The following is a 1,123,310-nucleotide window of genomic DNA, read 5'->3' on the forward strand; positions in this document are numbered from 1 at the left end:
CACATTGAATCAGAAATGAAATTTATCTTACTAATGCTATCTATGATCTCTCCTCCCCCACAAGCAGTTGCCCAGAAGGTTAGAACTAGAGCAGACATAATAATTTGGTGAAAGAAGACAGCAGAATGCCTAGTGTTACAGCACAATGTCAACGCTAGTCACTCCGTTCTCAAGTCCTTCAATTGCCCAGCTCAGATGTGCCTTCTGCCTGTCATTCTCCAAGTAATACCCAAGTTCATGGCTTCTTTCTCTCTCTTCTGTGGCTCTTTTTGTCTCTCTCATTTACTCCCTCTCTCAAAGTATAAAAAAACAAAACCCCCCAAACCCAAATCATTCTGTTACAAAACTGTTTGGCCATTTCTTATGTTGCCTTGACTGCCGATAATACCTATTCCCTGGAGGTCTGACCTTTTACCAGAGCTGTTTAAGGCATTCGCCTCTATAAAGAGTGTTACTGCCCTCAAAAGAACACTTAGGAGCACTGGGTGTTATATGTAAGTGATGAATCACTAAATTCTATTCCTGAAACCAATATTACATTATATGTTAACTAACTGGAATTTAAATAAAAATTTGAAACATGAGAAAAAAGAGAATACTTATGCTAAATACTAAGGTTGTAAAAAGTTTTACCAGCAAATGCTCCTTTCCCTACTCCATCTTATATAGATTGTGTCTGGATAGCATTCGAGTTTTCCAAATTAGGATGGTTAGTGTAGAATTTTCTCCTATCTTTTAGTTTGTAAGTAGATGGACTGTTAAAAAGAGCCAGTTCCAACTATTACCTCGAGAGGTATGACTATTCTTTTCATTTGAATTTAACAATATGTAGGGAATGGTAATTATGTATGAAGAATTTGTCAGAAAGTAAAATACCTCACGACACATCGCTCACAAACAGTCTGAACACAGAATTTATTCTTTGCTCAGTGTCGATGGCCAATGTTTAGAAGCCTGTTTTCAGTTATGACTACCTCATGCACAGAAACAATTCCCTAGACTCACATTATTTCCCCCTGGTCCACGATTATTTAAGTGGGACTGGATGGAACTGCTGCATCACAGTTTGAAAGAGCATGCACACAGGCAAACCTACAGGACATATCTTATCCAGGGACACAGGAAATGGCATTTTAATGCAGCTGTTCTATCATCATCCACGAGCACTCAAGGAGTCCCTGCTCGTATTTTCCTGTTCAGGTACAGCAGAGAAACTCTGCTGATGGCTGGAGAGCTAGCACAGAGAAACCAAAGAGGATGAGAGCCAAAGATTATAAAGGGTCCAGGCTACTGAGAGGAACAAGGAAAAGAGGGTGTGGCTCTGAAAGATGAGACACAACGGAACTGACTAAAAATACAGGCACAATTAAAAGAGTGTATAAAGTTAAGAATGTAGAAACATGCCAATGGTTGCTGGGTGAATAGTGTTTAGAAGCACAATTTGGGGGTGCCTGGGTGGCTCAGCTCAGGTCATGATCTCAGGTTGGAGAGATAGAGCCCCTCATTGGGCTCTATGCTCAGTGGGGAGTTTGCTTGGGATTCTTTCCCTCTGCCCCTCCCCCAACTAGTGCATGCGCCTGAGCTCTCTCTCTCTCTCAAATAAATAAATAAATCTTTAAAAACAAATAAAGAAAGGCACAGTCTGGGGGAAGGTAGCTTAGGTTTGCCTTCTGGCCCCAACAATTATAAGCAGGGTGATTGGGAGCCCCTTAGCCTTACCTTTCAGTGGCTCAGTTTCCTTCTATAAAATAGAGACAATAATAAGGCCTCCCTTAGAGATGAAATAAATAATGCAAATCATGTTAAGCAAGAATTTGGGACAAAGAAGAGCTCAAAAATACTATTATTATTCTGGTACCCCAGTAATAAAAATGTAGCTAAATTATATAACGATGCGAGGTATAAAGTATAGTTTTATTTTGTTCCATTTTTTTCAAGAAGAATGCAATTAGCCATACCGGTAACCAGTGGTGTCACAGAGCTGTCTCAAAAACTATAAAATAGGCGCTATTATTGTTCAAATGAAGAAACTCTTTTTTTTTTAGATTTTTCTCAAGATTTCTTTCTCTCTTTTTTTTTGTTATGTTAATCCCCATACATTACATCATTAGTTTTTCATGTAGCGTTCCATGATTCATTGTTTGCATATAACATCCAGTGCCCCATGCAGAACGTGCCCTCTTTAATACCCATCACCAGGCTAACCCATCCTCCCACCCCCCTCCCCTCTAGAACCTTCAGTTTGTTTCTCAGAGTCCATAGTCTCTCATGGTTCGTCTCCTCCTCCGATTTTCCCCCCTTCATTCTTCCCCTCCTGCTATCTTCTTCTTTTTTTTTTTTTAACATATAATGTATTATTTGCGTCAGAGGTACAGATCTGTGATTCAACAGCCTTGCACCATTCACAGCGCTCACCATAGCACATACCCTCCCCAGTGTCTATCACCCAGCCACCCCAGCCCTCCCACCCCCCACCACTCTAGCAACCCTCAGTTTGTTTCCTGACATTAAGAATTCCTCATATCAGTGAGGTTATATGATACATGTCTTTCTCTGATTGACTTATTCGCTCAGCATAATACCCTCCAGTTCCATCCACATTGTTGCAAATGGCAAGATTTCATTCTTTTTGATGGCTGCATAATATTCCATTGTATATATATACACCACATTTTCTTTATCCATTCATCTGTCGATGGACATTTTGGCTCTTTCCACAGTGTAGCTATCATGGACATTACTGCTATAAACATCGGGGTGCACGTACCCCTCAACTGAAGAAACTCTTAATGGGATTTTTTTTCTAAAGTCAGAAAAACACCATACTCCACAGAACATTATACCAGAATAGAACTTGTAGATAATCATAGCAGAGACATTAATTGCCCAGCCATATTTAAAGTCCCTTATGGGTTAATTTGCTTTATTTACATCCTAGAAGAGAATCTCTCTCCGAAAATCTGCCTTCTGGCTCCTGCCAACATGTGAAGGTGAGGCTTGTGGGTCTGTTAGGGTATGAGCTCTTTACTCCTTTTGCAGACCCCCCACTTCCCAGTAAGGTCATGTGGATCCTTAACCCTGGTTTTCTCTCTGGTGGCCATGAGGAAAAGTAAGGGTAGCTCCAGAGTAGGGCAACCACTGGCTGTCTTGTGAGATGTTTCATTTGAGATTTCTGCATAGATTTTCAATCAGGAGAGTCAAAGTCCTCAAGAACATTGTCATAAGTCTCAGATCCCACTTCTTCCCCATCAGGGCAGGACTTTGGCTTGGAAGAAATGTCTAGGTTCAAAATTAAGTTTTCTTTGAAAAATCTGTCATTCTTCCAATTAGATCAAGTGTCTGGTCTCAGCTCTGTTGGTCTCCTGTCTGCAGGACATAACTGTTTCTGTCGATGCAGCTAAGGAGGCTCCCAACACACATACTTTGTTTTAAATTGTGGGTCGGTATACTTAAGCCTGCCCTCTTCAGTGCATCAGTGGCACTTATCAAAGCATTCAATTCTGTAGTCTTGGGTACTATTCCCTTGAAATTCTCAAATGCTTCTTTTGACTTTTTGCCAGCTAGTGCACCTCCTCTCATCTATTTCCTGCCAAAGTTCACCACAGGTGAAAGTATTAGCAATCCCTCTGCTGTAGCATGCCAGCACTATCAAAAGCCTGCTTTCCACCAGGGATGGTGCCCTGATTGCCATCTGGTCAGTGATTGGTCCACTTCTAGAATTCCATTCTTAGAGTCTGCTTCTCAGGTCCACTTCTGATACTGTCTTAGATAGAATTTCCTCAGATCAAATCCTGAGAGAAGGATTCTTGCAAGAGTGATGTGTTGAGGAGTGCTCTAGAAGAGGGGGAGTAAGGGAAGCAAAATAGTAAGAAAGCAAGCAAGGAGGTCATCTTGACTGGAAATGGACCTCAAGCTGTCTGTTCCCATGAGGGGCTCTAAATCAGGAATGATACCCCAGGGTTGGTTCCTTCTTAACACAAAGAGTTGGCCTTTTGTCTTCTTGGATCAGTCAGTCATTAACCTCTGGCTGTTCTCTGAGAGTATGGAGTAATGACCTGGTAGAAGAGGCAGCACCCATTCAGCAATGGAGAGACAGGTAATTGGACTGAAGGTGAAGGTGATCTGGGTCGGCCCCAACAACCTCACATCAAACAGATTCCATGAGGCCAACTCCACACTACTCCATTCTTTATTGATGTCCCCCAACTCATAACTCCACTACCATTAGAGTTCATTTCTCACAGGGAGTTTAAATTTGTGCATTTTGTTATGTACATCAATAATTTTATATATGATAAGTTGTCTCTCCAACTCTCTTTCTTGGCATTTGAAGGATAAGATTTGGGTAACAGGTTGGACTTTTCTCACAGCTTAAGTCACAGTTCTGAATTCTTGGTTGAAACATAATAAACACTTGGTGATTAGTGGAGTTGGCAAATAATCTATGGTATATAATTAACTATTAATGCTATATTTCTTCTAAGCTTATATAAATACTGACTAGAGTCTAACTAGATGAAATAGAAAGAAATTGTAGCAAGCTGTCTATTTCTCATCAATACCCCAGCAGACCTCCTTTGGCTTCTTAGGACAACACATAGAAAAGAGCAAGTTTCATATTTGTTCAACTAACTACAAAGAATAAACTTTAAAATAAAACTTACGTTTTAATTTAAAAATTATACATTTTTAAAGTATATCCCCATCAAAAATAAAACAAAACAAAAAAAGAAAGAAATTGAAAATCAAAAATCAATGGGAAATCAATAGGAAAATGTGAATGAATAATGGACACTCTATATTGGTAAAGATCAATATTCCATGCAGAAGTTAAAACATTTGAATAAGTGACACAAGAAACAATCTAATATGCTTCATTAGGCAAACTGTGAGAGATAAAGAATAAGAGATATTACACTTTTAAAAATCTAAAAACATTCTGTGTTTTATAATTGCTTCTATTTGATTAATACAACAGCCATAGAATATTTTTTTCTTGTGGTGAACAAAAGATAAGTAATTGGAAGTAGTAACCATATTTTTAAACAAAGCAAATAGAAATGGATGATGATCCAGAATACATGAGGCAATTTAGATAAAGAATAATAATGTTCCAGAAGTCTCAGAAATTGGCACACTTATAAACCAGAAAGAATGGACATTATTCAATATCATAAAAGGGAAAAATTCCAAATATAATCATCTAATTCATAAGTGTTTCCCACCTGACCTTTTAAACAGTTAAATATTTTAGACATTGAGGCAAACCTTCAATGAGACTCAAATGCATTATTCAGTTGAGCAGATGTCTATTTCGCAGAGTTGTTTCAAAACCTCTCAGTGTAGAATGAAAGGAAACATGTTTAGCTCACAAAGAACAGGTTTAATCACTCTACCATGGTGTAATGACACAAAGTTTTGTTTAATTACTATCTTTCCAAGGCCCAGCTCCCATGGACTTCTGTCTCAGTTATCTGGACAAGAAATTGAAATGAAAATAGGAAGCACTAGTCAATTTAAGTACCTGTAAGACCGCGAAGAGGCAGCACAATGCAGACCCACATAGCAGAACAGCACAATCAGTGGAGAGCTTGGTGCCATGTTGGCAAAGACCAGAGAGTAGCTTCAGTATGGGAAGGTCCCAGGAGGTCAGAACCAGCTTTGACACACGAAGAGTGTAGTTGAGCAGCAGAGGTGAGCTCCAGTGGGCAGGGACACTTCAGGGGGTGCCCAGAGGCATGATTATAAACTCGAGAGGACTGAATAGTGAGCACATATGAGATATTTTTCAGGGTTTCCACGAAAATGTTAGTGGCAAGACCCTACACATAATCCTGGGATACAAAGATTTCACAAATAGAGATTCTATCAATGAGGGGTTTCTGTTTGGGAACTTTAGAAAGGAACTCAGGTGATCTCACAGTAAAGAAATTCATTAGATCGATGGCAATGGGGAGTAGGGTACAGGGTGTGGGAAGGGGAGTGGGGTTCCTCACAGATTCAAAGGGAAGGCAGGAGAATCGGACAGGAACCAATGCAGCTATGGGCACCTACAGACAGTCTTGCCTGCATGAATTTCAGCTCTACCTTTTTCCTTTTCATGCTGTTAGTGACATAAATTCCAGGGAGAACAACTGATTAGCCTAGTTCAGTCATACACTCACTCTTTGGCTAGGAGAGCACCAAGTACCTTGTTTGGCAGACTGTATTTAATAAGACATTAAACAAATTATTCAGTGGGGCAAAAATAATTCTCCCGAAAGGAAAGTGGGGTGTTGTTCTAGTATTAGACATTTCAGGGTGGGGGAAAGTTGGAGAACCACTGAAGTTTAGTTAATTGTTAGTACACTTAAATTGGCATGAGACACTAAAGTTACAAAGATTAGACCCAAAAGTGACCAAAGTGTGGGCAATGAAGTCAATGTGGGGGAAAGATAGAGAAGGCAGGGCAAATAAGGTTGTAACTGCAAAAAAACAGAAACCAGTTTTGTTCAAGCTTGTAAATAAATACAAATGTGATATCTTTGAGGGCAGGGACCATGTTTTATTCATATTTATTTTCACAGTTTACCCTCTCCCAATTATATAATAGATAGATATTCTACAAATGTGTGCTGAATTAATAGTGAATAAATGAGTAAGAGAATAAATATATGATGAAATGGATGGATGGATGAATAAGTTGAAAATAGATGGATAAATAATGCTAATTTGGTGAAATCCAACAATCTGCCAATAGAAATACATGGACATTTACCTAGTTTGCCCCTGTTACAGAAGAGATCCAATAATTAAGATGGGGCCATTAGATTAGCTACAAAGCATCTCATGACCTATACCTAAATTCTTAAGATGTCTTCTAAAAACTAAAGTGTTCCATTTTCTTTGATTTTGTGTATTCAGAGAGCATAGTTGGTCAGCCTCAAACAACTTGTGTTACTGAGGGATCATGACTGCAATGACATGGCTTAGAAAAATGACCCGAAACATGCCCGAATTCTTTCATCTTCTAAAATCATCTCAATAGGTGTCTACCCATTCTGTTTGCTATACCCCTCCAAGAAGTTTTTCTAAAATGATAGCTAGAATAATGTCATAAAAACATTCAAAGTACACCTGATCTCTGACAGGGAAGAGCAAACAGTAAATTGATCCAACTCATTCATAGAAATCTTGGTGAAATGGCCACAACTCAGCAAAGATCATTCTTATGTTTTAAAAGTTCTATTTCTTAGAAGATTTTCTATTTCAGGAAAAGAAAAGAGAAAGACTGCAATTATGTGATCCTCCTATGTAATCAAAATCTTTGTGGTGAGATTATATGATTTTGAGTCTTTTAGCAAAGTTTTGCTTGTTACAACTTTCTAAAAACATGTGGGCATTTCCACCTTCACCTTAGCTTGTGGTTTTTAATGTGATATTTTCAGACAGACCAACTAGAAGTTTGATATGTTTTTCAGTATAACATACATAATAGTTTGTAGTATCCAGTTATAAGTACATCTTTCACTGTTCTTCAGGACATTGTCACATCTGACCACCTATAAGGCTAATGAGAATACCGTGAGCATTAATGAAGAACACAGTAATAATAATAATGATTTTTTAAAAATTACAATAGGATTTTTTAAAAACCCTGATATTACTGCACACTCATTATATGCCAGGAGCTGTGCCCTGAGACTCAGCCAAACTCCTTGCCTTTCCATGAGAACCCTATGTGTTCCATCTGCCATCTAGAAAAGGTGACATTAAATAATTCTTTGAAATATTTTTACTTCTTTCAACTACTGCATGCTTTGTTTCAGCACACGCTATAGGTCACATGTATACATTTATAAGAACTTCACGGTACTTTTGACAAATATAACTTGAAACTACCTTCATCACATATAATAACTGGTTAGGCTTAACATTTTAGTGAGTACCCAAAGTCTGAGTCCTAGGTTTTTCAGAAAGCCCAAGATTATGTAGATGCAACAGGACTGAGGAGGTGCCTCAGAGCCAAAGTAGAATGTGGGGAATTCAGGAGAATATCTCATTGCTGCTCTTACTCACAAGTGCACACCTCTGTGTGTTAGCATAACTCTGCAGTGTATGTGATAATAGTTCAACCATTTCATACTGACATTACTCTCTATCTGGCTATGGGTTGGGTGAGAGAGACCAAGAGCCAAAACATCAGTGAGTTATCTTGGAGAGATGGTGTAAGAGAGCAAAGTGAGTCAAATCATCTCCTGCTACTAGAGAGTCCGAGAAGTTGGTTCTAGGCAAGGACACTCCAAACTGTGTCAGTGGATGGGAGATAAAGCCATAGGTTTACATGAGACAGCCTTCCCTGGCTCACACTCTAACTGCATACCGGCCTCTCTTTAAACATCTCAGATCCCTAGTGAATTGAGTGACAACCCTTAACAGGCTCACAGGCCTCTGGCTCATCTCCTGCTGTGATGCCTCGGCCAATGTCTGCTGTAGCCACCCTGGCCTCTTTCATTTTCCTCTGTTGTCCAGCCCTTCTCCACCCACGCTCTCAGAGCCTTTCCACTAGCTGTCAACTCACCCTATAAATTTCCCTCCCTTCCTCAGTTCCTACTTGTCCATCCAATCTCTGCTCAAATGTTGCTTCCTGAAGGAATTCTCCCCTGCCACTCAAACTATGTCAGGTTACCCTGTTACAAACTCATAGACCATGATAGATCTTTATTGATGAAATTTGCCTTATTTGTAATTTATATTTACATAGGTGACTATTTATCTTCTATCTGTTTTCTCATTGCACCACAAACCCGTATTCCCGATTCTATTCCCAGGGCCCAATGCTTGGAACAGGGTTGGTATTGGAGGTAAATTTGTTGGGTACATGAATAATTCATTGTATGTCTGTCAGAGATGTGAAGAGAAATGAAGATATATGCGGGCTTCATATAAACTCTGATGACTGATTAACCAAGACAGCCTTAATGAACCCTCACCCCAATAAAATTTTAGATTTCTTCCCAAATATATGCTCCTGAATTCCTTTTTTAAAGAGTTCTTACTTCAGAAAATTTGTAATTGCATTGTTTCTCTGCCCCTTTTGAAATGTACACTCATCTTTTCCCAGCCTCCTGCCAGATTTACAACCCAGGAATGTCTTTAACAAGAATCTGGGAGCCATCCCCTTGAAATGTAATCATGGAAGGAGATAGTGCCTCTGTCTCCAAGTGTCGTGGGAAAGTAGGAGCCTAACTTTGATGAGTATCAATTAGCAAACATAGATGGCCTACTCTCATTGATCAATCTCTTTCCTAATGTCCTGCAGTCTTTCTCCACTAGCTCATCTCAGCCCTTAAAAACCTTCCTGCCTTTTGCTTCAGCAGAGTTGAGTTCAGTCTCTCTCCCCTATGGCAATAGTGTTGACTAAAGTCTCCCTTGCCTGTTTAACTCGGCCTGGTGCAATTTTTCTTTGACATGATTCAGTTGAGCATTGGCTTGACAGTATATGGCCAGAGGAGAGTCTTCTGCTTTGCAGATCAAAAGAATGTTTGCGCCCTAACCGCTATAGACTTCCACGACCAGAGCTGAGAAGTTGGCCAGATTACCTTCCACTCTTGAACAAGAAAGGTCTTCAACTGCTGGGATTGTGTAAGGGGATAGCTCTACATGTAGAAAGAGAAGACTTATCCATTAAATTTATATCTGACAATATGATTTTCTGATGTTTTTTCATGTTTCCTTCCCTGAAATTTTCTTAGGTTTAGTTGCATCACACTATCTGTGGCATTCCCTTGTTGTCCAATAGCTTTATATTGTTTTGGAGTTTCAAAACCTATAACTAATTCCACCGAAAGCTTTCATTAAACTAGTTGATCATTTAGTCCATGCCACTTAATTAAATGTTAAATTGCTGGTCAGAAGTCTTCACAGGAACATAATTTCAAAATGGCTTGGTAAGCAGGGCAGATCTGAGGTTTGACTCATCCTTAGGAGGTATCTGGGTGCTAAAAAATACCTTTTAAAAATAGGAAGCCAGGTCACCAAGGGAAGGACAAGTGCAAGTGCATGGTCCGCATACAGACATTTGCTAACATTTGTGTTTCTCTCCTCTCTTTCTTTCTCTTCCTTTCTTCCGTCTTTTCTTTCATAAATATTTACTGAATAAATATCTGCCTGACACTTTTCTAGGGCTTGAAGATACACGAGTGAACTAAAACAAACCGAAAAAAAAAAAATCCTGTTATCATAGACCTTACATTCTAATATAACATTCCTTCTTTCTTTCCTTACTTCTTTTCTAAAATCAGATTGCAGAGATACAATCAGTTTTTGGTGGAGCTAACAATTCAAAATCTTAGTTCCAGAGCAATTAAAAAACAAATGGCTTGTGTATGTCAGCTCAGTGCTGGGTCTAAAGAGCCCCACTAAATTTCCGCAGAGATTATCGACATGTTCACCATCACTCATAAAGACATGTGTCTCTGCCTCCCGGAGATGAATTCAGAGACCATATTAAAGAACAGGAGAATAGTCAAGATCATGAGATTTTAAATAAAATTCAAAATGAGCTCTACTCCACCCTGCTGGGTGACCCAGGGGAGACAACAAACAGGATGCCCCTAGTGGGTTGGCTCTAGGCAGCCTGTAGGTTCTGGGAGCTAGAGCTGGGGCTGAAAAACAGAGTGAGGTGGGTGACCTAAACACACATTGCTTCAGAATTTAATTTGTGGTCTCAGCTCAGCTTATGCTGTTCACTGAAAAGAAGTGAGCTATCTCAAGAGCATTCTATTGTCTTATCTTCTTAGGCTCTAAATGATATCTTAGTTGCACATGAATTACATTAAGCCTTCCTCCATGCAAGTCAACTAAAATCACCTACACTCCTGGCACTGGATTGTCACACTGGCACCATTATAATTGTTCACTAGCATAGAGGGTGCATTAGAAATTCTAGTAAGTTCATTGCTAGTCATGAATATGATTAACCAATTCCATGAGCATTGGAGTATAATTAGCCATGATCTGCAATATTTATGTTCCCTTTAGGCATCATTATGTTTTCCTATGTGAGTAATTTTATAACCCATGCATCTATAAAGAACCAAGGATATTCAAATATGTTTATACTTATTTTCATTCAAAATATTCAAATATGTTTATACTTATTTTCATTCAAAACATTTATCTTCGTTCTCAAATTTATGAAGATCCAAATGAGGATTATATGAAACTAGTCACAGAACAAAAGAATACTAAGTATAATTCTTTAAAAATGATGTTAGCTTCAAACGTTACATGATAATTTTATAAGCATACACTATAAAAATATACACCTCCACTTATATAAAATATGAAACATTAACTTTATATCTAATTGTTATTGCTATTAATCCACTAATTTGCTATTTATTATTCTAAACAATGTATTGATTTAGCTACTAAGCATTGTGCATTCACAAAAGAAAAATCTGTGTCCCACAAACAAGGAAAGGCTAACATAACCGGAAGAGTAGATTAAACTATACAAGGATCCTAAGCAAGTAAGCTAAACAGTATCTGCATTTTATGCTTATCTTTCCAATGTGGGGATATTACAAACAGTGCTGCCAAGAACGTTCTTGTATAGTGGACATGTGCAGTTTATTTTTTGTTCTTTCTCTGACTGGGGCCTATAGTACAAATTTGAATAGAAACAATGACTTTGAGCATCTCAGACATGTTCTTAATTTTAAAGGGGATGCTTCTAATGTTTTCCCACTGGGAATCATGTAGTGTAGGTTTGGGGTATATAACTTTTACTAAATTATATATTTTTATTTTGTTATTATTTTTTTTTTTTTACCCTAAATGGGTATAGAAATCTATCAGGTCTATTTTCATACAGTTTTAGGTGCTTTCATCTTTTTATGTGGTGAATACTTTAAAATTATTTTTAAAGTTTTTTTTTTAAAGATTTTACCAATTACTTGAGAGAGAGAGCATGAGCAGGGGGAGGGGAGAAGGAGAGGGAGAAACAGACTCCCCGCTGAGCAGGGAGCCTAACACGGGACTGGATCCCATAACCCTGGGATCATGACCTGAGCCAAAGGCAGATGCTTAACCCATTGAGCCCCACACGCACCTCATATTTTTAAAGTATTTTTAAAAATAATTCTCAAATTAGTGGAAAGACTTTTTTGTTAATATTAAATTGCGTTCTTAGGATAAATCTGACTTAATCTATTTGTTTTATCTTCTTAAACACAGATGAATTTGTTATAGAAGTAGTTAGTTAGGTCCTAACAGGAGGCCTGGAGGCCAGCAAAGAGGACATCATGGCCAGCTTTGAGGAAGTAAGAGGCGGGTGCTGACAGAACTTACAAACAAAGCCACAAAAAATCAGATCAAACCAGACAGGCCCAAAATGGCAGGTGCCATGACAAGAAACCCCTGACCAAATAAGGAAAAAAAAGTGTGGAACCCTGCTTTCAAGAAATCCGTGCCCCAAGTAATAAATATTCTACCCCTTAGTTAACAACTCTCAATAAAAGATAAAAACCCAAACAGGGAATCAGCTCTCTCTCTCTCTCTCTCTAATGCTTGCCTGCTCTCACATCTCAAGAGTATAGTTTTGATGAAAGATAGTGGGCAGAAAGGCAGGCGGGGACAAGGGGTTCCCCACCCTACAAGGAAACCACGCTTAAAAGGATTTTACACCACCCTGGAAGAAGCCCTCCACCCTTTCCCATGTGATAGGTAGATGACAAAAACCTGATTGGGTGACAAGTGCATGAAGGGTTAATCAGATTAAAACAGCCCGCCAAAAAGCCTATAAGATTTAGAAACTCAGGTGGCAACCCTCTCAGGTCCCCTCCCTCTTCGGGAGATTTGTACTATCATTCAAAAAAACTTTACTATCGCTCAGTAAACTTTGCTTTGCTGCGCACCACTCTTTGTCTGATCTACCTCTTCATTCTTCGAAGTTGCATGACCAAGAACTGCGTGCACTAAAGGAGAAGGAATCCTGTAACACTTTTGCTTTAATAAATTTTCCTGCTTGTGTCCTTCATCCACTGTGTTGTGTCTGTCGTTGAATTCTTTCTCATGATGAGACCAAGAGTCTTCAGCAGTATCTTTGGGACAGGCTAAGTCAAAGCCTCAGGTCCCAGGGTCTTCCCAATTCAGCTGGCAACAAATTTGGTTTGCTAACACTTTGTTTGGGATTTTTTTTTTTTTAAGATTTATTTATTTTAGAGAGAGAGAGTGCGCATGAACAGGGGGAGGGACAGAGGGAGAGAGAGAATCTCCTGCCGACTCCCCACTGGGCAGAGTCTGACTCAGGGCTTAATCTCACCACCCTGAGATCATGACCTGAGTCAAAATCAAGACTCGGATGCTTAACCGACTGAGTCACCCAGGCGCCCCTTTGTTTGGGATTTTGCATCTATGTTCATGAGTGACATTAGCCTATACTGTTCTTTTTTCCATGTGCTTTTTATCTAGTTTTGTTCTCAAAAGTTGTGACTTTATAGAATGAGTTGAATCGTGAATCTGCTTTCAGTTGTCTGGAAATGGATTTAAGATCGACTGATCTGTCCTTTGAATGTTTGATAGAATGCAAATATGCAAGACACTGAACCTGGAGTTTCCTTTGTGAAATTATTTTTGTCTTAGTCATCTGGGGCTGCCATAACATATACCACAGAGTAGGTAGCTTAAATAAGAAATTTATCTTTTTATAGTTCTGGAGGCTAGAAGGCCAAGATCAAGGTGCCAGCATGGTCAGTTTCTGGTGAGTGTACTTTACTTGGCTTATAGACAATCTTCTTGCTGTCCTCAATTGACAGAGAAAAAAAAAAAGAAAGAAAGAAAATAAAAGAGCAATTTCTTTGGTACCTATTCTCATCAGGGCACTAATCCCATCATCAGGGTCCCACCCCCGATGACCTCATGTAACCTTAATTACCTCCCAAAGGCTCCATCTCCAAATATTATCACATTGGGGATTAGGGCTTCAACATATGAAGGGGAGGGGCGGGGCAAGAACATTCAGTCCACCACGATGTTAAAAATGATTTTGATTTCCTTAATAGATATAAAGTTATTTATTCTTCTATTCCTACTTGAATGTCTTTTGATCAGTTATATTTTCCAGGAATTTTCAAATTTATTGTCATAAAAGATGTTCTTCTTATTGTATTTCCAACCACTTTTCTGTGTGCAATTAATTTCCCATCTCCCGGTCAGCCGGTTAGGCAGCCCTGTCCTCGCTGTGCTGCTTACCTCCTCGCTGTGCTCCTTACCACCTCGCTGTGCTGCTTACCTCCTCGCTGTGCTCCTTACCTCCTCGCTGTGCTGCTTACCTCCTCGCTGTGCTCCTTACCTCCTCGCTGTGCTGCTTACCTCCTCGCTGTGCTGCTTACCTCCTCGCTGTGCTCCTTACCTCCTCGCTGTGCTGCTTACCTCCTCGCTGTGCTGCTTACCTCCTCGCTGTGCTCCTTACCACCCGGGCTGACTCTGTGCTGATGCTGAGGGGCAGGGGAGGAAAATGGCACCGGCCACCTCCTTTGTTCCCAGAGAGCAGGCTCCGAGCCCGCTGCCTCTCAGCACAGCCCTCTGAGAACAAACCGTCTCCCCCGGGTGTGTCCCAGGCCTTTTCCAGATCGCTGTTTCCAGGCCATCTGCCCCCCACTTGTTGGCCTGCCTCCTCACCAGCCCTGCGGGTTCTCTCCCAGCCAAGCCCGCTGACTTTGCAACTCCAGGCTTTAGGGTCGTGCTGTGGGCAGGGGCCTGCACTGGCCTTCTGGGGGAGGGTCTCCCTGCGCTGGAACTGAGGCAAGCTTGACCTCGAAAGACAGTCTCACCAGAGTGCCGGGAGGTAGGGTTTGGTGGAACCAAGGGAAGCAGCCTGTGCTGGCCGAGTGCTGCCTCCTGCTGGTGGATCTGTTTCTGCTGAGGGGAGGGGAGAGAAATGGCGCCAGTGGGTTCCTGTGTGCCCAGTGAGGCCTGTCCAGGAGTACTTCCTCCAGGAAGGGCAAATCCTCTCCCGCCATGTGCTACAGGCACTCTGCCCTCTGTCCGGGAGCGGGACCGCGCCCTCGGTGCTCTATCCCAGCCAAGCTCACCTACCGCTCAAACTCCAGGCTCGAAGCCCCGCTGGTGGCAAGAACTCACAAAAATCAGCCCCTCTCTTTTTCCCAGCAAATGGATTTGGTGAAATGTTCTCCTTGTGGGTTCCCCTGTGTGCTCCTCTGTCTGTCTGTCTGTCTGTCTCTCTCACTTCCGCGACCGGGGGTCCCTGTGTTGCACAGCAGTCTGAATCCCTTTCTCTCCCAAGCCCTATCTCTGCCCTTCCTACCCTCTTCTATGAAGCTCTTCTTCTCTCCCTTTAGTTATGGAGTTCGTTCTGTCAGCCTTTAGACTGATTTCTGGGGTATTTAGGATGAGTTGATTGCTATCTCGTCGTGTTCCATGGACAAGACCAGCCTAGGGTCCTCCTACTCGGCCACCATCTCAGCACCTATCTATATAAGTTCTTGATTAACGTGGTTTCTTCCATGTCGTCTCTTTTTCTATATTGAAGTGTTTATTTAGATCCAATTTTCACTTGGAAAAAGAAATTCCTTGAGCGGTTTTCTTAATGACCCCAAATATGTATTTGTTCACATTCATAGGTGAATACTTAGTTGGCTGAATGTGTAATTCTATTCTAACTTTCTTTTTCACTCCTAATTCTCTAGGTGTTGTTTCACATGAATTCTTACAGAAGAAGTCCAAGGCCAGTCTGAGTTTCACCGTTTGAAGGTAACCTGTCAGGAAGCTTATAAAATTTCCGTTTCTTTGAATAGCTAAATTGATTAACATTTTTTTCTGTGCCTTCTTAGTATGTAGAGAGCTTTTGTTAGCTATGGAATCAAGTCTTTCTTGAAAGTCTTTCTCTTAGTATCTCTGGTTTTCCTTTCCCTGTGATTACTCTTTCTTTCCTTGTCTCTTTTTCAGATATTAGCTCTTCTGGATCTAGCCTTCAAGTCTCTTGTTTTTAACAGTTTTTTCCTCTCATAATTTTCATTTCTCTGCATTCTGAGTTAATTCGGTTTCTTGGGTTATTACTTTCCAACAGCGTTCATTTTATTTACTATTCATTTGTATCTATTGATACTTTCTAACTTCCAAGACTTGGGTGTTGGACTCATACTATGGCCTTTCCATTGGGATCTGGCTTATGTTTTATTAAGATAAAATCTTATATTATGTATTTATATATTTATATACCTGTTAGAGATCCCCCATCATGGTCTCTCCTGTTTCTTTCATTAACTCTGATTTTTCAACTAGATCTCCCTCCTTTAAGTTCCCTTCTTCAATTTTAATTATACCTTAACAGTATAAGAATAATTTGTTACGTGCTGATTCTTCAAATGTCAGTATAAAATTCAGGAATTATAAACTAACCCTATGGTCTAAATTTGATCCAAATACTTGGTGTGCTTGGCCAATATACATGCTTTCTAAAAATTATATAAATTCTTTTATACAGCATATTCCCTCTCCAGTAGATCAAAGTTCCACCAATCTCTATGATATAATAGTAAGTGAATTCTCATATATTTAACTACCTGACTCTTGAAGTCACTTGAAAACCCTAATGTTTTAGGTTTGAATTTTCTCAACACTACGTAGATCTGGCTGATGATTTCCTTCAGGCAGAGGTAGGTTAGTAAGGTATGAACTAGAAAGAATGATTCTGTTTCTGCAAAGGCTGATGTTAGAAGGGCCTTCAAGATATCCTCTTAATATGAGAGGGGTCAGGGTGGAGTCCAAAAGTTCATAAGCTTCCCTTAGAGCAGGAGAATTTGAGAGAACTAGTCAATCCTCTTCTATGTGAGAAGGTAGCCATTCCATTCAAACTGCTGAGATCTCTCAGAAGGCAGTAGGACTGACTTGAGAGACTTAAGAGAGTACAGTGAGAAACTAGGCAAGCAGTGATCCTCATAACTTTCCCATTGCCACAAACCCTCACCCTCAAACTGAGCCCTGCCTCAGTCTCACCTTTACTTGGCTATGGAGACCCAGCAATTCAGATGTAGCTTGTAGACTATGGCCCGTCTAGTTCAACAGATAATGGGAAATATTCATGTAATTCTATATTCTTGAGTAGCCTCAGAGAGTAGGGACAGGGAAGAAGACTGTGTAGTAGCTGTGAAAATCCAGTCATTGCCACAATTTTCCCAAATGCTTTTAATTTTTTAATGTCTACTCTTACTGGACCACAAGTTTTGTGTGTTTGCTCTATTTTGTTTCTGAAGACTATTATTAAATGTCTGAGAAGATTGACAGAGAAAGAAATTTTTATAATAGCAAAGTCTACGAAAGTGCAGTTCTAAACTTACAGGATAACAAAGTTAACTAATTCCTACTTTATTTGAATAGGGAATTTGGAATTTGGTAGGGCTTTTGTGCACTCTGCTACTGGTGAGAACACTGGGTTTTGACCACAGTAAAACATATGCAGTACTTTTATTGTCCTATTTACTACATATTCCCATAAAATTTCTTTAACTTTGGCCATCATAATAATTTATGAATTAAAATGAGCTCTTTATAGTGAGGTAGAGCAGGATTAACTCATGTTGAATAATCCAAAATTCCAAACAATTTTCTGTGTTCTGAATCATGGTTAGAATTTAAGATTAGATTCCTTCTGATTTGAACCGAATTATATATTTTTATGACAATTATAATAATATGAATTATTATTACATTTTATACATGAACTACTTTCACTGATAATTTCCTTTCCCCCAAATCCTATTCTGTGATTTCTTTGTCAGCATTTCTGGCATAATAAGTGAAAAGAGCTAAAGAAATGAAGGAAACTAAGCATGGGTTAGAGATCCATTTGTGTGAATCATTGTAGCCATGTTTCAGGAAAAAATAAAGGCCGAGAGTCAATATTCTTTGTGTTTTAGTTAAACAGGAGCGGGGAAGAGCTATTTCTGTCTCTAAGTTGATCTGCGGGTTGGAACAGTAAGCAACTGATCTTTGCAGTGTGGCGCTGAGCAGGAATGAATTGTTGACCAAGTTTGAGGCAGGCTCTGGAGGCCATTCAGCCCCCTTCAGAGCAGAGGTGCTGGCCCTGTGCTAGCGAATGGACCAGAGAAAGGTCACTGTGCCTATAGAGACCAAATACAATCTGTGACTCAGGCAGCTCCTGAGCTGCTCAATAGCCCTAGGGAAGGAGCCCTGGTGCAAACAGGCTCCCGCTTTAATACTCTTAGTGTTTGATTCCTGGAAAAGCGAATCTTGCTTCGTGGCCTGCCTGCAGCTGGAGATGTACAGTGCAGTTCCTACACATGAATTTTAATGTCCTAAAGCTAAAGTTATTGTGAATTCTAGGTAGTGAGACTGATGTCCTCACAACTCCTTAATTCAGTGGGGAAAGCTTGCCTCCGTTTTTTTTCTTGCAGGAATTCAAAACCTTAAGGAAACAAACGTAAAGTGGGCACTAAAATTGCTTCAGCCATGGCTCCTGGGCTCAAATTAGGAGCAAGCACTTAGGCTGCTCTTGTGTGAAGTTCATTGTGGTTCTGTAATGGGCTCTGGCTTCCAGGTCTATTCTGATACTTGATTTTCATAGTGATAGACTCATATTTCATTGTCAAACCCAAGAACGAGTTCCTGGGTATATAGAGACATCAGAAGTTATAGAAAAGAGAAGTTCCTGGAGCATCCATCTTTACACTCCAAAGCCATTTAATTTCATGGGCTAGCACTTTTCCAGCACTTGGAAAGCCATAGAATGCTTGGATGTGTTATTCGCTAGTCACCAGTCTCTTTATAAAGAGTCATGTTTTCCTTTTCACAATATGTCTTGCGAGGAAGAGTCAGCAGTTAGCAGTTTTGGTTATCCCAAACATACAGTGACGAATGGTACTGATTTTCTCGTTTATTCAAGCTAATGTGTAGAAGGCATTGGTCACCTGGATATTACCCAGTAAAAAACAGTCTTTTCTGTTTAGCCCCGGCTGTTTGTACCTCACTGAGAGCCATCACACACAGAACAAATATGCTATTTCTGCCTTCTTGTTTCTTCCAATACATCTCTTATCATAGATACTTATGCATTACTTCCTCAAGAAAGTGTGAACCTTGGAAAAAACTCAAATTCACCTTTTCACCTCTAATTCTCTGAATTGAAATGATCCATATACTATTATTTCAATAAAAATTAGTCATTGTTATTTAGTTTCCTAGTTATAAACAACTTGGCAGTTATGTCCCACAATTTAGTAAATGACATTCAATTTGGAAAATAAAATACTCACATATTTCATTTTTGAAATCATTATACAGCTTCATCATAACATTTTAAAACAACATTACTGGGGTGCCTGGGTGGTCAGTTGTTAAGCGTCTGCCTTCAGCTCAGGTCATGATCCCAGGGTCCTGGAGGATCGAGCCCCGCATTGGGCTCCCTGCTCCACGGGAAGCCTGCTTCTCCCTCTCCCACTCCCCCTGCTTGTGTTCCCTCTCTCGCTGTGTCTCTCTGTCAAATAAATAAATAAAATCTTTAAGAAAAAAAATAAAATAAAACAACATTACTACACTAGCCTCTACATTGAACTCAACGTTGGCTATCTGTTTTTGAAACATGTCTGCTACGCCAAACCTCTATGTCACTAATCTCTACTCAAGTCTACGAGAATATGGCTAAAGTTGCTTCACCTGTGTAAGCAACAAGGTAAGGGGAAAACATCTCTGGAGTAAACGTTAAGAATAATGGTATAAAAATGAAGACCTTACAAAAAATATGCTCATCTTATTCATATTCTTTTACATATATATCCATAATATATTCTATACATTTTTGTATGTATGATACATTTTATAGTAAAAGGGAATTCAGTGGGGAAAAAAAGAGAATAATGACAAAATCATTATGCCCTAGTAGTAAAATTTAACCTTACAAACAATGGCAACTTTCAGGTCAGAGATCCTGTTTTCTAACCAAAAAGATAAATAAAATGTAAATTACAAAATATATCATTAAAAGTGTCACCTGTGTGCCTAAGGCCTAATGAAAAGAAAATCTAAGAGACAAAGAGAAATCTTGGGAGATCTGTGTGAATTTTGGGACACATGAGGTTAACATGGGGAAGGCAAGGAGCTGAGCAAGAAGCCCAAGTGAATGAACCTACAACTCTATAGAGAACAGAAGAGCAAAAGAGAAAGAAGCAAAATTATGAAACCAGGGCGAGTTTCCAAGGAAGAGAAAAAGGAAGAGCAAAATTGTGAGGGGGAAAAAAATGAGAAAAGTTAAAGTATGAAAGGAGACGCATCTTGCAAGAAACTTGCAATTACATATGGCAAAAGAGAAGGACCAAGGAAATGTTTTCCCTCTGACAAGGTCAGAGAGAGAAAGCTGTAAAACAGACCTTGTAAAAAAGGAGATGCTTTTAATGTGTCTTTCCCTGTCTCTTTTTCAAAGAAGTGTAATTGCTATCAGTTAACCAGAGAGGGTACTATTTGAGTTTGGAATACCAAATAAGAGGCAAATAAATAGAGTATGTTTTTCTCAAATCTGGATCGACTAAAATTTGCACCTCCAAGGATTCTCAAGAATTCATGGATATTATTATAGAATTCTTAGTCTCTATCTTTGAGATATCCTATAGAATAGTTTCTGTTTCTAAAACCCAGAAACAGCGTGTGTGTGGTAGTATTACTATTAATATAGTTATATTAATATAACTATGTATTAATTACATATTATATTAATTATATATTAATTATATATAATATAATATATATTATATAATAATACTATATATTAAAAGTAATATATAAGGTTTTTTACATTAAAACTAACAAAAGAAAAGATGTAACTTTGCTTGCTAGACTGGATAGATTCACTTTAATTTTTGTAGAGTTGTTAGAAAACAAAACATTTGGGATTTATCCCCCTGCCCCCCACCCTACCTGAAATTATAAACCTGCTTAAAATGTCTAGAAACATTGTTAAGAGTTCATTATATTCGTTACTCACTATCAGGGAAAATTTGATACCCTCACCAAAGCATGTAGTCCTAAATTGACAAATTCAACAAACTAGACATTCTGGGATAGTTTCCATGGTACCCAATACGCATTCTCTGATGAATCGATGAGGTTCATGGTCAGATCCAACTTGAAGTAGAATGTAGGGAAGGTAAAAAAGACTTTTCTGATATTTCTTTGAATATTTTCTCCCATCCCTTTTCTCCATTTTCTTTTCCTGAGACTTTTACTTATCAGATGCAAGACAATGTATTATCTATGACTCATTTTTTTATTTATAAATTTTATTTATAAATTTATAATATATTTTAGGCAATTTTCTTGATTTTGACATATCACTCTTCTTTTAAATTTTATTTGCATTTGGGCAGTTTTAAAGTCCAAGAAATTTTTCTTCTCTCTATTCCTACATCAGGTTCTTGTTTTACATATGCAATTTTTTTCTTAATTATGTCTTAGATTTGATTTTATCTTTTCTTCTCTGACATGTTTTTTTCCTCTGTATTCTCTCTCTCTCTCTTTTTGAACTTTGGTCTTTCCTTATTCAAGTTTTTCTCAGATGTCTGGAGATCTTTGGTTTTTCACTCATATTCAGAATTTATAATATCACCTACTACCATTAACTTAAGTTCTGTTTAAATATATTATTAAAGGAAGAAAGGGAGGAAAAACAAAAGAAGCTAGAAAGTCTGATGGGGCTCACTGTATGTGGACGAAGTTAATTGAAGGCAGGCTTCTTTCCATGCTGAGCAGGGAGAGAGCTGGATGTAACCCAGATGAGCCCAAATGAAAGAAAGCTTAATTCTGGGGCATCAACTCTCACACTAGCCATGCTAGTTCTCCTCAGAAGTTTTTTTTTTATTTCTTTAACAAGTAACTCTAATTTTTATCCCTTGGGGCTCAGGGATTTCAGCATTCTCTAGCAAGCATGGGAAAGCAACAATCCTTTATATAAACTTATTTATATCCCTATATTCGGCTCTTCCAGAATCTTGCCCTCAGTTGTAGTGTTGTCAAATTCCTGACAAATATTAATGTTGGGTATTCAGGAAAGATTAATCAGCATTGGCAGAAATTTTCAGGAATTTCCAAAATTATAAGTTGTTTTATATTTTTCATTATAATTATTTACATATTTCTAAAATGAAAATCATAATAAAGGTGATGATTTTTCTGTGATAAGATCATACTAAAAGTTTCAGAGATTTTCTATAACAAAAATAACATAATAATAAATGTGCCATTTGTTATTATACTGATACATTATGACAAAATTATATATTTCAGAACATGTAAAACACTTTTACTCCTAATATAAACATTTGGTAACAAGACACATTATAAGAAGTGAACTCCATGTGTCAGCATTTCTTGTTCTTGCTTTTGACTTGACTTCAGTGGTATCACAGGCTGAATTAAGTCCTCCTAAATTTCATATGTTGAAGTCCTAACTCCCTGATACCATAGAATGTGACCGCATTTGGAAAGAGGGTCTTTAAAGAGGTAAATAAGTTAAAAATCAGATCTTTAGGGAGGGTCCTAATCCCGTACATCCTAATCCCATATGTGTCCTTGTAAGAAGAGGAAATTTGGCCACAGACATGTATAGACACAAAGGGAAGACCATGTGAAGACATGGAGAAAATGGCCATCTACAAGTCAAGGAAAGAATCCTCAAAAGGAACCACCCTGCTAATACCTTGATCTTAGACTTCTAGCCTTCAGAACAGTCAGTCATTACATTTGTGTTGCTTAAACCACTCAGTCTATGGTACTTTGTTACGACAGCCCTAGCTAACTAATACAAGTGAATTCCTTCAAACAAGGAACATTTCTATGTAGATTGTTAAACTTTAATTCTTGCATTCCCAATTTCTCAACTGACTTTTTTTTTTTTTTTTTTTGGATTCAACATTTGTTGAAGTATGCAAGTTTTCCAATAAATGCCAGGGAGGAATTTCAACATGAAAACAATAGTCATTGTACTTGTGAAAATGCAAGTATATCTGAGCCTGTCTGTAGGATAAATCATCAGCTGCAGACTGTCCACATGAGTTTAACGTTGAGGCTTCCATTGTTGTTCCATGGATCCTTTCTTAAATACACTGCCCATCTTCCCCCCAAAATATATTGCAATCCCTTGACCACTCATGGTTCCCTTTTAATTATCTTTGTTATATGAAATAATATTTCTTTACTCTTCGCATTAGGTGAATGGTATTTGGGAAATAAGGAGAGACACTTTCTCAGGCTCAGTCTACCATTTTGTATCTGAAAAACCCTTAAAATATGTCATTTTTTGGGTAGATTTTGTGTGTATCAAATGAAGGCAAAGGAAGAAATAAATATCCTTTTCAAGTTGATATCAAGAACGATTTCTAATATAATTTTAGAGGACATTAATCTTAGTCAAATTTTGAACTCAGGTATATAAGAATATGACTTGATTTTTTATACCTGAAATTAATTTGTATCTCAAGCATTCATTATGTTTATTATTTTTTTAAAATCTCAATTTATTATCATCTCAGTCCAATTCAGGTTTACCTCAGCAAATTCAGGTTTTGACACCTGCTTTTTCCCCTGGGGTTATACTATAAAATCCAAAGAAAATTTTAATTTCAGTGATTATATCAACCTACCCCGAAAGCAGTGGATGCCAGACTCAAGTTCTATTGTAATCAGAGGACAATTGTATTGGTAACCTATTGCTGCTGTAGCAAGTTACCACACACCTCCTGGCTTAAAACAACACAGATTTATTATTTCATAGTTGTGGAGATCAAAAATCCAAAAATTTGTCTTATGAGGGAGGCTAATATTAAGATATTGGCAGGGCTGTATTCCTTCTGAAACTCTAAGGAGAGAATTTTTCCTTGTCCTTTCCAGCTTCCAGAAACCTGCATTCTCTGATTCCTGATCTACTTCAAGCCTTGGCATCTCTCCAATCTCTGCTTGATTGTCACATCTTCTCTGACTCTACTGACTTCTATTTCACTCTTCTAAAGACCCTTGTGTTTACACTGGGATACTTGAATAATCCAGGATAATCTTCCTATTTTAAGATCTTTAAATTAACCATATCTGCAGTCTCCTTTGCCATGTAAGGCAACATATTCATAAGTTTCAGAGATGAAGGGATGGATGTCTTTGAAGGCCATTTTTGTACCTACCCTGATGAGGTGACAGACTTAATCTATGGTATATAAAATACTAACACAGTAGTTAATATTTCAAATATTTATTCTACGACAGAGTAAACCAAAAATAAGTTTTTTGTTTTTTGGTTTTTTTTAAAGAGAGAGAGAGCAAGCGAGCAGAAGCAGGGGCAGGGGGAGCAGCAGATTCTCTGCTGAGCAAGGAGCCGAAGGCAGACGCTTAACCGACTGAGCCACCCAGGCGTCCCCAAAACTAAGTTTTTTGCTAATTAACTCTTATATTACAGGCACCTTAAAATGTAATTCAAATTGCAAAGAGATAACATATTGCTAATTGTGCACTACATATTAACTTATAAATGTAAGCCGGGATAAAAATGAAAGTCCCTCTTTTTCCAAGTCAGGCACAAAGCCACAGAAAGGACCTCACTCAGTGACCGAGGCACTGAGATGAATGTTGTATAATACACTAAAACAAGTCCTTTTAAATTCAAGTCATATGTAAATCAAGAGGCAACTTCTTTAGAGATTATCATTTTAGAGAGTGTCCCTAAAAAAGCTATTCGTATTGTTTCGGGAACAATAGGCTGATAGGTTAAATGGTAGGCATTTTCTATTATTTGAAATATATCAAACCCTAAACCCCTTAGAGATCTCTTTTCTAGTAACTCACAGGAGAGCACTAGTCTGCAATGACAAAGAACATGCAGCTGGCAAAGAGACAGCAAGCTGGAGGGAGGGAACAAATTTGAAGTGAGAATATCACAGGTAGGAAATAGTACAGACTGCTCAGAATGGGACCTGCACTCACAAATAAAATCTTTGTGACCCTTTGCAACTTTTGCCCAATGGCAGATAGAGATGGAGTTCCATAGAGAAAGCTGTGATGTGGGAGGGAAAAGAGGGGCAAGAAGCCATGTTCACAGATAAGACCCATCTGAGGCACTACCAAGTCATCCTTGTGTTCCACACAAGGTAGGGAAAACCACAGGGGAGCTCTGGGAAGGGTTTGGCAAAGAGCAGTGCACGAGCTAGCTGAGGCTGGATTTCTGGGCAGGGCTTCTGAAATCTAAGAGATAAGGAAAGTTGAGGACAAAGGAGACTTAGCAGAATGGAACACACAGGCTGACATTGCTCTACCCCCATGGAGGGAGTGAGATGGGAAAGGCTGCCATCCAGTATCACGGCTAAAACATAGGGTGGGGTCGGGTCCTTAAGGCTCTCTGGTGTGAGAACAGAAGCAGAGCACTGTGTTTGGAAAAGCCTGACTGCTGAGGTGAGTACTCTGGCTTCTTAACAGGCTGACCTCTGGGATACCAGGAGGGCAGGGCAGGCTCTGCAGAGATGGGACGGAGACTGGGGTAGTCTTCAAAAGAATCTCTGTCGAATGCATTGAATTTTGACAGTTTCAGTACTGGGCATGAAAGAAAGTGAGGGGAAGAAATCTCCTGAGCCCCATTCCCTGCTCTGCCACTAAATATGTTACCTGGGGAGAGTCACTTAATCTTTCTGGGGTCTTAAGTAAGACTCACTAGGGGACTGCATGGAACTTTTCTATGTGAGTTTCCAGGGTCGTGGTTTTTGTGATCTACTTTGTACTTCTGCTTCCTCATCTGGCTGGAAGAATAAATAGTACATATCTCATATATTTGATATGATGTAACAGCATAAAGACCCTAGGGAACTGCCTTCTATATAATAAGTATGAGCTCTTACTATCACTCCTTTCCTTTCTCATGACCACTAGTATAGTCCAAACGCATTGTCTCACCTTTGGATGACTTTAACAGTCTACATACCATTTTCCCTATTTGCAGGGTCTCCTTCACATAATTCCAACCAGAATGACTACCAGCCTAGTGATTCTTAAAGACCAATCAATGAAGCCCTTAAAATTCCAAGCACAAGCAAGATTCAGGGACTGTTCCAAAAGCACAAAAATTAATATGTGCATATTTCTGGGAAAAGCTGCTTAACTTTCATTAAACTTTCAAAATAATAAAAAAAATAATCTCAGACTACTTAAATTGATCCATGTCTAAATCACCTCATTCATCACTGGATTGTTCAGATCAGAAAAGAATTTTTCCTAGCTCATTTACTTGCCCACTCATCTACTAAACTATTTCATTCTCTTTTAACTATTCTCACATCTCCACCAACTCCTTACCTATCTCTAAGCTATTTCCTGGAGAAAACAGATGTCATCAAGATGCTTTTTATGAGTTTCCACTGTAACAGAACCCCAATCGGGTCTTAAGGGTTCACTTGATTCAAGCTTATGCACTCCCTGCTTGCTAACCTAAATCCCTTGTCCATAGCAGAACTAACCTTGTTTCCTTGAGACTTGTAGACCACTGGCCTTAGGGAGGGAAGGATCAAACTTTCCCAGAAGATAAGACCCAACCACATTTGAGAATAGCTGCCAATGATGCCAACAAATCTGTTCAGGGTCATGTCGACATATGAGTAACCACCTGAGCACCAGCTTCTCCTGCACGGAGCTCCTCTCCCTTTTCCTGTGTCTCCCCCTTTAAAACCTTTCAGCCTCACCTGGATGGGGAAGATGGTCTTTGGGACATTAGACTGCCATCTTCCCAGGTTGTCAGTTCTTGAATAAAGCAAACATTCCTTCCCTACCCTCACTTGTCTCTCAAGTATTGATCTTCAAGTGACGAGCAGCTGAACCTGACTTTGGAACCCATAACACTACCACATCATCCCCCAGTTCTTCCACCTTTGGCCCAAACACTCTGCCTATTGAAAAGTACTGTGCCACACAAATGTCAAGTCCGCCCCTGGTGTGTCATTCATTTGCTCTTCATCTTAAGGGTATCACTCAAGCAAAATCTCCCTTTACCTACAGCATCACCAGATTTCCTGTTCCTGGATCTTTCCCTTCAGCATGCAAACATGCTTTTGATATTTCTCCCACATTAAAACAAATTACTTGATCTCTCTTTTCTCACCAGATCCCTCCCCTCTTCTTTGCTGTCCTATGCAGGAAGACACCTCAAAGAGTCATCAGTATTCATAGTTTAGACATCCCCTTCCCCATTCTCTCGAACCCATTCCAACCCAGCTTTTATCCACATTTTTCCACCAATACTATTATTTTGAAGGCTACTGATGACAACCAATTCTGTTAATAGTTTCCCATCTGATTCAAAATAAAATCAGAGTTTTGCTATGACTTGGGATGTCCTAGGTGGCTTGGTTCCTCATACCTTCTCTCTTATATTATATCTTAGTCATTTTCACCATTTAAAGCCAAATTGGCCTTCCCTCTGCCTAAAATATTAGGTAAGTCCCCACCCAAGGGCTTTTGCATTTGGAATTCCCTTTGTCTAGAATGTTCTTCTCATAGAGACTCTCAGCTAATTTCGTCATTTCTTTCAGGGCTCTTCTCAAATTCACCTTCTCTTTAGGCCTCCTATAGAAACTTTATCTAAAATTTCAACCCTATTTTTCAACACTTCATATCCTCTTTCCCTGCATTATTGTTTTTCCCTCAGCACTTATCACTTTCTATCATATGTATTTTACTTAACTATGTTGTTTATCATCTGTTTCCCTCAATAGAATGTAAACTCTATGTGGGCAAGAATATGTGTCTGTTTTGTTCACTATTATATCGTCAGAACCTAGAACAGTGTGGGACACATAAACACTTGTTTAAGAAATTGACAAATGGATCTTATTTTACATAGTGACACATATATAAATCTGCCAATGATGCCTTCTTCCTTTGAAAGACTTTCTTTTTGTTTTCCAGAACTACATACTTTTCCAATTTTTCTCCTATTTTCCTAGCTTCTCCTTTCAGTTCTTTTTACCCCATTTGTTCCTTAACATCCCAATCCAAAAATGTTGGAGTGTTTCAGGGTTATAGTTGAATTGTATGCCCCCAGCCCCACAAATTCATATGTTGAAGTCTTAACCCCCAGTACTTCAGAATGTAACCTTATTCAGAGATAAGGTTTTTACAGAGGTAACCAGGTTAAAATGAGGTAATTAGCATGGGCCCTAATCCAATATGATCCATGTCCTTATAAAAAGGGGAAATTTGGGGGCGCCTGGGTGGCTCAGTTGGTTAAGCGACTGCCTTCGGCTCAGGTCATGATCCTGGAGTCCCAGGATCGAGTCCCACATCGGGCTCCCTGCTCGGCGGGGAGTCTGCTTCTCCCTCTGACCCTCCTTCCTCTCATGCTCTCTGTCTCTCATTCTCTCTCTCGCAAATAAATAAAATCTTAAAAAAAAAAAAAAAAGGGAAATTTGGAGATGCACACATAGGGATGACACCATGTGAAGATCAAGACAGAGATCTAGGTGATGCTTCTATAAACCAAAGACTGCCAACAAACCACCAGAAGCCAAGGAGAGGCATGGATCAGATTCTCCCTCTCAGTGTTCAGGAAGAACCAACCTCGCTGACACCTTGCACAGAATTTTGTCTCCAGAACTGTGAGAAAATAAATTTCTCTTGCTTATTTCCCAGTCTGTGGCACCTTGTTATGGAAGCCCAAGTTAATTAATATACCCAGGGGTTATGTGTTGAGATTCTTTTTTAGCTACATTTAGTCCCTTGTGATCTCACAATTTGTGTCTTTAAATCTTATTGCTATACGGAAGTCTTTCAACCTTCGGCCTGCAACCCCGCATGTCCTCAGAACCCCTCAGGAACATAACATGTCCAAGGCTAAACCCATCCTCCCTTGAAACTGCCTCCCCCATCCCCCCTGGTCTTTTTCATCCTAGTTCATAGCCCTTATTCTTCGTTGCGCAAGCAATTTACCTTGGAATGATTCTGGACTTTTCTCTTCCATATCTTCAAACTATCAGCAAAAAATCTGACCCTACTTTTGAGGCATATGCAGACTCCACTTCTCACCATCTGCACTGTGTGGACCCCGGTCATGACTGCCATCATTTGCCTGATTTCTAGCAATAACCTCCTCATTCCTCCTCCTACTTCCACCCTCAGCACCCCTTCACCATATTCCCAACACAGCAGCCAGAATGATCCTGTTAAAATGCAGTTCAGATACTATCACACCATTGTGTGAAATGCTGCCACATCTCCTCATCTCACCGCTAAGTCCTTATGGTGGCCTGGGAGGCCCCACAAGGTCCTGGGAAAACTTCCTGATCTCATGTCCTACTCTGCCCAGTCCAGCTCACTGGACTTCCTTACTGTCCAAATATGCCAGGATTTTCCCCTCACTTGCGCCTGCTGTTCTCTCTGTCCAGAACACTCATCTCTCAGATATCTAAATTGCACATCAGATTCATTTGATCAATATTTCTTGAAGGAATAGTGACTAAATTGAAAAGACTTACTTTAATAAGATATAATTAAAACTCTTTAGATACACAGTTGAATTGCATTACAATTATATCCCCATTTGATCTTTACAAGCTCCTTATGTGCAAATACCATCTAGAAGTTTTCGGTTTTCACTGTAGTGCTTTGTGTAGAAAGTTCACTTAGCAAATATTTAATGATTCGTGGAATCAGAAATGAGCAAAAGATATAGTTAGTCCAACTCACTTCAACTTCTGTCAACTGCTTTGCATTTACTGGTAGTTCTAGACTAGTCTTTCCTTATATAGCCATTTGTTCTAATTGTAACAAATGAATCTTAGCAAAATTTTGTCTTATGATGATAATGATTCCTCATTAATGGTTAGGGTCTATTGACTCACTTTCTTCATCATTTCTTTAAGGCTTTTTGTAAGAATTTAAGATCCATAGCCCAAGATTTAAAAAAAAAAAAAAACAAATTCCCACAGAAGTCTATTCTTTCCTTATTTAGATTACTAGAACCCCAGTTTTTAGTAGGGCACATGACTATCCAGAAAAAAAATTTTTTTTTCTACCCTGTTTTCCAAATGACTCTGATCATAAAACTATGTTCTAGTCAAAGAGATCCTTAGCATAAAATACCAGTTAAAGAAAACCTGCATGCACTCTTTGCCCCCCTTTTTTTCTATGCTCTTTCTTCCATCTTACTGCCTAGAATGCAGAGATGATGGCTGGAACTCCAACTGCAATTTTGGATCATGAGGAGAGGTTTAGTTTCCTGAGGGCTTCATGGAGCAATACCTTCAAACTAACCCGTGATACTTTCCTTCTGGCCTTATGTGAGAAAGAAATTTCTCTCATATTTAAGTCACTGTGATTTTAGAACTCACACAGAATCAAACATAGTCCTACCTCAAACATCACAAAAACTATCTAATGCCTGGAACTTGAGAGCTAAAAACGAGTTACTGCTGCATCATTTAACAGAATCAAAACAATAGAAAGTGTCTGCAATGATAAAGTTCTTTATTTTCTCTAATTTCCTGCAATCCCTTTGGAAAAATAGTTGTGTTTCCAAATGTACTTTCATTGAAGGAAGCTGATGACCAAAGCATTATTTGAGTAATTATGGAAAAAAAATTTATTACTGAAAAACAAATGTTCCATTCAGTTTACATTTTACACATACTTCACACAAGAAGAAAGGAAAGGTCGAATGTCAGGAACAGAGGCCATTTTCTTTCACTGAAACACCGCGACAGAAAAGAGCTTTCGGCAATTACAGATCCGAATTAGAGAGACTTTACATCTTACTCAAAATAAATGATGCCTAAAAATGTGAAAACGTATACCACTTTCTGAAAATCTGTTTCAAAGAATGTCTTTTTATCTTTGTTCTTGGTTTTCCCTTAGACATTTTGCAGTTTATTTAACACAGCATTCTAGCTGCTTAACATTCAAATTTAGACACGCTGATTATGTGCTCCACACTTCTGAATAGTTAAGTATGCTCTATAAATAAACACATCATTTGTGTTCTATTACTACTCTCCCCAAAAGCTTCACATAATTGGAATTAACCTAGTATTTACTTATCACTAAATATATTTTTGTTAGAAAGGATACACAGCATATGAAATTACAGGATCTTTATGAATTAAAGACAGATTTCAGAACTCTCAAATAATATTTACAATGTAAACATCACAGTTATTACATTAGGATAAAGTAAATCACAACATTCACAACACTATATATTTTATTTGGTTTTGATATTGAAGTTGTTTTCTTGAATTATATATTAGAACTCAAAATATAATTACTTCGCCTATCATTTTCCTCCACGAATTCTGAAAAAGAAAGAATTGGTGTTTTAAGCATAAAAATATTTTTATTTACAGCATCTTAGTTTCATTCACTCATCCACTCACTTGATCACATCTATTTCCCTTTGTCCTTTGTGAACAGCCTGTCATGACAGGAAATCATGTTCTGGGATATCAGAAAGCTATCTTCCAAAGGACTGATTGTCAGAAAGAAACTGAAATGTGAAGAGGCGTTTTAATTAGTCATTACAATTACCCATTTGTAATTTTCACACATGGTTGACACACAGAATTTCCCATTAAAAGAATTTGTCCAAAGTTACCCATTCAGAAAAGAAAAGAAGGGAGGATGGAATCTCATAAATGATCTTACAGTTTACAAAAGACAGAGCGATTAATCCTCCTTTATATTTTAGTGCCTCTTGTATTTCTTAATTAAATGAAATAGCCTGCTTCTTATAAATGTTTTCGAGAAGCTGTATGTGATTTTTCTTCTTTGAGCAAAGGGACTTGTTTCTCTGAAATGTCTATACATAGTAAGGAGCAGGCAAGTGCAGGACCCTGAGCATCTGTCTCTCAGCGGACAAAAGCAACCAATCAGGCAGGTGTCTTCTCAGACACTCTGCCCACACTTGATGACTCTCTTAGCTCTCTGCTCCAGGAACTTCAGTAAGACCATGGATTGCCTTCAGTCTGAGTGTGGGTCTAGTTTAGTCTCCTTGACTTAGTCAGAGGTTGTAGTCCAGCCTACCTTGAGGTTTTACAATTAAAATAGTATTGTAACAGCAGCTCCCATTCATCTTACATATTATCTGTGGCTGCTTTCATGCTACAAGAGCAGAGTTTGAGTAGTTGTAACAGAAACCATATAACTCACAAAGCCAAAAATATTTACTCAGTAGCCCTTTACAGAAAAAATTTACCAACCTCTGATACAATGATGACATAAAATTCCTTTAGGCACTGGCCAAATATTATAAATTTATTTTTATGAGCTAATGTAAACATTAATGTAACTCAGGAAAGAATTATATCTTGTATCCATATGTACAAAAAAGCAACTGGGTAGACAAGCTTATCACTTAAAGAAAAAAGCCTACTTGTGTTTTCTCTATTCAAAAAATATTTGAATATAAATACCATTGGATCATAGCACCTACACTCACTTTATAGGTAAAAGAAGCACATTTAACTTTGCTGCATAAAGCTTGCTATGATTCAAGGAATACAATTAGACCCAGAGTGCCTTGGTATTTTCATAATAATGAACCATGCTGCAGTTTGGTGGTATTTCCCTGTACTTAAATTAAATGAGGTGCTAATAGTCATTCGTGGGGCTAAACCTTAAATTAATAAAAGTAGCATGGCTCAAGTCTCAAGAAAAAGCCAGTTTTTCCCATTAGTGTGAGTCAGATTCCTCTGTTTTATATCTCAACAGAAGGTTAGAAATAAGTCTGAGTAAACTAGGAGTACCATTCAGGTAGCAAACTGTTGGCCCTTTGTGAGCTTTCTCTTTTTTGCTATCAGAGCACTGCATGAATCATTTTCAGCTGTTTATTGGGTTGGGGTCTGCTTCAGATAGAAGTGGCCTTTTCCATGAGGCCTCATTGTGAGAACCCTAAGCTGTTTTTTGCCAAGTGATTCTTACCTATTGAAATAATTAGATGTTTGCTCTAAGAATAAAATAAGAATAAGAATGCATAGATATACGCACCACTGGGAAGTTGTCAGCAGCTTTGCTTCAAAGAGCTTTTCCATTATTTTTCTAGCTCTTCAGGAAAGTCAGGCGATTCTCCCTCACTGCTGCAGAACAGAAAATGAAAAGTGTGCATGTGAAGGCTCTTTGATGAGAAAGCTTCCACAGAACTGATGATGTGTGACTTTTGCTGTTCTCTGTGCTCTGTAAAGTGCACTGAGGACAAACAATTATCTTTGAGCTTAATTATTACCTAAGATTGCCCTTAATCTTAAAATGTCTAAAATTATTTTTACAGAATTATAATCTGGTGGACAAAGGCATTCATCTTGTCTGATCTTGCCCAAGCAAGATTGTTCTTAATACTCACCATCTAAACAAAAATAATTGGAATAAAAAGAGAGAGCATCCCACTTCCTACTTATTACAATCCAATACTTAGACACCATAGAGAAACACAGGTCTTATAGAATCTTAGACTACAAAAGAACTCATGGCTTAATTTGGTAAAAAAAAAGGTATTGAGTATGCATATGAAGGGAGTTCCATGTGGTATCAAATTGCTAATTGACTGCACTTTACATATTTAAAAAACTAGTACTTCTGGGGTTGCCTGGATGGCTCAGTCGGTTTCTGCTCAAGTCATGATCTCAGAATTGTGAGACTGAGCCCCACAGGAGGCTCTGGGCTCAGTATGGAGTCTGCCTGAGATTCTTTCCCTCTCCCTCTGCCCCTCCCTCTACTCACACACACACACACACACACATCTCTCTCTCTCTCTCTCTCTCTCTAAAATAAATAAAATCTAAAAGAAACAGACACACAATAAAAACCCCCAAAAAACTAGCACTTCTGATAAAACCTGTCCCCAGATTCAGAGTAGATGTCTCTACAGTCTCATTTTCCACCCTGGATGCACAGCAGAATCTAGTGGGGGAGCACCTAAAAAAAATACCAATCCATAAGTCCTAATTTTCTGGCAGTTGGTTTTGGGTAAGGCACATCAGGATTTTAAAAATTCTGCAGGGTAGTCTAATGTCAGCCAAGTCTGAGCATTACTACTTCACAGAGTATAGATAGTGAGATAGAGAGATAGATAAATAAGTCTTCATATGGAGCTTCTATTTCGGAACTTGTTTATAATTTCTCATTTTAGCAAGTTCTCTGTTTCTTTACCTCCTCTTCCCATTCAGAATTGAGTTCAAGTATTTCTTTACAGCCATTTGCTTTCGGAGGCGGGTATAGTTGTCAGTGAACACGGCATCCGAGTGGCGTTTGATTGGTCCCTGGTCTTCTGAGATGCTATTGCTAAGGAATGCAAGGGAAAGGAAATCAAAGGGTTTTAACAGGAAATGATATATGTGCCACAGTTCCAAATTTCTTGGAGTCAGATAAAAAAGAATTCCAATGCCTGATGTCTTTTCTATTACAAAAAGAATAAAAGGAAAATATATCTAAGCCTAAGTATAGGGGAGCAAGGAATAATCCAACATATTTTGGCACTTACTGGGAGCCTTAATACACCATTCTGTACTAATTGAGCAAATAATTTATCAAAAAAAAGGAGGAATACTTGAAGTTGTGTTCTGCCCCATTGGGAGGAAATTTTTTTAAAAAATAAATTCTTTACAAGCTTTGCCACCCTGAATAGTACCATCTAAATATTCAGCAATTGGCCATTTAAAGAAAAAACTTCCAATGCTTGGTTTGATCAGGAACTAAAAAACAAATACTGTGCCAAATATTAAAATTTGCTTTAGTTTATACTATGCTTTATTTTCTGCTGCATCTAGTTCAACTTGATTGCAGATTTATAAATGATTGCCACTTAAGAAAAATGAATATGCCAGTGAGTCGTAGGATATCACTAAAAAGTTTATGTCCCTAATCCATGGGTCTGGTATATTTGGTTTAAGAATATAAATTATTTTTCCACTAATTGCACTATCAAGTTTGAGCCAAGTAAGTAAATTGTTAATAGTGAAAAAAATAACTTGCAGATTAAATAATTATAATGTGTTTGATAAAATAATAAATTCTCTTTACCCAACTCGTTTTCCAATAAGGGACTCAAGGTATTTTTTGGCAGAAAGTTGACCCAAGAGTCTACTAAAGTCACTGGTAAAAACTCCATCAGCATGTCTGGCATTCCTAAAAGAAAGAAGAAGGATAGCCATTATCTTGTAAATGGTTTCCTAAAATATTACTTTGCCTCATTAAACAAGAAAGAAATTTATCAGCTGTTTAAAAGCTTCTTGTGCAAACTTAAGTCCAAAAGAAGGTTTCTTGACAACCTAATAAAAGATATTTTCTAGCCACTTACATTGAGATACATTATATATTTCTAGCACAAAACTTTGAAAAATTAAAGAATTCAAATTTTTAGAAGTATATCTCTATATAAAGTAATGCCTTCTGGTAGAGTCTATAAAACTAATTCTCCAATAAATATTGATGGGAAAAATAATATATTAAAATTAGTTTCTCTTTATTTATTTATGGTGCTTTATTTCTTCTACTCCAAATAAAGATACATACAAGGAGAAACTATCCTGGTTTTTAGCAAAAACCTTATTATACTTTTTGCTATTTCTTCCTGCCAAAATATTTGGAAACAAAATCTCTTAAGATAGAGAGGCCCTTAGTGACTATCAGCCAACTTTCCCATTCAAATCAGGAATTTTTATACTTTGTCTTTCTTCAGTATAGAGCTACTCTGTCTATACTTGAATGCTGCTCTAGACAAATGGTTCTGTGTAAGTGAAGGATTTATTGATCTTGGTTTGTTACACTTTCTTTACATGAAAATCATGTACAGCTGCTAGAGTTCCAATAAATCAGGCTGAATGAAGCAATGGCACATGGAAACCTGTGGTATAGTACTGTAGGAATAGCTTCACGGTGACGCAAATTGTAAAACATTTATATTTCAAAAATATGTTTTCTAAAATAAAACTCCATAAAAAACAAACTCACCTGGACACATCATAATAGGGTGTATCATTCTCAGCTAATGCATTTTGCAAGATGTCGGGGTCTACTTTTAATGAAACTTGATCAGGTTCATTTGCTTCTTCAAGTGGTATTCTGTCATCCAACCTATTAGGAAAACATATAGTAGAGGTATAATGTATTTCTTTCTCAGAAGATAGTGTTTATGGTTTTACAATCACTGGAAATAAGATAATATTCTTGAAAAGTATTACCCATTCACAATATATGGATAGCATAGTTAGATTTACTAGCTTCTATGGTTTGGAGTATAAATAGTGAAATTTTTTATTACCCCATAAGATAGATGCCATGCAACTTTTACAAGCTGTATGTAACAAACATAAAGGTTATTTAGTTCAATCCTATCAGTGCAGTAAGCAAAGTACACTTTGTTGGCAATGTCTTCACTTTGTAAAGTTATTCACAGGTAGAAAAATTCTGTACAAAATAGAAATTTCAAAAAATTTTCAATATTCAATATGAAAACTGGGAACAATTCATATATTTGTTGGTGTTTAGTATCATTTGTCAAACATTTCTTAAAAGGTGGATATTAACTGTTTTCTTTCTCTAGGTCTGTAAGCTTTAATCCAAAGATTCACTTTAGTGTGATATATTTCTCTGTATTAATAAAGTACAAAGAATCTCTCCATCTCTGAGTAGTTACTCAAATTCAATAAATTTTGTAGGGTCTTCTTATTTCTAATCTTATGTATTAATACAATTTTAGTGAAGTATGTGTAATGTTTTACTAAGTGACTAAGAATATCATGCTTATACATGGAATATGACTATTTTTGAGTGCATGCACATTTTGAATACCAGCACACTATTAAAATTATGAGTGTGTCTATTTTCACTATTAGAGTAAACCTCCAAGGAGTGCATCAGCTCCTGGGTACTTGTGCATCTTTTGATGATGTAGTAGTTGGTGGAGGTAACAAGGAGTCCTCTTTGTATGAAGCCTAGCAATCAATGCAAACTTCAGCATTCTTGTGATTGTTTGTTGAGATATGTGATATAACCATTCAGATAGAATCATTCTGTTTAGTTATAAAGCAACATAAGATCTGGCTTTAAACAGATTTCACAAATGCTAATAGCTAAGAGATTATTCAGTCTATTGAGTATAAGTCTACCCTGAAAAAAGAATCAGAAATGGGAATTTGAGCAAAGAGATGACAATTTTGTCCTTAGATATAGTGGTGCCTATAAACTGGAAAGACAAAATGAAACTAATGTAATTTTCATTTACTGTTTACTTCTTTGAGATAAATTTTAAATAAGAGTTGTGTTATAATTTCTGAATTTGAGATATGAAATACAACATAGAGAACAGTGAAACTAAGGATTTAGGGTTGAAACCAAGTGCATTAAAATTCACTCACTAGGGAAGGGTATCTCAGTAGATCAGTTATTCCACAATTTACAATATTGGCAAATTGATTCTGGCTAGATAGGTAGATCTGTCCAGCATGATTGTATATATGTTTCACTAATCAACTACTAACCTTAAGATTATTTACTGAGTGATCTTGAAAATGAACTATAGAATGAGGCAGGCAACTAAACATCTATTTTTTTCCATCAGAAACTGAACTGAACTGAGATGACAATGGATAAAAGCTTATTACTTATCTAAAACTGGTTTTGAATGAAATGAGAATCAAATCCTTCTTTCTCTCTGTTTGGAAAAGTGATCCACCCTATCCTTAAAACTAGTCATTGACACTGTCTCTCATGCCCTGAGAGTGGATTCCAGGATATAGAATAGTCATGTTGATTTGATGTTCAAAAAACTTGCTTAACACGTCAGCCAAAATATTTAAATAAATAATACGTAACTTAAAAAATTGAGTTGTCCAAAATAACATATAGGAAATCCCCATATACATAAAGAAGGAATGTTCAACTGTCTGAATTGCAAGAATACTTACCTCAGAGCAGAGGGTGCTCCAAAAGGAGGCCATGCCAACGTGTGAGAGAAGAGCATGCTGACAAGTGTTAGCAGCACAAGTAGCTGGGACTTACTTCTGGTTTCCATCTTTGTACTTTGAAAGAGAGAGAATCACATCAGCTTTCCAACCAAAGATATCACCCCAACAAAGTAATTCCGAGTGTCTAGTAGTAATTTCTGAAGGCTCTTGCAGAGTTGGGAAAAAGTAATTTTCATCTTATAGAAAGAGTTAAACTGCAATATAATTAATTTTTAAATCAAGAAGATTTTTTTGTTGTTGTTGACAAATGCTTGAATAAAAATTAGGGTCCTTTTCAACTGCTGCCTATCTCTCACTAGGCACATAGTTGGACCAAGTATATGTGGAATGCCATACTTTCATAGGGCTGGAAGTATCCATGGAAACAATCTTCTTGTAACAGAGTTGTAGCACCCACATTTGGTATCTTTTCTAACTAAAGAAACAGTTTAAGTTTCTAGAGTCTAATTAATAGAACACTGGAGTATTATCTATTTAATAATGTGTGTCTATATATGTATGTATATATATGTACATATACATATCAGTATAAAAACTGTACATACATTTCTTTTTCCTCTTTTAATTGCACAGATTATTAGGGAATTATTTGCTTATGCCTGGGTTTGAACAAGCTTAACTTAATAATGAAAATTAATACCAAAAATTATTAAACTGCATATTACCATTGAAATAATTTTTGCTACAAAAGGAAAAATATATTAAAAATAATATTTGTGCTTTTTTACATCTAATCCACTTACAGATTTCATTTCTAAATAGTTCGTAGATAGAAACTTAGAATTTGAGCTTTGTTTTTCTTGCTGTCTATAAAAATCACAGCATTTAGACTTAAAGAGGAAAATGAATGCTTCCTTGGTTCACATAACTAACATATAAAATAGAAAGAACAACACTAAAAAAAAAAAAGTTGAAACTTGTAAAACAAATGTACCCACTGAACCCTTCAGTTAAAAATGTATATAACAGGCAAAAAAACCCCACATCCTACTTTAATACAGTTTTAAAAAGACAGTATTGAGTAAAAGTATTGAGCAAGCAGAGCAAAGCATCTTCCAACCAAAAGAATTCAGAAAATCCACAAATATATAAGAAGTTAAAGCTTTTCTACACTTACCAGGTGACTTGAGAAACTTGTTTTTTGTTGTTGTAAAGGAGAAACACTGTAAAATTCTTTTCAAGAGAGAGAAATATTCAATATACCCTGAGAAAAGTTTCAAAGCAGGAAGAGGGACAAAAAGAAGAAAGGTAGAGTTTTTACTCACCTTGCCAAGTAGTGTTCCTCCGGAGCTTTCTGTATGAAAGGAGAATATTGGAGCTGTCTTAGGTGCTGAAGTCCTATGAGGCCAAGAACGGCTCCACTACTTCTCTGCCCTCAGAGCTGAACCAGAACTTGGTACTGGCTACGGGTTGGCTATTACTGCTGGCAACTGCTTTTCACTCTACCCTGACCAGCATTTCAAAGCCCATCATTTTATAGGGCTTACACTTAGGGCTGAGCAATCACAAAGCTCTCTGAAAGACGTCACAGTAGTACTCCCACAGGATGAATAAGGCTTGAGTTCTTATTAAATTATCATTATGTCTGATTTATATAAATTTATAGTGAGTAACTTCAAGATGTAAGATATAAAGAGGAAATTTACTTTTCTTTAAATGAACAACAACAACAGAAAGGTACCAAGCTTAATATGAAATGTTTTAATCTTTAATTAGTAGGAATGAAATTAGAGAATAATTAGTGTTATAGCCAGGACCACTGGGGTTCCTTCAGAAAATAAGAGTTTTATGTGCAGAAACAGATGCAGAAAAAAAACAAACACTTATGTTCATTATGCCTACAAATGTATAATTCTCCTTTATTATAAAGTATCAATTCTAAAACCTTTTAAAATGTTTTCTACTATTCATGTAAATCCCAATTTAGTCTTTCTTGAGATCTATTCTAATTTTAAAAGCATCTAGAAATAATTTCCCATTTCTCTATTATTACATTTCCTTTGTGTTGAAACTATTCCCAAGATAAAAGTTTCAGAAAGGTGCTAAGATATTATAACATACACACTGTTATATAAAGTCATAGTGGTACTGCTATTTCACATTTGTACAAACTATCATAAGTCCCAATACACTTTCACATATATAACCTCAAATGATCCAAAAAATAAACTATCAGACTGTGTATCTCAAAGGATTCAATTTTCCTTCCTTTGTAAAGGAAGACATTTTCATCATTTGCATAGGACCTTGCACTATACAGAATTATTCTGTTTCTCCCCTCCATCCCTGAATACACACCTACACCCACACCAGCTTTTTGAACATTTCCAGCTTAGTCAGTTGACAGGTTTCAAAGAACTAGTTGGAAAGCATCTGCGGAGTACTTTGATAAATACTTAATTTCTGTTTGTGGGGGTTTTAATTCAAATTAGACTAGCATATATTCATTCAGAGTTTCAGGTAAAAATACAGCCACATGAACAACTTTGTGGACAACAAAGTAAAATGCCATCTTCCCTATAATTTTTAAAAATTTCCAGTGTGTGTATCCTTTTACAGAAGTTTTTTGTTGTTGTTGTTGTTCAGAAGTTCCTCAAGGGAGAAAGACTCTAAAGCCCCCTTTCTTTCTTCTACTTTAAAATTTTAGTATCTATTGGCTTCATTCAAAGCCAGGCTGATCCAGTAAAAGAATATCCTGCTATGCTTAATCATGTTTTCTAATCCAGTTACAAGAAAAATTAAATGAATTAAATTTCAAAATGTCTGGAAATTTGTTTCCCAGTTGACAGCTCTGACTTTAGCCAGAGTTCCTGTGGCTTAATTCCAGGAAATCTTTTTTTTACTTGATTATTACAAACTAGAGGTTGAAATGGTTCTCATGTGGAATTTTTTATCCTTAGCTCTTCATCACTCAATTCTCAGTGAAACAATTTTATTTAAGAAGAGAAACAGCAAAGTAAGTTGATTGAAAGTCACAGAAAAACCAATGCTGAAGGATAAGCAGAAAAATCTAAATGAAAAAAGACATAAAAATTGATTATTACTTGGTCTCAGCATTCACAAAAAGTAACTACATTAGATTTTTCCAGTGATAAAGACAGTTTCTTCCATTATAATAATAAAACACAAAAGTAAAGAGAAATAATTCAATTTTATTATATCTAGATAAACTAAATCAAAGAACTGCATTTTTTTCCCTATGAATTTAAACTAGAAAGCAAAACTGAATTTCATAATAGGATCATAGCACCATCTGCAGGTTCAAAGTCTTAATTCACAAGTTTTTTGATTTTTTTTTTTTTTTATATGTTTCTTGTCTTTTCTTTCAAGGAAATGGATGTAAACCAGAGATCCTTTAACCAGTTAAATTATGGATGCTTCCAGAAAAATAAACATAAAAACAATACTGTAGCTGAATTTATTCTGAACATTTTACTATAAAACTCAGTAAATACAAAAATACAAATGTGAATTTAGCCTTTTAATCTGCTTTTTTGCTACTTTAACATATCTTTCTATAACTTTCTAACATCTTTAGCAAAACCTATTTCCTACCATAAGGCTTCTCAGTGAAGGGATGTTTATAAGAAGAACTGTCATTCATTCGTACACTTAGAACAAATCTCCAAGGTCCTTCTTTTACAAATAGGTAAACTGACATCCAGAGTTTAAGCAACTTTTGCAAGGTCACTCAGGTGGCTAATAACAAATAAGGTATTGAAAGGTAGCTCTTTTGATCTTGATAATAGCTTTTTTTCTGTTAATAACTGTTGATTTTCTGTAACTGTTGTTACTACCGTTATCGATGCTAACACATCAGAGAAGGAAAATAAAAGCATATAAAAATATTGGCATCTCTCCTCTCCCTTTTTCACTAACAGGACCAAGAGCAGAGAAAGAAAACTGGCATTCTAAATTAAAATACACTAAATGTAGGGAAGTCAGATGGAAGGAATTTTCAAACTCAGGAGTTGGCAGAAATCCAGATTCACTCTTTTTTTCTTAGTGCAAATTGCTAATAGAGAGTCCTTACTGCTGTTATGGATGATATGCCCAATGTGTCCTCTCTGGCCTCTTGGTGTGACAGCTTTCCTTGCCTAACTCACCCCAATTCACATGCCGCCCTGAGACCTGGTCACCCTGCCAGGGTAATCCTCAGGGGTTAGGTCAAGATGAAGTCTGCAAACCCCTGGCTGTGAGCCACATAGGGCTTATCCTTCCAGTTTTTGTATCTCTTAAACTAAGAATGATGTTTACATTTTTAAAAGGCTGGAAAAAATTAAAAAATATTTTGTGATACATGGAAAGAATATGAAACTTAAATTTCAGTGTCCATAAATAAAGTTTTATTGGAACATGGAAATGTTCATCACATATGCACTCTCTATAGCTGCTTCTGTGCTGAAATGGCCAAGTTGAATGGTTGTGACAAAGACTATATTTTATAGAAAATCATTCCTACATTTCAGAATTTTCTTGTTTTAACCAAAACACATGCAGAAAGAATAATGTATTAAATGCAATGAGCCATTTATCCCTTACTTTAGGGTTGTGTTTATGAGATAATTTTATGAAAGTAGATTTTGGAGGAATGCTGTGGAGAAAATCACAAAAGCACACAATTCCAAGATAAGAAAGTTTAAAAACAAAGTATTAAAGATTTAAGACCAAATTTTATCTGCTTCACAATATCATCTGTCCTCTACGTGTACTCCCCCTTAGACACATTCCATGTAACAAACTCACTGACCCCCTCACCTTGGGGATCAGAATATCTGAGATCCACAAAGAAAGGGAGACGTTCACAGTGAAGGAAGTGAAAGACAAGTGTCCCGTTCCTGGCTCTTAAATAACACTGAAGTCTAGATATTAGAATGAAAGATTTGGCGAAGATATTTATTGAGTGAGTTCTCATGTCCCCTGCATCACTATATCCATCCTCCCCAGACAGGGAAGAACCTCTGAGATGGGGAGAAGAGATTATTCAAGATGAGGAGGCAAACTTCTGCCCCTAGGTGGGAGTTTATGGTAGAGTTGAAGGAATGGGTGACAGAACCTCATCCTATTACACTTAGGGACTAAACAGTAGAGGCTAATTTGGCTTCTTTTTTTCTCTGGTTGCTACAGCAAACATGGAGAAGCACTTTTAGCAATGGTACAGGAGGAGGTAGATAAAGCTGTAAGATAGCGCCCCCTGCCATGCCCTGTTTGGTAAGACCCTAAATACTGTCAGGAGTAAAGAGTGGAAAGGGCCCACCAGTCTACCAAAGGCCAGACTGTATCCAGGGACCAGCACACATCTCAGCAGGTAACAGCAAGGCACAGAGTATCTCCTGAGGACCCAAAAGCAGCCTCCCAGATTTCATGTTATTATATACAGTCTCAGAAACTTAGATGTTACTCTGAGAAAAAAGAAAGGGAGAGCAAATCCTGAATTGACAGAATTTTAAATCTTAGTAATTTCTGGGTAAACATGGTAATTGTACACTGTACATTTTCTGTGGAATGGGGATTAAAATAGAGGTTGAGTTAGAGGAAAGCTTATAAAGCTAATTTTTTTATATGTCCTACAATGTGACTTGTGAAAATTTGTTCTTACTATCACTTTACAAATGAACTTGAGTTTTGTATGATCGTGCTTTGCATAGGAGGAACCTGTCCAGACCCTGTATCCTACTTACTATCAAAATCACTTTATAAGAGACTGTGAGACAGAAGCCATTGACCTATCCTAGAATAACAAGGCCGGCCTGCCCTTGCGTCTTCCCCCAACCCCTTTGTCCCTCAGTCCTTCTAGTTGATCTCCAGCTTCAGTTCTATTCCCTTCTTAGGCTTCCCCATCCTATTCCCTGGCTTTCAGTCTCTCAGCCTGTTTCTTTCATTTTGCCTCAGTCCTTCTATGACCTTCTAGTACACCTAAGTTTTTACTTGTTCTTAGGACAGATCTGATCCCACAGGCTGCAAAAGCAGATGCTCCTCTCTGCTGGATGTTCTCCAATTGCCCCTATGAACCTACTTTTCTCCACACTGCTTTTTATTCCCTAGAGGCTGACCTACAGATCTAGCCATGCCCTGAGGTCCTCTGGCTTCTGTTGGACTAAGCCAAGGAGAGGCAGTGGTAGGAAATGAAAAGGACAGAAGATTAAAGGAAAGAGAGCTCTGAGTATTTACTTGACATAGACCATGGTTGGATAGCAGCTACATTCCTCCACCAAGACCAAGACCCTGTAGGTGGCCCTTCAACTTCAGCCTGAGAGGTGCCAACAGCTTCCTGCTGAGGCTAGCCCATGGGTCCTTTGCCACTACATTGGTCCTTGACATCTTTACTAAACTCACGTCCATTCACTTTTGGAGAGAGTCATTTGTGTCCTGTCCAGTCCCTACCTGTGCACTCCCATTCCTGCACCAGACCTCACACTTCTAAGAATATCTGGAGACGTTTAATTTTGGGATTCAGTAGCTTTAGAAAGCCTGCTCATTTTTTAAATTTTGATATTTTTATTTCAAGTTGGGAAACTCCTTAGAATAATCAATGTGGAAGCTTGGAAGAAGGTCACTGTTGCCCTGAGCAGGACTGTCAGATTGGTGAGCAATTGGTTTTTGAAGATTGTGGCTGAAACACAAGTAAACTAGAGGCCCATTCAGATCCTTGGTGCCACTCAAGCCCCTCCAGAAAAAGAGGTTGGATCCATTGCTAATCCATGTGTTGAGGAAAGGTCCGTGTGCTGCCAGAAGCCAAACACCAAGCCGATAGGGATATTTTCCAGGAATAAAGTAGCAGAACAGCTGTGGGGAAGGAGATCTGAGCAAACATGGCCTGCACCTCTCCAGGGCTCCTGGTGGCTCATCCTCAGGAAAGAAAACCTCACTGTCTAGGAAGCAGGACCTCTGGCTATTTGATAAACTTTTTTTTTTTTTTTAATCATCATTCTAATATCCTGTATCTGTAGTCATTTCACTAGACTTTCCAGCCTGGGAAACTGATGTTCTATCTGACTCATAAAACCATGATTTTTTAGCTGGAAAGAATTTAAGATAATTTAGTTCTGCTACTTCGTTTTGGGAAAAACAAATTTTTAAAGATTTTATTTATTTATTTGCCAGAGAGAGAGAGAGCACACAAGCAGGGAGAGGAAGAATCAGGCTCCCCACTAAGCAAGGAACCCGATGTGGTACTCATCCCAGTACCCTGGGATCATAACCTGAGCCGAAGGCAGACGCTTAACTGACTGAGCCCCCCAAGCATCCCTCATTTTGGGAAATTATAGCAATTCCACATCCCAAAGAGGCAAGTGACTTCAAATGAGTAGCAAAGCTGGAATTCAGACCCTTCTTTTCTCTCTCCAAATTCACTGGCTTTTCGCTGGACTGTGAATCCAGGAGATTAGCAACCCACAGAATAGAGAATGCGTTGTATAAACCAAAGTGACAGGGAAGAGAAGGGGAGAGGGCATGACCACTTTTGCTGCTGTGATAATGTGGGTTTATTACAGACATTTGACGGTACAGATGATATTCACTGATAGTTACGTCCAGTGATGTACATTTGTTTGGAAAGAGTTCTTACCCAAAATAATAACCAAATGAAACTGTGTTGAGTGGCATCACAACAGGGAATGGCTTCCTGGGTCCACACTAGCCTCTTTATGGCTCCAGGGTCTTTAGATTACTTTTTCTGTCATAACAGTTTTGAGATTAAATATTAGATAGAGAAAGCATACAGTGTTTCTTTCTCTTCTTCATAATAAGAAGAGTTGTTCTGGGCATTTGTCTTGTCAAAGGGAATAAGAATTAGACACTTTCAAAGTTATCTGTGTTTCTAGGTGCAGATATCAATGACCTGACAACTGTACTTGTATGTACATATGTGGGAGTTCTTACCATTTGAGGAAGGGGGAAAAAAAAATCAAATGTGAGACTCCAGGATCTCTGCAAACAAAGCTGAAGACTCACCGAAGAAGGCCACATGGCCATTCTCTCTCCTCTACCACTGCCTTAGTTTCTAGCACTGCATTCAGGCTTTCTTCCAATCCCTTCTTCACAAGGCTGCCAAAGTGATCTTCATAAAACATATCTCTGATCATATCTCTCCCCTGTTTAAGCCTTTCTATGAGTTCCCCATTGCTCTCAAAGTACTGACCCAGTAACAGGCACGTAAGCCTGGTACATGCTGCTTTCAATGGCTTCTTGCTGACCTCACCCCATCTGGCCATAATTTATTCTCAAGCCATGCTGAACAACCTCCAGTTCCTCAGAAGTGCCATGTTCTCTGTTGCTTCTGATTTTCACACAATACCGTTTCCTCCCTCAGGAAAACCCAATCCAATTTCTGTTCCTTCAGGTCTCAGCTGACAGGACACTTTTCCAGAAAGATCTCAAACCACTCTTCCATTCATTCTGGGCCAGGTGCCCTGCTTTGGGGCTCCCATCAACTCTGTGTTTCCCCTAGTATAATGCTGAGCATCCTGTATTATTGTAAGAGTACTACATTTCACATACCCTCAGATAATTTAACATGCGCGGGCTCAGTGCCAGACACATAAGTGCTCGGTCATTATTTTAGATAAATGAATGAATTTGAAGTTGTACTCATTTCAACTTTTTTCGGTTTGACCTCAAATCTTTTTATTTTTATTATTTTTTTGTTCTCTTGGCCCAATGTCCAATACTTCTTTCCCATCCTCAAATTCAACTTAGTCTTAGTACAGGATGCTTTTTTCCCAAAATCTTACCAATTTTATCTTTTGAAAGTATTCTCAGCCATGTCTATTATTTCTCTAGGGCTGTGCCACTAAATAATAAATAGGCTGCTTTTTAATCTTGAAAAGAAATACTAGGTTTTAGCAGTCCTCTGATTAATGCTTGATTAGTGTATTGGTGGGTATTTTAACGTGGATAAACATTGGCCCAAGCCAGTAGAATTCTTATAAAAATAATAAATTTTCACAAAAGAAAAGGGAATGTTTTCTAAAAAGTGAATGATTCATCAATCCTTTAGAATGTCTTCTCTCACCCTGCTAGACTTGCTCACCCTGCTATCTGTTTTTTTCTTTCATAGTAATTTTCACACTGCATTCAAATGACAATTAATTTAACTATGTCCCTTACTTAAACTGAGTCTTATGCACCATTATATCCCCAACACTTGGTACATTATAAGTTCCTCCAAAATGCTTACTGATTAGAAGGAACTTAATAATTTAAATGGGAAAAATGGAAAGATTTTTTTTATAAAAAATTAATTTCATCTGGTATTATTTAATCTTAATGTTGGATCTCTTCTTCTAAGGTTGAAACAAAAAGAAAAAAAATCTAGAAATTCTTTTCTATAAAAGAGATCCAATTATTGGTTTTAATTTATATAACCTTTAGAGTTGTATTCATAGAATTTGTAGAACAAGTTGTTTGCAGACTTGTGTCCCAAAGAACTATCTCTTCAATTATGTGGTTATACTTTAACTCTGCTGCAAGAGTTGGCAAACTATCACCCATGAACAAATCCAGCCTGCCACCTGTTTGTATGTCCTACAAGATAAGAATGGTCTAAACACTCTGAGTGGTTGAAAAATTCAAAAGAAGGATAATATTTTATGGCACATGACAATTACATTAAATTCAAATTTTAGTGTCTATAAATAAAGTTTTATTGAAACACAGCCATGCCCATTTGTTTAAATATTGTCTACGGCTGCTTTTGTGTTGCAATGGCAGAGTGGAGTCATTATGACAGAAACTGTGAGGACCACAAAGCTACAAATATTTACTATCAGGCTCTTTACAGAAAATGCTTGTCAACCTTGGCTCTATATCAACTAAAAGGTTTTTTTAACATCCATTAATTTTTTTTTCTTTTTAGTGGAAATCTTGAAATTAGTCACTCATGTACTACATTTATAGAAATCGTCTCATGGACAACAATTGTGATATAGTTCTCCTTCCTGGTTTTACTAAGTTTTTCATGAACTCCATATTTGAGGTGTTCAAAGAAAATCCAAATGGAATGTTTAATGCCATTTAACTTTGTTTCCTTAATGCTCTACATTTCACAGTATCTCTTTCTAAAAGGTAAATGAATAAATAAAATGAAAAGCATACTTATTTGCTAGACCGCTTTAATATAGTAGTACAACCTGTTGCTTCTAACTGTGAAGGAAAAGTAATTCTTTCATTTTCTATTTTATTTAGGAACATAGAGTTGAAAAGCCAAACACTGTCCAGCTTGCAAGAAAAAAAAAAGGAAAATACAGACAATGAGTAAGTAATCATGAGGTGGATTGACCTAAGAAGTACTGTGTATTATGAGAACTAGAGCAAGTATTTCTGAGGAAGTTATATCGAGGTGAGATTTATTGAGTGACTGAAGCATCTTAACAAATAAAAAAAAGGGGGGAAATAAGGAAGAATATTCCAGGTTTAACAAAGAATATTTGAGAAGATCTGGAGGTATGGCATAAGTAGGAAATTGATATGGGACCTTATCCTAAGGGAAAGGAAAGCCAGTAAGTAGAGATATGATAAGAGCAGATATTTGTTGTTAAAGATACGTATGTATGTATGTATGTATGTATGTATGTATTTGTGAAAGAGAGAGAGGGTTGTGGAAGAGCAGAGGGAGAGGGACAAGTGGATTCTGCACTGAGTGTGGAGCCCAACATGGGGCTCAATCCCATGAACCTGAGATTAGGACCTGAGCTGAAACCAAGAATCAGATACTTAACCAACTGAGCCACTCAGGCGCCCGAAGCTGATACTTGTTTTTAAGAGATCAGACTGGCTGCTACATGGAGTACCAGTTAAATACTGACTGGAGAAAGATCAACATATCAGTCTGAGAATGACTGGAGTTCAAGTTTCAAAGGGCACTAAAGCAGATTTCTTTCTCAGAATGAGCAGATATTTTATAGATACTTCAATTCACAGAATATGAGAAAAATAAGAGCAAACTTAATGCTGCCTCACAGTACATAGCAGGAATAAAAGTGGAGACGTTTTGATCACAAAGAGAATTAAGTTCCAGGCTGTTTAGTTTTGGTGGTAAGGGGATAGTAATTTTGCAGTGTTGATGGGTGGGCATGCTCTTAGTACCCACTGTCCCTCAGAAAACTGGGTCTTTAGTCTGGTAAACAGAACATTTTTTAGGATGTACAACAGAATCTGCATAGGCCTAGTGTACGTGCTGGAGAGCTGGCCATCCTTCGCTCCTTTTTAAAGACGAGCTGGGCAGCATCCTTACTCTTTTCTCAGGTAGAAGGATGTGCAGAAGCTGGGGAGTTAATTGATTTGAAGATGATTGGATGTTAAATGTTTAGACTGGGCAGGTATTCCATGTGTGGAGTCCAAGAAAAATTCACCAGTCCTTGGAAGGCACATGTCTAGTATGTCAATACATGCTTATATTTCATAGCCATGGCATTGGTGTCTAAATTTGAATGGCTGTACTTCTGTCAACCTGCTATAGCAACTTTTATAGCTAATGGCTATAAGATTTGAGTATTTAATAATCATCTAAAACAATGAAGGAATATTTCAAAACAACAGTTTTGGGTGGTAGTGAGTAGATGTGGATGAAAGTTGCTTAAAAGGGTATCATGGGCCCCTAGCTGGGTTTTTCCCAGCAATTTTTATTAAAGTAACTAGTTAAGAGGTGGTACAAGTGAAAATATAATAGTGGTTTGTCCTAAACTGGTAGCAGTGGATGGGTTACTTAGGGACTCTTTGGAAATGGGAGATGGGAAAGAGAAGATTGAGAGGTTTCTTAGATTTCTAGCTTGAACTGGGTAGGTGTTGATATCTTCCACTAGAATAGGATATAGGGGAGAAGAAACAGACTAATTATTGGTACAGTTAGGTGAGGAGAATGAAGATTATAGATTAAGTCCTTGATGTTCAGTTTAAGGAGCTATAAATCCCTAATGCAAATGGAGAGGTGATGGAGACACATTTGACTTGGGAGTTCAAGAGAAATCTAAGAGTAAGAAATATATCACATTTGGGCACCTGGGTGTCTCAGTTGGGCATCTGAGTTCTGGGTTCTTGGTTTTGGCTCAGGTCGTGATCTTGAGATCGAGCTCCGCATTCGCTCCATGCCCTCACCACAGAGTATGCCTAAGATTCTCTCTCCCTCTCCCTCTGCCCCTGCCCCAGCTCATGCATGCCTGTGCTCTATAAATAAATAAATAAATAAATAAATAAATAAATAAATAAATAAATAAATCTTTAAAAATAAGAAAAAGAAATATATTAGATTCATCAACTTGACTAAGGTAAAGGAAACCACAGGGCTAGGCTGGATTGCCTAAGGACAAAGTATAGAGAGAGACAAGAAAGATCAGAACAAAACCCTACAGTATTCCATGATTTACCACTAGGTTCAGAAGGACAAGTGAAAAGAAGACTGGGTAGTACAGGATAAATCCAAAGAATAGGGGTTTTAAAAGTAAATAGAAACTCCTTTTTTAAGGTGATCAGTAGTAGTGAATCTTTCTGAGGGTTTAAGTAAGATGCTAATTTAAACTTTACATAAAATTGTTTGGCATGGGGTTCTCAGCAAAAACAATATTGGTGGAATGGGGAGAGAGAAATTCCGATTCAAATGTCAGAAGAAAGTAAAAGAAGCCAGAAACTCTATTAAAAATTTTGGCTTGAAAAGCGAGGAGGAAGAGCATAGTAATTGAAAAGGGGAGAATTTTCATGGTGAAGGGGCTTACATATGTTTTAGTGATGATGGAAAGAAGCCAATGGAAAGCAAAATGTTGAAGACTCAGGACAGGAGAGTAGGCTAAACAATAGCACCGGGTTTCTGAGAAGTCATTAAAGCCTATTCCACGGCACCCGAAGAGAAGGAGAAAAGGTTTGATGTAGATGTGAGAATGTATTGGTAGGAAGTTGAGCAAATTACATTTTATGGCTTCTACGGAAAATAGAAGGTGAGATCTTAATTTAAGGGCAGGCAGAAGTATAATATTTTTATGATGAAAGACAGTTTTGTGAGAGAGAAGGGTTGAAAATATCATTTAAAAAATTAAAGTAACTAGAAATACACAGGAATATATAGGAAATGTTGGGAACATATAGGAAATGTTGAGAACCTCAATGAATTAGGATTTTAATCATTTGTCATTTGGTGGAAAATGAGAAATCCAGGAAGGCGAACAGATTTTAAAGAGATGACGTTTTGGAGAGGTTGAATTTGAGGCATGTATGAGCCATCCCACTGCAGATATTTAAAAGGCAGTAGCTATGAGGGCCTAAAGTCCAGGATAATAATCTCAGCTGGAGATACTGATTTGAGAATCATCAGCATCGATATCATAGTTGAAGTCAGATGAGTAGCAGAGCCTGCTCAGGAAGAGAGTGTAGAGTTAGAAGAGCATAGAACATACTTTGTAGGGGAATAGCGATGTTTAAGGCATGGACAGAAGAAAAATACTTAAATAGGACTGAGAAAGAACAGCACAGAAGTAGGAGAACTGCAGAATGGTTCTGAGGAAGCAGAGGGGAGAAATTAAGGGTGGGAAGAATAGCCAGTCAGATCTCTGGGGCATGAGAAAGGTCATCACTGAAGAGTATCCCTGGATTTGATGAACATGAAGTATCTTTGGCAAGACTCATTTTGGTGGCGCTGTAGGGGCTGAAGTCAAACCACAGTAGCTTCTGGGAGGTGAGAAAGTGGAGAAATTGAAAAGAAAGCTTTCAAGGGAGTTTGATTTTGTCATGAAGGAGAGACATGACAATAGTTCAAGAGAAATGTGAATATAGAGGAATGGTTTTTTTTGTTTTTTAAATAGGAGAAAACCAAAAAACCTGAGCATTTTTTAGTAGCTATTTTATACCTTCCCCAGATTAAGGAAGTCCTCTGCTATAATTTGCTCTAATATACCCTCTGACCCTCCCATCTTCTTCTGGGATCCCAATTATTCTAATGTTATTTTGCTTTATGGTTTTCATCTCTCTCTAATTCTCCCCTCGTGATCCAGTAGTTGTTTATCTCTCTTTTTCTCAGCTTCTTTATTCTCCATCATTTTGTTTTCTATATCACTAATTCTCTATTCTGCCTCATTTTTCCTTGCAGTTAGAGCCACCATTTTTTATTGCATCTCATTAATAGCTGTTTTGATTTTGACTTGATTAGATTTTAGTTCTTTTTATTTCTCCAGAAAGGGATTTTCTAGTGTCTTCTGTGCTTTTTTCAAGCCCAGCTTGTATCTTTATAATTGTTCTTCTGAACTCTAGTTCCAATATCTTACTTACATCCATACTGATTAGGTCCCTGGCAGCCAGTAATGACTCTTTTTTGAGGTGAGTTTTTCCATCTTGTCATTCTGTCCAAAGAAGAATAGATGAACAAGAGAACAAAATATTGAAATGGCAACAATGAGCCCAGAGAAATATACACTAAACGAATCAGAAGAGACACAAAAATGAAAAATATCATATAAAAATTAAAAAGAGAGAAAGAGAATATAATCAGACAGGTGAACAGAACAGAACAATACACTGGATCCTGTGTGTATTTTGATCTGTTTCTTAGAAAACTAGATCCCAAAATTGTAAGGAAAAAAAACTTATATATGTACAAAAATAAAATGAAATACAATGAAAGGATAGAATGTAACTGTAAAAATGAAAATTAAAAAACAAAACAAAAAAGAGGAAACTAAAAAGAAGGAATATAAACAGACAGGTGAATAGGACAGAGCCACAGACTATATCCTGAGTGTATTTTGGTCAGTTTGTTAAAAGAAACTACATCCCAAAATTGTAAAGAAAGAAAAACATATATATACAAAAGTAAAATTAAATACAATGAAAGGATAAAATGTAACTGTAAAGATGAAAATTAAGAAAAGCTTTAACAAAAAAAGAAAGAAGAAGAAAAAAAGGGAGAGAATATGATCAGAAGGGTGAAGAGAACAGAGCCATACACTAGATTCTGGGTGTATTTTGGTCTGTTTGTTAGAAGAAACTGCATCCCAAAATTGTAAAGAAAGAAAAACTTATATTTATACTAAAATAAAATTAAATACAATGAAAGGATAGAATGTAACTGTAAAAATAAAAATTAAAAATGATCGTAAAAAGAGTTGATAAAATAAGAAATCGGCTGAAAAAGGAAAGAGAAAAAAAATTAAAGTTGAAAGACTAAAGAATTGTGGGAAAAGAACCATGAATTCTATATACTACTTTCCCCTGGCGCTGGAGTTCTGCAGTTCTTATTGATTGGTAAACTTGGTCTTGGCGGGATGTTCTTGCTGATCTTCTGGGGGAGGGGCCTGTTGCAGTGATTCTCAGGTGTCTTCGCCCCAAGTGGAATTGCACCACCCTTGTCAGGGGCCAGCCTAAGTAAGCTGCTTGGGTTTGCTCTCTGTAGCTCTCATTCCCTGAAGGCTTTCTGCACAGCTTTAGAGGATGAGAATGAAAATGGCGGCCTCCCAATCTCTGGTCCCGGAGCCTAAACCTTGGGGCTCCTCTCCTCAGTGCACCCTCAGGGAAAAGCAGTCAATCGCTCCTGTCTCCCTGGTCTCCGTCCCCATTCCGGGCTCACCCAGCCTGTGACCAAGGGTTTCTATCTCAGGTACGTGACCCTGTTTCAAGTCTGTAAACCCTACAGACCCCTGCAGTGCTCACCCACACTGTTCCTCCCAGTGGAGGAAGGGGTGGGGGGGTGTCTCAAGGCAGATCAGCCACTTGGTGGGCCCGTGCTCAGAAAGCAGTCACCCAACTGTGCCATGGTTCACAGCTTATGGAAATCGAGAGCTGAGAGCCCACTCCTGGGCTCGCTGATTGCAGCTGGTTTCCCTGCTCCGATGCCTGGGAACTCTGCCACACTCAGGCATCCCCGGTCTTCCTGTTACCCTGGGAATCCTGAGACCACACTGTCCTAGCTAGGATTCCACCCAGCTTTGCAACCTGAGAGCCTTTCAGGCAGGGACATCCCTCACCTGAACAGACTTCCAGAAGTTCCGATTTTGCCTTCCACTGCTTTATCACTTTCCAGTAGCCGGCTTATGGAGGCTCCCTCCCCTTGTGGTTTATCTTCCAATATATTGCCTCGGATTCACTTCTCTGCACCTCCTACCTTGCAGAAAGTGGTCACTTTTCTATTTGTAGAGTTGCAGTTATTGTTTTCTTAGATCTCCAGCTGAGTTCACAGGTGTTCAGGATGATTTAACAGCTATCTAGCTGAATTCCTGGGACCAGACGAAACTGAGGTCTCCTACTCCTCTGCCATCTAGGACTATCTCTTGGAGAGAGAGAATCTTAAGTAGATGCCCCACTGAGCTCAGAGCCCAACAGATCAAGAGTCTGACACTCAACCAACTGAGCAATCCAGGTACTCTTGTTTTGTTTGTTTTTTTAAAGGGTTTTTGTTTTTGTTTTTTTTGACAGAGAGTGAGCATAAATAGGCAGAGTGGCAGGCAGAGGGACAGGCAGAAGGAGAGGGAGAAGCAGGCGCCCCACTGAGCAGGGAACCGGATCCCAGGACCCCAGGATCATGACCTGAGCCAAAGGCAGACACCTAACTGAGCCACCCAGGTGCCTCAGTAACTAGTGAAACTTCAAAGACGTCTAATGAAAACCCAGAAACCTGTCAAGGAACTTTCAAATGTTAATCAAAAAGGAAAAAAAAAATCACAATATTAAGGAAAGAATAATAAAATGTGTATAATTCCATTACACTGTGATTCCATTTTTCACATTTCCTTTTACCAGTTTGTATTTTTTATTGTTAAAATGATAGTAGATGTTAAATGTGTATTTGTAAATTAGTATTTGCTATCTTTTCTCAATACTTAGACATTTTCCATGATTTTATAAATTTTTTATAATTACTTATAATATTTTTAATAATATTCCATTGTATTGATATAGCTGCCTTTATCCCCCTTAATATGAGACTTCTGGGGTCCTCCCTCCCCCTGATGTTTTCTTATATTTGATTATAAATAAAGATAGACTGGATGTCTCCATAAGTATAGCTTTTTGCTTTCCCTAAATCATTTTATGGGGATAAATTCCTCGTAGTATTATTGTTGTGTGAACTTGTGTAAACAGTCATGAAACTGGCTTGAGAAATTCGAGAGTAAGTAGAATAAACCATTTAAGTGGACTCTCTTAATTATGTACAAATGAAGCAACACTTCCTATGCTTAGACGGTAGCTGACTGAAAGAAGACATCCAGCTATTACGTTAGCTGTTCTAGACTTCTCTCAATTGCAAAACCTTAAACAAAATGTCCACTATACAAATGGTCTTGACAGAGCAGTTAATTATCTCCAGGAGAAAATAATAGCAATTTTTTTATGTTTACTTCCTCTTTAATGACTGAGTAGTATTTTGAGTGAAATAAATGCATTGTTCCTTGATTAAATCTCTTTACAGACAGTGAAAAGGCAACATTGTTTTATCAGCAAGTAATATGAATTGTATTATTCAGCCAGAGGGAGCCTCGCTCAGTGGCTAAGGCGTACATGCTGGAGTCACACTGCCTTGGTTTGAATGCAAGCTCCACCATTTACATACATGTGTAAATTTACATGCATACATATATACACTTAATATATTGTTCTTAATCTATAATATATAGATATAAAATCTTAATTCATATGTAAATACACACACACACAGAGGTATAATAAGTTTGTATGCTTATGATCTACCTAAGACCTTAAGAAACTTTTGGCCTGACTCCTTGTTGCCAGAAGGAAAACTTTTAACTCATTTATAGCTAATAACCATATTCAGCAAGGTATCTTATTCAGTTACAGAGGAGTACATTTGGCAAGCAAGTTATATTAGCATATTGTTCCAGGAAATTGCTTTGCTTAAAGCTAGACAGCCTTTGGGTGATTTATTCGGCTTCTCTTTTGTAAAGTTCAAGATGAGCTTTTGGCTACACCTGCTTCTAAAATGCTCATGTTAGACTTTTTAACATACTATACGAAGTTATTTTTTAAATTTTATTTGAAACACACCCCAAATTATTTTCTGTAAAAATCTTTATCTTACCTAGAGAATATATCCTGGGCTCATCTCTAAGCCTATATGAAGTAGGTTTTTCTACCAATTAGTCCTAAATCAGTACCCTAACTTTCATGAGAGGAGGTCAAGCCTCCTCTGGTAAGCTGACCCAGAGCATACATTTTCTTTCTTTAGTGGACATACAGATTTTTTTCATTCTGAGAAGTGGGTAGAGAGCATAACCCCGAAACTCATTATCATATATATTTTCAGAAAGCTCATTAAGAAAAAGATATTCATAACAGATGAGCAGTCTCTTCATTTCTATGAATCAGTGGTTCTCAATTTTTTCTGAAGCAAATATCCTTCTGATAAAAGATACAAACCCTGTCCTCAGAAAAATACATCCATGTTCATAAATACCTGCTAATGTATACAATTTATAGGATTCCTAGAACTCTTTCTTCAAAGTTCATCTGTCAACTCCCTTTGGGTTCTTGAAACTGGTTGACAAGGTCTATTCAAGATACTTCAAAAATCTCCTCCCAAGCCCACGGAAGTGTGGTTTACCTTGAAGATACTGTGCCGTTTGCCCTAATAGGTTTATTTTCATTAATTTCCTTTTGTCATCATGACAACTGCCTGAATTAAGACACATCCCCATAAAACTCCTTGCTTTAGCTATCCTAAGGCAGTTATTTCGGGTTTTGTTCATTACATCATACAGGATCCTCTTTAGGATAAACTTCAAATGAATGATTATTAGAACTTAAAATCAGAAATTGCTTTGCTTCGCCTGGATGAATGATGTGTCTTTATCTTAGGAGCACTCTGAATAATACATCCTTTTTAAAAATTTATGGCTAGAAAGCTAAAAGTCAAATCTGTGACCCTTGGCTCATCTGTGTTTGGACTGTGAGACTGTGTTTTTGAGCACTAACGTAATTCTGGCTCCACTTTATTTCTTCCTAGCTTTATCATCTATTTCTTATTTACATTTTCTTGTTTAGAAGTCCTTTAATAATGTTATATAACAATGCAAAGAGGCAGGACATAAAAGGTAGGAAAAAGAAGGAGAAAAGGGTTTTTTAACTGTTATGTTTCCTTATATTCAAGGTCTTTCAAAGCAAGGAATTAGTTAACTCTGATTTATAGTTTAAAGTTTATAAGACTTTAGAAAATTTAGAAGACAGAAACAAGTAATAATACTTTTGCTAATCCATGTGTCCCATTGGTGGTTGCTAAAACTCAGTGGCCAAAACTTCATTTTATTTTTTTAGCTCCAAAACATTTTAAACATCTTTATTATTAAAACTTCCAAACAGGGGCACCTGGATGGCTCAGTTGGTTAAACATCTGACAGTTTCGGCTCAGGTCATGATCTCTTGGTTGTGGGATCGAGGCCGGCATCAGGCTCTGCGCTGATCAGTCTACCTCAGATTCTCCTTCCCTCTTCCTTCTGCTCACTCTGTCTCTCAAATAAATAAATAAATAAAATCTTAAAAAAAAAAAAAAGCAAAAACAAAAAACAAAACAAAACTTCTAAACATACAGAGGTTGAGAAAATGGCATCATGAACATTCATATGCCTATTATCTAGACTTTAAAGTTGTTAATATTGCGCTGTATTTGCTTCTTTAACTTTTTTTCTGCTAAAGTACTTTAGAGTAAATAACAATTAACAATATCTCACCCCTATAGATTTTAGTATGTGTCTCTGAAAATAAGGACCTGTTTCTACATAATCACATAGCATTTTTCACAAAGTCATTATAATCTCCCAATATCACCTAAAACCTAGTCTAGATTCAAATCCCCCACTTATCCTCTTCCCAAAAATACCTTTTATAACTGCCAAAACTTCTTAACTTCAGAAGGTGTGATGGAAACATACTCAAAGCTCCTCTTCGTGTGTGTTTAGCCATTTCCTTTACCTCTAAACACCAATATGCATGGGTTCAGCTAAATGGCAAATAAAAATGAAGTGATGGGATTGATGCTGCTGGGATTCCATTCAGCATCAAGGGTTAACTCTATTCTATTTAGGTCATTAATAAAAATTATTCTCTAGGAAAATTTCAACTTTTGATATTACTATAAAATAAGGTACCATTTAATATAAAATATTCAAAGGTTCTATTAATTAAAACCAGTAGACATTGATTTTTAATATAGGCTCACTCTATCACAAAGCTTATTTATTTACAATATTTATAACTTTGAAATAAAAAAGCTTTTCTTCCAGTTCTTTCAGCAATGCTAAACATTGTCACTCTTTTATCATTTAATTATGCTCTTAGTCTCCCTTAAAAAAAACCCAACTGGATTCTATCCTAATAATTTACACCATTCCTTGCATATTCCACTATTGAAGGTAGTGTAGTTCTTTTATGTGCTTTAGAAATAATTGATATAAATTTCTTTTTAAAAATTTTCTTTTGGGAGAATTACCTCATCATAAACATTGCCTAATTTTATAAAGCATCTGTAGATCAGGGATCTGGCATATATTGTTTTATTTTTAAAAACAAATTTCCAGTAAATGTAGTTTTCAGTTTACACTTATGAAGTCAAAATGTCAAGATGACTCAAAAACAATACATTAAATTACAAGTGAACTTTACAGATTTGATTTGGTAAAGATAGCACAAGATTCAATGAGACCGTGTGTCTCTGATACGCCTGAGTGAGCAATCAGAGATCATTCAGGAAGATAACGTCAAAGGCCAGACCCACACCACTTATGCAAATACCTTAGGGTGGAATTAATCTAATAAAATGAAACATTTTCCTCAAAAAAAAAAAATGTCAAAGCATGTGGGAAATGTTACTGAAGTGTCTCCTCTAATGAAAATTTTAGTGAGGAACAAACTGAAAATGCATGCACTTAGGGGTAAGGCAGAGACAAATCCGTCACTACACACAGGTCCCATTGTTTATTTCTACCCAGGGAAAATACCACTTCTGACTGGTTTCTTTTTGGTCAGGTGAATGGAAATGTCTAAACACAAAGATTGAAATTACCTCAAGCAATATATTTGATTTTAATGTTTATCACACATGAGCATCTCCTCATTCCAAGACCTTTCCGGAAGGGATTGGATCAATAAATTCTACAATGTCCAGAAGGCATCAATTTAATAAAGTTGGAGATTTATTCCAGAGAATTGGAGGACGGAAAGCCTTGGAATGTGTGGTGCAGATTTTGAAACTGAGATATGATGTGGCAGTCTTTTGCCCATCAGTAGGCATCCCACATTTTGTTCCCATTTACAAGAGATTCATGGTTGAGGGAAAGTATGCCATTAAAATCTATCAACTCCTTACAAAGGATGGTCTTCATTCCCACCTCCTATTTCATTTCATAAGAAGAGCAGATCCTGGAGAAACCACTGTAGTACTCTGGTGAAGGACCGGTGGGATCTATTTCCCATTTTTTAGAACCTATGAGCTTTATGCCAGTAGACTTTTATAGCGAGATGGTCTAAATACCAAGATGTGGATAAGCAGAAGCACTTCTGGAGTGCTAACGACCTCTGAAAATTTCCTCCTTCATAAAAACAGTGAGAACGCAGGCAAAAATATAAATACGTAAAACTTTTTCAGTCCTCTGGAAATTAACCAAAGACTTGTGACAACCCAAGGAGCACTTATTCAGGATAAACTGAATCTCGGTAAGAACAGTGGGCTGTGTGGCAGTTTAACTTGCTTCTTCCCAGCTTGTTCTTTCCAGTTCCATGGCAGTCTTGAGAATCAGCAGCCTTCAACCACAGTACCTGTGAAAACTAACAGCCTAACTGTCACTGGAGAAGTCAAAACAGGTTTTGTCAAATAAAAAAAATAGAGCTGGCCAGCAGAATGGTAAATCCACATATTGGGCAACAGGCAGCCCATGAGTTTGATTCCTGAAAGAAGAAAAACAAATGAAGTTAGTTCTACAATCAAATTTTGAGGGAGGACACATTCCAGAGCAGAAGGAGAGATTCCCAAACAGAGCGTACTCGTGGTAGTGAGTTGAAGAGAGTTCAGAGTTCGGGGGGCTGACGTAGCTACCGGTTCCTATAGTTATAACACAGCAGGAACCAACCATTTTCAAACTTTTCTGACTTTGGGGTGGATTAAAATCAGAAAACATTATATGTTGATAAAATTGATTTCATAAAAATTAAGAACTTGTGTTCTTCAAAATACACATTAAGAAATGAAAAGGCAAGCCAAAGTTGGGAGAAAACATTTTCCAATACATACATCTGATAAATGACTTTTGTCTAGATTACATGAAGAACTCTTAAAGATCTAAAATAGGAAGACAACCCAGCTTTTTTTAAAGTGGTAAAATATTTGAGAAGATATGCCACACAAAAAAAATAAGTGGCTAATAAGCACGAAATTTGCTCAGTTTTTAGCCTCAGAAAAATGTAAATTAAAACTATAATGAGATGCACTGTACATCTACTAGAATCAATAAAATGTTAAAAAACACAGAAAATAACAAATATTGATGAGGATATAGAATAAGGGAAATTCTCATACATTGCTAATGGAAATTTGAAATGCAGCCACTTTGGAAAAGAATTTTACAGTTTCTTGTGGAGTTAAACATAGATTTACTATACAATCCAGCAATACTGTTCCCAGTTCTATTGTTCCCTATTTAGTTGCCAAATCTTTTTGGCAAGTTATTGTAATCTAAGCCAAATTGTTTTATATAAAAATGGAAATTTTCTAGCAAGCTTTTGTGGTATCTGATGAAGTTCTACAAAGATTTCATTACTCATGCCATAGGAAGGAGAAGAATATACACAACCAGGCTTCAGGAGCTACCAGAACTAAGAATCTCAAAGCCATTGGCACTTTTATTTTATTCTGCTTTTCTCTGTGAATCAATTGAATGTCTTCCTTACCATATGACAGAAAGGAGCTTTTAAATTTTACTTCTTCCAGTTTTAGCCATCTGAGAGATATTGACCTATCTCTCTCAAGATCCCTCCCACAAAATCCTTTGGAAAGGGCCACTGGATTTGCTTGATCGGGTATGTTCTTAGAGACCAATCAGTGAGGTGACATTTAATGCAGTGATTGTTCCTGCCATAATCATGTGGGTAGGTAGTCAGGGGAGAGAATGTGATTTTCAGAACAGCAGGGGTTTTGGCAGACAAAATAGTGTGTCCTATACATTCATACTATGAAAGGTAATGAAGCTATCCATCTTTTGCTCCCATCCTCCAGTAGCTAATTAACTTTGGAAATTTCTGGCTTTACTTTTTCCCCTAGTGTGTGATTGACATTTTTTTTTACATTATAAAAAGAAAAAGAGATGCATAACATGTAGGAAAAAGCAAACATAAGAGAGAGAGGGAAAGAGACTTGGCATTGGAATCCATTATTGCAGTTCATTTTATTTGCTTCTAAAGCCTGGCTTCTTCCTGTTGGAGTTTCCTTGAGACAGTCCTATAATCAACTCCTGCAATCATATTGGAAAGCTGGCTCAAATGAATTACTGTTGAGAACTAATATAGGGAACGCTCTCTCCGAATCTGCTCTGTGCCCACTTATCGTGTGGTGGAATCTCATGTGTCCCTTACTTCTCTACTTGGGGCCCTTTGACCTTTTGCTGAGCACCTGAGACAGAGAACAGAATAGGTTGGTTTGAATATTCAGTATGCCAAGTGGATAGAACAGTGAGAGTCTGCCATCTTGAGTTTTGACTCCTCAGTTTCTCCCTTAATTTGTGGAATTTCCATCAACTGTGGCCACTTCTATCATGTTGGAAGAGTCTCCTGCATTCTGAGGTAGACATACCTTGAATTTCAATTTAGTTCACTGCCTAATGTTTAGCTAGATACTTTGGTGGCAAGATATTCATATTAGAGGAAGTTCCCTTAATTTCTGAAGCTTTTCATGTGTACGTGTGTGTGTGTGTGTGTGTTTGTTTTTGTTGTAAGACTATATACACATTCCCAAAAAAGCCCGGGTTCTACAAAATCAAGCACTACAGATAATACTGCTTATAAATAAGATAAGATTGGGGAAAAAATCACTCAAAAGCCCAAAAGACCTGTGGAACTTTGTAACTAGAGCACTAGCAAAAGCAATAACAATCCTTATAGTATTATTATGGCAGATAAATCTCTAAACAGTATTTGTACCTAGGATCAAAGTAAATCCACTATAGCCTTAAGCCTAAAGCTTATGCTTCCTCATTCAAGATATAGTCTTGGAGGACATTTAATTCTCTATTAAGAGACTATTTTCATATAAATTTAAAGTCTGATCCAGGCGATAGCTGTCTTCCTTAACCATTGTTTTAGTATGGAGAAGTATTTTTGCAGCTTCTCCATCTATAATCACAGCCTTGCCAGGTAGCTTAACACATGGAGAACCCAGTGCTTTGTGATGCCAGTTAATCAGCTACCACCTGCACTAATTTTAGTGCACTTGTGTAGACTTTCAGCATTTTTCTTGTGGTTTTCAGATGTTGCTAGAGCCCTTTTCCTTAATTTGAGAGTTTATGCTTATTACTTCAAAACATGAATGTGTTGGGAAAAATCCCAGATGATATTGTAGGACTTTCTGCCAATATCATTCCACCTACCCATCATGTATGAGGTAATTACATCAAAGTAGTAGAACCAACTTTAGTTGTATATATTTCTCTGAGGTTACAAAGAGTTTGTCTTTAGACTTCAATAGTCCCTGGTGGAAAGCCTGCTTAGAGAAAAACCAAAACAGAAACAAATACCCTCCTGAGCAGAGTAATTATCTTGAACTCCGGCCAATCGCTTGATTGGTAGCTGTTTGAAGCAAGGTGTGGTTAATCTTTCCAACCCCACATTCACATCTCTAGGCATTGTCTCTCCAGAGTCGGTATTCACATTTCCTGCTAGAATTTCCTCCATTTAGCTGATTCTCTATAATATCACATTGTGTCCCCAAGCTGGAAACTGCTTGTTGTTCTTGGTATCCTTTGTCAATCTCAACCGAAGTTTATTGTGTCTTGTTGCTATTCTTTGCGGATTCTTAACAGGAGTTTTTAGTTTCCCTTACTAGGGGTGGAGTTTTATTTTGTTTTGTTTTTAAGATTTTATTTATTTATTTTGTCAGAGGGAGAGAGAGAGAGAACAAGAGGGGGAGCTGCAGGCAGAGGGCAGAGGGAGGATCAGGCTCCCCACTGAGCAGGGAGCCCAATGCAGGACTCTATCCCAGGAGCCCAGGATCATGACCTGAGCCGAGGGCAGACACTTAACCGACTGAGCCACCCAGGAGTCCCTGGAGTTTTGTTTTCTATTCACAACTTTTTATTTTCATTTTCACCAGTGAATTTTCTAATTTTTCTCTTGTAAAGATTTTTCCCATTGATCATATGAGTGCTTTATGTAAAGATCATTAACTCATTGTCGTGTATTTTGTCAATATTATCTCTCAATTTGCTCTTTATTTTTGAACAAACATGTACCCTGAACACCTTTACTCTGGGATTTCCATGACCATTTGACCGTTTGGCTTCTGTTACTTACTAGCTGCCAGCCCTAGTTCCTCCTATCCTAATTGTAACCAATAACACAGTTTAAGTTTTACCCTTCTTGCTGCCTGCCTTTAGCTAAGCCAGGGCATACCTATAAGCCTGACTTTTTATCAGTAAAGATCCTCTTTAATCATAGAGTCTCTGGCATTCTGGAAATCCCACAATTTGTAAACATATCTGTTTCCGCAGCTAGTTTTCAGTAGTCTCAAACCGAAGGCTACAAGCAGCAGGGACTTCTGGCTGCAGTGATGCAGACAAGCCCTGGAGTTCTATCTCCTCCTGCTCAATTACTTTGGAGCTAGGATCTATTTTTTCTACAACATACCTTCCAAGGGCCACCATGTATGCTAGTGTACTTAAATGGCTGGTTTCTATTTTACCTAGACCATAAGAGAGATCAGAGATCTGTTTTTCCTGCATGGCTTCACCCCTTGGAATCACTCTAAAGTTACAAGACTCCAAGCTCTTTATTAACTATAATGTCTGAACCACAAGAATCGGAAGTGGTAACAATTTATCACCTGAAAGCTTGGACTGTTTACTTTCCAAATCAGATTAGGCAAATGTCTTATGTCTCCCTACATTCTCTCAGGGGCACACCTAGGGTATATGAGGCTCTGGTTAATATTTTTTGTGGGACCCTATCCTATTTAAAAAAAATTGATTTAAAATGTTGGCAGGAGCTCCCCTCTACTTGCTAGATGGAATGCTGCCCCATTCATGAATCACTTAATAAATCCAATTAGAAAAATATAAAAAATGAAATGTTTTACAAAATTCATGGGCACATGTGAGGTATGGTGATCTTCCCATAAATATTTTAAATGTGTTGAGAAATAACGCTTAAATAGTTGTTTATTATCCAGTCAAATGCACATAAAAATTCTTCATTCTGAGTGAGTTACCCCAAGTTAGCATGTTAGTACCATTCAGGTTATCCAATTTGTGATTCTACAAAAGCAACATGCCCCATTCAGCAGAAGTGATCTGGTTGCCAGGCTGCCACCTGGAACTGGGACCCAACCATAAGGACCCAGGAAGCCCCATAAATAAAAGCTGGGGAGCATGCGGCATGTTTCGTGTGTGTGTGTGTGTGTGTGTGTATGTGTGTGTGTGGAGAGAGAGAGAGAGAGAGAGAGCTGGGGAGCTCCTGGGACGTCTTGTCAACCCCACAATAGGACAGAGGATCAAAGAACACTCCTAAAAAGAAGAAACAGGGACCAAGATCCACATGGGTTCTGATCTAGGCTCAGGGCATCTTATCCAGAATAACATTGCCAGTAGTGGCCAGTCCTACACACTGATTTGTGACTTAGAAAATTTCAAGAAAAGTAATCCAAAGTGTGGAGTCTTATGAGACATATGGCCCAGAGCAGTAATCTACCTGTCTGGGCCAGGGCAGAATTATCCCAGTAAAGACATGCTAAGGATCTATTTCTCCTTGAACTGGTTTAGGGGTTAATGTCTTTCAAGTTTTGGAATCATATAAATATATAAGTAACCTTAGGTAACAGGAGTTTATTAAAGGATGCTGCTGTGTTTTTGCCCCAGGTTTTTGCTATTCTAGTGTCTCCTTCCCTTTTGAGGTGTTGACGCTAGCAATTCTCCCACGCTCTCACTTTATCCCAACCTTCTCAGCCCAAAGCAGGAAAGATCTAATTTGTTCAGTTACTCACCATCTACCAATAGATGTTCTGGTTCAGTCACACATGTCCAGTATAACAAGACTGGTTTCCCTACAAGCCCACTGCCATCTTTCTCAAAGGAAACTGTGTACCTAGCAGACACTATGAGACTTCATGATCTGTCCAGTGCAAGGCTTTAGATACATTTTACCTGACTGTCTTTTAAAAGGGTATTCCCAATCTACCTTGCCACCAGAAATGTGTGAGACTGCTTCTCTCTTAGAATATTTGTCAATAGTGAGGAGATCCATCCTTTTATAAATGATCAGCTAAGATGGTAGACAAAAAGGCTAGAATATTGTTTAAATATACAAATGCAATTTCTTAGTAGTAAAATTGACTATTTCACCATATACTTGTTAATCAACTAAATTTTCTTGATGCATAATCTCTTTTGGTCCTTTACTCCTTTACTGATTTAGAACTGAATGCTTTCCACATCCATTTGTATGAGCTAATCATAATTTAAAGATATTGGCCATTTTTTTGCTATATTTATGGTAAGTTTATCCTCCTCCTCCTCTTCTTCTCCTTCTTCTTCTCCCTTCTTCTTCCTCCTCCTCCTCCTTCTTCTTCTTGCTTTCAAACTTTGGATAAGTTTATCTTTTAATGGATATAATTTCAGAATTTTTCAGATAATCAAAGCTATTAATATTTTTCTTTGTAATTCATTTCATCCCTTTGGCTCTTAAAAACCGTTCCTTTTCTGTTTCATAGATTTGTTAAACATTTTAAATTCCTCTTGTTTTAATATTGTCTGTATTTAAAATGTTTATTTAAACTCATGGATACAAAGAGCACATTGGTGGTTGCCAGAGGTGGGGGTAGGGTGAAATGGGTGGTCGTCAAAAGGTACAAACTTCCAGTTATAAAATAAATAAGTTCTGGGATGTAGTGTACAGCATGGTGACTATAGTTGATAATACTGAATTGTATATTTGAAAATATATAATCTAAATTAATATTTTGAACAAAAAAGTATTCATTTCCTATCTGCATTAATAATTGAAACATCTTGTTCCATTTATTTATGGTGTTACTTATTTTTAGTTACATATTTTTATATAAAATAAAGTTTGTGTCTCAAGAGTAGGTAAAGAATGGTCTAGATTGGGCTAAAATACCAAAGTAAATATGAGATATTCATAGGTCACTCAATAAATAAACTGTGAATCAAAATTGACATCAGCTTAATTTTATTTCATAATCAACTAAACATTTCAAATTAAACAGAACTTTAAAAGTTCCTAGTTTTTATCTTAATTTCACATTTTATACGTTGCACAATATATATAAGATATTCAGTTTGATTGTTTCATAACTTGGGGAGAGGGGTGGCAACAATTCTGCCAGATCGTTAAATTCACCAGAAGATTTTTGCTCCCTTTTTCCTAATTTGAGAGATATAAAGCAATTTTTATTCCCAATATAAATTCTAGATAAAAACCATACACTTTGCTTACTTATCATGTTAAATATTAAGGATGACATACAAGCAAAAAGATAGCCTTGTTACTAAGTTAATGTCCTCCTGAAATCTTATGTGGCTATATAACAATTGCTAAATTTGTTAAAAACCAACTTACAACAAATTGGTTATCTTGTGACCTTTTTTTTTCTTTCTCTCTTTCTTCCTCCTCTTTTCCCTTCTTCCTCCCTTCCTTCCTCTTCTTCTTTTTTTTTTTTTCTGGTATATTACATTAGAGAGCATCAATCTGTAGACATCATTAAGAAAAATTGTCCTGGAGGAACAATGGAAAATATATGCTAAATAAAAATATTAAAGAAAATGCTATACACAATCTCTTACTATGTAGAAATTATTACATTCTTGAACCATATTCAGACGCTATTACCTGTGAGCACCGCATTGCAGAAACTAAAATGAGAGTACATTTTTCTTCACTAGAAATCTCAATGTTCAGAGAAACAAACGAACAGCAACATAAGCTAAATAGTCACTATATCAGATATGAACCACAGGCCTTTTGAATAATACTCCAGTGAATGCGTGTACTTAAATGAAAAGGGGCAGTCACAGGCATTTGGCCACTGAAGCCCTCTGGTACCCATATTTGGGAATGTACCTTTCTTTATGAGGGTGGCCCTCTGTGGAAGCGGACTCCTTAAGTAACTGTCTGCACCAAGGACCATATGGCATGGTTTAATCATTGTATAAAGACTCTTCACAGAATCTGAGGTTGAAATTCGTAAGAAAGCACACAAGGGATGATGCCTGATGAGTCGATCGAGGAAGGAGAATTCTTCATGGTTATAACATGTATTTCATGACAGTACTGACCCTTATTTGTTTGTCTGGAAGTTCCAGCAGAAAGTCTCTAGATAAAGTGCTTTCCCAATTGCTAGATTTAGATCTAAGAAATACAATTTATCCCTTAGGAAAAATGTAAGCTCAGTGTTAAAGTTTGTTTTTAGGTCAATGAATTGGATTTGCTGTTGTTGTTTTTCTAACAACATAACTGCAACAGTGAAGAAAAGTTAAATCATCTCAGTAAACCCATGGATTTTGCCTCAGTAATGTAGATAACTATTCTTGGGAAAGGCACAAAAATAAGTGTCAAAATTGAAGTGTTCTATAATACCCACAGAGATTCCCTTTCTTTGCTTGGTTCCCACATCTCTCATAAATGAGTGCCATCAAGGAACTTTAAAATCTCTGTTCTGTCATTTTTGTGCTCATATAATCCATTAAAAATCCAGGTTTGTAAGTTGATTCATGTCATTCTGAAGAAAGTAAAATTAAAATTCCTTAGGACAGGTTTATTTTTAAAAAGCGACATAGTGATTTTTTTCCCCTTTATAGTCACATCGGACAGTGAATGAGGATTGTAAACCACGAGTATCTAAAGTTTTAATTTTAGTCTAAAATATATGTATGTGCTGTATCACAGCTGAGTCTTAGATAAGAATCACCGTCTTTAACAGCCTTCACGTTGAGTACAAAATACATAAATAGATAACTATTTGGGAAATATTACTATTTTGTGAGTCACAAGGAAGGAAAGCACGTATTCAAAGAAAATATGTTTTACATTGTAATGCCCAACTGACTGAGCATAACTCAGCTTGGAAACTCATTAGCTGCTTGGCCCATGACCTCAAAATTCTGTGTAGCCTATTTGTAATTTTGTGTCAGTAAAAGACAAGTAAAGGAAGAAACAAACTAAAAACCAAAGCGCCCTCCTCAGGAATCTGGGAATGCCTTTATAATGGACTCATAGGCAGGCGGAGGCGGTGTGGAAAAGCCCACTCGAAGGCTGTGACCGGACCAGTGGAAATCAGGACGGCCCAGGCTGTGCGAAGCGCTGATGGCGGGAACCGTGCTGGGAGTGGGCAGAGTCACCAGCTGACTGTCAGTTTCCACGGGAAGTGGGGGGCTTTGCAGGAAGGGATGGAAAGTGGAAGCTCTGAAGCTTGATTTCCTTGGAAAGGAATTTGCTTGTTCCAGGGAAGCTTGTCGCTGGAAGGTGAGACTGGCCAGGCCGAGGTTGCTCCGCCGTTCACAGCCACTGTGCCGGTAAAATCCAGTTCTGTTGAGGCCATGGTTGTAAGAAGCCCTTGATCGCCGGTTCGGACTCCATTGTGAGATGGGGGCGCTGGCTCTTCTTCGAGACAAACAAACAAACAGAGCCCAAATAAATCCTGCAATTATGAGCACAATTGCAATGGACACTGTGAAGGATGTTATGACATCCTCTGAAACAAACAAACAAACAAAAATCAAATAGGTAATTTAATCTGTAAATAGGTGTTCAATGAAAAACACAGGGCAGAATACAAATAGTAACTATGGAATATGTGATCAATTGAAACAGATTTTGAATTAGGGAAATAAAAGACAGTGCTAGATGCATATGAATATCAGCTGATATGCTTCCATTTATTAAAGCAAAAGGATATAAAATAGCATGTTTAGCTATAGCATTCCCGTTGCTTATGCTATTTTCTCACCTTAAAGAAATAAATGATAAAAATAGTCTTCTTTTCTTTAAAGGCCATTCTTTGGCTCATAAATTTTTATAAGGTTGCAAATATAGTCCAAAGATTATTTCCTTTTGAGTTATAGCGGTAATAATGTGCCAGAAATTGATAAAGGATTTTGTAGTCAAATTGACTTTGCTTTTTCCTCTGTCTGCTTTCATTGACCCCAGTGATGTCTCCCACCTGCTGGCTTCATGATGTCTCACTTCCTGTGCTCCTTCTGAGACAAGAAGTGCTGAGCTAGAACCGGCTGGTGGGCTGACTGATTTATGTTCTATTTCCTGAGCTCCTGTACTGTAACCTGTATTTCTGACTCATTGATGACATGACCTATGAAGACTACTGTGCTCTTTCTCAGACCACCAGTTCCAGTTCATGCTGCTATCATGCCTTCACTGTGCTAATGAAATTTTTATCCCCTGAATCCATAGAATCTCTGCTATACATCAGTATCCTGCAATTCACAGAACTTGTATTTGTTCAGGATTTCCTGTTCCAGGAGCAGGGGAGTTGTTTTCCCAAAATGGAAATTCTACGTTATTGCTACTTGTGAACTGAAAACATATTTTTGAGTAAAGCTGATTAGCAGAGCCCCTGCTCTGAATGTAAAGACACTCTGGATATTAGAAGACCCCTCCATCTTCATCACCCACCACATTTCTCCACCTTCCACTCCATGATCTAACCCACGAGTCATGTTGATCTTCTCACTATCCCAAATCCTGCCTTTTTCTCCAAAGTTCTGTGCTTTTCCACTTCTTTTTCTTTCTATCTACACAAGTTTTAAATTTCTGTCTGAAAAACCTATTCTTAAAGATTCATTTCAAGTACCGCTTTTTGGATAAAGACTCTTAAGTTTCATAAACAAAAATTAGTTACTGTTAAGTAAAGAGGTAAGCTGTCTTATCAAATTGCTTGTCTAGGGATTCTGTACTGAGAGGGCCACGGATTGGAAATTAGCTAAGTGGGGTTGTGAGAGTGTGAAAACAAGAGAAGGGCTACAAGTACTTTGAAGTTCCTCCCTTCGAGAGGTAGAGTCTCTTTCCCACCCCTCAGAAGCTGCGCTGGCTTCACACCTTGCTTTGACCAAGAGGATGGGATGGAAATGAGGCTGTGCAAAATGAAGCCTAAGCTTCAAGAGGTTTCTCAGCTTCTACCCCTGCTGCTCTTGGAAGCCCTGTAACTGCCAGCATCTACAAGCCCAGCCTACTGGTGATGAGAGACACATTGGACCAGTTACCCCTATTGCCCAGGCCAAGAGCCTGCTATCTCCAGACCCATGAATGGGGTCATCCTAGATAATTCAGATGTTAGTTAAACTAACAACTGACTGTGACCCATGAGGGAAGACCAGCAGAAAATCTATTAAGCTGATCCCAGCCCAAACTCCTGACCCTCAGAATTGTGAGCTAAATAAATGATATTTTTAAGCTACTATGTTTTGGGGTAGATTGTTAAACAGAAAAAGCTAACCGATTCTGCATTCTCAACTCAGCTTTATCCCTAACATATTGTGTGATTTTTAAGAAATTTGTTCGGACTCATTAGTTTTTAAATGAAAAAGTTAGGTTTTATGAGTACCAAGGTTCTTTTTCAGTTTGTTTTTGTAATCTAGGATAATATATAGAAAATCTATAATACAGAAATAGCAAAACCAACCAATGCTAATAAATACATAAGAATAATCATTGCTCCTTAATTTTAGGATATATTTAGTGTTCTTCCACCTTATATTGTCACATTTATCTCCTATGTCAAGACCATGTATGTTTAGCTCTACTTTCACAATTACCTTCACAAATGCTTATATCAAAATCCTCTAAAACAGTTGATTATATCAAATCTAAACAATAAATTCCTTACAACAGGAAGATGACTTCTAAATTACAAGATGATTTAGAACAGCTCTGCTAGACCAAGTATTATTTTTCTAAAATGTGTCTCATAAAAATAATATGGACTTAGCCTTAAAATGCAACCTCTTGAGACAGATTTGAGAGTTAGTCTTTATCTGAAGAAAGCAAATAAACAGTCAGAAACTAAAATCACACTTATTTGTTACATAGTAACATTCAAAATTAACTTGTAACTATCAGTGCTCCAAATATTTGGAACCTACATAGGAAGTTGTTGGAATTTTGGGGTGCCAAGGCAATGGCAGCCATGCAAATCAGCATTTCCCAACATTTCTTCTGAAAACAAGATGCACAAATAAAACTATACAAAACCTGCCTTCAGCATAATTAGAAGACAAAGAATATCCAAATTTCAAGTTACCTAAAAAGTAAACTGATAAAACAGATACCAGTACATTCTCCCCCTTGCTTCTACCTCAAGTCTTTACTGAGAGGAAAGACAATTCCAGAAAAAGTGTGAAAATACTGAAAAGGTTCTCTGTTCCCTGAGGGCAATGACTATGGTAAAGGGACTTACACATACAGGCAAGAATGTGAAGAGGCAGGCTTGGAAAGTAATCCTTCCCTGAGGAAGAAGAGGATAAAGTATGCAGTCAGAAGATCACATCTTGTAGGATTCCATTTACAGGAAATGTCCAGAACAGGGAAATCTACGGCAATAGTAAGCAGATTAGTGATTGATTGGTGCTGGGGGTGGGGTGGGAGGGAATGGGAGGGGTTGCTAGTGTCCACGGGTTTCTTTTTGAAGGACAGAGTGTTCTCAAATTAGATGGTGTGATGGTCACATAACTCTGTGACTATAACAAAACCATTTAATCGTACCCTTTAAGTGGGTGAATTATATGAGATGTGAATTATATCTCAATAAAGCTGTTAAAAAGAGAAAAGAAAGAAAAGGAGAGGTGCTCTTTGGAAACCACACAATGAAGAAGAGAAGAGGGAAGAGTGAAGGGATCCTTCAAGACAAAAAAAAATTTAAAAACAAAGGACACATAATTCCTCCCTACCTTCATCCTCTAAAAATAAAAGTCCACCAATGAAAACATCATACCTTGCTACACTGAGGAAATGAGGAATCTAGAATGACTCCTGGGATTCTGGCCTGTGCAGGCAAGGGTGGATATTAGTATCATTCATCCAAACCAGGAAGAAACGTAAGATTATGGAACAAGGGGAAGTTGGTATTAGGAAGATGCTGAACTTGAGTGCCCCTGAGATACTCATTTGGAATTGGGGTTACATAAATACAGAGCTTAAAGAGAAGCAGAATTGGGACTCTCCGTGCTACAAGAAACTTGCAGCCATCCATGGAAAACACTTTGACTAAAAAGTAAGAGTGCATTTATAGAAGTGAGTTGAGAATAGACTTCCAGGAAAATCACAGTTTAACAGGTGGCAGAAGTAAAAAAGAAAACAAAGAAGGACTAATTTGGGAGTTTTGAGGAGACAAAAAATTACGCAACACTGAATCAAAGAAGAGAATTTTAGGTCCAAGTGACTACTGGCTACATGCCCCAGAGACATTTACCTATCCATTTGTTTAACATATAAAGCATCCACTAAATACCAAGTAATGCTAAGTTTATAGGCAAGTCTTAGCTCTGGTGGAGTTTACATTCTACATTCTATAAGACTTCTCTATAGTCTTATATAGACTTATCTATAAGATAAGAAAAAATGTCCTTTAAATGTCCTTTAAGCTGGACTGTTGTTCACTATGCCCAGAGCAGATTGAGGTCAGATGATGGAAACTCATGAGTGCCTCTCCAGAGAGTTCAGTCTTTCAACCGTGGGCAAGACGAGCAAGAAAGAGGCTTGAACAAAGTGACCTAATAGGAAGGACAGACTATAGGGCTAGTAGCAATAAATGGGACAGACCCAGGCCCAGAGCAGGTTGGATAGTGAAACAAGTCTGGACATGCCTGCCATGACTCAGATACGCAGCAGTAGTAAATGGCTTAGTCTGGGAAGTGATGGTAAGAATAGGAAGGAAAAAACTTGGTCATGAGATACCCAAAGTCAAAAGAATCTAAAAATTATTCTAAAGTATTATACCTTCTAATACACTAGAAATTAGACATGGGGTGGGGGGAAGTGGGGTTGTAAACTGAGGTTTAGAGGCTTTTGCTCCTAAGATCTCAATTATAATGTTATACTCTAGCAGTAATTTGATGATCAGATTAAATCATAATGTTTTAGGAGAGGTTAAGTATCTGCTCACTTCATGATATTTGCATGCCTTTACTATTTTATGTAAGTTTATGAGAGAATAGATTTGCTCAAATTTTTATTTGTATCATAATCATTAACACTAAATTTCCTTTAAGTTTTGGTCACTTCTAATGGCTACATAAATTCTGTACTTCACTGAAAAATGTTTTAATTGGTTTAGAAAATAAATAAAAATCATGAACTACTCAAATACTTCATAGAACTGAGTCCTTTGTCTTCTTTTCAAATGAGTCCAGGCAGTTTACTAAATTTGGTACTTTGGTTTAAAAAAAAAAAACTAATTTTGGGGCACTTGGGTAGCTCAGTCGGTTAAGCGTCTGCCTTCAGCTCAGGTCATGATCTCAGGGTCCTGGGATCGAGCCCCGCATCGGGCTCCCTGCTCAGCGGGCTCCCTGCTTGGAGGGGTGCCTGCTTCTCCCTTTCCCGCTTCCCCTGCTTGTGCTCTTTCTCTCTCTCTCTCTCTCTCTGTGTCAAATAAATAAATAAAATCTTTAAAAAAAGAACTACTTTTACCTTATTTCAGTGAGTTTTGGCAGTCTTTGTTTTTGTAAGATGTATTGCATGTAATTTGAATAATTCATTATTATATGTTATTAAGTGACCAGTCATTCCTGGAAAAGTTTATTTATAGTTTTATACCCCAGAGAAACCATTAGTTAATTATGATGAGAAACACTTTAATCAAAGAATCTGAACAAAATCACTCAGAAATGCTGTCTTCCTATTTAGAATAATGAATGAAAGATATACTCTTGTTCATCTAGATGTTGTACTTTTGAATAGGAAAATAATGCATTAGGTAGAGACCTAGTAGGTAAACTATAAGCTCCTTCTAAATTTGAAGTTCTATTATTCCACCCCAGAAAGTTTTCATTAAAGCTTTTGAAAAATTTTGATATTTGGAGGAATATAATTTATTAAAAAAAACGCAACCCTATTTTTATTTCATTATTTTGTAAAACACTATAGTATGTTTCTAATTTAATTAATTTAATTTATAGGTCACAGGCACTATTTTTCATGTATTATATCACTTAATTCCCAAGCAACTCCATAAGGGAAATACTTTATTTCTTAAGTTTGTTGTCAGAAAATTTAATCTAAAATGAAAGTAAAGAATTTAAAATGCATAAAAATTGTATCAATTTATACCAGATTTTTTAAAAAAGATTTTATTTACTTATTTGTGTGAGAAAGAGAGAACATGAGCAAGGGGGAGGGACAGAGGGACAAGCAGACTCCCTGCTGAGTGGAGACCCAACACAGGGTTCAATCCCAGGATCCAGAGATCATGACCTGAGCCAGAAGTCAGACGTTTAACTGGCTGAGCCACCCAGGCGCCCCAACTCCATACCAGACTTGGTAGCATGTGAAGAACAGAAATACTTGGGGAAATTGTGCTAAAGCAGTATTATGCATTCTATACATATATTCTCCTGGACCAACAGCCTCTACCAGAGAATTTTAAATATTAACAACTTCAGATACAGAATTACAGATGAAAAGTTTCAGCAAAAACTAACTCTTAAAAATGCCTTGGCTCAGAATCCTCATTTTATTGATCCTGGAACTGTCTAAGGTTTATGTGGTCGAACTAACACTTGGTTTATCTTAATAATTGAATACTGACAACTAGCACTGGCCAGGGGGCTATTGCTTTTACTCATGTATGACATAAAATGAGAAGACAAATACTCATTTGCAAAGTATATGCCCCTACTTTTATGTATAAAGCGATGTGAACACTATAGTCTGATTGAGGCTTCTAAATATCTCAGGATATAAGCAGATATAACATGATCTTAAAGAGATATATTCACTTCATTTCAACAAAATGGAGATAAAACTAGAATCTTAAAAGAGAAAATAGATTCAGTTATCCAATAAAAAAGCATTTAAGGGTTACAGGGGTTCCTATGCATGGTCTCAGTGTTTGCCCCCTTTGAGCCTCTCTATCGCTGTCTCTCCTGACAAATAAAATGTTCCCAATGGTTTATCTTTATTGAAAAATAGCATAAGGTTCAGTTTCAAGAAAAAAAATTAGAAAATTTTAAAACAGAATCAAGGGAAAAAATGTCGTCTATTAAATTGAGAAAATTAGCAAAACCAACCAAAATACATGGGGTAAGAAATAGATTTATGTGCCAGATGTCTGTTTGATTTCCAAAATACATTATTCGGACATAAGAAAACAAGGGTAGCATCTAAACTCCAGTAGACCAGTGGTTAAAGAATATGTTCAACCATCAAAATCTTCTTACATGAAAAATTTTAGTTTTGTGGGTAAAAAGATTATTTTGGTGACACTAGAACTAGAACAATATTTCTAGGAGAGCAATTTGACAATAAATCTATTTTAAATTATTACTCTTTATGGCTTCATAATATTTCTATATTGTATTATAATATTTATGATATAATATTAAATATAATATTTAACATGGTAGTTATATTATCTATAATATTTATGATATTATAATACTAAATATAATATTTAACATGGTAGAGCAATCTAAATTTGGGGAAATGGTAGGCAGAATAGGTAATAATGACTCAAAATACCGTATTACTATTATAATTAGACTATATAGGGTTATAGAGATATCTGAAAAAGATTAAATAATAAATTTTAAATATACATGACAATCATGAGAATAATATATATACATTAATAATAAACAAGTTACATTTTGAATGAATGTAGAGTAAGATAAGATGAAGCTTACAGAAGTTATAAAAATGACATTAAAAAACCCATACTGCTTTTGATATGGATTTGCTTAATTTTCATTGTTCAGTTGAGTGCATGTACCATGAAAATGACTTCCTAAGCCATGAAGTCAGTCAAATATCTGTTTAGAAATTATCATACTAATTCTTATGCCATTGCTCTATGTGCAGAATTTTTTAATAGTTACAAATGATAATAATGACATGAGTCTCTAAGACTTGCTGAACTATTGGTAAAAAGCTTATCTTGTTATGCTCTCTTAAATCAAAACTGCAAAAACAAGTGTAGAAATGCAGAAAAACAATTAGAAAGAAATGCTAAGTCATGTTTTTTTAAAATTTTTTATTCAAGTTTAATTAACATATAATGTTATATTAGTTTCAGGTGTACAATATAATGATTGGACAATTCTATACATTTCTCAGTTTTCATCAAGGTAAGTGTCTTCTTAATACCTTTATCTATTCGAGCCATAATTTTAGTATAACCTGTTTCAGAATGGTCTTCCATAAGGTTTTTTTTTTTTTTATTTAACCGTAGTTAATGATTTTTCTGAATCAAACTAGAATCCAGAAAATATATAATGAAAACAGAATCTATTGGTCATACAGCTTTAAATTTTCATATTTATAATTCCATTCTGGCAAATTTTTGATAATAAATTTTGGAAGACTTTTTTTTCAATGTACTATAAAAAAAAAATGTACCCGAAAAATACAAGGGCACAGAAATTTCTTTTTAAAGCACAGTTTGCCTTCTTATTTATCAACAATCTTAGGGGAGGAAAAGTGAGCGATAATTTTACTTCATATAATTACAATATAAAGCAACTTATGAGACAAAACAATTATGTTTAAAAATGCAGATCTCCCTTTGAAAGCAAAAGGAAGAAATTCTAACATCAATAAGGTAAGGCATGTAAATTGGGTATCCTTATCTTGATTTGTAACATATGTCTACAAAAATAACAAGGGGCTGGTACATAAATCCTCAATGAATAATAACTCTTTCTACTAATAGTTGTATAACTTACTCAAGTCATTTGACCCTTCCTGACCTAATAATAACGGCCACTATAGTGTCTTTCAATTCCAAGATTCTAATATTGAATCTGGCTTTCAGAACATCTAATCAATGCTTCAAATTCTGTTCATAGTATTAAAATTTAGTAGAGGTCACCATCTAGTGGCCTTTTGCTGAACTGTTCCAAATCTGAAAAGTGGTTTTATCAGTGTCAATAGAATGGAACACTGATAATTCATAAAACCCTTTGAGATTATAAGAATCAGAAGCTCTTCTAATACCAAAGCAAGCTATCCTGTTCTTGGTACCCTAGAGTACATAGGAGGATGGTTCATGCAATAAGAAGAATTTGGCAAAAATATTTTTAAAAAGAATAGCAATTTGACAATAATATTTTAAAGAGAATAATATAACAGAAAACTCGATTAATTATAATAAAGTAAACAAAGAGTAAGAATTTTCTATGTGGAGCTTATCTGCCAGTAAATCCCATTTGGTTTTTTCCTACAATATTCGCGGAATTCAACTCCTCTTATCTACTCTGTTATCTCCCTAGTTCAAGTGACCACCACCTCTGAGCTGAAATATTCAGGCCTTCTATCTGGTCTCCCTGCTTTTATCATTGCCCCAAGCCCCCAACAACACTCTATTGTCAATGCAGTAGCCAGACTGAACCTTTGAAAATGTAAGTCAAATCACATCACTCTTCTGTTCTAAACCCTCTATTTCTCCCAGAGCAAAAGCAAACTCCTAAAAATGTTATTAAAGTTCCATTTTGACCTGTTCCCAATTATTTGTGCTCATTTTCACTCTTCCTCTGTCTTAGCTCCATCCACACCGTTCCTTAAACACCTTGGATATGCTCCTGACCTAAGTCTTTGCAGTGGTTGTAATCTATTCCTGAAATTCCCCAGCTATCTCCATGGCTAACTTCAAGTATTCACTCACATGTCACTTTCTTATTTAGGCCTACCCTGGTCACCCTATTTAAAATTTCATCTTGTCCCGCCTCTGAAGCCTAACTGGCACTCTTGATTTTCCTTTTCCTTCAAGATTAATAGAAACTAGACTCATTAATTTATACTCTTATAAATTTATAAATAAGATGCATAAGTGTCATGGGCTATAAAAGTGTCACTAAAAATGAAAGATAACATAATTTGCCTCTAGAATGGTTAGAAAAACTTGATGAAAGAAATGAGATTTGAGTTGTCTTTTATGCATGGCTGTGAGTCAAGTAAACAAAAGCCTGGAATATTTACAAGTAGTTTTGACTAAGGGCATAGAGCATAAGCCATATTTTGAATATAATTAGTCAACACTATTACTAGAATACAAAGTAAGTCCAAAAGGAAGAAGGTAGCATAGATTTTTTTTGTATATGATGAATTAGCCTATAGGAAAACACTGAGAATAATTAAAAGATAAATATTAAAAATATTTTTTAAAAATCTGTCTGAAGCCATCAAAGACCTGCCAAAACTGCTAACTCAAAAGAAAAAATTCCAGAAAAAAATCTCATGTGACAATAATCTGTAAAGAGAGGCAAAAAAGAAAAGAAAAGAGAAAGGAAAAGAAGAGGAAAGAAAAGAAAACCTACAGTATTTCCAGTCTGAAGAAACAGAGGACAGATTGTGGCAACCAGAACTACTTAAATATGAGAAAGAAATCTTAGAAAAGAGAATGCCAAGAGGAGGATCTCAAAATTTTATTGATAAGCATTTCCTATATCTACAACTGACTCCAGAATACACTGCATGTTTCAAATAGCACAGGTAGAGAAAATATATAAATTAATGAACTAAACTGAGACCTGAATTGCCCTTAAGAGACAGGCTTTATAGTTTTTTTGTGGTTTGCGTTCTCAACAAAGTTATTTGCCTGTGAGTACAAACTGGAAAAAAAAAAGTTACCTTTTACAAGGTAATATAGCAGAATCGAAAGGCCCATTCAAAATGTCCATGATACAATATAAAAGTACTTAACATATGCGGAAATAAGAAAATGTGACCCATTCTCAGGAGAGAAGGTAGTGAACAAAGAAATAGCCTAAGATGACCAGATGTTGGAGTTAGCAGACAAAAATTTTAAACTTGTATATTTATGATCAATGATGTGAAGGAAAGTGTTCATAATAAAGGAAAAGTAGGAAATATCAGCAGAAAATACAAACTCTAAGAAAGAACCAAATGGGGGGTGCCTGGGTGGCTCAGTAGGTTAGGTGTCTGTCTTTGGCTCGGGTCATGATCCCAGGGTCCTGGGATAGAGCCCCACATCAGGTTCCCTGCTCGGCGGGAAGCCTATTTCTCCCCCTCCCTCTGCCTGCCACTCCCCCTGCTTGTGTGCTCTCTCTCTCTCAAAATAAATAAATAAAACCTTAAAAAAAAAAAAGATGACAGTGAAATGAGTCAGTAAACTTAAAGATAAATTAATAGAAATTATCTAATTTGAAAAATAGAGAAAAAATAATTGGTGGGGGAACAGAGCCTCTGGGAATTATGGGACAATATAAAAATATTTAATATATGTGTGATTATAGTACCAGGAGCAGAGAATGGAGCTAAAAACTATTTGAAGAAATAAGACTGAAATTTTTCAAAATTAGTGAAAGAAATTAATTTCTAGATTCAAGAGTCTCAGAAATACCAAACAGGAAATATATAAAGAACCATGCATAGGCACATCATAATCAAACAGCTGAAGATCAAAGATAAACTGAAAGCAGCCAAATTAAAAATAACAATGTAATAATGACATACTACATTCAGAAAAAGTAATTATTTGAATAACTACTAATCTCCAGTAAGATACAATCATATTTCAAAATAATTAAAAACTAATCGACCCAGAATTGTATATCCTGAAAATTACCATTTAAGAATAATGGTGAAATAAAGAATCTTTCAGGTGTAGGAGAAAAATTCATCCCCAGCAGCTCTACATTAAAAGTTTTATTAAAGGAAATCTTTAGTTTGAAGGGAAATAATATCAAAGACTTAGATCTTTAGGAAGAAATGAAGAACATCAGAAATAGTATCAATGTAAATATAAAAAGCTATTTTCTTTTATTTTTTTAAAAATAAATACATGCACACAGTAGATAGTGATATCTAGGTATATAGATTAGACTTGAAAATTTTTTAGATCTGCTCAGCAAAAGACATGTAAGAAAATAAATAAGCAAGCCACAGACAGGTAGAAAACATTTACAAATATATATATATCTGACAACTGACTCATAACCAGAATATGTAAAGGATTTTCATAGTCAGTAATAAAAAGACCAAAAAAAAAAAAAAGAAAAGAAAGAAAGAAAGAAAAGAAAAAAGATAAAATAAAATGGGCCAAAGAAATGAACAGACACTTCTTCAGGACAGATATTCACAGGCCAGTAAGCGCAAGAGAAGATGTTCAATGTCAAGAATCAACAATTTTTTTTTTCCTGTAAAGACCCAGGTAGCAAATATTTTAGGCTTTTCAGGTCATACATTATTGAAACTACTCAGCTCTACTATTGTAGCACAAAACAGCATAAACACATAAACAGATGCCCCAATAAAACTTTATTTATAAAATCAGGCCTTACATCATATTTAGCCTGTAAATCATACCTTGCCAACCTCTGCTCATCATCATTAGCCATCAGGGAAATACAAACTGAAACCACAATAAGATAAACCTAAATACTGACCAGAAAGACTAAAACGCAAAGGGTTGAGAATAAAGAAGAGCTATTGGAAAAGATATGAAACAACTGGAAAAACTAAATTGTTGGAAAAGTACATTGTTGGAAAAAGTAAATTGCATAACCACTTTAGGAAAAGGCTTGACAATTTCTTATAAAATCAAACATACATCAATGCTATGACCAGCATTTCTACTTCTAGGAAGTTACCAAGAATAATGAAAACACATATCAACAAGAGACTCTTACAAGAATATCTGTTACAGCTTCATTCTTAATAGCCAAATGAGTAAATACTGTATAATTTCATTTATATGAAGTTCTAGAACAGGCAAAGCTAATCTGTTCTAGAAAAAAATCAAAATAATGGTTTCCTCTGGGGATAGTGTAGACAGGAATTGACTGGGATGTGAAATTAGGGAACTTTTGGGGTTGGTGATAATATTTACTATCTGTGATTGGGACTTGAGTTATTCACGTGTGTACATGTTTGTCCAAATTCAGCAAATATTCACTTATGATCTGTGCACTTCATTATTATTTATTTTACACATTTCATTGAAAGTAATTTGACCTTAAAAAGAAAAAAAACATAAAAATATTGAATTCTGATTAATGATATACATACTGAAGTAATTAAGAGGAAGTATACTGATATCTTCAATCTGCTTTCAAATGTAAGCTAATAGATTGGGGGAATAAAATAAGCATTGTAGAAATGTCAATGATAGAATCTAAGTGGTAGGTATATGGGTATTCACTGTAAAAATCCTTTACATGTTTCTGTATATTTGAACATTTTCATAATGAAATATTGGAAAAACATATAAGAGAATATCCTGAACAACTTTAAGACAATGTATTTGGAAATTTAAGTGGGAAAACTTTTAGAAAACACAAATTTCCGTAACTAATAGAAGAATCAATAGAAAATTTGAGTAGTCCACTATTGTTAAAGACAGTGATTCTGTCATTTAAAACTTTCCTATTAAAAATGCTATAGATAATTACAATGGTGACTTTTCTAAAGCATTTAAAGAAAAAACAATGCAAATCTTGCACAATTTTTTCCAGATAATAGAAAAATAGGAAACACTTCCTAACTTGTTTTATGAGACCTGCATAACATTGATACCAAAATGTGACAAGGCTAATCACAAGGAAAGACTATTATAGGCAAATTTCTCTCAGGAATATAGATGCAGGAGTTCTAAGGTCAGGCTTCTAGGCTCATACTTACTGAATCATTGTCTCTGAGCATGGAGCCCAGTGAGAGATGCATTTCCAGATTTTTCTACATAATTCAGATGCAGCAGTTTTATAGACAAGCACTTATAAACACTTGTTTTTCAAGCTTTCTAGGTAACTGAGTTAAGGGAAATAATTGGTAGGCTGTTAATATGCAATGATGCATACATGTCCAAGAGTTTTAAAAATACAAATTAAAGGCATACAGTTGAAATATAATAGTATTTGTTTGCTATTTAGGAGGAGGGAATATAGAGGACATCATTTGGGTGTGTATGTCCAGTCCGTAAGCTCACTCCATCCCCAGTTTCTCTGGAAACATCCTCCTCCCATCTGCAGGGAGTAGACTCCTAAGAGCCAATATTTTTACAGGCCGAAGAATAGAATTTTCAGCTACTAACTAAGGTTTTTCTCCCCCTTGACATTTGACTACCCAATAAATCAATTCACAACCCTTCATTTCTTTGATTACCTTGGAGAGGATTAGTACTGTTAGCAAGCATACATAGAAAAAGAAAAAACTGATGCTTAGAATTTCTAACTGGATTATTAAATAAATAGAATAGAGGAAAACAAATAGATAAAAACCTTGAAAACCAGCTGTTTTACTGTAATTCACTAGATATTTTGAGAGAGATGAGAGTGTTTTGTTTGTTGGACTTTCAAAATGTTAAGAGTATAAAGGACTCAAAAATATATCTTTTTACCATAAAGAACAGTATTGGGAAAAAGGAACCATAGTCTATGGGTCATGTCCTTGTCAACGTGGGCTGCATTACAAAATACCATAGCTTGCATATCTTAAACAACAGACACTTGTTTCTCATAGTCCTGGGGGCTAGGAAGTCCAAGATCAAGGTGCCAGCATGATCCGGGGCTGGTGAGAGCTTCCTAGCTTGCTTCCTTCCTTGCTTCTTCTTGCTGTGTCCTCACTTGACTTTTCCTCAGTACACACTCGCAGAGATTGGGAGAGAGAGCAATCTCTCTTCCTTTTTTTCTCAGGCCACTAAACGTATCATGTAGCCCCCACACTCATGACCTAATCTAAACCTAATTACCTCCCAAAGGCCCCATCTCCAAATACCATCCGTTGCACTAAGGGTCAGAGCTTCAACTTACGAATTTGAAGGGGATGAGGGGAATGACACAAACATTCGGTACATAACAAGTCAATTATCAGAAGCAATGCAAAAAGAACTTTTGGACAGACAAGGAGACAATCTATAAAGTACGTGACTAGTAAGGGTTTTGGAGAAGTGATCATCACTCTGTCTCCGCCTGTGATGAGTTATAGATTGATTTAGGGAATCCCAGAGAAGCTGGTATCTATTCTTAGCTTTCTGGGATCCAAATGGGGAAGATGACAGGGCCCTCTGAGAAACCCTGGGTGTCTGATGGGCAGAGTAGAAGTGGGGAGGGTAGACATGGGTACATCTGGGTCTAGGGCACCTGATAAACAGCTGAGGCTTTTACAACTCGAGGATTGTGGGAGAGCATTCAGTATTGTTCTGGACCACTGAAACAGATGGAAAAGTACCTGAATGAAAGGCAGTAGACCAGAGCGGACATAAAGAAAGGAAAAACCATTCCATTAACAAATGTTGCATAGACCACATGAGCCAGATTTTATGGTAAAAGCCACCAGCAGTGGAGACAAGGAGGGAAAGGGCAATGTCCTAAAAACAGATGAGAAATATGCATCAGCAGGTGTCAGCAAAGACCAGAACTTGATCAAGAATCAGAGGTCCTCTTCTTCCAAAACCCTCCAGAGTATATACCCCCACCACCACACTATGCCCTTTCCAACCTTAGAGAAAAGTCCTAAGGAAGAGGAAAACAGGGAGATTTGAAGTCACAAAATTGCAAATTATTTTGTTAAATCAAGTCAAACTTTTATACTGACATTCAAAACTTTACACAAATCTGCCTCGTCATTCACCTCCACAAACGTGGCTTGTGTGTTTTTGCTTCTGTATATTGGCCGATAACATTTCTTCTGAACTCCCTGAAATTGTCCAACTATGCCTTACTTGTATCACTAACACCTTAACCCATCGACTAATACATAGTGGGTGGTCAGTCAGTGCTTCTGTGTAAACTAATAAACTGGATCTGTAGATGAATGGGTTAGTAAGTTAATGTAGGGAAAATGAATGACTAAAATGTCCTCCCAAGGATTATATCTCTCTTTGAACCTTATCTGACTTATAGGAACAGGTAAAGCCTCATTTTTTCTTCTAAGAAAGATTTTGGGACCATTTCGGCTATTTTTTAAAAAACTCATAACAATCGTTGCCATTTTCCCATATATTGTCTTATGTTAACTCCATAACAATATAGGCATATATTTGCATATGTATGGAGATACAATCTCTTCTAAGAGTGTGATCTTCTTAAAGACAGACATAGTTTTGGTAAAGATTAAATGAGGTAAATAAATAAATGCAAGACCCCGAACCAATAACTCTTAATTTTTCAGTGCTGGCCAAGAGAAAAAAATGCATGGTGAGGCAGGAAATTCAACCAAAACTATGTCTTCTTTAGGACTCTTAAGTACCGAAAAGATAACCAAGTTTAAAGATACGTGTCCACTGTTTCATGAAGGCAGGATGCAGCAAACTTACAGGTTCTGGTTCCTGCTGCTTCGGTGGGGAATTTTCATAGAGAAGGGAAATGCATTACAGAAAGTAAAAGTGGGAAACACACGGTGGTCTTCAGCTGTGTCGTCAGTCTTAAACCAATTTTTTTGTTCCTTCTTGCACTGATTACTATAATGCTTGCAGACCATTAAGTAAGTTTTAGTGGGTGATTACCATGAAAACACGAGCTATTATTATTGGTAATAACCTGGTATCGTTATCTTATTTTTCAGCTTCAATAAAGTAAACCAAAAATATCATATCCGGAAAACAACTTTTTATACATCTTAAGCGTGTTAAGTTTGAGAAATGCATATGGTTCAACGCACAAGTTTTGCTTTTCTCATCTATTCTATCTTTATTCTCTAAATTTGAAATGTCAAGCAGATAATTGAGTTTGGGTGCAATAGACAACACATTGCACTGTACTTTATAAGATTTTCAAAATAATATATTTGTGGAGTCCGAGATCACAATAGATATTGATTTAGATACAAAAAAGAAATAAAAATTTAAAAGGTCAACATTTGTAGCTTAGGAAATTTTTACATTTAGTATATTTACATTTAGATTTTTACATTTTACACTTAACATTTTTTGCCCCAGAAGAAATAATGTAATCTTTCATATTTTTTCCCCAAATCATCCCCAATATATCTGTTCAATATATTTGTATTGGTTTTGTTAATGCTTATCAATGTAACACTCCCCTTCCTGGTTTTCACTATTTCCATCTATTTTCCATTGTATTCACATACTAAGACAAAGAAACACTAGCAACTATCTTCGGAACAATAAGTTTGAATTCCTTCTCCAGCACAAATTTCTATATTTAAAAAAAAATCAATGTTTTTAGGATTGGTAAATAGACTTCAATTAAGCATTCTCTTATCAATTCAGATTTATTTTAAGATTATTACCCATGTTTTAGTCAGTGGCTAATAATTTCTTTTACTTAAGTAAACCTGAAATTTAACTTCTAATGGTCTTTAAAAAAGAGATCTGGCTTTTACAGATTAATTTTTACAGTAAGAACTACTTACTTCTGAATAATTTGTACAGTAATTTTTGTAATGATGAATTTAGTGTAAACACACTCTAGCTATGTTCAGTGTGTATCTGGTATATTCACTTTCAGTATAAATGAGGACAGCAAGCAGTATGGTAACAAATATATATAATGAAGACTTCCATAATTCTAAGGTTTATTGTGTGTTGGTTGTCTACTTGGAATTACTTATCACCAAAGCCGTTCTTTACAATATGCAAACATAATTTACTTTCTTCTTATTTTTTTTAATAATTAGATTAGGATGTTCACTAATATCCCTCCTTTCCAGGCCTGAAGCAAACACAAAGGGTTGATGGTAAAAACAAGAATGCATTAATTCCCTTCATGCACATTTGTATGATGGCAGACAGCTAGGTGAGGATGTTAGGGACGGTCAACACTGCTGCTCACTTTCACTGATAGTTTCCAAAGTATCCCCACAAATCACAAAAGAAAGTATGAAATAGTTCTCTGAGAGAACTAAACACTTGTTTTGGACTGATAAATAGGACTATTGATCTTTTCATAAACTCCATTGTCTCCTTTAAAAAAATTTTTTTTCTGAATTTAACTGAAATTGCTCACTTTATTTTTAAAATTTCTCTGAATCCAAAAATAGTTGCCAGTTTTACATCTTAGCCCTTCTTTCCTTGCCCTTCCCTTCTTTAGCCTTGAAGAACTGGCTATTTCAACCTCAGCTCTACCCTGCTATTGACCCTAACTACCTAGTAGCTGTGTCTGAACTCAGCCAAAAAGTGCTTTTATGTTGCTTCTTTTTTTCCCTGTGATAAGTTTCCTTTTAATGTTATATGTGATGTTATTTCCAGCAAACCTTTTCTACTATAGTTTTTGTCTTCCTCTAATTTCATAAGATTCCTTATTTTATCTGTGTCATCACACTCCTGAAGTATAGATTTTGTTATTTTGATTCACTTTGAAAAGTAAAGCGTATAACATCGACAATGTAAGCTAAAATAACCTCTATACCAATTCTTGATTTAATTAAATAAGATATATAATTTACAACCTTAAGACAAATAAAACTTAATTTTCCAACAAAATCCACATTATCATAGTCTAAATAACAATTACTTCCATCTTGAATTTTTCTCATTTTTATTCTCATTATTTTCTAATTATATTTTGTAACACCAGCCAAAATCTATACTTGTTGCCCAGATTCTTCTTGAGTGTCTTCATAACCCACTTTAAAGACACTATACATGAATGTACTTATTATAAAAAACTTATGAAAACTTAAATAATCAGTTTATGGTAAACAAAATGTCTCAGAGATTTTCAATGTTTTAATAAATTATGCAGTATATTTTCTGCATCCTAATTTTAAATTAAAAACAGTTAAAGAAAATATCTTACCCCAAAAGTTTTCTGGCCATGGACTCCCTAAACTTGTTGTGTTATTAGCCATAATATCCACAAGAAATAGAAGAAACAGAAGAAAAAAAGAAAGAAAGAAAAGCCAGTATGTCCAAAAGAAGCACTTTGATTCTATGCCTTTGTGGTTCAGCAAGAGAAAAATAATTTTCACACAACCCCTCATATATTGTGTTTGCATAAAAGGAAACAAGTGTATCATGTTTCCTGCTTTTATACTCAAATTAGCAACTGTTTTTCTTATCTTGGAATTCCACATGGTTCCTGAGACACAAAACAATTTCCTTCTCGTCATTTCCTCAGCTAAATTACTAAGTTTCTTCCTCTGGGCCACCTCCAAACTGCTTTTGGGGTAAGAGGCTCCTTTTCTTGTTCCTTCTCCAACTCCTACTGACATACATAGGAAGATTCCAAAATCTCAGCTACAGCACTCTGGGCTAAATTTATATAGAAAAGAGAAAGAGACCACTTCCAACATTTGACAATTAGATTTATACAGTAAGATGAGAAGGGTGGGGTGGGGAATTCTGGAAATCCATAATCTAGTCAAGTACAATTAATTAATTTTACCTAATACCCATTTTTATAAATCTCAGTTATTTATTAAAATTCTTAACATGTCTCTTTTCCATTTGGCATATTAATTTTGAAAAGTTATTCACGTCGTTTCATAAATATTTATCTAAAATGCAATTTATATTTAATTTTTATTACTCTTCCATTGGTATTTAAGTGTGAAAAGGATGATTTCCACACAGAAAGAGCCTGTTTAAAATCAAGCAAGGGAAACATAAATACTAACATTCAACTGTAATAGAATGTTCAGTGCTATAGCGAGAAGTACAATGATCACAGTAATGTTTTTCACGGAGGTGTCTGAGAAAAGTGATGACTTTTGTCCTCCATGGGAAAGTATGAGAATAATTTTACCAAGGGGAGAGAGTAAGAAGGTAGGACGGTCAATATGAACAGAGGAGAATAATCATTGCAATTCACACAGGGATATTGTGGGTGTGATTATAGGAAAGAATTACATAAGACTTTTCAGGAGATGTAGATAAGTTAAAATTTCAAGAGTCTTTCTTAGTTTTAGCTTTATTAGTTTAGACCAGATCCTCGGAGCCCAGGCAATGCCAGACTGCGCTTAACTGCACTAACTTACATTCAGACCTGATTTACTTTTCAACATTTGTTGAAAAAAATGATAAAAATAGAAAATTAAAAGACCATCTTATATTGGAAAAACATAATCTGGATGAAAGTGTATTGAAATACTTCTAAATTCTTACAAAAACAGAGTGGGATTCTTCAATTATTAGCTCTATTTTCAAGTACACATTTTATGTTAATATAGGCTGTTGGACTCGATACATACTAATTTTAAAAATGCGTGCATTTTTATAAAGTGTTATATAGAACACATTTGCCCTAAAACAACAAACCCTGTGAGTGGAACAGATGAGTCTGGGTTTGTCAAAACTGCCTCATGTGCAAGAAGGAGAACTAGCTCCATTTTGCGCACGGCCGGGAGACAGGCTGAGACTTCCTTTCATTGTTTCATGCTTAATCACCTAGATGTTCTCCTCAGAAGTTTTCACTTTTGTAAATGGTCAGAAGCCGGTCAAAACTCTGAAGAAAATTTGATCTCTAGCAATTTATGACCTAGGCATATTTTTCTTCTCTCTTAACAGCTTGTTGGAGGCATGAGTTCTTATCTGTGCGTGTAATGTGCTTGGTAAGGATTTGTACTTTTCCTTGGCAGAGATCCATATAAATGAGTGTTTATGTCTACGGGATCTTTGAGTCCCATGACTTGTAATGCCAAAACAGGAAGTTGATTTTTATCTTTACAAAAATGTTAGGTCTGCTTTTCTGTTCATTATTTCACAAGTTGGGTCTTTAGATCTGGATTCTCCAGTAGTCAGAAAATACATTGGAGGTTTGCTCTTTGGTAAGATCATCACAGGACTTCCGTCCCCCATTCAGGTGTCTGCTCAGATCACCTCCTTACAGGGATTCATTAGCCATCTTGCTTCAAACGTCCCCACTCCAACCACTGTCCCCTGAGCCTGCATTATCATTTCCTTCAGAGCACTTATCACTTCCTGATATTATACTATATTTTCTTTTGCTTTGCTTTTCTTTTTGTCTCTTCCACCAGAAGTTGAGTCCCATGGGATATTGATCTTGCTCCTATCTGTTTCTCCTGTGGCTAATAGAGTGTTCTTAATAACAGTTATTAATGTTATTAATAAATAACACTACAGGCTCTTAATAATAGGCTCTTAACAAATATTTATCCAGTAAAGCAAAGAAAGAATTCCAAGGGATCTGAAGATGAAAGTATTCTAGACATTCCAAGTCTGGTTAATAAAAAATTTCGCCTACACTTAAAAGCAAAAGTTTAAAAACCCCTATTAATAGGCATGTCAGTATTTTAAAAACTTGACAAATAACTTGTTACAGACTCAAATGACACAAAGAACACTGTCACACTTAAGGGAAGATACATATTTGACTTTAAACCTTCTTTTTTTAGCTTTCTCTTTTAAAATTATCTTGGGCTTTGTCTTCCCCATATTAAATTAATCCAAACAATGTAGTTAAACTGAGAGGATTCTCAGAACACATAAGAACTACCCACAAAAAACCCAAAAATTTAAATCTTTTTGAAAAAAAAAATCAAGTTTTTAAAAAGTCACTTGGAAGATAAATTAAAATTTAAACATATTATTTTAACATACTTGTGACCCTTTTTTTCTTCTTGTTTACATGGCATGAAAGTTGGTCTTCTTTTTCCTTTCTCCTTAAACTCATTCCCTTTGGGAGGGGGATGACAAAACAGAGAGAAACAAAAGTAGAGGTCAGGTTATGTGTCTGAAAATCTCACTGCTGGGGGTTAGGGTTTTACAAATCACAGTGTAAATAAATAATAATTTCCTGGGACTGGGGTAAGTGAGTATTTTTTCCTATGTAAATATGTCTTCCTGAATGTCTGAGTGAAGCTACAGTAAGTGATGATCCGAGAGAGGGAGGAGCTGACCCAGATGAACAGTGAGAAGCCGAGCTAGAGCTGCAGGGTGGGAGCCTGGAGTTGATGTCCAGCCTGAGGATGTTGTCAGCCCCTGATGGTCAATGCAGTGCAAATCAGAGAAGAAAAAGGAATTGTCCTGTAAAAGATTTGCTTGCCTTGCCTTGACTCAGGGAAAGGGGAGGAGAAAATAAGGCTCCTCTGAGAATTCCTAATGAAAATCCTGTACTTATATGTGTTAGGGCCTGAATTCATGGTACCAGAAAACATCACATTGGAAATTTAAATTATTTAGCTGTATTAGCAGTAACCTACATGCTTAGAGAAGCACATTTTCTAAAGGAACACACTTTAAACCAAGGTCTCAAAGAATGCCCATAGATGAAGTTGTAAGAAACAAGGGCTTATAATTTAAATATATATATATATATCTCAATAAACCCATCTGGAAGGCAGAACCCCCTCTCCCCCAAGATATCCATACCCTAATCCCTGATATGAGTGTCACATCACATGGCAAAAGGACTTTGCCAATGTAAGTAAGGCAGATTATCTTGGATTAATTTAGTGGGCCCAGTGTAATCACGTAAGATCTTAAAAACAGAAATTTCTCTGCTTGGAGTCAGAGAGATGTGGTACAAGAGACAAATGAGGGACACAGCCATGAAGAAGTCAGAGACCCCAGCTGAAGCAGGATTAACATGCCTTTGCTGGTTCTGAGATGTGGGGTCCCTGTCCAAGGACCAGTGGGAGGTTTCTAGGATCCAAGGGCAGAACTTGGCTAGCTAACAGCCAGCAAGGAAATGGGGAGTTCCGTCCTACAACTGCCAAGAACTGAATTCAGCCAACAACCTGGGCAAGCTTGGAGCAGATTCCCCCCTAGAGCCTCAAGCATTAAGGGATGCAGGTCTGCTAATGTCTTGATTTCAGTTTTAGGAGACCTGGAACAGAGAAATCAGCTAAACCACACTGTGGCCAGACTTCTGGCCAACAGAAATAGATTATTTCCAAAGGAACTGAACTCCTCTAAAAGATGACCTGTAATGGTAACAATGGGAACCAGGAGAAAATGGAATAATATCTTCAAAGTACTGAGAAAAAAAATATCACCTAGGTAACTGAGTATTCAGTGAATCTACTTTTTAAAGATAAAAGTGAAATACACTTTTAGGAAAACAAAAATTGAGTGATTTTGTTATCCTAAGTTAATTACTGAAGAATTTGGTTCAGAAAGAAGGAAAATTATTCTAGAGAGAAAATGCGATGTAAAAAACCCCCAGAGGGGGTGCCTGGGTGGCTCAGTTGGTTAAGCGTCTGTCTGCCTTGGCTCAGGTCATGATCCCTAGGTTCTTAGATCGAGCCGCACATCGCATCATGGGCTCCTTGCTCAGCAGGGAGTCTGCTTCTCCCTCTGCCTGCCGCTCTGCCTACTTGCATTCTCTCTCTGACAAATAAATGAAATCTTAAAAAAAAGAAAAAACAACAAAACCAATATGCAAATAAATATGCAAATAAATCCAAACATTTATATTATGAAAATGATAACAACAAATTCTAAATTGTTGGAATAAAAAAAAATCAAAACACAACTAAAAGCCTATAGGAGAATACATATCATAAGTAAAAGGTACAAAAGAGCTAAGGCATTCAGGTGCCTTCATTCTTCAGTGAGACAATAAAGATAATGATGATTAATTATAGTCTGAAGAAAATAATGGAACTTGCTTAACCTGAAATACAGTGTACATTAAAAACAACAAATATCATAATCACCAAAGAAATATTAAAATATTCCCTTTGAAATTCTTTTCAAATATTTCCTTTAGAAACAAGACAAATTTGACCACTATCACTATTTCTACTCAACATCAGCCTGAAAAATCTTGCCAGTACAATAGGAAAAATAAATAAATATACAATATAAAAGGATAGGAAAGATAGAAATAAAATGATAATTTGTTGCGATTATATAATTATCTACATTACCACAAAACAAAAGGTATAAAAGAAGTCATTAATAACAACAAAATAAACACACAAGAAAAATACACAAATATGTGTAAGATTTATATGGATAATGATTACGTTTTATTGAAGAACATGAAAGAAAACTTTTAAAATGTAATGGTATAATATATTCATGGATGGGAACACTTGGTACAGAAAAGATATCAATGCTCCTCAACATACAAATTTCTTTTAATTCCTAAAAAAAAAATCCTACCAGCTTTCTTCAAAAAATTTGGCAAGCTGATTCTAAAATATATACAGAGAATCAAAGGGTCAAAAATAGCCAAGACACTTAAGAGAGAAAACTAAGTTAGGGGACTTATAGATATTGTGACTTATTATACTGCTATAGCATTCAGTGCAGTGTAGTTTTGATTCAGGGGTAGAAAAGCAGATCAGTGATGCAGAACAGAGAACCCAGAAATGGATCCAGAATAAATGGAACCTTGATATATGACAGAACAACAAGTACCAATCTATGTAGAAAGATGATCTGTTCAGAAAACCACGCTGTTGTACAACTGAGCATCCAAGTGGAACAAAAATGGGTCCCTAATTTGTACCATACAAAAATCAGAGTTCCAGATAGATACTTTTAGAAAGCAAAGTAGGGAAGGACCTGATAAACAAAACACACCAAAAACACAGACCTAAAAGAAAAGATTGATTAACCTGAATATATTAGAATAAAGAACTTACATCCCTCAAGAAACTTCAGAAAGAAAGTTAAAATACAAGCCACAAACTGGTATAGAAATTTAATTGACTTTGTATATTGATTTTACCTCCAGCAAACTTTTGTAAGGCTCTTCTTATCTCTAATAATTAGTCAATAGATTCTTTAGAATTTTGCATAGGGACAATTACTCCATCTGCAAATAACTATAGTTTATTTTTATATTTCCAAAGACATTGTAGTATATAATGAAATGTCATATATCAGGTGCAAGATGCAATAACTCTTCCTTTACCTTGGAAGTCATAGGTCACTATGTGGGAGAATTAATGAAATTCCTACTCTATACGCCTGCTATGGAATTACAGGTTGCAATCCTCAAGGGGACCTGGACTCTGCTTTATTTGATATACTCTGGGGTCTAAGACTAGGTCAAGTCTGGAAACCAGAGGAGGGATCATGATTTTTCAGTGGCAGATATCAACCAAGAGGTTTTAATGTTAAACTGTGAGAAGCAAGAAGAGTGTTTGGTAATTTTACTGAATTAAACACCAAAATACTAAAAATCAGCAGTTTTCTTATATGTCATAAAAAACCAATAGAAAACATAATAGAATGTAGTCATCTTAATGAAAAAAAAGCTATAAAAAGATACACTAGGATATACTAATAAGAACTATACAACATCTATCTTAAGGAAATTATAAAATTGAAATTGTTGATTAAATAAAGAACAAATATTGGAAAGAAACATCACACTCCTGGAATAGGAAGACCATACAATATTAAAGATATCAGTTTCTCCTAATATATTCTATGCAATACCAATGATTAATGTATAATATCTATTTTAAAAGATCTTATTAACAAGATTTATTTTGTTGGATTTGATCAGCTGGCTCTAAAATTTTCATGGAAAAACAAATGTGCAAAAATGTACAAATGAGTGTATGTTTAAACACATAAGCTTCTCCCTAAGGATTCATTTCACAGAAATATATCCATAGTTCATGGCAGCATAGGCCATGATCACAAAATCAATATTTTTGTGGAAAAATTGTTTGAATTAGCAAAAAAGTTGGGAACAGCCTAAATTTCCTTAATAAGATCAATTAAAAATTTTCATACCATGGAATACTATGCATTTACTTATTACATTTAGATAAATGTATGTGAAATGAAACAAAACAATCTCTAAGAGATGTAGTTAGATGAAAAAAAACAAGCTGCAAAACAAAGGTAGTAATATTTCAATTTGGTTAACAAAAGAGGGCTAACTATAAATATGTGTAATATATATTTAATTTACCTGAAAATGCACAGGAGAAAGAATCAAATGTTGGCAATGATTAAGTTTGTGGAGGGAAAGGGATATAGAATAGAATGTTCAAGGACTTTTACTTTGCTCTATATTTAAGATTTTTATAAAGAGATTTTAATGAGTGGCTTGTATAATTATGTTCAAAGGGAAAATGTGATGCACTAGTTAATAAGGTTGAATTGCTTGCTGTCTCTCCAGTAAATATTCTTTTTCCTCAGGAAAAGAATTTTTAATTCTCACACAATGAACCAGCTAAATCCTAAAGGCCCCAGTATCCTACTAACCAGGTATGTGCAGGCAATCAAGTGCTGACCAATTAGATGTGAACAGAAGTGAAAGGGCCACTTCCTGACCCTGCCTTAGAGTTAGGTGTAAGCGTCCTCTGTCCCCATTTCCCGTCTTCTTGATGGAAAGCAGATGATGTGGAAGTTGCTGGAGCAACCACCTAGGATCAGGAGATAAAAGCTACAGTCAAGAGTGGTAGAACCTAAAAAGAGTGAAATCTCGCCATTTGCAACATGGATGCAGCTTGAGGGCATTATGCTAAGTGAATAAGTCAGACAGAGGAAGAAAAATACTGCATGATCTCACTTACAGGTGGAAATAAAACAAAATGAAACCAAGATTATAGGTACAAAGGACAGATTGGTCATTGAATGGGGACTAGGTGAAATGAGTGGAGGTTAAAAGGTATAAACTTCCAGTTATAAAATAAGTCATGGGGATGTAATGGGTGAGTATAGTTAGTAATACTGTATTGCTTATTTGAAAGTTGCTAAGAGAGAAAATTTTAAAAGTTCTCATCACACACAAAATTTTGTAACTATATATGGTGATGGATGTTAGCTAGACTTATTGTGATGATCATTTTGAAATAGTACAAATATTGAATCATTATGTTGTACACTTGACACCCATTTGAAGTTATGTGCCAATTATACCTCAATTTAAAAGAAAAGGAAGAATGGTAGGACCCCAAAAAAGGACTTGAGTCCCTGATGATTGTAGCTACCATAAAGCTTGGATTGCCTACCAGCATTTTCACATAAGCAACAAATTCAATTCTATTTATGCCTTCACATTCAGAACCAACCCAAAGGGGCCTGAATGATTCAGTACTCCTGAGAAGTCGGTGATGTTCGCTGATTTTACGTCACCCATGAGAGTAATTCACTTAGTTTGATACAACTTTAGTTTATAGTAAGGGTCTTAAGGCCTGAACATTTTAATAAGAAAATTAATTTAGCATGGCATGACTTGCTATTATTGTCATAATCCAGGATCCTAACATGATCACTGTTCATTCTTGAGTACCTATCCCCCAGCCCCCAACCCCCACACACCAAGTCATTCATTCAAAAATTCATTCTAAAATCTATTAGGTTTTTTTGGCAAATATTTATTTATTTATTTATTATTTATTTATTTATTTTAAAGATTTTATTTATTTATTTGACAGAGAGGGACACAGTGAGAGAGGGAACACAAACGGGGGGTGGGGGGTGGTGGGAGAGGGAGAAGCAGGCCTCCTGCGGAGCAGGGAGCACAATGCGGGGCTCGATCCCAGGACCCTGGGATCATGACCTGAACCGAAGGCAGAGGCTTAATGACTAGGCCGCGCAGGCACCCCTTTTGGCAAATATTTATAATAAATTTTAGGAACCAATTTTGTTTCTTTTAAAGAAAACCATTCCTATTCTCTATGATTCTCTAAACTTACATTTGATGAATTGATATTCAAACTCCCATTACACTAGAATCCAAATTGCCCAGACCAGGAGATTTTACTCATTTAGAAGTACATATTAATATACAATCTCTTTCGTGACTCATGCCTTCAGCTCTTTCTTTTCCATGTTTGGTTCCTCCTTTCAGTCTAAAGATCTTTATCCCTAACTAGAAAGAAAGAAGTGAAAGAAGAGTCGAGAGTTCTATAACTGGCCATTGTTTCATTTTGATCTTCTGGCTCTAATCATAATTTTAAAAGCCCTTTATGTTGTTGATGGTAATAAATTTGCAAATCTCATTTTGTGTTTTTTACATTCCTACACATGTATGTTATATTCCCATATATTCTTTTTGTTTTGCACATTTCTTTTTTTAAATTTTATTTTATTATGTTATGTTAATCACCATACATTACATTAGTTTTTTTTTTATTTTTTTTTTTATTTTTAAAGATTTTATTTATTTATTTGACAGAGAGAGACATAGTGAGAGCAGGAACACAAGCAGGCGGAGTAGGAGAGGGAGAAGCAGGCTTCCCGCGTAGCAGGGAGCCCGATATGGGACTCGATCCCAGGACCCTGGGATCATGACCTGAGCCGAAGGCAGACGCTTAACGACTGAGCCACCCAGGCGCCCTACAACATTAGTTTTTGATGTAGTGTTCCATGATTCATTGTTTGCGTATAACACCCAGTGCTCCATTCAGTATGTGCCCTCTTTAATACATTTCTCTGAAAATATATATTTCGGATCCACCTAAAATGCAAATGATTTTTCCTACCACTTTTCCACACATAGCTCCATGGAACCATTTCTCATCTATTTCTGAGTTCCACTGCAATTTTTGTCAAGTGTAAAATTCTGTAATTGTTTGTTCTCTAAATGCCTCCTGATATGGAGTTTTTTTTCCAATCACGATGCATGGTGTTTACCTCCTTCATATTTTTAAAATCTTATGCTATCTCTTTGGGCATAACATAGTTACTTAATAACTATTATATTTACCTAGAGTATTCAATGATCGATATGATGTATGACTTATTATTTTAATATTAGATATTAGTTAACCTAATAAAATCAAGTTTCTATTTTAAAATAACACTAGTAATTTTGCTATTATGCATTATCATAAACATAACAAAATATTTCATGCATATTTAATAATGCATGATAAATGTTGATGATTCTTAAGTGTATTGACTATATCCTTATTGATCATTTGAAGGCTTTTGAGTGATATATTAGGGAAAACTTTGAAAATGTCTTGAACTTATAAACAAAAAGTTCATTTTTTTTTCTTTTTTCAGAGATTTTATTTATTTGACAGAGAGAGAGAAAGAGAGCACAAGCAGGGGGGCAGCAGGCAAAGAGAGAGGGAGAAGTAGACTTTCTGCTGAGTAGGGAGCCTGACATGGGGCTCCATCCCAGGGTCCTGGGATCATGACCTGAGCCAAAGGCAGTCGCTTAACCAACTGAGCGACCCAGGCGCCCCACAAAAAAGTCATTTAAAAATCATTTTATTTCATAATTTACTATATATACCCCATACCCATAAATGCAATCCATCAGCTAAGAATTGTTTCTCTAGGTAATTGCACACCTGTCACAGAGTGAGAACCAATAAAATAGTGGGTTAGCCTGATCATTCTAGGGATGCTCTTGTATTTTATGCTTGGTGGGGAGGGTGGGGCTTAGGGGCAGAGGACTGTGCTGGCCATAGTCATCTCATCCATTCATGATCCTCCTTCCTCATTGGTCTATGCTTCCTAGCTTCCTGTTGTGTTACCCAGCCATCATGTATTTGGATGGATCATGGTAAAACATATAGTATTTAAATATACACATTTTTAGTAAGAAGCATTGTGGTCTAGACCTCATTCTGTTTCTTATCTTTTCATATATAACACTTTTTTTTAAGTCCTATCCATTTTGCTGTGTGAACATCTGGTCTGTTGTAAGTAGCCTATGCATTACCATGCTCTGTGGGGAGCACCCCTTTTTACTTACTCATAAGAAACACATTTTAAAAGTCTCATTCATTAGGTCATGTTTACAGTCATTTGTTCTTTAATTACTTAGTATTTTGAATTGAATTTTATTAAGTCCAAGTTCTTACAATCCAAATGTGTTTTTTGTTCTTGTCTTAAGTGCGTAGCACTCATAGTTGTTTGTTTGCTAATGAATTTGTTAAATTTTTTTATTCTGACTTTAAATTTGGCAGATAATCCATGGGAATCTTGAGAGGTGAGATTAAGCCTGCTTTCTTCTAGAGTATATTTGGGATTTTTGTTTTTTGGGTGTTTTGTTTGTTTGTTTGTTTGTTGCTGGTCAGTGGAGACACTTGCAACCTGGGACCACGTAAATTATCATAGTGTGGGTTTCCCTTCAGGTACTGTAAATTTCAAACCCATACATACATAAGGGTAGTCAATGATTACAAATGCTCAGAAGAAACAATTATCTCTCTTGAAATGTGGGAGCTTTGGCAAGGCAGACATTTTTTCTTCTTTTTTTTTTTTTTTTTTTTTAAAGATTTTATTTATTTGACAGAGAGACACAGCGAGAGAGGGAACACAAGCAGGGGGAGTGGGAGAGGGAGAAGCAGGCTTCCCGCTGAGCAGGGAGCCCGATGTGGGGCTCGATCCCAGGACCCCGGGACCATGACCCGAGCCGAAGGCAGACGCTTAACGACTGAGCCACCCAGGTGCCCCGACATTTTTTCTTCTTAATTCTCTTTGCCCATAGGCAGATTTCTTTTTTAACTAATGCTTTCGTTAAAACGCAATCCTTTTTTAGAGTGACAGCTTTATGCAAGGGTTTCAGGCTTATCTCCTCCTGTTAAATGGGCCCTAGGCCTAGTTTCTTTTCTCTCCTTAGATCCCAAACCCCAAATTGGGAATTCCTGGTTCCAGCATCTGTTCCCAGGACAACCCAAACTTTACAGAGTTTTACCTCCTTCTCCAGTCACAATTTCATGGTGTTTATTATGTTTGTGATTACTACCTGTTTTTGTTTTTGCCTCTAGACATGTCTCTTACTTTCCAGAGAGCTCAGAAATTCATTTAAAAGCATTGATTTTATTTTTATCCTAAGAGAAATGTCTATTGATTTGGAAAAGTAAGGGAGTGAAAACAGTGTGTATGAGGAGAGAGGAAGTAATTTCAGAAGAAAGAAAACCAGAAGGGTATACTGTTATAAAAGCTAAGGAGAAAGTGTGTTTTCAAAAGAAAGGGAAACTCAACATAGTAAGAATGTCATTTCTCTCTAAATTGAGCTGTAAGTTTCATAAAATTCTTATCAAAATCCCACAAGGTTTTTGATAAACATAGACAAGCTTATTCTACAAATTTAGAAAGTCAGACTATAGAAGAGCTCAAACAATCTTGAAAAAGAATAGAGTGAGAGGAATGACTACGCAGTACTAAGGTTTACTGTAGAGCTGCAGTAATCAAGCTAATGTATTGGTGAGGGATAGACACACAGATCAACAGAACAGAAGAGAAAGCTCAGAAGCACACAAAAATTTCCAACTAATTTTTCACAAAGGTGCAAAAGCAATTCAGTAGGGGAAATATAGCTTTTTGAACAAAAGATGCTGGAGCAATTCAACACTATAAACAAAACAAAACAAAACAAAAAAAGAAAGGACCTCAAATGAAATCTCACACTTTATATAAAAAGAAACTGAAACTTAATTACAGACTTTAATGTAAAGCTATAAAAATGTAAAACTGATTACCATAAAATATAAAAATTAAAAAAAAATAGGAATAAACCTTGGGAATCTAAGTGAGATGAAGAATTCTTAGATTAGACAACAAAAGCACAATCCATAAAAGGAAAAGTTTAGGGGCGCCTGGGTGGCTCAGTCAGTTAAGTGTCTGCCTTCGGCTCAGGTCATGATCTCAGGGTCCTGGAATCAAGTCCCTCATCGGGCTCTCCCTGCTTCTTCCTCTGCCACTGCCCCTGCTTTTACTCTCTCACACACACTCTCTCTCCCTCAAATAAATAAATAAATTCTTTAAAAAAGAAAAAGAAAAAGAAAAATAGTGACAGCACCAAGTGAATGTGAAAAAACTGGATTACTGATATATGGCTAGAGAAGATGTTTAATAGTACATCCTCTCTGGAACACAATTTGGCAATTTCTTATAGACTAAACATCCACTACTATATAACCCCACTCTTGTGTCTTTATCCCAGAGTAATAAAAACGTATGTTCCCACAAAAAATCTATATTAGAGTGTTTATAGCAGCTTTATTTATAATAGCCCCAAACTGGAAATAACTCAAATGTTCTTCAACAGATAAATGATCAACCTGTGGTATCTCTATACTGTGGAATAGTATCCCCGAAAAAAAAACAACAACAAATTATTGCTACACACCACAACTTAGATGAATCTCAAGGGAATGATAGTGAGTGAAAAGGCCAATCCTAAAAGGTTGCATACTGTATGATTCCATTTATAAAATCATTTTAAGATGACAAAATTATAAATAGAACAGATTAGTGGTTGCCATGGGGCTAGGGGTGGGGTTGAGAGTGGGATGGAAGTAGATGTGCCTCTGTAAGTAGAACAGGAGGCATTTTTGTGGTGATAGAATTGTTCAGTTTCTTGACTTGTGTTAGACGAATGAATCTACGTTTGTGATAAAATTACAAAGAAATAAGCACACACACACACACACACACACAAATGCATTAAAAGTGGAGAAATTGAAATAAAATCAATGGGTGTACCAATGTCAGTATCCTGGGGGTGATGTTGTACTATATTTTTGCAAGATGTTATAATGGGAGATACCAGATAAAGCACACAAGGGATTCCTCTAAGGGAATGAATAGGAAAAAAAGACACAGGAGAGGGTCTCTAGGAATTGAGTCTCTCTACCTTGACAAACTTCAGAGAATGTTGGAACATGAAAATGTCTAGTTTGAGTAAAAGTATAAGAGATGTGGGAATGAAAATAAGGAGATTAATGCTAAGTACATTGGGCTGTTCACTGCCCATTTCCCCCCACAAGTCTCCAACCTAAGAATACCTGACAGCTAGGTAACCAGGCATTCCCCACACCACCTCCCACTCCCCATCCTCCCTCACCACTCCTCACTCCTCCCTTCTGCAAATGGTGGTTCCTTTCTGCTGAGGTGCTATGAACTTTCTGGGGTCCATGTTCCAGAACAAAGCTCATGGACTCCTGCCTTTACAGGATTTCACAGAGCAACATCCATCACCTCATCTACTTCTGGTCAAGCAAAAGCCTTATCTGAAAACTGGGGACTCTAATATCTGGCACGTAGGGTTGTAAACATAACTTTACAATATGTGATAGGCTGTGCAATGTTTGGTTAATAAAAATCCAACAATAATAATAGTGAGAAATCTGTTAAATTAATTAAACAAAGAGGCCTTTGGACTGCAGTGTCTTTAACACCATAGTAACCCAAGCAATCAAACAAAACCTAAGCTCAAAATTCGGAAGGTTAAGAAATCAAAACCCAAGGACAACCGATTACAAAAAGTTATCAAGCTTTTTCCAAATAAGGCAAATGCTTAGGTATAGTCAATCAAATAATTTCCTTGCTTTGCTTCCACCCTTCTCCACAGAAAAAAGTCTTTCCCCTACAGCTCCTATAGGTGGGGCAGAGCACTATAACCATTTCTGATTTGGTGCTGCCCGATTGGAATTGGAACTGGTTTTTCTCAAACAGACTCTTACAGTTTTTAATACGAATCAGAGTGTGTGTGGGTGTGTGGGTGTGCACGCATTTTTGGGGTTTTTGTTTTGTTTTAGCACATCTAAGGAGGAACGGACAAATGGAGAGTAGGGCTAAAGATCATCGGTGGGCATAGCGGTGTCTGGCTCAGTGATAAAGGCACTGCATACGGAGGCTTCTCTTCTCAACAACGCACCCTGTGCTCTGTCTGCCCCTGTGCCCTGGCGCAAGCTTTCACTTGGCCACAGAGCACACCATAGTCTCCCTTTCCACTGGGACTCACAGTCAGAACATCACTTGCTCAAGTTCTTTCTGTTCTCTGCCATGACAGCAAGTCAATTGTTAAAATTAGAACCAGGAAGCTCCTTCCTGCTCTCAAATAAGAGTCAGGAGGAAAGAGTTCTCTTTGCTTTTCCCCTTCCAAAATCACCTCTCAGGCTCCAGGTCCAGAGCTAGACTTTCTGGCCAACATTCAGGCACTAAAAATGTCACTTTGTGACCTTGGCCAACTCATCTAGCCACAATGATCTTTTTTCCTAACCTGTATAATGAAGTTCAACAACTTAACCTAAAGCCAAGTATACCTAAACTCTGTCTGCCTTCGAAGTTGATTTTACATGATGATCAAGTGACCAATGACGAAAAGGTTTTACAATATAACACTCCTATGGGAAACACAAGAGCTTCATTTTTATCTTTCAAATCATTTCTAATTTGATAGATTAGAAATTGTATTTCCTCTTAAATATAACAATTCGGTTATAGTTATAGTTTGCATTCTTTCTTTAACATGTTTTCCAATAACCTGTAACTTTTTATTAATTTCCTGTTTGCATTCGTATCCCACTCACTGAGTGAGGTCCTTCCTGTTTTAGCACCTGGCATGTGCCTTGCTCATGTGTTGCAGGCATGTACCTCGTTGTCTGTTTGCCAATTGATTTCCTTCTTTCATTCCTTCCACTCCTTCCTGTCTTTCCCTCTCTGAACTTAAATTTCTTCATGTGCTGGGGTGATGATAATACTTACCCCACATAGCTGTGAAGTGATTTAATGAAAGGACTCTTGTAAAACATTTAGATCCTGAGGTCAATATATGGTAACTATAATTACTCCCCACCTCTGGGAAGCCCTGTTATCAATGTCTTATGAAATGAGTTGGATTAGGAAATCTCTAAGAGCTGTTCTAGCTATTATTTTAATCTAATTTTATGGTGATTATTTCCTAATTATAATGAGTTCTTAATTATAATGGGTTCTCATTTTTTTAATGTCAGGCTATTAATCTGAGAAGATAATGAAATAAAGTTAAAATGAAAGAGTGGTAGTGGGCTTCAACAAGGATGCAACTGGTTTTATTAAGGACCCAAATACAAATTTTAGTAGAAATATTTATATAAAACTTCAAAATCAAATGACTAATAGAAACAGAAAAGAGAAACAGCAAAACAAAGGTAGAAAATTTTTTCAGTGAATATTAAATCTTGAACATAATGTTATTTCTTACATTGTGACAGTGGCATGCTTTTATAATTTTGAATAACTTAAAATAAATTTTACCTTGAAGAAATAAACTTAGGGCGCCTGGGTGGCTCAGTTGGTTAAGCGACTGCCTTCGGCTCAGGTCATGATCCTGGAGTCCTGGGATTGAGTCCCGCATCGGGCTCCCTGCTCAGCAGGGAGTCTGCTTCTCCCTCTGACCCTTCCCCCTCTCATGCTCTCTCTCTCTCATTCTCTCTCTCAAATAAATAAATAAAATATTTTTTAAAAAAAGAAATAAACAATAAAAGGAGAAAGATAGCTTGTATTTTCCTATAGGTGGGAAAAAAAAGAAATCTCTATCACATGTATCTGTCTCGAGGCCATTCGTGACCCATGGAAGCTTATGACTAAGCAGTTCAAACAAATTGTCCAGATAGAAAATATTCTCAGTTCCCTAGCAAATGTACTTATTGGTTATAAATAAAATGCTGTCTAAGATTTAGAAGGGTGTTATTACACTAAGAGAAATATAATACTCTTAAGAAACTAATTTTTTTCCTCCAACTTTTTCTTCCATTAGCCTCTTACCCTGTCTCTTAAAGGTCATTAGAATTTTGAAAACAAAAAACAAGCTAGCACTGGAGTGGTTGTTTTTAAGTTTTATTAAAGACTCATTTCCTCTCCTTGGTTCACACCCTAAGAGAAGAATTCCATGGGAGGAGACAGTAGAGCAATGTCCTTGAAAATCTACGTATAATCAGTAGAATTGTACTCCCCTGGGAGTGATTATTTTTATTAATTTTTTTTTATCATCACAGTTTACTTCAGTGGATAACAAATGTCCACACAGCCAAAACCCAATGTCCAAATGCTCCATCTTGTAACTGAGATTGTGTTATAAACTCTAAAGTACAAACTTTTGCTTGAAACAACTGTTTTGTTATTATTGTAACCTGAATTTGTCCTTATCAAAATAATTTTGTATTTATCATCTATAGGCAATGGATGTACTTCCCAAAAGATAACTATAATATCTTTTTAATAAAACATGTGAGTTCATTATTTAAAGGAACCTCTAGAGTATTATTTTTGGTAAAGTAGTGATTCATTTTATACTATAAAAAAATCAAATAATAAGTCATATTTTAAAAACAAGGTAGATATATATTATGTGGGTTCATACTGTATCTTTACAAAATTTTAAGTTTTTATTTATTCTAAACAGATTTTATTGTATGTTTTAGCTTGTTAAATATATTATGAAGAACATCTTTTTATTATTTTTTAAGTTTATTTTGTTTTATTTTTAAATTTTTTTTAAATTTATTTTTATTTTTATTTTATTTTTTTACCAAATTCCAGTATAGCTAACATACAGTGGTATATTAGTTGCAGGGATACAATATAGTGATTCAACACTTCCATACATCACCTTGTGCTCATCACAACAAGTGCTGTCCCTAATCCCCAACACCTATTTCACCCATCCCCCACCCCCTTCCCTTCTGGTAACTACCAGTTTGTTTTCTATAGTTAGAGTCTGTTTTTTGGTTAGTCTTTCTGTCTCTTTTTTTTCCCTTTGCTTGTTTGTTGTTTCTTAAATTCCACATATGAGTGAAATCATATGGTATTTGTCTTTCTCTGACTGACATTTTGCTTAGCATAATACTCTCTAGCTCCATCCACAATATTGCAAATGGCAAGATTTCATTCTTTTTTATGGCTGAGTAATATTCCATTGTATATATATTCCACTGCTTCTTTCTTTTTTTATTTTTTCTCTAAGTTTTTATTTAAATTTAAGTTAGTTAACATATAGTGTAGAATTGGTTTCAGGAGTAGAATTTAATGACTCCTCACTTATATATAACGCCCAGTGCTCATCACAACAAGTGTCCTCCTTAATGCCCATCACCCATTTAGCCCATCCCCCCACCAACCTCTCCTCCAGCAACTCAGTTTGTTCTTTATAGTTAAGAGTCTCTTATGGTTTGCCTCTCTCTCTCTCTCTCTGTTTTTATCTTATTTTATTTTTCCTTCCCTTATACTATGTTCATCTGTCTTGTTTCTTAAATTCCACATTATGAATGAGATCATATGGTATTTGTCTTTCTCTGGCTGACTTATTTCACTTATCATAATACACTCTAATTCCATCCACATTATTGCAAATGAGAAGATTTCATTCTTTTTGATGAACGAATAATATCCCCATATATATATACCACACCTTTTTATCCATTCATCAGTCTATGGAAACTTGGGCTCCTTCCATAGTTTGGCTATTGTTGATAATGCTGCTATAAACATTGGGATGCATGTACCCCTTCCAATCTATATTTTTGTATCCTTTGGGTAAATACCTAGTAGTACAATTGCTGGGTCATAGGCTGGTTGTATTTTTAACTTTTTGAGGAACCTCCATACTCTTTTCCAGAGTGGCTGCACCAGTTTGCATTCCCACCAATAGTGCATCATGGTTCCCTTTTCTCTATCCTTACCAACATCTGTTGTTTCCTGTGTTGTTAATTTTAGCCATTCTGACTGGTGTGAGGTGGTATCTCACTGTGGTTTGGATTTGTATTTCCCTGATGATAAGTGATGTTGAGCATCTTTGCATGTGTCTGTTAGCCATCTGGATGTCTTCTTTGGAAAAATGTCTATTCATGTCTTCTGCCCATTTCTTAACTGGATTATTTGTTTTGGGGGCATTGAGTTTGATAAGTTCTTTATAGATTTTGGATACTAACCCTTTATCAGACACGTCATTTGCAAATATCTTCTCCCATTCTGTAGGCGGCCCTTCAGTTTTGTTGATTGTTTCCTTCGCTGTGCAGAAGCTTTTTATCTTGATGAAGTCCCAATAGTTCATTTTTGTTTTTGTTTCTCTTGCCTCTGATGACATGTCTAATAAGAAGTTGCTATAGCCAAGGTCATAGAGGTTACTGCCTGTGTTCTCTTCTAGGATTTTGATTGTTTCCTGTCTCACATTTAAGTGTTTCATCTATTTTGAATTTATTTTTGTGTATGGTGTAAGAAAGTGGGCCAGTTTCATTCCTTCGCATGTCATGCTCCAGTTCTCCCAATACCATTTGTTGAGGAGACTATTTTTTTTTCCATTGGATGTTCTTTCCTGCTTTGTCAAAGATTAGTTGACCATATAGTTGTGGGTCCACTTCTGGGTTCTCTTGAAAAACATCTCTTTAAAAAATGTATATGCATAACAGCTTATCCTGAATTCATTTTGAAGGTCTTTTTTCAATGTTTTGGTACGTAAGTTAGATATGATATAGAGATGATACCCCATAGTGTAGAAGATATAACCTCAGCCTTTTTGCATCATAAACACTAAATGCATGAGTACAGAGTATGAGAACAGAATGCAAGAAATAAAACCATGCAGCACAAAAAAGAAGCTGTGAATTAGTGGTGTTAAGGGAAAACCTTTACATTACACATTAAAGATAATTAAATCCCAATTAAGGACAAAACTGTTAAGTTTTTAACATTCGTTGAAAAGATGCTAAGCAAGAGCAAAGATATAATGTGATGCCATAATAATTTTCTTAGAAATTAACATTTAAGAGTAATTTTCACTAACACCCATTACCAAAATTATATTATTATATATTATAGTCAAGGACTCAAATTACTTCTTTTGCCCTTCTCACAGTGATTTCCAAGTGGCCAAATAGAACAGAGGATCTAAAAGTGGGGAAGGGATGCTGTCATGTTGGTACAATAGTAAACAATTGCAAGAAAGCTTGTATATTCTATAGCCACTCTATCCAATATGGCAGCCAGTTTAGGCTACTTAAAATTAAATTTAAATTAATTAAGATTAAATTAAATTAGAAGTTCGTTTATCAGTCACACCAGACACATTTCATGTGCTCAATAGCTACATGTGACTAGTGGCTGCCATATTGGGGCCACAGGTATAATTTCCATCACCATAGAGAGCTTTATTGGACAGTACTGCCCTAAAATTGTCAGATTTGGAAAAGGCATCCAAGAAAATATGGATTATTTTCAAATGTCTTTGGAATTGCTCAAATTTTATAAAGTAGTGATGAGATAGTAGAAATATGCTTCTATAGTATTAAGAGGTTATAGAGTCGGGGCGCCTGGGTGGCTCAGTCGGTTAAGCGTCTGCCTTTGGCTCAGGTCATGATCCCAGGGTCCTGGGATCGGGCCCCGCATCGGGCTCCCTGCTCAGCAGGAAGCCTGCTTCTCCCTCTCCCACTCCCCCTGCTTATGTTCCCTCTCTCGCTGTGTCTCTCTCTGTCAAATAAATAAATAAAAAATCTTTAAAAAAAAAAAAAAGAGGTTATAGAGTCTTATGAGAAGAACACAACATTTGGCCTCAGGTGATTCTGGATTCCAATCTTACTTCTGTTAAGTGACCTTAGACCTATTACTTTCAGTTCCTGAGTCATTGTCCTTTTATTTGGAAAATACGGTAACATGATGTTTGCCTCATAAGAAGTTTACAAGTATTAGAAATTATGTGTGGAAAGTGCTTCTTATAGTGGATGACACATAGTAGGTATTCAGCTATGGTAATTATTGTTTTTATTAACAAATGGAAAACGAGCAATGCTGTTGATCATATACAAAAATTATACTTTAGAACAAAGTGTGAGACTATTTGCTAGGAAAAGTATCTTATAAGGCCTCAGTTCCTTCTAGAAGCTTTACACCAAAAATGTTTGTGATCGTGGAAATCACAGGACAGGGAGGAAATGGCCAAGCCAGGACAGGAAAATATACAACCTCAAAGAAACCAGTGAATCTGGAAGAGGATAATGAGAGAATAAACTAGTATGAAAAGGAGAAGTGAGAGATGATTAAAAAAAAAAAAAAGGTACATATATCCAAGGGTAGAAAGGGGAAAAGCTAATATCAGATGAAGTTTCTCCTAGAAACACACTGGAAACAAGTATGAAGCATAATCATATAATCAAAGAGGGAAGGAAAAATCATTTCTCACTACAAGACTGTGAGGAACCAGTTTTCTATAAAACTAGTTTTCTATAAAACTATTTTTCTGTGCTAGAGAGGCAAATATGTCTAAAAGATCCAAAGGAAAAAAGATGTCAAAATGGCTAAAAACATCTACTCCTGGTGTGTGTTATAACCTTAAAGTCACTCTAAATTAATGCACCACTGTTCGTGAAACACAAAATGCATAGGTTGAACCAGATGATGTTAAATCCCTCCAGATTCTGTAAGTCAAATTTGCAATAAGTTATTTGTATCTAAAACTAAAATTTGCATTCTCTGAGATCATTCATCAGAAAGAGGCATGCCAGAAAGGGCATATGGCCCAGTTTCTGGGGGAAACGTATGTAAAGGATAACACAAGTCACATGTCATTATGGCCAAATCTTCCATAATAGAGAATAAAGGAGTCAAAGAGGTAAAATTTCAGAGCTAGGGAGGAATCTCAGGTATTGTCTGTAAATTCCATGGAGAAAGCATCAGGTGCCTGAAATTAACCTGGACACTGGAAAAGACAAGATATTTGGAAGAGGAAGAAACACCCCTTTAGCAGAAAGCTGGGGCTTTTTAACACCCAAAACTAGCAGGAATATGTTGGATGAAACAAGAAACAAGGTGAAGAACTTAGAAAACTGCTGAGAGAGCCCAGAGGCCTCAGACTCAGGAATCAATTTCCATTTAATTCTGAAAAATAAAGTCATGACTATATAGACAGTAACAAAATCTATTATTATGCAACATCTATATACTGAATACCCACATGTGCCGTAAGTAGTGGCAGGTACTAGGGATGTAGTGATGAATGAAACAATCACAATCCCAGCCATTTGAAACTTAAAAACCATCTATGTCTAAAATTAGGTCACAATTTATATTGTTAGTTTAATAAACACATATATTTGTACTGATAAAAGCATTAGTTTGGAAAAGTCAGCCATGTTAAGGGTCTATTATTAAACCTCATCCTCCCCCCCCCCATGAAGCCCTGAGGGGCATTGATGAAACTGACCAGAAGATGGCAATACATAACTCCTCTCTCCCTGCTGCCCAAATTGCTGCAGCCAAAAAATGACACTGTATCTAGCCAGCAATACCTCTATTACAAGTGCAAATCATACTTTTCATTTTAGTCCTTTGCAATAGGCATGCTGAGTATATTTTGATCACCAGGCAGTATAGGCATTGCCAGATTTATAGGTTTTATTGATGATCAGGTAGTTTAAAAGTGCAATGTTATAAAAATCTCAGATCTCAAGGCCCATAAGAAGACATCCTTGGCATCTACTCAATCTCTTCATCCTTTTCCTATTTTCAACAATGTGCACAGCAAAATTTATGAACATGAAGTAGAATTCTCCTGAATTAGTTGCTTTTTTTTGAATTAGAATCTTTAGCTTTAAAATATATGTTTATTTATTGTATTATAAAAATTCTCAATTATAGTTTATTTTTCCTGGAAAAAATTCAGGTTTTAACCATCATTAGTTATGCAAAATACTTCTCGAGTTGAAATTCAAGATAAGAATATTTCAAAATTGCTTGCTCTACTTTTTTTTAATAGAAACAGCTAAACATTCAACTGCTCACTTTCAAATCAATTGGGTTTACTTGACATAGATGTAACACCAGTAATTTAAAATTATGACTTGGTCAGTCACATTCATAAAAATGTAGGAGAAACTTGCTATCTATTTAAGCAGAGTAAGTACTACTTACTACTCGAGAAATCTAAAAGCACTTGAGAAATAAAGATTTATGGTTTTTTTTTAATTTTTTAAAAGATTTTATTTATTATTTGAGAGAGAGAGAGAGCATGAGCAGGGGAGAGAGCCAGAGGGAGCCCGATGCGGGACTCAATCCCAGGACCCTGGGATCATGACCTGAAGGCTGAAGGCAGATGATTAACCAACTGAACCACCCAGGCACCCCATGATTTATGCTGTGGTTGCTTAGAGTTAAACCTCTGATAAAAAGAAAGACATAATAAAACCCGTGGATGTTTGCTCTTTGTAGAAGTGAAAAATACATTATAGCTCCCAGCAGTAATACGTCAAACAGGGTGTTTGTCAAAGATCAATGGGTTAATAATGTTCAAGTTTAGGAACTGAGAAGGGACCAAATAGTCAAGCAGAACCTGTCGTATTCTTTCTAAACTCATCACTAAAATATATAAAAAGACTAAAAAAGATAAAATTGTAGGACTGAAATTTAAGCAACTTCCAAAATCTAGGAGGAATTTCACTAACTATAAAAGTGATGGAACTGGATAAGAGAAATGGAATCAGTGATAAGCCTTGTTCGGCCACGCTAAGTAAGAATAAAAAGAAAACTTGTTCTCCCTTCTCTGCTAGTTGTCTCTCCCTTTGTGGAGAATCCAGAAACCCAGACATGCATTGATAATGAGAGTAATAATAATAATGGGAAGAAAATTTTACAGGTTTGAAAAAAACTAGGTAGATCAAAAGTGTATATTTTTACGATTATAGTCCAGATATCCTGATTTTTAATAATGTATATATCCTTGGCTCCTTAAGACTAGGATTCCATATCTTGAAGGTCTGCCAACACCACCTCTAATCAGCAAAAATCCCTAACTCTTTCTTTTTCTTTTTTTTTAAAGATTTTATATGTTTATTTGAGGGGGGCAGGGGCAAAGGGAGAGAAGAAACAGACTCCCCACTGAGCAGGGCACCAGTGGCAGGGCTCAATCTCAGGACCCTAAGATCATGACCCGAGCCATCTTGAGATCATGTTCTGAGTGATCTTGAGATCATGTTCTGAGCCATCTTGAGATCATGACCTGAGCCAAAGGCACATGCTTAACCAGCTGAGCCACCCAGGTGCCCCTCCATGACCCTTTCATGGTTTTCCCCACCACAAATATTTCTAGGAATCCTTTAAAACATTTTCAGTTATAATCTGAATTCATAAATCTTGGTGACTTGGATGAGCAGTCTCTATCAGCCTTTAAATAAGAGCCAATAATTCAAGTAATATAAGTTTACTAAATAATAAGCATAAACACTAAGAAAAGTAATATAGTTAAATAATATTGATTTTCATAGGAAAAGTAGGGGAAGGAAGAAAGAGGAAGTACAGTATATATTCATTGCTCATATTTAATTGTCAATAAATACTGTCTAAATATATAGAAGATGTGGAGACAGTGAATTGAATTAGAAATATGTACTGGTATAAAGGCAACCACTAAAATAAAAATAAAAAGCTGCCAAATTAGCAATTAATCACACATACATAAAAAATAAAAGAAAACCAAGCTGTCTAATGAAATATATTAAAACACACACACACACACACACACACAGAAAAGAAGGAGGATAACAAATTACGTTGACGGAATTAACACTAAACATATCTATCATCTTGAGACCCACCAATGGGCTAAACTCACCCAAAAAAAGACTTTCTGATTGTAACTCAAAGCAAACTGAACTCTCTACTATGTACAAGAATTATATCTACAATACCAATGGCTCTGAAAGTTTGAAATATTTTAAAATAAGATCTAAAAATACCAAGCAAATAGCAACAAGCACAAAAATAATAGGTCACACTCTCAATATCAGATGGAGTATGTTAAAAGCAAAAAAAAGAAAAAGAGAGAGAGAAAATATTTTAAAAGGCATTAAACTATTTAAAATTATAGAGAATAAAATGCACAATGACACTCTAATAACTGTTGATATTTATCAACTCTCATAGCATAAAAATTCATTTAGCAAAATGTAAACTCCAGGGCATCCACCCCAAAATTTGCTTCAAATGTCAAGGCTGATGATAACCCCCCATATACCAAGAAGGTATGAAAGTTTTATTACTCAAATAATGAATTTTTCTAGGTAGAACAAAGATTCCAGGCATGTCTGAAAAAGGCTGGAGAGAACAGACAGGAGACAGGCTTGGGGGCTTCATTGTGGCTAGAGGATGGAGTGGAACCAAGGTGTGGGTTCCCGGTAGGTGGGGGCTTGTGTGGTTTAAACTTCCCACCAGACCCGAAGGAGGGAGCCCTGGGCTTTCTTATCAGCTTGTCCCAATTCAAGCAGAAGGAGAAATGATATCCATTAAAATGTATGGAGTCAAGCTCTTTATTGTACTATTAAAGAACTGAACAGCCAAACAGAACATCAGGGAATTATAAAAACGGTGACTTCAGGAAGCAGCTACCACTTCTACAGGATGGAAAGGAGGAGGTTGTAGTTATTAAACTTAGATTCTTCCAAGAAGAGCTCCATGGAGCTGAAACTCAAACTCTGAGTAGGGGCCTCGGCTTGACTGGTACTGGTATTTCTCAGCTTGGAGATGCACCATGGGGATAGGACCAAGATCTCTAAAAAAGTAAATTGGAATTGTTAGGTTTCAGTGCCCTTGAATTTCTCTACTCTGATGGCACAATCCAAAGGGGTACAGGGCTCACTATTGAGACAGCAAGAGGAAATTGCCGTGGTTTCCACTTGAGTCCTTCTTCCATGTATCATCGGACCATGAGCCTCACTCTGAAAGGTGGAACAAAATAGCATTTTGAATTCTTAGATATTAACATCAATTTAGAGCTAGTGTCTGATAATCCTTGAAAGGCCAGAGTATTTCCTTCTTCCCCAATACGCAGTCACTCTGGCAAACAACTTGGGGGAGAATCTACAATATAATCTTGTGTCAGTTGTGCAGAATCCTTCCTTAGAAAAGTCTGATCTCCCCTTCTCAAAAGACTCTGAGTATGATAATTGGCTTCTAAGAGCCCAGACTTGAAAATATTTTTCTGTTACTTGGATCCAAAACATTTAAGTAGGCTGTCAATCTACTTCAATCCCAAGGACACTGTGACCAATAGCCTCCACCGAAGATCCCTTCAGGACAAAATATGCTGGAACTTTGAACCTGTTATCTGTTAAGGTAAATGTGTCCATCTTATCTTTGGTGAGAAGGACCTGCCACAGCCTCTGCTACTCCATTGCCCCTGGTGAAATGGATGAGCCAGCCTCTCGCCATCATAGTCAGGTGACAGAGAATAGAGATTTTCAAGGCTACTCCTGCTCTCCTCACCAATGTACCTGTCAATGCCTTAGTGAAGGTCCTCTTACATTACATCAGGGGTGTTCAGGCAGCTCAACCTCACTAATGTAAGCCACCACTGAACCTAAATTTTGGCCAACCAACTAAATCATTAGAGAAAAGTGGGTTACAGAGTTCATATATAAATACTTCAAGTAATGTTTAAGAAATTTCAAATGCCTCCTTTAAAACATCGCTAGGAGGTCAACTAGATCACTACCCGCCGCAAAATATTTTGAAGATCTTATTTTTCCCCTTGTTCTCGTAATATGTTGAAATCAAAGTGTAAATACTACACTTTGCTTATGCGTGAGTACCTTCTTATCAATAAGCAGCAACAACAAAATGTAGGCACTCTCTGGGAAACAATGTTCCTATGTCGCCTAAGAGGTCCTAGATCAAAACTCTGAGAAGTTTCAGTGCATCTGAAACTTAAATGGCTAATAACTGGCAAGCCTATCTTAGTCCATGATAGATTAAGTGGAAAAAAAATAGTAAGGTATATTAGTTTCTTAGGGCTACTGTAACAAACTTCCACTAACTGAGTGGCTTAAAACAGGAAGAATTACTTCATTTTCTCAAAGTTCTGGGGTCCAGAAGTCCAAAAGCAAGCTATCAGCAGTGTTAGTATCTTTCTTTCTTTTTTTTATTTAAATTCAATTAGCCAACATATAGTACATCATTAGTTTTTGATGTAATGTTCAATAATTCATTAGTTGCGTAAAACAACCAGTTCTCATCAGATCACATGCCCTCTTTAATGCCCATCACGCAGTTACCCCATCTTCCCACCCCCTTCCCTTCCGCAACCCTCAGTTTCCTGGAGTCGAGAGTCTCTCACGGTTTGTCTCCCTCTCTGATTTCTTCCCAGTTTTCCCTCTCTTCTCCTATGGTCCTCTGCACTATTCCTTATATTCCATATATGAGTGAAACCATATGACAATTGTCTTTCTCTGATTGACTTATTTCACTTAGCATAATCCCCTCCAGTTCCATCCATGTTGATGCAAATGGTAGGTATTCATCCTTTCTGATGGCTGAGTAATATTCCATTGTATATATGAACAACATCTTCTTTATCCATTCACCTGTTGAAGGACATCTCAGCTCCTTCCACAGTTTGGCTATTGTGGACGTTGCTGCTATGAGCATTGGGGTGCGTGTGCCCCTTCTTTTCACTACATCTGTATCTTTGGGGTAAATACCCAGTAGTGCAATTTCTGGGTCATAGGGTAGCTCTATTTTTAACTTCTTGAGGAACCTCTGTACTGTTTTCCAGAGTGGCTGTACCAACTTGCATTCCCACCAACAGTGTAAGAGGGTTTCCCTTTCTCCACAACCTCTCCAACATTTGTTGTTTCTTGCCTTGTTAATTTTAGCCATTCTAAGCAGTGTTAGTCTCTTCTGAGATCTCTGAGGAAGAATCCATTTCATGCTTTTCTCTCAGTTTCTTGTAGCTGTTGGCAATCTGGCATTTTTGGCTTGTAGACACATTCCTCCAATCTCTGCCTCCATTTTCAATTACCTTCTTCTCAGTATCTCTGTATCTTTTCCCCTCCTTTTTTTTTAAAGATTTTATTTATTTATTTGAGAGAGAGAGAGACAGACAGAGATAGTAACAAAGATAATGAGAGAGAACATGAGCAGGGAGGAGAGGGAGAAGCAGGCTTCCCACTGAGCAGGGAGCCACACACAGAGCTCGATCCCAGGACCCTGGGATCATGACCTGAGCCAAAGACAGACACTTAACTGACTGAGCCACCCAGGCACCCTTCTTATAAGGACCCTTGTCATTGGATTTAGGGCCCACATGGATAATCCAGGATGATCTCATCTCCAGATCCTAAACTCTTATATCTGCAAAAATCCTTTTTTTTTCCAAATAAGGTCACATTCATAAATAGAAGTAACATATTTTGGAGGGGGTTGAGGATCACCATTCAACCATTACATAAGGAAAGTAGAGTTCTATATTAGGTCAGGTAAGTAACTCAGTAAGTTAAAATAAGTAGAACTAGCAAAAGCCTCTTTCTAAATGTAATCATGCTAGTGCCACTTCTGTTATGGGGATATAGACTCACTTTAGCCCATCCCTTCTGCTAATTACAACTAAAACTTCAGGTAAAATGCCTGCCCCCTCCCCTGACCCCATCCCGCCGCCAGCCAAAGCAACCACCTAAGGACTGTGAAAAATATTGAACAGAGAAATAAGAAACAGAGAAGAACAAATAGAAAATAACAAAATGGCAGACTTAAATCTACCTATATAATTACATTAAATGTTAAACAAACAATGCCAATAAAAATACACTGCAAGTAGGGGCACCTGGGTGGCTCAGTTGTTAAGCGCCTGCCTTGGGCTCAGGTCATGATCCTGGGGTCCTGGGATGGAGCCCCACATCGGGCTCCCTGCTCCGCAGGAAGCCTGCTTCTCCCTCTCCCACTCCCCCGCTTGTGTTCCCTCTCTCGCTATCCCTCTCTCTCTCTGTCAAAAAATAAATAAAAACTTTAAAAAAAAAACAAAACACTGCAAGCCACCTTTGTCATTTAGAATTTTCTAGCAGACACATAGAAACCTTTATAACCAAATTCTTATTGTTTCAACATGCAATCTATATAAAAATTATAAATGAAATATATCACATTCTGTCTTTGGACTGTCTTTGAAATCCAGTATATATTTTACACTTAAAGCACATATCAGTTCAGACAAGGCTCAATAGCTCAATAGCTACATGTAGCTAGCAGCTACTCTATTGGATAGCAAAGCTCCAAACATACCAGTTAAAACTGAGATCTACAAAGTAGATTAAAAAAAAAAGACCTCATTGGTCTTTAAAAAGTTAAAAATATACCTATAATACGACAAAATATTCCACTCTTAGGTCTTTATCCAAGAGAAAAGGAAACATAAATCTACCCAGACTTACACAAGAATAATCATAGCAGCTTTATTTGTAATTGCTCAAACTGGAAGCAACCCAAATGTCTATCAACTGGCAAATGGATAAACAAGTTGTGATGTATTCATATAATAGCATGCTGCTCAGCAATAAAAATGAACAAACTATTGGTATAAACAACAACGGGAATGAATCTCAAAATCTCTATGCTGTGTAAAAGAAGCCAGGCAATAAAGGATATGTATCATATGATTAAATTTCTATCAAATTCTAGAAAATGTAAACTAATTCCTAATGACTAAAAGTAGAGAAGTGATTGCTTAGGGAGGGAAGAATGGATTACAAAGGGGTACTCAAAGAATCTTTTGGAAGTAATGGAACTATTTGTTTATTTTGATTGTTGTGAAGGTTTTACATATGCATAAGGCAAAAATGATCAAAGAGAACACTATAAATACGTGAAATTTATCACATTTCAATTATACCCCAATGAAGGTTATAAAAAAATTAATAAATAGGAAATAAAACTAGAAACAAACAACACACCAGATATCAAAATACCTTACCACCTCACAATTTTAATACACTTTTAAACAGTGATTGTGGGGTGTCTGGGTGGCTCAGTCGCTTAAGCATCTGTCTTCAGCTCAGGTCATGATCTCAGGGTCCTGGGATGGAGCCTCCTGTTGCTTCCTGCTCAGTGGGGAGTCTGCTTCTCCTCCCTCTATTCCTCCCCCCGCTCATGTTTTCTCTCTCTCTCTCTCTCTCTCAAATAAATAAATAAATAAATCTTTAAAAACAAAAACAAGGCACCTGGGTGGCTCAGTTGGTTAAGCGACTGCCTTCGGCTCAGGTCATGATCCTGGAGTCCCTGGATCGAGTCCCGCATCCGGCTCCCTGCTCAGCAGGGAGTCTGCTTCTCCCTCTGACCCTCCCCCCTCTCATGTGCTCGCTCTCTCTCATTCTCTCTCTCTCAAATAAATAAATAAAGTCTTTAAAAAAATAAATAAATAAATAAAAAATAAAACAAAAACAAAAAAACAATGATTGTGTCAGAGAAAAAAATCAACATTGCAATTGAAGAAATCGAAAGAACAATAATTGTTACAGAAACAATGACTACCACTGGGCACCACTTACTCTAAACATTGGAAACTAAGAGGTAAGAAAAGTATGTATTCTGTTTTTCCTAAACAAACTATCCCTGGGTAAGCCTAGCTGAGGAAGTAAAGGTTTTTTACAGAATATTCCCAACTACTAAATGTAGAAGAAATGATAAAGTTTTTTTTTTTAAAGATTTTATTTATTTGACAGAGAAAGACACAGGGAAAGAGGGAACACAAGCAGAGGGACTGGGAGAGGGAGAAACAGGCTTCCCACTGAGCAGGGAGCCCAATGCGGGGCTTGATCCCAGGACCCTAGGATCATGACCTGAGCCGAAGGCAGACGCCCAACGACAGAGCCACCCAGGCACTCCAATAAAGTTATTTTTAAAAATCACCATTTCACAATACCCAATGAAATAATAATTAAGCAAAGGTCATCACTGAGTAGAACCATCCAAACACAGGTTAAAGGGGAACATTATAATAAAGGTATCGAGCTATTATCACCTGAACCCACCAAGCAATTTTAGCACCACAGAAAGAACAACCAAACACGTGCCTCCTAATATGTGGTAATGTCGAACTCCCTACAGCACTAAGAATTCTTAACAAGAAAGTATGCCTGAATTTATTCAAAACTTTAGAATGAACTCCCATTATACGAAGTATGACACTGTGAAAAAGCAGAGAGATAAATCAGGTGTCTGTAAGATAATTGGCTCCATTTCAGTAAGAAATCAACGGCAGGAGAAATAAGGGGGGGGTGGGGGAGGGCAGCTGCTGTAGATATAAATATACTTAAGAGATTTAACAATGAAATGCCAGTGTGGACCATGTTTGAATGCTGAGTTCAAGAAAGAGAGGGAGAGAGGGAGGGAGGACGGAAGGAAGGAAGGCAGTGATAGAGAAAAAGAGAGAGAAAGAAAAGAAAAATATTGGGCGCCTGGGTGGCTCAGTCAGTTAAGTACCTGCCTTCGGCTCAGGTCATGATCCCAGGGTCCTGGGATAAATTCCCGCATCAGGTTCCCTGCTCAGTGGGGAGTCTGCTTCTCCCTCTGCCCCTCCCCCTGCTCATGCTTGCTCTCTTTCTCTCTCACACACAAAAATAAATTTTAAAAAAGTCTTTAAAAAATACTGTAAGGAATCATTTTGAGGACAATTGTGAACATATAAGTACAGATTGAATATTAGATGCGTCAAGGAAATATTATTGGTTTTGTCACTGATAATGGTACTGCAGTTATGTAAGAAAATGTCATTTTAAAAAATAATATCTACTGAAGTTTGTAAGAATGAAATAACTTGACATCTAAGATTTGCCATACAATACTTTATCAGAAGAAAAAAATGTTTAAAATACTGGATAAAGCAAATATAGCAAAGTCTTAAAAATGGATAAGATTAAGTGATGCATATAAAATTAGGTGATGCCTTTTGTCTTCTGTATTTGTTTAAAGTTTTTTCCATATAGAAATGTAGAAAGTCACAAATAATATCTTGATAATATAACAGAAATTTTCTAGTTCAAGGCAGCAAACAGTGCACTCATTTGTCTCCTATCCATGCCGACCCAGAATGAAATAAAAGAATAAAAAGAATAAAATAAGCACAAAAGAAAGAATACAAAATGAGACAGATAATAGGAGGCAGTATCTTTAGTATGGGAGAGACTCCAACAGATTTCTGGAAGACTGAAGGATGTGTATTGATGGATGAAACCAGCAAGGAAAACCACACCAAGAATACCCTATGTTGTTTCTGTAGGAGCAAACCAGGGAGGTACTCCATGGGGATTCCTGCCTCCAAGTCAGAAAGGTAAGCAGAGTAGGGAAGACGGGTAGTGCTAAAAAGAGGAGGATAATTAAAGATCTATATGTAAAACAAAGACATTATGTGGCACTCCTTTGCCTCTTTCCCACCCTACTGAGCTCACATAGGTAGACTAACAAGAGTGACTATCTGTCTCAGTTTGCCTAGGACTGAAGGCGGGTGGGGGGAGGAGAAACAAATTTTACGACTCTTCCTAATGAATTTTAATGAAACTTCCAGAGGAAGCTATGGTTTCTAGTGTCAATGTTAGTGCCCAAGAGCAAAGTTCTCCTCGACTGGTGATTGAGGAACCTGCCACTGGACAGTCACTCAAAGTAATGCCTAATTCCTCACACAGAGCTCTCGGTAAAAATTACTATTCAGGAAAAAGAGTAGCAAGGATAAAGGACATTTATGTTCAACAGAGAGAAAACCACACCAGCTCTCCAGTCCTTTTTCTTCAATGTATAGAGATACCCAAGAATTTCCAGCTATGAGAATTGGCAGCATAAAGTAGAAAACCAACATAAGGACATAAACAAGCAAAAACTGTGCTCAGAGGTAACCGAGATAATTCAGAAGGCCAGGTTAATATTCTGAGAGGGATTTAAGAAGTTACTAGAATATTACAAAAAGCATAGTATAAGAAAGAAAGCTTAAAAGTTAAAATTATGATTGCTGAAATGAAAATTGAAGACCAAAAATAGTGTCAGGTAATCTTGCAGAATGTCCATTAAAGAGATTTCAAAAAAAGAGAGAGAGAGAAAGATAGAGAGAGGTAAGAGACACAAAGAGTCAAGCCGAAGGTCCAACATTCAATAAATATTCTCCCAGAAAAGGAACAGAGATAAGGTAGATGTGAAAATTTTAAGTAAAATGTAGATAAGGATGTCTCAGTAATAAGAAAGACACAGTTAATTAAAAAAAAAAAAAAAACTAGCCATAACTAGGTATGTCATCCTATTGAAATTTCAAAAAGTTGAAGAAAAAGAAAAGATTTTAAATGTTATTTGAAAGAGGAAAAAACTCCCACAAAGAAAAAAGACTCAAACTAAGACTGGAGCTTTATCAGATTTTTCTTTTATGACACCAAAATTTTTAAGACAAGTGATTTCAAATTTTCATGGAAAAATTACATATGGAAGGAAAATTTTAGGTGTATTTGGCAGAAGCATACTGCAGTTGCCAAAGTGGGGATTCATAGCCTTTTGATTAATTCTCAAGTCTAAACCACTTTGCTAACTCCAAGTCTTTAGACTGAGAGAAAAAGTGGGTTTCTTTGAAGAAGGGCATTATAGGTGAAAACTATGAATCTGAGGCTATTTACCCAGATTACTGGAGAAAGGGGAATAGCCAGAAAGTCCATTCTGGAAGCAAAGGCAGACTGGAAACCCCTGGAACTGAACTGGTCCCTCTACCCTCTTACCCTCCTTCAAGATAGTGAACAATTATGTGATGCCACATACCTGGAAAATTATCGAGATTAGTGCCACCATCAAAGACTTAAGGGGTGCAAGGCTAGTGATTCCTACCATTTCCTCATCTAATAAATCTGATTTAGCTGAGCAAAAGCAAGATGGGTTACACAGAGTATCAGTAGGTTATGGCTACTTTAATCAAGTAGCAAAACCAATCACTGCTACATTTCCAGATGTGGTATCTGCTAGAGCAAATAAAAGCAACCCTTGGTATGAAGCTATGGGCTTGGCAGTTTCTCGTTCTCATCAGTAAGGAAAATTAGAAGCAATTTGCATTTATACTGCAAAGGTCAAAGTATACTTTTAATGGATTTTATCCATTCTTCTGCTATCATAATAAATAGCTCAGGGGAAATTGATCATTTAGATATACAGAATACCGCACTGATCCGTTACATTGATGATGTTATTCTAATTGGACCTGGTGAACAGGAAGTAGCAAGCACCTTAAATTCCTTAGTAATACCTATTTATTACCCTGAGATAGGAGATGAATGTTACTATGAGGTCCAGAGCCTGTCTTACTGGTTAAGATTCTGCGGGTCCAGTGATATGAGACATATCAGATTCTCTCTTCAGGGGTGAGAAGAGCCATACCTTGCTGAGAAGGCTATGTTGCACAGCCCACCATGGAGCAAGGAGTGTAATATGAGTTGAGCCTTAGATTTTAGAGGTAATACATATCACATTGGTCAAGCCACTCCAGCCTATTTACTGTAGCCCATTTACAAAGTTGCTTGTTTGAGTAGGACTCAGAGGAAAAGAGGGTCCGCAGCAAGTCCAGGCCATGACAGATGCCCTGACCTGTGGGCTTCATGATGCAATAGTTAATAGAATTATCAGCATTGACGGAGATGCTGTATGGAGCCTCTGAAAAGCCCCAATAAGAGAATGACAGTGCAGACCCTTAGGGTTTGGGAGTAAGGTCATGCCTTCTTCTACCAACCACCATTCTTGATAGGAAAAGAGTTTTCTTGGCTCTGATAGAAACTGAACATTGCTCCACGGGACCAGATATGTACAGGGTTGAATAGTGTCCCCAAAATCCGTGTCCATCCTGAAACCTCAGTATACGACTTCATTTGGAAGTAGAGTCATTGCAGATATAATTAGTTAAGATGAGGTTATACTGGAGCATGCTGGACCCTTAACCCAATATGACTAGTGTCCTAGTAAGAGGAGAAGAGACACAAAGACAGGCACACAGGGAGAATGTGACAACAGAAGTAGAAATTAGATCATGTGTTTACAAGCCAAGGAAAGCCAAGGATCGTCAGCAACACCAGAAGCTAAGAAAAAGGCATAGAATACATCCTTCCTTGGAGCTTTCAGAGAGAGCGTGGCCCTACCAACACCTCGCTTTGGAACTTCTAGCTTCTAGCTTGCATGAGACAATAAATTTCTGTTGTAACTAGGCCACCTAGTTTGTGGGTATTTTGTTACCACAGCTCTAAGAAACCAATACTAGAGGCAACCACACAATCTGTTACGCACCTTGAACTGGGTATTACATGATCACCAAACCGTAAACTTGAGTGTGAACAGCAACACGTCATTGTAAAATGGAAGTGTTATCTGTGAGACACATCTGGGCTCCAACAGGCTTGGCGGGCACAGTAAAATGCACGGGTCTCAGACGCTCATTCCACCTGCTCTTTGCTGTCTTTTCCTCATCCCACACCTATGACTTCATGGGGAATGTTCTGACTCATTAAAAGAAAAACTTGGGCCTGGTTCAAAGATTAATTCTTGCTGCGCCAGCACCGTTGAAAGGAACAAACACTGTACTAAAGCCCGCTCAGTAGTGAAGGAAAAGCTTCCCAGTCTGCAGACTTTGGAGTGGAATATATGATTGTTTGTTTTGTGTCAAAGGAGAGATGGCCTGGGCTGTTGATCTATAGTGGTTTATGGACAGAAGGATAGGCTGGTCAGCTGGAGCAGGACTTGCAAAGAACAAAATTAGAAAAGTGATTACAAGAAAATCTGGAGGAGGGCTACATAGGTGGATTCTTTGGAAAAGCAAGAGTGTGAATGTATTTGTTTTCCACCAAATGCCTACCAGAGGGCATAGCTGGTAGAGAAGGTTCTCAGTAGTCGAGTAGACAAGACTAGTTTTCCTGTGGAGGTAATGGGCCTCTTTCCCGTGCCTTGTGCTTGCTTAATGAACTATCTATGTACAAAGTGATCAGGTGGCAGGAAGAGAGGCTATTCCCGAATGTAACAGCATGGGCTTCCCCCACTAAGGCTGGCCTTGTTGGCTATAACTGCTGGGTGCCCATTCTGCAAACAATAGCAGCCAGCTCTGAGATCTCTCATAGCTCTGACATAGTGTCTTTGATCAGGGGACCCAATTTATAGCAAAGGAACTTGATAATCACTTCATACCCATGAAATCCCTTAGTCTTCAATGTACTTCATCACCCACATGTAGCTGTCCTGATCAAACAGTGAGATGTAATGCTAAAGTCCCAGTACCACATGAGCTGGGAGACAACATCCTGAGACTAAAGTATATTGTATTACAGAATGCAGTCCAGGCCTTAAGCCAGAGACCAACAGATGCTACTCTCTCCCCCAAGCACAGCCATGATTCCCAAGTCTGGAAATCAGGGCTCATGATAGCAGCAGTTCTCCTTACTATCACATCTAATTGCCACTGAATGGATTTCTGCTTAAAGTCCTTACAAACTTAGACACTGTGGGTTTGAAGGTCCTATGGCCTAGAAGAGGAATGTGTCTACCAGGTTGTGATACAATGAACTGGAAACTGATACTGGCCATTGTGGGCTCTTCATCCTTCTGTAAAAAACAGGGGCAAAGAAGACAAACCGAATGTTGTGATTGTCCCAATTCCAGAGGGCATTTTGATTGCTATTATTCAATGGCATGTGAGGAGTTATAATTGGCACCTAGAAGGGGATTTACTGGAATTCTTTAATATGTCCTCATCCAGTAGTCCTAAATTGAATACTACAGCAGGACAAGACAAGACCAACAAGTCCTCAGACTCTTTAGGAATGACAGTTTGGGTCACGTACCCGGGAAAAATCCTAGCAGAGGGAAAGAACTTAGGGCTCATGGCTACAGCAGCTGTGTTTCCCAAGATTTCTTCCCCCACTTGTGTCCCCCAGGTACTTTTTATGAAGAACACAAGTCTAACTAACATTTTAGGTTTCAGAAGAGTCTGAATTGACATCACCCCACACGCTTATAGTAGCTTGTGGGGTACCTGATTCATTTGTCCATATTGAGAGGAGATTTAGACTATTGGGCAGGGAAATCTGGATGTTGAGGCTGTGAAATTCTCATAAAAAACAAGCTAACATAATAACAAGGACACTGTTAGTTCCTGAGAAACCAAGGAATTGTATGGGGAATGATGAACAGTCACAGCGTGATCTATGTATTTTCCATTCACCTGGTCATAATAATGTAAATACTGGGTATTTACACAACTAGAATTAGGATTATGCTCCATTAGGAACATGGAAGACAGGAAGTGTATGTGAGTATAAGAGAAGTAGAGAGGAGAACTAGAATAGAGTTCAATGCTCATCGCCCATGGCGCCAAGTCTGTAGACAATGCCTATGACACCGAAATCAGGAAGCATGTTACTTAAACATATGAAGGTAAATACAAATTAAACATAGCTTTAAGTATTCCAGTTCGATGCCATTGGGGAGGGAGAATAACAGGAAGTAATAATACTTCCAAGGATTTGAGTTTTCTTTTCATTTTGTTTTAAAGAATGAAGGACATCAAGCCGAAATAAAGGTATCTTCAGATTGCCAGGTGATTTGGGTGGTTACCTGCATGTTCAATGGAATTGAACATCCTGAATAAATCACATGCGGTTGGAATAACAGAATGTGTTTCATAGTAATCATTTGGCTTACTCTTTCCCAATGTTTGACGCTTGCAAATTTTCAAGTTAGCCTAACAGTATTCATTTCCAAAATTTCATTTTTAATTTGCTAAGTGTTAATAGGTTGGCATATATTTTGGTATAATAATAAAAGAGAAGTTAAAATTAATTGTAAGATTTATTATCAGTATTAATTTCGAACTGTAAATCCCTATCAAATAAAGATACAAGTGGTTAGATTGTCTTAGATGTGAAGTTAGGACTTACTAATTTTTATCTTTAGTTCCTGAAAAGGTAAACAAATAAGTATTTTTGTATGTCTGCTGTGATCAGGATTTTCAGAATATAATGAGTATTTTTACTGATGTCCAATAGTTTTAAATTTTTTGTTGTTTTATTTGTTTGGGGGTCTAGATCTCATCTTTATTAGCATGACTTTTTTTCCTGAAATTACCTATAGATTGTCACATTTCATCAACTTCAAGTAGCAAAGTCAACAGAATGTGTCATCTGCCCTTTTTTTAAAAAAAAGATTTTATTTATTTATTTGACAGAGAGAGAGAGAGCACGCCTATGAGCTGGGGGAAGGGAAGAGGAAGAAGGAGAGAGAGAATCTCAAGCAGACTCTGCGCTGAGCATGGAGCCAAATGTGGGGCTCGATCCCATGACCCTGAGATCCTGACCTGAGCTGAAATTAAGGCAGACACTTAACTGACTGAGCCATCCAGGTGCCCCATCTGCCCTTCTTTGTTTAAAAGAAATGACAATAGTTTCAAAACTTGTCAGATCAAAGTCTGCATTGCCAGCATTCCTCTCTTACGTGGGCCACAGAAAGTATAGTCGTGGTCTTTGAAACTACTTTCAAACCTGGCCAGGTGTCCTGATTACCCAAGCTTATTTAAGATTTCCATGCCTTATCTAAGACCTGGAGAATCAGAATATAGGAGGTTGGGGCCCAAGAAAATATATTTTTAGCAAGCTCCCCAGATCACTCAGATATGTATTTAAAATCGTGGCTATTACATAAATCACAAAATTTAGAAAAATACCCTCGAATAATACAATTTCTATTTTTTAATTTATTTTCTAACAACCATCCACAAATTTATCTAAGTCTTCCTTTTTATAATACCTTATGTGGGTCCTCTTGTTCTTGAGTTTATATTAATCTATTTATATTTTATTTTATTATTTTTAAAGATTTTATTTATTTATTTGACAGAGAGAGAGAGAGCACAGCAAGGGGAGTGGCAGGCAGAGGAAGAGGGAGAAGCAAGTTCCCCATGGAGCAGGGAGCCCGATGCAGGGCTGGATCCCAAGACCCTGGAATCATGACCTGAGCTGAAGGCAGACATTTAACCAACTGAGCCACCCAGATGCCCCAATTTATTTATATTTTAGCATTACTTTGAGGAACAAAGTTCCAAAATCTTCACAGTTTGTAAAGTAGAACTTTTTATTTCTATTATGTTTTCCTCCTTCAAAATAAATCGTCTTTAAAATGATCTCTTTGCATGCAAATTATTATCAGGTAAAAACTCGGACATAATGATTCTCAAGGGCAATAATTAAGACCCCATGAGAAAGGACACCAGAAATGAGAGTGGAGCAAGTTAACCAAGAAGAACAGACAAACAAGCAAACAGATAAAAGCAATCAAAGCAAACCATCGCAATGCCTGAAAATGTAGGAAGAGGGACAGAAAAGGGCACAGTGGAAGTGACATGAAAGATTTGCTTTCTGGAATTGTCTTACAGAAGATTAACTTAGTGGAGAATGTCAGACTTTCTGCTGCAGTGGCAAATTGAGGAGATAGGAAGCAGAGAAAGAAATAGGAGTGGAGCCGGCATCTGGACAAAATGAATGAAGGACAAAGTGAAAGAAACAAGTACACATAGAAAAAGGCCCTATTTTTGTTTAAGGACAATATTATTCTCCTTGTCACTCAGGCTCAATACTTGTGATTTATTGATTCCTCTCTCTCAGCCTCTGCATTCAATCAATTGCTTAGTCATTGTGGCTTTTACCATGAAATGTCTTTCTTATCCATCTTCTTTTCCTCGCCCCTAGGATCATCTTAGTGCAGATCTCAATTTCCTCCCACCTAGACACTTACAACGATATTCTTGCCTTTGATTTCATACCCCTCTGCTATGGACCGACTCGTGTCTCCTCAAAACTCCTATGGTGAAGCCCTAACTCATGTGACCATATTTTGGAAATAAGACACTTGAAGAGCAAATTAAGGTCAAATGAGATCATAAGGGGGTGGGTCCCTAATCCAATATGATTGCTGTCCTTATGAGAAGAGGAGGAGGGGCACCTGGGTGGACCTGGGTGGCTCAGTTGGTTAAAGGTCTGCCTTTGGCTCAGGTCATGATCTCAGGGTCCTGGGATGGAGCCCTGTGTGCGGGGCTCCTCACTAAGTGGGGAGTCTGCTTCTCCCTCTCCCTTCGCCTCTCCTCCCCCACTCATGTTATCTCTCTCTCTCAAATAATAAATAAACTGCTCTACTCCTCACTTGGGTTTCACCCAGCCTCCATCTCTGAGATCAGCTGTGGCTTAAGAGAGGTTATTCTGTCTCTCCAACTTCAGTCTGGAGATCTTAGTGATGTGTTAGTGCTGTTGATTCTCTGTAACTAGATCCCTCTCTGAACCAATAAGTTGCTGCCTTCTTCCACAATAACCAAATTACTGCCCCACACCAAGCCCCACCAGACTCAATATTATCATGAAACATGCTCCTAGGTACCCTGATGCCATTCTGCCTAGATTTGTGCTGATCATCTGTTATAGATCCGCCTGTCATTTTTTTCTCAGGCATCTTGCATCATCTTGATTCACTCCGGATCTTATCCTGAATTTAGAAATGTTGTTATTCTATCCATCCTGATTGGTCCGGAATTTCATTTGTTACTTGCCCCATGAGAATGACCCAGTTCCACTTTTAGACCTTTTAGAACTCAAATGTTTTCCTGGAATCCTTGGGAAACACTCAGCCAGTCTTCACGCCCTAATGATTTTTCTCTCTCTCATGTGTCATATCCAGTCTGTCAATAAATCTTATAATCTCTCACTTCCAAATATATTCAGAATCTAATTACTTCTCAGCACCTGCGCCATCACCACCATAGTCCAATCCACTCACATCATTTCCCACCAGTGTTACTGCAATGGCCTCCTCATTAGTTTTCCTGCTTCTGCCCTTGATAATTGAGGCTGCTATTAACATATTAGCTAGAATTTTCTTAAAATTCAAGTTATGTCATACCATTCTTGTGCTCAGGACTCTCCAGTGGATTCCCATATCACCCAGATTAAGAGCAAAGTCCCTGCAATGACCTACCAAGACCAAAGGATCTGTCTTCCACTACTAACTGCTATTTTTCTGACCTCATTTCTTATGGCTATCCCCATCACTCACTGAGCTCTTGACACTCCAGCTTCCAGCTTCTCTCCTATTTCTCAAATAGAACAGGAAGTTTTCAACCTCAGGGCCTTTGCATTTGCTCTTTGCTCTCCCCACAATACTTTCTCTAGATATCCCTGTTGCTTCCTCATTTACTTCCTTCAGTATTTTTCTCAAAAGTTACAGTCTTAGTGCTGTCTTCTCTGGCCACAAGATCTAATATTTCAGCCATTTACTGGACATATCTTTTGTTTTTTCTCTGCTTTATTTTTTTCTCCTTACCAGCTATCACTATCCAATGTAGTATATACTTGTGTGTGTATTATTTGTTGTCTGCTTTCCCTTCTAGAAGATAAACTTCATGAATGCAAGAATGTTTTTGTTTTATTCACTGCTCTAATCAACACAAAGAATATTGTGTGGCATGTACATAGCGGGGACCCAGTGAACACTGAATGAATGAATAAATGAATGAATGTCTGCCTGGATTTTGAGTTCTGCCTTTTCTGATCCAGCGTATAATTCCATGCTTGTGTCCCTGTCATGACGAATGAAGGCTGGAGAGGACTCTGAGGCCCTGGATGTGCAGTACAATGCCTCAGTGGTCTGAATCACTCTAAGCTAGCTCTAGATGAAGATGGAAACATAATTCATAGGCTCTACAACCACGACTGGTAGTCATCCTAGGACACATTGCAGCTCTGTGGCTGAAGAGGCAAAATTCATTTTTTTGTATCCACTTAAGGATCTGTTGGTTCCCATATTTATCTTAGAACATAGAGGAATCCCAAAACTGTGCTCAAAAATATTCAGCAGGGGAAAATACTTTGGAGTTTAGCATATCCTAGTATCAAGAAATTCTTCTAGGGGATGCCTGGGTGGCTCAATCAGTTAAGCGTCTGCCTTCGGCTCAGGTCGTGATCCCAGGGGCCTGGGATCAAGTCCCACATCAGGCTCCTTGCTCAGCGGAGAGTCTGCTTCTCCCTCTCCTCCCTGCTGGTGCTCTTTCTCACTATCTCTCTCTCAAATAAATAAATAAATAAATAAAATCTTAAAAAAAAAAATTCTAGTTCATCTAAGTATCTTGTGCTAATAGTAAATTTATTTTCTCTTATTTTATGCTCAAGAAAATAGGGAATAGGAGGTCTCCATCATCCACATGGTAATCTTTTATGTGAAAAATATTTTTGTCTAGGAAGCATTCCTAGAAGTCAAGCAATTTGTCCCATCAATTAGCTAATATCCTGTCTGTAGCTGTTAATACAGGTGATGACAATAAATCTGGTTAATTAAGATAAATAGTTGGTTCTTGCTTCTAGTATTGGGGTAAGAAAATACTCAGATACATATAATGTGATAATGTAAGTATTTTTAAGAAGTTTTGTCTGCTTTTTGGAATACAAGGGGCTGCCCTAAGTATCTTAAGAATCCTTAGTAAGATTCGTGAGTGAAATACTTCTGGTCTGTAGGAAACATTGACTGACTGTCTTCTCAGGATTTAGTACCCCTCCCCCCACCTTCCTCACAGCACCCAAATTTTGGTTCAGATACTGTGCGGAATACATGCATTTGTCTTCACAGCTCTCTTCTTTGCCCTCTGCCTTGGAATGCCAACCAGTACGGACCATATCAACAGGGCTCTGGCATCTTCAGGTTTCTGGTTTGGTTTGAACAATGAGGAGCGTCAATTAAACAGGAGAAAACAAGAATATAAGATTGTTGCTTCCACTAATTCCCTCCCAACCTCCTCTGAAATTACCTGTGTTCCTAATGGGTCACTGCTCCTAACATGCTATCCTCAGGGCTCCTCTTCTGGGTTCTAGTAGTCTCTTCCTCCCCTTTTCCCTTTGGGCCTGGGATTGGAAATGGCTCTGCTGTTTCTTTCTCCAAGTTCCTGTGCTTATAATTCTACTATACCCCATTCACAACTTTGCAATTTGGCCCTTTGAATAAAACCAGAACTAAAACAAATACATCTCACCTCAAAATATCCTAATTTAGTCTGTATGATTTCTGATTCCTTTGAGATTCTGACGAACACAGACATTGGTAACTTGTTCATGTAGACTTACTTGTTTTGGGAAAATATTGTGTCAAGTGTAATGCCAAGGATGGGTCTTGATTAGCTAAAGCAAATGAGGACATTTTATTCCTCTTGGCTTGGTTGGAAGAAGAGTATTAGGCACATAACCTAAGCTGATTCAATTGGAATAAATATTATAAACTTTTCCTGGAACTTTTAGACAAAAGTACTTTCTTTCCCAATGGGTAAACCAAGAAGTATGTGGCCTATTATTTGTTAGCTATCCTACAACCATAGGGCAATCAGCCTTAGAATGAAACCAACATGTGGGCAGAATAACAGTGAGTAGAATATTGGAACTAAATCCTTGACTGGAACTTTCGATGAATCCTGAAATCTGTCCTTTCACACTTTCATGAGCTAATAAATCTTCTGTATTGTTTTTGCCAATTTCAGCTGACTTTTCTGCAGCTTGCATCATAATGAGTCTGAACAAACACATGTTCACACAGAAACTTGATTCTGATGATTTACCACAAATTTTCCAGCTGGAAATAGGTATGGATAGTGAAAATAAACCAGGAAGAAGAAATACACAAGTAAGGACCTCTTTTCCTTTCTCAGGGGCTCCTTGAAGTATTTCCAAGTGGCCAATAAAACTGTGTGTACCAGTGAGCTCATTTAGCTACTCTGGAACAGTCTTTGTAGGAATCCAATTAAGAAGTTCTTCAATCCACATGATCTTTTCCTATTGCAAACTCATCTACAACTTGATGTCATTACTGGCTCAGTTATTCTGTAAACAAAAGCTCAGTTCAAAACAGTATTTAGCAAAATCGTTATACACAAGTGAGGCAGAATGGTGGTGGCCAATGAAATTAATTTTTAAAGTATCCAGAAAATGTTAAGGTCCTTTGAAAAAGAGAGAAATAAGGACAGAGAAAGGGTAGATGATATTAATATATGATGAAGAACAGAGAAAAGACTCCAATATGCCTAGACTGTGACACAAACTCAAGGGAACTATGAAAAGAACACAACATCTCAGAAGTGAATTTATTAGGAGATTTCAGAGATCAGAAGTCATTTTAGGCAAAAAAAAAAAAAAAGATATATCTAAACAGCAGAAGTACAGTGGCAGAAGTGCTTTAAAGTAGTTATAAAATTGTGAACCAAAGAAAGGGTAGAATTAAGAGCTGAAAAGAAAAAAAAAAAGATTGTTTTCTACCACTTTACATCATGAAGTGTGGGATAATCCTGTGCTGGTGACTCACTGAGGGTCCTGGAGACTTGGGCAACCAATTTCTACTGGCTTTGATTATAACATAACAGGTATAATTGATGGTATGTAAAAATCCATAAGGTATAGTGAGATTGGTACATTAGTCACTCACCTATTCAACAAATATTTATTTAGTACCTTTTATGTGTCTGTTTTATTTATTTTTAGAAGATTTTTTAAATTTATTTGTTATTTTAGAGGGAGAGTTAGAGAGAGCCGGGGGAAGGGCAGAGGAAGAGGGAGAATCTCCAGAAGACTCGCCACTGAGAGGGGAGCCTGACACAGGACTTGATGTCAGGACCCTGAGATCAAGACCCTGAGATCATGACCCTGAGATTGTGACCTGAGCCAAAGACAAGAGTTGCACACTTAACTGACTAAGCCATCCAGGCGCCCCTATGTGTCTGTTTTATTTTATTTTTTTTAAAAAGACTTTATTTATTTATTTGAGAGAGAGAGAGCAGAGTGAGAAAGAGAGGATGAGCAAGAGGAGGGGCAGAGGGAGAGGGAGAAGCAGACTCCCCACTGAGCAGGGAGCCCGATGGGGGGCTCAATCCCAGGACCCTGAGATCATGACCTGAGCCGAAGGCAGACGCTTAACAGACTGAGCCACCCAGTCGCCCCTCTGTGTCTGTTTTAAATGTTGAGAATGTAAGAGTTAAGAAACACAAAACTCTCTGCCCTCATGGAGCTTACAGTCTAAGGGTAGACAGAAAATAAACTAGACAAGTAAGGAAAATATATACAATGTTGGTGCCAAGTGCTGGAGAAAAAAAAATGGAGAAGGATAGAAAGTTCAAGGTAGAGTGGAGGTTATTTTAAAATTGTATATAGGGCATCCAAGAAAGACTTCGAAGAAGGTGACATTTAATAAGAGACCTGAAAGGGGTTAGGGAATAAGCCCTCTGAATAATTTTCAGAGTTGTATTTCTTGGCAGAAGGGATATTATATGGAGAGGCCCTGGGGCAGGTGCTTGCCTGGTAACCAAGGAATGAATGTGGCCTGCAGTACAGTGAACTGAGGGAAGACTTGGAGTTGAGACTATGTAACCAATGGGGAGGTAGGGGCAAATCAAGTAGGCCCTTGCAGATCATAAAAGGACTTGAGTCTTCACTCTAAGTAAGATGGAATATTATTGAAGGGTTTTGAGCAAAGGGTGACAGCACCTAATTTATGCTGTCATAAGATTTATCTGGTCATTATATTAAGAACAGCCTGAAGTCAAGAAATGATGATCCATGGTGACAGCAGTAGAGCTAATGAGTAATGGATTTTAGTATGTTTTTGGTAACCAAGGGAACAGTTTTGAGAATATTACATAGAACTCCCATATACCTTTCAACTAGATACCTCGATTGTTTACATTTTACCCCATTTACTTCCTTTAAATCTCTTTTTCATCATACTTTTTTTCTGAGTCACTTGAGAATACGTTGGGTATTCCATGTCCTACTACTAGTAAATACTTCAGAGTTTGTTTCCTAAGAACAAGTATGTTCTATAGATATATTTTTAAAGATAAAATCAACATAATTTGCTGTTTGACCAAAGGTGAGAAATGAAAAAAAGAAATGTCAAAGGTGACACCAAAGCTTTAGCTTGAGCGACTAAGAAGGATGGAGTTATCAGTGACAATGTGAGGAAGGAAGAAACAGGAGCATGTCTGGAAGAGATTACAAATTTAGTTTTGGACATATTTCACTTGGGATACCTTTTAAACTTCCCAGTGGAAATCCCAAGTAGATGATTGGATAATCAAGTCTGGAGTTTGGGACTGAGGTCTGGCTTAGAGATTTAAATTTAGGAATTCATAGCATATGCATGATATTTAAAAATGAAATATGAATTTCTTATAAAATTGTGTAAGATCCCTTAGGAATTAGTGTAGCTGGAAGACAGAAAAGATCCAAAGATGGAGCTCTTGGTCCTTCAGACTCTAGACATGGGGGAGATGAGAAGGAAGTAGCAAAGGAGACCAAGAAGTAGTAGCCATAAGAAGCAATAAAATAAGGACAAAGCAAGTGAGGAAGGCAAGTGAGGAAAAACATTTTAAGGAGGAGAGAGGAAATAAGTCAAATGGTTCTCATAGGTCAAGATAGGGACAGAGATGAGACCTTTAATTTAGCAAAGAAGGAGTCAGTGGGAACTAGATAAGTGGGTGCTGTGAGTTCAAGAGCAAGGGGGATGAGAGAAATGCCAACAGTGAGTATAGACAACTCTGTCAGAGTTGGCTTGAAAAATAAGGGGTGGTATTTGGAGTTCAGGTCATGATCATGGTTTGTTTTTTTGTTTGTTTTTTAATTTTTTTAAAATTTTTAAAGGATTTTTATTTATTTGACAGAGAGAGAGAAAGAAAGAGAGAGAGCACAAGCAGGGTGAGCAGGAGAGGGAGAAGCAGGCTTCCTGCTGAGCAGAGAGCCCGATGTGGGGCTCGATCCCAGGACCCCGGGATCATGACCTGAGCTGAAGGCAGACGTTTAACCAACTGAGCCACCCAGGCGTCCCTGTTTTTTTGTTTTTTTAATATGAGAGAAATAACAGCGTGTTTACATGTTTATGGGAATGAACTAATAAGAGAAAAGAAATTAATGGTTCTGAGAAGAGAGAAAAGATCGTTGGTAGGAAGGACGGATTGAATACATAAGTGGAGGAGTTAGCCTTAGCTAGGAGTTTGAGGAGTTCATTAGTGGCAATAAAAGACAAGTGTGCATATTATATATAGCACTGATGCAGAGTGCAGATGGTGGTGGGAGCGTCTCAACATTCTCTTTTGATTACTCAAAATGTTCAAGGAAAATAGGAAGAAAAGTTAGCAATTGAAAATTTAGATGTAGGGAAAGATGTTGGAAGTTTGAAGAAATAGGAAAAAGTATGAAATTTGCATCAGGAAGTGGAAGGCTGTATTGATTAGAGAAACAAAGTATTCCAGGGCATTTGATTGAGTGATTGTGAATGCAAAGTCCAGTTAGGGTGATGGGGTTTCTCTCCAGCCAAGTTCAGCATTGTGAACACAGGTACAAAGTAGGCAGTGTTGAATTTAACAAGGTATGTGGTTTAGCCAAGTGAGTAGGGGACAAAGTGAGAGGAGAAGTAGTTGAGGATAAGTGCAAGGAAGTGAATATAATGATTAAACATGGAATGTAAACTGGTTTAAGAGGAATAAACATAAAAGGGACGATGGGAATGAAAAACAATGGTAGGATCAATAGTCCCCGAGCTGTCATATATGGTTAATGTACGTTACACGCTATACACACCCGAGGTACCCCTTTTAAGTGGGCTCCATTCATATCTGAAATTTCTGATTTGTATATTGATTATAATAATTTTCTGGAAGATGGCACTCAAATGTCTTGTTTTATCAAAACATGGTCTATTATAGCAGTTTCCAAAAGATTGAAGTGAAGCGTCTTGAAGACTAATTCTAAGGCATCATAGAGGCTAGCGGTGGCCCTAACAATGGATATGAGGTCCTGCTCAGGTGAGGGATTATTGGAATTGGAACACTGGAGGGTGTGGGCTGGAACCAAAAAAGGAGGTGGTCAGAGAGTGGGGTATTAACAACAGAGATTATCGTTATGGAATAACTGTCATTATTGCTAATGAAGGAACCATGGGGAGAAAGTGACAAAAATCACACCAGAGAATTAATGACTTATCTTAAAATGTATCAGTAAGCTAAATGTTTTGTTTAAAAAAAAAAAAAAAAGTCTTAAAATCCTAACTTTTAGAATTCAAAAACAATATTAAATATGAGTTGAAATAGATTTTAAAATTCGATGTCTTAAACTGCAATTTCTGTGAGTTTTGATCTAAATAAATATTTGCATGATCCTGTTTACCCTAATTCTGTGCTTGTATTAAATACTGTTTTGTTGGCAAATAACCTTCATTCAAAATCCGTTCTGTGTTCAAGGGCTGGAAGTTTGGGAATTACATTTCTCAGGCTCCCTTTCCTCCGGGTTTTGGATGAAATTTGCATTGGGCCAATATTCTCACAAGAGATCTGAAAGCAAAGGGGACACAGAACAATTTCCCCTCCGACCTCAATGGCATTAGTTCTACAGTGACTGATGGAATGCCAAGCTCTACCACCAGGGGGAGCCTCAGAACAGGGGCATTGTGGTACTGCGGGCCATTTGCTTCAGTATCTTGACCTCTAGGTGGCAGCAGCTAGTTGCTGAGTTCTGGAATTGTACCTCCAGTGGTGTTACTGAAAGTTAAAGGCAGCCACCATAATGGTCACTTCTCTAGTTTTAGCAACAACTTTTGAGCCCCTAAAATCTTCACATTGCTTTGATTTTTCATTAATGAATCACATTGCTTTGATTTTTCATCAATGAATCCTGATCGGCACAATATCTCATGCCAAGACTGTTCCAGACCTACAAAGATGGGAATCTCGTGTTGGTTGGTTGATCTGGTTGGGTTTGCATCCAGTGATGATCTCATTCCAATGTAAAATAGAATTCTAAGGGGACAGGGCATGCAGTGGCTAGCAGTTACTTAAAGTTACACCTATGGATGCCTAAAATTAAGGGCCTATTGAAGTCAAGAACCCACATTGGCTATTGCTGTGGAATAGAAAAGAGAACTAGGGAACTACGGGGTATATACGGGGCTGACTATAATAGAGACCATAAGAAAGAACATGACAAGCCCAAGAACTTTACAATCTTGGGTCAGGTCATGGCCAAAGACCCAGAAAGCTTCTAAGACCCTTATGCTTGCAGCCATATTGTTGATATAACTAAAAATCAGGACTAAGATCTGTCGCTCTGGAACTTTATAATGCAAGATGAATTCAAAACCTTGCTAGGTTTCTTATGTGAAAGTGAAGGCTTTTACCATAAAGAGTGGGCCCTGTGAATTGGGAAAGAGGCCTTTTGGAGGATTTGGGTGAGCTTCGTACCTGGAACCCCAAATCTTTCTGAGGCTTCGTTGCCAGCCGAAGTGAGCCCTTCCTCCCTGGTCTGTCCTTCATCCTTTGTTAGCAGACTCCACCAGCAGAGATTACCTAGTAAGGGGCTGCCAATCTCTTAAAATCCAGCCAGACCAGGACTGACTATATCAAGGCCTTGATTGTTACAAGTCTCTTGACCTTTAAAAAATAAGAGAGCTATTTTGTTTAGAGTTTCCCTGCTCTGTGCATAGAAGTGTGTTTTGAAGAGACTTAAGACTAAGGGAGGGAGGTGAAAGAGAAAATCCAGTTTTGAGTTGCATGTGTTCTTGTGCCATGAAGATACACCTCTTGTAAGACCCTGAAGCTGATCCTTTTGATAAATAACATAATTATGGCAAGTTTTTGCCTTAGTATTCATATAATTACATAAAAGAGAAATGATAAAAATAAAAACTACTATTTGCTGATTTTGTACGGGCACTAGAACTCTTCTAAATTTACAAATACTTAGAGCACAATGATGCAGGCATTGGGGTAAAGCTGAACTGAAACCAGTCTGTGAGTTTTTGTTGTTCTTTAGCACCTCTTATTAATGGAAAGAGGGGAGATTGGGGGTCCAGCTACCATGCTGGATGAGAATGGGTCTCTATGTAAACTGAGAGAGTACAAAGAGAAGACAGATGAGAAGCACTGACCTTGGGCTTGGTGGAGGAGGAAAGTGGGAATCGCTACCCTGGCAGCGGTCTCTCGGCCTGTGATGGTCCCATGATTATATTTTGCTGCTCTTAGGAACTGGTATCCTAAGCCAATCAGCCTGTTGCAAAGTGAAGGAGAGACTGTTTTCCCTTTATTTGCCAACTTCAGTATAGTTACTATAACTATAATAGTGATGCATTATAATTATATTGCATTTCCTGGCTGCATGCCAGGCACTGAAGTATGAAGTGCTTTCCAGGTATCAGCTCATTTAGTCCCCACAATAGCCCTGTGAATGAGCTATATGGTTATAATCCTAATTATAGGTTTGTAAAATCTGAACTTGTGAAAGGTTAAATTTCTGGCTAAAAATCACATGGGTAGCTAATGATGGAGCTAGGATCCAAACCTAGGGCTTTCTTGCACCCAAATGCAAGACTCTGACCATTATATTATTCTGACTTCCTTTGGCCACACATGGCCTTATGTCCCATAGATGTTTTCCATTAAATTCCCCTCAAATCCATCCACTCTTTCCACCACCATCTCTCTAATTATAAACACTAGGATCTTCCTAAAGGATTACTTGTAGCAGCTTTCTAAATGATTCACCTGTACCCATTTTGGCCCCACACCTTATCTGTCTTCATAGTACAGCCAAAGGGAACATTTCAAAACATGAAACTGATCACATTGCACCACCTACTGAAAACACTTTCCTGGCTTCATGTAAAGACTCATCAATTTGGGCTGCTCTTTCAGGCCTGCCCAGTCTGTCCTTCATTCCTCTTGAGCCTCATGGGGCCCATCGTTCCCGAAGCTCCCTCCCTTCCCTTGCTGTCTCTTCTGCAGCAACTATGGACCTCCTCACTTCCTCCAATGCACCATGCATTTTTCTTACGTAGAGCTTTGCCCATGCTCTTCCCTCTGTCTGGAGCGCTCTTCCACATTGCACCCTACCCCTCTTGCACCTAGGTCATGCCACTCCTCCTGCAGATCACTTCCTAGCAGTCTTTCTGATCATTGAACTAAATTAATTTCATTAACTAATTCACCAAAGGCTCTCATAACATGTGCCTTTTCTTGGAGGTCGGGGTTTTAGAATTATTTGTGTGGTTCTGATGAATGACTATATTCCCAATCATAAGGTAAGCTCTGTGAAAGCGGGAACTGGGGCAGGTTTTGCCTACCCCCTGTAGCCACAGTCCATTTGGCATAGGGTGGGCGTTCAAGCAACAGTTGTTGAATAATCAGGGCTACCACAAACCTCCCCCAGGATGGGGGGTATGAGAAAGACAAGCCTTTTCCCAAAGTCTGTAATGTGCTTAGCCTTTGTGCGGAGGAGGGAGATCACTGAGAGTGGAAGGTCAGCTCATCAGACAACGCGCCAGCCAGACAGCCCCAGGCTCCCACTGCCTGAGCCTAGGAGGACTGTGGTGAAGTCTCAGAAGGGAGTTTCACTTGGTGGGAACAATGTTTCAGTCTCAGAATTTACAAGTAAGGCAACTAAGGAAGCAACTGCCTAACACACAGAGCATTGAGTTTGTAAAATACCTTCTTATCCCATCTTCCAAAGCCTTCAGGGTGAATTGGCTCTACAAAGATGGAGACAGAGGGAGAACGGAGTCTGATTCTTTCCTCCTGAGTGGCAGGCCTGGAAGTTTGGAACCCCGTCTCATGACCAAACAGGAAGAGGGTGCTATCTGGAATGATTGGGCTCTTGTGGGTTATCTCCACAAGGAGCTCTGGGTATCCTTAAGTGTCACCCTGAGGCGGAGGCAGGGTATACATTGAGAGTGATTCCCCCCCAAACTGTGCCCTCTTCAGGCCCAACTTCCTGGTGTAACAAATTCTGCCATTAGAGATTTATTCTTTGGTCTCTAAAAAATGTAAACACAAGGAATAAGAGCACATCAGATTGGTTTACCAGATTCCTTTCAGATATTGTTTTGATGAGATCTGGAAGAAAAAGAATTTGAAGAAAATGCACAGCTACATCACAGAGTGTTGGCGGCAAGTGAGGGGAAGGCATGAAGCAAAGATGGCCCCTCCATTTAGCAAATTTAGAGAATAGATTAAAAATTCAAGAGGTAATTACTATTTTTAAGATTCTTGCAGCATAGCTTTCATTATTTCCGTTGCCATAATCCTGTTGGACTTGGGCTTCATTGTTGGTGAAGGGAGACTGTGTTTGACTTTGCTTGGAGACCATAAAACCACAACAAAATAGATTCTCCTGAATGCAACTAGGCAACACCAGGATCTCCTCTACACCATGAGAAGGACTTGTGATAAAAGACAAACGGCTCTGCAATGTGCAGCATACACACAGGGGGTCTGAAGAAACTGAAGGAGGTTCTTCAGCATCATCTTAATGAATAACCAAGAATAAATAGAACTAAGATGGCAAGTGCCTTCTCAGGAAATCTAAGCTTTATAAACAACAACAAAAGCCTGTAGTCTGACCAGTGTCCCTAAAAATTGTTTGCTACTGATCTGACAGTCAAAAGGTCAGCTGTTACGCTCTTTTTGAAAGTTGATTTGAAAGGAGTGTGCTAAATGTCCTCACTGAACTGCATCACTTCCTTCCTGGGACCATCGGGGAGCCTCCCCAGCCTTTCAAGATAGGTTCTGCTTAGAAAGGTCACCCGGGCGGTGGGAACTCCAGGCAAAAGTTAGCGGCTAGTGCAGCGCATCTCTTCCCCGGCGCTCTCGGCCATTCCTTCTCCTCCTCTCCCCCCGTAGAAAGGTTAGCCGAGAGGGTGGGTCACGGCTCGGGTTTGCAGCTGTGGAGAAACGCCGGAGGCCGTGCATCTCCAGGAGGTAGGGGAAGCCTGCGAGAGCGCCTCCAGGCCCCGGTCCCCGCTCTTCCAGGGACCCGCTCATCCTGGAGCCGGGCGCGGGGCGCGGGGCACCGGGCCGGGGAGGGGTGTGGCGGCGCAGGGGTAGTACCCGCACCCCGCCGGGGGGCTGAACCGCCTGGCCGACCTCCGAAAGGAGCTTTAGTGCAGGGGGCGGGGGAGGGAGGGGGAGGGAGGCCTAAAACCCCAGGGTGCATTCGAGGGGAGGACCCGATTGCAGAGGGAGGGCAGAGTCGCCGAGCAGCTGGGCGCAGGAGTGAGCGAGTGTGCGAGCCGCCCAGGGGAGCGCGGCTGCTGATCTGCCGCGGGCAGGGAGACGGCCGGCGTGTTGTACTCCGTAACCAGGGCGGCCCGGCTCCCCGCAGCCCTGCAACCGCTAGCGAGCTCCCGGAGCCCGCGGCCGGCCGTGCGCTCGCTTTGCTGCCGGGAACCTGGACGAGCCTGGGAGAGTGAAGGTAAAAGGAAAGGAGGAAGAGCGAGAGAGACATGGAAGGAAGGAAAGAGAGAGAGAGAGAGAGAGAGAGAATATGAATGTGGGTGCAAGCCGAACAATTTGCAGACAAATTGTAAGCAAGTTTGTACTTGCATGCTGGGGTTGTGCGTGCTTAATGGGAGGGAGAGGGCGGTGATGGTGGTGGTGGTGGTGTGTGTACGTGTATGATACTCAGGGATGAGGAGATAAGGAGGTGGGGAGCGTCCTCCCTGCATCTCGTACGTAGATATCCCTATTAATATCCCCCTCTCGGATTGTCATTTCCGCTTGTGGCACTTCTCTTGGGCTCCAGTGATGCAGAAGCGAAAGGCAGCCAGCCTCTTGTGATGGTCGGTACTGTTGCTACTATCAGATGGGAGATGCAGGGCGTTGGACAAATTCTAGGAGCCTCCCTTCCTCCACTCTCGACTGTTTTAGGAAGGGCTGGGGGAGGGGAAATGGGTAGCACGGCCCAGGGCTTGAAGACCGTGCGGAGGCCGGGGCTTCAGACTGCTGGGGGTTTCACCGTGCAATTGCTTCCAGGCGGAGCCTTCGCTAGAGGGCAAGATAACTTTCATCTCCTCTCCGGAAAGACTGGTTTCAGACGCAGGTTTTGCATTGCTGCGGGAGGAGTTCTGTGCAATGGTGGTTCACAGGGCGGCAGGTGCATGGCAAAGGGCAGGAAAATATTGCGAAATAAAGCAGCTCTCGGCCGCTAAGCAAAGAAAGCCCGTCGGGAAACCGGGTTGGGTGTGCTGCCCCGGGGTGACAGAGCTTGGAGGTTCCAAGTTCAGGCCCAGCCTAGGGAGAAACATCAGCTGTGAACCCAGTGTTAACATCCTGGAATGTTCATTTCTGAGCTTTTCAGTTTGGGGTGGAAAACCTGTATGTATCTGACGTTCTTCTGTGAACGTTAAGAAAGTTCTAAGCGAATTATTTTTCTCTTCTTGAGTGTCTGTATTTTTGTCTTCATCTTTACTAAAGGAAGCATTTGTATACAAAAGCGAGACTTGCGCAAGAGACAATGTAGTAATTTTCAGTTAAACAACAGTTATTAATATGACCCACATCTGTATAAAATGCTGATCTAATCCTTAGTCATGAAGATTCTTCTTTCAGAGGCTTGCTGTTCCCCATGATGAAAAAGATAAATAGTATGGATAAAAAGTTCCTGATATTGCCAGAACAGTGTAATAAACACACATAGCTATTTTTTTTTTCTTGTGTTTTTGAGCCTGTTTCTCACTTTGTGGCAAATTTAGAACAAAATGTACCAGATCGATGCTAACTTAATATGTTTCATGCTGAAGATAAAAGGCACGTCTTCAGACTGACTCAAATACTAATATTGCTAGCTTTTGATAATATTTGCTCCGCTATTACATTATAGACTCATTTTTATCTCTCTTAACTAATGATTTTTCACAAACTGGCTTGTTTCTGTTCTCATTGTCCCCATATAAAAATTCTTGTCACTTGATTCCTTCCTCTTGCCGGGGAGCAAGGGTTGGGAAAAGGTAGTTTACCGTTCAGAATCTTTCAAGAATTGCTTGTGTTGAATGTGCAGGACCGGCTCTCTAAGTCTGCAGCACACATAGCTTCTTGGAAATGAAAGGAGGTGTAACTGAACAGGATGTAGGAAGCCCACAGATGGGCAAGTTTGGTAGCGTTTTCTTAGCTCTAGATACTGCAGCCACACCCCGTGGCCTGACCTTGACAGGCACGTGGGGCCCAAGGCTCCCCTGTGAGGGAATCTGCATTTCTCTTCCTCTTAGATGTGTTGTAGGTGCCCTTCCTTGTGATCTAGTCCAACCAGAGCTAGTGTTTGGCAAGGGGTGTGATATATATACTCTAGCAGAGTAGGGGAGGAAGGTAGCAGATATCTTGGGGCCTGATTTATACTCCAAGCTTACCAAAAAAAAGTTGAATCATGACGCTTCATATCTGTCATGCTGATCAGCTCTGTACTTCATCTTTTGCTTACTTGTTTACATTTTTGTTCTTCCATAAAAAGGGCTGATTCTTATTACCCTGTACAGTTCATAATAATGAATAATTCACAGTACTATTCACTGATAACCTGTACACATACATTAGTAGTGTATTTATATTAACGCCAGATGTCCTTCTCCTTCCCTACTGCTTAGCCATCTTGGTGTTTATTAATTGGTACCATTGCTAAAGGATGAATACAGAAAAACAATAATTAAATTTAAAATTAGACACTTAATGTGACTCACTCCAGCAAAGGACTTAGATGTAAGGGGGTGGAGGTATATTTACTGGCTTTTTTATTTTTGTTTAATAGTGAATTTTAATAGGGGTCCTATCCTTATACATATTTAGGCGTCTATTTTAGTAACATTTATGCTTCATGCTGCTCTGAATCTGTTTGTGTTTTATGGTCTCAGTCCATCGTTTTCAGGTAGAAATGAACCACATCATCTCTGGTGGTCTCAGGGTTTGCAATTTTCTGCTCTAGTTTCCCGATACCTAAAATTGTAGTTGCATTGCTTTACGATGTGCTCTTGGAGCCTAGCAGTGTTCTTCCTAGTGTTTTCCTCACGCATTTCTTTTTAGGAGCACAAACAAGAAACTGTTTTGGCAGCTGGTTGTCCATTCTGCTTAGAGACTGGAGATACCGAGTTTTGATGATTCACTCCTGTGCTTTTCACAGGTGCCGCTAGAAGAGTATGTGGTTCAGATAGGAGAATCCCCCATAGCAGACAGTATTCCCCCTGCTTTCTGCACAGCCAATACAGCAGATGGTTATTAATCGGGCATTCAGTTTGCTCGCACAGTTCCGTGGACAGATCTCACCCTACTTTGTTGTAGTATTATTGATAACCTCTCCCCCTCTGATACGTAAGCTCTAAGAAGGGCTTATCTGTCATGTTCATTGCTATTTCCTCAGTACCATTGTCCTTTATGAATAGTTTCTCAATACGTTTTTAATGCTTGAAATAAGCATTGGGCTCTTAATTCTCTGCTAGGTGTGGTGGATGTACGTAGCTGCAGTGGGATCTTAGTTCCTTCTCCTGGAAGGATTTGGAGATCGTGCTGGGACTGTTAATTGGTACACAATCCATCAATGTCTACCTGATTCTCCCTTTCTATCCCAGTACTGGACCCCTCCCCACCACCCCGCTGCCCACAATCTCCTGCACCTATGAAAAACTTTTTAAATTTCCCTGGGAATAGTGAGCTTGTTGACGGCGCCGGGCCTTCCTCTGATGTTCTGGCTCTGTAGGTCATGCCCACAACCAGAACACTGCTAGGGAATCGGTCAGTTCCACGAGTGAATTTCAAGCTCTCGTGACTTTGTACCAGTCATTATTTCAGCTGACACTTGTGCTGCCATTGGCTTTGCAACTGACAAGCCCACTGGAGAGCGCCTCTCCGTTTTGGGCCCACTTCTCATATAGCGTATTGGAGAAACTGAGGCCAGGAGAAGGAAAATGGAAGCCAGTTATTTTCTGGAACTCTGTTACATGCAAACGATCTCCGAAGAATATTACATATTGATCTTTTAAAATTTAACTTATGCAGGGCGCCTGGGTGGCTCGGTTGGTTAAGCGTCTGCCTTCGGCTCAGGTCATGATCCCAGCATCTTGGGATCGAGCCCTGTATCATCGGGCTCCCAGCTTAGCGGGGAGTCTGCTGCTCCCTCTGCCCCCCCACCCCCCCACCCCGCACGTGCTCGCGCATGCTCTCTCTCTCTCTCAAAAATAAATAAATAAAATCTTAAAAAAATAAAAAAATAAATATAACTTACGCAGGATAAAATTAATTTAGCATAAAAGAGCTTCACTTTACAGATTAAGAAACAAGTGTTCAGAAAAGTTATCTTTTCTTAAGGTCACATGGACAAAATTAAGACTCTGCTCCAGATCTTTCTTAGTCCATAGTGTGCGTATGTCCTGGTACCACACTCCTTGTGATAGGCCATTGTTGAGGACCTCCATACACAGAACCAGCTCAAACTCACCCAGCCAGTTGGAACAAAGCTAAGCCTAGAACTCATATCTTCTAATCTCTAGTCTCCTTTTATATTTGTTTTATTACTTTGAAATTTCTTATCATATCATATGTCCCTTTAAGTGACAGTATCGGTAAAAAGCAAGAATATCGTAATTTCACAAAGGAGGAAATGTGTGTATACATGAATGATGAAAGCAAAATATTTTATCTTATATCTGAAAAAGGAAGGATATTGCATTAACTTCTTTTGCAGTGAGGAGGAAGGAGTTTTCTGGGGGTTCTCTCATCGAGGGAAAGTATTATGAAGTTGACTCTAAAACGAAAATATAGATCGAGGGCTTAGCATGTTCTCAGGGAAGGGCGGGATGTCAAAACAAAACGAGTTACAGACTCTGCCTGCAGAATGTTCACTGTCTACTCAGAGTGTGAGGCTAACAATGCTGATGAATATAAGACAAATCATATTTATAATAACATGGATTGTTAGTGCTGAGTCTGTACTGGGGTGTTGAGGGATGGCTTCAAGAGAGTGTGGGTCCTGGGCCAGGTATTAGGGATCCTTTGGACCTGCTCAGCTGACAGTGCCCCACACAGGGGAAAGTTGTTCAGCAAGGATAGGAGTATATGAGGTGAAGAGTGTTGGAAGTAAAACCTGCATAGCTCTTCTGGCTGCTGAGCTCAGTTGATGGCACCAAGGCCCACAAATTCTCAAGTCAGAATCCTGAGGGTCATCCAAGACGCTCCGACAACCCCACCAACCGCTTCCTATCTTCCCTCCCTGACCTATCACCAAGTCCTGCACATTTTGCCTCCTAAAGATTTTTTAGATTTTATCCTCTACTCACTCACTGTCCTATTTCAGTCTGCCATCATGTCCTATCTCGACTCCTACATTCCTCACTGATCTTTCTCGATCTTTCAGTCTTGTCTCCTACAGATACACCCTGAAAAATTGTATCTAGAATAATCTAAATCATACTTGGGCATTTCCAGTTTTAAAATCCCTCAGTGGTTCGCTGTTGCTTCCCAGAAAATCAGGACCAAGCTTGTGAGCATAGCACACAGGGCCCTCAACCATCTGGTGTTACCTCCTTCTCCAGCCTCAGCTCCAGAATGTCACCTGGTAGAGTCCTTCATGATCTAACTCTTGGTACTCCCACATAGAATCTTGTGTCCACGACTTGGCTTGAGCTATTTACACTGCCTGGACTGTGTCTTTCATATTTTTCTCCTGACTAGCTCTAACTCATTTACCAAGACTCAGTTCAGGGGTGAGCTCCCTCCCAGAATACTCTTCCAGAAACTTCTTATTGGTTGAGCGCCCATCCTTTGCATTTTCCAACTTGACCAAAACAGAGAATTCAGGAAAGGGTTAGAAGGGATATGGCCTCTCTGCCCTGGCCACCCCTACCCTAGCCTTCCAACCTACTTTAGAGTCTTCTGTAGGGGAAGGAAAGAAGCTAAATCAAATCCATTTTGACTTCTAAAACCAGAATATTTGAAACTGATGCTTTTAGAATGAAATATTTTTACATTTTTACTGTTTTAATTCATCAAATTGTTATTAGAAGTTAAGATTTTTTAAAGTTATTTTTATTTTTTTTTAATTTTAATTCCAGGGTAGTTAACATACAGTGTTACATTGGTTTTAGGGTATACAATATAGTGATTCAGCAATTCTATGCATTACTCAGTGCTCATCTAGAAGCTAAGATTTAATCTCATTCTTGGAAAGTATACAAATGAAACAGCAAAATATATGTACAAAGTAGGCTGAAAGAGCATAGATGAGAGAACTTGGGAATATTGAGAAATAGGACTCAATGTTTTGACTTCATAGTACATTCACTTTCATAGATCAATGGAGAAAGATTATAGTTTAAAAAGAACACTACATCAAAAACTAATGATGTAATGTATGGTGATTAACATAACATAATAAAATTAAATTAAAAAAAAAAAGAAAAGAAAACATGGAAGGGGCACCTGGGTGGCTGAGTTGGTTAAACATCTGCCTTTGGCTCAGGTCATGGTCTCAGAGTCCTGGGATCCAGCCCCGGGTCAGGCTCCCTGCTCAGCAGGGGAGTCTGCTTCTCCCTCTCCCTCTACCCCTCCCCCCTGCTCCTGTGCTCTCTCTCAAATACATACATACATACATACATACATACATACAATCTTTAAAAAAAAAGAAAACATGGAATAAGCAAACATTTCTTTTTCAGCAACCAACTTCATTATATATATCTCATGTATGCATTTATTTTGTCAGATCTAAAGATTCCTAGCATTTGCCTAGTACTTTATACATGTTTCACTTGGTAATGAATCTTCTATTCAAACTGAATAGAAATAGTTTTCTTTTTAGCATTAGGGGAGCCTATGTAGATTTTTTTTTTTAATATTGTACTTTTTCTATTTGTTCTTCAGGTTCCTGAGTTCATTTAAGAGAACAGTCTTAAAAGAAGGAAAAGGAAAAGGGGTTCAGTCTTTGGAAGTGCTCCCCCCTCGCTCGCTGCTGCAAGGGCCTGGGATTCGTGTGTGACCCGATAGAGTGATCCGACAGATCTCGGGAAGCTGCGCTATGTTTTCCTGAGTGGCGTGCTGCTCCTCCACCCTGGGAGAAGTCTCTGGTGTGGGTTTCATGCTTCAGGAGGCACCATGGCGGCCTCCAGGATGGCCTCACGGTCTCCTCGGGACATTGCCAACGTGATGCAAAGACTGCAAGGTAAGGGGCAGAGATGTCACGGCTGGTTTAGTATTTTTAAGTACACTTTAAAGTTCAACTACCAGCTTCACTCAGGGTCTCTTCAATTCGCTTGCAGTTTCTTTCCGTTTTAGGAGACGACAGCAAGGAATCACAAGGTGATGTCTCTTTTCCTAGCATTTTCAGACTAGTCCCTGCTCTTTGAAGGTGCTGTCTTTTTCATGTAGCAAAAGGACAAAGACCAAGCTCTCTGTTGGCTGGGTGTTTGCATTAGTGTGGCCTTGATGGTTACTCAGCAGCCAGTTGGGAATTAAGTTATCGTCAAACTGCCCTTCAATCACCAAGGACAATACCGCACGGTGACAGTGCACGAGGTTATCGTGACGATGGCGACAAAAACCGTACACTCTGGTCAAATAAGTCAACCAGTAGTTTACTTATCCCAACTGGGAAAGCCCTCAGAGATCTAGAAAGTCTTTAAGCAAAATGAGGTGATGAGGCCCAGAGGGTTTATGACGTGACAAGATTAATGGTGAGGGACAGCGTGTGGACTGGAGCCGAGTTCCCCACCACTGTTCTTTCTCTAACAGCAAACTGAGTTTTAGAAGAGAATTAGCAGTGAAATGTTATGGCAGCTTATAGATTAATTCTATAATGAATAAATTATGCAATTAACAAAGTCATTGTGAATTAAACATGCATTTAAACATGTATATTCCTTAAACCGTGGAAATAATCGTCTGTAAGAATATAAAACTATTGCTTCCTTGTCACAATCCTAATCCTTCCTCCCCCAGCTTCAAATGTATATTTTTAGATATAAAAATGTCCAAATTTAACTCTCTGTCAAGAGAGCTTAAAAGTAATGTTACACTTGGCTTTTTGTTTTTCTAGTCTTTCCAACAAGTGATCATTGTGGTTCGGCACCACAGACATCATACTGATCTCTCACGGTCCCACTTTCCTTGCTTTACAGTGTATTCGATGTGCATAGCGGCCATTTCCAGTGAAGCACTCTTGACTTTCAAATATAGAAGAGAATCTGGGTATTCACAGCCCAGAGCATGCTCTCAGCTATAGAAAGGCAGGGAGTTTCTCCGTGTCTGACCAGGGACCACTAATTTCACTGAAGCTCCTGTAATCACAAGGCTCCCACTCATGTTGATTGTCCTGGGCTGATTTTTGGAAGTTCAATGCGAGTGGTGCTTGTTTCCCATTTATTGTTGGAAGATCTCATTGTCATGCCAGAAAGAGCCTGGTTGGATAAAAGATCAGATCCTTGCTGAATATGTGGGCATAGACCTCCTCCGTAGGCCAGAAAAACCTCTGATTTGGTCTACACAATGCCAAGGGTCTCCAACTGAAGTTGTACGTCTTTATTTGGGGAGATGGGATACTGAACTTGGAGTTCCATTTTTCTGTCTGTGTCTGTCTTTGCTGTTTCCTGGGCACAAATTCCTGAGCCATTTTGTGCCTCAGTGACGTCATTTATGAAATGATGGAAAGGAAACTAGCAAGTCCCTTCCAAAAGTGTGGGGGAGATAATTAGGTAATAAAGCACATTTTCCTTTGAGTCTATTAAATGTGAAAATTCTCTGGATGACATACACACACACACAATAAAACAAAATTGTACAGATTAAGTTTGAAAAAAGTAATTTGGAATCAGATTATGATTCTACAGTTTACTCTTTATTCTTATTTTGGTTTGAATGAGTTTTTTTTTTAAACTAAGGTAGTGGCTGGGGTAAGAAGAGAGGGAAGAGGACTGATGCCTCAGTGTTTTATTATTTTCTGTAGTGTACAGATAAGTGGTATTTCTTGAGAGGTGTGTGGAGTGGAGTCCCCACTCCCATGCCTGGCCTGTGATGGCCAGGATGTCCTATGTAACATCTGTGCATTTTGGGACCCCGCTTGTAAAATGCGGACTGTTCTCACTCTGGATTGTTTCAAGCTCAGTGAGATGATGACAAAAGGTGCTTTAAAAATTATAAATACTGCCATCTGTGAGCTGTTCAAATAGTCATGGCAGAAAAGTGGACGAAGAGGCTTGATAATTTGTTGCAAATTTTTCTAGTCATGCAGATTTGAGGATGAATGTTAATGGTTTTATATATTCCATGCTATCTAAAACTAGTAACTTTATTATATAATAAAGTGACTATACTCACTGTATTAATTACTTTCCCCTTATTGGTAAAAGAAAGAATTATAACATGTCATAAGGCTCTCTGACAAATTTAGAACAATAAACCTTTTGATAGGAGACAAAATTTCTGAGCACTAGATATTTATCATTAATTTTTAGCATCAATTATTTTATACATATATATGTTATTCGTGGCAACAAAATGTAAGGTCTGTATTGCCACAAAATGCAATGGATCTAGCCTACAGCAGTGGAAACAATGTAAGGGCTAGAAGTGAATGTGATCTGGTGGCTGTTCACATATTGATCTACTGGGTTACTTGTGCTGATTCATCTGGCTAGGTCTGTGTCTCCCCTGCATCTCACTTTTCATTGTGCATCCTGCTGATGCTTGGAGCCCAAACAAGAGTCACCTCCCTGGACAGAGGAGACCTGTTTTCTGTCAAGGGTATTTAGTGATTCTTCTTGCCTGCTGGAACCTCCAAACCAGTGACCATGGTGCTAATAAATGGAGGGCTGGTGTTATTGCCCAGATAAATGTGACAAATGAGGGGATGTGTTTGAGGAAAAATAAATCTGTTACCTTAAATAGAACCAGAGCTGCTATTTGCAAAGTTCAAATCCATAAGAACATTCTTCTAGAATCCCCTTTTCTTTGCTCAGATAGATAATCCAAGCAACTAATTTTTTTTTCCCCCCTCTTGGGTTTTATTGTCATATCAGATCTGCGTATAACTAATAAAAATCATGTAGCTTTGAATAGCGGCAACTTGGCTTTGCTCTCTTGCTTATTTAGTTTACAACCATAATTGTTGACTGTTTGTCTGCTTTTAATTTTTATTTCTAGTGCTAGGAAATTGAAGCACACACAGATGGCTTCGTGAGTTAGTTGCTACTGTAGCAGTTCAATATTTCACCTTTGCCAATATTTGTGCTTGTTTGAGCGTAATGTTTTCGGCTGGGATCCTGAATTATGGATGAGCAGGCTGACTGCAGTGCAGAGTTCCATTTGCTCTTAAGAATAATGAATGTTTCTGTAACTTTCATCAATTTAAATATAACCTTAAAAACAAATACAAGGCAATAGGATAATACAGGAGTATTAAAATTTTAAATGCACATAATTAGTATATACATTTTCTGCTCTTTAAAGGCTAACTAAGGGGACCCATTTCATGGTGGCTTATGGAGTGACTTTAGTTTTTAGTCACATCTAAAAAAAAGTAGATGTCTGAACTCTTAAGATTATTAATTTCTTTAAGTTACTGACAGTATCTTTGTAGATTTCATCATGCTGCTGCATAATGTCTGCTTTAAAAAGATTTGTTGAATGGCTTTTATCAAATACCCTTTTTTTCATTTTTTTATTTGAAGATAATCTATCAAAGTTTGAGGATTTTTAAATTAACATATTTAAATGTTTGTTATCGTAAGACAGGGCAGCATCCATGCAATCTTACAGAGTGAGTGGTAAATGCCAGAGAAGATTCAAAATGGGCATACTACGGTGTCTATATAGAGATTACTTTGATAAAAAAGGAGGATTATTGACTGCAAGGTCGAGTTTTTATTTTTAAACCTGTGAATAAATTCAAAGAAAAAGAAATGAGAACAGTGATTAATATGTATTCCTGGAGATATCTCTAAGTTTGCTAACTGTTCAGTAAAAGATAATCATGGCCTCCCTCTAAAATTGCTTTTATGACTAACTTTAAACTCTTTTTGGTTAAATATAATATTTCCTCTGAATCCATTATACTGTAAAAGAAAACTTCAAACTAGCAAATGAGTTAACTGAAAAGTAGAATCAACAATAATAAATAAATAATGAAGTAATTTTTGGTATTTAATTTTTTTAATTTAAATTCAAGTTAGTTAACATATAGTGTAGTATTGGTTTCAGGAATAGAATTTAATGACTCCTCACTTATATACAGCACCCAGTACTCATCCCAACAAGGGCCCTCCTTAAAGCCCATCACCCACTTAGTGCATTCCCCTACCTCCCTCCCCTCCAGCAACCCTCAGTTTGTTCTCTATAATTAGAATCTCTTATGGTTTGCCTCCCTCTCTGTTTTTATCTTATTTTATTTTTCCTTCCCTTCTACTATGTTCATCTGTTTTGTTTCTTAAATTCCACATACGAGTGAAATCATATGTTATTTGTCTTTCTCTGGCTGACTTATTTCACTTAGCATAATACACTCTAGGTCCATCCAAATTGTTGCAAATGGCAAGATTTCATTCTTTTCTGTTGGCTGAGTAATATTCCACCTTACATATGCACCACATCTTCTTTATCCATTCATCAGTCAATGGGCATTTGACCTCTTTCCAAATTTTGCTATGGCTGATAGTGCTGCTATAGATATTGGGATGCATGTGTCCCTTTGAATCAGCATGTTTGTATCCTTTGGATAAATACCTAGTAATGCAATTGCTGAGCCATAGGGTAGTTCTATTTTTAACTCTTTGAAGAAATTCTATATTGTTTTCCAGAGTGGTTGCACCAGTTTGCATTCCCACCAACAGGGCATGATGGTTCCCCTTTCCCCTTATCCTTGCCAACATATGTTTTTTCCTGAGTTGTTCATTTTTGCCATTTTGACAGGTGTGAGGTGGTATCTTATTGTAGTTTTGATTTGTATTTCCCTAACGCTGAGTGATGCTGAGCATATTTTCATGTGTCTGTTGGCCATTTGGATGTCTTCTTTGTGGAGAAATATCTGTTCATGTCTTCTGCCCATTTCTTAACTGGATTATTTATTTTTCGGTTGTTGATTTTGATGAGTTCCTTATAGATTCTGGATACTAGCCCTTATCCAATATGTCATTTGCAAATATCTTCTTCCATTCCGTAGGTTGCCTTTTAGTTTTATTGATTGTTGTGCAGACAACAATCGCTGACCTTCGCTGTGCAGAAGCTTTTTATTTTGATGGGGTCCCAATAGTTCATTTCTGCTTTTGTTTCCCTTGCCTCTAGAGACGTGTTTAGTAATAAGTCCTTGTGGCCAAGGTCAAAGAGGTTGCTGCTTGTGTTCTGCTCTAGAATTTTAATGGTTTCCTGTCTTACATTTAGGTCTTTCATCCATTTTGAATTTATTTTTGTGTATGATGTAAGACAGTGAGCCAGTTTCATTCTTCTGCATGTCGCTGTCCAGTTTTTCCAACACCATTTGTTGAAGAGACTGTCTTTTTTCCATTGGATATTCTTTCCTACTTTGTTGAAGATTAGTTGGCCACAGAGTTGAGGGTCCATTTCTGGGTTCTCTATTCTGTTCCATTGATCTATGTGTCTGTTTTTGTGCCAGTACCATACTATCTTGATGATTACAGCTTTGTAATAGAGCTTCAAGTATGGGATTGTGATGCCTCTCACTTTGATTTTCTTTTTCAACATTACTTTGGCTATTCAGGTCTTTTCTGGTTCCATACAAATGTTAGGAATTCTGTGAAAAATGCTGGTGTTATTTTGATCGAGATTGCATTGAATGTGCAGGTTGCATTGGGGCAGTATAGACATTTTAACAATATTTGTTCTTCAAATCCATGAGCATGGACTATTTTTCCATTTCTTTGTGTCTTCTTCTATTTCTTTCATAAGTGTTCTATTGTTTTCAGCATATAGATCTTTTACTTCTTTGGTTAGGTTGATTCCTAGGTATCTTATGGGTTTTGGTGCAATTGTAAATGGGTTTTTGGTGCAATTGTAAAAAGATTCCTTGATATCTCTTTCTGCTGCTTCATTATTAGTGTATAGAAATGCAACAGATTTCTGTACATTGGCTTTTATATCTTGCAACTTTGTTGAATTCATGTATGAGTTCTAGCAATTTTTTGGCTGAGTATTTTGGGTTTTCTACATAGAGTATCATGCAATCTCCATATAGTGAAAGTTTGACTTCTTCCTTGCTGATTTGGCTGCCTTTTATTTCTTTTTGTTGTCTGATTGCCGAGGCTAGGACTTCTAGTACTATGTTGAACAACTGTGGTGAGAGTGGACATCTCTGCTGTGTTCCTGACCTTAGGAGAAAAGCTCTCAGTTTTTCCCCATTGAGAATGATATTTGCTGTGGGCTTTTCATATATGACTTCTATGATATTGAGGTATGTTCCCTCCATCCCTAATTTCTTGAGGGATCTACCAAGAGAGGATGCTGTATTTTGTCAAATGCTTTTTCTGCATCTATTGAGAGGATCATAGGGATCTTATCCTTTATTTTATTAATGTGTTGTATCACGTTGATTGATTTTCGGATATTGAAACACCCCTGCAGCCGAGGAATAAATCCCACTTGATAGTGGTGAATAATCCTTTTAATGCACTGTTGGATTCGATTAGCTAGTTAGTATCTTGTTGAGAATTTTTGCATCCATGTTCATCAGGGATATTAGCCTGTAATTCTCCTTTTTAGTGGGGTCTTTGTCTGGTTTTGGAATCAAGGTAATGATGGTCTCATAGAATAAGTTTGGAAGTTCTCCTTCCACTTCTATTTTTTGGAAGAGCGTCAGCAAGAATAGGTATTCATTCTTCTTTAATTGTTTGGTAGAATTCCCCAGGGAAGCTGTTCGGCCCTGGACTCTTGTTTGTTGGGAGATTTTTGATTACTGATTCAGTTTCTTTGCTGGTTATGGGTCTACTCAAATTTTCTGTTTCTTCCTGTTTCAGTTTTGGTAGTTTATGTTTCTAGGAATTTACGCATTTCTTCCAGATTGCCCAATTTGTTGGCAAATAATTGCTCATAATATTCTAATTGTTTGTGTTTCTGCAGTGTTGATTGTGAGCTCTCCTCTTTCATTTGTGATTTTATCTATTTGGGTCCTTTCTTTTTCTTTTTTATAAGTCTGGCTAGGTGTTTATCAATTTTGTTAATTCTTTCAAAGAACCAGTTTCTAGTTTTGTTGATCTGTCCTACTTTTTAAAAATTTCTATCACTTATTTCTGCTCTAATCTTAATTATTTCTCTTCTTCTGATGGCTTTAGGCTTTATTTGCTATTCTTTTTCCAGCTCCTTTAGGTGTAAAGTTAGATTGTGTATTTGAGACTTCTCTTCTTCTTGAGAAAGGCCTTTATTGCTCTATACTTCCCTTAGGACTACCTTTGCTGTGTCCCAAAGGTTTTGGGCTGTGGTGTTTTCATTTTCATTTGCTCCCATGTATTTTTTTTTATTTTATCCTTAATTTTCTGGTTAACCCATTCAGTTTTTTAGTAGAATGTTCCTCTTTTTAAAAGATTTTATTTATTTATTTGAAAGAGAGAAAGAGTGAGAGAGCACAAGCAGGGGGAGCAGCAGAGGAAGAGGGAGAAGCAGGCTCTCCACTGAGCAGGGAGCCCAACATGGGGCTCCATCCCAGGACCCTGGGATCATGACCTGTGCCAAAGGCAAACTCATAACTGACTGAGGCACCCAGGTAGCTAGTAGGATGTTCTTTAACCTCCATGTATTTGTGGTCTTTCCAAATTTTTTCTTGTGATTGACTTCTAGTTTCATAACACTGTGGTCTGAAAATATGCATGGTATGGTCTCAATCTTTTTGTATTGGTTGAGTCCTGATTAGTGACCCAGTATGTGGTGTATTCTGGACAAAGTTCCATGTGCACTTAAAAAGAATGTGTATTCTGCTGCTATAGGATGTCCATCTGGTCCAGTATGTCATTCAAAGCTACTGTTTCCTTGTCGATCTTCTGCTTAGATGATCTGTCCATTGCTGCGAGTGGGGCTATTAAAGTCCCCTCCTATTATTGTATTATTATCAATGAGTTTCCATAAGTTTGTTTTAATTGATTTATATATTTGGCTGCTCCCAAATTGGGGGCATAAAAATTTACAATTGTTAGATCTTCTGTTGGATAGACCCCTTTATTATGATATAGTGCCCATCTTCATCTCTTATCACAGTCTTTGGTTTAAAATCTAGTTTGTCTGATATAAGTATGGCTACTCCAGCTGTCTTTTGATGTCCATTAGCATGATAGATAGTTCTCCACCCCCTCCCTCTGAATCTGGAGGTGTCTTTGGGTCTAAAATTAGTTTCTTGTAAGCAATATATTCCTGGGTCTTGTTTTGTTTTGTTTTGTTTGGTTTTTTATCCATTCTGATAACCCTATGCCTTTTGATTGGAGTATTTAGTCCATTTACATTCAGAGTAATTGTTGATAGATATGAATTTAGTGCTATTGTATTACCTGTAAAGTTGTTGTTCTTGTAGATTGTCTCTGTTCTTTCTAATCTTTGTTGCTTTTGGTCTTTCTTTCCCGCTCAGAGGGTACCCTTTAATATATCTTGCAGAACTGGTTTAGTGTTCACAAACTCCTTTAGTTTTTGCTTGCCTTGGAAACTCTTTATCTCTCCTTCTATTCTGAATGACAGCCTTCCTGAATATAGTATTCTTGGCTGCATATTTTTCTAATTCATCACATTTAATATATCATTCCACTCTCTTCTGGCCTGCCAAGTTTCTGTGGACAGGTCTGCTGCCAGCCTTATGTGTCTAGCCTTTAGGTTAAGGGTCTTGTGTCCCTAGCTGCTTTCAGAATTCTCTCTTTATCTTTGTATTTTGCAAATTTCACTATATGTCTTGTTGATTTTGATGTTGTTTTTGTTGACTTTGAGGGGAGTTCTCTTGTCTCTTGGACTTGAATGCCTGTTTCTTTTCCCAGATTAGGGAAGTTTTGAGCTATAATTTGTTCAAATAAACTTTCTGCCACTTTTTCCCGCTCTTCTTCTTCTGGGACTCCTATGATACAGATATTACTGCGCTTTGTGGAATCACTGAGTTCCCTAAGTCTATATTTGTGATGTGATAGTTTTCTTTCCCTCTTCTTTTCAGCTTCATTATTTTCCATAATTTTATCTTCTACATCACCTATTCATTCCTCTGCTTCTTCCATCCTTGTTGTGATTACATCCAGTCAGTTTTGCATCTCAGTTATAGCATTTTTTATTTTGGCCTGACTAGTTTTTAGGTCTTTTATCTCTGTAACCAGGGTTTCTCTGGTGCTTTCTATTCTTCTTTCAAGCCCAGTTAGTATTCTTATGATTGTTGTTCTAAATTCTTGTTCAGATATATTGCTTATATCTGTTTTGAGCAAATCCCTGGCTGCGATTTCTTCCCGATTTTTCTTTTGGGGAGAATTCCTCTGTCTTGTCATTATGTCTAGGTTTCTGTCTTTTGTGTGTTATGAAAGCATGTTATGTTTCCTGTTCCTGAGAGTAATACTATATTAAGAAGGAGTCATACACTGTCTAGGGCCTGGTGCTTCAGGAAGTGTTTCTGATGTATGCTCTGTGCACACTGTTACTGGGTTTTGGCTGCTCTTTCCCAGAGGTCAGTCCTTTGCAGAGTTCCTCCTTATTTACAATGGGGAGTGTTTGGACCTTTAACTAGGTGTGCTTTGATTTGTTTGTTAAGGTAAGCCTGGGGGGAAAGAAAAGGAGATCCAAGAAAAAAAAAAGGAAAAGGAACAAAAAAACAAACAAACAGACAAATAAAAAACTGTAAGCCTGATTCCAAAGAAGAAAGAAATAAAATTAAATTTAAAAAATAATTACAAAAAAAAACAAAAAATAAAGCCTGGTCCTATTTCCACCAGAACTGAAGCTGATGGTTTGGAACACTCTATGATCAGTAGACTTGGTGCATGTGGTGGGGCCTGTGTTGGTCCCCTGAGGGAGAGGCCCAATGCGCTGGCTCATGGTCAGATCTGCCCTAGCAAAGATGCCCCTGCAGTGTGCAGGGGGTGGGGTTTGGTGTAAGGGACTCCAGCCTCTACTGGAGGCACTGTGTTTCTCTCTGAAGTCTGACTGTGCTGGTGGGCTGGGCAGGGGGAGGGGTGGAGGATGGTGTCACTCTGCCTTCTTGTCCCAGGGGAGGGGAACTCATGGCCCCCGTTGTTCAGGAGGCCCTCACAGAAAAGTGAATAATCTCCCCTCCTGTTTCTCAGTATTTCATCAGATCCCTGCCCTCAACCTGTCTGTGCCCAGGCCATCTGGGGCCCAACTGGGGTCTGGTGCCACAGTTCTCCTGTGTTTTATCTCTGTCCAGTGGCTGGATTCAAAATTCCAAATCTTAAATAACCCAGCAAGGCATGGATCCTCTACCCTACCCCAGAGGAAAGCCTCGCAGCACTGTGTCTGGTACCATTCTGTCTCAGAAAAACAGTTGCATGGCTGGGCAGGTGCCTGGAGTCTATGGTGAAACAAAGGAAAAAGTTGTGACCAAGCTATCTGCCTTCTGAATGCACCTCTGTCCCTTTCTGTTGAATGATTACTCAATGGCACCCAGTGGGCCTCTTGTCCTTAGAGAGGCAGTATACCCTCTTCCAAATGTACTCCAGGACAGGGCGCATTCTCTCCCAGTACAACCCAGGGTATCCCCACACTATGGCATCTTGCTTGAACCCTACATGCTGCACTCTCTCCTGCTCCCTTTCTCTCTCCCTGACTTCTCTCCACGAAAAGGGCTCCCTCTCCTCTCTGGCACCTTGGGTTTCTCTCGCCCAATTCACATTTCTGAACCTCACATCTGTCATGTTCTCTTCCTCCGATTGTGCAGATTGCTTTCTTAATCTTCAGATCAATTTCCTCATTGTTCAAAATGATTTGTTGTTGATCTAGCTGTGTTCGAGGGACGAGGCAAATTCAGGGTCCCCCTGCTACTCTGTCATCTTAACTCCTCCCTTTTAGTTTAACATTTAGCTTCAGGGAAGGAAAGGCTTGCCTTTTATGATGATTCTGGGGGTTTTTTTTAGAGTGCCCTGAGAGATTAAGTTCTAAATTTTATTACTCTGACTTAATGACTCTTCTTATTAAATCTCAAAATATTGTCAAAAATCCATTTACTGTATTTAGGCTGAAATTCTCCTTTGCTTTAATCTTTCTTCCTGTAATGAATGTTGTGTGCTAGTCCCTCAGATTTAAATACTAAGCAAAACTCAGCACAAAACAATGATCATTTGTTTATATTTTGGAACATCATGGTTAAATAAATATTTAATGAATAAATGGATAAAAAACAATCCCTAAATTAATTAGTTGAAAATGAAATTAGTCAAGACACATGTAAAAGCAAAGGGAAAAAAAAAACAATAAATTGAGTCCTACTTTATTTGCCATCTTTAAAAGAAATTTTATATATGAGTTTTATTTTTAATTAAACTTGATTTTGACCATAAAGTCATTGTAAGGATACATATCTAACCTGAACAAGTTCCCATGTTGACTTCTCAGATATGTGCATTGGGTTTTTTTGTTTTTTGCTTTTTTGTCATTTAATTTTATTAACATTTATAAAGCATTTTTACCTTGGGGCGCCTGGGTGGCTCAGTCAGTTAAGTGTCTGACTCTTGATTTCCACTCAGGTCATGATCTCAGGGTCATGAGATCAAGCCCTGTGTGGAGCTCCCTGCTCAGTGGGGAGTCTGCTTCAGATTCTCTATTTCCCTCTACTTCTGCCCCTCCCCATGCTCACACACACTTTCTCTCTCTCTCAAAATAAATAAAATAAGTCTTAAAAAAATACCAAAAAGCATTTTTACCTTCCTTCTTCCAATTTTCGCTTATGTCAGTTCTAGGTTCTCATACCCTCTACTCATTTATCTATTGTATTCCCTTTCCTCCCCAAGTTTTTGTTTAAATTCTAGTTAGTTAACATATATGGTAAAATTGGTTTCAGATGTAGAATTTAGTGATTCATCACTTACATATAACAACCAGTGCTTATGGGGTGCCTGGGTGGCTCGGTCGGTTAAGTGTCTGACACTTGATTTTGGCTCAGGTCATGATCTCAGGGTTCTGGGATCGAGCTCTACCTGGGGCTCCATGCCAACTGGGGAGTCTCCCTCTGCCCCTCCCCCTGCTCACATGTTCTCTCTCTCTCTCAAATAAATTAATTAATTAGAAACAAAACAACCAGAGTTTATTGTGTTTTGCTTTTTAATTTGAATGCTTTAAAAATATTTTTCCTTCCTAATGGTATACGTTCATATTACTTTTAAATGCATTAATGTGTTTACATTTGAATAATGCCCTGTCCTCCAAGTCTTTCTATTTGCAGAGCCATTTTATCTATCACACATCATGGAGAAAGTGCCAGAGGCCTTCGGGATTTTCAAAGGCCTGCAAAAATATTAGCTCTCAGATAGAAAAAGAAAACTGCTAAATCAAAATTAACAGAGATTTACAAATGCTAAAATTATGTCAACTAGTCAAATGTAAGTCAAGTTAATTCAAAAATTATATATATTATATGTGTAAATATATTTAAATATGCAGTGTGGGTATACTTTGTTGATCTTGATATAGTGTGTGGCAGGCCCCTAAATATAAGAACATCTGACGCCTACAAATAGAACATAAAGCATTCCTACACATTGCTTACAAATTAATTCCTCTTAATATACCACTTAATTTTGTTACTTCCATGGTGAAAATCTTCCTTCACTTCTTGACCTATTAATGTCCCATCTTCTTGACTTGGCTTCCTTATTCAAACTTCATTTTAACTGTCCAACATTTGTCTCCTCTAGCTCCCCTACCTATCCCTGAATATCTGCCAAATGCCATTACTTGCAATGCTCTCAAGATGCCCTGACTCCTCTGTGTCCTTCTGGGGCAGTTTTAGAAATGAGCTGTTGATTGTTTCTAAAACTCGACTTATCTTCAAGGTTAAACTTAAATTCAGCCTCCTCCAGGAAGGCTCTATTGCTGATGTAATCAGAAGTTCTATCTAAATCCCTTTAGCACTTTATAACACTATTACTGAAATTATCTAGTATTGCTTTGCATTATGTTACATGTATGTGGCTAATCCACCCACTCAGAATATAAACACCTTAAAGGCAAAAATTGGGTCAAATTCATATCAGTGCCCTACACATTGACTAGGCAGTGCATTTCATAATGTGGACTTCATAAGTATTTGCTGAGTGAATACAGTATAAATATGTAATATTATATTGATTTTCAGTGGTGGAAGCAGGGTGACCAGGAGGGGGATAATTTGGATAAGTCACAAGAGAGATTAAAGTGGCTTGGACTAGATATTAAACAGTGGATAGAGAGAGAACTGGTAAAAATCTGGATATATTTTGAAAGTAAAGCTGAAATAATGTGCTCATGGATTGAATGTGGTGTATGAGAGGGAGGAAAAAAGCTGGCTCCCTCATTTTTCATTTTGAATGAGGTAAGACAAGAGACTGTGGGAATAGAGTTGAGGAAAACCAAAAGCTTTTTTTGGATGTGTTACATTTTAGAAGGCTGGTGGATAACCCAGAAAGTAGCTGGGTATATATGACTGTAGAGATCAAGGGAGAGGACACAGCTGGAGAAAACATTTGGAGATCCTAAGCATACAGATAGAATTTAAAGCTGTGGGGTTGGTTGACACCACCCAGAGAACAAGGACATAGAAAAAAAAAAGGTTTGGAACATAGAGCATCAACCATTGGTGGTGAGGGAATAAGAGTCCCACATATGAAACTGAGAAGCTGCAGCCTAGGTGGTAAGAAAAAGAGGAGAGAAGGAAGATCTGGAAGCCAAGAGAAGAGTTCAAAGAGGGAGTGATCAAGTGTGTTAATGCTGTTAACATTCTTTATATGTTCACGCTTCCAAATGTTTATGGTGTATAAAAAGATTATGTGTTTATATATATAAATATCAGGGCTGAGTGAGCCAAGTACATGTGCATATAGTTTCAAATTCATTTCTGGAAGAATAAAAGAATAGTCCTGTGCATTCCCCAGGAAGAGTTGCAAAATTCTTGGAAGTTAATTGGATAAAGCAACTCCTTAAGAATTTATTAAATATAAATCTGTATTTCATGTAGAGTCCAATCAAAAATGCATCCTAGAATAAAATGTCTCTCACTCTGGCCCTAATAAGTCCTCTATTCTTATGGAGCGGGGTCCCTGCTGTGGACTGACAGATGGTCCTCATGAGAACAGTGCTCCCACTGATGCCATTTTGTGTGTGACTGTTGCATCTCAATGCCTTCCTTCCTTGTGCACCTCCTCCCCTCATAAATCTCCACTTGCACCCCTTGACATATTTTTCTAGGTTCTTTCCACATAATAAGATTAATAGCATTCCTCTTGTGTTTTGGAGAAAATCTCATGGAGTCAGTGTCATGTATTTTCATTGTTTGGGTCATTGTTTAATTAGTTTCTCCAGGGCATAGTTCCTTGAAAAGAAATGAGAAAGCATGACATTATAAGTGTTTGGATTATCTGAAACATAGTGAGGACTCTGAGATTTTCTCTCCATCAAGACTGGGATGCTACCCTTCCCAAAATTACTGTACCTGAATTTGGGAAAACTACATTTGCCCTGAGGAAAACTCACAGTACTGGTAGCTCTTTAACCCTACTTTTGTTGGATCAGACTGGGGCCTTGGGGTAACCTCTGACAGGGATGAAGACCACACTGGTGCTCATGAACTTTAGTTTCATTAATGTATATTTAGGGTAATAGATACCTATAAAGGGAGAAAAATACTGGACTCTAAATTTCACGATAGGGGCACCTGGGTGGCTCAGTCGGTTAAGCAGCTGCCTTCGGCTCAGGTCATGATCTCAGGGTCCTGGGATTGAGCCCCACGTTGGGGGTCCCTGCTCAGCAGGGAGTCTGCTTCTCCCTCTCCCTCTGCCCCTCCCCTGCTCACTCTCTCCGTCTCAAATAAATAAATAAAATCTTTAAAAAAATTTTCATGCAATAAATCCCTCCTATATCTTAAGAGCCTTACAAAAACAGTTCATATTCTGAGTAATTATTTTTCTCTTTTATTTTCTTTCTAATTGGGGCTGATGGGACTATTGATGCATTCTTTACATGGTATTCACCCTACATACAGAGTTCCTGTTTGTTGTAGGACATTCTATCATTTAATTAAGCAATTATTACTCATTAGGTATTCAGGTAATCATGCACTCACTTGAACAAGTAAGAAGTTATCGTATAAGAATATATGCAACTTTGCCGTAATGCTGAGAATAGGCAAATCATAACTTTTTGTTTGTTTCTATTCAAATAAATGAATGGAAATATCTGGGAGAAGGAAAAATTGGTGACTGCCTCAAATAGGGTCTGGGCCAAATGATTTATGTAAGATTTTGAATTCCTTAGATATAGTGAAGTTTGCTTCAGTATTTTTAAAAATGGTTTCTATGGTAACTTATGTTCTTTTTTTTTTTTCATTGTTCACAGTGACCTCTTGCATCAAAAACAAACAATTCCTTCCTTTACTGATACTAATCTTTCATGTTTAGTAAACACTGGTCTCCACCCATGTTTAAAAAAATTATTTACCTTGAATTACACAATTGTTCTCCATTCTTCTGCCTGCTTTCTCCTCACGTGTCACCAACACTATTCACATGGCACTTTGAATCACTTTTATCTGTTTATTCTTTATTATACTACTGACTTGTTTACAAATTCGGGAAGAAGCTTCAGATTTCCAGGACTGATCTTGTGTTTTTGTTGTTGTTACTGTCCTTATTATTTTATGAGCCACAGTGTTCATTTTGCCAAGAGTTACACTAGTTACATACTCACGGCCCATGTTTTCAGCTCCTTCGCTTTTCTGAGAGTTCTCATAGGTTATCTCATTTTATCCAACCGTGGTTGATAGGAGCATTCATTGCCTCAATAGTAAGACTTCTTAACCCAGAAACTGGGCATTAAACTAGACTATACCCTTGGTATTGTAACAAGGGAGATCTTTCAAAATGTAACTCCGATTGTGTCCTTTTCCCTGTTTCAAAGCCTACAATGAGTCATCATAACCTTCAAGATAAAAGTCATCACTCAAAAAGGATCTCCATCATCTGGCTCCTTTTAATCTTCCTGTCTTTGGGATCATCCTCCACAGAGTAAATCATGGTGTCTCAATCACTCTGAACCACTTCTAGTTCTGCTCAAGCTAACTCTGATTTTACTTCCATATCTTTTCATGTCCTCCACTACAGCGCCTCCTTTCCTTCTTACTTACCTGGGCTTCTACTCAGGCTGTAAGACTCAGCTCAAACATTGCCTCCTCTGTGAAGCCTGCCCCAGCACCACCGGTCAAAATGAACGGATTCCTTCTTTGTACTCTGAACATGCTTTTATTAAAGTATTGATTACATCAGCCTATGATGGTTTCTTTCTTTCTGTGTCCCGTTTGAATATGAGAACCTTGAGGATAGAGGCTCTTGTCTTACTCAGTTTTGGATACCCAGTACTGAGCACAAAAACTTAACATTTGGTCGGTATTCTGTTCATTCAAGTGTATGTTCCTGCATTTAACAAATGTGTTTGGGGCATCTACTGTGCCCAAGTCCTCTGCCTACAGATGTGAACATGGACAGAGTTCCTATCCTCATGGGGCTGTAGTCTACTGGACTGATGTAATAATTAACGAAAAATTTATAAACAGGGTGATAGATATAATGATAGTAAGTACATGTTTGATGAACAAATTAAAATTCCACAGAAACAATGGAGTTGGAATTAAGTAAATTGAGCAGGGTAGCAGACCGTTGAATGGTCCAAATTATTCTCATGTAATCTTTTAACTCTGCCTGCGTTGAAAACACTTAGTTTTTTTTAATAGGGTAGTGTGGTTGTTTAGATTGGAAAGGGACTTACAGTGCATAATTTGATGTTCTTTATTTTGCAGATGAAGTAAGAGAGTTCTAGAGCAGTGAAGTGACAAGCAAAGGTCATAAGTAGGCTTTTGAGGAACTCCAATCTCTGACAGAATTGAGGGATTCATACATTCATACAATAGTGCATATTCCTTCAAGGTTATTCTTTTGCACAGTTGCTAATGATCACTGGATCATTGTGGACAGGAGGCAAAACTGGCTACATGGTTTTTTTACTTTGGCCCAGCATAAAATAAAACTGTGTGGCCCCTTGTTCAACAGTTGTTAAGAATAATATGCAGCAGGGCATTAAGCCATGTGTGGCCCATCTTAGTGCAGAGCCCTGTTCAATAGTCAAGTCACACACTCATAAGGCTGGCATGAATAGATGTGACTTTGGAAAACTTGAGGCCCTGAGGATTTTAGGGCCATCATGCAAGAGAAATTAAGAGGTGGAAAAGGATAAAGAGAGGAAGCAAAACATCAGAAAGCCCTTAGCTATTCAAAATTGTATCTGGGATCAATTGTATATAAAAGGCAGGAGGGCGGAGGAAGACTCTCATCCTCAGCTCAACACAAAGCTAGTCTTCAAGCACTACTAGTACTGTTAGTCAACTGCTCTCTGGGTTAACATACGGGGGGCTGGGAGCCTTCCTATCACTTACAACCTTATCTTTCTGGGTTCAAAATAGCTTCTCACAAAAACAAACCCATGGCCTCTTTGAATTGAATTGGCCCACACATTTCATCAAAGGAAAGACCAGTTTGAATATTAATTATTTTAATAGCCAGTTTTCTACTGAAAACACTTAGGTCACACTAAATAATCATGATGAGACACTAGCAGTTATTTTTCTTATTTCTGGATATACTCAGGCTAATTATATCCCTTTAATTTCTCTATCCTTATAATTAGTAACACTGTAGTCAAATTTGTAAGAAATGTGATATATGGCATACAAAAAGATTTGCTGGAAATTTTTTGTCTTGACTTCATATTATTCAGTGAAGTTGTGGAAAATCCTTAGAGAGTGCATTGCTCTTGTGTTTATGAGTCAAAAGGTGTGAAAACACTTGGTGTGAAGGCGTTGCCAAGTTCATGGGTCTCTTACAGTAAGAGTCAGATATTTTGAGATCATTTCGCATTCTAGTGTTATGATACTTCTTTATGTAATTTTGGTAGATATATGTATGCATAATTAATGACTTTAATAAATTAATACAAAGCACCTTTAAATCTGACTAGAAACATGTGTATACAGCTAGCACCTTTTAACACTTTCTGTTTGGTTTTATAATACTTATTTTCTGTGAAATACATGTGTCTCGCCTTTGAGATAAAATGGCTCCTTTTTAAAATAGTAACTCTCACAAGCACAACAATAATCAGATAAGCAAAGAAGGAAAGCTATTTCTGATGTATTTTAAAGCTTTACATATTCTCTTCTTTTGATACTTTGTACTTTTAAAAAGAATAGTTTTATAACAATATTGAGTCTTAAAGATACTTGTATGGGGGCGCCTGGGTGGCTCAGTCAGTTAAGCGTCTGCCTTAGGCTCAGGTCATGATCCCAAGGTCCAGGGATCAAGCCCTGTGTCGGCTCCCTGCTCAGCGGGGAGTCTGCTTCTCCCTCTCCTCCCTGCTCGTGCTCTGTCTCCCTATCTCTGTCACTCTCTGTGTCTTTCGCTCTCAAATAAATAAATAAAATCTTAAAAAAAGATACTTGTATGAGTTCAATATAATGATAACAATGGTTGCATAAAACTTCATTAAATACCTATAAATATTTGGAAGATGGCTAGTTATAGTAAAAATCCAACTTTAGCTATTTAATTATTGCCCATAAAAAGATCTGTGTTTTTTTAGATTTCCTAAGTGATACTTAATGGTTGAAATCTAAGTGTTCTGGAAGACTTATAAAATCTCATAATTTTTGAGGGAAAGATCTCAAATGATCAACTTGTTTAATTCTGATTTTAAAGATAAGTAATTGAGATTCCTAAAGATTAAATGACATAAAAGTTGTGCATTTAGTTGAGGCAAAATAGGACTAGAACCTAGATTATCTAACTCTCTCCAGAATTATGAAATTTTATGGAATTTTCCCCTCATGATTAAATTATATGGCTTATTACTAAGTATTGTCTTTTTGGCTCTGTTTTGAGTTGAAAAGCAAGATTGGTATTTAGTGTGTGCTTAGTTTATATAAAGTTATGTACTTTGCATTTACCTCTAATTAGAGCACTTATTACAAATAGTTGGAGCTGTTGAGGACATAGCCAATATCTTTTTAACTTTGCAGAATATGGTAAATGTTCACCAAGTATTTGTTGAATGGATGTTAGGTTAGTAAATTCAGACAGAAAGAGATTTGTGGGGAGGAAAGAGGGAGATCTTTAGCTCATCACTTCATTTGTCGACTGTGCTTCAGTGAGCTGTGGCAAAGATTTCTCTGTAGGTACAACTTACTTGCTGTGGTCACTTGAACTGATAAATATCAACTATTAGACTATAGATTAAAATATAATGCTGTTCTCAAGGATACTTTTTCTTCTAAAAATGTTGCCATGTGATTGATTAGTTTATTTGCATTTATATGATCTTTTGTTGTGAAATGCATTAATGGGTGACAATTCGGCAGATATTCCATTCCTACAGCAAATATAAATCGAACACCTCCTCGGTTCCAGATACTGTGCTAACATAACTCTGAAACTGACAGTGGTGTCCTGGCCCTTTGGGAACTTCAAAGCTAGTGACTAGGTTGTAGCCATGATTGAATTTTGCACTGAGTCGCTCTGGACAGCGGGACAGAGGACCCTTTGAGGTTGGTTGGGATGCCTCCTGGGCTAGTTCCAGGCAGTCCCAGGAGCCTCCCTGGCTATGGCTCTGCTTGGGCTCCAGCCTGAGCACTGGCCCTTCCTCCTGTTAATTCTCATGCCAGGTTTTTAGAACTAGGCCACATTCTGACAGAACTGCCAATGAGCTCCCCTTCTTGTCACACTCCAGATGGGCCATTGGGTCTTAGACAACAAACTGTGGCTCCTTCTCTCTAAGCACTGCCAAGCCACAGACCGTGAAGATGGAAGGTTGAAGGATACTCACTTCCTTCCCCACAGTGCATCCATAATGTTAACCTATTCTTCATTATACTAAGGAAAGTGGGCTTTTGCTCCATGTCCAAGACATTTAGAAATAGTAATTGTTAATTATTACTTTCCTGAACTTCATGTTTTAACTTTGGTTTGGGGAAGGTATGGACTAGTTGAATAGCACACGCTGCCCATTTTTATTTAAAACCGAACACTACTCTAATGACACATAGCTCCAACAATAATTTAAAAAAAAACTTTTTGAATTAGTAAAAGCCCCAAGCCTTAATCGCAAGTATAAAAATACCTTCCAACATCTGCTTTTAGAAAAGTAAAATTGTTCCTATGTTCAGACTATAAAGAGGACCTTTCTTCCCAGAAAGCTCTGTGCAGTTTCAACCTAGAACTGGTTTTAATTGGCTCAGTTACTGATGCCTCAAAAAGTGGGGTTTTAAAAGAAAAATGTTGAATCAGACTTAAGTGCAGGCCACTGGACCGAAGTGCTGTAACGCATTTGTTTGGCGAACTTGCTTCATAACCAGCTACACATTAATGTGAGCTTTTATATGTTTGATAAAGAAAACTATTTCCTGTTGTCCAAAATAGCTTCTAATGTGGGTCAGATTATTGATGCAGAACATTAGACACTCCCTTTACATTTCAAGGACAATTGGTGCTTTGAAGTACCAAGTGGCCTTTGTTTCTGGTTTAAGGAAGGAAACATGAGACCAATTCTTCATTGCTAGTTAGCTATTTAATAATTTAACATAGAAAATGGGATGCCTAGAAAATAGATTTTATCATTACTTTTTCAGTGAGGCTAAAAGAAATGAATCCAAATGGAAAACTGGTAAGATTTCTGTATTTAAGCAAAAATATTCTTCATGAAATATAGTGATTGTTTTTAAGCATTCTGTCAGTGACATTAACCAAAGAATATATTAGATAGGTTTCCAAAGTTTAAATAGCTTGATTGTCCCAAATTATACAAATACATGTTTATTAAAATTCAGCCAACATAGAAAAGTATAAAGAATAAAGTGATAGTCTTTCCAATACCACTACATAGATGGGAGAGAGAGAGAAGAGATAATAGATAAATAGATGATAGATAGATAGATAAATAGATAGATAGATAAATAGGTGATAGATAGATAGGGGAAAGAAAGAAAGAGAGAAAGAGAAGAAAGAGAAGAAAGAGAAGAAAGAGAAGAAAGAAAGAAAGAAAGAAAGAAAGATAGATATTTTGGTGGACATCCCCCCAGGTGTTTTTCAATGTACACACACAAATGAAAGAAAGGATTTTCACTATGAATGCTGTTCTAGTCTCTCTCTCTTTTTTTTTAAGGAGCAATATATTGTGCACATCTTTACACATCAATAAATACAAATTTACATTGACATTGAATGGTTAAGTACCATTCTATTTTAGACAAGTCCTGCTGTTGGTTTAACTAATCTACTGTATCTAGCTTTTCACTATTTTAGATAAGATTGATAATCCCTTAAAACAGGATGCTTTTCTTTCTGCATTGAATTTTGCATTAAGAAACATTGACTGAATATGAGATAGTTTATGACTTTTAAGAATCAGGTTTATAATAATTTTAATGAACACATTTCCCCAAAAAACGAGATTGTGAAAGTCTAATAATCATTATCAGTGACTTAAAAGTTTGAATATAAGTTAGAATAAATTTCCCATTACTTATGGAGTATTTTTCCAATGAAGTCCCCAAACCTTTTCTTCAGATACAGTCAAACTACCTAACCTGGAAAGAGTAGTGTTGGCATCTGCATCCACTTGAACGAGAACATTTCTGTCAGGAGCTGATGCTTCCTTTCCTTTTATCGGACTGCTTCCCATGTAGCTAAGGGCATGTCATTTAAAAGGACACAAACACTTTTGCAAAATAACACCACCTGCATTGTAATAGAGCTGAAGTGAGTCCTTAAATGCAGAATGTCACATTGAAATCAAGAATGCTGGCCAAAAAAATGTCTCCAACTCCAATGTAATCCATAGGCCATTGAGGTATTGGAGTTTTATTTTCCGTTTCCTTGAATCACCCAGACAACTGTCTGAGCTCTCAGTTTTATGCTGTCAGTGGGAGTGAGAAGTTGTGAGAAGTCATGAAAATAATAGGCGCCAAGATGCTAATGTCTTGCCTCATATTCCTGGCAATGATTACTTCACCTGCAGAGCAGTTGCTTTAGTCTGAAATCCACGAATCATCTTCCCTGCTGGCCCTGCTGCAGCCGCCACTGCATTCAGACCTGTGTCATATTTACTCGGATTTTGTTCCTCGGCTGATGGTTAATGGCCACAAAGGAGCGCCTCTCTCTCCAACTTAGTTCCTACAGTAGGATTCAGTCCTCCCTCCCTCCCTCCCCTCCAAATAGTACCTACTTCAAACTTGACAGGTATTCACAAAAAACAAAAACAAAACAAAACAAAAAAACAGCTCTAGGTCTGGTTTCAGATCATGAGGAATCTTGATTTATATCCTACTTGTTCCAGAAAGGATGGAAAATAACAAACATGCATACGACCAGATGCAGTTTGTTTTTAAATGAGGAAGTGAGCAACTTGGACCCATGGAAAGTACTAATTAACAGCGCCTTCATTCTTGGCTTAGTGCAGACGTGTCCAAATTTTTCTCAAGCTGAGGGTTGAGGGAGTTGGGGTGGTGGAGGAATGGAAAGTGGAGGCGATCCACCGAGTGTCTTATTTCCAAGCTGCTAACTGCCGACTTTGGCATTGACCAAAATGAGTAGGAATCAAGGGGTAAGACAATCCAGGAGAAACTGAAAGTGGCCAGTGAACACTGGAGATGAATTTCCAAGGCATGAGTAGCTGGTTGCACACAGCCCGTGACTGATTATAAAGGGGACAGTATGGAATCAGTAAGGAACAGATACCCCACCACACATGCACGCTCCTTTTTGAGATGTTCTCACATTGCCTACTGCTTAGATCTCATTATATAGAACCATTTCTCTCAACGCTGTTTAAATTCCATTCCTATTGGAACTATTGCTAAGTTTAGTGACTCTCAAATCACTTCAGGTCATGATTTGTAGTCATTTCTATGGGTGTCCAAGGTGCCCCTCTGCTCATGGCTTGCACTTCATCTTTGCTCCGGAGCTATTCAGCAGGACTATATCTCTGGGTTCTTTGTGCTTTGGCAAAGGAAAGCATTTGCATCCTTATGCTGCTGCGGTTTTCTTACCTAGCTTAGGCTGCTGTCTTTTATTTCCTTTGGTTGCCCCTCCCAGAGATCTCAATGGCACTGGTTATCGAAATTCCATCTCAACCTATCGTTCCCTTTTCTTTGGCTTGTCTAAGATGTATTGATTCACTCATGGTTAAGGATGAATACCCAGTTAGGTGAACCTCTGTTTCTTCAATTAAGTTAACCCTGTGCCTAGCTAGGTCTGCTGTTGTTCATGGTCTCAACAACGGGCACCATTATCCATGAATCTTATCTCTCCATAACCAGCAAATGCTTGTCTTCTTTCTATTTTTAGGCATTTAACTCTCTGTTGAACTTCTACCAATGTTCCTGGTTTGGGTATAAGTGAGAGCCCCCTAGCTTGGTATAAATCATTAGAATATACTCTGTATATTAAATGAACAGTCGAGGGAACAAGGCTTCCTCACCTTGGACAGTCTCAGACCAACAGTGTCATTCTAATTCACAAGTTCTCTTTGGTGTTTTAGATTTGGTAGGTGATCTTACCTTCCCAAATTATTTGGTTTTAGGCTTGCAACTGTAAGACAAATAAATGCATGGGAAGATTCGTAGTAAGGTTTCTATTAAGAAAAGAGGGAAGCTGTTCATACCCTCCCTGGGCATTGCATTCCTTACTTGAATTACCGTTTTTACTTTGCCATGGCTATATTTAAGTAAGAGCTCTTAGTTTCATGAATTTCTGAGAACTCTACAGATTAAAATTTTTTTTCTTCATGAAATAAAGAGCCATCTAGAGGAAAACTTTCCTCCAGTGATTCCAACTCCCTCCCCTCTCAATTTCTCAAAAGATCAAGGAAAATTTAGACTGCCAGAGGGCAAAACCAAGAAGAAAGAGGAAACTAATTATAAGGAATGGAACTAAAAGATTGTCATTAGTTAAAGAAAAATACAGAGGCAAGCTTTCAGCAGATTCATTTGCTTCCTTTTTTTGAATTATTTGCCAGCAAACAAGCACTTGTCCCACAAGGGAGAAAAGTTACTGTAGTGTCTACCTGGTCACATCTGATCCTAAAATTCTGCATCCAATTCTCCATGTAAGATAAAGGAGACACTAAAAAGAGATTTTTATTTCTTTGTTTTTATTAGGAAACTTTTTCTTTTTTTACACAATTATCCCCATTTACTAGCCATGGAAATAAAAGTTACTGCTTAGATGGTACATTTTGTACTTTTGTGTCTAAAAGAAAGCTCTGCAAAGGTGAGATTTGTTTGGACTATCAGTTCCTTCTCACATAGGTGGTAACAGCTGTTCCTTGTCGCCTCTCGCCATCTGTTGTCTTGTTTTGTCACCTCTTCTAAGGTTTTTGCCACAACACATCTCTCCTCTTACTATATGTGACATTTCGGGGCTTGTCAACTGCTACTACATTTACTATATTGGTCAATGCTGACTAATACTACTGGGCTTTGTTGGCTCTTGTGGCTACTCAAGGAGAGACATTTCAAAATCAATTACTGCATCTTCTCAAGCCCACATTATTTTGGGATTCAACCCAGCTAATACTTTCCATTAACCTATTGGTTCTTATGTCTGTACTTACTTTGTCTTCTGCTTTTTACCTACCGGTTATTATTCCATGTATTTAATACTCATCTGTTGACCTGTAATACCTTATCAGAGTGCCAAATACACACTTGAATGCTTGCCATTGCTGTCTTGGGGTAAGCAGAAAATAGAAGGCAGGGTGGTGTGAGTAAATAATAACCCTAAATACACTTGCCTCAAATGAGCCTGACCAATGGATTTTAATTCTTATCAGGCAGTAGCAATTTAGTTATATGAATTATCAGTATTATGATCAATAATTTGGAGATTTTCACCAAAGCAATTGACCAACTCTCATGTAACATTTTGCAGTTTATTCATCCTATCTGCAATTTAAGAGAAAAACGCTGATATATCTGGTTGTGGTAGATAATGTCCAGAGCACTAATTCCAAGATGCATGTCTATCTGATATTTAAAAATAAATGTACCTCCATATGCTTAAAGGGAAAACATCATGTTGTTTCAAAACACAAATGTCTGTTGGTTTTACTAAAATATCTAGAATCTCCCAGCACAGTGCATTTAAGTGAAATCCACCATTTCACATTCAGTTTAATAAAAAATCCTCCACGTCTTATTCCTTTAGGAACCAAAGGTATTTTTAGTTCTTTGATCTGAAAGTGTCACCTGTGTAGAACTGCTCTAGAGAGGGAAGTGAAAAGAGTTCTGGAAAGCCTGTGGGTGTGTGATAACCTAATACCATCAGATAAGTAGATCCAAATAGGATTGCGGAAACAAAACAAAACAAAACAAAAACCACCACTACCACCAATCCCCTCCTCTCCCCCCCACCCCGCCAAACCCATTCTTCTTCTGTATTCCAAGCACTTATTAGAGCAAACCACAGTGATATTCTCCTTGGCAGGCTTACAGATCATGTATTAGCCCATGGGTTCTCCAGTCTAAAATTTATGACAATTTGAGAGACTCACAAGGGTGTGGACTTAGTGCTTTAAACATATTCAGAGGGATAATTTTTGTCTCCTCTGAATTTTTGTTATTGAAATTATTAAACAAACCGTAAGCTTTCCTAGACTGCTTTACTTATTTATCTTATATGAAGCTTGCAAATCAAATCCCATGTTTGCTCTCTTTTTATTTTTTGAATATTGTGGAGGACTCAGAAGAGGCCTCTGATCTCTTGCAAAAGAGTATGACATCACTTGAAATTACTAATTATTGTGCTTCTCTCTGTGACACAGATGAAACAGCAACAAAACATCTGGGTTAATAGAGAACAGCTACGTGAACAAAACCACTATTAGTTATGTTGTAAAAGCTCTTGTTGGTCAGTGTATTATTTGTCAGATATAACTCAATTATTAGATGTATATATATATATATTACTGATGTTTGGTCTACCTGATTCTCTTTATGCATAAAAAGAGCAGATTTATCCAGACTCTTAAAAGCTGTTATTAGCTATCAACAGTGATAGTAATTACCACTTTGTCCCTTCCTCTTGTGCTCTACAAAGGGTAAGCTTTCTTTTAACCTTACAAATTAAGAGTATATCATGTCCACATGATGCTATTTTGAAAACCTTGAACCTGAAACCATGTTTATTTTGGGAGATATTGCTAAGACACCACTGAGTTTGTGAAAAATTGATCAAAGTGATTAAATTATTTAAAGAAGAATAATCTTAATATTTTGATGGGTACCTTCAGTTCCTGAATCTGAGCTCCAAACCTGAGCTTCCTCTCAGCCCCAGGAAATATCTTCTCTCTCTTACTCTGCTATATATATTGTATTATAAATGGACAGTACATTTGTTACCACTTCATCAACTCAGTGATTCTACTGAGTTAGAGGGAGCTCACAGATCATGTCTTAGTCTCAGAAAAAAAAAGAAGAAAAAATATGCATATAAGAGAATCATCTCCATATAAAGAGTAAATGATACTCAATATTATAGTTGCCATAGGAACTATGAATGAAAGGGAGTTTTTCTAAAGGAGAAAACCTTTCCATTTAACTATAAAGTATATTACATATTCAAGCATGTATTTTACTTTTTTCACCTTGAATATATTCATAATAATTACAAAAAAAAGAAAGAATTCTTCACATGTGGCTACTTTCTCATTAGACATGTACTGTACAATTGGATTATAGTGGATGTGGTCCCTGGAGCTTATGTGCATTCATTCTGAGCACAACAACTATCTGAGCTACTGAGTTTAATCCAACTCAATGGGTATTTATTTTGCACTTATTAAACCATATAAATTTCATAAGGTAGAGAATTTGAGGCAAGGAGGAAGATACTTTAGTGAGTTTTAGTTACTGTAAGATGCATGTCTGTTTGATGTTTAAAGATAAAGTTGCCTACATATGCTTGATGGGAAAACATCATGTTGCTCAAAACTCAAATGTCTGTTGCTTTATTAAAATATCTGGAGCTCTCCAGAGCAGTGCATGAAAATGAAATCCACCATTTCACATTCAATTTAAGAAAAAAAATCATCCATGTTGCTAAGATTTAAAGAAGATGGTAAGAGTGGTTTTATTGAACTTTATCTACCAATATGATATCTACACTTTCCCTAGACATATGGAAGCACTCATGTTCCTGGCACAGAGTCAGGCCGTTTTGTCTGCACTTCCATAGAGAACTGGCTCTTTGTGCAATAAATCAGTGCTCCAGTGAGTCAGAAAGCATAAAATGCCAAATTTACTTAAGGCTGTCAAAATCAACAGGAAGGGAAAATAATAAGAAGGAAGATCTCTTTTCAGTTAATTTTTAAAAGCTTTGCCTTATGAGTTCCATAGTTAAGAGGATATAAGTGAAACAGTCCTATAAAAATCATGCTTCTGTACCCTTTCCTTTCCCTCTTCTTATGTATAACACTTACCTTAAGCATAACCTAACTGTTAGCAATTCCAGGCACCTTATGTAGTGGAAGGCTTAAATAAATAAGAATAATAAGGGAGAATCAAGTTAAAACTATAAACTATAACATTTTTTAAATAATGGAAAAATATTTCTGCACAAGGTTGTCCTTTAGGTATATATCAACAATTCTCTGTTTTTATTTTTTATTGAGATATAATTGACATACATTATATCAGTTTCAGGCATACAACATAATGGGATTTGATATTTTTATATATTGTGAAATGATCACCACAATAAGCTTAGTATCTGTCCCCATACAGAATTACAGAATTTTTTTCTTGTGATGAGAAATTTTAAGATCTACTGTTTTAGCAACTTTCAAATATGCAATACATTGTTATTAACTGTAGTCACCATGCTGTCCATCATATTCCCTGGACTTATTTATTTTATAACTGACAGGGTACCTTTTGATTCCCTTACCTATTTTGCTCACCTCCCAAACCCTGCCTCTGGCAACAATCAGTCTGTTCTCTGTATCTACAAGTGTGGTTTTTTTTGGGGGGGGGGGATTTTTTAGATTTCACATGTAAGTGAAATCTTATGGTGTTTGTCTTTCTTTGTCTGACTTATTTCACTTAGCAAAATACCCTCAAGTTCCATCTATGCTGTTGCAAATGGCAATTTCGTTCTTTTTTATGGCTGAATAATATTCCATAATATATATATACCACATTTTCATTATCCATTTATCTGTTGATGGATACTTAAGTTATTCTTACCTTATCGTGGCTATTGTAAATAATCAACAATTAATTCTTCTCTATGGAAGATCCAGCCAAGGAACACAGATCAGAGGGGACTTTTTTTTTTTTTTTTTTTTTTAAGATCTCCTTTTGCTCCAGGTGTACTTGGAAGAGAAGCACGATACTGGAGAAGCCTGTTGGATCAGCCTCAGCTCTTTACTTCTGTTGGCCATTGATTAGACCAGCCAGCTCAGCCTCTCATCTCATTCCAGTGTATATATGTAAGGCCAAGTCCCCAGTTAATTACTTGGGATATAAAATATTTGAAGCGTAAAAGCATAGAATTTCAGAACTAGATAGGACTGTAGAGATCATCGACCCGACAGCAGCATCTTATAGGTGAGGCAATGAGGCAATTATAACCTTGAAGTTTCATGCTTTGTCAAACCCTGAACTTTGGGTTAGCGGCTGCTATCACATCCCCTTTATAAAATTTCCAGAGTTCCCACTCTGCAGATGCAGAGCCAAGTACATTTTTCTATAACAGCTCTGTTAACAGATTTCTGTTCTAGTGATTCCAAAGTCAGGAAAGAATATATAGTTTCTGGCAAGGCAGTTTGAAATAGCTTGTAGCAGCATTTTTAAGTATTATGATAAAAAGAGATCCATGATTGCTCATTTATTCATTCACTAACCATTTAATAAACTTCTACAGTACTACTTGAGATACGGTTATCAGCAAAGGCTTGTGTAAGAGTTAACATTTGTTCAGAGACCTGAACAAGAAGGATGGGTCCTTGAAATGGGGTAGGACATTCCAGGCTATGTAAACAACAAATATAAAGCTTTGTGGAACAAATTTTGCCAATATATCTGGAGGATGAGGCATGGAATTAACTGTTGTACTTTAGAAATGCTCATGTTGAAATGTTATAAGATATCCAGTGGCGATGTTGAGAAAGCTGTTTCATCAAACAGGCTGGAGTTCAGGGGAGAATTCAAGACTGGGGATAGATGTTTGTGATTCAGGGGCATAAAGATGACATTTATCTGGGTGAGATCTCCTGAAGGAAAACTGTCAGCAGGGAAAGAAGTGATCATTGCTTACTTGGTCCTCACCAGTATTTGTAGTTCAACAAAAGGAGAGGAGACAACAATGGAAACTAGGAAGGAGGATAAGGAAAACAAAACAAAACAGGAGGAGAGATGGCTTGGAATCGATGTCAATAGTTTCAAGAATGAGGACATAACTAGCAACATTAGTGTGCTGAGAGGTCATGTAATATGATACCTGTGAATTAAGCTTAGGATTTGGTAAGATATAGGTGTGGCACTGACAAGAATGTTTCATGTAGATACTAGTGGGGATGAAAGTCTGACTGTAGTAGGGTTTAAGAGAGACTGGGAAGTAAGGAAATGTGAGTTGGTGTATTAGAAATTCCTTGGGATGTTTTTCATTAAAGAGAGTAGGGAAATTGATGGTAGCTGGAAGGAGACATGACATCATGTTGTGGGAGGTATTTACTTAATGGGCTAATTTTAGTTATTTTTAGAATAAATTTAATGCACAATTCAATAATTTAAAATAATGACTCAGTTTGCTATAACTTGAATCCCAAACACACACAAAAAAGCTTCTTGAAGATTTCATAGATTTATTGGATATCAAGTTCAGAATAAATCCTAAAGACAGGATAGTCTGACCTCTTCTTAGGCCAACACCTCTGTCAGTGAGGCAATGCATTCCATCTTAGGAGAGACTAAACAGTCAAAACCAACTTCTTCATGTCTACCCAACAGAAACGTCTTCTTGTAACTGCATCTGGGTGTCCTCGTTTTATCCCATGAGGCCACACAAACCTTGTCTGGCTCCTACTGCACATGAGGTGACCCTGGTCTCCTTGGTATTTCTTTTTTCCAGGCCAATGCTTCCATCCCCCCATCCACTCCTTGTATGATATGGTTTCACATCCCTTCACCAATCTGACAGCAATTCCTTTCTAGTGGCCCATGTCCCACATAAAACAGTATTGCAGGCAGATTTCTTTTGTGACTTCAGCTCCTAAAAATGACTCCCTTATTCAGCCGCTTATGCCTCTCCAGAATTCAAGCGAATAGGAACTGAGCAAAATGGGAAAAGAATGAGTAGTTTCCTGATCTAAAATATTGGTAAAAAGAAGTTAATGAGAAGGTGGGTGGGTGCTTGTCAGTGATGAGTTTGGTATGAAAGAACAGTCATTATTGCCTTCTCCTGACCTGACTGATTAAAGGATATCTCTGTGGAGTCCCATCTAGATGCTCTGCTTAGTGATCTTATACAATTTTCACAACACTTTAAGCAGATGGGTCTATCCCTGTTTAGTAAATGAGAAAATACAGGTCCCACAATTCTAAATAAATTGTCCAAAGTCACATTGCTTGCAAGTGGCCCCTTTGACATTAAAACCAAAATCTGTCTGACCCCAGAGGTTTCTTTTAGGCATGACGTGGGTACTTGTCAACATACTCAAATCACAGGCTGGGAGCACCTTGGATGTTATCCTCGCTCTGTAGTTCTTTAAGATGTATCATTTCTTAACACATTTCATTATATTATACTTTTCATTATGGTATGATTTTCATTGTACTATACTCTTCAGATGTTTTATTTTGTAAAATACTTAGTTATATTCTTCTATTGAGTATCTTCTCTTGTCTGGTACTATTTGAGGCTGTTTAGGAGATGCTAAAATGGGGAAAACTCAATCCCTGCCCCTATCAAGAAGTTGATAGTTCTGTAGAAAAGATAATATAAATACACAAATAATTACCTAAAGTGAAATTTGATGGGTGATCTTGCAGAGAGGCACTAATAAATTCTCTGGTCTCTAGATCTATGTATGGCGATTAGGAGGACATGATCAAGTGGACGATCTTGACATTCTCCATGAAAAAGTTAAATGTCAGATGAATTTTAAAGGATAAGTGAGGGGCGCCTGGGTGGCTCAGTTGGTTAAGCGATTGCCTTCGGCTCAGGTCATGATCCTGGAGTCCCAGGATGGAGTCCCGCATCGGGCTCCCTGCTCAGCAGGGAGTCTGCTTCTCCCTCTGACCCTCCCCCCTCTCATGTGCTCTCTCTCTCTCTCTCATTCTCTCTCTCAAATAAATAAATAAAATCTTTAAAAAAAATAAATAAAGGATAAGTGAGTAAGATTGGCCACAGGCGAGTGTATTATACATCTAGTGAACAGCATAAACAATGGGGTGGAGGTAGGAAACCCTAAGATAAGTCAGAGGACAGCTTGTGATTTAGTTTAACTGGAGGAAAGGATGCATATGGGAGAGATCAATGGGAGACAAGTGAGGAAAGCCAGGAGCATATTGACAGAAGTATGACTATTATTTTGTACCTGGCAACAGGGAGCCATTCAGGACTTATTTTTTAAGAAAAGTAATAATTTTGCTACACATAGGAGGCTTATTTTAGGGGGAGGTTTGGTTTGGTTTTGGTAGTTAAAAGAAATTACATTTGTAATGATTTTTCTTAAAGATCTATTTATTTGAGAAAAAGTACGAGCACAAGGATGGGGAGGAGAGGCAGAGGGAGAAGGAGAGAGAATCCCAAGCAAACTCCATGCAGAGCGTGGAGCCCCACTCAGGGCTTGATCTCACGACCCTGAGATCACGACTGGAGCAGAAACCAAGAGTCGGTCACTTAACCAACTGCACCACCCAGGCACCCCTTGTAATTATTTTAAGAATAATTAATTGTTTTTGCATTTTTGACACAGTGCAAAAACCGTTTAACATATAAGAATAGGTAATATGCTGCAACTTACTCGGAATATGACCTATTTGGAATTGATGGATTTGCTCCATCAATTACTTAACTTAAAAGCTTTTTTGAAGGTTGAGATATTGTTATATCTTCAGATGATTATTTCATAAGATGGACACAATTTACAAAGTTATTGGTAATAAGATATAAGTGAAATTTTAGAGGAAATTAGTTCTAATTCTCCTGTTGAGTGAAGTATGCTTTTATATATTGAGACTATAGTTTGAAACCAACAAATAAAAAAACTGGTGAAATATGAAAGACTGCGTATAAGAAAAAATAATTGATTCAGCTAAGATTTGCTAAATACTTTATTTCATTTTGAGTTAATATTCCATGTTTAGTTAAAAAAGCTCACACTTGGTTGTCATACTGGTCCTTTGCTGTCCCCCGGATGTCCCTCATGATTCTTGTTTGACTCAAAGCTGCCAGACATTAATAGTGATATAAATTGATGGATAAAATGCTGACTATAGACTTAGATGAAAAGCCCCCATTTGGTTCTATTTTTGTACCTTTTAGATTGTAATTTATGCCATGCACCTCTATCTGTTTAGATCCATTTATTACCCAAACTCATTTTTGTGATTGATTTTCTGGTAAGAGGATGAAATTTTTTCACATTAATGGGTTTTTATTTAAAGCCCATAAAAAATAAAAAATTAAACTAGATTTATGTTAAATTTCCTAATAAGAAATGGTTTTCTGAGATTACTAGTAGCTTTTCCTAGATAACCAAAACTATTAATAGAATATCTCTTTATTACATATTTCTTCAATAATCCCATGCTAGCAAATGCCTAACAAATACTTATGATTTCTTTTAAAAGGAAGAATTGAAATACAAGCATTTAAATCTCTGGGCTTTTTGGGCAACTGGGTGACTTGGTTAAGTCACTGACTCTTGGTTTAGGCTCAGGTCATGATTTTAGGGTCTTGGGACTGAGCCCCGCCTGGAGCCCTGTGCTGGGCTCTGCGCTTAGGTTGGAATCTGTTCCTACCTTTCCCTGTGCTCCTCCCTGCTCTCTCTCTCTCACAGATAATAAATAAAATCTTAAAAAAAAAAAAAATGAAACTCTGGGCTTTTCCCAGTTTTGCCTTTGCAATCTACTAGCCAAGCAACTCTCCTCCTATGTAGCTGTAGAAGGGTAAGGGGCTGTCTCAGAAAGTACTGTTAGCTCTGGGTGCCCTCCCAAGGACCAAGCTGGGTGAGTCTTTCCAGGACAGTCATTCCCCCAGGCCTATGTGGATGCAGAATAAGGAGGGGGAAAAAGTCACCTAGGAAGCTTCTATAAAATGTGTGTGCATGTCTCCTCTTGTCCCTCCTTGAGCTGCAAGGGGAAAAAGCCTAGGCATGTGTGTTTCAAAAGAGCTCCTTTGATAAGTCTGGTATAACCAATTCCCCTCCTCCCCAATCACTAGTATCCATAATGTAGGGGCAGGTTGGCCCTCTGGGAGGATTCTTTTTCCTTCTCCCAGTTTAACCTTGACCTTGCTTGTCTTAGAACCAAGTCAAACCCTAGTCAGAGCTCTCATTGGCTGTCCAATTTGATCTATTCAGGGAATGAAGCCATAAAACAAGCCCAACAAAAGAACGTGTAGAATAGTTCTTGCCTTTCTATGTGGTACTATATCACTGATCATTTCAATCTTAGAATATTTTATACACTGTGAATTGTCAACTGTATGTAAATGACCTATTTAATATAGGACAGTGTAAGACTCTCCTAGGCATAGATTATATAATAAACTTCTTTGTCCTTACTGCCTAGCACAAAGCCTCAATTACATTTTTTAAAAAGTTTCTGTGGTTCTTGTTGACATTGATCTTATTTTATTTTATTTTATTTTATTTTTTAAAGATTTTATTTATTTATTTGACAGAGAGAGACACAGCGAGAGAGGGAACACAAGCAGGGGAAGTGGGAGAGGGAGAAGCAGGCTTCCTGCTAGCAGGGAGCCCCACGCAGGGCTCGATCCCAGGACCCTGAGATCGCGACCTGAGCCGAAGGCAGACGCTTAACAACTGAGCCACCCAGGCGCCCCAACATTGATCTTATTTTAGTCCGTACTGTCTGCCTTAGCGCTCAGTCTAATTTGAGGAATCTGCATCTGACGAAGTAGATGGGTGGTCTGTATTGAAAAGTCTTGAGAGCCAGCTGCACTGTTTAAGTCTATAGGTTCTTCAAATAAAGGATAAAAATGAAACATTTTAAAAATATTGTTACATCTCTGTCTAAGACAGGTGGCCAATAAAATTTTGGTGTTATTATTCCTAAACAAAACAGCATATACAAGCCCAAGGTAGGAGTTTGCCTCTTTTATTCAGAGTGCCTATCCACCTGACTTTATGTTGATGTACTATCTTCATAATCATAATTTATGCTAGTTGAATTCCATGTCATAAAAGGAATTTCCTCCAGACAATAAGTCTGACCTAAAACACATTACTAATGACAACCCTAGTATCTTAGCATCTTACACATTGAGTGACAGAGGTGTTCTAACCTCCCACAACAGTATTGCCACAAGAGATTCTGTCTGAGAGAGGATGTGGGAAAGAAAAAGAGAAGAAGACATTAAATAAGAGGAACTTGCTAAAGAGATTAAGTTCCCTTTATACTCCTTTCTGCCTGAGCAACTCACCCCATAAAAGTAGCACACCTTTTTCATTATTCTACAGGCATCCTCTACTTTTCTGCTACTCATTATTTTGTGTGATTGAATTGGATTTTCTCCAATCCTGGTCTTTTTAAAACTTTCTTCTTTTCGGGGCGCCTGGGTGGCTCAGCCGTTAAGCGTCTGCCTTCGGCTCAGGTCATGATCCCAGGGTCCTGGGATCGAGCCCCGCATCGGGCTCCCTGCTCCACGGGAAGCCTGCTTCTGCCTCTCCCTCCGCCTGCTTGTGTTCCCTCTCTCGCTGTGTCTCTCTCTGTCAAATAAATAAATAAAATCTTTAAAAAAACAAAAAAACTTTCTTCTTTTCAGTGATATTTATCACAGTGAAAATTTGGAGCAACCTAAATATCTACAAGTAGGAGACTTGTTGGACAATTAACTATACTCATTCAGTGGAACAATGGACAGCCATCAGAGTAATGGTGTAGGAGTTATGGTAAAAGATTGGGAGAAAGGATATTTTTATTTTATATGTCTCCCTGAGATTTATCTTTTTTTTTAATTAAGATTATTTATTTATTTATTTATTTGACAGAGAGAGAGATAGGAAGAGCAGGAACACAAGCAAGGGGAGTGGGAGAGGGAGAAGCAGGCTTCCTGCTGAGCAGAGAGCCCCATGTGGGACTCGATCCCAGGACGCTGGGATCATGACCTTAGCCGAAGGCAGATGCTTAACCGACTGAACCACCCAGGCGCCTTCCCTGAGATTTATCAAAACTAGTAAAAAAGAATGGAAAAATGGTGAGAAAAAAATCAACTCTAGTAAACGTGAAAACAGTCATAATCTAACCTCCCCCAAAATATCTGACAAATAATAGTGACACTGGGATCAGCTCAAGTGAAGGACACTGAGAACGGGTGCACACTTCTCCACGCTCAGGCAGAGGTGGGGCCCCTCGGGTTTCACTTCTCTGGGGAGCAGCCGGGGCGGGGGCGGGGTCCGCGGCGTGCGCAGGTGCAGGCATCCTGCGAGCTTCCCACGGCCGCCACAGGCTCGCGGTGTCACAGGCGCCTCCGTGGCCTCGCTGGCTTGTCAAAGTCTTACACAGGCTCTGGTGTTGCCTGGGAGCTCATGTTTCCCGTAAAAACATGCGAGGGAACCAAAGCACATGAGTTTGTGAAAAGCGGCCCCCCTCGGAGATGGCCAGGCTCCCTACGGCTGGCTGGGTGGCCCCCATGCTCACACGCCTGCGTGCAAGCCGCCACACTGACACCCCGTCCCCCGATGTTGCCCATGAGGCGCCCGCCCTGAAAGAGGAAGGGCTGTGCCTCCCTTATCGACTGCCCCCCCACTGCGCCACTGCCGGGAGCGGTGGCCCGAGGGGTCGCTGGGAAGTGGAAAGAATGCCACTGCTCGGCCTCAGGCACCTGAGGGACAACTTGGAGGCTCCGGAGGCACCACGGATGGCAGCTGCAAAGTGCTGGCGCCAAAGCAGAGAGCCGCACAGCAGGATGGTCCTCCCCGCCGTTGGGAGGACCGCCCCTGGACACAGCCGACAGGCCAGTGGGAGCTGCCTCAGAGAACCCCCACTGGCCCACCCAGGAGGCCGTGGCCCTTGGGGCGAGGTAGGGCCAGTCTGCAGCCGTGTCCTCCGCACACCCCCAACCGGCGTGGAGGAGAGGCAGGGGCGCTAGCACAGGCCGGGAAGAGCAGCCCCCTGGGCGTGAATGTCCATCCCTGGTCTGTTGTGGCTTAGGTCCCCCTGGAGAGCCTGAGGTCACCACATCAAGGGCACAGGCCTCTCTCAAAGTAAGCATCACCGCCCTGAAACGACCCTTTACAAAGATTCCGTGACCGAGGCCATAACAAGCCAAGGTAGATAGGTTTATACACACCTGTTTCTTCACTGAAGCCCATCAGAGAATCGGGGCTGAAGAAAGAAACAGAGGTATGTTTATTCTCTTTGATCTTGAATGAATAAAATGTAGCAGTTTATTAAAATAATAATATACCACCAAATGGGGTTTCTTTTATAAATGTTTATGAATGTTCTCAATATAATAACTCAAAGGAGAAAAACCATATAGTCATCCAAATGCAAAGTAAGTTATAGGAACTTTACACTTAATTCTCTGTTAAAATATCTTCTTAGTGTGCATTTAGCCAACATCAGGCTTAATAAGTTTTAGAAACGTTTCCACTGAAGCTAATAGTCACACACCAGCCAATGTAATCAGATAAGAATAAAAAATATAAAGACTTGAAGTGGTATGACAAACATTATTAGTTACATTAATATGAATGCATGACCGGAAAACACAAAAGAATCATTTGAAAAATTGTTAAAAACAGAAGTAGCAGATATCAAATGTGGAAGAATTATATAAAGAAAAATTTGAACACCCTTTTGAGGAATATACAAAAGAGGATTTCATTAAATTGGAAGCCATATGCTTTCTTAGAAAAACTCACTGTAAAGATGTCATATCTCCTTAAATTAAACTAATATTGCACTCCCAAGCAAGATATTAGCAAGATTTTTTAAAATTTGGATTAACCAAAATGATTATGTTCATTTAGAAAAATATGCATCATGTAATACACAGGAAAAGAAATCTGCAGAAGAGTTATGAGAGAACATTGATTCTATAAAACATTAGAACATATTTAACAACCACAGTAATTTAGACAGATCCATCCTTAGAGCAGAAAATGCAGTCCAAAATAGTCCCATAGATGTGGGAGATGGATATTCATTAAATCACTTGGAGACAATTGGATGACCATGGGAACCAGGAGGGAACCCGCTGACTTATTACTGCATGTCTTCACATCTCACACATGCATGATTACACATTCTCTCTCTCTCTCCCTCTTCTTCCCCTCTCTTCCTCTCCCTCCCTCTCTCCTTCACTCTGTCCCTCTCACAAATACACACACATACACAACACACACATTCACTTTCAACTGGACCAAAAAATATGTTTGTTTGAAGTTGACTTTTTGTAGGCTAACACCACTTGATTATTAGTGATTTTACATGGTTTAATGCAAATTTTAAAACACGAAACCACAGAATTAAAAGAAATTATAGAGGTTATTTTTTCTCTTTTATAATCTGGTAGTGGGAAATCCTTTCTTAGCTTGTCAAAAACCCAGAATCAAAAAGGAATTGATTTGTACATTTGAGTATGTAAAAATATCTGTACAACAAAATGTATAACTAAACAAAAAGCAAACGAAAAATTAGAGAAAAATATCTGTCACACATATTGCACAGCTATATAATTTTGTAATAGACAAAGATCTTTATAAATCAGTAAGAAAAAGAAAAGCAAACAGTAGAAAATGGGCAAAGGACATAAGAAAACATCTGCATTTAGGCAACATTCCTCCAAGTAAAGATGCATATAAATGTCCAGTCAACTGTTTTGTTTGTAGGATTTTATCCCATGGATCTACTGATTGCAGCATTTTGGTAAATACATATATATATATATTTAAACCTAGAAACATCATAAGTTTCACAAATAGTAAAATGCATCCATATAGTGAAATATTATGCATCTATTTAAAAAAGTGAAGAAGATTTATATACAGTATAATGTGAAGGTGTGGAAGGATATATATACTTCATCCTAGAAGCAGTCTGCATATGTAAGAGTGTGTGAGCATATGTAATATTAACTCATTATATTAAGCCTTATAGTAAAAATGTAAGGATAACCAAGAAGCTATGACATCAAGATAAATTAAGTAGAAAAAGTTAGATATAATATGATCCTATCTGTGGTCTCATTTTTCTTCTTTCTCTCTCTCCTTGCTTGCTATATTTATTAAACCTGTGTCAGGCACTATTGAAGTGCTTTACATGGATCATCTTATTTAAACCTCACAACAACCTTAAAGCTTTTATTATTATGTCCCCAGTTTAGCCAATGAGTATATTGATGCGTAGAGTTTAGTACTTTGCCAAAGATCACAGAGCTAGTGAATGCCAGAGCCTGGATTCAAAGCCAGGCAGTCTGGCTTCAGAGCTTATGTTCACAACCTTTAGGCAGTGATGCTTTCCTGTACATAAATGCATAGAAATCCATCACACAGATCAGATTCACATAGAGAAAGTGTCTGGAAGATATAGCTTTATAGCCTCTGGGTAGATAGTATAAGTAATTGCTTTTCCTTGTAATTTTTCTCTATATATTGTTCTACAACACATGTGCATTTTTTACATGACATTTTTAATAGGGTGTTTTTATTTAAATCCTACTTCTGTATGTAAATTATACATTCTGTGGCCATTATACAATTTTACTGTGCTACTACTGTTTTGTTTTGTAAATCAGACCGAATACTCTAATATGTGCTGTAAAAACTCTAATGAGCCCTGGTCTGCCTTGTCCTCTAGTGGTGAAATCTAGCATGTTACCTAACAGCTAGTTGTGGTATTTTAGATTTATACTTTCCACTAAGAAAGTAATCAGATCAGCGCTTTCTTATGTTGGCATTCCCACGTACCTTTTATCCGTCTCTGTTTTCTTGGAGAAAAGCTGCACAAAAGGCAACTATCTCTCTATTGAGTGTCTGGGAATGTTTTTGTTGTTTGTTTCAGGCTGATTTTTATCCTTACCGAGTAAGTTTAAACAATCTATGCCAAGTGCAGTTTTCTTAATTTAGGTTTCTGCTTATAATTCATTTTTTCTCATTGTTCACTATTCCTGATTTTTCTAAAAATGTGATTTTAATTTTGAGACTCACTGGAATAGTAGCATCTTGTCTTTGTTTCATGTTCATACTCCTTTTCAAGGCTTGACGACTGACCTATCTTGGTTCACCATTGTCAAAAACACGTTTATTGGCAGATATTTATCTGTGTTGTGATTTTCTGTAATGATGTGTAGAATGTTATCTGAGATAGCTATATTTCATCATTTTGAAGCTACATTTCCAAGGTTCCTGGACTGTTTTACAGATGAACCCCTGACTGTTTCCTGGGTACTGCTTACAGCCAAGCTGCTCCTGGGTTTTGCTCATACAGCTCCTATATAGAGGTCTTTCAAAATTTCTAAGCTTACAGGAAGTATTGTAGGAATTCTTTAGCACATGAATTTCTTTTTTATTCCAATGGGACTATTATGTAGTTATTTTTAGATGAATTTTTGACCTTTAATTTGGTACAAAGATAGATGCTGAGTTTTTACTTGTCATGGAATAAGTAAAGCTACTTTTTATCCACTTCAGGTAACTTTCTATTTCAAAATCTTATGCTTATGCCGTAGCAGTTACTTAAAGGTGTGATTGCATGGTTACAGTCTGAAAGTCTTATCCTTGGCTACACATCATTGATAATACTGACTCAGTGTTTGAGATGAAATCATTTTGCATCATAGGGCTAAAACAAAGTGTTTGTTTTGTTTATTTGGTTGGTTGGCTGGTTGTGGGAATGGTCTAGCTAGCCAGAGCCATACATCTATACTAACATAATGTGTTTATTTTTTGAAAGCTTTCATGAATTCTTACATAGTTATATTACATTTTTGTTTATACCCCAGGAGGAACCAGAGGGAATCATAAATAATATCCCACTGGTTGACAAAAATACACAAATACAGTAGTCTCCCCTTATCCACAGCTTTGCTTTCAACAGTTACCCGTAATCAGCCACAGTCCAGAGCAGATGATCTACCTCCTGATAAAGTGTCAGAGGCTCAATAATAGCCTAAAGCTTTATCACAGTGCGTCTGACATTCACTTCACTTCATCTATCATGAAGGCCATTTTGTCATCTCACATTGTCAGAAGACTGAATATAGTACAATAAGATATTTTCAGTGAGACAGAGGGACCACACTCATGTAACTTTCATTATAATAGATTGTTAACTTTTATTATAATATTATATACTTCTATTTTGTTATTAATTATTAATCTCTTAATGAGCCTAATTTATAAATTAAACTTTATTGTAGGTATGTATGCATAGGAAAAAAATATAAGGTTTGGATATATATATATATATATCCAGTCATCCACTGGGGATCTTGGAACATATCTCCCTTGGATAAGGGGCAGGGGGACTACTGTAGGTATTCTATTACAGTCCCAAGGAAAGGTTTTAACTAAATACAAAGTAACTAAATAGAGGAAAATAGGAAGCATACTTAGATGGACACTTTATATCAATCTTTGAAGATTAGTTTTTAGTGAGTGAGAGAAGCTTAATAGGAAAATAAAATAAGTAACATGGATCTAATATACCAATATATCATTATTGTTTTGTTTCGGAAGTTCTGTATTTCCTCAGAATTTGCAAGCCATGCTTCCATACCTTTCCTCCTGCCTTCCCTGTCTCCCCAGTATTATGGGGGTGGGGCAGGGTCATGGTTAAGAATACAGGCTCTGTGGCCATCCTGCTGGAGTATGACTGTCTCCTCTGCTACTTAGTTGCACAACTTTGGAGGAGTTGCTTAACCTCTTTGCACCTTTGTTTGGCCACATATAACATTGGGTGTTATGAAAAAGATAGATTTCTTGATTTGTTGTGAGGATTAAATGTTTATCCATGTCAAGTGCCCAGAACTCATAAGCAGTGTGTTCAATAAGTGTTGCCGATTGCATTACGTGGACATAAGTAAATTCAGCTATATCCATTGAACAGGCAGTGGTTGGAAAAAAGAGAAAAGACATTTATCCAGATGGTACAGTGTTCTGCATCTTCCTCTGGCCCTGGAGCAAATTTGAGAAGAATTGAGGTGGGAGTCCAAAGCCTGCTCTTCCCTCAGTTGGTCTTAACACTCACCTATCTCTCAGTGCACGCACCTCACCTCCCTAAGTTGATTCTAGGCTGAAAGGTAAGATTTTCATATGAGGTGGCTAACACAAGCTAAGTATGTCAGTCTATGAAATTGCCTTCATGTGATTGCTTTTGACCTACAAAATTCATGTGGTTCAATCTATTAAGTTATCTAGTGCTGGGCTGGAAAATTCTTGGGTTTTGTTTGCCTTGCTTTAGAATTTAATTATTGAAAAAGATAAGATACTATGTATATTTTTTCCTCACTGCTTCCCCGCCCCGCCCCCCCGCGGGGGGAAGGTATGTTTTCTGTTTTTCTCCTTCATTGTGTGGAATGTCTATTTTTGAGGCAATTTTGAGTAGTGGAAATGTGTTTTTGACAACTCCCTACCTCCGATCCATACCTGTTTCTTTCTGCTCTGCCTCAGGGCTCATGCATTGTCTAATCCACCCACATCTGCTCTCTCAGGAAAACACTTAATAAATTCAATCATGCAGAGGAACAAATGGCCAATAAAGCCAAGTGTTCTCCTCCAAGAGGCGTGCAGATTTCTGTAACCATCATCCTCTTTAAGGAGGGCATAAATCACAAATTATGGACCGAAAGGCTCTACTTGGAAATTTTCATGGGGTTGGAGGCAGGCAGCAGGGATTTGAGGTAAGAGAGTTCCTGAAACCTGTAAAAACACATACAGCCCATTTCCCAGCTTCTGGAGGTAGGAAGTTCCCTGTTTCTCCATTTTTTTTTTTTTTTTTGATAAAGACTTTAACACATGTTGGGATTGTTGTAATAAAATAGATAACATTTATAGATTTCTTATTATCTCCTAAAATCCTCACAATATCCTTAGGTAGCTGGTAGACACTATTATGATCCCCATTTTAGAAATGAGGACATGGAGACTTATAGCAGTGAGGTAACCTACTCAAGGCCACTAAACTAGTAATGGAGATGTCACGCAAAGTGTACAACTATGGGTTGGAGGTGTGAGAAAGAGAATGTTGATTGTGATAGGCGCTGTAGGTCCTTCCCTCTGAGATTCTTTGATTTTAGGATGTGAGCTTTGAGGCCAGTGTGTTCCAGAAGTCCTGGCTTGCAGCAGTCTTTAATGGGGGTCATTATTTAGAATCTGAGTCAAGGTAATTAATAACATATTTTCACATATTCCCTTTTAATGAAAAATAAGTTTTAGTTTGGTAAGTATATTACTAGAGAGCAGCTTATTTATTTTTCTTTATCAATAAAATAATTACAAAATGTATGATAAGATTTGTAACACTTCAAAAGCTCTCTAATAAAAGCATTTATTTAGTTATAATAGCACTCTATGATTTTATCCATATTTATAAACAAACAAATGCTGCATATAATTTGATTAAAACACAATTTAAAATATTGACTGAATGCAAGAAATGATGTAACACAATTGTGCTAAAAGGAAAGTACAGATTTTGTATTTGAGGCTGTTAATAAATAAATAATGAGTCATTTATTTTGCGAAAAATAGAAGTATATTTTCTAGAAATTAGTAAATAAAAGCCAGTTTCCTATTAGAGTGATTGCAACCCTAAATTATATTTTGTGCTATATCATTTGTGAATTAAGATAGCCATTTACATTTCAAAAGCCCTTTGAAACTAGACACTAGTAGAATCAATTATCACCAGGTGATATAACATGATTTGTTTCTGAATTTCCTGCTGAGATTACTTTATATTTGCAGCTGTCCAGGACTGCCACCATAAATTATACATTTGCTCTTTCTTTTTCTTTTTCTTTTTTTTAAAGATTTTTATTTATTTATTTGAGAGAGAGAGAGAATGATAGAGAGCAAGAGAGGGGGGAGGGTCAGAGGGAAAAGCAGACTTCCTGCTGAGCAGGGAGCCAGATGGGGGACTTGATCCTGGGATTCCAGGATCATGACCTGAGCCGAAGGCAGTTGCTTGACCAAGTGAGCCACCCAGGCGCCCCTTGCTCTTTCTTTTTAAAGTTAACTCCATGTGTATGTGTCACACACACACTCACACACACACATCCTTAAACACTTTCAGGGCGTGAAAGGGGAAGAAAATTGACATTATTACTACAAGGAAAGACGTACTACTTAGTACTACTCTATATAGTAGGAGAACTACTTTGGAAGTGTTTAAGACAAGGTGCTACTAATTTTGAGAGGAGGGAAGGAGAACTTCCAGGTATGATGATATCTTGGGAGAGCTTGCTTTTGAACTAGGTGCTAAGGAGGAGGAGAATTTTTACCAGAAGCAGTAGGAGAGCTGAAGGTATCCAAGGTGGCAAGGCCAACCTGATAAAGATGGGGCAGAGGCAGCTGGAGAGAGGAGCCCAGGCTGAGTTTATGAATTGTGCAGAGGGTACAGTTTGGTAGAAGTAAGCTGCAGTGCAGTACAACTCGCTATGTGGGTTATTGGTGACATGACTAGAAAGTAGGTTGAGGCCAGACTGGAAAAAGTTTTGAGTCCTGGGACCCGGAATAAGAGCCCTGCTAGGCGGTGGTAACCCATTTTAAGGCGGCAAGGGAATGATGTTATCCGAGTTACGCTCTGCAAAATTAATCTAGTGTTAGTGAGTAGTATGAATCAAGTGGCAGAGAGACTGGAGTCAGGGGAGGCCAGACGGATGCAGAAGAATCAGCCGGGAGTATTTACAAAAATACCAAGCCCGGGGCCTACCAGTAGTGATTCTGATTCAGGGAGTCTGGAGCGGCCCACAGGTCTGCAATATCACCAAGGGCCCACGTGATTCTTAGACTGGTGGAGTGCTATGTACCCTTTAAGAACCATCAAGGAAGAGTTAAGAGGTGTTTAACTTAAAAACTGGACTGGGACAGGCGTGGGGGTGGAAGGCATGGTAACAGTCAGCAGTGACTTCAAGTTGAGAATTGGTGCAGGAGAGAGGCCCACCTCTGCTGAAGGGAGCTGTACTTACATGGTCGTTTCCCTACCCGGAGTCCCTGCTGAACACTCTTAGGACACAGTGGGCACTTAGTGAATATCTGTGGAACGACACCATACTTTGCAGGCCCCGAAGCACCTGTATAGATCTGGCCTCTTTCTTAGAAAACAGGTAAGTCATACAGTTTCCGGTTCTAGTTGCCTTTGCGGCTGACAGAGCAGTCTTGAGCTCTTCCCTGTCCTTGCCCTGCAGGCATCAGCTCACATCTATGCACGGAAAATGTTAGCCCACCGGGGCCATACATGGTCGAGCATACTCCGGGTGGCCAGGAATTCAACTAGTTGCTAGTACCGTGTGGAGAGCAATTCTTTGCACACATCAGTTCACCCATCAGTGGTTCCTGAGGCCTCCTAGGAAAACTTTTTAAAAACTTTCATTGACTAGCTCTGCAAAGGTAGATTTTACTAGAGTTTACCAAGTGGAGAAAAAACGGTCAATGGAGAAAGTAAGAAATTGTTTAAAAAGCCAAGAGAAAAGCAATGGTACAAGATGTTGGTGGATGCTCCACTTTAAGTGTCAAATAGACCTTGCGTGCATGCTCAAGTCTAAGTGCACATGTGTTCTGGTTAGCCACGTCTCTGTAACTGCTTATCTCTGCTCCATCGTGTCTGGGTCCTCAGCTCAAAGACTGGCCTGCTGGGGGCTGGAATCATCCCAAAACTCTCTTACCACATGTGGCAGCTGATGCAGGCTCTTGGCTGAGGCTTTTAGCTGGAGCACCTGCATGTGGCTTCTCTGTGTGGCCTGGTTGTCCTCTAAACATAGTGGCTGGGTTCCCAGGGCGAGTGACCCGAGAGAGAGCAAGGCAGAAGCATTTTTGCCTGTAAGACCCAGCCTCAGAAGTCACCCAGCATCACTCTGACACATCTTACTGATCACCGTAGTGCCCAAAGCCCACCCAGTTTCAAGAGAACAGAAAACAGTCTCTATCCCCTCATGGAACAGGTAGCAAGGTTCTGAAAGAGCATGTAGGACCAGAAATGGTATTATTGTCTTTTTCAGAAAATGCAATCCTCCACAATATGATTTAAAAAAGTAAACCTCCCGATGTTACAAAATTTAAATCAATGGAGTCTATTTAGTGAAAAGCAGCTGGTAAAGTATTATTATAACTGTAGATTTACATTGCTTGGTTATAGGCATATGAAGTCAAATCTCTTCTGAAACAAATTAGAGTATTAAATTAATATGTGTTACCAAAGAATTAATAGATTTTTAGGTTGATAAACTGGAAATAAAATGTGGCTCTTACTGCTAACAAATGTTAATGAAATAAACAGAGAAGTGACAGTGATGTAAAATTTTAGATGAATTCATGGGAGAGATATATGCATAGTACTTAGAGGTCAAAATTCTTAATTATTAAAATTAGCAGGAAAGCAAGGCTATCACTGTCACAGGGTTAACTAGTCTGCAAGCCTCCAAAGTTGGGAACCTTGGAATCAAAATCAGAATATTAGAATTAAAGAATATGAAATTTTACATCTCATGAGTTTAACACAAGAAAATTAGTTTGCTATTGTTTTGGGGCTGATGATAGGAAAAAACTGTTTCTGCTATCTAGATTTGTATATTTAATAGAAAGAATGACACTTTACAAATACACAGACATACACAGACACACTCCTATACACCCACACCCACACAAACACTGTGTCACTTTATAGTGTATACAGGGCAGGGAAATTCAGGAAGTAAAGATATGGGGCTTGTTGCAGGAACTGTTTGTTTCTGGTGTTTACTTTCTGAGTGAGGTCTATTAGATGCAGTAAATCTTCTCATAAGTAGGTAAGGTACAATGTAATAAATAAGTAAATTATTTTATTGCCATATTGCTTGCAAAGCTAAAAAAAAAAACGCTACTCCAGTCTGTAATAATGGGGAGATGTGAAACCAGTAACTATAGCTCTTTACTCCAAATCTGGTATGAAAAATTATCATAATGATTAGAAACATTTCAGTGTTAGAAAATGTTTTTTATTTAAAATACCACAACTATGTCAGTTTTAGATTCAGTTTTTTTGAAGGCTCTTAGTGAATTTTTTTTACCAGCAGCAGGATACACAGCCTCTTGCAAAGTATACATCAGTGTGTCCATATTTCTGCCTGCAAGCATGGGCTCTAGCTTAGCTGGGTAACTTGGCTAAGACCCTACATTAATTGTAGCTCCTAATAAAATTCTTTCTATTACTGAACCATTTACAACAGGTTTTATTTTTGTTGTGAGTAGCTTGATTTAATTTAAAGAAAAGACAAGAATATCCCTTTTTAATGTATGAACAATTATTATTGTCTGACATTGGAAAGCTGGCGTTTTATGTATTCCTCCATTTCTTTTTTAAAAACCCTTCTTGCATAAAATGATCAGTGTATTAAAACATTTTTGCTTTGGCTCGCAATCTGTTTTCCATAGGTCTTTTGTTAATGTTCAGTCATTAAGTTAAATTGTATCTCCATTTCCTCTGCTTGCTTTGAGGGTTATTTACTCTTCTTTAATCTAATAGGACTAAACGAGATTAGATTTGGGAAGCACAGAGAAAAAGCTGGATTTTTCCACTGATTTTTGACAGCCAGATTTGGAAGAATGTAAAACAATTTCTGTACTTCCTCTAGCGAATTTTAATAGGAAGGTCAAGAATCTGGCTATTTATTCTTACACCTGCTGTGACCCAAAGTCTCTTGCCAAGGTTTTGAAAGCCTTTTGGTCTATGTGTCATTGTCTCACTTGGAAATACCTGTGTCTTTTGGGGTGAGTCACCATTTCATAGTAATGCTTCTTTAGTTACCTCTGACAAATTTAAAATAATACTTAATATCTAGTAATGTGTACTTCAGAAGTTATTTTGATGGAAAAAGGACTACGTTTAGAGAAATGAACACACCAAATTGCAAATGATTAGTCATCAAGAACCTAGAGTATAATGTACTCTCAGACACTGACTTATTGAAACAGAAAAATAACACTGTATATGAGAGTGTTGCAGAGTTGGCGTAGCAGGACTCAAAAATCAAGACTAAATATGTGCTAGTATTTCTGCCATATATGCCTCCTAATCAGTTATCCCCAACCTGTACTTGTGAGCTGTAACACGGTAATATTTTGCTTGCTCTGGACCACTTGAGAATCTGCTTATGCATAACAGTGTTTATTTTGGATATATCCTATAGCTATAGAACGTGAATACACACCAGTAACCGCCTGAGGCAAACAGCTAATGCGGATTAGATTTAACATTAGTAAGCAAAGATGGCTTGGTACCTGTGAAAAAGAAAAGAAGAGAAACCTCAGCAGGAGCAATTTAATAGCTGACTGAATGGCTACCAGAAAGACATGCACAGGCATGTTTGCTGATTAGTCAAGGTCCACTTTGTCTTATTGGGCAGATTATGCAATAGTTGTTTCCCGGAACATTGCTGATAATGCTTAAGAATTACAAGAGAAACTTTGTTTATACTGAACATTTTTAAAGAGATTATATGCACATCAAGTTGCTAAAATGGAAGATAATAATAATAACAATAATAATAATAAAATTTACCATAGATTAAGTGCCTGTTATGTCCCGTGCACTGTGCTCTGTTTTGTACATACGTTGCCCATTTAACTTCTCAGCAGCCCTGTGACATAGTTGTCAGTTTCTCCATTTTAGACTAGAGGAAACGGATGCTCAGATAAGTTAAAACACTTGTTCAGTTTGGGAACTAGCTAGTAAGTGGTGGCAAGCTTAGGTAATTCTGACTCCAAAAATCATGTTTATTCTCAGGATACCACACTCTGAAAACAAAAAGACGTCTTAGATGATTACTGAGCTATATTGAAGTGCAGTGTCACTGCCGTCGTGAATGTTATCGGTAGTTAACATAATTACATTATTATACAGATATTTTAAGGATCTGGAGCACTGGTTTTTATGAGGAGTGTGTCCAAAGAAGACCTCTAAAGCCTTGTCTGAGATCCTCATTCAGAAGATCTGATGCAGAACCCAGGAATCTATACCTCTAACAAGCACCATATTCTGACGCCATTGTCCATGAATAGCATTTGACAATAAAAATCTAAAGAGATGTAATTCAGACCAAAGCATCAAGAAAAGCTTCTTTTAAAGTTGTTCTGCTCAAAATAGTATTTCATGAGGAAAAACTTTATCAAGTGGGTCTTCTTGAAATAGTGCTTCAGGACATTTATTACATTCCCAAATTGAAGACTACAATCTTGTACCATGGGGCCAGAAATAACCTCGTCAACTGGATACACTACCAGGTGTTTTTCAAGGATATAATTTATGCCTCAGGTGTTGGAACTCTTACATTTAAGGTTTTGATACGTTCACTTATATTTATTTTTCTTAGAAGAGCATGATTCCAAGGGTTATTCTCTCGAAGTACTTACATAGTGGCTTAAAAGAACCTAAAGCCATAGGGAAACAAAACAAAACAAAACAAAACAACAGAACAAACAAAAACCAGCCCAAAGTGAACTGAAGTTCAAAGCCCTCTCCTCTAAGGACTTGACCAAGTGGATCCCAGAGTAATGCACTGAATGGTGTCCACTCGAGGAAACTGAAAGCATTTGTGTTCCTGATAAAACCGGAAGTTGGCTTATGCATTGGTACAAGTCACTTTGATTACCTCAAATACCTTAAATAATTGTTTGTGGACATAGTTAAAGAACATACCTTCAGGTGATGTCCAGCGTATGCCACCCAAGAAACAACTTTGTGGCTCTGAAACTACAGTGTCTACTCTTCACCTGTCAGATTCTTCCCCTTCTCTGCCCTCAAAGCTTCATTTAGTTCAATTAATGAGAGGAGATTTGGACCAATGATCAGGCTGTTCAAGCTAAATCAACTAACCAAGACCAGAAGAGGGTCCTGACAGCAGTGAGAGTGAGGGAAGATGAAGGGCATCCAACTCTTTTTTGTCCAGTTCAAGCAATTAGCAGTCAGAAAAGGAAGGACAGTTATAAAAACAAAGAGAGACCCAGGCAGAATTGAGCGTGCGGGGTGCCTTTGCTATACAAAGGTGTAGGCACATTTCTTAGACAGCTCTCCAAGAGTCGTCTGCAGATATGCATGTGTACCTATCTCCACATCGTAGGTTTGGTCTCTCTTCTTCATTCTTACCCCTGTTCTGAGGTTCAAGTTGTAATTACAAAATGTTATCAGTGTCCATTTTCACAGGTTGGAATTACGAGATTCTTGCATGCCTGGGTCTTGTCATTTGTTTTTGAGAAGCTGTAACTGGTAAAGAGATGACTCAGAGCTTGGATGAATGTCGCTAATTTTTTCTTTTCTTTTCAAAATATATTCTGTGGTTCCAAAAGGTGAAACAGAGCTTCAGTGATAGTGTGCTGTATTTGAAAATGAACCCATTCTGTTCCTTTGTCATAGAAGTTTGCCTTCTGAGATAAATGTTATTCTGGGATACGTTCATGCTATTAGCACAATTAGTTTGATAATCAGTTTTTTAAAAAGTGATTGAGCTGATTTTCAAACATATATATGAAGAGTGCCCAGGTAGTGGACTTTTATATGGGAAATCTTGAGCAAATTCATAGAGAAGTTATAACTTGTGAGTGTCCCAAGGTTATATGCTTAGCATTTCCTGAGGATGAGTTTTCTAAGTTTCTTGAACATTTGTTCCCATATTCAAAATTGGGGAATGACCATTTGGGGCCATCCAAGCGAAGGAGAGTTGTGAGCAATGGAATTCAATCTACTTTTTCAACCTTTTTCTCCAGCTTTTTTCTATTGGGACCTCTACCACCTCTAAGTGCCTCACCCTTAGAAAAGTATTCCTTTCTCTTTCTTCACGTCTTAATTTTCATTGCCTGAGGCTATTCAGCAAGATGTCCTCTATTTAGAGCAGCTGACAGTGAGGTGTGAATGACAAAAAGACCTACCCTTCCCAGTAGGTGTTTACATTCCTGAAATGTTCGTCAGACCAAAAGCAACTCCCTGCTTCAGAATTCATTCGTGGCTGAGATATTTTTTATTCTGGGGTGCTTTCCCTGCCTACCCTAGTAAGCCAAATGACCAGGGAAACACAGCAACACACATGAAAACACCAATGAACAAAATTCATGGGATCCATTTTATTTTATAGTTTTTTGGCATTACATGACTTAATTTTCTTTACTTCTGTTCCTTCCCCTTCTAAGTGGCTCCTCATCCCCAGCAGCAAGTGAGTCACCCTTAGGGAAAGACTTTTTCTGTAGCTAATCTTTAGAATTACAGAAAAAAGAGCTTTTGGGTATCTGACAGCAATAAGCATTATTTCTGACTTTCTGTGGCTAACTGGTTTTATGACACTGGGCAGGTCACAGATCGAAACTACAGGTTTTCTATCCTGTACAAAGTGCTCTAATTCTAGAATTCTGCTATCCTATGAATTCCCTTATTCTGTTTATTTGTTTTGAAGCCCTTCCAGTCTGAATAATTTCTCCATAAGGCATATGAAATGAGGAGTTTTACAAAAGCAAGACATCTACAGCTCAAGTGAATTGTTCTAAAAGCTAACTAGATTGTTGTGCATTTTGAATGTGTAAAATTAATGGACCCCACTTTTAACGGGGGTGAGAAGAATTGAATATTAATTGACAGAATTGGCAAAATATGAAAATACTTAGTTTGTAGAAACTTCAGTTTATGCAGATTGTAGTAAAAATTACCTTGGTTGTCATAGCCATGACTGTAAAATGCTAAGTATTATGTAATGACAAGAGAAATATCACCCAGACATTAAAGAATGTCATTAAAGATGTAGACATTTTATTTTTAAAAATATCGATTTCTGCTCACTTTCTAAAATGCTTAAGGCAAAAGGCCAGTCCAAGATTGTGGCTTTGAAGCTGCCCTCCCCATCCCTGCCTTATTCAGAAAGTGACAGGAAAGAATTTTGTCAGTGCACCTACAAACATGATAATCTCTTCTCAAGGGCATCGTGAAAATTTGTGATGATGCACAAACTAGCATGACATTTTTAAAAAACCCATTAAAGGGACGCCTGGGTGGCTCAGTCGTTAAGCATCTGCCTTCGGCTCTGGTCATGATCCCAGGGTCCTGGGATCGAGTCCCGCATTGGGCTCCTTGCTCAGTGAGGAGCCTGCTTCTCCCTCTCCCTCTGCTGCTCCCCCTGCTTGTGCTCTCTCTCTCTGACAAATAAATAAATAAAAATCTTTAAAAAAAAAAAAACCATTAAAAATAACAACTTAGTTGCACATAGCAAGTGAGCAGGAAGCAATTTAAAAGTTGAGCCACATGTTACCCTAAATTATTTGAGAAAATAAAATGCTGATATTCTTTCTACCAAAGAAAATGCCCCTTCTGTCATAGTAATTGGTCCAATACAAATATAGCTATAATTAGACAGTTTTGTTTCCACGACCAGTTTCCCTTCTTCCCTCCTTCTGGGCACTTTACAGTCACAGATTTGCAAACAAGTTAAATTGCACTGTTTTTCATAAAAAGTTAACATGTATGCTCCTCTCCCCCCCCCCTTTTTTTTTGGTTAGGGTAAAAAAGTATATATATATTGTTTATATGTATGTTAAATATGTACTCTCCCCTTCATCCTGCACCTGTTATGAAATGCCTCCAAAGGACTGTACTTACGCAGTTCTAACCTGAGTGTGTACACACACGTGCTCCATTTTTTAAGGAATCTCTTGGATCTTTTTTGTTTCTAAACATTGTTGTTCTTTCTTCTCTTGATTTCTTTTTCTGAATACTCAGATTCAACAGAAGTGCCAGTTCTCACTTAGAACTCATTGACAAGGCTGTTGTTTAAAAGAGCAAGTCGAGTCATGGATACTTTGTTGCCTGTGCTTAAGCATCCTCAAGACAAAAACAAAAACAAAACAAAACCTCAAACAGCATTGCCATTACATTGTGTTAAGAGGAATCTCAGAAGTGAACACATTATAAAGTAAAGTTTACTGGTTAAATTTATTGAAACTAAGTCACTGAGATAAATTGTTGATTGAAAAAGATCTCTGTATTCTTACCTGGGTCAAAAAGACCAGATTAAGAATCGGATTAAAGAGACAGTCTGATTTCTGACTCCAGTCCCTTACCTTCTAGTTTTTCAACCAAAGGGATGAATCACCCCATGTCTATCCCTTCTTGAGACTGGGCAGAGGGGCGTCATTCAAATCCCTCCAGATTGGGGCCAGGTGAGGGGACAGTGTCTTGGGCAGATGCTCACCTATTAACAATCTCCGTCCTGCTGTGGGTAGGAGTTTGGTTTTTCCCTCGTCAGGGATGTAGGCAACAAAGAAAACTTTCTTGCCGTCTTCCTAGGGTCTGAACCTTCCTAATAGCACTTTGTGAATTTGTAGGGGGAAACGAATCCCATCATGTCAATTGCCTCAGATTGTGGGAACAGTTACTAGACAGTGAGTCTGACTTCATGGTGGGAACAGATCCATCCTGTATTTGTTAAGGGTAAAGGATAGGAGAAACCCAGCACTGTTCCTTGTACTGTGAAGAGAGACTAAAGATTCAGGATGGCCTCAGTGAGTCATGTCCCTAATGATGACAAGGCTGGGCCTCACCAGAAGGTTTAAGTTGACCTCTTTTTTCTTCAACAACCTCTGTTTTTTGTGGGCCTCAGTGAATTCCCCATCTACCTAATCCCAAAGGCACAGGGAACTCCCTCATTATTCTGTTCACATGAAAGAAGCTGAAAATTATACAAAGATGGAAGAGCACATATTTGGAATGTGATAGAGCAAACATTTTATAGGCAGATATTCAAAAGATTTTAGAAAATATAACAAAAGATATTATAATGTTTTGGACAATCAAATATCTACATGATATAGGGTAAGTGTTAATACTTTTTAAGTTTTGTATTATCTTACTTAGTCTTGAGCAAGAATGTTTAAAAATAGAAAATATAAGATTGTGTTTTTCATTTATTTTGCTGTGACTTCATGATAATTTAGTTATTATTAACAACTAAATAATTGAAGAATTCAGTGGAGTTGTCAGACAGGGTCTAGACAACACTGAAATAATTACTAGACTTGCACTTTTTGTTTTTAAATTATGTCAGTATTAAACTGTAAATCAGAAAAGTAACTATTTTTTTTAAAAGATTTTATTTATTTATTTGACAGAGAGAGTTAGCGAGAGCAGGAACACAAGCGGGGGAGTGGGAGAGGGAGAAGCAGGCTTCCCGCCGAGCAGGGAGCCCACTGCGGGGCTCGATCCCAGGACCCTGAGATCATGACCTGAGCCAAAGGCAGACGCTTAACGACTGAGCCACCTAGGCGCCCCAGAAAAGTAACTATTAATAGACCAAAACCACTGAGATCACATCTTCATGATAGGCTAAGATCATATTTGGATCACTTGTAAATTAATAAAGGGTTATTTATTATATCAAAGTATGGCCTCAAGCCGTGTTTCTATAGCCACTTTATTAGCATAGAAGATCAAACACATCTTTACCAACAAAGAGAGAAGTTTTAAATTCCCAAATTGTTTTAGACAGCATAAGAATTCACACTTTCAAGGTTATCTCCACAAAGATCCCTGAATTACTTGTATGTGTCTCTCAATTGCCAGGGTACTTGAAATTATTTTGGATGCAGCCAAAGTGTATATTCTTTTTTCTTTCTTTTTTTCTTTCTCTCTCCGATTCATCTCATCACCACAAAGCTGCCTACTTACCTAGTTTCCCATTACAGATATGCAAATTGACTTGTCATTTTTAATAGTATAATTATTGATTATTTAAAAACAACTTTTAAATAGAAAATTATTTGCTTTTTTTATTTCTATTTAACAACAGGACTAAACTATATACTACACACTATTTTGTGTGCTTTCCGGATATTAACTCAAGTTGTCTTCCTAACAACCTTGTGTGGTGTATGTCATTATTACCTCTATTTTACAGATGAGGCAACTGAAAGACAGAGTCTCTGAGTAATTTGCCCAAGAGGTGGAGCTGGAACTTAAACCAGGCATTTTGGATGCAGGCTGTTTACCAGTATGCTACAGCATTTTATACAGTTTAGGATCCACACAGTGATCCCACACTTGATTGTGCCTGAGAATCACCTGTCTTGTTAGAACAGATTACTGATCTGATTCTGTGGGTCTGGGTTGGGCGTGGGGAATTTACGTTTCTAATAAGTTCCCTGGTGATGCTGATCCGGACACTTTGAGAACCATTGATCTACCATAATATTGAGGTTATGGGAAATAAATAGCTAATCTACCCATGTTGTTTAATCTTCATTATAATAATTAAAAATAAGAGCTTTATGTGGCTCAGGATATCTCTCTCTCTCTCTCTTTTTTTTAAATTACCCCTGGATTAGGACACCTGGGTGGCTCAGTCAGTTAAGCATCCAACTCAGGTCATGATCTCAGGGTCCTGGGATTGAGTCCCGTGTCAGGTTCTGTGCTGGGCATGGGGCCTGCTTAAGATTCTCTCTCTCCGGGGCGCCTGGGTGGCTCAGATGGTTAAACGTCTGCCTTCGGCTCAGGTCATGATCCCAGGGTCCTGGGATCAAGTCCCGCATCGGGCTCCCTGCTAGGCGGGGAGCCTGCTTCTCCCTCTGCCTCTGCCTCTCTCTCTCTCTCTCTCTGACTCTCATGAATAAATAAATAAAAAACATTAAAAAAAAAAGATTCTCTCTCTCCCTCTCTGCCCTTTTCCACTCTCTCTCTTTCAAAAGAAAAAAAAATACCCCTGGGTTTTATGATTATCTAATTTTAATATCCATTTTTGATTGAAATAATTTCAAAACTTATTTCACATATTTTAAAAGCCCATTTTGTGAGTTGCTTGTCATACATTTGTTTAACAATGTAATATATCTTAAGGTTTTCCTCATTGATTTTATTTAAAATTTTAACTATTATATTTTTGGCAAATATTTTATCTGTATACTCTTTGTCTTTAATTATGTTTAAAATTTGCTGGGTGTGTACTTTTTATTTTTATGCAATGAAATCTATTCCTCTTCTGTTATTTTTAGGCCTTGATTGTCCTTCTTCATTCAGTAAACATAGATATTTACCTTATTTTCAAGTACTTGTTATAGTTACTTTAATTCCTTAAACCATTTGGAATTTATTTTGGTGTGAAGTGAGGCTTTAAATTGATTTTTCTATCTTAATTTACCTTCTAGTTTTGCCTAAGCCATTCACCAGATAATCTTTCTCATTTTTTTTTTTTTAAGATTTTATTTATTTATTTGACAGAGAGAGATAGCAAGAGCAGGAACACAAGCAGGGGGAGTGGGAGAGGGAGAAGCAGGCTTCCCGCTGAGCAGGGAGCCCGATGCGGGGCCCGATCCCAGGACCCTGGGATCATGACCTGAGCCAAAGGCAGACGCTTAATGACTGAGCCACCTAGGCGCCCTAATCTTTCTCATTTTTTTAAAAAATATTTATTTATTTATTTGAGAGAGAGAGAGCGTGCAAGTGAGCACAAGCAGGGGGAGGGGCAGTGGGAGAGGGAGAGAGGGGCAGAGAAGCAGACTCCCTGCTGAACATGGAGCCCCACACGGGCCTTTTTTTTTTTTAAGATTTTATTTATTTATTTGACAGAGAGAGACACAGTGAGAGAGGAAACACAAGCAGGGGAGTGGGAGAGGGAGAAGCAGGCTTCCCGCTGAGCAGGGAGCCGGATGCAGGGCTCGATCCCAGGACCCTGGAACCATGACCTGGGCGGAAGGCAGATGCTTAACGACTGAGCCACCCAGGCGCCCCATCTCACACAGGTCTTAATCCCAGGACCCTGAGATCATGACCTGAGCCCAAACCAAGAGTCAGAGGTTTAACCTACTGAGCTACCCATGTGCCCTTCTTTCTCATTTTTGTTTGCATAGACTGGGGTCTCTTTCTGAACTATGTTTTCCATTCCATTCTTGGTTTGTTCCTTATCTGTTATCACACTGCTTCAACTCACTTAGCCTTTTGTTGCATTTGAATATTTGGTAGGGTAGGGTACAAATATTCATTGTATTTGAATATTTTGTTGTATTTGAATATCTGCTCCCCTCATTGTTGTATTTCTTTTATATAACTAAGATTATCTTCATAAAGGAGTCAGACCTCTCTCATTTTTTTTTTTTTTTTAAGAAAGCATGTAAGAAACTGTTTTGGGCAACTTAATAAAGATCACTATTTTCTTGGATTTTTCAGAAAAATCTACAAATTCAAAGTTACTCTTACAATAATTCTTTGTCATTGGGACAGCTGGGGAGTTTCAGACTAAAGGTATTGTGACAGAAGAAAAAATAGTATTTTATTCTTCTCTGTTGCCCTTGTTTCAGAGAATGGTATAAGGAGTCAATGTCTCTAAAAAATGGAGACAAATAATTTAATAGAAGCATCAGAATAATAATTTTATATATATACAAATATTTATATATATGTATATATACACACACTTCACTATAGGCTTGCAGAACAATCCACTGATAAAGACGTTTTTAAAGAAAATTTAAAGAAATTAAAAATTAAAGAAAAATATGAGTTAAGGAGGTTAGGAAAACAAAAGAATATACAATTTTATATTATTGTGAGAAAGGAAAATGTTTTATCGTTGAGTGTTAGCATGATTTGGTTAATGTTTAAAATAATATGTAGGAAACCAAAGGCTATTTTACAGGCCACCAGAAATCTGAGTTTGTGGATTGTTTTTCTACCCCTGAAATCATATCCTTAAATGGTGAGAGTCACTCTTATAACTGCAGTTGTTTGTGAAATTAATATTTGAGTTAGGCCAAGCTCTACGTGGAGTAATCCTGTAAAGACACCTTGCTGAAAGTGAACCTGTGGTTTCTCTTCCTGCCTGATGTCCATTTGGCAGCCACACTCTTGGTAATTCCACTAAGCCTTATCCTAGAGTACCATGAATTTGAGATTTATTGACAAAAGTACTACTTTAACCATGCTTTTAGTATAATTTGAAAGGTGGTGGATTGGACTAAAATTGCCTCTAAATAGACATTTTACTGCTCTTGCATCTTCCTGTGCTCCCCTTTCACCTCCTTCCTATCACACTTCTTTGTTGTTGCATTTTTTAAGCCAGATTTTTTCCTTTATGTTGGTATTATTGTCTCTTCCTGAAAAGAAACAATATTGCCATTGACAAAACTGAAAATAAAAGGGAAGGTCATGCTGTTCCCATGCTCTGGCTTGAGAAGAGAGAACATGTTATTGGCAAACTAGCCAACATCTTCTTGCCCAAGTCCTTCCTTGTTGGCCTTTCTCTCTTATCTCAACAAGATGAGACGCTTCACTCTGGGTTCCCACATGCACCATAGGCTCAAATTTTGGGAGCAATAAAATCAAACTGAGGCTATTATATTTGCTTCTTCCCCTGACACACACATAGTGCTGTACTGTTGCAAGGAAAAAAAATACTCTTCAGGGACGTGAAGGGACTAAGTTTACAAAGAAGCTAGGTTTAGGATCTGCATCTTCTTTTTTACCCCTTGCCCACTTTTACTGCACCCCCGAAATCATCAGTATACCCAATCTGTACCTTGCACATAATTTGTGTGCAGTAAATCTTTCTTAAAGCCAGTTAAGAAATTTGGTTCTCCTGGAGGACTACAAACCCTCTTTAACTTGTCATCCCCACATTTACTTGCCTTTAGCGATTAATAGCTACTTAGCAAATAGAAATAAGGCTGAAATGAGAAATTTGAAAAAATAAGACATCCTATTTGTAACTCCATTGTAAATTATTTCTGTCTTATTTTCTTCCCTGTTTCTTAGAAATAATGCCCTTTTTTAGAGGTGGCTTTTAAAATTTCTTTCTTTCAGCAAGGGAATTATCTGAATAAGTGGAAAATTTAAAGTGATAACTTTAGTAACCTTTGACTCTTTTGGTCTTGAATGAATGCAAGTGAGAATTTCAAGAATAATAAGGGTGAAAATTCAGTGTTGAATATATTGGGATTGGGAGGGAAGGGAAATCCTCCCCACCCAGTAAATGATTTAAATAACAACAACAACAAACAGTGCCAATAAACACAAAGTATACTGTTAAGTCCACACCTTCCACTGACTTTTCATTGCAACATTTGCCATCCTGCAGGACAAACCCTTACAGGAGGAGTGGTAAACCCTAATCTCAAGGCTGTAGGATTACTTTATTCCTAGTAGTTAAATAACTTAGTCACTAGCCCCAAAGATAAATTAAACCTAATGGCTCAGATTTGTTCAGTAAACCTATGCTGGAATGTCTTAATACCTCACATGAAGCTCTGACTATTAGTATTTGGAAGCAGGTGAAGATAAAACATGTAAATAAATACCAAGTTTCTCCTGGCTTATAGAAATTTCTTAATTTTCCTGTCTTTGTTAAATGCATATTCTAATAATAAAATCAAAGAAAGCAACGGTCAGTTCTTTTTGCTTTACACAAATTGTTACCATATTTAAATTAATGAGCAAAAACAAATATAACAGAAACCAACATTTATTGATGAATAAATACTATGTGGTAAGCTTTGGACAAAACATTTATGTAAGATACCTAATTTAACCTTTACAGTGATTTTGTGGGGATTGTGTTATTTGCATCTCCCTTTTACAAATCAGTCAACTGAACCATAAAATGGCTGAGTCACCTTTTTAAGGTCTCATAGTAAATGCTAATGCTGGGGATCCCAAGTTAGGTCTGTTGCATTCCCAGAGCCAAACATTTACTTTTGAGGAAATTAATCATTCCATTTCTGCCTCTCCTAAACAATAGTTTTGTTGTTGTTGTTTTCTGTAAATCATGGTAATAGCTAACATTCTTTAGAAACACACTTTATAATCAAATTTGGTATCACAATAAACATCCCTTACTCTACATGGAACAGAGAAATAAAAACAATTCCATTACTAATTTTGTTATGGTGTCATTTTAACAAGCAGGAATATGGCTACAACTGATGTCTATTTTACCCTGAAATCCCAGGTCAAAAAAATATTGTATTCTAGGCTGGAGAGACCCACAAATCTGTAAGCATTTTTCACTTGGGCATCTAGTCTTAAGTTGTTTTAGGAAGCATAACATGGAACTTTAAAAATACTCTTTGTGGATACAAATGTAGGGATCCGAAGGGGTACATGCACCCCAATGTTTATAGCAGCAATGTCCACAATAGCCAAACTGTGGAAAGAGCCAAGATGTCCATCAACAGATGAATGGATAAAGAAGATGTGGTATATATATACAATGGAATATTATACAGCCATCAAAAGGAATGAGATCTTGCCATTTGCAATGATGTGGATGGAACTGGAGGGTGTTATGCTGAGTGAAATAAGTCAATCAGAGAAAGACATGTATCATATGACCTCACTGATATGAGGAATTCTTAATCTCAGGAAACAAACTGAGGGTTGCTGGAGTGGGGGTGGGGTGGGAGGGATGGGGTGGCTGGGTGATAGACATTGGGGAGGGTATGTGCTATGGTGAGCACTATGAATTGTGCAAGACTGTTGAATCACAGATCTGTACCTCTGAAACAAATAATGCAATATATGTTAAGAAAAAAAAAAAGAAGATAGGAGGGGAAGAATGAAGAGGGGGAACTGGAGGGGGAGATGAACCATGAAAGACGATGGACTCTGAAAAAGAAACTGAGGGTTCTAGAGGGGAGGGCGGTGGGGGGATGGGTTAGCCTGGTGATGGGTATTAAAGAGGGCACATTCTGCATGGAGCACTGGGTGTTATGCACAAACAATGAATAATGGAACACTACATCAAAAACTAATGATGTAATGTATGGTGATTAACATAACAATAAAAAAATTTAAAGGGAAAAAAATACTCTTTGTGGATTCTTGTACCTATATTTGTTTTTCTTTTGTATGACTTTTTCTTTAACTGATATCTTATGTATTTAAAAATGTAAAAACTCTAATATTGTTTATACAGACACACACACACACGTATATATATGATTCTCTTGGTAACTTGCTATAATTAAAATGTATATCTCTAATGTGGTAATTACAGTTTTTAACTTGATGTGTCACAATATTAGATATTTGGATAAAATTCCAGCAAGTTCAAAAAATAAACTAGAAATAAGAGAAAATTAAGAAAGTAAGTAAGAAAATAAGAAAATTAAGAAATAAGATTATCTCTTGTATAAAAATAAATATGGGAAATTAAATGTCATTGTAATATTTGTTTACAAAGATTCATTTAATTTCTTTCTCCCAAATTCTAAAAACTTTATGTATATATCTAAGGTTATAATTTGGGACTTTTAATAATTTGAGTGATTTCTTTTCAACCAAAAAAAAAAAAAAAAAAAAAAACCCTTATAAGTTTTTAAGACTTTAACATAGTAAAAATGCCTGAATTCCTAAGTATAGACAGAAGAAGGTGTTATTTTTTCTCCTGAAAATGCATTTGAAGCACTTTTTATAAATCGATAGAAAAACTGTCTTTGTAGAAATGCTGGCATTGGAGAGTGGTGCATTTGGTCAGTAAGCAGGGGGTAAGGCTAAAGAATGAGAGAATAATACGCTTTTATAGAGGTGTTGCTATAGGGATACTTTAGGGAAAATGCTGCTAGCCGAGTTGGAAGTTCCCTTGGTGAAACCTGTGTTTGATTTGGATACTGATTGAATTAGGACAAATTCCAAAAGTAACTATAATAGGTGGGATATGAAAAAAACAAACTTCAAGACTCCTGGTGCGATAAAAGGTACTTTTGTTGTTATTGTCTGTGTGTGTATCTGTGTGTGTGTGTGTGCACAATGAGGGTGTGTACTTTTTCTTTTAAAATAATTCCAGTCTGAATCCCTGGTACAAAAACATTGAGATTGTACAAAACAGATTTTAAAACAGCTCTAAGTTGAAATTTATTTCTTCCTATTTTATCTGAATTGAACACTAATGGAAGTGAAATGAATAGTTCTGGTCTGTGTTCGTGATTCTGGAAAACATAAAACCAGTATTTACAGTGTAAGCTTGAAGAGTTAAAGTTTACTAGGAATGCTAAGATAAGATAGAAGCCAAATTTTAGTGTAGGAATTTAGATGATTGACATTTATATGTTCTAAAGAAGAAGTTTCTGAAACTTAAGACATCAATGCATCAGTGTCTGCCATTTATGACAGAATTGAGTATCTCCTCAAACTAATGAACAAAAATACTCTTGTAACCTGAATCTCTGGTCAAAAATTTGTCACAGTCTGTTAATGACTTAATTTTCTTTTCACTTCCAGTATTATTATTTTTAAATTCTAATTTTTAAAGTACATATACTTATTTCATATCTTCATCTGAATATAATGAAATTATTTCATCTTATCTTGTTTTCAGACCTTTATAAAATGTGAGGATGACTCAGAATTTCACCACCTTACCACAATGTTTAGATAGAAGATGGTACCCAGATTCATTCTAGTTTGCCTCTGGGGTCACGACAACTTTTTTTTCAGTGATGAGACCTCCAAACATAATTAGGTAGCTGAGACATTTTTCTTACTAAGAAACAAATGTAGATACAATAGCAAGTCTTAAGCTAATGTTTGGCTACATGGAATATCCTGATAGCAACAAGTTTGTTCTTGACCTAGACTCTGGTGATTTCCAAAGTTTTATATAAAAGGTACCATGCATTCTTATAGCTGATTGATATTTAGAATCTGGTGTTTGGTTATATATGAAAACACTAATTTTATGTTTATATACATTTATCAAACTGTATGTGTTTCCTTGATTTAAATCTTTACATAATTACAAGTAATGTTTAACTAGTCCTGATTGTTCTGAGTTTCCATGAAATAATTTAGTTGAAATAATGTACTTACTTACATTTATACTAATTTAAAATACTGGGAGGTGGGGTGGAGAAAGTGAACAGAAAACCTCTTCTACTTTTCTCAAGGATATAATTTAAAAAGCCATATAACAACCATATAATATAATATTTTATAATTAATATAATATATATTAATATATTACATATTATATTATACATTATTATATATGATATAATCTGTATAGTTTATATATTATGTATTCTTTCTCTAAGGATATAATTAAAATAGTTATATTAATACTTATAATAGCTTCTTTTTAAATTGGGAGAGTCTTTATTCTATTTGTTACCTCTTCCTAAGATTTCTCATCATATTGCCCCCTTACCTCACTTCTGACCTGTGCATATATGGAAGGCAAGTCTTCCTTTTTTCTAGATGTCTTAAACTCAGTTACCTTCAGGCAATCCGAGAAGCAACTAGTCTAAGAAAATTGAGTAAAACTGGGAAATGTTAAGTCTCACCCCAAAACATGCAAGTTAAAACATTTTCTTAGAACATTGGTGAAAGATAACACACTTTGGCCCCAGGTTCTGCCTACAGGCCAGAGTTGGACACTGATTTGTATAGGCTCCTGGCTGCTGATGTTTAGGAACTGGAAGAGCAGCATCACCTACAGGGGAAAGAATCTGACAGGATGGATGGTAATATGGAAGCCAGACAGAGGGGAGGACTAGCCAGTGGTTGCTGGAGTTATCTGGTTGGAGAAGTAGAAAGGTACCTCAGGTAGGAAGGCCCAGAGGACAAAAAGGCAGAACAAGGCTTGGTTGGTTGGATTGAGAAAGTATATGTCGTAGTGAGAAAGCATTCAAACTGGTAGGACTAAATCATCTGGATGATTTGGAGAACCTGTGTAATTGACTATCTCATCAGAGTTGTGACCCTGCCCCTTTCTTTGCACTATCCTCTTTGTGGAGGATGTAGCTCAATCTGTGGGGTACAGCACAAGTCCTGTCCTTCAGTCCTGGGGCTCTCATTCCCCCAGCCACCCAGAGTGTTGCCTGCCAGAGGCTCACAGCTGAGCCCCTCCCCAGGATATGTCCTCAGCCCAAGGGATCTGCTTCATCCTAGTTATACCCCTCCCCAGGGCAGCCTATATCCAGTGAGTGGTCAGTGCCTGGCTACAAAGTCCTGGCCCCTTGCCTCAATTTAGGACCTCTCTTGAAGAGATCCCAGCTTCAGAGACATAACTGCATCTCAGTTCAATGTCTTTCTCTGCCCAATGCTGCTTCCCTCACACCCTTAAAAATACTGTTTCTGAGAGCACATGCCCGAAGAACCTCCTGCTGACAAAATTTCTTCTAGAGTTGGTTTCCCTGTTGTCCTGACCTGTGACACATGATAATACTAAGGTAGATACAAATAGGGAGGTGGAGAATAAAGAGATGGGAAAGTTGGAGAACTGAAGACAGCAGGTCAAGGTATCACTGGGGAGAAGAAGCTCTTACAGCTTGTAGCTCAAGAAGATGGTGGAACAAACACGACCTAGCTTGGAGGTGCTCTATCTATTGGCTAAATTCTAGCAAATTAGTTGCTGATACGCTGCAGGGTGACAAGGAGTCAGACTTACTAGTTTGGCTTTGACACTCATTTGCTGAGACTATTTATGTGATTTGGTTGTTTCATCTGTGAGTTGGACATAGTATCACTGTTGACCATCTCTAGGGTTTTGTAACAATCCGATGATATAAATAAAAGTATTCTGGAAACCCTAATGGGCAATTTGTTCATGCAAGTAGAGTGAAGTGATTGAAGCCACAGACTTTGGAGAGACACAGAACCATGCTGTGCCACTGAGTGTCTGTGTCACCTGAAGCAAGTCAATGAACCTCGATAGCCCTCTTTTACAGGTAAAATCCAGGTGGGGCTAAATATCCTCTCAGGGTTGTTGCCAAGTTTAAATTAGATAATAATGAATGTACATAGCATTATGCCTGCCACATGATACTTTCTAAATAGATGATAGCTGTTATTATTATTTTAAAAACTTAAAATAATATATTACTCTACAAATAAGCTTGACCGTGTGTGGAAGTTCCTTTGTGACATTCACCAGCTGTTGTCTCATGTGGAGCCTCTGCCTCTGGAACAGTGGTCACAGGTTCTGTGATCCAGCGGATTTTCTTTGACAACAAAAGTCACTGCTGTCACTCCAGTCCTGAAGCAACCAAAAACTACATACCCCATCTGGTGCTCTGTTTGTGATTGCACACTGAATGCAGGTTTTCCAAGTGGCTAACTGAACATTATGATCCAGGGTTGACTATGTTTGAGATTGGAATTTCTGGCATCTCCTCCTCAAACTTTGTGATTTGATCTTATTTTTCACTTTTACTGCTTTCAACTTTTATTATTTTGCCTCCATTTCAAATTCAGGAATTTCACTCTTAGAACTGTAGCTCTCTTTACTTCTGAAGAGGACATGGAGTATAAAATAGAAGTAAAATTGTGTCAAATTATTGTATTTTGTGTTCAGATATTGATAAAAATAATGGAGAAAAAGAAAATTTAGATCACAGGTTGAGAAGAAGAAATAATATTAGCAGTAACTTAAAATACAATATCCCCAAATGTGGGATTGTAATCCTAAACCTGCATAAGACAAAGGGTAGTAATTTAGTGAGAAAAAAACAAAACAACTGAACTCTGAAGGTCCTAGCTAAGAAAAAGTCATATTTATTTGAAAGAACTATATGTTTATTTTGTTTTTGTTTTTATTTATTTGTCAGAGAGAGAGAGCACAAGCAGGGGGAGCGGCATGCAGAGGGAGAAGCAGGCTCCCTGCTGAGCAAGGAGCCCGATGCGGGACTATGATCCCAGACCGGGACTTGATCCCAGGACCCTGGGATCATGACCTGAGCCAAAGACAGACGCTTAGCCAAAGACAGACACTTAGCAACCCAGGCATCCCTAAAAGAACTATTTTTTTTAAAGCCTAGTCTAAATATCAAATATAAAATATGTGAACACTGTGATCAACTACTCTCCGCTCTCTCTCCCTACCCAAAATAAAACACTGTATTTTGACTGATTGAAATACTGGTGTTGAAGTACAATTTAGTGTTAAAATGGTTGTATGAAGATGGTATTTTACGACATTTTCCAATACCTACTTTTCTTCTGCTGCACTCGTATTGCTAAGCACTCACAACAGGAAAAGATTTCAAAGTTATGGTAGTTTTCTTGCAAAATCAGGAGATGTGCCACTTTTTACAATTAGGGAGCTACACGTGGCAAGTTCATCCAGCACCAGCTTGAAACTTTATTCTAAAGGTTTCTGTGCTAATTAATTGGAAGTAATCCTTCAAGGAGATCAGCTGTTCTCACTTTTTATTTATCATGTGACTTTATTAAAAAAAAATTAGATGTAGAAGCAGCATTTTTCACATAGCTCCTATGCAAGCAAATGGTAGGGGTTGGCTTTCACTTTTTCTACTGTTCAAATTGCGTTTAATTTCATAACTGCGGTCTTTTTTTTTTTTTTTTAAATCCACTCACATATTCCATGTCATTGTTCTTTGTGCTGCAAGCACAGAAGCTGGGCTGTGGCATTTCTTTATGATTCCTGTTCTCCCTACTGGAGTGTAAGGAGCCACACCATCCTCTCAGATCATGTCCACAGCGGGTCAGAGTAGGGTGTCAGCTCATAGGAGAGGTGCAATGGTATTCATTAAATAAATGACTCAAATAATCAGCAAGTGAATTTGGTTACAAAAGTAACTTTAATGAAACAAGGCTTTTTAAATCTGGTCATTGGTTTCACATAAAAAAAATGCAGTTCCAGTTCCAAAAATCTTAAGAGCAATATATCTTTACTGACATTTGCTTAAAAAAAAAAAAAATTGAAGCAATGATCAGAGCACTCAACAGAGGCAAAACTCCCTAAAAATTCTCTTTACTCGTCTTTTTCCTCAAGCCCACTCCTCGGATAGCTATTGATCTTCTCCTCTCCTCTTTTCCTCTGTCCTCCTCAGTTAATCTACACTTAAATGTATGGAGAATAACTTTGGGTGTCCTTGTTCCTTGCCACTCTTTTCTCCTTTACTCATCTGATCAGAACATCAAAGGCCAGGAAGTAGATCCAACCAAGCAAACTGAGAAACCTATTGTAGATGACAGAGTGATGGGGGAGGAACATACAAGAGAGACATACATGTGTGTCTAACATACAAGTAAATGCCTTTGTTTTAGTTAGCTATCACTTTAACAAACCACTTCAAACTTAATCGTAATTCATCATTTTTCATGATCTGTGGGTTAGTTCACTAATCCACAGCTAAATATGGATGGTTTCCTAAGGACATATGTGTAAGACAGCGTGCCAGGTAGTGATTTGGTCTCTAGGGATATAATGATGGGGAAGTGCTTTCTTGCCATGAGGAATTTGTGATCATGTATGTATAGGGGTGTGAGAGAGAAGAGGAAGAGATGCATCAATCTTGAATCCTTAGGCCTCGATTTTCTGGCTTCATCTGGGATGAGTTTATCTGCAGGGTTGGCTGAACTAGGTCCAAAATGACCTCACCCATGTGTCTGGCAGTTGGCTCTGGCTATATGATAGGGCATCTCAGCTCTTCTCCACATGGACTCTTGTCCTCCCATATAGACTGCTTTCCTTATATGGTGGTTTTAAGACAGAAATCCGAGATAGCCAATACAGAAAGTACAGGACTTCTTAAGGCCTAGAATCAGATGGCATAAAGTCATTTCTGCTGTGTTATTGATCAAAGCAAGGATAATACAAGATCAGATTCAAGGAGAGGGGAAATCAATTCTATCCTTTGATGAGAGAAAGAATAAAGTCACATTGCAAAAGAGGATGCATATTGGGACCAGAGAATTTTGTGGCCATAATTTAAAATCTGTCCTCTGGTCGCTATTATTTATATTCTTTCTACTTCAAAATATATTCACCTCCTCTCAAGACACTGAAAATCTCATCCAATGATGTCGACAAGCTCCAAATCCAGTGTCATGTGATCTGCATTTGGTCCATATACAAATGAGGCTCCTCGGGTATAATTCTTCTCAACCCTCAGGCCTATAAACTAAAAAGAGAAGTGACTACACCCTATTCATCCAATATGCAATGATGAGACAGGGGCCAGGGCCATTGAACTAGATGCCTCTGTTCAAAGGATGGAAAAGAGGTAACAGTCATGGTCTGAAATAGTTCTGAAATCCAGCTGGCACGTGTGGCTAGTCCCTTTAATCTGGGGGCCAGTGATATTCCTTGTCTTTTTGATAAGAAGTGTCTCGTGTTATGGCTGATAGTCTTCTCAGCCTTCTTACTAGTCATATAAAGTTGTGATTCCCAAGTCTTGTCTTCATTTTCAACTGTCCTGTCCCTTTAGTGCAAGGTAATGGTGTTTTTGCTTAATAGATTTGTTGACTTGGGGCGCCTAGGTCGCTCAGTTGGTTGAGCATCCGACTCTTGATTTCAGCTCAGATCATGATCTCAGGGTTGTGAGATGGAGCCCCAAATTCCATCCTGTGCTTAGCATGGAGCCTGCTTGTCCCTCTCCCTCCCTCCTCTTGCACTCTTTTTCTCTCTCTCTCTCTGTCTCAAATAAATAAAGTCTAACAGATTTGTTGACTTCGTAAAAATCTGCTTGGAGTTCATTCTGTGCCACTCAAATCCAAAATTCATTTTTTTAAAAGATTTGTTTATGTATTTATTTGAGAGAGAGTGTGTGTGCACGAGCAGGGGAAGGGGCAGAAAGAGAGGGAGAGAATCTCCAGCAGACTCCCCACTGAATGCAGAGCCCAATGCTTGGGCTCAATCTCATGGCCCTGAGATCATGACCTGAGCCAAAATCAAGAGTCCAACGCTTAACTGACTGAGCCACCCAAGAGCTCCTCACATCCAAAATATTAAAAAATTTTTGGACCACAGGTAAGGCTGCTGTGGGCAGTGCCCTTAAGATTCTTAGAAGCTGGTTTGTCTAGTTGAGAAGGTCAAGTAGGCACTACCTTTAATCTTTCTGAGTTCTTAAAAAAGGGTCTTATAGTCACACTCTTGATTTATTGTTACGCTGAAGCTACTTTTTTACTTTGCAAATATTTTTCCAGGAAAGACTGGGAATAACAATTTTCTAATCCAACACAGATGAAAAAGTGCCTTCCTTGGTTCATTTCTTCTCTTCCAATACCTCATAAGAAGGCAGTTGATGCTTTCGGCTTTCTGCAGGGAAACCTCTCTAGCCAAATGTACAAGTTCAAGTTACTGCGGATGACAGAATATATAATACCTAAAATATATGTGGCTCTCCTGATCTCCGAGAGCAGTGCGCCGCTGTCCTTTCAGTCTCTACCAACAGTCTCTTTGTGTCCTTCCAGCCTCCTTCCCACTTGGTCCCAAGGCCAGCACCACATGTTTTAGATTTTTGCTAAAGCAGCACTATATTCCCAGTAGCAGTTTCTCTTTCACTTAGTCTTTGCTAAACCACCACCAAAACTTAGTGGCTTAAAGCAGTAACACATTATGGGCTGTGGGTGGGTTGGGTGTTTCCTCTGCTGGCTGCGCCTGAGCTCATTTACATGGATGCATTCAGCTGGAGGATCAGCAGGACGAGTAGGTCCACTGACTTGGATGTCTGGTAATTGGTGCTGGCTGTCACCTGCCTCAGTTCTCTTCAACGTGACTTTTTCCCTCTAGGATGCTAGATGAGCTTCCTTGTGTGTGGTCTCAGGGTAAAGTTCTAAGAGCCAAAATGGAGCCTCAAGGCTTTTCAAGGCCCAGCCTCAGAAGTCATATAAATTCATGTCAGCCACATTATTGGTCAAAGCAAGTCTCAAGACCAATCTAGATTCAAGGGGTGGGGAAATCCACTCTAGGTGTTGATAGCGGGCGCAGCAAAATCAGATTGCAAAGGGCATCACGATCAGGATAAGAGGAATTTGTGTACATATTTTGTAATCAGCCACAGCTTGGTTTTGTAAATTTTTTTTTCATTTATATGTTTAACTTACAAATCTAAACATTGGGTAATTATAAACTCTATTTCACATGTTGACATAGTCAACATATCGTAATCCCTATCCATGTATGACAAAGTTAGTGTAGATGTACAATTGAGACCATGTAATTCTGATCCCAAAACCAATAATTTGATTGAGGCCATCTCACTGTGGCTCTTATTTAGTTAATAATGATTACATTGTCATCCTATGTTTTTGTTGTCTTTTCCTTTGTAGCCATGGCATTTGGTTGTGTCAAAAAGTTCAATCTACTTTCTACTTTAAAATTTCTTTCTAACTTTTTACTGAGGTGAATTCATCTGCATCAGAAATAATAAAAAACTTTATTAAATATAGCTAGGAAATTATGATTTAAAATTTTTGTTTTAAATTGGCATCTATATTTCAGGTAACTAAAATCTGTAAGACTTTTATTTAAGCCATCATTGTCATTAAAGTACCTAAAGAATAAAATGATAATCTGCAGAAAACAAAAAAGTTAACCATAACCTATTGTAAGCCTCCAATGTATTAATATATGATACAGTAACATTTTTGTAAAAGATAGCAATTTCAGACTTAACAATTGTATATACTTATTTAAACAGTCTTTATTGTTGGTATTTTTATAATAACATGATATCGATTAAGGATGGATACATCCAGGAATTCAGTACTTTGTTCTTTATGATTGTTCATGACTCTGATAAAAATATACATCTTTATGTGCATACCCATTTATGAAATGCTTTATCTCAGAAATAAGTTCTTATAGAAGATTTGTTAAAGATATTGAAATAGTCTAACTTCAATTATTGTTAGTATTTTTAAAAACACCATCTGTTAGGCGGCACCTGGGTGGCTCAGTTGGTTACGTGTCTGCCTTTGGCTCAGGTCGTGATCCTGGGGTCCTGGGATTGAGCCCTGAAGATCAAGCCCTGAGTAAGGCTCCCTGCTCAGTGGGGAGTTGGCTTGTCCCTCTCCCTCTGCACCTCCCACCCCCGCTTGTGCTCGCACTCTCTCTCAAATAAATAAATAAAATCTTTAAAACAAACAAAAAATTCACCATCTGTTAGAAGGACATTGCATATATTTTAATTTATTTTAATTTAAATTACTATTTAAAAGCTAAAGACCATAGGACTCTCTTTCACAGTTTTACATATTATATATGGTAAAATGAAAATGTAATTAACATGTTTGTAGGCAGCAAAATTTTCATGATTGATTGCAAAGGCTGCAAATAACCCAGGCCACTTTTTACTGTGGCCTCTTTGCTTATGTGTAAGTCACTTGGGATAAACAACAGTTGTGCAAAATCAGCAAGTCACTGTTACTATGACTCATTAGGAGGAAAACTGTTGATTATAGTCAGGTGTGACTGTTTGTTAATGGTCAAATTTAATCACTGTTGCTAAATTGGACTTCATTTCTGCATGTGTCATGATCTTATCCTGAAATGGCAAAATACCTTAAAAATATATAACAGGACAAAGAAATAAAGAAATTGAATGTCAGAGCCAGCTCCCTTCATCTTTCACTCATTTCTAGAGAGGGATAGTGCCTTGGAATTTTGGGATTATTTCTTATAACAACATTACCCGGGACCATGCTTGTACAATAGCCTTCCTGTATAGACCCTTTTTTAAAAATTAATTTTTTTTTATTATTATGTCAAACCATACATTACATCATTAGTTTTTGATGTAGTGTTCCATGATTCATTGTTTGCATATAACACCTTTCTTAAGGCCTAACGGCTTCCAACTCTTGGGTCTGTTGGACCAACTTTGCCTTTGAAACAGAACCAGTGATGGGGACCTCAAGGGTGAAGAACTTGATTTCCATAACTAGTTTTCTTTTTTTTCCCCTCATACAGTCTGGCCTTTAGAAAGAAATCAAGATTCAAGTTTAGAGAAGAGGAGAGTTTGAGCTGCCTTTGCCCAGTAATACCTGGATCAAAACCTGGCCTTAAATTGCAGCCTATTACAGGTTCTGATCTGTGGAGCACCCACCTCCCAGTCTAGCTTCTGCTTTCTCTTTGTGCTGATGCTGCCATCCTACCCAGACGTTTCATGATACATTTGCAATGCATCTGGAGCCTGCTGCTTCTCTTTCCTTCCTTGGTTAGTGACATCATTATGCAGTTACCTATGATAAAAATCTAGAAAACACCCCTAACTCCTGTCGGTCTACTTCTGATAGTTACCGTGCAGCCGTCTCATGCACCTCATGCACCTCATGCATCTCATGCACTGTGCAGCCATCTCATGTCCCTCTTAGCACATCCTGAGAACAGAATTCATCCCTACCTTTAACATGTGTTCTGCTAGTATATTCCCAAATATCCTCCCTGCTCCCAGCCTCTTCTCCCTTCAATTAAGCCTCTACACCACCATTGGAATATATATTTCTGTGTCTCAGGTCTCATATGATCATGTCTTTGTCCTGTCCAAAATTGTTGGTGGCTCCCTATTGTCCATAGATAGAGACCAAACTCCATGGCATGCTATTCAAAGACTTTAATAACCTGATTGTTACCTGTTTTCTAGGCTTACTTCCTTGTTAAGCCTTCTTAAACCCTCTCTACTTTATAATTCAGCCGAAACAGATTTTTACTGTCACTTTAATATATCATGCCATGCTTTTAAAAGACTGCCTCTTTCTCCTAAAAATTTGTCTACCTGAGAATTTCTACTTATTTGCTGATGTTTGATGTAATGGCACCTCCTTTTTTAGCTTCTCTGAATCTTCCAGCCTGTTCCATTTCCCTATAAGAGAATTACTTGCTCCTGTATTTATATTCCCTCAACGTTTTACATGTTCCTCCATTACAGTAGCTGACACAATGCTTTGAGCTATTATTTACATACTTGTCTCTTCCATTTATTATCAGTTCCTTAGAGCAGGGCCTGTTTTTTAGTCTCTAGCACTTCCTTAGCAAATGCATCCATTCATTTCCTTATTAAGCATCTACTAAGCAATAATGAATAAGACAGTGATGGTAAGTCAGATGTGGTCCACGCCATCTCATCTAAAACTTAGATCCTAGTGGTGGAAATGAACAGGCATCCAAAGATGATGGTGTCTTCACTAGATTGATCTTGATTGAGATGAGATATTTGGGAAATAAAACCAACAACAATTCCTTATGAATTTGTTGTGGGGGAGGAGGATAAGTAAAGACCCAAGGATGACCTCCAACTGACTGGCTTAAGAACTAGGTGGATTTTAGTTTGCATTAATAGAAATTAGGGATTAAGATTTATAAACAGGATTAACTTCTTATTCTCTGTGAGTCCTAGAACTGGAGATCTAAGTTTACATGTATGACATAGACAAACTTCTCTGTGTTTACAACTAACATATATGTTCAGCTAAATGTCTTAATGAATTACTCTTTTTACGATTTTAGTGGAAATATTTAGCATGCATACATGTGGACACTTGGTAAGACCATATCATGTTGTTGTTCTGAAAAGTGTAAGATAGAAAAATCACTATAAGATTAACAGTTAAATATACTTAAATAATGCTTTCTCAAATATAACTACATATTCACAAGAACTATAAACCTATATCATGTAGATTAGGTCAGCTCTTCATCAACAGCTTTATAAAGCAGTGCTGTTGTTCATAATGTTGTTTTAATGCAATGTGGTAGACATTCATCACATGTTTTATATTACTTCCATGACTGAAACATTTTATGCTATTGGTATCAGATTTAATTACCAAATCCTGGGCTAAATTATTTAGATTTTTGTATCAAAAAAATGAATATTTGCTGATATGTTTTAGGAATTTTTCTTTATTTGGGGAATATAGTAAGTAAAATCAGAAAATATTTACTTAGAATTCAGTTGGCTGTGTCTGATGATATAAAAAGTAGACTCCTAGGACCCAATAAACTCTGCTTTTGCAGCCATAATATAAAAGGAAACATGTAGAGAATTTGAAACTTAGATACATATATAATGAATGCTACAAAAAAAACGCATAATTTGAACTTTTAAAAAAAGGCCCTTTAGCCAAAGTCTAAATATAAACTCAGAGATTTATCATCAGAGGAAACTATTATAATAGCAGTATTGTTTCATTAAAGGTGGGAGTAGTAAAAATATAACAACTTAAAATCAGGAAGTAATATCAATAGATTATTACCTACATTTATGACAATACTATGCTAATTTAAGATTTTAAAACATTTATATCTTGCAACATTAATAAAATTGTGCATAATCTCAAATTCAGTTTAAGATTTTATATATACTCTAGCTGTACCTATAGTCTATTTTATTTTATTTTATTTTTTTCTTAAAGATTTTATTTATTTATTTGACAGAGAGAGAGATAGCAAGAGCAGGAACACAAGCAGGGGGAGTGGGAGAGGGAGAAGCAGGCTTCCTGCCAAGCAGGGAGCCCAATGCGGGGCTTGATCCCAGGACCCTGGGACCATGACCTGAGCCGAAGGCAGATGCTTAATGACTGAGCCACCCAGGAGCCCCCCCTATAGTCTATTTTAAAATTAGAATTGGATTTTATATATTATAGAAGTTCTGAATTTCATCAAATCTAGCTTGATTAGTTAAGATTATTCTGCTGCTACATGACTTTATTTATAGAACCTAAAGATTTTGAGGTCAAATTCAGGGTGATTTAACTATGAATTTATCATTTTAATATGATTAATATTTGATATGACTAATATAATGATTTCTGAGCTCTCCTTGGGCAGTAGTAAAATGGTGTAAGAACCTGACTTGTAGAGGTGAACACTTGGGTCTACCACTGGGTGGCTTTGGAAAAAATGCTTAACTTCCACGTACCTTGGTTTTCTTATTTGTGAAATGGCATTATAATATTTCTTGCTTGAAGATTTGCTACAAGAATTAAATGAGTTAATAAGTATATATTACATATGATGATATATAATAATTCGTTTAATTAAAATATAATAGGATCTATATAGAGACATAGAGATAGAAATATCCGTGCCTGGGTATCCGTGAAACTAATATAACACTGTATGTTAATTACACTAGAATTAAAAAAAAAATGGTTCAGAAGAATAAATGGTACCCTGGGTGCCTGGGTGGCTCAGTCAGTTAAGCATCTGCCTTAGGCTCAGGTCATGATCTTAGGGTCCTGGGATCAAGCCCTGTATCAGGCTCCCTGCTCAGCAGGGAGTCTGCTTCTCCCTATCCCTTTGCCCCTCCCTCTGCTCCTGATCTCTCTTGCACTCTCTCTCTTTCAAATAAATAAATAAAATCTTAAAAAAAAGAATAAACAGTACTCTGACTTTGCCAGGAATATTTCTGTAGGGAAAGAAGACATTAATAATTTTGATGAAGGGATTATTACGTACATGTAGATTCATCCAGAGTATTTGCTTGCTGAGTCATTTCAAACCGAACAATCAATAATTACTTTGATTTGCTGGGGAAATAACACTACTAGAAATAATTAAAAGCATTTGGAACCAGAAGGTAAATTTGCATTATCACTTCCCATACTGCAAACATGAAGACTTTAAAACATTATGAGTCATATTATGTTAGAGCACAGAATTTATATATTATAGGTGACAATAAGCTGCTTTTGGGCTAATTGTTTCACTTAGCATTTATTTGCCAAAATGATCACATTTTTGATACAATAAATTATTCTTCATTTTTTCCTTTATATCTTTCCTTGGTCAAAAAACATACAAAATGGAGTAATATTTTTAAAATTTGTGACCAAAGCATGTCATTTTAGCATTTTAAAACTTACTTTCTATAATTTCCAATAAATTATGTTTTTTTTCCTCTACATTTAGTTGTCATCTAATCCTCAATATAACAGGCCATTCATATCATGAAAGGTCTAAAAATAGCCTGCTTCTCCCTCTTCCTCTGCTGCTCCCCCTGCTTGTGCTCTCTCTCTGTCAAATAAATAAATAAATAAATAAAATATTTTAAAAAAAAAAGAGGTGGTGGGATCTTTGGAGGTCATCCAATCTGGGTGAAGTCCCTGTAATGCCTCACATACGCAGCTCTGTCTTATTACATTACCGTATAATTCTCTACTATGCATATGCCCTTGCTTGTCTGTCTCTCCTTCTAGATTTTCCATGGCGGAGACATTGCCCTGTTGTTTTCTGTCTATCTCTGCACCTAACATAAAACTTGGCACTTAGTTGGTCTCAGTGAACTTTTTCCAAACAGCTTTACTGAGGTATAATTGTATAGTGAGCTTTCAATAAGTGAATGAAGGTAAACATAGGGCTAACATATTGAAAATTTTGAAGCATTTGCTGATAACGTTTAAAGGAGTAGTCAAACTGGAGTTGTACTGACACTTCCTTCAAGACAACAATTGGCTAAGTGGGTTAGAAGATAAAATAATATTATGATTACTTCTAGACTTTGTAACCCAATGTCTTTTGGGATACAACTTCATGTTATACTGTGTTATCTAACTAGATTCATTCATTTTTTTTCTTCTAGATGAGCAAGAGATAGTACAAAAACGTACTTTCACAAAATGGATCAACTCTCATCTGGCCAAGGTAAAGCAAACTACCTAGAGTTCTATGTTTACTTATTTGGAGCCAATAAATCATTAAATGCCAAGTGTAATAAAGGAACACTGCTGGCACTCTTGTCACTAATACTAATCAATGATATTGGCAGTTCTATCAGTTTAAGTGTTGCTTATCTGTGACATTTGCTACCATTGTCTCTGAGAAGAAATGAATGGATAGCTAGAATCAAGAGCAGTTACTTCATGTCAATTCTGTGAATTCTGATCGAAATAGTTTGTTCAATTATTTCTAATGTACTAAGGTGTATGTCATATGGAAAGGAGACTTTGTGCTTAATTTTTTTTTTTTTTATGCATTTGTTACTATTTGGAACAGAAAGAAGCAAGGAGTGGTCTGACTTGAGCAAAGAATTTAGTCTGAGTAGATCATGACAGTGTCTGGACCCCCCTCTTAGGTGCTTCGATAGCAAAGTAACCATGGTGGCAGGACACTAAAAAGACTAATCATTCTGAGATTATCCACACCGACATTAGGTTGTTATCGGGTAACTGTGTATTTGTACATTGTAATGATTTTGAACATAAATGCTACTAGAAAACAAATCCCAGTATGGCAATATTACAATAAAATTAGTCTCATAAATGCAGATGAAAAAATATGTGAACTAAAAAACATTACATTTGTAAAAATAAATATAGACGATAGGACATAACCAGACATAACCCTATGAGCAGTTTTTGATCAGGGACTTCCCCAAAGCCTCTTTTATAGTGCAGGAGCAAACAAAGCATGGCGATTTAGTACAGTCCCATTGTACAAATTAACTGCTTACTGCGTGTCTAAGCTAGGTTTTGGAGACACAAAAATGTTGGTAAGACACTTTCCCAGGCCTTGAGAAGCTCACAGTCCAGTAAAGACAGAAGACTAAACGATGCATCTAGACACAGGATAAACTGGGATTATCTCTCCTATAATCTCTTTCTAAAAGCCCCTTGATGAAAAGGGAATTCTGTCACATGGTGGTTGCCCCCAGTATCTGCCCTGTGAAAAGGCAGTAAATGCCCCTGGTGGGGGCTCATTTTCTCTTGTCTTGGCTGGTGCCAGCTGGCCATTACTTTGCTACAGAATTGTCATTAGTTGGGGAAGATTATTTTTTTTCCAAAATGAAAATAGAGTTACTGTTTTTTCATATTGTTAAAAAGATTACATGCTAATTGTAAGTAATATTAATGATAAACCTCTTATACAGTGTAAAGAAAGTAGAAATCACCGTAAATCTCACGATACTGATATAACCATCACTAACATGCTGATCACCATTTTTCTACACACAGACACACACAATTTCACAAAAATGGTTGTGTATGCCTCTGTTTCACTCAGTATATATTTCCATGTTAATAGATACAGAGGTACATAATAATTTTAATGGCTGAATAGTATTTTATTATAAATATAATTACTTATATATTATGAATCATAAATTAGCCAGTAGCCTATTGATGGTCATTTAAGTGGTTTCCAGTTGTTTAATATTATATAAAATACTACATTGAAAGTCCTTGGGCATATTTCTACTTAGAATAAATTTCTAGAAGTAGGTTGATAGTCAACAGATATGCATGTTTATAATTTTAATATATACCAAGAGTTTGTGTGAATGCCCATTTCCTTACACTATTAACACTCTGAGTTTAACCGTGTTTTCTAATCTGATTGGAAAAAATAACTTATAATTAATTTTTTCAGATTTTTAAAAATAGGAGTCAATATCTTTGTGAAAGTTTTTAAACTAGAGTTATTGGGATACACACATCTATGTGCTGAATACTTAAAAAGAAGGGAAAATCTGAATGTAAGCCATGGCATACAGTATATGAAAGACTTTTGATTTTCAAAAATTTTTTTTTTTTTTTTTAAAGATTTTATTTATTTGAGAGAGAGAGAGCACATGAGAGGGGGGAGGGTCAGAGGGAGAAGCAGGCTCCCTGCCGAGCAGGGAGCCCGATGCGGGACTCGATCCCGGGACTCCAGGATCATGACCTGGGCCGAAGGCAGTCACTTAACCAACTGAGCCACCCAGGCGCCCTCAAAAATGTTTTTATCTTTGTTTTATCATTGCTCCAAGATACTTTACATACTTATGTAATAACTGATTACTGGAATAGGCTCTACCAATGTGCATCCTTTCCTGTTCTCTTTTCTAGTCCTGCTTTATAAACTCACCCCTGTAATTTCCCATCTAAATATCTAAGTCCTACCTTTAATGTGTAGTGCTAGCCCCTCACTCACGAAGTCATTTCTGACCACATGGGAAACAGTGAGCCTGCCCCCCAGCAGATGCTCTAAGCATGGTTGCGGTTGCCCCTATACCCCTCTTCCAGTGCCATCCCCCTGTCTGCTCTGGTTTTCCTGGTCTAGTAAAGTAGAATCCAAAATCTTAGCACTTCTCCAGAACCTGTAGCGTAGGTGGAGAAGTTTACCATGGCTGAAATTGTTTTGTACTGTGTATCTCAGCTTCCCAACAACCATGTAAAGTCTTTAAGGCCTATGCTGATTCTTGTAATTTTTTATAAATCTTAATAGCTCTAAGCACAGTGCTGAGTACTACACAGAGGTGCATTTTAATACAACAAGGGCAGCAAAGAGTCTTTATCTTTTCTTATTTTGTTAGAATAGTAAGGATATCACATGGGGAAAAATGATTAATTTCTGGTACTGTGCCAAGTGTTTTACACAGGTTATTTTGTAGCACACATCTTCATAGGTCTGGTAAGGGGTGCTGCTGAAATTTTAATCCAGAAATGAATCTAAAGTCCATATGTTTTCCCTACTTCACCCATTTTTGCATTAAGGGTATCATTTTGAAAATACCCAGAAACTTATTACCTCCACAACTGCTCCATTATAACCTTAATTTGATAGAGATTTTTGTTTGTTTGTTTTCTCCTCTGTATTTTGATTTCTTTTTCTTGGGTCATCTTGAAAACCAAAAACTGAAGCAGAACAATGATACCTATACTTGCTCTCCTGAACTTATTTATACTGACATTGTAGTATCTTGCCAAACATAGCTAAAACCCTCAAATTCGTTTGAGAATATTTTTCCTTTTCTGACTCACTTATATTTGGAAGACATTTTAAAAATCAAATCTGAGCCGTGGCCCTACCATGGCAGAGTTTTAGGATAGCTGTACAGTCAATGTTTGTCTGCATTTGTCTCAGCAGCTAATCACATGATCCCCTACTCATTCCTCTCTCTCTTCTCATCCTTTGCCCACCTTCATCCCTATTTGAGTTTTCATTTCTAGCCCTATCTTTCTCATGCTTCCTCCTACCTCTTTCCTATTCCTGTACTATCTCTGTTTCTCCCATCCCACCTCCTACTCCGTTATACCTCCACCCAACCCCCTTTCTGTCTCTATCTTAATTTCCCCATTCCATCTTTGTCCTTCTCTTTCTGTCTGTATCCTACCCCTACAAAATCACATGCAACCTGCACATGCAGGGCTTCACAGTCCCACTGAGGTCACCTTTACAGGCACACCCAAACTGAAATGGCAACACACACTTCCCACACCATTGCAATGTGCTCACTTACTTCTGAGGTGAGAATGATAATATTTTACTTGCAACAGAAAAAAAGGTCAACCTCATATCTTTGATCTGGCCTCTGGATCAGGACATTGTGTCACTTTTCCAACTGCCTCCATTGGAAGGCCTGTTTCCAAAGCCATTCTGTGATGCTTGAGTGTGCTTGGTCCCATCAGTCTAGCACCTTATGGACATGGACAACAGGCATGCATGTGTACACACATGCACGCAGGTGAGCGTGTACACCCATAGTCAGCTAAGCTTCACAGAGATGTATGTTAGGCCCAAGGTTTTACTAAGTCTTTTATGAAAGCAGCTTCATGAATTTTTGGTCCTTGGCTCCCAATCACTTATCAGCAACAGCCAGGCTTTCAGTCACAGGGAAATCCTAAGTACTCAGGATAAAAACATTTCTCACTAGAAGAAATAACCCACAAATAAGCAATTTGACCTGTCTCAACATGTTTTTTTTTTAATCCCCCAGAACTTTTTGAAACCAACTTTCCCTCTTTCTTCTTGCTTATTAAATAACCAAGGCAGTGGTTTATCCTATAACTAAGAGCTAGTCTACCCCCAAGATGGAGACATAATTGCTGTCAGCTTTGAAAGGATTGGGTACCCTATAATTTCTTGGATCAGACTGAGTCTGGTTTGATGTGTTGTTTGTATGTTTTCTTGTTTATTTTGTCCAACAAATACTCAACAAATTTAGACCCTGTGTTAGTCAGCTTAGGCTGTTATAACAAAATACTGTAGACCAGGGACTTAGAGAACATTTACTCCTCATAGTTCTGAAAGCCTGAGAAGTCCCAAGATCAAGGTGATCAAGGTGCTGACAGATTCGATTCCTGGCAAGAGTCCTCTTCCTGGCTGGGTCCTCACATGGCAGAGAGAGAGAGAGAACTCTGTCTCTCTTCCTCTTCTCGTAAGGACACTAGACCCATCATGGGGGCATCACCTCATGACCTCATATACATCTAATTACTTCCCAAAGGCCCCACTTACAAATACTATCACACTGGAGGGTTAAGACTACAATATGGATTTGGGGGACACATAAACATTCAGTCCATAACTGGCCCAAAGTTCATTCTGAGGTCTGGCTTAAAGTACATGAGAATTTCTTCCAAACTTATAATATAATGATGAAAACTCAGTCCTGGCATGGGGATTTCGTTTCATTGTCTGGTAATCCTTGTAGTACATTGCTCTGTGCTTTGGAATCGTTTAGATAATCTCAGAACCAAACCACTTAAAATAGTTAAAATGCATTTTATTCCTTGGTTGTCTTCTTTTTCCCATATAATTTTCTGTTGACATCTACCAATAATGGTAAGAAAATGACCCATGTCGAAAATATTTTTTATGCTAGTAACCAAGATATTAATCTTAATTCACTTATTTCTTATGCTACATAATGTGCCAAGTTATTTTATCTCTAAGAACAAGAAAGGAGGAAAGTGCTAAGTTGGCAGGAAAAAAAATAAGAGTTTCAACTTTTCTAGAATGTAAGTTGTAAATATTTGGCAGGATCTCAGTTGTCTGAGAGCTTTTGCAGAGTAGTCATGGGAATGTTTGTGGATTTAAACTGGAATGGTAAACCATTTCATCCTAAATTCCGTGATAATATCTTACTACTACAGTGCCTTCTTTAAAATTTTTAAGAAAATTAAAAGAATAAAACTTTTATTTTAAAGGACAATTTAAAAGACTCATTATTTAGAAGAAAATTTGTATCTATTTTCTCAAAATTTTCTTTGGAAATTGAGTATATCTAGAAATCGCTTTAATGCTAGGTTCTGCAAGGTTTGAAGGGCTGGAATGTTGAATTGAGAAGTAGAAAAATAGATTGTTCTCTCCTAAGATCATTCAATCTTGGGTGCGTTAGGAGATGTTTAAATGATTTTTCATGGAGATGAATTTGGGGAGGGTTTTTAATGGGAAAATTTTAATTTTGTTCTTGGCTGTTTTGCTCAGTTGCAAATTAACAAACTATTTACTTCTAATTAAGGAAAATAATAAGCTCTTTTATTGATGGCATTCCATTCTATTATAACAATTCTTTATAAATATTATGACAGCTGTGGGAAGAGATAGGGTGCAAATAAGAAAGCAATCTGTTTTAAAAAACAAAAACAAACAAACAAAAAAAACCTTTTCTTAAAACAAAAATGCTACTGAAGCAAGGAAAAAACCCAAGAATCTTCTGTGTATATGTGTTTTATGCCACTTTTAGTACACAGATGTAGATTTTCTAAACTTGTGGATATAATTAGCAGTTCTTTTTTTTTTTTTGATGTCTTCTTTGTTTTCAAATTGAAACCTTTATGCTTCTGTAATTATTTAAAACATTACAAATCACAAATTGTCAATATAATGTAATGTAACTTTAACAAAAATTAGTGGGTTACATTTATTTTATATACCTGATAATTCCTTTCAGGAATGGGGTTTCATCAGACATGGACTCTATCATTTTCTTTTCAAGAAGATACCTGAATCTTTCTTTTCTGTTTGCCCTATTAATGAAAGAAGGTATTTGTTTTTTAATTAGCCCCATATTGATTTCAAGTAATGTTTTTTCAAAGTTAGGTCCTGATTCAGTTCTAGCATCTCATCACTCATTGCTAAAAATATTTTTAAATTGCATTTATTGAACTTTTACCATGTGCCAATTACTCTGCCTCAGCAACTTTGTCTTTTATTTTATCTTCACTACAAGAATCAAATATAAGTATTATTTTCACCATTTTACAGATTATGATCCCAAAGCTTAGAGTTAATAAATTCAAGGTCACATAACAAGTAGATGAAAAACCAGATTTCAACCCCAGGCTTCTTAAGTTTGGGCATTAACCACTGTGTTATATACTCTCATGCTCCATTTGTTTCTTTGGATATTTATGCAGCAAATACTTTTTAAGGACCTATTAGGTGCTAGGGGTTGTGGACACAGTAGTGAATAGACCCATTGTCCATGCCATCCTGGAACTGATAGTCTCACAGAAGAAACAATTACAGCAGGGTGTTGTGGTAGATGCCGTGAGAGGGGAAGTACAGGGTGTCAGGGAGCACATGACAAGCACAACCAACCACAGGGGAAATCTGAAGGAAGGCATCAGAATAGGCTTTCAGAGAAAGAAACATTTAAGTTAGGGCCTAAGCAATGCCTGTGGGATTTGGTACATGAAGGAACCAATGTTTTTAAAAGTTGAGAGATGAGAAAAAAACATGGTACATTAAAGGAAATGGAAGTTCAGAATACCTGAAAATATGGTTCCAGGAGTGGGTTGGTAACATTGGTCAAAGGCCAGTCATTAAGAGGACTCGTACTGTGGTATGGGCAGTAGGAGACATTAAAGAATCTTCGGCAAGGAATTAAATGATCACCCTGGCCCTAAAAATCTCTGTCTCTCTCTGTATCTCTCTCTGTCATAAATTAGAACAGGAACAAGTAACATTAGAGGTGGAGTAGGAGAAAAGTAGACACATTGGAAGATACGTAGGAATAGACTCAGTAATTAATCAGAATCTTGGAGAAAAAGGAGTCAAGAATGACATCTAGGTTTCTGACATGAGCAAATGATTGCGATCATTCACAAAGGTAGAGAATACAACAGGCTTGGGGGAAAGCTAGTAGTCTAGTTTTGGACTGAGAAATTACTCAGAGATAAACCCATTTGATTTGGCAGTTAGGAAATCATTGACCACCATAGGGAGTAGCCACGTTATAACAGAAATCAGACTCTAGCAAACTGGTGAGTAAATGAGAGGTAAGGATGTTAGGACACTGAATGTACTTACATGTTCATGAGATAGAGTATTAGCTAAAACAGAACATAGGATCTGGTGGGAGCTGTTTTAATAAAGGGTAGTTTTAAGTGTGTGTCTATTGAAAGGAATGATCAAGAACTAAGTAGAGGGGAAGAGACTGCAAAAGAAGGGAAAGAAAGTTGTTTCAAAGACACAGGCTCTCAAGGAGGCAAGGTGGGAGAGAAAATCAAGAGCACAGGTGGAACATGTAGATTTGTACCAAAGGAGAGACACCTCTCCTTCTCTGAGACCAGAGGAAATAGGAAGGGTGAGTTTGGATGTGCCTAAATTTGGGATGGAGTGAAAGAGGAAGGCAGAGATGAGGTGGACTTGAATTTGAGGGAATTCCTACCTAATTGCTGTTATTTTTTAGATCTGACAGAATAGTCTTCATTTTTGAGTAAAGAATTTATGTTGGGATAAATATTTTAAAAGTTGACAGTTATAAAGATGTTAGTTCTTTCACATTTTAAAATTTATTTATCTTAGCAAATTCCTGAACTTCATGCAAGATATATAGGCTATGATAATTGTATAGTGCCACCATGGCCCCCAAAGAGAACAACTTAAAGATGTGTTTTTCAAAAAAATTTTCACAAGGGGCGCCTGGGTGGCTCAGTCGTTAAGTGTCTGCTTTCGGCTCAGGTCATGATCCCAGCATCCTGGGATCGAGCCCCACATCGGGCTCCCTGCACGGCGGGAAGCCTGCTTCTCCCTCTCCCACTCCCCCTGCTTGTGTTCCCTTTCTCACTGTGTCTCTCTCTGTCAAATAAATTAATAAAATCTTTTAAAAAAAATTTTCACAAGAACTTAGATTTTTTTAAAGATTTTATTTATTTATTAGAGAGACCACACATGCACATGAGCACAAGTGGGGGACGGGCAGAGGGAGAGGGAAAGGCAGACTCCGCATGGAGCAGGGAGCCTGATGTGGGGCTCAATCCCAGGACCCTGGGATCATGACCTGAGCTGAAGGCAGCTGCTTAACCGACTGAGCCATCCATGCGCTCCAGAAGTTAGATTTTTAATTAGAAAAAGATAGTGTAAGTAATCTTGACATTATCATTGGTTTCAAAATTTTGTAATTTTACATTTTCTCTCATTTCATCAAATGGAATACAGTGTTATATTTGTATTTAAATTCCCTTGATTCAATCTTTATGGTATTTGCTGTGAAATAAATATATGGTTTAACACTAAGTCCTTAGGGAAAAACAAATAGTCTCAAACAGTCATCGTTTAGTGTTCCTATAAATGGAGCTGCTCTTTCAATATGCAAAAAACATCTGCCAGACTTAGATCTTTGGGGCTATTAAGGATAGGCACTAAACATTTTAAATATTGTCTTTTGGATGACCTCAGGCATGCTATGAGCATCTTCTCACTTTTTAGAAGAATTTTTGAAAGGTATTATAAAACATTATTTAGATTCTGTATTCATTTGCCAAAACTGCCATAACAAAGTACCACATACTGGGCAGCTTAAGATGGGAAATTTATTATATCAAGGTTCTCATGGCTAGACAGCCATGCTCCCTCTGACACCCTGGGTAGAATCCATCCTTGCCTCTTCCTAGCTTCTTGTGGTGGCCTGAAGTACCTGGCAGTCCTTGGCTTGCAGCTGTATTAGTGCAGATCCTGCCTCTGTTCTGTCTGTGTCTATGTCCAAATTTCCCCTTTATATAAGGATACTAGTCATATTGGATAAAGACCCACCCTGATGACTTTATTTTAACTTGATTACCTCTCCAAAGATCCTGTTTCCAAATAAGATTACATTTGAAGTACAGGGGTTTAAAATTTCCACATCTTGAGGGAGAAGGGGAGAAGAACCCATAATACATTCCATTAAACATTTTGTTTTAATACCACGTTAGATTCATACACTCTTTGACAGGGACACTTTTGATTTTCCATGCTTTCTTTTAATAATCTATGCTAATGATTACTCTGACATCTTCAGAGTCATAAAGTATCTCTTTTGTGGCTACGCCCTTCTTCAGTTGTCTTCCCCATCAACAGTGCTAAAAGATAATATAGAAGCTCTTTCATGAATGCATTTTACTCCCATCCGTTTCCTTGTACACACTTTAGTGGGACCATTAATGAACTAAGATGAGGACAAAAAAAGCAAAGAGGAAAAGGAAAATGTAATAATTCACCCCCAAATCATTCTTCTGTTATTTTCTAAAACCACTTCAGTTTGGTAATCCTAAGCATATTGATAAACTCATTATTTCCAAATATGTAACTAAAAGATTACAAAGGAAAATCATCATTTCACAAAGAATAACCTTTATTAATTTATTAATAGAATTATTAATTCATTGATAACATAGATATAGATCTAGCAAAGTTTATGCAGGTTAATAAACATTTTGATAATATTTGTCAACGTTCCTTTTAGAAATATGCTTTATTTATTCATACATATACTCATTAAATATTTTTCTCACTTAGATTTTTATTCATTTATTTATTTACTTTTAATTTATTTTTAAAGATTTTTTTTTTATTTACTTGAGAGAGAGCAAGAGTGAGAGCACAGAAGGAGAGGGAGAAACAGACTTCACACTGAGCAGGGAGCCCAATGGTGGGCTCAATCCCAAGACCCTGAGATCATGACCTGAGCTGAAGGTAGATGCTTAAACCAAGCTGAGCCACCCAGACACCCCAATATTTATTGATTTTAGAGAGAGTAAGAGTGGGTATGTGTGCAGGGGGAGGAGCAGAAGGAAAGGGACTTTCACATTGAGCTCAGAGCCTGATGCAGGGCTATATCTCAGGACCCTGAGATATAACCTGAGCTGAAACCAGGAGCTGGACAAATGCTCAACCTACTGAGCCACCCGGGAGCCCCTCATTAAATATTTTAACATGCTGTTTATCTACTTGGCAATGTTCTAGGTACTGAGAATGTGGCAGTGAACAAAACAGAAGAAATAATCCCTGCATTAGGGTGCTTATATCCTAATGGGGGAAATGGACAGGAAAGAGAGCAAATAAGCTGTTTTGTTGAGTAGAGACTGAAGAGGGGTTAGGCCACAAGGAGGGATTTAAGTTAGGAGGCTGTTGAAGTCATCCAGGCAAGAGACTGGTGGCTTATACCAAGGCAGTAAGCAGCAGAGGTGGTGAAAAGTGGTTGGATTCTGGATGAGTTTTAAAGATAAAGCCACCAAAATTTGTTGGTGGAGCAGATATGGTTTATGAACAAAGGTTAAGAGTAACGGATAGCCCCAACTTTGTACTGAATAAAACAAATAACTTGGGGAGAGTGATTCTTTTATGCTATGTACTGAAAATAATTTTATTCCACATGAAAATTGTTAAGAGCAGAGTTTTCCAAGCAGATTTAAAGTTGGACTGAAACAGTAGTCATTGCCTTTGGGATATGTATTTGGAATTAAACTAAGTAATTAAGGAAGTGGAAATGACTATGCTGTCATAGGAAATAAAAAAGAATGGGAACTGTCTTCTCACCTTTGACAAGTAGAGGTGGAAAATAATCACAATAGTGTTTTTATGAAGGCAATGGAAGAGAAACAGATTACACATAAAATTGTAATTACTTCACCTTGTTTCTGGAGATATTGGGAACATCTAATTAGATTTTCTGAATAAAATGGCAAAACTTTTAGATATTGCATCAGTTTTATGTGGTTCCCACCAGTACTGATAATCATGATTTTGCTGCTCTGGTCCAGGGGTACTTTGGCATTTTTAGATATTTTAGTGTGGTGGGCTCTTAGCCAATCTTCAGGGAGGTAACTCACTCCACCTTTGCTGGTCAACTCCTCTTCCCTTCCCACTCTCCTCTCTGTTCCTGTTGTTTAGCTTGCTGTTTCCACCCATAAGATAACCATCAAAGAATGTGAACACTATAGACTGGTCCTGAGATGGGATTTTTCCCCTTCAGCCTGTGAAATTGTTCCTACCTGAAACATGGAAACCAGAGGTAGTGGTTTATCTGGCTCTAGAAGTGATGGGTCATTCTGTATACAGAGGTTTCAGGGGTGCACAGGATACACCTTGAGAACCTGCCTTTGCCTTGGGATCCCTCCACAGCCTGTGCAGAAGGCCATTTTGAGAATATTTTATGCCATGATTATGTGTAATTTTCAGCAAGCCTGGCGGTGCTCAACGGTGTGCGTGTGTCTCAATTGGAGTAAAGAGTAATCTGTACCATGTGCTTTTATTTTAGGCCTTTTCTACTTCCGTTTTATTGGTATCAGTGGGTATCCAGCAATCACAAATTTTAAACCATAGGATATGTAGTTAGTATTTTAAAGTAAAATGTTATAGCTTTTTTGTGTGTCATAAAATGTTTTGAGAGCTCTTTCCCCAAGGCGAAAAGTGTTCAGTAAAACACTATCCAACTGTTCTGAGATTAAAAGTCATGATAATAAATGAAGACCTGGGTTGGTCCTGGCATGAAATGGGAGATTTTGCCTTTTTATTTGCTCAAGACTAAAACCTTCATGCTGTAAATCTCCTTGATAGCTGTGTGATACTTGAGGCTAAGGGACCCTAAGATTCTAGCAGATGTGTAGGTATATCTGTTGATGAAGTAATGATATGCTAGTAATGTTTCAAGGTAGATTTGTGCTCTTCTACATTTCTGACTGCAATATAATACTCAATGCTTCTTTCACCTCAACTGATGTGCATAGGATTGTCCTCTTAATGCAAAGTTAAAAATGGTAAAAATATTTTTAGTCTATCTCCATTTTTGTTATTTTTGGATATAGGCATACAGTGGTCCAGGTGAAATGGCTCTATTCATTTATGCATGTATGAATGTATGTTTGTTTATCAACAATATTCAGCTGTGTCTACCTTCATCATTTACTGATATCAATTGGTCAAAAGTCTATAAAACATCTTTTCACATCAAATACAATTAGGTCTCCCTGAAAATGCACACTCTCATCAGTAAAGCATAAATTTATTTTTGGTCACTTATGTGGATCTTATCATGGAGTAGGAGTGGAAGGGCACTGAACTGTAAATTGTTACATTCAGATAGTGTTTACAAAGTAATAACAAAATAGACCCACATGTCTGTTGTGCTTTATTTTGTTACAAGTAAATGAAATGATCTTAAATTATTTAACTAAGAAGTGAAATCTATTGAGAAGATACATTCTGACTGGGCAGGAAAAGATTAGCTCAGCAGGCTTGGGTTGCTCAAACTCCATACATTGCAAATAAAGACCTATCTTTAGGAATGGTCCTTAACCGGCTCCTGGGAGATAACCTCTGAGCACTTGGAATATTCTGCCTGATAAGAGAGTTTTATATGCCTAGACCTTGGGCCATGCTGTACTACTACTTTGATGAGATTAATTTAACAATGTGTTTCATGGTGAACACCCATCTGTTTTTTCTGGGGAGCTGGGACAGGGGAAGGGCTGGAGTCCGAGTAGCTGAGGTCAGTTATGTAAGCACCGCATGCCTAAGTTACAGAGTCCAAATAAAAACTCTGTGGAGCAAAACTCATGGAGCATGCTTTTCTGGTTGCTGACACTTCACACATATCATCACACATCATTCTGGGAAAAATTAGGCATGTCTTTATGTACTCCTACTGGAAGATCATTCATCCCTGGAAACTCATACATGGTTTCTCCTGGACCCTGCTTTTTGAGCTTTGTCCCTTTGCTGATATTAATGTGTCCGTTCACTGTAATAAATTGTAATCATGAGTAAAATAGCACTTCTGAGTCCTGTGGGTTCTTCTAGTGCATCATAAAGCTGAGGATGGTCTTGAGGAGCCTGGACATTCTGACAGACCCAATCTTGAGAAAGACTGAGGCAAGTAGTTCTTGGGACCTCAACAGCAGGACCCGGTGACAATTGTATTTAGGTCATTGCCATGTGACAACTTGACTCCAGCTAACTTTTGGATCCAAGCAGAGAATGTGATGGGTGCAGCTCAGGTCACTCATGTAACAAAAGATAGGGCTGTCACACAAACATGACCACTAGGGGACATGGTGTGAATCAGGCCAACTGTTGTCTATGCCAGTATGTATTTATATACATAATATTTCTATTATTACTATTTAGTCTTTCTTTTATATCCATTCATATATAGAAGTGGCTTTTTGTTAATAAATTTTTTGTTTCTAGTAGAATGGCAGGCACTTCAGCTGATTAGTTAATACTTTTCATGTTGATATTAAACAAAAATCACATATATAGGTTTATGTATTATTCAGGAAATATTTATGTTAATACCTGTATTTTTTGTACTAAACTTCCTATCTAACAGGTGGCTCAAAGTATAATAAACCTGGGCTCAAATCTAATCACTTACAAGGGTTGTGATCTAGGCCAATGGTTGAACCTCTCTGAGATTCAGATTTCTTGCTTTGAAATAGGAAGTGATACTCCCATAGGTAGTGGTTATGAATATTACATGAGATAATATGTATACAAGCCCTCAGCATAGTGCTTGACACATTGAGATGTTCAACAATACATTATTGATTCTTTCCTACCTTCTTCTTTTTTCCTCATTTCATTCCTATTAAAACACCTACTGAATTAGAAGGTGTAAATATCTAAGCCATGGAATCATCTAGTAAATATTGGAATTCATATATGTAGTCTATAATGTGACTATTTTGTCATATTTACTTTATGCATCAACATTTTTCATTTCATATGTAATTTTTAAATGTGAGAATTACTTAAATTTTTATTTCATGCCAAATAGTTATATCTGATATCTGTTTTCATCAAAATTATTCTCTTATTCCTTTTCCTCTAAGCAGCATAATTGTTTCTAGGGGCATAAAATCAACATGTCGCAGAGCAAACATGGCCATCCTTTCATGGATAAAAATATGAAAATAGATGGTAGATAAGGCTTAAATATGTGCTGATGCTTATAGATTAGTCAAGTGACACAAGATATTCACACACACACAATGTTAGAAAAGAGGTTGTTTTCCCCAAATAGAGGAAATGGTCAGGAAAAATTATGTCAAAGATACCTGTACGTCTACATTCCGTAAAGATCAAGGATGGACTTTGAATCTCATTATGTGTCATTAAAGGAGCTGAATAGCAAAAATAAAGGAGGAGGAGAAGAAAGAGTGAAAAAAGCTCCGTAAAGTCTGTTTCAGTCATGAGTTAACTCCCAAGGGTATAACCAGGCACAGAGGCGTGTGCAACTTCCCTGTTTCCAGGGACTTTTAGACCCAGGCAGTCCTCTTAGAGCTAGAATTTTAGGTTTAAACCTCGTTTGAGGAGAGCTGAGAGAAAGGAGTAGCCACAGAAGTGAAGTACTACTTCCTCTGTTCTCTCTCCCATCTTTATCTCCCTCTCCCACTGACCCAATTGGGAAGTTCTGTTCTTCGAACAACCTCAGATTCAGCATGAATATATTTTGGTTCCACTACAGAAATCTAAATGTGACTGTCAAGTCTAAGGAGAATACAATTTTAAAAAATACTGCACCAAAAAAAGAGCTTATCACAATTTTACCTTAATAATAGTAAAAAATGATAATTGTGGTTTTGAAAAGTGCCTGATAGAGTCCTGCCTAATGCTTAAAACTGAAAATTGGTAGGGAATAGGAACAAAACCACATTATCTTTGTTTTTCCATTAAGTCAGGCTCCAATTAGTTACTTTCTTTCCTAACTCTTTCTTTTGGCGGCCAGTACCATGACCTGAATCCAGCCAGAGTAATCAGATTGGTGCTGTAAGTATTTATATATGTGACAGGAAAGACATTTTATCTGAAAGGTTTTTTATTAAAACATTGTTCCAAAAAATAAATGATATAGTCACAATAGTAAAGGTCTCCTCTAGTTGATCATTTGCTATATGTAAACAATTCTTTATGCAAAATGGAAGAGCAAAACTTATCCAATAATGACTACAATGTTTTTATTCTGATGTAATTTTTGATGTGTTTTGTTAATTTTGAACAATGTTTACATTATATCTAATTGGATAGAGTTTATAGAAATATGAAGATCATTCTCTAGTATTCATTTTTGCCAGCTCTTTACAGTAAGGCTGGCCAGAAGTTTATTATTCCACCTCTTTTACTAGTTAAGTAAAGAATTGATTACATAGTGCTTGGTCCTATAATTCAGTGTGTTGAAAATATGGTACTTGTGCATTACAAATTAAATTGATAAAAACATTTTTTAAACATTTTTATTTTAAGGAGAAATATTTTCTCCCAATTTCTATTTAGACTGGTAATAACCATCAGTCTACATCTCTTTACTTTGTGCAGGAAGACACTGGTGGAAAAATTTCCAGAAGCAACTAGTATTTCCTATAAAAAGAGAAATTCTGCATCATGATCTTATTTGTGTGTATCTCTAAGATTCCCAAAGATATTTGCAAATAAGCATCACATATCTCTGTTGAGTGTGATTCACTCACCATTTACATGATTACTGCCAACTAGTATTAAGCACTGTGCTTTGTATTAGGTATATAATGATATATCCAACTTCCTTACCTTCAGGAAGCTGCCCCATGATCTGAATTCCTGGGGACACAGATTTGTAAATAACTAACTGTAATGCAACATGATCATTCTGATCTGAACAACATATTTAGGGCAAAAGAAGTGACTTAATTCTAGTTGGAAAACTGAAAAAGATTAAGTATGAGCTGAGTCATGAAAATTGAGCGGGAATTTACCAAGCAGAGAGAGGAAAGTGAGGGTAGTCTAGGTATCTGTTCTTGTAATAAAAACCATCTACCCTTCTTTATCATGCAGACTGGAAACTTCAGTCATTTCTTCAACAAATACTTAATGGGTTCTTACTGTGAATAAGACATTCAGAAACAAGATATTCTGTGTTGTGTTGCAGTCTGATAGCCTGGAAACTGGAGAACATTTTTCTTTACCCATTATATATGTACCATATTTTAAGAGCCATTAATATGGGCATAAGGGCTACAAAAATCATTTATTTATTTATTTATTTATTTATTTATTTATTTATTTATTTTAAAGATTTTATTTATTTATTTGACAGCAAGAGAGGGAACACAAGCTGGGGGAGTGAAAGAGGGAGAAGCAGGCTTCCCGCTGAGCAGGGAGCCCCACGCGGGGCTCGATCCCAAGACCCTGGGATCATAACCTGAGCCGAAGGCAGATGCTTAATGACTTAGCAACCCAGGCACCCCAAAAATCATTTTTTTTAGAAAATTACATTTATTCATTTATTCAGTCAGTCATTCAGCTAAAAATATATATTGAGTGCCTGTCATTTACCTGGACAGAAGGATTCAGGAGTCAGTCTATCCAAACAAAATTTTGTGAAGAACAGAGGAGTCAGGATTGATCTTGGTGATGACCACTGTCAGAAAGAAAGGAGAGAGAGAAAGAAAAGAGGTTTGTGAACCAGGCAGGCTGATTAAAGAGGTTTGGGGAAGAACAGATCAAGGAGAGGTTGGTACCAGCAGTCAACACAGAGAGGCTGATGAGCTGAGTTGCTCAGGGGTCACTGCTGACCTGATGGCTGTGTCCACAAGCATGTGCAGAAGCAGCTGGAGGGGAAGGAAGACTGTGGGGCACCAGTAGATTCGATAGGAGAAACATCAGAGGCAGAAGTGGGGTCACAAGAAAATGGTCTTCAAAGTGGCAGAGATGAATTTGTGTTTAAAGGCAGATTGGGGGGGCGGTGCTTGGGTGGCTCAGTTGGTTGAGCATCCAACTCTTGGTTTTGGCTCAGGTCATGATCTCAGGGTTGTGAGATGGAGACCCAGGCTCAATGTGGAGTCAGCTTGAGACTCTCTCCCTCCCCCTCTCCCTCTGCCCCTACTCCTACTCCCTACTCTCTCTCTCTGTCTTGCATGCACAATCTCTCTCAAATAAATAAATAAATAAATATTTAAAAAAAAAAAACAAAGGCTGAATGGATGAATGGATGTGACTTGTTTTTTTGTGTCAAATTTCTTGGAATTTTTATCATTTCAAGAAAATTCCCTGCTTAGTTTCATTTTCTTTATATATTTTCAGGTTAACACAGTATAAGAAAAAATTCATTTGCGTTTGTTCACTGAATATATCACATATTTATTAACTTTTTCCTCATTGTTATACTGCATTTATATTCTTAGGATACAAATGGATATTTTGCATGATAAACAGGCCATATTTTTAATGATTACATATAACTAATACAATAATTTTGATTCTTATCACACTGAATAGTTTTCATTGTAGCTCACTAATAATTTTATTTATATCCGTAGAATATAAAGTCATTATTACATTTTTTGCTATATTAATTATAAGCAGTGTGAATAGTGGAATATAAAAGAGAATACCTGAAAATGAAAACTTATTTTTGAACATGTATTTCACAGTATGAGAACAAAATGTATTCAGCTGTTCATTTTATAAAGAGAGAAAATGCATTTAAAAATAGAATTGTGCCATTCAGAGACTGTAATTCATGCAGTCATAAGAGAAATATAAATGCTCCCTATCAGTGAGTAGAGAAAAACGTCTCATTTCAATAAAACATTTGGTGATTAAATATCTCTACATAGAACTTTTCCTTTCTTTTTTCTTTTTTAGAAAGAAAGACAATTGGATATAGTCAGAAATATAACTTAGGCTTTTAACATGATTCAGTGAGAACCAGGAAACTATAGCGCTTGAACCTAGGTAATAAATGGAAAAGTTCTTTCTGTGAGAAATCTGAGGATACCAATCCTCCACTGACCATGAACATTAGCATCATCACCTGTTTCCTTTCTTCTGAGCCAAGATAGACCTGAATTCAAGGTTTGACAAAGCCCAATATATTAGGTATTTTAGTGATTTTTATAAAAAAATAAAAGACCCTCCATGAATTGAAAATGGGCTTTGACTTATTTTTCCAGTAGTGGTGATGGATTTGCACTGATCAGTCTGTAATCTTGCACTTACGATCCTCTGAGTTCAGCGCCACATTCTGAGAGAAGCTGAGCTAGATTTGTCAGGCGAGAAACAGGACCTGGCCAGCTAACTCACAAGAGAGTCAGTCTGCAACCTTAGTTGTGCTCCCGCAGCTGGCCCCTGAGCTAAGGAGATTACTGCGGCCAGAATGGGCTTAGGTAAGCCGTGGTAACGTGCTCGCCCACAGTGAAGTTGGGAGGTTGGTACAGTTTATCTGGGGCACCTCCTCTTCCTCGTTTAGGCCCTGCGTCAATGTCTCATCTTTTATGTTGATAGTGACCTCTTTTCCTTCTCTTACCCCATACCATCTCTTTGACTCTTGACAAAAATTCCTTTCTAGAAAGAAACTGATATGTATATGAAAGCCCAAGCATTAAGTCTCCTGAGGTTTTTGAGTAAGTTTCTCTCCAAAGGGTTGTTTTTCTCCAATAATTGGTAATTGCCAATCATATCCAAAATAAAGAATTTAGGTATTTAGAAATTATTTGTACAGATTTCACCACAGTGAGTAGCAAAGGTATGGCAGAGAGAGAGAGAGAAGCATTTTTTTGCACTTAACTAATTTTTTATCTTCTAGCGGAAACCCCCACTGGTGATAGATGATCTTTTTGAAGACATGAAAGATGGTGTTAAGCTGCTTGCTCTTCTGGAGGTCCTGTCTGGGCAGAAACTGGTAAGGACTTTTTCTGTGACCAGACTTGTCAAATTGTTCCCCTTTGGAATTTGGGGGTTGTGGAGTTGGGAGTGTAAAAGGTGCTGTCCCTATAAGACAAAGTTCTCTTTTTGTAGTTGGTAATACACTGGAAACACTGGCCTATCAGTCACTTCTGGGAGCAGAGAATACATTCCCTTTCTCTTTCCTCACACCTTTAGTGGATCTGAAACATTATAGTAGTAGCTACCTTGGAAGGCAGAGTGAAAAACTTCATCAGTAATCTGTCATGTTTAACTACTGCCTCTGTGTGGTGTCCAGGAAGATGACTTGCAGATTAACACACCTCAGTTTATAGTGTTTGCTTTCCATTTGGAAAGGATGGTTGGTCCGTAACTGTGCATTACTTATGTAGCTGTCTGTTGAAAATTAAGTTGGAAATCAGCGTGACATTCTTCATGCACTTGTGGACGTCCTCCATGCACTGTGGACATCCTCCATCGCCAGTCATTTGTCACAGGGACAGCTTGTTTTTAGGTGCAGTGCAACCAGCAGAGTGAAAAAAAAACACATTGACAGTGAACTACAGAATATATTTTTCTACATTACTCAATAATAAAGTATAGACAGTCCCCAACTTACAGTGGTTCGACTTCATGACTTTTTGACTTCATGATGATGTGAAAGCAATATACATTTAGTAAAAACCATACTTGAAATTTTGAATTTGAATCTTTTCCTGGGCTAACGACACACAGGATGGTCCTCTCTCGTGAGGCTGGGCAGTGATAGAGAGCCACAGCTCCTAATGAGCCACGTGATCACGAGGGTAAAGAACCGATACACTTACAACCATTCTGTACCCACACAGACATTCCGTTTTTCACTTTAAGTACAGTATTGAATAAATTACATGAAATATTAAGCACTCCATTATAAGATAGGCTTTGTATGAGATGAGTTTGCCCAACTGTAGGCTAATGTAAGTGGTCTGAGCACATTTAAGGTGAGCTAGGTGAAGCTGTGATGTTTGGTAGGTTGGGTGTATTAAATGCATTTTTGATTTGCAGTATTTCCAACTTAAAATGAGTTTATCAGGATATAACCCCAATGTAAGTTGAGGAAGATCTACATTTTGTTTTTCTGGGTTATGTTTTGTTATTTCAGAGGAGTAGAGAAGTAAGTAGTTTGCGAGGATAAACTCCTTATAAATGCTGTTTGCCATAATTACAAAAAGGTACTCAGCAAATAATCTTCAAAATGTGTAACATGTTAGACACAGAGTCCAAAATTGGGATACTCATTTTTTCTTTATTTACTGCTTCTTGACAAAAGCTACACAATCATTATTGCTTGGGTAATTGAGTTTTTTAAGTGTTTTTGCCTAAACATAAATTTCCAGTAATTTTGTGCAGAGTCCTCAAAATGGCTTTTGTAAAAGAGTTTGCTTGTTGGAAAATTACAAACTGATAATAATTTTGTGTAAATCATTTATCTTAATAGGATTCATATTGTAGTGGATGCTCTCAGCACCCCTGTGCCATCTCCGCTCGCCTCCCTCTCCAGCGAGTGAGAGTTCAGAGAGTGTGGGCCATTGCCCATAGACTGCAGCAGCATCTAGCTTCAGATCCTATTAACATGTCTCCAGGATTCCATCCTCACGGCTTTTATCAAAGCACAAGTTGCTCAAGGCAGCCCTGAAGTGCGGAAGGGTTAGTGGTCCCTAAGGACCCTCAACCAATGGAGATGGGAGTCCATGAATAAATGCTCCAGTCTGCCATTTGTAGGAGGGACAATTCTGTGACATAATTTACACATATCTTATAGAGTGTGTGGGTCCCCAGCAGGAGTGAGGCCTAGTTGCTCACAGCAGAAACCCTCAGTAACGCTTTTCCTTCTTCCCTGTCTCATTCTCCATGCATCTCCTCGCTCTTACTACCTGGAGTCACCTCCCCAATAAACTACATGCACCCAAGACCTTGTCTCGGGTTCTGCTTTGGGGGAAATCAAACAAAACACGCATGAAAAGCTAATTTGGAATATACAGGTGTATGCACGAGCTAAATAAACTGGATTAGCATTCAGATGTGGGAGTCATTGACTTGAGATATATACAGCCTTGGTTTCCAGATGTAATTGGCCATCTTTATATATCCTCCTGAATTAAGCTATTTAATAGAAGCTTAAAGGAACCTTTGTTATCATCCAGTTGGGTATTAAAGACGTATATCATCCTGTATCAGTATAATTTTACCAGTGCACTTGACTAACAGAGTACAGAAATCTTGATAGGCATTTAATTGCCAAGCTAGATGATTCTAGAAAAAGTAAATATTTTGACATAAGAGTCCTACTTCTGTTTAAGTGCCCACTCATTCAGCCATAGAATTATAAGACCTTGAAGCTAGAAGAAATTTCAAAATGAATCTCAGCATTCTTACTTAGTGGATAAGAAAACTGAGACCTACAAGGACAATTTCCAATTTAACCTTTCTTATTTATTTATATTGAGCCCTTTGAGATTCTGAATTACATAAAATGAAATTACTCTGAAATTATAAATAAACCTTGGAAATGGTTGTTTAAATTTTGTGCATGTCATTATGGTCCAGGACCACATTAACATGAAAAGCATCATTTGAAGGAATGAGTATCCTAGGCATTGTTCTTGAATATTCTTCAAGTATATTTTTAATCCATTTAAATTCATTTTATAATTATCTTTTTAATGTGTGCATTTTTGTTTATTCCTATTCCTTCCTGTTTATAGCCATGTGAACAAGGACGCCGTATGAAGCGAATCCATGCTGTAGCTAATATTGGCACAGCACTCAAGTTCCTTGAAGGAAGGAAGGTGAGAGAGACAAAACAAAACATCTTTTTTTTTTTACATTTTTTTTATTATGTTATAATAACAAAACACCTTTTTAAACAAGAAGGTGTGAGCATACTGATGTTTTTCAAGTTGACTGTGCAGTAAAAACACTGCATGTAAATTATACAGTGAGAGAGTCAATATTATTGTAAAATAATTCTAGATTTACAGGAAAGTGGCAAAAAAATGGCAGAGAGATTTCCTGTCTATACTTAGGGCAGCTTCCTCTAACGTGAAGAACTTACATACATAGTACATGTATATATGTATACATATATATATATATGGCACAATTACTAAAGAAGGACTTTTAAATTGGTGTGATACAATGCATTAAAGCATAGACATTTGTCTAATTTCATCCATTTTTCCACTAATGTCTTACTTCTCCCCAGGATCCAATCCAGTAACACACCTTGCATTTAATTGTGGCTCCTTGGTCTCTTCCACTCTATGACCTTGTCTTCCTTGTCCTTCGTGACCTTGATAATAGCTGCTGGTCAGTTATTTTGCAGAATGTCTCTCAATTTGGGTTTGTTTGATGTTTCCTCAAGATTAGATTGAGGTTATACATTTGTGGCAAGAATTCCAAGGAAGTGATGTTGCATTCTTCTCAGGGCACCTGAGAAGATATAGGATTGATGAGTCTTATTGCTGGTGATGTTAACCTCAATCACTTGGCAAAGCTTTCTGCTGTTTTTTGTTTTGTTTTTTTTTTATGATAAAGTTACTATTTTTTCCTTTATAACTGAGAAATAACTTAGGGGAGATAACTGAGATTATGCTAATACTCTACTTCTTGCAAATTTTGCTTACTGATTTTAGCATTGATTGCCTTCTTCAGTAATTATTTCTGTGATGTCTGCCTAATGGTAATTTTGTGTTTCCCTCAGTCCTTTCACATGTATTAATTGAAAGTGTTCTGTAAGTAAAGGTTGTCCTTTCTCCCTCCCACCATTTATTTATTTATTCAATTATTTATTTTGGCATGAACTTATTTTATTCTATAATTATAATCCAATAATAATAATAATAATACTCAAATTGTTCCAGCTTTGGCCATTGAGAGTTCCTTTAGGCTGGCTCCTGTACTCTTTTAATATGGCCCCATCCTTTTTCAGGCCTTTCCTCATTTTCCAGAACTACATATTTTCCCTGCCCCAGTTCTGGAATCAACCACTTCCCTAAGCAGGCTTTGGTCCTTTTATTAGTGAGCGATGTTTGGGTGCTGGGTGTGCTCATTGCTACTGAAGTTTCATTGCCCCTAGGCCCTCTTAACAGATGTAGAAAATATGAATGTTTACTGACCCAGGTATATGCATATGTGTTGTCTCTCTCTCCCCCTGCCTCCTTTCTCTCTCTCTGTGTGTGTGTGTGTGTGTGTGTGTGTGTGTGTGTGTAAACCATTAGTTTAAACTGATACTTCTGATTCCAGTCCAATACCACGAGGTTTGTTAATAGCCTCCCATGCTTGTTTCTATTTTCTCTGACAGTGAGAAACCTGGCTTTCATCTACAATGTATTCACCTATTTTTTTAATCTTAGTATAGACGTAAAATTGTTTAAGAATTGCTCACCAGACCCCTGTGAGAAACAGATTTACTCACTGGAGAACAGTGTGTATGTATAAGTCTTTTGGTCTTTAGTATTACAGCATTCAGTTAAAAGACTATTTTCCAAATTTACTTAGGTTACTTTTATTCTTTTTCTCTCTCTTCAGTTTTATGATAGTCTTTTGTAATAGAGTTTGGTAATCAAGGTATATTCAGTTTTGAGTAATACCCCCTCACACACACATACATCCTAGTTGACTATGATTATTATTCTTATTCTTATTATTTTTATTTTGGGGAATGAGACATTATTATGATTCCAAGAGTAAAAGTTATGCTTAGAGAAGGCACCCCCTCATTATCCTTACTATTCCATTCTCATCTTTCTTCCTTCCATTCCCTATCTCATCTTAGGGAACCAGCTTCTAATTTATTCTTACAACATTTCTTTTGCATAAATGAGCAGATGTATTTTCATACACCTTCTTTTTTTTATATGAAGGGTAACATCCTATAATACATTTCTGCACTTTGCTTTTCTCATTTAACAGTATATCATGGAAATCTTTCATATCGGTTCATGGAGATCTTCCTCATTCATTTTTACAGCTGCATTCATTATGTGATGTGCCAGAGTTTATTCAATCACTTATGAATGAGGCATTTAGGTTGTTTCTAGTATTTATCAAACACAATGATGCAATTAATGGCTGTCCACTATACTTTCACACTATTAGAAGGGTATTTTTTGGGTAAATTCCTGAAAGTGTGATTATCTAAAAAGTAAGTGTATATGTGGTTTTGTTAGTTATTGCCATGTTTCCTTCCAAACCAGTTGCACCAACTGGTTTAGGTTTAGCCTTTTCCCAACTTGTGGGAATTTAGGTGTCTGTGTTTGGCAGTACCAAAACCAGCTCTATAAATGGATCTCTAGATACTACTTGAAAATAGAATGATTCAACTATTTCCTTCAAAATCTATATCACTAAATTCATTTATTTACTACCCAAATGCATATTTGAATACTTTCCATATGACAGGAACTCTAGAAAATACAAAAATACTTGATTCTGTTCACTGAATAATTTATATTTTGATCAGTTGGTAGTACGATGAAACAATATAAAGTCCAGTCATTTGTGCAGACTCTGTGCCAAAGAGAGATTCTGGACATTAAGATGGTGTAGAAAAACAATATTAGCTTCTTACAGAATATTGGACATTGTTTCCAGATGACTAATATCGTTATTAATGGAGTGTTTCTCTTCTTCCAGCTTCCTCCGTGAGTTTTTCATAGAAAGCTAAAAAAGCCATGTTGAACAAGATATTTATATCTTTCCAAGTCATTGAGTCTCCCATTTTACCTATATAATTATAGTGTCCTACTTTGTTCTGAGCTATCCTTCATTGGCTAGAATATAAAAACAAAATTCCTCTTGTTAACGTCTTGGGAAAAATTTAAGGACTTAACCTATAAAGGCATTGTTTGCAAAGAGGACCAAAGAGTTTTCTTTCCACAGAAGACTTGTTTTACACAAGATCATTTTCACAGAACAAACCTAAGTAATAAAATTTGACTGTGGGGAGGAATGAGTTTGTTTTAAGGCTCTTCAGTGCCCACCTTACTATTTATTTTATTTTATTTTTATAATTTAAGAACTTATATCTCAAACATATTTTCAGGAATTTGTTTTTGACCTTTGGACCTAATTTGCCCTCCATTTAGATTTTTTCTTTAGATAATAGAAAATCAGTTTAGTCCTTGGATTCTAGCTTGATTTAAGGAATAATAAGGGCACTCCTCAAATTTTACTGGAGAAAACCCTACCATTGTGTTTGTTTTCCACTTGTTTACAGGGAAACTGATAAAAGCATACATTAGTATTCTGATAGGAACCATGTAAATGTGATTCTGATGAGTAGATCCGGTACCATTTCCACCAGTTTCTTTCTCCAGTGAGGTATCAGGTAGGTCATTCTAAACAGTAATGCAAGGAGCCAACCACTGACCACCTTTCCTAAAACTTCCCTTAGTGTAGACAAGCGACATAAATTTAGGTTCCTATAAAGTCAGATAGGTGATCTTAAAGATGAAGTGAGTTAGAGGCTAATTATGGAAACAGGAGAATTGAGCAAGTTTTGTGCCCTGTCTGGAAGATGGAAACGAACATTCAGTTCCAGTTATAGTTGTCTCAGTGAAATGCAAGCACAGGGATCCCAGATTTTCCAATTAAACAAGAGAAGTCAGCAATCTGGATTTTTATTAAAATCTAATCATTTATTTATTTATTAAATAATGCAGGTAGTTGGCTACCTTTATCACTGGTTAGAATGACTCACTTGACACCTCATTGTAGAAAGCAACTAGCATAAAGTGGCAATGCATCCATTCGTTAGGTTTTCAATTTATCAAGAAAAGCTAGGAATCTGGAGTTTTAATTGAATTTTTTTCAAAATTTATTCCCAAATAATTGGAATATTTTTTGGAAATCCCTGTGGGCCTTGTATTAGTTTGCTGTGGTCCCTATAGCCCTACCACAGACTGGATGGCTTAAATAACAGAAATTTCTTTTTTCACAGTTGTGGAGGCTGGAGGTTTAAGATCAAGGTACCAGCAGAGTTGGTTTCTTTGTCTCTTCCTGCTTGCAGGCAGACACTTACTCACTGTGTCCTCAGGTGGCCTTTCCTCTGTGTGGGTGTGGAGAGAGAGAAAGAGCTCTGGTGTCTCCTTCTCTTCTCATAAGGACCTCAGTCCTATTGGATTAGGACCCACTCTTATTACCTCATTTAACTTTAATGACCTGCTTAAAAGCCCTGTCTCTAAATACGGTCACACTGGGGGTTAGGGCCTCAACATGTGAATTTGGAGGAAACACAGATCAGTCCATATGGGCTTCTGGCTTGCAAAATCAAACTTCCCCAGATTACCTGGGCCACATACAATTGTCTGGTACAGGATTCTCAAACATTGGCATGCATCAGAATCAACAAAACCTAGAGATTTTGTTAAGGCAGATTCTTGAGCTGCACCCCCAAGGTCAGCAGGTCAAAGGCGAGGTCAATCAATGTGATCCCATTCTCCTTCTGGTTTCTGGGAATTCTTCATTCTCTTTGAATGTCTCTATTGTCCATCTCACACTCCTAGGCTATTAAGAATTTAATAGGATAAGTTCATAAGCCCAACAAGAGTAGGCTCCATAAGCCCATTATGGAACACACAGTTTTTAAGAGAAAAAATAATTATGAAAAGCATTTTTTCTTCAGAAGTTGAGCAAAATATCTTCAGGTTCTATCATAAATTCAGTATGTTAACTTCATAGTGCATTTGGAGCTGGATTGAGGTAGAAAATTCAACTTATAATTTTTAAAAAGAATGATATATAAGGAAAGATAAATAATCTGCCCTTCATGGAATGCATTAATCTTCTGGTTATTAGCATGTATTATATATCTGTGCCCTGTGGATACTAAAATGGATGTGGAAAAAATTCTGGAGAAGCTGTAAACCAAAGTAATCAAAATGATTATGGACATTGCAGTAGGTTCTGTCATAAAAGGTTAAAAAATGTGATCTTTATTTTCCACAAACATGTATTATTTGTCTCATGCTGTGCTAGGTTTAAAAAAAGAAATAGAAGCTTGTAATCTATGGAAGTTGTCAATATTTTTTTTCCTGTCTCTAAACCTGATGAATGAATTTCACCAGTGAGACAAAATCCCATAGGTATATCTCAAATTATTTACAGTGATTTTTGTGCTAACTTTTACTCTACTAGTAAATTTAAACTAATTACTCCAGAGTAAAGTATTTGTGGGATGATTTTACATCTGATAATTTTTTAAAAGTAAACCATTTACAAACTTCTGAACTTTATTATTAATAACACATCTTATTAAATCTTGTCTGAGAATTATTGAGCTATAAATCTAAGGAGTACTTTATTTTTTTTTCTAATTTGTTTAGGGGTTATTGAAAAGATGGTGAGCAGTTGTTAATTGTTCTGAGAATGGCTGAGATAGACTTACCATACATCCGTTTTGCTGGGACTTAGGAAATAACATTTTTAATAGTTGGGAAGGCATTAAAATAAATAATTAGAGACAACTACAGACAAGTTAACATCTATCCTGAATGCTTAAAAGTCAGGAACTAAACCCTAATGGTCTCTTCTACTTTATTATCTCTTGGCTTTCCTTTGTCTTTACAATGTATTCCCCAAATCTTGCTCTAAATTTACTACCTACATTTTTATTCTCTTTGAACAAATAACTCTGATTTTTAAAAATTATTTATGTATGTATATCATCTTCTCCCTTTGTTTTTCATGTCAGTCCACGTACAGAGGATCACCGGTTAGTACAAATTTTAGAATTTTTAACTCCTGACTTTTATAGGTAAAAGAGAACATAAGTTTCATGCTATTTGGTAACAAACTTCAGAGTGAGTGCATTTTCTTAAACTACTCATCACAGTTTCTTTTAAGCTCCAGTCAACTTCTGAATGTAAAAAAAATAACCTTTTTTTTTTTTTACTGTGTGGTGTTTTGTTGGTAATTCCTTGCATGATGTCATATTTTTTCAACTTTAAACAATTTTTTGAAATTCATTCTATAGTTGTTTTTATTGTGTGCCCCTAATGAATGCTCCTGAAATTTCCACTGAAACCATGTGCTTGTTTGTTTTGATGGCTCACCCTACTTACTCTTGTGTATCACTACATAGGCATGACCAAATTGTCCAACTGATGTCTAATAAAGTGCTAATTATTGCATAATTGGGTGGTCTATAATCTTCTAGTACATTACTAGTACAGTTTTTCTTTTTAAACAGATTAAATTAGTCAACATTAACTCCACTGATATAGCTGATGGCCGACCTTCAATAGTTCTTGGATTGGTGTGGACCATTATTCTATATTTCCAGGTATTGTACTATAGCTCCCTTTTCAGTTGATATAATGTCATGAATGGAGGTAGTGGTAGAAATTTTAATAGTACTCTCATTTGCCCTACCTTTGGGGTTGATTCTCAAGTGAGCAGAAATTTGATTTTCCCATGTGTATTGTTTTTTGTTAGCAGAAAAATTTCCTCTTCTTCCCTGCAAAGATGTTATATATGGTACTCCTCCAAAAAACTGTGACATAGGTGCTCCATCTGAAAAGTGAGCAGGGCACATCGGAGATGAGATATTGGTGTAGAAAGAGTTCAGGAAATTTTTTTTGTTCTCTGGAAGGGACCAGTTTTATGTTCCCATTAGACATTAAGGGGAGAAATGAACTTGCCATTCCATCTAGAATAATTGTTCTAGCCATTAGGTTGTGTTTTTTTTATTTTTTGAAGATTTTATTTATTTATTTGAGAGAGAGAGGACAAGCAGGGATGCGGGGCAGAGGGAGAGGGAGAAGCAGACTCCCCACTGAGCGGGGAGCCAAACATGGGGCTTGATCCCAGGAACCCGAGATCATGACCTGAGCCCAAGGCAGACACTTAGGTTTTTATTTAAGTCTTTATTTTTTAGAGCAGTTTTAAGTTCACAGCCAAACTGAACAAAAAGTACAGAGATTTCCCACATACCCTGTACCCACACTATGTGTAGCTTCTCCCATAACCTACATCCTCCACTGAAGTGATACACTTCATGAACCTATATTGACCCATCATTATTAAAGTCTGTAGTTTACATTAGGGTTCCCTTTTGGTGTTGTACGCTCTATGAGCTTGGATAACCATTAGGTTTTATTTTATTCATTCATTCATGTGTTTAACAAGTGTTTATTACTGTGTACGAGGTAGTTTTAGATGCAGTGGGAAGTCGGAAGAAGAGTACAATGTCAATCATGCCTTAAGAACTTACCTTGTCAATGGTGTTAAGGGTGTGAATTTAAATCACTTTTAGTTGGGAAAGTAAAACATCCAAGGAAAGAAGAACAAGATAATTCTTATGTTTTTGCCATGTTAACTCACGAACAGATTGAGGAGTTGACCAGCAACCTGCCACAGCTGCAGTCTTTGTCGGGCAGCACATCCTCTGTGGACAGCATGGTTAGCGCTGAGACCGCCAGCCCCCCAAGTAAACGGAAAGTGGCCACCAAGCTCCAAGGAAATGCTAAGAAGGCTTTATTAAAGTGGGTTCAGTACACAGTAGCCAAGTAAGTACCAAGAATTTGTTTAAATTTGAAGCCCTTGAATAATTTGAGTTACCAATTTATTACTGAGTGCACCTGCCAATATTGCGAAATTTGAAGAGACATTTGAATGAAGGGCTTTGCTTCAGGCTGTTCCATTCTTTCCTTGAATTAAATACAAAAAGAAATCATCACTAATACTCTAGGAAAATGCTGCAATCAACCTAATTCCTTCATTAATCATGTGATTGGGCCCAATTAATTTATTTTTAACACACTCTTTGATTGGTAATCTGAGGAGTAATTCTGTTTAGGTCATTGTTTGGACTTCCTGCTTTTATTAAATAATCTTTACACAAATAAATTAGAGGTTTAAATGTGATTATCTCTTTATAAGACTGTTGAGTTCTGTTTAATAATAATGTGAGCTAAGGTCCACATCTGAAATAATTATATTTGTTTTTGTTTCCCAAAACTTTCTAACAATTTTATTTTAAAATTCTTTTTCCTTGGGTCTCCTCTTTTATCTGGAATGTAGATTCCTTTGTCAACTTCAGTTTTATAGATTGTGGATTTGCTTCTGGGCATAATAAATTTACATGTGTGTACATTCATGTGATAATGCTAGATATAAAATTACTACTCTCAATGAGTATCTTTTCATAGCAATTTCAATAGCATTTTCAGCAATTTCAAAAAATTGAGCATACCAGTGTTTTGTGGTCAGATGTGGTCAGTGGTAAGATCTCTTCATGAAGAAGTTGTGCTTTTGTATGATTTCCTAAATGACATGTCAAATTAACTCACTTTCTGTTTTGTTTTTGCATGCCTAAATCTAATCTGAATCTTATTCCCTACTTCTGGAAAATAGTTTTAAACAAGTACTTATCATTATAAAATATTGAGGCACTAAACGTAAGGAGTTCTATTTTTTTTAGCTCTATTTTTAAAGTGTTTGAAGAGCAAAAATAAAGACAGAAAAATTAAACATAGAGAAGATGTAATTAGTGTTATTATTTTACATCATTTTGTTTAACTTTTAAAGTGTGTTGGTGGTTTTCTAATTTGGGGTATATTTTTATGATTCAACTTGTAGTCAAAAATATTTCTGAAAGCAAAGCTTTGTGGCTTTTTAGAATCTGTAGTAGAAATAAAATGGTAAAAGCCTGACCACATTGCTGGTATACTGTTTGCATTCCATCGATAGTGGCAATTACTAATCTCTTTTGCAGCTTAATTGGGCAGGGAGAAGAAATGTGCTAGGTAGGAAGAGACAGGTGACCACATGCTAGGACATTTGTCATGATACTATTTAATAAAACTTCATGATAATATCAATGTGATACTCTCCCATTGCTCTACAAACCATTAAATTAACCAAAAATAAATTGGTTTCCACTTAATATTACAGTAGCTTAAAGTAAACTCAAATTTAATGCTATTAGAGTTTTTCTGCATTGGTTTTGTTTTATATATGGTGTGTTAGCTTTCAAAGATGCGCAAGGGTCTAATGATAACTAAAAGTCATTCCTGCAACTTATATATGTGTAACATCAGTGGAAGTTGTATTTTCCTTATCTGTATAAATGTCCGGATTTATGGATCCAAGGCTTTTCCACCCATCAACATATCAGTGAGATCCATTTACTTTATAGCTGCATCAAGTATAGAGATTTGGGGAGATGACTGTTCTCTAACATAAAAATTCTGTGATGAACACATGATTCCATTATACCTACCAAATTGTTGATAATTTTTCTAAAACCTGCTTTTTAAAAAATACTATCCCACTATGTATTTTTCAAGAAACTTTTTACTTCCCACCCCCCACCACTCCAGCAACCCTCAGTTTGTTTCCTGAGATTAAGAATTCTTCATATCAGTGAGATCATATGACACATGTCTTTCTCTGATTGACTTATTTCGCTCAGCATAATACCCTCCAGTTCCATCCACGTCATTGCAAATGTGGGAGGGATGGGGTGGCTGGGTGATAGACATTGGGGAGGGTATGTGCTATGGTGAGCGCTATGAATTGTGCAAGACTGTGGAATCACAGATCTGTACCTCTGAAACAAATAATGCAATATATGTTAAGAAAAAAAAAAGAAGATAGGAGGGGAAGAATGAAGAGGGGGAGCTAGAGGGGGAGATGAACCATGAGAGACGATGGACTCTGAAAAAGAAACTGAGGGTTCTAGAGGGGAGGGGGGTGGGGGATGGGTTAGCCTGGTGATGGGTATTAAAGAGGGCACATTCTGCATGGAGCACTGGGTGTTATGCACAAACAATGAATAATGGAACACTACATCAAAAACTAATGATGTAATATACGGTGATTAACATCACATAATTAAAAAAAGAAACTTTTTACTTGTTATTGATAAAAGACTTTAGAATCTGTACCCATTTCAGTATATGACATGTTTTTAAAATAATAATCTGTGAGACTCTGTGGTCTGAATGTTTATCAGTCTCACAAGATTGACCATGACAAGAAAGGACAAAACATCCAGTAAACACCAGACATATTATCAGAATATATTCACTGTTTTCACATAAAATTTCAAAATATGTGAGAAGTAAATAAAAACTCAGTAATGCAACATAATTAAGCCTTCTCTATTTTTTTTTTTACCAACTTTATCTCCTATCACTATATACTCTCAGACATGAAAGAATTAAATTGTAGCATATCTGATATTTGCATACTTCATTTTGAGATGTCTAGGAAGAACAATTGCACTTTAAGACAAAAATTAATAAGATAACAAAACAAATGAAAATTTGTATATCCAGGTCCATTCAAAATGACTTGAAGTAAATATGTATTAGAGGTCAGAAATGCCTATAAACTGGATATACTTCATCACTTCTTTAAGTGATGTGTCCAAGTTTCTTTAAGTTTGTATCACTTCTTTAAGTGACATATCTAAGTTTCCTATATTTTGTATCCGAGATTCTTAAATGAGAGGTTTGGACTAAAACTAAAACTTTTTAGGAATATCACCTACTGCTTTGATGTAATATGAAACATTATAGGTGTGCATGTGTGTGTTCAACAAATATAGAAAAAGAAAATGTACTAAAACTTGAAAAATTATTCCAACGTAGTAATATTTAGGGAAATATTTTCTATATTTTTGAAAATATCTGAAACAATAAACAAGTTGAGGAAAATCAGAAAATATCTAATACACGATGAATATTTGCTAGCTAATTGTTTATTTGCACCCACCTTACTGTGTTAAAAAATAATTTGAGGTGTCTGTGAATACAAAAACATTTTCAAATGAGGAAATGTGAGCAAAAGGAAAATGTAGGTGGAAAAGTAAGATGAAGCCGGGGTAAATGTGCGAATTGAGGAGTTAACAAGAGCACACTGCACTGTTCCACCTGTGTGGGTATTTGCCCGTGTGTCAGACATTGGCTGAAAATATTACATGCATACTACCAGAAACAGAAACTCTGAAAGAACTAAGAGGAGATACAGGATTACTTTATAATTACTAGCATCTTACAAAATTGTTTTGAAAATATGTATTTATGAAGCCAGTGATGAGATCCAATGATGCTATTTTCAGCACTAGGCAATTTATGCAAGCTGAATGTACATTGGTAGAAAAGGATTTAAAGTGACTCTTAAGTTTGCAGAGATAAAATTTAAGGGCACTTACCAACTTTGTATATTAATCAATGTATCAATCAAATATACCTTATGGCTCATGGAAATCTTGAGAATATAATAAAAAAGAGAATTGAGTGATATTACCTCTGCTTCATTTAGAAAGAACTATAATGAGACTAATTTCTTTAAAAGGAGACTACCAAGATATTCATCCATTGAATGTCACCTAATTGATCACCTTCAAAGGCTCTATACTTAACCAAGGGATGTTGTTCAAAGACATCGTTGCAACTTCCTTTTGGAGCTGCCATTATATATAGTTGATAAGTTACATGTAAAAAAAAAAATTCATTGTGAGCTTGTATCACTTTTATTTTCAACAACAAACTATTACTGCCAACTTGAATGAATTCTTAATTATCATAACTGGCTTTGAATTAATTCTATCCGCCACAAAAGAACAAAGATTTGTGACCAAGGGCATTGCTCTCAAGGCAATTCCCAAAACAAGAGTTTAAAAAACAATTTGATCAAACAGTTTGATCAGTGGGGTAAATGGAAACTTGTCTGAACTTATGTGGTTATAGGCTCCTGTGTGACTGATTTAGAGATATGATCACATCCATTTGCATTTGTTCATTCTAAAGTATTTGATATAATTCAGCCATATTATCTTAGTATGTTAATACCTGTGCACGTACAACACACTGTTGTTTATCATTGTCATTGGAAATGTGCTAGATACTTCTTCAAAAATATACACTGATGAATTACTATCAATTTTGGTGTTTTTATAATTTTCTCTTTTTATTTTGCCAGATATGTTTTCTCTATATTAGTTTCCTTTAAAAATGTGCTTTACATTGAATATCTCAATTACTGAAAAGTCTAATATAGAAGATTCTTAAGTATGGAACCAAAACTTCTCCCGCTTATCTTGTTACCCTCTAAAAATTTTATTTTGCCTAATTTTTTTCAAGCAGCTAACTGCTATAACTGCACATGAGTCATTGCTGAGGACTGGATTTTGCATTAGTCCTTGAGGACAGTGCATGTTATCTATTCAGAATGTGACATTATTTTATTTTATTTTTTTATCACATTAAGGCAGACGGGAATAGAAGTAAAAGACTTTGGGCGGAGCTGGAGAAGTGGAGTTGCCTTCCATTCCATCATTCATGCCATTCGACCAGAACTAGTGGACTTGGAGAGAGTGAAAGGGAGACCTAACCGGGAAAACCTGGAGGAGGCTTTCACTATTGCTGAAACAGAACTAGGAATCCCAAGACTACTGGATCCTGAAGGTAAATGGAGTAATTGTTGGTTCTTGCACACATACTTCAAATCAGTAAGTTTCTATGTCTTAAAGGCAGAAATTACAGATGATCTCCGAAACATTATCAGAGGCCAGAAAACTTTAGAAAAGCAGGAAGAAATAGTACCTTCCTGCACTGATTTTCTTTTGGAAAAATATCCACTAGATATGGGAGCAAAATATAGTTCTGTTGCTCCAAACAGCACTTTGACGTGGGTGGTGTCAGCCAAGAGAAGAGTAGTAACTCCATATAGTAAGGGTGGAATGAAAGCTTTAGAAGTGTGCATATTAAGGGGAGGAGGAATGTCCGAGATGAAAGAATTACTCTGTTTATATAACAAAGAAACGGAAGAAGTAAGAGATCATTAATAATCGGAGATCATATCTTTAAAATGTCAGTCACTAGAAACTTAGAAATGTTGATAACCATCCAGTGTTCCAGTGTCAGTTGGGAAAACCACACAAATGGTCGACTACTGTTTTTCATTAGAATTGTCTGGCACCTTTTTGGTAAGGCTGTGAATTTTAAGACATTATAGAAGTGGATTAAGCTCTTTCAAGCCTGCAAAAGAAAATTCTGATGCCTTTAATAAACTTTAGTAAACTGAATAAATTGTTTGTTATATTGACATAAAAGGATTAAAAGTGAATTTTCCAGGGGCGTCTGGGTAGCTCAATTGGTTAAGCATCTGACACTTGATTTTGGCTCAGGTCTTGATCTCAGGATCCTGGGATTGAGCCCTGCTTCCAGCTTTGCACTCAGCGGGGAGTCTGCTTCTTTTCCTCTCCCTCTTCCTCTGCCCCTCCGCCTTCTCTCTCTCTCTCAACTAAATAAATAAATCTTTTTTAAAAAGTGAATTTTCCAAATGTCACAAGCAGTTTCTTATTTGGGTTAGCAGTTATGGATATGTCTATTAATGAATGCAAAAGAGTAAATAGAGGGGTGCCTGGGTGACTCAGTTGGTTAAGCGTCCAATTCTTGATTTCAGCTCAGGTCATGATCCCAGGGTCATGAGATCAAGCTCCACATCAGGCTCCATGCTATGTGTGGAACCTGGTTAAGATTCTCTCTCTCGGGGCGCCTGAGTGGCTCAGTCGTTAAGCGTCTGCCTTCGGCTCAGGTCATGATCCCAGGGTCCTGGGATCGAGCCCCGCATCGGGCTCCCTGCTCGGTGGAAAGCCTGCTTCTCCGTCTCCCACTCCCCCTGCTTGTGTTCCTGCTCTCGCTGTGTCTCTCTCTGTCAAATAAATAAATAAAATCTTTAAAAAAAAAAAAAAAGATTCTCTCCCTTTCCCTCTGCCCCTCCCCCTGCAATAAAAAAAAAAAGCAAAGTAAATACAGTGAAAGCAAGTTCTTTTTAAAGATGAAATTTCAGAATGAGCATGTCTAACTCTAAAACAGTGTTTAAATGGAGATGCTTGTGCCTCCAGGAGTAAGTTACAGATACCTACAAGTCCCTGGTTGGCTTTCCTGAGATGAGAGCAGAATGGAGATCTCTTGCCACTTTAGGATCCTGCTGGGGGTCCCCACAGATTCACCAGGATAGCCAAGGGCTTTCCACCTTATTTCTGTGTACACACACACACACACAAGTCAATAATGTTCAGCTCAAGGAGAAAGCCACACACACATCCCAGCCCTCAATTTTTTTTAGAGTAGGACAGCAAGAGAGTATAAATGATTCTTTCATATCCACTAGACTAGAGAAGCTTAGTGTTCCCTTTGATGATAGAACTGAGGTTGCCCAGATGCAAGGCTAGCCCAGATATAAGGTGATCTTTTGTTTTCCTAATATGAACTCCCCCCTCAAAAGTTATTGATCTTAAACTTTTTTAATTAAAAAAATTAAAAATATAAAAATAAATAAATTTTAAAAAAGAAATTTTAAAAAAGTTATTTAGCAAACCAGAATGTATAAACTTTTAGGAATACAGATTAAATAGATCAATATGTATTACAACAATTAGTTTATGATTTAGTTACACATATATTTAAATGCTGTATTACTATATTAAATTGTGTTAAATGTTTTTTTTCCACTTTCACATCTCATGAAAGTTTTACTTGTTCTTCACGTGCATCTTCCACATCAGTGATCTTGTCATTTCTACAATCACCTTTGAGTCATCCAGTGCATTCCAGAATACATGATCACTGTTTCCTTTGAAGTCTTTTGAGCTGTAGCACTTTTTCAATCCTGCATTGATAGTCTGTAGAAATTATATCTCAAATCACAAGGCACATTACAAAATATTAGGGCAGTTTATATTTTGGTTTCCATGGCTTTTGTTTGTTTTGTTAGATATTTGTAAACTCCAAATGTAATCACCTTTTCATTGCCTTTAAAAGGGATAGTTAAAAGGTGATTTAAAACATTCAACTCTTTGTATGTTGCAGTCTTACCCCTTATATTTCTATAATGATTAAATTTGTATAAACATCTTTGCTTGATTTTTATTGGTTTTATTAGTAAACATCTATACACTTAAAAATATCTTTTCAGGCTCTGTGTTTCCCTCAGAGTACTTGACCATTCAAAGTGTAGTAATTTAGAGAGAATCATGCACAAGGGAGAGGCTATCCAAGGAATTGAACATAAGGCATCTCCCTCTTTTCTAAAATAAAACTTGTGGGGGCAAGAGGGAACTTATCTGTATTTGTGCAGATACAATATACAAGCTCTATGGGCACGTCATTCTGTGCCACACCTGTAAGCATTTTTTACTACCCGCTCACCCCAGTTCTGAAATTTACATAGCATTTATGTTTTATTAACAACACAGAATGTCTGAATAACCATAAAGTGTCTCAGATTTCTGGTGAATTATTGTTGATATTATTTAAATGAAACATGTATTACTTTCCTAAAGGTTCGTAGTTAAAATGTGTCGTCTTTCTGCGTCGTAACATTCCCATCATGTATCATCCAAACTAAATTGGTTTGCCCTCCCTCACCATCTTGAAATATTAATTCTATTCTTCTTTTGCATTGAGGACAGTGTCTTTTGGTATATTAGCTAGATTTCAAAGTTTGTGTTATTAAAATATAAAGAAGGCTAATTAAACCATTCATATTTGGTTTTGGTTGTTCCAGATGTTGATGTGGATAAACCAGATGAGAAGTCTGTTATGACCTATGTAGCCCAGTTTCTGAACCATTACCCTGACATCCACAATACAGGCACTGATGGGCAAGAGAATGACGTAAGTATTTTTTTCTTCAAGCACTGATAGCACACTTAGTGGTAGTGACTTAGATGTTTAAGCATGGTGCTTTCTAAAAATTAAATTTGAATGCTTTATTTTATTTTATTTTATTTTAATTTTGGAATGCATTTCAAAAAGGGAGCAACTGAGTAAAGAATAGGTATCACCAACTGGGGAGGAGATTACAGGGAAAGATTTTTCTGATGTGCATGTTGGATATGTGAGAGAAAGCATTATTAATGATAAATGCTGGACATATAACACTGATGAATTAAAACTGAGGAAAGATAGACATGTTGGGAGATTCATTTAGTAATTTGAGGATTGAAGTAATTTCATATTCATCATGTCATTTGTGCCTTTAGAGCTTGAGTCCCCATATTCTGTTCAATCTGAGAAAATCTATTTTTGACTTTCAGATTTATTATATAAGGCACTACTCAGAACAAACATATGGAAGTAAGGCAAACTTGTAAAAGCCCTGATATTCACTGTGATTAGATTTTTTTCAGCCTCTCAATAGTTTAAATAACATTTATATTTTTCATACTGCTCCACTGACATATGTTCATTGTCATAAAAGAGAAAAAGTGAAAAAAAGGAAAAAGAAAATGATCTGTACTTGATCTTTTAGAGAGACCCTATCCTAGAAAAAAATTAATATGTTGGTGTATGTTTCCAACATTTGTCTATATGTATGTAGACACATATAATATTTTAACAAAAACAGAATTATAGTACACATACAACTTCATCTTTTTTTTTCTGTTAACATAAAAACATTCCTATACCATTCTTTCCAGGACATCATATAGATATACAATAATTTATCCAGTCTTAATTGTTGAAAATTTCTGAATTTTTGCCATTATAAAAAGTGCTTCTATGAACAATTCTGTAATAAAACATCATTTTATGATTCTTTCTTCAAAGTGGAATTTCTAGGCTAAAGTGCATATAGATTTTTAATGCTTTTTGAAATTTTTTTTTTAATTTTCCTGTAGAAAGTTTGTCCCATTTTACACTCCAGCCAGCACACCAGAATGCCTATTTTCCCAGACTTTAATTTTTTTTTTAAGATTTTATTTATTTATTTATTTATTTATTTATTTATTTGACATAGAGAGACATGGCGAGAGAGGGAACACAAGCAGGGGTAGTGGGAGAGGGAGAAGCAGGCTTCCTGCAGAACAGAGAGCCCAATGTGGGGCTCGATCCCAGGACCCTGAGATCATGACCTGACAGACACTTAAGACTGAGCCACCCAGGCGCCCCTATTTTCTCAGACTTTAACAATGGATATTACCATTCTTCTAATTTTTTTAAGTATTATTATTATTTTTTAATTATAAAGTGGATTTACTACTGAATTTAAAATTAATTATAAGGCAAAATGAGAGAGAGAGAGAGAGAGAAATAAATGGAATTTTCAAGATGGGTTAAAAAACCGTCTGACTTCATTGCTCAGGTCTCAACTACAGTTTTCAAAGCAGTTTGAGAGTATAATGAAGAGAAACAAGAAAAACAACAAAAAACTTGGTATGGTTTCCAAACAGATTTAGAAACAGGTCTAAAAAAGGAAAAGGCCACGGGCTCATAACCCCAGATTTTCAAATAGGTGAAGGTATTGCACTAATAGAAATCTGTGACTTCATAAAAAAGTAAGCAAAACAATGGTAACTGGTGTTTCCTAGGTTGCTTGGATGAAGTTAATTTGGCATTTGATAGAACTATGTTCGTTTTTTTTAAAACTATCATTTCAGGAAACCTGTTTTGTTCCTTGACAGGATTCAGGCGCAAATGTTGACCACCAGAGTAACTTACCCATAGTCAGCAAAGTAAATGTTTCTAAGAAGCACTGCAGGAGGCAAAACCAGACTTTCTGTACAAATCCTAGCATAGACAGATGCATGTGCTTCAGTGTCATTTGGGGTTTTCTGGGTTTTGAGAATATAATTGGATGTAGATGTTGCTGTGTGAATAAGAAACTCTATTAGAAAGCATATTAGACTTACCCCATACAGCTTAGAGAAAGTCAGCTTTCATCTGATTTTCATATCAAAAGTCCTTCTGTTACCCAATTGGATTTATTTCTGATCAAGTTTCTGAGTTTGTACTGTTTTAATTTCTCTGACATTAATCATCTCCCCAGATGAGTAAACTCTGTGACTGGCAATGTCTGAGAAACAAAAGAAGGTGCTTTTGTTCATACTCATGAGCAAGAATCGAATGCCAAAACTCCTCGAGGTTTGAAAGACACACATTCCTGACATAAGCTTGTTAATAGGCTTTACTAAAGAGGCTTTATTATTAAGAGATTAATTTCATTATCTAGAAAATAAATTCTGATTTTTTTAAAAAGTTCCCTCTATCCCTTCCTGAAAAGAGAGTACATATGATTTCTTCAGGGTTATTTCAAAAATTAATTTTGAGGAAAATATATTATAAGCTTTGCCCCTTTTTAGTGTGGCATTTGTAATGGAGGGCATATGCATCTAAAAATGAATATTTTCAATAAGAAAAAGGAATTTTATGTATTTTATATATTTTTCATTTGCTTAATGCAGCTAAATGGCCACCTAATTTTATCTGGTGAAACTTTAAGATTTTATAGATTATACACATTAGGGCTATTGATGCCATCACCTCAAAATACTTAGCATTCGTCTAATCAAGTCTTAGGAAATAGTTCTTTTAATTCGCTTTTAAAAAGCTTGGCATCACCGTGTCTCCCAGGCTTCCCTTTTTTGGTGAATTTGAATGCTGTATCCTCTTTATGAGTTTATTTAAATTAGATACTTTATAGATAGGATTTTTAAATCTGATTTTCTCATTGGAAATAGACATTGCTATGCTTTCTTACTCCAACCAATAAAACTGATCAAGTTTTTCCCTAAAGGTGTTCTTGAATAATTAGCACTCAATCATAAATAAATAAAATACGCCTATTAGTTCATCTCTGTGAGCTATTAAACTTTCAGTTGTTTGTTCACTCATTCCTTCTCCCACTGCAACAACTACTACCGACTGCTTTGAGAAGCACAGCGCCATCTTAACTGGTATAGGGGTACAGAGATGCATCTTATGAGTGTATTTAAGAGAAAAGAAATGAATTAATATACCTCTTCTCTACATAGTTCACCATTTAAAATGGTTAATATTTCAAGCTATAAATATTTGTAAAATGTAAATATTGCCAAAAATTAAAACAAAACATCAAATGCTAGAATACTACATTGCCTTATTGGATTTGAACATTTTGATGCTTTCAAAAGTTATGAAAATCTCTTAAAGTAACTATGCCCATAAAATTATCATCTATTTATTTATGGACAGATGCCTCTCCATTGTTTTTTTTCTTGTTTCCTGTATAATTTTTGTCCCTGATTTATATTATTTTTCTATATATTATCTTTTCATATTGTTAGGAAATACTTCCAGGTTTTCCATCTTTTGCAAATTCTATCCAAAATTTTAAGGTAAGATTTAAATAATCTTGAATCAGTGACCTCTTTCAAACATCCTACGTTCCATAGCTTATTAGCCATTCCTTTGCATGTATATGTCTTTATATACACATTTCTTTTAATGCATTAATTCTGTTATTTCCTTTTCCTTTCTAATAGAATAAATAACATGTAAGTGTTATTGAATATTAGTTATAGTCTAAGCCACTTGCATGGACTAATCTTTAATTATAAGATAGCATCAATTAATTTCTTTTTAATAACACTTAATAGCACTAATAAAAGGAAAAAAATATAATAACTATGGTTTCTTTGTATGTGACATGAGAAATAAACAAAGCTAAAGATTTATTTTTATATGTTAACATATTAAGCGGGAAATTATTATTTGAAAAAAGCTAAGTATTCATTTAGCTTGTCTCCTGAGTTTTATTACATCTCTTCTGCTCAGTATTTGGTCATATAGTTTATTTAGTAAAGTTCATGACATGTGGTAAGTGCTCAGATATACTTGTGGAATTAATGATTATGAGTTCTTTCCCAATTTCAAGTTGTCCCATACTTTTTCCATCTTTCTTTATGTTCCATCTAGGCTTGAGGTTAAGGATCTATCAACAAAGTAGACTTCATGCCAACACTGTAATAACAATTAGAAGTAACTAATTTTATATCAAATATTAAATTAATTTTTATTTCATGCTCCATGAATCATGAGTTGATGTACACATAAACCTACTACAGAACATATAAAGATGCCTGTGTGTATGTTTGAATGAAATAGAGAGAAAGAGAAAAAGTCATGAGAATACTGGCCATTTAACTGCCTGGAATTTAGGTGGTCTTTTATAGGCAAATAAACCCCCAGGTCTTTGAATGCATATAAAAGTTAACAGTTGAAGAAAAGCCACTAGACTAAATGGGCTCCGGGAATCTAAATACTGTTTGGACAATATCTCCTCTTAAAAGGAGAATGTTGAGTGTGTAAATAGCTACATGCTTCTTACCTTATTGCAATTTGCCTGACACTGCCCCACCAGTAGAAAAGTCATTTACTAGATGAACTCTAATGAGGTTATTTTAAGAACATAATTCTTTCTCTCAGATGACTTTGTGAAATAATTTCAACTGGTGAGAAGCAGGTCCTTGGAGGCTCATAGTGAGGTCCTATGCTCACTTCGATGATCTTCCCCCCACTTAGTAGTCACATTGGCTTCTGATACCTTGGAGGTAAACCAAGAGCATTTAGTTCTTCTGAGCTCGTAAGAATGTGCCATTGGTGCTTTTATGGGCATGATGGTCAACCAATAAACCATGTGCCTTGGTCACGTTTATCTGTTCATTCAGAGGAGCCATCTTAGGAAAGGCTAAAGCTTTGGAGTTTTGGACTCCTGTTCCATTTCTTTCTCTACTTACCTATATTACTAATCATTTATTCTACCATTATATATTGAGTGAGACTGGGTGCCAGACACTGTGTTAGGCTAGAGAAAAATAAGAGACATAAGGTGCTTGTACTATGGGTGGAAGGGAAGAGACAATTAAGTGGACAATACAAAATAGTGCTTTTTCAGCGAATATTTGAGCTCAGGTTGTTACAGGATCAGAGAAGTGTTCTCAAAATGTGGTCCCTAGACCAGCAACGTTAGATTCACCTGGAAGCTTCTTTAGAAATACAAATTCTCGTCCTCTACCCTAGACATCCTGAGCCAAGGAAGACTGAATGTGGTGCCCAGCAATTTGTTTTCACAAGCCCTCCAGGTGATTCTAGTGCACACTACTGTGTGAGAACCACTGGCACAGAAGAGGGACCCCCAACCAGACTTCTGGGTCAGAAAAAGCTTTCTAGAGAGGTTGTGTCTGAGCTGATCTCTGAAGAAGGTGTTATCCAGGGGAAGATGTTTTCAGGCAGGGTAGGATTGCTTTTGCAAGAGTGGAAAGAAAGAGAAGCATGGATCGTGACAGCACTGTGGCCAGCCTCTGGGCTAGGTGTGCTGCACAGGTTATCCTGAATTCTCCCCCAAACCGGGGAAGCGGTGTGTGAGGTCGACTCAGATGAAGGTACAGCAGTAGAGAGGAGGGGAAAAAAAAAATGTGTCCAAAGTCACAGAGCTGATACTTGTCAGAACCAGAATTTGGAACCAGTTTTGCCCACCTGCATGGCCAGCACTCTGTCTCCTCTGCCACTTAACTTGTCATCAGTCACTTCATCTGTGTCACAGGGCTGTGGTCAAGTGAGATGCTGTAGTTGGAAGCTATTTGTAAGTGCCAAGAACCATGTTAAATGTGTTTTTGGTTACTTTGACATTCTTAACAGATAAGAAATCTTGTGAAAAATTAGGATTTTTTCACTAAATCAATGCTAGAATGGCTTGTTATTATTTGTGGAAACAATGATCTAAATCTCTTTTTTTTTCATGTTTGATAATGTGAGTGGTAGCCTGGATGCATTCATTCAGGAAATATTTTGGTAAATATTTATAGGTGCTGTGTTACCAGGGTCTAGTAATACCATATTGAACAAAATAAATATTTTCTGTCATCGTGGAGCTTATGTTATAATACTGAATAGCATTTTAAAATAATACTAGCCCACAGTGTTACTGTGATTGTAACTCCTTGGATTCAGTCAAAATTTTTCTCATCCAGAATGGTCCTCTGGGGTACAAATGACCTTGGGTTAAGAAGCACCCCCCGGCCTATGTTTTCAGTCCTATCCCAGCCATTGTTCTTTCTTAGTATTTTTGTATTTAGGATATTTCCTCTTGAGCACATTTTCTTAATTAAATTACTGTTTCTTGAGAAAAAAAATGGAGGTAGGTCATTTCAGTATTTAGCAAGATAATTAAGCTATTTTTCTAGAATTAACTTTTCTCTTACTCTCCAAAAGAGGTGAGGGAGAGGAGAGAGAGAAGTTTTTCAGAGACAATTGGAACTTATTAAATATTCAGTGCATTCTAGAATCAACCAGTTATTAATCAGCAATTAAGTCAATGCATAGTTACTAATAAAATTGTAATATCTTCTGGTTTCTAGAGAGAAGACAGGCTAATTTTGAAGGAAACAAAAGTTTGGATAGAACAATTTGAAAGAGATTTGACAAGGGCACAGATGACAGAATCAAATTTGCAAGATAAATATCAGGTAATGTATGAAAAAATATTTCAGTTTCTTAAAATCCTTTTTATGAGTAATATTAATATATGTCATTTAATCTATGTTTATCTTTCAAATGATATTAATGAGAAAAATCTTTAAAGAAATAATTATGTGTTATCTTAAGTTTGCATGTAATTTAATAATTGTATTTCTGTGTAAATAGGTAGTTTTAAAAAATTTAAGACATTTATATATTGTAATATGATTGCCATTATAGAGATAATTAGCACCTCTATCACATTGCATAAGTATTTCTTTTTTGTGGTTGGGATAATTAAATTCTAGTCTTTTAGCAAGTTTGATGAATATAATACAATATTATTATCTATATTCACTCTAGGACTCATTTACTTCTCGTTGCAAGTTTGAACACTTAAATAACGTCTTTCATATCTCCCCGCCCTCACCTCCCATCCCTTGGTAACCACCATTTTCTTTGTTTTTATGAGTTTGGCTTTTTTCACATAAAAGTGATGTCATATAGTATTTGTCTTTTTCTGTCTGCCTTATCTCACTTAGCATAATGTCCTCAAGGTCCATCTGTGCTGTCACAAATAGCAGGATGTCCTTCTTTATCACTATATTTATAGATCTCTCTATCTATCACATCTCCTTTATCATTCATCCATTAATGGGCACTTAGGTTGTTTCCGTATCTTGGCTATTGTGAATAATGCTGCAGTCAACAAGGGAGTGCAGATATCTCTTCAGTATCTTGTTTATTTCCTTTGGGTATATATACGGAGAGGTGGAATTAGTAGTTTTCAATTGTGTGTGTCCATCCTGTATGTTGAGCTCCGAAGCTTCATGACTTATCTGGAACTCAGAGTCTTATAGATGACCCCAAGGACAAACATCTAGTCATTGTTTTTCTATAGCTCATGATCTTATAGTTGTCACATAACAAAAAATTCCACCAAAAAATGACTTCAGTGCCAAATAGAAAACTACTATAGAATAAGCCGCATCTAACAAAGGCTTGCAACACGACTATTTGGAGTGGGCTCATTAATGGGATCAGTTTCTATTGCGACCTGTCCGGTTCGACAGTGTTGCTCTCAAATTGAGGCCGCCAAGGTTGTTTCTGCTAGTTCCCCCAGTTTCCTTATCCTGCTGTTACTTGGATTTTGGCTTTCAATTTTCACTTCTCAGACATAAAATTTTATAACAGGTGTTCCCATTAAATTGTGATTTATTGTATGCAGCATTGACATTTTCCTCCTATTTAAAATAGCATTGCATTTTAGTGGCCAAACTATAATATGTCCTGGTCTACATTATAATTTAATTGGTTTTGCTACATAAAAGGGGGCAATGATAGGACACTCAACATGGCAGATGATAAAGGATTTAGCTGTTGGCGTTAGTGTGTGGATTTTATGTAACAATATCTATAAAGTGTGCCTGAATTTAGATGAATGGTGCCATCAATATTATATTTGTTGAACATGTTATATGTTATTTGCTTTGAAACTCAATGTAATATTTTTTTTCTCAAAAATATAATTTTCTGGGTGAGCTTCATTAAAAAAAATGATTAAGCCAGTAAATTGAGAATAGAAATACAAGAACAGAGTGAATATACTTATTAGACCATTGGTGAGTTTTAGTTTGGGCATAAATTATAAAAAATCAAGTACAAATTATGAAGTTACCTGTTGTACAAATGTTATTGTATAAAGGGAAGACAAAGGATTAGAAAAGTATGAAACAGAAACACTCCTTTCAGGCTAAAGATGATCAGCTGTCTCTTAAAAAAAATTTAGGGACCATCTGAAATCTGAACATAGGAAACATTTTCCTCATCTGTGTGTTTCTTACATAATCAGCATTTTCTGTTTCTACTTATCAGTCAATAGTTCATTTTTCTGTTTTTTTCATGCATAGAATTCTGTGGAACAAAATTGAAGGTCAAATTTATGTTTTGGTGTTTTTAAATTACGTTAAGTTAGAGGCAATGGAAGATAAAAGTTGTGGTAAAATATTTACTCACCATCTCCCCCCAGTGTTCTTCATGTGAACTTACATGTTTGTTTGACAAATTCTTTCAGATGTGTTTGTAGGGACATTCTCGTGTTCTTTAACATAATTGCACATTTTAGTGGTATTTTCAATTCAATTTGGACTTGGAGTCTTATTTTAGGATGTGTTAATTTAATATAAAATGTAGAACTTTAATTAAAATCACTAATTCTTAAAGTTAGTATTAGACTTAGGGTTAAGTCTACATATTACAAATTTATGTTAAAACATACGATGATAAAAGAAATGATACAATAATTAATATTTTAATGCCATAAAGTTAAAGCAAAATATTATATAATTGAGGTCCCTTAAGTAAACCTCTTTACCCGACTTACTTAAACACAAATTTAGATATCTTTAAATCAGTATCATTTAGATATATATAATTTCTAACCTAAATTATCTAGTATTTTGTTTTTTGTTTTTTGTTTTTTTTAATTTTTTTTTTAAGATTTTATTTATTTATTTGACAGAGAGAGACACAGCAAGAGAGGGAACACAAGCAGGGGGAGCGGGAGAGGGAGAAGCAGGCTTCCCGCGGAGTGGGGAGCCCGATGCGGGGCTCGATCCCAGGGTCCTGGGATCATGACCTGAGCCGAAGGCAGACGCTTAATGACTGAGCCACCCAGGCGCCCCTAGTATTTTGAAGTAAAGCAACTATTTTGATGATTAGCATAGGTTTGTATTAGTATTGACTATATATTTCTTGAGAGCATGGACTGGGACATAGATTATTTAACTAGAAATGAGAAATCTTAGGTTTTAGTCCTGCCTCTACTACTTGTTCTTGCCAAGTTACCTCTGGGCTTCCTATTGTAATAAAAATAGGTCACATCGATGTTGTAGGGTTATGGAGAAAGCCAGAGGAATGAAGTGTAGAGAGCAGTTAGCATGGGACCAAGCTCATCATCAGGGCTTGAAGAACGGTAGCTGCTATCAGTATCACGGGACTGTCATCATTATTACCAACAACATATATCGAGCATTATCCCAATATAAAGGATTGTTACTTAGGAAATGTGGTTTCCTTTGCATTTGCTGTTTTTGACTCATTTCCATGTTGTTGCTCTTTTTCCTCTTTTAGTCATTCAAGCACCTCAGAGTTCAATATGAAATAAAAAGGAAACAGATTGAACATTTAACACAACCAGTACATAGAAACGGTAAACTGTCACTTGACCAAGCGTTGGTAAAACAATCCTGGGACAGAGTGTCCTCCAGGGTAAGTTCTCCCATGATTAATTTCATTAACGTTGACATCATTTAGTCAAGAACATTTTCCATCATGTTTTTCTACACAGTGAGTTTTCATCTGGTCCTACAGCCTCTTTTCTGGAGGAAGGAAAGGCTTACCTGTGGGAGTTTTCCTTTAAGTTAGTGGAAGTACTTGGCTTAACAACTCTTCGGCTTTTGCCTGCCCTATACGTAGTTTCCCTGTTGAGTAGATGATGGATTGAAATCCTGAAAGGCTCAATTCTGGATCATTTAGAAGAGATGACTCATCCAAGAATGGAGCCTCAGCAATTTCTCTAAAGTTTATAACCAGGTTTCATCAACAGTTGGTCATCCTCCTATATTCACATTCGTTTTTAACAGTCTTTAATTTCAGCAAATCTTATCCGGTCCTTCGTGAACCTGAAAGAAAACTGCTCAGTAACTTTCACATTAATATTCAGCAAACTTAAAGGCCAAGATTTCAAAACCTCTGAAACTTCTGTCACTAATGGGAATATTTGCCTTGAACTTACCGTATTTTCTTCATTTTTATAATCTAATCTTTTCCCCACAAACTCTACCAGAGAATAGGTTAGTTCCAAGCACCTCAACCTATCCCACCTGATGTTCCAATAAGTCAGAAAACACTGCTTAAGAATTGGATAAAGTGGTAGAAATGAAGAAATAGTTAGAAATTGTACTATCACGGAAAGAATCCTGAATATTGTACTTCCTCTGGAGATGACTGGATGACCCTGATTTTTCTGGACCTGTTCTCATGTGGGAGGTTTTAAAGGATACACATCAGCTATTGTATAACATCTGGATCCTTGAGCATCTCAGCAAACCCAGTCCCTTCCCTTTCAGCAAAAGCCCCGAAATTGAAAATCAGAGGGGGCTTTACGCTCTTCCTATAAGAAGAAAATTGTTTAAGCTCTCAATAATGTCCTTCCATGTCTAAGGTGTGTTTTAAGTCTCCTCAAAATTTGCTTGTAACTATAATTTCCTCCTCATTCTCAAAGTATCAAATTCAGAACACAGATATTTTCTTCCTTGATATTTATTACGTTAACCTGAAATTATTAACTTAAACCCTTAGGTAGGCTTTTAGAAATCATTTGGGGGAGTTTTAGGAATTGTCTTCGGTATTAAAGATAATTATGTTTTTCTACTTTTGTATTCCAGCTCTTTGATTGGCATATACAGCTTGATAAATCTCTCCCGGCCCCTCTGGGTACCATAGGCTCCTGGTTATACAGAGCAGAGATGGCCCTGAGAGAGGAAATCACCATTCAGCAGGTCCATGAGGAAACGGCCAACACAATACAGCGGAAACGCGAGCAACACAAGGTACAAATCCTGGTGGGGAAATCTTCTGGCGTGACAGTCCTAGTGTGGTCTGGGGATGTGGCTGTTTAGACCTTCCACGGACATGGGTCCCTCAGGCATCACTCATACCGTTTCAGAGATGCCACACGACACTCACCCATGCTTGTGACTGATGGTTCCAGTAGATTTATTTTCTGAGGTATTTTCCAATAGCTCCGTAGTATTTTTTCATCTGTGGTTATCTTTGTTATTGCTATTGCTATATGTTATTTCTCAAAAGGTAAGCCCACAGACCATACACATTTATATAATAATGTGATTGGCCATTGACTTCAGACCTCAGTCCCGTCTCCATTCTCAAAGGAAGGCAAGCCAAGTTGCCAAGTTCTTATGTCCTGTGCCGTGACGGGGCAGGGGATGAGGGAGAGTGGCGATTTTAGGAAGGGGTGGGATTAGACCTCGATGACTTTTCAGTTATTTATTAATTTTTCAGCTTACTGCAACGTCAGTTGTGCTTAGTATAAATTCTAACATCCTTCCTCTTTGTGTTTTGTGATAGTACAGACCTAACTAAAAATGCTATTTTTCATCAACATCACATTAAACTCAATCCTGCATTTTGTGCAATTGAATTTGTGTACCGCATTTACTGTGTCATGGTGGGGATTACTATATATGTGGAAAACAGACAAGCAGAGATGACCACGTATGGGCAATTTATAGCTCATATATATTTTCTGTCAAAATATTAACATTTTTAACACTGCTTCAAGGAAATAGACTGTTATATATTCTAGACCAGATTATAAAGCAAATTCATGACAGATTTTGTCTCATGCCCCTCTGGGACCTTATTTTTAGAACTGGAAATGTAGAGGTACAAAGCAGTTTCAGCTCCTGGCCCTCTCAACTCAACTCACTCAACCCAGACTCAACCGCCAAACAAGAGGGACACAAGAAGATTTCGTGTGCCTACACAATTAGTCAGGGCCCTTCCTGTGTTTATGCTTGGCCCTTCTTCAGTTATAATCAGTACCTCCAGACACTTGAAGTTTTGCTGATTATCTCTTAGCCTCTCCCTTTCCCACCACCACCAACATGCACAAAACACACAGAAAACTCCTTAGAATCTGCTTCTCAGGCAAGAACACCATCTGGGATCTGTTCCATGGGTGGAGATACACACACATAAAATCCAGGCCTGCTGGTCTGTACTGTCTGTGAAGATGGAAGATGAGAGATCAAATCGCAAGGGTTCTTCTGGAACTGAACAGGGTAAAGGCTTCTTAGCATCAGAAAAGCCTAGGCTATGTCCATGTTGAGATTCCCAGGATATTAAAAATAGGGGGAAATGCTGAAACAGTGTTACACAAATGATACCACTTTAAATATTAGCAATTCATCATAAATACGATGTAATACATCGTGTAACAACTGAAATGATGTTTAACTGACATGAATATTTCATACAAAAGAAGTCACCTTAGGCTTTAAAATCAAATGTAGAGTGTGTATCGATTGTGGGTTAAATGTGTTAATTCAGCAAATATACCCTGAGGACCTACTGTATGCCAGCTTTATGCACCAGGGAAACTGGTGAAGGGGCTTCCAATCTATAAGTTTGAGACACAACATGTGTTTGTTGTTTGAATAACATACTTAAGTCTGAGTTGAATGCTCCACCTTCGAGAAAATGCCCTACAATACTAGCTGTGCTGTTTACTAGGTGATGAGATTTAGCAGAAATGTTAATTCGCTGCACACTCTAGGCTGCAGCAACCCCTGCTAAGGAATGAGTTTTAAGTTGGATGCGCACATGCTGTCAGTGTATCGCTCAGTGATTATATGACTCCAGGCTCCTCATGACCCTGCTGGCTCCCTTGAGAGAGAAACCCTGTGCCAACCACCAAGTGTGCAGCAAGAACCATCCCTTTGCCAAAATGCAGTAAACAACCATAAAAACCAGAAATGAAATGGAGTAGAGAAAAGGGGAGTGGGAAGAGTTGGAGGAGATGCTTATCTGAGACTAAAAATCAGAAAGGACTAAAGAGCAAGCTGGGGAATGTAGTGAAGAGACAACAGCAAGTAAGCAGAGGCAGGTAAGGGCAAAGCCTAGGTTCAACAGATCTCCAGAATGATCTTTTTACTGAGGGAGGAACTTGTACTAGGTCTGGTCACAGGCACTTAAAGTAGTAGAGTCATATAACAATGTCATTGTCAGTTATAAAATCAATTCTCACTCATTTAAAATGTATTTGTTAGGTGCCTATAAAAAGATCAGCTTTGATGATGTGAGAAATTTGAATCATTGTTGAGATAAGTAAAAGTCTAGACCCCTTCAATAGCAGAAAAATCAGCCCATCACTTTGGTATCACTACTTTGTGCTGGTATATTGGGCTCACTTGGAAATGCAATATATACATTGAAAAGAGCACGATATAGGACTCATCAACACCTAAGCAAGAATATTTTAGAATATTATCTTCCTATCCCAGTCTATAAGTAACGATGGCTTTTGCCATGAAAACTTAGATATGCTCTCAAGATCTAGAATTTTTGGCTTTATGCATTACTCACACCTTTTTCTTTTTTTTAATATACCATAGGACAATTCTTCATTACTTAATACATAATCAGTGTTTGAAAACTCAATTCAGATAATTTTTAAAATATTTTTTTTTGCAAAGAGGTTATTTTATAAATGGTTCTACCAAAGTTATTTTTTTAATTGCATGTATGTAGGGTCATATTATTCTGAAAAGCAAGATACACCTTTACTACCTTTTCTATTTTCCAGATACTCTTATGCTTAGTTATCTAGGAAGGTAACAAATATAGTCATAGCTAACTATAATTGAGTATTTAACCATATTTCTGTCTTAAGTACTTAGTTTTGCTAAGCACTTGACATGTAGGATGTGAAAACAGGTATTATTATCTTTATTTTGCAAATGAATAAACTTTAGGCAGAGAGAGGTTGAGTGCCTTGCCCAAGGTCACATAGCTGATAATCCAGATTGTTTTATTTATTTATATTTTTAAAAGATTTTATTTATTTATTTGTCAGAGAGCGAGAGAGCACAAGCAGGGGGAGCGGCAGGCAGAGGGAGAAGCAGGCTTCCCGCTGAGCAGGGAGCCCCATGCAGGACTGGATCCCAGGACCTTGGGATCATGACCTGAGCCGAAGGCAGATGCTTAACTGACTGAGCCACCCAGGCATCCCTAACCCAGATTGTTTTAAACACTAAACTTAAACCATGCCCACAAAGCTATTGCATGTAACACATGTAGAGTAATTAAACTTACTAATTTTTATTAGTAGTATTGCTTTAGCCAAGTAAGGCTTTCAGTCTTAAGGAATCATGAAAATAGCCATCAAACTGTACCACCTACTCCCCATCCTTATTGTAGTTATCAACCCTACCTAGATCACTTCCTCTCCTGTTTTGAAGATTTTATTTCCTGCATGACAATGCATGCCATAATTCTTAATAACTTCAGTAACCCATAGATAATCCTGCCAATAACCTGGCCTATTAGTTTCTTGATCTCCTGTCTTCCAGGGATTCCATCCTACACCCTATTCTAGCCTTTCAAGGCATAGGCATAGTCTAGAACTTGTCATCACCCTCCACAATCTCTTTTTCAAGCACCTATCTCACTGTCCAACCAATTCTGCCCTAACTCCAAATTGCATGAACTCTGTGCCCTATAATCCATGATTTTACTGCCTCTCACCCTCTTCATGTCATCCTTTCCGTTGGTCTTCTACTTAAATTCAATGCTGAATCAGTAAAGGTCACCACTTGTACACACATTAATTGTCTTGACCCAGTTTCCTTTGCCCTGTGGGCCTGGTTAAAACACAGCTCTGGTTAGAGTCCACTTTCTGCCTGGTCCCTGCCCACGCATATGCAGCTGAGTGTGGTTGCAGAGAAATACACCCCCAGGCACGATGACTAACCCAGCTGGGTCCCCAGTGCTGCCTGGCACTCCAAAGGCGTTTCCTTTCGCCTCGTCTCCATCGCCTCTTTATTTTGGGGACAACTATTCCATACCTTGTCTCTTCAAATCCTCCACACCTCCTCCCATATCCTTACTCTCAGCTGATGACACTGCTTCCTATTTCTCTGAGAAAATAGAAGCAATCAAAAAAGAATTTCCGCAAGCTCCCACGACCACATCAACCCACCTACATGCATCTGTGCCCGAATACTCAGTCTTCACTTCTGTTACTAGGGATGAACCATCTGTGCTCCAAGCTGGGACCAGCTCCTCCACATGTGTATGAGATCTCATCCTCCCTGCTCTTCTCCGGGAAACAGTTCCTGTAGTTCTTGCCTTTTTTTTCCCCCTCTCTGCTGGATTTTTGCCCACCCACATAAAGTATATGCTGTTAATCATCTCCTCTTAAAGACTCCTTTAAAAAGAATAAATAAAATTTTAAAAATAAAACCTGTCTTTCTTAACCCTCCCCTCCCCTCTAGCTACTGTCCATTTTCCCTCCTTCCTTTTTCAATGAAGCTCCTTGAAAGTTATCTGTGCTCATTTTGGTTTCAGAATTCTCTTCTCCAATTCTTTTGAGAACCCATTCCAGTCGAGCTTCTCTTGCCATGCTGTTCATGTCAGGTTCATAAGAGTCCTCCTTCTTCCTCACTCGGTGGTCAGTTCTCAGTCTACATCCTACCTTGCCTATCAAAAGCATTTCACATAGTTATTTCCTCATCCTTGAACTACTTTCTTCATTTGGTTTCCTCATTTTCTTTCTACTCCTCTGGCTATGCTTTCTAATCTTTCCTGGTCTTTCCACAAATATTCACTGCGTACTCTCTATGTGCAAAGTGATGTTCTAGGCATTTGTGATGCACTCATAAGAAAAACAGACACTCAGTGTAGGAAAAAATTCCTACAGCATGTAATTTGTCTTCTAATGGGAGGAGGTGGATAAGAAATAATAAATGTAATTAGGTAATAAATAAAATAAATTATATATTAGGTTAGAAAGTCAAAGGCCGGAGAGTATTAGGGGTGGTGCAATTTTAACTAGGGTTGTCAGTGAAACCTCACTGAAAAGATGATATCAAACAGGCAAGCACATTCCCATGTCAACCCCTTTGCCCTTGCCATTGTTCTGGAATGTTCTCTGTCCTTGGCCTGAAACATTCTCCCATTGATTAGTCTCAGTACGTTCTTCCTCACTTCCTTTGGGCCTTTACTGAAAAGCCACCTCTTAGTCAATACTTTCTTGGCCACCCCTTTGAAATTACAACTCCCTTTCCCTCTTTCCTGTTTGATTTTTTTCTTTGGCATTTATCTGCATCTCAACTGCTATTTTAATTATATATCTCATTTACTGCTTGATTTCCTGTATGGTAGTATCAACTCCATAAGGAAAAGAATTATTGTCTGTTTTCTTTGTGTTGTATTCCCAGCCCCTAAAAATGATTAGAAATATTCAGGCTTTCAGGATTTTAATTGGGTCAGTAGGCAGATTCATACTTCCTGGGAAATTGTCCATTTGACTAAGTTTTCAAAATTATTGTTCAAATATTTAAATTGTTCAAAATATATATATTTTTATTTTTTTTTAATTTTTTTATTGTTATGTTAATCCCCATACATTACATCTTAGTTTTAGATATAGTGTTCCATGATTCATTGTTTGTGCATTAAATTGTTCAAAATATTTAAAAATATTCTTTGGTAATCTTTTCCATGCCTGTAGTTAAGCCCCTATTTTTCCCCAGTATTGTTTCTTTGCGCCTCCTTACTTTCTTTAATTGTGCTTTTGGCACTGTTGATTTTCACTGTCATATTATAACTGTCTTTTCCCACCTACTTTTTTACCAGAGGAATGATGGTATCACTCTGTCCGTTATGTGAGAATAGAGACTGGGTTAGTAATAGAGGGTAGAAGCCAGGGAACCAGTCTCAATAATCCACATAGGGTGGCTTGACCAGGATGGTAATTGTAGAGATGGTGAGAAATAGTCAGATTCTGAATATTTTCAAGGCAGAGCAATTTTTGGCATTAGATATTGATTGTGAAAGAAAAGGAGAGTCATACATGACACTGTGTTTTTTCAACTAAGCAGTTGGAAGAATGGGGTTTCCATCAGTTGAGATGGAGAGACAGTGAAGCAGGTTTGGGGAAAGATCAGGAATTCAGTTTGGGGCATGATAAGTATGAGACTTTTTCACATCGAAGCGGACATGTGGCATAGGCAGTAAGAGATAAGAGACAGGAGCTCAGGACACAGGTATAGGCTGGAGATAAATATTCAAAATCATTGGTATATAGAAGGATGTTGGAAGCTCTGAGACTAAAGAAATTAAGGAAGTATAGACAGAGAAAAAAACCTGTTAAGAACTGAGCCCTAAGGGAATCTAATACCAAGAAATCAAAGAGTAGAAGATGAACCAGCAGAAGAGTGTGAGAAAGAGCAATCAGTGAGGTGGGAGGGAATCCAGCTCCTGTGTTGTTTTAGAAGCTAAGGGAAGCAGTGCATCGAGGATAGGGCATTTTCAGTAACGTGGCCACAGCAGTGCTTGTAAAATGCAAGTCAGTTCATTTCAGCCCTCTCAAAACTTCCCAGTGGCTCCCACCTATTCAAAATAAGTAATCCCAAATTCTTATAGAGGTCCACAGATCTGCAGCCCTTTCCCCTTGCTTCTCCTCCTCCCTCTACCACCTGCTAGCCCAGTTTCTCCTTTGCTCCATCTCAGTCACTGAGGGGCATTGATAGCTCCCACAGCCATGTGGTTTTGTCAGTTTCTCCCTAGAGTTCTATTAGTTTTTACTCTATGTAAAAACTTTACTAGATATGTAAAGTTTACTCTATGTAAGAGGCTTTACTAGATATGTTCAAGTTCAGAATTAAGATAGCTACTAGCAAATTGAAAGTTTCATCCTTAAGCAATTAATTACATGTAATGACTTTTATTCTCAAATCTATTTTGTCCAATATTGTTACATTCCTACCAGTTAACTTTTGTTAGTACTTAGGGTTCTGGCTCATTAGGATTCTGAATTTCACTGTTCCCACCTTCTCCAAGTTCCAAGACTTAAACTCCTACAACAATGGTATAGATATTTGCCTCAATCAGCTTTATCCATTTGTTTTTGCTCACAGGTCTATGATCCAGTTTTGGGGTCATATTTTAACCAGAGTTGGAGACCTAAAAGATTTCCCTCACTTCCTGTGAGCCCACCAGTGAATTAAAGTCACATGCTGTGCTCAGCATCTAGCTGGTTTTTAGTACGATGGCTTTTCACAGATCCCGGTGACATCACACCACATCGCACCAGCTGTAGTTCCTTTATCATATTTTTGAAAATGTTTTTGTTTTGATATCTTCTCAAGGTTCTTTCAGTTAACTAGATACTGACTATAATAAGGAAAACTTTTTAGAAAACGACGGGACATATGAGTGTAGTCACAGACCCCTACTCATATATTAACTTATAGTCATATATAATAAATCGGAGCTGGGTGTGATGATGGCTCTAAATTTGCCCTGCGCTCACTTGGGGGGGAGTCTCAGATAAGATCATAAGCCACAGAAATGTGTCTAGATGTTATAAAGGAGGCAAGGGGTGACTAAAATACTCATAGTCATTAGCTACTTTAGGTTGGTCTTCTGTCCCCTGTGATCAGCTCCTGTACATAGTGGCCTCCCTCTGGGCATGAGTGACCTGTGAAATCTGTGCAGTTACCTGTGCAGATCAATAGGTGATAATAGCAAAATATACAAGGATAGAAGTAGTTTGGCCCTAGATTTTTCTACAGTGTAAAAATTAATGTCCCTCAAGTTAAAAGGCACAAACACATATGTCTTTATGTGAGCAAGCACATATGACCTTAGTATGACCTTAATATTTTAATTTATATATGAGAGCCTTCATTTTTTTCCCCCTTCCATCAAGTGTTTCTCTTATGGTTTTAAGAGAAAACCATATGCGACTTGGTGCCTCTCACAGGTGTTTTTTGCTTCTATTTTCTCCAATTAATCCACTAAATCAGGGCGCCTGGGTGGCTCAGTCGTTAAGCGTCTGCCTTTGGCTCAGGTCATGATCCCAGGGTCCTGGGATCAAGCCCCGCATCGGGCTCCCTGCTCCGCGGGAAGCCTGCTTCTCCCTCTCCCACTCCCCCTGCTTGTGTTCCCTCTCTCGCTGTGTATCTCTCTGTCAAATAAATAAATCTTTAAAAAAAACCCCACTAAATCTCAGTCTGAGCTAACAGTGTTAATCTTAATGTATCATTCTGGTGGGCTAATGGGTCTTACTTTTCAGTGAGTGACAAACTTTGGGTATTTATTCTGCTATTGGGAAACAAATTAAACTCTAGAGAATATGGCATGTACCACGTTTCATTTTTCTTCGCTTCTGTGTGAGAAATTGGCTAGGAATTGTGACATACCTGTAAGTCTTTATACAAGTAAGTCTACTGACAGTGAAAAATTCAGAAAACAAATCTAGATAAGTTATTAAAATTTGTGTAGTTCTATACAGCCTACAAAGAATATTCATAAACATCACATTTGATCTTTCCACTCTGATACCTATGGGACATTCCCTGTGCTTGTTTGAAATCTTCTAACCATAAGAGTATTTTCATAATATTGTAATAAAACTGGCTTAAATGGTGAGCAAGTATCACTTTGTAGTAGTCTAGGTGTATTCAAAGTAAAATAACAAGAGTGTAAAATATACGTGTGTGTGTGTGTATTACCATTAAAGGGTTAAACCAGCTGTGCTTAGTTTACAGCTTCTAAACACCAATATATTCAAAATCAAGGAAGGAGAAGAATCCTAACAAATCATTGTTTATAGCAGTAACTATATTTTCCTTTGGACCATGTGCCTTTAAAATGTCTGAATGCATTGCCGTGCAAGTGTCATGTGTGTTTAAAAGATGCCATAATTATTAGATACAGCTCTAGCACAGGCCTTATAGACAAGCACCAGGGCTCCTGTACAAGGTAAAAGCCTGTGAGAGGCACCAAGTCGCATATGGATGTAGCAGCATGATCAAATTGTTGAGTACATTGACTCATCGGTACAGGCTGAAAATTATGCTTCTTAGCCTCCTGTGAACATGTTTTCCCATTTTTTATTTTTTTAAAATTGTATCTTAGGATCTGCTTCAAAACACAGATGCCCACAAAAGAGCATTCCATGAAATCTACCGGACCAGGTCTGTTAACGGGATTCCAGTGCCACCTGATCAATTAGAGGACATGGCCGAGAGGTAAGAGAATGGCTGATTATAAACGAAGTGTCTTTTTTTAAATGCCTGGTGGGTGTTTTTTCCATTTCTTTTCTTTTCAATGAAATGATTTTTTTTTTTTTTTTGCAGAGATGCTTTCATTTGGTACATAAAAATTGAGCTCCCATAACATATGCTAAGAATGCCAACATTCTAATGTATTATTGTTTGAAAAGAGTAAACCTGAATATACCCACAGCCTGGAAATCACAGAAATGGTTTCTTCAGAGACTGTATTTTTATTCAGTACTGTGAGGAACATTATGTAATATTGCAAAAACAGCTTATAAAAGAAACAGATGAGAGTTGTCTTGGCAGGGGAAAGAACTAAATTAAATACTTCAATCAATCATGATTTGCCTTTAAATCCAGAGCTAGAGAAGGAATCAGATCTCCTGATAGTGATTGATCAGCCAGAGTTTAGAAGACCTTGTGCCTGCTATTATATTTAGCACTGACGTGTAACAGGTTAAGTAAGCACTGTTCTGTTACTATTAGTTACATTCTGTAAATTCTCGGTGTTTTATTTCTAGGTTTCATTTTGTTTCCTCCACATCAGAGCTACACTTAATGAAAATGGAATTTCTAGAATTAAAGTACCGTCTGCTCTCACTGCTGGTTCTTGCAGAGTCAAAGCTGAAATCTTGGATCATCAAGTATGGGAGGAGAGAGTCAGTGGAGCTGCTTCTGCAAAACTACATTGTAAGTCTCCCCGGTGCTTTGAGAAAGAAATCAGAGGACACATGGGTTTAGCACTTAGTACCTACCAGTTTATTTGACGCTATTATTTTTATCTTGAATTTAAGCATGAAGATACCAGTGTGTTAAGTGGGTTTGATATAAGTTAACTCTTTGCAATAATCTGAAATATTCATCTATATTCTTCGGTAAAATGAAAGATTTTGCTCCATTAATCATACTGAATCATTGACTGGCTTTATTGCTTAAAAAAAAGTTTTTGCATTGCATACCCATGATTTTGATTGTGAGCTCACCATTGAAACTGAGTTAACATACTTAAAGATTATGCTCATGTCTCTAAAAATCAATCATTTTCAGTTATTCATATGGGGACTATAGGTCCAGCATGTCTCTGAGTTTCATTGCTTCTCGTGTGCATCCAGGAAAAGTAAAATTTTTGTCTATGAATCTCTGTAACAATTTAATTTTTATAGATTATCTTATATTTTGGGCTATCAGTATAAATAATTCTATAGCTACATAGAGTAGTAGCCCTGCATTAATGAAGAAATTAGGTTGTTCTGTAACTAGCATTTTCTATTTACATGTAATTAGAGAATTATTTCTTAAAGGTAGTTTATTTCTGTTAGTTAAACAAATCCCCCCACAAATTTATTAGCAATACAAATTTGCTCTCAAAGTTTATGTCCATAAGGCATCTCAGCCCTGTACCACTCCATTTGTGTTTAATCACAAATTCTAAATAAGAAATTAGTAATTTTAAAATCCAAGCCCATTTCTAACCTGACTACTCAGAGTAGCTTTGTAACTGGTATGACTGAATGTTTATTGAAACCATATCTTTACTGAAGCATTCTAGAACCAGAATGTATTTTGCTATATTTTAATTACATTTTTAAAGTTTTACATTTTAAAGTGATGAATAAACAGGATCATTTGGGGAAAAAATACATTTACAGTAAAATCTTTCTTTAGGGTTACTACAATTGTCTTGGAAATATGTGTCAAAAAATATGAAATCTGTTATGATGTGTTCCCTTATTCATTTTGAATTATTTTGGAAAGTAATGAAAAATCTTATTTTTTAAGTTCAAGCAATTACTTTAGTCTTTTAAGTATTAAATACAGATATGCATTTGTATTTTTGGGTTTAGTCATGTCAAATGATACACAATGAACTCAGCAGGTAATTATGCAGGATCTGTCTTTGTTCTCGCTATTTAAGGACAGCCAATCAGATTGAAATGCCTAATGGGAGTGTTCCACCAGGTTAATGTTCTAATACAAGGATGTTAGTAATTCTCTTTGAACTTCTCAAATAAAGAATATGTAAAGAGTTGTTTATTAATCTTAAAAAATTAATGTTAATAAAAAAAACAGTACTTCTGCTTTCTCCGTAAAGTAGAGAGAAGTTCACTGCTTCATAACTTAAAATTATTGGTAAACTTGCTAATTTCACTACAAATGTAGCACATTAAAATGAACATTTCTTAATATTTTTATTCCATGGTAAAAAACACCTATTTATTGCTAATGCTTCTTTTCTGTAAAGGGTTTTACAATATTTTTTGTTTAATAGTTTTAATAACTGTGGGATATTGAGTGTTCCCCATGAGCCCAGTGTTTTACGTGTGTCATCTTGCATCCCAATGACAACCCTATTGGCTGGGCATTTTCACATGGTTTCACTGAGGAAACAGAGCCTTTCAGCGCTTAGCCCTCATGTTCTGGGTGGCACAGTTGGTAAGAAGTAGAGTCAGGATTTGAAGTCACATCATTCTGAACCAAAAGCTTAGGTACTGAACTTGTCTATCTAACAAAATTGGCTGTGAAAGTTTTTTCTTTTTTAATTTAAAAGACCAAATAATTAAAATGATCTCCTGTAGCTTAGTGAACTAAGGAATGTAGCACACATAAATATTAGTTCCATTTGATGTTAGTTCATATTTGACAATATTTTACACTTAAATACTGATAGTGACAGTGACAGAAATAATTTCTGTTTTAGGTATTGTGGCAGAGCGGGGCAAAGTAGGGGAGATTATTACAGTCTGGCCACCAGTCACATGGAAATATGTTGAATTATGGTTCAGCTACTTACAGCCCATGTGACTTCATAAATAACTTAATTTCTAGGAGACTTAGTCTTTCCCAGATTTTTAGTGATGATGATGATGATGATGATGATGATACAATTATAGGGACTTATGTAAGGAAGAAAGAAGGACACATATTGCTTACCTTTTATCTCATGCCCCCTATAGCTTCTCTCATCCCTTTGGAATTAGTGAGAAAATAATTTTCTTTAGAACAGACTGTTTCAAAGAGTGAAGACTTCCAAATAAAGTAATACAATCAGGTTCTTAAATCCAATCCTTTCCTTGGTTTCTAAAAAAATTTATTGTAATGAGCCATATGCTGCTCCACATCATCTAATAACCAAAGTAATATGCAGGATGTAAAAGTTCCATAATTATCTTTTCCTTAGTTTGAATTCTCAATTCAATCTTATTCATATGCAAAAAATCCCACCATTTTTTAAAGGGTTAGAGAATCAGAAAATGTGCTTCCTACTTACCTCTTGTACTGGGTGCTCAGGTCTGCCGCTGCTACGTGCTTAAGAAATTCTTGGAAAATACTTCACAAATGCTTGTTAATTAAACCTAGGCCACATGCTATTCATAAGAGATTACATACTGTAGTATAAATCAGGAGATAATTGGTTTGGTTTTTGCTGTCAGCATTGTTCTTGACATGACCATGTTTTGTTAACACATGCTTCAGTTTTACTATGGAAGAAATAGGATAATTCATTCTTTTCCATAGAAGAAGAGCTCTTGGAATTGTGGCCTATGTGAATGCAGCATAAGTAATGTGAACATTTACTTTATTATTTGTAATTATTTTATTAATATAGACAATTCTGATAAAAACCTCTTCTCAAAGATGATTTTTTAAATCTTAAATTACCTGGCTGAGCACGATTCAAGTGAAATCGATGAATGAAATTTATTTATCTCTATATTTATCTTGTGAGAGAAGTTTAGTATCTTCCACTAATACTTTGGATTTAGTGGGATAAAGAGATATCTTATTTTTCTTGAAGTGCCATTAACTATAACATGGCTGACTTGTTGAACTTGATATCCAAATTTAAGCCTTATTTTTATTTTTTTTATAATTATGTAGTTCTTTATTTTAAAGATTTTATTTATTTGAGAGAGAGACAGAGATAGCTGGAGCAGAGGGGAGGGGCAATGGGAGAGGGAGAAGCAGACTCCCTGCTGAGCAGGGAGCCCGAAGGGGAGCTCCATCCCAGGACTCTGGGATCATGACCTGAGCTGAAGGCAGAGGCTTAACTGAGCCACCCAGGTGCCCTGTAAGTCTTATTTTTAAAGAAATAGATTAATCCTATCATTATTTTAAATATTCATTTGCATTTTCTTTTGCACCCTTCTGAGAGACTAGTTAGCTCATGGTAAAAAGGAGATTTAGCACTCTTCCTAGTAAAGTGATATTAATAGATAAAATAATTCATGCTATGAAATGGATTTACTCTGTATTCAGAAAGAAAAAAGTGTCAAAATAAATGAAACAGTTAAAAGGTAAAATAACAAATAAGGTATCTTCCTTCAAAAATTAATTGCCTAGTCTTCCTAATAGGAAGGCTCAAAAATACTTTAATGAATCCCTACAACATTTATAATATTCTTAAAGTATCCTGTTTTCCCCCTTGGAAATGAAACTGGAAATAAACTTTCCTCTCTTGTTCATTTGTAATTAATTTGTTAACAATTCTAGCAAAAGCATATTAAATGAAGTCTTTCTGTCCAATACAGCCACTATTTCCCTTTCCTCTCACACTTAGAACAATTGTTTTCCCCATTAGCTTCTTGAAATTTGTTCCAAAAATAAATGGAGACTATTTTTTAAACATTGCCAAATATATTTATCTCTTCAGTTGTCTACAGTGTCTTGCACATTAGGTGTAACTTTCCTTTTTTGATCAAATTATGATATGCTCATTTGGTTAAATTATTCCAAATTTAAATTACAGTAAATTACTCTTTCCCTAGTTGGGGAACAGGGAAGTTAAGGGAGTAGAACATAAGGCTAAATAATTATTTAACCAATTAATTATTTTACTTACCAAAATAATACAGCCTATTAAATTATTGAAATAAGTGTTCCTCATGGAACCCTTCATTCCAGGTAACTGCAGCTTTCCCTAGTCACTATATTCCTGAAGAATAATTTACATATAGGTAAAATGCTTTATAAACATAAAATGCTATGAAATGTATTATACATGGAATGTTTTTAAGTGTTATCTTGAAATATAATAAAAATTTATCAGTAAAATTGAGGGATGTCTATGAAATTACGGAGTTTTATATCTGCACTCCAACATTTTGCATCTCCATATTAAGTATTCATCAACATATCACACTGGACTTCAGCTGGTTTCTTTTTTTTTTTTTTTTTTTTTTAGATTTTATTTATTTATTTGACAGAGAGAGACACAGCGAGAGAGGGAACACAAGCAGGGGGAGTGGGAGAGAGAGAAGCAGGCTTCCCGCAGAGCAGGGAGCCCGATGTGGGGCTCGATCCCAGGACCCTGGGATCATGACCTGAGCCGAAGGCAGACGTTCAGCTGGTTTCTAAAGGCTAATTTTGCATTTTATAATAGAGACACTTATCAAGTATTTTATCAGGTTATGATAGGAACTAATTGTACTATTAAAAGAAACTAAAGAGCCTTTGGTGATACGTTGGTAACTATGATTGCATTTTTCTTTTTTCTTTTTCCCTTTACCATAGCAGGACTAATCTTTGAAACAGGAGTTATTTCATATTTCCTGGAGTTAACAATAAAATTTACCTAAGGATTTCTTGTGTGTTCTAAATTTTATAGTGCCCATTTGCTGATGGTGGCTCTGTTCTGTATGTAAATTACATACAGCTATAGACATGTCTTATCTGTAATTTTTACACTTGTGGGTGGGATATGTGATTATTTAAAATTTTTCTACTTTTAAACATTTTTTGTACTTTTTATTTTAAGGAAAGTGCACTGTGCCATTTATTTATAATCCAAGTTCCTCAGAGCCATCATTCACCAGAATTAATGTTCAAAGAACAGCAAAATCCCACAGCTCAAACACAGTTGGACATGAAAATGTTCTTCCAAATATAGTGCTTTCTAAATGTTAGCCCCAGGTTGTCTGGAGAGACTTCAGTCTCTTCTAAAAACAAACCCTTGCGTGGAGAAGAAATAGAATACTTTCTCAATAGTGCTGAGTTAGAATTAAAAGTGAGTGTGGAATCAATTTATATTCTCGGGATAGCCAGGTTATTTTATAACAGTTGAATTAATTTGCTATATTTTATAAGAGTGAGGTTGGTAAATTTGGGCAAAATACCAGTATATCTCCCTTGAAGAAATGGACTTTGGTATTTCTACCTCTGCCTAGTGTTTGCTGTCTTCTAACCACTCCCCCTTTATAGTCTTTTATAGAAAATACCAAGTTCTTTGAACAGTATGAAGTGACATACCAAATCTTGAAACGGACAGCAGAGATGTACATCCAAGCTGACGGTTCAGGTAAAACACACGATAGAATTGGCTAAACTGTTGAATGCAGTATGGTTTAGAACCTACAGATTTCTGTGATCAGCTCATTTTTTTTTCTTGCAGAATCTTTCTGTGACCCTGCCATGGGCCTGGAACGCACATATTGGCTTCAGTCCCCTTGACTTTGTGCAATGCCTGTCTGACCTATATAATCATACCGTGTGTGTGTGCATGTCTATGTGTGTGATCTTCTGAGAAGGGGCAAAAAAAAAAGCATTCCTTCTCTAAATTGCAATTTTCTAACCTATTTTCAATTCTGAGGATTAAATGAAAAAAAGTAACTTGAATATTACTATCAAGTAAATGAAAACTTAGTGTGAAGACACAAGTTGTAAAATATGTTTGCTTCATTTTGTAAATATGTCTGTCATATTTGCTGAAAATGAACTGTAGCATTTGTGATTGATACTATATATGTGGCCATCTATTTGAGTGTATATAAAATGCAAAAAAATACATATGTCATTTATTGCATCTCGTTTATCAAACAATTTAAAAATATTATCTTTAATCTTTATAAATACCTGTGAATATGGTACAACATACCCAGCATTAGCTGAATGAAATTCTAACACTTCATCTTTTAACTTTATAATCTAAAGAAGAATTATAGGGGCGCCTGAGTGGCTCAGTCAGTTAAGCGGCTGCCTTCGGCTCAGGTCATGATCGAGCCCCACATCGGGCTCCCTGCTCAACGAGGAGCCTGCTTCTCCCTCTCCCACTCCCTCTGCTTATGTCCCTCTCTCGCTGTGTCTCTCTCTGTCAAATAAATAAATAAAATCTTAAAAAAATCTTTAAAGAAGAATTATAATTACACACCAGTGTATAGACCATAGAGAAAAGGCTTGGTGGATTTAAAATATAAAGTAAGAATTATAATTTGTTGTATCTGTTTTAGTGGAAGAAGCCGAGAATGTGATGAAATTCATGAACGAAACCACTGCCCAGTGGAGGAACCTCTCAGTAGAAGTTAGGAGCGTGCGGAGCATGCTGGAAGAAGTAATCGCTAACTGGGATCGATATGGCAATACTGTGGCCAGTCTTCAGGCCTGGTTAGAGGATGCAGAGAAAATGCTAAATCAGTCAGAGCATGCCAAAAAGGTAAGATTGCTCTTACCAAAGGAAAGGAGTACACACGAACTTAGCAATGAGACACAGCATAGTTCTCTAGGGAATGTTATATATTTGCAAATGTGACTCAAGATTCTTGACTTTGCCTGAAGAGTTGTGCTCTTGGGTTAGTAAATTATTTTAGGCCAAGAAATACACTGCTTTATAGAAGTTATGTTAAAACAATTCCCTCTCTGATCAGCATTCAGAAGAGCAGGAACCTATGGAAGGACAGCCAAACCCAGGGGGCCACAGAGGTCCCTATACTCACCATTAGGTCTGTACATGAAGGGCCCTGACCTCTGTGGATTTCCTCATTTCAGAGAGGATAACTTAATATTGATTCTGCATAATGACACACACCAGTTGGACATCTGGGTCACCACATTTTTGTCTCTTTGAGTATTCCTTTTTGGATTTTGTCAGCCCTCAGTCAAGGGTTGAGAATGGCAAAAGTGGGCAAGAGTGATATTTTTCCTCCAATTACAGGCGTGTATGTGTGGTTTTAAGAGGTACTGTTTTACTTTAATGTCACTTACATTAAAATATCACATAAAATGGATTGATTTCTGTATATGTACTTCTTAATGGGAATCTGATATTTTCCCATGAAAAATCAATTTATATATAAAAGATATTAAAATGCCAGGCTCCCATTAAAAAGTATAGTAAATACATTAGAATTAAGTGCTTGCTATCCAAGATTGGCTCTTCTATTATTGTGTTATGCAGGTAGATGCATAATTTTTAAATGTTTACCACTCTATATTTCACATAGATTAATTATTCTTGTGTAGCTGAGGATGACAAGAACTGTGTACCCCTACAGATTTTGGCTTTTCTGATTAGACTGGCAGTGCCCTAGTAGATGTCATATGTGTTAATTTCATCCAAGGGACTATAACCACCAGAAACAGAAGTGTTCTCATCTATTTATGTGAGAAGTCCTCCCACACATGGCTTATAAAATAGATTTTGAATTATCTTTGGTATCCTTGGTTTTTACCGTGGTGTGTGCGTATATGTATGTACACATATATTAACTTGAAATCAGCAGAAAACTGCTTCGTTGACAAGTGAGTAACCTTAAACAAATAAGAAATGATGTTATTATATTAAGTCTTCTTGGCCCAGATATATAATTTTTAAAAATTTTCCTTCAACGATTTGTATCCATGATGGTTAATTATCTTCATGTACTATATTCAGATTTTAAAATAAAAAATGATAGGTCAAAAGTTTGTTTATAATTTTTAAACAAAACTATACATTACTCTAAAATGCCACACTTTTGATATGACTCTGGCACTGGTATTTACTATGTACAAGTCCCTTACACTTACAGAAATTCAGTTTTTAATTTGTAAAATAGGAATAACAGAAAATGGCCATTATGTTTTGTTTTGTCTTCAGCAAAATATATGGTAAAAGATATAAGCTGTTCTTATAAAAAGACACTCAGCATTTCTAGTGCCTATTTTTGAACCTCTTTACTGAAAATTGCATCTGGAAGGAGAGCGAATATTTACCTTAAAATTTGTACAAATTTAGAACAAAGATACTTCTCAGAGTTTGGTTACTTCCATATCATTTATTAATTTTTGGTCTGTGGTTTACAGTCGTGTGCATTGTTTATTTTTTAGGATTTTTTCCGAAATTTGCCTCACTGGATACAGCAGCACACTGCCATGAATGATGCGGGCAATTTTCTAATTGAAACATGTGATGAGATGGTTTCCCGAGATCTTAAACAGCAATTACTATTGCTCAATGGGCGATGGAGGGAGTTGTTCATGGAAGTCAAGCAAGTATGTCTTTCAATCTCTATATGCTTAGAACATGCATGTGTTGTAAACAGTCTGTTTAGAGACTGTTTATTGTTGTAGCATGGGCTTATTTAGGCAGAGTATAGATGTGTTTAGAACTGTTATGTTTATTTTTGGTCCTTTATTCTTTCCCATTTATAATAGAGGAACATTATGGAAATGTATAGTTTGATTAAGGATTATATTGACATATGGAGCCTACAAATATGGGACGACTCATGTTTGAAATCATAATTCTTTGCTTCTATGCTAGTTCCTTTTTTCCTTTCACAGTAATTGGACTTACTTCAAGTGTATCTAAAATAAGAGTCAGAAATTAGCATCTTTCTTACCATATAACAATTCTAGAGAGTATGTCAATGTCAAAGTTACAGGCTCCCAGAGGTTTGACTTAATGATTTTCCATGTTGTGCTCCTCCCTTTTCTTAACAGTATGCTCGGGCTGATGAAATGGACAGAATGAAGAAGGAGTACACAGACTGTGTTACTGTCCTGTCTGATTTTGCAAATGAAGCCCATAAGAAACTTTCTGAACCCTTAGAAGTCTCTTTTCTTAATGTCAAGTTATTAATTCAAGACTTGGAGGTGAGGGGGTAGTTTCTGGACAAGAAAGTGAAAACCTATTCTGTTGTGAAAAGGAAGATCACTGAAGTTAACCCAGATCATTGCAAAGTTTTCCTATGTCTCTTGGCACCATTTTGACATGTGTGCATATCCTGATTAGCACTTCAAAATTGAAAAAAAAATGCATTTAAATAAAAAATCTATTTGGATTTTTTAAGGATATGTTTTGATCATATAGTAACTTCAAAATAGTTTTTTAATTTAGAGATTTTTTTCTACAACCAAATTACAAAGGACTAGGAGAAAACAGTAAACATCTACAGATAATGCCTCTACATAAATGCCTCCTATAAAGTATTGACTAAATGAATTGTGCTCTTCACATATTTTGAATACCTTGCAGCTCTCAAAAATGAAGTAGTAAAAGAATATTTAATGACATGGAAATCTTTTCTAATATACTATTAAGTGAGAAAAGCAAAAAATAGTATCCTCTTTTTGTAAATATAAAAAATGGGTGTAAGCATGCACAGAGGAAAACATTAATGATGTAGTGATGAGATGTTGGCCCAGGTTATCACTGTGTGAGAAGACTGTAAGTAATTTAATTTTTTTTTCTTATTATCTCTGATTTATAAATTTTCTACTATGACAGTGTGTTACTTTTCTTAAGAAAAAGTAAGTTGTATCATTGTTAAGTTCAGAGGAATTGCCCCAAATTAACATGCATTTACTTGATATAATGATTGCATACTACATTAACACATATATTTTGAAAGTGTACAGATTACTTCAGCTTGTCTGTATGTTAATTTAAGGATTTATGGTTACTTCTAAAGGAAAGCTTTTATCTATTCATGTGATATTACCAATATATAATATATTAGCAATAAAGGAAAGCAATAACTGGAATCTCCAAAAATTTATTAGAAGTATAGGATTTTATACAGTACATACTGATTTTTGTCCAACCTTCTGTGGAATCCTGAAATTGAAAGGAAATGTACCATGTGTTAATTTAGCTGTTTCAATGATACATGCAGGACATTGAGCAGAGGGTACCTGTAATGGATGCTCAATACAAGATGATTACAAAGACTGCACACCTCATTACCAAAGAGAGCTCCCAAGAAGAAGCTAATGAAATGTTTGCAACCATGTCTAGGCTCAAAGAACAGCTGACCAAGGTGGGAAAATACTTTAATGCATGACAACTGTGCGTGACCAACACTGACTTCAACATGCTTTACGCCTCCTCAGTCACACCCATGAGCAAACTCTTCACTTGTTAAGAGATGCTTTTGCTTTTTCCTGGGATTCTTGATTTAGTAACTCTGTCATTTAATAACTTTGTCATGAGTTTTAAAACTGAAACTATGGATCTGATGTCAAGTATTACCTCTGTTAATTTAGAAATACTAGGAGCTTTATTAGAAAGATAGGTTTCTTCTGGAGGAATAAGGGGTCAGTTAAATGTGATAAAACAAAGGTGGGGGGAGAAAAGGAAGGGGAAGGAGGAGGAAGAGATCAGATATTTAAATGAGAAAGAATTCCCAAATGCCCTTTTATTGAGTTTTATTTGACATCCCTCTGCTCTAAGATTATTTATGCTATCTTCTGCTTACATAGCCATGCAGCAGCGGAGAATTCTGCCCTCTTCAGCTTGTGGAGCTCACCTTAGACTTAAGATCTATACATTTCTACCCTTGTGTACAGGGAACTCCGTGGACATCAAGCACTAGCCATAAGAGTTTTCTATTCTGTTGAGGGACTTCCTTAAGAACTTTGGAAGTTCCATTGGAATTTTTTATCTATCTGAAGTTGAATTTTATGAAGACGGTATTGTTTGTGATTGGGTAATTAATTTCTGATACAGGAAAGGAGTGACTATATAAATGAAGAGGAAGATTTTGTAATGAAGACTTGAGAAACAGAGGAAAAGAAAGCAGAGAAACCTGTTATTTAGGAGGGAAAAAGCAGAAAGAGAATAACCTACATGAAATCAGTAGTGGAAAAGTAATGAAAAGAGGAATAAATGAGATAGGTGAAAATAGGAAGAATCATGGTCTTGAAAAAAAAAAGAAAACTTCATTGCCAAACTGGTATAAATTAGAATGTTAATTTCTAATTATTTTTATTTTAATATTCAAGTTAAGATTATTTATAGAGATTGGGCACAATTCGAGGTCAATGTTGTTGAATTGATAACCAAGCTTTTAGAGCCGTATCTTGGGCTTGCATATCTTAGCTTAGGCCAAGTTTAATGATTTGGGGCAACCTCTGAGAAAGCAAATTCCACCCGTAAACACATCTAAGTTGTTCAGCTTTTTAAAACTACTACTTTAGTTGTAGCATCTCTGTTAAGTTTTCAACTGTATCCAGGAAAGATTTCTAAAGCATACTTGATTTTTATACATATTAGCAGATTCTCTTCATTTTGTTCAGAGTCATTTTAGCAGAGCCTTCTTGCAGTAGATCAGTAGCTTTCTTTTGGGGAGTTCATCCTTCAGGCAGGGTATCTGACAGCATGAGAATATTTATAATTTAAGAAAAAAGAGAATGGTCAACTAACAAGGACTCAATTTCCTTTCCTTGGTTCCCAGAAGTACAAATAATATTTGGGGAGCAATTCTAAGTAAAATGAATGGGGACAGGAAGTTCTTAGAGAATGACCTGGTCCTGGATTCTAACATAAAGGTGATAAGGCAGAAACTTTATGGATCTCTTGATCCCCAGGAGTGTATGGCCTCAGCATTAAGATAAAGAATACAAGTGTATAAAGTAACAGCATTTTTTTTAAAGACAAGTGACAAATGAGGGCTGGGTCAATTCAGGCTGGGGAGATATCCCCTGGCGTGGGGACTTTTGTAAATAAATTGGTACCTGACTTGTGCACTTGGGATGAGTAAGATGATGGGCAGAGAGTAGTGAAGCATAGAGCTGGGGGAGATGGGGAAGAATAAGGCCTGTCTGGGAAGAATGAGTCAGCAAAGTTACAGGTTTGTCTAGAGTTAAGGGTCCAAGTAGTAGAGACCTTGAAAATAAAGTTGGAAGGTTAGTCTGGATAATGTAATTCACAACTATCTCAGGTCAGATTTTGAGGCCAAAGTGAAGATGAGCTGCATAGTTTCTGAGGTGGAATTTGATGCCATCTGGCTCACCAGCAACATTGTTTAGATGGGAAAGTGCTATCCAGATGGACAGTTTAGATGAATCTTCATGGGAAAACTCTGTTGCATTTATTTGTCTCAGTAGTATTGTTTTTTATATCAAAATTTAACAATACATAGGAAATACCATTAAATAAAGGTCATTGAAGATCTGCAAGCACCAGATGACAATATCACTGAAGAAAATGCTCCCAAGAACTGTGAACAGTGCCCTGAGTTTGTGGTAATTATTGGCCTTTAATAGAATTTTTGTCTTTGTATTTTTAAAGGTCAAAGAATGTCACTCACCACTCCTTTATGAGTCTCGACAGCTGTTGATACCATTGGAAGAATTAGAAAAGCAGATGACACTCTTTTATGACTCACTTGGGAAAATCAATGAAATTTTAACAGTTCTTGAGCATGAGGCACAATCTAGTGCTGTTTTTAAACAGAAACAACAGGTAAGGAGAAGTCCTTTTGAGGAGACATAGTTATTTTAAAACATGTGTAGTAAGACTGAGGTGGTGCTTATAGTGGTAGAAATTCAGTTAGGACAGGAAACATTTTTCTAGAATAGCGTTGGCATCCAGGGGCGCCTGGGTGGCTCAGTCGTTAAGTGTCTGCCTTTGGCTCAGGTCATGATCCCAATGTCCTGTCACTGAACCCAGCATCATTAGGCTCCCTGTGCAGCAGGGAGTCTGCTTCTTGCTCTCCCACTCTCTCTCAAATAAATAAATAAATAAAATCTTAAAAAAAAAAAGAATAGCACTGGCATCTCAAAACAAAAATATACATCTGTCCAAAGACGAAACCCCTGTCCACTAACGATAAAATGAAAATTTTATCTATCTGTCTAAATTTATATAGAGATAACATTTTTATAAATAAATTTCGAATTTTAGATATTTAGATATATAAAAGCAAATAGTTGCATTCTGTTTCTATCCAGTGTCTGTAAACTGTCTTATGAGATCTTTTCTTTGCCTCTAAGATTAAGTCTGATTATACAATCATAAAATTCTGGAAATGTGTTTGGAGTGATAATCATTTTTTTGGTCTCAGTTTTTATAAGCAGATCTCTATGCAGACCAGCTTCCCACTCTTGCAGCTAATTGACTTATTTAGGTGGTTTATTATAAATGACCCTATCCATCAGAGGAGTGTGAAACTTAATGGGCAAATGGTTTACCACTGCATTCCTTGAAACAGATTCCTGGAAGGAAGGTAGCATCACTTAGCAGAAAGAACAGAGAGTATCTGAAGTGAGTCAGACAGGTATTCAGATCTTAGATTTGATATAACAAATTACAAAGATTTGATTAGCTTTTATTTCCTCACCTTAAAATGCAGATAATGATAATACATAAATTGAGAGCTTATTGTGGAGATTACATTATATATTCCATAATGTAACTAGCACATAGTGGCACGTAGTATGTACTCTATAACTGGTAGCAATTATTATTATTTTTTTTACTATTACTGATAGTAAAACCACAATGCTTATACCACCAAACCCTATTCTAGTGGGTTTTCATCATATTGGATAAAGATTGTCTTTCACTTTGAGTTATAGTGCCATTTCTCGTATTCTCAAATTGCTATAAATTGCCATCAAAGAATCCTTCCACAATTAAAATAACATTTTGTATCTTAGTAATAATAATATTAATAATATTTAATAATATCTTTCTAACATATATTACTTTTTATGTCCTAAATCTTCAAAAGGAAAAATATGTCCTTACTTCGTTTTTTCAAAACAAACAAACAAAACCTTGGTCTTAATATTTGCCTCTAGATTACCAAAACTGGTATCCAAATGAGCAGTTTGAAATACTTTTCCAAGCTGTTGAGGGTGTTGAAATGCAAATAGTGCAGCTTCAGGTCAAAAAATGACTGTTGGCCTGGGCTGGGCTGGATAATTCTGCTGTCAGTTGCAGAAATCACTATGATGCTAGGTTACTAAGCAGAGGTGGAAGGGCCTGGGTCACCATGGTTTCTCATCCTGCAAATGTGTGACAACTGCAAGTCCTCCCACACCAACCGGTCTGCTGCCTTTTGTGGTTAGTATCTGAGGTCCACCATTTTGTTAATGAGGTTGACAGCTTATGAACCTTAGGAATTCAAATATTGTACATTTTGGCATACACAAATAATATATAATTTGCTGCAGCTCTTTCAGTAAAGTATGTGCATTAGTATTTATTTAGTCAGATTAAAACCTAATATGTTGATTGATTTTGGGATTGTTCTCTCAATAAATCATAGGCCTGTGAGTTGGACACATTGCAGGCAAATAACAATTTTGATGGCCTTTCATTTTCTTAATGTTAATAACACAGGCATGAAATTTTTAAAAATCTCAAAAAACTCAATGTGACATTTAAATGCCTTATATAAAAAAACACTGACCAGTGATTGCTTAAAATTGAGCTCTTCTCAATGAAAAGAAACACTTCTCTGTACTTCTGATTTTACTTACAGCTGACTAAAAGCCTAAAAGCCATATAATGTTGTTCTTATTGTTTTGTAATGGTTATTCTCTTTCCTTCTCTTTCTCACGCTTTTAAATACTATTGTTGTGGGCTTCCTTTCCCTGTAGGAACTGTCAGCTTGTCAAGAAAGCTGTAAGAAAACCATGACACAAATTGAGAAAGGCAGTCAAAATGTTCAAAAGTTCGTGACCTTGAGCAGTTTGTTAAAGCATTTTGATCAGACAAAGCTGCACAGACAGATTGCAGATGTCCATGGTGCTTTCCAGGTAAGCTTTCTCCCTGCTATAGAAGCATAAGCCAAGGAAAATACAAAGAATGAGGACATGTAATTCTCATGGCTAAATGAGGCTAAATGCCTTGCCTACTGAGGTTTGGAACCAATCATTTTACTTCTTTTTCTAATACTCATTAATGTCAAAAGAAGTTGATTACTCTCATCATAATGAAACGTATTCCTTCTGAGTGTTTTTTTTTTAAAGAAACAATACTCTTTAACAAAATGATGCTTTCAATAATGAGAGAGCAGCATCACATTGGCATTATTTTTTAAATCAAGAATATGGTGAAGAAAATTGGAGACTGGAAGAAACATGTGGAAACCAATAGTCGCTTGATGAAAAAATTTGAGGAGTCTCGAGCAGAGTTAGAGAAGGTGCTGCGGATTGCTCAGGAGGGCCTGGAGGAAAAGGGAAACCCAGAAGACCTCCTGAAGAGACATACCGTAAGTTCGTCCCTCATGGGGCACTTGACCTGAGGACACAGACAAGTGGTCTTGAGTGAAAAATAAAAAGAACCTTCTGTCCTAATACTAAGTTTTTGAGGCGGGGGGAAGAAGAGGTGAGTTAGGAAGGCAGAAACATTTTAGGTTATTAGACCCAAAAAATGGCAGCAGCAAAAAACTTCAGGAGCAATTGATGAGCTGCAGTATAATTGGCCATTCTTAAGCCCCTGAAGTGGTAGAGTTATTGGATATATAATGAGGCTCTCCTGAATTATTTAGCTGAGAAATTCTTACATAACCAACATATTCTTTTTAAGAGATAATTTTAGGTGGATGGCTAAGTCTTTGTGCTCATTTCGTGAATCCGCCATATCGGAGTGTGAATACCGTGTCACTTGAAGTTTGGTAGCTGATCCACAACTTGTCCTATTGCGAAGTCATCTTCCTGTTAATCATACTCTTTTAAATCATATAGGTATTGAAAATGTTAATAATCTCTTAAATGCTGTACAGAGATGATGGGGCCTCTGAGATCATGTATTTTGAGTTATGTTTCCTGAAATTTCAGTGGACATTGATATAAACCACACTATCAGATGATGACTGCAATATATTTGTGATGTAGCTGACTGAACTTAGGGTTGATGTCTGTGACACTCAACATCCCCTTCAGCTGATACTTCTGCTGCAGTGTGGCCCTTTCTGTTTTGAACCACTGTTGTTTTAAAGTATCTCTGCATATATCCTCCTGAGTCTGTGTGAGACTTGGTCATGTATATAGGTGCACATGTGCTGTTTGGGTCTGTTTGGACGGCCATAAAAATATACACAGGTTGGGTGGCTTCAGCAACAGGCATTTATTTCCTCACAGTTCTGGAGACTATAGGTCTGAGATCAGAGTACTAGCATGGTTGGGTTTGGTGAGGACTCTCTTCCTGGCTTGTGGATGGTCACCTTGTCACTGTGTTCTCATAAGGCAGAGATACATAGGGAGCAAGATCTTTGATGTCTCCTGTTATAAGGGCACTAATTCCATCATGAGGGACCCACCCTCGTGACCTCATTTAACCTAATTACCCCAATGGCTTCAGCTCCAAATATCATCACATTGGGGGTTAGGGATTCAACATATAAATTTGGGCAGGTAGTGGGGAGCACAGTTCTGTCCATAGCTTGTGGGGCCATGTGCATACTTGTCTGAATGTAGAAATGGCTCATAATGAATCCGCAGGGCCTGAAACCCATTACATTAGGGTATGAGGAATTGTGAGACTAAACGCTAGCTTCTGTTCTGCTCTTCTGACTTCACCGAAGAGGAGTGAAAACTCTATTACTATGGAATCAAGTTTTTAGGCCCCTTGGCCTTCTGGAATAGTCTACCAAATTTGAAAGCTGAAAAGATTTTTTTTTTCCTAAAAAATGAAAAGCACTAGTTGAATTTCAGATGTGGTGGCTTCTGACTCATAACTGTAGATAATTATAGTTCGTTCCTGAAAAAAAAAAAAAGAGTAGTTGCCAGGAAGGTTTGAAGAGGGCAGCAGCTGGCTGAGGGACTCGTGTAGAGGCGTGACTGCTTAACTGTAGAGTGTCTGATGCTGCCTTTTATTCTTCCCGACACTCTTAACCACTTCCCCCTCTCCGTGCCAGGAGTTTTTCAGTCAGCTGGATCAGAGAGTGCTCAACGCTTTCCTGAAAGCTTGCGACGAGCTCACCGACATTCTCCCTGAGCAGGAACAGCAGGGCCTGCAGGAAGCCGTTAGAAAGCTCCATAAACAGTGGAAGGTGAGTCAGGACATAATGGGAACACACACATAAGTAGGTGCCACGAATGACGGGAGAGAGCATGAGGGTGTTAAGGTTCGATTGTAAGAGAAATTCATGGAAAATCACCACAGGTACTTCTCCCATTTAAAAAAACCAAACGAATAAAACAATGACAAAATAAGATACGATTTTGTTTTTCTTATTTTTTAGTAGCATTGATTTTATCATATTACTTAAGAGTGCTCTTTTTCTTTTCCTGAGTATTTTTGGGAGTAGGAATGACAAGGGCATTTAATTCGGTAACATTTAGTAAGCTCTTCTCATCTAAGTAAATTACATTAGGCATACTAACATTTTGCTGTTTTCAAGGATTTTACCATCTGGTTTAGATTGTTATGGTCTAAAAAACATAAATACAAACACTTATTGGTTAAGGACGCAGGGATGAACAAAGCACAGTCCATTTCTCCAAAGACTTTAGAGCCCTGTAGGGGAGATAATTAGTTGCAGATAATGAAAGTATAATATGTAATAAGTCCCCAAAAGTATAGTTAATGCTTATGAAAGCTTTGGAAGAGAGAAGTGGGCCCACTTGGAGAGTGGAAAGGAGTGAATCAAGTAACTAGTTTTTGTCTTAGGATTTTAAAGAAGAAGCAGAGATCTGGGAGTGGGTGGGAGGGGGAAATACCAGCACCTGGAAGAGAGACAGCAGGACAGCCCTCGAATGGGGGATGTAGGGATTCATTTGGCTGGTCTAACTTGAGTGCCCCACACTGGGCATGTCACAAGGAAGCCGACTCTAGAATCCGCATGCCAGGGGGGCAGCTGCAGTACAATGAAGACCTGCCCAGGGCTGTCTTGCTCAAGCCAGGCTGGAGGAAGCCTGCACCAGCAGCAGGTTAACGAGTGCTATCACAAGGTAATAGCGAGTGGCGATCTTCATGTGTATTACGTGAAGAAGTCACGGGATCTGGAAGGTAGGCAGCTAAAATACTCTCCATCAGCTTTTGTTATTCTCTCGATTTTTTTTTTTTCATCTCAGTAACATAGGCTAAAAAAATCATCCCCAAGCATAGGAAAAACACAGTTAAGGACATATTTTATTTGCTAAATATAAAAACTAGAAAAAGATTCTTAAAGAAACCCAAGCTTTTGAAGTTGTCCTTAAAGCTTAACATATCATAAATGTATTATGGAATAGAGATTCTAATGGAAAACTGTATTTATTTTATATATACACACAAACTCTCATTAAGCTCTCTAGGATATAATCTAGGATATAATCTGTTCTAGTCTTTCCATAGCCCCAAATCATTTTCTCATCTGTTATCTTAGTATTTTATTTTAAAAGTAACCTTCTAAATGCCATAGGACACAAGCTGGCTAAAATTAATAAATTATAGGACTGCAGGTAATGATGTAGCTTATGATTATATATCAATAAAGAACATAAAACATCTCATGTTTGCACGCTGCTGGCTTGTTTTCTCAAGGAATGCGCTAAGGAAAAAGGACAAGGCGGGTGGTCAAAGGCATGGGCCATTTGATCTGGCCTCTTTACTAATAAAGTTTTCTCTTTGCCCTTTGTGTAGTGAGTATAAATATGTTCTTCCTACCTCCCAGGGTCGTTGACAAAATTAAATGGGACATATGCCGGGGAGAGGGTATGTGGAATCAGTGCATCATTTAAGTTTAGATTCAAATCTAGCTTTTCTACTTACCCTGAGCCTCAGTGGTCTAATTTGTGAAATAGGAATATTAATACTGTGTGGAGCTATAGTAAAAATTAAATAGAATAATTACTGTGAAAAATCTGACCCTGCAGGCTGAAAGAATTCATTGTGGCCCCACTACTTGGAAAAGTACAAAGAACAGCATCCAGGTGTAGACAATAGTGATTAAATCACATTGGCCCCAAAGAGAATATTTTATGGTTTTTGCCACTCCAATTAAAAATGTATATAATCTGGAACGGTATCATATTTTTTTGAATCTTCCTATGGAATGTAGGATCTTCAAGGAGAAGCCCCATATCATTTGCTTCATCTGAAGATTGATGTGGAGAAGAATAGATTCTTAGCTTCTGTAGAAGAATGCAGAACTGAGCTGGATCGAGAGACCAAGCTGGTGCCCCAGGAAGGCAGTGAAAAGATCATTAAAGAGCACAGGGTACGTCTCACACACCCCAGGCATGCAAAGTCACATTTTTACCTAAAAGATACATACCTGATACTTTGGTTTGGGTCCAAAAACCCTAAATAGCTTAATTACTATATAGTAGTAGACTAAATGGGAAACTTCTATGAAAATATGGAAGTATTGTATGGATTTTCACAAGGATTATATCAATGTTTATTGTTCATTAGATTTTCTTCAGTGACAAGGGTCCTCATCATCTTTGTGAGAAAAGGTTACAGCTTATTGAAGAACTGTGTCTGAAACTCCCAGTCCGGGACCCAGTAAGGAACACACCTGAAACCTGTCACGCGACTCTCAAAGAGCTCAGAGCTACCATTGATACCACCTACATGAAGCTTGTGGAAGACCCAGACAAGTGGAAGGACTACACTAGCAGGTAGTTGTGGAACTGCTTCCAGAGATGGACACTGTCTGTCCTAATACTGTTAATTCAGAGATCATTGCACGACAAGAAGTGACATGTGTTTCCTCTGAAGCAATAAAGAAAATCAGATTGTATGATCTTACCCATGCTCTTAATATAAAAATGCTTCATTTAATAAAAAGAATGGGTTTCAGTCAGAAACAAGGTGAAGCACTTAATTTCCAAGAGACCCAGATGTTACCTTTTTGAAGCACATTTGGCAGTTCCTTTCTCCCTGATTTCCTCATATCCCCAGGGGGAGACTTCTGCCTCTGGGTTTCTGTCTCAGTCTGGTGGAGATAGATGAGGCCAGACCTCAGGTGGTGCCTTCCATATTTCCAGGTGCTCAGGCCCTGGGAACACACCTTTTTCCTTAGCTGAGCTCCATCTGCTCTGCTTTCTCTTTCCTCCAAGTGACAGCTCAGAGGCAGCCACCCCTGTCCTGAGCTTCATGTTAAAGGAACAGTTTCCAGAAAATTTGTTAATTGACTTGCTAATCAGTTGATTGCTAGATTTCCATGAATAAATTCAAAATAGAAAATGTATTTTAACCACTGGGATATTTTCTCCCCTTAATAAGAAAATACTTGTGTTATTTCAGAATTTCTGAGTTCTCATCTTGGATATCTGCAAAGGAGACACAGTTGAAAGGGTTTAAGAGTGAACCCTTCGATACTGCCAACCATGGAGAGATTAAATGTGCTGTAGAGGTTAGTTCTGGTCCATATTTTTCATTAATAAAAAAATTAATGGTAGACAGACTAACTGATGTATTCTTTTCTTTCTGTAAAAAAATTAAATTACTGAAAAACTGTCTTAAGAATAAGTCTCCTCATGTTACTGTGAAGAAGAATAGGGTATGATTTTCCCTATTGAATCATTGTTAGCTTTGAGATTTAGTCATGCTTAGTGGTACCTCTCATAGATCTTTAGCTAATGGAAAATCCTGAGAGGAAAATTGCATGCATGGGCCTACAACACAGCAGAGATTTAAGAATTGTCATGGAAAACAAGAACACTGTAGGTTTTTATACATTTTCAGCCATTCAAAAGCCAGATCACAGAACTGGGAAAGGTCTTTAAGTCTCATTTATATGTCACATTCAATCTGGATTGATTAGCTCTGGGAGCATGGGCACAGCTCTGGGAGCATGGGCACACCTAGCCAGGTGACTAGGCTGAACCTCAAGCCCTAACCCAGTTCACATTCTGTGAATGACACACAGCAACCCTCTCCTTCTTAGTGTGGCTCTGCTCTGTTTTGTAGACACACGCCATTGCGAAACTCCTTATCTTTGAGCATTTTGAGCTCTTGCAAGTCACGTAGTTCCTGTTAATGAGAATATATTTCCTTTCTATTCCTATCCTCTGAGTTTTATGTTTTTCTCTTAAATTTATAATCCCATTAAATACTAGAGATGCTCAATAATATCATGCTATACCTATAGAAGGATATTTATATTTGCTCTTTGTTGCTGTTACATTACAAAAATAAAATGCATATCTTAAAATGAAGAGATCACTTGGTTCTGGAACCGGTGGGTGTGAATTTACCCTATAAGATCCTCTGTGGCAGCTGCATGGTTTCCTTGTGCTTCCCAGAGCTGTGTAGGAGGAAGAGGTTGCCCCAGTCAGCATTCCCACAGTTCCCAGACCTTGCAAGGGCTGAGGCCCCAGAATCTTTCTGGCATTGTCCGGGTCAGTATACCCTCCCTTCCTGGCTTAGAGTTGTGCTCCTGTTTGCACATCTTACTATGTGGGTTATTGACTTCCAAAAGCTAACAAAAATGAGACATAAAATATAAGTTAATAAAGTTAAGATCAATTTTTAGGGCATCCATAATAATATTCAACAACTAAACTCCTCAAAAAAAAGAAATCCGCTCACTAAAAAAAGGACTCTTTCAACCTGTTTTTCTAAAAATACCATGTTCCTTCCAGCTAACAGAAAATAAAATGTGGGGCGCCTGGGTGGCTCAGTCGTTAAGTGTCTGCCTTTGGCTCAGGTCATGATCCCAGGGTCCTGGGATCGAGGCCCACAAGGGGCTCCCTGCTCAGCAGGAAGCCCACTTCTCCCTCTCCCACTCCCCCTGCTTGTGTTCCTGCTCTGGCTATCTCTCTGTCAAATAAATAAATAAAATCTTTAAAAAAAAAAAAAAAAAGAAAATGTGTTATAGTTCCCAATTTTGGTATCCCATTTTCTTCTACTGGACTTTTAGAGGCACCTTTATTTGTGATTAAGGGACTATCTGTAAATATCTAACCATCTAATTATGAACTAACCATCTAGTTAGCTTTTTGATATAGAGAGTATTGATTTTACATATCAGGTATTGGCATTGGGGAAATATTTTTTTCTAGCACCTGTGGACTTTTGTTAAAGATGTGAACAAAAAGTAAAATAAGCAGGCACTCTAACCGGTGAATGAATGACTCTCCTACCTCCACCGTATGAACTTTCTTAGTCTGAGTCTGTTCTTGATTCACAATGTATTCTCTTCATTCCAGGAGATCAGAAATGGTGTTACCACAAAAGGCGAGACTCTCAACTGGCTGAAATCCAGGCTTAAAATTTTAATTGAAGTTTCTTCTGAGAATGAAGCCCAAAAGCAAGGAGATGAGCTGGCAAAATTATCTAGTTCTTTCAAGGCTCTTGTAGCTTTGTTATCAGAGGTATACCATTTACTCACACTCTAAATAGATAGTTTTGGGTGAGGAATCTGGAGGGTTCTTTTTCTTTTGGTTGTGATTTAAGAAGTAATTATATAAAGAAAGTATAGTTCAAACACAATAGTGAAGATACTTATTCATATGAAGATTGGTGGGGAAGATGTTTGAGTTATGGTCTGTGCCATTCTTGGATATGTTAGTTCAGAATAACAACCTATATTTAAAGTACAAAGCTTACCAGATCCACACTTTTTACTCTTACTAAAAGCATTGTTTCATGGTCAGTTGAAGGTATATTATGGAGGTTAAGAACATAGGCTTGGGAGTCAAATGAACCCAGAGTTACAGTTTAACTCTGATAGCCCACTTCCTATATAATCTTGAGCTTGTCACTTAACATCTCTGGGTTTTGATTTTCTTACTTACAAAACAGAGCTAGAAAAACTTACCCCCAAAATGCAATAATATATGTAAAGCGCTTAGTATAGTGCCTGAGAGTGAATGCTCAATAACCAATAGTTGGTAATAATAAAATATTCAACGTTAGCAGACAGTAAAATCTATTTTATGAAAGACTTACTCATTTTAAACTTCTCGATATATATTTCAGTGTTTATATTCCTCTATGGATTAAAATACACAAACCTATTTACTTCATTTCTAGTAAGCCCCTTCTACCCTTGGTGACACATTTACTGACCAGGTTGCATGTCAAAGAGTCTGTGCATGGGAAGATAACATAAGAATGGAAAGTTGAATAGATAGCTACCATTATTTCTTAAAATCATTTATGAACTTGCATGGAAAAATGATCATCTAGATTATTTAAAGTTCCCTGATTCTGAAGATTTGGAATTCTCTGGAGATGTCCCTAAACTAACAGTTTGGTCAATTAACCTTTTATATTTTGAATGCATGTAGATCCACTTAAGACTCTAGCTGTGAATTTACATATGCCAAAAATACTCTAAACTGCATGTGATTTTAGTTTTATGTATGAATTTTGATATTATGTATCATTTTTCTTAACAATTTTGACAAAATGAAAATAGTGATAGGATTAATCAAACTTTGGAACATGAGTTATTTCAACCCTTTGATATCCATCTTTCACAGCAATAGTCCAGGTAGCGTAGCCACTACCATAAAATTCTGACGTCATTCTTCTCTACTCTTTTTTTGATCAAGAAGGTAAGGAGAAAAGTAAGGATTACAGTTTTAAAAAGTAAATGTACATGCAGGTGATCTTTGATCCAAGACTTAACAAATAGTTTTAGTCACATGGATAGATGAGTTTATATTTTGTTCCACACACACACATACACACGCACACGCACACACAAACACACACACACTTAAAACACTTTGTCAGCCTTTAAAATTAGAAATTATTAGTCTCCCTAACACTTTCCCAAGGCCATTTATCTACTTTATCTTCCAAGTACTCTCACACCACTGCGCATGGGACTTGTAGCAAAAATCTACCCCTAACAAATACAGACATTAATTCTTTGCACACCTATCTACCTTATTTTTTTAGTTTTATAGTTTTTTAAGTTTTTATTTGAATTTGAGTTAGTTAACATACAGTGTAATATTAGTTTCAGGAGTACAATATAGTGACTCAATAACATTGCAGGATACAAAATCAAGGTAGAGAAATCTATTACATTTATATACACCAATAAGGAAGCGGCAGAAAGAGAAATCAAGGAATCTATCCATTTACAATTGCACCAATAACATAAGATACCTAGGAATATTATTTTTATATGTCTCTTTATAAGGAACATAAGATTTTTGTTTTCAATAAATCCTCACTCTATTTTTTTTTTTTTTTTTTTTAGAGAGAGAGCACAACCGGGGGAGGGGCAAGGGGAGAGAGAGGATCTCAAGCAGACTTTCCGCTGAGCTCAGAGCTTGACTCAAGACTGATCTCACCACCGTGAGCTCAGGACCTGAGCCCTATCTACTTAAACTTCGTAGTTTGTATTCATACCCCTGTATGCTACTCAATCATTAGTAAAACCAAAGAAAGAGGAAGGGAAAACATTCATTTTGTTCATGTAAGGATTTATATTAAAAGATGGATTTGACACATTCAGTCCATCCTTTGATTATAATCCATTTAATATTTAAATTAATGTTGAACACAAAGTGTTTGCAATTGTCCACTATAAGAAAAAGAGGCTGTGGATAGACTGGCAGTATGTAATGATGAGTCACTTCTTTCAACAAAAGCTGTGATTTACTGAGATCTGGAGTTTGTGGTTTTCATAGGGTCTTCTTGCTGTTTGGAGAATAGCACACTCACGTCACCTGGGACAAACTCAGAGAAGAGGGTCAAAGAAAAAGATGGGGTAAGAATAGGAGAAACTGAAAGGCTTCCATGGAACACAAATGACGTGCAGTGTGAAAATGATGATCTTAGTGAAGATGGAGAGCAATAGACTTTGAAAACAAAAGATGCTGGTGACCCTGGACTAGAGGAAGCAGAAATGAGATAGAAAATGCAGGGAAAAGAATTCACTAAAGAACCACAATATAATTGCTAACCAAAAATTAGCAATTATATTGTGTTTTATGTAAAAATATTGGAAGTGCATTTTTAACAAATACTCTTTATTCTTTTCATTTTTTCCCCTCCACAATTTTTTTCCTTACTTACTTTGAACAGGGTGGACTCAGCTTTATTACACTGCATTTTTATAATTTATGATTAAATTTTAGTCATGGGATTGTCATTAAAGGGATCCAGGAAATAAAATATACAGTATACCCACTTTCATTATCTTGCTTTGACTGCCAGGTTGAGTGGGCACAGAGCATGAGGCTTGCGATTCCCATAAATGGCTATGCAGTTTAATAATAACTAAATAAACCTCAAAAATATGAGAAAAAATAAAAGAGATCTGTGTATATATTTCAAGTTACTGAGATGGACTTTACACATATTCTTAGAATATTTAAGATTACCTGAGCATCATATGAGTTATAATTTTTTCACAAAAATCTAGGTTGAAAAGATGTTAAGCAACTTCGGGGACTGTGTCCAGTACAAAGAAATAGTGAAAAGTTCCCTTGAAGAGTTAATTTCTGGCTCTAAAGAAGTCCAGGAGCAGGCTGAGAAGATCCTGGACACTGAAAATTTGTTTGAAGCACAGCAGTTACTTCTTCATCACCAGGTAGGATGCCCTTTCCCCAGGGTACTTATGCAAAGTTCGTTAGTCACTGGCAGAGCCAGAGAAGTAAAGAGAACTGTATGTCCAAGAGTAAGGACAAAGGGAGGGAGGGATGCAGGGAGGAGTCCAGGTGACCTCTGTTCTCTGTTAAATATTAGCTATTTCAGAAGAGCCTGTAAGATAAATTCTCAGCCTGAGTAATTTGATGCTATCAAAAAGTTCAAGGAATATTATGGAGAAAAAGTTGATTTAGCTATGAAAACCTTCATAAAACTAGCTTATTTGTCCTTTTCGTCACAGAGGAAGAAAGCGTAGAGATAAAATGCTCCATATTTGAGATCACTGTTCTTTGTCATTATGTTAAAATCCTGCTCTTCAGTTTACAACTTCAAATACATCTCAGTTTGGAAAATTATAACTTACATGAAGTACCAGACTTTTCAGGATAGTATGCTCTTATGAAGGATTAGAACTAGAAATAAAGAAATTTTGGTACAGGTATTGATAATAAACAATTTTAACCAACTTACTTATTTGCCAAACTCAATATAAGTAGAAGTATGATTTCAAATCAAATATTTTAACGACAGAATTCTAGCTAACATAATGTATAACAAAATGCTAGCTAATTTTATATATAATAATATATAAACATGGAAGTGGCATTAAAAGTGTATGTAAAAGAGCAGCCTCTAGGCTTTATAGATTTATTTAATAATTATAAAAAGACTATGGGTCCAAAAAATTAATGCTTGGTATTACATTGTTCTCAATCATTGTAAAAGTTGTGTTTGGGTTTATTTAAGTCAGAGAAATATGTAATTACAGATATTTACATTAATATTTTAAAACTCTTCACAGTTCTTGGACCAGGTACTTGGTTATATGTCTGTGTTTACTTTGTGAAAATTAATATGGTATACACCTGAGATTTGTCTACCATTGTTTATACATTATACTTCAAGATAAAAAGTTTATTTTAAAACATAACTTTCCCCATATATCTCAGCAGGTTTATCAGTCTGAATATACCCAGGAATTAAATCTCTTAGTATCAGCATTCTTACAGCATAAATGATAAAAAAATTTAGAGTTAGGGCTTCGTGTTTTTATGCAGAAATAAGTCTTGAAGGAGAATCATGTCAAATAAATATTTTTGTCAAATTCCTTCTGGAGTATTACACAAAATGCTAAATGTCTAAATTTGCATGCAGTTAAAACACCAATATCAAATTAATTATGTTGTTTACCATTAAAAACATAAAATATTTATAAATAATGCCCATTTTGACCAACATAGAGTCCCCATTGCCATTTTAACTGTTAACACATTAACTTTTTTTTAAAGATTTTATTTATTTATTTATTTGAGAGAGAGAGAGCACGAGCAGGGGTGGGGAAAAGGGGAGAGAGAGAGGGACAAGCAGACTCCCCACTGCCCACTGAGCAAGAAGCCCAACGGGGGACTCGACCCCAGGACCCTGAGATCATGACCTGAGCCGAACGCAGATGCTTAACCGACTGAGCCACCCAGGCGCCCCCGTTCACGTTAACTGTTAAAAGACAGTTTGGGCCCACGCTGCAGTGAGGTTGTACCTTTCTGTCCCTCTTTTAGACTGCAGGTGTTTCTGTCCTGCTTAGCTGCTCAGAGAGTAACATTTACACCCATCTGTTGTCCAGCAAAAGACAAAGAGGATTTCGGCAAAGAAGAGAGATGTGCAGCAGAACATAGCACAGGCTCAGCAGGGCGAAGGTGGGCTGCCCGGCCAAGTCCGGGAGGAGCTGCGGAAGCTGGAGAGCACCCTGGACAACATGGAGCACAGCAGGGAGAAGCAGGAACGCCGCATCCAGGTGGGAGACTAGAAGTCTAGGGCCCCGTTAACCTCCAGGTCACAGCTTACATCTCCCAATGGGAGCAAACGTTGGTTCCCACCTCTAACACTCCATCATTGTGTTAAGTATTGACATGAGTTATCTCTTTTAATCATCACATTAACCTTAGGAGATAGATACTATAATTAGGCACATTTTGCCAGTGTGGAAGCTTCACAAGAAATAGCTGGAGGACTTCACCCAGAGTCACAGAGCAGTGATCAGTGATAAAGCCAGAATTTTAATCCACACTTGTTTGAATCCAGGAATTAACACTGGCTCATTTCACTTTTCTGGGAAGTCCAGCAGCCACACGTTTATGCTTTATTGTGATCTTGACACTTTTAAAAAGTTTTTGAATTCTTGCCACCTGCTCACTACCCACTCCCCTTCTTTCTCTTTCTCCCTTTTATTTTTTCTTTTTTTGAAAGAGACTGGGAGGCTCTTTTTTCCTTTATCCCTTATCCACATTTTAAGTAATATCTTTACATTAATAGGACTTTACAGCTGATAGAACACCCAGAGTGCTAGTCTACACATCCTCTTTTTTGTAGATGAATTGAAACACGGAGTGAAATTCTAACAGGAGACATTAGGATCATCTTTGTTCAGCATAACTATGTGAAATTTGAACAGAGTTAACTGGAGGTTGACAGCCTAACAAATGAATGGAAATGTGAACAATATTTTTGACACATGTTGATAATTCATGACGTTTATTTTTTTTCAAATTTAGGTCACATTAAGAAAGTGGGAGCGATTTGAAACAAACAAAGAGACAGTGGTCAGATACCTTTTTCAAACAGGTTCCAGTCATGAGCGCTTCTTGAGTTTTAGCAGTTTGGAAAGTTTGTCTTCAGAATTGGAACAGACAAAGGTATATCAGTATGACCATACACTCCCTTGGTACTCATTATTCAGAAGCAAAACTGTGTTTCCATCCCTTATTACCATTAATTATTATAATTATACATTTAATCAATACTTTTTATTTATTGAGCACCCACTCTTCAACACACTGGTCAAGTTGCTCGGGGGAATGAAATAAATAAGATTTAAACATCAAGAACTAAGAGAAATTTTTTATTAAAGTGGGAAGTGGTTAGTTCCCTCATAGATGAATACATTAAAAAAAATCTTTCTGAAGGCAGTAATATTTTTAACTGAATCTTGAAGGGCAGGTAAGACATAGAAAAGCAGAGTGTGGGACAAAACATGAGCATTCCTATAATGGGAAATGGCATGAAATATGAGAGTGTATGGAGATTCTGTTTTAACGCAGAAAAATGGAAGTACAGTTGTAAAGGAAAGTTGGGCCATATTACAAAGACACTGGAAGGTCTAGGCAACATGGAACCCTTAAAGGTTTTTAAGAAAAAGAATCACATGATCAGAGCTGTACTTTAGGGAGATGCATTTTTTTTTTTAAAGATTTATTTATTTATATATTTGAGGGAGAGAGAGAGAGTGCATGTGCAAGCAGGGGGAAGGGCAGAGGGACAGGGAGAGAGAGAGAGAATCCTCTAGCAGACTCCCCGCTGAGCATGGAGCCCGACTCGGGGCTCCATCCCAGGACCCTAACTAAGATCATGACCTGAGCCAAAATCAAGAGTTGCCGTTTAACCAACTGAACCACCCAGGTGCCCCTAGAGAGATACATTTTTAAGCAGTGTAGAAAATTGAAAGGGTGAAAGACCAGTGTCATGGGATCCAATTAGAAAGTTACTGCATGTGTGTATTAATATGGACATGAATTAGGGCAATGGGGATGGCAGTGGGAACAGATACAAGAGATAGAGAGTAAAGGAAAGGAAGATATCCAAGGTTCTGAGCCTGACAGATGCAATGGGAGTGAGACAGGAACTTGAAGGAGTGCCTGTCAGTTGAGGAAGAAGACAGACTCAGTTTGGAACAAATTGAGGTTGAGGTTCCAGTGGGACATCTAACAGATAATATTTAGTAGGTGTGCTTCATTAGCCCAAGCCTATAAGCCCAAACACCTTAGGCAGTTAGAGCAGACCAAAACATTGAAGCATTTAGAGAGTTGTACAAGTTCTTTTGGTTCCTTTTGCACATGTTTTGGGTTTATAGAAATGACTGAGTTAATATAGAAATATGTTGGCCAATGAATAAGAAAGACTCATATATGTTGGCCAATGAATAAGAAAGACTCATATCCATCGGTTAGTAACCTTCAGCAAGTAAACCTCTGTGCTGCTTTTTTCTTACCAGTAACAGGCTTCTCTGTCTCTCATACTGCCAATTTTGTATTATCTCTCCTAGTATTAACTCACTGAAGAATTTGAAGTCTTATAAAGTCACAGAATTTTTCAATTCTGTATGATTTTCATCAGCCATTTAAATAGAACATTGTTTTTAATTTTAATTTTAATTATTTTATATATTAAAAATATATCAGGTGTCTTTTATAAATACAAACAGATTTATGGGGTTAATTATCATCTGGGTGTTCCACCCAGGTTCCATCCAGTGTTTCTGATACCTTGTGGTTCTGATCCCTTTGAATTTGTTTATCAGCGGTAGATGAAGCAAATGTAACCTTTTTAGTCTATTAAAATTTTCCTTAGCTAATAATCTTGCACACTTTGGGATCGGTTTAATAATGTGAGCTAACATATATACTGCTCTAACCACTTGATGTTTATCATCTTCTTTAATCTCCAAAACAATCCTAAGAAATAGGTGTCATTATGAATCCTATTATATAAAGGAGGAAATATAAGGTACAAAGTTTTTTTTTAATGATTTTATCCAATATCTCAGGATTACTAGCTGGTGAGGTTGGGATTCAAACCTAAGAGGTCTGAGCCCAGAGCACACACCTTTAGGCACTAGATTTTTCATTGAAAAACTGAGTTACTTTACTGTTTCTGTATGTTGTTGCACAAGCACATGTAATCTAGAATAATTGTTCTCTACTTCTTTGCTGGACTTAGAGATAAAGCCTTATAACAGTCTTCTTTTTTTTTTTTAAAGACATTATTCATTTATTTGACACAGAGAGAGAGATGGTGAGAGAGAGCACAAGCAGGGAGAGCAGCAGGCAGAGGGAGAAGGAGAAGCAGGCTCCCTGCTGAGCAAGGAGTCAGACGCAGGGCTTGACCTGAGCCGAGCCGCCCAACTGACTGAGCCACCCTGGCGCCCCTTATAACATTATTCTATTTTGCTTCAATTTGGTTTTTATCAGCATCATTCTGTCCTTTGAATTCCTCTGCATTGTACTTTCCCCATACCTAGATCTTACGGAAGGCTCTTAGAGTGAACATATATAAGCATTTTCAGACATAACTCCACTTTCTCCATGATTTTTCTGAGCTCTGGGAAACACTAGGGGGAAAAATACTATTTTACACTTCTGATTCTGTTCATGGGGTTCTGAGAGATTATGCTGTGATTCAGTCTTCACAAATGAATCCACCATGACTATAAGTTCATCCCAGCAACAGTGGATGCTTATAACCACAGAATTTAATGTGACATTGGCAAATACCGATTTTTAGGATATTATAAATCTATCATGAAAAGGAAGCTGTACTTACCCGTTTTTATTCTATCAAATTACTGGGTACTTCTCTGAAGTAATGTTGATATTTCTATGAGGACTTTAAGTCTTTCAAACATGAAGATACAATAGTATTATGTGGTAACTATCTTACATGGCATAATGTAATAATTCTGGGAGATACTCTGTGGGAAGAGGTGGCTGTTAGAAGTCTTACCTTTGAAAATATTTACTTCGGATTTCTTCATTACCTATTTTGGAGAGTGGAGTTCTGATCAAAATTTAAACCTCCCATGAGTGTCTCTTACATGAGAAAAAATGAGACACTAAGCTATTTTTTTTAACACAAGATTATCTCTGGAGTTAGCTTTTTAAATTCAGTTTTCAATACATTTACCTGACAAAATTCAGGTAACAGCTAAAATTTACCAGTGCATCACCCATATTAAATTCATTTTTGAGTTGAAGTAGTTCACTATTAATGAAAATCAGTGTGTGAATTTTATGAACCGTTTTGTCCTCAATTTTATGTGAGGGACATAAAAAAAGCAATAATAGGTACCTGCTAGAGTGCCAGGCACTTAAAAATGAAATTGCTAATGAGATGCTAACTGCAACCTTACAAGAAAAGCATTACCATCTGCATTTTATATGAAAGTCAGAAAAATAAGTCACCAAAGTCACACAACTAGTAATTAGCAAATCTAGAGTTCTAGTCCAGGTTTGACTGGTTAAAAACTTATCTTCTTTTCATGTAGTATAGGTATATAGTGAATAAGATTTAACAGCATTAAGATCAGATTATCTCTCTTTTCAGGGAACTAGTTAACAATATGTTTCTTTATAGGTAAATAACAGTGATACACTGTATTGACTAAAATATTCTTCAATTAAATAAAAATATTTATATTAATTGGCCTAGAAATCTCTTAATATCTATGTTTGAAAAAAAAAATCAGTCACTATTAATCACTGCCCGAATGGGGCCTAACATATTTGTGGATAAGTTAAATTATTATAATGCAGCTCAGAATTCTAAGCAATAAACCCAAACCGGGAAACAAAGGAAAAAGATTTTTGTGAGAATTGCTGGGTAACTATGAAGGTAGATATCTGACTGTGTATATAAAACGAAAATGATCTAGTGAGGTATTTATTCTGGTCATGATGAAAATAAGTCTGTCTTATTACCAAGACTATTATATACTAAAATTCATGCATGTATGAATCTATCTAGCCATCCATCTATTCTAGTAGAGACTCTGCAAGTAAGTATATGCAGTTTATTTGAGGGCAGAATTTAATAAAAGATGCCTTCCTAACAATTATAATCTCTTTTTCTAGGAGTTTTCTAAACGAACAGAAGGTATGGCAGTCCAGGCTGAAAATCTTGTGAAGGAAGCCTCCGAGATACCACTTGGTCCCAAGAACAAGCAGCTGCTTCAGCAGCAGGCCAAGTCAATCAAAGAGCAAGTCAAAAAATTAGAAGACACACTTGAAGAAGAGTATGTGCTTGACAAGTCCTAAACTTTCTTCTCTGAGATAAAGTTTCATACAGTTTTTCCTGTATATTGTATTCAAAACATTCCTTTAAAATCTCAAAGTGTCTGTGTATTTCAGCATGTTTTGAGGAAGCAACTCACAGTTCAGAAGAAAGTATCACCAAGACAGAAACCATCGTCTATATAACAGAGCAGAAAAATATAAGGGATGTGGTTTTTGCATTGTAAACTGACTATGTTCATGAGAAAGCCATATCTATTAAATTCTGTGGCCTTCATACAATCTCAAAAAAGAACCAATATTTAAAATAATTTTTTCACTGTATTGTTCTGGGTCACCAGTTAGAGGGAAGAAGAGATATTTTGGTTGTGTAGATGCTGGGCCTAAATATGTGTGACATAGACCAAGTGTCTCCATCTCCAAGAAGCTCTCAGAGCTTGTTTATTATAGTGCCTCAATATTCAAGTTGTCACTGATTGATATACTGTTTCCAAAAATTAACTTCAAAAATTTATTTTACTTTTCAACATTTAATATTTGTTTATCTAAAAAGAAAGAAAAAATAGTTTGGCCTATGGTATGCTATTATGTGCAAAACAAACACAAAAAGAAATTTGGAGAGGATAGATATATGAAGATAGGGCCAATGTTCCTCAACATAATATGGCTTCACATTTTTATTAAAGATTCTTTCCTGGCAAATCACCAACACATATTATTCTTAAGCTATAGGACATAATTTCTAACGTGGATTTTAAAATGTAAAATTTGTTTTTAATGTTAGTAACGCCTTGAAATTAACATTGTACATTTGCCTAAACTTTAAAATTTGTTAAATAATTTAAAAGAAATTATGACTTAAAACTTTGAGAACTTTATATTACATATTATCCATCAAGTTATGGAAATAATGAAACTTAGAGTTTATTAGAAAAGAAGCTACTTTTATTAGAAATATCCATTTGAATCTATTTCATTTGAAAACTTGCAATATAACTTAGTTTGCATTACCTGTACCAATGAGAGCATTAGGCACATCCAGGGTATACCTTTGAGACTGCAATATTAATCTAACATTCAATGATGCCATTGCTTTCTTCTTGATGTCTTCAAGTGCCTTTTGGTAAACAGGGAAATTCTTTCATTTTTTTTTTTTTTAACCCAAGGACGTATCAGTTCAATGATATACTGTTAGTTTCTTAGTCTTTTTCTAAATGAAAGCCATAATCACATGGTTATATACACATACAAATTGGACATCTATAGTTGAAATTTTGTTTACTAGATTTATAACAAATAAAGCCCAATTTTCTAAAAGCAGTTAGGGTGCTCATGTACAAGATGTGTAAGAGTCTTTTGGAATCAAGACTGGACCAACATTGAAGAATAGCTGAAATCGTTATAGATTATAAATCGCAGGATTAGCTCTAATGATAGAAACAGTTCCTGTAAGGCAGCATGCGATTCAGATTACAAGCTCTCTCTTGACTCATAAAGGTGCATTTTATAAAGATCTTTGAGTATAGAGCATCCCTGCAGTATCTCTGCTCTGAGAGCAAAAGGACCTTGTCCACAAAAGCAAGACTGCTGAAAGACTCTGTGTACTGGAATCTATGTGGGCAGCTTATTAAAAGTCCTGGCAACTACTGGTCACATGCAGAGTTTACCTAGATTATACCTGGATTCAAACCCCTTTGGACGCAGCTATATTTTGTTCGAAGCACAGTTCCATTCATAACATAGTGTAGACACTACCTCGTTAAATGCTCATTCTCAGAGGAGATAGATAGGAAGACTCGAGGACTAACTACTCAGATCAAATGTGCATTTTTTCCTGTTCCAATAGTTTCAATTTTGACATGGTCACAAATGCCTTTGCTATCTTTTCATCTGGTGATTTAAAGGAAAATGTATTGTTGTTTTCTATTAAAATACTGCATTTTATTTACTTAATTTGGTTAATTTTAGTATTAAAACCATGGAAATGGTGAAAAACAAGTGGGATCATTTTGGCAATAATTTTGAGACCCTGTCCGTCTGGATAACTGAGAAAGAAAAAGAACTCAATGCCTTGGAAACTTCGTCATCTGCCATGGACATGCAAATCCACCAGATTAAGGTGACCTGCTCACACGTTACATTTATAATCCATGTCTAGCTTTTAAGAACTCCTTTCTTACATTTCATCAAATGCTAGTTGGCCCCACGATAAATCTTTCATTGCTATGTGATTCTATTAAAATTCAATTCACACAAAATGCAGAGCTGAGAGGTCTTGATTGATATCGGGCAATACTTTATAGTTGGAATTATGTATTAATATTTTCTGACTTATGCATTCAAAGTCAGTATTGTGTGCAATATCATTAAAATGTTTTTATGGTTACATTATTCTTTTCCTTGATTTTGAATTAACCCCATTGGAGTGTTCTGTTGATTCATCTATACAACACGAAATGTATTCATCACCTACAATTGTACTTTATAAGTGTTACTCAAATGTCTGGCTCAAATATTAGTGGCATTTACCCTCACAAACCACAGGGAGGAGCAATTAATTTCTTTAGGTGAAGACATCAGACTGCTGCTTAAATGCTTTCATTTAGGATGACCTTTGGGCACAGACTGAGATGCTCTGATACTTTAGCTCTCCCAACTCTAAAATGACTACGTGCATAGACTGTCATTGTTCACTTCATTCAAATAGTTTAAGAAAAAATGGACTGAAAGAAATGAATTCTCTTTCATTTATAGTTTTTACACAACACACTTTCAAAATGCAGGCACTTTTTCTATCTAATCTCATTTTTTTTTTTGAATGGAAAAACCCTGTGAAATTAATTTAATTTCATTCAATTAAAAATAGTAAAATAAATACCAAGGTATTTCACATTATTGCTCAGAACAAGTCATTACCATGTGCACAGTGGAAGGGTGCTTTGTCTCTTAGCTATGATTACATTGCTGTGCAGATTATCTTGGTTTATCCTACATCTTTTGCAATCAAGGATACATGGAATCTGGTATATGGAGTCTGCTTATGTCTTGTGTGGTATACTAGGGAAAATAGATGTCAACCCACTAAGGAATATTCATGAAATATGTTTAATCTCAAACTGTTTTTAAAAGTTGTCATTTGATCATTTCACTACATCCTAAGTAAACAAAGAATAGCACATTTAAATAGCTTTATCAAAAATTTTCTTTCAAAAAATTTTGGCACACACTTTTTAATGTGTTTATTCTTGCTATAATTCATTTTTATTATTATTTAAACCTTAATTCAATTCCAGGACTTCTGAAATATATCAGTGATCAACTGTCATCGCCTCTTTACTCTTTGGGAAACAAAATGATTACACAATTAATTTTTAAATATATAAACATTCAATTGTAGATTTCCATGCCATTAGACTAGAAATACATTTTAATATTCCAATGTAGTATTTTGAAACATCTAAAATGTATTAAATGAATATGAATAGTAGGAAAAAAGTTTTTGCTAGAAATAAGCAGAGATGGTGCGGAATACACTAGTACTGTGAAATTTAGGCTAATAGGTTCATGTTCTGTTTCCACACAGAAGACCACATTATAGGAAATATTAGAAATAAGGTACCACTTGTCATAGAGTTTCACTTTAAAACAACCTTAGGATTAAAATTAATGAAGTATTTGCCTTGTCGTGAAGACATTTATCTATAAGCCCACTTCTATTCTTCATTACATACTACTCCAAATTGACTGATTTTCTTATTCTTAATTGATAATTTACAAATGATAAGAACATACACTGGGTTCATCTTCCATCTTCCCTTTTTGGATTAGAATCCAACAATATGATTACATAGTTTGCATTTATGAATTTGTTGGTAACATGTATTAATTACTCTAAAAACTAAGAAATTTTGTCTTATTTAAGATTGCTTCACTGAGGTTTTGCAAGCACCTAGAACAATTTTGGCACATGGCAGACACCAAGTATATATTTGTTGAATTTATGAGTAATTTTTCTAAAAAAATATCATCTTGAAAAACAAAAAAGAAAGGTTGTATTCATGTTCAAATAACAAATATCTATTAGATATACCACTCTAGTCATGCATATGAAAAGTAAAAATAAATAAGTGATGAACACCTAGCACTAACCTAAGTTATTTCTGATGGTCTCATCTAGACAGAAGTTATTTCTGACTAGGTAGTCTCGTGTAGACATAAGTCACATTTTTTTTTTTTCCTACAGTAATAGTATTCTCCATTTAAATTATTCAAAACTGAGACTTGTCTGAATTTTTGGCTTTATTTGATTAGAAGATTTGGCTCTTTTTCTCAGAGAGATCATTTTCATTCTCTTATGCATAAATAAGCCTCTGTGTTTATGACAGACATGCCTCCTTCCCCCCACACACATTCTTAGTGTCTTTCAGTACTTTTCATGTGTTGACTAATATATAAAGTGTCATCCTGCTCCAAAAGGAAATGATAGTTTGTAGGTTTTTCACTGTAAGCCCCCAGCTAATGAGTAAAGCAATGGTTCAAAGCAGCAGCAGCTGGACCAACATCACCTGGGTATTTGTTAGAAATGCAAAGTCTTGGCCTCACCTTAGACCTGCTGAGCCTGAGTCCCTGAGGATGGGGACCAGGTGATCTTAACGTATTCCAAATTTGGAAACCACTGGCATAAAGACAATAAATTTGAAAAGACTGGTTTTAGGTAAGAATGGAATCCGAAAAGCTTTTAGTTTGGTAAATATGAAATGCTCAGCTACATTTGAGAAAAATTAAGTGAATGTCAACATTAGCATTTCTATGAGTTACTGGGGCACACTGCTTCCCAGATCAGCTGGTAAAAGGTGTGACTCATAGCAGGGAATTCTCTTTACCTTTAGAGATACTTCTTGTTTGGTAAAACATGAAATACAAAAATGAAAAATATGAAATACAGGGACATCTCCCTGCTTGCTTCTCTGCAACAGGACTAGCTCTTTCTCTTTATTTTCTATACTCCGAGCACGACCACCATCATTTCGTATTTTCCATTGTCTGCATATCTCTCCTCCCCAAATAAGGTCAGGAAACATATGGTGTTTGTTCATAGCTGCTCTCTAATGGTCCAAGTATGTTGAAATTTCAGCTAAGAAGACCCCCTCCTGATTTTCTCTCTGTGCAGATAATCTATTATTTCAGGAAGACAAGCTTGCTCAGCCTACGTTGTCATTTTTCTTATTTTAAATATTAGGTCGCAATTCAGGAAATAGAAAGCAAGATCAGCAGCATTACAGAATTAGAAGAAGAAGCTCAGTCTTTCGCTCAGTTTGTCACCACTGGAGAATCTGCTCGAATCAAAGCCAAGCTGACACAAATAAGAAGGTACTGGGAAGAACTCAGAGAGCATGCACAGTGTTTGGAAGGAAAAATCCTGGGACATTTATCTCAGCAGCAAAAGTTTGAAGAGACTCTTAGAAAGGTAAGGATGGGTCCATGCATGTGAAAGTTATTATTTCCTATTGCATTTATAATGAAATGCAATAAGGAGTCCAGAAATAGTGGACTAAGGGAAGACACAATTTGCTAATCATTTACCAAGTTGTCAGTGATAGTCAAGTTCTTAATTATTCATGATACCTTTTTTGAGGGAATATAAAAATGTCATTATACATCGTGCTCAGATAGGCATTAAGGCTTATCTATTCCTTTCAAATAATAGGACACATTGATTTTAGATTTTTTAAAATATGTATGTTTTAATCATTTTATTGAAAGTTACCCAAAAAGATAAGCATGCTGCTTCCTCGGTAACTTTTTCTGCCTTGATGTACATTTTTCCCACCATTATCTTTATATTTCACTAATGTTTTAGATCCAGAAGTCTGTGTCTGAGTTTGAAGATAAACTTGCTGATCCAATTAAAATATGTCCTTCAGCCACAGAAACATACAAAGTTCTCCAAGAACATATGGTAAGAGGAATTTGATAATTCCTGCTAGAAAACATAGTAAATATTTTTATGACGGTTAAAATTAAAAGGATTTTTATGTTACTTGAGGAATGACATAGATCAAACATGTTCACATAACACAAGAAATACAAGTGTGCAAATAAGTTTTTATTAAAAATGCCTATTAAAGGAGTATTCATTTACAGTATTTCTTTCTCATACTTAGGATGTGTGACGTTTTCTGATTTTAGCTTTAGTAAATTCTGTTACTTCTTGTGAGCATTATAAAAAATTAAGTGTGCATAAAAACATACATGTGCATGGCAGATTTTAGATTTTTTTTAACCCACAACAGTCAGATGTACAAAGAATATGTCCTCACTAACCTTTTACCAATGACTAGCTTTTTTGGTCTGCTGCCTGAACTGGTGACTCCTGTGGGATGTTCGCAGAGCAGTGGATGCCTTTGATGTGATTTAGGGAAAGGAGCAAAGAGGGAGAATCAGGCACAGAGAAAAACTAAAAAGAAATGTGTTAATAAAAAAATATCTGTTACCCCTATATATATGTGCATGTGTGCCGAGGGAGGGGGCTGCCGTGATAGAAAGCAAAGACTTGACAAAGGCACATCTGGAAAGGGGAGTGGAATTTATATCATTTGAATACTTACAACAAGAATGTGGGCGCCTGGGTGGCTCCTTCGGTTAAGCGTCTGCCTTCGTCTCAGGTCACGATCTCAGGGTCCTGGGATCGAGCCCTGTGTTAGGCTCCCTGCTCAGTGGGCCGTGGGGAGTCTGCTTCTCCCTCTCCCTTTCCCTCTGCCCCTCCCCCCTGCTTGTGCTCTTTCTCTCCGTCTCAAATAAATAAATAAAATCTTTTAAAAAATGCATTTTTGTGCTACCTAGGTTATGTTTTAAATACCCAAAACTTGAGGAAAAGTAGGAAAACTGAATTTCATGGAATTATTTTAATAGTTTACTAAGTTAATAATTGAGTACTATTTTATCTAGTATTTAGGTTTCGTAAAGCAAATTATTTTTCTCTGTCTTGATTGTGTGATCTCTAAAATGAGGATAATGAAAGAACATAACTCTTAAGATTCTTATGAAGATTAAATGAGTTACTATATGTAATGCACATAACATAGTACCTGCCACATTCTGAGGCACTATTATTATTATTATTATTATTATTATCATTATCACTGATTCCTGATAGCAGCTATGCCAGCCATAACACTCCCCATATTTTTTTTATAGAGATTACAGCATGTTACATATAGGTCTTGTAAATCAAGTGGAGTTTTTTTTTTAAATACATATTTGGTATTAAAGGAATAATAATTTTCACAAACTATCTGAATCATGAAGGGAGAGTTGAAATTATTCAGATATGCGGCAATAAATTCTTATTTGGGGAAGAGCCTTTCCATTTTCATTTTTGATTTCTGCATTCATGAAGGAACTGTCCTCACTTCGACTATGTCTCGCTGAAGATCATGGACTGAGGGAAAATTTTTAGTGATAATGGGTCTCAAAGAAAACTGTCGGCCTCATTTCTTGATGCTGTGCTTTCTTTGCGCACCTTTTGCCTCCGGTTAGGATCTCTGCCAGGCCCTGGAGGTGCTGAGCAGTGCGGTGGCCACCACCTCAGCCAGTGCCCAGAAGGTCGCGAACAGAGGCTCCTCCATTCAGGAGGCAGCGGCCCTGCAGGTGAGGTACGAGGAGACGCGGACTCGGGCCAAGGAGAGGCAGACCGTGCTGGAGAAACTGCTGGCCCACTGGCAGAGGTGAGGTGCCTTCCTTCCCGAGTTGGCAGCATGGATTTCAACTGCCACTCTTAAGTAGGACATTCTGGACCAGCTGTTGGGAAATAATCATCCCAGATGTAAAACGCATCAACTCATGTGTCTAGTATGGGAAGATCTTGTTGGTCTTTGTCAGAAGATGAAGGTCTCTAAAGTGGAGAGGATGTATATGTATCTGTCATATGACATAGATATAAACACAGGTACAAATACAGGTATGAACGTGAAAGGAATGTTCTTTTTACCTTCACATCTAGGAATAAGATAACCAACATTGTATTATTCATAACGGTTAGTGTTGGACCTCCAACTTTGGAAGCATTTCATTTTCTGGCATGATAATTTTGATAAATTTTTCTCTCATCTCTACTTTCTTTAGGCTAGAGAAAGAATTATCAACCTTTTTAACCTGGTTAGAGCGGTGTGAAGCAGTAGTCAGTTCCCCAGAAATGGGCATTTCTGCAGACAGAGTCAAAGTGGAGAGTGAACTTCAATCCATACAGGCAAGTTCAAGTTCAAACTTCCTCCTTCTTTGACTTTGGGGGTTTCCCACACTCTTGGTTCTCAACAACTTTCTAGTTTATTACACACTGACATTCTACATTAATCTCCCAAAAAGTTGCTCCTCAGAAACTCCTCAGAAACAGTGACTGTTTCCTGCCCTGAGGATAAAGAGCCATCCTCAGTCCACACTGAGGAAAAAAGTTCTTATCTTTTTATAAATATGCTGTGAAGTGTTCTAAGAGGGGAAGTCACAGCTCCTTTTCTGAAAAGCGACACAAAGATATCTGGCCATATAAAAGTATTCCTACACATCCCTACACAGAGAGTAAGTGTTGTACAGGTTAGGGGACCAGGAGGAGGCTGAAGCCTCTGCGACATCCACATCCGGGCACAGTGTCTGCCAAGCTGCCTCCCACTGGGTTCTGAACATTCCTTGTCCGTCCCCATATTCCAGCTTTGTGTGTTTTGTCCTGCTTGGCTTAAGTCCCTGTTCTGCCTTGTGGCCCTTCCTGCCATCCGTTGGCTGTGTGACCCTTCCTTGGAAACCTTCAGCAGCTTTGCTTGTATCACACATGTGGCCTCATTAAGGAGGGGGAGAAAGCATCCTGACAAGCATCTACTATGTGCCATGCTACACTATCATCCCATTTAATACCATGTTATGTTGTTAGCTGTCTATATGTATTTACCTCTTATCTCTTATTAGATAGGAACCACAACTTTTATGCATCACTCACAGCACCTTACAGTTCATTGCCTGATTAAAAATAAGTCATTCTGTTGCATGAAAACAAAATGAAGAACTCTTAAGTTCCCAAGTTTGGCCTAATATAGTCTCTAAATGAAGAAGGAGACCACATTTCTGGTACCCAGAATTGCATCTCTATTATTGTTAGATATGCATTGTTTCTCTTTAACAATAGCTTTTCTTTGATTCTCTTTACCTACACAGTTTGTTCATCTTGAAAGGAATTCTACAGCTTTTAAAGTTGCCTAACTTAATAGAACTCAGATTCTGGAAAACTAATTCAGGTTTCAGTAGTATTTTAAACGTTTCATTAAAGGTTAAGCAGATCCATTCTAAATCAATAATAAAATCTGTAATAAAAGCTCTCTTTAAGCCTGGTCCCAATGAAATCTGTGTTGCAAGAATGCAAAGCCTTTGGACAGCAACCACCTGTGTCACATGGTCCTTCCTAGTCAATCATGCTGAGATAAGATCTAGAATGTATTCTGTTTTTCTTAGGCACTGCAAAATGAAGTTGTATCCCAGGCCTCAATCTATAGCAACCTTTTGCAATTGAAGGAATCACTATTCTCAGTGGCCTCCAAAGATGATGTGAAAATGATGAAAGTACATTTGGAGCAGTTGGATGAGAGATGGAGAGATTTGCCACAGATAATTAGCAAAAGGTTGGTTTCTAAAAAAATTTTTTATATCATTCATTTTTTAAATATTGAGCATATAAATTAAGAAAGCAGAGTTTTATTTGCTTTTACTTAATTGAGCTATTCAGATAAGTATAGAAGGGAAAGAAATTACTTTGTCATTTAAAAAATAAAAGTGCTCCAGCAAAGGAAACAATCAACAAAACTGAAAGACAACCCACTGAATGGGAGAAGATATTTGCAAATGGCATACCAAATAAAGGGTTAGTATTCAATAAAAAAGGAGGTTAGTATTCAAAATACATAAAGAACTTATACACCCCATCACCCAAAAAACAAATAATCCAATTTAAAAATGGGCAGACATTTCTCCAAAGAACACATATGGATGGCCAGCAGACACATGAAAAGATGCTCAACATCACTCATCATCAGGGAAACGTAAACCAAAACCACAATGCAATGAGATGTCATCTCACACCTGTCAGAATGGCTAAAATCAACAACACAGGAAACAACAGGTGTTGGCCAGGATGTGGAGAAAGGAGAACCCTCTTACACTATTAGTGGGAATGCAAATTGGTGCAGCCAATGTGGATAACAATATGCAGGTTCCTCAAAAAATTAAAAATAGAATTATTATATGATCTAGTAACTCCACTACTGGGTATTTACCCAAAGAATGTGAAAACACTAATTTGAAAAGATATATGCACCCCTATGTTTATTGCAGCATTATTTGCAATAGCCAAATTATGGGAGCAGCCCAGATGTCCATCAATAGATGAACAGATAAAGAAGAAGTGGTATATATATATATATATATATATATATATATATATATATATATATTTTCCACTGTGTGTGTGTCACACATACACACACACACAGTGGAATATTACTCAGCCATAAAAAAGAATGAAATCTTGCCATTTGCAACAATATAAATGAATCTAGAGAGTATAATGCTAAGCAAAATAAGTCAGAGAAAAATACCATGATTTCACTCATATGTGGAATTTAAGAAACGAAACAAACGAGCAAAGAAAAAAAGAGACAAACAAACCAAAAAATAGACTCTTAACTATAGAGAACAAACAGATGGTTACCAGAGAGGAGGTGGGTGGGGGGAGGGGTGAAACAGAGGAAAAGGATTAAGAGTACACTTATTGTGTTGAGCACTGGATAATGGACAGAGTTGTTGAACTGCTATATCATACACCTGAAACTAACATAACACTGTATGTTAACTATACTGGAATTAAAATTAAAATTTTAAAATTTAAAATTAAAAAAAACCTCAAGTGCTCAAAAATCAGCATTTCTGATGAACCTCAGTCCAAAATTTTTGTCTCATAGTTAGGGAAAATGATCAAACTAATTGAAAAATATTGAAGAGGGTAGGGTTGCTTATGTTTGTATTATTTTTGCCCAAGCTATTTGTGTACAGGACAAAAATGGTAATTAAAATTTTGCCTCCCATGGTATTTCTCAACTGAGGCAGTGGCGTGTGGAACAGAGAAGTTGATTATGTGGGGTCCCTCATCAGCCACAGTAAGGATTTTTGGAGTTTGCCTTCCTATGTGCAAAAGGAAATTGCCTCTGTGTTAAGCCTGGCAGACACTGTTCTGATTACATTAAAATCATTCCTGGCTGTTACCTAGAGAGTGAACTGTAGAGACACAGTGGTCTCTCTGTTACCTAAAGAGTAAACTGTGGAGAGAGAGTGGCAGGAAGGAGGCCATTGAGGAGGCCAGACAAGAGATGAAGCAATTTAGACCCAGGTAGGCTTGTGGAAATGGAGAGGAGAGCACGGAATATACTGTGTGCATGTGTGTGCGTGTGTGTGTGTGGGGGGGTGGGTATGTACAGATTAGATGTGGTGGTAAAGAACCGAGGGCATGAAGAATGGCTCGTAGGACCACCTCGGGGACAGTGGTGAACGTTAACTGAGATGTGGAAAACTGTGAATAAAGGGTTTGAGAAGTAGAAAACATCAAAAATTTTGGTGTGTCCATGTATGACAACATCACTTTTGCCCTCAGTTAAACTTATTGCAACAATGTATCATTAACTTTTCCTGTTCATTTGTGGGACACTTTAACGTTAACACCTTTCTCTACATAGGATTACTTTTCTTCAGTCTGTGGTCGCTGAACACCAGCAATTTGATGAACTGCTGCTTTCCTTTTCTGTCTGGATTAAGCTGTTTCTCAGTGAATTACAAACTACTTCTGAAATAAGCATAACGGACCATCAAGCAGCATTTACTCGGCACAAGGTAAAGTGCATACTTTTAAGATCAAAGAAGAATTTATTCATAAAAGAGAGCTCTTGAATTATAAAGAAAAGCATTTTTTAACCCAACCATTCCACACCAGTTTAAACTTGCATTCATATGCAAATGTTTTAATAATTGAGTATATGGGTCCTAGCAATGTGTTATACAGATAAATTAAGCAGATAAAACCACTTCAGATAAACTAGACAACTCTGTTAAGACACTATTTCTTTAAAATGGAGTAAATGATTTCTAGGGTAAAGTGATGAGAATGTTCATTTTTAAGCTTCCTGGTTTGTTTTGTTCCAATGCTGAAAACTAATACCAAATTCCAATGCCTTAATGATACACTTTTACTAAATTACTGTTTAGCTCGAAAGTTATTTAAAATTCATGATTTATTTTCCTTATTTATAAATTATGCATAATATCTAACCTAGCATAAAAAAAAACACTTAAATCAAGTATTGGAGTAGTTGGAGATAAGCTATGTAATAAACTTATGACAATATTTAATGATAAAACATTTAGTATTTATGGAGTGCTCACTCTGTACCAGGTTTGCTAATTGTTTTTACGGAAAGGAATAGTACTTTCTCATATCTTTATGACTTCAAGTAGTTTTACAACTTGGAACAGGATGCCCGCTGAAGTTAGGCTCCTCCCCTCGAAAGAGACAGGGAGATGGTGGTGCTATCTTCTTCATGATTATATTTCAAAAGTGTTACCAAACTGAAAAGAGTTCGCTTGCCCTCGTGCAACAGAAAACCAAATAACGTTAACACTGGTCTTTTGCAGAGGGGTAAGCTTTATTGCCAAGCAAAGACATAAGAGGCTGATTCAAATCTGTCTCCCAAAAGGGTTGGGGTTGGGTGCATTTAAGGATAAGGAGTTAGGATGTCATGGGTACGTAGGTTGAATGGAATATGCTGATTGGACATAGGGGAAAAAGGAAATGTCCTCCTTTCTGAGCATTTGCATTCAGGAATTGTGTCTTGTCATGGGACACATGTTCATTAAATGGCAGTGTAAGCATGATGAGCTGGGGGAGATCACGGGGTGTATCGTAACAGTTACTCTTTTTCACTTTTGGTCCCTTGTGCACAACTGCAAGGATTCTTCCCAGCTTTCTCTAGTCTTAGCTTATTGGTGCTCACTCAACCTCTACATAACAAGCTCATAAATCAGTCAGATCAACCAGAGTGTTTTTAGGGTAAAACAGTCAAGCATTTGTTAACTCAGTGTGTTGGTTTCAAAAGGATGACCCCCTGTCCTTGAGAAACATTCTTGGGTTGTAACCGCACACAGGCTTTTAAAAAAGATTTGTATCTCAAAAGAGCAGAGAATGAATTTGTAAATTTTCTAAAGTAAATGCTCAAAGCTTCTTTCTGAAGTTTAATAGTCAAGCTGAGGGGAATATTAAGGCCATTGTGGTCAAGATTAAGATAGGTGATAATTTCTCTTTAATGGGAACCATGCTGAGATTGTTAGCAATGCTCTAAGAGATTTCAAACATGATTTATTGTGAGCAAGTCAGATTTCCTATACAACAATCTCAATGAGTTCATCTTTGTTTCTTTAAAGGAGGCAGCTAAAACCTGTGTTTTCATCGGCCTCACCTACTGCCTCTGAAGACAGGTTAATGCCCATCTATTCCTACGCTCCCTCCCTATAAGTGCTGTTAGAATTAACTTCATTGCATATATATTTAAAATCTTTCAAACCTCAATATCTTTTATATATATAGTAATATATAATAGATATAGTATTGTTATTATATATGTATATATACAGTATGGTTAAAAACAAAAATTTAACTGAGTAAATTTGAAGATCTAATTGGCTTTTTGAAGCCATTTGTGAATCAGGCAGTGTCTCATCTAGCAAATAGAAAGGAGCTCAGAGGGGTTGTACATAATAGAAGGTTTTCATAGGAAGGAGAGTGGGGCAATTAAGTTATTAGCAAAAGAAAGGATCATTTTAGGCAAGGCCACTTTCCCTTAGGGGTAAGAACAGGGGGTCTGGTCTTATCTTCTAGATTACCTCATCTTCCTTGGGTTGGGGAGGGCGGGGAGGAGAGGGCCCATGTGACAGATTGCCTTATCGGTACTGACCAGAAAATTCCTGACTGACAAGTTAACACTGTATTTCTGGAGGAGTCTGAAACTGCAATTAGTCTAGGTATGAGACGCCAGTTTGGTGACATGACCTACCATAATTCAGGCCTGTGATTTGCTTTTTGTTGATATATATATATCAACTAGATATATACTAGATATATATTTATATTAGAACTATAAATTTTAACTATGTCTACATATGTATTTTAAATCTTCTGAATTATACATGTATGTATTTATATAAAATTTCCTTTTACGATTTCTATTCATGAAGACATTCTTTTCCATGCAATGAATTCATTCCAAATCAGAGTTGTTTTATGTGAAACATATAGATGAGAAACGAAATTTTAAGAACGTTTCTTAAAGATTCACCATAGATGACCTTTAAGTCCTACAGCATCCATTGCATTGAAAATGGATCTTGACGTCATGGGTTGTGACTGTCTGTGTCATTAGCCACAGCGTACCCGAGAACTCAGTAACTCGCTCTTCCCTTCCAGGACCACGCAGCAGAAGTAGAGAGCAAAAAGGGAGAACTACAGAGTCTGCAGGATCACCTAGTGAAGCTGGGGGCTCTGGGTCAAGCTGAGAGCCTCCACCTCCTCCAGGGCAAGGCAGAGGACTGTTTCCAGCTGTTGGAGGAGGCCAGCCAGGTCGTGGAAAGGCGGCAGCTTGCCCTGTCCCAGTTGGCTGAATTCCTACAGAGTCACGCCTCGCTATCAGGGGTTCTCAACCGGCTGAGGCACACGGTGGAAGCAACTGACAGTATGAATAGGAAACAGACTGATTTATTAGAAAAGGACCTAAATCATGCAATTCAAGACGCTAAAACATTGGAATCTGCGGCCATCAGTCTTGACAGCCTTCTCGCCAAAGCTCAATACCATCTTAAAAGTGGAAGTTCTGAGCAAAGGACTTCCTGCAGAACGACAGCTGATCACCTCTGTTCTGAATTAGAGAGAATCCAGAACCTTCTGGGTACAAAGCAGAGTGAGGCAGATGCCCTGGCAGTATTGAAGAAAGCATTCCAAGACCAGAAAGAGGAGTTGCTGAAAAGCATTGAGGACATCGAAGAAAGGACAGACAAAGAGAGACTGAAGGAGCTGACCCGCCAAGCTCTTCAGCAGAGGTATAAAGAAATGGCTGGAGCCAGTTGTTGAGTTTATTTTTTATTTGTTCTAGAATTAACTGCAATGCTTTAACGGTGTCATATTTAGCAACTCCTTTTAATATTTTGAGGATAAAATTAATGACTAATTTGACATTTAAGAAGTACTAAAATTTCTTTGGTTTCCTTAAGGATTTTCCCAAGGGCTCTGGCTATATAAGCCACGCTAAGATCTTAATTATAACAGACAATATAGATCATATTATCTTTTTTTTTTTTTAAGCTATGTTTAGCTGTTAGGAGAAGGGTCTCATCTTCTCTAGTGAGAATGAAAGTGGAGGCGAGAGGGAGTGATCCAAGTAGCTTTGTAGTCCCAGTGGGGAAAATATGAAGGAATTCCTGCCCGGTGGCTGCCAGCCCCTCAGAAAGACTGGAACAAGCTCATCAGATAAGAGTGAGTGACAGGATATTGGCAGAGAGAAAATGGCATAAAATGGTTCTATTGTAGAGAGGAAGTGGAAATGGTTATCTCTGGAGCTTGATAAGGTGATAAAGCTGCCATTTGAGATTCGTATTCCTTCACCTAAAGTGAAACCAATCAGCTTGCCAGAGTAGTTTTCAACAACCACCTTTAACTGTTGGCTTAGAGGTGTGGAAAAGGCAGACAAGCGGGGTTAAGCAAAGTTGCGGTTTTTGTCAGCTGAGTTTAATAGAGAACCTAAGGGGTCAGGGGTATTTTCCTGCAGTACATCTGGAAGCAATTTTTTCCTCTAACAGTATAACCTTCTCAATCTTGTTTTTCCTCCTTAATAGAACTTTCTCCCCACTTACGTTCTCAGGGATGTTTGTCTTCCATTTTTTCAGGGGACAAAGAAGCAGCTGAAATGTGCTCATACCAAAGTGTCCATAATTGATAAGAATTGTGTTGACCATGCCAAGATCATTGTGATTTGCTTCCTTTTAATTGGAATCAAGCATTTAGCAAAGGCTTACAGTTAGATAATAATGGCTGTTGAGGTTACATACATGACTTGTGAGCCCTAGGCCGACGAATTTAACAGTAAACTAACAAAAAGGAGTAAGATTTGAGGAGGAAAAATAGCCTCCAGAGTAAAGACAAAAAGAGGAAGCAAACATGGCAAAGGAGCAAACAGCTTTGCTGGCCTGAGTAAGCCAAGCAGGCAGGAGATCCTAAAATTGCTGGGGAAGGCGGCCCAGGTTGGGCTCAAGAGCCACATCAATACCCCTAACACCGAACTCACTAAAGCCTCAGAGAGGTTATGGAAAATGTTGCTTTGAATTGATGGATTTATTGAAGTCCCCCCCATACTTATGCTTCACTGTGCGACTTTGGGCAAATCACCTGTCTTCTTGTAAGGTGCAGATGAAATGATAATGTGTGCTCCTAACCACTTTGTTTTGGAATTAAATGGAATCATGCATGGACATTCACTTTATAAACTCTACAGCACTATATACCAAAACGCAAGAATGCATGAGTCCTTGGCTGCCTCTATATGACCACTTTTTACAAGTACTCAAATATTAGTATATTAGGGACAAAAAATAAAGTTATTTTTATTTTAAATGAAACAACTGTACCCTTAAATATTATTATTTTACATGAACTGGACCTCAGGGCACAGAAGGACTTTTTACTAAAGACCTTTTAGTACGTACTCACCTGCTTTGCGTACAAGCTCAGCCCTAGTCTTAAAAATCTTACATCACGAAAGGAAAATAGAAAAAGAATACAAACTTAATGGAAAGTTGAAGATGAATGGCGAAAATGATTTTAAATGTTTCCCAAGTTACAGTCTGTAGTTCTGCAAAGTTAATTTTTAAAGTGTCTTTCACAGTTGATATACATTAATTCAATTGCTGTATTAAGTTTTTCTAGATATCTATAGGTGTGCTTTATGGAAAAGAAATATTAGTCCTTACCTTTGGTAAATTAATAATAAAATAACATTTTAATTTACAGATTGAGAGTCTTTAATCAGTTGGAAGACGAATTGAATTCTCATGAGCACGAACTATGTTGGTTGAAAGACAAAGCTAAACAAATTGCTCAGAAAGATGTAGCCTTTGCCTCTGAAGTCGATAGGGAGGTAAACCGCTTAGAGGTTACCTGGGATGATACCAAAAGACTAATTCATGAAAAGTAAGTAAAAAAACCTCTTGATTTTTTTTTCAACTTTCTATTTTGTAGCGTTGGGCTGTTGTCTGTTGATTTGCATCGGTGTGATCAAGATTTGAATACCTTTTGCCACTTTATGTATTCTGTGTCTCTTTAGTACCATTAGAAATTTAGTCGTACAGAATTTTATTAAGGAAGTTGTTGAGATGGCAATGACAGGTGAAATTCAGTGCTTGAAAGCAGGAGCTGTGGCAGTTATAAAGTGCTACCATGAGAGTCTTAACCTCTGATATTTTGTTTCGTTGTACTTATTTGTAATTAAGGTATGATTTACATAATAAAATTCATCCTGTTTAGTGTATGCTCTTAAAGTGTGTGAGTTTAACACACATACAGTTTATGAGTACACACACCTGTATGAGTAACTCTTAAACTATCAAATCTCACATAATTATTCCACCACAAGAAAAAATTCCCCCAATGTCTCACTGTAGTCAGCCCCTCCCCTACCCCCAGTCCCTGGCAACCTTCGATCGGTTTTCTGTCTCTGTAGTATTGTCTTTTCAGAATCACATACAAATGGATTCTTTTCAGTTTGGACAATTATAAATAAAGCATCTATAAACATTCATGTTCAGTTTTTTGTGTGTACATAAGTTTTTACTGCACTTGGGTAAATAACTTCTTATACTCAGCACAATGGACATTGTTCTGTGTATTGATAAAGTCCATTCTTTTTTATAGTCAAATAATATTCCATTTGATAGGCATACCACAGTTTATTCATTCACCAGTTGATGGATATTTGAGTTCTTTCCAGTTCAGATGACAATTAAAAAAAAGCATCTATAAACATTCACATTCAATTTTTTTGTGTGTACATAGGTTTTTATTGCACATTGTAGATTATTAATGTAAGCTTTTAAAAATTTAACCATGTTGTAAAATTTTACCCCATGTTATTGAACATTCTCCTAAATTGTGATTTGTTAGAGATTGTACAGTATTCAATCATAAGAAGGTATCAGAGTTTATTCAATTATTAGCCTATTTTTAACATTTGGGTTATTTCTATTTTTTTCTCCTATTATAAACATTGGTGTAAAGAATATAATTTTACCTAAATCTTAGTGCACATCTTTTTCTTTGGAAAAATTCCTACATGTAGAATTGCTTGCTCAGAAGCATTTTACGCTTATAAACCGAAACCATCTTCTTATTTTGACAGTTTTCAGGGGATTCATATGCAATGAAAATTTGTGTCATTGAAATGGGAAAAAACATCCTCATATGTATTTTACTTACTGAGCAGTGTTTTTTTGTTTGTTTCGTTTGGTTTGTTTGTTTTGCTTCCCCTTAATACACATCATTATGATGTAATTAAATAATGAAAAAATTGAAAAGCAAAAATTTGTTGGCATCTACATAAGTTTTAGTTGTCAAGAACATATATTTTTTCTTGTCATTGAGGTCACAGATTTTGTTTTAATGGCTGTGTGCATTCTTTACTCATGAAGAACAATTTGAACATTAGAGTTAAGTTGGTTTGACCAGCGCTCTTGACCTCAATAGGTAGAAATATGGCTTCCTCTTGAATCTAGCATCCATCTATGAATACATTTATGTGGTTACATATCAAGACTGATCATAGGGAACCCTTTCCTTTCATACATGATAATAAATAATACCTTTTCTTTAACTACTATAGCCAGGGTCAATGCTGTGGACTTATTGACTTAATGAGGGAATATCAGAACTTCAAGTTGGCTGTATCTAAAGTCCTAGAAAATGCCAGCAATGTGATTGCAACAAGAACTACTATAAAAGATCAGGAGGATCTTAAATGGGCTTTATCCAAGGTAATAATTCGAAATGTATTTATTTTAGTAGACTACTCAGTAGATCTGATTTTCATATATAATGAATTCTCTGTACAATTCTTGTCAGTACATATAGATGTAGAAAATTCATGCCAACAAACTCAGTCTTTTTTTAAGGAATACTAATATCCTAGGATTCTAGCAATACAAAAAATGTATAGTTCATTAATATCACTGGTTTCTGCATAAGGTCAACCATGAATTAAATTTCTTAGAGGCAAATGGTTTTGAATGCCTGACTTATCACTGATTATTTTATTAATTAAGGAAACATTTATGTCCACAGCATGAAACTGCCAAGAATGAAATGTGTAATAAACAGAAAGAATTGGATAACTTTACCAGTAAAGGAAAACAATTGTTATCTGAGCTGAAAAAAATTCACAGTAGTGATTTCATCTTGGTGAAAACAGACATGGAGAGCACTGTGGACAGATGGCTGGATGTAAGATAATCACCTGGATTGTATGAACAGTTTAAATATTCATATTTGTCAATCATTATTTTTTGGCAAAGGATTATTCAGGGATGTGAATTCCATTTTTAACTTTTATTTTTTAAAAAGATGTTATTTATTTGAGAGAGAGAAGAGCGCGAGCATGAGTGGGGGGTGCAGAGGGAGAGGGAGAAGCAGGTTCCCCATTGAGCAGGGAGCCTGATGCAGGGCTCGATCTCAGGACCCTGAGATCATGAACTGAGCCAAAGGCAGATGCTTAACTGACTGAGCCAACCAGGCACCCCTCATTTTTAACTTTTAATGCTAACATGCAAAATGATATTTTGAAAAAAAAAACAGTATTCACATAAAGTTTAGAATTAGTTAAAAAAAGTTATTTGCTTTATGTTGTTAAAATTTAGTGGCAGATTTTTTGGGGCGCCTGGGTGGCTGAGTCAGTTAAGCATCGGACTCTTGATTTCCGCTCAGGTCATGATCTCAGGTTGTGTGATCAAGCCGAGGGTTGGACTCTGTGCTGGGCTTGGTGGAGCCTGCTTAAAATTCTCCTTCCTCTCCCTCTGTTCCTCCCCCCTCCTCTTAAAACAACTCAAAACAAAACGAAACTTAGTGACAGATTTTCTAGAATTTCATTTGGTAGTTTCAATTACAACAAATTTATAACTCTAAATGTTTTTTTTCCCCAAAACTCTGGGATTATGGATAAAAATTGAAGAATAATTTATAAATATTTTATAGAATATTAAACTATAATGTATAATAATTTAGAGTTATAAGACTATAATTTTGCATTGAAAAACATCAGACTTGTAGTTTACATCCTTGGGTTTTAGTTCTTGCTCTGTCATTTAATAGCTATGAGACAGAAGAACAAGTCACTTGATCTCTCTGGAACTCTATATCTCAACCCATACATATTTATATAGTTTCTAGCTCAAAAATCCAGTGATTCTGTTGCCCTTCTATTAACCTACAGTGCATTAATGTAGATTAAATTACATAAGCTGAATTACTAAAGTTAGACATTGATAATTGTGTACTGTAATCACATAATTTGGGGACTGCAGAAAACCTTCCCTGCCTCCACTTTTAAAAGAACATTCTTATTACAGGAAGACTATTAAACAATAATGCTTTCCTTTAAACCTACAAAGTTGGCTGATGTCCTATGTATTTATTTATCCTATAAATATGCTCAAGTCTAATTAATGTCCATTTTTATGTTTCAGCATTACAAATCAAAGTGCTTATTGTGTTACTTTCAAAAATAAACACAATACTGCCCTTGATGGACCACTATCCTGTAGAACTCAGCCCAAGAGTATGTTATAGTTGACTCCAATAGACCTGTTCTTAGTTTCCCAATTTACAAATGAAAATTGAATGTCTCAGAAATTCAGTCAACTCTCCCAATGACAGAAACAATTTATGTAATGGTTAGCATTTGTTTGAGTCAAGTGCACTAATTCCCTTATAATAACTTTTGTAAAACTTTGTTTTTCTGTGAGAATATAATTTTTTGATTAAGGCAGCATCAACATTATTAGTACTTTGGTGGGGCAAGGAACATCTTAAAGCCTCAGACTAATAATGATATGGCTTCTGTTTTCCATTCCAGATATCAGAGAAAATTGAGGAAAACATGGATAGGCTGAGGATAAGCCTGACCATTTGGGCTGATGTACTTTCAAGTAAAGACGAGATCGATGGATGGTCCAATAGTTCTGTTCCACAGTTGACCGAAAGCATCAGCAACCTGAATAACAGCCTCAGAGCAGAAGAATTCCTTAAAGAGTTTGAGGTAAATCGACTACATCTACCTTTGTGATCTTGTGAGCTCATTGACCAGAATATGAGAAAGTTGTGTCCTTTTTTTAAAGGCCTATCTTTCAGAGACACATATGAATGTTACAAAAGTCTTAACTATCTTTTGCTATTTACCTGAGAGTTGAATAGGAAGTGGATAAGACTCCCCCCCATTTTTATCACTTCTTAGTTGGGGCTCCATACTTAAAATATTAGTAGAAAAGTAAAAGCCCATAAAATCTATTTTTCCCCATTTTTCCATTCATCTGAGACTATCACACCTTCCTACTGGAAAACCAAATTGAAGGTGTTTGTAATTTAGTAATATTTAGAGGAATTTTTGTTTCATTCAAACAAGATGTTTACTAAGTACTTACCATGTGCTGAACACTTACCCTAAGTGCTAGGTTCTTCCACTTCCTCTTCAGAAATGGGAGACAACGGGAGACTGGAGTATGACAGGCTTCCCTAGAAAGTGGCCTTTTAAAGTTCTAGTCACCAGTTTATTTTAAACTTTTTATTTCCATTTCTTGCATTCATTTATTTATTCACTCATGAAATTCTTTTTTTTTTTAAGGATTTTTTTAAAATTTATTTGACAGAGAGAGACACAGCGAGAGAGGGAACACAAGCAGGGGGAGTGGGAGAGAGAGAAGCAGGCTTCCCGCCGAGCAGGGAGCCCGACGCGGGGCTCGATCCCAGGACCCTGGGATCATGACCTGAGCCGAAGGCAGACGTTTAATGACTGAGCCACCCAGGCGCCCCCACTCATGAAATTCTTAATAAGCACCTAAAATATGTCAGGCACTGTTTTAGACACTGAGAACAAACAGTAAAACAGACATAGTCCCTACCCTTGTGGCATTTACTTTATTTATATTACAGTATGTATGTAAAATGTGCAGTCGTACTTAGGCTAGGATGAAAAATGAAGCATGGTAAGAGGAAGGAGTGACAAGAGATAACTTATTTCGTAAAGCATATAATCACTACTCTCCACAAGGGCAGAGATTAGTTGCCATTGCATGCCTGGGTGCTTAGTACTGTGCCCAGCACACAAATGGAACACGACGGATTGATGATGAATGACTGCAGTGTGAAAAAATGTAGGTGAATCAACTGTATACCTAAGTTATCTAGCTTTCAACCCAAAGAACTTTCTAGAGATTTTTAAATCAAACGCCTATTGCTAAGGGCAAACAGAAGTAGAGGAAATTAGCCAGACTGAAAATGCAATCAGGAGAGGGATACTGCAGACTCTTAATTTCTCTTTGATGTTAAATTAACATTACAGCTCAAAACAGTGGTGCCCACCGGAATAGGGCTCGTACCAGCTCTCAAAAGTCAATTACTAAATTTTAAAGAAGTTTGCAAGCCAGTGTTAAACACAGCCATTATTGAAAATTAAATTGTAAATAAATTTACAATTAAATTATATTAAAAATTAAGCTAATAAATACTTAAAACTTACCACTTTTAATTTCTACTCTACATATAACTATTATCTAGGCTCTTGAGTTGTTGGTATCTATTCGATCTGCGTGGTGGAAACATAGAACGCTGTGTTGTAGTGCAGTGCTTCCCACCTCGTGTGCAGTGACATCATGGTGTAGCTCAAAATAGTGGTAAATACTACAAGTCAGGGTCTTTTTTTTTTTTTTTTTGGAGAGCCGATTGTTTAATCGGCACACACTGTCCTCCAACTATTGACCTTTGGGATCCAGGAAGCCAGTGGGCATCAGTCATGTCCAGGTTCAGTCACTCACAGAGGTGGGTTTCTTTATGTTACCGACTGTGTGGTGCTGCAACCAATAAAATTAGCAGACCGGATTCGGCCCAGAGCCTAATTGTGCATTGCTGTTGCAATTCAAAAATAAAGTGTGTAAGTGTGTAGGTGTGATTCTTTAGTTGTTCAGCCTGCTCCTGGAGAAAGCCAGGGGGCCTAACAGTTAGTTCATCATGTCTCACTGGGTAAGTAAATTACCTTCTGGAATGAAGGCATCAGGAGGTTTGTTAGTGTCCACAAAGCACCAAAATGCTGTATTTAAGTTGAGAGGGATACTTTATCAAATGGTCCTTTGTGGCCCCAAATAAATAATGACGTTTACAAGCATCTAATTTGTTCAGTAATGATTCTTTGCCTATTTTTCTTTGTTTTGTGTTAGTGTTGGTGAAATAAATAAATAAACTAATAAATAAATGGCAAAAAATAAAAAAGGTATTTGTTTAAAATAAAAATATTTTAAATTTTTATTTGAAACATTTCTGATGTATTACATATAGTCTATAGTAACTAGGCATTCCTAATGTGTATTTGCTTTGAAATGCTTCCTCAAAAGTTTAATGCTGCCATGGTAGCCAGTGATATTAATGCTAATGAATAAATGACGGTTACTGAAAATCCCCACTGACTCAAGACTTTTCTAGTTAGTGTTTAATTTTTTCCAGGAGCTTTTTTTTTTTCCCAATAAAGGAGGGTGGGAAGAAAGTTCTGCATATTCCCTTACATTCGATGTGAAAGTTAATGATGACATTTTTCCACATGCATAAATAATGAGTCCTCAGAAAATCAGAGATTTTTTTTTTTTAAACCCTAGCTTGAAGTTGGGTTAACTCTTGGAATTATTAAGTGCCAAATGTAATATGTCAGTGTTTGCACAAGTTATGCTTTTTCTCTTTGTCTTTTATTTTGGCAGTCTGAAGTTAAAAACAAAGCCTTGAGATTGGAAGAACTTCATTGCAAAGTTAATGATCTTAAAGAATTAACTAAAAATCCAGAAACACCACCAGACCTTCAGGTAAGTACTCAATCAGGTTTGTAATAACTACTATATACTAGACTCTATCTCTAATATAATTGATATATAATAACAATAAATAAATTTTATATATTATAAATAATACATATATATGTTCTCATTGTTATCATCATCATAATTTCAAGCAAACATGTGGATCTTACCATATATGGGGGTTAAAACATTAACATCTTTAGAATTCCTTGTGTTAGTATTAATAGCATATTTCTAATACAAGTATTATAATAAGATTAGTTCCCCTTTTCCTTACTAAATTTTGGAAGTAGTATCATCCAGCTTGCCTCATGGACCATTTTGTGTTTGGACCAGAACAGAAACCACACTTAGGAATATTGATATTTTTCTAATTCATTTACTCAGTGATTGGGTTTGTGAGATCGCCATTGCAAACCTCCTTTCGGGACTTGTGGATGGCACAGACCCACAGGGGGCCGGCAGGCTAGACTGGATCCGACCGGCAAGCCTGGACAACATCAGCGAGGGAGCTCTGGGAGCAACCAATGGGGGGGGCGGGGCTCTTTTGGCAGCCAGCAGGCTCCAGGCTACATGTTCTGCTGCCTTGCTTTAACCTGTGCATTTGTTGCTGCCCTCATGGATTTTCTCTACGTTTTCCTTCTTCCTGTTGTGTCTTTGTCCTTTACTTATTGTTTCTTGCTAACCCATCTATCTTGCTTGATTATATGTTTGCTCTGACCTGAGACTGTGTATCTGTCACTTAGTATCCTCAGTGGATGATATACATATACCAGAATGTTGGAATTTCACCCGAAGCAGGAAGAGGCAAAGGGTGCTAATCATATAGAAAACTAAAAAGGAGTGCTTATGCATGTCGCCCGTGTCAAGGATATAAATGGGCAACAGGTGGACTTTGCAGAGTTAAGATGGAGGCAGGGTTGGGACAGAGCTACTGCTGTACTCCGCTTTCTCCCCTCCCCTCCCCCGCACACACTTATTCAACGAAGAGGTGTCGGGACACCTGTTCCTTACCTCAAAGTAAGGAGAAGAGTTTCAGTGGTACCATCTGGAGAGAATGACATGTGCCCCTGCAGTTGGTGGACCCTGGAGTCTCCTTTCTAACTCCCCTGAGAGACTTCATGAGTGAAAGTTGGGCGGGCTAGCTATTGATGTATTTGCCAAAGGAGAAGTGATTGTTTTGAGTGGCATGCGTCTGAGAATTACCTGTTGTGAATACCAGAGTGTGACCCCTGGCCCAGAAGTGAATCATCAGAGGAAAGGCAAGGAGAAAGCATCAGTGTGTGGACATCTCAGGTTATCTAGGAAGGCTTTCCGGGGAGGAACGGGCCTCAGCAGCAAGAAACAGAGCTGCCCACAGGCTGTTGAAGGAGAAACAGGAGAGCATAACTCGTATGCAGACAATGTCGATGGGAGGTCCCAGCAGTGAGGGGAATCTCAGAAAACCCCCACAGACTAAGGCCTGTGACAGGAGAGAATGCAAAACGTCACCCTGCCTAGGAGCACAGATGCCACTACACAGTAGGCATCAAAAATTTCGGAGCCCCTCGGGGCGCCTGGGTGGCTCAGTCGTTAAGCGTCTGCCTTCGGCTCAGGTCATGATCCCATGGTCCTGGGATCGAGCCCCGCATCGGGCTCCCTGCTCTGCAGGAAGCCTGCTTCTCCCTCTCCCACTCCCCCTGCTTGTGTTCCTTCTTTCGCTGTGTCTCTCTCTGTCAAATAAATAAATAAAATCTTTAAAAAAAAAAAAAAAAAAAAAAATTTCGGAGCCCCTCACCCACCTCCTACTTGTCCAAGCCTATAGGGGTCAGAAGCTGTAGAATGTGGGGGAATAGAAATAAAGTGAAGAAAGACAAAGAGGCACCTGGCCCTTTCCTTCAGATGGGCTTCCTGTTTGTAGCAGGTCTGAGCTGGGGATAAGAAAAAGCCTTTAAGTTCAAAGCTTTGATTATTAAATAGGCCTGGATGTTTTAATTGTGGAGTTGAAACCATTTTGTAATTTATCGTGATTTTATAAGTCCTTTTATTATCTCTAGGCCCAGAGAAGTCAGGAGCCCTCCCAAAACAAATCATTTGGGAGGAGAGAAGAAGTAGCCTCACTGAATACTTTAAAGTGGGAGACAAAAATAAAATTGCTTTATGATAAAATCCATCAGTGCTGTTTGTTCAAAGTAGTGGTTACATCAGGGCATAAAATGTGTGAGTGTTTCCCAGGAAGAAGTAAGAGCAGGGTTTTGGTCACCAACTTAGTAACTCTGTGTAGGTTGAGCTCTGCTTCTGAAATGTGAACTTACGTATTCCTTGGACCCTCAGTCAGAACTGCCACTCTAACATCCAATGTCAACTGTAATCCTTACTGTTTCCACTTTCCCATCACTTACAATATTTGACCACTTGTACCCACTGATTTCCCTTCTTAGAAAAGTTGAATTAGCATCCCTGGTTAGGCTTATGTGTTTTTTACAATGAAGCTGCACATGAACAGAATTCCTACAGAATGAGTGTTCCGGTCTTCATAGATTTTAATGAAATCTTACATTATGTTTAGTTTATAGAAGCAGACCTAAGGCAGAAACTGGAGCATGCCAAAGAAATTACCGAAGAAGCAAAAGGAACCTTGAAAGATTTCACTGCTCAGAGTACACAGGTGGAGAAATTTATTAGTGACATAACGAGCTGGCTGACAAAAGTAGAAGAATCATTGAAGAATTGTGCCCAGACTGAGACATGGGAAGGGCTGAAAAAAGTAAAGGTAGGTAATCACCTATCATTAAGCTTATATACTTCCAATGGTAATATTGGTTTCCTGTTTTGTGGTGGCTGGAATAAAAATATAACTTTTACTCTCAATTACCTATATTAACACCAGGCCAACTAATTGATGATATTGGACATAGCAAAGTAAGTTGTAGTTGGAGGAATGAATTCAGGTGGTAGGAAATTGAAGACAAATAATCTAAAAATGGAAAGCTTGCATTACTGTAGGACCTGCTCATAAGCTATGCTTGTTAATATATTTTTTAGTAAATGGGTAGAGCCTATAGAAGACCTGTTTGAATTTCCATGAATTTTCAAATTTGGATGCCAAATAGTTTTTCATTTCTTAATTATTTTTATTGGTTGGTATAACTGCTTTTATCTAGGGAAGAATATATTTAAAAAAATAGTTGAGAGACAACATTCTACTTCCGTGTCATCTATCCATAGAGATAATGTTCCTGATCAACTGTCTGTAAAGCTTGTGAGTTGACTGTTCAACATATGTATCTGTTCTCTTTAGCATATTTTCTTACTATACTTAAGACGAAGGACATATATTTTAAAAATAACTACTGGTGCTTTTGGTGTGGCCTGTGACCCTGAAACAAAGCCCTATGAGCCCATCAAAGAATGTGAACTTAGGTGGTGACTCCATTAATAGTTTCTAGTCAACCGACTAAACCCAAGATCATGGGCTGGAATCCCTGAGAAACCTACTCAATTTGCTTGGGATCCTAGACTGTAACCCAAATCCTAGTACCTTTCAACAGCTATTTGCAGTTGGTCCCAAGGAGAACTGGGCAAAATTCTGCAAGAGTCAGAAGATCTATTACAAACACTAAAAAAAAAAAAAAAAAATCCCACATCAGTGCATACATTACCAAGTGGATTTCAACAGCATCAGTTTCTAAAAAGTGCCATAGTGGAGAATGGTATTTCCCTTTAATGTGATGACTATCCTTCATGGCATTCTTTCGTTCTGTAGGAAATGCAAAAGGAACTTCAAAGTCAGCAAAGCAACATCAGCTCCACCCAAGAAAATCTCAACAGTCTGTGCCGCAAGTACCATTCTGTTGAGTTGGAGGGCCTGGGCAGTGCTCTGACGGGGCTCATAAAGAACCACGAAGCTGTGACCCAGCTGTGCTCCAAAACACAGGCCAGCCTTCAGGATTCTCTGGAGAAGCACTTCAATGGTGAGCTCTGGCAGGGCTTAGCATGAATCATTTGTTTACCAGAAAGAATCCAAACCAAAGGCTGCCTAGAAACTGACAGCAATAGTTGGAGAAAACCTTCCAGAAGAAGATCATTTTAAATCCATTTGTGTGTCGAGATTTGAGCAGTGGAAGTGCTGTGCTTGGGCTCTCACCATAAGCTGAGTTCTTCCTCTTTCTGCCCAAGAAAGTAGGAATCCACCATTTTGAGGATTCCAAATTTCATCTGGATTTTCTACATGTAGCTCATTTGTGTGGAAAATGACTTCCATGGCTATGATGAAGTAACACAGTAAACTTGGAAATTAGGAGAGGCCATGAAACAGTAGCAGCCATATAGTTCAGGAAATCGCCAGTCACATGTCCCCGACTCAGCTTCCCACACAGGTGTGCCTCTGCGCTGATGACGATGCGGAATGACTCGCTAAGTCAGCTTGGCGGAAAGAGGAGATGGCTCCTTCCTTTGCCATAAAAATGGCTAGAGCCTTTCTCCCTTCGCTGTCTTCCATATTCAGACAATTATCTTTCTTTACCAAGAGAAAGAAAGACGGTGGGAAATCAGATATTTCAGGAATACAAATTTCTTTTCAGTCTTTTCCCTGCGATAATTTCTCAGTCCTGCCATGAACAGTTATGCTGTAGTATGTTCTATATTATTTTATTTCTGAAATATTTTATAAGGCAAGATGCAGTGAGCTGAAGGCCAGAATGAATTCATTGTGGTAATCCTAGAGGCTCATTCAGTGTTTTGGATGTATTTCTCATTTTTATTACTTTCAAAAGAGTCTATGCAGGAATTCCAAGAGTGGTTTTCTGGGATAAAGGCGGCAGCAAAAGAATCATCTGATCGAACTGGCAACAGCAAAGTTCTAGAGGCAAAGCTCCATGATCTTCAGGTATGAAAGCTGACAGTGCTGCTTCTTCTCCTACCAGCTGCCCTCCCATGCCTTGAGGTCAGACCTAAATCATCTCTCTCCTTAGATCTTCTTATTTTATTCAAACTTTTCTTCTTCTCTAACAGAATTAGATTTCTTGAGTCATAAGGAGATAGGCAATATGGAAAAGTAAGCTGAGAAAATAAATCAGAGCTACAGAATTTCTAGATTCCGTTCTTCTCTCTTTTAGCCTATTGACCATTCTTTGGAATTCATTCAAAACTAAACCTAGTTTTAATTTTTCTAACAGTAAAAACATAATTCCTTCTATTTCATATCACTATTGTGGAGGAGGTTTTTTTATTTTGTTTTGCTTTTAAGATTTTTTTTTATTTATTTGAGAGAGTGAGAAAGAGAGCATGAGCAGGGGAGGAGCAGAGGGGGATGGAGAAGCAGACTCCCTCCTGAGCAGAGAGTTGGACGCAGGGCTCGATCCCAGGACCCCGGGATCATGACCTGAGCCAAAGTCAGACACTCAACCGACTCAGCTACCCTGGTGCCTCATATCGTGGAAGAGTTTTAAAAAGAAGACATGATTTGTGTTTTTTAATAACCTGCAGTCCAAATTTGGAGCTAGGGCATACGGAAAGCAGTAGATAATACAGGTTTTACAGGTTTTACGGACTATGAAAAATATATGAATTCAGGAATGAAAAAGCCATTGTGAAGTAGAGTTCAAAGTGATTGACAAGATTTTCAAGTAGCTCATCTGAACAAAGCACTGAGTTGAGTATTATTTAAAAACTTTTTTAGGGACACCTGGGTAGCTCAGTTGGTTAAGCAACTGCCTTTGCACAGGGTCATGATCCTGGGGTCCTGGGATTGAGTCCCACATCAGGCTCCTTGCTCAGCGGGGAGCCTGCTTCTCCCTCTGCCTGACAAATAAATAAATAAAATCTTAAAAAATAAAATAAGATAAAATAAAATAAGTAAAAATATTTTTTTAAATGAATGTGGAACATGAGGATTTTTGTAGCCTAATCAGTGAGGACAGTTATGTAGATAACTCATGAAAAGTCAGAGTAGGAAGATCATCATGATAAAGGAAGTTGGTTTTCCAGGAGGCCTGGTGAATTTAAATGTGGAATTGTCCCCTTTAATCTTGAGATGCAGTGGAACTAACTCCACAAAGAAAAGTCTGAGTGACCATCGCAGACGCCACCCTGGAGCTCAGAGGAGAAGCAGGTCTAGCTCAGCAGTTCTGCGGTTCTTTTTCTCTGCTGAAACCACTCATGATTGTGATCTTTCAAGGAAGAGGTGCACACCTAGAAAAGAAGAGACCTGAAGGGAGGACTTTGTGTGCAGGGTGGATCAGAGGAGGGGGAGGGGTGCAGGCGGCTAAACAGTTAGAGGGCATCACAGGAACGTGTGAAGAAGTAGAGCCTGGCTGGGCTGGGACAGTGAGAATGGGGAGAGAACACCCTCTTTACAGGCTGGCCTTTTTCACAGTTTAGTCCTCAGTGGTTCCAGTGACTGGCTGGCACCATTCTCGATTATAAGCCTTGAGTCTGTCTAGTTGTACATTCTCATTCTGGCCTTATTAAAGACTTTCTGCCTTTGGGCTCTGGGTTCTGTTTTTCTTCTTTTGCTCTACTATCTCAACTTAGAATTACAATCAGTGCTCCCATGCTCCAGGGCCCCTGAATAATAGCAAATATTTTATATTACCTTTATTTCTTGAAACAGAACATTCTGGACTCCATCAGTGATGGGCAGAGCAAGCTTGATGCTGTGACTCAAGAAGGACAAACTTTATATGCACATGTGTCTAAACAAATTGTCAGCAGCATTCAGGAACAAATTACAAAGGCTAATGAAGAATTTCAAGCATTTCTGAAACAATGCCTTAAAGATAAGCAGGCTCTTCAAGACTGTGCTTTAGAACTTGGAAGGTAGGTTGTTTTGATAAGTGTGGACTTCATCACACAGTCTCAAAGACTTTGAGAAAAGAGCCACTGCGAATAAACAAATAATATTTGAAAGTACAGGTTCGTACTAGGACAAGAATTAATTGCTTGGACTCTGATGGGACTGTTTGGTTTTATTTTCTGTATAGAAAAAGTAAGGAATTATATTCAGTAGTTATTATAAATGGCATACATGCATGTATTTTTGTCTATTTGATTAACTAAAATCTGAGAGCTTTGACACCCAGGTTTTAGATTATCCATGTCTTTTCTTTGCTTCCACTTCTGTTGCGTTGGAGTGATGGCAAAGAACACTTGCCAAATTTCTATGAATGAAGATTCCAATCAGGAAGCTATGTCAACGGGGGTGAATATAAAATTAGAAGGAAAAAAAGTAGGGGGAAAAATGTCATATAATCAAAATGCCTTTCTGGTCACAGAGTAATTTACTTTACTCTTGTACAGGTTTCTTAGAGAACTTAATGTTGTTTTCAAAACTTAGAGTCCTTGTGCTCTTGTGCCATATTCAAATCTCTGTAAGATATAAAGACTCAGAGATGACTTTCCCTTCCTTTCCCGGGCTTCCACTACCCTACTTAATCCATCGGCTCCAATTCAGAGTCCCTGCAGTAAGACACAAAGTTAAGTGTACATTGACGTGGGAATGTAATCTTGCTGATAATTACCAGCTGATTATCAGGAAATCATTGCAGCAAGATAGGATCTCAAGAGAAATTTCCATGATTTTTCATTTTGTTACTGAAATAAGTGATAATTTGGATGGACTTATTTTTGGGTTTTCTTCCATACTTGGAAATTCATGAGATTTTAATTGCCATAGACACTGTGACCTCAGATATTATAATTTATTTATTGTAATGAGTGCAGAAGAATTTCTACAAAGTATTTTCTTTTCTGTAGCTTTGAGGATCAGCATAGAAAACTGAACTTATGGATCCATGAAATGGATGAAAGGTTAAGTACAGAAAACTTAGGAGAGAGTAAGCAGCACGTTCCCGAGAAGAAGAATGAAGTCCATAAAGTTGAAATGTTTCTAGGAGAACTATTGGCTGCAAGGTATGGTGCTAAAATGGAATAGGTCCTTTCCCGGCTAACAGCGTTGTTTGTCTGGTTGGTTGGTTATTTGGTTTGGTTGTTAATTGGTTGGTTGGTTAGTTGGTTGGTTGGTTGGTTAATTAGTGGTGGTTGTATATGTTTCTGTCCCTAAATGTCTAGAATACAGATGACTGTGCAGTGCTCTCTATGGCAGAGTGGTGTTCTAGGGAGAACCTAGGGATGGACATGAGGAGCTATCTGACCCACCTCCCTTTGCTCAGCAAATTGGACAGGCCACTCAGTTCCTATATTTCTTGATATTAGCCTGTAAGCATTATGCTGCTAAATAATACCATACTTTCTTCTCAGAGATTATTAGAAGGATAGAAGGTCCTTATAAAGGTACTCTTCACTTACAGAAATAATGCTATAGAACCCATTTCCATATATTCTTCACACACTTCAGCATCTAGTTCCATTTCCAATCCACCCCCATCCTCACAATATTCTTAGTAAAGCAAAAGGTATGGTCATTAAGTCTGACTTCCTGGAGGTTCCTCTTCTCCACTACAGTATTTGTCTCTTCGTTGTTTTCCAACGGAGCAAACATTTCTGGCTCCTGGCCCAGGCAAAGTTCTCTGGACTGTGCTTTTAACTCCACCAGCTTCAGGGCTTTGCTCCCTAAATTCATAATCCAACTGGCATTATCAATCGCTTTGTTGATACTTAGAGTACAGCTTGACCCAAACTTCTGATCTATCCTCTTGAAGAGCAGATACCCCGTCTGTGAAGCAGCAGAGGCCAGCACCTAGCCTGCTTGATCAGACAAATCAGCAACACTGATCAATTCAAGTCTAATTCTGATCATATTCATTCCTTGTTTCTGCTGAGTCTTCTTTTGGGTCAAATATGCCTAGTATTCCTTGCCTTAAAAAACAAACATGTAAACAAATACATAAACATGACCCATATGACAGTTCTTATTGGTGTGCAAGTTTGATGACTGTTATTCCCTGGAATGCTTCAGTCCCGTCTCTGTGAGCTCTTCCCATGGGGTAAACTCTGGTTGACTCTGTACATGCCAACCCTGGACAGGGAGTTTCTCAAGGCCAGGGATCTTTAGGTCTTTATCATTGTTATAGTCACAATGTCTGATATAGTGCCAGAAAAAGAAAATATTTGCTGAATTAATGGGATAACAGTATCATTTTAACTTTTTGAAAATTACACTGCATTTTATTTGCTTTTTAAATCAGGTCTAGATACAATGTAACATGGTCAGACCTGTTTCTCTCTTTATTCCAAACTTCTAAAATGACTTCATATATTCTTCTTGAGCTGTAACTCTCTGATATTCCAGGATCAGATGCTAAGAGTCCTTAAGTATGCTTGCTGCTAGGCTCTGTGTAATTGGTTACTTCCCCAGACAATCTTAATGTACTCTGCTGCTCACCCAGCTTCTCCAGCTGAGTCACCTGACTTGTCACTTGCTGGCCACTTGATCCTCCTAGCACTCTGGACTTTCATCATAATATTTCAAGTACTCAAAATCTTGGGGGGATGCCCTTTTTTAAAGTACCCCAGATTTGAGAATTATTGAACTTTTATCACCCATTAAGCAATTCTTTTTGTAGTAACAAGTGATATACATTGTCCTGAATTTAACTCACATAGTTGCTTAAGCCAACTTCTTGTCTTACCAGATTATAAGAAATGTAATTTAGAGTGGATGCAATATCATATAAATAATACATCTCCTAGAGGGCCACAGGATGCTATGTCCTTGGTAGCTGATCCAAAAAACATCACAGACCTTGTAGGAGATAAAGTTTGTATTCTTTTTCTAGTACTCACAAGAGCTCCTGTTCACACATCTGCACTCTCCCTTCTGGTATCTTGGGGGAGTTCCTGAGAGACAAGCTGATCAGAGTTCAGAACTCTGTAAAACAAGATGAAGCCAACCCAACCACATATGACTACACTTGTCCTGCACCTAATTAACATAACTCCAACTGAGATGAGCCAAGTACCCAAGATACAAAGAAACCCATCAGCACTCACATAATGGCCTTTTGATAGAAACTGTTTTTGTTTTGTTTTGTTTTGTTTTGCAGTTTATCTTTTGTATTGGGTCCTGGGATATGAGATGAATTCTAGAAGACCCTGACTTCTAGAAGGTGAAAGCCTATGGATTGAGACAGACAGGGTCTTTGAGGTGATAGAGGAAAACAGGGGCAGAGGGCACACAGGGGAGGAGCCCTGTACTCTCCTCCCTCTCGGGGACAGTGCCATGCTGCCTAGGGAGGTCATGCCTGCACTGGGCTTTGAAGGGCCAACTAGAAGAAAGCAGAGGGGAGTCGACGGGTTTTCACAAAGGAGGAATCCCCATGTATACACCAAAAAGCAGAAGGTTTGGGGACATTTCAGGATTAGAGCATTTAGTTGGAACAGAGATGTTAGAGATGAGGCTGGAGAAGCAGTCCTGGGCCATTTTCTGAAGTGAATTCCTCATAATACAGGGGCCAGGATCTAGGCACAGCACAGACGGAGTAAAATTCCCTGATGTATATGGACTGCATCCAGAGAAGTCGTAGAGAATGCAGAGCCAGCCCTGTGAAAGTCCCCGGCATCTTCATTTCAAAGGCACGCAGCTATGAGCTCTTGTCTGGCGACTTCTCCAGGATCAACTATCACCCGTCACTCTGCTGCGCTCCAGAAAGTCAGAATTCAATTTTTTTTCTCTGTTTTCTTTAGAGAATCTCTGGATAAGCTTTCCCAGAGAGGGCAGCTTCTCAGTGAAGAAGGCCACGGTGCTGGGAAAGAAGGACGCCTGTGCTCCCAGCTCCTCACGAACTACCAGAACTTACTCAGAATGACCAAAGAGAGACTGCGGAGCTGCCAGGTGGCCCTGCAGGAGCACGAGGCCTTGGAGGAAGCCCTGCAGAGCATGTGGTCCTGGGTGAAAGGCATTCAAGACAGACTGACCGCTGCAGAGAGCACCGTTGGAAGCAAAGACACCTTGGAAAAGCGGCTGTTACAAATACAGGTAGGCAAAGCACCAGCCAGACACTTGACAACTTGTGAAGATCAATTTGCTTAGATTCACAGATGTTTGAGTTGGGTCCCAATTGTTCTGTGAGCGTCTAAATGAAGATTTGAGGGCCCAATGGAGAAAAGATGATGTTGGCAAAAGAGATATGGAGGATAAGGGATTGGAGGAAAAGATGATGTTGGCAAAAAGGGATATGTTTCTCCTTTGTAAAGAAACATTTTTGTTTCAATAGCTTTAAAATAATTTTTAATGCCACTTAGTAAGTATTCAGCAAAAGTTGTGGAATATTTACTCTACTCCAAGCACTTGTTAGGAAAACAGAGATGAAAATTAGTGCTGGCTTCCTAGGTGTTTACAGTCCAGTGGGAGAGACTAACCTGTAAATTGTAACTTGCAGTACCCCATGTAGTCAGGGGTCATGATTGAAGCAAACAAGGGTGTCCTGCAAACACAGGGAGGCCACCAGCCCAGACTGCAGTCAGTGAAGGGGACCTGGGAAGATAGAAATTAGCCATGCGGTGATGGTAGGGGACTGGTAGGTTTTTGACAAGTGTGCCTTCATTTTCAAAATAATTTATTTTTACTTTGAAACCAACATTCAATAAATGTACAGTTTCTAGGTTAGTGGCCCCAAGTTTTCCAAGAATTTAAATTGGAGTTAATAAAGTATCATATTGCAATAGGGTGCAACAGGTTTGTTGTTGTGTTTTCATTTTATTGTTGTTGTTGTTGTGTTTTCATTTTAAAGTGAGTAAGGTAGGAGTGCCTGGGTGGCTCAATTGGTTAAAGCGTCTGCCTTCGGCTCAGGTCATGATCTCAGGGTCCTGGGAGCAGAGTCCTGGGATCAAGCCCCGCGTCGGACTCCCTGCTTAGCAGGGAGTCTGCTTCTCTCTCTCTCCCTCTGCCCCTCCCCCTCCACTCATGCTTGCTCGCTTGCTCTCTCTCTCAAATAAATAAATAAAATCTTTAAAAAAATAAATAAAAATAAAGTAAGTAAGGTATTCCCTACCTTGATTCTCATGGGAAACATAACAGTTCCTGAAAATATGAGAAGGTTCTAATATTCCTACTGACCTGTATTCACTGTTCCTTCATAGGATATTCTCCTGATGAAAGGTGAAGGAGAAGTTAAGTTGAATATGGCCATTGGCAAAGGGGAACAGGCCTTGAGAAGTAGCAACAAACAAGGTCAGAAGGTGATTCAGACTCAGCTACAGACCCTTAAAGACGTGTGGGCTGACATCATGAGCTCCTCTGTCCGTGCTCAGAGGTACGGAGCCTATTTTCAGTGTTTATTTGCCTAAGTAAAACCCAGTGGCTTAGTAAAATGATGAAATAGTGCTGAAAGTATCCTGCAGTAAAGTTACCAAGCATATTATTTTAGCTAGTTGTATGCTTGCTTGTCTTTGCCTAGATTGTATTTTCTGTAATGGCAAAGATAGTTTTGTTTGTTTGCTTGTTTTGTGTACGTGTGTGTGTGGGTGTGTAATATTTTCATCTCCCATAATATTTCTCATGGCATCTTGTACACAGCATGGGCGCAGTAAGATACCTCCTTTCAATTCATCAAAGCAAGTCTTTAATAACTTTTCCCTTTTTAGAGGAACATACAGGAAATTAATTTATTAGCAACTATTGAGCTTAAGTATGAATCTTTTTCTCAACCAGAAGTCATGTCACCCACAATGGGGCTATGGAAATGTGTGTAGGGTTTTTGATTGTCATAGTGATGGGTGCATGCCTGGCATTTAGTGACATGGCCAGGAGAGCTTACATCCTGCAGTGCATGGAGACATTCTCACACAGCAACAGTCAGCCTGCCCAGGATTTCCTAGTGCCCCTGTTGAGAAGCCCTGTACCAGCCACTGAGGAGTAATTAGAGAAGATACTGAGTGTTACACCAGGTGGTGTTGTTGCTGTTACATTTATGAGTGGGAGATTTCCACCTTCCTCTCTTTTCCAAGTATCCACAAATAATCTGGCCAGCTGGTTGGACAAATGACCTGCAGTCAGAATTATACTAAATTACCTTCCAGAAGCCATATTCTGAAAGCAATATAGAGTGTTAGGTCACTGAAGAAGTGTGTGCTTAATAATAAATGAATGAATAGCATAATAAATAGATAAAGAAAAGATTAAAGTTCATCACAAAACTAAACAAAGCAACACTGCAATTACCCACTCCAATGTAAACAGTGAAGCATGGTTATGACTAAAATTTTGGAAGCTTTGTTTTGTTTTGTTTCTTTGAATATGGAACGTAAGTGGTGACTCCCAAAGTCAGCAGGACTTTAAATCTCAGTAATAACTCATAATGGCCAGAAAAGAAAAAAAAAATCAGATCCCATGGTTCTGATAGAGTGAACTGCTGGAGCATGAACTAACCCTCCCCATGCTTGGCAACGGGCCAGCTCCAGAAAAGTGAATAACAATGTGGGTGAATAGTTTTCGGATGTTGGAATAAAACGTTAAATACAAGAAGCAGATTCAAATCCTTGATTCTTCCTTTTCAGCAAGAAATTAAATTTGACAACCACATGCTGAGCAGTAGCAGTGCTCCAATTATTGAGCTAAAATAACGAATCAAAACAGTTTTTCCTCTCTAAGTCTCAGAGGCTAGGGTAGTGTGCATTCTAAAACACTGACTCAGATTGTGTTACTAAGATACTGTGGGACTGTAGGAGGATGCAGGGCCTGGAGTTGCTTCTGGAGAGGCAAGATTGATTTGTACTTTCTGTAAAATTCTTTGACGAAAGAATGGCACTTCAAAGCACTTATGTTGAGGTTTCTATGGATGCAAAAGGAACAATTTGAGGAGATGCTGTAAGTACATTTACCACAGATTTAACTCCAGGATCATAGGATTATATGCATGGGATGCTCGGAATGGTCACTGAGGATGAGTTTAGAATAGTTTTTAAAGATGCTGGTCTGGAGAGCCTTTTACTTGACAATCTAGAGAGCTGTTTACTTGACTATTACTTATATGACTTAATGTGACTATGTTTCTTATATTATAAATACATTAAGCCTTTGTTCCTTCACACGTTCAACTCAGAAGCACTAAACACTGTGCATATATATCCTTAAAGTGAAAATCAATCTAATGATATTATTTACTTTGAAAGAATACCTTAAATTTTGAATGCTAGTTAATAAATAGTTATCAGCTAATTTGAATAAGGTAAACTGTGTCCAAGAAAAATAAGAATGATATATATTAAATAAAATTTAATTAGTGCCCCAGTGGGCTGATGTTTTAACAACAAAACTCATAACTTTGTCTGTTTATTTAGGTCAATTGGCATTTGGAAGACAAACCTCTAGATGCCTCTATGACTATAACATCTTACTTCAAATTCAACATAGATTTATTTTCATTTGAAGAAACCGTTGTGGGTCAGAGAGGTAGTGTTTCTCCCTGCACTTAAAAGCCATGTTTTCATCACAGGATAGCATTCAATCAAACAGCTTACATGGATGCAGTGCCCTCATACTTGGTTTCAGCCGAGATGTCAAGATAACTTATTTTTGTAATATGTCACATTAATTCTAGCACTTTGGAGTCTGTGATTAGCAAATGGAATGACTATCTAGAGTGGAAAAACCAGTTGGAGCAGTGGATGGAATCAGCGGATCAAAAAGTAGAGCATCCCTTGCAACTGCAGCCGGGTCTGAAGGAGAAGTTTTCCCTTCTGGACCACTTCCAGTCCATCTTATCTGAGGCAGAAGATCATGCCAGAGCCCTGCAGAGTCTCACCTCAAAATCCAGGGAGCTCTACCAGAAGACAGAGGATGAATCTTTCAAGGAAACAGCTCAAGAGGAACTGAAAACACAGTTTAATGATATAATCACCGTTTCCAAGGTTAGTGTTTTATATTGAAGAAAAAACTTCAAGGTTCAGGTAAAGAATATACTAGAGGCTCAGAGTGCCTGGGTGTCTCAGTCGGTTAAGCATCTGACTCCTGGTTTTTGGCTCAGGTCATGATCTCAGGGTTGTGAGATGGAGCCCCACGTTGGGCTCCGCACTGGGTATGGAGCCTACTTAAGATTTTCTCTCTCCCTCTCTGTCTACCACTCCCTCTCTCTGGCTCTCTAATAAATAAAAAAAATATATACTGTGGGTTAAATTATAGGGGACCCGGCTGCCCTTAAAGTATTTGTACGTTTAGTGAACAGTTATTACAAGAAGACCATACTCACCTATGGATGCCCATGAATCCTTCTCTTTCTGCAGTCTTGGAATTATTTTTTATTCTTTGTTTTTTATCTTTCTCCATCTAGGATGTTGGTCAGTCCACTTCTTTTCTTTGTAAGATTGAGCCTCAAATGTCAGTATTTGTACTTCTTTTTCTTTTGTTGCTGTTTGTATTTGTTGTATTAAATACAAGTCTATTTACTTCCAGATTTCAATCATGTACAATGTATTTCATGCATTTCTCACCGCAGTATAAACTGCCTTTTCCTATTCTTATTCTCCAGATATAGGCTCCTTTATATAATATCAAAATTGTTTTTATTTCCCTCTCTGAATCTTTACTTTCCCCCATGATTTTTCTTTTGTGTATTTGTGACAATGTCTTTTTCTTGGTTTTCCTTTTAGGAACTCTCTTTGTGTTATTAATACCATAATTTTAAACTTATGTATTAGTTTATCTTAATTTGTATTTTGATAATTGTTAAGCTCTATGACTCTAGAGTCAAAAAGACCTAAACTTGAATTCTGGCTTTGTCCCTCTTTTGTATGTCTGGCTTTGGGCATGTTACTTAACCTCTGTAACTTCTGTAAATGCCCTTTCCTACAATATAGTGATAATAATAGTATCTACATCACAGGGATGTTGTGAGGAGTAAATGAGAAAATGCACTTAAAGTGCTGTGCAGAATACTGTACATAGTAATTACACTGTAATAATACAGTAATAACACACTGTATTGTTGCCTGAATAATAAGAATAGTTATTATAGTAATTATTATTAAGTGGATTATTAGTGAGGGATGTTAGTAAACATTCATTCAGCATAGATTTTTGTTCTAACCTACACTAAAGTAAATTTAAAGGAAAATCATTGCTTCCTTATGTGCAGTCTAATTAAGATTCGATGTTTTCATGTTAAGATTTAAACAGAAAGTTCAATAATAGGAATGAAATCTTCTGAAATCATTAAGAAACCTGCTGTTTTATCTGATTTCATATTCTTAGTAATGCCTGTTAAAGTAACCTTTTCTTTGTCTACCAGGAAAAGATGAGGAAAGTGGAAGAGATTGTGAAAGATCACCTCATGTATTTAGATGCAGTCCAGGAATTCACGGATTGGCTCCATTCAGCAAAGGAAGAACTCCACCGGTGGTCGGATATGTCTGGAGACTCATCAGCCACCCAGAAGAAATTGTCTAAAATCAAGGTCAGAAAGTACACAGATATTATAACTTCATTGTTTCATTGGTTCTTGAGTATGACATACCTGTGATGAAGATTCCGTGGATAAGGTTGTTACTTAAAATGTTCCCTATCTTCTATTTGTTGATGTTTATTACCTTGCACCTCACAAATTATAAACATAAGCAAGGGAAAAAAAGGAATTCAAACACTTGACATTTGTGAGCAAAATGGAACATCGTCTGTGTATACTTCCACATGCAAATGTGCTTATGGCCATAGTCGGGGAGACTACGAAATATATGCTAGCTTGATGGGCTGATGGAACCAGACACTATTTTCCAGCGCAGTGATAGGAAATTTATAACATAACTTAGTTAAATGTATTTGAGCAATAACTTGGAAATGTCATGGTAGATGTTTTATTCTGCTTTAATAGCCAACAGTACAAGAACGTAATGGAAAGCAGTGCTTTAAAAGACATTAAAATTATCACCTAGTTTACTCCTCACAAGGGCAACTTAAAAAATAGAAATTCACATATCTGAGAGAGCTAGAACAAGTATATTTCTAGTTATTTGAATATTACATTACAATAATTTCCCCCCATGAAAATAAAGGATTTTAATCTAAAAATTAAGCAATAATGAAATCCTAAGTGATTTAGTAGTAGATGAGGAAATGTTGGGAATAAATAGCATAACTGTGGTCAGGACTTTAAGATTCAAACCGTGTTCTGATCCCTGGACATTAGAATATAAAAGTCCTAAAAATAGTAGTTGATGATAAGAGTAATAACTACATTTATTTTTACATGCTTAGAAAGTATTATTTAAATCTTACAGTGACCATGTAGGTTTTAAAAGAGATAAAGCACCTTTTGAAGTTCTTATTATCTGTGTGATTCTTTAAAATACTTCTTTGATACATTTCTCACTAATATTTTATTCATCTATCCATTTATCCATTTATTCAGCCAGGGTTGTGCATTCCTTCAAGGAACTTGCAGTAAAGTTGGGAACAATGATGCACAAACTGATGTTTATAAAATAATACATTAAATGTAATGACAGCTCACAATACTTTTAGAGCTTAGGCTCTAGAATCAGACCCTGATGCTGTATTGTCCCTCTACTGCTTTTCTAGCTGTGTTGGGCAAGTCACTTGATGTCCTCAAGCTTCAACCTCTTAATTGGTAAATTAATAACAATAGTACCTGCTTCACCAAGTGGTTTTGAGGACTAAATTAGGCCATGAACATAAAACATTTAGCATTATGCTTGACACATGGAGTCCACTCAATAAGAAAATTCAATAGATTTGGAAAATGAGTGATTTAATTGGCTGTGGAATGACAGTGTGGGAAAAGTCAAGAGTGATGGTCTAGACTTTATGCTCTTTTTTTAAAAACACTTTATAAAATACTTCCAAAAATATGGGAAATGTAGGAGAAGGAGGTTGCAGGAAGAAATTGGAATTTGGGAAGGAGAAAGTGAAGTCCATGTCAGGCTTTACTGGAGGCTGGTACGTGGGTGAGGAGGAATCTTGGAGGAAGTAAGTAAGTACCTCCTCTGTCTTTCAGTTCATCCCTCACCACTCCCAAGAGTAACCACCAAGAATAGGCAACTTCGAAGCCAAATATGTGTGTGTATAAGGGTGTGTGTGCATATGATATTTTTAAATAGTTAAATCCAAAACAAGGAAATACGTATTCAAGTCATTTCAAAAAAACTTTAAAATGATGACATTCTTGGGGTGCCTTGGTGACTCAGTCGGTTAAGCATCCGACTCTTGGTTTTGGCTCAGGTCATGATCTCATTGGTCCTGGGATTGAGCCTCACATCGGGCTCTGTGCTCAGTGTGGGCTCTGCTGGAGATTCTCTCTCCTTCTCCCTCTGCCCCTCCAGTCCTCACCCCGTGTGCGCATACACACTCTTTCTCTCTCTCTCTCTCTCTCAAATAAAATCTTTTTTAAAAATGATGACATTCTTATTCAAAATCTGGATGAGTGGAATTAGTGGTTGCAAATATTGAAATGTCCCATTTTCATGCCAAAGAAAACTGAGATAATGTGTTAGAGAGTATTTTGGGAAACTGTGTTTTGACTATTGATACCCTCTTAACTCCAAATTTGAAATTAGTCATAAAGGCAAATTATAAGTATTTAAATCCAATAATTAGACATAACTCTTTTTAAAAAGCTATATATATATTTTTTCACCAAATAACTACTTACTATATACACTGATAAACAAGGCAGGTTTTTAGAATCCTGCTGCTGAGGAAAGGATGTGTGTGTATATTAAATGCTAACTGTGTGTAAGATTCATGTGATTGCCCCTTGGACTACAATATAACTAAATATTTTTAAATGATCTATACTAAAATGTGGCTCTTATATATAATTATGAGAAGCTATATTTATTTCAAGCGAATCTAGTGAAATATGAACTATATTTGTAGGTTAGTTAAGACAGATTATGTTTAACACAGTATGCTTCATACTTAACATTCCTATTTTTTGTAACTCGTTAATCTGTAACTGATTTTCATCTTGAAATTTTTTCCCTAATAATCATCTTTTCTTCTATTTAATCCAGGACAGAAGTCATAATTTTTATTAATACTAACAAAATCCTAACTTGAGCAATAGATATGTAAATATATAAACACCAGATGATGAATTCAGTGAGAGAAATTTCAGTAGAAGAATCTGTTCTCAGAAAGAAATGCCACTATTTTACCTAATTTGTAATGCATATTTGAATTTTATCTTATCCTTTAGGGTATTTGTGTGCTTTGAGCCCAAAAGTTATACCTAAATTATTAAATTTCTGGTGAGTTTCTTAAAAGTAAAAATAATAGCAATAAATAAACCCAGTCTAAAAGTTACTTTGAACTTTTGACTAAGTAGGTCTGTGGTTTATTTGTTTTAATTACTATAAAAATGTTTATTTAAGGTACTGAAGTGTTTGAAATTGAGTAGGGCTCATTCCTTGGTTGTGATGGCTCGGCCTGATTCCTCATAGCCTGAAACCGACTTAAGCCACCATCTTCTGGAAGAAAATGAAACGGAGCACAGACGCTGAGCAGAGCACAGTTCTGCCGCAGTCCTTGGTCATTCGTCTATCAACTTAGGGAGAAACATAGATTTGCATAATTATAGGAGAAACACACTACGGGCGAATGTTTATATCACTATCAAAACAATTTCACATATTCAAACAATGCCTGATTTCAGGATCCCCGTCTAGTCTGTTCCAGGAGGTTGCGGGATTCCGCAGCTCATTTTGCCACAAACCTCAGTGCTCACGATGATAACCCTCTGCTCTTCCAACTCAGGGGTGGGTGGATGAGTTGATTCCGGTCCTTGTGGCACACTTGCCAAAACTTCCTCGCAGGACAGGGTCCCCCTCTGCACACATTTGTAAACTTGCAGCCCAAGTGACTCACAGCCTCCTTGGTTGCCATGACGATATTCCATTACAGGAGCTGATGGATTCCAGAGAGATTGGGGCAAGCCGCCGAGGCAGAGTGGAGTCGCTGGCTCCAGCAGTGAAACAGAACACAAGTGCCAGTGGGTGTGAGCTCGTGGACACGGAGATGCAGGCCCTGCGAGCTGACTGGAAGCAGTGGGAAGACAGTGTACTCCAAACGCAGACCAGCTTGGAGAACCTGGTTAGCCAAATGGCCCTTTCGGAGCAGGAGTTCTCGGGCCAGGTGGCTCATCTGGAGCAGGCGCTGGATCAGTTCAGTGCCCTTCTGACAACTTGGGCCCAGCAGTTAGCCCTCCTGGAAGGCAAGAACACCGATAAGGAGATAGTGGAATGCTGGCAGAAAGGACAAGTAAGTTGGCTCCCTGTTTTCTGTTGGTGGTTATGCTAACAATTTTGTTTGGTTCTCACTGTTGCTAAAAAAAAAAAAAAAAAAATCCTTGCTAACTAAAAACATGCACCATTCAGACTTAAAAAGAAATAAGTATCTACCTAACTAAATTTTCAAATTTGATTTGTTTCCTTTTCTCCTAAGTCAAACTACTATAAAACTAAAGATGTGGGGAGGAGGAGTTATGATTTACTGTAGGAAACATGGATTGTTCGTGCAGACATTTTACTTTCATTCTTATGGCGTAAGAGTCTGTAATATTCTATTCAGCCATTCAGCCTGAAAACTAGCCTGTGGGTAGAGGCATAAATAGACGGAGAGTCATAGCTGATTTTCTGCCAGTGAATTATTTCCAACAATTAAATGATTGAAGTTATATCTTAAAAGAAGCATTTGGTAATCTCCTAAAGCACAACTATTAGTTTTCACCCTGATTAGCTCTCCTAGGGGTGGTTTTAACAGCTGTGCTTGAATTAACCCGTCAACATAACTCCTGTGTCATGCTCACGGGTTGTCTTCCGACCTCTTTTTTTTTTTTTTTTTAACTAATGGCATCTCTCTCAGAACATGAATGTAACAAAGCGTAGAAAGGATCGTGAAGAAAGAACAGAAGCTTGAAATCCTTCCTTTTACTGTTAAATGGTATCTTCAAAACACTGTTGTTATTTGCAGTTTTATAACACTCGGAACCATGGATGTCCTTAAAAGGAAGTTTCAGTGAAGTAAACTTCTCTGTTTCTATTTATGTTATAATCATTTCAAAATAGCTTCAGCCAGTAAGAAAGTCATGTAGTATTCCCAGCATTGTCTTGTTTTAAATCAAGTATTTCAAACAAATATAGCACACCATGAAATAAAACTTTATTATTATCTCTTTAGGCTATTTTATTTATAATGTTTCTAGCTCATTATTTTTTTTCCTGATGCCTGTCTCATCTTTTAGATTTAAGCACCAGAATAAAGTGTAGAAAGCAATTCTGTAAAAGGGAGACAAGGAAGTTGGTAATTGTTGCATGTGGTCAGAATTAGTCACTCTGATAGAAAAAAAATCAGTTATAATTTTTAAATATCTATTTTGTTTCTCTTCCTTTCCCTACCATTAATATGAGTGACAGTTTTAAAAAGAAAGATTTGGTGGTATTTAAATTATATTACTATTCTGATCTATCATTATTCTTTGCATAGATACTATTAGTCAAAATTGTACATGAGACCTATAAAACATTCATGTGATAATGAAAAAGTAAATATTGGTTTTCAGTTTTACTGACAATTCAAAGATGACAGTCCTCTGCTTAGATCTACTTCCAGGTTTGGCTCATGCTTTTGATGACAATAGTACATTACCTCTCAATGCTCAGCTTTTCTCTTATTTTTATTATTGGTATAAGAAAGAAATGGTAATTATGGATGGGATAGAGGTGTTAACTAATGCTGGGGGGGAGGTAATCATCTTGCAATATATAAATGTATCAAATTAGCACACCTTAGTATACTTAAAACTTGTTACAATGTCATATGTCAATTATATCTCAATCAAAGTTGGTAAAAAAATTTTAAAAATGTTTAAGTGGAGATAATACTTCCATTACAATGAATACATAAGAAAAGTTTTACAAAATAATGAATTTGTTAGGATTCTTACAGCATTGTTTTGCTGTTGGGGAGGGCTTCTCATTGTTGACAATCATAATAGTCACAAACCTTCACAAGTGTTTACTTCCTCTTTTGCAATTAAGTGATGATAACCAAGAAATATTTCAAAATGTAAAAATGGATCATCATCTATATATAAAGTCATGTTACAAAAAATTGTGTTTGCTGTGTTTACAAAATTCATCTCTTAATATCTATTGGGTTATTAGTGTTTGAAATTTAGCCAATTTCTTAACCTTTATAATCTCTAAGGGAAAAAATACATTCTAGTACTTAACTGAAACAGAAATATTTAACCTGATGTTTATATAATGAAAGACTCTACTAAAATGCTTTAATTTGTGATGAAGTTATGGAAATTTGTTTAGTGTAAAATTTTGGTCCGAAGCTTTTTTCTTTTGATATCATCTATTTTATAAGTGACTACTTTGAATCTCAGGTGTTCTGTTTTGTTTTGTTTTGTGTTTTGTTTGTTTGTTTGCTTTTATACTTTTGGTATATGGTTAAGTTTCTACAGTTCTAAATTCTTGCTTAAATAAAAGATACAATGTAGTATAAAATAGTAGCTACTAGTTTAGCGTTTGGAGTTTCAGAGAGAAACTTTCTAGTTATTATGAATTTTATAAATAAAAATATCTTAGACTCCTCTAGCCCAGACACTAGGATAAATAAATAATTTTAAAACCAAGAGAACACCACACCTCTCTCAGAATCCCAGTCTAGGTGGAAAGGCCAGTGAGTTCAAAGCCAATAGGGATGATTGATTGTGATGAACTGATGAGGTGCTGTGTCCTCAAGTGAGAAGCCCCCATCAAGAGGTGCAAAGGAAGGCAGAGTCCTTAGAGGAGTTGTTATTTGAGCTGAGTCTGGAAGTCTGTTACAAACTGACCAGATAGGTGAGGTGGAGGAACAGTCCCAGGATCCAAAATTAGCGAGGAACAAGAAAACATAGGAGAGAAACTGGAGAACAGGTTTCAAATTGAGAGGACATTGTGCCATTCCAGAAAGAAATGACAGATGTGCAAAAGGAGACTGAGTCGGTGCAGAGGGAAAGTCACTGGAACAGACTGCACCTCGTTGTCTCTTGTCTCTTGGCAAGGCCAAGATGTGGCTTAGTTTTCTGATTTAGATCAGTGGGAGGACGGTGGAGCCATTTACTAGGATGAGGAATGCAACACAGACCTGGTTTGTTGAGAGGTGTGGTTTTCCTACAAATCTAGGCCATGTCTAGATAAAAATCTGAGAACAAGAATAGTAACACCAACAGCTATCTGAGTCGTCACTCATCTTCTTGGCTCTCCTCAATTAATTTTTTTTCCTATGGAGATATCATTATTTATACAGTCCTGCTTAAATATTTGGGCATTGTTTACCTGCTGTTTTTACTAGTTCGGCATTTATCAGTGTGCCAGGTATTGTGCAAAACACTTGACATTTGTGATCTCATTTGCTCCTTGTGACAATCCCGCAAGAGCACCGTGTGTAACTCAGGGGATCATGGCCTTGATTTTAGAGATGTACTTGTCAAGTCTCAAGACCTTATGTTGGGTTAGGTATTCACAGTATTGTGATTATTCATGTGTCTCTCTCATCTGTTAAATTGTGTGCTTTTCAAGTACAGGATTCATATCTTCAGTCATTGTGGGGAGTCCTAGAGTTCAGAAAAATGCTTGGCGCATAGCAGACATTTAGCAAATATTGGATGACTGTGTGAATAAAACTATGAAATGAACGGATTACTAGTTAAATCAGACTTGTGGGCTATAAGCCATTTTTAGTGTGAAAGTTAACTATATATACTACATAAAATCAAGTGCTCTCTCTCTCTCTCTCTCTCTATATATATATATATATATATTAATCCAAAATAAGTATTTCTTTGCTTGGAAATGATTTCTCTTTACCTTTGAACAATATAGCTATCTTCCAATGGCCTAGTCAAACTGTTATTAAGCAATTTAGGTTATTTTCTCTTTCCTTTTTCTTGTCCTACTTTGACTTATTTGACCGCATGATCATTTGATTACTTGGTGACATTTGTTGCCAGAGTGCCTATCCATCCTAGAAAAAGATGCAAGTAAGCCAAGTGCTATTATTTGCCATGAAGACTCCTGAAAACAGGATGCATTTATTTACTGAATCTATTACGTTGGTTCTTCCCTCACTAGTAATTTATAATATGATTTATGCATGTATAGTGTGAGGCTGTGGAAACTACCCAATTTAAGTGCTTGCTCCTCTGTCTTGTTATTTCCTAATAGGAGATACTGGATGCCCTACAAAAAGCAGAGCCTAAAATAGAGGATCTTAAGTCTCAGCTGAATGAACTTTGTCGATTTTCCAGAGACCTCAGTACATACAGTGGAAAAGTTTCTGGCTTGATTAAAGAATATAATTGGTGAGCATGAACCTTTATTGGTATGCAAAAGATTTTTATACAAATAAGCAGCCAGAAGTGTGTTTATTAAGGCATGATAAATTAATCATTAACTGCCTTGCTAAATGTGACTGCATACTTTAAGAACTGTTGATTCTATCAAACTTTATTTTAATCTATCTTATCATTTTTTTCCTTCCCTTAAACATTTCAAATCCTGGTGTTAGTCTTTGTTTGCAAGCATCCAAGGGCTGTCAGAATAGAGAACAGATTTTACAGCAACGATTTCGAAGAGCCTTCAAGGATTTCCAGCAGTGGTTGGTTAATGCAAAAATCACTACTGCCAAATGTTTTGATATACCTCAAAATATTAGTGAAGTTTCAACAAGTCTTCAGAAAATACAGGTAAGAGTGCCAACAATTAATGCTAATAACAACGCTTAAGTGGATTAAAAAGATGCCTCTAAATCTTTTTATAAGCATATTAAATTCATGCTTAAGAAACTCAGATTTCAAATAAATCCCTGCTTGAAACAACAATTAATTGTGTATATGAAGAGAAACTAGTCCATTTGCCCCAAAGCATGCTATTTTTATATATTAATAGGGATGTAGGAACTAATAAAAGTCCTTATATATGACAAGCGTTGTTCCTGAGCACCCTAAGCAGATTTTCTCATTTAATTTTCACAATAACCATATCAGGTACATAAGATTATTATTCCCAATGTCTAGAGGGGTAAAAGAGTCTTAGTCATTTAATATATGCGATAAAAATGGTTTCTTTCTTCTCTTTGATTGTGTCAAGAAATAAGTAAATAATCAATGTATTTTAAAGCATAGAGCACTTTATTATACCTAATCTTAGCCTTTTTCTTTGTAGGAATTTTTGTCAGAAAGTGAAAATGGACAGCACAAGCTAAACATGATGCTGTCTAAAGGAGAACTTTTGAGTACTCTGTTGACCAAAGAGAAAGCTGATGGCATCCAGGCCAAAGTTGCAACTGCAAAAGAAGATTGGAAAAATTTTCATTCAAATCTCCACCAGAAGGAATCTGCCCTAGAGGTATAATATAGCCAGGCAGATGGACACATTCTCTGTAGTTTGTTGTTGTAGTCATTGTTGTCAGTTAAAACTACACTTTCAATATATCCAAATATGGTTGCCAGTGATTTTGGTCATTCCTCTCTGGATATTAATGGATAACTGGACAACTCTAAGAAACAGCTTGATTTTTGAAGTAGGAACCTCACTGAGGAATTCGAGAGCTTCTTGCCTGGTAGGGGCTGTCATCACAGGCTTGCACTGTCCCACCAGAAATAATTGGTTTTTACTTTTAAAAGTATCACTCAATCATTCATTTGAAATTCCTCAAGTTTGGAAGTCGTTCTAGGAGAATGAACAGAAATACCCATGTAAGACTTCAAAATGCTATGGATGATAAGGTATATTATAACTAATGCAGATATCATGCAGTAGGTTTTTAGGAGTTAAGTATGCAAAGAGCCAATGATTATGCAAATTTCTTTTATCTAGAGACAACATAAGTTGAATTTATTATAATCATAATTACTGCCATGATGCAACTATTTTGTTTTGTTTTTTTCTTGTGAGATCACCTGTTTTGTGTATCAAGTCCTCTCTTAGAGGAAAATTTAGTGGCATGGAGAGTAATTATTTCCCTTTCAACCAACACTTCCTGGCAGAACAGATCATTTATTTGATTATGATCATAATTAATGCAAGATGGAAAAGAATAATAATAGAGAATTAATATCTGGAAAGAGAAAATGTGTGTTTCCTCAATTCTTCCCTAGACCAAGACTATGGTAATTCTTCTCTGTAATGGTAGCTATTCTTTCAAGGCAGGCATCTTCCATTTAATAGAGAGTGATAACCATTGTGCAGTGCCTAGAAATTTACTCAAAACCTTACAGAAATCATTAGTATAATGTTGCCTGAGCTCTGAAGCATTTATTGTTGAAGGTAGTATATCTAGCATTGATTGCATGATTACCTAGTCCAAGAGATGTCCAGGAGTAAATGGGTAGGTGAGGAATGATTTGCTTTCTGCCTTCCTTATCTTCCTTCCCTTTTTTCTCCCTCCCTCCCTCCCTTCCTACCTTCCCTCTTTCCTTCATTTCTATTAGAAATAAAATAGAAAACAATATGGGCTAGCCACTATGTTAGGAATACAAAAGGTTTAGTCTCTTCCCTTTCCTCAGGGAGTTTACTTTCTAGAGAGGGAAATAAGTATATAAAGAAACGATTGCAATATAATATAGATACATTCAGGTTATGGTAGTCACTCAAAGAACAATGCAAGTAACTCCATTTGGAGAAATCAAGGAAAATTACCAGAAAGGTGACATTTTAACTGAAATTTGAAGGCTAAATATTGTTTGAATTTGCCAAGGCTGACCTGCATTTCAAGCAGAAGGAACTGGGTGTACAGGGCCAGAGTGTTGTGAGTGTCAACAATGGGGCACTTTGAGAAGTTTGACATCCACGTGGGGTTTTGTGGGAGGAACAACAAAGATAAGATTGGAAATGAAGATTAGGGCAAGATAGGAAATGTCTTGCATACTAAGCAATTTGATCTTGACTCTTATCAAGGTTTTTTTTTAATCTGAACCCCTGAACACTATTTATGTTCTCAATTTTCCCAAGGATGTAGCATAACCCATACCATTTTAGATGCATAGGAGAGAGGTTAATTCATTACATAGAATGGATGCTTTAGGACACTAGGGCTTAATTCTCTTTCAAAATCCTAGTTGTAAAAGACTGAGTGAGGAACCTACTGGTCTTCAAGCTGGAGATAAACTTACTGGAGTGTCAACTCTGACCACAGTGTAGACAAGAATGGGGAAGCTGCAAGACTAGAGAAAGCTTCTCATAATGGTCCAGATGAGAGAGATGAAGGCCTGGATTAAGGAAATGATAATGGATAGAGAATTTATCCCTAAGGTGAAACACAACACGATTTGGTAGCTAATTCAATGAGGGGCACGGGGAAGAAGGAGAAGCTAAGTTTGTGAAGCGCTTTAGTTTTCCAAAGCACTTCTACAGCTACCTGTGTCCCTAAGAGGTGACCATGGCAGGTGTGACTCTCCCACATTGTAGACGGTCCAGATCAGATACCGATGGAAGCCTGAGCCGCTTCCACAGGCTCCTGCAGCCCTTGCCACTTAGATTTTTCGGCTAACCCTTATGGATTATCTCTTGGACAATACTACCTAAAGCTCTGATTTAAATTTAAGTTTGAATTTAAGTTTAAAAGCCTTTAGTATGTTCACAGGGTAACATAAATTTCAAATTCACTTCAGTCTAGCATTTTTGTAAGTAAGAGTGGATATAGACACCTTTGCTAAAGTTAAATGGCACCATATAAAACTTTATCAAATACATTTTACAGCTATTAATACCTACAAAGTATCTATGAAAGTAGTCACAGCTTCTTATGTAATAAACACAGAACACTATTAGGTATTTTTTTTTTTTGGTATCTTTATAAATTAGAGTAAACAAATTGCTTATTAAATACATAATAAGCATATAAACCATATTGCTATTTCTTATCCCATCATCAATCAAAATTGACAAAATGTTTGTTAATATTTATTTATATTTCTACAAGGTACCAATGGTATATGCCAGGCCCTCCCCTCACGGAGCTTGTAAGCTAGTTGTGGAGACCAGGCATGCCCTCATGAGATAAAAACTCACAATCCAACCCAGTCTGTGATAAAGTGCATAGTGACTTGTATAAACAACAAATGTGACAAAAGTTGAGAAGTGGGTGTGAACTCTGGTGTGGGCTGGATAACGAGGCAAAAACTCCTTTTTGAAAAACTTGAGCCTAAAAAGCTCTGAAAGGATGTTCAAAAATTATACCAGGGCTAGGGTGAAATATAGAATGTTCTATACACTAGGAACAAGGAAAGAGGGGAGAAGAGCAAGGGGGCCAGACTGTGGTGGGCTTTCAATGCCAAATGATGGACTTTGGACTTGCTATTACAATTTTTTTTATCCTAACACGATCTAAAACCTCATAGAATCTAAAGATCCAAATGAAGGACTTTGAAGTAAGTGCTGAGCCTGTCCAGGACTGGCTGAGTAAAACTGAGAAGTTGGTGCAGGAAAGCAGCAATCGCCTATATGATCTTCCTGCAAAGAGGAGGGAACAACAAAAGCTCCAGGTAATGAGACCCTCTGCCCTTCCAGCCACGTCTTTACCCCTATCCTCTGCACCACCTTGCATTCAGGCAGACCCTGGAGCTATGTTACGGTGTCTGGAGATGGAGCGTACCCCTTCCCAATTTCTGACAGATTTTATGTTTTCTGGCTTTCCTTTGAGGTGTGATCTGTTTCCGTCCTGTAGTCTAAACCGTGTGTAGCCTGGAAATAACAAAGCCTTCAGGGCACACCCACTGCTCGCCATGTTTATTTCCGCGTTCTTTGGGCCAAAGCTTCGTCTGCGATGTGCTTATCCCCAGCCTCTTAATAGTAACTTGCTTGTGCTTTTCAGTCTGTCCTTGAGGAAATAAACTGCTACGAGCCTCAGCTCAACAGGCTAAGAGAGAAAGCTCAGCAGCTGTGGGAAGGACAGGCTGCCAGCAAGAGCTTTATGCACAGAGTATCGCAGCTGTCTTCTCAGTGTCTAGCTCTAAGCAATTTAACGAAGGTAACGCCCGCCATGTGCTCTGTGTGTGTGGGTGGGTACTGAGGCCACAGATCTGGAGTCTCAGTAGGGTTGTGCGAGGGTGTGTGCGGGGTCAGAAATAAGGTGTGTAAGTGTCCTTCCCGGCCGTGCAGTCTGAGTCATGCATGTGCGCTGTGTCACCTTAGCATGGTTGTCTGAAAAGAAACTCAGGGAGGTTTCAAAGACTGAAGAGACTTCCCATCTCTATTATTGCACAAAATAGTCTCTTCAATACTGAAATGGTATGTTCCCCAGTGCTTTTATCTTGAAGACTCAAAGTGTAAACATAAGGCCAAATTCAGAGTTTGGGGTCTAAACAATCTCAGATAAGTGATTTTAGAAAAACGTGAATTCAAAGCAGTTTAAATTTTAGTGGATTGCATATAATGAGTTTGGGATAATTTTTTAAATCATAGTTGTCAAGGATGTGTTGATTGAGAGTTTCATTTTGGATTCTAGAGTAAAGCTCAAAATCAGCAATGATTCATATAACTGATTAGATATCTTTTCCAACAGCTTAGAAAAAAGTAAATGGTATATTCCTATGACCTAATTCAGCACATTCAGCAGGTATAATGCGGGCTCATCTTGAACTTCGTGGGGCAGGTCTACCTTGAGCTTTATGTGGCTTGAACATTTGTTCCCTGTATTTCTCTTCGGCATTTCAGATCTTAGAATACAGGGAACCTGCTGTAATATGCGTCACCTATTTTAGTGTGGACTTACTTCGGTCTGCTAATTTGGGTCCTCAATAAAGCATCATTGAGACAGTTATACTAGTATAGGTCTTGCAGTAAATAGTCTATTTTTATACCCATTTTTTTCTATAAATAAGTTACTTCTTTATTGTCTTTAGAAAATCTGGCATATATCTGAAATTAGAGAGAATTAAGGACATCTTCCTATTCCTTTGTATTTATTTAGAAGTCAAAAATCAGTAGAATTTTGAATGCTTTAAGAGCTGTAAACATAGTCATAAAATCTTCAGTGTGGCGGATATAACCTTTAATTAATAAATAAGTCATATCTATGGTCCCAATTTTTGAAATTTAGGGTGATTACAAAACCTCAGATAGTTGTCTTTTAGAACTGGCTACAAAGGTAGGTCATATGGTCATGGTATCAGTTGAGCCAAATGTGGTATGGGAAAGGTAGAAACTACTCTGATTCATCTCCCGCATAAGGCATTAGGAAGAAGTTTTGCTGATTCCAAAAGAATATCACAGTTTTCATAAAAAGGGTAGTGGCTGAAGTGGGGAGCAGTAAATTATCGTTGTGATTGTTCTGCTTTTGACCCAGTTATTCCAAAGATACTTCCCACATCTCTGATCAATACAGACTTGCATCGTATTTGTGCAGCGCAGGAACCCTATGCCTGATTGCTGTTATTTGAAACCAATGGTTAGCTTTACAGTTTGAGCATCTGTAGGCTGTAGAGTGGCATGGACAGCTGGAAAACTATTTCTGTCATTTCCAGGAGAAAGTGTCAAGATTGGATAGAATTGTTGCAGAACACAATCAGTTCTCCCTCGGGATTAAAGAGCTCCAAGACTGGCTGACCGATGCGGTTCACATGCTGGACTCCTACTGCCACCCAACATCCGACAAAAGTGTGCTGGACAGCAGGATGCTTAAGCTTGAGGTGTGCATTTTATAGAGAAATGTCTCTAATTTACAGAATTTGTTTTTCTCAAAATTCTCAAGTCTCTGTCTGGTGTGATTATGTCACACTCCTTCCACAACAACTCGGAGACCACTCTGTGGGTGTGACCCTGTTTGCAGAGCATCCCTGAATCGTTCGACTCCAGACATGTCCACTCATAAATAATTTACAAAAATTAAGCTAAAATTGCAACCAAATATGGTTACTTGTTTGATATAGTTAAGAGGCGAGTTTCAAATTACATCATAGACACATTTATTCTTAGAAAATATGTCGATGAAACTTTTTTAGAGCAAGACATTTCCCATCTTGGTCAAACTCACTTGTCTGCCTGTATTCTTCAGTCAGTTCTCCCATCCCAGCACATTAGTTCTATTTCACATTTGTGATAAAACAACTATTCTGCAGTCATTCTCCTGACAGTCATATGCTGGGTGTCTTACAGCAGATTGGTCCTCTGTCTTGATTTCAAGGATTCAAAAATGAATAAAATGTGGTTGTTGTCCTCCAGGATTTCATTGTCTGAGGTCGGAGGCTGACACGGAAAGACAGTGAAAGCAGAGGGGGTGTGCTTCTAGTGCTGCAGATACACGGAAGGGAGCGTGGGACGTGCGGGAGGGACTTGGTCAGGATTCGGAAGAGCTTTCTCAGAAAGCTTCATACCCAAACTGAGATTTGAGAATGGTACCAGTGGAAGCAAAAGCCAAAGAAAACAAAAAAGCACGGTGTGGGAGAAATTGCTAGCAGTTCCTTCTTGCCGCAGCACAATGTGATGGCAATGCGAGAGTGGCACTGGATCTGTAGGGGTTGGCAGCGTCCGGATTAGGGAGGACGATGAAATTTTGCCTTTTAAGTGGTAACGCCAGTTTTATAACTTTGAATTCAAACTTCCTTCTTATATAGAAAAAGAAGAGTTGCCTGTGAAGACCTTGAAATGTATAGATTAATACATATCAGTTGATCTATTTCTTTAGGCTTGTTGTGCTGGAGCCCTTAACATTATAAAGCTCTTCATCCAGTGACCTTTGAAAATGCATGAATTCTATTGTACTCGATTTTTCTCTTATCGAAAGCCAGTTGCTGTGTTGAGCACTGGGTGTTGTATTGAACTGATGAATCACTAAATTCTACCCCTGAAACTAATAAAAAAAAAAATTGATGAGCAGACAAAAAAACAAAACAAAGCAAAAAGAAAACCAGTAAAATAAAATTTCAGTGGAAAGAAGGGATTATTCAGAGAAGAATTAAGACATAAGAAGCCGAGGCCACTTGGGAGACCAGCAGGTCACTGGGGATTGGTTACCTGCCATGAAGTCAGCCTGAGAGATTCATGGCTCAGTGCAGTCATCTATCATCCTACCATCTTCAGGAGCTCTGAAACATTTAAAGACAGAAATGCTAAACATGCAAATGACAAAGGACTTCTGTATTTGCTCTTATAGGCTCTATTATCAGTGAAACAGGAAAAAGAGATCCAGATGAAAATGATAGTGACCAGAGGGGAGTCTGTTCTGCAGAATACCTCTCCGGAAGGCATTCCTGCTATCCAGCAGCAGCTGCAGAGTGTGAAGGATATGTGGGCTTCCCTTTTGTCTGCAGCAATTCGCTGTAAAAGGTTAGTGAAACTAAAGCCAACTCCTGCCAAGCCATTACCAAAAGATCTTTATAACAGCATGGTAACAGACTGTTCCTGGATTTTTCTTCCCTTCTTTCCTTTCCTTTCCTTTCCTCTCCTCTCCTCTCCTCCCCTCCTCTCCTCTGCTCCTCTCCTTCCTTTCTTCCTTCCTTCCTTCCTTCCTCCCTTCCTCTTCTTTTTTTAAATTAGAACAAAATAAACTTACAGGTACAATCTTGCATTTAGGTTGGCCTGCCATACCATGCCTTTGTTTTAATATAATTCCGTGTTTCTTTTTGTTAGTGTTCATTGCTTAAAAACTCAAAAGATAAATAAAGGTTTTATCACATAAAGATATATTATTTAAACCAAGTAGTTTACTTGGGAGGTAACCCCAGGAAAACACCAGTAGGGGCTGGGGGAGAGAGATGAGGAAGGAAGGGCAGCTGATCAAGGGAATGTTCTCAAGTAGGTTACCACAGCAGACAGCTGGAACTTAATCTGGCCGGGCAGGGCTGGGAGCCAGCAAAGAACACGTGTCTCAGAGTTACCCACCGAGGACTGGAGAACTAGAATGTTTGTAAACAAACTCCCATGAGTCAGGAGGGCAGTGGAGGACTGCTCCCAGGGAGGGCAGCAATCCCTGGCACTTCTCGCCTACGTTGCGCTCAAGCTGAGCGGGCACCAGGGACCAGAGAATGCCCTCAGGCCAGGAGGCATGGGGCTGGCAGTTGGCAGGGTGCTGTAGTGGAATGGTTGGAGGGTGAATAAGGGTGGAGCACAGAGTGTCTGCTGCAAAACAGCCCAAAGTATGATAGTGAAATTAGGCACACATGATTAATGGAGTCAAAAACATAACATTCATATTGAGAGAAGGAATGCTTAATTTATCTGGAAGAGAAGTAGAGGGTTAGACCAGTTCAGAAAACATTACCCTATTTTTCCATTGTGATTTTCTGATTTTTAAATCTCCTGCAAGTTAGTTACTGTGCTTGTTCTTGCTTGGTTCTTCCTTCCTTCTTTTATTAATTCCTTTTTGCTCTCCTCCGGATGTCCTGCTCAACTTGGTGGAGTTAAGTATTGATTCTCTTCCTCCAGAGGGTCTTGGCTTAAAAAGCCTCACACAGTGGATCTCTCCCAGTTTTGCCCTCAAGCCTCCCCCAGGGTTTCAGTTGACCTGCTTATTGATTCTAAGTTTTATGTCCAGTCCCACTATTCCACCTGTCAGCCTGGACTTCACCATCCCTTGCTCCCTGGGGTTATGCTTGCCAGGGACCCAGACTCAGATTTGATGAGCCCTGGCCGTCCCGGCCCACCCCCCACCTGGCCCCTGTCCGATCTGTGGGCTCCCTGCTGGTGGAGTGGACAGAGCAGATCCATAAGAGAGATTGGACAGATTGGACTTATATGGCTTCTCAATGATGTAGATTATTGCCCTTTCTCATACCTTTCAGTCAACTCGAAGGAGCTCTTTCTAAGTGGACAAGTTATCAGGATGATGTTCGACAGTTTTCCAGTTGGATGGACAGTGTGGAAGCCAGCCTAAATGAATCTGAAAGGCAGTACGCGGAACTGCGGGAGAAAACAACAGCCCTGGGAAAAGCCAAGGTGGGAGCTGGATTTCAGATTCCGTTTGTCCTCTGGCAGGCTTCTTCAGAATGCCTAAGTTAGTGAAAATATGACTACCTGTGTGCTAGGGCCATACGCATAGATAAACTGTATTTTGGGCTTTTACTATAATTTCTAGTGGCTCCTTAAACCAGACTTTTGTTTGTGACGATTTTATTAGTGAGTGAAAATCTCCTTTTCCAGGAAAACTTCATAGATGTTCTATGATACATGTTCTATGATACATATAAAATTTGGCAACTTGAAATATCTTTTATTATCTTTAGCCTACTCATCATTAGGAAGTAAAAATGCTTTCTTTTTATCACATCTTTTGTACTTTACTTTTGTACATTTTCATGCTTATATTAGTATAGTGCTACATATATGTTTTTAAATAAGTTGATAGATAGATAGATAGATAGATAGATAGATAGATAGATAGATATTGAGGATATGTTCTTGAATCCTTTTGTTCATAGTAGTAATCAAACATAAAATTTTGGAGACCTTTGATTTATATCCTTACTCCTGGGGGCATATTTACTGGATGACCTGTTCTACCTCAACCTTATCACATCCTAAGCAGTACTTATTACTTCTACCCCCCAATTCCTTCAAATTCTGATAATCTCAATCTCAGTTCATTTGTGTCACCCCATGCTGAATATCCTAAATTAGAAACTTCATTATCCCCAGCTCCTTCCTTCTCATCCCCACTTCGAATTAGGCATTAGGTCCAGCTGATTTTATTTCAGAAATGTCTCCTGACTATAATCCATCCTTCTTTTCCTAATTTTCAACAGACTCCTACCTGCTCATTTTGTCTCTTGTCTCCATCTACTGTTCTCTTCATATAAAGGTGAATGTCTCACTTTCCTGCTTCAGGGCCCCATTGTCCCATTGTCTATGGTATCCAACCAGTCTTCCTCATCTAGTTTGTAAGAATTTTAACAATTTCCTTTGTCACCCTCATTTCCTTCACTCTCCCACCCTCCTTCCACCCATGCTTCAGCCTTACTGTATTTCTCACTACTTCCTGAAAATGCCACTTTAGATGGAACAAAGATTCTATGCCTCTACAGTAATGATCTAACTCTGCCTCTGCAACCAGCAACCTTCCACTCACCTTTCTGAATTGACAGAAGTCTTTTTGCTACAATACCACCACTACCCTAAGCTTACTTAGTTCTTCTGTTCTCTGTTGTTCATATCTCTTTATTGATTATATACAGTATATGCTCACATCTCTCTCTCCCTTAGTAGATAAAGGTGCTTAATTTTTTTTTTTTTTTTAATATCCCACCATTTGGCTCTCTGTCTGACACAGAGCATATGCTGAATAAGAGTTATTTGAATGACTAAATTGCCTTATGGGACCTATGCCAAATTACTTAACATTTTAGGGTCTCATTTATGCATCTGAAAATTAATATAATCATAATTATCTATCTTATAATATTTGATAATGATTTATTGCCTAATTAATTAAATTATTCATCTATTCAATAAATATTGATTAAGATCTTGCTACGTGCAGGTTTGTGCTCAATTCTAAGTAAATAAAACAGAGAAGAGCTGTATTCTGGTGGAGACACAAATACTCTTCTGAGTGCATGAATAAATAAATAATTATAACTGGGGATAAGTGCAATGAAGAAAGAAAGCTGTGAAAGAGTAATGTGCACAGAGCTATTGCAGATTGCTTGGGGTTGAGGGAGGGACAGAAAAGTCCTCTCTGAAATAGCAGACTTGTAGACCATGCCAAAAGGAATGTCATGCAGAGAAATTAATCTGGGGAGGAGGTGAGAAAAGAGCAGTCCAGATGGAACAATGAGCCCTGAGGAGGGAGAGAGTCTGGCCCAAGAAGGGAACTAAGAGAAAGGCCACTTGTTGCTGGAATAGAGAATAAACAGGTGAGCTGGCAGAGGAGCAGGACCCTGGCCACGCATCGCCATGTGGCCCAGCCTGAGGATTTCCCCTCGATCCTGACAGCCTGGGGAAGACAGCCGATGCTTTGAGCCGGGGAGTGACAGGATTCCATTTACAGTTTTAAAATCTTTTTTCAGTCAGGCTGCTGTGTGGAGTGGGGAAAAGGAAAACAGCAAGAATTGGTGGCAGGGAATCTACCTGGCAGGATATTGCAGAAGTCCAATAAGAGAGAGTAGCAGCATGGGCTAGGGAGTTTGCAGGACACACGAGGACAAGTGTCAGGACACAGGATTTCATTGTGGCTGGAATGACAGAGAGCAGGGAGAAAGGGTGACTTCCAGTGTTCTAAGATGGCCATCTGGGTGGCATGTGGTGGCATTTACTGCTTGAAAAAAGACTGAAGGAGAAGGGGATTTGGGGTTTGGTGGGGGCTGGGGAGGAATGGGAGTGGAGTAAAGATCGGGAGCCCATTTTTGGACAAATTAAGTTTGAGATATCAAAGTTATTTGGAATCAGTATCTCAGACAAAGTTCTGAGCCAGATATCGAATACACACACACACTTTATAGAAAGATGATAGATGATAGATAGATAGATAGATAGATAGATAGATAGATATAGATGGGTCTCTTGATCAACTTATCTATAGATAGATAATCTAAGATCACTTGTCAACTACACAGTTAAAATATCTTAATTTTAGCAGTATTAGTGATAGAATGGTATACGTGGTAACTCCTTTATTTTCTTTTAAATGTTCTCTAGTTACTAAGTGAAGAAGTGCTGAGTTACAGCAGTTTGCTGGAGACCATAGAACTCAAAGGGGCTGGCATGACAGAACACTATGCCACCCAATTAGAATTCCAGGATCTTCAGGAACGATACAGAGCAATCAAAGAGAGGGCCAAGGTATGGCTAACCATGTTCCCTGAAGACTCCCTGAAATAGGAGGGGTTAAACCCATGCTTATTTAGACTCATTTATTTGCAGGAATGATGATTTGTGAAAGCACAGAAGAACAAATGAATTTTAATACTTTAAACAGTGGCAAACCCAAACAAAAACCTTCAAATACTGTTAGTACATGGAAGTTACTGAAGGAAAATAATTCTGAATAAAAATTCCCAGAAATTAACCAACTTAAGAAAAAAAATTGGACAGCTTCATAATGAAAGTTCATAAATGTTTTAATATGTCTGGTGATGAGAGTTTTCTAAAGCAGTAAATAATCACAAATAATATTTATCATTCTTCATTTAGGCCTCACAAAGAAACTAAAAATAACTTCCAAGCATATCCTACTTTATTAGACAAAGTACATGGAAAATTAAATCCACAGTGAGTCCCAGTCCTCACTTACAGCACAATATAAGAATTTCAGTTTTCTTCATTAGTAAAAGTGTGTTCTTATGACAAGTAAAGTTAATTCATATTTTGGCATATCCATGTTACATTTCATAAGGAATTCAGAGATCAGGTAGTTAATTCAACAAAATAATCTTCAAGGCCTCTTTTCATCCTGATATTATGTTTTTATATTTTTTACCTAAATCCTAAAGCTTTATTCTTCTAGGAAATCATACTCCAGTGATTTAATAATCATGTTTTCCTGAAATTCCAAAAGTAAGTTCTTATATACATCAACACTGTGTGTAATAATGTTTTCCTATCTTAATCATCTTAAATGCTGATAATAGGAAGCAGTAACCAAGTCTGAAAAACTAGTTCGCCTGCACCAGGAGTATCAGAGAGACCTAAAGGCATTTGAAGTTTGGCTGGGGCAAGAACAAGAAAAGCTTGACCAACATTCAGTTCTTGAAGGTGATGCTCACACTCATGAGACAACATTGCGGGATCTTCAGGTAAAGTCTACTTCATCTTAAAGGAATTTTCATTCTGAACATGCAATTATTATTTTAAGCAATGGGAAGTTAATATGATCTTGAATCATATGAAGAGCTTATAGTTATTAAGGGAGATCCTGATTCACAACTTTCTGGGATCTCGGTAGTACATGCTAGTTGAGATCTTTGCTGGGCAATTTAGATAGAGCAGGACTGGGACTTGAGGAGTTTGTTCAGCTACTAAGGTGGCCACTGACAGCAATGGCTAATGGTCTAAATTATGGTTTTGACTGGCCCACCTGCCTGTTTTTCCCTAAAGAATAAATTGGAAGTGGAACTTAGCAGTGGGAATCAATAGAACATGACATTCCTCAAAGTCAAACTGATGACACCATCTAGTTTCAACCAAAAGCTCCCACACTGCTGGGGAAGGAATTAGAGGGGCTAAAAAAAGTGCCAGCATGCGGGGCAAGATGACAGACCTAGTGGGTAGTGGTCTTAACCCATTCACTCATTTACTCATTCAGCATTTATTGAAGACCTAATGTTGTGCAGACACTTGTCTAGCTACTGCACATAAATATGATTAAAATATTATTCTTGCCTTCAAGGAACTTGCCATTTAGTAAGAAATGCAGATCTCTAGGCAGATCATTTTGAATAATGTGATAAGGAATACACTAGTTGAACAGATCTTATGGGAACATCAAAGAGAGCCCCTCAATCTTACCTAGAGAGATAGGGAGGGGTTAGGAGGTACCCTTAGAAGAGACCACCAGGCACACACACAAGAGAATGGAGAAAGGCCAATGAGACAACTCCATGTCACCAGCTGTGCATTGGAAGCTACTGACAGAGTATCAGCCCTGATTAGGATTGGTTTGAGATTGGGCAGGATGTGCCTAGAGCTTGCACAAAGCAGAAAAAAACAAGGACTGGAATGGTTATAACCAGCATATAAAATTTCTGGCTATTTCAGAAATGTGGGTATTGGGGAATGTATAATGGCAGGAGCACAAGTTTGGGATGAGGAAGTTTGGACTCTAATGCTTGGTGGGACCTGACACTGGATGACTTTGGGCAAGAGAGAACCTCTGTCATTCAGTTTCCTACACAGAGTTGTCATGAGGAAGGACTAAATGAGATGGGAGAAAAATCTAATTTAAATTATGCTCCATTCATGAAATATATATGAAGTAGAAATTAAAAGGGTCCTAATTTCATTAGCTTATGTAAGGATCTAATCCATTCTGTTTCAAAATAATAGGTATTCCAGTCTGCCACGTGTAGCTGTTGTAATTTATTTTACTAGAGTTGGCTTTGTTTTTGCTAAATAACCCCTCTCAGCACTTCACTTCAAACTCTTGGCAAGCAGATACCAGCTCTCTTGCCTTCTGTGTGGGAGCCGGGCCAAAAAGTTACTCGTCGCCAGCAGATGTTTCTCTTGTTCTGGTCAGAAGAAAATGTTTCCCTTCAGTCAGTAGCAGTGTGGCCCAAACTGATACCCACCTCTCATTTCGCCATGCCTTAGTTCTTACATTGTCTTATTTTGAGTCACCACAAATCTTAAAAAGGAGGGAAGATGCTAGTGGTGGAAAAGGTGGTAGGGAATTGTGATATTGCAACCGCCCAGCAGAGCTTCTTTGGCCTCCTAAGGTCCTACAGTACGCATAGTGGTATGGGGATCGGCCAGCTATGTGGAGCATGTTCACAAATTATTTTGTGTAAGCTGAAGGCCTAATCTGGGTCATAGAACATATAGATTTTAAAAATATTGAGCCATATTTTTCCTTCAGAATAAATAGTTGAGCCATGTGATATATAAGAATTTACCTAATACAGTGATGACTCATATAAGAGAGAAAACTGTTATAAAATATGGAAAGAGTGATATATTGGGAAGATTAGTAAATTAGAGCGAGGACCAGTAAGCTACAGCCTATGGCCACAATGCTTACATTTTCAATAAAGTTTCATTGAATCACAGCCATACCCATTCACTTATGTATCATCTCTGGGTACTTCTGTGCTGCAATGACAGAGTCAAATAGTTGCAGCAGAGATTGTATGGCCCTCAAAGCCTAAAATGTTTACTAATGTGTTTTTTATAAAAAAAGTTTGCCAACTCTGAATTAAGAGAAAATATTGTATTAATATTGTACTTAACTTTAAAAAAAACTAAGAATTTTGGAATAAAATTTCTGTTTGTAGACATTTTGATTCATATTTTACCATATATCTTGTTCTTTCCCATTTACAAAACATTCACATTACAGCATTCTTTGAGTGACATCATAGCTGAGGAAAAACGTATCCATTAGTTTGAACCATAAGAGATCGCTATTTTTGTAGATTAAAGAAATTGTCAGATATCAGCAATTTCAAATGGCTTGAACTGATATTGAAGATTTTTTTAAAAATGATACCATATTTTAGCTAAATATGTTGGTATTTTTAACATTCTTGGTGAGACTTGACTTGGTTCCTTTCAACTTTAGGTGATCAGATCAAGTAACACTATGGATTCTTTAAACATTGGAAAAACAAGTATATAACATTGTTTTGCCAACATCCTTAAGGATGTAACAGTTTTCCTTTCTATAAAAATAGTTTATGTTCTTCAAGACTTGATTCATACCACATTCACAGGGTAAATCTTTGGGGCTTATGCTTTGGTAGAAGAAAAGGTATTTGCACCTGGGAGCCCCTAGTGGGCAGGTGTGATGATCAGCCTCCCAGATTTGTATGCCCTGTACTCTCCAGGGCCAACTTTTCTTGACCATCACATCCCCTAGAACAGCTTTGGCCAAGGATCCCTCTTGGCAAAAACAAGGGTCCATGGTTCCTTTCTGAGCCTCAGGTATAACACTGATCCCATTCAATGTCAAAACAAGAAGCCTGAGACTGAGTAGTTTGAGTCATGACAAGCCTAGGTTATTCTTTTAAGCAAAACCCCTTTAATCACAAGTGTTTTTGCCTGTAAGCTGAAAAGTCAAATTTCAAGAACTGTTTCTAAGATGGGGTATGTGTGTGTGTATATTTGTGTTAGGTGTGCATTATGATTATTTTACTGGAAGTATTTCTGAGTCTTTCCCCTGACTCGGGAAACAATGTTCGGTGTTAGATACCTGTTTTTTGTGTAAGACAAAATAAAATAATTGTTTTCTAATGTGAAGTTCAAGCTGGCACAGTTGACTTGGGTGAGCTATGATAACTTGCGCAGGTGTAAAATATGAGTGAGGTGTGACAGCCATACCTGTCCCCTCTCCCCTGCAGGAACTACAGGTGCACTGTGCAGAGGGGCAGGCCCTGTTGAATTCAGTGCTACACACCAGAGAAGAAGTGATACCATCGGGCATCCCCCAGACCGAGGACCGGGCTTTAGAGTCCCTCCGGCAGGACTGGCAGGCTTACCAGCAGAGACTGTCTGAGACCCGGACTCAGTTCAATAATGTAGTCAACAAACTGAGGCTCATGGAACAAAAGTACCAGCAAGTAGATGAGTGGCTCAAAACACTGGAGAACAAAGTGAGTGTCAGGACAGGACGTCAGTCTAGCCGGGCAGCCAAGGAGATACAATTACATCAGATGAAGGTACAACTCCTGTAAATTCTTCATCTTTGTCAAAGCAGCAGTGACCTCGCATAGTTTGTTTCATTAAAATATTTAGTAACTTTTCGTCCAAGATTTAAATTTTGCAAAATCTCTTTCTGCTTGCAACAAAGAATTACTATATAGAATATTCTTTGACAGCAATTATTGAATAGAATCTTAAATTAGTCTTTAATAAGATATAATTTAATGAAATATTGTGTATTTTCTTCCCATACCCTATTACCTTGTTTTGTAAAGATACATGAATGATAGTATTGAAATCATTTAAGTTTATGGTTCTGATATGAAATTGCTCTAATGTAGTGCATTGAAATAATACTTGATAATTAGTTTTATCTAACTTTTATGCAAATTTAGTAGTCATGATCAAAATAATGCTTTTCCTTTGGAATTTCTTTTTTTTTAAGATTTTATTTATTTATTTGAGAGAGAAAGAGAGAGAAAGCAGTGTAATATATACAGTAGTGTAATATATACAGAAAAGTGCCCAAATAAGAAGTGCCCAGTTTTTAGCATGTTGTTGTAATACAATTTTTCATGAAGGTTATATATGGTATATTTTCAAAATTATATCTCTGAATAAATATATTCTGAACATACACTAAAATCATTTCCTATTAAGAAGATATTATATATTTGTCCAATGCAATAATGCCTAAGATTGATCCTGTTCCTGCCACGTTTATGTCATTTCAGAAGTGGCACGAAGAGGTCACCGCATACAAAGATGAAGTTGAGGAAGTGGGCGCCAGAGTGCAGCAGATGCTGGATGAGAACCATGTGAGCAGCCGAATGGGCTGCCAGGCCACCCAGCTGACTTCCAGATACCAGGCCCTTCTTCTCCAAGTGCTGGTGAGTGGGCGACCAGCTGCTCGCTTCAGGCCAGCAAATTTCACAAGCAAAAATGTTCTCCCTTGCATTAACTTCTGGTGAAGACACACATTTATCAAGAAAGGCATTGCTATAGGTCTGTAATTTACTGTCCAATTCTGTTTTTCCTTTTAAAGGAACAAATAAAATTCCTGGAGGAAGAGATCCAGAGTTTGGAGGAATCAGAATTATCCCTAAGTTCCTATTCTGATTGGTACAGCTCTACTCATAAAAACTTCAAGAATGTGGCCACCAAAATTGACCGGGTAGATAAAGCGATGATGGGGAAAAAAATGAAGATGTTGGAGGTAGGTGTGCAAACATTGGACTTGTCTCCCAGCCTTTGTCATTCCACACTTCTGCTCCATTCCCTCATGCAGGCATTGGGAGCAAGAGTGTTCATCCCTGCCCCGGGATGAGTGATGGTCCGTGGCTCACGCTTCACTCCAAATATTGAGTTATAATCTCTGTAAGGCTAAAAGCTGGCTTTCAGTTATTTGTGATGTCATGTCATCTGAATGACTTAGACTTGGTTGCTTATGTCTGAATTCCAGTTTGACACTTAAATATTAAGAGAAAAAAATTATCTCTAATTCACGGGACCACGTATTAACAAAAGAGTTTTTACTCAGATCTTTAGGAGTCCTACTAAGGATGAGAAGAACATCACGTTCTTTTTTAAGTCTCTGCTTTGGAAATGATATAGTGATCAAGACTTGTTAAAACCTATATTAAGTAAAAAAAAAGAAGATTCTGATTCCTGGCAGATCACCTCTTCATAAAACTTCAAAAACATATCTTAAGGGGAAACTCGAGAATGGCTACTTGAAAGCCTTTTCTTTAAAAGGAGAGAAATACTAACTCTATATTTGCTTCCTGCTCACTCTCTTCCTCAGAGTTTGCTAAAAGACATGGACAAAGGCCATAGTTTGCTGAAATCAGCCCGAGAGAAAGGAGAGAGGGCTCTCAAATACTTGGAGGACAGCGAGGCAGAGACATTAAGGAAAGAGATCCAGGAGCACGTGGAGCAGTTGAAGGAACTGACCAGTATTGTCCGGAAAGAGCACATGACTCTGGAGAAAGGCCTTCTTTTAGCAAAGGAGTTCTCAGATAAATACAAAGCACTAACTCAGTGGATATCAGAATATCAAGAAATCCTACACACTCCTGAAGAACCCAAAATGGAATTATATGAGAAAAAAGCTCAATTATCTAAATATAAGGTAGTGTGTTGTTACTCACTGACAAATGCTTGGGAAGGTCCTGCACACAGGAACCAAATGGGAGGAATGTGATTTCTGGTGTGTGTCACCCTTAATGGGTGCTAGAAAATATCCTTAACATGTCCATTCCACTGTGAGTGATGTAGATTTATCTAGGTATGCTACATCAGACTTATTTTTCCATTCAGGAATCATATTTGCCTGATATTCAAAGATTGTATCAATAAATGGACATCTATTCTGACAGTCTGATTCAGGTACAGGGCTACTCCAGATAGGTCTTCCTGGCATCAGGATCTCACACCTATACATTTTATCTCTTTCATACAGTCTTTCTTTCATTTTTTTGTACCCAATGACTATAAGCTGATCTATGGTGAATTGAAAATGAGATAGCATATTTGTAAGAAAATAAATTCTAATTAACCAACTGTGGCTAAACATCTTAGAAATTAATTTTTGAAAGAATAAATGGTGATATGGATATGGCTATATAGGATATATAGAGAGAGATATTTCACCTGCTCAAATATATGAAAGAATTTTTTGAGGCTTATATATGGAATAATTTGTGTTCTAAATTTGACCCAAGTTAGCAATATTTTTTTAAGAATTACAGTGTGATGGCTTACCTTGGAGCTTTTCCTGTTGGAAGCTTTTTCCTCTTCTAGCCAATAGTCTATTCCTATCCTTGTTTTTGTTTGTTTGTTTGTTTGCCAAGGGTAACAGTATGTCTTTGAAGGTGCCACGTAAGACCACAACTGCTTTTCCCTTTTTTCTCTCCCCACTGCGTTATTAATATATTTAAATAGCACTTTTGGCCTATCACAGCAATGTTGCAGCTGGAATCTGTCTCTCTAACTTCACATCCAGTTCAAGCTGCAATTAACTTCATGAACTCAAAATCAAATGATAACACCTCACTCCCTTTTGTGTTGAGTTTTCTGTTACCCTCCAGTGGAAGAAATGAGGTGCAAGCCAGAAATATGAACTAGGTTAAATTTAGCCAAAGGTAATTCTTTTCCATACATCCTTCTCCACATGTGAGGGGCTATTTGATGTGTTACTCTTACTCTGTATTTTAAAACTTTATTAGCCATAAAAATTATTCTTTAATGTTTTACATTTATCAATTTATAAAATATGCATCAGAGCTTTATCTGAGGTAGATCGTCTCACACGTGGCACAGACATCCGTATATATTCACCTTGATCGTGTAGGTGAACTGGCTCTTTTTTTTTTTTCCTCTTTGTACTTCAAGTCACTTCAACAAATGGTGCTGTCCCATGAGCCCTCGGTAAGATCAGTGAGAGAGAAAGGTGAGGCTCTCCTGGAGCTCGTGCAGGACGTCACCTTAAAGGATGAAGTAGATAAACTTCAAAGTGATTACAAGGACCTCTGCGGTGCAGGAAAGGTAAGGAGAGAGCAGAAATTCAATAAAAATGTGCTTATTTGCCAGAAAGGGGTCTTGCCTTTTTTTTTATCTGCCAGGGCTGGTATGAATCAGTCTTTTTCCTTTTATTTAGATGGTCATTTTAAACGGTATGATGATTCTTTATGTTTTTTCTGTTCCTAGTAATTTTTTGAAATAGGTAGCTGCACCTACCCTATGAGTTGCATGGGGTTTTTAAAAATATAAAGCAGTTCTGAGTGTATTTGTGGCTTGAAATTCATCTCTAATGGGCACTTGGCTTCACAGGAACACGTCTGCAGCCTCGAGGCAAAAGTCAAAGATCACGAAGATTATAACAGTGACCTCCAAGAAGTAGAAAAGTGGCTGCTGCAGATGTCAGGCAGGTTGGTGGTGCCCGACCTCATGGAGACAAGCAGTCTCGAGACAATTACTCAGCAACTGGCCCACCACAAGGTACGCCTCATCGCTGAAGAGCTGAAGAACGCAGGGTGGCTTTAGCAGCTATGCTCTGTGTGTGTGTGTGTGTGTGTGTGTGTGTGAGAGAGAGAGAGAGAGAGAGAGAGGGAGAGGGAGCCCATCTCTGGATCATAACGACCGTACTTAAGGAATCAGGTTTGAGTCTCAAGAACATCTGATAACTGAGAACAGTTGAATGTCCCTATTTCTGTGAAGCAACAACAGTTAAATCTTGGCTTTCAACTTCTGAACACATTGTGGCATTTTTCCCAGCTAATAGCTTTTTTTTTTTCCCCACAGAATTTAATATTTATAAAGTAATTTATCAGAGGAAGAGATACTCTTTATTTTAGAAGAGTGTAGCCAAAGATAGGATACAGGAATAGTAATCAGAAAGGCTGGATTCTAGCCAGACTCTGTTGTTCCCAGCTCAGGGAACTTAACCTCTCTGAGTCTCCTCCTTTTGCTGTTCTGCAGGAATGATACCACCGCATACAGCTATTGTGGTCATCACAAGTGATGATGTACATGAAAGCATTTTGTAAGCCACGAAGTATGATACTGATACACAGTGTTCTTATCTTTATTAATATATATTTGTAGTAATTATATGTGCCAGATGACAGATGTCATATGGTCACAATTTTATGGAGCAATTTTGGTGACCTTAACGGGAAACTACATTGTAGTCATGATGTGGTAACTATCTAGTATGTCTTAGGAAAGCCAGTTAACCTCTCTAGGCTTTAGGATTCCTTATAATGTAGGAGGAAATTTTATTTAGCAAATACGAATAAAAATAGAAACATAATATATTCTGTTAGGCACTGAGGAAATACCCTCAGTCACCTCATGATGTAGTGGTTCTAGAACAGCTCAAAGACAAATGGTTCTTTTCAATATGGTGGATATATGATAACAATTAACCCAGCACCACCACAAAAAAAGTGGTGGACTCTGGGCTGCTGAGGGACCACTAGAGTTTCTCTTAAATGTATTGATGTATCCACCCAGGAAACCTTGTGTTGGAATGTACCACTTGTCAATAGTATTGTATAGCATTAAGGAAATTAAAGCCTGATTTGAAAAAGTTGATTCCCTGCTCTAAGTGGTCTATGAAGAGTGCTCACTAGAGAACACATGTGGGCATAGTGGTGTGACAAGCTGGAGTCAGACAGCCCCAGGTCCAGAGCCTGGGGCTCTGCCATTTACCAGCTGTATGACCTTGAGCACATTATATAACCTCTCTGTCCTTCAGTCTCCTTATCTGTAAAATGAAGATAATAATATACATTTATCAGGATGTATAAAGTTCCTGGACTATACCAGGTGCTTAATAAATGGTGCATGGTAAATATTATTTTTATTAGTATAAATACTATTCAACATAAGTTAGATATGATATAAACAAATTACTAATTAGATATTAAATTATTATATCAACCAGATATTGTATTATTAGATAGATATTATTAAATTAGATTAAATAGTAATTAGATTATTTTAGGTATAAATTATATCAGAATTATAATTTATAGAGCTCAAAAATGTATGAACATCCTTTTTGCTGATAATAATGCCATGGAATATATATCTCTGTAACTATAACTGAGATCAGCCATGAATTCACTCTAGTCTTAGTGGTTACTGCATCATCCTATATATCTTATTCCATTAAACTCATTAACCCTTCCCATTAGAGTATCCCTGAAAACATACATTTTTTTGTTTGTTTGTTAATATGGTAACTAAGACAAATTGCAAAACTCATTCAAAAACATCATTAAATAGTGAAATTATTGATTTTAAACTTTGATAAATTGGTCATTTAAAAACTGAAAATGGAATTATGAGAACTCTGTATTTCTTTCATTTTTGCAGGCAATGATGGAAGAAATTGCTGGTTTTGAAGACCGCTTGAACAACCTTAAAATTAAAGGCGACAATTTGATCAGCCAGTGTGCAGACCACCTTCAAGCAAAACTAAAACAAAATGTGCACGCTCATCTGCAGGGCACAAAAGATAGTTACTCGGCTATCTGCAGTACAGCTCAGAGGGTGAGTACGCCTGGAACATTCTAGAATGATGATGAATTAAGGAGAAAGTCTGTACAATCTAGAGGTTTTTAAAAATAGCTTTGATCTTCAGTTTCTAGGTTAGTTTTGTTGCATGTCCAGACAGGAAATAAGAGGATAAGTTTCATAGTCTCTGTGTGGACACAGAACTATCATACATTTGATTGATATGATGAAGTGGTGAGTTTCAGATACTCAGTTTTACCCAATCCCTTTATTTCATAGATTGATTATGAAAATTTTTAAAAATTTTGTTTTGCTTTTATTTGCACACTATCAGTACTTCTAATTTGCCGTTTATTCTTCCAACACCAAAGTAAGCTTATTCTGTAATTTTCACAATAATTATTTTCTGTCTAACTCTATGCTGCCTAGGTTCTACCCCAATTCAGTATTTTTATGAGTTCATATAGAAATTGGATGGAGTTAGTACCAAATTTTAGTTATAATTTAATGGGTGTACTTCCATTAAAATGGAATTCTTAATGTTACAGAAATAAGTCTAAGATGAATAAGAATCACTCTTCTAACAAAAATTAGGTAAAATAAGTGAATTGTTTTTTTATTATTTTAGAATTCTTAAGTGGCTTTGCAAAAAGTCCATGTATTTTTGTCTGGGCTAGCCAGTAAGAACTGGAGATATACATGTGACGTAGGAAGAATGCTCTGTCTTCATCATGATTGGAAAAAAAAAATGCTGGGTGACATTAGTTGACTTCCCAGACTTGAAAAATTCACATTCAAAAAGTTAAGAAAAAAGAACAGGGGAGGGGGTGTGGGGGATGGGGTAACTGGGTGATGGGCATTAAGGAGGGCACATGTAATGAGCACTGGGTGTTGCATAAGACTGATGAATCACTGACGTCTACCTCTGAAACCAATAATATACTGTATGTTAATTAATTGAATTTACATTTTGAAAAAAAGGAAAAAAGTTAAGAAGAAAGAGGGACAAAGTAAATCTAACAGATAATTGCAGATGAGGACATGGATGGGAAAAGGGAGTGAAGCGAAATAAAACAGCATGGAGATTTCTGGTGAGCGGCTTTGTGCCCTTCTCCAGCAGAGATTATTCTGAACACTGACTATAGCAAGTACACATTAAGGATTTCACAAATTGAAAAAAAAAAATTGGTAAATATTCAAAAGACAAACACATAGCTTAAAAATAAAATTTTAAAAAGCAAATGAAACTCTAAGAACATAATCAGAACCTCATAATAGGAGTGTGTAAAAATAATAAAGAGAACAAAACACCTTTTTTCTTTTTAGTTCTGCTACAATAAGAATAAATAAGAGACAGTGCCATATCAGATGAAGATGATGAGTTTAATAGATGAGAGAGAAAAGCAGAATTCAATTATTGTTTCACTTGTCTTAATAAAAAGCCAGGCTAACTTAAGTTCCTTCTTTTTTCTTTCTTCTTTTTTTAAATAGAATAGTTTGCTCAGAAAAACATTATAGATATATTTCACCTTGATTTCAAGGAGACACATATAGTTTCTCAATATGTCTATGGATAAAATGGAAATTGGTTGGCTGGTTGAGGATTAATTAATTGAATAGACATACTAGAAAATGTTTGGATTATTCTAGATCATTGTTGTCCTGGAACACAGCTTCTAAAATGAAATGAGGGCATCCAACTATCCCTTTCCTTATGTGGTAGTTTAGTTCCAATTTGACCATATTCTTAAAGCAGAAGCATTTCAGTTAGAGAAATATCAGTTACCTTTTCATGATACGGTATTTTATCTTTATGTTTAGTTTCTAGCTTCAACAAAAAGTGCAGTTATTATACCATGGGGGAGGGTGGGGACTGCAAAACCTCTGATTTATGTTTGACAATTTACTTCAAAGATGTCTTGTATTCTAACACATTTCTACGGTTACATTAACCCCGCCTACATTCTCTTCCCCCAGTCAGGGTATTATATTACAACGTGTAGGTTGAGAAATTATAAATTGAAGATGGCCACTGAGCTTTGCAACATTTTGGAACTTATGCAAACTCCTTGGATATGTATATGGTACTGGGGAGTCCTGCCGGGAACATTCATGGACTTGTCCGTGTGTTTCATTGGCATCCAGTGATCTTTAGGAGATCGGCAGAGATTTTTTGAACATTCTCATAACCACAGCATGATTGTTTTATCTCAGGTGTACCAGAGTTTGGAACATGAACTTCAGAAGCACGTTAGCCGACAGGACACTCTGCAGCAGTGCCAGGCCTGGCTCTCTGCAGTCCAGCCGGATCTAAAGCCAAGCCAGCATCCACCTCTTAGCAGGGCAGAAGCCATGAAGCAGGTAGTAGACTCCCGAAAGTTTATGTTATATTGTGATTCATTCATTCAGTGCAATTATATTAAGTACTTATGTGCCAAATTGTGTGCTGGCTCCTGAGTGCATAAAAGTATACATAAGGTTGGAGCTTGACTCTAGTCAAGTTCATGTTCTAGCTAGGAAGATGAACCTGATACTGATGGTCAGCCTGGTAGAATAGAAAGAGCATGGGCGCTGTGACCAAGACATCAACTCTAGTAACTACTCAGCAGGGTGACCATGGGTATGTCACTTAATTTCTCTGAGTCTCGGTGGTTCCATATGTAAAGTGATGATTCTAAGTATACTTACTTCTGAAAGCTATGAAGAAATTCAAATGTTATACCACAATGTACATGATTTGTAAACAGAAAAGAGGGGTAGTTTGTGTTCCCCATGGGACATTTGGCAATGTCTGAAGACAGTTTTGTTTGTCACCCCTGGGAGTGGTGGGGATGCTGTTGGTATCAGCCAGGGAAACTGCTAAGCACCCAGCAATGATCAAGACAGCCCCTCCAGCAAAGATTTACTTGGCTTCAAATGTCAATAGTTCTAAGGTTAAAAAGGCATAGAGGCATAAACCCAACAAATTTGGATGTATGGTCAACTACCCTATAAGGTCTTCCATGGTTTGCCCCCCCCACCTCTTTGATCTTTGTTCCTACTGGGTCACTCTGCTCCAGCCTCAGGGCTTTGCACCTGCTGTCCCCTTCATCACCCCATGGCATGATTTGCTCCTTCCCTGAATTCAATTCTGTTCCTCAGAGAGGTCTTGGAGGTACATTCTTCCCAAAGTAACAGTGCCTTTCATCATACTCACTTTCCTTTATTCTGCTACGTGGTGTTTATCACTACCAAACATTGCATTGCATGTTTGTTTATTTGTTTATATATTATCTGTCTCTCTCATAAGAATGCAAGCTCCATGGAAACAAGGGTTTTGTTTGGGGTACTTCTTTCTACCCAGTATCTAACATAGAGCTTGCATACACTCTGAGTATCTTCATAGAAACACACCTCTCTGTGTTTCTGTGTATGTAGATCCACCTGTATCAGCCTTTCTTGGGGTTATGAAAAGGGAAGAGCACTATATGAACTTTCTGCAGAGAAAAAAAACCCAGCCATCTGTATTTTTACCAAACTCTATTGAAGTCTACAAATGCACAACGACCTTTTCCTTTCTGTCTCCAGAATATGCAAAAACATGTGAAGAAGCAGGCCAGGGTAGGCTACTGATCCTTTCTCTGAAATGGAAAACAAGCTAGAATGAGAGCAGAGAATCTGGAAAGATTGTAGAAGTTTCTTGGGTGTTCCCCTTCCTAGACCATACAGACTAATTACATTGAGAAGCAGCTGCTGGACAAATGGATCCCTGCCAGGAATGCCTTCCTGCAAGTCACCACTATGTGTCATTTGTAACAAGGGTGAAAATATTGAGCATAGCAAGGTTATTTTTGAAATGTCAACAAAATACTACAAATGGTACAAATATTTGCTGTCTAAATATAGCATGTTTCTCTTTCACTCTGACAAGTTTGGTTTTTTTTTTCAGTTCAAACACTTCAGAGCTTTGCAGGAACAGGCAAGGACTTACTTAGATCTCCTCTGCTCCATGTGTGACTTGTCAAACTCTTCAGTGAAAACCACAGCAAAAGACATTCAACAAACAGAGCAAATGGTAAAAAGTTAAAAAATCACATTGGATTTGTCTGTTTATCCTCTTGCCTGATGTTAGATGCGAAAGAAAATATCTCCTTGGATTATTCTTTCCGTGATGCTCCTACAGCTATTATAATAAATAGATATTTGAGTTTCAACTAAGTCACGGAAAGTAAGCACACTGGTACTAATGCCACAGAACTGGAACATTTCATTCCATGGGACTGCCAATCATTAGTGTCTCTTTCCTCTCCTCTTTCCTCCTTAATTACCATTCTCTCCCCCTCTTTTCTGATTTTTCCACTCACATTTTTGTTCTTTTTTTTTCCAACTTTTTCTTTAGGTAATACTTAATATAAAAATGGTTCCTGATTCTTCCTTTATATTAGGGATGGCAGAAAGCATGCCATCCGTCAAGACCCTCCTAATCCATGGGCAGTGACTGAGTGTGGTGTTGAGAAGGATTCTGAAGCTGTGTCTGGGCTCCATGGGAAAATGTTGTGAGGAGTTCGCATTACTCACCCACAGCCGATGGCAACAGAGAAGCCAAGTGTTCTCCAGCGCTGCCTTAAATTTTGTCAAGGCAATACGTTTAGGTTTAAAAAAAAAAAAAAAAGAAGACTTGGTTTTGATATTTAATTGATTGAACATTTACAGAATAGTAAAAGGGTATAAAGGAAAAAAGTATTGAAGAAGTTAAATAGTTAAATAATAATGTAGACATTAAAATAATGTAGTTTTTTTCTTACTTTTATATTATCAAAGCAAATCTCTCTTTAAATCCCTGTGAAAGATGATGTAATTCATATGTATTTTTAAAGAAGTTATTTATTGAAATAAATTACCTGATTTTGAAAACCGGTGAAGCTGATCTAAAAATATATCCAAAGCATTCATTACTTGGTGTTTTGTAATTACCAACAAATGCACAATAGTGAACAATATAAGTCTTTTCTAGTTAACCCCAAGACCAAATTCATGAGACAGTCAAGCAGATGTGTCTCCTAAAATGCCCGATATAAAAAACCACTAAGGCAGCTCTGGCCTAAAAAAATTATTAAAACTTCTAGAGCTTCACAACTAATTGAAATCACATGGCATAAGTCTTAGACACTTAAAGTCTTTAGAAAATATAAATATAAAAAGAAAAAGAAAATCTGCTCTTCTTCAAGCAAACAAAGAATTCATTTTGGCTTTATTACAGAGTGTGTGTGTGTGTGTGTGTGTGTGTGTGATGTTTGCATATACATGCACACCTATACATGTATGTTGGCCTGTGTACATGGACAGCCTAAAGGATTACATGTCTGATTCACTAAACCTCAATGTTTCTGTCTATTGCTGCTAAGTTTTGCCTCTGTGTTCTCTTAAGATTGAACAAAGGCTTGCCCAGGCACAGAACTTAACTCAGGGCTGGGGAGAGATCAAGCACATGAAGGCTGAGCTTTGGATTTACCTCCAGGATGCTGATCAGCAACTACAGAATATGAAGAGAAGACACTCAGAACTGGAGCTCAACATTGCACAGAACATGGTTTCCCAAGTGAAGGTAGGAATTAATGGGTCTCCAGGGGAGATAAAGGAGACTCCGACCGGTATGTGGCAGCCAATCCTTCAACATTAGTATAGCTACTTAAGGAATGAGATAGACTCAGAACAACCTTCATTTGGTGCCAGGAAAGGACAGATGAGAAAGTAAACATTCTGATATTTTCTTGGAGCTCTAATTAGCTATTTGGATCGAAGGACATTCCCTCTGTAGCTTGTTTCTGAACAAAGCAGTTGTGGTTTAGTCAATAGAGCCAGAAGACGCTGCCACTAAACAAACATGAAGCCTTATTATTTACTAGCTTTTCATCACAATATTGCTAAAGCTGTAGGACTGTAAATGTATCGGTTAATTAAATCTATCTAACCTATAAAGTATGTATTAATATATAATTAATTTTATGGGGCGCCTGGGTGGCTCAGTCATTGGGCGTCTGCCTTCGGCTCAGGTCATGATCCTGGAGTCCTGGGATCGAGCCCCACATCGGGCTCCCTGCTCAGCGGGGAGCCTGCTTCTCCCTCTCCCACTCCCCCTGCTTGTGTTCCTGCTCTTGCTGTCTCTCTCTCTGTGTCAAGTAAATAAATAAAATCTTTAAAAAATAATATATATATATATAATTAATTTTAAATGTAATAAAAATAGAATTTATATTATATATTTATATACAGCTTAAATGTAATAGAAAATTACTTAAAGTATATTAACTTGATTGGAAGTTGTACCAGATTTTTAACAAAATTTAAGATTTATTTTTGTCATGATTGTGAGCATTTATATTTTCTACTGGAATATTGTTTGCATACACAGAAAGAAGAATAGAGCTAAATTAGATTTTTTTTGTCAAAAGCAATGAACTTTAAAAATTTTTAGAAAACCAGGACTGCACTTTAAGATAAAAATATTACCTTTTTTTCTTAATGACTATAGTATTGTTTCACATTTATCAGTTTTCTTTATACTTTTCAAAGTAACATAGTAAAGGAAAATACCAGTTATCCTTTGATTCTTATATACTTGAAAATTTGTATTCATAAATAGGTATGATTTTTAGACTTTCTCTTTGTCCCTCATGACCCACTCATTATACATTCTTCAGATACAGTATTATATCTATGTCTCCCTCTGTATTTATTGGATGGGGTGGTTATTACACATCATTCATTTTGTTGTTGTTGTTGTTGTCCTTCAGGATTTTGTTAAGAAGCTACAGTGCAAACAGGCATCAGTGGCTGCTATTACAGAAAGAGTGAATAAGTTAACCAAGAAGCAGGAGTCTCCTGAACACAAGGAAATAAGTCACTTAAATGACCAGTGGTTAGATCTGTGTCTTCAGTCTAACAATTTGTGCTTGCAAAGGGAAGAAGATCTTCAGAGAACAAGAGATTACCATGACTGTATGAATGTTGTTGAAGTGTTCTTAGAAAAATTTACTACAGAATGGGATAACTTAGCCAGGTAACAGCAATTCTCCAGTGGCTCACCAAAATGCTGAGCCAGAAATTTCCTAACTTTTAGAAAAATCAAAAATGTCTTAGATTTTAAATATCTATTATCTATCATTATAAATACTGATAAAATATTATTAAGAATCTAATGTTGTCATATGGCTACAGAGTCATGATTTTTCTTGCTCAGTATTAATTTAACCAGTGAGTAGAAGGAAAATGTTTGAAAACATTTTCCCCTATGACCTTAAGGGATATTCCAAAGACTGTTACACTGTAACTTCAAAGAATATCCCAAGAGAATTTCTAGTTTTGTTTAATTATCAGTTATGGGACTATCATCTATCAATTCATGAAATGAATCCTTCTTGAATCTATGTATTCTGTAGGTTTCTTGGCAATTCTGTAAAGTAGTACATTCTGTATAATTCAGTCAAATTGTCTTATACTTGTGGAATTCTAGAAATTAGTGAACAATCTGAATTCAATTAATGTGTGTCGTTTGTGATTTTGTAGCAATTGAAGCCCTCTTAGCTTGTTGTTTGACAAGGATTTCCTTTTCTGCCACATATACCAGGTCATCATATGGAAATCTTTTTCTATACTTCTGATCACTATAATTGTTAAAATCTATACTTCTTCTGCCTAGATTTATTAATTTGTAAAAATTAAAACTGAAAACATTATTCTAGATGTAGTTAAATTATAGTGGTGTTTTTGAAAGGAGATGCACTATTTTCTGATTTGTTTACTTTTCTTTGATGCTCAACAATCTACTAGTCTTTGGGATGAATCCAGTAAATATCAGCAAAAACCCGTATTTTGAGTTTATAATAGGCATCTCCATCTGGTTGACCCACAGACACCTTAGACCTAATAAGGCTTAAACAGATCTCATCATACTGCCTCCCAACCCTATTCCTCCTACTTCAGAACTGATCATTTTATAATTGAAAGAGACTTACAAGATTCCTTTTTCTCATGTGTGTTTTATCGTCAAAGGGTTGAGAATTCTTTGCATTTCACACTTATTTTTAAAGATTTCTATTGATAAGCAAAAAATATCTCAGTACACAGATGAGTGGCTGTTAAAGTCATTGGTTGTATCTTACAGATTAAACTAGTGCTATATTGTTTATTGGAACTTCTCGTAGGAGAGCACATAGCTTGTGAATGATTTTTGAATTTCTTTAAGAATGCAGTAGATCAGTGCTTGTCAATATTTAGTGTTTACACAAATCATCCAAGAATGTTGTTAATATGCAGATCCTGCTCAATTGATAAGAGCCAGAGGAGGAAGCTAAAAGTTCATGTCAGATGTGATGGGAGGGCAGCATTAGCCAGAAGAAGAAGCACAGAGAAGTATCAAGGCAACTTGTTTTGGTTCAACTTCTGATACAGAAATATATGGGTCCATAATAATCACAGAACCTCTTTAGTAAACCATGAATTGAGCTACCTTAAGCTAAGACCATCCACTTTAAAAAAATGTTGAAGTGTAATTTAACATGGTATGAACATACATAGATATTAATCAAAGCTAATTTATTTGTATATCTTTCGATATATTTACAGATCTGATGCAGAGAGCACAGCCGTCCATCTAGAAGCTTTGAAAAAGTTAGCCCTAGCTCTGCAGGAGAGAAAGCAGGCTATTGAGGATCTGAAAGATCAAAAGCAAAAAATGATAGAACATCTGAATTTAGATGACAAAGAATTAGTCAAAGAACAGACAAGTCACCTTGAGCAACGTTGGTTTCAGCTCGAGGACCTTGTTAAAAGGAAAATCCAAGTGTCAGTCACCAACCTGGAGGAGTTAAATGTGGTGCGGTCCAGGTTTCAGGAGCTGATGGAGTGGGCAGAAGAACAACAGCCCAACATTGCTGAGGCCCTGAAGCAGAGCCCCCCACCAGATATGGCTCAGAACCTCCTTATGGATCACCTTGCCATTTGCAGTGAACTGGAGGCCAAACAGATGCTCCTGAAATCACTCATAAAGGATGCTGACAGGGTGATGGCCGATCTTGGCCTAAATGAGCGGCAGATAATCCAGAAGGCACTCTCTGATGCACAGACACATGTGAATTGTCTCAGCGACTTAGTGGGCCAGAGACGAAAGTACTTAAACAAGGCCTTGTCCGAGAAAGCCCAGTTCCTCATGGCAGTATTCCAGGCAACCAGCCAAATTCAGCAACATGAGCGAAAGATAATGTTCCGTGAGCACATTTGCCTGTTACCCGATGATGTGAGCAAACAAGTTAAGACATGTAAGAGTGCGCAAGCCAGCCTCAAGACTTACCAGAATGAAGTCACTGGACTTTGGGCTCAGGGTCGTGAATTAATGAAAGGAGCTACAGAGCAGGAAAAGAGTGAAGTACTAGGTAAGCTTCAGGAATTGCAGAGCATCTATGACACCGTTTTACAAAAGTGTAGCCATCGGCTACAAGAACTAGAGAAAAATTTGGTTTCTAGGAAACATTTTAAGGAAGATTTTGATAAGGCTTGTCATTGGCTAAAACAAGCAGATATTATTACGTTTCCTGAAATCAACCTAATGAATGAGAGTCCTGAGCTTCATACACAACTGGCCAAATACCAACACATTCTTGAACAATCTCCAGAATATGAGAATCTCCTGCTTACACTACAGAGAACTGGGCAGGCCATATTGCCATCGCTGAATGAAGTCGATCATTCCTACCTCAATGAGAAGCTAAATGCTCTGCCCCTGCAATTTAATGTAATTGTTGCGTTGGCTAAAGACAAGTTCTATAAAGTCCAAGAAGCAATTCTTACTCGGAAAGAGTATGCTTCCTTGATCGAATTGACCGTCCAGTCTCTGAGTGAACTTGAAGACCAGTTCTTAAAGATGAGCAAAGTTCCCGCTGACCTGAGAGTTGAAGAGGCTCTATCTCTTCAGGAAGGTTACAGAGCCCTTTTGGGAGAGGTGGCAGGCCTCGGGGAAGCAGTGGATGAACTGAACCAGAAGAAAGAAAGTTTTAGAAGCACAGGTCAGCCTTGGCAGCCAGACAAGATGCTGCAACTTGTCACCTTGTACCACAGGCTGAAGCGACAAACAGAACAAAGGGTTAGCTTACTAGAAGATACCACCAGTGCTTATCAAGAGCATGAAAAGATGTGCCACCAGCTAGAAAAACAACTAGAGGCTGTGAAAACAGAGCAGTCCAAAGTGAATGAGGAGACCCTTCCTGCAGAGGAGAAGCTCAAAATGTATCACTCCCTGGCAGGAAGTCTTCAGGATTCAGGAATTGTACTAAAACAAGTGACAGTGCATCTTGAAGATCTGGTTCCACACCTTGATCCCTTGGCTTATGAGAAAGCCAAGCAACAGATCCAGTCCTGGCAAGAGGAGTTAAAACTGTTGACTTCTGCCATTGGCACGACAGTGACAGAGTGTGAGAGCCGCATGGTGCAGAGTATAGACTTCCAGACAGAGCTGAGCCGCTCCCTGGACTGGCTGAGGAGTGTGAAGGCGGAGCTAAGTGGGCTGGTGTGCCTGGACCTGAGCCTACAGGACATCCAGGAGGAGATCAGAAAGATCCAAATTCATCAGGAAGAGGTACAGTCCAGCCTGAGAATAATGAATGCCCTGAGTAACAAGGAGAAGGAGAAATTCACGAAAGCCAAAGAGCTGATTTCTGCCGATTTACAGCACAGTCTTGCTGAGCTCTCAGAGCTGGATGGAGATGTTCAGGAAGCTTTACGCACCAGACAGGTTGGTATGCTAGGGCTTCTCTTTTCTTTTTTCCGCTCTGCTTATTTGTAAAACAGTTGTGAGAAATTCCTTAGTTTTTGTTTTTGGTTAGAATTGCTTCATTCAATATTTCTTTTCTTTTCTTTTCTTTTCTTTTCTTTTCTTTTCTTTTTGTTTGAAAGAGAGAGAGACAGGAGGAAGGGCGGGGGGGGAGGGAGGGAGAGAATCTCAAAAAGATTCCATGCCCAGCGCAGAGCCTGACTTGGGGCTCAACCTCATGACCCTGAGATCATGACCTGAGTGGAAATCAAGAGTCAAACGCTTAACTGACTGAGCCACCCAGGCACCCCTATATTTCTTTTTTGATACTACATAGAATCATCTTTAGTATCTTTATTGCTTACATGCATGGTATTAATCTCATGTATTCCACGTTTCGACTTGTCCTTAGTTATAACACCGTGATACCTCAGTTCTCTCTCACCTTTAGGAGAAATAATACATGATAGCACTAATATAATCAATACCACACATGAGTACATTAATGCTAAAATAAATTAACTAGCAGAGAATAATCAGTGATGCCTTTTTTAAACAATCTGAAGCCTGGCGTTTCTTAGATTAGCGCTAGATGAAGAGCCTCCAAAGGAGGCATTGTGGACAAGATGCAGTCCTGACCTGATGCTGAGCCACACTTCCTGTGGGACCTCTCATCAGTTGCCCCTTCTCTTCATCCTTTCCTCATCTTCTCTTGCTCCCCCACAGCACAGCAGAAGCAAGACTAAAAGATTCGTTCACGACTTGACTTGGGGATAACAAAGAAATGAGAGTGTGCACAGAACTTCCCAGTTTGACAACCTAACTGCAGCTTGTTCTGAGGCTTGCAAGTTCTGTGTGTTCAAAAATAAGAGATATAATAGCGCCCAGAAGTTTACTTACTTATCCTTTGGCTCTTTTTTTCCACATCTGTCCTCAGTCCCCAGTTCTATCCTGGTTGAACCAGCCATTTAAGTAAAAGAGAGTTTTCCTTAGGATAACATGGCAGCTAAAGCTTTGGAGTAAGGCACACCTGGGTTTTAATCTTAGTTATTTGATATTGGGAAAATGATTCACATCCCTTAAATCTCAGCCTCTGCTCTGTGGAGGAAGGATACTAATATTTCCTTCTTAGATTTATATTCTCAGTATAGGGCCTGATGGAGACAGAAGTAGCCCCCAATGAGTCTTAGCTATCACTTAACTTTTTTTTTTCCACATAGAATAAGGTTAACACTAAATAATAAATCTTTTTTAAATCTTAATATTTGGGTTTTTTTCAACCCCACAGGCTCCCAGGGGGTTCCCACCTGCCCCCTCCCTCACACCAATAATGTTAATATTTGGGAAAAATCTTGAGAAACTTCATCAGCTAAAGTTCTGACTTCTTAAACTATAGTCTAGTTAGTATACTTCAACCTTTTCAGGTTGATTCAAGGTCACTGTTAAATTTTTTTTTTTTTAATTTCCCTGTAGCCATAAAGTATTTAACCTAGAATGAAGAATCAGGACAGAAGTTACCTGGAATTTTCATTCCTGAGAAACATCTGTCCTGTTAGCTTGCTTCTGCTGATTTTTTTATTTTTGAACAAAAATCTTGAATCTGTTAAGTTGTCCCTACTTCTTCCATCTTGTGATTGATTGTCTTATTGATTGTCTTGGTCCCAGTAACTGAAGGTTGTGGTTCCAGGGGCATTACTCTCTCTACCACTGATTCTTTGCTTGGCCATCCACATTCTTTCCTTATTAAGTGCCATTCTTGCACATACTTTTCTGCGTCTGATTGCACAATAATGGCTTGTCTTGTCCAGTCACTGCTGGCCAGTTACAATCTTTCCTTTCCTTCTGGATTTGGATGGATTTCACTTTATGGGGTCAGCTTTCCATTCTTAAACTTTTCTGTTTTAGTCTCTATTCAAGACTTATGGACTACTAGTTCACTTCCACAAATTGCTGTTTAGTCTGGTGAATGCCAGTTTGGAAGTTTGGTGTTGTTATACTTCCTTCCTCCCACACCCATCTTTATTGAGGGTTAACTGACAGATAAAATTCTAAGATATTTAAAGCATACAATGTAATGGTTTGATATATGTAAACACTGTGAAAAGATTTCCCCCATTGAGTGAATTAATACATCCATCACCTCACATTTTTTGTTTAGGTGAGAACCTAAAATTTAATTTCTAATGTCTTCGCAAATTTCAATTATACAATACAGTGTTATCAATTATAGTCACCATGTTACACATTAGATCCTCAGACTTTATTCAACTTAAAACTAAAAAATTGTACCATTTTACCAATCTCCCCCTAGCCCCCCTACAAACCACTAGTCTGTTTAATTTCTATGATTTCAACTTTTTTTTTCTTTAGATTCCATATATAAGTGAGACCTTGTGGTATTTGTCTCTCTGTGTCTGGCTTATTTTGCTTAGCATCATATCCTCCAGGTTCAACCATGTTTTCTCAAATGACAGGACTTCCTTCTTTTTTAAGGCTGAATAATATTCATATATACCATAGTTTCTTTTCTTTTTTTTTCTAATTGAAGTATGGTTGATACACATTACATTAGTTTCAGGTATGTGACATAATGATTTGACGAGTCATATGTCATGCTGCGCTCACCGTAAGTGTAGCTACCATATGTCAACATACAACACTATTACAATACCACTGACTATAGTCCCTAAGCTGTACCTTTCATCCCTGTGACTTATTCCTTCCATAACTCGAAGTTTGTGCCTCCCACTTCCCTTCACTCATTTGCCCATCCCCCTCACCCACCTCTCCTCTGGCCACCATCAGTTTGTTCTCTGTATTTATGGGTCTATTTCTGCTTTTTATTTTCTTGTTTTGTTTTTATATTCTACATATAAGTGAAATCATATGGTTTGTCTTTGTCTGACTTCTGTCACCTAGCATAATACCCTCTAGCTCCATCCATGTTGTCACAAATGGCAAGATCGCCTTTGTTCTTATGGCTGGGTAGTATTCCATTGTGTATATATACCACAGCTTCCTTATCCATTCATCTTTCGATGGACACTTGGGTTGCTTCCATATCTTGGCTATTGGAAATAATGCTTCTATAAACATAGGGGTGCATATATCCTTTGAATATATGTTTTCATTTTCTCTGGGTAATTAGCCAGTAATGGAATTACTGGATCATATGGTATTTCTATTATTTAACTTGTTGAGGAGCCTCCATACTGTTTTCCACAGTGGCTGCACCAGTTTACATTCCCACCAACAGGGCATGAAGGTTCCTTTTTCTCTGCATCCTCGCCAACACTTGTTATTTCTTGCATTTTGATGCTCTTCATTCTGACAGGTGTAAGATGATATCTCATTGTGGTTTTGATTTCTATTGCCCTGATGAAGAGTGATGTTGAGCATCTTTTCATGTGTGTATTTGCCATCTGTAGGTGTTCTTTGGAAAAATGTCTATTCAGATCCTCTGCCCATTTTAATTGGATTATTTGTGGGGGTTTTGGTATTGAGTTATATAAGTTCTTTTTATATATTTCAGATATTAACCCCCAATTGGATATATCATTTGTGAATATCTTCCATTCAGTAGGTTACCTTTTTGTTTCATTGATGGTTTCCTTTGTTCTGCAAAAGATTTTCATTTTGGTGCAGTTCCAGTAGTTCATTTTTGTTTTTGTTTCCTTTGCCTGAGGAGACATCTAGAAAAATGTAGCTAAGGCCAATGTCAAAGAAATTACTGTCTATCTTTTTTTCTAGGACTTTAATGTTTTAGGTATCACATTTAATCCATTTTGAGTTTATTTTTGTATACTACATTTTCTTTAACCATTCATCTGTGGATGAACACTTAGGTTGTTTCCATACCTTGGCTTAGTGAAAAATGCTGCTATAACATAGGAGTACAGATATCTTTTCAAGATGATTTCATTTATCTTTTGGGTAAATACCCAGAAGTAGGATTGCTAGATTCTGTGCTGGTTCTATTTTTAATTTTAAAGTGGGATTGCTAGATTCTATGGTGGTTCCATTTTTAATTTCTTTAAGAACTTCCATACTCCTTTCCATAGTGGCTTTCCCAGTTTGCCTTCCCACTGGCATTATACTTCCAACCAACTGAGACATTATTTCACTTTGGTAAATATTCAGCCTCTCATATATTGCAAAGCATTATATATTTATTTTTAAAAGGGAGAGAACAAATCTTCAGAAGTAGTCAAGATACCACCAAAAAATTTCTATTCTACTTGTGTCCATGTTTATTTATTTTAACTGCCATAATAAAATCATAACACGAATAGGAGAAGGAAAAAAGTAATGGTGAATTGTGCCTAAAAAAATTCCACCGACTTATCAATTCACTTATATGCATATACCCACATGACTGAGGACTGGAAAAGAAGTGGAAAAAAAATTAAACTATTTCCAGTAAATACATTGCAATTGAGAGTTGATTGTGTTTGCCATTACTGTTTTTCAGGCTGCCTTAACTCAAATATATAGTCAATGTCAAAGGTACTATCAAGTATCTCAAGCAGCTAACGACTGGCTTGAGGATGCTCATGAAATGTTACAACTGGCAGGCAATGGCCTAGACGTGGAGAATGCAGAGGAAAATCTCAAAAGCCACATGGAATTTTTTAGTACAGAAGATCAGTTCCACAGCAATCTGGAAGAGCTCCAAGGCCTGGTAGCCAGCTTGGACCCACTCCTCAAGCCAACTGGAAAAGAGGACCTAGCACAGAAAATGGCTTCCCTGGAAGAGAAGAGCCAGAGGATAATACAGGACTCCCATGCCCAGTTAGATCTCTTGCAGAGGTATTAGAGTTGTTTTAGTCTTTATATTCCAGTGAAATGAATTTTCACATGGAAAAGAGGAATATGCCAATGATGTACATTAGCATGTAAATTCATTCTTCTCTCTTAAGTATCATTAGACATACTCCACCAGAGCTCTGCATAGAAATGTGTGATTTTATGTTGCTTATTGTCTTTTGTCTGACTTTTTCAAGATGTGCTGCTCAATGGCAGGATTATCAAAAAGCAAGGGAAGAGGTTATCGCACTGATGAATGATGCAGAAAAGAAATTGTCTGAGTTTTCTTTATCGAAAACTTCTTCCAGTCATGAAGCAGAAGAAAGACTGTCAGAACACAAGGTTAGTTTTGGTTGTTGTTTTAAATATCCTTTCATTGTAGTTGTAATGGGTCTTTGTCATCTGAGAGTTCCAGAAACAGGTCAATAAATCTTCATTTACACCTGGTTGCATTTAAATATGAAAAGGATATTAAATGTGAAAAGGATACATTTAGTCACATTTCATAGCAGTGTGAACTTAATTAAATGCTATCACCTTTTTAGGATTCCTGTTGAAATGTGCAGCTAGTTTCACAAAAAGACCAGAGAAATTTGCTTCTGATAAGATATGACAATAAATTAAAGAGGGCACGTGCTGAATGGAGCACTGGGTGTTACATGCAAACAATGAATCATGGAACACTACATCAAAAACTAATTGATGTAATGTATGGTGATTAACATAATAAAAAAGATATGACAATAAATTTCAGTAAATACTTCCTGATAATAACTTCAATAAATTCAAATAATATTCAGATATTCATAACTGAGTCTCACTCATATAACACAGGAATATAAGGTGGAATGTAACATACTTAAATATCAAATTCAGTGCCTTATATTTTTGCTGCCTTTTGAAATTGGGAGAATGTTATCTCAAGTCGCAAATAAACTTTTCTTCTTAATAAAATATTTTAATAAATAAATTTTCAATAAAGACATAAATTTACCTTACCTCTTTAAAACATTCAAGCCTAAGTCAATTAAAAGTTAAGTGTAAAAGTAAGAGTTACCAGAGGAAAATAAAAATATGTAGGAACATTTCCTTTTGCAGGTCATTTTGAGCTTTACTAAAATCCATAGAACTTCTGAAAAATCAGTCTCTCCTCATAACCTCTTTTATCTTCTCCCTATCTCAGTCTTTAGTGTCAGTAGTTAATTCTTTCCATGAGAAAGTTGTGGCCCTTGAGGATAAAACTTCACAACTGGAAAAAACTGGAAATGACGCAAGCAAAGCAGCCCTAAGCAGGTCGATGACTACTGTCTGGCAGCGCTGGACACGTCTCGGTGCTGTGGCTCAGGACCAGAAGAAGATACTGGAAGATGCAGTAGATGAGTGGAAAAGCCTTAACACTAAGGTAATTTCCACAACTGATGGGGCTCAAAGAACTGTTTACTTGCTGATGACAATGTATTTTGAAAAACACTATTTTGTTTCCTTTTTGAAATTGGCTTTCTGAAAAGCAATAAACCTTTCTTTTTTAAGTCTCTGTTTCAGTGACATGAAAGCCAAATTATAAAATGCAATGTGCAATTTAATCCTAAATCAAGGTCTGATTATTTTTTTTTTAAGATTTATTTATTTACTTTTAGAGAAAGAGAGAGCAAGCAAGAACAGGGGGAGGGATAGAGGGAGAGGGAGAGAAAGAATCCCAAGCAGACTCCCCACTGAGCATAGAGCCTGACTCAGGGCTCAATCCCACAACCCTGAGATCATGACCTGAGCCAAAATCAGGAAGCTCCCCAGGGTCTGATTATTTTAATGAGAAAACTAAGCAATTAAATTTTGAAAGGAATACAAGCCCACTTTGCCCCATTTGCTAGGCTCTTAATAAAATTTTCTTACCCCTCTCTCTCTCTCTGTCTCTCTCTAAAATAAATAAGTAAATCTTAAAAAAAAATGGGGCACCTGGGTGGCTCAGTAATTTAAGCACCTGACTCTTGGTTTCAGCTGAGGTCATGATCTCATGGGTCCTGAGACTGAGCCCCAAGTGTGGAGTGAAGGGGGGGGTCCCTGCTCAATGGGGAGTCTGCTTGAGATTCTCTTCTTCTGCTCCTCCCCCCACTCATGCACACACACACTTTCTCTGTCTCTCCAATAAACAAATAAATCTTTAAAAAAAAATTTCTTACCTGGCCCTGAAAAAGTATAAAATAGTTTTTTTGCCATGAAAATGAGTGGGAATTTCCAAAATCCTATGTTTAATTCCTTTTATCTTTTAAGTAGGCTTCAGTATTTTAAACCATATCTTCCTTAATGACTCAAAGGCATACATTCATGTTAACATAAATATTGGAAAGAGTTTTTCTTTTATCTGTTTATTTAAAAAAAAACCAACCTTTTCTATGTTATGCAGTCTCTGATGGCCCTATTATTTTGAGATTAAATCTTAAAACCCAGAAATCTTCCCTTTCATGTTAAGGAGATTGTTCATGTCTAGTCCCTGAAATTTAGTTTATGCCGTCATCTTTAACGTGCCTCAGTGCCTTTGGGTCAAATGTGGCATTTATTGGAATTGCTCTGTCTTTTCAGTTTATTTTTGATCTTCACAGTATATACATTTGTCCTCAGGTTACAAAAGCCAGGGAAATGATTGATCAGCTGCAAGATAAATTACCGGACAGTTCTGCAGAGAAAGCCTCAAAAGCAGAACTCTTCACTCTTCTCGACCATCATGACACACTCGTTCTGGAGCTGGACCAGCAGCAGCTGGCCTTAGGTCTGCTGCAGCAACAAGCACTGAGCATGCTCCAGGATGGAGCCACGCCGTCCCCTGGAGAAGAGCCATCTATTGTCCAGGAAATCACGGCAATGCAAGATAGGTGCCTGAAGTAAGCATACAGTTGCTTTCATTCTCTGTTACTAAACTTGGCCATGACCCAGAGGGATAAGCGTAGTATTAGAGTCTGGGGATGCTCCCATCATGCCGCCTTAAAAACATGGGGAACTGTTCGCTTCATCCCTGCTTTTCATTTTTCTTAACTCTTCAAGTATTTATCTGAAAAATACATCCTAGTAGTATTTAGAAATACAGTGATGAGCCATACAGAATTCAGTCTCTACCTTCATGAGGTTTACATGTTCCGACAACTACGGAAGCATTTCAGCAGAGCATGGAAAGAGTGGTAAGGGCATATGAAGCACCTCTAGGAGAGGAATCAAGGAAGGCTTCCCTTCAGGAGGGGTGCTTATGCTGAAGTCTGGGCAGGCTTGAGCTAGGCAGTGAAGTGGGAGGAGAGGTTAGCCAACAGGGGAATACAATGTAAGAAAGCTTGGATGTGAGCATGTCACTTTCAAGGAGCGGTTGGGCGACAGGGCAATTCCTGAGAAATGAAGCTTGAAAGGTGAACAGGGGAGAGCTATTGAAAACTTCATTTTGATAAAGCTTGATAATTCATTGGCTAAATTGGAGGACAGGGAGATCAGAACAAGGGTAATATCAAAGTCCAGATAAATGATAGCTATTTACTGATAGTGAACTTAGTGGAAAGAGAAAGTTAATCTTGATGTGTAACCAGCCCGAATCACTTATTGAGCCAGAGGAAAAAATGTCAATAGATGATTTTATCCTGTATTAACTAATATTACTCATCCATAGCCTATATTCCCCTCTTCTGCTTATAGATGAATTCAGGATAATCTGACTTCACTTATTTAAACTTTTTTACCAAACTTTTGTCAATTCAAATAAAAACTTATACTTTGGATGTTGAACATTATTAACTGCCAAATTTCCAAAGCTTGATACTTTGTTTAGAGACTGGCTTCTAATAGCCACAAACATTCCAATTACACATTACTTTTAAGTGCTGATGATTCTGCACCATTTGAGTAGATTTCCAAAGAGGAAATAAATAAACAATCTCCAATTGTTTAAGATAGGAAAATTCATTGCAATTTAGTGGCTTGGGAGTGTGTCAACTCTCAGTTTTCCAGGGATAAATCATTGACTTCATATGACATATATTCTTCTGTTGTACTTGGCTTAAGTGTTACTGAACATTATCTCAGAATTTGGGGAAGTGTCTTTATTTGCAAAAAAGGATATGAGGCTTTAGTTTTTTTTAATGTCTGTTTTTGATAACATTATGTCATTGATTAGGGACTTCCTTTCATTTCAAATCCTCTTCTGGTTTCTCCCTTTAATGTTTCCGAAGCATGCAGGACAAAGTGAAGAGTAACGGAAAGGTGGTAAAGCAAGAGCTAAAGGAGCGAGAAGTTGTGGAGACTCAAATCAATTCGGTGAAATCTTGGGTTCAGGAAACAAAGGAATATTTGGGGAATCCAACAATAGAAATAGATGCTCAACTTGAAGAACTTCAGGTACCAAACTCTTCTTATTCCCTATACCCATCATTTTAAAATGTTGTCTTGATTTTAATGAGCTATGTTTGTTTATATTTAGTGAGTATTGAATTAAAATTTTTCAGAAATGTAACATATAAAAGGCTTTGAGTATTATTTCAAGGGACTTCCTTTTGTTCTGTATAAAGGGGACACACTTCTCCCCAGAGACTAAGGAAAGGCTTGAGTTTTTTTTTTTTTAAGATGTTTCTCTAAGTCCACACTTCATATATTGATAAACAATACATAGTCTTGTCTCTGTACCCATAAAAATGAATTTCCTTATCAGGCTCCCAGAAGCTTCTAATTTTGATCATTTTTTTTAGATTCTCCTAACAGAAGTCACAAATCACCGACAGAACATTGAGAAAATGACTGAAGAGCAGAAGAATAAGTACCTGGGTCTTTACTCCATCTTACCTTCTGAACTGTCCCTTCAGTTAGCTGAGGTGGCACTGGACCTGGGAACTATCCATGATCAGGTAAACCTAGAGGCACAAAGTATGCCTTTCCATTCTTTCAGAGGCTCAGTACTCTTGTTTGACAGTTCTTGATTTTCACAATCCTGTCTTCATGGAAACAGTTAAAAACTTATCAGTATAAAACAACAATACTAAATTAGAGGTCTTATTTGTAGGCAAGAAACATATCAGATGATCACAGATATGAACAATAATGTTATGCAATTAAAAATAACTTACCTACTTCACCTTTTTCTAAAATAGATGACTTAAAATTTTTTAAAAGCTATATTTCATGTATTCAACAAAAATTTTTTGAGTACTCAGGACCTGCCAGGTACTCTTCTAGCTGTTATTTCAGTTCAGCAAAATATAAGTTCAGTAGGTGAAGATATTTGAAAAAAGGGAAAATCAAAGTAAAAAAATAAGGTAAAGCCAGGGAGGAAGTTATTACCCAAAATGCACGTTGGTGGGTCCTATAATGTTGCTAGAGGAAAGCCCTTCAAATGAACTCTAGCTTTCAAATGACCAAAGAAAGATGTGACATAATCCAATCCATGTCTATAAATTTTAAAACAAATCTTTTTTTTTTTTTTAAACAAAGAGATACATAATCATTCATAGTACTGAGATCAGAGGGAGATTTCTATCTTAAGTCCCAAAAAGAGGACACGGTTTCATATAGTGTAAATAGCTTTTGTAGCATCTGTATGGAAACATAATAGTGTTTTAAGACCTCCTTGCTGACATAATGCTAAAGCACAGTTAAGTTGAAAGCAGTCTATGGGGGACAAAGAGAAGATATACCACTAATTCTAAAGTGCTACGTGAAATGGAAAGTAGTGTCACATTGTAGCAATTATAAAATTCATACAAGTACACTGCATTTTTGAACCCTCCAATGAATAATACGAAGTGTTTTAAAAATTTCAACAAAATCCAATGCTACTACATCATGATATTGACCTAAACTAAAATGTTATTTTCTATTTTAAGTATTTAATTGGCCTATTTGGTTTTTCTTCTTAGACATTGGAAGGTCTACTGGGAAAAGTTCAGATCTTAAAAAAAAGTTCAGATCTTAAAAAAAAGTTCAAATTTAATTTTTCTTTTTCTCTGGATAAATTTCTCTATATTAGAGTTATTCTCATGCATCTCATTTACGTTGGCACTCAACTCAAAATAATGAAGGCCAAAGAAGTACTTTTTTTTTTTAAGATTTATTTATTTATGTGAGAGAGAGAGTGAGCAAGTGTGAGCGGTGGGGAGGAACACAGGGAGAGAGAGAGAATCTCAAACAGACTCTCCGCTGAGCGAGGAGTCCACACAGGGCTCCATCTCACAACTCTGAGATCATGACCTGAGCTGAAACGAAGAGTTGGACGCTCAACCAACTGAGCCACCCAGGCGCCCCAAAAAAGTGTTCTTTTAATGGCATGTTTCCTCTAAAGTGCTTTTCACTTATATAAAGAAAATATTTCTTTATCGTTTTCTCTTAAGCATTTTATTATAAGCAATAATATCACTGTTTTCAAATCAAACCAAAGCCGTTTGAAACTTATAAACATTAACTGTATTTTTTTTTTTACCTTTCTTTTTATTGGCTGTGCTTAACACTTTTTTGATATATTATAGGGATGTACTTGGGAAGTTGGAAGAGGAGTTAACAGATCACCAACAGCTAACTTATAAAAAGGTGCTTGGAAACAAATCCAGATGCTTCCAATGATCTGGAAGTGTTTTCCATTTTATGGAGAAAAAGGCTTAAAGGAATTTGTGTTCTGAATTTGGTAAATGGAGAACCTAGGATTCAAACTCAGCTCTATACATACTATTATTTGTAATGAGTATTCTATAAACATTTGATGCGTAGATCATTGTACATGCATTGCTTGTTTCTTTGCTGAAACAGCAGCAGAAAGGGACAGTGGAGGTATGAAGGTGGTGGGAAGCAAAGCTGCCTGGAAAGCCGTGAGAGCTAGTAACGGCACGCGGCTGGCCTGACAAAGTCCATCAACGCCAGAGTGGTGTTAACCACCTCAAGTGTCTCTTGTCAACATCTTAAGATTGAGGTTTTCATTAGCACTTACGCGGTTTTAATCATGGTTGGTTTTGCTGTTCTCATTGATTATTTAGATCCAGGACAAAGTAAGAGAAGTTGAACAGAGCAAGACCATGAGCCAGGAATTCAGCCGGCAAATTCAGAAGATAGCCAAAGATCTCACAACTATTCTGAGTAAGCTGAGAACAAAGACAGATAATTTAGCTCAAGCTAAAAATGACCAAAAGGTAAGGAAGGAGAATTGGAAACATAAGAGGTGCTACTGAATGAATTAACTATTTTTTGGAGTTATTTTGGGGATATAGAGGGGGAAAAAAAAGCTTTCTTGATTAGCAAAGGCAGGCAGTAAGACATTTTATAAACATAACAGCATAGATCACTCACTTCATCATTACAATGGAAGCGTATTAATAAATGTACCTACATATGTGTGTAAGAGGGAAGAGTGTCAAAGGACCAAATAATGATTTGGGAATATAAGTATAAAAATTCCAAAATGAAGGATGGTCTTGGTGGTTAAATCTGTGTTCTCGCTCTGCTGATGAGTTAAGTGATGAATCCTTTTTGGGTGGGGCAGAAGGAAAACATTAACCTTCTCACTCAGCCTCACAGGAAATGAACACCAGGGTTACAAAACATCCTGCCTGCTCTGCCTTTCTAACCAAAGAAACAGAAATGACCTGATCAGAGTAGAATTATTCTTTATAATAGTTGGCATTTACAAAAGTCATTTAAAATATCACCCTAGATCTTGGAAAATCTGGAGGAATTTACTTTCTATAGTCTCATGCTCTTTTATTTTGGCTTCCATTTAGGTGCTAGGAGAGGAATTAGATGGCTGTCATTTAAAATTAATAGAACTAGATGCAGCAGTACAGAAATTCGCAGAACAGAATGGCCAACTGGGTAAACCACTGGCCAAGAAGATAGGAAAACTGACTGAACTTCACCAGCAGACCATTAGGCAGGCTGAAAATCGGCTCTCCAAGCTCGGTCAGGTATGTCTTCCAGGCCAGGCATCAAAATCTTCTAAGGCAGAAATTCAGTGTTTGTTTTTCTTTTGGAAATAAATCAAAAGATAATATTGACAATGATGAGGGTAGTTTAAGGGTAGCTTATTTCATACCACACCTGTGTTCCTAAAATTTACATCTAAACTTGCCTTTATTTTATATCAAACCATATTATAAGTTCATTGACAAACATGGTCATATAAATGGACTTTTGGAATGAATATTTTGTCAACTGGAGAAGTATTTTGTGAAATGAATACTCATCCAGTAACATGTTTTACAAAATCAGTATGGAGTGAATTCAAATATCTTAAAGTAATATATATATATAAAGTAAAATATATATATATTTAAAGATGTAAGACATAAAATATATTTGTATATATATACATATATACATGCTTGCATTTACCCTTCACTTAATAGGTTCAGGTCACACATCCATCATAATTGTTGACTGTAGATTCACCTCTATAAATTGATGATGTGTTTTTTGTGTAATCAGGGACAAACTAAATCATGATTTGGCAACTAATGAATTATAGTACCAAAACCTCCTTATTCAGTGAGGGTGGAGTATGGGAGGAGGGGTAGAGAGGTACTAGACAGATGACTAAGAAATGAGAATAGAGAATATTTTTAAAAGACAGTTATTCAAGCATATTAAGGACTTGGACTTTATCCTAAAGTCACTGGGACGTCCTTGACAGGTTTTCAACAAGGAAATGATTGTTTATGATACCTTTAGATATCACAGATCCCCTAGGATTATTGTATCTGAAGAGAAATAGAAGACTGATTTCTAGCTCGTGAAGCAGAGTTTACAATTGCGATCTGAATGGTAATGATTTTTCAGGCAGCATCACATTTAGAAGAATACAATGAAATGCTTGAATTCATTTTGAAGTGGATTGAGAAAGCTAAAGTGTTGGTACATGGAAAGATTACATGGAATTCGGCACACCAACTTCGAGAACAATACATTTTACATCAGGTAACTTTGGGAAAAAACGTTTTCAAAGAGTAACTTAGAGAGCAATTTGATTTAACTGGCTAGACTGACAGAAAATTTAAAGGACCATGATGTAGAATTATTGTAGGTGCCAGATAAAAAGAAAGCTAAGGTAGCCCTAATGACTTGTCCAAAGGTTTGTAAGAAAGTGGCTACCCATAAGATTTCATTAGACTGTATAAATAAATAAATATCCTCTATCTCCCCTAGACTTTTCTTTCTCCAAGACCCCAAATAATCAGCCAGATACAGGTCTCTCTTTTTTTGTGGCTTCTTTGAAACAATCACATGCGGGGATATGGTGGGAAATTCTTCCCCAGGAAGATATGTGACATGTGGAAGGATTATAGGCTCCAGACTCAGACTGATGGGAAAACCAAGCTCTGTTATTTAGGGCTGTGTGATTTGGAGCAAACTATTTTGCCTCTCTGAATTCCGTTTTCTCATCAATAAGATGGAGATGTAAATGATATTTATATTGCAGAATTATTAGGAGGATCAAATGGTTTAACATATGTGCAAATATCAAGCACACCACGTGCCACGTGGGTGCCTCCTGAGCATTCAGCCTAGTCTTGGTTGTCTGGCTTTCCAGAGGAAGTAGGGGTCAGCTGGAAAGGAGCAAAGAGTCCATATCACATGGTGGCTGCATTACTTCATTTCCGGAAGTTTTCTTCTGGTTATATCATCCAGGAAATTATTTCATCCTTTTATTATCTTTAGCTTGAATTAGTACAAATATCTAGTAGCCCAGTTAGCTTACAATACAATACAGAATGATTTTTACTTAGTTACATGGATATCCTGAAGTATTTTAGATTCTCTCTCTTTTATTCTGATTTATGTATACTCATATCTTTTAAATCATTTGCTTTTCCATTCCTATGGACAGGGTTCTAGGTCAAAGCCACATTTTCTCCTTCTTGGAATGCTTTAACAAATGCTAATTAATTTCCCTATGTACATAATCGTTCTTTTCTAATCAATCTTGCATACCCTTCTGGAATCATTCTTATACCACTCAAGACAAGACTTAAGTTACAATTGGTTATAAACAATGAAAAAAATATTCAACCTCATTAGAAATCTAGAAACGAAAATTTAAAGAGAGAGAACACTCTATCAAATTAACACCATTTAGAAGTTATTTGGTGGGGCGCCTGGGTGGCTCAGTTGTTAAGCACCTGCCTTTGGCTCAGGTCATGATCCCAGGGTCCTGGGATTGAGCCCCGCATGGGGCTCCCTACTCCGTGGGAAGCCTGCTTCTCCCTTTCCCACTCCCCCTGCTTGTGTTCCCTCTCTCGCTGTGTCTTTCTCTGTCAAATAAAATCTTTAAAAAAAAAAGTTATTTGAGGTTCATATTTAAAGAAGTGAGAACTCTCAACTCTGAAGGTTACTTGTTAAAAACTTTTTGAAAAACAATTGGCAAAATGTATCATGATCATCAAAATGTTACTACTCCATAATCCAAAATGTAGAAAATATGTGGTATTAATAACTATACTGGAATTTTGTTTTTTAAAGATTTTATTTATTTATTTGAGAGAGAGAAAGAGAGTGTGAGCCAGGGTGGGGGACTTGGGGGGGTGAGTAGAGGGGGAGGGAGAAAGGGGGAAAGTATCTCAAGGGGACTCCATGCTGAGCATGGAGCCTGACACAGGGCTTGATCTCATGACCCTGAGATTATGAATTGAGCTGAAACCCAGGGTCGGATGCTTAACCGACTGAGCCACCCAGGTGCCCCACTATAGTGGAATTTTTTTTTAAGATTTTATTCATTTATTTGAGAGAGAGAGTGAGCAGGAGCAGAGGGGAGGGGCAGAGGGAGAGGGAGAAGCAGTCTCCCCGCTGAGCAGGGAGTCCAACATGGGGCTCGTTCGTAGGACCCTGAGATCATGACCTAAGCCAAAGGCAGAGGTGACTAAAGACCTAGGACCCTGAGATCATGACTGAGGCACCTAGATACCCCTATAGTGGAATTTTAAAGAAAATGTCAAGTCACTTTTCTGAATGACATTTTGGATATAATAGAGTATAAATGTAGTCTTTAAAATGACCATCAAGGCTTTTTTTTTTTTTTTTTAAGTAGGTCCTGCACTCATTTATTTATTCAACAAACATTTATAGAATGCTTTCTTTCCAAAGCTAGCAATTTAAAATACAAAGAATATTCCCTGTTCTTGCCCCAGGGAGTTGATAAAAGAGGCACAAGACAGATCTAGACAATTACAAACAGTGTGATAAGTGCTGGAAATGAGGGATCAAAGTGCTGAGGGACCCCATAGGAGCATGCTCCACCCACATTGCCTGGGGTCTAGGGGAAGTTAAAAGAGGCCTTCTTAGGAAAAAGTAAGTCCCGCCTGAGTCCTGAATGACAGGCTGCCTACTTGTGTGAAATGCATTTTAGACAAAAATGCATGTCGAAATCCCAGTAGTAAGAGTGAGGGGTGCTCTGGTGCGTTGGAGGGGGCACTATGGGGAGGAGGTGTGGAGGAGAGCTGGAAAGAAGCTTAAGAGGTAAGAATAGAGAGAGAAGAGAAAAGATCAAAAGCCCTGTTAAGAACTTGGGCTTTACCCTACAGTCCCTCCGAAGCCTTTGACAGATATTCTTCAGGCAAGCGACAAATTCAGGCTTGTATTTTAAGAAAGACGATTTAGCAGCCTGTGGAAAATAGACTGATGAAGGTAAGACAGCATGGAAGTTGGCTTCAGTGTTATGACAGAGAGTGACAGGGTCCCTCTTTGGAGGTTGAGAGAAGACAGAATCAAGGGCTATCACTGAGCTAGAATTCTGGACTCTGGAGACTCTTAGATATGGGTGAAAGAGAGGGAGGAGTCATGGACAACTCCCAGGTGTTTTGACTTGGGCAGGTGGGTGAGTTGAGTGCCTCACAGACACGAGATACCGCCTGTCTGTGGGTCTCTCGGAAGCTCAGGAGAGGACTCAGCCTGTAGACACTCTTTTGAGGAGTTCTTCCTTACCTGCCTTAGTTCAGGCTGCCCATGTTTAGCCAAAAACAGTACACAGAGAGAATGCATGTGTTCTAAAGTTAGGTGGAAAAGAAAGATGGAATATTGTACATATATTATGATCTCAATTACCTTAAAATATACCCAAATGTAACAGTAGTTATCTCCTATTTAAAGTTATCTCTGACGTATTGTGGAGTATTTTATTTTCTTCTTTATATTTTCAATATTTTCTAAGCTTTAATATATATATGTATATACATATATATATATATAGCATTCCTCATGAGGAAAAAAAAACTGTACTTTATTTTAAAAAAAATAAAGATCTATTGCCTAAGAATAATGTCCCAGCTCCCATTTCTCCTCTTTGTACATCACATATCCCAGTAACTGCACATTTTGTGCTCACTCACCTCTCTTCCTTTACTTATGCTCTTCCTTCTCCCAATCTTCCTGCAAGTAGGAGCACATCTCATTTCTGTCATCTTTAACCTTTCTACTCTTTAACTCTACTCATATAATGTGTATTATGTGGTTAGCAATCCATTTGTATTATTAGTCCCACTAGATGATACTATCCTGAATGACGAGGGCTGTGTTTTATTCTTCTTGGTATCTCAAGTTGCTTCTACCCCCTTTGTCTCACTAAAACCAAGTGTTCAAAGGTTTTTGTTTGTAATGCTCTTGTTATTTTCATTTCTTAGATCAATAAGCATCTCAGATCTTAGAAAATTAGAGCTGAAAGGCATCTCTTGCATTTAAATATGAGAAAAAAGTAGGCTCAGCAACCTGACAAAGATGCCCAACTTGTCAGAGCATCGACGCTCCTGGGATACTCACGTCCTGACCCTCACCAGGGAGCAGTTTGGGGCAGTAGATAGAGCATGAGCCTTAAGATCCAACACTTAATAGCATGTGGGCTCAGCAAACTGTTGACAGTTCCTAAACTTTGATTTCTTTTTCTGTGAAATGGGGATAAGAGTGGGTGGGGAGTAGGCACAGGGGTGTGAAGGTTAAACACAATAAGACACACAGAACCTCCACAGTGCGCATGAGAACTGTGGATAACATCTCACTCTCTTCTAGTCTGATGGTCTTATATCACAGCAGATTGAGTACCTATACGTCTATCTCTGCCTACCTGTCAGTGTCATGAATATTGATAATTCTCTCTAGACCATGCTAGAAGAATCTGAAGAAATTCACAGCAATCTGGAAGCAATGATTGAGAAATTACAGTACCTCGCTAGCGTGTACTCCACAGAAAAAATGTCTCAGCAAGTGGCAGAACTGGGACGGGAGTCTGAGGAGCTGCGACAGATGATCAAAATTCGTTTGCAGAATCTCCAAGATGCTGCCAAGGTAAAATATAACAATAATAATAATAATAATAATAATAATAGTAATTCAAATTGGAAAGTCTATCATTTTAAAAAAATGGTGGTTTTATAGTGGAGATGCAGTACTCACCTCTGATAATGCCTTCTTGACTGCGATGTTACTCTTCTATGACTTTGAACTTCAAGTGCTTATATACTGACATTCATATTGCTTTTACTCTGTAGGATATGAAAAAATTTGAAACTGAGCTAAAAAACTTACAAGTTGCTTTGGAGCAAGCCCAGACAACCTTGACTTCTCCAGAAGTCGGACGTCTTAGTCTCAAGGAGCAACTTTCTCATCGACTGGTAAGCAAAAATAATTCAGAGGAAATGAGTTAGGGAGCTATATTTAAAAAAAAAAAAAAAAAAAGGAAGATAGTGAGGAAAAATGATTTTTAAACTCAGTTATAGTCTTAGTACTCTATACATTAAAGAAAAATTCCTTGGAAAATGTTTATGACACATGACGGAGCTGTAATTTAGTAAACGTCTCTGGCTTATGAAATAAGCTATTAAAATACACGATTTTCCCGTGCTTTACAAAATGTAAAATGTGAACTTGCACTTTCAGCACTTGTTGTCCGAGATGGAGTCACTCAAGCCAAAGGTCCACGCTGTGCAGATCTGCCAGAGCGCACTCCGGATCCCCGAGGAGGTGGTCACCAGCTTGCCCCTCTGCCACGCCGCTCTGCGCCTGCAGCAGGAGGCGAGCCGATTGCAGCACACGGCCATCCAGCAGTGCAACCTCATGCAGGCATGTGCTCCTACACCTGCCGCCGGAGCCCGCCGGCCCCGCGCCGGCAGAGCAACGGCTAATGCGTCATGGGCTTCTTTTCTTAGCCTTGTGTGGGCTCAGCCATCAAAACACATCCAGAGTGTTAAATTTGACAGATTGTTGTGCTTATTTAAAATAAGGAGATGAAATGCTATCATTTGGATCACCCACAAAAGCCTGGGGAAAGCTCTATAAAAAATATCCTTTGGTGAACACTATCTTTGAGCAATATATTTTAGTAAAGAACAACTTATAAAGGTTAATTTTGTCTTCAGTCATGTATTTTTATCTCTTTTTATCCATCTGAGAATCCTCTAAAGCCTTGTAAAATGCCTTTACTGCTACTATATGTTACAGAATTTTTTTTTCATATTTCAGCTTATTGATGCACCAAATGCATTTCCTTGCCTGAAAAGTACACCCACATGTAACTCTTAATCTCTTTAGCTAATAAGAGAAAAATCATTTACTAGGAAGGAATGACACTCTCCACCTCATATCTCCTTTCCACTAATACTTTACCTGCTTTATCCAAAAATTTCATACATATCTGCTCATTAAATAGCTAATGGTCAACTTGGTCAACTATTTTTGCTCCTTGAATTATCTTGTAATTTGTTACATAGTAAATTCCTGAGGATAGAAGTCATGCTTACTTCATTTTTTTTGTCTTCCACCCCAGCATTTAGACAAGTGCCTTACATATATATATTTAGTATTTCTTAGATGGAAAAATGAAGCAATCATGTTTTTCGTACTGCTTCCCACCACAACGTTGTTCTGGCCATAACATTGCCATTTTCAGGACAACATGAATAGGGAGAAGAGAGAGGATCTAGCCACTTAGCTATTTTGAGTCAGTTGATAATCTTAGCAAACTATTTTAGAGAGAAGTCTTTGAAATATCTGCATAAACTTGAGGACTTGAATCATCCAGGGATTTTGCCCATCATTTCTTTATTCCCTAGACACACAGGTGAATACCAGTTAATGCTATAGACAGCAGCACAGAATGATTCCCATAGTTATTGATATAGAAAGATAATTGTGTGTTGTTTTTTTTTTTTCCTTTCAAAGGAGGCTGTGGTGCAGTATGAACAGTATGAGCAAGAAATGCAACACCTCCAGGAGCTGATAGAAGGAGCTCACAGAGAAATTGAGGACAAACCTGTGGCCACCAGTAACATCCAGGAGCTGCAGGCCCAGATTTCTCGGCATGAGGTGAGACAGGAACGCAGGCACTTGCTGAGAACATGTAATTGGTTTCTAGTGAATCACAGAGAAAAGTTTTCCCTGTCCCGTACACAGTGTGCTCAGTTCTTGGGGAGCCTCTCTGACTGTCTTTGCATTTTGAGCACTGTATTTGCTGACCCTTTCCAAGACCCAGGAGCCTGAGTCTTCCCCTTGAGGCCAAAACCTCTTTACATGTTGCTGATGACATATCTCACCTGGGATCCACCAATTGTCTCCTGCACCCAAAATTTTCACAGTTAATTACACCAAAACATAGTCCACTGGGTATTCAAAGCCTGCTAGAAACAGCAATGCTCAAAGCCTTGCTGCTTTGATCACTCTCTTCAAAAAGAAGAAACATTTCATATTAAAAACAAAATCATTTGCTCTTTCAAATATAGGTTATTTCAGTTGCTTCCACCAAAATCAGAGTATGGTCCATGTTGTTTTGCTGATTTCCAGATTGTGTCTGTTAGCATCTTCCCCATTTTCAAATATGCCTTCTTTCTTGAATTTATAACTTCATTATAAACTTAGGACTTGAACACTCCTTGTGCAGACTTGGTCTCAGAGATCATAGACCTTAAGTGTCTTGGCCCATTGATACCTACCAGTGAATTTCTTCTGACCTGTCATTTCCTATATGGCTCACATTTATTCTTTCCCTTGGGGACTGGCTCAAAGCATCATGAATTGGGGTAAGCAACAGGGCAGGGAAGGGTGTCTTATTTCTCTGTGCCAAGGGTGGATATTTAGTTTATTCTTCATCTGCTCTGTTTTAACTTTGTTGTCATAAGAGCAACAAACCATTTTTCCAAGCCAAGTATCATAGTGAGTTTCTCAGAAGATTCAATTGTTGCCTTTGAAGGAAACATCTCACTACCTACTCTCCAAATGCAATTCTTTAATTTCTTGGCATGTCCAGTGCATCAGTACTTACATTTATATACGATTTACAAAATGATGTAAACAAACATCCCACCTACATTTACTTCTACACTGTACATATCATCTATGTTGCTCTTATGACAACTTTGTTGTCATAAGAGCAACAAACCATTTTTCCAAGCCAAGTATCATAGTGAGTTTCTCAGAAGATTCAATTGTTGCCTTTGAAGGAAATACCTCACTACCTACTCTCCAAATGCAATTCTTTAATTTCTTGGCATGTCCAGTGCATCAGTACTTACATTTATATACGATTTACAAAATGATGTAAACAAACATCCCACCTACATTTACTTCTACACTGTACATATCATCTATGTTAACTATTGATTTTCTTATGCCATTGGTTAAGTGAAAATATGTTATGCAAATATTTGAAACCACTGTTTATACAATTCATACATTAGGCTATATATTACAAATTAATTTTGAAACTATTTTTAATGTCATTTTATAAGATCCAGAATTTTGTTGTAACAACTTTTCTCTCATAGTATACAGAAAGTGTATATTTTTAAAATCTTGTCTAAAATAACAATAATTATAATTACTACAGTTTTTTTAGTTTTTTTAACAGTTTACAAAGTTCTTATCTTTTATAACACCACTGTGAGGTAAGGATTTTTTTTTTAATCATCTCCATTATACTGATAAGAAAACAGAAACTGATTTTTGTGACTTCCCAAGCTCCCAAATCTAGTAACTGATAGAAACCAGATTCTAAGCCAGTATCTGTGGCCTCAAATTCCATGATTTTTTCCCCTGCAGCAGAAACTCTTTGGGCTACCTTATTGCACAGAAGAGAAGAATGATGGTCCAGGAAAATAAATGACTTGCCCAGGGTCCCAGAGTTGGCTCTGAGCACAGTCGTCTGTAGACTGTCCTCCAGGCTCCTGTTCAGTGATGCATTCATTTTGTCACATTTTCTCTTTCCAGTTCTAAACATGAGTGTAGACATTTGTAAGTTTTGCCATGTGATTTAGAATACATGTTCATAATAACAATGGCATAGTCCTGTGTGAGACTCATTGTGCATATAAAACAAACACAGGAAGGGAAGTGCTCAGTGGAGAAAGCCTGATTTACCATAAGAATGTGGAAGGCTGCTTTTTCCTGTATTTTCAGCCGGCTTTTAATGGAATTTCAATTTTGAGGTGAATCTAGTATCTAGAAGGATAACTTTAACTCATAAAAATAATTGATAATTTATCCATTTCTAAGGAATTCACATTTTTTTTTCTGTAATTTTTTAAATGCTGCATTTAAGTTGAAAAAATTATCCTGCCACTTTTAAATCATAGGAGAGAATACTCAGGCTCTTTGCTTTTTACCTTACATACAAGGCCTTCTCCAGAGTGCGGGAGACTGCCCACAGAGGGGTAGCCACTGTACTTAGAACAGCCACTGTATCTGAAATTCCCACCTCTTTATGCTCATCCTGTGTAATCATTTTCAGAAATATCCAGTAAAAGTTAAAAATACATATGCTTCCTGAGAATAGGGAAAACATTAAGCCAGTGGGGCTCCATTTTAATTTAGCAGATTTTATCACCAACCCAAAAAGTTATTATGATATAGACAGGTTTTAGTCTTACAGAAGAAAGTTCTAAAGAGCTATTTCTCCAAGGGAGTCATTTGGGATAAGTATAAAATGCCTAGTAAATCAAAATCCTTTGTGGAGACCAGAATTTCGTTGTTAATAAACAACCCAAATGAGTTTTATACACAATAAAGTTGAGAACTCCAGTTTAGGAGATGGGTGGTGTCTGCTGTCAGCACGGGCACACACCTTTGCAGGGTGTAGCAGGAGGGGACACAGCCATCCATGTAGGCAGGAAAGGGGAGGGACTAAAACTAATGCTATTTCACAAAGATTCTTCAAATCTACCCCAATGGGGCAAGCCATTGTAAGAAAGCGTAGCGATTTGTCCTATGAAAACATAGAATTCAAGAAGTCCACCAAGTTGGTAGATGTCTTCTATATGTGCATGCTAATTAAAATAGAGTAACCATGTATTGGGCACTAGGTCAGATGTAGTAAGTAGCTGTTTAATCACTATTTAAAAAAAACAAACAAACCCTATTAGGTTTAATTAAGTACCTGCAGCTCTAAAAGTTAAAGAAGTGATGATTTCTACTTTTTAAATTCTTGCTTTGAAAATTATTGTGCTATAGAAGAAGTCAAGAAGACAGGCTACCGGCTGAGTTTTGATGGGTTGTTTTTCCTTTCATTTAGTCAGTTTTGGCTGGGAGGGGAGAAACAAAATGATATATACGTGTGTCTGTGTGTATATATCTACACATACACATATATACATACACACACATTATATATATATATACCAGTTTGTTGATCCACTTTGTTTCTGAAGTTCCAAGTTCAAAGCTCTAGTTTGAATGTCACTGTGTTTAAAATGATAGTATGTGTATACATATATACAGACAGGCGTAAAATGTATATATGCCTGTGTGTATATAGGTATATACATAACATTGTTTTAAACACGTTGACATTTAATGTTTTTGTCACAAAATATGTTACATGCGAACGCTAAATGACAGCTTTTCAGGCAACAGAGCCAAATAAAAGGAACAAAAAAGTAATGGTTTGGTACTTTTAGGATTCATGTTTTGGAATAGACATCTTCATTTTTGTTAAACATGTATACATCTTTTAAGTAAGAAAATATAAATTCAATATTTTAGAATTACCACTTTAGATTATTTTTATTTAATATTTTAGATTTTTGAGAGCTACGTGCTGTCCAGAGTATATTTTCAGTAAGCTCTTGGTAAAAGCTGTAACACCTCTAGCTCTTAAAACATTTTTTCAACAACAAATGAATTTAAAAGCCATTAGATTTGAACTGGACTGCAAAGCTCTAGTTTGGAAACATCAGAAACATGTGAGGCATGATGGAGTCCATGAGGGAGAATTTGATGAATGTACAAAACTTTATTGTGGGAATAAGATGCATAAAAAATTAGGGTTTCATATGTAATATTTAGCTTATCTACAAAAAACAACTCCGTGGGTCCCAGGAATTGACATGCAGGTTACTTTTGCGACGCGGTCGGTAACAGAGGACTGCTCTATTTGATACATTCCGTGTGGTAAGAGCTGAGCATTGCATGTTTTTGTAGTTTTAGTCATCACATGACCTAATTTCCATGGCATGAACCATCTGGCAGTTTCAGATTCTTTAGGCATTTTAAGGAAAGTTGCCAGTGCTTCACGTTCCCTAAGTGCCTGATTGCACACGGAGCCTCCCCCGGGATCAGAATCCCCCGGGCGCAGGGCACCGGGTCTCCGGGCCGCGCCGCGCAGCCGCCCTTCCAGCCCCGCCGCGCGGTGGTCGGGCTGTGGGTGCGCGGCCGGGAGGCTGGCTCCTGCGCTCGCACGTCCACATCCTGCCTCTCGGCCGCGGCCGCTGCTGCCGCCTGGCGCAGCTCTGCGATTTCATTGGCCAGCGCTGGAGGAAGATGAACGCTACTAGTTGTGTTTCCTTTTGATGCTGCTCTGACACACGGTTGGGGGGAAAAATGTTTCCCCAGGAGCTGGCTCAGAAAATCAAGGGCTACCAGGAGCAGATCGCCTCTTTGAACTCCAAGTGCAAGATGCTGACGATGAAAGCCAAGCACGCCACCATGCTGCTGACGGTGACCGAGGTGGAGGGGCTAGCGGAGGGGACGGAGGACCTGGACAGGGAGCTCCTCCCCGCGACCTCGGCCCACCCCTCTGTGGTCATGGTAAGTAAGGGCGAAGGCCGGGTTTGCTGGGAGCCAGCGCGCTCCCTTCTGTCCGTGCCCTGGCTAGTGGCTCCAGGTTCCCTCTTCGTGACTCGAACTGAGGAGCAGTCTCCTTAACTCTCGGACTACATTGGGCCAAGGCCAGTTTTTTGTACTGTAAACAGTGACAGTTAAAATGAAGCTATTTGCTTGAGGTGGCTGAATTATTTAATATGTCGAAGGTTGGCCCTGCATTTGTTTATAACTTAGCAATAATACTGAGAGGCTCTGACCTTCAAAAAAAAAAAATTTTTCCTTTGCACAGTTTTCTAGTTTTCTGAGGGTTAGGAGAATCAGGCTACACATATCTTTTGTGTATGTTTTCCAAGCTAAAACACTGGGTGACTAGATATGTTTGTGTACTCTGTTATACAGATGTTTAATAAAATATAGAAGAAAAGGTCCTATTAGGAAAATAAGAAAACAGAAAAATCCAAAGTTTAGCTTTGGATTAAAATAAATAAGTTCCGTTAATTTCTGTTCTGCCACATCACTTACCTATCACTTTGTATCTAGAATGCATTACTTATTTTGGTAACTGTAAAGTGCTGTGTATTTTCCACCCATAGGAGCTGTGCCTCAGGTGGTGTGTAACCATAGCTGGACTCTTTTGGCAAAATATCACTTTGGGTGCATTTATCTCCCTAGAATATTTGGAATTTGAGATGTCCACGGAAGACCCGTTTTCTTTTGTAGACCCTTCCCTCCCTTGTATGATTCATGATTTTTCTACTTGTCTATAAAGACACAAACAGACATCAAGGAAAGGAAAATAAAATAATCAACAACAAAAGTCTTGATCGTGATATGCACCCCCTTTCCCTGTTTGTTTTACAAATGGTCCCTAGAGTCATACTCACTTGAGGACAAAACTTTTAAATACTAACACAGAATTTGTATGTAGGTTTGGGTCTCTGTATCTCTCACCTTTGCTATATTATTACTTGTGTTCTGACCTGTGCCAGACCAGGTCTTTTGTTAACAGAGCTAACTGATGTTCATGTCCTTTGGGCTACATTTTATGTGATAGATGACTGCAGGTCGCTGTCACACTTTGCTGTCACCTGTCACTGAGGAGTCTGGGGAGGAGGGAACCAGCAGTGAAATTTCCTCTCCACCTGCGTGTCGTTCCCCTTCACCTGTGGCTAATACAGATGCTTCAGTTAACCAGGTACCAGCCATTTGGAATTCCTCTAGCTATGATCTCTGGATGGTTGCAGGACTCCATTCTCTGTTCTTAATAGACTGTGGGTGTGAACCTTGGACTTTGAGGGACACACCATTAGGTGTGAAGTTGCACAAACCGTGATTGTCACATGACGCCACTCTCGGCTCAGCACATCCGCTCTTCTTCTGGGCTGCTAGCAGTGAGATGGGCAAAAACCAGGTCACAGAAATTATAGATGGAGAAAGCCCTGTTTTAAGGCATTTAGCCTCTAACAGCTATCTGTAATGGAGTACTGCATCCTAACAGAAAATGAAATGTTTGTGTCACCATTGTAAAATAATATGATCTCTTTGTATTTTAACGTTCATTAAACATGGTTTTGCCACTTACCAGCTCAGATTTTGAAGATGAAAAGCTTCTGCTCACCATATTATACTTTTTCTTTATTTACTGTCAACCAACTTAAGGGTTGTCTGCCAGTGTATATATTGGAATGCCTAAGTAGACTTGTGTTTTTTGCTTATCTTAATAATCTTAATAATCAATAATCTTAAATTTTATTTCCTATAAAGTGGAGGTAATACCTTGTTGTTATGTGGTACTGTCTAGCGTGTATTATGCTAAATTTAGATTGTACTGAATTAAATATGTCAGAGTTTTCATGAAAAATATTGGATGGAAATAAAAAATATGCTTTTACAATAGACAAAACTTTTTAATGTACGTTAAGTAATACCTTTTTTTTCCTTTAGCCAAAGTAGCTTTTAAAAAGTTTAATTACATGACTGAAATTATGTAAGCGTTCAAAGGAGTTGGGATTTATTATTAAGAAAAAAGCATTAAACGGAACAAATGTTCTATAAGCTATATTGCAAATCAATTACAATTATTTCTATTTTAAAGCAGAAGCATTTGAAATAGTATTTCTGTGATTAAAAAAAAAAACCCTCCTCCCCCAAAGGAGGAAAATAAAATTGTTGAAAATTTTAGATAAAACAATTCTCTTGGTAAAAATGTTTATAGCTCTAGGAAGCTATCAATTTATGCATTCATCAGACACATTCTGAGCACCTGCATGGCATGAAATCTTGTGCTGCGTCCCAGGTAGGTAATAAAGGAGAAGACAACACTGCCCCTGCCCTCAAAGACCTTATAATCTAGAAAGAAGGATGGATGTGGACTGAATAATAACAAAAGTGTTGAGAGGAAATGAAAAACAAAAAAAGGAGAAGTTCAGGGCACTCTGGGGGAAACTGTTCTTCAAATTCTGATTTTAAAATACATATTACTCATTCTTTGATGTTGTGTTCTTCCCTGTAGTCACAGATGTTATTAGAATCAGAGAAATATGGCTATAGTCAGCTGTTTATTGTATAGGAAAAAATTACCCTATATAATATGTTTAATGTTCTTAAATTTTTCAAATTGAACAGTAAACACTGGCCTTGAGATGAACACTGTGGGAAGAATAGCCCTTTTCTAAGATTATCAGTCTCAGTGATACTTCTTGTAAAGTGTCTTTCAGTGTACATGTGAAAAAGCCTGATGAATGATAAAATATGCAGATGTTTTTATTATGGTTACTTTAGCTGTCAAACTCAATCAAATCCTAAAATTATGAGTGAGATTTTTGTTTTACATCGATTTTGGCACCCCCCATCAAAGGAAAGCATCAATTAAATCATACTGTTAGTATACTTTTATATGATTACCACAGGTGAGCAAAAACTGTCTTTATGTCACACGGCTTTACTCAGAGGAGGCTGCTAAAAAGCCAATGTGTTCTGCTTGGTGTTGTCGAAACAGATCCGCCCTGTCGTTACGGCCACATGGTATTCTTCTCATACAGTGATATAAGTCAGAGGAAAATGAACAAATACTCCAACCTGGCCAACAAGCTACCTCTGGAAGCTGAGGAGGACATTTAGAATCCCCCTAAGTTCCACTTTTCAGACTCAAAATACTGTACAGAATGTGCACAATGGTTTCAGGGGGCGGCCAAATATAACTGCTTTATAAAATTGCAGCTGTTAAAAAAAGGTTTTGGGCTTGCTGCTTCTGTAAGTAGATCTTCATTATATAACTGATTCCCCCCACCCCACCCCACAGTCAGTGTGTTCTGCCTCTGACAGTAGCTCTTAGCTGAGGTGTGGAACGGTGTAGCTTACCGGAGAGCGGAAAGCACCAGGCAGCCCCCAGATTTGCCGCAGAAGCAAAGCAAGAGTTGGGCTCCTCGGTAGAGTCAACAGAAGGCAAAGTTTGAAAAGCGCAGTCCTGTACCAGGTAGAGTGCCAGGCCCCGGGTTAAAGGCTCAGGACGGGTGCCAGCCTTTCTGCGGTAAGCTGAAAGAGCCTGCAAAGTCCCTTAGCAGCCTCAGCTGTAATGAGAAGCAGCGCTCCTCGGTTCACAAGATTTTGAAAATTCAATGTGATGTGAAGCCTGAAAGTACTCTTTAACCTGGACAGTGTCAATGAAATAGTAGCGATAGTTTTCCAAATGTATTCCCTCAGGAATCTACTGGATAATAACTCTCATAACTTAGGCACAAAGCAACAAGAGACCCGTGTCTAAGGATGATCCCTCATGCCAGTTATTGCCTCTGCTTAGTAGTTATGGAACTGATGGTTCTATTTTATTGAATCTATGTAGTCCTCAAATAGATACAAATTATTCATCTACAAAAGGTGCCATATTTTCAAATGCTTTTAAGAAACCAGGAATTGTCAGTTCTGTTTAATCGCCCTGAGCAAAACACATACACACCCACAGTCTCTCTCCCTCTCTCTCTCTCTCTCTCACACACACACACACACACACAACAAAGAACCAGAAAAAAAGAATTTTTTTTTAAAATAACACAGTTGTTTTTTTCTGACTCTTGAGGGGCTTCTTTATTTATAATAGAGTATTTAATTTAGAATTTTTACATTTAAAGCAACTTTTTGCTTTTCTTTGTGGACAGTAATAGTATTACCTTCCGTGTATATAAAATGATAAAGTTTATAAAAGTTGTTTTACATGTACGATTCACTAGGGACACATATATATGCCTGCCTGTTATTTGCCAGACACCCTAGGACATGCTCAGAGTCAAAGACAAAAGACTCAGGCTCAGAGTCAAAGACAATAAGCTCACTCCGGTCTTAAGAGAGCTCACAGTCTGTATGAGGGCAGGCAAGTAATCACAATAGAAGGGGACAGGTGCATGACAGTGGGAAAACTGCATGGTGAGGGTGGTCTGGAACAAGCACCTGACCCAGGAGTTCAGGGGGGTCAAAGATGGCAGCCAGAGCTTTAGGAAAGGAGAACAAGTTAGGCAGCTGGTATGCACTAGAGTGACGTGAAGTTTTTCAGACAACGGGAAGGACATATAGAAGGTGTGCTGGCTGGAAGGAGGATGACCCATCGGACAACTGCAAATAATATCAGTATAATTAAAGAACCAGATTTGGAGGAGGAGGGAGAGGGGGAGAAAAGAAACTGAGAGGGGTGAAGGAAACATCATGAAGGACAGGACCTTGAATGCCACACACAAAAAACCTGAATTTCATCCAGATGCTAATAGTTAACCACAGAGAGGATTTAACTAGAAGCTATGTATAGAAGTAGGTTTTAGAACAACTCATCCTGGATCAGTGTGGACAATAGAATAGAGATGGACAGATTCAGAACCAGAGAAGCTAGTGAGGGACAGAAGTTGCACACTCTGATGCCTGGGCCAGGACTGGTGATGTTCATGAGAGAAACAGGCTCGGGGGTGAAGAGGACCTGAGCAGCACCTCTGTTCATACACCAGTCAGTTTCTCCTCTGTTAGAATTACTGGAGCCATGTGGACACAGAGTCCAGGCTTATGTACCTTCTGGTTTGCAAAAGGAGCTGTGAATCTGGATTCTTATAAAGGCTCCCTACTTCGATGAAATTTTAAACAATTTCATACACTGCATAAGCCAGGCGAAATGTATGCAAACCAAAGGTAGCCTGCAGGCTGCCAGTTTGCAGCCTGGGAACTAGGAAGCTGTTGCTCTAACTAGAACTTGAACCAGTGCTGCGGCAAGGATATGTGTCGATAGAACTCATCCTAAATAAGCAGTGGATGGGAAGGGAGAGAAGAAATAGAGGATAAATCCCAAGCTCAGAGCTTCGGTGAGTTGAAGTTCCATTTATTGAAAGGTGGATAGAATGTTATTTTTTTTCCTAAATTCAGTTCTCATCTGGATTTATTTTATTTTATTTTTTTGGGAAATGTTGGTTTGAAGAGCATGAGGGATATAAATGTACAAATGAGTGTGGAGCTTATAAATAACCAAAATTTAAGAGTGAGGGGAAGAAACAAACTACACAAAAAGCTTGAATGACTAGAGCTAGAAGGAAAACAGATTCAAGGGAAAGTGTTTCCAGAAGGGGACGGGCAGAAGTGTTGAATGCTTCTAAAAGGTCAGGCAGAAGAAGGGCTGAAAACAATCATTTTGTTTCATAGTAAAAGAGTCATTAGGGTCGAAGCTCAGCTGGGTATTTAGAAGTGGATTGAGGATGAGAAAGTGAACATTATCAAATGTAAACTACTATTCGCAGAAGCTGGATTATCAAGTGAAAGGGAGAAAAGGAAGAAAGGGTGATCGCAACTGTGTGTTCATGTGTGATGACCCATCATGTTATGATTTGTGGACTTTTCTATTATGTGATACCCTATAAGAAAAATACCAAAAAAAGATGTTTTTAGACTGAAAAGATTTGACTCTATTTATATGCTGGGGAAAGAGTCAACAAGGAGAAGAGGAGGGTATTAATGGACCAAGGTCCTTGAAAAAGTGAAGGTGGATGGGGTTCTGGGAGTAGGTGGGAGGGTTATCCTTAAGCAAGGAGACTGGCAAGTGTAAGATAAAGGTGAGTCTGAGAATAGACAGATTTTTAGAAATCTGAGAAGTTTCAGGAGTATCTCCTCAGTGGTTTCAGCTGTTTGTGCGTGTGTGTGGAGTGTGTGTGTGTGTGTGTGTGTGTGTGTGTACACATGCACTCTGGAAAGTAAAATTGGATCGAGTCCTACTTGGGATTTTCCAGGTGTTGGTAAAGCAGAGTTTAAGGGGAGAAGGAAGCAAAGGTGTTGGCAAGAGAAGGGTTTAAGTAACTTTAGACATAGCCCCGAGGGCACATGGGGTGAACCAAGTCAATGATGACAGGCTGTCATGTTCAAGGGTGTGGAGGACTGAAGTGGGGTGAAAGTAGGGGAGCATGAATGGGAATGAGCCAAGCAAAGACTTGAGAATTGCAAGGTAATCTACTCAGGATGGTGACAGGATGACAAATGAAGAGGAACCAGTCTCCACATTCCTTCAGTTAAGGTTGGGGACTTATCTGGAAGTCTCAACAAAAACAAAATAGGTAGAAGGCCTCATGGCCACTCAAACATATGACTTCGTTTAATCCTCAGAACTCCCCAGTGCTGTACAGATTAGGGAACCAATGCATGAGATGTGAGTGACTTTCTCCAATTATAGAGCTACTTACGAGGAGAATTTCCACTGGAATCTCAGTTGTCCTGACTCCTCAGGTGTCAGACTCCTGTCTGAACTCCTCCTACTACACAATCCTGCCAAACGCCAGGCCCCTTCCTGCTATTACTTTGGTTTCCCCAGTGGCTGGGACCTTCTTCAAGACATTATTATCCATAAAGCTCAGGTATTTTAAATTCATATACATAATTATCTTCAATAGTATAATTGTAAAAGTAGTGAACTTTATAATAGAAATTCCCAGAATATAAACATTACTCCCCAATTCAATTTCTATTAATATGCATAAATAAGCATAGAAACAATTGAAAACACATGAATTACATGTCTTGATAGAATAGATTCCATTATGAATACTATAAAATATGTAATGTTACTTATATCCCAAGAAACTAATAAAATATTCAAAAGTTTTATTTTTCATCGGTCACTTTACTGGAAGTACTGTACTTCCAGGAATTGATTAGAAGGAATCCCTTTTATTATTTGTTACTTAGAGTAGTTTTAACTTCTAAGTTATTACATTTTCCTTTATTTAATATTAAAATATTTTAATTAATTTCTGTGAATAATGAACTCACAAATACTGAAGATCTGGCTATATCTTAAAAACGACTTATAAATTTAATTTTATTTAAATCAAGTACTTTTTAAATTCAATTAACATATAATGTATTATTGGTTTCAGAGGTAGAGATCAGTGATTCATCAGTCTTATATATTGAACTTAAATAAAAATAAATAAATTTTAAAAAATAAATAAATAAAGTCCTTTTTAAAATTATGTAGAACTTTAATCAATGCATTAAACAACATGTTAGGAAATAGATAATTCAGATTCTCTTTTTTTGCCCTACTAGTTAATCAAGCTTTTAACATGTGTACTATTCAAATCCTTTGTATTTCCGTTTTACTGAATATAAACTAAGAATGAGTTTTGGCAACTTGAAATATTGGTAAATTCATTTGTTTTTTAATAGAAGCCAAAATTCAAAAGCAACTGTAATGTGCTTTGATATGATCTTTAAATTCTTCTTGTCACAAGAATTATACTAACTTCTATAATTTATAGCCCCCTGGGACATAGGTGAGTCCTGAACCTTTCCTCCACATGACAGACAGTACCCAGAGCATGTTAACTCTGTCTTCCTCTTGAATCCAACACTGGGCTTTGTACCCACAGGACATTGCTTATTACCAAGCGCTATCTCCCGAGAGGTTGCAGACCGATGCCTCGAGAATCCACCCCAGCACATTGCCATCTCAGGAGTTCTATGAACCAGGGCTGGAGCCATCTGCTACTGCTAAACTGGATGATCTGCAGCGTTCTTGGGAAACTTTAAAGAATGTGGTAAGTCTCTGAAACGTGGAATTGTTTAAGTTGACCAGACACGGATTACCTTAGCGATTGTCTTATGCAACACATGCAGAGAGTTTACACACTTGGTACACTGTTGAATACCCCCTGTTGGGCCACAGAGGTAAGAGTGTCATATGAGGAAAGAAATGTTGTAATCTAAAAGATAAGGGGCTAGGAAACATTTGGTAATATCCTGTTCTTCTGCAGATCAGTGAAAAGCAGCGAACTCTCTATGAGGCTTTGGAACGCCAGCAGAAGTACCAGGACTCCCTCCAGTCCATCTCCACAAAGATGGAGGCCATTGAGATGAAACTCAGTGAGAGTCTGGAGCACGGCAGGAGTCCAGAAAGCCAGATGGCTGAACATCAGGTAAAAATAGCAATGACTTCAGTTTCCTGCATGATTAAGTAGGTGCACTCTTGTGACTGACTGATCAGCCAGCCAAGCGGCCAAGCATGTGTTTGGGAGAGCAGACTGACTTTCTTTTTTTTTTTTTAATATCAGTTCTTACAGAGTAAACAAGATTCCAAATGGTGGTTGTTTCCACCACTGCTTCAGAGAGGGATCTAAGAGGGGAAGATAGAAATTCAGACCTTAAACTTAAGGAAAGCTGCATACATTGGTATTGCTTTTTTACTTTTATCACACAGAGTGCATTTCCTACTAGTTGCCACATTATTTTATTGTTGTTGTGAACTGTTGTTGTAGGAATAAAATGTACACCGCATCCCCCTTCTCTGGTTATTGTTGTTTTGAAGAAATTTAGCCAGTGTGTGCCTAGCAGCTTCCCATTATCACTAGAGAATAATTCTCAGGCTTCGTGGACAAAGAAGCAGTTGAAGAATAGGGGTTCAAAGTTATACTCTTAGAGTTGTCCCTGACTTGAATCAATTTTTAAAAAGTTATATAAACTAGGCAAAACTTTAGCTTTACATGAGAAACAGAGATGATTACATTAACCTAACTCAGAAAAGTGTTAAAAATGCATCAATTTAAAATGCATGCTAAGAAAGTGCATATATTAAAATCTAGTTAATGCTTCAGCAGTATGATCAAGTGTGCTATTAATGCACAATCAGGTATAACTGGGAGCCAAGGGTACTGAGGTGTTCACCTAAATATGCAGTCACACTGATGGGGGAAATATTACCTGACCCCAAGCAGAAAAAAGGAGCATGTAATGACCCTATAAAAGGCAGAGGAAAAGAAAGGTATTTTAGGTGCAAATTAAGTGCTATAAAAGCATGATATGATATGTGTATCTGTCAAGTACTGGGACATTTATCAGCTTTAAGAGTGAAACTCTGTACTTTGTTTTTGGAACCCAGGATAACCTTGGAATACACTGGTTGTTCATATGTATAGCCTAAGATAAAATTTCATTCTTTTACAGTATAGGACCTTACAGTGTAACACAAAAATGAGAACATTCCATCTAGAGACAACATATTGAGAAACAGTGGTTTCAGGTTTTTGACACTCTTGTGACTTCTTAAGATAGAGACCAAAGTGTAGCACCCATTTTTAGGCCCTATTTTGGTAAAACTGCCTTCTATGGGGCTTTCTGCTGTCCCAAAGTCATCCATAGTCAGTCTGGTTTGGGCAGGGTGCTATAAAAATAGAAGATTAAAGTCAGTATTTGTTTACCTGGACCAAACCAAACATGAGGACAATCAGGGACTTGGGTGACGATTTACAATGCAATTTTCTTCCAAGTGCCACCGTCCTCTTAAACTGAGACTCCAGTTTTCACGTTGTCAGCTGCCACCCCCTCACTGTCATCTGAGGTGTTGTCTGTGTCACACCAGTGTGCTCCCTGGGGTTCTCTCTGCTCCTCTGCCCCCCCAGCCCCATGTGGCACTCTGCCTGGAGGGGGAGGACCATTCACCTCCATTTGATTACAGTTTCCTCTAAACATTCAAAAGGAATTTGGCATACATTATCCAAAGGCTGCATTAGAGTGAATTCGAGTGTCACAGGCTCAGATGATCAGAAGCAGGGGTTCCTGGGAGAGTTTACATAGTTCTACTCTCTCTACTCTCAGGGTCATCTCTGCCTTTGTTCAAGGCCCATCATTCTAGTGTCCCAGGTGACTGACCACATCTCACCAAGATCCTTCACTGGGTCCCCCCAGGATCTAGGAACTGCATGAGAACAGGATCCTGGTAGTCTGCCCTGACATTCCAGAGATCTTAACTGAAAATGCAGGTTAGCTCCCAGTCACCATTACCTGACATGCGTGAACAATGTAGAGCAGAATTATTATTTTCTTCAAGGGACTTAATGGAGAAAACTCAAAATTGCACGTTAATGCGAAGTATTAAATATTAGAAATGAATCTGTGACTTTTCTTGTAATTAAGCCAACTACTTGACTTTCTGTATCTTTCTAAATTGGGAGTGGTAATGTGAACAATTTTAGCAGTGAGGAGATACAGCTAATGCCATGATGATTATCCATCATTTGAACTTAACAATTACATTAATGCTCTAATGAGAGGCAAAGAAAATATAATGTAATATTTTTCATATGATCACAAATCTAAAATTTTCCATCTGACCTACTTTTGCTGTCTGTACCTATGTTCTACAAACTGGGACAGAGCTGCCCACGTGAAAAGCTAATGGTATCACAAAGTCTAAATTGGTTCTTAGCTTCTGGAATGGCATTTTAAAAATTCCAAGAACTGTTGTAGAATTACTATTTCTAAGTTCCAGCTGAATGTGGGTAAGGAAGTCCAGTATGCTTTTTATATTTTCCAAAAATTAATAGAAACACTTAAATTGTTATTTCTTTCCCAACACTTTCTCGGAAGTATTAATGTTTCTTTAAAGAGCTATCCTGATTCCTACATTTTCCTCTAAACATTTGTCTAAATCTACTGAATTTGGGTGGAGTGCTGTGCCTTTCCTGTTATCTTCTCTAAATTGTATGGTAGATCTAATCCTAAGGCATTAATGCAGTTCATAAACTGACTTGTGGCTGTTCTAAGTGATAAGCCTTCTTTGATAGGGACCTTCATGGTCATGGGCAGTTCATGCTTTGTGGGTATGTGCTGTCTTTGCCACATTAAGCTCTGTGACGGGTAGTAAGCAGGGCTCTGAGGTAATTTTGTTTTTGTTTTTGCTTTTTCAATATACATGACAACTCCAAGTTTGAAACAAGCTGTGCTAATGTTGATAGTTCTGAAAGTCACAGTAAAGTTCATGTTTACCGTTGGTGTTAAACCAAACATGAACTTCATGTTCTCCCCAGAGGTAAGTCATTTTAGAGAAGCCCAAGGTACTTCTCTAAACCACAGAAGCGTCATGCACATATCCTCCTTGTAAAAACAAGTCAGAAACCCAAGGATGTGCGTTTCTTCTCCTTCTCTTAGTCTTAAGTCGGATGTTGTAAGGGAAGAGCTGGTCACCAGGGGAGACAGAGTTACGGGGTGAAGACATATTTGACTGCTGGATCTTTTTGTTTAAATACTCAAATCACATAAAATTAACCACTTTAAAGTGTGCAGTCAGTGGCATTTAATACTTTCACAGTGTCATTCAACCACCGCAGTCAGTGGCATTTAATACTTTCACAGTGTCATTCAACCACCGCCCCTATCTGATTTCAAACCATTTTACCTCAGGAGAAAACCCCATCTCCGGTAAGTTTGGCTGCTTGATCCCAAAGTTTAAAACTATAGCTACCTTCCAAAAACATCCACTGTCCCTTGAGAGTAAACTGAAGCATGAATAGGGAGGCTTGACCCTGAAAACCAACAGTTCCAGGATTCCTGAATCCCTTACTCCTTACTCCAGAACCTTCAGAGAGCTGTTTTAGAACATCGTGAGCCTGAAACAGAAGCTGGTGTCCTCACTGCACACTGGCTTGGTCAACTCCACTGAGATTCAAGGAGGTGGCTTTTTCTTTTCCTGATTCAGATACCTCTTTTATCTATCATGAGTTAGAATTAAGTCAGCTAGATGCGTTGAGCACCTACTATGTGCACAGCTGAAAAAAACACACTTTCTCATTAATATATGATTTAAAAATGTGCTTTTTGGGTGAATTACCAACACATTGTACAAAAAAAGCAATGGGACTGTGGGTTACAGTGATGGGAAGTAGATAAAAGGAAATTCTATCAGGTCTTTTGGGAAGCACAGATCTTAAAAATTTGTAGTGGCAACAGGAGTGGGTAGGAGGCAGTATAAATATAAACACATGTGAAGAAAGGCACAGAGTAGAAAATGGGAGAGAACATGGTATAAGATAGTGAGGGGCTCTCCTTGCTCGTACAGAGGATCGGTGCAAAAAAAAAAAAAGACATAATGGGGTCAGTCTAGTTATGGAGAAGCCTTTAAAAGAGACCAAATAATATGAATTTTATGTATTTGACAATAGAAAAAATGGTTATGAATTAGTGGAAAATAATTTATTGGAGAAAAAGCATTTTGAATGTATAACAAACAAGATCAGTCTTTAAATTCATTACAGTCTCATTAAAGCATTCCAGCAAGTTCTTTGGTGGAGATTGACAAGCTAATTCTAAAATATTTTGCAAGGGGCACCTGGGTGGCTCAGTTGGTTAAGTGCCTGCCTTTGGCTCAAGTCATGATCCCAGGGTTCTGGGATCAGCCTCGTATTGGGCTCCCTGATGAGCAGGCAGTCTGCTTCTCCCTCTGGCGCTCCTGCTCACTCTCGCTTGCTCTCTCTCTCTCAAATAAATAAATAAAATCTTTTAAAAAATTAAAATATTTTGCAAATGTATAAAAATATATATTGAAAATGAAAAGGGTCAAAAATAGCCAAGACAACTGCAAAGAAAATGAATAAGGCTGAAGGATGTATCCTACCAGAGAGCGACTTACAAAGCAATAGTAATGATGATAGTGTGGTATTGGCACAGACAGCCCAACTGGGTCAATGGAACAGAATTAGAAGCCATAAGGACACAGACATCTACAAAGACACTTGGTTTATGTCAAATATTATACTGCAAAACAATGGATGAAAAATAGTATTTTCAATAAGTCATGCAGGGTCAATTGGATATCCATATTTAAAAAAAAATTGACCCCTGCCTACCCGGGACACAAAAATTAAGTTTGGGTGTATTGTAGATCTAAATGTGAAGGTTAAAAAAAAAAAAAAGTTTTGAAATAGAACTTCTCAAACTATCTGTAGTACTTAATTTTTGAAATTTCTGACCCATCAGACCAGTATTTTAGCAAAATAAAATAAGATACTGCTTGGACATATCAGTGTCACGTTGCTTTAAAAGTTTCTTGACATCTACAGTATCTCAGTCTTGTCGTGAATTGGTAACAAGCATTTTGCAGACTGATACTATTTCGTGGGCCATACTTTATTTAAAGTATCTTCTTCTATAAGATGACATGGGGAAATACATTCATGAGCTTGGGTAGGCAAAGATCTCTTAAATAAGACACCAAACCTAACCCTAACTTTCCCAGTGAAGGAAAATGCTGATATATTAGACTATGATAAAATTAAGAACTTCATTTTATCAAAGGCAGCAGGAGGGAAGTCATTCCTATTAAGGGACAACCATGCCACAAAGTGGGAGCAGATATTTGCAATACACAGAACCAAAAGGAACACAGACACTCCTATCCAAAATATAGAAACAACTTTACACATCAATAAGAAAAGGAAAGACTCCAGGGGACAAAAGATTTTTAGCAGGCAGTCCCAAAAGAGGATATCCAGATGGCCAAGAAGCATAGGAAAAAGTGCTCAATCTCATTAGTCATCAGGGAAATGCAAATCAAAACTACAGTGAGATAGTACGATGAACCCACTAGAAAGACTTAATTGGAAAAGATCCACAAACCAGGTGACAGTGGAGTACCATACAGCAATGAAAATAACCATCTCTTTCTACATGCAACATGAGCAACTTTCATCATCATGACAGGGAAGGAAAGAAGCTGGACACAGAGCTGTACCTCAGGCATGATTCCATTTTTATGAAGCTCAAAATAGGCAAAAGTAATCTGTGATGTTTACAGGTAACACTGTGGTGATCTTTGGGAAGGAGGGAGGTGGCAACAGGAAGGAAGTCAAAAGGGCTTGTGGAGTCCTTGTTCTGTTTCTTGATCTGAGTGGCAGGACATGGGTATATGCAGTTTGTGAAAATTTATGGGCCTATACACTTAAGAGTCGTGCACTTCTCTAGATGTATAGAATAACTTCAATATAAATATTTTAAAATCAATTGAGTATGATGACACTTGATATTAGGAGAAGAGAAGGTGTTTTTGTTGTTTTGTTTTCTAGTATTTGTTGAGAGCCCACTCCGAGGAGGCCCTGGGCTTACACTGAAGCCCACAGTCCTATGGCAGAGCTGTGAACTATGCAAGTCTGGGTACATGAGAAACTATGAAATATTAGTAAAGATGAAGCCTGGCGGCCCCTCATATAGTAGCACCTGTTTTTTCTACACTTGGTCTTAGCCAAAAGGCCTGTTTTTTCTAACACACCATTCAAATCCTAAATAAGAATTTCTCCTGTCAAGATTCCAGTCAAAGAGCAAGTCATAACATACCAAAACCTGAGAAATAAAAACCATGTATATAGTTGTGATGGATGTGAATAAAGAAATCAGCGTGCTATTTGCCTGAAAGAGCTGAAGGTCCTAGAGTGAGTGCAGAAGGCGGGAATGTCGCGAGCAGGAAGTATGGATGGTAGCAGGGTGGGAAGTGGTGAGACATACAAGTAGGGCAAGGAGTCTGGCTCTTATTTTACAGGCAATAAGCCACTAAGTATTTTAAAGCAGGGGAATGAGAGGATCTGATTACCTTTTTAAAAGTTCACTCGGATTGCTTTGTGCAGATTGGACTGGAGAGGCCAGGTAAGCCCGTAAGCAGGAGAGCTGACCAGTAGACCGTTAGAGCAATTCAGTAAGAGAGCTGGCTGTGACTTGGGGGGGGGGGGGCAGAGGAGACCTACAGGATACGTCGTGGAGGAATTGGTGTTGACTGGATGTGGCGAGTGGAGAGGAGGTGTGAAGAGTGACTCCTAGGTCCTGAGCTTGAACAATGAGAGAGTGTTACCTTTCACTGAGATGAAGACAGAGGAGGAAGCAGGCTTTGTATGTATCGCACTGGAAATACCCAGGAAATGTGTACGTTGAATATAAAGCCTAAAATTTAGGAGAGATGTCTGGGTAAGGGATACACCCCTGTGAGTGTTCGGCGTTAGAAAGCATTTGAAGCCTCAGCAATGGACAGGAGACAGAGAGGAGAGGGTGACAACATAGAAACAGGTGACGGATCTCCCTGGTCTTGTGTCATGTAAGCTTTGGGGTAAAGTGTAGTGTTGTGTCAGACTCGGGGAAATTTGGAGTGGGAAAAATCATGTTGAGGAAGAAAGTAGTGAATTCTGTTTTCAACATAGAATCGTAGACTCAGACTGAGCATGCCCCCTCTTCTTGGACTGCAGATGAGCCTAATTGAAAGTCAGAAGGATTAATTAACTTGTCCAAATTCGTTTACATTAGGGACACAAATGGTTTTGAAGTCGGAAATGTCCTGGCATTCATTCTGGTACTTTCATTTCAGAACTTAGGTTAGTGGGACCCCTGTTTGCTGGTTAAATGACTTGCCCGTGAAGAATCTTCACTAATCTCAATGTGAGACTCAGCTAGGGATGTGATTCCTCAGGCCAAAAAAATACATACAGGAGTGTGATTCCACAGTCTTCTCCACAGGCATTGATGGATGAGATTCTCATGCTTCAAGATGAGATCAGTGAGCTCCAGTCATCTCTTGCGGAGGAGCTGGTGTCCGAGTCTCCCGAGTCCGACCCCGCCGAACAGCTGGCCTTGCAGTCCACGCTCACCGTCTTAGCCGAGCGAATGTCCACCATCAAGATGAAGGCCTCAGGGAAGCGGCAGCTTTTAGAGGTAACAAGTAACTCTGAAGGTGCCCTTCACATCCACCTTCACTCTCCAACTTGTGTTGACAAGCATGCGGGTTATTTACGTGATCTACATTTTTATAGTTTCCCACTCAGAAGAAGCTGGTATTGTGTGTGTCTCAAGGAGGGTCTCGTGAATAGAGCACTGAGTCAGTGTGTAGCCATGAATGCGTCTTTTCACCACTTCCTGACTCATTTCAGCATGAAAAATTGAGAATGTGGAAAGCAAAACTTGGTAGACGTGAGCCTTGTGAAGAATAATTGTGAAAGGTTTGCATAATGGTTTGCTCTGTTTAAATAAGAACATTTTATGACCAGTATTACTAATACTCTGAAGAATAAATCCTTAGTCACCCTTAGCCAGTTTGAGCACATTAGTTCATGAAAATAGTTTTGTAATTCTGGTTCTCATGTTCCTTAACTTTAACATTATTTAATAGATAAATTTTAGTGATGATAACATGGGTTACAAAATGAGTTATTTTGCTTTTTCTTTGTTCTGTTATAATTCCTGGCCCTAAACATATGTAATGTTCATATGTTGCTCCTATAAATTTGATTAGACTGGAAACCTCTTAAGGACCTTTAGAGTATCTCTCTCCTGGTATCTCCAGGGTCAAGCAGCTTCTCTGATCAGTTCTCAACACATTTCTTATTATATGAATTTAAGATTATTTATGTAGCTGCTGGTTATGCTATAATTCAGTTGAACACGGACCTGTTATTGTGTGTAGGCTCTTTCCAGCTTTACCTATTATAAGATTAGTCAAATCATATTTTCATTTATTTGTTGTTTAGGAGACACTTAAAATCAATGTGTCAGCTTTATTTAATCTCTATTTTCAACAAGCTTCTCTGGTGATTCTAATGTGAGCCCAGAAATTTAAAAATAACAATAATAAGTTATTAATGAAATAATTTTTAAAATAAGGTATTTACAGTACTTGTCTGAAGAATTAATTTTTTAATTCATTAATACCGTCCCTAATCATGCTATGAAATCCTTGAGGAGTTTTAAAATGACACTTCATTGGCTTGGATTTTTTTTTTTTGAATTATTTACCATCATTGAGAAAACTGAGAGAGGTAACCAAAAAATTTGAATTTCTGCCTTCACCCAAGAAACTCGTACCACTGAACCCCCCCTTCCTGTAGGGAATCACTTGCCTGAAACTGCATGGTGGTACTCTGTCCCCACCACTGCTTACACCTTCCCAGACATTGAGATAAAGTATCTATTGCCATTTACCGTCTTCCACCATTGTTTTGTTCTAATCCTTGGTCAGTTTCCATTATTTACATTATCTGCCTAGCGCCATAGGCATATTATGCAAGAAGCTTAAACTCTGGGTTCAGGGGCACCTGGGTGGCTCAGATGGTTAAGCGTCTGCTTTCAGCTCAGGTCATGATCCCAGGGTCCTGGGATCGAGCCCCACATTGGGCTCCTGGCTCAGCGGGGAGCCTGCTTCTCCCTCTCCCTCTGCCTCTCCCCCTGCTCATACTCTCTCTCTCTCTCTCTCTCTGTATCTTTGTATCTCAAATGAATAAATAAATCTTAAAAAAAATAAAATTAAATTAAAAAAATAATAAAAATAAAAAATAAATAAATAAATAAACTCTGGGTTCACATTAGAATCATTAGAGAAGCATTTAACAAATACCAATCTTGAGACTCACTTCCAGAAACTCATTTATCGCTCCAGGTTGTGGCCTAAGCATAGGTATTTTTTTTAATTTTTTTTTTTTTTTTTTAAAGATTTTATTTATTTATTTGACAGAGAGAGACACAGTGAGAGCAGGATCACAAGCAGGGGGAGAGGGAGAGGGAGAAACAGGCTTCCCGTGGAGCAGGGAGCCCGATGCGGGGCTCGATCCCAGGATCCTGGGATCATGACCTGAGCCGAAGGCAGACGCTTAATGACTGAGCCACCCAGGCGCCCCTAATTTTTAATTTTTAATTTTTTTTAAGTTTCACAGGTGATTCTGATGCACAACCAGGACTAAGAACCTGGTTCTGTTGAGCTGAATCCTGATGACTTGACCTCATGGTGATCTGTGTTACATTCTATTTAATTCATTAGGAGAAGTTAAATGACCAGCTGGAGGAGCAGAGGCAGGAACAGGCTCTGCACAGGTATCGCTGTGAGGCTGACGAGCTGGACCACTGGCTCCTGAGCACTAAGGCTACTCTGGACACCGCACTGGGCACAGCCAAAGAGCCTATGGACATGGAGGCCCAGCTGGTGGACTGCCAGGTACAAAAATGGTCTTGAAGGAATATGGGAGTATGTCAACATCATGAAGTACATTGTTTAACTACAGAAAACGTAATAGTAAAAAGACTTGGTACGGATATATGACTTTTCACCATCTGTATATTTTATATGGTTAGAGAGTAGAAAAACAATACCTTATAAAAGATTAAATGATATCCGAAATTGGACTTAGTCTTTTGAAAAAATTTACCAGTAGTATCTACTCTTTAGAAAATCTTCAGCTTCCTAAAGGACATTTTTTAAAGACCCTAAATACCAAAAACACTTATGGTATCTCTATTTAGTGGCTAGTAAGAACTACAAACCCAATGAAAAGAATTAGTATCAGTGAATCAGACTGTGGATAAACTGTGTGGATAAACACAACAGGAGGTGTCTCTAGGTACTCTGTTGCAATTTTGGTTCTAATTCTGATATATTGTTTGGACAACTTGGAAAAACTGTCAGTTATAGGCAGACAGACTGAACATAGAAGGTTGTCTTTTGGAGCAGAAAAATACTTCCTCTGATGTGAGGTCTCTTGGAATTAATGTAAGGACTAATGATATTAAGGTTTTTATTGTAATATTTTTTATATCTTCATTATGGAAAATTGCAAACACATGTATAAGTATAGAGACTAGATAATGTCCCATGTACCAGTCACTGAATTTCAATGATTATCAACATAATAGACTTCACATGTGGGTGAAGTATATCTAGAAGCTCTTTCATTTAACAAACTAGCAAGTATCTAGAAAGACTTACTAATCTGCAGGGTTAAGTATCAGTATGTGTAACTTTATATGTCTCCTATTTGGAATCAGGAAATATGCAAAAACCATTAATGAATGAACACTATCTTTTTTCTTAATATATAGTATGCTATTTTGATCGTTCCTTTTATGATTTGAGGCTTATTGTAATATCGATCACTATAACTTGGATTTTTAAATTCTCTAGGCAGCTTATCTATGTGTATTCAAAGCACTGTTGTTCTCTGCCTGGATGGGAGAGAATAGAGAACCACGTGTGAATGTTTTCTGTTTTTTATAGCATCTTTTCTAAAGTTTCCTTGCTGGAAAGATATGTCTATTTTTTACGTTCCCTGCTAGTGCTTAAAATTAGCACATGTACTAACTAGCATTCCAAAATTATGTTTTACCATTACTCCCACCTATCCCTTTTGGATGTCTCTATTTTTGTAGCTATGCATAAATTCCACAATTCAGATAATATATTTCAGGGTTTTTATGAAGTATTGAAATGGTATTTTGACAACATTTTTAGAAACTAGAAGCATATGGAATCACACAAGTATATAGCAGTTCCTCAGTCAATTCAAATGTAGTATTTAAGCCAGTCGTGTAATTAGGAGTGTGGCTATTACTAGGGTCTCATTATGAATTTTGGGGCCCTGGGCACTTTGCTTCTATGGGCTTCTTCCTCTATAAAAATACTAAAAATTATATTTTTATTTTATAACTGCTTTGGTACAAAGACTAATATGATCCAGGGTAGATTTATTAATACATACTCATTATTATATTTCATTTTTTTCCTTCTGATTTTAGAAGAATAAAAATTAAGTTTTTTATTGGGCCTCTAAAAGTATTATGAGCTCTCAGCACTGTGTCAGCTGTGCCTAATGGAGGAGTCTGTCCGGCACATAATTATATTAGTTTCTCAAAAAATAATCTTCAGGAAATCATCTGTTAAGCTCCATTTCATTAAACATTTCATGCTTCCATTTAGTTCTAATTTTTTGGTTCCAACATATATTCTTACTAGTTGATGGCAGTTTTTCTGATTTAAAATATCTTTTCTCATTAGTAAAATACTTGATTACTTGATTAAATATAAATTAGATAGTACATTTTAAAAAGTTCAGAGTTAAGGAATATAAGAACAGAATGATTTCTGCAAAAAATAAAATGATTGTTACTTGTTTAGCTTTGATGTTTTTATTTTGTTCTTTTTTAGTTTTTGTTTTAAATCTTACCTTGAAGAAGGGAGGCTAGTTTGCTCCTTCTCTAAACTTAGCCTCTATTTGAGCTCTAGAGAGTTGTCATAGAAAGTGAAAGTAAAATTCTTATGAAAACTTTTAGAAATGTAAGGTTAAAAGTGCATTATATAAAAAACAAAAAAAATTAAAATCAAGAAATAAGAGCAGCAATCAAAAAAAAAGCAATGTCTTGAAAGAGAAAATCATCTTTAAATTGACAAGAAAGGGTTGATCATATGACATCTTTACTATTATTAGTCATAAGCATCACAATCTAACACTAAAATGATAAAACAGTCGCAATAATGGGATAATACAAAGGCATGGTCTTTTCTCCTTATCCGTTGGCTATATGAAATACGCTTTCCGTGTGCTTTTCCAACATGTTTTCCATTATATAATATCTAATCTTAAAGAAGAGAAAAACTAGGAAGCTCAAGGAATTTTTAAAAATCTATAACTACTCTTCAGGTCTGTCAGAAAAGTAGGAAAAAACCCAAAGGCATATTCTTTTGGTGAAAGACTAAGGAAGTGTTGTATTTCGACGTGAGAAAGGATCTTTGCCGAGGCCAGCAAGATGTGTGAATTTTCATCCTCATTTCTGTTGCTCCAGAACATGCTGGTGGAAATAGAGCAGAAGGTGGTGGCCTTATCAGAACTCTCAGTCCACAACGAAAACCTGCTGCTGGAGGGCAAGGCTCACACCAAGGAGGAGGCTGAGCTGCTGGCCGTAAAGCTGCGAACCCTCAAGGGGAGCCTCCTGGAGCTGCAGAGAGCACTGCATGACAAACAGCTCAACATCCAGGTGAGGGCTCCAGCCACGCGCAGCAAGCCAGTGCTACAGCACTGCTCAATCCTCCTGCGTTGTTCTGGGCCTTTTCTGTGCCTTGGATCCCTAAAGGAATAGTTGGGGAATGATACATACTTAACGCCCGGATCTGCTTTACACACACTTCGGCATTGATTTCCAAATAAGTTTTGTAAGGACTGTTTGAATCCGTAGACCTGAAGTCTGAGGTGTAGGAAAAGAAAAGAAAATGAAAACAAATACCTACATTTAGCAAATAGAATATTTTTAAAAGTATTTAAACATAGATTAAGATATTTTATAACATTTTAATATTTTTCTTTTATTCTCCTACATTCTATTTTTCAGATATACTCAGACTTTTTAATTTAGGGTTCATACCTTATATTGTCATATATTCTAGGTGAATGGAGCCTTTTTACTCTCACGTGGTGATCTTAATGTTCCCAAATAATGATTTCTGTTTTATGTCACTGGAGTTTTGGGGGGCTGATATTTGCCTGGTGTATCCTTTAACTTTCCTTTGATTTCACCCTTTCTGTGTCCTTTTGTTTTAGATTTGCTTCTTTAAAAAAACATTTGGCTGTACTTTGTTTTAAACAGTTATCTAATCAGAAAATCTCTGACTTTGAAAGGACAGGGTTAGTCCATTTAAATTTACTGGGATTACTGATCGGTGTAGACTTCTGTTATCTTACTTTTTGTTTTTTATTTTTGTTCTCCTCTTTCTATTCTTTTTTTCTCCTTTTTAACCTTTATTTTTAAGTGGTTGAATGCTTTTTCTCCCCAATATCTACTCTTTAGCACTCATACCTAATAAATTCTAAGTTTATTTCTTAATCTTCTTCGAGGTCCATGTAAGAATCTTAGAACACTTTCACCCAGACTTCTTCTCATGCATCTTTCATTCTGATACTGTCTAGTATTTTAATTTTGCTCTTTTTAATCTGTAAAAATTAGAAATTACTATTATTATCCTATACAACAATTAAGTGAACATTTATTGAGAAGCAACTATGAGTCAGCTGCTATTTTATATAACTGAGCGAAGGAGCGTAGAAAATAACTATATTTATATCTATATGCCTGTGTTTATACATTCCTGACTTCAAAGGATTATGGTTGGGGGAAACAGACAATAAATAAAATTAAAACACATTATTATATATTAAGTTAGGAGATGATAAGAGGCACAGGTGAGATACCATAAGGTGGGTAGATGGGGAAAGGCAATCTGGGTGGATTTGCAGTCCTAAACCGGGTGACCAATGAAGCATCCCTAAGGTTACATTTGAAGGAGTGAACCATGCAGATATGAAGGAGAGAGTTCTACACAAAGGGGAAAGCAAGTGCAAAGGCTCCCAGGTGGGATCATCCCACCTGGTCTGTTCAAGAAGGCCACTGTGGCTAGAGTGGAGTGAGCAAGGAGAGAGTGGTGTCAGATGAAGCCAGGTACAGGTAACATGGGACATGGTACAATGGATCTTATAGGCATCGTACCCACTTTGGTTTTTACCCTGAGAGAAATAAGAAGACCCCGGAGTATTGGGAATAGAGGAGTGACAAGATCAGCCTTTATCCACTATAGGGGACCAGGGTGGAAGCTCAGGCACCGGTTAGAAGACATAATATGGAGGTTGAGGTGACAAGAACTTCCTAGATTCTGGATAATTGTGAAGGTGAAAACTATCTGAGGAACAGATGTGGGGGGAGAAAGAGTAGTTAGGTCAACAGTTTAATTTCGGACAGGTGAAGTTTGAAATGCCTATTCAGTGTCCTGTAGTGGCTGGAATTCAGGAGAGAGACCTAGACTGGAGTCATCAGCCTCTAGATGGTCCTTAAGGCATGAGGCTTGAGAAGATTCCAAAGGATTGAGGAGAGATGAAGACCAAGGTTGTGGAATCAAGTGCTGGACCACTCCAGTGCTCTGGGTTTGGAAGATGTGGAGGAGGAGCCCACAAAAGAGAGTAAAAGGGAGAAACCAGGGAGGTGAGAGGAAGATAGAGAGTTTGGTTCCTGGAAGCTACTTGCAGGTAAGTGGGGCAAGATGAGGACTGGGAGCTGACCACTGAATTGCATGACGTGTGGGTCTTTGGTGACCTCAACAGCAGCCATTCCAGTTGAGTAGAGAAAGCCAAGACAACTCTGAAATGAAAGTGAGGACGAGTGGACAGGTTGGAGAGGAGAGCACAAGTGACCGAGGATATCCCTATGAAGAGGGGCAGAGAAATGATAAGCTTTAAGAAACATTTTAAGATTAGAAGAGTAATGGCGTGCCTACATGTAGATGGAAATAACTCAGTAGAAGAAAGAATGATGAAAAAGAACCTGACGAAAAATGTGTAGGAGGGAGAAGATAGGGCCAAAAGGGTGGGGTGTGGTCTGAGAACTCCAGTACCAGGGAAACCTCTTGTCTGAGTCAGATGCTGGCAGGGGACAGGATACCAATACTGTGGTGGAAACTTGATGAACATACACTCTGATTGCTTCTGTTTACTCAGTGTAATGACAATTCTTTTCAGACTAAACTATATATTTTCAGTTCTTTTTGCTAATTGTGTAATTATGTGGCCTGGAACATCAAACCTGATCAACAGAAAACTATTAGAAGCAATAGAAGAATTTAGTAAGATGACTGGCTTATTAAAAAAAAAAATAAAGTGGAGAATCCAGGGGCACCTGGGTGGCTCAGTTGGTTAAGCATCCGACTCTTGATTTCAGCTCAGGTCATGATCTCAGGGTCCTGGGATCGAGCTCCATGTTGGGCTCCACGCTCAGCAAGGAGTCCATTTGAGGATTCTTTCTCTCCCCCTTCCCTCTGCTGGCTCTCTCTCTCCCAAATAAATGAATCTTAAAAAAAAAAATAGAGAATCCATAACTTTGCCGTGTACAAAGAGAAAACAACTTAGAGAAATAATAATAATTTTCCACCTGTAATATCAACAAGATATGAAATATTTGGAATCTCAACAAATAACATTTTAAAACCTGAGTAGAAAAAAATGTGAAAAAATGGGCAGATAAACTTTATTCTTAGATAGGAATACAGCATTTTAAAGATGACATTTTTGTCTTTACTAACATGTAAGTTTGTTATTTGGAATGTAACACAGTGATATAAAATGTGACAAAATGATTCCAGGTTTACCTGGAATAAAATAAATGTGAAATTAACCATAATCTTCTGAAAGTGAAGAGTTATGAGGGGCTAATTTAATCTTACCATATATTAAAATACAGTATTACAATAATTAGAATAGTTTGGCATTGGCATAATAAATGGATGAACAAAAAAATTTACAGAATAAATATTCCAGAAAGATACCCCAGTATTTAAGGGAAATTGATTAATGGTTAAGGGAGCATTTCAAATCAGTGGATAAAATAATAATAAAGTAATAGGCGAACCACTTGAAATACGATAAACTAGATTTCCTATCCCATTCTTTACAGAAAAAAAAAAAGCATCACAGATGGACCAAATATTTAAATATAAAAATTTAAACCTAAAAATTTCTGGATATATGGATATTTAAAAAAAATCTTAGGATGGGAAGGATCTTTGCCGGTATGCCCCCACACAGAATTTTAGTTTCCTTAAAACTACTACACAACAATGAAATAGTTCTATATGACCAAAAATATAGTAACCAAATGAAAAGACGGACAAATAGGAAAGAAACTATATAATTCACATGACAAAGAATTAATTCCCTTAATTTCCACAAATCTTTTGTAAATCAATATGAAAAGATCACCTAAATAGAAATATGGACAAAAGATGAAGAGAGAATTCAAATGAAGAGACATACAAATGGCCAGTGAACATGTGAAAAGGTATTTTAATTCACTATTGGTTAAATAAATGCAAATAAAGACAAAATATTGCTTTTTACTTTAAATTTACATATTTTAAAATGTACATGCAATCTGACTTTATGAATTAAAGCAAAAAAAAGAGTGTTAAAAATATTAAAATTAGGGAGTAGGGAATATAAACTTCTAAAATTTTAGTTAAAAAAATAAAAATATTAAAATTTAACAAAATGAGGATTTTCTAACTATAAAAGTTCACAGTAATTTACTTGGTTTTATTAAAAAAAAGTATTATCAACCTAATATATCGTGCTTTTTTTTTTTTTTTCCTAATGGTGATATGTGAATGAACCTTGTCTCTAAAGAAACCAAATCAAAGGGAGAGACTTTAAGGTTTCACATCTGGAATAGTTATTTAGAAAGCTGCAATTGTTGAACACTACATCAAAAACTAATGATGTACTTGTATGTTGGCTAATTGAACATAATAATAATTTAAAAAAATGAAAGCTGTACTTGCCCTACCCCTTAGGGCAGGTGGGAAGGGAGGGGGCAACCTGATATGCAGGTGGCACATGTCAGCATTAAAAGGAGGTTTGAGGGGTGGGGGTGAAGGGATGAAGGCACAAATTCCAAGGCCTCAGGGCCTGGTACGGGCATATAAATGAGTGAAGCAGGCCCAGTCAGGACCTTGGCAAGCTGGTCTTATGTCAAGCAGCTGTTCCTCAGCTCCAACTATTGTCATACAAGAATTTACAGGCAGTATTGCTAGATCTTCCAGAGAAGAGACATTTGGATTTATGTCTAATAATCTCCCAATTTTAAAACACTGCCATTTGATTCTAAAACCTTAAAATAATTTGTGTGCCAAACAGAGGTCAGACTAGGTTCTTGGACCTTCACTTTCCAACTGCTATCCTAAAGCCTCCCCATCCTGGTGTACCACAAGTCATTAACTAGGTGACCTGGGGCAAGCTCCTGGAACTTGAGGTCAAATAATCAGTTTTCTCATCTGTAAAATAGGGATATTAATAGTATTCAACTTTTAAAAATCCTGAGGATCTTAATGCAAGTAATGCTCACAGGAAGTGCTCAAATAGCAGTGACTATAATAACAACAACAACCAGCTGTTTGCAAACCACATGCTTTGGGGGGAAAGGAACTCCTGACATGCTGGAAGGTTAGGTTTGAGACTGGGTCAGAGATGGCTGGGCTGAGCTCTTCAATAGCTTGTAGGGCTCACACCCAGCAGATCCTGTCCATGGCCACAGGGATTCTTCAAATTGAGTAAAATCCTGACCCTGCCCACAAGTAGAAGGATTTCCTGAGGATACTGTTGTAAAAATTGTAAAGACTGGAAAACGTGGTAGCGTTTCACTGAATTTTAATTGATCCTTGTTTATTTTTAAAATATCTATAAATTCCCTCATCTTTCGTCTAACGAGTTTCCAGCATATAAACTATTGCTTTTCTTTTTTTATAATTAGAGCTATTTGAAGAGATTATTTTTCCAACTGTATGAATAAAAGGAGCCCTGTTTACATTATTATTACCATAAAAAGGGTCATTTGCCTTCATGTAAAAAAATTCAGAGTTGATATGAAATCAACTAACATTGGGGAAAAAAATCTTCCATTGAATGTAGATGTCAGTGAGGTTGTATCCTTCGCTTGGGGTTTGCATGATTCTGGAGAGCTGGAGCCCCTTCCTAAGTCTTGTATGGCCATAAGCACACCATTTCTCAGTGCTGCTTGCCTACAAAATGGTCATTATCTATCACGGCCATCTTTTTTAACCAACTGGACTTCTGTATGTATCAAAGAATAACCAATCCCTTTAATCTCCCCCCGCCAACCCCAAGAGATTCCTTGTCTTTGTGAAGGGACACAGACATATGGGCACGTAATACTATCTCTTGAATTACATGGTATCTTTCCTCATAAAAGGTTTAGGTCATTTTCACACATTATCATCCTTTGAAGGAGCAGAGTTTGCCCTATATAAATAATGAAATGCTTTATAAAGAAATGTTTTATTTAATATTTAGCATTTCCAATCCTCACTAATCTTCCAAAGAATGTTCCTGGCAAAAGTGGTTACTATTCTAGTATTTCCAAAATAAACAGCTTATGTAGCCCCACCCTTGGGGAACTCTGGGGACCAAAGCTGCCATACTTTGTTTCCTAGGTTGGAGAGAAAACAATTATCAGATCTACTAGAATGTAATTACCATCATTCTATTCCTTCAATCAGTACCTTCTCATCCCCAGGGGAAAGGGAATGAAACTTGAACTGGAGTCTTAATCATTTTTTGTTTCCTGTGGTCCAAGTCTTATGTTTCGAAATGACTAAATCAGTCAAAGAAAAATTTACTAGCTGAAAAATGGAACCTAACCACATAGAAAATACATACTAAACATCTGCTTTTGATGCTACTTAATTTTTGTTTCTCTAAAGCTGTGGATTCAATTAGTGAAATATGACTCCCTTTAGATTTTAAGTCTTAGATTCTGAATATGTGTCTGTGTGTGTAAAAGTTAAGCTGTTCTTAAGATCTAACATTTCCATTGTTATTTTTCCAAGCACAAATTTGGTGTGAGGAATTTGGGGGGGAAAAAAAAAAAAGCTCTCAATCGAACAATAGTAACCTGCATAGAAGGGTGAGGTAGTGCCGCTGAGAAGTCACCACGTGAGTCTCTAGGCTGGGCTCTGAAAACAAACCTTTACTGAAGAGCAAAGCAGAGGGGAAGTGACCAGATCCCGTAAGAAGCAGCAGGTCATGGCCATGGCCACCGTTTTGTCAGCTGGTGCAGCTCTCACTGGGGACAACTTTCAACCTTGTACACTGACTTCCTTAGCGTCATTCTCTGCAGGTCCCTTTTGACCTGCTGTCTCATCCTTACCAGAAGAGCCACGATATTTCAGAGTTTATGTTGGGTAGATGGTGCATTCTCAGATGGAGAGAATCTGGTTCACGCAGAAATGTATGGGCTTCAGTGCTGAAGAGTGCCCACTCACCCCTTACCTCTCACCCTCAGGAAAATCACTGCTTATCTGTAAGCGGCATTCCTGGAGGAGTGGGGAATATACTGAACTGGGTATCACTAGTCACCCATTGGGAAGGTCCTGTGAAATGCAAATGGCATACTTTAGACCAGTGGAGTCCTCATTGTTCTATATAAGCCTTATTCTCTTACCTGTGAGCTAAGGTGGCTCCAAATCTGGGAAAGGATTATGTATAATATTACCTCTAGGTTTCACGGTTTCTTTCAGTTCACTGTACTTCAAGTACTGCTACCAACGTGGCAAAGTTCATGATCTCCACGTTATCTCAGACATTTTGCAATTTAATCGTGAGACTCTAATGAGTAAGACAGACGGGTAAATAGACCCCATTTATTTCCCTGAATAGTTAATGTAAAAATCTGAAAATAAGAGGAAGAGAAGGGTCTTTGTGGGCAATCAGGCTGGATGACCTGGAGCGGCTGGATCCCATTCCATGGTCAGATTTGGCAATGAAGAACCAAAGGACTGGGGAGTAGCAGCCGTGGCGGGTAGGGAGCAAGACCCCCTCCTCTGTGGAAGCTCCCTGTAAACTGTCCCTCTTCTCTGCCCCCATGGCTTCGCTGCTGCGTCCTCTGAGAAGCCCAAGTTCTCTCCCCTCACGGTCTTTGCTCCAGCTGTTGCCTCTGCCAGGAGTGCCTTCCACCTACGTCTGTGCCAGGCCGGTGGTTTCTCATCATTCAGTGCTCAGTGCAGTTTTCTCAAGAGGCTTTCCCTGACCAACCTAGGAAACCTTCCCCTTCACTTTCTATCCCATTATCTAGTTTTACGTTCTTTATAGCTCTTATCTCAGCTTATCTTGTTTGTTCATTGTCTGTCTCCCCAGCAGGGCCCCTGTCTGGCTTCTTGGAAGAATATGCCTAGAACAGTGGCTGACACACAGTGCGTGCTTATTTAATAACTATTTAGTGAATGAGTTATCTTAAGATTGTATTTTTTACCTTTTTGACATATATATACATATGAGTAGAAGGGCTCTCATTCTGGACTAATTCTGTTCTGATATGCAATATCAGAGGGCCTTTCAAATTCCATCAGAATAATCAAGCAGGATGGATAAACCCCTGCCTAGGTAAGGAGTAATTTCTTTTGTCTTTCTCCTTTAGCCAAACATTATCCACACCAGCAGTGGCAACAGATGACAGTGGGGTCTGGTCTGGATGGTGATAGTAGGGGAAGTGAGATCTAGAGTTATATTCTCATGGAAAAAGTTCTGGAATATCTGGTGACCACATCAGTCAGCTAAAAAAGCCTAGCCTCTAAGTAGACAGTTTCCCCCTCAAATATTTGAGTATAATCATCTGTTTACTGTTCTCCTTTCTGCAAATACCATAAATTCGATGGGTTTTGTGTTACCCTTTTTTTTTTTTTTTCAGTCTGGTTTCATGTCCAAATGGATCTACTTTGGTATCATTATACTGACCACACCAAAGTTGCCTTCACTCCATTTGGTTAAGGATTTTCTGTGGATAGTATGACTCTTGATTTCTGCCTCCTTAAAAGCAGGGCACCGCGCAAGAGAAGGAGGAGAGCCATGCCGACCTAACTTCCAGCCAGAGCCCCGGGGTCCAGGACTGGCTGGCCCAAGCGCGGACCATGTGGACCCACCAGCGACAGAGCAGCCTCCAACAACAAAAAGTAAAGCATTTCTGACCTCTCCATAGCCTGCAGACCTGCCACGCAAACACCTTGAGAGACATGTTTTAGGTGGACAAGTGACTTCTGTACTAAATACAGAGTGCCCCTTTATCTTCTTTTTGGACAGAAATAAGACCTGGCTAACTGCTTCAGTGTACTTTCTTATGACCCCTGGAATGATTGGTCATTTTAAAGTCCGTTCTTTAAGAAAAGCTGGTGTTCAGGTTTACAAATAGCATGACTCAATTATAATCTGCCTTATGAAGGTTACCTACTCTATTTCCAGATTTGCCCCAATTCGAGCCTATTTTAGAGAATAAATAACCTCAGAAAGGCCTTTGAGAATTGGTAAAAAGCCTGAGTTACATGTTTTTAAAAAAACTTTTTAAAAATGCAATTTATTTTTCACTTTTAAGTCGATACCATCACAAGATAGGATTAAAAATTATCGCCTAGTGAAACAAATGAGCTTTGATGAATGATTTCTCATTGATACCTTAGCTTTAGGAATGGGGCATATTAAAATATTTCACTTTCTCAAACAGAAAATACATTTTTCACAAATAGTGAAAAAGTAAAACCAAATCTGTTGATTGTCCAATTTATGAAACAAGTGGGGAATTCAAGAGAGCTTATCTCAGCTGGAACAGGCAGTATTTTGAAAAGTGAAAGTGCACTGTGTACCACTTGAGGGCACCATTTCCCAGCAGAATTTTTTTTCCATTAATTTTTTTCCCGAGATTTTTCAGAGATATCTTTTATAAAAGCCAAAGAAAGGTATAGAGTACTGTGGAGACATGATTGTGCATTTACCTAAACCACACCTTTTATGCAACATCCGAACTTAGAAACTTACTACAGGAGTTCTCTGAGAATTTTCTAAACATAAAACCATGATTGTACGCAATAATCACAAAGTAACACATGTTTTCATTTCTGCTTTTCCGTGAGCAGGAGTTGGAACAGGAATTAGCTGAGCAGAAGAGCCTCCTGCGGTCAGTAGCCAGTCGTGGAGAGGAAATTCTCACCCAGCACTCAGCTGCAGAGACCTCTGGTGGTGCTGGGTACGTTTCAAAACACTTTCTCCCAACTTGCCCAGATTTGAAGAAATATAAACATCTCACTCAAAATTTTATTTTAAACATCTGCAAGAACTTAATCATTTTGTTTTCACTTTATGATATTAAATTTGCTTGCATTTTGAACATTTGTTGTGCAGCACAAATATAGCTAGTAATTATGATGGCTGATGGCTGACTTGTTTGCCCTTTTTCCAGTATGCTGAGCATATCTGTCCAAAGAAATGCTTGTTAGTTAATTTTTTAGAATCAAATAAGAAATGCATTCTAAACACATTCCTCTGTGTTTCTGAGTGATTATATCTAACTGCAAAGCATTTTCCCTGCAAAATGAGCTCATCTACCCCTAACATCACTTGGAAAAATAAATGCATATGCCCACTAAATGTCTTAATTTTTCTTGATGATGTCTGTCTATAATTTCTACATGTAAAGTCATTGAGTTTCAAGAACTGGTTTGGAATGGAGACTGAAAGCCTTGTACACAGCAGAGTAAAGTGTTAAAATAAAAATGAAAGAAGTTAGAGAATTTTCAAGTTGGAGATTCTGACTTAAAAGGCAAGACAGAAAAGGAAACACATCAGGGTTGAAGTATCCCTGTATTTTGAGTCAGGTCTGGGTTTTACTCCATTCCTACACCAGTCACCGTGGAAAAGGAACTCAGCCCTGAGCCTCAGTTTGCTCATCTCTAGGATTACAGCGATAATCGACCACCTCCATCTCAGAACGATTATGAAAGCAGTGGATGCAACCGAGAGGATATGTAGGAAAACTTTAAAATCCAAAACATTAAAAAAAAAAAGAGTTTCAGTGAAACCTATGTGCTCATGCATTGTAAAGATTTGATTTAGTAGTATCCTTCGGCAACCATGATATGGCAAATAGCTTCAACTCCACTGAGCGTTGTCAATTCTGAACATTTATTGGAGGAAATAACCAAAGGAGGAAATACATGCTATGGAGATGACTTTTGAAATATTATTTATAATACCAAATAATAGAAAAGGTGTAAATGCCTGCTAGTATAAAAAATGCAACATGAGAAACGCTGTTCCTTCCACACCGACTCTGAGTCAAGACCTGCCTTCGCTTTTCATTTTCTGCCTCCAGTTCTTCTAAAACATTTATTCATCCTTCACAATTTTCTGAATATTTTTGCCAAACTCTATTTTTACAAAGAACCCATTCACACATTGCCTCCACAACATATGAGTAGTCACAAAAAGCGGCAGTAGGAATCTTCTGCAACTTTCTTGCCATGATATTTTTCTTTCCTTGGCCTTTAGCTATGGAAAGGACCCAGATCAAAGACAAACCCATTTGCTGTTTCAAATACAAAAAATATTTTATTTATTTTATTTTTAATTTTTTTTTTTAATATTTATTTATTTGACACAGAGAGAGCACAAGCAGGGGGAGCGGCAGGCAGAGGGAGAAGCAGGCTCCCCGCTGAGCAGGGAGCCTGATGCGGGACTCCATCCCAGGACGCTGGGATCATGACCTGAGCCGAAGACAGACGCTTAACCGACTGAGCCACCCAGGCGCCCAAATACAAAAAATATTTTAAAGAGAAATTCTCAGTGCAATACTGCCTTTCTACACACGAGTCACTTTAAAGAATGCTTTACATTTCACAAATTTTTAAATTTTTATACAAAATCTTTAGAAAAGTCACCTGTAAGTCTGTTTGATTATAGTTCAGCCATGCCTTTCAAGCATCTGCATAAATAAGCCAAACAAAGAGCATAAAATAAGCAATATCTAGAAGCCAAAAGAATATATATATTTTTTTAAAAGAACAGAATAACGTTGTTAGGGGAAAAAAACCTCGTATTCAGATTTTAACTTGTTAGCTGATTTCTAGGACTATCAAATATGAAGTAGTTTGTGTAAGAAAACCCCCGCGGGAGGGGCCTGATTTGCTTCAAGGGTACAAATTTAATATATAAAGAATAAGTACCATGTGATGTATAGAAGGGTTGAAGAATAGATAAAGAAACTCAGTTGGACATTAACTGGTATAAGCATTAAAGGGAAAGAATATTTTTCATGGGAAACAAAAGGTTTTGTTCTCATTTAAGACTAATTTGCTGCTGATGTTTCATATGTGTCAGTGATTAAGTTTATCACCTAGTTTTATACTAAATTGTTATGCAAACATAAATGAATTAAAAATGATGTACTACAGTCCACCATTACAAAGGACATCACAATAAAGAAATTTAATTTCATAAGAACTTTAAAACTTTTTTTATTTAAAAAGATTTTTTTAAAAACACACAGAGAACTCCAGAGACATGACAAACAAAATTAGAGATCCCAACATGATTTTAGCACTTTTTCACTCAATATTACTTTTTAAAACCAATCCATGTTGATACATATAGATCTAGTTCTTTCATTTTAACTGCTTAATTGTATTTTATCTTGTGACAGTAACTTGTTCACCCATTTTTTTATTGATGGGCATTTACCTTGCTCCCACTTCTTTTTTTTGCTATTACTAGCGTTGTTGACATTAACTTTCTTATGTGTCTCTAAGTGTGCAGGTTGGGGAGATTCTCTAAGTTGTATCCTAGAAGTAGAATATCCTGCATTATAGCCTTATAGATAATTTTTAACAGCTTACTTTAACAGACTTACCTAAAGAAACTATTGTATTCAATACTTCTTCTGAGAAGAATAGACTTCAGGGTAGTGTATAGTATTATCCTGCCAATGAACTTGTTATTTTTTTTTTCACTTAAGCAAAAGTTCTGTTGAAATATTGATTACAATATAGTATGTCTTTCAGATGACATAGTTCTAGTTAGGTATTTTTTTTTTTTTAAGATTTTATTTATTTGAGAAAGAGAGCACAAACAGGGCAGTGGCAGGGAGGGAGTAGCAGAGGGAGAGGGAGAGGCAGACTCCCCACTGAATAGGGAGCCCTATGCGCCAGGGCTCCACCCCAGGACCCATGAGATCATGACCTGAGCTGAAGGCAGACTCTTAACCGACTGAACCACTCAGGTGCCCCTCTAGTTAGGTCTTTAAAACTCTGACAAACTAGGATCTATTGGAACTTGGGTCCCCCAGACTCTTATCGTTAGGCCCCATTTATCAAGTGGCTATTATGTTCCTGGTAGGGTTCTAGGCATTGTGGCTATCTTCTCTAAATTCTTACACTTCTGCAAGATAGATACTACCTTCATCGTGAAGATGAGATAATTGAGGATCAGAGAATTGAAGCAAAGTACTCCAAGTCACAAATCTAATATGCTGGAGAAGAGATTCCAACCCAGATCTGTCTCACCTGTGAAGCCATAGTCTTTGATGCCACCCTGCTGCATTAACAAGGATGACACTCAGTGCCTTCCACCCTCTGTACTTCTGTTCCAAGTCCTGAAACCTTGTCTGTAGCGTTTTCTTTGGACTCAGGATAAAAGCTCTCAATAGGGGCGCCTGGGTGGCTCAGTCGGTTAAGCGACTGCCTTCGGCTCAGGTCATGATCCCAGGGTCCTGGGATCGAGCCCCACATCAGGCTCCCTGCTCAGTGGGAAGCCTGCTTCTCCCTCTCCCACTCCCCCTGCTTGTGTTCCCTCTCTCGCTGTCTCTCTCTCTCTCTGTGTCAATTAAATAAATAAATAAAATCTTAAAAAAAAAAAAAAAGCTCTCAATAGACTAAGTGGCATTTTTAGGGTTTTTTAATTATTCTGTGGGCTGTTTGTCTAAGGACACTAGTCTAATTGTACACTTTCCGATTCTAAATGTAACAATTATTTTGTATCTTTAATACTGAGATATCTTCTATGAACTGTTAAATTATTATTGTGCTCATAGTTCAGTTATAGAATAAGTTAAGAATATATTTCTTTATGGTTAGTCTCAAATTTTCTATTTCAATTGATAGTTCTAAAGTGTAAGCTAATGACTAAAATAATCCAGTTCCAATTTTAGAGGCCAGATCTAGTACATACAATAAGTTACCTAGAACTTAACGCCTTTTTGCACACATTGTAAACTTAGATTATTTATTCTTCTAATAGCGAAAAACCTGATGTGTTATCCCAGGAGTTGGGGATGGAAGGGGAGAAATCAGCTGCTGAAGACCAGATGAGAATGAAATGGGAAAGCCTACATCAAGAATTTAGTACCAAGCAGAAGCTACTACAGAATGTTCTGGAACAGGAACAAGAGCAAGTGGTATCCAAACATTTTGATTTTATATATTAACTAATATAAAAGATGTGTAATTTATGCTAATGGAATATAACTGTGCAGTAATCTATAATTTCATTATCAATTCTAAAATAAGACATAAAAGAAGTTATTCATCTTATATGTTTCTTAACAGGCACATTTCATGTTTCCCTTAATATTTATATATTTATATGTGCAAATTTATTTGATTTCTAGATACTCTTTTCCTCAGAGATGATTAATAACTGATGACTCATTAGCATAAACCATTAAATTAGCGGCCCCCTTTCTTTTCACGACCTCGAAAATTAAGGTTACAAGTAAAGAATATACACATCTAGGACAAGAGAAACGCAGATTTGGTTACTTTCTGGAAGTAAATTGTCAAGTTATCTTATTTTCCATTGCTATGTCCAGTATTTAATAGTTTCAGAAGATCTTAATGAGAAACATGTTGGGACCTCAGTGGATCTAAAAGGAAGGGGAAGCCAGTGGTCAGCTAGAATGGTTACTGGCCCATCTATAGGCTTGTTCCCTAGATGGGCAAGTACTGTGTGAGAATGGACCTGTTTCCACAAAGCAAGCCAAATCCAGTGGAATTGAATATAGCAACAGAAGGTTCCAGGTAGATAATAACTATTAGTTCAGTGTAAGCAGAAGCCAGAGAACATTTGCGAGTCAGAGGAATCGACCCCGTAGAGTGCTAGTGCATGAGGTGGGAGCCCAAGCAGGCCTGCGATGTTTACCACACCTGTGGCCCAGCTGGATTTTGAAGATAGAAGCCTAGTCCTGGGACCTGGGCCCACAGTGCTCATCTGAGCCATTCTGTGACAGTCATATTATCAGATTAAAGTCTAGGTCCTTTACTGTGGATCTGAGGAAGCTGCTGTTCTCACTGATCTGACTAGGACTAGTTTCAGGGCTGGGAGAGGCTGACCCCAGAAGTGAAAGACTATCAGTAACTGGAGTGCATATGAGGAGGGAAAGGTAGGAACTGACAAAGCAGGCACTATAAGCAGACACAGCTTGCCAGGACTACCTGAAAGGGAGACAGTCTGAAGGTCACAATGTGTCCCCTTATCTGTGGGGGAACCATGCATCAGTGCTCCGGAGTCATGCCTGTCTGTCTCTTTTTACAGACTCTTCTGTCACGCCGCCCTATCTCACTCCTCTCCTGCTCTGACCAGAGCCTTCTTTGTCACTGTCCACGTGAATAGTCACCAGCAGTGGCCCTGGGCAGCATAGAGCACTCCACTCTTGGAGGTCATTATCCCAGAATCCTCTTCCACCCTGGCAAGTGGTGCCTTAAAGCTTTCTCATGGACCTTCTGTCTGTTTGAATTAATCCTTCTTCACATCCCTGATCAAACATTTCTCAGACTCCTAGCCTGAATTCTTGATTTCTGATGCAGATCTCCTGGACTTGACCACTAGCTTACCTTCATGTTCTAGTATTCCCCATTCCTTTGACTATAAGGGATATTTACAGTCCTAAAAAAGGGACTGCAGTCTTCTCTGACTATCCTAAGTCAGATAATCCAAAGCATTTCTAGTAATATTCATGTTTACTTACTATTCTTTATTTGTTAAATGCCCATCCCTGGATTCTACCTGTTGTCCATCCAGCCTAAAGCATCTGCATGGTTCATCCAGCATTGAGACTTCCTGGGTGTCTCATCCATGACCCACTCTTGTCTCAGAGAGCTATGTTTTCTGTCAGCTCTGTGCTATCATCCTGACATCCTCTATGTGAGCCTACCACAAGAGCCCTGCCTGCTGCCACTGACGTTCCCCCATGACCCCTGGACTGTTGTTAAAGTTTAGGTTCAGGTCCATATCTCATTGCCCTTTGGAACTGGAAATGGAAAGCATTGAATGTTCTTTATTTCATGGCCTTTTTTTGCATTTGAGTGCTTTCTTTCCATAATCACTGGTCATCTGTACAAAGTGCCTCCGAGGTGGTTTTCTTCTCTTTGGTGTGACGAGGTGGGAGAAAAGGTGAGGAAGAAGCAATTTGGCCATGAGAGTTTCCAAGAAGAAAGGGGATGATCATTTAGTGAACATATTTTGTGTTCTAGGTGTTATTTCTAACAACACTGTGGTGAGAGTGACATTTCTCTACTTTGTAGATCTATAAACTAAGGCTTGGAGAAATTAGATGATTTCTCAGGGTCTTGTGACTAAGAAGAGACAGAGCTGGGATTTGGACGCAGGTCTGTCCAACTCCAGAGTCCCTCCTTTTTCATACTACCTTACTGACAGTTTTATATACTGGATCAATTAACTATCTCAAGTATAAAAATGGGCACTTTTTTTTGGCCTAAAGTTCACTAGGTCACCTAGCCTGAGGTTGAGGAGCCATATGAATGGCTCCTACTCCTAGGAACCTGTAACCCAACCAAGGAAATATTTTATACATTACTAAGAAATTAGGCAACCATGGTTGGCTCTATAAGCAGGAATTTAAAAAGCAGCAGAAATAAAAAAAAGTAGAAAGCCATTGTAGTAGGTGTGGAATTTAAGGAAGTGGATTTTAAAGAGGTGCTGTGTGGTGGGTGTTCTAGCTATGGTGGGAAATGAGTCGGGCATGTTTAGAGGATAATAAATAATCAGCCTGAAAGGCAAGGTGAGAATGAGACATTCTATAAATTATAGGAACTGAGTTTGATTGGAAACATCATTCACAAGTTTAAGGGCTAAGCAATATCATGGGCCTTATCAGGCACTGTATGTCTACAAGAGTGTAGGGGAGGTTGAGTAAATGAAGAAAGCATAGGGATCAGTCTAGATCCGGTATCTAAGATGGATGATTTCATCATGGGTAGCCTAAAACCAAGAAGACAAGTTGAGAGGAAGGCTGTGATAGATTTCAGGCATTTTTCCTACCATTTTTTTTTTTTAAGTCCATCAGTGAAAACATTACCATTGCTGAATTTGGTCATCATGTTTAGCAGATATGGTTTGTCAAAGAGGTCATATTTCTCCAAAAGAGGTTTTTATAAGGATAGTTTTTCCAGCATCTGCTTCAGTGTGCAATTCTAAATGATGAAACCTGAACATAGTACATATGCTCTTAAATAAGTGCCCCTGTTTGCCTACAGCTCTACAGCAGGCCGAATCGTCTCCTGTCTGGTGTACCACTATACAAAGGGGATGGGCAGACCCAAGACAAATCTGCAGTGACATCTTTGCTAGACGGATTGAACCAGGCCTTTGAGGAGGTTTCATCCCAGGTAGGGCTGCACTTTTGGCTTGCTCATGGATCTTGGTCTCCATGCAGTTGTTCCACCTCTGGGCATGAAGGGTCGAGACCCAACACTAGTGATTAGTCCTGAAAGGCAGAGCCACCGGACCCTGACATCTCATCCTGGTATTTTTCTTTGATTCCTCAAAGTGCTATAATTAATTCTATGTCCCCCCCTTTTTTCTTAGGGTGGGGGTACAAAGAGGCAGAACATTCACTTGGAACAGAAGTTATATGATGGGGTCTCAGCTACCTCTACGTGGTTGGATGATGTTGAAGAACGTTTATTTGTTGCCACAGCACTTTTACCAGAAGAAACAGAAGCTTGCCTCTTCAACCAGGAGGTAAGTTTGGCAGCTGGTGGCTGTGAGTATGTGATATTACAAAGCACTTGAAATTTTGGTGTTGGATAATTAATATATAAGGAAGGTCAAATATAAAACAGTTCTAATAAAGAACAAATTAGGTATATTTCTAAGCTGCATAATACAAAAGAGAGCTGTCTAAAATAAAAAGCTCCCAGAGATACTCATGCTTTGCATTTTTATTCTCTATCTTGTGTATGTAGGAGGAAGAAAAAAATGGAGGAATCTTTGTAGAAGCTTGTGTGTTGCAAATTTTCTACCTATGAAACACAGGCTAAAAATTAGTGTATGAGTTTCTAGATAGCCCTTTACAAATCTTACCTTTCACCAAATACATATTATAATTAGCTAATGATGTAAAATTTCTGAGAAAAATCTCTCCAGCAGCAACTTGCCTAATATTTTAGAAGTGGAAGTGGGTCAACTTGCCTTAGATATAGTTAACACTGAATAGGAAGAGAGATATGGTGGACTTTCTCTGAGGAAATGACTTGATGTGTATATAGATTCATAGATCTAAGCATTGAAATGTGCTTTCCCTTTTATCAACCCTAGACTCTTGCCAAAGATATTAAGGAAATGTCTGAAGAAATGGATAAGAACAGGAACTTATTTTCCCAAGCATTTCCAGAGAATGGTGATAACCGAGATGTCATTGAAGACACTTTGGGTTGTCTTTTGGGCAGGTTGTCCTTGCTAGACTCAGTAGTAAATCAACGCTGTCATCAGATGAAGGAAAGACTTCAGCAAATACTAAATTTCCAGGTAAGACATCATCAAGAGATGGTTGACCATTCTCTAGCTATATTCAGTAATAAGCAGGATGTCTTATTGAGGTATGACATAGACCTATTTTTTTTTTCAAATGTACAATGAAGAGCAAGAACATTACAGAAAAAGAAGGGAATAGAACCCTAGGATGAGGAAACTAAGAGGTTTATGGTCTAGAAATGGAGGGTTGAGAAAACCAACCAAGCAAACAAAGGGCTGAATAGAACTTTAAATTCAACCAATAAATCATATGACTATAATTACAATTTTCAATTGACAATTGGAATTTAAAACATATGACCAAAGAAATACGCAGCAAGTGCCACGGTACAGAACCCTAGACTCCAATGCCCAGGGGCCACGGAAAGTAACTATGGCCTACTTTTGCCTGCATTAAAAATGTACATGATTGGGGCGCCTGGGTGGCTCAATTGGTTAAGCGTCTGGCTCTTGATGTCGGCTCAGGTCATGATCTCAGGGTCATGAGATCGAGCCCCACTTCAGGCTCCATGCTCAGCACAGAGTCTACTTGGGATTCTCTCTCTCCCCCTGCCCCCCCCATTCACTCTCTCTATAAATAAATAAATAAATAAATAAATAAAATAAATAAAATCTTTTAAAAAAATTTACGGCATTACTTCCCAATCTTAACTCCTCGGATTTATTGCCTTTAAGCCTTAGACTAGAGTTCTGTTGCCAGCTGAATAATTGTCTGCTTATGAAACTTTTCCTTTGACTATAAACTTCATCAAATGCAAAAGCCACTGATAAACTTTGAGTTGATTTCCATTCCTAATAAAAAGCATCTTTTGAAGGAATACTTAAGTTTTAATTGAGATTTATTTATTATTTATTTATTTATTTGATTTAGAGAGAGGAGAGAGAGAGAGATGGGGGAGGGGCAGAGGGAGAGGGAGAGAGAATTTTTTTTTTTTTTTTACTTTATACAATCTTGAGTTTATTTTATTGAAATGTTTTTTGAGTATAGTTGACACAATGTTACGTTGGTTTCAGGTGTATGGCACAGTGATTCAACAACTTTATACATTATGTTATGCTCACGTCACATGTAGCTACCACCTATCACCATACAATGCTGTTACAGTACCATTGACTATATTCCCTATGCTGTGCCTTTTATCCCCACGAGTTACTCATTCCACAACTAGAAGCCTGTATCTTCCACTCCCCCTCTCCCATTTTGCTCATCTGCCGATCCCTTCCCTCTGGCAACTATCAGTTCTCTGTATTTACGGGTCTAATTCTGGTTTTGTTTATTCATTTGTTTTATTTTTTAGAGTTCCCATGTAAGTGAAATCATATGGTATTTATCTTTCTCAACCTGACTTATTTCGCTTAACAGAATACCCTCTAGGTCCGTTCATGTCACAAATGGCAAGATCTCATCTTTTTTATGGCTGTATAATATTCCATTCTATGTATATACCATCATTTCTTTTTTTTTTATTTTTTTTTATTGTTATGTTAATCCCCACACATTACATCATTAGTTTTAGATATAGTGTTCCATGATTCATTGTTTGTGCATAACACCCAGTGCTCCATGCAGAACGTGCCCTCCTCAATACCCATCACCAGGCTAACCCATCCTCCCACCCCCCTCCCCTCTAGAACCCTCAGTTTGTTTTTCAGAGTCCATCGTCTCTCATGGTTCTTCTCCCCCTCCGATTTCCCCCCCTTCGTTCTTCCCCTCCTGCTACATTCTTCTTCTTTTTTTCTTTCTTAACATATATTGCATTATTTGTTTCAGAGGTACAGATCTGAGATTCAACAGTCTTGCACAATTCACAGCGCTTACCAGAGCACATACCCTCCCCAGTGTCCATCACCCAGTCACCCCATCCCCCCCACCCCCCACTCCAACAACCCTCAGTTTGTTTCCTGAGATTAAGAATTCCTCATATCAGTGAGGTCATATGATACATGTCTTTCTCTGTTTGACTTATTTCGCTCAGCATAATACCCTCCAGTTCCATCCACGTCGTTGCAAATGGCAAGAGGGAGAGAGAGAATCTTAAGCAGGCTCCATGCCCAGCACAGAGCCTGATGGGGGTCTCAATCTCACGACCTGAGATCATGACCTGAGCTGAAATCAAGAGTCAGACGCTTAACCAACTGAGCCATCCAGGAACTCCTAATTGCGTTTTATTTTTAACAAGCGTATAAGATTTATAAAATAGATACATGTAATTAGGGCCAAGAGTTTGATATAAAATTTTGATTTGTAAAAAATACTGTTAAAATGTCAAATGTAGCATCAGCCAAGAAACATGGAATTTTCTAGGTATTCATCTAGAGGGACAAATCATCATTGCCTTTCAGTAATTTGTACTCTTAAAACTACAAAGTAAAATTCTGAGAACAATTTGTGTATCATTTTTTTATTCACAAAGGATTTTCACCTATATTATTGTCTTTAATCTTCACGACATACCTCTGATACTCATTTTGCAAAGTCGGAAGAGCAAAAATTAAGAGCAGTCTCTAAAACCAACCCTCCTGGGTTCAAATTCTGGCTTTGTCCCCTACTGCTATACACTCTTAGCTGCTTCTCTAAGGCTTAGTGTCCTCGACTATTAAGTAACACCCATCCTATGGTCTCCTGGGGTTTTGTGAGGATAAAATTAGTTAAAATGTGTAAAATAGTTTGAACAGTGTCTGAAACATAGTAAGTACTCAGTAAGTTTTGTTATTGTTGTTACTATTAATAGCAGTATTCATTATAACACATATAGAATCTGAAACCAATATAAAGGTTAAATTACTCCTCTAAGATTATTCAACCATCAAGAACTAGAGCCAGGATTTGACTCAAAGAATATTTTTATATTTTATACCATTAGGGTGCTAACAGGGGAGATGGAGAATAGTAGACCTCTTCAAGATGTATTTTGAAAGCAGAATCAACAGGAGCACATTTGGGTGTGGTTTAGATATGGGGAATGAGAGAAAAAGGCACTGCTGAGGAAGTCCAGGGACTCAGGCTGACAGGACTGGTACAGAGCAGTGCCATTGACCAATGGGCATGGCTGAGTCACTGGCTGGACAAAGATATGCTGTAGAATTAAGATACTCAGGTGAATAGTCACAGTAGACATTTGGGTATGCAAGTCTATGGCTTCAAGGAATGACCTGGACCAGATATTTGCATTTGTATAGGTTATGTTGTATAGTTCATAGAGAGGAAAGCACATTTCACTTGGAATCAGAAAAACTGGGGCTGCTTATTTGGGTATATTGTTTTGGATGCAAGATCTGATTGCATGTCCATAGATACAATATCTGTCTAAAATCAGCAAAACTGTTGTGCAATTTATGGAAACTTCTTTCATTACTCTAAAATGCACCTTGCATAAAATAATGCACTGAGTTTTAACAGCATTCTGGTCGGTCTATCAGCCATGAATGAGGGGGGTTAAAAGTACAAATGTGTGTATCACTTGGAAGCCTATTTCCCTTTACACGGTGCATTTACCATGCTAGTGTCTTCAGTACTTTAAAATTTTTATTAGTAATTATAGCCAGTCAGAGTAAAATATGAACTAAGCATGAAGACTCTGGAACTGATTTTCTGTAGAGGCCAAGAGAAGAACATACAATCATGAAATTCTCTTTAAATCATCTTCTCTATTTTTCTTCTGCCAACAAGTTTCTACTTGTTGGCCAGCTCACGAACAACAACTGACATTTCAAAATGTTTGTGTTCCAATTTAATTGAAAGAAATAGTTCCAATGTTCATATAATTAAAGGTCAAGTCACAAACCATTTTATTTTACTTTGCACCAAGCACCTGGTATGCTCTCAGTGCTCAGTAGTTAATGGGATGGCATGCCTTTGTTTTCCATTTAACTTTTGAGTATTAGCTTTTGCCAGACTGTTAACATTACCCTATACCCAATGGACAATCTGGAGGAACGTGTTGATGTTATGTAAGTGTATATTATCTCCATGGAATCACAACAAGTTAATCATCGATTATTCTATTAAAAAGGCTTTTACCTATAGACTTAACCCCAAATAAATTTACTGGACATTTTTATAATTGAGTATTTTAAGTTCTTTAAAAACTGAAAAAAATGAAAGAATTCTTTATTAAATGAGTGAGCCAGCACAGATTATTTGAAAACTTGAAACCTTTTATGTACCTGTTTCTCAAAAAGCAAGAATCCTGCCTCGTTATGTCCTACAAGCAATGCCAGTGACCGTACGATAAAACTTGCAATTTCTGATATGTGTGTAATATAGAGACGCCTTAATTATCCTGCTGTGTCACATGTGTAGTAACAAAAAACAGTTATAGCCTTTGGATTTTTGTTTTTAAGAAAATACCAATATTCATGGGGTGCCTGGGTGGCTCAGTCCGTTAAATGTCTGACTTCAGCTCAGGTCATTATCTCAGGATCCTGGAATCAAGACCCACTTCAGGCTCCCTGCTCAGTGGGGAATCTGCTTGTCCCTCTCCCTCTGCCCCTCCCCCATTCGTGCTTGCGCACATGAGTGTCCTCTCTCTTATTCTGTCTCTCAAATAAATATATAAAATCTTTTTTAAAAAGTTTAAAAAAAGTACCAACTTCCATATGGTTAATAACACCTCTTAAGGTCTCTTACTAATTTTTAAATCAATCGTATTCTTGGCTTTAGTGTCTTCTTGGCTGGATCCTTCCAATAATTAGTGAGGCCTCCAGAAATGTGAACTCTATTTTCTATTACCTTGAGTAGAAGATAATTAAGAAAGAAAATGTTATTAAAAATATAAAGATGATGAACAGGAAATATATCTGTAATCTTCATTTCTTTTTTCTTTCTTTCTTTCTTTAGTTTATTTAAGTAATCTCTATACCCAATGTGGGGCTCAAACTCATGACCCTGAGATCAGGAGTCACATGCTTTTCCAACTGAGCCAGCCAGGCGTCCCCATAATCTTCATTTCTAACCCATGATGTATTATTTAGACTTATCTACTCATTTAGAATAACTGAATTAATGTTGTTCTAAATATATGTCTCTAATAGAGACTTTTTCTTTTGAATCTGTTCAAATGAATGGGAAACATCTTTTTCTAGGCATTCAAACAGATAAATATGTCATCATTCTAATGGCCCACATGGCCTCACTCTGAGCACAGTTGAATAATACAAACATTGCTATAATTCATAAGCAAAAACCTTGCTTCTGGCATCGTTTTTCCAGGACTGTTAAAACAATTTCCTAGTGAATCCACAACGAGGCTTGCAGACTGGTTTGGATTTTGGTTAGTGACAGTTATTGCCTCTTTGGATCGTATGCTTTTCTCTAATGTTCATGTGCAATTTTTTTTCTTTTTCCTTTTTTTTATTTTACTGCATAATCCACTCACTGTTTTGTTTTCTAGCCTTGCATTTTGTGTTATAAGGCTGGCACACATCCTAAAGATGTTTTTTTATTCCTTGGGGTGATTATTCTTCTCCTTGTAGACAGATTTTTGCATCTTGAAGAAGTGTCCTTGTATATATATCATCAGCCCCTAACAAAGAGGATGTGATGAGTCAAACTTCAGCCTCTGCTGAACAACCAGCCCATCATATATGTTTGCTGACATTTTAGAAGGAAAAACTAGGAATTATATCATTCAAATTTTGCTCCAGTTAATTATTTCCTGTAGAACTGAGGACCAAAATTCTGATAGTTGACTTCTTTTTGGATGAATATAACTTAATATAAATATATTTGGACTTTTAAGTGAGTAATCTTTCTGAACAAAGGTTTTGCTAAGGTCTTTTTGTGTTGTCTCTTCATATGTCTTTCGTCATCATGGATAAAATTTATTTTCTACACTTCTGCGTGGCTTTTTATAAGCTTGGGCAAATTCTCTGAAAATAGGAGAAAAAGAAGTGTGAGAGAGAGGGAATGAGGGGAGAGAGGAAAAAAGGAATTATATTCTTCTTAAGAATCACATTTTTTCATTAAATTTAAGATGTAGTTTTAAATAAAGTTTGGACTTATCTGTAAAGTAAAAAATATAAAATAGCTTGAAATAAAATAAAAGAATCATATTTTTCCCCAAATAAGGGTAGCAGCTATAGTTGTTTCACTAATTAGAAGTCATTAGTGTAATATTTCCACTGCAGTGTTTAAATGTGCACATTTATTTCAAACATATCCAGAAGATTAGGGTGACTAGTATTTGCTTTTTATTTGTATGCTTCGTAACCATTTGTATTGTGTTGGAAATGCTTTGTGTAACAAATTCTTCAAAAGTCAATTTTAACACTTAAATTGTCACCACTTCCTTTCTCCTTCCCCCAGGACAGTATTGTTTCTTCTGGACATTAAATTCCTACACCAATGTATTATTTCTAAGAATGTGTGTTATATTTACGACCATTTTGAATTCCCTGTTACATGTATTAAGTCTTCCTATTGCTTTCCTGTTTAGAATGATCTGAGGGTGCTGTGTACATCACTGGCTGACAACAAATACATCATTCTGCAGAAACTGGCAAATGCGTTTGAACAGCCTGTGGCAGAGCAAATGGAGGTATTTATGGCCACCTTTTTCCAGAAGAGCAAAGGCATACATAGAGTAGATCTGATTTGGTAGGAGATTTCAGATATTCTATAGAAGATTAATGGCTTACTATGTAGCATTTTTGCTTGTCATACATTTTGTCTTTAAGTGCCAGGTGTGAGTGATGGGCCAGGTGACATGGAATCTGTCACTTCCTACTGTACGGAACTAGGAAATAGGAGATAGGTAACGGTGTCAGTGGCAGATGATGACCTGAAGAAGTTTGCCACCTAACACTGAGGTTAGACAGGAGCCTCAGTGACATAGGACAGTCAGACTGTCCTGGGCAATACAGATAAAGCACTATGGACGTTCAGAAGAGGGGCCGACTGCCTCCAGCAGAGGTAGGATCCGGGGAAATTTTGTAAAGGAAAATTGGAACCGGACTGAGAAGTTTGGACACACAGAGACTGGGAAGAAAGATATCCAAGTCAAGAGGACGACATGAACAAAGGCATAAATGGCAGACAGTTCAGAGCACTTCCGGAGAAAAGCAAGTTATCCTTAGATAATACAGGAAATATATCTACAAATATATCTTAGAAAAGCAAGTTATCCTTATTCAGCTAAATGCTGAATTTATGATGAATGAAAACAACGGAGGGGAAGTAAGTTTGGATGAGTACATTTGAGGCAACTTGTAGGCCCTTTTGAATGTCAGAAAAATTTGGACTTTATTTTACAAACCAGTGGTCTCTAAACTTTATTGATGGCATACCTCATTAGTTTAAAAATAAGCACACACCACAAGTATGTGAATCATAAACACGTGCTGTGTTATAAAGCATATACACAAATGAAAATTCAGAAGAATTTGGTTGAACATAAAGGAAAGATGTAGTGTTTCATCCTCACAAATCATCTCATATACTCGGGTCCTTGCACTCACCTTGGAGACCACTGGCCGTGCAGAGTCACTGGGGAGGTTTGAAGGTAAGAATGAGTATCAGTGCCAGGCCCTCTTTCCGGATAGTGGACATGACCGTGCCAGGTCAGGAAGTAGGAGGCTTCACGTAGCTGCACTGAGGAGAAGGAATGAGAATTCTAACTCAAGTGATGTCACTGAAAACAGAGAGGAGAGAAGAAATGAGAAGAATGTTACACATAATATCTCCTGTTGCCCAAGCTAAGTAATTATGAAAAGTATGTGTTTTAATAGGATTTCCTAACCTAATTTTACTAGACCTCTAAGGGTTCTATGAGTAGACTATAGAGAATCACCTGTGATAGAAATCCCCTGAAATATTTCTCTAGATAGAAATCTAGATCTATCTGTCTATCCATCCATCTGTGAGATCACCTAAAAAATCTGCAAACTTATATGTGTTTATTTTTCTTGACCATAATTTCATCTGCTTTTTAAAACCAATCCCTCATTTCCCCCAAATTAAAAAGCTTTCTTCTATGTTGTATCTTCTACTTGAAAGGAATTTTTCTTTATTTTTACTTTTTTATTTTTGGCTTTTAACATACCTGATTCCAAAAGAGATTTCAGCAGCTATAGTGATGGTTTGCCTTGAATTTCTAATGTGAAATATAGGATGTGTATGATCACAAGTAACATTTTTACTAATTATTGACCAGTATCACTAAAGTGAATCCCCCAGATAAAAATAGACTATTTCTTTGAATAAATGGAAAGCACCAAAAAAAAAAAAAAAAAAGTGCTAATTCCAACCTTACCCTCCTTGGGTTAAAAAGGTAATAATAGCAGGAGGCACGAGGATGATACCTCTCAATATATTCATCTTTTGAGCAATGTCATTCTGATCTAGAACAGACTTGTCCCCACAAGCCTGGTGCACAGCTGACTTCCAGGGATCTCCCTTTACCACTATTCTGAGAATTTTCATCACTTCTCCCTCTGTTGGGTCTTCTCTTTTCTGAGTCTCAAGTCTGTCTTTATTATATTGCTTCCTTGTTTTGTTAGTACATATCCTTACTAAGAAAGGATGCATGCTAGATATATTTTTTAATATTTTGCCCATCTGAAAAAGTTCTTATACTGTGTTCACACTTTATTGATAACTTGGCTCACTATAAAATTCTTGGCTGAAAATCAGTTTTCTATAGAGTTTTGAGGCACCTCGTTGTTTTCTAGCTTCTGGTGTTGGCTTGAGGAATCTAAAATCATTCTAATTCCCACAGATGTCCCAGTGGTCTGAAATTTCAGTGACACACCTTGGGAAGGGTCAGTTTTATCCACTGGGCTGGAAGTTCAGTAGGCTGTTTTTTTGATTTGGCAGCTCTCCTCTTTCCATTTTGAAAAATTGTCTAATGATTTAAAATTTTTCATTCCTCCATTTTATCTATCTCTCTTTTTGGAACTCTTTTTAGGCAGATGTTGGATATTCTGGTCCAGTCTTCTAATTCTTTTATTAAGAGACAGTCTGCTTTATTTTTTGGAAGACTTCCTTGATTTCAACTCTCCACTTTCCTACTGAGTTTTGTATTTCTGCTCTCATGTGTTTCATTTTCCCTGAGCTCATTTTGGTTCTCTGAATGATCCTTTTTTTGTAGTATTCTGTTCTTTTTAATCTCTCTGGATGTGTTAATGATTTTTTGGCCAGTTTTATTTTTCTCATATAGTCTGTTTCTCTTCAGCCTGCTTTTAGTTGTTTGTTTCCATCTCCATCTTTCGTGTTAGTGGCTTTTCTGAGATTATGGAAATTCTTTTGTTGTCTGTTCACATTTAGGACGGAGAACTAAACAGCTGAGTGGGAACTTTGTGTATGGATGTGACTTAATGATTTTGAGATTTACTGAGTGATGGGCTGTGTGGGCTATTTGTTGGAGAATCCTTGTGTCCAGTTTTTAGATTTTTCTATTGGTCTTTCTACATTTTCTCTCCTCTCCTGTCTGGAAACTAGAGGTCAGGCTGCAATACCTTAGAAGATGTGGGGGATCCCCATTTAGCATTCTGTGGGCATTCAGTCACATATCCCCTGTTTCTAGTCAAGTACTCAAACCTGCAACTATTTCTGGTGCCCGTCAGTCCAGAGACTATCTGTTTTACCTTCTCTAGAAAATAAACTCCCCATCTTTCCTAGAGAAGGAAAAGGGCAACGTGGAGTGGTAAAGAGGCTCTGGAAATTTCACTGCTCTTTAAGCCGCTTTTTACCAACTGTCCTTATTTGGAGCCCCATCCCACTCACCCAGAAAGCCAGAGACTCCTGTTGCTGTTAAGTTTGGTGATACAGATCTCCTGTGAGCGTAGGATTCAGCTCTCTCAGATTTCTTAAGTCAGTTATTCCGTATCCTTCTGAATTCCAGCTTTCAAAATCGTGTTGGTATTGCCTTCTTTCCTGTTTCTTTGTCCTTATAGATTTATGGGTGGGGGGGGCACCAAAAAACAAGCAAACAGAATATTTCCTGTGGTTGTAGCGGTGATTCAGGAAGGAGAAAATAAGACACATGTGTTTCATCTGCCATCTGGAGCCCATGTTCTTTTCATCCTTCAGGGCAACTGAGGTTGTGTTTCTTCCAAAAGTCTACTTAGACTACTCCAGAATCCACTGCTGGCTCTCTTCTCCAGTCTCCTCTAATGGGGATGGATTGCATCAAGTTGAGAACCTGATTGGATTCACCCTTGTTTTGTTTTGCTCTGTTTACTCTGGCTTCCTAATCAGACTTCAGGCTCCTTGAAGGCCAGGGTGAGAGCTTGTTCTACTTCTACAGAACTCACACTGGGAAGATGAGACTTAGGGCCAGGAGCCCCTTTAATAGTTGTTGATCGCTTGCTTTTCTACTCAACAAAGAGTGAGCTTTCTCTGACCATGCTGTGACATATTTGCCTCTTGTCTCACTGAATCTCTCTCCGAGGATGCTTGAAATGCAGCTCAGGAAACCAGAACATGTTCCCCTAGAAAATCTTAGGTCAATACCTTTTCTAACCATGTCCTAAGTCATGCTTCTTTTTCAAGTGTTGCTATTTACGAATTCCCATATTTGGTTAAGGAAGCCATTGTTCTCCCAGCCCTCCACGTGAAGTCCCTCCTACTTCCTTACCTGTGAGGTAGCTGACTGTGGTATAATAAAGGACCTCCTTCTCTTTTCTATATACTAGATGGTCATGGTTTTTATGCTGTATTAAAATGACTCCTTTTGTAGGTATTGAAAATGTTTAATGTGGAGAGAAGACCAAATAGACACAATAATCACATTTTGGGTGGGAAATTGTTTATGGGAGTTTTAATAAAATACCATAAATCTTACATAGGCAATACAAGAGGCTGAAGATGGGCTAAAAGAATTGGATGCAGGAATCATTGAATTAAAAAAGCGTGGGGACAAGTTGCAGATTGAGCAGCCTTCCATGCAGGAACTGTCCAAACTTCAGGTACGGTTTTCTACCAGCAGCATTCAGCTTCAATGATACATCCTAACTAGAAGTCAAGAAAAAATTATTTTCTCTATTTTCTTGGTTTTTCTCTATACAGTTCATGCCATTTAGGTCCTAATCTTTAACCCAAGCAACACCTAGAAAATTTTCTGAAACTTTTACCAGCTTTAATGTGATAAAATAAATTGTATTCTCAAACATCTAAGATTTTTTTTTTCTGACATTTACTTTATTATTATTCCAGTGGTTAGGCATTGTGGTATATATGCCTTTAGTTGAGGCATGTTATTTTCTACTCTAGAAAATATAATAATTATCACTCCTCCCTAGAGAAGTTAAAAGATGGCTATCTACCCTGCATTGTAGTGTACCTCAAAAAAGTATTTTAAAGAAAAAATGCTCAAGCTAATACTTTTTAGAAAGTATTTTTCTCCAGTGTTCAAAACTATAGTTAATCTTTCATACATGTCTGAATGGAAGAGAGACAGTTTCAATACCAGGCCAACAGAAAAAAATAAACTAGAAGGTAGGTGAAATCTAAACAGATTTCCCAGCATCCTTCAGGAGTAGGAAATAATTTGGGGTTAATTTGCTTTCTTAGATCAGGCTGCTGGGCAAAAATCCAATATGGGGGTGGTAGGAAGGAACTGGGATATCAGACCAGCAAAATTTAGCAGTTGATAAGCAGCACAGTTAAGTTACATTAAGAAAGAATTGTGTACATTGACACACACATTAAGTTTTCTCTGCATTACAGAGAACCATTGAGGGATTAATAGCGTAACTCCAGCACGGGGTCACAAGTTCTTCCTTTTGAGAAAATAAAATAGCTCTTATTTTAAAAAGAACATTTTTATTTTAACTGTCTCATTCCATTATCTAACATTTCACAATGTCATGAGCCCAATCCCCCCAGTTTGCACTTAGACAGTTTTCCAACAGTGCTTAAATGTCAGGTGGAAGAGTCAAACATCATAGTTGTAAATGGGCATTAAAGTTGAACTTTTCCAGATTGAGCCATTTTGGCCCGCTCAACCTTAATATGATACATTAATCAGGTCCATATGGTTTAAATAAATTTTGTGTTTGGTGTATCATCATCTCCTAAAATGTCTTTCCAGTTTAAATAGTTATTTATTTACTCCACCACATTTGGCAAAAACATTGCCTTTTTAAGTCTTAAAGCATTCCACTCACATTAAACTCCTCTGTTTCTCTAGGTCTTTATTTAGGGAATAGTCCAAAATCTGATCATTATTTAGCAGATAAAATGTGAAAGATACTTTATTCAATTACTCTAAAATTATATAAATGTTAAGAACATTATAAAAATTAGAATTACATTAGAAAATTAGAATTTATACTTACACTTCCCTCAGCCACATGAAAACTTTTCAACATTTTAACCCCACATCCTACCATAAACCCGTTGATACCCTGAGAAGAGAGGTGTCAAACCTACCTCACGTCATCTCTAGCCAATATTTTTGCATATCCTTTGGAATCTGTAAATATTTAGGTTATCTTTTTTTGAAGGAAGTTTTCAAAGAGACTCATGAGAAAGACAGGCAGTGCTCTGCATAGAGAGTATCACCACCGGTCAGATACCTGAAGGAGTGTTCTTGGTTGGGTCATGGACTTGGTAGGTAGTTTGCTTTTCAGAGAAGAGTCAACACATGAATTGAGAGTATCACCATCTCTGTTTTGTAGGACATGTATGATGAACTGATGATGACCATTGGCTCCCGGCGGAGTGGGCTGAACCAGAATCTTGCACTCAAGGGTCAATATGAAAGGGCCCTACACGATCTGGCTGACCTGCTAGAGACTGGACAGGACAAGATGGCAGGTGACCAGAAAATCATCGTGTCTTCCAAAGAGGACATTCAACAACTACTTGACAAACATAAGGTAAAGAGAGTGAGAGAGAGAGAGAGAATGTAGTTGCGAAAGCATATTCTCACTCACTGATATGTATCTACCTAGTAAAACCTATTATTAATCTTTTATGAGTTCCTCCTTAAATAAATTACTCTTTAAAACGGTCAACAAATGTATATTCAAACCCATGGACATTAAATAGCACAGAAAAATTACAGAGGATACGTTCCTATAATTTTGTGAGTTAAAAAAGAATACAGAGGCACCTGGGTGGCTCAGTCAGTTAAGTGTCCGACTCTTGATCTTGGCTCAGTTCTTGATCTCAGAGTCATGAGTTCAAGCCCTGTGTTGGGCTCCATGCTGTGCATGGAGCTTACTTAATTAAAAAAAAAAAAAAAAAATACCATCATTCCCAATAATTTTAATTATCACTTCCTCCTTAGTATTAGCCAGGCTTTTCCCCTTCATTTACTGCAACCAATGGGAAACTTGACTTTTTTCAAAGTGCCCAGTTTCCTTCTTAACTCTCTTTTGATTTGTCCTTGTGTCTTTTATGCCCATTTAGTCATGTATCCCTAAGTATTCTCTCTGCCTTCCCTTGTCCTGGCCAAAGGCTCCTCACTGTGCCCTGGGAAAGCAGAGCTACCTACTCAGCTGTGGGATTGGGTATCTGTCTCTTACGTGCACAGCTCAGCTCTTCTGGCCTACACTCCTCTGGTTGCTGTGGGCCTCAAGAGTTTGTTCCTGGGGACAGTGAGTCCTTTTACTACGTTATCAAACTTGGTAGGCCTGAGACTGCCCTATCAGCATGTGCCATAGCCAAGCTCAAGTTAGACACTACTCCTTAGTAAAGGAACACCTGTTTAATGTGTACACACAAATAACTCTTGCATTTTTGGAATGACTACAGAAAGAATAGTTTTGCCAGTCCAGAAACCCAAATTCTCAGACCGTAGGAATGTCATACATGGAAACTTTGAAAATCCCACTGGATTATAGATAGTTAACATTCTACCATTATGTAGTTCTGTGGTGGCTTATAAAGGCGAATTTTTTTTTTTTTTTTTGGAATTGTACTTCTTGCTATTTTTCCCAGAGATTTTTGTCCAAAACTTTGTGATTTATTAAAGCCTTATCATTTGGCTTTGAAAACATTGCTTTAAAGTTCACAGCTGGTTTTCTTCAAATCTTTGACAACAGCAATAAAATATCATCCTGAGTTATTCCAGAGAGGAAGGTAGGATCAATGAGTATAAATAACAGAGACGTAGGCCCAATAGGTAAAGAACTCTAAAAGGAATACTGCCATTGAGCAGACAACTCTCCTGGCCATGGGAAGACTGTCCAAGGCCATTAGGGGGAGATTGGGTTGTAAAAGGAATATCAGTTTTTGGTGAGTGTTGGGCTAAATGACCTCCAAATCTCCAAATTCTCTTCCAACTTTAAGATTCTCTGATATAATAATTGTCAGTTAAAAATGAAGATTCTGGCTTCTATTGACCAGACTATTTTCTGAGGGAGACCTCTGTAGTGACCTTGAGCATAGCATGTTCTGTAGACTGGGCAGTTCAGTGTCCTCATCCACCAAATGGGAAATAAAACTACCCTATCTCATAGAGGTGTTATAAGGATTAACCGAGTTGGTCAGTAGAGTGTTGGTAGAGTTTCAGCATATAGTATGCACTAAATACTGTTATCAGTTGCAGGTCTTCAGCTCTACCCACAGTGGAGGGAACAGGAAGTGGGATAAGCCCTGTCTCCCCTCTCTGGGTCCTTTTACACATAAAATGTAACATTTCAAAACACATTTGTAGGACTGCCCAAGGCCTATCATTCTGTTGTATGTAGGTATAATACAAGGGAAATTTAAAACTGTATAACACCAATCGGTACATGTCAAGCTATGCTTGGCAATGAATATTGGAGCACAACGAATGCTCTGGGAATTTGGAAAAGTAGAGCTCAAGCCCAAACATAGAGGAAGGAAAGTTGTCAATGTATAGAGTGAGGACATCTTGGGAAGTATAGAGTAAAGGCAGAGACCGAAGACAGGGGCTGGGAGCTAATGTGTCCCGGGATGAGGAAGGCCAGTCTGTGTGGTGGAGTTGGTGAGAGTCTCTCAGATTGTCAGGGATGAGGCATTGAGAGGGCAGAGGAATTTAATTTGCAGCTGGTCTCGTCTGAAGGGCTCTGTTTGGGGGGACAGAGTATCTGCAACACAGCATGTGTAGGTGCACTTGAGTGGAGGGTCAAGAGGAGCCCCCATCTCTACAGGAAGCTGTGAGTGCCTACATGAGGTGGGGGTCAGCAGGGACAGAAAGATGTTGCTCGTATATTGAGTTCCCTCAGCTTTCACGTCTGAAGCAGCTTTTGTTGTAAGGTGGTATATGTATGAATTGCTGACCTCTCTCTACCTGAAAACTTGCAGGAATACTTTCAGGGCCTGGAATCTCATATGATCTTGACTGAAACGCTCTTCAGAAAGATAATCAGCTTTGCAGTCCTACAGGAAATGCAATTCCACACAGAACTGATGGCACAGGCTTCAGCTGTACTAAAACGGGCTCACAAGAGGGGCGTGGAGTTGGAGTACATTCTAGAGGTGAGACTGTTGACATAATCCCTTCCCTACAGCAAACTCAACTGCAGAACACACCGTTAAGGCAAGACGTATTTACCCTTGCCATTCACCTCATGGAACTTTGGAACTCCCTCAGACTCAGCATCGTGTTCTGCCTTGTCCCCCTTGTATTAAAGGCTCTGCCATACCTTGAGTCAGCTAGATTCCCTACATACTGACTTTAGTTAGGGCAACGATATTTGGGGTCTTGACAGTCAGACTAAAAAACTGCTGACCCTTGCTTTACATGATTGAAAAAGACTTCAAATGATTTTTAAAAAGATTTTCCAGTTTCAACTAAAGTAAAAATCAGAATTTAGGAGTGACTGGTGTGGGATTTCTCCTTAGTAGAATGTCTGCACTGTATATTTATATTTCTAAAATGTCTGTGGTAGCTTTTTTTTATTTGTGAATGTAATATATTTACTTCACTTTACTACATGAAGTAAACATGCTCTTCCCTTTTGCTTAAATCATACATGCATCATCACTGTGGTAACCAATGAAACCATGCATATCAGAGGCCTACTGTGTTCCAGGTGCCCTGGGTACAATCATTCCAGGATGGGCAAGAGAGTTATTATTATCCCTGTTTTTTTAATGTTATAAATGAGGTTCAGAGAAGTTTAGTAACTTGCCCATGTTCATACAGCGGGTTGGTTGAAGAGGCCAAAGCCCATTCACAATGCTTTTCAGGGTGACCATCTGATAACTTTCTTCAAAGCCATCTTTTGCTTCCTAGAGCAAACCCCCAACACAAACATCTCCAACATAACTTTAAGAGAATCTGTTGAATGTATATTTTGCACACAAAAAAGGATCACTATTCCTGAATGAGGATTCTTTAGCTCACAGATTGATACTGTGTTTCTAGACGTGGTCTCATCTGGACGCAGACCACCAGGAGCTCAGCAGACAGCTGGAGGCGGTGGGAAGTAGCATCCCGAGTGTGGGACTGGTGGAGGAGAGTGAGGATAGGCTCATCGACCGGATAACACTCTACCAGGTCAGTGTCCAATGGCATCTTGGTGTGAAAAGTTGCCGCATTCTCTTTTGAAACTTTCCCATGGTTTTAACGGAATCTAAACAAACTTGCAATCAAGTATTTTATTAAGTATTTTTATTTTTATTTCAAGCTATTGATATTGTTGAAAGCAGATAGATTTTAAGTGTTTGCTTTATAATAGAACATAAGAAAGATCTTTTTTCTTTTTTTTTTTTTAACAAGAGAGCCCTTTGAAAATTCAACCTCTACCAAACATTTTCTGTGGTGTTATTATGCTGGTGTCACGCTATTCTTATAGCTTCGTAGTTTTAAATGTACCTGAAGTTATTACAAAAAAAAAAAAAGAAAGAAAGAAAAAAGAAGAACATCTATACTTAGATATGGATGAGCCATCTCAAATTTTCAAATCTTACTTAGGTGCAAATAGTTGAAGTCTGACTAACAGGGAGTGGGAACATTATGGGCACCAGAGAAACTATAATTCTTAAAGAGAAAAATTGCATCGTCCAAACTTTTAACCCAGTATTTCCAATCAATTTTAGCATTTGAAATCCAGCCTTAATGAATACCAGCCCAAATTATATCAGGTATTAGATGATGGGAAACGACTGCTCATATCCATTAGCTGCTCAGATCTAGAAAGCCAGCTAAATCAACTTGGAGAACACTGGTTAAATAATACCAACAAAGTGTCTAAGGAGCTTCACAGATTGGAAACAGTACTGAAGCACTGGACCAGGTAATACAATGACTATTATACATCATTTTAGATTAGTGCTAAAGAGTCTTTATAAGGCTAGTGGGTATGGGACTTGAAAAAGATGATCCCTCTAGGCACTTATTTCATATTTTGGAAAATAAAGGCAAAAATAAAGCCCCAATTGGATTCTTTTTTTTTTTTTTAAAGATTTTATTTATTTATTTGACAGAGAGAGACACAGCGAGAGAGGGAACACAAGCAGGGGGAGTGGGAGAGGGAGAAGCAGGCTTCCCGCTGAGCAGGGAGCCTGATGCAATGCGGGGCTTAATCCCAGGACGCTGGGATCATGACCTGAGCCGAAGGCAGACGCTTAATGACTGAGCCACCCAGGCGCCCCGCCAATTGGATTCTTATATAATTGTATAAACATGTATTTAGAAGTGGGCAGGGTAGCAAGTGCCTAATGCACTTTATCTTGGACCTTTGATCCTCCCTTGCCTATTGACTGTAACTGGATGGTCAAAGTAAAACCTTAGAAGGAGAGATAGAAGGAAAGTATGTCTGAGAAAGTAAAGTTTCTCAAGGGCAATAGGAAGTATTCAAGAAAAGTGGAGGCTGATTTTTACATGATGAAATACTCTATTTCTATGCCACCTTTATTTCTAAGAACTTTTAATATTTTCTAAATAGACTCAATTATGCCACCTTTATTTCTAAGAACTTTAATATTTTCTAAATAGCCTCAATGTGAAGGAGTAGGGGAAAGGTGTGTTTGTGTGTGTGTGTGTGTATGTATATGTATATACATTCAGCTTATATATAATATATATATTTTATATATATACACAAGTGTGTATATATATACATTTAATATATATATATATTTACATTCAGCTTAGAAATGGGAAAGCTGAAACCTGCTTACAGTATAAATTTGAAGGGAAATTGAGAGTGTGAATGCAAGACATTATTCTCCCAAACCTGTTGTGTCTCTTGTTTTAAAATTGGCATTGCTGAATAACATGGGTTAGCAGAAGAGATGTATTGGATGTTTACTTAATAGGCTCATTAATATAATTACAGATATCAAAGCGAATCTGCAGAACTTATTCACTGGTTACAATCTGCAAAAGACAGGCTAGAATTTTGGACTCAACAATCTGTGACAGTCCCACAAGAACTGGAAATGGTCCGTGATCATCTAAATGCTTTCCTGGTGAGCCTAAGAATCTAAAGCATTTGATTTAATTTTCTATACTTAATAAGCCAAGCTATAGAGAATTTGTTAATGTTAACTATGTGTGGTCAATAATTATGCAAAATAATAGGCTTCAACATTGCCTCATTAAAGCAATTTTCAAGGAATGGCTACGTTGTTGGCTTTCATTCAAGGCAATGGTGTGCTTTTGTTTTCCTCTGGAGTGCTTACCATAACTCCCCTTCAAGATGTAAAGAAAATTTGTTTATGTAGTAAATGGTTCTCTTTCCTTAAATCAAAGGTTGAACTATTTAATCCCAGTTTGAACACTGCTACTTCTTTTAGGAGTTTTCCAAAGAAGTGGATGCAAAATCTTCCCTGAAATCATCTGTTCTGAACACTGGAAATCAGCTTCTTCGATTAAAGAAAGTGGACACAGCTGCCCTACGTTCAGAGCTGTCACACATTGATAGCCAGTGGACTGACCTGCTGACAAATATTCCAACTGTACAAGAGAAGCTCCACCAGGTATAGAAATAATCGGAGGCTTAAATCATAATAGTTGATTTAAGCAGTATTAAATGGAAAGAGTGCTAATCTGCTTTTACTTACAAATTTAAATCAGTTTTGTCATGGACATCTTGCCTTTTCTCTCTTTCATACTGAAAGTGAACTGTTCTACAAAGCCATACCTACAAATGTCATAGCTTCCAAGGACTTCTTTACTCTGTGTGTGTGTGTGTGTGTGTGTGTGTGTGTGTGTGTGTAGTAGAACATTCATCTGGCCTTGTTTAAACTCTTTGTTTTCTCATGAGTAAAATGTGGGTCCCTACACTTCCCTCATAAAGTGAGTAGTTCTGAGGATTCAATCACAGTATGTATAAAAGACCTATAATCTCACCTACAATAGAACAACTGGCATTCAATAAACGTAAGTACTTCCCTTATCTAGAAATATACCTCCCTTCCCTGGATCTCAGACAGTATATGTTTATCTCTCTTTGGTATTCATTACTCTACCAGGTGTGATAGCTGTGTTGAATGTCTCTTACCCTCCTAATCAGCAGCTACACATTTCTAGGTGGCAGGAAACATCTCACATTCATCTCTGTATCTTCCTGCACCACATAGAAGTCCATAAATATTTTAAATGATTGCTTTTGTTTCTCCAAGTCATTATAATAAATACCTACAAAAATGTATGCTAGATCAAGCAAGATTCAGAATTCTAAGTATATTTTAGTTAAAGAGTAAGGAAATTGGCCATGCTCTTAGGAATAAATATTAGAGTGCCAAAAATCTAGAAAATGATAGTTTGTAGTGTGGTATTTTTCTTTCTTCCTTTAACATTCCTCAGTCATAATACACAGAAATTTTTACAAGATAATTAATAAAATACATCTGTTGAATGTTTTGTAGTTAAGTTTTTTTAACTCATAAATCTAGCTATAAAATAAGAATAATATTTTCTTCTTACTGGTATTTTGATTAATTAGTTAATGTTTATATAGTGTTTGTAGTATTGGATGTCAAGTGAACATAAGATGACTATTATTGTTCAGTGTTTGCCTAATGTTTAATTTCAAGCTTCTAATGAGGTTAAGATCCAAAGATGTCATTAAGAATTGTTATCTCTGTTTGTACACTAATAAATATTACTGTAGGGTTTTTAGGTTTAGGTTGGCAGAATTTTAGTTTCAATTTTAACACTTGTGTCTTGTTCTTTCTCTTATTGGGCAGCTCCAAATGGATAAGCTGCCTTCCCGCCATGCCATTTCTGAAGTTATGACTTGGATTTCTCTCATGGAAAATGTTATTCAAAAGGATGAAGAGAATATAAAAAATTCAATAGGTTACAAGGCAATTCATGAATACCTTCAGAAATATAAGGTAATGGAACATTTTTTTTCTTTTAACTTTTCATATTTGAGGACGGTTTTATTCAAAAGAACTCAGAAACTCAAATTATGCACATCAGATTTTAGAGTGTATGTTTCATACATGGTGACCAGGTAGGGGTACAAGGGTAAGAAAACTGCCTCCCTAGTTGTAGACATAGTAAAGTTGTCTGGTATTAGGAATAATTTTGAATATGATTTTGTGTCATTTAAAAAATCATAAAAACAAACCACGAGAGACTCTTAACTCTAGGAAACAAACTGAGGGTTGCTGAAGGGGAGGTGGGTGGGGGATGGGGTAACTGGGTGATGGGCATTAAGGAGGGCACATGATATGATGAGCACTGGGTGTTATACACAACTGATGAATTATTGAACACTACATCTGAAACTAAAAAAAAAAAAAAGATAATTCTAAAGAAAAAAATGCTATAATTTATAAATATGTTATAGTGAGATTATATAATTTATCCGATTCTACATCCTCTACCTTAGATATATACATATATTTCTGTTCAACATATTAATAAATTCAAAATTTTAAAATTCTTATAAATTCAAATTCAATATTTTTATAAATTCAAAATTTATAAATTCAGGATGGTTATATATATATTCCACTTCTGATAATAATGCGTTATATAAATATGCACAGATTGTGCCATTTGGACTAAATGGTAGAAATGATAAAATTAATCTTAAGGCTACTTGAGGCTTTCCAATTCCTGATAAAATATACGATATTTATATGCATAACCTTGTTTTCTTATTTTCTCCCTTCACTTTTCAGGGTTTTAAGATAGATATTAACTGTAAACAGTTGACAGTTGATTTTGTGAATCAGTCTGTGCTACAAATCAGTAGTCAGGATGTGGAAAGTAAACGCAGTGATAAGACTGATTTTGCTGAGCAACTTGGAGCCATGAATAAAAGTTGGCAAATCCTGCAGGGTCTAGTGACTGAGAAGGTAAGCCAAGTGGCCTCTGCTGTCCATATTTACACGAAAATGCCAAGAACAGGCGCACTCTGTAAAGAAAACTCATTTCACAAGTAATATAGCTACACACAGCACGCAAATGTTTCTGCAGGGGACACCACTGAATCCCATTGCTCTAAACATTCTTTATTCTTGTTCATTATTTTCTCTTATACATCCTCTACTTTTCACCTATTATGTGTTGTTTTACTTTTTTAAAAGATGCCTCTTAACTTCTTTCGCCTTTCTTTTAAGCTGACTTCTTTACTTTCTTATCAATACTAGCCACTGATTCACACTTGGTAAGATTCAGTTTTTAATCATATATATAATAAACTATATTTGAAGAATTCTTAATTTAGAGGGAATAGTGGCTTGAGTAATTGGAGGAAATAGTGGCTTGAGTTTAAAATAAAATTGCACATTTCATTTCATTATGTTTTTTCAGATCCAGCTGTTGGAAGGCTTATTGGAATCTTGGTCAGAATATGAAAATAATGTACAAAGTCTGAAAACTTGGTATGAAACCCAGGAAAACAGACTAAAGCAACAACATCGCATTGGAGATCAGGCTTCAGTTCAGAACGCAATGAAAGACTGTCAGGTAACTTGTCCAGGTGGCTGGCAGGCATATGTCATAGTTTCATGGCATAATTCTCAAGCCCTGGGAGTTGAGAGTTAAATACCGAAAACAGTTTTGTTCGGTAATGAATTTCTCAGATTATGTGAGCTTACAGAGATTTTTTTTTAACTATTATGTTCTTTCACCTATTTAAAATAATTTGAAATTATGAGAATTTTGAGACATACTTGTAAGTAGAGAGAATGCTGCTAACCCCTCTATATGGATCATCAGATTTAATAATTATTAAGATTTTGACATATTTGCCTGAATTATTTCTTTTCTTAAATATTTTCTAGTGAACCCCAGACATCATGTCATTTTATTCCTGCCCACTACAATACACATCTCTAAGAAACTGACATTTTCTTATATAACCATAACATCATTATCACCACAAAAATTTTAACAATAATCCCTTAATATTATTCCATGCTAAACTCATAATACTGTTTCCTCAATTTTCTTTAAAATGTCTTTTTTTTTCAGTTAATCTGTTCACATAAGGGTACAACAATGTCCACATGCTACATTTGTTATCAGATCTCTTAAGCTTCTTTAATATTTTTTTTAATACAATTAACTTGTCACAGAACCTGTAGATTGGCCCCAGGTTCAGGATCAGCCTGTGGACTTCCTTTAAGATGTGACTGACCTTGCTCTTCTCTCCTCTGTATCTCCTGGAAAGGGAAATTAGCACTAGAGACTTGATTGAATTCTGTTTTCAGCTCTAAGGAGCAGAGTGCTTCACAGGTGACAGTAGTACTTTCTCCCACGTCCCATGGGAAGCATTCAACAGCATCTGCTTGTTCTACTGTTAGTGATAAGAATCTCTGGTTCAAGTGGAGTGAGCACACTCTCCATGTCTTCCAGTGACTTCGGAACACTTAACATTTGCTCAGGTGTTCTTGTTTATACAAAAGAAATGTGAGTTATTACAGGTAGTGCTGTAATAAAATTTTAAAATAATTCAATAATTTTTAATGTACAGATTAGCTGTGATGGTTCTCTGTAGTGTTTCCAAAGACCAGTTGAAGACTCAACTGTGAAATAGTTCTACAGAAACACCCCCTTCCCTGAATCTTGCTTTCATATTGTAGACTCCAAAAACAAAGGCCTTTCATAATGATCTTCCTTCCAACTAGCATTTTTTTCTGGGGACACATATAAAGAGAAATATATTTAAGCTCTCAGTTAAAGCTTTTCCATTCAGAAAAGGAAGAGCAGATGCCCTTGTGCTGGGCTGACAAGCTAATGGATTGTAATTTCCAGAGTGCATAAAAGTGGCAAAGAAAACCATCATATAGAAATTGAAATTAAATTGAAATTTAATTGAAATTAAAAAAAATGCTTCACATCAGAAGATGGGTGTATAAAAGACTAAAGACCAAAATTATGCATCAACTAGTCTCACTGCATTTCCAGTTTTCCAGGGGCCAGTAGTATTTCTAATTTTGGCCATCAATTTTGTATATCAAAATGTACAAAAAAATCCAGAATTTCACAATTTTACTTTGAGGGATGAGAAGTCAGACCTCTTAAACTCTTAAATTAAAATGTTTCCATTAAAGTTAAAAGATCATTTAAGTGTTAGGGTTAGTAAGATTAGTGCTTCTTTGTGATGTCCTTGTGATAAACTTTACTATTAAAACTGAAATAATACATTAACTTTTCCTTTTTTCTACTTTCTCTCCTATTTTTTATCACTATTTTTTTCTTCCCTTTCATGTACATTTTTTCTGCCATTTTCCATTTTGTTTCTGTTCATGACCATGTCTTCTATTTAACAGAGATGTTACTATCAGAAAATGTAGTGGAAGCTTGGCCAAGTTTTACTCTCTTCCAGACCCAAATTTTAGTCTTGCAGAAGGTCACTCCAGGCAGCATCAGGAGGAAAAGCCTGAAATGTGGTTTAAAGAACTTCACACACAGTCCCAACTAGTGATTTCAAATGTAGTCATTTTTTTTTTTTTAATAAAGAACAGAATGAAAGTAACCCACGCAGTTATTTTGGGGCATCACATAACAAATCACAACAGCTTAATGGCAGGTTCTGTTTGGCAGTAACACAAACCTTGATAAAAATTTATTGTCATTTTTGAGAAATTGTTCCTCTGGACCAAAGTGTGAAATTCAAGCCAGCAGACTTAAATCGGTGACTGGATTTAAGCTTTATTTTGTTTAAAACATCTTGAATATTTTCCCACACTTTCAGAGGTGATTTATTAATTTAAACCAACATAAAAAATAATATTTATGAATTAATTCAAGTTAAGAATGATTTACTGTAGCAAAAAAATGTTAGGTTTGGCTTTTTCCTTCATTGATCAGTAACAGAATCATCTTTTAATTATTATTGAAAGGAAAGGAAAACACACTTTCATTTTGTACAAAATACATATTTCAGTCTTGTTTCCTTCCTGGGTTTTGCTCTCATGCCAACATAAGCATGCAGGCCATTTTAGAGATGTGTTTTTAAGCAGTGGATCATTCATTTAATATTGTTCCTTAAAAAAGTTAACATCTGTGAATAAATAGGATAAATTTAATTCCAGTGGCTGGATTTTAGAATCATATTAAAGACATATGGGAAGGATTGTTTATGGTTACCCTTTTAAAGAAGTAGAGAGAGAAACCCTTAAATAGTAAAATTAATGATGTTTTCCATACTGTATAAAGGACCTATAACCCTAGTAATCACTATATTCATTCTCTGGTTAATTATCAAAGCTGTCAAAATATTGACAGAATTATGAAATGGAAATGAAAGCACAATATTAAAAACAAAAGTGATTTCCTCAGGCTACTAAGTGTATGAATTTCTAATTAATACATCAAGAAGAAAATAGCTTCATGATAATTGAGAGAAAAATAAATCAGTACTGACTCATGGCTGATTACCAAATAACTGAATAGACTAATACTATCCTACATTTGCCAGGTTTTTAACAGCTTAAAAGACATTTCATATATATTATTTTGGAATTTCCTTCACTTTAACCTCCAAGGCCTACATATCTACATCTCTAGTTCTGGAGATATACTTCTGAATATAAGCCTGTTCCCATGCCTTAATATATGGCTTCTCACATCACCTGAACCTGGGATTTATGTCCTCTCCACAAGTCACATCTGGAGACTCGCCTCCAACACCGTGCTGGGAGTCAGTAGGCTCAGAAGGCTTGGGCTCTAATCCCATCTCCCAGCCTCACCAGCTCTGTGATCCAAGACAGGTTGTATGACTTGATCTCCCACTTATCCATAAAATGTTGATAGCAGTCTCAGCCTGCCATACTGAGCTTTCCAAAGTTTCCAATGGCATTAAAATATAAACTAGGATTATAATGTATGGTTAAGAATGATCTCCAGAATGTTGCGTCATTGTATTTTCTTTTTTGAAGATTTCATACTGACCGTTATAAATGCATATCCCAAAGAAAATAAGGATTTGATTCATGGAAAAAAAAAAAAAAGCCTATAACCTTTCAGAATCACATAGAATCAGGGAGAAAGGCTAAAGGAGATTCTGATTTCTGTCTGAAGAAACAGACCCAGTGGAAGTTTCTAACTTAAAGTGGTATAGCTTAATAGTAGCAGAAATGTACCTAAACTCAGATACCAAGAATACCATCCTATTGCATTTCATCCTATGGCCTAGGACTATGTAACTTTTCCAATATAAGTATATAAATCATGTTACCATTTCCCACATATATTTATTTTCTTCTAACTTCTTGAAAAAAATTACATGTTGCCATGTCTTTAACTTTTAGGTAATCAAATTTTACTTAAACTTGGGGAATATGAGGCTGTAATGGCTCAGTGACCACAGACTTCCATAATGGAACAATTTAAAATGACTGCTTTTAATCTTTTAGGATCTAGAAGATTTGATTAGAGCAAAAGAAAAAGAGGTAGAGAAAATTGAGCAGAATGGACTTGCTTTGATTCAGAACAAGAACGAAGAAGTCTCTGGTGTTGTCATGAGCACGCTGCGGGACCTCAACCAAACCTGGGCAAATTTAGACCACATGGTAAGATTGCTTGTGGAGACCTGACTCCAAACATGTCATAGCATTTTGGTTTTCCTAAAATAACTGAGTAAATAGTTACAGAATCTCTACGTTATCTCTTTGTATTAAGTCTACTTCATTAACCTCTTTATTTTATTTTATTTAAGATTTTTATTTATTTGTGTGTGAGAGAGAGCGAGAGCACGTGCGTGCACAGGGAGAGAAGCAAATGGGAAGCAGACTCCCCACTGAGTGTGGAGCCCAACACAGGTCTCCATCTCCCAACCTGGAAGATCATGACCTGAGCCAAAACCGAGTCAGATGCTTAACCAACTGAGCCACCGAGGCGCACCTATTAACCTCTTTTTAAATAAAATCTAGCTTTGGATATTTCCTATAATAAACATTATTATGAACATTACTCTTTTAATAATCCCATCCATTCCCATGTCCGTAGATACTATCTAGGTACAGACAATTCTCAAATGTATATCCCTAGCCTGGATTTCTCTCCTAAACTGTAGACACAGACAGAGACAGAGAGAGAAATCCAATTTATAGACAGCTCCTCTTGCATGACCAGTAGACATCTCAAACTTCCATGCCCAAACCAACCCCTGTTCTTCCCCCACGAACCCACACTTTCTGCCATCTGAGTTAATGACTGCTCTGCCCGGTTGCATAGGTAGAAGATGTGGAGTCCTTTCTTTTATCCCCCACGTCTGGTCCATCAGCAATCATGTCAGCCTTCTTTTCAGCACAAATCTAGAATCCAACCCTTCCCCCCATCTCCCTAGTCTACACCTAGGTCTAAGTCAATATCATTGCTGGCCTTGATTATTTCAGTGGCCTCCATACTAGACAGGTCCTGTTAAATGGAAGCCAGATCACACCAGTCATCTGCACAAAACCTCCCAATAGCTTCTTGTCAAATTCAAAATGAGGCCAAAACCTGGTGAGGGCCCCAAGACCCCCAGGACCTGGCCTCCCATGGTCTCTCTGTCTTCTGCTGCTGTCCCACAGGTTCATTTTGCTTCTGGTCTCTCCTTACTCTTGAACTCCACTGGCATGTTCCACACTCAGGGGCTTTGCATTGGCTCCTCCCTCCACCTGGAACACCCTCCTGGACTTATCCGCATGGGTTATTCCCTTTCCCCAAACTCGTTGTTCAAGTGCACCATCTCAGTGAGGGCTTTCCTGTTCACTTTGTTTTAAATGATAGCTTCCACCTCCCTACCCCCCATTCCCTGAATCTCTTCTCTGCTTTGCTTTTATCAAGATTATTTATCAACTTCTAACAGAGGATACAGCCTACTTGTTTGTTTAAATTTCTCTCACTAAAATGTAAGGTCTATGAAGACATTTGATAAATCTGTGCCTAATGGAGTGCTGAATTCTCCAATAATAAATATGTGTAACAACAAATACTGCCCTGCACACACCTGTGCGAGTAGTTATCATCCACACTTTGCAGAGATGGGAGCTAAAGCACAAACAGGTTAAGTGACTGGGACCCATGGCGTATAGCAAACGGCTTCTTACCTTCTTAAGTACCTCTCCTGGTGCAGCCTTCTAGTCTGTCCTTACCTTATCTTTAACCCAGTTTTAAATGTGTTTTATTTAATTTTATGTGTTTTTATAAAATCATCACAAATCTTGGAAATAATTTACTATATAAATAAATTAAGTGGTTCATTCACAGAAACACCTTCTCATGAAAAGCAAGCAAAAATTATACAAAGAAGAAATAGGCTATTTATTGTTTTAAATGCATTAACTCCTTTAATCCTTATAACAACCTTATGAGGTGGTTATAATTATTATCCCCATCTTATAGATAAAAAAAAAAACTGAGGCACAAAGAGGTTATGAAAATCACCTGAGATCATACTCATGGAACACTACATCAAAAACTAATGATGTAATGTATGGTGATTAACATAATAAAATAAAATAAATTAAATTAAATTAAATTAAAAATTTTTTAAAAAGTTGCATTGCATAATGTAACTACATCCTTTCTTCTAAATTATTTATCAAACTTTACATTAACCATATTAGAGGGGAGGTAGGTGGAGGGATGGGTTAAATGAGTGATAGGTATTTAAGGAGGGCACTTGTAATGGGCACTGGGTGTTTGTATGTACGTAATGAATCACTAAATACTACACCTAAAACTAATATTACACTGTATGTTAACTAACTGGAATTTAAATAAAAATCTGAAAATTAATGAAAAAAAAAAGACATACATTTCAATGTTGCTATGTCTTTCTTTTCAAATCTTTTATTTCTAGTTTATTTATAATGCCTGAAACCCTGATGAAGTTCTTAAATATTAGTGTTGTTTCCATCAATTCAATATGTATTCAATCATTTTAAATATTTAACATTTTAAATATTATGCAGTTATAAGAAGCATCTGTCTCTTTCAAAGGTTGGGCAATTAAAGATACTGTTGAAGTCCGTGTTTGACCAGTGGAATAATCACAAGGTGGCCTTTGATGAGATAAACAGCTACCTTATGGAGGCCAGATACTCTCTGTCCCGCTTCCGTCTGCTGACTGGCTCTTTAGAAGCTGTACAAGTTCAGGTAGACAATCTTCAGGTAAGGGATGCATATAACCCATCTTTAATATTTTAATTTGAGAAAATAAAAAAAAGCAAACATGAACAGCATCCTGGAATATTGCTGTATATTGTTTGCATTTAATTATTTTTAAATATTTGAAATCAATCCTACCTGCTTTATTTGTAACTTAAACTTGCCTGTGGATACCAAATGTCTGGATTAGTTGGTATATAACTTATTGATTTTAAAAATTCTATTATATAAATATCCATATGAATGCATTTTATAAAATGATTTTACATCCAAACCGACCTCCTTGATCCATTGTTGCTGCCTTTATGTCTTCCCTTTCTCTCTTTATTCTGCTTCTCCAAACATATTCTCAGGGAGTAAAAAGAAAACAAAGAGAAAGATAGACAAAATGGTAAACTTGTAAACTATCAAGTTGTTTTCTTTTCGTTCAGCATAGTATCAGTAGTCTGTCCGATGCATACACATAAGCCTCTTTTTCTAGCGCTTACTGCTTGGTGTCCTGAGTGCCCGTCATCACTGTAGTCATGTAGGATGACCTCACTGCTGTTTGAATCTGCGGAGCACCGTCTCCTACCTCAGGCCCCCGCCTTCAAGTCAGCTGCTGCCCTCACTCCCCTGCGCATCACGCACCGATTGGCACTCTTACCTGTGGCCGCTGTTTCTCCCTGGCTGACTCATGCAGACTGGGATATGAGATGGGCAGGATAGGCGCTCAGGGGATGGGATTCCAAGCAAGAGCCCAGCATGTACCCTCCTGACACAAGTCCATTTCCCTGGCTTGGCAATGAAAGTTTATATGTTGCTGACCTCAGACACAGACTCTCTGATCAGGGAATGCCTTTTCTTGGGGATGGGGTGGGGGAGGAAGGATAAAATGTATATATACATAATTTCTTTAAACTTTAAATAGTTGTTGCAGATACTGAGAATCATTAAAACTTGCTTTGAGAATAGGAAGTTTGAAAACAGATTTTATACCTTTGAGGCAATTAGAAGTACTTTTTAACTTAGCCCATTCTGTGTTTAACACCAGCACATGCTGTCTTAAGATATGAAAGGATTTTGATTTGATGGCAATCAGATATTGGTGTTAAACAGAACTGGGTTTTTGTAGCCTGCGTCACCTACAGAGTTTTACTAAGAACTGAGTCTAGCACTCCAGCAGTATTTGCAGGGAAGTGTCTTTCTTCAGGATCCTTCGCTAGTCCTTGGTAGAGGACTGCCACGTCTGTAGCCTGTCTAATAAGTATTCTTTGCAAGGAAGAACACCCAGAGACAGAACTTATAAGTGGTACTCAGAAAAGCCATGACTTCTTAAGGTCTGATTATCCGGAGTTTCTGTTAGAACAACTCTAGATATGTAATAAAATGGAGACCTGGGTTTTGACTTTGAATAGCAAAGAGAACCAGTGTGACAGATTGCACGCAAATCACTGCCGTAGCTTCCTACTAGGTGACGGACAAGGACAGTCACGTGAGCTTTCCCAGCAGAATTCCAGATGCCACTGGAAGAACAAACGTTCTTGTTAGGAATCCCTTTTCACACCCATAAAAACAAAATTATAAAAGAAGAAATGATTACCTAAAGAAAATCTGCAAAGCATCGGAACAAAGTCATGGTTTACATATTTTTATGTACATATTTGTGGAAACAGCTATAAATTACTTTTAAACTTGATTATTAGAATTTACATCCCATCATGTCATCTGTGGTGCTGTTTTTGTTTTTTTTTTTTTAATTTGGGGGCAGAATCTTCAAGATGATCTGGAAAAACAGGAAAAGAACTTACAGAGGTTTGGCTCTGTCACCAACCAACTGTTAAAAGAGTGTCACCCACCTGTGACAGAAACTCTTACCAACACGTTAAAAGATGTCAATATGAGGTATGTTGCGTGCTAATTTTACACTGTTACGCATTATTTATATCACAGCCTTATTACAAATAATAATGCAATTAAAACTTGCTGGCATTTTGAATTTGAGCTCTACAGGTTCTATTCTACTAATGTTTCAATTATCACAAATGAATTTAAGGTAACTAAATGTAGTGAAGAGACTTAGAGATTAAAACTGCTATATACCCCAAAATTGACCTCATTTCTACTCTGTGCCCTTGAACTCCAAGTGGGGAATATTACCTGGTAAAATTATGTCAAATAGAAATGAGGCATCTCTGAATTATTCCCATATTCACATGAAGCAGGATCCTGAAAACTAAAAGAGCAAATAACAGCATTTGGTAAGAGGTGTTAATCTGCCCATGAGTGTTTGCTATTGTTTCCAGATGGAATAACTTGTTGGAAGAGATTGCTGAGCAGCTGTACTCCAGCAAAGCCCTGCTTCAACTTTGGCAGAGATACAAGGACTACTCCAAACAGTGTGCTTCTACGGTGCAGCAGCAGGGGGATCGAACCAACGAGCTCCTGAAGGCAGCCACTAACAAGGACATTGCTGATGACGAAGTTGCTACATGGATTCAAGATTGCAATGTATGTTTAGGAACGCTGGTGTTTTCCCACCGTGCCAGTCTTAGCCATCTCAAGTTTAGCAAGGCTAGTGCTGATATGTGTAAGCTTTTGGTAGGTCTTGGTATGTGGGACAGCTATCCAAAAACTGTTTTAAGTATCAAAGAGCCTGTTAGGTTTTCAGAACACAGTTGCACATGTATTAGATTTAAGAGGTCCTTCCCACTGTTTCTTTTTTATAAATGAGTTGTTTTCCCATTTTTTCCTAATGGAGTACCATCCTTGTGAAGATTTAGGTCGTTTTTACACATTTGTCACTATTAAGAAATAAGAGGGTATGGAGAATAATGTTTTATCTTTTAAAAATCCACCGTGAAAGGTATTATCTAGTTAGGTCCATTATTTCTTATGTAAGCATCAACATAATTATTCTTCTAAGAATTTAATAGTAGAAAGAAGTCTTTCTCTCCTGATTTACTGGTATACCTCTTTTTAATAGCTTTTTAATATTTCTTTTTTTCACTGAAGTTGCCAGTAACCTACTTTAGGTTTTCAGAAACAGTTCTCTTGTTTCACCCATTACATGCTTCTTACTATTTGTCCTTATTTGTCTTTATTTTAATGAACTTGTTTCTAAGATCTTCTTGTAAACTTTCCCAAATCAGTTTATTAGAATTAGGCAAGTTATAAAAACGCACATAAATTTCAACCTATTCTAATGCCTTCACATGAATATTGAATAATCACTTTAGAGCTAAAGTTTAATACTTGGGATAAAGATAACATAATGCTTTTCTCTCCTCCTTCCACATAGTTTATCCTTACAGAATTTGTCATTTTTAATTTTCAATCCTCCTGAGTTAATACATACACACCTATTTTAGGGGGTAATGCTCCAAATTATTTCTCTGAATTTGTCTAAGGTCTATGTCAAGGTCAAAGCTGCCTTTTGTTTTTCTCCCTCTCCTAGGAGTCACTGTCTAGGTATAGCAGGCTCTGTTCTTTTTTTTTTTTTTTTTTTTTTTTTGAAAGACAGCAAAAACAAATTAGTTAAGTTTATTAAATGGTGAATTTATACATATGTCAAGATGAATATCTTGGCTGATCCCAACACAGAAGAATAAGTAACAAATTTTCACAGCTATCTCCCATTTTTGTATTATTGTAAACTTTTTAATCCTACATATAATGATTAAAATATCATACACTCTTCATTTATATTGGGATAAAACCTTTACTAAACATAATTAGGCCTTGAAAATGGAAGTGTAAACAGAATGAAGAAAAGGAATAGAATTGCTAATTTTTGCTAGCAGGCTCTATTCTTTCCACCATCTCTGGTGGAGCACCAGCAACAAGTAGAAGAACCAGTCATTTATCATCTCTTAGTGGTAGATGGAAACCAGAAACAGGGAATTTCCATTGGCTTAATTTGGAGCATTTAAGAGTGTCCCACAAAATGTGAAGGGCAGAGAAGCCATGGAAAAGAACGGAGATACAGTCTGCTTCAATCCCTGCTCACCAGGGCCATTGCTGGAGTTCTAGGCTCCACTGAGATAGGAGGATCTGCTGTAATCACTCTAATGCAACCATGTGTATGAAAGATGCTGTTGACAAACTCATCCCTTGTGTATAATATTAAGCAAGAAAAGGTAAAATGTAGCATTATGTTTTTGATTTGATATCAACTACATGAAAGGATAGGAAAAACCTGCCCAAATATTTCTGGTTATTGGCTCTGCTTGTAGATAATATTTCTTCTTATGTATGTTTCTCTGCATTTCCCCCAATGTCCTACAATGAACCTATGTGGCTTTTATTATAAGAATAGTACATGTATCTCTAAAAATGTTAACACACATCCATTTTTGAAAATCAGATTTAATTCATGATTTTTCTGCAGATGAAGGTTATTTAGCATAATAATTTGATAAGTAAGAATTGAGTGTTCCCAGATGTGTGGTCCTTTGCTGATTATCAGTTTAAGGAGTACACTTACCATGGTGTTTCATAACAGGCATATTTTCATCATCTATAGGATCTCCTCAAAGGACTGGGGACAGTGAAGGATTCCCTTTTTGTTCTCCATGAGCTGGGAGAGCAGCTCAAGCAACAAGTGGATGCTTCAGCGGCATCAGCCATTCAATCTGATCAGCTGTCTTTGAGTCAGCACCTATGTGCCCTAGAGCAGGCTCTCTGCAAGCAGCAGACTACGTTACAGGTATGTTACAGAGCTCATATTCGTAGGTGTTATAAATTGGCTTTCTATAACATCTGAGCCTAAACACAGGAAAAGAAAATTTTTTCATCATTGAGACAACACCTCTTTCAAGACCAAGGAATTAAAAAGTAAATGAACTTGGAAGTTCCAATGAGGACAAGGGAAGGTGGGAGTCTTACACTATTCTTTGCAATGTGATTTTGCCCCTAAAGCAATGCTTCCTTCTATGGTACTGAATAAAATACATTCGACTAATAAGTACCAAATGGCTTTAGTGTTGACATTCATGTTTATAGAACAAGTTTTTGCCAAGAATCAGAATCTTTTTCTGTTTGGTAGTATATTTTAAAAGTGACTTTAATTGGTCAATTAATACATGGTATCTAGGAGTAATTCTAAGTTTTCAAAAAATTACATGAATAAAGAGAAGAAAGGTTAAATTATGTAGCCTTGTTTCTTTAGTTATGGCATCTTGAGGACGGCAATTTGACACAAGAATATGAAAAATAATTTCAATATCCAATTGCCCTTTCATTCGATATCTAAATACCTATTTTCTTTTGTGGGAAAAAAAAAAAAGGCTGGAGTTCTTGACTATGAAACCTTTACCAAGACCTTGGAAGCGTTGGAAGCCTGGGTAGTAGAAGCTGAAGAAATATTACAAGGGCAGGACCCTAGCCACTCGTCTGACCTTTCAACCATCCAGGAAAGGATGGAAGAACTTAAGGTAAGTACGTTCCAGTCCTAGGCCTAGATCTGGTAGCATTTGTCCTCAAAATCTTAAGGAATACTCACAACTCCTGACATAGGCCTGCTTTTTATTTTGAGCTTCCAAAGAAACCCTTGCCAGCTCTGTTTTGCTGCAATGTGCACACACTGATTTCACACCCCGGATGGGAGCCGGCCAGGGGCAGTCCTAGGATTCCCGCTTGCTCCTTCTTCCCACCTCTCGTCCCTTCCCCTGCCCAGTGGGTCACCTCCTCCTTCGGAGCCCTTGAGCCTCCCGTCTCCCTCTCTACCCTCATCCACTCCTAGGCAGGCCACCTATGTCTCGGACCCCGGCAACAGCCTCCATGGCCCTCTGTGCATCCACTCCAACCCCTCCAACCCACAGCTGCCAGAATGATCTTTTGCTTTTAAAGGGTTTTACTTACTTATTAACTATTTTAAACATTCAGTAAATAAAATGATAGCAATAGACATGCCAGTTTCATCATATTATTCCTCTGCTTCAGACCCTTCACAGGTTCCTCAGGGTGCTGTCAGGGTGAAGCCCAGTGTGGATTCTCATGCCCAGTGGACCTGGCTTCCATCTTCCTAAGGGTCTTGTCTTCACCACTGTTCATCTCAGTGTCCATCACAGTGCTTTCCTAGCATCTGTTCGTATAATGTCACCTCTTTCTGGAATTCATTTTTTGTCCCCACCAACTCCCTTGCCACCAAAAGGAATGAACTTTTGTTCATTTTATTCAATGTCACTCTCTTAAGAAAGCTTCCCCTTTTGTTCATGGTCAGGCTGCCCGTGACACACTTTCATAGCACACTATTTTTTTTTCTTCAGAATTTTTTACATACCATTTAATTACGTTCATGTGATTAGGTGACTGCTGTTGTGGAATAGTACTGCTGGAATAGTGTCTCACTGTCTGGAAGCCCCGTGAGAAGGACCACTGCCTGTCAGTTTTGTTCACGGCTGATATCTATCCATGAAAATTCTGCCATCCGCCAAGGCTGTTGTTACGCTTTTGACTTCAACAGTTGGAAAGATTTATTCTGTCTTTATGGTAACGAGCCTATTTCAGAGCATGCAGAGAGAAAACACACACAGCCAAAGGTGTCCTGCCATTTTTCTCTTCCTATAGCCAGTTTCCCAGATGGAGTTACAATACCCACAGGAAAACCAGAAGAGAGAGCTTTGCCCTGTGTTTAAAGGGAAGGAGGAACTCTGAAAGCTTTGTCAGCTGAGTGTCACCAACTTTGGGATTGGGGCCAAGGACCTAAAACTGAAGCTGCTAGGATAATATGTGGTGACATCAAAGCTCGAAAGAGATCACATTCATCTAGCAAGCACTCAATGGCCCTTGTTTACCCAGCTCTACCACTTACTAGCTGGGTGGCCGTAAACAATTCACTTACCATTTCTGAGCCTCTTTTTTCTCTTCATAAAGTCGGAATAGTCATGGTACTTACCTTAGGGGATTGTTTTGCAAATAAAATGAGTTATTACCTGTAAAGCTCTTATACTACTATTTGGTTCATTATAAGTGCTCAAGAAACGTTAGCTATTACTATTACAGTGGTTACCATTATAAATATTCTTATTGGTATTAGATAATAAAGGAGCAGATTAGCATAGACAAATGGAATATAAAGGGTAGGAAATAAGCCTTTTCAGTCATCAGCATAATTTTCATCCATCAGCAAGTAAGTAATTCACAGAAACTGCTAAACGTCAGTGGAAGCTAGTGAGGAGCTGTGGCAGTGGGAGTAGCAGCAGGGGAATGGGTTAGGAGACACAGCTCTTCTTTATTTGCAGCTCTGGAGATGACAAGTCAGTGGCCTAGAAATGCAGGGGAGACCAAAGACCTACTTCTTCCTGAAATCAGAAGGTCACTGTGCAGTTTGAAAGAACTCTGCCTTTTCTGACCATAGTGCTAAACTGGCTTTTAAATTTTGCTTCCAGGGGCAGATGCTAAAATTCAGCAGCATGGCGCCTGACCTAGACCGTCTGAATGAGCTTGGATATAGGCTACCGCTGAATGATAAAGAAATCAAAAGGATGCAGAACCTGAACCGACACTGGTCTCTGATCTCCTCTCAGACCACAGAAAGATTCAGGTAGAGTAACCAAGAGATGTTTGGGTGATATAAGTGCATGGTTTGTGCATATTTATAAATTCCAAGTCTTTCCAGTGATACTCAAAAAATTTGAACTAGAAGTGGCGAACTCAGATTGTGAAATGGTTTCCCATGCTTGATGTACGAAATACTGTTTTAACAAAAAAGAAAAAAAAAACTCTTTTTCATAAGAATATATTAAAGGTACATACATAATTTTATCATTTTGAAAACCTACCATTTTAAACTTTTATTCTTTTTTTAAAAATGTACTACCTAACATTGAAAGCTTTGTGGTGGTCAAATTAGAACTGGAGGGAGAGGATATTTATTTAATCTGGTTTTATATGCTGACAATATAAGAACTAACAAACAACAACATAATCATTATTCTTTTTCCTTTGTTTTGTCAGTAAGTTGCAGTCATTTTTGCTGCAACACCAGACTTTCTTGGAAAAATGTGAAACATGGATGGAATTCCTGGTTCAAACGGAACAAAAGTTAGCAGTCGAGATTTCAGGCAACTATCAGCATCTTTTGGAGCAGCAGAGAGCCCATGAGGTAAGTTATGCCGGTAGGTTTTCGGGTAGTAAAACAGTTTTCAGTCTTTGGAAAAGGCTGTACAATGCCATGTGGAGGAGTTCAGGCACTGTATCTCGGGCTGAGTCTGCTCACATGTAGGCATTGTTCTGCCTTCTTTCTTAAGCTTGAATGTGGTCCAGTTCTTTGCTTCCATAGTTGGTTTTAAAAATGTGGCAGGCTTCAATATCCTGCAATGTATACTGCCAGAATTGTGGTAAAAGTCTCCTTATGGAGGGTGTGGGGGGGGGAATCAGGGGTGTGTGTGGAAGGCATGCAGAAAGTTAGACAATTTTCAAATTGAGTTCAATACTACGTTAATATTGCCAAGGCTAGTTGCTTGAGAGATTATGCTTTGATCACAAGTCTTTGATAATGAAAATTGAGTGTTCTATAAAAAAAATACCCATATTTTGTACTTGGAAATCAAGTTATCAAATATCTCCAAGAGTACCTCGTGATCAAATGGCATTATAATTATTTCTTAAGAAACACCAAAGAGAGAACTAGATACAAAAAGCAAATTAATTAATTTGCTGTTTGTCTCAACTTTGCTGTTCATTGTTATAACCACATTGGCCCACATGTTTCTGAAATATACACAAATGGAGAAATAGGATTTACCTAAAAGCAGAGAAAAGCTTAAAGGAACGTAGAATGAAACTAATTTTAAAGCATTTTGCTTAAATTTTAAAAATAGAGGCTTTATGTATAAGGTATTTTTAAGTCCAGTTTTATCAAGTTGACTGAAGATGGAATTAAAGACAATGAATCAAAACTACATTGAGATACCACTTTATACCTACTATGATGGCTATAGTGAAAAAGACAGCAAGTATTGATGAAGGTATATAGGAATTGAAATCCTCATTCATTGCTGGTGGAAATGTAAAATGGTGAAGCTGCTTTGGAAAACAGCTGGGCAGTTCTCAAAATATTAAACAGAGTTACCATATGACCTGGTAGTTCCACTCTTAGCTTTATACACAAGAGAAATTAAAATATTTGTCCACAGAAACTTGTGCAAGAATATTGTTCATAGCAGTGTTATTTATAATAGCCCAAAATGGGAACAACCCTAAATATCCATCAGCTGACGAACGAATAAATAAAATTGGTGTATCTGTATAGTGGAATACTACTCAGCAGTAAAAAGGAATGTGGAGATGATGCATCCTGCACATGGATCAACGCTGGAAACATTATGCTAAGTGGAAAGAAACCAGTCACAAAAGACAGTACCTTGCATGATTCCATTTACATGAAATGTCCAGAGTAGGCAAATCTGTAGAGACAGAAAATAGGTTAGTGGTTATCTGTTGCTCATGGATTGGGAAGAAATGGAGAGGGATGGCTGAGTGTGGAGTTCTTTTTGGTCTAAAATCGATTGTGGTGATGGTTGGCACCAAGTCTATAACTATACTAAAAGTCAATAAATTATACACCCTATATAGGTGAATTGTAAGGTATCTGAATTATATCTCAATAAAACTGTTTAAAATGTAGCAGAAATAATTTGAAAAACTTTTTGTTGAATTTGTTTGTAATGAAATAATTTTATCAACCAAATTAGATTAAAAAACAGTGAGTTCGGATAAAAAAAGAAAAGAAAAATGTGGGGTTTCTTAAATCTTTTTCAACTTTCTGAAAGGTCTTAAGCTATTCTCTACCTGAAAATAAACAAGCATACAAATTATATGTTAACCAGTGTTATTAGGTGATTTTGAAAGAAGAGAAACATAATTCTACTTTTAGTCACTTAGTTTTTGTAAGCAAAAACTAAACTTTATCTTTAAGTATATCTTAATTGATTGTTTAAAAATACATTCTGGATATACTTCAGGATTTCACACATATCCTGATACGACTGGAAATATTTTTCAAAGCCTTGCTAAAACCAGAATTTTGGGGAGGTTACTAGAAAAGTGGTCACTAAAATTGGGAACTCTGAAAGTATGTTTTTATGTTTTTACAAACAATAGTTGTTTCAAGCAGAGATGTTCAGTCGCCAGCAGATTTTGCACTCGATCATTATTGATGGGCAGCGTCTTCTAGAACAAGGTCAAGTTGATGACAGGTAGGATCTTTGATATATTATTATGAAGAAAGGTTTCAGTAAATTAGTCATTTTCTTTTTAATGAGCAGATTAGAGGGCATATGTCTAATCTTCCTCAGGCAATTGTACTGCAATGGAGCCTCAGTAATTGGAGGAAAGGCTTGTCTGAATCTCTGAAACTGCTGAGTATTGAATCTTTTTAAAGAACTGCTATTATATTACATGAAGGACATAGAGTAATTGGAAATCACCTAGCCAACCTTCTCCAGACCTCTGCAGGAGACTGGAATTAATGAATAGATCAGAACAACCTGTATTAATGATGTATCAATGGTTTGTAAACAGATGCTTCTACTCCTCTCATATAGTTACAGAAATGCTATTCCTCAAAGGAGCACAGAGATCACTAGATCATCTCTCTTACTTATAGATGAAAACTTGAGGCCCAGAAATGCCAACTGATGTGACCAAGGTCACTCAACTAGCCACAGAATTGTGTATCTGGTTTTTAGTGAGGACCAGCCAGCCAGCTTTCCCACACCATGGTAATTCCAGGCTTGAAAATGGTTTGCCACCTTAAGTCAGATGACACTCTGACACATTGAAATCCTGCTTCCTCTTCATTTACTTAGCAGATTACCTCTTTATTAAAAACGAAGAGGTAAAATCTAGCTCCTCTTTTGACTTCCTGTATGTGAATTGCCGATTTTGTGCTATATTTACATTTCCTAGAAACAATATCCAGTCTATCCCATCTACCTTATGTAGTGATATTTGGAGTATAAACCTCATTGATACTTACACATTTACATAAGAACATCTTTCCCATATTAAGGACCAGTAACTGTGATTATAATTAACTTAGTATTTTTTTTCCAAAAAAAAAAAAAAGAAAAGAACATAAATCACTGTTTTCGTTAAGAGGTTTTTTTTTTAACGTTTTGAAGCAATTTCAGTTTTAAGAGGATATTTCTTTGGAGGTAACATGAAAGATTTTCATGGTTAAGCTTGGAATGACAAAATGTGATACCGTATTTATTCTATTCCAAAGTAAGCCAAACTTAAACGTGAGCTTTACTGAGAATTTAAGGCCCTCAAAATAAAACAAATTCAAATGCAATTAACTTTTTCTTTGCTTTATCTTCCCTCGGTCAACTCTATAGAAGTATTATAAAAGTTTAAGCCAGTAAGTAAAACAAAATTTAAAATTCCCGTACAAGCTAACATCTATTAAATTGTAAATGTTAACAGTTAAGGAGAAACACCAAAGAGAGGAAAATGGGAGGTTTGGACCGAGGATGCTTCTGAAAATTGCAAGAGAAGAAAAATATTCAGATTAGAGCATGAAGGCCCCAGATTACAAATGTATTGTGTTTTAAAAGTTTGTTTATAAGTTTTGTGTTTTAGGGTTCAAGTTCAGCCATGAGAACCGTGTCATGTGTTAAGTACTTCCGCGAGCTGGCAGGTGGCTCAGGACAGTTGGGCTCTACAGAAAGTGAGGGCGAGGGCTCCAAAGAGATCTTGGATAGTGGCCTGATGGAAAAGCAGCGTGCGGGGCACTTTCCCTGTTGTAGGGCATTCTCAAGTCCTGGAGTGAAATGTCTTCAGAGATGATAGATGCTTGTAACTTCTAGGGGAGCTTCATGAGCCTAATTCATCACATTTAATTCTACTGCAATTAGATTATTAACATCAGAATTTCCTTTCAAAAACAGAAGCACCAGTAACACATTTGGTTACAAAACCAAGGTTTAGAGTAGGCTAGATGATAGGACATGTCAACGACATAGGAGTCCACAAGAGTAAGTTCAGCTCAGATTTGAAGCCGCCCTCAAGAGGAGAGAATAGTGTATCTAGGGAAGAAAAGCAAAACTAACACAATAGAGAAAAAACAAGTAATGTTACACTTTAATATTAAAATGTGAATAACACCCTAATTTACAAAGAAACTCATTCTATTTGATACTGCACAAACCAGTTCTAGAGCTACGGATTGAATGTTAAGGAAAACTTCCTAAAAAACTACCAACATTTTTTTTTAAAGGTAGAAAACACAGAGGTAGAAAGGACAAACTAAAAGACCTGAGATTATTTAGCCTGAAACTGAGAACACTTAAGTAGAATTTACTGTCTCTAAGTATGTGGACAACCTTCATACAGACAGTGATGACTACATAGTTTTCATTTTTCTAAGAACAAAATGAAGTGGGTTTAAAATGTAAAACGGACGATTTAGATTAATACGTGGAATAATTCACTAAAGATTAGGGCTGTTTATTGTGAGGGAATATGGAGCTTCTCCATCTCCCTCCGCTCCTCCATGCCACCCCCCCCCACTCGTGATCTCTCTCTCTCTCAAATAAGTAAATAAAAATCTTAAAAAAAATTTTTTTTTAAATAACATGGTTTTAAAATAAATTAAATAAATAAATAAATAAATAAATAAATACATAACATGGTTTTATTTAAGTGGCTTATGATTCTAGCTGAAATAACCCAGTGTTGTTCGTCCAAAGTGGCTTATAATTCTGGCTGAAGACAGAGGTTTATAAAAAAGTTTGGTTCTCATTTTCTTTTTCAAAAAATATTTTATTTATTTTTTAAAATTTTATTTATTTATTTGACACAGAGAGAGCACAGGCAGGGGGAGAGGGCAGAGGGAGAAGCAGACTCCCTACTGAGCAGGGAACCCAACACAGGGCTTAATCCCAGAACCCTGGGATCCTGACTTGAGCTGAAGGCAGACACTTAACTGACTGAGCCACCCAGGCTCCCTGGTCCCCATTTTCTCCCTCTCGCTGTAGCACTCACAAGATGCTGTCACCTGCTGCATACACTGTTTGGGCCCCTTCCCACTGCATCTGCTACCCTATGCTCTCTCCCCACTTGTGCATTCAGGCAGGGAATAATTAGTGACCTTACAGATAGGCCTTTAACCTGTGCTGAGACATGAAAATATTCACTGTTTGCAGAAACCAATAGTTATTAATTTTAAAAATTACTTGAAATAGACCTGATAAAAGATCATGGCGTGATATTTGAAAACCTCTGCCCTAAATCACTTCTCAGGGCTCTTTAGGGTCATCGAGTGTATATACATTGTGTGTATACATGACTTACATGTAAATGCATCCAGGGTAACAGTGTTTCCTCCCTGTGTAATTATTTCTGCACCAGGGATGAATTCAACCTGAAATTGACACTTCTCAGCAATCAGTGGCAGGGAGTAATTCGCAGGGCCCAGCAGAGGAGGGGCATCATCGACAGCCAGATTCGCCAGTGGCAGCGATACAGGGAGATGGCAGAGAAGCTTCGTAAATGGTTGGTTGAAGTGTCCTATCTTCCCGTGAGTGCTCTCGGAAGCGTCCCAATACCACTGCAACAGGCAAGGACCCTCTTTGATGAAGTGCAGGTAAGGTGCAAAACACAGGCTTTTTAAACCTCTTCTACATTTCCGCTATACACCTTACCCTCGCCTCAGTTCTTCACCAGGTTCCTGGAGTGACACTGGAATGAGGACAAATATTGTCCCAAAGTATCAACAGGAACTTACAATCTGATTGCATTACAAAGTCCGTATTTAATGATAGTCTGGTCGGGCCCAGCCGCTCACAGACCCCGTCCACGGCCCACACCAGTGCATCCCAGCAGCTCACTAACCTTCAGCATGGAGGGAAAGGCAATGGCCAGGAATGGAGCACTTTGCATTGATTATAACCATGAGCAATTTAAACGTGTAACTTGAGTATTCCAGAAAAGATAAAAGTCTTAGTCCTGTCTGAGCTCTCGGTCCATTCCTGGTTTGGCCCCTTCCTTCCATCTGCCTGGAAACCTGGGCCTCCAGCCCCTTAGATGCCTCCCTCCTAGCACTCCGATCAGTCGTCCCCAGTATTTCATGTCTCCTCTTGCTTTGGAGGTCATTGTTTGCTGCTTCCTTTCTCCTGGGAGACCTCATCCCCCCATGGCTTCGTCTGCCTCCTACTAGCACAGAAGGGTCAACGTGTTATCTTCCAGTTACATCTACCTCCTGAGCTTTCAACTTATGTATTCAACTGCCTTTAGATTTATATATATATATATATATATATATATATATATATATATATATATATATATGCATCATAGACATAGTATACTCCATGGGTTCCCACGGAGCCTGTAATATCTGGATGAGCCATTCTCTGGCAGTCCCTTGTCCCATGTCCCCTATTCGAGGAAATGTCATTACCAGCTATCTGGTCTGTCAGTTAGGAATTTTAGAGTAACTCTAGAGCTGTATTCTTGTTCTCTCCCTCCCCATTTCTAACACACTCCCAGTTTCCATCCCCACTGCCACTACCTTAGATGAGGAGCTCTTGATTTCTTACCTACAGAGACAATACCTTTCTAACCTATTTCAGTGTATCCAATATATGCCCTTTTCCATTCCATTTTCTACCCTGCTGCAGTGTTTTAATCCAAACACATCACTTCCCTGCTTAATATTCTCCTGTGAATCTCAATCACTTTCACTATTAAAAAAATACCTGTGCAGGGTGTGATCTTGTATCATCTTCTGCCACTCTTTCACCTGTCTACTGTATTCCAGTCCCTGAAAACTACACCGAGGTCCTGAATTCATCCTACTGATCTCGTATAGTAAATTTGCCCATCTTCATTTGTCTGCGTGGAAGGATTCTTCTCCCTGACTCCTGGCCTTCGTCACACTAGGTCCTTCTTCATCTGACTGTATTCATGTGTCTTCCAAGACTCATGAAGCCTTTTCCCTTTGAGGAAGCCTGTCTTGCATCCATGTGGGTTAGATATCTGAGCACGGGTCTTTCTTGGAAGTGGGTTATTTGTATGAACCGAGCATCACAAACCTTTTTTTGTGGAAGAAATTAAAAGACCCTAATAAAACTTAAGACAAATGAGACATGTAACAGTGTGTTCCCTGTGCCTCAATCTCCTCGAGCAGTTTCCGTATCGCACTGTGATTGTATTTAACTTGGGGACGGAAATTAAGCCTCCCCTGTTGAACTCTCATTCATTTTTACAGTGCTTCATTCACGCCCGAGTACTAGCTCCATAAATGTTGGATAAAGAGGGCATGCAATGTATGAAAGACTGTAGGGTCGCTTAAACACACTTGCAATAGGGACCTGGTGAGGAAAAGAATGAGAAAGTAAAAAGCTACGGTTCCTTTCAGTTCAAAGAAAAAGTGTACCTGCGTCAACAAGGCAGCTACATCCTCACGGTGGAGGCGGGCAAACAGCTCCTCCTCTCAGCCGACAGTGGGGCTGAGGCCGCCCTGCAGGCCGAGCTCGCGGAAATCCAGGACAAGTGGAAATCAGCCAGCCTGCGTCTGGAGGAGCAGAAGACAAAGCTGGCCTTCCTGCTGAAAGTAAGTTCAGCTCTTTGCTCCTGTAGATGTAATGCAGTTTCGGAAGCCACGTAAGTGGTCCTGCTGCGCCCTCCTGTTGTTAGCTTTCCAGACAAAGCAAAGATCGTTAAGTCATACCCTGCAGTATTTTGATCCCCTGCCCTGTGTCTCATTTAAGACTTTGTCCTGTCTTGCATGACCTGGAGAAGTTTCCCAATTTTCAGCAGTTTGTCTTTCAGAAAAATCCCCCAGCTGAGTAGTTTTAAGTCTAATAAGACTGTCCAAGCGACGAATTCTGATTAATGGTCGGGGCTGAGCCAAGAGCCCTGTGATGATTTTATAAATCCAAACAGGAATGCAAAGAGTAGATTCCACTCCCTGATCTAAGACTCTAAAGTGGTTTTTAAGATTGATATCTCTTATTTTACAGCAGGGAAAAACCTATCCAAGAGGACACTCTTGATTTCATCTTAGTTTATCCAAGCACATTGCTATGAGATAAAATTCAGGAGGTATATTAAGCCTTCCGTTGGATACAGAGAGCATACTGATCACACCACAAGTTTAGGAAGAGGTAGATTTATCCAGACCCCCCACGAGATGCTTCCTCCCTCACTTTCCGTAACCATACGCAATACATAATCGGAAGGCATTGGGTACAGGGCATGGTTTCTGGAGCCAGATATATCCAAGTTAAAACCATAATAAACCAACTTAACCTGGTTAACTCAACCTGTCTGAGGCTCAGTTTCCTCCTCTCTGGAGTAGGCATGATTACCCCTCCTTCAGACGGTATTGTGAGGATTTAATGAAATAATGAAAGTAAACATGTGGCACACATTGAGGATGCAATAAGTGATGGTCATTATCACTGTTGATATTATTTTCATATTCAAGAGTGAACAGAGCTAAATAGGAAAGTTTTATATATGTTGATAATCACCAACACTTCAACAAAGTTGTCTATTAAACTTGGCTTGCCACGTTTGTGGATCACAGATAGTAATTAAAGGTAATGGAACACATTTTGCTTTTATAATGCTTCAACTATGCACACCCTTTGGGTTTATTCTGTTGAATTTTACTTAATAATATATTACCTTCTGTGTGGGAAACAATCAATCAAAAATGCCACTGAACATTTGTTAAAGAACTATTACTTGCACACAGCACAATTCATCAGTAATACAATATGTCTGATTCTTTTTTTCTTCTTTTTTTGCTTTCAGGAAAGGATTAAAAATGTTGTAACTCATTCTGTAGAGATCATTTTAATCATATATTTTTCTTTATTTGTGATGTGATTTTTGGACTCATTCCCAAGACTTTAATTAGGCGAAATGGCTGAGTCACTGCATTTGCTTTTCTTGCCAGTCTGTTTGTTGGTGTGTAAAACATCCACTTTGATAGATGTTTGCAGACCATGACATTTTGTTATTTCCTTGTAATTCATGTAATAAAAAGACTGGATTATAGCTTTGGAATCTAAGCCACCCTTGGAAAGGGGAATCCTTATTCTTCTCTTGTTAAAGTTTATTTTATTTTAAATCATACACTAGGACCCATTTGCCTAAGAAGGAATTCATGAAGCTAAATTCTAATGTTAATGTCATTTTTCTTTATTTTAGTGTATCTTCACATCACTGCTATAATGCTTATCTAATTTTAGCCCTTGATTTAATGCTCTGAGTAAATATGTCAAAATACAGTGATTCTAATTCTGTGGCCTTCATGTTCACCTGCTTCACTATGGCCTCTTAATTTTGTTATGGAAAATAAGAAACCGGCCTTTTCTCTTTTAGATCAATGAACATTCACTGATGGCATGTTGATAGGTTTCAGAGTGTGTGATGATTTCATTGAGAATGCTGTTCAATTTAGTAAGAGGATCTCACTTTGCTTAGCACTGATGAACTACTTGTAGCCTGGGAACACAGAGATACGTTAACAAAGGGGAATGGGTACAAATCTGACCAAGACAGACAGTTTGTGTTTTTTCTGATAAATGGAAAGAGGGAATGTGGTTATGCACTCTAGGAAGTTCCCTGAAGGAATTTAAAAGAGAAATGACAATCTTGGGCCAAATTCTCAGTTCAGTTAGAAACCAAAAGACCTTTTGAGTAGGGAGGCACTTTAGTCAGCACTTCTAACAGAAGACAGTTTTGGTCATAGCACCTGTGGGTTGCCGTGCTAAAAATAAAGCATCAGGAAAGAACACAGAAAGAGCCCAGACAAGAAAAAACTGGTGACAATGGAAGAGATAATGTGAAGGGAAAGGCGGCATGATTTGGCACCAGGCTTATTACTAAAAGCAATTCTAGTTGTCTTTCTTTGGAACCCAGTAATTTTAGTTGTGGGGAGTGGCCACTGAGAAGAGTCACCAGGAAGGTGGGGGGGGGGGGACAGGAATGGGAGGTCATAGGCAAAATTAAGGAGATTTGTTTAGGTGAATTTAATTTGAATTGTCTCTGAGACACTAGACAGGAATTAATTTGTAGCTCTAATGCTATAAAGAATCAAGTCTCCATTATGGATCCTATCATTTTTTTTCTTTTAATTAAAAAAAAAATACATGCGTCTGATTAAAAAAATTCAGGTAATAATTAAAGTATGTAGAGTGAAAAATGAAATTTCCCCTATACCACCACCAAATCCTGTGATCTTCCCCAGGGGTAACCACTGCTACAAGTTTGGTGTATAATCGTCCAAAACAACCACATAATGTATGTTTTCTCTGTCACTCTGTAGAGATCTACTGGTCTCTACCACCACACTCTCTACCACTTAACTTGCTGTATTCTTCTCCAGAGCACTTAGTATTTGACATACTGGATGTATATTTTTAAAATTTTGCCTCATCTCTCTGCTTCCACTTATTGATTGTTTCAGCTTTTATATGTTATATACTCAACCCTTTGTGATACACGTTTCAGCACTTTCAAGATGAAGCCCACCCAGTGCCAACCGTTGGTACTTGTGGTTCTACTTCTGTAACAAATCAAATGTATGTACCACATACTGTTCATATAATGAATTGAATCAGAGTCAGGGTTATATTATTTTTATGCTTCAGCCTGAAAGAGATTCCATATCCTCTTTTTTATCTCTTATAAAGCGTTTGAGGTCGTGTAGACACCTTATGGGTGGAGTTAGGAAAGAGGCAGAATAGTGCGATTACCTCTTACCTCTGCAGATTGATCCAGATGCAGATAACATTTTTGAGTACCCATAATATTCTGGGCCTTGTATTTGATGTGTTCACACCATTGCTTCCTCCAGCCCTCCAACAGTTATAGAGTTTGTGTTATGCCCATTTTCATAGGGAAAACTGAGGCATAGCATATTACCTGCTTAACGTCACATACGTAAGTGTAGAACTCAATCAACTCTTCTGATGCTGCCTACAAATGGATGTGGACTCCCGAGTGAATCTTTAATTGTTTCTCTTGGATTAAGAAGAGTGTTTTTCTTTTGTTCCAGTTTCCTACAAAAAAAAAAAAAAAGCCATGAAATTTCTTTCTTCTCCCATTATAGGACTGGGAAAAATGTGAGAATGGAATAGCTGATTCTCTGGAGAAACTACGAACGTTCAAGAAGAAGCTTTCTCAACCTCTCCCAGATCACCACGAGGAGCTGCATGCAGAACAAATGCGTTGCAAGGTAAATGACTGGATTGAGCTTTTAGCCGTCACTTACCTCTGTGCTTCTGCTGTCATATTGCCTCTGAAAGCATAATTCAGTCAATCTGCTCCATCTGTGAACATGTAGATGCAAGTTCCTGGATATCGCATTAGGGCAGACAACTCTGGTGAGACTTGGTTGTTGATTTATTGCAGTTGATGAAATTATAGACTAGTTTATGGATTATCTTGAGAAATATAAACACAGCATTAAAAGATATTTAAAAGCTGGGTCAAAAGCAATAAACACAATCTTTTTAAAGCATCTACACTGGAGAGTTGTTCTAGCAGAATAGTCTAGTTCACAGAAAGGAGAGCGAGCCTCGGCAGCCTGGAAATTCTGCAGACAGTGGCCCTTAGGGGAACACCCTGTCCTCCACACTCTTCTGTAAGGAAAACAGGAACTGTAAATAGCTGATCTCAGTTACTGCATGGAGACACACAGTCGTTCAGGTACTCAGGGCCCTGACTGCTTAAAGATCATGATCAACACCTCAAATCGCAATTGGAAGCAAATCAGGAGCTAATACAGACCGCTCCCTGCATTATGAGCTTGCTGAGACCAGTGTGATTTAGTGTCTGTAGGATATGTTCCATTCATACCTATATAGTCAAGTGAAGTGTTTGGATAACAGTTCTCTGCTGAGCAAGATGCAGATCTAGTCAAAACTACCTTTACAAATGCTTTTTCTCCCCCAAATAATACATGTCCTTGTGTTTCCCAGTCATTTGCAAATCACTGCCCTAGAGTAATGCTGTAAAACTTCACAGATACTGGGGCGCCTGGGTGGCTTAGTCAGTGAAACCTCTGACTCTTGGTTTTCTGCCCACGTCATGATCTCGTAAGTTGTGAGGTCAGGCCCCACGCTCAATGCTCAGCCGAGAGTCTTCTTGAAGATTCTCTCCCTCTGCCCCTCCCCCACTCTCTCTCTCTTTCTTTCTAAAATAAATAAATAAATCTTTTAAAAAAAAAACTTCACACATACTTAAATGATTTGGATTTTAATCAGAAGTTCTCTGCTTCACACTGGCTAAGAAGTCATAAGCATTAAAGAAAAAATCATTTTTTAAAGAAGTCTTGAAATCACAAAAAGCCTGGATTTAAGAATTTTTCTTCAGTATCAAAATTTAAGGATATCCTTTGAAACTCGAAAGAGACAGATTTATGGGGCGCCTGGGTGGCTCAGTCGTTAAGCGTCTGCCTTCGGCTCAGGTCATGATCCCAGGGTCCTGGGGTCAAGTCCCGCATCGGGCTCCCTGCTAGGTGGGAAGCCTGCTTCTCCCCCTCCCACTCCCCCTGCTTGTGCTCACGCTCTCTCTGTGTCAAATAAATAAATAAAATCTTAAAAAAAAAAAGAGGCAGATTTAGGAAAAATAAAAGGTAATACACATTACATCATGGATGGCAAATGAGGAAAATATTATCTTGAGATGTAAATTCAGAAGCATGCAAAGATTAAAAAGTTTGTTTTAAATCTGTGATGTTAAATTTCTAACAAGTGATTAAAGAAAACTGTGATAAACAGAAATGGGCATTTATTGGCCACTCTTATGTGGCAGTGACTACACAGCGTTATCTCAGTTGACATAAACACAAGCTCACGAGGACAGTCTGTTATTTCCCTTTTACAGATGTGAAAACTGAGGCTTCTAGAAGTTTAATAACATTTCCGAGTTTGTAAATATCAAGGCTGCCTGAATCCAGAGGCTGTATTTTTACAACAGGGACTCATCTAATGGAGCCTGTGAGTCTGAAACAGTTAGTTTTTGTGGTGGTGGTGTTTCTTTTATAATCCTTACACCATGGATTATATCTGATATTTGAGTTAGGGGCTAGAAATGGGCATTAAAAGGGGGAAATATTTATACTGGTATGACAGCTTAATATGTCTACGAATATAAGCAGAAATACTGCATATTTACTCCACCTGGATGGTTTGGTCTTTCAGCCAAATGCTGTTACCATGGGACCTCATCTCCCAAAATACAACAGTTACAAACATACCCGGCTATTAAGTTTGGAGATTAAAAGGATGCATTTTGGTCCAGCTCTCTGCTCTTCCCCAAACCACCCTTAGCAGCAAAACAAAGCAATTACCTGGAAAATTCAGACTAAAACCTTGTTTGCCTAAATTGCCTGAGAAGTTAGCCTCAGACAGTACCGTTAATTGCCTTTGCCTTCGGAAACTTGTCTCCTGTGTGAAGAGACAAAAAGAGAGGAGAAAAAGCCATGTGAAATACTCTGTTTATACACAGAACTAGCTGGAATCTAAAAGCATCAACAGCTGGCAAAAAGCAAGACTCATACAAATTGCAAAACTGATCATCGGTTCAAAGCATTGCAAAAACCAATGTCAACCCATTCAAATATTGTTTTATGGTTTTTTTTCTTAAATCATTTCCCAAAAGGACAGAGTACATAATATTTTCTTCAGTAACCTGAAGAAATCTGTGTTCCTACAGGAAATGAATTCAGTCCATTATTTTCAACTGAGTAATAACAGCAATGGATCTTTTCAGTGATTACGTTATTAAGTCTATATCATAGAATGTAAACTCATAGTGTTTGAGGATGAACGTGACCCCAGGAGTTTGGTTTTTTGAAAATATTTTATTAACGTGATTATTAACTCAGGACAAAAGTAAAGCCTGGATTAGCAGTTTATGAAATCAGTTTAAAAGTAAAGAAGATCAGGCAGTGATGAAATTTCAACTTAGAAAAGATGAGCCAAGAGGCGCCTGGGTGGCTCAGTCAGTTAAAAGTCTGCCTTCGGCTCAGGTCATGATCCCAGGGTCCTGGGATTGCCCAGCATCCGGCTGCCTGCTCAGCGGGGGACCTGCTTCTCCCTCTGCCCCTCTCCCCGCTTGTGCATGCTCTCTCTATCTCAAATAAATAAACAAAATCTTAAAAAAAAAAAAAGAAAGATAAGGTGAGCCAAAATGATCAGTTAAATGGTAAATAGATCATAGGAAGATTCGTCAAGCAACCTGGGTTGTTTTATTTTTTTTAATTTATTTATTTGAGAGAGAGAGCACACATGCAAGGAGAGTGAGCACAGTGGGTCAGGGGGAGTGGCAGAGGGAGAGGGAGAAGCAGGCTCCCCGCTGAGCAGGGAGCCTGATGCGGGTCTCAATCTCAGGACCCTGAGATCATGACCTGAGCCCAAGGCAGACCCTTAACCGACTGAGCCACCCAGGTGCCCCACAACCTGGGGTTTTATCAGAAGAACTTGGCAAATGACCAGACAACACCAGAGCAAATAAAGTAGACCAAGTGAGATGTTCAAATAGAATGGATGGAAAAATAATTGTATCAAGAGGGGATTCCTAGCACACTTCAGAAATTGTTGATGATAGATATTCATGGGGGTATTCACGTTTTTGTTTTTTTAATCTAGGAACTGGAAAATGCAGCTGGGAGCTGGACAGATGACTTGGCTCAGCTGACACTCTTGAAGGACACCCTCTGTGCCTACATTAGCGCTGATGATATTTCCATCCTGAATGAACGCATGGAGCTGCTGCAGAGGCAGTGGGAAGAACTGTGCCACCAGGTAAGACAAACTCTGTGTGGAGCATTAGCTCAGAAAGGTGGAAAACTGGAAGATGACTTGGAATGTCAAATGGCTTGACCCATGTTTGGACCTAGCCTGTAACTCAGAGTATACACAGAGGAAGAACTCTGGGTTTTGTGAGACTATTTCAGATTAAGAAAATTATATCTTAACATTATATTTGAGATGCATCTCAGCTGGATTCTCTTGCTGTCCCTTTCACTGACTGGCATAATATTGTAAGAGGAAAAACAGTTTTTTGGTTCATGGATGTGATCTTCATAGGTACAGGTGGTCTTTTTCTTACTTTAAACATGTGAAAAACCTTTGTTTTATTTGCATTTTTAGCTAATACTGTGGAAATGGCTTTGTATTTGGAAATGTTGTGGCTGTTGATTTACCATCGTAGTTTCCTAGTAATTCATGGTTTGGCATTTTTAGTCATATGTGATTCATTTATTAAGTACCTTCTTTGTGCATTATACTATAAAATTGAGATCCCAGATTGGATTTTGATTTTGAAATGAAAGGAAGAGATTGGTAGAAAAGCAATGAGAAGGCATCAAAGGCAAAGAAGAACAACATAGATTAAAGGCCCACAAGTGAAGAACAGGTTCTGACTGAGGACCTGGAGACCATCCCCTCCAGGAAGCTGGGAGTGCGTCAGCAGTGCCCCATGCTGAAACCGACTGCTCTCCTTGGCACATAATAGCCTGTGGTCCATATTTGTTCAATGAATCAGTCACATTAATTGTGAATTTCACAAGCTATAGTAGATGTTCCTACCATCGAGTTTACAACAGAGCTGAGACTAAAATCAGTCCAGAAGAACCTGTACAGTGAAGAAGGCAACTGGTATAAACAAGTTAAAACAATGTATAGCAGTGTGCATTGCAGGAAATAAAGGACACGCTTGTTGCAGTAGATAAATCTTGAGCTGAGCGCTGAGAAGGGGAGCTGAAGAGACAGATTGGTGTGGAGGGAGTGAGCGGATGGGTTGGATGAGCTTGCAGCTTGAGTAAAGGCACAGGAGTGGAGTAGACAGAGGACCGACCCACGTGGGGAGAAGCAAGTGTTACAAGAATGAGGAAGGGGCTTCTGAGAAGGGGTCTCTTTGTGCCTCCCCAGTTTCAGGCCAGCTGTGCCATCCTAGAGATCTCTTTTCTTCCATCCTCCCCACTTTCTCTGACTTTAGAGATGCTTATTTTCATGCTTCAGGAAACATTAACCAGAGTTTAAGAGGCTCATAGCCTCCTGATTCATTTGACATCAACAAGAAGTTTGTCGTTAGGTGAATTTCTCTCTATGTTTAGATTAAAACCAAGATATTTCTCAGACCATGAGCCAAGGGAAACTCTGGAGCACACTTCCTAAATGTGTGAACAATTTTCTATGAATCTATACTTTTAAAAGGGAGGGGTGTAAGAGATGATTTTTATAAACAGTTTATGCTAGTGATTTGAGTTCAAAATTAATTTAGCCATTTTTCACAGAGCTTCATATTCTTAGTGAACACAATGAGAAACTCACGTTGAGCATGATAGTGCTAATCACAATACTTTATTCTTCTCTGAAGTATTCAACCCAAAATCAATACATAACTATCCAGTAAATTATCATATAATTTTCTAATGCAAGGACTTTATCATGGCATATCATATAAGTGCAAGATAACTTGGTGTGTACAAATAATGGAAAATGATCACAGCAATCTTCAGTTACTTTTATGAGCCTTATTCATTTGTCTATCTTAAAATTGAGAAAAATCTAGCACTACTTGCTGACTCAATACTTTTCAGCATATTCTGTGAAATTAATTATACTATACCTATTTCTCTGGCTAATTGATGTCTTCAAAGCTCTCAGAGAGATAACACTTTAGATAATGGCTTCCATTCCCTTCCCAAACCTGCCAGGAACTGCCCTACCCCAAAACCTTGCTCAGACCACTCCTCCTGCCTAGACTGACTATTCCTTCTGATTTTAACCCATCTTTTTCAAATGCCACAACCCCTGTGATGCCATTGTTTGAGATGCTCAGACCTCAGTATTTTCCTATTCCTTTGAACACCCATTTCCCTTTTGGCTTGTGCCATCATTTGACAGTACATTTTTTTCTCTCTTCTTCTTCTTCTTCTTTTTTTTTTTTTTTTAATATTTTGACTTTATTTCAAGACTATGAGGCCCTTGAGAATGAAGACCATTTCTTTTTATCTCCAGTGCCTGTTAATAATTAAAAGAAGACTTTAGGGCATTTGTTTTATGTCATTATACTTATGTTCCTTTAAATGTAAAATAATGATAAGGTCTTTGAATATTTTGGAAGTTTAGAAGATTATGATTATACAGTATTTTTTGATTTAGGAAAACTGGTACTGTGTAAAAATGCCATGAAGTAGAAAGGACACGAACTTCTGGTTATAAAATGAATTAGTTCTGGGGATCTAATGTATAGCATGGTGACTATAGTTAACAAGACTGTATTATATATTTGAAAGTCACTAAGAGAGTCGGTATTTGATTTTTTTAATTAATTTATTTAAAGTTTTATTTATTTTTTAAATTCCAATATCATGAACATACCGTGTTATATTAGTTTCAGATATACAATAGAGTGATTTAGTACATTACTCAGTGGTCATCAATATAAGTATACCCTTAATACCCTTCACCAATTCATTCTTCCCCCCACCTCGCTCCCCTCTGGCAACCACCAGTTTGTTCTCTATATTTAAGAGTCTTTTTTTTTTTTTTGCTTATCTCTTTTTCTTTGCTCATTTGTTTTGTTTCTTAAATTCCACATATGAGTGAAATTATATGGTATTTGTCTTTCTCTGACTGACTTATTTCACTTAGCATTATACCCTTTAGATCCATCCATGTTGTTACACATGGCAAGATTTCATTCTTTTCTTATGGCTAATATCTTAATTGCTCTCACGTTACACATAGAAATAGTAATTATGTGATATGATGGATGTGTTAACTAATCTTGTGGTTATCATTTCATAGTAGATATGTGTATCAAATCACCACACTGTACACCTTAAACTTACACCATGTTATATGTCAGTTATATCTCAATAAAGCTGGAAAAAGAAAAAAGGGGACAAAAGTGTCTATGTTTAAAATTGCTCACCAGACTTAGATATATCTAGGCAACAGTGTGTTTGGAAATATATTTTGAAGGCTGCTGTTGATCATATGATATGCCGTGAAGAGATTAGTACCTTGCACCTGTGAGTGGACTAAGACTTAAGTAAAAAAAAGAGGAAGTACAGTGAATACACAGTGTTTCTAGAAACTTTCTAACTTGAATGTCTTAAGGCATGAAGCTAAAGCATACTGATCTCACATTACTTCAATCTAAAAAAACTATTGAATCCAGTGAGATTTTAGTCATGGGTAGTCATACCAAAGGTGCTAGGATATAACTGCAAGTAGGAATATAAATTAGTTACTAGTCCTTGAGCTAGTGTTTCCGGAGTACCTCTGTCAAGTATGAAACCACAAAAGGAAATGAGCTTGAGCCTAAGGTCTCATTTTAAAAGCTAAAAACTTTAGTTAAACCTGGCGTTATCCCACGGTTAGAGAGCAAGTTGTCTCTTCGTAGTCGGATCGAATCAGCGGATGAGAAGGCAGGAGTCATTGGGACTACCAAGGAGAATGAGGAAGGCATGCTGTAAGTAAATGTTTCAGAGGAGAGTTAACATAGGAGAGTATACCATTCACAAATAGACTCCCCAAATGGTTTGTTGTGTCTGCCCACGGCCAGGGCTTTTATCCGTTTTTATCCCCGTTTGGGTTTGTAGATCTGTGTGTAATTCTAGTTGAGGTATAAATATATCATCATTGTAATTGCTTGGTGTTTTTCAAATTGTCATGGTAAAAATATTTGAAGTCGAAAAGGATGTATTTCCTGTTCAGCTGCCTCACACTCGAGGTTTCAGCCAGTACTTGCCAGCTATTGGCAATGCAGAGTGTTTGTGACCTTGAGAAAAACCTAAATATGTGCTAAGCTGATAAATAATTCAAGGGTTTCAGCTAACCCTAAAGAAAGAGAGGGTAATGTTCGCTTATCATATAGCCTAAATGTCAGTTTTACAAACCAAAAGGAAAACGCCGTCTCCATTATGAATTGACATCTCTCGAGAAGCTTTTGGTGCTGCTTTGTAACCAGTGCTTGTGGTCTACCTGTTTCTTCTTTCAGCTGTTGCTTTACAGTGAGCAAATGAAAGCAACACTTTCGTGCTGTGTGATAAGCACCAGAGACACATATTCAAGCTACTCAGTGGAGGTGTTGACTACCTGAGTGTCAAGGGGGAAAAAATATTAAAAACTCAAATGATGCCCTGTAGTAGTCATCGTCGTCTGTTAATGGCCAGCTTTTGTTAAACCTTTAGTATGTACTCGTTACTTCCTTAAATTTTTTTCTTGTTTGTATTCTATTACGAGCCTACTCTTCCAGGACATATGTCAGGGCTTGGCACAGAGTAGACACTTGTTTACTGCAAACAGTAAACATTTGCTTAATGGGATTTGGAACAGATGAAAAATTCATTTACAAATGAAGGAAGTAAGGCATAGAGAAGATGAGTAAACCTGCCCTGGTCACATCATTAGTAAGTGATAGAGACTGTTTTCGAATCTCAGCTGCCTCTGGATATTTGATCATAATGTTATATCACAGCTTGTATCAAAGACTCATGCTTTGCTGGTTCTGTCTCATACTGACTACAAACAAATGCCTCGAATTTGTCTAACTTCTCTTCATCTCTCTGGAATGGGTATAATAAAACCTACCTCTCAAAGAAATAGGTAGTATTTTTCTATTATGTGGTCATCTTCCCTGCAGGTGTTGTAGGGGAAAGCCCTAGAATTCATCCTTGCTCATGGCCAAGATTTGGGGGAAGAGGAAAGGAGGAGCTATACATAGCAAGACCTGTTAATCTTAAATCTGAAGGGTGGGGGCTTTTACTCTTGTCTTAAAAAACAGTTGCTTTGGGAGGTCCCAATTATGAAAATATAGTTTCAGTTTGGACATCAATTGAACCAGAATTTTAATGACCAGCCACACTCTTGACTCAGATGCTGTGTGAATGAGAGGGAAAAAGTCATATCCACCAGAAAATTCCAAATCTTAGCATTCTGCAGAAGATCTGAATACACTGGGCTATCGGAGTTCAAGAGGAAAGGGGGTGCTGGAAGGATCATGCTCTTAGCTGCAGCACGGTCTTGGTATAGCTTATTGTAGTTGAACTTTGTCTCTAAAACTTTTTAACCTGTGTTTTCTTAGCCTTTCCCATTCCTACCAGTATCGACCCCGAGTAAATTCACTGCTTTTGGGCTGTTCTGTATTTTTCTGCCTCAAAGAAAACTTAATGATAAGCTGACTTGTACTAATGGGGAAATACTTAATGGATTCATCAGTGTCACCCTACCCAGAGAAATTTTTATTTTAAGAGATCATAATTAATTCAAAAGAATGCATTTGTAATGGTGACATTTCAGAAACTGTGTTAGGTTATAGGGCCCACTATCTAAGCAGCTCAGTATGACTAAGGCTAGCCCCAGCATAGGGAACCTGGTCTCAAAGCCTAATTACCAGGTGTATTCTTAGATGTAGAATCATAGACATTTTGGGTTGTGTGGGACCTTGACTAATATTTACCCAATCATTAACAGAGCCAACCCTAGGCAGAATTGCTAACTAGGAAGTGTATAGTACCTTAGAAATATTTTCATTTTGATTTTTAAAAGAAAATTGGTTTGAAGTGCATCACAAAGTAAAATGGATTGATGGATAAAGGAATATATGTATTAAAGCAAAATGGAGCAAAATGTTCACAATTTTAGAGTCTAGTGAGTATATTATGGGTGCTTACCATTACAATTCTTTCAATTTTTCTGTATGTCTAATGTTTTTCATAATAAAATGTTAGTGGGAAAAAAGAAAATTGAGAGGTAGGTGCTTAATGCGATGAGATGACTGGTGGAATGTCTAGCATTATCAACAGGAGTGTGTAGAACATCTATAAAAAAGGATCATCTTCTTGCCACTCAAATCACATTATATTTTACTAACATGTAGCTTAGCTCAACTAAAAATATCCCTTAGTATCTCAACCAGCACTGCAAAAACAAGAGTATTATGAAGTCATACAATTTTAAAATACTGGAAGGGATCGCTCTAGACTAAGAGATAAGAACCAGGCCCCTTGTGTCTCTAATGCATAAAGAACTATTACAACTCAGTGCTAAAAAAAAAAAAAAAAAAAAAAGCCCAATTCAAAAATGGGCAAAGGATTTGACCAGATAGTTCCCCAAAGAAGATATACAGATGGCCAAGAAACATGAAAAGATTCTCAGCGTCATTAGCCATCAGAGAAATGAGAATCAAAACCACAGTGAGATACTACTTCACATCCACTAGGGTGACCAAAATCAAAAATACAGGTAATAGCAAATGTTGGTGAGGACGTGGAGAAAGGAGAATCCTACTGCTGGTGGGAATGTATATTGGTGCAGACGCTCTGTAGCGCCACCATGTAACCTGGCAATTCTACTCGTAGGTATATACCCCAAAGGCAACTAAACATGTGTCTCCACACACAATAGCAGCATTATTCATAATAGCCACATGTGGAAACAACCAAAACATCCATCCACAGATGAGTTGGTAAATAAAAATTGTCTATCCCTATGATAGAATATATTCAACAGTTAAAAGGAATGAAGTACGGACAAATGCTACAACATAAATAACTTTGAAAACTATGCTAAGCGAAATTGTATGGTATGTGAATTATGTCTCAATAAAGCCATTATGCACAAGGAAGAAGGAAATGAAAAAGACACAAAGGTAAATAAATTAAAAAGAAAGCAGGCAGGCAAGTAAGAGAACTTGCCCAAAATAAAAGAATCGGTATAGAGCTGAGTCACAGGGATCCGTCTTCTGACCCCTTAGCATTGTGTCCCTCTGCTTCACTCTCTGCAGATGCCTGCGATTCAGTTCATTCTCCCTTTTCACTTTTCTTCCTTATTTTTCTTTCTTTCCTTTTTCCCTTTTTCCTTCTTTCCTTCCTTCTTTCTCTATTCCTTCCTGTTTCCGATTTCTCCCTTCTCTTTTAGGAAAAGTACATCCAATGATGCTGTAGAAATCTACGCAGAACCAATTGCAGTGTGAGGCTGGATTGTTCAGAACCTTGAATAAATGAATGTGCATGCAGCTCTTCAGGAGGGAAGTAGAGGGTTGGATGCCTCCCACTGGCATTTCATAGCAGGTCCTTGTTGTGAAACCTTCCTAGATCCCACCTGGGACTGTACCTCAAGGAACAGTGACCTAAAGAGTTGCACAACTATTACTTATTCCAGTCCACCCAACTCAGTTTATTGGCTTTTTTCCTCAGAGTGCAAGTTCTGCTCTGATTATCCTTTTATGTGTTCTTCCATTTAAACTTCTCAGCTCTCCTTAAGGCGGCAGCAAGTAAGTGAGAGATTGAATGAATGGGCAGTCTTCAGTGAAAAGAACAAGGAGCTTTGTGAATGGTTGACCCAGATGGAAAGCAAAGTTTCTCAAAATGGAGACATCCTCATTGAAGAAATGATAGAGAAGCTCAAGAAGGTACAGGATGCATGGCTATGTATGTTTTTACTCTTCATAACACTTAGGCATACTTTTAACAGGTATACAAGATGGCTTTACTTATTATTAAATTACTTTCCTGTAAAAGGAGCACTATATCTTAAATGTTTTATCTTTTTAATATGAAATAAACTTGTATGGAAAGGCCTTCTTTACATACAATATATATGGATATGCTGAAGTAAATTATCTACTGATAGATAAATGTTCAATATTTTTCGGTTTTAGCTACCTGTTCAGAAGGAATCATTTATGTGTATTAGTTTTCTTTTTTTTTTTTTAAAGATTTTATTTATTTATTTGAGAGAGAGAATGAGAGAGAGAGAGAGCATGAGAGGGGGAGGGTCAGAGGGAGAAGCAGACTCCCTGCTGAGCAGGGAGCCCAATGTGGGACTCGATCCCGGGACTCCAGGATCATGACCTGAGCCGAAGGCAGGCGCTTAACCAACTGAGCCACCCAGGCGCCCCTATGTGTATTAGTTTTCTTTTGTGTTTTTTTTGTTTTTGTTTTTAAAGAGGTAAAATCACTAGAGAGGGACTAAAAGAAAAAATTCTTAGGATTAATTAAACTGACATTATCTCTGTAAAACAGAATGCATAGACAGTTACAAGAATGAAAACGTGGCTCAGTCGGTTAAGCGTCTGCCTTCGGCTCAGGTCATGATCCTGGGGTCCTCAGATGGAGTTCGGCATCAGGCTCCTTGCTCAGCAGGGAACCTGCCTTTCCCTCTGCCTGCCACTCCCCTTGCTTGGGCTCTCTCTCTCTCTCTTTTTCTCTGACAAATAAATAAATAAAATCTTTACAAAAACTAATGATGTAATGTATGGTGATTAACATAACATAATAAAAAAAATAACATAAAAAATAAAAAAAATAAAAATATTTTTGACGGTATCAGTGGTGCTTCCACATGGTTTTTGAACAATTAATCATTTTGATTTTATTTTAGTTTACGTTTCTTGTTAACACATATCACTGTCTGGTTCACAGCATACTTTCCCTATTTACTTGTTTGTTATCTGTCTACAGTGGGAGCCCCACTGGATTGTCAGCTTTGCCCGAAGTGTCTTTGCCTGTTTTGTTCATTGCTGTATCTCGTGCACCCAGAGCAATGCCTGTCTTCTCATAAGTACTCAGTTATTACCGAATACTGAATAAATGAATTACAGCCTCATTCACTCTAAAATAAATACAAATAATTATTAGGAAAAACTATCTTTATCCATGCATGCACATAAAGGGAAAAAACTCCAGTGTAAGCATGCGATATTAATAGCTTTAAGGCTTCCACTTAAAATGTCAAATTCTAGCAATAAGCATTTGTATATTTGATATTGTAAACCTTTAAAATGTGAACTAAGATGATACAGATTTCATTTTAACATCTGCCAATAGCTTTGCACTTTGATAGTTTCTAGATATCAGAGAATGCTCTACTGGACATGATTAAGGGACTATAGGTATTATAGTAAGCTTGCTATAGAATAAATTTTGGTTAAGAAATCATTGATTTTCTTCATGAAATTTAAGATGCATATTTTGGGGGGTGTGGAAAAAGCTGTCTCTTGGACAATATACAATCACAATTTAAAATTTAGAAAAACTTTAGTTTTTCACATAATTTTATTACACTATTTGGCACAATGTCAGACAATCTTTAAAATATTAGCTATACCATTCTGTATATAAAATGAGATTTCAAAAGAAGTCTTTATGAGCTTGCCTGTTTGGGGTCAGTGCATCTGGTATATTGGTCATTGAATCCCACTGTGTTGAAGTAACATAAAATGGAGAGTAGATAGGGTGGGGTTGCTGGACCTACAGAGAGCACTCAGCACTGAGAACGAATAGACCTGCACTGGCTTCTCTCATTTTTGAGGGGCCTTCTTGCTTTGATAACTGACTTGAGAGGATAGCCCTGTTGCCACACTAACTTTAGAGCGGGAGAGGGTTAAAATATCCATGACCCTCTAACCTGTCTTTGTGTATTATTTTGTTGAGATAATATTTGCTGCATGACAGGCGTTTAGCCCAAAAACGAAGAAAAGGGGATTCTAAAGATTGGCTTTTGTCACTGTGGCAGGAGTAAGAGGACCATTGGTCAGGCGGTGAGGGTTGGGGAAAATAGGAGATGTCCATTCATCCACTTAAACCATGCCATTCAGTGGCCTTTCTCATGCCTATGCAGCCAGTACTTCCTTATCCAAAACAATCTTTAAGAGGAGTGAGTACCGAAACTGGGTTAATGAAAAACGTTTGAGACCCATTAATCCCCTAAGACTAATGGTTATTATTCTTGCGAGTTAATTTGCCATTGATTTATGTGTTGTAAAATATTGACATTGTATAGAGGGTAGCTCATTAAAATGAAGGTATTCATTTTTAAAGCATTCTGCACAAATAATTGACAGAAACACCTATATACATTTACATATAAATACACATATATGTCAGTTGCACATATATAATTGTGCACACACGCGCACACACGCACATACACACAACTTCTAAGCCTCTTAGCAACTATTTGTATGAGGATTGATTCTAAGTACAACACCCAGGTTGGTGATTATAACAATAAGGTATAATTTCCCAGCATAAAATCCTTCAAGTTTTGTCTTTATATCTATGTATACACTGTTAATGATTTTTTAATGCCCATTTTAAGTAAATAAAAATATCTCAGTTCTCTTTAAGAAAATCTTAATGAAAATTCAATCTAGAGTCTATGCACATCCTGAAAATAGTAGGTACCCCTAATTCTTGTGTACATGGACTGATAAGCACACAGCATTCCTCATGCCGAAACTATTCCAAGCAATAGAAAATGGTAATTATCATGTTTCTAGTGGAGCCAGGCTGAATGCATTAAAAATATGATTTCTGATCTCTGTGATTGCTATTTATTATGCAGGATTATCAAGAGGAGATTGCTGTTGCCCAAGAGAACAAAATACAGCTCCAGCAAATGGGAGAACGACTTGCTCGAGCCAGCCATGAAAGCAAAGCCTCTGAGATTGAGTACAAGCTCGGGAAGGTCAACGACCGGTGGCAGCATCTTCTGGATCTCACTGCAGCCAGGTAAAAAGGATCCTGTTCAATAGGACACATGTGTGCAGAATTTTAAAGCTTTGGCTCCACCTTCCATTGCAGCTAAAGACAATCCAATGAATCTTTCTCTATGTTCTTTATCCCATCATTTTAGTTTATGCTTTTCTCATAAATGTCACTTTCATTAACTTTGAAATCTCCTTCTTATTTAATAAATTCAGTGGTGTTTGCATTTAGCTGAAAGAGAGAAAGTCATATTCAAACAAAACCCATTCCCAAAAGAGAATTCTTTGTTTCAGGGCTTCGTGGGTATTCAGCCTTCTATGAGGAAGGAAGTAAAACTGCTGACTAGTATCCATGTAGGGCATTTTTGTCTGCAGTAGCAAAAAAAAAAAAAGTATATATATAAAATCACATTCCTACTATATTCCTGGCTAGCAGAGTGTGGGAATAAAGCTAATTATTGCCACTCAGCATAGTTGTAAAAATAATCTGCTGCATTATTGCAATTTTGTTTTTAGCTTTAATAACTATAAGTATCTGCCTTGTATTTGAGAGGGATATTATATTCAGTTTCCGTTGCAGAAGGGCAGGTTGAAGAAAAGAGACAAAAGTAAAGAAAGAAAAAATATATAAAAATATATAAGGGTCTTTATTAGCAATATAAAAGTCTGATATAATGAATGAGACACTATGTTATTTTATATAAAGGGAATGACGAAGTAAATACTTTATTTTAGGTGAACTTGGCTTCATGTTGGAATGTAGGCTCCACAAGGGCAGGTGTCGTTGTGTGTTCTATCCACCATATATCATGAGCACCAAGAACAGTGCCTGAATGCAGTTTGGGGCTCAGTAAATATTTGAGTGAGTGAATGAATGAATACTTGAATAACTGAATGGACATTCTTTTGTATGGCAGTTAGGAGAGTTAGAATGTTACAAATGCTTCTGATTCACAGCCATTTGGAGCTAACTGACAATATACTTTTTAAAACCTGAGTTCTTTTCCTTAGCTGTGCTGCACAAACGTGGACATGAGTGGACGTGAAATAGTGCCCTTTGAATAGCATGTGCCCACAAAAATTGCATATGCTCATGGCAGTTCCATGTGTTGATTTTGAAAATATCTAGCGTAGTCTGTTTTCTCTAAGGGAGTTTCAAAGAGGAGCTGATTTAGGAAGAAGATGAGATTATAATTTATTTAGCAATAATGAAACAAAAAATGGAATAAATGTTTACCAATTTTTAAAATGTTTAGCAAAGGCGCTGTGATAGCTGACATTTATTGAACCCTTGGTTTGTGCCAGTGACCATGCTACAAGCTTCATATGCATCTTCACCTGTGTTGTTCACAACACCCTTTGAGGTGGGCATTATTATTATACCCATTTTCCAGATGCAGAGGCTGAAGCTCAGGCTTGCCCATGGTTACACACATGCTGAGTGGCAGAGCCTGCACTCTGTGACTCTAAAACCCATGCTCTGGAGCACTGCATTCTCCTGTCTGCCAAGTTTATGACTTCCTCATCCCTGTTCTAAAGAATGCAGTTAAAAGAAAATTAGGTTCTGTAATTATTTCAACAATCTAATTTCCCAGTCCTTTGTAAAGTGCTCACAGCAGCTCTGAGATATTTTGTGGCTACAAAGAGGCCCCTTTCCTAGAGGAGTTCATGGTGGGCATCTAGACATGCAAAGAAATCAAGTAAAGTGTGAAGCTAAATGCCCGGGTAAAGGTACTACAAAGCGATGGTAACGTATGGTTCAGCTCAACTACTCCAAGTATTCCAGCATATGTAGGTTTTAGAACCCCACTGCTATGTTTAGCCTCACTTCTCAGTCTGTGATAACCAAATCTTATTTCAGAAGGATAAATTGAAGCTCTTTGTGCTATAAATACCCTTCTTAGGGAAGCCGCCCAATTGGTAAACATCCTTGGATTTTTTTTTTTGGTTTAATTATGACTCATGGTTTGGCTTGCATTGCCATGTAATCCAACTAAACTAGTTAATGTTTTTTTTTCTAATCTTTAGTGGCTCAGTGGTATGGAATATGGGGGATACACTGTGTCAAAGATGTTTTAAATTGAATTTAATATAGTTTATTCATAAGAAGCTAGCTTAAGTGTATGCCCAGCCATTAGCCAACATTACATCAAATGAGTTAGGTGTTTTCTCCTTGAAGTCATGTTTATTTATAACTTTTCTGTTGTTCAAGTCAGGATTTTCTAGATGTTGTTTAATTTTCCAAAGACACATTCGTAAAGTTTGAATCAATTAAATATTTTTGGATATGCATACTTTGCACTACAGTCACTAAAACACTCATATGTTTCTACTTTAGTAGAGTCTCATCATACACAGATGTAGATTTTTATAGATGTGTTGTCTATTTCTCATTGCCTCATTCCAAAGTATACTAGATGACATGTTGACCATTTATTTGTTCTAGAGCTTAATGCCACACTGGATTCATAGTCTCTTTGAAGCCCCTCCTAAATGACACTCAGCCATCACATTTATTTTCCATTCCCTTGTTTATCAGAACTTTGAGAGTACACACACTAGATGACAGTCCCCCACACCCATATTCAACTCTGAGCTGCCAGCTCAGATATCAAGTTTCTATGGGTCAGTCCCATTCACCACTCTTCCCTCTTCCAACTTTTTATCACACTGATTTATTAAGGCAGAACACAACTTAGTTGTGCCTTTTGATATTTCTGTGTTGTTTTGGTGCTCTTGTGGGAATGGAGAGGTTATTTTTGAAGATCATATTTTCGGGTGAACAGTTTCCCAGCTAACAGAAACAGGAAAAAGAAAAGAAAGAAAGAAGATTTACTGATAATAAACCTATTGCATACAAATAGAATGCATAACTTTGAGCCAACTTCCTATCACTAGTGGATTAGCTTAGACCATTCTGAGTACAAAATAAATGTGTTTTGCATTGACTTTTTAAACTGTCACTAAGAATTGTCAGCTTTTTAGGGCAACAAAATTTGCTTAGTTATTTTTAGGTCTCAGTGGATAATGCTCTAGTATCCTGTCCATACTTTCTAGACCTGCTCAGTTTAATATAGTAGTCATTAGCTACCTGTGGCTATTTAAATTAACTGAAATGGGATGCAATTAAATTACAGTTTAATTTTAATTACAATCAGTTTTGCTAGTGACATTTCCAGGCTTAATAACCATATGAGGATAATAGCTACTTTATTGAGCACTGCGGATACAGAACATTTTCTTCATCCCAGAAAGTTCTGTTGGTCAATACTGGCCAAGACAATTGGCCAAAGCATGTCTGAGCCCTTGGCTTTTCCTTAAGAGTCAACATAAGAAACAGTCATTGGTGTAATCATGGAACACTATATCTAAAACTAATGATGTAATGTATGGGGATTAACATAACAATAAAAAATTTTAAAAAAAAAAGGAACAGTCATTGGTGTACTTTAATTTCTATAAAACTGTCTGCTAGGATTCTGGCTCTCATTTTGTCTGTGAACCCTATGAAAAACCCCACATAGTAGTTTTTTTAGAGCTCAGGGTAACAGGAGCTCTGTCATTTAGCATTAGTTGTTCAATGCTTTTTCTTTTTTTTTTTAAAGATTTTATTTATTTGACAGAGAGAGAGAGCACAAGCAGGGGGAGCTGCAGGCAGAGGGAGAGGGGGAAGCCCACCAGAAAGCCCAATGTGGCACTCGATCCCAGGACCCCAGGATCATGACCTGAGCCAAAGGCAGATGCTTAACCAACTGAGCCACCTAGGAGCCCCATTCAGTGCTTTTTATAACAGACAGTGTTTTATTGAACATTTCCCATTTGGGTATCTAGGAAGGTCACACTCAAGTTGTGTGCTCTGTTGTAATGATGTGTTTGTTTTTTTTTTTTTAATTAACTGTACTCTCTAACATAAGGATATTCCTCTTCCCTCTACCAAACCTGAATCCCCATCACCAAAACAAAAGTGCATTTTAGTAATTTGGGACTTTTTTTTCAGTAACAGCTTTATTTAGGTATAATTCACATACCATGCAACTCATCTATCACAAGTATACAATTTAGTAATTTTTAGCATATTTACAGACCTGTGTATCCATCACCACAATCAATTTTAAAACATTGTCATCACCCCCAAATAAAAGCCTTAATCATCTTTTTCCCCTCCACCCTCTCTCCTTCCACTGGCCCCAGGCCAGCACAGATTTACCTATTCTGGACATATACATGGAATCATACAATATGTGGTCCTTTGTGGCTGCTTGCTTTTCAACTGTGTATTTATTATAATTCCCTTAAACACCATATAGAAGTAGAGTAAAAACATATAATTTAAAAAAAAAATTACTGAATGTCTCCTGTGTATGAAGTACTATGGATGTTGCTACAGGGCAGAGATTGGCAAACTTTTTGCACAAGACTGTCTAGTTAATATTTTCAGCTTTTGGGCCACATGGTCCCTGCTGAAACCCCTCTGCCATATTGCAAAAGCAGCCATAGACAGTAAGGAAACAGAAAACTGCAGCTGGGTTCCAATAACATTTTATTATCAAAACAGGTGGCCAGCCATAGTTTGCTGACCCCAGACCTAGAGAATGTAAAAGATGAAAGAGAAAATGGTGCCTAACCGAGTAAGGGTACAGAGCAAGTATACACACGACTCACCTCAGCTCTTCCTCCTTCCATCACATCTGCCTGCTCACTTTCCTGCCCCCGTCCAGCCTGGCCCACTCCTAATTGCTCTTCATGTTCTTCCTTTTCTTTGGATTAGGTGAGATTCTTCTTACCTTCTCAGCAAGCTATCTGTCCTCTCCTTCATAGAATTTCCCTCTGCTGTAATAAGTATCTTGTGTGATTAGTTGTTTACAATTTTATCTCTCTGCTACACTGTAAGCATATCCGTAGTGAAGCCGGAACCCAGCATAGCTCTTTGCACATAATGGTCACTCCAGTGTTCGTTGCACCCAGCATAGCTCTTTGCACATAATGGTCACTCCGGTATTCGTTGCATTTCTCCAATCTAAGACATAGGATGCAAAGTGCCACACGTACAGACAAGAATAAAGCCGAGCATGCGCTTAAGGCCTCACCTGCCTGAATCATCACGTTGCGCTGCTTCACCCACACTGTGATGTTAGGCAAATTCCTTACCTTCTCAATACCTCAGTTACCACAGGTGTAAAAAGTTGTTAGGAGGACTAAGTGAGATAGTACCCGTGAACCACTTAGCAGAGCACTCAGCACATGACAGTTCTCAGCCCAGAGGGAGCTTCGGGGCTGTATAGATAAACCGCATGTGCAGCGCAAGGGAGGCTTTGTGAAGTTGGGGCAGCTGCCCTTAGAAGGCGTTTCAGTCTAACAGGGGTTCCACCCATGCTAGAGCAAGAAGAAAACTTGATTCTTGGAGTTTATGGCTGGCATTACCTCATGGGGGTCAATTTGGAAAACTCTGGCCAGGATCAGGAATGTACTGATGCAGCAAGCACGGAAACAGCACAGAACAAATCAAGAGTCCTGAGTTTAGTCCATCGTGTTCAGGCTGTGTGACCTAGGGCTTACTGCATAACCTTTCTGAGCCCTAGCTTCCTCATTTTCAAAATAGTCATTAAAATAACTGCCATAGCTCCAAAGAGACAATGCAGGAGGAAGGACCATGTATAACCATAAAATGCCACATATGGAAATCTTGTTCTTTTAGGGAGCTACAGAGTATTCCATAGTTTTAATTTACATGATTTATCCAGTATCTTCCCTAGTGATGGACATTGATATTGTTACCATTTTTTGACCTTACAGTAACTTGCTTTATGTTTAATTTGCTGCAGTAAATATATTGTCCTAATGATAATGAGCATGCAAAAAAAATTTGAACCCATGAGGAAAACTAAATAAAGTAAAAAGGAATTGAACTAGGAAGATAATGGCAGTACAAGGTTTCAAAGATCTCGGGTTTTCAGAAGTGTTAGTCATAATCAAGAAAAAATAAATTTACCTACTGTTATGGAATCATGACCAATATATTCCTTTAACTAAAGCTTATATGCGTATCTTCCTGATTGTTAAAAATAATATATTAGAGAAGTGATTATTTTATAAAGAATTCACAATAGGATATCTTTAAATAGCAGGATTTGAAAAATAATTTTATTTAGAACTAAGTTTTCTGGAGTATATTTCTTACATAAAATAAAATTGTTGCTTTTAAAAAGAAAATATGTTTCTGTTTTAAAAGCAATTATGTCACACAACCAGACCCAAATGCTTTGTTTTATTTTGCAGCTCGTCATATAGGGCTTTTAAAAAGAATTTAGCAAATGTTCATTATTTATTTGTTTGTTTGTTTGTAACCTATTTGTGTGTATGAATACCTTGATCCAAAAAGGATTTAAAGCAGCCAGCATTCGTCACATTTTATTAAATTACCAGTAATTAATAATTTGAGAGCTTATTTTCTTTAAAAGCTTGAATTGTGAAATTAACATAGATTCAGTACAGAAAATTTGAAACTCTTGAAATTCACAAAAGAAAGGTATCTGAATCCCACCAAGCAAATGAACAGATACCTTATTATATTATCTTAAAATGAACATGTTACTTTTGTCACTTTGCATCATTATTTTTAAAAGGACAAAAGGTTTTGAATATGGAAGGAAAGAATAATATTTCTTCAATTACTTTTCTTGTTTAAATAGTCTTTTCAAAAGTGAAGACCAACCACTTTTCTACAGAATATCTTTTCCATCCCATCTTCCCAAACAACCCCTAAAACTCCTACTTACACCATTTAGCTGGCATTTCAACCAGAAGGAAAAACAAGTTGCTCTTTTTTGCTACCACAACTTGCCATACTTGTGGAGGTTTTGTTTGCACTTGGGTGATTTATCTTTTTTCAAAAATCCTTTTCAACTCAACAAACAGCCCACAAGAAGAGTTGCCTGTCCTTCCAGAGTGTCAGTGTTTGCAGCCAGCCTTATTTTTTATACCCTTCTTTCTTTAGAAAGCCTCCCCCTCCTTGCAGATTACACTGAGCCTTTTCCCCTTCTTACACTCGTGGCCTACATTCCAGGAGATCAGGCTTGGCACATGTTAATGAATGTAGGTTTTATTTAGAAACATGACCACTTGTCACTGCTCAGTGTCATATTATCAGGCAGAGACCTACCAACATTTGTTTAGAGTGAGCATTTTCATACTTCCATACGCAGACAAGGGGAAACTTTCATCTCCACGCAGGATTTAGCCTTTTGCTCTGCAGACCTAACTTGCAAGTTGGAAGCTTCATGGTGGTGGCAGAAGATCTGTGTGCCCTGAGGATGGCAGAGGACGGCTGTGTGGATGCAGATCTCCCAGAATGTAACTGCGATGTCACAAGGCAGGCATCTCCTTGAGTTTCTTCCATTGTGCATAGCTTTCATGTTACATGGGCTTCATAGGATAGATGCTGGATCTTTAATCCGTGATTGTTTTTGCCAGTGTTAGTAGAGATGATTTGGTGTTAGGAGCTCGTTGGCCATGGACTCCCAAGAGTTCTTTGTCGGTTGGTTTTCTTGTCCCCCTACTGGGCATGCGGAGCTGGAGGGAAAGGTTAATGGACTTGGTTATGGCTTGGTATTCCAGTTGTCGCCGGACTGTATGTGTCATACAAGGGGAATGCTACAGTAGAGAGCCTGAGACACAGGAAAGAGACCCAGTAAGAAGATCCAGTTTGTCCATCATCTACTATTTAAAGGATGGGCTCCTGATGAAACTGAAATTCAGCCTTAGCCAGTTCGCAGCTTTGTAGCGGAAAGCTTTCCCTTTATTAAATAAAAATCTGCCCATAGAGCGGAGGCCTGGAGGGTTTTGTGTATGAGAAAAAGTTGTTTCTGTTTAGGTTTGTCAGTACATTTTGGTTACTGACTAGCATAAAGGTTTTAAAACATGTGCAAAATGTAAAAATTTATGCCTAAAATAGTAATTTTGTGGATTATGCAAATGTTTATTTCATGTTTTTTTTTTCAGTGAGAACAACATTATATTAGGAATTTTAACTTCATTTTTAAAAATATTATTCTTGTACCATAACATTCCCCCAGATAAATTCCTACTGGTGAATAGGATTTACTAATGGTACTTTTGGTTCTATTATATTTAGAATGTGATTTTTTTTGTTTTGGTTTATGGATTTACTAAATTAGTTTGAAGGAAAATAGCGATAAATATATACATGCAGTGTTTATGAGTATATATAGCTATTCATGCAGCTGGATTTAGTAGTAGACTCCTTCTCAGGAAGGTGAAGTCCCATGAGGCACACTGAACTGTGAGAAGACCCATCAGCTACAGGAACTTACAGATGCACAAGATTTGCTAAACTTACCCAGACTTGTGACATCTGCAAACATCCATTTTGAATTATAATCCTGGATGCTACCAAAAAGAATGTTGCTCGAACTTCTTAAAATGATAGAAAAATAAAAACATTGTGACACTTTACCCAAGGATTTCCTTTAAAGAAATAATGGAAAAAATATGGGACATTTCTCTTAAAAAAGAAAAAAAAAAAAAAAGGAATGCTCTCTGTCCTGCAAATATCAACTTTCGTAAGTTCAAGGAAGATGTTTGGGGCTTTACTACCCATTTCCCCTCAGCTCACATCTGCTCCCCCCAACACACGCACACACAATGCATTTTGCTATTTGTACTCAAATACATGTTTTAAAAAATGAGAAAGGAAAACCACTTTAAATGTTCACCCCCATTGACTTTACTGAGGTTTACACATTCATTTGAAAGAGGAACTTGTCCCTAATGGACTATATGAACAAGCATTTCCATGTCACGATGCCCTTGACATACTACACACTCACTGCTGGCTATTGAAACCCATTCGATATTATACAAGATTACTAATCTTGTAAATTATTTGACTAGTGTAGACAATATCTAGTGGAACAGTGTTTACTCACATTCTTTTGTGCCTTAGCTCTTTTGATCATTTTTTTATTTTTTATTGTTATGTTAATCACCATACATTACATCATTAGTTTTTGATCTAGTGTTCCATGATTCATTGTTTGTGCATAACACCCAGTGCTCCATGCAGAACGTGCCCTCCTCAATACCCATCACCAGGCTAACCCATCCTCCCACCCGCCTCCCCTCTAGAACCCTCAGTTTGTTTTTCAGAGTCCATCATCTCTCATGGTTCGTCTCCCCCTCTGATTGATCATTTTTGTAACTGAATTTTGAACCAAGAAAATGAATAAATTTTAGTATTTGACAGACCATTTGCAAATGTTGGACTTAGGGGAAAAATTTAAGTATACATTTAATATCAACTAAATTAAATAAAGTATCCTTACTAAATAAAAGTATTTTATTTAGAATACTAATTATTTATGTTTATCAGGCATTTAAGTCATGCCCAACTTTGTGCCAAGTGCTGAGGGTCACAGTGCAGGGGAAGGGAAAAACCAAAAGTAGAAATTCACAGTTGCAGTTTCCCAAGGAATTTAACATGGGCAGAGGAACTTGTGCATAAATAATACTAGGGAGTTAAAATAAGGGAAAGCAGGAAGAAAGCAAGCACTGAATGAAGTATTCTGCCAATCTCTCACTCCACACCAAACCCTGATGATATTATGAGGTTGCTATAAAACCCCATCCCAAAGCGTCAGCAGCATTCAGATCCTACCAGATCTGAAGATAGGAAGCTGGTCAAGTGGGAGAGGTTCCCAAAAGGACTTTTTTACAGAGGTAAAACCAGGACAGACATCTCAGTGCAATGAGCTATTCTGTAGTCCTATTCCCGTGTGTTTATTGATGGTAGACTGTCCTTTCAGCCTGGGCCACTAAAGCAGGAGGGCCAGAGCCACATCAAATTCCAAGCCCATGCCGTGGTCATTGATAAAATGTGCACCCACAGCTTTGCACCCCGTAGCCGTTCTAAAACTATTCACTGACTGACCCTCAAGTGAGTTTTGTCTTACATATGAGGAAAATGTGAGTAGGTTGTATTTAAGTGTTCTTGGAATTATTGTTCAAGGCCAACACCTTGAACTGCCCTGGGGGCAGGGTACGATATGTACTTACAAAGCTAATTAGAGAAGTCTCACCTTGAATGGAATTATGAGTCATGATAAACAAAGAGCAACACATGTTTTCGGTTTCCTATTAATAGAATATATTGTGGAGTATGAATGTAATTTTTTAAACACGTATTTTTTTTTCAAAACAATATAAGGTAAATGCACCTAAGAGTGTCTTTATGAACAGAAAATGTTATTCAAATATAGGTATTCTTATACCTGAATGGACTTCCACATGAACCTCACTTCAGACTTACTCAAAATCAGACCTGATCCTATCATTCCTTGGCTGACACATCTTGGCAAAGTTCCTATTTATCTTTAAACTGCAGTTTAAAGATATTGTCATGTCACTGCATCGTCATGTCACTGCAGAACCTATATAATCTTACTCCAGCCTGTCCATCCATCTTGCCTCACAGCACAACCGCAACTCTTTTCTGATTCTCTTCCCCACCCTCCCCACCCCTAGGCCCCCTGACATTATGACATGGTGCCTTCAAAAATCTCTGCTTTTCTTCTCTGTTTTCTAGGCCAGAAATGTTCAGCTTGGCTTGTATCCACCTTTCAAGATGCAGCTCTAATGTTACTTCTTCATTTCCCCTCTTTCAGCAAAGTCTGAGCTCCTCAGTGACAGGGATGAAACTTCACTCCTCACTGTATTTCTGTCTCCTAGTGCTATGTCTACCTAGCATCATAGATGTTTGTAGAAGGAACACAGACATGAGCAAATGGGGAATGAATGAGTGAATAATTACTAGAAGTGGCCAGACAGAATTGTTCACTCCTTGTTTATTAGACAGGGACTTGGTTCATTTCTTTAGTTTAGTTCTTAACTACACTGTGTTATATTTTATTGTATACATGTCCAGATTTCCAGTCAGACTGTACATTTCGTTAGGAAAATAATCAAGTTTATTTTTGTCTTCCCAGCATCTGATACATAGGATGTGCACACATGATTGTTAGATAAGTGGCAATCTTAAGCAATTTGGTTTTTACTCCTTCCTGAAAAGAATGGGAAAACATTTTTTCTAAAAAAATATGCTGTGTAACAAAAAATACTGCACTGAACTAGGCTTTGCAGGTGAAGACTGGCTGGTGGTCAGCCTTGTACCTGCCCTCTGCCATTGGCAATCCAATGGATCCTTAGTTACCTTTAATGTAGTCTGGCATGAAATGCATATGATCACTCACTGATAGTTCATCTTAAGTGTGCTTTCTTCTTTTAACTGAGTTTCTGCCACAAGGATGCTGAAATACATCCCATCAGGGCTGGAGTAATCAGAACTGTGAATTCATAATCTGTTTGGTGACAATCCATTGGAAATGTACATTTTTTTTCCTCCCAGGTATTCTTCATATGAGTCTAAATTACATAATGTGTGGAAATAATTTTTATGACACCATGAGGTTTCTGTCTCTGTTACATCATTATCACTATGTTGAGCATCATCATAGCTGATATTTATTGAATGTTTCCCATGGACCCTGCATTATTCAACTCATTCAAATCTCAGATACTCTTCCTTTACTTTTATGTTATAGATGAGGAAACAGAGACACAGGAAGGGTGTACAATTGCCCCAAATCACACAGCCACGAAGTGGCTGAGCTAGGCAGGACTTTGGCTCTAGGCAACTTGGCTTTAGACCCAGTGCTCACTTTTGCCCACAAGGGAAACTTGAGTGAAGTCTCTCCTCTGCCCACAGGGTAAAGAAGCTGAAGGAGACCCTGGTTGCCGTACAGCAGCTGGATAAGAACATGAGCAGCCTGAGGACTTGGCTGGCTCACATTGAGTCAGAGCTCGCCAAGCCCATAGTCTATGATTCCTGTGACTCAGATGAAATACAGAAGAAGCTCACTGAGCAGCAGGTAAAACTTAAAACAACTAAAGGAAGTAAGTAGGCTCTTGAACATCTGTGCTCCTGGCCAGGATACAGAGGCAGATGTGAGATGGTGAATTGAGATGGAAAATCAGGAGGAAGCTAGACATAAGATTGCTGAGAAAGGGGAGGCTTGGGCAGGGCAGGTCTTTGGGGCAAACAGGTCCCATGTCACTAAGGAGTTGAGTCTAGCAGATATGCTGTCATGGGGTTAATGTCGTTGGTCCACCAAGAAGACATCCTAAGCTGCTTGAGCCTCGGTGATGTGTCTATAACAGAGCTGACATTTTATTTATTTCTTTGTGGGTCATGAGCCCACTACTACATACATAGAAAAGAGACTTTTTTTTCCCCCTGCATATAGTGTTTGAAGAAAGATTACAGTGTATTCTTAGAGTTTTTAGAGTCTAAAACATTTTGTTTTGCAAGAAGTGTTGCATGATCTTCAGACCACACACTGTAATTTTACCTTCATTTTTGTAGCAAAGATAGCACATCACACCGGCATACAGTACACTACCCAAAAAAAGCAAAAGAAGAGTGACCATGAAAACACATACAGAAAGGATTTTTTTTTTTTTACCTCCTATTCCCCTTCCTTATTTTTACTAACCTTAGCAGACTCCAATGGTTAGTAGTAAATGCCATAAAACCCCCATAAAAAGTATTGCTACTCCATGCCCTTAGATTGTCCTTGAAGATTCTGTCCACACTTTTGTTACTTCCATTGCATTTAGGCCATGATAGCCAAGTTGCTTAACTTAAAAATACTACAAAATATAAACAGACCTATTTATGAAATCTTATGAAATAGTTTATATACTTACTTCATTTTACGAACTATTTAAACCAATGCAAATAGATATTGAAATACAGTTTTTAGATATTGGGATTATTTCAAAAGCATTTCTTCTTTAAAAAAAATTGTTAGCAGGACATTTTTCCATTTTTGTAAGATTAAAGCTCTGTGATGGATTCTCTCATGTTTGAAATTCTGATAATTGAGCTGTTGGGGTTATAGTTGGCCTCCAGTTCCCTGAATACTCCTGCAGAGCATGGTAATGATGTCTACCAGTGAGAAGTGTTTAAAAACAGTTAAAATCCTAATAGTACTGTAATTTGGCAAATGTAAGACAATCAAAACAGTATCTAATTAAGTATGGCAAATTTATCATTTGCCTGACCTACTTCTAAACCCCAATAAAATTATAGGAAAGGGGAAAAAAGGTCAAAACCCACAATGGCAAAGAGACCAGGAAAGAAGATGATAGAGATGACAGACAGCCATCAGAATTTTGGAAGGCAGAAGTGGATAGATGAATAGTTACTGGTGTTTGCAGAATGGAGGATAGAAATCTGACTCATGCCACAGAATTCCAAGAAGGCTCCAGGAGTGGAAAGAGTAGGTCTGCAGGGCGTTAAAATGAAAGATTTCTTGAAAGTCTGAAGGAGTGGTTTGACTGGCAGATTCCCTCTAATCCAAGCTAGCCAGACCACTCTGCCTCATTCACTCCAGCGGAATACCCGAGGCTTACTCTCTGGAGGAGGCAAACCCGGAGGGACTTTGGGTTTGGGGCTACAGGATACCATTGAGGCTGAAGCCACTATATGAAAAATAGATTAAATGAAATGCTCTGGGAGGGAAAAATGAAACAAGACACTGAGGGTTGCTGGAGTGGAGGGGAGTGGGAGGGATGGAGTGGCTGGGTGATGGACGTTGGGGAGTGCTGTGAATTGTGTAAGACTGATGAATCACAGACCTGTACCCCTGAAACAAATAATACATTATATGTTAAAAAAAAGAATTTTTTAAAAAAAAGAAATGCTCTGTACCAGATAGTATGACTCCCACCCCATTGCCCCAGCTCCCACCATGTCACTAGCCAGCCTTATATCACAGCCAGAATTCATGGAAGAGTTTTAAAATCCAATTCAGTTATTCCATTAAAGTCCCCCACAAAAAATAAAGAAAATAGTAAGAAATTATCAATGTAGTAATGTAAAAACAAGCTGAAAAATGTGTAGAGTTGACCCTTGAACAATATAGGTTTGAACTGTGTGGGTCCACTTATTTGTGGACTTTTTATGCAACAAAATATGCAGTACTGTAGATTATTTTCCCTTCCTTATTATTTTCTTTTCTCTAGCTTGCTTTATTGTAAGAATACAGTACATAATACATATACCCTACAAATTATTTGTTATTGGATTATTTATGTTTTTGGTAAGGCTTCTTCTGGTCAGCACTTGGCTATTAGTAGTTAAGTTTTGGGGGAGTCAAATGTTATATGTAGATTTTCAACTGTGTGCAGGGTTGGCGATCCCAAACCCCACTTTGTTCATGGGTCAATTGTACTTCTAGAGTACAAGTCCTACAAATGCCCAGGAAAATTAAAAACAATGCAAAGCCATTATAAAATTACAGAACATGGGAGGCAAAGAGAAGATCTTGAAGGTTTCCAAGATGGAAAAGTCTGATTTCTCCAAAATAAGGATGGAAGCTAAAAGATAATGACACAATGCCATCAAAAAGCTGGGAAGATTATTTATAATTTTTGACACTATACCTGCCATTTAATATATAAAATACTTACTTCCTAATGCATACATTCTCAGGAAGCTTATGAAAGATAGATTGCATATACTAAAATGAGAAGAAAAATAATATTCAACACGAGAGAGAGAAGCCAATGCCCAGGATGGATGGTGAGGGACCGTCCCAGATACCAGCTGCCCCGCAGCCTGGAGCATCACTGTTCAGATTGGAGTAGGGAGTTGGGTGCTCTGGGAGGGATGTCTCCAAGGAATAAGACAGTCGAACTTGATTACCTGATTACCTGATTACTTGATTACCTTAACCATACTGGAAGGAGTTTATTAACTCCATAGAGAAAGGATAGAAGCTAGGAATAGTCATGTTTTAAAGAGAGGGAGAGAGCTATTGATTCCATATAACACAAAAAGTTATGTAAGAAAAGAAATATAACCATAGATAGTTTGTTGCTTAGATACAAAAAATATAATTAAATATTAAATGACCAAAATCATGCAAACAATCATTATCTCTTCAGCTATAAGATGTGCTGAAACAGTAACTGGAGCCACGTTGAGTCAGGTAGAAGTTTATTCCGTCTCTACTGTAGAAGCATAGATAATGTCTAAAATTTAAAAATCAAGAACTAGCAACATAAACATGCCACTTAGAAATACAGAAGTTAAAACCAAAGACAGAGCTACAAGAGATGGAAATGGTTACTTCTGGAAAATGAGAATCAGGAGTGAAAAGGGAAGCTTAGCAGTCATTTTTGACTTGTTAATGTATTAATATTTGTTCATACTGCCTTTTAATTCAATTTTAAGTTAAAGTTGAAAAAAACAACAACTGTATACCAATGGTTAAAAGTAAGGACTCCCTGGGTTCAAATCTGAGCTTCGCCACTTTTCTGCATGACCTGAATAATGAACTATTTTAACCCTTGTGTATATAGAATGCTGATAATCAGAGTACATGGCTCACAGTGTTATTATAAAAATTAATGTGAAAAACACTTAGCACAGCACCTAGCACAAAGTGGGTGCTTAGTAAATTTTATTTCAATCCTATCATATTCACCACAGTTTCCTTTGTGGCAAATGTTTAACCATGATGCTGTAAAAATTATAGCATTTGGGATCCATGTTGTAAAAGACAGATAAATAGTAATCTGTCTCCAAAGGGGAAAATTCTCTTAAATATTTAAAAAAAGATGAAACTCATAAGAAATACATTTTCTTCTATTCCCCTCCCTGGAGTTTCTGTATGTTTCTCTTGCCAATGTACATACTTAATTGGGCAGAAATATACATAGACTTGAGATGGCTTCAGAGGACATCTTGTCAAATTTCTCTGTGTTATAAATGAAGAAGTATAAATTCAGCGACCCTATGTGTCAATTCAGGACCATTACTGATGGAGGTTAAAGCTGAGACTAAACTCTTTATCTGTAATAGAGTACTTACCCATAATTATAACCACCCCCCTCAGGCTTATTTAACAAAATTGAGCAGATGTACAAGGGGTCTTTTCTCTGATATTTACTGTGGGAACCTGGCTGAGCTCCTGGAGGTAAATTTCACAAAATTGTGCAGCCCCCTCCAATGACTGGATCCTCTGGAATTTTTAACTCAATTGTCTGTACTGAGCCTCTAGCAATCCATCAGTTACAGCTCTGGTTTTTATACCCTGGCCGTGAATATCTGCTCTGTAGATCCAAAAGTATGTGGAGGAATCACATCATCAAGATGGCCATATAGGTTATTTCTGACTTAAGTCACCCTCCCAAAAAGACCAACAAGCAACTATCTATAGACAGGGCACCACTGTAAAACTCCCCAAACCCAAGGGTAAGGATGAAGCACCAGCCTGGACCCCAGAGACCAGGAAGGACCACATTAAAAGGGTAAGAGGTGTAGTCACACTCTGACTGCATTATCCTTCCTGGCTGGCACGGAGCTGCACCAAGAGGGCACCACTTGGCCAGTATAGGTATCTGGCTCCCCCGGCTTCCCCATCCTTCCCAGGAGGCCCACTTGGGTCTCAACTCATGGGAACCACTAAGGGAACTTCTGATGCTTGATTACTGGGGAGCATTTAGTGAGGGAGAAGGGGGCTGAGGCTTACCGCTACCAGCAAATCATATTCCTGTTTGCAGCTGCACCCAAGCAGAGATCCCAGCCTGCATCTCTGCCCATCAGCAGAGCCCAGCCACTGGCCCTATCTGACCTGGGAGTTCACTCGGCAGTTCTGCCTGATTTTGGTCCCCATACAATGGGCCATACTGACCTTGGAGCCCTTTCTACCATCTGAGCTGGGCAGGGAAGCCAATTCCTAGCCCCACCCAACAGCTGAGCATAGCCTTCATCCTTTCCCACCAGGAGGCCTGGCTAGAGAACCCAAGCAACCACGGAACCATCCAACAGCCCTGCTCGAGCAAGGGGCCAAGCCAGCAGCCCTACCCAACTGCTGAGCATAGCCTCTGGCCCTACATAATCAGAGAGTCTGGATAGTGACCCTGGACAAGCTCAGAGCTCAACCTACAGCCTAGCCCAGCCACAGAACCCAGCCTACAACCTTAGCTAGCCATGGAGCCCAGATGACAAACCCACTTAGCAATAGAATCCAGCCTATGGCCTTGTCTGATTGCAGAACACAGCCTTCAACCTTATTCAGACAGTGACCCCAACCAATCACCAAGCACAGCCTGTGATTCCACATGACAAGAAAGCCTGGACAGTGACCCAGCTCAACCATGGAGCATAGTCTCTAGTTCTGCACCCTTTGGGATACAGCTGGAGGTCCCTCCTTATCAGAGAGCCTAGCCAGTGACCTTGCCCAGTAGGGTAGCACAGCCAGCAGCCCACCTGATGGCAAAGCCCAGACTATCACCTCACCCAGTTCCAGAGCACAGCCTGCAGCCCTGCACAATCCAAGAGCCAGCCTGAGACCCAGTCCGACTGCAGAGCCCTGCGTGTGGCACTACCTGAACACAGAGTTCAGCCAGTAGCACTGTCTAGTCTAAGATCACAGCCTGCTCTCCAGCCTAACCAGCAGTGGTTGCAGAGCTCAGCCTTAGCCCTGCCCAGTCAGAGTCCAGCCAGTGGCACTGCCCTGTCCGGGAGCACAGCCTGGGACCTCACCCACCCAGAGCTGATGGCAGAGCCTGGGCAGTGGCACTCCACCCCCTACCTCAGATCATGGAGCATTTTCCAGGATAGGTTATACGTTAGGCCACAAAACAAGTCTCAACAAATTCAAGAAAATATAAATTATATCAAGGATCTTTTCCGATCATAATGATGTGAAACTAGAAATCAATTAACAGGAAGAAAGCTAGAAAATTCACAAATACATGGAAATTAAACAACACACTCCTGAGCAAAGAAGAAAACAAACAGAAAATAAAAAATATTTTGAGACAAACAAAAAAAAAAAGAGACAAAACATACCAAAACTTAAGGGGTGAAGCAAAAGCAGTTCTAAGAGGGAAACTTAGAGTGATAAATGCATACATGAAGAAAAAGAATCTCAAATGAACAACATAATTTTTCACCTCTCAAGAAACTAGGAAAGAAGAACAAACTAAACCCAAAACTGACAGAAGAAAGGAAATAATAAAGATTAGAGCAGAAATAAATGAAATAGGGAATAGGAAAACAATATAAAAGATTAACAACACTGAGCTGGTTCTTTGAAATGATAAACAAAATTGACAAACCTTTAGCTAGACTAACCAAGAAAAACAAAGAAGGGCAACCAGATGGCTCAGTCAGTTAGGCATCTGACTCCTGATTTCGGCTCAGGTCATGATCTCAGGTTTATGAGATCAAGCCCTGTGTCAAGCTCTGTGCTCAGCAAGGAGTCTGCTTGAGATTTTCTCTCCCTCTCCCTCTGCCCCTCCCACTCATGTGTGTACTCTCTCTCTCTCTCTCTCTCTCAAATAAATAAATCTTAAAAAAAAAAGAAAGAGAACCCAAATAAATAAAAATTATAAATGAAAGTGGAGACATTATAAGAAATACAAAGGATCATAATAACATACTATGAAGAAATGGATAAATGTCGAGAAACATGCAACCTACCAAGACTGAATTTGGAAGAAGTAGAAAATATGAACAGACCAATAATGAGTAAAGAGGCCGAATCAGTAATCGAAACCCTCCCAACAAAGAAAAGTCCAGGACCAGATGGTTTCACAGGTGAAATCTACCAAACATTTAAAGCCAGTTCTCACTCTTCTAAAAAATTGAGGAGAAGGAAACACTCTCAAACTCATTTTATAAGGTGAGAAATACCAAAGCCAGGTAAGGACACCACAAGAGGAGAAAACTATAGGCCAATACTCATGATCAATATAGATGCAAAAATTCTCAATAGAGTACTAGCAAACCAAATTCAACAGCACATTAAAAGGATCATATACCATGATTTAGTTGGATTCATCCCTGGCATGCAAGAATGATTCAACATATGCATATAAAAATAAATATGATATATTACATTACTAGAATGAAATATAAAAATAATATCTCAATAGATACAGAAAAAAACATTTCACAAAATTCAAAGGATAAAAATTCTCAACCAAGTGGGTATATAAAAGAAATGTACCTCAACATAATAAAGGCTATATGACATCATACTCAATGGTGAAAGGCTGAAAGCTTCTCCTCTAAGATTTAAAACAAGACAGGGATGCCCACTCTCACCAGGCCTATTCAGCATAATATTCAAAATCCTACTAGAGAGTGATCAGGCAAGAAAAAAATAAAGGGCATCTAAATGAGAAAGGATGATATAAAATTCTTTGTTTGTAGATGACATAATCTTACATATAGAAAATCCTAAAGATTCCACCAAAAAACTGTTAGAACTTATAAATTCAGTAAAGTTGCAGGATAAAAATATTAACATACAAAAACCAGTTGCATTTCTATACACTAACAATGAACTATCTGAAAAAAAAAACAAACAATTCCTTTAGAATAACATCAAAAACAACAAAATACTTAGGAATAAATTTAACCAAGGAGCTGAAAGATCTCTACACTGAAAACTATAAGACTCAGATGAAAGACATTGAAGAAGACACAAATGGAATGATATCCCACATTTATAGATTAGAAGAATTAATATTGTTAAAATGAGCATACAACCAAAGCTATCCATAGATTGAATACAATCCCTATCAAGATTCCAATTGCACTTTTTACAGATATAGAAAAACAATTCTAAAATTTGTATGGAACCACAAAAGACCCCAAATAGCTGAAGCAATCCTGAGAAAGAACAAAGCTGGAGTTATCACACTTCTTGATTTCAAACTATGATACAAAGCTGTAGTAATCAAAACTGTATGATGCTGGCATAAAAACAGACACATAGACCAGTGGAACAGAATGAGAGCCCAGAAATACACCCATGCATATATGGTCAACTAATATTTGACAGGGGAGCCAAGAATACCCACTGGGGAGAGGATAGTCTCTTCAAAAAATGATGTTGGAAAAACTGGACATTCACATGCAAAAGAGTGAAACTGGTCCCCTATTTTACAACACTTACAAAAATTAACTCAAAATAATGTATTAAAGGCTTAAATATAAGACCTGAAGCCATAAAACTCCTAGAAGAAAATGTAGGGAAAAAGCTTGTTGACATTGATCTTGGTAATGATTTTTTAGATACAACACCAAAAGTACAACCATCAAAACCAAAAATAAACAAGTTGGATTAAATGAAACTAAAAAGCTTCTGCAAAGCAAAAGTAATGATTAACCAAATGAAAAGGCAACCTCTGGAATGGGAGAAAATATTTGCAAACCACGTATCTGATAGGGTTAATATCCAAAATATATAAGTAACTCCTACCACTCGATAGCAAAAAAAAACCCAAATAATCCAATTTAAAGAATGGGAAAGAGACCTGAGTAGACATTTTTTCCAAAGGAGATATTAAAATTGCCAAGAGGTACATGAAAAGATGCTCAACATTACTAATCATGATGGAAATGCAAATCAAAACCACAATGAGATATGACCTCACACGTGTTAGAATGGCTATTACCAAAAAGACAAAAGATAACAAGTACTGGCAAGGATGTAGAGAAAGCAGAACCCTCATGCACTATTGGTGAGAATGTAAATTTGTATCATCACTATGGAAAACATTATGGATGTTTCTCAAAAAATTAAAAATAGAAATACCATATGATCTAGGAATTCCACTTCTGGGTAGGTTTCAGAAAGAAATGAAATTACTATCTTGAAGAGGTATCTCCACCCCCCACGTTCACTGAAGCATTATTTACAACAGTGAATACATGGAAACAACCTAAGTATCCATCAATAGATAAAAGGATAAGGAAAATGTGGTATATATACACAATGGAATATTATTCAGCCATAAGAAAGGAAATACTGCCATTTCCAACAAAATGGATGAATCTTAAAGTCATTATGCTAAGTGAAATAAGTCAGACAAAGACAAATGTTGTACGATCTCACTTATATGTGGGCTCTAAAAAAAAACTGAACTCATAGAAACAGAGAGTAGATGAGTGGTTGCCAGAGATGGGGGTGATGGTGAGGGAAATGGATGAAGGTGGTGAAAGGGTACAAACTTCCGGTTATAAGGTGAACCTGTTCTAGAAATGTAATGTTCAACATGGTGACTATAGTTAACGATACTGTGTTGCATATTTGAAAGTTGCTAAGAGAGTAGATCTCAACACACACACACACACACACACACACACACATGCATATTGTAACTATGTGAGGTGATGTTAAACTTATTGTGGTAATCATTTCACAATATATTCATATATCAGATCATCACATTGTTCATCTTAAATTTATGCAGTGTTGTTATATGTCAATTATATCTCAATAAAGCTGGAAGAAAACCTTTTGAGTACTTGGGGAAAATTAAATCAAAATGCTATAACTTTTTAAAATGCATTGATTATGTTCATGTACCTAACACCACTTCCAAATGTATATCCTTGTACAAAAGGCACTTTAAGACCTAGAATTTACTTAATGATCTCATTCACAGATGTCTCTGTCTTCATCTTTGAGCAAATATTGAGTTCAATTTTATATTTTTTAGACCAGCAGTTCTTGTGATAACTTCCACATAACTGAAAGAGGTTATACAAGAGATATGAAAGGACTGTTTATGAAATAGAAATATTTTTTATAGAATCTGTCTTCTTTTGTCTATTTCATAAAATCTCCAAATATTAATCAAAGATACTTATTGCATTTGACAATAAGCTGATGTTTGCATGGAAGACATTGAAACATGATGTTAAAGAGAAAAATAGGAGGAAGAATACACACACAAAAATATAAATTTCAGCTATTTGAGTAAGTTGAGGAATTATCTTTAGAACAAGAGAAAAGCTAGGCACATCCAAGAATTGTTTTAAAGACAAGGAAAATACATTAAGGACCTTGATGAATAGGGCAAAAAAAATACCAGTAGCCTCTCTTAATAATGAAATTCCTTGAACAAATTGAGTTAAAAGCTCAATAGAAAAAATAACGTACATTTTGCATTTACATTTTATGCAGTTAATATGAAGACTCTACATGGTGTGATACTGGGGAAATTCAGTGCCTTATTTATCATCATCATCTCTCTATTTCTGTCATACCTTTAAAATTGGTCACTGGGGAAGCTGTTGATGTTATGATGTCATATATGATAGAGAACCTAGGTCTTTTAAACCCTGGTACTTTTTAATGATGGCAGAATTAACTGTTTAAACAGTTTGCAGAACTTTGGAAATGAAATCCCAGTTCTTAAGTGCCAGCTATTAACAAGAGCACATGTATTCCTTTGACTGATTGATTGATCAGTGGATCGAAATGGAAGTGATATATCTATAAAGTAGAGTCTGGGGCAAGATTTATTCCTCAACCACTACAAAAGCTAATTTTACTCTTAATGTAATTAATGTAGTGTATTTCATTTGTTCCATTTATATTTTGGCATAGCTCACATAGCCAAAATATCTCTAGCTTCATTTTCTCCCGTTTTTGAGCTTGCCATATTTCATAACGACGCTGAAGAAACCTCATGCATTCAAGGAAAGGAGATACTTGTCAAGGGTTTGCCTCACCATTTCTTAGTCAGCGAGGCCTGCTGCAGTTTCTCTCATCTGCATCCAAGTATTTGAATAAAGCAGGTCTCATTCCCCACAGGAGCTTCAGAGAGACATCGAGAAACACAGCACGGGTGTGGCCTCCGTCCTCAACCTGTGCGAGGTCCTGCTGCACGACTGCGACGCGTGCTCCACAGACGCGGAGTGCGACTCCATCCAGCAGGCGACGCGGAACCTGGACCGGCGGTGGAGAAACATCTGCGCCATGTCCATGGAAAGGAGGCTCAAGTAAGCAGCGAGGTTCAAAGAGCTGGGAAAGAGGAAGGACCCAAAAGAGAAAAAAAAAAAAAAAAAAAACACAACAACAACTACTACCCAGGGCATCCACTGTTTACTATTTCCTTTTGGTTGCAGTGTCCAAAAGGAGCTCTGGTGTCCCAAACTTGCCATCTACATTTAGTTGGGAAAATAAGTAAGCATAAAGGTCATAAGGTAGCTCCCCGCCGTCCCCACCATAGTGGCCCAACACTAGTCACACACCTACATCATTCATGTAATATCATCCATCGCATAGGCATTTGATCATCTCACATCATCACAAGAAAGGCGAATGCAGGGGCGCCCGGGGGGCTCAGTCAGGTAAGCGTCAGCCTTGGGCTCAGGTCATGATCGCAGGGTCCTGGGATGGAGTTCCACAGCCTGTCGTCGGGCTCCCTGCTCCGTGGGGAGTCTGCTTCTCCCTCTCCCTCTGCCTGCCACTCCCCCTGCTTGTGCTCTCTCTCTCTCTCTCTCAAATAAATAAAATCTTTAAAAAAATTTTTTTAGATAAAAACATTTTAAAAAGAATGGTGAATGCAGTACAGTAAGATATTTTGAGAGAGACCACATTCATATAAGTTTTATTACAGTATACTATTATAATTCTATTTTATTATTGGTTATTGTTGTTAATCTCTTACTGTGCTTAATTTATAAATTAAACTTTATCATACCTATGTCTAGGATAAAACAGAGTATATATAGGGGTTCAGTACTATCCACAGTTTCAGGCATCTACTGGGAATCTTGGAACAGATCCCTCACGGATGGGGGGAGTCTACTATATATAAATATACTGTATACAAATATAATATACTGTAATGTATAAAAGAATTATACCTGACCTAACAGTTTAAATATAATTCAGAAAAATAAAAATATGCCCTTGCTGAATAAGTATATTGTTATAGAACTAGCAGAGTGAAAAGTAATATTATCTTATTTAAAATGAAATAATAAAACAAAGACCTTATCCTTGTTTAGAAAAACCCTTTGAAATTCAAGACATAAAAAATAGTGATGGGTTAGAAAATAATCATAACTATTTACAGCATACAATCCTTTGTAGTGTTTGGAGAACTCTTGAAAGGTTAATATTTGTCTTCCTGTGATAGGTTAATTTTGATGAGGGTGAATTTGACGTTGGACTTCCATGCATCTTGAGACCTTCGTTTTATTTCAGTGGAACATGAGTGTGGCATGAGTGTGCCCCCCAAACCCGGCGTTGCGCTTCTGAGCTCCCTCCCACGTGTACAGAACAGTTCACGTTACAGAACAGTTGTGCTTGTAATACACAATTTGACTTATTCCAAAAACCAAAAGCAAACAAACAAACAAAAAAACCCCAGAACTCACAGCTGTTTCATTTTAGCCCAGACAGTTGTCTCTTTTTCGCTGTGCTCACACTTGGCTGACGGCACACTGATTGTTTGGCACAAAAGTTGCTTGTTTGGGCACTCTTAATCCTGTTGCAGGCATCAGGGTTCTGGAGCATAAACAGTCTCAAACAATCGGAACCTGCTTTTTTTTTTTTTTCATTTTCTGTCTCAGAATTGAAGAGACGTGGCGGTTGTGGCAGAAGTTTCTGGATGATTATTCTCGTTTTGAAGATTGGCTCAAGATTTCAGAAAGGATAGCTGCCTTCCCCAGCTCTTCCGGGGTGCTCTATACAGTTGCCAAGGAAGAACTAAAGAAATTTGAGGTGACTTATAATTCCAAATATTTGATCCTTAGTGTGCTATGAGCATAGCCAGTTAATGGTGTCTCAAGACATAAAGTGACTGTTCACTTGCATAGTATTTGTTGAAGCAGTTGGGTGGTGACTTTGTGGTGATCTTTATTACTGCCTCACAGGTAGGCAAAGAAGCAGGGGGAAAGAGGTTTTTATGTTAAGATTCTCAAGAATTACAAATAAAGTCATATTGGCAAGAAATTCTCTTACAAAGCATAAATCATGATTCCCCAAAAAATGTTGGCATTTTTTTAACTTCATAATTCTTTATCATCAACTATCTAAGATGAAAATATGATGTTTCATACTATCAAAATCTCTCTTCCAAATATATTTTCTTGATCTTTATCTAATTAGAGAATAGGCATATATATATTTTTACATCATTGATAAAGTAGAGTTGGCTCCAGAATTAAATAACACTTTAATCATAAGCCACTTCTAATTAATAATGAAAAGCAGTGCCGTTCTTGAGTCGCCAAGACTTTTCAGTTACAGAGACAAAAAATAGCTGCACCGACCCCAGTGTCTGGCCTGCTTGTGCGATCCTGAGTCCGCTCTGTCGCCGCGGGATGATACAACCCTAACAGCCACTCATTTTCACAGAGGACCTGACATAGCTTAAAGTTCACCATGTTTTCATTTGAAGTTTCTTTTTCCATCAGTTCCCCCTGACAGGCAGATGTGTGCCCATAGATATTGACAGCAAAGTCCCAATGCATGCATCTTACAAAAATCATTCTTAGTTGCTAATTCTGCCCCGAGATCCCTGAGATGCTTAAAGATAAGATGAAATTTCCAACCAAATCCAACTGAATTTATTTTTACCTTGTAATGTCAGTTTACGTGGCATTTACTGAAGCCCTATTAGAGTAAATACAAAGTTTGGTTTTTGTGCTTGTGGGATTTAAAATCAAGGAGTCCTAGATGAGCAACTACAGCAATTTATAAAAATGCTCAAATGCTATGTAAAGTAAATAAGAGTTATTCTGATGTCCGAATATGGATTTATGCATAACTCTACCACCAAATTCCAGGAAAATAATTTCGTGTCTAAAATGTTTTCCCATAGAAAATTTCTCGTGAAAAGCCACAGTGGGGCGTACAGTAGAGTTCAGGTCCTCCCGGCATGAACCAGTGCCAGTGAGGTATTCATGTACTCCATCTCACTACGCTCTGCTTCATAAAGATTAAACCTTCTATAATTGGCTTATACTACAAAGCAGATTATGCACGGTCCTTTTTGATGCTATTTTAGACTCTCAGGTTTTATGGCAAAAGTTAGCCATGTGGTTAGCTTCTATAATAATTAATGTTCTTTCTTAAGAAACAAATAAATTTAAAAAAAAAAAAAAACACCAAATGTTGTTTGAGGACAGTCTTTTCCTGTTCAAATGCATGAAAATTTGGGATGGATCTGGGTACCTGCCCCGGGGTACCTACCATCATTCCAGTGGGAAAACGTATTCTGTGACTCCCAGTAATGGCAAAGCTGAACTTTTCTTATTGCTTCATTTTCTGGGGAGTAATTTAAATTGTCTTATAGAATAGGAGATTAGACTTACTAAGACAAAGTCTCTGAAAGCAACTCTCAGAAGGAAAACCGTATCAGAGGCACAGATGTGGCAGCAAGTAAACAGTGGATTGGACCAAAGGAAGCGGAATTTTGTGATTTAGATGAGTCAGATTACTTGATAGTACAGTTTTCTGTCCAATGTCGGGATCAATGTCAGTCATAAATCATATACATGAGTTTGAAAAAAACTTCATTTTATTTTGGCTAAATGATTCTTACGGTAGAACTATGCTATATTGCAGAGAGAAAGAAGAGTATTTTACTTCAGAAACTCGAAAGTGTACATAGGGTAACCTTAAAAATAAATAGATACAAGTGAATTGGACTATGTTTTAATCATTTAAAAACTATTCATCATTAAAAGTGATGGTATAGTTATGAAATTTGCCCAAAGTATGTGACCTGGGCCAAGAATGGAATACGATTGATAGAACATGGTAGAAATAAAAGATTGCAAAAGAAAAAAAATAAATAAATAGACACTACCATGTAAGCTGGTGCATCAGCTCTAAAATGTTTTGTAAAAACTGAGTAATTCATGGGAACAACAAAAAAGAAACAGAGTGTGTTCCAAACTTTCCTCTATTTAAGGTTACTTGTATTTTACTAAACTGCTTTTCTTAAAAGTTAATAGTAGCTTGCATTTAGACAACTTCTGCAAAAAGGGGGTTTAATTATTTTAATGGACATCAGAATTAAAGAAGTTTCTGGATTTTTAGGAGGTTACATCTTTCACAGATAGTTCTTTTCTCAGTATTGACATCAGAAATTTCTGAACCTTTCAGACTCACATTTCAGCACACATAAATATTTGTGTAATCAGTTTGTTTCATGGGAAATTTTTTTTGGACTGTTCAGTATTTTGAAAACTATAACATAGGAACATGTGTATATTATACATGTATATGTATTTGTGTATATATATATATATAGTTATTCCTATTTACCAATTTCTCTCATATTTTTGTTTGATCTATGCCCTGTCCTTTAGCCACACTGATCCCATTACTCTGGTTTAATAAGGGGAAATAAACCCTCCTTAGAAATTGTCCTTTCCCTCTCACTGTAGGATGAGGCCAGTGCCCTTGCTGAGAGCCCGTCACTGATCCCCTCACTGACATGCTTCTCTGCGGTCTTAGGCTTTCCAGCGACAGGTGCACGAGAGCCTCACCCAGCTGGAACTGATCAACAAGCAGTACCGTCGCCTGGCCAGAGAGAACCGCACCGATTCCGCCTGTAGCCTAAAGCAGATGGTTCACGAAGGCAACCAGAGATGGGACAACCTGCAAAAGCGTGTCACCTCCATCTTGCGCAGACTCAAGGTCTTTATTATGCCTCCTCTGTCACTTAGAGACCCAGAGGACAGGATTGGGCCATGCGAACATATTCAGACATAATCTCAGTGATTTTTATAAGATTGGGATGGCAAGAGTGGTTTATAGGGTAATTTATATGGTAAAGGGTTACAGAGTTCTCATTGTTTGTTGAGAAAGTGACTTTCCAGAAGAACGTTGGAATTGGCAGTGTCATCTCCATATGTGCATGTGGATTTTAGTTTTTTATCATTTTCTTTTCACATCCAGCATTTCATTGGCCAGCGTGAGGAATTTGAGACTGCTCGGGACAGCATTCTGGTGTGGCTGACAGAGATGGATCTACAGCTCACTAATATTGAGCATTTTTCTGAGTGCGATGTTCAAGCTAAAATAAAGCAACTCAAGGTAAGATAGTAGTGATTTTTCAAATTGCGAAGAAGAGGCGAAGAGGAAGGGATTTGTAGATCCTTTTGTAAAGAACATAGTAAAGAACTCATTTGAAAAAGTTAGTTCTTGATTAAAAAAAATTCAGAAAATACAAAATGTATTAAAAATGAAATAAAGAACATTACCCAGAGATAACTACCATTAGTCTATATAGTTTTAATTATTAACTTCATTGCCAGGGTGTTAGGAATCTTGTTTTTTGGCTGGTTGTTTTTTTTTTCTGCTTTGTTTCTAGCACCTTCAAATAGTTCATTTGACTTCCATGTTCCAACTTGCTCATGTTGGGATTTCATTCCACATATTCCACATCCTTAGATGCCAAGTTAATTTTTAAGCATATTTGATATGTTTCACCGTGCAGTTCCAGCACAGTGGCTAATTAAAAATTTAAATAGTGATACACGTTAGATATAAGGAGTCCCTAAAAGGAAGAGTGTTTTAACAACTTGAGTATTATGCAAGAATAAATTCTCAGGATGACAAAAATCATAGATTCTCATAGATTCTCAGGATGAAAAAATGGGAAAGTAGCGAGCCCTGATAGTCCCACCCCTTCCCCACTGACTCCTCCAAGTCATTTCACAGACAAACCAATATTTAAAACCTTCAACAGGAAATTTCTACCAAGTGGTAGTTGACTCTTTTTAGACTCTGGCAGGATCGCAGAGCTCACCACCATGCTCCCTTCTCCCAGCAGCCTTTTCCTTAGTGGGTAATTTCAACTATTACGGAGTTTATTCTTATATTGAATTAAAATTTGTCCCTGAAATCTGTCCCCACTAGCTTAACTCTTTTCAACTTTACAGAATGAGTCTAAATAATCCCCCCGAATTCCTTGTTGTTCAGATAATTATAATCTTTTGTGATTATGTCCTGAATCAATAAAAGAATCATCTGAGAAGAATTTGTGACATTATCATTTGGATGGTTTCTCTTAGTCATGTTTGACATATGATCAGAAAATCTAAAATTAAAATATTTAATTAACTCTCTAAAATGTTAAATTTATTTCAGTGGCACTATATTGCTTACCATTGCTTTTCATTAGGGATAACCAGTGCTATCAACTTTGTGATGGGTTTAAATGTTTTTTCCTGTGATTCTCTACCCACACTGTCTGTGGCAGTAAATTTCATTAGCCAAAGGCGCCTTTCTGGTCATGGAATTCTGACGATTCCATTTCTGACTCCTGTTCTGATTTAAAATTTTTATGTTTGACTTTAGAAAGTAATAGCTTCTTGGCTTGTCACTATGTATGGTAAATTCAATATCCCCTGCATGGTTTTTCTAAATATATATCTTATAATTATTTCATGTCACTGTGAACAATAAAAAAATTACACAAGATTTGTGTTCCCCAGGCCTTCCAGCAGGAAATTTCACTAAACCACAATAAGATTGAGCAGATAATTGCCCAAGGAGAACAGCTTATAGAAAAGAGTGAGCCATGGGATGCGGCCGTCATCGAGGAAGAGCTGGATGAACTCCGGCGTTACTGTCAGGAGGTCTTCGGGCGCGTGGAAAGATACCATAAGAAACTGATTCGCCTGCCTGTATGTGATCTGTTGTTTTTTTTTTTTTTCATTGTTACTAAGTCTAAAGAGAATTAGTTACACGGGGTTAGGTAGCCTTGGACAGTGGGTTCCAATCTGAGCTCTGACATGTGTTGTCTACATAACCTTGGGCATGTTACTTCACGTCTCTTGCCTTGGTGTCCTCAGCTGGTTTAATACTACTACCTCCCGTGTAGACAGGATTGCTTCGGGTATGAAACAAGTTTAATACATATGTAAAAACCTCAGAGAATACTGGCACATATCTTCTATGGAAGATAAAGACGCTTCTAGAAGAAATAAGGAGATGAAAGTGAGCAATGCAAGTAGTTGCTCAATTGATGAATTTGTTTAGTTGAATTTTTTTTTTCTCTTCCACTTTCCTAATTGCTACCATAATCACATCACAAAATGTTATTAGAATGTTTGGAATATTCTGTGATAAAATATATTTTGCATCTGGGATATAAGGTAAAAGAGGACCAGGTAAAGTTTCATTCGTAACCCCCTCTTGTTCCTGAAATGTGCCATTGTGTAACTATTGTATTGCAGGCACGCTACTAGGCTGCCTTTATTTATATTACCTTATTTTATCTTAATTATTTGAAGTATGTTTTAATATTCTTTCCATTCACCAGTGATAAAAACTGGAGCTTTGATAGATTATAAGACATTTTTAAAAGTGATCAGAGGATTCCTACTTATTTGATGATAGGAAGTCATAAATTACCCCCACTGAGGTAGGAATATGGCCCAGATAAGCTCGAACACTGAGATTTGGTGAGAGGCAGAACAAGAAGTGGTAAGGGCATCATCTGACCACTGCGGTGATGGAGTTGGCTTGACTACATTTCTAGCTCCCAGATGATGAGCATGACCTCTCTGACCGGGAGCTGGAGCTGGATGACTCTGCAGCTCTCTCGGACCTCCACTGGCGTGACACCTCTGTGGACGGCGTGCTTTCCCCCCAGCCTTCCTCCAACCCCTCCCTCTCACTCGCCCAGCCCCTGCGGAGCGAGCGGTCCGGACGAGACACCCCTGCCAGTGTGGACTCCATCCCCCTGGAGTGGGACCATGACTATGACCTCAGTCGTGACCTGGAGTCTGCTGTGTCCAGAGCTCTGCCCTCTGAGGATGAAGAGGGTCAGGATGATAAAGATTTCTACCTCAGGGGAGCTGTTGGCTTATCAGGTAGGGAAGAGCTCTTCCAATAGGCCAAATTGAAAGAAAATAAAAAGGACTGAATATTGTATCTGAAATGTGTAAACTAAGCAGAATCCTCTTCTTCCTTTCTCCATTAGAATAAATTGCACATAATAGAATAATTGGGTATTAATGTGATTATCAAATCCAAAAATTGGCATGACCATTGGTTTATCCTACATACACTTATATTCTTACTATGTGACAAGCACTGTATAAGTATTAGGAACACATGGTTCCTTTTGTTCTCAAAGAGCCTACACTCTAGTGTGGAACACAGACAGATAAGCAACAGCTGTGTGAAACGTTGGTGCTACAATGTAATGTACACAGGGTGGTACAGAAACACAGCCAAGGGTTGACTAACCAGAGCTTTGAGGAAAGGCTTTAGGGAAAAGACTCTTGAGCTGAGACCCAAAGGATAAATGGGAGTCAGTTAGATAGACACAGTGAAGTTCAGAGGAAGAGAGGAGAGGGTGCCCACCCAGCTTTATGATCAGCCACAGAGCTTTTGGTCACCTGAAGTTCGTCCAGAATGACAAGGCTGTAGACTGAGAGACACAGAGTGGACAAAGAGGAGGTGGAAAGGCAAACCAGGACCTGGTCACATAGCAGCCTACTTGCCGTGGAAGGGTATTCTCTCCTGAAGGTGCTGGGGCACCACAGCAGATCTCTAAGCAGGAGTTGACATGATCAGATACATACTTTCAACAGAACCTGTCTCAATACTATATGGAAGGGATCACATTGGAGAAAAGCTCAGATGGAAACATTTTGTGATCAAGGGTAGAGAGATGATGGTGGCCTGAACTGAGGAACAACACTGGGGATGGAGAGAATGGAAGAGAAGTGACAAATCATGACAAGTCTCCTCCTTAAGTGATGGTTGATTGAACTGGGATTGAGCTGACTTTCAGACTTGGGTATCTTGGTGAAAGGTACAGGTAGACTGAGGCCCTGAGGACCACAAGAGGGAGAGAATGTTGTGGGTGTCTGTGGGCCAGGGGGCAGGGCAGCAAGAAGGGGGGAGGTAATGATTCAGTTGTGTACACCCTGAATTCGAGATACTGTAGAATATACAAATGGAATACCCAGCAGTAGTTGCATGGGTCTGAAGTTCTAGAACTAGAAATGCAGATTAGGTGGCTATCCACATATACATGGTAATTGTCCCTGAGGGAAGAGAGGAAATCATCCGGGAAAAATGTATAAAGCAAAACAGGAAAGACAAGACCGTAAGAAACACATATAGTGAAGGGGTGGACAGAGAAAGAGGAACATTGTAGGAAGGTGAGTAAGAATGGAAGAAAGAATCAGAGGCCAATTCGCAGCACTTGTAAATGTGTCTCACACATTCTCCAAAAGGCCGTCTCTGCTTGTCTCTGATGGTTCCCATTTGGATTCCCAAGGGTATGACACTATCTAAAAAGAAAATGATTTCCCTCATTTCTATTTTGTTTTTACAGTAGGCCTAATAGGCATTTCTTATCTATAGCAGTGCTCTCTGGTATGTAGCCATCAGCCACATGTGACTGAACATATTGAGCCCTGAAATGTGACCTTGCAAAATTGAGATTTGCTGTGTCAAATGTACTTATGTGAATTCACAAGTTTTGAAGACTTAGCACAAAGAAAGGATGTAAAATAGTAATAATATTTATGGTGATTACACATCATAATTCAGATATATTGGTTTAGCAAAGTAAAGCACTAAAATTATTTTCATCTGTTTCTTGTTACTTTTCTTAATGTGGCTCTTAGAACCATTAAAATGACATATGTAGCTCCCTTTATTTCTACTGGACAGAAATCTGCTGCTCTAGAATCTGTCTGGATTGAAATCTCAGTTCTGCCAATTACTACCTGTTGAAACTTGGATAGGTCATTTAATTCCTCTGGATCTCAGCTTTCTTATCAATAAAATGGGAATAAGACTTCCATGCACCCTGTAGGGTTTCTTCAAAGATAAATGAGTGCTTAGAACGGTGCTTGGCTCATAAAACATTCTCAGCGTGAGCTCTGATGGTTTATTTCAGGAAACCTTTGGTGAGCACGCTCACACTCCTCTGTATGTTCCTCTGCCTGTCTAGAGTGACTAACCTTTTTTCCCTAGGAAAGTTAATTCCCGCCACAAGGAATCTAGCTGTCAACTTAGACTGTGCTCTTTTTGCAGATGTAATGATCCCCGAAAGTCCTGAGGCCTATGTAAAACTCACAGAAAGTGCAATCAGAAATACCTCTGGTAGGCACAAAAAGCCAAAGCAATCCTCCCCCACCCCTGACCTGTAACAAGCCTCCTCTCTGAGCACATCTGCTGTCTCTCTCACAGCTCTGTGGCACCAGCATGTTAAGGAACCACCTTCTTCTCTTACTGCTGCAGTAGAAACAAACAAAACCCCATTCTGTTGATCAACACCAAGAATAAGATTTTAGTAATCAAGTTCAGTGAAACGACTTCTCAGCTTGTTAAATGGGAATGAGTCTCATTAGGTATAGACCTATGATGAAAATGGGAGATGGAAGTGCTAGTCTTCAGCATCTGTGCCCTGCTTGAGGGTAGCCGTACTGATTTCGTGACTTCCAGGACTCGTAGACTTACCTGTGCCTCGGCACTCAGGGCTCAGGGCTCCCGGCCTGCATACGTGACGTCAGGCCCATCATTCATCCTCCTGATCTCAAGGGCCACATATAAGATCAGGGGGTGAGACCAGATGTCTGGCTCTAAAAAAAAATTGTAATTGACCTTAATAAGTCTTACCCCATAAAATAAAGAAAGGAAAATGGAACCAGTTTTGTTTAATGTTGCACTAGATAAACTATAGGTCAGCATAGCTGAGCATTTTGGGGGAAGGTGGAGAGAATAGGGTTTGAACACAATGATGCAATAGTGAATTGCAAAGGTGTAAGTTTACACTTAGTTTTTGAAGCAAAGTAGCATTGCTGAAATGGTGACTTCTTCAGTGATACCCAGTGAGAGACCTCTTCCAGGTGTATTTAGGCCTTTTTTCAAAAAAAATTAATAAAGCTTACTAATATATGTTCTGCTTTCACCCTGCGTTAGCTTCACTCTGACAATCAATGTTCTTGTTCAGTTCAAAAATCATAACACACGCACGCACACACACATTTTGCACACACACACATCACACTTTGAAAGGCGATGAGCCAGAAGTTCCAGGCTCTAAGAGAACGCTTAGATGCAAATGCTAAAATCTTAGCTTTCTCCTGGTTTTGGTTTGGGTTTTAAACAAAAGCAAGCCTTTGGTAGTTTGGTGTCTCTACCCATATGTAACCTGAACTAGTCTCTTGGTTAACTTGAAGTCATACCTTAAGCGAATGATGCAGCCCGGGGTGACTGTCTTCTATGAGCACTATCTTCTATTGAGATGCAGAAGGAAAACAGAGGGTTATATCTTTTTCTGCTTAATAAGTGCCTGCAGAGGGAATATGAGAAATAGCTGCATCTTGGTTTGGAGGGAGCAAAAGGCACCACCCTAGGCTTTTGGAGAGGCCTCCCACAGCTTACAACATGTAGTTTTTCAGGGAATCAGCTGGAAGCAGAGCAGACACACAGTCTGTTAGAGCCCCCTGCAGAGCCCTTTTGCAGTATCTGGCCTGCTAGGACTCTGAGCCAACCACATTCATTGATTGGTCTGGTCTTCGAACTTCTAACTCACCAGCACGTTAGTACTAAATTTGCTTTGTAATGACGCACACATATGTCCTTTCTGTACCGCCTTAGCCGAAGTAATTTCTCAAACTTCTCCTTGAATGTCAAGCGTGTTAAAGATTCTTGTGGTTGACACTGTAGGAGCTCCCAGTGCCTTCGAGTCGCAGATCCGACAACTGGACAGAGCCTTGGATGAGAGCCGTTTTCAGATGCAGCAAACTGAAAATATTATCCGCAGCAAAACTCCCACGGGACCGGAGCTAGACTCCAGCTACAGAGGCTATGTGAGTGTCCTGACCCTTGTGATGCCAGCAGGCACCTGGGAATCATAACTGTGTGACAAAGAACGGTCTGTCTGCGGCCCAGGGCTCTCTGAGCTATCGAAGCACCACGCTGTCCTTGAGCTCATGGGCTCGGGTGTACAAAACGAAGCCGTGCTAGCAGGCTACCTTTTGAGTAAAACGGGCCCGTGCTCAGATGCATTGACCTACTGCAGTGACCAACCTGTTCCTTTACATGGAGAACTCCGTGAGATCCATTTAATTGAAAGCAACAAAATGCTTTGGCTCTCAAAAGTGATTAGGCATTTTCCAAACTCAGCTAATAATTTTGGGGCCAAGGTTATCCTTGGACCAGCAGATTTAGCTGATAGATTACTAACACAGAATATACTAAGCATGCAATAACCCCTTTTCTGGGGTTTATTGATTCACTTACTGGCTTTAGGAATATTTTTATCCTCTGTTATCAGTATGCTCATTCTGGAGAAAACAAATCTGACTAACAAGAGGGATTTGAAGAAAAGATGGCAAAAGATTGTATATATTACTAACTTCTGTTTTCAAAGTTCCTACCTAATAAAGTATATACTGAGTTTATTTGCTCTGCTCAAGTTACTGACCAAATAATTTTTCCTGGAGAACTACCCATTTTCCTACACATACTTAAGAAAGAGAATTTAAAAGTAAATCTCTTCCATGGCTCATACTTTCTTTTCACACCCAAAAGACTGCTTAGTAAAAGGAAAGAAAAATTAATTTCCCTAAGTCTAATGACAACTCCAATGTACTGATTTTTGAAACCAGAGAAGAGAATTGTTGTAGTTTATATATGCTGATATTAATGTCCTCACAATTACAGAAGAGTAATCAATCAATCATGAGTTTATTTCCTGTTTAGTTTGGCCTGTTATACCAACTTCTATTATAGTGAAACTTATTTTTTTTTAAATATAATAAGGTTTCATGGTGACCATGCTGACATCACTGAGATTGTACTCAGTCTCAGTCAAAAACAGTCAAACGTCATAGCAGTGTGATTTGTTAAAGGCTTTGAGACGTAACTTTATGGTTAGTAGAGCAAGAGTTCTTTGAATGCTGTGCATGACATTAAACTTGGAGTTGGAATGTTATCCTTTGATGTTAGAATTTATTCCCTTAACACCTATTAAACATTGCTTAAATTTTCTTATGAAACAGCTGGCTTTAATAGTACTTTCTGCTTTTAAGTATTTTAATTATTTAATGCAAAAAAAATGTTCCTTTGAGATTTGTGGTAATATTATTGTTCCCACATTTCAGTTTAAGAAAGAAGAAGCAAGTTGCCAAAAATTATATATTGTATTGCCAGCTGAGGGCTCTGAGTTTTAAATCCCAGATTGGTTTTTAGTCTAAAACAGACAGAGATGTAAAAGAAATTCTGAGGGATTCTCATGCAAAACCCAGTATGCGAAGCATATCTTCAAGGCACTGTTCTGCGTGTCTATGAATGTGTCCTGTGTTGCAGGAACGTGTTTTTGAACTTGATTTTTTTGTTTTTAGCAGATTTTTTTTTTCCACAGAGCAGTAAAACACAGCCACTGTCCTTTTTAAGGAACTAGAAAGATCTTTTCCCCCAGAAACTCTTGCACTTGTGAGAATCTGAGAATTCTGTGACAGGGCCTGTTTTCTGTGTCTCAACAGATGAAATTGCTGAGTGAGTGCAGCGGAAGTATAGACTCGGTGAAGAGACTAGAACACAAACTGAAGGAGGAAGAAGAGAATTTCCCCGGCTTTGTTAACCTGAATACAACGGAAACCCAAACAGCTGGTGAGTGAGTGGTGCTCAGGTCAGGAAAGAGGGAAATAGAAGATCCTGAAGCCCCTTGTTGCCCCTGTGTTACCCTGTGCTGCTCATCTCACTCTACACGATTCTCCCCTGAGAGCTTTTCTCCATGTTACGATGATCTCCTGACAGAGGGGGGTAGGGAACACATCCCGTTTATTTTAATGCACTCTCTCTAACATTTTTTTTTTAAGATTTTATTTATTTATTTGACAGAGAGATAGAGAGAGAGCACAAGTAGGCAGAGTGGAAGGCAGTGGGAGAGGGAGAAACAGGCTTCCCGCCGAGCAGGGAGCCTGATGCAGAGCTTGATCCCAGGACCCCGGGATCATGACCTGAGCCGAAGGCAGACGCTTAACCGACTGAGCCGCCCAGGTGCCCCTCTCTCTAACATCTCTTGTCTGACATTTTATTTTATTTTATTTTATTTTGTTTTGTTTTATTTTTAAAGCTTTATTTATTTGAGAGAGAGAGAAAGAGTGTGAGTAAGGGGGAAGGGGCGGAGGAAGAGGGAGAGAGAATCTCAAGCAGACTCCACACTGAGCGCGGAGCCCAACGTGGGGCTCGATCTCACAACACTGAGATCATGACCTGAGCTGAAACCAAGAGTCAGCGCTTAACCGACAGAGCCACCCAGGCGCCCCTCATCTGGCATTTTATATATGTGCTCTCCAAGTTCTGTTGCAAAAAGAAACCAACTGAATATCATCTTCATGCACTTTACTGCTTATTACTTCATAAAGCTCTTTATGGTATTAAATCCTATGTAGTTTTTTGTGGTTTTTTTACCCCATTATCATTAAAAATGCAGATAGGATAAACACAGCCATTATACTGTTTTGTTTTGGTTTTTGTTTTGTTTTTACAGCTGACAACAACAGAAGCGCCTGCTGGAATTACTTTTCTTTCTGTTGTTATTTATACATAGCCACGGATGTATCTTTGAAGCATCTCCCAAACACCCTGCGTGGAGAAACGCAGCTCACTCATCTGTGTGTGTTGGGTCCTGCAGGTGTGATTGACCGGTGGGAACTCATCCAGGCCCAGGCCCTGAGCAAGGAGCTGAGAATGAAACAGAACCTCCAGAAGTGGCAGCAGTTCCGCGCGGACCTGAACAACATCTGGACGTGGCTGGGGGAGACGGAACAGGGGCTGGAGCAGCTGCGGCACCTGGAGCTCAGCACTGACATCCAGGCTATCGAGCTCCAAATAAAAAAGCTCAAGGTAGCTGCCCTCAGCCTTTCCCACGGGGGCCAGACAGAGAACTGCCCCGTGGACTGCCTGGCCCGACGAAACCACTAGCTCTAGCTGGTCCGTTATCACCCAGCTGCAGGGAAGTTGTCAACAGAAATGAACACGAATGCCCAACCGTCCCAAATCAGTATTTATAGAACAGGTTTGGAAGGGCAGAAAGATGGACCACGTCGTAGAACCAGCCCCCGTGTAAATAATCATGTATGATTTAATGACTTAGTTCTTAAGGAATGACTAATATTAAAAGTTCATGAAACATCCAGGGACCTCTGGGACCTGTTTACCCTCTTTTAAGGGAAATGCAGAAATGACCAGGCTCCTGCCAGTCTGTATCTAGAGCTAGAGAGGTTTCCTCTCCAAGATTGTGTCTCTCTGACTTTGTAGAGACGTAGTGGAATTGCTTGACATTCTGGAAAGAGCAGAACATCTGAAATAGATTATAGTAGTAAAAGAAGCAATATGCAGTGTAATAAATACAACAAAATAAAACTGTGGAGTAATTATGGTAAAACACCTGGCATGTGCACTTGATTTTGGCCTGGACGGGTGTCCATCTGCACAGGATAATGTCCTCTAACTCCATCTCCAGGTCTTAACACTCCTCCTTAGCACAGTTCTTGAAATGCATTACTCTGTGGAGGCTTTTGTAAGCATACTCTGGATTGAGAGCCCAGTTTGTTTTTAATAGCTCCTTCAGTCCTTTCTTTTTGTTTGGAGAACATCAAGATGTGCTCTTCCTCAGAATGGAGCTACCTAGGCTCTCCGGGCTCAAGGGTTAAGTGTGCTGCATTTGTGTCTCGGGTTTTGTGTATGCTATTTATTTTGGGGTGATGTTTTGGTGGCTTGTTTTGTTTGTTGCTTGTTTTAAATTTGCAGAGAAATGAGTCTTCCCCACTGTTGCTCAGATTTCTTCTTATAGAATAACCTCTGCACTAGCCCCATCAATTTCTGGATGAGGCATCAGATGGGAGATGCAATTTATATTATCTGGATTATAAAATGCTTTTTTCTCTAACGTACTTAAATTATTTTATTTCCTCTCTGGGAAAATGTAAGGCAGTGTGTATGATGACCAAACTCCTTAAAAAGTTGATAAAGCAAATGCTGGCCGGAGTCTGAGACCTAAGTGAGATTAGGGTGGGAAAAGGAGACCTTGAAATTCAGCATGTGTGATAAGAAAAAGCCACCCTCTGTGTGCCTTCCCCAGTCCTTCCTGTCTGTTTCCTGAATATAAGTCTGTATCTTTCCACAGTATCTCTTGATCTTATAATATCTCTGTGGTCAAATCTATATTACTGCATTTTAAGAATCTGTTGGAAAGTGAAAAATTAAGACAAGCTGGAAACATAACAGAAATGTTGAGAACTTAGAAGAAAATGTAGCGTGGGTAGATGTGATTTGCAGGATCACTGACCCTAAACTAATCTGGGGATGTTTAAACAGTACCCAGATATTGAATCATTAGTGCATAATCATGTGCTGCACAAGTTGTTGGAATAGTCCTAGATTTGTGGGAAATGCATAAAGCAAAAATCAAGTTGCCTAGTTTTTTGTGAAATCAATGTGAATTGGTTAGCTGTTGAAATACCCAATCCATTCTCTTCACCATCACAAGAATGTGGCCTATGACATTGGCAGGGTTCTCCCCTTGTGGGCCACTAACTCTCTGTGCCTCCCGAGTCCAAACAGCTAGAGGCTGAGGCCTGGGAATCTGCCTTCTTAGCAAGTTTCCCATTTCATTCTTCTGCACACAACTTTAAGTCCCATTGGTCTAGTGATGAGATTCTTACACTAGAACATCTCCTGCTGCCCATCTGGGTTTGTTTTGTTTTATTGTTGTTGAGCTCCTGTGCTTGGGTTGAGTTCATCAGACTCCTTAGTTGGGTGCACAGGGTCATCAGCGCTTCCTGCAAAGTTCCTCTTAATTTTATTTATCCTATTCCACCACTGTTTTCTAATCTCCATTCCTGAAACCCGTGGCAACCATTCTTAAATACTGAATGAATATTCATTCATATATGCATAAAAAATGTGGATTTGTATGTGTGCTCGTGCCTTTTAAATCACATAAATGCTCTCATGTTATACACATTGCTCTGTTTCTGACTGTTTCACTCTACACCATATTTTAAAACCTATTCGAGTTGTCAAGTGTACATCAAATCCATTTCCTTTAACTACAGTGTGGCCCTCAGTGGTGTGCATCACTATCTCTTATCTAGCCATTCGGTTAAGGCCAGTTTTACTGAATGGATCTTTTAATTTGGGTGAAGCATTTCCTAAGATCTTAAACTATGCTCTAAATGTTTTTATTATTATTTTCTTTCTTTGGTTGTTCTCCTTTCTCTTTATAGGAGCTCCAGAAAGCTGTGGACCACCGGAAAGCCATCATCCTTTCCATCAACCTGTGCAGCTCTGAGTTCACCCAGCCTGGCAGTGAGAAAAGCCAAGATCTGCAAGATCGCTTGTCCCAGATGAACGGGCGCTGGGACCGTGTGTGCTCACTGCTGGAAGAGTGGCGGGGCCTGCTCCAGGATGCACTGATGCAGTGTCAGGTTCGTGGGAGTCAGACATTTCCAGTGTAGCTGAGTCTGGGACTTGATTTATTAAGGTCACTTCGAGGGATGCAATCGCTCCCCAAAGCCGGGATTTGAATGAGATAACATTGTGCCCAAACTATTCATTATGCTGGAGAATCTGTACATCTGGACCCCGTCTTTTATCCAGCTAACTGGACTATTCCCACAATTTTATCTCAGCCCCAACTCATTCATTCATTCATTCATTCATTCATTCAACAGATATTTACTGAGCATGTTGGCTGATATTTCCTGAACATGAAAGTGAGCATTACAAATATTTACTCATCCATTCGACCACAATTATTTGATGAGTGCCCACTCTCTGACAGATATTATGTAGAGCAGTCAGGATACAACAAAGCCTCTACTTTTGTTGGGGAAGACAAACAGTAAAAATGCAAGTAATTGCTGGGACACCTGGGTGGCTCAGTCAGTTGGGCGTCTGCCTTCAGCTCAGGTCATGATCCTGGGGTCCTGGGATCGAGCCCCGCATTGGGCCCCTTGCTCAGCGGGGAACCTGCTTCTCCCTATGCCTGCCATTCCTCCTGCTTGTGCTCTCTCTCTCTCACAAATAAATACATTAAAAAATGCAAGTAATTGCTTAACCAAGATGCTTACAAGTGTGGATGTTAAGAGTAACTGAGAAAAGCCACTTTGGGATAGAGGTCAGGGAATTTCTATGAATCTTTGAGCTGACACTGGAGGAATATGCCAGACAGAGCCAATGGGATGTCCCAGAAACAGGAAAGGGCTTAGTGTCTTTAAGGTCAGAAAAGAGGCCAGTGGGATCAGAATGTAGTCAGAGAGGCAGGGATAAGAAAGATCAGGGAGATGCTTAGCAACCAGATCATGCAGGGTCTTGTAGGTCCTGACGAGGAGCAGATTGTATTCTGAGCACAGTGTAAACCTGCTTCCCAGGTTTGCATGTACCCCAAGAATACCTTGAAAGCAGGTACGCAAGCTGTTGTCTCACCCCTGCACCCCCTCCTAGCCCTGTGCGTAAGAGATTTTCAGTAACTATGTGTTGAATAAATGAATGAACAAATGGATGAATGAAGGATATAGGGATCGGATTAAGGCCTTACAAGATGGGAAGGTTTGAATACAGGGAAAAGAGGGGAGAAGAGTTGCTTTCTTCCAAACTGTATAGTAACCCTAGAAATTAAGTATTTGATGCCAGTTTTTCCTTATGTCTAAATTCTCCCTCAAATAACAAACTAGATGCTTTTGGAGAGAATGTGAACTCAGAAAATTGCCACAGCACCAGTGCCTTTCTCAGAAAGGAGTTGTGCATAAGACCTTAAATCCAACGTATCTTTGCCAGTGGTAGCAATTGTAAAGAGTGGAAATTTAAGCTGTGAGGGAAAGAAGAATATATTATTCACGATGATTTTATACTCCATTTTTTTTCTTCATAGGATTTCCATGAAATGAGTCATGGTTTGCTTCTTATGCTGGAGAACATCGACAGAAGGAAAAATGAAATTGTCCCTATTGATTCTAACCAGGATGCAGAGACACTTCAGGACCATCACAAACAGCTTATGGTAAGATGCGTGAGCTCTGGCGGCCTGCCTACTCATAGCAGTCATCAATTTCATTTACAGAAAAAGAATGGAGGTGATTTTTTTTTTTTTTTACCTTTTGCATGCTGGTCTCTAATTTTCTCTTTTTTATTTGTTATAGTTTCTGATTTTTGTGAGGCAAACATGCTTATAGAAGATGACGTCTACTAGCTTTAGAATCTGGTTCTAAAGTCATTGCTCAATTGTAGAGATCTTAATTAGTTCTTCATCTTAATTAGATTGTTTTTACTAAAGCAGATCTTTGGCAATTGCACTTATTTTTAATTTAAACTGTATTTGTTACATCTATGTATAAAGTAAGAGTATATTGAGTTGCTTAAATTTTATTTTTATGGACACTGAAACTATTAAAATAGAGGGACCATTAAGACTTCTTAGAAGAAATTAAGTGGGGGGGTGCCTGAGTGGCTTAGTCAGTTCAGCAACTGCCTTTGGCTCAGGTCATGCTCCCAGGGTCCTGGGATCAAGCCCCATGTCAGGCTCCCTGCTCAACAGGGGAGTCTGCTTCTCCCCCTTGTCCTGCTCATGCTCTCTCTCACTCACTCTCTCTCTTTCAAATAAATAAATAAAACCTTAAAAAAAAAAAAAAGAAGAAATTAAGTGTATCAGATTTAACAGTAACCTTGTCACCAAGTTTTGTGAAAATGAAGACAAAAGGGAAATGTGAAAAGTTATTTTCATTATATGAGAAAAAGAAAACATGCCAGTTCTCAAGGAGAAAGAAACTTTTTCTAGCACTGAATTCAAAAGGAAATTTGCAGAATCTCTGCGTAGATTCTTATGCAAAGGACTTTGGACAATATAATGTACAGTGTACTTAAGGGATTTTATAGAAGATAAAGCAGTATATTTGAGTTCCATTAGGAGAAAATGATTTGCATTTTGTAGCTTTCTGTATTTTTAAAATGTCATTTCTCAACATTTAATGCTTATTAACCTAACCAACAGAATTGGTAGCTTTTAATTCAGTACCATGAAGGTCTTAGAAACCAAGAAGGAATAACTATGCAATGGCATTTGTACTGACTTTTGACCTCAGACATTAGTTGTAAATAATAAATCACTACTATATCCTTCAAAAAAATCTTGGACAAAGATCAGAGTATATACTTAGACATATGTGAGTTTTGCTATATTTATATGTTAATGTTTCACTTTCTGTATAAAAGAATATCTTACGTCTCTTTTGCATAATACTTGATATTTTAAGCACATTCACGTATATTCACCAATTTGAACCTTTCAATATATGTACTGTGGACCAGGCAGGAAAAGGTATTATCATTTTCTGAAATGAGAAAACTTGAGATCAGAAAGGTTCAGGGGCCTTATAAACTGTTTTTGGCAGAGGCAGGGTTAAAACCCAGACCCCTGATTCCTGAATGCCAGGGGCTGCTTCATTCTTCCCTATGTGAGCACAGCATTCAGATACTCAGGTTTAATTGTCCACTAAGTTAAACTGATGTCATTCTGCCTTTTTGGAATTTTCCCCAATTATCAAAAATTCTTAGTAAAGCATTTCTTATCACACACATAGCAAATAAGGCATGAGCTATTGGAATCCCAACTCAGAGTGGCCTCACTGCAAGACATGTCTTGCCAACTCCTGGTGAATGCTGAAGGCACAGACTGTTTAGAAGCCAAAGAAAAAGTCCATGTGATTGGAAATCGGCTCAGACTTCTCTTGAAGGAGGTCAGTCATCACGTCAAGGAGCTGGAGAAGCTATTAGACATGTCAAGCAGTCAGCAGGTAAGCTCTAAGCAGACATTGTTAGCATTTCTTACAGGAAACCAAAGAAGCATCATCTTTATCCATTTTTAGAAGGACTTTGAACATAGTACTTGTCAGGATAAAGTGCCCGCTCTCAATCACTGCTCTTACGAGTCCTGTCTCAAAATAAAAAAAGGGACTCATAAACTTTTATAATAGGACACTGCTTTTGATTCTATTACATCAAAAAAACCTCTTTCAATTGTTACTGCTGACCCTTTAATAACAAAACTATACCTGTATTTTCCAGCAGGACCAAACATACAACCAGAAAATGCCTAATACACTAGAAGAATTAGGTTCTGTTCTTAGAGTTGTCTGATTCTATTTTTCCCAAGGAATGGTTCGGTTTTTTATGGAGGATGGGTGGGGATGGGCTGGTAAATGCATTGTGGATTACCAAGTCATCACAGCTTTGGGACATGGAGTCATTAAAAGAATCTATTTCCTATGTAGGATTTGTCTTCCTGGTCTTCTGCTGATGAACTGGACACCTCGGGATCTGTGAGTCCTACGTCCGGAAGAAGCACCCCCAACAGACAAAGAACGGTAACTTTCCACTGGTCCTTTTCAGTTGGCCCATGGGAGGGAACGCTGGGGAGCAACAGTATCTATACCTACCTCAGGGTCCACATGCTCCCCTTGGGGAAAGCAGGAGTCCCCCTACAGAGGAGGGTGGTCACACAGTAACACAGTGAAGTGTTGTTTCCTCAGCCCTGCGGCATGCCCTCCCCACATGCACTCAGGAATGGAAAAGAACATTCTGTTTTTCAAAAGAAGGAGGGCTCAATGTGTGGTTGGTACAGGGAGACAAGTTATTTCTCTTGCTCCAAGGGCCATCGCTAGAATGGTGTTCCCTTGTTTCTTTGGTGGCTCCTCCCTTCAAACCACTACCATCATAGTTCACCTAAAAAAGTAGGTTCTCTGTAAAGGGGCGCCTCAGCCAGAGCAGACAAAACTGTGAGTGTCTCATGAGACCATTGAATGTATGAGACAAGTGGGGGTTCTGTTGAACTCTCAAGCGAAGAAACTCCTGAAGGTGGTTCTGAAGGTTTCTGATGACTGTGTTGCCCGCAAAGAGGCAACAGCTCAAGAGGACTCAGCCACGGAGCCTTTGGGAGGCTGCCTCACCGGTATTCTGTGAGACCGGAAGGACAGATCTGGCCCCTGCTACCCTCTATACTTTGATTTCTCTGTGTAATTAGAAGCTTGTTTTTGTTTTGTTTTGTTTTGTTTGTCCGGCTTTATGATTATATTCATTTTTATTACACCCCATTTTCCTTAGTTTTTAGAAGTATTGATTTTGTTTGCACTTTTTTTGTTATGAACACTTAAGTTCTATGCTGATAAATGTTATTATCTTATTTAGGATTGTTTTTTACTACATTCACTAGTTTCCTATAGATCCTAGTTTAAGAATGTGAAGGAATACTGGCTTTTCGAGTCAAAATCTAACCCTGACTTAACCCGTTGGGTCCTCATCATTCTACAAAGAAAAATCTCATATTGCCATTGTTATCTATTTATCTACCAAGAATTTCAATACTGTTTCAGCGTTCTAGAAGACAAAAATACAAGGCATGCTGACCTTCATATTTATTGTAAGTAAATCCTCAGCTGGTGTAGAGTCACCTGTGTTTCCACCATGAAAAATGGGGTAAAATATCCCCACTGTGGTGGGGACTCCCGAACCAGTTTCTGTTTCCTCGGTGACCGATGATAGAGATGTGGATTTATTTCACTTCTTCAACAAAAGAAAAGCCAGTTTCCTGAATTCATGGGTACTGATCATTTCATTTTATGTATTTTTCCTTTGCTGCACTTTTAGTTTAATTTTTTTCAGTAGCTTGTCTTTATTTGCCGGGACTGAACATTCTTCTTTCTTTACCCCTGTTCATTGCAAACAGCCACGAGGCAAATGTAGTCTCTCACAGCCTGGACCCTCTGTCTACAGTCCACACAGCAGGTACCTTGTTCTCCTGGTTTCCACACTGTTCTAGAACTCCAAGAGGATGATGAAAATTGTCCATGATTTAGGTAGACCTCTATCTGGCCTGCCTCAGGGTAGTTGAGAAATTACTTGTTTCATCCGCACACCCTTTTCCTAATAAATTGGAAGAGACTTTTCTAAGTGCAAAGTATAAGTAAAGCTCAGAGCACAAAATATTTGGGTCCCACCAGAATTGCATCTAACTAGACATAGGCCATCTGGTACTTTTCATCCCATCGTATTCTGTGTGCACTTAAGGATTCAGTGCAGTAGATGGCTCAGCCTCCATTTGATTCATGGCAGACTTTCCTCATCCTCTTTATTTCTAGATTTTACAATAAGACAGGTAATAGATCAATGAATTATTTTACCACTCACAGAACCCACAAATCTGAATAAAATATACTAACATCCCCAGCTTTTTATTTTATTTTCATGTTTTATCCAGATTGTGGGTTTTGAATTCTCAAAATGGCAAGTCCTAATTTGGTATTATTTAAAATTTATAAGCACCTTCTCTCTTTTGCTTATCCTAAAACTTCTCTTCTGCCAGCACACTCAGTCACTCACCTTCCTGACACTTGGCAAACTCTTTCATGCTAGAAACAAGGGCAGTCAGTGCCCCTGCCCGGGGACGTCCAGAGAGCCCACTCACAGCTGCCACTCCGTGCTTTACGCCTGGCTTCCCACAATCCCTTGTTTCTGCAGTTAGCGGTGCTTTGCCTTCTTCGTTGTTGGTGTGATGTCTGTGCTTCCCTGCCCTTTCACTAATCAGTTCATGTTCCCCCAGACAACTTTTTAAAAAATGAAAATACTGTCCCTAGAGCTGATTTTTTCATTCCAATCCCAAGCAGTTCACTGTTAAAGTAGTTTGCCCCTCTGGAAACTTATCACCACTGAGCTGGAATCTAAATTCCTGAAAGGAGGGTGAGGGGTAAGGAAGTGTAGAGCTGTAAACAACCCCTGAGTAATAGTTTTCACTTTCCAGCTGTGTGCTGAAGGGACTGGATATTTGATTTGGTCATTCCTACTCAGCTGAAGCAATGCAGAACGTACTTTGATGTGCTTTTGGTTTTAAGCCTCCCTTTACTGTGCTTTTTTTTTTTTTTCTTTCCCTTTGGTTTGGTTTGACAATTTTGTGGGGGCTTTTTGTCCATAATAAACCAATAATGAAATATGAATGGAGAAAAACTCACAAGGATTTTTGAAGAGAATGATGGACTTCCACAGGTGCTCTGAGGTTCTCTTAGTCCCCTACAAGAAAAGCCAGTCATCTACTATAGACAGATCATTGTTTTGTCCATCTTCTCCCTACAAATTGCCAATATGCCATGAACAGAGATGGGGACTGTCCCCATAGCAGCCCTATTAGGATACCAGAGATCAATTCTTTGGTTGACATAACTGACGGTGATGAGAAGGGGGAAGGCTCTTACATTATTATGCAACACCAATAGCAACCACCCTTTGGTTCCCAAATACCACATCAATCTGCAACCCCAACTCTTTCAGTCGCACGGGGTCTTCTGAAAATGCCCAAGGCATCATTTCTCAGGGCAGCAAGTGCTTCAACATGTCTCCTACGGGGGCTTTGCAGCTGGGACGGCCACATTCACAGGCGCCTTTCAGCTCTGCTCTGTCCAGCGCTGTGCATTAACATCTTTCTGAGCATACAGCACGGTGTTTACTTTGTTACGTAAGGGTCTGGAATACAAATGAGCGACACCTGAATGGTAAACTTCATCAAACACCTTGGCAGACAGGTTGTGGTTGAACATTCTTGGACTTCTTAACTTCTTGGCACCTCTGTTTGGGGTGCACCCAACCCCGACAATGGAATGCGGAGTCTGCTGGGAAAGAATTGATTTCACTCATAATCCAGGCTGTCACGGTGTTCCTTTACATTGAGACTTGAGTGTACCTTGTGTTTGATCTTGCACTGGTCCAGCAAATTTGAAAGCACAAACGGTTTAGAATGTTGACCCCAGCGATCTACAATGGAAAATTTTAGACACATATTCTTTCTAAGAGAAGAAAGAGGCTGAGTTGGAAGAAACAGGGTATCCGTTTGAAGGAAGGGGGTTCTTATATTATTTTGTTGTTTAAGGTCTGATGTTAATAATACAGTTGCTTATCTGCTATATATGATTTCAGGTTGGTTTTATAGCCACAGTTCTATGTCCTCTTATGTAATATTCTATGCCTACATACCGATTGATGCCAATATTTACTGTATACCTACTATGTGTAGGCACTGGGCTTGCAAAATTACTACCGTATGGTTCCTGCCATGTGTCAGAATGTACAGATGCCCTAAATCAATTACAAGGAGCTCCTCAAGACTCCTTAAAAATTATAAACATTTAAAAAATATCTGTGCATACATTCATAATGATTATTAATCAGTTTTTAGATTAAAGAGGTTTAAGAAGCACTGTTTATGATGGTCCAGCTGGACTTTTTTTCTACTTTTGACTTAAAATCGTCTGACTCAATCACCAACAAGTCTTTTCAACTCTACTGGATTATTTGAAGTTGACAAATGAGATTTTACTCCAGTTTCCAGCAAGGCAAAGGAATAATTGCTCTGTAGTCTGGATACAGTGAAGCGATGACTTCATTCTAAAACTTAACCAAAAATTCTAAAAGAAATTTTAAAAATTCTAACATGCAAAATTTCCTTGGGCACCTTTGGTCTCTGGCACCTTCTACAGAGAGAACTAAAGTGGAACAATAGATGGAAGGGAGGGGGAAAACTGTGAGCACTTCACTCTAAACACTGTTCAGTTTCTTATGGAATTTTTTTTCAAGTCTTTTCTGTTAGGCTCCTCCCTGGGGAATCTCCTTATCCGTAGCACTTAGAGAGCCTCAGCCTATACAGGTATACTTCTAGGACAGGCTGGCCACCAAGGCTGAGAGCAGTTACAGGGTAAGGCACCAGTATGTTTCTTTTATAATATTTTGAAGTATGCATTCCCAGTGTTTCCCAGGAACAAGTCAGCCACTTTGGCAAATGTATCACATCTTTGAAAGCACTACTAATAAATCAGAACTATTCTCCTGGGAGACAAGCCTGCGTACAACCAGTCCCTAATGGTATGAATTAGCACACCTTTGCATTAACAATGATGATAAGACAATAATGATAAATTGTGACATTTATTTAGCACTTAATGTGCCTTAAGCGCTATGCTAAGCATTGTATATCTGTCACCTCATTTAACTCTTACCACATCCCCATGGCATGGCTGTATTCCCAAGTTCACAGACAAGGACACTGAAGATTAGAGGCACGAAGATTAAAGATTTGAACCAGGTTTACCTGACTCTGGATCCTAGTTTGTAAATCACTTCCCTCTGCCGGAGCGGTGGGGCGCTGCTCCTTTGCACAACAGTTTTAGGGCTTGGGCTCCCACAGCCTGCCTGACACTGCTTAGGACCAGCCAGTTCATTTTTTGAAAAAGGAGACTGAAATCCTAAATTGATTCTGGAAATTTGTCTTCTGAACCACACGTCCAGGTAACAAAGACCATCCGCACCAGAGCAGGCAACAAGATGGTACGCAACCTAGATATTTTCTCACGATAAATTCCTGTTACAACACTGCCGGTGTTAACTAACAAGTAACAAAACGAATTGAACGTTTCTTTTCATGTGCCTTTAAATAATTTGTGCCCAGAAGTAATTCGTTTTATTCTCCTTGATTATGTAAAATTTTTTAGATGAGTCATACTTTGTGCATGCTATTCAGGCTTTTTACAACCCTGGGTCAGACATACTTTTGTGTGTTGTTATGTACTGCTGCTTCCTCCCCTACCATGTTCCTTCTCCCACAACTATATGTATTTTGGGAAAGAGATGAAACAACTCCTGGGCAGTTATTTACCCAGAAATTTGAATGACTGAGGGGAGTGAGAAAAATGATAAACTAAATATTTACTTGGAGAGAATAAAGCACATTTTTGCTGGACAGAATTATCTGAAATAGCTCCATCAATTAAGTTCCTTGGGTAAGTTCACACATTTCGTTTTTCCTCTAGAAAGACAATCTCAGCTCACGTCTATTTATGTAATAAGGCCATTGAAGGGTGATGAGTGACTAGTTAATGAGTAGTCTTTGTTCTTTCCCTTGTCAACTTTCCCAAGACTCTTGAAACAGGTGCTCTTAGGTCAATAGATAAATATTAAAAGTACCCTTTTCCCCCCTGCACCATTATCCTGTTGGTACTAGAAGCTCTAGTACAGGTTCATCCTAAGAAGAGGCAATTTTTGGCATGCTGAAACCCTGATAATTGCCCCAAGGGGGTGGCATTTTTCTCAGTAGATACAGTGGACATTTCCAAGAGCAGTCAACTGCATGGAAGCCCACTAAGCACTGTGTGTTCTCTCTGTCCATATCTCAGCCCATTACTTCTCCCTAGGTTAGCATTCTTCAACGTTAGAAGGCACATGCTAATTAAATTTTAATAAGAAATGCTCTGATGCTGTTCACTGTGCCATGTCCCTCAACAGACTCTATAACACATGAGCCCATATTCCAAAGATGGTGACCTTTCTAGTTTTTCTCAGGAGTGGACTTGTCAAAGTGCAGCCCCTGTTTTGATCTTGATCTTTGGCTTACTCGCTCAAAGAAGATAATAATTGACAAACAAGGGCTATTCATCTCTGTCAGTCAAATTGTATTATTAAGTAAATGCATAAACTTCCCCATAGTGTCCTTAAATGTCTTCTAAAGAAGAAGACTTTTAGAAATTGCCTTCATTTTATTTAAATATTGAATAATGAGGAAATGTAGAGCTGTCTTTAGTGCTCCTGTTATAACTCATCCAGTGACAGGTAGTGAGTGTTGTTTCCCACGGCATATTTTCAGGTCAAAGGAAAGATATATTGAAGGAAAATTCAATCCAGAGTTCATGGGTAACTATCCCATTCTTCTCAAGACACTTTAAGGCAAACCATTGAATTCATAAACTGTTAGAGCCAAATCGATTTGAGGGTATTAATGCACCCCTTGTCTTTGCAAATGAGAAAACTGAAGACAAGAGAGACTAAATTACTTGCCCAAGATTTTACAATTGCCTCAAAACAAAATGCCCTCATGTCCGTAATACTGACTTGATCTGTATAATACTGTAAGGCTTTACAATTAGACGCATTTATTTCAGACACAAGGAATCCACTCACCTCCAAATATTTTAGGATACAAGTATTGTTTTCTTTGCTTCTACATGTGAGGTACATAAGTATGGCCTGGACAACCTCCATTCGTGTCATCAAACAACAGAATGTTGCAGAGAGTGTGGTAGGGCGGGACCTGGGAACCCTGACTCCCTGCTAGAGCTCTTCATTTAATTGTACGATATGGGGCAAGTGGTTGACCCTATCCATAGGGTCCAAGTTCTGGGACCTAAAAATCTCAGGGTTGAGATCTTAATTCTGCCACTTGCTAACTGTATAACCTTGAGCTAGCTACTTTATCTCTCAGAGTCTCCTTTTTCATCATCTATAAAGTGAAGATAATGAACACACAGAGACTATCATGGGGATTAAGTGAGAGAATAAGATAAATGCTTAGGGTGTTGCCCAGCAACTAGAAGAGTAAAAGTTAACTCTCCTTAGCCACTTATGTATAAAGTTAGAAGATGGATTATATATTCTCTAAGGCTTTATTTCAACATGAATATTTTATAATTTGGTAGCTTGAGGAGTTTCTGTTTTCTCCTTCCACTAATAGTTATGTGGCATACCTCATTTATGCTCTTTTCACAAAATACACAGCCTTTCCTATTCAGTTCATGAGGAATAACTCATTGGCCTTAGCGTAAGGGCAGTTGATCAGTTTGACCACTAGATGGTGATTAAACTCTTATGGCCTCTCAGTTGGTTGACTGTACTGACCAACTAGTAGAAGACTTAAAATATATAAAATACGGAACTTTCAAGTTGGAAGACCATCTAATCTAATTTGGAGGGTTTGAAGCAGTTGGCACTCAGAGGTGAAGTGAGTTGTTCAAGGTTACACAGATGTCAGTCGTAGGCTTCAGACAATAATACAGGCCCAGTTTGGGCCAATGACTGGTTTTCTTTCATGACACTGCAGAACTGTACTAGAAACACAGTGGTACGTGGCTGTTCGGAGCTTCTGCAGGACTAGTCTGCTTGTCTCACATTTGTCTTTGACAGTGTAATAAGAAAGCTTTGAGTACTCCCTCTGTTCCTTTTTAAGGGGTTTATGTCTGTTTTTTATCTTAACATTTATTTTCTTTGGTGCTACCCCTTATCCCTCACTGATATGAATGTAATCTGTTTTCAGAAATTAATGGCTAGTAGGATAGCTGGAAACATAATATTTTTTATGAGAAAAATGTACAGAGTAACCAATATAGTTCTTACACCTTCCTATTTCTCCAGTGGCCTCACATTCAGTGTCCTTACCCTTAGTGATATTATAACCATTAGGGAATTCATTGTAGGTATGGGGAAATGCGTCTCATTGGTACATATATTCTTTTTGTTCCTGCACTGTTTTGTGTGCGTGTGTGTGTGCGTGTGTACAAAATGCCTCTTGTAAATAACATTTCCTTCTACAACTTTCCTACTAGTAACCAAATAAGACATTCATGGATGCCCACAAAGAGAAAATAGTGCACCTCACCCAGGACTTACTTCCATTTTCAGAATTTTGCAGTCTTTCTTATGAGTGCTGAAATTCATACTTAATCTCTAATGCACTATTTATAAGTAGAAGGGAAAATGGAAGTAGATAGGAAAACTTGGAACTTTGAGTCTAGAAGGAGCCTTCAAGAAGATAATCTGCTCTCAGAAAAGGTGTGTTTCCCAAAGTCACAGAGCTAGCAATAGATAGGATCGGCCTAGAATCTACGCCGTCCCACACAAGTGTTCTGTAGGCTAACTCTGCCACCACCCTTGTACATACAGCTTTAGAACCCACTTGGGTCTGGGTCAGATGCTGATTCAGTGCAAGATGAAACCAGGGTATACTCTAAGATTATTTAAACTTCGTGAGTCTCTGCAAGATGGCTGCCGCTGTTCTTAACCTTGCTGCATAGATTTTGGCACATCCAGGATGGCAAGAGGGGATACTTTGCATAATTCTGACAGCAACTAATTTTGCCTAATGGTGCTACTGATACTCTTAAACTAAAAATGTCCTGCATCAAACATCCACATTTTAATTATCCTGGATCTACTTAATCTATGCTGGTAGGATGTGTGGAGAGCGGTTATCTTTGTTGATGGAAAATGTTTTACCAAATTAAGGGATGGGATTTGAACCCAATTCGTTGCCGTTAGTTGACTGACTAAATGTTTATTTTTCATCAGTGAAGTGTCCAAAAAAATTCTTCATGTGGTGGTGGGGAGATCACCTTGGCATACTGCAGAAGGCTGCCAGCTAATTGCTGGGTTGGGTTGGGTTTGGCATGGTCCTTTAGCTTCCTGGAAGGTGAGAAAGCAAAAAGCAGCATCCATCCAGCATTTGAGATATTTGAGTTATTTATGTTGATTCTCCTCTCAGGTCCATAAAAGGTGGCTCCGATTCCTCCCCTTCTGAGCCTCGGCCAGCTCGGTCCGGCCGAGCCTTCTTATTCAGAGTCCTCCGAGCGGCTCTTCCACTCCAGCTTCTCCTGCTGCTCCTCATCGGGCTCGCCTGCCTTGTACCAATGTCAGAGGAAGACTATAGTTGTGCCCTCTCCAACAACTTTGCCCGATCATTCCACCCCATGCTCAGATACACAAATGGCCCTCCTCCGCTCTGAACCAAGCAGATGCCATCTGCAACAGTGCTGGTAGCACAAGGAGGAGTTGGCCAAAAGCGATCCCAAACTAGCAAAAACAGGACCTGAATCTTGGCGAATGCCCTCAGCATGGCAGCTTTAGCTCTCCTCCGTATCCCGTGTGTGCAAATCATGGCTTCGGAGGTGGATGGTAAACAATGACAGGAGGAGAGCAGACAGACAATAGGTTGGGAAGAAATTTTGTTTGAAACCCTGAGCCTCAGCACTAATGAGATTAAGGACCTCCAACGTTCTCTGGACGCATGAATTCTGGGCCATTGGCTCATTCTGTGCATACCCAAGGACTTCAGTAGACTGTCTGAGCAGCTCTCCCACAGTGCTGCTCCATCCATTCAGTAAAGGACTCTCCCTGAGTGCCATGTTGGCATCGAACAATCTACCAACCAACCAGTGCTGAGGAGATTTTAGAACCTTGTAACATACAGTTTTTAAGAGCTTATATGGTACCTTTCTTTTTACCTTGCTTTCCTTTGGGGCATGATGTTCTAACCTTTGCTTTAGAAGCACAAGCTGTAAATCTAAAAGGCACTTTTTTTAAAGGTATAAAGTAAAACTGGATGTAATAAATACAATCATGGAAGGCTTTATGTGAAAAAAAAGTTGAATGTTACAGTAAAAAAAAGATATTTATGTATGTACAGTTTGCTAAAGCCAAGTTTTGTTTGTATTGATTTCTTTGCATTTATTATAGATACTATAAAATATTTTGTCTGTGCTTTTTTTTCTTTCCCCTAAAGAAATGACTCTAAATTTATGCACTAAGCAGACACTTATCAGAGCACAACCTAAATGATCTTTTTTGCAGAATGAGAGAAGCTGAAACATAAGTATATATTAAAGAGAAAGGATGGTTACAGGTAGCACACATTTAGATGTAAAGGACTCTGGATGATTCCTTTCCCCCTCCTCTTCCCATAGCTAATCATATCTCGTGACCTCTTACTCCCCAGCATCTTTCACAGCCCCCTTTCTTCTCTATTCCCTTTGCCCAGTTGGAAGAAACCCCACATTACTCTCCTCACTGAGGCCACATCTCCGCTCTATCCCAAGGATACTCAATAGCCATGTGGATTTTCTTAAAGCACTCTTGTTCACATCCCTACTCTACTCCAAAACCTTTGATTGCTTTTCATTGTCTACTAGAATAAATACAGTTTTCATCCATCATTCAAGTCCAAATACGATAAGATTTTATTCTGCCCCTCTGATCTTGCCAACCAGCGGCCATCGTGGAATTGCTGGGTGCTCATGGCGTTTTAATCCATCCTTTAATAATTGGAAGAGGATTTATATAAAGCCCAGGTTTCAGGCTTCTCTTGAAAATGGAAATCTCTCGTGCCTTGGGTGCATATTCCTGCAGGCCGTCATTGCTGGGGTGATATGGTTGCTGTCACCTGAAGAACAGTAAGAGAGAGTTTTTACATTTGGCTTTATATCCTATTAACTCCTCTCACTACCTGTCCCAGTCTAACTCCTGTGGGTATTTGGTGTACAAATCCTGCTCTACATGGAAAATTTAAACCAAACTGAGGTACTCGACCTGAAACTGCCTGCCATGGTTTCCATGATGTTTGTAGCCTGAGTGCCATCTCAACTAGGGCTCCTGAGGATTATTAGGTTTCCCAATTCCTGAGATCATGGCAGAACTTCTAATCCCATCTCTGGGGGTACGACCTGGGGGCTTGCATTACAAACAGACACCTGAGGTGATTTTAGCCCGACGGACTGTTGAAAAGCACTGCCCCATCCCTTCTTACCTCCACAGTTTTGTTCTTACCACTCCTTCTCTCTTCTCACAAGACTTAACTCACAAAGCCCCCAACTCCCTGAAGACTTCCCTGACCACTGTTGGACTGTATTTTAACACTTCCCTCTACTGAATTTTCCTCACATGGGCATTCTGCTCTCTACTGTCAGGTTATTCCTGTCCCATTTCCCCGGAACCTCGCTCAGGGAACAGATCAGAGTTGAGTTGTTCTTTTTCTAAAGAAGAGAAACATGTGCTAAGGTTTCCCATGTTCCTGCTTCTGGAAAGGCTGTGAGCTGTGGCAGAGAGCGGAGCTTCAGGTGCCCTCCCCTGAGATCGGGCCACGCTCTTACCTCACTTCCCCACCACTCCTGCTCCCAAGCAGTGCGCTCAGAGCAGTCCAGCCCTACAAGAGACACACGTTGCCACTGTTAAGAAAATCACCACACAATGAGACATTAGTCATGGAAGAGACCAGCACCAAGAGACTGCAGAGCCCTTGCTTCTCCACATTACAATTACCGGACTAACGAGGCATTTCCCATCACTGAGGAATCAAGTGTTAAATGTGGCTGAGAAAAAAGTTCGGTTTTGACTAAGAAAAATCTAATTAGAGTATAGTCTTTTTGTGCCTTTCTAAAAACCCCTGTGAAACACCCATAAGGATGGGTAATGTGCATTTCCATTAAATTTTTGAAGACTTAAACAATCCAACATTGGAACAGAAGTGGAAAGTCCTGGTGAGTGGAAACATTGAAGCCGTGAAGTCATGGCTTTCCCCAGGGGGTGATATGACCAGTCTCGTGAGGACCAAGCCAGCCACCGATGAGTCTGGTACCTCTGCCCGGAGCCCTCACACTCTTACCTGCCTCTCGAGAAAGGGGACACAGGACAGCATCAGGAGCACCCTCACCTGCACCCTAGGCAGCCCTGGCAAGAGAGAGAGAGAGAGAGGATGTTCAACAAAGGCTTCGGGGACAAGATGAAGGGTTTGAAAGAATATTCAGGGGATGAAAGGGCTCTCATTTCTGGAGTGAAGGCTGCCGGGGCCCTGCTGTGGCCTGGAGGTAGCCGGTTATCCCGAGAGTTGGGGGTGAAGAGGGGCAAGGCACAGAGGCCATCGACTGACCAGGAATGTAATGAGATTTGCACAGGCAGCCAGGAAATGTTAGAAGTGGTGAGGAAAGAGAAAAGTCCATAGAGCTAACATGGAGAAATGAAGGCTTGGAAACCAAAAGCAGTGACTTCACAAGAAATCCAGGGAAGAATGAAAGACTTTGGGAAAACCGCTCCTGGGGAGCAGGAATGTTGCCTCCTGGAAAATGGGGCGTCAGCAGCTTCCCTTGCATTTGTACGAAAAGAGGGGAGAGATACCTTCAAAAGGCTTGGATGAGAAATTCAGCAAGCTGAGGTCTGAGATTTCCTGTTCAAAAAGCAGGTTGTGGTAGACAGATTTACAGCCTGTGCTTTGGGGCCGATTATTAAGAACGTAAAGCTACAGAACTTTATTGACAAGCCATGGAAGAGATCGTAAAGCAAAGAGAGGTGGAGTGAGTTGATTTATGAAAGCTGATCACCAGGCCAAAGCACAGAGTCTCCAAGAGCTGGTGTGGATGGGCCTGAGACCAGCCCTAATAGTTGGGATTCCTTCCCTGCTGCCCACCAGTTTGGCATCACCAGATGTATCCTCCGGGAACTGTGGAGAAGAAAGTCTCAGAGTCTGCACTGAATAGGTTCAGACATGCCAGGCAGAGCACATTCCCTCCTATCACCGTGTTTATCAAATGCCCACTGTGGTGTGTGACCTGCCCCAGACCTCGGGAGGCCAGTCTGAGCCAGGAAGGACCCCATCACTTCTTGTGTGATGATCCATCAAGGCAACCTTCACAGGGCCTTTGACATACGGAAGAATCTGTACTTTCCTCTACCAGTTATGTCCTGAAACTGGGGATCAGGGTAAATGACACTAGAAGGGAACCAAATAGAAACAGTATCTGAGTTAGGGGGGAAAAGAGATTAAATCGATTGCATCTGTCTTCTTAATTTTCTGGCAGCAAATTTCTTCTTTTCACTTCTTTGTCACCTGATTTATGTGACGGTGGGGTGCGTTTCTGAAGAGCATGAGTCTGTGGAAGCAAAGACAGGTGAGGTGATGGACAAGCATGGAGGCCATTCCCAGCTTTGTCGTGAGCAGCACCAAGTTCGGGTGACACGAAGGGGCATTTTACCAAGAGTGGTCATTTCAATTTTAGATTTAATAATATACTGTGATAAGAGGCTGATTGTCAGACCTCAAATAATCCAGAGACAATGAAGCTTAAAAGGAATGGCTTTTATTTTTCAGTTCCTGGCTTCTCACTAACCTCTCCCTCAGAGTTTAAAATCTCTACCAGGAATCCATTTGGGAATGCCGCAGAAGAACCTGGATTTTGGGAAGAATCCTCATTCAGATGAGTAAGTGAAAGAACTGGGTGAATTGGGGGCATTTCCTGCCGCTGAGCAGGATGTTGGGCAAAGACAGGCACTGGAGGAATTCACTGGAACTGTGCTGAGGAAGGAGCATCTTGGAAGGCTAGAGAAGTCGGACAGTTGAGAATTGCTAATAAAAAACAAAGCGACATGCTGTAACACCATACCACACGCTGAACAATGAGGAACATTTAATCTGGGGAGCCGAGGAAGCCAGTTGGGATGTGGACATGATCCTTCTAAAATATAAACCTCACAGGAAAATAAATCAGCCTTGCCATTTTTTTTACAGGAGCAGGAACATAACTGAGTTTGAAAACCCCAGTTTTCAGAAGAAAGTCCCTGGTAGGCTGTGGTGCCCCTGACGGACAGCATCGGTGCCACAGGCGGTGGGGAAGAAATCCAGGTCTTCCGGCCCCATAGTACGATCGGTGCCTCACAGATGTGCATTCCAAGCCCGGGCCCGAATCCTGCTGGACACATTCTTGAGGCAGTTGCTGAGCTCTTTTAGAAAAAAAAAACAACAACAAGATAATAGGAAGGGAAAAATGAAGGGGGGGAAATCAGAGGGGGAGACAAACCATGAGAGATTATGGACTCTGAGAAACAAACTGAGAGTTCTAGAAGGGAGGGGGTGGGGGGATGGGTTAGCCTGGTGATGGGTATTAAAGAGGGCACGTACTGAGTGGAGCACTGGGTGTTATATGCAAACAATGAATCATGGAACACTACATCAAAAACGAATGATGTAATGTATGGTGATTAACATTACATAATAAAATAAAATTTAAAAAAAAAAAAGTGAAGCTGCCAAGGAACTGCCAACACTGTGGAGAGCTCCCAGCAGTCACCCCAACCCCAAACCACCCAGCACAGCTCACCTTCCTGCCCCCCCACCTCTCTATGGAATTTACAGGTTGACCGGGAACTATAGGGGTGCAGTCTGTCCCGGCCAGTGTGCTCCAGCTGTGGTTCGGATCCACAGCATCTGTGTTACCTGGAAACTCGTTAGCAAAGTACCACTTTGGGCTCTAGGCCACCACCTGCCCCAGATTTCTCCATCTTGGGACTGGTTCACTCTCCCTAGCTCACCACATAGCAAATGTAATAAGTGATTTCCCCATCTTCCCCCCACAGACTTGTAATGTCCACTTCATCAAATAGGTATCCATATAAATCGGGATTTTTGTTCTGGATTCTATCATGTGCTGTTGATCTGAGATCATGATCTCTGAGGATCAGTATTTGTCTGTAGCTCTATGGTGATTCCCACACATAAGACAAGTTTGGAAGGGCTGGACCAAATGTTATCACTTTTCTAAAATATTGCCCAACTGAGGGCAACAGTGGCTCATTGTTTTTAAAATTTTCATTTCTATGACCCGTTTATATGGTGACTCCATTTGTGTTACCTCTGTGTTTTATGTATCTGTCTTCTGTAGTCTCTATTTTTCTATTGTTTTTCTTTCACTTTTTTACAATTTCCAAAGAATGCTTTGTATATTAGAAAAATTAATAACCCTGTATATCATTTGTCTTGGCTTTATACAGTTCCTTCATTCCACAGAAAGTTTTAACTTTTATGTCATCAGATATGACAGATTCTTTTTCCTTTATAGATTCTAGAGAGTCTATAGTAAGAAGGTCTTTTCCTCTCCAAGACTATGAAAATGGTTGCTTGTATTTTCTTCCAGGAGGTTTATAATCTATCTGGAGTCATTTTTGTAGTTGACGTGAAGTAAGAAGCTACTTTGTCAACTTCCAAACAAACAGACAATTGTCCCAGTGCCAGTAGGGAACAAGACCGGGATACTTCCTTTTATCACTAGCTTTTAGCAGCCAAAAAGCCAGCATAGGGCTTGTTGAATAAATTAGAGTGCACACATACTATTTACTATAATGCAACGATTTTTTTAAAAATGAGATTAAGCTATATTTATTTATTGAGGAAGATGTTAATTATTTTTTTAAAAAGGTATGGAATAGTTTCTATAATATGCTCCCATTTTTGTAGGAAGAAAACCCATGTTAACTGCATAAGGCAAGGAAAATTTTAGAAAGATATATATGAAATTCAAGGCTTCACATTGTGACCAGAATCATCAGGGGGAGAAACAATTTTAAACACATTATTTAAATTGTGACAAAGAGCATGATTTGTTTTTGAGATCCTAACTGCTGTAATACTGATAATTTTAAAATCAAGCAAAAAGGAAAGGTACTTCTGTTCTTGCATGAGAGGCATTTGATTTGCTTTTTAATTAAAAAAACAATTTGGGTGTGCTCGAAATAAATGATTGGGAGTCATTTATTAAAAGTACCATCTTAATGGCTGACTCCGCTCTGGATGGTCATCCTGAACTTATTGCTGGCTCCAGTTCCAGGGTGGAGGGGCAAAGGTGGGCAAGTCCCCAGTTTCAGAAGAGGAGACTCCCTGACCAGGGTACTCAGTGAATCCCAGAGAAGAGCTTTCCTGGGAGAGATGTCCTCCCAATGAGATTGATTTGTTCAAGAAACACCTCAGCTTCCTAAACTACCCTCTCCGCCGGAAGTTACTGGTTGCAGGTGAGATCGGTTCATCAGGGACAGCCCGGTCACCGGAAGTGGTGGGGGCGACCGGAAGTGGTGGGGGCGGGGACAGCAGCCGCTGCTCGGAAGGCCGAGGCAGCTTTTAATCTGCCTTTCCTCCCTGGTACAGGAGCCGCAGATTCACCTGCTAGACTTTTTCCTTGAAATATGCTCCTAATCAACAATCTCCTTTAACATTCTGCCTACTTAAGCTGGGCTTTGGGTGGGGCTCAGCCCCTTCTCTCCTCCACCACCCTCACGGAGTGCGCTGATCGGAATGGAAAACTGAGAGGGGCACGAAGGTCCTGGACGTTTATAAAGTCCTTTGTGTCCAAGTCTGATGAAGGAGGCTCCACCTGCCGCAGAGACTCAAGAGCCACAGTACCTGCGTGTTTAACCCGGTAGCTGGAACACCTCCTAGCTGTGTAATCTCAGCAAGTTACCTAATCTCTCCGTTCCTCATTCTCCTCCTGAGGAATAATACTAGTACCCACAGCAGGAGGATTGAAGACATCAGTGCGTGTGCTGTGTGGTGCATGGCAAGTACGAAGGGACAGATACGCGGGCCATTTGATTATTGTTTCCTCTAATATCAAACTGATTTCAGAAATAGCTATGGGGAAGAGCTTTCCAGGGCACATAGTGATTTTTAAATTTTTCTAGGAGGAGAAAAGTTTGCCCACCCAGGAGACAGAGTTGCCCAAGAGTAACACCATTGGTTGCAGGGCTGCACTCAGTGTGACCCTAGGGCCAGTCAGACTCCCTTATCCTGATAGGACGTCTCAGAATGACATCCCCACTGGGGCAGCCCTCCAATACCTCAATCTGGCTGCCTTTTGGGGTTCCTCCCTCTATGGCTTCCATGGAAAATTCTTTCTTTTTTCCCCAGTTGTTTTTGTTGGATTTTGTTTGGGGGACGGGGGAGGGGGGGAGGGCCCGGGCTGTGATGTTCATCTTTGGAATGGAAATGGCATCTTCCTTCCTGGGTAGTAGGCACAGAAAGTTCTGCGAATCCTTTGGCTTGTCAGTAATCATGTTGTTTGTGTCCTAGCTGGAGGACCTGCCAGGTCCGTGGTCCTCGTTGTTCCCTCTGCTGTGAGTGCTAGCATCGGGAGGGCGGGGGTTCTGGCCCCTGTGTGGAGCTCCTTTCTCAGGGGTGGGTACTTCCCGCTGGCGAGGACAGTGAGCCTGGAGCTCTGCAGCAGTGGGAAGTCGAGGACCCGGATGGTGACGTAGTGTGGCAGGTGATAAACCTTGTTTGTTCAGGATTTTGGATTCTTTTGATTCTGTGACGTCCTGGCACCCCTTGCCTGGGCTTCATCAAGCAGTTTCTTCTCCTGGTGGTACCCCGAGGCCTAGCAGCCCTGCCAGCGTCAGAGAGCTCGAGTCTCCAATATCAGAGGGGTAGGGGGCTGGAGAATAGAAGGACCCACTTGTCAGGATATTTTACTGGAAATGGAACTCAGGAAATTTGAGAGGGAACCTATTTTATCTTTCTGCCTCTATGTAGCCATAGAGAATAAATGAAAAAATCTCCGTATTGCTCTAAGCTCTCTGATGTTGACTTCCCATTACTTTTTTTTTTAACATAATCCAAAGTTTAGCAGTTTTTTTCCCATAGTATGAAACCTGGAGCCGCCTTGGATTTGTTCTTTTGGGGTCTAGGTCTTTCTACTTCCTGGCCCCAGGGTCTCATGATCCTAGGCTAGAAGGGCGTGGTACCAACATTGCCAAGTAATGAAAACAAGCGTCTCTATCCAAACCTCCTGGTTTTGTTTTTTTTTTTCATATTCCTTATACACATTTTATTTTTTGCATTCAAGAATAGATTCAATTGTAGGGGTTGTTTTGTGTGTTTGTTTCTTTTAAGTAGGCTCCATGCCTAGCACAGAGCCCAACATGGGGCTTGAACTCATGGCCCTGAGACCAAGACCTGAGCTGAGATCAGGAGTTGGACGCTGAACCGACTGAGCCACCCAGGCATCCCCGATTGTAAGGACTGTTAAGGGGAGTTTTTAAACATTTAATAATACATTCAAAAATAAGTGAATGGGTCACTTGCTCTGGTTTGTAATCCATTCTTAGTGAAGCAGATTGCAGTTCCAGTTGGGCACCTTCAGCCCTTCCCTTCATTTTGAAGGACATGCTTCTCTGGTGTGGTTGAACCCCAGGAAGCCAACTGCACCTGGTGTCCTTGAGGCACTAGGATGACACACAAGGCAGCTCCCACTGGTCGTGACAGGATCCCTTCCTGTGACTTCACCCTCTTCTTATTCTTTCCTCCTCCCCTCCAGCCTGTGTTTGGGGGTCCTCGGTATTCCCACATGTGCTTTCTGGTTGTAAATGTGGACATACTCAAGAATCTTTACAGCTGAAACTCTGTTGAGCCTGGGGTGAACTCAAGAATTCAATCAATCAGCCCATAAAAAATGTTTATCAGCTCACAAACCTTTCATTGGCTTTTCTCACAGTTACTGATTTCTTGATGAAAAGACATCTGGTGACAGTCGAGTGCTGTAGAAAGGCCTAGCAGTGTACCGAGTTTGGAAAGTCACCCAGAGTGCTATCTCGTGGCCTTCCGAGTAACTGGCTCTTGGCAAAGGGTCCAGAACTGGCCACTTTGGACTCCTTTCCTCTGCTCCTAGCTGGTGTGAGGTTTTCCCACCCAGTTTCAAAATCACTTTTGAAAATGTTGCCCAAATGCTTCCTTGATTCAGTTTTTTTTTTTTTCCTTGACTTTCATCTATTTGGGATGAAAGCCACTATTTTGTCCGTTCTACCCAGACACCGGGTGCCTTGGCCGAGGGCCATGGTCTTATTCCTGGGCCATGAGATCGGTGCTGGTCTTGTGGCAAAGAAAGGGAGTGAGCCTCGCCTACTGTCACCTCTGAAGGCCCCACTGTCACCTCTGAAGGCCCACTGTCACCTCTGAAGGCCCACTGTCACCTCTGAAGGCCCCACTGTCACCTCTGAAGGCCTACTGTCACCTCTGAAGGCCCCACTGTCACCTCTGAAGGCCCACTGTCACCTCTGAAGGCCCGCTGTCACCTCTGAAGGCCCACTGTCACCTCTGAAGGCCTACTGTCACCTCTGAAGGCCCGCTGTCACCTCTGAAGGCCCCACTGTCACCTCTGAAGGCCCCACTGTCACCTCTGAAGGCCCACTGTCACCTCTGAAGGCCCCACTGCTCGTGGGGTGCCACTGCCTCAGGCCTCAAGGTCTCAGGTCATCAGCTAGAAATAGAGTTCCTCCCGGTGCCAAGGTACAGAGGAAAATCACTCCTCAGCCCACCCACCACTCTTGGCACAAACCAGGGGCAGGAAGGGTGCCTGGTACAACCTCAGAAACCAAAAAGCTCTGGCACTAAGTGTCAGGGACGATAGCAAAAGAAGTGCTTCTCAAGCTTTTCTGTCCAAGGGCCACCCACCGGAAAGAGGGGGACACATTTTTTTTTTCGGAACTTGAGGGACATAGCGTTAAGCTTCCTGTCCAAAATGCCATATTTCTTTAAAGAGTCACATTTTGCCTTAAAAGTTCATATGAATTTCTCCGCTCATAAAATGTCAAACTTGTTTAAATACAAAATTAGCACATTCTCTGGTCTTGATTAAAATTTCTTATGTATTGGGGTGCCTGGTGGTTCAGTGGGTTGAGCCTCCAACTCTTGAATTTGGTTCAGGTCATGACCTCAGGGTCTTGAGATGGAGCATTGGGCTCCACACTCAGTGGGGATTCTGCCTGGGACCCTCTCTCCCTCTCCCTCTGCCCTTGACCCCACTCACATGCACACCTGTGTGTGCTCTCTCTCTTTCTAATAAATAAATAAATCTTTAAAATTTTTTCATATGTACTATGTGGCTTTAACTCCCAAGAAGCTCAAACCCCAGTTTATGAAGTGGGAATCATGTTTACACTCAAGAGAACTGATCGGATGTCTGCCATTCATGAGATTACTGATCCTGGGAACCTTGCTTAACTGTGTTGATCCTTAGTTTCCTCACCGGTCAAGTAAAGACAGTAATAGATCTACCCTCATATCATAGCTGTAAAAATTACCTGGAAAAATTTGTATAAAGCTAGTACCTGGCATTGTGAAACACCCAGTAAATGGTACTTTTCCGTGTATGAATGTGGATGTGTTGTAACTTGGGGTAGAAAGGAAAATCAAAGATAATTCCTTATGCTGAGAGAACCTCAACATTTTGGCTTAGAGGTTATCTCATTCACGCAGAGAAAACTCCTGTTGCAGGGAGTTCACCTCACCTGTACTTCCAACCAGGTGTCCCAGATTATCTGCAGGCAGTTCCGTTAGAAAGTGTATCTCTATCTGGAATGAACATCTCTCACCTGGACTTAGCACTACCTTTTTGGTGGTAGCTATATATACTGCAATTTCAAGCAACCATGAATGTTGAACATAAAACTAGCTTTTTAATGCACATACTCCATAGTGTAAATAATAAAAGTTGTAAAAATTTGCTTCCCTGAGACATATAATCTGTATTTTGGGAGAAGCAAATCTAAATATGGCAGTTCTGAATTTAAATGTCCCTAAAGGCTTAAGAATATGTCATGTTGGAGAACGTGATGTGGAACCAGTTCGTTGAGTAGAATCTACCTTCAGTCAGCATTCCAGCTTTGACCAGCTGCACTGGACAAATTTAAAAGTTCCACGGATTGCTAAACATTCTTCCCAAAGCTGGTGAGCCCTGGAAATAACACATGGCACATGAAGACAACTCCATTCCTTGGTATTCCGAGAAGGATAATAAGGGACAAACAGACTGTGGAGTATATATGTGTATATAATGAAAGTCACAGAGGAGAAGGGGAGAAGAATTATTTGAGGAAATAATGGTTGAAAACTGCACAAACCTGATGTAAACCATCAGAGTACACATCTAGGAAGCTGAGTGAATCCCAAGTAGGGATTTACATCTACACACATCATAGCCGTGCTGCTCAGCAAAAAAAAATCTTGAAAGCAGCAAGGAGAAGATGACTCATCCAATACCAGTGAGAATCAAAAGGACTGATGCAGGAGAAGCCAGGGCTGGGATCATACCTTCAACGTGCTCAAAACCAAACAAAACTGTCGACTGAGAATTCTAGATTCAGAACAATCGCCCTTCAGAAATGAAAGTGAAATAAACACATAACCGGATCAACAAAGAGAAGTCATTCCTAGTAGACTTGCCCTACAAGAAACACTGCAAGCTGAAGGAAAATGACACCAGACAGGAACTCAGATCCACAGGAAGAAATGAAGAACACCGAAAATGGTAAATATGTAGGTTGATAGAAAAAAGTGTCTGTAAGTATATTGTTTTCTCACTTCTTTTCTTCTTTAAAAGATACAAAGTTAGGAGCACTTGGGTGGCTCAGTCGGTTAAGCGTCTGCCTTTGGCTCATGTCATGATCTCAGGGTCCTGGGATCCAGTCCCGTATGGGGCTCTGCTCAGTGGGGAGTCTGCTTCTCCCTCTCCCTCTGCCCCTCCCCCTGCTGGTGCTCTCTCTGTCTCTCAAATAAATAAATAAAATCTTTAAAAAACAAACTAATTAAGAAATTATTTTAAAAATCAAAAGATACGAAATGTATAAGCCAATAAGTATAACATTTTATTGTTGGGTTTATGCATATAGATAGAATATATATGACAATAATAACATAAAGGAGAGGGGAAAGACTGGAGCTCTCAGAACAAAGATATTTATTTTATCAGATTTAAGTGAGTATTAATCTGAGAAAGACCATGATAGGTTAAGATGCACACTGTAAGAGCAATCACCAAGAAAATAGTAAAAAAGAAAATTAAGAGAAAAATTAAAATGGTACCCTAAAGATAATTATTTAAATAAAAAAGGAGGGGCTGGTAAGGAGGAACACAGGAAAGAAAAAGACAGGAGACATGTAAAAACAATAAAAAATGGCAAATGTAAATCCAAACCCATCAATGATTCCATCAAATGTAAATGCTCACAGAGGGTAGTGATGAGTATAATGATGGTAGCTAATCTCTCCCGACAGCTTCCTACCTGCAGGTCCTAGACCAGCATTTTAGATAGTTTTCTCTTATAATCCTCATAATAGCCCTGTAGGGTGGATGTTCTCATTTCCACTTTAGGCATGAGGAAACAAGGAAAATTGCGATTGAAGAACTTGCCCAGGGATGATAGAACAAGAAAAGAGAAGAGCCCCTTGGAATCAAAATGACTCAGTGTGAAAAACCTAACCTCACGCTAACGACGAAGTGAATGCAGACACGCAGTGGGAGCGGACTCGGGGAGAGCCAAGCAGTGTCAGCCACTGTCCTTAAACGCTTCCCGTGTTAACCCCTGTGGCCTTCACAGCAACACTTCAAGGTGGGCGGCGCTGTTATTTTCTCTCTTTACAGGTGAAGAAACCGAGGCGCGTTAAAATTACCTTGCCGAGGTCACAGGAGAAACGGTAGAATGAGGCTTCAAACTGAGAATCTGGCTGTCGAGCCTGGTGCCCTATTATGCTGCCTCTCAAGTACTCCCATTCTTTTCCCCCAACTCATCCACTAAATTACAGAGAAAATGGGGGAAAGGGAGCCTGCAGGTAGCTCTGAAAAGGGAGCAGCGTCCTACAACGGAAACCTAGGGTGGGACGGGGAGGGATGGGGAGGCAATGTACTGGTAATTCCTGCTTTATCATCATGATGGGGATTGGTTTTTGAGCAAATCATGCAAGTTTCAGATTGTTCATTCCAATGATCACTCCTTCATTCATAAGTAATTACTCTCGAGCTTCCTTCTTCTCCCTCACAGAGAATGGGAGAGGGTTAGCCATTAGAAAACTACTATTTTAAAGAGCACCTCATATAATCCTCCTAACCACCCTGTGAATTAGGTGTTACTGTCACCATTTTGTTGATGAGGAAGTGGAGGCTCTGAAAAATTCATTGCCAACGATCATAAACCTTGTATGTGGTGGAGCCAGGACGTGAGGCCAGGTTCGCCTACCTCCAGTGTCCACACACTTCCCCCTGTGCCTGGGGGGAGGGAGCCCGGCATCCGAGTGATCTTCAGGACTCACTGCATTCCATCGCCTTGACTTGAGGCAGTCAGTGGTGAGCCATTAGCAAGAAGGGAGTTGACAGAAACCAAGCCAGTTGTCATTCGTTGAATTTTTTATTTGAACATCAAATAGATTGAGAAAATTGTTTACAGGTGCTTGAGCATCCCACTGGACTCCTTACTTTTTAAAGGTGCAAAAGAGGTTTACAAGTGTGTTTCATTAAACAATGCGAAGCTGCAACAAAACAGAATCACATCAATAATAGTATGCATCAGCGAAAAGGCATATTAAACCGTCAGACACAATTTGGCATATAAGCCTTTTCCCATAAAACAAGAGCTCTACATTGAAGAATATGCTGTGCACAAAAAGCATTGTATATAAGCTGTGAGAGAACATAAACTGGCATAATGTCACTTATTAATTCAAGTCTCTATGACCAATGACCTCTCTGTGAATGCAAAGGGGTCCACATCTCAGGCACCTGCTCATGGGGCTGGATGTTGTTTCCAGGGTACACAGCTCTGTACAAACACACTGAAGATGGGTTTGGAACATGGCAGCATTTACATATTTAAAAAGTTCAGGCACATTTGGATGCAAAAAAAAAAAAGAATAGAAATTTTTCTTGAACCTCTGAAAGACAGTGCAAAATTGAAGTGCCGTAATCAAGGCAGCGGTTACTGAGAAAACAATTATAAATGACATAGAAAGAGGTCACACTCACTTTAACCCAAATGAAAAGGAGATGCAGTTAGAAACGGAGGAATCACACTAGTGAGAAGATGAATATTTGGGACCACAGTTTAATTCATTTGCTCCAGTTGAGAGTAAGTTTTCAGGGAGTTTGCCTAGGAAGTGTGCAGTGTAATCTGGATCATCCTCCCCAGACTTGCACCGAAGGGAAGCAGGATAGCCTCAGAAACTACTATACGACTCTATCTGCCTTCCAAATAACTAGTTTCTCAAAGCAGATTTGCCTGTGAATATTAGCTATGACTGCGGCCCTAGTGATCATTCCCGGCATCCACAGTCCATCTCAGAGTGGGAAAGTATGAAGAGGAAAGGATTTGGAATTGGTTTCATGTAGGGGTTCTCTAAACCAACAGCCTAACTCAATGGCCATTTTAAGATTTTAATGCGAGAACACCTTAATGTGATCGAGAGTAAATTATCAGGAAGCCCCTTATTTGTTCAGCCCCCAAAAGGCACGGGATATGGCATGGTTAGACGGCCTTGCAAGGCTCAGAGGAAACTCTAACCAACGACTCCACTTCCTTTGGGGCTGGATTTTGCAACCTCTGTAGGGTCTTCTCTTTGGATGAACTAGCCTCTCTGATGGTTGCATGACAGCATTCCAGAATCTTTACGGCAAGCCCAGAGCCAGGCAGTGGCCAAAAGAAACACAGACCACTAGCTAGCTATTTCTTAGATGGTACCGCGGACGATGCTTGCTCTTCCATAGAACTCCTGCTGCCATTTTAGAAATGGTCATCATTCGCAGTTCACAGGGCACTAGAGGAATACAGAAGCCTGGTTCATACCCCAGGTGCCAGTATCCATCTGCCTCAAAATACTTGCAAGGCTCTTATTACTGTATTTCCCACTCTTGAAATTCCTGAACCTACTTCCCCACCCTACCCTAACCCCCAGGTTGATTATATCTTTCAAAACTTAAATTGCCTCGGAGAGGGCGGGTGGAGGGGGAGATACAACATGTTCCCTACCCCCAACAGCAGTATCAGCTGCAAAGTGTCAGCTGTCCATTAGTGGCACTTCAAATAAGAATAAAAAGAGTTTCTAAAATTATTTGAATTTTCCTGGGCTAACATTCCAACCGTCTGGTGTTCTCTGCCCATTTCAAAGGTAGTAGTATCTTTAACATGAATACAAACACATTAGATGAACAATGTAAAACCCTCCACTTTATTATTGTTTGGATTTAGCTGGTATTACATCATCTATAGTACTAGAATTTTTTTGTCTGTTTTTATTTTTTTAAAAGAAAATCTAAGTATAAACATTAAAAAGAACCCACTGACCCATTAGGTACTGTCCAAAAATATTACTACTGATATTTTGGTAAAGCAAAATTAGCTGCCCTGAATAATTTTCCTTTGCAGGCATAATCTCTGCTACATAAGATTGTCTATCATTCGATATCCAACAATAGGCATCTGGATTAGTGCTATTTTGTCTACTGTGGATATAAAAGTTGATATGAAATGTGATCTTCATTTAAATGAATAATCACCAGGCCCTACGCATCAATGACTGCATACGTGACAAGGTAGCTATACAAAAAAACTAAATATTTTTCGTTGGTTTTGCACGTTTAACCCAGTCAAATGAAATCCAGAACGGAATTACTACATTCAATTGTCTGATAAACAAGCATTGTAATTTCAAAAAAAATATATATTATGCTATATAAGGTGCTTCTTAAACAAAACAACAAAAGAATTATGTTCTAAACACATCCTTACTGCAGATACACAAAACTGCCCCTAAATTCAGATGCACATATATGAAAAAAACTTCTCTATTTTTTTATTTTTTGGCCCTCCCAGGTTCCTAGTCCTTTGGTGCTCGCTTACTAAGTCATCAAAAATGAATGAAGTCCACTTTTTGGAACAGGCATCCCAAGGGAAGCCCTAGAAGATCGGCTGGGTTGTTGGTAACACATCACCTCTCAGCGGGGTTTGAATCATACACAGTGAGGTCACCGGAGGAAACCAAACTTACTTTTTGGCTGAGAGGAAGAGATAAACCCTAGTTGCTCTGGAGAATCAAAGGCCTAGGAAAGGCTGCCCTGCGGCTGGACTGAGCCCTTCTTGTTTAGCCTATAGGGCAAAGGATTCCTATGGCCCAATTCTAGTCTCGCTCTCTTGGCTTATGAAGTTTAATGAAATGAGCTTTGGGGTACTTTTTTTCCCCAAGGCCAAACCCTGGTTTTTGGATGAGCTCTAAACAACCAAGAGCACGTGGAGTCTGACCCGGTCCCCGGCAGCCTGAGTAGGGAGCCTCTAAGCATCGCCCTCCAGCCCCACCCAACAGTGTGCTGGGCCAACTGGAGGAACACAGCTGTCTACTGCTGCTCCTTCCAGTCAAGGTGGCGAGAAGAGGAGGGGTGCCCACGGGTCCCAGGGCAGCCCCACAGTGCACACAGGGCTGCCAGGGGCACTCCTGGACAGAGCTACCGCCTGTGGCAGGGTCACCGTGAGCCTCTCAGTTTTATCCAGTTTCTACCCTACTTTCCTCTTGTTCTCTAGTATTTACAATAATCATGCACATTTACTATTGACCCAAGTGCCCCAGGGCTAAAAGTGTCACCAGGATGCCTATTGATTTAAACTGCCCTTGGTCATATGCTGGGCACTACTACGTGTGATGAATTCACCCTCTGTGTAAGTTACACACCAGGAAGATCTTAGCAGAGCGCCCTCTGCTGGTAAGTGTGAGACCACACAAGACTAGGTCCCGAAGCTGATACTCAGCAAGTCCTGGGGGGAGAAGGCTTTCTTTCATAAATTGAAAACAAAAAACAAAACCCCAATAATTTATCCCTCAAAAGGAAACTGGTCTATGTGGAGGTGACTTAACTGGGATCAACTTGCTGTTTTCCATAGGTCCATGGGAAGCAAGAATCAACTGGAACCCATGACCTGTACAGTGTTCTCAAAAACCAGTGGAAGAACATTCAGCAAATCTGAAGGTGCAGTGTATTAACTTGACAACGTTTTGACAATTAGGGGACCTTCCTTCTCTGTGGGCATCTTGTATTCCTATAGGGCAAATGAATGGACAATCACTGAATATTCAGCTCCAGCCATGCAACAGAGCGAAAGCTTTAAGGTATTACTTTAATAAAATGATATGTTACTATAGGAATACAAGACGATGCCATAATGAACCCTTGACCTAGCTTTCTCCCAGTCAGCAATTAAAGGAGCCACTTTCAAGTCTTTCCTGGGGCTTTTTCTTAGATCCATTAAAAAGCACTTCACAGAGATGAAATGTCCACTCTGCAGGTCTGGGTCTCAACAAGTAGCTTAAATGCACAGTCACCTGAGTCCCAGCTCATAGACTGAGTTCAGTCATGAAAAGCTACAGAATCCTCACGCTTAGTAATGTAGCAAAAGGAGAGAGAGAGAGAGAGTCAAAGAATTTAGCCCTGGAATCCCTTTGGCTGTTCCCAAAAGAAGGAGTGCCACTAAGAACTGAGCAAGCAAACAAATGGCCGCTCGTATTAGAAAGCCACGGTGGTGGATGCATGCTGGAGTGTGCGGAGCGGAACTCTGCTATCGTGGTGCATGACGTGGGTACAATGCCGCAGGGATTCTCAGGACCTTGGGGTAGGCTGCGAGCTCTCAGGCCGTGGTGGGGCAACTCCCTGCCTCCTCGGTGATGTAATATGCTTGCAAGGAATGTGATGAAGTTGAGCCCGTGGTGGCCAGCTGGCTCTGGTTCATCTCCTCCACAGGCGCACCCCCATGGCCGGCTGGGGCATGCAGGCGGTGGGCATCCAACATCTCCAGCAGCAGGTCGTAGAGAGGCACCACGTTCTTGCACTTCATGCTGTACAGATGCTCCATGCCTTTGTTACTGCGGGGGGGGAAGACACAAAGGGGACCACTTTAGAGCATCCCAAGCTCCGGGGCTGCTGCGACGCCTAAGGAGGGGAAGTAAGGGAAACTCCAAAGACACCTGCCTGTCAATTTTTCTCCCTGTTTAAAGAGCCATTTCAGGGTTTGCTATCCAGGTGACTTCCTTCCCCTGACTCAGATGAGGTTCTCTTCCCCTCTATTAGCATTACATCTAAAAAGAGACCAGAGACGAGACAGCCGTGTAGGAGGGAGTTTTTTAAAATGCGGAAAACAGGTCAAGAAGTTGACTTGCTTCAGACTTTCCAGGTGTTTGCCATTTAATCAGAATAAAATCTAAATTTCTTTCCAGGCTCTACAAGGTCTAAGTGATGTGGCTTCTGCCGACCTCTCAGAGCTCCCCCTGCCTTTCTCCCCTAGCTCATGTTCTTTCGCCACGCTGGTTTTTGTGCTAGAAAGAAAAACAAAACTGAGCTTTTTCAGAGAGAGCTTGAAGAAACTGAGCGCTTTACGTCCAGACTCAGGTTGTTTGCACTTGTTGCCCCTCTGCCCGGGAGCTCTTTCCCCAAACCTTCAAGTGCCACCTCCTCTGAAAGGCCTTTTGCTGCCACAGTCAGTGACCTCAAGACACTACGGCTTTCACTGTCCTCTTGCGTTTGCTCCGTTTTCCTCCCAGCACTAAGACAACCTGAAATTCCTCTCTGGACACACGCAGGCTTATTCTTGCCACATTCGCACACACCAGCACACAGGGGGCAAGCTCCGTGAGGGGCAGCGATGTGCCCATCCTGCAGCAGCCTACAGCGTGCCAAGAATGTGCTAGATGCTCAGACAACATGGGGCAAATGGACACAGGGAAATGTAGGCAAATGGCATTTCTTCTTTTAACCTCTGTCCTCCCCTGTCTTCCCCCAGCCACAACTCAGCTCTTTCCCCACCACACCACCAATGGAAAAAATATAGAACAACTCTTAGCGATCTTGAGATTTTTTTAGAAAGAATTGTGTATCCTGAGGAGATAGGACCAAGAGAGTGTCCTGGAAAATATTCGCAATTTTTAGTAGGGGAAGAGTCTGCACAAGTTGGAGACATGCCATGAAAACACGGCATCAGACTATTCAGGTCTTACAACACCACAACCTAATTACATATCTAAGTGGGGGGTTTTGTTTGTTTGTTTGTTTTTCATTTAAAATGCTGTTAATGTTAAATGCCGGCTGGACCTCACACTGTCTTGCTCGTGCAACCTAATGAATCACATTTATAGTCACATGAAATCTGGTGTTAAGTCCTCTGAGTAACAACATATGGCTGGGGCCAAGCTTAATAAAACAGAGTTCTGTGATTTAGACTGGCTGTAATAAGGCACCAAAACATTAGTGTGTGTGTGTGTGTGTGTGTGTGCGCGCGCGCGCGCGCGCGTGCGTGTGCCCCAGTGAGAGAGAAAATGCTCACAGCTTTCAATAGAATAGCAGCTTCTCTCCAGCCTTTCACACAATTCCAACAAACTCTAGAGAGCTCTCTCACTGCGGCTGCCCTCCACCATACGTTGCCAATAAAACTACCAGACGCCTGTAAATTTAGTGCAGATATGTCGGGGTATTAACTAATTAGGCTTGCTACTGCTGAAAAGCAGTTGACAGATTTGAAAATTCAGCAATTCCTACCAACAAATAAAAACCTTCATCTGCAACATGGTTTCTACATCTTTGAAATTCCTAGCCCAGAGTAAAAGCTAATACATTTCTTCAAGGGGAAGTTTACTCTCTCAGCCAGGAAATCTGGTTAGAGGATTGTTATTCTGACACATTCCCTGCTTCCCTCTTTGTAATATTCATAAATATAAACAGATGGGAAAGGACTGGAAATGTGTACTCTGAATGCAGTCCCCCACTCTACCTGGCCAAGGTGAGTCCTCCGTTTATGACACCAGGTACGCAGGGAATCCCTGAGAACAGAGACTACAATCACTCTCTCTCAAACTTTGCCAAGTGGAAGTCATCAAATGGGAATTTTGAATTCATAGGGTAGGGAAAATACTCAAATAATTCTCATTCATCCATTTACTCACATATTCATTCACTCAGCAATAATGTTGTGAGCCTACACAATATGTATGACGCCATCTAGGGGACTGTGGGGGAAGACAGAGAAGAAAGATACATTTATTTTCTCAAGAAGCTATCCATTTTCAAGATCCTCTCCAGAGAGGGTGATTCTTGGGACTCTGATGGGACAAGCTTCTTGCCACTTGATGCATAATCTCAAGGTTTGAAAGCCCCTTAAAAACTGAGCCAACCCTCCAGACACCTGGGCCCTTCCCTCACAGCCACTAAGAAAAGAAATTTCGTTTTCATTCCTACGGTCTGGGTGTAAGCCCAAGGTCATATAGACTTCATCACACATGGGTACCTGGTCCCTAGTATCATCACTTCACCTCATTTTTATGGCCTTTCTGGAGTAAAGAATTTTTTCTTTCTCTCTCTCTCTTTTTTTTTTTTTTTCCTCTACTTTCTTTATCTCTCCCCCACAGGCTGAGCTCTGTTCATGGGAATAGTATCCACTAAGCCTCTGGCCAGCCACTTTACATGACTATTTGAAATGGAAATGAGACCACTTTCTCCTTTTGGCACAGAAAGGCTCCATTTCCTTTGCTAATATCCTTCCTTAACTCCTATACAAAATATTTATTGAGTGGTTCCTGTGCTAAGCCCTATGCTGGGTGGTATTGGGTACCCAGAGTATCCAAGGTGGGTTGTGGTAACTGCCTCACAGAGTTTAAGGTCTAACTGGGGCAGAGAGAAAAATAAAACGGGCAGCAGCAATCAGGAAGAATAGGGTGCAAATCCCAACTGGGTGAAGGGTCAGGAGACCCTTTCTGAAAAGAATATCTAAGCCATGATGGATTAGCTTACTGTTCACAAAAATCCATTCCCCGTGCCACGTGCCCCTGATCCTGACTTTAAGCCTCATTATGTAATTTGTTGGCCAGTGGAACATTAGTCGATGTGACTCAGCTAAAACGTGACAATGCACTGCCCTTGCAGGCTTGCTTGCTTGTACCTCTGCCATCACGATGAGAAGAATATGTCCCAGCTAACCTGCAGGCACAAGGAGACTAAAAGACACATGGAAGCAGAGTCACCTGGCCAACCTGGAGTCTCCCAGCTGTGCCCAGCCTCCATCAGCTGTCCCACCCATGTGGGAGTGAACCCAGTGGGGATGGACAGAGCTGCCAGCCAATCTGCAGCTCACCCATGACTAGGAGAACAGTCATTGATGGCCAGAGCTCAGACTCTCAGGAAGCCCTAGAAAGTTAAGTAAGGGCTAGAGCACAGAAGTTATATAAGCAAAATAAAGGTACTAAAGCAATGGGAAGCTATTTTAGGGTTTTAAATAAAGGCATGACGTGAGGAGATGTGGTATGAGATGGCCACTCTGGCTCTGGTGTGGAGAATGGGTTAGGAAGGGTCAAGACTGAAGGCAAGGAGGTGCGGGAGGTGGCCACTGCAGAAATCCAGAAGGAATGATGGCTTGCATGCAGGTAGCAGCAATGAGGGGTGGCAAGGAGGGATCTGAGAGGAATGGAGGAATCAGTGTTGACTCTCTGTGAGGCGTGAGGCATAGGGACAGAGGTTCTCTCAGAATTTCTAAGTGTACTAGGGGGAATGTGGTACAGGAACCATAAGGGATGCACCTAGGGCCTTCAGAGGATACGTGTGCTCATAGACTGTCCTTGCCTGGTAGGACAGAGTGAACCACCAAACATTGCCTTCCTCCCTCAACCCGCACCCTGCGCACCCCTCCCCCCATGAGACCTTGTGTGGTCTTCCAACTGAGTGCAAATGTCATGCCCTCTAGGAAAGCTCTCGAAGGCCCGCCCCGTGCCCTAGACAGATTTCCGTCTCACCTCCCTTGCCCTCTCACGTGCCAGGAACTGCGCCAAGTGGGCTATCTGCATTCAGGCATCAGCACTTTCCAGGCCAGCGGTACATGCGTGGGGGCTGGTGTTCGTTACGGGGCTCCTGTGGGGAACCCGAGGATGCCTCACCTCATGTGCCTGATGTGGGAGAGGATGAGGAGGAGCTGGGCCAGACGCCGGTGCTGCTGCTGCAGTGTGAGGCCCGCCTTGGCCATCAGATGGATCAAGGTGTCTGTGATCTTGTCCAGGACACGGTGGATATGGTCCTTCTCTTCCAGAGACTTCAGGGTGCTGGACAGAAATGTGTACACTCCTGAATGTGCAGAGAGAGAGTGAGACAGAGAAACTCAAAGACGATGAGGTCTAGGAGACGGGCAGTGTGCGCGGGATAGGACACCCGGCCGGCGCCTTCCCCCCACCCACAGCAATGGGGAATTTTGGGACCCATTTGATCTAAGCAACTCTACAAAATTCCTAATCAACATACATGTCTGAGGGCACTGAGAAACCCATCCGGCTTCCTGTACATGAGCCAATTTCCAGGCTTTGACAGCAAGATTCCCAGGAAAGGCACTGCTTGCCTTGGGGCAAACACTAGACCCCACTCTCTGTCAGGTCTGACCCCAACACAAACTCTCCCATTAACGCCCACAACAACCCTGTGAGAGAGGCATTATTATTCCTTTCCTCAGGAAGAAACCGAAGGGCAGAAAAATGCATCAACCTGCTAAGAGAACTCCCCAGGACAAAGCAGAGCTGGGAATGAAACCCCACGTGCTGACTCCACACCACATCTGGTCATTGTTATGGAGACTCTCAGAAGACATGTGCCACTCTGGTAAGATGCCCAGAGAGCAAGAATGATTTGTGCAGTGATTGACAGCTCATTTTTCTAGGTAGGATCTAATTTGCTGTTACGTTTCAGGTCAGGCTTAGGGCCTTTTCATCCTCAGCTCAAAGGTTTATGATGAGGGTGGGGAGGTGTAGAGGACCCTGGGAACTGCTGTTTTTCACTGCCAGGCTGTTTGGTTTTGGGTTTCTTTCCCCAACCCCCTCCCCCCCCTCCGCTCTTGCCTTTGTTCTGGTGATAGACCCTACTTCCTGGGCCACAGGACAGAAATTAGACAATCAGGTCACTCTATTCTTTGGGACTGTATTAGCCCTGAGTTAGACAGTCAGAGCTTTTTCTGGGATTGTACATGGAAGTTGTGAGACAGAAATTCTTCCCTGTAGGTTGCTGAGCTTGAGGGGTAAGAATACCCCTTTCAAGTAGTGGCCCCTTCCCTGACCGTAGGGAGCTTCCACCTGCCGAACTGAGCTGAGCAACAGGAAGCAGAGGTGGAAGGTACATGGCAGTGGGGTGCCGGGGCAGGGGGAAATCTTGGCTCCAGTCACGAGGTCCTACCTTTACATTGTTTTCCTTTGACCTTGGAACTTCCATAGTATCCTTTCTAACACATGAATCCCCAAATTCCCTTCTTGCTTAAGATAGTGTGAGTGGGGTTTCTGTCCCTTATAACTGAAAGAATGTGACTATTTGAGTTGTGAACTCAGCCCCAGGACCAGAGGAAGGTGAGTGAGAAAGAGGTGGGAAGTATTCAGAGTAAGAGGGGGACAGGATGGATCAGTCTTGTCTTGGGACCATAAGGATGGATTTCCTATCAAGTAAATACTCCAGAAATAAGCTCCAACCTGCTTAATCATACCATGTTACAAGATGCAGATGATGCTGTATTTTTCTCCAGATGATGCATTATGTATTTAGCAACACTTCTTTCAGTCTCAACCTTATTGAGCCCACCGGCCCTCATAAAGAGATTTCTTCTCATCCCCTCCCCTCCGGTTCCTCACTGGTACCTTCAAATTAAGGCCCCCAACGCTATGAATCCCTGACTCTATACCGGTAATGTGGTGACAAGTCACTGCTCACAGCGCAGCCCGTAGGTTGGGGATGGGGAAGATACCTCCACCGTGGAATTCACAGTAAACAGAGTTGTAATGGCCCAGAATGGAAAATGGCTAAGCTTTAAAACAAATACAACAATAACAACAAAACCAGGATGGTCAGGATCTTGGCTTACATGCAGTTGAGTAGACTAATGTAGCTTTTGGTACCCAGGGACCCTTGGATCCAAAGCAAATAAACCACAGAACGAGTAAGCAATAGACAGGCAGTGAAATAAGAAAGAAATTGCTGGATTCCTTTACCTATGTTCCATGTGAACTGTTGATAGAGAAAGAATGTGTCCATTAGAAAAATGGGCAACTGTCTAGTGGCCCTGGGGTTAGCATGCAGGTGATGGATAGTGGGAATAGTGGTGCACCCATGGGTTGGAGGTCAGAGGCACCTCCGAGCTCCTCTGGCCCTACCTCTCACTTCCCTCTCTGTCATCACACACATCCGAGCCTCACATCTCCGGAGGCCCTGCATCTGGCTGGATGTCCTGGGAACCTCCCAGGCCACAGAGCTGAGTTAATCCAACTTGGATGATGCCTTTTCTACCAATTTCCTTTTTTGTCACCACTGGGGATGCTGGCCTCACTCACCAATAATCCTGTTCTGGTTCAAGGGAACCAAAGACATGAGGAGCAAGCAGTTTCAAGGTGACACCCAGCCACCTTGCTCTTCCTCCATGTGAGTGCACACGTGGATTCCTTCCTTTGGCAGGCTTTCACTTAGGACCTACTGTGTGCGTGCGCTATGTTACTTAATAGGGATTCCAAGCCTTATTTTAAGTGTTAATGTTTTAAGTGCAGATATTTCCTGTGGAGAAAGAATTTTCTTAACACTGACTCTTGGGCTGCAGGCCGTTCTCAGAACAAGCCTGTTTTTCTAGTCCTGGATGAAACCAATACAGCTTATCATTTCATCCTTGTCAACAGTTGCCTCCTAGCTATGTAAATATACTCTGAAATAAAAATACTGTCCTGTTGAAATGCCAATAATTGACAACAGCAGCCATCATCCTTTTGGGCTTTTCTGGCAAAATGTGGTCCATGTTGGCTGCCTGTCACCTCTAAGGAGACGTTTGTGAGAAACAACAGAAACCCAAATTCCCAGAACGCTTCAGGTGCTCCAACAAATACAAAACCGGGCTGCTGGTAATTTCCATATCCCAGGTGGTCACGGCTGCACCACTGTGCCCAGCAGCCCAGAGCCAGTGATCAGACAGTGAGGGCCTTCAGAAATATTCTTGCAACAAGGCTGGCTTTGCAACTCTCAGAGATACTCCAAATCCCCAAGATGTAAAAAAAACAATCTGGATGTCATTATCCAGTCTTAAAGTGTTATTAGCAAATCTGAGCTTCTACATATTCTGAATCTTGGCCAATACCGGGAGATGCAGGAAGAGTCTATGGAGAAATCTGATGGTAGAAAAGAATGGTAGAAAAGAAGCCACAAGGACCCCCCATATAGAAGAGATCTCAATTCAATCTTTCTCACTCTCTTGCTCTCACCGACTCTTGATTCCACTCTCTTTCTCTCCTCTCATTCTGCTTGGATCCTTTCGCTCTTCCTTCTTCCTTTTCTCTCTCCACCCCATAGGAATCCCCCTCTACCGCCGTCACTTGTCCAGACAATGGAGTCTTCCAGAAGCTGGAGGAAAGCAGGAATGGACACTGAGGGCATGTATGCATGTGGCTGTGCCCAGAAGGGAGCACTAGCACAACCAGGCACTGCCCGCACTCGCAGGTACATCTGACTCTTCCGAAGGGAATGGGAAGTGCCGAGGCCTATGGCTTAGCAGGTGCTTCAAGACAAATTCTTCAAACAAGGACACATGTTTTCTTTTCCAAAAGGAAGAATGTGACAGTAAACCCTGGGAGAACCCTTCACTCTATGGCAGTTTGACCAAATTAAAAAAAAGATTTAAAGGGTAAAGGTAGCAAAGGAAATTCCTCAAGCCCACAGTGGTAAGTAGTCTGGGCCAGCAAGCTGCCACCCCACTTGCATCCAAAGGGACTTCTCTTTCTATCCTGTTCACCCAGCAATTAATCCGCAAGGTCAGCCTTTAGGCCTTTAACCCTAAAGTAAGCAAAGAGCACATCTGCTCAGAAATGCCTTCGAGACTGACAGTTTGATGAGCACTCCATTTGTTTTGTGCTTTACCTACGACTGCAGTTCTTCCTGGGGATCGTACTGTTCCCTGTGGGGTTTTGGGACAGTTTGCGGTTGCTACAGCCACTTAATGGGAGAGACCTGTTGGATGTCCTACAAGGTGTGGGGCAGTCCCAAATGATGAAGGATTTTTTTCCTTGAATGTACTAATGAATTAATCTTACTACAAATAAAAATTTTGTCGTGAAAAGTTTTTACAAGACTGTACACAAAAAGTCCAGTATGCAGGCTGGCCATATAGAAAGGGAAGCTTAAATGGAATACCTTTTCTCCATATTTTTAAATAATTTATTCACTTGTTGCAGCCAACTGAAGGTATTACATAAGCTTTCCAACTATATGGTTAGTTGAAATGATTTCAGTGCGGGTGTACCAGTACTACAAAAGAAACATAACTGGTTGCAATACAGAGAACAGATTTAAGACTCTCCTTCTAAACAAAATTAGAATCAACTATTCAACAGTAGACATCAATGAAATATTGTGTTATTGCCCCTATGTGTTTTTAAATAATTTTGTGGCAAAATAAAAAATCCATTTTGTGAAAAGTACATATTAAAATTATTTTGGGGTTCTTGTCTTCTGTCTTGGACTGACATTGTCTCCAGAGGTTTCCCACAGACTTCTTGATCACCTCTTATATGTATTATTGTTTCTTTTTTCCAGTTCATCATCTCTTCTCCATTGCTTATCCAAAGGATATGGTCTCTAAGGCCTTTTTAAGTTCTATATATTGAATATCTGCCTTGAAAGTTATGAGATTTTAAGATAGGATATGTTTCATAAGAGAGTATATTTCCAGTATAAGAACATACAGTGACTGAAAGAGAAGGTATGAAAAAAGATTTTCCATGCAACTGGAAATGAAAAGAAAGTGGGTATAGCTGTACTTATATCAGAAAATATAGACTTAAAAATAAAAACTTTAACTAAAGACAAAGAAGGGTATTACATAACAATAAAAGGGTTAATCCAACAAGAGAATATAACATTTGTAAATATTTATGCACCCAAAATAGGAGGGCCAAAATATATAAAGCAGATATTAACAGACCCAAGGGAGCAATACAATAATAGCAGGGTACTTTATTTTTTTTATTTTTTTTTTTTTTAAGATTTTATTTATCTATTTGACAGAGAGAGACAGCGAGAGAGGGAACACAAGCAGGCGGAGTGGGAGAGGGAGAAGCAGGCTTCCCGCGGAGAAGGGAGCCCGATGTGGGGCTCGATCCCAGGACCCTGGGATCATGACCTGAGCCGAAGGCAGACGCTTAACGACTGAGCCACCCAGGCGCCCCAATAGCAGGGTACTTTAACAACCCACTTACATCAATGGATATAGCATCCAGGCAGAAAATCAGTAAGGAAGACCAGCCTTAAATGACACATTAGACCAGACGGATGTAATGGATATATCCAGAGCATTCCATCCAAAAGCAGTAGAATGCACATTCTTCTCAAGCGCACATGAACATTCTCCAAGACAGATCACTTTTTAGGCCACAGAACAAGTCTCATTAAACTGAAGAAGACTGAAATCATACCAAGCATCTTTTCTGACCACAGTGGCACAAAACTAGAGATGAAGTAGAATAAGAAAACTGGAAAAATCACAAATACGTGGAGATTAAACAAAATGCTACTAAAGAACCAATGGGTCAATGAAGAAATAAAATACCTTAAGATGAATGAAAATAGAAATACAACAGTTCAAAATCTCTGGGATGCAGCAAAAGCAGTTCTAACAAGGAAGTTCATAGCAATACAGGCCTACCTCAAGAAATAAGAAAAATCTCAGATAAGCAATCTAACTTCACACCAAAAGAAACTAGAAAAAGTAAGAACAAATGAAGCCCAGTGTTAGTAAGAGGAAAAAATAATTAAGATGAGAGTAGAAATAAATGAAATAAAAACTGAAACAAACAATAAAAAAGACTAATGAAACTAAGAGCTGCTTCTTTCTTTTTTTTTTTTTTTAAAGATTTTTCATTTATTTATTTGACAGAGAGAGAGACACAGCAAGAGAGGGAACACAAGCAGGGGGAGTGGGAGAGGGAGAAGCAGGCTTCCCACTGAGCAGGGAGCCCGGTGTGGGGCTCGATCCCAGGACCCTGAGATCATGACCTGAGCCGAAGGCAGACGCTTAACGGCTGAGCCACCCAGGCGCCCCAGAGCTGCTTCTTTCAAAAGATAAACAAAATTGACAAACCTCTGGCTAAATTCACCAAAAAAAAAAAAAAAAAAAAAAAAAAGAGAGAGAGAGAGGGCACAAATAAATACAATAAAAAATGAAAGACAAGTTAAAACTGATGCCACAGAAATACAAAGGATCATAAAAGACCGCTACAAATAATTATGTGCCAAAAAAATTGGACAATCTAGAAAAAAATAGATAAATTCCTAGAAACACACAGTCTTCCAAAATTAAATCATGAACAAATAGAAAATCTGAATAGACTGATTACTAGTAAGGAGATTGAATTGGTAATCAAAAAATTCCCAACAAACAAAAGCCCAGGAAGAGATGTTTTCACTGGTGAATTCTACCAAACATCCAAAGATTTAATACATATCGTTCTCAAAATCTCCAAAAAATTGAAGAGGAGAGAATGCTCCCAAACTCATTTTAAGAGGCCAGCATCACCCTGATACCAAAACCAAAGAAATCACAAAAAAAAAGAAAGAAAGAAAGAAAAAAAAAAAATTGCAGGCCAATATCCCTGATGAACAGAGATGCAAAATCCTCAACAAAATACTAGCAAACCAAATTCAATAATACGTTAAAAGGACTATCCACCATGATTAAGTCGATTTATTTCAGGGATATAAGGATGATTTAACATCTGCAAATCAATCAATGTGATACACCACATTAACAAAATGAAGAATAAAAATCATACGATCATCTCAATAGATGCAGAAAAAGCATTTGACAAAATTCAAAATCCATTTATGATAAAAACATTCAACAAAGTGTGTATAGAAGGAAAGTACCTCAACATAATAAAGGCCATATGCCAAAACCACAGGTAACATCATACTCAACAGTGAAAAGCTGAGAAAGCTTTTCTTCTAGTATCAGAAACAAGACAAGAAAGCCCACTCTTGCTACTTTTTTTCAATGTGGTATTGGAAGTTCTAGCCATGGTAGTTAGGCAAGAAACAGAAATAAAAGACATCTAAATTGGAAAAGAAGAAGTAAAACTGTCACTATTTGCAGATGACTATATACATAAAATACTAAAATCTCCACCAAAAAACTGTTAGAACTAATAAACGAGTTCAGTAAAGGTGCAGAATAAAAAATCAAAATTCAGAAATCTGTTATGTTCTATAAAAAATTATCAGAAAGAGAAATTAAGAAAACACTCCCATTTAAAACTGCATCAAAAAGAATAAAATTCTTAGGAATATATTTAACCAAGGAGGTGAAAGACCAGTAGTCCGAAAACTTTAAGATACCAACAAAAGAAATGGAAGAAGACACAAATAAATAGAATGATATCCATGCTCATGGATGGTAAGAATTAATATTGTCAAAATGACCATTCTATCCAAGGTAATCTACATATTCAATGTAATCTCTACCAAAATCCCAGTGGCATCTTTCACAGAACTGGAACAAATAATTCTAAATTTTGCATGAAACTACAAAAGACCCCAAATAGCCAAAGCAATCTTAAGAAAGAACAGAAGTTGAGACATCATGCTTCCTGATTTCAAACTATACTACAAAACTATAGTAATCAAAACAGTATGGTACTGGCATAAAAACAGACACATAGATCAATGGAACAGAATAGAGAGCCTAGAAATAAACACATGCATACATATTCAATTATTTTAAAAGTAGCCAAAAATATACCATGGGGAAAGAACAGTCTCTTCAGTAAATGGTGTTGAGAAAACTGGACAGCCATAGGCAAAAGAATGAAACTAGACTACGATCTTACAGTATCACCCACAAAAATTAACTCAAAATGGATTAAAATTTGAATGTAAGATCTGAAACTATAAAACTAAAAGAAAACATAGCCAGTAAGGTCCTTGGCATCAGTTTTGGTGATGAATTTTTTGGTCTGACTCTAAAAGCAAAGGCAATAGAAGCAAAAATCAAGTGGGACCATACCAAACTAAAAAGCTTCTACACAGCAAGGAAAACTATCAACAAAATGAAAAGACAGCCTATTGAATGGGAGAAAATGTCTGCACACCATATATCTAATAAGGGGTTAACATCCAAAATATATGAAGAACTCAACTTAAAAACAAACCAACAATCTGATAAGAAGTGAGTCGATAATCTAAGTAGACACTTTTACAAAGAAGACATATAGCTGGCCAACAGGCACATGAAAAGATGCTCAGTATTGCTAATTATCAGGGAAATGCAAATCAAAACCACAATGAGATAACACCTCATACCTATCAGAATGGCTATTATCAAAAATATAAGAAACAAACAGTATTGAAGAGGATGTGGACTGTGCAGTGTTGGTAGAATGTAAACTGGTGTAACCACTATAAAATAATGCAGTGATCTAGTTTCTTTTATTGCAGCTTTCTTTTTCACTTCCTTAGAATGTCACTTGCAATATGCCAGTTTATTGTTAGATTCAACATTCTTCGTTGATAAGAGTCCTATGAATAAAATAAATATGAAGATAAAGCTTTATTCTTTAGTGTTAGAAATATATCTAATAACTAGCCTCATTAGTAGAGCAATGTATTAAAACAATGTTTTATATAAGAAGTGTTTATCTTCAACACCAAATACCTATCTAAATATATCAATTACTATTTATAAAAAGAGCTTTCAAACACTCCCCAGAATATTCTTTTAAGTATGTCAGTGAAGTAACTTGTTATTTGAACATTGTTTTAATCATTATAAAACACTGATTACTGTAAGTCTTCTTGATCCTGTGGTATTGGTAAGAACCGGTAGGTTTGTATCAAATAAAGGTATATTCACTAAGGACTTGGCAGACAAAATTAACAATGTCAATTTAAGTTAATAAAAATCTCCCAATGTGAAAAAAAAAAACATAGTAGGGAGGTTCCTCAAAAACTTAAAAATAGAACTACTATGTGATGCAGCTATTCTACTTCTGAGTATTTATCCAAATACAATGAAGACGCTAATTTGAAGAGGTATGTGTGCCCTTATATTCATTGCTCAGTCAATAGCCAAGATATGGAAGCAACCTACATGTCCATCGATGGACAAATAAAGATGTGGTGTATATAGTGGAATTCTACTTGCCATAAAAAAGGAAATCCTATAATTTGTAACATCATGGATGCACCTTAAGGGTATTATGCTGAGTGAAATAAGTCAGACATAAGAAGACAAATACCATATGATTTCACTTATATATGGAATCTAAAAAATATAATACAAATAAAACAAAACAAAACTCATAGATATAGAAAATAAGTTGGTTATCAGAGGGGAAGGGGGTTGAGGGTGGGTAAAATGGGTAAAGGGGGTTAATTATATTGTGATGGATAGTAACTAGACCTATTTTGGTTCTCACTTTCTAGTGTATACAAAGGTTGAATTACAATGTACACCTGAAACTAATGTAATTTTGTCTCAATTTAAAAGAATATATGTTTCTGTACATTTCTGCTCATATTCATCCTGTGTCATAACAGATGGAATTACTTTGACAATACATATAATAAAGCCCAGCTCATATTATATTATTTCCTCATTATTTTTTGCATTTTGACAGTCTTTGGTTTTTCTTGGCATGTTTTTACTAAATCAGTCTAATTGATTTCTCTCTTCTTATCATATAAAAATAAGTTTGGTTAGTTGTTAATTTTCTTATTCTAGGTATCTATCTCTACCTGTTTTTTCATATGCCTGTACTTCTTATATACAAAACTCCTGGTCAGGGAGCGCCTGGGTGGCTCAGTCGGTTAAGCGTCTGCCTTTGGCTCAGGTCATGATCTCGAGATCCTGGGACAGAGCTCCACATCAGGCTCCCTGCTCACTGGGGAGTCTGCTTCTCCCTCTCCCTCTGCCCCTCCCCTCTGCTCATTCTCTCTCTCTCTCTCTCTCAAATAAATTTTTAAAAATCTAAAAAAAAATTCCTGGTCATCTTATATCCAAACATTCATTGTAGATAGGTACAAGCATTTTCCTACATTATGTTTTCTACTGTAGTCAACTCACTATATGAGTTATAAAATCACATTGACTTTTTAAAAACTATGTGTATAGATAAACCAGTATTTATTTCATGTCAGCATGCTCAAAAGGATATGTATTTTTTATTAGACTGCTACTGTTTACTGGCAATGCTATGAGATTTTTTTTCTCCAAAGTCTGTGATTCTCAAACGTGGTTGTCTCAGAATCTCCTAGGGAATTTTCTAAGATACAGCTGCCGAGGTTCCACCCAAACCTGCTGACTGGAAGCTGAGGGTAGCATTCTGATATCTGTGTTTTTAAAAAACTCCCATTACTGGGAAGGGAGCAGAAGGGAGAGGGGTGGGGGATGGGGTGACCAGGGGATGGGTATTAAGGAGACACGTGTTGGGATGAGCACTGGGTGTTATATGCAACTAATGAAATCATTGAACACTACAACAAAAACTTACGATGTACTATATGTTGGCTAACTGAACATAATGAAAAATTTAAAAAAAATTTTTTTAAATAAAAAATAAAGAATTTCTCTTTCTGAAAAAAAAAAAGAAAAATACCCCCAAAAGCCTCCCCCACTGGTGAGTCTAATGCCTCCCCAGGATTAAGAGCCATATGATGACCATGGGTTCTTCATATTCTGGCCGCTGAAATGTAAAATCTTGAAAACATGGACTACATCTTTCTTCTGTGAAGAGTACCTTATCATAATGCAAAATGACTTTGAAGATAGCTTCTCTATGCGTTTCCCTGCCATGTGTGGTCCTCCTTGCCTTTTTTTTGCCCTTCTGGCTAGCTGGTTGGAATGAAGATAATTCTTGGAAAGACCTTGGAAAGCACCCAATCAAGACTGTGGAGCCTTCATCATCCTGAGTCCCTGAATGGTACACTACTGAATTGGAGAAAGGGGCTCCAACACTAGCCTGTTCACGCACCCAGCATTATTAAGTAAACAAGAAATAAACCTCTATGTATTTGAGCCATTATGCATTTTGGAGCCTATTTGTTAGAGAAGTTGTCTGACTCTAATGCAGGATGAGAAGTATTTTATGGTTTAATGACTAAATAAATGAATTTGTATTACAAGAGATAAAGTCACAGGGATGTTTTGCATATCTCCTTTTGTTGCCATTTTTCCACATTTCTAAGGCCTTAGGTTTCTTAGTTTACTTAGAAGTTATTTCTATTCCCAAATGCCAGTATTGCCACATTTTGTTATGGAAACCATGATCTAGATTCCACCCACCTCACTATCTCCCGTCATGCTAACCATTCATTCTAGATACTAGCATAGTTGATAGCAACCGATAAGTTAAAGAACCGAGGGGCAAGTCCAGGACATGGGAATGTTTAATTAATTATGATTGAAAGATGCAGCTCCCAATATTACTAAGTATTTAAAAGTCGCTCTATGCCATGCAGGAACTGACTATTTGTTTTATGAATTGAGCAAGAGTATTGCTTTGAGCAGTATTTATCCATAGGTAGGAAACTCATCCTTCTACTGATGTGATTATTTACCTGAAAAGTGAAAAACCTGTTCATAACCTAATCCTTGAACAAGATTTACTGTTACACTAGTATTTGTAAAATCACATAGTCATTCAAGTCCTCTTCTAAGTGGTCTCAAAGTGAGAGGGATCACAGTGAAGAGAAGTGTTCTTGCCAAAACCCAACATGAGAACACAGTAGTCCATCTGGCATCACTGTGTACTCATGAGTACCCTCTTGGCACAGATGACTACAAAGATATCATATGCTAATGATTCAGTGATATTTTCAATTTAGTATAATTTTTAATGAAATCTAGAAATCCTAAAACGTAAATACTTTGTATGTCGGGCGCCTGGGTGGCTCAGTTCGTTAAGCGACTGCCTTCGGCTCAGGTCATGATCCTGGAGTCCCTGGATTGAGTCCCGCATCGGGCTCCCTGCTCGGCAGGGAGTCTGCTTCTCCCTCTGACCCTAACCCCTCTCATGTGCTCTCTCTCATTCTCTCTCTCTCAAATAAATAAATAAAATCTTTAAAAAAAAAAATACTTTGTATGTCAATACTTTCAAGCTGACTCAAAGGACAAATCCCTTAATGACTTCAGATGGTGAAATTGATGAACTGATTAAAGTGACTTGAGAAGAAATCTTAAATGTACACTTTTTAAGAAAATAATTTAAGTGCCAGCCCTGTGTCTCACTTTTTTATTGAAGTATAATTGACATACAATATTATTCTCAGATGTAGAACATAGTAATTTGATCCTTACATAGATTATGAAATGATCACCACAAGTCTAATTACCATCTGTCACCATGCAAAGTTTTTACAATACTATTGACTATATTCCCTGTGCTGGATAATTACATCCCTGTATCTTATTTATTTTATAACTGAAAGACTGTACCTCTTAATTTCCTTCACCTATTTCATCCATCTCCCCATTCCCCTCCCCTCTGGCAACCACCAGTTTGTTCTCTGTACTTATGACTCTGTTTCTGTTCTGTTTTGTTTGTTCATTGTTTGCTTTTTAGATTACACATATAAGTGAAATCCTACAGTATTTGTCTTTCCCTGACTCCTTTCACTCAGCATAATACCTTCTTGGTCCATCCATGTTGTTGCAAATGGTAAGATCTCATTCTTCTTTATAGCTGAGTAATATTCCATTGTGTGTGTGTATACACACCTACACACACACACACACACACACACACACGTATCTCACATCTTCTGTATCCATTCATTTATGGATGGACACAGACACTTGAGCTGCTTCCATATCTTGGCTACCACAAATAATGTTCTGATGAATGTAGGGGTGCATATGTCTTTTTGAATTAACATTTTCATTTTCTTTGAATAAACACCCAGAAGAAGAATTGCTGAATCATACAGTAGTTCTATTTTTAATTTTTTAAGGAACCTTCATACTATTTTCCACAGTGGCTGCACCAATTTACCTTCCCACCAACAGTGCACGAGGGTTCCCTTTTCTCCATATCTTCTCTAACATTTGTTATTTCTTTTCTTTCTGATAATAGCCATTCTGACAAGTGTGAGATCGTAACTCACTGCGGTTTTAATTTGCATTTCCATGATGATTCATGATGTTGAGCATCTATTCTTATGCCTCTTGGCCATTTGGATGTCTTCTTTGGAAAAATGTCTGTTCAGGTCCTTTTCCCATTTTTTTTTAATTGGATAGTTTGGCTTTTGCTATATATCTTGTATATCTTGGATATTAATTCTTTATTGGATATTTCATTTGTAAATATCTTCTTCCATTCAGTGGGATGTCTTTTCATTTTGTTGATGGTTTCCTTCACTGTACAAGAGCTTTTTAATTTAATGTCATCCCATTTGTTTATTTTTGTTTTCTTTGTCCTTTCCTGAGGAGACAGATCCAAAAAAATAATACTAAGACCGATGTCAAGGAGGTTATGGCCTATGTGTTCTTCTAGGAATTTTATGATTTCAGGTCTTATATTTAAGTCTTCAATCCATTTTAAGTTTATTTTGTATAGGGTATAAGAAAGTGGTCCAGTTTCATTCTTTTGCATGTAGCTTTTATATATTAAATTGCAGTTGTGGGGGAGATTGGGCAAAATGAGTGAGGGGGAGAAGGAGATACATGTTCCCAGTTATGGAATGAATAGGCCACAGGAATAAAAGGCACAGAATTAGGAACATAGTCAATGATAATATAATAGTGACGTATGAGGACAGATGGTAGCTATACTTGGATGAGTAGAGCATAATGTATAAACCTGTCGAATCACTATACTGTACACCTGAAATTAATGTAACATTGTGTGTCAGCTATACTCAAATTAAAAAAATGGCAGTTTTTAATTTTTGTAGTAAATTGGATCCTAACCTTATATCTTTTAGGATAAATCCATTATGGATCTATGTTTTGCTTAAAAGCCTTATTTTGGTTAGTTGTATCTGTAAAGTATAAAGAAAGAGCCAGGGTTCTGATTTTCCTATTCCTCAGTCAATTACTAGGGTTTCTGAGGTCAAGAAGAAGATGTTCTGAAGGGACATTGATGGGAAATGTGCAGCCCATCTATTACAGAGGGATTTATTCACAAGGTTCCATGCAGAACTCCTAGTCCCAGTGAGCTGGCCTGGTCTCAGAAGGCCTTGAGGGCTTCATTTTTTTCTCCAGAGAAGTTAGGCCAAAACAATCTGCATAAATTCATTTCCCTGGACCTTACTTTTTCTTTCTTGGCATTTCAAGGGCAATGAGCAGCAACACAGAGCAGGAAGCAACTCTTACACCCTGGAGCAGACTGTATTTTCCAAAGGTGACCACAACAATATTTCCCATCCAGCATGCTTCTCTACAACATGATGCTGGCATGCCTCCCCTAGAGATGTCTGAGCTATGCCCTCCCTTGAGTCTGGATGGACCCGTGACTGGCTTGTAATTTAAAAAAAAAAAAAAAGGACTGGAAGGAATGCTGTGTGACTTTTAAGGGACTATCACACAAGGCCATGCAGCTTCTGCCTTGTCAGCTGGGATACTGGCTTCTGGAGTCCTTGCCACCTTCTAAGAGGTGCAGGGCACCAGGCTGCGGGGGAGCTACGAGCAGAGACCACAGATGATAAGCAGCACCTTTATTGACAGCTCCAGCTGATGTCCCAGCTGACAGCCAGCATTAACGGCCAGCATGTGAATAAAGACACCTCAAGATGACTGCGCCGGTAACCATCCAACTAACCCCTACTTCATGAGTCTCCCCATCCGAGGGATGGTGGAAAAGTGACAAGACACTCCCTCTGTGCCCTCGCCAATTTCATGACCAAGAGAACCCAAACTTTTTTTTTAACCTGTTTTGGGGGTAATTTATTACCCAGCAGCAGTAGGCCGAACATACCTGGATATCTGCACAACATACCCAGAAACGAAAATGATCCAGAAATAGGCAGATTGAAGATTGGACTCCTGTGCTGATGCATCATGAAATGAAACTACATTTGAATACTTCCTCTTCCACATTATGAACACTACTGCCTATGAATGCCTTAATCTAGCCCTTGACCTTCACCCGTGGTATAATGGCAAGGGCCTGAACTCATCCTATCCGATACCGCGTGCAGTTAACAATTTTCTTTGGAAGCCATTAGCCCTGACCACTGCCCAGCTTATTATCAAAACATCTGGATCTTCTCCTAACTGGCGACCCAAAATATCTGCATCTGGTTTCTCACCAGAGAATAAAACACTCCGAGTTCTTGGTTACATTATCCTTATCAAGCCTTAATTGTGAGAAATAGAGAGAGATTTGCCCAAAGGAGAGTTTTTATGCTAAAAAACTGGTCTATTTACTTTTATTTTTATTAAAAGTCTGTGAACCTCTTCTTTTTTTCTTTCTTAACAATGTAGCAGGAGGGGAAGAATGAAGGGGGGGAAATCGGAGGGGGAGAAGAACCATGAGAGACGATGGACTCTGAAAAACAAACTGAGGGTTCTAGAGGGGAGGGGGTTGGGAGGATGGGTTAGCCTGGTGATGGGTATTGAGGAGGGCACGTTCTGCATGGAGCACTGGGTGTTATGCACAAACAATGAATCATGGAACACTATATCTAAAACTAATGATGTAATGTAGGGGGATTAACATAACAATAAAAAAATTAAAAAAAAAAAAAAAAAAGTCTGTGAACCTCATAATGGAATGTGTTCTCCTCTATGCTTTGGCCAAGAGAAGGAAATTTAGAGCCAAATTTGTGGCCCGCTCCTAAGAACTGTACAGATGTACTTCTGTGTGCCGATTTGACTCCTGGATTTATTATTTCATTCACTCTATTTTCCTTTTTTATAAATTTTGTCAATTATTGGTTTACTCCCTTTGCATTGCATGAAATTTTAGGAAGCTAGTTCAAATATTCTGTGGAAGAAGCAATCTATGCATCAAGTAATTCAAAAGACACCCCTCCATCTTCTGCCAAATCAATAAACAGTGTGAGTGTGAATGAAAATGTTTATAAAATATTCATCTGACTTAGCTTCAAAGCCAGAAAAAAAGTGCCATATGATCTAAGAATATATAATAGGCTGAAATGCACAAGAGCTCATCCCCCCGGAATTGAACAGCACCGCTTGAATACCTTGCAATGTTCAGCACTGGTTGCTCATAGATGAAGGTAGCACATTCTTCATTCTGATTTGTATGTTTATCTCCAGAGCCACAAGGTTTCAGATATACTTTTCACCTAGATATAAAACTGAAATGGCTGATAGTTCTCTCCGATTATTTTGGAAAAGATAATTAGCATCAAAAATTACTATTTTGAAGAGACAAATGGGTAGGGGGATGGCGTCTCTGGTTCTTTAGGTTTATCAGTTTTGTCATTTTGAGTGAACACGACAGTAGATGAAAGTTATATTGATAAAGTGTCAAATGACTGCGACAGGTTTCTCATTTTTCCTTAAGGAGAGAAAGGTTATATTACATTACAAAAAGGAGATGCAGAATTCCAGAATTATAGATTTAAAAAGGGCCTTAAGTTCATCTAGTTCAGTAGTTTTTAAGCTATTTTGAGAATCAAAACCTCTGAAAAATGTGAACCTCATATAAAACCCTCACATATAAACTGGGTGAAGTGAAACTTCAAAAGCAGGAAAAATGAAGGAAGGGGGCTGGATCCCACTCACTCAGCCTCTCCTCCTCCACCAGAGTCTCCTTCTAGAACACAAGTCTTCAAGCAGAAGAACATTTAAAAACCAATGATCACATCGTTGCAAATGGCAAGATTTCCCTTTTTTGATGGCTGCATAATATTCCAGTGTGTGTGTGTGTGTGTGTGTGTGTGTGTGTACACACCACATCTTCTTTATCCATTCATCTGTTGATGGACATCTTGGCTCTTCCCATAGTTTGGCTATTGTGGACATTGCTGCTGTAAACATTGGGATGGAACTAGAGGGTATTATGCTAAGTGAAATAAGTCAATCAGAGAAAGACATGTATCATATGATCTCACTGGTATGAGGAATTCTTAATCTCATGAAACAAACTGAGGGTTGCTGGAGTGGTGGGGGGTGGGAGGGATGGGGTGGCTGGGTGATAGACATTGGGGAGGGTATGTGCTATGGTGAGCACTGTGAATTGTGTAAAACTGATGAATCACAGACCTGTACCTCTGAAACAAATAATACATTATATGTTAAAAAAAAAAAAAAAAGACGATAATAGGAAGGGAAAAGTGAAGGGCAGGGAATCGGAAGGGGAGATGAACCATCAGAGACTATGGACTCTGAAAAACAAACTGGGGGTTCTGGAGGGGAGAGGGGTGGGGGGATGGGTTAGCCTGGTGATGGGTATTAAAGAGGGCACGTTCTGCATGGAGCACTGGGTGTTATACACAAACAATGAATCATGGAACACTATATCAAAAACTAATGATGTAATGTATGGTGATTAACATAATAAAATAAAATTTTAAAAAAATGATCACAAAAGAATGAGAAGGCAAGCCACAGACTGGGAGAAAATACTTGCAAAAGACATACCTGATGAAGGACTCTTATGCAAAATATACAAAGAACTCTTAAAAGTCAACAATAAGAAAATGAACAGCCCAATTTAAAAATGGGCCACAAAACTACAACAAATAATATTAAAATTTGCAAGGAACCAGATAAGACCCCAAATAGTGAAAGCAATCCTGAGAAAGAAGGAAAAAGCTGGAGGTATCACAATCCCCGATTTCAAGATCGACTACAAAGCTGTAGTAATCAAAATAGAAGGGTACTGGCACAAAAACAGACACATAAGTTAATGGGACAGAATAGAGATCCCAGAAATAAACCCACATTTATATGGTCAGTTAATCAATGACAAAGGAGGCAAGAATATACAGTGGGGAAAAGACAGTCTCTTCCATAAGTGGTGTTGGGAAAACTGGACAGCGACATGCAGAAGAATGATACTGGACCAGTTTCTATCACCATACACAAAAATAAACTCAAAATGGACTAACAACCTAAATGTAAGACCTGAAACCATAAAAATCCTTGAAAAGACTACAGGCAGTAATCTCTCAATATCAGCTGTAGCAACATTTTTTTTAGATATGTCTCTTAAGGCAAGGGAAACAAAAGCAAAAATAAACTATTGGGACTACATCAAACTAAAAAGTTTTCTTTTTCCACAGCAAAGGAAACTATCAAGAAAACAAAAGATAACCTACTGAATGGGAGAAGATATTTGCAAGGGACATATCTGATAAGGGGTTAATATCCAAAATATATAAAGAGCTTATACAACTTAACACCAAAAAAACAAACAATCTGATCAAAAAATGGGCAGAGGACCTGAACAGACCTTTTTCCAAAGAAGACATCCAGATGGCCAACAGACACATGAGAAGATGTTCAACATCACTAATCATCAGGGGAATGTGAATCAAAACCATAATGACATATCACTTCACACCTGATAGAATGGCTAAAACCAAGAAGACAAGAAACAACGTTGATGAGAATGTGGAGAGAAAGGAACCCATTGTGCACTGTTGGCAGGCATGTAAATTGGTACAGCCACTGTGGAAAACAGTATGGAGATTCCTCCAAAAATTAAAAATAGAAATACCATATGATCCGATAATTCCACTACTGGGTATTTACCCAAGGAGAACACAAACTTGGAAAGATATATGCACCCCTATATTTATTGAAGCATTACACAACAGCCAAGACATGGAAGCAACCTAAGTGTCCACCAGTGGACAAACAAATAAGAAAATGTGGTATACATACACAATGGAATGTTACACAGCCATAAAAAGTATGAGGTCATACCATTTGAGACAAAATGGATGGACCTAGAGGGTATTATGCTAAGTGAAACAAGTTTGAGAAAGACAAATACCATATGATTCCATTCATAAGTGGATTCTTAAAAAAATGAATAAACAAAAAGCAGAAACAGACCTATAAATACAGAGAACAAACTGATGGTTACCAGAGGGGAGAGGGATAGCAGTTTGGGCAAAATAGGTGAGGGGGAAAGGGAGATACAGGCCCCCTGTTATAGATTAAGAACAGTATGGGAATAAAAAGCAGAACATAAGGAATATAATGATATTGTGAAGGCGATGATGTCATGGGACAGATGGGAGCTATACTTGTGAACACAGCATAATGCATAAACTTGTCAAATCACTTAGTTGTACACCTGAAACTAACATAACATTGTGTGTCAACTATACTACAAAAAAAAATGGGCAAAAGACCTGAAATTGACACCTCACTGAAGAAGAAATATACAGATGGCAAATAAGCATATGAAAAGATGCTCCAGGTCATGTGCCATTAAGGAACTGCAAATTGAAACAACAAGGAGATACCACTACACGTCTATTAGAATGCCCCAAATCTAGAACACTGACACCATGAAATGGGCAAGGATATAGAGAAACAGGAACTCTAGTAAGAATGAAAAATGGTATAGCCACTTTGGAAGACAGTTTGGCAGATTCTTAGAAAACTAAATATCCCCTTCCTGTAAGATCCAGTAATCATGCTCCTTAGTACCTACCCAAATGAGTTGAAAATTTATGTCCACACAAAAACCCACATGTGGATATTTATAGCACTGTTATTTATAATTGCCCAAACTTGGAAGCAACCAAAATGTCTTACAGGAGGTGAGTAGATAAACCAACTATGGTACGTCCAGACAGTAAAATATTACTCAGCACTAAAAAGACACGAGCTATTGAGCTATCAAAAGATGTGGAGGAGTCTTAAAGGCATATTACTAAGTGAAAGAAGCCAACCTGGAAAGACCATATACTATATGATTCCAACTCTATGAGATTGTAAAAAAAGGCAAAACTATGGAGACAGTAAAAAAAAGATCATTGGTTTTCAAGGGAGGGAGGAAGGAGGGCTCTGTGGGCAGAGCACAGAGTGAAACCATGCCAGATGTTGCTATAATGGTAAATATGTGCCATTATCCATTTGTCAAAACCCATAGGATGCACAACACCAAGCATGACTAATGTCAACTATGGACTTTGGGTGATAACGGTGTGTAATGTGGGTTCATCAATGGTACGACAAATGTACCATTTTGGTGCAGGATTTTGATAGTTGGGAAGGCTATGTGTTGGGGGATAGAGGAGGTACATGGGAAATCTCTGTACCTTTCACTCAGTCTTGCTCTAACCTGCTCTAAAATGTACAACTGTTCTAAAAAATAAAGTCTATAAATAAATAAACAAAAATAAAATTTAAAAAAATTTTAATGTAAAAACCCCCCAAACCCGCCTATCCCTTTCAGTGACTTTAATCATTGGAAAACAGGCTCTGAGAGGTTAGGGAACCAGGCCAGTGGGCCCTAGAGCTAAGAGGGGTTTAAGGCAGGGCAGTGAGGCTGGACTGGCCTGGGGTCACCCTGTCAGTAAATAAGTGGCAGAGGTGGGACCAGAACCCAAATATCTTTCACACCTAGCCCACTGCTCAGCAACTACACAAAGAATTTCCTAACTTCAAGGTGTGTGAGAAACTAGAAATGATTGCCAATGGACTCACCTCCAGAGATATTTGAAAAAACTAATAATTTTCCTGGAATGACTTAGGAGCAATCCAACCTTTCAAAACCGTGCAGGATGGTGTGGAGAAAGGAACACGGTGTACACGGACATCTTCTAAGAGTCTCTTTAATTAAAAACTTTCACCAAAAGGTTGACAATGATTACTTTTGTGTGGTGAAATTATGATTCCTTAGGAGATTATTTTTCTTGGTGGTTTTTTCTGTATTTTCCAAGTTCTCTCCCTTGGGCATGTAGGACTTTTGTAATTTGGTGGAGGAAAATGCTATTAAAAATACAAAATCAAAGTTCCTTTCATTCCTATTATTTCATGAGCTTTATCAATGCCTGGACTGATGAGAGAGAAACAAAGCTGGTGAATAGAAATTCCAAGGAATAAGGAGCTTGCTGTAGGGATATTACTTATTACTATTTTCATAATATTTCTATCATCCTTAAGGCTGTTCACATTTCTGGAACTCTTCAAGGCTTGTCATTTTGACAAGAAATAAAGCTAACACATTTGTCACTAAAGCTTCTGAGAATAATTTTCTTAGCTAAGAATGCTTCTGACATGTCATCGACAGCCCAAACTACATGTCTAAGTACAAAAGATCAGCTTCAAAGACTGGCAACACTTTCTGTCCCCAGAGGACTTTTGAGTTGGAATGCAAAGAAAGCGTGGCGTTAAGGTTTTACTAAGAGGTGCTGAGTGTTTGGCTTTCACTGGATGTGAAGGTTATGTTCTCTTACTCAAAGAACAACATTTGCAGGGGGCGGGGGGATGGGGTAACTGGGTGATGGACATTAAGGAGAGCACATGATGTAGTGAGCACTGGGTATTGTATAAGATGGATGAATCACTGAACCCTACCTCTGAAACTAATAATACACTATATGTTACTTAATTGAACTTAAATTTTAAAAAATGTCAAAAAAAAAAAAAAAAAGAGTGACATCTGCTATACCAAGAGAAAGAGCAGATGCTTCTTCACCTGTTAAGAAGGTGAATTTTACATTCTGGGTTTAATTCATCACTGTTGATGCCAATTTTAAAGAATGAACAAACTGCTCCTGCCAGTCCCTTCCTAACAGTCCTGATTAGCCATCCTCAGGGTTGACTATTGTTCTGGGCTGGAGCTGGACCAGTTTGCCCAGCATCTGTCTGCTTCCAGCTGTGAGAATGTGGAGACAGGCCTGCATTTGATCCTTGGGGTGTCAGCGACATTGGACAGGGCACTCTTGGAACCGGCAGCCCCTCCATCACCAAAGAATGGCATGGTGGGAGTAGTGGGCTCACATGGTAAGCTGCTTCTTCTAAACTCATTAGGGACTAGGAAACGTCGTGTCACTCTCACAAAGCCCCAGAATCCAGAGCAAATGAAACCACGGGAGGAACCAGGTTCTACTTCCTTGGATAAGTTTTTAATCTTGGTAAGTTATCTGATTGCTTAATATTTTTCCTTTGGAAAAAAAAAAGACTATAATAGTAATGATGATATTGGCTTATATTTTTAAGCTACCTTGCTCTGACATAACAAACCCATAAGGTTGGCAGGACTGTTTAGAATTATTGTTTCTCTTTGCTGGTTGAGGAAACCAATGAAGAGAAGTGCACTTCCAGCCATTCAACCTGGTGTCTTCCTTTTTATAAATATCACTTTAAAAAATCAGTGGCAAAGGAACCAAGAGCAGAAGGTGAGACATAAAATGGCAGCCCTTTGTGCACCCTGACAGCTTGGAATAACGGGAGGTCCAGTGTCTGCGTAAGTCACAAACCTGGAACTTACATAACAAGCACCTATACAAACAATAACATAAAACAAAATTCTCTAGGTGATAATTTGCTTCAAAAGGGGTGAGCTTGGAAGGTTCCTAACATGACGCTTATAATATGACTGATGAAGAAGTTGCTGGGTCTATCACAGCAGGGGCAGTAGCTGGGCAGCAGGAAGCTGTGCCCTCTCCCACCTGGCTGGCGGTCTGCACTCACCTGTCTCTCACATTGCATGATAAGTTTACATTTATGTAAAAGTGTAATTTGGTAAAGCTTTCTGGAACAGTAGGTAACACAAATCAGGAGCCTTTTTGTACCCTTTTACCAGCAAACCTACTTCTACAAACATCCAAAGTCATAAGCAAATGTGGGCAAAAGATGTAGGAAAAGAATGCAAAACAAGCATAGTTTATAATACCAAAAAAAGAAAAAGCACTTAAATGCTTAACAATATCAGGTTTGTTGAATTAATAAGGATATATCCTCATGAATGATTATGCAGCCATTTAAAGTATTCTTTCTATGGAAAGTATATGTGTAAAATACTAATTAAAACATATAAATATAAATATGGTTATAATGCACTCACAGTATGGAAAGAGAAGAAAATAATGCCTCACACAAATGGAGTGTTAGTCTAAGCAGACATTGTTTTAAGAGCTAACTCGGATTAGCAGGTAGGCACTATTACGATCTCCATTTCATGGACCAGGAAACAGAAGCACAAAGGGTATAAGCAACACTTGTCCAGACCCCTACAACTAAGAAGTATCAGAAAGGGGATGTGAACATGGAACTAGAGTATCTTGCTCTTAACCCTTACACTAGATCGCAATGAGGTACATCAAAATGCCCAAATGGTTGCCTAACTTCGGGTCGTTGTTTATTTCTCTAGTAATATATTTTGTATTCTCAAATGATTTCAATTGAACATACCACTTTACAATTGCAACCTTATTTTTTTTTTATTAAGTTTTCTTTTTATATCTGTCTCTGTCTTTAGACTATGAGGACCTTAAGGTAAGAACTACCTTAGTAATCACCACTACTACTATCACTATCGGTATGACCATTGGGTCACCTTGATGGCGCTGCCCTAGGTTTCAGGGAGCAGTCCCTACGCCTCACCTCATGTAAATGACAGGGTAAAAACTACTACAGATAAGGCAACGAAAGGCAACTTTGCATCTCCAGCACTTAGTACATGCTTGAAAAGTAGTAAATACTCAATAAAGGGTAGTGAAGCTAACAAATAATAGCTTCTAAAGCCACGGATATCACTCAGTTCAGTGGGGGTATTGCTGTCTTTCTTACATGCAGGAAGAAAAGTAAAACCTAAAAAGTAGATATAAAGTAAAAACTCAGAGAAAAAGTAGATATAAAGTAAAAACTCAAGCCTGAGGCAGTCTGAATCTACCTCAACATATGGAAGCAGCCGTATGCCCTCTGAGGGAAAGTGCTGGAAGAGGCCAAAGTGAGGCTGCGCTCCAGGATCCCATGGGAGAGGGAGGGGAGGACAAAACTTGCAGCAGGAAGTCTGTTTTTCCATCTTTCTTTCACCATGACAGAAGCAATCAGAGAGCCACAAGGCCCCGAGTGGAAGGCTACACCCAGAAGTAGGTCTTCCAACTAAGTGCAGGGATGTTCGGTTTAGACTAGAAGTTGATGGTACAGCTTGACATTCCATTTAGATGTGTCAGGAAGCATACATATTCTATTATGGCTTTTACTTATTTAATGAGTATGTTGTGGGAAAAGATAAACCCATTAAAAACAATATTTTATTTTACTTGTGAGCTCAAGAAATTAGTGGGATCTTACTGTTGTTTTCTCAAGTGTCAAAACACTTTTAAACTATAGGTCAATGTGCCAGGCATGAGTGAAGTGAGGGCACCTAAGGCCCTTCCAAATACAGGCCCTGAGTGTACTTCTGGTCCTTTGATTAGAACTGGGTGATCTTGACACCAAAATCGTGGTAAGCTATTTGATTGCTTAATATTTTCCCGTTGGGAAAAAAAAAACGACTATAATAGTAATGATGATATTAGCTTATATCGTTAAGCTATCTTTCTCTGTCATAACGAATCCATAAGATAAGCAGGACTGTTTCAAATTATTATTTCTCTTTGCTAGTTAAGGAAACAAGTGATGAGAAGTCCAGTGGTTTGATGAAATCCTCACTGTTAGATGAATGAATGGTGGGGCCAGAACGTTCCCCCTTGCCTTTCTTCGGACTCCAGCTAAGCCCTCTCATCCTCAAGACTCAGCGGACCTATCAGTCCTCATGTAGGAACCCTACTGTCATGTGCTTATCTATATCACAGCCCTTATCTCATGATATGCAAATAATGAGTTAATTATCTGCGCCCCCAGATCTTACTCATCTGTATGCCTCCAGTGCCGGCACAGTTCTGAGCATGAGCAGCTGATCCCTCAGGGTCTGCAGAATGGTTAGTTTCATAGTACACTAGAGAACTATTTTAATGTAGCTGAAAGATCATCATCTATACCGGTAGTTTTCAAACAAGGTTTCACATATTCCTGAGAATTAAAAATTGATTCCTAAAGGTCTTTAAATTGTCTTAGACTTTTTTAATTTTGTGTTTGCATTTTAATGATATTCTAAGAAATACCATTAGAACATTAATATCAGAATGTTCTGCATTACTTACATCAACGGTTCTCAATCTTGGTGAGATTGGAGTCTTGGGTGGGAGGGGAGCTTTAATCAATACTAATATTCAGACCCTGAACCTGAATTACATCTGAACCAATTACATCAGAATCTCTGGAGGTGGGTCCCCACACAGGGATTTTTTTTTTAAAGACCCCCAGATGATGGAAATGTATGGAGCACTGATACTCACCAAACTAGATGATCCACAGAATCTTTGTTTCCTAAGTAACATGTTTTCCACCAGTATTTACAATTGCCTCAAATCCAATAGTTACACTTCAAGTACCTCAGATAAATAAATACAGAAGCAAACAAAATATATAACCGATATGTTCTCGTCAAAGTCAGATGATGTCACAGCATGCTGCACAAGCAAGGGTTTTGTGATCATTCTGAACACAGGCAAGTGGGGGAGGGGGCAACTGAGTCATCACTAGAGCACTTGGTAGACCAGCAGACTGGAGGTCTACCCCAGGCATGTTAGAAACAGCAACACAATTTCTGCAAAAATATTATTAGTTTGCCTTTTAGTTTGTATTTAATTTGTGAATTTGTTTTGGTTTTGTATTTATATAAGAACTATAAACAAAGTTTATACTTGGTTGTCCATTTAAATAATAAATATGGTTATACATATTTAAGCAGCATTATAATACAAAGAACAAGAACATTTAAGTCAGTGTTTGGGGAGTTGGTGGCATCTTTTTCTTTTAAATGGGTCAGACTTAAGAATACTGATTTCATAATTTCTGGACCCTGGTCCAAAGGGTGGTTGAATCAAGGACCCAGGAGATGGCTTCCCCCTTTGTTGGTGCTCTTGTGAGCACAAAATGATAATGTCCCTCCCCAAGGTTCTGAGTATGATTGGAAAACTGTTCCTAATATCAGAATGCTGCCAGGATTTCTAGTCTCCCAACAGCTGCTGCATTTTGACACATCCCAGGAGGTCCCATCAGGACTCCCCCAGTCTTTAGCAGGCTACAGGTATTTGGTTGGTTTCCCTAGTTCCACAGAAGCTCCAAGAGGTGTGGGCAAGATGCAGGACCCAATCCACTCGGTCTGAGGCCTGAGACTCTTCCATTCACAAGGACACTTTGGTCATGAGAATGCAATTTTTTAACCACAATGGCAGGGGTGAAATCCCGCCTCAGAATTTCCAGGCAGGAATTTATTTATTATCTATCTGCTAAGAACACCGTAATTCCTTTCATAAGGAAGCAGCTTATCAAAGGGCATCCATCATCCCCTAAGTAAATGGCAGAGTTGCTTCTCTTGAATGCCACGCCTCTCTAATGACAAAGTCCATGCCACAGCTAGTTTTCAGGAAATTAGTGGAGACCTTAGGCTTGTTTCAAGCCGCAGGGAAAGACTCTAAGAGTTGAGTCCGCGGCCTATAGAATCTAGTCAGCCAGAGAGAAGGAGACAATGAGCCACTTAACAACTGTGAAGTATCATTTATCTCAAAATCACAACACTAGGAAGGCTCCCTAGGGAGGAAGCTTGGCATTACAAAGAACTCAAGAGATAATATAATCAAAACTTCTCCACCAGCCAACAACTGCATACCTGACAGTGTACTCATTGGCAATTTCCAAGGCCTGTTCCTTTTTTTTTTTTAAAGATTTTTATTTATTTATTTGGCAGAAAGGCACACAGCGAGAGAGGGAACACAAGCTGGGGGAGTGGGAGAAGCAGGCTTCCCGCTGAGTAGGGAGCCCGATGCGGGGCTTGATCCCAGGACCCTGGGATCATGACCTGAGCGGAAGGCAAACGCTTAACGACTGAGCCACTCAGGCGCCCCAAGGCCTTTTCCTGAACCTTCAACCATTGAGAATTAATGATCCTCAATGTTTACAGTCAATATGTTTTTAAAAATGCTCTTTCATCTAAATATAGGGACTCTGATCATTGTCTTATTTCTCAACTTAAAACTATAAATGCTCTAAATAACTGTCTAATAATTAACAGTGCAAAGAAATCAGCTCAAGAGAGAGGAAATATTCTTTGTGATGAGAACTTGTCCAAATCAATCATGAAGTAAATGCTTCTCTGCCCGGGGCCATGGTGAACACATATAAAGCGAATGGGTGTCACAGCTTCAGGATCCTATGCTCTGTTAAGGCACCAAGATGATGACATTCACCATATTAACAAAGCAAAACCAAATGACAGACAAGAGCTGGCACCATTTTTAGGTTTATGTTTAATATATATGCTCCTGGGCGACATTCCATATCCCTTTTTTTCTTAAATGAACACCAGGGTACACATTTTAGAAATGTGGCCATAATTCTTTCTAGCATTTTGTTTTCCTTTTCGCCCTACAGTTTTTTACCTTTACTCCTCTTTCTTACTCCACCAGCTGAAAGAGAAATGTTGTCTGAAGGCAGTTGCGATAAACAGGTAATCATGAGAACAACATTTCTATAGAGTAAGACATTTCAGGAGGGAGACAGGGATCCAGCAGGCCCAGGGAAGACTTCTGCGTACCTGGAGTTGTGAGTCGGGAGAGGAAAGGGGATCTACTGTTAAACAGGGGACAGGGGAGCTGGAGTCTGGCATCTGATGGGCTCTCCAGGGACCCAGGTGGATCAAGTCACCAGGGAGTGAGGGAAGCAACACTCTTTGGAATTACTGGGGAATATAACAAACTGTGGTCAGTAACGGGTTCAGAAAAGGTGCAGAAATAATTATTAAGTTGAATTTTGAAGGCCAAACCAAACATTTATTAGAGATTGTAGACTTATACATATTAAGGTTTGGTGGGTGAATTTTTCTGAGTCTTGAAAAACACCCACTAAAAGGGTAGTGATCTAAACGGGAGTGGACTCTGAGGGGCATGTGGGGGAGAGGGGGATGGGAAGAAACACAGTGAATGGATGAGTGAGCACACTGGGATTTGTCTGCCACTCACCACAGCGTTTTCATTAAGGTTGGCCAACATTACGGTTCAATTAACAATCGATTATTATCCATGAGACCAATCTTGCTCTAAAATTTCTCTCATTACAATTAAACAGCATAATTAACCAAGTCTCAGGGGAAGAGTCACAGTCTCTATTATTATTATTATCCTTCAGTCCCTGTGTATTTTTTAAGCCTAGCAGGAAACCTTTAAACTAAAGTACTTAGGTATATGGGGTGCCTGGGTGGCTCAGTCGGTTTGAGCATCCAACTTTTGGTTTCAGTTCAGGTCATGGTCTCAGGGTTGTGAGATCTCTAAAATAAATAAATAAATCTTTTAAATAATAATAATAAAAGAAGGTATGGACTGGCTCCTTTTTTTTTTGTGGTGAGAGAGAGAGTGAGCGAGCCAGTGGGGGCAGGGGAGGGGGTGCGCGGGGAGGAGCAGAGGGAGAGGGAGAGAGAGAATCTTATGCAGGTTCCACTCCTATGCTTAACCGACTGAGACACCCAGGCACCGCTGGACTGGCTCCTTTTGAACCAGAGATTCCCGAATGATGGTGACAGCTTCAATTCACTGATTGAAGGCCTACTGTGTTCCATAAACCACGTTCGACATCTTACATACAATTTTCCTTTTAGTTCACAGTAACCCAAGGAGATGGGCATTATTTTTTCTCATTTAATAGTTTGATATTATCTGGATCTGAAAAGGATGATATGTTTCATAATGGTAGAAAGAGCATATGACGAATGGGAACTTTCCACAACCTCCTGGTCATGTCCAGCAAATAAACATCTACTGAAGGACTGAACGGCGTGGTACCTCTTGACAGTTCACAGGTTAAAGACTGTGAGAACTGTAAAAAAAAAAAAGTTTAAATAGTTTATAGGGAAATCAGGATGTACGTGCATGAAGAAGACATCAAGGTTAAATTAAAAAACTGAAAACACAAAACCAAAAACCATGTCATTCATTTTTGTGTATTTGGCACAAAGTTTCGGAATTATTGAACAAATGAATGAAATCAGTCAACCAACTGACCAAATGCTAGATTGAACGATACTGGCTCTAAGAACTAAAATAGTCTAGCGAAGGGAAGTTCGTTATGGACCTGGGTGGTGGCAAGATTTCCTGAATGAGATGAGGTCAGAGTTGGGAAGAATTAGAAATACTGGAATTATCAAGGAGGACTGAAGTCCCACTGGGTAGGGGGAATAGGGTAAACAAGCACAGATAACCCCTTCCTGGCCCCCTGGTCCGCTTCTGCAGCACCAGCCCTGCCTCCTGTCACTGGTCCCTCTGGGCCTTTTGCTCTGAGCTCATCTGCTCTGCTCACATTTCCTTTGCTTGAGTTCTGTCCAGCTAGTTCTCGGAATGCCTAGAAGCTGGCACTGATTTTGCTAAAGCATCTCTGGATTAACCAGGAATGCCTCTGTCCTTTAGTGGAGAGCAGAAAAATAGTGTTTGTCCTATGAATGATTCTAGGCTTTTGTAAGCAATGTAATGAATTATTCTTAATGAGGCATAAATCATGATGATTATCTCCCATTCCCAAACAGCTGTGAACGGGCTTCCCATGGAAATTTCAGCATTTGGGAGACCCTCTTGAGAACTGCAGAAAGTCACTCCTAGTAGTCCACAAAACAACATTTCAACTACCCTGTGCCTCTGCCTCAAAGTCAAGGCCAACATAAACACACCCTCTCAGACTTTGGTGACCGGAACACAGCACACAACCCAAAGCTCCCCCATACACTGAGGTCTTGTTTCCCAGGAATCAGAAAAGCATCTTCCAGCTCAGGCTTCCTGAACCCTTTCCAACTTGGCTTCTGTCAGAGATTCCTGGAATGACCGTCATTTGTTCTTTATCTCATGACAGGTGAAGCGTTGCCCTGGATCAGAGTCATGAATTGGTTGGGTTTTTAGAAAAATCCATACTTTCAGTTGTGGGCCAAGATTGTTAGGATTGTAGTAACCCTCCTAGGATGGACTGCTTTTTTACTCTGAAAAGTCTTCTAGCACCACACCATTGTGTTTCAGTCTTGTCCTCTCTGATTCTGTTTTTCAGGAACAATATGAGACACTAAGAGCTGTACTCAGCAGCAGACCCGCTTTTGCAAACATAGCTCACTTCTGGATTGAAAAGAGTGGTTTCACTTTTTACAGGTCGGGAGAAAGCTTCTGTTTTGTTACTGCCTGTGAGCCAGCAGTGCCGTCCTTGACAGAAAAGACGTGCTGCCACCCTGATATCTCTCCCATGAGAAGGACAACTGTAAACTCTGTCAGACTACAGTGCCTTGTGTTTCCAAAATAGTGTTCCAACCCTTCAAATGCAAGGAAGGAAGCTCACAGAAGCTCCTGAGAAAGAAGTAGAAGAACAAGGATAGCGCAGGGAAGTTTAACCAGTGTGAGGAGGAGTCAGATGTTGGTCCGATCTGGCAGTGGGAAATATGTTGTGAGATTCTGGGGCCAGTCTTTCACAAAAGACTTTCTTGTGAGGGCTGAAATTTTTTTCCTCTGGGACTTAAAAAATCCTGGGTCTATGCATTAAATATTTTGATGGCACAAGTCTTGCCCTTTATTTATATAATATTCTAAAAACCCTACCCTGTCATAGGAACAGAACAATAATGTAGGAAGAGGCTACACAGATTTGAAGGAATATTTTTGGTGACCAAGATCAGAGCATCTACTTGCGTGGATTATATAACTCTGGTGAATTTTCACTTCCTGTCTGGAGTGTTATTTCCTAGAAAAAGTGGGGAAAAAGTCCCAGCAGTTGATAGGCCCACTTTCCCTGAAGTTAACGGATTGCCCCCAGGAAAGCCATCAGCATGCGCCAGCCCTCCACTGAAGAAGGACCAGGTTCAGGACCTGGCACGGTGCAGCCGAGTGGCATTGCTCCCAGAAGTCTCTTCCAATAAAGAGCCATTGTGGGATATGAACCCTTCAGTGTACCAGACAAATGACTGAAATGAAAAGCACAATGCATGTGAGTGGAACCAGAAACATGAATGAGTGGGTCACATCGTTTTTCAGGTAACTGTTCTGTAGTTCAGTCCTTGCCTACTGGAATAGTACAGATTTCCATTTATCAGTTGATAAGTGAGAATGATTACTGTCTAACCATGAAGTGATATAGGTTATTAGCACTGGTGGGGAAGGGAAGTGGAAAACGGCTAGAGGAGGTACGAAGGGGGTGGTGTTCTTCGGGAAGAAACAAGACATCTGAAAAGAGGAGAAAGGGCCGATTCTCTCCACATGCGATCAATACAAACTCTAGTTCAACCATCAGGGAAATTGGAGACCCTATCTGATTCTAAATCTGGCATAGCGCTTCAAAATAGCTACGGTTTCTATGTAAGAATGTGGTCTGAGGCATGAAGTAGGGCCAGGACCAGGGGTCAAGATCCAGGCTAAAGCCATCTACTGTGCGGCTGACACCCAGCTGTTGAGCTTCGGGTCCCACAGACTGGATATCTAGTCTCCAGATCCAAATACTGAGGGCCAGAAGGAACACGGCGCTAATTCAGCTGAGCCATAGTTTCCATCTGGGTGACCTGGACAACCTCTTTACACAATAGGTGACCTTTACGGCAAACAAAACAAAACAAACCCCTAACCAGATGCCACTCTCAGCTAGGCTTTCTCAAATCAGTCGCTAGGAGGGCACAGTTGAATTAGACCCCTTAGACCACATGAAAGCTGCTCTTCAGCTGGACCTGCCCTGTGTGTGCCTCAGTTTTAGGACCAGGTGTTTCTATCTCTGAGCCAATTATATTTGTCGCCTAATCAGTTTTGGCCAGAAACATGGTCAGTCTCAAATAAACCTCTTTCCTTATGATCTTGAACTTGATGTTGGTCATTTGGTCTACTTACTTTCTGCCATATACAACTATCAACAATCGATGCCTATATACCTGTACCACTTTAGTCCTCAAACTAAATAAATAAAATTAATAAAATGAAAACATCCCAAATATCTGTAAAAGGATGCAAATATTTCAACAAAAAAGCCATTTGGTTCAGTGTCCAATTTGTTTTCTCCATTCGTTGTATCTGACCAGTGCGGGTTCCACCTCTATAAGCAGTCTACAATGACAACAGGTTATTTTAAATGTGCATCAGTTGTTTCTTTCAATTTATGATTATGCCTTTGCAATAGGCAGCTTATATCTGGCTGAAAATACACATAAATCTTTCTTCCAGTAACCCAGCAGTAAATTCCCCCATGTTATCAACTCACCAGAATTAAGCAAAATGATGGATTTGAGGCACACAAACTCCTCTCCCTGGAGATTCATCATACGAAACCGAGATGACGTAGCCAGCAACATGTCAAAGATCTCCACCATGCCCTCTACACACTTGCCCTGGTTCCTATGAAAACACAGAAAATAAAAAGAAAAAAAAATAGTATTAAAGCACAGAAAAGCTGGGGCTCCGGGGTGACTCAGTTGGTTGAGTGTGACTCTTGATTTTGGCTCAGGTCATGATCTCAGTGTTTTGAGATCGAGTCCCGCATTGGGCTCCAGGCTCGGTGGGGAGTCTGTTGGAAATTCTCTCTCTCCTTCTGCCCCTCCCCCTGCTCATGTGCTTGCTCATTCTCTCTCTCTCAAATAAATAAATCTTTTAAAAAAATAAAGCATAGAAAGCTTTCAGACCCATGATAAGGTTCACATTCATAAAAATCTACTGGCTCCAAATCTGTAACAAAAAACTGCAGCCCATTCTCTTCGTGGAACATGAATATTCTTTTGAATTCTAGAAGGCAAAGCAAAAAAAATAAATAAAAAGCTTTTCCATCAGTAAAACATTTCATTTCAAATTCTTAGAAGAGACATATTGTTCAATCTCCAAATCTGCCATGTTAAATACCAAGTTCTTCAAAGAGAACACAGGCAGTACCTTTTCTGACATTAGCCATAGCAACTTTTTTCTAGATAGGTCCCCTGACACAAGGAAAACAAAAGCAAAAATAAACTATTGGGACTACATCTAAATAAAAAGCTTCTGCACAATGAAGGAAACAATTAACAAAACTAAAGACAACCTACTGAAAGGGAGAAGATATTTGCAAATGACATATTCAATAAAGGGTTAGTATTCAAAATATATAAAGAACTTATATCCATTCAACAACCAAAAAACAAATAACCCAATTTAAAAAATGGGTAGAAGACATGAACAGCCATTTCTCCAAAGAAGACATATAGCTGGCCAACAGACACATGAAAAGATGTTTGACATCACTGATCATCAGGGAAATGCAATTCCAAACCATAATGAGGTATCACCTCACACCTGTCAGAATGGCTAAAATCAACAACACAACAATAGGTTTTGGTGAGGATGTGGAGAAAAAGGAACACTTATGCACTCTTGGTGGGAATACAGACTGATATAGCCACTGTGGAGACAGTATGGAGGTTCTTCAAAAAGTTAAAAATAGAACTACCCTATGATTCAGCAATTGCACTACTGGGTATTTACCCAAAGAATTCAAAAACACAAATTCAAAGGGATACATGCACCCCTATGTTTATAGCAGTATTTTTTACAATAGCCAAGATATGGAAGCAGCCCAAGTGTCCGTTGATCGATGAATGGATAAAGAACATGTGGTACAGTTATACAATGAGTACTATTCAACCATAAAAAGAATGGAATCTAGACATTTGCAACAACATAGATGGAGCTAAAGAATATAATGTTAAGTGAAATAAGTCAGTCAGAGAAAGACAACTACTATACAATTCCATTAATATGTGGAATTTAAGAAACAAAACAAATGAGCAAAGAGGAAAAAAAGAGGCAAACCAAGAAACAGACTCTTAACTACTGAGAACCTGATGGGTTACCAGCAGGGAGGTGGGTGGGGGAATGGGGGAAATAGGTAATGGGGATTAAGGAGGGCATTTGCTGTGATGAGCACCAGGTGATGGATGCAATTGTTGAATCACTATATTGTACACCTGAAACTAATTTAACACTGCAAGCTAACTGGAATTAAAATAAAAAATAAAGAGTTCTTCAACCTATGGGTAATCAAAAATGATTAAGATTCAGCTAAATGATTTGTCTAAGTATTTATTGATCTGCTATATATTCTAGGCATGTGGTCACTATGGGAATAAAAACAGAGCCTCTACCCTCAATATGCTCAAAACCTGGAAATAATATAATCTGGTTTAACAGACTTGTACAAAGTGCTTTTGAAATACAGGAGGAAGTATCATGAAGGACTGTGGCTGGGCTGGAACCATTTGTGTTGTCAAGGATGACAGGTAAGGATTCGCCTAGTAGGTGGCATTCGAGTTGACAGTTTAAGAAATTCAGGCTTTCATCGAGCAGGAGTGCGAAGGCATCATTGGAAGAGGGTCTTAGACATGGAGAGGAAGAGCAGAGTGAAGGACACGGAGTGGTGTGCTAGAGGTACAAAAGAGACAAGAGATTAACCTGGGAAAGGAGAAAAAGGTCAAGTGATAAAGGATGTACCACATTATAAGAAATTTAGGATTTTTCCCTGTGCAACAGAGCCTCTGCATCGAGGATTTAACATTAGTAGTTGCAATTATTAAATAAGCAAACCCAAAGGTTCATAACATGTTATATTTAAAAAAGAAACTATTGGTATCTTTTCCATAGGGTTGTTGCAGAAGTTCAATGAGATAATACACGTGAAAGGAACTCATTCATCTTTTCGTTCACAAGCTGAATTGGGGGCATGTTGTCTTTGAGGGGGACAAGAAGAATTTAAAATATCCTATGCATATGCAAACATATATTTGTGAAAAATATAATAATTTAAAACATGAACAGTAAGCACATTGTCCAGCACTTTGTTTTATTTTTAATTAATGTATTTTGGAGTTCATCAGTGGTTCTTAACAGCTGCATAACTGTTTCTTTTTTTTTAATTTTTTTTAAAGATTTTATTTATTTGACAGAGAGAGACACAGCGAGAGAGGGAACACAAGCAGGGGGAGTGGGAGAGGGAGAAGCAGGCTTCCCGTGGAGCAGGGAGCCCAATGTGGGGCTCTATCCCAGGACCCTGGGATCATGACCCGAGCCAAAGGCAGACGTTTAATGACTGAGCCACCCAGGCGCCCCTGCATAACTGTTTCTAATAGCATAAGTTTTGCACTGAACGTGTTCAAAGTGCTAAAATTTTTTGAACCATTTCTCTGTTGGCTGACATTTCGTTTGACTTCAAGTATTTTACTGTCACAAACATTTCATGCAATAACTAGATTAGAGGACTTAATGCATTTTTAATATTGATAAATAGTTCAAACATTGCTTCCCAAGAGCTTGTACAATAGACTTTTGGTAGAAGAATATATTGGTATAAGCTCTTTCTCTAAGAGACCTGCTCTTACCCTTTGCTGATATTTTTCTGTTGGGTTATTAGTCATTTTCATGTTGATTCTTAACTGTTCTTTATATATTGTAGTAATTAGCCCTTTGTTCTATGTGCATTCAATGCTTTTCTACTGGCTTGTCATGTTTTTCTTTTCTTTTTTTTTTTCTGGTGTTTTCTTCTGCAAAATATTTAATTATTACATAATCGATTTGCCAAACTTGTTGTTTAGAATAGTATGTCTTGCTTGAAAAGGTCATTTCCCTTTCAGTAACATATAAACAAGTATCTTATGTTTCCCTCTAGTACAGTTCCATGTTTTTATACTTAAATCTTTCTGGGATTTTTTTTTTTATAACAACTGTACTGAAATATGGTCACATATCATATCATTTACTCATTTAGAGTGTACAATTCCATGGATTTTAGGGTATTCCTAAAGCTGTGCACCTGCTTTTCAGGATTTACTTTGGGTGGCATGTGAGACAGGACTCAGCTTTGTATTTGTCCCAGGCAGCTAGGTAGTCTTAACACCATTTATGGAATAAACCATCTTTTCCACACTGATTTGAAATATGCTAGGTACTTTTAATAAATCCATTTCTTTCTTACAACTGTCCTTTAAGGTAGTATTATTTTTTTTGTTGTCAAAAGTGAGGGAATTAGGACTCAAAACTATTAAGTCAAACCATACTATCTATGACCAGAGGAAAGAATTCCAACATGATTTCCTTTGTCTTCCTTTTTCACCCTACTTTAATTCATACTTGCCCCTTACAAACCAGGCCTTGTGCTAGACATAAAGGTACAGAGAAGAAAGACATGGGACTTGTTCATAAAGAGATCCAAAACAGGGGCAAGACAGACAGAGAAAAGACAGGTGCAAGGCCATGGGCTACATTCCCCCAGAAAAGATATAGAAAGAAAGTCTTACAACTAACGTCAGCCTCCCATTTAACCCACATCAATATTGAAGCAATTGCCATAGACGTCTCAGATAAAGGTAAATGAGATTTTATGTAAAGTGTTCAGAATGGCAGGTGGTACCTAGTAGCAGCGATATATAACTACCACTATGAGATATTTGGATAAATAGAGCCACAGCTGTTCAGGGAGAGGTTAGAATGCACTGTGGCAATTGTTTTTACCTAAAGCATCCAAAAAACAATTGCCACAGTGCATTCTGCTTTGACTGTGGCATCCAGGTTCATGGAAGCTCTCTAGAAACAGAGGGCAATCTTTAAAATCTACGTTGCTCAACAGGGGGATGAGACGGTGGTCACACCGAAGGGTGACTTGGCCCGAAACAGGGACAGCATACTACAAGGGAGTGTTTCTTATGCTGAAGTCAATTTTTTTTAAAGTAGCACATTTTCTTTTTTTTTTTTTAAAGATTTTATTTATTTATTTGAGAGAGAGAGAGAGAGCACAAGCAGGGGGAGCAGCAGAGGGAGAGGGAGAAGCAGGCTCCCCACCGAGCAGGGAGCCCTGATGTGGGACTCGATCCCAGGACCCTGGGATCATGACCTGAGCCAAAGGCAGACGCTTAACGGCTGAGCCACCCAGGTGTCCCTAAAGTAGCACATTTTCTTTCTAGTGAAAAAATAAACAAGGATAGGGGGAAATGTTTGGAGGGTGAAGCTTTAAAAATAACAACCCATAGCCAAAATAGAGAAAGGTTCCTTTCTCACTATAAAGTCTGTGTTTACTTAACAGACTGCAGGGCAGGGGAGGAAATCTCAATGTGGGAGGGAGCCTGCGCTCACCTGCTGTGAGCAGAAGTTCACTTCAGAAACGGAGAAAGTGCAGCTCTAACAATTTTCCTTTCTTCCTTCGTGTCCCTTCTCAATAGTCTCCCACATTTTCCCACGAGAAGCTTGTTCTTAAGTGTCTCCCTCTCAGCCTTTTCTTCCCCAGACATGCTGTCGATTCTCACCAGCAGCTCTCACCGAGCACCGTTCCATGCTTGCTCCTCAGTACCCCACAGGAGCCAGGGCCTGAGCCCTCAGCCAGGGCACACAGCCATGTCTCCGTGTGACTGTGTGTGTGTGTGTGTGTGTGTGTGAGAGAGAGTGAATGTGAGTGTGGGGGGGGGGGCGGTGTGTTTTCATTTAGAGGATGTGGAAGGAGCAGACATTAAATATACATCATTGAGACATGCTAAGAAGACCCTGGGGCTTACCTTCCATGCAAACAAAAGTGCTTCTCAACTTTGAGGGCACCTGGGGGAATATTCATATTCATATTGAATATTCATTTCAGTATGCAGTGAAGCTGCAATTTTCTAAGTAGTGCTGTAAAAGTCTTGAAGAACTTTACGCTGACATCTCTATTAAGGGTAAACTCACTGTCCTTTCAATGGGGAAACCTCACTTGTTCTAAACACTTCAGCCAATCCACTATTTATGTAATAAATTAAAAATATGTGATTTGATTCTCAGAGTCCATAGTTTCTCATGGTTCATCTCCCCATCCGATTTCTCCCCCTTCCTTTTTCCCTTCCTACTATCTTCTTCTTTTTTTTTTTTAACATATAATGTATTATTTGTTTCAGAGGTACAGGTCTGTGATTCAACAGTCTTACATAATTCACAGCGCTTTGAGGGGCACCTGGGTGGCTCAGTTGGTGAAGCGTCTGACTCTTGGTTTCGGCTCAGGTCATGATCTCAGGGTGGTGAGATTGAGCCCCTGAGTCAGGCTCTGTGCTGGGTGTGGAACTTGCTTAAGATTCTCTCTCTCCCTCTCCTTCTGCGCCTTCCTTCTCCCTCTATAAATAGAAATAAGATAAAATGAAATGAAATGAAATAAAATAAAATAAAATAAAATATGTGACCTTGAAGATGTTTCTGGTAAATCACTAGAATGTTGCCCTCTTGGAAATAACTGCCTGGTTGTTTGGTATGTGTGGGTTTCCCATGAGTGCTGTTGGCAGAGGTGAAAAGGCTGGTGATGTGAGCTAGTGAACGGATGATGTGTCACCCTCAGATCAGGTACAAATCTATGTGGACTTCAAAGGGTGGACCAACACTTGTTGGTAAAGGGACACTTTACCATCCACTAAAGTCATTACACGTTGGGGTCAGGATTCCTTTTCAAAGTCCTGCTGAAATATTTTCTACTAACCTTAAGGAGCCAATCAGACTAGAGCATTTCATTCCATTTCAGAGGGGATGGATAAATCAACAGCACCAGAAATAGGTGATTACTAAGAATCTGGAGGTAAAGTTACTGCAATAAGACAAAATTAGGCTAAATCTAGGAAGTGCTCCTAAGGTGGAGAAACATGTGGGGTATAAAGAGCAAGATTTATTTTTAAAGGAAGCACAATCTCAGTCATAGATCAGAAGCAGTTTACCAAGCAGACCAGCCCATGACCCCCACTGTGAGATGTAACAGCCTCTGACAATGAACTCCTCCACCCATTACATCAGTCCGTGTTCAGAGCACCTCATCCCTTGTGGGGAAACCTTGTTCTGCTCCTTACCCTCTTCAGATGCAGTCCATCTGCACGTAAGTAGTGGGAGAAGGAACAGAACTTGAGAGAACATTTGCTCATGGCATGTCCTGGAAGTTTCTCCTCTGTAGAAACGAAAGCCGTTTTTTCAGACACACTTAGGTACCTATTCCTCAACATGGGAGATGGGGTCCTAACGCGGTAGGTGGGTCACACCTGTCCTTGTATATCTTCCAAAATAATCTTACAAAATTCCCCACAGCCTCTTTGTATGAAAAGATACTTAATAGATGGAAACAGAACACCCAGGAGATCAACGTAAGACATTTAATTTCATTGTCCTGCAAAGAAAGTGCAGTATGGGTATAAAAAGATTACAAATTAAGATGCTGTTTAAAATCAATAGAGGCAGGTTATGGGGCGCCTGGGTGGCTCAGTCGTTAAGTGTCTGCCTTCGGCTCAGGTCATGATCCCGGGGTCCTGGGATCGAGCCCCGCATCGGGCTCCCTGCTCGGCGGGAAGCCTGCTTCTCCCTCTCCCACTCCCCCTGCTTGTGTTCCCTCTCTCGCTGTCTCTCTCCCTGTCAAATAAATAAATAAAATCTTTAAAAAAAAAAAAAAATCAATAGAGGCAGGTTTGGTTGTATTTGAAGAGTTTCTGTATCTTTGATGTTACAAAAGTTCTCAGCACATGCTCTGAGATGCTGTGAGCCTACAGATATTTGTATGATCAAGAGGTTTCCATATACAACTCTTTGGCATGTGGAACAAAATGCTGAAGATGGCAAATCATAAGCAATACATCTTGAAAGATGCAAAATTTGAATGGCTGTATCTCAAGGCTGGTTACTTGAGATGAAAGTGGTTAAGACGTTGGTGTCTGACTGCCTGGGTTCAAATCATGGCACATCTATTTACCAATTATGTGACCTTGGACCAGTCACTTAAACTGTGCCCGAATGCGCATGGAGACAGAATCACCCACGTGGGACTGCACAGTGAATAAGAAATAATTAATCCATTGGGATGTGATGGCTGTTTGATCCAGCAGTTTGCCTACGTGGATCAATAAAGAAACAGGACTGGATGTGGGGCAGCGCCATAAAAAAATGTTTGCTCCATTATTGGTAAAGAGCAAGAAACAGATATAGCAAAGCTAGAAAGCTCTGTCACAACATTAGCTGGTAACGGCAAAATATCTGATTAAGTCGTTCTCTGAAATAATTGGGAAGGCAGACCATGCACCTGGGGAAGTGGACAGAAAGAGTCAGAGTGATGGTGTGCAGCCGACACGGCTGCCTTTAGTCAGTATTACAAAGAGGTAAGCTCAGGCAAGGGTTGAATGGTCCTTAAGCAGAACCTTTGCAAATGGGGAAGCCCCAAAGATAGTCTTCGAAGTTGGGAAAAGCCAACTGCAACTGGCCATGAAATATTCAGATATGAAATTGAAAAGGATCTGGGTGTGAAAGATCTAGTAGGTTTCTCCGTGTTCAGAGCACTTCAGGTGGGAAAGGGTGACACTTACAGGGTATTACCTCCCATCTGAGCCCATTGTTTCAAAAAGCCTCAAGGAATCACCAGTAAAGCTGGAGGGAGGGGCCAGAGGACAAAGAAGCAAATAAAAACATCAGACTTGAGAATGGAGACTAAGAAAGCACTTTGGCTGTGGCTACAAGCGATGGAACTGACAAGAGCAAAAAGAAGCTTACTATTTTTTTTTTTTTTTTTGAGACCACTCTTCTGCCAAAGAAATCACAGCCTGAACTAAAAAACAAAAGCCTTGGGGTGCCTGGGTGGCTCAGTCGGTTAAGCGTCTGGCTCTTGATTTCAGGCCCAGGTCATTCATGATCTCAGGGTGGTGAGATCGAGTCCTGCATCCAGGCTCCTGGCTCAGTGTGGAGTTTGCTTGAGATTCTCTCTCCTTCTCCCTCTGCCCCTCCCCACCCCTCTCCATCTTGCTCTTAAAAAAAAAAAAAAAAAAAAGCCTCTGAGTTCTTACGCCTCCAACCGTAACATTTCAGCTGCTCAACATAGTAAAGTTTCTTTCTTTCTTAGTCACTGTCCAATGTAGGCAGCTTCCTTGGTAAGGTGATTTTCCCATTCAGGGACCCAGGATCCTTCTAGTGCTGACCTCTAGTGCTGCTGGAGAGGTCCCTGAAGAGGTCTTTATGTGGACAGTTGTTGGGAAAGGGGCTGAGACAGGCACAGAATGTGCACTAGCAGGAAGCACTGATAGCTCACCAGAAGGACCTGCTGCTCCGCACTCAATACAGATGTGGCCAAGAAGGATAATGGAAAGAAAGAACATCCCAGAAAGTGAAGCCAGGGTGCATGGAGAAGAGTGGAAAGCTCCTTCTTCCTAGAGAACAGATTCAGGGACTAATCAAAGAACTTTCAGGCTCGCACCCATAGAAGCCTCTTCTTTCTGCCCACTAGGACGTCACAACTGCTGTGTGGGAGGGACACTGACTATTCCCTCCTCCCTTTTTCCTCAGTGGGAGTTTTTACTACAGTTTTTTGCCCTTGCTCCAACACTGGATATTGAGTGTATCTGTGGGGTGAGGCTGCCAGACCAGGAGGAGTCACATCCATGCTCCATGGAGTAGACTGCACATCACTGAGAAATCTTTCAGTGGATAGACTTGGAGCTGGACTGTTTCTCTAGGGAAGGGGCAGTATGTGTTCTATGTGTGGGAGGAATGGATATTTGGTGACCGGAAGTGAAGACTGACAAAGACTGCTGTATTCACCAGAATGCATTTCCTTTTTCTCCTGCATTTCCTCCTAGACAACATCTCCCAGCCTCCCTTACAGTTAAGAGTGGCCATGTGGCGGGGCACCTGGGTGGCTCAGTCGGTTAGGCAGCTGCCTTCGGCTTGGGTCATGATCCTGGGGTCCTGGGATCGAGCCCCGCGTCTGGCTCCCTGCTCGGCGCAGAGCCTGCTTCTCCCTCTCCCTCTGCCTGCCACTCTGCCTACTTGTGCTCTCTATCTATCTGTCAAGTAAATAAATAAAATCTTCAAAAAAAAAAAAAAAAAAAAAGAGTGGCCATGTGGCTGGATTCTGCCCAATGAAACATGAGTGGAAGTGACTGACATCACTTCTGTGATGAAATAGGGAAGAAACAGGTTTGCCTTTCCCAGTCCTCTTCCCCATCTGCGGCCCAAATGAAGAGCATTCCTAGGACCTAGTAGAGGGCCAAACCAAAAGTTAGAAGGATCCTGGTCTCTGAATGAGAAGATCACCTATCAAGATGCCTACACTGGACAATGACCTGAGTAAGAAATAAATTTTTGTGTGTTGAGCAGCTGAAATTTTAGGGATATCTGTGGCAACCTTTAGCCTGAACCCCATGACATAGAAGAGATGCATGAGTCTGATTACCCCCGGCCCCAACTCACCCCTGACACACAGACACACTTAGGATGCAAAGATATACTTATCTTCTGTAAACATGGCTACTGACTGATCAAAGGGATATAAGAAATGTATTCTCTGGCACCTTGCTGTATAGATTCTAATCATTTCCAAGTGGCATGATTAGGAAAGATGTCAATGAGTATATGGCATTTGATGTAGGTCTCCAAGGATAGATTGAGTAGGAGGAAGAATATTCCAGGCAGATTAAATGGTATCAGTAAAATTTGACAGGTGGGAATGATGATAGAGTGATAAGGAATCCAGCTGGTAGAGTTTGGTGTTTGTAAGGAGAGAGACTTAGAAAGAGCTTAGTCAGCATGTGGAATGGTTAATAAAAGGCTTAAGAAATACTATGTAAGGAAAGACTATGAAAAGCTTATCAGTAGGTGACATGATCAAGTAAGTGCTTTGTTATGTTTAATTTGGCTTCAGTGTGCAGAGGAGAGTGAGGGAGAGAGGAGAGTCTAGAAAGAGACTGCAGGTATGAAGAAGGAAGAGAAGGCACAAAACAGTGACCATGGTTACGAGGATAAATAAGGGATATTTGGGAAATCTGCAAAGGAAGAATCAACAGACTTGGGTGAATGATCTACAGTGTTGGGCAAAGAAAGGAAGAATTTAAAGACACCTTTGAAATTGTACGCCAGAATGACTGGAAAGATGATGAAAGAAATAGAAAAAATAGCAGAAATAAAGAAACTCAGAGGATTTATCATATGCCAGTAGAAGAAAAAGAAATTCCCTTGAAAAATATGGAATTTAAAATTTCTCAGGACTAAGTAGAGATGACACGCAGGAAACTGAAAATGTTTGTCTGAAACTTGGAGGAGAGGCCAGATTAAATATATGAATTTGGACTAGTTTATTCCACTTCTGATGGTGGGCATCTTTTCAAATCAGCACATCAAAATATATCTTACCTTTTAAATGAGTGCCTAGTATTTTACTGTATTCATATTTATTAAGTGCTCCCCTACCTACTGATAGGCATTTATACTATTTTCCATTTTTGGCTGCAGCAAACAATGTGCAATTATCATGCTTGCACACATATTTTTCACACTTGCAAAAGTGAACAGAAAAAATTCTGACTCATGTAATATCAGAGTCAAGGAGTAAAAACATGTAAAATTGTAACAAGTATTGCCAAAATGCCTTCCAAAAATAGTTGTACTAATTTGCAATGCCCCAAACAGAGCATGAAAATGTCTGAAAATAGAGATTTTGGAGGTATCTCAATAGAGATGGTTAAAACTGGGAAAGGGGGGCATGTGGATGGCTCAGTCAGTTAAGCGTCCAACTCTTGATTTCGGCTCAGGTCATGATCTCAGGGTCCTGGGATGGAGCCCCATTGTCAGTCTTCCCATGGAAGTCTGCTTGTGGATTCTCTCTCTCCCTCTGCCTCTCCCCCTACCCCTGCTCTCGCTCTCTCTCTATCTCTTTGTCTTTCTTAAATAATAAATAAATAAATCTTAAAAAATTAAAAAATAAAATAAAACTGGGAAAGGGAGTGAGCTCATCATGGAAAGTGGAGAGACAGACAGATGGAGAGACAGAAGAAACAGGCAGAGGGAGGAAACTGGGGAGCAACAACATCTCTGGTGTGAGCCAAAGTTGAACCAGTCAAAAGAAGGAATGGTCAGAAAAGTGACAGGACAGGAGGGACCACAATGTTGAAAGTTAGATGGTGGCCAGGAAAAGGTATGCAGTGGGATAGATGACAGAGACGGAAGGAGAGAGACATGGAAAATCAAGGAGTGCAGACTTAATGTCATCACAGGAGAAGGAATGTGTTTTTCTAAACTGAAGAATAAGAGAAGAAATAATGTGAAAAGAGAGAAACTCTGCAGTTACTGTTAGAAATAGTATCACTTTAAATTGTTTAGTAAATAGGAAGTGATATTAGTTGCAGAAAATATGAGAAGGTAGATTGAGGTTGGACACTTTGGGACATGGGAGGAAACTGTAAACACTGTTAGGGCCCTGGGATGGGTTAAAGCTTAAGAATGCCCTTGGAGGGGGGCACCTGGGTGGCTCAGTCGTTAAGCGTCTGCCTTCAGCTCAGGTCATGATCCCAGGGTCCTGGGATCGAGCCCCGCATTGGGCTCCCTGCTCCGCGGGAAGCCTGCTTCTCCCTCTCCCACTCCCCCTGCTTGTGTTCCCTCTCTCGCTGTGTCTCTCTCTGTCAAATAAATAAATAAAATCTTTAAAAAAAAAAAAAAAAGAATGCCCTTGGAGGGGCACCTGGGTGGCTCAGTCAGTTAAGCTTCCGATTCTTGGTTTCAGCTCAGGTCATGATCTCAGGGTTGTGACACTGAGTCCTACATTGGGCTCCTCACTCAGTGCAGAGTCAGCTTGAGATTTTTTCTCTCCCTTTCCCTTTGCCCCTCCCCCCACTTGTGCACAGGCTCTCTCTCTTTCTAAAATAAATAAAATCTTAAAAAAAAAAAAAAAGCCTTTGGATTTCTGGCCCTTGTCCAATCTTCTCAAGTCCATTTCTTACTGCCTGCCTTGCAGTTCACACTGCACAACACTTCTGATCATGTGCAGATGATCCAAAGCATTTGCTTGTGATGTTTGGATTGTCATCTCCATCCCACCCCTTCCTGCCCTTGGATTTTCTTTCTCATCTTTCAAAGCTCAGATAGGTATCTCCTCTTCTGGGAAGGCTTCCCTGACAGCCTACCATTCTCTACTGTGTTATATACTCTTCCTCTGTGATCTGAGAGTTTCCTTTATATCAGTGGTCAGCAAATGCTTTATGTAAAAGACCAGAGGGTAAATATTTCAGACTTTATGAGCAATACAGTCTCTGTTGCATTGACTCAACATTTTTTATGGTGAAAGCAGCCACAGACAACATGTAACCAATGAGCAAGACTGTGTCCCAATGAAACTTTATTTACAAAAATAGTAGCAGAGTGGATTTAGCCTATAAGCCATGCTTTGTTCATGCCTGATGTATACATTGTTCTACACTCAATGAATTTATGGAACACCAACTATGTGCCCATTTGGGTGGTAAGAATGTAACAATGAGCAAGAAAAGAATGTGCCTGCCTCAAAAGAACTTACAATCTACTTGGGAGGCAGATAGTTACAAACAAAAAGAAGAAAAAAGGAGTAATTCAATAAAACTTTAATTAGTGGCATGAGGGGGGGAGGAAAACTAGGTGCTAGGGGAGTGAAAATCAGGGAGCCCTATGTGGGAGAGAAGTCTGAGATGGCTGCAGGACATACTAATAGATCTCAGAGACCTGGAGCTCAGAAAAACCTTTGAGTCTGGAGATTCAGTTCTGGGGACTGCCACTGCAGAGTGTCTGACTGCAGAGAGAGAGGAGCAGACAGCATTGTGGGGGAATACTGCCTAAAAGGAAGACAGGTCTGTGCAACACACACAAGAGGACCAGTGGGGAAGATGAAAAAGAACCAGGGAGGAAGGTATCAGGAAGTACTGAATGATCTCTACATAATAGGTTAGAGAAGTTGAGGAAGATGAGCATGGATTGGGGCCAGATCAAGATGGTATCCTGGCTTTTTCTAGCAGTGTTGAGTAGCCTGGGGATGAAAAGGAAGAAAGTATATGGTGGAGGGGGCCCAAAGTAGGAAGACTGACTCTTTAGGCATGGAGAATAGTTGAGGGGACAGAGATTCCAAAAGATAGTTTTGCAGGGACTGATTATGGGGCTTAGGATGGACCAGAAGGAAAATGAACTCAGAAGAATGTTTGTAATCAAAGCATAGGAGGTATTAAGTGTCAAAGATAAAGAAAAGGTCCAGTAGGAATAAGGGCTAGAGAAGTAGGAGCTACAGAGAATATACCCTGGAGAGGGAGCTTCCAATTTAAGATACTACTGGTTGTAGAGTTTCCAGGGGGTGGCATCTCCTAAAGTAGAGAGGAAACCAAATAACGGAAATGTAGAACCTTAAAAACACTGAGACCAATGCTCCTGTCATTATAACAAAGTACAATAGTAAGTAGCTGATTAAGAATTGACAAAAGATCTCATTTTAAAATTTTCCCAGGGCCCATGTGTTTTTGTTTTTGTTTTGTTTTGTTTTCAATTTTTTTTATTAACATATAATGTATTATTTGTTTCAGGGGTACAGGTCTGTCATTCATCAGTCTTATACAATTCACAGTGCTCACCTCCCAGGGCCCATTTATTTCTGACTCTTCAAAGACCTCCCAAGTGTGAGGTCTTTTCCTTGTAAGACTATTCTGAACAAGTGCAATGATCTGAAGGCTGCAAGAATAGGCCCAGCAAATTCATTAGGAGAGCTTCTATCTCTCATGTCCAGCCTTCCCTCTGCTCAACTGTCAACATGCAAACCTCGTGATGTTGAGCCAAATTCTGTGCTTTCTATGTTAGCGTACTTGAACTATCACAGGCTATATGTCAAGGCAAATGAGGTAAAAACATGATAATAACTAGCAAAAGATGTCGTTCCTCTTAGGAAGGGTACTGTTTCAATAGAGAATTACAGGAGAAAATGGAATAAAATGAAAACCAATAAGGCAAATCTTAAGAATATGGCCAGAAGATCATCCTCTTAGAGTGATTCTGAGAAAGGGAGCTAAAAACCTTGTTGTATGACTCATAGAAGGATTGGATTTCAAGGGGAAATGAATTTGGGTCCATTTCCTTGAGAAGAGTTGCTATGAGACCAAAAGCCAGGGCTATCTTCACTGAGAGTTTGAGGAATAAATGCATGGAGCAATTTAGCTGCATTTTAGAAATGTAAAGTTCTCAGAAGCCACATTCCAAGTGAAGCAGAGCTTGCTGAAGAAGTTGGGAAATGTGACTCTAAACAGAAAATTTACAGCCCTCTGCCTTTCCTAGCTTAAATCCTTATTTAGCTTTGTTGCTGTTGCTATTTTCATTTGACACATAACCCAACAACACTGGTGCCCAGTAAATGGACTTTCAATGAAAAGGAGAGAAAAGCCAAAAAGATCCTTTTAGGATAAAGAAGACCATGCTCATTGCAATCAAAGAAAGGGGTGAGTATTTCCCTCAGGCAGTGTCCTCAGGATATTTTTAGCTCAAGGAAAAAGTCACTCTCCTTCAGAGACTCGCCTTGCTGAGATATTAACTCATCGATGACAGCAGTGTGGAAGTGGTTGCTAGTAATTACTAGGCCACCCACACACATCTAACTCCATACCCAACTTCTCCCAGAATGAAGGCCCTACCCATGCCCCCTACTCACAGGGCCTGAAGGATCCTCATTTCCTCCTCCTCCCTCTTAATACCAGTCTCCAAGGTGGGCTCCAGTTTTGCAAAAGTTGTTGGGAGCCTCCCTTCAATCCTGGTGACAGGGTACAGAGAACTGATATACCTATCACTCACCCAGAAGGACTCAGACCCTCTTTGTTCATGCCAGTGCAAATGGCGGTCATGAAAATTATACAGGAAATGTTAGCTTGACCTACCTGAAAGACATGTCTGGATATTAGCTTCCAACGCTTAGTCATCTAATGTCCAATTATCTTGATTAAGCTATCTGTCATACAGGAGTAAGACTCTAGGCAACTCTTTGCTATTTACCTTTCTCACATCAGGAGGCCGATAGTCAAAAGAGTTTTTAAGCCAAGAGATATTTTCTAATAAATAGAACAAGCCTCAACTTGCACTCTTTTCATATACTTTTGGGTGCTAAAGTGGCAAGAAAGGAGGTTAGAGTTGGTTATCACGGATGCTTCTGTCAGAATGTGTAAAACACACTTCTGGGTTTGAATGGTTTGTCAAAGGAAGATGAAATTCTTTACTTTTATAGATAATGATCCACTTGAGTTTGCTTGTTCAGCGTGTACAGTTTAAGAGCTAAAGGAGGTCCCCAGAAAAAAATTCTCTAATGGTTGTGTCTACTGAAATGTCTAGCTGAAAAGAGATTCAATCAATCTTTTAAGATACCTACATCAAGTATGTAAAACATAAAGAAGAATACCTCAGTTATTCACTTTTCATTTGGATGTTTTGGAATTATACAAACAAGGCAATTAAGTAGTTGTTCTCCACTGTACTTCGAGGAGCATATTCTGTTAATGGGAGTGAAGGCAAACCAATGAACAGAGAGAGTGCTATGTTTGGATGTGAGAACAGGATCTCTGCTTTGGATAAGCCATTCGTTGTTTCTCCATAACGAAAGTACGATTAACACCTCATGTCTTCATTAATCCAATTTTAGTTGTGCACTATTTTTTTAGTCCATTATATATGTCAGACTCTGTGCTTGACACTAAAAACTCAAAGATCAATTTCATTCATGTATTCCTTTATTCATTCAGTAAATATTTATTGAGTCAGAATCTACGGTTACAGTCACTAAGATAGGTGTTGAGGGTGTAACAATGAGCAGAACATTGCCCTCCTGCAGTACACAGCTTGGTAAGGTAGACAGATATTAAACACACACAAAAAACAATAAAATAAAACTATTAATTGCTATAAATGCCAAGGAGGAAGAGTATGGGGTCAGATGAGAGAGTATAACTGGGGAACTATGTGAGATAAGGGGAAAGGCCTCTCTGAGGAGGCGACATTTAATCTGGAGCCTGAAGAACTAGCAGTTTAGATGGGACAAGAACTGGCAAGAGTCTACCAAGGAGAGTGACTTGTGTGTAGGTTTTGGAAGCAAGAAAATGCTTGATGAGTTTGAGAAACTAAGAGAAGTTCAACATCCTGAAACTCTGGAACTTGGTGGTCCCAGGCACAAGTAGTCCTGGATGAGACTGAAGAAGCAGCCGTGGAAACAGGGCCTCAGGCTTTGAGCAGCAAGGTGGTCTTCATCCCCAGGCCAAAAGAGGCCATGGCACTTTCATGAGAATTCCTGAAAGAATTTAAGAGAAGGGTGACCAAGATTTGTGTTTTCCAAAGATGAGACTCATAGGGGTGGGGGGATGTGATATTGTCCCAAGTCTCTATAGCAGGAAGAAAATAAAATTCACATTTCTTAACCCGGCCATCCCAGTTGCAAAAGTTCTTATGCACACAAAAACCAAACAAAATACACCACAATCAGTCATGGCCATTTGAAGGGCCTATGAAACACAATGCTTTTCTTTTTCTTTCTTTCTTTCTTTCTTTCTTTCTTTCTTTCTTTCTTTCTTTCTTTTCTTTCTTTCTTTCTTTCTTTCTTCTTTCTTTTCTTTCTTTTCTTTCTTTCTTTCTCTTTCTTTCTTTCTTTTCTTCTTTCTTTTCTTTCTTTCTCTTTCTTTCTTTCTTTCTTTCTTTTTCTTTCTTTCTTCTTTCTTCCTTCCTTCCTTCCTTCTTTTCTTCTTCCTTCCTTCCTTCCTTTCTCTTTCTTCCTTCCTTCCTTCCTTTTTTTTTTTTTAACATAAAACCTTAATCCATTCACCATCCTTTAAGACAAATGACACATATCCAATATAGAGTGTTGGAATTCCAATGACTAAATCAGTGACCTAGAATTCTCACAGGGATCCTAGCCACTCATTCAGTTGGGATTTATCAAGCTCTTATTCAATCCCAAGCACTTTGCAAGTTAGTCAAAGCCCCTACTTTCCTGAAGCTTCCACTCAAGTGGTAGAGGCAGAAAACACTCAAATAAATACAGATAAGATAACCTCCGATTGTGATAAGTGCTTTTAGGAATTAAAACAGGGAACCCAGGCGAATTGGTAGAGGGCCACCTTTGCTAGCTTGTCCTTGAGGAGGTGGCATGGAACCGAGGCCTGAGTACAAGATGTTTTGAGGCAATCCAGACTCCATTTTTAGAAGAGAAATGTTTCGTGTTTTTCATTAGGGTAAGAAATAGAACAAGGTAGTTATTTTAATGGTTGGTTTTAAGGTTAGGAAAAACTGTCCTGGCTTGGAAATCCAATAAGGAAGAGCAGCAAATGCAAACCATTTTGCCAAACAATCCAAGAAACTTGAATTAAAAAAGTAGAATCAGAAGTGACCTGAGCACTATCTTCCTCTTAGAATCTCAGGCTTTTCATACTGAAATTGGAACTGCAACCATTAAGAGAGGCTTCCCCTCGAAGCCAGTTCACAAACTAGGCCCATGAACAGAGTCAACAGAAGATACCAGGACTTCTTAGCTCACATTTGAAACAATCCTGTTTCAACTGAGTATCGTTCTTTAATGTTTACTGTTCTTTTGGAGTTCTTTTGTTTCCTTCATCTTTTTTGTCTTTTCTTTTATTATCGACAATCTTTGCCTTGAGTTCACCATGTAATTTCTATTTTCCAATAACTTCATGTAACACTTCTAAATCTAAGTTTTAATCAGATAAAAATTTGGACGTAAAACAAACATATCTATTTGAAGAAGGGCAAGTGAGACTGAAAGCTGTTTCCAATATGGTGGGGGGAGTGGATATGTGTCTGCCAAGTTATTGGCAGTTTTTCTTGTAGCTCTCACATTTAGGTGCTCAGAGAAGTGTATTTTTAAATTTTTCTTTCGATTTTGCTAAAATCTGAAAAATGTAGTCAGCTTGCACTGTGCAGCAACAGGTGTATCATGTATCTAGTAAAGAGCACTGTGCCAGGAAAAGTGAACTTGTGTTCTTGGCCCCCCCTCTGTCAGTAAACGGCTGTGTAACCTTTCAGGAATTCCATTTCCTCATCTGTAAACAAGGAGGCTGGACCACATCAATGGTTTTCAAACCATTTTTGAAAGTGGCGCCCTTATTAACTAAAATATGTGACACTCCAATTATAAAACAGAATAAAGTACATCTGCTTTGGAAGAACTGTGAGTATGTCCCACAGACCCACTCCTTCCTTCCTTCCTTCAAGACCACCCCTTGGTCATCTCCTTGGAAAGAACCACGGAAGACAATTTGAAGAGCACCACCCTAAGCCTCAAAAGCTATTTCAGTTCTTAAATAATGATTCAGTGACTTTGTAAGAGCAAATGAGGTAAGTCTCAAAAATCGTACCTAATACACTCAAGATTTTGTAGATTTACTAACATCTACAAAAGGGTAAAAGTATTTATTTACTCATTCTCTTGAATTACCATGCTCCACTTTTGGTGACCAAACTTCTTAAGATACTGTTACTCTTAGCACCAAAAAAATCTCATAGATTAGGCCATGATGCGATTAGCTCTACTACCAAGCCTAACAATAATGACACAATAACAGTAAAAGCTAACATTTATTCTCTTCTTACTGTGTGCTAATAAGCATGGTCCAAGCACTTGACATCCACTCACTGAATCCTCATCAAGCTCCATGAAAAAGATACTATGATTACAGAAAAAGAAATTGAAGCACAGAGAAGTTAAACGACTGCCCCAAGTCACAGGTTGTTGGTAGAAAATCTGCAGTCTGGCTTCAGAGCTGGGCTCTCAGACATCACACAGAATAGCCCCCTCCACAACCATCCCCTTCTCCAGCTGGGCTCATGTTCATGTGCCTTTCCTCTCTATTGGGCCCTACCTCAAGCTCAACCCTCCTAAAAGGCCTTTCAGGGACCCTCCTCACACACATATCTATGTATCTGAACATGAGTATGGAGAACCATGCCCTGGTTGATCTCCAAGCTACTGCTGTGCTAAGACTTTGAAGATTCCTACAACTCTCTTCTCTTTTTTAAGCAATGCAGTCTAAGAAAGGGAAAGGTAATAGTTGATGAATGCTTATTAGAAACTAATATAAAAATTATGAAAATTTCACTGAGTCTCATTAACAGCAAGGCTCAACATCATCTATGTGACCTCAAAGGCCAGGTGAACCTGTTCTACTCCAAGCAGAGTCATGTGGATGGCACTTTCAGAAAAGAAATGAGAGATGATCTATGTGTCCTTTATGGGTAAATGTGTCTTTCTCATCACTTTTATTCTAAAGGGCAACGTTCTGGCCTTTGTTTTCTTGTTCATTTGTTTTCATGCTATCTTCCTCTCTTTCATTTTCTCTCTCTCCCCTTATTAAATATTTCCAAAGCTTCAGGCCACAATACATGTAGAAATTATACCTTTAGTCTAACAGAATAACACTAAACTGGGCATTACTCTATGTTACCAGAAACTTCTTCAAGAAACTAAAGTAGGGATTGGAGTATAATCCTATCATTTCATCAGTGGTTGGCACTATAACATATTGTTCTGGAAACAACTGGTAAACAAAACTTGAGCCCATTCCTGGGCTTTTAGAAAAACATTTTTCTCCTTTCTTGCCCTACCCGTGTATTCCCAAGGACTTGGTGCTGCACTCTGACCCCCCGGGGCCTCAGTGATGGTTAAAATTGATTCTAAACCAAGGTAAACAGGGTTCCTCCCAAGGGCCTGGAGAGCTCCAGTCTGCAGAAAACTAATGAAGCCCTTGAAGTAGCCAGCTTCTCTTCCACCCACACTTTATTGAAATGCTTTTGAGTCTTATTGTGTTGTAATTACATACTATAGAAAACTCGACCAACATCTATTTCAAGGATTGGGCCCATGACTCTTACTAAAACATTTCAATTCCATTTTCCTGAGCATACAATCTCTAAATGCATCTGTGAGGGCCCTCCACAAGTATTTCCATTTCACATTTCAGAGAACTTAAAGTGGTGCCCATTCCTGACTTAGGGGACGGTGGATGCAAAGGGAAGGCTGCTGAGGCTGTTTGGGTTGTTCTCTCTTTCCTTATATTGTCAGTGTCGTATTTAAGCCAAACAAAAGGATCTTAACAACATGTATGTTTCAAAAAGTGTAATAAAAAATGAATATCCATTTCTCTACAACCTACTTTCTTTTTATTTTCTTTATAAAATGTGTTCATTGCAGAGAGAGCCACTTTTTCAATATTTCTTTTACAGCTAGTACTTTTTGTCTTTTTTCAGACATAAGGCCCAACCCCGCCATAGACTTTTTCTTACATTTTCTTATAAAAGTTCTAGCTTTGAGTCTCAATTAAGTCCTTCATTCACCTGGAATTAATTTTTTCACATGGTAGGAATTAGGATCCGATTTATTTATTTTTCTACATAGATAACCGGGTGTCCCAAGACCATTAATGTAATGGTTCCTCTTTTCCCTCCAAATCTCAGTGTTCCCTCTATCATAGGTCAATTGTTCCTAAATGTCAGTTTCCGAACTCCCTTTTCTATTTCATTAGTCAATGTGCTTATTTATATGCCATACCACATTGTCTTAATTATAATAGCTTTATGACTTTATAGCTTAGTTATTATGGTTTTTTACCCAACTTTCCCATCTTAATCTCAGCCTTCAGAAGCATTTAGGCTATACTTGGTCTTTGACTTCTACCACATACATTTTACAAGAAACCCAGAATTTTGCTTGGAAATGCACTGAATTTATAGATTGATTTGTGGAAAATTGATACATTTTCAATAATAAAACTTCTTAGCCATAAACATGGCATAGCTTTCTTTTTAATGCTCTATACTCCTAATGTCTTCAGTAGAGGTACCTAATTGTCTCTATAGAGCTCCTGCCCTTTCTTTATTAAATTTATTCCAAAAGGAGCACCTGGGTGGCTCAGTCGGTTGAGAGTCAGACTCTTGGTTTTAGCTCAGGTCATGATCTCAGGGTCGTGAGATCAAGCTCACATCAGGCTCCACTGAGTGTGGAGTCTGCTTAAGAGATTCTCTCTCTCCCTCTCCCTCTCTCTCTGCTCCTTCCCCCACTCACGCTCTCTCTCTCTCTCAAATAAATAAATAAAATCTTTAAAAAAAAATTATTCCAAATTACATTATAGTTTTTGTTACTACTATAAAAAGTATATATAATTTATAAATTAAAGTATATCTAAGTATATATTTAATTATGCATCTGATTATGTAATATTTAATTACATATATGTATAATATATTATGTATGTATATATACTAATTTTGTATTTGTTGCTGGAAAAAAAATAGATTTGGTTTTGTATGTTGTATGTTGATTAAGTGGATCTTATAAAGATTCTGCTGGAATTGAATAACAGAAAGATAGCAAAACAAGCTCTTATCTAACAATGTTTTATACCAGATATATCAAGTCTGTCTAAATTGCTCATGGCAAAAAAAGGGAAAAACAAAAATAGAAACCTGGAATTTTTTATTTTATGGGATGCAGCTGCTAAAGGACAGAAGCTAATCTCATAGACTTTTTATCTACAGAAATACTAACAAAATACAGAAAGTGAGTAGCATGGCCCATCTTTAGCTTGTATCCTTTGCTAGTTGTTAGTAAAAACCTGGTGTTTGGAGTGAGATCTATGATTTAGTGGGGTCTGCTTTGACAATTCAACTCTTTGTGGTACTGCTATCCACAAAGTAAGTGAAAACTGTAGCCTTGTATTTCAGAATTAAAAGTACTGAGGAATATGGTAAAATCTTTGAATAGTTGCACATATTGCAAACAGAAAATACAGAAATGATATGGCAAGGCAACAGAAACAAATAAAACAAGAACTGAGACGTTTTAAAAATAAATCTGAAAATCAAGGAAAAACATTCAGAAGCAGACTAAATTAGACAGGACATAACAGCAAGTAGGCTTTATGGACAACATGGTGTGGGAGACAAAGGATGCAAAGATAAAGAGTAAAGAAAAAGAATAAAAGGATTTAAGAGAAAGTCATAAATATAAAGTACAGGTTAAGGGTATCCTTTGTGTGTGGGAAAACTGACCTAAAATGGTCAGCAAAGAGATATAGCTTAATAAGATTACTAAAATTTAAGTCTATGGGGGCAAAAAAAAACCTGTAGCATTCAGACAGAGTCCAAATCACTAATAAGGAAAAAGAAAATCAGACTACCATCCAACTTCTTGCCAGCAACATTTCATACTAGAAAACAATGGAGCAATCATTTAAAAATACTTGAGGAAAAATGTGAGCCAAAGACTTTGTATATAGCCAATCTTTCCACATAAAGGACACAGAAAAACAATTATAAACATTTTAAAACTAAAAAAAGCATCACGATGAACCTCTCCTGATAAATGAAGCTCCAGACAACCAAAACAAAAACAAAAACAAAAAACAAAAAAAAACACACAAAAAGATTAGAAAACCATCAGCATATGGTCTGAGGGTAGACATTAAGTATGTTAAAGATAGAGTTAACACTAAAAATTGGGGTTCAGTGCTATAAAAAAGAGCATCTAAGTATTATAAGCTGTAACAGTGTATAAAAATACAAGTGATAAAAATAAGATGAAAAAGGAAGAGTCATAGAAATTATTAGCTAATGATTACCCCATAGGTATTGGCTGAATAAACTGATAATACTTGTCTCCAATAAATCAGAAGCTGAAGTATACCTAACACTGCAAAGTTTAACACAAAAATAACCCTAGTGGCTAAAATTCCAGGGTGGTTGAGGATGTTAAGTTTCCAGCTAACTTCACTACCACTCATGGTAGGAAATACACGGTTTATAAAGGAAGAACTGACTAAATATATGTAAATCTAGCAACCAAAACAAAAATAAAAAGACTTAACAATAAAAGAAAATGGACAAATAAAAATAGCAAAAAGACCATTTAATATGTGGGAAATACAAAGTAACAGAATTTAAATCAAACATAAAGTTTGTATCAATAAATATAAGTTGGGTTTACTCACCTATTAAAGAATATTCCCAGATTAGCTAATAAAGTAAAATTCAATTATAGACCATATAAAACAGAGACCTAAAGCAAAGATATTCAGATATGAAAAATAAAGAAGGAGAAAAATATATTAAGTAAGTGAAAATAAAAAGAAACCAGGGGTCATGATCTTGACATTAGATGGTAAAATTCAATCCAGAGAAAAGGTAAAATGAATAAAAAACTTTGCAACACAAAAATCTATAATGGGCAATAGAGCTAAAGCAAATATAAGTATGTATGCATTAGATATAACAGGTCATAGATTTCCATTAAGCAGAAATTACAGAATATATTACTTCTCAAACTCAACACCCAAAAAACAAATAACCAAGTCAATATATTATTTCTCAAACTCAACACCCAAAAAACAAATAACCAGGTCAAAAAATGGGCAGAAGACATGAACAGACACTTCTCCAAAGAAGACATACAAATGGCTAACAGACACATGAAAAAATGTTCAACATCATTAGCCATCAGGGAAATTCAAATAAAAACCCACAATGAGATACCACCTTACACCAGTTAGAATGACAAAAATTAACAAGGCAGGAAACAACAAATGCTGGAGAAGATGTGTAGAAAGGGGAACCCTCTTACACTATTGGTGGGAATGCAAGTTGGTACAGCCACTTTGGAAAACAGTGTGGAGGTTCCTCAAAAAATTAAAAATAGAGCTACCCTATGACCCAGCAAATTGCACTACTGGGTATTTACCCCAAAGACACAGATGTAGTGAAAAGAAGGGCCACATGCACCCCAATGTTCATAGCAGCATGTTCACAATAGCCAAACTGTGGAAGGAGCTGAGATGCCCTTCAGCAGATGAATAGATAAAGATGTGGGCCATATATACAATGGAATATTACTCAGCCATCAGAAAGGGTAAATACCCACCATTTGCATCGACATGGATGGAACTGGAGGGGATTATGCTAAGTGAAATAAGTCAAGCACAGAAAGACAATTATATGGTTTCACTCATATGTGGAACATAAGGAATAGCATGGAGGACATTAGGAGAAGGAAGGGACAACTGGAGGGGGGGGAGTCAGAGGGGGAGAAAAACCATGAGAGACTATGGACTCCAGGAAACAAACTGAGGGTTTCAGAGGGGAGGGGCGTGGCAGGTTGGGTTAGCCTGGTGATGGGTATTAAGGAGGGCACGTATTGCAATGAGCCCTGGGTGTTATATGCAAATAATGAATCATGGAACACTACATCAAAAACTAAGGAAATACTGTATTGTGACTAACATAACATAATAATAATAAAAAAAGAAATTATAGAATATATAAAGATAAATAAACACAGGCAGATACTTTACCTTCTACCTTAATAAGAATACATAAACTTTCATAACAAGTGTATATGGAACATTTAGAAAAACTGAACTTACATTAGATTACAAAGAAAACCGGGGTGACTGGGTGATGGACACTGGGGAGGGTATGTGTTCTGGTAAGCGCTGTGAATTGTGCAAGACTGTTGAATCTCAGATCTGTACCTCTGAAACAAATAATGCAATATATGTTAAGAAAGAAAAAAAGAAGAAGAAGAATGTAGCAGGAGGGGAAGAATGAAGGGGGGGAAATCGGAGGGGGAGAAGAACCATGAGAGACGATGGACTCTGAAAAACAAACTGAGGGTTCTAGAGGGGAGGGGGGTGGGAGGATGGGTTAGCCTGGTGATGGGTATTGAGGAGGGCACGTTCTGCATGGAGCACTGGGTGTTATGCACAAACAATGAATCATGGAACACTATATCTAAAACTAATGATGTAATGTATGGGGATTAACATAACAATAAAAAAATTAAAAAAAAAAAAGATTACAAAGAAAACCTTAATAAGTCCCAAAAATAATTGAAATAATGTAAGCAGTATTCTCTGACTCCCAAAGCAAAAAAAAAAAAAAAGTTTATTAATAACAAAACAAAACAAAAAACAAAAAATACCCTGGAAATTAAACTGTTTATTAAACAACTCTTGAATAAAAGGGAAAATAAAATGTGAAGTTGCTGAATATAGGATTTATCTTACTTATTATCCTTATTCTAAGGATAATATTCTAAGGGTAGATAGAATAGATAGATAAGGATATTTTAAGGATAATAAAAGCAAGATACATCAGAATCAATGGGACATAACCAAGGAAGACCTTTGAGAAAACTCTTTGCATTAACTACCTCTATTATGATATGAAAATAAATGATTTTAAAATCAACTCAAAAAGCTAGAGAAGGAACTACAAAGTTAACTGAATGAAAGCAAAAGGAAGGACTTAATAAAGTCAAAAATATAATGATGAGTTAGAAAGTAGAAAACCAGTAGAACTAATAAGAAAAAATTTAAGCTAGTCTTTTAGGGAAAAGAATTGACAAAATACAGAAACCACTAGCTGACCTAAGTTTTCTAAAAGAAGGATAAAAACACAAAATAAATTACAAGGTGGAAGTAACCATCAAGCCAGAGGAAAATTTTTTAAAATCATCAGAAATTTTATCCAATTCAATGCAAATAATTTGAAAATCTAGAAAAAATAAATAACTTGATCAGATTTATATACCAAAACTGACTCCAGGAGAGGTGAAAAGTCTAAAGAGACTAATTACTACAGAAGAATTAAAGTGGGGGTGACTGGGTGGTTCAGTCAGTTAAGCAGCTGCCTTCAGCTCAGGTCATGATCCCAGTGTGCTGGGATCGAGCCCCACGTCAGGCTCCCTGCTCGGCAGAGCGCCTGCTTCTCCCTCTCCTCCCTGCTTGTGCTCTCTCTCGCTATCTCTGTCTCTCTCTCCAAAATAAATAAATAAAATCTTAAAAAAAAGAAAAAAAAAAGAATTAAAGTGTTCAAAGAGCCCCTCTTTGAGAGAGCCACCGGGTCCAGAAGGTTTTGAAAGACAAATATACCAAAATTTGGAGATTTAAAGATCAACTGATCCCAATGCTACTTAAACTTTTCAGAGCATAGAAAAGAAAACTTCCAAACTCGTTTTGTGGGGCATGTGTAACACTAATAACAAAAACTAGTAAAGACTACCCAAAGAGAAAATTTCATACCAAACTTTCTTATAAATTTCAATGCAAAAACAATAACCTTCATTCCTTATAAAAACACCTAATAACACAGAAATCCATAGAAACTCTTGTAATAGGAACGTATAGGAAAAAAGAAATGATGTTTACTTTGTCATTATTTTTACAAGGTATTAGAGGTATTATTTAACACAACTAGATAAGAAAAAACACTTTGATTCTTAGGGATAGAAAGGAAGAGGTAAAACAACCTAACAACCTATTTGCAGATGATACGATTATGTATTAGGAAAGCCTATGGAAATTAATAGAACAACTACCCTAAACAATAAGTGAATTCAGTAAAGTAGTGTACAAAAATAACATGTAATATCAACTATCTACTTATGTGTAAACAATATGTATATTTATTTATATTAACATTATATATATAATAGCTAGGCATAATCTTAAAAATACATGCAAAATATATATAAGGATACTTGAAAACACTTCTGAAAGACACATGAAAATAATCTGAACAAATGAAGAGGCACACCTTGTTCTTAGGAAGATTCAACCTCATAAAGACATTAATACTTCTTAAGCCAACTTACATATAATATGATCTTAATAAAATTATCAAGTTTTCTTATGGAGTTAAACAAGTTAATACTAAAGATCACCCGTAAAAAGAAACCAGGAAGAATCACCTGTAAACCCCTGAAAAATCCGCAAGCAGCATTGGAGATAGAGCCTGGTCAGAATTAAAACCCGATTTGGAGCTGCCATAAGTAAAGCTATGTGGTATTGATTCATAAGTAGATAAACCTTAGAAGATAAGTAAAATTTCATAGAAGGACTTAAGTTTATGAAGGAATTGAGCGTGTAATTAAGGATGCATCTCAAATCACTTGAGAAAATAATTTTTTCATAAATGGTGCTGGCAATACTGAAAAGCCATCTGGAAAAATATAAAAATCAGTCTTTATTTCTTACTGTATATCAAGATAAATTCCAAATGGATGGATCCAAGACATAAGAGTAAAAAGTACTAAAAGCAAGCAGAAGTGAATATAATTATAACTTGGGGGCAGGGAAGCCATTCCAATAATGTGAAAGATTCATATATTTTTGCCATAAAACTTAACTTCCAAAAGCATTTTGCACACCAAAAACCTCCATAAACAGTTGAAATGCAAATGAGAAACTGAGAAAAGATTTTGGCAACTTATACTGAGAAAAGCTAGTCTACCTCTAACATACCTACAGTTCCTAAAAATCAAGGAATAGAAAAAGAGAAGCTGGGGGTGCCTGGGTGGCTCAGTCGGTTAAGCGACTGCCTTCAGCTCAGGTCATGATCCTGGAGTCCCGGGATCGAGTCCCATGTCGGGCTCCCTGCTCAGCAGGGAGTCTGCTTCTCCCTCTGACCTTCCCCCTCTCATGTGCTCTCTCTCATTCTCGCTCTCTCAAATAAATAAATAAATAAAATCTTTAAAAAAAAAAAAGAAAAAGACAAGCTGGTACAAAAATGGACAAAAATATGAATACACAATTCACCAAAGAATAAATGAAAGGGCCTTTAAACATAAATAAGATGCTCGATTCCATTCAAAAGTAAAAGGAAATGTAATTAAAACCATCCTGAGATACTTCTTACCTATCAGATTGGCAAAAATCCAAAAGTTTGACAACGTCTTCTACTGGAGAAGCTGTGGAAAAACAAGCCCTTTCATACATGGCTGGTGGAAAAGCACAATGACAACTAGCCAGTAAAAAATTCTCATGGGACATTACTGGATGGAGCTAGGACAGCAGCTCCCTTTGCTGTTGCTATCAGCAACTAGAGCTCCATGGCTTTTTACCACCAAACATTTCAAAAGCTAGTTTACATTTCCTTTCCCTAATTTTTCCTGCCCATCTTCTCTTTTATACATTATACTTTCATTTAACACATTGATACTCTGGTTGTTGTTGTTGTTGTTGTTGTTGTTGTTGTTTTCCTACCTCTTTACTAAAAATGTCCTCTTTAGGGACAACTGTGATCCCCAGTTAATAAATGCTTAGTGCCGGGCGCCTGGGTGGCTCAGTTGGTTAAGCGACTGCCTTCGGCTCAGGTCATGATCCTGGAGTCCCGGGATCGAGTCCCACATCGGGCTCCCTGCTCAGCAGGGGTCTGCTTCTCCCTCTGACCCTCTTCCCTCTCGTGCTCTCTGTCTCTCATTCTCTCTCTCAAATATATAAATAAAATCTTAAAAAAAAATAAATTTAAAAAAAAATAAATGCTTAGTGCCTTCCCCTTGCTCCTACACATCTCTCTGCAGTATTTAGCATAATTCATCCATCCCTCCCTTGGAATCAGAGACTGTGCTGCTGTCCTCAAACAACTCTGCCTTAGCCCCAGGCTGGCAGGCGGGATTCTCTTCTCCTTACAACTCCTAAAGGTCAGACTTTTAAGAGGTCTTTCCTCAGCCCTTAAGACATCTCCTCCACTGTCTTGTCTGCTTATCATATTCACCCCACACTTTTAACTATGGAGATGACTTGAATCTTCTATCTCCATCTCTCTTCTGACATCCAACTTCCTGCTGAACACAGCCTTTAGTATATCCTTTCTATATCTTAAACTCAACATGTATAAAGAAAAGCTCATCAGATATCCCCAATACCTACTCTTTCCCGTGTCTTTCTAACTCCTGTGCATAGCACTGTCATCCCTTCAATGGCCAAGACCACAGATCTCGAAACCTTCTTCATCCGGGCGCTCTACGCCACACTCACACTGAAGTAAGGGTTTGCTCAGGCTCTGCTCTCCTCAGAGGCTGAGGTGGATCCCGCTGCAGCCTCCACTGCTCATCCTGACCAAACCTGCAAGATACAGGAGAAGCCCTTTTCCTCTCAGGGGTATGCACTAAGTAACCCTTCTTTATCATCGTATCATGCTTGTTGCATCTTATTTTCCAATGATAAAGTCATGATGGATCTTAGAATCACTGGCAATGAAGAGTGGTAAATCATGTAAACAGGTTAAGAAACTAATTCTCTACTATGGTATAAAAATCAAAGAAAATACCAATGGTATGCTTTTTCCATCTCTCTTCCATTTGATGAAATGAAAATACAGGTAAAATAACAAATAAGAATATTTAATGATTTAAAATGCCACTAGAAGCTTCAGAACAGAGACTTCATCCTTTTTCTTTGTATTAGGAGACCTCAAGAAGTCAACAACACCAAAAAAACTGGAACTTAATCATAGATCATGAGGTCATATAACCATGACACTAATAATAAAGACAATTTTGACTTATAACAGGAAATGAAAACAAACATAGTAATTTCTTTTATCCTGAAGACAAACCTCAATGTACTCATAAAATTAAGAGCTGTCATCAATAGGAAAATATCCAAGTAGTACTAATACGCTGACATAAGTAATATTTCAAAGATGCATAATCTGTGATCATTGACCTTGATAAACCTTTGCCAAAATCTCTTGCTGCCCTCCTAACAGCTTCAAAAGGACCAACACGTGGAATGTTCTCACCTTTAGAGTTATCTATAATCAGAGTGTACTTTTAGGCAGGATAAATGTATAGTAAGTATATTTATGCCAGCATGGGAATGTCAAGAGTGAATCGGTATATAAATGCAAGTGTAAACCAAGGGCTGATTTTTACTCTGAGTCTATAACCATTAGAAATTGATGGAGGAAAATAACACTAGACATGAATGAACTGGGGTGCAGTGGGGCCCTGCTTAGGTCTTGCTTTTGCTTGCATTCATTTGTATACCACTTTATTCTACCAGTAGACAGTAAATTCCCTGATGACAGGTCTGCTTCTTAAACCTCTTTTTTTTTTTTTCATATCCTCCTGTATCATGCAGAAGCCCAGAGACATGGTGGTTCTCCATAAATATCTATTGAGTTGACTTACACTGAATCCTAACTTACACAGACTTGAGTTGTCGTCCTCCTTTATCACTGGATTTTAATGGGACTCGCTAAAATGCGTGAAAATCCTTCTGATGCCGACTATGGAGAGGTACCCGTGCCAAAAGCAGATCTGAAGGGGATTATTTGGTTATCCCTATGTAGCATGTACGCCTTAAATAATATTAAGATATTTTAAAATTAAACTGTCAAAAATACTATTTTGATTATACTTAAGTCCCTTAAGCTGATGTTTAATTGTTAATAGTAAATGGTAAATACAAAAATAATATGGTATGTAAAAATGTAAGAAGTCAAATTAACCTCCTACACAGGATTAATTCTTGGGCTGAAATTCTGCTTTTTCCTCTGGAGCAGTTTTACGTTCAGTGGATCCTCACTGTTTACAGGCTTATTCCTCTAGAGAAGTTAAAGACTTGTGGCTTAGCAAGGTTTATTATATAGTGCTACTTAGTTGCTTTTGTTTTTAAGGAGAAACCTTGGTTTCAACGGTTAGTTTTTTTTTTTTTTTTTTGCCTTTTTTCAACAGAACCCCTACAAATGCCTTCATGACTTGATGGCCAAAATGACTTTTCCTGAAATTCCAGTATGTGTGTGTGTGTGTTTAATATCTTTCATGAGATAAAATTCACATGTCATAGAATTGCTCCATTTAAAGCATATAATGCAATTGGTTTTTAGTCAAATAAATATTTTGATTCATTTTCAATGATAGGTAAGCAGTAATAACAGCAGGTTGCTAATTTCTCCCCTTTTTGGCCTCAATTTTTCTCCTGTACTGTTTACAATTTCATATTCCCAGGATTTGTCAGAATGCTCAATGAAAGACTTTTACAAATCAGTCAACTGGCATCTGCCATTGAGTAATTAAGGACTCGGAACCGGAAAGAACCAATGGATCCAGAGTAAGAATATAAATCTTTTTACCTGTATGCTCATACAATTAATGAGATATAGCATAGAAGACAACCCACCGCAGTACTGTACTCATTTAAAGAAGTTAAATAAATTTTGCCTTCCTTTCTTTTCTTTTTTTATCCAATTCTATAGAGTGAAAAAAAGGTTATGAACACATTTCTTGAGATATGAATGAAGCAAACAGTTACGTTAAATAAATTTTGCCTTCCTTTCTTTTCTTTTTTTATCCAATTCTATAAAGTAGAGTGAAAAAAAGGTTATGAACACATTTCTTGAGATATGAATGAAGCAAACAGTTACACAAACCAAAGCCCACCTGGAAAGTTATAGAGGGAATCCAGCAGAATTCCCAGAGTGACGAAAATTGTCTCCGGTTCAGGACTGACTTTTCTGATGGGTGGATCACTTGTCCCCCACCCCTCCCACTGCACCTGCTTCCCCAGGTACTATAATGCCCCCCTTCCATGCGGCACACATTTTTTAGAGAGGAAAAATCTGCAAAGGGAATAATATAGAGAGGTCCCTCTCTCCATACCCAAGAAACCTTTAGACAGATCACATTCTGAATTCATCAACTTATTTCAGAACTTTATTTTTTACTCTTCCAAATAAAGAATCTACAAAGAATTTACATCAAGCTTTACACGGGAAAAAAAAGGCTACATTTTTTTCCAGTGATTATTTTTTTTTCTTTTTTCCTTTTATTTTATTATGTTATGTTAATCACCATACATTACATCGTTAGTTTTTGATATAGTGTTCCATGATGCATTGTTTGCATATAACACCCGGTGCTCCATTCAGTACGTGCCCGCTTTAATACCCATCACGGGGCTAACCCATCCCCCCACCCCCCTCCCCTCTAGAACCCTCAGTTTGTTTCTCAGAGTCCATAGTCTCTCATGGTTCGTCTCCCCCTCCGATTCCCCCCCTTCATTTTTCCCTTCTTACTTTAAAAAAAAAAAAAAGCCAATAAAAGTGTTGCTGGAAGCACTGTTTTACTTCCATGTTTTTATTTACAAGTTTTTTTCTGAAATATTTACAATAAACAAGCTAAATTGAGAAATGTTCTTGCTTCTAGAAAATGACTTTTTCTTTTCCATTTAAAATGAATGTATCATCTGGAAACAGTCTGCTATTTAGTAGAAGAGGCCAAATGCTTTCTCTGGTGCAGCAACCTGTTTTTCTCTTAAGGAAGAGAACTCATTCCTATTCCATGCCTACAAGTAGAACTTTCTGCTGTTCGACACTATTTCCTACAGGCAGAGCGTCCTGATGTGGGAGCAAGGGGAAGAGCTAGATCAACAACCCTCTGGCCAGATACTGTATGAAAGGAATATTCTATTTGTCGAATTAAGCCCTGCTTTTCAAATGGACGAATAGTTGTTTCTCTGAGAGTGAATGGGACTCAAAACAGAGTGCTTTGGCTTCACTGAGAAATCCGCAAATATTTCTCAGAATTTGTTAGCACTGATGGCGCCAGCAAAACAGAATTAGACTGTCCCTTGGAAACTGGATAGTCTTCCTGAACACGCAATTTACATTGGTTCCTCTAACATGACATCTGCCTTCCTGCGATAGCAAATTGTACTCCTGCAAGAGCAAAGAGACCCCACCAGGAATGATATATGTTGAACATTTTCAGTCTATATTTTTCCAACGGGAGCACTCAAGCAGGACTAAATGAAGAGACGCATTCCTAGTTGACACAGAGGACATATTTTGTGTTTTCTGGTGCCAAAACACACCAGAGGATTAGGTGCTAGAATGGAAAATAGTTCTCTCCATTTCCTGATTACTTTCACAGGCATTCTTATTATCTTTAACTTTCCTCTTGTAAAACACACACACACACACACACACACACACAGCATGAGAAGTTACTGGGTTCTTTATTTATACCTTATAATAACCTTTATTTCTTGGTTTTCACAGGAAGAGATGACTGCATGAAGTGCTTGGAACTCATTGCTGCAGGATACAGGGAAGAACTGGAAAGTGTGGGTAGGCTAAGCAGACCAAGGGTAAAATTAGCCTTCGAGCATATGACTACCAGGAAAGCTCTGAACTACCAGAATCAAGATACCACGGGTTGTCATCAGGGAGTAAATCAGGCAATAACTCTTTTTAAATAAACTCAAGATAGGAACTATGTCCTCCGTTCACAAACGTGGGATGGCAACCCAGCAGGTTTCTATATTCCTGTAATCACTAAACCCCGTGTGCCAGTTCTAACATCTGAGTAATTACGAGGCATGACTGGGACAAATTTTATCCTCCTGATGGTCTTGCAAGGCACAAGGTTTGAGAGAACGGGACATCATTGTCATCAATCGCAGATAAGCCCCGTCTCCAGTTAGCATTGGTAATCCGTGGGTGACGGGACTCCGTGGGACTCTTGGCTCTCTCTTTTCCCTGTTTCTATCATAGAGGTAAACAGCCAATGGAGGTGGCTGACTTTTCAAAGGTTGTGTCACAGAGCCTGAGCTAAAATTAAAAGGAGGACGCTAATGCTCATTTTGTGCTTACCAGCTGTCAGTTAAGCTTTGAAACTTAGGGATTTCTATGGTTTGTTACAAAAAATGTTTACTGTGTACAATCTGATGGGAAAAGAGCAACAGGGAGGGCAGAGTGATTTATGCTAATCAGAGAGTTGGATGTTATCAAAAGGGCTAGAAGCCTGCAAGGTAAAAACATAAACAGTTATTCTCAGCTATCACTCAAAACCATCTTGCAGGTAGATGGAACTTCAAACGGGCTGCTGAGCACATATTTTTACTGGTATGCACAGATCAATGTCATCAAAGGGAGTCATCCCTCCAATACAAAGGGTAATTTAATAATATTGAAATTTCCTAATATTTGGGTGCATGTTAATTAGGAAAGTGTAGAAAATTTTATATTATAAATCAAATTTTTTATTTTATATTTTATATTATTTATATAATTTACACTTATTTATATACTTTTCTAATTAGTAAAATGTGCCTGAGTGTCCTTAAATGCATTAAGATCTTGAGTTTACTCGATAGTGGCTTTAGTTATGGGAAAAAATAAGAAGAAGCTTATCCCTGTTTGGAATTCAGAAGCTGCAGAACAGGTTTGTGGAGTAGAAGCAGAAGTGTAAGCCTAAACCAAGCACATTTAGTAATTTTAAAAATCTTTTCAAAACAGACGGATTTTAATTTCTGCAAAGTCTTTAAGGGACCAAGCCAGGAATTGATGAGTAACAATGAATAAGAAGTGAGTGAGTTGGATGCCAAGAATAGCTGAAATGATCATCAGATGTAGATTCTACTGACTGCCACAAACCACCCGGCTGACCTCAGCCAGTGAGATTAACAAACAAGATTAACAAAGACTTACTGGGAGTCATAGAAGACTTTGTGCATTGGAAGTAACAAAAAGATGAACAAGCTCTGGTTGCTGCCCACAAGAAGCTTACGAGCAGGTGAGGAAGAGAAGACACACAATCACAATGTCTGCATGGCAGAAGGGGACTGAGAGCAGACCACACACAAGAACTGAGACCAAGGAAAGGCCCCCTTCGCCTACAGAGGGGAGAGTGTAAAGAAGGGTTTAATGGAAGAGTACATCTGAAATAAGCCATAAAGAACGGATATATTGCTGACAAGGAATCCTAAAGGCAGCCTTTCAGAAAAACTTGGAATGTGTGGTTACGTTTATGCCCCTCGGGCTGAATTCAGTACCCAGGTGTTTTTAGCCTGGACAAGAGCTCACCAACTTCACCTAATCCTCGGCACTGCCTTTTGGACTCACACCCACTGGCCTTCCTCATTTACAGCATTTGACTGGTTCTGCAGATGTTTGTGTTTAGAGAGTCATAAGAGAGAGTCATAATTATCAAGATAAGAAGTCTAGACAGTGTCTTCTAAGGAACAGAAAGAGCCAATTGAAGCTGAGTCAGGAAGCGTTGGGATCACAACTGTGCCTTAAAGAAATCGGGGGCAACACTGTGGGGGCCAGACTGAAAGAAAGAAGGGTGGTGGCCAAGAGAGACAGACGGTAGTGGAGAGGCAATAATCTGGAGAAGGGACAGTGAGGACCTGTGCAGAGGGCACATGGGGGCAGAGGGATGGAGACCAAGGGGAGATATGGATTTCAGAAATGGTTCAGAAATGACTTGATAGCTGGATAACCTAGTGGGGGGTGGTGTGTGTGAAATCCATGATTAACTTAAACTTTATAGCTTCAGTGTCCAGGTGAATGTTGATGTCACAAACAAAGAGAATAAAGAAAAGGAACAAAATGGATAAGGCAGACAATATATTCAAGGGAGGGATATGGTGAGTCTGAAGAGCTTACAGGGCACTGAAGTAGAAAAGTCTAGAAGAGTTGTTCTCAACCAGGGTCAATTTTGCACCTCCCCTCCTGCCACACACTGGGCATGTTTAGAAATGTCCAGAGACATTTGGGGTTGTTATCACTGGGGAGGAGGGGTGTTATGAGCCTCTAGTACGTAGGGTTCAAGGGTCCTGCTAAACATCCTAAAGTGTATGGAACAGTCACCACAAGAAAGAATGAACCTGCTAAAAACGTCAGTAGCACAGACACTGAGAAATCCTGGTCTAAAGGAAGTGAGAACTTCCAATTGAGAATTGAAGAAAGTAGGAACAGAGGGAGATGAGAAATTTCACTCATTCACACTGCAGTAAGAGACTTGAGAGAACATTACCTACAATGAAAGTATGTGGGAAAAGAAGAGAAACAGGTGGTGGACAAAATCCTAGGCAATATCAATACCTCATTAGCAAAATGAGTTCTTTGGGGTGGAGTAATGTCACAAATCATTTCACATTTATTTTTTAAGTCAACTCTACCCCCAACATGGGACCCGCATTCATAACCCCAAGATCAAGAGTTCCACGCTCTACTGACTGAGCCAGCCAGGTGCCCCAACCCTTTTATATTTAAAATGCAATGACATGATGACTGTTTTCAGAAAGTGTGTACTCAGAAAGATAGATATGAATGAAATGGGGAATCATGGAGAAGATCAGTAATGAATGAACATCCTAAAAAATTAAGCATTGAAGATACATTCCAGTCTGTAGCAGGGAAGGATTGTATGTGGTCTGCAAATTTGTTATAACTTGGTCACAGAACCACACAGCTGTAACACAAGAAAATTAAGAAAGAAGAAGTTGGAGGAGGAGGAGGGGGAAGAGGTGGATGAGAAGAAAAGAAGGAAGGAAGAAACAAAGGAAAACAAAGAAGAAGAGGTGTGGAAGGGGGAAAATGGCAAGAGAAACAAGGGGAAGGGAGAGAAGGAAAGGAGAACAGTAGAGACACCTCTAAAAGACACAGAATACAGCGCGAGCGAAGTTCTAAAGAACAAGACTCGTAGCCATCCTCGAAAATTTTGCCAAACTCTAATATGGGAATCTATTCCACGAACAGCAAAATCTGCTTCTTGAACAGTATCATCACTGTTTTTCAAAAGCTATCTAACACAAAATGACGAAACAGTAAGCAATACCTGTACAATCCTCCAGTACTTAAATAAATTTTGCTGTCACTCTGCTCCACTAGGGCTTGCCAGAGGTCAGGGGGCCTGGAGAGGGACAGGAGATGGGGAGGTAGTGGGGCGCTCCAAAGTGAAGGAATGTGGAAGGATGCATCATAGCCACCTTGGCAGCCTTAGACTGCTGAGCAAAGGCAAAGGAAGTTTGCGAGAAACAGCTAGAAGATGGTCTTTTCCCATTCAAATTGTTATGTGGCCCACAAATACTAAGTATGCCTGGAAACCAAGAGAGGCATCACTGACCCAGAAAGAGGATGAAGAACACGTGCACAGGACAGAGGCAGTATAAGTGTTGAGCCAGATAGATCTTGAATTCCAAACTTGGCTCCACCATTGGCTAGTTTGATGCGGTTTGCGAGTAGCAGAATGGCTCTGAAACTTAGCTTCTTTCTGGTCAAGTGTGAATGGTGGGCTTCCCAGTCATGCTGTGATGTTTAAAGGACATCATGTATGTAAAGCGTCAACCCAAATAAAACACATTAAATAAGGCTGCACATTTGAAAACAGAAATCTTCACTTTTGTAAATGAACAAGTAACTTTTATGAATTGATAGAACTGGGAGTGGCCTTCAGAATGCTGGTCAAATTTCCTCCTTTAGCTGATAGGAAAATTGGAGAAGGAAATGAAGAGGCTATTGTGGTTTGGATGTATGTGGGCCAAAAGAGACCTTAATTAAAGGGAGGTTATTCATTTTTTTAATGTAAGATGAAGGTAGAGTTAGAAAATTAGAGTCCATAGTTATATAGATGTGTATATATATACACATATATATACACATCTATACATACATTTTATATGTATATGTACATATGATATACAAATTATATATGTGTGTATTAGAAATAACAGAACTTCTCTGAGGATGCTCTATTATGATGCCTAGCATCATCCAGCAGAAAGTTGTCCTTAACTTTCTGTGAACTTCACTAGACTATATCTCCCATATTCACCCCTTTGTAAAGTAAATATATCTCATAAACTTCTTGGGTGCCTCACAGAGTACCAAATAAAAGAGTTTTAGGAATAAACTGGTGATTATAAAGGATATGCTTCCCCCAAGCTACAGTCAGGTCACTTACCTGTCCAGGAGCAAGTTAGGAGCAAATTGGAGCTTCCCTGGGTGCTCCATGGAGCGCCAGACAAGTCCAATCATCAGGATCTCTAGCCAGGCACATTCCAGAAGGTGGACTTGATCGTGGAGGCTCAAATCGACAAAGCCTAAAACAAGACAAGAAAACCCTGCTGACTTAAAATGAAAAGTCGTCATTACCAATGAAATGAATGCAACGAGGCATCTATTTCCTGTTAGATGGTATGGCATGTAATGGAAGCACACTGGATAGGAAAGTTAAGTAACTATTTCTAAATCTAGTATATCAATGAACAACATTAAGGTAGCAGTAAGTTTCTTGGTGCCTGAGTGTCACATCTATAGAAATATACTAATTTACACAACCCACTTGGCTTTTTATAAAGTTCTATACTTAGTGTTAAAACTTATTATCTTAGACATTGTTTTTTACTTAGACATCTCTAATAGCCCTATGTGATTACTATATTTCATTTCTGATTCAGTCGCAGATATTTAGGTATAAGAAATTTAAACTATTTGCCTTAAACCAAACAGGAATTAGAGCACAGGCAAGAGCAAAGTCACTAAATTTCTATTTCTTTGTTTCATCACTAAGCCATGCTCTTTTTTTTTCACACCATGTAAAAGAAAGTCTAATGAAATAGCATGTGTAAATAAATAACTTGGGGGAGAATGAGTCAGATGAATAAAGTTGACATTATAATTACTTCTAGTAATAAAGACTAATGTGCCCTTGTTTGATAAAGGCTTTAATAGGAGATTAAAGTTTTTCCTAATCATTACTGACAATATGGCAGATGCCTAATGATAATAATAATAACAACAACAATAAGCAAGAGGAGGAGAAGGGGAAAAGGGAAAGGAGGAAGAAGAAGAAGGATGAGGAGGAAGAAGAAGAAGCAGAGGAGGAGGAGGAAAATGGCCAACTTATTGAGCCCTTACTACAGTTTTGAAGTACTAAACAATTAGCTGACCATTTCTGATACATGGATGGGCCATCCTTACTGCTAAGTAGGTGACTAACCATATAGAGAAACCCCAACTAGAGAAAGACCTCAGAGTCTATGCCCCCTGGGAGTCATCATTCCCTAATCAAACCTCACAAATTCTATCTTTGAAGTAACACTAAAATTCTTCCTCTCCTTTCTATAGTCCCGCTGTTACTATTTTAATTTAATTCCTAAGAGTCATCTTTCTGACTTTTGTAAATCAACATAATTATTTTGAGACTTACCCATGGTCTTCCATGTATGAATAGTTGATTCTTTTTATCGCTGAGTGGTATTCCATTGTATGGAAATATACAATAAATAAATACAATTTGCTGATCCTTTCATTGGACATTTGGGTTGTTTACAGTCTGGGGCTATTACAAATAAAGCTTTTATGAGCAATCTATGTACTAATTTTTTTGTATGAACATAGGCTTTCATTTCTGGGGGGTAAATACTTAAGAGTCCAATGACTGGATCATACAGTAGGCATATATTTCACTTTTTAAGAAACTGCTAAATTGTCCATTTTATATTCTCACCAACAATAGATGAGAGCACTAGTTGCTCCACATCTCACCAATACTTGGTATGGTCAGTCTTATTTTTTTTTATTATTTAAAAAAATTTTTTAATTTAAATTCAATTTAGTTAACATATAGTGTATTATTAGTTTCAGGGGTAGAATTTCTTTTTAATTATAGATATTCTAGTAGATGTACAAAGGTATCACACTGGCTCTGTGGTTTTAATTTGCATTTCCCTAATAACTAATGGTGTTGCACATCTTTTCATGTGCTTCTAACAGATCATTATCATACATTGTATTGATGTTAATTATGCATTTATCTGTAAATTCTGCTAGGCTGCATATTCATCAGAAGCACCAGATGCATGATTCTATCAAATTCTGCTTTTTAAAACCCATATTTGTCGCACCTTCTCCTACATCAATCAACCATTCCAAGGACCATAACAGTGTAGACTTTCTCAGAACAGGTAATGGAAAAAGTGAGTTTCACTCATTTAAAGCAGGGCTTGCAAGCGGAGAAAAAATGGGTAGCTCTGTTCATTAAAAAAAAAAAAAAAAAAACCCAAAATATTAAAACACAGTGACTGGGTTTCAGGCCTCCTTGATAGAAAAAGGAACAGGTATTTGTACAACCTACAGATATTTACCTCTGGAGTACACTGGGTTAAAATGGACTAACCTTGTTCTGGAAGAAACAGCGCCTGAGGCAATAGGAAATGTTTCTTTTTCTCAATACCCAATGTCTAATGGGATAAATTGACTCCAGTGAGCAGTACTTAAAAGGAAAGCTCTCAAGGAAGTTTTAATTCTCTAAGATTTTACCCCGATCTTTTGGGTAAAGCCTCAGAATAGCAATGTAAATGGACACTGTCAATTAAGCTCACTTTCAGAAATATTAACATTCAAAAGTGATGTCTTCTGGGATGCCTGGGTGGCACAGTGGGTTGAGCGACCAACCCTCGGTTTCTGCTCAAGTCATGATCTCAGGGTCATGAGATTGAGCCCTGTGTTGGACTCCACACTCAGCATGGAGTCTGCTTGAGACTCTCTCTCTCCCTCTCCCCCTCCCCGCTACGCTCTCTCTCGCCCACTCTCTCTCTGTCTCTAAAATAAATAAACCTTTTAAAAAAGTGATGTCTTCTTTCATGACATTCACTGTTTTATATGGGAAAAAATACAATCATGTGATAATGTCATCCATGATGACACGTACACCATGCTATTCAATACCCTCCAGAAACCTCAAACACTCACACAGGATGAGATTGGGGAGTACCTTTTGAGAGAACCACAGCTGGCCACACAACCATTCAATTTTGGAAAACCAAAGGAGTATTTTCTGGTAGTAACCTTACATATTAAACTGAATCATACTTTTTAATTCTCGCTTCAAAACTTTAGTGCAGGGCACCTGGGTGGCTCAGTCGTTAAGCATCTGCCTTCGGCTCAGGTCATGATCCCGGGTCCTGGGATTGAGCCCCGAATCAGGCTCCCTGCTCCGCGGGAAGCCTGCTTCTCCCTCACCCACTCCCCCTGCTTGTGCTCCCTCTCTCCCTGTGTCTCTCTCTGTCAAATAAATAAATAAAATCTTAAAAAAAAAACACAAAACATCAGTGCTATTTAAGTCTGACACTTTTAGTGGTCTCTTGGGTGCCTCAGAAGCTCACCATAACCATTTGTACCACACAAGTCTGGTGATTATGAAATCTGTCTGAAGTATGTCTGTTAGCAATAGTTTTCAGTCTGGGTCTAGCAAAATTGCTGGGGCCTTCTGTTGAGATGATGTAGATCTCTCAAAAAGAAATAGTCTCTTTAGTTATCTTTCCCAGCTGTGCATATTGCCTTTAGACAAGGGTTATTATATCTCTTGCACAGTGCCCTTTGCAAGTTCCTGGGGCAGAGGTGGCAGTGGAGGCGCAAAGATGACTATCAATCAACCTTTCTTGATGAATGTGAAGGCCACTAAAGACTGTCCATTAAAGACTCTAAATTCATAGCCAGTGGAGATCAATAATGTACTAAATCCCAAACAAAATTATATTATCTATCAATAGACATCAAGTTTCAATCCTTAGCTTTTTCCTTATAAACAAGAGGAATGATCCAATGTGCAGTTTCAACTGGATCTGCTATAATAACATAAAGGCATTCCACAAGGCCTTTCTTGAACACTTGAAAGTGTTGCCAAAATGAAGATGGGAGGGAGAAGCATTTATGGGATATGAAGAGAGGCATCAGTGACAGATATTCTTACAGGTGACATAGTGAGAGACAATTCACCTCCCATCACTTGGGGACTCACATCTTAGTGACAGGGACGGTGACAAGGGGCCCTGGGCCTGTGGAATCCACACCAGTGGGAGAGAATGCATACCTAAAAAGTAGTAACAATAGTTTATTGAGACCAAGGGAGATCAGATGTAAGGAAATCTCATTTTTTAAAATAGAATTTTAAAAGAAAGCAAACATGGGTCTTTTCCTCTAGCCCACATTCACAGATCGAGTAATAGAGTATCTAAAGATGGAATATCCTGGAAGACAGAAATGTCTCACCTCCTACTCCCCACCCACTAGGTGGGCAGGGATCTAATGAAGTTGAGGGAGGTCTCTTTCACAGAGAAATAACCCCTTATGCATACAACTGACTCATTATCTCTAGCTTCATCACCGCATAAATACATTCCTGCCTTCTGTCCTCCATTATAAAATAACTGTTTTTCCTCCAAGATTTTTATCTTAGTTTTAACTGTGAAAGGACCTCATGGCATGTCCTCCTCTTTCCCTTGGGCCTCATGAGACCCTAACCCCTCTTCCCCACTCTGTTGGAGCCTGCCAGACAAATTACTTAATTTGCCTTGGCACACAGGAAATCCTTCAAGCCTCACCCTCCCTTATGGGGTATGACGTGGCTCTTAGAAATGACATTGAAAAGTGTGCTGAGATTCTTAGGCAAAATGACTATTATAATATGAATGCTTGTGAAGTTCTGCACTGCAGTGGGGTAAAAGGTAAATCACAGTGGCTCTTCAGGATAAGGATGAGGAAAAATAAGCACTATGGTAATTATATTTCTTATTTCCATGGGATAAATCTATAGAGAGGCAAAGTGAGGAAGAAACCTTGCGGAAGAAAAAAAGCAACTAGAAACCAGGTGGTTGGTTCCCTTAGTAAATCCACTGGAAAAAATATTAGTTTCCTGACCTTCAGAAAAAATTAATCATGTTCTCAGTCATATGATGACCCCAATGTTCTCCAAAATGTCACTTATGAAATTGCCTATTAAATGCTTTTTGTATTGCTTTAACTCAATGGGAGAAGATTTAAATAATTCATCTCTTCCTCTCGATGCCAAAGACTCAGTGAAGAAGGAGAAGATGAAGAAGAATGAGAAGGAGGAGGAAGAGGAGGGGAAGAAGGAGATGAGGAGGAGAAGAAAGGGGGGAGCAGAAGAATGGAACATGAGACTTTAGCATAAAGACAGCTACAAGCTGAACAAAATTGGGGATTTCTGGGAGAAAGCCTACAGAACAGATAATACCAGAGGAACCTAGATCCCAGTTCAAATGCTGAGCAGTCTTCATGCCCTCCATTTGTAATATTTTTTCTTTTTTCTCCAGAAAATGGTCACTTGATATCATACTATGGACATGTACCCCATGATATGACCTCCTGCCTCCAAATAAAATCTTAGATCCTCTTTTTATGCAGTCCCATTATAGAGAGACCCATTAAAACTGTGATTTCCATTCTATAACTCTTTAAGCATATCCAATAATATACAAGTACTGAAAAAGTTTTAAGAAATGAGCTGAACCCATTTAAACAATTTCATGCACCACTCTTACCAAATATATAGCACTGTTACAAAGTAAAATAAATGGCAACAGATCATCAGTTGTTTAGAAATATTGAATGACAATGCAAGAACATGGGCCTCCTCCCCAGCCTACCCTACATCACTATGTCTGTGTGTATTCCGGCTTTCCTCTGCTATAATAAAGGGAAGTGTGCAGAGGCCCCCCTCTGGTACAATATCACTTATCCAACATTCTTATGCAATCACCATACTAATAGACACCCACCTTGCCAATACCGAGCTGACACTTTCTTGAGGCTACAACAGCCCTCAATTCTCAGGCCCGATTACGAGGTATTTCCAACATGGGATTTTTTTTATTATGGGGAGGGTACACCCCCCTCCCATCCTCCCAATGGAATGAAGAGGAGAGAAATAATGAAAAGAGTATGAGCTGAAAAGTCAAGTAGACCTGGCTTGAAGTTCTTCTGCGGCCTACAGCCAGTTACTTAAGATCTCTGAAAGCTCTTCCCATCTGTAAAATGCAGATGGACTGACCTACCACTTCGGGTTATTGTAAAAATTAAGGAGTTGGCAGATGTCCCAGAGTACCAGAGTCCTACTCAGTGAATATTCGTTCTCCTTCTTATTCATCCCAATAGGCCTGGAACTTCTTCCTAATAGAAGGGAACATGACTTTTGCAAAGCACCAAGAGAAATGTTTTGTTTCAAAATATTTTAGATTTAGAGCTTCAAACTTAAATTGGGCACTTTGTGTTTGCCCTAAGTCATGTTGTGTTTTCTGTTTATATTTTTCTTTTTATTTATATACAAAAATAACCTAATAAAAAGGATAAAAGACTTCCTGGACATCAAACAGCTCTTACAAAACAACGTTTTCATGATTTAAAAGTGGAGGGAACAAGAGCATGTGGATTATATTTCTCCTAAAATACATATGCAAAGAAATGAGAAAAGAAAGCACATCTGGGGTTTTATTACACTCAAAGCATTTCAAGATGTTTAGCAAATCCAGAATGCAGCTGTATTTGTACACCCCAATAAATGGTCAATGGTTTTCTACTGAACTCAGCAGACTTCCACACTGTGTTTGCTGCTCCTTATTTGCCTTGAGATAGAACAAAACTTGCCCTGTGGTGACGACCTCCCTTGGGAAATAAAACAGCGTTCTCGAGGCAATACTCAGCAATAAAAACCAGTGGTAAGTGAAGAACTGAATGTGACAAATTTGATATTTTAAAAATATGTCACATTTAGCATAGTTGATAGCCAATTAATTTGAGTTGAGGTTGAAGAATTCAGGGCAGAGTTTTTAAAGTAAACAAAAGTAGTGCTTTTTAAATGAATGGTGTATATCTCAAATGCCCCTTATTAAGATGACTATAGTTTGAAAGAATTACAGATGATGAGGTCATGATATCTATATATATCCACAAACTTTCCAATCTTGACTCTGTAGCCTGACAAGGGTACCATGTTTTGACATAATATAATGAAGACATTTATGACATCATTACCAATTCAACTATGGTTGGGGTTTTTTTTAAAGATTTATTTGAGAGAGAGAAAGCATGTGCACAGGATGGGGGGGGAGTGCAGAGGGAGAGAGAAAATCTCAAGCAGACTCCCTGCTGAGCATGGGGCTTAATCCCAGGACCCTGAGATCATGACCTGAGCTGGAATCAAGGGTCAGACACTTAATCGACCAAGCCACCCAGGCACCCCAACCATTGTTGGGCTTTAACCACCATCCCCCACACCATATACACCCATTATAACGCTCCTTTGAAAAATTATTAGACTTACCCATGGAAATGTATTCAGACTTCAAAAATTTTCTAGCATTTTTTTCCCTGCTCTGGACATTAGGCTAGATTTTTTTTTTTTTTTTTTTTTTTTTTTTTACAGTAGGTTCTATGTCCAGTGTGGGGCTTGAACTCAGGACCCTGATTAAGAGTTGCATGTTCTACCGGCTGAGCCATCCAGGTGCCCCCTGGACTTTAGGCCAGATTTATTGTTTAGTCATCATAAACACTTCTAGGTATGGATTTGTGTGTGCCATAGCTTATGGTTACATTTTACTTACCTGCCAATATTTGATTATGTTTTACACATCAACACATAGGATATGAAAAAAGTATATGGAAATAAATTGTGTCTGATCTAGAGAGGTAATTATAGAACTTCTCTGATTAGCAAAAAAAGTAGAGCTACATTGAAAAGCACCTCAAGATCTTAAGGTTTAGAATTATATATTGTATCATATGTAAAATAGTTATAACACAAAGAAGGAAATTATTCTTGGCCTTAAATAGGAGCTTCATAAAATATTTCCCTGAACTTTTATTTAGCAGTTTTGTTGATGACACAGTTTTAAATGGCCAGATACATATTTTCTTATTTTTCTAAGGCTGGATAGATCTTAATTCTGATCACAGCATTGTGAAATTGTGAATATTTTCTTTTTAAAAATTATGTTCTCAGTTTTGAATATATCATTGCATCTTTGGGAAAGGGATAGATGAAGCTATTGGGCTATGTCCCTTATATAAGCATTCATTTATTCTGCAAATTTCTCTCTAAATTTAATAATAAGAAAAGGTTTTCTTCTCCTAAAGAATTGATGTGTTCCTTTTGTTGGAAAGTAAGAACAACAGGGCTTACTTCAGACTGTATGAAGCCCTATGTCAGGAAGCACAGACATAAATACAACATCCAAAGGCAATAATAATTTTACCTGTTTCCTGGGAAAATGACTGCCTTACTTTTGACTGTACTATTGAATTACAAGGTACCTCATATCAGACTTTGCCAAGTAGATAGAGGAATAAATCATTAAAATATATGTTTGTTTCCACACACACATAACTATCCCCCTTTTTTTCTTTCTATTCAACAAAAAATATGTGATGACAGATAAGGAAGTGGTTTGTTAGGAGAAAAGAATTAATCTCACAACTATATCTGACTCCAAAAAGAAAAATAAGTCAAGACTTTCAGATATCAGGATTAGACTTGGGGATCAAAAAAAAATGTCCCTCAGAGAAAACAAAGCAGATGGCAACTCTATCTTGTTACCAACCCCATCTGTATTACACTCAGAGCCTTGGTTTATGAAGAGATGGTTGTCATGACAATAAGCATTTGAGAAGAGTTCTGGAGAAGCTTATGGATTTAAGAGTGTCTCCTAGCTTCCCAATTTTTGAAGCACACACAAAAAAACCATTCCCTCCGTCCACCAAATAAACAATTCTATTACTTCTTGTATTGGCTACAATTATTCTCTATTGACAGTATACATTTTTTGTACTCTCTCATGTCAAAATCCTCCTTGGAGGGACAGAAAAGCTCTTTACTCTGATACAGCACAGCTTGAAGGTAAACTAGTCTTTTATTTTTATTCAGCAAGGGCAATGGTATTAACTACAACTTAATTTTTTTTCCTTACCAGCTCAGAAAAAAAAACCAATTTCGGCTTAAATGAAGAAGGGGGGAAAAAAGTAAAAGAAATTATTTTCCAGTTTCTGAGAGTAGATTGCAAACTAAAGAAGGAAAAAATTAATAAACTATAAAGTAAAGTACTTAAGCTTGTCCTTTGACGTGCTTGGCAAATGCACAGGAAGGCCAGCACTGTGGGGCGGCGCTGGGTTCGCTCATGAAGAGCATGGATTGGCTGTGTTTGAAAAGTCAACAAGCACTTGTACCTTGGAACATACATTTTTTCCTATCTACCTAGAAGCAGACCTACAGAGGCATTTCAAATACTATTGTCATCAGTCTGAGTTTTCCAGATAACTGTATGTTCCCGGGAAACACTACAAATGTCAACACAAACACTGAGAGGGAAGCAGACAATTCTTTTTAAGCAAGTCCCCTAAACAAATGGACAATGATGATTTCCTCCTCCTACCTGCTCCCTGCCTAAGCCCCTTAGTGAAACCAAAATTGATGATTATCTTACAGTCTTAGGGAGTGTTTTCTGACATACACACACACACACATACACACATTTGCTAGAGGAACACCCATTATTGCTGATGACCCAGGGACATCTAGTTCTAGAATGAATTAGGAGCAAAAAAGAGGCTTATTCTCTCATTGTTTTTACTTAAATTCAGAATATTAAAATGGGAGTCTTCCAAGGCAAAATCACCAAGAAGTAACAGAAATGCTGAGTAGCAAATCATATAACAACACTGCCTCTGAGAAACCAGAGGATAAGGCACAGGACCCCATTCCAAGAACGGATAGGCAGTCCCAAGTCTGAGGTCAGTGGGGACCTGAGAGTCTCACAAGCACACGGGGGATTTATTTAGAAAAGTGTGCTTCCTCCTTTCCAGTCTTCCTCACAGCTCCCCACCTCTCACATTCTTGCCATTAACCTACACAAATTTCAGCCCCAAAGAGAACAAACAACAAAATAAAGGAAAAAGAATCATTTCAGCCTCCATCCCAGATCTGAAGTCAGTTATCACTGACCTTAATTAAACCACTGTAGAGAGAGCCCATAAAGAAATTAGAGAACCAGAGACTATTTTCCTTTAACCCATGATGGATCCTTTTATAACCACAGCAGATCTTTCTAGGCCATTAAATAACCATGCTAAAAATAAGGTGGGTAGTTAGGAGAACCTATAAGAGAGATTCTCTAAATGCTAATTACCTTCAAAGCAAGAACTATTTCATTTCTTAGTTCAACACAGCCCTTGGCTTGGTATTGGGTTCCATCAACAATGTTGACTCCCTATGGATTACAACAGGAACTACAACAATATTTCCTAATAAAAATAAATAGTAACTGTATTAGTTTTGTAGAGCTGCTATAACAAAGTACCACAAACTGGGGAGCTTAAAAAAAAACAAAAAACAGAAATCAGGAAACAACAGTTCTGGAGGCCGGAAGTCTGAAATCAAAAGTCAGCTGGGCCATGCTTTCTCCAAAGATGCTAGGGAAGACTCTGTTCTATGTCTTTCTCTTAGCTTCTGGTGTTGCTGGCAATCCTTGGCATTCCTTGGCTTACAGATTCATCATTCCAATCTCTGCCTCCATCATCACGTGATGTTCTCTGTGTGTCTTTGTATCTGTTCTCTTTTTATAAAGACTCCAGTCGTATTGGATTAGGGCCCACACTAACTGAATATGATCTCATTTTAACTTGATTACATCTGTAAAGACTACTTCTAAGTAAGGTCACATTCACAGGTACTAGAGGTTAGGACTTCAACATATCTTTTGGGGAGATGCAATTTAACCCACAACGATAACAAACTGTAAACACTGCACCTCTTACATGGTCATGCTCAACATGCACTAAATACTATTGAGCATCTCCAATATACATAAACCCAGCATGAGGCTGGGTATTGTGAATACAGAGATGGGACAACATTCTCATTCTCAAAAAGGTCATAGTCTATAAAAGAATCAAGAAAAATATCATAATACAGTAATGACATGTGTTGAGTGCCAACATAAGGAAAATATCTGAGCAGTGGGCACCTTTAATCTTTGAAGCTAGAGAAAAGGTGATTCCTGGGGCGCCTGGGTGGCTCAGTCGTTAAGCGTCTGCCTTGGGCTCTGGTCATGATCCCAGGGTCCTGGGATCGAGCTCCGCATCAGGCTCCCTGCTCAGCGGGAAGCCTGCTTCTCCCTCTCCCACTCCCCCTACTTGTGTTCCCTCTCTGGCTGTGTCTCTATGTCAAATAAATAAATAAAATCTTTAAAAAAAAGAAAGAAAGAAAGAAAGAAAAGGTGATTCCTTAGGCTACAACATATGCTTTCCCCTCTTCCCAGTACACTCTTATTTAATGACTTCAACTCTCTCAGCAACAAGATTAAGTTCTTATTCCTACAGTAGCTCTTCTCTGTATCAGTGCTTATTTGCAAATTCATCTCTCTCATGGGACTGGAAACAGACTGAGCACAAAAACTATGTCTTGATGACATTATACCTGCAGTACTTAATGTCATACCTGGCTGAGAAAAAGCCCTTAAATAAATATTTGTCAAATAAACAGGGGGGAATAGGTAAATAAATGAATGAGATAAAATGAGTGTAAATGAATTATCTTCTGCAATTTGAAGGACTTCCTGGAAGAAGATCTCCAGTTTCTCAGTGAAGCAGAGGTGAGAAGAATAAGGAAGTGACAGGGTAGGATGTTAGAAGAGTATAGTGGAGGACTGAACACAATGGAGGACTGAACATAGTGGAGGACTGAGACGGTTGCTGTGGAAATAGGAGGAAGGCAAGAGCAAGAGGAATTGTGAGAGAGAGAGAGAGAGACCAAAAGAGAGAAAGAGACAGAATGCACTGGACTGGCAAGTAGAATATTTGGGAAACCGCTGTTGGACTATCCAATCTAACTAAAAATCAGTCTAAATATGATCATAGAACAAAATATTAATGTATCTTTCCCTTTAACCGGAAAATTGTCCTTTTGAATATAATGTCACTTACATCCTAAAAATTCAGTATAATCTATGTGTAGACCCAATTTTTTAAGGAGCAAAAGAATGAAGCATGGAGCACTGGGTGTTATACGAAAACAATGAATCATGGATCACTGTATCAAAAACTAATGATGTATTGTATGGTGACTAACATACATAATAAAATAAAATTTAAAAAAATTAAAAAATAAAAAATACCCAATGTATTTTTTCCTACAAAGAAAAAGAAAAGTATTTAGTAACATTCCTAAATACAGTACTCATTGGAGTACTTAAAAGCATGAATTAATTACAGAAAAATTAATTGCTTCATTCTTTGGAACACCTACTATGTGTCAAGCATATATTGATGTTAGGGACAAAAAAATTTAATGTCTTGGTCTCTGACATCAAAGCTAAGAGAGAAGAACAGTCCAATTAAAAAATGATTGGAAAACAGTATCTAAGACCACATTGGAAGACTATCCAGGATTCACTGCACACAGGACTGGCACCTAATCCAGAGATGTAAGACTTCCTCAGATTTCTAATTCACATCTCCATAGAATACTTGATGGAAAAGGAGGCAATGTGACAGAGGGACCAGAGGTATGGCATGACCCTGAAACTGTCCCTACACCAGACATGCAGGGATATAGAACTTAGAGGGAGGAAGGAGTGGTCAGAAATGTGGCTGTAGAAGGAAGAAGGAGCCAGGGGGTGCTCAGAAGTTCTGGCTTCAGCCTTGAGGCAAAGAGATACCACTGAAACATTTTAAAAATAGGAGTCTTAGCTAGGGTGATGGCAAGGAGAATGAATAGAGACTAATTGCTGAGATATCAAGGAAGGAGAATCAACTGAATTTAACAAATGAGGGATGAAAAGAGGGGGAGGAGTCAAGGATCTCTAAAGTGTCTGGCCGGTGTGATTGGCCACGGTGATGGGCATACATAAGGAAGAGAAGGCTCATGGGGATGGCAGTGAGCACCAGCTTGAATATGTTTCATCTAAACTTCCTGAGGAGCAAGGATGGAGAAAAGTCTAGTAGATTGCTGAAGTAAGGCTATAAAGCCAAGAGGCCTGGGGCAGCCTCAAGTCACAGATTGGGTATGATCAGGAAAGAGGTAAAAACTGAAATCATTGGGGATGGGTGGTACCACTTAGAAGGGGTATGCAGAGAGAAAAGAGGCAAAGATGTGATGAAAAATGCCAATGCATCAAAATAATAACCATTTTTTTCATACTGAAAACAATGACTTTGTTACTTTAACTTAAAAAATAAAATCTTTTTTGTTCAGAGACTATTTCTAAAGTAAATAATAATAATAATGATAATAATAATACAGCATGGGTCTGGCATGTGCTATCCTTTCTTTGTACTTATTACATCCAACGCCGTTAAATAGAAGTTCAAAAAAGGAAAAATAAACATCTGTTAACCACTGATTCTGAAAAGGATCAACTCTGGCCACATCTGTGGCTTTTTGTCAAAATACCTTCAATAATAAGAATTCATAAATGGCATAAAATACATTATTTCATGATCATTCCCACTTTGGGTGATGCAACACTTCTACTTTCTCAAAATAGGAGATTAACTTCAGAAGATCACCTACATTCCTCCTCTTGAATCCAGAGGAGGTCCTGAGGGGATACAGGGTCCCAGCTCTGAGCAGCCTCATGCAGCTGGAAGCCTGAGTTTGTGTTCTCCCTCCCCACTGGCCCTCTGAAGGTGCACTTAAGTGGCAAATGCAGCCTCGCCTTAGCAATGATGTCACTTCATGCCTCGCAGCCGACCTTGCACCAGCTTCCTCTTTGAGGGGAGCTGAATGTCGCTGAGCTGCCCCGATGGGTGCCAGCCTTGGAGCTGGCCATGCCCTCCCCGGAGGGGAGCAAGGAGAGCCACTGGGACAGTTTTTTCTCACAAAGCTGGCAAGCAAGATGACAGCATGGAATAAAATTTGAAGAAAATAAAACTTAAAATTACTTTGTCTATTTTGAGTTCTTGGAAATAAAAGAATGTGGAACAGAATTATTTTTTTCTTCTTAAACAGAAGTTGTCTTTATTTTTATAAATTAAAATTAAAGAGAATATCCATAATTTTGGATTAGTCAGATTTCCAACCTACATTACATTGTCAAAAAACCAAAGGGAAGAACTTTCTCTATCATCTATCTATCTATCTATCTATCTATCTATCTATCTGGTCTTTCTCTTCCTACCACCTATGAAGCAGTTAGGAAATTCTCTAGGGAACAATGGCCTAAAATTCCTCATCACACTTTCAATATCTCTAGTGCTATAGTCAGCTTCTCAAATCAGCTTCCAATACAGAAAGAGGAATTAAGCCAGAATTGGAAATGGACATGAAGGTGGTTCCTTTGATTCACAGAAATTGTGCTTATCAGCACGAACCTATCTTACATTTAGCAGTGAAAATATACTTTGTCTTCAAGGTTGCAAAATCTCTTGTTCTAAGTATTTCAGACTACAAATAAGAAAATCTTAAGATCATTAAAAAAACAAAACAACCTCCTCCCAACACACACACACAAACAAACCAATAGCACATATACCACATTAGAAGCAAAGTTTAGGAATATTTGGCAAGGCAGAGGAATAGATACCTTTTCTTGGATATGAGGACATACAGGTGCCATCACTGAAACGACATATATTCTTATTCTCTCTCATGATGACAAGATTAGTGATGGTCCAAGAAGAGAATGGGCTTAATCCAAGAAGTCACTGACTGGGTTCCAGTTTGCTCAGGCAATGCTGGAGTGAAGAAAAGCATGAGCAGAAAAGTACCACGTTCCAGGAAGACCTAATTATGTTTCACATTTGTATAAAGACAAAAATGTCTGTTGGCTACCTTCTTAGAGTTCCATGTTTTTCAATAGGATTTTTAACGTTTCAAATGTAGAATGAGTTATGAAGATGCAGGGTGTGAGGGGAGAGATAATGGGTTTTGCTGACAATGGATTTGCCACTTACTAGGTACATGACCTTGGGTGAATTATTTCATCTCTGGTGCCTAGCACAGTGCCTCTCTTGATGTATGATCTGTGAATATTTTTTGAATGAATGAATTGCCCTGGGCTTCACAGTTACTTTATCTACAAAGTCAGAATGATAATAATAGCCCTGTAATATGTTATGATGAAAACTTAAAAGTATATAAAGAACCTATCATATTGCTTAGAAAATACTGGTGGTCAACAAATAAATGGTTGCTGCCATTGCTTTAGTTCCTTTTTGTTTTTTTTCCAAAGATTTTATTTTTTTAAGTAATCTCTACATCCAACATGGGGCTCTAAACCCAAGATCAAGAGTCGCATGCTGTATCGACCGAGCCACCCAGGCATCCCACTCTACTTCCTTTTTAATAATAAAAGTGCCAAATATTATGCAGATGACAAATTTTCTTCCCATACCCTGACCATGAGTTTCACCATCTACAATGCATAGCTTCATATACAGTTATGACAGAGTTCTTAAACATCTTTGTTCAATTTGGAAGTCTGAAGTCTATGGACCCCTTCTCAGAATAAGGTTCTGAATTCATGAAATAAAATATTTAAAAATCACGGGATAAAACCAATTATACTGAAACCCAGTTCTTTTTAAGAACTTGGTGTGTCTATGGATGCCAAGTTAAGAACCCCTCACAGGGGAAGGATGGAAATCAGTGACTTCCCAGGTGATCAAGGGCTGCTGGTATTTTCACGCACATCACATTACAATAGGGGTCTCCTCGCCCTTTCCTCCACTTTTCTTGGAATGCTCTCATAAAACTATTGAAAAAGAAAGAGAATATTATTAACTATTGGGAATGCTGTCTACATATGAGACAAGGAGATCTTGGGGGGAAAATGTTGTAATACAGACCTAGTAAAACAATAGCAGTTAAACTGCTATTTAAGAGCACACACAGGAGTTGGCCTTAATGACTCACTTTCAATGACTTACTTCATAAGCTATTAAGAGAAATTATTAATATCCTTACTTAACTAAAGAATGTCTGTGAAAATTCATCAGGACTTGAAGACTGAAGAGAAATGGCAAGTCCTAAAATAAAGAGATTATTAATTTAATGAATTCTAAAATGACTTTGAGATGTCAAAAAAATATTTTATTTACTCTTAAGAGATAGCAAACCTGTTAATAAGGAGCTATGCATGAAATAGACAGGTAAAACCTCAAAAAGATACACTTCTCACCTTTCAAATCTCTCATAAAGATTTGTCAGATATGTGGGGTTTTGTCTGGTGCCTGACCATATATGGCCAGCTGAGGACTGGCCAGGAGGAGTAGGACACCCACTCTACCATTAGCTTCGACATGACCATTATGAGGGGTGGTCATAATGGATAAAGTAAGAACTGTCCACGCAGTTCACTTCAAATAACTTCTATGTATTATTTCCAAGGCATCTTAGATACCAATAAAAGTCAAATTTTAAGACTAGAAATTGATAGCAAAGCCAAATCATCTCAAAGGCATACAGCTCTGTGAAAGTATTCTACTTTGGATAGAAGAAGAATGTGAAAAACACCTATACTTCTGAATGTGAGCTGATAGGAAGAAAACCGATCTTAATCATAAATACATGGAGAATCCTAGATCATATGGGAATTGATTACACTTACTTACACAGACCAGTTATACTGACTCTATCTGGAGTCTGCAGGACGGTGTATGATTAATGACATGCTTTCAGAAAACTGTGATTTGTTGGTTGCTTGAAAAAGATCTCTGATTCTTTTTCTCAGCCTTTCTCCAGTTCTGGAAGATACACTACCCCTCCGATGTATAACTTAGTGGGTCAGTTCTAATTGTGGACTTACTAGAGAGGAAGATGCAGACTCACTCATCTTTGCTCTCCCCAAAGAATTCAAAACTGTGCTTTTCACAATACTGATATTCGAAAAGATTCTGAGTGAATATTTGTAGGGAGCTGAAAAAGAAACAAACTCATGCTGATTTTATCGGCAACTATAATAACCTAATGGCATCATCTCTTAAGCTGGGCCTCATTACCTTTGTATGTAAACGGCATACTTACACATAAATTTTACCTAAACATTTAACATCCTCCCCAAATTGGGATACTTCAGAGAAATAACAAAGATAAAGAGACAAAGAAAAGTCCTCACTACATGGAAATATCTAAAAGAAATAGATCGAAAGTAAGTAATTTTCCTAATAACAAAATCCTAACAAATGACAAGAAGGGCGAGGAATGCTCTGACCACTTCTGGAAGGCTTCAGGGACACTTCCAAGTGCTCTTTCCCTGCCCTTGGCTCTCAGTGGCTAGTTTTCTAATCTTTTTGGGATGATGGCATCTCTAAAGCTTTTCCAATCCCTTTTACTCCATTTCTTTTATTTGCATGGTTTCCTCTTCTGCTACTCCGTCATCCAACGGAGTTTCAGCAAAGTGAACATGATTTAAATTTTGAACTCTAAAAAAATTTCAAATCACTTTTGCCCTGCTAAGGAGGGGAAGAATGAAGGGGGGGAAATCGGAGGGGGAGAAGAACCATGAGAGACGATGGACTCTGAAAAACAAACTGAGGGTTCTAGAGGGGAGGGGGGTGGGAGGATGGGTTAGCCTGGTGATGGGTATTGAGGAGGGCACGTTCTGCATGGAGCACTGGTGTTATGCACAAACAGTGAATCATGGAACACTATATCTAAAACTAATGATGTAATGTATGGGGATTAACATAACAATAAAAAAATTAAAACAAAACAAAACAAAACTTTTGCCCTGCTAAAAACATAGTCAGTGTCTAGAAAGAGGCAGAAAGTGGCACAATGGTTTGTTGAAAAATAACTCAGGTTCTTGGACCCATCAGCTTCCAGCAATCATAGCTACTCTGCACATTATTTCTCAGGGCATAGTTTTATCCTGATGCATCAGTATTAACAGTTGTAATGGGTTATACTTGTCCTCCTCAAGTTCCTACAACTATAATGTTAACCCTCTGGCATACTTTGTGTCTTCTGTCTCATTTTGCAATCCCAGGACTGAGGTTGAAAAAAAAAAAACATTCTTTTAAAATTTTAAGTGTAAAAAGCATCTTAAATTCCCTAAGCCTGCTACAGAACAAGAAATGATGTATGCTGAGCACAAGGGTTTGTGTGTATAGTTACCTAATGCCTAATTTCTATATCTTGAATGATCTACCACAGATCCCTTCATTTAGGAGTTGATTAGTAAATTATATGTTAACTGAATGGATGAAACAATAAATAAGTATAAGAAAAGTCAAGACCCAGGTATATATCAATACTGATTTCCCCCCCAAAACTGATCAAATCTAGTCCTATCAACCAGGTTTTGGGCAAAACAATAAACAGTGAGATGCTCTTCACATTTTATTTTTGTTTTATTTTGCCATTTTGTTTTTGTTTTGGCCAAGACTAGGAAGAGCATTTATATAGGGAGAGACAGCATCTGCTTATGAAAGGTTCCTATGACCCCATTTTGCTAGCTGTGAACAAATATTAGAATAGCACCTTTGGATGGTCTGGAAACCCTTTTGTCATCAAATCTCTTTTGTCCTTAATAGGTGGCGAATGGCTCCCTACCTATTTGAAATGACCCAAAAAATCAGCTTCTCTGTACTTTACTCTGAGTGCAACTCTTAGGGATTTGTTCAAACTAATATAACAACAACAAAAAAATGTCATCCATCAAATATTTATTGAAGGCCTATTATATTCAAGGCATTGTGTTAGGGACTGAAACTACTGCACACTAATTAATTTTGCATGTTATACAGGGTCCCCAAGTTCTAATTTTGCCTTCTATATATGTATATTTATGCTTATTACTCTATTGCTAGAAACAAATGATACAGAAAGAGCTATAGATCGTAGTCTCATATTATAAACCTCAAAGCAAGGCACTACAAGACTTGGCACTCAATCCAGAAGCACAGCCTACAAGATTAAAGAGTTTTAGACAATAAAAAATTCAGTGGAGACAGGTGTACTAAGGCAGAGGGGTTTGGTGTGTCCCATCAGACACGATGGAGACATAATGAAAACACAATGACATAAGTGAAAACAGCAGGGCAGAGGAGGTGTGCATTTTTATGGACAAAGATGCAAGCATAGACTTGTATTTAGGCATGAGCATAACTTCTACATCTAGATGACAAGAAGGTGATTGCTCCAGATAAAGCAGAGGGTGTGCACTAAGAGAAGACAATATTTGCCTGTGTGGCGTGTAGCCATGTTGAGGAGAGTCTCAATGCCTTGCTACAAAGTTTGAATGAGATTCTGTGGGTAACCACTATGACAACCACAGCTGACAGTTGTGAAGTCACTGTCTTTTAAATGATCTCATTGATAATAATACAATAATAGTAGGGGACTTTTTATAGGAAAATAAGGACATTGCTCCATACATTCCATAGAGACTGAGAAAACAAGTCGATTATGAAACAATATGAATGTTCTTGATAGGCAAGGTCTTTTCTCACAGGAAACTGCAGTGGAGTGGTTGCAATATTCAGTGTGGCGTACCGTGATTACTTAAGAGTGTGACCTTCCAAATAGATGGCCTTGGCTTACTCCCAGCTCAGCCATGTCATAGTGGAGACGCTTTGAGAAAGCTACTTAAATTCTCTGTGTCTCAGTTTTTTCATCCAAAAGGGAGATTTAAAAAGCACCTGCCCCAAGAAGACATGAACAGACATTTTTCCAAAGAAGACATCCTGATGGCTAACAGATACATGAAAAGATGCTCAACATCACTCATCACCAGGGAAATACAAACCAAAACCATGATGAGATACCTCCTCACACCTGTCAGAATGGCTAAAATCAACAGCACAGGAAACGACAGATGTTGGCAAGGATGTGGAGAAAGGGGAACCCTCTCACCCTGTTGGTGGGAATGCAAACTGGTGCAGCCACTCTGGAAAATAGTATGGAGGTTCCTCAAAAAGTTAAAAATAGAACTACCCTACGACCTAGCAATTACAGTGAGGTATTTACCCAAAGGATACAAAAATACTGATTCGAAGGGATACATGCACCCTGATGTTTACAGTAGTATTATCAGCAACAGTGAAATGATGGAAAGAGCCCAAATGTCCATTGACTGATGAATGAATAAAGAAAATGTGGTATATATGTGTGTGTATGTGTATATATATATGTATATATATATATATGATAGATATATATAGATATAGATATAGATATATAGATATAGATACATACAATGGAATATTACTCAGACACCAAAAAGAATGAAATCTTGCCATTTGCAATGACATGGATGAAGCTAGAGTGTTTTATGATAAGCGAAATAAGTCAGTTGGGGAAAGACAAATACCATATGATTTCACTCATATGTGGAATTTAAGAAAGGAAACAGATGAACATAGGGGAAAAATAATAAAGAGAGAGATAAACCATAAAAGAGACTCTTACCTATAGAGGACAAACTGAGGGTTGCTGGAGGGATGGGTGAGCAGATGAATTAAATGTGTGACCGGTATTAAGGAGGGCACTTGTTGTGATGAGCAATGGGTGTTTTTTTTTTTTTATTTCAAGTTTTTATTTAAATTCCAGTTAGTTAACATACAGTGTTATATTAATTTCAAGAGCAGAATTTAGTGATTCAACCTTACATGCAACACCCAGTTTTATGATGTTGAGGTATGTTCCCTCTATCCCTACTTTGTTGAGGGTTTTTATCAAGAATGGATGCTGTAGGGGGCCTGGGTAGCTCAGTCTGTTAAGTGTCCAACTCTTGATTTCGGCTCAGGTCATGATCTCACCGGTTGTGGGACTGAGACTCATGGTGGGCTCCTCGTTCAATGGAGAGTCTGCTTGAAAGATTCTTCTCTCCCTCTGCCCCTCTCCCTGCTCAGGTGCTTGCTCTCTCCTCAAAAAAAAAAAAAAAAAAAAATGGATGCTGTACTTTGTCAAATGCTTTTTCTGCATCTATTTAGAGGATCATACGGTTCTCATCCTTTATTTTATTAATGTGGTGTATCATGTTGATTGATTTGCAAATACTGAACCACCCTTGCAGCCCAGGAATAAATCCCACTCGATTGTGGTAAATGATCCTTTTAATATACTGTTAGATTTAATTTGCTAGTATTTTGTGGAGAATTTTTGCATCCATGTTCATCAGGAATATTGACCTGTAATTCTCTTTTATAGTGGGGTCTTTGTTTGGTTTTGCAATCAAGGTAATGCTGGCTTCATAGAATGAGTTTGGAAGTCTTCCTTTCATTTCTATTTTTTGGAACAGTTTGAGAAGAATAGGTATTAACTCTTCTTTAAATGTTTCACAGAATTCCCCTGGGAAGCCATCTGGTCCTGGACTTTGTTTCTTGGGAGATTTTCGAATACTGATTCAATTTCTTTGCTGGCTATTGGTCTGTTCAAGTTTTCTATTTCTTCCTGTTTCAGTTTTGGTAGTTTGTATGTTTCTAGGAATTTATCTATTTCTTCCAGATTGCCCAATTTGTTGGCATATAATTTTTCACAAAATTCTCCTGTAATTGTTTGTATTTCTGCGGTATTGGCAGTGATCTTTCCTCTCTAATTCGTGATTTTATTTATTTGGGTACTTTCTCTTTTCTTTTTGATAAGTCTGGCTAGGGGTTTACCAATTGTATTAATTCTTTCAAATAATCAGCTCCTGGTTTCATTGATCTGTTCTAATGTTTCTTTGTTATGATTGTTTCTATATCATTTATTTCTGCTCTAATTTTTATTATTTCCCTTCTCCTGTTGGCTTTAGGCTTCATTTCTTTTTCTTTTTCTAGCTCCCGTAGGTGTAAGATTAGGGTGTTTATTTGAGATTTTTCTTGCTTTTTGAGGTAGGCCTGCATCGCTATGTACTTCCCTCTTATGACCGCTTTTGCTGCATCCCAAAGGTTTTAGACCATCACATTTTCATTCTCATTTATTTCCATGTATTTTTTTTATTTCTTCTTTAATTTCCTGGTTGACCCATTCATCGTTTAGTAGGATGTTCTTAAATTTCCATGTATTTGTGGTCTTTCCAATTTTTTTCTTATGGTTGACTTCAAGTTTCATAGTGTTGTGGTTGGAAAATATGCATAGTATTGCATCTCAATTTTTTTGTACTTGTTGAGGCCTGACTTGTGACCCAGTATATGATCTATTCTGGAGAATGTCCTATGTGCCCTTGGAAAAGAATGTGTATTTTGCTGCTTTAGGATGAAATGTTCTGAATATAACTACTAAATCCATCTGGTTCAGTGTGTCACTCAAAGCCATTGTTTCCTTTCTGATTTTCTGCTTAGATGATCTGTCCATTGATGTAAGTGGGGTGTTAAAGTCCCCTACTATTATTGTACTATTATCAATGAGATCCTTTATGTTTTATATATTTGTGTGCTCCCAGGTTGGGAGCATAAATATTTACAATTGTTAGATCTTCTTGTTGTATAGACCCCTTCATTATGATATAGTGCCCTTCTTCATCTCTTGTTACAGTCTTTCGATTAAAAATCTAGTTTGTCTGATATAAGTCTGGCTACTCTGGCTTTATTTTGATATCCATTAACATGATAAATGGTTCTCTATCCCCTCACTTTCAATCTGCAATTGTCTTTAGGTCCAAAATGAGTCTCTTACAGGCAGCATGTAAATGGGTCTTGTTTTTTATCCGACACCTTATATCTTTTGATTGGAGCATTTAGTCCATTTTCATTTACAGTGATATGTGATAGATATGAATTTATTGTCATTGTATTACTTGTTAAGTCATTGTTTCTGGAGATTTTCTCTGTTTCTTCCTAGTCTTTGTCACTTTTGGTCTTTCTTTCCCATTCAGAGCGTCCTTTTCAATAGTGCTTGCATGGCTTTAGTGGCCATGAACTCCTTTAGTTTTTGTTTGTCTGGGAAACTCTTCTCTCTCCTTCTATCCTGAATGACAGCCTTGCTGGATAGAAAGAGTATTCTTGGCTGCATATTTTTCCCGCTCAGCACATTGAATATAGCATGCCACTCTCTTCTGGCTTGTCAAGTTTCTGTGGAAAGATCTGCTGCTAACCTTGTCTTCCCTTGTAAGTTAGGGACTTCTTTTTTCTTGCTGCTTTTCGGATTTTTTTTATCTCTATATTTTGCAAATTTAACTACGATATATCTTGGTGTTGGCCTGCTTTTGTTGATTTTGAAGGAGTTCTCTGTGCCTCCTGGATTTGGATATCTGTTTTCTTCCCCAGATTAGGGAAATTTTCAGCTATAATTTCCTCCTATAAACCTTCTGCCCTTTTTCCCCTCTCTTCTTCTTCTGGGATTCCCATGATACCAATGTTATTATGCTTTATGAAGTCACTGAGTTCCCTAAATCTATATTCATGATCTAATATTTTTCTTTCCCTCTTCTTTTCAGCTTCATTATTTTCCATAATTTTATCTATCACTTATTCATTCCTCTGCTTCTTCCATCCTCACTGTGCTTACATCCAGTCAATTTCACATCTTGGTTACAGCATTTTTTATTTCAGCCTGACTAGTTTTTAAGTCTTTTATCTCTGTGGTAAGGGGCTCCCTGGTGTCTTCTATGCTTTCCTCAAGCCCAGTTAGTGTCCTTATCATTGTGGCTTTAAATTCTGGATCAAGCCCATTACTTATATCTGTTTCAATTAGATCCTTGACAGTGACCTTTCCTTGTTCTTTCTTTTGGGATGAATTCCTCTGTCTTGGCATTTTGTCCAGGTCTCTGTCTTCTTCTATGTATTAGGAAAGCTGCTTATGTTTCCTGCTCCTGAGAGTAATGGCTTTATAAAGAAGTCATATACTGTCCAGGGCGTGGTGCTTAAGAAAGTGTCTCTGGTGTATGCTGTGTGCATTCTGCTGCTATGTTTTGGCTGCTTTTCTCCTCAGGTCAGTCCTCTAGAGAGTTTCTCTTTGCCTGCAATGGGGGTGCTTGGACTTTGGCCAGAGTGTAGTGAGTTTTAACTAGGTGAGCTCTGGTCTGCTTGTTAAAAGAGACCTGATGCTATTTCCACTAGAGCTGTAGCTTTGCAGAACTCTATAGTCAGTAGAGGTGGTGCATGCAGGGGGGAGGGGCCCGCTGCTCTTCTGGGGGGAGGGGCCCGCTGCTCTGGTTCTCAGGCCACACTTGCCCAAGAAAAGCAGCACCAGCAGAGCACAGGGTGGAGGGGGGACAGGGCTTGGTGTAAGTGGTTTAGGCCACCACAGTTGGTGTTGTGCTGCTTACTGAAGTTGGTTTATGCTGAGGGGCGGAGGAGAGAAATGGCACCAATTCCCTCCCTTCTACTGGAGAGGGGAGTTCACGCCCATCACTGTCCAGAAACCAGCTCCCAGAAAATCAAACAATCTCCCCTCGTGTGTTTCAGGCATCCCTCAGATTCCTACCTTCACCCTGACTGTCCGGGCCATCTGCCTGCCTGGCAGTGCAGTGCACCTGTTTTCTATCCCAGGAAGGCTGGCTGAGTTTTAAAACTCCAGACTTTAGGGACCTGGCATGGCAGGGACCCACGCTGGTCCTCTGGTGGGAGGGTCACGCCATTCTGGGACTGATGTCGGTTTGTCCCAGAAAGACAGTCTTACCAAAGCACCAAGGGGTGGATTTTGGAGTAAAGCACAGCAAAGAGCCAGTGTCCAGTTTAGCCGCCCTCAGCAGGTTTCTCTGTGCCTATGTTGAAGGGTGGAGGATGGTAATAGTGCCTGATGGCTCTTTTGTTCCCAGAAAGGCAATGCCACCACTTCCAGATGCCCTCCAAGAAGGGGGAACCATCTCTCCCAATGTGTCCCAGGAGATCCACAGATCATGCAGTCCACTAGTGGGCTCTCTGCCCTCCTTCCCCACAAGAGTCCTGCAGTGCCTGCTGGGCTCCACACCAGCCACGCTGAGCACTGGCTGTTAGATATAAGTGATGAATCGCTAAATTCTACTCCTGAAACCAGTATTAAACTATTCATTAACTAACTGGAATTTAAATAAAAACTTGAAACAAACAAAAAATAAATGAATAAATAAAAAATAAATAAAAAGCACCTGCCTTATAGGGTTACCATGATGAGTAAATGAACCAATAAATAAATATGAAGCTTTTAGAACAGCTTCATTATGATTCAAGGTGATAGAATCAGTTTGGTATTTTTGCCTAGAGGGTAATCAATTTCCTCTAAACTCTTGCCATTCATGTGAAATAAACAAAATAGAGTAACAATAATACTGATAATTTAATTTTTGAAGATTTGACCAAAAAAACGTATAACTGGAAAACAGAAATTAAAAACACAATGTATTTAGAATGATAATGTTGAACTTAAAAATACCCTCATCAAATATTAAATATACATTTTTAAGTCATAATCTCACTTCAAGCATCACTTCCCATATGAAATTCTTCTTAAATATGAGTTCATGCCCCTAGAAGAATTGTGTACAATTCACTTTTGTATCTCTAGCATATTTTCTGGCACATAAGTGCTCAATAAATCTTCAATGGATGAATGGATGGGTAGATGGATGGATGGGTAGATAACCTAAAAAAAGCAAATAGGTAGGCAGACCAGTAAGCCAGAGCCACTTTCTCTTTCAGAATGGGAGGCCTATAGAGAGGAAGATATTTGGTGTGAACCATATCACACAGAACATCTGGATTCAAGCTGAATACTCTCATATTTTTTCCACTAATCAGACTGCCTCTGTGACCTTAGACAACTTATTCAATATCTCTGTGTCTCAGTTTCTCCATTTTTAAAAACTGATAATAATAGTGACTACCTCATATAGTTGTTGGAAAGATTAAATAAATTACTCCATATAAAGCATTTAGAATAATGTCTAGCATAGAATTAGCATTATAGAAGTTATTCGCTTTATCATTATCATTATTTTGCAGTATAAAATTTCAAGAGAGACCTAGTACCAAATTTCTATTACTCTTTCATCTATAAAGAAAAAATAAGTACCAAATTAAGTGACAATGTGGTCTAATGTAAGACAAGGGTACATATCCTAGCTTCTCTATCAGGTAGCTGTGTGGCTTTGGGCAAACCACTCAACCTTTATTTTTTTTTAAGGTTTTATTTATTTATTTGAGAGAGGGAGAGAGCAGGCTCTCAAGCAGGAGAGAGAGACTCTCAAGCAGACTCCCCACTGAGTGGGGAGCCCAACACAGAGCTTAATCTCATAGCCCCGAGATAGTGACTTGAGCAGAAATCAAGAGTCAGTTGCTTAACCAACTGAGTCACCCAGGCACCCCTACCACTAAACCTTTCTAAACCTCAATTTCCTTACCTATGCAATGGGGATAATAACACCCACTCTACTCTCTGCCAGATTGTTGAAAGGTTCAGTTGAGATATAGGATAATAATGCAAGTTGTAAATTTCTAAGTTCTGTGTATATCAAGAATCATATGGCAGGAAATGGGGTCAAAACCAGAGAACTAAAAAAGAAACCTCTCAACAAGGACCTGGGAACTCAGGAACAAATCATATGTCCTTTCCTTGGCTTGTTTCCCTTGTGGAATGACTTTTGTAACAGTCAGGAAGCTATGACTTGTGAGAAGGGGGTAGGTTCCATTCACTTGCTCTACACCAGGTCTGACCCAGAGAAGAGAAGAAAATATTAGATCAACACATCTTGTTCCATACCTTGCTGGCTATAACACAAAGGTGTTGGGTGTCCTTTTGGGTAATATGTCAGTAGCACTTTGCAATTGAGTGTGGTTTTATTAGCTCAATGAAGTTCAAGATGGTTCTCTCACTTTTAGATGGGCAGTTTCCCAGCACAATTATACACACACACACACACACACACACACACACACACAGTGTGTATATGTATATACTTAGATTGTAGAAGAGCCAGATTATCAAATTTGCAAATTAACCACCTAAAAATATATTAACTCATTTATATTATGAAGTACTGTTCACCTCATGGAAAGTTCCTTTTCCTCTTCATAATTTCATTTTTAAAATGTGTGAGTGAGGAGAAACTCTTCTCCCTCATACCAACATTTTGCAATGAAGCAAAATCACTAAAATTAGCAAGCTAAGTATGCTTAATTGTATAATACAATGTGCTCTTGTGTGGACACTAGAAATACTAAATAACATATAGAATATCAGACATGTTTATGAAAAACTAGGCACTCCCCATTATTTCAGGCTCTACTCCCTTTTTAATCTGCTTCTCTTCTCTACCACTTCTTTACCACCAGGTAAATAACCAGGTAAATAAATAACTCACTGGGATGAGACAGTGTCCCTCACATAAGCCATAAGAACAATCATTCTTACAATAGGAATAAGTGTACCCAGGAAAATTTAAGACATTTACCTCCTCAAAAATTTTCAGTGACCCACCATTACTTACTGAATCAAATTCAAATACTTCAAGAAATTCAATACCTTCCCATTTTTGCCCTGCCTACCTCGCCAACCTCACCTGCCCCAATCTTCCAAACTCTAAGCTACAGTCCTTGTCCTCAGAAAAGCCTCTCGTGTGTCTCTAGAATATGGCAAGCTATTTCTTTCTGCTCTTCTACTTTCATTCAAAAAACATTTTTTTACCTTCCATGTGCGAGGCACTATGAATGAGATTTAAAAATGCATCAGAAAGGGGGGAAATAGGAGGGGTAGACGAACCATGAGAGACGATGGACTCTGAAAAACAAACTGAGGGTTCTAGAGGGGAGGGGGGTGGGAGGATGGGTTAGCCTGGTGATGGGTATTGAGGAGGGCACGTTCTGCATGGAGCACTGGGTGTTATGCACAAACAATGAATCATGGAACACTACATCTAAAACTAATGATGTGATGTATGGGGATTAACATAACAATAAAAAAATTTAAAAAAAAATGAATCAGACAACGTAGACGAAACTTGAAAACATGCCAAGTGAAATAAGCCAGGCAAAAAAAGATAAATATTGTATGATTCACTTATATAAAGTACCTAGAGTCGTCAAACTCATAGAAACAGTAAATTAGAGGTTACTAGGAACTGTGAGGAGAGAGGGAAAGTGGGGAGTTATTGTTTAATGGGTTCACAGTTTGTCTGTGATGAAGAAAAGTTCTGGAAATGGACAGTGGTGATGGCTACACAATGAGATGAGTGTACTTAATGTCACTGAGTTGTACACTTAAAATGGCTGAAATATTAAATCGAATGTAATATATATTTATCACAATAAAAAATAAGCATAACAAAAAATGAATAAGACACAATCTTTGCTCTCAGAGAGTTCACTATATAGCCAGGGTGACCAGACAACCTTAAACAAAATGGTAGATGCACTAATAGGAGTATGTATCCCACCTCATGGAAGGCCAAGGCAGACTCAGCCTGGAGTCAGGGAAAGTTCCCCTGGATGAGGTGACTATCTGTTCATGTCAGTCTCATAAGATTAAAAAGGAAATAAACCAGGAGTTTGAAGATGTTTGGAAAGAGATGGTGGTGGGGACAAGGTGAATGGGAAGAACAATAGAGAGCACAGTTGTGTAACGGGGCAGCCTGGGGGGAGAGAAGGCACTGGGTCTGTGTGGGGCACTTCATGTGCGTTAGTGCTGCAGAAACATAGGTGAGATGCAGAGTCATAGGGCATGAAGCAGAGGAGGCACTTTTATTCACAGTATCATATCCACCTCATTGTTCTTTTCCTATCTGCTCCTTGCCCCTTGTGCCATCTAGACAAAGCTGATCTATCTTCCAAACACCTGTTGAGGGCCAATCTTCTGTGAAATTTTCTTTCCAAGGTAATTCATGACTTTCTTCCTTTTCTCTACACTCTCTTAACATTTCTCTACCACTTCTTTTGTTTCTAATCATATACTCTAGCCCCTTGAGGGCAGAAACTACATATTGTTTTGTCCCTCACAGCACCTAGCAGGTAAGATTCAAAAATGATTTCTAATAAATGTTCCTGTAGTTGAATTCTTTTTAAATTTCCAACTCCTGTCTTCTAAGAAATAAAAATGAAACTCAAACACAATTCTATAGAAGAAATGCTTCCTCCTGAGAAATAATTCATATATGGATAAAGAAGTTCAGGCTGCACTAAACAGTGATTCAATTTCTCCACATGTCAGAGTAACCCAGAAGTCAATCAGTATTTTCTGTGTCATCACAGAAAATCAAGTCATAGATCCCAAGAAATTAATACACCACAATAGTATGGAGCTAATGTGAAATGGGCTTTTTGCTTAGCATTTTCCTTTAAAACATCATTCTCCTAAGGGACCATAATAGGCAAAAATTCAGTGCATTGGTACAGATGTGGAATTGGATTTAGAAGATATGGCTGCAGAAGATCTAGAAATCTAAATGAACCTAAATGGTTAAATGGGGAGTGAGGAAAGCAAGAACTTGGTTCACCACTAAGTAGTGGTGTGTTACAACATAAAGGAAAAGAAAAGAATGATGTCTTTATTTAAAATTTCAACATTTTGTTCATCATATATTTTTGCATTACTTTTGATGTTTTAAAATACTGTATTAAAATACTATTTGTCTTGAATATTGAGTGTTCTGACTCCTCCTTAAATTTTGTGCCCAAGTTTGAGTGCCTCACCAATCTCACCACAATCCTGGCCCTGTTATGAAGGCAAGTAAGGGCACCAAATTTTCATATTATACACATTCTCATCAGCAATTTGACTATAACATTTACTCTCCTCATCCCACCACACCACACGTGTAAAAAACACACTTGAAAATTGATACAAGGAAAACTTGACCAAGAGAATTAACTCACTATGTCTAATGCCTGAGGGCAAGCTCGTGCCCCAATATAAAGCTTAGAATTGTTGCCCTGCTTAACAGAGTATAAGGCCTATATTTGGATAGGAAAACTCCTTCAGAAGATCCACTGATGACATTATCTATAGATCATGCTCATTTTCAAAGATGGACTGTTTCCTCTACGGTCATAAAGTATACAAGCTAAAGCTAAAGTAGGATAACATTTAAAATAGAAGAACAGAGCGCCTGGGTGGCTCAGTCAGTTAAGCGTCTGCCTTCAGCCCAGGTCATGACCCCAGAGTCCTGGGATTGAGCCCCGTACCGGGCTCCCTGCTCACTGGGGAGTCTGCTTCTCCCTCTCCTGTTCCCCCTGCTTGCACTCTCTCTCTCTCTGTCAAATAAGTGAATAAAATCATTTTTAAAAATAATAAAAAAATAAAATAGAAGAAAAAATTAGGTTTTCTAAATATTTGTTAAAATTTTCTGAGATTTCAACTTTGGGTATAGATTACTTTACAGATACAAGGATGATACAAACACAGCATATGGCTATAAGAAATGATGTGGTTTATTTAATAAGGAAAGTCATCCCCAATTCTGAGATGAAGAAGCAGAAACAGAAATAATACATGCAAATAGTAGCTCACCAGTGCTCAGATTATACAACTCAGGGTAGACTACAAGTACTGGAGCCAGACTGTCTACTTAAGCACAGCTAGGATATCATAACAGAGGTAAAAATCACTTTCTATAAGAAATTCTGCAGTTGTACATGTAGGTGCCATAACTGTTGATTTTAGCCTAGTTTAAAGTGCCAAAATTGTTCACCAAATTTGTTATTTCTAGTATTTGGGTTCTCAGATTGAATCTTGCTTAGGTATGTTCACTTGGGTTTGAACAGCCTTCCTAGACTTCTACAAAGAGCCATCAATTTCACCTTCACCCATATTTCTCAGAAGAGGAGAGACTTTAAGACTGATGGGAAGTAGCCTTATTGAAGACATCCAGTGAAAAAAGAGACATAGAGATTCGATTTGAGGAAAGGCTTCCTGTGACTAGGAGGCTCATGAGATACCAAAAAACAATCAAAGACAGTAGCAAAAGTCTCCTTTACTGAATATTGTAAAGAGTAAACAATTACCTTGTCAACAATAATCTTGAGCATCTTTCTAGATATACCAAACTGTCCTTGTCTGTTTTTCTTTTGTTCCATTTTGTTTTTCAGTTTGTTTCTTCTTTTTTTCCCCCTCATCTTGAGGGAGAGTTGGTAAAAACAAAGCGAGGGTAGGGAGGCCTGGGTGGCTCAGTTGGTTAAGTGGCTGCCTTCAGCCCAGGTCATGATCCCAGGGTCCTGGGATCGAGTCCCACATGGGGCTCCTTGCTCAGCAGGGAACTTGCTTCTCCCTCTCTCCCCCTCTGCTTGTGCTCTCTCTGTCAAATAAATAAAATCTTTAAAAAAAAAAAAAAGAATTAAAAACAAAGCGAGGGGCAAAATCTACACTAAGTCAACTGAATAGAAATCTGCAAGTTTGGGAGTTCACTTGATTTTACTAGGGACTCAGGACTGCAAAATAAGCAATATACTGAGGACTCTACAAGGGTCTTAGTGGCTGAATCTAAATCATCTATCTGTCTAGTGAATAGGTCTAACATCCCAGATAGGTGACAGAAGAGCAGCCACTCTAACCATTGCCCCAGGTATTCAAGTAAAAGAGCCAAAGACATGAATGGAATTTAGCCCAATTTTGGTTGACAGGTGAAATGCTGACAAGCAAATGACGCAACAGAATGCAACAGAAAACTTTCAGTATGGGCCATGTCATCTTTGCCAATCACAAGCAATAATAAACAAACAAACAAACAAAAAACACACAAAAAAACAAGTAGTTTTTCTTTCCACTGGAAATGAATAAGCAAAGTAAATTTGTTTACAACACAAAAAAAGTCTTAATTCACAAGGAAATCGTGAAGGTGACAAGCTAGATATCTGAGCTACAGAAGCAACAGGATTTTGGCACACCCCACATCCTACTCATATCCACCTCTCTGAAAAATAGGACCATGAATGATATTTACACTCTAAGCTACTTGAGCTCAAGGACCATATCTCTCTAACTGAAGTCCAAACACATAGCCCATGCACCTGACATAATGTGCATTCAGTAAGTTGCTATGAAATAATTAGAGTCTACTACTGCTAGTCCACATGCTTTCAAGAGATCAAATTAGAGAGTCTTCCCTCTTCCTCTCTACTTGGTAAATTCCTACCGGGTTTTCAAGATCCACTTCATTGATTCCTTTCTTATCTCCCCAGAATATGCAAAGTAACTGATTAATATTTTATATTGATTACATGTTGAAATGCCAATATTTTGGATATATTGGATTAAATAAAATATATCGTTAAGCAATTTCACCTGAACCACAAAGAGATATCACCTCACACCTGTCAGATTGGCTATCATCAAAAAGACAAGCACTAACAAGTGTTGGTGAGGATGTGGAGAAAACAGAACCCTTGCACATTCCCCTGTTGGTGGGAATGTAAATTGGTGGAGCCATTATGGAAAACAGTATGAAAATTCCTCAAAAAATTAAAAATGGAACTACTATGCAATCTAGCAATCCTACTTCTGGGTATTTATCCAAAGAAAATGAAAAAAAAATTCAAAGAGATATATGCACCCCTATGTTCTCTGAAGCATTATTTACAATAACCAATATATGAACCTAAGTATCCATAGATAAATGAATGGATAAAGATGTAGTGTTTATATACAATGGAGTATTACTCAACCATAAAAAAAGAATGAGATCTTGACATTTTTGACAACATGAATGGACCTAAGGGGTAGTATGCTAAATGAAATAAGTCACATAGAGAAAGACAAGTATCATATGATTTCACTTACACGTGGAATCTGTAAAACAAAACAAATGAACAAACAAAACAGAAACAGACTCATAGATTCAGGAAACAAAGTTTAGTTACCAAGGAGGGACAGTGAAATTAAAAAAAAAAAATTAATTTCACCTATTTCTTTTTACCATCTTAATGTGGCTAGTAAAAAACTTTAAGCTACACATGTGGCCTGAGTTCTATTTCTATTGGACAAGCCCTGTTGTAGACATTTTGTGAACACTTTCTAATGCTATTCAATAAGATAAGCATTTTATATGTTAAATCTGTTTTACCAGTAAGGAAACAGGCTGCTAAAGTCATTAACATGGCCAGGAGCACAGTTACAGTGGGACTTGAACCAGGTCTCCATGGCTTTGGGATCCCAGCTCTCACCTCTTCTTTTGCTAGGTATCTTTGTGTCAGCCTCCCATTCCACTGTGAACTCCTCCAGGGCACAGACCCGGCCTTAACCACATTTGTGTCTTCACCAACTTGCATACAATAGGCAGGCAATGAATTTTTATTGAGTTAGACACAGAGTGAATAAATGAAATGGAATTATCTATGCAAATATATTTGTAACATATAAAAAAACCTATACGATGTTAAAGTCAAGTTTAACATAGAGAATGAAAACACATCTGATTTGTCTGGAAACATTGCAGAACTCCTTCGTTTGGTATTTACATTTGACCCAAGACATAGGACTCTTTGGAGGAAAAGATGTTCATTATGAACATAAAGAGCCTACACCTGAAACTAATATAACATTGTGTGTCAACTATACTAAAAAAAAAATTTTTTTAAGGGGAGTTTAGCCCAATAACAGACAGGCTGCTGGGAAAGCAGGTGGGGCAGAGAACAATGTCTACCAAGGACATAAGGAATATTAAGAGATTGCACATATCTGAATTTTTAAAGTCAGTATAGTTGAAAGTGCTCAAACTAAAGCACCAATAACTTTATGTGAACAATTAGGATAATCTTATATTCTTGGGTTTATATTTCACAACAGACTTTTTAATAGAAATTCTGCACATAGTTCACAAGTCCATTCTATTAGCCTTGATCTGTCACTAAGAAATGCTTATGTTTAAATGTGGATTTGTTTTACAAGAAAAAAACCTCAGGTTTTAAGAAGGAGAATATAGAACTTCACTCTTGATACTTCCCTTAGATTGAAAGTTCTGTAATACTATTTTCCTTATTGTTGTTTACTCTAAGAACAAATCCAATTCAGTCCACAAAATTCAGCCAAATGCCTGTTGGGCGCCAGTCTTTGTGCTAGGTGATGCTTATTAAAAGGTGAATAAGACCATGAATAAGAAACTCCTCCAGATCACTAGTTTTATCATTTCTTTCCCTTCTTACCCACTACTGAAAATTAGTCATTACTTTGGGAATGGCAATATAGGAAAAAAATAAAACAAGTTTATAAAGAAGCAAGGCAAGATCAAATACTTCTAAACCTTAAAATGCAAGTAGAGAGTGAACAGGAAGACCAGATCTGCTGTTCAACTACAAATAGAAACTGCTCAGAACATTCTGTGCAGGACATGAGAAAAGAAGCATAACCCTAGAGTTCATGGTCTGGTCATTCTTTCTAATCATTAGAAAATAAAATTAGTCTCCTACTAAGACACCTGCAGCCATTTTAAAACTTCAGATGGCTCCAGTTTGCAAGGCTCATCTATCTGAATTTCTTTTGGGCAAGATAGCCTAGACATGTTGGATATTACAAACCGCTGGACAAATTCTGTCCTTAATGGCTACCCCAAAGAGAAAGGATCTTAAGAGTAGTTAACTGTGCCAATTAGTTATCTATTTTTCATCACCTATCTAGAAAAATGTTTTAGAATATTTAGACAAAAATAGGTTCTATCTTTTATTTAAGAAAAAATATACATTCATTCCTTCATTGCTTCTCCCTCCCCTCAAAGTCAAAAAATCGTCCTTGAACAGACGCCAGGCACTGAAAATTACTCAAAGCATTATAGTGACACATCAAAGAAAGAAGAAACCAGGAAATTAATTGCAACAATTTCTTTTGAACATTCTAACAAGTGCTTTAACTGGTGTGTAGGAGTGTCAAAACCCAAGAATGCAAAAGGGGAGGACTTTAGAGGAAGAATACAAATTGGAATGTAGCTGACCATTTGAATTTATTTTCTTGTCTAGTAAAATTAGCAAGCGATGTGTTCCAAGAAAACCCATCACTTACCAACCAACTAAAGGCTATTTTTTCTTAAGATCCCTCTCCAAATTGTGACAAATCAGAGTGTGTTGTGTGAATCTTTCAAGTTCAGGCAAGCACATATTGAATAAAGTGTCTGTCACAAAAAAAATTATGTGCAATTAACTAGGCAATAGCATTATACAATTTGGGAAATCTGTCCCTCTGATTATTTTTAAAGTTCTTATACAATCCACTATATGATAAAATAAAATATTTCCCATTAAAAAAACAATAGCAAAGCTCATGTCTGTTGAGATCACAACACTAAAAGCTCATTAAATTCTAATTCCACATGCTATTGGCATGTAGAAGGCAAATGTGTCCAAGATTTATGTTCCATCATCTAAAAAAAAGCCAGATTAATCAAGAAAAGCAGTACTACAAACAATAGTGAAGAGGAGGAATATTTACTCTGGTTAAAGCAAATTATTTTCAAGAATTTTAGAAGAACTACATGTAATTAATTTTTCATTGTCAACCATTTTTATTTATTCATTAAAGCAGGTTCTACCCTCTGCTTTCCTAATTTGAGTTACCATACATTCTTGAAAGTAAATTAAAGATTTTTTATGATTTTTTAATGATTTTTTTAAAAGATTTTATTTCTTTATTTGAGAGAGAACAAGAGCAGAGGGTAGGGGCAGAAGGAAAGAGAGAAGCAGACTCCCTGCTGAGCAGGAAGCCTGACACGGGGCTTAATCTCAGGACACCAAGATCATGATCTGAGCCAAAGGCAGACGCCCAACTGACTGAGTCACCTAGGCACCCCTATGATTTAATTTTTATAGAAATAGTTCTAGCTCTATAACATTAAAGAAGCAGGAAACTGAGTTATGATTACGAGCCTATTATTTATTTTAGTGAGCTTTTTAAACATGTCAAGACATTAAGAAAATCATAAAGGACAGGATCTAGCATGTTTAATGTCCACTTTCTTCCAAAATGATTTTAAATTAAATAGACAAGTTCAATCCTCCGAAATAACTTTGGTCTCTGCCTGTTCCAGAAAATGGGATTTTATTACAAAAGTTGCATTTATAATGATTATGGGCTGAATGATGTCTCTGTCAAATCTATATGTTTAAGTCCTGACCCCCGGTATCTCAGAATATGACTGCATTTGGAGATAAACCTTTTAAAGTGGTGATTAGGTTGAAATGAAGCCATTAGAGTGAGCACTGATCCAATCGGACTGCTGTCCCCGTAAGAGGAAATCTGGACACAAAGTTCACACCAGGGATGCAAGGTTCATAGAACCCCTCAAGTCTCATCATCCCCTTCCCAACTTCTATACTATTATTGTCCCATATTCTAGATCTACTTAATTATTTAATCTTCAAGCTAGACACTGTGTCACTAGCCAAACCTTATTTTTATTTACTCACATATTTCACAAATTTTACTCACCATTCCTCCTTGCATAATCAAACATCGTTTCAGGAATCTTATTTCTTCGGCCTAAAATATACCTTCCAAAATTTCCTTTGGTGATTGTTTTTGTAGGAAACTCTGTTTCCATCTGATAGTGTCCTATCACTTTCATTCTGGAAAGATGACTTTACTATGTACTCAATTCTAAGTTGGGGAATGTGTTTTCTCAGGATATCTAAAATATCATCTGACCAGCTTCTCATTTTTCATTGTTACCCTTCAGAAATCAATCATCTAACTGCCTCTTTGAGGTTCTTTGTCTTTTTTCTCTGGCTGCATTTAAGATAAGCTCCACATCTTTGATGTTCTGTCAAGCACTAAGAGGAGTTTTGGTGTGGGTTCCTTTTTTACTTTTTCTGCTTGCAAACTGTAGGCTTCTAAAACCAGAGCATTGGTGTATTTCAGCACTTCTGGATGATTCTCAGCCATTATGTTTTTTGAATGTTGTGTTTTTCCATTCTTTTTGCGATCTCCTCTTTAACCCTGTTTAGAATTTATTACACCTTCATATTCTGTCTTCCATGTATCTTAAATTGAAGTTCATACTTGCCATCTACCTATTTCCCGAAGCTTTATTGCTGATCAACTGTCTGGATATGTTTTCCAGTTCACTAAACTTTCTTCTGCTATATCCATTCTACTGTGTAACCCATCTAATGATTTTTTTTTCACTATAATGATTATACTTTTTATTCCCAGGTACTCAATTTGGTTCTGTTTTCTAATCTGTTTCATCATTTTTATACCTTCTTACTCCTTGCTGAAATATTTAATCCCCCTTTGCTTCTTAAACATATTTAACATACATCTTTTGCATTATGTGTCTAAATCTCCAATATCTGAAGTTTCTGAATCTGGTTCTACTGTCTCTTTTTTTTTTTCCTGCAGTTTTGCTCATGATAATTTGCTTTTGGGAAGGGTGATTGGTGATTTCTGTCTGTGGGCACATAATCTTTGAAACTTTTTTAGTGGGTAATCTTTGAGGCCCAAGTTGAAATCTTATTACCCAGTGAGGATTTGTATTTCCTTTTCCCCATGCCCTATGGTCACTATCAACCTGGGTCTACATTAAAGCACAAAGTCTGGCTGTGACTTTTTTTTTTTTAGACTACATGATAACATCAATCGTAGGTGCAAGCTCACATGAGGGCCAACTTGTGGTTATCATTTCACAAGAAAGATATTTTCCTTTCCACTATGCCGAACTAAGGTTGTATCAGACAAGTTTTGTTACTCTTCCTTTCCATACAGAAAGTTGACTTCTCGTTCATCCTAACACCAAGGGTATTTTTGGAGCCCCAGATTTATGTAGGAATCTCCTACTGGACTATGTGTAGGTCAAAGTGGAAAATTGAAGACATCGGTTTCATAAATATCTCCAGGCTCTCTTATTTCCCAGAATTTCCCTGATTTCACTTTCTTCTGTTCTGTATAATGTCATACTTCCTAGCCAGCTCAGTGATGCATTTTGAAAGATATTATTTAACATGTAATCCAGCAATTATAGTTGTTTCCAATGGATTACCCAGGATATCTAGTCAACATACTACCAACAAAGGAAGTCTCTAAATAAATTCTTAAGGGCTTCAAAAAGCCTCAATTCAAAATTCCCTTACTATTTTCAGTGGTAGATTTCATTTTTAACTGTATATTTATATAGTTACATATATTTCATACATAGATACATACAGAAATTTTGGAGTTTCTGTGAGTGTTAAAAGGGAAAGAACTGTCAAAACTTTATACTGTTAAAGGAGTACCCAAGTAAAGGGGAGAGCACTATAAAAAGGTTAAATATTTAAGATATTAGGTGAGGATGGCTAATATAAAGATAATTTACTTTCTATCAAGGGCTAAAATTTTGCCTTTTAAATTTTGTTAGTTCTATGTTGTATTTATCTGAATAGGGAATAACAGCTAAATGTAAGAGAGTTATTACTTTTATGGGTATTTCTCAATTAATCCAAATCAAGACACAATGAAACATCACAAGAAATACTATGCTTATGGGATACTTCACTGTACTTTCCAGATAAGTAGCACTGGTTAAACCAAAAAAGTTCCAAAAGGTCCTAAAAACCAAAAAGGTATCAATAACAAGTAAGGAGAGTCAATCAGTAACCAAAAACCTCCCAACACACCAGATGGCTTCATTAGTGAATTCCACCAAACATTTAAGAAAGAATTAACACCAATTCTTCTCAAACTCTTCCAAAAATTGAAGAAGAGGGAATGCTTCCAAACTCATGTTATGAGGCCAGCATTACCCTGATACTAAAGCGAGATAAGGACATTACAAGAAAAGAAAACTACAGGTCGATGTCCCTGATGAGGGGCGCCCCGCTGGCTCAGTCGGTTAAGCGTCTGCCTTCTGCTCAGGTCATGATCCCAGGGTCCTGGGATCCAGCCCTACATTGGGCTCCCTGCTCAGTGGGGAGCCTGCTTCTCCCTCTCCTCCCATTTGTGCTCTTTCTCACTATCTCTGTCTCTCTCTCAAATAAATAAATAAATCTTTTTAAAAATCCCCGATGAATATATATGCAAAATTTTTTAAAAAATACTAGCAAAGTGAATTTGAGAAATCATTAAAAGGATCATACACCATGACCAAGTGGGATTTATCTTTGGGATACAAGGATGGTTCATTATACACAAATCAATAAATCTAATACACCACAGTAGTAGAATGAAAGGTAAAAACCATATGATCATCTCAGTAGATGCATTAAAAGCCTTTCACAAAATTCAACAATATTTCATGACAAAAACTCTCCACAAATTGGAGAAGGAGCATACCTCAACATAATAAACACCATATATGGAAAGCCTACAGCCAATATACTACTCAGCTGTGAAAGGTTGAAAGCATCTCTTCTAACATCAGGAACAAGGGTGCCCACTCTCACCAATCCTATGCAACATAGTAGTGGAAGTCCTAGCCAGAACAATCAGGCAAGAAAAAGAAATAAAAGGCAACCAAATCAAAAAGGAAGAAGTAAAATTATAAAATAAGTTTTATAATTGTCTGAAGTTATGTAAAAAGAGGGAATTTTCATTTCCCAAAAAGTCATCTGGGATAATTACATAATTTTATATCTCAAATTACTGTCTTTTATTTTTCTGCTCAACTGTGTATTTAAAAAGGCAAATCTTTAGCTACTATTGTTGGAGTCATTGTTAGAGTTGTTATGCCCATAGAAATATACATTCAAACAGTGTAGAAAATACAAAATGAAAGTTAAAATCTCCTAATCCTACTCTTCACAGATACCATATTTAATCAAGTCAATTTTTAGTTTTGGTGCAGCAAAAGTATTTATTTACTCAGAAAGGACACATAATTTGAATGCTTACAAAAAGCCTGAATTGTGTTCAAAATAGTGTAGCATATTGTGTTACTTTTACTAAGAGAAATCGTCCCATGATATCAATACCGACGAAGAAACACTTCATTGAAACTTTTAGCAAAGAGCTTTAAAATGTTGATATTTAATGCAAAAGTTGTTTTTTTAGTACAGAACACAACCACAGACAGCTTCACTGCAACCATTACTAAACATACATTAAAATATTTATGTAAATTCATATGAATAACTTTCATGCCTTATAAAATCTGAAGAAACTTTTAAATTGATGTGGTGCTAGAATGTTTAAAGAAATAAATTTGCTTTTAAGACCAGCTCAATCAGAATTCAGGGAGGTTATATTATGGCATAAATGTATAAATGCTAGGCAAAACAAAAAAAATCTAAAAATGGATAAATTCAAATGTAATGTTACCAGTTTATTATTCAGGGAACTTTATGAACTATTCATTAGTATTGTCTTAATTTTCAACCACATAGTTGAACTCAACCCTCTAACTTTCCAGCCATTAAATGATCCTCCAAATTTATGGTTATTAAAAGCAAGGATTCAAATAGGGGATGGGGGTGGAAGTGTATATAGATATGGTAGAAAAACACGCAGTTGATTAAATCAAGTCACTGAAATTTTTAAATATCTGACAGTATTTTTTAAACTCCCCTTCCCCACCTAAATGTAACTGGTAGATGGACTATTTTTTTTTATTTTTCAACTAATCTGAATAATTCTCTAACTTGGCCAAAATCTAACATAAGCAAAACAGAATCTCTGAGCCTTATGTGAAAATAGTTATGATACTATTAAAGAACAGGCAATCACACTTCTGTGGGTTACCCTCTTCTTTCTTGTTCTTCCCATATTTTTAAATTTTAAATTTTCATTTAATGAAATGGGAAAGAACAAGAAAGAAGAGGGTAACCTACAGAAGTGCAACACAGGAGCCCTGCCTGAGTTTCCAGTCTGCTGGCCTGCCCCACAGATTTTGGAGTTGCTGACACCCACAATCACATGACCAGTTCCTTAAAAATAAAGATAGATTGATAGATAGATAGATAGATAGATAGATAGACAGACAGACAGATAGATGGTAGAAAGAGAGAGAGAAAGCCTATTGGTTAGTTTCTCTAGGGAATCCTGACTAATATTAAATTGATACAGACTTTTGTTATCTAAAGAGATAATAAAAGAGAGCTGAGTTAAAAATAAAGGGGAGTTTACTAAGCACAATATTGTAAAGGAACTGCCTGGGTGGAAAAGGAGCAAGATTCAAGAATATCTCCATCCTTTTTGTTTCCTTTCAGATGGGGAGATGTACACCACTGACCTCTGTGAGTATGTTGCTAACATCTGGCCAGACACTGTGCAGAGGGGATGGATAGGATTGCGGAGTGGGTGCCTTAAAACCATGCCAGCCAAGTTGAACTTTAACCATATTTAGTTAAATTAAGTTAACACATTTGAACTCCAAAAAAACCTAACTATGCTTTATCTGCCCTTTAGTCTCATCTCTACCCACCCCATGTCCACCCAGGGCAAGTGATCCAGGAAAAACCTTTTTAAAAAGTTTAATCTTGCTCAGCAGAGCAAAGGAGAAAAAGAATGAATAGGACACCTTTTCTTTACAGGAGAGATGGGCCTGGATATAATACAACAAACACCCAGGAAAGGTTAGTGCTATAGAGCAGAGAGAGATCAAGGAGGAAATGAGTGAAGGTGGCTTTAGGTATTGACACTTTTACAAATCTTAGAGTTTCAATAATTTCACTATTGTTCTTAAGTTTTTATTTCACATAAAAAAAAAACTAAGATATATCTAAGTGCCAGACTAAAAACTAACAAGGGTATCTTGTTTATAATTTGTAAAGCACATTCATATACCCTTTTATCTCTAGGCAATCTCTAAGGTTGAAGGGTCAAGTTATATTATTATTCCCTTATTATTGGTGGGGAAACTGAGGCTTGGTGCTAATATACTTTGCCATAGCATGGAGCTGGGATACGAACACATATTTCTGATTACAAGTACCATGCTTTTCCCTCTCAGTTCAGTATCATTATTATCAGTACAGGTGCTCATGGATCCTGCAATTAAACCACCTGTATCAATTTATCAGTGACATGTGAACTCTGGCAGGCTATTTAAGTTCTCTGTGACTCACTTCCCTCATTTTACATGGAGATAATAATAGTAGTTGCTTTATAAGTCATATAAAGCATGTAAAGTGCTTAGCAAAGTGCCCGACATGTAGCAAACACTCAATAAGTGTTAGCCATTATTACTTCAATTATTAAACTAGATGGTTGTGTCGTCAACCTAGTCATTTCCTGCCCAGTAAGTTTTAGAAAAGTATAGAAAACACAGAATCAAACACAGTGACATCTAATAAGCACAGCACATTTTGTCTTTGCTTTAAATCAGGGGTCAGAAAACTACAGCCCAGGCTGACTCCTCATTTTTTTCAATAAAGTTTTATTTGAACACAATCATACCCATTCATTTACATATCAACTGTAGCTGCTTTCATGTCTGTGGCAGTTGAGTAGGTATGGCAGAGACTGAGTGGCCCACAAATCCTAAACTATATACTATCTGGCCCTTTACAGAAAAAGTTTGCCAACCTCTGCTTTAAATCAATGATGAAAACGGAAAGAAAGCAAAACTAACAACACTGCTAGGTATCTGACAAGAGGTAAAGGGAATTACAGAAACAGGAAGGGTCTTTGAGCCATCTGTGAATCAAGAAAGCCAGGGAGATGTGTTCTTCCAGTCCTGTCTCTATTCAAGAAACATTCACTGAGTATTTACAGGATGCAAAGCTTCACTTTCTACCAAGATGCACTCATTGGCCCTCCTGTAAAATTGAGTCTTGTTTCCCAAAGCATCTGGAAAGTTATGGTACTTCACATGATGACTTTCTCAGCACCTGCCTCTAACATACTGGAGGAGGGCAGGAGACCAGGGGACATGTGAGGCTGGGAACACAGTAGGCGCCTGGGAAATGTGTAGTAACAGCTTTGTGTATCCTAAGCACTGAGTATGGGGAGCCACTCAGGGCAGTTCCCTGGTATTCTTCAAGAGCAAGATCATCTACCATTGTTGACCCTGCAGGATGGTAAGCCAAATTATAAAAAACGGGAGTAGACTGAAAATCCAGTTGTATTCTTTAGCTTGTTTACAGTTCAGGAACTAATAAACCAGCAGACATTTTGAACACAGAACACAGTGGTGCTACTACTTTAAACCAGTTGTGTCATCTTGACAAATTATTTAACTTCTCTAAGCCTGTTTCCTCTTCAGTAAAATGAAAATAAATGCCTACTCACAGAGTCATTGTAAGGATTAAATGAGATAATTTTAGGGGCGCCTGGGTGGCTCAGTCATTAAGCGTCTGCCTTCGGCTCAGGTCATGATCCCAGGGTCCTGGGATCGAGCCCCGCATCAGGCTCCCTGCTCAGCGGGAGGCCTGCTTCTCCCTCTCCCACCCCACCCCCGCTTGTGCTCCCTCTCTTGCTGTGTCTCCCTGTCAAATAAATAAATAAAATCTTTAAAAAAATAAAAAATAAATGAGATAATTTTATGGTGTTATTAATATCTGTTTTTCCAGGCAGGATATTAGCTACATTTAAATTTTAGTTATCAATGTCTTCCCACAGATTAGAACCTTTACTAGCCAGGACAAATAAATGATGCCAATTTAATACAAATCCAGTCAACGAGCATCTATTAATTATCTATGGTGTACAAGGTACTATGCTAAGCACTATATGGAGTAAAAAATGAATGAAATATACCAAGTCTGGAAGAAATAAGGCATATCCACAAAAGCTCTGGTATAGTTGAATCATAATATAACAAAAATGCAAACAAACAGCTAGATGGAACCAAGATTTTTACTGGGAAAGGGGTGAGGAACATCATAGAAAAAGTAGCATTTAAGTGTGCCTTAGAGGATTTGAAAAGCACTGTAGGGGGAGAGAGTAAGTGGAAAAAGACACAGGAAAAGGATAACAGTGAGTTCAGCAGACAAGGAAGTCAACCTGTTGGGCAGGAGCTCAGAGTGTGAGGAGAACAAAAAGTGCTGGTACCCCAAGACAAGAGGCTGGCTGTCATGCCAAGAAGCAGAGGCTTCGGTTCTTCTAAGTGCAGGGTTTCCTGGTCAACCATCCAGTGTTTCTGCGTAGTCTGTTACTAATAATAAATTGGGAATAATTCCCTTTAAAATATAAATTGAAGGCAATCCAAGGCACTCCCTGTCACAATATTTCTTTCATTAACTTGGATCTTCTTTCTGGAGTGGGAAAGAAAGGGGACAACTTCCCATAAGTACCAGGGCTGTGACTGCCCCATCACGAGGCTTATCTTCACGGGGCCCAGAAAGAAGAAACCTTGAAGGGATTTGCTTCCCTACAAATTCTCGTCTGTTTTCATGAAATTTGGGTATGCTCATGGGAGGGCTTCTCATTTGTGAGTGTCTTTGGGCCATGCATGTCACGACGGAAGGACTGAGATGCTGGAAGCCATGGTGGAGGAGGTGCAGGGAAGGGGTAGTGACAGAAAGCAAGCTTTCTTTGACCTCCATTTTCTGCTGGCTATGTATCACGAACCTTGACTAACCTTATCTACTGAATGCTGGTCACTGTGGTAAGCAGATAGGGGACAGAGAGGGAATCAAACAGGAAAGTGTCTCATCTAGTCATCATCAGAGCCACACACTGATTGGAAGGGCCTCTCTGGAGACACAGGGTATAAATGACGGGAAGGAGAAGCAACTAGAAGGCTTAAGCCCAGCAGAGAGACTAGCACCAGAGTTCAGGACCACAGGGATCGAATAATAGCAGTGTCACTAGAAAGGAGGGGACCCCAGGGGTGACAATGAATAAATTAATTTGAAGTTAGGGAAAACATTTAGGTATGTTTAAAAAGGAAGATCAAGCAGGGAGGGAAAGTACCGCTAACAAAGAAGCATTATAACAGGATTCGGGGCGTGGGGAGAAACAGTGAGTTTAATTTCACGGAGCTCCAGAATCCTGAAATGATAAAATGTTTTCGGTGTTTGTGGTTCACAGTGGACACAGGCTAAGCAAGTCAAGTGAAGCTGCCCCCACTGCTATTTGAGGGAGTTGTCTGCTACCAGAGAACAGGTAAGTGGGAGGCAAAGTCGTTTCCTTCTGACTCAATACTTTACTCCTATCATTGACATGGCTGGCTCCTGCACAGACTTCCACCACAGCCGCTGGCACTGCAGATGGCAAAATTACTGCCTGCGTCTGCTGTAACTGTTAGATGACAGGAGACATGGAAAACTGCAGTGTGTGTGTATGTGTGTGTGTGCACACGCACGCACACATGCCCGCACACTTGCACACACACTCAGGAGCTCATGTCTGTTGTATATCTGAATGGCTCATTTAGAAAATCTCGAAGAACATCTCAAAGCATTTTGGAATATAAAACTTCATTTTGGTCTGCTCTTACCTTGCACATGAAAAGTAAGGCTGATTTTTCATTGACTCTGGACCCAAACACTAATAATCTGCAACAATAAAGTCTGTGAGTCTGTAAAAATATAAAATCTTATTTAAAATAATTCAGAAGGGGGCGCCTTGGTGGCTCAGTTGGTTAAGCGACTGCCTTCAGTTTGGGTTATGATCCTGGAGTCCCAGGATCGAGTCCCATATTGGGCTCCCTGCTCAGCGGGGGGTCTGCTTCTCCCTCTGACTCTCTTCCCTCTCATGCTCTCTGTCTCTCATTCTGTCTCTCAAATAAATAAATAAAATCTTTAAAAAAATAATAATAAAATAAAATAAAATAAAATAATTCAGAAGGGCTTCTGGTTCAGGAAAGGGTCGGAGCACAAGCACGTTGTATCCCTTCCTTCCTGAGGTTGGACTAGCACAGAAATTAGAGCAGAGGAAATCCATACACACCAAAGGTTCTTCTTAGAAGCTGGAAGTACACAAATGCAAAGCACCCTGGAGCAATTATCAGGGTAGTTCAGTAAAGAACTGAATTCAGAAAAGCTTGGAAAACTATGTTCTTCCCCCTGTCACCCAATAAACCTGGGCCTTTAAGCCTGCACCCAAAGCCTTAGGGTCTGTGTATTAAAAATGTGAGTGGTCTGAATGAAGAAGTTTCCTGCCAGAGATTTTGATGCCAGAGAGAGACTAAGAAACTCTAAATTTTAACTGTATACTGAAAAAAGAAAAAAATAAATTAGGAAGGCAGCTCTGACCAGAACCATGCACAGAGGAAGTCTTCTCTAACTTGACATTGTTCCAGACCATCTTTCTGCTTGCTCTCACCCATCAGCCTGGATGTATGCCAGCAGGAGGAAATGCTCCATCCACTGACCCAGAACTAGATCAGCTCGCCCAGTGTGAGGAGAGGCATGTCAGGGAAACAGATTCCCACAGTTACAGTGAAATCAATGACCAGCTACCTGGACCAACCCTGACTCTTACTAATAAATGCAAACACTACAAACAGAACACAATGGACCATTGGATATTTGAAGAAAACCAAGAGCAAGAAAGAAAGAACATAAGATGAACAAAGAGAATTAATGAGCCATAAAAAAAAATAGAGATCATTCTGGGAATACAAGAATACTTTAATAATTCTCTTCTCCATCCTCAGATCTACAACAGGTTACTGTATCTGTAAAATAGGAGAAGACTTCAATGAAAAAGGAGTATGGTGGGAATGGATTCTTCATCTTTTACAACCTTTATTTTTCTGACCTCATTCTAAATAAAGGCATGCAACACAAGATGAACAATGCAGATTTGAGTGACAACAACATGAAACACAAGTTTGCTGATCCCACTACAAAGAGTGATAGCAAAATGAAGTTGGAACTCAGGGGTGATGGTGGAGGTAGAGTAGAAGATATAGGAAGGATGATGAGGGAGGTGATAATTCTGAGCATCAGGGGGGACCTGAGGACAGTAACAAAATGTTTGCCCCATGACATTCTGTACTCTGAGTGTACTCCTAATCAGCTATAGGTAAGAGTGAGTTCTTCCTAAGTATTGTGGGATACAAACATAGGGTTTCAGGAAAAAGTAGAATACAATCAACACATTCCTAAAAATTAAAAATATGGTTATCAAAATGTAAAATTTTAAATGCAAAGATAGATTTAATAATAAAATTGATATAACTAAAGATTTAATAGATGTGCCCTAAAGTGAAGAGTATTCTAAATGTAGTGTAAAAAAAACAAAGATAGGAAACTATAAGATAATCTCAAAGATATGAAAGATAGTGATAGGATACTAGCCCTTTATTTGATAAGACATTTGCAAATATCTTCTCCCCATATGTGGAATTTAAGAAGCAAACAGATGAACATAGGAGAATGGAAGGAAAAATAAAATAAGATGAAAATTGAGAGAGAGACAAACCATAAGAGACACTGAACTCTAGGAAACAAACTAAGGGTTGCTGGAGGGGAGGTGGGTGGGGGGAAGGGGTAACTGGGTGATGGGCATTAAGGAGGGCATTTGATATAATGAGCACTGGGTGTTGTATGCAATTGATAAATCACTAAACTCTACACCTGAAGCTAGTAGTACAGTATATGTTAACTATATTGAATTTAAATAAAGAATTTTAAAAAAAGATAGTGATAGGAAATCCAGTACCTATCAAAAAGGCTTTCAAGAAGGAAAGAATAGAGACAATAAAGGGGAAGAGGGAAGCCAAAACACAGTAGAAGAAAATTTCATGACCTGTAGAAAGAAGACTTTAATTGAAAGGCCTATTGAAGACAGATGACATAATACTTTACATAGAAAATCCTAAAGACTCCACCAAAAAACTATTAGTAATAATAAATGAATTCAGTAAAGTAGCAGGATACAAAATTAATATCCAAAAATCAGTAATGTTTCTATAAAGTCACAACAAAGTAGCAGAAAGAGAACTTTTTTTTAAATGCCATTGCAAATGCACCAAAAGAACAGTATACCTAGGAATAAACTTAACCAAAGAGGTGAAAGACTTGTACTCCAAAAACTATAAAACACTAATAAAGAAACTAAAGATGACACAAACAAATGGAAAGATATTTCATGCTCGTGGATTGGAAGAATTAATATTGTTAAAACGTTCATATTACCCAAGGCAATCTACAGATTCAATGCAACCCTTGCCAAAATACCAACAGTATTTTTCACATAACTAGAACAAATAATAGTAAAATTTGTATGGAACCACAGAAGACCCCAAATAGCCAGAGCAATCCTGAGAAAGAAGAACAAAGCTGAAGGTATCACAACCCTGGATTTCAAGATCTACTACAAAGCTGTAGTAATCAAAACAGTATGGTACTGACACAGAAATAAACACAAAGATCAATGGAACAGAATAGAGAGCCCAGAAATAAACACACATTTATATGATTAATTAATCTATGACAAAGGAAGCAAGAATATACTATGAGGAAAAGACAGTCTCTTCAATAATATATGGTGCTGGGAAAACTGGACAGTTACTTTCAGAGTGAAACTGAACCACTTTCTAACATCATATACAAAAATAAACTCAAAGTGGATTAAGTCCTGAATGTATGACCTGAAACCATAAAAATCCTAGAAGAGAACATAGGTAGTAATTTCTCTGACATCAGCCATAGCAATATCTTTCTAGGTATGTCTCCTAAGGCAAGGGAAGCCAAAGCAAAAATAAACTATTGGAACTACATCAAGCTTTTGCGCGGTAAAGGAAACTATCCACAAAACAAAAAGACAACCTACTGAATGGGAGAAAATATTTGCAAATGGTATGTCCAATAGGGGGTTAACATCCAAAATATATAAAGAACTTATACAACTCAACACCAAAAAAACAAACAATCTGATTAAAAAATGGGCAGAGGACCTGATAGACCTTTTTCCAAAGAATCCATACAGACGGCCAACAGACACATGAAAAGATGCTCAACATCACTAATCATCATGGAAATGCAAATAAAAACCACAATGAGATATCACCTTACACCTGTTAGAAGAGCTAAAATCAAAATGACAAGAAATAACAAGTGTTAGAAAGGATGTGGAGAAAAAGGAACCCTCAAGCACTGTTGGTGGAAATGTAATTAGTGCAGCCACTGTGGAAAACTATGGAGGTTCCTTAAAAAATTAAAAATAGAGGGGCACCTGGGTGGCACAGTTAGTCAAGCATCTGATTCTTGGTTTTGGCTCAGGTCATGGTTGCCAGATGGTAAGATCCAGCCCCCCATTGGGCTCTGCACTCAGTGCAGAGTCTGCTTAGAGTTTCTCCCTCTCCCTCTGCCCCTCCCCCCATGCATGTGCTCTCTCTCTCTCAAAAATTAATTAATTAATTTTTAAAAAATTAAAAACAGAAATACCATATGACCCAATAATTTGACTTGGGTATTTACTCCTACCCAAAAATGAAAACACTAACTCAAAAAGATATGTGCACCCCTATGTTTATTGCAACATTATTTACAATATCCAAGATATGGATGCAACCCAAGAGTCCACTGATAGATAAAAGGAAAAAGATGTGGTGTGTATATATATATAATAGAATATTACACAGCCAAACAAAAGGTTGAGATCACGCCATTTGAGACAACATGGATGGACCTAGAGGGTATTCTGCTAAGCAAAATAAATCCGATTGAGAAAGACAAATACCATATCATTCCATTCATAACTGGAAGCTTTAAAAAAAAAAAGCCACCAAATGAATAAACAAACAAAAAACAGAATCAAACCTATAAATACAGAGAATAAACTGATAGTTGCCAGAGAGGAAGGGGTCGGGGGGGGGGGCAAAGTGGGTGAAGTGGAAAGGGAGATACAGGCTTCCAGTTACAGAATCAGTAGTCATGGGAATAAAAGACACAGCATAAGAATACAGTCAGTGAGGGGTGCTTGGGTGGCTCAATTGATTAAGAGTACAACTCATGATTTTGGCTCAGGTCGTGATCTCAGGGTTATGAGATCAAGCCCCACATGGGCTTTGCACTCAGTGGACTCTGCTTGAGATTCTGCTTGAGATTCCCTCTGCCCTACCCCCCGCTCACACACTTGCTCTCTCATGCTCGTGTTCTCTCTCCCTCAAATATAAATAAATAAATAAATAAATAAATAAATAAATAAATAAATAAATAAAAGCTTTAAAAAAAAGAATATAGTCAGTGATATTGTAATAGCAATGAAATGGGACAGATGGCAGCTACACTTGTAGTGAGCACAGCATAATGTATAAACCTGTCAAATCACTAATTTGTACACTTGAAACTAATGTAACATTGTGTGTTAATATACTCAAATAAAAAATAAATAAAAAATATAAAATAATTTTTAAAAATTTTGTTAAGCTCCAAGAACAATTGATCCAAAATAAACAACCTCTATGCTTAGCAAATTACTTGTGCAATCACAACAATAATGTTGTGAATGTTAGATGTATAATCAATTTTTATATAAAAACATGAATATATTTTATAACTACAGAATAGTAATTATAAATCACCACAGTCTTAAAAGGAGTGGTTTGGAAAAGCAAAAGATATATTGTTTTGCTTATAAATGTAAAACTTATAAACTTCTTTATCATTTAGATTTTTTAATAAGTCTGTATATATCACATAACTAAGAAAACAGTCAGGGAATATGATCAATACACTACTCATAAACAAAGAAAGTTCTTCACGTCAGTATAAAAAGGTCTACGACACTGTATCATTTATAATTTAGGTTAACTTTAACATAGTGCTTGGCAAAGCAACATCTATTTCTAAATGGATAGCACTGATTGCACACTACCAAAAGCCTTAACAATTTCATAATTAATGAGCTATCCTGTTTATTATAGGAAAAAGAAACCAAACTGTATCTGTAAAGTAAATATCTTTTGCAGATTATTTACATAGTTCTTCCCCTACAACCCTAAAATTCTTAGCCTAAATTGACACCCTGTCGTTCAATGTGTTACAGTTGAAAAAAATGCATCTAATTCATTTCATATTACTTTCCAGAAGAGCCATAAATGACCGGAAGATCCTGTCTTCTTCAAGTAGCAATAGGAGAATTAGAAAACAATGGAGAAATGGCTTCAAAAGAATCAAGGAAAATTCCATATCCAGCCAAACTATCATTTGCCTAGAAGAGTAGGAAAGAAGATACTTTCAGAAATGCAAGAACTTTAAAAATGTAGCTAACATGTGCCCTTTTTTAAGAAGTTCCTCAAGGCCTTACCCCATAAAGTGAGACAAGAAAATAAACCATTTGAAGATGACAAGGATCACAATTGGAACAGAAAGATGAAAGATTTTGTCAGGTACTACTCCAGGGGTAAGAAATATAACTTTGTATTTGAGCATATGAAAAATATTATTGATAGGCATATCACAGAAATGTTGAAGTATGTGGGAAAAAATCAGAGTTTAAAAACTGGGCAAGAGGGGCGCCTGGGTGGCTCAGTTGGTTAAGTGACTGCCTTCGGCTCAGGTCATGATCCTGGAGTCCCGGGATCAAGTCCCGCATTGGGCTCCCTGCTCAGTGGGGAGTCTGCTTCTCCTTCTGACCCTCCCCCCTCTCATGTACTCTCTTTCTCTCTCTCTCTCATTCTCGCTCTCTCAAATAAATAAATAAATAAATCTTTAAAAAAAAAAAAACTGGGCAAGAGAGAACATGACACAGTTGTTAACCACAGAAAGAATGAAAGGTCTGAAGAAAAAGAAATATGTGGCTGTAATTCCCTATGTGGCTCAGCAATGGGCTATTGTTTACATCTCACAGTAATGATTTAGTCAATAATTGTGATATAATTATACTGGGGGTAAGAAAAAAAAGAAAACTGTGTTGAGTGGGGAAGAGCTAAATTATCTTCCACAGTTGTGAGTACAGAGTTAATGGGTCTTAAATCGATAAATAGGTCAGGAAATGTCGGCATACCACAGACTCTATAAAACTGCACTTGCTAATACCAGGAAACTTGTTTCTGCGGTGTGAGGGAGAGAATAGTTATCTCTCATAAAACATATTATGGTACTAGACTTTTATAACCAAGGATATCTATTGTCTCAACCCTTATAATAACCCTAGGAGATGTATACTAGTATAGACGACAAAAAGTTCAAGAGAGTGATTTCTCCAAGGTTAATCAGCTGATTAGTAGCAAAGCTAGATTTTCTTTTTCTTTTTTAAACAAGTTTGTGCTTTTCAATCCAAGTCTGTCTCACTCATGAGTTTGAATGCTTTGCCATTGCTCAACCAGCTTCCTGCAGGCCGCTTCTGTGCACCTCTGAAAGGACACTGCTGTACAAATATCAGTAGGTAAAAGCTTTGCCCAAAGTCTCTACTCAGATCTGTAAACCACTGGTCCAGTTCCATGTCAGCAGTTTTCTCCAGCCCCGTTTCCTCCATCCATGTAACACTGTGATGGCTTAGTTCATCAATAATACAGGTATACAGTACAATTGCCTATGCTCATCTCTTTTTTTCCCTCTGTTTATAGGGAGAAAAAAGATCTCTGCATATCTTCTCTGGCAGAAAAGCAAAAATTATCATGTGGCTCCATTTACAGTAGTCACTAAAAACCATGACTTTTGCTTGTGGTCTGAAAGACCCTGGATAAACTGTACTGGTTTGATTTAGTGAAGAAGACAATAAATGTACATTAGTGGCTGCTTTTGAGCATATGTGCTGCAGAATTTTCATTTGTAATAAATTTCAAGTGCTTTGCCTCATTTACAGGACTACTTCAGGGTTTCTGGCATTAAAATGCTCTTTGTTTTTCCTTTTGTTTGTTTGTTTTAGTCTGTCTCCCACAGCTTGGTTTTGGTTTGTAAAGGAAAGCAAATTCAATCATTACCTCCTTTCTTGCCAGATTTCTCTGTAAGATTCATTTGGAGAGGTATTACATCAACTAGGAGCCCTACATCACACCTGAGGATACATGCTGAAGGCTGTGATCACACCAAAGCAGGCAGGAGGGTAGCAGAACAGAAAACCCATCTCAGGGGGGCGCTCCAGTGGTCCTTGCAGGAAACACAGGATGGAACCAATATAGGCTTAGGTAACCCACTTCAGTTTCAAGTAACCACAGAAATTCTCCTCAGAGTTTCCTAAAGGGCCTCAGGATAAGGCTACACAGAATGTGGGGCTTCCAAACATACCTCTGAGCAGATTTCAAAACATCCACAAAGAACCCCACCTCAGAGAATCCCTTGAACCAGCAGGACTCCTAGGAGATGCAAGAGGCTCTTGACCCAAATTACAAGGGACAAGCAGGATCCTACTCCCTCTCTTGATTCATCATACAGAACTGCTATCCTCATTAAATGCAACTCTCCACCAGCTACCCATACAGCTGAACTGACTGAAGAGAACGGACTCCTCAACCTCTCAAATCTGTCCCCCCTCCCTCACTCTCAGCTGATGACCTTGCTCCTAATTCCCTAAGACTTGAGGCAACCAGAGAAGCTCTGCAGGACCATGCCTGCCAACCTCTGGGTCCTGCACTTAAACTCTGCCATCTTGCCCACCCTCCTAGGGGAAAACAATCCCTTCGCTAGTGCACTAGGTTCTACCCTCCTTCTATTTCATGATTTTTCCTCCTCCCTCCTTTACAAAAGTTGTTTGTACTTGATATTCCCAATTCCTTTCTTCCCAATCTCTTATGAACTCACTCTAATTAGACCTTCGCCCTGACCAATCCATCAAAACAGCTCTTGCCAAGATCACCAACAACCACCAAGTTGCTAATTTAGTGTACTTGACCTAAAAGAAACATTTGACACAACTGATCACTTTTTCTTCCTATATTTTCTTCATTTGTCTTTCAAGATGCCACAGGGAGGGGGGGCCTCCATCTCAGTCTCCTGTGTCAGTTCTTCCTCTTCTCTCTAACTTTGGTCTTTGGTCTCTTTTTTTTTTCAACCTTGATGAAATCATGAATCTAGGCAACTAGTGGTGACTAAAACTGTTAGATGAAATGTTCCTAGAAAACTTAATAATGGATAAGTTGTTAACACTGAATCATTGATTAATCTTTTTTTAATATTTATTTATTTATTTGAGAGAGAGTGAGAGACAGAGCACGGGGGGAGGGGGGAGGGGGGTAGAGGGCAAGAGAGTCTTAAGCAGACTCTGCACTGAGCATGGAGCCCAACATGGGGTTCAATCTCATGACCCTGAGATCACAATCTGAGCCGAAATCAAGAGTCAAACACTTAACCAATTGTGCCACCTGGGAACCCCTGAATCAATGATTAATCTTAACATCACTAAAAATGGTATTTCCAGATCTTATGGCCTCTTGATGTAATTCAGTAGTTTTCTTACCAATAATATTGAACTGGACTCCAATTAAGTCTTAAGCCACTCTGGAATACAGTATGGAGTTACCTCAAAAAGTTGAAAATAGAGCTACCATATGACCCAGCAATTGCACTACTGGGTATTTACCCCAAAGATACAAATGTAGTGTTCCGAAGGGGTATGTGCACCCCAGTGTTTACAGCAGCAATGTCCACAATAGCCAAACTGTGTAAAGAGCCAAGATGTCCATCAACAGATGAATGGATAAAGAAGATGTGGTATATATACACAATGGAATATTACGCAGCCATCAAAAAAAAAAAAAAAAAAAAACGAAATCTTGCCATTTGCAACAACGTGGATGGAACTAGAGGGTATTATGCTGAGCAAAATAAGTCAATCAGAGAAAGACATGTATCATATGATCTCACTGATATGAGGAATTCTTAATCTCAGGAAACAAACTGAGAGTTGCTGGAGTGGTGGGGGTTGGGAGGGATAGGGTGGCTGGGTGACAGACATTGGGGAGGGTATGTGCTATGGTGAGCGTTGTGAATTGTGTAAGACTGTTGAATCACAGACCTGTACCTCGGAAACAAATAATACATTATATGTTTAAAAAAAAAGAGAGAGAAGATAGTAGGAAGGGAAAAATGAAGGGGGGAAATCAGAGGGGGAGACTAACCATGAGAGACTATGGACTCTGAGAAACAAACTGAGGGTTCTAGAAGGGAGTGGGTGAGGGGATGGGTTAGCCTGGTGATGGGTATTAAAGAGGGCACGTATTGAATGGAGCACTGGGTGTTACAGGCAAACAATGAATCATGGAACACTACATCAAAAACTAATGATGTCATTTATGGTGATTAACATAACATAATAAAATAAAATTTAAAAAAAGATCTAATGAAAACTTAACAGGTAATAAAGGATGGGATTATAGGAGATTATGATAAATGCCATCATAAAGATTCAATTGGCCAACTCCAAATTGTAGAATATTTTACAGGATTTACGTCATTTCTTCAGCAAATAAATGGCAAAAAAATAAAGGGGGAGGGGTGGGAAGGTCATACCAAACAAATGCACTATTTGGACCTTGTTTGGATCATGAGTGGAACAAACCAACTATAAACAGACATTTCTGAGGTGAATGGCAGAGAAATAGGAACTTAATATTAAATTATTCATTTTACTGTTAAATATTGTTATGTATGGGACCATATTTTTAAAAGTCCTTCTCTGGTAAGGATATACACTGAGGTATTAATATTATGGATGCAAAAAATAAAGGTTTTCTTTTTAAAAACTCACACATACACATACAAGTGTGTATGAGGGAATTATATAGCATTTCTCCATTTTTCTCAGATGTTTGAAAAATTCTACATGTTAAGAAAAAGTGGCATAATCTAAAAATATAATAGATATATAGGGAAAAAGGAATATGAAAACTCTGGTCTCCTCTTTTCTCTTTATACGCACTCCCCTGGAGATTTCATTCATCATCTCTGCACTGAGGACTCATAACATTTTAACAAGTCCAGACCCACTCCCCAATCCCAGACATCTCTACTTGGATTGTCTGAGAACATCTCAAACTCCACATGTCCAAAACTGAACTGATTTCCCCCAAGAAAATGTCTTCTACCTGTAGATTTTCCTGTATCAATTGTTGACAACTCCACCTTCTAGTTGATCAGATGAAAATAACTGGAGTCATCCCTGATGCTGTTTTTCACACTCAATACCCAATCCATCAGCAAACTCTTATCAGCTCTAGCTTAAGGTATAACAAAGCAGTGAATCATGGCTGCCATTTCCAACCATACTATGAGCTCATTAGGGAGGTGTTTTTCCCATTTTTTTAAGTGCAGAGACTCCATCTGAACATCAGAAAAGTCTGAGGACCTATCCCCAACATACACATATAAGTTAATATCCTTTTAGAGATGGTTGATTGAGAAAGCACATAATAACCAAAAAAATACTAAGATCAATAATGCTTAGACTGAATTTTTATTTTTTCCTTGTTCCATGAGCCCAGGAAATGAATTTGTATTAATAAAATATCATCATGCAATGTCATCAAATATTTAATAAGCACCAACTATGTTCCAGGTACTGTTCTAAAAACTGAGGATAGTAACAATCTGCCCTGAAAGAACTTACAATCTACTGTCTCCATGGGTTTGTTCACACATGTGTAAGATGTATTGTTGTGCTCATACAGAGTAGTGGACTTCTTATATTAATGCATTTCATCAGGGCAATTACCATCTCAGAGGGGCAAAACTTAGTTTTGGAGGATCAAGAAATCCTACATATTACAATGGTTTGTGGTCTTCTAAAGCCCAAGTATCTAACAAAATCTTATTCCTTAGTATTCTACTGTTCTCATTAGATGATTAGATTAGATTAGATTAGATTAGATTAGATTAGATTAGATTTTTCAATTTGGGGGAGTCAAGGTTGAGGGGGACCTGGATGACTCAGTTGGTTAAGTGTCTGCCTTTGGCTCAGGTCATGATCCCAGGAGTCCTGGGATGGAGCCCCACGTGGGGCTCCAGGCTCAGTGGGGAGCCTGCTTCCCCCTCTCCCTCTGCTGCTCCCCCTGCTTGTGCTCTCTCTCCCAAATAAATAAATAAAATCTTTAAAAAAAAAAAAAAAAACCATTGAGACACATTGCAATAATGTGTCAAGTCCCCTGGGTTCATGGGTCTCAGATCCACCACCCCCGTGCCAGGAATTCCCCCAGCCCAGGTTTGCAACCTCTCAGCATTGTAGGTCACTCAAAAGCTGGTGGCTAGATAGGAGCAATCCACAGCACAACATTGCCATGGGGACACAAGATGGAGACATGTGGGAATATAGAGACTGAGAAAGGTAAGATTAGGAAGGAGGGGGGACACAAGGACAAATGCTGTGATTATTTAGCCTAAGAAACTTTTTTTTTTTTTTTTAAGAAAAACTCATGAGAAAATCAGCATTTGAGTTAGCTCCTGAGAAAGATGTGTGCCGCACCAGTGATTTTTAACAATTAAGAGTTTATGCTTTCACAGATGACTAAGTGATCTCTCACTAACGTTGATTAATGGAATGATTCAAACAAAGATAGAAGAAACAAGCCAAGCTCTACAATCCAAAAAGGTGAGGGTTGAAGGGGGGAATTTCCCACTAAACGTTTCAGTTCTAAGATGACCGGTTCATACACTGTGGTGTGTAAATATTTACATAATTAGGTGACTGATTCTGAAGTCTCCAAATGATGCCAAACCTGGCCCTATAAACCCTTCCCCTTCCCAGTCTCCTCTCTACTCCACCCCGTTCTCCTCGCTAAAGGCAGCACCCCCTGCAGATGCACGGAACTTCTCTCTTTAACCACACATACATGCACACACACAGAAACTCTGTCTCTTCCAATGGAAGCAGTAGGACACCACTTCAAATTTATCATCTTTTAATCACAAAGAAGGGCAAAAGCAGAAGTGTCGCAAAAACTTCAGGTCATTGAGGCTATTAGCTCTCCATGGCCCTGATGCTGGGTTCTGGGATGCAGCATAGTGGTGTTTTCTGAAAACAAGTATGTAATATTTGTTCACCACTTGTGCTCAGAACACATCCATCCTCTCACCTATAGAAAAGTTTCCGTCAGTATCAGAACTGCACTGAGTTAAATGTGTGTGTGTAATCTGATCTACAGCATACATTTAAAAAACATATGCACACAGTACAGTATGTATACAGAATCCCAACGGTCAAATAGTTTGGCCCGAATTTTTAACAAGACCATAAAATGGTAATTGATGCGCATTATGACCAACTGTAACATCCTGAAATACTTCCTGAGTTACAAAATGAAGCGGCATCATGCAACAACCTCGAGGGCACACGGTGAGGAACCAGACTGAGCAGTTCTCTGCCACTTCCTTAGTTCATGCCACATTTGGGAAGGCTACTTATCATTTTGATGCCTCTGTTGCTTTATCTGTAAAATGGCCACAATGATAGTATCTAACTCATAAGGATGTGAAGATATTTCACACGACACTTGACAATACACTCAATAGATGGTAGCTTTTTTTTTTTTTCTAATATGGCTTTCACGTGAATTTTGGGTTTTGATGTTCTGATTCCTTCTTAAAATGATGATCTATGATATATGTTGACATTCAGTAAGTCAGAATATTTATTAAAGAGGATATCTAATATTCAAATTATGATTTGACGCTTATTCTTACAGAGGGACTGCTCTTTGCCCACCAGATATGCATTCGACTCTTATTATTATTCTTAATAGACCTCAGGTTTTATTCCAAATATAATGCACATAGTTTAAAGACTCTATTTCCCAATGTCTTTTGCAGCTAGATGGAGCCTAAGTTCTGACCAATGGGATATAAGAGAAAGTGCTGAGTAAAACCTCCCAGAAGTCTGCTTAGAGGAAGCTGTTTCAGCCAAGCATGTCCCTACTGACTTTCCCCTCTTGCACTTTCTGTAATGCAGCTGTGACTGCTGGAGCTCCAGCAGCCCCAAAGGACCAGGAGTTGACTTTGAAAATAGAAGCCTAGAGCTGGGACAGGGAATAAAACGTCAGAAGGAGCTTGGGTCGTTTTGACTGCAGAACTGCTGTGCTACTAGTAAAGAAATCCAGGTTTATTTTATATGAGAGAAAAATAAGCTTTGTCTAAGCCACTATTATTTTGGTGTTGTCTGTTATAACAGGTGGTTCATTCTAATCCTAAAACACTTATATTTGAAATAGGACTTCCTCTACAGTATATATGATTTCTTACCCCTATATTCTTTCCCATTTCATTTAAATATTTGTGTGTATAAATATTTTAAGCTTATAGGATAGCTTAAAACTTCCAAATGTAGACAAAATCTCTAGTTATAATAACTCAGAAAATTGGCAGGAGCTGATATACCTCAGGAATATAAACGTTGTTTATAAAAACAAAACAAAAGCAAAGAAACAATAATCAAATCTCAATTAGTTTTGGTTAGTGGCAATTAAGATTATTTGGAAAAAAAGACATAAAAGCATGAAGACAGATTTAATAACACAAGTAAAAAGAAGTACATGTGCTGAATATTAAAAATGCGTTTAGAAAACTGGTTTCTAGCCTAGTTTTGAAAATGCCAGGTCATCTCATGATTTTATTGAATAGTTACATAACAGTCTTAAAAATTAGACTCAAAATTAATTATCTCAAACAACTTCAAACCAACAACTACAGCAATAGCTAGTATTTATTGGATGCTTATTATAGGCCAGGGTCATCCAAAGATAGTGGTCGCATTTTTAAATCACTTAATATACAGACCCTCTTGATGATGTCTATGTCATACGGCAAGAGGGGGGCTGGAAAGAAGGTTTTCTAAAAAAATCAAATAATGCTAAAATGGTACAACTCTTTACATTTGTGCCATCACTTTTTTTACCCTATTCTAAGAGTTTCACACAGGTAAGTGTTCTAGAATTGAAATTGTTTCAAAACTCTATTATTTACCTCTCTATGCCTGTTTCCTCATCCATAAAATTAGGATAATAAAAGCAATAAAAACTGAGTTAATACAGGTAAAATGCTTAGAGCAGTACCTGCCACAGTCCGCTACTATTTGTAACAGATAAATTTGCTAGTCAGCTCTGCTTCTACTCCTTCATGTGTAAGATGGGCAAACCATTACAACAGTGTTCACATTCCTCGTGGAATAACTAGCATGGTAGAATGGAAGTTCCTTGAAGGCAGGAATTGTGTCAGTTTTGTTCTCCAGGATATCCCTATACATAGAATAGTACCTAGCACATGCAAGGAACTCATTATTATTAAATGAATAAAACTGGTTTTGTGTTGTTATTACAAAAGACTCTGTAGGAGCCTAAGGCATACCATAATTTCATTATCCCACCCCACTTCATGGCTTGATCAATTTACCCTCTTGCACTATGTTTACAGTCTTAACTAAAAATCAAATTTAAAGTTCTGGATAAGAGAAATGACCACTGAATTTAGTATCGTTTTTATCTATTACTTTTTTTGCCATGCAATGCCTGTTTCCTTTTTGTGTATCTTACATAAAGTATTATACCTCCTTTTTTATTATGGGAAAGTATACGTAACATCAAATTTAGCATCTTAACTATGTTTAAGTGTTCAGTTCAGCGGCATTAAGTTCATTCACATTGTTATGCAACCATCATTACTATCCATCTCCAGACTATTCCTCCCTCTTAAAACTATGGCTCCTGGTATACATTCTTAAGTTCCGTTTATTAACAATAGTCAAGACAAATCAGAAACTGGTTAACTAGGCCAATAATAAACACTTTCCAGTTTTGACAATCACTTTGACAATAAAGATTCTGTCAAAGTGGTCTGCTACTCAGTAGGCAAGAAAATGAAAGATATTTAAGTTAAGCCTTTCTGATTTCATGAGATGGGGAGTCACGTGTTCTGACACACATTTATCAGACACTAATTGACTGATTATACATCTATATATATGTATAAACCTTTTAAATTTGAAGCCTTTTACAGCCAATTTCAGTGGAGCCTTCTAATCCCACAGACCCAATATAAAGACAGCATTGTTCTGGATCAGTTTGGGGAATTTTAAGATCTACTCAGGAAAGGCCAATATGCTTTTTTTCAGCTTACATCTCTGAATTGTGCACAGTAGTACAGAAAAAACAGATCTGTTTATATCCCATTTTCTGCCTTATTGATACAAGAAGAAAAACACTGGCAGACACAACTTGAATGCCTGCCTTGGAAAATATTCCTCCACAGCTCAAGGCCTTGAATGAGAATGAGTTTTAAAATTCACAGCATTTATCCACTAGTTTTCAAATATGCATTTCAAATGCCCTAAGCAAATTTTGGCAAATATCTTGACCAGGTAAAAAAACCAATGTCATTACGTGACATGCTATTCCATGAAGAGACACTTTTAATCCCCTTCAGAGAAGGAAACTGCCCACCACTTTATTAGATTTCATGTTTATGAAATGGTCACACAATAAACACATGCTATACTACAAAGAGAAACTTAATTTCCTCTGGAGAAGGGCACTGCCACCATTTTATTAAATGTCACCTTTATTTAGCAATTACACTTCTTATTTTTCATGTCATTGTGTTAGGGGCTTTGCGAGCAACTTAGTGATAAATCCTAGACCAAGAGAACAAGGCCATTTTTTTTTTTTTAACTACATCACGGTGAACCTGACTCAAGAATTTTTAAACGGAACTTATATTTTCACACCTCGAGCAATTTACTTACAAGGGATAATGTTCCTAAGAGAAGTACCCATTCAAAGTTGAGCAAACTGCATAGAACAGTTTAGTAACCAAGGCAACGGAATTGAAATCCTAAGATTCCCTGGAACTAGGGGTTCCCAACCAGGAACAGTTAATTCTGTCACATATCCTTTTGAAGAAGAACTGAACACCAAGCAGCTTATGGTGACTCAGGTGAGTTTAAAAATTAAACATAAACAACTCCAAGGGTGTATCTACCTTACTGTTAATGTTAAAATACCACAAGCCATAAAATTTTCTCATTTTTACCCTCTGTGTGACTGCAGGGGTAGGGAGCAGGCATCTGTTTCCCTAATGAATGACTATTACCTTTCAGCTATGAGTCACCTTAAGAGAACAGTTATACTGTCTTCTCTGGGAAATAAAGTATTTGATTGAGACAAGAGGAAGGCAGCTATATTCTATCTAGTCAAGTACTAACACTTCCCAATCGCTTCAGTGTTTAACCACTCGCTGGAAGTGGTGGATTTATTTTCACAATAGCAAGAAAAATGCTTAACACATGAGTATTTGAGAGCTAGGGGGTGGGGTGAGGAGAAGGAAGTAATAATTGTGCCAAAAATAAACTGTCTGAACAACAGTCTAATATAAAGACTACAGTGTAAACCTATTGATTAGAGCTCTCTGGTTCCTGCAATTTGTCTGAAACAAATTTCAACTCTATTTATTGAGGTTTCTCTAAAAATTATTGATCAGATAGAGAAATGTATGGGGGGAAAGGTGAATTTTTTTCATTCTACACTACTGAGAATGTTTCCAAGGTTCCCATTGTTTTTTACGGCTCCTCATAAACTTAGATCTCATGAGGGCCAATGCTGGTTTTCTCTACCTTTTGCAGTTCCCTGTTCTTCAACCCCGTAAAGAAAACTAACATCTTACATCACTGAGGTGTACCCTCCACTGGAAAGCAGGGAAATTGAAACTTCAGCTTGGCCATGTTGATGCTTTGGACACACAAGAGCTAAGCCCACAGGGGGTATAAATATACCACTGTTTGGGGTATTAAATCCAGATTATAGAATTGGTGATGCTGAAAGGTCAAGTGTAGTCATTCCAGAAAGTCGACCACACGTATCTTGGAGAAGCCATACAGTTTCAGTGTCTTTCTGAGAAGGCAGCTATACAAAATCCATCCAAAATGGTCATCGTGTTAAGAAATCTCAATTTGTGAAGAATCATATTCCCATGGAAAGGAGAACATTTGTTTTGTCAAAGGAATGCTCACTTCACATGAGTATCTACAGTAGATTTTATTTAAATGAAACACACACTACAGTTAGAATATGATTCATCTAGTATAAACTCATTTTTCACATACACAACTTTTAAAAAACAAGTTCATGGCTTAAGCAAGTCAAACTCGGATTCTAGAAATACTTTTCCCTTGACAAAGTCCCCTAGACAAAAATAGATACCCAGCCAATAAAAACTATCCATCTTTCCATTTAAAAGAAGAAATCCAACCACAGTATAAATGAATCATCCAGCAACAAATCTACTATTAGTGAAATAAGACTATAGTTTAAGAGCTGCTGCTGTATTTTAGACCCCAGCTGATTTAGTTCAGCAATATACATCTGACAAGATACTCTGGACCATGGACTGGTTGTCCCACCCCAGCAAACTCAGTCCATGATTATGTTGGCTAAAGTAGTGGGAAGTTTCAGAAAGTAAGTAGAAGTTGAGGTGTCCCTTCAGGGGAAAAAATGAACATAGAATTGAAACAGAGTGAGGGAGATGCAGGAATTCAAGCAAAAAAATAAATAAATAAAATGAACACACTATGTGAAGGGGAGAATAGCCAGCAGAGAATGGGGCCAGGAGATCATGCTGGAAAGTAGAGCACAAATAAGATGGGAGAGTACCAGTTGGTTAAGAGTTTTTCTACTCTAATAAGGCTAACCTCAGGTTAGGTGACCTGAGGCAAAGTCAAATTCTATATTCTAGGCTTCAAGGGACACTATCATTTATCGTTAAAGCCATTACTAAGTTAGACAATCAAGTCCACTACCAAATTTTTAATTGAATAGTTATCTCCCCCCAAATTCATATCCACTCAGAACCTGTAAATGTGATCTTATTTGAAAAGAGGGTCTTTGCAGATGTAACCGGGTAAGATGAGGTCATATTGGATTAGGGTGGACCCTAAATCTAATATAACTGGTGTCCTTGTAGGAGGAAAATTCGGACACAGACGTTACAGGGAGAGCATCGTGTGACGACAGAGGCAGAGAGTAGAGAAATGCATCTGCAAGCCAAGGAACGCCAAGGATTGCCAGCAGGCTCCGGAAGCTTGAATGAGGCAGGGAAGGATCCTCCCACAGAGTCTTCAGAGATAGCATGGCCCTGTTGATACCTTGATTTTAGACATCCAGCCTCCAGCACCATACATTTCTGTTGTTTTCAGCCACCCAGTTTGGAAACAAATGCAGGGAGTGAAGCATTCTGAAATGACGATTTACAGAAATTACTCTGGCAGTGATGAGCGGGATGAGTTGAAGGGAGGAGAGGTTGGAGCCAAAAAGACCAGTTAGGAGGATATTATAGTAATTCAGTCTTGGAAAACAAGAAGGATGTGGGCCAGGCTAGTGACAGTGGGACAAAAACAAAGTCAAAATCTAGAAATGTTGGAGAGAAAGAACTGATAGTACATGGTGAAGAACAGCCAGACACAAAGATGATTCCAACGTCAGATAAAGAAGAGTGGAGCTTTTTGCAGAAATGCCAAGGAACAGGAGAAGCAAATGAGTTTGCTATAAAGGGAAGAAAAGGAAAATGGCACGTTTGGGTTCAGATATGTTGGTGGAAGCATGACATTGAACTGGTGGCCTGTGGGAGCTGAATGTTTCGGTGTTGCGACCTACAGAAAGAAATCTGGATATCAGGAATCTACAAACTAACAGGTGAAGCTCTGAGGGGAGTAACTTTTCAAGTTGGTGAAAAGCAGCCGTGGCACCCAGGACCAAGTACTAGAGTATTGGGAGACACCTACAACAGATGGGAAAAGAGAGAAGGAAAGCCTGGTATATCTCCTTCTTCTTCTCTCCCGGGGAACAGTTTTTCTGTCCTATGAACATTGAACAGTAACTCTTCTTGGCGCTGGGCTTTTCTAAACATATCAAGCCTCATGAACTTTTGCCCTTATTTCTAAGATTAATGGAAAATTATGAAATATATTGACACAGGACAGACTCATTCACACTATATTTATTCAGTTATTGTAAGTTAAGCAAAACATGTAACTTCTGACTGGATAGCTTATTTTTTTTTTTCTTTTTGATTTCAGAATTGGGAAAAATAACCAAACACATAAACCAGTATCTACTTACTCTAAAAACTCTAACAATAGTCAACTTGGAAGGTCAACTGTAAAGGAAGTCTTAAAAATACTTCTGTAGGAAGCTGTTCAATAAGTGGAATTGATACAACTGTGCAGCTGTTTGTAGAAAAATGATTCTGGAACAATGATTCTCATCTGTACACTAGGACACACTCAAATGGATCAAAGATATGGATGTAAAAAGGGAAACCATTAAGGTACCAGATTAAAACATTCTTCTGTGGGTTAAAATTTTCTTAAAGGTATTTGCCAGGTAGATTCATGGAACTGTTAAAATCCTAAATCAACTTCAAAGCCCGAAGTTCAGTGAACCACTTGGGCGGGCAAAAAAGAGTAAATGATTAGCCAGGCCTACACCAGGTGAGCCAAACATTCCTCTTTAAATCAAAAGCTCCTTATTTCTTTTGCCTCAAAAATACAGGCACCTTTTGCTTTTTAATACAATGTGTAACAGTTTCCTAGGGCTGTCATACAAAGTACAAAAAAAAAAAAAAGAGTGCCTTAAAACAACAGAAATTTATTGCCGCATAGTTCTGGAGGCTAGAGGTCTGAGGTCAAGGTGTCAGTAAGACCAGGCTCTCTCTGAAGACTCTGGGGGAGGATCCTTCCTTGTCCTGTCTAGCGTCTGGTGTTTGCTGGCATCTTTGGCGTTCCTGGCCTTCGAGGTACATGGCTCTAATCACATGGCCGTTCTTCTTCCTGTGAGGCTTTATATCATCTTCCTTCCAGGGCATTTCTATCTCTACATCCAAATTTCCCCTTTTTATACGGATCAGGGCCCACCCCCAATGACTTCATTTGCACTTGAAGACCCTATTTCCAAATAAGATCACTTCCGAAGTACGAAGCATTAGAATTTCAATGTATCTTTTTGGGGGAGCACAGTTCAATCTACTTCAACACACTTTAATAGTAATACATCTAAACAGTGACCAAAAAACTGACATTCTCCACGCCAGGTCCCCCTGGAAGTAGCAGAGCCACAGGCCAGCATTTCCCACAGGGTGGCCTGGGGACACCCAGCACCACACATCACCCAGCTCAAGATAAACATGCAAATGGTGAGGCCCTGACCCACACTCACTGTGAAAGAACCCTGGGTAGGGTGGGGCAAAGAGGCCCAAATGCGGCATTTTCCTCAAACACTCTCAAGAGGAGAAAAGGATTTTAAAGGTGAAAGGCTTCTGGGCCACCGAGCATCTATGGGGCTTCAAAGTTTCATGTGAAAGACAAATCTAGTAAGCAGCTGCTTTCCTTGGGCTTCAACCAGAGCTCCCACAGGAGTAGTGAAAAGCCGAGCTGGGCTGACTTGGACGTGGAACACTCCAAAGAAAGCTCTGCATTCCATTGCCAGCCCAGAGGGGCTGCCACCATTCATGCTAGGGTAATTCTAACCCAGTCCCAAGGCTCTTATTTATAGAATGGTTGTAAATCTAAACCACAAATCTACCCTGAAATATATGCATCTGTCACCTCTCCAGGATGTCACCATCCTTCCATGTCATGTTATTTTTCATCGCCATGCCATGCCAAAACAGGCTGGGACATTAGGACAGCCTGAGAGCAGGGTCCACAGGTCTGATTACAGGTTGGGTCTCAGAGCACTACATAGGATAGCCAAGGCCCTGGAATCCACAAGAACCTCCCAGAATAGAATGTGTTCATTGAAGATGCTCCCAGTTCCCACATTGAGGTATTGTGCCCTCTCCTTGCCCCCTTGTCCCTACCCATTCTAAGTTTTAAATTACATAAACTAAGTGAAACTAACTTGCTGCAAGCCAACTGACGCCTGTTAAAGTCCTCAGAGCTCAAGCTCTGTACATTCCTCCGAATATTGCTCTGCCCCTTACAAAAGAGAGGTTGGAAATGAATCTCGCTAAGGCAGCTGCTAGAGAGATATTAGAACAGCAGGTAGATTCTGAAGAGAGGTAAAAGAGAATAACACCACAGACTTAAAGATCACTTCTTTATGGAAAAATTGAGTTCTAACAGCGCTCAGAGATTTCTTAAAATCAGAAGTTGCAAAAAAACACCCTTTATTCATTCATTTACTCATTCATTCAATAAGCATTTCCTGTGCATCACTGCTGATCTGAATGATGAGGACGAGTATTAGAGTCAGGGAAGCTAATTACTGGATTCGTGGTGAACACAGGAGCAGGAGAAGCCTCGAGCCCTGGAATGGCTGAGACAACCACACACCCTCAAGACAACACAAGAAGTTTCTAAGAAACAGAGCTTGTAGCCAGTGGGAGGCATGTCCAAAAAAAGTGGATCCTCTCCCCCCAGGGCCAAAACTGAGCAAGAAGGGAACACAAAGAAAATGATGGGGAGTCGGGGACTGAGAAAGAAGTGGGGATTCATTTAGTATTGAGTAGGCAGGGACTGAGGAAGGAAAGGAGAAAGAAAAAGGTTGCCTATTTTGCCACCAAAAGAATGAGGAAGTGCTTAAGGTAGCACGGTTCCCATGAAACTGAACTCAACTGTCATTTTCCCTTTATTATTCTTCCTGGGCCAGCAGTCTCAGCACACCTTCCCAGATTTGTGCCCAGTGGTCAGTGAGGCTGTCAGGTTTCTGGTTATCAGTTTTTAAAAGAAAACAAAGAGCCCAGGACCAGATATTTATCCAAACAGTCATTAAATAGATAGAACTAGAACTTGAAGTATGAAATTGCCCTTGAGATATGTATAATTACAGTGAATTTTGGAAAAGGCATAATTTTTAATAAATCAAAGTAACAATTTTTTTATGTGATTCAAGGTTCTAGGGGAAAAAAATTAAATGTACTTCATTAGCACAAAACTAAGAATCAACTAGGCAATGATGCAATTATGTGTGATGCAGATTTTTAAAATATAACAACTTCACAGTCATTTTTTTCCTTTCTTGACCTTTAGATAAACAATATTATTCTTGCTAACAAGTTTTCACCATGTATAGAGTAATAATAAATTAAGATTTAATAATCTAACCCTTTAAAACTAAATCTCTATCCATGGATAGATCATGTAAAGGGTTTTTTTTTTTTTTAAGATTAACAAATTTCAGAATGAACAATAAAGAGAAAAGCCTTTTCTATAGCTAGATATCAAAAAGAAGATATAAACACGTTATTTAAAAAAAAAAAAGCATCCCTTGCCAGAGCTGGGTAGGTAGATTTTATCATTCTTGCTATTGTTTTTAAATTGCAAAGGGAAAAAAATAAGTTCTTTTTTTCTTTTTTTTTTTTTGGTTGACTATTTATTTGTTCACAAAATGCTTTCTGAGTCCTATTACACACCATTGTTCTTCTTCTTTTTTTTTTTTTTGGTAATCTATTTTTTTTTTATTTTATTTTATTATGTTATGTTAGTCACCATACAATACATCATTAGTTTTTGATGTAGTGATCCACAATTCATTGTTTTCATATAACACCCAGTGCTCCATGCAGTATGTGCCCTCCTTAATACCCATACCAGGCTAACCCATCCCCCCACCCTCCTCCCCTCTAACACCCTCAGTTTGTTTCTCAGAGTCCACAGTCTCTCATGGTTCATCTCCCCCTCTGATTTCCCCCCCTTCATTTTTCCCTTCCTTCTCCTAAAGTCCTCCATGCTATTCCTTATGTTTCACAAATAAGTGAAACCATATGATAATTGACTTTCTCTGCTTGACTTATTTCACTTAGCATAATCTCCTCCAGTCCCATCCATGTGGATGTAAAAGTTGGGTATTCATCCTTTCTGATGGCTGAGTAATATTCCATTGTGTATATGGACCACATCTTCTTTATCCATTCATCTGTTGAAGGGCATCCCGGCTCTTTCCACAGTTTGGCTATTGCGGACATTGCTGCTATGAACATTGGGGTGCATGTGGCCCTTCTTTTCACTACATCTGTGTCTTTGGGGTAAATACCCAGTAGTGCAATTGCTGGGTCATAGGGTAGCTCTGTTTTGAACTTTTTGAGGCACCTCCACACTGTTTTCCAAAGTGGCTGTACCAACTTGCACTCCCATCAACAGTGTAAGAGGGTTCCCCTTTCTCCACAACCTCTCCAACATTTGTTGTTTCTTGCCTTGTCAATTTTTGCCATTCTAACTGGTGTAAGGTGGTATCTCAGTGTGGTTTTGATTTGAATTTCCCTGATGGCTAATGATGATGAACATTTTTTCATGTGTCTGTTAGCCATTTGTATGTCTTCTTTGGAGAAGTGTCTGTTCATGTCTTCTGCCCATTTTTTGACTTGATTATTTGCTTTTTTGGTGTTGAGTTTGAGCTCTTTATAGATCTTGGTAGCCCTTTGTCTGTAGTGTCATTTACAAATATCTTCTCCCATTCCGTGGGTTGCCTCTTTGTTTTGTTGAGGGAACTCAAAACTCCCTCTCTGAGGAGCAAAAGATTTGGACCCAACATATAGCAGTCCAGCTTTTAAGACTTCCACCAGAACAGGTGTCTCTGAAATACATGAGAAATATAAGTCTATAGCAAAGAAAGAAACTTCTTTATGGGCTCACAAGGATTCACTGTCTATCTTCCCAGGGTTCAGCACAGAAAAAGTAAACATCTCCCCATCTTTGTCTGAAAGAGGTCTATTTGCATATTTTGAGAGCTGCTATCTGTGGGTCAAGTTCTAATTTAGCATCATCTAGAGACTGACTGTGATCCTCCTCAGAGACTGGAGAAGTAGTAGACACCATTCTCCCTAAACTCTGCTCCAAAAATTACCTATCTCTCCCCGAAAGGAGCTTGTACACACACTTTTGTGGCTGCTGCCCAGGGAACTCATCCTTTGATCACCTGGTTCTATTGGCCAGTAGGGCTTATATTTGCCAATCCCACAGGCTTGTAGCAAACAAAGAAATAGTTCCTAAGTGGCTATCAACCAGGGCTCAGCACAGAGGGAGCAAACAGAAACTCTCATCTCTCAATCATTCCCTGAAAGAGATATATTTGTATCCTTTAAAAGCTGGTATCTGAGGATCCAGCTACCAATCAGCCTGAATCTAGGTGTTCAGTGAGATCCTCCCCTTTGGGATACTGACAACTTTCAACTATTCGGAACCACTAAGAACAAAGAAGTCTGCCTAGACAATCACAAAAATTTGAGAGACAATCAAGAGCTCAGGCTGGACTGAACAGTAAAGTTTATCTCCTACATGAGACCATTCCAACAAGATTAGGAGAGGGAGCTATTTCATTTAATGCACAGGAACCAACAGAGTCAAGGAAAATGAAGACACAGAGGAATATGTTCCAAACAAAAGAAATAAGATAAGATTCCAGAAAGAGACTAATGAAATGAAGGTAAGTGCTTTACCTAATAAAGAGTACAAAATAATCACAAAGATGCTCACCAAAATCAGAACAATACATGAACAAAGTGAGAATGTCAACAAAGAGATAAGAAATATAAGAAAATACCATACAAAAATCACAGAACTGAAGAATATGATAACTGCACTGAAAAATTTAATAGAGACTTTCAATATCAGACTAGATCAAGCTGAAGAAAGGATCAACAAACTCAAAGACATGATAGAGGATTCATCCAATCAGAGGAGTTAAAAGGGGGGGATAATGAAAAAGAGTAAAGATAACATGAGGGACTAATAGGACAACATCAAGAAAACCAGCATCCATATTATAGGGGTCCCAGGAGAAGAGAGAATGAAAGGGGTAAAAAGCTCATTCAAAGAAATAATGGTGGAAGACTTCCTTAACCTAGGGAAAGAAATAGACATCCAGATCCAGGAAGCCCAAAGAGTTACAAAAAAGATGAACCCAAAGAAACCCACACCAAGACACATTAAAATTAAAGTGTCAAAAGTTAAAGACAAAAGAATCTTAAAAGCAGTAAAAGAAAAAGAACTTGTTACACAGAAGGCTACCACCAGATAAGGCTATCAGCAGATAGCACTATCAGCATCAGCATATTTTTCAGCAGAAACTTCACAGGTCAAAAGAGAGCAGCCTAATATATTCAAAGTGCTGAAAGAAAAAAACACCAACTAAGAATACTCTATCAAGCAAAGTTGTCCTTCAGAATTTTGAAGGAGAGTCAAGAGTTTCCAGACAAGCGAAAGCTGAAGAACTTCATCACCACTAGACCAGCCTTACTAGAAATGTTAAAGGTACTTTTTCAAGCTAAAATAAAAGGATGCTAATTAGTAATAGGAAAATGTATGAAAGTATAAATCTCAATGGTAAGGTAACTATAGAGTCAAATTCAGAATATTTTAATGTTGTCATGGTGATGGATAAATCACTTATAAATCTAGTAGGAAGGTTAAAACACAAAAGTAGTAAAAATAACTATAACTATAATTATTTGTAATGGATGCCCAAGGTAAAAAGATGCAAATTGTGACTTCAAAAATAAAACATGGGGGGGAGAGTAAAAAAATAGAGTTTTAAAATGTGTTCAAACTTAATTTGTCACAAATCACTAATATATGTTATAAATACAAGTTGTTACATGTAAGCCTAATGGTAGCTACAAAGCAAAATCTATAGTAGATAAACAAAAAATAAGAAAGGAATCTAAGCAAACCCCTGCTAGAATCATCAAACCACAAGAGAAGAGAGCAAGAGAAGAAACAGAGAAACAACAAAACAAACAAAAACAATTAACAAAACATAATTACTTTAAATGTAAATGAACTGAATCCTCCAATTAAAAGACATAAAGTGCCTGAATGAATAAAAAAACAAGATCCAACTATATGCTGCCTACAAGAGACTCACTTCAGGTTTAAGGACACGAAAAGATTGAAAGTGAAGGAATAGAAAAAGATACTCCATGCAAATATAAACCAAAAGAATGAAGGGGTAGTTATACAAAATAAAATTCAAGAATTTAAGCAAAGACTGTAATAAGATTTTAAAAATCGTTATATAATGATAAAGGGGTCAATCCAGCAAGAGGGTAAAGCATTTGTAAATATTTATGCACCCAACAATGGAGAACCTAAATACATAAAGCAAGCATTAACAGACCTAAAGAGAGGCATAGACAGCAATTCAAGAATAATACAGGGCTTCAATATCCCATTTTCAACAATGGATAGATCACCCAGACAAAAAACTCAATAAAGAAACATGGGGCTTTGGTGCCTGGGTGGCTCAGTCGTTAAGCGTCTGCCTTCGGCTCGGGTCATGATCCCAGTGTCCTGGGATCGAGCCCCACATCGGGCTCCCTGCTCAGCGGGAAGCTTGCTTCTCTCTCTCCTACTCCCCCTGCTTGTGTTCCTGCTCTCGCTATCTCTCTCTCTGTCAAATAAATAAATAAAATCTTAAAAAAAAAAAAAGAAAAGAAAAAGAAACACTGGTCTTAAACAACACACTAGACTTAATGTGAGAGATATCTCATGGTCATAGATTGGAAAAAAAAGTACCATTAAGATGTCTATACTACCCAAAGCCATCTACAGATTCAGTGTACTCTCTAGCAAAATTCCAATGAGATTTTTCACAGAAATAGAAAAAAAAATCCTAAAATTCCTATGGAACCATGAAGACCCTGAGTAGCCAAAGTAATCTTAAGAAAGAAAGCAAAGCTGGAGGCATAAGCATCACACTCCCTGATTTTAAACTATATTACAAAGCCATAGTAATCAAAAGAGTATGGTATTAGCATAAAAACAATGACATAGATCAATGACACAGAACAGAAAATCCAGAAATAAACCCAAGCATATGTGGTCAATTAATTTACAACAAAAGAGCTAAGAATATACAATGAGGAAAAGATGGTCTCTTCAATAAGAAGTGATGGGAAACTGGACAGCCACATGCACAAGAATGAAATCAGACCCCTATCCTACACCATGCACAAAAATCAATTCAAAATGGATTAAGGACTTGAAAGTAAGACCTGCAACCATAAAACTCCTAGACGAAAACAAAAGAGAAAGAGCTCCTTAACATCAATCTTGGCAATGATTTTTTTGGATTAGACACCAAAAGCAAAGGCAACAAAAGCAAAAATAAGCAAGTGGGACTATATCAAACTAAAAATAACTTTAGCACAGCCCAGTGAAAAGGCAACCTATGAAATGAGATAAAATATCTGCAAAACATATACCTGATTAGGGGTTAATATCAAAAAATATATACAGAACTCATACATCTCAAAAGCAATAAAAACAATCTGATTAAAAAATGGGCAGAGAGGGCCCCTGGGTGACTCAGTCCATTAAGCATCCAACTCTTGGTTTTGGTTCAGGCCATAATCTCAGGGTTGTGAGATCGAGCCCTGCATCAGGCTCTGCGCTGGGCATGGAGCCTGCTTAAGATTCTCTCTCCCTCTTCCTCTGCCCCTCCCCCCTCAACACTTGCATACATGCTCTATCTTAAAAGAAAAAAATGGGGCAGAAGACTGAATAGACATTTTTCCAAAAAGGACATACAAATTGGCCAACAGGTATATAAAAAGATGCTCAACATCACTAATCATCAAGGAACAACAAATCAAAACCACAATGAGATATCACCTCACACCTGTTAGACTGGCTTTCATCAAAAAGACAACAGATAAGTGTTGATGAGAATGTGGAGAAAAAGAAATTCTTGTATACTGTTGATGGGACTGTAACCTGGTGCAGCCACTGTGAAAAACAGTATAGAGGTTCCTCAAAAAATTTAAAAAATAACCACCATATGACCCAGCAATCCCATTTCTGGACATATATCCAAAGGAATTGAAAGCAGGATTTCAAAGAGATATGTGCACTCCCACGTTCACTGCAATATTATACATAATAGTCAAGATAGGGAAACAACCCAGGTGTCCATCAACAGATAAGTGAACAAGTAAGATCTGACAAACCGAGATCCAGATATAATGGAATATTATTCAGCCATGAGAAAAAAGGAAATCCTATTTGTAACAACATGGATAGACCTTAATGCCTTATGTTAAGTGAAATAAGCCAAAGAGAGAGAGAGAGATAAATACTGTATGATAGCACTTAGATGTGGAATCTAAGGAGACAAAAATGTCAAACTCATAGAAACAGAGTAGAAAAGTGGTTGCCAGGCTTTGGCAGGTGGGACAGATAGGGAGAGGTTGGTAAGAATATAAACTGTCAGACCAGATGAAAGAGGTCTGAGGATCTAATATAAATCATGATGACTATAACTGATAACACTATATCATATAAAATTTGCTGAGAGTAGAACTTAAATGTTCTCACCAAAAAAAAAAAAAAAAGTGAGGTGATGGATATGTTAATTAACTAGATGGGAGGGGATCCTTTCACAAAGCCTACGTATACCAAATTGCCACAACTTTAAATATCTTATGATTTTGTCAATTATACCTCATTAAAACTGAAGTTTTTAAAAATGAAGTCAACTCACAATTTCTGTTCTATTGATAGTATCTAAAGATTAACCGAGGGGCACCTGGGTGGCTCAGTCAGTTAAGCATCCGACCCTTCATTTTGGCTCAGGTCATGATCTCAGGGTCATGAGATCAAATCTGCCTGAGATTCTCTCTCTCCTTTCCCTCTGCTCCTCCCACCATTCACACGTAAATTATTCTGCTTGGTCAGACAAGTAGGCTTTTGATTTACAACAGCTGTATTTCAATGGTGTACACACAATTTCATTTCTGCCTTTATAATTCTTTTTTAACCATCAAGTAATAAGACATTGTTTGGTCCAGGGGTTTTGGAATCATTTCGGTCTTTTAATCTAATATAATCAAGTGGTTTTGCTATAAATCTCATTATCATAAATTTTGTTTAGTTCTGGGTTTAACAATGGGATAACTAAGCATGGACATATTTTCTTTCCCTTGCTGTCTCCATTTCATTCCCAAATTTAGAAGATTATTGCCATGAATACTTCATTCACTGCTAATATACTTGAACTTCATTCCAGTTATTTCACACGCCCTTCAAGTTTTTATAATTATAAAAATGTCATGATGGAAATCTACAGATAAGTATGAAAATATATACTTGTGTACGACAGTGCTTTGGAATTAATACTGACAAGACTTCAAGAGGGAAAATATATCCTTATAGGACAATAAAACTTAACAGCAACCAAGAGTTGGCTCTCAGGTACATGGCTATTTTTTGTTTTGTTTTGTTTTGTTTTTTCTCTTCTCCCAAAGTATTTTTTAAAAAGGCAGTAACAAATATAAAGACAAAGCTTATAACCATGTTACATTTAAATTCCAATATCTGCTTACATGGATCTGCTTCACATGAGAATGCTAAGCTAGGTAAGTGCTCAAGAAAACCCTTAATTTCGAAGATGGCCAACACTTTTTACTTGCCAGTTGGATTGACCCTAAAAATCTAAATATGCCTGTCAATCCTCATGTCTCCATTTAATGCAATCTCCACCCCCTACATGGATGCCCTCTATCAAGTTGGGATCAAACACTGCTGGCTCCTTATTCAAAGGACCACAAGTTCATATGTTAACAGATGCAAATACATGAAATAGTCTCTAAGGCCAGATATTTGTTCACTTGGTCTGTAATCAGTGAACTCTGAAATACAAGTACAAAACTCTACATTTCTTTAGTTTAATAAAAAAAAAACCCATGCTTCATAGGTAATAATTAATTTCATCTATTAAAAGAAACCACACAAAACGATCTCTGTCTAAAACCATGACTCATTTGATCTATAAGCCCAGAAAAAAGATGTAACTTCCTCTTGCCTTGGTTCATCTACGTTAGCTCCTGACTGGATATGTTGGGGCACGTAGGAGGTCATTTTCTAGTCTTGTTTCCATAATAACTAGAGTTCTTCTCCCTGAACAAGAGCAACAGTCAAGTTTTAAAGGAACACCAGTTCTGAGAGAACCAACTGAAGGACCAAGTGTTACTTCAGCCAGTGATTCTTTCTGCAAACTCCTCTCAGGGATGAGAACCTAATTTATGGTTCCTTTGTATTACCTTTCTCCTAAAATATTGAGTTAACAGCTGAGTAGATAACTGGCATTCAGTAAAGACACCTGTTATTATCTCTTTAGTCCATAAAGATCTTAAAAGAAAATATTTTAAGATAAAATTGTCTATTAATAATTGAGGTGCTTCGAACAAAAGTTCTCAGTATTACAAATCTGTAGTGCATGGGTCATTCTGTGTTAAGAACTTCTGATAGTATGAACACATAATAGTACATGCACTTATTATGTTGTGACCATCCCAGATTCTTTGGTTAAAAATAAATAATGTCAAAAACAAACAAACAAACAAAAATAAATAAATAAATATCAGGTGGAAGACTTTAATCTTCTAGATTTTGATTTTAAAACATTATCTCCTAATTTCCAGGAGAATGATAGTATGTTGATAGTAAAAATGAACAAATTCAGAAGTAACCTTGAAACCAATTCGATAGCAAGCTGTTGTTTCTCCCTACTTCTCCCATGCCAGCACAACCAGGTCATGAGTAGTTATTGACTCTCAAAATAAATGTTGAGCTTAGTGTTCTTACCTGGCACCCTCTTTGCCCAGTTGATCATGTGAACCAGCTCCCTGTCAGCAAGGTTGGTCAGCAAGCCCATCATCGAAGCCTCACTGAAGGGTCTGGAAGGATCGTAGTCGGAATAGATTATGGGGGGCTCAGCCTCCAACAAGGCACTGACCATCTGATCGGCTGTCAGGGACAAGGCTGGGCTGTTCTTCTTAGCATGCTTAATCAAGAGCGGGCTTGGCCAAAGGCTGGAAGCCCTCACATCTCCGGAGGACCCCACTTCATTCCTGCCCTCCCCATCATCTCTCTGGCGCTTGTGTTTCAACATTCTCCCTCCTCTTCGGTCTTTCCGTATCCCTGAGAACACAGAAAAAAAAAAAAAAAAAAACCCAGTTTATGTCTTTTTCTCATGTAAACTTTCCTACTAAAACCAATTTCAAAGGTAATAGCCTTTATTTACATAAATATTTTGAGGCATCGGTGTACTAGTAAGTTTTTACCAGCCAGCTGCCTAAGAAGAAAAAAGGGCTTTGATGTATAGCATTCACCGATTTCCATGGAGTAAATACTCCCACTGTAGTAAATTCCAGGCTACTTGTCTGATATCAAGTGGTTTACAGAACTCCTGGAAAGTTAACAGTGGACTTTTGTGAGCCAGTAAAAGCTGATTCTGACAAACTGTTTGTGTGTGTGTATGTGTGCGCGTGTCACAGATGCTATAAAAAGAACGTATAATAATTACTTGTTCTTGAAATATGGCTTAGCATCAAAGACTGTTTCTGCTATGAATATTCTTTTAACAGTAAATTTAAAAGGCAATGAAAGAAGCACTTCCTACCATCCTAATCGTCCAAGTAGGCCTCTTAATGGAAGACACTGAAAGGGAATGATTTATCCGAAATGTATCTGACAACCTCTGGATTCCACAGGTGCTCAGCAAGTCTTTGTGGCTAAGCTGTACCTTATCAACTTACTTAGTACTTGACCTAAGACAGTCAGGTTGTTTACTTGGTTCTAAGATTTTCACAAATGTATTTCTGTTTCCCTAATATAAAAGCTTTAAAACAGTTGAAAATAATTGCCCCCCAAAGGCTTACCCAGCTGTGGTTCTCACTAACTAAATTATAGACAGAAGGGGAATCCAATCTCTTTTGCAGTGATTCTTTGAGGTTTTAGCTCAGCATCTTAACCTGGAAAAGGCCATGCTCTGGTGCTGAAATATATCAGCAGAAACAAATATCTTAAAAAGACAAAAATTAACAGAAGCTTCCATATTTTCAAAAATATTCATCTCAGGGTGCCTGGGTGACTCAGTCAGTTAAGCGTCTGCCTTCGGCTCAGGTCATGATCCCGGGGTCCTGGGATCGAGCCCTGCAAGGTAGGGCTCCCTGCTCAGCAGGGAGTCTGCTTCTCCTTCTTGCTCTGCCTCTCCCCACTGCTTGTGCACTCTCTCTCTCTCTCAAATAAAATCTTTAAAAAAAAAAATAAAGATTTATATGAAAAAATAATCATTTTGGTAAAAAGCTAACACAATTATTTTTAATATTAAAGACATGAGAAGAATACACTTTGTAATATATTACCTGTTCTCTCACTCTATAACAAATGAATAACTAATGTCAGAACTTTGTTCTATTCTGTTCTGATTTGTCAAAGAATTTGGACAAATGTGTGGTTGTGAATTTTTTATGTGTAACTTTTATTCTTATAGGTCTAGATTAAATATATTAGACAATGCCTTCAAAATATAACAAAGTCACAGACCCTTCCTATTTATTCAGGATTAAAATAAGCATTTCTCAGAACTCTTGGAATAAGTAATAATAGTAAAGATTATTATCACTAATACACACTCAGCACTCACCATATATTTTAAGCACTTTATATACATTTACATAAGAGCACTTTACAACTAATTTAGTCCTCACAATAATCTTTAAAGTAAATACTGGGAAACAGCTCCATAAGAAGGTTAATGAACTTGTCCAAGACCATTCTCTATTAAGTATGATTCCAGATCCTGCCTCTAAAATGAAGATGTTTTTCCAGTTAACAGTTTTAAAATTTAATCAATTATCAACAAAGTTGACGAATCTAAAAATATCCAGAAATAATATAAGTCGGATGAGAACAGATGTATCTGACCTGCCACTGTCCTTAGGCACTTCAACTAATTCATTGCCAGGAGCGCTAATGAGATAAGAGCATCTGAACTAAGAAAGATGATACTCTCTACTCTCAGCTCATTCGTGCAGACCTGGAGTTATCACACCCATTGCTGGATGCTTCCTATATAAGCAAAATAAACTTTTTAAAATTAGAGTAACTAGGATAGTGGGGAGACGTGAAATCAAGTCACATGGAGATCAACTGAGGAACTAAGAGGGGTTATCGTAGAGAAAAGAAGACTTGGAGGAAACATGAGTGTCATCCTCAACTGGGCTATCCTATAAAGATGGTGTTATGGTCTGAATGTTTGTGTCCCCAAAAATTCATATGTTGAAATCTAATCCCAAAGTGATGGTACTTGGAGGTGGAGTCCTTGGTAGGTAATTAGGTCATGAGAGTACAGCCCTCATGAATGGGATTAGTGCCTTTCTAAGAGGCCAGAAAGCTAGTAGGAGCTTGCTCTCTCTACCATGAGAGGATACAAGAAGACAGCTCTCTCAAGCCAGGAAGCAGACCTTATTCAGACAGCAGATCTGCTGGCACCTTGATCTTGGACTCCTCAATCTCCAGAACTGTGAAAAATAAACATTTGTTGTTTAAGCCACGCAATCTATTGTATTTCAGTTATAGCAGCCCAAACTAAGTGAGAGATGGGTTCAACTTGCTCTTTACGAGCCCAAATGGTAACACAGAAGAAATATGTGGAAACTATGAGTAGAGTTCAATAGGAGGAAGCAGTTTGCAACAGTCAAAGCTGACAATAAAGATAGAATCTGCTGCCATGGGAAAAGATACTTGGATCACTGGAGATTCCCAATAATAAGCTACACGAAGACTTTATGGGGATGTTACTGGACGGATTCAATTATCCAGTGAGCATTTGCACTAGGTGACCTTCAATACACCTTCTCAAGACTGTATGACTCTAAGGTCTTCCATTTGTGATGTAAGACCACTAGTCTTAGAATGAAAAATGCAGGGGGCGGGGGAATCAAAAGCAAAAACTTCCTTTAGGGTCACATTTCTTAGGAAATTTTGAGGTCAGAATTTTGAAAGGATGAACTGTGATTGAAGTTTACCTATTTTGGGTGGGGACTGGGATAAAAAAGTACATTGTTCTTCAGTGTTATTGTATTATTCAAATATTCTTTATTTCCCTACTCTACAACTTTAGAAAAAGATTGGGAATGTGAACAGATCTTATAGGAAATCTGTAGCAGCAATGAAAATCTTTTAATATCCAATCTACATGGAAAGATAAAAGCAAGGGATTTGACTAAAGAAAAAATGGTTAAAAATTATATTGTTTTTCCTAAGATGAAATCAGGAGTTACCTGATCACAACGACACATAAGCATTTTACTTCCTAAAAATAAGGACTATGCTTTCTGTTATAAATGTAATTTATTTTTTAAAGTTTTCAAAAGTAAAGACAATGGAATAGAAGGTTAACACAACAAAACAAAACACAGTACTACCACCCACTTGAAAAGGCCCCAGCAGTCATAGTACAGATGATATGATTTCCAAAAAAGGATTTTAGACTCAATTTAGGTACTAATAGCAGCAGTTATCAAATTTATCAAAGTATTTGTTCATTTGGTAAAAATGTGTTCACTACTTATAATGTATATTCACAGATGAATCAGTGTAAACAAAGATAGATTATGTTACCCTCCATTAAGTTTTCAGGTTGGAGGGAGAAAGACATCAATCAAGAATCATTCAGTACTCACTGGATGGATGAATGAATGAACGAATGAACGAACAAACTGCCCAAAACACAATGGAAGGGAGGAGGTGAGTCAAGGAAGAGGAGACAAAGAAAGCTTCTCCAAGAGAAGTTACATTTAAGCCAAATTGCGAAATTTCCTTTCTTGGAGAAATTTAGAAGTAGTCTACTCAGAATGAGTTGAGTCTCACAAATATATGATCTAGGTTTTTGAACACAAGACAAAAATGGGCACAGGTTTAGCATGTAGAACAATGAGACACAATCAGAAAGATCAAGGAGAGAGTTGAATATTTATAAAATCATCAAATAGTCCAATAGGTAAAGGTGGATTCAATTAGCATTAACAAATATTTTCTCTAATTTACCCCTAAATGTACTATATTTTTCAAATGCCAAAGTCCCCACAAAATGTACAAACAGGGGACGCCTAGGTGGTTCAGTAGGTTGAGTGTCTGCCTTTGGCTCAGGTCATGATCCCGGGGGCATGGGATCCAACCCAGTGTCGGGGTCTCTGCTCAGTGAGAAGCCTGCCTCTCCCTCTCCCTCTGATCCTCCCTGCCCTCCCCCTTCTCTCTCTCTCTTTCTCTTTCTTTCAAATAAATAAAATCTTTAAAAAATGTACAAACAGAACAAAAATAAAAAATCATACATTTTATTTGTCCAACTGCATGTAGTAGGATCCTAGGACACAGCTCAATGAGGAAGAAACCCTTTTCCACTTGTAAGTAGTAATTGTCACATTACCAGTGATATATCAGCGTCATTTACCAGTAACAATATTGCACAAATATTTTATAGTAGTTAAAAAAAATCAAATTGGAATTGAGTGGGAGAAAGTAAAAAAAACTGACCCAATTTTGACTTCTATTTTAACCTAGGTTAAACGAGAATCACAGATCAGAACAATGATTACAGGCTGTGTGGCTACGGGACAGACAGCCAGTTCTTAATTACAGAGAGTGATGGGGCACAGGAATGGCATGCATAATTGAAATCCAAAAGTAAAATTAAAAACTTTATGCTCCCCACCAAGACATTTTCCAGAATTATTTGTAGAGCAGCAACTTAGATTGATATGTATTGTATTTAAGCTCATTCCCCTTTGTCTAACTTATGTTAACAAAAGTTAAAAAACCAAAAGACCAAAAATGAGTTCACAAAGCAAAGGGGAAAAAAAAAAGGCAATTAGCTTAGATCATGCAAATATTAAACAGGCAGCCTCCTGACAGGTGAGACACTTCTTTGCAGCAAATAGCATTTTAGCCTGTAATACCATATAAACAAGATGTAGTGTCATTCAGTACACGAAAATGTCCTTTCCCAGAGTGGCTGAGTAAAATATTCAGCAGCACAAGACAAATGTCCTGCAATGGATATACCGGAGTATACACATTATTAGCTCTCAGGTTATGTCACTGATTAGGCAACACTTACATCAAAGCAAACTTCTTTACACTCCCTTCTTAAAATGTTAAGCTTACAATAATTCAAGGATTACCCACTGGTTTCCTATGAGGGATTGAGAAAATAAATTTCCTCTCCTCCAGCAAGCCCACCATTAAGTGTGAAATGCCACCAGTTTGAATTTTATCCCCTTGGGTTAAGCCTTCTCTAATATCCTTGTCACACTGTTGTAAGGATTTAGAAAGGCTGAGTATAGAACTTCCACTTAGCAGCATGCAAAGTCCATTTGAGTGATTCTAATCCACTAGGAAGTGTTAACTTAAGAGAATTTATTAAAGTAAGTAACACGGGCAACTGGTATGGGAATAAAAGGGAGAGAGAAGGTGCACAGAGCTCTCTCTAGGTTACAGCAAGCAGAGGGTATCTCTTCCAAGGCTGCCTGGGATCTGAAAGATATGCTGTAAGGCAGCTCAGGGCTGAGTTCTGGCAAGGAGAAAGGGTCTAAAGACATATCAATTGCTTCAAAAATTATGTCCTGGCCTTAAAATAAAAGCATCTGTCCTAATGTATCACACAAGGTAGTTTGAACGATTACTTCTAATTAACCTCAGAGTTTGTTTAATCATTCTTTTTTGTTGTTGTTGTTCTTTAACTTCTTTGGCTTGGCTGTTGTATCTCAGGAAAAATTAATGTGTTATCTGAATATTCATTAATTAAAAGAATTCATTGGATTATTTGCTTGTAATGCATTCTCCTTTTTAAACTTTCTTTTTCTGAAATGATCTTTTTTCTTAATACTCTGTGCCTCTACAAAAATCAAGTATAACTTTAGTAATTTTTCCAGTTCCCTAAGACTACTTTAATGTATTATTAAATATTTCAAACATTTGCATAATCACTTTTCTTTTATTTCTCAATAATTTCACATTATTCATGAGATACTAAAAAGCCAGACAAAGAAATACACTAAAATCGTTTTAATTCAATATGTTGAAGAAAACAGAAGCACTAATTAAGAATTAAATAAAGTTAAGAGCTAAGAAAAACCTGCTCCAGAGAAACTCCCCTCCATCAATTCTAATGTTTTATTTTCAAATACTAGAAATCAACCCTATAAGGTAGGAGCTGTTATAGTCCCCCATCTAACAGAAGAAAAAAGTTTAGAATAACTAGCATGCCCTAGCTCAGAGATTTGAGCCTAAGTGAATTATGTAACCATAAACTATTATTAATATTGTCATGACCCTTAAGTGTACCAGGTCAAGGGACTATAAATTATCCAGTTTTTTCAGAGCAACTTAATGCTCTACCCCTTCCTTCTTTCACATCCAACAAATCACCACAACCTAGTATTCCCTCATGTATTTCTTCCTTGAGCCTCTTTCTGTCTTTACTGCCATCCTAGTTCATGCCCCTATCCCTTCTTGCCTAAATCAGTGCAGTAGCTCCTAATGTGTTTCCTTGCCTACCTTCAATCTCCCTTCCCCAATCCAATTCCCTGGCAGTTGGTTCATCTTCATTACACACCCATTTCACCCTGTTATTGTCTGTCTTAGTCTCTCAAAGATTTCCTTACTTTACAGCAGGCATTCTTTAACTATGCTCTGAAAACTTAGCAGTTCTGAGGAAGTATCAGAGGTGGTGTAGTTGGGGCTTCTGGTCATCCCATTTTTCCCCTTTGTCTAAAGCAGCTATGTTTGAGTGTGAGTGTGTGTGTGTGTGTTGTATTGGGATTAGGGAAAAATCTTATTTCTAAGGGGGTTTACTGATTTTATTTTACATACTGATTTTATTTTACATACTGATTTTATTTTACATACTGATTTTATTTTACATTCACTGACCCACTGAGTTAAATCAAACATTACATTAAGACTCATGAATTTCCACAAATAATCCCAAGGTACCTTTCAAGGCTATCTTTACAATTTCCCTCCACAAACCTTTATTTTTATGAAACAGGATTGGACCTGTACCACTTTTTATATAATACTTTCCAACTATCTTTGCTCTTTCTACCCCTCTTATATTGGCCTCCAAAACCTAAGTAAAACTTCATTTCACCCATAGTCAATCTTGGATGCACCCCAGTCTAGTGGCCCTACTTCCTCCATTCTTGTAACTTTTCTTTCCTGTACCATTCATTGAACAATGATCATGTGCTCCCTTCTATGTTTAGTTACACCTGAGTTCCCCCTCCCTGAGCTATGGCCTGGAACTCTCTCCAGCCAGGAAGCTGGAGCAAGTGTAGACTCACTTCATTTAATTTCTCTTTTTCAAGAGGCAATGCCCCACACTGCCTGATATCGAAGGTTTATAAACAGTTGTTTCAAATATTTTTATCTAGTTTTTTAAAGATGTTTCTGGTGGGAGGCAATATGGTTAAAACTGAAAACACGCAAATCTGCTATTAGAGCTAGAAAGAAACTTCATTACCTCCCTGTCAATAACTGATAGTTTAAGTAGACAGAAAATCAATATAGATAAAGTTGACCTCAACAACACTATCAATCAACTTAATCTAGCTAATATTTATAGAATACTCCATCAAACAACAGATGAATACACATTATTCTCAAGTTCCAAGATAGAGCACATTCTGGGCCATAAAAACACCCTTAACAAATATTAAAAAGAAAAATAATACAAACCATTAAATAAACTAAAAAGTACTGAAGTAAACTAAGAATCAATAATAGAAAGATACCTGGAACATTCCCAAATATTTGGATATTAAACAACATACTTCTAAAGAACATATGGCTCAAGGAAGAAGTCTCAATAGAAATTTTTAAGAATTTTTAACTAAATGAAAATGAAAATAAAACTTATCACCATATGTGGCATGTAGGAAAAGCAATACTCATAGCATTAAAGAAGAAAACTTAAAGCATTACATTCACACATTAGATAAGAAATGTATATCAATAACCCAAGCTTCCACCTTAGGAAACTAGAGAAAGAAGATCAAGCCTAAAGCAAGCAGAAGAAAAATAATAAAAATCAGAGCAGAAATTAATTAAATTGAAAATGGGAGCACAACAAAGAAAATTATGAGACAAAAACTGGTTCTTTGAAAAGATCAACAAAATTGATAAACTTCTAACCAGGATAATTAAGATAAAAGAAAGAAGACATAAATTACCAGTATCACAAATGAAAGAAGAGTCACCATTAGTGGCCCCGAGGACATTAAAAGGTTAATAAAGAAATACCATGAGCAACTCTATGCCCACAAATCTGATAATTTAGATGAAATATACTAGTTCCTTGAAAGACACAAACTACCAAAACTTATAACAGGAGATACAAATAACTTGAATATCCTTAATCAATAAAATAAATTGAATTGATAATTAATAATTTTCCCAAAAATTCACCAGGCACAGGTGGTTTAATGAGTTGTTTCTAAAATAACTATGTAAGAATGAAACCATGTCAATTCTCTATGGTCTCTTTCAGAAAACAAAAGCAGAGAAAGCACTTTCTAATTTATTCCATGAGTCCGGCACTACTCTGATACCAAAATCAGATAAAGACATTACAAGAAAGAAAAACTACAAACTAATATCTCCGCTGAGCATTGGCACAAAAATCCTCAACAAACGTCATGAAGTCAAATCCAGAATGCATAAAAGGAATTATACACCGTGACCAACTGGGATTTTTTCCAGGTATGTAAGGGCAAGTTCAACAATTGAAAAGAAATCACTATTAATCCACCACTACAATAGAGAAAACACAGGAGAAGTCATATGACCATATTAATTGACATATAAAAAGCATTTGACAAAACTGAATACCCATTCATGACTTAAAAAAAACTCTCAGTAAAGTAGCAATAGGTAATAAATTCAATTTATTAAAAGACATCTATCAACAAAACAAAACAAAACACAAAAAATCTATAGCTAACATCTCCTTAATGATTAAAAGCTGGATGCTTTCCCCCTAAAATCAGGAACAAGGCAAGAATGTCCTCTGTCACTCCCTATTCAACATCACACTGAAAATCTTATTGTAATAAAACAAGAAAAATAAATTAAAGGTATACAGATTGTAAAGGAAGAAATAAAACAGTCTATATTCACAGATGACATGATTACATATGCAGAAAATTCCAATGAATTGACAAAAAACAAAAACAAACAAACAAAAAAAACAAAACAAACCCCACCCCACCCAGAACTAAGAAGTGATTACACCACGGTTAAACGATACAAGGTCAATATACAAGAGTCAACTGCTTTCCTTTATATCAACAATGAACAACTGGAACTTGAAATTTTAAAAATAATACCACCTACAATAGTATATGAAATGAAACACTAAGGTATAAACTATGTACAAACTATACACAGGACCTCTACGTAGAAAACGAAAACATTGATGGAAAAATAAAAGACGACCTAAAAAACTGAAATGGTCATGAATTGGAAGTTCAATATTGTTTATGTTCATAATGTTCAGTACTGTGAAATGTCAATTCTTCCCAACTTGAACTATAGATTCAGTGCAATCCCAATCAAAATCCCAGCAACCTATTTTGCAGAAATCGACAAACTGATTCTAAAGTTTAAATGAAAAGGCAAAAGACCCAGAATGGTGTTTAATACTAAAAGAGAACTGAAATACTTTAGAAATTGGGGGACTGTCACTATTTGATTTCAAGACTTACTATAAAGGCTACACTAATAAAGACAGTGTGGTATTGGTGAAAGAATACACTAGTAGCCCAGCGGACCAGAAGAATGAGTCTAGAAATAGAACCACACAAATATAGTCAACTTATCTTTGACAAAGGAGAGAAGGAAATTAAATGGAGAAAAGATAGTCTTTTCAACAAATTTTGTTGGAACAATTAGGTATCCACATGTAAAAGAGTCTAAACACAAACCTTACACCTTACACAAAAATTAATTCAAGTGGATCACTGACCTAAATGATAATGAGAAACTAAAACTTTTTGAAGAAAACAGAAAAAATTCTAATGATCTTGAGTTTGGTGGTTTTTAAACACAACACCAATAACACAACCTATTAAAAAAGGAAATTAGTAAGTTGGACTTGCATTAAAATTAAAATTTTAAATTCTACTCTGAAAAAAAAACGCTGTTAAAAGAATAAAAAAGACAAGCCACAGACAGGGAAAAATATTTGCAAAATACATATTGGATAAAGACCTGTAATGAAAATATACAAAGAACTCTTAAAACCCAATTAAAAGAAAACAACAACAAAAAAGCTTTTAACGGGCAAAAGAACTAAAAAGGCACCTCACATATATATATATAATTGGTAAAGAAAAAAAACATGAAAAGATGCTCAACATCGCTTGTTATTCAGAATTTGCAAATTAAAACAACAATAAAGTATCACTATATACCTATTAAAGCGGTTAAAATCCAAAACACTAACAAATACCAAGTGCTGAGAAGAATGTGGAGCAGCAGAAACTCTCATTCATTCCCGGTGAGAATGCAAAGTAGTACAGTACAGCTACTTTGGAAGACAGGTTGGCAGTTTCTTATGAAGCTAAACACAGTCTTACCACATGGTCCAACAACTGTGCTCCTAGGTATTTACCCAATGATTTCAAAACTAATGCCCACACAAAAATCTGCATTCAAATGTTTATATCAGCTCCATTCATAATTTCCATAAACTGGAAACAACCAAGATGTCTTTCATAAATGAAGGAATAAACAAAACAGTGGTACATCCATACAGTTGAATACTATTCAGTGATAAAAAGAAATAAGCTATCAAGCCATGAAAAGATACAGATGAAATGTAAATGCATGTTGCTAACTAGCCAGTCTAAAAAAGTTACATACTATATGATTCCAATTATAGGGCATTCTAGAAAAGACAAAACTACAGGGATGCTAAACAGATCAGAGGTCACCGGGGGCTCAAGGCAAGAGGGAGAGGTCAAATGGATGAAGCACAGGATAATTTATAAGGTAGAGAAACTTCTATGTTACAGTAATAGAAACTATTTTATAGTAATATGTTACTGTAATGATGAATACAAGACATTAAGTATTTTCCAAAACCATAAAACTTTACAGGACAAAGAATAAACTTAACATATGCACATTTTATTTTTTTTTTTTAAGATTTTATTTATTTGTCAGAGAGAGAGGGAAAGAGAGACAGAGAGTTAAGCACAAGCAGGGGGAGTGACAGGCAGAGGGAGAAGCAAGCTCCCCGCATAGCAAGGAGCCCGATGCGGGACTCGATCCCAAGACCCCCGGATCATGACCTGAGCCAAAGGCAGCCGTTTAACCAACTGAGCCACCCGGGCATCCCTACATATGCACATTTTAAAAATCCATTTAGAAAATCTGAGGATTCCAGGGTGCAATGAAGAATGTTACAAAAGAATCCAAATGTATGAACCAATTTTACTGAAGGAGGTAGAGAAATAAGGTATTAACTTAAGTAATTTGGAAATGAGTGGAGTCAGTTAAAACTAAAGGCAAAAGGGACTGGACACAAACACTGTTCAGTTGATAAATTGTTAACAATTGTGAAACCACTATATAGGTACAATGGAATTAAATGATTAAGTAGATGAATAGCAGATGGTGGGAGCCATGAATCACACTATTGGAGTACAAAGTGACAGATATGTAAGAGGAGGCTAGAATGATCCGTGTTACTATAATGGTTACATTTGGAGACCTAGTATATATTCATGTTTACCTTAACATAGACACAGATAGTTATATATACAAATATGGGAGCCTGGGTGGCTCAGTCAGTTAAGCATCTGACTCATGACCTTGGCTCAGGTCATCATCTCAGGGTCGTGGGATCTAGTCCCACGTCGGGCTCTGTGCTCAGTGGCCAGTCTGCTTGACGTTCTCTCCCTCTGCCCCTCCCCCCTCCACTCCATGTGCACACATGCATGCACACTCTCTCTTTCTCTCAAATAAGTGAATAAAACTTTAAAATATATTATAGACATGTGTATACAGATGGACTAATACACACACACATATCTCCTTGCACGGTCAGCTTAGAGGGCCTAGAGATAACAATATCCCAGTAACAGCAAGTATGTCTATGGCCCAGATCTTGGTTTCCAATAAGAGAATCATCACTCCATAAAGAAATGGCTGATTCTAGGACTGAGGTAAGAAATAAAAGGTGAGTCTGAACCATCTTGTACTGACAGAAAGAAAGTGCTCCAAAACAAAAATCCTGCAATGGTAGGTGTACATCAAAGGGATACAGGAGCCAACTGAAAGAGCTCCCAATGTCAAAGCTGGAACAATGTGGACAGAAAAATAAATACAACAGTGTGAGATTATGCCCCCAAACATAAATATCCATGAGTCTATACTGATGACTAAATAAATAAATTAATGGAAAAGAATAGGCAATTCCAAATAATTTAGGCAGATACTCTACCCTTAGGAAGGGGAGCATAACTCCCTACTCCTAAAGTATGAGCTGCACATAGTGACTTCCTTCCTTCCAAAAAGGACTGAATGGAAAAGGAAAAGAAAAGAGTAACTTTACAGTACACACATTTCACAAATACTGCCTCAAGCCAGGTGATCAGGGTTAACATCAACAGCAATAACTCATATTGATAGTATATACCCTTGATATGATGTGACGACAATGGCAGTTTATCTCTGTGGCCTCCCTCCTAAAAACAGATTTACCCCAGTCTAACCATGAGAAAACATAAAACAAATCCAAATTGAGGGACATTTAACAAAATATCTGACCAGAAATCCTCAAAACATATAATGTAAGATGTTAACAATAAAGGAAACTATGTATGGGTATACAAGAACTCTCTGTATTATCTTTGCATTAATATTGTAAATCTAAAACCAATCTAAAATAAAAAGTTTACTTTTAAAAATCAAAGGCAAAATAGTGAGCAAGAAGTGCTTTTACCTAATATAAACATTAATTTTATTCTGTCCCTTCATTGTTTGGAATAACAAGTCATTGCCTTTCATGCTGTTATGTTGAAGGAGAATTTCTGAATCATCCTACCTGAGAATCTGAGTCAAAATATGATTCCATAATCTTCTAAGATTGAATCATGAAAAAATAGAAAATCTGAATAGACTGATTACAAGCAAGGAGATTGAATCAGTAATCAAAAACCTCCCAAAAAACAAAAGTCCAGAACCAGATGGTTTCACTAGTGAATTCCACCAAACATTCAAAGATTACTGAATACCTACCCTTCTCAAAATCTTCCAAAAAATTAGAGGAAGGAATGCTTCCAAATTCATTTTATAAGGCCAGCATTACCCTGATACCAAAACCAGACAGGGATACTACAAGAAAGAAAATTATAGGCCAATACCCCTAACGAACAGAGATGTAAAATCATCAACAAAATATTAGCAAATTGAATTCAACAATACATTAAAATGATTATACACCATGATCAAGTGGGATTTATTCCAAGGATTCAAGGGTGGCTCAATATTCACAAATCCATCAATGTGATATACCACATTAACAAAATGAAGAGTAAAAATCATATGATCATCTCAATAGATGCAGAAAAAGCGTTTAACAAAATTCAACATCCATTTATGGTAAAAACTCTCAACAAAGTGAGTATAGAGGGAAAATACTTCAACATAATAAAGGCCATACATGACAAACCCAAAGCTAACACACTCAATATTCAAAAGCTGAAATCTTTTCCTCTAAAATCAGGAATAAGATAAAGATGCCACTCCTGCCATTTGTATTCACATAGTAGGGCAAGAAAAATAATTAAAAGGCATTAAAATTGGTGAGGAAGAAGTAAAACTGTCACTATTTGCACATGACTTGATACCATATGTGGAAAACCCTAAAGACTCCAGTAAAAAACTGTTAGAACAATAAATGAATACAGTAAAGGTACGGAATACAAAATTAATATACAGAAATCTGTTGTATTTCTATATACTAATAATGAACTATCAGAAAGAAATTAAGAAAACACTCCCATTTACAATTGAATCAATTCCTAGGAATAAATTTAACCAAGGAAGTGAAAGACCTGTACAGTGAAAACCACAAGACACTGATAAAAGAAACTGAAGAAGACACCAAAAAATGGAAAATATTCCATGCTCATGAATTGGAAGAATTAATTATTGTTAAAATGTCCATACTATCCAAGGCAATCTACACATTCAATGCAATCCCTGTCAAAATCCCAATGGCACTTTTCATAGAACTAGAACAAATGGGGGCGCCTGGGTGGCTCAGTCAGTTAAGCATCTGCATTCGGCTCAGGTCATGACTCCAGGGTCCTGGGATGGAGTCCTGCATCGGGCTCCCTGCTCAGTGGGGAGCCTGCTTCTCCTTCTCCCACTCCTCCTGCTTGTGCTTCCTCTTTCCTGCCTCTCTCTCTCTGTGTCAAATAAATAAAATCTTAAAAAAAAAAAAACTAGAACAAATAATTCCAAAATTTGTATGGAACCACAAAAGACCCTTAATAGCCAAAACAATCTTGAGAAAAACAAAGCCGAAGATATCACACTCCTGATTTCAAACTATACTACAAAGCTATAATAAGCAAATAGTGTAGTATTAACATAAAAACATACAGATCAATGTAACAGAATAGAGGGTTTAGAAATAAACCCACACTTATATGGTCAATTATTTTATGACAAAGAAACCAAGAATATACAATGGGAAAAGGACAGTCTCATCAATATATGACACATGGAAAAGGGGACAGCCACGTGCAAAAGAAGAAAACTAGACCATGTCTTACAGTATATACAAAAATTAACTCAAAATTGATTAATGGCTTGAATGTAATACTTGAAAGTGTAAAATTCCTAGAAGAAAACATAGGCAGTAAGCTCCCTGACATTGGTCTTAGCAAAGTTATTTTTTATCTGACTTCAAAGGCAAGGGGGGAAAAAAATAAATAAATAAAAGGAACCACATCAAACTAAAAAGCTTCTGCACTGCAAAGGAAGCCATCAACAAAATGAAAAGACCAGCTACTGAATGGGAGAAAATATTTGCAAATTGTATATCCAATAAGGGGTTAATGTCCAAAATATATTAAGAATTCATACAACTTAGGGGCGCCTGGGTGGCTCCGTCGTTAAGCGTCTGCCTTCGGCTCAGGTCATGATCCCAGAGTCCTGGAATCGATCCCCGCATCGGGCTCCCTGCTCCACGGGGAGCCTGCTTCTCCCTCTCCCGCTCCCCCTGCTTGTGTTTCCTCTCTCACTGTGTCTCTCTCTGTCAAATAAATAAATAAAATCTTTAAAAAAAAAAGAATTCATGCAACTTAACAATAAAACATAAACAACCGGATTTAAAAATGGACAGAAAATCTGAATAGATAGGTTTACAAAGAAGACATACAGATGGCCAAAAGGCACATGGAAAGATGTTCAATGTCCCTAATTATCAGGGAAATACAAATCAAAACCTCAATGAGAGATCACCTCATACCTGTTAGAATGACTATTATCAAAAAGAGAAGAAATGGGGGCGCCTAGGTGGCTCAGTCAATTAAGCATCTGACTCTTGATTTCGACTCAGGTCATGATCTCAGGGATATGAGATCCAGTCTTGTGTCGGGCTCCATGCTGTGCATGGAGCCTGCTTAAGATTCTCTCGCTACCTCTCCCTCCCCCCCCCCCTTTCTCCCTCTCAAAAAATAAAACAAGAAAAAACAAGTGTTAGGAAGGATGTGGAGAAAAGGGAACACTTGTGCACTGTTGGTATGAATATAAATCAATACAGCCACTGTGGAAAACAGGATGGAGATACCTCAAAAAATTAAAAATAGAACTACTGTATGATCCAGCTATTTCATTTCTGGGTATTTATCCAAAGAATAAGAAAATGCTAATTCAAAAAGATATATGCATGCACCCTGTGTTCATTAAAGCATTATTTACAACAGTGAAGATATGGCAACAGCCTATGTGTTCACTGATGGATGAACAGATGAAGTCAAAAAGTGCATAAATATACAATGGAATACTATTTAGCCATAAAAGAGAAGGAAATCTTGCCATTTGCAACAACATGGATGAACCTTAAGGTATTATGCCAGGTGAAATAAGTCAGAGAGAGAAAAACAAATACTGTATGATTTCACTTATATACGGAATCTAAAACACAAAACAAATGAACACATGAAGCAAAACAAACTCATAAATAAGTAGAACAAATTAGTGGTTACCAGAAGGGAAGAGGGTTGGAGGCGGGGGTGGGCAAACGGGTTGAAAGGACCCAACTGCATGGTGATAGATGGTAACGAGACTTAATGGTGGTGATCACTCTGGAGTATATACAAATATGGAATTATAATATTATGCACCTGAAATTTATGTAACATTATATGCCAATTTCACCTCAGTTATATATATAATCATATAATAGTGATGGCATTGTCTGTGGAGAAGACCATAAAGCTGGTCAAGAGAAAAAGTTAAGGCATCAGAAACAGTAGCCCATAAATGGAAACTATAAAGATGATACCTTTGCTGCTTAAAAAGTTTTCATCTCCATCTTCAGGATGCAGAAGAAGCTTTGTAATTGGGCTCATAAATTTAACCCTGTTGTATCTTTCTATCCTTTCCTAAAATATAAGGATAGAGAGAGATACAGATAGAGAAACAGAGAAAGAGAAGTGAAGATAGAGGTAGAAAGAGAAAGAGAAATCTATCTAGAAGGTTCTTCCTCTTTCATGTAGCTTCTCCTTTTCCTTATCTATTTAACTCCTACTTATCTCTTTGAATCCAGTCCAACATCCCTTCCTCAAGGAAATTTTCTCTGATCCTCCAAGCTAAGCAATCAACTAAATGCAGCACCCAGTGCTGCTCCTTCTCAGCATTTACCGAAATTACAACTAAAATATCAATTTACACTTTAATATTTATTTTTTTTAAAGATTTTATTTATTTGTTTGACAGAGAGAGAGAGAGAGAGATAGTGAGCGCAGGAACACAAGCAGGGGGAGTGGGAAAGGGAGAAGCAGGCTTTCTGCTGAGCAGGGAGCCCGATGAGGGGCTCGATCCCAGGACCCTGAGATCATGACCTGAGCCGAAGGCAGACGCTTAACGACTGAGCCACCCAGGCGCCCCTAACACTTTAATATTTAAATGACTGTGTAATCTCAAACTGATTACAGGGATGGAGTCAACATATTCCACATGGAGTCAACTTTTTATAACCTCCCAATCTAACACAATTCTGTAGTGGGCCTCAACATTTATTGTATGTATGAATATAGGGTGGTTATTATCATTTTCAGAGCTAATACCCTCTTCTAACACCACTAAAATAATTACTGCAATAAAACTGGCTCCCAGATATTTAACAGCATGATTCCAAAAACTATATGTGTAATATATATATATATATATATATATTTTTTTTTTTTTTTTTTTTTTTGCCTAACTGTATTGGACACTAGATTTCTCTTTACATGGAAAAGAAAAACTAAGTATTGCTGAGTCTCAGAAATGCACATGACATTTTCATTTCTAACACCTGAACGTAACAGAAGTCAAAATTATAAGCTTCCCCAATTAAAAAAGTAAAACCACCACAACAAAATAGCAAAGACTACTCAGTTGCAAACCACATGAGAACAGAGACTATATCTGTCTTGTTTACTATTAGACATAATTATCTGTTAGACTTCAATAGTTAAAGTTAGTTGAATACATAAATGAGTCTTGGTATGATCCAAAGTCATACTGAATATATTAATAACACAAATTTGATACATTAAAAACATCTTGGCCACTCTCAGTTGTTGAAACTTTATTATAGCAGTCTTCCAAATAGGTCTTTCTGGTAAGACAATTCACTTTACATAATCAATTTCAGTATGAGAAATCTTAAACAAATTGCTAAATAAAAGTAAGTTAGAATCAGTGTTTCTGCATTAAATCTCCTGATCCAGCTCCATAACCTAATTAGCCTGTGATCCAATTTATGGTTTGATCCCTTTGTCCCCTCCCCATATTGTTAAGTTCTGTTTTCAGTATCTTCTATAACTTTGGAATAAATCTATTAGTAGTGGGGAGAAAGTTGTGTATATGATACAAATAGGGTTGGTTCATCAGTTCAATTTTCTTTAACGGTAATTAATTACCAACTTTTCCATCATGCTACTATCACAACCACCAGCTAACCTCAATTGTCCCCTGGACTGTTTACCAACCCTGTCCTTCTCCCAGCCCAGCAGCTTATCTACCATCTTCTCAATAAATGGCTGTATTCAGGAGTAACCATAATATCCCATGATGTCATCTGCCAGCAGCCAAATTCAAATCAACTGACAAGTTCTCTTAACACTAGGGTCCATTGTGAATTAATTGTCCTTGATGAGTCTACTTGGATACAGATGAACAGTGATTCCTCGTGGGGGTGCAAAGGGCACATTTCCCCCCTTTTCTCCTAATCTAGAACTCCAGTCATACCTACTCACTTGCATAGGAGTAACGAAGGCCCACTATGGTGGCCAATCACATTATCCAAACCCAGTCAGGGTTCTCCTTCATCCCAGGACCCAGAGCAAGGTTCCTATTCACTGTGACCCTAGGGACTCAGCAATGATGGAAGGGAGCAGCTGCAGAACTACCACTGAAGAATACTCGATTTATATGCCATCAGCCCTGCCTGGTCATGCCTCTTCCCTCCCAGAGCATGTGCCCACAAGTATATAGTAACCCAAGTCTCTGCCCTGTTGAGCTGGAGTTGTCTGATGGAAGAGCACTTGACAAACACAAACTGCAAAATAACACAGTGATTCTTCTTTGCAATTAGCATGTATTTATGTTTGTAATCAAGAAAAAAAACCCCATCTATATTATAGTTTTTTAAATTAATTTTGCTGTAAAGCAAGTGCATAGAGTATTAATCATCCTCTTTGCCAAATCATACTGGAAAATTATAATTCACTTTGATGACATTTATTTCAAATTTAATTCTAAAAAACGATCGCATCATTCCTATTCTGACTGTGGCTGCTATGTTTAAAAAAAAAAAAAAAAAATGCCCCTTGTGAAACCTGAAGCAACCAAAGAAGTAGCCCTCCAATAAGAATGCCTTGTTTTGGAACTCTCCCAAAAGTCTGGGTAGGGAGTGCCAAGAATGGAAAACCAATCACAGGTCACCACACCTTTAACTGCATGTCAAATCATGTCGCCTTACGCCACCAAAAAAACTAAGATTCGAGGTCCAAATCAAGTAAAGGGTAAGTAACAACCACATGTGTTCTCAATGACATGCATTTTGACTTAAAATATAACGTTCACTCTTAAAACTACTGTGCATTTTAATAAAAATTCCACTAATAAAACCTTGTTTCTAGGGACAGCTGTGGCAGGCTGTTCTATAAGAATCTGATTTATTAATAACAGAATTTATGGGGTGAGGAGAAAAGCAATACATATTTTTCTTGCCTGGCTTCGTTTCCCTGTAATATCTTAGTGATGAGTCTCCTGCTGGCAGGCATTCTGTAGCCAAGAGGAATAAATAAGACACCAAGGTTCAGCCTGTGAAGTTCTCTCTTTTCTCCCGTTCCTTAGCTGTTCTGTAACTCAGACCTAAAATTTTCTTTCTCCACCTTGTAAAAGAAACAGTTTGTCTCCCCATCTCCCCATGGGTCTCTTCGTCTCCTGCTAATCATGCAGACTTAGATACAAATAAAGTCCCCGGTGTCTTTAATTTGGTCATGGATGAGTCTTCCGAGCCTCGCCAGAGTCACTAACATCCAATTACATTCTCCTGGACAAGAAGTGCCTGCCAGTGGGACAGTCTCAAACAATAATTCTACAACTAGATCACAAACTAATTCACCGGTGGCTGGCGATTTAACAAAATCCTCAAATGGAGGGATGTCCGATTTCTTGAAGCTTAAAAGGGCTTACTCCTTTCAGTAAAGTTTCACTTGTAATATAGCTTGAAATCAGGCAACGTGATGCCCCCAGCTTTGTTTTTCTTTTTCAACATTTCCTTGGCGATTCAGGGACTTTTCTGGTTCCATACAAATTTTAGGATTGTTTGTTCCAGCACTTTGAAAAATGTCATTGGTATTTTGATCAGGATGGCATTGAAGGTATAGATTGCTCTGGGCAGCATAGAAATTTTAACAATGTTTATTCTTCCGATCCATGAGCATGGAATGTTTTTCCATCTTTTTGTGTCTTCTTCAATTTCTTTCGTAAGTGTTCTATAGTTTCTAAAGTACAGATCCTTCACCTCTTTGGTAGGTTTATTCCAAGGTATCTTATGGGTTTTAGTGCTATTGTAAATGGAATCGATGCCCTAATTTCTCTTTCTGCAGTTACATTGTTAGTGTATAGGAAAGCAATTGATTTCTGTGCATTGATTTTGTATTCTGCCACATTATTGAATTGCTGTATGAGTTCTAGTAATTTAGAGGTAGAGTCTTTTGGGTTTTCCACATAAAGTATCATGTCATCTGCAAAGAGACAGAGTTTGACTTCTTCTTTGCCAATTTGAATACCTTTTATTTCTTTTTGTTGTCCGATTGCTGTTGCTAGGACTTCTAGTACTATGTTGAACAATAGTGACAAGAGTGGGCATCCTTGTCGTCTTCCTGATCTTAAGGGAAAGGCTCTCAGCTTTTCCCCACTGAGAATGATATTCGCTGTGGGCTTTTCATAGATGGATTTTATGAAATTGAGAAATGTTCCCTCTATCCCTACACTCTGAAGAGTTTTAATCAGGAAAGGATGCTGTATTTTTGTCAAATGCTTTTTCTGCATCAATTGAGAGGACCATATGGTTCTTCTCTCTCCTCTTATTAATGTTTTCTATCATACTGATTGATTTGTGAATGTTGAACCACCCTTGCATCCCAGGGATAAATCCCACCTGGTAGTGATGTATAATCCTTTTAATGTACTGTTGGATCCTATTAGCTAGGATCTTGTTGAGAATTTTGGCATCCATATTCATCAGGGATATTGCAAAGCTGTGATCACCAAGACAGCATGGTACTGGCACAAAAACAGACACATAGATCAATGGAACGGAATAGAGAGCCCAGTTATGGACCCTCAACTCTATAGTCAAATAATCTTCAACAAAGCAGGAAAAAATATTCAATGGAAAAAAGACAGTCTCTTCAATAAATGGTGCTGGGAAAACTGGACAGCTATATACAGAAGAATGAAACTTGACCATTTGCTTACACCATACACAAAAATAAATTCTAAATGGATGAAAGACCTCAAAGTGAGACAGGAATCCATCGAAGTCCTAGAGGAGAACATAGGCAGTAACCTCTTTGACATTGGCCACAGCAACTTCTTTCAAGACACATCTCCAAAGGCAAGGGAAACAAAAGCAAAAATGAGCTTTTGGGACTTCATCAAGATAAAAACTTCTGCACAGCAAAGGAAACAGTCAACAAAACAAAGAGGCAGTCCACAGAATGGGAGAAGATATCTGCAAATGACACTACAGACAAAGGGCTGATATCCAAGATCTATAAAGAACTTCTCAAACTCAACACCCAAAAAACAAATAATCAAGTCAAAAAATGGGCAGAAGACATGAACAGACACTTCTCCAAAGAAGACATACAAATGGCTAACAGACACATGAAAAAATGTTCATCATCATTAGCCATCAGGGAAATTCAAATCAAAACCACACTGAGATACCACCTTACACCAGTTACAATGACAAAAATTGACAAGGCAAGAAACAACAAATGTTGGAGAGGTTGTGGAGAAAGGGGAACCCTCTTACACTGTTGGTGGGAATGCAAGTTGGTACAGCCACTTTGGAAAACAGTGTGGCAGTTCCTCAAAAAGTTAAAAACAAAGCTACCCTATGACCCAGCAATTGCACTACTGGGTATTTACCCCAAAGACACAGATGTAGTGAAAAGAAGGGCCACATGCACCCCAATGTTCATAGCAGCAATGTCCACAATAGCCAAACTGTGGAAAGAGCTGAGATGCCCTTCAACAGACGAATGGTTAAAGAAGATGTGGTCCATATATACAATGGAATATTACTCAGCCATCAGAAAGGATGAATACCCAACTTTTACATCAACATGGATGGGACTGGAGGAGATTATGCTAAGTGAAATAAGTCAAGCAGAGAAAGTCAATTTTGGTTTCACTTATTTGTGGAACATTAAGGAATAGCATGGAGGACATTAGGAGAGGGAAGAGAAAACTGAAGGGGGCGGAAATCAGAGGGAGAGACAAACCATGAGAGACTATGGACTCCGGGAAACAAACTGAGGGGTTTAGAGGGGAGGGGGGTGGAGGAATGGGTTAGCCCAGCGATGGGTATTAAGGAGGGCACGTATCGCATGGAGCACTGAGTGTTATACACAAACAATGAATCATGGAACACTACATCAAAAACTAATGATGTACTGTATGGTGACTAACATAACATAATAAAAAAAAGTTGACCATGGGACGCCTGGGTGGCTCAGTTGGTTAAGCGTCTGCCTTCGGCTCAAGTCATGATCCCAGAGTCCTGGGATCGAGTCCCGCATCAGGCTCTCTGCTCCGCGGGGAGCCTGCTTCTCCCTCTGCCTCTCTCTCATGAAGAAATAAATAAAATCTTTATTAAAAAAAAAAAAGTTGACCTTAAAAAAAAAATAAAGTTCACTTGTGAACTCTGTCACCTTAAATATAGCAGAGATCTTTGATATGTTCTATAGTCCTGAAGCTCAGGCCTGGGCAAATGAGAGGCTCGATAAATACATGTTAAATGATGCATTATGTCACATCCTAGTGATTAACAGAAATCGCCAGGGCTCCTTTTCTAAAATATTGATCTGAGCAAGTACTAATATTCGAAGGATGATGGATTAAAAATCATCCAAGAGCCTTAATGATCACAAAGTTGTACCACCCTTGTTTGAATAGAGAGTTCAGCAAAAGGAAATATCTCATTCTTATCACTGATATGTCAAGAGCATTTCTTTCTCACATGCTTATACCAAAAAAGTCCTCTATTGCCCTAAGCCAGAAAATTTCTCTCTGAAACATGCCTAGATCTAAAATTTTCTTAATAAGAACCGTACTTAGCTCTTTGTATTTCCCACTATACTTAACTCTGTTCTTGTAAGTAAATTAGCTTTCTTACATAATGATCAATGGATGTTTTATGCACTGAATTGACCAGTGCCTTTCAAAGACAACATTCCACTGTGGGCAGGAGGATCCCAGGACCAGCTTCTCCTCTACAGAATCTCCACGTTCCTGTTCTCAGACAATATTTCAGTATTAGTGACTCCTCATTCAATCCAAACAAAGTAGCGGTTCATTATACGGTGATTTATTCCTGAATATCAACTATCTCACCTCATCTGATTTGAATTCCATTATTCACTCTCACAATTTCTTACCACTTTTCAGAAAAATTAAGGCATCTCGATTCAGGCAGCACGTCCACATCTGTTCACTTCACCAAATACCAACTGGACCCTTTGCTTACAATTGCCAGGGCTGAAAATGTATTGAAAATACCTTAAACAAGCTTGTTTATCAAATGTCAAATGCTAAATATATGTTGCTCCAGAATACTTGCCCTTCACTGGGAAGATATTTAGCAACCTGACATAACTACTGGTTTCCTATAAAACCTAGATTTTACTGCTGGGGATGCGGGAAGAGGGAGAGAGAAAGAAAGAAAGAAAGAAAAAAGCCTTTAGTCAAAATGCAAAAGCTGATGTTAATGATATCTACAATAGGGTAGCAGAAGAAATTCCAAAATAAGCTGGCCAGAACACTCTTAAACCCAGATAAGATACAGATGTAACCTTAAAAAAAAAAAATCTGTAAAAACAGTCAAGATTTAGGGAAGTCATCAGGCATGGTAAACAGTCCAATTGTAAGTCGAACTCCCAGAGTGAGGTGCATTTCATCATTTGATTCTTTGAAGTCCTACTATTTTGTAAAGATATAAATTAAGTGGTTCCCTGGCCTTGCACTTACTACACCTGTATCCATTTCTAAAAGCCATTTGTTCTGCCCACATTTGGTACAAGTCAGAAGTTATGATAAAAGATAAAGGATCAAGAATCAGAATGAATGCGATAGCCCAAATGGGGGAAAAAATGCTCCTATTGGTATAATTTCAGAAAAAACTTCTTAGACCTTATTCATAGCTCATAAAATTATACATAATTAGTTCCAAAGGAAGATACAAGTAGAAAATTAATAACCAGATTTCAAGTTTTCTTGGTAATGGAAGGGCTTCCCTAGATTCACACTTTCCCTTCTGGAAAGAACATGAGGATTTTTGCCCTTTTTCATGAAGCCAAGCGCCACATATATAATCAACTTCATCAAATTTTTTGATTCTTGACAACCAGTACGTCTCTTGCAAGCTTAGTATATTTTTGGAAATGGTTATGGTATACAAAGTATATCTCTGTTGTGATCATAGTTCTCCAGTAAACAATCTGAAAATGCCCTGTTTAAACTGGTAGGGCTTTGATTCAATTAAGAAAGAAGCTACTAGAGTTGAACACATGGACTTTTAGGTTTATTCATAAGGTTCCTCAATGTCTAAGACCTCGAGCCTTCCAGAAAAGGCTTGTGTAATCCCTAAGTCAATGAAAAGTGCCTGAATGGTCTGACTAGGAAAAAGGTAGAAGAAATTGTTTCAGGCCAAGTGATACGCTTGCTTTGTAACTGAATTAGAAATATTTTAAAACCTAGAAAGAATATTTAGTTGAGATTCGATCAGATGGGATAGTCAACCTAATTCTTTAGAGCTGATACCGAGGTTTTAGTCAGTGAATGAAGTGAAAGCAAGTTTAGCCACCATGTAGCACATTTATGCAGTAGTGATTTCTTTTAAAGAATTCTCTTATTTAAAAAATTCTTTAAAAAAAATTAAGTGTTCTCTTATTAAAATGGTTATATCTAGCCTGAAGTTCACTTATCCAGAATTCAAAGCAGAAGTGTCTATTTTTTGGAAGGGAGAGAATTATCATTACGGAGGGCTATTATACTATGTTCTGTGGAGGGTCCTTTACACATCACTTTATTGAAACACCGGAGATTTTAACCCCCATTTTATAAATGGAAGCCTCAGGGAAGTAACAATGGCTTAGCCCAAAGGCACACAATTAGGGACTGACAAAACGTTAGCATTCAAGACGGCCAGTCCGAAAGTCCATGCCCTTTTCCCTGCTATACCATCCCCAATACTAGTATGATTTGTCAAATTTCTAATAAAATGGTGACTTGCCTTATAGGCTTGTTGACCCAGTGCACAAGATAAGCAGATTCTCATTACTATTTCTTGATATTATATTCATTATAAGCTATTTCACTTCAGCTTCATTGCACATAATACAGTAACCTGAATATGCTAGAAAATTCTTTCACAGTACATGATGATTTTTTAACTCATTTAGAAGTTATACATTCAATATGATTAAGCAGGATGGAAAGCTAGTTTCAATCAATAAGCAAATGGCTTTTAAATATGGCAATATACAGATGATGAAGTCAAAAAAAGATTGAAGGGTGTTTTTTTTTTTTTTTAATGAAAAAGTAGACACAAGTACAAAGGATAATCTAAGAAACTCGAAGAAATCGTGAGCCCTGAATTGCAGAGAATGGAGCAGAGTATAAAGTTCCTTACAGTAGGGCAGAAGAAAGAGAAGAAAATTGGCTCACTGAAAATGATGAGGGAATTGGAGACAGGGATAAGGAAATGACAGTTATTTTTCCCATGATTTTAAAGTGAAGGAATAGAACACAGAGCTCCTGAAAACTAAAGATTTTATTTTTCAGGGAGAAAGCACATAAAGACCACATAATGTAGAGGAAAGAAAAATGTAAATTTTGATTAAATGTCCTGAATGGAAATGAGAATAATGAGGGGGGATGGGGGAGTTTCTAATGATGCTACTTTTGAAAATTACCAGATTATCCCAACTTTTTAAAAGGAATCATTTTGGAACTAAGGACCTGATTGTTAGAAGAATTTTCTGGTAATTTGGTGATGCTTATAATTCCTAGCTCAGTAGGTAAAAAGATCTAATTTAATATGTTATTCTTCATAATACTACAATTTTACAAAATCTGAAATATCACATTGGGAAAGACAGCCTTCTTTGGGAGAACAAAATTAAATCTGATGATATATGAACTGAAGAGGGGAGAAAAGGTCACATTGTTATCAGGTCCTATCAGAATAAGCTGTTCTACTTAATCTTCATAGGTATTCTAATAGAATAAACTTCCTAGAGTTACTATCTGGATAATATGAGCTAACGATTAAAATTATTGAACACAATAACTAGCTTATCTGCCACAGATATTAGTTAAGCTGTCATTTGAATATTTCTTCTTTGTACCAGTGAATGTCATTATTTGAAACAGGGTGAAACTTAACAGAATGAACTTGTTAAAAATGAAGTGTGTACATCTACAAAAGATTAATTATAATTACATAGTCAATTGTGATCATTTTCCATAGTTCTTGGCAGAGACAAACGAGCATAATGAGTTCCATCAAGGGACCGATGTGTTCTGTTTACATGCCAGGGAGGGACTTAATAAAAGTGTCAGAAATAGGAGGAGGGCATATGAAGGGAAATACCAGGTACAGCTGAAAATCCGTCCGGTGGTGTGAGTGGAGTCATCATGCAATGAATGAAATTTCAAGTTATTTGAGAAAGTGATTTTCAAACTGACATACCAAAAGTCAGTACGTAAATCCTCAGCTGGTAGAATGGCTACTTTCAGCTTTTAACTTTTTAATAAGTGAAAATGATATTAAGCTCGATATTCTCTCACTCCTAACGTTCCTGTTAGTGGAAAACGAGGATGTTTCTACTGACGTATTATTAGAGCATGAGATCTGTCCCTGCCTGGATTTCACAAATGTCATGGTGCAAGGTGATGCCTGACACCATATTTTCCTTTGGTGGGATTAGAAACCTTGGGACTATTTTTCACCAGCTGTTCACCTCTTCCATAAAACAATATAGATTTCAGAAGGGCAAACCTCTATGATTCAATTGCCTTTAAATGGCACACATAACAAAAAAACAAGTCAGGACTGAGTGAACTGCAGCCGCAGACACTCTTAACAAGGGAGCAAGGGAGGCTAAGCAAGTCATATCAAAGTAAATCAGTCTTTCACTTAAATTAACCAAAATTCATTTCCACTGAATTTAAAAATTAAGGGATTCATAAACGAAATTCCACATGTAATGGAAGATACAGCATCTACCAACCACACAGAACACTTCGGGTTTCTGTTACAGTGGACCCTCCCTCCTTCACTTCTCCAATTTGGTGTTTCCCGATCCTTAGCACAGCTCAATGGAATTCTCCGTGGTGATGGAAATGTTCTATGTATAGCTGGGCTGTGCAATAAAGTAACCAGCCAATAGCCACTTGCGGCTACTGAGCATTTGAATGAGGCTCATGCAACTGAGTTGCATTTATGATATTATTTGATTTTAATTGATTTAAGTTTAAATGGCCACAAGGGACTAGTGGCCACCGACTGGGCCATGCAGTGGACCAATAAGTAACAATGAAATAATATCTGATGATGCTTAACAGTCCTCAGAAAAAACAAACATCAACCATCTCAGTGGGGCTCAACTCCAGATGCACATTAGAGTCTCTGGAGAATTCTCTATGGGCCTGGGTGGTTCAGTCGGCTAAGCATCTGACTCCTGATTTCAGCTCAGGTCATGATCTCATGGATCTGAGATAAAGCCCTGCAGCGGGCTCCTGCTCAGCGGGGAGTCTGCTTGAGAGTCTCTCCCTCTGCCCCTCCCCCCATGTGCATTCTTTTCCTCTCCCTCCCCCAAATAAAAAAATAAATCTTTTCTTAAAAAATAGAATCATCTGGGGAATTTTGAAAACCATTCTGGGACCCTCCCTCAGGGTCTAACCTAATTGATTTGGAGAGGGGCAATGGAAGCAGGATTGCCATCTCTAAATCAGAACAATACATGAACCTAAGTAAGGAAGATGCTCTCAAGGCTAGAGTTTCCGGAACTTTATTCATTTTACATTACTGTGGAGGCAACTGTGAGTGGCGAGGCAGCCCTTTCCAGAGTCAGAGCTTATAAAGTGAGATTGCAGAGTTCTAAAGCTCCTGACTGATTTTCAGAGATAGTCAGATGGAGTTATAAAGATATAGGAAAATGAAATGTAGGTAAGATACAGGTATGGGAAGAAACAGGAAAACTCGCTGAGTGCAAAACAAAATTATGAAACTTATAACAATTGAACCAGCTGATACAGTTATTGAATAGACGTAAAGAAAAGACGTAAAAAAAAAAAAAACATATTTTCCATAACGATGTTATCAAAATATCTGAGATTAGGATAAACATTTAATCACATTAGCCCAGGGATAGCCTTTTCTGTAGGATACACTACTGACTTGACTTCTCTATCTTTCCTGATTGTACACCTCTATTAGGAAAAAATACTTGAGCAAGCACTCCCAATACGTGTTTATATTTAATTACATTAAAGTGCTAATGTACTAACATGTGACGTGAATATAACAGAAACAAGCTGAAATACAGTATTCTTAATGAGACAAAAAAAGTAAGAAATTATATTCTTTTCTTCCTACACTTGAATAGATTGTGTTATGTGCTTCTGAAACAACTACTAAACGATTTGACAGGAAGGAATATTTCGAAACTGACCCATTAACTACTGCTTGTGACAAATACCAATCAGATTTTAATTACCATTTTACAGATGGACAATCTGTGGCACAGTACAGGTCCAGAAGAGGAATCCAATGCTCTCTGACTATGCTGAATCTCAATATCAAGATGAACTTTCATCACTACAGAGTTTACATTGTGTAAATTAAAAAATGAACGCCACCTATTTGAGAGTGGGAGTATGACCAAGGCCAATGAGAAAGATCCATTTGGGTTTTGCCCTGTTCTTTTTTTGTAATTATTAATTTATTATTCTCTATATAGGATTTGCTGCTACCACTTATTCTAGCATCTAGGTCTGCTCTGTCCAATCCAGGAGGTACTAGTCACATGTTGCTGTTTAAATTTAAATTTAATTTAAGTTGAATTAAAAAGTTCCTCAAACTGGCAACATGTCGTGCTCAATAGCCATATTGGCTAATGGATACAAAAATGGGTAAAGGTGATTAAGAGGTATAAAGTTCCAATTATAAAATAAATAAATCACAGGGATAAAAAGTATAGCATGGGGAATATAGTCAATAACATTGTAATAACTTTGTATGGTGACAGACAGTAACTACATTTATCATGGTGAGCACTGAGTAATACATATAATTGTTAAATCACTATGTTGTACAACCTGAAACAAATATAATATTATATGTCAACTATACTTCAATATAAAAATAAATAATCAAATAAGGATGGAAGTTACTTCTGGTAAAGGTAATACATGCTATAGAAAAAAGTATGGAATTTGTAGTTGGACAAACACGGAGCTCAATGAAAAAAACCTACTTCCAAAGAATTGGACAGAACAGAACATTTCCATCTTAGCAGAAATTCTATTAAACTGCGCTACACTAGATATGTAGTATATCCTTCTAGAACTGTCAAGAGATGAAAAAGATGTTGCTGCCAACAGAATGTTCTCCCCACCTAGTTTTTGCAACAATGAGAACTGTTCACACCTTCTCCACCCCCTCTTTTAACCTCTGTCTCCATGTTCATAGCATCTTACATCTGGATTTGTTTGTGGCCCCTGCCTACAGTTCATCCCCTCCCTGTCCCCAAGCCAGCCAATGCAGAAAAAGATGGTATGTCAGCATTCCTCCTTGTCTGTCTGGTGAAGCTTGTAATTAAGTCATGCTCCTAGACACGGCATAGCATAAGTTCCACATCCACACCCAGGGCCTGGGCAAATAGCTGTGTGGCTCACCAAACGTCCCCCACTTTGCACCTACACCACTCCTGAACAGCTCAACTGGCCAAATTCCAGAGGTCCTACTTCTGCCCAACCTTTTCAGCCCTGAACCCAGTGGTAGCTAGAGAACTGTTTATGGCACTTGCCCACATGCCTTCCAGAAATAGACTCCACTCCCAGAGCCCTTGACTGATGGTGGGTGTCCTAACCCCTATCAACAGACATCCTGACACTGGTCTACACAGTGACTCCATCTGCAAACCTTCCTAGTGGCTAAACCGGATCTTCTTTGCTACACCCATTGAATGCAGTGCCTTGGATTGACACGGACTTCCTGGAGCTCGTTTAACTTTTCTCATCTTCTACCGTGCTCTGGCTTAGGATACAGTAGGGCCTCTCACCCAGCCTCAGTTGGCCCTCTTCCTGGGGCCCACAAATGGCTTCAAGTTGGAGAATCCGCAAGTTATGACATAATTCCCTAAAAAACCCACAGTCCTTTGCCTCACTACGAATGGCTAGCAGATGTCCCAGGGAGTTTGCGCCAATGTCATGAGGCTTTCCCTTTGAGTCTCACTGCCCTGTCATGGAATAGAACCCACGACCTTGGTGTCGTTAGCACCAAGCTCTCACCAGCTAAGCTAACACGCCTCTAAGTTTCAATAGAAGTTTAAGGTCACAGAGATTGGGTTGCCTTTTTCCATTTTATTCTCGGAAGATAAGGTGAATTACCTTGATTGCAGAAGTTGCCCAAATAAAAATATTTCAACTTTGTGATTTTTTGGAACAGTGTGTACTCTGAGTGGATGTGGAGCAAGCAATCAGCATGAGCTACCATATATCAGTTACAAAATCGCTCTGAAAAGAGACCTGATGACAGTGGGGCGTCTTGCTGAGAAAAAATTACTTTAAACCTCAAATCATTCAACTCTTTGCCAGTCGTTGCCTTAAGAAAACACATTCAAATAAAAGGCTGGGGCATAAGTCACTGTTTTGAAACAATTTTTTTTCTCTATTGTTTGGAAAGCTTTCATTGTTCGCGAAATCTCTTTGTTCCTTATTTAGTGTTGGCCCACTTACCTTCAAGAGGGATTGAAAACATGCTGATAAAGGATGGAAAAGTTAATTTATTTTTCCACAGTTTCATGAAGTATCTCCTAAGTGAATTACACCAGTCATTCCTGCTTCAGTTTTAAACAAGGAGGGGGAAGGGTACACAGTGAGTGGCTTTCATGTATTCTTGCCATTTGTGATAATGGCTGCCACCCATCATCAAAGACACAAATGGGACCAAGAAACATACGAATACCCCAAACACCAGAGATTTGCTATTGATATTTCAACATCGTGATGATGAGTTGGATGAACTCATGCAAGGATATTTCTGAACTCACCTAAAATATAGTTATGTACCAAATGAGGAATAAAATAACTACAGTTGTGAAATTTATCAGCTAAATACAATAATAACAATGTACCGATGTGTTATAGTAAGATAGCTGGTCAATCTCATTCCTAAAAGACAGGAAGAAACATAAAAAGAAAGAGAACTGCCAGGAATAGAGTTTCCTAAAAATGAAAAAAATGGAGAGATGTCATCCCATTAAATCTATATAAGAATATCAAAGTTGGTTTTTTTATAATTTTATTCATAAATACTTCATGCATATTGTTGAAAATGGAAAATACAGAGAATTTTATAAGTAGAAAATAAAAATCATACATAATTCCCTTACCCAGGGCTAACTGCTGCTACACCTTTGTTGTCTCTCTTTCCAGAATCATTTACTCATTCATTTATTCACTCCCCTCTTTATTGCTCAATACAAACCTATACAAATTAAAATGCTTAAGTTCTATTCATAATCCGCTTTCTTCACTATATATTCCATGTCAGTAAGTATATTTCTATATATCATAATTTGTAATGTTTGCAGTATGTTCTTTTATATTATATATCATGATTTCTCAACAAACCACCATTAGATTGATTTTCACAACATATAGTAAACGTGTATACTTTTTGATTCAGATATTCAAGTTCTAGGAATGAATCCTAAATAATTATTGTGGTGTGCCAAGACTTAGCAAGAAAGCTGTTCATAGTCTTGTTTAAAATCATGAAAGATGGCGTGCCTGGTGGCTCAGTCTGTTAAGCAGCCAACTCTTGATCTCAGCTCATGTCTCGATCTCAAGGTCATGAGTTCAAGCCCCGTGTTGGGCTCAAATAAAAGAAAAGAAAAGAAAATTATGAAGGTTAGGTGTTTGCTTCAGCATCACATATACTAAAATTGGAATGAAAATAGTGAAAGTTAGAAACAATATAAATACCAATAATTTAAAAAATAGTTAAATTAATTATGGTATGTCTATACTGGAATGTTAATGCAGCCACCCTAAAAAATCCTGTTTTGAAGAATACTGAATAGCATAGGAATATGTTAAACAAATAGACAAGATAATCCTGAATTTATAGTTTTTTAATAAATACATGACATACCTGAAAGAATAAGATAATGTAATTTTTAAAAGATCACGTCTTAAAACTATCAGTAAAATGAGATAGCTAGGAGTAATTTTTTAAAATACAGAAGGCCTTTTGGAGGAAATTTTACAATATTATTGAAAGTAATTTAAAAAGACCTAAAATAAACGGAGAGTTTTATAATGTCAATGGGTGGGAAGACATACTATCACAAAGATGTCAATCCTCGCTAAATGAATTTATAAATTCAATGCAACTTCATTAAAAGTTCATTTAAAAATTCCGTTGGAAGCAAAAATAGCCATAAATAGCCAAAACAATGTTGAAGAAGAACAAAGTCCCTTACAAGAAGGATTATAAAGTCAAAGTAATTACAAAGTTATGGAAATTGAAACTGGGCTTAGTGAAGGCATAAACAAACAAAGGAAAAAAAATAGCAAAGAGAGCCCAGAATCAGATTCTCATATAGGGGAACTTCACAGATAATAGAGGTACCTTTATAGATCAATGAGAAAAGGATGTATTATTTAATTAATAGCTCTGAGACCATTTGGTTATCCAGATGGAAAAAAATAAAATTTTATCCCTACCTCCTATCATAAACAAAAATCTCTTTCAGCTGGAATAAGTAACAAAACGTGAAAAAAATACTTTAATACTTTTAAAGCAGAATATAGATAAATAACTTTATAGTGTTCAGAGAGGGAGGGATTTATCAAACAGAATTCAAAGCACAAGCTGTAAAAAAAAAGTATGATAAATTTCATACTTTAAAAATTAAAGTTTTCTATGAAATAGATGACACCATGAACACAACAAAGACAAGCTACATACTGTATTAACACATTTGCAATACACAAAATAAATAAAAAATTAGAATTCAGAATATACAAAGAGCTCCGAAAAGTCAATAAGAAAAGACAACCCGAAGTTGCTTGTACATTTTTGTTGCTGGCATCATGTTGCTATAGTATTTGGACATAAAAATTCAGAGCTGTGATAAGGTGTCTCTTTAAGGGATCTTTTTTTTTTTTTTTAATCTGGCTTGTTATTTTTTAAGCACTGTCTAGTCCAGTTTCATTTAATTTTAAAAATGTTTTATGAGTGCTAGATAAAATTAACTTTCTATTGATTTTTAATGACAGTTATGTATTTTTATTTCCCTCTCAAGATTTTAAACAGTTTCTTTCCTAAATCAAAATTAATCTTAACTAATACAGTTTCTTAAAAACAGTCATCTGTTAAAAAAAAAAAAATGTGCCTCTCATTTCCTTACTTGACTAAGAAAACTCTGTCATTGAGTTCATTGTTTGGGTTTGTCCTTCTCTACCTGTTTTGCCACCTGTGGAAAAAGTTTTTAAAATATCTCATAGTTCTCAAGCTCTTATAATTTTTTAAAGATGGTATCTAACAATCATTTATTCTACCTTCTAACATCAACCTTTTGGGGGCACCTGGGTGGCTCAGTTGGTTAAGCAGCTGCCTTCAGCTCAGGTCATGATCCCAGGGTCCTGGGATCGAGCCCCGCATCGGGCTCCCTGCTCAGCGGAGAGCCTGCTTCTCCCTCTCCCTCTGCCTGCCACTCTGCCTACTTGTGCTATCTCTCTGTCAAATAGATAAATAAAATATATATATATATATATCTTTAACATCAACCTTTTGTTAATGTGTTAATCCATCACCCTTTAATGTCTCACATCTGTCTTCCATCATCTGTTCATCTTTTCAGATGTGGATGTGGGATCTAATAGCGAAGCCTGATTTAGATTTTCACTAAAAGTTGGAAGTCATTAATTTTCACAGTATAAATCTTGAGCTAATATCTTTCTGCTTTCAAATAGAAAAGTTAGCCTGCCTATAGGCTATGCTCATGATGCTCAGGAATCTTTCTTAATTTCTATATTTTTTCCCCAAATCCTTAGATGCCCCAAATATGGAGAAGTAAGCTCTTGGGACAGTTTAACATGTTGCTTTTAACACAAAAGTTTCTGTCTCTTTTTTTTTAATGGAAAAGCAGGTTCTACTAGTCTAGTCTGTTTTTTGAGGATTGTGCCCCAAATCTAGGTCCTTAACTACAGGAATATTGCCTTTATTTGATATGCCTCTGTTTATTTTCCTATTATCACCTGATTAGTTGGAGTTCAAACCTATTTTTTCCCTACTGTGAGGTCCACCTGCTCTAACTGAATCATCATCAGCTTTTTGCGTGACTAAGTGATGTGCACCTCACTTGCATTTCATCTCCTCCTCTGTTCTTACTGCTTTAGGCATACTGAGCACATTCGGAGCATCAAACCTCGGTATTCTACCACCTCCCTTGTCAGTCCTTACCTCTCTTTTTCCTTTCTGTCTTTTTAAAGTAACACCAGTTCATCCACAGCCCCTCCAGATGCTGTCCCATGGCTGTGCCCTGGCTGGCTTTCCCACAGCTGGCTCTGCTTTTTTCTGTTTCAGTACTCTTGCATTGGATCTGAATGCCTTGTTGGAGTATTTTATTTTTTAAATATTCTCAGGATTTTTTAAATTTATCTTGCTAGGGTTTGTTCTGCTGTCTGTTTTGTTTAGTTTTGTTATTTGTCCTTCTATCAGACGATTCCTCATGAATATATGACAGATATGGATGGGCACTATTCTGATCCATTACTACCACTACGAGCCAGAAAGCTGCATCTCCTTGGGGGTAAACAATACATCCATGTGAAGAGAATCAATTCCATATGTACAACATTTAATTTGGGGAAGGACTCAACTGAGTAGATGGTGGACTGAAGCACTGGAGCAAACATAGTTATTCCAAAATCAGTTATTATTAAAAATTCTTAAAACTATTTAAAAAAATTTTTCATGTAATGAATTAAAACCATATTGAGAGAGGGAGAGAGAATCAGAATGTGTGTGAATACATTAAAACAAATAGAGCTAATATCTGCTTGCAAGAAAGAATGTCTGGAAAATTCGTGATAGGAACTGCCTCACTACATCTAATACTTTATAGGAAATCCCCATTATATAGTATGAAAGGCATATTTTTGAATCCTTCACAAAACAATATAATAAACATAAAAATTAAGCTAAAGGGAAAAAAATAGAAGTTGACATTCAACAATAAAGATGCTCTACCTAGAACTTCTCAAAACAAATACCTACCAACAAAACAGTTCATCTTATCTGTGATACTGAATATTATTAAAATAACTCAATAATATGGAAATTTTATTTTTAACTTAATAATTTTGGAAATGGAATTTTTTACTCCCTTAAAATGAGCTTTTTTTTTACTAAATGTATAGTTTTATTTATTTGTTATGATAGTCGTAGTACTTAATGTTAGTACTTTTCACGTTTAAAACTGCATTATAAATTTTCCATAAGTCCATGCATATGCAAAAAGTGGGGAGAAAGAGCGTGAGATTAATTACAGTAGTGGTATTACTTCAGTCATGCCTATATGATCTGAATAGTAGACTAATGCCAAGGGAATTGTTTAACTAAACATTAAGATAAACCACCTCTTGAGGCACCTGTGTGACTCAATTGGTTAAGCATCTGACTCTTGGTTTCAGCTCATGTCATGATCTCAGGGTCGTGGGATAGAGCCCTGCATCAGGGCTCCGCGCTGGGTGTGGAGCCTGTTTAAGATTTTCTCTCTCTCCTCTCCCTATGCCCCTTCCCGGCCTCCTCTCGCTCTCTCTCTCTCTAGAAAATAAATAAATAAACCACCGCTTCTCCTTTTTCTGTTTTCATTCATCTCACCATCAATAACAGACATATACAAAAATATCACTATGCTGTGACTAAAACAAGCATGGGACCATCCCTATAGAAATTAAAAATCTAATTGGAAAGATAGGAGATAGACATATTTTTAAAATACAATATACTAACTTGTTAGCTTGGCTCAACTATCTGGCACACAGAACGTGAATCTTATACCCCATTCAACTCAGTGTTCAATAAATAAAGATATTATCCATGCAGTCCCAGGCAGTTGGCTGGGTGCTGGTGGAACAGCACAGAGGTCCAGGAAATAACTGGCACTCAAGAGGCCAGCCTGGGGATGAGACATGGGGACAGTGTTGAGGACAGAGCTCAATAGTTGGCATTTCTATTGGTTAAGTGACAGCAGAGTCTGTACACGATTGACTCTATCAAAGAGAGAATAAGCAGTCAGATAAATAACCTAGAAGTCAAAAATCCAGGCTTCTGTGTAGAGGGGGTTGTGTCAAAGATTAGAAATGGAGGTGAGGCAGAGGACAGATGTTGAGGTATATGTTAAAATCAAGGGGGCAGAGGTCAAGCAGAAGTCAGAGCCAAGATGGTGGAAACTGCTCTCTGGCAACTGGAATTGACTTGACACCAATGCATCTAACTTGTCCTCAAGCTGGAGGGATTCAAAGAGCTCAGTACCTGGATTAACACAGGGGCCCTACCAGCAGCTCACATGACCTTCTGATTCACACGGAGAAAGAATATTCTGAGGTACTCAGAGGAAAAAGGTGATGATTTCCAGGGAGTCCTAAATGAGTTACAGAGAGGAGCTTTAGTAAACAGGAAAATTTATTACTAACTAATAAAGTATTTATAACTAACTTCAGATTGAAAGGAGGCATAAAGGGACAAGGTATGTTTTGTGGTCAATGGGCAGACTTGGTTGCCGCGGCCAAAAGTTTCTTAGGAAAGTAGCAAAGCAGCATGAAAAAACAGGTGTGATTCAATGGGTAGAGAAATCTGAATGCCAGGGTAGGCAGGAGGTGAAATTGTAGGTTCCTTGGGACTAGACACTACATCTTACATATCACAGATTATCTGCATCGCACTAAATATGTAATAACTAATTACTTAATAATTCTTGATTAATTGTGATGATGATGACAGTATAGTGGAATAGCATTTTATTTGAAGATTAGATTAAGTACAAAAGGCAAAAATTGTGTGTGCTCTTTATTACCTATTGCAACCAACTTTATGGAGGGCTCACTAAAAGCCAAATACAATACTACAAGTTATACCTTAATTCCTGTACCATTAGGTAGGAATTATGATTATTATTATCATTACCATTATTATTATTATTCCTCATTTGACAAATGAAGGAACTGGGGTTTGGAGAGGTTAAGTATCTTATTCAAGGTCACACATCTCTAGACAGAGCTAAAATCTGAATCCAGGTGGTCTGATTCCAAAAGCAAAAGGCCAAAATGCTACACCATATATGAATAATGATACCCAACATTTGTATGCCAATTCATAATTGCCAAAATATATAACTCATCCATTTGATTCCCAGAATAGCCTGATGGGGTAGTTGGTATTTTTACACAAGTATGTTTTCTATGAGACTAGAACCCACAAAGAAAAATAAATAAATAAGGATGGGCAGGACTTAACTTGGCAATAAGACAGATCCCCAAGAACATGAGCCAGAAGTTGAAAGTAAGTACAATGGGCCAGCCATCACACTTGAGCTTGCTTGATCCCTGAGAGCACTAATATCACTAGGATCAGAAATGGTGGGTGGAGGAAGGCAGGAATTTTGAGGCCAACTCCAATCCCAGGTCTCTTGAGGGAATGAAGGTGTTTCACCACCTTTTTATGGGAAAGGTTTCCTTCCACCATTAGTTTGCCTGGACTCTGTGATCAGTAACCACCTTCTACCCTTATGCCTCCAAGACCTTCGCATAGTAAATGCTCAGTAAGGTTATCTGGAAATGATTTAGGCTAAGGAGTTTGGACTTGGCCTGGCATTTGTTATGTGTAAAATTTGCTAAATAAAACTGCCAAAAAGTTATTACAAAATAAATGCAATAATAGCCAGTCTTTTAAAGTAAGCTTCTAAAGATATAAACACCTAAGTATAATTCTGTGTGCCTCTCACTAACTTTTATTTGCTCAGTCAAGTTTAAACTAAACCACATGTTGCCTCAAGGTGTAACCAGACATTTCTTTATACATGACTGTACACTTCACCTTAGGATCTCTCTTAGGGCTGGCGTATATTTCCCAGAAGTCTGAGTGTGAGTGTGTTATGGCTTCCACTTCCTGGATATGTTTGCTAGCAAACATCACCAGACAAGCTCGTGTGATACTTAATCAGGAACTTCACAAAAGTTACTATCTAGCTTCCTCCTTTGTCTGTTCCACAAGGCAAAAACTAGAAACTTTCACCAGTTCTTGGGACTCAAGTCTTAGGTATAACCATTACATCTCTAGTAACAGAAAGAGTTTAGTTTTAATAAAGTCCTCTCTCAACAAACTTTGTTCTTGAATTCTTTCATTTATGTGGCTGAATAATCGTAATGATATAAATGATGTTATAGCCACCTTTTTTACAGCTCTGCCACCATGATGGCAGCATCACACTCATTTCTGTGACACACACACCCCCCCCCCACTCAGAAGAGATTCTCTTTCCATGCTCATTACCGAAGAGAATAGCTTTGTCCATGCCAACAGTTACTAGTTGCTTTGCAAATTCATCATGAAATATGAATATGATGGCTGCCGAAGTTGTTCCTTATATCCAGAAAGGTAGATACACTTACCTTCAGCTTTAGATTCTGAACTTTCCACTACTAAACTGAACTTAGATCATGCAACATAAAATTTAAGATTTGAAAGATACTTTAGAGATCACTGAGCCCTAAGCCCATATTTTTCAGAACTGAAAACGGAGTTCAGAAAAATGAGGTGATCTGTCCAAGAGTCCTCAGAAGAGCCAGTTCATACACTCGATCCTAAGCCAGGCCTCCTTCTACCTAGCAGAGCTGCCTTTTTTTATACCAGAATAGTCTAAACATTTAAAAAAGAAAACAAAGAGGCTTTACAACAAATATTGAAATTGTTATTGAAAAACAGTGAAAACCTGTGGCCTGAAGGAGTAAATGTCCATTTTAAATTATATTAAATATTAAGCAATATTAAGTAATTAAATATTAAGTAACTCTTTAAAAAAAAACCATCACCATATAAATTTATTTTGGTACGTTAGCTGTCCCAAATGCATTCACTGATTAATGTTCTTGTGGAAGAAGAGTAGTATTTTGTGTCCATAGTTGCGGTCTATGTGATATTAATATCGTACTTATGGATGTGTCTGTCTTTCATGATGATCTAAATCACTAAGGTCAGCAAGGCAGTGCAGCACAACGGAAAGAATACTGAAGGAGGGGTCCAAAGAGTCTTGACCTCTTGTCTCAGCAGTTAACTAGCTGAGTGACTCGGAGGAGAACAATAAGCTGAAAAACAAAGAGGTGGGCTACGTGATCTTTAAGTTCTTTGCAGCTCTAAACACCCTTCATTATCCTCATCACAATCATTGAAACTCAAAGTAAACACATGAAAATTCATGTGGTCTTAGGTTTACAGAGTTTAAAAGCAGCAATTCATTCATACAATTACTGTCCCCAAAATTCTACATTTTGTAAGTTCTAGCCACAGAAAGGATCTTTACATCATTTCAAGGCCAATTTACTTTTGCAAAAGCAAACCACAGGAGCAAGACAGATCCGTCCTGAAATTTTTGCCTGGCCTTAAAAAACTGTCAGCATTCCTTCTAACTTGCCAGGTCATTCTTAGAAAAGTAAATGAAGATCCGTTTTTCCATCCTTTAAGAACTAAACTGACCTCTAAAAAAGCAATCAAAATCTTTCAGTGTTAAAAAAATTAAAACGGTATTCTAGCTATAACTTAAATAAAAATAAAAGTATGATTGTCAATGTGCTGTGGTTAATTTTATATATGCAGGAAACTTCTACTGAAATATTAAATAGCCTTATATTTAATTCCTTTTTAATTTGCATTCATAAGCAATTGTAACATACACAGGTATACACTAAACCCACATCTGAATAAATTAGTGAAATCTAGCGTATCTTAAACTAGCCCGTATCTTTCCAGGAATACTGGCTCATATCTATTTCTGGGTTTTTCTAACTCACTGTGTCCCTTCATCATATATCTAAGAGAGGCATGAAAATAAAATGCACATCTGTTTTCAGCCCTCCAACACAAGATATCAGGAATGCTACATACAGGATTCCTACATTGAGAGAGGAAGAGTAAATAAACTCATCGGTCCCCTCCACATCTGAGATTCTATGACTCTATAATTATTTTTCAGTCCAAAATCTGAAAAGTTCATCTTCTGATTGTGATAAATTACAAAAATGGCCCCAGTTTTTCAACCTTTGCATGTAACTCTGAAGACATCCCCCCCACCCCCCACCCCTTAGGAAGACTAAGGACTCAGCTATTTGACTTGTTTGGGCCCATTGGATATCATCAGATAATGCAAGCACAGGCTTGAAGTGGGCTTGTGATTTGGGGCTTGTTCTCCTCTGTGCCTTTGCCATCACCATGAGGATATGCCTGCATAAACCTGGAGGATGAGAAACATGTGAAACAAAACTGAATTCATCCCAGCTGCACGAGCCAAAAGAGCCAGCTGATTGCCAGACATATGAGTGAACCCAGCTAATCTCAGCAGTCTCCTAGGTGATCTCCCTGATATGTAATAGATGCTTACTGTTGTTTGCCATTGATGAGGTTCTGCTAACTACTATAAGTAAAAGCTAACTACTATACTGCAGGTTTTAAGTTCCAAGCAGATAGTCTCCCTTAATTAAAAACAAACAAAAAACTCAATTTCTTCTCAATCTATACATAGCTCTACAGCTATAATGATGTACTTTCCAAACTCATTCATTCTAGTAATTCATGCATGGTACAACTATTTATTGACTGCCTATTATATGTGGTCACTGATCTAAGCATCTAATTGGTATTTAAAGCCCTTGGGCTAGAGGTACCAACAAGGAGTACAGACAGAAAACAGAAGAGCTCCCTAGACTAAACCCTGGGCAACTCCAAAATTTAGAGGTCAGTAAAGATGATGAGAAACACACAAAGAAGACCTAAAAGGAGTGACCAGTACGGTTCGAAGAAAACTAAAAGAGTATATCGTCCTGGAAGCCAAATAAAGAAAGTAGATTAAGGAGGAGAAAATGAACTACTGTGTCAAAGGCTGCTAATTGGTCAAGGTGAGTACGGAGAACTGATTGTTGGATTTAGCAACATGAAGGTCATTGGTAACCCTGACAAAAGTAGTTTTGATATCAATCTTCAAATTGAGCTGACCCCATCATACTCTGCCAAATCTGTAAAAAAAAGTTATTCCGTCTATGTCAAGAGGTCTGAAAGTAGCATGGTTCTTACCAGGATGGAAGCACGGGGCTACCCGCCATCATGCTTCATGCAGCTGAACTAACAGTCACAGAGGCTGATCTGCTTCTATCCCCACTAGGCAGCTGAGGGCATGATGTATCAGGACAGCTCTTTCATTTTTTACCGATGTTTGGATAGAATGACTAATTAGTCATCTCATTGTTCTCATTCATGCTAAATTAATGGACCCCAATGTTGTCATTACCTACCTCCTTTTTTCTTTAAATTCAGAGTCAGTCCCGACACATTCCATATCCCCTACTGCTGCAATTGCTGCCACCACCGCTAAAGCAGAAATAGAGAGCCAGTCACAGGTTAGCCATGAGCCTGGTAAGCCTAAGTCCCTTAGCTCCCCAAGGTCAACGTATCACCGAAGCCGTAGTATTACCATGTCATCTGGAAGAAGAGAATAAAGGTGGTTTCTTTTACTCTGGATTTCTTCTCTCTGGAGTATATGTATGTGTTTGTGTGCGTTAACTTAGTTATATGCCACCCATATTTTTAGTCAATTATTTTTCATGTTAAATGTGAGTGGTAGCATGGAGTACTTCAGTAAGGAGGTATGCTGGAAAAAGAAAGAACTCTGAGTCTAGAATCTAGAATTCTAGGCTCAATTCTTCTGCTAAGTAGTTCTGAGACATTGATCAAGTCACATAATCTTTCTAGCCTCAGTTTTCTTATCTAGAAGATGAAGGAATTAGATTAGATCAGTAGTTTGCAAACTGTGTCCCTTAGAGCCCTGGGGTTCCTAGAAGGTTTCTCAGGAACACCGAATTGAGTGAAGAGAGGTTATGCCGAATCAGCTTTCATCTGTCTTATAGATAAGAGAATCTGCTACTGCTGGTAGAAGCATATGATGGATTTAAATGTTGTAAAGCATTGGATTCATTAATCTGTAAGGTCCTATATATGATTCAAGGACTGGATTCCGTATATTTCTTTGTCTGCAAACAAAAATTGATCATATGGGGGAAATTTTTAATAAATTAAATATCCATAATATGAATTAGTAAAATGATATTCTAATAGCATAAATACATGGGTTGCTGCTTAAAACACCCAGAACCTTTTTGCTCAAGAGCAACTAGCTTTTCTTTTAACATTTTTCTGAAATCAAATCCTAAACATGAACCCCTAACCCCGCCTTCTGAAAAAGCTTAGATTCACATGCAGTCACAATGCTCACATGAATTACTGGACAATCCCAAGAAAGAACCTCACATTTACATTCTCAATTCATTGATTTGGTTCTACCATCATTAATATTAATAATCAGTTGATTACTGGGGTGCCTGGGTGGCTCAGCAGGTTAAGGGTCCTACTCCTGGTTTCCGCTCAGGTCAGGATCTCAGGGTCGATCTCGGGGTCATGGGATGGAGCCTGCAGTGGGCTCTGCACTCTGAGCAGTCTGCTTGTCCCTCTCCCTCCATCTCTGCCCCTCTCCGGGCTCCCACTGGTGCGCTCACCCACGCATGCTCTCTCTCTGTCTCTCTCTCTCATAAATAAATAATTAAATAAAATCTTTGCTATGGTGAGCGCTGTGAATTGTGTAAGACTGTTGAATCACAGACCTGTACCTCTGAAACAAATAATACATTATATGTTAAAAAAAAAAAAAAAAAAAGAAGAAGATAGCAGGAGGGGAAGAATGAAGGGGGGGAATCAGAGGTGGAGACGAACCATGAGAGACTATGGACTCTGAGAAACAAATGAGGGTTCTAGAGGGGAGGGGGGTGGGGGGATGGGTTAGCCTGGTGATGGGTATTAAAGAGGGCACGTTCCGCACGGAGCACTGGGTGTTATACGCAAACAATGAATCATGGAACGCTACATCAAAAACTAATGATGTAATGTATGGTGATTAACATAACATAATAAAAAATAATAATAGTTACTTAGCTACTTTAAATCCTTTTCTGGAAATAGTAGATAAATTCTAAATAAAAAATTGTTACCATAAAAAAAAAAAAGAAAAGAATCAGTTGATTACATTTGGTAAATGATAGCCCATGTAGGATTAAGGGAAAACTAATTTTCTGGATTGGGAGTTATCCCTTCAGTACAGTGAATTATACTCACTCATAATGATAAATATTCAACTTAGGCAATAAGGAAATATTTTACTTTCCGATTCTTCATTGGGTTTCTGAGTTATTCTAGACCCATAACCTACATCTCCCCATCTATATTATTAATGTCTTATCTTTTCACTTTAAAATTGTAACATTAATTTATTTATTGTTTTGGAGTATTTCTCAAAATTAAATTGTAGCATTGTTATCAAAATAAAAACTAGCCAATATTTCTTTCTTTCAAATTTCATCTTTTTTTAATTTGAGTATAATTGGCACACAATGTTACATTAGTTTCAGGTGTACAGCATAATGATTTGTCAAGTTCATAGATTATGCTACATTCACCACAAGTATACCTACCATCTGTCACCATACATCGGCATTAACATATCACTGACTCTATTCCTTATGCTGTGCCTTTTATTCTGTGACTTATTCATTCCATAACTGAAAGCCTGTGTCTCCTACTCCTCTTCAAATTTCTTAATGCATTGTAAGAAAGCATAACAACGATGGGCAGTGCATGTCTATCAATTAATTTCCTGCATCAATTAATTTCTGTGTGCCAGTTTCCTCATGTGAAAAACGAAAACCTTGCCACCAACACACTTCTGAGTCTATTGTGAGGGAAGAATTTTAACAAGTTTGTGTAAATCTGACATCATAAAATGAAAAGCACAATAAATTTCACTCATCATGAAGCCATGTCCAGTATATGACACCAAAAAGAAAAAAACAAAAAAGCAGATGTGTCTGAGCCAGGTTTTTATTCCCCACAAAGGAATTAGATATTTATACCCAGTACAAGTGATGAAATTACCACTCTCTTTCTTCCAACATAAAAAAAAAAGAGAGAGAGAGAAAAGAAAAGACATAATAGCTAACACTTGAGTGGTACTTTAAATTTATAAAGTACTTTTATATGTTATGAATTGCAATTTTTGTAACAAACTTGTTAAATAGAATTTTTATTTTACATCTGAGGAAAATGAAGCCCATAAAAGTGACTATAACAGGATTGCTCAGCAAATCTGAGGAGGAGCAGTATTTGGACCAGGAATTCCATCTCTGAAGTCTTTCCACTTCTCACCAAACCAAACTAGAATAGCAGATTCTTTGAGAACAATATACACCTGGGGGCACCTGGGTGGCTCAGTCGGTTAAGCATCCGACTCTTTGATTTCGGCACAAGTCACGATCTCAGGGTCCTGGGATCAAGCCCCATGTCAGGTTCTGTGCTCAGCAGGGAGTTTGATGAGGATTTCTCTTCCTCTCCATCTGCTCCTCCCCCCCTCCTTTAAAATAAATAAATAAACAAATCTTAAAAATATATATATACACCTTGGAAATCAGATAGTCTGAGTAATATCCTGGGTTGGACTAACCCCGGAGTGGTTGGCTAAAGCTCTGGACTTCCATTGGCCACTGGTCTTTCATTATCATCTTCATCTTCCAACCTACCCTCAACTTGTCTTCTGGGCTTTTTTGCCACTTCATATGCAAATGTCCTCTTTGTACTATGAGGACAGTGATGGAAGGGACTGGGTCTTATTCATGTTGCTTCATAATAGCTCACATGTAAGAGACTCTAAACCAATAACTATTTAAGTGAATTAAGTCATCAATTCATGCAAAAAAAAAAAAACAAAATGTCTTGAACACTTACTTTGTGACTTAGTGCTAGCTCAGTAAACAGGACAGAGAGAGTCCCTGCCACCATGGAGTTTATGGACAGTTGTTGAATATCTAACAATAATAATTATGGTAACTTGAGAAGAGCTGTAGCTTCCCTGAAGAAAAGACATTGAATCTGCCTTCTAAGGTTGAAGGGGAGGGACCATCTAAGGGATGGGGAGGGAAATGCAGCTGAGGCAGAGAGACCTGCCCATGCACTATGATGAGGAAATGCATTCTCTAAAATCCTGTATCTTACGGAACTACCATGGCTCAGAACCAAATCTAATAATGATATTGGATTTTCAGGATAATATAGGCATTGAAACAGATTCAAATAACGTCTTCATGTAGATAAATCATGTAGGCTTTCAGATCTTTAGAACATTTCAGTAAATTTATTCAGCCTTCCTATAAAAATAGGGGGTAGGTATATGGTTCTCTCTCTTTTATCTGAAACTAACCATTTTACGTCATAGGTAGAGATTCGATATTCTAATTGCTGTCAAGCCTGGTTAAGAAACTGGATTCTTATGAAACCAGTAGAAAATGTTATAAAGATTTATGTAGTCACAGCTGTTTTTACAAAGTAATATCAAATTTTATAGTTACATTTGTACTTCCAATTGTAAATTAAGTCTTTATTCAGTGGGATTTGGGGAGTTGTTATATAAGGTATCATGTGGTATTCCATGTTGTAGAAAACACAATAAATCACATTGCTTTAATGGCAACTGCTTTATAAATGTAATTAAAACAAGATGTTTGCACAGCCTATAATTTTACAACTTTAAAGCTTGACATAAAACTTATACACATATGTAAACTGCCAGAAAGACACATGCTTTTATTATATGTAGACAGATACTGAATAACCACTGAGAAATCTCTATAAGATATTGGTATGTCCTGAATTTTGCCCCCCAAAATTTGTGTTGAAGCCATAACCCCAGTACCTTAGAATGTGACTTCATTTGGACACAGGGTCTTTAAAGAGATAGTAAAGATCAAATAAGGATCAAATGAGGTCATACAGGCGGGGCCCTAATCCAACAGGACTTGTGTCCTCATAAGAAATAGAAAAAACACCAAGGATGTATGAGTACAGAAAAAAAGGCCATGTGAGGACAGAGTGAGAAGGTGACCATCTGTAAGCCAAGGAGAAAAACCTCAGATGAGACCAAACCTGATGACACCCTGACCTTGGACTTCCCAGTCTCCGGAACTGTGAGGAAATTTCTGTGGCTTAAGCCCCCCAATCTATAGTATTTTGATACAGCAGCTGTTATAGACTAAATTATTTCCCACCAAAATTCCTACGTTGAAGCCCCATAACCTGCAATGTGACTGTATTTGAAGATAGGGCCTTCATGGAAGTATTAAAGGTTAAACGAGGTCATAAAGGTTGGATCCTAATCCAATAGGACCAGCACCCTTATAAGAAGAGAGACACAACCAGAGAATGCTCCCTCTATGTCTGCGTCCACAGAGAAAAGGACACAGTGAGAAGGCAGCTATCTAAAAGCCTGAAAAGAGAGGTCTTACCAGAAACTGGATTTTCAAACACCTTCATCTTGCACTTTGAGCCTCCAGAACTGTGAGAAAATTGATTTCTGTTGTTTAAGCCCCCCAGGCTGTAGACTTTGTTAGGGCAGGCCAAGCAGACTGATACATCAGCAAACTAACACAGATATATATTTTAGTCATAAATACGCTTTTACAAGTATATGCATGCACATGCCGACTGCCTAGGTGTAGTGGAATTATCTAGAGTTGTATTTGAAAACAGTGGGAAGATTCTTATTATGGCTTTGCATATTAAAATTTTTGTTAGCTAAAAAATGAGTATGCATAATTTATGTTTATGCAGCCAGACTGTATTTTGATATAAATTAGGAAAAACAGAATTGTTTTTATGAAGTGCGGTCAATATATGGGTACGCTCAAAGGAAAAATGTTTTGGACGTATTCACGAGTTGATTATTTCAGCTTTCAGAAAGAACGTAAGAGGCTGGGCTTAATCTACCTGCCGTCATCAAATAAGCACATTAAACTTTGGACTCCACTGGTTCAAATTAAACTTTTTACATGCACTGTTATATTCCTGTCACTTTTCAAGTTACCTTAAGAAGCTTTTTGTGAGTTTAATTAAGCCTGACTAATTCTCTAACAGCACAAAGAAAGATGAATTCCTTAAATATTTAATCCATTTATGACTCCAAGTGTCATTTTCTGAATGTGGCTGTTAAATTCTTGGAATTAATTACCCTTTGAATTAAAGCTGCTTTTTCAAGACATATAGTCACAGCTCACACAATGCGTAAATCCAATATTTCGTCTGTTCATCAAGAGAATTTATTCCAAATGCTGTATTTAAAATCCCAACCTGGCAGGCTTATCTGTGACCACGGAACTCAGGAATCTTTGACTGTAAGCTTCCTTCCAATCAGGTTCTTGGTCTTCCTTCCGCTGCCCGTTTCAGCCAAGTATTAACAAGCTAAAGGTTAGCTGCCCTCCACCTGCACAATCTCCATTCTTTTTCATTGTTAACTCCCTTCTCCTTAACTCATGTTCAAGCCCCGTCTCCTTCAGAAAGCTCTTCCCCTATTACAGTCAGCAGACAACATAACATAATCCTAGGTCCCTCCGTCCCCTTTGCATCCTCCTAAAACACTGAATGCGCCATGACTTGAATTACACATTTTCTATTTGTTCTCTCCCAGTATTTTGAAGGCAACCCAAGACTGGCAGCTGTGTTCCTCAAGACCAGATCCCCCAAGAAGACAAGAACAATAAGGCAACCACATCCATAGAGCAGGTAATACCCTCAGAACCAGAAAACTGGAAAACCGGACCCGCGAGGGGACAGAAAACCACACGCATGGTCGTACTCACGCACGCACGCGCGCACGCACGCACGCAGCCACAAAGATGGAGGCACACAGGCACAACACCTGAGTGCCTCATGATTTGTTAGCGCTCCACAGTCATTCCCCTGCTCCCAGCCCCGTGCCAGATGCTGAGGTTGCGGGAGCTGCTGGTTGACTCAACTTCTAATGAAAAAAGCTGCCTTTTGATTGAAATTCAAATTCGCTGAGGGATGTTCACAGATTGGAAGATTATAAATTATCTATTTAGCTCTCACATTTACAAGTCTCAATTTAGGGAAAGCTTCTCTTCAGACATCGTTTTCTAGCATTAGCCATATGAACAGTCACTGAAAAAGATTTCCAGAACAATTCACTGAGCAGTCTTCCTTTCCTTCCATCGCCACCTCCCACAAACCTCTGGTTTAAAATATAAGTATTTACATCTAAAATATAAGACACAAAATGGCATGTTAGAATCTCCATTTCCAGGCACTTCCTATTAAAACTAAAAATGTGTTATAAAAATACTTGTGTTGCAAAGAAAAATAGGAATAGGAATAGGAAACAACGAATTAGAAGGGAAAACACTGCACTGCCCCGGTTGTTGGGACCGAAGTAGCCAGCACTGGGGGGCCAGGGGCGCCCTGGGGGGCAGGTACCTACCGCCTTTCATCATGCCTACTTCATAGCACTTGCGGAGCCGACAGGCCTGACAGCTTTTCCTCCTGTTCTTGTCAATCGTGCACTGGTTGGTAGCTGGACACATGTAGTCATTATGTCCTATTAAAAGCAAGAGGACAGAATTAATACTATTTCAGGAAACGTAGCCAGGCAGAATCTACAGGGAAGCTGCCGGGGGGATGTTTTCCTATCACTTACTTGGCCTGACTGTGCCGCTAGCTCTGCGTATGCCATCCCTCTGCTGCCCTTCTCCAAGTCGGGGGGGGGGGGGGGGGGGGAGGGAAATGTCTCCTAGACTTGATTTTTGCCTCTGCCAACTGCTTCAGGAGTTCTTCGGGCAAATCACCTTCAGTGCACACAGCTTATATTTGGGGGCAAAAGGCTTTATATACATGCACACATTTTCTCAGCAAATAAGGCTTTTTTTTTTTCTTTGACCCACACCACTAGCTAAAAATCCTTGTTGGAGTAACACTGTTAGAACTTTCAGAGAGTTTCAAAGTTTCTTAAAATAGAATTTAGAAAATCTTTAGGTAGGTATTCAAATGCAGCCTGGAACACCTAAATTCAAGTGGGGGGCTGTGAGCTGGGGTGGCAGCAAAGATCAGTCCTTATTCACTTACTAGCTGGAGAACATTGAGTGGGGTAGTTAACATCTCTAGGTCTCACCCCTCTCTAACCTGGAGAAAATAAGGGCTCCTGTTATGTGGCACTATTCTAAGAAGTAAATGTGAGAATACCTGTCAAGGGCTTACCACAGTGCCCAGGATATGGTGAGCACTCAATAAATATTTGTTGTTGCTACTGTTACTTTATTATTGATCCTCTTTCTTTTACCTCTTGTTTACTGCATCTCTCTTGCTCAAATGGTCTTTCTCATTCACGTTCATCATGTGCAACTCCCGGGACCTCACATCACTCTCAAACTTTCATCTTACCTCCCACCTCTTCTTCTCAGTTCAACTCCTCAGAAAGGTCTACACACTTGAGGTCTGCTTTTTCCTCACCTCTCCTGCATAGCTCAACCCATGCCTGTTTTCTACGTTAGCTGCCCCACAAAAGCTGCTTAAATCCTTCTATCAAATGACTCCTATTGCTGAATTCAACAGATATTTTCAGTCCACATCATACTTGACCTATCAGAGCATCTGACAATTCCTCCCTTCCTCTTGAAACATGCTTTTCCCTTGGCTTCCATAATTCAGAACTCCCCCCGTGTTCCTTCCCCCTCAGGCTGTGGCTTCCCAGTGTTACTTGCAGATTCCCTCCGTCCAGCATTAAGCTAGAGCGGCACAGGGCTCAGTGTCAGGCCCTTCTTATGACTCCAAATTTTCCCACAAGAGAATTTATTCCATGGCTCCGTCTTCCACAGTCATAAACTCAGATGACTTGCAGATTTGTACTCCCAGCCCAACCCTCTTCTCTGAGTTCTGAGTACATACAGCCAATTGCCCACAAGAAGTTTCTGCTCTAAGATTTAGAGGTCACCTCCATTTCTTTAGCCCTCAAAAGAAGTCTGGTTTCTAATGTGGAGTATATTAAACTCCACAAATTAATAAACATTGGCATGTTTTTATGAAGAAGTCCATTTATATAAGTCTAAATTCTTATACCTGAATTTAGACCATGGAGATGATGTGGACTATTTTAAAATGTTCCCCGTACTCAAAAAAAAAAAAAAAAAAAAAATGAGGAAATATTGCACCTTCTAATTCAGATCATCTGTATCTCTATTTTCCATTCACCAAGGGCAAGATGCAACATGTACTGAAGTGTTTTCACTACAGAACTCTTTGTTCTTTATTCAACTTAAGGGTCAATCTCAATTAGAATAGGGTGGAGTTGGGCCTTAACAAGAAATGTTGGTCTCATAAAACTTGTTTCTCCATCTTTAGATATACATTATAAAAGTACTATATAAACAGGCTTCCAATGAAATTAACACGTGCATTCTTTTTTCGCATCATAGGAACCAGCAAACTAGCTAGCAAAACTGTAAACTGACCACTTTAGTAAGAGACCACACACTGCCTCAAATATCCAGGCACAATTTTCATGTTTAGAACTGCCCTTATTAACAGGGACAGGATGAGGAAATCATAGAACCAGAAACAAAATTTACCTGGGCAGACATTAACTTTAAGCAAAAGTTGCTGTCTTGTGACACCTCAAAGAAACTTTCAGTGTTTTGTCCCCTATGATGCTTATGCTGTACATGCTGATTTATTTTAACTCTAAAAAAATGAGTCTATATTAAGTCTCAGAAGAAAACAGTCAATAATCATCCGAACCAAAAATTAACTTTGATTTACTTTCCTCTCAAAAACCAGTTATTTTGCAAGCCAGAAGACGGGAAAACTGAATTGGATCAGAGGCCAATTGGTGAAATGTTTTATGTTTGCATTGGCCATCATTATAGATGTGTATCCCCTATTACAGTCAGCAGACAACATAACATAATCCTAGGTCCCTCCGTCCCCTTTGTATCCTCCTAAAACACTGAACGCGCCATGACTTGAATTACACATTTTCTATTTTTTCTCTCCCAGTATTTTGAAGGCGACCCAAGACTGGCAGCTGTGTTCCTCAAGACTAGATCCCCCAAGAAGACAAGAACAATCAGGTAACCACATCCATAGAGCAGGTAATACCCTCAGAACCAGAAAACTGGAAAACTGGACCCGCGAGGGGACAGAAAACCTGAAATTCCTGAACTAACATGTTTAACAGATAAAATACACTGGATTTGTGCAATTGAATTCATCCCTTAACAAGAAAGAAAATAGATGCACAGCGGAATCATGTTTGTAATGCAAGCCTTAGGTGAAAAAGTGGATTTTCTCCTGCTCTAACTACATTAAAATTTAGAATTGGTAAATTGGCAACAAGAAAAAATGAACAGGTACATATCTGATATATGAACTATAAGTTTAGTACCTTAACTAAACACCATTAACAACTATTTACAAGTCTTCAACTGACATCAAAGAAGGAAAACAGCAAGGTAGGTTTTTATTCTTTGAGTATAATAATTTTGTAAAGGTGTGTTATTTTTTCTTTTTTCAAGTAGGCTCCACGCTGGGCAGGGCTCGAACTCAGGACCCTGAGATCAAGACCTGAGCTGAGATCAAGAGTCAGATATTTAACCAACTGAGCCACTCAGGCACCCCAGTAAAGGTGTGTAATGAAAGCAATTGAAGCAATTAAAAAGTTAGTTTCTTTAAGAAGAAACTTCACTCGAAACTTTATTATTTGTTCTTGTGAAAACAATGCTTGCAAAAATCCTATCCTATTGGAGTAGAGCTAATTAAAAAAAAAAAAAACTTACACTGGCTGTATGAATGAAACAGTGTTTTCACTGGAGACAGTGAAGAACTCCACGTACGTGTGACAAGACCAGCCCCAACATGCCTTTTACACAGGCCCAGATGAAGTGTGAAAGGCCAAAGCCAAGATGTGAGGCTCAGGTGACATCTTGGAGAAAGAATCACTATTTTGTTGCCCACCAAAAAATAAAAATAACGCCTTTGGACTAATGGGTCTGAATAACTGGGAGTGGAGAGAAGAGGAAATGGATGAAACCTAAGCAGAAAGCATGAGGAGCAGGAACCTGCAGGCCAAGCCACACAGCTCCTGGGCCAGCAGATGGGCACACATACAGCTTTTCTCCACAGGTCTCTGGGATTCCTTCTCTCGCCTTTTGTTTTTCCTTTTCTTCCTATTTTACCCTCTGTCAGTAGCAGCTGTTTTTGCCTTGTTACCAACCCGCAGAAAGACGACACTTGCTAGTTACAAAAATAAGCAATGACCCATAGTCAGAGATTCAAAAGAAATATAAAACAGACCAAATGGGAAACAAGCAGGTGAGGACTCAGAGAAAAGGAAGCCCTCGCGCCCTGTTTGGCGAGAATGCAAACTGGTGCGGCCGCTGTGGAAAACAGTATGGCGGCTCCTCAAGAAATTAAAAATAGAGCTACCCTATGATCCAGTGTTTCCACTCCTGGGTATTTACCCGAAGAAAACAAAATCATTAACGCAAAGAGATATCTGTACTACCATGTTCATAGCAGCATTATTCATCGTCGCCAAGGTATGGAAACAACCTAAGTGTCCATTGACAGATAAATGAAGAAAGAAAAGGTGGTATTTATATATTTATATAAATATATTGTGGAATATTATTCAGCCTTAAAAAAGAAAGAAATCCTATCATTTGTGACAACATGGATAAATCTGGAGGGCATTAGGTTAAGTGAAATAAAGCCAGACACATACGCCTGGGGTCACTTCTGTGGAGTCTTGAGACTAATAAGGTCTAAGGACCTGATGTATAACATGGTGACTATAGTTGATCACACTTGTATCACTGAAATCTGCTCAGAAAGTAGAACTTAAATGTTCTCCCCACAAAAAAGTAAACACATGAGGTAACGGATGTGTTAAATCAGTGGAGGGAACCCTTTCACAAAATATAGGTATAGCAAATCATCACAAGGAACACTTTAAATATCTTATAATTTTGTCAGTTATGCTTCAATAAAGCTGAAAAAAAAAAATAAAACAAGCAGTATCCTGAGAGAAACTTAACATTGGGTATCTTTCCTTGTGCCACACTTTTCCCTCAGCCTATTCTGGAGGTCATCTCAGAGCAAATCTCTTTTGCCGAACTTCACACCCATATACCTACCTGCGCACGGTCCATTTAGACTTCACGTTTTCATAGCCTATTCAAGATGGATGTGTCCCAAACACAACTGATGGCCATCTTTCCTCATCAGTCTCTTCTTTTTTATAACCACACCACAAAGCCTGAGACCTGGCGTTATTGCAAGACTCTACCCTCTTCCTCACTTGAACCCTCACACACATGCACACACTGATCAAATCAATTATTTTTAAATTCGTTTTCAAAGCAAAATCAATTTTTCCCTGGGCCCACCATCCCTACCATAACTCATACCATCTCCAGCCCAGATTATCTCAGCAGCCCACTAAGCCACCCTGCCTCCAGCCTTCCCCTGCCAACCATTCCCCACTGTGTTGCCAGGTGATTCTTCTAAAATCATACACCACCATGCCACTATCCTGCTTTGATATTCTGATGCTCCTCAAAGCTCTAAGGATAAAATCTAAATGCCTTAAAACAGCTTATCAAGCTGTTCCTGATCAGCCCCTCCTTTCCTGACCTTATCTCTTCCACTCTCTAAGTTCTAACCATGTCCTGTTCTAACATAGCCTTCTCCTTCTCACGCCCAGGACTGCACACACCGTTCTTTCTTGTGGAAACACACTTCCCCTACTCTTAAGCCCAACTGACTCCCATTAATCTTTCAGGTGTGTCAGTCGAGATATCCATTCCTCTGGGGTTCCTTTCTCCCCCTTCGATGATGCCTAGCTTTTGTCCTGTCACGGTGCTTACTACATTGGATTTTAATTGCTTGTCACAATCCCCAGGTGACTATAGGCTTGACAAGGGATGGACTATATCCATCTCATTTATCACCATTTATCCTGTGCCCAGCACATTCTCAGGCACACAGTGGAGCGCACCACATATTTGTTACCTAAACAAAATAGAGTTGCTAAAGCTCTGTGTTGCCTCCATCCCAATCCCATCTGGAGCCCAGGCCCTTTGAGGGGGCAGGTTGGAGTTCTATAAAGGAAGTAATGACTGAGAAGATGATGATCCCAAACAAAGCAATGGCTGCCATACCCAGGACCCCAAAACTCAGGTCCACAAGAGCAAAATTTGGTTCTAAGAGAATTTGTTGTAGAAATGAGAGTTCAAAATATATGATTTTCATTAGAAAATGAAGGATTAAAAATGTTCAAGGTAATGCCAAGGAAAAAATATACCAAAATGTGCATTAATCATCTCTGACTAGTAGAGCAGACAAGGCAGAGAGAAGAGGTGAAAAAGCTTAAATTAGCTTTGCCAAATTCTTAGGGCTAGAGAAGGAGGAACAGGACGAGAAGGAGGTCAAAGATTCTGGTGGCTTGTGCCAGGATGTCTCAAAAATTATTCTTATCATTATTCAAAAAAAGGATCTGATTTGAGAGTAAGGTGGGAAGAAGAGGTGTGGGAAAACCTGAAACATGTTGTATTTGAGATTTCAGTAGCACACCAACAAGCAACTACCCAACAAACTATTATTATAAATGTAGTACCGAAGCTTGGGAGGCATGTCAAAATGAAGTTGGACATCATATGATCCAGAAATTCCACTTCTGGGTATATGCCCAAAAGAACTAAAGGCACAGACTCAAACAGATATTGGTACACCCATGTTCATAGCAGCATTATTCACAATAGCCAACAGCTGGAAACAACCCAAATGTCCATTGGCAGATAAATAGATAAAAAATATGGGAGATACATAAAATGGAGTTTTACTCAGCCTTCAAAAGAAATAAAATTTGGATATATGCTAAAACATAGATGAACCTTGAAGACGCTCTAAGTGAAATAAGCCAGACCCAAAAGGGCAAATATTGTATGAGTCCACCTAGATGAAATATCTAGAGTAGTCAAATTGATAGAGACAGAAAACTGGATAGGAGTTATCAGGAGTTGGAGGAAGGGGGAAATGGGGAATTTATTGTGCAATGAGTACACAGTTTCCATTTGGGATGATGAAAAAGTTCTGGAGATGGACAGTGGTGATAGTTGCACAACAATGTGAATGTACTTACCACCACTGAATTAAAAATGATTAAAATGGGAAATTTTATGTTATGTATATTTTTCCACAACTTTTTTAAATGAAGTTGGATGTATAAGAAGCATCTCCATGAGGTAGGACAAGAAAAGGAAATCAAAGATGTGAATTTTAAGTTGGCCTATTCAGATTTCCCTCTAAGAAAATGCCCTTGGGCCCAAGGGCTGGCCAGCAGTACTGGCCAGGTGCTCCCCACAGCGTGGAAAAGAACTCGATACCTACACCTAGCCAGATGTCTAAATACTGTTATACTTTAAACTATCATCAAAACGTTTCTCCCTGATGTAATTACAATATTATAACATCAGGAGGGCATTTCAGAAGCAGCAATGAAATTATTTCCAGAACCTGTGATTCCTAAGACTCCCAAAGTTAAAGATAGGAGTGATCAACCACATGAAATATATTCATCAGTAGATTATGGCACATTTTATCAAAATCTCCCTGGAAGACCTCTCAGCACATTCCAACATAAAATAGAGAAAGAGAGAGTAGAAGGCAAGGTATTAGGGAAATAAATAAGAAATTTACTTTCTGTAAAAGAACAACTGCAGTATTATGTTTGGAAATAAATTTTGACTCAGATATTAAGTGAATATTCTCTGATTTACAGATGGTGCAATGAGCCAAACAAAATGAAATAGAATTTGGCTGTCTCAGTGAACACATTCCTAAAAATCCAGTGAGGACATTCAATGTGCCATGATTTGAACTATTTCACAACCACATCTGTATGTAATGGCGTGCAAATAAAAACGGCATGCCTTAATAATGCAGCCCGAATTATATTTTTGCAGCTAGTCAATTCTGGTATATTTTAAGGGAAATAAAAATATTATTTGCATCTAAGGATATTTTTAAAGGAAAAAATACTTAAAGGAATTCTAGGAAGGATAATTGTCATGGAAATTTTCTTTTTCCAAATGAAAATGAAGAGGAAATCCTCGATTTGCCCTTTTCAGACCCCAGTCTGCTAAAAATTTTGGCCAGGGTAACGACATGATCCCTCTCCTTGTCCAGCCTTGCTTACCATCTGCGAAACCACAATTGTTTTAAGCACCTGGCCCAGGATCAAACCAACAGCTGCAATAAAGGAAAACATAATGAAATCAGTGACCACCATCTCATTGTAATACACCAGAGACAATGAACTACTTTCAGTAATGCCTCTTAAGGCTCAACAAATAAGCAAGAGCTGTTCTACAGCCCAGAAAAGGACTTTCTGAAATTGCTTCTTCTGGGACAATAGATAAGCATCACACAAAAGAGAGCAGTGTGATTAGTTCAACGCCAGGCAGCATTCAGCTCGCCTCCGGACCTCTCTCCTTTGGTCTGTTCAACTGTTTCCAGAGAGTCCCCCAAGCTTTCTCCTAACTTAGAGTCATTTAAAGTCCAAACGCTGATGTCCAAAAGCAGTAGAAACTATTTCAAAGTGCTCTTGTCCAAAGCTGAGGAAACAAGTAAGAGGGAAATGGGGGAGGGGGAACCAGAGCAAGAGGGCAAAACTCAGAGACCCTGAGCTGCATTGTGCTTACGTCCTGGATTCCACGTGCCACTGAGAAGCACACTGTCCCACCCTCCCGCTCCTGCATGATCACTGCGGTGCTTTCAGAGGGAAGGGAAAGAAGGTGTTTACTCAGATCTGACGTGGTCTGGAATCTGAATGTCCTTTAAGCTCTGGCCACCTAAATGTTAAATAAGGGGTTTCATCCTTCATCAGGAGCCCTCCAAAATGAAGTCCCTAGTGAAGTTCCTCCCAGGCATCCTGATAAAAGTCATGAAAGAAGAGGAAGGAGCTTCTGTTTCAATGGCCAAAAGACTCCTCTAGCATATTTGAACAGGAGTTGTTATTCTCTTTTTATCTTTAAGTCCATTTCAAAAGTGAGGAAATAAGCCAAAAGACAGTCTGTCAGACTTAGAAATAACTACAAGTCTATATTCTCAGCTTGAAAAACAATTTCTCCCAACAAGTAGAAATAAATGGGTTCATCCATTGTATTGCCAATGAACCTTTACATGAGAGTTGTTTGATAAAACTAAACCTGTGCATAAGGACAACTGTTTTGTATTTATTTGTCCTTATTTGCATGGTAAATTTAACTCAAAGTAACATAGATATTCTCATGCATTTTCTAGTCCTCATGGTTGGGGACAGTTTCGCTGACACCTAGCCCTGCAGCCTAGCAAAGATCCAGATGAATTTTAGATGTTCAGTAAACAAATGTGTGGGAATGTATTAAATCCACACTTCCTGGGCATCCAGACAGCTCAGGTCTATGTGGCCAGACTGCCCTATGAGGAGACTCTCAGAAGAGCCACTCCACAATGCTCGGAAAGGAGTTTTCTCATTTCTCAAGGGTGTTCGGACTTCTCAGTCTATATGCTTGTTCACATCCCATTCCAGCTAATGAAAACAAGAGAGTCTGGAAAAGTCAACAGTCTCCTCCCCACCCCACCCCCACCACCAACCTTGAGAATTAGCCTCCAGAAGGATAATGGTCTGAGTGCCTTGAACAAGCTAAACAGTTAGATTCTTGGCCCCATGCTCTCGTCTATGAAAGGGAAGGGAAGAAGAGCCCATTCTGGTTCTAAATTGATTACTCTCTTTTCTCACCTTCCGGAGGAACATACTTCCTTTTCATCTGGCTTCTTGGGGTTCTAGATTGGTGATTTTTTTTTTTTTTTTTTTTTTTTTACTGCTGAAGAGCCAATCTCCATTTGTACTTGCTGCACTAAATGGAAGGAATATGGGCATATTTGGGGAACATCCCACAGTGCTCAGGGCACTGGACTCATGTTTGAGTCCTAGGTTTCATGAGATCCCAGTTGACCAGGCAATCCCTCTGGGTCTTTTGATACTTGCTGCACTAAATAGAAGGAATATGGGTGTATTTGAGGAACGTTACAGTGCGCAGAGCACTGGACTCATGTTTGAGTCCTAGGCTTCACAGGATCCCAGTTGACCAGGCAATCCCTCTGGGTCTCCCTTAGTGGCTGCTATGAGGCCCAGAGAGATAATATATGTAAACACTTGGTCAACCATAAAACTTTGTGCCAACAGAATGTATTACTATGGACTAAAATACAGCCATTTAAAAAAAATGAGACCTATATGTACCAATATGGAAAAATCTCCAATATATATTATTCAGTGAGAAAAGTTATTCACAGAATAATGTGTAGAGTATAATGCCACTTACATAACCAAAATATACCTATGTCTATAAGTGTATATGTGTGTGTATATATAGGCAATTTTTGGATGAAACTATTAATAGTGTTTACCTATCAAGAAAGGAAGCATGAATTTTGGTATGGGACCAGAGGAAGGTGTTAACTTTACATCATGTACCATCTTATACTGTTTAACATATAACATGTGTATTCATAGTTTTTTTAATAATAATCAAAATAATAATTTAAAAAAGGCATTTTAAAAAATTTCTAACCAAAACCAGCCTGGCATTAACAATCTTCATTCCTTTTCTGGTTCTGCTACCACCCACCCAGCAGTTATTTCTCTCTACTTTACAACCCCTGGACTAAGTAATAAACTTAACCACCAGAACCTTGTTAAGCAAGGGAAAACTACCACATTTCTTTTATAAAGAATAGGAAAAGGGCTAAGCGTGAGCTGTGTTTTCCGACCTGCAGATACTCCAGCAAAGAACGAGTAGCAGACACCCAAACCACAGGCAGAGGCTCCAGTCTGTTTCTGCTCCTATTCCAAAGCCATCCTGAGTACCTGTGACTCTCCTCCTGCACCTGCTGGGCCTGACCCAAACCTTTATCCCTTGAGGGACCAAGGTTTCCTCTCCATATAGAGAGTGAAGTCATCAGTAACCTTTATCCTTTGCCAGGCAGGATATAAGGAGGCACACGGGGGGCCCCAAGTTCTGCCCCATGCATGGTGACAGCCCAGTTCCCCTTGGCAAGCTGGACTAATTCCAGCCAACTCTGTGCCCCTCTCTTCTTGCCTTTAAACCTAGTGGGACAAGGAGCCGGCTACAGTGGCAGCCCTCACTCCCAGTGTCCCTTTTAGAAGGATTCCTCCCTTGAGGGAGGCAATAGAACACAACAGTTAAGAGAACATAATGGGTTCTGTACTCCAACTAGTTGGGTTGAATACTGGTTTTATTTCTTAAATGCCTCAGCTTCCTCACCTACAAAATGGGAACAATTATAGAGCTAACTTCCTAGAATTTCATGGAAGATTAAATGAGATGATGTATATAAAACCCAAAACAAGGAGCCTGGTGCAGGGCATTAAACTTTAGCCATCATTATTAGATATTAAAACCCCAGATCGGAAGAGCTCTTATTTGTAGGCACAGCATCTGAACGACGATACCCTCAAATCAGTCTATAATAACCTATCATTTTCTTAGTAGTTAAATAATCCCTTTTTACCCTTAACTCCCTTCACATCATATAACTTGCGAGGCTACATTTATGCAGTGAAATGTAAATCATCCAAAACACTTCGTCATATCAAAAGAATTCACTCCAGTCAGCATACAGCTAACTATCAGAGCTGGAGGCTATTCTAGTAGCTTGAAAAAGCAAGCAAAACTATAAGAAAAATAGCCATTTATTCGAGGTTCTTAAGATACATTCAAACACCTTTTCAAACAACCAAGAATTACAGTCTAACTGTCCAGGAATGTGAGGAAGTCATAACATGCTTCTTTGAGAAGAGCTAAACTACACTAATAATTCTCTTCTGGGCTTTAAAGAGAACGCGGCTGTCTCTTCTGTCCAAGAAGATAAAGGACAAAAGTCATCTATAGCCAGAAGTAAGCCCCAAACTATTAAGCCAATCGTACTCTGATTTCTGATTCAAGGTACCTGAATTACTGTCATTACTTACAAATAAGAACAGGGAAGAGGGACTATGTTTATTTAACAGAATATATTTCAAGAGGTGTTAAATTTGGTATAATTACCTTTTTGAAATCTACTCTTTTCTACTGATTAATAATTTGGTGTCACTCCAAATTCCCATCTTGAAGTGGCAATTATAAAGGTTATTATGAAGTTTTTTTTTTCTAATTTACTAAAAAATTCTAGGCTAATTTGGAAGCCGAGCCCACTCTTTGGGAATGCCTTCATAGAAAGAGATTATATTCTTTGGTGTCACTATCAAAGACATGGCAAGATTTAAAACAGACTATTTAAACTCACCCAACCATAAGATAAAGTCTATCCCAATAATCTATATATCCAACAAGTTTTAATTTAAAAAGTATTTGCCTCTAATTCTATACAATGCAAGTTAAGCACTATATTTGTTCTTTTTTAAAGGATATTTTAAATAAGGGAAGACTAGATAAAATTTTTTAAAAAAAGAAGTGATGTAGCAGGAAAAACATTCGTTCATTCAAGCAATTTTGAGTCTGCTATATGCAAGAAGCTAGATATAAGTTTCTGCCCCCTCCCCACCCAAAAGTAGAACATTCCTACAAAACCCTTTATAAGACAAAATAGTATAAAGCAAAGAGTGTCCCCTGCTTTCCAAAAGTTTGCACTAAGGCCACATGGCTTTTACGGAAGACCTACATTAGTACCTGCTTTTGCTAACTGAAAAAAAATCTGAAGAGGATTTTGCTTTTACAGTAAAAGCTATTACTAATGTAGGTCTTTCATAAAAGTGAAGTGGCCTAACATGAACATTCAGAAAACGAAGGATACCTGTACTTGATATTTTGAGAGTCCCAAGGATACACTGTCCGTGCTCTCCAAAGCTTGACATTCTTTTTTTTTTTTTTTAAGTAGCCCCAACACGGGGCTTTAACTCACGACCCTGAGATCAAGACCCTGAGCAGAAATCAAGAGTCATTCAACTGACTGAGCCACCCAGGCGCCCCAGCTTGACATTTTTTTTTTTTCCAAAGATTTATCTATTTATCTGAGAGAGAGAGAGAAGGCTCGCACAAGCAGAGGCAGGGGGAGAGGGAGAGAAGCAGACTCCCCACTGAGGGCAGAGCCCGATGCAGGGCTCGATCCCATGACCCTAAGATCACAACGTGAGCCAAAATCAAGAGTTGGATGCCCAACCAACTGAGCCACCCAGGCGGGCTCCAACACTCTAAATAGGGTAAAGAAGCAGAGGTAAGAGGTAGACATCCACAGAGAAGTTTTCAAATCCCTGACTCCCTTCCTTTGGTTTTGTAGTGGAAATGTTAACTAATTTTCAGGTGCTGGCTATGAGAAAGAAATTTATGTTTAAGAAGTAAGATAAAGATGATTTAGAAGCAAAATAATGAAATGTTAAGGTATTTGCTCTACTTAGCCTCAGAGTAGAAAGATACATTAGAGGAAACTTGATAGAACCAGTGGGAGGTAAAAATGATGATGACTCTTTACAGGTTAAGCATAATCTCTAACCACTCTATCAGTCCAGTAACGTAGAAATCACTGTGCCATTTATAACTGAGGAAACAGAAGTTCAGAGACAACAGGTATGATAGACACCTAGGGGTGTCTGGCTCACAATGCTATCCTTTTCTCTGGAACAGCCCCCTACTCAGGGTAAGCTCCCAGGATCACCTGTGAAATGTGACTCTGTCCCACAACAGCCAGTTGGTTTAGCAATGTGTCCCTGACCAAAGGCGAGCCCATCAGAGCCCTTCTGCTAATATCTTCTAAATGGAAGAATGTCATAGGATGTGAGGCTTGGCAGCTGGTTCCCTTCCCTTCTTAGGGGAAATGCAAGTTTACAGAGAGCATGAAGCTGGCACAGAGAGAGGAGCAGAGGCATGGTTGGGGTTCTGACGGGCTCTGAATCCCTGGGCCCACGGTCCCGAGGTCTGGCTGTACCCCCACCATGACTACAGTTAACCAAGACACTCAAGTAGCCTTCCATCAAAATTTACTCTTTGCCCCCACCCCAAAGCTAGTTTGAATTTGATTTTGGTCACTTGAAACCAGAAGATCTACTTAATACCTGAAATAGTTTTGCTAAGATGATATAGCTGATAAGCCATAATAATGATAACTAAATATTTTTATGGCAATTTATAATTGTACAGCAAAGTCTCATGTGATAATCATTTTTATTAGCTATCCTTAATAAATTGTGACAAACTATGACCTGGATTAAAAATGCGAAAAATATATTGAGGGTAAAGAACAGTCATGCTATTTTGTATATCATAAGTCATGAAAGTTGAAAAAAAAAAATGGGTGAAAGAAGGAAAAAGTAAAAGGTTAAGGAACATGAAGCTTTGTTTTTCTGACCCTTTCTGGATCTCCTGCCATATCAGCAGGTACGAAGCAGATAGCCCCATAATGACTGTTCCTGTAAAGATTTTCTTGGAAGAATGCTACTGTAGCCTGACTCATATGCCTTTTTATAATAGTTCACTCCACTTAATTGGTAATTGAAACAAAGCCGATTTTGAAAAGGGAACAAATCTCTACCAAGTCTTGCAAAAATAAATCAACCTGACCTGTTATTTCTTGGTAAATGATTCAGTCTTTAATTTCTACTCCTTTCACTTTAAATATACTATTAAGTACTTAAATGACCTCATACCGTGAACTACAAATCACAGCAATCCCTAATCCAGTTACAGTTTTAAGCAAAAGGGCAGTCCTAAATGAGACCACACCAGATCAGGTGTGAGTGATCTTGTTTCTACTTAAAATACAAAGCTAAACTCCTTAGGGGGAATAATTCAGCAATTGAAAGTAATACATTAATTCACAAATAAAATACTAAAAACAAACAAGAATGGATCAAGAAGCAGTGTAATGGGGAAGGACACATCTCAAATTCAACTTCCAGTCTTGTTGCTCAGTCGTCCAAATGCATCCAAAAAAAAAAAAAATCGCACATCCTGACTCAACAATCTCAGAATCATTTCCTTCCTCTCCCTCAAAATCCAGCCGTTGTGATTCACTGTCTGGTCTCTACCTCCCAATCAGCTGCTGCCTCTCCTCAGGCAAAGCTGCCTTTCCACGTGGTAAGGGCAGGGCCCACGTCAGCTGCCAGATTGCACATCCCATGATCCTCTGCCCCTCCTCAGTCCCACCCAACTTTCTTGACCTTGTCTGTGTCCATGGTTCCTAGACTCTGACAGCTTTCACCACGTGCAAGCAAACTCTACAAGAGCAAAGGGGTGGATCGAGTAGCAGTAGCAGGATTTTAAGAGATCCCTTCTCAAGGAGGTGAAAATGAAGAGCTTTAAAAGAATGGCCTCGAAAACTAAAATTCATGTGGATAAAGAAGCTCCAGCATTATGAGAGTCAAGTGAGAAAATTAAATATCTCTAAAAAGAAAATCACAAAAAAACAAAAGAAAATCACTAAGACACTCGTGATATTTCTAAGAGTGAATGCAACCAAATATTCTGTCTCTGCCCCGAGGAAAGAAGAAACAGCTTATCCTAGGGGCACGTGAGCCCTGAGAAAATGCTCTACACTTGGACTACTGACCCTGAACCTGGGCTGCCAGGACAACGCAGAGCTCAGAACTCCCTGCGACTTCAGACAGTTTATCCCAGAAGACAGTGTCAGCACCTTGTCATTGGGAATTTTTCTCTCCCAAGAGCTTCTTAAAGGTATAGATGTACTTTTGAACAAGCAAAAGGGAATCATTGCAGTGATGAGTCCATTATAGTAAAAGATAACGCTTTGCTTTCAATTTCTCCAGCTACTTCAAAATGACTTTCCTACCTTTTATCCAACTGTTTTCAGAATAAAATAAATACAAAATTTCTATTTCTAAATGAAGAAGTGGGAGCAGAATGAATTGCTAGAGTTCATTTCATCAGTTGCTTCCGATGCCACTGGCAACAGGGAGTTGATGGCACAGGGCAGACAAGCAAGGTGAGGATCAAGCACTGTCTCCAGACTGATCTAATGTATGCAGTCCCTTCAAATGAGTGTGGGCTTTATGGCAAATGTAAGATGCAAATGCACTGGAAAGCACCACTCCTTTCATGAAAGCTTGTTGTCAGAATGTGCTTACTCAATTAGGGGACGCTAAGGAACAGTATAACCACTGTCATGTGCAGGCCCTCAAATTGCATCCCCTTTTAAAGTGTTCCTGATTCTTGAAATGTCATGGAAATGCCGGTCTAATGCATACTTAATCTAGTGCCTTAGGCAAAAGGCTAAGGCAGCAAGCGATGAAAGCCACATCCCAAGCCAGAACTTCAATGGCTATAGGCCATATTCAAATCAAAAGGGAAAAAATTCTTACTAATCCTACTTCTCTTGAATGACTAAATTTTAAGACTCTCAAGGCATCCTTTGGGATTATAAAGAAGACTTTTGAAGGTAGTGGGACTTGAGAAATATGAAAAGGAAGTTAAGAGCCCCTAGGTCTGGGCATCAGGATTGCAATTCCAGTTTCTGCAAGGGTTCAGTTCTATTACCATGCAACTGCAATCAACAAACTGGTAACACCCAGCCCCTCCCATGCTGGTTCCTGCTCCCTGGGATGTATGGTGAGAGTAATCACTGTTTGGCTGCATGATGTTGCTGATCAGGCCAGGTGCTCTAATGACCTAGATTCCTGGTGGTATCATTAAACCCAAGGCCTTTCTTTCTCTTCCTTTGTTATAGCTTCTCAACAACTCAAAAGAAATAATATTTGGGGGGCTTCAGCTACCTAATGTCCACCTGATGTAATTTCACTTGGGTTCATGAATAATGAAATGAAAGCTGCACTTCAGTGCAAACTTGGCATCTTGCGAACAAAGAATAAAGACATTTCGAAAATAAAGTATGAAGACTTGCTAGACCCATAATAATCTTTCTCTACTTAGGAAAGAGTAAGGAAAATACTAGCGTGAAATCGGTTAATCAATTGCAACATGGCTTTTTAAAATAATGTTTTTATATTACAAGTAAAAAATGCTTATTGTAGGAAGATTAAAATGTACATAAGCAAAAAAATACAATTTAGCCATAATTCTATCACTCAGAGATACTCACTGTTAATATTTTAGAGTACATATGTCCCAAGTTTATACATATTCCTTTCCCTCTATATAGTATGTATATGAATATGCACAATTATGTATGTACCTATGTGTATGTGCATGTGTATGTGAATACACACACACACACACACACACACACAAGAAAGTGTTTACAAGAAACCTTTGACTCAAGCTCTTTCTCCTATCTTATATTCAGAAAAACTAAGAGGCATTTTATGAGCAATGAATGGTCCACAAGGCTCTTAACAGTATTTGTATTTCTGGGGAAAATGGATCCAAAGTCAGGGATTGTGACTCGGATGTGCTTCATTGGTTCAGTAAACAGATGTGAGAACAAAAGCAGGAAAAAGGAGAAGGGTCCCCGAGCCCCAAAGCCAAGCCAGCACACACTTTGCTTCTCCTGCCCTTCCCTTGGATTTACAAAAATTCAGGAAGGAACACTGCCAGAATAGGCAGCAGAATGGAAAAAGCCCATTTCTGGGATCTACATTCATATACTTCTGTCTTCTCATGCATCTCACGCTGCATCAATAAGTGCCAACCTTAAGATCAAGTATTATAGAGAGAATGGAGGGAGGGGAAATGAACCCCTTCAAATATCTTGTATATAATTAATGAAAACTAACCAAACCATTGTCTTCCTTCTCCAAGATCAGGTTTACTGCCACGCTTTTAAAAATTAAAGGATGTATCTAAGTTTATCACCTACTAATGGTTCACATTATGGGAAAGTTTATCAATTCTTGAAAGCAAAAGTCCCTGGCCATTTTTAAAAACATCCCTTCATAAAGTATCTCATAAAGCTAACACCAGGAAAAATATCAAGAAAGTTGCAAACATAAAAATTATGAAGTCTAAGCTGAGCCTCCCTAAATTTATCTTAGCTCGGGACCAACTGTTTTCTTCCACATCAACTATCACATATATTTACCCCCAGAATAGCTGCATTCTGTATTACTACAGAGAAACATCTTTGGATTTTTATTAACATCACTCGTCAAACTTCAAAAATAAGCTGAAATAAACCATTACTCACATCGTGGAAACGAATAAAGTATTATCAACCTCTGGGTACATAACAGACTTACTGCTAATAATAGCGATACAGAGAGACACATGGGATATTTTTAAAATAGGTCGTTTTTAAAAACCCACACTCTTCTAAAATACTATAGAACACTCCACAGCATTGAACATGCAGAAGGGAGGATGTAATCACAACAACAAATCATGGGGCACTTAAAATGAAGTAGAATTCTCTGCCTGGTCCTCGGGATGGGCACCAGTTGAAGCACCATCTCCTCCACAATGTCTTCAAGTTTACTCCAGAGCACTGTGCCTGCTCCCTCCTCTCAACTCATTAACATTATCATCTGAAAGACCCTTCTGTCCCTGTATACTGTTTTGCAACTTCTCCTGCAGTTGCTGAGTTGAACTCTTCTATGGTGTAATACATATTACAACCTTTCCCTCTGTGCACAAGCTGAATTCTTCAGTGGATTTCAGGGTCTCCAGGTTATACATTTTTGCATTTGTGAAGAACTCGAGCAGGGAGGTCTGTGGGTGTATACACATGTGCTAGGAAGAGGACAGGAAGGAAAACCAAGGATTGAGTCTCATAAAAGAGAGACCACACTCCTTAGAAGCCAGGTTGGGTGGTGAGAAGGGGAAAAAAATGGTATGTACCCGATAACACAGGTGAGGAAAACACAAATCCCACAAGGGTTTGGTGAAGACATGGAGCAAATTAACTTAATAAGCACAGGAGCCAGTCAGTGCAAGGGATTGTGCATGAGGTAGAGGAAAAGACAGGGCTGGTATGCAAGCGCTTGTGGAGTGGGACGGGCACCCTTGGAGTAATCGGTAGGCTAGCAATCAAAAACAAAACAAAACAAAACAAAATAAAGAAGAAAACCATCTCTATGGTGACTATGAGGTGCCACCATGGCCCTGGTTAACAGTATTGGTAAATGCACTCTTAATACAATGTTCAAATGAATTCCCTTATGAGTAACTCTGAAGTGTCAAAGGAACAAAATGATCATGAAATCTGATTATCTTAAGAAGTGTAATTTCTCTTCTCTGCTGTATAAGGAAAATATTGTATGTGTCACTTAATGAAATATACTAAAGGGGCGCAGCCATTATTTTAAGTCATTGTGCTTAGATTTTAATCATAAAAATTTCATATTTATAAATGTAAGCTAGCCACCCATTCGCTCCGTACTTTCTAATATATGATACATGATTCTGAAACTGCCAACAAATCAGATAAAAATGACGTTCATTTGGATAAAATTTTAAAACCATACACTCTCTCTCAAAGAAAATAGAACAGGACCTATTGCAGGGAGATATTATAGTTAATAATTAATAATAACTAAGTTGTTTTCTTCTTTTTTTCCCTTATGCCTTACAGCTGAAAAAATAAAATCTCTTTCCATTGCAGCTAAAGGAAGATGAAAATGGGGAAAATAATAGGAATACTCTCCCCACTATATTCTCTCTCAAGTCAAGTATTTCTTTCCTTTAAAAATACCAAATCTGGGGCACCTGGGTGGCTCAGTTGGTTGGGCATCTGCCTTCGGCTCAGGTCATGATCCCGGAGTCCCAGGATCAAGACCCGCATCAGGCTCCCTGCTCAGCAGAGTCTGCTTCTCCCTCTGCCCTTCACCCCACTTTTGCTCTCTCTCTCTTGCTCTCGCTGTCTCTCAAATAAATAAGTAAACTATTTTTAAAAATATCAAATCTGCTCTATAACTTGCACGTGAGCAGAGAATTAACATAATAGCAAGAAAAATTTTACAAAGTAGATGATATATCTATGAAGTAGATTTTTCTTGAATGTTCTTTCTCAATCAAAAAGCCAGGCAAGCAGGCTACAGTATAACCTGTATATATAGACCTGAAACAGTAAAGTATATTATATAGTTCGGAAATGAGGGCGCCTGGGTGGCTCAGTTGGTTAAGCGACTGCCTTCGGCTCAGGTCATGATCCTGGAGTCCCAGGATCGAGTCCCACATCGGGCTCCCTGCTCAGCGGGGAGTCTGCTTCTCCCTCTGACCCTCTTCCCTCTCGTGCTCTCTGTCTCTCATTCTCTCTCTCAAATAAATAAATAAAATAAAATCTTTATTAAAAAAAAAGAAATGAGCAGCCGACTTCTCAAAGCATACTTTTCTCTGAATGAGTATCAGAAAAACAGGCCATTCTCTTTTAAAAATACAGCGTTTTAAAGGTATTGACAGCAGCTTTCTATGAAGGAAAGAGAAATTTGGGCAGAATTGGGCCATGGGCCACCACTGGTAGGTTTTGTAAGAACAATGTCAGCACATAATTATGAGGGCTAGTTGATGCCCTTTGAAAAATGTGCCAATTAAAGGCTATCTATAATTTTGGGCAAAATTTTGTGCGAATAGGGCTTTCTAATGGAATTGTTGATATGCTTAACACTGTATATGGGCACAAACTCTACCACTTTAATGGAAACAGTCAATGCCATCACCAGGACAGAACCACTTAGTAGGGAAATTGGAAATTTAATTTCAATCAAATGAACAAAAAATAGAGAGGAATGCTTGAAGTGGTAGCATAAAAAACACCAGCGATTAAAAACATTTGGAACCTTTGCTTATCCTTCAAAGGCATTTGTTGCCATGGTTTTTAAAGACCTCTGAAAGCTTCAGCTGTGTCCACAAGAGCTGCCAAGAAATAGGGGTTCTATACTGATTTTGTCAGATGCATTTTGTCTTAATTATCTCCAAGATAAAGATTACTTGGCCAAAGGGGAAAAAAAGGAAGAGCCACTATCATTTCACAGGTAAAAAGACTATGATTTTGCTTTTCTGAGCCCTTCTTCCAATGCATGTGCGCATGTGCATGCACACATCTGATTTCATACTATAGCAATTAGAGTAACAAGCCCTTAAAATTGGTAAGGAGAAGGACATTCTTACATGGAAGGAGGTTTTCAGGTCTTGAATTTCAGGGTTGTGCCTTTTTTGTTTGTCTGATGAGAACCAGGAGCTAAATATCTAGCAAATTTACCACTACCTGGGGGTAAGGCCTTTCTTTCAAAAAGTTTCATTACAAATGCTTTCATTTGAAAATTACATGATACTCATCTGTGTACACACTGAAACTCTTCTGCCCTTCAGCCTTAGGGGTCTTATTTCTCTGCTGTACAACATGCATGTGACTACAAGATGGAGAGTAAAAATTAGAAGTAGAGAGGCATCTGGGTGGCTCAGTCAGTTACGCATCTACCTTCGGCTCAGGTCGTGATCCCAGGGTCCTGGGATGGAGCCCTGCATCAGTCTCCTTGCTCGGCAGAGAGCCTGCTTCTCCCTCTCCCTCTGCCTGCCCTCCCCCTGCTTGTGCTCTCTCTCTGTCAAATAAATAAAATCTTTAAAAAAAATTAGAAGTAGAAGTAATGGAAGGATTAGACAAACTCTGGGTCAGAAAAGGTGCCTATGGACTTCCATGGTATAAATAATTTGGAAAAAAAAACAACAACCTGTTTTTTATTTGAAAGTCATAAAAATGCTTCTATTTGTTCCTGCTGTTTACTATTTGTACAGCTCTATGTGATGGAACCAGCATGTTCTCTTTTAAATAGTAAGCTCCTGGAGAGCAACATTCAGCCCGTTGGGCTAATTTGTGATTTTCTTCTTTAGAGGGGCCTCAAACATACACTTTTAATAATGAGAGTGTTTCTTACAAGGTTTTGGTAAGATGCAGGGAACTCATAATACATTATTATGAGAATTAAAAGGAAGTTTCTGGAATTACTTCTCCACTATTAATAATGGGCAACCTTCAGGAAGTAGTTAACCATTCTTTCCACCAAGTTTTGTTAATATATTAATTGAGGGAATTGATTCAAATCCCCACCCCTGGATTGTCTGCAGAGCGCTGATTCTCTTCTGTAACTGCTGGGTAATTCTGTCCAGACACCCAGCTATCATGTCAAACTCAGTATCTGGAATTGAAGCTATCACAACCCCTCTCTGATTGGCCTTTCTCTTGCTTTTCTCACCTCAGGTGATGACACCATTATTTTCCCTCTGTGTGTGAACCTCTTAACTTCCTTCTCTCCCAGACATCCCATACAGAATCACCTTAAAACCACCTAGATCCTTCCATTATAATATCCTTCAGTCTATTCCCTTTCTTCCTCATTTCACAAATACCCAAAAGTCCAGACTTTTAGCCTGTCTAAACTACTGGAATACCAGCCAACTTAGTCTTCATGCTTCCACTCTCTCCCTCTGTAGTCTCTCCTATATGCCTCTGGCAGGTTAATCTTAATTAAAGTGTGTTCTGTCCTCTCTCTCCCATGATCGAAAAAGCGTAATGGCTTTATGTTGCCTGAGGCCCACAAACTGATCCTAACCCTCCTCTCATACTTTTGTTTATGCACTGAGTGATTCCTACAATATGAAGCCTTGATCTGGGCCTTACCTGTGAGGTGCTCACATTCAGTAAGGGAAAAACCTATCTCTCTACACAGACACTTGCAGTCCCAGACAGAGAGGGCCACAGGAGAGAGAGAACTGCTGCATTAACACCAGAGAAGTTTAAATGAGAGTAACTTTTGACTAGAATAGGAAGAGATTTTACAGGTAAGTTTGGAAAGTAACTCCCAGCAAAGAAATGGAATGCTCATATTTGAGTAACAACAAGTAGTCCAGTATAAAAAAAGTTTACTTCAAATGTACAAACAGTGACTTGGAAATCCTTGAACAGTGGTCTTAGGACTCTTCCCTGGGCCATGGAAGTCATTAAAGCATTCTGTAAAAGGTATTGACATGACTAGGGATTTGCCTTAAGAACATTAGTAGACTGGCAGTGCACAGAATGGCTTGGAAGAAGGAAAACCAAATGAAGCAAATGGTTTAAGTGAAGGAGAAGGCAAAAGTAAACATTAAATTATTTCAATGATCCCAGGGAACATTAGCAAGAATTGGATGAATGCACATTAAAGAAGTGGTCTCAACATAGCTACACAACAGTTCTGATGGGAAACATCAGGGGTGAGAAGATGAAGACAGCTGACTCTACGGTTTTCAGGGTGGGTGCCTGAGGAAACAGATATCAACAGCGCTCACCAGAGAGAGCAGCTAGTGTCAGATGAAGACACATGGGAGTCACTAAGAAACCAGGTTGAGGCAGGAGCTCGATGTGGGAGATATCTGCATAGTTGTGACACTTTAGGTCTTAAATATTGTTTCCCTAGGGCTTCCATGACAAAGGACCACAAATGAGTAACTTAACACAACATAAAGTATTGTCTCAGAATTCCGGAGGCTTGTCAGCAGGGCTACACACTCTCTGAAAGCTGCGGGGAACACTACTTTCTTGCCTCTTTCTAGCTTCTCGTTTTTGCCAGCAATCTTTGGTGTTCTTTGGCATGTAGATGCATCCCTCCAATCTCTCTCTGTGGTCTTACAGCATTCTCCTGTCTGTCTCTGCATCCAAATGCCCTTCTTATAAGGACACTAGTCCTATTGGATCAAGGGTCCACCCTACTCCAATATGACTTCAACTAATTATATCTATGGTGACTTATTTGGAAATACCGAGGTACTGGGGGTTAGGACTTCAACATGGCTTTTGGGGAAGCACAATTCAACCCATAAACAGATATGCATGAGACCACCTAGAAAACCGGTTGGAGAAAAGGATGGGGAAGTGAAAGGAAAAGAGATTGTAGATGCTAGGGAATGCCAACTTTTTAAAAGCTGAAGAGGAAAAGCAAAGAGGCAGAGAGAGGACAATGAGCCCTCTGTTCTCTCAAGGCTTATTTACCCAGTTTTCCCTGAGCTTTTCTTGGTTTATGCTCTTTCACATTTCTGGAATTATTTTCCAAACTGCTGGCTGCCTATGAAAATCCTTTATTTCTTTCTAGGCTTATGTCAAATATACCACTTGTATTAGTCCGTCTCCTGCCAGCCTTACCCAGTGAAATTTCTTCCTTCTCTGAGGTCCTCTAGCAGGTCTTATCTACCATTCTTTAGACTTCTTGTCCTAATCTATTTAGCGGTGATGTGCCCAACACTACTAGAGGTACTGGAGCAACAGTAAACAACAGGGCAGGCCAGACCTGAAATCAGCTTTCACTGAGCTTACATCCAAGTTCAGGCAGGAATATGGGGAAGCAGCACCTGGTACAGATTTACAGTCATCAACCAAATGAACAAATAAGAGAACTTCATTAAGGGTTTAAGGGCCTTAAAGAAAAATAAGGGTAATGGAGTAGAAAAAAAAGAAAGAAAAAAACTAGGGGCAAACATTTGTAGGATTACTTTGGCTAGGGTAATCATGGAAGATTCCCTGAAGATACTGACATGACATGGTCTTTTTCTCTGAGAAAGTGATCTTGGGCAGAGATCTGAATGACAAGGGGCCAGCCAAGTAAAGATGCGAGTGTTGCAAGCAAAGGAAAAATGTGCTGAGGTCCTGAGGAAGGAACATGGTTGGTGTGTTGGAGGAAGAGAAAGAAGGCCAATGTGGCTTGATTATAATGAACAGGGGGAGAAATAAGCAGGACTAAGAGACTATAGAGTAATATAAGCCATAGGAGGGAATCTGGACTTGAAGTGCAGTGTGAGTTTTAAGGGAAAGACCATATGACATGATGAATACATTTAAAAGATTTCTCCTGCTGTTGCATGGAGACTAGAGGGTAGAGGGGCAAGTTTGGAATATGGAGATCAAAATTTCATATTTTTGTGTGCATATATTTCAAGACTTCAACTTTGAGCTATATCTCTGAACAGATTCCAGAGATAAAATAGCTAGATAATGAGAGAGCAACCACCACTTCTCCCCCATCTGCTGGCCTTTTCCAGGCACGGGTACATATGTCAAGCCAGAAGGTGACTAGAAATATGAAACTAAATGTAAAACCTAATCCATCTTGGAAGACCAAGCACAAAAGGCCTAAGTTCTCTCTTAATACAGCTCTACAAAATGGATGGAGCCAACTAAATGGGCTGAAGTTCAGAAAGTCAGGCTCTGCTTACACTCAGCCACTGTTGGGGGAGCTATCCAGGGTGCTGGAATGTCAAACCCCACCACCCACCCCTGACGCTTTCCAAGGCCTAATGGACAAAGCTTGTCAGTTTCCTGGTGGGACCTAATGCCTCACTGCCTTGAACCATAACCAGACTCCACCATGATACCACCCTGATGTCCTTCTGGTCTTAGCTAACCTTTAAGTCAACACCTGCCTGGGCCATGTCTGTTTGATCTAATTATATTCTTTGTACATCTGAGAGAGATAATATGAAGTGGCAACATAGTTAGTGGTATACAGATAGGCTTGGGACTCCACTGTACCTCATGAACATTTGAAATAATAATGTCAGAGAAGCAGGGAGCTCAGTGGAGTCTTTTTTCCTTGAGTCCAAGGTGGTACTCAAAGATGGTACCTGTAATCAAATCTGCTTATATAACTCATCCAAGGTCTTTGCCTACAACACATCTTAAGAAACACTGCTTCTCCATCTGCAATGATTAACAAGTTCATGTACTATCCCATTTTACCCCTCCCTTAAATAGCATCCTTGACTTTCCTTTAAAAAAAAAAAAAAGGAGTATGTTCAACTGAAGGCCATTACTCAATTTCTTGAGTAATCAAGTTTATACACTAAGTAGTGGATGAAAATTTGTATGCTTTCAAATCAAACACTTTACCTCTTCAACTAAAACACTTAGAGCACTAGAGTAACCTGATGGATACTCATTTCTATCTCTCTTCTTAAATAACAAGAAAAACAGGGACAGCTACAGCATCTTCAGAAGTTTCTACCTGCATGTCAGACCCTTCACTGTCCTTAAATAGGTTTGAGGGTCAGTGTGACTTATAAAGAGCCAAAGAAGTTCAGTAAAACTTTTTAGTTGCATGTTATCAAGACTATGATGAGAAAATGGGACAAGAAACCACTAAACTTGCTCTGGTATTTCCTTTTTATATGCACAAACAAGCCAAATACATAGAAACACCATTGAAGTAAGAAGGAAATAAACTACTTTATTTTTACATAATCAAGAATAAATACATGGCCAAGAATGTCTTTGTTTGATCTAATGGTCAATTAATTTTGTTAATTTCTATTCACAGAACTCCCCAAACTCCCTTTCATCTCCTGGTCTTTGCTCATATGCTCATTCCTATGAACATCCATCCCCTTCTCCTTCATTCTGCTCATTTGACTCATCCTCCAGACTTAATTTTGAATCAGGAAAACTCCTCAGAGCCTGACTCAACCCTCACCAGGACTGAGTGAAGTCTGGACTCCTATATAAGACCCTTCACTCACCCTCATCTTGGCACATGTCACACTGTTATTTAGTGGCCAGTTTATTTGTGCAACTCTCCCACTACCTTTTAAGGTCTATGAGAATAAGGACCATGTCTTTCTTATAATTGTATCTCCAGGGCCTTCCACAGTTCTTTGCCTAGTAGAGGTAATCAATGAATAAATGAATGAACCCATAAACCGAATCATTTTTAAGGTCCCTCCCTATCTCTAGAAGTTAATATCTCTGCTTCATTTCTATGCTTCTTCTAAAACTGTGGACTCAATATTCACCTCATTTAATAAAGCTTATTTAAGTGACTTCATACCATGATAAGAAGTTTCTGAAGCCAGGCAGAAATTGCAGTTTATGCCATTTATATATACAGTAAAATTTTATATAATATAATTTATAGTACAATGAAATCCTACTATTTAGTCTATACATACAAGATGGAGATAAGATATATATTTTAACCATCAAAGAGTACACAAAAATTTTCTAAATATCTGAACTTGAGATAATGCCATACCAATAAAATATTTATTTTTATTAGCTCACATTTCCTTCACTATTTTTTAAGTGCATTATTTTTCTTTATATTCTTTCTTCTTATACATTTCTATATATTCTTCTCTAAGTGCCTTAATGCTCAGAGACAATACTCAGTCTGATGTGAAGTTATATAGTACACTCTTCAATGCTGAACAAACAGGATGAAAATAACTTGTGAGAATATTGGTGTTATTCCTTGAAGAAAAGTCCTTTCTATCTTTAATATTAGTAATTTGACTTTTACAACTGAAAATATTTGTTTTCTTATATTCATCCATTGTTTTCCTTATCTTTATCATATAATAGCACTTTATCCCTATCCTGACTTACTCTCTAATTGTATCATAAGAACAAGTACCTTTGCCTCCCCAATAAATTTCCCAAATAAATTCCAAATTTTGTGGGATTACAGATCATATCTTACACATATTTTGATTTCTCTCAGAACATCTTGCACAGGTACAGAGTAAGTTTTTAATAAACATGAATAGTCAAAACTTTAGATTTAGAAACAATCTATTCCCTTCCCATACATTAAATCAAAGATCAGCAAATTATGGCTCCCAGGTCAGTTCTGGTCTGTTTTTGTATATAGTTTTATTGGCATACACCCACTTACTTATATATTGTCTATGGTTCCTTATAGGCCACAATGTCAGGGCTAAGTAGTTGCAACAAGGACTACAAAGCCTAAAACAGTTACTATCTGGCCTTTTACCAAAAAAAAAAAAAAAAAAATGCTGCTGAAAGTTGCTCTCAATCATTTTTATAGATGAGAGAACTGTCTCAGATAAATGACTTATCCAAGTTTGTAGTTGAACCTGTTCACTAAATCTACCTCTGTCAGATGATTTGTCAATACCAGATTAAATGTTTGGTGAAAATAATGCTATTTTAGAATACATAAAAGCAAATAAAAAGTACTATCACAAATGAAGATGGTTGTTGAAAGACCTCTGTGAGCTTATGCTAACCTAAACCAAATAGAAATATCGTTTTTCTAAATTAAGATAGTATTAAGTGGTAAAATTAAATAATCTATGTTGCTTTAACACGTATGTGTGTATATATACATATCCATGTGTATATTTATTTATTTATATCTCTATTTCTTTGTGTGTGTACATATATGTATATTAACAAAAATTTACTATCAGAGAATATCATTAATTTTATTAAAAAATCCAACAAAAAAGTGCAAATCTTACAGTAGGTTTCTAAAAGATGTTGAAAGTAATAACTGTCAAAAGCTGCTTTTAAAATGGACCAAGACAAATAAATAAATAAATAAAATGGACCAAGACAAAGTTAATTCAGCTAACCTAAACTCCTGTCAGACTGCTATTCCTGTCAGACAAAGGATTTTTACCATAGATATTTTAGGTAGTAGAAATGATTTATGTTTCCCCCAGGGCATCCTATAAAATGCAACAATATAGACATTCTTGGAGTACAAATAAATTGGAGCTGGCAGTAGAAGGGAGAAGCTGCTCTTGGTAAGCCACATACAAAAGAGGATCCAGGCACACAGGTGAATGAAATGTTACAAGTAAATACTTACTAACCACTTATACTGATAATATGTCCCCTATTACAGGTCACCAGCTATTGAGTCTTCTCATTTTAGCAAAAGTCATATCATCCACTGAGACAACAAAGAGATGGAGGAAGAGCAAGGGAAGAACCAGTCAAGTTAGAATTGGTGCAAAGAACTGGTGGTCTGGAGCAAAGATCAGAACAGAATGCCTATCTGGACACAGCCAAGGTGGAAAAGTAATAATGTAGAGACAACTCAACTTACATTGTATCATATAAGCCTAGCTGCCTGCAACAAATGAATACCCACCTGCCATCCCCTAATCAGGGCACAGACCTCTCCAGACCCAGCTATTAAAGTCCCCTTCCTATAGAGTTGCTCAAGACTGCTTGGATCATGCCAATGGAGGAAGCATAATTACTCAGCTACAACTGCCCTGGTCTCTTCATCAACTCTTTCTCCTGCGAACTTTGTTTTTCTCCATGTTTCTACCCGACATACTAGTGGACCTACCAGGTATTAGAGTTTTCTTCTACAAAGGACTGCTCATATGCCTTCCTTTTTCAGTTGCTTACCCTCAGGATTAAAAATGGAATAAGTTGCTTTCAACACACTGTTACCTTGAATACTTCTCTTGAAGAAGGCCTTACAGCCCTCACAGGACCAGACGCCATAATGGTAGCCTGAGGCATAGTCATTGCACACTGCACAGTAGCGGGTCTCCTTGGCAGACTCCACAGCCATGCTTCCCTTGTCACTGGTACTGGCCAATCTCTCTCTGCCACCCTGGCGCCGATTGTCTGAGTTTGGCCTGGGGGGGGGGAAAAAAAAAGTAGGAGAAAATAAAAACAGTGAATCTATTAACATTAGAAAAGCAAAACATGTATGCTTTTCTAAAGAATAAGAGGCTTGGGGGATGCAGCAGATCCACTTTATTCTGACATTTTGAAATAATGAATCATAATGTAAGCTAATCTTTCATTACCTCTTGCCCGCTGTTACGGCAAAAGGTGTTTGCCTATTATATCAACCTTGAGGGGAAACTGTTTATTGCAAACTTGCTTAAGAAATGGACTGTCTACACCAGAATATATTATCTAGAAAAATGACAAGATGAAATTAACTTGTTTTTAATAGACTTACACTTTTTTTTTCAGGGATTCACAATTAATGCAGAACCATTAGAGACCAATGCTCATTCCAATTCTAGACACACTAAGTACCTTTAGGAAATAGAGACAAAGTAAAAAGCAGCTGGAGCATTTGAAACTCAAATGAACCGATGAGCAACATAGAACATGTATAGAAAGATAACAATTCAAATTTTTATGTGACTGTTATCATGTAATCCTAGATATCAGTTTTTATAACTTGTCTATAATTTAAGGGTGCCATTCAATACTCAATACTCCTCTTTAAGAGCATGTAGAATAAGAAGAGCAGAGAAACACAGATGATTACTCCAACCTTATAAAAAGTTCGTAGAGGAAGCATATCCCAGAAAGAAACCTGAGAATTAACAGTAAGTTCTGGGAGAATGCAGGAAATGGAGAAGTAAAAAGTTTTAAGGAAGTAGAAAGCTTTCAGAAGGAAGAGTGATTGACAGTGCCAGATGGAGCAGAGAAGTCCAATAAAGCAAGGACTGATGACATAGAAGTAGGATTTGACAAAGAGGAACCTTAGCAAGGAGTTTTGGTAGAGGTGTACAAGCACAAGCCAAAATCCAGTGGGTGGGAAAGAGAATGGAGTAGGAGGAAATGAAAATGAGTGAAGGCCATTCCTTTGAGAACTTAGATGAGAACAAGTAAAGAAAGAGATGGGGTGGGGTGGTTGCTAAAGAACATAAAGATTAAAAAAAGGATTTTCAGAATGGAAGTGGAAGCCTCATCTAGACTGAAAGAAATGGGCAAAAGAGAGGGAAGAGTTGGGGGTACAGAGAAGGGCAGAACAGAACAAAGTCCAGGGAAGTATAGCAGTTGGGATTCAAGACACAGGTAGAAGGAACAGCCTCAACAAAGACACCTTGAAGAAGACAGAGAAAAAAGAGCTAAGAAAAGGAGCAAATGAGATGAAGTTTGCATCTCTCATTTAACCAGTATAAGATCAGAACTTAGATCAAGGATTTGCTAGGCATGTGCAACTGAATAAAAGCAGTAGAAGAGAAATGAGGGTGCATGGTCAGAGCCCAGCACAGTGCCTGGTATGTAGTTGGCACTCAATAATATATTTAAATGAACTCATAGAATGTTTCAGAGTGTATAGGAAAAAAAGAAAAGTTGAAAGATACTGGAAGGATAGATGGAGTGAAGATACCAAAAAAAAAAAAAAAGAAAGAAAGAAAGAAAAGAAAAGAAAATAGAAAAAAAAAGCTGGAACACCTGTGGCTCAGCCTCTGACTTCAGCTCAGGTCATGATCTCAAGATACTGGGATCCAGCCCCACTGTTGGGCTCCTCACTCAGCACGGAGTCTGTTTGTCTCTATGCCCCTCCCCCTGTTTGTACTCTCTCTCTCAAATAAATAAAATCTTAAAAAAAGAATAAAAAATAAATTTTAAAAAACCAACCTAGGATGAGATAAAATGAATTTAAGATAGAGTTTCCAGGGTCTCTGATTAAAGAAACCCATGCTTCCTGCTTCTACTCTCCACCCAAATAACAAGACCACACTGACTTTTTCACTGGCCCTCCCTTTCACAAGCCCTGTCTTTCCTTTTAGCTCAAATTTTATGACCCTTTCCTACTCTGATCACTCATTGGTATTGTCCACAGTTTTGTGGCAGTGGTTCTCAAACAATACTTGCCATAATACTCACAAAATACCAGCTCCTTGCATTAAGCACATCTGACTCGGCCGATTTTTTCCATTCTAAATGACACAGCTCTTACTTTGACAGCCTCAAATGGAAGTTCTTTATTTTTTAATATCTTTAGAGAGCACGGGCTTGCAGTTTTCAGTTCCAGTTCATATTCTTCTGCCTATCCCCTTCCATTTCATCACAATGCTGTTGAACTCCCCTCTCCCCAGTCGACCTCAATCTTGTACTGTTCGTTTACTAACATCTTACGATGATTCAAGTCAGTAGGAAGCAGCTGTGAATATTTAACTATAGGAGCTTAGGGCCTTTTGGGGGCAGTGTGGTTAGCAAGCTGGGCACTGACAGTTTCGAGGCCTTATCAATCTTAAGTACTGCAGCCTCAACACCCAGCTCAGGGCGCTGCCCGTAGCAGACATTCCATACACATTTGTTGAATGAAGGAAGGAAGGAAGGAGTGAATGATATATGCATGGACAAAAGTTCCAAAGTATCAAGCATCTTCCACCCATCCCTGCAAAATAAAATACTGCAAATTTTAAAACTGTGGTAGGATAAATATAACATAAAATTTATCATCTTAATTTTTTAGTGTAGAGTTCAATAATGTTAAGTTATTCACATCAGTGTTAACCAATCTCCAGAGCTTTTCCATCTCACAAAACTGAAACTTCACACCCATTCAACAACTCCCCATTTCCTCCTCCCCCCAGGCCCTGGCAACCACCATCTACTTTCAATCTCTATGTACTTGACTACTCTAGATAATTCATATAAGTGGAATAATATACTAATTGCCTTTTTGTCAATGGTTTATTTCACTTAAGCATAATGCCCTCAAGGTTCAGCCATGTTGTAGTATGGTCAGAACTGCCTTTCTTTTTAAGGCTGAATAATATTACATTGTACATATTTACCATATTTTGTTTATCCATTCATCCACCAATAGACAATGGACATTTGGGCTGCTTCCATATTTTGAATAATGCTGCTATTAACATGGATGTTCAAATATCTCTGTGAAAGTCTGCTTTCAATTCATCTGGATATATACCAAGAAGTGGGATTGCTGGATCATATAGTAGTTCTATTTTTAATTTTGTGAAGAACTGTCATATTGTTTTCCACAGTAACTGCACTATTTTACATTCCCACCAACAATGCACAAGGGTTCCAATTTCTCTGCACCCTTCCCAACATATGTTTTTTCTGTTTTGTTTTGTTTTGTTTAATAGCAGCCATCCAAATGGGTTTGAGGTAATCACTGCATCTTAAGGTCACTTCTCTTACCAACCATTCCTAATCCTCACCCTGGTAATAATTTACTCCTGTTCCGAACTCAATGGCCAGTTTTTCTTTACTTCTACCACTTGCTACATTCTTACCGCTTCAGTTGTATATTCGTGTGTCTCCATTGCTGCTAAGTTGCTCATGTCTTACTCATCTTTGGAACCCCAATTGTTTATAGCATAGTGCCTCATCCAAAATAGAGACTCAGTAAATATTGATATCAAATGAATTAATCAATGACTGAATCAATAAAGTGATCATTTTTACAATATAAATGGAATACATAAATATTGTTTTTAAAAGTACTGGTGAAAAATTTAACAGCAAAAGCTCATTTTCCCCAGATCTCGCAGAGATGTATGCTACCAGCAAAATGCCTTCCATCTACACTTTATCTTTGAGATGTCCCTGGAATACTGAAAATCTACTGCAGGCATAGAGCATAAAACCAGAAGGCCTGAAAAAAAGAAGAGAGGAAATTACACAGGCCATATTTCCTTTCCACAAAGGAACTTTTTTATCCAACTTGGAAAATCATATATGTAACGTTGTCAGTTATCATTTTGGCTCAACCCTGCTCTATGAATGCTCCTAAACAGGAGGAGGAGTATTGAAAAATATAATCCAGATCAACCTAAAAGGCAAGTGAGATCTTCTCATTGTCTGCAAGGCCCTGTGGCACCTTGAAATATGTTCAGGTTTTCTGGAATATCCATTAGGCCAAGGCAATTTGGTACAACTGCCTCCAGACTGAGATCTGCGTCCCTAGGATGCAGACTAACTTGGCCTCATCCTCTGTAGTGGAAAGGAACAGAGTGGAAGGTGTCTGCGCCTGGACTCAGACCAAGCCACAAGGGCAGGCCAGGCACTGACCTGCGGTTAGATCAGCCCTCAGGGATGAGCCTCATTAGAGGTCCCAGACTCATCTCTTCTAGCTTCCCTCTCCCCAGCCTAGCCCAACTGCATCTGTCAAAGACATGGCACTTTGGCTTCATGCTTCTTTGGTAGGAAATACTTATACCATGTTTAGGGCAAACTTTCTTCCTCTCAGTCAGCCTCAGAGGCCTTTTGGCTTCTCCTTATTTTCATAGAAACTAAATTAACTACTCTCATTTTCATGATCTAAATGTTATCAGGTTTTGCTTCCCTTATCTCTTTATTCTAGGTGAGAATTTAACTAATTCTTTAGCCAATTTGCTAAAACATCTCTCTCTTTATAAAATTATTTTTTTAAGATTTTATTTATTTATTAGAGAGCGAGCGAGAGAGAAACAGCATGAGAGGGCAGAGGGTCAGAGGGAGAAGCAGACTCCCCGCTGAGCCGGGAGCCCGATGTGGGACTGGATCCCAGGACTCCGGGATCATGACTTGAGCCAAAGGCAGTCGCTTAACCAACTGAGCCACCCAGGCGCCCGTCTCTTTATAAAATTCTTATCCCTTTCTCACTGAATTGTCACCAAACCTCTATAGTTTCTCATCTTGGACATATTCTCACAAGACTCAGATAAGAAGTTGACTAGTTTACCAAGTTAGATGTTCTTCAGCCTTACAGGTATGTTTAAAGATTCTCTAAAAAGAAGTAAGGCGGAAGCTTAAGCGAAAAATAGAGGGATGTTTTGTCAGTGACTGAACACACTGCAGCTCTGAGGCACGCAAGTGCTTAGGAACAAAGTGATGGCAGAGAAGAGAAAGGCAGAAGCATGAGAGATCAGACAACAAGAGAAAACATCACTGCACCTATGGAAACTGGAAACTCAACTGACTAGATTTAGTTACCTTTTCATTACATCCAGTGACTACTAAATATTTCCCAATGGGTGCCCCACTGATATTATATATTCAATATGATGAAGAGAGAATTCTGAAGGCATTCATCTTGGGTCCAGAAAGTGGACTCTCTTAGACCAAGTCATAACAGGGCATAACCAAAGTGCATTTATCAAGAAGATTTTCATTAATCAAAGGAAGAGTTTGAAGCTCAACATAATCAAATACTGTTGGTTTTCCAAACATAAACCATGGTACCAGTCAATCCAAAGGCACTATTCACCTGATGAATCAAGAATTTTTAAAAAAATGTTTAAAGCCTTGGTTTCTAGAGGAAACATTTTTGCAAAGCTAAGTGAAAAGAACAAACAGATGTCCACTCCCTAGAGATGTGGGGTAATTAAGTGCTAGTGTGATAACCTCATGAAATTCTAATACCCAAATCAAATCCCCAAAGTTATATGCACCCAAAGTGCCTTACACTTTTTCTTGATGGCACTTACCACAATTTCCCATCCTATACTTGAGTGATTATTGACAAATATATGTTCCCCCTAATAAACAGTAAATTCTAGGAAGGCAGGGATCACATCTCATTTGCCCCAATTTTAACTGACGCACATTTAGGTCCTTGATGAAAATTTGCTAAATGTACCTCTTCCATCTAATCCATCACCAAATTATATCAGTTATTTCTTCAAAACACTATGCCTATCTTCCTTTGCATTCCTTGTTTTCGTCATTCTTGCCTAAGACATAAATAACCCTACATCTGAATTACTAAAAGTAGCCTCCTGCCTCTCACAAGTCCTCAAACACAGCGGACTTGCCACTGTCAAAAGAATGGTCACAAAATATAACTTTCATCTTTCAATAACTTTTCATTACATATATCTGAGGGTCATTACCTTTTGGGGGCATCAGGGACTTGTTTGATAATATAGGGAAGACTCTGAAACTGTCTTTTCTAGAAAACACATACAAACAAACTCTCAAACTTGTGCCTATTAATTCTGGGGGCATGATAAACCAGGAAAATAAAATTTTAAAATTTTATTTTTAAAATCATCGACATATAGAATTAAGCTCAAATTCTTGAATTCCCTGCTCCAACCAGTATTGGTCCCTCTATAGCTCCCTGAGCAAAATTTTATCAACTCCACCTGAGAAATTGCTCATACTACATTCTCTGCAGTCTCTGCTTCCCATCAGCCATCACATCTCATCTATCACAGAAAACTAAGCTTTAGTTCCCCCATCTTCCATGAGGCTTATCCTAAGTATTCCAACTCACACTGGTTCAACTTTGAATTCCTACAGCACTTCAAGTCTTCACCGCTTCTCTTGACACTGGATTATCATCTCTCTGGCAACTACTCTACTCCTGTTTCCTTTGCGGTATTTTCTTCCTCTACCAGGCTCCTAAATGTCAGTGTTTCTCAGGGTTCTGCCCTCAGCCCTCTGTCATCCTTAGCTGACATTTTCTTCATGGCAATCTTAGCCATGTGTGTGGTCACACTCAACTGCCATCTCTCTGCTATATATATAAATATGAATGGGCATAAGTTAGTGATGGTTTGTGCCTAGGACCAGAACTTACCTGTGGGTATTACCACACTCTCTGAAGGTTTGTGTTTGAATTTTAATATAATCTCTATTTATTTTCCATGGCAGTAAATAGACATTCTTAAAAAAAAAAAAAAAAAAAAGGTACAAGATCTAAAATGGTAGAGAATTTCAGCTTCTGGTTCAAAGTTCTGCCCAAAGTTCAAACCACACCCTGGATTTCTGGAAGACCAGCAAGACCCCTGGCCTAATAAGATAAGGGGAGCTGGGAGAGTAGGCAAGCGAAGTTCCACAGGCCATTAATGTTTGTGGCTGGCACTACTGTTAAGTGCCTTATGGGTCATTGATCCACTTAACCCTCAAACTACCCCAAGTAGTACTATTATAAGTGCTCTTGCTTTAGAAATGAGGTGACCAAGGGACAGAGGGACAAGGAGTTCACCAAAGTCATACAATCAAGCAACAGTGGAGTCAAGGTATCAGGCAGGCTGATCCCTGAGCCAGGGACTCCCAAGAGAGAATGGAATCCTTGGGAACTCCACCCAAAGGTAGTGAGAGCCAAAGGCAGAGTATGTCACATACTCTGGGAACAAAATCCTTACCTCAGATATCATCCCTAATCTCATAAATAATAATCCCATTTGAAATTGCCCCCAATTATTTATTACCCGGCCAATAATAGTTTTTTAAAGGAAAACGCTAATCCAATTTCTAGTGCAAAGGTTGAGAACTCTGTTGAGTTCCATGGAAAGAGAGTTTAATGGAGCTGACAACCATACAGGAGAATAGCTGGATGAAAGTTTGAATATTTCCTTAAGATAGGATTACAGAAAATATCTTTTTTAACTCATCAACAAATGAAAAGTGATGTGTTGTTAATGTTCGTATATAAGAGTTCTGAAATTCTGCACAAAGAACATTAGCATTCACCCTTCAAAATGTAAGGCTCTCTATAAAATGTCAAGAGGTTTTCCCACTCACTTAAGAAAAATATCTTCACCCCAAAATACAAGCAAGTGTTGATTTTCCACACTAATGGGAAACAAGAATCACCTGGCATAAAGTTCCTTAAAACCCCATTTAGTCAATATCTTTGCATCTGTGCTCGGTTACTAATGTGTAACCAAATGACCTGATTTGAGTTTCCTCACCTCTCCTTTCTCTGTTCACACCAACCTGTTGCAAGTGCTAATGAACGGTGAGGCCAAGAAGCCCCAAGTGAGAAGATGCAAGAAACAAGGCATGCGGATGACACAAAAGAGATAAGTCAAGAGAGGAGTTGTGGTTTGACACAACACCTTCTTAAAACAAGTCTGACTTCCAGCCTAATTTCCACACAAAATATGACATATATTAGGAGGATAATAATCTACTCATATGCAGAAATACTAAGAAATTCATTCATTCATTCAACAGCATGGCATAAGCAGCTACTCGCTGCCAGTCAGGAGGTGTAGGAGGGCAAAGGACAGGAGAGGGGACGGGCAGGGGCAGCAAGACAGGGGAACAGAAGGAAGAGGAGGATCCTCTCTGCCCTTGGAAAGTAGACAACTCAAGGAGGAAGACGTGGGACTCTGGGAAACACAGTCCTGCTCTAACACTGGCCTCTGGTCGGCTTTTGAGTATGATCCATAAATCATTCGTTTTATGACCCTATCCAAGAGATAGGAACAACATGTCATCACATAAAAAGCCCACACAAATATGTCCAGAAGGGCAAATGGAAATTGTTACTTACAAAAGTTATTTGGGAATCTGTATGCCATTAAAGATCACATGGCGACAAACATAATAAACTTCAGGATAAAATAAGGGACTGTTGAAAAGAAAACCACAGGCCCAAAATGGCATCACTTAGGTTAAAGCATCAGGTCAGTAAACCAGGGCTGGATCCCTAACCTAACAGCAGTTTCGACCTTCCCGGAAATGTAAGTCTTAAACTATCCATCAGGAATTTTCTGCAAAGCACCAGTTAGATAATCTGTTACCTGCGCCTTCCCCATCCCCCCAAAGGAAGATGAGCTCATCGGCATACTAAGACCCCCTGCCATTCCCCCTAAGAGAAGATCTTGCCTGGAATAATCCTTTCTTTTCTTTTGCTACTAACTCTCTTGCCCCACCCTCCTTCCCATAAAAACCTTCCATTCTGTGCAGCTCCTCAGAGTGGCCCTGTCCTTGCTAGATGAGATACTCACTGATTCATGAATGGTTTCATAAAGCTGATTAAATCTTCAAATTGACTCCACTGAATTTTGGTTTTTTTTTAACAAGAGGCAGGGGACTGTGGTCGAAAAGTTCTAGGCTGGGTCAGGATGCCTGGGTTCTAGACAAAAGGCTGCCAAGACAGCTGCATGGGCTTAAGCAAGTCACCAAACCTCTCTGGTCTCAGCTGCTTCTCTGTAAGAGAAGAAACCCCAACTATGTTTTCTAAATTCCTTTCCAGCTCTGTGATTGTAGGACCATGATTCTGTCCTATGCCTCTGACCAATAATACATCTGTGGCCAGCTAGAATTTCTTCAATGGATCTCATGAATGCACAGCCCATGTTTCAAAACTCTTTCCCAAGAGTAATAAAATGTGTGCAGATGAGATGGCGAGAGGCGGTAGCACTGCGTTTCAGCACTGCCTCCTTTGTCTGAGACTGATTCTAGATGACAAACACCCATCCCATCACAGGGAGCTGTCGGTGAGGGCCAGCGTGTTTCTAACCGCTAACATGACCTGCCCGCAAAAAAAAGTCGCTTCTCTAAAGGAGGCATGAGAAACAGGAGGGAAAATACTAGAGGGAAGGAACAAGAAATGGAGAGACAAAGGAAGGAGGGAAAGTACTTCTGTATATTTGACTTTCTCTTAGTTCACGGAACTCTACCAGCAATCCTTGAAGTGGGAACCTGAATAGAAGAAAATCAGCTGAGATATCAAAGACAAAGTAAGCAGAATTCATCTACTGTGTCTCTCTGGCCAGGCTAGCGCGCAAGGCTAGAAAGAGTTCCAAAGCAAATGATTCTGGAATAGGAGACAATTTGGATTTGGTTTAAAATGAAGAGAGGTTCTTTTGCACAGAATGACTTCATCAAATCTTTAAACATAATTAGTGACCAGAATTGCAACTCTTCTGAGTAGGGACCAACGGCTCTCTTAGATGTGGAAGTTAAAACTGAATCTTCGAGTTACTCTCCTTTGATTTTCCAATTCACCCAACAGGAAGCAAGCTCAAAGAGCAGCCCATTCTTTTGTGGATTTCTAAGAAGACACAATAGATCTCTCTGTGATGTAGCCGCGACCACAGCTGCAGATGGTTGTCAGAGGCACGAGGAACACGTGGGACATGTATCGAGCCACACGCCATATGGATCTCATGGCCAAAGAGGATTGGGTTGCTGTGCATGATATGCCTTTTTGGGGACAGCAATTCCATAAGTTTCAGGAAGTTTTGGAGTTCTGATGTGCTATTATTATCTCTTTGACTAAGGTTAACATAAGCAAAGTGCTCTCTAGAATTCTCCTGTGTCCCCCCCCCAAGCATCTTTGCCACAAGCATTTTCACCACATAACTAATCGCCCATGAGGCAATTTTGTTGTTAAAGATAAAATCACAAAAATCAGAAGAGTGACATTCATTAAAAAGGGCATAATGAAACATGAAAAACGAGTAACAAAATTAAAAAGACTTTAGTGCAAATTGAAAATATTTGATTACGCTCAAAATGTATAGTGGAGATTTATGCCAACACTGTGCAAATAACTGATTTTATTTTGTGGATTGCATCTAAGCACTTTTCTTCAAAGTTGTTTGAAGAGTTTTTTTTTTTTTTCTTGTTTGCTTGTTGATTTCGTCTCCTCATTGCACTTTTTCTTTTTTTGCTAGAATTTCCCCCTTCCTTAAAAGAGGCATCAGTTTCCCAATACAAGGATGCATATTTGTAAAGGAGCTTTGTTAATGCATTGTGAAAGCCTACACTGCTATTTATTCTTGACATATGTCACATGTTCATTGATAAGATATTCCAAAATTCTATGGGAAATGTGTGTTCAAATCTCTGTACCACTATATAGACTATTATGAGGGTTAAGATTTATATAATAAAAAATGGGAGTTGGGACGCCTGGGTGGCTCAGATGGTTAAGCATCTGCCTTCAGCTCAGGTCATGATCCCAGGATCCTGGGATCGAGTCCCACATCAGGCTCCCTGCTCAGCGGAGAGCCTGCTTCTCCCTCTCCCTCTGCCTCTGCCTCTCTCTCTCTCTTTCTCTGTCTCTCATGAATAAGTAAATAAAATCTTAAAAAAAAAAAAAAATGGGAGCACTGGGGCGCCTGGGTGGCTCAGTCGGTTAAGCGTCTGCCTTGGGCTCAGGTTATGATCCCGGAGTCCTGGGATTGAAACCCACATTGGGCTCCCTGCCCAGAAGGGAGTCTGCTTCTCCCTCTCCTTCTGCCTCTCCACCCCCCTCCTCTCTCTCTCTCTCAAATAAATAAATAAAATCTTTAAACAAAAATGGGAGCACTGTGTCAACAGAGAAAGGAAACCAAACTGTCAAACAAACCCAACTGTCAATCCATTTTTTTTATCTTTTATGGCAAAATTACTTTACAACCAATTATGCACTAAAAATGTTTGCAGCAAAAATGCTGGCAGCAAAGATGCTTACAGTCAAAGTACCTAGAACCCTCTGGAACACCTCAACCTCTTTCTCCTGACTCATCTCCTGCTGCTCCTTTGCCCATCTTCCAGCAACCAATTACGTGCCAGTTACTTCCCAACCTGCCATTAATTTCGCTCGCCTCAGGCCGTTGCTCATATTGTTTCCTGCCAAGAATACCCCTGCCCAGCCCTGTGAGCCTAGAGAAATCCTAATAGCATTCAGACTCAGCTTCTCCACTCTGCTACCTCTATACAATGTGCCCACATCTTCTCAACCCTCTTCTCCCTGCATTGCAATAAATGGTTACACAGGTTGTCTGCCAGTTAGACTGCAGAATCCTTGTGAGCAACATCTAATATATAGGAGGCAGCCAAAAAAAAATCTTTTGAATGTATTTAAATTGAATTCAGCGGCGCCTGGGTGGTTCAGTCAGTTAAGCGTCTGCCTTTGGCTTGGGTCATAATCCTGGGGTCCTGGGATCGAGCCCCAAGTGGGGCTCCTTGCTCAGCAGGGAGTCTGCTTCTCCCTCTCCCTCTGCTGCTCCCCCTGCTTATGCACGTGCACGTGCGCTCTCTCTGTCAAATAAATAAATAAAATCTCTAAAAAATAAAATAAATAAATAAATTGAATTCAAGTAAGTGAATTATATGGAACTATGTCATGATATCCTTAAAATAACTAGAAATACCTTAAGAGGTTAATAAATCAGCCCTGATATGTGTTCAACTGCCTACCCAAACTTCTCATAGACAAGAAGAGATAATAAAGCAAAAGAAATTTCAAGTTTGGATAAGTCACTTCCAGTTTGCCAGAATTTTCTAAACTGCTATCTAAGGGACTTTAGAAAAAGTTACTCAACATGTAAGTCACTCTGTGCCACTTTTCCCCCTTTGAAAATAGGAATAACAATATTTTCTGTAGCCAAAGAATTGATGACACTAGATAATGTTTCTGAAAAAAATAAATATACAAAGATCCTGAATCCAGATGCTGATGTGAATCTTTACTTTTTTTTTTAAGATTTTTATTTATTTGACAGAGAGAGACACAGCGAGAGAGGGAACACAAGCAGGGGGAGTGGAGGAGAGGGAGAAGCAGGCCTCCCGCCAAGCAGGGAGCCCGATGCGGGGCTCAATCCCAGCACCTTGGGACCATGACCTGAGCCGAAGGCAGACGCTTAACAACTGAGCCACCCAGGCACCCTGATGTGAATCTTTAAAACCTATTTTGAAATAACTATACAGTAGTCCTCCAATAAATGTATGACAGCAAAGAGGATTTTAATAACTATGTAATCCTTTTTCTTTTAACTATGCAATCCTTGACTCCTCTTTCACATGCTACATGAAAACTATCAGAAAATCCCATCTGCTCCCCCTTCAAAGTACCTAGCAATTCAAATTCTTGACATTTAAAAAAATGATGTTAATTTTAAACAAGAAATTAGTGTGGTTGTGTTTTTTTTTTTTTTAAGTCATCATCCTTTAGAAATGCATACAGAAATATTTACAAGTGAAATATAATTGAGAAAGCTAGGTACTGAACACATGAAGAGTCATTATATTATTCCATTTCTATGAAAAGTTTTGCAAACTTTCACAATAAAAATTCAGAAGGTATTCCTCTTTTCAAACCCTCTACTGGATCTCCAGCTCATTCAGAGTGAAAGCCAGAGTCCTGACAATGGCCTACTGGCCTACTGAGGCCTTACACACTCCAACCCCCAGCCTCCTCTCTATTCACCTCCAACCTCTTAACTCCAGTCATCCTGGCCTCTCTGTTTAATACACACCAGGTATGCTCCTGCCTCAGGGCCTTTTCACTGCTGTGACCTCAGGCTGAAATGCTTTTCACTGGGATATCCTCACGGTACCACTCCCTTCCTTATTTCAAATCGTTGCTTAAATCTCACCTTCGCAATGGAACCTCTGCTGATTTGTCTGATTTGTTCACTCGTCTACTCACCGTGCCTAGAACAGTGCCTGACATACAGTAGATGGTCAATAAATATTTGTCGAACGAACCAACGAACAAATGAATGAATGAGTAAACTGGGTCTACAGCCATCCTGTGCCCTGCCCTCCGGAACATCATGACATCCTTGAAGACCGAAACCAGGGATTACAGACAGGTCAGCAAAGGCCTGCCCTGTCGCCTCACCACCACAGTGGCCCGCGTGCGATGTTGGAAGGGCTGACCTCCCACACACGCAGCTGAGGAAGGCAGGCCTGGGGTTCTGGGGTCACAGCAACTCTCTAGAACAGACATGTGCACAAATTCTGCTCAGGATGGAGCAGAATTTGTTTTTAAAGGGCTTGGTTCATGTGTATAATCAAAACATGCTGCACATTAGACGTATATTATTTGAGAGAAATTTTCAGGTGACTTCTGAAATGATCTGATCTTGGAAATGGAATGAATAAACGCTGTGGAATGGGGAGGGTGGGGGGCGAACAGCTCCACTGTTACTCCCTGGGAACGTTAAGGTCTCAGGCTTCCCCAGCACAGGGTTGGCATGATGTCACTCGGAGTCTGTAGTTTCTTCTCACCTCTGGACAGCAGCTTCCAGTGCTTCTTCCAGTTTCTAGACAGTATCCTCTGGTGGTTTTGTCTAGACAGCAAAGTCAGAAGCAGCCTGAAATCTCTGGGAATAAGCACTCCGATTTCCAGCCTCTACCCCACTTTACTCCATCCTCATCTAAGACTTGGCCTTGGTCAGCGGCCTTGGTCTTTATTACCTTTATAAGTGATATTTATAACTTTTTATATTTAGCTCTGAACTACTTTTCCTGATTCTTCGGCTATAGTTCTGCTAGGTATAAGCATGCTATGAAGCCAAAAGCAAAAAACTCGAACAGACCAACCTTTGATTCACTGCCTTTCCATCCCCAGTTCTCTGCTCAAGCCTGGCTCACATCCAGTTGGGACAAAATCACTCAGCTGGGAGCCAGTGGCCTCGGCTGCCACCAGCTAAAGCAACAAGTTTCTTAAGCAGCTGAGAACCCTGGAGAAAAACCCATCCAGCCCTGCTCCAACTCTTACCTCCCAGCTATGTCTTGGAGTATGACTCTGGGAGTTCTTCAAAGTCCCTGGCTTGGGAGGGAGTAAAAGGAAATATTTCCAAGGAGTTGGAAATTCTCACTCACACTCCATTCCCTGTGGTCTCACTCATAAGTCTTCAGAGACTTTCCCCCCAGAAAATTACACACATACGGTTATCTGACCTATACTCGGAAGATTATTGGAGCATTTCCTTATCCCACTGACTCCAGCGCATTTCCTTTTTCACCCCATAGCCTTGATTTTTTTTTTTTTTTTTGCAATCCCCCTTGAATCCATGCATTGGAGATCCCCCATGCCACATACCATCCCCACAAGGCCCCACGTAGCTCGCTAGTCTTCCAAGCCACCATGGCCAAGCTCAAGTTCTCTGCTATCGACTCAGCCACCCCCAAACCAAAGAGGTGGAGAAGGGGAAATGTAGATCTGTTTAATATGTTATCTAGATAGGAGTCCTGCTTTTTCTTCTAAATCTTTCACACCCTAGAAAGCATGTCAGAGAATTATTTTTCTAAACTACTATTTTCTGAAATCTAATAATGTTACAAAAATACAAGAGAATCCCCCCCCGCAAGACAACCAAGTGTTGTTTCTATAGCACTCACTATATTACTCACTCAACAAAAGTTACCTAACTAGTAGCTCTTTTAACCCGATCCTACTTCTCAATTTTCTCCTCATGCAGAATTGTAATTTTGTAATACTACATTGTAATATCTGCCCTTGTCTTTTGTCTGTCTTTCCAGGTAACAGAATAAACAGATATATCATTCTGTGTTTATTCTAAACCTACGTCCTTAATTACAATGAATGACAGCGACAAAAGTAAGCGTGTGAGTTCTATCCTGGCCTGCCTCGTTTCCTGATAGGAAAAGACAGGCAGGCATCTGTGTACTTGCTAGAAGGGGCAGCCATAAAAAAAAAAAAAAAAAAAAAAAAAACCTTCAGGCTTCAAAAATAAAACACAGTAAACAGTGAGGCAACATGGCTAGTCCTTCCAGATTTAACCAATAAAAATGCAAGACGCCCAGTTAAATTGAATTTCAGATAAATAACAAAGAATTTTTTAGTGCAATATTGCACAGGACATAGTTACGCTCAAAATTTTTTGTTTTTTATCTGAAATTGAAAGTTACCTGGGCATCCTGTAATTCATTTGGCAATCCCAAATATGATGCTTTTACGAGAAGACAACAGAGATACACAAATCCAGCAGCAATTACGGAGTTGAGTTCAGGACAGTGGGGACCATTAATCATAACGGGCTTCACCGTGCTTTTCTCGTCAAGAGACAAAAGTCTGTTTTGGACAAAATTAGGCTATTTGTAGGTGCATTATGTCTTGAGCCAATGGGATATCACATTAAATTAATGTTCACCCATTTACTAAAATTACCTAGGAGGTTAAAAGACTAATGTACCTTCTGACTCACACAGCTTAGGTCATTCACGGTCAAGTACTATCTAGCAAAGCACCGTTAGGCATGTGGCTTTAATTGATCTTTCTCACTTTCTGTCCCCCTGCTGCCACTCTCTTTCCTGTAGATCCAATTAGAAAGTTTGGGCCTAGACTCTGAGAAGTTTAAAATGATCATTTTCCAAGGAGAAATCCTGACTTAGAAAAAGCCACCACTGAGCTAATCATCCTCTCTGGGTACAGCATCCCTTGTCCGCAAGGAGCCACCAGCTCCCAGAAAGCAGGGCGACCGCCTCTCAAAATATCACTGCCGTAATTTTGTTTTCAAGTTTGTAGTGGAAATCATTTTGCTGTGAGCATACTGATAGCACTTTCACAACCAGAAGTAAATACATTTGGTCTACAATTCCTCACAAAACAGAAAAGAAGGTAGCTTCTACCACCTCGAATTATTTTCCTTGCATACATATAAACACCATAAAATTAATAAAAGCAGATTTAATTTCTACATGATTCTCTTTACAGTGTTGTGAATTACATGATTAGTACTTCCTTTTTATATATTTTCACTGGCAACTTGAACAGCTAAAGAGCTGTTAAAATTCACTAAGAGTTCCATAACATTGAAAGAGTTAAAAGTGAAAAAAAATTACAGGTCTGTGTAATTATAAATCTTATCCTGATCAATACAAATTTCTACAGAATAAATGGTGTCACATGATCTTGGATTAGTACAGTTATAACCCTCAGCCACGCAAGCCCTTCTGTAACACATTTATCAGGAACAAGAATTACACTTAGGACATATGGTTCCACCAATTGCCATTCTTATTAAACTTACATTTCATTTCCTGGAACAATATTAAACTACAAGGGGAAAAATTTAATAGTAAACAGTATATAACCAATGTTGGGTTCACTAATTAGCTTCAAAGAAGACACATGTTTTTCAACGTTGGGACCATGTTTTAAAAAAAAAAAAAAATCTATTGTAACCTGGCTGCTGGGTCAAGCACAGATTGAATTTTTTTTTAATTTTGCCAATACTAAGGTGAAATATCTATTATGAAATAAATCAAGTTCCATTTTCACATTGGTAATTGTGAAACAAAAATAGCACCCAATCAACTTAGAAATCTGAAAGGAGTCGGTGTAAGTCCCCACAGAAATCTACTAATTCCTAACCTTAAAGCCCTGGACACAGGAAAAAGAAAAACAAGAAAAGAAATCTTCAATCACAAAGTAAATAAGATCTATAGTTATTAGAACTGAAAGAGAATGATCAAAATGTAAGTACAGGAAATACGTTTCCACTAGAGCCTTAAAACTGAAGTGGCCAACCAAGGTTACAAATTCTCACTCGGACCATTTGCCAGTTAAACAGATGGCCTGATGCTCACCTCCACCATCATTACTGTTCGGCAATCGCAGCATCAGGCATTCCTTCATTCCACTTGGCTTGGGCTTCCACTCTCTATGCTAGCACCATGACAGTGAGGACAGCATGGCCTCTATGTCCTCAGTGAACAGGGGCTGGTCATACCTCCACGTGTTAAGGATGAAGTCACGGCTGGAGGCGACATGCGTTCTTGTCCTGTTCTGCCTACGCTAGCTGACATATATTGGGGAAGCCACTTCACCTCTCTAGATTTTAATCACTTTGCTTGGAAAATAAAGTGGTAGGAATACATCGTGCTTATGGCCCTGCCTGGGTTTAAAATGCTGATTTCATGATTTTTTTTTTCTGTGTAAAGAGAGGGTTGGACTAAATGAGCACCATAATTCTGTCCAGATTTAAAACCATTGGGTAGGTTTCACATACAGAGAAAAAAGCATTAGGTTGCTATCAGGAATTCTTTGTAGGATTTTGTTCAATGGCGCCTTCTGATATTAGAAGGGAAAACCATCCCCCTACTTAATGGGAAAAAAATGTTGGAACATGCTTTTAGCAAGCATCACAAAAATAGCCATTTCCCATAAAACTAAAAGAAGCAGCCTGGGGACATAATCTAAGATTAAAGCATTGTCACAACTAACTATAAAAGTATTACAAGGAATTAACAAACCAACTGCCACGTAAATCGATCACTGATAGAAGACATCCGGTCAATTTTTCTGCATACTATAGTGCGTAAACTTGAGCTCCAGAGTCCAACCTATAGATACAGAACCCCTAATCCTCCATTACTGAATTATTACCAGCTGTGTGATTGTGGGCACGTCACCTGCCCTCTCTCACTCTTAGTTTCTTTATCCAAGAGATTAGAGTAGTATCAGTACCAGCCTCTTACCGTTGGTATAAGGATGCAACAAGATCTTCCACCTAAGGCTTTCAGCAAGGTCTGGTGCTCTATGCTCAGAAAATACTAGCAATTGGTATTATTAAAGTCATTTCTCTGATTCTTAACAACCTACCCTCATTTGCTTAATTCAACAGTTTGGTTCTATAAATTATCGAGCAGTTATTCTGTGGAAAGAACTGTCCTGGCAATGTAGGGAGTATCAGGGAACAAGACCCGGCTTCGCTTCACAGCCTCTCCTGCCCTTCTTTGCCTGGCTAAATCCTCTTTCCATTAAACCCTTTGGACCTCTGCATTCATAGATGGGGGCCCTCCATCAAGTTTTCCTAGTAGTCTCTTCTCTGTGACAATTCTTATTCCATTGTTTTTTAATCGTCTCTACATTTATCATCCTCATTAGTTTATCAGCAACTTGACCACAGATAAGACGTCTGATCGCTGCAGCTACCATAGAAGTCAGTACATGAGTGACATTTAATAAAACCTGCTGAGCGAGTAAATATATCCATTAATAAATAACTCTATTAAATTACTCTAAACTATAAAATTAATAAAATTCATAGACACGTTTACCTGCAACCATCATGAAAGGCATTCTATGGTGATTTCCATAACGGAAGTACCCAGAAAAGGTGCCATGGGCTCACTATGAACATGTGAGAGAATGCTAGGTGGAAAACCCAGCTGGTCGAGGTTGACATTTGAGCTGACCTTGACTTCTGGCCTAACAGAGATGGGACAAGAAGAAAGAAAGGTTCACATTAGAGATGGAAATGAGTGTGAAGAAGTGGGAAAGTGCCATTTAAATACGGCTTTGAACAGGAGCTTCATGGATGAGAGGAGGAGTTTAGTCTGAATCAAATTACAAGGGCTTTGAATGCCACACAATGGAATATGCATGTGTTCTTTGACTAGTGAGAAACCTCTGAAGGGTTTTAAGCAGAGGAAAGATCAAATCAAGTATACACTTTGGGGAGCAAATTGAAAAATCAGAGTTTGAAAGCTTGAAAGCTGAAAAGCCAGTCGGAACCTATTGCAGCAGTAATAGAAAGCTGGCCATATGTATAGAACAGAGAGAACGATGTGAGAGACATTTGAGAAGAAAATTCTTGTCTGTGTGTTTTAAGATGTTATAAATGACCGATACTGCATTTCCAGGAACTATAGCTGTTCAATATAAAAACACTAAAACCTGTGAACACTTCTCCAGGTTACCTGATAAGTTTGCTAGCCATTTCTCAACGTCAAAAGCAGACTTCTTAGAACAGGGTTGGACTTGTTATAGAAAAGCAACTTTGGGAGGGGAGGTGGCGCACCTGGCTGGCTCAGTGGGTAGAGCGTGCGACTCTTAATCTCCAGGTTGTGAGTTCTAGCCCCATGTTGGGTGTAGAGATTACTTAAAAATAAAATCTTTTTAAAAAAAAGGAAAGAAAAGAAAAGCAATTTTGGTTTCATCAGTCACAACTACCGAGCACTAGAAGCAAAGAAAAAGAACCAGAAAGCCCATCACCATTGGGGTGATAGTCCCTCAATGTGTGGGGCCTAGAACTTATACTGCAAGTCCTGTGGGCACTCGAGGAGACCCATGTTCACTTCTGAGCCAAGGAGTTGCACTTATCCGTATTCTGAGATTTCAAGGACATGTTTTCAGCTCATGACTCTGGGCAGTCACGTGAGGAAATGAGCAGCCATGAGAACTGAACAATGTGTAAAAAGCCTCACCAAATTGCGCCCTGGGCGTTCATGCCCATTTCCCTTACCGATAAAGGAGTCTTCTAAAATGCAAAATGTGGGGGGAAGGGAGGCCTGGATGGGGGGGTGCGGGGGGCGGGGGGAGGGGGGAAGCATTCAAAACAGCACACATTCTCTTTGCTGAAAAAAATTCTGTAAATACCTCATGACAGAAAGAGTACAGGAGGGGAGCTTTAACTACGTCTTGCACATCAAAGACTCCAGGACACTTTCCAAACACGCAACTGGAAATTTAATGCAACCAGTTAACTGTACTGATATTTAGGGCTTTAAAGTTGTATAAACAATGCTAGAGTCTGGTGTGTGGCAGCTATCAGAATTAAAGGAAAAAGAACCCTGGGGTGGGGGAGGAGGGAGGGGTAAAGGCATCAATCACCACTGATTATCTAAACCCTCAACAAAAGTCTACATCCTGAAGGCTAACCGGCGTAGGTGTGTGTGTGTCCTAATATTCTCCTTCAATTTGTCTACTTTGCATCTAGTCAACATCCAATGCACCTTGCCTACTTCAAATCTTCTTTTGGAAAGATGAGGAGGAGAAATTAATGTTACTGTCATCCTTCTTCTCAGCACGCCGTTTACCCTCTGCTTCTGAGACCCATGTGGGCCCGATGAACTGAAGATGTGGAAGTCAGGCCAAACAGGGTTCAAACAGTCCTCCAAAGGGTGAACACACCAAAATCCCCCGGGTGATTCTGAAGTCATCCTTGATTCGAATGTGCAGCCAGGGTTGAAAATCCACTTTTGCAGATGCACTAGAATGTTAGCTTCTGTCCGTCTTCCTTCTCCGCGTTCCTGTTTTCCAAATCACAGAGAAACACCTTCCTTGCCCTCTGTCCATCATGGCCTCTCCACAAACTGCTTACCTCAACTTCAACTATTTCCCTCTCTGGGACTGCTCCAGTCCACAGTACTTAATATCCCTCACTCTTTTTATTGACTTACTTATTTTTACTTATTTGGAGTTTATTACAATTGCTTTGTTCTGTTTTTCTAGCATAGCACCTGGCACAGATTAAGCATTCCAAGAAAAATTAGCTTCCTGCTTCCTTTAGGTTGGAAAATTTAACTTCTACTCACAATAGGGTATTAAAGTTGGTCCCTTAAAGGCAAAATAAACAAATATAGGGAAGTCACAAACATTCCAGACTCTTAAAGAGCGCTTATATTCACCTTCTTCAGTGTAGAGTTGCCAATTCCCTCCTAAAGGAGTTACAAAACTAACGGCTTGCTATGTGCCAGGCATGTTTTAAAAGCTTGATGTCTATGAACTCATTTAATCCTCACAACAACTGAAAGATGTAGGTCCTACTTTAATTGGCATTTTACAGATGAGTAAACTGAGGCACAGTGAGCCAGAGATTACAACTAGGCAGGAGTCAAGTCAGAAACATAAGCTGCCTGCCTCCCAAACCTGTGCTTAAGTCACTCTATTACATAAAAGCAATTCTCATTATTTGTGGTAGTTATGACTTTCAAATTTCCACAAACAGTAAATTAGTGAATACTAAACCACTGCTCCAAGGGGAAATACAGCCCTGTATTTCTTACAAGCCTCTGATCATACCATCTCCACCAACCAAACAATACGTAGCCTCATTTCATGTGTGTTTCTGTTTAAAGATATCTTATTTAACATATATTATTGATTCATTAACATTGAACTCACAGCCAACAGCATTAGAACTCATGCCCAAAGTTTATCTAACACACGTGTCTTCTACAGCCTTGATCAGACACGTCACAGGCTTCTGGCACTCAGGAACATTAGCCAGCACTTCTGCATTATGCTTGGGAGTCATTTTCAACAGCAAAGTCGCCAACAAAAAGCAAAAAAAAAAAAAAAAACGTGGCACTACACAGACTGAACAGGACACTTGTTTATAGTAGAAGAGCTGACACAAGAAGGCAGAGTATCACCTTGTTTGACCTCAGCCGGGAGCACGCATGTCAGATGACTCAAATTTTTCACCACTCTGCCCATGTCTGCGAGTGACTGAGGAAGTGCCATGAGTCCTGATTGGGGGGTTACCAATAAATTTTAGCAAGGAGGCAAATTCGTAAATATGGAATCTGCAAATAATAGGAATCAACTGTCCTTGGGATACCCAATGGACTCCTTTCCACTTTTATTCCTGGGGGAGGGGGTTCACAAATTCCCCACATTCCTCCAGTCCCATCTAAAGATCCACTGCTGGGGTGCCTGGGTGGCTCAGTCGGTTAGGCGTCTGCCTTCGGCTCAGGTCATGATCCCGGGGTCCTGGGATCAAGCCCCGCATCGGGCTCCTTGCTCAGCGGGGCAGACTGCTTCTCCTTCTCCCTCTACTGTTCCCCTTGTTTGTGCTCTCTTGCTCTCTCTGTCAGATAAATAAAGAAAATCTTAAAAAAAAAAAAAAAGATCCACTGCTGAATGGCCATTCTCCCAGTAAGCAACCTGAACGAGTCAGTGTGACTGGTGCTTCCTGCCTACCACCAGCCATTCACTCAACTAAAAGCTGCTCAGGACATCCATGTGCCATGCCCTTTGCTAAGAGCTGAGAGAAATGCAGTGAACAAGATATGGTCTCTGTTTGGACCAGTGCTCAGGGATTCCTCCTATTAGAAATCAAAGAGAGTTCCAAAGGTCCCAAGAGTTTTTCGGATAACTACAGAAAGTAACTTCTCAATGTAACAAAATTGTATCTTGTACTCAAATTAGAAGGTACATTCTTTCTCTGTGAATTGCTTGAAATGTTCCTGCAGAAATAAATACAACCATTGGTAAGGTTGTATTGAGCCCCGTTCCAAATTTCATGAAAATAACAGATGAAACAGGTCAGTAAAGAAATAAACCAGAAAAGGTGTAAGAAAAAATCTGGGAATATGCAGATGGAGCAACTAAAACAGGAAAAAAGAAAAAAGCAGCAAGCAAGCAAGCTTGATAGGAGAAAAGAAGCCAAAAGGAGTTTAAAGACCATTAGAAAATAATGCAAAGAAAAAAGAAAATACGAGAATGGACAACTACTAAAAAAAAAAAAAAAATCAGCAGAGGAAGTATGCCAATGTAAAAATTACTATTTCTAACATCATTTAGTTGCAGGAAATTAAAAGAAAATTGTCTTTTACTTTCAGGGTCTTAGAAAAAAATCTCAAGTCTTTCTATGAGAAAAGTGAGTCCAGTTGCCAAGAACACTGCCCAGGAAGTAATACCCAGCACACTCGCACCGCTGTGGGGAATAGGCAGGAGCCCCAGCCCGAGGGTGCAGCCTGGGAATGGGAGCATGGAGCCGGAGGAGGCTCTGGGACCAGACAGCTCTGGAGCTTTCCAGCTCAATGGACGTGAGAATCTGAACACTATACTGCGGAGGCCATTCACTCCCCGCCCTAGGAACTGACAACATTTGGGAAACTCTCAAAAAACAAGAACCCCATCTGAGTTTACCCAGGACTTATTTGGATATCTAGTCCCGAACATTTCTTAATTAGCTTTTTTTTTTTTAAAGATTTTATTTATTTATTTGACAGAGAGAGACACAGCGAGAGAGGGAACACAAGCAGGCGGAGTGGGAGAGGGAGAAGCAGGCTCCCCACTGAGCAGGGAGCCTGATGTGGGACTTGATCCCAGGACCCTGGGATCATGACCTGAGCCGAAGGCAGTCGCTTAACCGACTGAGCCACCCAGGCGCCCTCTTAATTAGCTTTATTAGCTTTAAGTAAACTTCTATAATTTTCCCAAAGCATAATTCACAGAAAGTAGAAAATTACAAGACAAAGTAGCGTACTATCTCATCCACAATAACACATTTCATTAAAGTAACTGTTATGGGAGCAGACTGGAGGACCCAATTTTGTCCCTCCAAGAAGGAGAAACCAAAAAAAAACAAAAAAAAACTCCAGGCTTGTTTGGAGTTTTCTTTTTAAATTTTCTGTGTAGTACTTATTAGATTTATGGTATTAATATTACTGATAATATCATTATTGATGTTTTGACTATTTCTTAAATTATAACTACACAAAAATACGTGAAGTACATTAAAAGGATTTGATTTCTGCATAGGATAAACATCTTCAGACTCTATAACAGGCATCCAGAACTACTACCAACCCCAACTGACGCCAGTACTTTCTTTTTTTTTTAATTTTATTTTATTATGTTATGTTCTTGCCAACACCATCACCATCCTCATCCTCACCACCACCACCACCACCATCCTTATCCTCACCACCACCATCACCTCACGATTCCTCCTTCACACCATCGTTAAATCACTTACGAGTGTCAGTCATACCCTTTCTTATTTGAGCTAGCTTCTTGAAATTATTACTTTACCAAACTACATAAAATTTCATCAGTTGGGACCAAAGTAGTTGTCTTTTCTATCTTTCTTAATAGGGTCTAAACATGCACACGTGACTGAAAGTGTTGTCAATTAATGCGAAGCTTCCCTCATAATTCCTAATAACGTTCTCCAAGGTGCAGAGCTCAGGAATTAGGATTTCTTCCCTCCTGAGATCAAGAATATGATTCTTCGCCTCCAGCCCACTGAAGTCCTCAGATTTCAGAGGGCAGCAGGGGGGTAATGTTTTACAAGTGGAGCAGGGAACAGCTTAAACGTACCTTTTTTGAAAAAGGGCATTATCTGTCAATGTATTGGCAGAGTTTAAAGTATAAAACAAAACGATTTGATGGCTTTGATGGGCTGCCTGCTTTCAATGAAATCCCTCACAGTTTCACTTTGGTTGGTTTGTGTTCGAGTGGCTGTATTTTGGGGATTTATAAAGCATCTTTCTCCGGAATGTGCATCTTGGTTCTAAACAGTTGTGGCCATTCTGTGTTTTCCTTCTTCAAAAAGCAAACGGAGTCTTGGGATTAAGCTAAATGACTACTTTGTCCTATCCATTCAATGTATCCTGGAAAAGCAGGGAACACACTTTTAGCATGCTGTTCCTCTCACTGGGTTCTTCTAAAGTTACATTAAAAATAATACTGATGTCACAGGAAGGAGTCAGATGTATTCGTTTTGTACTGAGTGTGTATTTTAGAAAAAATGTAATTATAATTTGTATATTTCCTCATGTAAAACTATTTTCACATAAGCAGGGTTTTGATTTTTTTAATGTATCTATAAATAAATGTTATTTATGATAACCTAGGCTGCAAATAAATGTTGCAGATGGTGATAAAGATTTTATTTAAATTTCACTTCCACAGAAAATGATTTCACATGATCATTAATTTATATTTGTAATGGAACTCCTGACCACTTAAATCTGTTCTTTCCTACTATCTTTTAGCTTACAGAAGCACTGGAATGAATATTAATATGTGAAAGAAATAATGAAATGCTGAATGCTTGTGTAGTTATGTACTGCTTTCCTATACACTATCCCACTTGACAAAATTATTACTACGTTATCATTAACAGAAAGTGTGTCATCTTTTATAGTTTTTCCTGATATCTGTTGTTCTGTCATTGTTGATTTCTTGCCCCTGTCTTTTATGTTCTTAAAACAAGAAGAAACCCAAATGCTAAATCTGAATTTTCCCAAATTAGGAATGTCATATCCTAAATATATTTACAAAAGCAATCCAAGGATCCATATTAACTGAGTGCGAGAAAGAAGATTATAATAAGTGGTAATTATCCTGCGGGGGCTTTCTACCAAACAAGCCACATGGAGTAGGTGAAAATGAAATGGGGATTCAAGATGTGAATCCATTTTTCAACCTAAAATACACTCAGTCCCAAGGCAATATGTGGCTCCTTCAACTACTCTTAGACCAACACAAAATGTCAGGTGAACAGTAACAACTTAAATGAATGAAAGTAAGAACAGAAATAAAGGGTGCTAAAATATCACCTAAATACAAGGAAAGAATTGCTGGAAACTTGCAAACTAGCTATTCAAATCTCTCCCTAGAAATGAGCCTTATTTAAAGTTGAGAAATCGTTTTTAAATGATCCCCAATGATCGCACTACTCATTCAAAATATGCATACAGCCAGCAGAAAAATTACTAAGACATTGATTTTGATGCTAAAGATCTGTGTGTATGTGCAGTTTGGCGGGGAGAAGTGGGTAAAATCTAGCTTTTAAGAATACTGAGTAGTAAAACTGAAATGAACACAGAGCACTAAATACTTAATTTGAATTTTTAAAAACATGGTGGATATAATATGTTTCATTCTTTAGTTTTATTCAAACCTCCTAAGTCGTTTGAACACTCAAAAGGAACTGAGGATAAGATAACTCCCAGGTGCCTTCATCATGAAATTTTAGGTAAGACACATCTTGGAAAGTCACAACTGGCCCGTTTACAAATGTATTCCCTCTCAACAATTTGCTGGGACATGTGACAATCTTTCTCACGTTATTGTATGCCCAGAGCAGTTTTATCTATTACATTTCTTTATACATAGATATGGCTGCATATTGTGGCCTTTAGAAGAAAGTAACCATAGTATCTTTTTTTAAATTTTATTTTATTATGTTATGTTAATGATGTGAACTTCATGTAAATTCTCTGAACATCCCAGTGGGACATTCAGGTAGACAATCCACATGACGGCACCATGTTACAAATGGAAAAGTTAAGAATCAGAAATAATAAACCTTAATCTAACTGACCTGAAGACACCAGCCAATTTATAGGGAGAAAATAATATAACGACAATCAAAACACCTTTTTGGTTTGTGTAGCTAAAACAACTAGCCACTTTCCTAAATTTCGTGTTTCATACCAAGCATAACATGTTAGGCCACTAATTTTCAAACGTCTACGGTAAGAAATACATTTTACATCAGAGTCGGTGCATATAAACGTATATAATTAAAACAAATTTTCAGGAAACAAAACCTACCCTTACTAAATATTATGCACTGTGATACTTTCTATTATATTCTTTTCTATTTTATTCCTTAAAAAAAAATGTTCCAGACTCACTAAGCGATTTCATGATCCTCTGGATCATGACAAGCAGTTTGAAAACACTGCTTGCAACCCCCAAAACTTTAGTAACTACTGAAGATAACGGAAGGTTTCTAAAAGTGCCTAATCAATTTTTTTTTCTTTTTACCCAGAGTTATTCAGACAGGAAAACTGAGAGGGCAAAATAAATAACATCTGTCCATTTGAAACAACACTTATATAGAACCATCTCTTCCTCCCTGGTTACCCAGAGGCATGATTCAGAGCAAAGAGTAAGGATGTTATAGGAAATAAACTACAAAGAAAAAATCATTCTAAAACTAAGTTTCCACATGGAAACGCATGTGTATGAGTTCTTAACTTTATTATTAAAGTTCCATGTCATTTTTTTCATTATTCTAAATATATTTGAATACCATCTAATGCAAAAAGTTTAAGATGGGGCATATTATAGTAATATTATTTGCCACCGGGATGATGAGCAATTTTGAATTAAATGTGGTCTCCTCTTTATTTGACCATGCTCACTTTGTAATTATTAGCAAGGCAGTAAATAATCCGCTGAGGAGCAGTCTCATTAGTACCCATTGAAATTCAGTAGGATTAATTTGTAATAAAAGAACTGAAAATTAAATGAAAAAGAAAATAGTTTCTGGAGTCCACCATAAGGTTATGGAATTCACATCATACCAAGTGCCTTCCTTCACATCAAGGAGTTTAAAAGGTTGTGTGAATAAGCCTTAATCGTTATATTTTGTTCTAACACTTCAAAAAAAAAAAAAAGTGAGCAGAATAAATCCCTTTTCTTTCCACTTTAACCCTGAATTAAAACAAGTAAAATTAATTTGAAATATGCCAACTTTCTAAAGTTTTGTTCATTCTTTGTCTTTGAAGTAATAACTCAGTCTGAACCTGTTTGGCTGTGGGATGCTCTAAAATCCTTTGAGGAGGCTGAAGGATATGGGATACGTTCAGATACCCCAAGAGTGTGCCCTTCAGTATCCTCTGGGGCCAACCTGCACCTTCTTCCTGTTTCTTCCGCTGTATCTCTGGAACTAGAACACTGAATAGGAAATGGTCCACAGTGTGCAATGCAGAAGGGTCCAGGTGAGGGAGGGAGGCAAATCCAGACACCAGTGTGCAGTCTGGCTGTGCCTAACTCAGCACCCAGCCACGTGGGCGCCCTGAGAACTCCCAAACCCACCCCAGAGGACAGGTGGCCGTTAGGTGCCTAGGGCACAGGTGTTCATCAGTATCACCCACCTAAGCCCTCCCCAGGTCCATCAGGAAGAGAACACAGAAACTGTCAAAAGGGGTAGTAGGAGAAGGGAGGGGAGGAAAGTATAATCCTTGGGGTTTGGGGATGTAAGGACCCAAAACTGGCCACTTAAGTCACAAATGCGTTTCTGTATGTGCTGGACTCCTAACACTTCTACAGCGACTAAAAGGTGCACAACCGAGCTGACCCCGCACACCATTCCCGGGGCACGCTCTGCCGGTAGGCCAGAACGTAATTTAGCTGGCACGAGGGTTATTTCAAAACACTCTTCCATATGGCATGTTTTAAACTCACAAGACACCTATAAATTTTCGGCTGTCAGAAGTCATATGCCAGCAATCTGCTCCAACACGTACCCAGCCAGATAACTCAGAAATCAGAAACTCATTAAGACATTCAATTCCTCTATTGCTCTTTTGAGGAGAACAATTCAATCCCAAAGCCTCGAACTTGGGATGGAGAGAAAGGAGGGAAAGTAGGTGCAAGCACTGCTTGCTACAACAAACAAAATCATCGTCATCATAATAATAGCGTGCATATCTCCAATCAGAAATTGTAGATGAAAGGAAATCTTGCGAGCACATTAAAACAATTTCAATTAATAATAATAATAATAATAATAATAAAACTCTGAGCTTCGCTAACCAACCCTACGCACCTCCAGCCTTAAATACCAAGACGGGACATTCACTAGGGACTCCAAGAGCTTTGTGTTTATTTGCTTTGGGGTGTTCCCCCCACACACACAAATAACCGCCGCTTTGTACGATTTTCCAAAATGAGTTAGGAAGCCCATGGGTTTTCGGATCTGCCGCTTACGCAGATGGTAGGGGGATAGAGAATAGAATCTTCTTTAAGCTGCCAGGCGAGAGAACTTGGCTCTCGAAAGCAAGATCCACAAGTCCTACCCCCCCCCCCCCAGCCCCACCACCACGCCACCCCACAGCCCGGCCGGGCCGCGAGTTACGCGGCTCCTGCGGCCGGGCTGCCGGCTGCCCAGCCCCGCGGCCTACGGCCTCCCGCGAGCTCCCGGCCGCGCGGGCCCCCCTCGCTCCCTCCCGCCCGCCGGGCGCGCAGCTGCCACCCCGACGTGGCGCGGCGGGCGGCGCGGGTACCTGTAGAAAGCGGGAGGGCCGGCCTCGCGCACCGCATAGCCGCTCGGTTCGTTCTCCAGGTAATAGGGCACCTGCTGGCCGTGGGGGTGCAGGAAGGGCGAGAGCTGAGGCGGCGGGTGCAGCAGCACCAGCGGGCTCGGAGACACGCGGTTGAGCGGCGGGAAGCCCCCCAAGCCGTTGGCGCCGAACGCCGGCGCCTCGGACCCGGAGCCGTAGGCGACGCCGGACTGGCCGTAGACGGGCGCGGAGGCTGCGGGAGCGGCGTTGAAGTCGTACGCGCCACCCTCGGGATAGTTGTACACGGCGGGCTTGCTGCTGTCCACGTATACCTCGCCCAGGGGCCGCTCCAGGGGGATCTTGAGCTGCGGGCGGTTCAGGGTCTCCAGCTCGGTCCCTTGGATTTGATGCAGCAGGGCCATTCCGGGCGCTTTGGTGTGGAGGGTCATAGTCATGGTCAGTGGCCGCGGGCAGGGCGCGCACCGTCTCCCCGCGCGGCAGAGGGCTCAGCAGCCGACCGGCCACCTGGAAGAAGAGCACAGCCCGCTGTTAGAGGTGGCGCAGCGCATGTCCCGCCACGGAACGAGTTCTGGCCCTGCCCCGGGAGCCGGCCGGTCCCGTGGAGCGGGGCGGCCAGACGCGATCAAGTGCAGCCGGGCGCGAGTGCGCTCAGCCAACTCCCGGGCTCGGAGTCTCCAACTTTAAGTACCGATCTCCCGCGCTCATATGCATTACAAAGGTACTGGAAGCCGGCCAGGGGCTGTTGCCTTGCACTGACATTGGTTTAAACATCACTCCAGGCGCAACTCGTTTTGGAGCGATCCCAAAACGCAGCTTCCCTGAACTTTACTTTACTCGTCGCTGCTGGATGGAGGCTAAATTTCACTGCCGGAGGGCGGGGGCGCAGAGCGATCTCCTAAAGGTGGCCCGGGGAAGACGAGGTTTAAAACAAACTCGCCAGACTCATCCAGAGGCCGGCTTTCTCCACCGTGCTGCCTTATGTGCCCCATGCCAGACTCCTATCTATCTCTGTTTGTCTCTCTTTCTGTTTGATCCACTCTCCTAGTTGGCTGGAAATATGTAGTGTGTACATAGAATGACCCTGGGGAGGACCACTCTGTTACTGAGATATGGCAGATAGAATGGGGTGCTCAGTTGCATGTGCAACCAGCCACAGACAGCTATATTTAGCAGCTGCAGGGACTGAGAGGAGACATCTGGGGAGAGGGGGGGCGAAGATTCAAGGTGTACCTATAGGAATGAGCTGCACTTTGCCAGCAGCAGAATGGTGCCAGACCTGTTTCCTCAGCGGCAAAACTCCCCCCAAGTGGTCCCTTCGAGCCACGACCTTCTGAGATGCTCCCAGCCTGACTTGTATGTTTGTGTTGGACCACAGTACTGTACTTGCTCCCATTATGAATTCTCATGTGAATGATGATTCACAAAAACCTTTGGTTAGGCGCACATGGGTGTTCGCGTCTTCCACAGGTTATGCAACCAAAACTTCAGAAAGCTAAATATGAAATGTGACCTTTTCATACGAAATGTAACCTCAGTTCATTAACCCAATCTTTGGCCACTATGTTACACTGTTGGTCTAACCAACAAATTTTGAAATGCAATGCTCCATTTCTGTTCTTTATTCCTGCGGTTCGACCTTCTCCATTTACTTCACTCTGATATGCAGAATCAAATATTCAGATGAAAAAGGAATAGAAAAAAGTTTTGAACTGAATTAAAATCTAAGCATACACACACAAACAATATATGTATGTATGCACACACACGAGATGTGGTAAATCTACTGTGCACCCACAGTCCCGGAGAGTTTATACTTTTTAATAAACTTCCTTTGCCCCAGCCTAAAAGACTCTGATACAACTATATGATATGACCATTAATGCTTTGCTTTAATTGCTATCCCAAACACCCAACAGATTACCTAACAAAATGTTCGTGACACATATAAATGCCACGGTTGCTGTTACTAACAGTAATTTCTTAAAATTTTTTTATACTAATAAGTATACATTTTACCTAGTTCTTATAAGAACAAACAGACCATTTTTGGATACTATGCAGATGTAGTTGGTTTAATATGAAGACAAAATTGAGCTTAGCATCAATAACCATAGATTGTAAGCAAAGAAAGGGTTAAAACACATTAGGTGAATCACAGATATTTCTCTTTATGGCCAGCAACCATCACTTTCCAAAGCAATTTTTTACAGATGATTTCGTTTCCATAAATCACACTTTCAATTTTCAAGTGTCTTTTTTAAACACAGGCAAAAGCCCTTCATGGGGCTCTTAAAAACCTGCACCCGCCAAATTACACATAAATTACACAAAGAATCCTACAAGTCCTGGAAGAAAAAGGAGATGCACACATAAACCCATTGAAAACAACAAATCCTCATCTCCCTGCTAGGATACAGACACTGGCCAGAAAGGTAAGTTGCTTTCTCAAAATGCTAAAGCTACAAAGAGAGAAATCAAAACAATCCTACCCTGCTGGATCAAGAGCGTCTTTCCAGAAATGTTCCATGGGCTTGTAGTAGTCGAGGGCTGAGGCAGGGAGAAGGAAGGAAGGAAGGAATGTGCTCGCATGTGCGTGTAGCTCCGTGTGTGTGAGCGAGGCAGAGCGTGTGTGGATGTGTTTGTGTGTGGAATGGCAGGGATGCGGGAAGCAGCCAGTAGGCAGGGCACTTGGCAGCCCCTCCCGGCAAACACAGCAGCTGGGCTGCTGTGTGGAACTGGATGAATGGCAGTGGGGAGTGAGGAGAAGCTTGCTCTCTGTTCAGGGAGAGCCGAGTGGTACAGCTAGAGTGATTGTTATTGGGGAGAAACAAAACCCCAGTCCCATTTGCTCCTTATCCTTGGAGCCTGGAAAGTCCCCATGATTTCTGCTGCCACCCTAAGCAAGAGGGAAAACAGGCTTGCTGTAAAATCATAAGCTTATGGCTAAAATAGAATGCCAGTCAAAAGTGTATGGATATCAAGTTTACAAAATGTGACATGGGCGGTTTATCCTGAAGAATATAATTTAACAATAAAAGCCTTCTGGAATACACTTGGATCAAATGCCTTGCTGGCCCCAGTGGGTCCCCCCTCCCCAAGTCTCTGAACAGACCCACTATTGCCGTGCCTCCGATTGCACCAGGAAACCAGACTTTGGAATAAATGTTTTGGCATTCTAGGGATGTGTTTCCAGCTGAAATGTAATACTCCTCCACCTCGTTAACCAAACCCACAAACCTTTCCACGAATAGCTCAGTTGACTGCTTTCTGTAAACATACAGAAAAAAATTTATTATTAAAAGCCTGGGGTATGAAGATAAGACAAAGGTGGGTACCTCCGTTTTAAACAGATATTAGGCTTTCTAGTTGTACTGGCATTGGTCACGGAGAGTGGGGGGGTCTCTCATTTCACAGTGGTGCCCTGGATGGATCCACCTGGTCCTCAACTTTTCTCCCGACCATGGTACTAACACACAATAATAAGGTGCTCCGTTTTTGCCCTCACCCAAGGTCCCAGGACACGTGACACCTAGTGGAACCCTTGTTACCAGATATTAGTCATGGCCTTGGGTATTAAATGACTCCAATCACAATGCCAGGAGCAGCCAGTCTCTGGCCCTGGGACCCTATGCAGTTACCAAGATATAATGAGTGGCTCTCCAGAATGGTACAGAGAAAGAAGTAAAAAGTTATATAGAAAAGAGTTACAAGAATGTTAATGTTGTCATATTGCAAATATACATTTCATGCTTTCAAAGACCCCAAACATTGCAATATTGGAGCAGAGAAGGGCTTCCTCCACAACTGGCTATAAAGACAAATATTGAAAAGACAGTTACCCTTTGTAGGTGACAGTGGTGAATCCTAACTCCTCCTTAGGTCAACAGTGGCCACCCATGCACTAGGCCAGTCCAAAAATGTGGATGTGCAGGACGGAAGAAGGGAAGGCAGGAGAGGGGGAAAAAAGAAGGAAGAAAGAAGGAGAAATGAAGGAGACTCCGCAAATAATCTTCATAGACATTGATTATTCTGAGACCAGCAGTCAAGGTTAGTCCACTAAAGGCAGTTTTTCTTGAATGCTTTCTCTCCAGCATTCTCTTCCCTCTTTCTGGTCAGATTCATCTCCCAGGCTTGGGGACAAGGCTGGGAGAGGTACTGCACCTTGCCAGTTTTCCTTTACTGCTTCTGGCAAACAACCCCCCACCCTGCCCCATGCAGTGGGCTCCCAGCTCTCCCCTCGGCCCTCTCCACGCGGTCACAGGGCACGTGCTCCCCCCACTGCCACGACTGCGGGCACTGGGAGGTGAAAAAGGGTCGGATGTCTCTCTCTCTAGTTCCAGCGCTGAGTGCACCCCCGGACCCACTTTTCCAGTGTCTCCTGGGCATTTCTGGCTGGCTCAAAATGTGAGTCATCATTCTCTCTCCCACAAACATGACGAGTCTTTCAACTCTGGGCTATGAACAGCATCACTGTCCCTCTGGTCGCGGTCGCTGGATGACAGTCTCTCAGTCTTCTGAGCCAGCTGTCTGCCCCTCCCTGCCCACTGCTGAGCATTCTAGATGTGCTCCCTCTCCCTGTTCCTCCACTGTTTCCATCAGGCTTCTTCAGCCCGCATTACCTGACTTGTTGTAAGAGCCTCCTAGGGACCTGTCTGCCTCTTTCTTCCCCTACTTCTTAAATCCTACTGCTTTTTAGCTCCTGGGTTCTTACTGCTCCAGGATCCATCTTCTGATGACCCGCTTCTACCTTTTCCCCAGATCATAGCTCCCCCAGGGGTTCAGGTCTTCCTCCTGCCCCCTGTATCTCCTCCCACCTGTAACCCCGTGTTGCAGCCAAAACAAAACGCCGGAGCTCTGAGCACTCACAGCCTTCCTGATGACATTCTCTCTGCCTACAACCCCTGCTTGGCTGGCTTGTCAGGGGCAAGCACACTCTTTTTCAAGGTCCAGCCCAAATGCCACCACATCCATAATGTCTTCCTTTATTCCCTTTTTAAAAGGAATTTCCTCTCCACTGAACGCCAATGGTGTTCTCATGCATTTATTACATTCTTCCTTGAATGAGTTATTAATATACTTTTTAATCCCCTTGTCCTGCTCAGAAGCTCCTTGAGAACAAGGCCTGCATAGAGTTATTTGGGAACTCACTGAGGGCCTAGCACTGTGCCTGGTCATATCAGGTCATCAAATATTGGCTAATTTATTAATCCAGGTACTTAGAAGAATAAAATAGGATCACATCTATCTGATAACTATCTCTAAGAGCTAACTTTCCATGTAACGTTCTACCATTTTCAAAAGTGCTTTTGCTAAAAGATTATCTTTGTATCCTCATACCGACTGAGGCCATAAAGTCAAAATTCAAATTCATACAATCTTGAAGATTAAGCCTGCAATTCTTGGCAGCATGACTCACAAGAGAGCTCTGAATTTTTAGTTCGTAACCAGATAATACTATGACCAAACATAGTTTCTTCTCTAGCTCCATTAAAAGCTTTTTACATTTACAAAAACATTATTCCTCCAACAGAAACATGAAAGGAAATAAACGTGGAATTATTTCCAAAACAGCTTATGCTACTAGAGATGGTTCCTTCTCTCCAAAACACGAAGGTCTAGCTGTGTCTAAACTGATCATTATTTTGATTAAAAATTCTCTGTTTGGGGGTGCGCCTAGGTGGCTCAGTCAGTTAAGCGTCCCAACTCTTGATTTCAGCTCAGGTCATGATCTCAGAGTGGTGAGATCGAGCCTCACATCGGGTTCCCTGCTGGGTGTGGAGCCTGCTTGGGATTCTCTCTCCCTCTCCTGCTGTTTCTCCCCCTCTACTTGTGTGCGCACACGCGCCTGTTCTCGCTCTAAAAAAAAATTAAAATGCTCCATTTGGGAGCTTGTCTTTGTGCATTTATTTGACACCATCCATTTTCCTCCAAAGTAAAAGAAAAATGAAGAATTTCCTTTTAAGTTTCGCTCATTTTTAAAAATAATTCAGCCTATTTGTTTTAAGGGTTTTTGATTAGCTCCTAGACTTTTTTCAACTGACCTTTGATTTTTGTTTTATGAGGAGAAACTTGTATGCAGTGAAATGCACATATCTTAACGTGTACAGTTGGTGAGTTTAGATATGCCCTTGTAACAACCATCTCAGGGAGGTGATAGAGTACTTCCATCCCTCCAGAAAGTTCCCTTCATGCCCCACCCTAGTCAACCCCCAACCCGTATAGACAGCCACTGTCCTAATTTCTATCACCATAGATTTATTTTGCCTTTTGGCCCAGAATGTGGACAAATTGGAGCATGTATTTCCAACCAATGACACAACCAGTCAAGTACTGGGCATGCAGTTTTGCCCAGGCATCGAAGCACAGAGCTAACCTCTCAGTGAGAATGCTTTCCCTGGGGTCAGCTCCTTCAAGGCCACAGAATTTTACTAACACTGGATCCATGGACCTTTTTGAAGTATAACAGGCTTTACATGATCAGATGTTACATAAGCCTGCAAAGATACAATGTAATAAGCCAAGTGTAATCAGTATTCATTAACATGTTCTTAAACAGCCTTTTCTTCCCACTGCCTCTCCAAAAAAAAATTTTTTTTAATAAAATAACTTAAAAGCCAAGAATCAAACCCCAAGATCCTTAGTCTCACAAACCCTGGGATTCAGATGCCATTTCCTGGCTTCCTACCCAGGAGTTGATAGAGGTAGTTTGAATTTTGGGTTATCAGGCAGAATGGCGACGCTGTACTGAGAATCAGTAAGTGATTTAGATTTAATTCACCAGTTTAACAGAATTTAGTAACTTTCATCTTACATTTTCTTGAAAATTTTTTTTAAATATTTTAGAATTTTTTCATGTATTTTACTTATACTGCATGTGGCAGAAGCCACGTTAGAAAGTGCTTTCATTGTAAGTGTCATACATGCTAAAAGAATTCCAATTATTCCAGTTATTATTACACTGTGTCCCTCTGCCTCGCTTTATCTGCTATGTACTTGAGAAATCTCATTGCCAGCTTAGGGTATTCTCTGTAGAGAGCAACATCCAGACTGGGCCTAAATTCACATTGGTTCAAATAGTCCTATCTAATGTTGAGGAGGGCCTTTGCACGCACACATGCACCCACACACACACACGCACACACACCTAGTAATCAACCAAGAACCTTGCCCAGTTTCAGAACCAGCCTTAGCCAAATGGTAAAAAAAAAAAAAAAGGAGATTTGTGCATGTTGAGCCTCTTCAGGTCTTTCTTCCTATTTTGTTACCATACTCATCTGGATAATTGGTTCCGTCCCACTCCCCCTAAGCACCCAGGACCTCCATGCTAGCCAGTGTTTCTCCCTATTCCCAACCCCCTCAACTACAAACACACTGTCTCAAGGAAGTGACATACTTATGACCATGCCAGGGAATGATTCATTTATTCAGTTGACTCAAAAAGATATATCGATAATACAATGCTATATCAAATATATCTCAATTTAAAAAATGTTGATTACTTCCTATTTACTAGGACCATTTCTAAGCACTGGATACTATCTTAGTTAGCTCAGGCTGCCATAACAAAACACCATAGACTAGGTGGCTTAAAAACAGACATTTACTTTCTTACAGTTCTGGAAACTAGAAGTCTGAGATGAGGGTGCCAGCATGGTCAGACTCTAGTGAGGGTTTGCTTCCTGGCTTTCAGATGGTCGCCTTCTCCCTGTGTCCTCACAGAGCCGATAGAATGTTCTCTTCTTCTTATAAGACCACAGTCCTATTAGATTAGGACTCTACCCTTATGAACTCATTTAACCTTAATTACACCCCAAAGATCCTATTTCCAGACACAGTCACCTTGGAGGTTAGGGCTTCAACATATGAATTTTGGAGAGACACAATTCTGTCCACAGCAACCACCCAAGTATAAGCCATATGAATATCTCTGCCCTCACAGAACTTACCTCTAGGGGTTTAGTGTTTAGTCCTATTCAATGATCCTTCCTACTCTGCCACTTCCAAGAGCATCTCTGCCTCTGTACTCAAGTATTGATATTCCTCCAGATTCAGCCCCTAGGCCCTCCTGTCCCTCTGTACTTCTTCCCCTGGATGATCTCAACCACTCCCAGGGTTTTAAGTGTCATCTGTACATTGCAGACCTAAAAAATAGATATCTCCACCCAAGATGTCTTTGCTGGCTAGGAGGGCCACATTTCCAGATACCTGTTAGACATTTTTACTTGCATGTTCATTCATTCAATATATATTTATTGCACACCTACTATGGACTGGCCATCTGAGGTTCAACTTGTCCAAAATTAACTTCTCTTGTCCCCAGACCTACTCTACTTTCTGTCTCCTATCTCAGCAAACGGTATTGCTGTTCATGTAGCTGTGTAAGCAAAAAAATCCAGTCTGCAGCCTTGCCATATTTTTTTCACTCTCTGCATTTGACCCATCACAAATCTTTATTTCCATCTCCCTGACTGCTCTGAGTCTACTCTCTTTTCTCATTCTTGTTACTGTTTTCAGGCCATTCTCTTCTCTCCCAAGCTATGCCTCCAGCCTCTTCCTTTCCCTGTCCACCCTCTACACGGCAAGAAGAGTAATCTTCCTCAACAGTAAAAGAACTTCTCCAGAGTCCCCACCCATTCTCACACAGGTATTGTGCCACTGCCATATTGAATTCCTTTCAAGTTCCTCTAACCTTCTGGATTCTAAGTCTAAATAGTCACATATGTGATTTACTCTACCTGGAATCTTCTTTCCATTCTTTCATCAGACTTACTCCTTCCTATCCATCCTCCAAGTCTCCCTTGAGACATCACAGCCACCAGGAAGCCTTCCTTGATCTCCTTGATTTCCTAATGGGTGCTTCTCCTATAAATGCCCATAGCTCCCTAAACATCCCCAGTTATAGCCCTTATCATGCCGTTGGAATTTCCTGTGTATTTCTCTGTATCCTCCCACTGACCCATAAATGCAAAAGAGGCACACAAGGGCTCTCTTTTTCCAAGTCACCAGTCCATTGCCTAGTATAATGCCTGATGTGTAGTTGGCCCCCAATAAACATTGTTTGAAAAATGAATGCTTAAACCCCTCCCAGATATCACATTTGCATTGTTAACTGACTTCCTCAATAACTTAACACAAAAGGAATGGATATAATGGCTATACTTTAGAACCAGAGCTTAGGGGAAAGTTTGGAAGCAGATTCATATTTTCCAAATAAATCTGATTTTTTATCACATAACAAGCTATTAGAATCGATGGTCCCTTTATGGGTTATCAAGCCCAATCTCTTCATTGTATTTACAAGAAAACTGTGACCCAGAAAGGCATAGGAGACTTGCAAAAGGTCATATGGCTAGGGGAAATGGACCAGCACCTGGGTCTTCAAATTTAGGATCCATCATGCTTTCTACTCCACCCCAGCAGCTCCGGGTGGATACTGCATTTTTTCCTCTCTTAGTGTGGCCCATGATTAGGATAAATCAAATTAAGACATAAACTTGGTGGCTCAGTGGGCTATTCTCAGAGTCTTAGAAATCCCCAACTCTTTGGGAAACACAAGACTGCTTCCACATTCTCAGATCACTGGTAAAGAAATGGGGAGAAGGATTTGAGAAAATAAGTTTAAAACATTGAAACAACTTGTGGTCAAAGAAATAACTTGCCTTATAACATGAAGAAATGAGTTATGCTACTCCCATTCATTACTCCTCAGAAGAGAGTTCATTTAGGTCTGACTCTTAGGACAATAGCATTTGAATCAAACTTTCTAGCTAAAAACAAAATAAAACAAAAAACAAGCCTTTGAAATCCTTCTTGTATCTGCTAAATTGTACAAACTTGCAAATTATAGTACCTTTAATCAAAAAATTCATTGTTTTGATACATTTCAATTATCAAGAGAATCCAATTTGGAAGACTTAAAGGTCCTTTCCGTTTTGCTATGGTACTCCTCAAGGAAACCACTTTATGATCAAAATGTGCTAGCCTTCCTAAAAACCATAGCCTCTTAAAAGAACTGGAAAGATTATTGGGACTCACATTATAAACACTCAGAGATTCAGAAGAATTTAGTGGCAAACTTTTGGTCAGTTCTTGAGTAAAGACATTACTTTCAGTGACATTTGCCAACAGCTTTGTGCACTATGAAGACAAAGAAAGGATAATTCTATGGACTTTTATGCCAAATGCTAATAAATGGCTGAATTGTACAAACTGCAATTTTTCCCCTTTTCTCCACCCTGCCCTTCCCCTCAGTGTTCTGTCCTTAATACATCTCTACCCTTCCTTACCTGCTGGTAAGCTTCTCTCTTCTCTGAAGTCTAATCAACATGGGCCACCCCACTGAGACCCAGAATTCTAAGGTAAAAAAAATGTCAGCTCAGCCAAGGGGTTCTCTCTCACATGTGTGTCCTCAACTCCCTCGGCTTCCTTTTCAGCAGCCCCATAACTGATACTCCTTCCTCAACACAAACATCCCAGGGCCCTTTGTGGATGTCAGTGGGGTACCCAGAGTTCAAGCTGAACACCTCCCTCACCCTCCCAACTCCCCATCCCATCAAAACTCCAGTTTGCTCAAGGCCTTAATTTTGGTTTATAGAAATACATCTGATCATACTAATTTCCATTCTTACCTGACATGCAGGTATTTGAATTTTAAAAAAGGAAATCTTATTAAACCAAAGAAATCTCTACTTGCGGAGGCACAGAAGCATGAAAAGGAAAGCACAGGGCCTGGGAGGAGGTATCCATAAGTGAAGCATGTCCCGTGACAGTCTTTCTCAAGAGGTTTGAAAATTCGAAAAGGACAGGACATGAGCTATATCAAACCATCCCTCAGTTAACCCTTGGAGTGCTGCAATGAAGGCATGCCCTTCTTCCTCCCAGGGACAGTCTTTGGTTCTTGCATAAACAATTAATCATCTAATATAAATAAGCACAAGCAGTACCTGGGGCCAAGTTAGGCTCTGCTGGGTGTGCTCCAGAGCAGTCCAATCAGAGAGACTAACCATTTTCCCAAAGGAAAACTGAAGGTGAGACCATTCCAAATACCTAAGCTTCCACCCAGCTTTTCCCTACGTCATGATGCTAGAGACAGAGGAACACAAAGGTACTGAAGTCATTTCTAGATACCTGTGTCAAATGTCTCAAAGTTTAAGCCTGACAGTCCCATTCCCACAGGGTCTTCTTTTCATGGAAACACGTGGTCTCGGACTCTTTCTGATGTGATAATTTAGCTTTTTCAAAGCCGGCATGAGAATGATTGAAGTAAATACCGTTTTGCTCATGAATTTGGACATGCTTATTCTTGAAAATAAATGCTGCATTCATTCAAATGAGTGTTTCCCAATCAGCTCAAATTCACCCTTCACTATATACTTAACATACTTTTCCATCTCTGCCCCCCATACCCGCTTCCTGTTTTGGGTAATCTAGCATTTGCTGAGTGGTCAGGAGCACTTGCAACCTTGGTTTTATACTCCTAACATCATTTAAAGGAATTTCCATAGAAACTCTGAACCAGAACCTCATGAGTCTCAGCCTGCACTGCTTGGGGGCCTCACTCACAGTGGCTGTGTTGGCCTTGTGTATATTACTCAAGGTTTCATCATCTGTCACCCCAACCCGTATGTGGGGAGGAAAGACGTTGGCAAAGGAAACCAGATTGTCTTAACCTCTCTGTAAACTGGGTTGGTGGTGAGGATTATTTCTGTTCACACCAAGCTAGTGCAGTATGAGCATGATCCCCAATTCTGGAGACTTTTCTTTCAGATCGGTATGATGACAACCAAAACATCCAAACACACCCTTTCTGTAAAGTTGATTTCTTTACTGGTATCTCTACACCTCATCAGAGGTCTAAAGTAAATCTGGATGGTTGTTAACTGAGCATCTACCATTTGCTTTACAGATATCAATTCACTTTAACATTTTAAGTATAAAATGTGGTTTCTGTATTAAACTGCCAAAGCTATTTTTAAAGACATCTTGAGAAGATTTCCTCTCATCTCTGCCTGCCACTCACCAATTTCCCCTTTGGAGGCAATGGATGTTAACAGTTTTGTTTTGTTTTCTTTTGTTTTGTTTTGTTTTGATTAGAGGGGGGAGGGGTAAAAGAAGAGGGAGAGAGAGAATCTCAAGTAGGCTCCATGCACAGCATGGAGCTGATGCAGGGCTCAATCTCACAACCCTGAGATCATGACCTGAGCTGAAATCAAGAGTCTGACGCTTAACCAACTAAGCCACCCAGGCGCCCCGGATGTTAACAGTTTTTAGCTGGGTATTAAGGAGGGCACATGTGGTGATGAGCACTGGGTGTTATATGCAACTAATGAATCGTTGAACACTACATCAAAAACTAATGATGTACCATGTGCTGGCTAACTGAACATAATAATAAAAATAAATTAATTAAAAAAAAAAAAGTTTTCTTCCAGAGATGGTTCATGCAGATAGAAGAAACACACACACACACACACACACACACACACACACTCTTCCACATTCTTTTTTAAAAACCCAAATAGTAGCATATATCATGTTTTGTGTCATGTTTTTTGTTTTCTTTAATAATATATCTTGGATAGCTTTCTATTTTGCTACACACACGTCTTCCTCTTTTTTATGAATGCATAGTATTCCACTGCATGGAAGAAACATAATTTATTTTACCAGCTCCCTATTAATGACAATTAAGTTTGCCCCCAGTCTTTTGCCATTATCAACAATTCTACAATCAGTCGATCCTCGTGGATGTAAATATGTACAGTATCCATTTTAGCAGATGTTGCCGAAAAACACCCTGAATAGCAGCCGCACAGTTTGAACCCACACGCCCTCATAAATACGGTGAATCTTTGAACTTTTTGATCTTTCTCAAAATAGTATCTCTATGCAGTTTCAACTTGCACTTCCTTACAATCAGGGAGGCTGGGCATCTTTTCCCATGTTTTAGTATGAATGCTATCTCTACCACCTAGAGGCTGGGTGAATTTGAAGAAATTTAAGTCTATGATCTATAAAGTTGTGACAATTTCTACCTCAAAATGTTGTTGCAGAGATTAAATGCAATGATAGAAGAAATGCATGTTCTACTTGTTAATTTGCCCATTATTTTTCCAGTAGTTAACAATGACTGGGGCCCCGGAGGCACAAGCTAATAATGCATTAAAGGTGACAGAAAGTGTGTTAAAGGCCAGAGTTGTGTGGCCCAAAGGTTTCAGATGAAATAAAGAGCTGTTATTGAAGGCTTGCTTACTACCATTCCAAAATGACAGTTTGCTTAACACAACATCATTGAAATTCAGTACAAATCAGGACTGTTTCCCTGAGGATAAAAAATAACCACGCATAGTGTCACCTTAGGTGTGGAGTAGAACATTAACACCAGAAGCAAGCTATGTCAACTTGAAAAACAGAAACTCACTTATGAATCCAGTGTGTTTTTGGAATGAATTGTTGAAATGTCAGTTTTTACTATTTTACAATGTTTTCAGACCCATTGAAAACCACCTGCTATTGCTCCCAGTGAGGCATTGTACAGTGTACGTAAATATCCATCATCAGATTTTAAACCTTTGTAAATAAGTAGGAGATTGTTAACAAAACTGTGGCTGTCATCTCAGGATGACAGGCTTCCATAAAAATAAAAAGAAATATTTTGAAGCAGACTGTCAATATCAGGAGGTAAGATGCTTTGATATACAATGAAAATGCTTGGAACTCAAATAGCAAATGTAATTTAGAATCCCTCTATGTACAAAATTATCAGTAAAGTTGAAACCACAAATCACCCAATTTTCCTTAGTCATATCTTTTAGTCTTTCATTTATATCATATTAATAAATATGACCATTGGATTTGGGGACTGTGGGTACCAATAAGAGGCAGGAAAACAATGATTGTGATCTTCAACACATTTTTCATGGAAAGAAGAGGTTTTATATTTATGACTAATTTTTCATTGTTTGCAAAAGAAACCAAAGAGTTGTTTCTATATTAGAAGGAAACCCAACTGTTACGTATTTACAAGTTTTCTGATAAATAGATAGACATCACAGAGGTTTTATATTGAGACTCCTTTCCACAGTTAAGTATACTCTATTCCAGATTTTTAGAAATCCAAATAATATCCTCTTCCCCTAATATTTTTTAAAATGTGTTTTTACATTACAAGTACACAGAACTAAAATGAACAAATTAACCAAGTAGACTTAATCCTCCATGAGGAATGGGTAGGCAATCTACTACTACAGGATTTGTCACTTTGAACCACAGGTATCATTGTAGTGTTGTGTTTCTTTTTTTTTTTTTAAGATTTTATTTATTTATTTGACAGAGAGAGAGACCGCGAGAGAGGGAACACAAGCAGGGGGAGTGGGAGAGGGAGAAGCAGGCTTCCTGCTGAGCAGGGAGCCCGATGCGGGGCTCGATCCCAGGACCCTGGGATCATGACCTGAGCCAAAGGCAGACATTAACGACTGAGCCACCCAGGTGCCCCTGGCGTTGTGTTTCTTACTAGATTTTGAGATCCTGCTGGACCCTTAGCATACTGCCTGGCACATATTTGTACTAAGTAAATATAAGGAAAGAGAATGAATGAATGAATGAATGAATGAGTGAATGAATGAATAAATGAATGAAATTACCCACATTTATTATTTAGCTTCATGTAGATAAAAGGTTACTGTGACACTTTGGCCGTTGTTCTGAATCATATAGCACTTACCAGGTATTTATTACTATCTGAACTATCGAACAATATCCATTTCTCAAGAAGTACAGGCAGGGAATACAGGTTCTGATCAGCAGATGCCCTGAAAGCCACATGGGTCCAAGTGTCCCAGCCCTGCCAGCGTCAGCTCTTTGTAACAGTTACACTAAGTCTCCCCTGAAATTCTTGAGTCCCAACTCAGTCCGCAGCATGGGCTTCTCCTCCTAAGGATCCCTGGGGAGCTCTGTAATGACATGACCCAGGGGCCACAGATTCACTACACAGCTGACAAAGTCAAGAAGTATGAATAGGATGGATCTGAGGGCTCCTAACACCATACACCCAAGAGCAGGCCAGCTAGCCTGGAGGTGTTCTCTCTATTCATGACCGGATGCAACAGTTCTACTCCATCACCACCAACTCCTCATGATCATTAACAGCATTTACTGCCTACATAGGTATTTTGGGGAAATCTCATGATATCCAGCTTTCTACAGTCTTTTATTTAGGTCCAGAAATCTCAGTTATAAGGCTAATTTGCTACATAATATTATAAACTCCCTGAAGGTGGAGACTAAGTTCAGGAATCAGTTCAGGCTGACATGATGGAGACTCCTGGTGGCAGAAACATGAGCCTCATTCTTTTATTCTTTTTATTAACTGAATTAAGTGTTTTGATAGTCAGTAGGTTAAAAAAGCTGGACCATGTTTTTTTGGTCAAATTTATACATATATATATACAAACAGAATGTTAAAATGGAGCCATTTTGTTGCAATGTTGGGCTAAGATCCCTTTAAACGTTATACCACACAAAGTAAAGTCAAAGGCCACCATGCAGTATTGGGGGGGGGAGGAAAGGGTAGCAAGGGGGATTTCACTCCTTCCTCTCACACATCAAGAGTATGAAAGGATCAGGAGTTGGGGAATTAGAGGATTTTCAGAGCAAGTTGTTTGCTGTGTGTTACCTCCATCTCGGACGGAAGAGGTAGGACATGTCCACATTCGTCCCAAGCCCTGGAAAGGGGGCCTCCACACAACTCCTGGGAAGACTTGATAAGTGTCTGCTGAGAACTGGCAGACACAGTGGCCTCAAGTGTCTGATCCACCTGGAAATCTTAAGGACAAAACAACCTGGCCCACTACTCTGATGGCAAGCAGGAGAGGTGGCTGTGTTGGGATTGGGCTGTGCTCACAAAGTTGGTGGAAGCAAAGGATGGAGCTGGTGGCCACTGCCAGAAATAACTAATGTAGGTCCGATTTGGATTCAGCCTAAGAGGACAGTCCGAAGGGGAGAGGTGACCTCGACAGGAAGTGCATTGTTGATTCCGAGGCTGAGGAGGGACCATCCATAACCAGCCAGAGGATGTGATATTACCCGTGCAGGGATCCACAAGTGAAAGATCCCCAGAGCTGGGGAACAGGGGGTATATCAAAAGTACCCGTGAATGAGCTCCTAACACCTGTCAGACCTAGAAAGCATGACACCACCTCACCACATTTCATCCCCTTTTCCTCTGTGCTGGCCCCGACCATTTCAACCCTGCAGGGATGAAACATTTAGCTGGCAAGATGCACAAAGGGAAACAAATGTGAGAGGAGAAAAAGAGGCCAACTGCCCTCTACGCTGCTGGAGGCAGCAAGCTTGTTTGAGGCCTGAACAGGGAAAGGGGAGGAGATGTGGCAGTAAACGAAACTCACATGGTTTGATATTTACATTGGACTGGTTATATTAATTAGTGACTAGAGGTCCTTTATTACTTGGAAGTGACCAGAAAGTCTTGAGATTTGCTTTGCATTTCATCCAGGGAAACAACCAGCCCCACAGAACAAATTTAAAGGCACAGTGAATACTCCCTTCTTATATTCCACGAGACCTGCTTTTCTGCATAATGGTCACATTTATGTTCCTTCAAGGAACTCAAACCTCTCACGCACCCTTCCCCCTACCGCCTTCAATAAATAGAACAAATGGATTCCATAACTGGTCGTTGAGACTAATTGGAGCGAAATTTGTTAAGCCGAGGAAGTCAACATAGCTGCTATTTCTCTTCAAGGACACACTGATGCCCACCAGAATAAAATGCCTTAATAATTCTTCATTTGTCAAAATACAGATTTTTAAAAATAAGTCAACAAAAGGCACTCCAAGAGGTTCAGTTTACACCCTTTTATGAAGAGGTTTCGACCCCTGCATAAAGCCAAATGTCTCCTTAAGCAACATTTGTATGTATAAATGGTTGTTTGTTGGTGGTGGTGTTTAAAAACACAAAATTGAGGGGGAAATGGGGCATGCTTTTTCATTAACTACTCCCTAAATCAAGTCCAGCAAGGATGAAATGAAGAAAGGGCATATTCAGTTCACAGAGCCCCGGCCCCCTGCAGGTCCGCTCTCAGGACGGCCCCTCCCCAGCACAGCTCCCTGCCCGCAGCGTGCCCGGAACGGATCAAGGGCAGAAAAGGCAGCCTCTTACTGGAGGGGGTACAGGAGGGTCAGGCACGCAGGGCTTGTAAAGGACATCTGACTTTGGGGGTTGGTCCTGGCCCCACCAGAATCAGGAGAATTCTCTCAGGAAACAGACCACGACCAGCCACTTCTGGGGCATCTGTTACCCAGAGCAGCCTTGTAACTTTGAAATTCTGTCAAAGTCAGGAGTACTGTGAGCACGGGGCAAGGACAAGCCAGGACAACAGGGTGTGAGGTGATGACCTTAGAGGTCATCCAAGTAAACCGGCCACAGTCTTCCCCCCACTGCCCACTCACATGGAGGGTAAGGCTCACAAAGCCTTGGACGTCCGTCTGTCCCCTCCCGGATTCTCTGCAATCCCTCCTGCACCAAGATTCTCCTCCCACAAAAAGGATGTCATACGAGAATAACCCCTTTGCACAAAGCACACAAACATCATTTGACAACGAAGTACTTGAATCGTACCACCCTGGCAAGTCTCATTCCACATGTCCATCGCCACAGTACAGTCCAGAACTGTGTGTCTATTATACCTTTTCCTTGCATAGACTGAGCTCTGAGGCCCTCGCGGGCTGAGTGACAACCCAGCATCATGGTCTCATAGCTCATTACAAAGGGACGAAATCTGTGTTTAGTGTCACTTCCCAGGAAGCCTCATCCTTCCCTGCCACTGCCCTTGATCTTCGCTTTTTCCAAGGATCTTTCAAAGCTTCCCTTCTGAGATTTTTACCTTCTCCATATTCTCGGGGCATGTGAGATAGGGATTTTGAGGAAAATGATCACTCTGAGATGTTAAGGGGCTGTCCCAGAATTAATCATATAATAAAAGAAGTGTAGCCTTAAGCCGCCATGTTTCTCAAAGTATGGGCCTGAGCAACTGCATCCATATCATCTGGGAATTGGTAGAGATGCAAATTCTTGGCATAACTGATTCTTTCCCTTCTTCTCTTCCCATATCTCAGTTCAAATGTCATCTCCCGATGACCATTCCAAGTCAAGTGCTCCCCCACACTCCTTCTCCATTCCCATATCCCACTGTCCTGTCATTACGATGTTTTCCAACTCACAACATGTTTCTATCCTGTTCACCGTAATGGTTGTTTTGATGTGTCAACTTGGCTAGACCGTAGTATCCAGTTATTCAATCAAATACTAATCTAGGTGTTTCTGTGAAGATATTCTGTAGACCTGGTTAACATCTACCATCAGTTGACTTTAAGTTGCCTTCCATAATGTGGTTGGGCCTCATCCTATCAATTGAAGGCCTTCATAGCAAAAACTGAGGTTTTCTGGAGAAGAAGAAATTCAGCCTAAAGACTGCAGCATGAACTCCTGCCTGAGTTTCCAGCCTGCCAACCTGTCCTACAAATTTCAGCTTTGCCAGCCACCACAAAAGCATGAGCCAATTAATAAATGTTACCAAAGCATGGAAAGCATAGGTTTGAGGTAAGGGGCACTCATGGAGGAATTTTCTAAAAAGAGAAACTACTATACACAAAAGCTTTTTGGTGGGGAAGATAATACATTAAAAAAAAATTCTTTTAAGAACCTTAAAAAGTTTCAGCAGCTGGAAACCAATGAGGGAAGTGACAGTGGCCATAGTGACTCTACCGTGTAGCCTAAGAAGAGTCATGTCAAGGGGTCCATCTTTAATCCAGGAGCAACAGACCACCAGTGGACTTACAGAGGATTGAGAAAAGTATGTCTTATAACACTGAGTCGCACATTTGCCTGACTCAGCTTTGAAACCTTGTCATTTGTTCTCTGATCTTAGCACATGAGGAAATAAACACTAATTTTTAGATTACAAGCAATCAGAATTTTCTCTGATGGAAGAATGGTATAAATGAGACTGATTAAGGAAAATAAAAAGCATTTTCTCCTGTTCCTGAAGTTGACATAGTTCTTTGATAGAGTGTTTTTATTTTTTTTAAAGATTTTATTTATTTATTTATTTGACAGAGAGAGAGAGAGCACAAGCAAGGGGAGCGGCAGGCAGAGGGAGAGGGAGAAGCAGGCTCCCTGCTGAGGAAGGAGCCCGATGCAGGGTTCGATCCCGGGACCCTGGGATCATGACCTGAGGCGAAGGCAGACGCTTAACCGACTGAGCCACCCAGGTGCCCCTGAGAGAGTGCTTTTATATTTTAAAATATATATGTTCTCGCAAAGCTGGAACAATGTGAGCAACAAAATAAAGGAGTACGGGATTATAACCCAAAGTATAAAATAAATATCCACGTATTTTATAAAGTATAAAGTATAAAATAAATAGTTTTAAAAGAAAAAAAAGTTTTAGTTTTGTTTAGTTTTGTTAATATTTCATCCTACAGCAATGACCTACAAGCCACTTATATTTAATAACTCTGTTAGATTTTGATTAAGAAACATGGAAAATAGAGAGACAATATCTGGCTGGAAATTTCCATACTATGATTATGCAGACAAAGTAGCAAAAACACTTTCAGGACTGTAAAGGATTAGCAAGCTGACTGTGAGTCAGTGGTTCATTCCAAATGCTTTCCTGGGACATGTTGAGTGGACTGACCATTAAACACCAATGAAATCAACCTAGAACATAAGTCTAACCCATCACCTGAATTCTGCCCAAGGCTGGGCTTCACCTTTTCGGAAGTACAGAGAAACTTGAACGTCCAGTGGCCTTCAAGCCTGGTGACACGTTAGGAGCTTTTACACAGTATATGTGGTCCCCATGCCATACCAATGAAATCAGAACCTTAGGAGAGATAGCTATAGGTATTTTTTTTTTTTTTTTTTTTTTTTTTTTTTTTAGAATCAGAGCGATTTTAATGTGCTGCCAGTGGTGAACCACTGGGTTAAATAATGAAACCTATGAGGAAAAGTAAGAAGGGAGAAGTGCTCAAAAAAAAGGACAGACTTTTCTTAGCAATGTACAGGTGCACGGGTTGCATTTACTATTCTATACTCTGCACTGTGCACAAAACAAGAAAAGATGGGCTTAACCATGAGAATTTGCGTGACAAAAAAGGGAAGGATTCAAAGGGACAGCAGCTGTCTGTGACTTCCTGAGGAACGTAGAAACTTCTTTTAAAAAATTAGGCCAGGTGGGATTCCTGGGTGGCTCGGTTGGTTAAGCATCTGCCTTCGGCTCGGGTCATGATCCTGGAGTCCCTGGATCGAGTCCCGCATCAGGCTCCCTGCTCAGCAGGGAGTCTGCTTCTCCCTCTGACCCTCCCCCATCTCATGTGCTCTCTCTCTCTCATTCTCTCTCTCTCAAATAAATAAATAAAATCTTTAAAAAAAAAAAAAAAAAATTAGGCCAGGTGGGATTCCTGGGTGGCTCGGTTGGTTAAGCATCTGCCTTCGGCTCGGGTCATGATCCCAGGGTCCTGGAATCGAGCCCCGCGTCGGGCTCCTTGCTCAACGGGGAGCCTGCTTCTCCCTCTGCTTCTGCCGCTCCCCCTGCTTGTGCTCGCTCAATCTCTCTCTCTCTCTCTAACAAATAAAGTTTTAAAAAAATTAGGCTGGGCACTAATTCTGTCTTGGGTAGTTGAGAATCAAGATGTGGATTTCCTGGCTTTACCCAGTCAATTGCACGTTTCAATCACTCACAGTCACCTGCTGCCTCTGTGTTAACCATCTGGCCTCTGTTGACTTCTTGTGATTCCTGGGCCTCACGTGCCCATTTTTACATTAACACCATTCTAACCACAACTCCTGGCTCTTTCCATCATCAACATCCAGCATTCGTGTCCAGGGAAACACCTCATTGCTAGTTTCACCTTTTCTCCCCGATTTCCACAGCCACCACCCTAATCAATGCCCTTATTTGAGACTTACTTGAAAAGAAAAAACTAACCCAAACCTCAGAGCTGGACACGCCCTCCTCTGGCTCTTCTGCTCCGAGCTAGCTTCCACACAAGCCCGGAGTCACCTTTCTCAGATACCATTCTCATCCTCAAAAAGCCATCTGGGAACTTTTTGCTTCTCTGTAATACCTGACTATTCACCAGCCAGCCCATCCCATCCACCCAACTTTTGATGTCTCCCATCATCTTATGGACTCTCAGTGTCTCCTCCAGAGAAAAGTCTTTCTCCAACCAGCCCAGGCGGTGGCCAGTCTTCTGAACACAACATTTTTTCCCTGCATCTGTGTGTGTGAGAACTTACTGCACGCAGCAGCCACCAGCCCCCGTGGCTCTACGGTTCACTTTAGCCGCCACACAACCCTGCCAATCTGTGCACATGAAGGGAAGAGAACAAGCAGCTTCTGCTTTGGTATTTCTCATCATAAAACTGCTGCGAGAACCATTGGCATCGTCTCCATAATTCTCTTCTGCCCTGAACTGAATTCCTAGGACTCCTTTTCCTAATATTTCAGCACTACGGCTTCTGCCTGTTTGTGTCTGCCTTTTTCAGCTGGGATGTTGCTTATTTCCCCAGACTATTCTCTACTCCCCCCGCTACGTTCTTCAGGCAGCCAACTAATGTCTCTGATTCTTGCCACCAGATCCGCTATGACCCGGCTTTTCCCCTTGAACTTGCATTACCTGTTCTTCCCTGCCTCTGAAATCCTGAACCTTCCTACTTGCAAGTAAAATTGCCTATCCATCCTTCATCCTCTTCACTCCACTTCCCTTCCCGGATTTAAAGACCTCACACGTTCATTCCTGTGGTGACTGACTTTCTGACCACAACCCTGGCTGTGCAAATCTTAAAAATTCAGCACATCTTCCAGTTAGACCAGACCTCTGGGCCTGACTGCTCAGCCTGCCCAACCCTGGTGTTCTCTGAGACCCAGCTCAAGTAGGCCTTGAACATCTGTCTCCTGCAAGAGATTTTGTTGCTCTTTGTCCACTCCTCTAACTTGCAACCTCCGGGACTATATTAACTTGCTAGTATTTATCTCTATCAATGAGCAATTCTGTTGTGTTGGGTATGTCTGCTCCATGAGACAGGTTGTTTTCCTTTTTAGCATCTGCTTCCATCCTAACTCTTCCTGTGTCTATGTCCAAATTTCCCCCTTTTATAGGATCACCAGTCGTATCGGATTAGGGCCCATCCTAATGACCTTATTTTAACTTCATCAATCTCTGTAAAGGCCGTATCTCACATAAGGTCACAGTCTTAGATAATGTTGGTTAGGACTTCAACACACCTTTTCGGGGGACACAAAGATAAATCAGAGAGATTTTAAGAACCTGAAGGAAAAGTCTGTTTAATAATCCAAGAAGCAATAGATTTGAGGTAGAGTCAAATACAGGCAAGAATATTTTAGGTGAGTTGGTGAAAGAATACTAGTATTAAGGCTTTACAATTTGTCCACTTTACAACCACTCAGAGCCTTTATGTTTGCAAACTCCCTGTCAAGCAGTCTTTTGGCATTGATATGTTATTGACACTGTCCATCTGATAATAATGCAGTTTGCAGTTGTTGATTTACAAATCTGGATTTTCCAGTTGGCAGAATTCAATGTGAAGTGCTCACCAGCAGAGAGGTTACCATGCAGCAATCCCCACTCTCCGCCCTGTAGTCTCCAGGGCTGCACTGATCTCAAAGCTCCTCCAAAAGAGGACCTCCACCATAAATCCCCTGAAAAGTGTATCATGTCTATTTGGTAATAGTTGAAGAGTCTGCCACATATTTTTGCTAAACCCTGCCTTAAAAATTAAAACCAGGAACGCCTGGGTGGCTCAGTCGGTTAAGCGTCTGCCTTCAGCTCAGATCATGATCCCGGGATCCTGGGATCCAGCCCCATGTGGGGCTCCCTGCTCAGTGAGGAGCCTGCTTCTCCCTCTCCCTCTGCTGCTCCCCCTGCTTGTGCTCTTTTGCTCACTCTCTCTCTCTCTCTCTCTCACACTCTCTCAAATAAATAAATAAAATCTTTAAAAAAATTAAAACCCAAAAGGAAACTAAATCTAGTTCTTTTGTTTGTTTGTTTGCATATGCCCATGACCACACAACATAAAACTCACCCATTGTAATAGGATGCAAAATTTATTAGCAACTATGTTCTCTTTATTACTTTGATTGTGGTGGACTCAAGAAAATTCAGAGCGATTCAGATTGGTGCATAAATTCAGAGTCCCTCTTTCATGACATTGGGTGCATGTCACAGTGCCCAGTACAGCTGAGACCCCTACTGGTGCTTCACTTCCTGTTCTTCCAAATCTCCCTTTTGGTTCCAATTCGATAAATCCGCTGTTGCAAAGCATGGTTTCTCATTGACTATGGCGGTGTGCACTGCCCTGTTAAACACCCACATTCCTTGATTTACCCTTAAAATCTGCATGTGGCACTTGTTACTAACAGAACCAGAATTTAGGCTGGAGGTGGGAAGGTTGAGCTGTTCATTTCATTAGAAACATTTACCCTTCCTTTTCAAAGCAACCTCCTGAGAAAAGCAGGGGAGTTTTGATTTAGCAAAAGAAAATAATGGTCAAGCATTGTATCAGTAAATTAATTATTTAAACATATTCCATTCCAAGTAATTGCTTACTACCTGTAGTTTTTTGTCAGTTGTTTTCGTTTAGCTACAAAATAACACTTGCTCATTTTTTAAAATGTGAGCAATACAGAAGTGTATAAAGTAAAAAGTGTAACGTAAGAAGTAAAAGTCTCTTCTCCCGTTTCCCAACCCCGTCCCCCAGCGGTAATCACTGTTCATAATTAAGCAAATACCTAAACATCTATACTTAGATGTTACTTACACAGTTGCTTATTTAAAAAATAGAGTTTATTTGGCATTTGCACTATAACTTGTTTTTTTTTTTCACTCCACAATCTATTATGAACTCTCTTCATGTCATTTCATGTTTCTTTTGAAAGAATACAATTTTATTTTTTGATCAATGGTGAAATAGTGACCAAAGGTGTAACTATGTGAACACGGACAGCTAGCCTGCCATGAGAAATTCCAGCTTTTTTCCTTGTGCAGGACTAAATTTTCAACAGGTTATCCTGGGGAAAGTGGAAACTTTAGAGCAAAGCTGAGTGAACAGTATTTCCTGTGCCATGGACAAAGGTGGGGGATTTCATTACTTCCCCAAGTGCCCAATTTTTCTACTAAGAGAGGATAAACGCTTTCAATTACATGAATTCCCATCAGGCAGACAACAATAGGCATGGACACAATTCTATAGCTCTTGAGCAATAAAAAGTATATCATAGGATGGAGAACAGGACAAAGAGAAACAGCTCTGCCTCCATAATAAGGTGGAGTGAGAATCATTATCTGCAAAATGCTGCTGAAGCACATTAACTGAAAATTTTAAGCAAATAAGTTGTACACTATTTCTCAGTGATTTACAATACTTCTGTAGAAAATTCTAGTATAATCGATGCTGCTGGTGCATATCTGGCATATCTTACCCGTTTAGGTGCTGTCTTTGTATTTCTACTTTTTTTTTCCCCTTCAAACTTTTTTCCCTCTGATCTGAACAGTTACTTTTTTTTTGGTTCAGAATCAACTGAAATAGTCAAACTAATCATCTCCAGATCTAATTTGAGGTACAGAGAGATTTCTAGAGTCTTCATCTCTCTAAACTTCTTTTTCTTCCCATTATGACAGAATCTTTATTTAAAAAAGTAGACCCAATCAGATTTATAATAACAAAATTATATACATAACTAATCAATTTTACCGAAAACGCTTTTGTCTAGGATTCTACTGTTGGCTTAATTCTTCTTTCCTTTGTATATATAGACCTAATCACACCACCATCACCTCTTGGAAAGCAGCAGTTTTAGAATTCTTCTTCAGATAGATTTTTTTAAAGACTTTATTTATTTATTTGACAGAGAGAGAGCGCGAGAGAGCATAAGCAGGGGGAGCAGCAGAGGGAGAGAGAGAAGCAGGCTCCCCGCCCCCAGATAGTTTAAATTTTCACCTTTTCCAGTTATTTTTTATTAATTAAATTTAATTATATCAAATTAAATACTACAGTTAAATTATATATTAGTTATAATTATAGATCAATTATATTTAATAACTAGAGTGTTGTAAAAGTCAAAATTATGGGACGCCTGGGTGGCTCAGTAGGTTAAGCGTCTGTCTTCAGCTCAGGTCATGATCCCAGGGTTCCTGGGATGGAGCTTTTGAGCAGGGAGCTTGTTTCTCCCTGTTCTTCTGCCCCACCCCCCACTCCCATGCTCTCTCTCACTCTCTCTCAAATAGATAATTTTTTAAAAAGTCTTTAAAAAACAGTCAAAATAATGCCTGGTTTTGTTAGTGATGACTACATTTTTAATGCTGCATAATAAATATTTCTAGAGTTTCTTACCCTAATATAATAAATATTTATAATGAAATCTCTTCCAAGCAAAATAGTTTTCCCATTTTATAAATGCATTAACATTTTCAGTTTAGCTCTTAGAAAAGTATAGGAACTATTGTATAACATTTTCTTATTTATAAATGAAATATTAAGAGCGCATAATGCTGAAGTGACTTGATCTGGATCCACTAGAATGTCACCACATAATTCAGATTCACAAATGACTTGAGTTGGTTATTAAGGCAAATAATTCCTTTCTTAACTTAACTATCATGTCCCCAGGCCCTACTATTCCATCCAGGCTGATATAATCTGAGTTCTCTCACCCCCTTCAGTGCTTTTCTTTATAACTCTTGCATAGAACATCAGGCCATCATATTTTATTAAGGTCTTCCTTTCCGGTTATTCAAAGGAGTCTTAAAAATCTCATTTTCTCTGAAGCTTATGGACTGATAGGAATGTACACATAAATATTCAACTTCCTATTTGACACCTTCACATATGGGCTTTTTACAGAAATATTATTATGGATTGAATATTGTGTTCCCCCAAGATGGATATGTTGAAATTCTACCACCCACTGTGATAGTATTTGGAGTTAGGCCTTTGGGAGGTAATTAGGGTTAGATGAAGTCATAAGGGTAGTGTCCTCATTATGGGATTGGTGTCTTTATAAGGGGAAGAGATTTTCTCTCTCTGGGAGCACACAAAAAAGAGGTCATATGGGGACAAAAGAAGATAATGGCTGTCTGCAAGCCAGAAAGAGGGCCTCACCAAAACCAAAGCTGCCAGAGCCTTGATGGTGGACTCCCAGCCTCCAGAAGCATGAGAAATAAATGTCCATTGTTTAAGTCACCCAGTCTATGGTCTTTTGTTATGGCAGCCTGAACTGACTAAGACAAACCTCAAACTTGGTATGTCCCACACCGAACATATGGGCTACTCTGCCTATCCCAATCTTTTTTCCTCTCAGTGTTCTCTCTGTCACTACATTCCCCCACATTCAATTACTCTCAAAATATAGAAATTCATTGTCCATTCAATCACCAGGCCTGTCAGTGATAGATCCTAAATGCCCTCCTGTCATTCCATTACTCATGATTTCAACTGCCATTATGAAAATCCATGGGAGAAATAAAGATGGTATCTATGCCACAGTGTTTGTTAAGAACTATGTACTGAAAGGGCTATTATTAGGTTAAGTGCAGCTAAATGAAATCAACCTGTTGGCTCAGGCTATTTGAGATTGTCCCATTTAAATGTTGAGGAAAGCCCACCCCAAACAAAGAGTTTAAATTTATTGAGTTATCCCTTCTGATAGCAATGAGCCAAAGTTCAACCAGCTCTTAGCAAAACTTCTAGGTGATACATGTTTTAATAGTGCAATCATAAAAACAGAATGCTGTGTATACATTCCAGATAACCATAAAAATATTTCTGGGTTTCTGACTGACATGAATACTCAAATTGGCACTTTAATGATTGGTTAAAACTCCTGGACTGGAGGAAAATTATCAAAGGTCAACATCAAAGGTCTTTTATTTAAACCTCTTTCTCATTACAATATTAACCTTATTTTGTTGCCATTTCCAATATCCCTCCGCTTGGTACCAAGACTCCATCCCTACAATGACTTCACATCAACAGATGATCCTTTCTACTCAAGGAGGTTCATACATGTTTACCGCATTGGATTCAGGTGCCTCCCCTTTTGTAACTCCCCTATATATTCCCCAACTGACCAATATTGACCCATAGGTAGGGACATCTCTATGCCCATATTCAGCAGGAAGACATCACAGAAGATGAGACCTTCCACCTTCAACAACCTTAAAGATTTAAGGGTCAAAATTGTTCAGGGAGGAAATGATGAGGGAGCAGAAGGCTAGCTGAAGATAAAGCATAGGGACATCCTGCAACCTCCCCCTACCCCCCACTCTTGGGTGGGACATGTGTGACATTCTTCCAGGAATCTCCCAACTGTCTTAATGTTAATACTTTGCTAGAGGGGAAAGCAACCTTAACTTGACAATGGCAAGACCTCTGGTATTTTGTAGGTATCTTGTAGGTTGGTCCTCTTTAGCATATGAAAGTTCTTTTGAAACCTCCCTTTCCTTACTTCCCCCAACTCCCAAGTATATAATCACCACTCCTCAAGACCCTGGTGCAGCAGCTCTTTCTGCCCATGGATCCTGTCCCCCATGCTTTAATAAACCACCGTTTTGCACCAAACAAACAAACTTCTAGTTGAGAAACAATAAATGACATTGGTACCAAAGAAATATTCTTCTCTTCCATTTTCCATAAAAAGATGGAACGTGCTGTTTGCATGGTACTTATACCAAGGTGCTAAGGGATAAATATAAGAAGTAAATACAACCCTAGCTGATACCATTGAAAACAGAAATCAATTGGTCTACTAGATTATAAGCTTTGCAATGACGAAGACATTGCATTACTAACAGTTCACACCAAGCATAACATGTAATAAGAACTCAATAAATAATTGTTGAATACATGCACAACTTCATTATCTCTTCATTTTATTGGACTATTGTGATGCAAAATCCGAAGGATCAGTAATAGTTGTAAATCAAGGTAATAGTTCAAATCACGATTATTTTTAGCTATGCATTCAAAGGCTAGTGAAAAGTCAATGGGCTTAGAAGACTGCTTTAAGTTTCCTGAACAATTTTTTTCAAGTCGATAAATTCCATGTAATATGGTAAGCAGTGACAATGTGTCCAAAACCTATGTGTTCCTTACATTGGACACTCCTGGTGCCAACCCCAAATCCATTTCCTTTAGTTTAATGGAATCCCAATTTAAATCATGCTATATTCCCCCACCAAACCATCTCCAGCTTAGAGGGAGATCCTGATTAATTCAAGCCAATCCATTGGTCCAAGGATAAGTACAACACTTAAATTGAACTAACAAGACTGAAAGGAACAATCAACATCCCATGCTTTGGGGAAAATTTTCTCTGTCTTCTTATTGAGGTGAACAAGAAAACATATTATTCCAGAGACTGGTGGCAGCAATCTTTTGACAGTTTGATGATCCAGCGTCCGGGTAAAGCAGAGACATGGAGCAGAAAGCTGGAAAGAACCTGAGTCTTTGATAAGACTGTTAAGCCACTGAACCAACCAACTGTGGATTCCGTCCCAAATCTGGAGTCTCTGTAATGTGAGATAATTTTCTAATTATCTCAACCAGTTTGAGTTTTCTGCTAAAATGCATCCTGATAATTCCCTTATAAAAGATAGTTTGTTGAGAAGAGAGCTGATACAGGCTTTGGGGGAAATGTTCAAAGTACTAATCAGTCTTCAACATTACTAAGGGAAGGATTTCCCATTTAAAGATGAACTTGATCTTACTTTTTATTTCTACTGAAAGAACTATTCCCGCAAGAGTAGTAAAGAAGGTAGATATTAAAAGAATGATACTTTTTCATTTTTTCCTTATTCAACAAATATTTATTTAAACAGTTCCTATTTAGGTGTTTTATCAATTATTTCGTTTGATCTCCACAAAAACTCTGTGAAGTAAATACCATTAATCACATTTTAGAAAAGGAAACAAATCATAGAGGTTAAACAACTTGACTAAGATCACAGAATCCCTAAGAACCAGGACCAGATCCTGGAACTACCCTCCTCTACCCTCTGTTGCCTTCCATAATTAGGTTTTGCAAAAACTGGGTCTAATTCCCAAATTTGGTAAGCTGTTGGTAGAAAATGGTGTGTGTTCATTTATATGGTATGTGTATACCATGCAAACTGGCATTTTGGAAATAATACATGGTAAGAGTACACACATACACACACACACAATAGCTAGCTAGCTAATCTGTACATATTCTTAGATATAGCAATCTTACTCCTAGAAATTTATCCTCAGAAAATAGTTCAATAGAAAAGAAAAATATGTAGATGCTCCTGGGAAGGATGGTTATCATCTCTTAAATTGGAGGAAAAAATTTCATATCCTAACAATAATGGACTAGTTGAATAAATTCTGGCACAAAATTTAATAAGAGAATATTACATATACAGCTTAAGTAATTATTTACACTATGTAGGAACACTGAAAAGGATTTATAAGTTTAAAAAGCATAATGCAAATCATATATCTTCTATTTAAAACTACAAAACACAAATCCATATGAACAGACTCAAGTGGAATCCACATACACACACAAAAAGATAAATCATGATTAAGATGGGGGAATTTTGCACGTTTAAAATTTTTTTCTTTAGTGCTGTTTACAGTTAAACTTATTTATATGAGGTGCACAATTCCAAATAGATTTTATTTCTTTTTAAAATTTTTTTTTCTCAAATAGATTTTAAATAATCCTGGAGTCAAACAATTTTCTGGAAACTTTGTAAAGTTGCCAGTAGTTAGTTGATCATATTTTAGCTCTCAGCAAAGGGACTCTATATAGTTCAGTAATTTTCATCAATAGAAATTTACATCTTTATAATTCCTCTAGAAATACCTGAGAAAAGGTATACTAAAACAGTCTGCAGCATTGCACCTGAGAGATGAGCCCCCAAACCTCTCACTGATACTTATTTTAAAACATGTTTTGAACAGATAAATTATTTATATAAAGATCTAATCTTCATAAGGTTGGGGTAACTTCAGCTGGATTTTATTTGCTATGGAGCAAATATATCAGCAAATATGAGTTTGGAGTGTCTCTTTTCCTACCCATGTACAGTACTTAGTTTCTAAGGCAAAAGACAGTCAGACTGCTTCCAACAAATCTAACATTTGAAGACATCAATTAAAAGTGGATCTTCTCCAAAATGTGGCTATCAGAATGCTACCAATAGGTAACTTAAATGTGATCAAAGTGATAATTAAAGCATATTGGAATCTTTAACTCCACTTTACCTTCCTTGTCACCATAATCTGGCATGCACACAGTAGAGGCACCCATGCAATCAGAGTCAAGCCCAGGGGTACTGAGGATCCATGTAAGTTCAATAGTAAATCATCACTTCTAAAGAGTGTAAAATGACTATAATAGTTATTCCTTGGTAAGAGATAAAAGTAAATATTTCCTTAGATTCCCAGAAGCTGCCACTCAATATTATAAGCTTTTGTTAATAAATGAGTTTGATCAGATCTTTTCTTCTGTGGTTCAAGAAGCCATGCTTGGAGAGATGCCTTGGGGAAGTAAACTTCCAACTCCAGATTTCCCAATGAAGTCTTGGCAAAACCACTGACAATCTGACATTCAAAGCTACCCAAACATGTGAGCTAATAACAAAATAATAAAATGTTCCAGAATCTGCAGGATTGGTATGCAAATTACTAGGCAATAGCCATACATTAAAGCACACCAAATTACTCTCATCAGGAAAATAAAATCAAAATATGGAGAATTATGTTCTTTCCAGACGGCCAAGGAACTCCTAGACTTATATTCTGGTGTTAAACAGAATACCAGTGACCAACCCAGCTTATCACTCCCTCAGGTTCTTTGATAAAGAGAAAAGTACAAGGCATATGAAAGTTTAGACCATCCTCCTTGGTTTTATTTTCTTTTTTTAAGATTTTATTTATTTGTCAGAGAGAGTGAGCAAGAGCCAGAGAGAGTGAGCAGCAGGCTCCCCGCTGAGCAAGGAGCCCGATGCGGGACTTGACCCTAGGACCCTGGGATCATGACCTGAGCTGAAGGCAGATGCTTAACCAACTGAGCCACCGAGGCATCCCATCCTCCTTGGTTTTACAAGAGGCTTAACAATATTTTAATTTTAAAATAATTTCAGACTTTTAGGGAAAGCTTGCAAAAACAAAACAAAATATTCCCATATATGTTTTACCTAGATTCTCTAAACGCTAATATTTTATCACACTTATTTTATCATTCTGTGACCTACCTACTATCATCCTATCATCTATCTATTTTTTCCTGAAACATTTGAGAGTAAGTTGCCAACATCCGTTTGCATATGCAAAAAAAAAGTCATTTTATTTTACTTAACCACAGTACTCTTTATCAAAATCCATAAACTCACATAGATACAATACTGTTATCTAACCTGTAGGCATTATTCAGATCTTGCCAATTGTCTTACTTATGCTCATTTTCTGATTCCAGGATCAGAATCTATCAGCTGTCCAATCCAGGATCACACTTGTATTAGTCGTCATGTGTTCTTAGCCTCCTTTAATCTGGAACAGTTCATGATCTTGACAATTTTGAAGAGTTATAGCCAGCTATTCTGTAGAATGTCCCTCAATTTCGGTTTTTCTGATGTTTCCTTATGACTCGATTCAAATTATGCATTTTTGGCAGGAACACCACACAAATGATGCTGTTCCTCCTTTGTGCATCGTATCAGGACGCACAATGTTAATTTGCCCCATTGTTGATGACATCACCTTTGATCACTTGAATAAAGTGGTGCCTGCTAGATTTTTTCCACTCTATAAAGTTACTGTTTTCCTGAGTCTCAAGCAGTCTCTGCACTGAGCATGGAGCCCTATGCGGGGCCTGATCGGAGGACCCTGAGACCAGACCTGAGCTGAAACCAAGAGTTGGGTGCCCAACCAACTGTGCCATGAGGTGTGCCCCTCTTTATTACTTTTAGCATCCATCGATGATTCTTGCTCAAAACAATTATTGTTCCATGCTCCCCACAACTTACATTTTACCTGGTCATGCAACTGAAATAGAGACCCTGGCTCTCTTTCTTGGAGAGCCAATACAACTAGTTCTAGCCCATAAGCTATGATCGCAACTAGTATATGCCCTTTCCTGCTTTGGCTCGCATTATCCTAAAGGCCTTTGCTTGTCAGTTAATTGCATGTGTAAGATCTAGTAAAGGGCTCCAAGAAGTCTTTGGTAATTGGGGAGTCACTAGAACCTTACATCTGTACCATACAGGAAATCCTATAAAGTTGGATGGGAAAAATCTATCTTTTATTTTCATAAACTTTTGACTGGAACTTGGCATTTCCTTCATTTATGAATGTGGGCAACAATTATTATAGTGTTAGCAAAATGTGGCTTTGTAATAGAAATTGCGGATATTTCACATTACATTATGCTTTGGTGCATATATCTTGAAATATAGTTACCTACAACTAATTTGAAATTAACTATGAGTTTTAGTTATTAGATCTGTCACTGCATCTTTTTTTTTCTTTTTCACATTTAGAAACATTATTCTTAGAGGACACCTACAGACATCACCAGACTGCTAAAGGGCTCCAAGACATAGGATAGGTTAAGATGGAGAGAGCTGATTCCTGAGTCACCGCAAGTCACTGAGATTTATGTTATTCATTCAGCAATTATCCTACTCCAACCAATAAGAATAAATGAAGTCACTAATTTGGAAATTAATATGCAGGGGAAGATAGGTGAAACCATGAGATTAGATGTGATAATTGAAGAAAAAGGAGGAAAAGACAGAAGCCAAGTGTTGGACTTTGGGCAATTGTTACGTTTTGGAAAAACAAGACAAAAACTGTTAAGGAAGCGGAGAGAAGAATTACCTGAATAGTAGAAAGAGAACCAGAAATGTATGGTGCAAGAGATTATGTAAATGACACCACGTTTTAACTTCTCAAAAAATGAAAATTTCTAAGTGACTGGTATGGCACTTCTCTAAGTCTGTCTAAGATTCCTTATCTATAAAAACAATTGCTATCCAGATTAAACAGGGAAATGTAAGCAAAGTGCATGCAAAAGAAACTTAGCACAACTCCCTATGTGCACTTGTCACTAAATACAGTTAGCTCTTTTTCTCCCCAAACTTTCCACTCATCTCTATCATTTCACAGAATATGTTAGAGTTTAAGGTAAGAATTAGAGTACATTAAGAAAACTATAATTTTTTGAGTCAAAAGCATGGGTATTAGACTTACACTAGTTACAGTATGAAATTCAATATGAATTTATAAGCTATAAAACTAGAATAAGCAAAATCATGATTAGAATTCAAACAGAATCTTGACTTTCTATTTGGGAAACAGACTGAGTGATAATTGTGGGAAAGAGAGCCTGCGATTTTAAAATGTCAGTCAAATCAACAGATGAATGGATAAAGAAGATGTGGTATATATATACAATGGAATATTATGCAGCCATCAAAAGGAATGAGATCTTGCCATTTGCAACGACGTGGATGGAACTGGAGGGTATTATGCTGAGCGAAATAAGTCAGAGAAAGACATGTATCATATGACCTCACTGATATGAGGAATTCTTAATCTCAGGAAACAAACTGAGGGTTGTTGGAGTGGGGGGTGGGGTGGGAGGGATGGAGTGACTGGGTGATGGACACTGGGGAGGGTATGTGCTCTGGTAAGCGCTGTGAATTGTGCAAGACTGTTGAATCTCAGATCTGTACCTCTGAAACAAATAATGCAATATATGTTAAGAAAGAAAAAAAGAAGAAGAAGAATGTAGCAGGAGGGGAAGAACGAAGGGGGGGAAATTGGAGGGGGAGAAGAACCATGAGAGACGATGGACTCTGAAAAACAAACTGAGGGTTCTAGAGGGGAGGGGGGTGGGAGGATGGGTTAGCCTGGTGATGGGTATTGAGGAGGGCACGTTCTGCATGGAGCACTGGGTGTTATGCACAAACAATGAATCATGGAACACTATATCTAAAACTAATGATGTAATGTATGGGGATTAACATAACAATAAAAAAAATTTTTTTTAAAATGTCAGTCAAAAATAATCAAGAAAACACACCACATGGGGCGCCTGGGTGGCTCAGTAGGTTAAGCATCTGCCTTCAGCTCAGGTCACGATCCCAGGGCCCTGGGATCGAGCCCCACATCAGGCTCCCTGCTCAGTGGGGAGCCTGCTTCTCCCTCTCCCTCTGCCTGCCACTCCCCCTGCTTGTGTTTTCTCTCTCTCTGTGTCAAATAAATAAATAAAATCTTAAAAAAGAAAAGAAGGCTCTTGGGTGCTATATACAAAGATGTGCACCAGTCCTCAGGAAACCCACCTTGATTCTCTCCAAAGTCTCCTGTCGGTAGCTCATCCTGATCTCATGTTCCTTTACCACAAATGCAGTGTGAAGGGGAGGGGTGGGGTGTTTTGAAATGTGAAAACATGAATCTCATACAGGTATATATAACTTTCGCTTATATAATATAAAACCCTGTATGCATTCTAAAAAATTCAATTACAAAACCCACTGGAAAATGGGGGGGGGAAAGAAAAGATCAGCATTGCCACAGTCCGAAAACAAAATCTACCTCTCATCTACTTTGAAAAGTTTTATTAAGTAGCACTTGGAATCGCCATTTCCAAAGTGTGGATATGAGCAAATGAAGCATTTTGATAAAAGTCTTTAATTGCATATTTTCTCCTCTCACCTTAGAGATTTTCTCTTACCGCAAATTCAGGAACGTGCAATTTTCTAGATTAGAGAAGAAGAGATTGTTTTCTTAATCAACAGCCATCTGTACAGAATGACAATGGAGCTGAAAAGATTCTAACCTATTTTACCAAAGAATGCTCCACCGAATTGACTCTCCGAAAATGCCAGAATCTGAGTGACAAGCCCTAGTTTTAGGAAGAGCGTGCTGCCATCTACAGGGGGCACACGGAACTGATCCCTACGAAAAAGGACAGTGTTTATTGGGGTTTACATTTGTAATCAGCTAAAAAATAAAAAATGGCATGACAAAGAAGAGTAATAAAATGTGCCCGCTTTTAAATTACTCTTGCTAAATATATTCTACTTCCTCGCTGTGCAGTATAGTAGCCCCTAGCCGTATATGGCCAGTAAGAACTTGAAATGTGGCCAGTGTGACTGAGGAATGGAGGCTTTTCATAATTTTATTTCTTTCAATTAACTTAATTAATTTAAATTTTATAATTGACACTCGATTCAGTCACTGGAAAACTCTGAAGTATGTCTGTAACAACTTAAGTATATGAATCCACGTTTTAACTGTATGTTTTAAGATATCTATGTACAGACTAAATAGTCCCAAGGAATATTAACATCTGAATTGAAATGTGCTAAAAAATACACACTCAATTTCAAAGAGTTAGTACAAAACAAACAGAATATAATATATCTCATTAATAATTTTACATTGATATTGTTTTGAAATTATAGTATTTTGGACATACTGAGTAAAATGTATTAAGATTGATTTTGGGTGCCTCGGTGGCTCAGTAGGTTAAGCGTCTGCCTTCGGCTCAGGTCATGATCCCAGGGTCCCAGGACTGAGCCCTGCATCAGGGTCCCTGCTCAGCGGGGAGTCTGCTTCTCCCTCTCCCTCTGCCCCTTCCCCTTGCTCTTGCTCTCTCTCTCTCTCTCTCTCTCTCTGTCAAATAAATAAATAAACAAAATCTTAAAAAAAAAAAGATTGAATTCGTTGGCTTCTTTTTACTTTTGAATGTGGCTACTAGAAAATTTTAAATGACACATGTGAATCATATTTTATTTCCATTGCACACCATTGTTCTAATTGATTTAAAGTTTTTTTAAAAAGGTAAATATGTTAAGTGTCTATGGAATTACATGAAGTATCATATGTAAAAATGTTTTTAGGTCCTATCTGACCCCAAGATTAATAAAAAGTGTGTACACACACTGGTATTAGTGTGGATAAACATACACAAGTTTTAGAGGAAATGATCTAATGCCATCTTCAATGATCCTCATTATTACTGATAAATATCCAAAAATGGTAGGAAATTTGGATACTGAGGAATGTAACTACATCACCATCTTTGTCATGGTTAATAAACTGGTGACAGAAACCACATTTTTAAGGGAATTCCAGTAAGTTCGCCCTCTGTTCCATATTTTGCTCCATTTTGTCCACCCACCTCCAGCATTCAATCTCCAGACTCTATATTTCAAGGACTGTACCCCCAGCAATCTCCCACTGCCCTTCGTTCTCACCAGGGCAGGGCACAGACTCTTCTCTGTGGGCCTTCCCTTTGTCTTTAGCTGTGGAAACAATCTTCCATTGTAGGAACACATCCTTCATCAAGGATGGCCTCTTCCGAGCTACAAAAATCGTATCTTTCCTTCCCTTCTTTTCCAGATCTCAACTTCAACATATTCTTCTGTTACTCAGACAGAAAACAAAAAGAAAACAGGCCCACGATTCAGCTGGTAGAAACTCACACAAAGATAAGGTTTTCAACCATCAGTATTGAAAGTCTCACCTTCGAGGAAACCGGGACAGTTGGTCATCCTGCTTGCTAATGTGACCTGTTGACAGCAAAGCAAGAGAGAGGCAAACTTCCCGGCTTCCGCTCCAGTAACACCCCACTGCCTTCTTTCCCTGAGGGCTTAGCCTCCTTCCCTTTACCCACAGGCTGCCTGTCTCCTTACCACCCCCTTAACGGGTCTGACTCACATTAATCTTTCAGGCATCATTTACTCCCCAAATCCTTCACTCACTCCTCCAGGCTAAGGTAAATGGTTAACTTTTAAAGTTTTAAATTCTCTGTCCATTCCCCAAGGCTCCATCAGCTGTGATCTCCTTGAGTTAGAACTGGTGGCATTCATTTTTGTATTCCCATATAAGCTGAATTTGTGAATGAAGGAAGGTTGATGTGTCCTGGAAAAGCACCTAAGCTCTGGGCAATTTCTTCGGCCTTCTCCCAACTAATTCACCCCTCTTCTGCCATAACGACCAACAATAAACTGTTTTCAAGCCTGGATGTCCATTTCTCAGCCTTCAAAAATCTTTCCCCTTTCTTAGCCCCTCCAACACAGTGGATAATACCATCTCATTACTAACCCCTGACTGACACCACGGCCATGCTCACCCCCAGGAGGCAGGGAGGGAGGAAGATGCACCCCAAAACACATGCACACACCAAAAACAACCCCTCCCACAAAAAAAAAACAAAAACAAATACAAACAAAAAAATTAATTTCTGTTTTCAACACTGACTAGTAATTTTTGCCTTTGGCTATTGGAATGGCTCAATATGCATATTTCTTCCCATCTTGAGAAGAAAGAGAATCTACCTGTGCCACTGAAGGATTCAGCAAGCTGGAGAAAATGTGTACAGCGAGTGAAAGAAGAATATCTAAAGGGCGCCTGGGTGGCTCAGATGGTTAAGCATCTGCCTTCAGCTTGGGTCATGATCCCGGGGTCCTGGGATCGAGTCCCACGTCGGGCTCCCTGCTCAGCGAGGAGCCTGCTTCTCCCTCTGCCTCTCTCTCTGTGTCTCTCATGAATAAATAAATAAAATCTTAAAAATATATATACAGCTCACTATAACTCTTTAAAAAAAAGAAGAAGAAGAAGAATACCTAGAAGTTTCTGCATATGGAGCAGTGACAAGCAGGTCTCAAAGTGGTGGGTACTAAAGAAGATGCAAAAGAATCTCAGGCACATTTCAGACACAGTCCGACTCCTCCAGGAGCTACAAAGGATACTATTTGGAAATTACATAAATATGTTTTATAAGCATTAGGTAACACATAAGAAAATAAATTGCTTTTAGAAATACAGAGAAAAATTTAAATACATGTTAAACATTCTAACATATTAATTTATATACATTTGTTATGTATTTTAATCATATATTTAAATTTACATAACTTTATACATAAATAACATTGAAATATCCTCAAAGTGTTTATGGTTTCAAATATATTTTAAAACACTAGATTATTAATGGTCATTTTTTTTTTTTAAGATTTTTATTTATTTAACAGAGATAGAGAGCACAAGTAGGCAGAGTGGCAGACAGAGGGAGAGGGAGAAGCAGGCTCTCCGCCGAGCAGGGAGCCCGATGTGGGGCTCGATCCCATGACCCGGGATCATGTCCTGAGCTGAAGGCAGACGCTTAACCGACTGAGCCACCCAGGCGCCCCAATGGTCATTTTTTTAAAGATTTTACTCATTTATTTGAGAGAGAGACTGAGTGAGCATGAATGGGGGGAGGGGCAGAGGTAGAAACAGACTCCCCGCTGAGCAGGGAGCCCGACGCGGGGCTCGATCCCAGGACTCTGGGATCATGACCTGAACCGAAGACAGATGCTTGACTGACTGAACCACCCAGGCGCCCCATTAATGGTCATTTTTGAGTGCTAATCATGTAAAACAGCTACCTAATTCTCAAAATGCTACAAAGTAGGTTCTATAATTATCCCCATTTTGCAGAGAAACTTGTGGTACAGAGAAGTGAGGACACTCATTCAAGATCATATTATTTGCAAATGGAAGTGCTGGGATTTAAAGTGAGAGCAACTCCCTGGATGCAAAAAAGATGCCTACACTATCTTCCAATAATAAAATAACAAATAAGCAAAACTAATTTATAAAATAATCTGCAAAGTCCAAAGCAATTTTCAGCTACACCATGCTGTTTGGCTACCAGCCGTACAAAATGTGCACTTATGGATGCTCCACAGATAAATATACACCTTAGTAAAGAAATGCTTATTTCGGGCGCCTGGGTGGCTCAGTTGGTTAAGCGACTGCTTAACACCCGGAGTCCCAGGATCGAGTCCCACATCAGGCGCCCTGCTCAGTGGGGAGTCTGCTTCTCTCTGTGGCCCTCTCTCCTTTCATGCTCTCTCTCACTCTCTCTCTCTCAAATAAATAAAATCTTTAAAAAAAGAAATGCTAATTTCTCAGGGGGTAAACCCATGCAAGAAGGAATAGAGAATAGGGTCTTCCTGATAAATTTCTTTTCTTCATTTAAGTTAGAATTATGGGTATTTTTGACCTGGAAAAGACATTAGAAGTGGTTGTCAACCTTGACTACTCTTTAGAAGCACAAAGAGACCTTGAAAAGCTATGAAGATATGGTTAGCACTTGCAGAGATGGTGACTTAATCGGTCTGGGGGACAGCCCAGGCATGGGGATTTTTAAACTTCCTACCTGAATTTAATGTGCTGCCAAGGAGAATCACTGCTTTGTTTAGAGTAAACTAAAGATTCTTAAAGTGGGTCTCCAGATGGGCAGCATCAGCTTCACCTGGAAACTTGTTAGAAATGTAAATTATTAGACCCCATTCTAGGTCTACTAAATCAGAAACTCCAAGGGTGGGGTCCAGAAATTAGTGTTTTACTACACCATCCAGGTGATCTGATACATACTTAAGTTTGAGAACCACTGAACCAGTTCAATTCTTTCATTTAGAGATAACTGAAATCCAGATTTAAATAATTTGCTCAAGGTCACATGACTCATCAGCGTGCACTAATATAAAATACTACTAATAATGGCTAACAATGATTGAGGGCTTACTGCCAGCAAATTGGTATACTATTTTGCCTTGACTAATTCATGCAATCCCTGCAACATCCGAAAGGGATGTGTTCTATTATTATCATATTTCACAGATGAGGAAACCAGGGCACAGAAATTGCTCAAGGTCATAGAGCTGAGGAGTAGAGAAGCAGAAGAGAGATTTGAACATCAATCTCTCCAGCCAGGAATGGAATGGAAAAATGACACAGAGCCCATGAATCTTATTCTGTCTAAGAAGAGGGGCTGAGGTTTAATTTCCCATGCAAAGGGTAAGGAATATAAGTGAAAGAGAAATGTTAAGGAAGAGCATGCCTAACTTTTCAGTTCCACTCTTGGAGGCTTCTACTACTTTAAACAACTATGTGAGAATGGTTTTTATTTTCTTTTTAAGATTATTGAATGCATATCAAAAAATATATAAAGCATATTTAGGGGGTGCCTAGGTGGCTCAGTCAGTTAAGCAGCTGCCTTCCACTCAGGTCATGATCCCGGGGTCCTGGGATGGGGCCCCACACCCCATCTGGCTCTCTGCTCAGTGTGGAGTCTACTTCTCCCTCTCCCTCTACCCCTCCCCCTGGCTCATGCTCTCTCTCTCTCTCTCTCTCTCTCTCATAAATAAATAAAATATTTAAATGTATATATATATAAAAATAAAATCAAAATGAATACCTAAGTGATCACCACTCAGATATTGCTGGTTAATTCTTTGTATTGTTGACCAACAGCTGTGTGTGTCAAATAATTAACCATGGGAAAAAATGGTATATGGCTAGATATTAAGAAACATCTGAATACCATTGGCCCAAACACTGGTCCTCAGAAATAGAAGAGCATGCAAGTAGAACATGATGTATATATATCTTCTCAAAAGTAATACCCTTAACCATAAAATTTATGAGATGTGTATGGGATATATTGATATGCAAAATATCACACATACATGACACATATATTTACACATAGATTTCCAATATTTCATAGCAGGAACCCAATCATAAAGAGAGTTTGTATCTTTTAAGAGGTTAGAAATTGAAATTTAAGGGATCCATTGATATTTTCTGAGCATCTTAGCATAATAACAGCGTCTACTAATTTGTCTAGCAGTTTTCAAAGAACCACAGTTTCACAAACAGCTTTCATTTAGTTATCACAACAATTTGTGGGTTAGGTATGGGTAGGGAGTTCACTGTCATAGAATCAGGAGGCGGGGAGATAGTGGGAGGCAGCAACTAGCCTGGAAGGACTCTAGGACTCTCTTCTTGCAAGAGAGCACTGGAGAAGCAGGCTAGAGAAGCACTAAGAAACCTATCTGGGAATTCCACATTTACCATAATAGACCCATTATTGTATCCATATATCTATTGGCATGCCAACATTTCTACTATAAAGATTTTTCCCTTAACAGAGATCCAAGTAATTTTCACTAAGAATTTTTTTACAACCCATATTTCTTCATGAAAAGCATCTGACTTGGGACCATGAACATTTTTTCTAAAGCAAGGAAAAAAGATATATTCTAATTCATCACCCTAATATCTGTACTCAATTCTACAGATGCCAGAAAAGAGTTACTTTGATTTTTGGAGAAATATCATCAATGAAATTGATCATCAATGAAATACTAACTCCATTGCATTTCCATTGTTGCCCCTCTGTTTAAACCAATCTTGATATTCTGGCTACCTTCTCATGAAGAGAGAATTTTTCATTGTTTTCCTGCCATGAATAGATCCCACACTCCTCAAAGTTGGAATATTTTGCAACAACAAAAAAACATGCCTCAACATTTCTAATTAAATGGGGTAAGTGCATAGAACAGGTAGTTTTTTTGTTATTGTTTTTATATTCAAGTAAAAACAATCATATGGGGGTATTTCTAGCTACCCACTCTTTTTCGTAGTGATCCGAATAACCTCTACACAGTGGACAAGAAAAAATTAAATAGCAGAATCCCAGTTGCTGCAAATAGAGACTGCATTGACAGGGACAAAACAGAAGGTAACCAGACATAATATTTGAGTAATAGCTGAAGATTTTATTGTGGAACACTCAACCTGGAATTTATTTCTTCCACGCCAAAGCCAGAGAAGCCAAAATTCCCATTGCTGAAGGGCAGTTTGGAGGCAGATGTTGCTAGGTACATAGAAAGCGCTTAAAAGCGTTGCATTTCCATAATGTGCATGGAACTGGACAGAGCTGTAAAAAGAAAAAGCTAGAACTATACTCCAAAGATTCTACAGTAAAGTCAGATCCTTAAACAATTGCAAACAAATTGATTTTTCTCAGTGATTAGTACAGTAGCTCATATAAAAGGAAAAACTTACTCCAAAAGGAGAGTGATTGAAGATGGACAAGTTAGATAATTAAAAGAAGAGGACCCAGATTTAAAATACAGCAGGCAATTTTTCCCTTAGCTACCCAGGGCTAAAACATTCACCAATCCTTCATGAGGAAGGACCAGAATTAACACAAGGACCATGATGTTACTTGAGCTGTGTATTAATTGCAGTTAAGTGTGTGTGTGTGTGTGTGTGTAATAACTTATACTTGTATTTATTTATAAAATCATAACAAGTGGTACGTGGCAGGGGGAAATAGTCTTCATTTAGAAAAATAATTTAATGGCACATTGGATTGTTTTTTTGTTTCGGGGTGTTGTGTTGTTGTTTTGGTTTGGTTTTTTGTTTGTTTGGTTTGGTTTGGTTTTCGGTTTTTTAGTGCATAAAATCAAACAAGACCAGAAGGAGCGAACAAAACAAAGAATGGACCAAAATATTCTGTGTAAGACAACAGTAAAAAACAATACCGAGGTTGGGCTTCCTCTCACGATGACTATAAGAAGAAAAGTAGACAGGAATGTTGCAAACACCAGGGATGTTGGAGTCTGAGCTGGACAATGGATTTTTAAGGAGAGGGATTTTAAGATTCTATTTCCAGGTGCTTGTTTGTTGTGCTGTAAATTCTTCTTCGGTAGGATCTGGCAGTAACTGCAAGGTCTTGTCTGGGTGGCCTTTTGCAGAAATCAAAGAAAGAGAACAAATTCCACCTCTGAATCCACTCACTATGGAACATGGACGTGACCCACAAGAGGGTAAAATGACCCGCATGGAGTTAATTCAGGAAGAAAGAGCTGGGGGCCAAAGATAGCCCTGAAGAAACAAATCTCCTCATAATACATGTACATTGTAGGGATGGGGAAATTGGTCCTCCCAAATCGAGGGTTGTGCAATCTTATCTAGATTTTCCCTGGTAGTGACCTTTACCAACAGCTTGCTCACACATACACATGCAGCCTTCAGTTAAAGTGCTTCATAAACGGCATAGCTTCATCTGTATCTTAGATTCAGACACATTTGATTAATTCTAACATTCAGATTTCCACTAACCCTTTCCGGTTCTGATAAAGAAAGGTTCTAGAAGGACCCAACATTCTGATACGAGAGTAGTGAAGCCAGACTTCTCTAAGAATGACCCCTGAGCAAGGGCTGTTCATTGTTGGGTATGCGACCTCACTTAAAAACATCAAAAATATTTACGAAGTGGAATCACGACATTTTGCCATTTTTATTAAAAATGAAAATGTGTCCCGAGATTCCCACTGTCTAGGTATGAGCTCCCAGGTGATGGTCGGCAGTGCAAACAAAGCTCCATGGCACAACAGGACTGGACATGCCAAGGAAAGAGTAACAAAGCTGACATTTTTTGAACATTTAAATACAATAATAAGAATCTAACCTATAAACACAGTTTTGAAAATATATTAGCAGTCCGATGTTGTCTTATGCAATGGAGATCACAGGAAGATTCTGGTTTTATTTTTGGTTCTCTAAATTATATAGTAGATCTTGAATATTTTGTTGTTTTGTTAACTCCAAAGTATGTAATAATTTTTCTTTTTCTGTATGACTGAAAAATACAGAAAGTCTATTTTGAAAAATAATTTCATGTTATTTCTTCATTTGGAGAAATAACTTTTTTATGATTTAATGACGAGAGCAGCCGAGAGAGATTAGGGGAGGCAGCTTTTAATGCCCAATTCTGCCAGTAATTCAGTGTAAGACCTTGGGCAAGTTATGGCCCATCTTTACTTTTCCTCTTCTGTAAGACAAAGGATTGGGCTAGGTGTTCTCTAAAGTTTCCTGGAGCCCAAATATGCTGTCGTTTTATGATTCTAAATGCATCACTATCATTATTATTACTATTCTGTTGTAGTATTATGGAACAACTTAGGAAGAACAAATTGAAGAATATTAAATGCATAAAAAAGAACTGAAGAGATAAGCATATTTTAAGCCCCATTCATAAAAGGAGTCCCCTTAAGCCATCTTTATTAATAAAAATAGTTTGCTTTTTCACATCTGTCTTCATACCTCTATTAGGAAAAAACAAACAATCCAGCCCATAACTAACAAAACTGCACAAAATCCCTGCTAAATTTCTATCATATAAAGAATGCTTTATATTCCTAAGGTTTTTATAAGCTCCAGAATCGTTTATAAACTCCCTTGTTTCAGAATACATTTGAGGGTAAATACATGGAACCCTAGACATGGCCTCTGTGTTTGGAACCATACTTTAATAGGTTCCTCAAGTTCAGACCATTGCCTTATTACAGGAAATGGATGAAGTCATTACTGGCTTTCAGTTTGTCTAAAAAACTACCTGCTTTCTCAGTTTAACAGACAACCCTCCACTCTATGTCTTTTTTGCCTACGTGGATGCAGCACCTGTTCTCGGCACCAAAGCTTTCATCTTCGTTCTAGTCAGACACGAAGAAACACAGGGGAGAAGACACGAACAAGGACAGCATCCAAGTGAGAACTTCTTCTAGGGGAAACAACAGCTAAATGAGTTCTCAGTATAGTGAACATGCATGAGCTCACTCCTTTAGAAACAATAATTTGTGTGGCAGGATCCAAGGTTCTAGGTCAGCTCCACTCCAGTCTGCTCTGACCAGAACACATTTCCTCTAGACTCTCAGGGTCTTGCTTTCAAGCATTTGGGGTGCAACGAAGGAAGATGAGAAGGAAGGCAAGAGACAAGAGAGCTGGAAACTTTTTAATATGTCCCTAAAATTCTCTTTTATAGAGATGAGTAATGAAAAGATTGGGGCCAGCAAATATATTCAACCTTTCCACATTTTCTCTAAACAGTTATAAAACTGAGAGTCTACTAAGGTCAGAATTAAAATAATACAGCCTTGTTTTTGTATTTTAAATGGTTTTTAATGGAATGTTAAAATAGCCTCAGCACTAGTAAAAAGTGTGCTCGAGAGTAGCTTTGATTTGATTCAGGAGTGGGGAATAGGACCCACCAAGTCAAGGGGGAGATCACATGACTGTGATCTCTCCTTGCGATGCCAAGCACAGTTCTCTGAAACTCCTCCCCCTGCCATACACGTATGTCCCTCCTCATCACAGCAAGGAATGATACATCATGAGTTCATCTCATTTATTTTGACCAGTCATCATTTATTATTTTCAATTCATTCAAAAAACATTAATTGAATGCCTACTACGTGCCAGACACTAGGCATACGGCAATGGACAAAACAAAGAACCCAGCCCACACAGAACTTATATTCTTACATAAGGAGACAGAAAAATAAGTAAAGTACAGGGTAAGTTAGAAGGCAGGTAACATAACATAATAAAAATAATAATAATAATAATAAATTAAAAATAAGAAAATAAATAAAATAGAATAAAATAAAATAAAAGAAGGTGGTAATGAGAGAAAATTAACGAAGGAAACGCAATGTATACAGGGAGGAGGGGAGAAGATGGAGAAGTTGACCATTTTAAATAGGGTGGCCAAGGAAGCCCTCACCCCAGGTAAAAGTTGAATAATAACCTCAAGAAAATGAAGGAGCAAGCCATATGTTTGAGGAACTAGCAAATGTACAAGTGTGTCCACAGCACAGTAAGGAGGTCAATATGCCTAGAATGAGGAAGAGTTAGCAATAAATTAAAAAGGTAAGGATGGGTCGGGAACAGATTTGGCTTTTCTTGAGTGAAAATGAAAGTTATCGAGAAGTTTAAACTTGACATGACGTGACTTCCATTTTAAAGGATAGAGCAGGGAAGGAAGTTACAGATGGCTACAGCATTTTAGGCAAGAAATAGTGGTAGCTGGGACCAGGGTGGTGGGGATGGAGTGGTACGAAGTGGTTAAATTCCGGATATATTTTTATTATAAAGTCAACGGGATTCTCTGGTATTTAGATGGGTGGTATGGAGGAGTTAAGAATTACTCCATGGTTTTTGGCATGAGAAGTGGAGGAAGGATTTGCCATAAATCAAGGTGGGATATGTTATGAGATGAGCAGGCTTGGGGGGATGTTAGGGATGTGTTTTCAGACTTGTCAAGTTTGAGAAACCTCTTCAACATCCATGCAAAGATATGAAGTAGGCAGTTGGATGGACAAGTCTAAAGTCCAAGGGGAGAGAGAGTGATATATGGTACATATGTATGTATGTATTTAATCAAAGTATAATTGACATACAGTGTTATATTAGTTTCAGGTGTACAATATAATGATTCAACAATTCTGTGTATTTTTCAGTGCTCATCAAGATAAGTATACCCTTTAATCCCATTCACTTATTTTCCCCATCCCCCATACCTACCTCCCCTGTGGCCACCGCCAGTTTGTTCTCTGTATCTAAGAGTCTGAGTTTTTTGTCTTTTTTTCTTTGTTCATTTGTTTTGTTTCTTAAATTCTACATATGAGTAAAATCATATGGTATTTATCTTTCTCAGTCATACTTATTTCACTTAGCATTATACCCCCTAGGTCCATCCATGTTGCATCCATTTCATTCTTTTTTATGGCTGAGTAATATTCCATTGTATATATACTACCTCTTCTTTATCCATTCATCTATTGAGGGACACTTGGGTTGCTTCCATATCTTGGCTATTGTAGATAATCCTGTAATAAACACAGGGGCACATGTATCTTTTCTAATTGGTGTTTTCTTTTTCTCTGGTTAAATACCTAGTAGTGCAATTAATGGATCATATGGTAGTTTTATCTTTTGATGAACCTCTATACTGTTTTCCACAGTGGCCACACTAATTCACATTCCTACCAACAGTGTACAAGTGTTCCTTTTTTTCCCACATCCTCACCAACACTCGTTATTTCTTGTGTTTTTTATTTTAGCCACTCTAACAGGTTTAAAGTGATATCTCATTGTGGTTTTAATTTGAATTTCCCTGATGATGAGTAACATAAAGCATCTTTTCATGTGTCTGTTAGCCATCTGTATGTCTTCTTTAGAAAAAATGTCTATTCAGGTCCTCTACCTGTTTTTTAATTGAATTATTTGTTCTTTGGGTGTTGAGTTGTATTAGTTCTTTATATATTTTGGATAGTAGCCCCTTATTGGATATATCATTTGCAAATATCCTCTCCCATTCAGTAAGTTGTCTTTTTGTTTTGTTTATGGTTTCCTTTGCTGTGCAGAAGCTTTTTATTTTGATTAGTCCCAATAGTTTAATTTTTTTTGGCCCATGTCAAAGAAATTACTGCTTATGTTTTCTTCTAGGAGTTTTATGGTTTCAGCTCTCACATTTAGGTCTTTAATCTATTTTGAGTTTATCTCTGTGTATGGTGGAAGAAAGATAGATGGTACTTAAAACCATGACACCAGGTATGATTGAGACGAAGAAGAAGAAGAAGGAGAAAAAGAAGAAGAAGAAGAAGAAGAAGAAGAAGAAGAAGAAGAAGAAGGAGAAGGAGAAGGAGAAGGAGAAGGAGAAGGAGAAGGAGAAGGAGAAGGAGAAGCTGCTTAAGGAATGGATCCAGGGGAGTTCCAACTTTGAGAGATTGTGGAAATAAGGAGTAACCAGCAAAGGAGACTGAGAAGGACAGGAAGGAAAGCAGAGTACGCTGGCAGCCAAGTGAAGGGACGTTTCAAGATGAAGGCAATGATCAACTGAGTCAGATGTGGCTGACAGGTCAAATAAAATAAGGTCTGAAAACTGACACTGGATTTAGCAATTATCCCAAGTAAGGTCAATGAGAACTGACTGCTGCTAAAATATGGCTGCCAGCCTCAGCAAAAGAAATTGATCAAGTTTTTGGCTAAATAATTAGATCTCAGAGGGGAAACTTTATCATATTCAGTTGTCCTTTATTTCATAAATATTACATTAGAAAAAGGGAGAGTTTTATTTTCTCTCCAGTGACAGTCAGACTTAACAGTAACACTTCTTAGCTAATAACAAAAGGCTTATTAACTCCATGGAAGGTACTTTCTGCTTTCTAGACCTGGAAAATTGCAGGTGATTTCTCTTTCTTCCCTAAAAATAAACTTTTCCCCTTCTTCAAATCATACCTGGAATGCCAAAATGGATATTTCTGTTGACTACCTTGCTGTGAGTTTTTGTCTTCTATTTTCTCTCCTTGTTGCTAATTCTGAAGACTTTCTGTTTGTGTGAACATCTTGGATGTCTCCCCCTGTCTCATCCCCTTGCAATCTCAGACTCCTGTCCAGCTCCTCCCCCTGCACTACCTTAGTCAATCCCATCTGGAGCATCATAAAGTCCTACTGGTTCCCACAGCAGCAGACTTGATGTCGCTGACAGACATGATGAATTCTAAGGACACCCAGTAAGAAGAAAGGTAAGCAAGGGCAAATATAGGCAAGGAAAAAAGAGGGAAGCTGGAGGAGGAGGTCTTCACTGACTGTGTGTTCCCATTATATTCCACATAAACAGGATAAACCAGAAACTGCAGGATTTAGAAATTCCACGTCAATAAAGTTCAACCAAACTTTTACCTAAATAATTGCATATGCCCAGTAAACACTACCACATTATCTATGCACCTCAAGTGATGATACTGGTTGGGGACCAACCGATTCAAATTCAATAAAATAACCAATTTGGGGAATAACTTCCCATTTGCATAATTTTTCCAAACTGGGGCTTATGCATATAGAAATTGTTGAGTTCTCAAAGATGGGCAGTACAAACTAAGACAGTGACAGTGTGTAGGATCTTCTCGCCATGATATCACAATCCTAACTTTAAAGCACATCAACACATGAATTATTCTTCATTACAGTGAATTTCAGCATATGATCAGCAAATAAAAATTGCTAGATATTCAGGGAGCCTGGATGGTTCAGTCAGTTAAGCAGCCAACTCTTGGTGTTGGCTCAGGTCATGATCTTGGGGTCCTGGAATCAAGCCACACGTCTGGCTCTGCGCTCAGCACAGTCTGCTTGTCCCTCTCCCTCTTCTCCTCCCCCTGCTCACTCTCTCTCTCTCAAATAAATAAATAAGTCTTTTTTTTAAAAAAAAAGTCTATGCTGCAATCTATACTTTCAATGCAATCCCAATCAAAAGACCATCGGCGTTTTTCCAAGTGCTGGAACAAACAATCCTAAAATTTGTATGGAACCAGAAAAGACCCTGAATTGCCAAAGAACTGTTGAAAAAGAAAAACAAAGCTGGGAGCAACATGTTGCCTGATTCCAAGCTATATTACAAAGCTCTGATCAGCAAGATAGCATGGTACTGGCACAAAAACAGACACACAGATCAATGGAACAGAATAGAGAGCCCAGATATGGACCCTCAACTCTATGGTCTTCGACAAAGCAGGAAAAAATATCCAACGGAAAAAAAGACAGTCTCTTCAATAAATGGTGCTGGGGAAATTGGACAGCTATATACAGAAGAATGAAACTCGACCATTCTCTAACACCAAACACAAAGATAAACTCAAAATGGATGAAAGACCTCAATGTGAGACAGGAATCCATCAAAGTCCTAGAGGAGAACATAGGCAGTAACCTCTTCGACATCGGCCACAGCAACTTCTTTCAAGACACATCTCCAAAGGCAAGGGAAACAAAAGTGAAAATGAACTTTGCAGTGAATTTGAAACTTTTGGGACTTCATCAAGATAAAAAGCTTCTGCACAGCAAAGGAAACAGTCAACAAAACAAAGAGGCAACCCAAGGAATGGGAGAAGATATTTGTAAATGACACTACAGATAAAGGGCTGACCAAGATCTATAAAGAACTCAAATTCAACACCCAAAAAATAAATAATCAAGTCAAAAAATAGGCAGAAAACATGAACAGACACTTCTCCAAAGAAGACATACAAATGGCTAACAGACACATGAAAAAATATTCATTATCATTAGCCATCAGGAAAATTCAAATCAAAACCACACTGAGATACCACCTTAAGCCAGTTAGAATGACCTTGTCTGACAAGGCAAGAAACAACAAATGTTGGAGAGGATGTGGAGAAAGGGGAACCCTCTTACGCTATTGGTGGGAATGCAAGTTGGTACAGCCACTTTGGAAAACAATGTGGAGGTGCCTCAAAAAGTTAAAAATATAGCTACCCTATGACCCAGCAATTGCACTACTGGGTATTTACCCCAAAGATACAGATGTAGTGAAAAGAAGGGCCACATGCACCCCAATGTTCATAGCAGCAAAGTCCACAATAGCCAAACTGTGGAAAGAGCCAAGATGCCCTTCAACAGATGAATGGATAAAGAAGATGTGGTCCATATATACAATGGAATATCACTCAGCCATCTGAAAGGATGAATACCCACCATTTGCATCAGCGTGGATGGAACTGGAGGGGATTACGCTAAGTGAAATAAGTGAAGCAGAGAAAGTCAATTATCATATGGTTTCACTTATTTGTGGAACATAAGGAATAGCATGGAGGACATTAGGAGAAGGAAGGGAAAAATGAAGGGGGGGATATCAGAGGGGGAGTGAACCATGAGAGACTACGGACTCCGGGAAACAAACTGAGGGTTTTAGAGGGGAGGGGGTTGGGGGGATGGGTTAGCCCAGTGATGGGTATTAAGGAGGGCATGTATTGCACGGAGCACTGGGTGTTATACGCAAACAATGAATCATGGAACACTACATCAAAAACTAATGATGTACTGTATGGTAACTAACATTTTTTTTAATTTTTAAAAAATTTTAAAAATTACTATATGTTCTACATCAGACTTGATTATTTTGGTGTTCTTGGCACTTTTAAAGATTATAACTGAGAATTTTTGAAAAGATACAGTTGCAAATGATTATTTTATTAGTCTATTAGTCTTATTAGAAACTAGTCTCTCCAGAAAATGCTTAACAGATGTCTTTCTTCTATAATATCCTTTAAAAGAGAAAAAGCAGGAAAGCACAAGGAAGGAAGATTATACTGCCCAGAACTCCCAGACATACTTTCAGAGTGTAAACAAACATTTTCAGGGAAAAGGTATCAAATGTTCAAGGAAAAACTGCTGAAAACACTTTAAAATAAGTAATATATGTTGAAGATACCATTTTTATAGTATACAGGAGTCCTTTCCATTGCAGTGAATTTGAAACCTTGAAAAGAAGTTGAACATTTTTTTCTATGTCCTTGCAATTTGGAACTGTTATGTTTATTATCCTGGTGAATGATTTTGCAGAAATGATGGAAACATACATAAGGAACCAGTGTCCACACTGTAAATTTCTAAGAAAACAACTGCAATATTCATATGAAAATGAAATCCAAAATTAGGAAGTAAACTGTGAGAAAACAGTATTTTTAAATAATATAGATTTTTAAATGCCACTGATCGCACACTTGCCTCTATATTTTAAATCAATATTAACAATACAGTTCAGAGTGTTTCTATTTTGCCATTGCTAATTTTCTTTATTCTCCCAGGGTATAAGGTTTGTTATTTAAAAAAAAGGGGGGGGGCTACATTAAGATGCAGCTTCCAAAGAGGTTGAATTCCTAGTAACTGCAGGTGCATGGCACTTACTGCTAATTGGACGTGGTTGCTTTTAGCAAATCTGGTAGCCGCTAAAAGCTATTGTTGCTGTCGAGCTGCCTCGCCCACCCACAGGGCAGCACACACCTCTCCTCCACCAAAGCTACACATGTGCAAAATTTGCCTACCAAGATGTGGAGCTAACTCCTTCCCTTAAATGCATAAAGACAGAAATCTTAAAGAGCTGCCTACAAGGTCCCTGCAAGAAAAGGTGGACCTCCTCATGCAAATTAAGTCATCCCCTTAAAATATCATTTCCGTAGAGTATCTTCCTATTAGAATACGTTGCTTCAAGTCCCCCACCTGGTAGAGTGGGTTACAAAATGAACTGCTATTAGCACATTCTTAATTATTTTCTCTCTGGTGTGCCATACCAACTGGCTGGTAGACTGCACTTTTGGAAAATATGGTGAACTAAGTTCTATCTGTGTCTCATATCACCGTTTATGTTTGTGTAGGATGTTTGCTCTGAGAAAACTAAAAACACTTTGTTTAAATTGGACCACATTTCACCAGCTAAGTAAAACTTACCAGGTAAGTGTTCAGGTTTGAATATTAATTCTTTCCACTTTTTTTCTCTAAATTTGCAGCTTCGGTACATTCTATTAATACTGTCCAACAATAATTCCATAAAACATTCAACAAAAATGTTGAATCATTGCATTCATTGTTGTGCATCATTGTTTCCATTCATAATCCAAGACTCTTTCCGTCATTGTCTGCATTAGACACCTTCTATGAGGGTAGAGTTATTGCAAGGGAATTACTGAGGACAAGTAAAGAGAGAAAAGTCCAGAAGTAGTGACTTTAACTCTCAAGTGTCCCAGGAATGAATTTCCTAGCTGTACAATCGTTGATCAAACAAATGTAAATATTAAACAAATCATTATATGCTCCCTCCTATTTCATAGCTAGGATCCCACAGATCACAACCAACAGGAAATATCAGTGGAGATCCTTTCACTAAAGAAGTTAATATTACCCATTTCAAGCAAATTTGCCCAGGGTCATATGGCAAAGTCAGGGTCATCCAAAGATTGAATCCACTAATAATGACACCTGACAGATTGTCATGCTTCCTTAAGATCTAAATAGTCTATGGAGAGGCACCTGGGTGGCTCAGTTGGTTAAGCAGCTGCCTTGGGCTCAGGTTGTGATCTCAGGGTCCTGGGATCGAGCCCTGTGTCATGTTTCCCACTCAGCAGGGAGTCTGCTAGTCCCTCTCCCTCTGCCCTTACCCCTGCTCTTGCTGTCTCTTTGTCTCTCTCTCTCTAATAAATAAATAAATAAATAAATAAATAAATAAAAACTTTAAAAAAAAAAAGATCTAAATAGTCTATGGAGTGCTGTTTTAAGTGTCTAAAGACTGTGATGAGACCATTTCACTATTTAGATTGCAGTTCCTCGAGACGATCTTCTTTTACCGCTTTTCACACAAAAGCAATTTCTTTTTCTCCGCTTGGGTTAGTTTTCCAGGTTTCTCCCCAAATAAATCTTGGGTTCCTGGAACAAAAGCTTATAGAGGCAGGATGAACAGTCTGAACTCTAACCTTTCCAGTGGAGAGAATGTGGGTTTTTTTAATCATTGTCATAAAATTAGACCTGATTTCCAGAACAAAGCTTGGCAATGACTTTTCCCATCCGATATCTTCAGAAATTGTACATTTGATGCCAAAATTAAAAACTTGCCTCAAAGGGTCTTGTTTTAAGGTTAGCATTCCAAAAGAAGAGACTGCTACTTCAAGATAATCAGAGGATTTTTTTTCTCACTCTAAAGGAAAACCGTTTGGAAAACTTGGCAAAATTATACCTGGTCACTCAAAAAATATATTTTTATTGGAAACCTGGGAAATGTTCTTCATCAGAGATGTCCTTCTGCTGGTTCTAAAAGAAAAACTACAAAATAGCCCTTTTAAAATATCTACAAACAAGGCAATCCCTACCTAGAACTCTGAACGCTCCTTGCTCACCAGTGTTATTAGGGAACATTGACTCAAATCTGGGAAGATAGTGAGAAGAAGAAACCAAACAGCACTTCTCATCACCCACTGTCCCACTAAATATACTCTACAAACTACTAGCCACCAACTCTCTACCAAGGTCCAAACTGCCACTTCTTCCAACTATTAAACAGCATCAATTATCAGAAACAGTTACATGGGTAACTTTTGCTTTCCAGAAAACTTTTGCTGAAGGAAATGTATACTCATAAATGCACACCCCAGAAAAACGTAATTCCTAAAAAGAGTGGATATAAAGAACCACAGCCATGTTTTTCATGAAGAGTTTTAAATATATAAACCCATGATTCTACATTAAAAACATGAGGCATGAGGAAATATCCCTAAAAGTAGGTATTAGCTTACATAACATAATATCAAACATATCTTAAGGGTCTCTTCTTGATAGCACCAATTCACAGTCATCTCTCCCTCCCTCACTCTCTTTATATGTAAACATCTATGTCACAATTGGCATTTTACACAAATCCTATTACATAGCATTTACTATGTGATCACATGAATCATATTTATTATGTCACCGTAAGATTTTTTTTAAGATTTTATTTATTCATTTGACACAGAGAGAGAGGCAAGTGAGCACTAGTGGGGGGCAGAGAGAGAGAAGCAGGCTCTCCACTGAGCAGGGAGCCTGATGTGGGTCTCGATCCCAGGACCCTGGGACACAGCTTACGTATAGTTGTGTCAACCTCTATTCCATATCCTTTACGAGTATTTGTCTTTTTGTGTCTCCCTTACTAGATCATATATTGCTTGGGAGCAATATTTGTCTCTTACCATCCTTCCTTTTTCTAGCCCTTGAAGTTCTGCCTGGCATATAGTAACTGGTGAATAAATGTCAACTGTATAGATAAAAGGACCAATGCACTATTTCATCTAGCATATGGTTTTACTAATTATTAAGGCAAATTTAGACTATCCCGATGCCTGAATTTATTTCAGAAATTTGAAAGCTTAATCCTATTATCTGGGATTCAGCTTCAATACACTGAGAAAGTTTAACTTCAAACTTTATAATAATATACATTTGATTCACTCTTATAGGTCAAACTCACTTTCATTAAGCTATTTTTCAGCTACCACATTGGCCATGACAGGAAAATCTGACGGCCTTTAAGGTATGTTTGATGTTGTGCTATATAAACTCATTCCTACTTTGGGGGATATTCCTTCATGCCTTATCTTTTAATGCAGAATCATGGGTTTTATATGTTGGAAAGACCATGGGATGACAGGTACTTTTATCCCCTATCCGTGGGAACATGAAGCAGCATAATTAATTTTTTCCATGAGTATCTTCACAAATGGACTCAAAGACAACCTCACAAAGATGCTCAAGGGGACATTACTTGTAACAGCAAAATCCTGGAAACAGTGAAAATGCCCTTCAATAGGAAAACTGTTTATATAAATAGTTTATATCCTCAAAAAGGAATACCCTGCTGAGAGTAAGAATAAAAAGGTAGAGCAACACATTCTTATATAGAAACTGCTCTAAAATATATTATTAAGTGGAAAAGAATAATACAAAAGGGTATATACTCTCAGATATGTTCTTTTTAAATTATATATCTAAGGATTATTATATATGCAGAGACCACTCTGGAGGACTGTAGAAAAAATTATAACTCTGGGAGGCAGGCCAGACCTGGACAGTGTTTTCTGTACTACTTACATTTTACTTTTACTCTATACTGCTTTCTTTAATTTAAAAAAAAAAAGTATTTTCACCACTTCCTACCAGTTGTGATGGCTAAAATCAAGAAGACAGACAATAACAAGTGTTAGCCAGGATGTGGAGAAATTGGAACCCTCATACAGTTGGAATATAAAATTGTGCAAGCATTAGGCAGTCCCTCAAAATGCTAAGCATAGAGTTACGGTATGAGTCAGCAATTCCATTCCTAGGTATACATCCAGGAGAATCAAAAACATGTCCACGGTGGCTCAGTCAGTTAAGCATCTAACTCTTGATTTTGGCTCAGGTCATGATCTCAGGGTTGTGAGATCAAGGCCCGCGTCAGGCTCCATGCTGGGCACAGAACCTGTTTAAGATTGCCCCTCTTCTCTCTTCCCCCAAACAAAACAAACAAACAAACAAAAAAATATATATATATGTGTGTCTACACAAAAGCTTGTACACAAACATTCATAGCAGCATTAGTTATAATAGGCAAAAAGTAGAAACCCAAATGCCCATCAACCGATGATGGAAAAACAAAATGGAGTATATCCATACAATGGAATCATAATCTGGCCATAGAAAGAATAAGATACTGACAGCTGCTACAACATGGATGACAAGCCAGACACAAAAGGCCAGATACTATATTGATCCATTCATATAAAATGTCCAGAATAGGACTCCACCAAAACATAAAGGAGTTGAGCATGTTCTAAGATTAGACTATGGTATTGGTTTCATAACTCTGTGAGTACACTAAAAACTCCTAAACCAAATATACTTTATGTTACACAACTATATCTCAATAAAGCTGTCAAAAATTGTTTTTAAAGTACTATCACATACACTATCTCATTCGATCTATCTGTCCTGAGAAAATAAATGGCTGTGGAAAGCAATTACTTTATTATTAAAGAATGTTTATAGTCATGAATGGTGGGCATTTACTGCTCAGAAATATTTCTGTAGTAAAAGCAAAAATTTACTAGGGGCTTGCTTCCCACAGCCCATCTGCCTACTCAATGATTCATTCATTAAAGACTCTTAAAATCACCCAGAAAGTATTTGTGATGCACTCACTGAATCTCCGGTTGTTCCCTGCGCATTCACGATCTAAGAGCTTTTGGGGTACAAGATGTTCAATCCATCATTCTTTCAATTCATGCACTACTAATTGACTAACAGAAAAGGGATTTTAGATCTTTGGTTAGTCCAGATTTGTAAAACCATTCAGGAAAAAGAAAATTCTATCTTTTGCAGATGACAACATTGATGCCCAGGATGATACAATGTATGTAGAACAATCTAAGAATTCATGGCTGATTAGAAAATCAATAGCAAAATCTTACATAGCACATCCCCCCAGTCATTGTTCTAGCAAGTTACATATATTAACTTATTTAAATGACATAACAACCCATTACTAACTGTAGTTTACAGATGAGAATGTGAGGCTCTGAGTAGCTTACCCAGTGTCACCCAGCTAGTAAGTGGCAGAGAGTGGATTGGCACCAAACAATGACTCTAGAATCCCTGCCCTTGACCTCTTCCACCCGCTCCTTATTTAAATCCCAGTTTGATATGGAAAAGAGAGACACAATATTATGTTTTCCCCAATAATATTTTTAATCAAGATAAAACTTAAAATCAAATGCATATGGTTGCCCTAATTTTACCCTTCATCTACCTTAGTCTTCCTCAACCAGATTCATTTATACTGCATATGGCACTTCACTTTCAACTACCATATCGAATGTAATCACAGTCACGTTATCTGTTATCTAGAGGGCTTCAATAAGTATCTGTGATCTGCATTTTGATGGAAAACAAACTTGAAGTATTAGAGAGTTTAACTTTGGGGTTAAAGTACATAGAGCATGTTATAAAACACAAAAACAATCATGAGCCATTTGAGAAAATTATTGAAATCCCTTCTAGTTGTTACAGGAACAGTTTTAAACAACCATCCTCTTCACGCACTGTATCTAAAATGATAGAATCCTCACAAATTTATAGAGGCAAAAGAACACTTAAATCCATCAAATATTGGGGCTACATACTTCTAAAAAAAAAAGAGAGAGAGAGAGGAACTCATTGTTCCTTTTTCATTAAGATGAGATCTTGGAATTGCACAATGTCTTCCTGAATTAATGTAGAGCTAGCCAATAGCCCAATGGTAACAATAGTAATTGGTCTGCTTATATTTTAAGGTCTTCAAGTTTGGTAAACTTTAGCACTTCCACTTTTGGAAAAGAAAGCATAAGCATGTGGAATTCACAAAGTAACTTGTTCGTGGTTACCCTAATGGGATATGTTTTAAAAGAAGCAAAATACAGAGATCAAAATGTTCAGAAAACAATGAAAAGCCTAAATCAAGAACTATGTGTCACTGGCTGAGAATCATTTGATTATTCAGTGAGTTTAGAAAGATGCTAACCGTGGGCCCAGAGAATCCAGAGGAAAATAAATCACCTTCATCTTAATTATCTATAGAGTTGGTACGAAAGTTCAACCTAAAGAAATAGAAGGTCATTTTCTATGATAGTCCTCTTAGTTTATACAATCCTTACAAATGTACGAAGGTGAAAGGGTGTGGTTTGATAGTTTCCTATAGGGAACATACCTTTTAAAGCAATAAGGACACTGGAAGTACACAGGTAACACTAGAGACAAAAACCTAACTTATTATGTTTCCTTTCAGATCAACTGAAAAATTAACGATTCTCCTTACACAGTGTTGGCGGGAATATAAAATGGCGCAAGCACTATGGAAAACATTATGGCAGTTCCTCAAAAAATTAAAAATGTAACTGTCATATGATCCAGCAATCCCACTTCTGAATGTATACCCAAAAGAACTGAAAGCAGGTGTCACAGAGATAGCTGCATGCTCTTGTTCATAGTAGCATCATTCACAACAGCCAAGAGGTGGAAGCCACCCAAGTGTCCATAGCCAGAGGAAGGTGTGTCTATGTACATTCAGATATCCTCTCATCTCCCGTCTGTACTCCCACTCTATGAGGCCTGAAGGAAGGAAATCGGGACTTGCATTTCTTTGTGTCTATACTACCCAGCACAGTCATTCATTCATCCATTCAAAAATACTGATTGAATGCCTACTGTATCCTCAGTCCCATTTAGGTGTAATGACCATCCTTGTACAAAATATGCTTCCTCACTAAATAAATGGGAGTGGTGAGCTTGATTACAATGATTCTGTTAAACTGAATTCAACACATACTAGTAGACGTTTATTTTTTTTAATAGTAAGCATTTAAATAGCACCTATTATATAGCAGAAACTGTTCTAAGCATTATGATCACCTCCAAGTTGCAAAAGAAAAAACTGAGGCACAGAGAAGTTAAGTAAGGTGCCCAAGGTGACATAGGGAAGGGCTGGGGAGGCCAACATATGAACATCAGTAGGCTTGTTCCAGAGTCAGTGCCCATAAGGACTCCACTGTATTTGCTCCACATGAATACTCTGCCAGGCTTAAGAGAAATGATATTAATAATACCCTGTATTTATCCTGTATGAGCTCAGGGTTTAGCAGGGTAGAGAGAGCTATAATATGAAATGATAAGTGCTACAACAGAGAAATGACCACAGAAGCGGAGAGGAGGATTCAATTAATTTTATTTTCAAAATGTGAAGGCTTTAAAATGAGAAACATTTAAGGTAAGCCTTGCTCAAGGAGCCAGGAAGAGAAGCAGAAAGGAGAGAAAAAGAAGTAGGAAGACGAGACAGGGGAGAAGAGAAGGAGATGGTTATGATACTGGAAGGATTACCATCAGGGAGAGAAAGAGGATGGAAAATCAGCCTCGCTGTGGACTGCTGGGGAGCAGCAGCAAGTGACAGACCTGCCTCTCAGGCCCCAGTCAGAGAAGGAGCGATTTCCTCCCTACTAGGAACCAGTCCCATCTCTGCTGACGGCGGCTCTGGGGAAGCCACAGGTGGTCACGGGGAGCAGAGGTGGCGCCAAAGCCTGCTGCTGAAGCATCCGTGGTCCTTGAGCCACGCTGGCCCACCGCCCACCTGAACACAATGTCCGCCCTGAAATTTCTTACATAAAAGCCTAGGTTTAAGGAGAAGAGGTAGAAATGCTAAACGAATGAGTAAAGAGGAATTTTCAGAGTGAACCAAATTCTGAGTAGATTGGGCACCAGATTCAAAGAAGTGTTAACCTAGGTATACACCTGCATGCCAGAAACAAGTTCTCATAATAGTCTGTTTAAATATATAGTGAGGGGAGAGAGAGGGAGAAAATACTCATTAAAAATTAACTCAAGGGGCACCTGGGTGGCTCAGTTGGTTGAGCGACTGCCTTCGGCTCAGGTCATGATCCTGGAGTGCCAGGATCGAGTCCCACATCAGGCTCCCTGCTCAGCAGGGAGTCTGCTTCTCCCTCTGACCCTCCCCCCTCTCATGCTCTCTCTCTCTCATTCTCTCTCTCAAATAAATAAATAAAATCTTTAAAAAAAAATTAACTAAGGAAACTCCAAGAAAATGTGAAGAATGTTTCTGGAGAATAAGAGAGAGGCTCAAGACAGAGGTGAAGGCTGAGGCGAGCGCCATTTTGCCAGCTACAGGATAGCACAGTGGAGTAAGGGCCTGGCAAGCAGCTCAAATACCAGTCCATTCATAAGTAGCAGAAAATGCAAAGACCTTCAGAGAACATTTGTTTTAACAAGTATAGGGAAACCCTTGAGATAATACAGCCATAAATCTCAACTGACCTGATAATCTTCAGTGACAAAGCAAGCAAAGATGGTGTCCAGTCCAACTCTTAAGGAGTACAGTGCTTTTCACATAGTAGCCTCTGAATAAATACTTGTTTTTGAATGGATAATGAGAAAATAGGGAGGGAGACAGGGAGGGAAGAGACAGCAATGAGGACCATGTAGGATGATCGCGAGTAGATGGCTTAGAGATGAAACTAAAAGGTAGGAAGGAAAGAACTTCAGCCAAAGAAATTGAAGTATGATACCTATATATTAGGATAGGAGTTCAAAATCAACTCAGAGCTTGAACAACAAGGTGAAATAAAGCAATTTAATCTATGGCATGGTCATATTTTGGACATGGGATTAAAAAGGTTTGGGGTTATAGCCCACAGGGACTTCTTGGCACCTGAGGGCAGATGGCTTAGTGAAAAACAAGTCCTTGAAGTATATTACACACAGGACGCTAAAGACTTTCACAGTCCGGACAACAGCTGTTTTTCACTTTGTTTGATAACATGCGATCAAAACTGGACTTAGAATTCCTTCATATTCATGAGAAGAAAGAAAGACCATCTACGCTGAAGATAAACAGAAGACAATCTGGTGTTAGTAAAATTCTTCTAGAAAGCAAGCCACATCATGGTTTTAGACCTTTATCTTGAGTATTTGGAGTAATAAATAACTGATTGGCCTCCACAATATGACTACAAAATATAACAACATCAACAGCCCCTACCTTTATATTACACTCACATGCCAGGGACTTTGCTAAATGCTTTTCATGCTTTTGCTCATTTAGCCCTCACAACAACTCTGTGAAGTAGGTACTAGTATTATTACCCCTATTTTAAAGGTTAGAAATCTAACAATTACAAAGATGAAGAAACTTGACCCTGAGTCACCTAGGGGTCAAGCCAAAATAGTCCTACTTGGTGAAGCCTCATCTTATGAATAAGATAAGGTATGAAATATTAGAAGACTCAGGATAGAGAAATCTCTACCAAGAGCTCACATTCCATGATTTGAAAATGGCAGCACATGTCCTTCAGACACTAGGAAACACCTGCTGAATGCTGAAAGCAGGACCAATATTCCAAGCTAACAAAAGTAGGAATGGAGGTAAACAGGTTTTCAACATTGTCCCAATACCTTCTTTAACAGTTGTTTCACCACCAACAAATCCCAAGTCAATATAAAGCTAATCAGTCATTTTTTTTTTTCTTTCTTTCTTTCTTTCTTTCTTTCTTTCTTTCTTTCTTTCTTTCTTTTCTCACTAGTCAGTCATTTCATCTTAACTCCAATTCAAAATCAAAATTAAGGCCACTTCGACCACAGACATTGAATTTCAGCTTATGTCCATTAGAAATCATTTTGTAGATGAGGCATATATAAAATCAGACTAATCCATAAGAGACAAAAGTCTGCCATTCTAAATTCACATGGACTCATCGTAATTTGGTATTACTTTTATGGAATATGTGAAACTGGAAGGATGTCACTTGAAAACTATTTTAAAATAATAAATTCTGACAGAAATGTATATATTCAAAACTGTTGATTCTCACATCCATTATGATGGCTAATATCAAAAACCCAGAAAATATCGTCCTGGCAAGGTTGTGGAGATATCAAAACCCTTAGTTGCTGTTGGTTGGATTGTAAAATGGTGGAGCCACTATGGAAGACAGTATGGAGGTTCCTCAAAAATTAAAAATAAAATTACCATATAAGCCAGTAATTCCACTCCCATGTACATATCCAAAGAAATGTAAAGCAATGTCTCAAAGAGATATTTGTATATCCATGTTCATAGCAGCATTATTCACAATAGCCAAGAGGTGGGAGCAGCCCAAATACCATTCAACAGGTGAATGGACAAACAAAATTGGCATATACATATAATGGAATATTATGTGGCCTTAAAATGAAGGAAATCCTGTCACATGCTGCAGTGTGGATGAACCTGAAAGGCATTATGCTAAGTGAAATAAGCCAATCACAAAATGATAGCTACCATACGATTCCACTTATATAAAGTATTCAATCCATATTCAAATCCATAGAGAAAAAAGAGTATTCAAATCCATAGAGAAAAAAGAGCAGAATGTAGTTGCGGGGCGGGGCGGGGCGCTGAGTGGAGGGGAAAATGGTGAGTTGTTTCAGGAGTACAGAGTTTCAGTTTTGTGAGATGAAAAGTTCTGGAGATCAGTTGCACAACAACATGAATATTCTTAAAACTAGTAAACTGTACACTTCAAAATGGTTAATATGGCAAACACACACAGACATTACTATAAGGGAATGCTTCCATACTATTTGGGTTTTTTTTTTCTTGCAATGTTGTCTTACAGATTTTTAGTAATACATCTAAAATATGGATTGTGGATCGCTGCATCGAAACCTGGTGATGTATTGTATGGTGACTAACATAACATAATAAATAAAATTTTTTAAAAATTAAAAAAAATAAAATATGGATTGCTTAAGGGAGACTTAAAAAAGAACAAATTATTTTTAAAAATTGTCCATAAAAGTGAAAACAAATCTGTTTTGTGTTTATTAAGAAGCCAAAATTACACAGAAGATTCACAGAGCTGTGTTAAGGTTTATTTAGTAAAAGGCTTTATAGAAATCAGACCTGGCCAACAGAATGGGGTTTGTTAAGGTAGTAAGCTCCTGGTCATGGATTCATTCAAGCAAAGGAAAACCTGTATCTATCAACACTGCTATATGGGATTTTGCCCTGACTGGAAATTTTTCCTCCATTAACTCTAAGGTCTTTCTAGTCCAAATCCCATGATTCTATGTCAAAAGAATTCAAGTAAACAGAGACAGTGGTAGCCTTTGATCATCCTAGGAAAATCATTCATAAACCAAACCAAAAAGATTGATAGTTTTCATTACATAAAAAGACTTCTCCATATCCACACTGAAACAAAACAAATAAGCAAACAAAAACTACCACCACAAAACAAAATTAAAAGACCAGCAATTAAATGTGAAATAAAATTTGCATTCACTTAACACAAATGGACTGGTAAACTTATTACACAACAAAGTTCTACAAATCATCAACAATAACAAAAAAATTAAACCCACAATTTTAAAAAAGACTCAAAAAACACTGATGGGCAGTCACAAAAGAAGAATGCCTATCATCAATAAACAAATGTTAATATTTGCAACAATTTCCTTATAATGCAATTGTATGCAGACATTAAAAATAATAAGATAGTTCTTTCTTTACTGATATGTAATAATCTCCAAGATATTTTGTGAAGTAAAAAAGCAAAGGGCAAAACATGATGCATAACATGCTTCTCTTCATGAAGGAAAAATTAGCATGCATGCACACACATGTGTGTTTTTGCTCATCTGCATCTTGGGTGTATATGAATAATTATTTTAGGAAGACTACTAGAGAAAATTATAACAGTGGTTGCCCTCTAAGAGTTATTGATGGATGTCTGGGAAGCAGGTGTTGGAAGTACATATCATTTTCATGGGATAATATGTTGTTTCTTTAACATTTTGAACCATGTATATTTATTCAAGGGATAAATAAATTTTATTAACTTTTGTACTTCTGGGAAATCAAAAAATGTACACTGAAATGAGAATTTTTTCTTTTGTTCTGTCTATTTAATAAAAACAGTAGGAAGAATAATAACCCAGAGGCATCCAGTGTCCAGGCAAATAGGCACTCTTGTTCACTGCTAGTACTAATGTAACTTGAGACGATCTTTCTGGAGGACAACCGGTAAGATGAATAAAGGGACTTAAAATGTGCATATCTTCTACCTCAGGCTCAACCATTCAGAAGTGATTCTAGGACTTTATCTTTAGGAAATAACCAAATGTATGTCTAAAAGTAAGGTACCATGACATTTATTACAGATTTGGAAATAATATAAATGTCTTTTAATAAGAAATTTAATTTTGTAAATTATATGTGCTTCCATACAATAGAGCATTATGCAGCCAAAAAATTATGGTGGTAAAGAATAATGTGACCTGAGAAAGTACAAAACTACAAAACAGTATGCACAAATAAACTACCATTTTTATTTTGTAAAAGTTTACACACACATAAAAATTCAGAAAAGTACATAGAGCTGTTTTTTCCCCAGCTTTATTTGAGATGTAACTGACATATAACGTTAAAATTTAAGGTGTACAATGGGCTGATTTCATACAGGTATTCGTAGCTAAGTTTTACCTGTTTCCTTTTAACAGCTATTGTTGAGTGATGGGAAAATGGGCAATTTTTTCCTCTTACTTTGCCCCATGTTTTTGCACTTCACAGAGAAGTGCAAAATGCAGCTCAATTGTTAGGAGAATGGGCTTAGAAGCCAGCTGGAGGGATTCAAAAGCCTATGCTGCTACTTGCTACTTTGTGGAAGTTACATAACCTTTCTGTGCCTCCATAGTAATGCTTCACTCTCCTATCTGTTGAATGGGATAATAACAGTTACTGTGAGTTCAATCCATTAATAGAAGCATACTGCTCAGAACAGTACCTGGAGTATATTATCTAATATTGTTGCTGTTACATTGAGAATTAGGTGGAAAATCTTTCAAAAACTCAAGTTAATGATCTATTATATATTTCAACTTTTACTTTATTACATGTTGCTAAGAATACAAAAGCAAATGTATAAGTTTTAGAGAACAATGAATGAAAAAATATTTAATACAAGATTCTTGCAATGGAATGACTACTATTAATTTGGCTTTCCAAATTAAAGAGGCTTTAAGAACCTTTCTATTACACATATCCTTATACAAAATCAAGCAAATGAACCGATAAAAACCACCCCCCCACTGAGGTGAGGCCTGCAATGTGATCTCGTAAGAGAGAGCCTCCTTATTTGGACACCTGATCATAGATTCACAAGCGAGGTATGTTTTTCTTTTTTTTTTTCTTTTTTTTTTTTAATGTTTTATTTATTTATTCATGAGAGTCAGAGAGAGAGAGAGAGACGCAGAGGCAGAGGGAGAAGCAGGCTCCCCTCCGAGCAGGGAGCCCGATGCGGGACTCAATCCCAGGATCCTGGGATCATGACCTGAGTCGAAGGCAGACGCTTAACCATCTGAGCCACCCAGGCGCCCACGAGGTATGTTTTTCTATTTAATTGGTGGAAGAGCAGGCTTTAAAAAAGAAAAATGCTCTAGGGATGTTCTATGAGTGATAAGAAGCAGCGCAAAACTTTTACCAACCCGTGGGAGACCAGTGATCAGGATGATCCTACTTAAACAAGAAATCTGTTGCTAGGATTCCAACGCATCAAAAATCCGCAGGACAACAGGGGACTGATGAAGTAGGCTTGGCAAAAAGAATCACAGACCATGAGGATCACGACAAAGCATTATGCTAAGAAACCTAGTCCAGAACTATTAAAAAAAAAACAAAAAACCTGCAGATGTTAGATTGATTTCATTAGCTATCATCTATCCCCAAAATAACATAATCATGAAAGACAGGACTTTTGTCTAATGAAGGAATGGCCAAAGAATATAATTTGTTCACAGTCTGCTTTATAAATGTTTTATTTTAGTCAATTTTTAAATCTTCCAATGGCGCATTAGAACCTGGACTTCATTTCAGTTTACACATTCCTTTTTTTTTTAGAGCTTGGCTTTGCATTTATATAGAAAGCAGCAAGTGGCCCAAAAGTGCAGCAACAATTCCTGAACCTTCTGGCCCATGTTGTAAAGCCCCCTCCCCAGAGGGTCAGGAGTGATGAACTGGATCAGATGCCAAGGAGCAGCAAGCTGCAGTTCTTTGAAGTTTTCATAAATTCACCTTGTTATAGCAGCTGAGGTGGCCACAACTTGGCATTTGAAGGCATTGGCAGTCTCCAAAGACAGCTCAAGGGGAAATGCCCTTTGTGACCCTGGGAGTCATAGCTGTCACTCTGGTCTTGGCAAATCACAAGGGTGGAACTCACGTTGGATTATGCCTACTTCTTTTTCTGCATCTCCCTTATACATAATAACCTCTCACAACCCCTTGCAAGCAGTCAGGCCTCTTATATGGCCAGCTGGCTGTCCAAGAAAGCCCAGGGAAATGCTTCATTATTTCAACACCAGTTTGTCTTTCTTAAAGTACCCCTATGCTCCAAAATAACTTCTCAAATCTGTAACCATTTAAAATTCCCATTCCTGCACTAGTGTAAGCAGAAGTGTTACAAATAAAACAATCTGATGCAAAAGCTTCATGCTAAGTTGGAAATTAAGGGAACTGTCTCAGTTTTAAAATGGGAGGGATAAACCAATTATCCCAAATGAATATGTACTCAACAGAATGTGTAGAAGAAAATAATTGTGTAAGGGGGAGACATGCAGTGGAAGACAGAGGTATCATGGTGAATGTAAGAAAACCAGGATAAACACCATGGCCCATCACTTTGTGGAGACAGCTACACATGACCTTGGCATTCTAGAATATAACATGAAGGAGAAAGAAATCCTAATACCTGGGGGAGCAAAACTCATCATGTCATTGTTTTGGGGTTTTTTCTCATCTACTCAGTTCCTTCTGTCTGAATTAATTGAGCATGTAATGTCCAGTGGTTAAGGGAAAATATTCTGGAACCCAATGGAAGGATCTCAAATTCCCATTCTACCACTTCCTAAATGCAAGGTCTTTTAACCATAAAATGGGGATAACATGAACCTCATAAGACCATTGTGAGAATTAAATCTAATTATGTGAAGTGTGCCTGACACATGAATGTTCCTAATATGTGGTAGATGATGATGATGGTGATGATGATGAACAGTTATAGGGCACGAGCTAAGTGTAGCCCCAGGTGCTGGAAATGGCATATATTTCTCATCACAGGTAGCATACAATTAAGCAGAAAAGACAGACATGCGCTGCTTATTTATGCTATGTGATGATGCCATACATTTGTTTTTGGGGTTTTTTTCTTCTTTTTAATTTAAATTCAATTAGCCAACATATAGTACACCATTAGTTTCAGATGTAGAGTTCAATAATTCATCAGTTGCATATAACACCCAGTGCTCACCACATCACATGCCCTCTTTAATGCCTATTGCCCAGTTATCCCATCCCTCCATCCACCTTCCCTCCAGCAACCCTGTTTGTTTCCTATAATTAAGAATCTCTCATGGTTTGTCTCCCTCTCTGATTACTTCTGATTCAGTTTTCCCTCCCTTCCCCTATGATCTTCTGTGCTGTTTCTCATATTCCACATATGAGGGAAACCATATAACTGTCCTTCTCTGACTGACTGACTTCACTCAGCATAATACCCTCCAGTTCCATCCACATCGATGTAAATGGTAAATATCCATCCTTTCTGATGGCTAAATAATATTCCATTGTATATATATACCACATCTTCTTTATCCATTCATCTGTCGATGGACATCTCGGCTCTTTCCATAGTTTGGCTATTGTGGACATTGCTGCTATAAACATTGGGTGCATATGCCCCTTCAGATCATTTGTATCTTTGGGGTAAATAACTGAAAAGACTCCACCCCAAAATTACTAGAACTCATACAGGAATTCAGCAACATGGCAGGATATAAAATTAATGCACAGAAATCAATTGCATTTCTATACACTAACAATGACACAGAAGAAAGAGAAATTAAGGAATTGATCCCATTTACAATTGCACCAAAAACCGTGAGATACCTAGGAATAAACCTAACCAAAGAGGTAAAGGATCCATACCCAAAAAACTACAGAACACTTATAAAAGAAATTTAGGAAGACACAAAGAGATGGAAAAACATTCATACTCATGGATTGGAAGAACAAATATTGTTAAAATGTCTATGCTACCCAGAGTAACCTACAGATTCAATGCAATCCCTATCAAAATACCATCGACATTTTTCACAGAGCTGGAACAAATAATCCTAAAACTTGTATGGACCCAGAAAAGACCCCGCATAGCCAAAAGATGTTGAAAACAACAACAACAAAAAAAAAAACTAAAGCTGGTGGCATCACAATTCCAGACTTTAAGCTCTATTACAAAGCTGTGATCATCAAGACAGTATGGTACTGTCATAAAAACAGACACATCGATCAATGGAACAGAATAGAGAGCCCAGAAATGGACCCTCAACTCTATGGTCAACTAAACTTCAACAAAGCAGGAAAGAATATCCAATGGAAAAAGGACAGTCTCTTCAACAAATGGTGTTGGGAAAATTGGACAGCCACATGCAGAAGAATGAAACTGGGCCATTTTCTTACACCATACACAAAGATAAACTCAAAATGTATGAAAGACTTAAATTGAGACAGGAATCCATTAAAATCCTAGAGGAGAACACAGGCAGCAACCTCTTCAACCTCAGCCAATGCCATATATTTGATTTTGGGTTGTTTTGGCAGGATAGTGTGGTGGCCAGTAACATGGGTTCTAGAATTGGACTGCCTGGATCCAAATCTTGGCTCCACTACTTGCTAACCCTGTGGTTTGGGACAAGTTTAGCCCCATAAGGCCTCAGTTTCATTCCTCAGTAAAATGAGGGTATGAATAGAACCTATCTCATTGGGTTGTTGTGAGGATTGAAAGAATCAGTATGTGTAAAGTACCTAGAACAATACATGATATGTGGCAAGTGCCCCACAAATGAATGTTATTTGTTATTGTTGTCTGGGCTTTTTACAGGTCTAGAAGGAGCTGAGAACTCCAGAGGAAGGAACAAGAGAAACAAAGGGTAGTGGTCGTGGAAGGAGAGAGACTGGAGCACGGGGTGTGTGGCCAGGCAGCCCTGGGAGATGTGGCCAAGGAGGTTAGACTCAAAAGGTCAAAAACTTTTAGCTCCTCTCTTGTCCAAAAGGCAACCATCCCTTAAATATCAATATAATGGTTTGTACATCCATCATAGGTCATGGTTAGATTAGCCACAGTCAGCAAAATTGGATCTTATGGCTGGTAAAAAGAACTTCTGCCCCAAAATATATCCCTTGTTAACCTCTATGAGAACAGTCTTTAGCATCATTGGAGTTAATTTTCTGGATGAAGGCACTATATCCAAAGAGTTCTCTTAAAATGCAGTAGGTCAACCAGAAAGATAAGCAAATTGAATTAATACCTACTAGCATAGAAGCATGAGTTATATGCACCCCATATAATCACATACACCACACAAAATCAAGGAAACCCTATTTACCTATATGAAAATCCTGAAAGTGAAAAGTCTTTTTATTTTTTATTTTATTTATTTATTTTCTTCAGTAGGCTCCATGCCCAGCATGAAGCCCAATGCGGGGGTTGAACTCACAACCTTGAGATCAAGACCTGAACTGAAATCAAGAGTCAGATGCTTAACTGACTGAGCCACCCAGGGGCCCAAAATCTTCTTTATTTTTATCAGAGAAATAACCATGGTTTCTTGCTCATAACCAGAATAACTTCAATTAACAAATACAAGTAAATTCTTAGTGCTTTGAAATTATACTGGCAAGATTATGAAATCACTTTTTACATTTCTGACAAAAAGGACCATATACAATATGCGACAACAAGAGATCAGTTACTTTTTTATGTTAGTTTAATGACTCATACTTATTTTTTTACAATGTAAATTAACTGCCTGATAAGACTAATACCCTTTGAACTTGAGCTGGCTATTTATAGCGGCAATTTTATAATTGAAATAAAAATGTTATCCTGGAAGAAAAGAAACATAGCTTTCTAAAATCTTATCATAAAAAGTTACTGATTATAACTTGAGGAAACTTGCATTTTCAGAGAAAGTTTTATCTTTCTTAAAATAGGAAAACTGAACGGACTTTCAGAGTAAACAGCAGCCCATGAATAACAGGGATCTAATGTATAAGGTGGAGACAGCAATGCTCATAATTCCACATACCCAGTCTGTTTCTTGCCTTCCATTTCACAGTGGGCCCATTTCTTTATGACTAGCAATTTTTTTTTCTGATTAGTGGGAAAATAGCATTTCCTACTAATGTAGGCACCTGCTGCAGTCTATCTAGACATAGCCATAGATTTAACCTCTATCTGGTTCTTGCAACTGCATAATGAAAGTGGCAATGTAGACACCTTATTCTGTCTTCCTGATGAGGGAAGAAGGGAGATTATGAAGGTTAGCAGAACCCAAAGGCCCTGCAACTTCATTTCGCTGTGATTCTCTGGCTATTATTCCATGAGGTCAGGATGAAATTTAATCAGTATTCCATCACAGGCAAGCCACGGTTGAGGCACTGGATTGGTGTAAACTCTCTAAGAGTTTATAGAAGTCTTAAGCACTGACAAGAAGCAGCAGAGACCCGCGACATCTCAAATCGTTTTTCCCGTGTGACTCTGTGCTAGGCCTCCACATGGACCCCACAAGCAGCTGTTCCATGTTCACATTAATCTAGGTGCCTGGCCAGCCAAGCCCAATCCTTCCCAGGATTTAAATTGTAAAAACTTTTTTTCAAAAACCACATCTGCATCCACGTTTCTGTCTGCTAATCTATTTCTCAGGAGTAGAGGAAGAATGTACAAAGAACGAGTTTGTCCCTTACCCTTGGGAGACTCAACAGGTGAATTTCTAAAGAAAAGAGGCAAGTAAAATGCCTTTTTATGATTAGTTTTATACAAAGATCCTTCTAACTGCAGTTTGGGTAGACAGAGAAAATTGAATCTATTTAATTTAATGACCTATTAAAAATTGTGTGAACATGGTGTCAGAGATAAAAGGAAAACTTAGGATGAACATTTCACCAGGGAAGACTAGTAGGAATGCCTACAGTGCTACACTTTATGTTTGTGACCTTCATATCATCACATGTCCTTGAAACACACGCAGCCTAGTTCCTCTCAGTGATGCCAAGTCATTCAATGAGATATTTCATCCTCGAACCTACTAGGCCTGAATGAACTCCAAACTGGAAGCCATCAGTTGTGAAGAAGACACGTATTTGTTTGTTAACGATTCATGCAGCAAGGCCAAAGCTAGATCAAAAAAAGGAAAGAACTTCCAAAAAAGGAGGTAGCGACAAAGTCAAATGAGACAGGTAAGACCGGTGTCTGTTGGCCATGAGACCTGAACAAGAGGAACCTGACCCCTTCTGAGAAGGAACGGACCCTGAGGACAGATCAGTTGTGGTAAATGGAAGGCTGGCCCAGACCAAAAGAAGAAGGTCAGAGAGAGCACAACCCAGGAATGGGCCAGACCCAGCCAAACAAGGTGAAGTAGGGAGTTCCCATCAAGAATGATGGACACACAGTTTGAGATGAGGAAGAGGGAAGCAGGCAGGATGCAAGATTGAGCCAGCAGATGGTCACATCAGGGTTTTAAAGGCAGCAGGAAGAGAAACCCCAGTGGGCGCACTGAAGAACTGGATGCCGGGCACTGACCCTGGGAAGAAGAAGAGGGGCGAGACAAGAGCCCAATGCCTAGGGTGTGCAGAAATTCACAGACTGGTGTGCATAAAAACTGGACCTGGGGGAGAGGCAGAGGCTTACAGCAGGCACCAAGAAGGAATTAGTTCCCAGGCCTAGGGTACAATTCAGAGCAGGGTTAGCATCACCTTCTGTGATACTGAGTCACGGAAGGAATGACCCCAAACTCTATTAATTCTACTTTTACCACTTTCAACCTTGGCACTGATAACTCTGGAGCCTTGGACAAGTTACTTAACCTCTCTGATCCTCAGTTTCCCCATCTGTAAATAGGTAATAGGACCTATCTCATAGGCCCGGGGAGAGATTTAAATAAGACAATGTGTGCAAACCCTATTAGCATGGTGTCGACCACGTGGCAGGGCTCAACAAACATTACTTACTTTCCGTGACACTACTAGTCTTTTCACTTTATTCCTGCTAAATTCTAAGTTTCTTAAAGATTGGCCCAAGACTTATTAATTCCCCTGTGTACCTTGCCCAGTTCTGCCCCAAAGTCAGGGACACATACGGCCCCATGTGCTCTGTGGTGAATTGACTGGCAGTGAATGGACAATGCAAGGGTGATGCAGTGGTTGTGGAATGTAAAAGTATTTGTCTCTCATGGCAGACCTAGTCTCACCTTAGTCACTGGAAATCAAACAAATAAATGCTTTCATCTACATGCATTTTTAGCATCACCTTTCTGGACCAAATCCTGTATTTTAGTACTGTGTGTATGTGGCTCAAACTACATCTATGTCCATTAAAAGCCAGTAGAACTCCAGAGTGGGGAAACACTTCAGCTACCTTTCTCTATGGGGTTTTTGAGGCAGGATCACACTGCCCCAGAGCACCAGCAGCCACTTCTTGATGGTCAGCTGGGGGGGGGGTTGGTTCCAGGAAGAGGGTTTAAAAATGGAGGCATAGCAAAATGTTGGGGGTAGGGGGTGGATATGTCCCTTATCTTGATTATAGTGATGCTTTTTTAAGTATAAATATATATGTCAAAGCTTACCAAATTGTACAATGTAAATATGTTGGGCGCCTGGGTGGCTCAGTTGGTTAACCGACTGCCTTCAGCTCAGGTCATGATCCTAGAGTCCCAGGATCGAGTCCTGCATCGGGCTCCCTGCTCAGCAGGGAGCCTACTTCTCCCTCTGACCCTCCCACCTCTCATGTGCCCTCTCTCTCTCATTCTTTCTCTCAAATAAATAAATAAAATCTTTAAAAAAAAAAAACTTATTTACAATGTAAATATGCACAATTTACGGTGTGTCAATGATACCTCAATAAAGGTATTTAGAAAACTTAAAGGATGGAAGTCACTGAACAGCTTAGATATTATAAATTAGTTTTGAAAATTATTCAGGATTTTGGATCAAGTCAAAACATCAAACAACTACTCCATGTTTTCAGCTGATAAAAATTTTTCTGATAAATTTAAAAATTTCTCAGAGTTTAGTTGAACTTTCTATTTACAGACTGTCAGATAAGATTTTTTTTCTAATCATAATAAACAATAATAATAGCTGGAATTAAAGCATCTGCTATGGTCTGGAATGACCTATGCACTTTAACGTGTTGCATCATTTAATCCTCAATATAAACCTACGAAGTAGAGCATTATCCTCATTTATAGAGAAGGTCCCTTAGAATGAAGGTCACACACCAAGTAAGACACAGAACTAGAATTTCAAACCAGCAGTCTGAGTCCAGAGCTTATGATTTTATTCACAAAGCTTTGCTGCCTCCTGATCTGACTTTGGGGAAAACCCTCTTCTTCCATTAAAGACTATTAATCAAGGGGCTCTGTCTTCCCCTATCCTAAGTCCTATTTTTTTCTGAGTCTGATTTGTCACCTTGTCCTTTGACAAAAGAAAATATATCACAATCAAGTTGGATGTAGCTCAGAAAGGAAAAATTCATTTGAAAATCAACTAATATGGGGCGCCTGGGTGGCTCAGTTGGTTAAGCAACTGCCTTCGGCTCGGGTCATGATCCCGGAGTCCTGGGAACGAGTCCCACATTGGGCTCCCGGCTCAGCAGGGAGCCTGCTTCTCCCTCTGACCCTCTCCCCTCTCATGCTGTTTCTCTCTCTCTCTCTCTCTCAAATAAATAAATAAAATCTTTAAAAAAAAAAAGAAAATCAACTAATATAATTCATCATATTCCTCATATTAACAGAATAAAGGACAATATTCATTCGATCACTCAATAGATACAGAAAAAAACATTTGATAAAATTTATTATAACAATAAATTAATCAGTAAATTAAACTTTACATGAATTCATTATTTTAAAATAACTTTTAGCTAACTGGTTAAGATTAACTACTTTAATCTGGTTTTTTTTAAGTATCTACAAAAACTGATAGATAAACATCACTCCTAATGGTGAAATGTTAAAAGCTGTCCCTCTGAGATCAGCAATGAAGAAAGAATGCCCACCATCACCTTCTATTCAGACTGTACTAGAAGGTCATAGTCAGTGCAATAAGGCAAGAAAAAAGAATAAAATTTTAAGGCCAGTAAGAAGAAAGTAAAACACCATTATTCATACATGCTATGATTGTATAATTGGAAAATTCAGAAGAATTTATAGGCAAAATTATTATAATTAATAAATTAAGTTAGCAAATTTGCTGGATACAAGGACTATTGTATTTCTATGTAGCATCAACAGTTAGAAATTAAAATACTTTTTTTTATTGTTTTTAAAGATTTTATTTATTTATTTGACAGACAGAGAGACAGCGAGAGAGGGACCACAAGCAGGGGGAGTGGGAGAGGGAGAAGCAGGCTTCCCGCAGAGCACGGAGCCCGATGCAGGGCTCAATCCCAGGACCCTGGGACCATGACCTGAGCCAAAGACTCACCCACCCAGGTGCCCCTAAAATATGTTTTTAAATATTTTTTACAATAACATAAAAGCATCAACTATCTAGGAGCAAATGTAATAAAAGATTGGCAAGTCTTCTACACAGAAAATTTTTCAACTTAGCAAAAATAAAAAGAAATTAAATGAGGCTTAAATAAATGGAAGCTATATCACAGTCATGGATTAGAAGACCCAATATCATAAATTCCTTTTCTGCCTAAGTGAACCAGAGCTGGCTTAAGCTCCTTACAACCCAAGCACCCTGACTGGTCCAGAGGTTTTGAATTGACAATGCCCCTCCCCCATACATCTAATTTCCTTCCTCTCAATCAGATATGCCCTGTGGTTTTTCACCTCTTCGTTTTTACCCCTCTTTTTCTTCTACTTCTGCCCAATCCGGTCCTCAAACACAATTCCACTCTTTAAAAAGTTCTTCCTTCTTAAATTCAAGTTCATTTCTCTTGCCTTGAATTCTATAATAATTTTTGATATGTAACTACTCTTAATAATATTTACAAATTCTTATAGCATCTGTTATGTAAATATTTGTTATTCAACTTTTCACAACTCATCTCCCCAGCTAGAATGTCTTCACCCCAAGAAGACAAATATTGAGACGTTTTTTTCTTTGCTTCCTTCTTGCAGAGTGCTTTCCACTTAGGAAATGTTCAATACACATGTACAAGTGAGATTTGTTTTATATACAATATGTGGCCACAATTACTGGATAAGAACTAGACAACCCATCGGTTCCAACACAAGTAGATGCAATAGCCCAATATCTTAGAAATCTAAGGTTTATCTGGCCTTTTCCCTATTAATTTGAATAGTATGACAAACAATCATCTTGGGAGCCTTACCAATTCCCAAGAATTTACCCAGAAAACTAAGAATTGGAGACATTAACCAGAAATTCTGTAGTCCCAAATCAAAGAATACAGTTGCAAAGTTTCCTGGAAAAGCAAACAAAAAACTCAAAACTCGGGGCACCTGGGTGGCTCAGTCGTTAAGCGTCTGCCTTTGGCTCAGGTCATGATCCCAGGGTCCTGGCATCGAGCCCCACATCGGGCTCCCTGCTCAGCAGGAAGCCTGCTTCTCCCTCTCCCACTCCCCCTGCTTGTGTTTCCTTTCTCGCTGTGTCTCTCTCTGTCAAATAAATAAAATAAAATCTTTAAAAAACAAAAAAACAAAAACTCAAAACTCTATTAAATAAATACTGTGTTCTTAGAGTTTTATAATACTAGAGGGACACAATTAAACCTTCCACCCCCACATGACCTCAAGACACATGAATGGCTGTTCAGCAAACAAAAAAGCTAAAGCTCCAATCAACGAAACTATTTAGAGTAGACCAATTACCCTGAGGGGAAAAAAAAATATGAATTTAATGAGTTGTCATGAAGAAGAGTCTGCAATTCCTTGATCTAAGGCCAGAGGTGGGAGAATTATAATAAATCTATGGCAAAGCCCTCCATGGGATCACACATGAGATGAAAGATCTTTCTAAATCCTGCACACTGAATATGAAATATGGGGCAAAATGCATGGAATCACAGCAAATGTGTTCCCTAATTTCATTCTGCGGACACTATAGGATAAAATACTTAAAATCCAGAAACTTAGCTATTAAAATGACTAAACAAAAGCATATTTCCTAGGTTGAATCTGAGATTCCTAGAAGATGAATTTTGGAAATAGATTCATAAATTGATTCTAGGTGTTATAATTTGTAATAAGTCCGGGTTTATATCTGGAAATGAGAAAAAGCAGGGACAGAGACCAGGATGAACCCAGGACAAACACTATTGCTGTTAACACCAAGCAGATTTTCTCTGCCTCACAAACATCTGTCTGAGGGGTGGAGTGAATTTAGCCACAAACACTTGCAATCATTCTTTTCGGCAAATAGTAGCTCAAGGAAGATTACACGATCTTCACCCTATATAGTTGCTCCAAGAACCGAAGTATGTGTTGGTGGGGAGGGGAGTCTATCTTCGGTGTTACCAGTGTCATCTGGTGATCCTTGATTGTCCGATCACATTTCCGTGTGTGCGTCTCCAGAGTAATCAGGTGGGGACATAGTCATCTCAATGGGAGACAATTAACTGTCAGTTTCTGAGGGTCCCCTCTCTTGGACTGGTTGGTTAGTTTTCTCAGAGACCACCCCAGCTCCTGCCTGGATGATACAAGCCTCGCAGTCAGTATTGAGGTGGAGGGAGCTGGGGGGGGGACTCCCATCTGACACGACAGCCTTCACTTAATTTCTCTATTTTCAAGAAGACATTTATCCCTTTCCACTAAACTGTAACAGATTCTGAAATCAGGAGGGCATCTGTAGCTCTCATTGCTCCTTTTAAAGATTTTCGACCAATTCTTCTGTTTTCAGCTGCATGCCAACCCTAGCTTTGGGAGGTAATTTTTGCTTCCAAATGCCAAGCCCTTCTGGGCTCCACAGTTTAATGGAGTTGCTTTTTAATGGCTGCCCCTGCACACAGGCCTAGGTTTCACCTGAACTGATCTGCTAAACTGATTACCAGTCATCCATCCGTTTCCCACATTCTAGAATTGCATGGATCACTCCAGTGTGCTATTGTCTCCAACTCCAGTGTATTTGTATCTCAGTAGCTCTGGGACAAATCTGCTTTGATTTTGGCTCTCTTCTCATTCATTTCTCTATTGGTAAATTTAAAAGGAAGAAAAATTTACAAAACAAAATTTAAGTAGAGCTCTGAGGGAAGGTTACCCACATACCAGTCGGCTTGCCAATCAAGTTTTCACCTGAAAGTGACTTTTATAAACTGTATGAAAACAAGGGCGCCTGGGTGGCTCAGTCCTTAAGCGTCTGCCTTCGGCTCAGGTCATGATCCCGGGGTCCTGGGATCGAGCCCCACATCGGGCTCCCTGCTCTGCGGGAAGCCTGCTTCTCCCTCTCCCACTCCCCCTACTTGTGTTCCCTCTCTCGCTGTGCCTCTCTCTGTCAAATAAATAAATAAAATCTTTAAAAAAAAACCAACTCTATGAAAACATACTTAAGTTTTAATTTAAACTTAGTCAAAGCAATAACTTTTGGACTCCCCAATTAAAAAGCAGTTCACCTGCCCCCCCCTTCCCTGACCCCCCTGACCTCTCCCTTGCTGGGCTCCAAAGCACATTGCCTCCTAGGAGGAATGTTTCTACCTCAAGGCACAGCACTGGCTCTTTCCTCTGCCTGAAAATTCCTTCCCCGAATACCCAGTGTCTCACTTCCTCATCTTGTTCATGTCTTTGCTCAAAGCTTCCTTCTCAGGGAGGCTTACCTTAAGCATCCCACTGCATCCTCCCTCCACACCCACACAACCCCTCCACCTTTCCTTGCTCTCCTGTTGCTCTACGCCAGAGCCCCTGCCACCTATGACATCTATTCCTACTCATTAAGCTTACTGTTCATTATCTGTCCCCGTCCATCACAAGATGCAAGTTCCATAAAAGCTAGATTTTTGTGTTGTTCACTGCCGGAACCGAGCATCCAAAACACTACCTCAACATAGTAAGAGCTCAATATCTTTAGAATGAATACATCAACACTATAAAATTGGATTATATCTAGGGTTGTGGATGAAGGCAGAGCTTGATGAAAGAAAGTTGGCAGAGGAAGGAAAGAAGAATGAGGAAGATGGGTTCTTTTTTCCTCTCCCTGCCTCTTACCCATTCAGGCTGCTTCTGTGATCCCCACGGATGGGGAGGAAGGAAAGAAGGGCTAAGATAAGAAAGAAGAGTGGAGTAAAATAATAAGATGATTAAGAGAAGAACTTCAAAGGGCAGTCATCTGAAAAGAGGCGGACTGAAGTTTAAACCTTCCAGCAAAACAGTGGGCAGCATCCCACTCTCCTCAGCTCCTCGTTTTCCCTGCTGGAGTTGAAACTAACTGAGAGATATTTTTAAGGCCCAATAAAACAGCATGATTTAAACAAACATTACTAATTATCAGCAAGCAACAAGGACTTCCTTGGGGCACCATAACCTGTTTTTCAGTAATTTAGGTAGTAAAACCACTCCATCACCCCCACATTCAGCCACTTGGCAAAGACAGATGTGCATTTTTTTCTCCCAGATCTTGTATAATTTTTCTCACTAGTATAATATTTCAGTAATAGGTAGAAATGCAGAAATCTAATCTATGTTTCAAAAATGAGAATCCTAATAATACTCAATCCTTTGGTCACCAAAAGTAATGCAATTTTTAAAATTAGTTTATCAATACTCTGTGAGTACTTACTAAGTGCTAGTCTCTGTGCTAGGTACTAAGATGACAAGATGTAACTCCTCATTGAAATCCAATGCAGTATTTCTCATCCTTTGTATAAATAGATGAATCTCATGCTCCAGATAGAAGCCTTGGGAGAGAATTGGCTTTCTCAATACAACTTCTTATTACTGACTCATAGAAGAGAACATGTATCTTTTGTATATTCCCACTAACCAATGAGATATTCTTATTGAGTTTCATTTTCTTATTTCACATTAAGAAAACAACAGATTTTTTATTTGTTTTCCAAATATAAAATGTTACATTTTGCTAAAATGTTTTATAAGCTTCATTCATTCATCAAATATTCAGAGTGCTCCTAGATACCAGCTAAGTGCTAGGTTAAAATGGTGACTAATAAAGAAAATGTCTTTTTAAATTGCATACATAACACTAAACCAAGAGCTTCTCCCTATGTCCCACCACCTTTCCTCCCTAAGAATCACTGATCCAGGGAGATAATAGCAGAATTCCATGTGAAATTCTTGTATATATAATTTTCCGTGATATTATTATCCCCATTCCATTTAAAAGTAAGCTTTATTGGGGCGCCTGGGTGACTCAGTCAGTTAAACATCTGCCTTTGGCTCAGGTCATGATCCCAGGGTCCTGGGTTAGAGCCCTGCATGGGGATACCTGCGCAGCAGGTAGTCTGCTTCACCCTCCCCATCTACTCCCCCCTCACACACACTTGTGCTTGTACTCTCTCTCTCTCTCTCTCTCTCAAATAAATAAATAAAATCTTTTTTTAAAAAGTGAACTTTCGTAACCTCTTACCATTATAAAAATAAGACATGATCCATATGGAAAAGTTGGAAAATATAGAAAAGTGGAAGAAGCAAAAATAATACATTCATAATCCTACCACCAGGGCCAACAAATGTTAATGGTTTGACATATTTCCTTCCAGTGTTATTCCTCGTACTCCAGAAGGAAACATGACAAGAAAGGTACAAGACCAACATGAAGATTAATCCTATGGAAGAACCTAACACAAGGTCTAACAAAGATAAAGACCACAAAACTGTCAAACCACTGAAAATGAGAACATACATTTAAGTCAATCACAATCATAAACCCAGTATGCTTTGCTCCTATTTGTTTGATTAGTTTTTAATAGAATTTCTTTAATTTTCATATGGAAGTCTAAATGTTGAAAACTAGTCTAAAACTATGAAAAAGAAGAAGAATGAGTAGGAGACATCAACTTGCCACAGATTAAAATATACTCCACAGCTATTATACTCAACAGCAATATGTCCAGGCCTATAAGTAGAAAAATAGATCAGTGGACTAGAGAAAAAGAATTGAAAGAACAGACACTAATATATATGGAAATATAATTCACTAAAGAAAAGACAGTTTATTAAATATATGATGCTTAAACAATTGGCTTTCCATTTAAAAGAAAATACAGTTGGACCCTCTACCTCTGTATAGAAGCAAATTCCAGATGGAAAAAATATTAACACCCTAAAAAGAGAAAAAATAGAAATAGGAATTTAAATTAGAGGAAATTTTAAGAAAACAGGCGGGAAGACCTTTTAAACTAAGATGTAAAATCCAGATTCTGTAAAGGAAGAGAGATAGATGTGATATCATAAGACTATTTTTAAAATTTAGGACAGAAAATTATAAAAATAAAATCAAAGAACAAATTATTGGTGGGAAAAGATATAGCAACTAATGTGACAAAAAAATCTACAATATTCAAAGAGCTTTTGCACATTAATAAGAAAAAAGCACCTATATTGAGGGAAATGGGCCAAGGATACACATCAGTAATTGACAGATAAGAATCCAAAGGAATAGCGATAATATGAACACTCAACCTCATTAGAAGTCAAGAACATTAAAATTAAATTAATAATGCTTACTCACCAGATTAGCAAAAATTAGAAAGTGGAGAAATAAAAGCACTAGTGGAAATATAAGGAAAATAATTTTCTTAAACATTGCTGGTGGGGAATGTGATTTGCTATAATATTTTTAGAAAATAATACAGGAAAACCCATTAAAATTTAAAATACACATACCCTTTGAACTAGCAATTCTATTTCTGGGAACTAAACCATAAAAATAAAACCACCAATAGCTAAGAATATGTATCTACAAATATTTGTAGTGACAGCACTTTTTTATGTGTTGAAAACATTTTTCACAAAAGAAAGCCTATTGATAGCAGAATACTTGAATAAATGTTAGCAAATTCATATCTCATACAACTACTGAAAAGAATAAAATAGATCTAACTTTCTCAGAGTCTCCAAGATATATTTCAAAGTGAGAAAAACCAAGATACAGAGTAACACACACACATACACACACACACACACACACACACACACACACACACAAATATACTGTGTATGTAGCCTGATTGTACATTTTAAGATAAGTAGGATCCATTCCCTTGGATATCAGTGTATGTGTCTGTGTAGGGTGTGTGAGCATAGAAAAAGGAGTAGAGGACACACACCAAACTGGATTCACTGATTTCTCTAAAGGGGTACAGGCAAAGCAAAAAGAAGGAAGAAGGAGGAAGAAAGACAAAGACCATAGTATAATAGAAACTATGCCTAACCCAAGAACAAGAAAAAGTAGAAAAAATTCTATCCATTGTATTAATGGAAATAATAATAGAATACGATCATGAACAAGGACCAGAGGTGACATAGCCAAATAAAATAGTGATTTCGAGATGAGATTGTCAACAATTTTTGCTTGGAGCCTTTAAAGAGAGTTTTTGCAATACAAAAATATTTTAAAAGGAAATAGAAAAGATCTGGCAATACTCCCTCAAGAACCTTGAAAGTGGCTTTGCCCTTTGACATGGTATCTCTACTTTCAGGAATTACTTTTAAGGCAATAAACAGAGGTGTGGACAACAATGCTTCTTAAAACACCTAAGTAATTAAATAAATTATAATGTTAAATAAATTCTATAAGATACACATAATTTTCATTTGCAAAATACATACCTGTGTGTATGTGTATAAACATATATGTGTGTATTTTATACTATATTATACATATATACTATAAAATATAATATTAATGAAAACCCAAGATACGACATAATTTCAATTTGTAAAATATACATTTTGTATATGTATTTTGCAAATGGAAATTATGTTATATTTTCAGTTTTGTTAACATGATATCATGGGAATTTTTTTTCATTTTACTTACTATACATACATATTAGGCAAATGACTATAAGAAAATATACTAAAATACATTTATTGATTATCCATGGCTGGTTAGTATATGGGTGATTTCTATTTAGATCTTTATTCTTTTCCTTTCAAAATTTGTTAAAATTACTATGCATCTTACACTATGCAAAAACACAGTAACTATTTCAAAATGGAAGCTATTATAATAAAGGGAATGAATTCACTTAAAAATGAAAAAGGGTCAGTTGTAATTGCTCAGAATCATACTCTTCCTCCGATGATCCTTCAACATTAGAAAGCAGTCCCGGGGCTGTCATACTGTAAACCTGCGTCTACAGCACTCAGATAAAAGTTGAATGACGGAGTCCCCTAGATTGACAAACTGTCCCTTCCTTATCATATAAACCCCAGAACACTAGGAATCCTCAAGTTTCAAGGATGAATCTCTCAGGTAGTCAGGTCCCAATGAGGCTATCCAGAAAGCCTTCCCATGAAAACCAGCAAAGCCGTGTTTCCCATTACCTCTACTGAACAACATCCCTATTTTATTTCTTCAGATTTCCAGTTAGAGCAGATTTCTATAGTTTGGTCTGAGGTCTCAAAATTAAAAACACTTGCTCCATTTTCTGTCTTGTTCTCCCCCTGGGTAGAAAGGACTTCGGCTGAAATACAAGGCAAAGACACTGGTGTGGAAAGACAAAAAACCTGCAGTGAAGGGAGCTGGTGAAATCTCGTGGCACAGCAAGGAACAACCAATAAGCTTTGTTCTTATCCCAGGACTTCTTCCCTGAGAGGATCCGACAAGATAAACATGAACCCTATGAGGCATGCTTCTCTCCTCCCACCTTCCTTCCCACTCATCCCTAGAAGGTCTTTTGCTTTGTGGTTGACACAACAAGGATTCCCCACACTACATCTTGTTCCAGTAGGACTAAAGAAAGATCAACAGAAACACGAACAGATTTCTTTAAAACACACTCCAATCTCTCTTGTTAGCAAAGTAAGTGGAAGAAATGTGTTCTGCATGCTTGAGCTGAGTAAAAATCACAAAACTATTATGAAAAGTTTTCCAATATTCAACCAGTAGCAAAATATTATTGACACCTGGAAGGACAATCACATGCCCAAAACAATGGCTACACATTGCAATGGGAAGACAATGTAGACATGAATATGGGCATGCATGTCCCCGGTTGATTCTAGCTCCTGGTGTCCGGCTCTCTTTGGCATCATGGAACCCAAACTTCCAGATGACTAAGATTTTCACTTCTTATGAGAATGTATTGTTCTTGTATACATATAGCTTCAGACTGGATAGAAAATTCTGGTCCATTTGCTACTATGTGTCAGGTCAACAAGATGAGTAGAAAACTACTATAATTAGCTGTGTGGCATTGTTAGTATGTAGAAAGGCCAAAACAAATTGAATGAACCAAACTGAATCTGTCAGACTCAACCAACCATAATCAAAGTGTATTAGGGCTCCTATTAGCACATATCCAGACAGATACATTAATAAAAGAAGTCCCTTCTCTTGACACCTGGCATAAAGGCAAGAATTACAATAAACAGTACTGGAACATATTTACTGGCTTGCAATTTACCTAGAGACAAGATTAGAGCCACAAGATAGAGTCAAAACTGGAAGAAATCACAGCAAATAAGTATCAGTAGGAGTGGAAATAGAGCAGAGAAATAATTCGACCCAAATGGAGAGTGAAGAGAGCATAATGATAGCTTATTTATTAGTAGAAATGAACACATATTGTTACATTGTATTCAGTTCTTGATTATTTATGAGTGATTTACCAATTTTGTGGATTATCCTTCCCCCTGCCAGCCTTTTTACATCTGAGTCATCTCTTGCCATCTTTACTTCATATGTGTCCAAAATAATGTTTACCATTAATCTATGTCAAACTTAATTAGCAAAACAAACCCAATTGGTATGGTTATGGTATACTGATGAAAGAACTCCTTCACCTCTCTAGCTTGAGATCAAATCTGGTAGAAACATTTTCGTTAGTGGGAGAGGTCAGAATGGGAATTGAACTCGACATATTAAGACACTGGTTAGCGAATCCTTGCCTGTTGTCTTTTTACTAAGTAAAATTGATCCAGATATAATCAGGCAACTCTATTAAATGTCATTTGCAGGCAGGAAAATGTACTCATATGATAAGGAAAAATAGAAAAGTCTCTGTCCATGCCCTGTAAAAGGCTTAGACTCGGAGTTTTTGACTTGAGTGGATGAGTTCCTAACAGTAAAAAGGAAATCATAAGAATTTGTCCCATGCAATGGGGACAAAAATATCATTTCACAGTGGAGATTTAAGCCTCATTTTAGTGGATTATAAGCTTAAGGCAAGAGACTTTTCCTCTTTATACTGCTTCTCTACTTCCTTCAGCATCTAAGCCTCTGCTTGCAAATATAACCTGAAAATCAATATTTACAGTGGCCAAGATCTTGAGTTTACTATTTTAGGTTCAAGTCTTATTATATCATTTACCAACTGGATGATCTTCAGCAAATTACTTGATTTCTCTAAGACTTGGTCTGCTTCCCTAGAAAATGGGTATAATGATACCCACTCCTAGAGATATCATAATGACTAAATAAGCTATTCTCTGTAAAGCGCAAAGCATCATATCTAGCAGAAAATGTGATCAATAAATATAGAGGTAGTATTACTGTCATTATATTAATTACTTGACTGAACTGACTACCCTAGGAATGAGCAAAGTAAATCATAAAAGAAATAGGACTTTGCAGAATTGATTTTTGTAGTTTGAGAGTTGACAGAAGGAAGGAAGGAAGGAGGGAGGGAGGAAAGGAAGAAAGGAAGGAAGGAAGGAAGGAAGGAAGGAAGGAAGGAAGGAAGGAAGGAAGGAAGGGAGGGAGGGAGGAAGGAAGAGAGAGAGAAGGAAGGGGAGAGAAGGAGGGAGGAAGGAAGGAGGAAAGAAAAGAAGAAAGAATGCATGCACATATCAATGTCTACATGTGGGCACCACATAAACCTTAATTAGCAAAGCAATTACACATAGTTTATGTATTTTATTCTTTAGCCCTTTGATTCTTTCTACGTAAGACCAACATTTAATATCAATAGAGCCAAATACCTTTCAGTGGCAGAAACACTGATGTTATGAGCTGTTAACAAACGGAAGAGCAATAAAAAGGGGGGAGTATGACTCTGGTGTTATCGCCTAAGTGACACAGTTATTCAGATAGATGCACAACAAGCCCCGGGTTCCATGGCATCTAGAATCCCCACGGTTTCATTTCCGACCTTTATCAAAGTCCCAGCAACAACACAACCTTAGGCATTCCCAGAATAATCAACTTTGAATCCAGGACCTCAAAGTACAAAGAGAAACTCGAGACCACCCAGAGACTGACCAGTGTGTAGAAAGACACAAAATTGAGAAAGGAAGCTGAATATCAAAAACCACGTAGGACCCTAAATCCCAATGATTTGCACTGGTTCTACTTTCTTCAGCCCCAGCTGGGGAGAGGACTTGGATTTGTTAAAAGCTTTTCCTTCCTCCCTTTTTCTTCCTTGTCTTTCTCCTTGCTCTCCAAACTAGCCATCTGCCCTGAGCTGCCAAATAGCTACAGGCACGGTCTCCGGGCAAGTAGGATGCCCCGGCACTTCACCCTGTTCTCAGTTCTGCGATTCACGTGACAGTTCCTTCACAGGTGCTCAGACTGTGAATTGAGGAAGAGAACGAGAGCTGTTTAAAATCCCTAAGCCAAAGGAGTTTGTGCAGTGCTTCTAAGAGCCTGCAGGCAGCCGTGCCCTTGCTGATGAGGGGGACATTTCCACGTGCCCAGAAACAGTCGTCCGTCCCCGTCCTTGGAAGACTGGCCTGACCAGTCCCACTGCACTGTTGAGGACAGTGGAAAAGCCTGGAACTGGTGACATTATTAAACATTTTGGTTAGTCACCAAATCAAGTCTTTGCCTCGAAATCTTCATTTCCTGTACAGTAGGGTAGACGAGGTCCAACCGAGGGTTTCCTGAAATAATTCATTAAAACAGCCCAGGTCTACAAGGGGGAAGTTATCTTCCTGAACGCTACATGCCGGTTTGGTCCCTAGTGAAGTCAGATTTCGTCCAGTAGCCGACGGGCAGACAGACCTGTGTCCCACGTCCCAGCCCTCCCTTGCAATTCGGGCAGGTTACATATATTTTTCGGTACTACTCCACTGACTTAGATTTCCTGGGCTTTTCACCATTTTGAAGGATAGTATCGTATTTACAAATAAGAGAGGCTTTTAACCTTTTATATCACATGCCTGGTACTGGATTTGCAAACAGCTAAATAAACACACAGCCTCTCTCATTGGCTTCTAGCCAATGACGACAACCTGTACTTTCATTGAAATATATGCGTGTCTTTTTAAGAAGTCTTCTGCTTAGTTTAGAAATAAATACTCTACGGAGGAAATGAGAAATAGACTTGAAAGTCAGTAAGTTATTTTTCTCTTTTACATTTAAGTAAAAAATGATGTGATTACTTGGTGATCACAAATACAAGTGAAATGGTTACTGGTCCACCTAATAGGCTTTTTTTCCGCTAATGATACCATCACTTGTCACTCTGAATAATTACATTCAATAGAAATGTTTCTTGATGATTGAGAATATAAGAATCATGTCTGTTTTGGGGTAGTAACTGAATATACAAAGTCTATATTCTGAAGATGTTCTCCTATTTTAGGGTTAAATTAGACACACACATTTTGTTTCTTGTTAGCGCTATACAACTGGCAAGGGAAGGAGGTTGTGAAATTCAAATCGGGATGTTTTCTCTTGCTAGCAGCTATGGTAAAGCTCTGAGGGAAAAAGAATTAAACAAAAGAGCTTTTAAAAAAAATTTAAAAGTTTGGGTTTCCTTTATGGTGAGTGAATTGTTGAGTTGTAGATAAATTTGTTAACCTCCCTGATAACATGTAAAGAAACTTTGACCACACAGTGTATGCAGGGGATTTTTTAAATGGTGAAAGCTCATAGACCGTACCCTTCACTTCAACTCAAGAAACACATGTGGAGTGTTCATAAGATATCAGGTGTCCTGCTAAGCCCCTGCAATACATGCCTGATAATCACAGAAATTAAATGAAAAATCATTTTCCAAACTGAATGGCCAAATTAGGTTTTATGTATTCATGGAAGAAGTCAGGAGAGAGAAAGAAGAAATTAATATGTTCACACATACCTCAGTGGTGATTCAAAATTCAGATTAATATCTACATCCTTTCTTGAAAAGAGCTGTGCTAAGATTAGGTATTACAGTCCTGGACAACGTGCAGAAGTTTATATGCTTAAGTCTTTCTAGCTTTCTTCTTCATTTTGTTTTGAACAGGGAGCGAAATGACAGTATAAGTGGTTTCTAAAGATTTCCTTAGTTAAAGCTGGTTTGATTCTCACTTAAATGAAACAAGGTGGTTAAGGATCAAAGTGGCCTCATTCATCAATAGGCACTGAAGAATCAATATTTTGCTTGTCTGTTCAGCTCAAATTCCTTGATCATATTCTTTTACAAAGCTAAGCAGGGCAGAAGCTGTTCACCATTAACACCATTAGCAAGCATTTGTGGAGAATGCATATGCCACCATCAGCTATACCAACTCAGGTCCGTACGTCCGACTCAGGTCCACTTCCATTTCTGTAGATTGATTTTGTCATTAGCGCAAAAGGTCCTGGCCCACAGTCTCTCATATATGTGTTCAACAGCAGAGTTGCACCTGTTGTGGTTGTGTGGTATGGGTTTACCACCGAGTCAGCCGTTGCTAATATGATGGGAAAAGCAGTCATTCCACAGAACAAGTAAGGAATTTTGCAACGCCACTCAATACATACCTTTATTCTATTACTTATAAAACAGGTTTCTTAATCCTTACTTGCAAGAAAAATTCTTCTTGAATTTTTATTTTATTATAAGATATTCCAGTAAATTCTCTTGGAGTGCTTCGAGAATATTTGTGGGTGATTTTCACTGTGGATTTCAAACATCAAACTGAGCTATTGAAAAGAGGCCCTGGGTTGTTTTTTGTTTCTAAAATGTTATACAACAGGGGCACCTGGGTGGCTCAGTCAGTTAAGCCTCTGCCTTCAGTTCAGGTCATGATCTCAGGGTCCTGGAATCAACCCTGCATCAGGCTCTCTGCTCAGTGGGGAGTCTGCTTCTCTCTGTCCCTCTTCTGCCCCACTCCCAGGCTTGTGCTTTCTCTGTCACATAAATAAATAAAGTCTTTTTTTTAAAACTGCTATACAACAGCTTCAAATGAACAGGATATGAGAGTGAAAAATTCTTTTTTCTTAATTCGAAACAGCAGTGAACCTAATTTATGAATTTTTTTCTCAATTAAAAAAAACAACAAATGGAAAGCTTAACATTGAATTAAGGAGTCTTCAGGATTAGCAGGTATACAAGGACAGATTTATAGGAGCCAATGGGCTGATAACTATATTTTAGGTCTAAAAAACATCTGCTCAGAGTAAGTAGTTTATGGTTTCCACATCAAATAAAAGGAAAAGCACCACACTGATCTAAGGTTTTGGTACACTTTTTTTTTTAACCAAAAATAATGCAAATCCTATAATAGGGGACTTGTACACTTTGTTAATATGTTCTACTAAAATCAAGGGGATACAGAAATTGCTTCATGAGGAAATGATAAAGTAAGTGAATACCAGGGTTTTCAATGGAAAATTCATAAGCATATGCTTGGAGTTGGGGGGGAGGACTAATTAAATATAATACTCAATTAATCTATAAAAGACAATTTCTCTCCATGTAAATCTACAGATTATATGGGTTTCCTCAACCACCTCAACCCAGTAATCCAAAATAGTGAAATGCAATTCCTGGAAATACTCTGAATTAGACATGCCATAGATAGTAACACAGATACAGAGAAATTTTGCACAAACATGCAACAACCTTGGTAATGAACTCATTTCTTAAACCCCAGTTCTAATTATATGAAGCAAGGAATTGGCTGTTGTCCAGTGAATTTGAACTGTGGACACTGACCAAATTGTTTGACATTCTACTCCCATCCCTTCTATTTTCGGTCCATATTTTCCCTCCATGGTGACTTTCTGGTTGTGTTTTATCTGGTTTTGGCTGTCTCTACTGCCCACTTCAGATAATTGCTCAACTCCACTTGGCTTCTTGCTGGGTAGGCTTGACCTATGAAAATGGATGAAGAAAGAGCCAGCATTTTCCTTTGATCTCTTAGAACTCAGGATTCCATTATATAATCTACCATAAATCCTGGCAGTAGAGATTGACATCAACTTCCAAATTTGCCATAATATGACACTCCTAGTTGATTCATTATGTATTCTGACATTTCTTAATTCACATGAACTCAGTACTTCAGTGTGTCAGTGATAAGACATTTTTCTTAGTTGCCTTCTCAATATTTTTACGGATTGCCTTGATTAATTTTTCTCTTCTGCAATATAAGCCTCATATGCCAAATGTTCTAACTGGCTAACTGCCTCTAAGGTTTAAGCTCACAGATGTTTCCCTGGGGCCACGGCAAATACTACTCCCCTGAGAATAAGTCTGATAAATAAAATTGGCAATAAATTTAGAACTAAAGGGTTGGATAAGAAAATCAAGTGCAGCTCTCGTTAGCTCCACTTTTGTAAATCTACAAACTTGTCTAATGTACTCAATCCTCAAATATCGATGGTAGTGGATTCTAGGAATCCCATCAACAAATTAAAGCCTTAAACAATCCAAAAACCTCCTTCTATTTAACAGTATAAATCCCTTTCCCACTGAACATATTACCACGGTTGCTAACAAGTAGAAAATTGGCACATTTAAATCTCGTTTCTATTCCAAGTGCTGAGGGAGGGGTAAAATGGATAGAATCCAGATGGTGTGAAGAAAGTAAAGCAAGGGCCCTGCATAGTCTGAATGTGAGTAATTTGTGAATTGGTCTGAATGATTAATATTCAACATTAATATTCCTTAGGCAACATGAATGCCATAAGCGGGAGACCTTTGCTTTCTACTTTTTCCTTTCCTAGAAAACATTTTTCTATGAGTCTTTTCCTTCACAAAGTAGATTTGAAGTACCTCTTTGCTTGATTTGTGAAGCCTCAATGACATGGAGGTATAAACAACAAACCAAAATGAACAATGTTCTTCATGCTGAATATTATGATATCATCTTCTCCCTGTATTTCTGGGCTTGAAATACAAAGCCCAGGCATTGCCCACCATGGAACATTCTCAGAAGTATAGTATCATCACTTGAGATTTATTGTAACTGAAATTAAATTACCTAGTGTGCTTGGACTTTCCCCCCACCCCACACCCCAGTGAGTCTGCTTTTTTTAATTGATGTCCTTGCCTTTTATTCCTATTATTAAAGGAGGAAAATAGAAAACACAATCTGCTCCCTTCCCTCTAGCCTCGAGGCATTGGATTCAGCTCCCCCATTCCCATGAACAGAAAGCAATTTAGGCAGCCACAAGAGACATCATGGTCTTCTTCTCCAACTCAAGTCCTAAATCAATGGAATGATGACATGTCTTTATTTTATTTTCAGCATAGATGCCTGTGGGTTTGATTGTTCTTATGATAGAATATCAACTCATTCTAAATGGAGATTGCTGAAAGCAAGAAATATAGAATCATAAAATGGACTGTGCACGGGAACCATACAGCTCCCCGCATCCAATGCCTTCATTTAATTGGTGAGGAAATGGGGTCTCAGAATTGAAAGACTTGCTCAAATAAAGCTGGTGGCATCACATCTCCTGATTTCAAAATTTATTATGAAGCTACAATAATCAAAACAGTAAGGTGTTGGCCTAGACAGACATATAGAACAGTGGAATGGAGTAGAGAGCCCTAAATAAGTCCACACGTATACAGTCAATTGAGCTTCAACGGTGGTGTCAAGAATACACAGTGGGAAAAGAATAATCCCTTCAACAAATGGTGTTGAGAAAACTAGATAGTTCCATGTAAAAGAGCAAACTTTGATGTCATCTTACACCACACACCAAAAACAATTCCAAATGGATCAAAGACTTAAAGATAAGACCTGAAACTATATAACTCCTAGAAGAAAAAATAGAAGACAAGCTTCATGACATTGGACTTGGCAATGATTTCATGTATATGAGCAAAGGCACAGGGAACAGCAACAACAAAAAATAAAAATTAAAAACATAAGCAAGACGACACTAAACTAAAAAGCATCTGCACAGCAAAAAATAATCAATAGAATGAAAAGACAACCAGATAACCTACAGGGTGGGAGAAAATATTTGCATACTATCTATGTAATAAGGGGTTAATGTCCAAAACACATAAGGAACTCTACAACTCAATAACATAAAAACTAATAATCTGATTAAAAATGTGCTACGGACTCGACATTTTTCCAAAGAAGACACACAAATGGCCATCTGGTATATAAAAAAGTGCTCATCATCACTAATCATTAGAGAAATGCAAACCAAAACCACAGTGAGATATCACCTCATATCTGTCAGGATGGCTATCACCAAAAAAACAAAAGACAAGTATTGGTGAGGTTGTGAAGAAATTTGAATCCTTGCACACTGTGAGAATGCAAAATGCTGTAACCACTATGGAGGTTCTTCAAAAAATTAAAAATAGAACTACTAGGAGGTGCCTGGGTGGCTCAGTTAATTAAGCATCCAACTCTTGTTTTCAGCTCAGGTCATGATCTCAGGTTTGTGAGATGGAGCCCCAAGTCGGGCTCTGCACTGAGCGTGGAGCCTGCTTAAGATTCTCTCTCTCTCTCTCCCTTTGCCCCTCCCTGCCCCCCCCCCCGGTGCGCTATCTCTTTCTCTCTCTAAAAAAAAAAAAAAAGATAATAATAATAATAAATAGAACTACCAGATGATCCAGCAGTCCCACTTCTGGGTATATATCCAAAAGAATTGAAATCAGGATATGCAAGAGCTATTAGCATACCCATGTTCCTTGCAACCCCATTCAAAATAGTCTGTTTAATGTAAAAACAACCTCAATGTCTACCAACAGATGAGCTGATCAAGAAAAAGTGGTATATACACACAATGGAATACCAGGTAGCCTTAAAAAAGGACATTCTGCAGCATGCAACATTTATGTACCTTAAGGACTATCATGCTAAGTGAAATAAGCCAGACACACAAAAGCAAGTATGGCATGATTCCACTTCTATAAAGTATCTAAAATAGTCAAATGCCTAGAATCAAAGACTGACATGGTGGTTACCAAGGGCGGGGGGGAGGGGTTATTAAACAATAGATGTAAAGTTTCAGTTAAGTAAGATGAATAAGCTTTAGAGGTCTGCTGTACAACATTGGACCCGGAGCCAGCAGTCATGTAGTACACACTTAAAATTAGTTAAGAGGATAGATCCTATGTTAACAGTTCTCACCACAATAAACTTTTTAAAAAAGAATCGTTCAGGGCGCCTGGGTGGCTCAGTCTTTAAGCGTCTGCCTTCAGCTCAGGTCATGATCCCGGGGTCCTGGGATCGAGCCCCGCATCGGGCTCCCTGCTTGGCGAGAAGCCTGCTTCTCCCTCTCCCCACTCCCCCTGCTTGTGTTCCCTCTCTCGCTGTGTCTCTCTCTGTCAAATAAATACATTAAAAAAAAAAAAAGACTCATTCAGTACCCAATATAAAGTACCAAAATAATAACTAGAAACAAACTATAATAATTTTAATCAAGTCTAATAGAAATATGAACAATTTTCTTCTAAATCTATATCTTGTCCAAATAAAATAATTTTGCTATAAAAGTATTCCAAGTTAATAGCATTTTACACATATATGAAGTGTGTTACTTTTCAAAGTTCTATCACGTAACCTACATTGTATCACCAATAGGATCTTTGATAGGAGTTTGGTAGTTATCATGCCCATTTTACAGTTGGGAAAACAGAGCACTGAGCTTGCAAGTCGTTTACTAAGGTCACTCAGCATATTGGTGGCAGAGTAATATATTTTGACCCCAACCTTCTTTCTCCACTAGTCACTTTTGGAACAAAATCTTCCTTACAACCATAAACAATCATGATTTCAGAAAACACATCCAAAAAGATTGTTTAAACTGTATTACACCTCTCTTGAGGTTTTCCAATCACCTCCAAACTGACGTACTCACACTTTGTCTGAAAACATCTATCTACGTAATATTTCCCTAAGCTTAAGTTTGTATCTCGTTCCAGCCTTACCCGAAAATCTTTAATAACTGCACTATCAAGTCCAAAGATGTGGCATTTACATCTCCATTCCTAGATCACCTCACACCACCTCCCAGCATGCTTCTCACCTGTGTTCCTACAAGCTGGTGAATGATTCCCCAAAACCTTCTCCTCATGCCTTTGCTTATGCTCTTCCCTTTCCTTACATCTTTCTGCGTAAACATTACCCGTTCTGTAAGCTCATGGACAGATGTCTACATGAGACTTCCTATATGAAACCATCCTTCACCACCTCCCGCTCCCTGTCACTGCCCACCCCCGCCCACCTCAACCAGAAATAATTTCCCCTCTTTGTGCTTTCACACCTCGGTGCTTATCACTCTCAAAGCACTCGGCACATTCTACTCTACTGCCTTACATTCTGGAACATTATGGTCTAGAGTGCACCTTACACTTATGATGTAATAGTCCTATGTTGTATTATGTGTTACTGACCGTAACCGATAGTTAATGTCAAAGAACCTGCCAGGCTCCACCACACACAACAGTTGTGTCCCAAGCCCCTGGTAGATCCCAACACTTCCCGAGCCACAGGAGTGCAAGTCTGAATAAAAACCCCATGTTTGCACTTGAGGCACTTTGGGTTTGTGTAGGAGCAGAAACTCTGGGACAGACCTTAGTAAACTACAACAGGGCACTAAAATATTACCTCTTCCTTAAATAAAACAGGAAAAGAATTTTACAGAGTGTGTCACGTTAAACTACACTGGATTCTGAGTAACCCTAATCTCTAAATATCTTTTTGTATAAACTTGACGCAAGTAGGATTTTCAAAAATCCAGATCAAAAATAAATGTATATCTGTATTGTCACATAGTTTTAAAGGGAAATATATTTAAATAGATTATTACATGTAATGTGATTATCTTTATTAAATACCTTTCTGTACATGGTTTTAAGAAAATGAATCTTAACAAATGACTGGCTATAGTGAATAAAAATGAGAGTACAAAAGACTAATGTTTTCTGTGAGATAAACTCAAATTTTCTTTGGATTTCCTAGTGTCCTTATCAAAATTCTGAAAGGAAATACCCCAATGAGATCATTTATAGGGACCTCAGAGGGAAGAAACATCTCAGAAATGCAGATTGCCTACTTGTGAAAGGGTTTTATGGGCTTCCTCTGAACCATCCTATGGGAAGAGGTAGCTTTAGAGGGGTCAGCTAGCTGCTGGCCATGTGATAAGAGAACAGTTTGATGAGATCTGAGGAAAAAGAAATGCCAAAAACCCAGTGGTAACATACTATCCCAGCAAAGGGAAGGAACGCTACACTTTTCATCTTCCCCAGAATTGTCATTTTGGTATGGCCTGTCTCTTCCCCCTTGTGATCGGCAGTAACCCACAAAGGGCCCAGTATTGTCTTCCAGGCAGCAAGAAAGGGGCTGTGCCTCATTTGTATCCATTCTTAGTGGGAAACCCCAAAGAACTGAGCGTTAGAGACAGCCGTAAACAGGAGAGTGAAGTCAGATTAAGCTCGTGAAGGCTGGGGTTAGGAAAATGGAGCTCCAGGTGTACGACCAGTACAAATCCTTGTGGCTTTTAGAATAGAAAGGTTAGGACAGCTTCTAGCCACTTGTCTACTCAAAGAAGTCAGAGAGCACCTGGAAGACTCCAGGGAAGTCCCAAGAGGAGGATTACTCAGAGAAGTAACGTGCTGGCTCTTGAAGTCACTCTCCCTCCAGAACCCCACCCATCCTGCCTGCCATATTCACCAGCTTGGCCGCCCATACTTCCACCACTGTGCATACCCTCGGTTCTGTAGGACATATGTGACCTGTCTCTCATAGCATTTCATAGCACCCCACCAGAGCGACTCTCATTCACTTAGTGACAAGATTTTACATGTAACTAAGAATTTCTATGTTCCATTTAAAAACATATTTTACAAAACTGAACTTTATACAAAGCATTATTTAATCAAACCTCATCGATAGCCATAAAACTTCCATAAGCAAGATTCATTATTCTCCTTTTACAGACGAAGATACTGCAGCATGGAGGAGGTGTACTATTATCTCTTGCCAGCCCCAGAAGCTCACCTCGCTTCTCCAAGGCAAGGACCCCATGGACCAAAAACCCTAGAGAATAACACTGTGTCAAGTAATGGCTGAGAGCATGGGTTTTGCAAAAGCCTATCTTCAAGTCTTAGGACCGTCACTTACAAAGCTAACGCTGGACACAATACCTAACTTGGCAAAGCCTGCATTTCCTCGTTTATAAACTTGGAGTCATAATATTGTTTATCATCTGGCGTTGTTGTAAGGATTAAACGCGGTAATCCCTATAAAAAGTATTACACAAAGTTAAGGGCGCCCTAAACCTCAGGTGCTAACATAATTGCTATTATTACCACCCCATGGGCACTAAGTTCGTTGTTATGGAGCTGTTGAGCGAGAGACCAACCCAAGTCTTGGGCATTACACTGAATTAGAAGTTAGCATACGTGGGGCACCTGGGCAGCTCAGTGGGTTGAGTGTCCTACTCTTGGTTTTGGCTCAGGTCATGACCTCATGAGTCATGGGATCGAGTCCTGCGTCGAGCCCTGCGTCAGGCCCGAGTGGGGCCCCATGCTCAGCACAGAGTCCGCTTGAGATTCTCTATTTCTGCCTCTCCTGCTGCTCATGCTTTCTCTCTCTCTCTCTCTCTCTCTCTCTCAAGTAAATAAATAAAATCTTTAAAAAAACAAAACAAGAAGTTAGCATACAACTCTACATGTGAACAGACTCGGGCCTAGTCCAACAACCAAGCAAAATGCTTCTTTTGATATCAAAACAAATGAGAAGCATTTGAAACAAGTTTTTACATACTTATCTCAGCAAGAGTTTGCCCATTTCGTTGCTCCTCTCATCACAGAAGGATGTGGCCATGCTTAGAGACACAAAGGCAAGGAAGAACGGAGGGAGGGATGGTGGAGGTGTCTGTGCTGCTCTTCCAACACCTTGTGCTCATCACGAAAGCAGTGGCATTTCTACGGGTGGTACACTCAGCTGGCTGGATTTATTGCCCCTTTTTTTTTCGGATCAAGTTCCCAGTTACCACCAGATGGGATACAAATTCCTAGCAGCGATGGTGCTGACCATGAGTGTGGTCATTCATTCCACCAACACTTATTACCAGGCAGTGTACTATGCTTGCAATAAAAATGACTTTGTCGGGGTACCAGGGTGGCTCAGTCGGTTAGGCCTCCCACTCTTGGTTTCAGCTCAGGTCCTGATCCCAGGGCTGTGAGGTCGAGGCTCAGCGGGGAGTCTGCTTCTCTCCCTCTCCTTCTGCCCCTCCCCCACCTCCTGCATGTGCGCTCTCATGCTTTCTCTCATTCTCTCTCTCTCTCTAAAATAAATAAATAATTTTTTAAATGACTTTGTCATATTGAGTTTCTAACACCTGAAAAATACAAGCGGTTTACTGAGTGGCTTCACCTCACTTATTCCATACAATTATATCCAGTAGCTACTCTTATTTTCCTGGCTTCGCAGGTGAGGCATTTGAGACCAGCGATGAACCCTATAGGTTGGGGAGCGGGGCAGGGGGGGCAGGGCACACTATGGCTTGGACTCCGACATCTCCTGGAGATTTGAATTGAACTAATGTCTGCATCCTCACCAAAGAGTTACTGCTATGGAAGACCCAAGCAGAAGTATAAGCTTTCTAGCAAAATATTTTTATGGATGAATAGCCAGTGCAAGCCTCTTCATCCTCAAAAAGAGTCACATGCTTCCAGGGAGAAAAATTATGCTTCTTAGAAAGAGCCATAAAAGTCATTGATGTGCAAGATTTTGCTGTTGTCCAGTGGGAATGAACCAGAGGAAGTCTACTGAGATGCTGCCCGGAAGGCAAACTCACCATCATCATCATCACCATCATCAAAAGCCATATGTAAAGGACCTGCCTTTAAAAATAGCACTTTATTACACCTGCTGTAGGGAGCTTCATAGGGGGTTAACTATGGAGAACAGCCCTGATAAGGATGGGTGGGCAGGACCACATCTCAACCGACATCAATAAAACATATGCTATGACTGTTTTATGATGTGGCTGGTCTACTCAGAGCTGGTCACTCTCATTCTTGGCTACTTTTCTTTATAGCCAATCTGCTACCATGGAGCAGAAATGTTCACTGTTCAAAGTAAACTGAAGCCCAACCACCCAGCCCTAAGCCCGAGAGGTTGCTCTGACCAACCAGGCTGAACAAATATAGACAAACACTCCCAGAACCCACAGATAACTATGCAAAAATGTTTAGCAGACACCCAGTATGAATATTTATACTGTATAGAGGTTTAAAGTCAGTGTTGGGGAGAAGGTGGAGGTAGCTAGCTCTAAATCCTAAACTGAATGAAAAATCAGAGTTAATCTAAATGAAAGATCATTTTTTTGACTATTCTTGCAGCAAGTTCAAGACGCATGAGCTTTATCCCTTTCCTTGAGTGTCAAGAGCAATAAAACAAAACAAATACTTGCAAGGGTCTAAGAAAAATACCCTGGTGGTAAACATGACCCTTCTATTTATAATCAAGATTTTGCGCTTTTTCCCTACATGTTATGTCTCTGATACCTACATTTTTTTATTCCTAATTTCTTTGAAAATCTAACAACCTCTACAGCATTGCCTCTAATCTCTGGAGTATTATAGCCATGCATGTCAAAGCCTAGTGGGCAATCTTCATAAGGTAGTCACAAAATGGGAGCAAACATTTGCTTTTGAGAAATTAGGAAGGAATTGTATAGAGCAGAAATGGGCTCTGAACCCTTGGTCTCAGAAGTTCCCATCCAATTTCATTTCTTTTGGCTCTCAGAGCTTTCTAAGATCAAATTCAAACACATCTATCTCATAGTCATAATTTCACTCTCAACATTAACATATATCATGTATAACATTAATATATATCACATTCAAAACCAGATGACTCTCCCAGCAACCTCGTGTGTGGAGTTGCTCTGCAAGCCTGTTATATCTGGCCCATAGCGCCAACAGAAATTTGGACAGGAATCAGTGGGATGATCCCAAGTCCTGATAAAGCCCAACCCTTATTTAAAAAAAAAAAAAAAAAAAAAGGTCACATTGGCTTCTACGAGCATGTCCGAGAGAACGAAAGCTGGTTACCCTCTTGACAGAACATGAAACTTACAACTCAACACACATTTCCTGAAGCGTGTGGAATTCCTCTAACCAAAATGAAAGTATCCTGCCCTGTCTTTTGTGACTGCCACATCATTATTCAAGTAGCCCGGTGCCACACTGTGGGGGGCACCTAACGTACACACCATCCAGCTGCAGAAAAATGACCGCTAGTTTTTTTCACGTGAGAGCAAACTGAGGCCGCAGGACTCAAAAAGAACTTGTCTAACTAAAATCACAGGGCAATTTAAAGACCGGCTGTCTCACTCTTGTTTTACTAGACTGCATAGCTTTTCAGAAAATTGGACTGCCTTCGGGAAACAAATACTGGCTTGTTCAGACTACCTCGTTCAAACTCAACATAAGTTACGCCACCAAAGATTAAGCAAACAGGTAGTATGTTCATACTAGCCTGTGAAGCGTCCGATTAATAACTTCTAACCTTCCAACACATTTCAACAATACACTACGTCCTAGCGAGCGCTGGATCCAACAAGTATACGTTATATCTGAGGCAGGCAGACAGCCTGTCAGCGCTGTGCCGAGAAAAGGGTGGTTGTGTTGCCCTCTGACTCAGCTGAATATTATTCCAAAAGTGAGTTTCCACTTTGTAGCAAGTTTAGATTCAACATTTTAATGTCGCCGTAAGTGCTTGCCAGCAACTTTGCAAAATATCCCTGGAGCATTAAGAGAAAAATGAACATCTTTTAACATGAGAGGGAAGCTCTGAAGTTACATCATGCTGGTAAATAGTAGCACATAGAGCAAAAAGGAAAAACTTACGTTGAGAAAAAGAAATAGGAGTACCTACTTGAGGAGAAGAATGTCACTCAAAGACTGTTTTCTTATGGTACAGAATGGGCAAGAGAAAGGAAGACTAACCTTCCGAACCCGTTAAGGAGCTTCTGAGCATGGAGACTGCATTTTCAGTTTTGGTGAAATCCGTTCTGAGGCAGGAGACAGGAGGCTGTTATGACCATGAAATTAGGAAATGCAGCAACTCAAAACTAAAGAACTAGCACCACCATTTGACTAGGAGTGGAAAATCTGCACAAAATAGAGGAGGGGGTGGCCTTGCTTTCTCCACACGAGGCCTGATTCTAACTTTCTTAGCCCTTCGGTCAGGACAGACGTTCAACAAGGGGTAAGTAATTTGTTAATCTGCCTGAAAATGTTTTATGTAACCCAGCTGATTTTCTCTTCACTGCTAATAAAGTTTGAAGTCTAGGCGGGCATGTCGAGTTGGAAAAAAAAAATAAAGTATCATTCAGCACATAAATTTTGCTAATCCAAAATTAGTTACAGCTAAGAGCAGGACTGAGGACATGTCTCCTGTGAGCGTTTCCGTAACTTTCTCGTTCAGCCATTGACTCAACAACCGGCTCTGCATTTCTTGTCACTGATTAATTAGGTTCCTGACTTCACTAACCTGCAGGCGCTTAGCTTCCCTCCAACTCCTAGGCCGTTCTTTCTGTTATCTGATCTTTCCATAAACTGTCTGGCATTTCCTGCAGCCAGTTAAGAGTTCATGCAGTGTTTTGTCTTATTTACACGGACATAAACATTCTGAAGTAGAAAATGGGCTAAGTGATATTGAAATTAAGGAAATAATATTAAAAATGTTAATAGCTTACAAAGTCAGCTGTGCTTTAGAGAGTATGTATTTTAAAAGATTGTTTTTTAACATATTGGATTTGTCTACTCTTCAAGACTTAGGAGAGGCTGGTTTTCTGGAAGTGAGAATGGTAGAGGAGAAGGTGAAGGAGTCTATCTGGCTACTGGGCTTTCTAGAATCTCTAAGTGCAGGTTGACATCTTTAGGGCAGGAGATGCAGCTCTAAACAGTCTTAGGAAAGACAGAAAATCAAAATTTTCATAATCAACGCTTTAAAACCTATTGAAATAAAGGATCTTAACTATTTTCCATCTTCCTTATACATGTGAGTTAGTCCGTAAAATAATTTGAATATGCAAATTTGTTTGAGATTAATTTCTGCAGAATACGTAGAAGACGGCATATTTTAGCAAACATGTACAGTATTTAATTTTGATTTAAGAAACAAAATTTCAACAAGATTCACTTACAGAAAGAACAATCACATATATTAATGCAATATTGGGGTTTTATTAGCTTTTTATTATTTTTATTATGGTTTCTGGCAAAAGATAAATTCTTTAATAAGATGTTTTGAACAGTTTAAACATCTTGAAAGTGATTTTTTTTTAGCTACCTGTTAAAATCCTTTGTACATATCAATACAGAAAAGAAAATCACTTAGAGCAACAGTTCTCAAAATAGAACATCTGTTGGATTCTGAACTGAAGGTTATAGATTAGTTTCTTTTCATTAGAAAATATAAATGTATAACATAAAATTCCTATAAAATTTACATTAGATTAGTTATCCTTAAAAGACCATTGTTGACATTCATTTGCATTCCAGTATGTGCTTTCTCAAGGCGGGGGGGAGAATAATAATAATAGCAAATGTCTTCGGGACAAAAACTAGAAGTCAGATACTGTTTTAAGCAATTTTACAATTTACAAACCAGTGAGGTAAGTACTACTGCAACCCCATTTTACAGAGGAGGAAACCATGGGATGCTGAGATGAAGCACCTGCACCAAGATGTTATAGCTGAAATCAGAGTTCAAACTCAGGACATAAGCACTTAAGTTTTGTTGTTGTTGTTGTTGTTAAGATTTTATTTATTTATTTGACAGAGACACAGCGAGAGAAGGAACACAAGCAGGGGGAGCGAGAGAGGGAGAAGCAGGCTTCCCTCGGAGCAGGGAGCCTGATGCAGGGCTCGATCCCAGGAACCTCGGATCATGACCTGAGTTGAAGGCAGACACTTAACGACTGAGCCACCCAGGCGCCCAGCACCCAAGTTTTTAACAACCCCCTGCAGAATCAAAACCACACTAGGGAACACACATGTTTTCTATGTGTCACAGGGAGAAAATGTGGAGAGGTTATCAGTGAATGGCTAAGAAAAATTTCTATAGATTGATATAGAGATGTTATTATGAATCATCTTAAAGTTTATCATTCTATTGAGCTCGCTAAAAAATTAAAACATAGGCTCAGACTGACATTGTTTTAAAATATTAAAACAATGTGCTTTCTTATAGGAAAAAATCTCTTTTGAGGAAAATTTTCTAATTAAATTGTATTCACTGTTATTAGATTAAACTGAATAATGGGGGAACAAAAGAAGAAAAGAACAATTTAAGTAAAGCAGTATAATGTTATTCTAGAAATCTTTCTAGGTTGCAACCTTTTTTTAATACGTTCTCTCATTCCAGAAGTAGCCACTAACAGCCTGGTCTCCACAAGCAAAGTAAAGCAGAAAATTGATCAAGCAAAATCCTGCTGTGACCCAGGTGATTCGGATTAAAATAAAAATCAGGTTTTTTATTTGGAGTGTGTGTTTTTGTCTAACACTCCAGATGACAGTGGGCTCAACTGGGACTCGGTTACATAGATAACGGCCCATATTCTTCACTTGTCCTCATTAGCAAAGATTTTTCTATTGGGCACTGCTTTAAACACTATCCGGATTCCATCACACTCTACAAGCAGCTCTGAACTTCTGGTTTTCCTTATGAAGAGCAACCAAAATTGAAATTCTGCTTGCCTTGATCTACCAGTCAGCACCTGAGCATCCACTTACTCATCTTTCTAAGGGAAATTGCCCAGCCCCTCCCCTGTCCTGTTTCTGAGACACCAAGTCACATCGGGATGATCCTCAGACCCCACTTCAGAACACAGCTAATTAGACCAGGGATAGGAAACTAACCAAGACAGACAGTGACCAAAGCCATGAACTAATGTGAAAAGATGAACTTGACCAATCACATTCTAGGTCTCCGGAGTATGAATTCTGAAAACCTAGACTGAACTAGTGAGGCACACAGGCAAGAAGGATGTCTTGGGGTAGACCGGAGACCATAGTAAGCAAAGGCTCTTTCGCAAGTAAAGTTATGCAGGCAAAGAGAAACCCAGTGAGCCAAAGTGAACAAATAGGGGCCCTGAGCCCCTGAGCACACGGCAGGGTCTGGCTACGGCTGCACTGGCCACTATGCTGGTGGGGTCGTGGACGGCACACAGATTCTCCGCTAACCCTTATTACCAGATATGCAGGGGAGTCTCTGTTCCTTCCTGTCAAGAGTATAACTAAAACACTCATCCTGGATCACAGCTGCTAGTTTTTGTAGCAGAAGGCACAAAATCCAGCAGTCCTGTTTGCAATGTACAGGTCCTGGATATTTGAAAACAGAGTCTTCATATGACCAATGACTGACGACTCTTTCTACTGTCATTTGCTCAACATTGATGCCCTGTAGTTGAAGTTCATGGGGATAAAGATAGTCTCTCTCTCAAAAAAAAAAAAAAAAAAAAAAGACTATCTTTGTTCAGGTAACAAAGTCAGGCAATTAAACCTTACACTTCATCTTTAGACAGCCTTTTAAAACTTGCCTTCATGGAAAAATAAAATAAGATAAAAACAGAGAGGGAGGCAAACCATAAGAGACTCTTAATCATAGGAAACAAACTGAGGGTTGCTGGAGGGGATGGGGGTGGGGAAGATGGGGTAGCTGGGTGATGGGCATTAAGGAGGGCACCTGATGTAATGAGCACTGGGTGTTATATCCAACTGATGAATCACTAAATTCTACCCCTGAAACTAATAATAATGAATATAAATTTTAAAAGTTTTCAAAAAACCTGCCTTCAAAAATCACATGCTTCTTCTTTATATACAAAAAGATATATATAAAGCCTCAAACATCCCATGTGAAGAAATAAGTATTGAAAAAATTCTACTAGGAGAATAAAAGGGCTTTCATATTTATCAAGGTGACAAAAGAAATAACATCTGAAGAATGCAATGATTTCAAATGGAAAAGCTATTCCCTCTGCTGACCCTTCTTACTCCCCCAAAACCTTTCCTCTTAGGTTTTCCTTCTCCCCAAATACCAGTTTCTAACTACCACCTGACCACATCAGTCTCAGTAGCCAGACAGATCCACAAATTCACATACTCCTCCTCAGAAAGAAGCAGTCTCAGCTAGGATTCAGAGAGGGGTAGCCCTTCCAATAGTTTATTTTCATCAACTACTATAATGTACTTCTAAGGAGAAAAGAGAACTCCACAGATTTCATCCAAGCTCAAGGAGCCAGTGCCAGAGAAAAATGATTTTTAAGTACAGCTCAGAATTCGTCACTAAGGGGCGCCTGGGTGGCTCAGATGGTTAAGCGTCTGCCTTCGGCTCAGGTCATGATCCCAGGGTCCTGGGATCGAGCCCCACATCGGGCTCCTGGCTCAGCAGGGAGCCTGCTTCTCCCTCTCCCTCTCCCCCTCTCCCTGCTCATGCTCTCTCTCTCTCTCTGTATCTCTGTCTCAAATGAATAAATAAAATCTTTTTAAAAATTTTTAAAAAAAATTTTAAAAAAAGAATTCGTCACTAAGATCATCAGCTGTGCAACGAGCACAAACACCTGAAACATAGCAAAAGGGGAGGTTGCCATTAAAGGCTGATGAAAGATGCTGTAAGACATCGAGCGCAAAGGGAAGCCTTGATGCCTAAACCAGATAACAATTAGGGCTGAGGAGTACTCCCCACCTGAGGATCCAGCCAGCCCCCTTAGTGGCGAGTGGGTCCCGCCCTCTGATGGCCACCGGCAGCAACACCCTTGACCAACCTTGGTCGCTTCCTCAGGCCTGCAGTGATGGCTCAGCACCTGTGGCAGGTACCACAGCGTCTGGTCAATCACCAGGCACTACAGGAAGGAAGGTTTTTCAAAGGGCTGCAGATTGTAGAACAGTCGAGGGAGAGCGGGGTGAGAAAAATATTACTTTGTTATTGTTTTCTTCTTATTTTTGCCCTGGGCTGGCTTATTCTAGGGAACTATGGATTGCAATAACTTCAGATTCAACCTCCAAAATATCTCCAGCCTCCATCCCTTCTATTTCCTTCTCCATAGCACTACTCAAGCCTTCCTCAGCTCTCAGCTGGACCGGGCAGTGGTGCCCAGACTTGTCTGACTGCCTTCAGCCTCTCCCATTTCCAACCCATTGAACGCACCTTCACCAGGTTACCCTCCTGACTAATCAACACCCTCGTGTCACTACAAGATCAAATGTCATACAAACCACTCACTATCTCCCTGTTAATCTGGTCCCGGCCCACCTCCCCAGCCTTGAGGTCTGATCCTGCAGCCTCCTTCCCTACGTCCAGTATCCTGCCTTTGGTCTCTGCTTCTTCCCTATCTGGATCAGTTATGATCCTACCACTTCTTCCAGGTTCATCTCAAAGATCACCTTCTCCATGCAGCCCTTCGTGATTGCTCAACATCACCCTGTTCTCACCCACCTGAGTCCCCACAGCACATTGCTTGCACCGCTCCCTTCTGACAAGCCCTTAGGAAGCATTTCCTCCTGCCAGACAAGGATGAATAGACATGACCTTGAAGAGCTTGTAACTAGGAAGGGAGACAGACACTTCAGATGACTTGTAGGACACCCCGGTAACTGATGCATCGGCACTGAAACATACTTTCCTGAACACTTGATAACACTCTCAGGGGAATGGCAAATTCAGTCTGGCCCCCAGTTATGTATGTATCTCCCACACCTCCTACCTCCAGTCTACTGCAGTTGATAGGGAGTGGGTCTTACCCAATGGCAGTAATTCACACAGTGTCGGGCACACAGATTTTTTTTTTTCATTCAAACAAATTTCAACTTGAACAGAAGGAACAGAAAGGCCTGTTCATCTCCAATCCACATCCCTCTGTCATCTGCCTTCGCCTTGCCCTCTAAGCAGTAGAACCGCAGGACTTGACCATTTACAGGGGCACTGAGCAGCCCCAACCCCCAAGTACATCCCTGTCTGGGTTTGGACAAGCTTCCTCTAAGTGTCAAAATCTATACCAGAAACTGTTTGTCCCCAAGCCCCAATATCTTCACAGTCCTTGAAATAGGGACAAGGAGTGAAAAATAAAACATAGGAAACAGGGAACAAAAATAGGTGATTACATTAGAGACAGGACATTTAAATTGCACAGTTTGGGCATTAAGTTAAATGGGAAAATAATAGCATATAAAAAGCAAGTATGTGGGGCTCCTGGGTGGCTCAGTCGTTAAGTGTCTGCCTTCGGCTCAGGTCACGATCCCAGGGTCCTGGGATCGAGCCCCGCATCGGGCTCCCTGCTCGGCGGGAAGCCTGCTTCTCCCTCTCCCTACCACTCCCCCTGCTTGTGTTCCCTCTCTCGCTGTGTCTCTCTCTGTCAAATAAATAAACAAAATCTGAAGAAAAAAAAAAGCAAGCATGTGGATCACTAGGTCACCATAAGTGTAAAATGTGCTTAAAATGGATAGTAATATGAGTACAATTTTGTGCTATCACTTGGGCAATGTGTTTAACATCATTTTCCTTATAACTAAATTTTGGTTGATTACTGTACATCTACATTTCACTTTCATAAAATCATTTTAGCCTTTACTGGTTTGCTTACTCCACTCTCTAAAACAAAGATCCACATGGATGCTTCCAGGGGCTTTTGGAAACCCCTGAAATCATATCCAGTCTTTTGAATACATAAACACATCTGCATTTTTCTGAGAACAGTCTAGAAACTTCATCTGATTCTTTAAGAAGCCTAAGCAAGATTAGGAACTACTAAAGGGGGCAGCCTGGGTGGCTCAGTTGGTTAAGCGTCTGCCTTCAGCTCAGGTCATGATCTCCAGGTCCTGGGATCAAGCCCCATGTCAGGCTCCCTGCTCAGCAGGGAATCTGCTTCTCTCTCTCTCTCTCTCTCTCTCCCTCTGCTCCTCCCCCCTGCTTGTTCTCTCTCTCTCTCAAATAAATAAATACAATCTTTAAAAAAAACTGCAAAAGAATGGGCTTATCGTTGTAAACGGAATGTTTAATCTGCTACCACATACACTATCATTTCTTTGACATTGTAACACTGCCTAAATGATTACTTTTCCTTTTCAAAATTAGCACCTTTGGGACGCCTCAGTGGCTCAGTCAGTTAAGCCTCTGCGTTTGGCTCAGGTCATGGTCCCAGGGTCCTGAGATCGAGCCCCGCATCGGGCTCCCTGCTCAGCGGGGAGTCTGCTTCTCCCTCTCCCTCTGCCCCTCCCCCTGCTCATGCTCTCTCTCTCTCTCTCTCTCAAATAAATAAAATCTTTTTTTAAAAAATTAGCACCTTTTACCAAATTAATAAAGTTTTACAATTTGCACTTTTCTTCTACAATAACTTGGGATAGTCAATTTCTCATTTTGGAACACTTGACTTGTAAAACTCCAAAGAGATCCCGATTCCCAAAACTTTAGGTCCATTCAGTAATTTCCAACTGCGATATGAAGCAGCTCCTGGACTTCAGAATGAGTAACACACGGACTTCGAGCCAAAGAGACCCAATCCTTTCTCTTCGTGCCATGAACGCTTAGTCTTTCAGGAAACAAAAGAGATGGACCAGTGTATTAAATGCGTTTTCGACTTAACGGTGTTTTCAACTTAGCATGGGTTTCTTGAGACATAACCCCATTGTGGGTAGTGGAAGATCTGTACCAAGTTATCAAGCAAACAGTTGCCCTGCAGAAGCTGTGTTGGGCTGTGTTTGATATGGCTGTGTTTATAACTCTGGGGTTTTTGAACCGCCCGTTCTGGGTGCCTTTTGTGGGGTTTCTACCCTCGGGAGACGTGTGCAAGGAGCAACAGTAGATTTCCAGCTCGGAGCGGCCTGAGCGCGGCCCCAGCACCTCGAGGTGAGCCACCTTCCGGTGGGGTCGCCACAGCTGCCACAGTGGGTCCTTGTTTAGACATTTAAAAGGTGTTCTGGCAGAATCCACACTCCCAGAAGGAGCCCTGAGGCAAGACCTGGCCCCAGCCAGCAGCGAGCTGCGGGCCACCACTAAACCAACAAAAGCAGCCGGATCCCTCAGAAGCGCTTACACAGAGGAAGCAGCCTATCCTAAGAGTTTATGTCCTATTTATTCAGGCAGAGAAAGGATATTCATTTCAACCAGCAAGGGAAATGTTAGGTTATGTAATACTGGGGATGAAGAGAATGAGGCTGGCTTTTTTTTTTTTTTCTTTTTCCTGGAGAAAAGTGTTGTGAAATAGTCTAAGGACAACCTCCAGTTTCCAGAGTCACTCCTGCCCCCCAGAAGCTTCTGTGAGCCCTGGGCTCTGGGGTTAAGGTTAGAGCTGGGGAAACCACATGAGAAATGGCAGGCGCCAGACCCTCCCCCATCTAGCACTGCCCCCTCCCCCATGAGAGCCCATGGAAGCCACCAGGAGAATTGGCCACACACACTGTTCATCACTCATTTCAGAACGACATTCTCATTATCCTGAAGCACATTTCCCGCCTTCTCAAGAATGCAATCTTAGAATCATTTTTTATGTGGTCTGCTGCACAGAGCCAACTGAAGTATAACTAGGAGTTATTAAAATAGATGTTCAAGCAGGACTGGGGTTGACCAATATATCAAAATTTCAGATGAGCAGCTGGTGAGGGCAAGGGGTGTTTGTTTAAGGGAGAAGTAAGAACATGAGCACAAGTAAGGTCTCGGCCAGGGGATGGGTGCAGAGAGGTGGGGGCAGAGGGAGCCTGAGTGCTATGAGTGAAGGCTCCAGTCCAAGACCCCAACTGGCTGACTGAGCAGGGACAAGGAAGTGACCAGCAACCAGCTCAGGCAGTTGGCAGAGCTCCAGGTGGGCAGGACAAGTGAGGAGGTGGTGTAATAGAGCTATGGGGCCTCCGGCTCTCCCAGGAATGGGAAGTCCTTCTTCTGGGAGATGAGGGTGTAAGGCCAAGACTGGGTCACAGACGAGCAAGGCAAACTCAGTCACTTGGACAGGAGTCTAGAGATTATCTAGGACACATGCTCTTTTTTTTTTTTTTAATCCAAGAATTATTTACTGAGTACCAGCAATGGGCCAGGTATTGTTGTAGGTGTTAGGGACATAGCAGTAAACAAAAGAGACAAAAATCCCTGACCTCATGAAGTTTATACTCTAGTAGAGAAAGTGAAGGAATAAAGGATAAGCAATAAATAAAATACAGAAAGAAGGTCAAATGGTAACAAGTACTGAGATGAAGTAAAGCAGGGAATGGGGACAAGTACAAGGGCAAGAGTGGAACTTTAAAGTAGGGCGATCAGACAAGGTGACCTGAGAACAAGATATTGAACAAACACCTGAAGACAGTGAGGAGACTAGCAGCTTTCTGGAGGAAGAACATTCTGGACATACAGCAGCCCCAAATAGCAGCAGGTGCAAAGACAGGAGTGTCCCGGGCACATTTGGGAACAGGGAGGAAGTGAGGGTGACCGAGCAGATGTGTCGGGGAACAAGAAGGAGAAGAGGAGGAAAGGTAAAGGAGTTTCAAGTTGTGTAGGACCTCATAGGCCATCCAAGGGGGGATAGACCTTTACTCTGAGTATAATGGAAAACTACTGGGGTTTTGAGCAGGACGGACATAACCTGATTTATGTTCTAGAAGGCTCACTACAACTGATTAGTATAGATTGGAGTGTGGGTAGGGAAGTGGGAGAGACAGGGATCAATTAGGAAGCCACTTCCACAATCCAGGTGAGAACCAATGGTGCTCGAACCAGGAGTAACACTCTTAGTGTATTTGAAAGGTCAAGCCAACATATTTGCTGATATAGTTGATGTTCCAGGAGTGAGAGAAAGAATGGAGGCCAGACTGAGTCTCTGGCTTTTGGCCTCCAGAACCCTGGTATGGAGCTGTCATTTGCTTAAGATAGGAAGACCCCAGCTGGTGCAGGTCTGGGGGAAGAGAGAGTTCCAGAGTCCAGTTTTAGACATATTAAGTTCGAGACGCCAATCTAGAGAGCCAAGTGGATTTGGCGAGTGGGCAACTGAAGGGCAATAGAAAGCGTCTGGATGGAAATATAAATTTGGGGGACATCGGTATACGGATGCCATTTAAAACTTCGGTGCCTGTGACTTCAGGTTGGTGACACTGAACACCAGCCTCACTTTCCTTCTGCTCAGCATCTTAGGGCCCCCGCCCTCCCTATTGTCAGGTTGCCTATTTTGTCCCTATTATCTGGCTTCGCCCAGGTCTGCTTTCCCTGCTCCTGGCTCTTACCTCCTTCTACCCCAAACACATTTACCTTTTCTGAGTCGTATTCTCTCAGAACACTCTTCTTTGGATATAACTGTGTAACAGATATAAATTAAATTAATGGGTATAATTCAGATGTCTGTAAATTGCCCTTTCCACGCTGACGTGAGTTCTTTTGAATAGGGGACGTTTAGGCCATGTCAAAGGAAGGAAGCAGATCACATTTGGGACGTGTGGCACCTTTTGAATGGCCTGGGGAAGACAGCTGGCTCCAAGGCTGAGGACATTGCCTTTAAGATACAAAATCGACATGTAATCCACATTCAAAAAATACTCTTTCCACATTTGGATCAGGCCCTTTGAAAAAAGTATATACTTCCATTACAATTTAAATAAAGGCAACCAGTATTATTTCATACTGTTTCATTTAGCATTTTCACAGTATTGTAAATGCTCCAGGAGTTCAACTGAAGAAAAGCTTATTTTATTTTATTTTGACAGTCAGAAAGAGCCAGAGAGCATGGGAGCAGTGCCAGAATAGGAGGCCTGATCAAAGCTGGATAAAATCCACAAGTGTATGTTGGCCCAGACCGGTATCTGGTATGAGGCTAAGACCTCTGGCCTGGGGACACTTCTAGGAAGTGTTTTTCTATTGGTTGTCAGTAGGTCTCAATCCTGGCTGTCAACTGAGGAGTCTTTACAAATGACTTTTGCCTAAACCACACCCTCAGACATTCTGATTTCAGTGGAGAGACCCGAGCATCAGCTTAAAAAAAAAAAAAAATCTCCAGGTGATTCTAATGTGCAATGAGAGGTGAGAACCCCTGAGTTGGACAGATCTGTCCTCTCCAGTTCCATAAATCTGTCCCCTTCAAGCCCATTCATGTACCTCACACACATAGAATTCAACCAGACCATGACACAGCCAGTTCCTCATATTACCATTTCCACATGCTTACTCTTGCTTCTTTCATTACATTTGCTTTAACATTTTTTCACTAATTTCTTTACAGGTTTAACATGGTTTAGAATACCTCTTAAGACAATGTGTCACTGGTCATTTGTGAAAAAAAATAATAACTCCCAAGAAACAGTTGTAGCATCTGAGAAAAGAAAACCAAAACAATACAATATCCCAAATTTACACCAAGATCTCCTCCCTTTGGAAACTCTGCTGCAGAAATTACTGTGTGCACCCCGTTCCCAGAGTGATTCTATTATTGACAATGTGGGCAAAGAAGTAAAGAAAACACACACACACACACACACACACACACACACACACAAACCATGCTCATTTCAAGCCACCAAGAAACACAGGCCAAAAGAAAGATAATATCAATCAACCTTTGCCAAGTGGAAAAGAACAAAGCCAGCAGGGACTGAAGTTCTATATCCAGCTTTTAAAAGAGTATTTTGAACAATAGAGAACAAATACAGGGTAATAATTCAAAAGATTTGCAAACAATGCAACAGAACAATGCAAAATGAGTCAATACTACTGGGCGTGTGTTTACTCTAGAAAGAAAAGCTGGACACCCTGAACTCCATTAATAAAATGTTCTGTGTTTGCACAGTAACCCTCACTCATAGAACCATTGCCCTGTCAGTAACAGTCTCTAGTCTTACCTTAGAGAACTTGTTGAAACATTGTCAGCACCTTGGTTTCCATGTTACAAAGAGGGTGATAAAGACAGGAAAAGGCTAACTACCCTGATGCACGAAGTAGTAGCTGAGATGCTTCTGGAACAGCTACTAGTAAGCAATGACCTCTGTTGGTGTTTCACGAACCAAAACATTTCCATTTTCTCAAGAAAGTCGGGGGCTATCGTTTTATGTCTACAGCCTAACCCATATGTTCCTTCCTTTTCGAGAATGGTCTTCTATTCTCCCTTTGTCTTTCTCCATGCTCTGTTCCATTTCCAAATTGTCTTCCATGATTCAAACTGTGTTATAATTAGCTCTAAGGGGCTATAGAAAAAGGCTTTTTACTGCTAGGATTTTGGTGACTATCTGTGTCTTGAGATAAGCAGCCATCTGCTAGGACTTGGTAATGTTCTTTACTGGGTAACAGTTTCTGTGGTGAGGCAGCTTACTGGCGTGGTAAAAAGTAGATGGAGAGAGTACAGATAAGGGATCACCAGAATGCCTTCCCACGAGGAATGCTAACTGCACTCTGTGAGAATGCCAAGTCAGGGGAGGGAATGGTGCCCATGTGTTGGCTCTGTTAATTAGCACCATTTGAAGATAATTATGACAAGACCACACAGGGAGAGCATGATGTTTCAAGTGGAGTAGACCATTAAGTAAACAGGAGTAGTGAACTGCATTTCCTGGGTGGTTGTGAAAAATCTTCTAAAAGATGGACAGGAGGATGCTGAGGGCTTTAGTTCTTTGGAGGAACCAGAAGGAAGAGCCCAAGCCAAACTTTACCACCACATCCTGATTACTACCAAATTGTCTCAAGCTTTCTCAACTCACTTCAGTACTTGTTGATAAAACAAGAACTTTAATTACAGTCTCAGCTCAAGAGAGATAATGGAGCTAACACCTCCCATATCTCTATCCGGTAGGAACCACTGCCCTTGGAAGACCAAACAGGACCAAGTAGGAACCTGGCCACTGTTCTGGGAAGGCATGGGAAGAAATGCTAGGGATGCAGGCTGTCTTCCTCCTGGTCCCTCCTGTCTACCCACCCACACTGGCCTTCCTGTTTCTCCTGCTCACTTTGCTTTTGCCACCCAGACCTTGGACTTATATCAGTCCTACTTCAATCCTTGCTTCCCTTGAATTCTGATCTTTGTGATATTTCTAACACTCTCTTCTCTCAGATACAAAGTCTCAAAACCTCGACTCTACTTCCTAACTCATTGCCCCCTCCACCTGTGCCCTGGGATCCTAAGGGATGTGCAGCCCTGGCCTTTGGTGGACCTCAGCCAGCTCTCTGCTGCCCCCACCTGGTCCACAGCAGCATCTACAGATGGTAATCTGACAAACGCCCTTAAATCCAACGCAGCTTCACTTAATTTCTGGCAACAACTCGAACTTTGTTAATTTTGTTTCACTGTAGCCTGACTTAATGTATGGGCTCCAAGAAAATTCTTCATTTTTTTTTATTTATTTATTCATGAGAGTCAGAGATAGAGATAGAGAGAGGCAGCGGCAGAGGGAGAAGCAGGCTCCCTGCCTAGCAGGGAGCCCGATGCGGGACTCGATCCCAGGACTCTGGGATCGTGACCTGAGCCGAAGGCAGACGCTTAACCATCTGAGCCACCCAGGTGTCCCAAAATTCTTCATTTTTAATAGCCAAGTTATGCTTGTGGGTAATGAGTTATGCTAGTGGGTAAATGGGCTACTTTAGGGAAAGCATTTTAAGGTGAGTGCAGAACAGTGGTAGCATAGTAAGCATCCTGGAAAGGCCAGCCTAAAGTGATGGCTTTTTAAAAAGTCACTGGGACACACCACATAAATGTAGGGTTATTCCAAAAAGCAGCCATTTATGTAACATTAATTTTTTTCTTTCCTTCTATTTCAAATTTCCTATAGTAGTAATAAAGGAGGTAGAAAAAGAAAGAAGAGGAGGAGGAAGAGGACACTTGGTTTTTGAAGCAATTCGGAAGCTGGGTAGAATAAATTCCAGCACCTGAAGCTACTAAGTTAACCATCCAGCCATTCCCACCCAAAGAACTAGCAGGGCATCAATATGTGCCTGACGTGTTCACCTCCACATCGCCAGTGCCTGGCTGGAATCAGGTACACGGTAGACCTTCAACATGCATTTGTCGAATAGATGAATGTATGCACATGTAATTAACAGCGCTTTGTAAACCATACCTTCATGCAGTGCACTCTAAATATTTGTTATTTTACATAGCCTGGAGGTTAACAGCACTTGCTTGTCATTTGCACGGATACTCAATAGTACATGCACAGCCCCTCTCCTCTCACAGCCCTAGCCCTCTCATTCCTGCCTTTCTACACCATATGACTGGTCAAAAATGGGCCTCGGAGTGGGAAAAATATTTATTTTCATAAATCACCAAAGCACTTCAATGCTCTGGCTCAGAAAATGGTGATCTCAAATTACATCTTTACATTGGAAGGTATGTAGTGGGACTGATGAATCTGAATGGTCTTCGGTAGAATGGAATTGCAACTTAGGTCCTATAGAAAATGATACATTATGTTTTATAATAGAAAAATATTTTCAGGGGCGCCTGGGTGGCTCAGTCATTAAAGCATCTGCCTTCGGCTCAGGTCATGATCCCAGGGTCCTGGGATCAAGCCCAGCGTCGGGCTCCCTGCTCCTCAGGAAGTCTGCTTCTCCCTCTCTTACTCCCCCTGCTTGTGTCCCCTCTTTCGCTGTCTCTCTCTGTCGAATAAATAAATAAAATCTTAAAAAAAAAGAAAAGAAAAATCTTTTGGTTGTAACTAATGTCCAAATTAAGCATATTGGGAATAGACAGTTTTTTAAGAATAGAAAAGACTTAAATGGAATTTTTTATAGATTATCTGAATAAACTCAAGACTGAGATATACAGTCTTAGAAAGATAAATCCAAAGGCCCACTACTACATGAAAGAAGTAGAGGTGCCTATCAGCTATGAACAAGAGTAACATTAATACCATGGCGTTTTAATTAGTTATGAAAAAATTGACCAAACAAGATAAAGAGGGATATTATGAATATAAAGGTACATGTTTACAAAAGAGATATAATAGTCAATAAACTGGAGGGCCCAAACAACAGAGCAGCTAAATCTACAAAGCAAAGCTATTTAGAAGTGAAGAACTTGATTGATTAAAAAGCACTTGCAGTGGGAGATGCGAATACATCTTTTTCAGAAGTGATTCAATATTACATTCCTTTATCTACATTTAATAGTCATATAGGGATCCTGACATTTTTCAACTAGAGAATTTTTGTTCATTTATCCATCAACAATTTATAAAGTTTGATTATGAACTTGGGCACAAAGGTTATGTTTAAAATGTTTGCAAAATACAGGTTTACATGACAAAAAACCTCATAAAAATCCAACACAATCTGAATAAAAAGAGATAAACGATCTTTACCTGAAAATTAGAGTATATATACTTAACTAAACTTTAAAAGTGAAGAAATCAGGGTGCCTGGGTGGCTCAGTCGGTTAAGCATCTGCCTTCGGCTTGGGTCATGATCTCAGGGTCCTGGGTTCGAACCCTATGTCAGGTTCCCTGCTCATCAGGGAACCTGTTTCTCCGTCTCCCTCTTTCCTCCCCTGCTCGTGCTTTCTCCCTCTCTCTCTCCCTCTCTCTCACTCTCAAATAAATAAATAAAGTCTTTCAAAAAAATTAAAAAACTAAAATTGAAGAAATCAAAGATGATATTCAAACTGCCTTGAAGGCAATGATAAAGATGCTTCAGACCAAAACCTATGAGTCACAAAAGAAACTGACTTAACTGAAGTTTTATATATATATCATGTATATGATACATATAATGATATCTATATATCTATATAAATTATATAAATTATATAATTATAGATAATTATGTAAAATACATATGTATGAAATATATAATAATATATAATATAAAGTAGGATATAATAACATAATATATGTTATATATTATACATTATACATATAATAATCCCCACATAAAACTGGGAATTCCCAGGCCTCCTCTTCAAGAACTTTCTTCTCCACTCCCTGGGGGTATAGCTGCCCCCCCAGCTTAATCTCTGTGCACCACTCCATGTCCTCTTTGATTCCTTAAGAATCTCCTGAGGGGCGCCTGTGTGGCTCAGTCAGTTAAGCATCTACCTTCGGCTCACGTCATGATCCCAGGGTCCTCGGATCGAGTCCTACATCAGGCTCCTTGCTCAGCAGGGAACCTGCTTCTCCCTCTCCCCCTGCCTGCCACTCCCCCTACTTGTACGCTAGCTCTCTCTCTCAAATAAATAGATAGAATCTTAAAAAAAAAAAAAAAAAAAAAGATTAAAAAAAAGAAAAGACAATCTTCTGAGATCTATTCTGAGTCCAGAGCCTCAATCTCACCTCCCCTACTCTCTTTTTAATTTTTTTTCTCCTTCCCCTGCACCGGCATGGCCCCATTTCCAGAAACTGGCACCCCAACCCAGACCTCAGTGTCATAGCTTCCACTCGGGTCCCACCCCCAGCTCCCAGCTGCCCCATCACCGCCACGGATCCTTCAAAAGCCCAGCTACCACCAACACCCTGCTCAGATATCTGCTCTGAGCCCACATTGCCTACGAATCAAAGTCCAGGGGCCTTTAGCCTGGTCACAACCTGCCTTTCCAAAGAATTTGCCACAAGCCAGTTTCATGTAATCCTCTGGAGCTGAATGAACTCCCACCATTCCCAGAAATGCCAGGTGCTTTTCCACTGGCCTTGCTTCTCTCTACTTGGAATGCCACCTCTAATCTCTAAATGCCCAAATCCTGCCAGTCTTAAAGGCCAAGCTCAAATTCCACTTCTTTTATAAGATGTGGCAGGAGGTAACATTTCTTTCCTTTCAAAGCCCTAACAAACAGGAAAGCCAAGTGGGGAGAACCGACAGAAAAATGGAATTCCTGTCTTATCCCAGTTCACATCGTCTTTGCTATATTTTCAGTATGCATATGCCTTTCTTCCCCAACCAGATTTCATTATCCTTGAAGTCTGATTTATCTTCATCCCCTTAGCACTGGCCCAAGAATACAGTCAATAGTATTTTCTGACCAAATGAATATATACATACAGCAGCATATGCATATAGATTTAATTCATTGCTCTCTTCTTTTCTGGATCATTCTCTCTTATCACTCTGAAGGATCAGGCTTGTCTCTGCAGTGAACTTGCCAAAGTTCATCAACACATCTTCATGTCCACAATAGATGTATGGGCAACTCGATCTTTCCATAGAAATGACTTGTTGCTCTCTTCCTCTCCCTGATAATAAGGACTGGTCCTACCCTCTATTTTGTATCACCACCACCCCACCCTGGCCCAGTCCAAGGTCCTGTATAAACAGTCTACCAGGCAGTCACAGTTTGTATTACAAGATCTTCAGCGTCTTGGGGCGCCTGGGTGGCTCAGTCCTTAAGCGTCTGCCTTCGGCTCAGGTCATGATCCCAGGGTCTTGGGATCGAGCCCCCCATCGGGCTCCCTGCTCCGCGGGAGGCCTGCTTCTCCTTCTCCCACTCCCCCTGCTTGTGTTCCCTCTCTCACTGTGTCTCTTTGTCAAATAAATAAACAAAATCTTTAAAAAATAAAAATAAAAAATAAAAGATCTTCAGCGTCTTTACAAACAACATCCCTGTCTTCTTGGGTACCGTGTAGGTACAAAGTCATAGAAGACCAGTGCTAGGCTGGGATGTCGATTTATCAACCTGACCACCACCTTCATAGTGCAGATGAGGACCGTGCAGTCCAGAAACCTAAAATGACTTGCCCAAAATGCTAGGCTTTCAACAAATATTTAGTTACTTACTATGGACAGCAATCACTGTGCTAGGTGCTAGGGTCATCATGATAAAAAAAAAAGATAGACTCTTCATGAAGTTGCTGTGTAACAGGAAAGAAAGCTAACAAAAAGCAAACTTCATAAAATGTCAACGAATGTTCTGATATGCAGAGTATAGATTTCCATGAGAAAATACAGCCTCCCTGCAGAAAAAAAGCAGATGGAAGTAAAGGGTGAACAGAGATGAGTCAGCAAAAGGGAGGCAGGAAGGTTCTAGCTAGCTAGTGAGAGCTGGGCCAGGTAGCAACTCCATGAACTTCTGTCTTTTGCACTCTGTTTTTGACTCTAGCTCTTTCCCACTCTCTAATTCTCCCCTCCTAGCTCTGCATTCCTATGGCACTTCAACTACTCTCCCATCTTTCCTCTGCCTCCCTCCCTTCCTCCTTTCCTGCCTCTCCCCCAACCCCTCCCATCCAGCCTCCATGTATTCCCAGGAGCATGCAGCAATCCCTACACAAAGAGTTAAAGATCCTTTGCTGAGTTGAGGTATTCTGAGTGATAACAGAGCCTTCTTCCTCTAGCACGTGCAGTGATCACTCCACAAACACTCACTGCCAACCACGTGTCTCCTGGGGGAAGTAGACACCTCATCAGAGTGGATAGGAATCTGCCAAGTGAAGGTCGGTTTCACAGTGGCCGTCCTTCTGGCCACAGAAGTAGATGTGTGAAGACCAGGAGCCCTGGCATCTTCGAGGAACTCAGAGATCATTGAGCTAGATCAAGCTGAAGACTGCAGTAGGGCTGGCAAGTCAGCAGAGGTCTGATGGAGGAGACAGTAGCCCAGGGGCAGAGGGTGCCTCTGTCATATTCATCCACTGGGAGCCTGATTATTGCTTCCACAGGACAGCAGGAACATGCAGTTTTCTCTACAGAAATAGTTGAGATTATTAACCAAAGATGCTCTTTAAAAATACTTTTCAATATAGGGGCGCCTGGGTGGCTCAGTCGTTAAGCGTCTGCCTTCAGCTCAGGTCATGATCCCGGCGTCCTGGGATCGAGCCCCACATCGGGCTCTCTGCTCCACGGGAAGCCTGCTTCTCCCTCTCCCACTCCCCCTGCTTGTGTTCCCTCTCTCGCTGTGTCTCTCTCTGTCAAATAAATAAATAAAATCTTTAAAAAAAAAAAAAAGTACTTTTCAATATAATAACTGCTAAAGGAAGTGTGTGTCTCCCTCCACACCAGATTTGTGACTTTTTTTTCTCACTTCTGAACCAAAGGGCCAGTATTTGGGATCCTCTGGGCCTGGGACCTGTTTTTTTAGTATCTCTAAACCTAAGATTTAATTTTTTTCAATGTAGCTTTTCTTCCTCTCTACAGCTTGAAATCAATTTCAAAATGCCAGTTACTTAGGGCAGATACATTTCAACAATTTTCTATGAAAAGCCCAAAGAAAGACACTGAAATTAGCCAATTTCTTCTGATCATGATAGTTGTGCTAATGGAACTCTTTTTCAATAATTTCTTAGTTTTTCAATGCAATTCTTTAGGCCGCGACAAAATAAAATATAATTTTTAAGTGATACAAGAAAATACAGAAGGAAATAACTGTCCAAGAGATTTGGAGGAATTGAAATAAAATAACTGACATGATTTGATAAGTAGAATGGTGCAAAATTCTTGTCTCTGTCTCTTCGGAGTGATAATTTGAGATAATGTCTCTATATCCCTAAAAGAGACTATGGATTAGAATGAAATCACTTCTTAATATGCCATTCTGATTTTGGAAATGTGATAAAACATTTTATGTTAGTAGTCTGAAGTGATTTGGAAATCATTTATTTTTCAAGTATTTGAAACCTTTTAAGTCTTGCCACTGGAAAAGGGAGGGAAGAGGTATTTTTTTAAAAAAGAAGAAGGTCATTTAAAAGCCACGGGGAATGGTGGAAAGACCAGAGCTGGCCTGGTGGGATGACAGGGCGGCCAGCCATCCCTGTCCCTATGACCAGCTGGCTGTCACGCCTTCCCCAGCCCCCTCACCTCCAATTAGGACATCGATAAAAAGAGCTGAACACTAGTTCAATATTGATCAAAAATCAAAGTTCACCCCGAATATAAAATAAGCTGTCAACATGTAGTCCCACCACGCTCCAGGCGGGCTGAGAGAGGAGGCAGGAGCAACCCTCAGAAAAGGTTGTGCAGAAGGGAGAAGGCCACGCCGACAGCAAACCAACCTGTGGCCCCAGCCCCGGCGGCTGGAGCTGCACCTGCCTGCGCAGGTTCTGGAGCTCCCAGCTCTGGAATCCTGTGCTTCCCAGTTCAGAGCTCAGGATTCTCTAACTGCATTGTCTCTCTCTGTTTTTTTTAAGATTTTTATTTATTTATTTGACAGAGAGAGACACAGCGAGAGAGGGAACACAAGCAGGGGGGCAGTGGGAGAGGGAGAAGCGGGCTTCCCGCTGAGCAGGGAGCCCAATGGGGGGGCTCGATCCCAGGACCCCGGGATCGCGACCTGAGCTGAAGGCAGACGCTTAACGACTGAGCCACCCAGGCGCCCCTGCATTGTCTCTTTAAAACAAAATCTCTCGAAAGCCAGTTTAATGATGGCATTAACAGTGATTTATATGTCATGACAGACTCTTCTAAAAAACAAACCACTTAAAAAAAATCAGTGGACTGGAAGATGCTTGAGTTCAAGTCCAATTCCCTGTTGCCCTGCTATGTCTCTGACCACCCCGCCCCCCACACACACCTTGTTTTCTTGTTTAATAGAGGGGGCTCCCAGCCAGGAAAATGAGATCATGAAAGCAACTGTGCAGGACACAGCTGTGTGCAGGGAAGAACATTATTTCTGCTAATTCTAAACTACCCCCCACACACACACAAATGGAATTTGGGGTGTTTGCAAAACTTCATTTGATTTTTATCACTGCTATTTCTGTTTATAGTAATAATAGTAAGGTTACAAAAAATATTTTAGGGACTGCAAGATATTTGGCAATTAGATTTGGCATGGTTTTTTTTTACCTATTTTACAACTGAAGTCAGTAATTTGGAAAATGCTTATTACTTTGTAAACCCAAACTCTTCATAACAATAAAACAATTATGAGCATTCTCTCTTTTTTTTATTCTGAGACCATTTTAGAGACAAGTCATTGTCTTCCTTTCCTATTTCCTTCTCAATCTAGAAATGAGAGAGTTCTGTGAGAGGTGTTTAAAAGAGTTGAAGGCAGAAAAAGCAGGCACGTCACATTCATCTTCACTGACGCTCAGAACAACACTGGTTGGTCTCTAACATGAAAAAAAGAAAACAAAAATTTGCATACGGGATAGAGAAATTCAGCATATTGTTTTCCAAACTTTAAGGAAATGGTGCAATTTGGGTCGGGAAAAACAATTTCACTGTTTTTGTCAGGCAGGTGCTGTGTGTCTGAACTTGTTTGGGTGTTCAGTCATTGACCTTTATCAGATGGGCTGGAGAGCAAGGATTTGGGCTGGTCATGCTGTCAAAGATAAATCTGTGCCTGGTATTTTTCTGCCTAAAGAAAAATTACCTTCTCATGTTATCTAAAGCTTTGTCCTTATCGTAACCTGCTACATTTGAAATAGTTCTTTCTTGGTAATAGTTTTCCAATAAGCTACTGGGTTTAATAGTAGATCATTTGGAAACTATGATAAGATCGGTATTACTTAAGTTCTCTAAATTAATTTACTTGAAAATATGATAATGGTGTCCTTGTTTATTTGCTCATACAGAAGGTTGACCTTCTCCCAGTAATCCGTAAAAGCAGTGTTCACTTCATCTGGTGGTAATATGAGTTTCCAGCATGGCCTACAATCTAAAATAAATATGATTTCTCCATGGGATCTATATTTCCTCAGCTCCAAATCACCATTTTAATCTCTTTCTTTAATTGTCCTTCAAAGTATGCTTACCTCTACTCACCTATCAAGAGTGTGATGTAATCGGCATGGCATCAAAGAATCTAAACCAAAGGGCGGTGGGGAAACTGCAGAAACACACCCACGATCCTTCAGGGAAAGGACATCCCTGAAGAACAGTGTCTGTTCAAAGGGTGACAACACAGCCACCACAAAGAGAAGCCCACACCCAACAATAAGGCTTCGATGAAAACTTACATGCTCCGACTTCTCTTTTAATTCATTTCACTTTTAGGTTTCAGAGTCTTATTTCTTCACAATCTGGAAGAATTGGTGATTTGTTTCAGACCATAGTCATAAAGCACACACAATCCAAACTTCCGTTATGTGTCATTCTTCTGTCTTCTGTTCTTCTTCCCTAATTGCTCCCTGGGTGAGGCTTCTTGTTCCAACAAGATTGTCATCTCCTTGAATATAAGACTGTACTTTTTCAGACCACTGTTAGCACATCACACAGGTCTAGGGACACAGTGAACGCTCTAACAGGAAATGAAAGGAATTGAATGAAGAAGTAGAACAAACATGATTTTCCTGTCAGTGATTAATAACCCAAAGAAACGGCATGAATGTTTCAATCATCATGAGCAATTAATGTGAAAAAAATTGGAAACTAAAGGCACCAACCCTTTGGAGGGATCAAAGTCTACATCTGTACTAGCCTAGCTCTTACTAAATGTCCTGAGCCAAGTACTGACAGACGATTGTCCAGAACTCTCAGTCACAGCAAAAGAAAAGGTCTTGAAATAAAAGTGATGAGCAGGTAAATATGAATGGGATTTTGAAGTACCCAACCCATGTAATGATCCACAGGCCCTGAATTAATTAATTTCTAAACCAACTGCTTTCGATAGTGGAGACACGAGTTTGACCCCATGCGTCCCAGACACTGTATAAAACACTCTCCTTTTGTTGCAACATGTCATTGAATAATCACCAAGAAGGAAACTGAGGCTCAAATATGTGAGAAAACGTGCATGCAGTCAGGTCCCCTCACCAGTAGACTAGGCCAAGCCCTGTGTTTAATGGGTGAGAATCACGAAGCTCAGGTAGTTTAAGCGACTTGGCCAGTGGCAGTGAACTAGGGACTGAACCATTCCTAACAGGTCTCCTGACTCACAGTTCAGGCACGCTTTCCATTACATAGAATAAACAATGACTTCATTTACTAGCTGCACGAAAGTTTAACAAGAATTTTCCAGAGAAGCATGGGAACACTCCACTTATTTTTTTTAATAAACAAAAGTCTTTGTTTTCTAAATACATGCTAAAGACTTTTATTTTATTTTGAGAGAGAGAGAGAGAACGCGCGTGGGGCGTTTGGGGGGTGGGGGGGAGCTGTGGCCGGAGGTAGAGAGAGAGAATCTTAAGCAGCCTCTGCACTAAGCATGTAACCTGATGCGGGGCTCGATCTCACGACCCTGACATCATGACCTGAGCTGAAACCAAGAGTCGGGGCGCTTAACTGACTACACCCCCCAGGTGCTCCTTTGCTAAAGACTTTCAAATCTATTCTTTCTTTTTTTTAATTCAATTGAGTTAACACATAATGTATTACTAGTTTCAGGGGAAGAGTCTAGTTCACAACTAATTTTGAACAGAAACTGAGAAGTGGTGCCATTGTTACTCCTTTCTACTTCCTGCACGGGGGCGGGGGGGGGGGGCCGAGGCTGCTCCCCAGAAGGGAGGGCAGAGCCTCCAAGCGCTCCTCCCCTTCCGGCTCCTCTGCGGCGGTCGCTCAGCTCCCTGGCCTGCAGCCGGCTCTGCGTTTCGCCCCCCGGGCGCCCAGATGCGCTGATGCAGCCGTGAGGCGCGAGCAGCCGGGGGAGCTGGCCGCCGCGCTCCTGCACAGCATGGCACCCGCTCCGAGCTCAGCCCGAGCCTCGCCCAGACCTGAGTTTGAAGTCTGCTTCTCTCCCTTCCCGACTCATAATTGGGGGCAAGTTATTTATCTGTTTCCTCCTTCTTTAAAATAATGCTTGGGCGCCTGGGTGGCTCAGTTGGTTAAGCGACTGCCTTCGGCTCAGGTCATGATCCTGGAGTCCCGGGATCGAGTCCCGCATCGGGCTCCCTGCTCAGCAGGGAGTCTGCTTCTCCCTCTGATCCTCCCCCCTCTCATGCTCTCTCTGTCTCATTCTCTCTCTCAAATAAATAAATAAAATCTTTAGAAAAATAAAAATAAAATAATGCCAAAGTTTGGTGTGGGGCTGAAACGGAACGATGGGTTCTCAAGAAGTGTGAACTGTGACTGTTATGTCCCCAGAACTGGAAGGAAAGCAGCGGTGTGGTCCATAAACTGGATCCTAGTGGATAAACAAAAGCAGAAAGAAAGGGTATAGAACCCGGGGTTCCGTGATAAGTGGCGGGCAGAGCTAATAAGTACCCTGTACGCACCAGGAAGGCCATGCGGGTGGTTAAAATATCAAAATATCCGCACCGGGGGTTAAAGGGCCACTAACTCAAGCCCCCCCCCCCCCCCCCCCCGGGGCTTGCTCTTCTGTGCCACCCCGGCTGCCATGGCCCCTCCCATCTAACTCCACCCAGGAGCCCAAGGGTTCGCACGTGGCACAGGGGAAGATGAGCAGTGGGGGGAAGACACCCCAGATCCTGCTTAGGTGCCGCTGGCCACATCCCTGCAGGTCGGTTGGTACTTACACTAAGCAGGCTGTACCTGTGACTATTTTGAATATTTATTTGTGTCTCAGAGAATATTTTATGACGTTCAGTAGTAGTCTTAAGCACCAAAATGAATTCGATGCCCATGGGACCTAAGTAAGCAGGCACCTTTGGAAGCTTAGTGCTAACGACAAAAACTACTTCCTGCCCTTGGACGCAACCCCACACCAGGAGACACACGTTGGGGAGACACACTTCGGGGAGCCGGCTAGACTTTAGCCAGCACTTACCTTTCATCTAGATACCCTGTTGCAAAGCATGGTCTCATACAGCAGGTCTCCACTTGCCACCCTAATCCCCTGAATACATACTTCAAAAGAGAAGCAACACTAAGCCTCAAAATCTTTGTAAGGAAGTCCAACAAAGTAATGGTTTTTCCCATGACATCTACATGGGTGCCTTTTTAAAATCTGCAATATTGAACTAGTTTAATTAGTGCCTATTGCACTAATTCTTATAAAGTAAGTCCAGTATTGGTTAATTTTAACTTCACATTAGAATCACATGGGAAGCTTTTATACAAAATGTTGATGCCTGGTCCCAGCCCCAAATGAATTAAATCAGATTGGGGTGGAACCCGAGCATCAGTATATGGGTTAAAGCTCCTCAGGAGTATCTAATGTGCAGCCAAGATTTAAAACCACTGTCCTACAAACCACTAGAAATATAAAACAGAGTACCGGGGCTTACCAGTGTGTGTGTGTGTGTGTGTGTGTGTGTGTGTGTGTGTGTGTGTTCTAGCAGCCCCCTCAGTTGTAGTAAATAAATATTTATTGTGAGTGAAATATACATACAAAATGTAAATACACATACATGTCCCACATGACATATGTCTATGTTTTTTAAAAAAAGAATACCCAAAGTACTCAACTAGTTGAGTCCACTCAACTAAAGAAATGGAACATTTCAAAATCTGTAAAGCTTATTTTTTGTTCCCCATTTTAGTATTCTTTCTTCTCTCTGGCCAGGTAACCACTACCCAGAATTTTGCTTCTCCCTTTCCCTTTTTTCCCTTTATGATTTTTTTCATAGATTTTGTACTTCCAAACAAAATATTGTTTGCTTCTGCCTGTTTTCAAATTCTTATAACTGATTCCTACTAGATACATTCTTCTGTGTCATCATTTTTTTGCTCAAAATTATGTTCTGACGAGTTTTATACGTATTTCATTTAATGCCCCCCAACAGCCCCACAAATGAGTTTTACAGATGAGCACACCGAGGCTTGAAAGAGCAAGTACTTTGACCAGAGTCACATTCTAATAGGAGCAGACATGGAGTCAGAACATAGATCTGTCCCTCTCAGAGCTTACCCACTGAACTATCCTGGCTAGCCATTGTGCTGCACTTGACCCAAAATTGTGAGGAATATGAGAAGTCAAGTCTCTGGATAACAGAGTTGAGAATTTAAAAACACAAATTATGCTATTTCACCATGCCTACGCGATGCCATGTTCACCAAAATTGCCAGAGCAAGTCATAAAATCCTGTGCAGAGTCTATTGGGCATTTTACAACTTTCCATAGAATGGATATGTACATTTCACCTACCAGGCAAGTGTACACAACTGATGTCCATTCTGATTTCTTTGAAACTACTGAACTTTAAAGTGCTAAACTGATGACTATATAGACATGTCTATTATTAGGTGGATATATTGCATATAGATAAATGTTATCAATTCTCTTATCCTTTTTACCATATTAAATAAGGATAAGTTTTTCCCACAAGCAACTGTGAATAGTAAATGTGTTGAAGGCAAATTATGCCTGATAATTCCTTTTGTTTCCATATCTGTTGCCTCCTCAATTTGGCTTAATGATCAGCCATAATCTGCTATAAATTTCAGGGGTAAACAGTATGACTTAACGTATGTATCACGTACATTCTTTTCTGGGTTGTTGTTTTTTCGCTTTTTTGTTTTTATTTAGTTGAGATTCACACTATAAACCTTCAAACTGTTGTTTTGAATAGAAAGTTCTTGGTGAAGTTGGAGTGTTGACCAAGAAGACATTTGTTTTGATGAATTACTCCAGTCAAGGATCTAACCCGCAGACCTTGCCTACAGGTAGGGAGTGGAAGCTTCTTTCACAGGCTGGTTTACAGAGTCCTACAGATAAACCCAAATACCAACTTACTCCTTAGCCATGAGACATTCAATGATTAAAAGTCTGGTACACCTGCATCACTGGGCAAACCAAATAGGAAACCATTTTATGTTTCCTATCGCTGGCGGATTCTATGTCGGAAAGGCTTGCCACTGGGACTGAAAAAGTGTGGGGTTCTGGTCTCCCCGTTTACTGGTCAATGTTTGGCTTAGCATTTCCTGGTTGATGCTCCTTGTGTTTCCCTTTAGTAAGCCCTGAGCTGGCTATTTTCAGGAAAACCTCTTCTAGCTTAATCTATGCATATTTGAATTGTATTTAAAATTGGATTCAGATGCGGGCTTGGCTGCTTTGCTAACTTTGTGATCGTAGTTACACATAAAGGCTGTAAGTCTGGGTTTCCTTATCTGTAAAGCGAGAATAATATTCCTTCCTTTCAGGATTGCATGAGGATTAAATGAGATAATAACTTTAATGCACCTAGAACAGTGCCCACAACATACCAGGGTGCTTGCTGTATGATATCTACTATTATTTAAAAAAACCAGTTTTTAAATAATAGATATTATTTACAAACATATATTTAATATTGGCACCTAACTTTTTCACAGAAGGGAAAACAAAGCAATGTTTTGGGCTCACCGAAATGAACAACAGTCCTTAGAATAGTGCTTTGTGTGGTACTGGCAATCACTGATTTTTATTAAATAAGGAATATTTATGGGCACAATTTTAATAAAAGAAGAAAACAACAACACTAATTGTGTTTGTGTGTAAGGATTATAAAATACTTCTTAAATTCAGAGTTCAGAAATACAGAAAGGAAAAAGACTGCAGAGTCAAGAGGTGCTTTTGTGGGTCATTTCATCTACATGAAAGAGAATATTTAGAGAAACTAAGAAGGTCAAACTAACCTGAACTCAAATTTTATTGACAAAAGTTTAAGCTACCTTTAGCATATGTCATCACACCATAATCAGGGCCATCAACAAATATTTACTGAGGGCCTGCTGCACTCACAATATTTATGGTTAAGTGATTTGGAGAATTACTAAGAAGACTACAATAAGGTACCTGTCTTGAATGATTACAATCTAATTTGGGGAGACAGAGCATAACATAAAAATAAATCTGTAAAAAAAAAAAAGTGAAAAAAAACAGCCTGCAAAATTTTCCAATGTTGTTTTAGAATGTGCCTTTATTACTCTAATGTAGAGAAAATATTTTAAAACATAAAGCTTACGAGAGAAAGAATAAACAGTTCTCTAGCCATCACAGATCTTTTGTCAATAACCTCACAAAAGAAAGATTTTAGATCGAATGTTATGAAAAACGCCAATTTCAGCCATTTTTTCCACATGGGCAACTAGAAATTTTGTATGGTTCAAACTTCATTTCAGTGAGTTTTGTTTTGTTTTGTTTTGTTTTTAAGTCAAACACATACTGGTCTATCCTATCCACTCTAAACTCCTGCTTATTTCTTCTGGAGCCTTTTCAGATTTGAGGGAAATTTGGGGAGGAAAAATATTGCATCATGTTTAAACTCAGGGATTGAAAAACTAGCACAAAAAGTTGATCAGTGATGCAGAAAAATTTCACCCAACACATTTCATAAAGAACAAAAACTTAAATGCACAGGGTAGATCCATTCCAGTAACCGATGTTAGTGCAGTGATATAATCTACCAATCAAATTTGAAAATAATGTCCCTCCAGAAAGAATTCATATTGCTTAGAAGATTATGCAGATTGTTAACATTTATGGAATACAATTGCCACCCCAAATATTTAACTTCACAATAAATAGCAAATTGTTTCAATTTTCCATATAATGGAAAAAGTTTTATTTTTAAAGGTTCATATCTTCAGAAGTTGTCCAATTTGACCAATGTCCCTTTTTCCACGGTGCAGTGGGTCTTAAAATCTGAAACTCATCTATATCTTGCTATGTATTTTCAAAACAATTTTAAATTCCCACACAACATTATTTGCAACCATAAATCTAAAATCTGAATTTTTAAGAATGACAGGTGAGAACCTTACCCGAATTAAAAAAAAAAATTCAAGCAAGCAAGAAAGCAAACAAAAGGCATTGACTTATTTAATATAGTTAAAAAGTTGTTTGCTCTCATTCCTTGATAATCTAAAAATTCTTCTAATGTGAAAGACTGTCATCATAATTTATGAGCTCTGAAAATCTAGGAACCATGAATCAGGTCCTTAAAGACACCAACCACTGTGTCCATACATATCCCACACTCATGTCTCAGCATCACTTTATAAGAGACAAATGCTTTTTCTGCTTTATGTGATTTTAACACAGTATTCAAGGCTTTGATCTGATGACAGCTTTTCCTTGCAGCTGTAATATTAGCTTATCTGAGGTAAATTTAATAACATAGAAAAAAAATACTAAAACTTACCTTCTTTGAGAGCTAGAGAATAGAATTCCTAATCAAATGGATTGGCATCAGATTCTGAAAATATTTGAAGCTACGTGCTCATTTATCTGACTGACCAGAACCTTAGAACCTACCAAAATAAGATCTATAAATCAAATATTTTTTTTGGACAAAGCTAACACTGCTTATTTAGGCATTGATAGCATTCCCAGGAGATTCATTTCTGCTTTTGTTTACTAAAAGAAAGCACAGAACAACTATCTCAAAAAACACCAGTATTTTTTTTTTCAAAAGATGGCAAATGTGCTCTTCACAGGGAAGGGAGGTGCCGACTGCCACTAGTATTCATGGTACATACACCACAAGCTAGTGAAAAAGTGGAGTAGCAAGTAACAAGTATTTTGTATTCTGAGCCGTAGAGGTGAAAACGTGTATTGAGAAAAGAGATGCTGCAAAATACTAATTATAATGGACAATGGGTTAATATTTTTAATATATAAAGTGATCTTTAAAATCTTTTTTTTTTTAGAAGATTTTACTTATCCATTGAGAGAGAGAGTGCGAGCAGGGGGAGGAGCAGAGGGAGAGGGAAAGAGAGGATCCCAAGCAGACTCCACGCAGAGCTGGGAGCCCAACTGCCGGCTCGATCGCCCAACTCCGAGATCATGACCCAAGCCGAATGCAAGAGTCAGACATGTAACCAACTGAAGCCACCCAGGCACCCCTGAAATCTATTTTTAAAATGGACCATGTGAACAGAAAAACTAGCAAAAGACAGAATACCAAAGGCTAATGAGCAGAATTTTTTAAAGTTCAACCCCACTGGTAATCAAAGAATTACGAATTTTTTAAGCTGTATGTGACCAGTTTTGAAATCCCATTTATGGTTTGATGATGTAGGAAGTAGGCACTCTGGAACACTACTGGTGGAAACACAAATCCTTATAGCCTTCCTAGAGAGAACTGACTTCAGCTCAAAATCTCAACACATGGAAGAAAAAAAAAAAAGCTTTCCTATTGTCTCATCTACATTTCAAAATAATATAATTGAAAAAATACCTCATTCATGAAAGCAAAAAAAAAAAAAAATCCTTTACAAACACATAAAGAAAATCTCTAAAAATATACAATGTTTTAGACTCAGAAATTTAATATTATAAATGTATTTTTATTTACAAAATGAGTTTCTAAATTAAGGCCTCCTACAGGAATAAGCATATGAGAATAGCCTAAACATATCTCAAGGAATAAAAAGAGAGTTACCCCCAAGTTATAGTCAAGCATTATTTTACAACTAAGAACGAAGATTGAGGCAGTGAAAGTTCATTAACGTGACCAAATTATAAGTTTGGGGTTTTTTTCTTTGTTTGTTTTTTAAAGTAGCCTCCACGCCCAGTTGTGGAGCCCAACGCAGGGCCTGAACTCACAACCCTGAGATCAAAACCTTGAGCTGAGATCAAGAGTCAGACACTTAACCAACTGAGGCACCCAGGTGCCCCCAAATTACAAGTTTAAAACGGAACTGTCATGGACTAAATTGTATCCCCCCAAAATTCATAAGTACGTCAGAATATTGATTTTATCTGGGGATAAGCTCTTTAAATAGGTAATTACTACATCTGAAACTAATGGTGTACTATATGTTGGCTAATTGAATTTAAATTTAAAAAAAGAAATTTCAAACCCCTAAAAAATAATAATAATAAATAAATAAATAGGTAATTAAGTTAAAATGAGGTCATTAGGGTAGGCCCTAACCCAATAGGACTGACCTCCTTATAAGAAGAGGAAATTAAGATGTAAAACCTGGCAAAACAAGAATAATGTCTATAATTCCATTAATAGCACTTTACCAATGGTAGTTTCTTTATTGTAATAATGTGCCATGGTCATATGAGATATTATTGGGGGAAACCAAATAAATGTTACACAGGAACGCTCTGTCCTATTTCTGTAACTTCTTGTAAGTCTAAATTTATTCTAAAAGAAAAATATTTTAGAAGTATACATTGTAATAGACAATTCTGGGGCGAAGGAGGAGACCTGCTTAGCAGCCATTCCTCCTTTCTGAAGTCACTTAATTTCCTTTTGGAGAAAAATGGTATAAATATTTCCCCACTGCATATAGACAGGCAATGGAAATCTAAATCAAGGAGCTTTTATACGTCCAAGCCAAATGCATCTATATTGGCCATCACATATGACTTCAGCAGGAACACTCCTCTCAAAGCCAAGGCCTAGGGACATGATCCAAGCTGGTCTAATCAGACCCTCTCTCCAGGGCTTTTCATCTGAATCAGTGATGTAACGAAGGAAAGACAGTCAGAGGTTATTAGTTCCTAAGTGCTCACATGGCATTTGTTACCCTGGTCTTCCAATGGCTTGTGACCCTGTGATCTACTGAACATTCTTCCAGGATATTATTCCCTTTTGTTTGAGTTAGCTGAAGCTGGTAAACAAGGAACTATAACTAAATAAATGGTGTCTTATCCAGGCTTATTTTAAGTAAAGAGTTAAGTGAACTTGTCCTCCTGTGAATTCCACTCCATTTAGGGACAACTGGTCACCGATTCGCATTTCTTTGAATAAAAGCTCTAATTAAAATATTTCCAACTCTGCCAAAAATTAACAACAGAGTCTTACCATTTATGTCTCCAGACTGAAACTTTCACCAAGCAGTTTTGTCTACCAGATCAATTTTTTGGTCAGACGGTCTTAAGATCATTGGTTTCACCTCAGGAAAATTCTCTGCTAAAACTAAAACATTTCAAGACTTCTGCTTACAATTCTCCAGCACTTAGTTTAAGCAAAGGAAATCAATAAATTGATCGCAAGTAAGACTACAGACTTTGGAATCTGACAGACCTGACTGGAGGTTTATCAATCACCGTGTGCTGGTTTTCAGAGCTTGTGCAACAGACCTGACCTCTTGGAGCTTGTTTCCTTCTTCAAAAATGAAAGGTAAAATCACTATCTTGTGGATTATCTGGAGTATTAAAGAAGAATTTCTGTAATACTCCTGAAACTGTCAGGCACAAAGTAGATATTCCTTAAGCCTTTGGCTATGCATCAGGCAACTTAAAGAAGAAGAGGAAGAGGAGGAGGGATGAAGAAAAAAAAAAATGCTTCCTCCTGTCCCCTAAAGACAAAAGAACTTACAATGCTTTAAGTTTTCATGTCACTTTATATACATTATCTCATTGTGTCCTTACAACAGATACATGAAATAAAGCAAGTATTCTTTTTCCTACTATAACAGGGAGAAACTGAGGCATCATGTTGAGTGAGGGGCAGAACCAAGTCCAAAATCAAAGTTCTGACCCCACTTCTCTGATTTCCTCTGCCTGGTCCATATTTTTTTGGAGCAATTATTTTTGACACACCTGCAACCAGAAATATCCAACTCCCCATGCCAAAAATCAGGATATAACTCACTGGTATTGTGACTCAAACAATTTCTTTGGCTATGTGTGCAAAAAATAAAAAATAGTTTTATATGTGTATAAAAGCAATAGATATGAAAATTGTCCCCTAGTCTAGTCATAAAACTGGGACAGTCATATACAAAATATTTCAGATTATGTTACCTAAAGGACATAAGCCGCAATGGTACTCAATGAGGATGGCATATTCTATGATGTATCGTTCTGGGCTGCCCCAGCTGTCAAATAGGCATGGGCATTTGACTGTGTGACAGTATCAGGCTAGAACAAAATCTGACTTCTTAGTGTTAGAGGAAAGATGGCCCCGTAAAAAATTATCTCTCCATATTTTGTATTTTGTGATTTCAATAATATCCCATTTGGGGTAGGAAAAGCAGATCATTCTAGCAAATGTATCTTGCAATAAATACAGCAATGAAAGGAGACATAGACCATAGAATAGTAGCTGGCTCTCATCACGATTTCAATAATACAATTAAGAGCCCAGAGTAATTTATCAAAATGTTTAATCTATAAATGGAGATACAATTCAAGGTAGGGTAATAAAATGTTAGATTTGAAGAAACATTAGAAATTATTACTTGAACCATCATCCCCCTCCTCTATTTTTAGATCATGAAGCTGAAGATCAGAGAGGTTACATAACTTTCCACGGTAACACAGACCCAGAGCAGTAAGACGGTGGGAAGATTTCAAGATTTGGAATCTGGAATTTGAGTTGTGTCTCTGCTTCATGCCACTTCCATCACCTTTCATGTTTCATTTAATAATCTATATGTAATCTGTAATAATTTATATTTTGGCACTTGGGGGAAAATAGTCTGACTGTTTCCTCATAGTAAAATGGTATAATGATGAAAAAACACAAAAATAATATCTACATCTTAGGTTATAGTGAGAATTAACAAAAATGCCCTTCGTATTACAAAGCACTTTGTAACCAATAAATTTCCATACAAATGTTGGTTATTAGTAATAGGACACTAAGTGATGGAAATTTCTGACTGTTTTCTCAACCTGTTGGATTCCACTGAGAGTTCCTAAAAAGCCAAGATTGTCTTATTCATCACTGTGTCCTGAAAACCTATCACCGTGCCTGGCATGCAGAAGGCAGTCAACAACTATTTGTTAAATCGGTATGTTATCTTTGGAAATTATGTAGTCAGATTGAGATAGAATAAATCTTGTTTCCATAATTCACATTACTAGATAATTCTCTGATGATTTTTCTTTTTGATCTCAAGGAAAATCTATGTCCACCAGAACAGGTATTTTAATTAGGTAGGAGGGAAACAAGATGGTGGAATGAACTGCCTCTTCCCAAATACATATCCCTAAAAATGAGGGGGGAAAAAAAGGTAAGGTTCAGTTCCTACTTCTTTTTTTTTTACATGTCCCATGAGCTGCATTCTGAGAAAATTCTTTGACCTGATTTTCTAGCTCACTAGCTTACTCCTCATCTGGTCTTGGATTCTGTTATTCTTCTCATCTATTGAAGTTTTTTGTTTCCCAATATCACATTTGTATTTTCTAAAGTCTTTATTTTTTCTCTCTTATGGACATGGTGTCACTCACATCTCTCTGAAATATTTAAAGATACATGATAGTACATGTCCTAAAGTCTGGTTCTATTTGTTCTATTAACTATTTTCTCTGTTTGTTGAGGTTGAAGCCTTTTTCCTTCCCCCCTACATGTTTAGTCTTGCTTTCATACTTACCTTTTAATTTGAGCTTTGTCATTAGTTTGTGAATGCTTTATCTTTTTACCAAAACTTCCTCCTGGAGATGTGGGAGAGTGGAATATGTTGCCACAGGTAAAGTAATTACTAGGTTTGGGTCATGATGCTCCCCATTACTCTTAGGTGATACCTGATTGCCAGGGCACTTCATGTCTATTCCAGCCAAGCATCCACATTCACAGTTTCTTCTGTAGGATGACAATTTTGTCACCTGTTACTTGGCTGTTACCTGTCTCTTCCTGGAGCTGTTCCTCAATCAGGCAGCCTCTCCTGTGTCTTCTTAGTCCCACTTTTGATTAGGGGCACATCTAGGGCCTCTTCTACCTTGCTAGCGCTCCTCCCCTGTACATGTCTTGGGCAGTATTTTCCTCCTACATGTTCATCTGAGAACATCTGTTTGGTATGTCTGGGCTTTCTCATAGCACCTGACCTACCAAGGGCACCCATTCTATTTCTAGCATGGTTATTGATTAATTTTTTTATTTCACTTTTAGGCTAGATTTAAAAATTCAAGTATTTGAAAATAGGACTTCCTGAAGGAGAGAATGGAGAAAATGGAAGAGAAGAAATACTCAATGTAGTAACAGAAAGAAATATCCAGAACAAACCAAAAAACTCAAGACTGAATAAAAAATTAATCACACCATACATTACTGTAAAAATTTCAGTATACCACATACACAGAAAATCCTGATGTCTTACAAAGAGAGAGAAAAAATAAAAACAGGTCATCAGCTAAGAAAACAGAATCGTATTGACATCAGACTTTTCTTCAGTAACTGAATGCAAGATGACAGTAAATAGACATTTCAAAGGTGGAATACAAATATTTCTAAGTCCAACCAAGATGTTAGAGCAAACAAACACATTATCAAACTTGCAAGGTCATAGAAAATTCATTAGCCACCAACTATCTTTTAAAGCATTATTGGAGATGTTTTAAAGAAAAGAAATAATCCAAGACAGAGATGTGAGACCAAAAGCCAATGATGATGAGTGTAATGAGAGACACAGATCAATAGAATAGAACTGGAAGTCCAGAAATAAACACATGCAGTTATGGTCAATTGATGTCAATAAGATTTTCAGTGAGAAAAAAAGAAGAATTTTTCAATGGGGTATTTCTAGACAGTGACATGCAAAAGAAGTTGGACAGCTACCTTACTCCGTATACAAAAAATTAACTCAAAATAGATAAAATACCTAAATGTAAAAGCTAAAATTATAAAACTCTCAGAAGAAATCAAAGGTGCAAATCTTCATGGCCTTGGATACGGTGTCTTAAATATGACACCAAAAGCAAACAATAAATTAAAAATGATAATTTGGACTTCACCTAAATTAAAACCTTTGGATTCAAGGATACTACCAAGACAATGAAAAATAGCATAAAGAATGACAGAAGATATTTTCAAACCATATTTCTGATAAGAGACTTGTATCTAAAGAGCTACACTGGGTGTTATACAAAAACAATGAATCGTGGATCACTACATCAAAAACTAATGATGTATTGTATGATGACTAACATAATAAAATAAAATTTTAAAAAAATAATAAAAATAAAGAGTTACAACTCAATAATAAAAAGACAACCCAATTTTATAAATGGCCAAAAGCTCTGAACAGGCATATCTCTAAAGAAGATACACAAACAGCCAATGAGCAGCTGAAATGTGCTGAATATCACAAGTCTTTAGAGAAATTCAAATCAAAACCCCAATGAGATATTACTTCACACTCACTAAAGGGACTACAGTCAAAAAGATGGACAACAGCAGGCATTGGAGAGGATGTGGAGAAACTGGAAGCCTCATGCATTGCTGGTGGGAATGTATCACAAGGAAGCTGTTTGGCAGTTCCTCAAAAAGATAAACATAGAGCTACCCAATGACCCAGCAATTGCATTCCTAGGTATAGAAACAGGAGAAATGAAAACAGGTATCTACAAAAAAACTTGTACAAAATGTTATAGCAACACAACTCACAATAACCAAAAAGTTAAAATAATCCATATGTTCACCAACAGATAAACAGATTTTAAATGTATTGTATTATCCATACAATAGAATAATATTTGGCCATAAAAAGAGAGTGAAGTACTGAAGCATGCTACAACACGGATGAAACTTAAAAATGTTATACTAAGTGAAAGAAGCCAGTTATAAATGGCCACGTGTTATAGGATTGCATTTATATGAAACATCCAGAATAGGCAAAAAAGTAGATTAGTGGTGGCTCAGGAGTGGGGAAAGTGGAAAGGAGGGAGGTAATGAGGTTTCTTTTAGGGAAGACAAAAATATTCTAAAATTAGATTGTGGCGATGGTTGTACATGCTGTGAATATGCTAAAAAATTGAATTCTACATTTTAAATGGGCAAATTGTATATCATATGAATTATATCTCAATGAAGCTGTTTTTTAAATAACTAGATAGTTACATAGATAGTATTGTGAGCATTGGTGTATGTTGAAAAGGATTACAAAAAACTATGAAGAGGGGAAAGCCAAGGGTGTGCCACTAAAGCCATATTCAGAGGAAAAGTCAGTGCCTTAAATGTATTCATTAGAAAACAAAAAAGACTAAAAAAGAAAGGAGCAAGATGGCAGAAGAGTAGGAGACCTAAATTTCATCTGGTCGCAGGAATTCAGCTAGATAGTTATCAAACCATTCAGAACACCTACAGTCTCAACAGGAGATCGAAGAAAAGAATAGCAGCAACTCTCTGAACAGAAAAGCGACCACTTTCTGGAAGTTGTATTTTTCTTCTTTCCTTTTGCAACCAACATCTTATCAATTCCTTTTTTAAAATCTTTTTAAATTTTTCATTTTTACAGTCATATTCTATCTCTTCATTGTACTTAACCTTATTTTTGTACATATATGTTTTTTTTCTTTAAAATTTTGGGATCCAGTTTCTTCTAACAGACCAAAATATACCCTAAATCTAGTGTATGACATTGTCCTAGTCTCCTGCCTGATCACATTCTCTCTCTTTTTTTTCTTTAATTTTTTTCATTCTTTTTTCAACCAACTTCTTATCTTATTAATTCCTTTTCTAAAATCCTTTTTAATTTTCATCTTTACAGTCATATTCCATCCCTTCATCATATTGAGCCTTATTTTTGTATATATACATATATATACATGTATATATATAAGTTTTTCTTTCTTTAAAATTTTGGGAGGCAATTTCTTCTAACGGACCAAAATACAACCAAAATCTAATGTGTGGCTCTGTTATATTCACCAGCCTGATCATATTCTTTTTTTTGCCCCCTTTCTTCCCCCCCCTCCCCCCCAGTTTCGGGTCTCTTCTGATTTGTTTAGTGTATATTTTTCTGGGGTTGTTGTTACACATTTAGCATTTTTTTAGCATTTTTTCCTGTCATTCATCTATTCTCCTCTGGACAAAATGACAAGATGGAAAAACTCACCTCAAAAAAAAGAACAAGAGGCAGTGCCAACTGCCAGGGACCTAATCAATATGGACATTAGTGAGATGTTGGAACTAGAGTTCAGAATGACGATTATAAAGAAACTAGCTGGGCTTGAAAAAAGTATAGACGATACTAGAGAATCCCTTTCTGAAGAAATAAAAGAACTAAAATCTAACCAAGTCGAAATCAAAAAGGCTATTAATGAGGTGCAATAAAAAATGGAGGCTCTAACTGCTAGGATAAATGAGGCAGAAGAGAGAATTAGTGATATAGAAGACCAAATGATGGAAAATAAAGAAGCTGAGAAAAAGAGATAAACTACTGGATCATGAGGGGAGAATTCGAGAGATTAAGTGATACCATAAAGCAAAACAACATTAGAATAATTGGGATCCCAGAAGAAGAAGAGAGAGAGAGGGGCAGAAGGTATATTGGAGCAAATTATAGCAGAGAACTTCCCTAATTTGGGGAAGGAAACAGGCATCAAAATCCAGGAGGCACAGAGAACCCCCCTCAAAATCAATAAAAATAGGTCAACACCCCGACATCTAATAGTAAAACTTATGAGTCTCAAAGACAAAGAGAAAATCCTGAAAGCAGCTCAGGACAAGAGATCTGTAACCTACAATGGGAGAAACATTAGATTGACAGCAGACCTATCCACAGAGACCCAGCAGGCCGAAAGGACTGGCACGATATATTCAGAGCATTAATGAGAAAAATACGCAGCCAAGAATACTATATCCAGCTAGGCTGTCATTGAAAATAGAAGGAGAAATAAAAAGCTTCCAGGACAAACAAAAATTAAAAGAATTTGCAAACACCAAACCAGCCCTACAAGAAATGTTGAAAGGGGTCCTCTAAGCAAAGAAAGAGCCTAAAAGTAACATAGACCAGAAAGGAACACAGACAATATACAGTAACAGTAACCTTACAGGCAATACAATCGCACTAAATTTGTATCTTTCAATAGTAACCCTGAATGTAAATGGGCCAAATGCCCCAATCAAAAGACACAGGGTATCAGATTGGATAAAAAAAAAACAAGACCCACTGATATGCTGTCTGCAAGAGACTCATTTTAGACGCAAAGACACCTCCAAATTTAAAGTGAGGGGGTGGAAAACCATTTACCATGATAATGGACATCAAAAGAAAGCTGGAGTGGCAATCCTTATATCAGACAAATTAGATTTTAAACCAAAGACTATAATAGGGATGAGGAAGGACACTACATCATACTTAAAGGGTCTATCCAACAAGATCTAACAATTTTAAATATCTATGCCCCTAACATGGGAGCAGCCAATTATATAAGCCAGTTAATAACAAAATCAAAGAAACACGCCGACAACAATACAATAATAGTAGGGGACTTTAACAAACCCTTACTGAAATGGAGAGATCATCTAAGCAAAAGATCAACAAGGAAATAAAGGCTTTAAATGACACACTGGACCAGATGAACTTCACAGATAGATTCAGAACAGTCCACCCCAAAGCAACAGAATACACATTCTTCTCTAGTGCACATGGAACATTCTCCAGAATAGATCACATCCTGGGTCACAAATCAGGTCTCAACTGGTGCCGAAAGATTGGGATCATTCCCTGCATATTTTCAGACCACAGTGGTTTGAAACTAGAACTCAATCACAAGAGGAAATCTGGAAAGAACTCAAATACATGGAGGCTAAAGAGCATCCTACTAAAGAATGAATGGGTCAACCAGGAAATTAAAGAAGAATTAAAAAAAATTCATGGAAACCAATGAAAATGAAAACACAACTGTTCAAAATCTTTGGGATGCAGCAAAGGTGGTCCTAAGAGGAAAGTATATAGCAATACAGGCCTTCCTCAAGAAACAAGAAAGGTCTCAAATACACAACCTAACCCTACACCTAAAGGAGCTGGGAAAGAACAGCAAATAAAGCCTAAACCCAGCAGGAGAAGAGAAATAATAAAGATCAGAGCAGAAATCAATGAAATAGAAACCAAAAGAACAGTAGAACAGATCAACAAAACTAGAAGCTGGTTCTTTGAAAGAATTAATAAGATTGATAAACCCCTGGCCAGACTTATCAAAAAGAAAGGAGAAAGGACCCAAATAAATAAAATCATGAATGAAAGAGGAGAGATCACAACCAACACCAAAGAAATACAATTATAAGAACATATTATGAGCAACTATATGCCAGCAAATTAGATAATCGGGAAGAAATGGATGCATTCCTAGAGAGGTATAAACTACCAAAACTGCACCAAGAAGAAATAGAAAACCTGAACAGACCCATAACCACTAAGGAAATTGAAGCAGTAATCAAAAATCTCCCAACAAACAAGAGCCCAGGGCCAGATGGCTTCCCAGGGGAATTCTACCAAACATTTAAAGGAGACTTAATACCTATTCTTCTGAAGCTGTTTCAAAGAATAGAAATGGAAGGAAAACTTCCAAACTCATTTTACGAGGCCAGCATTACCTTGATCCCAAAACCAGACAAAGACCCCATCAGAAAGGAGAACTACAGACCAATATCCCTGATGAACACAGATGCAAAAATTCCCACCAAAATAGAGCCAATAGGATACAACAGTACATTAAAAGGATTATTCACCACGACCAAGTGGGATTTACTCCTGGGATGCAAGGGTGGTTCAACGTCTGCAAGTCAATCAATGTGATACAAGACATTAATAAAAGAAAGAACAAGAACCATATGATCCTCTAAATAGATGCAGAAAAAGCATTTGACAAAATACAACATCCTTTCTTGATTAAAACTCTTCACAGTGTAGGGATAGAGGGTACATACCTCAATATCATAAAAGCCATCTATGAAAAACCCACAGCGAATATCATACTCAATGGGGAAAAACTGAGAGCTTTTCCCCTAAGGTCAGGAACACAGCAGGGATGTCCACTATCACCACTTCTGTTCAACATAGTACTAGAAGTCCTAGCCTCAGCAATCAGACAACAAAAAGAAATAAAGGGCATCCAAATTAGCAAAGCAGAAGTGAAACTCTCACTCTTTGCAGATGATATGATACTTTATGTGGAAAACCCAAAAGACTCCACTCCAAAACTTGCTAGAACTCATATAGGAATTCAGTAAAGTGGCAGGATATAAAATCAATGCACAGAAATCTGTTGTATTTCTATACACTAACAACAAGAGAGCAGAAAGAGAAATTAAGAAGTCAATCTCATTTACAATTATACCCAAAACCATAAGATACCTAGGAATAAATCTAACCAAAGAAGCAAAGAATCTGTACTTAGAAAACTATAGAATACTCATGAAAGAAATTGAGGAAGACACAAAGAAATGGGAAAACATTCTATGCTCATGGATTGGAATAACAAATATTGTGGAAATGTCTATGCTAACTAGAGCAATCTACACATTTAATGCAATCCCTATCAAAATACCATCAACTTTTTTCAAAGAAATGGAACAAATAATCCTAAAATTTGTATGGAACCAGAAAAGACCCTGAATATCCCGAGGACAGTTGAAAAAGAAAAGCAAAGCCGGTGCAATCACAATTCCGGACTTCAAGCTCTATTACAAAGCTGTAATCATCAAGACAGTATGGTACTGGCACAAAAACAGACACATAGATCAATGGAACAGAATAGAGAGCCCAGGAATGGACCCTCAACTCTGTGGTCAACTAATCTTCAACAAAGCAGGAAAGAATGTCCAATGGAAAAAAGACAGTCTCTTCAACAAATGGTGTTGGGAAAATTGGACAGCCACAAGCAGAAGAATGAAACTGGACCATTTCCTTACACCACACACAAAAATAGACTCAAAATGGATGAAAGACCTAAATGTGAGACAGGAATCCATCAAAATCCTTGAGAAGAACACAGGCAGCAACCTCTTCGACCTCAGCCACAGCAACTTCTTCCTAGAAACATCGCCAAAGGCAAGGGAAGCAAGGGCAAAAATGAACTATTGGGACTTCATCAGGATAAAAAGCTTTTGCACAGCAAAGGAAACAGTCAACAAAACCAAAAGACAACCGACAGAATGGGAGAAGATATTTGCAAATGACATATCAGATAAAGGGCTAGTATCCAAAATCTATAAAGAACTTGTCAAAACTCAACACCCAAAGAACAAATAATCCAATCAAGAAATTGGCAGAAGACATGAACAGACATTTCTGCAAAGAAGACATCCAAATGACCAACAGACACATGAAAAAGTGCTCAACATCACCGGCATCAGGGAAATCTAAATCAAAACCTCAATGAGATACCACCTCACACCAGTCAGAATGGCTAAAATTAACAAGTCAGGAAACACAGATGTTGGTGAGGATGTGGAGAAAGGGGAACCCTCCTACACTGTTGGTGGGAATGCAAGCTAGTGCAACCACTCTGGAAAACAGTATGGAGGTTCCTCAAAAAGTTGAAAATAGAGCTACCCTACGACCCAGCAATTGCTCTACTGGGTATTTACCCCAAAGATACAAATGTAGTGATCCGAAAGGGCACATGCACCCCAATGTTTATAGCAGCAATGTCCACAATAGCCAAACTATGGAAAGAGCCTAGATGTCCATCAACAGATGAATGTATAATGAAGATGTGGTGTATATATATACAATGGAATATTATACAGTCATCAAAAAATGCAATCTTGCCCTTTGCAATGATGTGGATGGAACTAGAGGGTATTATGCTAAGCAAAATAAGTCAATCAGAGAAAGACAAGTATCATATGATCTCACTGATATGAGGAATTTGAGAAACAAGACAGAGGATCATAGGGGAAGGGAGGGAAAAATGAAACAAGACGAAACCAGAGAGGGAGACAAACCATAAGAGACTCTTAATCTCAGGAAACAAACTGAGGGTTGCTGGAATGGAGGGGGGTGGGAGAGATGGGGCGGCTGGGTGATGGACATTGGGGAGGGTAGGTACTATGGTGAGCACTGTGAATTATGTAAGACTGATGAATCACAGACCTGTACCCCTGAAACAAATAATAAATTATATGTTAATTAAAAAATTTTAAAAACATAAATTCACAAAATGCCAAAAAAAAGACTAAAAAAGAAAGAAAGAAAACCACAAAGACTAAAAATAAATGAAGTAAGCCTTCAACTCAAGAAATCTAAAGAACAAAATACCCCCTCCAAAAAAAGTACAAGAAAGGCATGAATAAATAGAAAGGCAGAAATCAATAAATCTACAAATAAAACTAAATGGTTAATTTTTAGATGGCTGACCAATCAGACTTACAGCTTTTTTTTCCCCTTTGAAAAGAACAGTAAGGTCGGCATAATAATATGAGGAAGTGCTCTCTGTAGGAGTTGCTTTTCTTCTATCCTCTCTCTGCAACTCTCTCCCCAAAGCACTGTCCTCACACAATGTACCCCTCCCCCAACCCTGCAAAATCAGCATCTATGTGCTTTCACCACCGCCTCCCATGATGCTGGGGGAAACCACCTCAGCCACTGGGAAAGTTCTCCCACTTCACAATATTCTGAAGGTGGTGAAAGGGCACTGCGCAGGGGGAGAGGCAAAGACGGTCAGTGGGCTGCTGGGGGGCCACCCATGAGCCCTCACTGTGAGACCCCTCCGCTGAAGTTCTGAGGGCGGAGCCACAGACAGCACCTCCATCTCCAGTTTTGACGAAGTCATGAACCGGCATTTGCTGAATTTCACAAAAGAAATTCAAAAAGCACATCAACGATTACATAAAAATCAAAGACACCCTCAAGGAAACAAAACCATATGGAGTGCAAACTTTACAAAGCAGAGCTGCAGGACGAATAATACACCAACAATAGGTAGCATTTAGCTGTACCGGACACAGTTTTAAGTTCCTTACATGTAATTGTCACAATGTGGCCATATAAATGCTATGATGAATCCCATTTTACAAATAAGAGAACCTGGACAGCACAGGTCGTTTATTTGCACTACTTCACACCGCTAGTAAATGGTAGTCAGGATTCGCATGCAAGCCCTCTGGCTCCAGAAGCAGTGCTCTTAGCCACTCTAAATAACCCCAGTAATTTAAAAAGCGACAACCGACATGAATCCAAATGGCAGTAGAACACCATAACTCAATAAAGGACTTTATTTATGAACAGTTTTAAAAAAGAAAAATATCAACAAATTTGGCTGAGAAAATGTCATAACTGGCTCTTGCATCTCCTCATCCACAGAACATCAAGATTTAGACAAATGAATTGATATTTCACCTTGAGTTCTATACATTAATTTTGATTTATATTTGCTTGTAATTGAGGCTTTTTAAAAGATTTCATGTTGTTCATCCAAAATAAAACTTTTTTTTTTTAAGATTTTATTTTTTGACAGTGAGAGAGGGAACACAGGCAGGGGGAGTGGGAGAGGGAGAAGCAGGCTTCCTAATGAGCAGGGAGCCCGATGCAGGGCTCGATCCCAGGACCCTGGGACCATGACCTGAGCCGAAGGCAGACGCTTAATGACTGAGCCACCCAGATGGCATCAATTTTTAAAAAATGAAATAAAAAAGATGGTAAACATAGAGATTTTGAAAAGTAAGGGCAGTTGAGGTAAAAACTGGTAGCAAGAAAAGTGAAACCTATGTATTATGGTTAAACTTCAAAAAAATATGAATTATCAATATTGGTACATGAATAAATAAAGTTAAACACTGCAGTAATTACAGAATAAATAAGAAAGTCAAAGTCTATCTCCTAAGAAAAACACTGGGTCTGAATTGTTTTACAGACAAGTTCTACAAAATTCTCAAGTAATGGGCACTATAAATAAAAAATACCAAGCGTCCAGAAACCACAGCATAGGTTGGCTACTTTTGTAAATAAAGTTTTATTGGAACACAGCCACACCCAGTCATTTTGCACATAGGCGAGGCTGCTTTACTGCTACAATGGCAGAGGCCTAAAGTACTTACCATGTGACCCTCTACAGAAAAACTTTACCTAGAGGAAGGAAATCCAATGGTCAATAAACATGTGGCGGCCATGAAAACGCACCACTCCGATCTTCTGCTGTGGGGGGCACAGCTGACAGACATCCTGGCTGCTATGGCTGAATCCACTGCTGTGTTCACAGTGGGGCCACGATTCACTTATACTGCTTCAAGCCAGTGACTAAGAAAGGCAGAGCTGCTGGGCACAGATGTCCTGCAAGGACAGGCACAGGATTCCTCTGACAGGTGACTTTGGCTCAAGGGCTCCACATCAGCTTGGGTGAGGTGTTCTTAGAACCACACTGTAGCCTGAGAGGCTGCCTCCCCCACCTTCCTTCTCCCTTGCCCTCCTCCTCTCCCTCTCGCTTTCACGGACCTAACCCTGCATGGCAGTCTGACCACATCCTTTGCTCTCTCTCCTTTTCTCCTCACAAACATTTTCCCTAATAAACCTCTTGCACATTGAACCTAGTTTTGGTTCCTGCTTTCAGAGGACCTGAATTGGCATCGCCAGTAAAAATTGCTATCCCTGATTATTCTTGCATCAGGGAAATGCAAAATTAAACAACCACACACCATTTTTCACTCACTCAGATTAGCAAAATTTCTAAATTTCTAAATATCAATTGTTGGTGACTGTGGAGACATGGATTTTCTCATACTCTCCTGGAAGTGAACTAGTTCAGCCACATAGGAAAGCAACTTGAGAAGTGAGTACACACGTTAACCCAGCCATTCTGCATCTCCATAACCATCCTAGAGAAACATGCACGATGAGCATGCATAAGGTGTTTCACTGCAACATTGTTGGTAATCATAAAAAACTGGGAATATCCAACAGTATCATCACACACGTTATGAAATATCTATGTTATGAAATACCATGCAGGATACAATGGGAAGGAAGATAGATCTACACATATTGAAAGATCTCCAGGACATCCTATTAAGTGATGACAGTAAGATGTAGAGTAATAGATACTATGTAATACCATTTATGTTTACAATACATTCAAAAATCTATACCTCTCTCTTCCTCCCTCCTCTCTCTCTCTCTCTCTCACACACACACACACACACACACATTTACAAACTAGTATCAGTGATTATATTTAGGTAGAGGAATGGAACTAGGGGTGGTGAAGGAAATTTTACTTTACCTGATCTTTTGTTAATATTCACAAGGAGAATCTATTCATTTATTATTTTCATGGAAAAAAAATTTTTTTTAAATTCAAGTGATAGCAATTCTTCTCTTCTTTCTCTCCATGGAGCACTGGGCAATATGTGAGGCTCCGTAAACACTGCATGTAATGGAGTGATTCAAACATGTAGGATCTAGTAACTTCTTCAAAGATCAAGGTTGCAAAGAAATCACATTATCTAGTTCTGTGTCTACTAATTCAACAGAAAAACACTGCATGGTTATCAGAGAAGAATCCATAGAACACCTACTTCCAGCAAACTCTATAATAGGTAAGAGAGGATTCATTCAAGATAAGTAGGTAGGTGGATGGATAGATAGATAGATAGATAGATTGACTGATTGATATAGATAGATAGACACATAAATGATAGCAAGAAGAAACACATATTCATAACTATCTAGATACATCAAAATATACATTACACTACTGTTTGTAATCTGTAGTCCTTGTGACCCAGGCTAAGCATCAGGTAGAAAAACCTGACAGGTCATGGGCTGTAAGAACCACTGGCTGTCTTTGAATGTGGTAAATGCTTCTGTCCTTGAGACTCATAAGTAGATAAAGCACTTGGTGAGAACAAGCCTGGAAGCACAGAACCTTACCCAGACTGGATGGCAGTTCCCTCTCTACTTAAGCGGCCACACTTTCATGGGACTCTTTACTGAAGAGGAGATAATTTATCTGCCTGCAGTTATCCATCTGCCCCTTTTATCTCTCCAGTGAAACCTTTTAATACTACATGAGCTGCACATCAATTCCTAATAGCAGCAAAAGCACATATCTTGGCTTCCTCTGTAAAAACATCAATAACTCTAATAGTTAACTTGTCACCCTTAGCACTCTCTTCCATATTAGGCCACAGAGTAAACTATGGAGCAGGACTGAAAATCATGGAAGCAACAAGCTTTTCTTAGTGTTTGGGGTTTTATGACTGTTGATAACAAACTAAGAGATCACTGGTTATTATGAATCCATCTGAATCCCAGGGGTTGGGGGCTCGGGGTCCTGTAGGAGCCCTATCGGGTCTCTAAGGACTAGTGGGTCACTGCAGGCTGGCAGTGACTTCTAGGAATGAAGTTGGCTCATAACCTTGTTCCTTTACCCACTCTTGCCCTGTCTGCAGTTAGACTAAGCCTGTGCCACAGGAATCTGTAAGTGCAGTGTCCTTGGCCTAAAGTCAACTACGATATAAAGAATATGAGCAGAAAGATATGCTCACCCAGTGCCCCCTGTGCCAAAGCAAGGTGCTCTCCTGCCTCATAGCATTTTGTCTTACTCTAACTGTATTTTTGGATTCCTGTCCCTACCAGCGGTTTGCCTGCTCCTACCAGAGAGAGTTGGCATTCCTCCTTCAGCTTGTGCACACACAATTTTATTATTGTTTATGCATCAGGTTAGTCTATTTTATTTATAATAATGACTAACATCTGAGCCCCTACCATAGAACAGGCAATTTCCGCCACTCATTCATTGCTGGTGGGGATGCAAAATGGTACAACTCCTTTGGAAGACAGATTGGCTGTTTCTTTCAAAACTAAATATGCTCTTACCATATGAGCCAGCAACTATGATTTTTAGTATTTACACAAAGGATTTGAAAACATGTCCACACGAAAACCTGCACCCAGATGTTCATAGCACCATTATTCATAACTGCCAAAACATGGAGCAACCAAGATGTTCTATGAGTAGGTGAATGGATAAATAAACTGTGGTAAACCAGACAAGGGAATATTATTCAGTGCTAAAAAGAAATGAGCCTACCAAGTCATCAAAAGACATGGAAAAATCTTAAATGCATATTTCTAAGTGTAAGAAGCCAATCTGGAAAGGATACATACCATATGATTCCAACTATATGACATTCTGGAAAAAAAACTATGGAGAAAGTAAAAAAAAAAAAAAAAAAGATCAATGGTTTTCAGGGGTTGAGGGGAGGGAGAGATTAATAGGTGGAACATGGAGGATTTGTAGTGCAGTGAAACTACTCTGTATGCTACTAAAATGATGGGTATGTGTCATTATGCATCTGTCAAAACTTCATAGAATGTACAAAAGCAAGAGAGAACCCTAATGTAAGCTATGGACTTGGGTGATAATGGTGTGCCAATGTTGGTTCATTGATTATAACAAATGTACCACTCTGGAGGGAGATTTTGGTAGTCAGGGAGGCTGGGCAAGTGGGGGGAGGAGACGGGAGGAGAGAGTATGTGAGAAATCTCTATAACTTCCACTCAGTTTTGCTATGAACCTAAAACTCCTCCAAAAAGTAAAGTCTATTTTAAAAAAAACTGTTTATTCAAAATTTATTGTTTTTAATTTATTCTATCCTAGTCAAGGATGAAATGTATTTTTCCCCTAAGGATTTATAATCCTTTCCACTGTCCAAACCACTCAGTTCATTTCAGCTAAATACAATGAATAAGAGCAGTTCCAGAAAGGGAATCTGAGTCATTGAGACCAGTAGGGTTCAGTGCATGCACGTACCTGAGTTGGCCCATGTAGCAAGATTAAGTCGCATGTCACATCTCTTCAGGAGCCACAGTACAAACAAGCTCTCATCACTTCGAATCCAAGAACATCCAATATTATTTAGTCAACTTCTTAGAGCTCTCTGGAAACGACTGAGTCCTTACTCTACTCTTCTTACTAACCACATGTTTTGGAAAAACACCATTAGGGTGCAATTGGCACTGATATTTTCCAAATAAAACATTTATTTCTGTTGTAAGCACTGGTTTTGTTGGCCAATGGAAATATGAGTTGCAATTATTGTGGCAAGGCAGTTGGAGTGCCTGTGGGTTTTTTTCACGGCCACAGTGATGGCTTTCCCATCAAGCAGGAGTCCTGGCAACTCCCCAGGTACCTTCTGATAGATTTCTTGGCAACAGGACATGGGCCCAGGATGCAGATGTGCTACTTTAAGTTCTTTGAAAACTCCTTCTTTCTCCATAGCCATGCATCTGCCATCGGGATGATAGTATTCGTGCTGTATTTTTATTACTACAGGTTTGGTAAACAGCCATGTTTCACAGTGTTACGCATGCATCATAGAGGATGTTTCAATCATCTATTGCTGCATAACAAACCACTCCCCAAAAATCAGTGGCTTGAGACAATACCGATGTTATTTCTCATGATTTTGTGGGTTGTCTGGGAACTCCTTCTGTTCATTACTGGAGTCCACCATGTAGTTGCATTCAGCCGAAAGACTGGCTCAGGGTTGGACCCAACCAGAACACTGGGATGGCTTTGCTTCACCCTCCATGTGATCTTAGTATCTCTCTCCAAAAGACCAGCCAGATCTGGTCTTTCTTGCATGGCATCTGAGTTTCAAGAGGGCAAGCCCCAGTGTGTAAGTGCTCATCAAACTTTTGTTTACACCACCCCTGCTGATGTCCCATTGTCCAAAGCAAGTCACGTGGCCAAGCCCAAGGACTATACAAGGGCATCAATACTGGGAGGTGTGATTCATTGGTGGCCATCCATGTATCGGTCTACGCAGAGGGAGGAAAAAATAATTATCTGATTGAACGGATTTGGTTTAGGAACAAAGGCATTAAATATGAAAACATAATGATTGGACATATAAGGGCTTAATATCAGTAACAACTAATATGTAAATGGACAGTTATGACACACCAGGCACTGGACTAAACATTTTACATTTATTATTCCACTTTACCCTCATACCAACTGTACAGGATTGGTACCATCACAAATCCTCATCTTATGGACAACAGAACCAATGCCCAGAAATGGAAACAAGCAGTAAAAGGTAGGGTTCAGGGTGAGAGTCCAGTGAGTACAACTCCAAAGTTCATACTTTTTACCCCCATATTATCATACTTCTAAACAGATGGTATAGAGGTCCCCACTGTAGTGACAGTGGCATGTCTTTCAAAATTCACCTTCAACATTAAATTGAAGTCAATCATCCTAAGTCCCAAGCTAGTGAGTCAGAATGGCCTCCTGTCAACAAAGCTCTCTGCTGAGCAGACTTCTTTTCTGCTTGTCCAATTCACCTAGATTTCTGGCTAATACACAGGCCCAGATACCATTTCCTCTCATTTAAGGTAGAACACAACCTGGCCAGCCACCTGCCCCCCTTTCAGAGCCTGGCAACAGGCTCCTCTGTGGAGGAGGCAGAATAGCCCAGGAGGAAAACCACTGGTTAGACCATCCAGAGAATGATCTGACACCAGTTACTTAACCTCCCTTAGACTGTTTCTTCAGCTTTAAAAAGAGGCTAATAACAGTGTCTGCCTCAGAGAGTTTAGGGGAAGATTAAATTAGATAAAGCTTACAGGGAGCTCAACTGCAGCCTCTAGTACATAAATAAATGGTAACTATTGTTATTAAGATTAAGTGCTTTCCAGACCTTCTTTGGAAGCTGCCTTTTCCTTGCCAGTCATATACTTTGAGAAAAGCATCCCAGGGGCTTTATCATCTCTGTGGGGGACCTTCTAAGGACAATCAGCAGAACCATGTAGACTCTATGTTAGCTTATTCATAAGAAATAATAATAAGAAAAGTTTTTAAGAAGCTACTTGACTTGGCCAGGAAAAAAAAAGGCAACGTGATTCTCCAAAGTATGTGAACCATGTTTCACAAAGTCATTTATTATATATCCTGTCCGTTTGTATGTCAGCTTAACCTCTGTACTGAGGACAATAAAATCAAATCACATGGGTGAGGAATCACATTGAAATGCATTCTTTTAAATCTAACATTTTACTTAATTTTATGTATTCTTGCTAAAAGAAGAAAAATTCAAAAACAAATATTGAGTTAAAAGTCTCTTGTTTAAAGACACATAAACACTTGTAGATATTCTTTTTTCATGCATTTTACAAGGTTAGCATTCCTCACATTGCTCCAACCATGCACAACTAGAGTTCCCCATGTTCGACCTCCATTGCACCAAAATGGAGGTGCCTAGGGGAGTATTTTACATCACGCACAAACTCTTCCAGTCCCTTTCAACACCACCACAAGCAAAAGGAAGCCACAGAAGATATAAAACCAGAATAATGCCCACAAATAATCTCCACAATTCCCTGTTGCTTACGGAAATCAAGGTCCCCTAAAGAGTGAAGGGTGGTTTAGGAAACTTTTAAAGAAAATGGGAAACTTAAGTATCCAATCAAATGTCTCTTTGTCTAAAACAGGAAAATTTCAGTCTTCTCAATAAAGTCTGTTTTGAGTATTTTTTTTCACTTTCACACACCTGGAACAAATATGAAAGCAATAGAGACATCCTGGTACAGGAAAGAAAAGCAAGAGCTCAGTCTGCCAGAACTAAGTACAAGCTCCACATTCTTGCACTTGCTAGTTTAATGACCAAGAGTGAGCCCCATTATCTGTAAATATGAGAACCATAATTCTTCCTTTAAGAATTAATGTGAGGATTACATGAGTCATTGTAGATGAAAATGCTTGGTACACCAGTTGGCACAGAATAGGCATTCGTTAAATGTTTATTTTGTTCTGCCTTCTCAATAGGCTTTTCTTTCTTAACACCAATTACCTTCAAACCTACAGCATATTAGAAAAAAAGTCCTTATGAAAGCCTTAGTCATTGGCAAATATAAGCTTTTACCTAAAAGCTCTACATTAAGAGATTAAATTCTTTGCAAACCATAACAGCAAAATTAACAGCCTCCTTCCAAACGTGGGGCAGGTGAACTAATCATATGGTTCACATTCAATATACACCATCATGCTTTTTAAATGAGTCATGAGATTTTACGCCTATGTGCATAACCAGGAACTTAATTAAAGCCAACTAATATTTTTTAGGAGTACAACAGTTGATGCACAAGTGCATTTGCTGCCAAGATGACCCTTGTGAGTTTCATCCATCTTCTACCAAAAAAATCCCAACATACCAATCACCCTTTCTCTCATTTTTTCCAGGTATGGGTCCAGTGGGTCATTAGCACACAGAGCTATTGCAATGCTCTCATTTACAGAAGGAGAGACAGCTGCTGGAAGGACTGGAACCCATTCTCCTGATTCTCAGTCCACTGCACACTATGTCATATCACTAAATCCCTCTATGAGCAGCCTTCGATCCTTTTTGTTAACTTAGGGGCAGGAGAGGGAACAGTATAGCATAGTGGATATTGTTGATTGGCACTCAATATCCACTCCTCCCTTCTTGTGGTCCAGTATTTTTTTTCCAAACTGCTAGTTGCCATCCACTAGTCCGTCATGAAATCAACTTAGGGGGTCAAGATTGACATTTCTTAATGGAGTGGCATAGCCTAGAGTAGCACTGAATTGCACAGCAAAGACTAGAATAGAATCTATCAGGGCATCCCATTGTCTTGTGAATCTTTTATCTCAGGTAGACGTGAATGTGACTATGTGTATGGGTGAGTTGAATTTTAGAGTTTATCAAATAGTTTGAAAAACATTGTATATGGCGCTCTAGTTGTTGGACCATTGACTACATTCCAGTTTCTGAGATGTATGATTGTTCCTCACTGAGTTCTGACGGTGAGGTCAAGATTCCCTGGGTAAGTTGAATTTTAGAGTTTATCAAGTAGTTTGAAAAACATTGTTCTGGCATACTTCTGACATGGAGAAGCTGAATACTATGTTTCCCAGAATCCCTCCAGAAAAGATTCCAGGTGCAATTTGGGTTTTGCCAGTTAGATGCCCGAGTGTGAGATCTGGAAGATGACAGTGGTCACACCTCTACTCCACAGCTATTTCTTTTTTTTTTTTTTAAGATTTTATTTATTTATTTGAGAGAGAGAATGAGATAGAGAGAGCATGAGGGGGGGAGGGTCAGAGGGAGAAGCAGACTCCCTGCTGAGCAGGGAGCCTGATGCGGGACTCGATCCTGGCACTCCAGGATCATGACCTGAGCCAAAGGCAGTCGCTTAACCAACTGAGCCACCCAGGTGCCCTCCACAGCTATTTCTGTTGGCAAGCAATGTGATGGACACTTGTGGCTTTCTGTGGCATCATTGGCAGAAGACCCAGCATACAGTCACAAGATGTTTGGATTCTGGGAGGCAAGGCACAAGGCATCCATTTCCTACTGGCCCAGATGGCAGCAGGAAAGAGAGTTAGCAGCAGGAGGGGAGGCACAGTAAAAGTGGTAGCTTCCAGATCTTGGTAGTATCAATGAGATTCTGGATCCTCTGGCTTTCTGACTACAGAAGTAGCAGCAGCAATCTTGGTCGTTTCATTCTATGGTGTGCCTTTGGGAATCGCTATGGAAAACTCAACCTCAAGTCTATTCTTCAGCCCTCACATGATTCTGCAAGCCACTTAATACCCTATAATAAATCCTTTCTTGGTTAAGCTACTTGGAGTAGTGTCTCTTCTGTACTCTACAGTGCTAAAACTAACAGGAAATGGAAAAATAGAATAAAATCTTCTTTCGGTACTCAACACTATACTGGAACCTAGTTATGTATCTCGACAGAGAATTCTGAAAAGAAGGAAAAAGCCAAATCGTTTAAGTCATAGATATTTGGGGGGTTTTTTCATTGTTGTTCTGGTTTTTGTGGGTCCTATATCACCAAGCGATCAATAAACACTTGTTCATTGATAAAACCACATGATGGAAAAACACCAAATGGCTTCATACTTTCATGACTAGTTGCAAGGAGAATGAATGAATCCGTCTAAGGTCGGACAGACCTAAGACCCTAAAAAAAGGGTCCTGGAAAGACCCTGCGATGGGAATTTGGAGGCAGGGGTTTGTTGAATTGCACACTTAGAACAAAACCTGTAAGAAAGTAAGAAAACAAGACTGGGCAGAGGAAGCAGTTGAAGTGTGATGAAGTTGCCACAGAGGCCTTGGCTGATTTTGGGGGGGGGGGGAAGTGGGGGGGGGCGTAGTTCTGAATCTGACATGACCCTTCAGAGTGGTTCTGAATTAAAGAAAGAAGGTCAGGTCTTTGTACCCCCACATTGACCAGTCACTAGATACAAACTGCCTCAGGGTAAAGTCTGTGACCCAGGATGAGGTAGCTCCCTTCAGCCAAGGGCAAGTCCTTGCCAGGAACTCAGCTATGGGTTGTCAAGAGCCAACAGCTCTGGGCAGCTGAAAAAGGAGCGCTTCAGTCCTAGAGGGGGGCCTGGGTAGTGAATCACAGCATCTGCTCAGAACCCAGGGAAGTCTGAGTGAGTGAGAGATAATGAGGTATAAACTACTGGTGTTCATGTGGAAGAAAGAGTAGATAGATGAGGGAGAATACAGGAGGTAGAGCAGACACCAGCTCTGGGAAGAGGGAGAGGGACAAGTCAGAGTTCCCTCCCTAAACCCAGCCTCAGACACTTGAGCAGATGCCAGGCCATTGGCTGAGGCAGGAAGCCCAGGAGAAAAGTAGGTTATTGGCAAGAAGAGGATGGAGGCAGAAATTACAAATTCAATGTTGCCTATGTTGAGTGTGAGATACCTGTAGGATATAACAACATTCACTGAGCACTTGCGACGTCCATGTTCTGAGCTATGCACCTTATATATATCGACTCATTGAATCCTTATATAAGGATTCTTCTATGAGGAAACTAGTCTTGTTATTCCTATTCTTGTCCTGAAGCACACTGGTTTTCTTTTTTTTTTTTTTTTTAAGATTTTATTTATTTATTTGACAGAGAGAGAGAGACAGTGAGAGAAGGAACACAAGCAGGGGGAGAGGGAGAGGGAGAAGCAGACTCCCCGCCAAGCAGGGAGCCTGATGCGGGGCTCAATCCCAGGACCCTGGGATCATGACCTGAGCCAAAGGCAGACGCTTAACGACTGAGCCACCCAGGCGCCCGCACACTGGTTTTCAAAGTGGTAAATCACCTGGGCCAAGTCACTCAGCAGAGCTTATATTTGAACCCAAGTCTCTTTTGCTCAATTCCTACAGGGGTCCTCTCCACACCATCCTATAGATGAGAAGAGAAGGACAGGAATCTGATCTAGAGAGATAATTGTTCTGGGAGAAGATCAGGACAGGAACCTGATCTAGAGAGATAACAGTTGGCATCATCATTGCATAGATGATAATTAAAGCCCCAAGAATAGGTGAAACTAGTTATCAATATTTACAATAGCAATATTATTTGCTAACATGCGCCAAGTATTCCCCACATGCCAGGATATCTTCTAAATGCTCTATGTTATTTAAACCTAAGCAATCTTGTAAGATGAGGCCTAGGCTCCCAGGGCTGTGTTAACGAAGTTCCACAAACCGCATGGTTTACACAACATAAATGTTTTGTCACGCAGTTCTGGAGGCCAGGCGTCTGAGATACCAGCTGAAGCAGTAGAAGCAGAGACAGAGGGAAGTTGAGTTTTCATGGCATTAAAGGAAACCAGGATGCATGGGATAAGCAAGAGCACCCAGCCATGAGAGCCACACTGGATCCTGTATATGGCGCTCTAGCTGTTGGACCATCAACTACATTCCGGTTTCTGAGATGTATGATTGTTCCTCACTGAGTTCTGACGGTGAGGTCAAGATTCCCACCCACGCTCATATCCACACTTATCCTTACATTAAACGCTTATTTCACTTCTGTTTCTTATAACCTTAAAATAATCTGACTCAAGAACCCAGAGAGGCAGAGGGAAAGAAATGAATTGAATGCCACATCATGGAAGCTAATGCAAAAGAATGATTTGAGAAGGAAATGGTCAACTGTATTACATGTTACAGAAAGATCAAGCAAAACAAGCACTTTAAAACTAACAGAGGTTTGCTAACAAAAAATGCAAGAGCTGGGTAAGTAGTGACTGAAGCCAGGCTGCCACGGACAATGACAGGAATGAGAGGTAAGACCAGAAAGACAGCCATAGAAACCACACTTTCAAGTGGCTCGACTGTGAAGAAAGAGAGGGAAGTGAGGCCCTACACAGAAGTTGTTGCAGAGTAGAAGGACTGATTTAAGATGAACACATTTGAATGCAGAGGGAAAGGAGCCATATGAACGTGAGGTTGAAGAGAGGACAACTGATGGGATGAAGTTGCTTGGATGCAAGCAGCCGGGGGGAGGAAAGAGTCCAAGGCAGGAAGAGGGAAGAAGGCAATGAGGGGTGTGCACACATAGCAGGCTATTTTAGGATCTGATATTGAAGATATTTCCTGTAATGGCTTCTATTTTGTGGGTGAAATAGGAGACAAGATTATCTGCTGACAGTGAAGAAAGAGAAAGGTTAAGAGCCTTGAGGAAGAGAAAAAGATTTGCAAGAGTCATTTCAGAAAATGGCAGTGAGCTCTAAGCAGAACACTGTGGAGGATTACTGGTTAGTACAGAGGGCTCAGGTGAGACCAACAGACCTGAGTTTGGCATGCCCACCTGTGATTTCCCCCAGTCTCATCGGGTGGGGCAGGAAAAGCAGCAGAAACATTGTTAGTTGGGATTAATTGAAATCTGAGGGGAGAGGGGCAAGGGCACAAGGAGTTCAAGGTGCTGGGAAAAGAATGATTGAAGAAAGGAACCAGAGGATCTCTGCTGACCCCAGATGCCAAGGCTAGTAGGGAGAAAAATAGGAGAACCAAGGAGACTCAAAGAACAACAGTGTGGGGGGTAAAGAGATGGAGGTCTGCAATGGTAAGAGTTTATGGAGATTTGAAGATTTCAGAGGTGGAGAAGTTGTAGGTGATTAGAAGATTCTAAATTGGACCATGTGTCATAGACGTGTGTTGTGTGCCTGTCCAGCTTCTCTTCCTTTGGGGAGTTTTCCTTCTGTCATTACATGCGCTTTTGGTTGAACAGATCACCCGGGAACCTCATCCCACCCCGCCTCTGCTACAGGAGTCGGCATGGGATGCAGGCCAATGAGTTCATCCCCTGCCTAAAGTGCTTGGTTGAGGGATGAGTACATGACCAAGAAGAGATGATCAGACTCTTCTTTCCTGACATTCTTTCCCTGAATGTTGGAGGCAGAGTCTCTCATTTCCTCAGCTATGAGTTGTAAACATCACGTAGCTGCTTGTGGCCATCTTTCCAGCAGCATGGAGGAACCACCTCCAGAAGGAGAAAGTGAGACCAACATGCAAAGACAAGCAAATCAAGGAGAAATGAAAGACGGGTAGAAGCGAGAAGAATCCAAATAACAATTTTAAATCACTGGATCTAACCATGCTGAAGCTAGTCTACCTGAATCTTTCAAATGAGCCCCCCACCACCACCAAATTCTCTTTGGGTGAAGTTAGTCTAAATATAATTTTTTAAAGATTTTATTTATTTATTTTTGAGAGAGAGAGAGCACAAACGGGGTGTGGGGGAGGAGCAGAGAGAGAAGCAGACTTCCCACTGAGCAGGGAGCCTGATGCAGGACTCAATCCCAAGACCCTGGAATCATGACCTGTGCCGAAGGCAGATGCTTAACCAACTGAGCCACCCAGGCGCCCCAACTGAAGGTAGTCTAAGTTGAATTACTATAAACTGCAATCTAAGGTTTAAGTAGCTGAAACTAAAGGAGGTAAATGTATGGGGGTCAAGAAGGCCAAGAAACTAAAGATAGGGTGTTGTATGAGTTTTCCTTATGGGCACTAAAGTCATCCAAGATGAAGGCAGTACTTAACAGGGTGGAGAAGACACCAATGAACCATCTGCAATAGTCTTAAGTAGGAAGAACAGACAGGATGTTAGTAGGTAACTGCAATGAAGACCAGAAGAAAGTTATATATCCGTTAATAGGAGTCTCAAATGAGCGATGGTTTTTATACAAAGGCGCAGGCGTAACGGTATGGAGGCTGCATAGGGGAGAGAGAAGCATCCAGACCACACTTACTGATGAGAAGCTAAGTGGAGTTGTGCAATAATGTGGATAAGATCGTTACTGCATAGAGCAGGCAGAGCCTTCCCGATCCAAGGTTATATAACCGTGAAATGCTTCCCAGTGAAGAATAAACTCCACTTCTAAGTCCTAAGTATTATTACAATATAAATAATGGAGACACTGTTTAACCACTTTTCAGCCCATCACCCCTTGACCTTGAATCACTCACGTTCATCAGTAAGACAGACTACAAGGTAGAACTGAAAATTTAGATGGCTCAGGCTTCTTTTTTTTCCTAATTGAGATGTTTTATGCATACATTTAAATGTCTCAATGACCAGAATAATAATCTCAAAGGCAATTATCACTCAAGTGTATTTGGTAGAAGAGTTGGTGTTAAATATTTTAAAGCCCTATTTAGAAAATCTCATCAATCTAACACATTTTATTGGACAACATAAAATATACATGGGTATTATGGAAGAACAAAAATCTAACACAAAAATGTGAGCCTGGGTTGCCAATTCTAGAATGAATGCCAATTCTAGAATGAATGCCAACGATCAACTGGCGTTTCAACAAGGAGAGAAATGGCTTTATTAAGGGATTTCAATTTATCCGAATGACAAATAGTTACTGTGTCTATGGACTATATATATAAACAGAACTTCTTTTTCTTATGCCGTGTGTAGTCTTTCCACCAGAAACGGAAACATATTATTATGCCAGTTCATGGTTTTAAAGTGATGCTGTTAAAAGTATCTCTGAATAGCATCGAAAATGAAATTTACAGAGAAAATAAGTGAAGTTCACTAAAGATTGTATTTGGAGAATGAAAACAGAGGGAAGGTATAAAAACAATCCCTCCATCTCTAAACACCCTCCACCTTTCCATGGCATGGATGAAACACAGCCACTCAGCAATTCAGTCCTCTAGAGACCCAACCAGTAAAGTCGCCTCTACCTCTCTGGGTAAGTGTGGGTCCAGACCAGTAGCCATTGCATCTTTGGAGTGTGGTGGGGGGGAGGGATCTCCAGAGACCACAGGCCTTCCGCTGGGAAAATACAAGGCCAAGTCTCCTGCCTGTTGCAGCCCTAGCTCATGTCCTCAGTCATGGCTGTGCAGGTATATTTAATCAGTCACAAATGCTACTTCATACTGTCCTTGCACACAAGGGAGAAAGCCAGGCAACCCTGACCCATTCCCCAGGGGACATCCTTAGTCATTCTCCCTCTGTGTGATCTGTCATCCGGCCTCTAAGTGTCAAACTCCTTTTCTTTCCTCTAGAATTTACTTTTTCTCTTAATGTTTGAATGTAATCTCTTTTCCCCCCTCCTTTAATTAGACACCAATGCTTTTTTTCAGACATATTTTCATATGGCAAAAATAAGATAATCACCCAAAAAAGTAAAAGTTTTTCTCAATAAAGTTAAGAATATGGTTTCCTGAAAAATACTTGTGAAATAGAAATTTAAAAAGAAGGCAGAAAGTGATGGAAATTTGTAATAAAACCCTGGTCCTAAAAAAGTACTCTTGCTGTCAGTACATGTAATATATTGGTGAGTAAACCTGGGCAGGATTTCTTCATCTTATCGGTTTCACATTAAAGGTTTCACTTTTAAAGGACTGAGACCAACCCTGTTCAAACATGAAAAATTACCACCAAATATGATCTGGCAGCAACATTTAAAACCGGTAGGTTTCTCATAGGACCTCAGACCTATGTATGTTTTATCCAAATAATTAGTTGTAATGCTTTTTAAAGAAATCATATGCGTGACACTCATGAATCTCAGTCACTTTTTGGACTTGATTGAATGTATGAATGTTTGCCTTCCTTTATGGGGGCAATTTTCACCAGGATCACAGGCTTTCAGGAGAAACTGGAGGAGTGTAGAGTAGCAGAGAAGGCACCGCCTTTGACCAAGGGCCAACGTGGTAAGGCTGCTCGTTCAATCACTAACCAACTACAATCTTGGGTAGGTAACACCCTCTCTGAGCCCCAGAGAGGTTGTAAAATAAAACATTAAAGCTTCTCCACGTGACCATTATGAGAATTAAATTGGGTAGTAAAGCCCCTGACTCATAAAAAAAGAATCCCATAAATGTTAATCTCCTACCACCATTGCCCATTCTAGATATGCAATCTACTGGACTTCTTCTGGGTCCCAAAGTGCTAGCAAAAAAAATAACAGGTGTTCTTAGTGTCAAACATTAACCTACAGCTGGCACCTCTGAGATCCTTTTTTGCAAATGATGGATTCACATGCACGGTCATCGAAATATATGGTATTCACACACTGATCAATGTCAAAGGCTTGGGGAATTTGTGAAATTGACAGTTGTGTCCCATCTCTTAGCTCCACCTCCCCCAAGAGAGATGGTATTCAATGAAGGAGTTTTAAGTGACTCTGTGGTTGCCTATCTCCCCTGGGCATCACATCTTTGAGGCAGGCACAGGTGACAAAGTGATGCTGATGTGAATGGATCAGTCTTTCAAGACATTTGATGATTTCATAGTCTGGAAGCGCAAGACTGGTCACGTTCAAGCCCAGCATCTGGGAAACCACCTCCCTGAAGTCCACCAGCTGTAATATCAAACACACACACAAAGGGTGAGAACAAAATGTATCAGCTACTGCTAGTCCAAATGCAACCAACCAAACAAAAAAAACCCGTGGAAAGCCCAGGTGTGCATGAGGTAGGCAAATCACTTACTGTCTTTAACCTCAGTCCTCTCACTTATAAAATAGGAAGGTGCCATCTACTAAATTACCTCTAACATGCTTTCATCCCCAACTTTCAGTGATTTCATAACCTCTTTTCTCATAAGCCAATTAGTGTGGCATTGGCTACCAGGTCAAGAATCTCGGTTAGGCAACCATGAATGAGACCCTGACCTAAGACTCCGTGTTCTCACTTCCCGGTGGGAATAACCATACACCTACTTCTCAGGGCTGTTCTGAAATTTGGATCCAATGAAACAATGACTGTGTATGTGTTCTATATACTAAGAAGTGCTTTACAAAGGTGTGGTTGTATCCATGGGTGATAAGTACTTACCCACTGGAATTTTAACTGGGCATGGAAACTTTTTTTTTAAGATTTTATTTATTTATTTATTTATTTATTTATTTATTTATTTATTTGAGAGAGAGAGAGTGTGAGTGTGTGTGTGTGTGTGTGAGATGGGGGTGCAGAGGGAGAGGGAGAGAGAATCTCCAGCAGACTCCACGCTGATTGTGGAGTCCAACGTGGGGCTCGATCTCACAACCCTGAGACCGTGACCTGAGCCAAAACCAAGAGTCGGGCGCTTACCTGACTGAGCCACCCATGTGCCCCTGGGCATGGAAACTCTTAAGCTAAAGGAAGAACAAAGGGCAAGAAAGTATGAGCTGATAAAAACAGAAGGACTACTAAAAAAATGACCAGATCACATCACATGACAGCCTCCTTCACAACCCATAACAGTAGACTCTCTGGGACTACTCTCCGTCCATCACAAAAGGAAAAATGGAGAGGTGGGGAGGTTGGAGACCATGGATGCAAATGTGCCTCAGACCCCTTAAATTCTCGTACGCTGGTTGCTGTGATTCTGTGCTAGAGCAGAAGCAGGTAAGTCAGGGCTATCTGGGAAACCGCTTGCTAGAAGTACCTTCCATTTTGGAAAGATGTGACCCAATAGACGTTGCCTCCAGGAAGAGTGCCTTCCAAACATTCTCACCCTGTCTTCCTTCACTTCCCAACCTCCTTCCCATGCTGAGTCCAGTTTGGGGGAACACAATACCCTCTCCAGCCTAGTGTCCCTGATGAAAAAGTTCCCCTCAAACTTTTCTCCCCTTTCACATATGGTCAAGGCTCTTCATTCCTGAGAGGTTTCCCTCTGAGAACACACACTTTATAGTTTGGCCTTCCTCAACGTTGCCTGACACATGAGCCAAAGCAGAGGCAGCCGAAGAGGAAAAAAAAAAGAAAATCCTAAGATCAGAGTCCACTCTCTGCCCTTTTGAGCTTCAGCAACAGAGGGAGATGAAAGCCAAAAGCAATGGGGGTCAGGCTGCCCGGGACAGTTTCTTTATGCCTGACCTCCTGATGTGCTCACCAGATAAAACTCTCCTCCTTACAACCAGTCAGTGAGTGAGCACGGTTTATAGCTTACATCTGGGCAAGGTTGGCCATCGAGTCTGGGTGCCACTGTTTGAGAGTTGGGACAGTTTCCTGACACTGATCTCTGCTGGAGATAAGCTTTCCCTCCTGAGGTTGAAGCCTGGGATGATGCAAACTTCAGAGGCAATCAGTGAACATAATCAAAACCTCTCCACAACCAGAACCTGGCTTTCCACAGCCTTTCCACTGCTTTGATGAGAAGGTCTTTTTCTTTCCTACGATTCGTGCCATCAAACCGTGAATTATTTTTCTTAGCAGAGTAAATCATAATGGTCATTTTAATTCCAGAAAGATGTGAGAGGGCAAGCAGATATATTGAAACGATAAAGAAAGCTTTGTAAATTGTTTTTGAAGAAACGTACGAAAAATTACCAAGCTTTTGAATTGTCCCATCGTTTCCTAAACAAGATTTCACCCCCAGATTTCTACCCACCTGCTTTTCTCTTGTTTCTGCTTCTTCCAGACATTTTTTTAGTGTCTTCATTTCGCTGGTTACCACTTCCATCATATTCCTGGCCCTCTCTTTATCCTCCTGAGCCTCGTGCTCTGCGGTATCCAGTTCTGACTTGACAGACATTAGCTTTTTCTCAGCTTTCTCCTTCATCTTCTCAAGTTTGTCTCTGGACTTATTTAGGTCTTCAGTGGCTTTGGTCTGTTCCAAAGTTTTAATCTACGAAGTCAAGAGAACGCTAATAATTTCTTTCGTATTTGTTTTGGACAATTGTATCAACAAGATAAACTAGAAGTCAATGAAATTCACTTAATAACTTTTTTATAAATAAAGAATGGAATCCATCCCAGTTATACAGACTTTGCTAAGCATACACACTGGACAAACATGCCTTAAGGCAGTTACAGTTTATAAACATGTCAGAGTACCATTATTTGGAAAACCAATGAGACAAATGGTAGATAGCACAATTCTGGGGTTAAAGATTAAAATAAAGTCTGCTGGTACCTACACACAGACTCTAATGAACTCCATAGGCAAAAGCAACTTGCACTTTGGGCCCTACAAAAGGGTCGTCCCCAGCATAGAAACACTAGGAAAAGTAAAATATCTCCTTTGTTAGTGGTCTATGACAAGGGAGCCCAACTAAAATCCCCTTAGTAAGTCTTCACTACTGCCATAAGGAAAATCTAGAACAGAAATATTTCAGAAGAAATGCCTTCTGATTTGACCAATGAGTATGGGAGGCATGAGGTGCCCATAGCATTCCACTACAAACAAGAGGAAAGGGGTGGGGGTGCCGCTCTCCAGGAAGCAGTCCCAGGATCTTAAAGTCAACACAAAGAGCATTTTCTTTATTAGCTTAGTATTTAAAATTTTGCCAGATCTGCTTACAAAAAAGAATTTGAAATCAAAAACTAATGATGTAATGTATGGTGATTAACATAATAAAATAAAATTAAAAAAAAAAGTTTGAAATTCTGACAAATACTACGACATAGGTGAACTTTGGACATTACAACAAATAAGATAAGCCAGACACAAAAGGATAGATATTGCATAATTCCATTTATAGGAGGTACCCAAGATAGGCTAATTCATTATAGAATTCCATCCCCAAGGGAGGAATGGGGAGTTATTTAATGGGCACTGAGTTTCAGTTTAGGATGATAAAAAGTTCTGGAAATGGATGGTGGTGATGGTTGCACAACACTGTGAACGTACTTAATGCCACTGAATTGTACACTTAAAAATGGCTCAAATGGTAACTTTTATGTTATGGATATTTTACCACATTAAAAAAAAAGAATTGGAGGTAGTTTTACATATTTGGCACAAAATTTTTAACACTGACCATTAAAAATAAATATGAACAAGCTACCATTTAACATCCTCGGGGATAGCTACAGTCAAAAAGAGAGACAGTCACAAGTGTTGACGAGGATGTAGAGAAATCGGAACCCTCACGTGCCGCTGGTGGGAGGGCAAAATGGTGCAGCTGTGAGAAACAGTTTTCCAGTTTTCAAAATGTTAAGCTCAGAGTTAACACATGAGCTAGCAATTCCACTTCTAGGTTTATATATTCCAGAGAATTGAAAACTTCTGTCACACAAAACCTGCCCACAGATGTTCACAGAAGGACTATTCATAATCACCAAAAAGTAACAACAACCCAAATATCCATCAACCAACGAGTAGATAAATGAAATGTTGTAGATCCATACAACGGAATGTTATTCGCCAATAAGAAGGAATGAAGTACTGATACATGCTATGGATGAACATTGAAAAAACGTCTGCTAAGAGAAAAGCCAGTAATGAAAGACCACTTATTGTATTTTTCCATTCATATGAAAGATCTAAAAAAGGCCATGGACTGGTGGGAGGGGAGACTGGGGAGTAATTGCCAATGGGCTGTTTTTAGGGGTGATGAAAATGTTCTGAAATTAGATAACGGAAATTTGCTTTCCTCTACTATAACACAACCTCTGAAGAAATTTAGTTTCTTTTCCCACAGAGAGGAGGCCGATGGCAGCCATGCCTGGACAAGTTCAAAGCTTTGAACTGGCTCCATGCAGAAGAAAGGAAATCCTCGGGAAACTGACAGCTGCTGTGGGACTTGCGATCAAGAAGGCATAAAAACCACCACTGCAGCTTGAGAAATCCGCGGGCGAGACAATGCCAACCACAGTTGAGGGAAGGAACTCGGAGTCAGTTTTTGAGCCAATGAAATGGCATTAGAAGACCCAGCACTTGAGCCAAGTTACTGCCACCCACTAAGTTCAGGTCTGCAGAGGCTGACCTTGCGGATCATTCATGGATTCCAGGTTATCAAAACCCATACTGGAAAATGAACAGCGTATTGGATACAGCATAATAGAGTATTGCCTCAACGTTGCTTCCTGGGTGTGATGATGTACAGGGGTCACATCAAAGAATACTCTTGTTCTTAAGAGATACCTGGTATTTAGGGGTGACGTGTCATGATGCATGTAACTTATTCTCAAATGGTTCAGCAAAAAAGAAAACCTCCTGCCCTCATTAGGCAAAACAGAGCAATTGGTAAAAATGTTAAGTTATTATGTAAATCATTATGTGAAGAATAAAATACTGTCCATTATACTATTCTTGCAACTGTTCTCTAGATTTGAAATTTTTCAAAACAAAAAGTCGGGAAAGGGAACCGTCCCACGCATGATCAATACAATGTGCATCCTCTCCGTAAACGTTTTTGAACATATATGTATACTTATTTATAAATTAGAAAAGCAGCTGCTCTAAATAACATAGTCTGTCGACTATCAAACATATTACAAACTGGGGGACATGACACGAATGAAATGTTTATCAATTTTAAAACAAAGGTATCTCCTTTTAAAACAAAGAGATTCCCTTCATGTGCAAATTATCACATTGCTGCAGAGAGACTATGTGGCCAAGAGGGAATTTGCTGGGATTGGGATACTGAATTCAAAAGCTTATATTAAAGGATACTTTCAGCCTTTCTGCTCAGATTGGAAAAACATTTACAGTGGGCTATCTACCAAAAGTGACGGAACACAGCTTGGAGAGCTAGAAGTCCATAAATCAGGTCCTAATGAGAAGAATTCATAGCCAAAAATGTCTGAAAAATATGAGACTTTATCACAATCCTAAAGCCTGCCTCAATTCTTGCCATCAGGGAGCAAAGGAAAGTCATGGAGCTCTGAGCCAAGCCACCAGAACAGAACTAAAAGCCAGGGGATGACAGAGACCTTGGGGTCCTAAATCAAACCCAACAAACGAGATTCCTGGAAGTGGGGTATGCCTAAGCTGGTTTCTTTTTTTAAGATTTTATTTATTTATTTGACAGAGAGAGACACAGCGAGAGAGGGAACACAAGCAGGGGGAGTAAGAGAGGGAGAAGCAGGCTTCCCCGCAGAGCAGGGAGCCCGATGCGGGGCTCGATCCCAGGACCCTGGGATCATGACCTGAGCCAAAGGCAGACGCTTAAGGACTGAGCCACCCAGGCGCCCCCTAAGCTGGTTTCTTAATCCTCCGGAAGGAGCTTCCTGAATCCAGCCCAGAGTTCAGCAAGGGCCTGTGCTCCTAATGGTCTTCCAGTGGGGCAGAACTGATCATCAACAAGACCGATGTGCCACCCAGACTCCAGCAGGGTTAGAGAAGGCTCCGAGTGGCCTTTACGTCCAGGGAACACCCTATCTAGTGTCAGCCTCCTTGAGTGAAAAAAAGTCAAAATCTGGTAAATAATTTTCTCTCGTGTTAAAAGGGCCCAAGGCCCTGAAAGAGATGGTTATTGAACTTAAAATCTGATAGGTTGAATCCCACAGAGGATTTAAATTCTCTAACTGGAGGGCTTTCGAGAAGCCGCATTGAAAATGCAACCCTGCAGGAGCTAGGCACTGCACGCAGGTGCCCTGAAGACAAAGTGGGAGAGTGTCCCTGTGGCCCAAATACATGCTGCGCCCCTCCTAAAGAGAACCACAAGGATTTCAGCAGAAGGAAACTGAAGCAGAAAACAGAGGAAGGTGTTCAACTTGGCAGTGTGAGCACACCTCCACTCCCATCATTCCACAGCCCAAGAAGTTCTTCCTTGTAGGTTCTGCTTGGTGCACACAAAGTAGGGAGAGCTCAAACTCAATCCCAATCTACTATTGGAGATCCATTGAGCCCAAGATGGTAGGTTACAAGAAATATATATAAAGAAAGGCTGCACTGACCGGGCTGGAGAAAGTTCTGGAGTGGAGAAGGAGCACGGGGAGCAGCTGTCTTGCATGGGAGATAATCAAGAGAGGTAGCAAGAGGGAGAGACCTTTGCTGCTGGCTAAAGAATGTTATTCCTTTTAGTGTTTACTTGAGAGACTACAATGAAGATAACAATGGCTTTTCACCAATTTTTGGTTATCTGACTACTGATTTGGGGGCACAGGTCCCTACTAAAATTGGGCCACGGGGTACAGACAGAAAGCAGATACCTCTCCACCAAATATCTATTCTTTCTTTTGTTCTTACTGCCCAGAATAGACCCATTTCTCAAGCTGACTTCATCTAAGGGAGGCCCAGGGACTAAGTTCTGGCCAATGGAGATACAAAGCATTGTACTGTTCCTGGAAAGTGGCCTGCAGGGTGTCCTCCCGCATTTCCTCCTCGCTGGTGGCTGGAATGAGGCCGGAGCCCCGGCAGCTAGCTTGTGTTAGGAAGCAGCATTGAGGATGAAAGCTATTACTAGAACAGTGAGGCAGGATTGCTGATGACCACAGAGCCATCCTGCTAAGCATGGCACGTCTTCTTTTCCGTGACAGAGGAATAAACATCTCTTCTGTCTAAGCCACTGTTATTACAGGGGTGTTCCAATATATTTAGCTGAAACTAATCATAACCGACACAGGCTGAGAAACAGCTGGTGTTATAGGCGCTACACAAAGCATTTTCTGGATCCTCCGGAGTTCTTCCACATGATTCCAGTGCCTGCCTTTGCACTTGTGCAAAGACCTACGTTTGTGCCAGCTAGTAGTGCTACTTTAATTATTCTAGGTTAATGAGAAAAGAGCAAAGGTGGAGTTAATACATAATACATAATAATGTGTTCATGCCAAGGGAAGGCCAAACTATGTCACAGTGTGTGTACAAACAACGTATCTGCAGCATTCAGTTAAAGCACAGGGTGTCCTCAGGCGACATACACCACAGGAATGCCAGACTTCAGAAGAACCTGGGCCACAAGCAATTGATAGTATACCTTCTCATGAATGGCGACTGTAGTGAAATAACATAATCTAGCACATTGAATCAATATCGTTAATATTTTCAATTCGACTTTTACACCTCATTTTGCTTTCTCAATTGGTCTGAATTTTACAATGGTAAAAATGTAGCAAGATTGGGGCACCTGTGTGGCTCAGTCAGTTGGGCTGACTCTGGGTTTTGGCTCCGGTCATCATCTCAGGATCGTGGGATCAAGCCTCCGTCAGGCTCTGTGCTCAGTGGGGACTGTGCTTGAGATTCTCTCCCCCTCCCTTTCCTCCCCCTCTGCTCCTCCACCCTCAACTCATGTGCTCTCTCTCTCTAAAATAAATAAATAAAATTTTTTAAATGATGAAAAAAATCTGTTGACCACTTTTTAAAAAATGTAGCAAGATTAAGAAATTTTTATACAGTGTTAAGTTTGCATATATGAAAGCAATATTATACTAAAATTATTTTGACTCAACACAGGGAGGGTAATCTATAAAAGAATATTTTTCTTTCCAAAAGAGATTTTCTACAGTAATCATGTTTGCCTGCCAACTTAAAATTTAATAGTTATCTGGAAAGGTCTACACTTTCCTGGTTGAGAATTCAGGGGGAAATGTAGTGCATGAGTCTTAAAAAGGGAGACTGGGATAACCTAGGAGTCAAGGTCTTCAAGCATGGTTTTGCAACAGACAGAGAAATGCGCATAAAAACTCCACACAAATGCTCCTAACAGCCTTGCTCATAATAGCCAAAAACTGAAAACAATCATAATGTCCATCAAATGCTGAATGCATAAACAATGTGTGGTATATCCAAACGATGGAATATTATTAGGCATAAAAAGGAATTGTGATGGTTAATATTATGCGTTGGCCCACAGAACCCAGATATTTGGTGAAACATGGGTATTTCTGTGAGGGTGTCCTGGGGAGAGATTAACATTTAAGTTAGTGGACTTTCAGTAAAAGTAGATTTCCCTTCCATAGCGTGGGTGGGCTTCATCCAGTCCGTGGAAGGCCTGAACAGAACAAAAGTGACGCTCCCTGAGCAAGAGGGAATTCTACCAGAATCCAACCTTTAGACTAGAACTGCAACATCAGCTCTTCCTGCCAGCCAAGCCTGCAGATTTTGAACTTGCCAAACTCCATAATCACATGAGCCAATTTCTTAAAATCAATCAGTCTCCCTGTAGCCCTCCCTCTCTCCCCTCCTCCCTCCATGATACAATATATATGAAATATATATGTGCACAACATGGATGAACCCTGAAAACAGATGAAGTGAAAGAAGCCAAAGGCAAAAGGCCACATATTATACGATTCCGTTTATATGAAATGCCTAGAAGAGGAAAATCCATAAGACAGAAAATAAATTAGCGGTTTCCAGACGTTGGGGAAGGGGAAAATAGGGAGTAACTGGGATAGGTATGGGATTTTTTGGGGGGGAGTTGGGGGTACTGGAAATGTTTTAGAATTAGAAAGTGGTGATGCCTGCACAACCCCACCAATGTATTAAAAACAGTGAATTGTGGGGGCGGCTCAGTTGGTTAAGCATCTGCCTTCGGCTGAGGTCATGATCCCAGGACCCTGGGATCAAGCTCCGCGTTGGACTCCCGGCTCAGAGGGGAGTCTGCTTCTCCCTCTCCTTCTGCCCCTCCCCCTGCCTGTGCTCTTTTTCTCTCAAATAAATAAATAAATAAATAAACTCTTAAGAAAAAAGCTGGTGAACTGTACACTTTAAAAGGCTGAATTTTATGGCCTGAATTTTTTAAGGCAAAGAAATGTAGTTCAAATTAATATCTTTTATATCGACCTTCCATAAATGGTGAAATTAATTCTTAATTTAATAAGTGTAGTGGGCTGAACTATGTCCCTCTCCCCGCAAAAAATAAATACATATCCACCCAGAACCTCAGAATGTGACCTTATTTGGAATAAGGGCCTTTGCAGGTATCATTAAGGTTAAGGATCTCACGATGAGATCATCCGGGAATAGGGTGGCCCCTAAAACCAATGGTGGGTGTCCTTACAAGAAACAGAGAAGGAGGGACACACGAGGGGACAGTCACCTAACGGTGGTGGCAGAGAAGAATCCCGCAGGTGCAAGCAGCAAGCAGAAGCCCAGAGAGAGGATGGAGCGGATGGGCCCTTGTTCCCCAAAAGGAATCAACCTTGCCAACACTTTGCTGTCAGGCTGCTGGCCTCCAAAATTATGAGAGAAAAATTTCTATCATATTAAGCCACCCAATTCGTGATCACTGGTTATGGCAGCCATAGAAAATGATAAAAAGGCCATCTTAGCTAACATTCAGAAATGTTATCTGATGAATAATAAAGTCCGCACAGGGATGAGCACAGGCAATGGACAAAGATAAATAGTTGCTATCATTAGTCTGTCTTAGACACTAATATTGTATGTCTCCAACAAAAAAATAAAAAGTCATTTGTAGCTAAAATCTCTGAAATTCATGAAGTTAGCATTCACTCTGTTAGGAAGTTAGAGAGATCTCTGTTCTCTAGTGGAAGGCAGACTTAGCATCCCATGTCCGTGGTGAAGGGCCTGAGTCATTCCTGAGTCAGTCAAATCCCACCTCTCCTATACGTTCCTATAACCTTAGCTAGTAAAAAAAAGTGGATCTCTTTACGCAAAATAAAGCTCTCCCCCCATGTTTCTGTTTCTTTTTAGTCTCTTCCCTGATGATTTCACTCTCCCGTCTGAAAGTCTGCAATGGCTCCCCAGGACCCAGAAGACAAGTCCAAGCATCTTAGGAGACACACAAGGCCCTGGGTGATCTGGCCAGCTGCCCAGCTTCTCCCGCCACCGCCCCCTGACTCTGGACATCAGCATCGTGTCAGCAACAGCTGACCGAGCTTCTGTCCACCTACTGATTGCATCTGGTTATCACTGGGATCATCCCCTTCTTCAGTCTATTCGTCTACACTTCAGTTTCTCCCATTCCACGTCCACAATTTTTCCCATATCCACATATAACCTATGGTCATCATTTTTTTTCTTTAACTCAACCATCTTTTGAACTTACCTGAATTTATTTCTATGAAAAGGAATTTTGTATGATTTCAGTAGAATTTGCCACAACTGGAAGATAACAATAAAGCAAACACCGTACAATGACCATGAGGAGCCCTGAGTCAGTATGGAACAGTTGATCACTATATTATACACCTGAAACTAATATAACTATGTGTTAATTATACTAGAATTAAAATTTTTTTAAAAAGAAGAAAAAAAACCCCACTGTACAATGAAAACAAAACAGTACGACTAGGTACTATTGCTTGTACTCAGCCCTGAGCTTAAGGTTTATTCTTTATTTAAAATGTAGACTAGTAAATGTTCTAGGGGCATAAAGACATAATAACCTCTAATTAAGATTTTCTCCTTGATAGTGAAGGAATTGGAAGAAAAATTAAAGGGAACCCATTTTTCACCTTATGATTGAACATTATGTAGTGACCTGTCATGCAGTACCTAGAAGTATTTTATGTGTCCCAAGAGCTATGTGCCCCACACCTGAAAATGTTGCTTTACCCCACGGACACTAGAAGAAGAAACTGGTAAACCTGACATTATCACCAGAACGACACGTTGCATAATCACGCCACCCAAAGGGCAAAACTTAATTACAAGAATCAGGCTTGCTTGTGAAAGGTTAAGTGGAAAGACCACTTGCAGACAATTATCATCATCTAGGCGAAATACGATGCAGATGTGAGGCAGATATTGTTGCAACCAAACGGGAACATACTCCTCAGATACAGGGCTCAATTTCCACCAGCTGTTTTCCCCCTTCTGCTACAGAAAGCGTGGGCTCCTCTCTCCCCAGCACCATCTCCAGCTTATAGGGCTGTCTTGGCTAAGGGTCCCAGCACTACTCTCAATACACGTAGCCTGGAAGACGCCCTCCTCAGACCCACACCCCCAAGGCGCCATTCACCAGGAGCTGGCCCACTTCCAAAGCCACCCTTTCTCCACTCTCACCCAGCAGGTGCTGGGCCCTGTTCCCGGGCGTCGCCGATGGGGAATCCCTTGTCCATCATCACCTCGTTGGCTGCTAGACTGTGAGCCGCCATGCTCCATGCAGGCCAACGTTACTCAGGCTCTGGAGGCGTGTGGTAAGTCTAAAGGCTCCTCTAGCCCCACAGTACAAACTGCCACCCTCGGCAGTGATACAATTAGCTACAATGGCAACTAATATTTGTACCCGGCTTTATAGTATATTCATTCACCACAGTATTCTATTTTAGCTGTACGGTATCTGGCCACATGCGGAGAGCTAGCTGGGACCTGCCAGTTAATGTCCCTGAGTCCTGACAGCCCTTCGTCGGGCCCAGCCCAGGTCATTCAGAGACGGGAGCTCAGTTCTTAGAAACTGGCAAAAGCAAGGCAGGCCCCCAGTATCAGGGGAAGCAAGGGGCTCTGAGATGGTAAGGGGATGGGCGGGGTAGGAAGAGCACAGCTGCAACCCAATTATGGAGAAGAGATGCTCAGCCTCCAAAGCCGTGTAGATTTCACAATGAGGTGAGCAGTGAAATAAACAGCAAGGTTGAGTCAACCCTGACTTTTTAAATTAAGCTTCTTAATTTCTCCCAAGGACAGAAAAGTACACTATATGAGAAGGGGGAAATTTGTTGGTAGGGACCAGATGTCCCCAGCCGCAGGGTGGAGGGAACGAGGGAAAAGAAGCCAGGCAACTCACACAGTACCTTCCAGCACCACCGCACCTTGTTTCCGAAACACAGGGTGGTCTTATTAGGAAATCCTCCCTCGGGTCCTTCCTCTGGGAAGCCATCAGGCATCATCAGGCCTCCCCAGTGTCCCCCCCACTTAGTCATCCTTAGCAATCACCCAGACTGCTCCGTGTCATTCTCTTCTCCTCTGGCTTTGAGGAGTTGGGCAAGCTCGGTGTATGGAAATCCCCAGTGCTATTTACCTTCCTTCCTAGCACAGATTTCTTTGAGGAATTTGAACTATTCCAATGACACACGCTTACAATGAAACATGTCCCTTTCTTTATGACCCAATTGACTTCCCCGTTTTGAAATCCGAGTTCACTTTATTTATCATTCCTAGTCTATGTTTTGCTACCTGCCTATTTAACACCAATTATGGGAATTATTCTCATCTCTCCTCCCACATGAGGAAGCCAATGAATAGAACAGATTCTTCCCAGGCCCAAGGCTATAATAGTAGTAAAGTAGTAAATAATAGTAGTAAAGACATAATAACTTCTAATTAAAATTTTCTCCTTGACAATGGGAAGAATTGGAAGAAGAAACTAAAGGGAACCCATTTTTCACTTCAGGACTGAACATTATATAATGCCCTGTCACGCACCACCTAGAAACACTTTGTATCCCCCACAGGACATTTGAAAACCTGGCTTTACAACACAGATGCTGCCTCAGCACCCCGGCAGCCCCTTCCGACCAGGGTGGGAGCAGTGGCTTGTGGACCCCCACCCCAACACCCCCCCAAAGGTCAGTCTCAAGGTGTGAGGGGGTGTGGAAGATACCTACCTCGATATTTGCTCCCCAGTTTTTGCACCCCATCAGATGCTTTCCCTTGTTTCCTGCTTTCCTTATTTTTAAATATGTTCCCTCCCCTGGCCTGTGTCTGCCCTTTTTCTCCTCGAGAGAAATAAGCCTCAACTCAGAAGGGCTTCAGGGGAAAAGAGCTAATGACTCAGAAGAAAAAAATACAACAGGAAATATTTCCTAAAATACTGTCCCCACCATACATATTTAAGTGCTAGCTTAATGCCAGGCTCCTTTTCCCTCTTGGTCTGTTTCCAGATTCAGAAACATTCCAGAAGTCCAGTCCAGAGCGCTCATCTGCAAAGAGCTAGGACATTATTCACATCTGTATTCACAACACGCACATCTGCCAGAAGTGATACGCGCCTGTGAAGTCACATACCCGTTCCGGGGGGCACACATACAGGACATTTAAAGATTCTGATTAAATTTGTTTAAGTTGTCATTCCTTTCTTCTCTGTCGTGATTAGAAGTGGAACACTTCAAATCCAGGAAGCACACTGCCCTGATCTGAGTACCTTCCTCCCTTCCAGGGATAAGGCATCTCACCGAGCTCATGAAACACTGTTGCCTGCCTGACTCTTCTCAGTGAAGGGCTGTGCTCATTTGCTCACTTCTTCCTAAGCAGATTCCCACGTGATAGCTCCCTACGTGATCCCAAATACCACAGTCACCCACACTTGGAAGAAATGCTTATATTTTCTCTACGTCACATCACCCCTTTTTTTCTTTTTTTCTTTGAATTCCAGGATAGTTCATATACGGTGTTCTAGTCCTTCCACATGTACAATATAGGGACTCTACACTTCCACATCTTACTCAGTGCTCATCACGGGAAGTGGCCTCTTCATCCCCTCCACCTACAGCACCCTTTTTTGATGGAATTTTCACGCAGCAGCCATGGCTTGGGTTCAACTATCGAGGAGACTCTACAATGATCTAATATGCTGATTTGTGTAGCTTTTGCATTTCCCCCACAACTCTAGAAAACCAGAGGAAGCTTTTGTCCGTTTCTCTTCTGCTCTATCTGTTGTGAGACTTCCACTCTTTCACATAAACTAAAGGGGTAACTTGCAAAAAGCAACAAGGGAACCAAGCTGAGCACTTGCCTGCAGCTCAGCCAGCTTGGCTTTGAGCTCTGTGTTCGCTTCTCGACACGCACTCAGCTCCTTCTGCAGCCTCTCCACCCTCTTCTGCAACTTTCTTAGGGTGAGATTGGCCTCGTCCCTCTCCACAGCCAAGGCCGAACGCACCTGCTTCTCCTCCTCCAGCTGGGCGATTTTCTGCCGCAGGAGGCCCATATGTAGTTCTTTGCTCTCCAGCCTTTCTTTCTGAGTCCTGAGCTGATTTGATACAAACAGGGATTTTTTTAAAAAATAATGACTGAACAGTCAGTAAATACAAATGAATCACTCGGATCATGTTGATCTTTATCTACACTTCAATAAGACTAATTTATAAACCACCAAAAAAGGTTATTGGATTCCTTTTCCCAATTACATGTTTTATTCCTATTTTTTCAAGAATTTTGTAGCTGCAAAGGATGAGACAAAAGAGCCACAGAAGACACAGAGAGAAGTAGGCTTTCAACATCTGATTCTCTCCCACAGTATGTACAGCATAATAGACACATAAAATTACTTTTAAAACTACTAAAATGGGCTTATCAAGATCAGAATAGGGTAGAGAGACAAAATCCTCTCCACCACCCCATGGCAACTATACTTACACTGGTCTTTTCTAAAGGAAGCCAGAGTGCAGGTTAGTACCAAAACCTAGACTGGCTAATTTCAATCCCTTAGAACCAGACTGAGCAACACCAAACATGAGAGTTGATATATTTTTAAAGTAAGCTATACCAGGGAGAGTTTAGAGAAACCTTTGCTTACATGTTTAAAATCTTTAAAATAGAAGGGACATCAAGAAGGTTTTAGTTCATTGGTATCTTTATTATACGCCTGGCCTATACCATCCACAAACCAAGCAGAGAACAAGTTCTTCAAACAGCACTTATCACTCACAGTCAAACTTGATGAAGGAAATTATGGTGGTTTTTAAAAAAAGATTATGGACTCTAAGGGGGGGAAAAAATCCTCGTAGGCTTCAAATGTCACATTTAGTGAGTAGAATATTAAGTACAGAACCCTCCTTCATCTGTTGCGAACACTGGGAATTGGAATCGTGTAGAATTCTAGAACGTTAGAGCTGAAGACTGTCGCATTTTCCCTAATCATATACTCCGCATTTGTAAAGTGTTCAGAGATGTGAAGGGCAGACTGAAACGCAGGCTTGTCTAACTATGACAGCATGGTCCATACCCAGATCCATCTTTAACAAAGCCCTTTTCATGTTTCTCTAGCCAAATTCCCTTCCTTGAGCTTTTTCACGTCAAATTCCACTCTACTGCAAAATTACACTGGTAAGTTCTGTACACTGGTAATTTTAATAATTATACAATACCTAAGAAGGAATGGTGTTGGATAAAGAGGAAGAAAACCATTATCTGAGGAGAACTCAAAGAACTATAGCTCAATTCAATGTCTCTGATGGTAATAGGGTTATCTGCTTTTTTTTTTAAATAAAATATTCCTAAAAATCCAGTAAATGGAGAAGAGGTCAAATGTGAATAGACTACAGTCTATAAGCCAAGAGTTTAAACATGTATTTTATTAAAAATGAACAACCTCATGAGGAAGATGTTATCCCCATCTTAAATATGAGGAAACAGAGACAGAGAGGTATGTAATTTGTCCGAGGTCACAGAGCTTCGTGGAACCAAACTGGGATCCCAGATGTGACTCATTACACAGCCTATACACTATAATTCCACCACAGAATTTTCTCCTAAGAACTATTACGAGAACACATCTGTGTTTTGCTCTTTCTTTCACCAATGCCAATAATTATATAACTAATCATTATATTTTTATCCTTTTCATCCACTCATTCATTTATTTCGTCTAAACTGTTTCTCTTCTTTTGAGTGAGTGGAAAATTAGCTCTTCTCGCTTTACTATCCAATGCAAGAGAGTTTATTCAGGGGCGCCTGGGTGGCTCAGTTGGTTAAGCATCTGCCTTCAGCTCAGGTCATGATCCCAGGGTCCTGGGATCGAGCCCTGCGTCGGGCTCCCTGCTCCGCGGGAAGCCTGCTTCTCCCTCTCCCACTGCCCCTGCTTATGTTCCCTCTCTCGCTGTGTCTCTCTCTGTCAAATAAATAAATAAAATCTTTTTTAAAAAAAGAGAGAGAGTTTATCCAGTTGGAGACTGCTACATGTTTCCCAGTTCTCCTCATCTCTCTTAAGAATAAACAGTGAGTTTCTTTGCGAGGCAAGTGGCTACCCAGAATAAAGACTACAGTTTCCAGCTTGCCTTGCAGCTAGTGTCAGCCATCAGAATCGTGGGATATAAATACAAGTTTACATAGAAAACTCTGGAAGCCTCCATCAAAAGACAGCTCACACATGCTCTTTTGCATCCCTCTTCTTCATCCCTTTCTTCTCCAAAATCTGTCTGGAACACAGACATGATGATTCTAGGTACAGTTTTGAACCACCAGGATGTGGACCACCCTAGGGATGGGAGATTAATGAGCTGAAATCAGCTGGGCTCCTTGAAAACTTTACAGAGCAGACTTGCCACACTCACCCTGAGCCGCCTCCCTCCAGAAATTTATGTGAGGTGGGGGGGCCACTTCTAGTCATTTAAGTCACTTTTATTTGGGGTCTCTATTATTCACAGTCACACATAACCTTAGGTGATATACTTACCATCCCTCAGACTTGAAACAGAGACTCAAATTCTAAATACGTATTTGTATGTTTCCTAACTACAGTGGTAAATAGGAAGGAGGAGTACATTATTTTTCTATATTTAAGTCTCTCCGCAATTCCTTCTCTCAAGCAAGTTTCAATATCCCCTACCTTTCTCTGTAAATTGTGGGCAATAGTCTTGTTTTCAATGACTGCGTTGCTCTCGAGACGGACCAGCTGCTCCGTGCGAGCTAAAACTACATCCAGACGCATGTCAAAGCCAAGTTCAGCAGCCATCTGGTCCAATTTCATTTTCTCTGAGAGCTGATCCAGAAATTTAAGATACTAAACCCAAGAACAAAAATTAAAATGAGACACAAAAACAAAATTATCAGGTGATCTCACAGTATCCCAAGTTTACAGATAGGTCTCATTAAACCCAGTCTGTAGCCCAGCCCGGGACCCCAGTGCCTGGTAATGAATTCCTGAACCACCCTGCCAGTTCCATGTCCTGCTTCTTGTCCAAATTCACTTGACTCTCCTGGTCAGTGATCTTGATGTTCAACCTAACATTAGACACTCTTCGTCACCTCACCATGGGACAAATCTGGCACCATCCTGACTACATCCGCATGTCTCTGTTTTGGCTACTTGCTGCTACCATGGTGCCCCTTCCAGGTTAATCCAACCCCTGGGATCTACCCACTCACAAAACTTCCATGGCAATTTTTCCCACCTAAGTGGGCCCTGGCCTCAAATGTAAAAAAAAAAAAAAAAAAAAAAAAAATGACAACAGTTACCACTCCAGTCACTCCAAAATCAAAGCTCTCTCCATACAAACACACTTGGACAATGTTTTTGCTTTTTAAGTTAAAATCCTATACAAAAAACATGTCTTTAAGAGTTTTTAATGTATCATACTTTAAGGAATAACATTGTAAAATAGAGCTGTATCAAGGAAGTAAAGGTTCATATTTGAACAGGTTAGCATCACAAAACTGTTCTAGGATCTTCCTCCACTTGATTTCCTTTTTCTTTCTTCCAAGTTTTAATTTAAATTCTAGTTAGTTAACATATAGTATAATATTGGTTTCAGGAGTAGAATTTAGTGATTCATCACTTACATACAACACTCAGTGCTCATCATAAGAGGTGTCCTCCCTAATACCCATCACCCATCTAGCCCATCCCCCGCCCACCTCCCCTCCAGGAACCCTCAGTTTGTTCTCTATAATTAAGAGTCTGTTTTATGGTTTGCCTCTCTTTTTTTCCCCTTAATGTTCATTCTATTTTTTTTTTTAAAGATTTTATTTATTGATTTGACAGAGAGAAACACAGCGAGAGAGGGAACACAAGCAGGGGGAGTGGGAGAGGGAGAAGCAGGCTTCCTGCTGAGCAGGGAGCCCGATGCAGGGCTCAGTCCCAGGACCCTGGGATCATGACCTGAGCCAAAGGCAGACGCTTAACGACTGAGCCACCCAGGCGCCCCTCATTTGTTTTATTTCTTAAATTCCACATGAGTGAAATCATTTGGTATTTGTCTTTCTCCGACTGACTTATTTCACTTAGCATAATACACTCTAGTTCTATCCGTGTTGTTGCAAATGACAAGATTTCATTCTTTTTTATGGCTGAGTAATATTCCATAACACACACACACACACACACACACACAATCACACACACACACACATACCACATCTTCTTTATCCATTCATCAGTCAACGTACATTTGGGCTCTTTCCATAATTGGGCTATTGTTAATAATGCTGCTATAAACATCAGGGTGCATGTATCCCTTTGAATCAGTATTTTTTGTATCCTCCATTTGATTTCTGTGGTTTCTGGCCATGCCAGCCAGAGTAAGGCTTCCTAAGTGCTTGCTGGATGAGTGAACCAATCAATGAGTTTTCTGTATCATCACTTCACGATTTGGGTTCTCTCTTTGAAACTAGCCTCACCTTGCAGTAAGTCCTCATCTATCTGGCATCTCTGAGGCAATTATATGTTTAAATAAGTATAATTCCCTGATGACTGAATCATGCCAGTGTGAAGCCCAGAACTATCTATACTCTCAGTCATCAAGATGAAATTGTGAGTATTTCCAAATTTTGCTGAATGGCATATCTAAAATTTAATCTCTTCTTTGGGAGGCACAGTCATGGCAAAATATTGCTTATTGGCTGTGTTACAAGACCATGGGTTACTGTGTTGTGCTGTAACACCATAGGTTGCTTTTGTTCTCACATCATCAATTCGTCCCTTCTTTTGTGTTTTTTTTTTTTTTTTGAAGATTTTATTTATTTGACAGAGACACAGACACAGCGAGAGGAAACACAAGCAGGGGGAGTGGGAGAGGGAGAAGCAGGCGTCCCGCTGAGCAGGGAGCCCAATGCAGGGCTCGATCCCAGGATCCCAGGACCCCAGGACCATGACGTGAGCTGAAGGCAGACGCTTAACAACTGAGCCACCCAGGTGTCCATCAATTTGTCACTTCTTAAAGCAGTATCAGCTCTCCCCTTGGAATTACTCATTTCTTATTTTTTTTTTTTTGAGAGAGAGTGCGTACATGAGTGAGGGGGAGGGGCAGAGGGAGAGGGAGAGAGAAAAACCTAAGCAGGCTCCACGCCCAGTGCGGAGCCCAACATGGGGCTCCAACTCATGACCCTGAGATCATGACCTGAGCTGAAATCAAGAGTTGGACGCTTAATAGACTGAGCCACCCAGGCGCCCCTGGAATTACTCATTTCTAACACTTGTGAATGAAAGGAAAATAACTGCTAGTGTTTGTTTTGTAAATAAAATAGAATCAGTACCTTTCAGGTGGAGGTATAAAGCCTCTCTTGCTATGTCTACAGGTGACCCATCCACTTAGCATGCAAAGATCTATAACAGGCATAAAGGGATAAAGACAGGACCAAGCCAACACCCCACAGAACAAGTGCTCATTTCAAGGATCTTGGCTATGCCTCAGAAAGCGAGGGTTACTCGAAGGATTTACTGTACAGCTTGTTTCTTTGAGTCACAGATTAGCCTAGATATCTTCTATTCAGTGTGAACCTCAATTACCTATATCTAAATCTCAACTCTGTACAACTCAGCTTTTCTAGTTTACACGCCCATCCCCCTCACTAGGATGTGCATGTTATAGGCGGTTATCTACAGAATAGTCTACCAGGACGGAATCTGTTTACATAATTCGCTTTCATAACTGAGAGTTCTTTTGGCACAGTCTCAATGAAAATTAATGAGTCATTACAACAAAAAAAAAAAGGGAAGAGACAATCTACCTAAAATTTTTGCCTTTTATTATGTTTCTTCATAATTTAAATACTATTTATTTAACTCTTCCCTAAGTGCTGGAGAAACCCAGAAAAAAAGAAAATAAAAATGTCCCCTGGCCTCAAGAATCTTGGAGTTGACTGGAGAAGATGAATTAAAAACTGAAGAAAGGGACCTGGGTGGCTCAGTCAGTTAAGTGTCCAACTCTTGGTTTCAGCTTAGGTGGTGATCTCAGGGTCATGAGATCGAGTCCCACAACGGGCTCAATGCTGACTCTCTCTCCCTCTCCCTCTGCCCCTCCCCCCTGCACACACGCTCTCTCTCAAATAAATGAATAAATCTTAAAAAAAAAAAAAAAGAAAAACCTGAAGATAATAAACCTAAGTGCTGTGACAGACACGGGCACGTGTTGCATGAAGGAAAACTAAGCCTCTAAGGGACTCCCAGAGGAAGTGATTATTGGAGCCAAGTCTTCAAGGGACAGCTACTACCAGGTGAAGGAGTTAAGGAGAACATTCTCTCAGAGAGAACAGCAATGTGCAATATGGGATGCTAAGGGGGCTCTCTCTCGCTCTCTTTTTTTTTTTTTTTTTGCCAGGTAAGTGTTTTTTTTTACAAATTTGAACATGGATATCTTTGGATTCAATCCCCCCACACCCTTGCAGGGCCCTGTTGGTCCACAGAGGCCTTGAGTTTGCCACCGTGGGCTGGAGAGATGGCAGGGTGATGGGAAGCCTGGAGGGGGGGACCTGGCCATGTCACAGAATGCTCAGCCATGGTGAGAAGGAATCTGTAGCTGAGCCTGAAGGCCATAGAGAGCCCCTGCCCAGTTTTAAGATGGAGAAAGGTAAGACTAGACATGCCTCTTATTAAGACCTCCCCGGCACAGTGGGGAGCTGTCAGGTTGCTTCTGGAGTCCATGCATATGACCATAATGCTCTAAGTCAAAGCACTGCCACTAAATACAGAGTTGGGGGCAGAGGGTATTTGAGATACCTTAAGGAGATGGAATCTACAGTGTTTAGGAATTGCTTAAAAAGAGGAAAGCACTGGGACATCTAAGTGGCTTAGTCATTAAGCATCTGCCTTCGGCTCAGGTCATGATCCCGGGGTCCTGGGATCGAGCCCCGCATCGGGCTCCCTGCTCAGCGGGAAGCCTGCTTCTCCCTCTCCCACTCCCCCTGCTTGTGTTCCCTCTCTCTCTCTGTCAAATAAATAAATAAAATCTTAAAAAAAAAAAAAAAGAGGGAAGCATTACGGATGACTCTGGGGCTTTTGGCTTGGACACCTGGAGGCAGATGACCTCATCATCCCTGAGGCAGGAGGGGGCAAATCTGTGGAGAGGTGACCATTTCCATTTGGAATATGTTTAGTGCAAGGCACACGTGGGACATCCAGGTGGACAGTCCAGCAGTCAGACTTCTTCCAATGTAACATACTGTATTCAGGTGCAACATGTCCTTTCAAACTTAAAATTTCAACAAACACACCTTTTTCAGATACCCTTCACCCTCCCCAATATCTCCAATCTACCCCTTCATTCATAAAACCACTACTTGGTCCAAATATTTATTAGCTTCCATTCTGCACTATTCTAAGAATCCCTCAGCTGGGCTCTCTGCCTTTAAGTCTCTAGGTCCTCAGAGCCAGTCTGCTTTCAGAGACTCAAAACCCTTTCTTTCTTTTACTTTCTTTTACTCAGAAACCTTCTACGGTGTCCTGTTACCCATAGGATAAAGCCTTGGGAAATTAGCCTTCTCTATGCCAATTATTCCTACATGCTTCTAGAGCCTCCTCATGCCTCTGGCCTCACCATGCACCATGTTCAGTCTCCCCGTGCCCCACTGGTCTCCTGAGCAGCCTGGCACACCTCCATTCCCTCCTCCTTCCTGCTGTTCCCTGTACCCTGAATCCCTTCCCCACCTCTTCTGCCTGACAAATTCCTACTCATTATTTAAAGCCTCTCATGAATGCCACCTCCTATGTGAAAAGGGCTCATTTCCTCACACACAGAAATAGGAACTTTACCCAAGTTCCTGTTGAATTTTATACCTATCTCCATTAATTAATTATTGTGTCCTCATTTACCTGTCCCATCCACTTAGACTAGGATTTCCCACAGACCCCTTACGCATCTTTGCCTAGCCAACCCTCAATGCAGGCAAGATGTTTCCTCGGCTTTTTTAAGTACAGAAAAATGAGCATGAATGAGTCTCCAGGGTACGGACTTTTTAACCTAAGCGTGTTTTTCATGCCAAATTCCAATCCCATTTGTCTTTTTCTTCCCATGCAGACTCCTGGGACCCACAAACATGTACCTTCCCATTCCATCCAATAAAACCTCTCTTTGGTCCTCCTGCTACATGTCTCTTTTTCCCTGCTCACCAGATTTCGTAAGAATCTATTTCTACATCTCTAGCCTTCCCTTCTCACTCACCCCTCAACCCAGTGCAAACTGGTCTCTGTTCACCACTCTACTAGAAGGGGGGCCCCTCGTCTTCTCACTCCACTCTCCTCGCCCATGGGGCTAGCGCCATTAGCATTTCTGAGTCTGTCCCTACTGTAACTTCAGCTTCACGGGGACATCACGTCCTCTTTCTAAAACATCGCGACGCTCAAAGTCACTTATTAGGCTCCATATTCTACAAAGCAGAGAATAAAGAATCTTCCTAATCCAAATAAATCTAGTCTTCTCTCTTGCCACAACCCCATCAGGGGGTGCAGTGTTGCAGCCAAATGGGAACAATTGCTCTGCACTCTGACCTAACGATGCACCTACAAGCTTTCATGCCCTCGCTCAACCTGTTGGCCCTACAGGATCTGCTCGCCTTCTCCACTAAAATCCGACTTCTCCTCCAAGGATGAATGGCATTATTCTCTCCCCTGTAAAAATCCTCCCCTTATCCAGAAGTTATCATTCCCTTCACTGAATTCCTACAGCATTTCATCAATCAATCCATCTCTTACAACACGTACAGCTTCACCATCATAGCAAATTACTAGAATGTCGGCCTCCTCTACTGAATGATGAGCCTTTTATGATCAAGAGCCTTTTATGATCAAGACTTTTATGAGATTTTATGATCAAGACCTGTGTGTTATTCATACCTTAGCCCTCAAACCATCAGGGTCTCATGTATGATGAGTTTAACTGGATTAATTTGACTCAAGAAAGCCCCCAAGAATGGGAAGATCCCCCCAAACAGTATCTGTTGTTCCTTGACATTTCCTCATTCCTCAGACGTAACCATTCTACTGAAATACTATAAAATTCGGAATATTTTCAGGTAAAATTTTACACTGCAACAGATGTTTCTACCCATGGATATACCGTCAGGTTATTACTTTTTGTTTCTCAAAATTCAAGTGATCTCGCAAAACATCTCCAGAAACCAGCTCTCCCTCCAGCTGTGTCAGCTGACCCTGAAGAGTCTCCAACTTGTTTTCTGCTTTCTGGGCTCTCTGTAGAGCTTTCTGGTGAAACCCAGATTCATTTCCCAACTGTTCCACAAGCTCAGATATTCGGGCTTCAAGCTGGGAAACCATCTGGAAACAAAGAAACAGACAAGGATAAGCCTTGTTTTCAATGCAACAAAGTGTTAAAATCTAGTGCTCAGCCCAAGCAACATAACTATTTATAACACCAACTTCCAGATTCTTTGTAAAAATTAAATTAAAAAACAGGTAATTTGGGGGCACCTGAGTGGCTCAGCCGTTAAGCATCTGCCTTCGGCTCAGGTCATGGTCCCAGGGTCCTGGGATCGAGCCCCGCATTGGGCTCCCTGCTCCGCGGGAGGCCTGCTTCTCCCTCTCCCACTCCCCCTGCTTGTGTTCCCTCTCTCGCTGTGTCTCTCTCTGTCAAATAAATAAATAAAATCTTTAAAAAAAAAAAAACAAACAGGTAATTTGATAGCTGTCTTTGCCTCTCCTTGAAATAAATATGCATTCATTATCTAATAAAATATTTCTATTGGTATTTTTAATTTTTATATAATTCCTTAAACAGGTTACTCGAGAAATTTTATGGATCATATTGACTTACCCCTAAAACTGCCATTCATTTAGGACTTTCAAAGCTTAAAGCTTGAAAAAAAAAAGTTCAGACAGAAAGTGCTTTTAAACCTATGTAAGTGTCATTCTCCAGAGAAACTCTTCAACCAGATATAGTGGATTAAAGATTATACAGTGAGCTAGTTTTGATAGTAAATTTATCAGGAATTCAAGTGCATAAAGATAATTTTTCAAGCTTTTTTTAAATTTTCCATTGAATATTGGTTACTCATGCACCAAACTCCGGTGATGCTGTTTCCGTGCTGTGTACTTAAGTAGTGATGTTATCATTTTAGCATTTGAGAGGTCAAATTTAACACAGCAACTCTACGTACAAGAAGGCAGGAGAATCTGATTGCTACCTCCTCTCCTACAAAATGAAATCACAGTTTTTCCATTAAAGGCGCCACTTCCCTCCACACACCCCTCACTTGCCCAATGCTTCCATCCCTTCCTGAAGTTTCTCTTTGTCCTGATATTCCTTTAACCAAGAACATTAGTTTACCAAACACCTCAGGTATGCTCTGAGAATAATCAAATTGATTCTACCAAATCCAGTTTTCATGAAACATTGAATTCTATAAAAACACCAAGTTTGGGGTGATAAATTTGTTTTGTTTTGATGGTTTGTTTCAGAAGAGGAAAAGAAAAAAATAGATATTTACATAATACTCAGTACCATTCTTGCAAAATTGAAATAATTTGGGGCATCTGGGGGGTTCAGTCAGTTAAGCATCTGCCTTCGGCTCAGGTCCTGATCTCAGGGTCCTGGAATCAAGCCCCATGTCAGGCTCCCTGCTTAGAGGGGAGTCTGCTTATCCCTCCCCCTCTGCCCCTCCCCCCTGCTTGTGTACTCTCTCTCTCTCTCAAATAAATAAAATAAAATCTTTAAAAATATTTTTTTTTAATTGAAATAACTTGATGGTTTCAGGTTTACAATTTCAGTTAAAAAAAAATTCTGCTTATCTATCTATAACCATTTTGTTTTGTTTTTTAAATAGGCTCCACGCCCAATGTGGGGCTCAAACTCATGACCCTGAGATCAAGGGCTGCATGCTCTACCAACTAAGCCAGCCAGGCTCTCCTATCAATAACCATTTTTAAAAGCAAGAAGACACTCAAGCCATCCTCAAATATTTTGAAAGGCTATTATATGGAAGAATAATAAGGTTTGTTCTGAGCCCTCAGAGCTTAAGGACCAAAGATATAAATCAGAGAAATAATTCCACTTCAGTATAAGGAAGAATTTCTCCTGGTCCCCATAATTACAAAGTAATACATGCCCACTATAAAAGATTCATTAAGGATTTTAAAAAGTATAAATAAGAAAAAGAAATAATCCCCACCCAGAGAGAACAACTATTAATGTTTTCAAATAGGGTACCTGGGTTGCTCAATCAGTTAAGTGTCCGACTCTTGATTTCAGCTCAGGTCATGATCTCAGGGTTGTGAGATCGAGCCTCACATTGGGTTCCATGCTGGGCATGGAGTCTGCTTAAGATTCTCTCTCTCTCTCTTTCCCCCCTGCTCTATATTTAAATCTATTTTTATGCACTGTTAAAACAGAGTTGAGATACTATATTTGCAATTTTATGTCTTTGTGTTTACCTGATATTTTAAGCATCTTCCCAGGTCTGGCAGTGGATTCCTAGTCACTGGAGATGGTAAGAAATTGGCCAACCATGTGTTAACAGTGTTATGGAGTGGACTGAAGGGCTACAATCAGGAATGTTACACTATCGAATCTCTAAATGCTCTAATCCTGTGCTTCCATGGCTCTCAAGGTCCCAGGTCTGTAATTCAATTAATTCTATACTGCTATGGGTACTTGAAATCAAGTATTTGATGGCAAGCTGCTTAGCACCACATCAAAGGAATTATATTCTCCAAGGGAATTTCAAATTTAATTACAGAGTATGAGCCTCCGAGAACCTCAGGTTGTTTTTTCCTACCATCCGCACTTAACTGATAATAGGTGTGATCTTAATGCAAGAGTCTTGGTACAATACACAAAGTAACTTACAGAACAACAGCCATCAAACAACACCCCAAGATACTGCCTTGGGGGAGGGGGATGCCGTTTACAGATATTACATTATCTGTATGTATTTCCCCGAAGAAAGCAATGCCTGCCATAGAGATTGATCAGTAAAGACTCCATTTTGAAGATGACCCCTCAGGCACCTACAGGAAGTTAAACTAAGGCAGTGTTAATGACCCTGAAGAAAGAAGAGGACATCTTGATGGAGACCAGACTGTGGCACAGGGTCTTTGGAGTCAGATAGTCCTGGTCTCGAGTGCCCACTCTACTCCTCACCAGCATGTGAACTGAAGCAAGTACTTAACCTCTCTGAAACTCAGCGTCTTTGCTTTGACGATCAGATGATAACTTAGATAATGTGAGTAGCACAGTATTGCACACCCAACTGAAGTTCAACGCACTGCATTCATTCTGATCATCAGTATTACTACCCCAGTATGTTGGTTGAGTCGGTCCTATGCTTTTGTCATAAAGAGTTAAAGGGGCCCTGCAGGAATTGTCCTTTGTCATGTTTCTCAAACCACTGGCAGCCCATAGAACCTGTTTTTCAACTGAAAACCTTTCTGGGAAGCACAAATACGGGACAATGTGCTAAATCAAAGGTGAAAGGATTCCTCCTGGATCCTCACCCTGAGTGGACCCAAGAGGGTTCCACGGAACTTGAAGACTCAGCATAGTATAACTTTTTTTTTTAAGATTTTATTTATTTATCTGACAAAGAAAGACAGCGAGAGAGGGAACACAAGCAGGGGGAGTGGGAGAGGGAGAAGCAGGTTTCCCGCCAAGCAGGGAGCCCGATGCGGGGCTCGATCCCAGGACCCTGGGATCATGACCTGAGCCGAAGGCAGACGCTTAACGACTGAGCCACCCAGGCGCCCCAGCATAGTATAACTTTTAAAACCACCAGTATGGAGATGGCTGAACCATGCAGAATCTACAAACTGCCCTGCCAAAAATCCTTGTGTCCAGAGAGGAGCAAACAGCTGAGAAGCTCTCCACATTCTAGGCGACAAAGAACTGAGCTTAGTTAGGTCTCGGTACATGTGATAGCACCATTTTTTTCTCAGAGCTAAATGTACATAGATTTATTCAAATAAATTAACATCCCAATCTGACTCGGTTCTTGGGAACATAAATGGGTGCCTGGGTGAATATACGTGTCTTGCCAAAACTGTAAAGATGGGTTGTATTTTTAACACCAAGAACTCCAAAGAATCAGTAAGCTTTTCTTTCTTTATTTTTTTTCTTCTTTTTCTTAGTATTATCTGTTAATATATCCCTGATATTCCGTGGGACAAAATGTGCCAGGGATTTCAACACTAGCGATGTAGGGAATGGCGGGGGGGGGGGGGGGGTTGGATTACAGTAAAGAAAACATACCTCATAAAATAAAAAAGGCACGGAAGTAAATTATTCTTCAACAACAAGCAGCCTGTTTTTTGGAAGTGAAGTCATAATGCCCTAAAAGAATTAATTCACGTGCCAAGGACAAGTAGTTGTTGATTTCACCAGAGAGGCACTTTTGCCCTAAGATTAAACCAAATGGAAGCACAAGAGTTCTAAACTGAGGAAGAGCCACTTGGGTTACTTAAGGACCAGTGCCTTTTGGACATAAAACTCTTTTCTCCTTATTCAAGCTATAACTTTTACTGAGGAAATATATAAACTATGTTGTCAGAAACCAGCAATAAAATATCAATCAAATTTTCTTTCCTTCTTATCAGTTTGTTTGGGCAACCTTATTGACTGGCTGTCCCCACTCCCTCCACCTTTGTGCATGTCCACTTTTGCTACAGGTTAAATTGGGTCCTCCAACAAAGAGGTATGTTCAAGTCCCCCAGTACCTCAGAATGTGCCCTTATTTGGAAATAGAGTCTTTACAGACCTGGGTCCTGATGCAATACGACTGGTGTCCTTACAAAAAAAGGAAAAATTGGGACACAGAGACACACACAAATAGAGGGAAAATAATGTGAAGATACAGAGAGAATTCCATCCATAAGCCAAGGACTACCTGAGGCTACCAGAAGCTAGGCGAAAAACCCGAAACAGATTCTCCCTCACAGCCTCGGAAGGAACGAATCCACCATGATTTTAGACTTCTAGCCTCCAGAATTAGGAGACAACACACCTCTATTGTTTAAGCCACCAAGTTAGTGGTACTTTGTTATGGCCATCCTAGGATATTACTATACTGTGATGCTGGAAGAACAAAAATCTCTACCTTTTCACTCTCCCAGACGGCCCTGTCGCCAGGAGTGGCCATATGACATAATTTGGGGCAATGAAATGCAGTGGGAGTCTGCCAAAGCTTCTAGGTAAATGTTTGATTTAGTGTATTGGAGGATTAAGAAGAGAGCAGAATGATTAGATCAGATGAGGGAGCAGGGGGGTGTGTGGAGCTCATCTCAGGTCCTTTAGGGCATCAGGCTGGATCCCCACGGCTCCCAGAGAGCCACGGAACCAAGAAACACTCCAGCAGAGGAAATAAAGCCTTATGTGTGCCTAAAGAAGAACAAAAGAGCTGTCTAGATAAACATTTCTGAGCTTGTATGAATTGTCTTTAACTTAAGAAATGACATAGAAATCAATCATAATCATGTCCTCTCTGTACATAATCATTTCTCATCCAGATGATTAGCAGTTAGGAAACATCTAAAAGCAAGAGAAAAATGTTTGCCTTGAAATTCCACACTAAAATCTGAAAATGTCGCAACTTTCTGTCATTGTGCAAGACATCATTATTTCAAAAACACCTGTTACAAGGGTACTGAAATTTCAAGGCTAAATAACATCTACGCTCATTTAGAATTCCTAGGAACCCAACAGTAGGGCATTCCTCTAGGAGAGCGGTTTCCAACTGGCGATAATCTTACCCTCCAGGGACATTTGTCTGGCGGCATCTTTGGTTGTTACAAATTGAGGGGAAATGGTGCAACTGGTACCTAGTGGGCAGAAGCCAGAGATGCCGCTCTATACCCTACAGTGTACAGAACAGGCCCACGACAAAGGATTATCCAGCCTGAAATGTCAATAGTGCCAAGCCTGAGAAACCCTACTCCAAGATCTACGCTTTTAAAAAGAGAATTTGGTTTTGCTACAAGCAGAAAAGCAAGGAACAAGCAGAAATGACTTACTGAAAAAGTGTGGGTGGTGTCCTGAATTCTACAGAGGATTGCAAACACAGGAGAGTCAAAATGAACAGCAACAAGGTAAACAAGAAAAGCAAGGTTCAGAAAGTAGGAGTCGACCTGAAATGGCGAATTTGCCAGGCCCCACCTAAACCCACCCTTGGGCCTCCCCGGGGGTATTACTCAACCGCTGAGTGTGTGTTTAACCAAGGTAACTGTCCAGGGGTGCACAGCCTCCTCAACAAACAGGTTCATCAATTTGTAAATCTCCCAATTTTCAGAAACATTTCTAAGACAATATATGAAATCCATTTTCTCCTAATTTTACTTGAAGATGAGTCACACAAGACCCCAGCTATATGCTTGATTTCAGGCTCTTAAATAGTGAGAACAGCTATTGAAAAAAATTACAGGGTAGAAGAGGCAGACAAAGGCACTAAAAAGACTCTGAATCATTCCAATTTTTATGGGGGGTTGGGGAGAGGAATAGCCAGCTTAACCAATTTACATCATTTTGCTTTAGAAAATAAACATATACGTCATGCTGACAATTTTATGCCATGTTTCACATGCTGAATTAAAAGAATTTGAGGAAAACATTTGGGAAAACAGAAGAGGGAAGCAATAAAACAAAATGGTAAAGAACCATTAGCTATTGAAGTACAATGAAGTACCTGCTAGTCAAGGTAAATAACTGACTGAAGTATTTCTCAGTCCTGGAAATAATTTTCTTCTCCAATCCAGTACCAACCACGAGAAAAACTGAGTTACTCTCAGAGACCTGCACATGTCACAGGATGACCATTTTATATCCACAAAAAGAATCCTACACTTGGACAAAAGGGTCACTTGGGTTGCTCCTAAGAACACACATAAATTCTGGAGAATTTTTTTTAAGATTTATTTATTTATTTGAGAGAGAGAAAGAATGAACGACAGCGGGGAGGGGGGCAGAGGAAGAGGGAGAGAGAACCTCAAGCAGACTCCATGCTGAGTAGGGAGCCCCACTCAGGCCTTGATCTCACAACCCTGAGATCACGACCTGAGCTGAAACCAAGAGCCAGATGCTTAACCAACTGCGCCACCCAGGCACCCCGAATTTTGGAGAACTTTTAAAGGGAACTGAAAATGTTTGATCATCAAAGGAAATTGTCAAATTCAATCGTGAACTCTGAGTTAGTGATTTCTCTGGGTATATTAGAAACATCAAAAGAGGGAAAAATACAATTTCTCCCTCAGACCAGCATGAACTCATGCAAATGGAATTATACCTAGAATTTGGATACTGTTCACTTTAAAACCTCATTAATAAGGACTTCAATAATTTGGATTTGATGGTAATTTAAACAGAGTCAGGCTGACGTCGACACAGCTAAGCAAAGCTATGTAGTAAAGGAGAATTATTAATAGTAGAAACAAGATAACAAAATTCAACAATCTTCAATCTTATATGTGAATTAAAACATCTTTCTCCATGTGTTAAATAAGTCCCTTAAAAGACTGTTCAAGCACCATTATGAAGAGGAGGACAGAGAAGAAGAGAAGCAGGGACAGCAAGAGTCAATATTTATCATCATTATTGGCCAGGTAGTGTGTTAAGGACTTCATAACCATTATTTTTCATTTAATGCTTTCAGCAAACAATAACCTTATGAAGCAGATACTCTTCCAGGTCTAGGAAACCTTGTCTGCAATTCCAAAACCCAAAAGCATCTGAAAACTGACGGCTTCTCCCATCACTCACTTGCTGATAAAGCTTGACCTGACGGGATGTGGCAGGAAACCCTACCCCAAAGTGCCACGAAGCTTATGGTCCTGGTGCATTCCGCGTGATGGAGCTGCCACGGGCTTTGCTGCAGAACGATGAATGTGGTTGATTATGGGGTGCTGCCCCAGACCCCACTGAGGAGGAATGTGTAAGAGCGTTCTCTCCATTACCATTCTGTGTTACTATTTTACCTTCCAAATCCTGAAAAATTCTGAATTCAAAAATACACCAGCCCCCGGCGGGTTCAGATGAGGGGTGTGGCCCCAGAGCCTTCCCTGTCCAGTGGATGAGAAAACACAATCTCAGAGGCTGTCATCTTAGGATCCTGCCCACGTCACACCTGGAGTGAGCGAGTGTGCAGTAGAGACAGGATTGAGCACACATAGCTCTGACTCCAGAACCCACATCGTAGTCAGCTGTCACTTAAGTGACTCTCCAGGCTCCCAAAGTATGCTATATAATTGAAAGTAATAAAAGCCACATTTAAATGATCCAGCAAATTACTGTCCTCAAGAATCTTACAAGCGGCCACTTCCCACTCACCCTTTTCCTGCTCTCTTCCTGGCTGGTCATTTCTCGGATCCTTTCCACAATGGCATCCTCCGTGGGCCCCGTCGTGTCCCCGCTGCCTCTAAGCAGGGCGGCGACTTCCTCCCTAAATGAGGAGTACTGGGTTCGCGAGGCTGCAGCCGCATCCAGACTGGCCTCCAGACTCTTCTCCAACTCACAAGATCTTTTCTTCAAGAGGCTCAGCTCCTGCTTCGAAGCATCCCAGACCCGCTGGCCAGCAAGCAGCCTTTCTTGGAGGATCCTGACTTCCCTTTCAAGAACTTCTTTGGTCTCTACAGCACGGAGCAAGTCCTGAAACAATTACAGACAGTGAAGACAGGAACCTTAGCAGCCACTGAGGGACATCTGCGTTTGCTTTTTATTTACCTTGCTTACAGACTTCATGGAGTGAGGATTAATTCTTTACATTCCCTGTTTAACTGTAAGCTCCCCACCATCTTTTCCTAAAGTTATTGAATTGTAAAGGCAATGTCAGCTAACTGTAGGGGTCTAAGAAAGAGAAGGGATGTAAAGCCAGAGCTAGGAAAAGAAGGACACTGACCTATAAGCCATTTCTGTGTGGACCTTGAGAAAGAGTTAATAAAAACAAATTGTTGGCTAGCATGCTGGTAAGAGGCAATCCATAGATAGAAAATGTTTACAGAATTATCTGCTCTAAAGCTTGACATACATGGAAATTGATTCTGACTAAACAGTAAACTTTCAGAGTCCTACCTACTAAAAGTGTCCTATGCACTAAAAATTGTCTGAACAAAGATGCCTCCTTAATACTATTCTAAATAGAGTAGCGTTTTCATAAAAACATCACTGCATAAAGGGAAATCAGATCTTTCTTTCAACATTCATTTACTGTGTATCTCCTTGTCTCATAAAATGGATAGAACCTGAAGAAGAGAGACAGAAATATCCAGCCATTCGGTGGGTGGGAGATTTAAAGGAGAGGGAAATAAAGTACCACACTGAGAATAATAATTTGAAAGGATATAACGTGTATTGTTAGGTCCACAAAAATAAATGAAGGGCATAAGGGAGGCTACCTGTGCACCTACTTCTATTTACTATAATCTAGAAGGGTCCAAAGAGGCATAAAAGGGGCATCTTTAAAAGTGATTTAAAAAAAGCAACTTGTTGACAGGGATTTCTAAAATACCCGAGTTCATATTAAATAAGAATAAGCAACTTGTTGACCAGCACTGCTACAGTACTGCAGCCTAGGTAAGTGGCAAAAAAATAAAGAAATAAAATTTGTTATTTATTACAAATAGTATGTTAGGGTCGAAAGCAACAAAAAAGAAACACTATCTTTGAATAGCAGATTCCATGTCTAAAGAGGCCAGTAACATTTCAGGCTGTCAGTTAAAATGCACTCATCCCTTTTGCACCAGAACTGAACTTCAGAAGGAATTTATCTCCACCAACAGCTTGGAGACAAGAAAGATGTTCCTTGAAATGCTACTTCTTTTCTTTTCTTTTTAACCGATTAAATCTTTATTTTTGCAATTTCCTGTTCTTAGCAAGTAGAGAGAAAGACAAATACCCTGGGTGAGAGACAGGAAGACACTAAGACAAATGATTTTATGCCTGTGCAGCTTCTCTCAAGTACACCAAGATAATCATCTGCAAAGTTTTTTTTAAACCCTTATTTTAAAAGATGCACCCCCAATTTAGGCTTGCAAAAAACAGGTTATCATTGGTTATCACATAAGCCTGCTTTTCAAAAAAAATTTTTATTAACATATAATGTATTATTTGTTTCAGGGGTATAGGTCTGTGATTCATCAGTCTTACACAGAGATTAAGAGTCTCTTATGGTTTGTCTCCCTCTCTGGTTTCATCTTGTTTCATTTTTCCCTCTCTTCTATGATCCTCTGTCTTGTTTCTCAAATCTTCATATCAGTGAGATCATATGATACTTGTCTTTCTCTGATTGACTTATTTCACTTGCATAATACCCTCTAGTTTCATCCACGTTGTTGCAAATGGCAAGGTTTCATTTTTTTTGATGGCTGCATAATATTCTAGTTTGTGTGTGTGTGTGTGTGTGTGTGTGTGTGTGTGTATGTATGTGTGTGTGTATATATCTATATATATATACCACAACTTCTTTATCCATTCATCTGTTGATGGACATCTTGGCTCTTTCCATAGTTTGGCTATTGTGGACATTGCTGCTATAAACATTGGGGTGCACATGCCCCTTCAGATCACTACATGTGTATCTTTGGGGTAAATACCCAGTAGTGCAATTGCTGGGTCTACTTCTTTACTTTTTTTAAAAAAGAGAATATCTTACTTTTTTTTCCTTCTGGTGATTTTTTTTTAAATCAAGGAAGTCCCTGGCATCAATTTGAAATAAAAAGTCATCGAGTGTGGATAGGTCATTAAAGAAAACTGGCCTTTTCAGAAAAGTAATGGCTAAACTAATTGTGGAACCTATTTCGTGAAATGCTTTGCTTCTCAAGGTCCTAGCAACAGTTTCATTTCCCCCTTCCCTTTCGATACCGGTCCTCTTTGTGGAGAAGCCCCACTGCTGCTAATTAAATTATGGCTCTTAAGGTAGAGTCAAGGACACTTTATCACAAATACAGTATTTTAACACTTTACAGATCTCTTTTCAGATAGTAATACAATAGCTACTCAATTCAGGTAACCAGTATCAGCACTGGTGATAATAAATTAGGCCCCTACTTTACTTAGAAATGACCATCTAACATGCAATTAGAAAACTGAAGGTCCCAAATTCAATGATGTAGAGATGAAAATTAATTCTAATCCCCTCCAAGCCCTAAAACCCTCTAGAATATTCTATGTTAACTATCATATGGAAAGAAAACCCCTAATGCAAAAGAGAGGAGTTTCCATGACCCAGAGAGTGATATTTTTAACCACATACAAAAGGTCCTCAAAATACACAAAAAAAAAATGTATCAGATGCTTGAGTACTATAGACTTACTGTCAGTTTGGAGTGTGCTAATCAACTGGCAGCTTACCCCAGGAGACCAATAAACCAGTTAAAATATTCAAGCTATGAGGAATTTGTTCCAACCCCAATATCAGACTATTGTCTCCCTGCCTTTGAGACAAGAGCCCAAACAGTCCTCAACAAATCCAAAGCACAAACCTTTATGACTGGTAAAAATCAGAAAACTGAATTTGTGGTCATAAAATACAGTGGCACGTGGCAGCAGGCCAGATTTCTTTTCTGGACCCGTTTCAGCCCAGTGAGCTCTATGGTGTTTCTCACATGAACTGCAGGCCTGGGGAGCCAGGGGCAAGGCCTTAGGGATGGCCCCTGCCTCAGCGCTCTGATTAAGTGCTTCAGGATTTAGGAGCACTGGGCTGATCTGCTATAAACAGAAGTCCTCAGACTACAAACGCAATTACCCACAGAGCTAGCAGAGAGAGCGCTGGAGTGGAGTCTGGTTGCATGGCTACCTCAAGGATCCACTCAAGTAATGTGGGCCCTGGGGACTGCTGTCAGACCACAGTGACACACAGAACAAGAAACAAGTAGCACCCTCTGAGCAGAATCAGGGCTGACCTCCACAAAGGAAATCACATTTGCAAAAGAGGACAGCTCCTAGAGAGACAGTGATAGGGATGACTTGTTTAACCAAATTTTTTAACTTTTCATTTGTCCTACCAATGCAAGAAATGAATAATGACCCCTTCACAACCACTTTTAACAAAAGCACTTGTAAATAATATGACTAAGGCATTCGATTTACCTTCCCAATTGTATGCATCTCTGTGTTAATTCCCAATTAAATGCATTATGTGATAAAACCATTCAAAGGTTTGTTTTTAAAATGCAATTGTTTCCTATTTTAATGTTGCTAACTACCAAAAATACATGACTAATTATCATCCAGGTGGAGAACCTCTGGCTTGAGTTTAATTCATCCAACCTTAGAAAATTTTTGTAAAATGATGGGATGCCTGGGTGGCTCAGTCAGTTGGGCTTCCGCCTTCGGCTCAGGTCATGATCCCAGCGTCCTGGGATTGAGTCCCACATCGGGCTCCCTGCTCGGCGGGAAGCCTGCTTCTCCCTCTCCCACTCCCCCTGCTTGTGTTCCCTCTCTCGCTGTCTCTCTCTCTGTTGAAAAATAAATAAAAATCTTTAAAAAAAAATTTTGTAAAATGAAAAACCAGTTGATTTTTTTTACCTACTGCATTTAAAGTTAAGAAATAAACACAGAAATTCTCCCCAAATATGTGCTCTTATACATTGTTGGTGGGAGTGTAGATAGGTGTAATTCTGGTATAAACATCTAACAAAATAGAATATGCACATACCCTGTGGTCCTGCAATTCCAGTCCCAAGAATAGATCTTCAGGAAAGATTACTGAATATGGAAAATGACATATGTGCAAAGTTATTCCATTACAACTAGAGGGTCTTATGCTAAGTGAAGTAAGTCAATCACAGAAAGACAATAATTCATATGATCTTACTGATATGTGGAATTTAAGACAAAACAGAGGATCATAGGGGAAGAAAGGAAAAGATAAAACAAGACGAAACCAGAGAGGGAGACAAACCATAAGAGACTCTTAATCATAGGAAACAAACTGAGGGTTGTTGGAGGGGAGGGGGGTGGAGGGATGGGGTAACTGGGTGATGTAATGAGCACTGGGTATTATATAAGACTGATGAATCACAGACCTGTACCTCTGAAACCAATAATACTCTATATGTTAATTAACTGAATTAAAATTTAAAAAAATTTTTTAAAGTTATTCCATTACAATACAGCAAAAGATCAGATACTACACAAATATTCACTGATATTTGTGACCAGTTAAACAAATATGAGACATCTATACCATAGAACATATATAGTTCCTAAAAAGAACTGAGGAAATTTTTTATGTACTGATATGGAAGACTCTCCAAGATACAGTCAGTGAAAAAAGTAAGGTGCCTAACCATGTGTCTAGTGCCATTGTACTTACATAAAAAGAGCATCTCTCTAGAAATAAGCACAAGCGACTGCCAGTTCTGATCATCTCTAGAGAAGGGATCTGTAGCTGGGGGGCTAGAAATGGAAGGAAGATATGACAGAGCAGAGACAACTATGAAAACATCCAGGAAATTCTGGTCCATTTAAAGTGCTGAGTCAATAGTGATAGGAACACACACACAGACATACACACCCCTTAGGCTGTCCCACTGACATCATCAACCTTGAAAAATAATAAAAATTCAGTGTAAGTTTGAAATTCTCATTATTGACAAACACAATACAAGCTGACAATGAATTTAGCTGCCCGTGAGGCCAGTGTGTTCTGGGCTTCACTATAGTACTACAAACGCTCTGCTCTGAACTGGTCAGGTTGTGCCTGGAGGACCATGGACAGTTCCCAGCTGGAACTTTTAAGAGGGACATGTCAAAATGGAATGGGTTCAGCATCACATGCTAACATTACACCCATAATAAAAACATTTATGTAATTGTGCTATTTAAAATGCTGTTTTAATTTATTTTGAATGCATAGAATGAATCTAAAGGCAAAGCATGGAAGACGTAATTATAGTTACAGAACGGAATGTAAATATTATAAACCTTGACAATGTAAATACAATAATAAAGTAAAACTGGGAAGTAGAGAGAGGGAAGTAAAAAAGTAAAAGACATTAAATTCCTCCACATTGTAGCAAAAAGTCTAAGAATACCATCTCACGTTGGTGAATCAAGAATAGAAATGTATTCCTTTAAAGTCTCAATGGTAACTGTCAGAAGCTAAAATAGGAATGCCCCAGTGAGACTAGAAGTGGAAGGAGAGAGGGTTTTAAATTTTATTTCAGAGTCTTATGAACAGTTTCATTTCTTGTAATACGAGAAGATACGATTTTAGTGTTTATTTTCATTTTAATTCCTCACCCAGAGGCTAGAACTCTCCTAACCTCACAGATGATAAGAAAGAAGTTTCAAAGTTTGAGAGATGCAGACTGCTTAGCCAAAAGAAAAGACTTAGAAATCCATGATAAATGTCTTCAAATGCTTTAAAGTTAGCCATAAGAAAAAGATTTCAATTTATTCTATGAAGTTTCATGAAGACAGAACCATGATGAGGATGTAAATCATGGGGATTCTGATCCTGACTTGCTATAATGAAGAACTGTCAAACAATTAGAACTATGCAGAGAGGGCTGCCTGGGTGGTGCAGTCAGTTGAGCGGCCGACTCTTGATTTTGGCTCAGGTCGTGATCTCATGGTTGTGGGATCAGTCCCTGCATTTGGGCTCCACACTCAGCACAGAGTCTGCCTGGGATTCTCTCTCCCTCTCCCTCTCCCTCTGCTCCTCCCACCTGTTCTCTGTCTCTCTCTCTCTCTCAAATAAATCTTTTTTTAAAAAAAACTATGTAGAGAATATGGACCTCCTTGTTCAGTAGTGGGTTCCCTGTCTATGGAAGAGTTCAAGTGAAGGCTGGAAACTAGCTAGACAGTGACATTTTAAAGATGATTCTGATTTCACATAGAGGGTTACATGATCTAGATTCTAAAAGACCTTAAGGTCACTTCCAACATCATGATTCCAGGATTGTCAAGAGACCTTCAATTTCTTTGGTAATTTATCCTGTCTAATAAAGTCCTCACTTCCAGGAACTTATTTCCATATGCCTATACCCTTAAAATAAATTTGTTTCTTTGGATCCCTGGGTAAACGTAAATAATTAGGAAAAGGAAATAAAAACACTGAGCATCAATTATGTGATGGGCATGTCCTGAGTCCTTCATGTATATTATGTCATCCAGTGCTAAGAATAATTTTAAGAGATGGATCCTTAAATTATTTTTCTATTTTACAGACAAGAAACTGAGGTTCCAAGAGGTAAGATCATATGCCTCAGATCCCATAGCCAAACGATTCTGGAGCCCAGATAAAAACCTGAGAGCCTAGCCTCTTAACCACTCTACTCCCTATGAACTGTCTCAGGCTGTTCTCTCTTCCATTCGCTACTTCATGGTAACAAACCAAACAAGCAGAAGGGACATCCTTCCAAACCAGACCTGCCTGACTCCAAAACCAATATTCTTTCTTAGCTTCCATTCTAGCTACCAGAATTAAAGGTAATGTGAACAGCATGAAGGAAAATAAGCTGTCTGAAATCCCATAAGTAAGTTTAGTTTCTGATCTGCTGATCTGAACTTGTATGGCCTATAGGAAATGCGTGTGTGGCTTGTTTTAGGGGAAGTGCCTACTCTTTTCAACACTGGATTATTTCAAAATAACTGAAAGAAAAAGTGCCAATCTTTGATAGTTGTTAAAACATACTTCAATATTAACTACTTAAGATTTTCAAATAATGTATTTCCCATATATATAATAAATCACCTGGATTTTCATTTGGGAAATTTTCATAAAGTAAAAGTCATAAAGTAAATAGAGCAATTAAGAAAATGAGAAAAGTTGAGTTTTGTAAAAACAGGACCCCAGCCTGCAAATACTACTACTTCCACAGTCATTCTGGGCTTCACTAATAAAGTAAGTTTCCTACCACAAAAACAGAGCTTTAGAAAGCATTATGAAGACTCTTCCTGAGGCCATTAATGTGTCAGTAAAACCACTTGACAGTATTTTTCAGTAGTCAATCTTTGGAGTCATAATCTTATGAATGAGCACTTTAAAAAGACCTCAAGTTTTTTATCGCCCATATTTTTTTTTACAATTTTTATTATTTTGGCAGGAACTTCATCCCAAAATGAATGTGTTTCCAAGTCTCAACAACATTGCATTATTTACAAGTAAAGATACATATAAGAAATAAGTCCCGTTTTTTTTTAATGTGCTCTTATAACACATTTTCATTTCCTACTGCCTATCTTCAGAAATGCTTTCTTATAGGTAAATATTAAATTCTGCCTAATTTTCAAGGCTTGATACTTTAATAATTACTATTTGTAATCAAATTCAAATTATTCATTCACTGAGGAAATTTGCATAGCTACTTACTGTTCTTGTCCTACTGACTTGACAACAAATAACTTGGCATCAGACAGATATGTAGGATATAGCTGTGACCCTACACATGGAAAGGGATTACTGATGATAGCAAAATAATATAATGACCAGGGTTCAAATCCCAGCTTTGCCACTTACGAGCTATGTGAACTTGAGCAAAGTATACTTAGCACAATGACTGTGCTAATGGTAAGTGATTGATAAATGGTGACTATTATACTAATGATTGCTGACAGTATTAATGTAAAAAATCTGAGAGCCTAAAACTTCACTCAGAAGTCTCACTGGTGGGATGCCTGGGTGGCTCAGTTGGTTAAGCAACTGCCTTCGGCTCAGGTCATGATCCTGGAGTCCCAGGATCGAGTCCCACATCGGGCTCCCTGCTCAGCAGGGAGTCTGCTTCTCCCTCTGACCCTCCCCCCTCTCATGCTCTCTCTCTCTCATTCTCTTTCTCGAATAAATAAATAAAAATATTTAAAAAAAAAAAAAGAAGTCTCACTGGTAGGTAAGCTATTAAAAGTGTAATTTTGAAATAATTTTATGTATATTGTAAGACAAAGCAAATGAGTAGACATTATGATTAAGATTCAAATGATACTAATATAAAACACAAAGATATTAGGAAAACTCTAAATACCACTTTTAATTTAAAAATACCAGTATTAGTTTATGACTAAAAATGTATTTCTAGCTCTGTCCACCTAAAGAAATGACAGCCCAATGGCGATGAGCACACCGAGAGCCTCAATCTTGGTTTTAAGCACCATTCTTCAGGAAAAGGCACCAACGCTCCCTACAGAACAGGTTGATTTTAGTTCTATAGTCTGAAAATTCTAAGTGATCCTAAGAGGCCATGTCTTCTGTCAGAAAAAGCAAGGAATTGTTAAAAGACTAGAGTCAGTTTATAAGGTCACAGAGACCATCTTGAAGGGGCTGCTACTGAGCCAATATAGTGAATTTGGAGCACCCAAAAAAAAAAAAAGTAATTGATGGTAACACAGTGAGTAAATAAAAATCCATGTGTCCATAGAACTGAAAAGAAAAGAAATAAAAAGCTTTTCTTTACAGAAGGATGCCAGCTAATAAGCAGAAGGAATGGTAAAATTAGAATATTACCTTTTTGCCACCCATGATGTAAATTAATCCAGGCAAGAATCAATGACAACACCACTCAGTAAAGTCAATGGGGAACAGAAATAATCTGCCAGTTATCAGAAATAATATGCCCAGAGATACCTTACTTAACTGCAGAAGAAAAAAAAAATGTCCCTTTATGCTAAAGAGATGGGCAAACTTAGTGTCAGCAACAAGGAACAATCTAGCATGACTTGCCTATAATATGAAGTCTACAACTTAACCTTTGAAATGCCCTTGCCAAAATCATTTAACCTGAATCCAGTCCAGTCATTACCTAATTTTGAACTACATCTCCTTTACCACTTAATTGTCTCCTATGTACTCTGTTAACTGATTGCATGGGCTCACTTTGGCTTTTGAAAATTCACATTATTAATCCCATAATTAGTTTCTTTGTCACAAAAATATAAAAATAATTGAAAGATTATATAGTGTTAAAAAACATACAGTATTAATTGGCATGCTCAAACAGAGCTTCGGATAATTTGAAAAGATCAAGCAATTCATTGTACAAATAACGGTCTAGCGTTGAGGAACTTCCCTTTGACGGTCTCCTCTAAGTAACACTCATCTCCTTCGACCCTGCAAGTATACTTCTAGGGTTTTGTCTTACTGATACATTCTCATGCATGACAAATAATATAAGATTATTCATAGCAGCCTTGCTTATAATAGTGTGTGGTATATTACCATTTTGTGTTAAAAAATAAATGAAGGGAAAAAAATAATGCACAGCATGTTGCCATTTGTATTAAAATTAAAAAAAAGAATAAGTATACATATCAAAGAACATTTCTAGAAAGGTATATAAAAAACTAATTGTTAACACAGGTTGCCTCTGAGGAGAACGACTGGGTGGCTGGTGGGAGGGGTGGGGTGGGGAGGATTTTCACCATATACCTTTATGTCTATTTGGAATTTTGTATCTGGTGGATGCATTACCTATTTTTCAAAAAAAGTTAATGCTTGAGTATCAAAAATCCTTAGAGCCTAACTAAAGTAGGACACAAGTCTCTACAGACTCTACTTTTAAATGTGTTGTGTGTCTTTTTTTTTTTTTTCTAATTAGGAAAAAACTACGTACCCAAAGGCCTGCTCGGGTCACTGCGTCCCATCCTGCCCCCAGCCCTCCTGCTGACAGCTGCCTTTTGAAACCGTGGTCAGTAACACCAGTGTGCTCACCCACATGTGGTTTTCAATTTCTGCTTCATAAACATGATCGCAGGTGCACATGCACACTTCACATACTGTACCTGGTTCAGCTTGTCTTTCTCCTCGGTGCAGGAGGCAGCTTTTTTCTGCTCTCTGTTTACTTCTGAAACCAGCCTCGTGATGGTTTCTCTGCTAGCTTTTGCTTCCATCTCATGGACATTTATAGTCTCTTCAAGAGTAACAATCTGTCCTTTCACGAATGCATTTTCCTCGCACAGCTCTCTAAGCTGCAGAGAAAGCAATTACAGCTATCCTATAAAAATTAGCAATTTCACACGGCTTCCTCTAAGCAACTCTGATCTATGTACCCCGCTGACTGCATGATCACATGAAACCAGTGAAAGCACTGTCCCTCCATCCACTCAGAAGAACATATTGTCAAAAGCAGCCTCTAAACTCTGCTGTTATGCACAGACCCAGTGATCAAATTAAAATTAATCAAAAGATAGCTCCAGGCAACACTGCTGAAAGTCTTGCCAAAAGCTTCCCGACAGAGCAAGCGTCAGCAAGCCCCTGGCTTAAATAATCGAGGAAAGGTGATGTTCTACAGAGATGACAGCAGGGGAGGAAGCAAGGGACTTCTATTCAGCCCACATCCACTGGCGCCAACTGCATGCGTGGCGTTACCTGGCGCAGGGGGAAACACACAGAAGAAAGCGGGACTCTCTTTTTAAAAAGAAAATCCTTCTAATTAATATAAGCATAGAAAAATCCTGAATAACATGCTCAAACAGTGGCTACCATTGGGATTAGCAGAGCTTTTCACTCTCTATGCTGTGCATTTGGGTTGTCAGCTGAAAGCATGAGTAAGATTTGTAAGATTTATAAGGAGGGAAAATGAAATCAGACAGGCTTATTGGCCCAGGGAACCAGCCCTGCAGACAGCTCAGCCTGGAAGGCCATGAGGACGCCTACAGGAAGAGATGAGACCCCACATTACAGAGTCAGTATCGGTGTCATGACGCTCTGGGGAAGTGGCCAGCCTCAGCACCCGGCCAACATGGCGCCCTGCTCCCAACTCAGGGCTGTTCCCACTCTCCTGAACACTTTTCCGCATATGTGTATGCTCAGTCCCCAACATCTTTCAAAAGTCCCCACCTCAGAATGCAAGCTGGTGCAGCCACTCTGAAAAACAGTAAGGAGGCTCCTCAGCGAATTGAAAATAGAGCTACCCTACAACCCAGCAATTGCACTACTAGGGATTTACCCCAAAGATACAAATGTAGTGATCCAAAGGGTCACCTGCACCCCAATGTTTATAGCAACAATGTCCACAATAGGCAAACTATGGAAAGAGCCCAGATGTCCAACAACAGATGAATGGATAAAGAAGATGTGGCATATATATACAATGGAATACTACTGAGCCATCAAAAAAATGAAATCTTGCCATTTGCAACAACAAGGATGGAATTAGAGGGTATTATGCTAAGCAAAATAAGTCAATCAGAGAAAGACAAGTATCATATGATCTCACTGATATGTGGAATTTAAGAAACAAACCAGAGTATCTTAGGGGAAGGGAGGGAAAAATAAAACAAGATGAAATCAGAGAGGGAGACAAACCATAGGAGACTCTTAATCATAGGAAACAAACGGTTGCTGGAGGGGAGGGGGGTGAAGGGATGGGGTAACTGGGTGATGGGCATTAAGGAGGGCACGTGATGTAATGAGCACTGGGTATTATATAAGACTGATGAATCACTGACCTCTACCTCTGAAACTAATAATACATTATATGTTAATTAAGTGAACTTAAATTAAAAAAAAAAAAAGTCCCCACCTCAGAGCGGCATTCCTCGGTCAATCTGCCTAAAGTAGCCTGCCAAGCCTCTAACCTGCCTCACTCTCTATCCCCACATCCCCATTTACTACGTGGGATAATACTGGATGTTTGTTTTTTCCTCATTATCTTTATCTCACAATAACGAAACTTCTAGGAGAGCACAGATTTAGGCTTATCTCATTCACTGCAGCACCACCAGCACCCAGAATCATGTCTAGCATATAGTAGTCACTCACTAAATATCTGTGAAATGGATGTCAACTCAGTCCTTAGGAACGCCTCTTTGGTTTCTTGGGGGGGGGGGGGTGCACATGTGGTTGGGAGAGCTGTAAAAGGGAGGAAATGGTTTTGAAATTGAAGGAGTGGTTTTGTTCCAATCCCCAGGGGAACACCTGGTGGGTGTTGATAAGATAGCAACCTTTCCACTCTTGGCCGGAGGTTTTTTTTTTTGTTTTTTTTTTTGAGATGCTAAAGCCCTAGAGTCCCAGTATCTGTTTTAAAATATAGTTTGTTATTCAGGTATGGTGCGGTGAACAGATCTGGAGAGAGTTGCCCTTGAAAAACAGTTTGTTAACTCACAGTTTTCCAGAAAGGGGGGGGGCACGCCCTGCCGTACAAGGCCACGCAGGGAAGCACGGGTCAGTCAGGAGACAGGACAGCAAAGGAAAACAGAGGCAAGAGTCTTTGTTGTGGCTTCCACAGGAGGGAGTGAGCAAGGCGAGGTAAGCAGGTTCAGGACTGGCTAGTTAGTACTCTGAGGAGTGTAAGGGCTGTCCCTAGCTATCGGGTACCTAGCCCTGTGGTGATCAGGGAAGGCGGAAGGCGGACAGCAGCCCAGAGCCTGATACAGAAACCGGCCCAGAACCTGATGTAGAAACTGGCTGGGGATGTGGGGGCGGCTGGTTTGCATATGAAAGCCGGGCTCCCAGGAGGGTCATTGAGGAGGAACTGGCTAACCCTCTGAGTCAGTCTCTCCTGGGTCAGCAAGGCCCCAGATGTCAAAGCATTGGAAATACAGAAGACAGTAAGGCATAATTAATACAGTATCAACTCCCAGATTAGCACCTGGAGCTAGTCTCTGACAGGGGGAAAGGGTGTCATGAAAGAAGAAGGTTCTTCGTTCTCTTTTCTTCTCCCCATCACGTGGCTTTAAAAACAGTCTCCCAAACTGCACTGCACTGTGGACTTTCACAGCCAGGCTCCCGGTCACAGGTGCGCAACAGGGAAGAGGAGATGCATCCAGCACCCTCGAGGCTATCAGGCCTGAGCTATCAAAACCCGTCAGCCGAGGACAACACATCCTCAAGTTAACGGAAATGATTTTGCAGTTTTCCGGAAGTACAGTTGGGAAGCTTACTAATAAAACTCCGAGATGGGGCCTTTAAGACTGGCTGCTGCATGGATTAATGAAAGAAATTGAAGGACACACAAATAAATGGAAAGATACTCTGTGCTCATGGACTGGAAGAGTTGATATTGTTAGAAAGTCTGTATTGCTCAAAGCAATCTATAGATTCAACGCAATCCTATCAAAATCCCAATGGCATCTTGCAGAGACATAGAACAGTGATAATGTCCGTATAGAACCACAAAAGAGCCTCAACAGACATGACAATCTTGAGAAAGAAGAACAAAACTGGAGGCATCCTGTTCCCTGATTGCAAATGATATTACAGAGCTATCATCATCAAAACAGTATGGTAACAACATAAAAGCAGACACACAGATCAATAGAATGGAATAGAGAGACCAGAAATAAACCCACACACATGTGGTCAATTAATTTACAACAAAGGAGGCACAAATATACAATATGGAAAGGACAGTCTCTTTAATAGGTGATGTTGAGAAAACTGGACAGCCACATGCAAAAGAATAAAACTAGACTACTATCTTATAGCACACACAAAAATGAACTCAAAATGGATTAAAGAGTTGACTGTAAGACCTGAAACCATAAAATTCCTGGGAAAAAACAGAGGCAGTAAACTCACTGACATCAGTCTTGGCAATTTTTTTTTTTTTTGATCTGACTCCAAAAGCAAAGGCAACAAAACAAAAATAAACACGTGAGACTATACCACACTGAAAAGCTTCTGCATGGCCAAGAAAACCATCAACAAGATGAAAAGGCAACCTACTGAATGGGAAGAAAATATTTGCAAATCATATACCTGACAAGAGGTTAATATCCAAAATATATAGAGAACGCATATAGGAAAAAAATCCAATTTAAAAAAACGGGCAGGGATGCCTGGGTGACTCAGTCAGTTAAGCGTCTGCCTTCAGCTTGGGTCATGATCTCAGGGTCCCGGGATTGAGCCCCACGTCCAGCTCCCTGCTCAGTGGAGTCTGCCTCTCCCTCTCCATCTGCCTCTCCTCGCTGCTCATGTGTGTGCGCACACTCGCTCTTTCTCTCTCAAATAAATAATAAAATCTTAAAAAATAAAAAAATGGGCAGAGGACCTGAATAGCCATTTTTCCAAAGATGACATACAGATGGCAGACACACGAAAAGATGTTCAACATCATTCATCATCCAGGAAATACAAATCAAAACCACATGAGGTTTCAGTTGACATCCATCAGAATGGTTAATACCAAAAAGATAAAAAGTAACTATTGGAGAGGATGTGGAGAAAGAGGAACTCTTGTGCACTGTGGGTGGAAATGTAAACTGCTACAGCCACTGTGGAAAACAGTATGGAGGCTCCTCAAAAAATTAAAAATAGAATTATCATATGATCCAGCAATTCCACTTCTGAGTATTTACCCCAAGAAAATAAAAACACTATTTAGGAAAGATATATGCGGGGTGCCTGGGTGACTCAGTCCATTAAGGGTCCAGCTCTTGATTTTGGCTCAGGTCATGATCTCTGTCTGGACCGTGAGATAGAGCTCCACGTTGGCCTCCGTGCTGGGTGTGGAACCTGCTTAAAATTCTCTCTCTCTCTTCCTCTCTCTCTGCCCCTCCCCCACCACTTGCACTCTCTCTCTCTTAAAAAAAAAAGAGAGAATGAAACTTTGCCATTTGTGACAACATGGATGGACTTTGAGAGTATTATGCTAAGTGAAATAAATCAAGAGAAAGACAAATACTCTATGCTTTCACTTATATGTGGAATCTAAAAAACAAATGAGCAAACAAAACAAAACACAGGCTCATGAATAAGAATAACAGAGTGGTTGTTGCCGGTGGGAAGGGGGTTGGGGGGGTACAGACTTCCAGCTGTGAAATGAATAGGTGATGGAGATGCAGTGTGCAGCATGGTGACTACAGTCAACAGTATCCTAGTACACATTTGAAAGTTGCCAGGAAAGTACATCTTGAAAGTTCTCCTCCCAAGAAAAAAATAAATAAATTTTTTGTAACCTTTCATGGTGACAGATGGTGACGCGACTTATATGGTGATCATTTCACAGTGTATACAAGTGCTGAATCATTATGCTGTACCCCTGAAACTAATATAATGTTGCATGTCAATTATGCCTCAATTTTAATAAATAAGATTGGCTGCAAGGAGATCTGTCAGGAAGCAAGGATACAAAAGGTGTGAAATAAGCAAAGACAGGGTGGGACCTCCAACATTGTCAGGTGCCCTAATGAATCACTATGTGCCAAGTGAATTATTCATTGACATAACTAATTTCCACCTTACTGGCAACCTTTTTATTATTTGATTTCAATGGAAAATTAAAAAGTACTTTAGAACTAATCTTAACCTTATACTCAGTAAGTATCCCAAAAATGACAGAGCTGGTTTTGGTTTGGGTTGTGTGTGTGTACGCTTCTGTCTGTAACTAAAACAAAAAAACTCCCTAAAACACATTGTTAAGATGAATAATTAATTGTATTTGGCAACCTAAATATATTTTAGACAAAACAATTAATCTTTTCTGGAGAGTAATTAATCCCAAATAATGTTGGAAAGGATTCTGGAATAGAGCTCAGAGAGGTGAAAATGTTTGTCCCAGATCACACAGTCAATTAATGCTATACTTGGGCTACCGTCCCATTCTCCTGCCACCCCCAGACTCAAACACAGCACTTCCGTTCACGGCATATGTCAGAATGACTGCTACATTTATCGTCTTTTTCATGTGCATACACCTTTAGGATTAAATCTTCATCTGATGCCTTTTCATTCTTCTTCTTTGGATCTAAGCAGTCACCAAGTTGAGCTAGAAATTCCTCATGTTTCCTGCAATTCTTCGAGACTTGATTCTTATTCTCCTCATTTTCCTTTAAACACTTTCTATAGGGCAAATAACACATACGTCAAGTTGTAACACTATAGAAGAGATCATTCATCAAACAAAGTTCAGAACTTAAGCTCTCTGATCCAATCATCACTTTCATCACAACACAGTTTCCTGGACACAGAGCACATCATTGTCATGTGAGCCCTGTACAGGAAGGAGAAAAGTCAAAGCCAGGCACCTACACTTAGCAGAAATGTACAAAAATCTTCATGGCATCTTAGATCTAGTAACAGCAAAGGAGACAGACTCTCTGCCTCTTGTCCTTGACCATTTAGGATCTGCAGAAGTGGCAGGAAATCTCTAGATCACAATGGATGTATATAGTCATGGGTCTCTGTTGGGTCCTCATGAGGAAGGACGACAGTACTGCTATATTTCTTCTAGTGTATCATCTTTTGCTTTATTTTCAGACGCTATGCAGTGATCTATAAGGGTTACTTAGGGCATACCCTGGGTCATGGCCAAGCATAACTATAATAAAAAAATATATCAGGAGCAGTGGATGTTCCCCCTCTAGAAGAGAGAGATGTTCAATCACCAGCAAAGACCATTATTAGTTTTCATACATCCAGAGTGTTTAAAGAGTATTGAGATGGGCTAGTCAAGGAAAATCAGTTGATTATGCTCTGCTATGAATATTTCATTTCAAATCTCAGGTAGGTTTGCTGAAATAGCACGGTCTATTTCTAATGCTTTAAATGTCAAGAGACTAAGAGATCATCAAAAAACAGACATACTTTAAAGGCAAATTAGAATCATTTCAGTAATTTGGTATCATTTTTTCAGTACCCTAGATAATAAACATGATTATTGCTTTCCCTTTTTATCATGTTGAGTGTTTACTGCAAATTCTTTCACTCTATTCAAAGATTAACAAAGCATGTAATTGCATACACTCAAAAGCATATCATATTTCTATTTAGAAAAATGTATAACAATAAAAGACCAACATCAATATATCTCTAAGTTCTTATTTTCAGCGTATAAAAGGTAAAATTTATTCAGTCTCTCTGGCTCATGAAAAGCACAGTTAATGCTATGATGCAGATGGATTGATTTACATGTATGAATCCACCCATTCAGTCCAAGGCTTCAATCTTGCTTCTCCATCCCAAGTGTGGCTGAACTGTTCCCACTTGTATTTGCATTTCACTTGGACCCAATAAAGTCCCAGGAATCTACCCTAAGGACATAATCACATAAATGTGAAAATATGAATACACACGAATACACTTGGTTTATAATAATTCTTTGAGTGAAACTAACCTGAGTGTCTGCAAGAAATAACAAAAAGAACTGGCAAGTAAATTATGATATGTCAGGCAATGGGTACCATGGGCTATTAAAGATGATACAATGAGTGACTTTTTAAAATCTGTACAACATAGGGGCGCCTGGGTGGCTCAGTTGGTTAATTGCCCGACTCTTGATTTTGGCTCAGGTCAGGATCTCGGGGTTGTGGAATTGAGCCCCACGTTGGGCTCCACGCTCAGCACAGAGCCTGCTTGAGATTCTCTCTCTCTCTCCCTCTGCCCTTCCCCCTGCTCCAGATCAGTCAATCAATAAAATCTTAAGAAATACATGTCTACAACATATTATTCAGTAAAAAACATAGTTCATTATATGATGTCAACTACCTGAAAACCTGTTCACCAAAATTTGAAGTATAGCTTTTCAGGAATCGTAAGGTCTTGAGTAATTTTAATATTTTTGGCAATTTTCTATATCTTAAAAAAATTTTTTTACAATTAGTATATATCACTTGTATTATTCATTTATTTAGTAAATATCTACTGGATACTCACTATGCACCAAGCCCAATTAAAGGTACTAAAGATACAGTAGTGAACAAAACAGATGAACATCCTTGCCCTCACGGAGCTTACATTCTAGTCAGGAAGATGGACAGTAATCAAAATCAATGTATGTGAAATATATACTGTTATAAAAAAACAAAAAAGCCGGAGAAAAAAAATCAAGCAGGAAAGGGAGGAAGAAATATTTGGCGGGGGAGCAGAGTAAAATTTTAGATGCAGTCACTCGTGGAAGATCTGAGGAAGCGACTTCTGAGTGAAGACCTAAAGGGAGAAGAGGGGCAGCCGTGCCGTATCTGGGGAAAGAGCTTTCCAGGCCAAGGGATTAGCAAGTGCAAAAGTCCTGAGGTAGGAACACACCTGTTACATTCGAAGGACAGCAAAGAAGCCAGTGAGCTGAAATGGAAAGAATGGAAAGAGAGAATGGAAGCAAAACCAGGTCAGGATGAGCCTTCTAGGTCATAGAATATCCTTTGTCTTTACCCTGAGAGAGAAGAGAAGTCCTGCAGGCCTCTGAGCAGAGGACCGAAGAGATCTATTGTGTTTTTACAGGATCAATCTGGCTGCGAGGGGCACAGGCAGCAGTGGGAAAATCACTTCGGAGGCTACTGCAAACATCCCAGAGAGAGATGGTAGTCCCTGGAATCAGGTTAATGGCAATGAGAGCAACAATGGGAAGTAGTCAAAATGTAGATTTATTCTGCAGGTAGAGATGAGGGGACTTGTTGAAGGATCAGACACAGAGTGTGAAAGAGCAAGAGGACCAAGGATGATGACCAAGGTTGTTGACCTGATGGACTAGAGGAATGGAATTATCACTAGAGATGAGGAAAGGAGCAAGAGGGTTCTGTGGGAACAGCAGGAGCTCCGTTTTGGCCATGTTAAGTGTGAGATGCCCATTGGACATCCACATGCCAAGGCCCGGTAGGTAGTAAAAATATGTGGGTTTTTCTTGAGGTCTGAGAAGAGATCCAGGCTAGACATAGAAATGTGGGCATCACTAGCATTTAGATCATACTTAAAGTCACGAGATCACCAAGAGAATGAATTTAGATAGAAACCAGAAGAGATTCAAGGACTGAGTGCCCGGGCACTCCAGTCTTTGGAAGTCAACAAGATGAGACGGGGAAAACAAAAGAGACTATGGCAGGGCAGCTAGGAAGGAAAGATACAAAGCCAGCATGGGGAGTGTCCTAGCAGCCAGAAGAAGCAGGTGGTTCAGGGAGAGAGACCAACTGTGCCTGACATACTGGTAAGTCAAGTGAGACAAAGACTGACCATTTAATCCACAATGTGTGGTCATGGGTCACCTTAGTGAGTGGTTTCAGTGGAGGAGACCCAAGAGAGAAGAGAGAAGAAGAACTGGAGACAATGAGTCTATACAAACATTTTAAGGAGTTTTGCTGTAAATGGGGGGAGAAAAAGAGGACAAGAGTGGCGGTGTTGGGTTTTTTTGTTTTTTTAAGATGGAATTAAGTAAAATAAATATCAAGTATCTTATCATTAAAGTTATTTATTACACTTAGAATTTTAAAAGTATATTTTTGGAACAACTAGTTCCCAGCTTTGTCTCAATAATTACCTTTTGCCAGAACTAAGTGTGGAAAACTAAGGTTTCGTGAGTTTTCTGCATAAATGGGCAATAAAAGCTAATGAGGAGTGTTCAGGGTGGTCTGGAGTGGTCTGGGCTTCCCGGGTAGTTTTATCGCTAGCTTTTGAATAAACACCTCCCTCTGTGTGCCACTTCACTGCCTCTGGTTAAACCTCTACTTACAGAAAATCTTCCACATTCCGTATATGAGCATTTGCAACCCTAATCAATCGGACATAAACATGCTTAGGACAATGCCTTGTTTGTTAAGATTCCTGGTAACATTTGGAAATGAGCTTGAGAAAAATTTTCAAGACTCCAAAGATATTTGAGCTTCAAGATTTTTTTTTTTTTTTCAAATTGAGTTTCAGGGCCAAATAAGGCAACAACATGCCAGCACCTTCAAGGGCACATCCTGCTATCAGGAGCTAGTATTTTAATGCTAACAACTACAAAATATATTGAAATACCCTTACTGTAAGTTCTCATCTAGTTCTGCAACTTTCTTCTTTAACTCCTGGTTCTCCTTGATTGCAGTGTGAGCTGTGATTTCGGTTCTAATTTTAGAAGTGGTAAGTGCTGCTGATTCTTCTTCCAGCTCCTGAACTCTGTCTCTCAGGGAGGTGAGGAGAGATGATTTTCTAGCATTATTTTCTTTGTAATTCTCCATTTCAGCTTTCAACTCTTGACAGGAGGCTTCTTTCGAAAGCATCTTGGATCGGAGGTCTCGAAGCTAACATGGAAAAGCCATAAAAAGGAGGAAAAGGATTTCAGTGGCGTTAAGTGTGAAGTACTTTTAAGAAACCCAAAACCATAATTTCAAATCTCACTCTTTCGTTCATGACTTAATCCAACTTTATTTTCTTTTTTTCATATTTGTGTCTACATCACCAGATGGGAACATATGCCTCAACAATGGACCTCATATTCTGTCTCTTTTGAAACCAATTGAGCAATGTCTCGGGGTGATTAGTGTCACTCAAGAGACATTTGTGGTGTATTTTGCAAAAAGTGATATTTTTCAATGGTAACTCATTTTCTAAATCTGCATTGCTGTTATTGCTGCTGACAGACAATGAAACAAGAAACCTACAAGCTAAGATATTTGTAATTTCATGGCCACAACTGGTTCCTAAATAGATACAGACTATTTGATATGTCACTGTATTTCTCCCACTTGCCTTCAGGATCCTTATTGTGGGCAATAAAAAAATATTAATGATAAAAAAATAACATTCCGATTTCTGGGGAAAATATGGAAGAAAAGGAAAATCCTTATAGGTTTTATACAAAAGAAACATTTTAACTTTCATGAATTCTGTGGCATCAAAATATTGAACAACGTATATGCCCTATTAAGATGTCAGGGCCACCCTATAAGAAAACTTTATGAATGCGTGTACTTCTTTGGAACTATGAGTATACATGCATACAATTTTTCACACACACACACACACACACACACACAGAAGGTATCAAATCATCTCTCAGTGGACTCCTGGTAGCCCAATGAAAGGGCTAGTTACCTCACAAGCAAGCCCAGGACCCCTCAGGGCCACCAGGCTATGAGCAGAATGGTTCTAGAGAGACTCTCTCAGAAACTCTACAATAGACCTGATCCAGCCCAGAGGGAAGATGGATCCTAATCATCGTCCTAGAATTTCCCCCAGCCAATCAGAACTAGCAGTAGGAAGGGATCCAGCATTCCATTCTAAGACCTCCAGGTTGCAAGCAAACCACGTTAAAGGTACATATTCAGGGAGATGCTAAAAATGCTCCAACACCAAGGCAGCTTCAACCAAAGTCATCAGGTGCCTCCAGGTCTGTCAAGGCTGTGAAGCTCCTCGGACATCTGGGAACCAGCCAACGTCACCTTGCTTTGAACCACGGCAAATGCACAACCTTTCAAGAATTCTCTACAACAAGGGGAGTAGATGAACCAGAGGCATAAGTATCACCTTTGCCAAAAGGTGTAAAGCTGTGCCCTCCCGTCCTATTTCTAAACACCTCTACGCTCTGCTTCACTCTAGAAGAAGCTAAAATGGCCCATTTTGAAGTCACGAAGATGCAGAGTCTTACCTCAGACTGAGCACATTCAAATTTGACCAAAGTTGCCGCCAGTTCACTTCGAGCGTTTTCGGCCACATTCCGATAGTGGTTTAGTTGTTCCCGAGTGACTGGGACTTCCAAGGGGCGGCCGTAAATTTCCTGACAGGGTTCCCCCAAAAGACAAAATATAAAGAAAAGTTTTAAACAATCTCTTTCTGTGCAGCTGTGCAGAGCAAGATTAAACACAGAGCATTCTTTGTAGTCCAAATGTCTCGAAAATGCTGCCCAGGCAGTGTCTCGTCCAGATCATCTCACCCTCAAAATTCTGAGGGAGGCGGGAGGTAGCCCAGGAACGAATGATGTGCTCTCCCAAGATGGCATTTAAGGATTGGCCTTTGCCACTTTAGAGAGCTTCCTTCCACCCAATTCAAAAGCTACTTGACCTCTGACCAGAACCGATGATAAGAGTCCCCACAAAACTGTCAGAAGAGACGCAATGTGACAAGGTCCACAGCAAAAAGGCAGTTTTCATTGTCCTTCTGTTTCCAGACTACAAAAATGATCAACCCACCTCATATTTTGAATAAAGGGCATCATTTGTTTACCAAAGAGATTGTGTGAGTTGAAGGCAAAAGGCTGCCTCCTTCCTAATTATTCACTATACCATTTATTCTCAATCTCATAGCCTATCTTGGGGTCATGACTCATGAAGGTGACTCAGATGAATGCGGGAGACCACGATAGTGGGGTGGTACCTGAGGAGTCTTCCCCCCACCCGCCAGGCAACAGCTCTCAGTTCCACGGATGGCAGCCAATGCAGAACTGTGGATCTCCGCGTGGCCAAGTTTTTCCAATTTTTCAAGACAAGTCATATATCCAGACTTTCTGAAGTAAAAATTCCCAGTTTTTTCAGCTTGGCAACTAATTTCAATGTTTAAAAAAAGAAACACTATGATCCAAATAAACACATCTGCAGAGCTGATTTGATGGGTTTGGCCCGTGGGTCATAGTCTGCAACCTCTGGTTCTGTTACTTATGCCATGAGACCAGCTTCTTTCGAGAATTATTCCTGAGCTTGGACAGATACCTATGCCTACCTCTGTGAAGTCTCCAAGGCCTGTGCTCTTTGTGAAAGACACACAGGAAAGCCATTCATTTTTTTTTTTTTAAGATTTTTTATTTATTTATTTGACAGAGTGAGAGAGCACAAACAGGGGGAACAGTAGAGGGAGAGGGAGAAGCAGGCTCCCCGCCAAGCAGGGAGCCCGATGTGGGGCTCGATCCCAGGACCCTGAGATCATGACCTGAGCCAAAGGCAGACGCTTAACCGTCTGAGCCACCCAGGCGCCCCAAGCCGTTCATTTTTGAAGGAATATGAAAGAGGTCACATAAAGGAGGGTTTCCTGGAATTATCTACGAGGCCTCAGGGGACACACTAGTAAAACTGGTTTATGGCTGCCCAGCTACTGAACTGCCAAAGACTACTGTTTGGAAAATGCTCATGAATGCAAAAGTCATCTCAAAGCCCTTAACTTTATAACAAGCGTTGTCATGACTAGTGCGTTTCGATGCACAAAATGCCAAGCAAAACCTTCAGTGCACCTAGTAACAGCCCGTGTTTGCCAATCACAACATATCCAAGAAGATGGTAGGTATGTACTCCTGGGGAGAAAGCATAAAACATTTAGCTACATCTAATAAGAGAACCACATCCTGTTCAGCCTCACTTTATATTCAGAAGTGACTTCCCCACCCTAACCACCACAGCAAGATTTCCTAAAACAGGCCACATAAGGACTTTGGTCACTTATGAGAGGTATGAAGTAGAGTGTGTATGGCACATCATTTTATTTATTTTGTGTATTTATTTATTTAAGAGAGAAAGAGTGCAAGCAGGGGGAGGGACAAAGGGAGAGGGAGAGAACCTCAAGTAGACTCCACACTGAGCAAAGAGCCCAACTCAAGGCTCAATCTCACGACCTTGAGATCATGATTTCAGCTGCAATCAAGAGTCAGAACCTTAACCGACTGAGCCTCCCAGGCACTCCTGTATGGCACATCATTTTATAAAATTCATTAGGAAAATAAGTTCTTCAATAGCTATGATTATTTCTTTCAATGACTAGCATCCTTTTTCAGGAAATGATATAATCATTCCATTATGTTATATCTCCTTCTTATGAAAAAGCAGTGTCCACTGGACATAATATTAAAAGCCACACAAGACAGTTCAGATATGGCCCTTCATTTTAGGAGATTACAATCTAAAGCAGAACAATACCAAAATCATTTACATCTTCAGATGTGCATGGGTGAAAGAAACAACACGTTAAGATCTCATCACAATGCATACCAGGACAGGGCCCACATTAGGCAGACTCCTGATTACTGAGTTTAGAAGACAGTTGCTGAGTCTAAATCACCCTTCAAAGTCCAGCAGCCTGGAGATTATTCATCAACAAATATTTACTGAAAACTTACTCAAGGTCAGGCACTGAGGTTACACCCTACTAAGAAAAAGAACATTTATCAGACAACCACACTAATGATTACATAATTACAAACTGAAATGCATTCAAGAAAGAAAAAAAAAGAGAAAACAAAGGAAAGTGACTTACCATCAGAGACATGAGAAGGAAAGATTTCCCTAAAGAAGTGATGACTGAGTAGGTATTAAATAGGCAAGAGGTAATGAAGCAGGTGCAACACACATCATTCAAATAGCCAAAAGTCTGAGCAAGGGTCCTGTGGCAGGAACACACTGTGCGGTCAAAGATCTGAGCAAAGGCAGGGAGGCTGAGGGACAAGAGCAACTTAAGAACAGTGGCTTAAAAGGCAGCTCTGAGGGGCGCCTGGGTGGCTCAGATGGTTAAGCATCTGCCTTCGGCTCAGTGCATGATCCCAGGGTCCTGGGATCGAGTCCCACATCGGGCTTCTTGCTCAGCGGGAAGCCTGCTTCTCCCTCTCCTTCTACTGCTCCCCCTGCTTGTGCTCTCTCGCTCTCTCTGTCAAGTAAATAAATAAAATCTTTAAAAAAATAAAAAAATAAAAGGCAGCTCTGAGCTCATTCACATATGGTAGTGCAAGGTAGGGCTATTCTAACTTGTGCATTCTGCCATATGAAATTTAGAATCCGCTTATCAAATTCCCAAAAATCCTGTTTGTATTTTTATTGGGATCGTGTTAATTTTATAAATAAACTTAATGAGAACTGACATCTTTTAAATACCGAAGCTTCCAATGAAAATCACTTTTTTTTTCCATTTGTCCAGGAATTCTTCTATGTCTCTTAGTAGCTGTGATGATTAATTTTATGTGTCAACTTGACTGGGTCACAGGGTGTCTAAGTATTTGGTTGAACACCATTCTGGTTGTGTTTGTGAAACCGTTCCTGGTGAGTTTAGTATTTGAGCTGGTAGACTGAGTAAAGCAGATTGCCCTGCCCAGTGTGGGTGGGTCTCATCCAATCCACTGAAGGCCTGAATAGAACAAAAAGGCTGAATAAGGAAGAATTTGCTCTCAGACTGTCTTCAAGCTGGGACGTCGGTCTTCCTCTGCCTTTGGACTCAGACTCAGACTGGAACTTACTCCATCAGCTCTCCTGGGTCCCCAGCTTGCTGGTTACAGATCTTGGGATTCTCAGCCTCCATTATGCACAAACCAATTCCTTATCATAAATCTCTTTCTATAGACATATAGTAAGAGAAAAAAATTATATAGAGAGAACCCTGACTGAGCACTAGAGACACTTCTGTGCTGAGATGGCTCTGGAATGTGCCACAGAAATCCATTCCTTCAAGACATTCGGAGGTCGCCTAACTGAGAAGAAATGAATGGCAGTAGCAGGAGAGGGTTACAGGGACAAGGAAAGACAATCCAAAAGCTGAAAGAAGAATACATGAATGTATTTCTTTATGACTAAGCTCTTCCATCTCAGCCCTTCAACCACCTGACAGATCCTTAGGAAGTGTTTGTACTATCTCCTAGATATCTCCAGTTTGGTTTGGAATTCTTCTTTCACCTAAGAGCTGTGTTGTTGTTACGGCTCTTTATTTTCTGGGTTTGTCATGGATTTCTACTTCATTACTCCGTGCTCAGAGCACACTGTCTGACGCTCATGGGTGTAGTGCAGTGTGGTGGACCAGTGTCCACTCAGAATTGGATCTATTCGGGCGGGACGGTCCCTTTGCTCTACCAGCCATTACCTATTTTCCCCCATCATTCTTGTCTATGTTATTTCTACTTCAGGGAATTTATTGAGGTTTTTGTGAATGCTCAGTTTCATGAAGGTCTTTCGGGCACCTGAAAAGAAGGAGTACTCTCTGTCTTCGGGGCTGGGAGTCCAACATCTATCTTAGAGGTACCTTACTCATTATTTTAACTGGGCACTTCTAGCCCAGCCTCATTTCTGTCCTTTACTCTGTCATGAGCTGAGAGGTGAGTTTAACCTCCCATCACTACTGTAAATCTCTATCACCTGGTACCACTTGTTTTCTTGCTTTGGGAGGGCTGGTGCTGTTCGACTTGGTGTAAAGATTCAGAACTTTACCTTCGTGGTGGGTTGTACCGTGCAGCATCATAACATGCTCACTTATTCCTTTCTGCTCTGAATCTAGTCTTTTTTCATATTGAGACCATGATCACTGATTTTTCTTTGTTTGAATCTGACTACCTATACCTCTGTTGCATATTTTTATGTTCATCCCTCCTGGATCACTTTGTTTTTGATGTCTCCTATGTAATACAGCTGTGTTTGGCTTTGTGATCAATCTTAAAATTCTTTTTCCTGTCCTGGATGTCTCCATGACGTTTACACCTGTTCACGTGACAGATAAACTTGGTCTTAGCTCTGCTGCATTATTTTATGTTATGCTTCTTGTTTTGATTGCTCTTCCAAAATCTTTCACCACACATCTGTTTGCTTTGCTTTCTTTGGTCGGACCATTGGGAAGGTTTGTATTTTTATTCTAGTCTGAAGTTTAACCATAACTTTAAATAATACCTTTTAGACAACATCCACTAATTCACTACAATAGCCTACCTTCCCTTCCTTGCTCCTCTCGTCCCCTCTCCTACAACTTTGAATTTTTGATCTTTATATTCTCATTCTAAATACTTGCCAGTGTAGCCCCAAAGTTACTAGATGGAAGAAACCAAAATGCTTATGCTACCTCTCCCTTCTTCCTCTCTTAAGCTGGCTAGTCTTTTCTTCAGGGGATTCTCATAATGCACGTGCTCAATCTCTTCTCTATGTATTCCATTTTATTCACTTCCTCCCTGTTCTTTTTTAATTCTTTATTTCCATTCCATCTCTCTTATTCTTCCTATTTCTTCTCTATGCTCGCCTGCCTCCCTGTGTCCCATTAGGTCTTGCCTTTATTTCTGCAATGGCTTCACTTTTTTTGTCTTTTCTCTCCTGAACCCCGCCAGGTCACATTTCATCTCCTCTCCTCACCTCGCTGTATCTTTCTTGAAGTCCTGTATCACTGCTTTCCGAATACACTTCAGGCACATGTTGGCTTTATTCAATTGTTTTATTCACGATGAATGTTTGGTCACAAGTTTTCCTGTGTTATTTCCTCTTTGATTGCTCATTAGAAGGTGAGTGCTCGCTGGGCCAGCTGTGGAAGAGGTCAGTGTGCACACAGGGATGGGAAGGTAAAGTCACTCAGGCTCCAGCCAAGCAGGAGTTTCCCTAAGACTCAGGATTTATATACAACTTCATTTGACTTATCTTTCATTCCAGCCCATGGAGAGGGTTTCTCACAATGCAGACTTTCCACGAGCCCCCTGCTCCACAGCTTCCTAGAAATCTGGCTCACGGCATGATTTTTACTTGGCTCTCCCTCTCCTACTTTTTGGAAGTCAGGTAGATGCAGAGAAGCTCCCATTGGCAGTCCACACACCTCCATCCTCTTTTGCAACAAGAGATGTTGGCTCGACTCCTCTGAGTTGGCCACTCATCTTTGCAAAATAAGCTTTCCCAGCCCTTCCTACCCTCTGCAGCTGGGGTGCCTCCCGCATGCACCTCCCCTCAACCTCTGCTGCTCGGGAAAAGCTTGCCGCCTACTTTGTGTTACAAGATTTCAGCCATCTCCTGGATGGGCCAACAATGGAAATTGTTTCTCATGGTCTTTGTTGCCTGAGGCTAATTTCCAGGAGTAGAAGGGAGAAATGCTATCTGTATGTCACCATTTTTAAACTAGAAGTACCTAGTTAGATTTTTTTTAGCTAAATGGCCCTTTGGTGGCATTGAGGCATTAAAAAAAAAAATGCCCTTTTAAAAATTTTCATTTTGAAAAAAAAAAATCTAATTAAAACAATGTGATACTCAGCAGGAAATCAACAGAAAGACCAATAGAAACCCCAGGAACAGTTTTTAGTCTCCAGTGCTCAGAAGAATTTAATGTATGAAGAAAGAGGTTATGCTATAAATAGTGGGGGAGAAAATACTGGTCAATAAATAGTGAAGCTAATTACTAAAGAAAAAAAACGAAATTTTAGAGCTGTATTACACATTATAAGCCAAAGTAAATTTAAGATAGACTTAAAGCACTGAATATTAAAAATGCAATCATAAAAAGTACTATCAATTTATATGTATCTTATCTTGAAAAGGATTTTCTAAGCATAGAAGCAATGAAAGAACACCAAGACAAAACTCACATATGACAACAAAATTTTAAAACTTCTATACACTAAAAATATATAAACAGAATTTAAAGTGAAGAACTGTAAAAATATTTGCAAAAGTAATATAGTCAAAACCGTAATATGCAAAGAACCTACTCAAACCAATAAGAAAACAAATACCCTAGAGAAAAATTACATAAAAGAACTAACAACTATCAGAAGAACTATAAATGGCTAATAAATGAGAAGTATCCTTCTTCACTGGTCATCAATTAAATACAAATTATACTATCAGTGAGGTATTATTCCTGATCTTTAAAATTGATATTTTAAATATACTTAATATACTTAATAATTAAGAGACAGTTCTAAAAAAAGAGAGAGAGAGGTAGTTCTGTGAGAAAGACATGCTGACATACTACTCATAGAAAGATAAGCTGGTGAAACAAATAATGCAATATATGTTAAGAAAGAAAAAAAGAAGAAGAATGTAGCAGGAGGGGAAGAATGAAGGGGGGGAAATCAGAGGGGGAGAAGAACCATGAGAGACGATGGACTCTGAAAAACAAACTGAGGGTTCTAGAGGGGAGGGGGTTGGGAGGATGGGTTAGCCTGGTGATGGGTATTGAGGAGGGCACATTCTGCATAGAGCACTGGGTGTTATGCACAAACAATGAATCATGGAACACTATATCTAAAACTAATGATGTAATGTATGGGGATTAACATAACAATAAAAAAATTAAAAAAAAAAAAAAAAAAAAGAAAGATAAGCTGGTACAAAATTTCCAGAAAAAAATTTCACGGTATGTATCAATGAAATTTAAATTAATACTATTTGCCCCAATGAGTTTCCTCCTTATAATCTTATCTAAAGAAATGGAAATACACCCAAAGATTAAATACAAAGATATTCAGAAGGCAATCATTAGCAAAATTTTCCAAATATATTCAACTGCAAAATTACAGACACAGTTACAGCTCAAGAGAAGCATGTTGAGCTCTAATTGTGCTTGAAGAAAAAAAGAAAAATACACAAAATGTTACATTCACACAATAAAATTATATTCAGTCATTAAAAACCATCTTGTTGGAGAATCTTTAATGATAGGGGAAAATGCAATATAATTTTAGTGAAAAAAGACAAAATGTAAAATTGCACATACAGTTTCATCCCAGTCACATACAAAAATTCATAGATATAGATCACTAAATGACAGACTGAAATTGTTTTGTATGTATCAGATGAAGGATTAAAACACAGAATATTTTTTAAAGATTTATTTATTTATGATTTGAGGGGAGGAGGGGCAAAGGGAGAGAGAGAGAGAGAGAGAATCTCAAGCAGACTCCCCACTGAGTACAGAGCTAAAACCTAGAATATTTTGAACACCTACAAATTAATAAGAAAATCACAACCCAATAAAATGAGTATACATATAAATAGAGAATTCTCATTAAGAGAAATACGAATGGCTGAAAAATACATAAAAAGATCCTCCAACCACCCTAATAATCAGGTGAATAAGAATTAAAAGAAAGCCACACCATTTTTGGTACATCAGTTTGGAAAAAATAAAAGGTTTGATAATAACAAGTGTTAGCAAAGTATAAAGAAAGGGTTATCTTCATATGTAGCTGCCAGGAATATGAAATGGTTAAGCCCTTTGGATGCTCTACTGTCTTGACTATATTAAAATCAATGTATTGAGGCGTCTGGGTGGCTCAGTCAGTTAAGTGCCCGACTCTTGATTTCAGTTCAGGTCGTGATCTTGGGGTCATGGGATTGAGCCCTGTGTTGGGCTCCAAACTGAGAGGGGAGCCTTCTTGAGATTCTCTCTCTCTTTCTCCCTCAATCCCTCCCACCCCTCATGCACACACGTGTGTGCTCTCTCTCTCTCTCAAACAGAAGAAACAGAGTTTAAAATAAAATCAAATCTATGTATTATATTGACTAAATGTAAATATCATCCAACTGAGCAGCTCTACTCTCCAATTAACTCCCCATGAAAAATACTCATACATATGCATAAAAATATGTATAAGGATATTCATTATAACATTATTTGTAATAGCAAAAGAGGAAAGGGAGGAGGGCTAAAACCATATAAATTTCCACTGACAGGGCAATTACTAAAACAAGGCACTTCCATACTACGGAATACTATGCAACACATAGTGTAAGCTAGATCTGTATGTTTGAACATAATGATATCTCCAAGATATATCACTGAACAAAACTAAGAAAGTGTAGATCCATGGTTTGATACTCTTTGTCATAAAACATAAAAAGGGGTTAATATACTATTTATTTTCTATAAATATATAGAGAGAGAAAAAAAAAAAAAGAAAAGGTCTGAGAGCACACACATCACCTCAATAACAGTACTTACCTCTGGGGGGTGACACTAGAATTGGAGCTGCAGGTGGGGAGAAGGCAATGGTTTAGTTTTTTCAAGAAGGATATATTTATGCATTACTTGTATAATTAAATACAATTTAAAGAAAAGAAAAATATTGGAAAGAAAATGTTAACTGTAGTTATCTTTTAGTTATTGAACTAGATTTTATTTTCCTCTTTATTCTATATTTCTATATTTTCCAAATCCTTTACAATGACCATGTATTACTTTCATAATCAGAATCAATGTCTCCCCCTTAAATTCAGGGGAAAAAAAAAAAGAACAGGGACAAGGATAGACAAAACTCATAAACCCTACGAGGAAGTGTCTTTATGAGGAACACGAGCACAAAGAAGCAACTCTAGACAGCAAAGAGAACTCAATACACGTGACAGCAGACATTTCAGGGGGGTTACTCTCTTAATTAAGCCTTTGTGTAGTTAGCAAAGTTTTCTGAAAATTCTTCAACTTTTTCTACAAGTATTAAATAATCTTCACTTCTAAAAAAACTAATTTTACCCTATTCAAAATGGCAAGATTAAAAATTCATCCATTTGTCCTCATGTGAGGATAATCTAAGTTATTAGGTATCTCTCAGCTAAACCATGAAGCAATTTCATATTAATTTTAGAAACCAACTACATATTATTTGATTCTGCTACTGATAGTATTATGATAATGACTGAAATTGACTCACAGGGTGGCTCATAGTATGTTCAGAATAAAGGATGGTTTCAAAGCTCAATGGCATAGAGGAGACATAAATTTATTCATAATTTAGTACACAATGTGCCCAATTACCTGACCTGGGGACAATGTCTTGGGCTAGTCTTGCTACTATGATATTTAGTTGTCTTATTATCCCATGGACAAAAAAATGAGAAGAAGATCACTGTCTGCCTGTGACACACAAAACCTCCTAATCCATTCCTATTTCCCTATGCTATAACCAATCTTCTCTTTGTTCCAGCATTATTCCACACTGCAGTACACAAGTATGTGACCAAGGCTCTCCCAGTATGGAGTGCTTCCTGTAGCCTCTCTCTCTCTCCCTCCCCCTTCTTCAAGCTTCCAGTGCTGTCCCAGTGAGCAATCCCTTCTATGACCCCTCCCCTCTCTCCAACTTCTCACCAAGTAAAGTTTCTTCCCTAATTTACAGTGCATAAATTAAGTCTTGCAAATTGTATTTCTCCAACATAATCAGTGCTCTAGTCAATTTTGGACCACTCATCAGTTCTTATCCCTAATTTGAGGGACTTTTCTGGTCCTCTTACTTTTGTTTCTTTGTATATGTGGATTTGGTTTCTGGGGCTCACTAGTGCCTGCAGGGCATAGTGGGATGTGTGCGGAATCCAGGAAATAAATCTTAGCAGTTGTGGGAAAATTTTTAGAAGACATTTCTACACAAAATCGAGTTTTGTGGAAAAGCTGATCTATTATTTTCATATTATTTTCCAATTTCTTGCCTCTTGGATGTCACTGTTATTCATTTAAAAACCTTCTAAGGAGGATGGAAGCGTAGGAGGACCCTAAACTCACCTCATCCATAGATACAACTAGGTAACAGCCACATCAGTGTAGATAACCCAGAAAATGACCCAAAGACTGGCCAAACAGATTCTCCACACTTAAATGTAGAGAAGCGGCCTCATAGAAGAGGGTAGGAAGGGCAGAGACAAAGTCAGGAGGAAACAGACCTGCAGAACTGTCCCCAGAAGGCCGGGGGGGGGGGGGGGAACACCATAGGTGCAGAGAGGGAAGAGAAATAGACTTTCACAAGAGGGAGCCTGAACAGGGAAGATGAATCCCCATAACATTTGGCTTTGAAAACCAGAGGGACCAAATTCTATTTCTTACAATCAGGGAGGTTTAAAACTTGGAACTTCAAAAATAGCAGGCGTGCAGGAGAGCCAGGAGCACAAGAGGAAACTGAGCCCCTGCACTTAAAGAGATAGAGCAACAAATAACCCCATGGAGATATAGCATGGAAGCAGGAGTTTGAAAAACGCCTGGGGTATATGGAACGGACATTTGTTTACTAATCTCAGAGTATGGGTTAGTGGGGCAGGGATTATTGGGCAACTTCTCCAGGAACACAAGAGCTGGTGGCACCATTTCCCTCCCCTCCTCCTCACCATAAGCACACGAACACCTGTGGGTATCAGCCCTGAGCCAACATTCGATACCTAACCTGCTAACAGTGTGCCCTACCCACACGTCTTCCTGTGGAGCCAGGCCAGTGTAAACCTTGCTAACACCACACAGCCAGCCACCACACTCTTCTGCAGATCCAACCCAGGTACAGGTCCCCTCCCACCAGTGCAGACCTTGCTGGCACTGTGCGCCCCACCCCCACCCCCACATTCTCCTGAAGTTTGGTGCTACTGTATCTCTGGTAAACGCCTGATCTGACTCACCTTAAGCCCAACGTGGCCTCAGACTGGCCCACTAACACCACAGGAACCAAACACTGCCCACAACAGGCAAAGGGAGCCACTGCAGATGACGGGACTAATGGCAAATGGGGCCTCAGCCACAACTGCAGGGTGCACACAACACACATAGGAGGCACCCCTGAAGTGCCAGGTGTTGGTGAACAGGGGACACTGAAGTGCAGGGCACTACAAGACATCTTTATAAGGCCATTATTTTCACTAGCAGAAGACACAGCTGATTTTGCTAACACAGAGAAACAGACACAGAGAGTTAGACAAAATGAGGAGACAGAGGAATATGTCCCAAATGAAAGATTAGGACAAAAATCACAGCAAGAGACCTAAACAAAACAGAGGTAAGTAATATGCCTGATAGAGAATTTAAAGTAATGGTCATAAAGATATTCACTGGACTTGAGAAAAGAGTGAAGGACCTCAGAGAGACCTTAACAAAGAGATAAAAAACATAAAAAAGAACCAATCAGAGATGAAGAACTCAATATCTAAAATTAAAAATACACTAGATGGAATAAATAGTAGACTACAGAAAGTAAAAGAATGAATCGGTGACCTGGAGAACAGAGTAATGAAAAGAAATCAAGCTGAACAGGAGAGAGAAAAAATAATAATAATAAATGAAAAGAGACTTAGGGAACTCAGTGATACCATCAAGTGTAATAACATTCACATTATAGGGATTTCACAAGGAGAAGAGAGAGAAAAGGGGGCAAAAAAAATATTTGAAGAAATAATAGCTGAAAACTTCCAAAATCTAGGGAAGGAAACAGAAATCCAGATCTAGGAGGCACAGAGAACCCCCAACAAAATCAACCAAAAGAGGTCCACACCAAGACACATAATAATTAAAATGGCAAAGTGTAGTTATAAGAGAGAATTTTAAAGTGGAAAGAGAAAAGAAACCAATTACATACAAAGGAAACCCCATAAGGCTATTAGGTGATTTTTCAGCAGAAAATTTGCAGGCCAGAAGAGAGTGACATGATATATTCAAAGTGCTGAAAGACAAAAACCTGCAGCCAAGAATACTCTATCCAACAAAGGATATCACTCAGAATAGAAGGAGAGATAAAGAGTTTCCCAGACAAACAAAAGTTAAAGGAGTTCATAATCTAGAAATGTTAAAGGGGACTCTTTGAGTGGAAAGGAAAGACCATAAGCAGGAGTAAGAAAATAGGAAACACAAAAGCAGTAAAAATAAGTATATCTATAAAAATCAGTCAAGGAATTCACAAAATTAAAAGATGTAAAGTATGACATCCTATACTAAAATGTGGGGGAAGAGGAGTGAAGAATGGATTCAAACTTAAGCAACCATCAACTTAACTGGTATATGCATAAGACATCATATATAAACTTAATGGTAACCACAAATCAAAGACCAGTAATAGATATGCAAAAAATAAAGAGAAAGGAATCCAACTATATCACTAAAGAAAGCCAGCAAACCTTGACAGAAGAGAGCAAGAGAAGAAAGGAACAAAGAAGAACTACAAAATGACCATAAAACAAGTAACAAAATGACAATAAGTACATACTTATCAATAATTACTTTGAATGTAAATGGACTGAACACTCCAATCAAAAGACATAGGGTGATGGAATGGATTTTAAAAAGCAAGACCAGGGGCACCTGGGTGGCTCAGATGGTTGGGCATCTGCCTTTGGCTCAGGTCATGATCCCAGGGTCCTGGGATTGAGCCCCACATCGGGCTCCTGGCTCAGCGGGGAGTCTGCTTCTCCCTCTCCCTCTGCCTCTCCCACTGCTCATGCTCTCTCTCTCTCTCTCTCTCTGTGTCTCAAATGAATAAATAAAATCTTTAAAAAAAAAAAAAAAGCAAGACCCATCTATATACTGCCTACAAGAGACTCATTTCAGACCTAAAGACACATGCAGATTGAAAGTGAAGGGATGGAAAAGCATTTATCATGAAATGGAAGCAAAAAGAAAGCCGGGGTAGCAGTAATTACATTGGACAAAATAGACTTTAAAACAAAGACTGTAACAAGAGACAAAGAAGGGCACTATATAATCATAAGGAGAACAATCCAACAAAAAGATGTATCAATTCATATTTATGCATCCAACACGGGAGCACCCAAATACATAAAGCAGCTAATAACAAATATAATGGAAGTAATCTATAGTAATGCAATAATCGTAAAGGACTTTAACACTCCACTTCCAACAATGGATAGATCACCCAAACAGAAAATCAACAAAGAAACAGTGGTTTTGAATGACACATTGCACCAGATGGATCTAATATTCAGAACATTCCATCCTAAAACAGCATATACTTTTCAGGTGCACATGGAACATTCTCCAGAATAGATCATATATTAGGCCACAAAACAAGTCTCAACAAATTCAAAAAGACTGAAGTCATGCGATGCATCTTTTCTGACCACAATGCTATGAAACTAGAAATCAACCACAAGAAAAAATCTGGAAAGAACACAAATACATGGAGGTTAAGTAACATGCTTCTAAACAATGAATGGGTCAACAAAGAAATCAAAGAGGAAATAAAGGAATATATCAAGACAAATGAAAATGAAAACACAACAGTCCAAAACCTTTGAGATGCAGTAAAAGCTGTTCTAGGAGGGAAATTTATAGCAATACAGGCCTACCTCAAGAAACAAAAAAAAAAAACAATCTCAAATGAACAATGTAACCTTACACCTAAAGGAGCTAGAAAAAGAACAAACAAAACCAGTAGAAGGAAGGAAATAATAAGATTAGAGCAGAAATAAACAAAATAGAAACTAAAAAAAAAATAGAACAGATCAATGAAACTGGGAGCTGGTTCTTTGAAAAGACCAACAAAATTGATAAAACTTCAGCCAGACTCATTAAAAAAAGAGAGAGTCAGGACTCAAATAAACAAAATCAGAAATGAAAGAGGAGAAATAACCAACACCACAGAAATACAAAAGATTGTAAGAGAATATTATGAAAAATTATGTGCCAATAAATTGGACGACCTACAGGAAATGGATAAATTCTTAAAAACATATAACCTCCCAAAATTGAATCAGGAAGAAATAAGAAATTTGAACAGACCAATTACCAGCAAAGAAATTGAGTCAGTAATCAAAAAACTCCCAACAGGGGCACCTGGGTGGCTCAGTCGATTAAGTGTCTGCCTTTGGCTCAGGTCATGATCTCAGGGTCCTGGGATCGAGGCCCACATTGGGCTCCCTGCTGGGTGGGAAGTCTGCTTCTCCCTCTTCTCCCTGCTCCTGCCCTCTCTCTTGCTATCTCTGTCTCTGTCTCTCAAATAAATAATATTTAAAAAAAAAAACCTCCCAACAAACAAAAGTCCAGGACCAGGTGGCTTCACAGGTGAATTCTACCAAACATTTAAAGAAGAGCTAATATCTGTTCTTCCCAAACTATTCCAAAAAAATAGAAGAGGAGGGAAAACTTCCAAATTCATTCTCTGAGGCCAGCATTACCCTGATACCAAAACCAGATAAATACACTAAAAGGAGAGAGAGAAAGAGAACATAAAATATAGGCCAACATCTCTGATGAACATAAATGCAAAAATCCTCAACAAAATATTAGCAAACCAAATCCAACAATACATTAAAAAAAAATCATTCACTACCATCAAGTGGGGATTTATTCCTGGGATGCAAGGGTGGTTCAAAACTTGCAAAGAAAATGAAAACACTAATTTTAAAAGATGTACACACCCCTGTATTTATTATAGCATTATTTACAATAGCCAAGACATGAAAGCAACCCAAATGTCCATCAACAGATGAACGGATAAAGACGACGTGGGGTGTGTGTGTGTGTGTGTGTGTGTGTGTGTGTGTGTAAAGGAATATTATTCGGCCATAAAAAGGAATGAGATTCTTGTCATTTGCAACAACATGGATGGACCCAAAGGGTACAATGCTCAGTGAAATAAGTCAGACAGATATAGACAAATACCATATGATTTCACTTATATGTGAAATCTGAAAAACAAAACAAACAAGCAAACAACCAAAAAACAAACAGATTCTTAAATACAGAGAATAAACTGATGGTTGCCAGAGGAGAGGAGGGTGGAGGGATGGATGAAATAGGTGATGGGGATTAAGAAGTACAAACTTCCAGTTATAAAATAAATAAGTCATGGAGATGAAAAGTATAGCATAGGGAATAGAGTCAATAATATTGTAATAACATTGCATGTGATAGATGGTGACTATACTTACTGTGGTGAGCATTGAGTAATGTACAGAATTGTCAAATAACTGTATTGTGCACCTGAAACTATTCTAACACTGTATGTCAACTATGCTTCAATAATAAGTTTTTTTTTAAAAGCACTATTGTACAATATATACATATAAGAACAGTACTATAAAGAAATGTACCAAAATAGATCAGTAACGTTTCCGATTGGTAATAATGTGGTTGCACAGAGAAATAGTAACCAGAATAGATAAAACAAGATGAGGATTGAGAACAGGAGTGGTAATCGGAATAAAAATTTCTGCCTCGGTGTCCCATGAAAGCTCTGCAGAAAAGCTAATTCCAACTCTGGTCAAGTAGAGAGGGAGCCTGGGAAGAAGGGTAGCAGGTACCACAGGCAAGAAACACTTATGCTTCAAGATACATGGCAAGCTTAGACAAACCTAATTTTTCCATGTGACTGAAGGTGTGGCTAGATATTAGACATGGGTAATGTGATTCGGCTGACTTACGGTATCTGTCTATTCCTTACCCTGTCTACAGAGGACAGCCTTTGTCCGCTAGGGGAGGGACCTGGTCAGGTCTGCATGTCATCACTTCCACTCTGCGGTGCTGAAAAGCTTAGATCAGTACAAAGATGGGAGGAAGGGAGAATAGCCAGGAGGCAACTGAATCAGCCTACATTTATTTTTGAATGAAGCTCTGGCAAGGCCATTTTCAAGCCTCGTGTTGAAATGCCTTACAATTATTACATCAGTTTAGAATATATGACAGTTGAAGGTTTGTTAAGTTGGAGTTAGATAGATGAGCCCTCTACCCTCAAGTGACAGGATATACTTCACTGGTCTCAGCAGGAAGCTGGATCCAGCTGATGAGGAATGCAGTCTTCATACCCAGACAAGAGGTTCAGAAATATGTTTCTGATATTAACCAAATTAATGGTGTCAAATGGTATTCAGAGGATCGGTTGAAGAATGTGCATTCATGCATTCTATGCTCAACTTCAAAATTATCCTTAAAAAGCCAGAACCTCAGAGAGATGTCTACTTGGACCCCATTGCTTGGACTCTGCTATAAAAGTGCTTTTAATTTTCCCAGCACCATTTATTGAAGAGACTGTCTTTTTTCCATTGGATATTTTTTCCTGCTTTGTCGAAGATTATTTGACCATAGAGTTGAGGGTCCATATCTGGGTTCTCTATTCTGTTCCATTGGTCTATGTGTCTGTTTTTGTGCCAGTACCATGCTGTCTTGGTGATCACAGCTTTGTAATACAGCTTGAAATCAGGCAATGTGATGCCCCCAGCTTTGTTTTTCTTTTTCAACACTTCCTTGGCGATTCGGGGTCTTTTCTGATTCCATACAAATTTTAGGATTGTTTGTTCCAGCACTTTGAAAAATGTCATTGGAATTTTGATCGGGATGGCATTGAAGGTATAGATTGCTCTGGGTAGCATAAACATTTTAACAATGTTTATTCTTCCGATCCATGAGCATGGACTATTTTTCCATCTTTTTGTGTCTTCTTCAATTTCTTTCATGAGTATTCTGTAGTTCCTAGAGTATAGATCCTTTACCTCTTTGGTTAGGTTTATTCCGAGGTATCTTATGGTTTTTGGTGCTATTGTAAATGGAATCATTTCTCTAATTTCTCTTTCTACAGTTGCATTGTTAGTGTATAAGAAAGCAACTGATTTCTGTGCATTGATTTTGTATCCTGCCACATTACTGAATTGCTGTATGAGTTCTAGTAATTTGGGGGTGGAGTCTTTTGGGTTTTCCACATAAAGTATCATGTCATCTGCGAAAAGAAAGAGTTTGACTTCTTCTTTGCCAATTTGAATACCTTTTATTTTTTGTTGTTGTTGTCTGATTGTTGCCGCTAGGACTTCTAGTACTATGTTGAACAACAGTGGCAAGAGTGGGCATCCTTGACGTGTTCCTGATCTTTGGGGAAAGGCTCTCAGCTTTTCCCCATTGAGGATGATATTCGCTGTGGGTTTTTCATAGATGGATTTTATGAACTTGAGGAATGTTCCCTCTATCCCTATACTCTGAAGAGTTTTAATCAGGAAAGGATGCTGTATTTTGTCAAATGCTTTTTCTGCATCAATTGAGAGGACCATATGGTTCTTCTCTCTCCTCTTATTAATGTGTTCGATCACATTGATTGATTTGCGAATCAATCTAACTCCAACTTAACAAACCTTCAACTGTCATATATTCTAAACTTAATCCCACTTGGTTGTGGTGGATGATCCTTTTAATGTATTGTTGGATCCTATTAGCTAGGATTTTGTTGAGGATTTTGGAATCCATATTCATCAGGGATATCGGTCTGAAATTCTCCTTTTTGATGGGGTTTCTGCCTGGTTTGGGGACACAAAGATAAACTCAAAATGGATGAAAGACCTCAATGTGAGACAGGAATCCATCAAAATCCTAGAGGAGAACATAGGCAGTAACCTCTTTGACATTGGCCACAGCAACTTCTTTCAAGATACATCTCCAAAAGCTAGTGAAACAAAAGCAAAAATGAACTTTTGGGACTTCATCAAGATAAAAAGCTTCTGCACAGCAAAGGAAACAGTCAACAAAACAAAGAGGCAACCCACAGAATGGGAGAAGATATTTGCAAAGGACACTACAGATAAAGGGCTGGTATCCAAGATCTATAAAGAACTTCTCAAACTCAAAACCCAAAAAACAAATAATCAAGTCAAAAAGTGGGCAGAAGATATGAAAAGACACTTCTCTGAAGAAGACATACAAATGGCTAACAGACACATGAAAAAAGGTTCATCATCATTAGCCATCGGGGAAATTCAAATCAAAACCACATTGAGATACCACCTTACACCAGTTAGAATGGCAAAAATGGACAGGGCAAGAAACAACAAATGTTGGAGAGGTTGTGGAGAAAGGGGAACCCTCTTACACTGTTGGTGGGAATGCGAGTTGGTACAGCCACTTTGGAAAACAGTGTGGAGGTTCCTCAAAAAGTTAAAAATAGAGCTACCCTATGACCCAGCAATTGCACTACTGGGTATTTACCCCAAAGACACAGATGTAGTGAAAAGAAGGGCCACATGCACCCCAATGTTCATAGCAGCAACATCCGCAATAGCCAAACTGTGGAAAGAGCCAAGATGCCCTTCAACAGACGAATGGATAAAGAAGATGTGGTCCATATATACAATGGAATATTACTCAGCCATCAGAAAGGATGAATACCCAACTTTTACATCAACATGGATGGGACTGGAGGAGATTATGCTAAGTGAAGTAAGTCAAGCAGAGAAAGTCAATTATCATATGGTTTCACTTATTTGTGGAACAGAAGGAATAGCACAGAGGACATTAGGAGAATGAAGGGCGGGGTGGGGGGGAATCGGAGGGAGAGATGAACCATGAGAGACTATGGACTCTGAGAAACAAACAGGGTTTTAGAGGGGAGGGGGGAGGGGGGATTGGTTAGCCCGGTGATGGGTATTAAGGAGGGCACATACTGCATGCAGCACTGGGTGTTATACAAAAACAATGGATCGTGGATCATCACATCAAAAACTGATGATGTATTGTATGGTGACTAACATAACATAATAAAATTTTTAAAATTTTAAAAAATAAAAGTGCTTTTACTGAACAAGGGCTCACGTTAGGCCATTGAATTGCTTCATGGGTCTTGAAATTTATCATGGTTTCCTGTAGTGAATAGTTGTGTCGTTACCGAGCAACTTGTTTGCGTTACCTTGCGGTCCTAGTGGATTGTGTGACTCCTGAGGATCTGCTTGGAAGAGCCAAGTCAAACAGTGGGGCTACCTCATACCAGTGCACAGCCCCAAGAGCGCGTGCATGATACTCTTTCCCATCCTCTCATGCTTTCCCTCTTTTAATATTTCTTTACTGCATTTACTTTCTTTTGTCTTTTTGACATTGGAAGAGAAATAAATCTGAAACTTGGGAGGGAGGTTAGAAATTATTCTGAGATCTAGACCTTTGGTAACCTGCAAAGATTATGGGAAACACTAGGAGGGTGGCGACTTGCTTTTAGTTTGTAATCCTGCCATGGTGTAGAAGTTATTCGGTTATTGGGGAGTATGTTTCAGAACGCCCGCACAGTCAAAAGGAAGGCAACTTTGGTTTGTTAATGCTACTGGAGAGGGACAGGCTGAAATGGGGCAGGGTGGAAGAATCTGTGGGCTTCCTAAACCAGCCCGCTGCGGAGGCAGGGGGCTCAGCAGAAGTCAATCAGCCGCAGGGGCTGATGGAATTTGGTATAGCAGATGAGAACAGGATGAGATTGTAGGGTGAATCAGATGGGAGGACTAGGGTATAGGTAAAAAGAGGGGTCACCCATCATCGATCCATTCATTCACTTGAGCATTTTCAGTAAGGTCCTGAGTAGTGCAAGGGACAACTTAGCGAACATCACAGTCTTCTGCGGGAAGGAGGCATTAAACACTTAATTATGCATGTAATTTATTACTTGCTATTATGTTAAGAGCTGTGAAGGAGAAGCCTTGGTTGCTATGGAGAATAGCTGAAAGACAACACTGTGGTCAGAGGGAGTTTTGATTGGTCAGGTTCTGCAGAAAATTAGAGGAAAAATGGGTTAGGAAGACTTTTAAATTGCAAATATGAGAAGAGGGACAGGATTGCTAGGAAGGCGCATACACTGTCCACTAGGTGATTTTCTTTCTTGGCTCTGATCCCTATTCCACCTTGCCCAGCTGCCCCCTGCTGTGCACTGAGGATGTGATGCAGCTGCTGGGGAGAACGCCGGATGAGCTCTGGTCACAAAGGAGATTATGGGCTCTATGTTTCAGAAAAAAGGGCTTCCGAAATGGGAGTCTACTCACTTTTGTCTGTCCTACCGAGGGTGCCGAGGACATCCTTATCCTCTTCTTGATAAGCCACGAGAATTGCTAAACTCTGAGGTTTAAGGTTGGAAATCTGCCGTTAATCCAATCTATCCTGGACACAAAAGAGAGAAAAATTAATTCTAAAAACTTAATGGTAGGGCACCTGGGTGGCTCAGTTGGTTAAGCGACTGCCTTCGGCTCAGGTCATGATCCTGGAGTCCCAGGATCGAGTCCTGCATCGGGCTCCCTGCTCAGCAGGGAGTCTGCTTCTCCCTCTGACCCTCCCCCCTCTCATGTGCTCTCTCTCTCATTCTCTCTCTCAAATAAATAAATAAAATCTTAAAAAAAAAAAAACTTAATGGTGGAGCTTACTTTGTCTCCTTGCAGGGATTCTTACAGGAAGGTGACACATGATTTGATTTCTTTCTAAACTGAAACCTGGAGGGATTAATTATATATTGCTAACATTTCCCTGCTATCTTATTATTATTATTATTATTATTATTATTATTATTATTATTATTTTACAAAGCAGGCCTCTGTGGAGGCTTTGTTGCTATCAGGAATGTGTAGGCTGGACCTCATGGCTTCCTTCTCACAGAACAATGCCATGAGAAGTGATGAAGCTGCAGCATTTTTATTGAGTTTTCTTTGGGCGGAGCTAAGGGCCGGCCACCCTGGAAGAGAAAGCAGGGATCTAGTGCAACACACAAGCTATGTAGGTCACTTTCTCCCTCCAGCTTGTGCTTTGTTGGTTGGATATCTTTTTACAGTTAATGAAAACATTAGAAATCACTGAATTCTCATTTTAATCCTTGAAGACACTTCCTATTCTGGCTATAATATTATTTATATTCCACTTATTTTCATGATGAACTTCCTGTCCCAAATGTAGTCAAAACGTTGTACTTGCGTAACAAATGCATTCCAAGTATTGCTGGGAACTCAGTGATTCTGCTTTCTGCCTCTCCCTTCTTTCTGCACACTGAGGTTCAAGTTTGGGGTTTCCTGTTGCCTCTGCAGCCAGGAAGGAATGCACAAACATAATATTCGGTTTCGTAAGTTTGAAGATTCGGATGTGAAAATTCGGATGAGAACCTAGTAAACCAGACTCTTTAAGCATACTTTCAGTGGTCTTTGACTTAATTAAGAAATTAATCTTAATATTAAAATTAGAGTCACTTTTCTTTTAAAAATTGGAATATCACAAATGGAGCTACAATTTCCTTTCCCTGTGATCTCTAATCTGGACCCTCTTCCTCCATTCCAGAGGTAATTATTAGATAAGTTTGGCGAGCATCCGTCAGACCATTAAAAAAATATTTTTGGGGGGCCACCTGGGTGGCTCAGTCCGTTAAATGTCTGACTCTTGATTTTGGCTCAGATCATGATCTCAGGGTCCTGGGATAGAGCCCCGTGTTGAGCTCCATGCTCAGTGGGGAGTCTGCTTCTCCCTCTCCTTCTGCTCCCCCAACCCCCACTCCCTCTCTATCTCTCCCCCCCTCAAATAAATAAATCTTTAAAAATATTTTTTCCATTTTTATTTATACCTATAGAAGATATATTATTTTAACATATATTCTTAACCATAAATAGTATGTTAGCTTTGTTCTCGTTTACTTTATTTTTTTTTTTTAAGATTTTATTTATTTATTTGAGAGAGAGAGAATGAGAGAGAGCGAGTACATGAGAGGGGGGAGGGTCAGAGGGAGAAGCAGACTCCCTGCTGAGCAGGGAGCCTGATGCGGGACTCGATCCAGGGACTCCAGGATCATGACCTGAGCCGAAGGCAGTCGCTTAACCAACTGAGCCACCCAGGCGCCCTCGTTTACTTTATTTTAAAAACAGTATGTTTTTAAGATCTATTCATGTTGCCCTAAATAGACTCAGATTCTTTTTTTTTTTTTAAGATTTTATTTATTTATTTGACAGAGAGAGACAGCGAGAGAGGGAACACAAGCAGGGGGGGTCGGAGAGGGAGAAGCAGGCTTCTTGCTGAGCAGGGAGCCCAATGCGGGGCTCGATCCTAGGACCCTGGGATCGTGACCTGAGCTGAAAGCAGACGCTTAACAACTGAGCCACCCAGGTGCCCCAAAATTGAAATATTTTCTTAATGAACCTCTCATAAATAATTTTGTGCAACCCTGTAGCCATCAGCCCACTTGAGGGAGCACAGCCCTTACCTTCTACACTTGTTTTTAGGTCTACGCCTTGAATATAAGCTCCACCAGGGCAGACCTCATGTCTGTTTCCCAGCACTGCATCCCCCGTGTCTATAATAATGCTGGGCAGAGTAGGCAGTTATGAAATACATGTTGAGTATTAGTAACTGAATAAATGATTTGGCTACAAGGTTGTGGATTTGAAGGCAAAACCTAGAAATTAATTATATTTGTATCCCTAGTGCCAGGTACCTTTCCTAGGATATGATGAGTACCTCCATAAATTCTGTTGAATGGCTATCCATTCAATATTTGTTAAATAAATGAATGGCTGGAGGAGTAGATGAACAACAGAATGGAAAGGCTTATTCCCCTTTGTTCACATCTCTAAGGTTAGCATATTAAACATAAAAATACCTAGTTGCACTTACTTACTTATTTATAATAACACCTGACTAGCCCTAAACCATGGCCCCTTAGAAGAAGTATAGGTGAGGGACGCCTGGGTGGCTCAGTCGGTTAAGCATCTGCCTTTGGCTCAGGTCATGATCACAGAGTCCTGGGATCGAGTCCCGCATCAGGTTCCTTGCTCAGTGCAGAACCTGCTTTTCCCGCTGCCTACAACTCCCCATGCTTGCTCTCTCTCTTTCTGACAAATAAATAAATAAAATCTTAAAAAAAAAAAAAAAAAAGACTTCACTAAGAAGAAGAAGAAATAGTAGCAATAGTAGTAGAAGTATAGGTGGAATTTCACTCATCTCTTATAAAAATAGAAAATAATAAACCTCATGTTTTTAAAACCAGCCCTGGCTAGAGATCAACCTAGAATAGAGATATGAGCTTTAGAAGAAGCTGGAGAGGACAGGAGATAGTTGACCAAGGGGAGGAAAGGCCATGAATTGTTCATCCACATCTGTTAGATAAGGATAAAAGTATAAAACATTCATAAAATGCTTCCCTTGAAGGAACCAAAATTATGAATCTCAATCCTTGTTAGGATGAAGGTCCATTTATTTAATTTCTAATTTTTCTGAATCTTGTTATGAAAATATCTTAGCTATTAAGTTTGCAATTATTTCTTTAGCTCGTCCTGCCTTTAGAAGCTTGTTAGGGCCTGAGCAACAGCCAATCTTGATCTCAAGGTTTTATAGACCAGATGTGCAAAGTTTTATATATGGGAAATTACATCAGTCAACTCTCTATAACTTCAGTATCTTTATTCTGTAACCTCGCTGATACAAGGCACTTAAATTCACTCATTAGTCAGAAAACATTAAGATCTTTTCCTTCAGATGTGACTGTAATAAATAACTCATTTCTAAAATTAGCATAAATGTGGAACTTTTCTCTGAAGCTCTTTAAGCAATGATTAGCCCCTCTTTGCTTATTTCCATTCCTACAGTGGATATTATGTAAATGTAAACTCCATGAAGGCATCATTATTACTATTATTTAGAGCCACCAGGTAGTAAACACTTATCATTCTAGGTCTGTATTAAGCATGATTCAAATACAATGTTACTTAATTCCAAGAGCAACTATGTGAAACTGTTACTACTATCTATAATAAGGAAATTTAGATTCAAACAGGAAAAAAATCTAATAAATCTTACAACTGTATTTTTCTGAATTTTCCCCTCCCTCCCCCCCCCCCCCCCATCAATCTCTCTTACTCTGGCTCCTCTACCCAAACACCTTATGGCCTGCTTTCAGTCCTTATATTGGCCTTCCCAAGCCTCAATCTAAATGAGTTCTTGTGTTATTTGATTTCATAGCACCCAGTCCTTATCCTTCATATTATAACTATTATTTATATGATTAGTTATTTCATATCTACTTCCCCTGCTAGATTATGAGGTCCACAGGAAGCAGGAAAATGCCTGTTTTGTTCACCACTATGTCCCCAGTGACTGGGTTTCAGTTAAATACTAAAAAACGAATGAAGGACCAAATGAAATGGCACAGCCAAAATCAAAACCAAGTCTGTCTGACTCCAAAGCCCAAGCTCTTAGTTACCATGTTGGTTTCCCATATATATCTGGTTAAATGGTGAAACAATCGTTTCTCCCTAAACTGAATTATTTTCTCACTCTCGATATTGCTGTCTGCGAATCTGGCCGTTGTAATAATGAGCTGCATTTCCATAAGTAATGTTAAGTTCAAAGTATAAAAAAGTATAAATTCATAATTAAATTTTCCAATTACTTTTTGGAAGGTGCATTCTGTTTTCTACAAGTTCATAAATGTCAGACAGGTCAGGTCCAGCCAATTTAGAAGCTAATATTTTAGTTCAATATAAAGTTCTATGAAGTTATTTTTAATCTGTTTATGTTAGCAAGATAACTTCTCAGACTGGATGCAAGGCAAATCACAGGCAAATTAGTCAACTTCAGGCCAAATTTTAAGTGCTAGCAGTTTTTCAGCGTTCATAGTGGATATGGCCCCACGGGAGTACTGGGTTCGGCAGTCAAGGCTATAATGAATGCAAATTTGAAAACGTCACAAATGGAATAGCTTCTGTGAGAGAAATGGTGGAAACCAAAATCTTCATTGACAACTAGATGGGATATTTTATATGTCATTATCCTATATACATCTTTTCACATGCTCAAGATTCTAGAACTCTTTCCAAATGGGATTTTTCCACTCCATGTATTATAAAACACTTGATAAATTATTGTAAAGTGAAAAAATTTTCAAGAAATAATATTTTAGCTCCTATGTGGAGTAGTGTGCTTCAAACTTTAATAAATTGTTTATTCAAACCGGCTCTTCAGGAATATTTCCCTTAGAAGGGACTTGAGATACAGTCTATCCCATCTTCCAAAAAAGTAATTCTCTTAGCACCATAGAATTGTCATGAGGAGACTTCATTTCAGTACTCAACAGTTCCATGTCAGTCTACAAAAGAGTAAGCAATATTAAGATAATTTTTCCATTACCTACCTCTAAGTATTACCTCTTCTATTACTTATTAATGCTTTCTAGACAGTGCTTCTACACAGTTTCATCTCCCTAACGTCATAAACTTGAATAAATAGAAATATTTTAAAATTGCTTTTAAGGAAATGCCAGCCTACACATTTGCCTTCATGAACAGGAGTATAAGCATTCTTCTCTACCCAGACAGAATGATTTTAAAATCATGAACCAAAAATGGACTTAAAATACTTGGCTAATTATTGGGGCGCCTGGGTGGCTCAGTTGGTTAAGGGTCTGACTCTTGGTTTCAGCTCAAGGCATGATCTCAGGGTCATGGGATAAGCCCCGTGTGGTGTCAGGCTCGGCACTCCAAGCGGGGAGTCTGCGTGTCCCTCTCCCTCTGCCTCTCGCTCCACTTGGCTCCCTCTCGTTCTCTCAAATAAATAAAAATCCTTAAAATAAAAAACAACTGGGGCGCCTGGGTGGCTCAGTCGTTAAGCGTCTGCCTTCGGCTCAGGTCATGGTCCCAGGGTCCTGGGATCGAGCCCCGCATCGGGCTCCCTGCTCGGCGAGAAGCCTGCTTCTCCCTCTCCCACTCCCGCTGCTTGTGTTCCCTCTCTCGCTGTGTCTCTCTCTGTCAAATAAATAAATAAAATCTTTAAAAAAAAAATAAAAAAATAAAATAAAATAAAATAAAATAAAAAACAACTTGGTTAATTACTATAAAAAAAAAAAAAAGAGCCAATATGGCGAAACCCATGATCACTGTTTTTGGCAGCTATTCCCTAAAATTCTAATTGTCGATTCTAGATAATTCCATCCAGTAAGTCAACTCATTCCATTACTTGGAGTATATTATGTGAGTAGATAGAGCCAGCGGGTCCAGGAGAATGTAGCTCGGGCCCCTATTTAGAGGATCCACAGAAGCTTTCAAGAGCTATAATGCTCTGGATTTTCAGAGGAGGGCTTTCTGAAAGAGAATGCTTTAAAATATTTAAAATTTCAAAAGCATGGCTTTGCATATAAATAACAAAGCCTTGAGGATTCACGGCATGAAAATTATTCCTTTAGATTGCAGACTAGACAACAGTTCATGCTGGAGAATCATTTTCCCACCTGAAAGGTGATGTGTGGCTCCAGGCCCTGGAAAAAGGAGACATGACCCGCACTTAGGTGTTGCCCGCCCTCTTGGGACCTAAGACCTGAGATGAGATGAGTGGGGAGGATAACAAAAACTCCTGCTACCTCCCTGGCTTCCCACGATGTTGCCCCTGGAGATGGATGCCCGCGGGAGAGCCCTACAGGCAGCAAGCAGTGCAGCTCCTCCGAGTGGAACGAGTGACAATGATTGAGTGACGGGCCCATGGGGCCCGCGGGCAACTCCGCCTTCTGTAGTCACTTCTCAAGCAGGGAAGGGAAACCCTACCCTGGTTCCCCATTTCCCCAAGGAAAGCAAAAAGGGAGACAGAGATAAGACTACAGACGTAAAGGGACTTGGGATGGGAATAAGGAACCTGCTGCACGGCTGGACCTTGAGAAGCCAGAGCAAAGCCAAGGACTTCAGCAGAGACCAATGTCCAAGTCCCCAAGGGAAGTCGGAGCCAAGGCGGCAGAGGATGGTCTTCGGCCCAAACGCCCCGCCCCATGCCAAGCTACTCAAAACCACGCCCATCCCCACCTGCAGAAACTTGGTTCACCTAAGGGAGAGGGGGAGTGAGGAAAACCATTGGAATAAGTTCCCCTGAATTGACAAGATGGTCTTTTTCTTCTAAAGGGAGGAAACAGCGTCTCCTGGGTTAAGCCCAGTTGTTAGAAAAAGTTACATTTTTGCCAGCCTCGGTTACACACTTTATACTCACACCTATGTCCTCTCTGTACTTGAGGCACGGTCCAGAGAGAGCTAGCTATCCTTTGCTCAACACCAAAACAATAAAAAATTTAAATTTTAAAAAATACCCTGATATGTGAGCAAGAAAGTAATAGCAACAGGTTAACTTGATACTGCTTAGGTTCTAGAAATTAGAGGGGCAGAAGGTATTTCTCCAGAGAAGTCACTTCTTTAAGGCAGAGGTTCATGTACTTCAGCTTTAGGGATAAATGTTATGAGAAACCTTCCTATGAAGAAAGGCTCTGCACTGAAGATGCCATCCATTGTGTATCAGCACAATAACACTTCACATTTGTTTGGAAGGCCGTGGCCCGAAGTGGGGAGAGCTGCGCGTGAGTTGTGAGGGTAAGAGTGGGTAGGCTAACTTTAGCAAAGACTGACTGTTGGTCAGGTGGGCTGCTGTAACAAAATACCACAGACTGGGTGGCTTCAGATACAGATGTTTATTCCTCACAGTTGTGGGAGGCTGGGAAGTCCAAGATTAAGGTGTCACTGCTCTGGCTCCTGGTGAGAACTCGCTTCCCAGCTTGCTGATGGTCATCTTCCTGTGGTGTCCTCAAAGGGCAAAGAAAGTTCCAGTCTCTTCCTCTTCTTATAAGGACACTCATCCCATCATGAGGGCCCAGCCTCATGACCTCATCTAAACCCAGTCACCTCCCGAAGGCCTCCTCTCCAAATACCATCACACTGAGGGTTAGGGCTTCAACATGTGAATTGGGGAGGGACACAAATGTTCAATGAACAATAGACTGCACGTTGAATTGCATAGAGTGGAAACAGGTGAATTCAAAGTAGAAGCAGTTGTGGGGCACTGGGGATTGAAGTAGTTGATTCACATTTCCATTCACCAGTGATGTCTGCCTGATTTCTTCCTACTTCCTAATAATCCAGGTCCACATCTGCCAATTCCAAGCATGGAAGCTTCCAGAGGTCTCTGGGAAGAACAGTTCTACCTCCACTGCTGTCTTCTCCTCCTCTGTCATTGATCTACCTGATGACGCCCCTGCCTTTGTATTTTCCAGAATGGTAAAAAAAGAAAAAAAAAATCTGGTCATATTCCCAGCACTGTTGGGAATGATGCTGTTTTTTATTTTTTACTCTCTTTTAATGCAGTTCGGAGAAGCAGCAGACAGAAGCACACAAGCTCAGTCTACTATCTAGAGTGAAAAGCCCAGATCAAGTATTAATACTCCAAAGTATTAATTAACACTGAGGCCTGGAAGGGTTAAGGGACGTTCCTAAGTTCTCACCTTCACCAAACAGTGGGGCTGACTTATGCCATATGTTCTCACTTACTATTTTATATACACTTACTATTTTATATATGTTTCTGGTATAAAATATTTTGGAAATTATCATTAGTTTATTAATATTTCTTAGAAAACTTGAGGTGGAAATGAACCTGAACACATAAAGAAAGCAGACCTGGAGAGATTAAGTCAGCTCATTTCAGAGTCAATAATATCCGGGTCTCTTCACTCCAAGGTTAATATTCTTTTGAGGCCAACAAATATTTGGTCAATAAATGAATAAAATTATGAGTAAACAATTTTCTTAACAGGTGCCTATCACAGGAAGAATTTATTCCCTTTGGATCTTTTCAGTTTTCCTGTCTGCTCCCCCTCAACCATTGCATGGTCAAATTCAATGTTTTAAAAATTCCTCCTCACACTCTCCCTGGAAAACCTCTTATTTCAACGGTTGTCTTGAGAGGGGTGCCTGGGTGGCTCAGTCATTAAGCGTCTGCCTTTGGCTCAGGTCATGATCTCAATGGTTGTCTTGACAAAAAGCAAAAAACAAACAAACAAAAAAAACCCTCTTATTTCTCTGGCCTTCCTTTATTCGTGACTTCAAGAACCATCTACGTGCTGAGGTGCCCCACGTATATGATGATGCCCACCTGAAACTTCTCTATTGGGCTCAGGATCTACATCTAACTGCCCAGGGGATATCACCCAGATAGCACAGACACCTCCCACCCAACATGTCCAATACTGAACTCATGCTACTTTCCCTCAACCTGCTCTTTCTCCATCTCAGTGAATGGCAACAAACACCCACCCAGTTCCTTGAACCAGTAGCCCATACTTTACAATTTCTCTCTCTCTTCTTCCAGTTCCAATGCTTCTGTCTTGATTCTCACACCTAAGCAACTCTTCACTTTCAACGTCCGTCTATGCCTGCCATGCTAGTCTAGATTGCCACAACAGCCCCCAGAGAGTCTCCTCAACCTCAGACTTATCCCCACCCTCCCCTACCCCACCAAGGGGCTAGTCCATTTGTAGCCAAAGGATTCTTTTTATTTTTATTTATTTTCTTAAGTAGGCTCTAGCCCAACATAGGGCTCGAACTCTGGACCCCGAGATCAAGAGTCACATGCTCTACTGACTGAGCCAGCCAGGCGCCCCTAAAGGGATCTTTTTAAAATGCAGAACTGTTCAGGCGCCTGGGTGGCTCAGTCGTTAAGCATCTGCCTTCAGCTCAGGTCATGATCTCAGAGTCCTGGGATCGAGTCCCACATCGGGCTCCCTGCTCGGCAGGAAGCCTGCTTCTCCCTCTCCCACCCCTCCTGCTTATATTCCCTCTCTCACTGTGTCTCTCTCTGTCAAATAAATAAAATCTTTAAAAATAAATAAATAAATAAATAAATAAATAAATAAATAAATAAATAAATAAAATGCAGAACTGTTCAATATATCCCAAGACTTAAAAATTCTCCAGGGGCATCCCTTGCCCTCAGGGCAAAATCCAAATTCCTATAAAGTCCTGTATGATCTGACCCTTGCCTACTTCCCCAGCTTCCACACCCATGACTTCTCACCTCACTGTGCTCTCCAACCACACTCCAGCCACACTGGCCTTCTGTGGTTGCCTGAGTGGACTTTGCTTCCTCCTCTCCCACAGCCAGCATCCATGCTTTGTGCTGTGGAGAAGACGTATCCAACACAACCGCCCCCGATCCTTTGCCTCACTGACTCTTACCTTCCACAGCTCAGCTTAAAGCTCACTTCCTGGGAGAAGACTGCCCTGACCACCAAATCCGGGGAACACTTTGTTTTAATTAGTTTCAGAGGCAGAATTTAGTGATTCATCAGTTGCACATAATACCCAGTGTTCATGACATCAAGTGCCCTCCTTAATGACCGTCACCCAGTTACCCCATCCCCCCACCCACATCCCCTCCAGCAACCCTGTTTGTTTCCTAGAGTTCAGCGTCTTTTATGATTGGCCTCCCTCTCTGTTTTCATCTTATTTTTCCTTTTCTTCCCCTATGTTCATGTTTTGTTTCTCCGCATATAAGTGAAATCGTATGGTACTTGTATTTCTCCGACTGACTTGTTTCACTTAGCATAATACCCTCTGGTTCCATCCACATCACTGCAAATGGCATGATTTCATCCTTTCTGATGGCTGAGTAATATTCCATTGTGTATATATACCACATCTTCTTTATCCATTCATCTGTCGATGGACGTCTGGACTCTTTCCATATTTTGGCTATCATGGACATTGCTGCTATAAACGTTAGGGTGCAGGTGCCCCTTCGAATCACCATGTTTGTATCCTTTGGATAAATACCGAGGAGTGCAATTGTTGGGTTGAAGGGTAGGTCTATTTTTAAATTTTTGAGGAATTTCCATACTGTTTTCCAGAGTGGCTGCACCAGTTTGCATTCCCACCAATAGTGTAAGAGGGTTTCCAGGGAACACTTTTCCCCCTCCCTGACTTGACCTCCCTTGGGCATGTGCCACACAAAGCACACTCTCCTTGAACTCTCCTTACTCATCTCCCTCACCTCTCTGCATCGCTCCCTCCTCTGACTTACCTGGCCCTCCCCTCGCAGTCCCTCCTGCAGCTCATCCTCCTTCACCACTCCTTAACTTGATATTCTCTGGGGATCTGTCTTCAACCCTCTGTCACCAGAAACACCTTCTCTGGCCAGCTTCCTGCCCTGCTGAGATTTCAGCCAGTCTGATGGCTCCCAAATCTGCACCTCTAGCTAGAGATCCATTTCCAACCATCTACTGAACATTGCCTGCATGTTCTGCTGGCGCTTCAAAGGCAACATCACCTCGCCCACCACCAGAAGCCAAACTGGCCCAGCTCCATCCTTGCCCCTGGTCTACTAGAGCACCCTGTGTAATTGTTTTTGTATTTCCTGCTAGATCCTTATCTGAGACCATGTCTTTATTCTAGGCATGCTTTCCGCCATCATTTTTTAAACTTTTATGTGTTACCATTTATTATTTACTGGACTACACTGCAAGCTCAATAGTTAGGAAGAGCGAGTCTTCTACTTCGTCACTCCATTTGTTGCAGGCACATGTTTCTTAAGTTTTATTTCAATCTTACAGTAAAGTTGCAAGAATAATCCAATAAACCCAAGTATATGCTTCACTTGGATTCGCCAACTATGAGAACGTCTTGCCACATGTGACCGATTGCTTTCTCCATGAGTTTATTACAACTATGATTGCTGAATCATGGGTAATTTGCCGACGTCATGGCCCTTCACCCCCAAATACTTCAGCACATATCTCCTAAAAGCAAGAACATCCCTTTGCATAAAACAGTCAAATTTAAGGAATTTAACTATGGCATCATATCATTCACCAATCATTTCAGTGATGTTCTTTGGAGCTGTAGCTGCAGGGCATGTGTTGTCAAGTACCTTTAGTCTGTCTGACGTGCAACGGATCCTCAGCCTCTCTTGGACTTTCCTAACATCAGTGATGAGATGAACTGACATACGGCTCCTAACATGGTGCACTGAGAATACAACATCTCTCATAGAGAATTACCATAAATGCCAGAAAGGATTAAGCTGAATCTGTGAGGGAACACTGGACATACCCCAACTGAGGGACATTCTACAAGCTGGGCTCTTTTTAAGCACATTGCCCTCATTCCTGCCTAAGGGCCTGTAGCTGCCCTTGTGATTACTGAGAACATTCCTTCTTGGGATCATTCACAACTCAGCACAAACATCATCTCCTTAGGGAGCCCTTCCTACCCACCCTATCCAAAGTAGACCTCACCCTTTACCCCAGCCGATCTTGATCCTGGCATCCTGCCTTAGCTTCTTGGTTTTTTGTTTTGTTTTTTTTAAAGATTTTATTTATTTGTTTGACGGAGAGACACACAGCCAGAGAGGGAACACAAGCAGGGGGAGTGGGAGAGGGATAAACAGGCTTCTTGCCGAGCAGGGAGCCGGAAGCGGGGCTTGATCCCAGGACCCTGGGATCATGACCTGAGCCGAAGGCAGACGCTTAACGACTGAGCCACCCAGGAGCCCTGTGCCTTAGCTTCTTGTTAAAGCATTTACCACTCTCTTTTTTTTTTTTACCATAAATTACCTTGCTTATCTATTTCTTTACTTTTCTGTTATTTATTTCCCCCACAAGAATATAACTTTTATGAGAACAAGACTTTATCTAAAACAGTGACTGTTTGGGATGCCTGGGTGGCTCAGTCAGTTACGTGTCTGACTGTGATTCAGGTCATGATCCCAGGATCATCATCCCAGGGTCCTGAGATCAAGCCCCACACGGGGCTCCCTGCTCAGCGGGGAGACTTCTTCTCCCTCTCCTCCCCGCTCCTGCTCTCTCTCGCTATCTCTCTCTCTCTCTCTCAAATAAATAAATAAATAAAATCTTTACCAAAAAAAAAAAAGGAAAGAATTTCTGTATCTTCCATGCTAACAAAGAGCCTAGGATTCAATGGGAGGTTGCCAAATAGGTGACTAACACGACATGTGAGTCACTAAGCAGAATATTTCTGATTCAGATTTCCTCCCAACTTCTCATTTTTGCTTACTTCAAATGTTCACAAGATGTCAACATCAAGACTTCCTTTTCATATTCTCCTCTACTACTCATTTCTTTTGCCCTGAAATAGAAGAGACTTAAGGAAATGTGACAATTATAGTCAAATATAAATATAGTCTGAAAATTGTTCCCCTTTGCACTGATACTGAGGTTAGGCTATGATGGTCTGACTATGCTGAAAAATGCATTTCTGCACAAAGTTAACAGGGAAGATTCAAGAAGGAAATCATAGGGTACATTCCATGAAAAGGAAGTTATTTCAGTTACTCAGAAATATAAGGCATATATTTGTTTTTATAAGCAATATTTAAGATATTTTATTCAAGCACTAATTAAACATGTCAATATTGAAGCTACGACCAATAATTATGCTGGTATCAGTAAGAAAAAAGAATATGGTCCTAATGGTCTACCTCAGCAATGCCTTTGAAGTTCTCTGCCTTAGATCTAAGCCACCAAAGTATCAATTTCTAAAGGGGAAAAAAAACTGGAAGCAAAACAAGGAGAAAAAAAAAAAACACCTTGGGTAAAGTACACAGCATAAATAATTCCTAGGGCAGCAAACGTTACTCCCTTCTTCAATTAAATGTTTTTACGTTGTCCTTGAACACAGAAAAAGAAAGTCTTTATAATGAGTCAACTTAATTAGAGTACAAACCAAGGAGCACTCACTATTGTTTCAAATATCCTACACACTGTATTTGGTAACATTAAGTAAACACACACACATTTAAAAATATGCAAACAAAAACTTGCCCTGTTTGGTGTTCAAAAAGCTCTCCTACTTGTCCCTTGAACGCTTTCTCTCATGCTGCATTCCAAAGCCAGGTGGTCAAAGAGAGATTAGGTAACAGGAGAAACCAAGTGTTGGAGTTAAAATCAACAAACTTAGATATACAAATAAATTAAGTGGTTATCATCTATTTTTTTAAACATTTTATTCTGAAATCATTTTAGACTTAGAGAAAAGTTGCCAAATTAGAACAGAGTTTCTGTACGTTAATAACCAGGATAAGCAAGGTACATTTATTAAAACCAGGAAACTAACATTGGTACCATACTATTAACTAAGCTACCAGGTTTTCCACTATTGTTCTCCCTGTGGTCCAGAAACCAGTCTAGGTCCCCTCATCACATTTGGTGTTGTGTCTCCTTAGTGTCCTTGACACTTTTGAGTCCTGTCAGTTATTGTATAAAAAATCCTTCAAGGTGGGTGTGTCTAATGTTTTCATTGATCAGACTGTCATCATTTACTTTTGATAGCAGAAAGTCCTTATTTATTTACAAGGGAAAAACATGTAATTACTGATCTAGTTCAATCCCTACCAATAGAGTACATTTTCTAGGATTTCGTCCATTTGATTCCTAGTCTAAAGGTGTTTTTTCCCTTAGACAAAGAGAAAAAGTCATCCTGTTAACTTTCACAGTCATATCCCACATATCTTATATACTATAATTCTTCTTCACAATGACTTAACCAAGCTTGTATCTTTAGTTTTTTTAGTACCTCTCTTACCAAATTTTTGCCTGGTTGCTATTTCAGAGGTTTGTTGAAGAAGTTCTACTCTAGTTTGGATTTGTCTGTATGTCCTTATAGATTTTGTTTCTGTCCATTTTTATTTTGCATATTTGAATTCCAAGTTTGACACCATGTTATTGCATATACATTTAGAATTCTTACACCTTCCTGTTGAATGAAAATTTTTATTATGAGATACTGATATAATTTGTATAGTGACTCTCTTTACTTCTAGTAATGCATTTTTGCCTTAAAAGTATTTTGTAGGGGCGCCTGGGTGGCTCAGCGTTAAGCATCTGCCTTTGGCTCGGGTCATGATCCCAGGGTCCTGGGATCGAGCCCCGCATCGGGCTCCCTGCTTGGCGGGAAGCCTGCTTCTCTCTCTCCCACTCCTCCTGCTTATGTTCCTGCTCTCGCTGTCTCTCTCTCTGCCAAATAAATAAATATTTTTTTTAAAAAAGTATTTTGTATATTGTTATATCTAATCAGCTTTCTTTTGCTTATTTTTTGCCTGATGAATCTTTTTCTAAAATTTATTTATTTATTTTAGAAAGAAAGACAGTGTGGGGGTGGGGAGGGGCAGAGACAGAGGGAGAGAGAAACATAAGAAGACTGGGTGCTGAGCCTGGAGCCCACATGGGGCTCAACCTCATGACCCTGAGATCAGGACCTGAGCTGAAACCAAGAGTCGGAGGCTTAACCAACTGTGCCACCCAGGCGCCCCATGCCTGATGAATCTTTTTATACACCGTGCTCTCAACTTCTCCATATACTTCTGTTTATATGTCTTTCATAAATACCATATACCTAGATCAAAAAAATTCAATCTGACAATTTTGTCAGTTAACTGAGCATTTTGTCCATTCTCCTTTATTGTAATTACTGCTATATTCATATTTATTTCCACCATCATTTTTTTTTCTTTTTTTCTCTGCTTTTTGTTTCTTTTTTTCTTTCTTGCCTTTTTTTGGGAGATTTAGGTTTTTTTCTTTATACCTAGGATGGGGAGGCTTCTAACTTAAATTCATATGAAGACATGTGATTAGAGTCATATCTTTTCTTAAACTTGAGTTTGAGTAAAAGGAGGAGGGGGAAACAAAAAGAGCAAACTGGAAGAGGGAAGAAATGAGTCTTTAAAAAGTAGAAATGGAGGGGTGCTTTGGTGGCTCAGTCGGTTAAGCCTCTGCCTTCGGCTCAGGTCATGACCTCAGGGTCCTGGGATCGAGCCCCATGTGCTTCTCCCTCTTTCTCTGCCCCTCCCCCTGCTCACGCTTTCTCTCTCTCTCTCAAATAAATATCTTTTTAAAAAAAACTATTTTTAAAAAGTATAAATGGATGCTACCTCATACCATTGGGATGGCTACTATAAAAAGAAAAAAGAAGGAGGGAGGCAGGAAAGAAAAATATAAGTGTGGACAAGGATGTAGAGAAATTGGAAACTTCGTGCATTGCTGATGGCAATGTAAAATGATTCAGCTACTACGGAAAACAGTATGGTATCGCCTCAAAAAATTAAAAATAGAAACACCATTATCATCCAGCACTCCCAAAAGAATTGAAAGCAAGGTCTTGAAGAACCATTTGTGCACCTCTGATCAAAGTAGAATTATTCACTAGAGCCAAAGGTGGAAACAACTCCAGTGTCTGTGTACAGATGAATGGATAAACAAAACATGATATATACATATAATGGAATATTATTCGGCCTTAAAAAGAAAGGAAATTCTGCCATGCTACAACAGGGATGAGTCTTGAGCACATTATGTTAAGTAAATAAGGCAGTCACAAAATGACAAACACTGCATGATCCCACTTATATGAGGTACCTAGTGTTCCAGGGCCAAGGGAGAGAGGGGAATGGGGAGTTATGGGTTAGTGGGTATAGAGTCTCAGTTTTTTGAGATGAAAACGGTTCTAAAAAAATAAGAGTTCTAGACATGGATGGTGGAATGGTTGCAAAATAATATAAATGTACCTACTGCCACTGCACTGTGCACATAAAAATGGGTAAGATGATTTTCTCATAATTTTTTAAAAAGTGAAAATAGTGGGGAAATAAAGGGAAAACTGACTTGACTTCCTTTTTAACTATACTTCACCAGCTCCAGGTCTGTTGTTCTCAGGATGTATAGCTGTTGATAAACTGTTGCTACTTACATTTTCTTCTCAGAACAACCCCATCAGACGGTTAGTTAATCTGTTTCACAGAGAGGAAAGAGACTTGCTCAAAGTCCCAACAGTACTATTTACTGGAGCCTCAACTTTGGTTCAGGTCTTCTAGGTATGTGAAAACACTGACAGAGCAAAGCCATCTCTGATGTTTTTACCAAACGACTGTTGTAGCTTTTTGCTCAGTGGTATTATTTTAATAATCTGGTAACATTTTTCAGCTTCCATACCTTATTTCTTTTTTTTTTCCATGCCTTATTTCAAATGCACAGCAAAGTTACACTGTTCTGCTCAAAGCTCTGTTTGTAAATTTCCCGGAAGCATGTTTCCCACTTCTGTGCTTGAGCTGTTATACTTCAAGTCACATGACATTGCTCTCAGTATTCATCACATTTTCTAGCCTAGTAAAGCTCTACTGATAATTTGATTAGAGGTAAACCCAACTTGAGAAAAATGCCCCATTAAATTTGGGTCATGGGTGATACCAACGAAAGCCATCTGTTTGTGTGTCTGTTTTTCTTGATTGTGAACTCTTGATTCTTCACTGAGAGCAGAAACTGTCAAATTCATTTTTTTACCCTCAGTACCTCACACAAATCCTCAATTACTGTTTCTTGAGGTGGTGACGGAGGTATTATTAATGGAGGTATCAGTGATGGCAGTAGGGGGTAGATGCCAAGGCAAATTCCAAAGGTTAGAGAGAATAAGAAGAGCTAATATTAATAAGCACTTAACTCTGTCAGTTTGGATGGATTGGATATATTAACTGTGAAATCCCAAAACTACGCTACGTGGTAAGGACTCTGATCCCATGTTTCAGATGAAGAAACTATAGTCAGAGACATAAGTAATTTTTTTGCCCATGTCATCACAGATAATAAAGGGTATAATCAGGATTGCTTGAACCTAGAACTAGTACCTCTGGTCTCTGCAGTATTCTATGTCCTCATACAGTTGCATACTATTATATTTTATTCTGTTTTCAGTACAGGATGGTGTGGTCAGAAAAGGACTAAACTTTCAAAAGAAAGATATTTAAGTCCCAGCTACAGCAGTTGCTAACTGAGCAAGCCATTTTCACATCCGTATAATGGGAAATTCTTGCCTTGCCTACCTGAGTTTTAAGATTGTCTCAGATGAAGTATTTAGCAAACTGAAAAATTAACTTTAATAAATGCTGATCTTTCAGCTTCTACTTTTAGTGTCAGTAAAATTTAGGTCTTTCAGGTCAATTAAAATCTTGGGCTTGGTGAATATTTTCTTTTCAAAAAAAAGATTTTATTTATTTAGAGAAAGAGAGCATGCGCAGGTGCGGGGAGGGAAGGGGCAGAGGGAGAATCTCAAACCGACTCCAAGCTGAGGGTGCAGCCCCATGCTGGGCTTGATCCCATGACACTGAGATCATGACCTGAGCAAAATCAAGAGTTGCATACTTAATCAACTCAGCCACCCATGCACCCCGAATATTTTCCTTTATGTAGGCAGTAAAATTTATCCTAAAAACCTCAATATGTATCAATAAGATTACTCAATATGATCACTTATTTATGGCTAAACGCTTTTTTTTTTTTTTTTTCACTTTTACAGTGCAAAACTCTGGCAAATACTACCAATCAGGATCACCAAAAGTGGGACAAAGTGACATCATGCACCTCCAGGTGTGATGCACTGAAACATATCACTTCACAGTATTTCTACCAAAAATCTAATGAAAAACAATCAGACGAACTTATTCTGCAAGACAGATGACCTAGACTCTGTAAAAATATCAGTATCATCAAAAACAAAGAAAGACTGAGGAACTATTACAGGTTTATAGAGACTAAAGACACATAACTAAATACAATGCATGATCCTGACATGAAAAAATATTCTGCAGTATATGACATTATTGGAACAATTGGCAAAATTTTTGTAGACAGTATACATTAGATAAAGTTACTGCAGCAATGTCAAATATCCTGGGTTTGATCATTGCATTTTGGTTGGAGAATGCCCTTGCTCTTAGGAGATACCTACTAAAATATTTGGGAATGAAGGGTCATGATGTCTATAATTCACTTTCAATTCTTTCTCCAAACAAATATAAATAATATAAAAATACTAAATACTTATGCATGGGCTAACATTCTTTTTTTTAAAGATTTATTTATTTATTTGAGAGAGAGTGCACGAGTGGAGGAGGGGCAGAGGGAGAGGGAGAGAGAATCCTCAAGCCGACTCCTGCTGAGCACAGAGATATGAGGGCTGGATCCTTCGACCCTGAGATCATTACCCAGGGAAATCAAGAGTCCGCAGCTCAGCGGACTGAGCCACCCAGGCGCCCCTGGGCTAACATTCTTAATTCACAGAGCATGCCATATTGGGATAAAATTGGCAAAATGTCAAATGAAAAAAAAAAACAAAACACTTTTATTTGTACAATATATTACTAATTTTCCACAATAAGCCAGGAATCAAAGAAATCGAAATATAGGTCAGATGTAAGGCAGCAATCAAAGCTTCTAAATAGAAGAATACCTAAAACATGTTGGAGAATCCACCCCCTGTTTTGAATCGAAGAGTGTCCCCCAGAGATTTCTGTGGTCCAGTATGGTTAGGCTGAGGACAACTCTTAGGTTAGCAGCTCTGCCGAACACAATTCCTTCCCTGTCTCTAGCAACACCCCAGCACGCTATGCCTGGTGGGACCCTGATGCCAGGTCCAAAACGGGATACTTAACCCTGGCTCAGCCAGCCTTAACTTCGTGTGTGTGTGTGTGTGTGTGTGTGTGCCCTAACTTCGTGTGTGTGTCTGTGTGTGTGTGTGTCTGTGTGTATCTGATGCCCCAAAGTCCCCAATGCCTAAGTAATTGAGTAAATGGATCCAAGGACAACTGAATGATTGTTTCTAGGGTGAGTAATTGAGTAAATGGATCCAAAGAAAACTGAATGATTGTTACTAGGGTGACCAGCAACAAAAAGGCCAGCGACTTTGCTCAGGACCGCCATTAATCCTACCACACCAGATTTTGAAGAAATTGCTCTGAATCACTTCTTAGGCAAGTAGTGTAAGTTAAATGAAAGGGGTGGGGGAGTCCGCGGGTCTACAGGACTTGTCTTTAGAATTTCACCCGTTTCAGTGGTCAGAGAAGCAAACGGAAATTCAGACGCATGTCACAAACTCACGACCTGCCCCTAACTTCCTAAAATTAGCCGGCCACGGGCCGTCCCAGTCCACTTCCAAGGCGGAGCCATACCCACGACGAGGCACCCACGCAGCGCCCGGGCGCCCCGCGGCCGTCCACCCCGGGTGCTCGGCGGCGGTCCGAGAGGCCGCCGGGGCCACCCCCGTGCGCGGCCGGCGGGCTGGGACGTACCTCGGGCGCGGGGGCGCCGTCGCCGGCCGGGTCCGGGCGCCTGGAGCTGGAGGAGCGCAGGCGGCGGGGAGCGGCGCGCGCGGGTGCGGGTGCGGGTGCGGGTGCGCGCGTCTCCTCGGGCAACTAGTAAACACGCGCAGACGGCGCGGCCCCGACGCTGGCGGCGCTCGCGGGACCTGGCGGCCGGCCGGGCTGCGCGCTCGCCGGGTGTCCCCGCAGCCTTGGGCCTCTGAGATGCGCCCCGGGCCGCGGACAGACCCCGATCCTCTCGACCGTGTCCTCCGGCGCGCGGGCGGCGGCCCCGGCGGCCCGGTGTGGCCAGGCCCAGCCGTGGCAGAGCGGCAGACACTCGCCAGAAGGCTGGGGGTCCCGGGTGGGAGAGGCCGCTCTTCGCCGCGGGACTCCCCGCCCCGCGAGCGCGATTCCAGGCAGGCACAAGTGACAGCGAGTGGTCAGTGTTATGGTCAACGTCCCCGTGCTGGCGCGCGAGAGCTGTAGGAGCGTGCTGACACACAGGTGAAGAGGCTTTATTTAGCACCTACTGTATGCAAACGCTCTGCTCCTTCAGGCTCCAGGGCCGGCTTCGAGGCCGTGCTTGATTTAATGTTCGGCTGTTCCAGCCTTGACATTCTTAATGATTTTTGGACACGGGACCCTACATTTTCATTTTGTACGGGGCTCTGCAAATTAAGTAGCCTGTCCCGGTGAGCGTTCTTGCATTTGACCTTCTCAACAACCTGCAGGAAAATAGAAGGAATATAATACTGGTGTGAGTAACAGCCGTAGCTTCTGGTTACAAAATACGTGTGTGTTCTTACAAGAACTATTCTAAGTGCTTTTCCAGGTGTGATCTCATTGAATAAAACAAGAGTATCAAGTGGACATTAGAATAATCCATTTTTAAGATGAGGAAACAATCACAAAGAAATGAAATAAATTGTTCACCAGTATAGAGCTGGTCAGGGGCAGAATGAGGATCAGACCCCAGACCATAAGACTCAAGCACAGAGAAGGTGAGTATCCTGCCTAAGGTCTCACTCTTTGTAGCAGAACCTAAAAATGGAACCCCACTCACCTCACTTGAAGGCCCTTGGTGGACCTGTGTGCTGTTCTAAAATTGAACAAAATCAGAAAGATAGCAGCTCTCCTTGGATTCTATCCAGTTATCCTACATGCATCCATTATTGGCTGAGGATTTGTTGGCCTTGACAGTGGTTTCTGTTTTTACAGTTCACATTGCTGCATATCCAATCCATAATCACCTCAAAGGCTTTCACTTGGAACACCATTAAAAAAAAAAAAATCCTTAAGGGAAACTAAGGCTTTCAGAAATCTCCTCTTAAAATATAGTATCATTTGTAGTAATCATGTTTTCAATTTGCAGGTTTTCCTTGCAGTGGAATTACTACACACTTTTAAATTTTTCAATAAAAAGACACTGCCTGGGGACACACATAAATTGATGAAATCCCAAGGCACCTGGCAGAGAACCAAGCTGAGAAAGTCCCTTCTCTATTAACTCTGCATCCAGTTGTTTCAGAATTCAATTTTATGAAGTCAAATTCTGGTCACTGTGATCAACTTTGTAATTTTTCTTTTTGACAACACAAGATATGAATTCCCACAGTCTTTCTAAAAGTCAGCATTGGTTGGGGCGCCTGGCTGGCTCAGTTGGTAGAGCATGCGACTCTTGATCTCTTTAGGTTGTGGGTCTGAGCCCCATGTTGGGTGTAGAGGTTACTCAAAAATAAAAATCTTTAAAAAAAAATTAAAAAGTCAGGGCATCTGGGTGGCTCAGTCGGTTAAGCATCTGCCTCTTAATTTCAGCTCAGGTCTTGACCTCAGGGTCATGAGTTCGAGCTCCGCTTTGGGCTCCATGCTGGGCATGGAGCCAACTTAAAAAAAAAAAGTCAGCGCTGGTAATGGATGCATTCATTAATTAACTAGATGGGAGGAATCCTTTTACAATACATACAATGATCACCACTGTGCACACTTGATATATCGTACAATTTTACTTGTCAATATACCTCAATAAAGCTAAAAAAACAAATATGCACAATAAAAAATTTTATTCAGTGTTAAGTAGATTTTTCTCTAAGTGACAGCAATGCACTTTTGTGTAAGTGGGAGCAGACGAAGTGCTTGGCTTGCCCCCACCCAGATGCCTTTGAACTTTCTGGGATGTCAAGACATGAGCCAAGGGAGCCTTTAAGGCAGCATCTGATGATGTGTCTTTGAGGGTTGAGAGGGAGGATGGAGTCTGGACGTAGGTCTGAGCTGGAGCCTGGAAGGGACGAGCTGGTATGATGGTGACAGACCGTGCAGGCTGGCACTGGGGCGCCCCTGGGCGGGATGATGGTTTAAGCAAGGGAGGAAGGTCCAAATGCACAAAGCAAGTTCCAGCCCAGATTTCTCACCAAACTGCGTGCATGGACAACTTATATTATGACCCATCATACCTCAGTACAGACTTCTATTTTTCTTTGTAACATCAAGAAAGACCGAAAGCTACCAGCTGTGTGACCTGGTACATCTCATATAAGTGCATCTTCCAGATTAGATGCCAGGCTGAGTTTGGGCCATGGTGTGTAGGAACTCTTCCGCTGCCCAGGTTTTGGAAGAGGAACGTTGGGAGGCTTGCACCTGGAGGAAGACAATGGGGCAACAAGAGGTGGGATCTGTTGGAGGAGATGGAGGCGGAGCGAGGAGGTCTTCCAGAGGGGCTGTCATGGAGCAGCTGAGAGCTGGCCCTCGTGCCATGGGGGTGCAGATGGGGAGGTTGAGGAAGGTCTGGAGTCCCCGAGCTTCCAGCCAGACTGGAATTGGGGTGAAGCCTGAGAGACAGCAAGGAGATAAAGCAGAGGAGGGAGGAGGAGAGAGAGTTCAGCTTGGGACAAATTTAGTCTGAGGTGCTGATAGGGGAAGGCAAACATTTTGCAGTTTGGGAACAGGAAGTCCTGGGCACATCCAGCTTAAACCAGAATTTCCAGCTCATTCGGCTATAATGTTAAATTTTATCCTGAAATGTGTTTATAAACCTGGCCCTGCTGAGATATATGTTAAATAAATAGGCTCTTGGAGACGAGATAAAAATGCCTCATGAGTAGCTCTGGGAGGGAGTGAAGAGCTCTCTCTCTCCTGGCACTTGGGGTTTTATTTTGGAGCTTTCTTGTAATGTCACAAGTTTATTGCTCTGGTTTCTCCTTTTGTTGGTTTGCCTGTTTGTCTTGCAAATATACATTTCTCATAGGAAAATTTGTAATACGATAATAACTTTGGGGGCTTTTGACTTATATTTCAAAACCTGTCGGGCGCCTGGGTGGCTCAGATGGTTAAGCGTCTGCCTTCGGCTCAGGTCATGATCCCGGGGTCCTGGGATCAAGTCCCGCGTCGGGCTCTCTGCTCCTTGGGAGCCTGCTTCTCCCTCTGCCTCTCTCTGTCTCTCATGAATAAATAAATAAACTCTTTAAAAAAAAAAAAAAAAGCCTAAAAAAAAAAAAAAAAAACAAAAAAACAAAACCTGTCGCTGAAACCACTCCTATGACATTTTAGTTGTCTGAAGATTGTTTTAAAAGACCATATTTGATTTAAATATTTCTCTAAACAACTGAATGAAACGTGGCCAAAGGCTGCAAGCAACTAGTGTAGTTGAAAGCATCAGATTGTGAAATTGTGAAATTCTCTGAAGAAAAATGAAGCAATATTATGCTCAGAAAAATATTTTGGCTGTTGAACAGCAATAAAATCTTTAAAAGAGAAGTTTACAATATTGAAAGAATATCACTGCTGTATTAATTCCATAGATGTGTTACTGAAAAATTAGAACTGACCCATATAGTTGGCAGAATTTTTCCCAGACAAAAGGCAGCCCTCCTCGGGAGCTGGAAATAATAGACTACCAAGTGAAAGTGTTGTCAGGTCGAGCATTTCCCCTGCTGTAACAAAACTGGCAATCAGTAGATTCCCCCTTAACTGAAATCAGATTGTAAATGAGATCTAGTTCTTTTCGTATATATGGGGGAGAGGGGGAAGCACCAGCAAAGTATAAGCTTGTAAGAGAGATCTTTTCCTTGTTTAAAAATAGTAAAAGTCCTTGGGTTTATCCCAGGACTTTGAGGCCCTCAAACATAGGTTACGTGGACAGACTCTGGAGCCAGGCTGCCTGGGATGAAATCCTGGCTTTCCATTGCCTGGCCTTGTGATCTTGGGTAACCATTTCTCCACTTCCTGGGGCCTCTTTCCTGGTCTGTACTGTAGAGGGAATAATAGTACTTAACCCATGGGATTGTTGTAAGGATTAATGCATGTAAAGTACCCAGTACAGAACCTGGGACAAAGAACAAAGTGTTAGCTGTTAGCACTGTTCTTTTAAAACACAAGAGTAGGAAATTTCCCCTCAAAACACTGCAAAAAAGGACTAGAAAAGCAAAATTGTTTACTCTTATTCTAAATTGCTTAGAACTTTGGAAGATCATAGTCTTTTTTTTTTTTAAGGTGGGGGCGGGACAGAGGGGGAGGGAGAGAGAGAATCTCAAGAGAGAACCTTGTGGAGCTTGATCTCATGACCCTGAGATCATGACGTGAGCCAAAATCAAGAGTTGGATGCTTAACCCACTGAGACACCCAGGCGCCCTGGAAGATCATAGTCTTAAAAAAATTTTTTTAAAACTACTCAGCATATACAAACAAATTCTTAAAGCACTTTCTTTACTCTGAAAAATCAGGATATTAGAAAGGGTTTGTAGGTAGCAACTAGCAGCAACAGAAGTGCCTTATCTCCAAGAACTTAGAAATCAATTGGCCTCATTCGATTAAACCAAACTAGAGATATGCAAGATACTTTATAAAGACACTATTTCCCCAGCCAAGACAGGACTGTAACTTAACTCAATACAGTAACACGCATAAAGAGGGAATGTGGTAATCACAATAGAAGTTATTGTGCAACGGGAACTTAGGGGGAAAGGCCCAGATCTCAAATGTTAATGTCTTGTCCACTTGATACTTTATTTCTCATCAAAATTAATAAATAAGCTTTGGAGATTTTAGAAGATCCAGATTCCACCTTCAAAGCCTGCAAACCTGTGGCTACGGTCTCCCCATCCATTCACAGGACATGTTAGGAATGTTCCAGGAACAGGATGTCACAGCATACTCTAAAACAGCAATGAAAAAAAAAAAAATGAATGCAGTTCTTCGGGTTCTTTTTGCTCCTACAAGTTGGACCAATTGGTCTTAAAGGACCGATGTTAAAAATTCCACCAAAAGGGGCGCCTGGGTGGCTCAGTTGGTTAAGTAACTGCCTTTGCCTCAAGTCATGATCCCAGGGTCCTGGGATCGAGCCCTGCATCGGGCTCCCTGCTTGGCTGGAAGCCTGCTTCTCCCTCTTCCACTCCCCCTGCTTGTGTTCCCTATCACGCTGTCTCTCTCTCTCTGTCAATTAAATAAATAAATAAAATCTTAAAAAAAAAAATTTCCGCCAAAAAATATGATAATTTGCCAAACATTCCATTAAATCAACTTTCAAAAGCAAATGTGGTTTCTAAATTAAGCAAAATCCCAGCTTCTGCTGGATCTTTAAAATGTCTTTATTATTTTGGAAAATCTTATGGGTTTGGGTGGGAGAGTGTGGGATTTTCCTGACCTTATTTTAGACACGCTTTAAATTTCTTTTAAAATAATGCCAACTTTCTTTCAAAAAGCAACAAATAACTCTTCTTAATAAAACATTTATAAAAGTTGAGGGTGAAGAGTTTCTCATATGCACTGCTCTGGCTTCTCAGGATTGGTCCTGGCTTCCTGCTGAGGTTTTCACAGAAGTAATCAAAACATTTTGATGATTTTTCTGATTCAGACCAGGCTAGATTTTATTACCAACTGAGGTTGAACCAACTATATTATATATAATATATATTAAAACTGTAATATATAAATAAAGCGATCCTCAGCTACTTCTCTCAACAATATCATAAAAATAAATTAGCCTAATTTTTGAAAAAAGATTTTATCTTCTGATTCAGAAATTTGGCATCAATTAAAATAACCTCTTTATAAGCTTACCTTACTAGTCATAAATGTCCTTGGTCTATAAAGCTTCCTCTAGTAAAAGAGAAAGAAGCAAAATACAGAAAGCTGAGCACTCAGATAATCCTTTTTTTTTTTTTTTTTCAAATGAATACCTTAGCCTTCCCAGGGACAGATATCTCTTGAGGTTGTTCCTCAAAGTTTCATCGTTGATACAAATAAAGGCGTTGAGGGTAAACGCCTTTATTTCATTAGCTAAATCAGCCACAATTACTTAATACCTGCTCCACACAGAGCAGCAATCAGAATGGACAGTGAGTTAGAAACAGAGGAAAAGGTATTTTAGTCTAAGCTCCAGGACCATTTTATAACACGTATGTGGAGGAAAAAACCCCTCTGAATCCATTGCCGTATGTTGCAGTGTTCACACATAGTCACAAAACCGCCTGACTTGGCCCACAGCAAAACGAAAGCCAGGGCCCAGGCTTGTGTTTCCATTTTGACATCACAACCACCTGTGTGGCAGAGACTGGTTAGCTGTTCACTAAGCCTGGTTAGGTGTGACTTTGAATTCTGGCCTTTGGTATGTGGGTGGAAGTGAAGTGCGTGGCTTCCGGGTTTGGTCCCTAAAAACCTCTTGTGGGATTCTGTGTGCCCTCTCTTCTCGTGTCTTCTGGCGAGATCCTGATTCCAGAATGACCTCCACATATGAGAGGTGGGAGAGCCTCCAACAGCCTGTATCCCTGAATGTCTGCATAGGGGAGATAAGGCCTCACCTCCCACACACCCGTCCGGCCACCTGGACGTCTAAGAGTACATTCTATTCTGTTAAACCACTGAGCTCTGGGTGTTTACATGTTATAACAACTAGCATAACCTTAACGATACAACAGGTCATTTTTAAAACACAGAAAACCAAAGCAAAAAGATGTGATCCTGCTGAATTTTGTTGGAGAATGTTAGACATTTATGAAAGGAGTTGTATTATGACTTCCTTTTCATTTTTTTAAAGATTTTATTTATTTGAGAGAAAGAGAGACATAGAGAGAGAGAGAGAGAGCATGAGCAGGGGAAGGGGCAGAGGGAGAGGGAGAAGCCGACTCCCCACTGAGCAAGGAGCCCAATTCCCGGATTCGGGCTGGATCCCACAACCCTGAGATCATGACCTGAGCCGAAGGCAGAGGACTGAGTCACCCAGGCGCCCCTCATTTTCATTTTTTTTAAGCAAAAAAATAAAGCATTTGAATAGTGAGTAAAACTAAACCTGTAAGTATAGATATCATTAGAAGAAAACACGGAGAGATAACATTATTGAAGGGGAACATTTTTTATTTTTATTTTTTAAAGATTTTTATTTATTTGACAGAGACACAGCGAGAGAGGGAACACAAGCAGGGGGAGTGGGAGAGGGAGAGGGAGAAGCAGGCTTCCTGCAGAGCAGGGAGCCGGATGCGGGGCTCGATCCCAGGACCCTGGGATCATGACCTGAGCTGAAGGCAGACGCTTAACTAAGACTGAGCCACCCAGGCGCCCCAGGGGAATATTTTTTTAAAACCGATCTGTAGTACAAGTAGCTGCGCCCGACGGCCCCCTATGCCGTGCACCAGAAGAGCGTCTGTCTAGGGGGAAGTCTCTTCATTCATCGAATAAGGTTTTCAGTGTATGGTTTCCCACAGAATCACCCTCCCTCCATTTTTTCTGTGTAACACTTCAGTGAAATTTTACAGGGAAGCAAATATATAAAACCCATCATATTGGCACTGCTCTGGTTGCAGTGGGGTTGAAAATCTGGCTCCAGGCTCAAACTGTTCCAGGCATCCCTGGAAACAACTTAACAAAACCCCAGCGGCACTTAGGAGCATAGTTTAAAAGCCACAGTTTATATTAATTCAATCACGAGATAGCAGGTACAGTGAGGCTAAACATCCTTAGTTTCTCTTATAATGATTGCCTTGTCATCTACCAGTTTATCTGCATTTTTGGAAATTATTTAAATTTTCAACCTGTGTAACATCCTACATAATAGACTCCGTTTTCCTTTAAAATATTTTTTTTACATTCATCTTTCTTCCATTTTTTGCTACCATCAGCCTAGTTCAGGCCCGGATTACATGACTCCTTTGTCTGAGTTTCTCTGCAATTCCCCAATCCATCCTGCACACATTCTCTCTCTCTTTTTTCGGAGCTTTATTTATTTGAGTGAGAGAGAGCGAGCAGAAAGGAGGGGCAGAGGGAGAGGGAGAGAGAAACAAGCAGACTCGGCACTGAGCTTGGGGCTTGACGTGGGGCTCCATCTCACGACCCTGACATCACAACCTGAGCGGAAACCAAGAGCTGGACGATTAACGAACTGCGCCACCCAGGTGCCCCTGCACACATTCTCTTGAGAGTCTATTCTCTATTCAGCAGCATGAGTGGACTTTATGGAATATAAATCTGAGCAGGTCGCTCTTGCTCAAAACCTTCCATTGGCTGCCCATCATACTTTGAATAAAAATCCAAAGGCTTTTCAGTAGCCCCCAAGACTCTACATGACCTGGCCTCATCTCTACTCTCCTGCTATTCCATCTACACCTCCTTGTTTTTGCTCACACTTGGCAAGTGTGGTCCAGGCCGGGCCCCTTACGCTCCACTTTCCCTTTGCCTCCTCCTCTCATTTTCCCGATTGGCCACGTGGTTCACTGACGTATTTCATTCAGGTCTGTGGTCAGATCTGACCTGCTCACAGGGCTTTCCCAGTCTATTTCCATTCTATTCTGTCTTAAATAGTCTCTTCTACCCCGCTACCCAGAGCATATCGCTTCCTGATGTTAAATCATACATGGACTTGTTCGTTTCCCCTCACTGGATATAACCTCCTTGAGGATGGAATTTTTATTTTGCTCATTACTATATCCCAAACACCTAAAACAGTATACATAGCATGTATTTTTTTCTCAGTAAATAATTCTATAAATGAATAAATGAATACCCCCAGAGAGTGCGCAGGACCTGATTATTACCCTTTTCTGCTCAAAAACATTCAGATCCCAACATTATCAAGCTATGCTTCCCATTTGCAGCCTTTCCCATCTCAGAGTCCCCTGGATGTTGATACAGCAACATGGATGACTTTCAAAGGTATTATGCTGAGTGAAAGACACCAATCTCAAAATGTCGATATTGTATGATTCCATTTATATGACGTTCTCAAAAAGACAAAGCTATAAGAACAAAGAATAAGATCGGTGGTGCCAGAAGTTATGGGTGGGGATAGAGGCTACTTTATAAAAGAATAGCAGCGGGGGGGGGGGGGCGCGGGTATTTGGGGGGGATGATAGAACTGATCTGTATCCTGATTATGGTGTTTGTCAAGAATCTATACATGTGTTGAAATTCATAGAATTGTACTCCAAAAGAAAAGTCAAACTTACCATGTGATAATTTAAAAAAATAAAATATAAATAAATATGTAAGAAAAATACCTTTTAGTCCTGTTGATCCTAAGATCCAGAAAATTTGAGTTTTTGCTGTCCCCCACCTCTTGCTATGATTTTCCTGTCCCCTCTTTGTTAAGTCTTTCTGTACTGGGCTCTCCCATACTGAAAGTCTTTTACAACAGAACTGCCAGACTGATCTTTCTAGAACATGACTTTTACCACTTCCCTCCTCAGAAACTCCCTATCACCTACAGCAGTGGTTTCTAAGCCTTTCTCCTTTTAAAGTCAATGAATCTTTGTTCAACTGGAATTTTTCTCAGGAGCCCAGTATGCAGAGTAGACCAATTTGGAGATTTCCCTGGTTCACCTAGTTGACTAGGGGTGGGGTGCTAGAGTCCAGCTAAAGGGCCTCCCCATGACCCCCATCTTACACACCACCCCAAACCCCCAAAGTACCTCCACAGAATCCCAGGAACTCCTAGAAGCACAGATTGAGAACCAGGAGTCAATAGGACAAAGCTTAACTTTTTAGAGTTGTGTTTCTGATCTCCAAGATCTTACTACTTGTCCTAAAGAATTTATGGGACCAACAAAAGGGCAGAGGACTTGGAAGCTTTTCGGTTCAAGCCCCAATCCAGCCACTGACTAGCTGTGCGGATCTTGTTGAGCTTCTATTGCCCCATAGACCAAGTTAATGTAGTAATAACTTCTCTCGTAGTGCTCTTGTGATGACATGACATAGTATGTTAATTCTTCTGTTTTGCAAAATGTATGATAGAGTATTATTATTATGGGAGGCAATGTAAGTGGTGGCAAAACTATGCGTTTGGGCCCTTTTGACCTTGTTTAAATACAGGTTCTGTTGCTTGCTACTATTGGAGCTTATTCTCTCAGAGTTTGTTATTGCATTTGTAAAATGGAGAAAATATACTATCACATTAGGACATGAAAACCTTCAGGGGGTGCCTGGGTATTTCAGTCAAGTTAAACATCTGACTTTGGCTCAGGTCATGATCTCAGGGTCCTGGAATAGAGTTCCGAGTGGGGCTCCCTGCTCAGCGGGGAGCCTCCTTCTCCCTCTCCCTCTGCCCCTCCCCCTGCTCATGCTCTCCTGCTCACTCTCTCAAATAAATAAATAAAATCTTAAAAAAAAAAAAAAAGAAAAAGAAAATCTCCAGAGAAAGAAGAGAGATCTCTCCTTCTATAAGCCTCTTTTTTTTTTCCTATACTGTGCCTTTTATTCCCATGGCTTATTCATTCCTCAATTGGAAGCCTGAACCTCCTGCTCCCCTTCACCCACTTTGCCCATCCCCCCCCACTCTTCCCTCTGGTAACCATCAGCTTGTTCTCCGCATTTATAGGTCTGATTCTGCTTTTCGTTTGTTTATTCATTTGTTTTGTCTTTTAGATTCCACATGTGAGTGATCTGTATGGTATTTGTCTTTCTCAGTCTGACTTATTTCATTTAGCATAATATCCTTTAGGTATTACCCTTGGAGTCCTGTTGCTGAGACAGGCTCCTCGATATAATAAAATATTCCTCCATTCCATGAAGAATTTCTGTCTACAGTGCCTACAGTCTACAATGTGGAATATTTTCAATCAATTATTTTAACTGAAAATAAATTGTATCCTTTGGTTCTTACTTAACAACATAATTATATCTCTAGCAACCCATCTGTAACATTAAGTAGCAGGATAATTGAACACCTAACTGAAATTAACATAGTTAATTAGTAACAAAGCTGGGATGGGTATTCAGATTCCTTGCCCAGTTACTAACTTTGAACAAGAACCCACCTCACTAATGGAAGGTGGCTGGTAGGTCTTCTCTAAGATCACCATTATTGGGGCTTCAGAAGTTCAAATCACATTCTATTGGGGAATTGATGAGAAAGGAATAGAAATATAGAATTAAGGCATACTTTTACAGATCAGTATAAAATTGCGCCTCATTTAATTTGAAACAACTTATCAGTACTGCAATCAAAGACCAGGCAAGAATTGAGATAATTTACATGAACAGATTTTGGATTTCACCAAGATAGCAAAACAATTTTTGGTCATCCCTCTGGTTGGAAGAATGAGCCAGTTCATTCTTGTCAAATCACTTCCATCTGTTCACAAAAATAATTTCCCTTCAAAATAACTACCCACTTGTTTTCAGCTGGTTGGTGGCCTGAAACATGAGAGGCTTCCATTTTGTTACCAGATTTGCTGATGTTCAGCCCTATGAACTAAAGTTCTTAGAGAAGACTCCCTTTCTCAGTGTGATGTTCAGCCTGTTGTAAAATTCCATGAATTCGTGTATGCCCAAAGATACGAAATGTAATGATACAGTAAAACAATCCCTATTTCTGCCCCACCCACTCTAGATTATTCTAAAATGTATCGCTATTTAGAGCTGAGGTTTTTTTCTACTTCTACTAAGACTTCAACATATTAATGATTGATAATATGGCTTATGATCCATATAATCTCATGACTCAAATTTCTAATGATAGTATATTTACTCATTTTTTTAAAGATTTTATTTATTCATTTGAGACCCAGAGATAGAGAGAGAGAGAGCATGAGCAGGGGGAGAGGCAGAGGGAGAGGGAGAAGCAGGCTCCCCGCTGAGCCAGGAGCCCGATGTGGGACTCAATCCCAGGACCCTGGGATCATGACCTGAGCTGAAGGCAGACGCTTAATGACTGAGCCACCCAGGCGTCCCAGTATATTTACTCATTTTCTAAAATTTTAATTACGTTTACAAATTACACTTATGGCATAATAACTTCAATAAAAGCCATAACTTGAGTTTTGGAATTTAGCAGATTGGAGTTTAAATTTTGGCTCTGTCATTGACTACTTGAGCGGCCTTGTGCCCTATTACTTGAAATCACTGAGACTCAGTGCTCCTGCATGTATAATGGAATACAGATATTTGCCCCCAGCGTTTCTATGAGGATATCATGCCACATTATGAGTAAAGCACTTAATACCGTGCCTGGAACATAATGCTCCATAAATGGTATCTATTCTGATTATAACACATCTCTTATGCTTGATACTCACTGATTCTCAATACTTATCATAATATTGAAAATATATGTGAAAGAAATTTTGTTGAATTTTGCTTCTTGCTTTATATTTTAAATAGCTTTCTGGTTTCCAATTTTTAGAATTTTAAAAATATTTTTAAGATAAGAGTTCTAAATAAGAAAAAACACTCCAAGTACTTTTTCATCTCTTAAAAAAATCTCCTAATGATAAAGTTAAGGATGACTCAACCCATGTGTACGTGTCAGATTTTTCCACTTCTTTTAAGGACCCCTGGAAGGTACCAAGCTGGATAATAGATAATTAGCATTAAGTGAAGGTTGAGATGTGAAGAAAAAAATACAGTATAATGTGCTTCCTCTTTGCCTAAAAAACAAAAAACCGTATAAAAATAAATCCAGTCATGTCTTCCACCAGCTTTGAGAAAAGGAAAGGAAAAAAATTGGAGGGAAAGGAGAAAAGTAAGAGCAGATGTTCTTAACTGTTTTTGTGCTATCAACTTCCCCAAATAAAGTGTCTTAATTTTTGATATAATGATGAAACAATAATTCAAGATAGCTGAAACAACAGTTATATAATATGAAAAGATCTATGATTTCCCCAGGTGACAAAGGGACAGGTACCACTAATATTGCTGAAGTTTATGGCCCATATACAAAATTGAAGGAAATACTTTAGGAAGCCATGTAAAAACCTAAAACTGTGCTCATTATAATTGCAACTATATAAATATAGAAGAACATGAAAGGGAATAAGCTGAAAAATTGGGACTGAATTATGGACCTTTTAAAACTTTTTTGCCAATATTGCTGCAATTACAAATCATCAAAAATCGTCAAACCATAAAAATTTACAATTGACATAAAAATTTGAAGGAAATAATAAATTTCAATTCAGGATTAATGAAAATGAAGATGAAACTTTTTCCCAGCCAAGTTTACAGACTTCCTGGATATGTCTGATGAAGCCCTTGGACACCACTTGAAAAATTTCTGCATTGAAGGCATACCATGCCCAATTTGTATTTTCTTCCTTTTTTTTTTAAGATTTATTTATTTGAGAGAGAGCACGCGTGGGGTGGAGCCGGGTGGGGGGGCAGAGGGAGAGAGAGAATCTCTAGCAGTCTCCCGACTGAGCAGAGAGGCCAACCTGGGGCTCAATCTCACACCCCTGAGATCATGACCTAAGCTGAGATCAAGAGTTGGTCACTTAACCGACTGAGCCACCCAGGTGCCCCTTAATTCATATCTTCTTAAATGTAAGGTACAATTGGAATATTCGTACCTTTAAATTTTCTGAATCACAGTAAAAATTAATTTGCTATATTAAAATTAACCAAATAAGAAAACAAATGTAGTAGTGCTTTTTCTCTTCAAGTAAAGGTTAAATGAATGGAAAGCAATTATTTTTATTTTCTTACAAAGTTTTTTCTAGGGCGCCTGGGTGGCTCAGTCATTAAGTGTCTGCCTTCAGCTCAGGTCATGATCCTGGGGTCCTGGGATCGAGCCCTACATCAGGCTCCCTACTACTCAGGAAGCCTGTTTCTCCCTCTGCCTCTGCTGCTTCCCCTGCTGTGCTTTCTCTCTGTCAAATAAATTAAATTAAATTAAATTAAAATAAAATATTTTCTAGAGTGACTTTTCTGTATTGTTAACAAAATTCTATTTTTTTAACTTTTCCTGAGTTTTAATTTTATTCTCTCATCTATTTTTATATACTTCTATGATAAACCACTATAATATTTTGTTGCAAATATTATATGTATACATAAAATTTCAGCCAAGAAAGGAATGAGGACATAATTTTTTTGTCATTGACCTTACTGCATTTTGCCATGGCAGACACCAGAATCCTAGCTCCACTATAATGATTTTAAAGTTGAAACCACAAGAATGTGTGCAGTCAACAATGAAAATTATACTCTGCCAGTTTTTTTTTTTTTCTGAAATCTATTTTGCTAAATAGTACAGGAGGAAAATCCAGCCACTTTACTATGCTAAAGGATCTCCCCCTTGTGCCTAAACTTTGTATTGAACTCAAAGGGATTGAAAGTCATGATATATGGCATGAATTAAAAAAAAAAAAGTAAGGAAAAATGAGACTTTCCTTCTCATATCAAGCAGTTTCTCAATATTGAGGGTTTGGGGCTATAAGTCTAATACAAATACCATTCTAGCAGGACCAGAATAATTGGATAGCTTCAAATAATTTGCAGTAACTGAAGACTTGCAAATCTTAATGGGAGTTAGTTGTCCGAAGATGTTCATTCAGCCTCTTTTATAATAGCAAAAGTTTTGAACAATCTACATAACAAAAGAGAATATGATCTAGTTCTATGATGAAATGCTTGTAGCCATTAAAAATCACATTTTTGAGGCAAAGGGAACAAAAACAAAAATGAACTATTGGGACTTCATTAGTATAAAAAGCTTTTCGCATAGCCAAGGAAACAGTCAACAAAACTAAAAGGCAACTGGGGCGCCTGGGTGGCTCAGTTGTGAAACGTCTGCCTTTGGCTCGGGTCATGATCCCAGGGTCCTGGGATCGAAGCCCGCATTGGGCTCCCTGCTCAGCGGGAAGCCTGCTTCTCCCTCTCCCACTCCCCCTGCTTGTGTTCCCTCTCTCACTGTGTCTCTATCAAATAAACAAAATCTTAAAAAAAAAAAAAAAAAAAAAAAACTAGAAGGCAACCTATGGAATGGGAGAAGATATTTGCAAATGACATATCAGATAAAGGGCTAGTATCCAAAGTCTATAAGGAACTTATCAAACTCAATACCCTCCCCCCCAAAAAAATACTCCAGTCAAGAAATGGTCAGGAGACACAAACAGATATTTCTCCAAAGAAGACATACAAATGGCCAATAGACACATGAAAAAATGCTCAACATCAGTCAGCATCAGGGAAATACAAATAAAAATCACAATAAGATACCACTTCACACCTGTCAGAATGGCTAAAATTAACAAGTCAGGAAATGACAGATGTTGGCAAGGACGCAGGGAAAGGGGAATCCTCCTACACTGCTGGTGGGAATGCAAACTGGTGCAGCCACTATAGAAAACAGTATGGAGGCCCCTCAAAAAGTTAAAAATAGAGCTACTCTATGACCCAGCAATTGAACTACTAGGCATTTATCCAAAGGATACAAACATAGTGATTTGAAGGGGCACATGCATCCCAATATTTATAGCATCAATGTCCACGATAGCCAAAATATGGAAAGAGCCCAGATGTCCATTGACAGACGAATACATATATATATATATATATATATATATACCACCTCTTGTGTGCGTATATATATGTATACACACACACACACACACACACACACACACACACACACTGGAACATTATTCAGCCATCAAAAAGAATCATGCCATTCACAGCTATGTAGATGGAACTAGAGGGTATTATGCTAAGTGAAATAGGTCAGTCAAAGAAAGACAAATACCATATGATTTCACTTATATGTGGAATTTAAGAAACAAAACAGATGAGCATAGGGGAAGGAAAGGAAAAATAAGATGAAAACAGAGGGAGGCAAACTATAAGAGATGCTGAACTCTAGGAAACAAACTGAGGGTTGCTGAGGGGAGGTGGGTTGGGGGATGGGGTAACTGGCTGATGGGCATTAAGGAGGGCACTTGAATCACTAAATTCTACCCCTGAAACTAATAATACACTATATGTTAACTAAAATGAATTTAAATAAAAATTTTAAAAATCACATTTTTGAAGAATTTTTAACTATGGGAAATTGACCACAATATAATATTGAAGTAATAAAGCAGTATTCAAAAATGCATATATTTATGGAAAACTCCCAATTATATAATATATACTTCTTATTCATTCAACAAGTACTGTTTGATCTAACTGATCAGGCTAACAGACCCATTTCATCCTTTAGACTTCAATGCAAATAGCGTCACCTCAGAGGCTTAAAAAATTACTTCCAATGTTAAAATTCATCACCTATCAATCAGTCATGCATTGCCCCAACCGTGTGTGGGACAAATATGCAGAAGCCACAGTGGGTAGCTGCCCCAAGAAATATACAACTAATGGCATTCAACACTTCAGAAATGTCTTCTGTATGAATGATTTTCCCTCTTATTTTCTAAAAGGTCTGAAAATGGAGTGGATATTAAAGAAACTGGAAGGGGGGAATGTGACCCACCAAAGAAAATCAGAAAGGAAGAACAATGTGAATGGTGGTCTCTAAGGGATGGTTTAGCTTAACCTGATGCTCCACTCACAACAGCATCTCCCTGTCTACAGATTACCAAGGAAGGGAAAAGATCAGGTTTTACGGAATATCAGGTGGCCACTAGGGGGTGCTAGAATGCTAATATCCCTGCATGACTCCTTTTCCTAGGGGACTCTGGATTTCAGATTGAATATAGTTCAAGTTGACCAGAAATAACTTTTCTTTTTCCAGTAAAATGGTGAGACTGTGACAGGTCACATGATTCATAGGAGACCAGGGATTAGATATCCAGTATTTATGAGTCCCAGGCCATTACTGAGTCCCAGGCCATACTGCTACCCAAGGGAAAAAACAAGAACAAAATCTCCCAACAAACTTCTATCCCTCCAGCAGGAACTAATTAGCAAATTAGAAAAAAGTAAAATGACAACAACAATAACAACGAAACCAATTAACCAGACAAAAACTTCAGGAGTTGGAAAAAATACTTCAGGGTTAAAAAAAAAATTTTTTTTTCAGACAGTAGGATCCTTTTTTATCTTAGGTATGTAAAAAATGTCTAAATATGGAGAAAAACTTAGAAATACATACATAAAAATCAATAAGGGTATTTGAAGTTGCTAGGATTATGTTCTTGTTTTTCCCATTTTTTTTCCTTCTGCTTTATTCATTTTCTGTAATTTCAAGATATCACTGATTGCTTACCATGGCAGACATTACATCAACGCTTCATTCAGGTTATAAGACATGCATGTGTAGAAGTGTTCAGTCTCCCCAACACCTACCCCCAGTTCAGAAAAGAAAACAAAAAGAGTAGAGAGGAGAAGAAAAGTTTTATGGAGGGAGAGGCTCTAAAACAAGACTCAGTGGGGGTCTGGGCAGAAACAACTGTCAGAAACATGGGTGGGAGAGAGAATTTTAATTTTAAGTATAACTCTGAATTATGTTTTTGATCCACTCTGGAGTTTTCTTAAATAAAATGTAAGTAAAGAGTTTGAACTATGTTGAGATTGCCTTTTGTGGTGGTTATTTCTTTTATAGAAACAGGACCTTGAGGCTGAACAACACGGGTTTGGGCTTGATAAAGATTCAAAAACATTACTGCATTTTATCCAACACAAAATACCGCCTCAAATTATAGGAATAAAAGCTGGATCCCCTCATCTGTTTAATCGGAAAGTAACATAAATCCACAGAGTATAAACCACCATCCTCCCCTAATTATTTACCTTCCCTTCTTCCATATTTCCATCATAATATATATAAGATACTGGATCTATGTCTTGATAAAAATGTATTGCATGAAATGTAATGGCTGCTTTATCCAGGAGTTACTTCATACTTAACCAAGTATGGTATCTGCAGTTGAAACAATTGCAGGAGCTATTTTGGGAAACTTTCTCCAAGATCACTCAACCCCACGCCCAGTGAACTCCAGAGCCTCAGCTTTCCCCGTTATCCTACTCTGGAGCTATGCCAAACAAAGAAGGGCCAATCCTGCTGGGTTGAAATAAGTGGGAGAGCAGAAGACTGTAGGCAGAGCCCTAACCATTGGGTGTTTCTGTCTCTCACTTCATTGGCCCTGAAGGGGATGTTAAGAAGTAGTTCAAAAACCAAGGCTTTGCAATGAAAGAAAAAGTAGGTAAAAGGATTTCATCAAAATAGAAAACTTTTGTGCTGTAAACAATGCCATCAAGAAAGTGAAAAGACAGAAGAAAGAAAGAAAGAAAGAAAGAAAGAAAGAAAGAAAGAAAGGAAGAAAGAAAAAAAGAAAGAAAGGAAGAGAGAAAGAGAAATTTGAAAGAGAGAAAAGACAAGCCACAGGATGGGAGAAAATATTTGCAAATTATGCATCTGATGAGATGTATGCAGAATATATAGACACTCTTACAACTCAATAATAAAAAGATAATCTAATTTTTAAACGGGCAAAGGTATTAAAGATGTTTCTCCAAAGAAGATATACAAATGGCCAATCAGCACATGCAAATATGCTCTAATATGCTCACCATTAGTCATTAGGGCAATACAAATCCAAACCACAGTGAGATACCCCTTGACACCCAGTAGTACACTGTAATAAAAAACACAGATAATAACAAGTGCTGACAAAGATATGGAGAAACTGGAGACCTCATGCATCGCTGGTGATGGGAAAAATGGGTGAATGGGAGTGGGATTGTGACTGCGACATCTGGAGACTGATGGCAGCTACCCCTGTGCTGAGCACAGCATAACACACAGACTCGTCCAGTCACTATGTTGTACACTTGAACCTAATGTAACACTGTGTGCCAACTAAGCTTCAATTAAAAAAAGTCAACCCGGGGCGCCTGGGTGGCTCGCCTTTGGCTCAGGTCATGATTCTGGAGTCCGGGGACTGAGCCCCAAGGTGGACTCCCTGCTCAGTGGGGAGTCTGCTTCTCTCTCCCTCTGCTGCTCCCCCTGCTCGTGCTCTCTCGCTCACTCACTCTCTCAAATAAATAAAATCTTAAAGAAAAAAAAGTGAACCGGTTAAACTACAGGTGGGTCCTACCCCACTAAGCACTTTTTAAAAATTCCATCTTGAACCGACTTCCTCTCCCATAGTGCTACTTTTCTTGCTTGCTCATTTGCTTCCTTGCTTTTATAGGAGTGAACTATTTCTTCACAAATCCTAATTTCATGTTCTTAATAAAACATGATAAAAACACGGAGCGCTTGGGTGCCTCAATCGGTTGGGCGTCTGCTTTCAGCTCAGGTCATGATCC

The 1,123,310-nt window shown here is 38.7% G+C and overlaps 5 protein-coding genes and 2 long non-coding RNA genes across 10 annotated transcripts; 1 reads left to right on the plus strand and 6 right to left on the minus strand.

Annotated features, from left to right (window-relative positions):
- Nucleotides 1–30,589: 30,589 nt before the first annotated feature.
- VIP (vasoactive intestinal peptide) lies at nt 30,590–39,455 on the minus strand. The gene is made up of 7 exons (XM_036072935.2): nt 39,254–39,455; nt 37,929–38,042; nt 35,974–36,096; nt 35,044–35,148; nt 34,174–34,305; nt 33,016–33,104; nt 30,590–31,325 (listed from the first exon to the last, which is right to left on the minus strand). The coding sequence occupies exons 2-6, from the start codon at nt 38,033–38,035 to the stop codon at nt 33,059–33,061; spliced, it is 513 nt and encodes a 170-aa protein (XP_035928828.1). The 5' UTR covers nt 38,036–38,042; nt 39,254–39,455; the 3' UTR covers nt 30,590–31,325; nt 33,016–33,058.
- A 26,884-nt stretch (nt 39,456–66,339) lies between these two features.
- On the minus strand, nt 66,340–87,253 carry MYCT1 (MYC target 1). The gene is made up of 2 exons (XM_036072936.2): nt 87,065–87,253; nt 66,340–68,877 (listed from the first exon to the last, which is right to left on the minus strand). The coding sequence occupies exons 1-2, from the start codon at nt 87,246–87,248 to the stop codon at nt 68,366–68,368; spliced, it is 696 nt and encodes a 231-aa protein (XP_035928829.2). The 5' UTR covers nt 87,249–87,253; the 3' UTR covers nt 66,340–68,365.
- Nucleotides 87,254–139,675: 52,422 nt separating this feature from the next.
- On the plus strand, nt 139,676–576,201 carry SYNE1 (spectrin repeat containing nuclear envelope protein 1). Of its 2 annotated transcripts, XM_078054564.1 has the most exons (147): nt 139,676–139,916; nt 146,342–146,639; nt 222,344–222,405; nt 241,295–241,390; nt 244,140–244,223; nt 250,130–250,150; nt 250,628–250,720; nt 251,767–251,945; nt 256,657–256,853; nt 259,960–260,069; nt 263,501–263,551; nt 266,573–266,680; nt 269,805–269,942; nt 271,121–271,285; nt 280,404–280,516; nt 281,068–281,236; nt 286,745–286,841; nt 287,770–287,972; nt 289,625–289,789; nt 290,240–290,392; nt 291,415–291,558; nt 293,811–293,984; nt 296,129–296,287; nt 296,578–296,742; nt 298,390–298,524; nt 300,517–300,675; nt 300,873–301,081; nt 301,710–301,818; nt 303,617–303,781; nt 306,796–306,963; nt 308,641–308,811; nt 309,569–309,709; nt 313,700–313,860; nt 315,827–315,977; nt 319,098–319,325; nt 319,719–319,817; nt 321,398–321,585; nt 321,983–322,106; nt 323,354–323,520; nt 325,624–325,777; nt 328,401–329,029; nt 330,993–331,172; nt 332,857–333,007; nt 333,315–333,473; nt 335,101–335,283; nt 337,985–338,086; nt 340,629–340,832; nt 341,826–342,033; nt 342,835–342,947; nt 344,673–344,878; nt 345,815–345,970; nt 348,704–348,995; nt 350,099–350,271; nt 352,558–352,867; nt 354,244–354,408; nt 357,873–358,229; nt 362,186–362,322; nt 362,529–362,706; nt 363,185–363,367; nt 366,361–366,504; nt 366,834–366,989; nt 368,485–368,649; nt 370,113–370,285; nt 371,740–371,893; nt 374,591–374,734; nt 375,523–375,687; nt 378,946–379,263; nt 379,981–380,136; nt 380,292–380,462; nt 381,051–381,377; nt 382,640–382,792; nt 383,078–383,245; nt 385,130–385,306; nt 387,485–387,631; nt 389,199–389,324; nt 390,678–390,854; nt 392,044–392,309; nt 393,875–396,035; nt 400,525–400,862; nt 401,057–401,201; nt 402,043–402,261; nt 403,476–403,735; nt 405,062–405,227; nt 405,575–405,730; nt 407,846–407,998; nt 408,587–408,769; nt 409,641–409,778; nt 413,946–414,131; nt 414,335–414,457; nt 414,723–414,905; nt 416,004–416,147; nt 420,663–420,857; nt 421,927–422,067; nt 428,759–428,926; nt 429,143–429,304; nt 436,653–436,847; nt 438,943–439,116; nt 441,735–441,926; nt 450,313–450,447; nt 451,402–451,511; nt 455,555–455,711; nt 458,809–458,940; nt 459,140–459,295; nt 459,872–460,081; nt 466,525–466,626; nt 470,876–470,995; nt 472,709–472,909; nt 475,308–475,481; nt 476,374–476,505; nt 477,048–477,244; nt 478,289–478,421; nt 478,749–478,931; nt 480,144–480,293; nt 481,092–481,268; nt 481,726–481,881; nt 485,778–485,933; nt 488,350–488,520; nt 490,268–490,401; nt 490,803–491,007; nt 493,022–493,204; nt 493,785–493,931; nt 495,888–496,042; nt 496,456–496,603; nt 498,604–498,698; nt 501,856–502,090; nt 503,867–504,061; nt 507,575–507,700; nt 511,119–511,274; nt 518,740–518,898; nt 521,835–522,001; nt 533,756–533,918; nt 544,680–544,867; nt 546,449–546,599; nt 549,345–549,527; nt 549,789–549,926; nt 551,330–551,521; nt 552,379–552,712; nt 554,898–554,966; nt 556,536–556,678; nt 558,356–558,482; nt 559,510–559,721; nt 562,106–562,306; nt 563,752–563,880; nt 565,457–565,669; nt 566,147–566,239; nt 567,598–567,656; nt 575,218–576,201. In XM_078054564.1, the coding sequence occupies exons 2-147, from the start codon at nt 146,573–146,575 to the stop codon at nt 575,456–575,458; spliced, it is 26,490 nt and encodes an 8,829-aa protein (XP_077910690.1). In that variant the 5' UTR covers nt 139,676–139,916; nt 146,342–146,572; the 3' UTR covers nt 575,459–576,201. The 2 variants fall into 2 exon arrangements, with proteins under 2 accessions (XP_077910690.1, XP_077910691.1); XM_078054565.1 differs by lacking the exons at nt 139,676–139,916; nt 146,342–146,639; nt 222,344–222,405; ... (123 more) ...; nt 507,575–507,700; nt 511,119–511,274 and adding an exon at nt 514,824–514,956.
- Nucleotides 345,413–357,917, minus strand: LOC144379033 (uncharacterized). The gene is made up of 3 exons (XR_013441052.1): nt 357,685–357,917; nt 354,283–354,397; nt 345,413–345,517 (listed from the first exon to the last, which is right to left on the minus strand). It is a non-coding gene; the product is annotated as an uncharacterized LOC144379033 (long non-coding RNA).
- Nucleotides 401,178–414,338, minus strand: LOC144379032 (uncharacterized). Its single transcript, XR_013441051.1, has 4 exons — nt 414,240–414,338; nt 414,012–414,123; nt 405,669–405,817; nt 401,178–401,302 (listed from the first exon to the last, which is right to left on the minus strand). It is a non-coding gene; the product is annotated as an uncharacterized LOC144379032 (long non-coding RNA).
- Nucleotides 576,202–589,417: 13,216 nt separating the features above from the next.
- On the minus strand, nt 589,418–950,564 carry ESR1 (estrogen receptor 1). Of its 3 annotated transcripts, XM_036072959.2 has the most exons (9): nt 950,311–950,564; nt 851,386–851,907; nt 822,094–822,284; nt 793,388–793,504; nt 744,225–744,560; nt 668,343–668,481; nt 630,276–630,409; nt 597,979–598,162; nt 589,418–593,928 (listed from the first exon to the last, which is right to left on the minus strand). In XM_036072959.2, exons 2-9 carry the CDS (start codon nt 851,835–851,837, stop codon nt 593,694–593,696), a joined length of 1,788 nt encoding a protein of 595 aa, XP_035928852.1. In that variant the 5' UTR covers nt 851,838–851,907; nt 950,311–950,564; the 3' UTR covers nt 589,418–593,693. The 3 variants fall into 3 exon arrangements, with proteins under 3 accessions (XP_035928852.1, XP_077910692.1, XP_077910693.1); XM_078054566.1 differs by lacking the exons at nt 744,225–744,560; nt 950,311–950,564 and having other exon boundaries at nt 851,386–852,142; XM_078054567.1 differs by lacking the exons at nt 589,418–593,928; nt 597,979–598,162; nt 950,311–950,564 and adding an exon at nt 626,419–626,885 and having other exon boundaries at nt 851,386–852,137.
- A 57,635-nt stretch (nt 950,565–1,008,199) lies between these two features.
- Nucleotides 1,008,200–1,103,963, minus strand: CCDC170 (coiled-coil domain containing 170). The gene is made up of 13 exons (XM_078054568.1): nt 1,103,853–1,103,963; nt 1,084,004–1,084,118; nt 1,063,483–1,063,611; nt 1,061,880–1,062,136; nt 1,057,847–1,057,991; nt 1,051,991–1,052,176; nt 1,041,605–1,041,922; nt 1,033,417–1,033,617; nt 1,026,961–1,027,134; nt 1,024,157–1,024,383; nt 1,017,792–1,017,807; nt 1,012,233–1,012,469; nt 1,008,200–1,010,220 (listed from the first exon to the last, which is right to left on the minus strand). Exons 2-13 carry the CDS (start codon nt 1,084,034–1,084,036, stop codon nt 1,010,020–1,010,022), a joined length of 2,124 nt encoding a protein of 707 aa, XP_077910694.1. The 5' UTR covers nt 1,084,037–1,084,118; nt 1,103,853–1,103,963; the 3' UTR covers nt 1,008,200–1,010,019.
- Nucleotides 1,103,964–1,123,310: the final 19,347 nt, after the last annotated feature.

The sequence above is a fragment of the Halichoerus grypus genome, chromosome 9, assembly GCF_964656455.1.
Source record: "Halichoerus grypus chromosome 9, mHalGry1.hap1.1, whole genome shotgun sequence".
NCBI classification, from domain to species: Eukaryota; Metazoa; Chordata; class Mammalia; order Carnivora; family Phocidae; genus Halichoerus; species Halichoerus grypus.

Excerpts from the sequence above, each read along its gene's own strand:
- VIP (XM_036072935.2), bottom strand. The coding sequence starts at position 38,035 with ATGGAAACCAGAAGTAAGTCCCAGCTACTTGTGCTGCTAACACTTGTC. Across the intron at positions 34,306-35,043 it reads CTTATTGGAAAACGAGTTGG|CAATAGCATCTCAGAAGACC; the intron begins GTAAAGAGAATT and ends TGCATTCCTTAG. Across the intron at positions 33,105-34,173 it reads ATTCTGAATGGGAAGAGGAG|CAGTGAGGGAGAATCGCCTG; the intron begins GTAAAGAAACAG and ends TCTGTTCTGCAG.
- MYCT1 (XM_036072936.2), bottom strand. The coding sequence starts at position 87,248 with ATGAGGGGTTGTGTGAAAATTATTTTTCTCTTGCTGAACCACAAAGGC. Across the intron at positions 68,878-87,064 it reads ATGGCCAGAAAACTTTTGGG|AGGATGTCATAACATCCTTC; the intron begins GTAAGATATTTT and ends TGTTTGTTTCAG.
- SYNE1 (XM_078054564.1), top strand. The coding sequence starts at position 146,573 with ATGGCGGCCTCCAGGATGGCCTCACGGTCTCCTCGGGACATTGCCAAC. Across the intron at positions 383,246-385,129 it reads AGCAACTGGCCCACCACAAG|GCAATGATGGAAGAAATTGC; the intron begins GTACGCCTCATC and ends TCATTTTTGCAG. Across the intron at positions 387,632-389,198 it reads GGGCAGAAGCCATGAAGCAG|TTCAAACACTTCAGAGCTTT; the intron begins GTAGTAGACTCC and ends TTTTTTTTTCAG.
- ESR1 (XM_036072959.2), bottom strand. The coding sequence starts at position 851,837 with ATGACTATGACCCTCCACACCAAAGCGCCCGGAATGGCCCTGCTGCAT. Across the intron at positions 822,285-851,385 it reads GGCCCTCCCGCTTTCTACAG|GCCAAACTCAGACAATCGGC; the intron begins GTACCCGCGCCG and ends CCCCCCCCCCAG. Across the intron at positions 593,929-597,978 it reads TCCCACATCAGGCACATGAG|TAACAAAGGCATGGAGCATC; the intron begins GTGAGGCATCCT and ends CCCCCCCCGCAG.
- CCDC170 (XM_078054568.1), bottom strand. The coding sequence starts at position 1,084,036 with ATGTCCTCGGCACCCTCGGTAGGACAGACAAAA. Across the intron at positions 1,033,618-1,041,604 it reads AGGAAGAGAGCAGGAAAAGG|ATGGTTTCCCAGCTTGAAGC; the intron begins GTGAGTGGGAAG and ends CTTTGTTTCCAG. Across the intron at positions 1,024,384-1,026,960 it reads CCCACAATTTACAGAGAAAG|CTCAGGACTCAGAAAGAAAG; the intron begins GTAGGGGATATT and ends GTATCAAATCAG.